The 956,250-nt window shown below is 40.5% G+C and overlaps 11 protein-coding genes, 1 long non-coding RNA gene and 3 pseudogenes across 23 annotated transcripts; 8 read left to right on the top strand and 7 right to left on the bottom strand.

Moving 5' to 3' along the window:
* The first annotated feature begins 5,217 nt into the window (after nt 1–5,217).
* Nucleotides 5,218–92,415, top strand: pappa2 (pappalysin 2). The gene is made up of 27 exons (XM_085253771.1): nt 5,218–7,386; nt 13,693–13,925; nt 14,335–14,562; nt 14,669–15,264; nt 25,964–26,112; nt 28,247–28,386; nt 29,147–29,300; nt 29,790–29,982; nt 30,719–30,852; nt 35,208–35,390; nt 37,115–37,415; nt 43,774–43,902; nt 43,982–44,067; nt 48,724–48,920; nt 50,125–50,238; nt 55,454–55,589; nt 55,686–55,860; nt 56,090–56,155; nt 56,241–56,337; nt 57,343–57,520; nt 66,743–66,956; nt 68,384–68,552; nt 70,466–70,598; nt 70,755–70,876; nt 77,728–77,799; nt 87,235–87,333; nt 91,162–92,415. Exons 1-27 carry the CDS (start codon nt 6,471–6,473, stop codon nt 91,270–91,272), a joined length of 5,325 nt encoding a protein of 1,774 aa, XP_085109897.1. The 5' UTR covers nt 5,218–6,470; the 3' UTR covers nt 91,273–92,415.
* Nucleotides 92,416–93,131: 716 nt separating this feature from the next.
* Nucleotides 93,132–573,611, bottom strand: astn1 (astrotactin 1). Of its 9 annotated transcripts, none has more exons than XM_085253594.1 (24): nt 573,244–573,611; nt 450,715–450,896; nt 429,541–429,818; nt 429,103–429,245; nt 425,537–425,686; nt 398,395–398,544; nt 396,635–396,787; nt 392,494–392,661; nt 383,083–383,167; nt 380,579–380,653; nt 374,502–374,639; nt 358,434–358,584; nt 337,655–337,821; nt 331,358–331,552; nt 308,100–308,227; nt 271,234–271,338; nt 263,913–264,101; nt 151,350–151,639; nt 148,880–149,013; nt 148,263–148,414; nt 122,251–122,386; nt 118,977–119,077; nt 116,264–116,447; nt 93,132–96,526 (listed from the first exon to the last, which is right to left on the bottom strand). In XM_085253594.1, the coding sequence occupies exons 1-24, from the start codon at nt 573,548–573,550 to the stop codon at nt 96,289–96,291; spliced, it is 3,999 nt and encodes a 1,332-aa protein (XP_085109720.1). In that variant the 5' UTR covers nt 573,551–573,611; the 3' UTR covers nt 93,132–96,288. The 9 variants fall into 9 exon arrangements, with proteins under 9 accessions (XP_085109720.1, XP_085109721.1, XP_085109724.1 ...); XM_085253595.1 differs by having other exon boundaries at nt 396,635–396,784; XM_085253598.1 differs by having other exon boundaries at nt 398,437–398,544.
* LOC146554237 (uncharacterized) lies at nt 108,148–109,355 on the top strand. Its single transcript, XM_085255030.1, has 2 exons — nt 108,148–109,239; nt 109,287–109,355. Exons 1-2 carry the CDS (start codon nt 108,148–108,150, stop codon nt 109,353–109,355), a joined length of 1,161 nt encoding a protein of 386 aa, XP_085111156.1.
* Nucleotides 109,393–110,351, top strand: LOC146554236 (uncharacterized). The gene is made up of 2 exons (XM_085255029.1): nt 109,393–109,548; nt 109,833–110,351. The coding sequence occupies exons 1-2, from the start codon at nt 109,393–109,395 to the stop codon at nt 110,349–110,351; spliced, it is 675 nt and encodes a 224-aa protein (XP_085111155.1).
* LOC146554235 (uncharacterized) lies at nt 316,095–317,067 on the top strand. Its single transcript, XR_014889411.1, has 3 exons — nt 316,095–316,473; nt 316,562–316,638; nt 316,895–317,067. It is a non-coding gene; the product is annotated as an uncharacterized LOC146554235 (long non-coding RNA).
* LOC146554234 (uncharacterized) lies at nt 317,100–318,134 on the bottom strand. Its single transcript, XM_085255028.1, has one exon. It carries the CDS (start codon nt 318,132–318,134, stop codon nt 317,280–317,282), a length of 855 nt encoding a protein of 284 aa, XP_085111154.1. The 3' UTR covers nt 317,100–317,279.
* LOC146554233 (uncharacterized) lies at nt 319,158–323,268 on the bottom strand. Of its 2 annotated transcripts, XM_085253605.1 has the most exons (3): nt 322,672–323,268; nt 322,220–322,355; nt 319,158–319,272 (listed from the first exon to the last, which is right to left on the bottom strand). In XM_085253605.1, exons 1-3 carry the CDS (start codon nt 323,265–323,267, stop codon nt 319,255–319,257), a joined length of 750 nt encoding a protein of 249 aa, XP_085109731.1. In that variant the 5' UTR covers nt 323,268; the 3' UTR covers nt 319,158–319,254. The 2 variants fall into 2 exon arrangements, with proteins under 2 accessions (XP_085109731.1, XP_085109730.1); XM_085253604.1 differs by lacking the exon at nt 319,158–319,272 and having other exon boundaries at nt 322,191–322,355.
* LOC146554232 (uncharacterized) lies at nt 453,470–459,132 on the bottom strand. The gene is made up of 3 exons (XM_085253603.1): nt 458,584–459,132; nt 456,665–456,766; nt 453,470–456,052 (listed from the first exon to the last, which is right to left on the bottom strand). Exons 1-3 carry the CDS (start codon nt 458,911–458,913, stop codon nt 453,926–453,928), a joined length of 2,559 nt encoding a protein of 852 aa, XP_085109729.1. The 5' UTR covers nt 458,914–459,132; the 3' UTR covers nt 453,470–453,925.
* On the top strand, nt 459,868–461,287 carry LOC146554231 (uncharacterized). Its single transcript, XM_085253606.1, has 3 exons — nt 459,868–460,415; nt 460,633–461,043; nt 461,134–461,287. Exons 1-3 carry the CDS (start codon nt 460,311–460,313, stop codon nt 461,221–461,223), a joined length of 606 nt encoding a protein of 201 aa, XP_085109732.1. The 5' UTR covers nt 459,868–460,310; the 3' UTR covers nt 461,224–461,287.
* Nucleotides 461,310–464,428, top strand: LOC146554230 (uncharacterized; annotated as a pseudogene). Its single transcript, XR_014889555.1, has 6 exons — nt 461,310–461,319; nt 461,720–461,778; nt 462,085–462,323; nt 462,437–462,585; nt 462,902–463,011; nt 463,449–464,428. The product of XR_014889555.1 is annotated as an uncharacterized LOC146554230 (transcript).
* An 18,052-nt stretch (nt 573,612–591,663) lies between the features above and the next one.
* On the bottom strand, nt 591,664–597,737 carry LOC146554228 (uncharacterized). 2 transcript variants are annotated; one of them, XM_085255124.1, is made up of 7 exons: nt 597,660–597,737; nt 597,345–597,450; nt 595,583–595,644; nt 593,517–595,482; nt 593,060–593,218; nt 592,925–592,981; nt 591,664–592,494 (listed from the first exon to the last, which is right to left on the bottom strand). In XM_085255124.1, exons 4-7 carry the CDS (start codon nt 595,177–595,179, stop codon nt 592,247–592,249), a joined length of 2,127 nt encoding a protein of 708 aa, XP_085111250.1. In that variant the 5' UTR covers nt 595,180–595,482; nt 595,583–595,644; nt 597,345–597,450; nt 597,660–597,737; the 3' UTR covers nt 591,664–592,246. The 2 variants fall into 2 exon arrangements, with proteins under 2 accessions (XP_085111250.1, XP_085111251.1); XM_085255125.1 differs by lacking the exons at nt 597,345–597,450; nt 597,660–597,737 and having other exon boundaries at nt 592,925–592,978; nt 595,583–595,648.
* Nucleotides 597,738–607,063: 9,326 nt separating this feature from the next.
* Nucleotides 607,064–609,609, bottom strand: LOC146554227 (histone-lysine N-methyltransferase set-1-like). Its single transcript, XM_085254037.1, has 5 exons — nt 609,072–609,609; nt 608,258–608,378; nt 608,012–608,174; nt 607,701–607,893; nt 607,064–607,405 (listed from the first exon to the last, which is right to left on the bottom strand). The coding sequence occupies exons 1-5, from the start codon at nt 609,108–609,110 to the stop codon at nt 607,295–607,297; spliced, it is 627 nt and encodes a 208-aa protein (XP_085110163.1). The 5' UTR covers nt 609,111–609,609; the 3' UTR covers nt 607,064–607,294.
* Nucleotides 609,610–623,209: 13,600 nt separating this feature from the next.
* brinp2 (bone morphogenetic protein/retinoic acid inducible neural-specific 2) lies at nt 623,210–915,563 on the top strand. Its single transcript, XM_085256067.1, has 9 exons — nt 623,210–624,005; nt 723,550–724,002; nt 767,753–767,943; nt 770,183–770,364; nt 781,977–782,082; nt 825,584–825,820; nt 894,676–894,898; nt 907,088–907,394; nt 908,718–915,563. Exons 2-9 carry the CDS (start codon nt 723,617–723,619, stop codon nt 909,537–909,539), a joined length of 2,454 nt encoding a protein of 817 aa, XP_085112193.1. The 5' UTR covers nt 623,210–624,005; nt 723,550–723,616; the 3' UTR covers nt 909,540–915,563.
* LOC146554226 (uncharacterized) lies at nt 818,086–819,239 on the bottom strand (annotated as a pseudogene).
* A 26,101-nt stretch (nt 915,564–941,664) lies between the features above and the next one.
* On the top strand, nt 941,665–953,853 carry LOC146554224 (uncharacterized; annotated as a pseudogene).
* The last annotated feature ends 2,397 nt before the right edge of the window (nt 953,854–956,250 follow it).

The following is a 956,250-nucleotide window of genomic DNA, read 5'->3' as shown; positions in this document are numbered from 1 at the left end:
ACTTATAGTAATTCAACAGAAAAAAATGTCTTTGGTTATGGACTTTTAAACATGTGTGCTGTTTTATTTCCTTGTTTTCTTTCTATTTTTGTAACCCCTTTAAACAGTGTGTGTGAAACACAGTTATCTCGGCTGAAGCTAGAATTACTAGCTTTTTTATAACTTCCCGCCATACTGGCTTTTGCTGCTATCCAAAGCTCAAATCACACAAGGAGGTTGTGAGATAATGTCCACGGAAGCTTTGAAGAAAATTAGATGAACAGGTGGACATGTTTACAGAGATTCATTGATTTATTGGAGAAATATAATAAGATGACAATGTCCAGTTCATAAACTCAACTAACAACATGTAGCCATGAAAGTTAGTGGGGCAGCTAGTTAACACACAAACAACAAAAGAACATCAGGCAGGGACACATATTGCATGTATGCATTTTTGTCATCATCTTCTAGATTCAAGATTAAAGACTCTTTTTTTGTTTTTTATTATGATATTTAATGACACAAATCTTGAAAATATATATACTATAAGACTGGGATTTAAAAATATCGCACACTTGGACTGAACAGGCTATGTGTATCTATAAGTAATCTGTATACCTGAGGGATGTAATAGTGTGGAGTGGTAGAAAAGTGTACTTTACAAACAGCTTCCACAGCATGTCTTTATCCTGTCTTCCTTCTCTCACCCCAACCAATCACAGCAGATGGCCCCGCCCCTCCCTGAGCCTGGTTCTGCTGGAGGTTTCTTCCTGTTAAAAGGGAGTTTTTCCTTCCCACTGTCACCAAAGTGCTTCCTCATAGGGTGTCGTATGATTGTTGGGGTTTTCTCTGTATGTATACTTTAAAGTCTACCTTACACTCTAAAGCGCCTTGAGGCGACTGTTGTTGTAATTTGGCGCTGTATAAATGAAATTTAGAATTGAAAAAGATTTTTACATTTTTTTTTCTAAAATGTAGTGCATATGCAGATGTTAGCTTCCCTCAGAGGACTCTGACATTTTCAGTGCAAAAATCCAGTTGAAATGATGAACACATCTAAAAATGTTGCCACATATAAAAATCCATAACAAGAGGACCAAATGAAGAGTTTTGTGTAATCAGCATCCGCTACTGAATAAAAGTCGGTAACTGTGATAGAACACAGATTCAGTTGTTTAACACATGAATACTGCCTCAGAATTCACTTTTAAGTTAAGAGGTAAGTACATCTCAAGAATCAGACGTGTATCTGCGGCACCACAGATGTCTCTATTTAAGAAATACCTCCAAATATTACAGAGATTTCTGTCCACCACACAAATGCACGGTGGCTCCCGTGCTTGTCATTCTTTCCAGATTGCCTTTTTACATTAAAAAAAATAAAAACTCAAGCAGGTAGGTCACATCCACAAAGTGCAGCTAGGGGCCGAGCCAACACAAACAGCATCGTGTCATTCAGGCATCCACCTGCAGCTTTGCAAATAGAACCCGAGGAGCACTAACATATTCACGCTCACAGTTTGTCCAGCCTGCTACTTGATTTTTCCATTTTTACCTCCATGTGGGCAAATAAGGGGTCCTCCACGTAGGCACGCACGACATTGGATTTTCCCATGTTTTTGTTTGCGGAAAGAAGTTTATATGTTTCATTATGGAGCCCAGTTAGGATGGAGAGTACGTTTTTTTCAGCTAGAGGAAAGTTACTGAGTACGTCGAAGAGCAAATGAGTTTCTCTGAGAGGGGACCACCATGTTAAAGGGGCTTCCTCTGTGCTGCATGCAGGCAGTGAATCATGCTGAGTTTAGAAGAAGCCAATGGAAAGTCACTGTGCTAATATCAGTAGTGATGCAGTTTTCACAAAAGCTCCAAAAAGAGGAAACTTTTTTCATATTTCAACAAGGCTTTAGAGATCAGTAGAAAATATAATTTGAAAGAAAAAAAAGGGCAATTAACGAGGCGACCGTGGCTCAGGGGGTTGGGAAGCGTATCCGTAACCGGAAAGTCGCCGGTTCGATCCCCTCTCTGTCCTGGTCTTGTGTCCTTGGGTAAGACACTTTACCCTACCACCTACTGGTGTTGGCCAGAGGGGCCGATGGCACGATATGGCAGCCTCGCTTCTGTCAGTCTGCCCCAGGGCAGCTGTAGCTGCCTCCACCAGTGTGAGAGTGAATGAATAGTGGCATTGTAAAGCGCTTTGGGTACCTTGAAAAGTGCTATATAAATCCAATCCATTACTATTATTATTAATGAAAGTGTGAAGCTTCCAAGCAATGAAGCAAATGTTGCCCAAATGTCGCAGCTATTGATTTGAACACCCTCATGGCTGAATCCTGAATCCTTGGAGTGAAACACCTGCAGCACTGTCCACACACCATGCTTCATGTGTCTTCCCCCTCGGCCCATCGCCCTGCCCCACTTCTATTTCACACCAGTGGTGGTGAAAAGCACTCTTTTCTTCATTCTTCCCCCTTCTCATTTGTCCTCCACATCAGCCTGGATTTTCTCCCATTGGGCCCCCTCCCTCTTCCTTTTTCTTTTTTTTTTTTGCATGAGGATCCAGGTTGTGTGTGTGTGCATGTGTAGAAAAGAGAGCACAAGGGGAAGGGGACATGGAGCTGGCCTCGGGGTCGGTGGGGTCAAGACGGACAAGCTGAGATGAAGGATAATCGGTGGAGGTCCCTTACAGTGGGGGGTGAGGCCCCGGAGGAGCACCCCCTTTCAGACGCTCTACCAGACACCCCACTCCCTTCTATGGCTCTCTTCCTCTCTTTCTCTTCTGCCTCTTCTCCTCCATCCTCTGTTTTTGTTGGAAATTTAAAGCCCCCCTCCCCCCCTCCTCCTCTGATTTCTCTTGTCCCCCTCTTCCTCCAAATGCAGTTGCAGCTGGATTTCAAAGGGCACTTCTGCAGCAGAGAAAGCTGAATGTTTAGCAGGCTGCGTTTGTGGAATTCCTGCCTCCCACTCTTTAGGACCGTTTTTTGCCCCTTCAGGGGCCCCTGCCATAACTGCCGGTGGCCTCCCCCTCCTCCTCCATTTCCATCTCCAACCTTGAGCCAGGGCCCTGTTGGCAAATTGAGCCTCACAAAAAAGTAAAATAGCAGGGCCTGAAAGAAGGAGGCAACACTTTAGAAGGTGTGGAACAACAAAAAAGTGGACTACAGGAGGCCTTTTTTTGTGGATTTATTATTAAAGATTTAATTTCTACTTAAAAGATAAATAATGACTTATTCATAAAAAACACAATGTGCAGTTTCAAGACTTTAAACTCATCTGGGGAAATATCACTTCTTAGTGATTTTTAAGGATCAGTATAGATTTTGTTTGCAGCTTCTGGAAACATTTCAGTGAGGACACCTGTCTTTTGACTTAGACGGCCTGCACAAGATGCCAAAATCTATCTTCCCATTTGCAAGGTATTCATCATGGCTTGAGATATTCATCAATGTACGATAAGCTTCAGAGCTGGCGCGGAAACAACAAAGAATTTAAGGAGACCTGCAACACTTTAAATGCATGTTTTCTGTTTTTTTGCTTTCGAATGCAAAAGTAGTAGCATTACTGAGTTTCTGCCCGAAACACGCTTACATGCACAAGCTCTAAAGGCAGGGAAAAAACAAACAGGGTGAATATTGAGGTTGAAAGAAAATGAGTTGACCATTAAAGGGGCCTTTCATTTGCTTTTGTGAGAGACTTCAACCACAGCCCTTCCTTCCTCCAGAGGACAGACTGCTCCTGATAATGGAAATTACAAAAAAAAAAAAACAATCCGCTGGACCTTCAGTAATATTTTGTCATTTTTGCATAAAAAACAGTATCAAAAGATAGTAAAATGTATTTTTTTTTGCTGTTGTAACACTTCACTATGCAAGTATATGTCTGCATGTATGCAGATGCACACAGCTTTTCATAGAATCTGTTCACTGGGCACCTACAAACGGACAAATCTGTGTGCATTGCATTATTTCGCCATCATCCACCTTGGTTTAATTTCTTCCTCTCTGCCTAACCCCCTTTTTTCAGCCTTGGCCCACACGAGCACAAGAGTTCAGCACAAAGCAGGTAGCATATTTGGATGGTAAAAAAAAGACCAAAAAAAACAACCTTTTTCACGTGCAGGACAGATGTTGTGCCTGTCTGTGCTGCACCAGTGAAGAGAGCCAGAGTGTGAGTGTGTGAGTGAGACTGCAGGAGGGAGGGAGGGAGGGACGGCGGGAGAGAAGAAGGAAAAGGAAGCGAGAAGGTTACTCAAACTTTACCTATTTCATTTAGGGGTAATGCATGTGTGTGAGAGAGAGAGGGGAAAAGAAAGAGAGTGAGGGAGGGTCATAGGGAGAAAACACTTCTCCTCCCCCATCCCAGCCACCATCATTCATCCTTTGCCAGGTTAGAGAGTCCCATTAAGAAGACATGGACAACAAAACCTATACTGTAGCTTATGCTGCGATTGTTTTCTACTCAATCTGACACCAGTTTACACAGTAATCCACTGTGTGACTTATGAATATCATAATGCAAATATACATTATGTAATATTATAGCATAAGATAGTATAATATAACGTATTAAAACTTGCAAGTTGCGCTTGTGCACTTGCCCACGCACAAGTGCACTTTTTTCCTGGACCATTCTCCACATTACCAGATGCACAAATGTTTCAAGATAGAGAAGGACGTCAGACCTCACTTTAAGCTCCCTTTAACTCTCTGAGTTCAAAGCCGTCATCGGTGATGACCCCCGTTTCCAACCCCTACCAATGACTATAACACTAACCCCATGCAATCAAGCCAAGTCATTTTTTTCATTGCTCTCCGTGGGACTTCCAAGTCCCAAGTGGAAGTAAATCACCATGGAGGTGGCATTTGAAGGATGAGAGCCTAATTTTACTCACATGTAGCAGAACAAATTTTTACAAGCTGGTTCCTCCACAAATACACCCAGTGTCAAACAAATGCAGTGGATTCATAAGCATCCTGTTAGGTTAGAAGGACATCACACGAACTATATTTGCCGTTTGGTTTGGATTTCTCCGGCCTATTTGCATGTTTAGCAGCAGTCTTGCATTGCCACCTTTACTAGAGTAAAAGGGCCAGGATACTCCTCCCACCGACAGTGATGATGGATGGATAGGTGGATGGATGAGGTCAGGACAAGAATAATAAATGCATAAATAAACTTTACAGCCTTTTTCCTCTCTCAACTCTGGATCAGAGTGATGCACAGCGCAGCAGCAGAAGAAGAGAGGAGAGGATTTCCCTTGTAAAACTCAAGTGTGAGGGAGAGGGTAGGACGCCTCCCCCTCCTCCTCCATCACCACCACCACCACACTTCCCCTACCGGTGATGTCAGGGCGGGTAGGGGCTCCCTGATAAAAACCTTTGGACTCGGGAGAATGGGAGAGAGAGAGAGAGAGAGAGAGAGAGAGAGAGAGAGGTGAAGGAGTGAATGGAGGAGGATATTACTACAATTGCATAAACCGGTGGAGAAGAGCAGCAGCAGCAGCAAAGAGCGCACAGAGACGCACAAGAAAAAAAGAGGAGTTCGAGCGCAGACGCAGAACTCTGATTGACTCTGATGGACTAACACATTCGTCCTCTTACAGAATTTATAGGGACGCTCAACAAGTGGGGCTTTTGCTATTTTAGGGCTGGCACTTTGCGCTGCGCTTTATTTTTTCCGCTCTTTTGCAGTGCTTACTCCGATCCACCTTGCGGTCAGATGTTTCTTTTCTTTTTTTTTTGGAACAGGACGCACTAAACTGATGCCGCAGTGGTCAGGTAAACAGAAACAGCAGGTCTTGAGCAAAGAAGGAAACCAGATATCAGATGATTTTATGATTTAGACAAATTTGCCAATTTTACTTCTTCATAAAACAAACATTTGCGCTGATAATTATTTCTAACATACTAAATCAGACCGGTGTTTCTTTACCTCGTGGGCTTTGTGCAAGGCTTGCACAGATAGTTCGGTGTATGCTCTTTTCCCTCTAAGATGAAATAAAGAGTCAGAGGCTGCAGATATACTGCGGACACGCACGGGAAAGGGGGCAACGCGTCCCCACTAAGTGTCTGCGCAAAGTGCACGCGTGTGCCAAGCAGCGATTTAGCTTCACTTCGCAAAAACTCTGAATTTTTGCCGTGATTCTTTAGCAATATTGAACACCTGCTTTTATTCCAAATCTACAGCTTCTAAAAATCCTCAAGTTTGAGTGAGAAACTTTAAATGTCCTCTCGAACTCTTTGGGATGCACTGATGTATGTTTTCATCTGATTGCTTTTTTGTTTTTGTTTTTTAAGTAGGTTCATTACAGTTAAAAAAAAACAAAACAAAACAAAAAAGACAGAAAAAACAGCTATTTTTTCTGTTGCTTGTGAAAAAAATGCGCAGATTTCTCTCATCTCAGCCTGTGTGAGATTCCTTTGTTAAAAATAATAAAAATAAAAAGGCTGAAATCTCCTTTTATACATCGGCCAAACGCTGAACCCGAGAAAATGCTGTTGATCAGACTACTGGCTGTCTTCCTCGTCTTCATCGCTAACACGTGGCTGCTTCGCTCCGATGCGCTGAGCCTCTACAAACGTTCCTTGGCCCGGCATGCAGACCGTGAGCTGTCCAGGCTGGCAGGTGAACCCTGCGCCGTCTCCGGCGTGTGGAGGTCCCGGCGGCAGCCCAGCTCTCACTCCCCGACCCAACAACGCCCTCCAGCGGCCCGTACGAGGACGCACACGAGCCGGAGAGAGCTGTACACTGTTAAGAGCGCTCGTGCGGTCTGTGCAGGAGGGTGCGGGTTGGAAGCCGGGGCGCGAGGGTTCGCTCCTGCGGGGGAGGAGGAGAAGGGAGGCCGGGGAGACGCCGAGATGGTGGCGGGGAGAGAGGGGGGCGAATATTTCGGGTCGCCCGGAAGCTCCACGGACAACCAGAGGGAGCAGAATGAAGTCGGCGCAAGCGGTGGGCAGTCTGTCAAAGACGCCGTGTCTCCCTCGCGCGCCCCTCGCGACCCCCGCTCCAGGTTCACCCGCAGCCTCCACGGGACGTTTCGCTACGAAGAAGAGGGCAACTCCAGCTGGGAGAAAGTCGCCCCGTTCAGCTCCACGGATTCCAGGGGGCTCCAGGTCCTCCAAAGGCTCCAGCAGGGAGATGAAGACCAGTCCTCCACAGCAACCCCCGAAAGCGTCACGGAGGACTACTCTGACGAGGTGCAAGAGGGAGACTGGCTTCCCGCGGGCACCTGGGGGAGCCCTGTACCAAAAGTGCCCCCGTCCTGGATGACAGCCCTGTACTTCAACGGGCGTCGGGAACAACTGAAGGTGAAGCTGCCGGCGGGAGTGGAGCTTCCGAGGGCCACGTTCAGCCTGGAGCTTTGGGTGAAGGCAGAGGGAGGGCAGAGCAATCCCGCGGTCATAGCAGGTGGGTGCAAACTCTTCTTTACAACATCAAAGGTACCACTGTTATCTAGTTAACACCCATGTATGACATGCCACAAAAAGTTTGCCATCGCTCCCTTTTAATGACAATCTTCTGTTATGTGTTGCACGAAGTTCTCTGAAACTGAAGCGAGGTTTTTACAGTTTCAAATACACATCACTGATCAGGCAAACTCAGGCGCTGAAATCATCCGATTATTAATCTGTCAGATAAACTAAACTAACAAGCAAATATCTACCAATCTGTGCACGGCTTATCCTGTAAATCAGCTGGACTGAAATATTATCTTTCATAAAAAGTCACATCATTAAAATGCCAAACCTTGCGGTGACCGCGGTCATTCATAAACACGCTCACTGATTCAAAGTGCTTCCGTAACTCCGCTCTGTACTGCAATTACACAAGGCTCACAGAGCTAAATAAAAAAAGGGGAAATGCCCGCCTTAGATTTCTTTTTCTTAAGTTAGTGAACTAGTTAAATTAGTTAATGAAGTCAATTGTTTCCAAAATTAAAATCTGCCACTTATGCCCTTAATTATACAAACCAGTCTCCTACATATTTCAATATTTAGAACGAAAACAGACAAAAAGTATATATATATATATATATATATATATATATATATATATATATATATATATATATATATATATATATAGGTCCATGTTGTAAATTTAATTAAAATTGCAATTTTATTTAGCACATTTCATTACAGTAAAGTCACTGTGCTTAACATATTAGATTGCAAAACACTACAAAACAAGTTTCACAGAAAAATAAAATACAAGTCAGCATAGACACACACACACACACACACACACACACACACACACACACACACACACACACAGTTATTAAGTGTGAGCCTGTGTAAATAAAAAGGTTTTAAGTTTGTTTGTGAATGTAGACACGGCTTTAATCAGCCTCAGGTCAGCTTGTTCCAAAGAACTCATAGATTTAATTCTGGGAACAGCTAAAAGATCGGCACCTGATGATGGAACTGAGAAAGCCAAACCAATCAAAGGATTCCAAAGTTAATTCTATGTTGAACTGGAGCCAATGAAATGATTTCAACACTGGAGTATTGTGTTCAAAATGCTGTGTACATATAAGGACTGCTGCATTCTGAGGAAGTTGAAGTCATCCTACTGATAATTTGGATAATCCTGCAAATACAGGGTGACAGCTTCATAAGACCTGCATGGAGCAATTTCTCAGTCAGTTTTGAGACGTTTTGAAGTGCTAGAAAGCTCTGGTGACCTTTTTAATAATGATCAAAACTGAGGTCACTGAGAAAGGTGATAAATATGTAATATAAATATGTCTCTGACTGAAAGTGGTCTTATGGGGATAAATAAAACTATTTCAGTTATTGTGTAAAAGTATTGTTTTGCTGTACATTAAGTATTTATGACCTTCAGCTGGCCATCTGAGATGAACATCAGCAAGGTTCACCTCCACTGCACTCGTGGTGTCACAGCTTTACAAAACTATCTTCAACTAATACACAAATTCAGTAACTACACTGTAAACACAATGAAACAAACACAGAACAACTCAGCACTACAGAACACATGTATTATTTTAGTTAATGTCTATATTAAAAAATAGGCTTCCCTGACACGCCCCACTCGATATGCTAAAACAGTGATGGAGATCTTGTTTTTAATCTTCTTCTTTTGGCTGTCTCCTTTCTTTCTCTTCTCCTCCAGTCAAATCACTCGACCTGAGATCTCCCTCTGATGTACTCATCTCTAATGCTTTCCCTCCTGGTCAATACCAATAAAATATCTTAACATCTTCAAATGTGCAACCTCCTGTTCTATCATGTCTTTTTGTTAGTGCCACTGTCTCCAAGTCATACCACATAGCAGATCTTCCTACCATACTGTAAAACGTCCCTTTCACTTTTGCTCCTATTGTTTTGTCACACATAACCCTCGACACTGAGCACAGATGAACTCCAAAAACACAGTTCAGTGCTATCACATAAATCCCTTCCCTTCATAACCTCAGGGGGATTGTTGCTTTCTTTGAAAGGAGGAAAATAGCATTCTTCTGGTGCACTCATTTAGGCTAGTGTGTCAACATGTGCAACATAAGAAACTAAGCAAACAAAATATTTTAATATGAATACATTTCTGATCAGATTGTATCATTTGCTCATTGTCATTACTATTTTCTCAAGCTTATCCTTGGGTTGTACTAACAATAATTACAACCAGAAAAATGGAAGCTTAATAGAATTATCTTATGAATGAGTGCAGCTTGTTTTGAATACATACCCCAAACTAGACCGTGGAAGTTTTAGGGTCTAGTTACATCCCTGCTGACAACAATAATGAGTGTGATTGGACATAATTGGACACTGACAGCAATTATCATTGCTGCCACCGGATGCTGACGAAGATAATGTGACAGGATCATTTCCATTTCTGAAGAATAGGCTATTATAAAGAGGACGATGAATATATTGATAGCTGGTATTGATAACTGTGTGATGAGTGATGACACTCGACACAGCCTCTTGGAAGAATTTTACAATTACAATGTAAACCAGGAAGCAAATGTTGCTTTCAAGATTGTTAGATTGTAGCCTTCAAATGTTACACGCTAAGCTAAAAATTCCACAAAAATCTATGCAGAGCAACTCACCTGGTTAAATACGGCTTATGTTAACTTGCTGCACCATTTTGTGCTAAAAATTGACATTACAAGAAAGTGCAGGCCAGCCTGACGCGGTGTAGTTTAACGTCAGTTCATAAAAGATTGTACAAAGTCTTGAACGACTTCTCACTTCTTTATATTTTGCCAGACGTTCTTGTTATTTTTTTAAATCGTCTTGAGCAGTAGTTCTCCCGTTGTTCTAAAAGTCTTTCAAAGTTCTTCTTTGAATATTGGCTTGTTTTCAGTCCAGTCCTTGTACCTGACCATTTTCAGGGAAATGTTTTTTTGCTTGTTAAGTCAATTAATCGTGACCTATGAAGCATTCAAATATTCTGCATGCCTGAAATGTTTAGCCATGCCTGTCACAACTATATAACTTTAGTTGAATCTATAAAAAGTTACAAAGATAACAGTTTAACAAGTATAAAATAGTGATTCCCAAACTTGACAGCATGGTGTGCAGTGTGTCCTTAAAAAAATCAGAGGAAACGGGACAAGTGGAGGGTGTGAAGAAGCCACAGGGTGAAGGGTGACGCATAAAAAATGATGCACAAACTGGACTGAAGATTACAACAGGTGTTATACACTGATGAATCCAGATTTCAAATTTTTGGTTCAAATTGTCGTCAATAAGTACAAAACAGAGAAAAACAACAGTGAGTGTCTACAGCCAACAGTAAAACAGTGTCATGGTTTGGGGCTGCATTAGAGCCAGTGGTGTTGGGTATCTTTGATGGAACTATGAATGTAGCAAGTCATGGTCAGATTGTGATTCGGCATACACTACCATCTGGAAAGCGGTTGATTGATAACGGCTTAATTGTTTTAGCATGATCCCAAATACACTGCCAGTAAAAGTAAAAGCATAGCTGAAAGAAGAAGAAGACCTGTGGGCCGACCTTCAGTGAGACCTGAAGGTTACTAAAAGGAATTATACAAAACGTTCAGGCTGTGTCGCAGAATAATGGTGGTCATATCAAATACTGATTTTTGATTTTCTTTGCTTTCTATAATGCGTTCCCATGAATGCTTTGCTCATGTTTCAATAAATCACTGCATCCAAACACTGCAAAATATAAAGAAAAGATGTTGGTTCTAGATTTTTCCACAGCGTCGTATCTCTTCAGTGCAACACATCGACACTTTGGACACAAAGTCACAGCGTTTGCTTTTTCCCTTTTTGTTTTTAATTACAATTAATTTTAGTTGGTTTTCATCAATTTAATGAAATAACACTGAAACTTTGAAAAACTGAAACTCCTTTCAAGATCAGTTACCATCAATACGCAGTTATCGTCACACCCCTAAAGCTAAAGTGAGTTATAACATTAAAAGATTGGTTTAACCAGGTAAATTCTAATCCAGGACATAGAATCTGTGATTTCACTCAGCTTCTCATCAAGAGTTAGCTTCCCTGTGGATTTCCACTGATTGTAAGTGCCAGCTGTAGACACACTGATTCCTACACAACCTGCATTGTTTTGCAGGCTCTTCTCGTGAAGACAAACATGGCTATTTTTCTAATACTGAGAATGTTGCATTTGAAAAGCTGCACACTTGACAGAACAACACATACATCAAGCAAATTGAAGAGGATTAAAGCACTATGGTGTAGCACTGCAGCTGTCCAGATAGTGAGGGAGACCACAAACTGTTATGTCCGCTCACATTTACTCTGATCAAAGATCCGACTCCATTACTCAACTTCTCTTTCCCCTCATTGCTTCCTTATGTGAGGCATGGGCCTTTCTCTTTGTAGTGTCCAGAAGGAATTTGACCAATTCAGTAAAAAACAAACTCCTATTGTTTCTGCTAGACATGACATTGACATTGGTTTGACTTCTAATGGTCACTGATGATCTTTTAAATCTGTTTGCACATTTCAACCCTTTGCTGTAAACAGTCCAGTCCCGAGTGGGCTGCTGGACAAATGATGATGCCATTAGTACATTTGACAAGCCCTACATTAATATATAATACAGATAATAAGATGTATTATTGCATGATTCCATGCATGTTGCACAACATATACAGCAATAGTACTAAAGTTTAAAAAAATTCAACACTGTATAAAATATTCATCAGTGATAGAGTGACACGTGAAATTCTCTAAATGTTAGTAATGTTTTTAAAGTCTTTGATAAAAGTCTTAAATTATCATTTTCTTGTTACTTTAGTGTCACATGTTTTGATTTCAATGTTAGATTGGATCATGTATCCTACTCTGCTATATGTAGCATTTTTAAAGCTGAACTCTAACAGTGAATCAAATGATTGAGTAATTCAATAGAGTTGTCTGGCAGCAGTAGTAGTGAGCTGCAAAAAAAGTCATCACAGTGTCTCACTGCTCTGCAGGGCATAATTCAGCCCACTGTTTGGGTTTCCTGGCCTGGATATTTCACTGTCCTCAGTAACCTTGTTAGAGGAAGTTTTTTAATAGTATCTCTGATACTGTACACTACCTGCCCAACAAGCACACAGCAGACAGAAGAGGTCAGCAGTTTGATAGATGGAGCATTTAGAATCGAGGATACAAAGTATTTCCCTTTAAAATTGCTGCATAGGGACATTTGTGTCCTTGCTAGTTTGCAGCAACAAAATAAGTTGGCTAAAATAATTATCTTGTGCTTAGTCCAACACCAGTTGCCTGTTGTTTCAAAGATGTCAGTTGAGTAATGCGAACTGCTTATATGGAGCAGCGGTGCGTGTTCTTTACGTTCTGCACAGACAAGTTTAGCCACACATTGTTAGTGCCGTCTTGTGCTGCACATTTCAGTTGTATTTAAAATTTAATGCAGATGCAGTATTTTTATGATCAATGTTTAAATCAGTTTGCCACCAGGAGTTGATCTCAAATTGTTTGTAAATATGTTTGACTGTACAAATCCACAGTATATCAGTGTTACATTGCCAGCTGCTTCTGCTTCCCTCCAAAGGCCAAAATAGCTGCAGAGTTAAAATATTGATTCAGTGCAATAATTAAGCTGAACGCGCATCGCCACATTGAAGATGCTTGTTGATTGGTCGTCCTGAAACATTGCGGTGTAATGCAAGTGAAATACCATTTTGAAGTTACCACACTAAGCTACAAATCTATCTAAGTCTTACCTCAACTACTGAGTTACATGCTTAGCCATGAAACTGGCTCAACTCCCTTTTAGATACACAAGTAAGCCTACACACACACACACACACACACACACACACACACACACACACACACACACACACACACACACACACACACACAGAGGTGAGGGGGTTCCCTGACCCTTCTCTGTCCTAGTATTTGACATCTGGGGAGCAGATGTGCGTCTGTGTGTGTCTGTTGCAACAGCAGATGGAAACATCAGGGCCTTGCCTTTGCTTAGTGAAATACCTCCGTCCTTCTCCCCCTCTCTGTTCTGTCCTGCTGTTTCTGGCTCTGTCTACTCTCTCTGTCTTACTAACTGTGTCTCAGCCTCTATGCACTGCTCTCTCTCTTTTAGTCTCTCCTCCTGTAATCATAGGAGTATAATCACTTGGAAAGGTTGCTTGTTGGCGTGATTGTTCAATTTCTCAAGGGTGCTGACTCTGTAAATTGTGAATATTCATTTTTTTCCACCACTTTTCTCCCCTAGGTGTCTTTGACAACTGTTCCCACTCACTAAGTGAGAAGGGTTGGTCAGTAGGCATTCGCACTGTGGAAACTGCTGGCACCAGAGATGCACGCTTCTACTTCACACTTCGTACAGACCGAGCTGTGAAATCCACCACTGTCCACAGCCACCAGCGGTACCAAGCCAATGTCTGGACTCACCTGATGGCCGCTTACAATGGTCATAACATGACTTTGTATGTTGATGGAGCTAAGGTGTGTGATTGAGTTTGGTCATTTACCAGAGATACAAATCAATGGTCCATTTCATGATGTTTTCCAGGCATTTCACCCATGGCTATATATCATATTTACCAGCTCTATTACAATATCCTCTTAGGGATTGTTTTTGCTTTTTGTCAGATTATAGGGCACCCAATTAATATGCTGGCAATAGAAGTTATTGCCAATGAGAGCATCCATGGAGCAGAGTGACTATATTACATGCCAACCAAATGGAAAGCTTCTTAAAAAGCTAACTGCCACAGCACTCTAATGCTGTAACATTTGGATGACTTACTGCTTATATGTTCTTTTAAAAAAGAATAATTAGGCAATTAATCTTAAAGTATATTCAGAACATGATAAAATGAAGAAAAAAAATCCCTAATTTTTTCCCTCTTAGGTAGGAGAAAGCAGCCACCAGTCAGGGAATCTCTACAGCCCCTTCATGAAGGCCTGCAGAACCCTCTTTCTTGGCAGCAATCAGTCCGATCAGGGGCAAAGCTTTAGAGGCCACGTAGGAGGTGTGGTCTTGTGGGGCTATGCCCGCTCCCATGCGGACTTGCTCAAACGGCCACTCCAAATTGACATGAGTGAGCCGGTGCTGGCGATGTGGGCTGACTTTACTAATGTAAGTGGTCATTTCAAATTTCTACACTGTTAGTTGTTGATTTGTGTTCTTCCAATTGTCTTAATCTTCGCTAAAATTCATTTAGTACTGCTTTTCTGCCTTTTAGGTGGAACAGCTATGGACTCCATACAAAGACCATCATCCAACCATCATCACCAGTCCTGTCCCTGAGCCAGAACTTGTCTCCTCCTTCTCGCCACCACCCTGTGGCCTTACACCCTGTGACAATATAGATATCATCTCTGGATACAACGACAACTGGCAGCTCCGAACACCCAAGCGAATTCGCTACCGGATTGTCAACCTCTCCAACGATGATGGTGGAAACCCCACGGTGACCGAAGCCCAAATTCAGCTCCAGCACCAGGCTCTGACTCAGGCCTTCCGCCCTTACAACATTACTCTGGATCTGAGTGTCTACACAGTGAAAAACTCTAGCCTCCGGGAGAGATTCATCCTCAGCAACTGCCGTATTGCAAAGATTGGGAACCGCCAGTGTGACCCAGAATGTGACCATCCGAGGACGGGTCATGATGGAGGGGACTGTCTCAGGTTGGGGCCCTGTTACAGCTGGAAGAGGCAGGATGGGGTTTGTAACATGGGGTGCAACAGTATACACTACGACTATGATGATGGAGACTGCTGTGACCCAGATGTTACAGATGTGCTCAAGACCTGTTTTGATCCTGACTCTCCTGACAGGTAAGGTTGTTGAACAAATGTTATCTACTAAAATGGCTCTCTATGTAGAAAACGTACTTGTAGGAGTGAGACGTGTTGTATAAAGCTCTGTGAGTCCTCACATAGAGTAGAAAAGTACTATGAGAACAAGTCCATTTAATATAATCTAAAATGCAACCTAACCCTACTCCTGTACTGTATTTTTAACTTTAAAGGCCTTCCTTTAAGGCCCTCCCAAAAAACTAACAGAAGATTTTTAATCTGAAATATTTTTGAACCAGGTGTTGTGTAGCCTTTACGAGAACAATGGCCATTCAATTTTAGACTGTGCAAAGCGTTAAGCAGGAATATGTAAAAGGCTACATTGTTGAGGAGACATAGCATAGAAAGTAGGAGGATTACATTTTAAGCCAGTAAAGGCAAGATATTATTCCAGAGAGAAGATTTCTATGGGCATGAATGGGCACTAGTAAGAGTACCTCTCCCTGTGAGGCAGTGAAGTGTCCCTATTTCGCATGCTGCAGTACTTCAGCAGGCCGTGCAGTCAGTAGCTCATAATATGGCATGAACAAATTGGGACTCTCACTTTCCCCAGTGGTCTTAGAGGGAGCTCTGTGAAGTAGAAATGGTGGGTTAAGTGGCCAAAGTACACACTTATTTTTGCTAAACAACACGAGCGGCAGCCCACTGCCTTTCATTTGGTCTGACAGTCGGGCTCACGCAGCGTTCTAAATAGCTCGCACGAAGTCTCCCCATGAGGTCGTCGGCCGAAGTTCTTAAAGGACTTAAAATCCAAATTTCAACCACAAGCTTCACACTGAGCCACTGGGAAACAGAACATGGGAACCAAAACTGCTTTTTAAACCATGAGATTTAGCTTCTGATGTCTTGAGCTGACAGAGTGTGACAGCTTAACACAAGGATGAATAAATGTTTTTTCAAACATTTTTTCCCCATGATATATTTCCATTTCTTTATTTTTTTTTTTTAGTGTAATGGACCTTTCTTTACCACTGTGGAAGTTAAGTAACTAAGTAGAGTTCCCTCTAAAAGCCTCTGTTGGTGTAATCATTACATTCTGCTCTCAGTGTAAAGCAGTTTTGAATACAAATGGGATATTTATGTAGTATGACAACATTCGTATGGATTACATTCAGTAGATCAGCAAAAAACACTGAAGTAATGGTCAATAAAAAGTCAGTTTTAAATATTACTGTTACAAGTCACTTTGCTATTTCTCTGGTTTTTCAGGGAGTGTCTTGCTGTAGCTACAAACTGTGGTGCTACCCACTGCTGCTAGTTCATAACCATCTCACAGACATGTGCATCTACTTTCAATGCCATTGATATTTATTTAGACTTTTTCTCTCCAACTGATTTTTCCGTGTTACATTCAATAGTAACTTCTTCCAAACCATCAACGTGTCTATTAGACCCATTCCTTGTTTTGAGCTAATTAAAGGCCAATCTTCAACCTTCCTGTTATCTCAAAAACCATTGAAACACTAGTGGTAAAGGAGCTAATTGATCATCTGCAGAGGAATGGATTGTCTGAGGGTGTCACTCAATTTTCAGAATTCGTCACAGTACAGAAACAGCATTAGTGAAGGTTACAAGTGACAATGCTTCTGTGTCCTGCTAGACTACACTGCAGTGTTTGGTACTGTTGATCATAATATTTTATCTCAGAGTTAGAGCATGCCAGGCATTAACAGTAGAGTGCTGCAGTAATTTTAATCATATCTATCTAATAGACTCTATCTAATAAATAGGGAGTCTTGTACATGATTCACTTAGCCTGCATTATTAGAAGGCATAGCATACATTTTCATTACCATGCAGAAAACCCCAGCTTTCTGTACATACACACACACACACACACACACACTGAGCCGGGATAAGATATAAGAGGTTTCTTCCTTTTAAAAGGGAGTTTTTCCTTCCCACTGTTGCCAAGTTGTTGGTGTTTAGCTTACAATCTAAAGTTCCTTGAGGCAACTGCTGTTGTGTTTTGGCACTAATTACACTACCAGTCAAAAGTTTGGACACACCTTCTCATTTAATGGACTTGTCTTTATTTTAATACCTTCGACGTTGTTGATCCATACTGAATACATCAAATATATGAACCAAGATAAATGGAATTATGTAGCAAAGAAAAATTTGATAAATAACTCTAAGTATGTCTTATATTTTAGATTCTTGCCGCCCTTTGCTTTGTTGACAGCTCTGCAAACCCTTGGCCTTCTCTCAGTGAGCTTAATAATGTAGTCACCTGAGATGGTTGTCACTTCACAGGTGTGCCTGTCAGGCTTCATTTGTGGAATTTCGTGCCTTCAAATGGTGTTGGGACCATCAGTTGTGTTGTGCAGAAGTCAGGTTGGTACACAGCTGACAGCCTTTTTTGTCAACTGTTAGAGTTCATATTATGGCAAGAACCAATCAGCTAAGTAAAGAGTAATGGCAGTCCATCATTACGTTAAGAACTGAAGGTCAGTCAGTCCGGAAAATTGTTAAAACTTTGAACGTGTCCACAAGTGCAGACGCAAAAACCATCAAGTGCTATGACAAAACCGGCTCACATGAGGACGCCCCAGGAAAGGAAGACCAAGAGTCACCTCTGCTTAGACCAGTGGAAATCTGTGCTTTGGTCTAATGAGTCCAAATTAGAGATCTTTGGTTCCACCTCATCCCAACACCATCGAGATGGTTTGGGATGAGGTGGACCGCAGAGTAAAGGCAAAAACGCAAACAAGTGCTCAGCATCTCTGGGAACTTCCTCAAGACAAGAAAACCATTTCAGGTGACAACCTCATAAGGCTCATCGAGAGAAGACCAAGAGTGTGCAAAGCAGTAATCAAATCAAAGGGCGGCTATTTTGAAGAATTAAATATAAAACATGTTTTGAACTATTTCACACATTTTTTTTACTACATAATTACATATGTGTTCATTCATAGTTTTGATGCCTTCAGTGAAAATCTACAATGTAAAATAGTCATGAAAATAAAGTTGTGTCCAAACTTTGGTCATGTGTTATTCCTGGAATCTTTAATTTCTGGCTTTTTGTTCTTTGTCCTGAAGAAGTGTCAGTAAACTAACTGGCAACGAAATCTGGGGTATAGACACCAGGGAAGTCTGAACTTTCCTTAATATAAAAACAGTGCCTGTGAGCAAGGTGATTAACCTTCAGCATTTTCAGCGGCCAATAGAAGAAGATATGTTTAACTGGACAGCTCCCAGTGGCCAAGAGATGGAGACTGTAACCGTACTGTGCAGCCAGCAGGTGTGCATATTTGCATCTGTACGAATGTGCAACATCCTGTCGCTGGAAAAGAACATAAGGTTAAATGTTAAAGTTCAGTAGAAGCAAAAAAGAAAAAAGCTGGGTTGCGTGCGTGTGGTCTCATTGCTTGGCCATATGGAGGAAGCCCTTTGGGTGTGTCAAAAGTAGATGTAAATTTATGGTGTCCCGTCATGAGCTTGCTGGGATAGACTCACAGAGGCAGAGGGGAAAAAATGAGGTTGGTAGTTGTAATGGTCAAATGTTCCCTATCGCAGCCTGAGCTTTCTACCCTGCAGAGAGGAGATAGACTCTAATGAAGAACTGGACAGCAGAGACCACTCCACTCAGTTGTTTTGCACCAACACAGTTTTATTCAGAGGTCTAGTCCTTGGCCTTAGCTATATAAAAAAAAACTCTTTGAGTTATTCTAGATTTAATATGACCATATTTATACTTAAATAAATTAACTGGGCAATTACAACATGTTTGATTCTAATATATCTTTTAAAATTATGGATCTGGATTTGTTTTTTGTTTTTTTGTTTGCTTTCCTAAAGAAATCTTCTGCAGTTTAGATAATGAAAGCAAAACTCTCCAGTCATGGTATGTGTGTAATTCAGTGCATCGAGTTTACTTTTGCAGGGACTATTGCTAACATTTCTGTCTATAAGCTTCTGTCCCTCCAGTAAAAACAACATGGACAGCCAATACACAGGCGACCAGGGTGTCATAAAAACTGGTCTCAGCAGAGTAACAGTAATGTAGGTCTTTTAGAAAGGTCCTGACCTCAGCATGCTGAAAATCCTTGTGTGTGAGTGGGAGCATGTGTGTGTGCATCTGTGTACCTGGATCCCAATTCGAGCTTTCTCAGGCAGGAGAGAGAATTAATGCGAGGATGACATTTTGCTGGCATTTGCAGAACACTGAAGCATTTTTATGTTTGGGATCTGGGTTTTTGATATCCCTTCACTGCAGCCCCCCCCACCCCTCTCTCTCTGAGCTGTTGGCCAGGTATTCAGATTTTGGGACCCTATATGAGTGCAGCTGCTGCTGGCCAGTACAAGGCCTGAGGTTTTTGAAGCCAGCTGCTGTCACGACACAAATTTGCTGTCAAGAGCCAGTTCTAGAGCAATAGCCAGGTACGCTGGAGATTCTGGCATCGCAAAAAAGGAAAGTGAGTGCAAAAGGGGAAAAATGGAGAGAGAAAGGCAAGGATGGCGGGAGTGATGGGGTGGCGGGGGACATCATGTATATTTACGCTAAGACAAATGTCCTGGATTAGCTAACAGTCTTTGGTTAGTTAATCCTGGCCAGAGCCCTTATGTGCAAAGAGTTCCAGGCAGCTCCTCTGAAACATCCGTCACAGCCTCGTTCATGCTTAACATGCGTGTGAATTCTGTGCGTGACATGACGTTAGGTCAAGTTTAAATGTGCTTGTGTTTTATTCACTAGTAAAAGTATAAATATTTCTTAGAGCAGCAGTTCTACATGTGAATGACATTGATTCAGTGCTGTCTCTCAGCTCAGTTAAGCTAAGCTGTCACAAGCCTTATGCATTTCTCTGCTAGTCAACTTAGGCCAGAGCATGCAAACTCGCCAGTTTGCTACGTTTTTAGTTTCTGTTAGTACACCCACCAAGCTTTCAATTCTTACAGGGGAGGCTAACTGTCAAAATGGATGATTTTAGGTAGTGCTACATATAAAAGGAAGCTTTCAGTTCTAGAAACTAGAAAATAGTCGTATGCTGAAATAGTTTAGCCATAAGATGGACATAGCCGATAGTCCCAGAGTCCTATTCAGCTCTGCAGTCGTTGTCTATACACTGCTTGAAAATAACCAAACCAAAAAACACTTTTGAATCAGAGTGTAACATCAAGTATCAGAGAGCGTTGTTAATCAGTTTCAGCTGCTCTGGTGTTAATGAAATGAACAACATGTGCGCTAGTGGGGCAACAATGAAACAACCCCTAAAACAGAAATGGTTTCACAGGCGGTGGCCACTTTATTCCAGTAGAAAAATCCAATAGAGTCCTCTGGGGCATTCTGTCTCGGTCCATCTGACACAAACAGGTTCTAACTGAAACTGTCCAGGAGCTTTGTGATGCTGTGGTCCAGATCTGGGTGGAGATCCCCCAGGACACCATCCGTCATCTCTTTAGAAGCATGTCCCAGTGTTGTCAGGCATGCGGGGGCCTTGCAAACTACTGAGTACTATTTTGAGTTTCTGTAATGAAATTTCAGCAAAGTGGACTAGCCTGCCGCATCTTTTTTTCATTTTGATTTTCAGGGTGTCTTTGAATAACATCATTTTCATTTTTTGTCAAACAATGTGGCATCTTTTCATACTGAAAACATTACCCAGTCCATATCCGGATAGATATCAGCAGGATTATTCAAAATGTTTCTGCTTTGACCTGGTGACCGACCGGACAGCTTTCCATATGACTGATTACAACCTGGGCTGTTTCATGCATGTGCAACACATGTGTGGAAATAGTCTTATATACACTCACAGCCACACACCAGTTGTTAGCTTGGAAAATCCTCACTGTGAATGAAGTTTGCAAAAGTAAACTGTGGGGAACCACAACAAAAATGTTTGTTACAGCAAAATGAATCAGACATTAATCACCCTGCTGAATATGTATGTGTAAAATATGTAAAGAAGCTAATAGTGTCACAGTGGCTAAAGCTAAAGCTAAAGCTATCCAGAGCTCAGAGCCAGACACAAGCTAGCATCCTCGGTATGAGCCTCTGTTGGAGCTAAACATCAAATAAGTTCCTGGAAAATTGTTTGAAGAAGTGACACATCAGAATCAGTCAGAATACTTTAATAATCCCTTTATGTTAATTATGTGGGTTACAGTTGCTCCAAGACAATAACAGTGACAGACTAAACGAATTAAATAATACAATAAGTTTACAAAATATGAGAAATAGCTCCAATATACTTACAACTAGCTCAATTTAGATGTCAAGAATATTACAGTGGTGAAATATGTATGACTGACATTTAACCCCACCTGGGGTTAAAAATATGCTGGAAAATGATGTACGTACCTGACATTTGTTTTGCTATCTAAATGTTTTGCACCGTCTTTTGTCTGGTGAGGTAAAATATGTAAGGTGTGCACAGCAACTCTGTTCAGACTTACTGCAATTTGGTACGATATTATAAAGACATTGTGAAGTTTATGAACTTCTTGACAACTGGGATAGGCTGCACCTCCTTTGTTTGTGTACACTGTCAGTCATAGGTCTTAAAAGGAAAACTAGAATTAGCAAAAAAAGGGAAATGAGTAACTGCACGTACTTTTTTTTGACCTTAGTTAAAAGACAAAATTGTTGAAAGGCAAGCGAGGTGCACAGTAAAGTGCGCAACATGGTAAAATGTTTGCCTGCTGCTGCCGTGACATTTTCACAGTCTGTCTTCTGGTTCAAAGTAACTGACTTGTCAACAGTAATATTTTGAATGGATGCACATCTACAGCTTTACATGGTAACTGCGCTGGTGCTGACTCTGCTGTTGACTCATGCTGCGCTTGACTTAGCCGCAAATGTTGTTAATGCATAACCGGGGTTTTCATTTCAATCATGTAGAGCCATTTATTATTTGCCAGGTTGGCCGTAGTCTTCCACTGAGGCATCCTCTGAGTCTGAGAAGTTGAAGAGTCAACTCTTTAGTGATCAACTTTCTGTCACTTGTAATTGCATCGCCCTGGGGTGATGAATACTGCACGCAGCCTCAACTGAACTCTGCTTCAGTAATGTAGTGTGAGGAGGGTTTCCCTGAAGCATCTTAAATCTTAAGCCCTATTTAGTCAGGCAAAGTGCCCGAGGAAACACATTCTTATTTACTGTACAACACATGCACTGAAGGAGGGATTGCATTAAGAGTACTTGCCAGATGTATGGTTCTTGGCTGCTGAGCAACTTTGGACCAGTTTGAAGTGCCTTACTTAATGGTGCATTGGCAGTGGCGTGTGAGAGGATGGGGATTACTGTTTTCTCATTTCATCCATCTAGATTTATCCCAGCTGAAAGCTGATGTCTTACAGTCACAAGCTCACCTGTCTATCCTTCAGGTTCTTGGAACAATGTAAGGAGCACTAAGCCAAACCTCAATCCTTTAATGAGCAAATATATAATGATATTTCTAATGCTTTTTAACCTTTTACTATTAATAAATGTAAACCTGCTTCTGAGCCTAATCAAAAGCATAAACTTTTTTTGACAAACTTACGAGAAGTAAAACACGAGAATTCAAATGAAGTAAATTTAGATTATGGCTCAGAATTCTTCAACAAAGTAAGCCCTACAGCTGAAATTGATCAACCACATAAAACCTGAACTCCTGGCTCAAAACATACAACATGAAACAACAATCCATTACGTTATAATAATAAAAAAAGAAAAACACTCTGAAAGCATGGCCTGTGCGTGATGAAAAAACCCCCAAAAAACAAGACTTCACAAACAAAGTTATGCATGATTCATGCACTTACCAGAATATATTCTTATAAATATGAAGTAATCTGACCTACCTCTGTGCTAGTGCATGAGTAGAAGACTCCACATGCAGTCTCAAACAGACAGATTTTATTTTCTTCCAGTTGCTCTAAAAAAACAGACCTGGATAAAAGCCTAAACTGTCTGGCATGGAGGCACTGGGCAGTCACACTGCATGACTTTCAGACTCAGCAATGGTAATAGGTGACATAGCTTTCAAGCTATGAAACCAAAGGAGAAAAATGACATGTGACCTCACAGCAGCCGAGGAAAAACAACCTTAGCGTCACACATGAAAGTGTCCTAAGGTCATTTTTGTAGGCAGAGAGAGATCTGAGAGGAATATTGATGGATTTAAGTAAAGAGATACTCTGCACTGACCATCTGTCTTTAAACAGATTCTAATGAGACCAATTTGCTCACCCCAATCAGGATGTACACTCATCAACGGTTCAGGGTGCTGGTGGAGTTGGGATATTTTCATGGCATACTTTTAGCCTCTTAGTATCAGCTGAGCATTGTCTCAATTGAGGCCTACATGAGTATTGCTGCTTTACGACCACGGTCTGCACCCAGCCTATCTTTTGATGGTTCCAGCAGGATAAAATCCACATGACAAAGATGTTCTCAACAAGGTCTGTTGAACATGACAATGATATCACTGTATTCAAACAGCCTCCACAGTCACCAGATCGCAAACCAATACAGCGCCTTTGCAGCCGACAAATCTGCAGCAACTGTGCGATGTGTTGGATGTCAAATATGCATCAAAATCTCTGAGGAATGTTTCCAGCACCTTGTTAAATCTTTGTAATGAAAAACCAAGAAAGTTCTCAAGATAAATACGGACCCAAAACCATACTAGCAAGGTATAGAATTATCTGGTGAATGCTTGTCTCCTTGCTTGCAAAGATATTATGTGAAATGTACTTGTTTTCTTTCATGCTGTGAGTTGGGTGAGAAGAGATATCTACTGGAGATATGTGTTCTGAGCCTTTCTTTTACCACTTAGCTGAGCTAATGCTAATCCATCTGATTTTAATATATGATAGACTACATTTACTGTACAAGTACAAATCAACTGAGCTAAGGTTTATGTCACTCTTACACAACACCTGCTGCAACTATAGGTTGTAACTGGCACATCAGAGAGAAAAAAGTAGATGCTAATCAAGTGAAACACAAAGAGGAACATAATCAGCCAACTTAACTGAAAACAACTGTGTAAGAGCTCTTTGACTATGCCAGTCTTTAACTTCTAATAAGGAACTCTGACTGTCACTTATTCTAGTTTGAGGGTAAGCTCACACTGGAGCACACTGACTACGCATATGTCTCTAAGGATAAACAATGTTTAATTAAGGATGTTTGGTACGTTGTTGTGTATTTTTAGTTATTATTTATTTATTTTTTACTTTCTGCTGCCAATGCTAAATGTTAGAATAGCCTAGCACCACACTCAACGATACACAGCTTGTGAGACAACTCTTCCCGAATTATAAGCCAGACAAATATTTTCCTCCAAAATTTCCCCTCCTGAGGCTATCTTTTATTTCCACGTTTCTCTTCTTTTTTCTTTCTTTTTTCTTGTTCTATACAGTGTTTTGTATTAGCTTCCCTACTATAGCACACTATTACAACAACATTTAGAGAAGCAACTGCTTGTAAAATTGGTTAATTTTCTAACTTTAAGCTTTGAACTATGTAATCAGTTTTATTTTTGGGAACGCGGTTAATGCTTGGAAAATGACTCAGTGTACAGTTGGGTTTTGTTACCATATACCGATGCCATATTACCATACACAGGAGCACGTTACAGAAAGTTCTGTGTTCACCTCCTAGACCTTACGGGAACATGCAAAACTTAGTCTTTGTCCTGTGTGCAGAAACAGCCCATTTAGCCTTTTTGTTTGTTTGTTTAAAAAAATGACTTTCCTCATTTAGATGATTTGTCACCTGGCATGCTACTAAAGTGTTAACCTGTAGTGCAAAAGACTATCCTAGGGTCCCAACAATGAGTTACCAGGGACACCTGTAACTGACAGTTATATAACATTATAACTGCAGAATAAAACCAAACCATTCCCGAACCATTGTTTGCTTTGTGGCAGAGCTGAAAGCAGACACAGCCATCAGGAAATACCATTTCCGTGAAGGGGTGTACATGGTTTACAACAGTTCTTAGGTAGATGGCACATGTCAAAGTAACATCCATATGAATGGCAGGACCCAAAGTTCCAAAGCAAAACAATGGCCAAAGCTTTACACTGCCTCTGCTGGCTTGCATTTTTCCTTCAATGCATCATAGTACCAAGAAATCTCCAGGTATGCGATGCATACGCATCCAGATTCATCAGACCAGGCCACCCTCTTCCATTCATCTTTGGTCCATTCCAGCATGGGCACCCTAACTGGTCTGTAACCCTATCTGCAACAAACTATGATGCACTGGGTAATGTGAGTATCAGTAGCTCGTCTGTGGGATTGGACCACATGGACCAGCCTTCACTTCCATGACCATGTCCCTGGTTCACCACTGTTCCTTACTTGGACCACCTTTGATCAATACTGACCACTGCAGACTGGGTACACCCCACACGAGCTGCAGTTGTGGAGACGCTCTACCCAGTCGTCTAGCCTTCACAATTTGACCCTCGTCAAACTGACTCAAATCCTTACACTTGCTCATTTTTCCTGCTTCTAATACATTAAATTTCAGGAGAAATGTTCAGTTGGTCCCTAATGTATCCCACCCAATAACTGGTGTCATGATATAGAGATAATCAGTGTTATTCACTTCACCGGTCAGAGGTCATACTGTTATGGATGATAGGTGTGCATTTAGCTTTTTCGGCTACTAAATCACTCTTTGAACTACGAAACATTCTGATGTTTGCATGTTTTCTCTCCTTTAAATATATACAGGGCTTATATAAGTGTGAAAGAACTAAAGGAGGAACTAAAGCTGAGCGGCACAGACACACTCAACGTCTTCTTTGCAAGCAACTCAATGCGTCAAGAGCTGGCAGGAGCTGCGACCTGGCCGTGGGCAAAGGAAGCTCTTACACACCAAGGTGAGTGGATTTATATTGAGCTTTACTAATGCGACATATTTTGTTTTTCATGTTGCACTTTTTTCAGCTTTCTCTGTCTGTCATCTATTTTCTAACTTTCTGTTTGTGCCTCTCACCCTATCTGCTTTTCTCTTTAGCTGTAGCTTTGCCCTTTCTCTCCATGCTTTGTTTAGGGTTAGGGGCCCTTTCAAATTACATGGGAAGAGCAGCTGGAGCTGGTAGAGATTTTCCTGACACATTACACTCCCTCTTTTTTCTTTCAAATCTTTATTCCTCTTTCCACTGGAAGGATAATCAACCCAACAACCACCAAACAAACAAATAGCAGTGTGGGCTCTGTACCATTGTTGGCAGCCATGCCTACTTAACAGCTGTTCTTTATTAATTTGTACTTCTCTTCATGTGTCACAACACAATAGTAAATTGACTCAAAAGCAGTATACATGGAACGAATACATCTTGATGAAGTGGTTATGATATAAATATTAGGTAAATACTAGATATATAAAATATATACCCAGTTCAAAAATGAAAGTCAAGTTATTTCTAACATAATGTTACATAATGTAACATGTTAATAAAATAATCAACTGATATAAACAATAATGAAGTAGTACTATGGTTAAATTGTAAACCAGTATCATCTGATAATCTTTATTGTGTGCATGCTGCACGGGTGGTTCGACTCCTGTCTCCACCGTCTCTCTGTGTTTGAAACGCATTTAACCTGTGCAGCCGTCAAAATATGTCAGAAAATATGGAAAAGCTGTCTAATGGCAATTTTGGCCAAGTCATTGGAGGAAGATGCACAGAATTCATTAGAATAAATATGGATATGTGGAGGTAAGCATCAACGACACAGCTCTCAGTTCTCACTCCTTCTTTATTCGTCTCCAACATCAACTGCGCATATCGCGCCACAAAACACAGGAACACACTTCCTCTACACTGGGTGTGAGTGGAGCCCTCTAGTGGTCCACCACAGATATTCATTTTTTAACTCTTTTATATTTTGATGTGGTTTTTCGTAATGTTATAGTATAGCGTGAGCTGGTTATTGAGACATAAACATAACAGGTTCATTTCAAGTCTCATGCTCGTCATTAACCATCAGTTTGACTGGCAAATAATATTACACGACTCACTTGAAGCAAAACAAATGCATTCCTTAAAAAAATTCAAAAAATTCAAAATCACAGTTTGACCAGCAGAAAATCAATAAAGTGTATTTATCACTGACCATCTCAGCCATATTTGTTTGGAGTTGTTTAATGTTGGGTGATATTCGCTGAAGTAAAGAAAAGAATGTGCACACTATGGGACCAATGAACACAGTCAAATCCATCCAACCATTTTTTATCTCTGATGTTTCGTATCAAAGGGAATACAGTATGCTGCTGTTGCTGAGGAAAAAAACACTTAATGGTGTCATTATTCTGTGGCTATTAATTAGATTATAATATTAAGTATTGCATTGATACTAATGGTCAAAGCCACAATTATATTTTTGAATTAAAGCGGCAAATTAAGTTCAGACATGTATTTCAGCTGCACGGCATCTGTCTCTGTTTAAACCAACACGTTAGAGGATGACAAATTGTCTCTGGAGGCCCTGCTGTTTAGTGTCTACGTATTTAATGTCTTCATTGCTTAATGTCTTTAGCCAGTGTTTCTAATTAGAAAACCAATAACCCATGTGTGCTGTTAATCCTGTGATTATAAGGATGCTGCAAAAAAATCTGCCTCCCACTTAGTTGGCTTTTGTTTTTTGGAGTTCCCAAATTGTGTCTGTTGTCTTTTTAAACCGTTATCTCTCGCATGCTTCGTTAGTGGTTTCAGATATTTATGTAGCCTTAATTTTTTTCCATTTAACCCCCACCATGACATTTCCCAGCTGTAACCTAACTTTTACCAAATGTAACATTTTTTTATTGTCTGTCACATGGATACTGAACCACAGTTACAATCAGAGACATCCTGTCAAAGTGGGTAATCGCAAATCATTTTTCTCTCTTTTCACGTTGCCACTTAAAAAACATTGCATTTTCTATCTGGCTGGCTTTTCAAGAACCACAGCTTACTAGACGGTAATAATGTTGTAACCAATACTGCGATTTTTACCGCTTATATCCAGGCGGGATGGTCCTGAATCCCTCCTACTTTGGCACCACGGGCCACTCCAACACAATGATCCATGAGATGGGACACATATTTGGACTGTACCATGTCTTCAAGGGCGTGAGTGAACGGGACTCCTGTGATGATCCGTGTCAGGTAGGACTTTTAAATTCTGCTATTTGTGATAATGCTAATTTATGGAATTATTTCTGATTGGAAAACCCACATAAGTAAAAAACTAATAATAGCATCTTTAAATGTTTTTGTTGAGTCTGTGCTTCCACAGGCCCCGCTAGTTTAGAAAATTATTCTCGTGAAGGACGAAGACAAGACAGAACATCTTCAACCGGTCTTTTACTCGCTAGCGAGGGAAGGCTAGTCGGAACCAGGCCCGTGGAGCTTAACGCTCCTCACCTGTCTCCAGCCCAACTCCTTCAAAGAGCAGCCCTCCTCGTAGCCTTTTATTCCCATCACACTTACAGTTTACACAACACAAGCACCTCCCCTCGTAAAACCCCCCTATGGTTCTAAAAGACAAGGCACTATGTGTGTGTATGTGTGAGCACCTGTATGCATGTGTATGCATGTGCAAGAACGTGTGTGTGTGTGAGAATGTGTGTGTCATGGGGGTGCGTTTGTGCGACCTCCTGCTCACCAAAAGGATCATAAAAGCAGGAACAAACAACAACAAACAGATCTTTCAGATAGGATGTGCCTATAATAAAACCTTTTCAGCTCCCCCAGCACCAGAGTAGCTGGAGAGGAGGTCAGAGACAAAGGAATGTCTTTGATCCTGCTGCTCGAACTAAAACTTTACAAATTCAAGAAGCACAATGACAACATTCAACAATTTGACTCCAGCAGTGTTACATCACATGCCCTCTCTTACCATGCATACCATACATATTTTGTGCAGGAGACCACCCCATCCATGGAGACGGGTGATCTGTGTGCTGACACTGCCCCAACACCTAAATCCAAAGCCTGCCATGACCCCGGAGCTGTCAACGACACATGTGGCGTCACCACCTACCTGAACACTCCTTACAGCAATTACATGAGTTACACAGGTGAAACAGATGAACAAAATGCTCAGGTGTTACAATGTATATGTAATATATACAGTAATATTATTAACAGTATGGCAGTTAAAAGTGCATTACTGAGAATTACCATCCACTCTGAAGTAAAGTATAATCACTCAATCAATCAATCAATCAATCAATGTGAGTGTGTAATTATACAATTATGTTATGGTTTAGTAATTTCTGTCCATATCCTCAAGCTGTTACCACCCAGTGTATTTAAAAAGCCAACAAAAGCTTATTAGCCTGTTAAGCCCCCAGTGGTTTTCTGATCTCTGTGATCTCCTCCCTTTTGCGCCCATCTTCTGGTGCGTGGGTGCTTAAGAGGTTAAGGACTGGCATGTGTAATTGCGTCTCCTCTCAGCACATGTCTGATGTAATTATTTCTAGCCATGTGTTTAGTACTTCGGTTATTTAAAGGCTAGTGTGTTAATTTGACCCTCAAAGATTTACTGGATTCTTCTGTCTTCACAGATGATAACTGCACCAACCATTTCACTCCAAACCAAGTGGCCAGGATGCACTGCTATCTAGACTTGGTCTACCAGAAGTGGCTGATGGACCCTCAACCTGCCCCCATCCCACTGGCCCCCATAGTGACTGACCAGAGCACAGATTCTGTCTCGATTTATTGGCTCCCACCTATCAGGGGGTCACTTTATCAAAGGTATGATTGCATGAGTTCTTTTGTTTCTATCCATTCAAAGCTGTTTTTAACCATCCATACATGTCTGGTTGTCCAAGAGGCAGGGTAAACCTTGGGCAGGTCTCTTGCAGGGTTAAAACTATTAACAAAGAACTGCAATTTTCATCACTTGTGCACATAAATCACTCTATGAACACTCCAATTTATAAAATGTGCATAATTTAACTGCATTAGTGAGCCATGAGCACATTGCTTCCACCAGACAAGTCTCTTTATATGTCATGTATGGTGATTAAAAATGTTCTGGATGCAATCAAAACCAGGCATTGGAGTTAATATTTGATTACACTTTCCAGTAATTGTTTTATTGGTCTTTTTTATTTTGTATTCACCACTGCACCGAGAGCATCTGGACGAAAACACCTGTGGAAAAATTGGAATAAACAACTCACAAGTGTGAAGTGTATTATGGAATTCTCAGCTGGTGGTATCACCAGATGTGGGCAAAAGAAAGCTGGCATTTCAACCTGGGAGAGTTTGAAATTTCATACGCCTTGTTGACTTAGTGCAGTGCATGTAGGTACTAGTGTGACTGTGCCTGAAACGACCTCCTCCACAGGTCAAACTAGTGGCCACTTTGTGTTTGCGAAATATGTTTAATTTTCTTGTGTGTCTTCTAGGTCAGTTTCAGCTTTCTTGTTTTGTTTATATAGAATAAAAATGCCATAATTAGTGGACCTGTTTCCTTTCGCCTCAGCTCCTCATTGCGTGTATCTGAGATCAATTGTGGAGATTGTGAGAAAGATGGCATCTTCCACCAGTATGCTTATGAGGCTTCCTCAACTCACATATGTGACACATCAGGCTACTGGACACCCGAGGAAGCAACAGGTCAGTCAAAAAATGCTTTTTGTGATTTTCTACAAATGCACAAAAGGATAGAATTTCCTGTTTTTATATCTGCATATTGAAAACAAGCTGGATTTCAGAGATAATAAATGGTTCAGAATTGTAGACTTTTACTTCTGTTGTTAACAGCTGCACACATATAAATCCTGTTCCTTGGGTCAGTTTGAATATAAACACTAGTGAATATGGGACTTTGCTGAAGCCTCATGTAAAATTGCAGGTTAACTGAGGAATATATTTATTTTACACATCTGCCCGCACGTTCACCAAGCTGAATATATGCCAAATACATTTTTGGCATATATTCAGCCCCCCCTTTACCCCCAGACGCACACACAGAAACACACACATCTGTACATTTTAGGTGCGTGCAAGGCTAATGGCTGCTGGAAAAAGAAAAAGAAAAAAAAATCAGCTACAGACCTCTCTGTGTCTGTCTTGTTTTAGCCAAAGCGAGAACAAGGATTATTAACGTAAGCGTCTGCTCTGGGTAATGTTTTGGTGCTCTTCAAACATTCAACCTCCGTCATAAACCAAAAAAAGTGCATCTTGTAGCACTGTACATTGAAACATTAACTTCCTGCAAGCACATGGTCCTTGTTAGTCCAATCATAAATCCTTGAGAAGCACGATTTCCTTTGACATGATGTATAGGGTGGGGAGGAAAGAAACAAGAAGGAATATAAGGCAACAAGAAAGCAAAGTGAATGAAAAGGGACAAGAAACAAAAAAGGCAAATACTGAAAGAGCAAATGCATGAACACAATAACACGTTTCCATCTCTTTCATGAAAACTCTGACCAAATATGTGGAAATCCTCTGCTGGAATTTATGCTTTGAAAACAAGCGGCTAGGAAGAACAGGGGGATTACTGCTCCCTCATTCGCTGCGGGACCATAATGATGATAAAGGGTCAATTACAGTCTTACTCTAAACAGTGGTATGTGCACAGCTGAGGAGACAGCCAGTCTGCTGGCTTCCCTTGCTCCCTTTTCACTCTGTCCCACTTCTAAGGACCATGATGTGTGGGTCATTTCGTCAGCCAACGGAGATGGGCAATAACATATTCAGTGTGGAGAGGCAGAGGGGAAGTTGGACAAACTCGTTGCGGACACCATAGCTGGCAACCCAAAACACAAGTTTAAAGGCAAAAACACTATTGGCTCAAATTGTTGGCAAAAGTGACCAAGTACATCTCCTCAGAATGCTTCCTGTGCCAGTATTGACTGGTTTAAGTCCATTTTCAGGCTGAGGGAAAACACAGAATTGTTTGGAAGCGTGCACTGCCGCTGTCAGAGATTAAACTGCTTAATGTGCTGCATTAAGTCTTAATACAGAGTTTTATTTCAAAATGAGAAGGTGTAAAGTTTGCTTTTAAGGCTGCCTCGTGTTAACTGTGCTGTAGAGATCAGAAAAAAAGATGCATGTTTGAAGTTCTGTAAAAAATCTTTTCACACGGTAGAAATGTGCAAGGAAAAAAAGCTATGTCAAGAAATAATAGGGATCTCAAAATAATAATTGAGCGCATAAATGTCTTGATGCATGTTCAATCATCCAGGTAAGTAAATCCCCAAAAGTTGATTCTGTTCATCTGGACGTCTTCAGTGGGAGAAACTTTTCGTCACTCATCCAAGTGACTTCTTCAGTCTCAGCAGACTGCAGGTTTCCCCAATCTTATAAACAGGACATTTGAGTAATGATTGAAACTAGCGGGGAATCAAGGAGGCCATTTATGTGAAAAGGGAAAGACCATCTCTGAATCGAGGATGGGGCCTAAGGGTACATCTTTCACCATCTTACGTGCTGTGATTGCAGCCGTTCCCCAGCTCTCTGTGAATGGGACTCATGGCCATTGATCAGTGGTTGTTGATCAATGGTCATGAGAATTTGCATAATTAAGATTAAGGAACTGACCTCCCAGCCCATTGTTCCTTCAGTGGGCTGGTTTCAGTCATTGTGCAAATGTTGGTGAACCTGCAGTCAGCTGAGACTGAAGAAGCCACTTAGATAAGTGATGAAACGTTTCTTCTGCTGTAAACGCTACATCCAAATGAACAGAATCAACCTTTGAGGAGTGCACATTTTCTTCGTTTATTGAAAAGAAAATATCTCGTTACAAACATACTATTTGTAAAGGGTGAAAGGTTTTCTACCCATTCTGCTTCAAAGTGGTTTATTAGCTGAATGCTTAAGTTCAATTATGTATTCCCGTTAAAGCTGCTAGCGTGAGAGAAGAACAGATGAGTGAGAGGAAGCCTTTAGGAAGGAAAACCAAAAAACAAGTCTGAAGGAAAGAGTGGAGTCTTTGCTCATTTCATTTACTCAGTCAGTCCGTGGAAAACTAAATAGATGGTATGCTAACTGCATCAAAAGCTTAAAAGACTTCTCAGGTAATGCTCGTCCTGTATCAAAATGCAGTAGTTTCATATTCTCTTCTTTAACGCTTGTCACAAGCTGTTTATTGAAGCGGTTTCCATGGTAAGTGCACCTGTTCCACACAGGCAGTAGCTCCACTTCTCTCTCAGTATTAAAGATGGTTCCCATTTGCTTACTTTTACTCTGGGCTGTACGATTATAATAAAGTAGCATGTTGGTAGCTTGGAAAATGTGGTAAGCCCCCAAAAATGTCCATTTCCATTTTATGGGTCTTTACACACTCATTTAGAGACCAATCTTTGCATTAATTGTCCTTCTGACTGTGCTTCGACATGGTTAATCATAGTGGGTGTGAAATATGTAACACCTCTTTAGCGTGTTGATTTTATTTGGATTTCACCTGAGACAGCTCATAATAATTGTGCCATACTGTGATTCCATTGTGCTAATCACTAACGCTCTAACAATTAACAACTCATTTCGCCTGCTGTAATGATGTTACTTCCTGCGTTCTTGAATGAACGCCATCTTTAAGTGAATGGTTGTAACTTTGTCAGCAGGAAAATTCCACTTTCCGTTCCAAAAGAAAGTCAGCTTGCTTGTAGTTTTTAGAAGTAACACCGGGAAATGTATTTTCAGTTACTTATAAATAGAGATGAAGACACCATATTGAGGAAAAGGCAGGACTCAACAAAACCAAATTAAAATCACTGCTATGTTAATCAGAGTAGATTAATCTGCTTCTTTTGGACAGGGTATGGTTTGATCTGATTTGCTTGACAATGACATTTCACTGGTAGCATTACCTAAACATCAGATTTACCCACTATAGGATATCTGACAGGTTTGTCTCTACTTCAAACCAACAGGAAGAACACTGACAGATTCCCATTTCAATGTCATCCCAGCTTATGTTGATCTAATGCTGCTAGCTCCTACACATAATGTTAATAATTTAATTCCCTAAAGCTATATAGATATTGATAATCCTGGTACCCTTGGCAGTGTATATAGTAAGTTCAATCCAGATTGATCAATGGATCTAGGAGGAGTTAGAGGACAGGCATACATGCATATGCAGTGATCATTGGAGTAAGATGTAGCTGAACAGGTTTGCTTCAGCTTTCTGGGTAAGGCAGCGAGTTCCATAACTGAGGGCCCCGGGGTGCAAAGTCCATTTATCTTTAGAGAATTAGGTACAAGCACCTCTGTCTCCCTCCCTTTCACCCTCTCTCTCTCCCTGTAGGCAGAACCCAGACTAATCAAGGCTGAGAGGCACTAAAATCTTAAAAATCAATTTTTGAAACTCACAGATTGCCAGTGGCTGGTGTAATCTGGTCACTTCTCTTTGGAAGTGTTAAAAGCCTGGCTGCAGTGTTGTTGACAGCGGTCTCTGGATGTTTCTCTGCTGCGGCAGATATGTGCGCAAGTATGGAGGACTTTGTGACAGACAGACACAGAAATACACAAAGAACTTTATCACTGTTGCAGTTTGTATCTTTGTTGATTGGTTCAGTGTAACAGCTTGCCTGGCATGCCTCATTTTACCTTGTATAAATTCCCTCATTTGGAGAAGCATGCATGCAATGTATTCCTAGAAATATGCTTTGTCTGGATCTTTGTGCTGCTGTCCAGTTTGCCAGTGAGACACACCCTTTTCGCAACCACAGTCCTTCACTGAAGGTAAAGAGAAATTCAGTTTATTTAAGTGTGAGTATGGGTCTAAAAAAAAATCTATTTTTCCACTCAGACACTCTATTGAGTCTCCATGGTGTACTTTTGTATTTTCTGGAGTCAACTGAATGCTCACTACACTGTTTCTAATCATCATCATATATCAGTTAGGATTAATTCCTGCATACATGGGGTGTTCTGTGCTTTAGAGTAAAATGAATGAAGTCATTGGGAACACTTGTAACACAACAGCACCAACATGTGTGTCTGTGTGATGTTGTCAACAGGACCACCTGATGTGGAACAGCCATGTGATTCCAGTCTCCAAGCGTGGAGTCCTGAGTTTAGCCTGTATGACACCAACGTGACGTCACCTTGTCCGGGCACAGAGGGCTGCACCCTCACACTGAGGTTCCTACACCCTATTGTTCCACACGCCCTTACGCTCTGGGTCACGTATATCTCTGCGAGTAAGTGTCACTCCATAATAAATACTCGTCAGTTTTGAATAATAGGCACGGTGGGGAAATTAATTATTTGATCCCCTGCTGAAATTGTACGTTTTGCTCACTTACAAAGAAGTAGACAGTCTTGGGTAGTTTGATACTTTTATGATAGACAGAATATTAACCAAAAATCCAGAAAAAAGAACACTTAACATAAAATTTATGAATTGATTTGCTTCTCATAGAGTGAAATAAGACATTTAGTACTTGGTAGAAAAAGCCTTGTTGGCAAGCACAGCAGTAAGACTTTTGTTGTAGTTGGTCACCAGATTTGCGCAGATCTCAGGAGGGATTTCAGTAGACCTCTCTTTGCAGAAACTCTCAACATCCTTTAGATTTCTTGGCTGCCACTTGGCAATTTGAAGCTTCAGCTCCATTCACAGATTTTCTATAGGACTACATTTCTGGAGACTGGCTAGGTCACTTCTGGCCAGACCACAATGCGCTTCTTCATTAGCCACACCTTTGTTCCCTTCGTGGTCTTCTGGATAACCTGTCCTTGTCTCAACCAAGATTTTATGATAGAGGTCCCTGTCAATGGTCCTTCAGTGTGGTAAAACTGTCCTCTGTCCTTTGCAGAAAAGCAATGCCAAAGCATATTTGCACCTCCATGCTTGACTCTGGAGATGGTTTTCTTTGGGTCACATTCAGCATTTCCCTTCCTTCAAACACATTTGGTCAAATTGATGCCAACGTGCTTGATTTTGGTTTCCTCTGACCACAGCACTCTCTCCCAAGTGGAAATCATGAAGATGCAAAAATTAGGCTCGCATGTACACGTGCCTTCTCGAGCTGGGGAATCATTGTGGTGTTCTTGGTGACTGTGGTCCCAACTGCATTCAGATAATTAACAAGCTCTTCCACCACTTTTCTCATGGTCATCCTAACCCCAGGTTCTTATATAGCACTTTTCTACGGTCATTGAGCACTTTATACAACTCATCCATTCAGCCCAATCGTATGATTGTTTTTAGTGCTTCTATCTAACATTGACTTGCATTCACACTCCGATGGATGCATCGGAGGGCAACATGGGGTTAATATCTTGCCCAAGGATATTTGGCATGTAGACTGGAGGAGCCTGGGATCAAACCACCAACCTTCAGGTCTCCTTGAGTAGGTGACCCGCTCTACCACCTGAGCTACAGCCACCCTGCCAATAGGCAAGATCTTCCATGGACTTCCAGACTCAGCGTGGTTGATGACTGTCACTTTTGCACTGAGCTTCTTGCTGATGGTCTTGTAGTCCAGTCCAGTCTTGTCCAGATCTACAATCTTGTCCCTGATGTCCTTTGAAAGCTTTTGGTCTTACCCAGGTACTCTTCCAATGAAGAGGTTGGAAGGGAAGAAATTGACTCTGTGCATGTTACTAATTGAGATCTGATTGATTGTAATCTGTAATATTTTTGGTTGATGTACCATATCTCTTCATTAAAATGAGTGACTGTTCATTTCTTTGTTAGTGAGCTAACGTAGCCAGGGATCAGGTGCAAGTTAATCACAACAGGTGGGGCGCAGTCTTCCTTTTCTGGATGGTGGCAGACAAATACATTTACTCGAGAAAATACTGAAAGAACTCCATTAAAGAAACCTCCTTCCATGCAGCCATACATTATGTATACCTAAATGGGAAAATGTCTTTGTTGGAGATGTGCTGCATAACTCACCAACATTTTACCCTGTTGCAGACAGCCCAGCAATAGCCAACATCGAGCTGATCTCAGACACAGGGAAAAGTATTAACCTGGGACCACAGCATGTGTTCTGTGACTTACCCCTCACCATGCGCCTCGACACCCACAACGTTGCCATTGCTGCCATAAAATTCTGCACCTTGGAGATTATGGAGATTGACGCAGCCATGCTGTCTTCAGGCCCTGGCAGCCCTCTGTGCTCCAGCTGCCAGCCTCTACTCTACCACATTCGCCGTCAGCCACCTTTCGCCAGTAAAGCCCCCTTACCACAGACCCAGCAGACATTTACGGACAGGTAAAGGCTGCCTGACCCATCTGATTTACATGCAGATAAGCTCACGACAGAATTTTACTATGTTTCGCTCACAGGTAACAAGATGGCTTTCTGTTTTTTTCTCAGACCACAGAAAACTCCTTTGACATTCTTGGTTCTCTGAATATCTATTCTATCTATATCTATACTTCTGTTACATTATGGATGAAGTAGCGACAGCTAATGCTGTACAGCTCTGAGGTGAAGGTTATTTAAGGCCGGCATTGACTGCAGATTGTACAGCACAGCATGTGTGTGTCCTCAGATCCACTAATCCACAGATATCTGTCTCTTTAAAGTGTTTGGGCTTTGTTTTGTTTGAAAAACTTCGAACACAAACGTTTCCAACATGGGGATGCCGAGTGTGGATACTGATCCAAATCTGTTTCAACAACCATATACTTAATCAAAAGCTTGCTGAAGTTTCAGGGTTAAGATGAATCAGTTTGTATCCTGTCTCGTAGTGCGGGGTGTCCAAATGATTACTGGAATCCAAATGTAAATCCACAAGCCAGTTTTTCTTTTCTTTTTTAAGTCTCAGCAAATAACAGCCCTCAGTATAAAAATACCCCGTCTCTAATGCTTTTCTTATACACACAAAAAGCTGATAAGTACCTGCCAGGACATGACAGCAGTGTCGCATGATTGGAGATCATTTGGGAATGATTTCAAATGCAGTGGCACTTTGATTTTCTGGGAAGCTGTTGTTGTTTTACAAAGCAAGGGGGTATGGGGATGTTAGGTGGACACAGCTTCAAAAACAGTTTATTTTTCATGGAACACATCTCCTATGTTACACAAGCTGTGTCTAAGTGCAAAAAGATGTAAGAACCACGGGGAATTGAGTTATGTGGGACTGAGGAGGGCAAAGAGGGGTTGATGTGAGGAGACGGGAGAGTTTAAGAGCAATGAGTTTGGAAAGGAGGGGAGAGCGAGGAAGGGCGGGTGGGATAATGGAGAGTAGGGGAGATGAAAAAGAGGCGAGGGGAGGAGGGACAGCGGCAATTGAAAAAGATATACAGGCATACAGAGAGAAACAAATGAGAGGTGTGGACAGAGTAGAGGTTTGAGGCAAAGAAAGGAAACTTGAAGTGAAGCACATTGTTGGTGAGGGAAGGAGAAGGGAGAGTGAACTGTGGTAACAGGGGGCTGATGGAGGCAAAAGCACACCAGAGGTGAAGCAAAGTAAGCAGATTAAGATCTCTTTCTTTTTTGGAATATGAACCAAATGTGAGCCAGAGAGGCCATAAACACCAGTGACTGCTTGGATCAGATCCTTGGCCATTTCCTGCATCTGAACTTGCAGTATATGCTGAAAGGATGAGTGCGTAGGACTATATGACTGGTTAATTAATCAAAAAACCCACAATGTTAATATCCAATGTGATTTTTTTTTAAATCAGTGGATGAAAAAAAGCAGAAGCTGCAGAAATAGTTGATGCTTTAAGCTGTCGTACATGCAGCTCATTGTCTGGCAACCCTGGACTACACTGGAAACTAAAAGTGTTCCAGAAAGCCTGTTTCAAAGGCTATGTTGCCCCACTGATGTGTTTCCCTTTGCTCTAAGCTGAACCCAACCTCACCACTAACCCCAATCAGTTATCTGTTGTGTATAACCATAGCCCATCCTAAAACAATAAAAAAAAGAGAGTGAGCGAGAGAAAGTTAAAACTCTGGCTTCTTTTCACCTCGACACAGCTGGACAAATTAAAGTGGGTGTGAATAACAGAGGACTTCTTCAGATATCCAACAATTCTTTTGTGAAATGGACAAACAGGAATTTCCCTGCCTGTACCTTTGCAACGTTGGAATAGATGGCATGTGTCTGACTGTTCCAGCACTTTCAGAAAGTGACAATCAGTCATGTCCTTTTCCTGCGTTCACCAAGTTTATACAAAAGTGCAAGTCTGATGATTTGAACTTCTTGTTCCACGTCTTTTTTTTATTATTCATACAAAATTCTTTTTATTTTAATTCGTCTATGAATGTGAGTTTTCCCATTTCCCAGATTAATGCTTACCCCTATTTTATAAGACCATACTTTTACAAACTTTTTATATAAGCAGTTGTAGAATGTAGATCTAAGAGAAATCGCCATGGCAACTACATATGTTCATTTCATTCATTTCATTTATTTGTTCATTTTCAGGCACAACAAATACCTATATTGAACATAAAATGCACAAAACAAAAAACAAAAATTGCCTGAAAAAGGAGTGGGACGAAGAAAACTTATTAAATCCCACCCCTATACTCACTCATCAACAAAAAAAAAAACAAACTTCCCGCAGCTATGCCCATCATTGCATACAGACCCATCAACAGCTCCGGGCACATACAAGCATCTAAACGGCAGCTCGCAAACAACAATTAGAGCCTTCATAACTGAATACAGAATATATAAATTATGAATTGCATTACCACAGGTAACAGGCAGTAATAACTACAAGTAACAAACACACATACATATACATACATATATATCTACACACACATGTACATATATGTACATACATACGCACACTTTATTTTTATTTTTTATTTTTTTGGAATCCATACCAGCAATGGTAAGAGGACAGACATTACAGAGCACACTAAAACCCATCATTGAGTATACTGTGACCAGACCAACTGTTTGTAGAGAAATTTAAATCTATGAATATTTTTGCATTGTTTCAATTGTAAACTCAGACTGTTCCAGATTTTCACACCACATACAGACACACAAAAACCTTTACGGGTTGTTCGAGTTCTGGGTAATTTGAATTCTCCAAAGCCTCTCACATTATAAACCTTTTCTCGAATTTCAAATCTAGTTTGTAAATTTGCCGGTAAAAGTTTAGTAAAAGCTTTATACAAAATTATGGATGTATTGTAATTAACCAGATCCTGGAATTTAAGTAACTTTGCCTGAAGAAAGAGTTTGTGAGTATGTTCTAGATAACCAGCCTTGTGAATAATACGCAGCGCTCGTTTCTGTACTGTGACTAATGGATTAGTTGTATTTTTATATGTATTTCCCCACACTTCCACACAATATGTAAGATATGGAAGAACCAGGGTACAGTACAGAGTACGAAGTGCATCTTTATCAAGGAATTGTTTCACTTTGTTCAAAACTGCGAGGCTTCTGGAAATTTTGGTTTTTATGTGTCTGACGTGGGGTTTCCATGAAATTTTGTTATCAATTATAACTCCCAAAAATTTGTTTTCACTCACATTATCAATTGGTACACCTTCAATGATAATTGGTAATTCTATATTATATTTTAAATTACCAAAAAACATTGCTTTAGTTTTATTTATATTTAATGATAATTTATTTATGTCCATCCATTTTTTTATTAATTTTAGCTCCCTGTTTACAGTCATTACAAGATCAGTATAATCATCGCTACTGAAAAATATGTTGGTGTCATCTGCGAACAGTATGAGTTTAAGTACTTGAGAAACATCAAAAATATCATTTATGTATACATTGAAAAGTTTTGGTCCCAACACTGACCCTTGGGGAACACCACATGTAATACCAAGTTTCTCTGAATGGTAATGCCCTATGCTAACATATTGTTCCCGACCTGTTAGGTAACTTTTTAACCAGTTACCAGCTTTCCCTCGAATACCATATCTTTCCAATTTATCCAGTAAAATTGAGTGATTGATTGTGTCGAAGGCCTTTTTGAGATCAACAAAAATACCAACTGCATATTTATTTTTATCCAGTGTATCAGTAATTTCTTCTACTGCCTCAATTATCGCCATTGAAGTGGTTCTTTGCGTTCTGAAACCATACTGACCAACATTTATTATTTGATGTTTTTTAAGGAATTTTTCTAATCTTGAATTAAAAAGTTTTTCTAGAATTTTTGAGAATTGAGGCAGTAGAGAAATAGGCCTATAATTGGTAAAACTGTGTTTGTCATTACTTTTATATAGTGGTATTACTTTCGCAATTTTCATTTTTTTTGGAAAACAACCGGACTGAAATGATAAATTACAGATATATGTTAAGGGACTAGCAATATTCAGAATAACCTGTTTAACTACAGACTTATGTTGAGTTCATTCTGAAAAATGGTTTATGATGAATGAATTTTTACTTGTTTACTAGAGAGAACACTGATTATCTTATCACCCTGGCACCTGTTAGTTTGTAGGATATATCAGGGAGCAAGTGAACATTATGTCCTTAACTTTGATGTATTAAAAGCAGGAAAATGTGCAAGTGTGAGAATTTGAGCGAGTTTGACAAGGACCAATTTGTGATGGCTAGATGACTGAGTCTCCAAAGCTCCTGTAAATGGTAAATGGACTTTGGAGTACTCAAAGCGCTTAATACAACATGCCACATTCACCCATTCACACCCATTCACACAAACACTTCTAAGCTTAAGTGCTTACTATCTGACATTCACACGCAATCATACTCCAATGGATGCATCAGAGAGCAACTTAGGGTTAGTATCTTGCCCAAGGATATTTGACATGTAGACTAGGGAGAGCCAGGGATCGAACCACCAACCTTCCAATCAGTAGCTGCAGTCTGTAGTGATCAGTATCCATCAAAAGTGGTTCAGGAAAAAAAACAGCGGGGAATCAGCCACAGGGTCAAGGATCACTGATGCACTTGGGGGGTGAAGGCTGATCCGATCCAACGGACAAACTACCGAAGCTCAACATGCCGAAAAATTGCTCATTCTGATAGAAAGATGTCAGAATACACAGTGCATCGCAGTTTATTGTGTATGTCGTTACCTGCAGACCTGTCATGGTGCCCATGCTGACCAATACAACCAGAACAATGGGGCCCGTGAGCATCAGAACTAGACCACAAAGCAATTGAAAAAGGTGGCCTGGTCTGATGATTATGTCCTTTTTCACATCATGTGGCTAGCCGACTGTGGCGGGGCGTGGCCTGCGGTGCCGTGCAGAGGAGGCGGACGCACCTGCACGGCATCCGCAATCACGCCCCGCCGAATTAAAACTGTAAACATACACGGCAGACCCAGTGGCATTTTGATACTTTTTATTAATGCTTTGACGGTTGCTGTCAACAATAGTCACAGAGCTGCAGCTCTCCCGCTGCCCGCTCAACATTATCACAACAACCCCAACCACAGGACCCAGTACAATATTTAATTCGGCGGGGCGTGATTGCGGATGCCGTGCAGGTGCGTCCACCTCCTCTGCACGGCACCACAGGCCACGCCCCGCCCCGCCACGCCACGCCACACAGACTTAATGTCTATTGTAGTAGGGCAAGAAGGCAAACTGGAGGAAGCAGTGCAATGCACACTGGCACAAAGAAAAATGGTTCAGAAATGGATCGAGGAGTACGATAACGAGTCTGAAGTGTTGTCATGGTCTTCGTTCAAGAATCTGTGGGACATGCTGGACAAACAAGTCCAATCCATGAAGGCCCCACCTTGCAATGACTTAAAGGATCTGTTGGGAACATCTTGGTGCAGATACCACAGCACACATTTAGGGGTCTAGAGGACTCCATGCCTCGGTGGGACAGGACTGTTTTGACAGAAAAAGGTGGGACCAACACATTATTGGGCAGATGGTCATGATGTTATGCCCGATTGATGTAATGTCAGGCCTCTAAGAACAAAGAAGAGAGAGGAGTTGTGGCAGAAGATATAGCAGACTATAGATACAGTTTAGATCAACAGGAAATGAGGACGTTTTTCACAACCTTCATTTCCTTCACTTATACATAATTAATAAAGGAAATTTCTAGAGTCTGGTGAAATTGGACACACCTTAGATAATGCAGTTGTGTGATACTCCTGGTCTACCCCAGGTGGATGCAGGGGCAGTTTATTTGTGCTAAGAAAACAGGGAGGACGGTCTTTTTATAGCCTCAGCACACCAAAACAGATCAATAGTCCAGACACATTAGCCGTGGTACTGTTACACATACTTCCTGCTATGAGGCTTTAAGGTCACTGGATAATACAAGGTTACAGGGAGAGCAAATTCCACTTTTTTGGCGATTGCTTACAGAATCCAACAGGATTAAAGCATAATGAATCTGTTTGAAAACATAATAAATACAATGCTTCCTTCCTACGTAGCACAACAGTATTTCTTTTTTAAAAAGTACAGCAAACTGGCACCATTATGCACAAAATTCTTATTTTATTAAGTATCGACTGACTCAAAGCCATTTATAATCAAGTCTATAAACATTATATGATCAGTTCATAACACAATGCAGTAAAAATGTGGGTAAATGCTCCTTTGAAGACTGGAACAATCTTCTGTTATAAGTTTATAATGCCAAAGGAAACATTACACAACAGTTTCTTGTCTCTGTTCTTGTTCTTCCCAGGTCTGTTACACAGGGAGTTAAGTACAAGTACACAGTCCAGGTGGAAGCTGATGGTCAGCTCAGTGACGCTTCGCCACCGCTTCTCTACACACATGGACAGCCTTACTGTGGAGATGGCCTCATACAGGGGTATGTTGCACATTAACATGCTGATAACATTGGTGACTAATTACACAGGGCATTGATAATGATGGTCCTCTCTCTGTAGGACAGAAGAATGTGATGACAGTAATCTGTTGGATGGCGATGGCTGCTCTAAGAGATGCGGCAAGGAGATGGGCTTTAAATGCAATGGTGAGTGCCATTCACTGTCTCTGCTGCTTCGAGTTTACACACAGTTTAAAATTGGAAGCCTGTCAAACTGTTTGAGGTTTTTTTTTTAATTACCAGACATAACACGAACCGACTCTGTCTTACATGCAAAACACGAATACTATGTGAACTTTTAGTGTGAAGGAGTGGTCACTAAGTGGCCAGAAATCTCACATTTGTGCATGCAGCAGCATTAAGAGACAGAAAAATTCAACCCAATCAAATTTAATTTACAAGACATAAAAGCTTCTGGCTTGAATGAATTCCACAAACCATTAATGTAACATCACAGCAACATAAGCGAAAACAGATGAGCTGAGGGGTGATAAGTGGTCACAAGTCTTTTGCAGAAAAGTATTTTGACATGAGGCTGGCAAAGAAGCATCCGGAAAACACTTTTCAGCAGTAAAGTACACGGTGTAGTCTGAAAACATGTGTCAGGCATGTTTCTCTGGTGATTTAGTGTTGACCTTGGAATATTGATAAATGAAGTTAATTGATTTTTATCAGAGATCATGCTTTGGTTTTGAATTGCAAAAATCAGCTTACAATAACACTTGCGTTTTGGACATAGTGTCCATTTTTCATTTTGTTTGATATCCTTCAGCTAAAATAAGTCATACATTTTTTTGTTATCAAGTCACATCTGCAGCAGTGAGCCAGCTCCCTTCAGTCAGGGATCATAAACACAGTCAAAGGCTTTATTCTGCTAGATTTTGTACAGTGACCCCACAGTTAGGTGATTGAAGGGCCACCTTGTAGCTCTGACTGCCCGAAGCGAATCAAGTGCAAGCAAGAGGGGTGATGAGGTTCATTATTTCTAGTTTTTATACCCAATAAGACGGCTCGAATTAGGTAAGAGCTGCTGTGGTTATGCTTTTTGGGGGGAGGGGTTGAGCTTTGGTGAGATTTATACAAGAACAATTTGTTCCTGTAATATATACAATAAACAATTGAAGATTTGCAGTAAGATGAGAAACCTTAACAAAAAGTCGTTTGTGGCTCAGTGGCTTGTGCAGTTGCCATAAAGCAGCTTTGTCCAAGATTTAGTCACAGACAAAAAAGATTCACCTGTTAATCCTCACTTTGAAAATGTGGCCTTGGTGTTCTGCTAAATGTCCTTTAAATACTCTGATCTGTTTCCAAGTGAACAACAATGAAACTGACTAGTTTCCTTTCTTACAAGCAGTCTTCCTCAGTGTAGGACTGACAGGCCGACTATGTTTCTATGACTAAAACCTTTTTTTTAGGATTATAGAGCAGTAGTGCTGATCCAAAAGCCATCGTTTGCACCAAAGTTTTCACAAACACCGTGATTTTTATATCAATCTGGCACCTAGTTTATAAAATAGGCCTAATCCAATTTTAGTCCATGTCTGGGAATTTAGTTCATTCATCAATAACAATAGACCAGGTGGTTAAAAAACAGTAAAAAGTACCAAAATCATAGTAAAGCTAAACAAAGAAGCCGCAGAGAGCGCCCCCATCATTTGCAATTCCGCTGCAAGACAACAATACTCTGTGTCCGCACCTCACCCAATCTGAAGCATGCAGACAGGCCACAAAACAACACAACATGGAAGGGGTTTTACCCAAAACACTCCATTGTAAGCACAGAGTTGAGAACCGTGCCTCTGTCATTGTGTGTTTTTCTCCTTTGAAGTTAAGTAAACACGTTCATAAAGTGCAACATGGAAGAGCTGAGCCAATCAGAGGGCACGAAGAAGGTGAACGCCATGCACGATTTCATTATGTCACGTCACAGGCTTGTCAACAAGTCGCTGCTTCTCATATAGACTGGCTGGATGAGAGCACGCAGTACTGTCATTAATAAATGAATCAGCTGCACTGCTGTGGTATGCGGTGTTCCTCCGCAGCCTCAGAGTTCATGCTCTCAGCCGATAAAAGAAATATTCCATATGAAGGTGTGATAAGCTGAGATGACACAGTGTGACCACTGCTTTCATTTCAGGCCGTGTGTTGTTTCTTCTGGCAGCTGGATGGTAGTTATTCAAGTTTTTAAGCTTGTTACAGGGCTAGAATTTCCGTCATCCAGTCAATTTATTTGTCAGGGGGAAACGGCCCCCCCCACCAGGGCTTGCTATGCCGTGACTGAAGTTATTACATCCCTTGTTTTACAATAAAAGACATCATGACTAGGAAGGAAAACCATTTGGCAAAAACAGGTTTTTACAAATTGCAACACTTAAAACCAATTATTCAGTTGTACGTCTTAGTCATAGACAGAATATTTGTTTGGGTTTTCTTGCCACATTTGCTTGACCCAGTTAACTCCCACTATGCCGCATCTGTGTCTCTGTTCTGTTTGCACCAACTACTTCTAAGTCCATCCTGTCACAGATTGGTTGTGGACAAGCTGGATTTTTTTAATGGCTTTAAAAAGGACTGCTTTCATTTTCCTTTTTTTAAATTGAGGTTACAGATTTTTAATTGTTTCTTTTAAATGCCTGATTAAATAAAGGTTGCACAGTATGGTTGCAGCATGCAGACCTGAATGAAAAACAGATGGCCTTAATAGTGACATCAAAGGTTGTCAATCAGTTCCTTTTTTGTCAAGCCTGATAAATACAACATTTGGAATTAAAATGACTTAATCATTTTCCACAGGTGTAGCCGCAACAGGGGTGGGATGAGTGTTGAGTTCATGTAGTCTAATATTGCCAAAGAGGACAATATGGCTCTGAATGGCCTAATTTGCTTTTTTATCAGAACCATGTTTCCATTGATTAATTGAAGCCAATTGTGCATCATTGTTTTTCTGTCTGTGTGACCTCTGCAGCTGTTCGCATGTTCATGAGGCCAAACGTCTGAAGTGTGTAACGTCTGCCGCCCTTTTTATGAATACCTGCTGCATTATATGCTTTCACTTTTTCTGTGAGACACTGCTGTAGCTTGTTATATTCACTTCTCCACTTGTGGTCTGTTATACTGCAAGACAAATCATTTACACGTAGTTAGAATAAAACTATGTGTTAACATTTTTAACACATATCGCTGTTGTTGCCTTGTAAGACTTTACTTCTGTTTCTTATTTGGCAATGCCCTGTTGTGCCCACAGCATCCATGAACCGTCCTTGTGGTTTTCCTCTTTTCTTCTATGAACAGTTAGTTCCATTAGTATCCTTTACCCAGTGTAACTACTATACCTCCTCTGTACTTGTCTAAACCGTCTAAACCATCTTAGCTTCGCCTCTTTCTCTTTGTCTCCAAATCACTCGACCTGAGCTGTCCTTCTAGTATACTAGTTTCTTATCCTCGTGGTCACTCCAAAAAACATATAAAAGTATCTTCAACTCCACTTTGAAATCGTACATTACAGAACGTCTCACTACCAGCTTGTAAATCTTCCCTTTTAATCTTCTTCTGTCACAGATCACTCACCTTGCCTTCACTCTCTTTTTCACTTTTCTTATCCGTTTCTCTGAATCGTTGACCCTGGGTATTTAAACTCATCCACCTTCACTACCTCTTCTCCTTGCAGCTTCAGTGTCACACCAGTCTCCCTCTCGTTTACACCAATCTATTCTGTCTCTACTACTAATTTTCATTCTTTTCTCTCTAGAGCATACCACTTCTCCAGGCTCGCTCCCTACTAAAACTACAGATCACAATGTCGTCTGCATCATCTGTTAATCTGTCCGTCACGATTTTAAAGGCCTTTACTCTACTTTGTGTCATTGAAATCCTTAAGCAGCAATAAAAGTCAAGTTAAGGACATGGAACTTGATGACCTTTGCTATATGGAAAAGAAATAGGCCACACATGACACAATGTGGAACTTTCAGTCTCACTTCTCATTTTGTTGAAATGATTTAATTGATAAAGACCAGCATTAAAGGAAGTTTACATTAAACTACATATAATCAATGACTAATGCTTTGGATCTGATGGAACATCTTTCTGCAGGCCTGAAATGTTGCTCGAAAGTTTCTTTTTATACCCTTTATATTTTCCCATGCACATCTCAATGAGCGCATATTTGTCCATCAAGAGTGTCAGAATCCGTGGGTCAGCCCTAGTTCACAGAAATTCTGCCATAAAAGCGCTGCTGCTGCTTTAATTCATGGTGGAAAGTTTTATTTCCCTTATCTTCCCTTACCACTGATTAATTTTTAGAGTTATTAAAAGTTCAGTTCATGTGGAAAAAAATCTAAATATAGCAAGAGAGACAATAAAATAGAAAAAGGCATATTTTTGTCTGTGTTTTTGTCTTGTCTGACACTGCTTTGACAGTTTTTTGTAATTCATGCTGTTACACTGCTGCTGCTGCGACTTGCTTATCCGCAGATACCAAGTCACATATTAGGTTTCTCCTCGTTAATATCACCAAATTACTTTAATCTTTAATATTTAATTGAAGTCAGAGTTCATTTCTCAGTGTAATTTACAGTCTGTTGACAGTGCAGAGAGTCAGATATGCTTCAGCTGACGTGGCTATCATTAACAGTGGCCAACGAAAATAGAATAGAATAGATTTGCTCAGATTTGGTTCACTGACAAATAGATTTGGATGACAGTCTAACAGTGGGGGATGATTGGATACCCTGCCAGATTAAGAAACCAGGCTTTATATTCTGTCATAAATCCTCCTTTCTCATTCTTTCCCTGTCTCCCAAGGTGAACCCAGTCAGTGTTATGTTTTTGATGGTGACGGTGTGTGTGAGGAATTTGAGAGGAGTTCCAGTGTTCAGGACTGTGGTTACTTTACACCTTTGGGGTACATTGACCAGTGGGCGAGCACTGCCACAGCTTCTCACCAGGACCGGACCCGTTGCCCGGCCCATGCTGCCACTGGGGAACCATCGCTTACAAAGGTATGAAATACCAACCACAGAGCACGTAAAAGACTTCCAGATGACAATAAAGTCAGCATGGAGCCCACTTTGAAAGTCCTCACCGCTGCTCGATGCATTTTTGGACAATGCTGCTTTTTAGTATAAATTCTTTAGATTCACCACCAAAGACAATTTCCAGAATCTCAAAGTTGGATGATTGAAATATTTCTTGTTTATAGATTTTAAAGCCAAACTTGTCAGTCATCAAGTTAAAATCAAATCAAACAACAACGAAAATCATTTTGATGATTACAAAATAATCTGCCTTGAATGCATCTTTATAAAAACGGGAGTTATCACAGCGTAGGGTAATTTCACAGCTTATTTGTATTGTTTTATGTTTGCAGTCTTTTCATTCTAACGCTGTTGGACACTCAGGAGATGCATGAAGAAAAGTGATTATATTCTATAAAAACGTGCATTGAAACAAGAACCTGCATTAATGGAGTTTCACATATTGCAGCACTCAGGTGCACCTTGCTAGTACCAGGTTAGAACGCCTTTTGCCCTCAGACCGAATTCTTCATGATCCAACAAGACGGTGGAAAGAGTCCTCAGAGGTTTTGGTCCGTAATGACAGAACATCAGCATCACATAGAAATATTTACAGAGAACAGCCAAAAAAAGAGACATTATTTCAGTCAGTGGTGGTTCTTTGGTGAAAATGCCTTGTTGATGATATGTGACCTCGCAGCTATACCTGTTTCACTCCTTGTTAATGTGAATCAGCTAATGACATGACATCAACTCGATGCATTTACTAACCGACGTTAATAACCGGCCAGCCCCAAGAACGGCCCCGTCTTTTATGGTCTTGGAACGCGGGCAGAATGAGATGGCTGTTGTTTTGTCCACATGAGGACTCAACTGCCCGCCTCCCAAGTGGTACCCCAGGAACTATACCTCCTGCCCTCTAACTGCAAGCTTCTTTGGGTTGGTCGTGAGCCTCGCCCGTCTCAGGGACATATGAATCATTTCATTGGGTCATGACTGACACAAAAGAGTACCCTAATAAAAAATAAACTGATCTGAATAAGTTGTGTTGTCTGAGATTAATTTTGCTTCTTTTTTTCTAGCTTTCCCTGACTTCTTGCATACATAGCATGCATTTCCTTAGTAAGGTAAATGAACACTTTCAGTAACTCTTTCTTTTTTGCTCTGCTTGCCCCTCTTTGGTGCGCAGCTCTGCACGTACCATCACCTGCAGGGGAGTGAGAATTTGCCCCCTGATGCCTGGTTCCCGTGCACAGCCCAGTCTGACATAAACAACGACCTGGAACATTCACTTTGGCTAAAGGCAAGTGTGTTTATGTACGTGTGAATATGGGTGATTTCTCTTTATTGAGCAGCTGCCAGTGCTCTCTGGGACTTCTTCAAATGGCATTCAAGGGTCACTCAAACAGGCTGCTGTCTCACACACACACACACACACACACACACACACACACACACACACACACACACGATTCATGGCCTGTATTGGTAACTATATTTGGTTATTTTCTAGGTCAACTATTAATTATGACTTCTAATGATCTGTAGATGATTACCAAATCATGAGTAACCTTCTGCTCGTTCTTTATTGAGATTTGATGCTTATTTCTTCCACCCGACGGGCACTAATCATCAAAATTATAATTACCATTGTTTTATTAGTGGAAAACTAAGTGTTATATAATTAACTCATCATTCATAATTAAATACTTAAAAGGTTCACAAGTTATTAAAATACTGGCATCTAATGGAATAATACTAATTTGCAATCACAAATAGCGCTTTTAGTCGTTCTGAATTCATATTTTATAATTAGAATTCATTAAAGCTCCATAAAAAAGAACTACAGCAACAAAAAGCATTACTTTGTTACTCTGTTCGTAATCATTTCAAAATGAGTCACAAACATAATATGTCATTTACTAAGTGTTGATTTGTGAGAAACCTTCATGCAAAGCATGAAATGGACATGCTGGTCCCGTTTTGTGATATTGGGTTGTATAGTGATATATTGAGCGCTGCTTCCCTGCAGCGCTTCACACTGATGTCCTGATCGTGTTCGGGACGGCGCACAGACCTGCCTTTCAATTCCAGACTTAGTGACGTGAAAAAGTGTTTGTTCTTTCCTGATTTCCTATTTTTTGTACGTTTGTCACACTTAAATGTGTCCAGTCAGCAAACAAATTTAAATATTAACAAAGATAACACAAGTAAAGACAAAATGCAGTTTCTAAATTAAGGGGTTTATTATTAAGATGAAAAAATAAAACCTCAAATCTGCATGGCCCTGTGTGAACAAGTGATTGATCCCTAAACCTTAACATCCACAGCAGCAACAATTGCAATTAAGCGTGTGCGATAACGGGCAATGAGTCTTTTACTCAGTGCTGTGGAGGAATTTCGGCCAACTCGTCTTTATAGAATTGTTATAGTTCAGCCACACTGGAAGGTTTCGGGCTCTTTTTAAGGTCATGTCACAGCATCTCAATTAGATTAATAATAACAATAATAAATTTTATTTATGAGCGCCTTTCAAGTCACCCAAGGACACTTTACAGTAGGATAAAACACTTAGTAAAACAATGGCAGAATAAGAACAATAAAATAAAAGCACAAGATAAAATGAACAAACAGTGGATTCACAGTGAATATGCAGATTTGAACAGATGAGTTTTGAGTTGGGATTTAAACTGGGGGAGAGAACCAATGTTTCTTATTTCTGGGGGCAGAGAGTTCCACAGCCTGGGAGCAGAGCAGCTGAAAGCTCTGCTTCCCATGGTGGTGAGGTGGAAGGAAGGTACAGCAAGCTGGATAGAAGAAGAAGAACGAAGTGAACGGGCAGAACAGGTGGTGGTTAACAGGTCAGAAAGGTAAGGAGGAGCGAGGTTATGAATGGCCTTGAAGGTGAGCAGAAGAAGTTTGAAAATTATCCGGAATTTCACAGGGAGCCAGTGAAGTTCCTGAAGAACAGGGGTGATGTGCTGGTAGGAGGGGTTCTGGTGATAATGCGAGCAGCAGAGTTCTGAACCAGTTGAAGCTTATGGAGGAATTTTTGGAGGAGACCATGCAAAAGAGAATTGCAGTAGTCGATACGGGAGGTAACAAGACTGTGGACAAGAATGGATGTAGACTGGGTGGAAAGAGAAGGAAGCAATCTGTTAATGTTACGTAGATGGAAGTAGGCAGAACGGGTGAGATTACTGATGTGAGATTTATAGGAAAGTGAACTGTCTAGGATGACACCAAGGCTCTTAACCTGAGGAGAAGGGAAAACTGTGGAGTTATCGATGGTGAGTGAGAAATGGTTCGCCTTCAAAAGGTTGGATTTGGTGCCAATAAGGAGGATCCCAGTTTTATCCTCATTGAGCTTTAGAAAATTAGAGGTAAACCAGGATTTTAACTCGGATAGACATTCTGTAAGGGAAGAAGGTGGGAGGGAGGAATCAGGTTTGCAAGAGAGATATAACTGGGTGTCATCAGCAAAACAGTGAAACTGAAGATGAAATTTGCGGAAGATGGTACCTAGAGGGAGGATGTATATTATAAAGAGAAGAGGGCCTAAAACTGAGCCTTGGGGTACACCAGAGGTGACGGGGAATAGACGAGAGCGGAATGATCTTAGTTGAATAAACTGGGAGCGGTCGAGGAGATATGATTGAAACCAGGCGTGGGGTGTGTCAGAGATGCCGAGAGAGGAAAGTCTGCTTAGAAGGACAGAGTGAGAAATGGTGTCAAAGGCTGAGCTCAGATCTAAAAGGACGAGAATGGTGAGAAGACCAGAGTCAGCTCCGATTAGAAGATCGTTAGTGACTTTAAGTAGAGCAGTTTCGGTACTGTGACATGAGCGAAAACCAGATTGAAATCTCTCGTAGATGTTATTATTAACCAGGTGTAAATGAAGTTGAGCTGCAACTCAAGTCAGGACTTTGACTAGACCACTCCAAAGTCTTCATTTTGTTTTTCTTAAGCTATTCATAGGTGGACTTGGTGTGTTTTGGATCATTGTCCTGCCGTACAACCCAAGTGCGCTTTCAGCTTGAGGTTATGAACAGCTGGCCGGACATTCTCCATCAGGATGCTTTGGTAGACAGCAGAATTCATGGTTCCATTTACCACAAGTCCTAAAGCAGCAAAACAGCCCCCGACAATCACACTACCACCGCCATTTTTACTATTGGTAATAATGCTCCTTTTCTGAAATGCTGGGTTACTTTTACACCAGATGTAAAAGGACACACACCTTCCAAAAAGTTCAACACTCTCATCAGTGCACAGAGTATTTTCCCAAAAGTCTTGGACATCTTCAAGATGTTTTCTGGCAAAACTGAGACAAGCGTTTATGTTCCTTTTGCTTAGCAGTGCTTTTTGTCTCTGAGCTCTGCCATGCAGACCATTTTTGCCCCGTCTCTTTCTTATGGTGGAGCCATGAACGCTGACCATAACTGAGGTAAGGGAGGCAGTTCTTTGGATGTTGTTCTGGGGTCTTTTGTGACCTCTTGGAGTTGTTGCTGCGCTCTTGGGGTAATTTTGGTCAGGCAGCCAGTCGTGGGAAGGCTCACAACTGTTCAGTGTTTTCGCCATTTGTGGATAATGCCTCTCACTGTGGTTTGCTGGACTCCCACAGCTTTAGAAATGGCTTTATAACCTTTTTGAGCCTGAGAGATCTCAATTCCTTGGTTTATCATTTGATCCTTAATTTCCTTGGATCGCAGCACGATGTCAGGCTTTTGAGGATCTTTAGGTCTAGCCCACTTTGTCAGGCAGGTCCTCTTTCAGTGATTTCTTGAATGAGAACAGGTGTTACAGTAATTAGGCCTGGGTGTTGCTAGAGACATTTAACTCAGCTTTCCAAAGATGTGATACACCAGTTAATCGGGGGTGGGGATTCACTCAAGGCCATGCTGGTTTGGATTTTCTCCCCCTTATTTAGAAACACCTTCATTTAAAAACTGCATTTTGTGTTGACTTTGTTTGATCTTTGTTTAGTATTTAAAGTTGTTTGATGACGTGAAACATTAAAGTATGATAAACAAAAGATCAAAAATCAGGAAGGTGGCAAACACTTTTTCATACTGTTGTATTTCAGGTTCTCATATTTATTATTTAATGTTTCCACTGCCACAGTTCCCACAGTCAACTCTGTGGGTAGCAACAAAGTGTAGACTAGCTGTGGATTTGACTGATAGCGTTCACCTTGTCTGTCACTCTCTGGATTAAAGGCTCCGTTGCAGTTGGGAACCTGCCTTTTCCCTTTTGCATATGCTTGTTTATCTCTTTCTCTCTCACATCCACTTCTTTGTTGAATGACTCATCTTTCCATCCCCTGCTTCTTTTATGGATGTCCTCTTTATCAGATACGTCTTTGCAAATGCTCTGGAAGGCTCCCTTAAAGACTCTTTTACCGTCTGAAAAGCCTTCATTATGATTTCCCATTTCCCAGGAACACCGTTTTTCCTTTGAAATGGTCTGCTTCTGAAAAGCGACCTTTTCCCTAAATATCTGTTCTTGTGCTGTCTGAAAAGCATAACTCTGCCATTCCATCACCCCCATCTCTACCTGCTCTGTAATTTAACAGTCTTGCACTTTCATTTGGAATCCCATTCTCATTTCTCCTTTAATGTTTCTTTAAAGTGATACTGAACCCAGAATCTATTGCTTAAGTATGAAACATCCAGATTCTGCATTCTTTACAGGTGGCTGTAAAAGCATTACAGAAAGTGTGCAACAAAAACCAGTTTAGATCCGAGCTTGATCAGGCAGAGAAAAAAGTAGACCACAGCTTAGAGATGCTCCAAGTGTCAAGGGTTGAGAAATGGTTGTGGGTTTGTTCGTATATAGCATGTTATTCAGTATGTCTCAAGCACACTTTTCTTTTGCTTTCTATGTAACATTTGCACTCTGATGAACATGCAAAGGACTCAGTGTTCAGAATGTTGCCCAAGGTCACTTTGGCACAAAGATTGGAGCAGCCATAGATAAAAACACTAACATGCTGATTAGCAGATACCTTGCTCGAGCTCCTTGAGCCACAGCCACACTTTGCAGTTGCAGGCAAAAGGAACACAAACACAGACTCATAGACAGGCAGATGAAAACAAACAGGTCTAATTAGGGAAAGTATACACAGCTGGGGAAAAGTAAAACAGGTGCAGTCAACAGGTGATAAATCTGTGATCTATCAATATTTTCTTACGTGATTTTGTTTATAATTAAAGAAGAAATTTAGAAGACCTGGCTGTCTTGACAAAGTTAATAGTATGCAGTATGCACATTGCAGGTATGATTTAGAATGAGTCTGATTTGCTAACTTTTACACCGTAGTAAGAACAAAGCCGGCTGGTGTGCACATGCAGTGATTTTACATGCTGGACAAGAATGTTGTCACATATTTGTAAACGAGGTCAGTGGCTAGCAACTCAGAGATCGTGTCTCCCTAAAACTACATTCTGTTCATAGTATGTTGTTTTTCTTTCTTTGGGCCTTTTACCTGATATTACCTGATATTATCAATGCAACAGGTGGGTTTTGCCCATCCTGGAGTGGCAGCGTCTGTGATGGTGTACCTGGCGTCAGATGGATCATGGTCTAGGGAGCAGTGTCGACGGACAGTCACCATTCTCCTCTCTGACACCGCTGACAGGAACCACACGTTAGGTACTTCATTTGTAATCTTTCAAACACAGTTAGAACGCAACAGACAATTCAGCAAAAACTAAGGTCTGTATCTTTGAAACCTTTCCATTTCTTCAGGCACGCATGACCTCTCATGCCATCGAAACCCATTGGTGGTGAACGTGACCCACGACCTCTCTCAGCCATTCTTCCTCACGTCCTCTGTTATCCTCCTCCTTTCCTCCCCCACTGTGGCAGTGGGAGGGGTAGCTCTGAGGACCTCCTGCCACTTCAGCACCTTCGCCCTGACCGGGTGCGCATCAGAGGGTGGGCTCTCCCACAACTATCTACTTAACACACACACACATCCAAACGTGCACACACGCTACAGACAAATAGCCAAAATTCGACCTTCCAAAAGTTACCATCTGGGATACAAGTATTGATCAGAGGACGTTGGGACAGCTTTTTGTTTCTCCTGCATGTCTCCCTGCCTCTTATCCATCTACTTTTCTCCTTTCCTCCCTCCACCCCTGCAATAGCTGTCTGAGGCAGCCATGTCAGGTTGACAGCTGTAGTTCTCCTCATATCGAACACGCCTCTGTCAGGTAGGTCATTTGGAATGAAACTGAATAATTAGAGAGCTGAAGCAACAAGCAAAAGAACTATCTATATATCAGTGTGTCTCTGTAGGTGTACAGGAGGAGGCGAGGCCTATCGCTGCACTGTTCAGTGCCACAGAGGTTTCAGTATTACAGTTCTCAATGGCAGATGGATCCCACCCCACCAGGTAAACTGGATATTGTGTTGCTTTATCACCAAATGTTGAATGTTAACTTATCATCTTGATCTTATCATTAAAAAAACCCTTTTTGCTCTACATTTATCCTACACTGGGAACTGGATCTGAAACAAGCCCATCCATTTATGACAGAATTGGCCCAACAAATGCTCCAATCTGACCCAATGGAGGGCTTTTGATGTGAAGGAGGCAATAAATGTTTGGACTTAAATATATTTGAATCAGTTTAATACATTTAATATGTTTTATAGCTTTTCCTGCTGATAAAGACCTCCCTACATACTATATCAAAGTAGTTAAATAATAGATAAACAATTAAATAAGAAAAATGTTCATGTTTTCTCACTGTTGACTATAGAAATGCACGTTTTGTTTTGTTTTTTACAATTGGTTCACAAAAAAATGACATTTTCTGTTTCATAATTACATAATAATCTGGGAAACTGGTTACAAAAACTGTTTTGAAAATGTTACACATTTTATTTCTTACAATTTGCTGTTGAAATTGTTTGTCTATTTCTTATATTAAGATATCTCAGTTTTTCACTGACAGAGAGAAAGATCACTTAAGATCAAAGTGTGCCCACAATGTAAAATGGTTTTGACAGCCCTGATTTATGATTGGCTGTCCCTCGAAAACAAAAGGTTTGTATGTCAGGTGGGTGGGGCTGCTCTGGTCACATCTCAAGAAATAAGAGGCCTGAGATGGACATGTTATGGATATTCACTCTCAGTGAGGTCATACAGAGACACCCCCGCTAACCTCATCAGATGGGACTTTGGCCATGTTTAATATGAGCATCTATCTCTGCAACAGTATGTAAGGACCACTTACACAACTTGCTGTCCAAAAAGTAGAAGATTGTTGATGGTATTTTACTGGAAAATGTAGAAAATAATACATCTATTATTCTACAATAGTAAAATACTCTCATCACCTGCTTCACAGGTTTATTGTCTTGTCTTTTTTTCACCTTCCTGTTTTAATTTCAGAGAAAGGCAGAACTGGAGTGTTTCCATGGTTCATGGGATCGCGTCGTTAGCTGTCAGCCCATAGACTGTGGCTTTCCTGATCAGTCTCATGTCTACCACGCCATATTCAGTTGTCCTTGGGGAACCACGTTTGGCAAACAGTGCTCCTTCACCTGTGGATCACCAGCCATTTTACAAGGTAGCTCATGGCTTTACATTTCATACTTTAACTATCCTGCACACTAATGTTGCATTACCTCACAAGCAGTCAGTTTTGCAGTACCTTGCAAAACTGTCATTATTACCTCTGATCCTAGGACTTCATAACAGGGCAAACAGAGGTGAAATTAACAGTGGTTCAGTTTGACTGAGGTCTTTCCTTTTCATAACTGAATTTTGCATTGAAGCAACTGTTTCTGATCCCATGTGGTGTATAAATGGTAAATGGACTGATTCTTTCAGTGCTTTTCTCCTATCCTGGATCATTAAAACGCTTTATACAGCATGCCTCATTCACCCATTCACACAAGCACTTTTTTCCTGTGCTTTTTTAATTGCTTTCTATGTAACATTCACACTCCAATGAATGTATCAGAGAGCAGCCTGGGGTTAGCATCTTGCCCAAGGATATTTGGCATGCAGACTGGAGCAGATGGGGATCGAACCGCCGTCCTTCTGATCGGTAGATGAGCCACTCCATAGGGTGGCAATGGGGTTTTAATATAGTGGCTGTGTATGAAAGACGCAGATTAGAAATGAATAATAGTAGTAGAAATATTTACTGCAGCATAGACGGATCCACAGCAACAAGCGAAGAGTAACCATAGTTGCCACTGTCACAGGCAGGCCGAGCAGCTGCATCTGTGCTCGCACCCAACAGTTGGATTCTGCTGAAGTTGGTTGTGCATTTGAAATTGAATAATGAACCCTAAACGAATCACGTAATATGTGACGTCACTTCTGGGGCGCCATACTTTCCTGCCTCAAAAATGTGGCTCGACTAAGTATTTGGCTGTAAACTATGTAAACTATCCGTAGCTGAAGCTTCATTTCTTGGCAGCATTATAAGAAATAAAACTAGAAGTGACAGTCTCAAATGTATTACTGGTTGCTGTTCCCAGTAAGACGCAAAAGAGTAATGAGTTCATAATGAGACATTTTTAATGTGGAAAACATTTTGTGATTGAGCAACTTTTTTCCCTATTTATTCATATTACTGTCTGGGAAAATTAGGTACCTAGTCTGTTGTCTTTGGGCAATTCTTGTAGATAACAAATTCAATTGAATTCATTCATTTTTATATTGTAAGGCAGGGGTGGGCAACTCCAGGCCTCGAGGGCCGGTGTCCTGCAGGTTTTAGATCTCACCCTGGGTCAACACACCTGAATCACATGATTCATTCCCAGGCCTCTGGAGAACTTCAAGACATGTTGAGGAGGTCATCTCGCCATTTAAATCAGCTGTGATGGATCAAGGAGATTTCTGTCAGAATCTGCAGATTATACAGTAAATAAAATGTTCACGTTTCTCCAACGTTGTCTTCCCCACAGTTTCACTGACATCTACGCTGGAAGCGTTCACGATGTCTTCTCCGGCGCTGATAATTGGCGTCTGTCTTGTGTCAGTGACGTAAAAGACGGATTTAATGCGACATGACCGTTGAAACAGCAGTCGCTTTCTATAACATCAGATATGTATTGGATTCAGTACCACATACGAGAGTGACCCAGATCGGATTTGAAAATATCGGATTTGTGCCGTTCACACTGTCACGCCGTGATCAGATATGGGTCGCATAGGGTCAAAAAAATCGGATTTGATGCGCTTTCGCCTGCAGTGTGAACGTAGCCTAAAACCTGCAGGACACCGGCCCTCAAGGCCTGGAGTTGCCCACCCCTGTTGTAAGGTAAAGACTCTTCAAAAATACCAACCAATAATCAAACATAGATGAAACCTTATGAGGAAGCTGTAGCTAAAAGCTTCATCAAAAAGGAAAGTTTTAAGTTTGTTTCTGTAATTTCTATTATTTTGATGACTTTTGCTAATAATCTTTTAAACCGCTTTATGACTGAGCTGCTGGAGTTACAACAGTCTACTGATCACAGCAAAATGCTTTCACCAACTAAACTCCAGAAGATGAAGTGGTTTTAGCTCCTGACAGTCAGATATAGCTGTTTATTTAAAGCACATTTGTTCAGAAGAGCAGCTCAGAAAGGAGCATCGTATCTGCATGGTTGACTGAAATCACTTTGGAATGTTATTTACAAACTTTCAGTTAGGATTGCTCTTCCCGCTGATGTTCCATGAAGCTTTACGGCCAATTAAATATTAGGTGGTTTCATGAAACATTGCTAGCTCGGGCAGGCCAAAGTGTCAAGTTCAGCCAGCTCTCCTAGCAGATACCCTTCTGTCTGTCCTATTGTCAAATCACATTTCATCTGCTGGCTTATCTGCAGTTTGCTTTGCAGCCCACGTCAAGCCCAGAGTTTTCTGACTTAAGTGTTGTGTCCATTGTCATACCTGTTTTGTTGTGTGAATGCTGCTTCTCTCACTTTCTATTAACTTTCCATGCACATGAGGAAGTTTCAGAATAGAACCATGCCGCCAAATATAAACTGCAGATGGAATAAGGGTCCTATTTTGACTAAAGTGTTCTTGACAGAATTGTTATTGAAATTCAGGATGAACTCTGAGAGAAACATCTATATGGCATGTTCCTGTCCCCTTTGCACGCACACATAGACACCACACAACTTTCTCGTACTTAGATGCCCACAGTGTTTTTATAAAGCTCACGTGCATCAAGACCATAGAGAACAAATATTGCCTGTGGCACCCACAATTAGGACACAAGCATAGAATAACCAGTAGAGGTTATTTAGTAAGGTTATGCAATGCAGCAGCCGCTTCTTGAAGTGATTAAATGGAATGAACGTGATGTCCACACTTGTGTTGGCGGTTGGAAAGCCACAGTGAAATGTTGTAGTAGAGTCAGCAGTAAGACCCATGGATTCCTGATCTAAATACAGATTGTGCTGAAATAATTCTGTTTGTGGATTTTGGTTCTGTGGAGTATGTTTGAAGTCCATCGTGTATTACTCAGCACTGAAAGCACACTATGAAGTTCACAAAAATATATTCAGGGTGCACCAGTACAGCGGTAATGCATTTTTCATTATTCCAAAATGTGAAAAATGAGATTTCATGTTAAAGATTCATTATGGACCTAATAAAAGTTGTGAAAGGTTTAGAGTGTTACCATTCTCCACACATAACAATACTCATGCTTCACGTGGGGCCATTCAGCCTTGAAAAATATTAGCTATGGGCAACAGTGAAGTTTCAATCTGCTCATAACTGTACAAGACAGAGCTATGAAACTTTTACATACTTGTTTTTCCCCCCTGTGTTTTATTGCATATTATATTCTACTTTTATGGCTGTGCAGCACAGTTCCAGCATTGCAGGTGCTTAAGATGTTTATATATATATATATATATATATATATATATATATATATATATATATATATATATATATTAGGGGTGCAACGATACACAAAATTCACGGTTCGGTTCGATACTTTGGTGTCACGGTTCGATATTTTTTCGATACAAAAAAAATGTTCATGCCCTTTTAATTTGTCATTTATTAAAATTATAAATATATATTTTAACTCAAAAGTACAGTTTTTAAATTTAACCCTAACCCTTGTGCGTGTTTTTTATTTTGACAGCGAATGCGCACCTGCGGACCACTTATGTGCAGCCCTGGTTATTTAGCTCATCATATTGCAGCCACAGAAATTATTTTGTCCATGAAACCATAAAGCTGCACTTTCTTTTTGCCTCATAGTCTGATTTGTCATAACTTCTCCGTTTTGTGGTAAGCTTTTCTTTGGCTGTCACTTCTTCACCCCGACCTGTCTTATTTGGCTCAGCAGAACTAAAATATATATCTGTCTGTGAAGGTTCTCAGTCATCCAGGTCATCCTAGTCAAATATAAATCCTGCTGCTTTTACACACGCACTCACATAAGCTCAGCGATTCTCTGCGCGATCAACCTCTCACATGTTTAAGCTGCGGGTGATTTCACTTGTCATGTTTGCATAGTAAGCTAACAATTAATAAGACGATGTCAGAGGAATTGGTGCACAAATTATCATCACTCACAGATCAGTGCTGTCGCTCTCTATACACAGTTCGCACGATTGCAAAGTGAAAGCAAAAAAACAAGCGCAAATTCAAACGCGACTTCAATATGTCACATATTGACAGTGGCTCACCGATGCCAATGACATAATTACCCAGCTACATTTCTGAAAGAATGCAAAAGCATTGACATAGATTTTTCCTACAATAGCCCGACGGGCAGGGAAGAGATAGATTTTGGTAGCCCGTCTGAAAAAATCGCTAGCCCCGGGACGTCGGGCTAGCGATATTGCGAGCCCTGTATCTGATTGAGGAATCACTCATCTTTGGAAAAGAGAGTTTATTACAGAGAAATGGCTCTTTCCAAAATAAAAGCTATACTATCCGCTTCTTCTGGGCTATATTCTCAGCAGCATAAGGAGAATCACGTGATAACAGCTGTCTAAATGACTCGGCTAAAGTTAGTAGCATGCTTGTTGTTTTTGTCTTTGCACTAGGATGATGTCGGCGTAAATGTGCAGTCATATTCGTTGTGTTCCCACTAGTGCTTTCAGGTTAATCTCGTTGAAATGACCTTAACGCCACAACACGGCAAATCTCCGTTAACGAGCTACCGCCGATCGCCCCGTGCATGGGGCTAGACGGCCAACATGTTAACAAGCTAACTGCGCTAACACACTAGTTCCCACCCATGTAATTGAGCATTGCGTGGCACATCCAACATACTGTTTTACTTTAGTCCATGACTCGCTTACCTTCAGGGTCATACGTCACATGAAAACCAAAATAATTCCAAACGCCAGATCTGAATGAGAGTGGGGGAGGTCCATGTTGCAAGGAGAGCTTAACTTCTGTCTTGCTAGCTTGCCCTGCGCTCTTCCTTCTGACTATGCTGTCTGTGTTGAGCGCTCAGTGGATCTGCGCTCGACAGTGCAGCCTAGGCGGAGTAGTCGAACGCAGATTCACTGAGCGCTCAACACAGACAGCATCGTCAGAAGGAAAGTTGATAAAATAAATTACAAATGTTGTATTGTTCGATACATATGCGTACCGAACCGAAAGCACTGTATCGAACGGTTCAATATCGATACGAATATCGTTGCACCCCTAATATATATATATATATATATATATATATATATATATATATATATATATATATATATATATAGTCTAACCACTACGCTATCCAGCAGCAGCTTTCAAAGGAACACGAGAAGCTGGAGAAATACCAAGGGCTCAGAGAAGAGCTCGAGAGGATGTGGAGGGTGAAGGTAACGGTGGTCCCCGTGGTAATCGGAGCACTAGGTGCGGTGACTCCCAAGCTAGGCGAGTGGCTCCAGCAGATCCCGGGAATAACATCGGAGATCTCTGTCCAGAAGAGCACAGTCCTGGGAACAGCTAAGATACTGCGCAGGACCCTCAAGCTCCCAGGCCTCTGGTAGAGGACCCGAGCTTGAAGGATAAACCGCCCGCAGGGGCGTGCTGGGTGTTTTATTTTTATATATATATATATATATATATATATATATATATATATATGTAGATGTGTATATATGTAGATGTATATATAGTTCTGAAGGCCATAGAGAAAAAGACTTAAGTATATACACTGGTCAAAAGAAATAAAGAAATAAATAAAGAACACGGTTTAATCATTGTATAACATTAAGTCATTAAGACTTCTGGGATATAAGTTCACGTCCAAGATATCAGTTCAAGTGTCAGAGGGGGTTGTTAATCAGTTTCAGCTGCTTTGGTGTTGATATAGTTAACCACAGGTGCACTAGATGGGCAACAATGAGACAACCTCAAAAACACAAATGTTTTTACAAGTGGAGGCTGGCTGACATTTTTTTCCTCCTCATCTTTTCTGACTGAGTTTTCGCTAGTTTTGCATTTGGCATGGGTCAGTGTCACTGCTGCTGGCATGATGCGATATCTGGATGCTACAGAGGTTGCACAGTCGGTCCAACTCCTACAGGATGGCACATCAAGACTTACTGTTTCTCCCAGCACAGTCTCAAGAGCATGGCGGAGGAGGCAGGAGAGCTGGACAGGGCTGTAGAAGGTCTTTATCCCATCAGCAGGGCTGGTATCTGCTCCTTTGTGCAAGGAGGAACACTGCCAGTGTCATACAAACTGACCTCCAAACAGGACACTGCTGGGCACTGTGGAGCCCAACTTTTAATTTGCTGTAGAATACCGGAATTGGCACATCCACCATGCCACTGATAGTCTGAGGAGACATATCCATGGAGGGATGCACAGACCTCTACAGGATAGACAACAGCACCTGCCATTAGTTATCAGGATGAAATCCTTGGACCCACTGGCAGTGAGTCCTGGCCTAATTTGGTAAGCATGCCGGCAGTTTGTGGAGGATGAAAGAATTGATAACAGTGACTGGCCCCCATGCTAGGCTGAGTAAATCCAATAGAACACCTCTGGGACATTATGTTTTGGTCCAGGTTGTACCTCAGACTGTCTGTGAGATCAGTGATGCCCTGATACAGATCTGGGAGGAGATGCGCATGTATAAAAGCACATGAAGCCACAAAAACTACTGAGTACCATTTTCAGTTCCTGTAATGACATTTCAGCAAAATGGGAAAGCCTGCTGCATAATTTAAACACCATTTTTCTGATCTTGGGATGCGGGCGTAATGCAATGGCTGCTGTTTTATCCATCTAACAGCGCACCTGCCTGCGTCCGAAGCGGTACCCCAGGTATTGTACCTCCCTCTGTTCAACCACACATTTCCTTGAATTGGCGGTGAGTCACGCTTGCCTCAGGGACTCCAGGACTGCAGCCACCCGCTGTACATGCCCAGGATGACCGGAGGCAGCATACGCAGTGTGTGAACATAGCACCCGGTCCATGAGCTGCTGGAAAGTGGTTGGGCTCCAAACAAGCCGATTGGAAGTGTGGGAAATTGGTGCAAACCATACAGAGTAGAGAAAGCCATTTTTTCCTTGGACTCTAGAGACAAGGGAATTTGCCAGTAGCCCTTGGTTAAATCCAGCTTCGTGAAAAAGCCAGCAGTGCCAAACCAGTCCAGGTAGCTCTCTGACCTGGGGAATTGGGTAGGCATCATACTGCGACACCTCATTCACTTTGCAGTAGTCGACACAGGAATATACTGACCCATCTTTTGTCACTATGGGACACAATGGGGCTACACCATGCACTGTGTGTCTCTTCTGTTATTTCCAGCTTTAGTATTTCAGCCAGTTCGTTCTGAACAATTTGTCTTTTATGTTCAGATAACCTGTAAGGCTCTGAACGCATCGTCACACCAGGGCGTGTTTCAAAATGGTGCTCTATGAGTGTGACCGGGCAGGGGGGTGATATCTGCAAAACATTATTGCAATGTAGCAATATCCATTCTTTCAGCCTGTGTGAGATAGTTATCACCACGGAGGAAGGATGGTATGGTGGAATTTGGCAACTCCGACCCCAACTCATCTCTTTCCTTCACCAAGCTCACCAGAGAAGTGGTTTCAGCCTCTCTCCGTGCTTTTAGGAGGCTGAGGTGATATATCTGTGTGGCTCCTCACTTGTCTGACTGTACCACTTCATAGTCTTTTTAAATGGCTGGGTGGTTCACCAGCTGACATTCCGGGCAGAACACACACCATTGGCGCACATCCGCCTAGATGCCTGGCCAATAACATCGGGCCATTATTTGTTCCAGAGTTTTATCATACCCCATATGCTCCATCATAGGATAATAGTGAGCTGTTTGGAAAATCATTTTTCCAGCAGCTTTTTGGCACCAACAACTGGGCGTGTTCCTTTTCTGTGCAAGTGTCACGACTCACTCGATACAGCCTATCTTTAAATGATACAAAATGTGAGCAGGTTAGTGCTGCGTCATGGTGCACCATGTGACCACCAGTTCCTATCACTTCGTCGAATGCTGAGCATAAGGTGTCATCATGAGACTCCTCTAGTGGGAAATCTGGCAGGAGCTGGCAGAAAGTCAGCGTTGAATAGCGCCACATCTGAGTGTAACACAGACACAACATGCCGTCATAGGTCGTGAACGCATCCCCACACACTACCCCAACCGATTATTAAACCCCGCCCAATCTGTCCAGAGAATTAAGGGATGCGTCAGATCGAGGGTGTTTGAGGGCCAGTGACATAGAACACCTGATCCACCTCCATCGGTGGGTACTCTCAGCTGATGTATCCTGGTTGCCTGCACTTCCAGCACTCCTGGCCCGGCGTTCTTGTGGTTTCTGGTGGGTGGGGCGCAGCGTCTACGGCTGCCAGGACATGTGGAGAGACCTGCAAGAGAGACAGAGTTAGCGTCCCATGGCTGTAGACGGGAAGATGACTGCCCCGCAGCTTCCAAAGCTATAGCAGAGGTGGGGAACCTCCTCGGGGCCGGAACCAGGCGACTCTCCACTGCTGGTTGCACTGCCTCCTCTGGCCGTGCTGCCACGTGGTCTTCAGCTAGTGTGACCGCTGCATGCAGGCTTGCGGGCCGATGGCAACTGACACACTGTGCTGTCTCCCCTGGAAACCCCTCAACAAACTGCTCCTGGACCACCGGATCCAGCTACTGTGCCTCCTCTGGTGACGGTCCCGGCTGAAGCCATCAGACCGCTGCATCATGGAGCCGCGGAGCAAACGCAAAGGTCTGATCTTTCACCCCCATTCCACTGCCGCAAAATTGCTGCCAGTGAGAGTAGGTCCAGGATGGCTCCACGCACATCTTCGAAGCTACATCTAGACGCCAGTGGCAAGCTTGAGCCTCCCCCAACAGCAGTGGCAACAGCACCCATTCCGCTGCCGGCCGATGGGCCACTGCCCCACCCCTCTCCTGCAGCTGAGCCACAAACTACACATTGAGCACAAATTCAATACAACAGTCATTTGGAACTGCTTTTATTATAGTGTAAAGGCCTACAATATTAGAGCGAGAATACCAGTGATCTCTGAACCTTAAGGTTTTTCTTAATTTTCATTAAACATTATTATCATTCAATTAAAATAAGAAGTGGCTGGGGAGGGAGGGAGGTCTGGACCTCTTTGCTTAGGCTGCTACCCCCGCGACCCGACCTCGGATAAGCGGATGAAGATGGATGGATGGATGGATGGATGGAAGTTCTGCTATATTCATGCAGTCAAATAAACGTGAACATAACAAAGCTAAGTACACAACTAACCTAGCTGTTTGGCTCTACTTTAAAATTCTCTGGAGATCTTAAAATCCTTCACCTCCCCTCTGCCTTCCTCTCCCTCTCTCCTCCCTAGGTGACAGTGACAGATTGGTGTGTTTGGAGGACGGGCTGTGGTCTTTGCCAGAGGCCTACTGCAAGATAGAATGTCCAGAGGTGCCAAGCATATCCGATGCCAAGCTGCTAACAGCAGACTGTCTAGCTTCAGGGCACGATGTTGGCTCTGTCTGTCGTTACAAATGCAACCCAGGCTTCTATGTGTTAGGGAGCCTCAAAAAGAAGATACGACGGTAAGTTGGGCAGAAATGCTGGCAGTACAGTCAACAGAGTAGCATTAGTCAAAGTTCATTCACTATTTAAGTATTAATTGCAGCATAAAGCTTGAAACACGCACAAAAAAATGTCTTCTTATTCTAATTCCAGGCGTTTCGTCTTCTGAATGATTCCTTAAATTATCAATGGGAAAACTTTTTATTTCAGGCGTTTACTTGTTATATCCAAATGGGACACTAGTCAGCATAGACAAACCAAATTAAATACAGTGTTTAATTACACATGCCTCCATGCGTAATGGAGGAAATTCTCTCTTTTCCTTTACTTTACAAGATTCCCATTACGCACTAGTTCATAAAATTAGAATCTTTGCTTTAGATTTTTTTTCTTAATCACTGTTGTAACAATGCATCCCATGAACACCCAGAACCCAAAGGGGAAAGTTTTAAATATCAATGAGTATACAGCTTTTAAGAGGTATTCTTTGGCCCATCATCCACATACCTATATTCAGTTTGGGAGCAAACTCACATTAGGGTCCAATAAAATATGTACTGCTGCTAACTGGGCCTCGTCATTCCTTTGCCAGTTGTATTCCCCAAGTAACTGCTCATTACTGAAAACAGATCCCATGTTTATAATGAAATGAGGGTCTCCTAACAGGAGATGCAGCCTGTGGCGTAAGTTTATGTCCTCCTTCAGGAGTCGGCTTTCTTCACACATTTCAGACGGCGTTGGGGGGTCAGGATGGTCTTGTATTTGAAAGCAGATTAATAAATACCAAACAGAAAGGCTATTTGATATCATAGAAAGCTTGCTAGTGATTCTAAATTTACCACAGATATGAATCTGAGTGGGATCCGTTAGCCTGTCCAGGATGTGCCCCGCCTCTCGCTCTATGACATTTAGATTGGATCAGTACAAGAAAATGGATGGATGGGTAGATGAATGGATGGATTTTACCCCAAATTTCTTTGCAATCCAATGAACAACTTTTTATTTGGAAGTTCCATTTGCAGCTGGGTGTCTTTATGAGTTATGCTTCCTCCGACATGAGTGAACATTTTAATAACCCCTGATGCTTTATTAGTTCAGCATGTGAAAGTAAAAGGCACCCGCTATTAAAGAGCTTTAAACAGGCTTTTTACTTTTACCTTTGACAGATGTACCCACATAAATATTATAACACACACTGTTGCATTTACACCCAACATGCAGCACACAGGAAATATTGTTTACACTGTTGTGTGTTCAGCGTTTCTTACAACACGTGCTTCAGTACATCCCAACATTTTTCCATGTAATGTGTTCAGTTGTCTGGTCAATGTCTCATTTGTAAACCTTCCTTATAGCTTCACGCAAAACAGCAGTGTGTGTTAAACTGGATGAGGTCTTGTGATAATTCGGGTCATTGAGAGATGTGTGTATTACCTGTTGTCTCTAGGAAGCACTTCAAGATAGAGTGTCTGGAAGGAGGGCAGTGGGAGGAAACTGGCTGCGAGCCGATATCGTGCCCGGCCCTACCTGATCTATTCCAGGGCATGTACACCTGCACCAATGGCCTGTACTATGACACCGTTTGCACCCTTCAGTGCTCGGACACAACAAAAAATGTAAGGTTTCAACAGCTGTTAATTTATTTAACACCTCAAAGTACTTGTACACAGTCATGACTAGCAAAACGCTTTTAGATCGATCACAAGGAGAGTGATTCTGAGTGTCAGTTGAGTTCGCTAAGCTGCATGTTGTTAAATGTTTTGTCAAAAAGCCGAAGAAAAAAGTGGTCTAACACCTCTACTCCAAGTCATGCTGTACAAGTCAGTTTCACAAATCACACAATGCCTGACTCCTAACATGGTACAGTAACTGTGACAGTGTTCATGGCTAATGCATTAGTATTGCCCCAGACTTCTAGAGGAATAATTTTGGGGTCACCCAGGAGCTCTTATGCAGGGTAAGTGAAGTGTGACAAAACCTCAACAATGGCTGTCATTGTAAATGTTTAAAAATGTGTCCTGCCAGCAGGAGTCCAGACTGTGGACAGCATCATGGTCAAACCAACTCTGAATGCTCTGAACAAACAATGCTTTTTTAAATAGAAAACACACTTAACACAAAATAATTATTCTAAAAAGCAATTAAAGTTTTTCATATAGGAAGGTGCAGATTCACACAGGAGATTAAAAAAGATCCACTTCGGTGATGACTAAGAGAAAAGACGGGATTAAGTGCATGTAATCTACACGGGCATAAACAATGAGAAAGACAGCAAATAACAAATATAAAACACAGCAGACAAGAAGACTCATATCTTGCAGAGAAAAACGGATACTGCCCCAACATTAATATTAAAATCTAATAATACTGTTGGTTCACGTTTTTTGCAATATTGACCTCTGCTACTTCCATATAACACAAATGATACAGAAGGTTTACAGAGTTCACATATTAACTTGGAAAAACCTGATCAGCATTAATTAACAATACTGACTGTCAATTAACAATTTATTAACAATAGTTTAAAGGCAATAAATAAACATTACGTATTAAACGAGTCAAAATGGTCACAAAGTGAATTACAAAATAAATCAGCAAATCAAATTTTAATACTGACTCTTATCTTTTTAAAGGTAAATCTTTTAGATCAGCGGTCCCCAACCACCGGGCCATGGAGCGGTACCGGTCTGTGAGTCATTTGGTACCGGGCCGCGAGAGTTGAGGCCTGGGTGTGAGATTCATGGTTTTCAGGGTTTTTATCATTGGTTGTTTCCCTGTGTCTTTTGCCGTGTGTTATGAATAAATCTTCTTTTTTGGGGGGGAGTGGTACTGCTTTTATTTTGTTGTATTTATCCGAGACACCTGAAAGGGCCGTGAAAATATTGTTGGACATGAACCAGTCCGTGGCGCAAAAAAGGTTGGGGACCGCTGTTTTATGGTAAATGGCCTGTACTTGTATAGTGCTTTACTTAGTCCCTAAGGACCCCAAAGCACTTTACACGTTCAGTCATCCACCCATTCACACACTGGTGATGGCAGCTACGTCGTAGCCACAGCCACCCTGGGGCGCGCTGACAGAGGCGAGGCTGCCGGACACTGGCGGCACCGGGCCCTCTGACCACCACCAGTAGGCAACGGGTGAAGTGTCTTGCCCAAGGACACAACAACCGAGACTGTCCGAGCCGGGGCTCGAACCGGCAACCTACCGAATACAAGACGAACTGCCAACTCTTGAGCCACAATCGCCCACTAGATCACTACAACATCCTGATTTGGATTGGTGAAACTCACATCATTTTCGCTTACATGTGACATCGCTCCTAGGATTCAGCTCTGTGGAATAACTGAAATTCAGATTTCACATACAGTTTTGTTTCTTCTACAAATTCCTACAAACAGCCATGAACCTGTATTTCCACCAAGTATTTTGTTGCTATAGTGAGATTCATGTGTATACATGCAAAAATGCCCAAACTGGGACAAGTGTAGACTTTCCATTGTGGATTTTAATGCCTGTATTTGTTTCCAGATTGAAATTCGCTGCACTAAGGATGGAGAATGGACAGCAGAATTTGTCATGTGTCCCAATCTCCAGGGATCTTGTTCTACTCCTCCAGATCTCAACTCTGTGGAGTACAGCTGTGACCATGGGATGGCTGTTGGTGAGTGTGACCTTTAGATTTTCATTCTTTCTGTGAAACTAAATGAAACCATATATATCCTTTTTGGCTTATCTGGATGGACACTACATTTTTTCTACTTTATTATAATTCTTAGACTTCTACATTATTGTGTTTCTCATTTTAACTTTTTTTTAGGTGCTGAATGCTACCCAATATGCATTATGGCTGTAGACTTGGACCTACATGACCCGGTGGTTCTGCCCAATGGTACTACAGTCAAGTCTTTGAAACACTGGATGGTTCCCAAAAAAGTTCAGGTGAGATACCTTTGGAGTAGAGTATCGGTATACTGGGGGAATGTTTTTTAATTAAAGTTCAACACATACCCAAACATGGAGTGTCCACATCCTTAAACAGGAGATCTTCTGGTCTTGTCCTCTACGTGCTGAAATGTTGTGATGAATGACGAAATGCTGAATTGAAAAAAGTTGTTTGTACTTTACTTTGCATGTCATCATTTTCCAAATCAAAGCAACCCAGATCCAAACCATAGATTTCTAGGATGGTAGATTTACCTACTGCCTCTTAGAGAACTACTCGATCCCAAGTGACGTCCCAGATTACATAACTTGACTAGTGTGACTAGATTTTTTTGGTTTTTCCAAGATCAGCAAAACAATATATGGTAACACGCACAATGTTGGGTTAAAATAGTTCCTTTCCATCATATTTCAGACATTGTGTTTATTTTCTCAAGAAAAAGTAGAAACTTTGGCACGATGTCACAAACTGGCTCAAGGTATGTGACAAAGAGGGAGTCCACACAAGAAGTTTACTCAAATAAGAAAATTTGTTGTTACTGGAAGGTTGATGCCAGGTAAAGTGGAAGTTAGTAGTCCTTCTGAACCAGCTTTTATAGCCTGGAAGGCCAAGGTGAGCTGGATCAGCTGACAACCCCTCCCTCAGCCAGCCGATAACCACCCAGTGTAGGCCAGGAGGTCCTTTGTAAATGTGACACCCCTCTTGCCGTCTCAATGTCACAACAGTAGTTTTTACAGCGTAGCTATTGTTTCTTAAATGCTGGTTTGAGATACAGTTTACCTGACTCACGCTTGATGCATATATAATATTCATACTTTCAAGGTTCATTGATTAATGTTGAACTGTGATCGCAACTTGCATAACTGGGTGCAGCTGTTAGGTTTTTATGATAAGTGATGAGCTTGGATGTGGTGAAAAATAACATGTTGTGATTGGTAAAAAATAACCACAACTGAGAAAGACATTGTGGTTTTTGCTACCATTTGGAAGCGCACGGTAGGTGTTACAAAACTGCTGTTGTTTTGCTCACTTGCTGCCAAGCGACTAGTCCAGAGCAGCGTGAAAGCTGATACGTTGACAAACAGTGCAGAGATTTTTACACAAAAACACCCATCAGGATGAATAATGTGTCCAAACATCTGGTGCACTTAACAAAAGCATGAAGTAAACTGAGCTACTGCTCCAGACTGATTCACCTTTAATGATAAGCACAAAAACTAAGATTGTTCACGGTTTGAAGCCAAGGAAAATAAAATGCTGAGCACTTGCTGCCATACATTTTGCATCAGAAGTCGCATGTCTTCTCTTTCTCACTTGTCCAGAGATAATATTATATCTCTGATTCCTCAGAGAGTCTTTTGCTACCTAAGTACTTGAAATCACACTCTTGCAACCCAAATTTTTGATCGGCTTTTTTGACAATAGTCTTCCCTATTATCATCAATCAATCAATCAAATCTTTATTTTGAACTTTTATGTAAGTAAGTGTTAATGCACATACAAAAACAAAAAAACAAAAGAAAACATGAAATCAAAGAACGCCTGGGGTCCGTTCTTAGTACCTCGCTTACTACATCCAAGATCAAATCATCGCGCTAACTTTGAGCTCGCCATTCCGGTTCTCCGAACACACCTGTTGTTGACGATTAGTACAGCTGGATGAAGTAATGTGAGATCACTGGGTGGCCCAACAGGGGCTACGCATCGATAGTAGAAACATTGATCGGCAACCCTTTGATTGGTCGGCGAAAATGTCGAAGGAGCGCGCTCGGTATTTTTCGGCAGCAGAGCAAGAACTCTTGATTGAGGGATTTCAGGAGTTTCAGAGTTTAATTAAAATGCAAGGGAACACTGCAAAGGCTGCAAAAGCAAGGAGAGAGGGCTGGCAGAAAGTTGCTGACAAATTAAACTCGTAAGTAATTTAATAATAACAATAATAATGGAGTGGATTGATATAGTGCTTTTCAAGGCACCCAAAGCGCTTTACAATACCACTATTCATTCACTCTCACATTCACACACTGGTGGAGGCAGCTACAGTTGTAGCCACAGCTGCCCTGGGGCAGACTGACAGAAGCCAGGCTGCCATATCGCGCCATCGGCCCCTCTGGCCAACACCAGTAGGCGGTAGGGTAAATTTATTATATTATATTACATTATATTATATTATAATATGTTATATTATATCCCCTTTCACATTAGAGTCACAACAGGACCCACTAGAACATGGGAACAAGTAAAAGTGAAATATAAGAATATTCTACAGAATGGTAATATTTATCACTTATATTGCTTTTAGTCTCTTGAAAAGAGACCCTGAAATAATCTGTTTGTTTGTTTATAACAGCAACCAAGAAAAGGGCAGAGCAAAAAAAGACAGGTGGTGGTCCTGCACCCCCTCGTCAACAAGTTGGTTAAGTGAATAATACCCTCACGGGAAAATCGATATCTCTCTATGAGCACACTGTCGCGCTGAGCTAAAGGATCCTGTCTATCCCGCAATATACGCTGAATTCTGAGAACTCTCCTTATCAATCTTGCACCTTCCGCAATGGGCTGCTCGCGTATACGTATTACTACTCTAAAATATGAATTACATCTGAAATAATCAAATACATGAAATAGAATGATTAATAGTACATTTCCCTTTTTTTAGGATATGACCTGTATGTATCTGTGTGAAATCAATAAAAGGATCAAGTGCTGCATTATCTTTAGTTACATTGATGTTATTTATTTATGGTAAAACAGTGGTAAAATATCGCTGTTGCTTTCGTATACATGAAGCGGACATACCTGAGTGGCCGCGATCTAATCCTGTTTACATAAAGTAAACCTGCTCCCGAGCAGGTTTACGCTTACGGATCTGTTGCTATGACAGCAAGTCCCGGAGGAGCTTCGGAGAACCGAACGATCCAAGATCACGCGAAATCGTCAACAATCAAATCCAGCTAACTTACTTAGCGAGGTAGGAAGAACGGGCCCCAAGATGCTAAACACATAAAGGCTGATATACACCATTGAGCCCTGCTCTCAAAAACTAACTGATATAACTGATATTATCGATTTAAGAAGTTAGTGCTGAAAGTTGAACATTTTTAAAACATGTTTAACACCATCTTTTGTCAGTAAGGAAAATGACATCGTGTGGTTGGTTAGTTACGGCTAATAGACTTATATTCGTTTATGTTAGCTAACTAGTGACAGAATTGATAACTCAGAGGAAATATTTGAATAGTACCTCTGGGCAAAACATACCCATCAGTGGAGGAGACTGATGGGTGTGTTGAGAAAATGATATTCTTAAACAACTATTCAGTTCAATTCTGTTTTATTTACACAGCGCCAAATCACAACAGTAGTCGCCTCAAGGTGCTTTATATTGTAAGGTAGACCTTACAGTAATACATACAGAGAAAAACCCAACAATCACATGACCCCCTATGAGCAAGCACTTTGGCAACAGTGGGAAGGAAAAACTCCCTTTTAACAGGAAGAAACCTCCGGCAGAACCAGGCTCAGGGAGGGGCGGGGCCATCTGCCACGAGTGGGGGTTGGGGTGAGAGAGGAAGACAGGATAAAGACATGCTGTGGAAGAGAGACAGAGGTTAATAACAAGTATGATTTAGTGCAGAGAGGTCTGTTAACACATAGTGAGTGAGAAAGGTGACTGAAGAAGAAACACTCAATGCATCATGGGAATCCTACAGCAGCCTACACCAGCATAACTAAGGGAGGATTCAGCGTCACCTGATCCAGCCCAACTTTAGCCAAAAGGAAAGTTTTAAGCCTAATCTTAAAAGTATTAAAAAGAAATACATGTTCTGTGATTTATAAGCCGATATATATGAGTTTATTCATCCAACCATTCTTTTAACCACTTGTCCAGTTCAGCGTGAGTATCCAAGCTGTCATTTTACAACAAATGTGGTACACGCTGGAGATCGTCAGTCCAGAGCAAACACTGAGTGATATTTGGGTTGCTAGGTTAGGTGTAAACCTAACCTAGCAACATGAATGCCTTTGGATTTTGGGTGGAAACTATTACCCAGAGAGAACCCACACAGCTACAACGAGGCCCCACACAGAGTAACAGTAGCTAAAAAGCTATGCAGCTATCATAAGCAATACATTTGTACACATTTTTGCATTTTTAAATAGTAATAGTTGAAGAGGAATTACCCTTTTTTTTTTCTACATTCAGGTTTCAACTCCTCAGTCATGAAATTTTAGATTTGAGATCTTTTTGGTGGCTTTAAGTGTTCATTTAAAGTCCTAAATTGAGACCATAACATGTGCTCAAAAGTAATATGTTGCAGTGTGTTTAGTTAGTAAAGAAAACACAGAAATATCAGTTTAATTTTCAACAGAAACCATTTCAAGTGGTCTGTAAGTAACTGAGAGTGTCTAAAAATTAATCTCTGTCAAACTGCAGCTGACATTTTCCAAATTCATCATAGAATGAGCTAATGTGTTTCATATCAGGTATCTGATTGAATCACTGGCAAGATAGTATCTTTAGGAGTTTTTTAGAAAACATTTTTATTCCCAGCTGCATCAGCTAATCACCCAGCAAAATTCACTACATGTGTATGCGACTGTGTCCGTTATCATTCAGGACTTGTTGGATTACTGGAAATCGCAGGCAGATAGTGAGAGTAAAGGTTCCAGTTGACGTCAAGCCTTTTAGGAATTACACACATTTCTCATAGTGTATACACAGTGTATACAAGTCGCCATGAAAAAAAACAACTTGGAATGTCAGCTCATGGGTCTGAGTTACAGGGTTGTTTTGCTTCAAAGGCGGGTCATGTTACTCAATCTTAGGAGTCGCTTCTACGTTAATGCTGTTGCAAACAGTGCTCCAGTTTCGTCTTACTTTTGGGTGGTCAGTCAGCCCACCAGCCAGTTTTTCCGCCCTTGCCAAGGTCAAATAGTTGGATTGAGGTCTGGTTTCTTACGCCATATCTCTGACACTGCCTTGTGATTTTGAGGGATTGTGTTATCTCAAGTACTTCGGAATCAGGTCTCCGTTACTGGGTCAGGGTGCACAGAAAGTCACAGGGGAGGATCCACTTTCTCTGTCCATATTTGTTAGTTAGTCAGTCTGCTGTCTACTAACCACCTTGTAAATTCTTTGGGTCAAAAAATGGCAGAAGACCACAGCCTCACCCAAAATTAACCGCAAAATATTGACTTTTGCATTTCCTTAAGTTGTAAAAAAACATGATTTTTCTCGCATGACAAATACTTCAAAAAGACAACAAATATTCATAATGTACTGCACATGTCTGTGAAAACAATAGGATATCTATGGCTTCCAGTCAGAATGAATGCAAGATGTAGTTTTATTCATTTTTATACGGTTCAAGGCAAGCGAGGAAAATTGACTTCCTGCGAAGACAGTAACTGTAATCTGACTACAATATTAGGAATGGAATTTCATTGTAAGCACACAGGGGCCAGGTTTTACACACTGTGCTGTTTTCTTGTGCTTTCTTTAAGTCATCCATAGGTCAAATGCACAATTTTGCACACAAGACACTAAAATAATATTAACGAGTAGGATTCCTTTCATCATGCTTTAGCCAACTACTGGTCACTCTAAAACGGATTAATTCTCATCTAACCCCAACTTTTTAGACGGCATCCAATAATAATCTAATCGTTGCAGTGACATGCGGTCATTTTTACGAAAAGGGAAGCAGAGACGATGACTGACTTCATGTCAGAACATGCTGTAAAGCTCTATGCTCCAGTGTAAGAGTCTTACCTGAGAGACAGTTCTCAACATAATAACGCTGATAACACAACAGTCATGTTACCAAGCCCAATACAATATCAATGAAAAATAAAGGTGGTGTATTAGTGAAACAGCTGGTCAACCATGGGATCAACGTGACAGTGCTGGTGAGGTTCTGCACAAGTTCAATTTGATAGTTTTATTAAACTGAGCACGACAGGCACTGATCTCCATCATGAAGGCTTTCTTTGCTAATGTGCTTCTCTACATTACACATTGGCTTCGGTGGTTAGTAAGAGAAAACTGATAAAATTATTAATCACATGGTGCTTTTTTACTTGCTGATGCTTACTTTTACTCCCGACAATGTGAAGAGTAACTGATCTCAGAACAGTGAAAGCAGAGCCAGCAGCAGTTTGTCTAGCATGCTAGTCACCCCTTCGCTTTCCATGATATTACATAGGCTTATCTAAAATGCACATCCACAAACAACAAGAAAAAAGGTCTTGTAGTTTATGAGGCATTGTTAACGGGGCATGGATACTGATATTAAATAAACCAGTTATGCTATAAATTTCAATAGAGTCACAGAGAAGCAGAGTTAAGTGTGCTTAAGAGACAGTAACCACCTACAGCTACAAGATAGCAGTAATGTAAAGGATGGTGCAAAGATGCCAGTAGCATTGTGACAGTGTTGTATTTGAGGTAAAAGCAGAGAGACACTCTAACTTGGGTCCGGTTAAATTGATGTCCAATTTAGGGCTTTACTAGTCAAGTATTGCCTGCCCTGCTTGCCCTGATGGAATGCCGCTGAATAGTAGTAGTCTCAAAAAATCACCGTTACATAGTCATTCCACAAGATCCATCAAATTCAGTCATAGAAGTCGCACTTCTCAACAGACAACAAAGTGGTTTTCATATTCAAAATGTGTATCAGACACTCAGTGACACCCTTCCTTTGGAGGTCAACTGAAACTCAAAAAAATTGCTATAAAAATGTTTTTGTGTCTAAGTGTAGTATTATTTTCTATGCCAAAGACTGCAGCGATCCATTTCCTGTGGCTGCATTGCTTCACTAATGTTGTTGTGTGCTTTGTTTCCCAGAGCATAGTCTGCACAGGAATGATGAAGTGGTACCCTGACCCTCAACACATTCATTGCATCCAGTCCTGTGAGGTAAGCTTAGAAGCAGCCAGGCAGTTCTGAATTAAACTTGGACATTTGAAGTAACTCTTTTCTTTTTCCTCCAATCTACTGTGCGTAATTCTATTACACACACTTGTCTTTGGTAAAGTATCAGTGAAATTCTATCTGAACATAGTGCGTCTCAAATGTGCTTTCACATGCTACGAAAGTGTAAATATCAGAAGGATCTCATTTGGTTTTGCCCATATCTCAGCACTCTGTTAGTGCTGAGATATGGGCTAATAAATCCTAAAAACAACTGCACATTTTTGGGCATAACCACATTAAATTTACTGTCTCAGACGGAGCTTTCCAGTAATACAAAACATGAAGCAAAACATGCCGTATCCCTGTTGTCATCACTACTCAAGATACTAGAGCCAGTGTGTGATGTGCTTCATTTTCATGATGACAAATCACAGGCAGAAACTGATGTTCTCACACTTTACAAGAATCCCTTTCAAATCTGGCCAAAGAAGCTTATTTTTCCAAGGGGTCCTGGCATTGCCAAATGGTGGATTGCCTGCCAAGCCTAATGGATTATCTGAAAAAGGAAAATAAATTAATCACTGGCTTATGCTAGATTTAGAGTCATTATTTAGGCAGACTCAAAGCTTAGTTTAAAAGCAGTCTACAACAAAGATTTTAAAACAAAGACAATTTTCCAGTAAATCTACGTATATTTGCAAAACATTAGTTAGAATTCTTTAATTGGGTACCTTTAATATTTCACTGTACATTATTTAGCGGGCTTTGTCATATGCTGGTGGCTAGGAATTCAATACAATAAAAAGGCTAAGCATCGTGCACAAATAGTTCAATTAAATTCAATTCAGTTTCATTTATACAGCGCCAAATCACAACAACAGTTGCCTCAGGGCGCTTTATATTGTAAGGTAGACCCTACAATAAAACATACAGAGAAAAACCCAACATTCATATGACCCCCTATGAGCAAGCACTTTGGCGACAGTGGGAAGGAAAAACTCCCTTTTAACAGGAAGAAACCTCCGGCAGAACCAGGCTCAGGGAGGGGCGGGGCCATCTGCTGCGACTGGTTGGGGTGAGAGAAGGAAGACAGGATAAAGACATGCTGTGAACGAGAGACAGAGATTAATAACAAGGATTGTAATCGTGTCAAACTGAAACGGAATCAGCAACACAAATATAGTCCCCATGATGTTATGCCCTCGGTAAAAATACAGAGATTTACACGTCTCCAAACTACACCACTCAGAAACCATTTTAAATATTCCCTAAAGTAACATTCTTCTTCCTTTTGATTATTCCCGTTTTTTCATTTGGTTTTTAATATGTTAATTACGGAGCATTTTCTTTTACTTGTTGCATCTATTTTGTCTTTAATTTCAAGAGGCTGCTACTAATGCGACTGCTTTGACATTAATGTGACAAATCAATAAAACCGGAACTTTTCTGGATCTGTAAATGTCCAAGTCAACAAAAAGTAAAATTTACATGTGGTAGTTCATTTAAGCTACACTGTAAAAAAAACTGTAATATAAAAGTATTTTACTGTGTATTTTACAGTTTTGTACTGTTCTTCTAAAATATCATTAAATTTACATAAATAGACTGATTTTACATTTCAAATGTAAATTAAGGTAAAATCACTGTAAATGTAATAAAACATTTACAGTGATTCCTATAAGCTTGTGTTACATCACATAAGTATTATTATCATTGCAATTTAGGGCGATCGTGGCTCAAGAGTTGGCAGTTCGCCTTGTGATCAGAAGGTCGCCGGTTCGAACCCCGGCTCGGACACTCTCGGTATTGTGTCCGTGGTCAAGACTCTCCGCCTACTGGTGATGACCAGAGGGTCATATGGCAGCCTCGCCTCTGTCAGTCTGTCCCAGGGCATGCAATCCATTATTATTTAAACCAACTGTTAACTGTATATTTCTGTACATTTACGTACTATGATTCATATTGCCACATTCATTGACCTTGTTTATAGGTAATTTCATTGTTTGATCACGTTAAAATGTTCCTAATTTAATGTCTAAAAGCGCTTGGAAAAGGCATTTTTCCATAGCATTACATTTGAATTCAACAGTTCAATCTTTCAAATAACGGACAGATATTTGTGAAATGATGATACATTTCTGAATGTATTTTAACAATCTAAATATGCATATGTACAGACAGATACATTTAATAATCGTGAAAATTATGTTTTATTACATTACAGTGATTTAACGTTAATTTACATTTGAAATGTGAAATCAGTCTATTTACGTAACTTTAATGATATTCTAGAAGAACAAAACTGTAAAATGCAGTAAAATACTTTTATATTAGGATGTTTTCCTACAGTGCAGCCATACCCGCGACCTTGTGGTTGTTAGTTCACATTCATTGGCCGATGCTTAGCGTCATGTGTCCCAACATCCAATGGCATGTCACATTGTTTTCATGGCCACACCCTAACCCCAGGTGCAGAGGCCTATTTCTGTTCAGGAATGTTGTGAATACTTTGAGATTTATATTAATTGCAATTCCTACCTCTACATTTATTTTTTAAAATATATAATTAGCACAGCGTGGCCGTGCAATGTTTTATATGTTTTTTTTTAGTTTTTATTCCTATTAATTATATTTTCACTTGTTACCTCTGAATTATTGAATCAGACCTAGATGACATGACATTTTCAGCACAATTATAATTCAAATACTCCTTTAATTATTGATTATTCTCATTAATTTTCGATCATTTTATATATTTTTCCATAGTATTACATTTTAATCATTCTCTCACATAACAGACAAATATTTGTGAAATGATGATACATTTCTGAATGTATTTTTACAATCTAAATATGCATGTGTACAAAAAAATATATTTAAAAAACAAGTAAATTGTGTTTTACTATATTTACAGTGATGTTATGTTATTTTACCTTTGACATGTAAAATCACCGTCTACTTATGTAAATTTCATGATATTCTAGAAAGACAGTACAAAACTGTAAAATATACAGTAAGATACTTTGACATTACTATTTTTTGGAACAGTGTACCTTTCAAACTGGTTAGTATTTAGTAGTAGTTTATTTGTTCTGACATAATCAACACAGTTGATTAGGTGATGCCATGTGTCTAAGGCCACTGTAGCATAACTATAGAAAGACTTGTGACCTGTAGTTTGTATTCTAATTGAAAAGTGGTTTAATGTGCAATTTAGCATGCATTTCAGTTCACAAATACTGTAGCAATGACAGTAAATCACCTAAATTCATAAAACCAGAGAGTTTTTATTTGGCATTCGCCTTCTTGGTTCAGAAAAGGCTGGAACTACTGATGGAACACATAAACTGTTGATGTCTCATGGTATTAAAATATTCTTCCCACCTGCCAGCACTTCATTTTCCCCTTCCACCTTCCCGTGAATGTTGCTAGGCAAAACAGTTGCTTATAGCCCACTCCTCCATGACAACACTGTAAATTATACCAGACCACATGTGCTGCATATGCTCTATGCTCTCATCCAGATGCCATTGCACCCTCTTTGCACCTTGCCTCTGTTTCCACTCTTTCTTAAAACCAACATAGACATCCCGTGCAACTACCATACCAAAACTGTTATATGTAATGTTTTATCTACCTTTCAGTCCCATAAAAGGATTACATCACAGAAAAAGACATGTCTTCACCGAGATCATAAGAACAAAGACTGTAGTAAGAGTGTGCAGCCAGAGAAATGCATTGACTTATGCATGACTTCATATAAGGCATTTAGGCACGGAGGATAGAATCCATCTGCTGAAAACATTTGGTAGATGGTCACAGTGCTCCCCTTCATCTCATCATAAAATGCTGTACAGTATCTTTAAAATCAGTAGTAAGGTACAGCTAATGAAGGATTAAATGATTAAGCAAAACATGGATTAGGTATATCTGTGTTTTTGTCATTTAACAATAGTTCTGCATAAACAGACAGACCTCCTGTGAATGAGTGTTATGATCTGTGCAAGATGCAAGCTATACTATAAGTGTGACAGTGGAATATACAGGCTTCTTTACAGTTGCCAGGTAATAGCTAAACATGTGGTAATGATGTGATTATAAATGGACTGCATGTAAACTTATCTTTCAGAATAATCTACGTTCTGCTCAAAATACTTTTTTTAAATGAACATATCAAATACCTGTTGCACTACATAGAATTATCCATCCATCCATTGTCTGCCACTTACTCAGGTTTGGGTCATGGGGGCAGGAGTCTAAGCGGAGAAACTCAGACTTCCCTGATCCAGCTGGGCACCGAGTCCTTCCCAGGCCAGCTAATAGTATAATCTCGCCCGTGACTCCTGAGTCTGCCCTGGGTTCTCCTCCCGTTAGGACATGCCCGAAATACGTCCCCTAGGCGATGTCTAGAAGGCAATCTAATCAGATGTTTGAACTGGTTCCTGTCAATGTGGAGGAGCAGCAGCATCCAAAATGACCAAGCTCCTCATCCTGTCTCTAAAAGACAGCTCACGAAGCTAATTTCATTCTTTGGCCACTACCCAGAGCTTGTGACCATAGGTGAGTGTAGGGACATAGATTGACCAATAAATCAATAACTTTGCTTTTACGCTCTTTTTTTAAAGCAAAGCTGTATAAAAGAATTTTACAATCTTAACATCAGAAAAACAGCCACCTCCCAAATATACATACCTTTAAAACAAAGACCAAAGAAGCATCAAACAAAGAGTAAAACTCCCTGAACTGTCCTACCTGGCAGAAGAAATCTTTTCTTCTCTGTTAGTGAGTCATATGGAGAAGAGAAAGGGGGAAACAGTTTTCAGAAGGATGTGCAGTGACTGGGGTCAGGCCATGTAAAGAATGATATAAATTCCTGGTAGGAAATTTAAAAAAAACAATCATATAATATACTGCTGCTTGACAGCAGAGGGTTTTCTAGAATTCATACCTGTGTTATATAAACTTGGGTGAAGAGCTTGTCAGGTGTGGATGACTACTCAGAATATTCGTGTAAGTGAGGTTTGGGATTGGCTGCTTCTGCTTTTTATGCCTGTTTCTTTTACACTGATTGGAGTGGAGTTAAAGATAATACACAAACCAGCTGACCTTTTAATTACCCGTACGGGACTGAAGTGGATAGCCAGTTCTTGCTGTTTTAATATTATTCCTGGGTCTGTGTGTTTCTTGTGATCACAAGATATTTTCTGCCTGGAAGGGAATGTAAATACTAATTAACCTCAGCATGAGCCCTGGCCTCCAAATTAACCTCATCTGGGCAAAGTGTGGGGTCTGCTTATTTAAACAGTTTTCAGCAAGGAAGGACAAGAAGCATGGGAACGCTGACAAAATCCAGAATAAAGGTCAGAGCTGGAAATTTCAAATTAAACTTGCCATTAGGCTAAGCAACTTTTTGTCATGAAGGTTATTCAGAGATTTACATACAAGCTGTGATTGTAGTGAAACATCTGGTGCAATTACTGGTAAAGTATTTACTTAGAGACAGAACAATTAAATAGATTTATTTTTGTCCGTGGCCATTTAGTCAGAAAAGGCAAGGGGATTTGTCAAGTAGGGAGTTCTTTGAAGTGAAGAGAAATATCCAGAAATCTTCTCAGCAGCTGCTCTCTCCCCCTGCGCAGGTTAGGTAAAAGTCTACTGTTAGTCTTTGAAATATCTCCATCAGCTCATCAGAGGAAACCAAAACTATCTTTGGCACTCAGCACTTATTTTCATATTGTTGGCACGTCAGGCCCTTCAAGCCCTTAAGGTTCAGTGGAAAACATTAAAAAGACTTTCATCATCGCGTTTAAGATTCTGTGTAACTTTCATTCCAGAAAATTGCGTGCCACTCCAAAGTTTCTCCAGCAGGACTCCCACACTGGCCAAGGCATTGCAAAAAACTGTTTACACTAAAGGTATTCTAAGTAACTTAAAGCATATCAGTCATCAAATTATGTCCATCTACTTTATTTATCCTAGGTCAACAATGTCAAACCAAACCTAGATTGCTAAATTGCTTTGAAGAATCTTTGTAGTCATCATTTTTACTTCATCACCGTGATTCAGCAGGACTGTAAACTGGATATAACACTTTACTCATCTCTGCCGCATTCACACCTTATGTACTCTAAGGCTATATTACTGTGTTTATCATGTTGGTATATATCCCTATTTACTGTAGTGTAACTTTAGGACCGCATCAAAATCACTTAAAGCTTTCCCTTCCATATAGTTACAATTATTTAATTGCTACGACTTGCCAGTGCAAGGTTTGCTGTTTAGCAAAATAACAATTAATGCAAGGTGAGTTTATATAAGAGTTTATTTGTAGTAATCAATGCAAAAATGGTCATCTTGAGAAATTATGCCAATGGACCAAGGTAGCACCAGGGTTTCTACAAAGATATGCAAAAGGTTGCACTCTAATGAAACAGAAACCACATCTAACAACAAGGGCTTGAAGTCACCATCCATGGAAAACAGAAATGGGAGCCTGGAGATAACTGAAGATGACTGCACTCATATTTGGGAAGGCCAGGCTAACGCCCAAATGATGTTATTGCGTTCTGCCTGAAGAACAAACTTATTTTTGAAGTCTGCAACTTTAAAAGGAAGGCTTTTCAGGCATCGGATAAACGTTGAAGCCAGAGTGGTAGATCAAGGGCAGACTGCTTTAATACAATATTAATATGCTATTCAATAATTTTCACAGGACAAAGAGGTGACAGAAGATCACAGAGGGCACCGCTTTTTTTGTCACTTTATAAAATCTCTGACAAACTCACAGCTTAGCATGCCTTACTATAGTGGTTTTACAGTTATTGTGCACTGTAAACACTCCTAGGAGTGAGACAAAATTTCAACACAACCGTTTTCCCGTCTGTGTGAAACAGCCTGTGACATCTCATTAGTTTGTTTTATTGTATTGTAAGAGGCAAAGACATTTACCAACCAGCTTGTAGCATTGCAGCATTTGATTATGCCGTGTGAGATTTCTTTTGCTTTACAGTGCCCTCTAACATGCATCCATACCCTTTCCATATGCTTTCGCAAAATCCAATTTTCTTGTTCCCTTTGGTTCAGATCTCTTTTTAGCATCTTCAGCTCCGCCCCCTGTCCAGGTTATGCTTTTAGAAAAGGTTGCTTTGCTGTACTCTCTACAGCTCCCATTTCTTGAGCCAGTGGGTTGTACTTCTAGTTAGTGGTTTGGTTTATGTGTTATTGTATCCTTGCTGTTCTAAAGAGCTTGGAAAGAAAAGCATCTGGACTTCTTTAAGATGCTTGAAGACGTTTCACCTCTCATCTGAGAAGCTTCTTCAGTTCTAAGGTCACATGGTGGAGAATCCTACATTTAAGTCCTGGGGGAGTGTCCCCCAAAAGTCAATGTGTGAAAACGGGTGTAGGTCACAATTAGCCCAGGTTTTTGGGTGAACCCGCTGTGAAACCTAGCCCCACCCTATCATGTGATTTCCTGAGGTCAGATGGCCCAGGGTGTGAGTGGGTGTTACGGTGTCAGGGACATAGATGCTTCTTTCTCTCCTCTTTCAAACCATCTGTCCTCTCTGTCCAAAATGTGAACATCCTCGAAAGAGTGTCCTTTATCCTTAAGATGCAGATGGACTGCTGAGTCTTGTCCTGTGGAGGTGGCTCTTCTATGTTGTGCCATGCGCTTGTGAAGTGGCTGTTTGGTCTCTCCAATGTAGAGGTCTGAGCATTCCTCGCTACACTGTACAGCAAACACCACATTGTTAAGTTTGTGTTTTGGCGTTTGGTCTTTCGGGTGAACCAGTTTCTGTCTGAGTGTGTTGCTGGGTCTGAAATACACTGGGATGTCATGCTTGGAGAAAACTCTCCTGAGTTTCTCTGATACACCGGCTACATAGGAGATGACAATGTTGTTGCGTCTGTCCTTCTTATCCTCCCTCGCTGGTGTCTGGTCTTCTTTTCTGTGCATCTTTGCTGACTTGATGAAAGCCCAATTAGGATATCCACATGTTTTAAGAGCCTCCTTTGCATGTGTGTGTTCCCTCTTTTTCCCTTCATTCAGGCTTAGAGGGAACATTTTCTACCCGGTGTTGTAAGGTCTTGATTACTCCAAGTTTGTGTTCCAGAGGGTGGTGGGAGTCAAAGAGGAGGTAGAAAGACAAACTCAGCCAAGGAAATCACATGATAGGGTGGGGCTAGGTTTTACAGCGGGTTTACCCGAAACCTTGGCCGATTGTGACCTACGTCCGTTTTCGCATCTTGACTCGTGTGATTAGGCAGAGGATCAACAGGGGGTTCATGACCCTTTTGAGGGACACTCCCTAGGACTTAAATCTGGGACTCCCCACCATTTGACCTCAGAACTGAAGAAGCTTCTCGGATGAGAGGTGAAACATCTTCAAGCAACCTAAAGATATCCAGACGTTTTTCTTTCCAAGCTCTTTAGACTACGATGACCTGGATGACTGAGAACCTTCACAGACATATCCTTGCTGTTAATCAGAGACTTTGTTGTATACGCTCTCATAATTCCCACCATTCCCAACTGTTAGAATGGACTGAGGTTCTGTTTGACAGAAACTCTGGGTTATTTTTAGTGGAATTGAGTGCCTACAAAGTATTGAGACGGTAAAAGAGCAATTCATCATTATATATATGGTTGTAACAAAGTCTCATGGCACGCCTGAACCTTAATTGTTGGACGCCACCACCAACACTATGTTCAGTCTAATTTTGATTTTCTGTTATTCAGATATGCAGGCAGACCATTCTAACCTGCGTCCAGCTGACTGCTTACTCAAGGCCCAGCTAAAAGTCACCTACCTAAGCTAGCTAATAATGTTTGCACATGGCATATTCCATAGCAGCAAAGCCAAGAAGTCATGCATCTGTTAAATCAACAGAACTTTAGCTGTTGTATTCAGTAACCACAGATGTAATCATCTTTGACGTAAGAAGCCATCTTTAACTGTGATTGAGATTTCTTTATGTTTTGTGTGACTGTGGTTTATTTAACCTACCTTGGGAAGTGCTTTGCTGGTACAGTCACATGCCCACTTGTCCACTGAGCTGAACACCCAGACCTATCTCGGTCAGTAGACAGCAATCATCCTCTTTCATTAGTTACCCGGTTTCGTGAGCTTTGCCAGAGCTGCCAGTGACCACAAGATGGATTTCCTGGTATGCCTGAATATACAAGTTGAATTGGCCTCTGATTATTCAGCACAAGTGTTTATTTTGATTCCTTGATATTTTGTTTCATGGAAATATGTCCCAAACAACTTAATTGTGTGGCAGTGTGTGCCACTAAGTAAAATTCTGTTTTCTGGGAAGATGCTGAGTCATTTTTTTTGGCATTCCCGGTGTTTCATGTTGTGCAAGGTAAAATTCATATTTGGGGAAGGATTATTTCTCCAACCATAACAGTGTTTCTTGTTTGTAACTTGTGTCTAGCCTTTTGGAGGGGACGGCTGGTGTGACACCATAAACAACAGGGCCTACTGCCAGTATGATGGAGGAGACTGCTGCCCATCTACACTCTCCACCAGGAAGGTACACAAACACACTTTTCCAGAGCCACACAAGGAGACACACATCAATTTCAGTTGCTTTGATACAATCAGGTTTAATTTGTTTATGCTATTTATTATTGTTATCATTATTATTATTATTTGTTGGGTCATTTTTAATAAACAGAACCTTCAATCTACTGTAAAAAAAAGTGTTATTTGGCTTCCTCATTTTCAATGAAGATGGAGCTTAGAAGCTGAAGGCAGATTCTTCCTGTTTGCAGTAGTAGAAATCTGTGTCTTTTGGCACGAGCACTGTGCAGGAGACTTCTGCTAAGCAAACAAGCACAGATCCCTGCTACTTTCCCCTTGCTCCTGTTAACGACTGCGCCTATTTAGTCTCCCTCATCTGTATTTTAAACAACGGAGGAGACTAGCGGCACAAGCTTTTCCAGTCAAATTGTAAATAAGCAGGTTTTCATCACGCTGCTACGCTGTTTTCACACCTTCGACATGAAGCGATGGACGTCGGCACAGACTTGGGCATGAAGCGCAAATTTCACCGTATTATTTAAGCTGTGTTCCAAAATAAGCTCTGAATGTAAACGTCTCTGGTTTCAATTTTAATGTGTGATGCAGGCGTGTAACATAGATGGCATTTTAAAATGGAATTTTCTGTTGGGCTTGCAAAGGATCCCCTGCACGTCCCTCTATTTGAGGAACACGCTGGCCGTCTTTGTTTATTCATCCTAACATACTTGCCCTGGTGACAGCTCCCTCATGCTCGTTACGAGATGCAAACGTATCGCGTTACACTAATTGCGCTAAATGATTGCTGTATATATTAAGTGGCTAAGAGGAATGGTATGAATAATAATGAGTTAGCCCAGGTCAGCCTGTGGTGGAAACCAGGCCACATAAACACATCTTTTTCCCCTTATTTTTCTGTGCTTTCATGAGAACTTCTCTCCCCTGTTGACATTTAGGAAGTCACTTACTCCCCAGCTCTCCCACCACCGTCAAATATACTCTGTTTGGCTACTGTAAAGCCACATATTCCTGAGACTCTTTGAGGGGGCCCTGCCTGTTAATTCATATGGCCTACAGTTGGCTGAACCTCCGCTGTCTCCTTTATGTCCGCAGCACGCCATGACTCACTGGCAGCTCCTTCTTAAATGGAGGAGTTCAGCGAGTCTGCAGCTGCCGTCATAATAAATGAGCTGCCAGACTGCCACTAACTGCTCTTTTACAGGGAAAGGGAGAGGTGGAGGGTATAAGTGTGGGAGCAGCGAGGTGTCTGACGGTCTGCGGTTTCCTCGGCCACTGTAAAACAGCAACTCAGCAAGCGGGGGTCGTTTCAAGGAAGTGAACTAAACAGCCATGAGAGTGTGCATCCTGACTGCCGCGGCTCCAGCAGGGTGATGGAGCAAGAGGGGGGGTAATGAAGGCTCAGCCTTTTTCCAGAACTCTCTGTTTCTATGGGGCTCGATGTATGCAGGTGTAGGCAATTACAGGTTTTTAACATAGCGTGACCCACATTGCTTATTTTCACTGCCGCCACACACAAAAAGCCTGGACGTTCATGACATTTCAGTATTATTAATCATTCAACATAAACAGATAATGTTGATAATGTTTAGATTGTTCTGCAGCTGTGGCCACTGTGCATATCTGAAATACTTGATATACTTTGAGTCAATAGTCATATGTGATGTTGTTTGGTTTTATCCCGTGGGGCCTAGGGCTGTTCGATATAACGATATCTATCGGATATAAAAACGTCTATCGTTTCATTTTACACTATCGTTTATTTCGTGGTGTCGCAAAATAAACTGTTTACGGCAATATTGTTTCATCGTTCTGATGGTCACTGTAGTGGCTATATTCATTTCCTAAAGTTCTCTCTTTCTCTTATATTTATCTTATACTTCTCTTATACTATATCTTATATAGTATATAACCACACTAAGGACGGACAAGCCTTTGTTTTTATGCGTTGTCGTTAGCAACAACGACGGTAAAACCACGGCGTGTCCGCTTGTTCCACATAAACCTTTCACAATAAAGCTCAAGATCCTGTTGAGACTTTTCAAAATAAACTGAATCACGTGAAAGATGCAGAATGTTTACGAATGAGAAGTAAAACGAGCCGCCAGGTGCTAAAAAATAAACCTTAGACTCAAACGTTAGAACAGGCTTTTCCCCGCAGCACGCCGTGTAATAAATACTCACAAAGAAAACGGCGTCCGTTACAACTTATGTCTAAAAATGTATCGTTTCATGCATCGGTTACAACACTCGACTCCAGCTACATGACGCGCAGCTGGAAACACTTCAGGTCGAGCTGCTCGAGATTCACAGCATTTACAGAAAATGTTACATTTTTGTGATTTATATCGTTATCGGGACGATAGATGTCTTAATATCGGGACATGAGATTTTGGTCATAACGCGCAGCCCTAGTGGGGCCAGCTGACTCCTTTTCAAGGAGCTGGAATACTCGAGATTTGAATCAGGTAAGACTGAATGATTGGGCAAAAGGGAAAAGTTACGATGTGAGCTGCCACATCATCTGTCGAAACACTCACGCTTCCGTTAATTTAACAGGAGTGTCTGTTTTTGTCCAACAAGTGGCCAAACCAGAAAGGGCTGTGGGGCTGCTACACGAAACGTTTTCGTCACGCGGGTTTTGTTCGCGAATAGGTTTCGGCAAACAGCAGGAGGCATCTCTCAAACACAGACTTGGCTTTTGTTTGTGTGGATGAAGTAAAAAACAACAACAGGCTCGTTCTCTCCATCCAGAGCTTGTTAGGCTTTCTTTCTGTCAAGATGAAGCTGTTAGGGAAACATTTAATGGTCGTGCCAGCCCGGCTTAAATGCGAGTGCTGGCATTTGAAGTGAAGCTTGCTCTTGTGCAGCGCTTTGAGAGCCCTCAGCGAAAGTATCACCCTGCCGTCAGGGTCCAGAAATAGGTGCAGTCAGCAGTGAAGGCTGACAAACTGCTACCTACAACTCTCCTTCTTACCTTTGCTCATTTTCTCCCTCTGTCTTCTACACTTTTCTCCCCCCTGCCTTCTTTCGCTCCGTCTTCCTCTCACTCCTCTCTGAGAGCGAATGTTTACATTTCTTGCAACAGACTGCTTCACGGGGCACCAGAGTTTATTTTGCAACCTGTGGTGATGGCTCGCTTCCTAGACAAGAGCTGGCAGCCTCTCGTTGTTGATTCTTAACATGTGTTCATCCGTTCACCTCCATGGCGGTGCGTTCTGCCCTCCTTTCCCATCCCCCCCGACCCTCAAGGTTTTTCTTGCCGTTCAAAGGCCACGTTGAACCATTTGACATGCGCTTTATCGGCCTCAGGGGGGCTGTTGGAGCGCTCTTCGAAACTGTGAAGAAATGCAGCAAGTACTAAGGGGTGCTTAGCTTTCAGCACAAACACAATGCTGCTAGGTCAGTTCAAGCTAATTTATACTTTATTGTCTGTTTTTGCCATTCACAGTTGTGCTCTTTGCTACAGTTGAAATGTAACAACCCTACCGAGAGGCCTTCTCAATAACTCTGCTTTCACTCAAAGTTCTGATGTAACAGTTCTTCCTATCCCACTGCTTTTTCAGAATTCGTTTCTATGCTTTTTGTTTCACTTACAGTGGAATAGGTTTAGATTGAATTAAAGCTAAGCAAGGACCGGGCTTTGATGAGAAAACCAAACTCACCGGATGTTTGCTTTCTTGATTTAGTCATCTTTTAAGAACTGGAATGCGCACAACACAAACTGAGAAGTCACATGTCGTGTGTTTCAGCCACAGACTGAAAGATATATATAGCAGTTTTGGGAAGCCACGCACTGAATGCTGTGTTTATTTACTGACAGGTCATTCAATTTGGAGCTGACTGCACTCAGGATGAATGCACTTGCCGGGATCCGGATGCAGAAGAGAACAAGAGCAAAGCCAAGCACTTGGAGGGAGGAGGGACACAATAAGATGGAGGGATGATATAAGTTGAACTTTAGTTAAATGGAGTCAAACCACAGAATATCCACCACAACAAACACAGAATATCCCATTTTTAAGATTTTATAACGCAGCGATTGTGATTGAAGTTGGACGTTGTACAATAAAAGGACATTTTACTGTTAAAGCTGCATTAAATATGAGTCATGGTGGTTTGAAACTCGAATTCCTGTGTCCAGTCCAGCAAAACAACCTACACACATGAATATGTTTTCTCTCCCTGTTAAGAAGTTAAAGGTTATCTTCACTATTGGATTTGTGAAGATAATTCTGTTTTCAACATTAGAGCCTGGCTGAACAGTTTATCGTCCCCTCTGAAATTCAAACCATGATAATTGGATCAAATCACTTTTGTAAATGGACTCGAGTACTGTTCTGGAAATGATTAGTCTCGGGGAAGTGAACAACTAAAACAACTGGATGTGCCTGAAACTGTCCAGTACAGGCACAGTCCTCACAGGAAGAGCTACCGAGGGAAAAACACAATTACAGTGACTGTATTTAAAAAATGCCGAGGCAAAGTCTCCTGTTTCCTCATGGAATCCGCCCAAATGCTGTCATTGTACCTGAACGGGCTTCGGATCCTTGTAGTCGTTAGGAATTTAAGTGGATACATGTATGTAAAGACTAACATATATAGACTAATATATTTGGATCACCTAACACATGTATTAGATCACCTATTAGCCACACAGGTCAGTAATATTTCTACTACAAACGTGTATCAGTAGGTTACAATGTGTGCATAGGGCTTCCCAAAAAAAGAAGAACCCCAAAAGAGAATGTTTACTTATATAAATACAACATCAGCAGCATCAAATATTACTGGCTCAAGGGCTCACTGAAACATATTGGCACATGAAGATGAATACTGAAAAGCAAAAAGAGGGAGACTTCTTTGGGAAACCTGGTCACATCATCCACTCAGCACAGACATCTGCTTGCATGTGTTTACGTCAGACAGCTTTTGGTGTCCATTATCTAGAAATAATAAACTACCCCAGTACTATATTGGATCTATAGTAAGTATAATCATGTTTGTTTGTCATATTTTACAAAACTGTACTTTATATTCTATGAAATAAATAGCAACTTTATATTGACCCTTACAACTGTGGACTTGTATTCTGTCAATTACATGTTGTATTGATGAGATGCTCTGACCACAAATAGAAACCTTTAGTGCTATTCAGCTAAGCTAACAAACATAACATAGTACATGAAAATTTAAATCTACAGTTCTACTACTTAAGGTTGGCTCCCCACCCAACTTTACACCACTGGGAAGCATATTTACAGCCTGGTTCAACAGCAGTGTTGGGCTCTATGGATAATTTCATACTTCGTAACAGCATAAAGAGATTTTTTTATAACTCATCCTAATTGATTGACAAACAACACAGGCAGCTTCACTTTCACTAATCCAAGTATTCAACTGGACACCTTCATTGTGTTTATGCTATTGTAGCATTTATATTTCTTGTTGTATGGTTCTGCCTGTGTAAGAGGCATGTTTTCGGTTTGGTGAGTGGAATTCCAGGATTTTATTAGTCTGTTGATAATTAGCTAGTTCTCTCTGCAATGCACATGTACAGTGCGGTAATGCTGCTAGATAGCCTAGCTTGCTAGCTTTAGCTGATAAATTGCCATTTCACCCTCTTGTCCAAATGTGGCTCCAAAAACTCTGAATAGTTAAGTAGCTCCAACAGTTTATATAATAGTTTGTGAGCACTTGCTGAGAACAACTTGCAAGTAATTATATGAATTTCAATCAGTGTGCACATGCAAAATCTCTTTAGTAAGCTCTGAAAAATATCTACACAGCCACTTTTTGTAGTATATTCTTTTATTGTTCTCAGAAGTAGCAAAGATCAAAGTGAAAAAGTCGACTTTATGATGCCACATACAATATAGCATGCAGATAGTAGATGGTTGTTTCATGTTTCTGAAATGCTCAAATGGGTCCCCATATCTTTTTTTTATTTTGTTGGTTATTTCGTTTTCAGTTTAGCTCAGCGCAAAAGTTCAGCTGAATTCCAGGTATCATCTACAGATCACAGAAGATTAAGAACCGTATGCTCGTCGTTTTACAACAGGCATCAGTGTGTTAATGTGCAGAGACTGAGATACACAGCAGATATTACAGTACATCATTGGATCTAGTAAAGCACATGTAAATGTAAAATACCAATTGGTGTACATTTATATACAGAAGTCAAACACCGTACTGTGCTCTAACGTGAAGCATTTCTGAAATAATTTGCTGCCTATACAAAAATCTACAAGCGCTCATTTTAGTATTCACATACGAGAACTGTTAAAAATCACCTGCTCGTTTATATCTTTTTTCTTTGACATCAACCTTTGACTTGGCCACTACAGTTAAAGTAACAGTAACACCTAAAAATAACTGTAATTAATAAATGGCAAATTAATAGAGGATAAAACTGTAGCTAGTAGCTTTTTCCTGTTAACAGACAATGTCATGATATCAAATCAAAACTAGAGTGCATTCTGACACAACGTGTGTCATCTTATTATATCTGATCTGTGTTAAATCTAATATATATGATCTGTTACAACATTAGTAAGTTATTAGATATTTCACTAGAACTGACACTTAATGGTACCTTTTGATAACAAAATTCTAAAAAAAAAAATGATGTTGGCTGATACTAAAAATGACTATCAGATGAAGTCATTCACAGCAGTACTGATACTAACAGAGCAGTTAGGACAGAACTTCATACAGCGTTGCTTTTAAAGATTTCGTCAATAAAACTGTTGTTTTGAAACATTAAATTATTAATGAATTATCATAAATGTTCAATCTGGACCACCTGTTAATGTTAGCTGGTTAACTTTTATCAATGACTAATATTAGCCGTCTGGGTTATCATTAAAGTAGTGAGTAATAATAAAACATTAATGTGAGAGTTGGCATTTGTAACTTGTAACTAGACGCTATTCATTCACCCTCACAATTAGGTGATTAGCTACAAATATGGAAAGTCACCAGAAGCACAAAATCAGCACAGAATAAGTATTTAAGTATTCGTTTTGCCCGTTAACAGTAAAAGAACTATTTGCTAAAGTTTAATAAACTATTAATTTATAACTTACTAGCAGCAGTTAATACAATACAAACCAAAATACCATATTATAATAACATGAGTCAATTCAAATAAAATAAGAATAAGCTGGCAAGAAACACACCAGATTAGCGCACGTAAAATTAAGATGATTAAACTGCTGTTAAACTACAGCTTAAGTACAGAATGATCATTTTGAAAGTATTCACTGGATTAAATCACATTCAAACTTGAAAACAATGAAGAAGGATAGTTTTGACAGTTTTTATTGGATTTGTACAGATTTTAAATCATGTGTTTTTGATGCTTCTGTACTACAGCTTAAATGCAAATAACACTACATTGAGCAGGTTATATCACTAAAACTTTGAATGTTATGTACAGGGCTTTCTCTTGAATGTCTATACTACTAAAATAATTCCGACTATTATCTACACAATTAACCTTTCTAAGTTTTGCTTTTCTAGTAAATCTCTATTTGCCTACATGCAATCTTTCCTTTGTTATAGAAACAGAACTTTATAAGGTACTGCCTTTTCCCAGTATCATGTACGACACATCCTGAAGTATATTGCATGTCTTGAACTCTTCGGCATGTTGGAAAGATGAGAAAACAGACAAAAGGTCTGTAACTACATACTGTGAAGCTGACTTCATCCAAAATACATACATGGAGGAGTAGCAGCTAAAAGCAGAATGCCCCCGATGAATAAGGAACTACACGCGGCTAAGCAGCCAATACCAGAACTATTCACGTCATCAGATACTTGATGTCTAGCACAACTGTTCACCTGCTGCAGGTGCTGCATTCATTCATAATACATTTGGATGAAAACCACTAAAAACTGAAGCAGAAAAATATTCATTTATAACCGTTGCTGGAATGTGCCAGTGAAGGTGAGGCTACAGTGAACTGGACAGACTCTTTTAAGCCAACTTTATATGTAAACTTCATATGAAGTTGACTCCAGATCACAAATCAGGTCCAAGAATCAAGTAATTGCATCTAGGCTTCCTGTAGCTACCGATGGTTGGCGGACAACTTTCCTGTGTTTTCCCAAAACATTTAAAGATTTGGGTACTTTTGGATTTAAGTAGGCACAAAGCAGCTGTTTAAATCTGAAAATGTCCAATCAGAATGAAACCACTTTTTTTCTTTCTAGGTGACTCTGTGGATCAAATTAATGCTTTAAAGAGAAAAAAATCACTTTCCTTCTGTTTCACAGATTTGAAATGATCAAAAAACAAATCGTCTTTCATAATTCCATATCTATGAGCCATGATCAAACAAAACACAAGTAAGTATCATTTACACCATCGCCTGACATCCTACACTCAAATGATTCAATCTGGATAACTGTGGGGTTAGTTGGATTTGAGAGCTGGAGTTGTGTGGATTTTGATGCCCACTAAGTTAAACACACCGGCCTTGATTTGAATATAAAGCTTGTGTTGATGCTAAATTATTCGCTTCACCTAAAATGATGCTTCAGGCCATAAGATCACAATGTATAGTAAAGAAAATACTTATTACAACATAGTCTTATATGCAGTGAAGAATGACCAGTGAGAACTGATCAACTTCAAGAAGAAAGATGCTTCTGGTGAAAGCATCAACGACTGCATTATGTTCACTAACTTAAAGTCTTTCAGGTCTAACAAAGGACAGCAAAGAGACGTGGATTCATTTAGGACCTTTTTCTTAGCTGATTTTTAGAGCTGACTTTAGAGACCACTGGATACCGTAATACATGAAATATGTTTAGTTCAGGAGCCATTTAAGTTAAAAAAGTTAATGGCTTTTTCAAATAATGTGGAGCATTTGAGACAACAAATACAAATACTGCAATTTGCAATAGTAAACTGTTGTCGTCTAAATCAAATCTGAAACCTTCAGAGCTCCCTGGGCTCGCCGTAGTCGTTATACATGACAGTGAGCGTCTGCTCATCACATGCCTTTTGTACATCCTGGCCCATGTCTGACCAGTTAAGCCCAAAGACTTTGGTGTCTGTGTAACGACAGGACAGGAACTTGAGGGACATCCTGCGAAGACCGATCTTTGGCTCTTGAAGGAGACCCTTACACCATGGGGAGAGCTCATCAAGCTGCGAGAGGATGAGGCCAGCCTTCCTGTTGGGACAAAGACGATAAAGGATTAAAGTGTGGTTGTGGATGATTTTAAGACATGGACACAAAAAGTATATACTTGACATATGTCAGTAGCCTGCATGTGACGGATGCATCACTAAAAACATGGAGCCACAAGACTGCAATCCAGTTAGTCGGTTTTTAATATCGTTTTTTTCATTTTCCACCTCAAAAAAACAAAAATCAGCAAAATTATAAATGAACCAAGTATTGTTGAACTTACGGAGCTTCTTACTGACATATTTAGAACGACAAACAGATGAATGATGATTCCTAAACTGATGGTCAGATCAGAAAATCAGAAATGTTAGCTGATTTAGGAAGTTTTATGAGGGCTTGTAGCACTAAGTGGTGGTAGCATGCTAGCCTTTAAAATGCTAAAAGCTTTACTCCAAAATGGTAGGGCTGGAAAGAAAATCAGATAAAATACACTGTATATGAATATTTATTTTACAATAATAATAATAATACATTTTATTTATAGGCGCCTTTAATACCCTCAAGGTCACCTTACGATAAAACAAGAACAATAGCAGCAATAAAATCTAATAAACATGGCAAAATAAAATTTAGACATAAAGTAAAAAACAAACAAACAAACAAACAAACAAAACAAAACCACACAAGCATAAAAGTATAAAAGCTGAGGCAGGTAAAAATGGACTAATACAGACAGATCAGCTGTATGCAATTCTGAATAGATGGGTTTTGAGACGTGATTTAAAAGTGGTGAGAGAGTTTGTGGTCCAGAGATCTGGTGGAAGTGCATCCAAAGTCTCGGGGCGGAGCTACTAAAGGCTCTGAGTCCCGTGGTAGTCAGGCGAGCAGGTGGAACAGACAAGAGGGAAGCTGAAGAAGAGCGGAGTGTACGATGGGGTGAGTATGTATGGAGAAGATCAGGTAAATATGGAGGAGCGAGGTTATGAAGCGCTTTGAAAGTGAGAAGCAGGATCTTGAAATTGACACGGAGGTGAACTGGAAGCTGTTTAAGAACAGGTGTTATATGTTCAGTGGATCCAGTTCTGGAAATAATACGAGCAGCTGTATTTTCAACTAAATGAAAGTTTAGACTTTATTTGAGATATTTGTATTTGTCAACTGGTAATGAACTGTGTAGGAATGCAGTCAGTCAGTCACATTAAAAATAAATAAGCATACACTACTCTCACTCAGTGATGTTTGAAGACATCTCCAAGTCTACAAAGGACATGGCCTGTATTTATATAGCGCTTTTCTAGTCCCTAAGGACCCCAAAGCGCTTTACATATCCAGTCATCCACCCATTCACACACACATTCACACACTGGTGATGGCAGCTACATTGTAGCCACAGCCACCCTGGGGCGCACTGACAGAGGCGAGGCTGCCGGACACTGGCGCCACCGGGCCCTCTGACCACCACCAGTAGGCAACGGGTGAAGTGTCTTGCCCAAGGACACAACGACCGAGACTGTCCAAGCTGGGGCTCGAACCGGCAACCTTCCGATTACAAGGCGAACTCCCAACTCTTGAGCCACGATCGCCCCTTATAGGTTGGTTTTCCGACACAGGTGAGGAAAACCAACCTATAATTACAGAGGTCGGGCACAAGACTGTTAGACACCTGCCTAATACTGTCCAGGGTTAAGGTGTCCTATGGTGCACCGGATTCTGCATCTTGGGGGAAAGGTCTCAACGGACCAGACTCGTTCAGCAGATCCTGCAGATGCTCAGTCAGATTTGGATTTGGGGAGTTTCAGGACTGAACCAACATACTGGGGTCTTGTCATGGTTTTTGAGACTAACATGGATGGTTTTGCACAGGTCATCGTTCTCCCTTTGGGGAGAATCGTTACTATGGGGAGAGGCATGTTCTTGGTTTCGCAACAATTTTTAGGGAGGCGGTTTGTGTCAAAGCAACATCCGCATGTATGCCAAGAGCCAAGGTTTCCCAGCAGAGCAGTGCTTGTAATGAAATTAGAGTTATTTTCTTCACCTGTTACTGATTTTAATATTGGGGCTGATTGATACTGCCTGAAATTGTTTTCAACAGATTACTGCAGCAGCATTCAACCAGCGCTCGAGGCGGCCCAGTCTTTGGTCGTTTTCAAGGGTTTTTTACAAAGTCAAGAAGATAGTCAGCAACCAGAATTGTGGGAACAGCTTGCTGCCAAGGAGCTGAAGGGAAGTGGAACCTTAGTGTTGATGTTCAATCGCCATGAGATGCATTTGACTGTCTGCAGTCCATAAATCACAGTGTGGCTTTGCTGTTATTGTAGAGTGACATCACTGTATCACAGAACCTAAAACCAAAGTCATCCACTCCTGCTTCCTGTCTGAAGCAGCACACAGGGTACCGACACATTCCAGATCTGACCCAAAGCACACAGCGGCTTCTGAAGGTCTGAACCGATGATGGTAAAACTGTGGAAAAATGAATGAATGAAGAAATAAGGGGTAACTAAAGCACCGGTCCTGTTGAAGAAATGCAGTTGATGGACTGCTCTAATACCGTCAAGAGACCGAGGAGAGACTATGAAATGCTCGATCTTGTCCTTTGACCAAACCAGGCCAGCTGAACAATCATCTTCACAAGTAACATGATGCGCAGAGTTCACATAAATACATCTCATTGGGACACAGTGCAATAAATAACCATTAAGCCTGATCAGCCCATTTGGCTGCTGAAGTGAAACCTTGTCAAGTGTTTGTCTAAGGTCAGAAAATGGCAGCGAGAGAAGATTTTGTTCATTCCACGCACAGTTTCTGCTCATTCTTTAGCCAAGGAACCACTTCCATGGCAGACGGTCCCATTATACCAAATCACAAGTCTGCTGGACGTATCGGAGCCACAGCATCACCAGAGCCACAGTGCATTACACTAGTGAACTATACTATTATTGCAGGGGCTTTACCTTACAACATAAAGTACCTTGAGGTGATTACTGTTGTGATTTGGTGCTATATAAATAAAGCTGAGTTGAAAATTGAACTGAACTGCTGACACATGAGAGCTGCAGTCAGTGTGATGAACAAGCACACTTAGAGAGTGTACAAAGAGACAACCAGTCAGAAGTAAGGTGAAATAAATAAGGATTATTTTGCATTGTGGATCATATAAAGCTGCTCTAGTATGGAGTGCAAGAAGAAAAAGTTAAGCTGGATATGTGCCTATAAGACTTCACCACTGAAAAGAATCTCAGGAAACCTTTGTTGCCAAGTTAAAAAATTAAGGATGAATCGACATGAGCCATCAGCCAGACACTGTTGACATAGCAGAAAAACTGCTCATGATGCTTTCTCTCTTCCTTGCTTCTGTCACTGCTGTTATGTCCAGTCTAATATTGATTTGCAAGCTGTGACAGGGTGTGGTTTGTGGCTCAGCTGCAGGGGACGGGTGGAGCAGTGGATTCAGGGTGTGGTGTCAGGGGAGGCTGACCCACACAGCTGCTCTTCATCACCTGATCATGGCTTCTCTGTTTCAGTAGGTTGCCAGGATCTGACAGGAGTGGTGTGTGGTGTGGAGTGAAGAAGGCAGCTGGAAAGCTGCTCCTAGAAAAGCACGAAAACACTGGAAATAAAGATCACTGGACCTGCAATGCTGTGTGCTTTGGGTCCTTTTGTTCCAGTGGTGCCGAAACACAGCAGTGGGAGAGTGGACCCATGACCAACACAGACAATAGTGGAACTGGTGAAAATGGTGGCACAGTTGGCCACCCTGTATTGGGAGCAGGCGGTGGTGCAGCAACAACAACTCGATCAGCTGCAGGACGCTCCACTGGATGGAAGGAGATGACCCCTAGGGCGTGGTGTAGCAGTGGCCTGCTGAGGAGTCGTCTCTGTGGCAACTCCCTTTGCTGTGTGGGGAGGCCCAGGTGGATCGGCTGGGGCTCACCCCGTGAAGACCCGTGCCATAATTTCTGGGGAGATAAGATTGTGCCGGGGGATTGGCCCTTCGCCTACGCCAGACGCCAGCACAATGTGGCGGCTAGGTGACGCCAAAGGGAGAGCCTCGGCTGCTGGATATGATTGTTCTCGAGCAGTTTGTGGAGGGACCTCCAGGAGACATCACAGAGTGGGCCTGCTGCTGCCGGCCGGCCGGCCTGGACATCACTGTGATGCGGTCAGAGGATCACCTATTGGCCAAAAGAGTCTGGGAGGCAGCCGTAACTGGCAGTGGTAAGTCGACCGGTCCCTACTACTCAAATGCAGCTCTGGGCCCCATGACCACCATGGCCTGCTGCTGCAGAGCAGCACCCACCAGCATTGAGTAATTTGGTTGTGAGTAGTGTGTTGTTTTCCCAGCGCCCATGGACACTGCTCCTTACTCACTGGGAGCCACACCAGTGTCAGGGCAGGAGTGCTGGAGGTGAAAGTGCCCAGTGGGACAGGTGCTCTGTGGTGCTGGCCCTTCAATACCCTCCATCAGTCTCAGAGGGACGTACAGCGTGCCACTAAGGTGCTAAGGGGGTATACACCAGGATATGGTGGACTCGGGCTGCACACAGACCCTGGTTCAGCCCAGGCCTTTGCTGGAGGCAGAGTGAAAGCATAATAAAAGCCTTTATTATCATTATACACGGTATAACAAGATTAAAAAGCAGCTCCGTAAAAGTGCATATATGCTAGCATATTTTAAGAAACTATGTAATAAAATAACCATATGAATAATATAAATACACAGTACAAGAGTGACACAGACAGACAGTTTGAGCACTGACAATTTATACACGAGTTCATGCTAGAGTCCAAGGAGCAACGGAATGAGCAGTAGGGGTGGTTTCTGTCTAGAGGTGCAGTGGTCAATGCAGATGTTTCAGTGCAAATTACTTTTGTGCAAAGTTGATTAAGTTGGATTAAATTATTCAATTTTTGTGGTATCTAAGAAATCGGCAGAGGTGGCGTGTAGGACCAAAGGAAACATGACAGGAATCATCAAGCAAAAAAAGCACACTTTGTTATGTTAGTTGCCTTTGCTTAGGCTGCTGCCCCCGCGACCCGGCCCCGGATAAAGCGGATGAAGATGGATGGATGGATGTTATGTTAGTGCCACTGTTGTACAGTTCTAAAGTTCGCTAACATTAGCTAGCATGAGCTGGTTCCACCAGACCAATTAAGGCAGTGAAAGTCCTGAAAAGATTAATGATGTGTTCGTGGTTTCAGCGTTTCATTAGTGAGAGGAAGAATGTGCTCTTTGTTCTTCGAGAAGTTACCTGGTCTCACTTTAAAGATAAACATATCTATTTGCAGTAAATCAAAGGTCCCATGTAAACAAAAGTTAACTGCCATCTGGGTCAAATTTCCTACTTTCTACTAACGTGATGAACAACGCTTTTCTTTACCCTTCGTGAAAACATCTAGATGTGGCTGAGGTGTGCCACACACTGCTACCTACTGACCCATGCACCAATAAGTGCATGTAGCCTAATGGTGCTTTCATTTGTACAGGTAATGCTCAGTTTTTAATGCTTTATCTTGAAGTTTTTAATGCTTTTTATGTTGTAAAAAGTGTTCATAGTTGGTAACGAAGCCTTAGAAAAGTCTTATCAAAACAAAGGTAGCTGTTGTTGTGTCATTTTTAATGATCATGTTCTTTGTTCCCTGATTACCAAGACCTGAGAGAACATTAATGATTGCCTGACAATAACTAATTTGCCTATTTTGCAATTTTTTATTTATTTTCCACAAATATTAGTCTATAATGTTATAGTCAAACAATGAAAGTCTCTTCAATGACAAGATTGATGTTGTTGTTGTTGTTAAACGTGATCATGGCAGAAGGCGAAGGCCTTGATCACATGACCTCTGAACCCTGCCCGTTCTTCAGCAATGAGATTCTGCTTTGGGCTTCAGCCTGGTAAACCTCCACGTGCCCGTTTCCTGGGGTACCTAGAACATTTGGTTTTATACGATGCTCAGTTTGGATAGAATTTGTAGTCTGATCTGGATTTCAACTTTGAATAAAACCAACCATTAGGAGCAAACAAGAAAAATGTTTTTTTTATTTGTGACTTTTTTCCTCCAGTCTCTGCGGCAAGCTAATATCCACTTGTCAAACTCCCATTCAAATGATAACCCACAAGTCCTTTTTTTCACCGTTTGATTTTGCTGTTAAGCTGCAGTTCACTGCTGTTTTGAATGGACTCGCACGCTGCAATAATACCGATGCGGTGGCCTGTGGATTCTGCTGCATTTCATCTCCCATCTCATGCCAACACCGCATTAACTGCTGTTCTGTAAACATACAGCTCATCACCCTATTTCCTAGTGTGTGTGTGTTCATGTTATTTCTGGAAAAGCAGTGCTCTCTTTACACCACAGCTCCCTTCAAATGGGCAAGACACCATCAGTGTCTGTGTTATTTTTGGCAGATTTTGCAAATCACTTCACATGTAAAGATACATGAGAAGCAACATGTTGCACTTGTACTTTGTATACACTGCTGGACTGTCTTTAAAGCCTAATGTGGACAGCCTTAGTGATGTTGTCTGCAGCTGCAGAGAAATTGTTACTTTAATGATGCCAGCCTTGTTGCACTGCCTCTCAGTAGACAGGCAGCTCTGTGTTGTGCTGGTAGTCCGCAGTTAGACTGCCATTCATAAAGTTTTTCTGAAACCTCTTTATATTCCCAATATTTTGACACACATGTCAGTGGTCTGGGGAAATAGGGGATATTTATTTCAATATTCATAAATGTGGTTTGTTGTGCTTTCATTTTTCAGGAAAGCTGAGGAACATTCCACAGGTTCCAAATAGCAACGGCTGTCACCATAAACTCTTGTGCATCTATAGGGATGGAAAATGGTTTCCACAATACAACGTGAGAGCTGCAAAAAACCGATGCAAACCCCAAACATTTGTGTGGTTTTGACCGTGCATATCCAAGCAGGCATACAGACATACACAAATTAGCCACTGGCCTAATATTTGTAAGTCTTTTATTGTGAAAAGGGTGAGGCGGATGGGACTAAAAACCAGTACTGGGATTGGGGTTGAAGGGCGTCAAAGGGCATAGTAGAAATAACGAAAAATTTTAAAATCTGTCCCAAAGATCACCTTTTTTAATAGAATTAGCCAGAGCTTAATTGCTCCCTGGGAGTCCTGTAATGTCCATACACATTGTGCTTTTTCATCACAAGCCTCAAACTTTCAAACTGACCTGACTTTTCTTTTCTGTGGGATAGATGCTGGTGATGAGAGCTCGCTCTCCGGCTTAAGCCCAGCACTTTTCAGCAGTTTTGCGATGAAGAGTCTTGCCCCACAGTCTGACTGTCAACACAGCGGTTATCCATCCTGATGCGTTTAAAGGAAAACATTCAGCACAAAAGACCTGAACTATACTGCAACTGTGTGCCATTGGGTGCTGGTATATATATATACACACACACACACACACACACACACACACACACACACACACACACACACAGTGCATAAAAAACCCACAAAACACAAAAACAATTGGCCCCACTTTCCAGAAATGCCTCCCTGCAACTTCTTCCACAATAAAATAAAATAAATAAATAAAAAAAGCCATGTTCATGAATCACTGATCTGACACAGAGGGAAATCCAGCAAACATCATAGAGCCACAGGTACAAGGAGACAGAATGGTCCAGTGAGTCATCTAATAGTAGCAGCCCTGCGTGACGTCAACTGGACTTGCAAAAGACTGCGAAGACCAAATTTAGGTCAGATAAGGTTTTTGACCTTTTTGGGGCTAATTCATACTTTTTAAAGTCAATTCTCATAAATTTAGGCTTTAAATGATATCTAACTATCAAGCAGCAAACTTGAAAAAGTGTTGCAACCCCTCATTTCTATAAAGATTTCTTGTAAAATGGGAATTAGCGATTTATGAAAGCATTTGCAAACATATGTGGAAATAGAGCATCTTGAGTTTACACAATTCTAATCTAAGTTAATATTTCATATGACCACGTTTATCCTTCAACACAGTCTGAACTCTCTTCGGACGTTTCTTGAAGTAGTCTTCAGGAAATCATCTCCGGGCTTCTTAAAAGACACTGAAAGCTCTTCTTTGGATGGTGGCTACCTGTTGTTCCATTCTCTGTCTAGATGATCCTGCACTGCTTCAGTCCCGCTTTATTCTTGTTCTTTTGTGCAACAAAAATAAAAGCCCTGTCCATATCATCTCTACCCAAAAGCTGTAGACCACTTCAAAACTCTGAAAACAGCTGATTGTAGCAAGTGCATTAGTTGAATGTTTTTTCTCCTTTCTCTTTGGCTGGCCTGAAGGTAACTGAAGAGCCTTTGTAACAGGATATAATTGCAACTATAATTTAATAAACGAAGTCAGTGAAGTAACGCGTCACATTTAAAATCTAATGTACACGTGGAACAAAAATGCTTTCTCACTGATCTGTCAGAGCTTTTTATCTTTAATACTGAACAACATCAGTATACATTATACATTTAGGGAACATAATGGTCTATTTTTTATTAATTACAGTATCACGTATTACAATGTGAGCAGGCTACAAATGGGAAAAAAAGGTGAAAACGCACAAACTGCTAAAAATACTCTAACTGCAGAGGAACCAGTCAATGGCCCCCTGGGTTGCCTCTGATGCTGCTGATAAGGTTCATGTAATTGGTAAGCAAACTCATAACAATGTGCACTGATACTGATAATGCAATTTTCTATTAAAAGTCTATACCAGAGTGTGTAAATATTTATATATTTCTGTTCATTCTTCAGTATCACAGAAACCAATAAATCACCAGCAGACAAACAGCAAAAAGGCACTTCTGCTTCAAGTGTGTGTGTATTTCCATCCTTGTCTCAACTATAAAAAGTCAGCGAGCAAAGTAAACAGTCTGCGGTGATTATGATTATGATTTCCTGAGAGAAATTCCAACTATAACAATACTTATTATCGCAAGCGCTCTGATTAGAGAGACTGTCAAGGAAAAACAGAAAGAAACTCAACAAAAAGGATCAAATATTTTTCAGTTCATCAAAGGGCACCGAGTCCAACCAAGGACACGGTCGGGACGGAAGGATCGAGGATTCCTTTCTTTTCAGCCAAGCCAAAACATCTAGCGTTTCGAAGTCAATAGCCAGGCGGCGTGCCTAACGTGACGGGTGCTCCCCCGGCGATGACAAGGTCTGGCCCTTGGGAGGAGAATTGTCGAGCCTTGGAGAGACAGTCTTTCGGTGAGTTTATGGTTTGAGTTAAAGCATCACGCAATGTTGCATGAAAAAGGCAACACAAATGTCCCGTGGAGAATGCCAAAGGTTCTCGTCAGTGAGATCCGATACGTTTCTAAAAACAGCAGATCTGAATATCTGCCGCCACAAGAAAGATAAAGCCACATTTGTTCATTCATTTGTTTCCAGATATTGCTTACTTGGCTGATACGAGTTTACATTGAGTCAGAGCCTGAGCGGGGCTCTTGTTATCTGTATTTTGACTAGCTAATGAAAATCTCGTTTATTCTGTCCTCATTGTTTGTGACAGGGAAACTGGGGAATTCTCTTCATAACAAGTCGAACTGATCTGGGAAGATGAAAATGTGCGTGGGTATGCATTTGTGGTCTGGGTGTGTGTGAGTTTGTGTCCACCCTGCTGTTTACTCTCAGCAGCACAACAGACCTGAGGTGTTTGGATGGGAGAGCTATATTGTCTCTCAAGTACCACAAAACTGCTGATTTAAGAACAAACCACAACTAAAGAGACTTACAACAAGGGTTTAGGACAGCAAGGACTAATTTCATGGATGTTTATGAGAAATGCCTCCTACCAATTTCTTACCAAGTACCAGGTCAATGCATACAGTGTTAGCTATGCCAATTATTCTGGCATTTTACAGCTTTTTTACTGTAAAACGTCCCAATATTAGTTAGAATATAAGCAATACAATGCCATTCTATGAGGCAGACACATAGGTGCTCAAAAAACAAATAAATAAATAGAAGGAACACTTTTCTGGGATATTGATGTTGTCGCTTTAGAGTGTATCCAGTTCAAGTATCAGTTTCAGCTGCTTTAATGTTATTATAATTAACAACAGGTGCACTAGAGCGGCAACAATGAGACAGCCCCAAAATGAAAGCTTTTAGAGGTGGAGGCTTGCTGACATTTTTTTCCTCCCCGTCTATTCTGACTGAATTTTTGCTAGTTTTGCATTTGGTTAGGGGCAACGCCACTACTGGTAGCATGAGGCGATACTTGGACCCTGCAGAGGTTGCACAGATCGCAATTTGTCCAGGTAGTCCAACACATGCCATTGCCAACAGGTTTTATGTTTTTCCCAGCACAGTCTCAAGACCATGGGGGAGATTCCAGGAGACAGGCAGTTACTCTAGGGTACTCTACTCTAAAGTCTTTAACTCATCAGCAGGACTGGTATCTGCTCCTTTGTGCAATGAGGAAGAGGATGAGCACTGCCAGAGCTACAAAATGACCTCTAGCAGGACACTGGTGTGAATGTGTCTGACCAAACAATCAGAAACAGACTTCTTGAGGGTGGCCTGAGCGCCTGATGTCCTTTAGTGGGCCTTGAGCTCCTTGCCCGGCGTAGTCTGGAGGAGGTAAATCCATGGAGGGACACACAGACCTCTACAGGCTAGACAACGACACCATGACTGCCATTAGGTACCAGGATCTTCTGTCAAACCCTACACTGGTGCAGTGGGTCCTGGGTTCCTCCTGGAGCACAACAATGCCTGGCTTCATATGGTAAGTATTCAGGCAGTTCCCAGGAAGAAGGAATTGATACCACTGACTGGCTCCCACGCTCGTACCACTGGCACATTATGGTTTAGTCTATCCGATGCCACCAGGCTGCACCTCGGACTGTCAAAGAGGTCTGTGATGCCCTGGTCAACATCTGGTAGGAGATCCCTCGGGACACCATCCACCGTCTAATTAGAAGCATGCCCCAGTATTGTCAGGCTAACTGATTACCATTTTGAATTGCTGTAATGAAATTTCAGCAAAATTGACTAGGCTGCTGCATCATTTTTTCACTTTGACTATTGATTACTATTTTCATTTCCATCAAATGTGGCACCAAGAGCTGAATGTAGCCACAGCGATGCCACTAATTGGTTAGTAAAGTCCAACGTTGAAGCCCAGCAGCATTTTTGCAGTTGCCGTCTTGATGTTTTGAAACCTAACGTGATGAGCGAGAGATAAATCTGACTGTGAAACCAACAGTGTTGGGACTAACGCGTTATTAAGTAACGCGTTACAGTAACTACGTTATTATTGTGGTAACGAGCACGGTAACTAGTTATTATGCCAAAATCAGGAACGCGTTACTCGTTACTGGGATTTAGATAGGGTCGTTACTCGTTACTTCGTGTGTTGCGTTTAACTTACCTCGGAAATCGGAACACGAGCCTGGGAATAATGTCACACTCGAGTAAACGGTGTTCTGGTTAGCCTCGTTGGAGAAGTCTGGATTCCAATATGGCGACGCCCTCGAAAACGCTTGTTTTGCTAGCTCTCTACAAAAACAAATTACTACTACACATATGCAGCTCATCTGCAGTCCCGAATTTCTGAGTCCCGAGTACAAAGGAAAGCACCACGACTGCAGTTTCCGTGCTGGACGTAAAAAGGGCACGTGACACTGTGACGTAAGCTACAATCATGGCGGCAGTCGAAGATGGTCCAGGCATGTGTTTTCTCTCCTGGAAATATTCACATTATTTCTCCTTTGTGTTGGAAAAAGACAGGAATATTGTCGTGAACTGTACTCTCTGTGGAGGTTCTAAAACTCTTTCGACATCAAAGACTAGCAATTCTAATCTGATGAAACATCTTCAGAAACAGCATGCATCTACCAACTTAGTTGAAAAAGAACCTGAAGGCAACGTCGGTGACTCTAGCTCCGTTGATGCTATTCCAGCAAAACAACGAAAGCTTGATTTCGGACAGCCTGCTGCACAGTCCATCACCCAGCCCCAGCTACACAGGCTGATTGCCAGGTATGTTGTGGAAGACATGAAACCCATCTCAACGGTTGAGTCCCATGCTTTCAGACAACTGATTAGTCATATACCTGTGCGAGGGAGAGCTGGGAAGGCACCATCCAGAAAGATATTTTCCAGTTTCCTAGACCAAGAATATGCCAACATGGAGTCAGAGCTCAAAAATACACTTGACATGGTAGAATACATCTCCACAACAGCAGACATTTGGACTGTGCATAATAAAAGTTTTCTTGGTGTGACCGCGCATTGGATAAATGCACAAAACATGAAACGTGAGAAAGCAGCGCTGGCATGCAGGCGATTTATGGGTCGACATACGTATGACAGTATTGCATCTGAGCTGGACAACATTAACTCATCTCATGGCCTATCGTTTAAAATCACATCAACTGTAACGGATAATGGCTCCAATTTTGTCAAGGCTTTTAAAGTGTACCAGCCAGCACCTGAGTCAGATGACTCTGAATCTGAGGAGGATGGGGTGACTTTTGTTTCAATTGGGGATGTGCTGCAGAATGCTGCTGATGATGCTGATGATGCAATTTCTTTACCGCCACATCAGAGATGTGCATCGCACACAATGAATCTTATCTCTTGCACTGATGTGGAGAAGTGGCTATTGTCTGAAGCTGCAACAAAAACCATCTACAGAAGTGCCACCACAAAATGTGCAGGGCTGTGGAACAAGGCCAGTCGTTCCACAGTGGCTGCTGAGATTGTGGACGACATTATTGCAAAGAAGCTACTAGTACCTTGCACAACAAGGTGGAACTCGTTCTATTATGCTCTGGAGAGAATTTCAAAGATACCTGTGGTGGAGCTGAACACAATCTCATCCACATTACGGTTGAAATGTTTCAATGAGAGGGAGCATCAGTGTATCAGAGAGTACTGTGCAGTCATGAAACCACTTACTGTGGCACTGGACATTCTTCAAGGAGAAGACCATTGTTTTTATGGCACACTCCTACCCACACTGGAGTCGCTAATGACCAAGACTCTGGCTATAAAAAATGGTCTGCAAATTCTTGTTGGGCTACCAGATACAGTTGTCCAGGTAAGAGATGATATTTTCATTTGTGTTTATCTTTAATGAAATTGCTTTTTATATTGTGCTGTGCTGTTCACATGCAAGTGAATGCTGTTACAGTTACAGATACTTAACCCCAATAAATAAATAAAATAAATACAACGTAGTAAAATACACACTATTTACAAATTAAAATACATTCTATATAAAACTACAGCATGCTGTTAATATTTAATTAATTTAATGTTGAAACAATGCATACTTTCTCATGCAAAAATGTTTTTTGCACTTTTACTGTGTCGTTATTACAGGCAGTCAAAACAAGGTTTGCACATGTCCTTGGAAGTGAAGATGCTTTGCTGGCTGCTGTGACACTACCAAAATTTAAGCTTCGTTGGCTACATGACCAGGCGCGGAAGGACCTCGCAAAGGCACGTCTGCTGGTAGAGTGTCGAAAACTTCTCCCTGAGCAAGATCAGCTACAACCAGGTACCAGCGCCACCAACACAACACAGCACGCGGGTTCTAGCAAAGAGGATGAGTTCTTCTCCTTTGAAGAGAATGAGGACATATATGCCACTGCTGAAGGTGAGGTAGCCGAGTACCTCAAATCAGGAGCAACAGGGTTAGACTCTCTGAATCATTTCCCAATGATAAAGAAACTCTCTCTTAAACTTAATGCAGCTACTCCTTCAAGTGCCCCAGTTGAAAGGCTTTTCAGCCTGGGAAACCTGATTCTCACTCCAAAGAGGAACAAGTTGTCTGATCATAAGTTTGAGAAGCTTCTCCTCTTGAGGTACAATCGTTGGTTTGATGGAAACCAAAGTTGAGTAGTGCTCATATGATGATGATGTGTTGCCTTCAGTGGTGCTCTACAAGGTAAAGTAGGGTTATTTCCAAGTGAAACTTGGGCTTCTGAAGCACTTAAAATACCTTTATATTTTATTTATCTACATGGCCTGTATGGAGGCAATATTATTACTGTTTATGAAGCTGAAAATAGTTATTATAAATTTTATTTCTGTTTGTGGGGCTGAACATACTTGTAATTAATTTTATTTCTCTTCTCTTTCTCTGAAAATACTTTTATTACTGAACATGAGGTCTCCAGTTGGTGCAATTCAGCAGTTAAGTTTACAAAGTTAAGTTCAGTTAACTTTACAAAGAATGGACAAACCTCACCGTGTTTATGTTAAATCATTTTTTGCACTACATGTTTTTGCACTTTGATACCTACTTTGATACCTACAGGTCCTAAATTGTCTGAGGTACAGTTTAATGTTGGCACTGCTAAAAGCACACTTTCTGTCCATTTAAATGGCAAAAATAAATATCTTTCAAAAGTTTCAACACACTGTATGTTGTTTTGTGATCCACTGCTTCTTCCTAGTGATACTACGTACAATGATTAGACACTGCTGTAACAACCCGAGAATGATGAGTTTGCATTTGTAGAGGGTTGAAACATTAGAAATAGATTAAAACACACAGATAAAAAAGTGACACATAAAACAAACTTTGTTAATTTCTAATTTAGTTTCATTCATTTCATCATTGACTTGCACTCGAACTACTACACTGCCATTTTAACTATTTTAGGTTCAGGCCATTAGGTGGCACAGTGTACTTGTGGCTGGATAGTGCTAACATGTAAGCAAGCTAGAAGACTGGCATCCTTGCTGGGTATCCAGTTAGGGAAGCAACACATTAATAAGAGAATTCTGGGTAAAACCAAAGTTACTTTCCCTAGTAACTAGTTACTTCGAAAGTAACGAGTAACTTGAAGTAACTGAGTTACTTTTGAGAGAAGTAACTAGTAATGTAACTGAGTTACTATTTTAAAGTAACTTACCCAACACTGGAAACCAAACTGCACTCTTGTACGGTATTGACTTCCTAATTACAAGGCAGGCCTACCCAAAAGCATATGGTGCTTTAGTCCTCTTTTTGACTCCACTGGGAACCGATGTTTACAAAAGGAACACGTTGTTTTCAATAGGACTTCAAGTTCCATTGGGGCGAGTGCTGTTTCCCCTATACAGTAATACTGAAGCACTACTTAATAGAAAGTATGCAGGTGCAGTTACTAGAACATGTAAACAGCTGCTTTTTTCTGGATTTTGTGACTTCCAAGTTTACTTTTCTGTAAAAAGCAAACGAAATGCAAGGAGAACAATCAGAACAAAGAGACAGTTTCATCAAAGCAGTAGTAGCAGCTCTGCCCCAACCCTAATGTTTAGTTTAGGTTGTTTTTTTTGTAGCTTTTTTATTTCTACAGTCATCTGCTTAGAAAAATATGCAGTAAGCCACAGATTAAAAATTCTGTCTGGAATTAAACAGAAATACAATCTTTATCCTAATATGTCCATAATGAGTCTAGTCTAGATTAGAAAAATGTTTTCCCGGTTCAGCTGAATGACAATGATCATCATGATCTGAGATGTTTTTGCAGCATCGGGCCAACATCAACACAGGATGCCTGAAAAGCCAGAAATATGCATGACGGTTATTTTGGTTTCTTAAAAATGATATCAGTAGTATTTTTGTCCTGGCATAGGTGCGGCCATTTATCTGCTGCATTTGTTTTCCCCAACGGTCAAATAACGTCAGAGAAACAAACTGCTTGACGCCACAGGGAAGCTTGTCAGCACACTCAGACACACGGCGGCGGAGCTGCGAGGCCATTAACCTCGCTGCCTGCACGCTCGCCTGGTAACAATAGACAGCATACAGCTCAGGTCTTTCCTCACTCTAAAGTAGATACATAGGAAAGTCTAATGTTCATTTGATGACTTGGCTAAACAAAACATGTTTATACTTCCTTCCGCTGTTGCCAGCTCTCACCTCAAATGCACTTCTCTGCCACTTTTCCAGCTCTGAGGTGCCTTTATTAACATTAATCACCCCTCCCTTTAACTAAATTGGGAGGCTGTTAATGTAAGTGTATTTTAATGGAACACTTCAGAAGCAACTCCCTCAATTACATCAACTCTTTCCAGCATGGTCCCTATTAAAACCAACCTTTCATTTAGGGCGGGGGAGCCCACAGACAGAGGGAGAAACACAGAATTAAGGGAGCCTTTGCTAATCAGTCTCACCTGCCAAAGCGAAAGCGTGTAACACAGACTGCTGTTTATAAGTAGGTTTTATTTCAGACACATGGCTCTGTTTATAAAACATTAAGCTACAGTTTTACATTATGGGTACTTATACGTAGTTTGGGCGGAAATTTGGGGCCCTCCATGGTTGCGAGTTACTAAATGGCCCCGGTGATGTCACAGAGGTTAAAAGCACTCGGCTTCCCAGTCAGTTTGACTGACTTTCTCCCGTAACTCTAATTCACGCAAACAACCGCTTTGCAATCAGAGACAGCGCTTTGGAAACTGTGAGCGGCACATCTGCCCACCTTTGAGAGTCGAAACAACAGTGTGCTGAGCTTTTGAAAGAGCTGATATAATGGAGACCCTATAAATGTGTTTGTAATAACAGTGGAACAAATTAGCGCTTGCACCGAAAAGTGTACGAAGCACAGTTTTGGTTTTATTTAGAGCTGTTTTCTGTTCAAGCTGTAACTGTTGTTATGCACAGATCACGTCAGACAACTTGTGCGGATTGTTGTGGGAATAGATGCTCAGGCCAAATGTAAGTGCAGTGCAAAAGAAATTGCTTGCAGCGCATGTTGGGCAAAAAACACAGCTACGGTACCAAAGATGAGATGTTTTTTCCAGAGAGCAGTTAAATGCAAAGACAATGTGTAGGCTAACGTTAGCCCGTTCTGGACAACATAGCATCATTTAGCTAACATTAGCTAACACAAGCTAACTCAAGGAGTTGCAAAAAAAATAAATAAATCACCTCACTCAGAGTTGTTTTGAAGGGAGGGAAGAATCCATAAAGACTATAACATTTATTCGTAGGAAAGTGTTGGAAAGTTTTCAGTTTTAACATAGTTTAAGGTGGGGTTGCCAACCGTCCCTTAAAATACGGAATCGTCCCGTATTTAGAAACAAAAGTACACGTCCCGTATTGAGCTAATAAGGGACGCACTTTGTCCCGTAATACAGTGAGAATCAAAAGTAGTCTATAAATGTTAATGGAATTAACACTTTGTTTGAAAACACAATTCCCAGCCCCTCTCCTGCTTTGTGACCAATGAGCTGACAGCACACTTACGACAATTCGAGTATGACAATTCAGATTACCGCTTATCTCATTGGTCGAGGAAAGGTCGCTTACAGAGAAAATACCGGAAGACAACAGATGACCACAACAAGAAGCATGGCCAACAGGGGAACAAACGCCGTCACTGCGGTGCAAGTCTCGGACGACAGTCACCTAAAGCTGGGCAGACACTGCGATTTTTTCAGTCGCGTTATTCAGCTCCTGCTCAAACTGCACGATTGACTCGCAGGGGTTAGAAGTTGGTAGGTCACGATGCAGGTCTCACACTATACCGCCCGATGCTCTGATGCGACCTGAGTGCTCACACTGTGCCTCCATAACATGAAGGTTATAACAGAAAATCTGTCGCTCGCTCTCTCTGTCTTTCACTCACACAGACACACCACCACCATCAACTTTGCTAAATTGCTAATGAAAAACATGATCAGGCAGCTGTGATTGAGCAGCAGAGTAGATCCAACTATTTTCACGGTTGTTGTGGTCGTGATAATTTTGTGAGGCCACATCGAAAAGGCTCGGATGAGCTTTCCAAAGTTCTACAAGTTGTGCCTCCATCGCTTGTGTCCAGATCACACGCTGCACAGCCGTGCTGCTCCGTCTTTTTCACGGCGTTTACGTGTTTGCACGTGAGCAGTGTGAGCGCCTGTGGTGACACCCTCACGAGCGATTGATGATCGGGAGCTGCTCGAGGTGTTAATCGCTTCTCGTTACCCCACGTATACTACACGACGCACGATGAAGGCCAAAATCGGTCCGATCACCAAATCGGTCGCACGACTCAAAAATCGGCTCAAAATGGGCCTAAAACCGCACAGTGTAAGCCCAGCATTAGAGCAGCAATGTTTGTTCCCCTCAGAGAAAGGGAAGAATGGGAAAAGGAAAACACCTGGCTGGAAAAAGTTAATATGGGCATGTGCAGTGAATATCAGCGCTATGTGGCCAGAAGTGTAATAATATAACTTATTTTGTGTAATAAACAACTGCAAGGATAGATGATTACAACAAATAGATGACTAATACATAAAAGTAATACATAGATGAATAATGATGATGAGTTAAGATGCGTAATCATGGGAACAAGTGGGTTTACAAACAGGAGCAGCTGATTAGCATTAGAAAAGCTGAAATAATACCTCAGCTGAAGCCAATTGTACTAAATGCACTAAATGTGCACTGTTACAAGAATATTTTTCTTTCTATTGTTTTCTATTATTTTAAGTTAAGCAGGACAGAGTTCTTTTAAAGAAAGATTTACTTATATTCTCAAAAGTTAAGCATGACAGGCTTCTGTTTAAGAAAGAGACCTGTTTTACTGTGTTAATGTTGTCATTTTGAGCTAAAAATAAATGGCTAAATGATCATTTGTTTCACATGTGTTCATATCACAAAGAATAGAATATGCATCTGCTTAAATCAACTTCAAGTCAAATGGTTAAAAAAATAATTTCACACACAAAAAAAGAGCTAGAAAATTCACCACACTGGGAAGGGTGAAGACAACTGGGTCGAGGTGTCCCTTATTTATTTTTCAGGGAGTTGGCAACCCTAGTCTAAGGGGATTGACTCGCCAACGTCAAGTGGCAGCTAGCTTACTTTTTCAGCTCCAGAGATTAGCCCTCTGTATATTTCAATGTCAACTGAGGCATTCCTACACTACACTGGTAAAAAAAAAAAAGATCAAGCTCTGGATACGCACAGTACTCATTCAATGAACTAGTTACTAATGTACTATTGGTGTAATCTTGGGATATGTAGACAGTGAGAATATTATAATACACATGTTTATATATGACACAATTTGTTGATTTATTCATCGCACCTGATCTAGATCTGTGTCAGAATGGGAACAAATTCCTATAAGCTGTTGGGGGTGCAGTAATCACTAATAGAGCACATCTATGTCTTGTAATTCAGTCCTAGCTTTCTGGGTTTTACAGGATTGCTGGTGAATGTTTCGATTATGAAAGGCCTATCTGCTCAAATTGCACTTTAAAGTGTTGTTCTGACAAACTGTGATCCAATCCAGACTCTTGTCTAGTTGCCACTTTCTTCAGTCTCACACTGTTATTGTTTGAAGATGTCAGTGTCAATTGCACAAGCTCAGTATGACAGATTGCACTTTGTTGGTGGGAGGGCAACTCATGAATGGATTACACACACTCCCACACACACGCATATCTGGAAGACTGATTACAGTGAACGCAGTCTACACGTTATTAAGGCTTTTGGTATTCTGTAAAAGTCTGACTCAAGACAGACCTACAGGGCTTTGTATATTGTTGGGTTCTGCTGATAAATTGGCGATCAAGTTAAAGTTGATGATCAATTTGCTGGAAGGAATGCATTTTTCTGATCTGAGGTTACACGTCAGAGATGTGGGCACGTTTGAAATACAAGCTGAGTCCCAATTGTCTGGCAGAAAAGTCACTTTTTCCTGTCGTTTCCAGCGTGGGTAAAACTAAACTGCCTGTGGTGTTCAATAAACATGCATTTTCCAGTGTGGCATCTTTTGTTCTTGTTGACTCGTTAAGGAAGAAAAGAAACAGTCAAATAACCGTACCTGGGTCCCAACTCGTCCTCACACCTCCAGGTGAATTCACCAAAGCTCTCGTAGCGCTGGTTGTAGTGGTAAAGCACACGGTGCAGTGTAGGAGCGCCCAGGTCCATCAGAGTGTTGTAAGCTGTCTGTTGCTCCTTCCCACTGGTGTAGCCGTTAAACAGGTTATATATCTTATCTGCAATTTCTGAAAGTGTATAGACAATCGGGGGTTAACTTGCAGCTTTAATAGGAGCAGGAAACGAGTGTTAACTATGCCCAACAATAAAGAACAATACCGGCGATCAGTTCAAACCCTTTTTTATGTTTAATGAACAGGCCGACTGGGGCTACTTGATATTAAATGATCCAGGCAAGATGTTCCAATGACAAAGTCATCTTTCTCCTGAATCCATGCTAGCCTCGCTGCTGTTTTGGATACGCTGTTGAGGTTTGGGTGGGGAGCTTCGCTGAGTTCACACGCAATCACGCTTTCTGTAGACAGACGGGGCAGATCGCTCATAGCGAGAGAAGAATGTTTGTCTGGGGCAGGTCTTATCTGTTTTTGCATTCATTTTAAACAATGCTGTTAACAGTGATCCTGACAGGCTGACGAATGCATTCTTAATTTCAATTACTGTAGGACACGACAGGAATCCATGTGGAATCATGTCAGTTGCTAAGGTATGGGCGAGGCAGAGTAATAAAGAAATAATATTAAGAAGTCTAATCCCAAATTAGGATGTTGGTTACTGGATAGTGATCAGCACCCCTTTCTTCCCAGTGATGACAGAGGTCACATGTTTGTGTGAAATACCCAAGGATGGAGGATCAGCGACACAGTAACTGTAATATGCGTTTGTTTTTGGGGTCATTGGAAGAGATTCTTTGATGTTGACAAAGATGTTGGACATATTGCAGTTTTTTCCCCTCAGTTATTGGGCACTGTTAAATATAATGGCCTCATAAGTGGAGAAGATGTGTTCTTTCCTGTTTCTTCTGCAGCTCCAATTTCAGATGAATAAAGCAGATGTCATTTTACATGAATATTTTGGTCTCACTACCATTACCGATCATTTTAAAAGGGATAAATCATCAACAACAAAGTTGAAGAATTCACTGAAGAAACTAAAACCTTGGAGTGTAAGTCCTCTCGGAAGTGACAATGCCAAGAAAATCAGTAAAAGCAACTACATGGCACGTACTGCATGTCACACCATGCGTAGATTTCCAGTAATTAAAACCAACTGCATTAAGTGGCACATCTTTTCTTATACAATTAGACAATTACATTGGAAATTGTTTTCACAGTCAAGCACAGTAAATTAAGTAGCCCCTTAATAGGGTTCAAATAGGAATTGGACAAATTTTAAAAAATCATTATTGAACTTTAATATTTTGCTGAAGTCCTTCCATGTAATGATGGCTTGAAGTCTGCAGATGTTTGTGATGTGTCTTACTCCCTTTGGTTTTTTCACTGCTAGTGAAATTCAACCTGACTGACCACGTGGCTTATTCCTGTTTAGCCTGATTTTTCAGGCCTTTGTCCACTATTGTAGACAATATCAAGTTTGCAAGTTCTGCTTGGCCCTGCATCAGACCAACGTGTACCCTGGCTTCAGGGTGCCTGCGACCCTAAATTGTTTAAGCGGAAGAGAATGGATGGCTGGATGGATCACAGTACACTTCAGAATTCATCTGGCTGCTTCTGTCTTCTGTCACATCATTAATAAACATTAGTGACCCAAGTACAATTTGAAACCACTCATGCCCATGCATCACACAGGCTTCACTGTGTTCAGATCATGAGCTGTTCCAAGCCTTCTCCATTTTTTGTTACTCCTGTCCTTCTGTGACAGGTTGATGTTACTTTCATCCGTCCAAAGAATGCTGTTTGAGAGTTAGTCTCTAACCTGGCCTTTCTGTTCATGAGGTTGAACCTTCTGTCAAAGCGTCGTCCACAAAGCCTCTTTATGGTAGACTTCAATAACGGATAGCTACCTTACAGAGAGAGTTTTTCCCCCTCTGGGGACCGTTGGAAAAGGGTTTTTCTTCACCATGAAAAGGATCCCATGATCATTCATCACTTGAAATGAACTCTTGAATATTTGCCTGCTTAATTTAGGAATGAAGAAATATCCCACACCTATCACTGAAACAGCTTTTGCGTAACTTTTTTAATCAGCCCACCCTTAGCACCAGGAAATATGGTACTAGGGCAGAAAAAAAGACAGTCAAGGTACTTTTGGCCAGGGCCTTTAATTAAAGCCATACTTCAATTGTAGTGGCAAAAAGGTGAAAACTGTGACACTACCCAAATGTCTACAGCCCTGTCTCCAACTCAGCAGCAGGATCTATAAAGTCTTTGGTATGAAGCTTCACTAGTGCACAGGGTGACAAATGATTTCAGCTCGTTAATTTCTGACATGAAATAGCACACTTTATAACCAATATTCTCGTGAGATCTTAGTGTACAGTGTCCATAAACAGTTCTACTCCAGAGAGGAAAACTATCTGCCTGTGTCTTTATGACTCGCTCGATGAACTCATCTAACATCTGTTTTGTGCGGTTTTGAGACATGACTGCAAATAGAAAGAGCAAATGTCTGTCCGGTAAATAAAAAAAACAAATGAAAAAAAATTGCACCAAATATAATTTTTTCCCCCGAATTTTTCTGACATCATATAACAATCATATTTACTACACAAATAATGATGTACAGTCTTTTCCCCTCACCTTGTGCTTTGACGTCATCCACAGTTGGACATGGAGTTTTGATGGTGACTTCACTTGGAGTTGAACGGCGCCCCGTGTTGTCTACTGCCCATAGCCGGAACCTGCACGCACGCACGCACGCACACACACACACACACACACACACACACACACACACACACACACACACACACACACACACACACACACACACGCACTGTGAAATATAAAGTCCATTTTTCCATTTTGTTAGTGAAAATCTATAAAACCTAAAGTAATAAAATGGATTTCCTGCAGTGTATTCTCATGAAAGTGCTGAACAAAAAACATATGAGCAGCAGCAAACATGTCACAGCTGATGCATTTCCTGCAGCTGTTAATCCAATCGAAAGACCCCCTGCTTTGAAGACCAGGGCCTGCATTATCAATACGGGAACAGTGCCACACTCCCAATTTGCCGTTCTCTGCAGAGCTAGTTTCGCTGAATGAATATCTCCACCTAGTGGCCAATTGTTGCAGTAACAAAGAATGATGTAGCAGTACGAACACTCAAAAGGCAAAGAGGTGTAAAGAAATAGACGAGTGAATGACAGATATTCTCGGTTAGAAGAAAGCCATTTGAATCTTTCCATCATATACTCAAAGACTGAACTTTTGCTTTTTATGCAACTGCAAAGTATCTTTTTTTTTGCTGTCTTTGAGTTTCTAGCATGCCTTTCTTGGGCATATTTTATCTGAAAGAGCGTATTTTGCTTCTACAAAGTGTCATTCATGAGCATTGTACGGAATCCATCTTTATAGAAAATATAAAGAGCTGATGGGAGAGACAAGGCCTCGGTGCAGAGGCTCTCCCCAAGCTAAGAGCTCAGGGAGATGAATGAGCTGTCAGACAGGATAGAAAGAGCAGGAATCTCGCTGATACTGGAATTAAAAGAGCATGTGTAGCTGTTCACCGAACCCACATACGTCAAAATTGTTTGAAGAAGCTCTGTCCATGGGCCTTTTGCCCTTTTTTTCTTTACTTCTCTTTGCCTCTACACACTGCTGTTTATCTTTTCCTCACTCTTTCCTCTCTTTCTTTCTCAGCCCCAAATGTTACCTCTGCATTTTCTCTCTTCTCCCTCTTTTTCCCCTCTCCACCCTGTTCTTCTGCTCTGCAATGTCTGTGTGTGTGTGTGTGTGTGTTATGCATGTGGCTTCCCACCTGGCAAGCTTTCTGTGAGATAAGTGTGAGCATGCTAATGAGAGCATCTGAGCATCCGGTGCTTGTGCATCTGTGTGTGTGTGTTTTTAATTTTGCACTGGAAGCATATACATACACTGACAGACCACTGAGGTTTTTAAATCTGACAAGGACCTGTTCAACTGCTCATTAGCACAAAAATCTAATCAGTCACATGGGAGCTCCATATACTTAGTCATGTTCAAAACAACTTTTTGAAGTTCAAACTGAGAATCTGAAGTTAAAGGAGGAGTGCCAACGTGGCATGGTTGTTAATACCAGATAAACTGGTCTGAGTATTTCAGAAACTGTTGATCTGCAAGGGTCTCTAGGGTTTACGAAAAAGAGGAAATAGTCAGCGAGTGGCAATGCCTTGTTAATCCCAGAGGTCAAAGGTGAATGGCCAAACTGCTTTGCACTGATAGGAAGGCAACAGTAACTCAAGCCACCATCTTACAAGAGCTTCTCTGTCAAACAGTGAAGCGGGTGAGCCTCAGCAGCAGACCGAGAATCTGAGGATACAGTTTGTGCTGGCTCGATTTCTGCTGCTTGGATGGCAGGCTCAGAATTTGCATAAAAACATGAAAGCATGGAAGTAATGTTCATCCTGTGCTGTATTAATGGTTCAGGCTGGTGTTGGTGATGTAATGTGTTGGGGGATATTTTCTTGGCACACCTGGGGCCCATTAGTACCAACTGAACATTGTTAAATCCCATAGCCTACCTGAGTAATGTTGGAGACCATGTCCATCCATTTATGACCACAATCTATCTGCTACTAGCTAGATAACGTACCAAAAAGTTAAAATCATGTCAGGCTGGTTTCTTTGAATATGAGAATGAGTTCACTTGACTCAAATAGCTTCAGAATTGATTAGATCTCAATCCAATAGACCACCTTTATGGTGGAAGATTCCCATTATGGATGTGCAACCGAAAATATGAAGGAACTGCGTGACACCATCATGCCAATATGGGGAAAAAATATAAAAAAAATAAACATAATCCACCTAGGCTGCACAAATATTTAGGAAAATGTGTAAAGCCCACAGATGTTCTGACTGTATTACGCGGCACAAGTGAAGTGGCTTATAATAGACAAATGGTGCACGATGATCATTTAACCACATGATCTACAGTTTGTTACTTAGCAAGAGAAGTACACAAAAGGTACATTATAGAGGATTTGAAAGATTGTAAAACCACAAAAACAAGCTACATTGACATTTCTCTGATAGTGCTGCATGTGATGTCACAAAATAAAACAAAAATCAAAAGAATTTAATTATTTGCTGTTGCTAACTAACTAGCTTAGTAGCAGCTAGTACTTTGTAACATTTGAAGAAGAAACAAAGAAGCAAAACATAGTGTGGACAACAGTGCTAACTTCAAAAGTATCAAATGATTTAAAATCAAAAATATATAAAATTTGCAATAATAATACTGATAACTAAAATTGAACTTAAAGTTAAAAGATGCCACATTCAGTCTGGAGCTAACAAATTAGCTCTTTATTAGCTAAAGAGTTAGCTATTTTGTTTTTGCAGTAAGCAATTTTTTAAGCCTATTTTTCTACAGCCAGTGTTGCCAACTTAGCAACTTTGTTGCTATATTTAGCGACTTTTTTTTCTAAAAAGCAACTAGGGACAAATCTGGCTACTTTTTCTGGTGTTATTGGAGACTCGTTTATGACAACTTTTTGACGTGAAAGCGCTTATCGCTCTTACTCTCAACAAGCAGTGGGTGCTGCCGAGGGCACCTAGCTCGTGCCAAAGCGCTCAAGGCGGAGGATAGTCCTCCCCCAGCTGCAATCAGGCTGGGGGAGGACTAGGGGATGCAATCACATCTATGCTCCAAACTGCAAACGAATCGTGCACGAGCGAAGCCGCTGCTCCCGCACTGACTGTAACGCAGTCAGTTCTTCTTTAACTATTATGTTGTTTTGTGGCTCACAAGGTTTAAAACTACTTATAAACACACACGCACACACACACAAAGTAACTCCACCAGAGTGCCTATTTCGGGTCACTTTTGCTTATTACATGACACGCTCAGAACAGACTCCATACTTACATGTATGTGGTGTCGGGCTCCAGGCAGCGAATAATCATACTGATGGAGGAGGACAGTAGGTCAGGGATGTCACCTAACATCACACATGGAGACCTGGCCCCGGACAAGATGTCATCCACAAAGCTTAAAAGGGTTTCTGCAACAAAGGTAAGTCAGGAGATTCCTCTGGATTAATTCATCCAAGTATTTCATACAGTTCAGACAATTCTTCAAATTTATGAATGATTTGCTTATGATTTATTTATGGCAATTAACCCGCTATTAACCCTCTAAAATATGTGTCAGAGTACTACTTTTTGTGTTAGTTTCTCTACTGCTACAATTCTGCCATTATTTTTTTAAGGCAGCAAATAATTTGTTTAAATTCACTCAAAATAAATACTGAGTTCTGATTTGAAACTGTCAAAATCCGATTATTGTTGACCCATTATTTATTTTTAATCTCAGGGCAGTTTTGTTTTTTTTAATTGTGAACTTTTAAACTGTTTTGTGCAACTTTCAATGGTTAAATTAATTTATACAGCAAAAGAATTGACCTGTTCTCTTTTTAAAGGGCCGAATTATGCATCTTCATATCAGCTTCAGCTGCGTCTTCCCAAAATGTAAAACAGATGAGCATTTTACTGTTACACTGCAATATACACGTGAAGTACAATATATATATATACATATACATATATATATATATATATATATATATATATATATATATATATATATATATATATATATATATATATATAAAAGAGAGAGCTAGATTTTATGAAGTGAAAAATAGGCATGTTCACTAACATTTGAATGCAGCTACTGGGATTTGGGTCCCCCCGTGTTACAGAAAGGCAAAAAGAACACGGTGTTCCTTGTGACGCCAACACTTCTGTAAACATGCAGTCCATTCAGTGACTTTACTGTTGCAGATGGGTGTCCAAGGGCACCTTGACACTGCATGCTGCGAAGGGAGTATTATTCATTCAGCGTCCACCCACTTTTTTTCAGCACATTCAACACTAACATTTTAGGTAAAAGTTTTCTTTTACCACCTCTACCTACCACTTTTTTGTGTAAGCCCTTTCTGTGCTCTCCTGAAAAAAAGTCTCACAATCAGGTCTCAAGATTAGGTAACATACAACCTCTGATAAACAACATCATGCCATCATTTATTTAACAAAAAGCAAGCCGAAATGCTGAAGCAGTCTGTGATTCCATTTAAGAGGCTAACCTCTTAGCAGGTCCTGCTAATCAAACACTGTATTAACTGATCATCAGCAAGTGTTAACACTTCTAAAAGCAGAGGCAGTTTGCAGGTTTGGAGCATTCAGGTGTTGTGTTACCACAATGCCAAGGAGAAAAGACATCAGCAAGTATCTTAGAGAAGCAACAGTTGCTACCTATCAAATTTATAAGGCCAATTCCAAACAATTGAAATCTATCGCTTTACAGTAAGATGTATTATTCACAAGATGAAAAGAATCCAACATATAGTCGGTCTTCTCTGGGGTGGACATGCTCTGAGTAAATATAAAAAAGACCTACGTCTTGGGTTCAAAGTCTCAGTTCATGAAAAACCTGAACAGGTATGGTTTGTTTGGAAGGGTTGCGAGGAGTGTGTTTTCTCTCTAAAACAAACATGGCAGCACCGATTAGGTTGTAGCTGAACAACACCCAAGACTTCTGGAACAATGTCTTTTGGTTAGATGGAGACAAAGTGCAAATGTTTAGCCAAAATGCACAATGGTAAAGCACAAACACCTCATACCAACTGCCAAGCATGTTGGTGGGCACATTGAACTTGTTGAGTCGACCATGAGTTCTTCTGTATACCAAAGTATTCTAGAGTGAACTGTGAGGCCATCTGTCTAATAGCTTAGGTTTTGCCAAAACTGTGTCAAACTACAGGATGATGTTCTCAAGCAGAGCAGCAAAAAAACAACAGAATGGCTGAAAAAGAAAAGAATGGGTTTTGCAGTGATCTAGTCAAAGTCTAAATCTCAACCCTATTAAACGAATGAATAGATGAAAACCTCGATGAACTCAATAATCGTAAAGAAGAGTGGTCCACAATGATGTGTTGAATCAAGCTGGTGACTAATGGGATGTACTTGGTGCTTCACACACTGCTTCTGAATTTTGGCCCCTTGCTCCTCCTCCACCTCCAGCACCTCTTCTTCAGCACCTCATCTATGTTTAGCTGGCAGTGCGTGCATTAATGGTGCACCTTGGCCTCTGGGATGTGTTTCACTGTACAGAGGAAAAACCCTCTCTTTGGAAAACCCAAATCTGTGTGCATGCACAGGCGTGTAAAGCAATGGGTGCTCTGAGGTGGTCACTGGTGACCCTCCTCGGCACAAGCACTCCCTGTCTGTGTTTATTTATGCAATATTTGTGTGTGAAGTGATGGACACCCTGAAGTGGTCACCTGTGCGTACTTTACACAACCTCACCTCTGCGTGTGAAAATATGTGTATGTGTGAATGACAGGTGCTCAAAGGTGGCCATCTATGTCAACCTCCTCTGTGTCACCAGCTAGTAAACAAGTGAGACTGAGACAGAGCAGGAGGAAAAACAGGGGTTTACTGAACGAAAGACATAACCGCTGCTGGAGATGTAAATGAAAAGTGACACTGTGGGTCTATATCTGTCTCCTCCGTAAGGAGGCATATGAAAAGGAAACAGTGTTTGAACCTTCTCTGGAGGATGCAGCTCGAGAATATGTGAAGTAATTCTCTCAATCTCTGTGCGAGTAATGCTCTAAATGGGAACCTGCATCCAACATCAATCTTCATGTACAGTTACTGTCTGTCTAAACATTATAATTCAGTGGAGATTTACTACTGTGCTACAAACAGGCTGTGTTTACCACAGCTGTCTAATACTGGAGGCATTTATGAGGATAACTGAAATGCATTTCATTCAAATTAAAAAATACTGAATGTGACTTTCACTTTTATCCATGTTTGCCTTTTAGTGGCTGGAGAAATGGAAAGAATATCACTGGCGGTACTGTTTACATCCCCTTTTAGTTGCTTTGCTTTTTACAGCAAGAAGAAACATAGCAAAGACATTTTAGACACATTAAAAGAGGCTCTATCTTAAAAAGTGCTAAATATATGGATCAAATACTGAAAGAAGATTTCTGATATAACCAGACAATACCATATTAATATGAATTCTCAGAATTAGCCATCCATCATAACAAGTCTGCACTCCCACAGAAAACAACCCCATAGATCATTGTGTAAGATGTTATTTATAACCAATAGTCACCTGTTAAGGTCAACACCGGAGTCAGAGTCACAGGCTGAGGAGGAGGAGTAGCAGCAATCTTCCACTCTAGCTTATTAATCAACCAAGGACCAAGACAACATTTTATTTCATCCGAAAGTCTTCTGTCAGACTCAGGCTTCTTATTTATCATCCGCCTGGTGATAGATAGTCGTCAGTTCAGATACTATAATTCTACTTGTTTATCTTAACACCCATGTAGATGCTAAAAAGGAGAGACTCAGAGTGAATCACACTCTGAGTCTTGTTCTGACATTTGGCCTACAAACCAAAACTTTTACTGTATTCATTTCAAATCCTCTTTAGTTCTGTTTTCTCTCTGTTATCGTTGGGTCTTTGCCTTAGACTATAAAAAGTCTTAAGGTGACTGTTGTTATTTGGTGCTTTATAAATAAAATTTCATTCATATCCTAGAACACGTAGCTTTCAAATACAACTAAACTTAACTAAACTTAACAAACACGATGAAAGCAAAACTTCAAATTGTGGAAGAACACAAACTCAGCCGCTGGTGTTCTTCGAGCAGCATCTTAAATCCCGTTAGCTTGGCAAAGTTGTTAAAGTTGTGTTGAACTGAGAACCTGTTGCTTGTGACAGTTCCCCAGCTGTTAAAAGTGCTTACAAAATGTTACGTCGGTGTAGAAAACAGCTGTTATTGTTTGTATCAAGTTCACCACTTGAAACCAAGTCCAGTCATGATAAATTTCAGCACTTCAGCCAATCATTCCTCCAGTGTTTCATTTTGGATGTCTGAATTAGAGGGAATGCGAGTAGATAAACAGCTACAGAGTTGTAGGTTTATAGCAGGTGCACCATCCCGAAAATGCAGATAACAGGATATATCCCACCGCTGTGGTCCACCAAGGAAATCCTATCCAAGGAAAACACAAATGAGAATTTCTTAAAAAGTCTCCTTAGTAAATCTTATTAAACCAGTACTTATTTAGTTGAGATAATTACATTGAGAAATAATGTGATCATGACAGGATACATAATTCAAAAATCCCTGTCACAATATAACAATGTTCTCCTTTTTATCCACAAGAAGTTCTTCTTCAAAATGCCAGTATCTGTCCAATGCTCGTCTGTAAGAGCAGTCTCATTAAAAGAGATCGACACACAAGTTGTGAGAAGCTGGGTTTTTCTCTGTGTATGGGCTAGTTGTAATTTTAGCCCCAAATAAAGTGATACACTGGCTATACTGACTGATACTTTACAACCCATCTGAAACATCACACTGCTCATGTTTCTTGTACTTTTTGGACTCTGCTCAGAGCAAAGTTGAACAAAGGTATTTCCAAACTCTAGGACCCCACGTTGTGATAAATAGGAATGATTCTAGTCTAGAAAACATAGTGTTCCTTTGAACTATGTTGCACATTTGGCCTCAACTCAATCACTGATCTCAAGGTGCCTTTGGCAGTGTCAGTCTCCTGTGATTGGAAAATTACTAGCCAAGTCCGTACTGGTGATCCATTCTCACGTCCTCAGATCCCTGTCTACTCTTACTCCCAAACTGCCGTTCTCACATGTTGTAAAGTTGTGCAGGAGGAGGAGACCTGATCCGAGCCAACAGTTCATGAATCCTTTAACACACCTTTGCTCACACAAAAGACAAAAGCTCATTAAAACTCAGAGCTGGTGGTGACATGAACGTCTGAAAGTATGAAAATGCCATAGACACTTTGAATTAGCTTTGGACTGAGACACACAAGATGTGGGTTGAAGCACTGCCATTTACTTTTTACCCAATCTTTCCCTCTGAGTTGTAGCCGTCCTGCCAGTTTACCACCTGAAGCAGCAGAACTGCAGCCCAATAGATACAGCCCAGTTTTTGGGAACCCCACGGTGCACTGTCATGATGACAGCAATGCATGAAGTGGGTGGCCTGCAGGCCAAAAGAACAAAACGTGCACCTAAATTATCTATAACAAATGCCTCAGTCAAAGGAGAGCGGTAACACTGTGTGCTGCCATGGCATTTATGGACATGACTCAACACAATAGGAATAAAAATGTACACAGAAACAAAATGATTGCTGACAGATGAAGATGAAACTGATTCTGGATGCTGGAGAACTGCTGGCTCGGCCACTATGAAACTAAGTACGGGAAAGTGTACGTGAAAACCATTTTACATGATATTAGCTCATTATCTGATCTATTAGCGTGAGTCCTGAGCAATTTCATTAAAGTTTCCTCCTAGGCTGCAAACCTGTTTGCTCCAGGGTTATTATGATTCAACATTCTGCGAATAGCTCCGCAATACTCCCTGAGTTTAAGAGAGCAAATCTTTGATTTACTATGAGGCACAGTACATAAAGAAGAGCCAATTTCCACTGTGGAACACTTTCCAAAGCAGTTGTCAATCACAGTCCTTAAAGTCTGCGTTGCTCAACATTTGGTGCAATAAAAAGTGGAATAAAGAGAAATATGCCTTCGCTATAAGTAATAGGTTACAAATTGTGCCAAAACAGGAGGTGAATGATGCTTCAAATAAAAATTGGAACATGGATATACAAAGATTTATGGCTGTCACAGAAATATAAAATAAAAGAAGCTGCTGGCAAGAAGAGAAATCGCGCACATTTGTGTCAACTCTGATTTTTCACAATGCATTGATGTATTGTCTCTCAACAGCGTTTATTTCCCAGTATCTGAGAAACATGAGCCTGCATTTTATTTGTAGAGAAGGCCAACCAGCTTATCCTAGGATGACATTGATAGACGGTTTAAGGTTCAGCTGGGAAGGGCTGTAAATTTGTCTATTTAGCAAAATCACTAAATCAGCCTGAAACAAGAAATTATAGCTCGGTAGTTCCTGAATACACAGCAAAGGTTGTAAACAGACACTGCGGGAGAGTTTCTCAGTAGTGAGTATGCAAGTATATATAAATGGAATATTAACATTATTAGTAGTAGTTGTGCAACTGTGAAGGAAGACTTCTGTGGCCCTGACACTTCATCCACGTTACTTACTGTTCCTCTGCTGTATCCATCAGACGCCACAGAGGTGAATCAAACAACCGTGGCTGTGGTGAATAGCGATGGATAATAAGTGGATTATCCATCGCCAACTGTGCGCCACCCTCTGCAGGTGGGTCTGCAACATTCTTAGAGTATGATGACTAGAGCTGAATACTTTCTCTAACATCTGCTTCAGCGTGGCTGCCACATGGTGCCGTGGTTATTTGTTTGATTTTTGCATATTAAGCTCCACATCATATTGCATTACATCTGATTTCTTGACTTTTTTTTACCTTCCTGAGCGATTCTGTTTGTATTCTTAGATCTGATTTTCTTTGGCTACATAGTTTTTCATGTGCTAGCTACTTCTGTAATACAGTAATCTCACCAATCTTTGGATAAAATATATCTTCTGTTTTATTGCTGATTATTTTACATATACACCCAGGGACATGGATCCGCTGAATGGATGAATGAAACATGAATGGAAAACTACCGTCATGGCTAAAGGTTTTGGCAGTGGCACAAATTCTGTGTTTGCTGTCTTTTCAAATACGTTTCTATGATCGCAGTGATCATTTGAGTAAAGTTGGATTTTTTTGGTAGACCTTCCACTCAGGTGCAAATTTACAGCACGAACATCCACACGGAGAGCCATCGACACAGGACACTTTAGGTGCGGCTTCGTAGGTCAAGTAGAGTCACCGTGCACGCTGCATGCAGATTCCAAAGAACCAGTTTTAGATCTAATCAAGGTGCTCTGAGAAACTTGTCATTCAGCTGGAATTGTTTACTCATCATTCTTAGAGTATGATTGGCTGGAAAAATCAAGGTTTGCCAGGAGAATGATGTGAGTTATGGGATGTCTCACCTTTTGAAGTCATGCCTGCTGTCATCAGTTCAGTTCTGCAGGCCTGGACCCTTAGTGTGCAAGTGTGTGTATGTGTGTGTAGACCTATGCAGCCAATCCACGGCTGTTTTTCTCTGCTTCTTAATGGAAAGGACAGGTGCTTGATAATTTTTTCACTGTGGAAACTTAATGTCTGTCAAACATCAGATAGTTTGATCTGAAAACTAGAAGGGCACCTGGCAGCAAATAGCAACGACTGACTTATTTAGAAGTCCTAATGAAAGTGAACCAGATTTGCACCAAGATTTAGCTGGTCTCTCTTTAACCCTGCTAAACCTCTCTGCCACGTTTCATGAAATTCTGCATGTTAGGTTCTGTTAAATTTTGCATCATATAATGCTGCTCTGACTCCAAAATAAAAAACAGCCTGCTTGTGGCTTATAACATTAGCTTAATTCAACCTGATATTTCCTATCAGTTTGATCCAGTGAGAAAGAAATACTGTAAGTATAAAAAGTATGTTGCAGCTTTCACTGCCTATCTGGATTTAGTAGCTCCGAATCGCGCGTATGGCTAAAGGAGCAGCAGCTAGATTGAGTCTGTGCTAACAGATTTTGATTTTGAGCACGTAAAGTGGAACAAAGCCATCACGATTAGGCTTGATCAAATCTAGGACTACTATTTCAACTGTTGCAACTCTGCAGTACTAAGTGTATTACTGAAGTAATACCAATTACCTCAATTCATAAGCAAAAAGATGCAAGTGTATTTTCAACAGTAATACTTCTTTATAAAGCCAAAAAGTGTAGATTTCTTTTGGGATGCTTCATTCACAAGTCGAAGTAGAGCCAGTGACTCGTGCGGCATGTGACTGTGGAGCTGTGGAAGCAACTTGCTTCAACTGAAATGATATTTAAAATGTGCCGTGATAGTTAATGTGAAGTATGTATTTAGTATTTAGTATTAGTATTTATTTATTTATTGTCATTGTCAAGAACAATGAAATTGCGTTTGGGGCTTCCATACAACCCAAAAAAAAGAAGAAAATAATAAATACCCCTTAAAACCCAAGTGTACATATTTAACCCAGTGTGACTCCAATGCAATAAGACAATCCTTAGCAATAATGTTCGTAGAAATTCAGACAAAGACCTGAGAAACATGACAAAATACAACAATGCAACCCATTCAATATTATTGTACTGTGAGATATGATATCAGATATGATAGTTATCTATTTAAGAAAGAGGGGGGGGGGGGGGGGGGGCAGGGGGGGGGGGAAGAGAATAAAGATATGATGCACCAATGCAGACCAGTTCATTGCTATTAAGAAGTTGGATATGGTTATTGTCCGTGAGAGGGGGGCAGAGAGTTCAGGAGCCTCACAGCCTGTGGATACAGGCTGTTGGCCAGTCTGGATGTTCTGGCCTGTACAGACCTGTACCTTCTCCCTGAGGGCAGCAGATGGAAAAGGTGGCGCGCAGGGTGATGTTGGTCCCGCAGGATACTGTGCACCCTCCTCAGACAGCGAGTGGGGAAGATATTACTGATCTCTGGCAGACTTGTTCCAATAATTCTGCCAGCTTCTTTCACCACCCGCTGGAGTGCTTGCTGATCGGCCTTGTCAGGTTTATAGAGAGACACGTGAGACCCTGAAGCCCATGGAAAGAACACATATGTGCACACAAACACACACAGGTTCTGCCTGTAAAGGTAAAGACTCAAATGAGATCCTTTCTCCACCCTATAACAGGTTTCACTAAGGGCTGTCTGGAATTTCATCCACTTCTGTTAAAGCAGACAGCTTCCTTGTAACTAGCTGTAATTGGCAGCTGGCAGCCACACCAACACAACTGGCAGCAACACCCTTAACAAATAACATCTGGACTCGGTCATCTACCTTTCCGTTGGATAAAAGGAAAAGCGGCCGACAACACAACAAAATCTGATCTTTGACGGGCCCTTCATTTTTATTTTTTGGCACTCCAGCGGCGGTCACAACCACTACCAGACCGTGGAGATTGGCTGGATGCACGGGACTGTTTGTAACTTCTAAAGACCAGCATTTCATTGAAGATAAAGGGGTAATTGTTAAATAAACAGAACAGAAAGAGGAAGATGAGGTTGAAGAGTATGAGACCGGCTGAAGGCTTAATTATATAAACCGCCTCATGTTGAAGAAAAAAAAGGAGGAACAGCTCTCCAAATTGTTTCTGCCTTCTCTCAATTTGTGTTTGATATGTATGCTGCAAAGCTGCATTTGCGTCACAGCGGTGTAATTTGTATCTACAAAGGGGTGATAAATTGTTTTATAATTTGATAGAAGTGAGGTTGACCAAATTGATAGCAGTTACCGTGAGAGGGCTTTGCACGCTAAAACTCGATTTGGCCGAATCAATAAAAGAATGGAACACCTTGGATTAGGGCGGATGCGCCTAGCAACAACACAACAGGAGTTCTTAAGTAAAGGCTCCATGCGTGTCATTCCTGTCATTGCATGTTCACTCATCATTGCTTTATATGTGGTTTATATGGAGGGTTTTTTGGCTTGTTTAGCTTCTCCAAGTCCAAATCTTTCTCTTTCCAGTTTGTCTCGAGAGAACTGCCGTCTCTTATGGACAGTTCGTGCTGACGACATTTTTAAGTGCTTCAGTATCCAGGCTGTCCATCAGGTGTTTGTCTCACGCAACGGATATGCTTCTATGTTGACGAATGTGTCAATCCACGCCGATTTGCGCCAAATGCTTTACTTCCTTGCGTGTTTAGCGAAGCTGAATCCTGATGCTGTGTCATCCAGATCACGCAGATTTCCCACTTTTTTATGAACTTGCCAAAAATTAAGAAATAAATAAAAGTAAATAATTCATCGAGGGCAACATTTGCTTTTTGGTGTGAACTTTTTTCATTTCACTGAGGCTTCAGAACACCGACTATTTTCTGTCTTAATGACTGTTTTATGTGACTGCTGGGTTCAGCTACATTAGACAGTGAAGACCCCGCTGCTGATTAAAATGCAGCTAGCTCTGTAAACAGGAGAAATGTTCAGAAGCAACGCAGAGAATGTTTTTACTTTCTATCCGTGCTATTTTCATTTCCATCCATCTTCTTCCAGTTATCCAATTCAGGGTTGCAGTGTGGCGTCAGCTGTCTCTCCTGTCAAAGGTGGGATAGGCTCAAAATATTTCATTTAGCTCACTTTCCTCACACACAGTCGGTGTTTCAGGTCTACAACTCAAGCATCTGTTGTAACCCAATGGTTGAGCATAAAACACCCTCAAACTTTGGGCGACCAATGTAGTTGGCAACCTGTCTCTAAACAGTTGTAGTCTGATACTGACTGACTACATTCTTTCTGAGAATTGCAATTAACTGCTTTAAAATTTATAAACACAGTTTGCTGACAAGTTGCGTTGCTGGGTGCAAGTCTTTGTGTCACGTCTCTTTGCAATAGGGAACTTGACTCAGCTGGTTGCCATCTTGCTGCGTTCTGATTATTGGTCTATAAAAGCAAGGTTAACATAACATAAAGGTTAAATCAGTGTCCTGCAGTTTCATGATCATTTTCATCCTACTGTGGCCTTCAAGCATTGATTTTTCTGGGGTGACTGCAGAAAACTGGTAGAATAAAAAAAAAAGGACAATGGTTACATTATGCATTACAATAGTCGTAAAGAAAATAATTTTTAAAAACCTGTAAAAAAGGCACTGAAGTTCAGCATCGAATCCTCTTATGTTACAAATAAGCTTACAGGGTTACAATACCTGGAACTTCACTTGCAAAACTAACAATTAGGTACCAAGACCATTGAGAAAATAATCAAGTGTTATGAAACATTGTTGACAGACACTGATGGGACATCTTGAGTTTATCTTATTCTAGTTTAATAATTGAATTAACACAATTAATGCATTTGATTCTAATTAAATCATTAATTATTATAAATCTCTGGCTCCCTTAGTCGCGTTGTAACAGGATTAGGGTGCTGGGGGATTTCCCATGATGGCTTTCTTCCACAGTGTGCCTTGTGTCCTGTCTCACCCCCAGTGGGTTGTGGCAGATGGCTGCTCCTCCCAGGTTCCTTCTTGTTAAAAGGGAGTTTTTCCTTCCCACTGTTGCCAAGTGTTTGCTCATAGTGGGTCTCTGACTGGGCTTCTCTCTATATTATTGTAGGTGATCTTTATTGAACCAGCCAGTAACGCACTATGGTAAGAGAGTAAGCAATGCCAATCACACTACAAATGTAATGAAACAAAAATAACAGAAAATCCATCAATCTCCTCTGAGGTCTTCCTCGTTTCCTCCAGGCGGCTTCATATTCAACATTCTTTGTCCAATATATCCACCATCTCTCCTTTGCATATGCCCAAACCATCTCAGCCTCACCTCTCTTTGTCTCAAAACTTCTAAGAATATCTTCAGACTTTTAATTGACTCACTTTAGTTGTGCTAAACGGAGTTACTGGTGAGAAAAACAAGCAATGTGACTGTGTAGACATGTAAATCTGCAGCAATTGAGTCCATTCAAACTGTGGCACCACTTGAGGTAAATGCAGTAAAAGGCCTTATTTTTCCAAACCACACAAGCACAGTGCACTCTGCTGTCCATTTGCAAGTACTGTAGGTATTAACTCCATACACACTCTGCACTCTTGCACTCTATAATTACACGAAGAACCACAAATCCACATGGAAAATGAATTGAACACAATCACCAAACTGTCTATCATTAATCCCATGTCCGTTTGGCAGAGACTCTGACTTATCAGTGGAGCTTCTGACATAAAAAATGTGCGTCTTTATAATGCCTCTAGAATTGCATATGCTTTTTAATCAAAGCGTATCTAATGAAATCTTGTACAGCAGCTCTCCTTAAGGTTAAATCAGTAGGACACTGTGACTGGTTAGTTCAGCAATGCCTTCATGAAAAGAAGCGTATGGCCCTACATCCTAGTCCAGCATACGAAACAGGATTCTGGTGAGAGCTAGTCAGAGATTAGATAGTGTGTCTTTTATCCCACTGAAGGCTTTTTAAATTCATTTCACTCTCACAGTAAAGCTTTTTTTAAACACGTCAGTAGTAATCTGCTGCTGTGATGAGGCAGAGTGGTTTTAACACTGCATCGTGTTGAACAGTTGAGCCACAGCTTTTGCTAATTATCAACTAAACATTTACTTCTCCAACTTTGTGACTTTGCAGTTAAGAAGGAAACTCTTTATGGTCCTTTACAGATGACGTCAGGAAAGCAAGATTAGCATGAAAGAATCTCTCCATCCCACCTTTTATCCAAGGTAAGAAGCTGTTTTACAATGTTTGGATGTTTGCGCTTGAGTACTATAGGAATCTTGCTTGTTTTAGAGCAGAAAGCTCCAAGTCCCATCTGTTTCTATGTTGAACATGAATTCAGAGAAGCCAGCCTTGCTGGAATCCCTGGGTGGGGTTCAATTTGAAACCCACAGGGAGACACTGATGCTTATGTTGGAAAAGATAAAGTGAATGGAATTTTAAAATCAAACGGTATTTATTATTGATCCAGATACCAGGCGCGGACTTACCGACACCGTCTTCACTTATGTGGTGTTTCACAAGTGTGCGTGCTAGGAAGTTGCCAGATCAAAGACCGATGAGGAACTTTGCAGTTAACACCAAGCCTCAAGTGTTTTTATGCCGGGCACCCAAATACAGAGAAGTGTAGAGCTGTCAAGTGATGACCATCTGCGGTGAGTTGGATCAAATCATTGGGTAAACTGTAAGACTCAACCTTCATGTGGAGTGAGGGTGAAGTGGGCTCTTTTTCAAAACATCCTCAAATTATTATTTTTTGTTCGTCCTTCTGCGCTCAAGCTTTTCCAAGGCAAGTTTTGGACATACAGTTAAAGGAGTGAGGTGTTGGGTAAAGCCAAGCATGCAAACTACATTAAACATGTTGACGAATGGATTGTAATTTACACCCAGCTACCCATGAAATGACCGGCCTGACTTGGATGGCGCCGTGCTGCAGTGTTATCAGTAAAGAGAAAGCAGGTGGGAAAGGTCAAGCAGTGGCAGCTCTGAGGAAATTGCCAGCGCTAAGAGGAAGCTCTTCCCAATTTTGGTCTGGGGATAAGGCACACATGTTCCGGTCGGCCTGTTTGTCTGTGTGTAAGTGTATGACGTAAACAGGTGAGTAATGTGTTTGCTGAGGGGATACCGAGTTCCACTGACCCTAAGCAAACCTCTCATTCGCCGGGTGATCAAAGCCGTCAGATCATTGGATTGCTTCCAGCTCAGGGGATGTTTGTTTTCACAGCGAGACCGATCCAGCCGAGTGGTGCTCTGACTTAAAGCAGACTTCCTATTTGCAAACATCTGCTTGGGACCGTGCATATGCGTGAGCGTATGTGTGCGCTTTCGCTATGATCTCACCTTGTGTGCCTGAAGCTTGTTAAGAAAGAGATTACCGCACAAACAGTGTGTTGTCAGCTCAACACCGAGTCGAGACCTGGACTCTCTTGATCATCAGCTGTATGTACTGTGTGTAGATTTATCGGTATTACAGGACAGCAAATGCAACCGTGCATCTGTCAGCGGGTCTGTGCTTCATAGATAAAGACCGCAGCTTAAAAGATGTTTTGTAGCAAACATCTGTTTCTGCTGTGCATTCCGAGAAAGCAAGTGGTCATCTTTTTTGTTTCCAGCACAGATGAGCAGTACTGTCTTTGCAGATCTTTTCCCATAAATGGATGTTCTGCTTTCACCGTCCTTCTGGAATTTATCATGCAAGACATTTGAGGATTAACTTCAGGGATGAAATATTATTACATCCATTGAAGTAGCATGAAGGGTTTTCCAAGAGCAGCATTACCAGTGTGAAAACAAATGACTCATACCGTGTTAACATGCAAATCCAATATGCGAGCAATTGGTTAATACCTTTTAAAATAATTCTCCCTTTCATGTAGCAATTTAACTTTCCTTATCCACCACCCACAGGAGGTGATGCGTTTGACAGAGTAACAGGGACAGGCAGGAATAGAGAGAAAATTCCCAAAACACATTATCTATGTCAAGATAGCCACTGCCTTCTTGTTCATTAGATTCTCTTAGTCCAACATTTGGTCCTGATTTGATAATATCTTATTTAGTTTTAACAGGGAAACCTGGGGAAACAGGAACGATGGCAGAAAAACAGCAAAATTAGCAAACTACTGGAACACAGCAGATCTATTTGTCTCCAGAGGGCTGATGGTGTTCATTTAAGCTGTACAGTATTAAAAGTTTGAGCATCATTACATTCACCAGAACTGGCAAGCCTTTTATTTATTAAACTATATTCTGCGGATATACGCCCACGACTGCGTAAAGCAGGTCTCTGTATTACCACTGATGGATTTCCATTGTCACTTATTTAGAACAGGGATTCAATATGATCTATAATGCCACATTACACAGTTATATCAAAGCCTGTTAAAGTATCATTAAAGATGGTGCAAAGATACTGTAATGCATCCATCATAACTCCTAATTTATCATGCTGTAAAACCTATCGCAGTAAATACAGCCTGCACGTGATGAGGAGCTGTTTTACTATTCCTTTGTCATAAGAGAGCTGTGACTTAGACATTATGGTACATTATAGTGCAGTAGGTTAACTATGGTTGCTTGAAAAGGTTTTACTAATGAGATAGTTGTTTAGTTTGACCCATGGTTTACCCTCTGGATGCGCTTTGAAAAAAACAAAGACTAAGGAGGAGAAGATTATAAAGATAAAATAAAAGCAAGAAATATGAGTCTGGTATAAAAAAAGGAGGCCCCATCCCTGGCCTCCTCTCCTCTCTTTTTTCCCCTGGAAACCTGAAAGCAAAGAGGCAAGGATAAGAAAAAGGTAGTGGTTAGAATAAAGATTAAATGAGAAGAGTTAAGAAGAGAAAAGTAACGGAACAGGAGGGGTCAGGAGATGAGAGGAAAGATGAGGGAGCTGGTAGGAAAAAACAGAAGAGGAAAGTAGAGGCAGCCAAGAAGAGATCTGTGAAGAATTGAACATCAGATCGTGTGAGATGTATTCTCGGAGATGACAGAAGACTGACAGCTGAAATAAAAACCACGCCGTGCAGAGAGGGCTCTCCAGATCTCTCCATCTTTCAGTTTGCCTGTCTCCCCTGCTCTCACTCTGCTCTCCTGAACTCCACATCCACACCCAGGCACCCTTTTCAGTCGTGTTCGCATCAGGGTGTGTCCTCCCAAGCAATCAATCATCCATTAAAGATGAGATGCATAGGTGGCAAGCTGTGATAAAACATTACGTATGTGTTTTTCTTAACACAGCCAAGCCACAACAACCAGATCTGGATAGCTTTCATTTAGTGCAATTAGAGCAGCGCGGGGCAATTTCACACATCGGAGAGTCCAAATGGCAGCGCGAGGGAGCCGTTAAAAGTTTTGACAACTTAAATGCCCCGAAGATATGGAATTTGATCTCAGTAAACTCTGTAATCCCCCGACCCTATACGTTAGCTTCTATGCGCCTGCTGAGTGTGAAGGAGGTGAAAGGGTTCAAATATGTTGAGGAGTCAAACCGCTTTTGAGTTTTGCCGTTGAGATTTAGCGCTTCTTTTCCAGTGGGTGGAGAAGCCTGCATAGCTCCCGGCAGCTTTTTTCAATATGAAATCACAGTCTCTCTTTGCATCCTCCTCCTATCTGTACGGCATCAGAGAGGATTTCAGCTTGTCTCTTCCTGCTTAACACTTCTCATGCACTTCAGTGTTAGGCAAAAATCAAACAAGTTTAGGCTTAGAGCTGTCACAACACAAGTTTGTCACTATGCAGTGATCAGCATCAACAAATTAGAAAAAAGAAATCTGATGGTTACAAATGAAGAAACTATATGGCGGGGTTTGGTTGCAGGGGAGGGGTGGAGTACTGGGTTCAGGGGCTGACTGACACACCTGACCTCCATCGTCTAATTGTGTCTCCCTTTTTGAGGATGTTGCTGAGACCAGTGGAGGAGAGCGGTGTGCTGTGCTGAGCAGGGAACGCAGCTGAAAAGCTGCCAGAGTAAAATGTGTCCAAAAACACTTAGCCATAAACACATGACAACCTGCAACACCGTGTGAGTGGGTCCTTCTCTGCCACACAACTCAGTCAGTCCGACTGGAAACTATACAGACACCTGTGGACTGAGGGGCAACTTCAGGAGTTGAGAAGTGAAGCCAGTGCTGAGGAAGCCACACAGTGCCTCCAGAAGTCTATCAGCTCCCCACAGAATCTCATGTTAATTTTACATCTTATCCTCCTGGATCTGACTAACATGGCTTGCTAGTTTGTGCCTTGGTTTTGTCAATTTAAACTATTTTAATAGACTTTTACTTAGCACTAATTGGCCGATAAGTGCAGTGTTGGGGTTGTTACTGTTAAAAAAATGAATTCCACTGCTCGTTACCTTACTTTCTTGACACTCATGACGTGAAACATGCTGTCACATAACTACAAAACAACATAAACCTTAGGATATACTCCGAATCTCTGTGCAGCTTGCTAATTAGCTAGCCTTTGCTAATAACTTGACACTCCATATAAGGCTCTAAAAAACCAACATGGCAGTGGCCAAAACACTAAGATTTAAAATATGGAGTCTAGTATGGCCACGTGTATCTTTATACTTTAACGGAGCAGCTCTTCAGGGTTCTTGGAAATCAGAGAAAAAGCAAAAGAGCAACGACCAAAGCCAACAACAAATTAGTAATGAAATGAACTCAACACCAAGGCCACAGCCTGTCTCCCAGATGTGCAGGACAAGTATCTGCAATAATAGAAAAGTTAACGGTGATAATGGGAGTCACTTTAGTACGGGCTCAAATTGTGGTCATAAATATTTTAAATTGGTAAATCAAATGCGTATTTGTGAACTGAGTTTTGTGACCCTGTAAACCAAAATATCTGAAAATGTTTGTGCATCTATAGATGAGCTCAGTAAAGCACCGACAGACCCATCTGTTCTCTAATTGGATTGTTAAATTTGTGATTGACATGACATTGACCAATCAGCTAAAAGAAAGACAAATTGGGTCAAAATGTGTACTTGCAAAGTAAAAGTCACACACAGCCCGGGGAGTTGAGCGCAGAGTTTTACACGTAGTTTTTTGTTTGCTTTGTATCTTTACAAACATAACATATTCAGATATTTTGGTTTACAAGGTTACAAAACTCAGTTCACAAATACGCATTTGATTTACCAATTTAAAATATTTATGACCACAATTTGAGCCCAAACTTTAGCTTAGTTTGCCAGAAACTGTGTAGACACTTTGAGCTGAAGCTCCAGTTAAGCAGTTAATTGTGTAACTTATGCTTCAGTCACATTAAGGAGACCATGGCATGACCACAATACTGCTACAGTGTCCTAGGAAATTATAATCCCATTGACTTTGAAAATGGGGACCAGGTCTGCAACTGCTCACAGTCAGTGGCCATCTTCAAAGTGACTTATAATGCAATCAGACAATCACAATCTGAGTTTGTGATTGAATGGGGTCAAGCTGGCAATTATATGCAATATGATGATACAATGATTAACTGTGATGAATAGACATAAACTGGAAATCTATTACTGACCACAGAAATTCAGTCCAGCCAGAGCCTCACAGAATTGAAACTGAAATCCCTTCACTAATAGTGACGTAGACGCAGGGCAGTGATTTAGCTGCAGAAAGGCACAGAATACAAACATTTGGCAACCAGTTTAGTCACGTTTCCTACTGCAAAGAAAGGCTTTGCTGACAGGTTGCAGTCTTGAGTGCAAACTGACTCCAGCTGATTGCAATTTGTTAGCAATCGCTCAGTGTTTATAAATTAGTTGGCAATTAAAAGTAACAGCTGAGTTGTTTGAGAGGAGCAATTGCATAGGTCACTACTTGCCTTCCAACCACAGGTGGTAATGGAGAGCTTGGGGTTCTTATACACTCACATCTGGATGGCTAATTGTTTGCCACAACTGTTTGGGTTGCTGAAAAATTCACTTTTATCACGAGTAACCACAAAGTTTTCCAAGTCACAAGGATGTTATCCTACTTAAACTGTAGCAGGACCAAGCCATACATGGGATGGGAGCCTTCATACACTTGAAACTATGACTGTCATATCAATTAGAGCAGGGCGATATGGCCAAAAATATTTATCACGATATATATTTGAAAATTTGCGATAACGATATAACCGACGATATAATTGATGCGAGACAAAATACAACTCCACAACATTACTAGCGCAAAAAGACAACCTTCCATTTAATTTCCACTTAAACAAGAAGCTGGTTTTTATGTACATTAAAGCTTTATAAAAATGTAACAGTGCAAATGCAAATTCCTTGCTGAAAGTTTAACCAAAAGGCATTTCCAGTAGAAATGGGCTGACATATCCTGAGCATAACCATGTATAATATCCACTGAAGTTAAAAAGAGGTGCTTTGCAACATTAAACTGCAGTGTGCAGTACGTATTTTTTGGACCATAAGGTGCACGGGATTATAAGGCACATTAAGCGAAACAAAGCAGTCAGATAAATCAAACTTTATTAAACTCATTCTTCTTGCTTCCTCCACTTCTGTACCATTGATTCATTAATGTTGAATTCTCTGGCAGCTGCTCTATTCCCATGTTGTTGCAGTATATTAATGACTAACCTCGTATTGTGGATGGATTATCTCAGTTGTTCTCCTGACTGAAGTTTGGTCCGTTTACAGCATCCTGCCATGCGATTGCGTTTGTCTCTAACTATCAGGAACTTTAACGTTAACTTTTATAAGTGGAAAAGTGTTAGTGTTCGTCCTCCAGCTTCACTGTTTATGTTATGCTAACATAGCTGTGTCGCTAGCGATCACGTAGCACATCATTATATACCAGCTAGCCCAACTTCAGTAACCCTACAAACGTCACTGCTGTTTAGTTTCCTGTCTTCATTTATGTTGGAAGTGATAGCAGAGCTGTACGTTTGATTTTTTTCAGAAATCTCTCAGTCAGAACATGCTATATCATGCTTAGGTAACTAGCGAAACTAGCGAGCTAACTTCCGCTAGCTTCCTGCTAACGTCTAACTCCGTTAAATGTAATAACTTTAGTTTTCATGGATGCCTGAAAGTTAAACTTCATAGTTACACCTGGTAAAGCAGCAATGCTGATCGTTTTATTAAAGATGAAAGAATTTAGACAGTTTTTAACTCGCAGTGATGCTGCAGTGTTGTTTGACCTGAAAAAGACGGAGTTTAGGACCCAGATTACTCCCAGATTTAAGAGCATCTTAGTCCGACAAATACGACAATAACAACGGCCGCTTGCATGTTCTGCAAAAAAATGTGCTTTGTTGTGTATCTGACGGACAAACACCAAACCAGTTCCACATCACGGAAGTTGCACCATTTTTACAAACCAATTCTGGTTCATCTGTTTCACTCAACAATCGGCCATGTGCGTATGAAAACAAAGGCACCGCGCATGCGCGTTTTACTCCCATTCTATCGCGATATTTCATTTTCCTATCGTTGCCTAACATTATACCGGTATTACCGTGAACGGTATAATATGGCCCAGCCCTAATATCAATACGTGTATAACTCAACACCTCTATTGTGAATGTTAATTGGTAGAAGCAGTACGTCATACATGTACTGGATTGATGTGTTCATGAACTACTTGAACAGGATTTTATAACATACCAACTTTATTAAATCTGCAGGACTCAAAATAGTCAGTAAATAGAAATTCATTATGAGTGTTATTCAGCTCAAAAATGTAAACCATATCCCCTAAAATATCCAAAACACCCACATGCAAAATATGCGCTTATACTTTCTAAATCACACTTGATAAAGATACACCATTTCTTAATAAAATAAAGATACCTGAAGGAAAGAGACTTTCACATAACTGCTGACGATTAAAAAAAGAGAAGAAAAAAAACCCCCAGAAGGCTAAAAAAACAAACTGCAACAATCTTAAGGCTGACATTAAAGTGCATATTAGACATAGGAAGTACCCTCAAAGACGGCTCCAGTGGTTTAAGCGGAGTATTTGTAAACTCAGCTCTTTTAACAGTGCAGTGTCATGCTTTTCTGCAAGCAGACACTAAACAAAACAGGACTTCAGGCAGCGAGCAAGAAAGTCTGATAAATTTATTTTCTGCTTCAGTTTTGCAGTGATGGATTAAACCTCCTGGGCAAATGCTGTTTGTGAGTTTGTTTTGAAGCAATTAATGAGAGACTAGAATCTGTTACACCAGCGAGAACAAAGCATATTATCTATGCCATCCTTAAGGGTCTAGACAGAGCCACTGATTAGCTATGGAGCTGGCTGGAAAACCTGAAGAAATTATCCCCATGTGGTGCTAGTGGAGCTGAGTGGATACAAAAGATATTTTCTTGTGTGAAAAAAGTAATCTCTATTACTTTAATGAGAATGGCTGACATTACACCACAGAAACAAGCATCAATTGATTTAGAAAGAGCAAGAGAAACTGGAAAACCTGAGCACGGCTGTAATAATCCAAAGAGTGAAACATTCCTGTGGCACAGGCTCTGTGTTACACCGCTACCTTCCATAAGAAACATTGCCACAAGTCAGCGTGCTAGATTAGCATCTTGTTTGGGGTATGATCTCTCTTCTTTATCTCTGTATCAGCCGACGTCTGAACTGAATTCACGGACATCAGCAGTTTGTTTCAGCTGCACTGACTCAATCTATACTTCAGCTTGAAGCAGGGAAGTGCTGTGAAAGTATAAGTGGAAGAAAATAGATACAAAACTCACAAGAAAATTCATGATTGCGTGGTACAAATATAACTACAGAAAACAACCGAGGCACTGAAAAAGTAAAATGACATTTTCAGTCTGTTTATTGAGGATATTGGAATAGATTTATGATTTCCTGTTGCTGTATATTTGAATTTCTTTACATGTAGTTGGGGAACTGATATGTATTTTCTTGATTGCTGTTTATTGTTGTGTTTTTTTCACGAGCGCTCGAGCCACCAACCGCTGGGATTTAATTCAGACTGCTGGACCTGTCTCTGCCGCAGTACACAAATTATCATCCCATGACAACAGAGTGTAGCTGCTGTTATGAATGCGTGTCTCGTCCTCGGCTAAACTAATTTTAATTCCCCACAATCTTCATCTGTCCAGAATGTGCACCTCTGCTGTCTTCGGTGCTGCTGCATCTGCTGCCTGATGACGCACGTTCAACCTCAAAACTAATCTAAACTCACAGCAGGTTGTACATTTGCATGGATGAAAAGAGTCTCTATATTTTCATGCTTAACATGGTAAATTGTGCAAACTAGTAAAGTAACAGCATTAAGTATTAGCTGCAATAATGCAGCTACGGCAACCATGTTTTTCCGATAGCGCTAAAGAAAATGCTCTGTGATCAGGGTCCATCGCGATTCACCGATCAATAAAAAGATGCAGCATCGTTCCAATACGAGAGAGCAGGACACAAGCACCTCTCGCTACCTTCAATAAACTGTAAAATGTACAGAGCGCTCACATTAGATCGACCGTGCTGCAAAACTCAGTTGCAGTCTAAAGAAGAAGCCTTGAAATAGAGACTAAATGCAATCTTTTATAGCCACGAACCATTAGTGCCGAAACTATAGCTCACATTCTCTTTAATACCACTAATAAAGAAAACACTTTCCACTCCCTTCTGAACCCGCAGTATTGATTAATGATCCTCTCTGGTCTGACAAATACAGTTTATTCTCTCATTAAGCTACAACAAACTTTGGTGCTCACAGGGAACCCTAACAGTCTCCGTTATGGATTGGGTCATTACTGCTTAAATAAACCGCCCCTGTTTTGCCAGCTTCTACTCATATAGGGCCAAATGAGCTGTGCTCTCTGTTATGGATGACAGAGCCACACACACTCCTGCTGCTCGTGTAGCTGCTTCACTGACTTCCTCTGAAGTAAATCACTGAATCCTTACGGATTAAACAGTGAAAACAAACAGAAATCATTTTAAGGGACTAATGAAAGCTGCTTGGAGAAAGAGGCGACTAACCTTTGTTGTAAAGCTTAAGTGTGTGTACTGTATGTTATATGTGTGTTGATATACGTGAGAGGTAAAGCAGACTGAAGCAGCTTTAATGCCTCTAGCTGCCATCTGGCTAGTTAAACAACAGTGTGTCCAAAACAGCCACAGCTGTGTAGACACAAGTAAATGTCCTGAAATCAGGCTTCTGAACAAATTACACATACTTCCATTGTTATTACTAGTGTGCACCATCTTGTGGTGGCATTATAAATTACAAGTCAATTATCTGTATAACAACTAAGAGTGATTTTTAAGACTGCACAAAGGTAGAGCGCTCAAAAGGACGTCTTTGTACTGTTAGTGCTGACAAACCTAAACAGACTTTGACTTAGATTATTATTAATGCTTAAAGCGTTTTTGAATGGAACATTTTTGTCAAACTGTTTAACAGGATAAACCTTTGCCATGGAAAGCACCTTTTTCAGGAAATAGTGTTTTCTGCAGCTTGATGACATTTCTTTCTTTTGATCTCTAAACCAGGGTTTCTTCCACACAAATTATGGCCATATGGTGCAGCTAAATTGGTGGACTTATGGTTAGGTTCACATTTCACAGTCTTTAATATTGCTGTGGAGGAATTCTGGCCCCAAACATTTTTCCAGAATTGTTATGATTCAGCCATGTTGGACAGTTTTCAGGCTGTTTAAGATCATGCCAAAGGACTGGTCCACTCAACCACCTTTATTTTTTAGTTTTCTGAACCGAACCGAAGTGCAGTCGAACCTCAGGGCATCAACTGATGGCTGGACATTGACCTTTAGGATTTTTTGGTACAGCAGAATGCTGAAGCAGCAAAAAAGCCTCAGACCAGATGGTATGATGTTGTTTTTATGAAATGCTGTGTTAGTTTTACAGAAGATATAACGGGGCTCACACCTTCCAAAAACATTAACATTAGTCTCGTCAGTCAACAGAATATTTTCCAAAAGTTTCTGGGGATAGTCAGGATGTTCTTTGGAGACGAGCCTTTGTGTTGTTTGTGGGGCGACCGTGGCTCAAGAGTTGGGAGTTTGCCTTGTAATCGGAAGGTTGCCGGTTCGAGCCCCGGCTTGGACAGTCTCGGTCGTTGTGTCCTTGGGCAAGACACTTCACCCGTTGCCTACTGGTGGTGGTCAGAGGGCCCGGTGGCGCCAGTGTCCGGCAGCCTCGCCTCTGTCAGTGCGCCCCAGGGTGGCTGTGGCTACAATGTAGCTGCCATCACCAGTGTGTGGATGTGCGTGTGAATGGGTGGATGACTGGATATGTAAAGCGCTTTGGGGTCCTTAGGGACTAGTAAAGCACTATACAAATACAGGCCATTTACAGGCCATTTGTCTTTGCTCAGCGATGGTTTTCACCTTGGAATTCTCCCACGGATGCCACTTTTGCCCAGTCTCTTTGTTATTGTTGAATCATGAACTCTGGGATCTTTTGTGACCTCCTGGATGAGTTGTCGATATGCTCTTGGAGTAATGTTGGTAGATCGGCCACTCCTGGGAAGGTTCACCACTGTTCCAAGTTTTCTCCATTTGGGGATAATGGCTCTCATCGGAGTTTACTGGAGTCCCAAAGCCTAAAAAGTGGCTTTGCGACTCTTTCTAGACTGACAGATGTCAGTGGCTTTGTTTCCCACCTGTTTCTTTAGGCCAGTGGTTCTTAAAGTGTGTGGCGGGGCGCAGAGTTGTGACAGGTGGGGCGCAAGTCACCTGGCAGAAAAGTCATGTGGAACTAATGTTTAACATCTGAATCACTTTTACGGCAGAACCAAGAAATTTGCGGCAGTTTGCTAATAATATGCACATCTCCTCTGCATCCGCTGAAAAGCTGCAGCCGCATGTGTAAGTCCACAGCTGCAATAAAGAAGTGTACGGAGAAGTGCCAAGGTAGGTACCCCCGACGGAATTTGTTTCCGTCGGGAGCAAACACTGGGCTGTCCAAGTCACGGACAAACAACATCCCACATTCGTGATTTTTAGTTCACAAACACTTCTTATAATGACCCACTACTCCTGACATTTTGGAGGTTTTAGCTCTGTACAGTTACAGAAGAATACAAATAATTATCAGTCAAAATCTCCTTGCTTTATTGAAATAATCCTGTCCAATAACACGTCAGAACAATAAATGTATCATTTTCTGTTGTCACCCACAAACTGAACAGTAATTGGTAACAGTAACATTCATTTTTCACTAAAACAGTCCATTACTTCCACGTCTAGCTGGTTGCAATGGAGGCGGCGCCAACTGGACCCGCTCTGCCTGCCCAGCGAATGCTCCCGGCGCAAGGAAACAAATTCTGTCGGGGATACCTACTTTGGCATGATTGCGGATGCCGCTCAGGTCCGTCCAAATCCCCCGTAGCCACGCCGCAGTCAAACTAGGCTGACTGCAGCCACTAAGAGTGAAACGCATTAAACTCTCACTAAATTATTTATTTTTCATCTCTGTTCACAAGTTTCTGGATTTCTTTTTTTTTTAAATAAGACTAAGACAGAACTTTATAATGTTCACATTCTGTTGTTGCTTTTTTTGAAGAGGTGGTGCAGACTAATGCAGCAGTCTAGTAACAAAAGTCACAAATAGTTGTTTGAAATGAAAGTTGTTTGTTTTAAACAAAAATTACTGAAGGATTCATCGTGAATTAGTTTATTATCTATAGAAAGTTGCAGCTCGGCTTTACTGTCGTTGTTTCCTTTAGATGGGGCGTGAAAATACTTCTTCCTGCCATGTGGGGAACGATGTGACAAGTTTGAGAACCACTGCTTTAGACTGTGGTGATCTGGTGGTTTTTGGATTCTTTTAGTTTACTTCAGTTTGTTCGGCAAGTGACGATAAATTCAGCTTTCCAAAAAATATTAATTCATGATTTAGCACAAGGCAAATCCTCATTTAAATACTGCATTTTGTATTTACTCAGGTTAACTTTCAGGAAGGTGCCAAATACATTTTCACTGCAGTGTACTATTAGTTCACCTGCGGGGTGGTAAACCTTTGTATCTACAAATTAGCTCAGGCGTACAGCGGTCTTTCTTCAAACTGAGGCTTTTATCGAAGGTGAGATCATTTTTATCTTTTAAAAACTTCGAACGGGCGATTCATGCTTTCATTATATCCCAGCTGGGCTATTGTAACTCCTTATATGCTGGAGTCAGCCAGACCTGCCTGGCAAGGCTGCAGTTGGTCCAGAATGCTGAAGCTCGTCTTCTGACACGTACTAAAGGATGTGAACACATTTCCCCGGTGCTCGCCTCTCTTCATTGGCTCCCTGTCCGCTTCAGAATTAACTTTAACATTTTATTGTTGACCTACAAAGCCCTGAATGGACAGGCTCCCGGGTATTTGTCTGACCTCTTGCAGACTTATACCCCCTTTAGATCTCTCAGATCGAGTGATCTTTTGCTTTTAGCTGTACCAAAGTCGAGGCTGGTTCATAGAGGCGATCGAGCATTTGCAGTCGTAGCGCCTAAGCTGTGGAATAATTTACCCCTGTACATCAGACAGGCTCCCACTGTCAATCTTTTTAAATCTTATCTTAAAACGCATTTTTATTTACTGGCTTTTAATACAGCATGAGAGTTATTTGTTAATTCATATTTGGTGTTTGCTATCAATACTCTAAGTTATTTTATTATGTATGTTGTATTCTTGTACAACACTTTGGTCAACGCTCCTGTTGTAATTAAATGTGCTATATAAACCATTGAACCATTAAGCCATCTATAAAAGTAAAGCAGGGAATATTAGGATGAATGTGATTCATGTTACCTAAAGGTGTTTGCTAACTAGCACCACAGCACGTTGTGCAATTTCCCATCTCGCAGGCTTTGCCATTCATGGTCAAACTCTTGACATATGTTGTGTTCGACTGACGCACCTGTCTCAACTTTAGAGTGGTCGGTTCTCTCTGTCACCTTCTCCTGGCTGATGAGATAATCAACAATCCTCACACCGATTGGGGGCTCCGTGTGGTTCCACTCCATGATGACCAATGAGCTGCTGGGTTCGTAGGCGTAAGACAGTTTAAGCCTGGCAACAGAATGACAGAGATATACAAGCGCACCACTTACTGTAAGATGTTTTCAGCACACTGGCCTCATTACTGTAATTGACAGCTAACATTATCCTTCTTGTTCTGTCAACTGCAATCCAACTGAAAACCTGCTCTGCACTGTCACAAACACCTCTGTCAACAGAAAATATAGTCATTTATCCGCTAATGTCTGACTGACTCTGCTGCTCTCTTCTGTAGTTATGTCACTGAAAACATTGTGCACACAAGTTTTATGCCAAGAAATCGATGAATGGCAGCTCAGCGGATTGATTAGAGCACCCAAACCGAGCCGGAGAACAAACACGCTGACCACAGGAATGTTGCAATAAAACACTGCATGCACACAAATCCGCTGAAGCAGGAGAACAATTTCTGCCTGTGAAACAATTGATTGTATTTACCACAATCCATGTAAGGGGAAGAATACAGGTTTTACTAACATGGGCTGAGGAAGCGGGGCGCAGGTGGGCAGTCCGTCTGTGCCAAAAGCGCTGGAATCACATCGACACCAGTCATCGATAACATCGCCTTTGCCTGAGCACCACAGCATGCTCATCATTGCCTCCTGAAGAGCCTACGATAAGAAACAGCGAGAGGGCAGAGATAAACACACATGAACACCTGTATTTTTACAGCTGTTTTCTCACATAAACTTTTCTACTTCACGATTTTTATACCAGGAACTGTAAGTTAAAAACCCCTGTGTGTTTCTTTTTCCATGCAATGGTCAATTTGTAGGCAAATTTGATTACCTAAGTGGGTGTCTTTAACCAATACAATAAAATGTATCAAATATGCATTAAGTTATTTAATTTACTACACTTTCTCCACTGGACATTGCAAATTATTGCAAATTGGTGTTTGTCTAATGAGGTAAAACATAAAAACATGTAAAAAAAAAAAAAAAACATAAAACACTGCATAAAAAAGTAATCAGGTTATATCTATTAGATCCCAATAAACATGCAACATTTTGTTCTACATAAATTTAAAGACTTTTCAGTTCGATGCACCTGTTTCTACTTCAGTAACGCACAGTTTTTCACTTTTATTCTGTCTGCATTCTGAGGGGGTGGTTTGTATATCATTCACTGCCCGAGTTACAGAAAACTTTTTGTGATTGTTGACAGTATTTTCTGGTTTATAGGCTGACAAAGAGAGAGAGCTATCCAGAGTACTCTCAGCGGAACCTCAATTTATCTCTCCACCTCTAAGGCACCAAAAACAATGAAATAAGAATTTTGAACCTGCATTTATTCAACATTCAGATCAGGTCAAAGTGATTCGTTTTTAAATTTTCCACACTCCTCTTAAGAAAAAATTCTGCTATCCCCCCCCCCCCCCCCCCCCCCTCCCCCACACCAATCGGCAGACAAATCCGCGCGATCAGAAACAGAATTTAAGAGTGTTTTATTAATTTCCTCCCCTACAATCATGCCCCTCTGTGATGAACTGAATTCACTGGACATTAGGAAAAGCAAGCACCTGTTTATATAATGTGCCACAATAAATGAGAGAGTGCAAACCGATCCATGTGGCTGACAGAGCTGTCAATATTCAGTGAGACACAAGGTTCAAAGCCCCAACACTCTTCATGGGGGCGCAAAGTCAAACATGAACAATCAGAGACAAACAGGCTTCGGTCAGACAGGAAATCAAGAAGCCAGTGTTCACTGGTGAGGAGGAACCTTACAGGAGGATAACATGGACACAGAACTCTGTGCTTTTAGGAACGGTGGACTGGAGTGGCTACTACTTAATGAGATTTTATCAAAAGACAGCCGAACCCCTGTCAGACCTCCAGACGTCTCACAGTGTTGGGGATATAGAACCCAGGCAGGGACAATGTTTCACATTTTAACATTACATAAAAAACTGGTATTACGCACGTTACCAGAATGCTGTAGAAAATGTGGAAAACCTGAAAGGCTCATAAAACTTTCAGAGTAAAAATGGTGGAGGTGGGTAGATGTAAATATTGGTGCAATGCTCTTAATGGTGTCAGATTAATACTAGCACAATAGAATTCTTTTCATTCTGCACGTTCAGCATGTGTTAATCATTTTTTGGTAATTAAAAAAAGCATCTCAACCATGCACTATGAAAAACGTCTGAATCTTTTTGTGTTGATTGTCACGTCCATATTATTTATAGCATCAGGGTATGTGAACAACAGAAGCTGACCTGAAGTCCTGCAGAGACAGGAATATTTATTATACAGGTCACAAAAAACACAGTTTTAAGCTGAAAGGTATGTTTTGTTAACTCATTATCTCACACACTGCTCTCCCCTACATAAGCAGCCTTTATGGGTTAAAAGTATTGGCAATACCGGCCCAGTATTTACTTGATATTGGATCAATACCAAAATCTGCAATATTGCATAGCACTAGAGTAAAGGCAATATTGGTAACTACAGGGAAGAGTTAAAAAGTACTTTTACAGTTGAACTTTTCTGCACACATACCTGCACAGTCAAGCTGTAGCAGACTCTAAGCAGACTCTTTCAATAACAGCAGCTGTCTGACTGAGCTTAAGGATAAAGGCCTGACACTGCAGGAGTAGCACTGTATTGACCCTGCTGGAGCAGTAGAAGCACTATTGATGTACAGTATTGATGGAGTCAAATAAGGCACAGCGCAATAAGGCAGTTTATGGCACAGGATGCTTCAAGCAAAGAAAGGCGTGACATCCTGGAAGGGAAATGCTTCTTTCTGAGGATTTCTGTTTCCATAACCTGTTTCCTAATGAAGCCTTTAGGATCACAAGGACACTGCATAATAAATGTGTTCTTCGATGCTGCACAGGGAATGGATTTCAAGAAGGCACCGCCTTCAATTTAGAGGGTGTGAAGAATAAATTTGTGTAGTTTAAATATTAAAGACCAAACACCCAAAACACTGTACACACCTGGTAGGTCTCATTGTTGGATACCAGCTCATAAATAGGTGTAGCCTTGGTAATCTGCAGCAGCACCGGCTCAGACTGCTGCCGCCCTTGTGCTGCCCTTGGGCTCATGTGGCAGAGGTGGCAGGACCGTGGGCACTGGCCTTGGCTGCTGCAGTCCATGCGGACTCCGGCTGCCATGCGCTTTGCTCCACTGTCCAGCAGACTGGCAATATACGCAGGGTAGGTCAGCGTCCGGGGCTCCTTGTCGCGCTCCTTGTCGCGCTCCTCGGACTCCTCTGAAGGTGAGTTACCTGAATATACAGAAAGAAGGGAACTGTGTCACTAATTAACTGTCGTTTCTCCAGAGCTTAACAAAATCAAAAGAAGGTTAATAACGCCAAAATCAAATAAAAAAAACCCACAAAAGTCATTCCAAAGAACTTTTATTCATAATATTATTAAAAATAGCCGTGTGCATAAGATACAGAGATGGTGATGTCACATGTTTACGGTAATGAGATTAGGGATTAAGGGAATGAAAAAAGCTGAACTGGGAGATTTTTTTTCTTCTGCGGCAGCAGGCAAAGGCACAAAGCAGTAATGCGTTCCCACATTCCCATACCGCCCTTCTAGAGAGGCTGTAGTCTTTCTGCATCACATGCACAATGCATGAGCAGGAGTGTAAATATTTGAGCTACAAATGCAGCTACAAGAGTTTTATGTTTCATAGCAAGTACGGTTATATCAAAGGATGACGTGTTGTAATAATATGACTATTATTGACTTAATTTCCCTAATTAGTCTGTGGCATTGGAGAAAAATGCATCATTATCATCAGATATCTTTATCTTTGGGCTGAACTTTGCTGCTCAACCCACAATTGTAGCATCATTTAAGGTGAAGTCAACAGGCTTTCCAACGGTATAAGATTTATTGCCCAGAAGCATTTTTATAACAAAGAAATAATCAACCAAACACACATTTCCTTACTTTTTATACTGCGTTTCTATCTATCTACAGATGGAGACTTTACAACATTACTTTAGAATTTGGATACACTGAGATGAAAAGCCGGTGGACCTAATTCTCCAGCTGGTTCCCAGCAAAGGAGGACACAACATCATTAAGTAAATAAGAGTTTAAAGAGCATCCCAGCATCAAATGATAATATGGAATAATTGAGGGAAAATCTAAAAATCATATTTATTTCACCTGATCATTAGAGAAAGATTTATATTTCCACCTAGGCTTCTGCATTCCTTCTAACATTTTGTTGTCATTCTTTTGAAATGAGACACAAACCTTAGAGACAAATAGACAGCATCCACCCTGATCCCAGAGTTCAGATTGAAACACTGACCCGAGAACTAGTACAGATCTCCTAAAGTGAATAATGCAAGATAATGAAGCTGAGTTAAGTCCAGTAGTGATGCAGCTTTAGGCCAGATGGTCTTTCTGGGAAATTTACTGAAAAAATCATGACAAAAACGTGATTTGTCAACCTTAGAAGCCCCATTGCTTTTACTCCTTTTAAGCAGAACAACAAATTTCATGTCCAAATGGAAGTCCTTCCTCCTTTTGTGTACCTTGGTGTGTAACATTAGTTAACTTGGCTAACGTGCACGGCCAAGAGTCACTTTTGGGACAGTGGCAGTCAACTAACAGTAGGGCACAGTTACTGACATAAACTTGGGCTCAGGATGAATGTTTTACCTGTCTTTTATGCAACTGCTTTTTATTTATTTTTTGGCATGAGATTATTTATGACATAAATTTATAAGGTTGCGACGAACAGAGATGGGCAGTACGTGTTACTGTAATCCGATTACTTTTTTCAAGTAACGAGTAAAGTAAGGGATTACTATTGTGAAAACGGTAATTAGATTACCGTTACTTTCCCGTAGGAACGCTGCGTTACTGCGTTACTAAAACCGTGATATTTTGCAAGAATGTCTCATGACAGTGACGTAAGCGAGTGCGACGTTCGTGACAACAGCTGTGTGCAGATCAACAAAGTGCAGAGAGAGTATCAGCTGCAGCGTTTAAAGCGTGGAAGTACTGACCTTACTTTGAGTTTGATTCCATAAAAAGTGACAAAAACATTAGTGTCCGCTGTGCGTGGGAAGAAAACTTCTTTTTACAGCGAAAAAACCCCTAAACTTCCAACAAGCACCGAGTAGCTATGACGTAATGGGAAACTCACAGAGAAACTCACGGATTCTTCCACTGACCGCGGCACACCTGCACCAGGGTAAACCTCCGCCTACCCCGCTCCTGCTTTACAGGTGAAAATAGAGCAACAGGACCGCTGAGTCTTTGACTTTATTTATTTTCTGCTGTGTTTTACTTGCATCTATTTGAAAGACTGAGTGTAAACACACAAAATATTTTATTTTATGTGCTGGAATGTGCAGAAAATAGGTTTAAATGCTAAACTAATTTCTTCCAGTCAGAGAATGTTGCATATAATTAAATTTTTGCTTGATGCATAAAGTTAAAAGATTAAAACCAATAAAACAAGTTTTAAAAAGAGACTTTTCCATTTGATTACATTTTGTATGATGGATTATGCAGAAAAAGTAGAATTGGGCTGAAAGATCTATCGCTTTATCACCTACTCAGGTTGTAAATCGTGTTTTTAAAAAGTAACTAAGTAACTAAGTAATTAATTACGTTTGAAAATAAGTAATCAGTAAAATAACGGGATTACTTTTTGGGGGAAGTAATCAGTAATTAGTTACTGATGACCTTTTTCAAGTAACTTGACCAACACTGGTGACGAATGCTGGCCTTCTGTGATTTTGTTTGCCTGGGTCCCCAACAGACTCGAGAGCTGCCACTGACTATGATTAAGATTGTAATAGAGTTTTATTTGTGTAAATGAGAAAAATACACATCCAGCAGATTATAGCAAAAGTTTATTGAATGAAATTTCTGTATTATGCAAATATATGAATCAATTACTCCCCATTAAATGTTATTTCCTCTCAGACAGAGTGGGTTATCTGCTTGCAAAGGAAATAGGAAAGCAGTGAGAGAGGGAGACATGCTTAATGCAGAACTTTGACAATATTTTTGTTCTTTAAAAGGCTGAATTTTTCACATTAGCATTTTGGGGACTGCTTGGAAGTGAGCAAACACAGGCAATTTAAAAGCTCAAGCACCAATTAGGGAATAAGCTTGTTGTGCGAGCTGCCTTTGATGGAATACAACCCATTTTATGAGCCATGGGAAGATGGGAAAAGTGTGCACACAAGCTCGGGGACCAGCACACATGCAAAACAAGAAGGAAGACCATTTTCTGATTGTCTAATATGAATAATTTCCCCCTCTTAGTGTTTACTTTTTGTTTCACCAATTCCATTAAAATAGTCTTTTACAAAAACATCTCAACTTTCAGTTAACAGAACAAAAAACAGTCAAATACGAAAAGCAGAATTAGACTGATTGTGTTTGCGCTTATGCAAATAGACGTCTATGTGTGTGCACCTGAGTCGAAATACAAAGAGATAAGAATGAAAGTGCAACAGTAACAAACCAGTGGTGGCTTTGTTATGGATGCAGTTCTCATCCATTTGATAACATTGTCCCACACATCTGTGAAATATATACAGTGCACACTTCATTTTGTCTGAAACCATCTGAATTGTTGAGGTTTAAGGAGGAAAAAAACACAGACAGTCACATGAAAAGGAACGTTTCCACAGGACTGCAGCGTCACACCTTGATTCACTAATATTTGAAGTCATATGTTATGATTATACCTCTCTGACCTGTCTACCCCACGTGATGCTGTGTAATGTATGTATGGTCAGAAGGGTAAGACGGTGCTGGCAAAGGTCGGCAGCCTTAACCCAATTTCCTTCGGGGTCAACCTTCAGGATCGATAAAGTTTTATTGAATTGAATTGAACTGAATGTTTCTTAATGACGTCATTGCGGAGGAGTTTGAATGCACTCTTTACAAAGATGCCTCAGTTCAGTCAGGTTGAGCTCTGGGCTTTAACTGGAGCATTGCAACAGTTTTTTTCAGGCATCCTGCTGGAGATTTGCAGGTGTGCTTGGGATCGTTGTCCTGTTGCATGAACCAGTTTCAGCTAAGCTTTAACTGTTAGACAGATGGCCTCACATTTGACTCTAGAATATTTTTTTACACAAACGGTCAACTCAGTGACTGCAAGCTGTCAGGTCCTGTGACTAAAGTCAAGTTTATTACCTCTCCAACACCATGCTGACAGTTGGTGTGAGGTATTTGTGCTCATATGCTGTGTTTGGTTTTCTCCATATGTGGTGCTATGCATTATAGCAAAGTCTGAGATGTAATTTTGGGGCTTTTTGAGGTTTCTCTCAGTATTACACAGTCTGACCTTTGAGTAACAGTCAACATACGGAAAAACACCAAAAGATTCAACGATTCAAGATTCAAGAAAATCTTTCTTGTCTTATTGCAAGTCTTCTTCTTTGATCTTGAACAACAAGGTGCTGCTGCTGAGACAGGAAAACAGACCATGGCCCTTTAACTATGAGACAAAACTGTATACATGTGAAGAAAAACATCAAAATTGTAATAAGTGTCAAACAGAAGCAGTGGGACCAACAGCCTACAAATACATACTGTGCCAGTCTAAAGACAAATGTTTTATCTCTGCTTTCAGATCAGGTCGTTCCATGTTCAGCATGCAGCTCTGTTACTTAGATCTGTCGAGGTCTGGTTGCACGTTTGTGAATCTTCGATGTTTATGTCAGTGGCAATGCTAACATACAGCCCTGATTCCTTGTAACTGGGTCAATGAGGTAAATCTTACTAATCAGAGGCTCGTGTAGTTAAATGAGGTCTGATTTAGGACTGAGTACAAAATCAAACTTTGAATGTTCACATATGCCGGCTCCTGACAGGCATGTCTGCATGGTGTGCGTGCATGAATAAAAAATAAAGGCATCCTGTTCCCCTGACTAATCAAAGGCAATATAGAAGATCAGGCTTTTGTTTGTACTGGAGAAGTACGTGGGTAGAAGTAAATCAATACAAAAACAGAGAGATAAGGAAAAACGAATGGAGGCAGTACTTTGAGGAAAAATCAAACATTGCAGGTTACGTATGTGAATAATACCACGGACACCGATGTCCTTGCGCTCCTAATCTGCCAAACTTTAATCCATCCCCGTCAAACGGCCTTACTAATCAGCTCCCATCACTCTATCTTCACTTGCCACCTCCTGGCAGACGGATATTAAATGTGGCAGTTAAATTAGGGCAGGCGGGTGGCTTTTAGGGCAAAGAAAATTGGCAATGATTACTTCCGTTTAGTTTTGGTTCACTTCAGAAGTGTTCACTGTCAGCTGAGACCAAGGGGGATATTAAAATGGATTAGCAGCCTGGCCTGAAGACACCTGACAGACAAGATAAACAGCATATTATCACCCCAAGACCTTTCTACATCGTTACAGATTTCATAAGAAATAAAAATATAGAACAGATATAGTAAGTGTGGCACATATAGTATGTGCTTGAAGAATTGTTCTAAGGATTTTATGGTTTTTCAAAGAATTCTGTAGAAAACTTCAAGTTTACCATAAAAACAACGCAGAGTAATAACGTCGAGTCTATCGGCAGCTCCAGGGTTTCCCCTTGGTGAGGGGAAGCTCAGCTGCAATACCAGGGGGTGACCTCAATGTTAGGCCACAGATGGTGACTAGGGCATACTATTTACTGTAACCTGCTTCAGCCTGCCCACTGTCGCTGCACATCTACAAGCTGCTTTGCAACCCACCTCCTCCCCAGCTCCTCCACGTAGACGACTGAAGAAGCTTCAGAATATATATATATATATATGTATATATATATATATTAGCCATGCTGCCTAAAATTACTGCAGCAGGAAGTATTAGTCGCTCTTTTTTTTTAATTTTAAAGCTAACAGCTTTAAGAACATGTCAGATATGAAGTTAGCAGTTGAACTTGTCAGCAGCTGAAGATCAGCCTCTGGCTGCTGGGCTGGGGTGGCACCCTGTGATCGTGGGTTCTTTGCGGGCTTTTTGCTAGCATGCTACACGCCTGCAAAGGGTCAGTGTTACGTTATGCTGTAGTTTTTATCGTAGAAGTAGTTTACACTTTATCATTGCATTATTTTCATTTTTTGTATTAAAATAAAAGGAATGTCCATATCTCCAATCCACAAACGTTGCAGACTGCTCCAACATTTTCCTTCTCCCTCCACATGAACAATATCACCAAGTGCGTTAGTAGAAAAAGGCATGTTTCATGCTTTTCTCTTTCTGTCCACCCATCGTGCAGATAACTGAACAACCTGAGTAACATAGCGAGCAACATAATTCTAACTATAATGTAATAAATCTATTTATTGATGTAATTTGTTACATTACTTAAAAATGTAACGTGATTAAAGTAACATGTTATTTTGGGATGCATTAAACCCAACACTGTGGCTAGTAAGGAAAAAGTAGCCCTTCCCAGAGATCATCTTTTCCTTTATACTGCATATGATTTACATCACTTTAAGCTCATGTAGTCAGTAAATGAAACAGCAAATGCAAAATGGCTAAGGTTTGTGGCAAGCAACCGCTGGAGAGAAGGGTTAATCAGCTGAACGACAAGACTTTTCTGCTAAAAAACAAACCCCAGCACCACTTGGAACTATTGCGTTTTTCTCATAAACGGACATCACTGCTAATGTCTTGCATATGAAACGATAACAATACTACTGCAACACAGAGACACAACCTGGCTTGTTTGTTTAGTGAGTCTCTGACATGCATACTTGTCTGATGCATAGCATAGACGCCCTATTGGATAAGTGGACTTGCTCTCCACAATCACACCAAGAGTCACAAAGGCTCGAATCTACTTAACGCGAGGAAATGAATGCCTGACCTTCAAATGCATGTATTTTAGAGATGTGTGTGCATTAATCTACTTGTACACAAAAGTGTAAGTATAGTCTTGATATGTTGAGAGGCACAGGATGTTGTATCGTTTGTATGAACATCTCTAAAAAGCTTTGAAAGGTAAGTTACAGCTCGCAGCTGTGAGAAATGGATGTTATTCCATCTGATATGCATGTTGTATTTTTCAGTCGCACAGACAAAAACAAGACAGCAGAGTGCTCCGCTTTGAACTTTGCTTAATGTTTCTTGCTGTTTCAGTGTCTCTTTGTCTCGTCTTGCCATATCTCCTCTGTGTGGCTCCCCTTTTACTCTCTTACCCGACAAAATGCCATAATCACACCTCTTTTTCACAACGTGCGGTAGGTGTGAGGGAAAAGCTGTAAGCACTGTATCCCTGCTCTGCATCTCTCTGCTAAAACAAGAAAACAGATCACATTTTCCTCACACATTTTCTGGCACCGCCTCTACATTTCCATTTCCATTACTTCTCTGTTTTTCCTGCCTTTTGTTCTGTCTTTAGCTCAAGCTCGCAATCTAGAAAGTACCCTCACACACATGCATCTAAACTGCTGTCAACTTCAACCAATGCACATGAACACACACATGCTTTAAACTGTTTTACAAGCAGTGTATTGCTTTGAAGAGGATACATGTTGGGGGAAAGACACACACACACACACACACACACACACACACACACACACACACACACACACACACACACACACACACACACACACACACACACACCTCATTAAAAGTAATCCATGTTTAACTGAGTCAGATGTCTCACGAAGGAAAGTGATGACGAGACAGAATAGAGAAATAGTGCCTTCACATCCTCCTCCTCCTCCGCCTCTGCAGAAATACAATTTTGGGTGTAAATTTTGGAGGACGCTACCTAATGTGGTCTACGTCGGACAGCAGGGGCAGAGAACACAGTACCTTTGCGAGCCTATGTGCGTCTGACTTTTTGATAGCTTGATATTTGGTTTATTCAGTGTTGGGAGCACATAAAGGAAACTACATGTAGTACCATTTTTTATTATATTTCTATTATATTAAGGTAAGGATTAGTCCGTTTTTATTTTTATAATGGCATACCTGATCTTGTCAGCATCAGTGTTAAAGCGATAAAGTACACATTTGCAGTTCCTCTTTGATTTTGTAGAGCAGTCATAGCAGCTATATGAAGCAATGTATCAGGTGTGTGTTTTTAGTTTTAAGGTGGGTTTTCTTTCTTCTTTTAATCTGGGAGTGGTAAAGTAAATGGGACCTATAGTGTTTTATATTGTCCTAGTGGAGCGCCTCACTCTCAGGCTTACTTGTGACTTCCGCTTTCAGGAGCTTCTCCTGTGGAACAAGCTCCCAGTTTGGATTTGGGAGACAGACACCCTCTTTACTCTTAAGAAAATGTTCAGATTTTGCTTTTTATGGATCAGGTGAACCCTGAACCCTGCCTTAGTTAAGCTGCAATAGCCTTCAGGTGCTGGGGAATTTCTCCTTCACTCGTTTCACTCTCTATGTGTTCATACACCACCGTTGCATTGACTCTTACCTATAGTTCACCCACTGTTGCCAAGGGCTTGTTCATGCATGGTTGTCTGATCGTTGAGGTTCGCTTTACATTAACGCACCTTGAGGTGTGGTTGTTGTGAATATAGATATAAAACTGAACAGAAGAGTTTCAGACAAAGTGTGAATAAATGGGCTGCACCAAGATGCAGTAAAGGACAAAAAGGATCATTTTGAACTCTACTCGATTCCCCGAGTAAGAATTTTGAGCTGAAAAATGAGCATAAGACTGTAAGTCTCCTTCAACACTTATTTTGGAGTTTAATGTTTGAGTTTTCTTTTATTACTGCATATTATCATTGTTGTGTTATCATTTCAGAATGTTTGTCCCAAGCATCGATGTGGTCTGAAAACCAATCTCGGATACCAGCTGAGGCTTAATAGGCTTGACTAAACTGTAGACACAGTCTAAATGCACGATGGCAGACTCACTCAATCATGTATTAGTGGACGTGTTTATTTGTGGGTCAGTGTTTGTATGTGTGCGACTATGAAGCTGGAGATTTCAGGCTGCTTTGACCCGTGCTGTACTAGGCGGAATGACTCATCTCTATAGTACACAACAGATGGAGCTCAGAGCTATTCAGATTCATATAATACCTCTCCATCCACCCCGTCCTCCTACACTCTCTGATGAGATATAATTCTTGTTCATCTGCGACTAACTGACTCAAGTCAGTCGTCTTGTTTACAAAAATATCAAGTTTATAAATGTTTAAGGCTATGAGACAGAAGACAAGAAAGAGCGACACGAGAAGAGAAAGGGATGAAGAACTGTTCAAGGATGTAATCTTCAGACGTTGTTTGGGTGAATATTTTTCAGAATTTTGGATTGAAAGCCTTAATTTCCTGTCTCTCGCGGGCCCACAGATCCTCTCCATTATATCTCCTTTCATCAGCCCTCTTTGTGAAAGGATGACTCATTAAATCACCATTCATCTTTGTGATCAAAGTGCCGTGATTTTAGCTCCTGACACCATCAACCTCATTTTTAACAGAGGCTTTTAAACTAAATGTCTGACTTGACACCTCTTCTCCATCCTGTGTGGAATAATACCACTCAGTGTGACTCCACTAACTTCAGTGACTGTGAAATACTAGCGTTCAGCCACTAGATGATGCAAGCGGATCGCTCACTTTGGCGAATTCTGCAAATGGGAGACACCAATGTGCATGCTCCACTGTTCAGCAGACAAAAAGAGGGCAAATCATACCCAACCTTTTAAATGCGTCTGGCCGAGATGAACGTTACATGGTTATGGAACGTAATCATGAGCGCTTCTACCGAGCCGAGAATGTTGGAAATTAAAGCTGGCAGTAGCTTAGTAAATGGGAAAGCCGTGAGATGGAAAAAAAAGGAAAAAGCATTAAACATGGGGGAGTTTTGGAGGGATCGTGCCTCTTGTATGGAGAAAAATGATAAATGGAATTAGAGGCAGCAAAGAGGAAACTGAATGAGACGCAGATAAACAATACAGTAGATATCCTGTGTGTCTGTCTGCGTGATCTAAACTCCAAACCTGTGAAGTGGAATACATCAGAGCGCTTAGCCAAATCTGTGTGACAGACAAATCTTCTCTGATGTGCATATGAGCGTGCACACGCTCAAACACTGTCCCTGGTACCCGCGTGCAGCTTGTACCTGATAATTCACGGTAACAGGGCGACGCTCCGCCAGTATCCAAACTAAAGCGAATTGCAAATAAAAAGTGTGGAAGGTTTCCTCGGCTGCGGAGCCACGCTGAGAGAGATCCAGCGAGATTGTTTCTGCACGGAGGATATGAGCAAAAGAGGGTGGCAGAGGGAAGGCATTTGTTTGTCAGTGCGTTTGCCAGAAAAGGGATGGATGAGTGCAAACAGTGCGAATTTGGAGGATGGGAAAGTGATACATTGAGATGAGTGACACAAATAGAGATGCGAGTGCAAGTAGCGTGGGTGGACGTGCGTTATTGTCACGCGTGCGTGTGCCGTGCAGCGTTGCAACACTTGAACTCCCATGTGAATTCGTGTCAGCAGAGCAGACACCCACGCTGCATGGAATCAACTCAAAGCATCACACGGCGTGTTATTTTACATGTGCACACGTATATGATCCTTCAAATTCAGGAAGCAACTCCATGGCTTGACAATTAGAGAGGTCACCGTTAATGTGAAGCGACCCACTGCAAGATGCTGAATTCCTGCTGCTAACTCGCTGACCTGCAGACAGTCACATTTCCCTGTTGTATCAGTTTACAAATCATTCATTTGCTGTGGTAAGAGCCCATTAACCTGGAATTCATCTCTACTCACATTAAACACTCACTAATAGAGAACGAATGCAGCTGAAGAAGCAGCCTAAAGTAATTTCCTCAATCATCTGCCTGCAATTATTAACCTGTTTACTGGTGCGCAATGGACACTCAAATAGCAGTAACAGTTCTGTACGCTGCATATTGTACCTAAATCCGCACCATTGCTATTTATCCTAAAAGGCTGTAACTATATTAGTTCCCAGATGTATTCGTGTTACAATATATACCAGGAAAAAGGAAACACAGACAACGACAATGATTATTCTTTTCCTGCAGTGTAACATTTCTTGAATGTTTTCAAGTTTCCATCAGATTTTCTCACCAGGATGCACTCGGCATTTGGCAGGGGCTTTACATGTGAGCGGAGCTGACTGATGCGTTGCACACCATCAGGAGGTCCAGTGTGTTTGCTGCAGGCCGAATATGCTAAACGATCTTCTGAGCTCATCGCATCTGAACTGGCGGAGCTACTCTTAAAGAAAGGAATGATCCTGTTTTACGGTTCTGTGTTGTGCTGCACACACATAAAACCAGCTGTAAAACCAGACACAATTAAAAAAAACCAATTCTGATATCATCAGTTTTTCAGTTCAGGATCATACAAGAGCACTTCTTTTTCTGGCTGGGAAAAGCTGATGTAATTTATGGCTGCCAAAAAGCTACATCAGTTAAATCTAATCAGGCCTTTGAAACAAAGTTTTCAGGAGCTTAAATTTCTGTTTCTCCCAGTTGTTGTCATTCTTTTCAAATACTCTTGGAATTTAAGCAAACAAATAAACAGAGTGGTCTACCGTTATTTTTTTTAATATGCCTTTGTAAGGCAAAGAGATCATATTTCTTCCAGTTAAACGAGTTAGCGTTCCAAAATACACTTGCATTGTTTCACTGTGTAGTCTTCACATGCATTATAGTCCATCTAACTGTCAAACTCTACCGAGCACACAGGTACAAATCATGAGTGAAACCTTTTTTAGCACATAAACACAGCAGCGCTGCAGCTGTGAACATGAAGAAGCTGCTCAGTTAAACACCTCAGCTATAAGAGTAAGGACAGTGTTGCAGTGCAGAAGCCAGAAGAGTGCACAGAATGGTCCCATATGCTACTTCTGTTCCTGTTACATTGCAATAGAGGGCATTATGTGTGAAGTTGATGGGAACCTTTGGCCAAACAGAGCGAGAGGCTCGGCAGTAATTCGCAGCACTGTTTTGTTACAGTAGTAAATGTTCACTCAGCAGCCCCGTGCTTTTTGGTTCTGTTCTATGTAGCGTTGTGTAAATTCACATTTGTTTCATGTTACTGTAGCTGCCGTTTACCCTTCTGTGGAAACATCGGAAGAAAACTACTTTTCAACTGCAAATGCATGCAAAAAAAATAAATAAATATCTGAAACATATTCACTCTGATACACGATACCAGTTATCCTCAGAATAATAAAAGTCTGCAGATATTCAGCGTCAGTGAGAAAATGTAGGGCGAGGTTGTCAGGAAACTAGAAGCATTTCTAAAATCTGCTGTGAGGCTGACAGAAGAGCTAAATATTCAGCACAAAAACATCAACTAGGATTAAACAATGTCAAAGGAATAGTGGCGGTGACTCATTCACTGATGCAAAAAGTGCATTTTGACAAATAAACGAATGGTTTTGTCTGAGTTACAGACTTTATGTGGTGATTATACTAACCTGTTTTAGTAACAGATCATTACATGGGTAAGACTTTACATTAACAGCACTATTAAGCTTCAGTACGTTAATAAGTTAATACTTGATTCATCATTTATATAGGATTGCTCTTCCTTACTATGTCATTTATAAACATGGATTTAAATGGTTTAGTGTTGGTTAAATGATAAATGATGGATTAACAATCTCTAAATAAACTATTAGACCAACTACAAACATGTTAGCATAATGTTAGCATTAAGAAAGTCTGTGGAAATGATTAACAACACATTTAAACATGAAATTATTTAATTTAGACAGTGTGGGGCTGGATCGGGTGGTGTTTCGATTCTGAAGCTTGACTTTCGTAATTCGTTAATCAGAGAGTGAGTGTGTCTGTGTGTGTGTGTGTCTGTGTGTCTGTGTGTCTGTGTGTGTGTGTGTGTGTGTGTGTGTGTGTGTGTCTGTGTGTCTGTGTCTGTGTGTCTGTGTGTCTGTGTGTGTGTGTGTGTGTGTGTCTGTGTGTGTGTGTGTGTGTGTGTCTGTGTGTCTGTGTGTGTGTGTCTGTGTGTCTGTGTGTGTGAAAGTTAGAAAGAAAGCAACAGATCAACAGAAATTAACAGACAGACCACAGTGTGACACTGAACATACAAATATGTATTGTAAGATGAGACACAGAGTTTAATTTATAGGTTACTTTAACTTCAACATATTGAAAATTCAGTAGTTTGAACCCATCAGTCATAAAGTATAAATAAGCCGCCATTAAACATGTTATCTATGAGCCTTTTAAGCAAGATTGAGCCAAGTTATATTAATGGTTATAAATAACATACTAAGAAGGAATAATGCTTTATAACTGAAGAATCAACCTTATGAATGCTTAACAGTGTGCAGTTATTCTAAAGTGTTGCCAAAAGTGAGAAATAAGAAAGCAACTCTGTCGATCTGAAATTGATGGATGACAACTTATCCAACTCTATATTACGCAACACCGTTATGGAACCAGGTGGTTCAGGTAACTGCAAAAAATAGATCCTCAGTTCACCTCCACATCCCTTATTACTCCTTTGTACCAAAGCAGGATGAATTTGGTTCCTCTCATTATCGTGTTCAACAGGAAAATCTGTGTCAAACATCTGTGTCCGCATCAAAGGACAAAATACTCCATTAAACGTATTTATGATTATGGCTTTTCAGACACACATTATTGGAAAATGACCCTCAGATCTCAGGCTTTTATTCACACAGTGTAAAAGAAGGTATGAAAATGTTAGTGATTCTGCCATCATAGAAAAAGCAGTGTCCTAGTTTCTGTGATGACTTTAAGATTGTACCTGGTGAAGAAAAAAAAAGACTTTATCACTCTCTGGATGTGAGATTTCCCCACCACCTGCACTTACAGCTATTTTAATACTGTGCAAAAACTAAACTGAAGTGGAGGAAAATATATCACAGGCACGATTTTCTTTTTTGGTAGCATCGCTGACATATCGACTCGTGATAAAGACCGGTCTAAAGGGTATTTCAAATAAACATAAGACCCATTTTGGCATGCATGAGTGAATGGCTTGCAAAAAATCCTCTATTCCCTACGCTCAGGCATGGATCAATGGATAAAGAAGATGGAAATATCTGTTTTTACGTCATAGTCAGGAAAGCTCACAAAGTAAAGTCATCCTAAAGTTCAATATCTCTTTAATGCGACAACACATCTGCAGCATTACCTCGCCCGGGCACCCTTTTTACCTTTGCAGGCTTTCATAGTCAATCTTAGCTGGGCAAGGCCTTTGGTCAGCACTATCCTGCTCATCCAGCTTACATAACCATAGATTCAAACGCACACGTAGATGTTATCTACAAGGTATCTGACGAAGTTTACTGAGCCTTTATGTTTAAAGAAGTATGCGCTGCGCGTTAGCAGACACTGTTTGTCTGAGAGTGCACTGAGGCTGCTGACCGTGGCCTGACAGACCCATTACTGACATCTCTTTCATGAATGCCCAAATCCAAAGTACGCTGTCTTAATTAGTTCATCAGATTCACTTTCTTAAACCGCTCAGGTCATTAGTGATGGCCCTAACTCTAATCGAAGGTTTCAGAAACAAGCAAAAAGTTATTTTATTAAAAATAAAGTGAATCATCTTTTGGGGGTGTGTTAGATTATCATTAAAAATAAAAATAGATCACAGTGGGTTAAAGGTAGTGCAGCCAGTATCACTGTTCCTACTGGATGCACAAAAAAACCCAACCTTCATTCAACATGCCTACATTTCCAACTTGCATCTTGTATGAGGACAGCAACTCTGCAGTGAATTTGAACACACAACTTGGCGTCTGACAATAATCAGCCAAAAGCAGCAGGGGTAGTCTCATATTTCTAAAAAGAGTGTATAAAAACAAAAAGTATTTAAGCAAATACTTAAAGTTATTATACGTCCCAGAGAAAGTGCCCTCTAATAACTGGGACTAAAGACATTGTCAGTTCAATTGATTTATATGGCGCCAAATCACAACAACAGTTGCCTCAGGGTGCTTTATATTGTGAGGTAAAGATTCAAAATCCTCATCGTGCTTCTCAGTGGTGAATCAACTACATTCATGCTTCAAAAGATAAAATTATCATGTATGTTTGAATATTATGTTGCTGATTATGCTGCTAAAGTCTCACAAGCTTTCTGTACTATAAGCATGTTTTAAACGATTTTAATGCTTAAATGAAAACAAAAAGAAAAATGACAAGTCTGTCGTAAAAAGCTAATATTCAATGTATGTGCATACACGCTTACTTGATTAACATTTAACAAAAGTAATTCTATCCTGTCTTTAACCTCCTAAGACCCGAACTCTTCCACGACATGCATTTTTAATCTCTCTTTGATATTTGGGCATATTGGGGCCTGATGAATGCAAAAACAAAGAATTACCAGATTTTTTTTTTTTTGTTTTTAAGAAAAATAAGAGCCACATATGAGGATATTTGTTTAAAATTTTGATAGAACAGTAGCAGTATAATGCCCATGTAGAGCAAAATTGAGTATTTTGGTCTAAATAACCCAAAATGTGATGTCCACATATGTGGGCGCCAGGTCCTAGGAGGTTAAGTGAAGTGAAGTGAAGTGAAGACATATGAACTCCGCTTCCGGGTCCAAACTACTCTGCTGTTGCGCTTTTAATGCTTTGTATCTTGTTCTATTTAAATGGTAAAATGGTAAATGGCCTGTATTTGTATAGTGCTTTACTAGTTCCTAAGGACCCCAAAGCGCTTTACATATCCAGTCATCCACCCATTCACACACACATTCACACACTGGTGATGGCAGCTACATTGTAGCCACAGCCACCCTGGGGCGCACTGACAGAGGCGAGGCTGCCGGACACTGGCGCCACCGGGCCCTCTGACCACCACCAGTAGGCAACGGGTGAAGTGTCTTGCCCAAGGACACAACGACCAAGACTGTCCAAGCCGGGGCTCGAACCGGCAACCTTCCGATTACAAGGCGAACGCCCAACTCTTGAGCCACGATCGCCCGTCAAATTTAATCTGAACAAGTCCCTAAAAAAGTCAGGGATCACTGTCGGCCTCTCGGTTTTTATTGTCACTGTTGATTTTACAGCTCAGTTTTTAAAACCTTACGATGTAACTGCAGCAGCCCATGCAGCAGTATATTAATGGCTAACCTTGTATGGTGGATGGATTGTCTCAGTTGTTTTCCTGACTGAAATTTGGTCCGTTTACAACATCCCGACAGGCGATTGCATTTGTCCCTAACCATCGGCACCCTCACATTAACTTTTATTGAAAAAAAAGTTTTAAAAGTTTGTGTTCATCCTTCAGCTTCACTGCTAGCATAGCTGTGTCGCTAGCCACCACATAGCACATCATTATATACCAGCTAGTCCAACTTCAGTAACCCTACAAACTTCACTGCTGTTTAGTTTCCTGTCTTCATTTATGTTGGAAGTGATAGCAGAGCTGTACGTCTGAATTTTTTCCAGAAATCTCTCAGTCAGAACATGCTACATCATGTTTAGGTGTAAACTAGCGAGCTAATTTCCTGCTAACTTCTAACTCCGTTAAATTTAACAAATTCTGTTTTCATGGATGCCTGGATGTTAAACTTAATTGTTTCACCTGGTAGAGCAGCAACTCTGATCATTTTATTACAGCTGAAAGACTTTAGACAGTTCTTAACTCTCAGTGATGCCGCAGTGTTTGTTTGACTTTGGGACCTGAAGCGGAGTTTGGACCTGGAAACGGCTAATGACGTCAGACTTAAAGACCGGATAGCTCTAATACAAAGTACTTTTGTTCCCAAACGTGAATCTCACATAAAACCAAGATTAAATTCATTTATTTACCACTAACAAAGCCTTTCTGAAAGTGTAATATGTAAAAATGTGTTTTAAATACACAACTTAAAGGACAAATGCTGGCCAGGAAAGTATAGCTAAAAATTCTAATTTGTTTAGTTGATTCTGTCATTAGCGCTATCGTTACGTGTTACTCCCAAGATTTGCAGGTCTTTGTCCCATTTGTGGTTGTGGTCTGCACTATAATGATGCCGGGCACCATTGCTGGTGCAAGGTGCAAGTACATAAATCATCAAAGTGACCCTCTATCAACAATTACTGCCTTACTTATTTGTAGGTTAGATAAATGGGAGTCATAAACATCCATTCTGACTGTATATTTGAATATATGGCTGTGTCCACCCTGCTGTGAACATAAGTCTGCTGTTTAATTTTATTTTTTTTAACTCCTTGCAGCTCTCATTGTCTTTATCTCTAGAATCCTTATCTGCCCCATCTGCTGTTCAGCCTACAGCGCTGTGGGTTTGTTGAGACATGTTGAGCGCCAAGAGCAATTTATTACTTTTCCCTCCTGCTTGCCCCACCGTCAAACGTTACACCAACACCTCTTTTTTCCCCTCACAGATCTTTGAATTGTTGGGAGCTATAATCCTGAACTGTGTGAGTTCGTCTACTTCTGAAGACTGGAGTAATGTAGTGTAGCAAAATGCTTTTTCACTGATGGTGGTCTCATGTCTGTTTCCGTTGCATCTCGGTATGAAAGAAGCTCTTGGACGCTTTAATGAACCTGAAATCCAGGAGAGAGACAACTGAATGAGGTGTAATGATGTTAAAAATGGCTGGTGGTTGAGAAACAACATGAAGCATGACAAGAAAAGGTCAGGTTTGCATTAGTGAAGCAGCACTCCCTAAGACCTTGCAAGCCTGCATATCTGTCACCAGCTACAAAACAACTCTTCTTTGACTGAGGACCTTTTCTTTGCACATACTTTTACACGGAGCGTCAGACTCAATGTGGGTGTTTAATTTAAGATTTCTGTTGTACTGCACTTTAAACACATGACAGCGCAAATAGCAATTGGAAATCTATGAGGAATGAAGTCAGTTTGAGATATAGCAACAGGAAAACATTATATTTATGCCCCAAAACGTTTTTGACAATGCAAATAATTAAGATAATGAAGTTAAAAAAGGTGGTTCGGGCATCTGACAAGGATGCCCCCTGGGCGCCTCCTAGGTGAGGTGTTCCAGGCATGTCCCACCGGGAGGAGGCCCCGGGGCAGACCCAGGACACGCTGGAGAGATTATATCTCTCGGCTGGCCTGGGAACGCCTTGGTATTCCCCCGGATAAGCTGGAGGAGGTGGCTGGGGAGAGGGAGGTCTGGGCCTCTTTGCTTAGGCTGCTGCCCCCGCGACCCGGCCCCGGACAAAGCGGATGAAGATGGATGGATGGATGGAAGTTAAAAAAATCTGGGGAGGGAGGAGCGCTTTATGACTTTCCCTAACAACCAAGATGTAAAAGCTCTGAGCTTTTGTTATGAAAACTGCAGCTGTTGGAGTTGAACTGGAAACACCAACATATATCAGAAAATGAATATATGGACATCTGATTTTAGACTGGTGACCTGTCCCCGCCTCTTACAGCTGGGATAAGCACCATTTGTTTAACAGACGGTGAATAATAAATCCCCATCCAAATGCTGAAGCTCTCTGACATTTACAGTTTTGATAAGATAAAGGTTTGTCTTGAAGAAAACTTTAAAATCAATTTTTTATATTATGGTATTTCTGAACCGAAGGAATCACGATTTTAAACCCTACATACATCTACACAATTTTACGCAATTTTATGTAGAACCTCCAAAGGTTCTGACTCTCTGGGGGAAGTTTGTGCGATGGCTAACCAGAACAAAGAAGCACACATGTTCAGCTCGAACGAGTTACCTTTTGGTGCCTGTGGCACAAAGAATTTGAATAAAAGAATATGAGGAAAGAATGAAAGTCATTTTGTAGTACAAGTAGCAGAAAATGCTACTTGTACTAGAAAATGGTTTGAGTGATGACGCAGAAAATGCAGAATATACAAGAGACATTTAAAAAAGTGCTATTTCCATAATGACTTATAATGGCCATTTACCACAGGTGGCTGATCTTATCAGACTCTCTTAAAGGGATAATTTTCCTTTAACATTTGCACAGTAGTTTGGACTTAAGACTCATCAACTGTCAACTGAAAGATAAGAGAAAAGATTAAGGCAGAGCAGCTCGCGTGGAAGAGAAGAGATGATGACCAAGGATTAAACAAACGAGTCAAATATTAATATATGGACACTTTAGTTTACAGAGACAACAGCTTTTATGAGCCTCCAGTTTTCTAATCTGCATTAGAAAACTGGAGGTTTTCTAAGACTAATTTGCAGGTTTACTTCATATCTATTTTAATGGTCTAAAACTAGGCGCTTTTTTTTTTTTTAGCTAAAAAGAGATTATCCAGCTTTGACATATTCCTGTTTCCGAGTGGTCAGAGTTGTGGCACAGCAGAAGGTCTATTTGAGTGTAGCTGTTATCATTAATGATCTGTATTTACTCTGTAGGCTACTCTTTGGTACTTGAGTGCATTCTAAGACTAGTGTGTAAAATTTCAATTAAAAAAGAAAAAATTCAAAAAAGATCATTAAAAATCAAGTAAAAGAAGTGACAGCATTTCACGCTCCACATGAGCAGCTGAGTGTTTACTGCTTTCGCATCTTCCTGCTTTTTATGAAAATGACAGACAATGTTCTGAGTGCTTGCCGAGGTGATCTGCCAGTGCTGAATAACTGTGTGCTTCAGCTGGTGAAAGAAACGTCTCTCCCACTCATCCCCATTCCACCAAAATAATTTGACTGTCAACAGAAGTACAATTTCTTCTCTTTAGTGACAAAAAGCCCGTGGCACTGACAACTTATTTATGCTAATGGAAGTTTTTAGGAGGCAGATTAGCCTCATACAGCAACAGCAGAGACTACTGGCTGGATTTTGGATTTAAAAAATGTCTCATTCCTGTCCAGTCTAAGTACAACTTTAAGATTTTCAGCTTGGATATGCTTACTGACGGGGCTGCTCTGGAAATTCCTCCAGTGAGCCCTTCGGTGTGTCTCCTAGAATTTCCACTTGCATGGGACACAAACACACAACGCTTAAAAAAAAAATCACCATTGAAAGGTGAGAACCATAAAGGTCGACTATGCCATGGGGGATTTCTTTTTTCACACCGATAAAGATCAATTTGAGTGTCTGAGGCTGTCGGTAATAAGATATAAGACGGTTGTAGGGGGACGTGTCTGCCAAAAATCTATAGCAGAGGCCATCCATTTTACCCTGCCAACTGGGAGTTAACAGTGAAGACTCGACAGCCAGCACACACACATACGCGCTACAATAAAATGGTTTACACCTGGTTCTGTTTTCTCTGGGATCTGCCGGTGTGGAGCTGTGCTCTGGGATCGTTTTATTTTAAACCTTTATTCTGTTTTTTTTATCATCTACATATTTATTCTTTCACTTTTATTCAGCTGTGGGTGGCCAGACAGGTGCATTTGGGGCTAGGCCCTTATCTCTCCAAATGAGACTGGCAGCTGGCATTTTCTTCACTCAGAGATTACAGAGGGGAGTGAGGGGGGGGAGAGAAAGTTTTCTTCGCACTACTTTTATCGGACACAGCGCTGACCTTCACAGCAGGGTCTGACACTGCTCCAACCACTAAACTCTTCCCTCATCCAAACAAGCTAAGGGAAAAATTGAAAACGGAGAATAAAAGTCACATGAAGGGCATCTGAAACGTCTGCTCCTTGGTGCCATCAGCTGGGATTCTCTCACACAACCAACTCAAATGTCATAGTATTGATATTTCACATCACTCTTAGATTTAAAATTCAGTCTATGTTTGAATATGGATCAGATTAAAAAGTGTGTGTGTGTGTTTGTATAGAGGGTATTTGATGTAACTGGGGTACAGTAAAAGGGTTCTGGTTAGCTGGATAAAAGGAGGTTTTATCCTCTAAAAACAGTTTAATCCTACATGAAGCTATCCAAAGTAGTCTCATGGTGGTTTCCTTTTTTTCCCATTTCATTAACATTGCCATGAAAAACAAGTACTGCAGTTTAAAAGTGTGACAAAAACGATTATATTTTCCACGAGGTACACTAGGGTCCACTTGGGTCTGAATGACTTAAATTGGTAAGTGTGAGGATCTGTGCAGACATCAAAGACTTCAACAAAGTATTGCAAGAATGACCGCTTAGCTGTTGGGCCTACTTATTTAATCAAGGTTTTAGGAGGAAGCCTGGAAGCTAGCACAATGAATCACTGGTGCTTAAAAGTTTTTAAAACGTAACATAATTAAACAACGATTTTGTACTGTGCTTTATCAGATTGCTAATAGGTGTTTGCTAATTAAGTTAGCTAGCATTAGCTGATAACTTAGCACTCTTTTGAGGTCTGTACCAAGACCTAGGCCACATCCTTCGGAGGACCCGGCCTTTGTGGTCTACGTGGGGCGGGTCCTTCGAAGACTCAGAAGGGCGGAAGTGCGAGGCTGTGAAATGAGACGGTCTAGCCTTCACATTTGCTTCACCAGCTGTCTCGGTGGAGTGTAATAAACTCAGCCGTCTGCTCCTCGCTCACTAATATAAAACACGACATTGGAGTAAATTTTCTGCCGTCTCACACGTCTGTTTAATCGGTTTTTCTGTTTGAAGATGTTTATTCAGCTGTGTGGAAACTAACTTTAATCTCAGCCAAACCTATTTGCTCTGCAAACAAATAAAACACTGAGAAAAGCCAAACAATAACATTTTTAAGTTATCTAAGTGACTTACATGTCATGTTTAACCTGAGCAGCGAAAGACCGCAGGGGGGTTTGAAAACGATGTTCTGGGAGCCCGGTGGTGAGCCTTGCCCCCGGCTAGTTATCGAGCTGGTGGGTAACAGACGTCTCCGCATACGTCGCAGCACTTTTGAAAATATGTGGTGTCTTGATAAACTGAGCAGATATTTGAAGTTTACACAGCTACATTCTCACCTGAAAATATGTTAAAAGTTTATTTTGTGACCCAGAAAAAGTAATAAGAGATATATCAAAACTAAGTAGCTGCCGCCATTGTTGGAAATTGGAGTTTGGCTGGGCCGCGCTATGAATTCTGGGATAGGTTAGGCCACGAAGGATACACCCGACCCATCCTTCAAATTCGGGGAAATGAAGGACGCATTTGTCGGCCGCATCTGGAGAAGCCTTTGAATTGTAATCGGTCTTCAGATGCGGCCTCCGAAGGATGCGGCCAATGAATTGGGACATACCTATGGTTAATCCTGGCTCCAGAAAACCATGAAGGCTATGGTTCATAAGTTCAGCTGTTAAAATCCACATATTACAAACCAACCATGTCACACTGGCTAATTTTATATATGGTGATATTACTTGTAGAACAAAGAGCTAGTGCATCAGTTGAGGACAGTTGATGGAATAAGTTCAGCGGTTTTGTTTAGCAGCAATGTAGAATTCTTAAAAAGGAGTTACTGCGAGCATGTCTGGTATCATGGCATTCTGACAGGTTTGTAGTCATTCTGATAACAAATCTGATCATTTAAAAATAGCTTACATCACAGGCAGACAAAACTTTTCCAAGAAAAAGAATGCCCATATCTAAAATGTCAATCTAATTTTATAGGTCACTTTTGCAGGTGGCATTAGATAAGTTGGCAGTATGTGAAAGAGAAAGCGTGCTGTGGTTGAAAATACGGAATTATCAAGAGTGTCATCTCGTGGCTTACATACAGAAAACTTTGTAAAGTTCACAGCAGTACAATGGGAGAACGGCTTTTTATCCTGGGTGTGTTTCAATCACTTTTCATTACAGAGGCTCAGAAGCAGAGGCTTGCTGAAAGCTGTTGACAAGCTATAGGGTTTAACATAAAATCTCTTGCTGTGTTGGTAGAATCAAAGTAACAAGGAAACACATCTCCCTGGGGAAAGCACTTCTCCAGCAATTATCCTCCAACAGCTCCTGTCAGCTCACATATTGTACAAATTTAGAATAATGGATTCATGCTCTGTCACTGTTAATTTGTGCAGAGCTGCTGTACAGTGAATCAAATCAATTATTAGAGTTTATTGTCAGATGTAATTTATAGGCTTGGTTGTATGCGCTAATAATGAATGCAGCAAAAGCGCAGTTTGCACCGCTTTATTGGTTGCAGTGACGTTCATGTGACGCTTTTCCATCTCTAGTTTAGTCTAATTTTCCCAGCTCATCCTGTTAATGATTCTTTCATTTTCCATCTTGCGAGAGACCCCATATGAAGAAGCTGCGATCAAGTCTATGAATACAGTTGAAAAGCAATTCATCATGGTGTCACAGAGCATTTTAGCTATTGATCCAACACATTAGAAGTAGCACAGTGTGATTTCTCTGCTGCATAGGTGGGGGAGTGATTAAAATAAAGACTAATAAATGTTTGACAGATAAAAACTAAAACATTTGCCATTTCTTTCGCTGTGGGGCCTCATCAGTGTCGGTGAATCAGTGAATCGCTGTCAAGATACTTAAACTGTTATTTTTGATTATTCTGGATTCCAGCTTTAGTAGGTTTTAGCTGGAAAATAATACAGAACAGGAAGGAGGAAGATGCTACGTATATGCTAATGTTTTCACAGCCACTTTACAGCAAAGACAAAGTAATGCAGCAATTCAAAGCGCATGTATTAGTAGCTATATGAGAGATGAAATGAAACCCTGCCGTCTGACAGGAAAGTGCCATGGAATAACACGGCACTACGAGATCTGTAGGATACAATGGAATCTGATCAGTCGGGAGTTTGTATGTAAGGATTTTCAACCCTGTGCTACATTTAAAAGGAAACAAGTAAAAAATAAATATGGCCTCTTCTTCTTGTAGTCTGGTAGTACTCTTGCAGAACTTGTCTGGACAAGCTCGTAATGATGAATTACAATTGTGAAGAGGGAGTGACAAATTCTTGAGCGAGCTGTTTGCCATTTTTGGGTGTTTAATGTGTGAGTTAATCATGGATTTCATTTAGATTTGTCTAACTTTGTTGCTTTACTTAAAGTCGTAAATGGTTAATCTATAATGATCGTAGTGTAAGTAAGTCTTTATGTATCTGATCTTCTAAACGGGGCCATTGAATGAATTTAACTTAACCGTCACCAAAATTTGCATCTCACGCAGAACTTTGCACTAAATGCATAAAATCTGAAAAAGCATCACATTGGCAGGATTTAAAAACACTGACATGATGATCTAAAATGAGTAAATAAAGAAGAAATGAATGCTAGAGAAAGAATTGTGTGCTTAGGTGAAGAAAAGCAAGTTTCAAAATCTTAATCTGCTGAACTCTCGCAGACTTGAGTTTTTTTTTGTTATTTTGCATCATGGGTACTGGTTAAGAACAGGAAACAACTGAAACGTCACGCCTCATATCAAAATATGTCAAAAATTCCATGTAATTGTTTCTGTATTTGAACAATTCTCCTTTCTTTGTGACAGTCTGCATGACTTTTAAAGCCACTGTATTTCAATTGGATGCAGATTTGGTGTCTAGACCTCAGGAAACAGAAAAGAAAGAAAGTGATGTCTTTGAGAAATGAAAGCTTTTTCTGAAGAGACTGAGAAAATTGTTCGTCTTACAGAGAAGCTTATGCCACCAGCTTCTCCTGCATCTTAAACGTGTGTCCATGAACACATAAAATACAACATACAATTTCTGTTTAAGGTCAAATTATTGTATTTTAAGCATATTGCATTGTTCAACATAAACTTATATCAATTAAATACATTTCATCGCTATTCCCCAAAATGCAGAGAATCTATGATGAGAGAAAATGATGTCAGTGGGACGAATATATTAGAGATACAAGCTAAAACAAACATCCACCGTCCAAAAAGAGACATTCGCTAACACAGGCTCATTAATAGCAAACGCGATAATCAGGAAATGAGACAATGAAACAAGAGATGAAAGAAGAAGCAGAAGAAAGAAAGAATACAGTAAACAGGCACTGATCTCAATGTGTGAAAGGTTAACAGAGGACAAGTTCACACATTCCTTTTTCTAGCTTTCACTCGTGCACAGAAACCTTCACCATCCTCTTAAACGCTGCACAGCAGCTTTATTCTTCCTGCCTCTCCTCTGTTGCTGCTTCTCTTCTCTCAGTTCAAATTTTTTCTCTTTCTACCGCTCCAGCTCAGCCTCTCTCTAACATTTCCTAGTGATTATAAATAACTTAGAGAAGACATTTCAGAGAGAACAGCTCTGCCGCAGGAGCTGTCCCAGCAAATGGAATATAATAACCCACCTCACCCATTCTCCATCTCTCCCCACCTCCACCTTCCCTGCATGATGCAGGTCCAATCGGTGCAGCAAGAAATATCAGTAATTAGGCAGAGAGCACATCTTCCTGCAATTATAGCCTGATATCTGAGACATTCGTTATGCTTGTTAGTGGGGACTGCTGGCTTCATTAGGAGAGGAGTGAACGATAGTAACCGCAATAAAAATGATTTATGGCCACAGTGCTGGTGACCTTTGTCGCGCATCACCCCCCATCTACTTTTTCTTATTCTTCTAGTTTCTGTCATCAAATGGAATAATAATATAATATATTATAATAGAAGCAATAACAGATCTGTTTTTGGTTGAGGTACAGTGCAGTGAAATGAGGAAATACCAGGCTTCATTCAGGTGGAGATGGATGTAGAGGAATCTGTGACTGGAGGTGACAACATGGCAGTGCAGCACTGTCCACTCAACATGTCGACTCTTTTATTTCAGATCTGTACAAATGGAAACAAAAAGCACAGGATGAATCTGCCATTTAAAAAAATACAAGAGAAAAGGCCGAGGTATGGCATTGACAACACATCTTATGGTGTGATGAATCCAAATTTGAAATGGAGAGAGGTACAACAAAGCTGTCTGTAACACACGCTGGAGGCTCTGTTGCGGTTAGGGGCTTCATTTTGGTCAGTGGTGTTAGGGGTCTTATCGACACTGGAAATGGAAGTGTGAATGTAGAAAAGTCCAAAGAGTCTGACTGGAAACAGCTTTATTTTTCAGTATGACAATGACCGTAAACACACTGGCAGTGCAGTAAAAGCACGGATAGAAAAGCAAACAACGAGACGCTGCGGACTGTCTCCTCAGAGCCTGGATCTCAACATTATTCGTGTTGTCAGAGAATGTAACACAAGACAGCTAACATCTAGAGAAGATCTCTGGGATGTCGTTCAAGAAGTCTGGGGAACTATTCCTGCAGAAAACACGAGACAGAGAGTTCACACTGTTGAAAAATAAATGTGGTCACACCAACTGTTGACTTTCAAGCTTTCAAACTTTAAGTTTAAGGTCGAATTGTAGGAACTTATACACTTATGTTTGCATTTAGTAAATGTATTTCCCATTTTCTGAGCTAAAATAAGATGAAATGAGGTTTTGCTCAATGTGTTGTCCATTACTGCATGTTAATGTACATTAAAAATGATAGCTTAGTCACACGTTGTTAGCATAGTTTTTAGATTACAAATGGTTCTTCTTCAGTAAAAGAAAATACATCAAATCAGTAATAAAATTAATATGCAGCTTTTCAAAATAAAAGTTTCCATTCAAATTGAAATCATTTTCACTTTGAGTTTATTTCTGTCGGAAACAGGCTGTAACATGTGCTACTCCACTGCTAAAGTTGTTGTGAGAGCTGAATGTGTAGAATTTGTCTGTCAGTATCTAAATGTTTGTGTTTGGCTGTCTACAAATGTTTTCATGGAGTCGAAGTTTGCTGAAATTTCTTGCGCCATCAAACTGAAATAAATTGTTGCCATTTCACTCTGTTGACAAACCCTATGAATGTTTTCTAATAGGCTGAGAAGCCCTGCACAACTTAAGTGGAAGTGCCACATAATGAAAGGCCCCGTCAGTCCGACTGCAAATGTCAGGAAAGGAAGTAAGCAAGACAAAGTATTCCAGGAGAAGAAAACTCACTTTTATAAAGCCAACAGTGAATGATGTGATTTTTCAGAAGTCACATTTTCAAGCACTGATTAAGTCTTTGAAAGTTTTCCATACAAATGCAAATACAGAGAGCACGGATGATAAGTCGTGTTGAAATGAAAGTTGTGCAAAAATTGAGGTGATGACATTTTTGTTTTGTTTGGTGTTCTTTCAAGAAGCAGGCAAATATTCAATATACGCCCTTCTTTGATTTTTATCCTTTTATTTTTTTAAGGTGTTATCACTTCTAAAATAATCCAAGCTTAAAAAGGTTCAGAAATCAACATAGAGAAGAAAAGACGCAGCTTTTTTTTTTCTTGTCGTGTGCTAGTTAACTGCAAACCTTTCAGCGAGAAAGAGCTTATATACATGCACTCATCGGGGTCATAAATGTCACGGTACCTTTGGGCTTTTAATGATTTCTTTGAATTGTTCTAGAGTGGAATGATTGTAGAGCAAGTCAAGAACTGTCTGCACAAGATTCAAATTATTTTGGATTTCTCTACTCAGGGTCAAAAGTATACACACGCCTAACAGCATTCAATTCCTGGCATAACTCTGGCTGGATATGTGACCACTCTTCTTGGGAGATCATTTAAATTAATTGGTTTCCTGCCACAGATGTAGCTTTAAGACAAAGTCCACAAATTTTCAATAGGTTTGAAATAGGTTTGAAAAATGTGTTTGTTGACCCTGTGTGGATTCGACATCATCCAAAATAAATAACTCTTGTTTCTTTTGAAGTCGTTAAAGATGCATAAAGAAAAGCCCAAAATGACCATGATGAGTGTTTGTAAACATCTGACCACACAAGCTGTGCAAAATATGTTGGTTATAATTTTTAAAAGATATTTAATCTTTAAACAAATGTAGTAAATTTAAATAAATGCAGGCTGCCTGACGACGCTCTTCGGTGTGTGTTACAGAGTGTTGTTCCATAATTTAGACAGTTGGTCTCTTCAGTTCTCTATGAATGAGATTTTCCACAATGGGTCTCTCATTTGTGGTTCCAGAGCGCGACGACGTCATTGTTTATTTTTGGGAGAGCGGATCTCACTGCTTTTGTTTTTTTGTTTTTCTCAGCTCTCGGTCACTGTGAACCACCTGCTGATTCCTCTGTGTTCCAGCATTTTGTCAAACATTTTGTACTCTGACTGCAACGAGAAGAAAAGACACAGTTTCTAAGGCCAGGATGACAGCTCTCCAATATTTTGCAAGTAAACACCGCAGCAATAGAAACAGCATACATGAACAGCCAAGCACAATTTGACACTAAGTCTGTCTCGTTGCTTGTCCTTCCTTATACACAGTCATTGTCTGTGATTATGTATAGATCAATAACATTAACAAGCCTGTGTCCTCCAGAGGTTTCCAGATGCATATATAGTTTAAATTCAAGGACTGTACTCATTATGTTTGCATGGTTTATAGTTGAGGCCTTCTGAATGCAATCAGCAGGCAAACACGCTTCTTTGTGTTCCTTATTCAACATCTGGAATATATTACTGAATACTCCCACCAATCAATACATCAGAACAGTGTTTGTGGGCCAAAAAAAGCTGACATCAGTGTGATGGAGAGAAGTAAATATTTCTGAATCCAGAAGCTCCTTGCTGTGAGGCAACAGTGCCATGCTTCTATATAACTGTATGCTATAATAAACGGTACTGGAATCAAAATGTAACGAGAATTGTGGGGAATTTTATTTAGACTGCTAAGCTTCTAATAGTAAAACCTGTTGATGGAATCCAGAAACTGGTAGTTAAGTTAAAGTTAACATCAGGTTGTTTCTCTTTGTTGCCAATGTGTTGCCAAGGTTTCTGGAAAACGACCGTCTGATTTGGTAAGTTTTCATAACACGCACCCAAGAAGCCTCCGAAAATTCTGACCATGATGTGTTTGAAACAATTCAGTAAATAGTATTAAACAGTCTTTGTTTTTCAAATAAACTTCCAAATATGGATATTTTAAAGCTCTCTTCCCACTCCCAGGAATACAAATGTATTTATTCGTTGTTCATTTGGACTTAAAGTGCTTTAAATCAAACAAAATAAGACTAAACATACCCGACAACTATGAAGAATGAACTCTCTGCTGTTAAATTCATGGACTTCCAGTTTATATTCTCGTGAAAGACATATTTTTCTTCCTTTTTAGTGCTATTTCAGCTCCATAAATTGAGTCTGGAAGGGTTTAAAAGCTGTTCACTGCTAACAATAAACACACACAATGCCTCTTTCAGCTATATCAGGAGCAGTAATGACCAACAGATTTATGAGCCCTTGTTTTTGTTGGTCTCCCAGTAAATTTTCAGAGCTTTAACCAATGAGGTGACTCGATTCTAGTTTTGCGTTTTGTGTCAAAGATGTACTTTTAGCATATGGGAAACATTTTTCTCGCGGAGTAAATGGATGCGCTTCCTAAATGAAATGGATATTAAAGTGACAGCTAGAAAAATATAAGTTCAAAAATTTCTATTATCATTTCTATGTAACTTTTAAAAGCATAACTTGGAGGCAAAGAACAGCATGCATGATGTTGCTGATACCACAGTTGGTACACAGTCATTTCTGAAATATGGTGGGATGTTAATATTTTGTAGCTAGAAGATCTGAGTCACACTTGTGTCCAACTGTGGGCTCATTTCTCACCTTTTCTCAGCTCTTGTTTCTGCTCAGTTTCCATGTAAATATATATTTAGCCTCCGTGTTTGCAGCTACGTCATTAGCAGCTATTGCTCTCAGTGTTTTAGACATTAGGGTGTTCAATCACGTTTCAGTTTCTCTAAATAAAAAGATTCCTAATGTCATGGTCCTGGGCCGTGTTGGCCCAGTATTCTTAGTTCTCTTGTATTTTTGTATTCAGTTCCCTGTTTAGGTTCTGTTTCCTGAGTTGCCCTGTTATGTGGTTCCCTGTGTGCTTTCCCTTTGTGACTCTCACCCCCTGTGTGCCCCTCTATGTATTCATGAGCCCTTGTCCCCTTTCGTGTTTTATTCCATGTTTTCCCCAGCCTGTTATGTCTGTGTTCTCCCCGTGCTCTCTCCTCCTGTCTGAACCTGTGTGTACTTCCTGTTTTACTTTGACAGTCTCTCGTCAGTATGCGTCATGTTGTGTTCACTCCTGCCCTGTCTCGTTATGATTATCTGTGTCAGCTGTGTTCCCCGTGTGCTCCCACTTCCCTCGTTAACCCTCTGTGTATTTATGTCTGCGTCTCCCTCAGTTCTGTGTCGTAGTCTCCCTCATGCTGCGTGGATTTCCCTGTGTCTCTCTCCAAGTATTAGTTTATTGTGCCCAGTTTAAGTTTTGTATTTTCCTGTCATCTTGTCAGCAATAAAGCTGCCTTTTGAGTTCATCCCTTGAGTCCGTGAGTTTTGCGATTGGGTCCTCATCCTGCCTGCCACACAGCGATCCTTGACACCTAATCAGATCTTTTCAACCAAGATGCGCACACAATGAGCCTGCCACTTAAACTGAAAATATCTTAATCTGAAACTCCCACAAAAACTCCTCTCGGCTCGTTTTCTGTATAATGAAATGCAAATGTCAAAACGTGTTATTTAAGAATATTTATCCCGAAATGATTGCAATTGACTATTTCTGCTGGATAAATTGAGAACTTCTCCAGTTATAAGATGGTTTTTACTGAATTGAGGGAGGATTACATGTAGTTGAGGTTTTTCTCCCCACTTTTATTTTCTCCTTTATTCGACTGCAGCAAAGTCCTCACTTCTGTCTTAGAATATTTTCCGCACAATGGCAGATTTATTTGTTTTAAGAAAAACAAGATTTAGAGTTCTGTTCCAAAAGAAAACAACTTGACAAATGGGCATTTTATTAGGGTGGAAGTCGTAATTTGGACAGAGGTACATGTTGGCCTTTTGTTTCCCCCTCTCTAGGCAGGTGCCCTAACAAGCTATTTGGAGAAGAAGTCATTAGTGTAGAATTAACAATGTGATACCTCAACAGCTTTCCACTCACAAAGACGTCAATATGTTGTCCCAGTGCCAAACTAAAGGTAGTGTAGCAGGACGTCATACTGATATTTCAGCCAGGACTACTATAGCTAAAAGAGGATTCACTAGCTGGGACCACATCCTCAGTTACTATGAGTGATGATGAATGAGGGACCATGTGCTGGTGCTGCGGTTTGAGGAATGCCTCGAGGGGACTGGGAGAGGCTCCCGGGCCGGACAGATCCCCATGTACTAACAAGACGTGAGAAGAAAAGAGGAAAAAGGGGGGCCATGAAAATGAGAACAGCAGGTATTGGTGATAGCCTGATGCTCGAAGGGGCGTGAATGAGGTGTGGTCCTGCTCCTGAAACTCAGATAATATCTCCACTTATTATTTCCCTTCACAGTAATTGATCTTTGTAGGCACTACTCTCTTCTGGGACTGCTGAGACCCCAGAACAAATCAGAGCAGGCATTAATGATAATAGAGTTAACACTACTCAACGAGTCATCCGGGCCTAGAGACAGGTTGGCAACCAATATGGCAACCACCAGCAGTTGCTGGACATTACAGTGAGTTGTGCGAAGTTGACTGCCAAAGCCGGAGTCACACATGCTTAGAGATCTGTCTGGAACCTTCTGGAAACCAAAGGTTGGTGGGGAAAAGTGTGTATACCGTGACAGGTTGAAGAGTGGTTGCTGGGCGAAATTGGTTGCAAAGAGGTATATGGTACTGGACCAAGAACCTCCTTGTGAATGCTTTGGTTGCTAGCAGTCATGGAACAGCAACTACTAGTGAAACTGTTAAAAATGTATTGCAACCTGAAAATGGAGACCGACTAGTCACCTTTAAAGTAAAAGTTTATCTTCTGAAATGTTTTGGTTGCAGCAGTAAGACGCAACTTTTACTGTAAAGGTAAACAGTCTCAGTTTCCTGATCGGAGAATAAATAGAGAGCATTTGCAGAGAATTCGTCTTTCATTCAATCTATTGGTGACCGCAGCAATCTGCTGGTGAACAAAGTGGATTAGGGTGCAACACCCTCTTTGCTTTCACCTGGCAACAGCTAGTGATCTGGCCAACTGCTTGGGGAATACGGACTTTTACTTAGCTAATGGAGATTCCCAGTGGGTCAGTCGATCAGCCTCTAAAGCAAGTGAAAGGAGGATCTCATGGAATTGGGTTGCAAATGGTCCCTGCACAAATGCAAGCATGCTAAAAATGACTTAAATAGTTCACCCTGTATCCAACTTACCAGTCAGAAGTTTGATTTACTCATCAACTTGCATTCAAGTGGGACATGAAGATAAAAATGGATGCCCAAAAAACACAAAAAACCTCTCAAACTTTAAGCAAATTGTTTCTTCTGTTTTCAACAATAGATTACAGATAACTGTGTGTCCTGTTTACAGCACAACACCCCATTCAAGTGAAGAACCATGGCTGAGCCATTATATCCACAATATTTTATTTTTAAATTTTACACTCAGCTTCTACTTCTATCCTATTACATGCTCTATTTGGCATCTTCAATGATGATGTTACACTGGTGCAAAGACAGGACAAAAATCAGTCTAAATGGCCATTTGGTCAACAGCTCTATTTCACCGCTCTCTCAAATTACCAGTGTAGTACTTCAGTGTGTATAATGCCAAGTAATTAATTGAGCTCAGTGACTCAGTTGCTGTTGCTACTCAGTTTAAACAATACAATCGCTTTACCACCGTCAAGTAATTTAAATTATGCAAATCTAAGTTTTCAGCTGTTTTCTTTAACTTGTAGTTTACAGAATAACGTCTTTAAATAGCCTCACGAGCCTGATGATCCTAAAAACCTTCCTCAGCAGCAAGAGGCAACAGTCCTGTCTCAGTTTTAGAAGTGCAGCCATACAACACAACAGATGTAATAGTGGCAGAGGAAAATACACTCAATCTCCTGTTTTCAGAGTATATTAGGCCAAAATCAACAGAATCAGTCATTACCAAAATCATTTTGTCCGTATAATGATTAATCCGCTAGTATGTGTAATCTTTTTAATCAAAGAGATGTTTGTAATGCTAGAATATCATTATTGTTATCCATTTGTCAGAAAAGCTAAAAAAATAAAGACTTATTTTTAATTAAGCTGACAAACGTGAGCTAATTCCTGCATTCCCAGACAGAAAGTCCAGAAATGTGAATTCAGTTTGTTATTTGCCCAGTAAATATTATTTTGTATTGCAATTAAAATTTTGTTTAAAACTAAAATATATTTTTATATATTTAATGAAATTAGGATGAAATGACATGAAGATGTTTCTAACTGTAGCCAAAAATGGTGTATGTTATGTACACATGTAATAATTAGCTAAGTGGCTGTAAACCATATAAAATATATCCAAAAGAGTGATGATCTGTGTGAGTCCTTCTAAATATCCAGCCTGGTGTTTAATCTTCCATGAAACTCATATCTGAATTGACATGGGTGGGCCTGTCCACTGGAAATGAAGCCACCATTTATTTAGCCAGATCTATTAGCAGAATGGGAATCTAGCATTCATAATTAAGTCATCATTAGTGTAATCACCTGTAACTATGAATCAATCTGCAACCTCACTGCTAAATGTCACTAAATCCTGTACACCGGCCCATTAATGAAATATATGACTGAAATGCCCTGCAGAGGACACACAGAGCCAGGAGGCAACAACTGGTCAGGCTCATAAAAGAAAATTGATGAAAATTAAGGTTGCTAATAAGTATAAATCCAAACCAACCCATAGGCTTCACAAAGCAGATATCTGAGCTAGATAGAAGGATCAGTTATGCACATTTTTGGAAGGAAAAGCCTGAAATAATTTTCTTTACCTGCCGCCTGTGGACAGAAGTCATGGCTTTGCTCATCCAGGCTTATTCAGACATGATAGATTTAAGATGGCTTGATCTAAATTAAAACTCTACGTTATTACATGACAAGAAAACATAGATTAGTGGTGAGGGGCAGCTATGAGTCAACAGCTTATCCACAAATTCCAGAGTTGGTGTCTTGATGGCAGGCAAGTACCGTGCAAAGCAGCACTAACCAGCATGTGCGGAGTTTTGGAGAACTACTAGTCAAAAAGTACTACACGAGATCTTTTACCATGAGAAGCCAGGACCAGACTAAACTTCCAGATGAGTAATTTCGTGCATTTTCATTATGTGTCAAAAACTAATGCTGAACACTCGCAATAATTAATTTAAGCAAAGAAGTCTGAGGACAAAGCAAAGACAAGATTAATATGCTGGACATCCACACCGATTGTTGCACTGTGGACAGTGTTTCTATGCTCGAATGTTACCTGGAAAACAGAAAGCCTTTGAAAGACAACGTCTCAGAGTAACGGATAAATAGTTTACACAGGAGACATTTTTGTGATACTATTTCTTTGAAAACTATTATGTTTATTTTATTATATTTGCACAAATTGGACCCCATATATGGAAGTCATACAAATAGTAATCTGGCCATCACTGCTCCATGAGAATGACTGAAAGGACCACTGGTATTGATTGCACAGCCACTTGTAGTAACAAGATATGCCCCGTTTGTCTGCACAACACATTTGTAGCTCTTTGATTGCCTTCAGTGGAATGCCGGCGTTTGTAAAGGGCAGGTGTTGAGCATAAATTTGATGAGAGGACGCTGGGATCTGGCAGTGGTTTAGTAAGCACACACCTAATTTGGTAATCACCTGTGTACTTGAGGAATAGCTGCATCTATCACGCCACTTGCCGACACAGCTGGATGATGGAAGCGAATGCTGGGTTTTGGTGGCCTCTCTAGAAAACTGGAGGGTAAAAAACTTGGCGACTCAGTTCAATTGGCCCTTGAAAGCTTTTACTACTTGATTCCACATGACTAGCATTGACAGTCAAATCAGCCCATATCTGTGGTATCTCCAGTCACATGGCAGAAATCCAACTGAGCATGTGTGAGATGAGATAGAAAAAGAGGTACTCCAGGTAGAGATGCACTAAAAGCCAAGGTGTTCAGAGGAGCGAAAACATCTGAATAAACATGGACTGCCGTTCGATGAGAGGCTGTGGCATCCCCGCTAGGGAATCAAAACGAGCAAACAGCCGCCCTGCCCTGCAGTACAGGATGAAACTCAGTACTGGGCAGTTTGTGAGGAGTCCACGAACCTTCATATTTCATCACATACTGTAATCTGTTTTCATTTTCTGTATTTCCCTTGACTAGTAGTCAAACTTTTATCAAATTCTATATATTTTCCCCTGTGCAGTATATCGACTTTTCAAGGTGTCCACTTTTGTGATGCGTTAAATTTCCTGGCTGTCACTATCAGCTGTAAACTACTGTTGGCTGGAACAGGAGCAAGAGCCTCTGGGGTTATCTCGAGCACGCACATGCACATTTATACACACATGGTTGGCAGGCAAACCAGGAGTGAGTGACTATAGCTGTTATCTTAGACATATCTCCAGACAGCGGTTATCCAAATCTGTGCACTCGCCTTGGCACAGCACACCACCGCGAGCCTTTTAGACACGCTAGTGTGGACAGATGCATAGGAGAGAGGGAGGGAGGGAGGGGAGAGTCACTTTCGATGCATTACCAAAGAGAGATGGATGGAATGAAGGCTTAGGGCGAGAAATTGTAACGGGGAGAGGGAGACTATTTGGATGTGCCACGATGGCGAGAAAGCGAGCCAGGACAAATGAAAGGAAATAGACTGATGTGGGTGATGGAGGAGCAGATAGAGAACAAGCAGAGAGGGCGAGAGAGATGATGACCTGTCTGTATTAAGCTGCTCCGTGTCAGGAAATTGGCCGACTGACCCGACGTACGCTGACAAGCCATGAAACCGTCTGTCACAACAGCCACCCCGAACAAGTCATTTAGTGTAGTGCTGAGTCTCAGAATACGTATTTATGCAATGAATGCAAAACACACAGCTGATGCCACTGAATGAACTGCCTCAATTTGTTTCCACTTTTCCTGAAGGTTGGTGTGTGTGTGTGTGTGTGTGTGTGTGTGTGTGTGTGTGTGTGTGTGTGTGTGTGTGTGTATGTGCAGTGCTGTCACTCATTTTCCTGGACCCTCACAAAGAAAAACAAAAATTGAGGGAAAAAGGCAAGCTGATCGTTTTCTAAAAAGTATGATCATTAATATTTGATTTGGTTGACAAAGCTGTCTGCTGATTCATTCTTGAACTTGCGTGAAAGATCTAGAATCAGTGGCTCTATGTGAACGTGGGATTTCATTCTGGCACGTTAAACAACATTTAACCTTTGGTGTTGTGTTTGCATCCTCTGTGACCACATGAGGAAAGGCCAAAACAGGACACTGACAGCAACAATATATATATTGCACTAGTACAATAACAGGCCCCATAGCCCATAGGCCCTGCGATTCCTTAACATTTTCTATACAAATCTAAGTTTTGCCTCAAATATTAGTGTTGTGATAAGGTCACTAAGAAAAAGAAATTGCAACTCAGAGGCAGTATGACAGCGTGGCTGATGTATTATGGTAAGTGCCGCAGCTGTGAAATATCACTGCATTAAGCCTGCTCGCTACTGTAAACAGCTGTCATAACATGCCAGTCATTTGTCTCAAGCTACCAAGTAAGCTGACGTGTTGAGAGTGACAAAGATCAAGCGTAATACTTCACACAGCCAAACATATACATGTACATTTCAAACGTACATTTAAAGTAATAACTTTACCTTCAAAAAAGGGCAACAGCAGCAGACTATATACGACCCCTATGCTGAAAATATTGCGTAAAATGTAAATAAATGAACAGAATGCAATAATTTGCCCACAATTTCATCACAAAGTGAGAAAATACCGTGTTAGCTCATTTTAAATTTCACTGCAGCAACAACTCAAAAAAGTAGAGAATGTCAACAAAATGCTGGAAAAATGAAGTGTTACTTAAAAAAAATGTCTGGAGAAGCATTTTGCAGATAATAGGTCAGTAACATGATTGGTATGAAAACTGCATCTTAGAGAGGCAGTTTCTCAGACCTAATGGTGGGCGGAGCTTCACCAATCTACAAAGAAACTGTCTCATCAGCTGCAATACATACTATCAAAACACTGTGAGAATCTGGAGAAAACTGTGTAGAAGGCACAGGCCTGAAAATCAATCAATAATCATCAATAAAGCCAGATACAAACATGAGCCAGAAACAACTCTTTCTTTTCTGAGCCATTGGATTTAAAATGGACCGAGTCAAAGTGGAAAACTCGTCTAAAGAACTAAAATAAAAGAACTATGACTGAAGCAGAGAAGGCTGATCTGACTTGTTATCAGTACATTTCTGATGCATTATGGAACCGGCACATGAACATCACAAAAAAATGTTTTTTGGGCTGAAAACCATCAGGTTAGGGTTGGAAAATGATCACATTCCAGTGTCTTTCTGTTGCTATAAAACAAATAAAATTTAAATGATATTTTATTATAACGAATGATTCTCGTTACGTTTGGTATAAAAAGGACCTTTCACAACCTTAAACAAATGTTAGATGACTCAGTCGTTTTTTGTGGGGTTTTTATTGCCATTGTAGCTTCTGTAACCCAGACGTGATGACATCAGCGCACATTTTCCATGCACTTATTCTTACAATTTCTACAAATTGCTTAACTTTAAAGTGTAAGTCTACATCACAGGAACAGCGTGCACGTACGACCTATGGAGCTGTTAGCTTGTGCAGGGCAGCCTCTGCATTCAAGTATCTCTGCAGAGTGGTTTCAGCTCCACAGTCTTGGAATTGTCTGTCCATTTCTGCCATTTTCAAGAGAGCTGAAAATTCTCCCTATCAAGTGGTCTATCTGTCTGCCCTCAAAGCAATACAATTCTTATGTCTGAATGATTTTGAACCCTCCTCAAGCTCACAACTTCAGCCACGACCTTTCTTTTCTAACGTTTTGTCAAACCATAGTCATTTGTTGTTGTCTCTCCATCATTAGTTTGACTCATTTTCATTCCTATTCTGTTCTGCACGTTGTGTCTCTTGCCTTCCTGTTCTTGGTTCTTTTTATGATCTTTTCCACCTCGCCGTCATTGGAGGGCTCGTCCTCTTTCTCGTACATTTCTTTCCCGTCAGTCACCAATCAATTGTCTCTCTCTTTCTGTCCCTCTCTCCATCACACACACTCCAATTTGTGCAGAGATGAAAGCCCTGCAGGAGAGCGCTCTATTACAAATCTTGGGAAGTTGGTCAGAAACTTTCCACTTTGTAGGGCGAAGCAGATGGACGTCAGCATGGTAATGACTACACACCCTGACAACTAGGCCCACTAGCACACACGTGAGAACATCTTCAGGCCTAGCCGCACACAGCCTCCTATAGCAGTAATGATGCAGCTGTCATTGTGGTTCAGTATAGAAGGAGAAGAGCTGGCTGACAGACAGTTTCGGAGCCCTGTCGGAGTCGGCTGGGCTCTGTGACACCTGTAGCTTGTGTGACTGTGTGTGAGAGAGAGAAGAATGACTGAGCAAGGAAGACGAAACACGACAGAGACAGTAAGAGGGGGAAAAATATGTGACATGTGGGTTCCTGTGCATACTGTATGCTCAGCTTTGAATTAGGTAAATACTTATGTGCTGTCTTACACATACACCATACACTAAACACATACGTGTGCTGACCGACACGGTGTGTGTAATGCTTCATTACACTCACCTCTTATCAGGCCAGCACTTCTGCCATTCGCAGAGCATGCACACACATAGAGATCTTATACACACCATGCACACATAGATGCAAGGCAGAAAGCAGGAGGTGGTGTACATGCTTGGACTTCGAAAATCCATTTTCAGTTTTCATCTTCTCCTCCTTCCCATCATCTATCTGTCCTGTCTGTCCTGTCACTATGACTCACTGAAAATCCACTCACTGATTTACTCCACTCTCCCAGAGGAACGGAGCATGTGTGTGTGCACCTATGTGTACATTTGAAGATGAGGAATGGATGAATGCGAGAAAGAGAAGAAAACCCTGCATATGCAAATACACATTTGTCTGGGAAACACGCACTTTTGCATTCATATAAACTGATTACATGTCTTTGCTTCAGAGTGTGTGTGAGTGTGTGCCTCTTCAAGGCCTTCAGATTAAAAAGGTGAACATCAGATGCAAGCAGGGCCATCGGTGACAAGGTGCTGCCACACCGTCATTTCTGGTCCTGTCTGAATGTCTGGGTACGGTGATGAAATGAACTTTAGGCAGTTTAAAGGTTGCATTCTTTAATTTTTCACATCGTATTGGGCCAGGGAGTCAGAGCATGAAGAATGCAGACAGCCAAATGTGCACCTATACATAAAAACACACTAATATTTCAATATCCTTAAGTCTGTAGAAGGACAAGCTATGGAGTAAGGAGCCACTAATCCCAATAAAAATCTCTGCCTGCACATTAAAACATAACCTAACTGTCGATGAGCGTTTTCTTCTGAAATATAGCATCGTAAATGAGTACTGCTCAAAATGTACTTGGCAAAAGCATCCATGCTTTGAACAAACTTTAATCGCAGTTTAAGAAGAAGTAGAGTGTTTAATCTGCAGAAAGCAATAACAATGGCTCTCATTACGCATTCAAATACCTTATTGTGTTGGAAATGTGCTGATTATGTAAAAATATAACATAATGGATAAATACATTTTTGAAATAATTATATTCTGTTTTCTTTAGAGGACCTCTGAGGCATATCATGCAAATGAAGTTGGGATCATACATGTAGCTCTGGTTCCTGGGCCACAGTTCCTGCTCCCCAAATACTGATACACATATACAATATGCAGAAAGCTAACTTCATTATAGCACAGCGCTGTTCTGTTCTTCAAGTCTGCAACAAACATTAGCTTCTGAGCACTTAGCATATGTATATATTTAGTCGTTTGCACCTGCAGTGATGAATTCTCAGTGGACGTGTGAATCAAGCTGCTCCTCTGGGGCTCAGAGATAAGCTTCTGGGTGTATGAGAGATCATCAGCCTCAAAGGTTAACCAGCAGAGTGATCAAAGCTTTGTTATTTGGGTCATTCAGGGACAATACCAAAGTGAAGACTGCCAAAGAATTGCAGCAGGTTCAGGAATAGTGCAAGCTTGTGCAGCGGTTTTCACGGATCCCTCAGAGAGAGTCGTGACTTTATGGTTTCTGTGAGATTTTTACATTTAGTCTTGTATAATCGTTGCATCAAATGCCACGTGGGTGGTTTAGTGTGTTGTACAATACATGGACGAAAAAGGACCATGTTTCTCCATCTGCCAGTCTGATGGATGAGTATGGGTTTGGCAACTACCAGGAGAACAGTACCTGTCTGATTGCACTGTGCTAACTGTAAAGTTTGGTGGAGGAGCGATAATGCTGTGGTGTTGTTTTTCTGGGATTGGCCTGGGCCTCTTAGTTCCACTTAAGGGAAATCTTAAGACTTTAGCTCATGCCCAGACATTTTGACATTTATATTCTTCCAGCTTTGTGGGAACTGTTTGGGGAACTGTCCCCCTGTGCACAAAGCAATGCCCATAAAGGCATGGTTGTATGAGTTTGGTGTGAAAGAACTTGACTGGCCCACAGAGAGCTCTGACCTCGAACACTTTTGGGATGAACTAGCACTTAGACCCCCGGAGAGCAGTCATTTTGGTTTTCTACCTTAGACCCCCGCGGAGTCATCATTTTGCGTTTCTACCTTTAAAAGCCGGAGAGCAGTCAGTCAAATGCTGGAGTCATTCATATGTATATTAGGTCATTACCTAGGAATTCTGGAGGGAGGGGAGTGGGGGTGAGTGATTGAGGGGGTGGGGGAGTGGAGTGTTTCAGTTTGCCATCTTAGGGAGAAATCAACACATGTCCTTTGTATGTCCTTTGTTGCTGACATTTATTGATGAAAACAGTACAAAAAACCAACCATTTGTACACATATTTACAAATAATGATAAAAAGTGAGTGAGTACATTTCAACATTTTCAGCAATCACTCACAATCCTGGCACTGCCACGGTATCTGTCGTCTGCATTTACCACATGTGTACCTGTAGCAGTGAACACATCGCACAGTGGCCTGATTTTTCTTGCATCTGTGTTTGACCTGACACGTGGCCCTTTTTCCAGGGCTCGGTGTGGAGGGGTTGTGTCCGAAGCAACTGTTCTTTTCTTGCCTTCTTCGCAGCTACATGAGAGCGAGCCAACTCCCTTGCAAGCTCCACCAGGAAGTCCACCCGTCTTTCCTTCGTCCCGGAGCATGCTTGATACAGCACATGTGCATTCAGTGCTGCCATGTCAATCATGTTATAAAACACGGCAACTGGCCAGCGCCGTGTTCCTTTGCGGACAGTGTACTCCCGAACCATCTGGTCCATCACATCCACGCCACACTTTGTTTTGTTGTAAAGGGTGACAGTGTTTGGCTTCCTTTTGGTAGTGTTATCAGTCTGAACCAAGCTGTGCATGCTGCTAAGAATATAGACTGTCTTCTTCCGTTTGGCCGCATACGCCGTCAGCGTGGCAGCAGAGGTTGAAAACACCTAAGAAATAAGATAAATTGTTATTTCCATAGCCCTTTTACACACAATGAAACACATAAACATAGAACCACAAAAGACCTGCAACATACCTGAGTGGTGAATTCATTGCGATCTGTCTGTCTAGTGGATTGAGGAATTTCCCTGCGAATCTTGTTGACTGTGCCGAGGATGGTGGTTTTCCATCCAAGAAGTTTTTGCGCAAGTGAAAGCGATGTGAAGAAATTGTCCGTGGTAACATTTCTGCCCTTGTCTAGGAATGGTTCCATCAGCCTCATTACTACATTTTCAGAAAGTCTCTCCCCAGTGGGACGATTGGGGTCCTTGCCAAGATATGGGAAGACATTGCAAATGTACTTGGATTTTAGGTCGCAGGCCACTCAAAACTTGGTTTATGATTGTGCACCAATCAGAGCACTGGGTGTTTTTTGTACTGGGTATATATATGACACAATCTCACTGTTTTCATCAATAAATGTCAGCAACAAAGGACATACAAAGGACATGTGTTGATTTCTCCCTAAGATGGCAAACTGAAACACTCCACTCCCCCACCCCCTCAATCACTCACCCCCACTCCCCTCCCTCCAGAATTCCTAGGTAACAACCTAATATACATATGAATGACTAGCCAATTTAGCTTCCACTTCCAGCATTTGACTGCTCTCCGGCTTTTAAAGGTAGAACGGTAAAAGCCTTCTTGACTTGACTGCTCTCCGGCTTTTAAAGGTACAACGGTAAAAGCCTGGCAATCCCAGCTAGAAGGGAGAACATCAGTGTCTGACCTCACAAATGCTTTTCTAGTTGAACGGACAGAAAATCCCATAGAAACTCTTCAAAATCTTGTAAAAAGCTTTCTCAGACGAGCACACGCTCCTATAACTGCAAAGGAGAGACCGACTACATATTAATGTCTATGGATTTACACCCGGGTTTCATGAAAGCTCCTGTAGGTGTAATGTTTAGAGGGACCAATATGTTTGCTCATACTGTATAGTGTATTGACAATATGCAGAGCTCTTTATGGAGCTCAGCTTTGGTGCTTTTCCAACTTCCACCAGAGAAACTTCACATAGGCAGCAACATCATTGCAGGGTTCTAGTGTAAATATTGTGTAAAAAAAAAAGAAAAAAGATCAAGAGACAGTTATAGTGTACGACTTGGATACCTTTCAAAAATAATTTATTATCATTATGGTACCAGGACCAGTCTCATTACTTCTGCCTGATTGGTCCCACTAAGAACTAAGAAACCTTCAGAGTCAGTCTGCGTTTAGTTCCAGTTATTTATGAAAGAAATGTTTTGTGAGAATGTTTTTTGTGAGAAAAGCTGAGTCTTTCCAAAAGCTGTTACTGCATACAGTCACACATGTGGTTTGAATTAATATATGCAAATGGTTTTGGTCTAGGTGGGAGCGTAAACAACTGAATGATGATATGTGTTTTTTTTCTGAGTCTGTTGTGAGAATCTTTATTAAACAGAATCTCATTTCTTAAAACTAAATGTGTGAATTGTTTTTTCTTAAACCTCCCCTCAGTATCCATGCACAGAGCCCCTCTCTCTCTGTTGCCAGTAAAGGTCACAGCCATCTAACTAAATAACAGTAACACTCACCAAAGGTCACCTATTTGCTGTGTACATACCTGGATAATTAAAAGGTCTCTGATTTGAACATATTAAAATTTACTTTGCAAAGACGCAAACCAGGGAAGGTTATCACCACAGCAACCCTGTCATTTAGATTACATGCATTCTTTATAAATGCTAGAGCTAGGAGTTCTGACAACTTACTCTCGGGCATGTGCACCAGCGAGCTGCCGTCCTTTAACCCCACGGGTTACTCTTTTTGTTCTTGATCTTTTGAAGTGTGAAAATGCACTAATGCCTAACATCGTCCAAAAGAATCTCCATGCCACTCTTGCTAAATGCTGAATCTTTAGAGAATAAGACACTCTGGAAAACTCTTCCAATGTAACCTTTCATCTGCATGTGGAAGTTTGACTGAGTGCCCTTGCTGTTTTTCAGCTGCCTTTCTATTCACACTTATTCACAGGTGGGAGCCCACAATAACTGCCTGCCATCTCCTGCCATTGGTCAGAGCTCTTTCAGGGTAATTGCCTTACTTGAAGGGGCAGAAGCGGTGTTTCTAAATGGAAGGTCATTTTAGCGGTACTACAATTGCCAGTTCATACTGATTCCCTAACCCCTCTAATAATGATTGGGTTTAAAGCTCTCAGGGCTTCAAGTATTTTTCCCTCAACATCTGTCCATACTGACCCTTGAAATCACATCCAATGTATACTGTACCTGCATATTCAGAAATATATGGAACTTCTGCATTTTAGTCATTTCACAGCTTTAGACTAAGAATGGAATAGAATTTATCACTCTGTCCCTCGATGAATGGTGAAAAGTATCTTTAATAACTGCTTGGTCATTCACAAATGTACAAGTGCTCCATTTGAAAGCTATTTAAAAAAAATCCAGCTCAGTTTAGTCAAGACTGTTCCTACATATTCCAAGCACCTGGAAGTCTTCTATTACGGTCCTCTAAGAATTTTAGACTCACTCCTACCTACTGATCCATGCAATGCCTGGGAAATGCAGATACCTGCACACCTTCCAGAGGTAGGATCACTTTCTGCATTTCCTCAATACATGTCAGAAGAGCCCTTTTATTTAACTGCATGGAAACGTGTGCATACATAATGCAGAAAACTTTGAAGCTGAAACTCCTCTTAAGTCAGCAGAAACTGTTACAATGTTTGAAAAACCATAAAAATATTTGAAATATTTGAAATATTTTTATGGTTTTTCAAACATTGTAACAGTGATCTTGGCTGTCAGGCACCTCTTTGACCCATCCATCTATCCAAACCTCCTTTGTTATATTATCTCTTTTATGAACTAATCTTAGATATACTGTGGCTTGCAAAAGTATTCGGCCCCCTTGAACTTTTCCACATTTTGTCACATTACAGCCACAAACATGAATCAGTTTTATTGGAATTCCACGTGAAAGACCAACACAAAGTGGTGCACACGTGAGAAGTGGAACGAAAATCATACATGATTCCAAACATGTGCGTGTGCGTAATTATTCAGCCCCCTGAGTCAATACTTTGTAGAACCAGCATTTGCTGCAATTACAGCTGCCAGTCTTTTAAGGTCTGTCTCCTTGCTCATCCTTCTTTGCTAAACAGCTCCAGCTCAGTCAGATTAGATGGACAGCGTTTGTGAACAGCAGTTTTCAGATCTTGCCACAGATTCTGGATTGGATTTAGATCTGGACTTTGACTGGGCCGTTCTAACACACGGATATGTTTTGTTTTAAACCGTTCCATTGTTGCCCTGGCTTTGTGTTTAGGGTCGTTGTCCTGCTGGAAGGTGAAGCTCCGCCCCAGTCTCAAGTCTTTTGCAGACTCCAAGAGGTTTTCTTCCAAGGTTGCCCTGTATTTGGCTCCATCCATCTTCCCATCAACTCTGACCAGCTTCCCCGTCCCTGCTGAAGAGAAGTAGCCCCAGAGCATGATGCTGCCACCACCATATCTGACAGTGGGGATGGTGTGTTCAGAGTTAGTTTTCACACACAGCGTTTTGCATGTTGGTCTCATCTGACCAGAGCAGCTTCTTCCACATGTTTGCTGTGTCCCCCACATGGCTTGTGGCAAACTGCAAACGGGACTTCTTATGGTTTTCTGTTAACAATGGCTTTCTTCTTGCCGCTCTTCCATAAAGGCCAACTTTGTGCAGTGCACCACTAATAGTTGTCCTATGGACAGATTCCCCCACCTGAGCTGTAGATCTCTGCAGCTCGTCCAGAGTCACCATGGGCCTCTTGGCTGCATTTCTGATCAGAGCTCTCCTTGTTCGGCCTGTGAGTTTAGGTGGACGGCCTTGTCTTGGTAGGTTTACAGTTGTGCCATACTCCTTCCCTTTCTGAATGATGGCTTGAACAGTGCTCCGAGGGATGTTCAAGGCTTGGGAAATCTTTTTGTAGCCTAAGCCTGCTTTAAATTTCTCAATAACTTTATCCCTGACCTGTCTGGTGTGTTCTTTGGACTTCATGGTGTTGTTGCTCCCAATATTCTCTTAGACAACCTCTGAGGCCGTCACAGAGCAGCTGTATTTGTACTGACATTAGATTACACACAGGTGCACTCTGTTTAGTCATTAGCACTCATCAGGCAACGTCTATGGGCAACTGACTGCACTCAGACCAAAGGGGGCTGAATAATTACGCACACCCCACTTTGCAGTTATTTATTTGTAACAAATTGTGGAATCATGTATGATTTTCGTTCCACTTCTCACGTGTGCACCACTTTGTGTTGGTCTTTCACGTGGAATTGATTCATGTTTGTGGCTGTAATGTGACAAAATGTGGATAAGTTCAAGGGGGCCGAATACTTTTGCAAGCTACTGTAGATATGACACAGCTTTGTGTATGAGTTTTGAGACACATCCTGGTCGAAGACTTTGTCCAGCTCTGGATTATAAGAAGTGTTGGTGACTACTTTTTTGTTTCTTTTTCAGATAAGCAACAATGTGTAAGCAACAAGAATGACCTGTAATGGTGAACAGTAGCTTTCCAGTTTGAAATCAGTAACATTTCTCCAACCAAAGTTAACAAGCGCAATATTGAGGAAAAAGCTTCACTGCAGTGCTTGTGTTACAGCTGTGGCTACAGAGGGTTGTAAAAAAAGAGTAACAAAAGACGACATGGAATAAAAGCTGAAGAACAAGACAACCTGACCTCATCCTCTGCTGAAACCGAACCAGCTACTCAACTCACAAAATCCCACACATGCATTTTAAAGTGTAGCAGAAATGACGGAGGAAGTTCGATCTACACATTTTCAACTCACAATACATTTTCAAGCTTAGTGCTATTGACTTACATAGCAGAGTGTATCATTTTAAACAGAGCTACAAGCATTCTAGTAGAAACATCAAAGCAGGATCACATAAAGCAAGTGGTTTTCATTTTTAAAACTTCCATTTGCTCTCAGTCTGGGAAACAAGGTACATCATGCACCGCAAGCCAGAAACAGAAATGATGCCTGCCGCCTCGTGGCATTTCATTTTCTTCCTGATGGCTGTCTCGCATGCCTATAGACACTTTATCTATCAAGTACTATAAGTCAGAGATGAGAGCATGCGGGCAGGCTTTAATGTACATTACGCTGTCAAGGTGGGATGTGATGGTAAAGACGGTGGGAATAACAAAGCAGGAAGGAAGGTGGAAGACAGTGTAAAGTAGTAGGGCAAAAAAAAAAATCACTGTAGTGTAGAAATGAGATAAAGAGTATTTTAAAGCAAGAAAAGATTTGAAACAGATGTGTAACGTGCACGTGAGGAAAGACGAAAATGGAAAAGTGGTGGCAAGGTTAATGGGAATCCCAGGCAGGTCTCCAAAACAAAAAAAGAGGGAGGAGGAACAAGTTAATAGGCAGGGGGAGGAGCGTTACGTGGAGTGGAAATGACTGTCTCCCCAAAGCAGGCCAGTGTGTAAGTGTGGCAGACTTAGTTACCCGTGGGCTTCTTTTACTCTCATGCCTCCCCAGAGAAGCAATTAACAAAGAAATTATGGCGGAACAATTCACCCAGAGGCTCTGGGTGTCTCTCATGCCGTTTAAGTGTGCTAATCACTTTTTCCATTGCTGTACAAAGAGAAAGAGAAATGAAAATGAGGGAGAGAGTGAGAGAGATAAGGGGGTGACCAATATGACAGCAACAAAGATAAAGAGCACGATGGAAAGAGCAGGATAACATGTAGACGTTTTGTACATTCCCAAGGCAAATTTAGAGCGATGACATGCAGCCAGATTAGCACTTTATTGTGATCTAAATAGTTAAATAGTGGCTCATGTCTGTGGAGGACAGAGGCTTGTTAACAGCTGAACTGCTGGTTAGCATACCTCAGATGACACAAATCGATTAGTTAAATTACAGGCAGGCCTGGGCAACCTCTAAAATTTCGACAAATTTATGGTTACTGCGTTTGGCACTAAAAATCTCAGAAACACACCTTGATATGTTTCTCTGGTAATAATGTGAGGACTCCTTCAGTACATACATTCAATAATCTTCATTCATTCAGTATCTAATGTCTAGGTAAAATAATGGTTTCTATATGTGGGGTAGAGCTGGGCGATAGAACGATAACGATATGTATCGCGATATAACTTTTACTCGATAGAGAAATTAAGCTATCGCGATAGACCTCGCCGCTCTTGTCCTCTTAAAATAAAAAAAAAAATAAAAAAAAATAAAAAAAAGGTCAGCCAATCCAAATTAAGCAGCGCAGAGCCGAACCAATCACAGCCGCAGCGTCACGTCGCGTAACTTGTTACGTACAGCACAAGTGCCAAGCCGCACGTGTGTTTGTTTGGGAAGCAGCCAGCGGGTAATGGAGGAAATGAGTGTGCCGACTAGAAAAATCAACCGAGCGTGACCGAAGAGAAAACAGATGACGGTTCCAACGCCGGAGAGATTGTCGAACGGAAGAGCCATAGAAGTTCCGTAGTGTGAAGGTATTTCGGCTATTTCAAGTCTGACAAAAAACAGAGTAGCGTGCACTGTAAATTGTGCCGAAAGCAAGTCTGGAAATACAATAAACTGGTGCATGCGTCACACTGCGCGCCACGTTATTGTTTCGGTGAAATGAATTTCTACAATACTGTTACTGTTAATTCTACTCTTTGCAGTGTTTAAATGCTTACATATACACACAGTTACTGTCCGTCCACACATACGACTCGGTTCTGCTTCTATGCCCCAGCTTTGTTTACTTTTTCCCACCGAGGCTTTCTTTGCAAGCTCCTTTGACTTTATTTGATATTGACAAAAGTTAGTCAGTTTTGTCTGTTCTTCTGTAAAACAAACTAAGATTTATTTTTAGAATTAATATTTTGTTTCTAAGTGGAATTGACAATTTAGTCTGTTTCGTTTGTTCTATTTTGAAACTTAAACACTTTAGCGGCTGCCTTTTGTGTAGTTTGCAATATTTGCCTTTATTTATCTGAAAAAGTCTCATGTTCCTTAAGTACATCTACCCTGTTGAACTTATTATGGGAAATAAATATTTAAATAAAAACAAGCTGCTGATTATTTCACATTTTACTTGTGAGCAACGGCACATTTAAATCTTACAAATATAGGTATTTGGCTCATATCGTGATAGATATCGTTATCGCCTGAAATGAAAAAAACATATCGTGATATGAAAAAATCTCATATCGCCCAGCTCTAATGTGGGGTCAAAGTAGTGTTTTGTGGGGCCTGTTTCTATGCTAAAAGTGAGTTGTGCATTCATTACTTCTGCATGACTGCAATTCATTTTGGTCAGGTTGTTCTGAAAGTCCCCTGAAAAACCTTGAGATGGTCCAAAACACTGATTGCTAGCAAGGACTGTGAAGAAAAGTCATTTTTTTTGTAATTGGCTTCTCTTCTTTGGGTCACTATAAAATCAGGAAAGGAATTTAATTTTTTTTGTGCTCGCTAAAGACCTTTTGGTGTCATGCTGACCCAATAGTGCAAGCCATTAAGTCACTGTTTTTTTGCTCTCTAATATTATAGGGTCTATATATATTATAGGGTTAATATTATAGGCTTTATGTTGCAGTACAAAGCACTTTGAGGTTACTGTTGTTATGAATTTTAACTGTAATTCAGTCTTGACTGCCAGTTTAATGGGAATCAAACTGCCAACCCGGGAACAGGTTGGTGACAAACTGCATCAACATCTACTGTAAGCCACGACTGACCACCAAATCACATTTGACTTACTGGGTAGTACTTCTCCAAATGGCCTTTTGGGATTACAGATAATTTCAGTTTAACAAGTAGCTGAGCTGTAAAATGCAACGTGTGTGATAATCAAGAAAATAAACCAGGAAAGATTTTGTTTGTACATACATTCAAAGCCAAATAATTTTTATATGAAAAACATGTAAAATTGCTGCCTAAATGAAAATCTTAATCAACTATGTACGATTAAGACTTATGTACTGCTCTCTTTTAACAGCTACAGTAGCTACTAGTTAAAAGAATAGTGAACTGGTTTGGATAAATTCACCCGGTTGGCTCTGTCTTCTTTAACGAGGAATGCTTCCGTTGATCTAATACTGCTAATATCTGCGGAGTGACCTCTGCTTCTTCAAACAATCTGGATTAACTTTTACCCCACCTTGAAAAATGCACTGACAAATAAAAGACACACTTGTGCTGTAAATTAAACCGAATGTGCCTCACAACCACAGTACTGGGCAGAGATATTTCTGCAGTGCACAACATTGGCAGAAATACCTCAAACTGCTGCTATCCCACTTTACACTTGACTATATAACCCGAGGTAGCAGCCTCCACCTGTCCTACCCACCAAAACCTCCTCTAGACCGAATGTCTGCATTGTAATTAAACCGAATCAAACTGAGCACATCTAACATTTACACTAAACGGGTCTCTATAAATAAAATGGATCTCTTCTAATTTAAGCACTCGGGCATGAAAGGCTTCTCAGCGGCGCCTGAACTCTTTTCCACCTTGCTAGAAGGAAAAAACAAATTAGCCAACTTAGATTAAAGCATGCCTGCTGTGCACGACTGGTAGCTATTTTGAGGTCGGATTTTTGTCTCAGATCTCAACTTGGAGATGGCCCCTCTCAAAGAAGTCATGTACTTTTTGCTTGACTTTTGGTGAATGTTGGTTTTGCTCTTTGTTGTTTAATGTTTTCACAAAGTTTGAGGAGTAGAAAAATGTTTGGGGGATTTCTTCTTCTTGTCTAATTCCAAAAATATCATTATATTGTGTAATTCTGCATCAACATGTAGCTAAGGGTAAGCTGCTATTATCAATCCGCAATATAATTTCAATGTTTTAGCCAAGAAGGGAGGGAATGGAATAAGATCTATTTCTATCTGTTAGTGCTGAGCGCTGGGTGGACATTTCTTTCTGAATACAGCATGCACAAAGAAACAACATGATAATTATCTGTGTGTAGCTGACTTACTTGCAAGTCCCAGTTTGTGACTATGATAAAATCTCAGGTTTTCATTTGTATGAATGTACTGTGTGTGTTTGTTTCCCCAGTGTACCCCCAGGAGACTTGCAGAGTGTGAAATGACTGAATGCAGCCTGGCAGCCAGCACTCCTGAGACACCCGCGAACATGGAGACACAAACAAGTCTGCAGTGACAAAATCATAATTAGTGTTTTTAAGTAAATGTGAAAGACACTATGTGTCTGAAAGTCCACAAAAACACTCAGTTTACATACATATTTGGTACAGTTAGTTAATTGCTAAAACAGTATAAATGAATAAATGAAGAGATTTCTCTCTCTCTCTCTCTCTCTGTCTTTCTCTCTCAAAAATCTCCCTCTCACAGCCTGGGGGGTGGTGTGTGTGAAATCTTTAAGCTCAAGTCTTCACGTCCTCCACCAGAGACCTGCGAGTTTGAGGGTCCAGTATGTTAGCTGCTCCTAGGACTGCCCTTTCTGCAGAGATCACTGATGTTGCGTCTGGAATCTGTTGGAACTGCTCTTCCAGTTTGAAGGTTACAGCTTCTAATTACTACTGGGACCTATTGCCTCTGGGTACACTTTGGACATCTTCTCTTCCGCATCTGGATCCAGTTGTTCCTTCCGTCTTTGGTACTTCTGTATTTTTAATGTTCCTTCTTTCTGATGTTGCTGTCTGTTGGGATTCCCACATCGATCACAACTGCAGTCTTCTGCTCCTTGCAAAGCAGCACTAAGTGTGGTTGATTGGTCAGCAGCTGGATGTCTGTGGAACTCAAAGTCCCAGAGGACCTTAGCCCTGTTGTTCTCAAGCACCTTTGGTGGTGTCTCCCATCGGGACTTGTTGGCTTGTAGTCCATATGTGGGGCAGATGTTCCTCTGCACTATTCCATCCGTTTGGTTGTTCATTTCAGTATCCATTGTCACAGAGTACATCCTGATGGATTGTCTCTATACAGTCTGCAACTTGGGTCATGTTGGCTGTGGTACAATGCTGCCTCTATGAATCTGGTCCTGGGGGCTGTTATGCTCCCATGATCAGACCCTCTGTGTTCTTTAGTGCTGGAATTTTCTAGCAACTGTTAGGATTTCTCGATGTCAGCTCTTTCTGTCAATGCTACATCCCATGCACTGGTTTGGTTGATAGTTCCTCCTCCTAGTCATCATCACCATCTGTCTGCAGCTGCCTGAGGCATTTTTTGAGCAGCTCATCTCAGTGGGACATCTTCCTGATGTATTCATGGATGCTCTGTGTTTCATCCTGCATTGTGGGACTCTGTCATGCATTAATCCTAACCCAACCTCCTTCCATTGCTCATAGAGCTTCAGGGTGCTGGACCTTGGGTTAAGAGGAGTTTTTGTGTCTTGACACCAGTGACATCCAACTCCTCCTGTGGTCAGCTTATTATTTCAGCTGGGTATTATATTGGATCTTATTCCTACCATTTAGCTGGCTTCTCAGAACCTTTCTTGTCTTCTGTAAGTATCTTCATCTTCGCCATATTTGCTGCTTGCCTGCCAGATATCCAGGTACGTGTAGCTGTCTTGCAGATGTGATATTCAGCTTTCTGGCAACTTTACCCCTGCCGTCTTGATCATCTTTCCCCTCTTTCAACTGTTTGACCACAGATGAGTGCAGTTCTAGGAACAGCTAAGATACAGTGCAAGACCCTAAGCTCCCAGGCCTCTTGTAGAGGACCCAAGCTTGAAGGACAAACAAAGACCACCCGCAGGGCTGAAAAGCAATGACAAAGTGTCTTGAAAATCTGATGGAAGGCTGAGACAAGACGGGCATGTTTTTCTGCTCCTCTAGTTTTGTGTAATGTTAAGATACCCACATAGATTATCATGGATGTTGCATGCTCCCCCCAATACTAAAATAGCACTGTATATGGCAGATTACCTTCCACATTTGGTGCTAATCCCTCTCTGACTACAATCGCTGCTTCATAAATACAGACTAATCCAATAAACGCTAACTGAATGACCACAAATTGAATTTAGAATAATTCGAGTAAAACTGTGTTCTTTTGTGCTACTGGTTAATTTGACAACAAATGCATTGCAGCTACTTTTTTGTATCAAGCAAGATCAAAAACTTTTCTACACTTAGGTCTTTTTTGTGTGCCTATGTTTGTCGTCATGCACATTTAGAAATTAAGATCTAGGAAGCCACGTACTTCATCTTACTTTGTATCTGAAATTAGCCATTGCATTTGATTTCTTTTTCTTTATAATCCCCAAACTGGAAAACTACTGAGCTCCCTCAAGGGCACAACACCCTGAAAACCTTTGAGCTCAGTTCCATTGTAAAGGTACAACACTTTTCAAGCTTTAATTCTAGCCTCGGCTAGGGACTCAACAGTTAAATCACAAGTCTCTAAACCACGGTGTCTTTTGATTGAAACGGGTTGTTTCCAAATGAGAGTGGAGAGCAGTTTTCCCTCCATCCGTCTTGTCCATCCATCTTCGTTACAAAAGGCTCTCTTGTCTCTCTGGCGTCCCCCACCCTGACACTACTCCACTCCTGAAACCAGCTAGTATTAAGACTGACTCTTCAATCCCAAACAATCGATGCCGTCACTTACCAACCGAGTCACACCACTGATTACGGCGTCCCTCAATTTACACTGCTGGTGGTGAAAGGTGGACGGGTGTGTGTGTGTGTGTGCTGCTACATGAGGTGGACTCCCTGCTGGGCTGGTGTGCGTACAATAAGACTCTGCTGCCTTCAGGTGTAGATGTTTGCGAGGAAATAGCTTCATTGCTTATAGTAGATGCAATGAATGTTTTTTCTAAATCATTTTATCCTTAGATGACTTGGAAAATAACACTGCCAGGAGGGCTCTGCAGTCTGCTTTTTCACAAAGCAGCTGACACCGTGTGAGCAGATGTTGCATCGCGGCGACAGAAAGCATCAGTCTCCCGCTTGCTCGTAATTATGAATACACGAGCTTTTATGCTTGCAAACTCAAGAGTCACACCATTTGAATATGTGTATTTACCTTATGACATCACTCTGCATTGAATTCCAGAAAATTATACTTCCTGCAGAGTCTCCAGGTCACACACACTTGGACCATTACCTGCTGCAGCTGAAAGAAAATCAAACTAAATTTTCCTGAAAATAACATTTTCTTATTACTGCACTTTAAAAAGAGAAAAAAGGGAGTTCTTTCTATCTATCTATCTATCTATCTATCTATCTATCTATCTATCTATCTATCTATCTATCTATCTACTTCACCACATGCTCTCTTATTGTCTGTGCCCTTCATCAGCCGTCTTAATGAGTTCCATTGGAACTCATTTGAGTCTGTGATTAGATTCTTGCTAATAAATTATGTGTGTTCTCAGCAGGTTGCTATCTCTGTGTCGGCTACCACTCAGTGTGTGTCTTCATGTGTAAATGTGTGTGTTGGAATGGGATGGGACGGAACAGAATCAAAACCTAGTGAATACTAATTTTCACTGTCTTCTAATCATTTCATGTAAATTGCACATTTTTGAGTGTGTGTGTGTGTGTGTGTGTGTGTGTGTGTGTGTGTGTGTGTGTGTGTGTGTGATGTCTGACAGCTACCAGATAACAGATACAGGACATCTTGTGTCCTCCTGATGCATAAAATGTTAATAATCGTAATCTAATAATGATTAAAAATGCAGACCACCTATTAACTACTAACGAACCAATGAAGGCCAAATGTAGTAAAGGCCTAATGGATTCTTTTCTGTTGGCAGCTCATACTAATTTTAATGGCAAGGTGAAATTTCATCCCCCATACGCGAAGGCTAAAGGGTTGGCATTATGCAAATCTTTTTATTACTGTATAAACCCATCAGGTAACCAATAGTTTAACATCAAATAAGTTTTACAGTCTGTCTGAAGTATTGTGGAGAGCCAGAAGTCTGGTTGTGGCTCAGAAACTTCACCCTCTTCCATCCACTGCACCGACACAGCAAAATGAGGTGTTGCACAAATGTGGGGCAAGCTGCTCGCTGACTGAATCACTGCTCTTTTCATCTGGCTTATTTTGGCGATTTCTGTTTAGTCATATTAGAGAAGAAGTAGCCAACCTGATGAAATATTTATGTCTGAATGCTTCCAGTTTACTGGACAAAAGTTATTTTTTGCTTGTATTGTTTGCTGTAACTTGTATTTCTCTGTGTACAGAAGTGAGTAGACCTGTTTGCATTTTAATTGCTCTAATTATTTTTTTCTTCTAAAAAAATATGATTAGGAGATTTCACAAAGATGACAAAACAAAATACCCTCCTTGCTAGCAGATGACAGCAGTCGGCCCTGTGCATAGTTTACATGGAAGAAGGCGATTTGTCATTGACCATACCATAGCCAAGGGACCAGGAGGTCACTGATTCAGGAGGTAAAGACTGAGCCACAGTACCACTAAAGACTCTACAGAGAGTAATAGTTACAAAGAGTAATAGTTACAAAGAGTAATAGTTACAAAGAGTAATAGTTAATGCATAATCTTTGTGAAGAAAACTGAAGCGAGCGGTAGGAGTGTAATGACATGAGGCCGGAGAAGTGCATAGATGTTGTAGAGATGACACTGATATGATTGATATTGATATCACCATGCATGCATGTGGATATACCAAAAATACTGGCTGACAAAATAAATTCCGATTTCTAGAAGTTTTGAGGTAGAGGAATGTTCCAGCATGATAATGATCCAAAAGCACACTGCAAAATATCCCACAAGACTTGAAACCTGTGTATGACCCTCCCAAGTTTCAGCAAGATTTAAATCCAGTAGGTAAGTCGAGCCACACAAACCCAGGATTAGAAGATTGCTTGAAACATATCTTAAAATGGAATACGTCCAACTATGAAGGAATTCACAAGCAAGCAATCTTACTTCTTCTCCTTCTTCTCTTAAAAAAATGTCATCATGCTGAGGAAATGCATACGAGTGCAGAAATGCAGCACTGGGACCAGGATGCTCAAGGCTGGGACCCGTTTTCATTGAAACATCAAAGAAACATTAAAGAAAGACAGACTCACACTCACACACTCACAGAGAGAGAGTGAGAGAGAGTATCCTACAGAAGCTGCTGAATTCCATCATGCCTGACTCAACTTGTGAGTACTTAGCATACACTACCCCCCAAACCTAAAGACATGACGGCGCTACGTGCTCTGCAGTTCTGGCCGTTTGAAGAAGAGATTTAAAAAGTCCACTACAAAATAGTCAGTGATCAAAGGACGTAAAAGAAAGCTATGGAGCAAATACAGTGTTTCTGTATAAGCCTGGACACAGAAGTGGACAATAGCACCACTATAAAATGCACTGAGGTGTGGAGATGTAGCTACAGGTCAGTGGAAGAAAGAAATGGCTTACTGGACTCCAAGATACTGCACAGCAGTTTGTCTTCCTTTCAGTTGAGATGCCTCTGAGGTAGAACTAGCACAATGCTGCAAAGTATTCAGCTCTGATGCTTGCTCATACAGCATTTGTATGGCCCACAAACACTGCTGCTACCACAGTGGAGTACCAAGAAGGGAGGATTTTTTTGTGTCTGCAGCAGTAACACTGAATGCTTCTAGACCGAGGTCAGGCCCGGCGTATCCTGTGGCCCGTCTGCCTTGTGATTTCCTGATGTTTTTCTGTGTTGGTGATAATTCAAAGTATTAAATTAAATGTTAAAGTTGAGTTATACTACACTTTTAAAAAGTTGTTTCTTATACTTCTAAACCAAAGCACATTAATATAAATAGGGTGGACAAACTTTTTAAAAATCACTAAAATGGAGCCAATTTAACAGCCTCCAAATCGATCACGTTAACATCTCTCTGAGGCAATTTAAAACAAACTGAAAACTACAACAGTCCAAATTTGCACTGTTGTACTGTTGTTGGATGTCTTTGAGCTTCGTATATATAAATTGACAAATTAGTTCATTTTACAAACCTTCTTGGAAGCAAAGCTATAAAGTTTTATTTTGTTGGCACAACTACAGTTAGATGTTTCTATCTTGCAGTGTTTATATTTGACAGTGTGAATGTGCGCAACGACAGAGCTGTGGATGACAAAAGCAGCCTTGAGTCAGAAAGCTGGAGGCAGGGAGAAGAACACAGAATGTGTGTCAGTGGAGACATGACATGATCTGGGGAAGTTTGGTGGGTTCCAAAGTGGCTTGCAGATGCACAACAATTGTTTGCACTGTAGGGACTGTATTTGGGCTTGACTTCATGGCCTGTTTGATTTTAATTGAAAATTGTTCAGTGTAATATTATGTTGAGATGAACTTTCTCACAAGTAGCTCCTTTCATCCTGAGCCCGTCTCTTGGACAGTCTCAGGTCACCTTTTGCTTTGCGCCCATTTGCATTTCTTTATCAGTACTGAATTAGAAAGAAGGCAGTAGATGCACTCACCTTGAGTCCATATAAAAGATTTGGTGGGTGATCCCGATCACCAGTACTGACAGAATAAAGTTGACCAGTAAGCACTGTCTAAGATTCTTTATTTAATAACGACATTGGGCTAGAGCTACAGGGTTAGAGCTGAGTAAAGGGATTTGCTGAAAGTAAAAAGAATAAAAAGAACTTACACTGTTTATTTGCCCACGTTCTTATCTGCACGCTTCCAAAATTCTAAAGTATCCCTGGTGGTGATACGCATACTCCTATGCACATCTGCACATCACCATTATCAATATTTAATACCTACAGGGACCGCTCCACGGTTGGTGTGGAAGTTCAAAATGTGTGCCCTGCAGGGCCTGAGACAGCATGAGTAACTATTCAGGAGAGCTTCTTATTTATTTATTCAATAAGATGAGAATTTTTATTTAGTTTTGATCAGTTTGCATTAGTTTCTTCCCAGCAAGTGACACAAAAAAATGAAAGATAATGCTGGCTCCAATATGAAATGTAAGCCTTTCTCATATCAGTGGTGTCACTGCAACACAATGTGGCCTAATCTCTGGAGCCACCCAGAAGCTCCAGATATAATTTCTGAACCACAATAGCGGTCCTGATACTGACAACAGTACATTGGTAGATGGTATATTATTCTTCAATGAAACACCTTCTGCAGTATGATTATCTCCTCTGTATTGTGTTTGTTCACAAAACCACTGCAATGAACAGGTGTTTCTTTGTGGAGGTTTTTTTTTCATTAGCTTGATTCAACACAATACAGAGACGTTAGAATAAAAACTCTGCTTTTACACTGAAGAGTCCGACTGAGGCCACTTATAATCCCAGTTAATCATAAAAGTGTTTCCTACAATGCATCTGTCAATCTGCTTCTCCTACAGCGTTTCAGGAATTGTTGTGGCGAGGATATCGTAAAGACCCCCCAAACAAGTTTTTCAAAACTCTGCGCACTAGAAAAAAGAACCTGTACAGGTAACAAACACAAACAGAGCCATTAGAAAAGTATTCAAGTACAAAATGAAATGACATCACAAGTGATGGGTTCCACGTATTATTGGCAGAATGTACTTAAAGTGTCAGAAAACAGATGATCCCACTAAGTATTGCAGTATATAGGGATTTAATCTTAATCCATTATAATAATAGTTCATAATGAATAAAAATGCAATTTATTACAATAATAAATCCAATTTTACTATCAGAGATGTTGTAGTCGCTGTAGGGCATCCCTTGTATCATCACTTGACAACAGAAACCTTTTCTGAGGATTTGAATTAAGAGGTTGAGAAAATTTATTTGGTGCTTTATTTTTCATTGTTACTAGCTGTCCCCTGTGTTAGTGCTGTAACTAGCTTTGGTGATGTTCTCATCCTAGTTTTATTGCTTGAACCACATGAAAACAGTTTTTATAAAAACCAGTGTGGCCCATTTGTGTATTGTCATACAAAACACAGACCTATATAATTATATTGTGTTCAGTATAATATATATCTATCTGTATATGCATTCACATGCCTGTGAAGGTTCTCTGTCATCCAGGTTATAGTAATCTAAGGCAGTGTTTCCCAACCTTTAGGAGTCATGGCACATATTCCACATTAGAAAAACCACACGGCACACCACCAAACAAAAATGTCACAGAAAAAATTTTGATCATTATAGCGGAATTGGCTCAGTTTGTCTCCAGTATACCTTTTTTTGCTTTATTGTGACCACTACTCGTGCTAGGGCCTTCATCTGGGTCACAATTTGCTCCGGGACTCAGGTCAGATTGACTACTTTTTCTTTTCAAATATTTATCTGTTGCTACAATGCGCTGCATTGTCTCATAGCATGACTATTGACTATGTGCACGTTAGCATATGCTACTTCCGGTGCGGAAACTCCTGTGGGGAGCTTTGTTTCCGGTGTCTTATTCGCGCCTGGTTTACGGTCCAAAACAAGTTAAGCAAATGAATCAAGCGGCGATTTACATTTCTATAGATGTCTCGGGCATTTACCCAATATATCTGTAAATGATGTTCATCGACTTGTTGATATTTTTTCCTGCGCCTCAGAGCAAAAGAGAAAAGGGATTCAAATGTTATATTTCTCAGCTGTCCCTCATTTATCGCGGGTGTTATGTTCTAAAAATAACCAGGATAGGTGAAATCAAGTAGCCGATTTTATTTTTTGACGGTGCAAAACGTTTGGTGGACATCGTGGACATAAAGCACTGCACTTCAGAGTCACACTGCTAGCATCGATGCAGCGATTCTGTACTGTACAGGAGAGACGTCACGGAGGAGATCGTCTGCAGCGATCAGGACGCAGGACACAATGTGACGCAAAAAAAAAGTGCAAACTTGCACTAAAAAATCCGTGAAACAGCGAGGTGACAGGTGAACCGCGTCATAGCGAGGGACCGCTGTAATTTTGAAGGCAAGTCACAACATACCCTTCGTACATACTAATGTATAGAAACCGTTACCAGCAATCATTCATTTTTTGTGTGGCTTTTTTCACGGTTTGTTAACATGCTGTGTAGGTGTGTACTTGACTAGCTGATCTCGACATTATGGGGGAAACATCTGGCTTGACTATTCTTCACCTGTAGTTTGAATGCTGAACATTTGCCTGTTTAAACATAAGACCAGTCACGATACAGAGATGTGCTTCTGAACGTGGACGATGTGTCTTCTGCTGCAGTGATGCAGTTCTGCTTGTGTTGAGTGATGTAAACAACTGATCGATCTAAACGCTTTAAACGTCAAAATTGATCATTAGATTTTTTTATGACACAACAGTGGTGAGTGTTCCCACCTTCTGCTCTTTGTAACTTAACGCCATCTTTCTGTTTTCGAGTTTTGGACATGATTTTGGAGGATATCTTCGCAGTAGCGATTGACCGCAAAGTAAAGCTACCGGAAATATACAACCCCACATCCGGTCTCAAACCAGGAAGTTAGCATTTTCTCGTGCACATAGTCAATTATTTAATTTCTTCTTCTTCTTCTTCTTCTGTTTTACAGTGGGCAACCCATTTAATTAGAGCAGGTAGTTATACTGCCCTCTAGTGGAAGAGAATGTATATGTTCTGTTAGCGCTGCACACCTACATGCCACAGCACAGTGGTTAAGAAACATTGATCTAAGGAGCTTGGAAAGAAAAGCGCTTCATCCGAGAAGCTTCTTCAGTTCTAAGAGCAATTGGTGGAGAGTCCCAGATTTTTAAGCCCTGTTGGGAGCGTCTCTAAGAGGGTTATGAACCCACTACTGACCTTCTGCCTAATCACATGAGCCAAGGTGTAAAAACGGCTGTGGGTCACTGTTAGCCAAGGTTTCGGGTGAACCCATTGTGAGACCTTGCCCCACCCTGTCATGTGACTTGCTCAGATCAAATGACCCAAAATGTAAATGGGCGTTAAGGCGTCTGGGATCTCAAAACTGTGATCTTAAAGCTTCTCGGATAAGAGGTGATACGTATCTGCACAAATCCAAAACTTCCTGTCCTCAGTCTGTCGATCATGCATGGGAATGTAAGCCTGAATATCATGAAGCAAGATTCAGTGACAACAAACAACTGATCAACGTATGCGTGAGCATGTGCATTAACACACCAACACACACACACACGCACGCACTTACTGACAGTTTCTATGCGAGTTTCAAAATTAGCTGTCACAACCATTAATCATGATGTGCTAATCAGGTCTGTTCGTGTTAGTTTGTGTCTCCCTCTGAGAATCATGCTGTTTCTAACAAATTAATCCCCCCCAACAGAGTGTACGTGTGTAAATAAACCAAATGGCCTATGTTTTGCAAGGTGTTGCTCTGCATGCTTTCTCCACTTTCTCCTGAAATTTGAAAATATGCCAGTATTTTGCTAATGATTACTAATAGCAAGGCAAACAAACAGGGCGCTCTACAGTACTGCCTATTGTTTGCTTCAAATTTCATCACGCATGTTGTTCTTTGTGTCTCAGTGGTGCTGAATAAGAAGAGCTGAGAAACACCCTGAAAAATGCACATTGAAAATCCTCTCTTCACTGAGAAGCATCTGTTATCCTTCCAGCATAACAACGAACACCGATCCTAGATAAGCGTTAGCTGTTTTGTTGTTTAGTTCTGAATTTCATGTACTATGCAGATCTCAGATAGTTGTAAATATCACCTGGTTACCAGACAAAACCATAGTAAACTGAATGCATCTACCAAGGATTGAAGCTGAAGCCACTGTGAATGCACCCAAAAGCACACTGGAACGTGCAACTTTTCTTTAGGTTCTTTAGATCAGCGGTCCCCAACCCCCGGGCCTCGGATTGGTACCGGTCCGTGAGTCGTTTGGTACCGGGCCGCGAGAGTTGAGGCTCAGGTGTGAAATGTCTGGTTTTCAGGGTTTTTATCCGTTTTCAGCGTTATTTTGTTATCGTTTTGATCGTTAACTCGGTTTTCCTGGGTCTTTTCACGTGTGTTATGAATAAATCTTCTTTTTTTCGGTACCGGTACTAGTTTTATTTTGTTGTATTTATCCGCGACATATTAAAGGCCGAGCCATGAAAATATTGTCGGGCATAAACCGGCCTGTAGCGCAAAAAAGGTTGGAGACCGCTGCTTTAGATCTACCAGCATTCCAGTAACCTGTTCAGTGTTGGAATTACAGTTAGGTTTATATCTACCCTTTTATAAGACAGTTTCACCTTCTTGGTGCACAACCATGAAAATCTTCTAACAGAATACTATCAAGTCAAAAACACAGTTGATTTGGCAGCCAGTTCAATTCAATTTTAGTTATATAGCACCACAACAACAGTTGCCTCAAGGCACTTTATATTCCAAGGTTAAGACCCTACAATAATATGAACAATGGCGGAAGTGGGAAGGAAAAACTCCTTTTTAAAGGGAAGAAACATGTAGCAGAGGAAGGTAATATCTGTTTCTGACACCACGATTCTTTCACATATGGCTCTAATTCTATATTACTCTAAATGTTCTTCGTTATAGACTCAGTCTCTAAATTTTGGACCTCAGTTGCTGGCGGTAGTGCTACTACTAAGGTACTCAGCTGAAAATGTAATTTTGTTGTTCACTCACAAAAACACGACATGGATTCAAATCTTTCAAAGAGTCTATTACAAGAAAGCACACAGTAGAGTCAGAAGTATAACTATAGTATAACTGTTAACATGTATTTCAGTGTACACCTTGTTTAAAAGATCTAAATATCAATACATTAGAAAATGTGCAAAAATAGTTACACAGAATGAAAGACTGACGGTCTGCTATAAAAAATCAACAATGGGACAACCATGATCTTCTTCTAACTCACTGGGTCCCAAACTTTTTTTGCTAGGACTGTCAATTAGTCAGACACCGCTTACAAACTAAAACAAAATAAGAACATTCAGATGTTTGTCTGACACCTGTGCACTCCATGTTTGTTATTCATGGCAGGATTTTATTCAGCACTCCCTCTCTATCTCTTTGTCCTTGTACTACGACTAGCAGTGGATCTGAAGCCACAAAGTTTGTGGTGTTTAGCATGATATTACTGCATTTACTCCCCATTTGTAGAATCTCAGATCTCAGATCTGTGCAAGGACGCAGACAGCTACTGGTAGTTCTGTGCTGCTCTGTTATGAACTTGCTGTTGGTTTGTTGGCCACACTAATAATTTTATGCTATGACTGCATTGCATGGTTCATATGCATGGTTCATAGGCTCCATGCAAATAAAAATCTCACCATTTAAAGTTTTTGTTGTCCCAATCATCCACTGACACAAACAGACCACTTGCAGTAAGAATTGTCTTCTCAAAGAGAACAGCTGAGGCACTTTCTGACACAGATAGTGGCACTGGATGAAAAGCCAGGGGAACATCAAAATTATTCTCTGGTGAAAACATGGCCAACATTCATCCCAAGAGACATGCTGCAAGCCTGGCATAAACTCTGAACTTGTGATGACTGGCGCCATTGAGCATAAAGTACTTTTATTTTGGTGTCAGAGAAGAAGCCTGACCAAAAGGTTCAGATTGCTTATTTATCCTTGTTAATAGAGACTCAATCAGGCGCACAAGGTCGGAACAGAAGTGGATTTTTGACATCTGTTCTTATTATGTGTGGGAGGTTCCAGAGGTCATGGAAGTAAACTGCAGTTTAACGGTTCAATGCCGAGCCTGCCGTTATGAGACACATTGTTGAGAATTGAGTTATAATTAGGTAAGACTGACAGTGTCTTTGAGGTAATTAAGCAGAAAAGGCTGATGAAATTCCCTTAGGTAGGCAGGGAGGGAGCAGTGGCAGGAAGGAAGTGCTTTCGAGTCTGGAATTAAAAATGATTATTGGGACCTGATGTGTGAGAACAAAAGATTGAAAGAGGTCACACAGACAGAGTGAGACAAAGCACGCCATTAGGCCTCCAGGATCCTCCCTGTCTTATTTGTCATGCCTATTTGCTCCCATGTTAGTGCTGCTTATGCAACCTCAGAGAAGTGCCACCTTCTTCAGCTCAGATGCTTTATGATGCTATAACAGTTAGCCATGACAATATGCATCCAATTAGCAGGGTTTATGCTATTAGTCAGCCAATCCATTCATCTAATGTGATTCACATCATTGCCAGATGACTTCATAAGGAAGATGATCTGACTGCAGATACACACCGACAAAGACAAGAGGGAGGGGTGTGTGAAGGAGATGATGAAAGCTCATTTAATCAGAGAGCCAATTCCATATGATGAGGGAACCAATGTTTCCTCCTCTCAATGATAATGATTTGAAAGGACAAAGCCATTTAGACTGATAATGCAGAATGTGAAAAGCCGGTTTTAATAGATGAAATATATGATATTGTCAGTTCATGTAAGGATGGACTGCAAAGACTGCCGCAGTGGAGTCTCAAAGCAGTAAAAGCCAGGACACGATCATTTATCTCAGCTTTTGAGGAGCTTTTAGGATTGACAAGCTAAGTAAGCCAGGAGCAGCCTGAGGATTAGGAGCTGGAATTTTGATTAAAAGAATGAACTCTATGATACCTTGTCTGCACTTCAGATAGGATTTTAAAGGAAAGTAGAAAGAGACTGCTCGCTCTGTCAGCAGCCCTTGGATGAATAAAACAAAGTGATATTGTGTGCATCTAGACAATCTTTAGCAATGGGGGCACAAGCTACATGCAAGGGTGGGACTAAAGGGCGCAGAAGGTGATGGTGGTAACCAGCGTTGACTGTAACGTGTTGCAAAGTAACACATCGCTGTAATCACATGACCATTTTTTTAGTAATGCAGTAATGTGACACATTAAGGGTACATCAGTGCTGACATTACAGTTACAATTATGCCGCTACTTGCATTACATGCAAGCTGCTGTTAAACCCCGAAGAAGAAGAAGTAGCTCTGTCCCAGAATTCATAGCGCAGCCCTGCTCAGGTTACAACAATGGCGGTAGCTAGTTAGTTTTAATGTTACTCTTATTATTCTTTCTGGGTCACAAAATAAACGTTTAACATATTTTCAGGCAAGAATGTAGCTGTGTAAACCTCAAATATCTGCTCAGTTTATCAGGACACCACATATTTTCAAAAGCGCTCCGACGTTTTCAGAGACGTCTGTTACCCACTAGCTCGATAGCTAGCCGGGGGCTAGGCTAACTAGAGCCGTGAGAACACCGGACTCCCAGCTAATCGTTTTCAAACCCACCGCCGTCTTTCGCTACTCAGGTTAAACATGATATATGAGTCACTTAGATAACTTAAAAATGTTATTGTTTGGCTTTTTTCAGTGTTTTATTTGTTCCTGAGTAAATCGGTTTGGCTGAGATTAAAGTTATAGTTTTTACACAGCTGAATAAACGTCAAGCAGACAGCTGATTATCAGAAGTGTGAGATGCTCGAGAATTTACTCCGGTGTCCTGTTATATTTTAGATAGCAAGGAGTTTATTAAACTTCACCGAAACAATCTGCAAATTTCATTAAAATTTAATAAACTATCATCTTGTCTTTATTTTTAGTCAGCACATACCTGAAACACTTAAAGCTGTAAGCTAATGATAGTTATATAAGAGCAGATGCAGGACAGCTAAGGGAAAGATTAACTTTAACAGGGAATACAAGCAGTGATGAGTAGTCAGGCTTGCAGCACAGTCGTCTCCATTTCCACCAAGTTTCTACAGTAGAATCACCATGGCGACTGCTTTGAAGTCTCTTTGGGATGGTTTTTAGCTTTGCTTTATGTTGTAGCTTTGTGTTCATGAAATCTAAAAGAAACATCATATGTATGTCCTCATAAGGATAGGGAACTCTATTATGTTAAGTTGTTAACTGATAACTTTGTGACAATGCATACTTTTATGACTTTTAGGACTACGTCAGTCTTTTTACATCGCCGTGGAGAACCTTTGTCCCTCTGCTTCAGTTCTTTGAGTTTCATCACTGGTTTGTGCACAGCTTTCTTAAGGTGTCACGGTGTGTGTTTTTTTCCTGTCTTCCTCCCCTCACCCACAGCCAGTCGTGTTAGATGCCCCCCCCCCTCCCTGAACCTGATTCGGCTGGAGGTAAAAATGGAGTTCTTCCTTCCCACTGTCATCAAGTGCTTGCTCAATGGCGGTCATGTGATTGCTGGGGTTTTATTTGTATTAGGGTCTTTGCCTTACAGTATAAAGTGACTTGAGGTTACTGTTGTGATTTGGTGCTACATAATAAAATTGAACAAAACTGAAATGAAACAAACTGAAGGTCCCACCACAGCATTTCAATCAGTGGCTTATCTCAGTGCTGAACACACAAGCTTCATCAGAACTGTGGGATATGAAACAAGACTGATTTTTGGAATACAAAAGCATACAAAACAAAACAGTGAAACATAGAGACATTGGACTTTGGCACATGCCATCATCCACGAGAGCTGCACATGCAAAACCACTGCCAAGCAGAAACTAAATGTGCTGAAATGAGCTTGTAGCAGATGGTAACCTTGGCTCCTTAAACAACAGTATCACAATGGACAGAAGACACAGAGATTAGTGGAAAGGAATAATTTAGACATTGAACTTATTATAACTGACACAATCAGTACTGTTACAAGCAGAGGTGATGTTTTTTTACCCAGCAGACTCTTTTGCATCTATTTTGTCAAACCTCTGCTTTTACCTCTGATAGTCACCAGTTTAGTGTTTATAGAACAGTACTCAGCTTCAGCAGTAGCTGCATCCCTGTCACATCTATCAGCTTATTTTGGGCTAGGTGGGAATTAACTGGAATACTAGTCAGCAAAAAACAGGCATCTTAAGGACTAAAAGTCATTTCTTCTGATATGAAAGCAAAGAGTATTTAAAGACACTTCCCTATGGGGAGAAATAAAACAGCAGAGTGGCAAATCACTGTGTCAAAAAAGCGAATGTTCCACTTTTGCAATAGCTCTGACCTTTGTTAGCACACTTGTGAATGTGAACATTATTTCACTTCTAAAAGGCGAGACGGGAAGAAGAGAAACAGCCTCTAACAATAGAGCTTCAAAGGAAGACAAATGTCTGAAGATGCAGTGGCATCTCTGAGTAGGTAAAGTCAGCTTTAGTTAAAACAACACCATAAACAGTTTGAATTTTTAATTTGCTTTCAGAAAATAAAAAGAACCCTCTCCGAAACAAACAACAGTGTTTGACATATCAGGTAGAGAAGACGCGAAATGAGAAAGTTCTCTCAGCTGTGGAAGTCCTCGACTAAAGAAAGTGGTGGCCTGAAAATGACTAGATATTTTCATAAAAGAAAAACCCAGTTCTGGGCTGCACACTACCTCAAATATTTAGACATAGAAATGCATATTATATACCTAAAAGTGAAAACATAGCAACCAAAAGGAAGGAAAGAAAAAATGTTTTACAATTACCACTTATATAAACTTTAAATTAACATTTGTTCCCCTTCCTTAAAGTAAATAGTAAGTTTTTTGTAATGCTTCGACATCACAAATATAGTATGCATATGGCAGACTGACATTATGACACAAATGTTATTGCAACCAAGAAATATGCTAGGGCAGAGGTTTGTGAATAAGCTATTAAAATTACACACACCCTTAGGGGATACTTTAACTTCTTAGTTACTGAAAAACTGTTTTTTTAAAGTACTTTAAAAAAAACTGCTAGAGCTGTTGATTGTGTGTATCTTTGCATGTGATGACTGTCAGCATGCTTTTTAAAGAGTTTGCAGAATACAAACTAGAGACGTTGGGAGTGGGGCTGCACAACAAGACTGCGGGGGATCAAAAGCCGAGATAAAGCAGCTTTATTGCAAAAATAATAACACATGGGGTAAAAAAAATAATGCTGCGTTTTTACTGGATTAAAAAAAAAAAGCAGCTATAAACTGTCAGATTTACCACCAACATCAGGTAAGATGAATGGCTTGTTTTGAACCGCTTTCTTTTCTTCATCTGACCACTTAAATACATATTTTGCGAGTGCAATATAAACAATCATTGTTTCTACACATAAATACAAAAAGCAGACAATGTCTGTAGAGACTGGGGACAGGTATGAGCGCTCTGGTTGTTGCCATCTAGTCACGTGCCACAGAATCCCGTTAATTAATGCAAGGACACACCCCGGGGACAGAGCTAAGGAAAAGTACAACAAAACATCCCTGGGCAAGGTGAAAGTAATAAACGCACACATAAACCCATCCACAGAGCTAGGAGACATGCTGTGCGGTTGAGTCAGTAGCAGCCCGTATCTGTTTGACAAGCAGTGTGAAAGCGGCAGTGGAGGAAGCCTGTGGAAGTGTTAAGCAGAGTGGCACCCTCGGCTCTGCCCGTCGCTCGGTGTCACTCACTCTCCCGGCCCTGTGTCTCCAACGCTTGTCTTTTCCTCTCTGCACGTGTTTCTCTCGCACGCGTCCTTTCCAGAGCCTTCGGGCATCTCTTTTTGCCAGCCATTGGAAGCCATTTTCTGATAAATAGTCACTTGCCCCCACCCCACACCAATGCCCCTCTCCGCACACACCCACCCCCTGCAGCCTGCTGTGTCTGTTTGAATGCTAATCAATTTCTCTGAAATTTCCACTGGCCTACTTATAGTTTCCTTTCCCCTCCCTCGCTCTGCTCCCCTCATCTTATGTTCCCGGCATGTTCGTTCCCTTTCGTCTTCTTATTGTACCTGCTTTGTGACTTTTATTTCGATTGATTGGATTTTGTTTGATTTCCTTCCTTTTAATTTCCTACCCTTTGCTCTGGTCTCCTCTTCTTGTCTTTCCTTCCCTCTTGTTCATCCACTAATGTCTTCCATTCTATTGTATTTTCTCCTCTGTCTCCTCTCTTTTTCTCGGTTTCATGGGCTACAGCTCCTTCCTTTTCCTCTGCTTCTGTTTTACTCTTTCAATTTCACCCCGTCGTCTCATTTCTTGTTCACCACAATCCCCGGCCCTACCCTCCCTTTATCTTCTCTCGTTTCTCCACACCAGTGCATTTGTTTTTTGTGCCGTCTAGTCTTTCCTCTGCTCTGAACTTGCATCCAAAGACAGATGAAAGAAGATGTAATCTTCCACCTTTCTCACACACTCTCTTTCTTGGCAGTGGCATACAGATGTAATCACTCAGTGGACAGGAGGAGCAGGTGGGCGTAGGGCGAGTGTTCAGAGGTAAGAGCAACTCTGAAAGGTTCTGAGGGAGTTTTGGTGCAATGAAGAAACGAAGGGAAGTGAGAGGATGTGGCGTTAAAGCCTTCAGTGTGAATCAGCAGTGTGGGATAGTGTTTTCCACACCCTGTGAGTAGGAAGTGCTAGTAGCATCTCATCATCTCTTGCAGCCTCTCAGGGCCCCAAGATGCACCCCCTTGGGAGCAGCAGCATATGGAGGGCCGAGAAAAAAGGGGGAGGGAAGTAAGAACATGCACAGTACAGACATTTGGAAATTCAGGATGTGGGACAAGGCAAAAACAAGGCAAAGGTTACAGAAAAAGCTCCAGGGGGTGGAAGGAAGGGAAGTGAGTTGCAGTGTGGGAGTTTTCTTTAAACACTCAACGGGATACACAAAGGACATTTAGAGAAGTAACAGAAAAAATGAGTACATCTATCAAATGAGCCAACACACCTGGGATATGCAAGTAAAGAAAAGGGGGAGGGGGTCTGAACAAGAGAAGGAAGGATGCAGGTTGAATAAAAGTGTGAGGCAAGGAGAATAAAACCTTTGAGGGAGTAAACAGCACTGACTTGTATGTGGAAAGAAATGAGGTTGGAGGGAGATCCAGAGACAAACAGATTCTTATGGCTGTACAGGGTCAGTATGAGGGGAGTATGCAAATGGAGATGGGTAAAGAAGGTTGGAGGGAAAGACTGACGGGGTGAGCGAAACAGCAGTGGAGGGAATTTGAGAGCGTGAGCATTATTAACAAAGGGATTTAATGGTCTGACTTGTTGCACTACAATCAGCTGATTTCAGTTGCGGTGCTGGGAGGAGGAAAATAAGGAGTGATCTACAGATTTTGAAGAGAGAACTTTGGAGACACTGCTAACCCTATTGCACAGACGGACAATAGCGTGATGGTGAAATGCAAGCATCTGTACAGACAGGATGCTAATGCAAAGCTAGCCAAGAGCGCACAATGATGTTGAAGCAGCACAGCAGCTAAACCCTGAAGTTCAGCCAGTCATGGGCAGCACTTCTATTTCTACCTGTACATGTTTCTACTGTAGGATTACTGTGGCCATTGCTTTAAAGTGTGGTTTTCATCTTTGCTTTGTTTTATTGGGTAAAATCCTTTAATTTTCTCAAAAATCGACAGTGCGCCCTATAATCCAGTGCGCCTTATGTATGAATTCTGGTTGTGCTTACTGACCTCGAACTGATTTTATGTGGTACACGGCGCTCAAAAATCTGTCAAAAAATGTTTTAGTACAACTTTGGTAAGCTACGAAGCTGCACTGCTTGATGGATTGTCGGAGCTTTACAGCTACCTTGCGGACTCGGAGTAAACTGGGTCCATCTGCTTCAGGCAGCAATGTTGCCAACTTAGCGACTTTGTCGCTATATTTAGCGAGTTTTCAGACCCCTTTAGGGACTTTTTTTCTGAAAACTGACTAGCGACAAATCTGACGACTTTTTCTGGTGTTATAGGAGACTTATTATGACGACTTTTTGACGTGAACGCGCGTATCGCTCTTACTCTCAACAAGCAGCAGTTGCTGCCGTGGGCACCTCGCCCGTGCCAAAGCGCTCACAGGTGGAGGATAGTCCTCCCCCAGCTGCTATCAGGGCACAGAGATGTTCACCCCTCTGCGTCCAAACTGCAAATGAATCGCGCATGAGCGAAGCCGCTGCTCTCGCACTGACTGTAACGCAGTCAGTTCTTCTTTCACTGTTATGCTGTTTTGTGGATCACAAGGTTTAAAACCACTCATAAACACACACACACAGTAACTCCACCAGAGTGCCTATTTCGGGTCACTTTTGCCGGTCCAATCCCGGATAAAGGTACAGGGTTGGAATTGTGACATTAAAAAAAACAATAATTGCTAAAAGAAATTTAATTTGTAGTTCTAAATAAATTCTAACTGCATTTAGGACATTTTTTACTCACTTTATGTCTCTTCCACGATGTTATTTCTCTCCCTAACAACGTAGGTTACAATTGACCATTTAGCAAATTAGGCGATGACGTCATTTAGCGACTTCTAGCGACTTTTAGGACAACCAATAGCGATTTTCCTTACTGAGGAGTTGGCAACACTGGCTTCAGGTTCCAAAGACAAACAAGCACTGCGGCATCACTGAGAGTTAAAAACTGTCTAAATTCTTTCATCTTTAATAAAATGATCAGAGTTGCTGCTTTACCAGGTGTAACAATTAAGTTTAACATCCAGGCATCCATGAAAACAGAATTTATTAAATTTAACAGAGTTAGAAGTTAGCAGGAAGTTAGCTCGCTAGTTTCCACCTAAACAGATATAGCATGTTCTGACTGAGAGATTTCTGAAAAAATTGAAACATACAGCTCTGCTATCACTTTCAACATAAATGAAGACAGAAAACTAAACAGCAGTGACTTTTGTAGGGTTACTGAAGTTGGGCTAGCTGGTATATAATGTTGTGCTACGTGATCGCTAGCAACGCAGCTATGTTAGCATAGCATAAACACAGTGAAGCTGGAGGATGAACGTAACTTTTTTCCACTTGATAAAAGTTAACATGAGGGTTCCTGATGGTTAGAGACAAATGCAATCGCATAGCAGGATGCTGTAAACGGACCAAACTTCAGTCAGGAGAACAACTGAGATAATCCATCCACAATACGAGGTTAGTCATTCATATAAATTTTTCATTTTAGTCATTTATATACTGCAACAACATGGGAATAGAGCAGCTGCGAGGGAATTCAACATTAATGGTACGGAAGTGGAGGAAGCAAGAAGAATGAGTTGAGTAAAGCTTGACTTATCTGACTGTTTTGTTTCACGTAATGCGCCTTATGTATGAAAAGAGACCCGTTCATCGACAGTGTGCCTTATAATCCGAAAAATACAGTGGTCTAATCAGAGATTGTAGTATGTTCGAGAACTGGCCACTGTGCCAGGAGGCTATCTGAGCAGGTTCCCAGAGTCCCAGTTGAAAATATGAAAGTGGATAAACTTCCAGTCCTACCCCAAATGTTTAACTTTTCAGAGGCTTTAGGGTGAAATCACTAAACGGCTAAAATTGTTCATTAGTTTTTGTTCATTAGTTTGAAAATGAGGTCCTCATTTTTAAATATCACAAGTGTTACAGTACAGAAGATCAATAGGCTATATGTACGTGATGGCCTTGTAAAGATCCTGTCTATAGTTACATTCATTAGTCTTATTTAATGAAGACTCATTAAATATTTATGTCTCTATTCATTTACATACCTGACAATTTTGTTTAATTACTCAACATCCACTGCCCTTTGACTTCCAGCATCTCTCACAGCAGACTATGACACTACAGCCTTTAGATGGGGTCATTACACACCAGCTCTAACTCTGTTTGTTCATGCAAATCATATCCCAGTGCACACAGCTTAATATCACACACCATCAATGCAAACGCAGGGAAAGAAGGTTAATAAAGGAGCTTGAGCTTAACTATCACAATATGACTGAAGCCTGGTGTTTGTTCATGAAAAGAAAAAAAAAGGAGTTTGTGGATCTCATACTTATCTCTGCCAAGATAAGCATTAAGACAAAGGAGAAGAAAAAGTCAAGTCATAGATGCAGTGTGGATGTGGAACAAGAAGGGGAAAACCCCACAAAACATTCTTTTAATTTAGGGGGAAAAAGCTTACTGCAGCAAACAGCTATAAAGCCAGCCATTTACAAACCACAAGTTAATGCATACATTGCTGCTCATGTGCTGCTGTATCTAGTTTTTATTTGTCATCGTCTCATTTTTATTCGTCTCATCAGTGGGTAGATAGCAAGGCTAGCTGCTCATTAACATTCTCATCTATCCTCTTCTAGTGTTTGTCCAATCTGTGGCCCTGATCTGACTCAGAGGCTGGCACATTGGTTTGAGAAGGCAATTAATCACACTACTTAATAGGCGAGATGTGGTAGATGAGCACAAGGTGTAGGTCTCCATGTTACACCGACAGACGATTAGATAATTTAAGAGTTTGATGTACTGCCTCATGCCGGGCTGAAATCTGCATCGATGAAGGCACAATGTTGACTTTATTTTTTTCAAAAGAACACTCCGTTTCCTCTGGAGCTTTCGTGATCATTTAACCAGCTTTAGCTATGGTGTTCGGTTTGTTCTCAACTTTTGTTTTTACTGAAAGCTGGGTGAGAAATATTCACAGCTGCGTTCCCCTAAAGAAGCAGGTGTTCTTGAGAAAAAGTTAACTTTTGGAGTAATAAACAGTGACAACTTTGGCTGCGCTGAGAGCAGGCGGTCACGTTTTTTTAGACAGCTTCATTACAAAAAAAGAGCGTCGTGCCTCTCACAGGCCAATTCTAGGTGAAGGGGTTGACAGCAACCGCAGCTTCAAAGTCCACTGCACGCCTACTCGACACTCCTGAGGGTTTTGTCAAAAGCAACTACTTTTAATGTAAAGTCCTAGGCTCCACTGATAAAAGGATGTATGAATTTTGATGCTACTTTATTTTGCCTGAATTGAAAGATTCAGAGTTTGAAGAGGTGAACTTTTTAACCTTTGTTTTCAACTTAGACTTGACCTCTGAAGTGGGTCTGCTGATCTTTAGCTTCCATGAATTCAGAAATGACAACCTATGCCACGTACGCTTATGCATCCATCCATCTATAAGTGGAAGATGCTTATCTAATTCAGGGTGCAGACAGCAGGAAAGCATGACAGTGTAAATAAATAACTACCCTTATGAATAAAAAATAAAGTGCAGTAATGTCTTGCGTCTAACCGCCTGCCATGGTGCAGCGAGCAGTATGAAGATCATACACATACGGGATTATCCTTCAGCTCACAAACTCAACTGTACGTCCTGTTAGGGTAAGAAAAGTTTAGAGCACTGTCATCCAGAGTGAGGAGGGTATTAGCTTGTTTTTCTCACTTGTCATGCTGTACTTTAATTTACTGATTCTTGTATAGTACTTCTCTACGGCTAAGTGCATTGCCAAACAATATTTTGGCAGCTGGAGTAGCCAGGAGTCAAACCTCCGAACTTCCACTTAGTAGATCACCTGCTCTGCCTCCTGAGCTACAGTCACGCATACACAAGAAAGACATGAGCAACAAAAAAAAGTTCTGCCATTTAATTTTCACTTTATTATCTGGACTGTATTTGTATCCTATTAGGGTTCGTCCTTCTGTCCTAATCAGCTAGCAGTAAGTGATATTTGGAGTCGTTGTGCAGAACATCGGAGAACTTTCAAGGTAAATAAAGGAAGATTTAAATTTCAGATGTAAGTTATCTAATCCTGTCATCATTTTGGCAACGATCAATGTTGTTTGTTGGAACACTGCATTTTTAAATCCACCTACAAAGCTCTGATTTGTTTCCAACCTGTAAAAATTGTGTATATATCCAAAAACTACATCAAACAGCTCCAAAAAACATCTCTGGAAGAACAACATGCAGGAAATAGCCAAGGGCACAATCAAGCCTAGGCCTGTGCAGCAGCCTTGTGGTATATGTATTGTCATGTATGAGTGAGTCCAGCAGAGCACACTGGCATCCACTACTGTGCAAGACTAAAGCAGTTCTCTTCAATCTGCCCTTTCATATTCCCATAGGTATAACATCTGAATTTTATGGTACAACATAGTTTCAGTTTAAAAAAATCCTTTGGCTAATGTACCGAATAACTAAAAAATCTATAAATAAAAACACACATGCCTGTACACTCTATATCAGCAACACATTTGTGGAACGTTCTCAGGCCACTGGCAATATTTATAATTTGGTGTTTCAAATTTTCCTGCCCTTATACTATCAAAACTCTACTCAAAAGCATATGTACCGACACTTTCAACACTGCAGTGGAGGCTGTGTGACACAGCTCATGGGGCAATTAAGGAACTTCTGTAATTGCTTTCTCCAAACTTGTGGAAGTAAAAAAAATGACATTCTTTTGAAGCAGTGATAACTGAGGGAAATATGAACACACAGGACACACAAGTGCAAAGCAGCAGGCTTTTAGGCTGTGTGGGCATCTTCAAGCACACCTGCTATTTTGGTCTGTGTAGGTGCAGCGGTGCAACAGGCAAAAGGCCTGGCTACAGTTAAGTGTGAGGAATGACAGAAAAAAGCCCGTAGCCCTTCACTTTGTGGATATATTTGCTCTGCAATGATTCTGCTAATCGCTAGACCAGCTTACTGTCATTTGCACATTATTTAATAAAAGGTAATAAGAGCTATGATGCAGCAGGTATTATACGAATAATTCATACACATTACATTATGTATTATAGAAATGGCCACACAGCATTTCAAGCAACTGAAATTTACAGAAGGAAAAAAGATTTGGTTTGACTTTTTTATTAAATGCTGGTTTCAAAACACCTGCTGTCAGTTAAATAAATAAAGAAAGAAAGAAATCAAACGCTCATTTTGTACCAAAAAGTAGCAGCAACTCATTCTGTTCTGCTTTATTTGAAACACCTTTGTTTGTTCTGCTTTAACAGACACCAAAAATACACCACGCATGAATAAAGAAAATGTCAAGGTGTGCAAATGAAAAGTCAGACTGCTGGTGTTTGAGCCACCTACATGTATGATACATATACTTTTTCATTCTAAGGGACAGATCTATTTCATCTCACTTTCAAACTTGAATAAATACTCATCATAAAAAATAAACGTTCTTCAGAGTGGCAGGATCTGGCTGAGACCCTTTGGACCTTCGGTGCTCATCGCAAGTCTGACAGTATGAAGTAACCTCCTGAAATCCTTCTGTTGTTGATATTAAAGAAATCCTCACAAATATCACTTAGAATCCTAATATTTGCCAAATCGTCGTGCAGGGATTTTAGTGATTGTCATTCATGTGCATTGTCTTCTCAGTTTACTCAGAAACAATACAGACATTACACTGTCATTGTTTTTTCTGATCTCCATTCATTACTTCATACAAATTTGTGCAAGAAGCATTTAAAAATGTCCATAACTCTGCCCATAAATACCATAACACATACCTGCCATTTCAGTGCAGCTCTGAAATTTGTGGAGCTCCGGCCTATGCAGAAAGCAAATATCAACTATTGTGTCATACTGATGGGATTTTTCTGTCAAGGATCAAAGCATCCAAGCTTGAAGGCAACATGTTAGATCTGGAGTGTGGGCTGGAACTTGCAAGTTGTATTATTTTCTTCCCTATTCACCAAATTGTGCCTCACAAATTCATCCCCTAGGTTCAGACAACATCCTGATGTGACTGAGGTAGGATGCTGAGCCTAAATGAACTGACATGTGGTGCAGGGAAGTGTCTTGGCCACACTAACACAATTGGCCTTTGTCATCCACCCTTGGTATGTCTCCCTCTAACCTTTTCCTCTTCCCCAAAATGAAACTCGATCCAGCATGAACTGCAGGTGCATGAGTGCAATCAAATCACTTTTGGGTGGAGTGAAAGAAATTTTCCATTGCAACTTGCATTCCCTGCGTTTTATGAATTAACTAAGGTTATTTTTTTTTACTGAAACCCGCCTTGATCGCGTGACGATTGAAGATGTTCAAAAACGACTCGAAGTTGCCCCAATCGAAAAGAAGAAGTGGGAAGCGCGCCCACGGTGGTATGGACACGTCACGCGAACAGCCCTTCGACTCGACCCTGGAGGCCACCGATTGCGAGGAAGACCGAAGAAGCGGTGGATGGACGCAGTCACCGAAGACATGCGTGCAGTGGATGTCGCCCCAGAGGACACCCAAGACCGATTCCAAATGTAGAAAACAAAGCCATGCAGGAAGATGCTAGGAAAGAGAGATTGTTTTTACTGAACTCTAAATACACTAAATAAACTTTCAAACGTTCCTAAAATATCTATAAAGCTATATTTAAAAAATTTTCTGTGTTGAAAACATTTATTTTATTATGACTTTGTTATGGACGTTACATATATAACAGGTTTAAATACATAACATGTCAAATATCCCTGTATACATATTATTTTTTGTTGGGAAAAAAACTTGTTTGATTTGATATTTATTACTAATCAATAATGAAATGAAAGTTATGCTGTACTGTACCCACCTAAATAAGAAGTAAGAAAACAGGTTTCAACAGTGCAGGAAAACCCTGAACGTTGCACTTGTTTTTACTGCACTACAAACTTTTTAAAGTAAGTTTAAAAGGAACAAAGAAAACAAAATGAATATATAAAAAAATGCAATCCGGTTGCTCAGTGATGATGTGACGAATCCTACTTCCGGGTCTAAAGTAGTCTGCGTTTAATATGGCTTTTGTGTTGTTAACATGTTTAATGTTTTGTATTTTCTTCTATTTGATCTCAAAAAGCTCCTAAAACAGTCAGTGATCACTGTTGACCTCCCTCAGCTTTTATTACCGCTAATCATTTATTTAAGCTCAGTTTTTAAAACCTTAGGATGTAACTACAGCCCAGCCCATGCAGCAGTATATGAATGACTAACCTCGTATTGTGGATGGATTATCTCAGTTGTTCTCCTGGCTGAAGTTTGGTCCTTTTACAGCATCCTGCCATGCGATTACATTTGTTCCTGACCACCGAGAACACTCACGTTAACTTAAAGTTAGCTTGTTTATATTATGCTAACATAGCTGTGTCGCTAGCGGTCACGTAGCACATCATTATATACCAGCTAGCCCAACTTCAGTAACCCTACAAACGTCACTGCTGTTTAGTTTTCTGTCTTCATTTATGTTGGAAGTGATAACAGAGCTGTACGTTTTAATTTGTTTCTAAAACCCCGCAGTCAGGACATGCTATATTGTATTTAGATAGAAGCTAGCGAGCTAACTCCCTGCTAACTTCTAACTCCGTTAAATGTCATAAATTCTGTTTTCATGGATGCCTGGATGTTAAACTCAGTTGTTACACCTGGTAGAGCAGAACGCTGATCATTTTATTAAAGGTGAAAGACTTTAGACAGTTTTTCAACTCTCAGTAATGCCATAGTGATCGTTTGATATATGGACCTGCAGCGGAGTTTGAGCCCAGACATGGCTAGTGACATCAGACTGAACAATCGGATCCTGTTTCCTTAGAATTGAATGCTGCCTTGATGGAGTTTTGTGTTCTTGAGTGCTTCTTGTTCATTATTATTTTCCAGGTGGAGGCTGTTCATTGATGTGTCAATCATGGTAATTACTCTAATGGATCCTACCACTATATTTGTATATTCCCGTGTTTTGTCACCAAAAAGCATCATGGAAATTGGTCCATACTCATTTTAAATCTTTGTCAAAACAAAACAAAAAAGGCTCAATAAAAAGGGTAAAGTAGCTTGAGGAGGTTTAATCATACACTAATATTCCCCATGCAAACTGAATTTTTCCCTGTAGGTCATATACTCATATAAAAGAGCTGATAAAGACAAAAGTGTGTCTTGGCTTATTAAAAAAGATCAAACTTCTGCAGTGTAGATAAAAGAAGTTTGAGCAAAACACACAGAAAAATCAATGTGTAAAAGCCTTTGAGAATGTGCATCCTTTTGCAAGGAGAGACACAATCGAGTTGGCGAGATGAATTTGATTTTGTCAATACAGGTGCTATTTTAATCATAGTAAAACCACAGTCCTATTTGTCATACTTGACAGTCGTTTTTCACATCCAAGGTTGGTGCATGTGAAGGGAAAAAAAAGACATGACGCTCCACAGCTTGACTCAGAACAAAATCTACTTTCTTATTACTGACTCGTTACATCAAATTATCTTCTCCGGTGCTTCTGGGGGAAACAGCATTCTTTTGTATGCGTTTACTCCAGCCAAATCTGTTCAAGCAGCTGCAAGCAGAGGCTTTGTCTCTGGTTTCTTTTGATTATAACGATCACCACGACTGAATGGAAGTGAAAGCATCTGCCCACAAGTTTTGAGTAAATGGAAAACTTCAAACTTAATCAAAACTCAGCTCACACCCACTCACTCACCCTGCTTCACACACGCGCACGTAAACATACATCTCAGCTGCCATCTCTGTGCTCACAGTTTGAGTATTCTGTCCAAGGCCAAACAGCTTGCTGGAATTCGGCAGGGAGGCGCTTATCTAAAACAGATTGAAAGCATGCTGATAGACACCTTGGCTAGAGTAGAAACCACTTTAGACTGACAACAGTCAGACTTACACAAGGTGCAACAATGTCTTCCCTTTGCGTATTTAAAAAAACCACCATACAAATAAAAGCATTTTTATTTTATTCAGAGAATAGTTAGTGCTTTTGTCATAACACAACTGCAGTACTTCATGAACATTATGGGTCTTATAACTAAAGACTCTGTTGGATTTCTGTCAGATTAACTATGCAGCATAAAATACCTTTTAAACCAAAGACACATTATTAACACAGATTAGAGACGTAGCTTCAGTAACCTTCACAGTTGTTCTGATTTGCTTTTTATTTAACTTCCCAAACATGTTTTCAAAAGACAAACAGATGCAGAGAGTGATGCCACGGCTGGACGGAGGTACCAACACTTCATCTGTGATGTTCAAAGTGAATTCCAGTCTTGCTGTTTGTATGTCTCGATGAGGAAACCGTTGCATCAGATCCTGTTTTCACGCAGCTGCTTTTTGCTACGCAGCATGTGGTAGCGATCCGTTCACAGGATACAAACTACAGATTCCTAAAGCAGTAAATTGCAGCCAATCTCCTGAGATCATTTGTGTTAGCTGTTATCGTATTATGCTCAGTACAAGGGGCTTGCTACTGTCTTCAAACAGATGTCAGAACTACTAGAGGATTGTGTCACTGATGCAACATAAGGGTTTAAAAATGACTGTTAAAGCAAGTGAACATATGAGCCTGGAGGAGCATTTCAGCCATGCGACTTGCCTTTTTCCCCTCTAAATAGGATGTTTGTCGTGTCCTTTTTTTGTCCTTGTTCCTTTTAAAGGTTAATTAGGGTCATTCACTTGTGGTTCCTTTAGTTCTGTGTTATTTAACCTCCCTGTGTGCTTGTGTGTGTCTGTTATTTGGAGTGTTGAGTTCTCAGTCATGTTCAAGTGAGTCTATGTTCTTTTGTTTGTTTGAACATTTCTAGTTCTAGTTATCGTCCATGTTTATTATTGTGTGATTAGTTTCCTTATTGTTTCTTTTATTCAGTGTAGCTCTCTCTGTGGTTATCCTCTAAGTTACTTCCTGTTCTACCTTGCTAGTTAGTTGTCACCTGTTTCTCGTGCCTAGTTTGTCTTTGCACCTTTATCCAAAACTTAGCAACGATACACTTTGTGGGTCCTCCCTCCTTTTACTCTCCAGACTGTGATAATGTTAGTCTTCACAACATCTTTGAAGTAATAATCTTCTCATGTAATGTGAGGGATCTGGACAATTTCATGAGCACATTTAACACTGTAAAGTCTAAGTACCTTAGCTAAGTATTCCTAACACTGTCCAACCAGGTAACATTATGAGAAAATTTTATTTTCTCATTTTTATTTATTTTATTTTATTATGACTTTGTTCTGTTTCTAAAAGCTAAAAAAACACATTCATTCAGATGCAGTAAGGCCAAAGGTCAGGGTAACTGTCATTGATGGCGACCTCACAGAGTTAACTTTGTGAGAGTATAAATTAAAGACATATAAAGTCTAAACATTTTCTAGGATTTGATTTCTAAGATCTGGTTACCTCCCGTTGTTTCATTTGAGTTTTGTGTTTTTTGTAATGTTCAGACTATCTGTAATAACTTGTTAATGTTTGGTGGGTGCAAAGGCAGAACACCGCTGAGCAGCACAAATGGGAATGGTTGTTGGTGATGAACAAGTGAGGGAACAAGTTGTTTTTACCAGCTGAGCATTTTATATCAGCTCTTCGAGGGAACAAGCCAGCAGGAAGCTGCGCTGAGTGAGCCGATTAAACAAATATTCTGAAAATTTTAATGTGCAGCTCTTTTGCATCTGTCTGTTACACTCAGCGGGTTAAATTTGGAACCAGTTCAGGGTCCAATTCATTTATTATGTAAGTGGAAAGGGTGCATCAATGGTAATATACACATGTGCATATGCATACATAGCTGATGGTGTGTTACTGATGGAAAAGTCATTTCCATTTTACTGTGCTTACCTTCTATGTTGATGAGAGAAAGTACTCATCAACATAGCTTTGAAGTGTCAACATCCAACAGTGTAGATGCTGCAGTCAGTGAACATATTGTAAATAAACACACATAATTATTCTACTTCTTGTTCATTTTTCTTCATTTTCTTCCTCCATGTTCATATCAAACAAAGGTCAAAACACCACCATCATAACAGGCGCTCTTATAGAAGTGCTGCACTGAAACTTAAGAAAACAACAGCAAATATAAAAATGCTAAAAAGGCACGTAAAATACAACAGAATTGGAATAAAACACAATGGAGGCAGAAAAAAGTTGGAGTTAGACGTTAGGGTTGCCAACTTTTTAAATATCAACACTCTGGAGGGCCAGAAGCACAATGCGCAGCCAGCTGGACAAAGAGCCATATTTTTATAATAAAACTGTAATAAAATGTTGGTATTCAGTGTAATCAATACCTCATTTTAAACAATAATAATAATAATACAGTAAATGACAGCAGAAATCAAAAATAAGCAAAAAAGAAAAACTATTAAAATAAAATAGTGTAAATAAGGGCTTCAATTACTCAGTTATTGTGCTACGCACAATAACTGAGTGCGTCCCACACCACTTCAACTACACTGCTGTGAAAAGAAAGCTAAAAGCCATAATTTCAGATGCCTGAGGTTTTGTGCAGGTACTGACTTTGTTCAAGATACAACGAGATGGATTCAGCAGCAAACAAACAGAAAAGAACCAGACTGTGCTCGACTCAGAGAGCGTGTGCTTTGTGCTTCTTGGAAACTGGAGAGCTCTGTAAAGTCAAAAGCCCTTCTTTAAATGAGTCCCCCCCCCCCCACCCATCTTCAAATGTAATTAAACAAAAGAATAGAATGGAGAGCCTCCCACTCTTACTGCATTCTGGAGGAATAATTAGACATGAGAATAAACTATGAGGAATGATACAGCTCAGTTAGCAAATAAAAAGAGGGAGGGAGGCAGGCGACGGGGAGATCTCAGACCGCTACAATGTTTAATATTCATAATTCCACTGAACAGAATTGGCTTTGGCTCCGGTTTGTTACATTTCCTCACTCTTTCTTTCACTAAAAGTGCTGTGGCGGTGTAGGCCTGTAGGGGGCAATTTAGCAGCATGACATCGCTAGTAAAGGTACATCCGGCTCAGTGTGTGTGTGTGTGTGTGTGTCTACGGGTTTTTACTATCTTGGTGGGGACCAAAATCTGAAATTTACTATACTTTTGGAGTCCAAAATCCACATCCCCACAGGGTTGAAGGCATTTTTCCCACTCAAAATGTGTGTGTGGGTCATGGTGATATGGGTGCATGCGAGCTTTTGGGTTCAATTCAAAATCAATTGAGTTTAAGTTGGTTTTAAAATCCAAATGCTCAACAGCATCTAACAAGAGGAGGTTGATGCATCCAACCTAGCATGAAATAATTAAAGATAAATGGCTTTTCATCAACAAATTAATTGCTGCCTCAATTTACACTTGGAAGGGAAAGTTAATTTACCACCGTGTGTGTGCGTGCCTGTGTGTGTGAATAAATGGTTTTCTTCTTTTCAATGCCACCATGTGGTGAGGATTAGCAGAGGTGGTTTTATTTGGTATTTTAATTGAAAAAACTAAGTGCTCTGTATCCCAATCACTCAGACTTAACCCCATGAAATGAAACTCGGGGCTCGTGTTTGCTTTGATGAAATAGAAATAAGAGTGGGAGTTACTGTAACAGACTACAGCATCTCAATGGCAATGCCGGCGCAGCTGCAGGAACAAAGAAGCAATGATGAAATGCTACTAGTCAAACAGATTTTATCATCATGCCTGCTTGATCCCACTGGGGAGCTTTGAGAGCTTTTTTTGTTTTTTTTTTCTTTCTTGCATGTTTATGTGTGGTAAAGATGAACTAACAGAATTATGTATACACTTTACCTAGAAAACACAACCTCAGCTTGGGACCTTGACTCTGCTAAGATATGTTAATCAAGACGCTTTGCTTCCACACGCTGGCTGAAGCAGTCATCCTCCGCAGTGTGCTGATAAGCGAGCGTGGAGAGAAAGTATTTTGTGCTGGTTTGAGCACAGTTATCTCCTCTCCTTAGCGTTATCTTTTATCTGCATCAGCTTTTACATTAAGATTAAGAAAGGCGCCAAGGTAATTTCCCACTTCAGTTATTTCATAAACCCCACAGTTTAGATCACTCGACAGAGACATGAGTTTCTTATGTTTTTAATAACGGCAAAAGGGAGGAAACCATAACGGCCATCCTTAAAATTTTCTGTCTTAAGGACTTGATCTGCTGTTAACATACAGGATTTCCTAGCTGCAGCGCTGAGAGCTATAAAAAACATAATTTAGTAAGATCGGGGATACCCGCTGCCTGAATGTGTCAGGAGTATTGGAACAGTTGAGATGCATTTTTCTAAACACCACGTCTCTGTGGCTTTTAAACCCTAAAACATGCTGTGCCAAAAATTGGTCCATCCCAATTATCCCAAGAACTATAGTGTACGCTGTTAAGTGCAGGAGGACTGCCAGGATATACATCGGGGAAACCAAACAACCTCTGGCTACAACACAGAAGAGCCACCTCGTCAGGCCAGGACTCTGCAGTCTATTCACACCTACAGGCCAGTGGACACTGTTGCAATGATGAGGATGTTCACATCCCGGACAGGGAGGAACGCTGGTTTGAGGGCGGAGTCAAGTAGGCTATTTACGTAAAAAGGGAAAGACCATCTCTGAATCGAGGAGGGGGCCTAAGGGTACATCTGTCACCATCTTACAATGCTGTGATTGCAGCCATTCCCCAACTCTGTGAATGGGACTCATGAACATTGATCAGAGGTTGTTGAGAATTTGCATAATTATGATGAAGGTGACCTCCCAGCCCATTGTTCCTTCAGTGGTGCTGGTTTGAGTCATTATGCAAATGTGCTGTTTATAAGATTGAAACCTGCAGTCAGCTGAGCCTGAAGACGTCACCTGATGATGACGAAACGTTTCTCCCACTGAAAACGCTTCGTCCAGATGAACAGAATCAACTTTTGGGGATTTACTTTCCTGGATGATTGAGCATGCATCAAGACAAGACAGAGGATAGTTTGTTCTAATGGATTAAGAATCAACATCTTCATTATACAAATACAAATAAATATTACTTTGGAAAATATAAAATAAAATAAAGAAAATAAAGTATTTTTAATGGTAGAAATCTTTCACATGGCCTAAAAATGATGACAAATCAAGGCTAGAATAATATTCAATGTTCAAGGACCCAAAATTGAAAAGCTTATAGAATTTAAATATCTTGGTGTCTGAATAGATGATGAAATTGCTTTGAAATTTATAGAAAATCTGGTTTGGAAATTCCAACATAAACTTGGCTTCTTGAAAATACAGCAATAACTTTTTTTTTGCATAAAAACATAATTACTTACCATGTATCTTGCATTGTTTTGTATACTTTTAAATTACTTGAAAATACAGCAAATGAGCAGCAATCAGTCATAATTGGTTTTTATTTTCACAAATTCCATTAAATACCAAGACAAAGTTAACTGTGTGATGTGTATGATTAGGCCTTCTTGTGTCCTTGAAGTAATTTACTCTGAATCACACATTGCCATACTTGTGTACTTGGGACAGAAGATACAACATGCAATGGATTTCCGAGTTTATTAAAACATATGTACATATACTGTGCAGATCAGCATAATATTCCATATTCCCTCTGAACTCTGATTTTTGCTGCCCGTTAAATTTGTGAGCAATAAAGATAAAAGAGTTCAAGTCTGTTAAATTAAGATTGTGAAACTGTGCGATGTCTCCTGACTGGTAAGAGAATCCTCAGTTTTAATCGTTAAAATCACAGAACCGATCTTGTCCCTTCCTATTACAGACCAATATCTATGAAAAGTGAACATAATCGCACATTATGTGCCTTTTTTCACTGCAAACCGTTTTATTCTCCGCGGGAGTTTGCTTCATTCATCCTGGCCGCTGTTTACATCCCGCCAGACGCGGATGCGCAAGAAGCTCAGTGCGCACTCGCAGAGCAGATTCTCCACACGGAGCGGACATACCCGGACTCTCTCATCATTGCTCTTGGGGACTTTAACAAAGCCAATCTGAGCCATGAGCTTCCGAAATACAAGCAGTATATTAAATGCCCGACCAGAGAGGAGAGGACATTGGACCACTGCTACAGCACGATCAGCGGGGCCTATCGCGCGGTGCCGCGCGCTTCACTCGGACTTTCTGACCACGTCATGATCCACCTGATCCCCACGTACAGACAGAGGCTGAAGCTCTCCAAACCTGTCGTGAGGACCAAAAAACTGTGGAGCAACGAGGCTGTGGAGGAGCTTCGCACGTGTTTGGAGACCACAGACTGGGACACAATGAAGGCTGCTTCTAACAGCTTGGACAAGTTTACGGACACTGTCACCTCCTATATCCACTTCTGTGAGGACAGCATTGTGCCATCACGCACCAGGGTGAGTTATAACAATGACAAACCCTGGTTTACTCCTAAACTCAAAAAGCTGTGGCTGGAAAAGAGTAAGGCGTTCAGAAGCGGAGACAGGGACTGCTACAGAGAGGCCAAGTACAGGTTCACTAAAGAAGTGGACATTGCCAAACATCAGCACTCTGAGAAGATGCAGCAGCAGATCTCAGAGAATGACTCGGCCTCTGTGTGGAAAGGTTTTAGGAATATTACAAACTACAAGCCTAAAACCCCCCACTCCACTGATGACTTGCTCTTAGCCAACACCCTTAACAACTTCTACTGTCGTTTTGACGAGCCATCAGGCAGCCTTCACACCTCCAACGGCCCCAACAATAGAGACACTTTGGACACTCATTCCCCCACCTCTCCCCCCTCCATAGAGCCATCACCACCTTCAAACTGTTCAACTGCAACACCCGCCCCCTCACCCCACACAAAAGAGGATTTCACACCACCTCCTCCGACCACAACTCTTCATATTCATGAAGCAGATGTGAGGAAGCAGTTTAGGAGTCTGAATGCTCGGAAAGCTCCCGGCCCAGACGGTGTGTCTCCTGCCACCCTCAGACACTGTGCAAACGAGCTGGCCCCAGTGTTTTCTGGCATCTTCAACTCCTCACTGCAGGCATGTCATGTGCCTGCCTGCTTCAAGTCCTCTACCATAATCCCTGTCCCCAAGAAACCTAGTATCACTGGACTAAATGACTACAGACCCGTGGCTCTGACATCTGTGGTCATGAAGTCATTTGAGCGCCTAGTTCTCTCCCATCTCAAGACCCTCACGGCCCCCCTCCTGGACCCCCTGCAGTTTGCATATAGAGCCAACAGGTCTGTAGATGACGCCATCAACATGGCCCTACACTTCATCCTGCAGCATCTGGACTCCCCAGGAACCTACGCCAGGATCCTGTTTGTGGACTTCAGCTCTGCCTTCAACACCATCCTTCCAGACCATCTCCGAGGCAAGCTTTCCCAGATGAATGTGCCTGATCCCATCTGCCGGTGGATCACTGACTTCCTGACGGACAGGAAGCAGCATGTGAGGCTGGGAAAGAATGTCTCGGACTCCCGGACCATCAGCACCGGCTCCCCTCAGGGCTGTGTTCTTTCTCCTCTGCTCTTCTCCCTGTACACCAACTGCTGCACCTCCACCCACCAGTCTGTCAAGCTAATCAAGTTTGCAGATGACACCACCGTTATTGGACTCATCTCAGACGGGGACGAGTCTGCCTACAGGAGGGAGGTTGAACGTCTGGTGTCTTGGTGCAGCCACAATAACCTGGTGCTGAATGCCCAGAAGACAGTGGAGATTATTGTGGACTTCAGGAAGCACACAGCCCCACTCCCCCCCATCATCCTGACTGACACCCCCATCACCTCTGTGGACTCATTCCGCTTCCTGGGTACCACCATCACCCAGGACCTGAAGTGGGAGCCCACCATCACCTCCGTCATCAAGAAAGCCCAGCAGAGGATGTACTTCCTGAGGCAGCTGAAGAAATTCAACCTGCCAACACGGACGATGATGCAATTCTACACTGCAATCATCGAGTCCATCCTCACCTCCTCCATCACCGTGTGGTACGCTGGAGCCACTATCAGGGACAAACAGAGACTGCAGCGTGTTGTGCGCTCTGCTGAGAAGGTGATTGGCTGCAGACTCCCATCTCTGCAGGACCTGTACACCTCCAGGACACTGCGGCGTGCAGCCCGGATCTCAGCTGACCCTTCTCACCCTGGACACAGTCTGTTTGACCTGCTCCCCTCAGGCAGGAGGCTCCGGTCCATTCGCACCAGAACCTCTCGCCACAAGAACAGTTTCTTCCCCTCTGCTGTTGGACACATGAACAATAACCACATGATTGTCCCCGCCACTAACACATGACCCTACGCTGTGTCACTGCATCATTTCATGTTTGGCACTGATCACCACCTGCACTCATGTATATATCTTTCTACGTAGCACTTTTAATTCTTATTCTCATGTATATATCTCATGTATATCTCATGCACATATCTTTCTTTCTACATAGCACTTTAATTCTTATTGTCTGCACTGAAGCACCGCAGCAATTTCCTAATGTTGTAAACCTCAACATCTGGCAATAAACCCATTCTGATTCTGATTCTGATTCTGATTTTTCATGGGGAGAGGAGCGTGGCATCAAACACTGGCTGCATTTCATTTGTTGTCTCACAAGTCAAAAAGCCAGCTGTGAAAAATCCCTACTCCAGTGTGAAATAGCACCTGGATGTGGCATCGTACTACTTTGGTCAGTCAATAAGTTTGCTCTTGCAGGTAGCAAAAGATAAGCAGCACACAGCTGTGTAGCTAATCTGCAGCACCAATTATGAACAGAAAATCAACAAACAAAACCAAAAGACACATTCACCATATGCAAAGGAAAAAAAATAGTAAAGTGAAATTATTTTTCAGCCACAGGGGAACAAAAAAATGATTAATTTGTCTCACAGAAATGTCATTACATTTTCACAGCCCCTCTCTTTTATTAAACCTCAGCTACGACTGCCTGGCAGCTGTTGCACACAGTTGAAACTTTACATGGACTTAAAAACTGAAGCCATATATAAAGAACTTTTTGTAACCGATGCCTTGAGCTTCCTTCCAGTTTCCCAGGAGCCAACATGTTATTAGAGTCCACAGATTTGGCCAGATAAAGATTTAACTATCACAGTATGAGGATATGACACATCTATGAGTCATCTTGGCTCTTTATTTCTTCCTCGGGAACTTAAAGTCTTTTTCAATTTTACCTTCACCCCCCGCAGGGATGATGGTGCAACACGCACATGTCCTGCACTTTCATTTCGTGGGACGGTCAAAATGATTGTGAGTGTATTCTATAATCTTTGAAATGGTTCCTTTGAAGAATCAAGTTTCCATCTTCCATCTTAGTGCATCAAGAATACAATAGCACAGCAAAAACAAACATGATTCACTGTGATAAAGTAGTGAAAACTGCAAATTTGTTCTTATCTGCTGCCGTCTACATGAACAGAAATTAGAATAAAATAGAATTTAAATTAAACACTTACATTCAGGGTCCAGCCAGAGCCTCACAGATGTTTAGGCAAAGTGTGCTCAATGGCAGAGACTTACTCTTTAATGCTTCAAAACAAAAATCCAGCTGCCATTATTTTTAATGATCAGCATGTTACACAGTCTGGCTGCCCTTTTCCTAACTTAGTACGTTCATATGCCCGTAGCATGTCACTGAAATCTGTCGTTGGAGTTTAAAACCATTATTCTTATTGTTTTCTATTGCTTTGTATAGCAGCACCGCTGTTAACAACACCCATGTTGCTAACCATCTGCAGGACTTTCAGAACACAGTAGGTAAAAAGCAGCAGATATGAAAATGAAGGAGTGTGTCTAGATGCGCTCATGGCTACATGTGATGCACTGAACACTGAGGCGTACTCTAGCTGTGGTTGGCTCATCAGTTTGAATCTCTCTGATCACACACACACACACATGTGCGCACACACATACACACCACAGTAGCAGTTACAGTCCCCAGGGCAGAAAGCTAATTCTTCCACTTTATTTAATACTGCAGGAAAGGGGGTGGGGGTGTTGTCCTTTATTTTGCGGAAACAGGAAACTATCGATTTGCAGCAGTGGCAAAAAGCAACAAAGCAATTAGACTCAGTGGGGTGAGTTTAAATAAAGTCTTTTAAATACAGGCCTGCTGTAATCTGCTCAAGTTTGAACAAAGGAAGAGGAGAGACCTATGGGTGAAGTGCAACACTCATAGATGATGAGGTCTTTGAATGATGGAGGTGGGAATGGCCTAAAGCAGACACACACGCACACACACACACACACACACACACACACACACACACACACACACACACACACACACACACACCATCAAACCCTCCTGAGGAGCACTGTCATCACTCTTCATTTACTCTGTGGAACAGCAGAACCAGCTTAATGTACCACTGCAGGTTCACAAACACACACACACACACACACACACACAGACAGCTGCAAACACACACATCATCATAATCTACTATCTCATCGTATTTCCATGTGACTCATCCATTATACTGCATTCTATAACTTAAGCGATTTCTCATCCGTGACCATCTCAATCTTCAGCAACAAAAGCGCTGCTGGAGCGTGAAGCCTTTGCCATATGAGCGGTGATTAAAATACTTAAGGAACCAATCTGTGGGCCCACACTTACTTAAAATGTGGGCAAAAGGGTTTCATTTTGAGTTTAATTAGCAGGCCTCATGCAACACAGCTAAAGTTTTGACAGTTCAACATAAGTTTTCGGCATATTTAGCTACTGTCAAGTCGATATTTAAAGATTTAAGTATCTGCATTGCCAGTGGGAACATGTCAGATGCATGCATTGGATGCTCAGTGTGGTGAAGACCAACGTGAAGACAGCCTTGCACATTTTCAGTTTTTCAATTTTAATTAAAAACAACATGCAAGGGAGGAAGTTGAATGTTTTCACCTTTTTAAGCAGTTTTTTTACATGTAACCACAAGAATAGATTTTTGTATTTCCATTATGCAGAAGTTTAAGGATGTGTTAATTATGTGCAGATTGAATTCCCACATGAGGAAGGAGTATAGTGACAGATATGTGTAGCATCCAGTTTATTGCTTGATTTGTGAACTTCATGCACAGTATGCATGGAGTCTATTTGAAAGCTGTTTCACAGCTAGTTACTTAAATTAGGAAATGCACCATTTTTAATTCTTTCAGGCTGGTAAACACAGTTTGCTGGTTATTGTCCTTTCAGTAGCATTTAAAGGAATGTTTTTATTGCTTATTAGTTGTTGAAAACTATATTAAATGGCATCATATTCTCAGAAAGCTTAAAATAACATGCTAATTTAAATTGGATGATGCCTAGCCATCATGATCATTATACTTTACCGTATTTTCTGTCATACAGTGAGGTCCTATAAATTTGGATACTGACACAAGTTGGTTTTTTGTTTTTTTTACCTGTTTTACATCAAGCATATTCCAATTACAGTCATATTATGGACATGGACAAATGGACAAATGAAACCAAGATCAGCCTCTACCGGAATGATGGCAGGAAAGAAGTACGGAGAAGGTGTGGAACAGCTCATGATATAAAGTATACCGCATCATCTGTAAAACATGGGACAGTGTAGTGGTTTGGGCGTGCATGACTGCCAGTGGCACGGGGACACTAGTGTTTATTAATGATGTGACAGGATAGAAGCAGCTGAATTAACTCTTAGCTGTTCAGTGACATACTGCCCACTCAAATCTAGCTAAATGCAGCCAAATTGATTGGGCGGCATTTCATAATACACATGGACAATTACCCAAAACATACAGAAGTTTATTAAAGCAAAGAAGTGAAACATTCTTGAATGGCCAGGTCACTCATATTGATCTTAAGCCAACTGAGGATGTATTTCACTTGTTGAAAACTAAAGTTTTTCTCAGGACTGTATTATTGTAGGGTCGAGCTTACAATATAAAGCACCTTGAGGCGACTGTTGCTGTGATTTGGCGCTGTGTAAATACAACTGAATTGAACTGAAGACTTTCAGGCTGCCTTTGTTAGCAAAGGGTTTTCAACCAAGTAAACATTTTATTTTTCAGTTTATTTAATTTTTCCAATTACTCTTGAGCCTCTGAAATGAAGGGATTGTGTTAAATGCTTTAGTTCTCACATTTCTATCCAATCTTTTTGTTCAGCCACTGAACTAAAGCTGGACGTCTGCACTTCAACTGCACATGAGTTGTTTCACTTGAAATTCATTGTAGTAATGTACAGGACCAAAATGAGAAAAATTTGTCTCTCTACAAATATTTATGGACTTAACTGTAAATTCAATGTTACAATATTGGATGCTCATATGAAACCGAAGTTTCAGATCTTGAGGTCAGTGCATGTAGAAGTACTGTGAGTCAAAACCTCAGGCTTCAGACTGTAATACTCTCCCAAATGTATTCTCTGTATTGTCAGTGAGTGTAGACTTTGTTGTTATGATCATCTGACTTACTAAGGTGTCGGTGAGCACAAATGCTCCACCTTCCTGCAATGCAAATGTTTTGTTTTAACAGGGGCAACCAATCAGAAGAATGCTTGAAGACGTTTCACCTCTCATCCGAGAAGCTTCTTCAGTTCTAAGGTCAAATGGTGGAGAGTCCCAGATATAAACCTAGTGGGAGTGTCCCCCCACAGAGGGACAAAAGGACCCCCTGATGATCCTCTAATCGCCTGAGCCAAGGTGGGAAACTGGGTGTGGGTCCCAATCAGCCAGAGTTTCGGGTGTGTTCATTGTGAAACCTGGCCCCACCTTATCATGCGAATTCCTGAGGTCAGATGGCCCAGGATGTGAGTGGGCGTTAAGGCGTCTGGGAAGGGATCTCAAAACTGGATTATAGATGGCAGAGAGTTGGTGTCATAAGCCCCGCCTCTGTTCAAAGATGGTCGCTCACAGTGGACATAGATGCTTCTTTCACTCCTCTTTCAAACCATCTGTCCTCTCTGTCCAAAATGTGAACATTGGCATCCTCAAAGAGTGACCTTTGACCTTTAGATGCAGATGGACCGCTGAGTCTTGTCCTGTGGAGGTGGCTCTTCTGTGTTGTGCCATGCGCTTGTGAAGTGGCTGTTTGGTCTCTCCAATGTAGAGGTCTGAGCATTCCTTGCTGCACTGTACAGCATACACCACATTGTTAAGTTTGTGTTTTGGAGTTTTGTCTTTCGGGTGAAAGACAGATTCTTTGCAAGCTCCTTTGACTACGATGACCTGGATGACTGAGAACCTTCACAGACAATCAGAAGAATGTTGGCTAAAAATAAGGGTGGCCTAAAAAAGGAAAAGTCCAGGAAAAGTTATTGTAGTGGAGGCTAAAAATCAAAATGTGGACTCAAAATGAGCACAACTGGCAACTGTAGAATGCTAACATCATTGCCGTTGTAGTTGGGTAAGGTTTGCTTAAATGAATAACTGAACTCCTCAAACTCCAAAGGATAGGCCAGCCATCTTTTGGAAAAATCTATTTTCTGCCACTTGTCTCAATGATCTCATTCTTGTTTTCACTGCTCAAGCTTGTGACTAAAATTTGAAGTAAACCGGTAAACTGGCAGCTTCCCTTTTGCACTCTGCTCGGTGCAGCGTTTGCATCACTGCGGCCCCATCCGTCTATCATTCTCCTGTTCCCCTAACTTGTGAACCAGACCGCGAGATTCTTGAACTCCTTCACTTGGGACAGCGATTTATCCCTTCCATGGTTTCAGACTTAGAAGTGGCAATTCTCATCCTGACCGTTTCACACTGCTGTGAACTGCTGTAGCACGAGCTTGAGGCCACCGCCTGATGAAGCCAACAGAACCACATCATCTGTGAAAAGATGACATGAGATTCTGAGGCCACCAAGGTGGAAGCCTTGTGCCTAGAAATACTGTTCTTCTCCAGGTCCACAAAGCACATGCAGACTGATTGGACAAACCTCTGACGAACACTCGAACAACCTCGAGAGGATAAAGAGCCGGTGCAGCGTTCAAGCTCCTCCTGAATCCTGGCATAGGCATTCCCAATGAGATTGAGCGGTGTGATTCCCTGTAGTAGTTTCACTATATATAAGTGAAGTGTAAAAACAAACAAATAAATAAAACATAAAAAGATGATCATTAGGGATTGCAGTAGCAGATCACGATCGCGTTTAATGACCACACAGTCCAGCTTTTCTTTTGAACTCACACAGTGTACCGCCTCCACACAAATTACGGTTCTATAGAAAACAAGCTAATTAATTTTTTTTCCTTCGCCCACCATCCTTTGCCACACCTACACATAATCACCTAAAAAGTTTCAGAAACACAAAACCAAGTCACCCTCGCTGTACGTGAACTCCTCTTAAATGGGGAATGCAAACAATGTCTGCAAATCATAGAAACGGTCTGCAATTTCAGGATGTGCTTAAAAAACAATGGCAATCACTATATTTGATCAAAGCCTTCGATTACTTGAAGTGACCTGAGGTCCAATAACGAAACTACCTCTGCAGACGTTAAAAGAAACTGAAAACAATCGACTGCGGGGTCTCGGGTTCGACGCTTAACGAGACCCTCTGATTATATTCTTCAGCTGGGTTGAAATAGGATGACAGATTGGAGTTTAAGCAAACTGCCAGACTAGACGTGCTGCATGGCAAGAAAGCATGCACAGAGCCCTGACTTGGCAGTATATTCGAATATGAAACACACCAAGTATGCTGATTATGAAAAGGACTGCAGAAATCTAATTATATTATGCAAAATAGGCTGAAAGGCTGTGAAATGATGTAATACATCTGAAGTGCGACGGCTGATGAATTTGCTCAAGAAAGGCTTCTTCAGTTGTATGAGGTATATTGTCTACTGGGTGCTTCCAAGAACAAGAACTTCCAGCTCCATTGGTTAATCACCTTGTTCAAACACATTTAACAGTCATGTTTACACACACCCAGTCCACAGATTTCAAACCAGACAGAAGAGAGCGTCTCCTGTTACCTATCTGCTAAGCAATTCCTCCGATCCACAAGCACCACGTGGAGCACATTCGAATTAATTCCTGTTGCCAATTTGTCCGCATTTCAGCACCTATGTGAGGTGTTCTGTCTAATCATTGCCAGGTTTAAAGCATAAAATCAATAATGAGCTGAACAGCAGGTCAAGTCATCATACATGCTGCATGCTGGGAAGGAAAAGAACCCAGAATACTAAAGCAGGTTATCCACAGCTTCATGCTATGCGCAGATCAGGTGTGTGTTGATGAACTGGAGGCTGCAGTAAAAGCATCAACATTTTAACAGATTAATTCAAAGTGCTCCTGCAGCTGTCAATATCCCTGTGAAAAAATGGTTTTCCATTATGTGGCAATTTCGCGTAGCTTGTTGTGGTGTTGAAACATTTTAAATTTGCAGCATAAACACTTGCAGGAGTTCTTTGAAAAATGCTGCTCAGTGAGAAATACACAGATGCATTTGCGTCATGTTTGTCTACCATAGAAATCTTTATATGGCAGTGTTTGGGAAGCCCTGTTTTCTGATGTGCTTCCATTTCTTCACATTTATGAGCATAATATGAAGGGCTTTCATGTGTTCTGTGTGATTTATTCGTATTTGTAGCTGAAGGCTGTTTGTTAAGATTTTCATATTGCTCGAGGTAAGGTCATGTTTTTCCATATCTTGATACAGAAAGCCTCACCTGACAGGTAACAGCAGAGAATGCTGGTCTGAGACGTCATGAGACGTCCTACTTTTATGTGTCTGTATTATATTCATGAAACGTTTATAGCAGAAGAGAAAAATGTTGGCCGTTTTGGAGAATGCACTGCACAAGAAAACATCACTGCTTCATTACTGTTTATGAAACAGCTCGATCTCCCGCCTTCTTTTGCAGTTCATCTCTTGTTTGGAGTGAAAATGAAAGGAAAATAGTGTCACAGTTTTACACTATCTGCCTGTTTGCTTTGTAAAATCCACTTGCTAGTAATTTGTCACTTGGCATGTTTTGTGGAAACAGTTATAATATATTTATGAACTTTTAAGTTAATCTGGAGTCACAGTCAGTCATCCATTTTTATTGTCACAGCTGAGATGTTGGGCACAGAGATACAGGAAAGAGAAATTTGCAGGAAACCTGGATGAAAAGTGACTCTGAGATTTAATAAAGTGAATGTTAGCAGGAAGGTAATGTGGAAACCCAAGATGCAAATTGTTGTTTAAATCTCATTTTCACATTATTACGTCTCATTATCAAACCAGAGGCATTGGACAAAAGGAGCTAAGGCACTGAAATGATTCCATCCATTTTTTTTGTACTTATATAATCCAGGGTTTCTTGGGGCTGGAGCCTATCCCAGCTGTCATAGGGCCAAAGGCAGGGACAGCCTGGACAGCTTGCCAGCCTATTAGAGGGGTGACACAGAGAAGCAACCATTCAAACTCACATTAACACCTGCAGTCAATTGCATATCTTTGGACTGCAGAGGAAACCCACAAAGAGAGAGCATAGGATACAACCTACAATACACATCTAAAACAACCACCAGATTGCTGAGTGCTGACCACCTAACAAGGAATAAAATAAAAATAAAATAAACTTAGCAGTAGCTCTTAGAGAAAAGCCTGCCTGTCTAGAGCAGTGTTTCCCAACCACTGTGTCGCCGCACATAGGTGTGCCGTGGAAGATTCACCTGATTGGTACCGGAGTAACGGACAGAACAATTACATTCTCTTCCACTAGAGGGCAGTACAACGTCTTGCTCCAGTTAAATGTATGCTAACTGCCAGTAAAACAGGAGAAGACGAAGAAGAAATTATATAGTCATGCTGCGAGTGAGACAGCGCAGCGTGAAATAGCAATCGATAAATATATATTTTTTAAAAAGTATTCAATCTGATCTGTGTCCTGGAGAAAATCTGGAGCCAGATAAAGGCCCTAGCATGAGTAGCAGTCAGAAGAAAGCAAAAAAGGTGTGTTGGGGACAAACCGAGCCGAAATCCGCCATACCTTGTGCGCGGGGAAAATGATCAGTATGCCTTTTGTGGTATTTTTGTTTGGTAGTGTGATTTTTCTAATGTGAAATATGTGCGGTGGCTCCAAAAGGTTGGGAGACACTGGTCTAGAGTTTGCTAATATTAGCTCCCATGATGTGAGAAAACCATACTGCTTACAGATTGACCATTCCAGTGAGTACAAGGAAGCTTCTCATCGAATCTTAATATTATTATCCTGTTAAAAGTTACAATTACCTTAGAACCCCGTATCTCTTATATGAGTATGTTTAGTTGACTTTTTATAAGGCAGTACCATTACAGTGGCAACTAAAAGAAAAACAATACTACATTTGCAAACACACCCACACGTACATACGCACACACGAGCGCACACAAATCTCACGCTGAAAGATACAATTAGCAGCATGAGAACACACGCCGATCGATTATGAGCTTGAATCGGAAATTAAAATGGACTTGCAGCAGGAGATTATAAAGCTGGGGACGGTCGTGGGTTTGCCACTAAGACGTCCCAGCTGACTTTAGAGATGTGTCTCCAACTCCCCTTGATATCTTTAGCTTCCTGGTTTCTGTCTCCCTATGGAGCTGATATTTCTGTCACACATCCTCATTAAATAATACACCAGCTAGACATTGTAATTTGGGGAAATGCCTTCAAAGCACACATATACACACACCCTATTATAAAAACACACACACATACTACCCAGCACAGTACAAGAAAGGGTTTGCCTAATCCCAAGTTAATGAAAAGAAGAAGGCTGAGACCAATAATCTCTTGCAATTTGTCAGTCTGTACAAATCCACTGTGGAATTAAAGATAATAATAGCAAATGCCAATTCTGTGATCAATATCTGTCTAAAAGTACACGTTTCAATATTCTGAAATGTTCTGCGAAAAAACAACAACACAGCAGATGATTTAACAAAGAAGGGGTTTTGTTTTTGTTTGAAAGAAGCAGATTCAATGAACTGCTATCAGGTTCCAATGATCAGCTTCCAGCTGTGATGGGATCAATAAAACAGAGAAAACACCATTGGTTTATTTTTCCCTCTGCTCATTAGAGGAACGCAGACCTTTCTACTGTAAATAGAAGAACTGAGAGACGACGACGGAAACAGAACGGGGTGGTTTAAAAATGACGAAAGAAGTCATAAATACTGCAGTTGGTTTTCACAGCAGCAGAGAGGCAGGACAAATGGCTCATTTATACAGGAAGAAGCGTGCGGTTGAAAAAATCGGGTTGGCTCATGTTATAGGATTAGTTGTCGGACAGTGTAACTGTTGTTCTGTCCCAACCTTCTCCATCTCCCACCAAAGTTTCATTCTGTATTTAATTTCATGGTGCGCGGCGTCAAAGTGCAGGAATGTTAAAAATTTCAATATCTAGGCGTGGGTGCAGATTGCACTTTCTCTGCTCCGTCACTGAAACGGCTTTATACCAGTGAGTGAAAGGCTACGTTTACGACAGTTTCTCTTTAATTAGTTTGTCAGGGCAGAGGCAGCGCGGCCCACGGGGGGAAGCAGCTGTGTGACAGCGAGCACCTGCTCAGTGAAGAACTCTCAGTCAGAGTTACAGACACGTTTGTAATGTCTGGAAGCATTTAGCCTAAAACTCAAGCGATCATGTAGAGTAATGGAAACACGGACGGAAATGTAATGTCAAACTACATTCAACACATAACAGCATTTAAGATTTTCAAAATAAATGTATTCCATATTAAAACACTATCTTTTAAACAGGACATATACATATATATATATATATATATATATATATATATATATATATATATATATATATATATATACATACATACATTAGGGGTGCAACGATACTCGTGTGGATATTGAACCGTTCGATACAGTGCTTTCGGTTCGGTACGCATATGTATCGAACAATACAAAATTTTTAATTTATTTGATCAACTTTCCTTCTGACGATGCTGTCTGTGCTGAGCGCTCAGTGGATCTGCGCTCGACAGTGCAGCCTAGGCGGAGTAGTCGAACGCAGATTCACTGAGCGCAGGGCAAGCTAGTGAGACAGAAGCTAAGCTCATTGCAACATGGCAAATTGAACCTCCCGCACCCTCATTCAGATCTGGCGTTTGGAACTATTTTGGTCTTCATGTGACGTATGACCCTGAAGGTAAGCGCAGATATCCAAGAAAGGGTCTCCAGTATGAAGAGTTGGACAGCACCAGGGCCCGACATGGTTCACGCCTACTGGCTAAAGAAGCTGACTGCACTCCACGAGCGTCTGGCAGCACAAATGAACCAGCTGCTAGTTAACGAGAGACACCCGGAATGGCTAACTGAAGGTCGGACGGTCCTGATCCCCAAGGACCCCAAGAAGGGACCGGTCCCCTCCAACTACCGACCAATAACCTGCCTCAGCACCACGTGGAAGCTCCTGTCAGGCATCATATCGGCTAAGATGAACAGGCACATGGGTCAATACATGAGCGGGACACAGAAAGGAATTGGCAAGAATACCAGAGGCGCAAAACACCAGCTACTGCTAGACAGAACAGTCAGCCGAGACTGCAAGACCAGACTGACCAACCTGTGCACTGCCTGGATTGATTACAAGAAGGCCTATGACTCAATGCCCCACAGCTGGATACTGGAATGCCTAGAATTGTACAAGATCAATGGGACCCTAAGAGCCTTCATCAGGAACTCAATGGGGATGTGGCGTACAACACTAGAGGCCAACTCCAAGCCCATAGCACAAGTCACCATCAAGTGCGGGATCTACCAAGGAGATGCTCTGTCCCCACTGCTGTTCTGCATAGGCCTGAACCCCCTCAGTGAGATCATTAACAAGACTGGCTACGGATACCGACTACGGAACGGAGCAGTTGTCAGCCACCTCCTGTACATGGATGACATCAAGCTGTATGCCAAGAGTGAACGAGACATCGATTCACTGATCCACACTACCAGGCTATACAGCAATGACATTGGAATGTCGTTCGGACTGGAGAAGTGTAGTCGGATGGTAACAAAGAGAGGGAAGGTAGTCAGAACTGAGGGGATTGAACTACCAGAAGGCAACATTGCAGACATAGAGGACAGTTACAAGTACCTGGGGATCCCGCAGGCGAATGGGAACCATGAAGAGGCCGCTAGAAAAGCTGCAACCACCAAGTACCTGCAGAGGGTCAGGCAAGTCCTGAGGAGTCAGCTGAATGGTAAGAACAAGATCCGGGCCATCAACACGTACGCCCTGCCCGTGATCAGGTACCCTGCTGGGGTAATAGGCTGGCCAAAGGAGGAGATAGAAGCCACTGACATAAAGACAAGAAAGCTCCTTACCATGCATGGAGGGTTTCACCCCAAGTCCAGCACCCTGAGGCTGTACGCTAAGCGGAAGGAAGGGGGCCGGGGACTGGTGAGTGTCAGCACCACAGTCCAGGATGAGACAACGAACATCCAAGAATACATTGGGAAGATGGCCCCAACTGACCGAGTGCTCAGTGAATACCTCAGGCAGCAGAAACCCAAGAAAGAGGAGGGAGACGAGGAACCATCATGGAAGGACAGGCCCCTGCACGGTATGTACCACCGGCAGATAGAGGAGGTGGCTGATATCCAGAAATCCTACCAGTGGCTGGACAAAGCTGGACTGAAAGACAGCACAGAGGCACTAATCATGGCAGCACAAGAACAAGCTCTGAGTACAAGATCCATAGAGGCTGGGGTCTATCACACCAGGCAAGACCCCAGGTGCAGGCTGTGTAAAGATGCCCCAGAGACAATCCAGCACATAACAGCAGGGTGCAAGATGCTAGCAGGCAAGGCATACATGGAACGCCATAACCAAGTGGCCGGCATAGTGTACAGGAACATCTGTGCCGAGTATAACCTGGAAGTCCCGAGGTCAAAATGAGAGACGCCCCCAAGGGTGGTGGAGAATGACCGAGCTAAGATCCTGTGGGACTTCCAGATACAGACGGACAAAATGGTGGTGGCTAACCAACCGGACATAGTGGTGGTAGACAAACAGAAGAAGACGGCCGTAGTGATCGATGTAGCGGTTCCGAATGACAGCAATATCAGGAAGAAGGAACACGAGAAGCTGGAGAAATACCAAGGGCTCAGAGAAGAGCTCCAGAGGATGTGGAGGGTGAAGGTAACGGTGGTCCCCGTGGTAATTGGAGCACTAGGTGCGGTGACTCCCAAGCTAGGCGAGTGGCTCCAGCAGATCCCGGGAACAACATCGGAGATCTCTGTCCAGAAGAGCGCAGTCCTGGGAACAGCTAAGATACTGCAGGACCCTCAAGCTCCCAGAGGACCCGAGCTTGAAGGATAAACCGCCCGCAGGGGCGTGCTGGGTGTTTTATATATATATATATATATATATATATATATATATGTATTAGTATTTAATACATTTTTATGTCATATAAGTGGAATGTTTTTTGTGAGTTAGGTGAGTTGGTGGATATCAGAACAGAGCTGGAAAGACAATGGCCTTGCTGTAAACACAGCTTCAAAAACTTTCGTTTACACAATGCCGTTATAGAAGTACAGCCTGACTCACTTTAGTACAGCTGACAGCTGAGTTGAGATTAGTTGATATGTTTGTAGTTTTCCTGCTTTATTAGTTTTTTTCTTGTAACATTTTGTCCTTTAGTTGTGTATTATATGCTTCAGTAGAATAGTGTACCATGACTGTGTATGGTTCTTCACTCCTCAGGCTACAACGTCAATCATAAAAACAGTGTGACTGATCACTCACTCAAGCTTCTTCACATAAAAAGCAGGCAAGGTCTTCTGCTGAGCAGGGATCCTAAATAAGTACTTACTGCAACATCTCACTAAATCAATATATTATTTACTGCTTTTGTGACTAGATGACTGTATATTCATATAACTGGCAACAAAGTTTCATTTTTTTCTGAGATTCCTGATATCTAAGCATTTGGCCACTTGTTTCATTGTTTATGTTATTGAGAATATTTCTTTAATTAAATGCATCATTAAAACATTAACAGCAGCAAAAGACATATTGGTACAAAAAAAGAATCCCATACCTTCATTCAAACTTCAAGGTTATCCAAATACACTGTTCTATAATCGTCATTGTGGATCAGCTGCCATTTAGAGTCTAAATTTTGGACCACGTGTAGACATCTGCCCAAGAGGTCCACGTGGACCATTGCGTTTGTGCCAAATGACAAAATCGAGCTCAAACCGGCCCAGGCGGCAACAGAGACGCTTAAACGAAGAACTGGCCTTCACACCTCCTCTGAGCGTTCTGCAGGTGCCAGACGCACAGTGATTGACATCTCTCTCCGTCAGGCTTGTACTTTGAGTTCGGTGGCATCTCACAACTTTCAAAACTTTAACTCCACCCAGGTCTAATGAACCAAAAATAACTGCAGCTATATAACTTTACATAAGATGTTTATTTCCTCTGGTTCTTCATGTGGGTATTGAGGTGTTAATTGTCTGTGTGTATCTTTTAAACCAACTGCTTGTTTGGTTTGTGTGTAATGTGTTAGTGTTTGCTCCCCCCTGTGGGCTTGAGCCAGAGTTTTGGCACAAAACTGGAGTTAATTTCTGTTTATTTCACCTTTTCTGAGGGCCCAGAACTACCATCTCATTTTTTGGTAAAACTGTTTTGGTGATATTTGGATCTTTACAACTTTTTGGGGGATAAAATAAAACTCCTACTGTGACGGTAACTGTGTTCCTCATCTCCACCCAGCTCAGTTCCTCACTTCACACAAACAAATCACTGTAGACCAGCCCTGTATATTCTAATACAGTACAACATATCAAAGGCCCACACAGTATAGGTTATTACAGAATGTACTACACAATATATCTTCTTGGATTACATCACTGCTAATCTAGCAATGCTTCAAAGAACAATGACTATATTCTCTAAATAGCTGTGTCATGGGAAGTTCAGTGCTCCACCCTCAAAAATGTACTAAGACTACACTGATCACGACTCATCGGAAAGCAATGGAGAGAAGAGAAAGTAAAGGTGGAAACAGAGCTGTAAACTATACTCTAAAGACGGAGAGAGAGAAAAATAAAACAAGAAATAGCAAAAGGTTGACTCCTTGGAAAAGGAAAACCACGTAGATGGGACCAGCTGTGCTTTGTGTGGTGATAAGAAAAACCAGGAAAAAGAGAGAGAGAGAGTGATGAATGGAGAACGGTGATGATGCCAGGCTGGCTGCTCCTCCACTCCTCTCGCCTCCTCTGTGCGTTCCCACAAAGGAGAATAAAATGTTTACATTTCATCTGTGGGACGACCTTGACTAGCTGAGAGCGGAATTAAATTTCTGTGGAGAAGAGTGGATGTTCGAGTGGCTAGACTGAAACAGATCATGTACGACATGATTAGAAAATACTGAATAACACCGGGAGGGCCACGATACATAATGGATCACAAGTTGCTTGCTGCCTGCACTGAGCAGTGCATTTCAGACAGGAGCTGAAGGTGAAGGGACGCGAGGCTTTCAAAGGGTGGTTTGTTTGAGCTGAAGAAAAAGTGCGCGTGCACGGCTCCTTGCATGCTGCTAATACTACAAATATGCTTTTCACTTTTTCTTATTCACTCATTTGAGTTTTTGTGAAATTTAATGTGACAATCACAGGGACAAAGATTCAACGCTGCTCGTTTCAGAGAGACTGACGAGCTTTAGCAGTATGAGCCTGGGTCTCATTCCACACTTGAACTGAGGATCTTTTGACTATAAGGTGAACATTTCAAGCGTTCTACCGTGGACTGAACATATTGTAAACTATAGGGTAAAGGTTAATGGATTGCGGACAGTGGAAAGCATTTTAAATATCACTGCTTAGGTACAGCTGCTGGCATTTGTCCTGTGATGCATGTGTCACTGTTATGTAACTTTAACTCCAATCCTCTCCTAAAGCTTTAACCTTAAAATTCAACAAAATAGTAAAAACAAAACTGATTTCATGAGACAAAACTACATTCTTCAGGTTCAAGTCTAAATATTTACATTAATCCACAAGATGTGCTTTAAAAAAGTACCACAAACATCAGTTTTTTTTTTCAAACCGTGACATTAACTGCTTAGCCTGATTGGGCAGTGGGACATCTACTGCCCAACTCATCGCCAATTATGAATGACTTGGAGCTCAAGGCTCATCTGAATTCTTCAGAGTTGTTCGGTTGTGCCCGAACTTTCTTTCTTCGCATGTTTGATATTTGTGACTTACATCAGTAATCGATGATGTTTCAATAAGGTACACACAGCGGTAAATACAGGATTACCTAACATTGACCCGGTTTTACAAATTTCTTCAATTCCCTTTTCTAACCCTCTCTGTGGAATATACAGTAGCACGCAGGACCTCACCCAAACCCTGCACTTTCCCCCTCCTTTTTTGGCCTTTTCAGCACAAATGTCACTGCATTTAAACAGTGCAAACTGATGGCTCCCAACCATATTTGCTCTGCTGCAAGAACAGGCAACTGTTTGCCTTCACACAGGATTTGCTGGCTTTAGCTTTTAGCTAGTCTCCAGGTTTGCCTCAGGCGTAAAAGGCCTGCTGTGTTCACAGAACATTAATGAACACCAATTATCCTACCTACATGATGTTCACAGCTTTATCCTGAACAAAGTGCTATATTTGTACCCTGATTAAGATAATATTAGGCACTGTATGTGGACTAATGTATATGTTAGAGCTGACAGTTTTGCCTCAAGTCTAGAATGTAGAATACATGTAGAAAGAGGTATGAAAACTGCATTTCTGACCCTGTCATAAGTAACAACACCCCTATCCACCCAATCCTGTCTTTCAAAGCTGAAAATGCCCAGAGTTATCAAACCCTAAGCTGAGTCAGACAGACTATTCATTCCCTATGATATCCTTTAGGCTTCCACTTTCGATGAAATAAACCTGTCTTAAACGAGCACTTTGCTGAGCAAAGAAAATGTCTCACAGCTGTCTCATAAACAGCAGATTTAAGGCTGCCTACCCTTCTTATTTTGAGTGTGTGGCAGTGTATGCATCCATGTTTCTGTGTGAGCATCTTACTGGAAATCCATGATTGAAAATCTTCACCTGCAGATCTCACAATGTGACTTGGAAAGAAATCCTGCTGCTTGTTCTCCTTCTTAGCAGAGTTCCTTGGATTATTATTCTGAATGCTATCTTCCTGCTATTGATGTACGGTATTATCTTGTATTGTACTGCGACTGCCAGTGACCAATCACAACTGGTCTGGGAATTTTTCTTTACTCTCACCGTTTTGGGTGCAAAATTCTTTTGAGTGCAGATAAAGACAGCTTACTTTTACCTCCTTTGCTTTTTAACATTTTCTCGCCCCAGCAGGGTTACTCCTCATCATGTCTGAGAGTATCTGCAATTTGATTAGTGACCTCTCTGTGCCAGTAGCATGTTTCTTTGTCTTTATTTTCAGATAATCCTATGGTAATCCTGTTGTACGTAAACTGATATCTGCTGGGCTCTGTGTTTTCTGGTGAGGTGAGTTGTCTGCAACTGTGCTGACAAAGCTTGAAATCAACCAATTTTGTGGCGGAGGAGCCGGACAATCTGTTTCTCATCTTCGACTTCAACTTTAGTTGCAGGAGCAGTTTCACTTCGATAGACTGGACGAGTCGGATGAGACTTTTCCTTCTGCTGCTGAATCACACACTCTCTCTAACACACACACACACTGTGGCTCACATTCGCAGAAACCCACACACGTGCTTTAAGACGTGCGTGCATAAACAAATGCGCACAGACAGAAAGAAACCCTTTGACACGAGTGAAAACAGCTGCATTGGAAAACACGCACGTGAGCGCACACTCACAGGAAGGAGTTAGCAGACATCTGCTCCACGGCTGTCTGTAATCGCCTGGTGACTGAACAAGCAGGAGACATTTATCACCCCCTCCTCAGAGAGGCAGGCGACATCTCCTCCAACACCTCCACCCACACCTCCTCCGATCTGCTGCCTCTGAATCACAGCTGCGACAGTGTTCACCTCCTCTCCGCTGCATCTCCTCTGTCAAACCCATTCTTGGCTCTTTATAATCGCCTCCTCTCACCTTCCTCTCCTGTCATCTTTTCTTTACATTTTTAAGACTCTCCAAGCACGTTTATGGGAGCGCTTCATTTCTTCATAAGGCTCGACCGTTTGTCTTTTTCGTCTAATGACTCCGAGTTTCTCCTCACCTCTTTCACCTTCTCCTCTGCCCTTCCCGCTCTTCTTTTTTTATTCCTCTAAAGGCCGGACTGGCATCATGCTTTACTGTCACTCCCTGACCTTACCTGTCTCTCATAACTAGTAGGTTGGCAGGAGAGTAAAAAGAGGTCACACATATATTGAGCTGAGACTAAGAAATGTTTCTGAGCATCCCTGAACAAAACATCCCTACCAGAAAGCTGCACTTTGACAGTATTTTAGACTTATTGCAGTTTCACATCGTAAATCACGCCGCTTTCTATATCTACATGACACAACAAAGCTTTACCGGTATGTATTGCCAACTCTGCATCGGGTGGTATTACATCGATTTGTCACCACTAAATGTTATATTATTTTCACTAGTTTATTTACAGAGAATATCTATTAATAAGTGTCATAAAACATTCAGTGCAGAAAGAACAAGTACACTGCAAACGGCTGATGTAAGATTGCAGCTCATTATTTAAACTGTGCAGCTGAGCACGGTGAATCCAAACGAACACAACAGCATCACAATAAACGATGAGCAGTAAACTGTAATCACAGGTATCTTGTCAGTGTTCGCGCTGCATTGCCTGCTATGAAAAACTACGTATCAGATGATACAAAAATATGAAGCTTAATCTAGCCTGAAGGGTCAGTTACAGACGCTCTACAATTTGCATGCACACTAAAGCAATGTTATAAATGTTGTTTTAGGTCCAACTAAGATATTAATGTTATTATCTACAGAAAATATTGCATTCAGTGAATAATTTTCTTTTTAAAGACTTCCTTTGATTTTCAGATGGAGCAAACTGTTTTAAAAGAGGAATGTGAGCAAGGGGTCGACACGTGTGACGGTGCATCAAAGGCAAATGGTTTACTTGGCTCACAAGTCAGGTAGGAGAGCGTCTGAGCAGAATCTTGAACGAGTCCTCAAAGAGGTCAGCACCAACTCCGAGGACAGCAGATCATATATTTGGGTTTTTTTCTCTTGTAGGTGTCCCACTGCCCAGATTCTCCCGACCAGTTGTCTCAAAGTGTCATTTGTTGTCAGAGGAAAAAAGTCAACGCTTAACGTTAGAGTGTTAAAGTTTAAATGCAAACCCCTTGTTCATTACAGCTGGCTGTGATGCTTCCATCACCGCTCGTCAGCTTTCTGCTATAAAATGACACATATAGTTCATGTACTTACATCTGACAAAAGTGGTAATTACAGTGATAGCAGAATTACATTTCTCTGCTGAATATTAACGATGGGTTAATGCTTCCATCGTCTTTAAGATCGAGTAAAATAGCAATTTATTGCAGAAAAAAATACATGTTATGTTTTCTCACAAACCTACACAAATGACTCACTGTTCCAGGGGTCATCTGTTCTGAAGATGCACATAAAGGGAATATTACTGCTGCAAAAAACACTCACACTGGAGGAGCAATGTCAGCTTTTTCAGTGTTGATCTGATAATGCTGTGGAGGGGGAAAAGTGTTTTTTTGGGTTACCAATATCTAAAGGCAAACATGTTGAGGAAAGTATCTGCAGAGAACATCCTTTAAAATTCTGTTTATTTTTTTGTGAGTTCACTATAAGATACCAGGACCAAAATATTAGAGCAGCCTTGACAAAAAACGCATGACTCTAACCAACCTTTGGAGACCTAGCCCCAGAGCTGAACATGTAGAATATTTATAGACGTCTGTAAAGCCTTGGGCTGACTCACTTTAAGACGAGTTGGTAAACAACGTAGCACGCTACACACATGTTGATAAATGTGCTATATCTGCTAATACAGTGCTGCTGTGTGATGCACCTGCCCTAATCGATGTCTTCTTAATATTGATGCTATTCTAGCACTGATAAAATTATCTGCTGTAAAGCAGCTCTCAGTAAAAAGCTAAACTGATATGCATTTTCTGTAATTAATGCAATGCCCATGTTACAAACCTCTTAGAAACTGCAGAGATTGCAGATATATGTAAACACTGTATTAACAGATCAGGTTCTAGATCCCTGAATTTGCCCCGCCCACTGCAGATGAAACTGAAGGCTGTAATTCTGACTGAAAACACAAACTCAGGCAGTGCAGGAGGGATAATGAAGGGGAACAACAACTTCTGGGATAAAATCAGAAGAAAATTGAGAAATTTAAAAAAGGCACCAAAAGGAATAATTTGCAAATCCAGCTATTTTTGTTGTTGTTCACTTAAAAAATTATAATTTAAGATGATTGGTTTGAGCCTGCTGAATGAATTATTAGGCACCTATTTCAATTTCCATTAATGTCCCTCTTTATACATCCGCTACATCGAGCTCATCCTTTCATTTATGTAAGCTGGTCTGTAATTTTGCACTTTTGCAGCATACATTTATGGACAAAAGTCCCATCACGCACCCTGCTATTTGTGCAAGACGGGGTCAATCTGAAGAGCATGCTGAAATCGACTGTAGTGTTGCAACATGAGCAAGTTCATTAAGTTTCCTTCCTCCCATATATTACACAACTGGAAGTAGCATTCCTGCAAAGTGGAAGATTTCAGGGACCACAGCAACTCAGCCATGAAGTGGCAGACTACATAAGGTCACAGAGCGGGTTCACTGAGTGTTCACTGAGTGCTGAGGTGCATAGTGCGTAAAAGTCAACAACACACACACACACACACATACAAATCAATCAACACAAACACCGTGTGCTGGGAGCTTCGTGGCAGCGGTTTCAAAGGCAAAGCATCTCCTGTAGGTGTAATGCATAGCACATAGCACAGAAAGACCACCCACTTCTTTTTAGTGTTTTTAGAAGGATATGTGTTTAAGCACAGCTTTAATTTGACACGTTTATGCAGTAAAAATCAACACTGCTTATATACTGATGCACAAATTCTAAGATCCAGAAGATTAAAAGTATATATAGACAAGGAAAGTGCCAGGAATCAGCGAGGGTTGCATAATTTCTAGGTGGTAACTAAACAGGGCAGGTGGTGCTAATCTAAGGTGTGTGTGCTGTGTGCGGGTGGAGAGGGGGTCACAGAGGTGAGAGCCAGTTCTGAATAATTTCTTCCATGTCTTTTCTACTCTTCCTCACCACTCTCCTCCCCCTCCTCCCTCCTGCCCTGGAGCCAGACTTTCCTGGCTGCTTCTTTGTTAAAATGACAGGTCCTAATAGAATAAATAAGGCACCTATTTTTACCTGGCTCCTGGCAGGGTGATCACACTTACACATACCAGCACACGACACTGCACCGAGGAGGATGGTAAAAACCCAACACCTGATTTGGCGGAGAAGGGGGGCTGCGGTTGAGGTCGTAGTGATTTAGTTGAGAGAGAAAGTGAGGGGAAAGGTGGAGAACACTAGTCGGAGGCAAAGAAGATAGAGAAAAGATTGATGGTGAAAACAATAGCAAAGACATTTAATCTCGTGCAGCACTTCTCACTGTGTGTTTACTGCAGGTACACCTTCACTGGCATCTGAAATTCCTGTCACTATTCAATATTTTCAATTTGATCTGACATTTAACAATTTAACAAGCTCTATAATGTCACCTTTAGGTGGTTTTGAAGCGTATTCCATTTTTAATTGCTGCTGGAGTGTTTTGACAGAACTCCAAAGCATCTAATTATTTTGAAGCTGTTTTCGAGCAAACTAGTCCCCACATATTTTCCATGTAACAGGTCACTCAGTGAATGAGACACGAGGCAAACTAAATAAGGCTAATCATATTCACATCCACTCTGTGCTTAGACAGCTGCGGTACTGTCCTAATTTCAGGAGTGTTTAAAAGAAGTTCTTGAAATATTTTCTGAGCAAGCCACACAATAGGTAACGATTTTCCTCATTAGTATGGAAGCATATAAGCTTGGGAGACTGGTCTAGAACTTCCTCTATTAGTCATAAAGTTTAAAGTCCGAACCAAATTTTGCAACAAAATAGAAAATATGTGGTTAAGATTTCAAACTTTTTACATCTGCTGCATTTATCCTCAAATTTATAACATAACCTGTGATCAGCCACAACATTTAGGCCCTGATATCTCAAGTGAATGATATTGATCGTCTAGTGACAATTCTATGTCATACTACATGAGATTGTAGGTCACAAGCACCAAAAAGTATCTCTTAAACCTGCACTGGTGGATTTTAGACACAGAAGTAAAACACAGAAATGCTAACATGCTAGAATGTCCAGGGTAGACAGAATAGCACCCAAACGCCAGCCTGACAACAATAAACTGAAAACAAAGCTTTATTTTGTGGGAAACCAAAGTCAAAGTCTTCAAACAGCAACAACAAACTAGAAAGAAAAACAGAGGGGAGACACACAACGGGTGTTGGTTTCCACCACCTCTTATTTGGATTCTCAGCTACTAAGCTTTGCTCGCTCACTAGCCGTTAGCTTGGCCTGTGCAAGTGTTAGCGCTGCCTAAAGGACACCAACCAGAGGTGGAGAAAACAGAAACTTTAAAGGCTCCTAACTCAACACATGTTGTCACTGAAATAAATGTTTGTAACATGAAGGGAGCACGATGCTGTTCATGTCTGATCTCTCGTGTGGTAATTGAGGTCATGTGTCTGACAATAGGAAACTCCGATCACAACCTAGTGCAGGCAAGAAAGCGCCATTAATCACCCAGACAAGGCATCATGGCCAAACACATGGAGGCGCACACAGCGACTGACCATGGTTAATGAGCTATGGCAGCGTCTTCACAAACATAACAGATACAGCAGTGACAGTATCGCAATGTGTGTGTGTGTACATTTCTGTCAATGTGTGTTCTTTTCAGGTTCCTGGGTCATAAGAAACAACTGGCGTAAGTCTTCAATTAACTTTACACACCCTGGTACACTATGTGGTTCTTTAACCCTCTGAGCTCCAGTCTGCTGAGCTATAATTCACAGCTGATGCACTGTCGTCTCCAAATATCCTTAAAATAAAGTTCTTTTTTTTATTAAATTTGTACTCATAATCCACACAGAAGGAGAGGCTGTTTTGAGTACAAACTCAAAAGTTTCCCCTTATATTTCAAACAGCAGTATTTCATTAAGTGGGAAAAATGAGATTTTTTATTTTTTTGCATAAAAATGATATTATAATGATGATATTATACAATCAGAGCATAAACTGCATATGCAGTTTATAAAGAAGAAGAGCTTGGAGCTACACCGACGCATAGATGAGAGGACCGCTGCACACTCGGAAAACTGTTTCTACCCTTAGAAGTCCATTATCTGAAGCCGAATTTCATTTCATGTAGTGAGAAAAACACAACAGCAATTTTTTTCTTTAAATTATGTCGTAACTGATTTCATGTTTCACCATCTAAAAATAACGTAGAAGCAGCTCAAATGCAAGTAGCCAGGATGCAGAAAATGATCCACCAAACTGAATTGGGCACATCTTGTATTTGGAGCAAGGGGTGAGGACATGGATCATCAAACTCTCCTGTGAGCTCATTACTCCCCTCCAAAAGGCCAGGACGTTTCCAAGAAGTCAGGAAGAGATTAAGAAAGATGACTCTGATTTCAAGTTTTTTGCCAATGAAATCAATTTCTTTTCCTGGAAGCAGATGGTCCCGGGCCAGACCAAAACTGTTAGCCCTCTTAGATTGAATCATTTCAGTACTTCACAGCACAGCACAATCATTGTGCTCCCATTTGACAGGAATAATAGATTCTGGGTGGATTTTGCACGAGTTCAGACAATTGGATTTTCATTCCCACATGGACTAAATCAGATGGTTTTATGTTGTTTCAACATGGCAGCTCATGACCACAGATGCAGCGGTAGCACTTTTAAAGAAAAGCAAATCATAATTAGAAATGAAAACTACTACTGGGGAATGTTGCTATTTAAAATATTTATTGTTACTCTGTTATAAATATCAAGAATTTTAACATTAATTAATACAATACATTATTTAAAGGTTGTCAATATCTGCTATGTATTCACGCGTAAGCATAAATCTGACGATAATCAATCATCGTGAAAAAATAACACGGACTACACGAGTCATTTAGCAGCGTCGGCAACTGGCCTGTCAGAAACTGTTAGAAAATGAAGAGTAATCCTCTTTTCCTGATGGCAGAAAAACCCAGTTATTTGATGCCATCTATCAGCGCACAGGTAACTGGGAGTGAACGGTGAAGCGCAGCGGGGGCGTCCTTGGACAAAACAAGGGAAAGGAAGAAAAGTGGTTGGATCAAACAGAGGAAATGACTGCAGACAGTTTGAAGCCACTGGGGTGAAATGGTAAGGCGAGACGGACTATCAGTTATGTCTGCAGCGACTTACTGAAAAACAAGCATGTGCAACAAAGAGATGGGTGTCTGACATATGCTAGCATTTTGAGTAATAAAACCAAAAGGAAAGTCATCGATTCGCTGATTGTTAGACCGTAAAGTAGCAGCGCTGTAAGTGCCTCTGGAGAGGGAAGAAATCACATGTGATAGAACAATGCTGCTTATAGTGCAAAGCCACACCTCAGTCTGTATTTCACTCCTTTACAATTGTGGGCAAAAAAGCACAAAGCTCTAATCTGCATGGATGAATCTTCTCCCTCTGCACAGAAGACAGAAGACAAAGCCTGGAAACTGGTAATTATACAAGTACTAGAAGCTTTCCCATGATTTTGTCCCTTCCTGTTCAATTTGGCAGCAAATATTGATTTAGCTTTAGTCATAATTTGCATTTTTTGAGTTTTAGTCTAGTTTCAGTAAACTAAATATCCAAAATATAATAAGATATAGTTAAATAAAAATGTATTTAACTATAAATTTTAGTGTAATATTTGCCATGAGATTTGAATTGAATTCAAAATCCTGCTCCTCACATACAAGGTCTTAAATAATCAGGCCCAATCTTATCTTAATGACCTTGTAGTACCATATCACCCCATTGGAGCACTAGGCAGATGGCCCCGCCCCTCCCTGAGCCTGGTTCTGCCGGAGGTTTCTTCCTGTTAAAAGGGAGTTTTTCATTCCCACTGTTGCCAAAGTGCTTGCTCACAGGGGGTCATATGATTGTTGGGTTTTTCTCTGCATGTGTTATTGTAGGGTCTACCTTACAATATAAAGCACCTTGAAGCGACTGTTGTTGTGATTTGCCGCTGTATAAATAAAAGTGAATTGATTTGAATAGATGTGCATGTTGTGTTGTTTTAAAAAGTGTGAAAAATACTAAAAATGAAGCTACAGTCTATCAGTAGAGTCTAAAACTGGCTGTTGGTTTCTAACAGTTGTTTTGCCCCAGTCAGTAATTCATTCAGCATTCAGTTTCCATGCATTCACTCTGTTTCAGAACTTGTCACATCCACTTTCCAACACACTTTTTCCCCTTAGTCCTGTCTCCTGAAATGTTCCAACCCTTCCTGATTGTACTCAGCTAATGATCCTGCACTGCCTGCTCCTAACCATGTGCCAGGTTTCTTTGTTTTTATGCCTGTATTTAGCATGTTGCCTCAGCCTGCTCTCAATATGTTTGTTGAACAAAAATATCAAAGATTGTAGCCAAGTCCTAATGCCATGCTCTTATTTCTGTGTTTGCATGGTTTATAGGAAAAAGTGTGGCAATTCAAATCCTGTTAAAGACAAACCTAAACAATACTGAAGGGGCATTTCCATAAAACGGTGTGAGAAGATGAAGAAGGATAAAAAAAGACTGCCTTCCTGGAAGACTTACAGTTCTCTACAACCAGTTACGACCAACAAAGAAGCTGAGGCTTTGTCAGAAGAGGTCCCATGTGAGGCTCAAGTGTTTCTCCTGGCAAGCATTTAATGTGCAGCTGAAAGAAGATCAAGGGTTCTACACTTCTAAATTTGTAACATAATCATCCTGTCCACCCCCCACAGGCACCCACATATGCACACACACATACACACGTTTCGATGTATTTTGTGAAAGTGACAATTCAGAAATTTACCAGTGTTCCAGCGTTTTTGTCTTTATTTAAAACTATCATTTGATATGACAACAACAGTGTGTGAGTGTGTATCCATACCTTTGCTTATGTCCTGGTACTCCAACCACAGCTGCCTCTGTACCTGTTTGTTGGGGTACCAGATGGTACAGGACTCCTGGAAGCCATACACTGCCTCCTGCACGTAGTGGTTCCCAAACTCCCTGAGGATGGAGACAAAGTCGCTCCGCTGTGTGGCTCCATCCAGAGAATGAATTGCGGAGCTGAAGGCTGGAAAAAATACGTAGATGTTACAAAAGAACAAAGAAACAGGGATGTCATATTTGCTACGCTACAGCACATCTTCTGCTCAATCCTTAATAGTCATCTTGATAAGCTTCCTTAATGAAAATCCTGCATATTCTCAGAGGACATAACATATATACTGGGTAGTTTTTTCAGTTTATTATATTGTAAGTATTTGTATTCGACCTTGAGTTTGTTTTAATTTTGGTCTTTTGCTACTTTGTCAGGCACTGGGATAATCATTAGTTGCTAAACATTAGCATTTTTATACCATCCATCCATCCATCCATCCATCCATTATACAAAATACTAAAATACTTAAAGGTCAGTGTTGGGATGGTGCAGACATTAGCACAGGCAACGTAATGTATCAGCAAGCCAGTCACTAAAACCATTAAAAGTAAGTATAAACAGAGGTGATATAATTTACAATATTGTGCAAAAGTCTTGAGCAATTTATTGAAACTTCTAAAAACATACTTCCAGTATAAAAACAGAATATACGGTAAAAATAAAGGATATACAATTCTAGCAAGCTTGGAAGTCAGGACTTGGTGTGACCGCCTTTGTTCTTCAACAGAGCCTGAACTCTCCTAGGCAAACTCAGTGTGGAGCACCAGTGTGTTACGCATAAAGGCAGGCTGCAAGTGGAAAGTTGGAAAGTGGTAACAGGAAAAAGCAAGAATCAGGGAATTTGGAATTCTGACAGTCAATGCGAGTTTAAAAAATGTCCATATACATTGTTACCATGATAACCCTTATTATGTGATAAGTTAAGTTTAAAATATTCAAATTGTGGTTATAACAAGATCATGGCTATGTGATTACTGGCAGCTACAGTTTTTTCTAAGTTTCTATTTTTTGCCATTTTTAATCCACGTTTGTCTCACTTATTTAACATCACAAACTATTTAAAATTACAGTGGGTGAAGCAGGAGTGTCTGTCAGGTGTCTGGCACCAAATGTCTTAAAAGGGTTTAGTGAACTTCTGAGCCAGCTGCTTACTATTCATGAACCCTTTTAACCAAACAGTGCTGATTATCCACAGTGTCCTCACACGGACATGAGAGCCCTGCCTCACTTCCAACTGGTCACATATGGATGCTCGGTCTGGAGCAACTGACGCACGTTTGAATGCACTAGGTACCCTTCACAGTCATTTATCAACATGCAGAGTGGGCTTATTGGAAACCAAACCATGACATTTCCTAAACCTAACCTAGTGATTTTGGTGCCTGAAACTAACCAAACAGTGTGTAACAACACATCTCCCACACAAAGCCTGCAGTGTCCTGATAACCAGTCAGTATTAACACTGCAGCATGGGAGACAAAACTGTACACTTATTTAAGCTGTGAGCACGAACGCATTCAAACAGAATACAGAATAAATGTTTCAAATTTGTCACTTTGAACTGCAACTTTGTCTTTATTTTTATATTTGCAGTGTTTTCTTGGGTGTGAATCCTTGTATTGGTAACTATGGAAGTAAAGGTAGATGTTAAAACATAAGTACAGAGTCGCTGTGAAACAGAAACAGCAGCTACACACAAATTTGTCTAAGCTTTGGTAATATTGGTAATTATTCAAGCTATTCATAGTATAGATTTGTTATAGCAGCAAAGTGCCTGATTGCATTGACATTTTTTTGACATGTGTTATCCATATTTCAGATTAAATAGTCTGTTTTAACGATAGAAATAATCAAGGCTTAGATATATTCACCATGCAGAATTTTAGAAAGTAGTATGTTTTTGAACAAACTATGTTTTGTCAGTTCCTCTGTGATCCACTGCTCAAAACAACAGTCAAGAATGAATGTGATCAAATTTAAAATTCCTTTTTTATCATAAAGAAACTGGCACATATCACAAGGTCTTTGGACCCTGGAGCAGCTCACAACTTTTACGGGTTAATTCAAAAACTGCTACTAAAAAAAAGTGAAAATCAAAAGCTATGACTAACTCAATTCAATTCAGTTTTATTTACACAGCACCAAATCACAACAAAAGTCGCCTCAGGGCGCTTTATATTGTAATACATACAGAGAAAACCCAACAATCATATGACCCCTATGAACAAGCACTTTGGCGACAGTGGGAAGGAAAAACTCCCTTTTAACAGGAAGAAACCTCCAGCAGATCCAAGCTCAGGGAGGGGCGGGGCCATCTGCTGCGACCGGTTGGGGAGAGAGAAGGAAGACAGGATAAAGACATGCTGTGGAAGAGAGCCTCCTACTTCTAATATAGTTTATGTGTTTTGTGTTTTGACAATAAGTCACTAAGCAACCAACCGGTCTTGTTTTTATTTAAATGCTGGGTAAGACTGATTACTTGTGTTACCTTTAACCTAATTTTAAATAGAAAATGTATCATTCTTTGATGTTCTACAGGAACTTATCACAAATCAGGCTGTTTCTCTTTTTTAAAAGTGCCATCATCCACAATAAAAAACCCTCTGAGTTAATGGTGCTTTTCTTTTCCCTTAGAGTAACTGAAACTCTCTTGGAGGCTTTTGGTACTCGATCTTAAACTGGAATGACAGGTTCTTACCCAAAGTGTCAAAGAACTACTAAAGAACTGCCGACTATAAATACAATCTAAATTCTAAATGAGCTGTTACAATGACTCTGTAGTTTTTGGTGATGAGTTAAATGCTAATGCTCTTATTTTAGTGATTTCACACTGGGTTAATGGTGACTGGTAAAAAGGAAAGCATGAAATGACCATGTGTTTACTGAAATTCCCACTCATTAAAAACTGGAAAACAAATCTGCAAAAGCAGTTTTATCATTATGATTTCCAGGAGAAGCCGTATCAATATGTCAGCAATCATGCTCACTCACTCTTACTTCTTCTCTAAAATTAAATTAGGAGCCCACTGAAGTGCGAGCCAGAGAACGCAGTGAGGATGAGCGATGAGGGCTCTGCTATCAGATGTAAAAATCAGTACCCTCACCCCTCCGGTGGCTGTTGAAATATGATGAGCTAAAGAGGGAAATGGGAATAAAAAAAGATGGAGGCTGTTGAGTCGCTTCTGAGTGAAGAGAAAATAGAAAGTGTATCCTCAGCAGAAGTGGCAGCCACTTTCAAACCACAGCAGCACCATTGGAAATGCATTAGAGGTGCCGTGGCTGTATTTACAGTGGGGTGCCTTCACTTATCAGAGGGGAAACTATTTATGATAGATCTATGAATAATGCATGCACTTAAAGCATGACAAAAATCCAAATTATCAAATGATCCTCCTGTTGGCCAGGCAGAAAGATTGAAGTCAATATTTAAATATTTACTTTACCCTTAAACGCACTGACAACAAAACAACTACAGCGATACAGGGTGGTAAAGATAAAAGAGAGACACCGATTATATGTGTTTATTTTTAGTTATTTTTTTATTTATACAGCTAGTGTTGAAAAACCCATCAGGGTTTCAGTATAATCCCTGACGTGACAGCGAATAGGAGCAGCCTTCAGTGAAAGTATTGCTTGACTAAGTACCTATCCACAGTTATCTTACTCTATGAAGTTTGCATGGCAGGCACTGTCAGGATGACTCGATCTTACTATGGCAGCGAAGCGGTTTGATATATGACAGACTATTAGAGAGACAGAGAAAAAGACAAGCACAATTCTAATTGCATGCATATGTCTGTATACTGACCTCCTTTCTGGGTACCCATCAAATCAGCCAGCTACAGTAGATCTTAATTAGTATTTAATAATAATAACTAATAATAGTCATATTTGAACGTGACATCCAGTTTTTAATTGAAGCTTTAACATCAAACCACAACTGCCTCAAGAAACATCTGAGCTTTAAAATATGATCATGTGAGGAAATGAGTGAGAAACAAATGCAGCGTTGGGTGTAATTTATTAAAAAGTAACACATTTCTGAGGTTGTAGCCATTACTGTTACAAAATAAGTTATGACAACACAGTATTCTTTTTCAAAACTACACTAATTTGTATAAGCTACAATTAAGTTAAGTGCTTGCTGAAGCTATATCGGTTATATAAGCTACATTAATTGAAACTTTTTCCTTTGTTACAAACTTGTATGTATTTATACCTCAAACTACAGCTGGGCAATAAAACGATACAAATAATTATTATGCAAAAACGTTTCCTGATAGCAATATGAAACATGGCTAATATAAGGCTGACAGAGCTGATGCTATCCATGTTTGGATCAAGACCGTGAAACCCCGACGAGTGCCACACCGAACCAGGCATGTGGTTGGAACAGAGTTAGAGCCATATCAGTTTCAATCTTTTTTTGTCCCTACAATTAAAAAAAGTATGTTTCTATCGAAAAACTAGACTTTTCATTTTTTATATTAGGAGCTCGTGTTTTTTCTTTGAAACTGTAGATTTCCAGTGCACACTTGAGGCTTTTGCCTGTTGTGAATTAAGATTTTGGCGTATGACACATTACCATGTTGTTTATTATTATTGTTGTTATTATTATTATTATATTTTAATATTCTTTATTTAAAACACAGCCGCACACTGTTAAAGTACATGTACAACTTGACAAACAATTTTGGTTTAAGCAATATTTGGACCAAAATTAACCTGACATGTTCACATTTAGGAGTGAAAAAACCTTTAAGCTTGACAGAAAAAGTCTTTTGATTTCTATCGTGACATATATCATTCTCGACTGATATGACAATAACGTTATCGTGATAAGAATTGTTTCTATATCGCCCTCAATGTGACGCCAGGTGCAAACTTTATTTATACAGCTAGATTTTGTGGGAAGTAGCTTTAATGTCACAGATGACAACAGACCTAAAAAGCTATTGTCAATGAGCTTGGGTTTGCTTTTGCACAGCTGACGGTGTGTCTCATCAGACTTTAATCTTCACTTATCACACTGTGACATTCCAACCTCTCTCCTCCTACAATGAATAAAACTGTTTAACGTGTCTATTCCTTCGGGCTCTGCTGGTTATGTGATTTCATTTTCTCGGGCTATGAGGCATTAACCTCACCTTAAACTTTAGCACCCCATTATCAGGCCTGACTCTGCGTGCTCGTACAAAGGCCACCGTTTTATGTGAACTGTTACCAACCTTTGCTGTTACTGCTAGAAAAACATGTTTACGCCGTTTTATTCGGATTTAGTTTGGACCGGTGCATTCGGCCTCTAGATATTACTCGATATTCAATTAGCTTTTTCAGTTTTTCCAGCTGATCAAGAACTTGAGGTTGTAATTACATTTATATCTTCTGGTTGTGCTTTCTGAGTCGCTTGTTAGTTTGCACCCTTTTAAAATTAACACTTTGTATCTAATTAGGTACTTAATTAAAAGGAACTCGCCCCTCATTCATTTATTTTCTTCAAGCAGTGCGGCGGAACAGCTCCGCCACGATCAGCCAATAACTGACTGTTTTTAACTTTGCAACATGGGTTTCATGTTATATAAAGGACGCAACTGAAACCATATGATGCTACTTTGGTCTAAACAATTCAACAATGACATGAGATATTTAGACCTCATTGTGCTCAGTGTGCTTTTCTTGATGGATACTGGGACTGTGTTGTTGTGTTGAACTTTTTGTGTTTGTTACAGGAGATACACATATATAAAAATTAGGGGTGCAACGATACTCGTATCGATATTGAACCGTTCGATACAGTGCTTTCGGTTCGGTACCCATATGTATCGAACAATACAAAATTTTTTATTTATTTTATCAACTTTTCTTCTGACGATGCTGTCTGTGTTGAGCGCTCAGTGGATCTGCGTTCGACTACTCCGCCTAGGCTGCACTGTTGAGCGCAGATCCACTGAGTGCAGCGCAAGCTAGCAAGACAGAAGCTAAGCTCCTTGCAACATGGCAAGCTGAATCTCTCCCACCCTCATTCAGATCTGGCGTTTGGAACTATCTTGGTGCTCATGTGACGTATGACCCTGAAGGTAAGCGCGTCATGGACAAAAGTAAAACAGTATGTCAGATGTGCCACGCAATGCTCAATTTGTGGGAACTAGTGTGTTAGCGCAGTTAGCTTGTTAACGTGTTGACGCCGTCCAGCCCCATGCACGGGGCGATCCGCGGTAGCTCGTTAACGGAGATTTGCCTTGTTGTGGCGTTAACGTCATTTCAGATTAACGCTGACAGCACTAGTGGGAACACAACGAATATGACTGCACGGTTACGCCGACATCGTGTCCAGTCAGTGTCTGTGTCTGCCCTGGTCCCTCTGTTGCAGTGCCTGCGTGTGAGTCTGTGTCTTTAGTTCAGTCTGTGTTATGTTTCCTGTTTTATTTTGAAGGTCCATGTCTGATGTTAATGTATCTGGTTTTGCTTCCCCTTGTCTCATTAGGCCTGATTTGCCCCAGCTGTGTTTCCCTCCTGTTACCCATTCCCTGATTGCTCCCTCTGTGTATTTAAGCCCTGTGTTTCTCTGTGTCTGTGTTGTGATCTATCCTCGTTTATGCTGTGTGTTCTGTCTGCCTGCTCATGTAAGTTTATTTGGATTTTTGTTACGTTTTGCCATCTAGCAATAAAAGCTGAGTTTTGAAATATACTTTTGCGTGCCGTGAGTCTGCACTTTGGGTCCTATTCCTGCCTGCACACAGCGACACCTGACAGATAGATTTTTTTTTTTTATTATTATTATTTTGTTGTTTCAGCAACATTAAATTAAACTGTACTTTTGAGTAAAAATATATAAGGCATGAACATTTTTTTTGTATCGAAAAAATATCGAACCGTGACACCAAAGTATCGAACCGAACCGTGAATTTTGTGTATTGTTGCACCGCTAGTAAAAATATATAAAAGTAAAAAAAAAAAGTTAAACTAAAAAGTGTCTTTTTAATATTGTTAATGATTGCCTTAAAGCACAAAAGCAGTGTTTACATAAATGGCTTAATTTGCATTTGGAATTCAAGACCCAGGTTGTGCAACATGAAGTTCAGCTTTAAATGCATCTAATATGACAGTAAAAAAGATGGCAGTCTGCCAGCTAATCACATTTCTGGTTAAAAATTAACCATTAAGTAACTGATAGATTACGATCCTGCTCCTCTCAGTGGAGACCGAAGCAAGGTTACTAACAATATAAATAAAGAATCAGTAATATAAGCTCGGTGTGATTTACCTTGAGAGAGGACCCATTGATTGAGTTTGACGTGATAGAGCACAGAGCGAAGATTCCAGTGCTGAACGAGCGGATAACCAGACACCTCGCTGTAGTTCACCATACCTGCAATTATACACACATAAAAAACACACTTCCTGTAAAACAAAATAAATAAAGCAAAGAAAACTATAATATTTTTGTGTTATTTACTCCCACAAAGCAGAGGAGATTGCAGTCTTCAGTGCAACATCAAAGGGTGGCCCTATATTTCATTCTTGTTTACTTTACCTGAAAAACCAGGAAGGAAATGCAATAAATATGAATAATATCTTAGATGACGGGAGAACAGGCTCCAGTTTAAGATCAAGAGAAACAACCTGCATCTGCAGCTACCTGCTACTTAGAAAAAAAAAGGAAATGGCAACATTAGCATTTATTCAGAAATATGGTAATATACTGAACTCCTTTAAGTATAAAACGCATTCATTCTAAAGTAAGACTATGTTAGTATCAGTCACACAGCAAACTTTTACATCTTGGGGCCAAATATCAAACAAATATTGTGAGTTTCTGAAGCTCTTTATAATGTAAGTTCACACAGTGTTCACATTATATGAGAATTTTTATTTCTTGAAACCTGCCTGCTGTTTATCATAAAACAATCATAGCAGATTGAATATTTACTCATAAGACTAAATAGCTTCATCGCAAATTCTTTTATCTCAACTGTTGATTCACTTTGAATTTGCACTAAACACTAAAAGTCTGTAATAACTCCTAATTAGCCTCGTACAAAAAGGGCAATTACCCATAATTCAGTGTATTCTCTTTTATGACCCGTGTCCTCTGTATGACAATGATAGGCTGTGGTTTATGCCTAACTAGAAGTGATTCAAATAACTTCTCTTATACTCAGACACAACAATAATTTCTGTTCAAGTCAACCCCCCGAAAATTAATGAGATTACAACTTATCTTTCATTTTTATCTTTCATCATTCAAATAATTTCCCCCAGGGATCAATAAAGTATTCTGATTCTGATTCTGATTTTAGTTGATGTATTAATAAAATCTATTAAGACAAAAGTATTACCATTTGAAAAAGAGATAAGGTCTCATGGCATAACAGAGAAAATAGTATACTCAGTGTGATTTTTAAAAGGGTGGATGAAAGTTTCCTAATTAGTTAACTATTTATGTTGCTACATGTTTTTCACTAACCATACAAGTTTCCAGTGTTTTTTCAACTTTAAGGCTTATTAGTTTATTTGCAAATCAGATCAACTTGTCCTTCGCATTAAAATCATGTAAAAACCAAAAGAAAACCTAAACAAAAGGTAAAAAAACCTGAAGTGTCGTGTTATTTCTGGTCATCCACTTTAGTCTGCAGAGTTTTTTAAAGTCATTTTGTACAGCAACAGAATATTGCTTCTAAGAATTAATATGCCAGACATTCAAAGTTTTCTTCTGTGCTAACAAATAAACACAGGATTGATTGAGTTTGGTAATGTGTTAATTTCGTTATATGCTGCTAGGAAAACAGGAAATAGTTGTAGCAATTTAATGAAAGCTGCAAATATACATGTAAATACAGTTTTGTACAATTCTAACCAGCTTGCAAGACAATATTTGGTATGGCCACCTTTGTTCTTCAGCATAGTATAAACTCTCGTAAATATGTGTTCCTCTTCCTCTTCAGGCTTCTTGAAGGCTGTTCAAAACTCTTCTTTGGATGTTGGCTGCTTTTTGTTCCATCCTCTGTCCAGATGAAGATGGATGGCTCTGGGGGGGCCAGTCCATCATTGTCGGTGTTCCATTGTGCATTTAGCTCTACCCAGTTATGACCTTGCTTTGGGATCATTGTCATGTTCAAAAGAATGGAGCTGCTGCCAACCAGATGCTTAATAAAAGGTTCTGCACAGTGGATCAAAATCTGACCTTTTCTGTGTATATAACCACGACGAGCCACGACAGAGCGGAGACAGCATTTTACAGATGGCTGTAGACACTGTCGTACCTCCTGACCTCCTTCATATAAACCGATAGTGATTTCAAAAACGTCTAATTCTGATATATCTCTGCATAAGACCTTTTCAGTCCAGTTCTCGTGTAATTTGGTATACCACAGCATTTCCTTCTTGTTTCCCTTGCTTGAATGACTGGCTTCTTGACAGCCACCCTTTCACTGAGACCATTTCTAATAAGACTATGGCAAACTGTAGATCGATCAGTGAATGGTCATATGGTTCTCTCCAGTCAGGTCTTTGCTCGATTTTTTTTTTCCCCCTAATGTTTTATTTTTTATGTTTAAGGACATGACTTTCAGATACTTTATATTTGCTGTAGATAAGTTTAGGTCGGCCACGTCTTCTCTTGTCCTTCACTTTTCCAGTTCCCTAAAAATGTCACACTGCACATCATGCTTATATATCCCAGTCGTCAGTTTCTCCTTGAGAATCAACTTGCTGATGCGGAAATGCTATTTTATGCCTGTCAAACTGTGTTATTATTTCATATGCACAAATAAGGACTCCAGCTTGTTGGCTAATAAATGAATCCGAATAAATCAATACCCAATTTGAAGGTTTTTCATTTATGCAGATTAGGGCTGCTCGATTATGGCAAAAATGATAATCACGATTATTTTCACTGAAATTGAGATCACGATTATTTGACGATATTTATTTAACCCTTTAAGACCTACTATAGAACCAAGTCCACCAGAGCTTATATATTTTTTTTTACATGCTGTAGTGCCATTTGTGGGAGCATTTCAAGTTGCTATACATCAATACAACTGTTATAGCCCATATTTTAATAATATGTATGCATTAAGTCCATAGTAATTACATAAATTGCAAAAAAGTGCAATAAACTACAAAAAAAATTGAAAATCGCTTTTGTTTTGTTTACATATATTTCTACTTGGAGAAATTTAAGAGGTTTATCCCTCAAAACTTTAAATACAATAAAGTTGCAAAAAATAGTTTACAACAACAGGAAATTTATTTTGAGTGTCTTCATAGTTTTATTTTGGAGATACACCAATTTTTATATACTGCAGGAAAAACAAAAAACAATCCTATGATGCAAATTTGCAAAGAAAACAGCAGGTGCATCATTTCACTGTGGGAAGTGTTACGAACAGCTGATCGGAACGGCAAAGCGTGTTTCTGGAATATTATGTTTTTGTTCCTGCAAGAGCTTTTTATGCAATTTTTGCAAAGCTATATGTGGAAGGAAACCGTGACCGAGGACAAGCTGATGGCATCAGATGTAAGTACAACTCCTCCGGTTTCATATGCAAAACAAATTATTGCGCTAGCTTACACAGTCCAGGTTCTACAGGGATTTAAAAATAGTTACGCAAAACGGAGCGTGCTGCTCTGACCGGCTTTAAAGGGTTAACAATGACTTTAAAAAAATAATATAAAATAGTGTGCAACACCACTGAAGTTTTTTTTTTTAAACTCTCTTTTCAACCAATGGCAGTCACTCTCCAAATAACTTCTGCTTAGCTTTCCGAGCTTCCCTCGGGTCCTCTTAATCAGCGGTCTCCAACCTTTTTTGCGCCACGGACCGGTTTATGCCCGACAATATTTTCACGGACCGGCCTTTAAGGTGTCGCGGATAAATGAGGGAGGGGCTAATAATCGGCTCAGTCATTTTTAATGATCGTTGAAAGCCCAGATCGTAATCGTGATTAAAATTCGATTAATTGAGCAGCCCTAATGCAGATCTGTGTGCATTTTGCCAGATACCTCAGAGTGCTCGAGCACCTCGGTGTAGCTATGTGTCGGAGTGCCATCAGTTGATATTTTTCATGCTGCTATTTTTTCACACAGCATTCATTTACAGGTCAGTATATTACATATACTGATAGTCTCATTTAGCTTTCCCTGCTGACACCGTCTGTCCGAAAAAGTCACCCATGTGCAAACGTTTGTTTTTCTTTTGTTTTATTTGTATTTTTCATTTTGATCCACTGCACAGTTTATCAAATGCTGTGCATGCTCTTCGCTCCCTGACTGCCGATCTGCTGGCTTATCCAAGGCAAGAAATAGTTGGTGGCAGATAAAGCACAGCACATAGACATGGAAATGAGCCTGCAATGGCACACATGACAACGTAGAAACATTTATCGAGTACCACAGTGGGAAAGACCTAGATGCAAGAGAACCAAAATTAAAGAATGAATCGAGCTTTTTTTTTTTTACTGATCAATTATAAATTACAGTTTGTGATGGAGCACACATAATCTAAGGGAACGAGATGTTAAGTGAATATATAATCTTTGTCTCTTCTCTGTTGGGGATCGTGAAAATGAAATAGTTTGATTACGCAAAAATTCTTTAGCCCTCGTTGTGAATAAAGCGTCTGCCTGTCCAGTGGCAAGACACCCTTAGTTAAAGATAAGAGTGCCAGATCAGGCCTTTAACATCACTAATATCAGACCATAAACAGATCTGCTGAATATAAATCACCCAGAATCCCATGGCAACTGACAGCCATGTCATGTTGCATCAGTGGGATTACGGCAATACATCACTGTGACTGCTCCCACGGTGTTTGCAAGCACATTCAGAAGGTATCTGAATAGTGCTGTGGACTGAGACGCATATCCTGCAACTGCAGACACCGTAGAGGCAAAGACATGGAGGGAAAGAGAAGAACTGTGTGTCGGTGTGTGTGCATATGAGGTTGCCTGTGTGCTTTGGAGAGAAAAAGTGCACCTATTTTATGAAAAGGTGAGAGGGTAACAATAAATGATGACTAGGGAAAAAGGATGTCTGCATTCGCCAGTGAAGGGTGGAGGTGCATGTGCACGGCAAAGAAATGAAGACATATCAGTAACCAGCGTGAAGAATTTGTGATGCATATTGTGGAACTGAAATTGGCTGGGACACATCTATCACCTTTCTGAGGACGAACTTTTTTGTCCCTTGTATGGAAGGCTAGCTAGAGATCATCATACTTCATTTCACCATTTAAAGTGTAACAGCAGGTTTAGAAATTGGGGGGGAAAGTACTGAAGGTGCAGATGTGTTAACTTTACAGAAATTGTGACAAAGATTTGAACAGAAACAGCTTCTTAGAGGTGTCTAGAACAGCAGATGCAAGGGTTTTTCTGATCTGACATCCACAAAGACACCATCAAGACAAGCTGATCTGCACCTCTGACAGTTCAGCCCCTCAAAATCTTTTAAAATGACACATACAAAAGCTTTGCTTTATTTAGAAGTGAATTTGGTTTTGTTTTTCTCTCCAAAATATCAGGATAACTTATGGTGCACACTTTTTGTCCCTGACTTTCAAAAGCCAAAATACGATCAAATACATTAAAGGTTAGTAGTTAGGGTTAGGCCAACAAGTAGTTGTTGTGACACAAACTAGTTAAGGATCAGATAAACATTCATTTTTATGATAATAGAGTTTATATTTTTGTCTGATCCCAGATCATTTTTGATTCTGTGTCAGATTAAATGTTAGCGAGGTATGAATTCCTGCACTGATAAGTCCGAGGCACGTGATAAAGTACGCTCTGAATCACAGCTTTCTTTCTCAGTTATGCATGCTGTGTGGAAATAACCTAAAAGAAGGAAAAAATACAGATATGTTGAATAAGGACACGTTAGTCTTTCTGTTGAAATGTTATCAACTCCACTACACATTATAAAACAATTAAACTGTCATGCCCAGGGTCAATACTCAATCGTGATTAGGGATGGGTATCGAAAACCGGTTCTTGTTGAGAACCGGTTCCCACTGTTTCACTTCCTTGAAATTGTTTGCCATTTTTGCAAACGATTCCCTTATTGATTCCAGTCGCCCCGAATGACGTCACCATGTTGCGGAGCGTCATTTACCTGGCAGGAAACACTCAAGCGGCTCAAACACTCAAAAGTTTGGTTATACTTTACGAGAACGGATGACAACAGGGCAACTTGCAATACTTGCAAAGTAGATATTTCATTTAAGGGAGGAAACACTACGAATATGCAAAAGCTCACAAAACACACGATGACCTTAAATGAATGTCGTGTTTTTAATTCCGCTCCGGACTCGTGAATCTCAACCCAGCAGCAGCGGTAACGTTTGCACGTCCTCTCCCGTTAATGCGGCAGGTAAATAATCAACTAACAGTGCATATTATGATAGCGCGATCTGCCTTATTACAAAACCTGCCATTACTGTGCATTTAGGTGACCATGATGAGAGAGACAGACAGAGTCTGGCTGGCGCTCGCTGGCAGTTCTCGCTGCAGTCTACCGGTAGCGTCTCCTTTCAGGCCAGGATAGACGAACGTCACCGAGCAGTGACTCAGTTTGTGGTCAAAGGCTTGCACCCATTTGCCACAGCAGATGATTTTCAGTAAGTGAGTGTGTTTAATTGTAGGCAGGGACATTACTGGATATTCTTGTGTAATTGCTACAGAATAATTTATGTTATACTTTATTATTGCTACAGAAGAATATTTATTTTATTGTTTTACATTTACAAATTTTTTGTCCTGGGGACCCTGTGACACCACATTGAAGAGCTGTAGGCTGTGGATCTCTTAAGATCTCACTGTTGGGTTTGTAAGGCCATGTTACTCCTAAATTTCTATCTTGTTCAAAGAGACGATATAAAACACAGTTCTAAGCTAATCGACCTTAGTGTTCTCCTTTTTAAAATAAGAATCGATAAGAGAATCGATAAAGAATCGTTAAACAGAATCGAAAATGGAATCGGAATCAGGAAAATGTTATCAATACCCATCCCTAATTGTGATGTTTTATCTTTTGTGTGATTGAGTTGAACTTAGTATAAAATAACAATTTTAGTTTGGAAAACCATCCACAGCTCCAGGAAATATTCATTTTCAGCCGTGCCGTTCAATATTATAGGTATGGGTAAGGATCAGACTGTAATTAGGGGTCCATTATATACATGTTCAGCAATAGCTTTGAGTCAGAATGGTTTTCATCTTCATCATGTTATATCATAATCATATTATCCTAAAAACTGCCAAAAAAACTTATAGATAAATTTGTACCTTCTACTGTCTTGCATGTGTCATAAGAGATGTGCAAATCATTGCATTCAGTTTGCAAAATAAATTAAATATTATTAGAGGGCAATTGTTGTGAGGCTTTTGCTTTGACTGCTGACTTGTACGTTTGAGAAAAGGTCTAAGTGGAAGTGGTCCTGGTGCAAAAGGAAGCTGGACCTGTCTAAAAAATAACAGAGAAACTGAAGAGCGAATGCAACGGTGTTTCTTTTGAGAATAAACATCAACACATAAATTAGATATGAAGTATGACGATTGTTGTGTACAAGGCCAGTAACAGTTCCTCTACAAGGGTGCTGTGAAAATGCAACATTTGGCAGAGGCTTGACACCACGTATGAACTTGATGAATAAGCCTCTAAATGTGATGTTCCTGCATTGTCCTCACCTTCAGCTACATCCATTTATCCCCTCTTATGGGAAATGGCTCCCCGGAACGATAGATATATTCCCCGGCACCACGAGAGCGAGAGCGCTCTACTACATAACCTCCCCATCCCCATCTCCATCCCCCGCCTCCCTTAGTAAAAATGAATAACAAGCCTAAAACATATACTGTAGTGCAGCGTATTCTTCTTCTTGCTGAAAGGCCTTGTCTCCCTTTTAGCCCTGGGGTGCTCTGCTCTCATTGTCTGACAGAATGATTAATTTGACTGAACTTCACTTTGCAAACATCCCAAGTTCACAGTCTCTCTGCACGCAGCCTTTCACAGAAGCAGCTTGCTCAGGGCCGCGCTGTGTACGAAGGCTGATTTCCTGTGTAAAAATACAACGGGGGAAATTTTTCTTATTAAGACCACACTGGGGAAAATAATCTTAAAAAGTAAAAAACAAAAAAAACAAAAACGAAACAACAAAACCTGCCGAAAAACAGCAAACCTCAGCTGAGGTGAAGGTCCAGCTCAGCACAAGTTAGCTGTGCATACATTTACTGCTGTAGTTAACTACACTCTGTAACTTGAGTGCTTTCTCTTCTGAGAGACACATTATATTTTTCAAACCACCACACTACACAGATACTGCTGCCGTGGCAGTTTAAGCTCAAGTAACATTTTGACACTTGAAGCATACAATAAATCATAAATGTGCTGCATTGTTTCGCTTACAACGAAAAACAAAAAACGCTGAAAACTTTATATCCTCGGACATCTTCAAGTTTCCAAAACTGCATCCATACATTTCAGCACTAATCAGCACTCTGAGCTTTATGCAGTTGGGAGACAGGTGCCCCAGAGGGCAGCACAGATTTCTTGGATAGTAAAAATTAGAGATGGCACGATACCACTTCTTTATGTCCGATACCGATATCATAAATTTGGATATCTGCCGATACCGATATGAATCCAATGTAGTGTATTTTTTAATCAATAAAACTGTTTTTTTTAAATATATTGCTGCATTTTGTATAAGTTCATACTCAAGTTTAAATAAACAACAACACTAAAGCTATTCTGTTAGACCTGTATGTAAAAAATACACTGCACCCAAAATATTTCATAGTTCAGCAACACTGATCAATCTAATAAACTTAAACCTGCTCCATCCTCCCTATTCTGGTATTTTAAAGAGCACTTAGCAGAAATATTAAGCAACCAAACTAATAGGGTTGCAAACTCCCAGCAAAAAATAATAGGGAACCACCCTCCACCTCACGATGCTTAATCGAAGTAATCAACTTTAATTTGATGCAGTGTGAAAAAAATGCACAGAAATCAATTATTTTTCAAGAATAATTAAATAGATTCAACATCTTTCAACAGAATGGCAGACTGCACAGATGGTTCCCAAAGGAAAAAGTACTATAGCTTACTAGGGTATATTAGACTTAACAGTTACTATATACAGTAATGGACTTCTATACATTTTACATCAGATTAAAACTTTGGGTGTAAGATTCAGATAATTATTTATTAAAAGCTAGACATTTTAAATGAGAATAAGAAAGAAAAGTATGTCTTTGTGCCCCCTTTTCCCTGTTCATGCCCTATCGGCCCCCCTGGCTAAACTTTGCTAGATCCGCCCCTGCACAGTTACCAGCGTCAGCTACGTAGAAAAAGATCCTGGAGTAGAAAGTAATATTAAATACATTCTAACAACAGCTGATCAAGCTTAAATGTGCTGCTGCTGTTCAGCCGCTGGTTTCCTCTTTCTGGCAGGAAGTGAGCAATAAACAAACAAGAGAGACGGACTCGCGACAGAAAAGCCGATCAGCTGATCATTGATCAGTTTCACGATTGAAGTAGCAGCAAGAAGAGAGAGAGGCAGTCGCTCCATATATCGGTTGTTAAACTTAACGCTGGAATGCTTTACAAACATTCAGAGATGAACTTACACACTTGCTTTACTTCTCTCTCGGATCACTTCATCGGAGATGAAATGCTGGCTTGGTAGCGAGGCTACAAATACACACAGCCGCTCTATCACGTGAGCACACTGCTCCGACGTGCTACGGTTATGAGCCGAGTCGCCGTGTCGCAAGTTTTGTGAGGTGCTTTTTTGATATTTAATGGATCGGATTACATTTTTTATTTCTCTCTGATATCCGATCCGGTAATTTACATCAGTATCGGACCGATACTGATACGTAATATCAGATTGGTCCATCTCTAGTAAAAATCATTAATCCCCCACTGTCAGAGGCTTAAATGTAATTGGACAAATTCATAATAATGGTTTTTGGGGAATTCTTTTCAAGCAACGACTGAAGTCTGGAGCCTGTGGACAAAGACTGACTTCCCCCTCCTGTGAGGATTTTTCTTTGGGGTCTTTCTATCTTCAGTTTTGTCTTTCTTGCTTGGGTTGATACAAAGTGAATGAATTGGACACTGCAGAATATATCCCTCTTTTATACCTCTGAAAACAGCTGGTTTGCTTTTGCTTTTGGGTCACTATCTATGTGAACCTTGAAGCGCTGTCCATCTGAGCAGAAAGTACAGCTCTTTACACTCCACAATTCATCTGTCTGCTTCTGTCTTCTGCCACATCATCACTAAACACCTCCGACTCGGTGCCATCAGACGTTATGCATGCCCGTGCATCACATTGCATACACCGTGCTTTACAGGTGTTGTATGCACTGGATGAATATGGTGGAGATGGATAATGAAATGTATACGTCCTGGCAAGTGTTCCGTCTCAACTCACCATTTCAATCTTTTTCTTCTCAGAAGATTCTGAAGGGTTTACTTGACAGAAACTGCTGCATTAGTCTGATGGACTTATTTAGTTTTTGCAGCCTAAAGATGTTTCCCATTTCCTGGCACTGAAATCTGCTTTCACTGCTTATTGTGGATTCACACTAACAGATTCCACATGCAAATGCCCCAATTGTGTCATCAACTCCAGACCTTTAACCTATAAATTACATTAAGAACTAACAAGGAAATAGTTCATGTCTCTCAGTGAAATCAGCCGTTGAGTGAATTGTGCAATTACATTTTTCCCTTTGAAACAGGGGCATGGGAATAAAAACAGCAGTAATTTCCTGATGGAACTTGGTTGCAATTTTATTTGTGTAACTGTTCTCAAAAGTTGAAATTCTGCACTTTTACTCCATACTCACCATCCAACTGTAACTCGAATCATTGTTGGTACATAGATTAAATAGCAAAAATTGTCTCAGTGTCAAAAGATAGATGTTTATGCCTTTTAAATGATACATAAACTTCATAAGAGAAACTGAAAATACAGAAACTTGCCTTAGATGACTTCTTTCCTACTTGCTGTGTTGACTCATCTGAATGCTTTACATTAATCTCGTGTTTGACTGCATTATATTTAATCTCATTAGTTTTGTTCATTACAATGAAATAATGTAGGAGCAAATTATGGGATGTACCTTATAATACAACTCAATCCAATAAATCAAAAAGGAACCACAGGGTCTCAGTGTCACAGCGCTGCTGCGATGATTGCAGTGCTGTTCACTATTAATAATACAAAGGCAGGAATGCTCACGCTTACTGCATCACACATGGACTTGAACAATGTGAAACGGGCCACTTTGTGGAGCAAAATAATAGTAAGTGAAATTACAGGCTCGCCTGGCTCCTGAAAGAGCAGGTTTAGTCATTAGGAAGTCTTTGTGTGAAAATAAAAAGGAGCTGTCAAATCTGAACTCCTAAAGTGAAATATGATCTTTTGTTGTTATGGTGGGCCCACCTTTTGAATATAACCAGATCACACATTGTGTCTGTCAATATTCCAGAGACTTCAAACTCAAGAATTAATGAAGTAGTCGAGTACAATCTTCAGTACTCTGTAAAGTCCTCATCCATTACTGAAAGGACCGACACATCCCAGCATCACACAGGCTTATAATAGCTCCTTACATGTTGTTTCTGACAGTGTTAGCAGCTGGTGTACAAATTACTGCTACAATGAACAGCTCGCTGTCCATGATGAGAATGACCAGGACGGAGCCCCGAACAGTCCTGCTGTTTAACACCAGCTGAGAATGAAGCAGGTTTATGTGAACAGAGGGAAACATGGTTCTTTCAAACTTCCTTCAGATGGATGAAGACGGGACTACATGGGTCGTATACTAAAGCAGATTAAATGCACCGTGGCCGTGTCATGGCTGACTATGTGATTAACAGCAATATTAAACTTCAAACTGATGAAAGACCTATATGTCTGTGTAACACTTCAGTCGAACAGAATGTAAAAGTTCTTTCCCTCCAGTGAGAGTGTTGGTACAGAATAAAGAGTCAAAGATAAAGCAGCTATTAAAGCATAAAGCAACGCAAAAGACAGGCGACGTGAAAAAATGAGGTGAAGAAATGAAAAGAAAAAGCTTGGTGACTTTAAGAAGGGCTGCAAAGCTGAGCTGTAGCTTGACGCCAAAGATCTTTGAACAGAAATAGAACCAATTAGGACAGAAAATGGCTGATGTAGAAAGCAGCAACAAACCAATATACTAGTTGCCAATTCTTGATCAGGACTTCAAGGCGGACCGATAGTCTAAAATTAGACATCGGGGCCAAAATCATGCTTGAGCTACGCTTCAACACGAATAAAGTCGAAAGAGTTTACAATGCCTGAGCTCTTATTAGTTATCTGTAAGTAGGAAGGTGCATGTGGGAAGCACTTGTCTGGTCTCCTGCTGTTACTGTGCAGCTGCTATAAGAACCTTTAAAGCAGAAAAACAACACGCAGCCTAAAAATGATGAAGAACAGCGGGTACGTTACATCTTTAATTAAGCCATAGGTGATATTCTAACTATTTAACCCATAACATCCTGACTGCTGGTCAGTCTCAGTGAAGTCTCTCACTACACCGCTGAAGGGAAGTCACTGTGGGAGTTATTATTACAGCTGACATCAGGCTAAATCAATAATAAATACCCAAATCACCTGTGCAATACAATGTTAAACAAGAAATTGAAAGGACAAATTAATATTTAACTAACTCTTCACAATGCTTAATAAACACTCCATTTACAAGGAAAAAATGTGAACTTTCTGGGAATTATTTCTTGGTTCAGGCTTTAAAGGGTTTAGGAAGCTTGAACATTTAATAATAAAGCAGAACGTTTCTGTCTACCAGCGACTCTAGCATGAGTTTATATTTTAAACTCATAAATATTGGACAGTGCTGGGCTCTGGCTGTGTAACATTACATAAATCAAAGTCAAAGACTACAGTATGTGTAGGAGCTCACTAGAACGTGAATCAACAAGCTCGGTTCCCGTCTACTGGACTTTCTTGCTGTGTGACCCATGTTTGCTCACCTGTCTGCTTTTGCATTATCCAAAGAGAAAGAGGCAAAGCAAGTTGCATGATGCAAAAATCTCCAAATGGTCCTCAAGTTTTAAACATTTTGAGAAACATGTTCAAAACTTGCAAAAACAAGCTCACATACATTTGAATTTATTAGATACTAGTTCCAATTACTTTTACGCAGACAGTGATTTTCTCTCATGGAAATCACCTTGTAACCTCATGGCCATAAGCGACATGCACAACACTTCGGTCCCTTGTGTTGATATATGATTAAATAATAATGTATACTTTATTAGTCCTGTAGAAAATTGCTTAGTTCTATGTTTAACCCATTCACTCAGTGAAGCAGTGGGCAGACGGTACTTTGCTCGAGGGTACCTTGAACTCCCGACCTTGAAATCATGGGGCAAACACTCTACCTACTGAGCTATCCCTGCCAACAAAGATGCAGGAATAAAATGTGGGATAAAAACCTATCAGGGTGCACCATTACAATTACAATGTGCTCAAGAAACTAAACATGTTTAAGTTCTGATGATTTTACCATAAATCATCTTAAAATAATATATAGGTGTATACATAATAAGCTCCCTATAAGTGTTCTGTCAGCTTGTGGCTTATTTTTAATGTGTGCATATATTATATAGATGTATGTTGGTAATGATTTTGTGTGTGTGTGTGTGTTTTAAAGTCCCAAACAGGGACAGGGATTTTAAATTATCTTAGGCTATAAATGCTGTGGTGTGTTTTATGTAGTTTATGTGGTTTATGTCACATGCAGCTCTTGTATTTTAGGATTTTAGGACCTTATGACCCAAAATGACATTTTTGTGTAATAAAAGATGAACATTTTTCTTTTTTTCAAGCTGAAATGTTTGCTTTTCTCTGTCAGTAAAATATGAACCACAAGAAATGACTTTGTGCTCAGATCTTTATGGCTGCAGAGGTCTGAAGATAAAATCTGTATTTTCTAAACCCTAAATTCATTTGATAGGTCGAAGATACGCAGGTGTTTTTCCAGCTGCTACATATATGTGAATATATTTTGTCTACATAACTTTAAACAGTTATGTTGTTTTAAAAACAAAGAAATTAATCATTTCAATTTTGAGAAATTTAACAATCCTTGTAACCTTGATCGAGACAGTCCTATCATCAGGCTTAGTGTCATATTAAACAGCGAACGAGTCATTTACTGAAAATGATCTGAAATGTGACCATACCTCCTATTTTAATCCCCCTCAGTGCTATGGTTATATGATTTCACTTGTCTGTGACAATGAGCCATCACTGGTCAATACTGGTCTTCGTGGCTTCATCAAACAATAACATGGTTGTAGAAAAATAGCCACAGTATGAAAAAGCAGACTCAATTTTCATGAAGCTGCTAAACAAGTCTTGTCACTGGAGGAGCATGGGTAATGAGAGTTACAAATCCCAAAACACACAGCACTCAGAGAAATGGAGAGAAAAATGTCAGCAAAAAAGAAATAAATAAATCAACAAATCAATATAACCTGTGATTTCCACTGAGGGAAGGGAGACAAAAAGCCTCACCGTCTTTGTTCCACTTCCAATTAAACTGCTTAGGGAATCGAAATTGAGTTCTCTTGTTAACATGCGTGAGTCTGTCTCAAAGGGAAGCAGAGGAAAGAATATCAGACAAGTGCAGGGCTAGCTGATGCTTGACACCAAAAGTGCAAAGCTGATGGAAACCACATCCTGTCTAAACAGTCCTTCTGTAACTTTGGCTTATGGTGGGGTTTGTTATTTCAGTCGCTTCTCTAAGGAAGATTCATAGGAATGAGCGCAGGTGGGAAAGTAATCTTATGGCTCATAGAACCCCATTAACTAGCCTGGCCTGTGCTCCATTTCACTCTTGGATAAGTCTGGGAATGAATGATTTACTTGGGAAAAGAGAGGAAGGGGAGAGTGAAGACAAAGAAGTAAAAAAAAGAAAAGTGAGGGGTGAGTAGCAGACGGACGGACTTTCTAATAGGAAACCAAATGTAATACACCACGAGCCTGAATTCTTCAGCCATGAATTCAAATAAGAAAAAAAGAGACGGATGGAAGAAAAATCCTGAGCAGAAGGCCTGGGGTTGGTTACATTAGAGCTTAAGTCAAACATTTCAAGGACAGATTACTATCAAGAACTCTCATTGTTCTCGTCTTCCTTCAAGCAGGTAGCCTCTTCGAGTTACACTAATCCCAGCATCACTGTTCATATAACCCCTGTTCAAGCAGGAAATGTACTTGGCCCCTCTGAAGTAACATTTAGACCATGTCCAAAGCTAGCATTACTGCGGTGACCTGCAGTGGGCACTACTTTGTAAATCCTCTTATTCCTCTGTGGTCTGTGTGAGCTGATTTTCTGTGACATTCTTTTTCTAGTTTCACAATAAGACATTTCAATGAAAATGAGACAGCTTTTAAAGCGCCATTGCAGATACGACTTAGTCTCTGGACTCGGGCCTGGCTCAGTATGATGGATAAAGATGTGCTTTATGATTTTTGTTCAGAATCAAGATGAAAACTTGTAGTTATGCTGGCAATGTGGCATCAAAGATCACAGCAATGGCCAAAGACGTTGCTGTGATCACAAGAGAAATTATTTGCATTTCTTAAAATATCTCAGTATCTCCTTAAAAGACGAGCAGAACAACATTATCACGATGCTATTTATGTTTTCAATGAATGAACTGAAATGCGTTTGGTGTCATTGCTGTGGTTTTATGAATAAAATGTGTCAAAGTTAACTAAATCCCCATGACCCTGAGCTCCTGCACTTAGATCCCAGGCTCAAAACTTTAAAAAAATAGATAAATAAAAATGTGTGCATCTGACAACAACACTCTGGGAACCCTTTCAGGCAATGAAGCCGTTGGCTTGACAAATGTAGCTAAACTCTAACAAATCATACTGCCAAACACATTATCAATAAGCCTAAAAGATGGGATAATTAGGCTGGCAGATGTGGCTGGTGACATCTCAAGGTGACACGCTTTTCATTTCCGCTGTGTTGAAGGAAGGGTGAAGGGACCACTAAAGGGGCCGCCGTTGCCAGAGATTCAAAATAAGATGCCAGAAAAGTTCTGCTGATACTGCTGTGCTTGCGTGGTCACAAGGCCATATGCTTCGACTTTAATTATGAGGGACTTGGGGAGAGAGGGACTCTGGGTTGAACTATGAATCACTGCCACTCTGTATGCCCCAAAAGCCCTGTTCTACTGGATTTAAACTGCGCCCACGCAGGTCTGCCACCGTCTATAAATATACCCCATGCTGATGAATGTATTAAATAGACAGCTGATAACACGGTGCATTCCTATATACCCTTTTTCAGCTTAATAAAATCCATATATCCAGAATGTTTAGTGTTATGTGAAAAGGATTAAATGGTGATTGTTAGTATAACCTGACCTAATGCATCCGGCCCTTTAAAATGTGGAAGCAGAAAAAAGCAAACGTCAAGCTACAACTCTGAAACAGTTAACAACTGGAAGCTTACTACTTGAGTTCTGTGTGTGAAGGTGGGTGTAGCTGGAGCAAAAAGTCAAACTTAAATTAGTCATGTGCTCTTGTTGCCCTTCAGCTGCCTCCAAAGACAAACAACTCAAACTCCAAACCTTTTGATAGAGAGTCCTGCTCCACAGCAGATCACTGAGGTTATTACTTATCCACCCAGCATTGTCCTGCTGTAGCACACGAGTGGCACTGCGGTCTAAAGCTTTTACAAATATTGAAAACTAGGCCTTAAGTCGAGCATGTATACTGAAACTTTGAACCCTCGTGAGGTCTAAAGCAATCCTCCTGTTCGGTGACACAAACCTGCCTCTTACAAGTAGGGCAGGTCTGTGTCACCGGGACCCCCAGCCTCAGCTCTTTTCCCCTCAGGTAGAATGTTGTGACCCCCAGCTGTATTAATTATCCCGTCCAATGTTGTCAGCTAATTAACTGACACTTAACACAGGAACCGGCTGGGGCAACTCAATGCAATTAATCAGTGTTGAGAAATACATTAAAATCCTTCCTACACATAATTACTATAGAGTTTCTGCTTCTGCTGAATTTTCGTGTATTTACACTTGAAGTTTACACAAACAAAAATGCCTCACAGCTTTAGTTTAGACTCGCTAAAGTAGCCGACGGAAATGTAATTAACTAAAATGTGCATGTAAAATGAAGAGCAACCACTTAACCTAACCCCATGCAAGCTGGGGCACCTGGAGAGAGCCTACACATGCACAGGAAACACATGCATGCATAGACTGCACAGAAAGGCCCCGGGCAGCTGGTGGGTTTGAACCCAGGAGCTTCTTCCTGTGGGGCAACAGTGCTCACTGCGGCACCACCGTGCTGCCACTGGCAGAAACATTCCTAATCCTGAAGATATTACAGTTGATACTGCAGTTCGAGAGGCTAATCATAAGCTTACACTCTAGCATGAGTGATACTTTTTTTTTTTAACGTGTGTTTAAAGAAAAATCGATACAGCATATTCAGTAAATGATGCTGTAATATGACCTGTCATATGTTAAAGGACATATGACCTGGAACATGTCCTTTAACATTCCAACGTATCCCTCTTTACTACATTAAAGTTTATGCACTCTTTGCATTTATGACCATCATGACAAACTGGTTGAATGTCAACACAATCTAAAGGAACTGACAAAAAGAGAGGAGGAGGAGAAAGACAGAGAAGCACTTAGGAAACGAGACCCGTGGAGTCTGACAAAGCATAAAACTAGTCCAGCACAGAGGGAAGTGACAGGGAGTGTCATACGATTGCAACCCCCTTGGCGGGGGAAGCACGGCTAAGGTGCAGTAACATCACCAGGTCAAAGCACAGCACAGTCAAGGTGCGACTGCTACAGAGTGCGCTGTGATTTTGCATGTGTGTAGAAAAAAGTGTACGAAAGTGAGACTAACTGATCAGATTAGGATGACAAAGTTATGGCAGCGACTGCGTGTCGTTAACTGTGTTTCTCCCACCAAACCCCACCCCCCCCCCACCGTGGGGAAGGAGGGAAGGGGGAGGAGAAGGATATGATGACAAAGCTGGTGAAATGATGGGCCGCAGATGCCCTTCACCAACCTCTGAAGATGAACAGCTCCATCCGGGAGCCACTGATAAAGAGACTTGTTCTGCAGAGGGTCGTGAAGGTATTTCATCGTTTATCCTCTGGCTGCCCTGAATTAGAGCCGCTGCTGCTACGGACCCATCCTGATCAGACATATTGACTTCCACAAGGAACACAGATTTCCTGTTACAACTGTATATGTGACGACTCGTACATGTGCGCTCGTCCTGAGAGTTATTTATTATGAAATGCTACCCTACACTTCTGCTCTACTACAATACTGCTGGTGGTTGTATTGTTTACACTGTTTGTGTGTGAATGTTTGTTGTCATGGCTCCTGTACACACACACACACACACACACACACACACACACACACACACACACACACACACACACACACAGCGAAAGTAGTGCACTCATTTCCAAATCCACAAGATAAAGTTCCAAACCTTCACAGGTGTGTTGAGGTGGGATGAAGCTTACAGCAGAATTTGAAGACGGGTGTGGTCTGACCCGTGAGTATTAAGCAAAAGAAGGGATTAAAATTCAAAAGATTTCCACATGAATGCATGACGACCATTGCAATTAATATATAATATATGAATGTGAAATGTGCCTCTGTGCAGTGCAACCAAGTGTCCTGTCAGTGCGCCCCAGGGTGGCTGTGGCTACAATGTAGCTTGCCATCACCAGTGTGTGAATGTGTGTGTGAATGGGTGGATGACTGGATATGTAAAGCGCTTTGGGGTCCTTAGGGACTAGTAAAGCGCTATATAAATACAGGCCATTTACCATTTACCTTCTTTCCGCTTCTCCATTAAAAACTAAAGTGCAAACGGAATTTAAATGTACAAGTTTTAAATGGATGAAGTATACCGCCTGACATGATCCCTTTTGTCTTGTATGACGAGGTTGGAGGGGTGTAATAGTGTTTGTCTGAGTGACAGCTGCTAGCAGGGGAACAAGAGAAAAAGCAAACTTACAGTAACCTTACATGTCAGAGGCTGACAGTGTCAACAGTGTGCTGTTTAAGAGGAAGGCCCACAGCAGCTTTGAAGTAGACTGAGGGGAATTCTGAGTGTTTGCATGGTTTACAAATGCAGACCAGCAGCTAATTAACTGCTAACCTAGAGACTGAGCACATTCAAAAAGCCTGAAGTATAGAAGTTCAGATGTGTGTTGATAAGTTAGGTAAGGACACTTTAGCTGGAATGATACATGCAAAAGCCTAAGGGTGCCTGAATACTTTTAGAACAATCACATTAACGGTGGTTAGCACAGGCTCCAGCTCTCACGGACACTGAATTGGAGAGGCAGTTCAGAAAATGCATGGATGGATGGTGTGACCAAACATAACCAGCTGCTAAAACACTTTGTGTTCAGGTCGTATTTGTTATGAGATGTTTAAAAGAGGACTGCAGAGGTGAGAAAGTAAAAACAAGTTTTATTCAACAAGCTGATGAAGTTTAACAAAGACCGTGAACACAAACTGCAACAGCAGGATGGCAGGTGCACAGGCAGGGTGTCTGTCACAGGAGGGTGAGCAGACAATGCGAAAAAGGCCGGATTATATATACAAGGGAGAAGCGAGTGCGAACAACACACAGGTTGTGCAGAGAATCAAAAACAAAGAGGAAAACAAAGAGAGCAAAGCAACCAGAAACAAGTCAAGAGCTTTATTACCAAAATAAAAAAGACAAAGACAAGGAAACATGGGAGTACTTTGAAAAAGATATGAGAAAGTATATCAATTAAATCATAGCAGGGAAAGCTGAACAAACCCATCAACAAGAGACCACTGTGTTTCACTACATCCGATACAATTAAATTTGAGTCATCTAAGTCCGTGTGAACCTCCTGTGATTTGATAACGGTGTAGTGCTGGCTCCATATGAGATTAAAAAAATGAAACTGGAACGACCTCTGCGTTCATTTTGTCGTTTCTCAAAAATTTCAGATCTTCATTTTATCATTGTAGCATCAGGATAAGTGATTGTACCACTTTAATGAATATGCTGTTAATGAGCTTCAAACTGTTGCATATAAACGGCTGATTACAGCATATTGATTTGATCCCATTATGCAAAGAAAATTCAAATTATCATTGGCTGTGGGATAAAAGATGACTTAAGTATAATTTGGTATCGAGCATAAATAAAAGACTGAGAGGAGAAAAACTAGTGGTCATTCAATAGAACTTCCCTGTAGGAAACTAAAATAATCCATTTCTCTGTTTTGAATTATACAACTTTATTATACCCCAAGGCTTTGGTAATGCTGTTTCATAAGATCCCTGTCAATAAATCTCATTAAAGCTGCTTTAGAATCAAGGGAAGCTAGGGACAGATGCTTAAGCACGGGCTTTCCAATTTAACAAGTGAATGAATAAATGGGCAGAGAAAACTCAACTGGAGGAGTCGCTGCTCACTGATCGCTCTTCTTCCCATGTTCTTTGCATTCGGTGGGGCTATTGGTGGGGAGCTAAGTGAGAGTTTATAATAAGCAGATCCGGAGAAATGCTAAACAACGGCAGGTCCCGCAGCGATTTGTCAACGTAATCAACGTCATTGATTATGACAGTGGCGCACTGCAAAGACGCTTGCACCTGGTGAAAGCATAGATTCCCCTGGAGAACAAATCTGTTGCAAGAAAACATCACCCACAATCATTTAACGTCATTTACGCTAGCTCGCTCTGTTGAGGTTATCTGCATGCATATATATTCATCGTTTAACAGGAGTATGCTTAAAAAGAAGAAGACGAAAGAAACGCAGAGGAGTTCTGAAATGCAAATGCGCGACTGCTGACACAAATTGCAGGAGTTATTCTCCTACATTTATCCTCCACGCCACGTGACAAAAACGAACAACTCTCGGAAAACGGCTGACTCCAAATGTTAACAGTTTGTGATGGTCCGCTTGCTTTTTTGACTTTCTAACTCTAACATTTTCAATAAAGACTCTTTATCCAAAACACAAATAACAGAAACAATATACTGTACATACTACTTAATCTCTAACAATCTTCAAAATCATTTGAACTGCTTTGTTATGCTAATGAATAGAAAAAGAACTTTTACCTTAAAAAACCAAGACACTGCAGTTATTCTGATAGCAACCATCAGCCCTGTCAGTCATGGCTCTCGTCGAGCTTAAGAATTCTCTCTCCCTCTCTGTCCCTGTGCTGAATAAATTATAGCCCACGCATGTTTTTCAAAGTAAATACATGCTGAATAATTGTTGCGCTCCACTCTGCATCTTCACTCCCCTTAAAACTGCACCCACTGCCTAATCTGCCTTATCATGTCCAATCCACATTCACGACTAGAGGGCTGCTGTTTGAGGATTTTGTCTTAGAATCCAATGGGGGGGGGAAGACGAGGGCCCCTGAAGGCATGACCTTCCCTCACTGCCACCAATTATATCAAGGCCTTATAAAATATAGATTATGTGCCATCTTGGTGCTGACATATCTAATGGCTTACAGCATGGAGAGAGTGCGCGGAGACCACGGGCAGAACCTGAGGGGCGGTGGAGTTGGACATGACGAGATGAAGGAAATAACACAAAGAGTGACCTTGATGGGCCAAGCCTGGCCTGCTCCGAGAATGACTGAACAAACGAACAAACGAACGAACGATTGAATGGACAGGCTTATTTCCACAGGATTGTTTGATCGATTCAAATCTAATCAAGGCTCCAAAATGCACTGATTGCAATGATATTCATTAGCCTAAAATGCAATAAAAATGTATTATTAATGGATAGGAGCTGAATTTGGAACAATTGGCATTTAACTTTGTGTCTTAACCTTTCAGCATAAATGTCAAGTCAAATTTTAATAGAAAAAGTTTGGAGTTCACCCAACAGTGAACGCATACATTTTAGCCCAAGTGTCTTGTTGGACACATATATATTCAAATCAGAAATGAGATTTACAAACAATCTTAGTGGCAAGATTTCATATTTCATGGGAATGCACGATAACAAAGCATGAAAGCTTTGCAAGCCTCACCTACATGTTCCATCAATCTTTCACACACATGGCAGACAGAATCACAATCACATATTCCAAGCATGCATGTTTGATATGATCAGCTGGACTGCAAGAGGATACATTTTGTCAACAAAATCTGGATTTTTGTGGTGGTTTTAATCAAATGTTGGTTGCTGCTCTCAATGTCTTGTGTGAGTGTTCCTTTTACCTAGGCCTTTATTTTGCCTCATACATAAATCTACAATTTATCATAAAACTGAATGATGGAATTATTAAGTGTAAGACGATGATGACAAACAGGCAGCATGTAAATAAAAAAAGGAAAAGAAAACTTATTTTTACTTTACTTCTCACTGAAAAGTTACCGAACTCTTCGTTGATTTCACAGCAACTCTATCACTATACAAGAATATATTCTTCCCACACGGCAGCGTCTGAGGCTGAAAAATCAGCTCAGTGTTTCTCACACATTTAGATTTTATTTGTGGTAGTGCTCCTTTGGAAATATTTTATTTGACAGGTACTACATGAGAAATAAATAAGTGAGCAATGTATTCACCTGCCTTCTGCAGAGATCTTGTGGCCAAACTTCAACTCCAGCATCTTAGACTGTAGCTTCTTCTCTACACTCTGATGGTGGACTAGTCAGCTCTACAACTGAGGTGTGGCTAAAAAACCAATGCAACTCACAACAGACCTTCAGAGTAGAACTACTGTCACCTGAGATCTGCATTCCAACACGATGGAGTTCATCAAACATTTAAGAAACACTGAATGATATGAACAGTTGCCACAATAGCAAACTGGCCAAACTTTCAATATAAGGGCAAGCTGATTGTCCACGAGGAAATCAGTTGTAGATGCCGTCATTCTCTCAGGTGGGTTAAAAAACCCCAGCAGAAACAAAAAAATTGCAAACTTAGAAATTCAGCCAGGGATCAAATAATTATTTCCCCCTCTGTAATTTCTCAAGCTTCCTGATTCACCTCAGCAAACGTGTTGCAGCAGGTGACAGCTTACTCATTTTTGATGATGTGTGTGTGATGCAATCATGAATCCTATAAACGGCTCTTCTTAATCAATTCTGCTGACATTGATTGATGGACTAGAACTTCATCTTCTTCTTTATCTTCATCTTTAACGTGACCAGGTGGGTGTATCTCTCTGTAAGTAGCGCTGTATAAAGCGCTTTGAGCACTCAGAGTAGAAAAGCATTATATAAGAAGCAGTTAGCTGGAGCTAACCAGAATTTAGCTTCTTAACTGGCAGAAGTATTCCAAAGTCGGCAGATTCTCGATTGAAATGTCTTCATCTGGTGCTGATAGGCTTATTCAACATCGTGTGAACTCATCTGACAAGGTGAGGTAACAGACCTTCATTTATATGCAAAATTACTACAACCACAGTATGTGTAGCAAGCAATGCAGAAAGTCATGTGCCCCCACCCACACCCCTAGTGGTTGTAGTCCTAAACAACCGCATAGACTGTTTATGCCAGGGGTTCAGACTGCTAGTCTATTTTTTACATCACTTTCATTTTCCCACGCTGTCAAACTCAATCCTGACATTGTTGTTCTAGTCCAATCATTTTCTTGTCCGCCTTCTGTGAGCCAATCAGCTGCTGTTGTGTGTGCTTTAAAGCACGATCTGATATCGTCGTGTTGGTGTTGTTCCCAGATCATCATAGTAAATGTTGTTCCAGGATCAACATTGGAAGTGACCAATCAGAATGTTGTGACGTCATACTTTTGCGACTTTGGGAAAAACCGCCGTAAAACAAAAAACTGTACTAAAGCTGCGAGAAACCGCCTCTGTCCGCCGATCAACGGACTCTGACCCTAACCCTTTAATAAACGGTAAGCAGAATTGATATTGTCCTTGCAACATTGGAATTTCATAAATGCACAAATGGCTTGGCGCGCAAAAGAATAACGTCACAACAATGTGATTGGTCACTTGCAATGTTGAACCTGGAACAACATTTTCATGATGGTCTGGGAACAACACCAACATGACGACATCAGATCATCCGTGCTTTAAATGTCATCGTTCTTCAGTCTCACATTGGTACAGCCTACCTCCTCTCCATCTCTGTCTCACCCTGGTCACTCAGAGCCCCATCCGAGGTGCCATCTTTATTTTTACCAGGGGGTCCTGTCCTAATTTCCTAATTTCGGGACTCTGTTCTGCTATGATGGTTCATTGGAGTCTAATCAGGAAACACCTTTGAATTGAATTGTATATCTTATAAACTCATGTCCAGTTCCTCCAAATGATTTCTCCTTATTGAACTCTTACATATACTGTATACAAAATAAATGTTGACACTTCCTCATGATCCCTTTTATTTCTTTGGAAACATCTCTTCTGAAAATAAAAACTGTCAAATCAGCCATTTCACCAAAGCTACAGCAAAAATCTGTGACTCAATGAAAAATGACAAGGGAGCCGCTGCAAAGCTGTGATGACTGGAAGGGACAACGCTTTCACCTTTGGTGCGCTCTGTTGCGTTACATCTTTCTGAGCATTCACACGGACAAAGATACAAATGCGACGTGTGTTGCAGAGGCAGTGTCATTATGACTGCTAGCAGAGGATGAGAGCAGGTCAAGACTGCTTCGCTGACCTTTTAACCTCCACCAATTGATTCCTTTGTCCCGGCTCTGCTCTTCTCCTGCCTGGAGACGGCACAGAAAAATGGCTGTCATTCATTTACTTGTTGGGTCTTCTTTGAGGTTTTTGTTCTTTGCTTTCTTTCATCCGCTAAAATTTTCATGGGCTTTCCTTCCATCTTTCTTACACTCTATTGTCTCTTGTTCTCCTCAATTTTCTTTGTCCATCGTCTCTATTCTGGTCAGTTATCTCTAAAGCTCCATCTTGGAGGAAATCTGCTTAGCAGCGTTGAGCATACTTGCTTTCCAATTAAATCAAGATGTATTTGCCTTTCAAAAACCTCTCTTTCCTCACTCTTTCTCCCATCGGAATAATTGATGGAGGTCTCTGGCCTCATGATGAATGGCTTCCAAGCCCGGAGATGAATAGGAAGATGAATGATTTCACCCCTGCGAGGGCCGGAGAGGGCTGGAACAAGGAGTGCTGACATTGTGACAAATACACTGACCATAGCAACGAAACCTGGTCGAATCAGCAAGGGACAGAGGGGTGGCGCCCATCGCACCTCAACAGACGTTCCCCTCACTTACACCGCCTCTGCACGTCTGTCTAACCGACGGACAATTACCTGAGCCTTGCAATTAACTGCAGGCGCTGTTATAATGCCCGTGGCCTGCCAGGAGACGAGCAGACGTGGCGTAGAGCCAGCAAGCTGGGGCTTGGAGAGCTTTGCATCTGATGCTTGTGTTTGTGCACTCAGTGGAATGGTGGAGGCCAAGTGAACAGGTGCGGTAAGGTAAGAAGATGCCCCAGGTGACTTCATGTGGATGGTGTCGCCACAGCCCCGGCCAAGATTTCTAAACTGAAGCAAGTTTTCTCTCTGTCTTTCACACAACTTGCTGTCACACAGCTGAGACATAGCAAATGTTTATAGGAAAGAATTCAATGAGCATATGACGGACCATCTGTCTTAAAGGGCCAGTAAGTAAGACTGCTACTGGCCCACAGAACATAATGACCATAATATATCCACGTAGGGGGTGACAAGATTGTTGATCAGTACCACTGACTGAATGATTATGTTGCCAGCTGGTGAGCTGCTGGCTCTACAAAACTTTCTGTCCTGAACTGTTTTGGAATGAAAACTTTTCTCTGGTCGCAAACAGGCTCATTTAACTTTTGTTGGTCCTCTTGTGGTGTGCTGCTGATTTATCGTCACTTTTTCAACACTGTGGGTGACGTTCATTTTTATGTTATATATCACCTATATTCCGATTTTCAGAATTTCTGGAAATTAAAAAGAATTAAGCATTTTCCTCTCTCTTTGCTATACTCAGATTGGCTTCACTGAAAGTAATGAGGCGACTGGTTTAACTGACCTGATTTAGCTTCTTGTGGGTATAGCAAGAAAAACTGGGCTGTCATAGGCAGCAAAACGAGGCTTTTTTGTGAACAAAATAGTATCTGCACAGAAAAACATTAACAATTGCAGACACATGTCTGTTGGACACCAATACATGTTTAAAATCCATTTTGTGAAACATTAAAGCCCCTGACAGACTGTCCAGTCTATCACCCTACACTGAGGTGTCCAGGGTGTAGTCCACCTCTCGCCCTATAACAGCTGGTATAGACTGCAACCCCCTTGTAAGCCTTAATCGGAGAAACAGAAGAAAATACATTGATAGATGATTGGTAAAAGTGAATACCTACACCAATAAAAACCAAACAAAGCAGATCATAATAACATTTGTTTTGCAGGTTCATATGCATTACTACAAGCTACAGTATGATTGCAGTTGTGAACAGATTTGACCTAGAGCATAACTTGTCTGGCAAAGTTTTAAAATCCTGAATCTCCTTTAATTAGGCAGATAGGAAGCTCCAGAAAGTCATGCCCTTAACTGAGTGTAGAGTTTGTGACAAGTCCAGTTATAAAAGCATTAAAATCGGTGGCACTACATAAAATATTACAATGCTGAAATCCCAATGGAAATTTGGCCAGAACTTTCATAGTCATATAAACTGGTTTTATAACAGGGGTTCATGCCTGAGTCAAGTGGTTATACAGTATGAAGTATCAGAAAAGTCAAATTGTCCATAAATTAGAGAATTATGAGCAGTTTCCAATTCTAGGAAGTTTGGGGATTGCTTCTAACAATTCTACTTACCTTCAGATTATTATTTTGCTACCAATGATAGCCATTATTTTATTTTTTTTTTAGAGTTTGTGGGTGCTCTGCATGACCTTAGTATGATACAACTGCCTTCCCAAAAATCTAATAAATGGCTCATCAAATACTGCCTACTGCTAATAGCATCTCTAGCTGTGGGAATAACTGGATTTAAGTTAGCACACACACACAGCCATTAGATCACCCGCCGCCCAACAGAACAACCTCAACCCGAATCACAAACCCCTGACTGCTACAGCAACTTCTTCCACATTTCTTTCTCAATTTTGAAATGAAAACAAAGCTTAGCATTTACAGTTTTTTACAGACGCTAGGACACATTTCCCAATACTTAGGTCACTTTTGCAAAACTCTTCACACAATCCTCCTAACTGACCGTCAGCTTGGCAAAGCAGTTCATTTCACATTCAAAATGCACTACAACTACCAAAACACTTCATTCAGGTCTCAAATAAACTCATTCTTCCAGAACACTAGCAAAGGTTGACAGCCGACAAACACACTTTGTCATCCACAAAACAATGACCTGAAAAACACTAACAACATGTAGCATTACACAGTGTTTCCTTGTGTAAAACAAGGACACATCTCTGTTTATAATTTCAATATATGTTACTGGAATGAATCAGACATCATGCAGAATTCGTTAATATTTGTTTATGTATTTTTATTTTTTTGCACTAAGTAATCCCAAAATACAAGAATTTGTATACACACCATCCACTGATACACATACAATAGTAATGCTAATCTACTTGGTCTTCTCCATTTGGCCACAGGTTCTCATCCACATCACATCTTATGTCATCTAGGGCAACACACCTAGGAAAGAATCTTCTGGCTGCCAGAATTGAAGGAGTTGAAAAATTTAAGGAGTAACACCTGTGTAGATGTTCATCTACAATGAGAATCAGCTGTGGCTGGTTACAGTTTTTTACAGACGCTAGGACACATTTCTCAATACTTAGGTCACTTTTGCAAAACTCTTCACACAATCCTTCTAACTGACCGTCAGCTTGGCAAAGCAGTTCATTTCACATTCAAAATGCACTACAACTACCAAAACACTTCATTCAGGTCTCAAATAAACTCATTCTTCCAGAACACTAGCAAAGGTTGACAGCCGACAAACACACTTTGTCACCCACAAAACAATGACCTAAAAAACACTAACAACATGTAGCATTACACAGCGTTTTCTTGTGTAAAACAAGGACACATCTCTGTTTATAATTTCAATATATGTTACTGGAATGAATCAGACATCATGCAGAATTCGTTAATATTTGTTTATGTATTTTTATTTTTTGCACTAAGAAATCCCAAAATACAAGTATTTATATACACACCATCCACTGATGCACATACAATAGCAATGCTAATCAACCCGGTCTTCTCCATTTGGCCACAGGTTCTCATCCACATCACATCTAATGTCATCTAGGGCAATACACCTAGGAAAGAATCTCCTGGCATGCCTGATCCATCCCTGGCAATCTTCTGCTGATATCTCCAGGCATCCAGCATTCATTGCATCCAGGAGGGACATTTGATCATGTGGATGATGGTCGTAAACCTTCCACCGCCATGAGGAAAAGAATTCCTCTATGAGGTTGAGGAATGGAGAGTAAGGTGGGAGGAAAAGAGACTCCATTCTGGGATGGGCTGCAAACCACTCGGTGACTGCACGGGAGTGATGAAATGCCACATTGTCCCATACAATTATAAATGTTGCCTGATTCCTTCTCTCCGCATCCCTTTCCTCACCTAGCACAACTCTTCCATAGAGATCATGCAGGAACGCAAGGAGCTGTTCAGTGTTGTATGGCCCAATCAGTGGTCTGTGTAGCAGCAGTCCATCAGTGGATGTTGCTGCGCACATTGTGATGTTGGCACCCCTCTGGCCCGGGACATTCACTGTGGCTCTCTTCCCAATCACATTCCTCCCTCGTTGACGTGCTTTGGCCAAGTTGAAACCTGCCTCATCCACAAAGATGAAAATGTGGTGCGTTTGCCTGCCTTCAATCTCCATGACTCATAAGCTCATAAGCTGTTACAGTAGTAAATTTGTATAATTGTCTTTGTGTGTGTTTGGTTTTGTTCAAAAACAGATCTGTATTTTATTCTGATCTTACCTGGACATACTGGTTCCTGAGTTGCTTGACATGTTCAGAGTTCCTCTCAAAAGGCACAGTGTACAACTGTTTCATCCTGACCTGATGTTTTTTCAGGACTCTAGAAATTGTTGTTACGCTTACACTGTGAATATTTGCGAAGGTAACGTTGTCTGCCAAGACTCTTTGTCTAATTTCAGTGAGTTTTATCCCATTGTTTCTGATGACCATATCAACAATGGCAGTTTCCTGCACATCAGTGAACATCCGTCCTCTCCCTCCTGTGTGAGGTAACCGTTGAGTCCTAAGCAGGAATGCAACAACAATTACACAAAAGCTTATTTACTTCTGAAATGTGCAAATGCCCCTGCAGAATTCAAGTTACCTGTTGGTTTGCCGGAAAACTCTAACAATAGATGCCACTGTAGAGCGTTGCAGATTTGGCTGCACTCTCTGACCAGCCTCTCTCATTGAGTGACCATGATTTACTACATGATCAATTACAGTAGCTCTGATCTCATCTGAGACTACAGCTCTTGATCTTCCTCTTATTCTTCTTCCACCACGCATATATTCCTCGCCCCCTCCCAGCCAGTCTTCTTCCTCTTTCAGCCACTTCTCCATTTCTGGCTAGGTCCATGTTTACGTCACAAAACAAACCCATTCAGCAGTTGTCTCCTTTTGTAATGGAATTGAAGGAGTAACACCTGTGTAGAGGTTCATCTACAATGGGAATCAGCTGTGGCTGGTTAAACTGCATTTTTAGATTTAGAATATGTTTCAATAAAATATTGCTGTTGAATTTTGCTGTCTTATTCAGTTTTGCATTGTGTTATTGTTTTGGCCATAAGTTTAACAGTTTTGAAAACAGTATGTAAGCACATGCAAAATGTCCTGTCCGTACAAAGATTTTTGGCAGTTGTTGTGTCTGAGTGAGAAGATAATTCATGAAATTTGAGAGATGTAGTCATTGAATGCATTTTGTGCCAAAACAATGATAACTGGTCCTCAGTTTAGCCCACATAGACTTCTGTTGTGCTCACTGTGTGAGGAGTTTTGCAAACGTGACCTAAGTATTGAGAAATGTGTCCTAGCGTCTGTAAAAAACTGTAAGTCATATTAAAAGAGTCTAACAGAAATGAATACAGTACCAAATATTATCATTATTGTTAAATAAATGTGTTTTTGTGCTCTGGATCTTTAGCTGATATTAGGCAAGTAGACATGTGAGCCTTAGCAAAGTGAATCCAACTAATCAGAGTAAGTCAGCTATGGCAGAGATCCAAAAATAAGCATTTCATAAGCAAGGTTTTAAGGCAGCATAAGGCAAGTTTCAGGAACACCCAGGACAGATTTTTGCTGCCTGACTTACTGGCACATCAGTCATAAACAAAGTTATGTAACACGGCAAAGGGAAATATTTAAAAAAATAATGACAATGTGTCAGCCAGAAGAAAAAAGGTCTGTGGTCACAGAGATTATGAGATCTCTCAACAGTGAATGAAACACACTTACTAACATGACAGGTAGAGCATCGCAAGACTACTGACTATTACACTGAACTGCACACTACTGTAAAATGTTTTCTGTACAGGCAAAAAGAAGTATAAGGCAAATATGTACTCTTCTGCGTAACACATTTGTTCTGCCTGAAGCTCCACAGAGTGCATTTATGGACCACAAGTGATTGCTTGTCAGCTTTCATGAGGCATTTATGTGATGCTTGCATCATTTGTGACAAGGCGATGGAAGAGTATGCCGGTTTATTTAGAAACATCTTAAATATAAAAGAGCTTGAGGGTTATGCCTTCTTTTCTTATGACATTCAACACAGCAGCTACAACAGTGTTTTGAAGATGCTGTAAGACACGTTGATAAGTTTGCCTGAGATATTGAGTCCATTCATTATGGAGGTAGTGTTTTCAAAAACGAACAACTGGTCATGGAAAGTGACCTGAAATTAAACTTTCTGTAATTTATGCAACTAAGGATAAAGTCAGTTCAAAAGGTACAACAGAACAAAATTAGGTTCATATTGACTTGACAGCATCACACAGTTGCAGCATCACACAATTGCCTGCATATCCATGATACAAATGTCCCATTCTACCACCCAAAGGTGCTCCGTTGGATTGAGATCAGCTGACTGTAAATTGGGGCTGGTCAAGACATCAATTTGAGATCATTTGAGCTTTAGACATGGCATGGGACAGAGATGGACATTGTCTGCAACATTACTCTGTGGCATTTAAATGGGTTAGTACTAAGGACCAGCCTGAACTGTTGATTCAAGGCAGGATGGTCGATGCTTTCATGGGACTTAGACCAAACTCTGATCCTATTCTGTGAATTTCACGGTGGATTTATCAGGCCAGGCAACATCCATCCATCCATCCATCTTCTTCCGCTTTATCCGGGTCAGAGTCGCGGGGGCAGCAGCCTAAGCAGAGAAGCCCAGACCTCCCTCTCCCCAGCCACCTCCTCTAGCTTGTCCGGGGGAACACCAAGGCGTTCCCAGTCCAGCGGAGAGATATCTCTCCAGCGTGTCCTGGGTCTGCCCTGGGGCCTCCTCCCAGTGGGACATGCCCGGAACACCTCACCCAGGAAACGCAGAGGAGGCATCCTTGTCAGATGCCCGAACCACCTCAACTGGCTCCTTTCGATGTGGAGCCCCTACCTGATGGCCGAACTTCTCACCCTATCTCTAAGGGAGAGGCCAGCCACCCTTCGGAGGAAGCTTATTTCCGTCGCTTGTATCCGCGATCTCGTTCTTTCGGTCACCACCCACAGCTCGTGGCCATAGGTGAGGGTAGGGATGTAGATCGACCGGTAAATTGAGAGCTTTGCTTTTACACTCAGCTCCCTCTTCACCACCACAGACCGGTGCAGCGTCTGCATTACTGCAGCTGCAGTCCCAATCCGTCTGTCGATCTCCGGCTCCCTTCTCCCATCACTCGCGTACAAGACCCCGAGATACTTGAACTCCTCCACTTGGGGCAGGAACTCATGCCCGACCCGGAGTGGGCACTCCACCCTTTTCCGGCTGAGAACCATGGCCTCAGATTTGGAGGTGCTGATCCTTATTCCCGCTGCTTCACACTCGGCTGCGAACCGTTCCAGTGCGAGCTGGAGGCCCTCACCCGATGAAGCCAACAGAACCACATCATCCGCGAAAAGCAGAGATGAGATTCTGAGGCCACCAAAGTGAAAGCCCTCCGCCACTTGGCTGCACCTAGAAATCCTGTCCATAAAAATTATGAACAGAACCGGAGACAAAGGGCAGCCCTGGCAGAGCCCATCAACAGGCAACATTTTTTCAAAATTTCTAATCCCATTTTGGTGACTTGTGTGAATTGTTAGCTGACATGAATGGCAGCTGAGAATCAGGATACTATTTATTATTATCATCTGCTTCAAGGTTCAGTACATTGTGCATTCACAGATGCTCTTCTACATACCTTGGTTGTAAAAAGTTATCTGAGTTACTGTTTGCTTCCTATCAGCTTTGAGCAGTTTAGCCATTCTCCTCAGACCTCTGGAACCAAGAGAACTGCCATCACGGGACATAATTTTATATGTATTTTTTTCTCTGACCATTTACTGTAAACCCTCTTTCTTTTTCTTATTTTTGTCCCTAGCTGGCGGTCTGCAGGGGAGGTCAGCCACGAAGCCAATACATCGCTGTGGGTGCTGTAACAGTCACAATGGTGTGGTGTCCCTTTAAGACACCCAAGTCGAGGGTTGATGGTGTCATCAGTTTGTGCCACTGCTCTGCTCTCTCTCTCTGTGATTGTGTGGACATGTGCTTGCACGCTAGTATATGAGGAGGGACGGATTTTATGTTTTACCTCTCCAGACACCTTTGTTTGCAACATTATGGGTTGTACGAACACTGTGCGCTATGTTTGTTAAGCTGCAGCCGTTCAACCGGGCTTATATGGTTGATGAAGAGAAGGTATATTAAAGAACACACTGTGGAATTCCCAACGCCAGCGTGAGTGTGTATTCTTTTGGCTACCCTGCTAAGTGTTTTGCCGCCTCCTCTCAACCACTAAACGCAACCCGACGTTACAGTGCCTTAGGGCAACGATGCACTTCTAGGCCTTGTGATCTCTGGCCTTGAGGGTTAGACGTTGTTGTTTAAGATCATCTTCAATTTGCTTGATCCAAGTCTTCTTGGGTGCGTCATGCTTGATTCTCCAATGGGCGGGGCGCTGCTGCAGCAGAAGGCAATATGTCAGGCGATGGTTGCTCATGCCACAGATGTGGCCAAACCATTGCAGTCATTGCTTCTGGATCAGCACTTCCATCGAGTGTTGCTGGTGACATTGACTACATATCGTGCTGAGATGGGAAGGGAGGGACACTCGGAGAATCTGATGCACATGGCACATTTGGGGTGACCGTGGCGCAGGAGGTTGGGAAGCGTATCTGTAACTGGAAGGTCGCCGGTTTGATCCCCGGGCTCTCTGTCCTGGTCGTTGTGTCCTTGGGCAAGACACTTCACCTACCGCCTACTGGTGATGGCCAGAGGGGCCGATGGCGTGATATGGCAGCCTCGCTTCTGTCAGTCTGCCCCAGGGCAGCTGTGGCTACAACTGTAGCTGCCTCCACCAGTGTGTGAATGTGTGTGTGAATGAATAATGGAATTGTAAAGCACTTTGGGTGCCTTGAAAAGCGCTACATAAATCCAATCCATTATTATTATTATTTGGAAGACCTCGAGCTTGTTGAGGTTGTCCTTGAGGATGACCAAGGTCTCGGATCCATAGAGAAGAATGAGCAATACCAGTGTGCAGTACAGGCGGATTTTGGTGATGAGGGTGAGATTATCTTCTTCCAGACGCACCATCGGGGGGGGGGCAACCTTCTCTGTAAATCCTAGAGAAGGTTGCCACTTAAAATGGAGCATCAGAATGGAAAAGAACGGTGATTTAACTTCAGCAGAGTGTCAGCAGAATGTCTACATGCCTAAATGCATTGAGCTGCTGCCATATGATTTCCAGCACACATGATGAGTTCAGCTCTCTCCATGATAGATTTTGACTTCTTTATACAGTAAATCTATATATGTGGACCACCATATTGTACTTTCCAAATACCCCTAAGCATCAAGCATCAGTTCTTCTATCATTGGAGGAGAAAAGTGGGAAAACGGTTGTGCCTTAGAGTACACTGTGTGCTTCTAAAGCACCATGCCGGATGTTTTGAAATGATATCTCAATTCATGATATTACTCTTCAGTAAAACCCACAGCCAAGGCCCAATACAAAGGTGGAGAGGAGAAGTGCTGCTACATCGGACTGTGTTCTGGGCTACGTGCACTGCAAACCCAGGAGCAGTATAGGGATAAAAAGGTTTGAGCTGTGTAGGCAGAAAGGAAGGCACAAAGAGGAGAGTGAAGGGCTTGGGGACTTGACAGTAGGAGATCCATTTAGATTAGGCGGTTTTAATATCCTCTGAAGTTTCCAATAAATGCCAGTTGGAACCAGTGCTACACTGTTGTCATTTGATTGTCCATCACCTTTGCACATAACCTCAGATGATGCAGTTCTGAATTGCTGCCCTGACTGGCCTTGTATCACTGCCGTTATATCAACAACAAGTGATAAAGCCATCCTGCAATCTGCTGCTTTCTACACTGTGAGGCAATTTAGAGACAGTTACCCAGGTGCCTGGAATAAGCTTAGCCAGCAAGCTGCCCAGATGAAGCATTCCTGGGAAAATATGCTGAAACATAATTATTAATTTCACACTGACTATTGTTGTAAAACATGAAGAAGAGAGTTATTACTTATACAGACAGGCAGATAGAGGATATCCCCTTCACTGCATCTGCCTACTCTTTACAAAATATCTGCAAGTTCTACAACTTAAATGCTAGCTCAGAGGAAAAAAAAAAGAAAGGAAAAAATGTTTTTCCAAAACAGAGTGGCGCTTTCGAGCTAACTTTTCTGTCAAACTGCTGTTTTCCTTTTAAATTAGTCAATAAAGAAGTCATGATTGCTCAGCATGATTTCAAAGATTTAAAGCTGTAAAACTAAGCTGGGCGAGAGAAAAGAAAAAGCAGTGAGGTCAAACTCTGTAGCTAATGAGGCGTCCAGATGGATGATACAAATTTTGGCCTTCTGGAATTGCTTGATATACAGCAAGCCAAGGGGTTTTTTCTTCATGTTTTCTGTGTTCACGGCAGCTGTTTCACACTGGACGGCTGCGCACTGTTCAAACATGGAGCCATGTGCTGCACTGGTAATGAAGAGAATAGAGCACGATGGCTTCTGGTACCGCTCACTAATGAATCACGGCAGTGGTGGCACAACCCACCAGCCTCCCGCCTCCTCCTCACAGTTGTCAAATGAAAAATTATTTTGCTAATGTTCTACCTATTTTTCCTTCACATTCATTACTGACTTGAATCATGAAGCACAGATTCAGAGTTTTCCCTGAGAAGTAGCCAGAAAACTTTTTGGGAGTTTTGTACAAGCTTTTCCACTCATACTATATTTTCTTTGTGTGAATTTTGCAGGCCCATACTGCAGCTGACAGCCGTCAGTTTAAAAAAAATACAAATGATAAATATGTAATAATTATTTAAGGATTGTGTTCGTGCATTTAAAATATAACGAGCTGGCTTTTGCTGGCAGTGTGTTTCCTGATAACTAAATAAAATGCTGATGAGGGATAATAAAGCACAAGCTATGTTTTACATCGACAAAAATGCAACATGGTAAATATCTCAGTTTAGTCCACAGAAAGAAAAACTTAAACCACTCTCCTCTCTTATATTATTCATGAGTTCAGATATATACAGGAATGTAAAGCAAGCAATACTTCAAAGAGTAAACACAGTTGGTCTGTTAAGTATGTGCACAATGTCTCTGTACACCACCACTGAAGCGACTGTAGTAAAGACCTGGCAGAGCTTCTAAAGAAGAAATACAGTGTCTTGATGCATTCTCAATCATCCAGGTAAATAAATCTCCAAAAGTTGATTCTGTTCATCTGGACACAGCGTTTTGTGGGAGAAACGCTTCATCACTCATCCAGTGACTTCTTCAGTCTCAGCTGACTGCAGGTTTCCCCAAATCTTATAAAGAGTACATTTGCATAATGACTGAAACCAGCCCAGTGAAGGAACAATGGGCGGGAGGTCAGTTCCTTAATCTTAATTATGCAAATTCTCATGACCATTGATCAACAACCACTGATCAATGGCCATGAGTACCATTCACAGAGAGTTGAGGAAAGGCTGCAATCACAGTTTATAAGATTGGGGAAAACTGCAGTCAGCTGAGACTGAAGAAGTCACTTGGATGAGTGACGAAACGTTTACGCCCGGATGAACAGAATCAACTTTTGAAGAAATACAGTGTTTTGTGATACCATTGGTTCTAGACTTCAGGCATGACTGCAGAGTATTTCCACCCAAGTATTAAAAAGAATCTTTTTATTTAAAATTGTTACTTCTCCAACACATTTTGAGTCTTAGAAAATGCAGCAATATGTACAAACCAGCTGTAATTTCTAAACACTTAATGCAATACCTCTGCACTGCAATTCAAAATAGCACAACAAGCAAGGCTTCAGATCTCGAACTGGAGATCCACCAATCCATTCTAAGATCTAATGCTGATCCTTTGGTAAGTATTTATCGAATACAGAGGTAAATTAATAAGCTCTATTTCCTTTTCCTTACAGCTTTCTAAAAACTGTTAAAACAAAAAGTAATGAGAGTGAGACAAAGCATCAAAGTAACCCCAGTTAAAGTAAAAAATTATTGCAAACATACGCAGAAAAGCTGAGCCCAGGATATCAGAGGAATTATGGAAAGTTCTGGAGGACATTATTTATGCCTAATGCATCCTAACTGTAGTTTTCTTGCCAAAACTGTAGACATTGCAGACAGTTTTACAGCAGGGATTCAGTGTAATGAGGAAAAAAAGCTACTGGCTGAACATAAACCATTGTTTCCTTAATTTCTATGTGAGGTTTTATTTGTTATTTTGCTTCTTTGTTTGATTGAGGAAGATTTTCAACAGACCGGTGATAACAATGCTTTCTCACAGCTGTGTGCTAAAGTATGAAATATGGTTTCATACCTGTGAGGTATTCTGGGTCGGGCACAGGGTCTGACAGCTCCTCGTGGCATTGAGCCTCTGTTGGCACCGATGCCACCACCATGCCATCTGGGAGCTGCTGTTCGATGCCTCGGGCAAAGTTCTTCTGCCTGGTGTAAAGAGAGACAATACAGAGAGCTCCAATTAAGAGACATCAGTGCTCAGTTGCCCAGCACGGGATGAAAAGGGAAGAAAGGGAAGAAGCAGAAATTCAGGAAACAAGGACAAAGAATGATGTGAAGGAGGTAACGGCAGCTGTCATTGTCACAGTTTGTAGTATTTAATGTATAAAAAAGGCAGCGAGTGAATCAGTTGGGAAAAGTCATGTTATCACAGGTGTTTTGTTCCAAATGTTCTGCTCTACCAACATTTTAACACATGGACTGAACAAAGTATTGGGACATGCATCGTAGCTCTAATTTTAAAATGTGCAGCTCCATAATCATTCAAGGCAAACTTCATCCTTTCAGTATTTTCCAACCTCGGGCCATGATGGACCAAACATTTGCATTTATCACTTGAATTAATGTGTGTTAGTGAGAGCGTGTTCACCTGAAGCACACCTCAAACCAGGCAGATACAATCTCAGTCCTAAACTCTTAGTGAAAGTTGCTAACTGACAGATTATGGTGACTGTGTATGAATGCCATATGAAGTCAGACCGGTAATCTAGAACTGCTGCTGTTACTCAATAACACAATTAAGAGTTTTTGTGTTCTCGCTATTAATATTATATCAAATTGGGGCAGTAATCGTTTTTCACTGCAGTAATACTTTTATCCTCATGAAATATTTTCTTTACTCTGTGTTAATCGGGTGCTGTGAACACTAAGTCACTAATTACCCTTCTGAAGTTTGATGATGATGATTAAACTACTATTGCCAGAGGGTTTGCAGTTGCATGTGATGAATAATTAACATTATATAAGCTATAAATAGCCATAGAAGTGCTTAGCGGTTTTGTTTAAGACTTCTGTGAGTTTGATGTGGAGCCATTGTGATGACTTGTGATGTTATTTGGTGCACTTTTTATCGACAGGTTTACAACGATAGCAAAGAAGGCTGGTCTGTTAGTAGGAAATAGTCGATGGAGGGTGTCAGTACATCCATCTGTAAATGTGGAGATAGATGTGTGTATGCTCACGCAGTTCCACTGCAATTTGAGATTTATACAACTTAGAGTGCACGCACATTGTGCGATAGTAGCAAAGGTTCAATAAATCCACACTGTGTAAAGTTTGATGCATGCAGACCAGGGATGGCAGACTCATTGTACATCATGCGCCACACACAGGTCACATTGATCTTAAGTGGGGTGGACAGTGTTTCTTTCTTGTAATTATAAAACAGAAAGTGCCCTTTGTTATGTGGATTGTAAACAACAGAAATTTGCATAGTGAAAACACAGGACATTACTTTGGTGTAATATGAATGGCCAAGGAGGAGCTCTTTATCAGCAGGAAAAGCTGCAAAACATATTAACACATTTAAAAAATGTATTCCCTCTTTCCCATTTCCCAAAACCCTCCAGTGGGCTTTGGAAAGACTGGAATCTTTGTCAGGTCCATTCTGACCCCCGGGACTTATGTTTGACTGCCTTTGTCCTGGCTAGTGCTGTGGCAGGCAAGATGAAGGACCCAAAATGCAGGAATCAGAAACAGGAAGTAACTTAGGTGCAGCTTTATTGATGGAAAATCTTAAAAGAATAGCCGTTATAAAAACAAACCAAAATCTCAAATGCAGAACTAGAACTAGACTGGGAACAGGAACCTAGAAACTAAGAAAACTCATACTAGGAAAAACCAACCGGGACACAACAAGAGAGTACGATGCAATAACAAGGAGGGGATGACAGAGGACGGAAACATACGGAGGAATAATAAGGAAACAGGAGACAGAAGGGCGACACAGCTGGGTTTAATTAGGCAGGACGAGACAAGGAAAGCAAAACTAAATACACAGACAAAGACACGGACTTTCAAAGTAAAACAGGAAACACACCGACTAAACTTACAGACACAGACTCAAACATGGTTTCACACAGCAACACGACTGACTTGGAACCAGAAGGAACCGAGAGACTAAATTTAAGAACTAGAAATCACAGAACCATGAACCAAAAGACTGGTAACGATAAATCGTGACGTAATCAAAGCTTAATAATAATACAAAAATCAAAACCCTTGGTCACCGACCCAGGACCGTGACACCTTTGATGTAGACTGAAGGTTTTATTCCTTTGCCATTTCTTTTCATTACACGTCACACTTAGCTCAGTTGTAATAACTTCAGAGGGACCTGATACAAACCAGGCTTCTGCTGCCACAATCATACATTTTCTTTGTTGTTTGAATCCCAGCCTTTGTATTGCAACTTCCATCTATTCTTGATCTGTATCAGCCAGGATATGCTCCGGCAACCCCAATAATCCTAAATTGGTAGATGGAGATCTGTTATGATTTGTTTAGATTTTTCACAAGTGCCGCTGTCGAGGTGATGGATTTGTCAGTTCATGCTGCGTTGTCATTGGTTCATTAGTGAACATGGGTCATAGCAGATGTCACATTTTGAGAATTTTGTTGCAGGCTCTCTCTGACTACAAGTCAAGAGACAGCCTTTAAAGAAGGACCTGTGAACTTCACAGTTCAAAATGATCATTTCTGTTGCAGAGGCTCAACACCAGACAATATAAACTGGGCTTCACGATTCTACACAACTGTGAAAAAGTATTAAACTCATTCATGAAACAGCAGTCCAACTTATTTTGAGCTGAAATGTGAATGATGCAAATAAAGGAGGAATATAGCTTATTAATTATTCATTTAACTCTAGTATCAGATCGGTACTCTGTATCAGCAGATACCCAAAGAGATCCCAAGGTACTGTACTGGAAATTGCAGTAGGATGAATCCTCATGCAGAAAAAGATGAAGCACACAAGGATGGCGACTAGAAGGACAATTCAAAGATAGACAAGTGTTTTTCATAACTGGCAGATTGTAAGGCAATACTTTCTGGCAGCTCGTTAGAGACAAATCAATAAATACTAATAATTATGGTAGAGTATGGGTGTGTATTGAAGAGACAGAGTCACATTAAGCATGTCATTTTTCATTATGTTTATTGTTCTGCTGCGGAGTGACTCATATTCAGTCTGAGAATTGATGTCCTCATTTGTCTGATGCCGCGAGTGACTCTTGGTTGAACTCACTCATTTTGTCCACTCCATTATTCCTTGTCTCAGTGCCAGTTAGGTTCACAACAAGGTTTTGCAGCAGAATGACTTCAATAAATCAGTGACCCGGGTCAATTAGGCATCTCAGGTTGGATGCTGAAAAAAATAAACTAAAAACATCTTTGTTTTTACTCCTGCAGGAATCCGCAGCCAGGCTGACTTGGGCAAGAAATCAGACAGTGTCTGTATTATGATTGGAGAAACTTGCCATCAAACAAAGACCTTTTATTAATCCAGCAAGCACGGACTCATTAGCAGCTAAATGTGCCACTGAGTTCGTCAGCTGGTGGTAAACTGCTGTTTGGTGCTGCGCAGGTAGTGCACACTGGGTTTACCAGAGCTGCCTGGTAAAGGCTGCCTGTTGCCACGGTAAACAAGTTTAATGAGAGAGCTGACACTGAACCAAAACAGCCAAGCGTCAGACATAAAACTAACACTATGAGCCAGACGATAGTAATCGGTGTAAAGTTAAGTCGTTTAAATTACTACAGGTACTACTTATAAAATACCAATTAGCGCAAGTTTAAATGACACTATAATTCAGCTTGTGTTCAGACTGTCTAAACCACTGTAGATGTCAAACCTAATGTGTCAGTTATCGCACCTTCAGTCGCACAGGTACAGTCTGTGTGTCAGCCCTTTTAACATTCCCAGGGCATCAAGTAATGTCATTTTGTCAGAGCTGGCAGTGTCACACCTCGGCACAAGATGTCCTTCAGTAGCTGTGAGTGACAAATCGGGTTATGTTATATAGAAGGACCAAGTCTGTCATTCCAACCGTGTCATTTATGAAACTGCCTGGTTTAAAAGTGTTTTTGCATGTTTGTTTCTTTGTTCTCCCCCAAATCACAATCTTTTATTTAACTGAGTGCTTTGACTAAACCTAACAAAGTTTTTAAGCTTAACCAAGTAGTTATCAGAGCTTAAACCCATCAGCAAATGGAAGTTAAAAAAACAAAAACACAAACACAAAGAAACAAACAGAGCATGAACCATGCAACTAATGCCACTGCCTCCCTGCCAGTTATTATCTGTGCAACCAATATTGCAGAGAACGTGAATGTTTCTGACAAAAGCTTCATTTTGTGAAACAACCGCTACAACTTTCATGTCCAGGGGTCTTACTTTCCTATTATATGCCACGTAGGCTTAATATTATTACCACCTGCCTAATATTGTGTTGGTCCCCCTTTTGATGTCGAAACAGTCCTGTCCCATCAAGGCATGGACTCCACTGAAGGTGTGCTGTGGTATCTGCACCAAGATCAAGTCTTGTAAGTTGCAGGCTGTGGGCTCCATGCATCGGACTTGCTTTTCCAGCACATTCCACAGATGCTCGATTGGATTGAGATCTGGGGAATATGGAGGCCAAGTCAAACCTCAAACTCGCTATTGTGCTCCTCAAATCATTCCTGAACCATTTTTGCTTTATGGCAGGTGCATTATCCTGCTGAAATGGGCCACAGGCACCAGAGTTAATACTAACATGAAAAGTGCACACCGTCAGCAATGCTTAGGTAGGTGGTACGTGCAGGACCCAAAGTTTCCTAGTAAAACACTGCACAAAGCATCACACTGCCTGTGTCGGCTGCCTTTTCCCGTAGTGTATCCTGGTTCCCCAGGTAAGTGACAGACACACACCCAGCCATTCCTATAATGTAAAACAAAACGTTATTCATCAGAGCAGGCCACCTTCTCCAGCATGGGCATCCTGACTGATCTGTGGCTATGCAGCCCCATGTGCAGCAAGCTGTGATGCTCTTTGTATTCTGACACATTTTAACTAGAACCAGCTTTCCACTTGGAGACACTCTGACCAAGTCACCTATTCATCACGCTTTGGCACTTATCAAACTCGCTCATATTCTTACACTTGCCCATTTTTCCTGCTTCTAACGCATAAACTCTGAGGACAAATGCTCCCTAATAAATCCCACCCACTAACAGATGAAGAGATAATCAGTGTTATTCACTTCACCTGTCAGTGGTCATGATGTTATGCCTGATCGGTGTAAGTGCTTAGGAATTATAATTGATGACTCGCTCTCTTTTATAGCATGCATTCAGCAAGTGGTGAAAAAAGTCAAATCGATTTGGTTTCAACTTTCAAACAGAGAGGGAAGAAAGAGTTGCTTTCACTTTCATGTCAGTGCTGGATTATGGTGTTCCTATTTATATGCAACTGTTTTCACAGTGGTTACATATGCTGGATACTTTTTATCACGTAGCACAGAGGTTTTACTAGAAACCTTAAAGCTCTTCCCCACCACTCTATGTTGTACGCATTTGTCATTTCATAGACTCACCCAGTGCACATTGGGGGGTTTTAGGCTGATTTTGCATTGCTCCTATCTAACTTACTCACATTCATTAAGTGTGGAAAGTTATTGTTACTGGTCCCAAAACTCATTCCTTCTGTCGGTCCTGAAAGTTTATTGTGAATTTGGAAAAAATGAGCGTTCAGATTTGTAACTGTCTCCTCTTGGAGTCAACACAGACTTAAATTCATTATGATCTCCTCTTTAAGGAGATTTCAGGTAACCCGGAGGCAGTTACTTCAGGCTGAATATTAGTACCCGCCCCCTGTGTTTGTGCCCAAGACAATGACTTAGAGCGGCATTAAAATGAATAATTTTGATTTATTTTTGGATTAATTCTTTTGTGCTTTTTAATGTGTGTATTTGCTTCTGTGATACTAGTCTACTCAACTACTGTATTCCTGTCTGTCTTGGCCAGGACATTCTTGAAAATGAGAGGTTTTTTAATTTAAAGACTTCATCTAAAGGGTTTTATTACCTTGGATAAATAATAAGGGTTAAATGCGAATGAATAAGTAAAAAAATAATGTTTATGATGATGTTTTCAGCTTAGAGTTAAAGGTTTGTTTAAAGGAAGCGTACGGTCAGGGAGATTTTAAACACTGCAGGTGATGATAAATGGAAACACTCTCTTACTTAACAGCACAGACATCCTGACTAACATGGTTGGTTTGCGAAGGAAAAAAGTTACGTGAGAAGCAAAACATTTACTGTCAGAGTGCAGATATCTTCGGATGAGAGGCTCATTTGCTGCTGTTTATCTTGCTCTCAAATTTCAAATTACCACTTCCTGTATACTCCAAATATTTCCTGCTAGTAACCATATCTGACACGAAATATTAAATTAAGCAAATAAGATAGAGAGCATCTCACTTACACTAAATGGATGCTCTTCTCAGTTGCAGCCCCCTTTTACATCAAGTGTAGATATATTAAAAAGAAGGGTGTAATAGCCTCGCGCCTTTAAAAGATTCATACCAGCAGCCATTAAAAACAAAACATGAAAGGTCCTCATGGTTCATACTGGTGACAGTTCTCCCATTAATATAAACTCTGCATAATGTACCCTTTGATGCATGCGGAGATCTGGGCCTTAGTTGTCGAGGGGAAAAAAGCACAAATATTTACAGATCACAAACTGCTGCCTTCAGGAAAGCCACAGCGTGAGAATAACAGAAGCCACCGGTTTTAGCGGAAACAGTGGTAGCTGTGCGGCCATGCCGAACACCAGCATCCATGAAGCATTTTATTACAGCGGTCATTGTTTGGCTGGGGGTGCAACAGTATTAAGTCGGCTGCTGGTGCACCACTAAACTAGATGCAAGTGGAACCTTTGAAACAGTAGAATAAGAAACAATAATCAGGAGTGAAACAAATTTCTTTATTATATATCCAGTACAATGCAAACGTTTTAGGAACATCCGATGTTTAGATCTTTAACCCTGCCTGAGTCAGAGCCCTCAACTGGGGACCTGACTCAGACAAGCACAGTCTGTACTTACTGGTACTGGCATTTTAAAGAAACCTTTCAGACAAATAAAATATGTACAGGAGAGTTTTACTTTACTACAGGTTATATGCTTTATGGACTACTTGCACTAACACTTCCGCGTTCTATGTAGTCCTGCCCCAGTGCTTCCGGTGCGGTTAAACCATGGCGACGTTCTACACTCGCTGCCTACAAGAGCTCCCAAAATTGAACATCACCGATGTTCATCGGATTTGCAGAGTGATGACTACCCCCGCCAGCAAATTAGATAAAGGATTTAAGTTATATGCTGCATCATATATACACAACTACGAAGGTAAGAAAACGTAAATTAACCGACAAAGAAACGCTAGCTAACGTCAAATGCAAACACTACGTTACTCCGCTATGTCCTTCATTTGATGTCAGTTCTCTACATTACATGTTTTCTTAAACGGCGTTTTATGTCGTCCTAAACTATAGTTGAGGTTTTCTTAACTAATGTCACTTTTGTAGTTAGACACTGTTATAATGGCGTTAGGTAGTTGGCTAACTATGGAGGTAGTTAACTACCTAATGCTACTCTTGCTAAGTGTAAAATATATATGTTTAAGACATGCTGAAATGAGTAATACAGAAATAATGCTAATGGTACTTGTATCTTTATTCAGTGTCCAATAAAGACAGGTTGTCAGGGGAGGTCGGTGTGAGAGCCCTGTGCTACAGGTCAATGAGGAAGAGTGAGGCACCACACAGACTAAGTGTAGGCAGGAAGCTGTGTAAAGTTGTTAATCCCCGTTCTGTGGGGTTCAGTTCATTTAAGCATTAGTTAAGTTCATTCCTAAAGGCCCATCAACTTGAATGTTTTCCTTGTCTCCCTGCTTTATCACTCCTAATTTGACTAGTCAGATAGTTAAATCAACGTGTGTTTGGGTGATCAGAAACATTCGACAACAAGTTAATACTGCAAATATACACAATCTAAGTTATTACAGTTATCAAGCATGGTTAAGTTGTTTTAATAGGGAGAGAAGGAAACACTAAGCATTCAGGAGGGTGCGTAACCATAACACTGAACTATGTTCCTGTTCGGCTCTTCCATGAAGATGTTACATTTTTAATTTTCGTTCTTTCTTCTTAGATTAAGCTTCTGGATTCATCGCCGGTGATACTGACACATAGCCAGTGCTCCTGTGTGGCAGGCGCTGTTATGTGCAATCACACAGTGGCACTGCTCTTCCAAACAGCACACTACTCACAACTCAGAGTGCCGGTTGTCCCCCCTGTGCATAGCTGCACGGAATCTGAACAGCAATGGCACAAGCCACGGACAGTGGTAATTTAAATGAGGTTAAAGTTTTTGAATTAGTCCATGTTTACATATGAACAGCAACACCATCCATAGTAAATGTGTCTTCTGTTAGGGTGTGAGGCCAGGACCCATCAACTCCATGATCTTCACTAAGCCAGTACCAAATAGGATGGCCCAGACTGGAGTACGGTAATTAGATTTGTAAAATTTGGTTTCACGTGTTACAAATGTATGTTGCTATTTTTTTCATACATACATGTGTCAGAATAGGTATTAATTTACATACAACATTACACTTTCTGAAGACGGCTAACTCAGTCATGTACATATACATCCCAGTCTCTAACTTATGCACCACTGTTTTACACCTTTTAGTTTTTAGTTTAGTTGTTGTTCAGTATAACAACCTTCTTTCTTACATTATTGTCATTGATGTTTTCTTTAGGAGTGGCTTCTACAGAGGCATGGTGGGTCCGTTACCAGATCCCTGCTTGTTCAGAATAACGGAGGCATATGCAAAATTTAATATTGAGGACAGGCCACTTGTGGTTTTAAAACGATTTAGTGATTTACTTTATAATTTTGATAAATAGTTTTGTTGAATCTGAATAGTAATAATAGTAGTATAATTAAACAGTATTATTAACATTAAACATTTGCAATGAATTTGAATTATCAATAACTGAAACTCAACTATCAGCACTCAAGTACCAGTTCTGTAATCAAGTATTGTCAGCTGAGAAGGAAGAAATGCAACTGTAGTGGCCTCAGCTGCAGGTCATTTTCCATAAGTTACTGGCACTGGTGTCTTGGGAAAAATCCATCTTGTCTCACTTAACCCATTTTTTAACTAATGCTGTGTTCTGGTAATTTGACAGCATACATGCCACTGCAAACAGTTGGTTGATATTATAAACATGTGACATGGTAATGATGCTATCAAAAAGTTTGTTCTGTTTGATCCTCCTAATGACTCGCTCCACATGTACCCTGAGTCTGGCTATGGCCTGCGTCTCCTTAACCTGGTATGCTGGCATCTGCTTCTGCTTAGATAGAAAAGGTGGGCAGTACACTTTGCATTTACAACAATCAGTGATTAGGAAGCCCTTATCTACCATCACTGCCATGTCTTCAGTCAACTTCTCAGCAATGCCTGATTGTTTGAATAGTTCCTTGTCACTAACCGAACCAGCATACAGATTAGAGATGAATGTCACTGGACCATGTGGAGCTATGCCAACCAGGGCTTTCATCGTACAGTGGGATTTGTACGAAGAGTACATTTCACTTTGGAGAAGTGGTGAGGATGGTGTCTGACACCTCAGCTCTGTACAGTCAAGGATCATCTGGGTGTCTGAGAAATCTTTGAATTCCTCAGGGAGGTAAGCTTGCACTTCTTCACGTGTAAGCCAGATGCACTGAGACCCCAGTGCAGTGGCAAGAAAATTTGTCCATGTTGCAATAATGCGGCTCACTGTGGACTGGTGTATGTTAAATCGGTGTGCCAGGTCCCTCTCCTTCAAACAAACTGACAGGAAAACCAGGAAAAGAAAAAACTCGTCAATTGGCTGTAGCAGCTGCCTCTGGAAGGTGAAAACAAAAGGGAAAATGTTACTCCTTAAGCTATGAACTAGTAAAATTATTCTTTTCTTGGCTAAATGTTTTGTAATGGTTAGGCATACCATACTGTCACGGACCCGGTTCCGGGGACTCGGGGTTCGTGAACAGTGTGGACCTTTATTGTTATTAGTGTATTGGATGTATGTTTGCTGCACTGTGTTCTTGTGTTCAATGCTGGTGTGTGTATGTGTGTGAGGCTGGAGGATGAAGGACAGCCACCTGCAGGCCTGATGGGTGTGGCCCTGCCAGCTGCTGGTCACGCCTAGCTTACCACACACCTGCTTCTGATCAGGATCGTCGGGGGAGCTACTTAACAGAGCGATGGAGCTTCCTCCGGCGCAGGATCGTTGAGTTAGACTCCATGTCAGTGTTTGTAGTGCTGGTCAGTGTATGCCTGCTGGAGTTGGTGCCATAACGGCTGTGTCTGTGTTTTTTCCTCAGGAGAGTGGAACACAGGACTGCAAGACACACGGGGTGTGTGAAGGCACAGGGGCAGAGAGCACGGGATACCAGCACTTGGGAGAAGACACGTCACGGGAGTCGAGGGAGCACTTTTGGAGATTCAATGTGTGGTGTACATTTACCTCACTGTAAATAAACCCACTGTTCATTTCATTAAGTCCAGCGTTTGGGTCCTTTCTCCAACATCCCCCATGGTCTGCCCCCCAGACCGTGACAGAACGATCCTGCCACTATGGACCCAGCGGACTCACCGCGGAAGCGCAGCTCCCGTTTTGACGGGACCCGACTAGTGCTTGGAGGGCCTCCGTGCTGCCGTTCCTCGCTGGCAGCCTACCCGTCGGCCCACTCGTCTGTTTCCTCCCCGCGGACGCCTCGGTCTCGCAGAAAACGCTCCAGCCGGTCCCGGGAGGATTACTACGAGCCTGCCAGCAATCTGCTTACACCTGCACAAGCTTTTTACAAAATGTTAGGAATTATCATCGTGCCACCTGACTCACCCAGCATTTCCACATCACAGCAGGAGCAGCCACTTCAGAATCCGCCCTCGTCACATTCCGCCAGCGACGCTCCCTCTTCAACAGGGAGGCAGCGAACACGCAGCCAGCACTCACAGCTCCAGCAGGAGCCAGGGATTCGGCTCAAACAACCGCCTAGGGTGAGTGACAGAGTCTCCCTTCATGATGACTGTTTCCCCCAAGGCTGTGAATGCCAGCTCCGTGAACCCTAGAGCTCGTGTTTCTCCTGTTTGGGAGGATGACAATGTTAGTTTTGAGAACGAGTTTTTTCCTCCTGGTTCAAGAGACTGTGCTCCTGATGTTCCTTCGGACCCAGGAGTTAGGACCGTTTCGTCTAGAACTGTTTATTCTGGGGCTATGTTTATACAGCCAGCTGCCCAACCTGTAGCCGTACCACAACCTATCGCCCGGCTAGTAATTCAGCCGTCACCTGCTGAATCATTCCCTGTGACATCTACCTCACCGCCTGCCGTCTCATCCCGGTCACCATCCACATCACCCGCTCAACCATCTTCTTCACCTCCGGATCACCAACCGTCTATAGCCGCTCCGCAGCCGGAGGAGCGGCTCGGCGCGTCGCCAGCTGTGGAGCTCAGTGAGCCGGAGGAGCTCGGCGAGCTAATGCTGGAGGAGCTCGCTCTGCCCGAGCAGGAGCTCAGCGAGCGGGGGCCGGAGCTCAGCGAGAGGGAGGAGCTCGCTCTGCCCGAGCAGGAGCTCAGCGAGCGGGAGCCGGAGCTCAGCGAGAGGGAGCCGGAGCTCAGCAGGAGGGAGGTGACAGACGAAGTAAATCGCCTATGTGAACTGTGGCTGGAAGCGCACGCGGAGAGTTTACGTTGTGCTGTGGAGAAGCGGTTGCAGGAAACACTGACTTGTTTTCCCTGGGTGTTGGACAATCTTTTTCCGATTGTGGCGGATTTCCTGCTCAACACCCTTCACCTCCACTCTCCGATCCAGGCTGCCCCCCTACTCGGCCAGCCTGGGGTTCTTCAGCCTGATACGCCGGTCCCGACGTCTACCCGGAAACTACGTTCGCGCCGCCGGCGTTCCTCACCGCAGCCACCCTCCCGGACATCTCAAGAATCGGCTGTGGTGAGTAATACGGACACTTTTTCATTTCTCACCCCATCTGCTTTTTTGTTTTCAGTGGATGGTGACACCGCTGACGCTGCTGCAAGCCGGCCTACAGTACGACTAGCGTCGCCTCATTCAGCAGTCTCCATGCCGCTGGCGGCTTCACCATCTGCGGTTGTAGCGCCGTCATCATCTCATCCGCACGCAGTCACCCCTCAGCCATCTTCGTCACCGGCTCTACCTTCACCTTCCCCGCCTGCGTGCGCCGCGTCACCATCTTCGCCTCCGGATCATCCGTCTGTGGCTGAAGCGCAGCCGGAAGTGCCCGCACGGCCAGCTGTGGAGCCCTGCGAGCCGGATCAGGAGCTCAGCGGGCGGGAGGAGCTCGCTCTACCCGAGCAGGAGCTCAGCGAGCCGGAGGAGCTCTCGCTGCCAGCCGAGGAGGAGCTCAGCAAGCCGGAGGAGCTCTCGCTGCCAGCCGAGGAGGAGCTCAGCGAGCCGGAGGAGCTCTCGCTGCCAGCCGAGGAGGAGCTCTCGCTGCCAGCCGAGGAGGAGCTCTCGCTGCCAGCCAAGGAGGAGCTCTCGCTGCAAGCCGAGGAGGAGCTCAGCGAGCCGGAGGAGCTCAGCGAGCCGGAGGAGCTCTCGCTGCCAGCCGAGGAGGAGCTCAGCGAGCCGGAGCCGGAGGTCAGCGAACCTGAGGGACCTCCACGTCTAGCGCGGCCTCCGCGCCATCCACGTCCAGTGCGTCCATGTCAGCGACCAGCGTGTCGTAGACCGTGTGCCACGCCTCGCTGCTGCTCACCGGAGCAGCGACGTTGCCATCGGACCCGTGGCAGGCCACCAGAACCGTTCCGCCGCCACCGGACCCGTGGCAGGCCACCAGAACCGTTCCGCCGCCACCGGACCCGTGGCAGACCGCCGGAGGAGCAGCGCCGCCGCCACCGGACCCGTGGCAGGCCACCAGAACCGTTCCGCCGCGGCTGCCGGACCCGTGGCCGCCCGCCGGAGCTGCTGCGTTTCCATCAAGGGGTTAGAGGTAGGCCACCTGAACTGTTTTGCCGCCACTGCCTAACCCGCAGCGGGTCCCGCTTGTTTTGCCGTCCTGCAGGTCGGCCGCAAGAAATGTGTTTGCTGCCACTGGACCGGGGGGATTGGGCTGTTGAACTGTGTTTTTCTTTTGTTGCTTTGTGGTGGCTGTTTAGCGGAGTGGTTTTGGGGCCCTCCGTCCTGGACCCCCCGCCACCCGCCCTGGGTTGGTTGTTCTGTGGTTTTGTTTTGGGGTCGTCGGGAGTCGACCCTTAGAGGTACTGTCACGGACCCGGTTCCGGGGACTCGGGGTTCGTGAACAGTGTGGACCTTTATTGTTATTAGTGTATTGGATGTATGTTTGCTGCACTGTGTTCTTGTGTTCAATGCTGGTGTGTGTATGTGTGTGAGGCTGGAGGATGAAGGACAGCCACCTGCAGGCCTGATGGGTGTGGCCCTGCCAGCTGCTGGTCACGCCTAGCTTACCACACACCTGCTTCTGATCAGGATCGTCGGGGGAGCTACTTAACAGAGCGATGGAGCTTCCTCCGGCGCAGGATCGTTGAGTTAGACTCCATGTCAGTGTTTGTAGTGCTGGTCAGTGTATGCCTGCTGGAGTTGGTGCCATAACGGCTGTGTCTGTGTTTTTTCCTCAGGAGAGTGGAACACAGGACTGCAAGACACACGGGGTGTGTGAAGGCACAGGGGCAGAGAGCACGGGATACCAGCACTTGGGAGAAGACACGTCACGGGAGTCGAGGGAGCACTTTTGGAGATTCAATGTGTGGTGTACAATTACCTCACTGTAAATAAACCCACTGTTCATTTCATTAAGTCCAGCGTTTGGGTCCTTTCTCCAACATCCCCCACGGTCTGCCCCCCAGACCGTGACACATACTGTACCATGGGGTAAACAATGAGGTGCTGTAGTGCACAGGTGTATGTATGTAAAGGATACTGAGTCTAGCATACATACACCTGTGTATGTATGCTACTGTACATAAAGTAATGTTATTGTACATAAATACAATAACATTACACCTCTAGTTCTAACTACCAACAAACCCATAACCTACTGTTGATGTGCGTGCAGGTGTCAACACTTCTTCGTTCCGATTGGCAGCTGACTTGGCTCTTGAAACCCGGATCATTTTATAGATGCAAGGCTCAATCAAAACCCAGAATGCCATCAAATGATCATAGCTTGGAAATCTATTCACGAGAGAGCCATACATCGTGTCAATCATTAATTAACATTACACACTGACATAAAAATAATGTGAACTGTGACAAATATGCTAATGGTATGCTGTATAAAATAGTCTGATTAAGAGTATTTGGTGTTGTATTTTACCTGTAGCATTAGGATATCGTTTAAATACTAAAGCATCTACATAAAACATACAATCAGCAGAGAAAAAGTAAATATCTATTTTGTTTTCATTAAGACTGGAAAAACTTTCGAAATTTAACTGATGGTGACCTTGGTATATTTTAAACAGTTAGCTTGAATAGAACTTAGGTGTACCTGGTATAGAATCGGATGCCAGTGTCGGAGCCAGCAAAACGCTGTAACCCAAATTCTCGCTGGACACGTAACTCCTGTATTTCCTTCCTCAGAGTCTCCACGTCTTTGGACAGGTCTTCTGCAGCTGATGCAGATATGTCCAATGCAGACGGCTCAGGGACTGAGCAGTAGTCATGATCTCTTGTAAGACTTTGCTCTTCTTGATCGTCAGGAGGAACTAGTTCAGGGCGTCGCTCCGTTCTCTCCCAAACACTACGCCGCGGTGGTTCAACTTTATAGCCATTCCACTCAAAAAGTGTTGGTACAGCACCTTTAATAAGCCTCCTTCGACCATCGAGGGTTGTTGGCTCTATGAGTTGATCACTGGCAAAGTGTCTGCAGCAGACCCTGGTGTGAGAGGTGATCGTGAAATGATCCCGGCGTATGTTTACCGGCCATTGTCTTCTCAAGTCGGAATGGGTCGGAAAGGCATGAAAACTTAGTATGCCGTTAAATTTGGCTGAAGCTGAACAAAGTGGGACACAGCAATGCTCGGAGTATTTCTTCTCCTGTTTTTGAAAATGTTCTGTTTTAAATACTTTCCTTTTTATACTCATTCTGAAGCGACATTAGCATACCTACCGATAGATAAGCAAACGTACCGGAAACGCACAAGCGGTACTATTTGGAAACGGAAATACGTCACATGCCCTAGTGCAAGTAGTCTATTCAGTGCTTGTAGAAGCAAAGCCTGAAATCTTAAAGAGCTACATTCAGCAACTAGAAAGTCTAGCTCTGAAACCCATCGCATAGCACTCATCATTCATTGATGTCAGCAATATGGAGATTTTCACAAAAGAATTATGATCTCCTGGACACTTAGAGCAACGGCTCTGCAAAAAGTACTTGACTACTGTGGACAAATGTACCTAGAAATAGCGTTGCTTTAAATGTATAATGAGGTCATGCTTTCTGTTTACTCCACTATATCTTATTTTTTCAAGTAAAAAAGAAGGAAAAAACTACGAATTGCCCTTTCAATCCATTAGTCCAGTAAATATGTTTAACTTGTAAGTCCTACATCCAACCATGCAATCTAAAAGTTAAATGACTCTGACAATTAAAGACATCCCCCTTCAAACTACTCTGCTTGGGTACCGTGCCTCCCTACTCCCTACCACTGCCGGCATTCCTGCACCATTTGGAACGTGCCACTGTGACTCCTTTTTACTCCAAATTTAGAAGATGAAGGGTTCAGATACGATGAGCATGACAACTGGAAGAGTTCAAGAAGATGGAATGCAAATTTTAGGAAATATAAGCGTAGCAGGGAGCACCTAAAAGGTACACTGTGTGGAAGTGAAAGCAGTGACTGAGAAACCAATCTGGTAAGTGGGGCGAACACTGAGGGATTGTTGGCATGTCCAATGTTCCCAATGCACTTTGTGTCAACCTTTTGGGAGGAATTCATGTTGTAACACCTGGTGAGTGATGGAAAAAGACAAAATAAAGATGTGGATACTTATCAATATATGATGAGGATCATCAGCGTGTACTAAAAACTAAAACACAGCTCGTTATGCATTGCTATATTTGTAGTTTCTACAAAACTATAGCAACCAAGGCTGTGATTTTACTGACACCGAGTCAAAAGCCTGTCACTTTCTGCTGAAAGTAATTACGCGTGATTTCAGCTGTCAGTTTAACAAAACACACAAATTGGGAACGTAATGACTGAATCTCAGTTGTTTTGCTGACGACCGTGATTAGATTTTTCTCTCCCATAGATACACGTGAAGCGGGTTATGTGGTTGCTATTGCTGCATTTGTGTTTGACAATTTTCACTGTAATTTTGTTAGAGGATGGCATGTAACATTTAGCAGCCATCTGGCACTGTAAGCATGTCATTATTCATTTTCTCTCTTGAAGTTCAATGAACTCTTGCAAAACTGCCAAAACTTACTAAAGACTTTTTTTTCTTCTTCTTTAGCAGGAGCTGTGGTGAAGCAGCCACCTGTTTGATGAATTATTAAAATGTGAAATGAGACAAAACACCAGGACACTTTTGATTTACGACAACAGTTCTTTCACTTTCTTTTCTGTTTTCCTCGCAACGATCCCCCCTGACTATGTGACTCAATAAACTCGTGGCTTTCAATAAGAGACAATCAGGGCCACTAGCAACCCATTCCCAACCCACTGTCTCCATTAGTCTGCAGCGAGCATATTTCATATTTTAATTAACTGAGTCAATGAATGTATTCCTCTTGAGGGCGTCATGTCGAGGGTGTGGTACAGCAGGCACAAATGAGCCCAAAAAAATAAGAGAGGGAGTTTGAGAGAAAAAAAAAAAGATTCTGACACAAAATAGTGGGGTGAGAGAGTGATGGGCTGTCAGGTGGGAGTGTGGTCTTAATCATTGATCCCAAGCAGGCAGCAGAATGAGAACAAAGGCCACTAAAATATTCATTAAAACCTGTTCTGAGCTCGTCGTGCGAGAAAGCAATAGAGAGAGGAGTTGAGAGAGAGGAGAGGGAGGACACTGTTAGGAGTAATGAGAGGAGGTTAGCTTTTTAACATCTCATTACTGGAGTCCACTGGCTCCCGCAGAGACGGGAAGATAGAGACTCTGTCACTGAGCTCTGTAATTTGAACCCAGATCATATCGCACCCCCGAGATGTCACCGTGATAGGATCTCCTTCACACAGACGCGCGTCTCACTCTGTAACCAGAATCACCGCGTGCCCCACCGGCCCTGCTGCCAATGACGATGCCATGACTGGATCTCTCCCACTAGGAAATCAAATTAAAAAAAACTTGTGTATTTGAAATGATAATGCGGAGCTTTTTGTGCAACGAGGGGAAGGGTGTATTTTCCCCTTTCCAAAAAAACATGAGAAGCATTTCAGGGCTGGTGAGCTTGAAAGATGGACCACGCTGGGCAGAGGGAATCAAACAAGCGCTGCGTGTGTGCGTTTACAGTATGTGCATACCTGAACACCCAGGTTTGTGTACCAGTTAGTGTTATGTGTGTGTTGTGCTGCTGGCCACCTGCTCACTGTTATTGCTGCTTCCCTTTTATCTCCCCCACTTTTTCTCTATCCTTGACGGGGCCACAGAGCAGCTCCGTTTCTCTCGCCAGCACTCGCATTTCTCCTCCAACAGCAGCCAAAATGTTGACTTGGACGGATGCTTACCGTTTTTTCTTTTTACTTTCAGTGCATGAAAGTGGAAAAGTGGGCAAAAAAAAAAGAAAAAGCAAAGAAGTGTATTGTTGACAGCGAAAAAGAATTCAGGCAGGTAAAAATGGTAGCATATATTTGGAGCGAGGAAAAAACAAACAGACGTATAAAGCCACACCGGTGGTTAAAGAATATTAAATTTTGACTTCTTCTTTCGACTGAATGAGGGAGACAGAGGCTTTGTGCCACTCCTGAGCCGTGGGGTAAGGGCCTTTTGAAGAAGTGCCAGTGAACATCACACAGAGGTTCTCATTTTCCCTCCCCTTGCCTCTGCCTCGCGTGCTCGTGTTTACTCAAGGGCAAATATGTGAGGGAATATGTGAACTCACGGGCCGCGCTGCTGTTTCGCTTGCATGTTGTAGATGCTGATGAATAAGTCAATGGCTTCCGAAGGCTGGTCGTTGCATCTTTGCACTTTTGCAGCCTCGAGTGTCTGTTAGAAATACTGTAATTGAATGTTCTGCAGTTTGAAGGGTGTCTTTGACTGCAGGTCGTTTGGGTCGTGTCAGAGAGGTGCACACTACTTGGCTCTTTGTGTCACTCTCTACAATGAGTGGAGGGTGTGGGAGTCAGCTAAAATCCACTGTTTGTGGCTTCAGAGGAGAATGACATTAGAGCAAATAAATCCACTGTACTGGCCTGTGTTTAAAAGGAAGATGGCACCCTACCTCCCCTGCTGTTCCTCCTTGGAGTAACCTTGCAATTTATTTCATGGCTCTCACAAACGACAGATTACACATTCAGATTTTTTTCATCCATCGCTCTGGTCACACTCTGTAAAATGCTGGATTCTACATCCCAGTATTAGGCTTGAAATCTGTTCCCTTCAAAATAAATAAATAACTAGATGTGCATCAGTGTCAGCAAATCTCTTATTAAACTGTGTATTAAGTAGAGAGTAATGTACCAAACATTCAGGTAAGGCTAGCAGGCCTTTTATTTTTAGCCTGAGCTGACTTTCATCGATTAAAATGACAAATATGGCTGGTTTCAGACTATATGAGCTCTAGTTAATTACCATGAAGTCCATTAGGAATGTTGCCTGGTAATGTTCTGTCTGTGTATCTGTGATTGAAAAAGGAAGAAGTAGAAGAAAAACACTGTCTGTAAGTGTCCGTGATGAGTTCCAGCTGAAAGCTGAAGCTCATGGCATCCTATGGTTTACATAAGGCAGAATTTCCTGGGTACACTTTTATTCTTATTCATTCATTCATATTTGTTGTTTCACTTTCACAAAATCGGAAGTATTTAAACATTCAGCTTAAAATGTCCCAATTCTCAGTATGTGCATTTGTCATGGTTTATCATTTGTACATTTAACTGTTCAGCAAAATGGACATAATGTTGACTACATTTTAGTGAACACTTGCAAACTGTAACCTCAGTTTCCTGTTATTAGCTGACAGGATTAGCACCGTGACCATGTCATTGGCTGATATTTGCCTTAAGTAGACCTGCGGTGTATAATTTGCACAGAATTTGTTAAGATCCAAGATTTTCTGTCACTAAAATATATCGGAGGTTCTAAGGTGCTACATAAAGTACAGCTTTGCAATGTTAATTACAGGAAGCTCTTTTTGCGCTCATTTGAAAGTTGACCGCCAGCTAGTAATTCTTGCTATGTATCATTAAATTTGACATTCAGTTTCCTTGGTGACAGATACCATTGCAAGCTACGCATGCATTTCCAAAGGCCAACATTCACTGTTACACTTATGTTCATGTTATTGGTTTTGGAACAACTCCCGACACACATCTGTGGATGCAACGCTTTCTTCCTGCAACTTTGATTCATTTTACTTTCAAGCCAATTTGTTCCTTAGATTCAATTTCAGCACACTGACTCCTGGTCAGTTTCAATCCATTTGGTGCTATCTCCAATAATTAGGCCTTGCATTAACCATGCCTCCCTACAGAGTCTTTCCTTCCTCTTCCACCACCTCATCTGAACAGGAAGCACAAGCGCTTTCAAATGAGATCAGAGCTTTTGAGATTTAGATTCTTGATGATATTAACTATTAACCTGGCTCACGCGTCCCTTCCTCTCTACGACTCTAGCGGTCGATCCCTAAGTGGGTGACTGGCCTCCGGGCAGCAGAATCCATGCATGGCCCAAATTAAATTCGTGGGCCGCAGATGACTTTGCTGACCTTCCGGCTTCCTGAGTTTAGTGGAAATGATTGCCACATGCAGCGAGTGATAATTAACCACCCTCAAAGCACTCCACTAATCATTCTGATCTCTGTAGAGATTATGAGAGGGACAGTGCGTTGGATATATACATTAGGTCTCACAAAAGAGGCAATGCATTTTATTTGTGTTAAATAATACGCAGCCAGGAGAAACATCCTGTTTTGTCATTTACTTTTTCAGAAAGGGAAATGGCATAAAAACTCAAACAAAATCCTTACTCCACCATGAAATAACCTTTACAGATACGGATTTGATCTTTTCTTCCTAGCAGTAGAGACACATTTGCCTCCAGATTATGTATGAACAGCTTCCCTTTTTGTGACCTGAACCATATTCTACTCCCAGAAAAGCTGAAAGGTTGAGCCACAGCACTAATGCCAACATCAGCGGCGTAGTTTCTTAAAAATGCTTTGGGCACAATGATTATTATCTGTGTGAACGAAGGTGGAATTAAATTTCCCTTTTTCTTATATTGTTTGTTGCTTCTCGAGTTTTGGATTTTCAGTACAGAAGAACATAAGAATTGCAGATAATAATGAAGTCATATTTGTACTGGCAACCCAGGTCAACGTGGAATATAGGGCTTTGGAGTTGAGGTATTGTGGGAGCGCGGCGCCATTTTCCTGGGCCACGAATCAAAACAAACACATTGTGTCGGAAGTACGACTGCATGAAACATGCTTGAAAGCAGCTCAAAAGAAAACGGATGGTATAGAGACTGATTGCGTCCGGAGGCGAAGCGAAAATAAAGTGCAAAAAATAGAGTGCATCGCAAATGTGGACGCGTATGAAATACGCCAGTGGAGTAGAGACCCAGACGACTTACCGCTATCGTCCTAGCGTCCTTTGCAAAAATCTCGTTGTCATATTATGTCTCCATATGTGTAAAGTAGATGCAAACTACTACATTGATAATCCGGTTAGATATTACTTAAAACCCTTTGGTTGGGGTGGGGGTGGTGTTTACCTTCGACTAGTGCTCTCTGTTGTTGTCGTTGCGTTTGCCGTCTGTGAGAATTAGCGAATCTTTACATAGCATGTCTGCAAAGTCACTCAATACGATGTTTGTTCGCAATTTCTATAACCTCCGAGCGCTTCAACAACAAAATTATTAAGCTATAAAGAGTGACATGAACATATATTGAACTTATTGGAATGAAAATGTCTGGAGCACCAACAGATATTTGGAGATGAAAGAGAACTGGATATCAGCTCGTCTCACGGCGGCTATCCAGGCTAGACGCCTTCTTTTGGTAAGGTCCGCTATATGAGCTCCCCAGGTTAGCTAACACAGGTTGGGAAAGAATAAAAAGACAGACCATTCTCAAGCTTATTCCCTTGCCGGTCGTGCGATCGAACATTACAGCCGACCACACAGCAAGTACGAACTGTAGCTGATGTGTGTGCTTTTGCTCCTCTTTCGCTTGAGCTTTGTTCGGCACAGGGAGATGGCGCCTCAACCAAAAATCCTGACCACGCTTCCCTTTCGTGACATCACGCTCCAAAGCGCTATAAAAAGTGTCATAAAGAGCAAACAACACTGACTACATATGCAGATGGGGAGGTTAAATGCTGTTCCCTGATTTATTACTTTGAGGGAAAACAGAATTTTTATACCTAAAGGGGAAACCACATGAACATTTATTTGGTACCTCTTCAGATATGTTAAATTCTGTGTGTATGTTAAGCACAACAATTAAAAATAACAAGAAAAAAGAAACAAAGAAAAAAAAAAGAAAGAAACAACTGTCGCGTCCTTTCAGTTTGGATGTGTCACCACGGCTTTATTTGTCCTTCTGTGCACCATTAAAGTGACTTAACTGTGTCCACTGAGAAAATGAAAATCTGTTGCTTCTGTGGTTTGACACAAACAAACATTGTTATAATTGTTGCATCTTTATTGTAAAGTAACACAAAGTCATCCGCTTGTAAGCTTTATCGCTATGGATTCCTGGGTATGTTCATATTTGCATCAATATACACTGCAAGTCTGCGTCTCTGCTAAAGGGAACATACTTTGGTGACATTCAGACTAAACACTGTACTGCAAACGTAAATCTTGGCGTTCAGTTCTTTAATGAAGTAAAGCCTTTGAGGTGTGAGGGGCGGGGCCTGAGCTTGTCCACTGTGAAACCAATTAAAAAGCAAAACTGAAAAACATCAGTGCTTTATGATTATTTATAAAACTGATATCACTGCAGTAGCTATAGACGTTTGGAGAGAACAAAAAGCTAAAGCAGTAATCTTTATTTATTGCAGTGTTTTGTAGATTGATATAATTTAAAAGAGCATCAGTCTGACCTAGTAAGCAGGTAACTACCAGCAGCAGTGGTAGTTACCTTATTTTCAGCACTCATAACGTGTGAAGTTAACATCTTAAGCACGCACACCTGACCCTAAATGCGATCTCCTCCCTTTTGCCCCCGTGTCTGGGGGCGTTGGTGCTTAAGAGGTTGAGTGTGGAGTAAAGTAGTTACCAAGTGTTTGTCGCGACCACATAATTATCCAGTTTTCTCCGAATCCTTTGCCCAGCCTGGTGAAGGTCCAGGCAGCAGTGGACGTCCCGTTGAATAAGTAACGTTTATTCACAGACACTCATTTTTCACAGAAAAGTCACAAAGTAAAACTAAAACTAAATAAAAAACAAAAGGAAGTCAGCTAAATGGAGCTGGAGTGGTGAACTGGTCCTGAGCCTTGGAGAACGAAAGGCTTTGTCCCCCCTGTTCTTCAGTCTCGTACGAGGGAAAACGAATAGATTTTGATCTTGAGTGAAGACAGCAAGCAGCAGTGTTTAACAAGCAGTTGATATATATAATCTATGTTCAGCCTTGGAAGGGATTTTGTTCTGTTAAGGGTGCCATCATTTTAACTGGGAACCTTAGTGCTGTTCTTAGTCTTTCTCTCAGCTCTCTGTTGTTCTTCTTCTACTCCCGTCAAAGGCTCATTGACTAGGATCTATGAATCTGCTTTGTGTGTCAAACATATAGTCCAGTCATACCTGTACTGAGAAGACTTTTACCAAATATGCATACATACATGCTCCTTAGAATTTTAATCCTCAAATGAATAAAGTTTTAAAAAAGTGAGTAAGGAGGTTGTGCTGAGAACAAGCTAAAAGTCTCTCTCTCTCTCTTTAAATGAAGATAAACATTCACTGTGATATCGGCACTGTGGGAGCTGAAAGTCCTGTGCCAAGTGTTTCCCAGCTGAGGTACAAATGGCAGAACAATGTCCCACACGCTCCATTCCACCAAAGTCTCATGTGCTTACCTGAATGTGGCCTTGAGGATCTGTCCAGAGGTGCTCTCTTTGGTGTGGTTGTTGTATCCGTAGAAAAGGTCTCCAAACACCGTCTGGTTGGCAGGGATATCAAGCACTTCTCCACAGTCTATTCCCTCAGTGCAAGCCTCAGACAGCGGCAGGCACGACCTCCCATCTGGACCGCGTTTGTAGTCTTCGATGCACCTGCAGCAAACAGGGATTAAAGTCATTTACTTGATCCACGGATTTCCTTTTTCTTTTGTTTTCCTTTCAACACTGACTTCAGTTTAATTACTAACTCGATTGTCTGTTTGTTTTAGGGTTTTCTGCTCGGGCATTTTCCTTTTGATTCCTTATATTGTAGTTATTGAGCAAATCAATCTTCAGTGTGCAGACGACAAATGTTTATTATTCTTGAAAATAAAAAAATGTTTACACTGAAAAACTGAACAAAGCTGAAGTAAACAACAACAACAGTAATAATAATCTGACACATCTGTAGACAAAAGTTAACACAGACCTTTAATAACTACCTTTTAATTCTATTAAAAAGTAGATAAGTATATTCAATTAAAAACACATTAACTTTACCCAAAGTTACCAACTTTGATCTATTAAAAAAAATCAGTGGAGGTCTTTTTGATATTTACTTAGATTTAATTCTCCACAAGCTGTGTGCAATCTAACGATCAACAAGTCAATATCTTACTTTACTCATGTCAAAGAAGGTAAATGAAACACATGCAGACAAACACAGGACAACTTGATTGCTGGTAGCTGACACGCCATCCATTACATTTTAGGTAACAGCCATAGTTTCTGCAGCAAACAAAGAATTGTACAGGCACGTGTACTAACTACAGACTACCAGAAAGGTCCAGACTGAAGCTGACAACCAGATGTTGGTTGGTCCTCCCCCTTCGTGTCTTACTTGAGCACCCAGTCTATAAATGCATGCATAATCCTGTCTACAGCCTGACAGGGCTTATATTATATAACTACCCACAAACACCACTGTGATGATGTCAGGCAGATCTTGTCATGTTAAAAAATATGAGCCCTTCTCAAGTTATCTTCCAGGTCAGGTTAGTCTAAACCAACCAGTTTATTCTAACTAAAAATTGGGAAAATATCTGAAAGACACACCTATTGAAGTTAGTAGAGTATGTTATAAATATTTCGTTTATACCCACTGTAAAGCCAAAATGTCATTTTTACCTCGCAGTAGTTTCCACAACTTAATAAATGTAATTTCTTGTGTTTTGGTTTCTGTGCAGTTGCCAAATTTAAAAAAAAAAGTATGATTTCATGTATCAATATTCAGAAAAGTATCTTTTTGCTAACTTCAAAGCATGAACAACTCATGACTTCACAACTCACTAGAATCAGCAAAATCCTTTCTGCTCAACTGACACATAATCCCCCATTTCAAGAAAGGAGCTAGAATCCACACACTGAGAGGCCTCTCAAGGTTCTTTCATATTGATGATGTTTTGACATCTCAGTATGTAATATACTCTGAAATGAATCAAAGGCACACAAAGTGGAGGCAGTGAAATGGAGGGTGGAGTGGGGTGGAAAGCAAAAAGATAATCTGTCAGGGATTTACACTATGAGAAGCTCTCTCCTGGATGCTAAATGTCGCAAAGCTAATGCCAGTCTCCGATGGGAAAAGTGGAGGATTAGCCACATCTGCACTATGGGAAGAGACGACAACAAAATGCTGTTGTTGAGAATTCAATGAAGCAGCAGTCTGTATCACCCGCTTATGTAAATTTGACACAAATTCGTACGCCTGCAACATGATGTTTGCCCTAAAGATGACAGCAGCTTGTTGTGTTCAATTAGAAAAGTGTTGTTTATCGGAAAATGTGCCGTTTCTCAGCTGAGATGATCAAAAGTCATTGCTTTTGTTTTAATTATGTCTACTGAGAAAAGTAAGAAACAGATCTTGGCAGCTTTCTGCATTCAAACAGCGCAAAGGCTAAAAGGCCAAATGCTAGTATGACTCGTGAGCTGCAGATATTCTAAACACATCTTATGTTAAGACTCTCTTTAGATCAAAACTCTTCATATCCAGCATATCTTAGCAGAAGGTTCGTGGCCGTCTCTAGTAACTCTAAATATTATGCTAGTTATTATTAGGCTTCATGTGACAGAATAAAAATGCCAACTTTGTTCAGTTTGCTTTTAACTAGGGCTGCCACAAACGATTATTTTGATAGTCACTAGTCACCGATTATTTTTGCGATTAGTCGACTAATCAGATCAGACGTAAAAGGTATAGATTATTGCACCAGCAGCATCTGCTCTTATATAACTATCATTAGCTTACAGCTTTAAGTGTTTAAGGTATGTGCTAACTAACAATAAAGACAAGATGATAGTTTATTAAATTTTAATGAAATTTGCAGATTGTTTCGGTGAAGTTTAATAAACTCCTTGCTATCTAAAATATAACAGGACACCGGAGTAAATTCTCAAGCATCTCACACTTCTGATAATCAGCTGTCTGCTTGACGTTTATTCAGCTGTGTAAAAACTATAACTTTAATCTCAGCCAAACCGATTTACTCAGGAACAAATAAAATACTGAAAAAAGCCAAACAATAACATTGTTAAGTTATCTAAGTGACTTATATATGTTTAACCTGAGTAACAAAAGAGGGCGGTGGGTTTGAAATGATTTGCTGGGAGTCCGGTGTTCTCACCGGCTCTAGTGAGCCTAGCCCCCGGCTAGCTATCGAGCTAGTGACTAACAGACGTCTCCGAAAACGTCGGAGTGCTTTTGAAAATATGCGGTGTCTTGATAAACTGAGCAGATATTTGAGGTTTACACAGCTACATTCTCACCTGAAAATATGTTAAACGTTTATTTTGTGACCCAGAAAGAAGAATATTAAAACTAACCAGCTGCCGCCATTGTTGGAAACTGAGCAGGGCTGCGCTATGAATTCTGGGACAGAGCTACTTCTTCTTCTTCTGGGTTTAACGGCAGTACATGCAGTGCTGCCATCTTCTGTTTCAGTCCGTTATTACACTCTTAAATCCTGCTACTTATTCCTGCGTCTTTTGGGATCTTACAAAGCTTCAAACGAGGCGTCGACTATTAAATAAGTCGTCGACGATTTTGATAGTCGACGTAATCGTGACTAGTCGACTAATCGTGGCAGCCCTACTTTTAATCTCTGTATATAAAGCTTTGTGGTTTCCATTTGTAGATCATCACTGACCACTGATATTTGAAGACACTTTAGTTACATGCATATGAAGAGATGATCTGATGATGATAGCAACCCAGCATCAGCGTGGTTCAAAATATTAGCAGGTCCAAATCTAGTCAAGTATAACATTCAAGTAGTCCTAATTGCTCAATATTTTAAAACGAATTAGCCTGTGACAACCTCCTCCATCATCATCTCATTCTCTTCCTCCGTCATCTTTGCCTCATTCATATCCATTTCCTATTAATCTAAGGGACAACTTACACTATGTTGCTCTGTCAGTTAACCACCATGAAAGAATCACCTCACATGAAGAAATACATCCACATTCATTCATCTGTTCCATAAACCTTACACTGATGTTTTTTCCCCAGACACAGCCAGACCAACTCTTTCCAAAGATGCAGCCTGTTTAATCAATCAATCAATCAATCAATCAATCAATCAATCTTTATTTATAAAGCACTTTTCATACAGAAAATCAGCTGACTTTGTCCAGACCAGCATGATGCTGATGGATTGTGTACTTGGATGTTTAGTTTCAGGCTAGATTTGGGTTGCTCTGCTGTAACCAAGAAAATGTATTTCATTGATTTCTAAAGAACTAAGTGAGGAAAAGAGGCAAGTGCGTATTGAATCACATATGAACAGGGACTGAACGTAGTACACAAAAAAGTTTAAAAAGCTGGTCTGATTAGTTTTTATTGGATTTGTATTATTTTTTATATTATTAATTGCTATTATTCAAGAGTCTCTTTTCTCTTTTCTTTTTAATTCAAAACATCCTCATGCTATGTTCAAAATTTACACCAACTTCATCTAATCCAATAAAACAACACCACACTACTCATGACCAAGCTTTCTATGACTGATGTTGAGCATCAGTATCATGGGATATTTACATAAGAACTAGCACCCTGGATGGTTTTCTAACTGTTTTATGGAGAAATCTTAAAAACATTTTGGGTATACTTTAAAGGATTGTTGCATAGCTTGGTGAAAAGCCTCATTTCTAATCTACATGTTGACAGCAGGCCCATTTTGTAGCCCTTCTGGGTCAAAATGATTAAATATAGTCATGTCAAACAGGGGGTGACGGCCAGTTTCTTAGCCTGCGTGACTGAGGCCATAACACAAGTAGAGTTAGATGATTATTATTAGAAAATAAACTGAGAGAAGGAATCTTGACCCTAACATTGAAATTTATTTATATAAAAATTGTTTTGACCAGTCACCTATCCCACGTGGTTATATGACTTTTTTAAAGTTGACCTTAAAGTACTTTATTTAAATGATTTATATTGAATTAAGAGAAAATGCATACAATGTCCAGGGCTCCAGTATTTGTTTCTGTCAATGTCATTAAATCAGCAGTGTTTTTCTATGATATAATCCATGTTAAATCAGCCTGTTCCTGTACTCAATAATTCAGAAGGCTTGTAAAAAAGCTGAAAAAAATAATGTGACTAAAAAGGACCAAATTTAAACCCATCTCTACTTACTTTGAGGGCTTGTAACTCGTGCAGTTTTTATTGTGTGAAAGTAACATTTTCGATGGATTAATTTGATATGTTACAACTAAATAAATAATAGAAAACAATCAGCTGATTCCAAGGAGTCACTAATTAATTGCAAATGTGTAATTCTTACATGCAGTTCCAGTAAACCACATCACACTGTACTGTGTCGTTGTAGATGAGAACGGTAAATATTCTGAATTATTAAACGTCGTCAAGCCAAAGCTTACGTTTGAAACAACAAACTGTTGTACATTCAGTGTTTTAATGGTTTGTTTGTTTGCGTGGTTTCCGTGCTGTAAATCTATCACTGCACACAATTCAATGTGCAGATGATAACAATAAAATGACACAGACAAGCACCAGTATTAAGACATAGAGTCTAACTTGTGCTACTGTATAATTCATTGTATTCTAAACTGTTTCTGCAACTAGTAGTTAAGAACAGTAAAATGTGAAAGATGTACAAGAAAAACACACTGCAGACGACCCCGAGGTTCAAGAGTGGATTAGCCTTTGATGCCAGTGAGTTAGTACAGCAATAACCCAGGGTGCACGTGGAAGTGAACACATAGGAAGTGCCTTATTACAGATTAAGATGGTTTCCCCTGCACTGAGAGACACTGATAGGATAGTTGTGACTGTATTACAGCTTATGAGCATATCTGTTTTGGAGACTTGCAGAAACTACTTTGGAAGGTAAAGACGCTGTTCCAAGGCGTCTGTTATATAACAATTTTCATCATAAAAAATAAACTAGAATAACACACACACACACACACACTTTACATTATTTCTTGCCCAGCCTTGTGACCCACTATACAGTCCACTGTGTGATATGTGTCACCGGGCTTAAATCACCTGCTCTTATGTCCCAAAAGGTTTGCTTTTCTCATTCGGTCCATGGTCCAAGGCTATTCCTGAGTAAAGCCCCATTTGTGTTGGCATTACATAAGGAAAAGCAGCAAGGCAGATTTCTTTAAATTTCAGTTGATTTGACAGATATAAATCACAGGTGCATAAATTGCTTTACTTACTTTCATGCACCATATCTTCCAGAAATGAGCGCACTGTTAGGTATTATCTTTAAACTAATTTCAGAGATAAACACTTTTATAAATCAGGCCCCAGGGGATCATAATGGAACTCATTAAAGCCCTTTTTTCTAGTTTTGGTATTTTTAATTCAACACTCACATCAAAGTTTGCTTTAATAAATGTTAATGGTGGTATATTTAAGACTCCACAAGCAGGAGTCTTAAAGTGCCACCACCATACTGCTTTACGTTTTTTACTGGCTCATTTTGCACTAAATGCTATGAATACACATCTGTTTTCATTTAAAAGCAAAAACTATACATATCACCTGAATCTGGGAACTTTTCTTCTCTGTCTGTCTCTCTCTCTGTATATATAGCAATGGCAGCATACCAAAGGGATTTATTTTGTTTTTGTTATTGACTGACCATAGACCATGTAAAATGTGACAAACCTAACATGACAGAATTGTGAAATATATTGCTATAATAATTAAAAATAAAAAGCACAGAATGTGTTGTTTCTTACCCACAGAACATCTGGATGTTGTAGAGTGTCGGGTCATCCTCTAGAGGGGCCAACTGCTGGAGACACAGCTGCTCACATCCTCCATTGAAACCGTCGGAGCAGTCGATGCCGATGTGGTGGTCATAGCACCCGGTGCCATCCTTCATAGGACTTAGTCCTGGGGGGCACTGTGGGACGAACACATGGTTTTAAATGACTAAAATTGGCAATTACACATTACTATTAAGAACACTTTCCTAGAGCTGCTTAAACTGTGTGAAGCTACCACATTAACACTAATCCCAAATGGGGCAGGTAGACAGACCCCATAACATCTGTGCCACAGAATGCAAACACTATTCCCATGTGCAGTGTGTGTGTGTAAGCACTGAGCCTTGTTTGTAAAACTGCACAAGTAACAGTATGAGGATATCATTACAGAATCATTACTAAATTAATAACTTTGAACACCAAGTTTTAAATTGCCAGTAAATTTGTGTTGTCTTAACTACCTTTAAAATGACAGGATTTTCAAACGAACTAATTGCTGTTGAGATGAAGACATATGTGTCTTTTCACTTACACAACATGTGTAGGAGCAGACTGGGGGTCAGAACCCAGGTGGGAATCTGATTCATTATTAATCTCTGATGAAATATGATAAAGCGATTAAGATCAGTCACACTAAAATAGTCCCTCAAGATTTACTTTATGTTAGTTTTGACCTGTATGCACTGCTTGAACACAACTACACCTATAAAAGTTTAAAAAAACAATTTAGCTCATGAGAACAAAATGGGCCAGCTGAAGGAAAAACCTACAGTCAAAAGTGGAACGGTGTCCTTTGTGAACGTATTCCATCAAGGTGATTTCTCAAAGTTCACAAGACAGGAATGTTCACAGGACAGTTTGACAAAGTCTAAGGTTGTTTTACTTCATGTATATATGGAATTACTTAATTACATATATGTACACATATATATATATATATATATATATATATATATATATATATAAAATCACTTAAATAAGTATATGTGTAACTACTTCATTACATATATAACCTTGAAACATAGCAAATAGTTTACAGTGGGGCATTAAATATAAAATATATATTTATATCTTTATATTATATTCCTTCTCTCACCCCAACCGGTCACGGGCAGATGGCCCCGCCCCTCCCTGAGCCTGGTTCTGCTGGAGGTTTCTTCCTGTTAAAAGGGAGTTTTTCCTTCCCACTGTTGCCAAAGTGCTTGCTCATAGGGGGTCATGTGATTGCTGGATTTGTCTCTGTATGTATTATTGTAGGGTCGACCTTCAGGTGACTGTCGTTGTGATTTGGCGCTGTATAAATAAAATTGAATTGAATATTATATACTATATAAAACGTTCCTACCTGGCCCCCTCAGAGTTAGTATTTTTATTTATTTATTTTGTAAAATAACTGTTGCATATTTAATGAAGTCATTCCACCATCTGACTATAGCGTCAGTGAATAAAATATTCCCCTAAAGCACGACTTGTTCACAGGAGACAATGTTGTGGTTTTTGAGAAATTAATGGAGTTATGAATACTCAACAGAAGTAATATTAACTTTTCTGCCACTGTTGCTTAGTAGTTGTACAAGTAGAATGTAATGGCCAGCTGATTCATGCTTCTGACCCCACACTTCTTTTTAAGGGTGTACATGCTGCAGGGTGCTGGCAAAATGTTTTGCATTGTTCGTTTGCCAGTTTTTTCCGTATTGATCAACACAAGCGATAGTTATTACATCTCGCTTCTTATGTTTATGTATTTTAAGATATTTTTTCTCCCATTGTGAAGATTTCACAGTTGTGAACATACTGCTGCCTTAGCACTCAGTGCAGAGATCATCAAGATGGGCGAGTGGCTACACACACACACACACACACACACACACACACACACACACACACACACACACTCACACACACACTATCCCTTTAAAGGAGATTTTCTGTTATGGTGAGGAAAATGAGACAATACTGCAGGTTTAATTTCAATTTCCATGCAGATGACATCAGAATTTCTTCATGTTTGAAGAATGAAATTAAATTATTTAGTTTGGTAGATATACTTCAAGAAATTAATAAGAAAGACCCACAATACATTTTTTTACACAGGCTTGAACAACCTCTTAATGGAACCACCCTCTACACTGCGGTGAATTTACAAAAGAGCTATGAAAGACCTGACTTCACCCCGACTCATTCAGTGTTTCCCAAGCAGCTGCCAAGTGAAATTCACATTATGTTTTCTGTCAGTGACAGCTTCAAAGGAAACTTTGATGGAGTGCATTTTAACAAGGCACCCCTGCCATCACAAATGTGACCAGACAGTTTGTTTAATCTCAGCATGGAAGAATCAGAAGCATATTATTTTATTACACAGGCCTATTTACAGTGCAGGTGGCCTGTCGATTGTGTTGATTTCAATTTACTTCACATTTTTGTGGATGTAACATCTAATATTGTAGGCAAATAAAACTGTAATGAACCTTCAACTGGCTTGAAACTGCATTTTAGAACTGACCTTTTTAAGAAGTCATTTGGGTTAAACCATGACTTCTATGTTTTAAAGATTATAGGTGATCAGAGAAGTGACAGCGCTCTAAGTCTTCTGACTAGTGTCATCACATCCTTGCATTTAGAGTTAACTTCCTCTATGCACATGCATCAAATGTAGGATGTTTTTCACCTTCCTCTTCTCTTCTGTCCTATATGAGCAGAAAAATAGTTCCACCATCATGGGGAATCCCTTCAGTGCACATGCCTCTGCAGGAGGTATATAGAATCACAGAAACAAGCCTCATATATGGCACTGCAAAGCAATCCTTGGAGCACTTGGGTATAAGAATAAGGATACATCTCCCCCCCATGGAGAAGAAGGCTCAAATCCAGAGTCAGCAAAGTGGTTAACCTGCACATTAGAGTGTCATGAGCTAAAACTAAGCGGTACTGGAAGAACATCTATTCAACACATAGTAGCAGGATGTAAGATTGGAGCAGGTGAAGCATACCCTGAAAGGCACAACCAAGTGGCTTCAATAGTGTACAGTAACATCTGGGCAGCATATGGACTAAAAGTCACTAAGACCCAATGGGAGACACCACCAAAGTCCTGTGGACTTCAAATTCCAGACAGACAAGCAGCTGCTGGCCAATCAAGCAGACATAGTGGTGGTTGACAAGGAGCAGAATATGATAGATGTGACAATCTCAGTGCGCAGTAACATCACAAAGAAGGAGAACAAGAAAACAGAAAAGTACCAGGGGCTAAGAAAGCACTAGAGCAGATGTGGAAGGCAAAGTCTGTTAATTCCAAACTTATTAAGAAATAACAAACTTTGCATAATCACACACAGGATCACTTATCAACTCTACTGGCAGGTCCTGACTTAGCATGCTGCTATTAAACTGCTTATTTAAAAACAGCAAACTGTTGTATTACTAAAGGACTGCTTCACACTAAAACTGGCGCAGATGTTGGAGATTTTTATTTTGTACATTTAATACATGTATTACATTGATGCATGTAAAATGTGCATCAAATTATTTCTGTATTACAAAGAAGAACTGTTGCCATTTGATCAAAGCTATTTAAAGTTGTCAAGTTATTTTATTCATGTCCTTTAATCTCGAAGAAATGTGACTGATATACATTTGCGGTTGTTATACATTTGTAGAAGTACCTGTACAGAATGAGGACACATGCTTGAATGAGTGGTCCCTGGTCTTGCTCCCTGAATAAACTGATATTGACTTTGTCACCCTGCAAAGGGCCGTGGCGACAAATGATTTATTACTTGTGAAGCAATGAGCACATGAAACACTGAATCTCCTAACACATCTATGGCACAGAGTCTTTAAATCACTGGAACTCACTGCAGTCAATGGATGTGTGGACATGCGGTGCAGGCTGAGAGGAATTTGTATTGATGAGCTGCTATACTGCAGCTTGCCAACCACAGATAGCTCTGGTTATTGACTGCCACAATAGGCTTCCGACACATTGGAATAGTGATAACTCGGAACTATTGTCCAGCTTTCCGCAGGATAATAATCATTAAGAATATGCGCCTGCCTGAGCCTTTGTCTGTGGATAGTTGTAACTTGGTTTATAAATCTGGTTTATAATCTTGGGTAAAACATATAATCCTCTGTATAAAACTTTCCCTGTATAAGCAATTGTCAAATCTTTCAAAAACATTTAAATCTAATTTAATAACTTCTTCAGTTGTTGTCTTCAGAAAAGATGTGTTGCCATAAAAGATGGAATAATTCAACTTTATTTATATTGCGCCAAATCACAACAACAGTCGCCTCAAGGCTAGTTCTGATTCTACATGAGCGGCATGTGTAAATTACTGCCATACAAAATGTTGTTGTTTTAAATTTCCGCTTGTAGTTGATTCAGTCACACAATGTTACTTCATCTTGCAGTCTTATATTACATTTTATGACATTTCCGATCCATGGATAATTAGGTCTCACTTGGAACTTGATGGCTCACCTCATTTTACAACATTTGAAAAGGTTGAGAACTCATTGTGGACACTGTGAAACAAATCCCTGCAGAGTAATTAACGAATGAACTTTAAAGTCCTATTTTCTATATCATTTCGATTTCAGCAGATCTGTGAGCTTTACAAAGGAGAATTCATGGAGAATAAAGATTAGGATATAAAAAAAGCTAAGTGCTAGAAAATGAAGTTGTGACACTTATTAGCAAATTTTCAAACTGACAAACCTGTGGGTGAAGCGTTATGCCGCATAACTGAAAAGTCTGTTCAGGATTGGAATTCACACAGCTGCACATCAACTACAACAACTGCAAGAAACTGGCTCTTGCTAAAAAGTTGAATTTCATCTGAGAATGTAGCAATCTTTCTACGAGATTCTGCCTTTATAAAATAGAAATTGGACTCCCTAATATGCTGATTCCTGCTACATTTTGGCAGGTTTGAAAAGTAGACTTACCACACTACATGAACAATAAGAATGACAAAAAAATTGAAGAAAGTCAGTAGCCGAGTTGATTAGTGTGCTAGACCAACCCTGAAAGTAAACCAATGACAGCATTCTCGGTTATTGTGAAAGGCATTTCCGGTATTTATTAGTAACTACCTGGAAAGGACACATTTCTTCTCCAAAGGAACACGCAGGTTACTAGATAATGACCATCCACTGACACAAACAAAATAGTCTTTGAAGGCAAAGTAATCACCATTTATCTTAGAATATTTAATAACCAGACAGTGAGTGAGAGTGCTGTCTGTTCTGTTGTAGAAAGCAAGCATGCAGTACAAAGGCTACTCTAGAAAACCCCTTGAACCACCACTTTTAATTCTGTTTCTTAATGGAGATAAATTCTTTCAGTGCTTTTGAGGCTTAAGGGAATCAGCCCTGTGCTATTGCCAAACAGCAACAAATCCATGCAAGAGAAGTTGGGTAAGCTATGCACTTTTAAAATTTGTCCAATAGGCAAACTGGTACAGAGATTCAATGACTGAAGACTTAAACCGTGAGGAAAAGTCTTCAGTGGAAAATGTTAATCAAGTCCTAATCAAGAAGGAGAATTGGAAATTTGACTTATTCAAAGAATTTCTTTCATTGTGAAGTAGACATGACAGTAGTTAATCTACTTCACATGTGCAAAATATTTGAGGTGTGATTTTTTTCAAGATGTTCCCTCTTGGATATAAATTAAAGCATCCATCCATTTTCTTCAGCTGATCCCGGGCAGGATCGTGGGGGCAGCAGCCTAAGCAGAGAAGCCCAGACCTCCCTCTCCCCAGCCACCTCCTTCAGCTTGTCCGGGGAAACACCAAGGTGTTCCCAGGCCAGAGAGATATAATCTCTCCAGCGTGTCCTGGGTCTGCCCCGGGGCCTCCTCCCAGTGGGACATTACCCAGGAGGCGCCCAGGAGGCATCCTTGTCAGATGCCCAACCACCTCAACTGGCTCCTTTCGATGTGGAGGAGCAGCGGCTCTACGCTGAGCCCCTCCCGGATGGCCGAACTTCTCACCCTATCGCTAAGGTTGAGGCCAGCTGCCCTTTGGAGGAAGCTCATTTCCGCTGCTTGTATCTGTGATTTTGTTCTTTCAGTTACTAAAAGCATTAATGTAATAACTGTGCCACAATTTGAAGAAAATCACTCCAAAGACACGATAATTTTCCATCCTTTCAATTACTTATAATATTGTGATATTTGTGTGCAGAATTATATATTATAATTATACATCTGTCATGAAAGGGTCGTGCATAGTAAAAGGTTATTAGGCTCTATGCCTTCAAAACATTGTTTATTGTGATTATTTTGTTCATGTCATGTTTATTTTCATACTCTGTCAATTATTTATTTTTTTTATTCTTATATTATTTTTCATTTTCATATGAATAATTAATGGCAGCGATTGAAAACAATAGGAAAGTAAATTGATCCTGTTAAGCCAAAAGTACAGTCATGTGGAAAAGAACCTTTTCACTGGAAGTACACACCATGATTTAGTAGCTTGTTAAACCACCTTTAGCGGCTATCCGATCGTTAAGTGATGACGTGACGAATCTTACTTCCGGGTCTAAAGTAGTCTGTGTTTAATATGGCTTTTGTGTTGTTAACATGTTTAATGTTATGTATTTTCTTCTATTTAATCTCAAAAAGCTCCTAAAACAGTCAGTGATCACTGTTGACCTCCCTCGGCTTTTATTACCGCTAATCATTTATTTAAGCTCAGTTTTTAAAACCTTAGGATGTAACTACAGCCCAGCCCATGCAGCAGTATATGAATGACTAACCTCGTATTGTGGATGGATTATCTCAGTTGTTCTCCTGGCTGAAGTTTGGTCCTTTTACAGCATCCTGCCATGCGATTACATTTGTTCCTGACCACCGAGAACACTCACGTTAACTTTTATCGAGTGGAAAAAAAGTTAGCTTGTTTATATTATGCTAACATAGCTGTGTCGCTAGCGGTCACGTAGCACATCATTATATACCAGCTAGCCCAACTTCAGTAACCCTACAAACGTCACTGCTGTTTAGTTTTCTGCCTTCATTTATGCTGGAAGTGATAGCAGAGCTGTACGTTTTAATTTGTTTCCAAAACCCCGCAGTCAGGACATGCTATATTGTATTTAGATAGAAGCTAGCGAGCTAACTTCCTGCTAACTTCTAACTCCGTTAAATGTCATAAATTCCGTTTTCATGGATGCCTGGATGTTAAACTCAATTGTTACACCTGGTAGAGCAGAACGCTGATCATTTTATTAAAGATGAAAGACTTTAGACAGTTTTTCAACTCTCAGTAATGCCATAGTGATCGTTTGATATATGGACCTGCAGCAGAGTTTAGGTCCAGACACGGCTAGTGACGTCAGACTGAACAACCGGATAACTTGAACTAATGATTTGAGAGACTTTATCAGAGTGAATTTTAGCTCACTCTTCTTCACATTGAGTTCATTGAGGTTTTGGGGCCTTTATTTATGTACAGCTGTCTTAAGGTCACAGCACAAATTTTAATCAGGTTTAGTTCTAGACTTCTACAAATGAAAAGAATTTAGATGTTTTGCTGTGGCCCAGTCAATCTGTTGTAGATCTACAGGTGATTGTGCTACTGTTGACCCAATGTGGGCCAAGTTTCAGCTGTCAGACAGATGCCCTCACATTTGACTCTAGAATACCTTGACATACCGATGAGTTCATGGTTTACTTAATAGGTGCAAAATACCCGAACAAATTATCAATTTATCAAATTATCACCCCTCCACCACCATGCTTGACAATAGGTATGAGGTGCTGATATGCTGTTTGGCTTTTTCGCCAAATGAAGCACTGTGCATTGTGGCCAGACATCTCCACAATAGTCTTTCTGGCCAAAAGACATAGATCCACAATCTTGTGCTTATTTCAGGAGCAAATATGTAAACCTAAGCTTTACTCTGATGCTTTTTGTAGAGAGTACCCTTCAGACACATCTTTTTCTAATTGTACTATAATCATCTTTAACATTTAGCATGCCAATAGAGTCTAGGATGTAGCTCTTGGATTTCTTTGCAATTTCTCTGAGCATTGCACAGTCTGACCTTGGGGTGAATTTCCTGGGATGTTCACTTCTACCAAAATTGTGACATTGTGTTAACACACACCTGCTTTCATAGAATCAGCTGCATTTCATTAGCAGCACCTTGCTGCTTACCCTCTTCATTCCTCTGTAACTAATGATGCACTTTATTTTTCACCAGATTACACAGAAGTCCTTTGACAATGTTCTTTTCACACATACTTCAAATGATCTAAGTTACTTACTAACTTGACCTGGTAAAAAGTAAAATCACCACACATAGTGGTTATGCATCTTAATGTCCACCCAATCCCCAATTACCAAGAAATATTTTTGAAGAAATCCTTCAGGTTTTTTTTTTTTGCAGTTTCAACAAGCAAAAAATGTATACAAGATGCATTTTCATATTTTGTGTCTCTCAAGGCATTTATGGTGTTTTACTCAATATAAACAAGTAAGTAGCTGTTTAAGAGATAAAGAGAAAATAACAGGATGTGTAAAACCTAATTTTACACATCCTGGACAATTGCTAGATCCTTTAAGCTCATTACCCAGCCACTTCATGTGGGGGTAGATGATCAACAAAACAGTACCCACAATTTGTTTCCAACTGAGTACACCGAAAGGTCACTAGTTTAGGGACAAGACTTACCGCTTCATCAGGCCGATGAACATCTTTAATATGTGTCTGTGCATTGTACCCACACAGTTTATGAATACAGTTTCCTAAACAACTGTGCATGCATTAGCTGAAACTTAGCACATATAAGGTACAAAAAAGCTTCTTTCTGCGATATTTATGAAATTGAATTGAAAAGATGATGTGTTAACCTTTGTTTTACTTGTTTGCATTTTCTTATTATTATTATTCCTCTTTATTTGTAGTATGACATTATGGTTTTTCATACTGCTGTACTGTATGTTGGGAAATATTACCTTGGCACTTATAACCACGTATATTAAGGTCATGAAACCTTAAATATCTTAATCAAAAGGCCAGTTAGAGAATTAAAATGCACATTGACTGATGCATCAAACAGAGAACTGGGATGATATATTTGCCAAAAACTTAAAAGGTTTACAGCAGAGAGAGAGAGAGAAGAAAGCCCACAGGAATGTTCGCAGAGTAACTTATCATTTCATTAATAGTCTGTTAAAGACATCACATTTTCTTAACCTAAAACATTATTCCAACATTTCACTTTCCTTTCATGTTTCTTAGCAGAGAAAATTGTCTGGAGAGGGTTTTATTATAGCATGTGATTAGATTAACACTGTGAGTCAAAGGTCAGCTTATCACAGAGCACTAGGCTCCTCATTCCAGTCTCCTTTGGATGTAATGGTGAGGAAGTTTAGTGCAGGAACCTTGGCCTTCTAGTAACCCCTCTCACCTCCTTCACAGCAAAGTGCAGAAAGCACAATATGGATGAAGACTCAGGTCAAGTGGAGGCACTGCAACGATAGACCTGTCTATAAAGGAAAGGTCATGTTTCCTGACCATGGATGCTCTCCTTTATTGATTGCTGGAACTGTCAGCACTGTCGGTAATTCTAAAACTGCCATTTTCCATTCAGAAATGTACCCATATGGAAAAGATGTATATAAATCTTATAAAGTTTGTATCTGTCTTGTGTGAAACTTGTATGAAAAGCATATAAGAGTGAAAACAGATATAATAATGGATTGGATTGGATTTATATAGCGCTTTTCTAGGCACCCAAAGCGCTTTACAATACCACTATTCATTCACTCTCACATTCACACACTGGTGGAGGCAAGCTACAGTTGTAGCCACAGCTGCCCTGGGGCAGACTGACAGAAGCGAGGCTGCCATATCGCGCCATCGGCCCCTCTGGCCAACACCAGTAGGCAAGTAGGGTAAAGTGTCTTGCCCAAGGACACAACGACCAGGACAGAGAGCCCAGGGATCGAACCGGCGACCTTCAAACCTAAATATAAGATCCCTTGAAAAATTATATAATGAAACTTGTATGTTTTGGATACTTACTAAAACAATGTATGAAAGTAATGAGAAAGTGGCCACTTTCATGAGTAAATCATGTAAGCCTCATATGATTTACATATAATCACAAGTTTTTACTATTTCTTTTCCATATGGGTAATGATCTTACAATCTGTAACGAATCGTAGTGAACAGATATCCACAAAGTATATTAAAACAAGTAATCTCTTTGCTAAACTTTATCGACTTGGAGAATGCGAATGTGAGCTTCTCGTTTGGTAAATTAGAGGAAAAAAAACTTTCTTTATCAACTTGAAAAAAAGAGCTTTGTTACTTTGGTCCAAATTGCTCACAAAAGGGAAACCGCATGTGTATTACTTTTGAACAGAGAAGGATTATTTATACCGTGTGAAACGTGTCTGCTGTAATACGGCTTTAGGTTTGAAGGTGCCTGAACTAATGAGCGATAAAAAGCAGGTACAAGAAAAATTATGGAGACAAGTGAAACCGAGAATAGGGTCGATATCCTATTCAGGTGATGTAAGTACTGGACATTTGTTTTGTTATGAAACTTGTTTCATCTGCTTTTGTTTAGTAAGCTAAAACACAACACTCATTTTAAGTTATTTAAAATGAAAACGACGGAATTTGAATGAAAACAACAGAATTTGGGAACAAACAATGGAATTTGAATGAAAAGAACAGAATTTGAACAAAAACAACGGAATTTGAATGAAAACAACAGAATTCTAAAAGAAACAATAGACTTGGAATAAAAGAGTAGAATTAGAATGAAATGAATAGCATTTGAATGAAAACAACGGAATTAGAATGAACAGACCAGAATTTGAATCAAAACAATGGAATTAGAATGAAAAGAACAGAATTTGAATGAAAACAACGGAATTTGAATGAAAACAACAGAATTTGAATGAAAACAATGGAATTAAAATGAAAACGACGGAATTTGAGAACAAACAATGGAATTTGAATGAAAAGAACAGAATTTGATCAAAAACAACGGAATTTGCATAAAAACAACAGCATTTGAATGAAAACAATGGAATTTCAATGAAATGAACGGAATTAGAATGAAATGAATAGAATTTTTAATGAAAACAACAGAATTAGAATGAACAGAACAAAATTTGAATCAAAACAATGAATGAATGAACAATGAATTCTAAAACAATAGAATTTGAATAAAAAGAGTAGAATTAGAATAAAAACAACGGAATTTGAAAACAAACAACGGAATTTGAATGAAAACAATGGAATTAGAATGTACAGAACAGAGTTTGAATGAAAGCAACAGAATTCTAAAACAAACAATAGAATTTGAATCAAAACAACAGCATTTGAATGAAAACAACAGAATATCAATGAAAAGAATGGAATTAGAATGAAATGAATAGAATTTGAATCAAAACAATGGAATTTGAGAACAAACAATGGAATCTGAATGAAAACGACGGAATTAGAATGAAAAGAAAAGAATTTGAATGAAAACGGAATTTGAATGAAAACGACAGAATTTGAATGAAAATAATAGAATTTCAGAACAAACAATGGAATTTGAATGAAAAGAACAGAATTTGATCAAAAACAAAATAATTTGCATGAAAACAACGGAATTAAAATGAAAACAACAGAATTTGAATGAAAACAACGGAATTTGAATGAAAACAACGGAATTAAAATGAAAACAACAGAATTTGAGAACAAACAATGGAATTTGAATGAAAACGATGGAAGTTTAAAACAAACAATGGCATTTGAATGAAAACAACGGAATTTCAATGAAATGAACGGAATTAGAATGAAATGAATAGAATTCAAATGAAAACAACGGAATTAGAATGAACAGAACAGAATTTGAATTAAAACAATGGAATTAGAATGAAAAGAAAAGAATTCAAATGAAAACAACGGAATTTGAATGAAAACAATGGAAGTTTAAAACAAACAACAGACTTAGAATGAAAACAACGGAATTAAGAGTACCTCTGTCTAGTAGCAGAGCACTTTATTTTCAGTTTTCTTAAGTGAGAGAAGAAACTCTAATGTTTAATCATTTACTGTATTATGCTGCCAGTTTTACTTCTTCGAAAAAAATCAGAATCTGTAACAATCTTTACCAACACGTCACAGTAAGAGAACAATCGGAAATTGAAATCAGCCAAGAAAACTGCAATTGGTACATTTCTATTTGCAATTATAGCAATGGTCCCACATCGCAAAAATGGTATGGCCTGGATCTGGCCCACATACCGCAAAGAATGACGGCCCTTTGGTGGCCCAGATTTGTTTTGCCAGAGGTGGCCCACACATGGGTCAGCACAAGGCCAGTTGCAGACACACTGGTGGCCCTGTGCTGGCCCAGAACAGTTTCAGCTCTGGCCCCAGATGTCAGCCTAAGGTGTACCTTAATCAAGCCATGTAATAACAACATGTGCCGGAACACAATAGTGCAAAAAAGACATGACAAAACTCTGTTCAGACACAGAATGGACAGATTCTTATATAGCACTATTCTACTCTCCCGGATTACTGAAAGTGCTCTATACAACATTCACCCAATAACACTTTCTCTAAACCGAGTGCTGCCTTACTACATTCACACACATTCATACTCTCAACACGCAGCCTGGAGGAGCCAGGGATCGAACCACTAACCTTCCGATCAGTAGGTGACCAGCTCTACCTCCTGAGCTACAGCCACCCAGTGGTAAACATGAGTAAACCCTCAGTAGGTTTTGGATAAAGTTTACACTCACAAACCTGTCAAACCTGCATTTGAAACATTGGCAACCACAGCAATATAGTATTGCAACATAGCATTTGGGTCTTCTACCTAAAATAGGAAAATAGGAACATAAATAGTGCCATCATTGCCAGACTTGGCCAACATCAGTGTAGAGTACACCCAGCACAGACACACGCACACACAGGCAGGTATAGCCAACTTCCACGTTTATTGATATATTTGTATTTTGACAGCTGACTCAGTCGCACCGTCTGACAGCTCGAGCCCAGCTGATCTCCCCTTGCCGCTCCTCCTCGTCTCACTATAAACACAGCGGAGCAGACCATCATCAGTCCATAAACAATATCAGCTGTTCTTACCGGCCTCGCGGCGCCGCCCCGTTGAGCCTTCCGCTCCACTCCTCCCCTGCAGCTGCGCCCGGGGCCACGCCTCCGCCACAATCAGGTTGACAGACACCCTGCCATGACACCAGTCAGTCAGAAGTGCCAGTTTGATGCTGGATCAGGGGAAGACCTGTTTTCTATGAGCCTGGGCCACATAAACCAAACCATAATCAGGCCAGATGTGGCATGCCATCACATAAACAGTGCCATCTACGCCAGGCCTGGCCCATATTTGGATGACATACCACTTAACATGCCAGAAGTCAGCCAGCAGTGCCGGGTTGACACCAGATCTGGGCTAGACCTGTCTGCTATGTGGGGTCCTGTTCTTTGATACCAAAACTTTGACTGATTTAACTGCCATAGGGTTCTGGCACAACACTGCAGAATCTGGGATAAAATGATTGTGAAGGGTTCTTTAATAAAAAGGATCCAATACACCAGTATCCACAGACATTTATACTGACTAGAAGAAAAAGACTATATGCTAATACTGGCATAATTCTTTTTAGTGCTTAGGAACACCTCCGTCTGCAGCGAGAGAGAACTACATCAAGCCGTGACACCGATGAAGAAAGCATTATGAAGAATGACAAGGACATGTCCCATTTTTGCTGCTTCGTGAAAGCCCTGCTCCTACCAACTGCACTTATGCATCTGCGATGCAAGTTGGATCTCGTCCACTGTGTCAAATCACTAAGTTTTCACACTTGATTTCATTTGGGACAAGAGACATAGAGAGCTTAGTCTGGCTGATGAACAGGGTGGGAGTTACATTTGGACTGGAAGATTGTACATGACATCTTCCAAAGACATGTACCACTTCAAGTGGTTTATATGAAATGTTCTCCATCAGCACATTAAAATAATACATCACGGCTCCACCCTGAGTCTGAGTGACAAATTCATGGTCTGCACCTTTGTGAATATTGTAAAAGATAACAAACATGGCAGGCGTCATGCTTCTGGCCTGACAGCGCAGGCTCAGTCTTTAAAAACTGCTGTGTGGTCTCGGGGGTTATAAACCTAGACACCAAAATGAGATGGTTTGATTCAGGAGCTGATGTCTGGTCAGGAACAGAACAGGACACAGTGATATGTTTCAAGTGATCTTTAAACCTGAAGGAGAGTTTTTCCAAATCTAAATCACGTATGGTTTCCGATTGTTATGAGCAGAGGAACTACCTCATCTTTTACATCATATTAAAACTGTCACATTCAACTTGTGATTCTGGTTCAGGATGTGTATTTCTACTATTACAATTATATATTTTTTTATTATTATTAATGCGACAGTAGATTCATTTATGTTTGTGCCATTAATCTTTCCACCTTCATCTTCATCTAACAAATAATGTATTATTTTCAAATAAAGTTAATACTGAACATCACATACAAAACGCAGTAGATGAGCGCTTCCTTTTATTAAACTTCTAATTTCAAACACATAAACACAGAAGTCCAGTGACCCGAGGAGAGAAAACATCAGAAGTGACAATCTAATGTGCTCCTATTCCTCCTCAGGGCTGAGGTCTACCTACATCTCTGCCAGGTATTGACTCCACTCAGCACTGCTTAGTGTCCCAAAATGTGATCTGAGTCAAGATTGTTTTTTGCTGCCTAAAGGGAATAACACCAATACAGGAGAGAAGAGGTACTTTAGCCAGTTCCATACAGTATGGTGCCGTTCAGAAATATTATTAAAGGGCACCTGGCTGCAAGCCGTGTATTTGTTGGTCTTATGCGGTATTGTACATATTTTGTACAGTATACTGTACATATTTTGGATGAGTTTCAAGTATATAGTCTGAGGCTGGCCAGATTTAATGAAGAGGAGCAAAGGGGGTTAGTTCTTTGTCACATGAAGCCTTTTTAGAGGTGATTTGTGCTGTGGTGAGCGCATGTCTGTAGAACTGTTTGGCCTTGTAGTTTGTGGAGATAAACCAACAGTTATTGAGATGTAAAGCTATTACATCTTTGTTGTTTTGATTGTTTATACCTTCAGTTGACCAATGGTTCAACGTTGAATTAGGTTATATCATTATAAACTGAAAAGCATCAAAAAAAAGTGGTGTCTCTTTCAGATTCATTTAAAACTATTAAGTTGAGAGCATAGTATTGTACCCTCATCAAAGGGAAAGACTGCATATATTAAAAATATTATTCAGTTTACTAATATCTATGAGCAAGGAGTCAAAATACATACGAGAGTACAGACGTTCTATTTTCCTTATGGGAATTACATATTCATATCATAATGGGGAATATACAACATACTAATATAATATTACTGACCTAATTATTATTACTGGACACTTTGTTAGGAACACCTCAATAGTAATAAGCTCGACCCCAACTCTTTTGTCTTCAGAACCACCTTAATTCCTCTTATCCTATTTATATGAACACACACTCAGTTGTCTAGCTTAGTGTTTCCCAACCACTGTGCCGTGGCACATAGGTGTGCCGTGAGAAATGATCAGGTGTGTCGTGGAAGATTCCACCTGATTAGTACTCTAAGCGCCCGGCGTGAGTAATGGGCAGAACATTTACATTCTCTACCACTAGAGGGCAGTACAACTACCTGCTCTAATAAAATGGGTTGCTAACTGCTAGTAAAACAGAAGAAGACGAAGAAGAATTACATAATAGTTATGCTGTGAGTGAGACGACGCAATATAAATAGATAAATATTTGAAAAGAAAAAGTAGTCAGTCTGACCTGGGTCCTGGAGAAAAGATGAAGATGATGATGAAGGCCCAGCCTGAGTAGTGGTCAGAAGAAAGCAAAAAAAGGTATACTGGGACAAACTGAGCTATACCTGGTGCACCGGGGAAACTTTTTGTTTGGTGGTGTGTCGAAACACTGGTCTAGCTACTGCCATTGTTTATCTTTACAGTGATAAATGCGTGTGGCTTCTGGGACTCTGAAGGTAGTTGACAGGTATCAGGAGGCCAAACATGCACAGCGCTGGCAGCAGCTGAAATAAAATCTCAGATGTGGGAGGAGTTCAGTGAGGCCGTGGAAGCTGTGTGACTCAAAGAAATTCTGCCAAAGCATCATGTGACAAGGAGGAAGTCATTTCCTCTGTTCCTGTAGAGTTCTGTTGCTTTAACTGGAGACATAGTTAGATGGTGGAAGAACATCCATCCACAGAGAACACTTACGATGGATGGATGCTACATAAGTTACATCACAACCTACAGTCACTAAAAACAATATCTGATTGACCTGCTTGTTTCTACTTTGTACACAACATCTGCTTTACTTCATAAGCATGTTGTCTGTTAACATTAAAAATCTGGACTGTTATAATATAAACAATAAATAATCAGCATATTGATTTTATAGATACCACAATCCTGGAGTATTTGACAAAGGATTTGCTAAAATAATTTGAAACTATTGTTACTTCAGTTTACTTTTTTAGTATCTAGTTTTATAAATTAGTACAGTTTGATACATTTGAGGGTTTTATTTGTTATTTCTTTTCTAATTTTCTGTTCTTTTATAATTATTCACACTTGTCAGTCTTATTAAACTACTACACACTTTACCCACATTTTCTGTACTTGTATTGAGAAAATATATAAAAGTTAGAGCTACGAAGTTTTGGCTGTTAGTCTAAAGACAGAACTTTATGAAGCTCTGTCTGTAGATGTGATTCAGAGTCAGTGCTGATGACCCTTTTGTTTTCCATACTCTCTTTGCATCCCCGATATAAACATTGTCCCGGTCACACACCACAAACAGTCCCAGTTAAGTCTTGTCTTATACTGTGTGCACAAAACGCCTAAGGTGGTTCTATAAAGTAGCTCTACACCAAAACACACAGAAGTAAGCAGCAGCAATGACTGGCATGTCCTGTGTACTGCAGGTTTATGTATCAAGCTACAAAACTCACTACACGGGCTGTTTGGATGGTGCCCAGCTATTCTAGTCATTCCATCTTGGTGGCAATCTGTTCTGTCAACAACATCCTTGCTTTCCAACATTTTGCAGAGGAGACAAGTGACAAGAAGAAGCTAATTAATCTCACAATCATCTTGTGATTATTACGCTTTCACTTCCACAGGTGCCGCATGCTGCCTCTCCTCAGGAGAGCAATATATCAGCTAGATGGAGGAGGTCAGTCAGCACAGACCGCCAGCATCACTTGACTCTCTCGAAAGAAAAGATATTAAATGCACACAGGGCAGCTTCTGGCAGTGTGGACTGAGACAAGGCGTTAATTGATTAATGTGGAATCAGAACGCTAGGGCCCAGCCAGTTTACCACCCTCATTAGACAGATGAAAGGCTTGTTTATTAGCTCAGCAGTCACAAGACAACTACTAAAAATCACAGTAATATATGCAATGGGAGCTGACAGTGGTCCTGTATGGTGATGGACAGGAGAGGAATGTGTGCCTGTGCGGTATACTGTATCGGAATATCAGTGGCTTTGCTTGTAATAATAGGTGGTTGTTAAAAAAAATGGGACAATGACGGCATGTGTCATTCAAAAAGAATAAGAAACCTTTAAAGCATAAGAGATCAAAGACTGCAGAGTGAAGCAGCTAAAGTAGAAGAGATACCAACTGCCAACATTCCAACTCCTGAGAGCTTATGCCAGTGGTTCCCAAACTTTTTTTGCTGGGCCCCCCTTTGTTTTACAAGAAAAAAAGTTTTACATCTCCAAAATGTCAGGAGTAGTTAGTCATTATGAGATGTGTTTGTGAACTAAAAATCAAGAATGTGGGATACTGTTTGTCCGTGATTTAAACAGCCCAGCGCTGCTCCCGACGAAGGGAAAGCCAACCCTGCAGGGAGACCTACCTCGGCACCTGTGCAGGTGAAGCCAAAGGGCAGATTTGCTTCACCATATTTTCTCGTCTTTGGCTCAGAATGAAGTTGGTTTGGAAACATATTCAGCGATGCTTCATCTCCTGCTTTGCGTTTGTGTGGGCGCCCCGTGCTAGCAGTGTCCAAGCGTTTTGTTTTCTTTCCCCCCTTTTCATCCCGCGCCCCCCCCTGCAATGGCTCTGCACCCCCCTTAGGGGGGGGGCCCCACACTTTGGGAAGGTCTGGCTTATGCAAACAGGTGGTATTAGTATTAATTAGACAGGAAAAAGGGTGTGAAAACAGATTGAACAGATAATGCATCCCACCTGTCAATCTTTCAGCCCTGCAGTGATTATTTATCTTTGGTCTAACTACAGTTCTCTACATACGTGTCTATCAGTCACATCTAGCTAGCAGCCTCTTGTTGCAGCACACTGAACATTTTATATATGGAAAAAAGGAACAATTATAGACCAGTGTCACAGTGCATATTATGCATTGCAAGTACATCTATGTTCTTTTTTCAGTTCTAAAAGAAATTTACAGTAGAACATCCTCACAGGGATGAAAATACAGAGAAGGGTAAATAATTAATAGACTTGAAAAAGGAGTTCCATGGAAACGAATATTTTAAGAGTTTTTCTTTGGATCCACCTGACACTAATTTCATCAAGAAGAAATTTGGGTTTTTTCCTGATGCTTTTGTCAAGGATTTGTAACACACTGCAACATAAAGCAGTCTTCTAGAACACGAGTTTTAGTTTAACATCATCCGGTAATGTCTAAAGGAAGGTTGTCACAACCAAATATTGATATTCCTTTTTGTGCTTTCCCACATGAGAGACCAGCATGAAAAAAATCTTATCTACACAACACATAATAAAATACCCACATGACTCTGACCCAAAATATCCATTCAGTCATCTCTTGGTGCATGATGGAAATTAGATATCTCCCTTTCTTACATTTCAGTGCAATGCTGGTGCTACTTACAGGTCTTCTTTCACAGTGTTTATCGTTTCTGGTGGTGAACAGCACAATACATACAATAAATACTTTACGTGTGACAGATTTCTCCAGCTAAATAAGCTTGAACAACGTCACAATGTAAAAAAATGTTTGAATAAACATTTAAAAAAATCAACACACTTTTAAGTTTTGTTTGCAGTGTAGAACAGGAAGCTTGTTTTGTTTAGCTGACCGTCCTCAATATTAGCATTTATGCTAATGCAAACCTCAGTGCAAGCAGTGGCAAATATTTAGTTGCACTCATTCAGGGCTAGAAAGTATGACAGCTAAAAGAGTCTTCCAACAACAAAAGAATAAAAAGTCAGGGTATATTGCTTACAGTGCATTACGCATTGAACTATGATGTGCACTAACATGTCCTGTGTTTGCAGCAAGGCACAGCTGACCATGCCCGAGAACAACTAATTTCAGAGGCGTGCAGGAGAAGTATTTCCAACTGGCTCCTTTCTATGTGGACTAGTGGCTCTAGCCCTTCGGAGGAGGCTTATTTCCATGACTAGTATCCCATTCTTTCATTCGCTACCCACAGCTTGTGGCCATAGGTGCAGTAAGAATGCAGATTGACCAGAAAATCAAAACCTTTGCTTACACTCAGACGGATACAACCTCCAGAACACTGCAGATGTTCCACCGATCCATCTGATGAAATTCCCACTCTTCTTTTCCCCTCATTCATAAACAAAACCCCAAGACACTTGAACTCCTCCACTTTAACTGAATTAACATTTTAAATAGCACATTTCTCAGCTTAAAAAGAGACTAATAGACAATAACATTATGGATAAGATATATTAGCTCCTGAGACAGACTGATTGATCTGGTTTCGATATTCCTTCCACATTTTTGAAGCTCGTGCAATTTTAGCCTGCAGTCTCAAACTTAATGATTTAAACCAAATGAGGAAAGTCAATAAATGTACTCGTGCATGTGTTTTCCATAATGCCTGAATAATATTTACTTGTCTGAGCAACTGTTTATCATGCATACTGTATATAATTGGCTGGAAATGCTTGCCTCTATATAAAAAGCATTTTCCCATTTAAAAAACTCTCACAAACTCTTCTGCCTCTCGTTGAGATGCATTACAGGCAAGAAGAATACTGGATTGCATAAATAGCATCTTCCAAACCCACCTCAAAGGCTCTACTCAAGTGTATCAAAGTACTTGAAAAGAAATTAAATTGTTAGGACTGATGGTGCCTGACAGCTTATCAATAGAAGTGGGGGATTTAGCAGAAGCAAAACACTAGCAGCCAGTGCTAAGATTCTGCAAATAACAAGAATGCTATTGCTGAAACCCCCAACAGATGGAGAACAAAACAAACCTGGCTGCTACATTTCCTGGTTGCTAAGCACCACCTGGAGTTAATGAATGTGTTGTCAGGCTAAGAGGCATATGAGACAAGAGGCAAAGTCAAAGTGTCTACTCAGAAGCATTAGAGAGTACCAATCTGCTGAGACTGCCGATCTGCTATTTGTCCTTGTGGGTCATTGTGGCATGCAGTTGTGTTTATACTTAGACTACACACACAAAGTTAAGTTGGAATATTAACTAGTAAAAAAATCCCAGGTGACCACAAGTCGAAAAAGCCCGACTGTTTGGATCTGCTGACCGTACTAACTATGCTCTCATATCAGTCATAAAAAGTTATATGAAGGCTGTATGGTGCCCAGTAATACTTTTGATTAGATTTTCAGCAAAACCTGAGGTACTGCAGGCAGTTTTATAACAGAAAAAAAGGACTCACCACACATCCAGTGGAATCAAGCTTGCGGTCTGATATACAGCGGAAATTGCGACTGCAGCCACCGTTGTCTTTGGTGCAGTCTCTGACAGGTCCAAAAGAGTCCAGGAGAACCTCCAAAGAGTCAAACGATGAACTGATCATCAACTCCTCTCTGCAAATACAAAAGCAATACACAAAAGTAATTACCTTCAGCCAGGTGTATCTGTGGGGCTTTCAAAAAGTATATTTCATGACTTCTTTTTAATCGCCCTGAAAGTGAAATTTTTTATACTGGATGCATTTCCTGGCACAACCTTTAGAATAGAATAGAATAGAATAGAATAGAATTCAACTTTATTGTCATTCCACATGCAGGTACAGGGCAACGAAATGCAGTTTGCATCCATCCAGAAGTGCTTTAGGCTACGTTCACACTGCAGGCGAAAGCGCATCAATTCAGATTTTTTTGGACCCTATGCGACCCATATCCGATCATGGTGTGACAGTTTGAACAGCACAAATCCGATATTTTCAAATCCGATCTGGGTCACTTTCGTATGTGGTACTGAATCCAATACATATCCGATGTCTCAGAAAGCGACTGCTGTGTGAACGGTCAAGTCGCATTAAATCCGTCTTTTACGTCACCGACACAAGACAGACGCCAATTATCAGCGCCAGAGAAGACATCGTGAACGCTTCCTGGCCATCCGGTGAAACTGCTGGGAAGACAACGTTGGAGAAACGTTAACATTTTATTTGTACTGCATAACCTGCAGGTTCTGACAGAAATCTGCAACTATCCTTTGAAGCAGCGCTCCTCTAAAACAGCAATAAGGATCATTATTAGGTTATTTACATTATTATGTAAATAACAAAATAACTTAAAGCAAAAATCGGGAAACATGAAGTCCGAAGTCTTTACATTAAGGGCCATCAGTCAAACAATACTGTTTGCTCTGGGTCTAAACAGAGCGCGTTGTGTATGACGTCTTCTTTTGCGCATGCGGGCCGCTTTGAGCGTTCACACTAGAGCGCGTTTGCTGTCGCATTTTATTTGTAGTGTGAACGAGCAGACAAAAAAAATCGGAATTGAGCATTAAGACCTGCAGTGTGAACGTAGCTTTAGTGATATAGATATATTACAATATATATTAGCAATAATATAGATATGTGAGTATATTACAGAAATGGGTCTATTATGGTATGTTATAATGTACACGGTATGAAGTATGTTGTGAATATTCTATAACTATAAGTATGTACAGGCTGTAGTGAGTACAAGCTATGTACAGGCTATGAACAGGATATAAATATGAAAAACTATACAGAATATGAAATAAATAACTTTACAGAATCTGGGATATACAGCTATACAGAAATGGGAACTATGCAAGTTGTAAACAGTTGTAGGATTAAAGATTATCGAATGTACAGAATGATTATTTACACAGAGCTATACAGTAGTGCAGTTAAGATAAGTGAGATATAATTCCTACAGAGGCTATATAAAGTGCTGGTGGTTGTGAGTGGTGGTTCAGTCCATGTTATTATTGTGTGTTTGAGGGTACAGTTGTCCATTGTGGGTGTGTGTATGTTCAGTCCATGAGTTTAACGTGGGTCAGATGTCAGGAGGCAGAGTTCAGGAGTCTGACAGCTGTGGGGAAGAAGCTGTTCCGGTACCTGGTGGTCTTAGTCCGGAGGCTCCTGTAGCGCCTCCCAGAGGGCAGGAGGGTGAAGAGTCCATGTGATGGGTGACACCGCTTCCTGTAGATGTCTTTTATGGCAGGAAGTGGTGCTCCGGCGATGCGCTGGGCAGTTTTCACGACCCTCTGCAACGCCGTCCGAGGCAGAGCAGTTCCCGTACCAGACTGTTATACAGTTGGTCAGGATGCTCTCGATGGTGCAGCGATAGAAGTTCACCAGGATGTCTGAGGACAGGTGGTTCTTCCTCAGAGTCCTCAAGAAGAAGAGGCGCTGGTGAGCCTTCTTGACCAGCTTGGAGCAGTTGGTCGTCCAGGTGAGATCCTCGGAGATGTGGACTCCCAGGAACTTGAAGCTGCTCACACGCTCCACAGCCGTCCCCTTAATGTGGATGGGTGGATGTGGGTCAGCATTCCTCCTGGAGTCCACGATGAGCTCCTTGGTCTTCTCAGTGTTGAGCAGCAGGATGTTTGTGTCGCACCACTCAGCCAGACGATCCACCTCCTCCCTGTAGGCGGCCTCATCGTTGTCACTGATGAGGCCAATCACCGTGGTGTCATCTGCAAACTTAATGATGGTGTTGGAACCATCAGCAGGCCTGCAGTCGTGGGTGAAGAGGGAGTAGAGGAAAGGGCTCATCACACAGCCTTGTGGTACACCGGTGTTCATCGTGATTGTAGATGAGCAGCGGTTATCCAGCCGGACATGTTGGGGGCGGTTGGTCAGGAAGTCCAGTAACCATTTGCAGATGAGGGAGCTGATGCCCAGATCTGTCAGTTTCCTGATGAGCTGTGAGGGGTGGATTGTATTGAATGCTGAACTGAAGTCTATAAACAGCATTCTGGCGTAGGTGTTGTTGTTGTCCAGGTGTGAGAGGACAGAGTGCAGTGCGATGGAGACCGCATCCTCTGTGCTCCTGTTCTGGCGGTATGCGAATTGGTGGGGGTCCAGGGTGGGGGGGAGACAGGATTTGAAGTGTGCTAGGACCAGCTGCTCTAAGCACTTAGTGATGATGGGGGTGAGTGCTGGGTTGTCTGCCATCTGTTCTGCGTTTTTACAACTCTAAATTAACTTTTTTTAATGAATGGTAAAGTTACTTTCATACACATGTATAAAGTTACTTTGGCTCAGGACTGAACTGAATTTATAACAATGCCAAACTGCCACTTTTCTAGGACGCTTCCTGGAAACAGCTGCCAAATGAATTCCATCACATGTTATCTCTGAGGTTGGTTTTTTGCGTGACTTAAACTTAGACTGGTTCTCTGACAGCTTGGATGCACTACACAAACTTTGCATCAATTGAGCAACTGAGCTCTAGTCCAACATGACTAAACAGTACAAACCTACTATGCCTAACTTTTAAAGAAATATTGCATTTAAGTGTCTACTACTCTTGTTTTAATGACCTTGTAGTACCATATCACCCTATTAGAGCACTTCGCTCTCGCTCTGCAGGCCTACTTGTTGTTCCTAGAGTATTTAAAAGTAGAATGGGAGGCAGAGCCTTCAGTTTTCAGGCCCCTCTTCTGTGGAACCAGCTTCCAGTTTGGATTCAGGAGACAGACACTATCTCTACTTTCAAGATTAGGCTTCAAACTTTCCTTTTTGCTAAAGCATATAGTTAGGGCTGGACCAGGTGACCCTGAATCCTCCCTTAGTTATGCTGCAATAGCATAACTGGACTGCTGAGGGATTCCCATGATGCATTGACTGAATATGTTTAATAGGCCTCTCTGCATTGAATCATACTTGTTAGTAATCTTTGGATCTCTTCCACAGCATGTCTTTATCCTGTCTTCCTTCTCTCATGCCAACCGGTCGCAGCAGATGGCCCCGCCCCTCCCGGAGCCTGGGTTAGGGTAGGCTACCTTACAATATAAAGCACCTTGAGGCAACTGTTGTTGTGATTTGGTGCTGTACAAATAACATTGAATTGAATTGAATACTACTCCAATTTTTCCTCAAGATATGAGGAGCTACTGCCCAACAAAATGTGTAAGAAAGGCAGTTTCCAGAGCAACGATATTTCATAAAGGAAAGGAATTTAAAGATTTTAATGAGGATTTTTTTAACCGAACTTTGTTTTAAATAATAAAACTCTGTTATAGTACCTTTTTCATTGCCAGAGCTCACATCACTAACCATGCTGCAATAACCATCCATCTTCTTCTTCTGGCTGCTCCCTTTATGGGTTGCCTCCTTCTCACCCTTTCCCCAGCATCGTCTTCCATCACACTGACCCTCTGCATCTCCACCTCCAGTCTTTTTGTTATAACCACCACCTTCCCCAAGTCATACATGATAGCAAGCATTCAGCATCCTTTGCTGTAAATCTGTTTGTTCTGTCATAAATCACCCCTGACCCTCCTCTCACCTACTCCACCCTGTCTGCCCTCTCTTCTTCACTACTCTCTACTGCTCTATTTGAAAGATTGAACTGTTGAATTCAAATGTTATGCTATGGAAAAATATATGAAATGATTCTTATAAACTTTTTTTACATCACATAATTATTATTATTAATGTTATTTAGGGCGATCGTGGCTCAAGAGTTGGCGGTTCGCATTGTAATCAGAAGGTTGCCGGTTCGAGCCTCGGCTCAGACACTCTCGGTCGTTGTGTCCTTGGGCAAGACACTTCACCTGCTGGTGATGGCCAGAGGGGAATTGTAAAGCGCTTTGAGGGTCTCAAAAAGCGCTGCATGAATGCAATCCATTATTATTTAAACCAACTGTTAACTGTATATTTCTGTACATTTAAGTATTATTATTCATATTGCCGCATTCATTGACCTTGTTTATAGGTAATTTCATTGTTTAATCACATTAAAATGTTCCTAATTTAATGTTTAACTCATTCACTGCCAGCCATTGGCAGTGAATGAGTTAAACCCATTGACTCATTCACTGCAATTGACAGCTATAGACGTCAATGGCAGTGAATGAGTTAAAAGCACTTGAAAAAGGCAAAATCCCATGTAAAAGTAGGGCAACAAACTGTATTGTCATTACTGAAAATAACTGTATTTCATGTGAAAGCTATTTTCTGGTATTATTCTGGCGCCCCAGCTGCCGGGATATTACTGTTTCTTTAGGATTTTTTTTTTACGGTGTGGTTCAGAGCTGTACCCTGATGTAATCCCACAGCCAGCTTGAAACCTTTGTCTCTCATACCACACCCCTCATCGCTGTGTTATTGTCCTCCACCTTCACATACTTCATCGCTCCTCCTGACTTCCTCATGCAGTCCTACAGTTCCTCTCTTGGCACCTTATCATATGCTTTCTCTGGCTCCACAAAGACACAGTGTAGCTTCTGACCTTCTCTGTACTTCTCCAGCAAAGCTCCTCTTCCTCAGCATGAAGCCATACTCCTGCTTCTTAACCCAGCTTCATCTCTTTCCCACAGCCTCATGGTGTGGCTCACTTATTCCTCTCTAGTTACTACAACTGTGCATATCAGCCTTGTTCTGGAAAATCAGTACCAGTACACTTCCATTCCCCAGGCATCCCACCATAGGTATATCATCTGTCAATGATCTGTCAGCAATCTTTTATATGACTGGCAGCTTGTTCTGCACCAAATATTCCACATCGATAAGCTGTAAGGACAACTGGACATTTTTTTAGGGTGAGGACGATCTAATCTAGCGTTCCCTTCCACAGAGGTGGCGATCCTAGTGACTTAAATAATTACCATCCCTTTTAAAATGGCCTTACCTAGCAAAAATCCCTAATAAATTATTATCTAAAACTGTATTTGGGATCAAATAACATTTTACAACCAGAGCAGTCAGAATTTAGATATTTTCCCAGCAGAGCTGTAGCATATATGCTTAATTATATTACTGCAGCTCTCCATAATTACCAGTAATGCACTGTACTTTTCATAGACCTCATATGATTCAGTGGATAATGACATTTTAGTAGATGAGCAGTCCTTTAAATGGTTCTAAGACAATCACAAGTCCAAAACTATGTGCATTGTATTAACAGCTTCACAAAAACCATCATATGGTCCATATTCACTTACCACCTAACCCTAACACCTATGAAGAAAATGAAAGACACACATTGGATGTTTGTATAGAAACAGATCCTGTTTCTCATTCATTAGTTGTACGATCACTGTACAATCCACAGTTTTGACTAAGCTTCATTATAGTCATATCTTTACAATACGACCATAATGAAGCCTCTTGACTCATAAGAGCTTACCACAGGTGTTTCTTTCTTACTCACCATTATATGAAAAAGTGAAATCGTCCTGAAAACAGAACATGATACAAATTTAGAAAGCTCTCCTCTACAGATTCCTTGCTTACCTCTGCTCTTTGATTACATTAAAGACAGCGTCTGCAATGTAAGGTTGGAGGACTTTTTTAACACTAACTGCACAATAAATAAATAAATTCTTCACTTTTAATAAACATGAAGAAATAAACAAAGTAAAATGCAGCTGAAATATGTAATTGGTATAAACTGAATGCATACAAATCAATTCAATTGTATTTTCACTACACTCTTTTACATAACATAATACATTTACATATAATTAAATTAATTATTATGTAAGTGTGGACATTTTTGTTCATACTGAACTGAAAAATGTCTTTGCTATCGATAAATCAACCAAGCCACATAAACAATGAAACTTCACATTTTTAAAACAGGCTCGTTACTTTAGGTTTCTCGCGTTTCTACTCGGAGGTTACAGTAGGAGTGCATGTGTCGCGGTACTTCAGCATCTAGCTATTGCGACTGAAAAGGAGTGAGTATAAAACAGAGTGACACTTTTTAAATTGGCAGGTATATAGAAATGCAACGTTTCTATTCGCCCAACAAACATCAGCACACAAACTATTTTTGCGCCATGTGTGGTCGGCTAAAGGTCCAGCTGCTGGACACAGTGAGAACTTTACTCAGAGATGGAGAAAGACGTGAGGCAGAGAGGACAGAAGGAAGAAGAGAGGTTAGATTAAAAGGTAAAGGACGCTCAATAAACTGCAAATTTAAAGCTTACTTCTACTGTTGTCATTTATAATCACATACTGAATTTCCACAAGATGTGTTTTGATAAATTATGTAATTTCATACTGTGATACAAAACTAAGCCTGTAGTTTTTTTTACTTTTACTTGCATAAAGAAGTAGATTTAGTACTTCAACTTCACTTGGAGTATTTTTAAAAACAGGTATTTGTACTTCTACTTAATTAAAAAATGTCTGTACTTTTACCACCTCTGATTATTGAACATGTACTGTATAATGTGCCTGTCTGTATTTTTCCTTGCTTTGTTTGGACATTGTTCCCAATCTTAGTGAGACTGTTTGTTTAATTAAAGGATTTATTATAATATCCTTCTGAAGAATCAATACTGTTTTAAAAAGCGCACGAAATGCTAACTTCAAACAAACTAACACTTCAACATCCAATTAGCGATGCCTCGATGTCAGGAATGTTCCATTCACTCTCATTAGAACTGATTAGGTTATCACATTTCTTTAGATCACATTTCAGTCTGGCAGGAAAACGAGGAACTGTCAGAGCAGTGCTTCAACAGTCTGCTTTGCGAGACATGTTCTGACACTCTGCTCTCATTTTTCTCATAAAGAGATATCTTCTTTCATGAATTACAAACACCTGCATGTTTAATTCATTCTGTGTAATCATCATGAGAAAAGCAATGAGTTTTTACAGCACAGTTGTTATGCAAAATAGCAGACTTGTGAGATAAGACACACCATGAATTCATTGCTTTAACCTTGCTCAGAGCACTCGGAGTAACTACGATTTATTTATTTATTTATTTATTATTTTTGCCGGTAAACCTCTTGCAAGGTCAATGAGCAGATCATCCAGTAGAGGGGCACAAGTGTAACTACTTGAGATGGTTGAGGATGAAGAACAAAGCAGAGTGGACTGCTGCTTTTCCTCACAGAATCTAAATCAGTAGCTATTTTTTCAGAGGAATAGTGCTGCTGGTGATAAAGAAGAACTGGTGTAATAGCCTTGCCATGAACCTTGGCTTAGCAGGGAAATTGATGACTTCTGTGGAACTAAAAGAAATATTTAGTTTTCAACTTCCCTAACTCCCCTCTAAATTCCCTGGTAGAAAAGGAAGCGAGTTTCCTTCCCTTTCACACTCAACTTAATGTTATCTTACAAACCAATTTTTCCATTATAATTGGCCACTGCTTTATTGTCATTTATTCAGAGGGAACCTATTGAAGAGAGCTTCAGCAGATGATGAAACTAACTGCAAGTTCGAATGCTAGGATATTTTAGAACCCTAATTAAAGTCAAATCACACCCAAAAACTGTGGGTGACACTACTGTGTTTACCATTAAACATCCCACAAGAAAAGAAAAAAAGGTTCAAAGCTTTGTTGGTGAGTCTTTGAGGCTACTACAACATTCATTATATCCCAAAGTATCAAAGCGCTGGAAAGAATGATCATCATAATGTCCATTTGGGAGGAAATATTTGGGCGTTTGGATGTCAAAACCAATTTAATGCAGACAGGACAAACATTTAGATTAAAGAAAGAACGATCTGATTACAACTATCTGAAATGCTTTCGCCCAACTATGTCTGCCAAACTGAATTTAGGGTGAGGATAGCACAGGAGAAATGTTAAAGGCTTTTTTATTTCAGGAAACGGTTTCAGTATTACACAATTTTGTTGTACAACAGTGGAACATGCTACGAGCTTTCATGCGGAGACTATTTTAAAGAAAAATTCTCAATTAATTAACGAAACATGCAATTTGTTTAGGTTTTTCATCGGGGAATAAAATGATGGTCTCAAAAACTAACACATCAAATGATACACTTGTAAGACTCATGACTTTCCCTAAACTCTTTTACATGTTTCATTACATCCCATGTGCAATGTTTCTGGTGCTCAACATTAAAAAGGAGTCATCCCCTCCAGGCATTAAACATGGAACAATACGATCACGAGATCTCTCTCTGTAAAACAAGGTGGTGTTTGATGGGAAGGAAGTCCTAAAAGTTTCAGCTTTTCTGTTGGATTACAGTTTTCCAGATTCAGATCAGATTATAATCTTTTAATTGGCACTGACAATGGATCCAAACACACTTATCTAATTAGAACGACAGACGACAGACAATTAAAACGGTTATCTGACGTAAGTGATGTTACGGTCAGAACACCATCGCTTTATTAAGTCATTGGAATGGCTTACCTTGTTTAAATTCTCACCAGAAAAGCAAAACAAACAGGTTAAAACACAGTTAATTATCCTGATTTTATTAAGAGCTTCTGCTGAAATAGTTCTGCGTTATGTAACAAACACACTGGATTTAAAAACCAAAAAAGTCACACTGGTAACGTTGAACAAGGACGTGGTGGGGCGTGGTCTGCGGTGCCGTGCGGACGCACCTGCACGACATCCGCAATCACGCCCGCCGTGTTAAAACACGGGGACTCAGGGGTTGGTGTGGGGTTGTGGTGGTGTGATGCAAATATTAAATAAAGATGGCTCAAAACATGGATCTGTGGTCCTGTCGTGCCTTAATTCCACCACAAAGGACATGTCATATATTTATAGAGACAGCTGCCTGCTTTTGAAATATAAACTGAATGTAAGCCTCAATTATTGGAACCATTAACATGAATGAAACGGTTATAAGTAAATGTGTGATTAAATGCCAAGTTATACCCTGCAGTGGACTTATTTTTGTTCAGACAGGGAGGTGAAACTCACCATCAACAAATGAAAGGAAAAATATAGCGTCTTTCTGAATATGACTTCCTAATATCATTGATACAGTGACAATTACAATGACAGCTGATTGGCTCTCATACAACACACATAGAAATACATACGTTTTTGGGAATAACATCTCAAAACAATGCAAACACATATAAATAATAAAGTATTTCCAAAATTCTTACTGATTTTTCATCCAGTCATTTTAATTATGACGCCAGCTAATCAATATGAACATGACATATTGACAAATTTATAATCAAACACGTTTGAACACAGTTCAAAAGAGTGCAACAGCATGTTCAAGAAGTCTGTGAAGAGCCTTCCTTTCCACTTCCTCCATGTAAAGGTTGGCTACAATAGGTGACACGGGGGAGCCCATGGCACAGCCATGTTTGCACACTGTTAGACCTCTGCCTCACCACTACATATTTCAAATACAACGAAGGCTTTTACAGACAAAAACATGGCTGTGCCATGGGCTCCCCCGTGTCACCTATTGTAGCCAACCTTTACATGGAGGAAGTGGAAAGGAAGGCTCTTGGCTCTTTCAAAGGAAGAGTACCCAGCCACTGGTACAGATATGTGGACGACACCTGGGTCAAAATCAAGACACAAGAAGTGGAATCCTTCACTGCGCACATTAACGCTGTGGATAAAAACATCAAGTTCACCAGGGAAGACACAAAGGACAACTGTTTGCCTTTCCTGGACTGCGCCGTGCACATTGAAGAGAACGGCAAACTCAACATCGAAGTTTATCGGAAGCCCACACACACAGACCAGTACCTCCTCTTTGACTCCCATCACCCTCTGGAACACAAACTTGGAGTAATTAGGACCCTACACCACCGGGCAGAACATGTTCCCTCTAAGCCTGAAGGAAAAAGAAGGAACACACACATGTAAAGGAAGCACTCAAAACGCTATCCTAAATGGGCGTTCTTAAAGTCAGCAAAGAGGCACAGAAAAGAAGACCAGACACCAGCGAGGGAGGATTAGAAAGACAGACGCAACAACATTGTCATCCCCTATGTAGCCGGTGTATCAGAGAAACTCAGGAGAGTTTTCTCCAAGCATGACATCCCAGTGTATTTCAGACCCAGCAACACGCTCAGACAGAAACTGGTTCACCCGAAAGACAAAACGCCAAAACACAAACTTAACAACGTGGTGTATGCTGTACAGTGCAGCGAGGAATGCTCAGACCTCTACATTGGAGAGACCAAACAGCCACTTCACAAGCGCATGGCACAACACAGAAGAGCCACCTCCACAGGACAAGACTCAGCAGTCCATCTGCATCTTAAGGATAAAGGACACTCTTTGAGGATGCCAATGTTCACGTTTTGGACAGAGAGGACAGATGGTTTGAAAGAGGAGTGAAAGAAGCCATCTATGTCCACTGTGAGCGACCATCTTTGAACAGAGGCGGTGGTTTACGACACCAACTCTCTGTCATCTATAATCCAGTTTTGAGTTCCCTTCCCAGACGCCTTAACGCCCACTCACATCCTGGGCCAGCTGACCTCAGGAATTCGCATGATAAGGTGGGGCCAGGTTTCACAACGAACCCACCCGAAACTCTGGCTGATTGGGACCCACACCCAGTTTCACACCTTGGCTCAGGCGATTAGAGGATCATCAGGGGGTCCTTTTGTCCCTCTGTGGGGGGAAACTCCCACTAGGTTTAAATCTGGGACTCTCCACCATTTGACCTTAGAACTGAAGAAGCTTCTCAGATGAGAGGTGAAACGTCTTCAAGCAACTTAAAGAAGTCCAGACGCTTTTCTTTGCAAGCTCCTTTGACCATGTTCAAGAAGGTGCTAACATTGTTCCCTTGGCGTCTGGGGAAGCTGAGAGGAGCCTTCATCGGATCAGAGAAATGACACATTTACACAGCAATAAACTGCCAAATGAAAATGAAATGCTGAAGAGTGAGATACAATTAAAGAATGTAAACATAGCAAAGGGACGTAAAGAGGCTAAACATGAATACATTAATTGTAAATGTGAGCGGCTGAATGAAGAAAGATAACTGCTGAGCTGGTGACAAATAATTCCTTAGAGGTGTTCAGCGGTGTACAAAACCTTCCCATAGTTTCTGCTACCGCAGCCAATTTGATGAGAAATGGTGGTTCCTACAATATTGCTTTAAATGAAAAATACTCAGAGTAACCTGGTGACAGAATTTCTGAGCTCTATACCTACATCTCTGCACCTTATTCTTCTCTTTATCCATATTTTTCAGGCATTTAAAAAAAACTTTTAAACAAACAACTGTGTAAAATACTTCTGAAAGTACTTCTCAAAGTGCCAAAGAAATGCAGGAATACTGTGTCCCCCACATTTCTGCATTTCATCTCACTGCATATAGATGCTGCTTCCAGCGCTGACAATAAAGTCTAACACTAAACAACACTGAACTCCGACATCATATCATCATTTCTGTCAGTAACAAGCTAAAAATATACATATGTCCACTTCCTGTTCTGATAACTAATCCTTTCAACCAGCTGTGGCTCAGGCAGCACTTTTAGTTAGTAAAACACTCACAGCTGGAGTCTTACATTCGTATGTGTCTATACGTCGCTTTCATCAAATTGGTTTTGTATGCCTGCAACAAACACCCAAATATTTTCTCCCGATAATTAATCCTTTTTCTTGTTCAGTGTGAAATTCATTGAAACAATATGATAAATAATCACAACAATCCTCTCAGAGCCACATCAGTATAATGAACCAAGTCAAATGACTTTGCTTCTATTTAAAAAAGAAATCACTAAGCGTGAAAATTCATCAACCTCAGTGGCTGACAGATTTAATAAATGGCCTTTCCCCATTCCCACATCAGGCAAGTGAGGTCTTTTGGGCATGTCCTACCAGGACCACAGAGGGAGACCCCAGAGGTGGCCCATGGCAGCCCGGAGAGTTTATATATGCCCGTTGTCTTGGGAACACCTTGGTGTCCCCCAGGTCATTGCCTGCTTTAGTGGGAATCTGACAAATGTTGTTCTTGTGACAGTGTCAAGGGTCCCTTCAACTCTGTCACCACTGTCCCATAAAACATCTACATGTAGAGCTTCACAGTTAATCATGTTTAAATGTGGTAAATATTTTAAATTTTGTGTATTTTGAATCAAAGTCATTCAATTTCAGGCTAAAAAAATGACACTGCATTTGACAAAGAGCACTATAGACCAACTCATGCAAGTAAGGATTGTGTTATAAATGGCCGTCACATCGTCTTCTGTCATCTAAAGTTGTTATTCTCTTACTGTTTGACAGATGTATGGTTTTCCATTCACATGTATAGGAACGCAGAAGCCAAACTTTTTCACTGTATTCTTTTTAGTGACAGTAGAGTAGCCCAGGGGTGTCAATTTCTATCTGTCTTCCTGCCATTCAGCCTGCTGCTCAACCACTTTGATCCAGAAGGTAACTGAAACAACTGCTGTTAAACTGCAAAGCGATTCAGTTCAGGCATTCATGGTCCTCGCAGAATAAAATCTACTGACATCTTCTGTTTTAACTCCAGATTGACACCTTTGTGATTTTCTTTTCCTTTAGGAAGTGGCTTGACAGCGATCACAGATGACACATCATTCATTCAGCATGGGTCATCAGGTGGGCAGCTGCCTTCGTGGATGTCTCATTAATTTAAGAGCAGTATATCAGATGACTAAATCACCTGAGGGCTAATCCATAATCCCTGTCATCTTAGATGAACACCCTTCATATCCAGCCACAATTTTATTTTATGCCGAAATCTAGTTGGCCCTGTTTATCAATAATGAGTTGATATTTTATGCAATCAATAACAAATGTACCCTATAACTATGATACACAGAAACATGTCTGGAGGTGTTTTCATGAATGAAATTAATCAGTTTTTCTTTACATTTCTGAACTCTTTGGGATTCAAATATAAAAAAAAGCTCCCTCTGTGTTTATGAGGCTTCACAAAAATGCTGATAATCACCTGGTGAGTCGAACTTTACCTGGTATAATATCACAGGGAAAATAAGTAAAACAGAGCAGCGCTTTACACTGTTACACACTAACTTGTTGACACTGAATGTTTCAGCAGACACTAAAGGACCGACCTCTTCTCTACAAACTAATCCTGTTCCGACATATTTTTTTCTAAAACATAATAAATCATGTTAACTGTTAATCTGGGTGAATCTTAAAGCTTTCCACCAACAAGCAAAGTCGGTTCTGCATCAAACTAATTACTGGTCTGTCCTTCAAGTAGAAGTGAGCAGCAGTCTTTATGCTCGAGGTCTACAGAGATGATCTTACAGAAACCTGATCAGTAATACTGTTGATATTACTGTTGATTCAGTCTTATGTGGATATTTTTTATCCGTGCACCAAAAGAATTAAAAATATATTATTACCTAAACTCTTGTCTTTGTGTCATATGTCTAAGAGGACCAGGGATCTTTTAGAGTAAATATTTAGACTTCAGACACGTGCAAAAAGGTTACTGTGTTTTTGTTTTGGAATGTAAAGTGTGAATCTAAAGGGCTCATCCATAATATATCACTTATGACAAGCACTGCTTGTACTACTGTCTCTTTCTGTCTCTCACTTTCTTTCTTTCTCTGGAAAACACGTTAAATAATTAAAAACAAAACAAGTGTTCCAGCAGAAAAGATTTTTCGTTGCCATTAACTGCTCTGAAATTACCAGACTAATCGGTGCTGCTCTGTTCTTCACACAATTACGACTCTCAGAAAATTAATCTGAAATAATTTTGAACATTTAAAAGTTTTAGTGGTTTTCATTTTCAGAGAAGAGGATGTGTTATGTTGGGGTCTTCAATGCACAATAAATTTTATCTGGACAAAACAGAGCACCAAAGGTCACTAACTTCAGGACACTGGTGGAAACTTTTCTCAGGTTCCTTATTTATCCACCAAAAAACTAAATCAAACAAAGAAATGACCAAAAGAGTTCACTAGATACTGAAAGATGCTGTGAAATTCTGCCCTGTACTGGTCATATTTGAGCATACCCCTGACTAATTTAAGTAACTTAAATAAATGTAATTAAATGGGACATAACTGATCATATAGAGCATTCTCATTCCCACTGCGTAACATACCGACGATTTGTCACGTTTTGGGATGAGAACGTGTTGAACAGAGAGCCTCGTATTTTGGCTGGTCAATGAAGCATAAACATAAACGCTGAAGGCTCAGGCATACGGAAAAATGTAAATTTGATAATTGGATTTATTTTAATTAGTTAGAAACACAGACTATAACAGAAATAGTCTGCTCCACTATATTTATTTTATTATAGGAGTCTAACTTCTGTTTTTTATAAACACATGGCTTCCTTGTTATGTAGACATCTCTTTCTGGACTAAACCTCTGATCCAGCATGGTTACCTTTAGCTCCACCCCAAAGTTGCCTATAAAAAGCGCAGAATGACTGCACACACCCGTCCCATGTCTCCAGTGAAAATCTGTTTGCCAGTAAGCATTTTTGAACAGAACAGTACCCAACCTACACTACACACAAAATAAAAGCATATTTTAAATAAACATTGAGATATTTTCTTATCCATCTTATTCCATCAGTCTGGAAGTTAATGTGATTTTTAAGTGAAGCACAAACCACACTCTGAGAGAGAGCTCTTTCAGACACGCTCATGTGTCTGTGCTCATTTGCACCACTAGCTAACTTGCTAAAAGCTAGCTAGAGCATATACTGGATCCAATGATTTGGTTTTTGCTTTGTGTCCCGGACAGATTACATTGCTGCACACATCTCCAGTGATCTGGACCAGAGTAGGATCATCGTGGTTGTTAATCCACAGCTGTTGTAGATGGTCAAGATAACAAGCCAGTGAGACATGTTTCCTGCTTGCCGTGTCAGTGACTGTCGAAATAACACAAATTCTTCAGCACTACCTTAAAAATCACCTTTTATGGGTTGGGTGGGTATGTTCTCGATTTAACCCCCAACCCCAAGTAGCATGTCTGTCCATTTCTCATTAGACATAAAGAGAATGCTCAGGGGCATTGCTTCCACTGTGTAATACATGTCATCAGTTGAGCCCGGTTTAACTCTGCAGCACTGTTTTGGCTCATTTACAGCTCTCTCTGCAGCCCACAGTCACTGCACACAGAGTAGATTTTCTTTGGACTTATGAACCATTTAACAATTCAAACGCTCTCAGTGGCTTTGAACTGCCAAGCAATTCTTTCTTTTTAAACTCTGGCATTTTTTCCTTTATTCATAAATGTTTTTGTGTTAGACTGCAGAATTGCATTGCCCTCTGAATCACGACCACCTCGGCAAAATCCTCAGAGGCCTGATTAAAACTCACAGCAACAGCAATGAATAAAAACAAATGCTGATTACGTGAGGATACAAAACATGTCAGAGAGTTGATGAGAGATAATAATAAAAGTCTGTTTTTACTAGAGTCGACAGAAAGTCTTTGCAATCCTTCAAGTGCAGCATTAAGAAGAAACTCCTTCAGGTACTTTTCAGCTTGGTGCAGCGGTCAGCAAAATCCTACCCTGCTTCACTGCTCGATGACTCCTTTTATTTCTTTTTAGTTGGACTGTCATGACTCCCAAAGTAACACTGAAGAAAAGTGCAGTGCAGAAAATGTCTCTCACCTTACATCTACCGCATCCTCCATGACTGTCATGTCTGTCTTGCATTTGGCTGATGGGTTGATGGCGAGCTCAGCAGGGGGGATGACAAAGCTTTTACTTAATGGCAGCCACATCCCTTCTCCTAGGGTGTACGTGAATCTGCAAGAGGACAAGAAAAGTAGATGAGAGTGTAAGGTAGGGTTGTAGGTTTAGGCTTTTCGGGGGAAAATAGATCATTAAGGCCTTTGAGACTGTTGGCAGCCCCTTTCAACTTCCAGCTGCTAGGAAATTACCCAACCAGTTGGCGAGAGGCTGCTGGAAGTTGCTGACTTTTGCTAGGCGAAACTGTTTGCAAAGAAACAAAATGTTCACTTGCTCCCTGATATATCCCGCCTATTAACAGATGCAATGATGAAGAGCTGATTAGTGTTCTTCATTACACCTATGATAATTATCAAGCAAGCACAGCGTGTCCTTTGAAATGGGTTTATTTTGTTAACAAAAACAGAATTTAGCCGGCGTTCATCATGTTGGTTTTGCCCTGTAACAGGTTCTACTTACAATGACATCATTATTTCAAATTTTGGCAAAACAGCGGTCTAATCATATATATGAGACAAAATACCTAAGAATAATAAAAGTAAATAATAATAACAGTAATAATAATATGATGATGATCTCATAAATGCTGTTTCTTTACATAGAAAAACAAATGTAGAGAATACTACTTTTTTGAATTGTGACTAAAAGTCGTGAGAGTTATTTGAACTGACAGCAGTTGAAATCCTGTTTCTGTGAAGTGTTGAATGGCGAAAGGTTACTACAGTTAAACATATTACTAAGTAGTTCATGAATGGCAACTGCAATGTCTTTTTTGATTTGTGTCTACGAAGGTGTGCAAGCCTTACTTTGCATGTATGATCGTATTTGTAAGGTGTTATTTGGTTTTAGGCTTCTAGTCCTGCAAATGTGACTTTTACAACAACTGAGGGATAAATATTTACAGTATATGAAACTTCAGCAGCACAAACACCAATAGTGAATTTGAGTGAACTGTTATTTCCAAGCAAAGAACAAAATCAAGAAGTTAAAGATCTACAGTCATGGTTCTGGGTCAGCTTGATCCAGCATTCTGAGTTGCGTGGGTTTTGGTATTATTGTGTATTATGGTTTATGATCCGATTCTCTGGTTGTGCTGTTTTGATTATTATTATCTGGTGTTTAATTCTTCTTAAGAGTTTTGTTCTTAGGTTTGGATTCTGTGCTCCCTCTGTTCAGCGTCCAGTCTGTGCCTCTGCGTCCTGGTCTTGTGTCTCTGTGACTGTACATACGTGTCGTATTTCCTGTTTTACTTTGATAGTCTTTGTGCTATGTCAGAGTGTCTACTTTTGCTCCCCTCGCTGTGTCTCCCTCCGGTTCCTCGTTTCCCTCTTTGCGCGTCGTCGGATCGTCTGCATTGCTGCATCGCTGCTGTGTGTCATTCCCTCCATGCCTCAGGCTTCAGGCTAGTTTTCCCAGTATAGGTTTTGTTTGTTCTTTTCTAGTTTTCCTTGCCGTTTATTTGTAACATCTGCTCAGCCATAAATAAAGGCTCATTCTCTGTTAACATCCACATTCATCTCCATTGTCTGCGTTTGGCTCCTTTCTAATCTACACGCTTGGCAAACCATGACATCTACATTAGGCGATAATAACATGGTTTTATACTTTTAATAGTAATATTCCAGTTATATATGTCTTTACTGACATGTTTATTGTCTAATGTTTAAAAGCTTAACACACAGCTTATGTGGTCATTTTTGGAATTGTCAAGTGATTCTTTATATTTTTATTTGGGTTCTTGCTGTTTTTTTTTTTTACCATTAAGCAGAAAAAAAGGTTGTAATTTTTATTTACATGGTTAGGCTGAACTCGATGCAGCAGTAGTCTTTTAGGTTCTGCATCAAAAAGTTAGTGAATGTTAAAAGTATAAAGGCACAAAAAGTTAAAAAGAACTGCAGAAGTGAGGGCTGTGTTGGTTTATTAAAATCTGAATAGAAAACTAAAGATTAAATAGAGACATCGAGGATATAATGGTTATCCCAGTGACTTATTACTGCACAACTTTAAAGTTGAGGAACTTAAAGGAAACACGAAACAGAGGAGAATGCCCCAAACTGAAAATGCAGTGTCTAAAGACTTTCAGTGGACGATTAAAACTTCAGACCCTGAACTTTTAAACGACTCCCATTAAACCCTGCATGTCTTATTAATGCTGAGTTGTCAAACTTGTTCCCAAGTTTGAAGTCTCAAAGGCAAATTGCATTAACCTTCGTATCATCATCATCATCATCAGGGCATTTCTCACAAACCTTGGAAATCCACCAGTCAGTGTTTCTGACTAATGGCATCGTGTTTGTTACAGGTTATTTATTTTACCTTTCAGCTAAGTTATCCTTTTTGCATAACTCTGACTTGAGCAGAAGGGCACCGAGTTAATGGACAGACTGCATAGCAAATGAGGCACCCGGGCAAAAAAGGGCCCATAAGAGTTTCCCCCAAGACAAAACAGGGCCATAAATCTGTAAACAACAGATGGTTGGAACAAGGGCTTTAAAACAATTCTTTATTTGTGAGTCAATGGACATCATCAGTCTTTAAACACTCTGCAGATGAAATGTAATGCTTCAAGTTTTAGTTAAACAGCGCATGCTGATTAACATCAAATGCATTATTAGTGCTGATGAATAATTCATGGATACTTGTAATACAAAAAGGGGGGACTTGTTGATTAAATAGTTAACAGGCATTTTTCTGCAGACTAAACATATTTCCTCATTTACAATTGTTCAATTTGCATTTAATAAAATGCTAACGTAGCATAAAGAAAAGGGCAGTGAATTGTGGGTGCTGCATGCATTACCAGTCGCTTTTAGAAGCGAAGGATTAAATCACTATAGAAATGGAACACTTCATTATATCCACCCAATTACTCCCTTTGTTCCAAAGTTTAAAAGATTCGAGTGGATCAAAGTGTTGTTGCCTGTTTACTGCAAAACACTTGGCTGTAGCAAGTTAGTATAACATGGAAGTCCATTAAAATACTAATATTTCCATATTGCTTCAAGACACTGTTGCGCTGTTGCTACCTCACATTTCTCCTGCGGGACTGTGTATAGCAGGAGTGCTGAAATTCCCTGTGATGCGGTATGACGTATATGGGTGACCGCAGGACAAATTAGCAGCCACTTAATGAGCGCAGCTTCATAATGGACAACTGGGGACTTGTGTGCTACTGTACGACTTATTTGGTCCAACCTAAGAGAAAGTGGTGGTGGAAAACACTAAGAGGCCCCGAGAGGAAACGGTTGTTGAGTGGAAAACATGTTTGCAGTCCGCAGAGGAACTCCCTGCGGTTAATACTGTGCAAATAGGAAACACTGTTTGCGAATGCTGACTCTCACCATTTAGCTCCTCCAACACGCAAGAATTTTGTTTGTGTTGTTGGGTTTCCTTTGCTTTACTCTCTATAGCGCTTCAATTTCACTCAGCTAATTAGCTTTTGTGTTGAACAGTAATATCTGTTCAAAGAAACAAGAGGACGGCTTCGCAGGTCAGCGAGTGCTTGCTCAAAATTCAAGGTCTCTTCTAATGTGTGGAGCAAACAGGGACGTTTGAGGAAGTTTAAAGCTAAAAATGTTTAAATTAGGATGGATGGCTGTGTTGAAGGCGCCAGAGGACAACGAGATTTTAAACTATTGTTGTAATAAAGGTGGGGAGCCTGCTGCAGAAAGCATGCTGGCAGGCAAGGAAATGCATCAAAGCATTCCAGCTTCGAATGTGTGTCGAATGTGTGTCCCAGCATAGGGACAATGCTAACAATGATAAGAACGGTTCACGTCAACTGTGCAGTCACACAAACTTGTTGTTGCTGCTGTGCTGTCATGAAAGGAGTCAGAAACTTGTAATGAAGGCAGTGGCACATTCCTTCTTAGATCTGCTCTTTCTCAAGTCGGAGAACTTGGCAAGAAAAGCAGTTGAGAATATTGTTAGATACCTCGGTCTCAGACAAGTGGCCCGATACCCTGATGTGTTGTTGTGAATGTTGATGATTTTCTCTCAGCTATATGTTCTCTTCAAGGCAAAAGCCTAAAGCAACGATCTCTGTCATAAGACACAAGGGAAAAGATTAAATATATATTGTAACGCTGTGTTTGTAACATTCATCTGTTCTTAAAAGCATAATAATTTATAACAGCAGCTGTAAATTAGCTACCTTTATCTGACAAAAGGCCAGCATTCACTTGCTTTTCAGGGCTCATTCAATCTGAACCGACATCTGTGAACTATATCTGATTCTTTAGTAACTTGGAAATATGTTTGGTGCTTAGCAAGTCATTTGTCTTAGCAGTTTGTGCTGTCATATATGCTAAATAAAAGGTGAATATCCTGCATGCTCGAATTTGTCTTTCAGGTCTTTTGTGTTGTTTTTAGACTCTTTATTGCTCTTTGTTGCTCATCAGTGCAGAATTGCTGAAGAAATAGCAAGGTATTTACAAAAGTCCCATAAGTATTTGGAAAATAACAATATTTGTCATTTAGCACCACAGCAGATTGTTTGTTTTTGATTAAAACATGCTAGCTACCGCTCACCGCTTGTCTGCAGGCTTTATTAAATGGAAAACTTCCACAACAGTGTCCACGCCATAACACTGCAACAGACAATGTTTCTCTAGGATTTTCAGCCCAAATGTCACCTGGCCTTCCTGTTCTTGAGTATAATAGCGAGAGTTGCAGTGAAAAGCTACCACATGCCACGAGTTCAACACGATGGGATCAAATCAACATGGCTGCAAAACCGCTTTACAGTCAACTGTCTAATTACACTTGTGTCATGGTTCGTATTTTGAGTTTATTATGTTTTGGTGTAATTTTGCATCATGGATTGTTTTCTTGTTCTCTTGTTGTGGTTGTGATGATTATTATTTGAGTTTCATGTATCTGTTATCCATGTTTTAGGAATTGTGGTTTCATGTATAGTTCAGTTCCATGTGTCATTTTCTGTCTCTGTGTTGAGTCCGTGTCTCTGAGTTGTGATTCATGTTTCCTGTTTTATTGTGAAAGTCTTTGTCTTATGTTAGTGTGTGCAGCTTTGTTTCCCCCGTCTCGTTAGCCCTGATCTCCCCCAGCTGTGTCTCCCTTCTGTGGCCCATTCCCTCATTACTACCCTGTGTATTTAAGCCCTGTGTTTTCCCATGCTCGGTGTCGCGTTGTACCCTCAGACCCTGCCTGTGTGTGCCTGCTTGGTTTCATGGTTTGGTTTGGGTTTTTGTTTCATGCCAGCAATAAAAGCTGTGGTTTTAGTTACATTTCGTCTCGGAGTCCTGCATTTGGATCCACATTTCTACCTGCCCGCACACAGAGCCCTGACAACTTGAGCCTGTATGAATGGAGACAATTTATAAAATAAAAATCTTTAACAGTTGATGCAATAATTTTGTTAAACTAAAGCTCAAAGTCTGCACTTCAATCACATCTTCTTGGTTTGATTTAAGATCCACTCTGTAATGGTGGCGTAAAATTACAAAAAAACCCAAAACACTATGAACTTATGGACCTGAGAAGCAATATGGAGTCAGCATGGACAGAAACTGTTCTGTCACACACTTGACTTGTTCAGTGTTTTCAATTTCAATTCAAATGAAACATCAGCCATTGTTCCGTTGTAACCTTTTTAAAGTGATTTTTTAGCAGCAGGGTAAATATGCATCAAGCATTAATTCAGACCTTGTCTGAAGTGGTCAACTAAATTAACTTTTCCAATCAATGTCATGAATGTGTAGCATTAAGATTGTTTTAAAAATCAATTCTCAACAGCAGAGCAAACAGCTTATGTGATGTTTCTCCCATCTGAAAATCAAACCTCTTGCTCCCTTTCATAGTGCATTTAAAACCGACAGAGTTAGAAGGTATTCTGCAGCCGGAGCTCAAAATCCTCCCCTAATCATAAGGGAGATACACAATCAAAGCTATTGTACCTGAATTCTAACAAGTTATTTGACTGCAGCACCACAGAAAATGCAGTCAGATAAAACAAAGTTTTGTGACGTTCTCCTTACCTGAAAATGCGATCAGAGGGTTGTTCTCCCATCACAAGATCAAAACCGCGCTGGAAGATGGTGTAAGGCCAGGGACTGGCATGAAAAAGAGGAAAGAAAAAAGAATAGATCAGAGGAACAGAAAAAAGGTGAGAGAGAATAAAATTGTGTGTTAAAATCAAAGCCTGCGAAGTGTTACATTTTTCATTGTACCATCCTCCTAATCTAAACCCCCTAGACATCGAAACACTAGCCATGTTTCCGTGTGTGACTTTGAGTTTTTCCCGCCTCGCAGAGCCCAACAAATCACAACCAGCATTGCAGTGTGCACTACGTGTAAACATAATGATTGAAAAATGTGTTTCTCCAGCAGCTGACATGCAATGTGACTTTGACTCATATCTATTTACCAGGGGAGGGGATAAGAGAGGATGACTGGGCGAGACAGAATGGGAGAAAGGGTCAAAGTGAAAGGAGAGAGAGACGGAAGGTGATGGAGAGGGTGCACAAAGGAGCCAGTGAGAGTGGGGGCATCAAAGGGAGGAGACAGATGCCAAGAGGCAGAAGCGAGAGAGGGGCAATGATGGAGATTAATGGGGAGTGGCAGCTCCGGGACTAAACAGTCTGCAAAGTGAGAGCGTAAGGGGGAGAAGTGACAGGGGACCGATGTCATTCTGAGCAAACTCCACCACTACTGTAAGCAAAAAGAACATTGAGGAAGAGCTGCATCCACACCATAGGCCGTGGTCATTAAACATTTAAGTCACCCCAGGGTGCTCACTCAGTTACACAGGTGTGACAGGGACTCAGGGAGAGCGCCAGGGAAATGAGATAAAGAGGTGCAGAGTTACGTAGATGGGCAAAGGGGGCAAATTTCTGACGTTTCATAAAATGCAGACAAAGATGAAAACATTTCCGACTTGCACTGAGGCTGGCGTGTGATACAGAGAATACATGCCTGCCGGCGACGTGATCGATTAGGGATGTATGATTTGACTTGTTCAGGCCATCATCACATTCACTCTTCACACTGATTGGTAGAACGATTTCAAGGTGCAGCAGAATCTAGTACCAGTCCACAAGAACTAAAGAAGTCACAGTGGGGTACCTCTTCATTGTTACCATTTGTTAACAAGTTGTTGCCCAGACATATCGCTCTGGAGCTAAACTTTAGTGGGTCCCCTCGTTCTCACAATATATCTCCCTGTGGTCAGTGCATGTCTTTCTTTTTTTTCTAAGAAAAGAAATGTCATGAGCACTCTAGTCAATATGTTTTGGTATAAAAACACACACAGAACAAACCAAGAAAACTCCATGAGACAGTTTAAACCAGTAACACCTCACACGCACACTTACACACACAGCGGTCACCGAGTGGCCAGCACTGTGGCACCAGTGTTCGCCAAAGGTCAAGGACTTTTTAAAGAAGCAGATGTGAACTCAATTAAGTGTTAATATAACTTCCTGGAGAAGAGCCTGAAACAGCATTTTTAAGGCCAAAAAATATCGAGTCATCACTTGGAATCATTACAGAACTGGTGACTTTGAGGTCAAAAGACGCAGAGATCATAAACCACATTAAAGCCACTGAAAATTAACAAATCTACCTATGGCCGAAAATGATTTAAAGATAGTACTAAAAGTCACGCAGCTGTCATTGCAGCCACATTACTGGATATATTATGGGTTCGGAGGTACATACCAACTTAATACTAACAGTTAAAATACTCGTCACAGCAGGTACTTCACCGCCTGTGGCTGCATTGAGTCTGCAAGAAATTACACCTAAAAACTAAACTGAACACAGAACAGACATGAATTTGCTTGGTTTTAGAAAACCATGTTGTACTTCAGTACAATTTATTACTGCAGTTGTGATTTTTGGTTGAGGTGCTAAAATCGTGCTGTTCACTTCCACAGGTGGAAGCTGCTGGAGAGACCCTCGATTGATGTATTCCCAAGCCTGTAAGTGACCAGTGAGAGCAGCCGACAGCAGGCAGTAAGTCCTATGGTATCTGTGTTCGCTGGGGGGTAATTGTTGGCTCTCTGTCTGCAATATTGTAAGATTTTGACCCTGCTAGGGAAAGTGCCTATGAACAGCAGACTTTAGGATTTGTTGATAAATAAAGTCAGAGAATAGAGCTGTAGAAATGTAAATCTGAACATTCTGCATAATAACACATCTAATCTGTTTTATGCAGTGACGTGACCTCGGGACAAGCGGAGGACTGTAAAACTAGGAATTGTATCAGGCAGACGATGACATCGATTATAAACAAATACCCGAGCAACAAAGAAAAATGATCTCTTTACAGTACATGCCGATGTGCACAGCTAATTACCTGCATTAGAAATTTTTATGTGTTCAAAAATATCAGCTGTACTTGTCAACATTACTGTTCCTTTTGATTCTTGCAGGCAAATTAATACCACTTGGTTTGATGCGTAGGGTGAGTCCTTTGTTGTTGACTTTGGGATGGTAATGAGCAATCACAAACCATTATGAGGTGATTATCATAACTTACCCCTGATTGGGCCCCCACTCACTGCGGATGCAGAGGTGCTTGTGGACCGGGTCCTTCATGTAGCCGTCTAAGCAAAGGCACTCTCCTGCAAGCAGAAAGCCAGTGATTCAATCATGTCTTCATTATAGTCAAGCCTTGTTTAATTCATTAGAAATTTCCCTCTGCCCCTCTCCTTCCATTTCACTGCAGGAGAGCTATTCTAAAGATGAATCCTCTGCAGAGAAGCACTCTTAATCATCTCTTATTTTTAATGATGTATTCATAGGTGGTCTTTTTTTTGGTTGCTATTTTTGTTTAAATCTCACAAAGAACAGAAAAATAAATTCCTCAGAGCGTTGCAGCAGCAGAATATTTAATCAGTTGTTTCAGTACAGTGCAGCCAGTCTCCAAATGGCTACTAAAAAAAGCGATGGCGCTCACTGCTGTGCGTCATGTCAGTGGATGTGTTTCTGACACACTGATAAGGACGCAGCGTGTAAAACACCGGCTCGCTCCGACACCGTCAGCTCATTAAAACCTTGCGGCATGACTCATTTCGGATTGATTTTTGACTCCTTCTTGATGTGCATGATGCTTCCTGACCCTAAAGTTCTTTTCAAAACCAAGTTTTAAAAATGTCGTTTTTCTTTGTTTTTCTTCTGGAAATTCTTATTTTGCAACAAGACAAACTGAAGAGGCCAACCAGTAACCTAAAGCTACTACTTTTAGACATAAGCCGAGGAGATGGCAAATTATTTCATCAAAAACATGAAGGATATAGTATTTGTTTGTTTGTATTAGTTTGATTTCTAATAAATGGTTACCATACTTAAAATTCAATCAGAACTTAATTGTTAGGTTTCAGTCAAATACATTTCTAAATGGATCAGCCAGACTGTGACAGAATACTTTTTAAATCAAGAACTTACTTTTATTTGTCAGTTTGCAAGACTGACACTTAGCTAACACTTGCCTTGGAAGAAATACACTAAGACTATTTTACTGGTAAGACAATTAGCACATATGTAATTTTCCAGCTGTCAACAAAATGAAAGCAACCTGTGATGAACACTGGGGTTCAGTTCCATTTTAGTCTCAGATGTCATCAAATTCCAAGGAAAGAAATATGATGCCGTGAATGCAACCATAAGTGTTGAAGCTCTCAATAAGCAATTGCTCCCTTATCATGTTTCCAATTTCTGCTCATGTTTTATGAGTAAATAAGAGAAACAGACGGCACAGTTACCCAGCGACTTCTGACTGGACATCGAAGCTTCAACCCACAGAGACCGCTAACAACATCGTATTGCCAGATAGCACAAAAGTACCGTGTCCATACCCAGACAGGTTTGAGTTGTTTTGAGGACCAAAGAATATTAGTCTGTTTCTTTTATTCTCGTGGCTTATCAGTGTGGTTACACAGTGGAAAAGGACACCCTAGAAGTAAATACTGAAGTTAACTTTGAGTCATTACTCCAGATGTCTAGACTTAATAGACTCTGTTTATATTAGTGTTTTTCACACTTATCAGACTGGTCCCAATGACTGAATAACATCCCCTACCCAAATGAGAAGTGATTAGATCAGTGATTAGTCTAATGAATTGTCACTTGGCACTGCCATTATTTACTAAAGCACAGAGTGTCTTGGGTTGTAATTTGCCCAAATCCACTTAGTCCTCAGGCCTAAGGCAACAATTTGGGGCAACTTCTAATAGCATGAAATGCAGCATTGCCCATCTGTGCTGTTTAAAAGTTGAATGTCTAAAGCCATCTGAAACAGTTTCTATAGCATCAGACTAAGTAACTAGGCAATATTTTAGAGGGTGCAAAACCGACTACTCGATACAAAAAATACCAGTGTCTTACATGAATATGAAGGTCCAATACCTCAGCAGTGGGACTCGTACAATGCTCATGCTCTGTGTTGCCATTGTCCTGATAAGTGAGGCCTGTGTGCTTTTTGTGCTGCTATCAGCTCCTGGGAGAAATGTCGGCCTCGACTTTATCCAGTATGATTGATGGGGCCTCACCTTTGATTTAGATGGTTACTCAGGGGTAACATGTACAACATGCTCTCCTCATGCTCAATAGGAGGCAAGTGAAGAGCACAGGCCCTGGGCGTATACACCACTGTTAATGGAAAAGGTCAACTGTCAATACCTGCCAGGCTAAAGGAAATCGTTTACTGACTTTTCATGCTAGCTGAATAAAAAAAGAAATGAGTCAGGCGTCTTCATGATTTCAAGTCTGTTTATATTTTATAACATATAGATGGGGGTTATTTTCTAACACTGACTCTGTACTCAAGAGAGCCACTGTGTGCTCTAGAGTTAAAAACAACTCTTAGACCGGGTTCAGTAACGCCCGTGATCCCAGAAAAGAACACAAAAACAAGGAGAAGAAAGAGATATACTCTGTGCCCTTTTCAAATAATAATCCTGCTCAAAGGCTGCACGCTACATCCTCTCACAGAGTTCCTAAATATTGAACTCCCAACTTGTTATTGGCCCGTTAAGTGCTGCACATGGGGCTGCAATTTAAACTTTACATTACATGATTAAAACACTGACACTGGTCATGATTAATCTGCTGTGTTCATCGAATTTCACTCAAGGAAACGTACATTTAAAATGACTGCTTTATCACAGCAGTAGAATACCATTAGAGTTTGGTGTATTTGAGCTCATTACCCCCCATTAACTTATTACTTGTGCAATTGGAGTGTAATAAAATAACAGTTGTGTGGAGGGGTTCGAAAGAGCAGTGCAAGATATCAGCATGTTAGGATAAAAGATGTGAAGATAGACCAGAAAGACCTCATCATCTTCTAGTCGCTTAGCTACATTACGGAAGTTCATGCTCTCCTCCTCAAGCTTTGAGTAATTACTCTTTTAAGAAGAATCACCTGGATGTGCTCTTCACTAACATCAGCTTTTCCAAGACTTTCCTCGTCGGCACTCTTAACATGTACATCCTGTAGCTCTGAATATAATTGCTTCTTTGCTGCTCTGTTAAATGTGCAATGAAAGAATTGAAATGTTTGACACTGGAAAGCCAGTTTTACATGTTCACTGATAATCTAAACTGCATCCAAAAAATAATGACAATAATGCTGGAGCGGCAATGAGCTTTGTTGCACAGCTCCTGAACATTGCTAAATGGCTCATCTTACTTTAATTGCCATTTCATTGCACTCTCAGGTCACGGCACTGTGCTCAAACTTGTTTTACACTTGCAAGGTGTTACTTTCCATAATTGCTCAACATACAGCCAGAGCCACAATCTAGGCTTCACGCTTTATTTTCACTGAATTTCACTCTGCGATTTGTCACCTTTAAAAACACATACTGAACCTATACAGTACAAATCACCCTCAAATAGCCTGGAACTTGATCTGTCCTGTGGATAGCAAAGACTGCACTGGAGTAGACATGTATTCACTTATGTTCTACAGTGTCTTTTAACTTGACAAGACCAAACCCTATTACCTTCTTGTTCGTGATCACGATTGATTAAAACGGTCAGTTTCTTTTTGCCAACATAAAAAGTATTTGACTGACAGAAGACAGAAAAATGAAAAAATCCACAGAACTCTGTGAAAATCTAAAAAAGAAAACTATATAAGTTTGAACGGTCTGTTGGAGCCATTTCTAAACAACTGCACATTCCAGGATCATCAGTTCAAGTTATTTGGGTGTGTCACATCTTTGCCAAGGTCTGGAGTAGGGCTGGGCGATACGGCCTAAAATTCATATCGCGATATAATCTGAAGCACGTGCGGTAACGATATGTATCACGATATATTCTTTTCTTCTGTATAACGTATTTTCCACTATAAGGCACACTTAAAATCCTTTAATTTTCTCAAAAATCGAGAGTGTGCCTTATGTATGAATTCTGGTTGTGCTTACTGACCTCGAACCGATTTTGGCTGCAGAAATCTGTTAAAAAATGTTTTAGTACAACTTTGGTAAGCCGCACTGCTTGATGGATTGTCAGAGCATTACGGCTGCCGTAGTGAGGAGCTTCGCGGAGTAATCTGGGTCCAAAACTCCGTCCGTTTCAGGTCCCAAAGTCAAACGAACACTGAGAGTTAAAAACGGTCTTTCATCTTTAATTACATCATCAACGTTGCTGCTTTATCGGGTGTAACAATTAAGTTTTAGAAGTTAACAGGAAGTTAGCTTGCTAGTTTCCACCTAAACATTTCATACCATGTTCTGACTGAGAGATTTTTGAAACTAATTCAAACGTACAGCTCTGCTACCACTTCCAACATAAATGAAGACAGAAAACTAAACAGCAGTGGCGTTTGCAGGGTTACTGAAGTTGGATTACCTGGTATATAATGTTGTGCTACGTGATTGCTAGTGACACAGCTATGTTAGCATAACATTAGCACAGTGAAGCGGAGGATGAACACCAACTTTTTTTCCACTCGATAAAAGTTAACGTGAGGGATTCTGGTGGTCAGGGACAAATGCAATCGCATAGCAGGATGCTGTACATGGGCCAAACTTCAGTCAGGAGAACTGAGTTTATTTATCCACAATACGAGGTTAGTTATTAATATACTGCAACAACATGGGAATAGAGCAGCTGCGAGAGAATTCAACATTAATGAATCAATGTTACGGAAGTGGAGGAAGCGCAGTTTTTGGCTTTCCCCATATTTCAAAAGTGCTTCATCTCTTTGCTGTGACTGTCGCCTGGCATAATTTGCAGATGATAATGGTTGTAGCCGCTGCGATGCTTTCGACCAAAACAGGTGCAGCTTGATGACATCATCAACATGCGCTATCACAATAGAGCAATATAGTCAAAATCTCTATCGTTGGCCAAATTGATATAGTTTCTATCGTATATCGTTTATATCGCCCACCCCTAGTCTGGAGATAGACAAAAATTGTCATACCCAGATGAGAGGAAATTGGTTAGGATGTTCAGGAATTACCCCGGAACCCACAAGGCTGAAGTCTGCCATCAACTGGAAACTGCTGGAACACAGCATAGAGAGGGTGCCAACCAAGAAAAGAAGACCTTCGAGCTTGACTGAAATTAGCAAAGACAAACCAAATTCCTCCTGGATAAAAGTTTTATGGTCAGATGAGACAAAGTTGTCGAGCATGGTGGTAGTAGCATCATGCTCTGGGGTTGTTTTGCTGCTACTGGTACTTAAACATTGCACAGAGTGCAGTACTGGAGAAGGAGGACTACCTCCAGACTCTTCAACTTCATCGCAAATCAACAGCTAGACAGCTTTGCAATCTCCTGGCAGCCTATACACACTTTCACTCATTGTCATGTGTGCTATCCCACTGATAAGCCTGTATCTAACCTTACATATACACAATGGCTCCTTTACAAATTAATCACATAAAAAATATAATAAAATTGTTGAAGCCTGCGGCTGGTCCATATATCATTTTAAGAGTGGGGAGAGTGGAGGTTTGGGTGTGTGGGTGAACCTCAGAAATTATTCCAAGAAGAGCAGGCATGAGACACACTGGCCCAGCTTTTTGATTCATTTAAAGGTCTCAGAACTTACTCTGTATTGCCCAGGGGAGAGTTAGGCTGCTGAATAATGGATGCAAAACAAGGAAGACACTTTAAATGTGAGACTTCTTGTACTAATAATCAGAGTGATGCAGTGGCAGAGACTGTCTAAGAAAGCAAAAATTACACTGTTCAGTCTGCATTCTCCCTCGAGCCATTACAGATATAAGCATGTTTGAAAAAACATTTCTACATATGACAGGATGCATTTAATTTGTGTGAATGTGTGTGTGAATGGGTGAATGACTGAATGTAGTGTAAAGCGCTTTGGGGTCCTATGGACTAGAAAAGCGCTATACAAATGCAGGCCATTTACCATTTACCAATTGATTGTTGTATATCTGAAAGCTGACACGGTTTTCATAAAGAAATTTAGTTGTTTCTTGGAAGCTTATGCATTGTAAAACTTTATCTTGAAACTTGAAGCCAGGGCTATTTCTGTATGTGGGAAATTGCCCAGGGAAAAAGTTTACTGTCAACACCTCCATTGGAACAGGGACCACTTTATATTTAGCACTTTGATTTTAAAATACTCCCTGACAAAAAGGTTAGAACAGAAATTGAAGAAGTCATTTATAATAGGCAATGATTAAAATGATCTGATCTGAGAGAAATTAAAAACACCATCGTGTCTCCTATTAATAACATATGCTTGCAAGTACTGAGCAAATTTGAGGAATGAGATATAACTACATACATCAAATGCTTCTAATTTATTAATTTATCAGAATGTACTGCATAAATCTGTTTAACACACTACATTTAGTCCCATATTGTAAGATCAAAATATATACATATATACACATATACACATATATACATGTATATATGTGTATATATATATACAGGCAGTGAGAACTGATAAAGATCTCGCTAAACAGCAAAATGTTTTGCTGTTATTTTTTATCAGCAAAATATTCTCATTTGAATTTATAGGCAGAGCTTTCGGCTATCAGGCTCCACTCCTGTGTAGCCAGCTCTCACTTTGAGTTCATGAAACAGACACCATCTCTCCTTTTAAGATCAGGTTTAAAAGTTTCCTTTCAGCTTAAGATTGTAGTGAGGGCTCCTTCAGGTGACCCTGAACCAAGCCTTAGTTATGCTGCTACAACCTCAGGCTGTTGGGGAAGCATCTATACGCCACTGTTCCATCACATTAACTTGTGTCCACTTTCTCCTGTAGCTGTTTGTTATATCTCTATGCTCTTATTCCCATTAAGCCCAAAACCATGAGATGACTGCTGTTGTGAACTGGGACTAAGTAATTTGTATGGAGGGAGGAAATGTTTGAAATCAGTCAGCTTAGTATGAATTAACCAGGATGTTTATTTTTAGGTTTCTAATAAGATCATAATTGTATTCATATTTCAATTCAATTCAATATTATTTACACAGCGCCAAATCACAACAACAGTCACCTCAAGGCGCTTTATATTGTACGACAGACCGTACAACAATACACACAGAGAAAAACCCAACAATCACATGACCCCCTATGAGCAGCACTTTGGCGACAGTGGGAAGGAAAAACGCCTTTTTAACAGGAAGAAACCTCCAGCAGAACCAGGCTCAGGGAGGGGCGGGGCCATCTGCCACAATCCGTTGGGGTGAGAAACATATCTCAGAAACACGTTTAAGATTTCACAGTGAGCTCACTTATTTAACCAAAAGTTAAAAAAAACAGTCCACTATTGTGTTTGCATTGTTTACTTTTTGAGTTTTGTGTGTTTTATTTATACACGTTCCCGTCAATCAGAACTTATTATCATGTTGCTTTTGCACTTATGATGTTGTTTCAAGAAAACAATCAGGTTCACTTTTATCACACTGCACTGTGCATTGCACTGTTCGGGGCGGCACCGCCAGCTCAGCAACTTGTGTAGACACAAGCAAGCAGGCAAAACAGGAGGATATAAAGATCTTCACCAATTTTCTAAAATAAGTAGAATAAAAAAACCCCCCAAAACAAAACACTGCGGATGAAGAATAATAATAAAAAAAACAAAACAAATCAGACTACATCAGAAGTATTTCCAGGGGGCACTATGGCGGACGAGGACGGAGCACGCTGGTTTAGAATTGTGACTCATGATGTTGCTAAAGTTGGCTATTTATTAGTAGTTTTTTCTTTGTTTACAACAACTTTATGAGTCATAAACTGGTAATAAGAAGAATGTCCTCACAATGTCCATTACATCGTTTTTGTGTCATCAGGATGTTTTTCTTTTTTTTAATACTGTTTATGTGTTCTCAAAATAGTGAAGCTGTTTCATATAATAAGGTTAGTGTTAAACAAGGTTGTTATTATTAGTATTTTTTAAAATGAGCTTTAGTTTATCTGAAGTAGACGTACATATCATGAACACTAACTTGTTACACAGTGTACACAGAGGATTTATTAGCCTTCCCCTCAGCAATAATCATTAGCACTTTGTGCAAGAAGAGAAATTTAAGAAATACATTAGATGTGGGCTGTTTATCTATTTTAGATTGAATAAGTAAATAAGATTATTATTATATGAGACTTAAGTTAAAATGAACAATAACGGGCGACTAATGAACAAGGTCTGCATATAAATGTGATTTTAGAGGGTAACCATCTAAAACCTTTCTCTGCTGAAGGCAGCTATGGTGAGGTGGGCATTAGCTAAGACTGAGAGTGAAAGTTACAGATGCAACGTTTGCCTTTCTCTGTTTCTGGAGGCTCATTTTGCTTTTAGTTGTGAAATAAAACAAATTGATGGCCGGTTACAAATTTCACTCTGTTCAGAGGGAACACCAAATATACCAGACGATTAAGGCTGCGTCCACACTAGCCTGGATAGATTTACGTCTGAAAACGCTCCGCGTCCACACTACTCGTTTTCACAGAGTTGTGCGTCCACATTGAAACGGCTGAAAACGCTTACGTTCCAGTACTGCGCATGTGTGAAGCACAAGAAGATTCGGCTTGCTCATTTATGTCTGCCGCTTACTTACTTTCCGGCAAAATGTTGAGGAAAAGCACCGAGTTTTTTAAATGGACTAACAATGAGGTGGAGTTGATGCTGCGAGTAACACAAAAGTACAAAGTCGCAAAAGCCAGTGAGAATAAAAGAATTTGAAGAAAAGCCATCTGGAGCATCTACAGACTGATATTAATCTTTAATAGGACTGCCCTCCACTATCTTGGTTTAACTGGTCACATGACTGCATCATATGACTAAAATGTGTCATAATTTTGAAAAGGTCTGTTTTCACTGTCGGTGCTTCCGCATCTTTAAATGTATTCATTTTCGACAGCGTTGTGCAAACGCTGCGTTTTCCTTGAGTGTGGACGGGAGGCCACAACGGAGAGAAACCAAGTGTACAAAGCCTAATGGATACAGCTACGACAAGCAGCTTCACATTGTGGCAAATTACTCCGTAACTAAACTAAATCAGACTTCAAAAGCCTCCAGTAAAGCCGTGCGTTTCAAATACAGTTTTTTTCTTACAAAAAGCCTAAATTTACTGTAAGTCAAAGAAAAAAACAAAAAGAAGACTAGACTTAAACAAAATGTTGTTGTAGGCATATTCTGAAAGATGATAACTAATGTAAAAATAACAATAAACTATATTTTGTTGTTTTTTAGAATGTAATTGTAAAATACAATGATTTTCATATCATTTCAACCTTCTAATTAATCTGAAAGCTTTTATAGTAAAGCCTGACATATCTCAAGAGCAGCAGCATTTTATGTAACAGGTCATAATTATAACTGTATTAATATCAGCTCTCTTCAGGACTTCCCGTCCAATGGAAGTCATGAAGAGAGCTGATCAATAAGTTCACTGCTAGTTAATATTTCCACTCAAAGCTGTGAGAAGAGCTGGCAGTTCGGCCTCGGCTCACCTGTCTCAGGGTCACACTGATGCTCGCAGGGATCCAGGAGGCGTCGTCCACACAGCTCGTTCACCCACGGCCCGCTGGCATTCTGCTGATAGTACAACAAAATCTGGGCCGGGTTGAGCCAGTCTGAAGCATCCAACTGGCTCCCCTGGAGCAAAATGAACCTTGACCCTGGGTAGGACAGAGGAAATGGAAGACACGGAAGAGAAGGGAACAGGAAAGAAATGTGAAATGGATAAGATGGTTGAAGAGGAGGACAAAGGTAATTGATGGGTAACGAAAAGATGGCAGGAATGGAGACGGGGGGAGGGCGAAAAAGCAGGGATGAATGAGAAGGAACGAAAAACAGAACAGGACACATAAAAAAGCCTGACTTTGAACAAAATCTTCAAAGCAAATTATCATATTTATCATGTTTTTTTTACCACTTATTTCTTTATATTTTCTATCATTTCTAAAACCATTTAACAACAACAGCAAAAAGACAAGGTTACAGCACATATTGGACCTTACAAGTGAAATATCTTCAGCTAAATATAATGACAGCAAGCACCACCTTTTAGTGAGGCAGTTTCTACGAGAGAAAAACAAATTAGGAAACCTTCAAATTTAATTTTTTGAAAAGAAAATGTGATTAAAAAATACCAGATTTAAAATGAAGTGGATCTGGAAAGAACATGAAAGCTTTATAAGACATTACTTGTTATTTTTAGTTTAAGAGCCATAGTGCAAACATGAAAGCTGCAAAATTAAAAAGCAAAACTTGTGAACACTCCGAAAGATTTAAACAGAGGAATATCCATAATCACACAAATAACATGTGTAAGGCATGATCAGCTGGATTTCCAAATGTACCTTGACGAGGTTGATGGTCTTGGCTGATTGAACCACATAACTATAACTGGGTGGGCAGTGAAAAACATTTGATTCTTGCTGTTTTTGTTGGTTTTTTTCTATTATTACTGTGGAGAAAATAGAAGCAGTGAGGGCAGAACTGGCATCTTGACCAAAACAACACATTCTGAAATGTTTAATTGTAAGAAAGATCTTTGCTACTTCAAATCGCATAAAGGTGACTGTTGCTGTGATTTCATGCCATAAAAAATTTATAGTTATTCATGACTCTATATTTGCTTACAAACTGTATAGAGTAAATGCTGATGCAATGCAGCATTTACAGTGCATTATGTTATGTCAGTGAAAGCCAAATTGAAACAAAAAAGTCTACATTTTCTCCCAGAAAACAGTTTTTTGAACCAAGGTCTCAGGGTTTTTGTAAATCGATTGTTATAGCTGTCAAATTCATAACATTTAACATAATTCCGTGCTGTGCATCTCATCTCTTTCACTTACATTGTTCAGTGTTTGGCCCTTCTTTTATTTTAACAAAGTATGGCTGTCTGTGAAACAAATGTTCCCCGACCCTGAGAAGTCCTCCGCAGTGCTCCTCTTTCTTATTAGTGGTTGTTATGACACAAACAAAGCATCAGCTCAACGCTTTCTCTGTAATAATAAATGCATAATAATGATTATTGGCACGACTATGGGCCGACACGTAATTCTGAAAAGGTTAAAGATGAGAGAGTGCAGCTGTAAATGAGTTACAGTCGCGTTGTTTGTTTTCTATGTAAATTTCAAAGTTTGTGCATCTGATCAGTGGAAGTAAAACTGTTGAGCACTGGGCTAACATTCTGTTGCCATAATGCAGGATAATGAGGCGAGGACTGCCGTTGTTACTGCTGCTGTTTAATTTCAAACCTTTCTACTTATGCTTTAATTACCTCGTGGTTGAAAGCTGCAGCACACAACTTCCATCTTAAAAGGTATAATCAATTAGTTCCATTGAATACACTTAAAGACTGAGGTCTCCGGGGGTTTACAGCTCAAATGCTGTAAACTAAAGGGAGCTCGTATGCAAAATGTTTTCTACTGAGTTTGTGACTGCCTGGGAAAACAAAAGCACTCTTCCATGTTCCAGGACACCTGACACAGGAGGTGTCTCTGGAACACTTGGTTCTGAGAGTTATCCGCTGTGTGATCTCCGTAAATTAGCAACAACGCTCACTGACCAAAGCACTGTCCATTTGCAAACACGGGATGCACTGGGCATTTGCTAACCCAAGCATATTTAATGACTTGTTGGCAGGCTCTGTGTGCCCTAGTTAGCGCCGTCCTCTTTGATGATTCCCTTAGAACTAGAGCACACACTGCAAATGGCTGGACTCATCCTGTTAGCTTAATTGTGGAGAGTCATAAAACTGCCTGGAAAAACTTTGAAGACACCAGCAGTGTTTCTGTTTTTATGACACTTTTTATGTTCTATTTGAGTTTTCTGGCAACTATGTATGCACTTTTGAAAGATGAAATGGATTTCTGTGTAAAACATAAATGCTTTATATATGGTCTAATATACAATGAAGAATTCATTTATCAAAATAAGAAACTGTAGCCATCTTAATTGAGACATTCATCACATCGTGATGTTTGACTCTCACAGGGAGCCACGTAGGCCTGAACGGACTCCGAGACCAGAATTATTAACGTGAGCACCAGACTTAAGAGCAGAATGAATCGCCTGTGTGCAGCTCTTTGGTCACGTTTTAAATAGAGCAGTTATGTTGCGTTACTTTGTGCAAGTACATCACAAGTACAAAGAAAGATGGTGCTGGATTGCCATCCTCCAAAACCTTGGAACTTCTATATAAAAAAAAAATATTATAGAGCTCATAAATACCAGGCGCATTAGCTCTGGTGCACTATGGTAGCATGTTTAAAGGCTAGCACACTTAACATTACATGAAAATTTCACTCATTTGTGCCTATGTGCACTTTCATTGCTAGAATGGCAGTAGACTCTTGGTCTACTACTTGGTACTTTGTGCTTAACTTTTTGGATGTTTGCCTTCAAATTTCCCGAGGTTGACTCAAATGCCCAGGATCTGATGGATAAACATCTATAATGGCAGCATAATGGCAGCAGAGGCATGACCGGTAACATGAATCCCCAGCCACTACTCGGATGGGACTCTAGGCCACAGCATCGCTCCTTGAGATAGCTTCAGATGTAATTGGGAAACCTCTCACAGGAGGCACAGATGGTAAAAGTAAATCTATTTCCAGCAAATACAATCTGAGATGATAAACGTCAGCCACCTTTCTATTCCCGACTCTCCGAGTTAGTGATAGGAAGAAAAAGTTGGCCCTGTTCTTTGTTATGTATCTTGAAAAGCAGTAGATATTGTTATCCCGCGTAACTACACAAACATCTTCAGATGATTACTTTCCCAGACGTGAAAGGCAAGGAGAAAGGTGTGACTCTATATTTTGGTACTTTTCTTTCAATATTTGAAGTCAGACACATGTGCAGCTGTTGGCATTAATAGCTTCTTTCCACAGCGGTGGAATCCAGATTTTCATCTGATTCACCGTGACATCAAATCAAGTCTGATGAGACTGTGGAGACATTTATGGAAACATCCTAAATCGATCCCAGTTTTGTAATTCAACAGGCGAATTCACCATCTTTCATCTCTCCTTTCAAAGTTCCCTCCCTCGATGCCTCCCTGGAATTTTAATATCACTGGCAGGCCAGCGTGTACCACCGGAAAGCAGCAGCGTTTCAAATCAAATCAGACCTCTAGATGATAGATGAGCAAGCCTAGTCACAGTCTATAATATATCTGGACTGCCAGCTCACTTCAGTGACAGCTGAAAAATGCCAACGAGCCAGCAGGAGCCAACACTTGGCTCCCGTGGTGCTATTTTTTTTTTGCAGGTACTACATTGAAATTCATTAGCGAGGTGGTTCAACATATCAGAAAGTACCAGGGGAAGCGCGATGGAGGTTTGGCTGTGGGTGGTCATTGCGACCTAGCAATGATGCGCTCCGATGCTTTGAGGGCACATCTGTTGTGCGCTGCGACATGGGAAACCCAGGCAGAGGGTGGTCGACCTGGCATTTACCTTTGTCTTCGAGAGAGCAAAGCGAATCAGCAGCTCGACCACAAAGCACAGGCACTCGGTTAGCGAGATATAGTGAGCCGAACTCCCCGGAGAGTGACGAGGAAATGCAAGCTCAGCGCTCCCTGGGGATGTGCTTGGGAAAAGGCTGCATCCACAGTCCGTGGCTGGTGTAAGGCCTTACCATCAGCAATGAGGTGCTCCGGAACATGTAAGATTACCCGGACTGAGAGGCTGCAGGAGAGGTGAGAGGAGTAAACCAGGCCAATCACGCAGCTGATGACACTGATCAGAGTCAGGGTGGTCTTATTGATGGGGCTCCGAGGGGAACCTGCTGCTAGAAAGAAATGAGAGAGGGGGGGAGGAAGAAAAAGAAAGAGTAGAGAACTGTGAAGCAGATACCACACTTTTCCCCAAGAACCCCTCCATCAGTACATGCACACTATCACACAAACATGTACACACAATGGCTACACAGGGAGTCATTTTACAGTTATTTTACAAACAAGCAAACAAAGACAAAAAACCCCAACAACATGGGCCTAAACCCATAACAAGGTCGTTAGGATCCAAACCCTCAAGCCTCTGGGAAGTTGACACAAGGCACGGCTCAGTGGCACAGAAATACAGTTTACCTACGAAGGGTTTTAACATCCACGCTGGAATGTGTGGAGGGAAAAAAGAGAGAGGTTGTTCTTCAAACCTTCCCTCTTTCCTCCACTTTCCTTTGCCCCCCCTCCCCCGAAAGTGAGAACTCTCCCCTTATCTCGTTTGCTCCCCAGTGCAATGCAGAAAGTGTCAAAACTGACCCCACACCCACGCATACGTGCACATACACACAGAAAAATATCACAGTGACCTTGAATGTAGTCACGCAGGCTTTGTTTAAAGTGCCTCGTTTTTCACTAGCTGAATAACTCTAGATCCCATTGTCACTTTTAAATTACTCTGGCAGAACTTTTTCATTCAAAAAATGCCCAAGGCAATCCTTTAAACAAAAGCCAAAGTAGAAAGCTGACCTATCGCAAAATGTTTAAAGCTAGTTTATTTAATCGAGTAACTTACCCAGAAACTGGATGCAGGGCAGAATTTCACCCCTTTGACTTCCCTTTCAGTTATTTTTCAGATTTTACAAAACCTCTCTTCAGCGCACATTTCTGCCTTCTATATGAAAGAGGGGAATGTCTCATTCTTCACATCCTTCTCTCAAAATTTTCTATACATGAAAAACAACTTTTGTCGTGCCACATGAGTCATCCTCTGCATCTAAACAACATAGTTCTATTCTTAAAGCTCAGTCTAATTAAAGGTGTTGGCTACACTTCTGGAGGCTTTGCTGTGTTTGTGACACCTGTGCACATGACGGGGGAATAATTGGCTTGGAGGCATCGTAACAGCTTGTAACGCCTTCCGACAGCAGCTATTATTTTGAGGCCAGTGTCACATTTTTTTACTTGAAAAAAGAAATCTTCTCTGTCTCTTTTCCACACCCCATTACTGTACATCAAAGTTGCAAGGACATGGCATGCTGACATATAAAGCATGCTGCACCACTTCACTATGACAGCATTTGCAGAGGATCCTGCTTAGAAATAATATTTGTGTGGAATATTATTTCAAAATAAGATGTTCTTTGGGTTGTAGATGCAACTAATGCCAAAATATTCTGTACTGAGGACCTCTGATCTCATCATCTTGCTTGATTTCCGTCAACAAGATTATATTCGGATGCACTGAGATCAGTTTCACATGCTCACAACCACTCTACACACACCTATGTATATACACAGCATGTGCTTCCCTTGGGAGTCAAACTGATGAGCACATACAACACCAGAGCCATCCGCTATATGCACTGTAAAGGTGACTTGTCATGCGTCGTGGCGATGGTAATACCATCAGACGGCGAGATTAACTGTCTGTAGGTGTATGAGTCCTCCTTACCCCCTGAGCCCCACGCGCTGTTGGCATTACCATTTCTCATACCTCGACTCCGGCGGCGACTGCGGTTTGGGTCGGTGTAAAAGGCCAGCTGAGGCTCGCTGTCTGCCTCCGTCCCAGAGTCCCCGTCTGGGTTCAAGAATGTTGAACCCGCTGTTGGATTCACACAAAAAATACAAAAGAGTTCTGGACCAGTGGTGGGGAATTTGTCCTCAAGTTAGCTTCACAGAGATGGCAGGAAAAAGCCAAAACTCACGATCAACCCACTGCTGGACGTCTTCTTCTTCTATCATCTACTGATGTGTCGGCTCATTTGTAATAAAAATCAAGCTGCAACTTTGAGCACTGTGTTTTCCAGTTTCTCTTTAAAATACTGTGTTTAGTTTTTATTTTTTTCCCCAACTGACACATTTTGAATTAGCCACATCCATGAAACAGCACATTAAAAAGAGTGCATGCTGGCTTAACTGGACTCGATCTGAATAAAATACTGATGTCACCTGTGTTAAACAATCAGAAGTGCATGTTTGAGTTTGAGACTACTGACTATTGTTTTAGCCTCTACTTTCATTTTTACTGTTGTGCAGTTTGATATTATTGGTGCTTGTCAGATATTAAGATTTGAAAAGTACACAGACGTATCAGGTGAGTTTCTAAAATTTCTAAAATCAGGTAAATCTAACTCCAGATGAACAACAACACACATCACTATTTATTTAACACGAATTAAGCCAAAATGTAGAAGCAGCATATGTGCAAATTTAAGGGTAACTAGCTGCAAATCAAATGAACTAGATGAACTGATCAGTGAGCATGAGCACCTCCATAAATGCAACATGACAGTTTTGGCCAGTTTGCAGGTATCTTAGAGAAGCAACTGTTCCAGCCATGAATCTGGAAAATCTGGTTGTGAGGCCATTTCTAAACAATTTGAAGTCATTCTACTGTGGAAAACATAATGTGGTCATTATGTACCTTATTGGTGTATCCATGATGCACAAGGCTGGTTGTGTTCATGTTTTTTCCAAGGAAACATGAGGAATACATAAAAACATTTCAGCGCTTTGCCTTTTTGTGTGATTCTAAGATAGCACTGCACTACAATTAAGACCCTTGGAGATGTTTTAGAGAGAACTATATGAGGAGGAACCAGTCACTTGGAAGCAATAACAGCAAACTAAAATGCTTTTAGTAGAAACCATTGAATTTGTATCACACTGTTATAATGCTAAACTTTGGTTAGCTTGACAAGATCAAATTAAGACCACTGATCAACTAGAAGCAAAAAAATTCTTTCTGCTGTTTTTTTTGCTAAGGACTGCGATTTAGTGGGTCCTCCTAAGCACTACTGTCCATGGGTTTTATGGTGTGTACTTAGTATAATGTAAAATGCCAGGACCGCTCTGCATCAAAAGAGAAAAAAACTGGATGCACAAGCTTATGATTTTCTTTTTCTGACTTTGACTTTACAAAAACACAAAGCACATTTCCTCCATCAGATACAAAGATGTACTACAAACCCTTTACAGCACCCTGTTTTACTGTCTATATACACTCAATATATACTCATTTAATAAAAGTGAAGATGGCAACACTTGTAAATATTTAAAGGTGAGCTATTGTGCTCACTTCGAGCATCATGATTTTACTCTTGTATTCTTCAGTAGCTGGGAATGATTCACAAATCAATAATCCTTAGTTATTTTATCCTGGGACTTTGGTTGGTCGTTGGCTGAAACAAGCTGCTTTACTTCTTCTCCCTGTACGGGCATAATCGCTTCAGGCTAACTTTATACTCACTGTCCTGGTAAAGAAATGGTTTACCAGTAAATTAGCGGGTCTCCAGTGCTTACAAGGTGAGCTGTGTGACTTGACCGTATGAAGGGTATCACATTTCTAACATCATACGCAGCCAAAAGAAGGAGAAAATGTGTGAAACAAACATCTCACTTAAAGCAGGATGTGAAAATAAATGTGTCTAAAGATAATGTAAAAAAGCCACATAAATAAGATATTACGTGTTGACTCAAGGCTCAAAGCCTGAGGGCTGAACTGTGTGACACTGTTTCCAAGCTCATTCATTTCAAAGTATACATGAAGCAACAATGAGGCAGCAAGTAATATAAAAAACATAAACACTAAAGAAATACATGAAAACACACAACATATACTTTAGCTAGACAATCTCAACATGACTCCTGTTTTTCTGTGCTACATATTTTTCCTACACTGGAGGGAAAAACACAATCCATAAGACTTTGTCTCTACAAAGAGGAAGAGTGCAAAGTAAATGTTAAATAAAAAGAAGAATGTTCAGCTTTATCTGGGAGGATAATCCTTCTCATAACATCCAGTCATTAGACTGTTATTAAAGCTAATGCTCTTAAGTATGAGGGTTGATTATACAGTAGGTGCAACACTTAAAAATAAACAAACTCTTCTCGCACAACAATATACCCACAGTGCATTTCAGCTGAGTGTTTTAGCTGAGGCATTAGCTATATTTAGGGGGCATGTATTGAAGCTTGTCTTACAAGTGTTAGCGGATTGCGAATCAAAAAGTGAGGGGGAAAATCCATCAAAGCAGCAAAGATTTGCTGCCTCAGCGGGACGTGTGAGAATCGAAATAAAATTCATGCTAACGTTGCTCTGTGACAAGAGCTTTAAAAATCCCCAACCAAGAGGCGGTGTTTGATTAAACTGGAGACGATCCCTCAGAAACAATGGGCCAATGAAAACACAGTTGGCAGCGATGTCAATGTGGCAAACGCAGAAGGACTTTTTCATGACAGCGGCTTCATCAGCTTTTCATATTGTTGGGTTTTTTTGAACAATGCGCGCAAGATATGAATGTGCAGCATAAATATTATTGGCAGCCATGACTATCTGACAGCACAGATGTTGGCGTTTCTTACTTCAGCCTTTTTAGATGACACCATTGTTTCTGCAGTGTTTTCCACGACTGATTTAATAATGAGGAATATTCACTGCACACTTTCCCCCCAGATATGTCTGCTGGCTGGAAACAGAGTCCTCTGGAACATTATTCAGTGTGCGCAACTAAAACTCTGTGAAGACAAATTAAATCTCTATGCCCTAAAGTAGGAAGAAGGAGGTGGGAAAAAACATCAAGCACACAGGCATGCTTGAATTACAAGTTTCACCAAAAAATATTAATAAAATTGAAATTTAAAATAACAAAACCAGTCTACTGTGTTTTTATCATGCATGTTTTTTTGGTTGCAACATCCTCCCAGACAGTCTTGGCAACAATGTTTGCACTACAGCAGGGGGATTAATTTAACTACATAACAAGAATCCTCCATAATTCATATTAAGAGCATCACTGCTGCTTTATTCGTGTGGATATGTACATGTACTCATTTAAATGAATTATCTTATAGGCTGCTGCAAAGTTGATGAATGCCTCAACATGGATGGAACACATCAGAGCTTCAGCACTGTCACCATGGGTGGACTTTAACTGTTACTGGCCAGTTTGAGCAGCATATTTTTAGATGTAAGAGCAAATTTACATTTAAATTAATATTAAAGACAACACAAAGGAAGTTGAAGATTTGAGTAAATGTATGTGCTTAAGCCAAAGTCACATAGAGGCCTTTTGCTGAGGACTGATGTCAACGTGACTGGATGAGAATAAACGTGGAGATTGACAGCAGCAAAAATTAAACAAAGAAGATCACCTTACTGTTACAGCAGAACAAAGGCTAATCATATTTGACAGTAGTGACTGCTATCGCTAGGTCAATATTGAACCATTCATTTATATATCCAGCAGAATACCAGTCACCTGACTTTGCAGTGCATGCGGGAAACTTTACATTGCTGAGAAGACAAAAAACCTTGCCTACACAATTCCCAGTCTATTAAATAAAATAAAAATGTAATAGCACTTGTGTTTTCTTAATTCTCAGTTTGGTTCCTTTTCATATTTTGCTGTTCTCTTCCCCCTGTCTCTAGTGTTTCATGTTTCCCTCCATGTGTTTGCTTCTTCCATATATTTGTCTCTTTTTTGTACTCGTTTTTGTCTTTTCTCACCTTTATTACTGTCTGCTCTACCTTATTTGTATTCACCTGTTCATGTTAGCTTGCTCTGTTATGTCTGTATTTCTTTCTTTGTGCTCTTTATCCCATGTGTCATTTCGTTGTGCCATGGATAATCCCTCATTTGTTTTTACTTTCTGCTGTGCTTTGCTTTGTTTAGTATGTGTGTGTGTGTGTGTTGACTTTTGATTTGGTGAAATCATATTGTTCAGTAAAGCTTGCTCTTAGTTTTGCATAACTGTCTTGACAGTAAATAATAGCAGCGATAGTACAGTCTTCCTCTTTGTAGAGAGACAGTGCAGTAGCATTTTGACAGCTTATGCAGTAGCAGACAGCAGTGCCATAGTGTAGTGGTTAACACGTTTGCCAGAATACATTTGGAGAATGCAAAAAGCCCAAGCAAAGACCAGGAGGAAATAAAACTCTGTGGAAGGATTCAACCCAGTATCACAGCAACTTGTGTAATAGTGTGTATTAGACAGACACGCATGCTTAAGTAAGTAGTGCAGTAAGCTACAGCACCAGCAGAGGGAGATATTTAAACATTGCTAACACATTTACATGAAACTACATATCAGCCACCGAGCTTTATTGTGGCATAGACGGAGCATGGATTGTACTTGGTCACTAGCGACTTGTTGGCTTTTAATTTCTTCACTCCTCCTGCTGCTACTGCGGATCTACGTGCTGTGGCAATGAAAGAAAGACTCTTTGCAACCAGTTACAGTTGCCAGTTGCCTTATGTTGTTTTGTTTTGTTGCTCCCGGTAGAGTACTGAGAAAAAGTGTTTCAGAAAAAGCCATTTCTTTATATTTTGCTAGAAAAATGGGAAATAGGCAGAGTGAGTGACTGAGCACGGTTGTACAACTCTAACAAGCTTGACTATATAATAAGAATCATTAATCCATGACTGACAGTGTTCCATTGTGTGGCTTTCTAGCCGGGTATGCTTTATCCCTAGACTCCAGTTTCAGTGTGTTTGGCATCACTGTCATCCTGATAAATGAAACCATTGCCACAAACTTTTCAGATGGTATTTCATGATGGAGAAATACTTTTCTGTTTTCATAATTCCATCAGTTTGGACAGGCTAAAATGCACGACAGCACCTCCACTGTATTTTACAGATTGATACTTACGGTTGTAAATCTGTATTGACCTGCTCCGTGCACATTGATGACTTGAACCACAAATTTGGATTTATCACTCAACAGGACCAGCTGACACTGATTTCCAGTGTGTAATTTGGTGTTCCCTAGACTTTTTTTCAGTCGCTTAAGAATGGCTTCTTGACAGCCATTGTGACCACTTCCGAAGAAGCTTCAGTGACTTGTATGTGGGTCAACTGAAGGGCCAGATACATCTCTCAGGTCCTGTGTCAGGTCTTTGCTGTATTTTCAGATACTGGTCATCTGCTGTATATTGTCTTTAGGCCTGGCACCTCTTTTTCTGTTTAATTGTCCAGTTTCCTAATTTTGTTGGTGGAAAAAAATACTATTTTCTTCCCGTCAAACTGTATTACCTTCGGCATTTTTCAAGATTCAGCTGACGAAAGGGGAAAACATCATTTGTTTTTGTGACACGCCACTAGCAACAAAGACACAATTCAAAATAGTTTCTGTGCTGAATTGTCTGTTATGCATAGACACAAGTGGTTTATCTTGAGTTAGGTGCCTTTTTAATGCCTGAATGATTCATGGATGCACTTATTTTGCAAAGACTAAAGTAAGTCTGAAAATGGAATCGAAATGAACAACAGCAAATATACAATGAAGCCTAGGCAAACATGAGAAGTGGTCCCACATCCCAGACTGTGGGGTAATGAGGGTCACAAGGACCAGATGTGTATTTCAAATTCTGTCAAAAAGTAGATACTGCGCCTTGCCACATTCTGAATGTCTAAAGTTAGGAAATGTGACTTTAATTTGGGAGAGGGATAGTGTAAGTTACAGTCTAAGTCAGACAACAGTCTAAGATGAAGGAATTAACTGAGCTGAAGAACAGTGAGGCAAAAATGTCAGGGAAACCATAACGGATCCTTAAAATTAGCAAGTATTGAGGAACTGTCACATCCAGGCAGAATCAATGACAGAAACTCAGAAAGATCATTTAGGAAAAGGGAACAGTTTGATAGAATAGACTTTAATCCCCGAAGGCATTAAGAAATACATTTATGTAGTGATTTTTTTGCTGTTTCTGGGTTACAGTGATTGTGTCTATTATTGCTGTTTGTAGAATGTTCCATATTCTTTCAGTACGATTTTAGTGAATTTATGTAATGTATTAATTATTTGATTAACTGGGATTTAATGCATAATTTAATTAAGAAATATTAAAATATAAAGAGGGGAAAAAGTGTCCCAAGACACTGCTAAATAGCCCACAGTGTCAAGACTCCCAAAACACTTACTGTCTACATATGTAAACATTAGAACTAGCTAGGTATAATTTTCAGCCCATTCAATAGGGAACAGCTTCTAACTTGGGCACACACAACAGATTTTATATTTATAAGGTTTTTATAAAGTGAGCAAACTCCCGTCACATCAACCGTACTAGACCATAATTTACAGTATTACAAAAAGGTTTGAATTTTCAGGTTTACAAAAACTACAAATGGAGCCTTTGAGTTATTCTCTGAACACCTGAATAGTGCACAGCTGTCAAGGACTGCTTCAGGTTTCAGAGAGAAAAGAACATAAAAGAAGTGCTGGCTAGAATGTAATAGTTCTACACTAGAGATAACTTAAAGTAGTTCAAAGTGCAACAGCATGTCTCTCTGTGAAGACGATCCAAGGCAGTTAGGAGAAAATGTACCTTACAGCGTTTGCTAGGAGTTCATGCTGACTGACCAATGGCATAGAGCTAGAATTGTTTAAAGGAAAAGGATCAGAGGGCTGCAGGAAAAACATGTGACATAAAATCATGGCCCAATGAAACTTGCTGAATGTAAAGAATGAGATTTCCATACTGGATTGTTTTGGGCCCAGGTTAACTATGACCAGCACCCTTTTAGCCTATGGTCAACGGTCAACAGGGTGGAAACTGTGCAACTGTTGGCTGGAGACAATGAAAAAAAAGGGGGAAAGGCGTGTTAGGAGTAAGCGAAAGAGAAGGAAAGGCAGGAGTTGGTGATGAGAGTAAGGACGTGTATATGTAGAGACTACAGCTGATAAAGGGAAAAAGCTAGCTGTGTGCAGAAGACTGGGTGGAACGCAAACAAGATCAGAAGCACTGGAGGTGGATTCAAACCATATATATGTATATGTATATGTAAAACCATATATATATGTGATATACACAGGAAGAGAATTTTAGTACAATACTATTCACATAGGAAGACTATGTGAATAGTATTGTACAGGTGAAGAGCTTCAGACAGGATCATGAGTTTAAAGCTGGAAGTCGAAAAGGGTGATGTTGAGTGTTGTCTGTGCATGTGTCCCACAGTTTGGATGCCAGTTAGAAGAGAAAGAAGAATGGATGAAGAGGTAAAGAGTGACATCAGGGAGAGGAGAGCAGTGATTGGATCAGACTTCAATGGACATGTAGCAGAAGGAAACAGAAGTCATAAGGAGATCTTGGATAGGTAAGATGTTAAGCAGAGAAGGACAGAATCTGAAAGAGACAGAAGACTGCAAGGTGGCATCAGGGGAGAATGTAGCTAAGCAATATCAGGTGTCCAAGGTAGGAGCAAGGATTAAATGGTGGAAGCTGAAGATGGAAGAACTTTACATAGAGTTCAGGGAGGAGTTGAGGAAGATCTTGGGTGGTAGGAAAGAGTTAGCAGCTAACTGGGAAAGTATAGCTGAGAAGCTAAGGGAACTGCCAAGAGCCTGTTTGGTTCCTCTAGACAGAGGAAAGAGGACAAAGACACTTGTTGGTGGAACGAGGAAGTACAGGAAAGAATTCAAAGGAAGAGGTTGGCAAAAATAAAGTAGGATAGTCAAGGAGATGAAGACAATAGACAGGTATACATCAAAGAGAGAGGTGGCAGCGGTAAAGGAAAATACCCTAAGTGAGTTGTATGTGAGGCTGGACACAAGAAAGGAGAAAAGAACTTATATCAGTCTGCCAAGAAAATTGACTGCGTGGGAAATAAAGTTAAGGTGGTTAAGGATAAAGATGGAAATATACTAACAAGTGAAGATAGTTCTTTTAGAAGATGGAAGGAGTACTTTGAGTAGCTGATGAATGTGGAAAATGAGACAGACAATGGATGGAGGAAAGTTAGTGAATTAGAATGTGCAGAGGAATAGTAAGGTTGAAGTGAGGGCAGCTACATGACAACGATGGGGGAGTGGAAAGGCGACTCGTCATAATGACCTATCTCTTGAGATGTCTAAAAGAGTGGGCGGTGGATTTTTTTAACCAGATTGTTTAACCTAATGTTGCAGAGTGAGAGGAGGCCTGAGGAACGGAGACGACGTTCACTGATGTTCAAGAATAAAGGTGCTGTGCAGAGCTGTTTTGTAGTCTAGTCAAAATGTTTGTGAAGGTTCTCAGTTATCCAGGTCATCGTAGTCTAAGGAGCTTGGAAAGAAAAGCGTCTGGACTTCTTAGGTTGCTTGAAGACGTTTCACCTCTCATCCGAGAAGCTTCTTCAATTCTAGGGTAAATGGACCGCAGATGGACTCAGCGGACTCTTTCGAGGATGCCAATGTTCACATTTTGGACAGAGAGGACAGATGGTTTGAAAGAGGAGTGAAATAAGCCATTTATGTCCACTGTGAGCGACCATCTTTGAACAGAGGCGGTGGCTTACGACACCAACTGTCTGCCATCTATAATCCAGTTTTGAGTTCCCTTCCTAGGCGGCTTAACGCCCACTCACATCCTGGGCCATCTGACCTCCGGAAATCACATGACAGGGTGGGGCCAGGTTTCACAGTGAGCTCACCCGAAACCCTGGCTGATTGTGACCCACACCCGCTTTCACACCTTGGCTTTTGTGATTAGGTAGAGGATCATCAGGGGGTCCTTTTGTCCCTCTTTGGGGGGAAACACCCATGGGGTTTAAATCTGGGACTCTCCACCATTTTACCCTAGAACTGAAGAAGATTCTCGGATGAGAGGTGAAACGTCTTCAAGCAATCTAAGAAGTCCAGACGCTTTTCTTTCTAAGATCCTTAGACTAATCTAGTCAAAGTCTGGCCTGTAATCCAGGATACACTGACCTTAAACAGGCAATTCATGCTTGAAAACTTTCTAATGTGGCTGAAGTAAAACAATTCTGGAAAGAAGAGTGAGCAAAAATTCCTCTGCCATGATGTGAAAGACTTATTGGCAGTTAGAACTTCTTGGAAAGAAGAATTGCTTGATTACAGTTCTTGGTGCACAACAGTTCTTAGCTTTAGGGGACAAAAATGAAAAAAGGGGGTAAATATTTTTTCACAGCACTGTACATTTGTTAAAAAGATGCGGCTTAAAATGTAACAGTGTGACTCGCAGTGGAGAAAAAAAGCAACTCCTGAAGAAGACTCATCCTTGCACAGCAGGCAACTTTATATCTTAAAACTGAGCTGAAGGTGTAGTGCTTAACACTGCTACAAACACAAGTTAGACTGCTTTAAATGTTCACTGCAGGATGTTCACCCACAACCCAGCATGCACAGCAGAGACAAGTACCTCTTATAAACCAAAATGATATCCAGTGCTAGAATCGGGCAGCTGAGAGAATAATGGCACAAGAATGACAATCTGCCCTGACAGAGGAAGTGGACAAAAACAAGCATATCCAGACGATAATAATATCACTGCAACTGGAACAAGAGTGCTCATCTCAAGAATAGCTGCTATGAAAATAACTATTTGCAACAACAATACAACCTATACAACCTTTTACCAGTGCACATATAATTTGTTTTTCCTAAAGGAAGAAGCAAAATCATGATATTTGAGCAAGATCTGCCCAAATGTAATATCCAAAGAATACTAAATCTTGCTTTCTGCTCTAGGAAGCCTTTTTTTTTAATTACTTATTAAAAAAATTAGGGCAATTATAGATGTGTGTTTTTAGTTACATGAAACCACCCCCCAAAAATACGACTCCAAATTAAAATGCCAAACCTTTCCAAAAGAAAAGCTAACAAGAAGCTAACCAAAAAGTTTACAGCTCCCAACATAGATGACTTATTATTATAAAATAGAAAAATGAGTTCCTAACTATGATGCAGTGTTGCAAAAGCACTGTTCAGTAGAATGACAACTATATAAGGAAAAGAAGGATGTTGCAGGAGAGCAAATGCAGTGGATCCTATAATATATTAATAACAAGGGAGAAAAAAGTGATATTTGAAGGCATTGCAGTACCAAGGCACAGCTGCTAGCCTGTGGCTAACCCTCTGTACTTTTGTTATTGCCACAGTAACTTGGCAGGCAGTGTTAAAATAATAACTGGCAAACACACACACACACTTACATCCCGTACAATTAAAATGGCAAATTCTGTATACTTAGGGATATTTATAACTCCAGAATTTAAAGAAATGTATAAAGCAAATTTTTCCCCTCTGTTCGAGAAGGTAAAGCAAGATTTGGAGAGATGGAATTCCCTACCTGTTTCTTGGCTAGGACGTATAGCTTTGATTAAGATGAATATTTTACCTCGATTGTTATATCCTGTCCAAATGATTCCGGTTATATTTTCAAATAGAGTGATGAAGGATCTGAATAGTTGGCTAAGCTCTTTTATATGGAGCAAACGTAGACCAAAACTTAAGATGGCTACACTGCAGCTCCCAGGTTCAGTAGGAGGTCTAGATTTACCAAATATTAGAACATATCAATTGAGTACTCACATGAGTTATATTCATGACTGGGTCACAAATAATTCACACTCTATCTGGTTGGGGATTGAAACCTCTCTTTCAAAGTATCCATTAAGGGACCTATTGTTTTTCAAGAACTTTAAAGATATTAGATTGAGCTGTGATAATCCAGTCACACTTAATACACTTAAGGCCTGGCAGTCAGTATGTCGAATTGAGGGAAGGTTGAAGCTAACATCTATGTTTACTCCTATTGTGAATAATCTTGACTTTCAACCGGGGATGTTTGATATAGGATTTAAGGAATGGAAGAACAAAGGAATTCAGAGACTGAGGGACTTATTCTCCGATAATGTAGTTATGCCATTTGACCAAATGGTTGAGAAATATTCTCTCCCCAAGCATGACTTTTTCCGTTACTTACAGATAAGGCATTATATTTTGCATAGTACTAACTTTAGTGAGAGTCATGAAGTCTCTCCTGTTGAAAAATTATTATTTTTAACAGACAAAGAGGTACCTGTGAAGATATTTTATAAGGCTTTATATTCTGTACTCTCAGGGACGTCACAGAGGCTTAAAGGCAAATGGGAAAAGGAATTAGGTATAGTAATTGATGATGAGGAGTGGGAAGATGTCTGGAGTTACGCCAAATCAATATCAGTTTGTAATCGTACCAAAGCAATACAGTTAAAAATTATACATAGAATGCACATATCTATGTTTCGCAGACATCAATATAATCCTACCCTTTCACCCATGTGCCTTAAATGTAAGACAGTAATTGGTACCCTAACTCACAGCTTCTGGTCATGTTTGAAATTGCAAGAATATTGGTCTAATGTGCTATTTGAAATGGAGAAGATTTTCGGTTGTGAATTGGAGATGGACCCTCTGTCTCTCATACTGGGCCTCCCCAGCCGGCGATTAATATCCAAGAATAATAGGAGATTGTACTGTGTTCTCACCTATGCGGCAAGGAAGAATATACTACTCCAATGGATTTATGAAAAAGTACCAACTATTAAAGGTTGGAAAAGAGTAGTGTTGGATTTAGTGCCACTGGAATATCTTACATGTATATTGCATTCAAAAACAGATCAATTCTTTAAGGTGTGGGAACCATACTTGAACTATGTGGAACCTGATGTTTCTAATATTATGTTACAAGGATTCTCTTGAGTGTTTAAACTGTAATGGAACTGAGCTGGTTTTTTTTGTTGTTGTTTTTTTGTTTTTTTGTGTGTTTAGTTATCAGTTTGTTTGTTTTATGTTTGTTTGTCTGTTTGTTTGTTTATTTTTTGGTTTTGAATTGTACACTGTATTATGTTATGTAATTATGTACTATTTGTGAAAATAAAAAGGAAGGAAAAAAAAAAAAAGGCAAATTCTACGTTCAATTAACACTTACAAATTTACAATGAAGTATAAATTGCATGCATTGAGAGTTTGCCTGTTATACCAAATAAACTGAAGCTACAGAAATAGATTCATTTATTTATGCATTTATGTATTTTGTGTAGCAGATTTAATTTGGTATAGTCTGATCATCCTACCTCTGGTGGAAAATTTGAGATTTTAAGACACTACTAAACATTTCAGCAGCAAAAACAATCAAACCTAAACCCCGCAAAACCTTTATATGAGATCCTAGTCCCCAAAGAGCATAGACTAATGATTTAGCAGCTTCTTCTGCCCTTTTGTTGTAATTTAGTGGTGGCAATTTGATAAGATTCTACAGCACAGTATGTGACAAGATAGTTTTTGTTAACTAGTAACCAAATGCAGCAAACAAAAAAACAACAACAACAAAATAAATAAATAAATGCCATTCGATTAGATGTTTGTGTCTATAGAGCAGATCAAGTCAGGCCAAATAGCTTTCATATCAAAAAGTGTTTGACTAAGTTATACTTTCAATGTCACAATGATACCTCACTATTAATATCTGACATGTTATATGACAGGCTTTTAATGTAAGTCTCAAAATAACAATAATGAATGTCTCTATAGAGATTGATAGACCACGTGACTTTCGCGCATAGGGCATTTGCGGGTCTTACTATTTTCCTCTATCTTTCAGTCTCCATCTGTGAAATATTTGGAATCCAGTCTTTAAGTCTGACATCACTAGCCATGTCTGGGCCCAAACTCAGCTGCAGGTCCCAAAGTCAAATGATCCCTGCAGCATTAGTGAGGGTTAAAAACTGGTCTAAATTCTTTCATCTGTAATAAAATGATCAGTGTGGCTGCTCTACCAGGTGTTACAATTAAGTTTAACAACCAGGCATCCATGAAAACAGAATTTATTATATTTAACGGAGTTAGAAGTTAGCAGGAAGTTAGCTCGCTAGCTTCCATCTAAATATAATACACCATGTTCTGACTGAGGGATTTATGAAACAAATTCAAACGTACAGCTCTGCTGTCACTTCCAACATAAATGAAGACAGGAAAGTAAACAGCAGCGACGTTTGTAGGGTTACTGAAGTTTGGCTACCTGGTATATAATGATATGCTACGTGATCGCTAGCGTGACAAAGCTATGTTAGCAAAATATAAACAGTAAAGCTGGAGGACGAACGCTAACGAACTGAGTTTTTTCCACTCAATAAAAGTTAACGTGAGGGTTCCTAATGCTTAGGGGCAAATGCAATCGCATGGCAGGATGCTGTAAACCAGGGGTGCCCAATCCCGGTCCTCGAGAGCTACCGTCCTGCAGCTTTTAGATGCATCCTTGTTCCCACACACCTGAATCAAATGAATGGCTTGTTATCAGGCCTTTGCCAAACATGATGGCATGCTGAAGAGATCAAACCATTTGATTCAGCTGTGTTGGAGTAGGGATGCATCTAAAAGCTGCAGGATAGTAGCTCTCGAGGACCGGGATTGGGCAGCCCTGCTGTAAACGGACCAAACCTCAGTCAGGAGAACAACTGAGATGATCCATCCACAATATACTGCTGCATGGGCTTGGCTGTAGTTACATCGTAAGGGCTTAAAAACTGAGCTTTAAAATGATTAGCGGTAATAAAAACCGGTCTTTAAGTGATTCATCACGTCATCACTTAAAGACCGGATAGCCTACAGGCCTGGGAAAATCATTTTCTTTAGTATAATAACAGGATTTGCCCAGAACTAAATCCACCATTGTACAATCAACAGTTGGTCATCAAGGCTGATAATCCATATATGTATTCAGATGTAAACAAGAAGCACTCTGTAAGAATCAGGCTCATTAGCTTTTCTAGTGTTTGAATGCAACAGCATCATTGTTATCATTAGCCCTATCAGTGCTTTCACCGTCAAATCAAATGGCCTAAACAGCTAGACTAAGTCAAGCAATGCCATCCAATGAAAAGATACTGTCAAAATACTCATGTCTGTTATTATCCCCACGTTTGCCCTGTTATCCTGTGGGTAAGAGACAATGCTGAGGGCAAGCCTCGTTATGCATGCAGAATAGTGATGGGATTTCCGGCTCTTTTTAGAGATCCGGCTCTTTCGGTTCGGCTCACTAAAAAGAGCCGGCTCTTTCGGCTCCGAACCGGCTCTTCAGGTTGTTTTGTTGCTTTAATTAATTTATTATTAACAATAATATAAAATTATGCACAAAAGGAATTACTAACATAAAAACAAGTGGTTTTATTTATATATGTTTATATATAAATATATGCGGTGGCCCCTAGAGACAAAACACGTACAAACTCCAAAACACATTTCTAGCATGAACTGAACTTCCAAAGCAGAGCTACTAGATCACTTAAATTACACAATTGAAAGCATGTGTGTATTGTTTGTGTATTTATACACAAGCACTCATATATATATTCAAATAATTTAAAAAAAAGTTCATTTACCTGTTATTACCACACACCAAATCCGGTCGTTGGTACTTGCTGGCTTGTGTAGCCACAAGATAACAAAGGCTCAACACTGCGCCCAGCATCCTGGAGCACTTCTGTTGTCTTTTGTACGTGTTTTGAGTTTTTATGTGCTTCTGAGTTTTTATATGCTTCTGAGTTTTTACGTGCTTCGGAGTTTGTACGTGTTTTGGAGTTTGTACGTGTTTTTACGTGTTTTGGAGTTTGTACATGCTTCAGAGTTCGTACGTGATTTGAAGTTTGTATGTGCTTTGTCTCTAGGGGCCACTGTAAATATACTTTTATTTATTCACTCCACATAAAATGTAATAAATAAATCATATAATACAAAAATCAACTATTCACATTTCAAGTTTTAACTATTTAAATTTTCAGCTTTTTCCTTTCACAAATTTAAAGTGAAAAGAACACAAAACACTGCAAACCACAACACAATTAAATATAAATTATAATATGAAAACTAAAAGAGCATGCACATTCTCTGTCATATGGACCTGCATGAATAAGCTTTCTCAATCCTTTAGAAAGTACATTATTGTACTTTATTGAGCCCCGTGGGGAAATTGCTCTCTGCATTTAACCCATTCACTCAGTGAAGCAGTGGGCAGCCATTGGGCGCCCGGGGAGCAGTGTGTAGGGACGGTACCTTGCTCAGGGGTACCTCAGGGTAGCTGTTAAGGGGAATCGAACCCCCGACCTTCCGATCATGGGGCAACCACTCTACCTACTGAGCTATCCCTGCCTTTATCATCTGCAACCGAAAATAGTTGTGGATGATTACTATACCTTTCTTATGTTGTTGTCCCTGCCTCTCTTTCTCTCTCTCTGGCTCTGTTCCTGTGCTACTGAGTGTAACTACCGCCCCTCCCCCCTCTGCCCAGCGTAAAGCACAAGGCTCGCGTGCAGAGTGAAGCGGAAAAAAAGTGCGAGAGAGAGGCTGAGAGAAAGAAAAAAAAAAAAAAACAAACCATGTGACGGCTCGCGATAAGGAGCCGGCTCGCGTCGTTCACGTCAAAGAGCCAGCTCTAAGAGCCATTTCGTTCGCGAACGACCCATCACTAATGCAGAAGTACAATAACTTTAATGAAACATTAACCTTATCCAACAATTTAGACAACATTAACTTAATTATGGTGTATGGTCCATCGCTAATTAGGAATAAATTATGCACCCACTCAGCAATAACAATCATGAAATACTGATGGGGGCCGCAGGCCTGGGCCCACTCCTTTCACTCACTCTGACATCCTTTTCTCCCATTTGGCAAATCTGGCACTTTTAGTTGCTGCAGAAGTAACTCTGGAGTCCATTAAATGTGCTGACATATGGAGTGAAGGGAGACACTGGGGCATCTTCAGCAAAAATTGAATGAGTCCTTACCTTACCTGCCTTGCACATGCACCGAAGTTATCCACTGAGGACAACAATAGCTCTGTCTGTGCATATTTTATGACAAAGATGAAAATAGTTGACTAGAAACACCAACAACAGCGACTCAAAACTGCATGAAGCACATCTAATTGCCTGCTTAGACAGCCTCATTCCTATGCAGCTGGCTTTGGAGAATACTAATCTCTACCTGGAAGCACTAAAATTGTAAAATTGTGTATGTGTGTATGTATGTGTGTGTTTTGAGTGTATTAGGAAGCAGCAAATCCTTCTATTTCTTTACTAAGCTGATATTACCAATGCTGATACAACAAATATAATGTACGCAAATGGATTTTTTATTTCTTTACTTCATGCTTGCATATTCTTTTAGCTTTGCAACTAAATTGTTCAGAATTAGTCCTTTCTTTTCTTTGTAGGAGCATTAAGTTCTGGTGTCAGTAGACAGGCTGACTCTGAATAAAGCAGAAGATCAGTAGATGATCAGTGGGAGATGAGCTGACTATTTGAGATATCAAAGATCTAGAGGGGTTAGATCCATCTTTTGCCACAAAACACACTTTGAATATGTACATAGAACTCCAAAATGTTAACATTACTTAGAAGTTAGGTCTCCAGCCCCTGCAGGGCTTAAACAAAAATAAAAACCATTCACAGTCACACCTACAGCCAATTTAGCCCTATTAATTTAGCTCATGCATTTCTGCGACAGAATGACTATGAAAGGAAGCTGAAGTACCTTCAGAGAGCCGAAGCAAGCAATGGGAGAGCATACGAACACCACAGAGAAAGACCTGGGTTGGCTGGTGTACTCAAATCCAAGATCTTCTTGTTGTGAGGCTTCAGTGCTAACATCAAACTGTGCATGGATAATAACTCCTCATTAAAAACTTAGTCACCGGTCACTTTAATATTTATATCTTGCTATTACTAGGTTTTAGCCCCTTTGTTTTAAATCTTTGCACAGTCCTTAGAGAGAGAGTTTGTTCCACGGTGACATGATAGCATCACACAACTGCTGCAGATTTTTCTGCTACACATTCATCATGTGAATGTTTCATTCAACCAAATCCCAACCGTGCACTATTGGACTGAGATCTACTGACTGTAAAGACCATTTGAGTACAGTGAACTTATGTTCAAGACACCAGTTAGAGTTGATTTGAGCTTTGTCACATGGCAGCTGGGCACACTGCAGTCATAAAGGGATAAACAACAGCAACAATACCCATGTAGCCTGTGTCATTTAAATTATGGTCATATGTCACTAAGAGGCCCATGGTGTGCACAACTCAGCAGAAATTGAGACTCATCAGAACAGGCAACATTTGTCCAATCTTCTGTTGAAACATCACAGAAATAACCCTTCTGTGAGTGTTGAATGACCTGGTGCTGGCAGGTCTGCTTCCCTCATGCTTTTGGACTACAGCATTTGGCACTGTAGATTGTAGCATTTTTCTGACACGGCTTGAATTACGTGCAGGTATTAAAGATACGACCACTGGCTCCAGTCATATCTATCAGATAGGAGTTTTTCTCTCCATTTAGGGCAGTATTCATCATCCGTGTTACCACTTGTGGGGGACCTCAGGGTTCACTTTTGGGGCCCATTCTGCTCTCTTTCTATATGCTTCCTTTTCGGTCCATTTTTAAAAAAAGACAACATCTCCTTTCATTGCTTTGCAGTTGACCTCAAGACAGAGTTGCCTGTACAAACCAACAGCCATATTTTATTCAGGCACTAGTGAATTATCTTAGAGATGTACAATCATGAGTGGATATAAACTTAACTGAATAAAAGTAAAACACAATTTTCATTTGAGCGACCCAACCTGTTAGATGGATATGACAGCACCACTGGTCTTTTTACCCACTTACTGTCATATGATTGCAAGGAACCTTGACTGAACCGTGACTTTTGGCAGTTCTTTATAATGTGATAAACAGATTAGCTCTGTTGTTAAGTTTCTTTCAACTCACATGACTTTAAGAGGATAATTCACGCTTTTATTATCTCTTGTCTAGAGCATTATAACTCTTTATATGTTAGCTCTGATTAGAGCTTCAAAATGCAGCAGCTCGCCTTTTGATGGTAAAGAAACAGTGTGATCACACTAAACCTACACTGACCTCCTTACACTTGGTTCTAATCCATTTCAGGATCCATTTTAAATATGTATTAATTGATTATAAGAGTCTCAATGGTTTGGTACCACCTTACTTAACAGACCTTTTGAAAACCTATATTCCTACAGTACCAGAGCCCACAGTCCACAAACCACTGGGTTTGAGTGGCACTGGGTGTGGACTTTTGCTGCTGAAGCTCATCTACTTCAACTTTCAGTGTGTTGTGCATTTAGAGATGCTTTTCTGCATAGGAGTGGATATTTAAGTTACTGATCCTATCAGCTTGAAGCAGTCTGTCCATTCTGCTCTGGTATAAACAAGGCACATTTACTCACTGGATAGTTTCTATTTTTTGGACCATACTCTTGGACCTAAACTCTAGAGTTGGTTGTGGTAGAAAATTTCACTAGAATAGCCATTTTACTCAGACCAGCATATTTATATTTATATTAAATACTTTTTAAAAAATGAATTATAAAAGTGCCCCAGGAATCTTTATGCTTTTATTGAATTGTTTGGCCCTACTGATGAGCAGCTGTTTGGAGTAATTTTTAGAACCATGTAGCCTTTACCTTTTTATATTTTTTTCTGCTGGAGTGTACTTCCTGTTGCCATGGACTTTTTCCTTCCCACTGTTGCCAAGTGCTTGCTCATAGGGTGTTGGGTGATTGTGGGGGTATCTTTCTAATATTGTTTATTCATTTATTAATTATATTATCTTTAACTTATAAATGTAAATCCCCTTGAGGTGAAAGTTGTTGTGAATTGGCTGTATGTAAATGAAACAGAATTTTGAATTGAATTCAACTGGAAAGCTGCAGGCTTAATATTTAAGTATCAGGCTGTGAGGGAAGAGTAACAGAAGTCTCATACTAAACCAAATATTAAGTGAGTATACAAATCCCTACAGTCTCATGTATACCCAAGAATCCTTTTGTTTTGAACTTTCTACCTTCAGTGTTTTCATTGTCCAAGCACTTTCTAGCTGGTCAAATGTTTATTGCAAATTTGATCAAATCCATTGACATTGGGTGGTGGGCATTTATTCTTTGTTTTAACTGTTTTATTGATAAAAGGACATGCTTAAATATTGTTCTTTTTTTCTATTTTGCTTCTCGGCTTCAGGCAGTTGTTTGCCAAAGCCATGGTGGAAGCAGCTGAGTCCAAATCAGTCAAGGTAAAACCATGATAGGAAAACAGGACAAGACCAATTTGTTTCTTCTTTAACAATTAGAAATCAAGGTGTCCCGTGTGTGTGTGTGTGTGTGTGTGCGTGTGTGTGTGTGTGCGCGTGTGTGTGTGTGTGTGTGTGTGTGTGTGTGTGTGTGCGCGTGTGTGTGTGTGTGTGGAATTCCAGGATAAATAGAAGTGATGTTTATGTCCCTCTGTCGTATCTTTTCATTTCCAATCCTTCCTCACTGTTTGGAAAAGATTTCTGGATTACTTTGTGTGGCTAAAAGTGGGTATTTCTGGAGATTACTTTGCATCAACGAACATTACAGAATTGTTTTTAATTGGACTGAGAATAAAGCACTTGCAGTCGAGTGTGGAAGAAAGTGAGTTATGGTCTGAGGTTAACAGATTTAAGATTAAGATTTTCAAAATGACATTTTAAAAATGTCGCTGCCTTCTTCTCTTGTTTATGATAATGGGATAATGTCTCTCAGTTTCATCAACCGTATCCTCTCTCTCTCTCTGCATTTCCAATATTCTTTTGTCTGTTATTACACAGGACAATATCACAGCTTGTCCAGGCACAGGTGAACATGGGAGGCATGGGTGTTTGTGCTGACAATGTGAGTGCAAAATTAAAAAATAAATAAATGTATGGTAGAAAAAGAGATCTGCATCGTTGTGAGATTTCACACGCTCCTGCTAACTTTGTTTTATTTATTGTTCGCAGTCCAATAATCTCCCAGGAAATGTTTATATCTATGACTCATTTTATGCCTCTTGTTTTCCAATGCTACTTTTATAACACTGCTGTATTCTGCACTCTATTATTGATAACTTTTGTCCAACGAGGTGAAAATGTCTCATAGTCCTCTAGAGTTTTCCAAAGGGCATTCATGATGTTGTCAATGATTAAACCTGTGGTGGCATTCAGTGACTCACTATGGATTCTTGTGAATACTAGAATAGTGAGAGATAAATATTTAGAGAGAAAAGACATCCACAGCAGGGAACTGAGCACACAGTGCTGAATGACTTGAACACATAATGCCTCATTGTCAGACCTCATTTTTACTGAAGGATAAATCTGGCATATGCACTACTGGTCAAAAGTTTGGACTCACTTTCTCATTTCATAATTTTTCATTATTTTCATGAGTATTTACATTGCAGGCATCAAAACTATGAATGAACACATAAGGAATTATGTAGTAAACAAAAAAGTGTGCAATAACTCAAAACATGTTTTAGATTTTAAATTCTTCAAAATAGCCACCCTCTGCTTTCATTACTGCTTTGCACACTCTTGGCTTTTGACTACCACATGAAGCTCGATGAGCTTCTTGGTCAAATAGCCCGTACACAGCATGGAGGTGTGTTTGGGGTCATTGTCCTGTTGAAAGATAAATGATGGTCTAAGTAAACGCAAACCAGATGGGATGGCATGCCGCTGCAGGATGCTACCGTAGCCATGCTGGTTTAGTGTGTCTTCAATTTTGAATAAATCCCCAACAGTGTCACCAGCAGCTGGTAGAGATGTGTCTGTTATTGGAACATTTATTTGGGCTCTGATTCAAGGTGATGTTAACTTGCTATTTCTGAGGCTGGGGACTCGGATGAATTTATCCTCAGCAGCAGAGGTGACTCTTGGTCTTCCTTTCCTGGGGTGTCCTCATGTGAGCCGTTTCGTTGTAGCACTTGATGGTTTTGGCGCTATACTTGGGGACACATTCAACGTTTTAGCAATTTTACAGACTGACTGACGTTCAGTTCAGGTAAAAATGGACTGTCATTACTCTTTACTTAGCTGATTGGATCTTACCATAAAATTAATTCTAACAGTTCTCAAATAAGGCTGTCAGCTGTGTACCAACCAGATTTCTGCACAGCATAACTGATGGTCCCAATCCCATTAAGAAGGCAAGAAATTCCACAAATGAAAAGCCACACCTGTGAAGTGAAACCATTTCAGGTGACTACATCATGAACATCACTGAGAGAAGGCCGAGGGTTTGCAGCGCTGTCAACAAAGCAAAGGGTGGCTACTTTTTAGGAATATAAAACATAGAACATATTTAGAGTTATTTATCCATTTTTTTCTTTTCTACATAATTGCATATATCTTCCTCCATATGTTTGATGTCTTCAGTATGTGTATACAATGTAGAAAGTAGTAAAAAATAAAGAAAAAACTATCAAATTAGAAGGTGTGCCCAAACCTTTGTCTGGTAGTGTGAATATATAACTCAATCCCCCACATATGGATGCTGGAGTGCCTAGATCAGGGGTCCCCAATCCCAGTGTCATGGTCCTGGGTCTTTTGACCCAGCGTTTTAAGTTTGAGTTTATTTTGTTCATTAGGTTATCTAAGTTCATTTGGTTATTAGACTCCTTGTGTTTTCTTCCCCTGTATTTAAGCTTCCCCTCACCCTTCGTGTTTCATGCTGCGTGTCTTATGTTATCAAGTTTGTATTATCATGCCTAAGTGTTTCTAGTTCTTATTATTTCCCCCTCGTGTTTCCAACCATGTTAAATCTCCCCTGCTCTTCATGCGTTTCATGTCTGTGTCTTACATTGTCAAGTTCTGGTTGTCGTGTCTAAGTCTGCATGTTTTCTGTTTTATTTTGAAAAGGGGTCTTGTGTTCTGTGCTCATGCGGTTAGTTTTACTCTTGCCTGTGCATCATTATGTTTATCCTAGTCAGCTGTTTCCTCATGTGTCTCCACTTCCCCTAATCACCTCCTGTGTATTTAAGTCCTCTGTTTTCAGTGTGTGATTGTCAGGTCGTCTGTTGTCCATGCCATGCCATGCTTCCAAGTTTCTTGTCTAGGTTTTTCTTATTGTTTGTTTAGATTCCCCAGTTTAGGTTTGTGTTAATTTTGCTTCAGTTTGCCTTGCCCTTTGTTTGTACCTTTTCTACCAGCCATATTAAACGGCTCACCTTTTGTTAACATTCAAGTTTTGTTCCCTGTTCCTTGGAGTCTGCATTTTGGGTCCTTTTTTCAATTCATACAGTCTGCCCTCGCCAGACTGTGACACCCAGTCCATGAGGGCCGGTGTCCCTGCAGGTTATAGGCTACGTTCACACTGCAGGTCTTAATGCTCAATTCCGATTTTTTGATCAAATCCGATTTTTTTGTCTGCTCGTTCACACTACAAATAAAATGCGACAGCAAACGCTCTCTAGTGTGAACGCTCAAAGCGGCCCGCATGCGCAAAAGAAGATGTCACACACAACGCGCTCTGTTTAGACCCAGAGCAACAGTATTGTTTGACTGATGGCCCTTAATATAAAGACTTCGGTCTTCACGTTTCCCAATTTTTGCTTTAAGTTATTTTGTTATTTACATAATGTAAATAACCTAATAATGATCCTTATTGCTGTTTAAGAGAGGAGCGGTGCTTCAAAGGATAGCTGTAGATTTCTGTCAGAATCTGCAGATTATACAGTACAAATAAAATGTTTACGTTGTCTTCCCAACAGTTTCACTGACATCTACACTGGATGGCCAGGAAGCGTTCGCGATGTCTTCTCGGGCGCTTCTCTGGCGCTGATAATTGGCTTCAGTCTTGTGTCGGTGACGTAAAAGGCGGATTTAATGCGACTTGACCGTTCAAACAGCAGTCGCTTTCTAAAACATCGGATATGTATCGGATTCAGTACCACATACGAAAGTGACCCAGATCGGATTTGAAAATATCGGATTTGCGCCGTTCACACTGTCATAGCATGATCGGATATGGGTCGCATAGGGTCAAAAAATCGGATTTGATGCGCTTTCGCCTGCAGTGTGAACGTAGCCTTAGATCTCACCCTGGGTCAACACACCTGAATCACAAGTTTAGTTCATTACCAGGCCTCTGGAGAACTTCAAGACATGTTGAGAAGGTCATTTATCCATTTAAATCAGCTGTGTTGGATCAAGGACACATCTAAACTCAATAGAAATGTGTTGAACAACACTAGAGGCAGGACTTTAAGCCAGTAGCACAAGTCACCATCAAGTCTGCCAAGTGGTCTGTCCCCACTGCTAGTCAGAAGTCAGAAATGAGGGGATTGCACTACCAGAAGGCAACATTGCAGACATCGAGGACAGCTACGTGTACCAATCCCACAGGCAGATGGAAACCACGAAGAGGTCACTAGGAAAGCCACAACCACCAAATACCTGCAAAGAGTCAGGCAAATGCTGAGGAATCAGCTGAATAGAAAGAACAAGATCTGGGCTATCTTCACCTACGCCCTTCCACTGAACAGGTACCCTGCTGGGATTATAAACTGGCCAACGGAGGAGACAGAAGCAACTGGCATCAAGGCAAGAAAGCTCCTTACCATGGAGGGGTTCACCCCAAATCTAGCACCCTGAGACTGGACACTAAGTGAAAGGAAAGGAGGCAGAGGAGTGGTGAGTGTCAGAACCACTGCCCAGGATAAGACAACAAACATCAATCAGTACATTAGGAAGATGGCTAAAACTGACTGTGTGATTACTGAATACCTCAGGCAGCAGGAACCCAAGAAAGAGGAGCAAGGAGAAAAACCATCATTGACGGCGACAGAGGAAGTGGCTAACATCCAAAACCAGTGGCTGGACAAAGCTGGACTGAAGGACAGCACAGAGGCACTAATCATGGCAGCACAGGAACAAGCTCTGAGCACAAGATCCATAGAAGCTGGAGTCTACCACACCAGGCAAGACCCCAGGTGCAGGCTGTGTAAAGATGCTCCTGAGACACTCCAGCACATAACAGCAGGGTGCAAGATGCTAGCAGGCAGGGCATACATGGAACGCCATAACCAAGTAGCTGGCATAGTGTACAGGATCTGTGTCGAGTATGGCCTGGAAGTCACGAGGTCAAAATGGGACATGGCCCTCAAGGTGGTCAAGAATGACTGAGCTAAGATCCTGTGATACTTCCAGATACAGCCAGACAAACTGGTGATGGGTAACCAACCGGGTATAGCAGTGGTGGACAAGCAGAGGAAAACGGCTGTAGTGATAGATGTAGCTATACCGAATGACGGCGGTATTGGGAAGAAGGAACATGAGAAGCTGGAGAAGTGCCAATGACTGAGAGAAGAACCTGAGAAGCATTCGGAGCACTCAGTGCAGTGACCTCCAAGGTAGGCGAGTGGCTCCAGCAGATCCCAGGAACAACATACGAGATCTCTGTCCAGAAGAGCAGTCCTAGAAACAGCAAAGATACTGGGCAGGACCCTCACGCTCCCAGGCCTCTATATCCTCCTTTACATTTTTAGTGAAATGCATTTTCGCTCCTACAAAACATCTTACAAAGATGCCCATATAATGAGACACAGTACTTGGAGAGGGCTTAGCCTTTTGGGTTCCAAGAGCATTTTCTGGTTACTAGTGTGGTGAACCAATATTCAGTCATTTGTCTGAAAAGAAGCAATGATGGGAAAACAATAAAATAAATGAAAAAAACATGTTGATATGTTGTTTACAAATACAATTACCGTAGGTCACAAGTAAATGAGATCTCAGAGAAAATGTATTTCAGCTGATGCAGGTGTGATTGGTAAAAGACAGGGATTTTTTTCAATGCGAGTAACCACAAGCATATTAAAGTCAAATTGAAATTCAAGTTTTACAAAAAAAATCATCAATGTTTTGTTAATTCCTTTTGTCAATTCCTTTTTATAACAAAGGTTTTATACTTTTATACTAATTGTGCGTTCATGCATGTTTTTGTGATACTGACTGACAAATCTTATTAAAACATCACTGTTAGGCCAGCATTGTTAGCAGCACCATGTTAGCAGCTACCATTTCTGTGGCTACTTGCATTAACATGTATTATGCTTTGAATGTTGAGGTTACATGAAAACATTTATTTGAACTTCCCAAGTCTGACTTTAGCTTTTGTAGAGGAAACCATTAACAAAGGCAATCTGATACTAAATCTCTTTGCTTTCAATGAACAGGAGCGGCTGATCACTCTAATAACATTGAAACTGAACAACACTGAAAAAACAACATCTAATTGGAATTTAAGAAGCTTGGAAAGAAAAGTGACTGGACTTCTTTAAGTCAGCTCTCATCCGAGAAGCTTCCTCACTTCTAAGACCAAATAGTGGGGAGTTCAGGGTTTTTTGCACTAGTGGGAGTTGTCCCTGAAGATTGTTGTTGACCCACTATAGATCACTTGCCTCATCGCATGAGCCAAGGTGTAAAAAAGGGTGTGAGTCATTAGCAGCAGAGGTTTCGGGTGTGCGTGGGTGTTAAGACGTCTGGAAAGGGATCTCAAAACTTAGTTTCGTAAGCCACCACCTCTGTTCAAAGATGGTCGTTCACATACATTCACATGGACATAGATGGCTTCTTTCACTGCTCTTTCAAACCATCTGTCCTCTCTGTCCAAAATATGAACACTGGCATCCTCGACAGAGTGACCTGTGTCCTTTAGATGCGGATGTACAGCTGAGTCTTGTCCTGTCGAGGTGGCTCTTCCATGTTGTGCCATGTGTTTATGAAGTGGCTGTTTGCCACTTTGCTTTCCAAGCTCCTTAAATTACCATGACCTGGATGACTGAAAACCTACACAGACATCTACTGGCAACCAATACTCACCTTAGCTAGCTAGGAAAACTTCATTTTTACAAAGTCCAATTGCAACGTAAAACAATTTGTCCGTCTATTCTCTATTATTGTTTATGTCCTATTACTTGTTATTAAAAAATAAAACAATTTTTACTCCTTGCCTTGCATCTGTAAGTGACCACTGCCTGGACTTGACAGAGCAGTATCATATTATCATATCAAGTGTGTCTGGATGTTATCTAGTAAAACTCAATAATATTGAAGTCTGTTTTATTCCTGTGAACACTGTGAGTGTGTAACACGGATGCATTGAGAAAAATTGGATAATGAAGTGAAAGTCAATAATTTATGTGATCACTTGAGTGAAGATTTTTTTGCATTATGAATTACTAAAGCTCCAGGAACAGAGCTAGGCTGTGCAGCAATTTGGCAATTATATGCAAATTGCTACAGAATGAAAAAAAAATAAAAACAACTATTGACCACTGAAAAACATTAGCAGCAAGTAGTGAGTAGTGGCACTTTCTCTGCTGATAAATCTACTCAAAATGTCTAGTCGGCTTACTCCACCACATTTAGGACTTGATTTCACTGCACCGACAGATTCTGAAGATAGAAACCATTTGTGTTTATGCTTGTTTCCCTAAACCCTTGGTTTAAGGTTATTATGATTTTTTAAAGCCTCTGAACTGCATTAACTAAACTAGACACATAACTGCCATGCAGGACCTATCTTGTATAAAAAGCACAGATTACACCAGCGTTCATGGTAATACTTTGTGTTCTGCTTCTTCTTTTCACAGAGATGTGAATGAGATGTCCACACAGTATGTTATTAGTATAAGCAACAATTAAAAACTGTACATTCATTCTGTAGCTTATATTATCGTACACAAAAAGGGGAGAGAGGAGAAGAATTAAAGTTTCAGGTTGGCTTTACTGTCTGGAGGGCCATGTCAAGTATGTCAAGTCATGTGAAAACCTTTTCTTTCAAATGTAACTGCCTTCATAAAGTCCCCAGGCTGCCACCTGACAGGATCAGTGTACACATGTAACGATACAACAATGTCCAGCTAATGATCTGATGCTGCTAGTAGTCCTGGAGAGGACTCATGGATTGGTGGTGTTGATGTTATCTGCTGTCTGTGCCAAATCCATGGCAGAGATTGACTCACCGCGGGTGTTGCTGGAGAGACGTTTGCGTTGGCTGGTGGAGGTATTGTGGGGAAGCAGGGTGTTCTGCTGGTGGTTGCTATCGATGGGACTCGTGGCAATGATGTTGTCCTTGTATTTGTTCATTAGCGCCAACTTGGTGTTGTCACTCACTGCAGATAAGAAGAATGATTTCTTAAATGTAAGCTAGGAGACGTACCAACCTTAAAGCTTCCTAAAGTCACGTGTTTTATATTTGACACATGAGTTTGAGGTGGAAGGTTCAATAAACACTCTTTTTTGTTTAATTGAATTTTTGGGCAAAGAGTTAAAATGAGAAAGCACCCACTTCGAAAAACATTTTTGTTTCTTTGCTTTGGCTTGACGTGGCAAGCATAAAGTATTACCAATACTAAGAAAGAAAATCCAGGATGTTGTTTGCTGTACCAGAAGTCAAACAGGCAAAATTAAAGACAGACAAAAGCTGGCATGAAATGAAAACTTATTAAGGCATTAGACAGAGCCCATTTAAGCCTCAGAGGGAAAAATTATCTATTTCTGTAAATATTAAGAGCTGAAGTTCCATGGAAACACTAAAAATCATATATTACTGCAGATATGTGACTGTCATGCTATTTAGTCACAGACACTGTTTGTCATGGTAGCTGTAATTTTCTGCCAATGTCAGTATGTCCTCCACTTTGTTCCAGTTTAAAAAAACAAAAAAACACACACATCTGTGTCATGGATTCGGATTAAACTTAATTCAGGATCTCTGTGGATGATGTTTTCAGAGCCACTACTAAGCTTTGTATCACCATAATTTCTAAAATATGTGTGCATTAGCTTAGAGAATTGCAAAATAGCAAAAAGAAATGAGCGAAAGCATGAATTATTAACAAAAATAAACAAATCCATCAGTATTTTAAAACGTCGCTTGCAGACGTCTAGTATGTGGTATATTTTCTAATACATGCCATTGTATTCAATAATTAATAAACCCAACTAGTTTTTTCAGTATATTTGTCCATCTCAGTGTAATTCAAACTACCGTAATTGTCGGGCTATAAGCACCAGCTTTGAACCCTGCAGCTTTTAGTCAGGTGCGGCTTTTCTATGGATTGTCCATGATTGTTGTCATATCGTAAGACGATTTGTTTGTTCTGCTGTTGTACGGCACTACGTTGCCTGGCGGAAGGATCGGGGTTCAAGAGTGGTATGTTAGTCACATGTCCGTCCGCCAGGCAACGTAGTGCCGTACGAAGTAGCGCGAAAAACAAACTTCAAAGTAGCGCTATGCGTTCAGCGGGAGGTGTGGATGACGAGCGGCGATAAACTTGCGAAAAGCAAGTTATGCCCAACTCCACCGGTGGATTCTGACAGCGTGGAAAAGTGTGAAAACATCCACGATCACTAACGGATTTCTAAGGGCTGGACTGCTGCATGATGGAGAGGAGGACACCGCCACGGAGGGTGTTCGACTCTGACTCTGACAACGAGGATTTCTTTGGTTTTGTAAGTGACAACGAAGGAGAGAAGCGGAGAGTGGATGACGAAGCCATCCTGAGCCTGTTCGTATCCGACACTGGAGGAGAGGACTTTGGTGGTTTCAGTGGGCAGGAAGAAGAGAAAGATGGTGAATGACTGACTTTTCTTCTTGTTAAAGCCGTGTCGCTGCACCTGAGCCTATAGTCCGAATCTATTGTTCTGGTGTGCTGCAGGTTACTGTTATGTACTACATGTGCAAATATGTACCCATAACTTGTTTTTCAAAATATTAATAAAAGGGGTGTGTCTCCAAACAGCCATCTCTTTCCTGACAATTCGCTTTGTGCATATTCTCTTACATATGATGAGTCAACATTGAAACACCTGCGGCTTTTAGTCAGGTGCGGCTAATGTATGTACAAAACAGGATTTTCCCCTGATTTTAGCTTGTGCGGCTAATATTCAGGTGCGCTTTGTAGTCTGGGAAATACGGTAATAAATAATGACACAAAATGTCTTAATAACAATAAACTACAGATAATTTAACACGTATTTCTCTATTATTAATGTCTTTTTTTTAAAATATGGAAACATTAAAATGTTGCAATTGTGCAAAAGAAAAATCTTTATGAAAATTTTGATATTTTAAAGAAATAAAGTTTTATTTCAAAACATTTAAATGAGACAACTGTAGCCGCACTACCAGGTACAGTAAACTGTAAGACAAGATTATTTTGAAGAAGTACAAAGTGCACAAGTGACAACAGACACGAAATACCCCAGACATCTTGTTTTTCATTTGTTTATGTATGTGTACCTACTACATTATACATAGAGCAGAGAAAAGGTCAGAGGAGCCAAAACACATTTACTGAAATTCATTATTTTAAGTCTAAATTCAAATGTTATTTTCTGAGTGACCTCTCTGATGTTCACGCTATTTACTATTCCATGCATGAGCTGCTGTCTCCATTTTTTATTTCTCTTTATTTCTGCGTTACACATCTTAAATGCATTATGCACAGGATTACTCTGCTCCATAAGCGCTGGGGTGGAGCGGTTTGGATTTTACAAGAGCACAGCTATAAGAGATCTGATGAATCCGAGTGGTGACTCTCTCCTTAGTTGAAATTCAGAGGCTGTACCTTCATCACAACTGCTCCACTTCATGAAGTAATTCTCATGGGAGTGGTGCTCAACTCCAAAGTCCACCAATTATGAAAAATGCTTTCTCTAAAACATAAAATCCAGATTTCCTGGCAGGTACGTGGCTCCATAATTATGTCAGTGGTGACAAAAATACTGTTTAAAGTTTTTATATTTATATGTGATCTGCATCCTACATGGGTCACACAGCTGATGTTATTCTACTAACTGTAGAAACAAGTGAACAAGATGCCTTATGTTTGTGGATTTTACACAGGCAAAACATTTCCACCATGCATGTTTGTGAAAATGTTTTTTTATCCTCTATCATTCCCTCCAAATTCATTTAGATAATTACTTCTAACCTATGAGAGAAAATAAAACTTATGTGTTTTAATTAAAAATCCAATTAATTTTTCATTTATTTCACTCTGCAATTGCTGCAACTGAGTTTGTGCAATACACAAACATAACCCCCTTTGATGCATTGTCTTGTAACTTAGAAAACCGTATGGCTGAGGAGGAGGAAAAACAAATGCATTAATAAGATGGGTAGATGAACATCTGCAATAAAATGTAACTGCTTTATGACTATAAAAGATAACATTTCATAGCAACATGGAGTCTCAACCTCTATCATTACTTAGAAAAATGCACAGTGTCAGATGAAAACAAACAAAGAAACATCTCCGGCTTGGAGCTACGCTTGTCTCTCGTTTGGTAGGACATGAAATTATCTGTGTTTATCTGCTGAAAATGAGTAACAGCATAAGATGAAATAAAACAATAAATACTCTTTAATGCTAAATACCAATAACAGCCAATAAGCCGATGACCCTAAAGTCAAGGTAAATGATCTGTACTTCTAATTATCATGAGAAATATTGTTCAGTGCACTTGTTCTTTAGGTCGCGTGTCTTTTCTGACCTGGCTGTTTGTGCATCTTTCAGCTTACCAGGTGCGAGGTCCATATTATTCTTGTCATTACAGCCCTGGAGCGAGTCCAGGGTACGGGTGACTTGGCTGGCAAATTCCTCCCCACCATTCATGCACTCCCGCTGCAGATGGTGACGCAGGTCGGTAATGTCATACTCATACCTGGGGATGTAGTTGAAATCAATTAGCGAAATCATTATCAGGCTTGTCTAAATTAGAATAAATGTCACAAGTGGCTAATGTGTGACGCAATGTACTGATAAAGGCATCAAAACACATTACAGGCTAATACAATAAAACCAAGTGTGTTGTGTACAGGCTGATTTGTGGAAGCAGCTGTCTATATTCAGGCAATATTAGGCTCTGCTTGTGTAGCATGGAATTAACAAGATACTGTTATTCAACTCAGCAATGTGTACGCATGCTGTGTGCTTATATTTAGGGCTTGAGCTCTAACCATCCCACATCCAAACCCTGCTTGTACCCATCCAAAATCGGTGTCTCCCGGATACTGAGGGTACCGCTGGAGTTTGGACCCTGACCCCGGGAGTTCCTCAAGCTCTCGCGTGCCTGGCCTCCCATCAGCACTGATGGGATGTAGTGGATCTCATTAGCTGCCTCAGCACTCGCGCTCTTCTGGGGCTGAGGGATGCGGCGGCGTTTACACCAGCGTCTGCGAGTGTAGAGGATCAGGACCAGGCAGAGGATGGACAGCAGAAGGGCAATCATCCCGCCCTGAGGGGAGGAGGGTGGCATTTGGAGGAGAGACAGAAAAAAAAAAGGGGGAGAGGAGACAGAAGCGGAGAGAGAGAAAGCAGTGTGAGTCAAAGGCGAGAACAGAGTCAGAAAATCTTGCCAATAGAATACGGATCAAAGTCAAAGTCGCGATGCCAACAGCAACATTTGAAAAAGGTTGCAGCGACAGTTTACTGTCTTGAATTACGCCTACAGTGTTTTTACATGACACCAGCTCTCTGAAACATTCCTCTACTTTGCTTCAAGGTGAAACGGAAGCAGAATACGCCTTTTATCTTCATTTGATTAAACTAATCTTAACTCATGGCAACATTTTAAGTGCTGAGATTTTTTCTTAAATTTAAAAAATGCACTTATTCATGTTGTTGCATGTGTCATACCTCAACACATGTGTGGAGATAGGCACAACAGTTTGGCTCTGCGTAATAATCCAACCCTCTAATTAAAATGTTCCATCTCATTAGGTCAACACAAAAGTCAGAAAATCATACGCTGTGGTTTTATGGAGTACATGCCAAACAGTCTTGCCCAGGAGCAGCACCTTCAGCCCTCACATTGATGAAGAACATTACATTTTCCAATACAGGTTGCATTTGTTTGTACTGTATAAATTGCATATGCTGCAAAATGTAGACTGCTTGTGCATGCTTATGTTTTCATATGATTAAGGTCTTTGACAATTAACTGAATTTTTGGCACGGTGGTTAGCACTGTTGCCGCACAGCAAGAAGGTCCTGAGTTCAATTCCACCATCAGGCCGGGGTCTTTCTGTGTGGAGTTTGCATGTTCTCCCCGTGTTTGCGTGGGTTCTCTCCGGGTACTCCGGCTTCCTCCCACCATCCAAAGACATGCAGCTTGTGGGGATAGGTTAATTGGATAACCCAAATTGCCACTAGGAGTGAATGTGAGTGTGAATGGTTGTCTGTCCCTGTGTGTTAGCCCTGCGACAGACTGGCGACCTGTCCAGGGTGTACCCCGCCTTTCGCCCTATGACAGCTGGGATAGGCTCCAGCGCCCCCTGCGACCCTGAAAAGGATAAGCGGAAGCGAATGGATGGATGGATGGGAACCAGTTTTGTCTATTAACGGTCTATTACCCTTCAATTTGAGATCACATTTGACTAAAACTGTGTTTTTTTGCCAGCACAAAAAGGACTGGTTTGTTCTGACCAATACTCAGAACACTGGGAAAGATGATGCAGATCTAAGACGGAGAATTCTAGAATATATACAAATCTGTTAGGAAGTCAGTAAGTACAGTGTACGTGTGATGTTTTAGGATCAATGCTTTTAAAAACAATGTAATGCTGGTGACCACCCGTAGTATGAACTTGAAAATCGCTTCACTGTGAAGTGATCATATTCACAAGATTATCAGAAAACCTGACCTCTGACTTTGAGTTTGAGGTCACCACGATTTAAACTTTTCCTACTTTTTAGCAGATGCTACTATGGCATCAATTTGACAGTGCAAAGGCACCTCCTTCTCAAGTTATGGCATTCACAAACTTGGGTGTCCATGCTGGCCACCCGCTCTGCAGTGATATCAGTCTTTTAAATGAGGGTTAAAATCTGTTGTAGAATTGTTTGCATTAGCTCATAGCTCTATAACTGGCAGAGCTAGTCCTGGTAGTCAGGCAATCGTCTCGCTGCCAGTTGTTGATTCTCACCATCCACTACTTTGCTCTTTGATAGATACATAAACCTGAAAACTACTTTTACACAGCCATTCTCATGTAGTGCTGTCTCTGTTTACATCAGGACTACTAAGGGAAAATAAGATCTACTATTAAGCATTTACTGCAAATAAAAATGGATTAAGGAATGTAACCAACACAATTTTGAGAAACCTGGTTATTCATTTCCTATTTTGGAGTTTCGAAGGTCCTCTACCATCTGCCAGTGGGTTGTGGAGTACCCTCAGCACACCTGCTTTTCAAAACATGGTAGAGGTGCAGAGCTGCAGATAGTGACCAAAGTGTCATCATGTTTGTTTTAGTACCTGTCACATGCATTTGATGCTTCACACCAGTGAACTTGCATCATCAACAGGTAAGCTCAGCTGACGTTCCCCTGTTAGGTGACTGATGTTGGCTGCGTAGTTTTGAATGGCCTCTCTTTCAGGTTTTCCCACATTTTCCATGATCCATTCACCATCCACGGAGTGACAACTGAGACTCATTTCATTTCCACGGGTTTTGGATGTGTATCCATTCCCATCTCACATTTTATCTGCGGCTTCACAACATACTTGTTGAAATTTGTATCATTTTAATCTCTAGCAGTGAAACTCAAGCTACAACAAAAGACTTCGTTAGTTGCTTCCAGTGTTACTCTCTGCAGACACTGAAGCCGCAGTGTGATCAGCTCGGGCCCATTTCACATCACAACGCAGAGATGTGACAAAAGTCAAAAACAAATGTGCCCCGCTCGCGGCCTGTGGAAACGCACAAGACAGAAGTCAATTGTGACATTCAACTCAGGAGGTACTGATCTCAGATGACTGGGTCAGGTCACATAACTGTTTTTATTTTCCTCTTTTTCCCTCTGATTTTAACCACTTATGAGGGAGCTGATGGTGTAGAAGCATGCAGTGGCATCTACACCCGCAGAGAAGGCACAAGATGGACAGATGAAGGGCGACGAGCCTGCCCTGAGGACAGGTTAGCAGAGTGGATCGAGACAGAATCAGACAGAAACCGGAGAGAGAGAGCCAATGAAAGGGTTTACAGTCAAAGGGAGAGCAGAAAAAGCGAGAGCAGAGTCAGAGAATCCTGCCAAGAAGCAGGATATGGATCAAAGTCAAGGCAAGTCAAAAGCACACAGCCTGTGAAAACACAGTGAGAGAGGGATTCTAAGTCTGAATATCAGCCCGCAGCTCCTCTATAGATAAAGGCAATGATTGTTCATGGGCAGTTTTATGTTTTTGAGTGTGACTGTTTTGAATATTTAAAGTAATGAAAGACCGAGAATGATGAGATAACATTCAGACAAGACTGTAACACATAACACTGCATGCACTGTGCATGCAATTTATCACCTCCCTGCGACTAATCTGATACCAGCAGCTGAGCTCCATCAAAAAATCAAAATCAGATAAATTGTGCAATTTGGAAAAGGTCAAGAGTTATGAAAATGTCAACTTGACAGTGCACGTAGAGACAGACGGGAGGAATCTAACACACACGATCTTTTTCTCTTTTAAGAATTAAACCCACCAGTCTGAAAAATTTACAGCAAACTGGATAAATTCTCCCTCCGGCTAGGTGTTCACGTGTTTACTTAACTTGATACATAAACATCCAAAATTATCTTCTTTCTCCTGTTCATTCAAAATAATAAGTAAAGTACACCAGTGCCTAACTGATCCTGCCTGTAAGCGATACTCATTCACCACACTGTTACAACAAAGGTTAAGTGAAACTGATTCAAAAACAGTGACCGGGAAAAAAAATCAATTAGAAATAAACTGCGTCAGCTCAGTCAAACAAGTACAGTTATGCAAAGATAAGCAAAAATGATTAACTGAAAAATGGATTTCAATGAGTCATTTACATAAAATATCCCTTTTCAAACATATTAGGGAGTCTGTGGCTGAATAAAAATGGGATTTTGGTTGCTATTATTAATTTAAATCAGCAAATGTTGCGGCCTATTTGCATAAGTTGTTTGTTTAATCTGCACAGTCAAGGACATTAACAAATAGCACCATGATATGGGTACTTGTGCAGTAAATCTGCATGTGCAGTGGACAGAAAGGAGACGAGGGTCATTTTGTTTGTGACGATTACATTTTTAGCTCTTTGAAAGTCACCCTTGCAAACCTCTTTTCACAGAAATGAAGCAGTGACTCTAAATGCAACTGAACCAACGGAGGATCTGACATTTCTCTCTACCAGAACAGTCGTGGACGCTGACAGCAGCAACACACTTAAAGTTGCACTAAACAATATTTTTACACTAACAAACGGTCAGATCACTTGAACTGTAAAAATGAGTCTCTGTGAACCATTTGCTGCCTGCTAAGAGAACAACATTAACAACTTGTGGCTGAAAAAAGAATTTAGTAGGTAAACAGCCAGTCTCACACATTTGGTGGAGAGCAAAACAAGAGCAAGACCTACAGTTTATATAAAACATGACAAATTAGCACCCAAGTAAATCTCAATTTGCTTGTAGCCTTCATCACAAGGAAATGGCTTTAACAGGGTTTTATCTCAGTTTCTTTTTAGTCTTTTAATGATTGTGGAAAAAAACTTTTTTGCATTTATTTTTACTATGATGCTTCTGTGACATCTCCTGTGCAGTGGTGATTTTGCCTCTCCCTTAAAGCCTCACTCCCTGTTTAGTGTGACTTGAGGGTGGCTGAGTGAAAGAGAGCCTTCAGTCAGCAGCATCTATGTGAAGAAAGTAAAACTATCGAGGTTTTGTTGTTGAACCCGTGGATGCGGATCATATAGATTCTCTCACGTGGTGCCTTTCTATAGTATGCCTCCCATTGCTTTAAGCATTGGTTATCTCTTGCTTGCCCGGGGTAGTTGCCATGTAGATTCCCAAGGCATGTGAGTCTACTGCCACCTGGGGCTCTCTCCACCCCTGCCTGCACCCTCAGATATCCCACAGTGATGGCAGACAGTCTGTTGCCCTTGCAAGACAGGCTTTACAGTCAAAAACACTCTCCAGTCAGGACCCCGTGAACCAGTGTCCTCCACCACTTTCTTCCCTTTATGTGTTTTTCATTTTCATTTCAAGTTAAAGAAAGCGTCCTCCAAAAGACATAATCCCATTCACTCATACATATTTGTGTTAACTGATCAAGACTCTGTGCCGACTGTAACATCAGAATGACTTTTTTTGTTTGTGCTCTACATCTACCTTTTTTCAGACATGCAACTAAAATGTCTAGATCCCTCTTTCTGTATGTACTGCATTTCTCAACGCGAATGATTCAAAGCATGCCGAAGCGTAAGTAAAAGTATATGCATAAAAATATGTCTGCAATGAGCCTGTTTTACACAGTCAGGAGGAAGCTGGAGGGAATGGGACAACGATCTATCAGAGGTGTGAGAGAACGGCAGAGTCCAGAGTCTTTGGGTTTGAGTTAATCATGCAGGAGAGTCGTCTGGTTTCTGCAAATCACAAAAATGAAAAGGAGTTCCAGCAGCGGGCTGAAAAAACAAACAAACACTAATATTTCTTTTAAACCTGCATGACTACCCTTGAACTTTAGTTTGTTCAACATATTTTATACTTATGTGTTTTCAACTGATTTTTTGTTATTAGAGTTACTCATTATTTTCTCAAACACTGCACAACAAATTGAAAAGCTGAGGAATTTTTCCATTTGATAAATAAACATAGATTTATAAGTACTGAAGCACAAATGTATTTTTAAGCACCCCATTGTTTCATTCATCCCTGAGTAAACTTCAATAAGATGTCAAATGTCAGGTACTGATAATGATCCTCAATCAAATCTACCTCAGTGACAAATGTAATTCAAGCCCATCAACCAGCATTAGTGCCCATACATGGAGGGGGCTAATACAGGCGATGCAGGGAAAAAACTGTTTAATGCCAGGCATTACTTGGAATCCAAGTGGAGACTAAGTGAACTGTGTTCTCTTATAGAGCCAATAAAACCAAACCACACATCAGAGCATGCCAGCGCTCCAGCCCCATAATCCACTTACTAACGGATGAGGATGATGTTATAATGGCACCAGTGCTCCTTATGACTTACACCCCTGTCATGTAACTCCTGAATGGAGGAAAGAAGACATGGCCTTTCTCAGGCTGACGGAGCAGGCATAGTATTAGAGCTGAGCTATCAATCTGTCACTTAGTCTCTGAATGCGAGGCATTAAGAATCAGGAAGGCGGAAAGATCGGGACTATCTGACAGCTACAAGATAGCAAAAGGAAGCTTCTTGCATGGAATATAATAAACTTTATCTCCACTAAAGGGCCGCTGATTGAATTTGATATCAGATTACAATATTAATGGCTGAAACTGATAGTTTTCTAACAATGAATCCTTTCAATGCATTTGTTATTACGCTAGCTCCTAACCTGCAGTTAATGTTGTCAAAATATAACATTGGATACGTACAATGAAATGAAATGGAATGAAGAATGAAATGAAAGTTAGATTGAGAGGATTTTTAGCAATAGGCTTTATGATCCAGTGCAGATTTTGACATTGAACAAATGTGAAAGTCGCAACCCACACAAGGGCCTCTCCACTGGAAATGAATATTAATGACATAACTGGCTTCTATCATTTGATTCAATTTGGTGTATTTCATAAAAGCTAATATAGCATGAAGCCATGATAGTTTGACTCTGTGTGCTAATGGGGTATTAACGTGAATTATGTTACAGTTGTAAGTTGTAGTTGTAATGGTAAAAGTTTTAAATGCTTGAAAGATGTTTTATGCTCGAGCTTTTTATTTTTTTCCATTTCCATTCCACTGCTTTGAAATCCACAGTGGGTTTTGTATGAGATCACATAATTCATTTTATAATGGTGGAAAAATGAGTCCATAGTGTCAAAATGTTATCTTTTGATGTGTTATCTTCAGCCAGTTTATCAGAAACAAACTGGTATATTTTTATATATGTTTAGATGTAGTTTGAAACACGAATTTCTGTTAACGTGACACACAGGGATTGCCAGGCTGTCACAGTGAGTCCAGGACTTTGCTTCTCATAATATAATAACTCATAATTCATGCTTCCCACATCATTAGACTCCAGTCAGCCTATTGTTACTACAAAGTCTCTACAAGCCTGAATTACTGCCTATTAGTAATGCTTATGTTCTGTATTTTAGTGGTGTGAAAAGTTCCTGTTTGTTTGTATGTTTGTCACACTTAAATGTTTCAGATCATCAAACAAATTTAAATATTAGACACGTTTATTATTAAGGGGGAAAAATCCAAACCTACATGGGCCTATGTGAAAAAGTGATTCACCCATCAACCTAATAACTGGTTGGGCCACCCTTAGCAGCAACAATTACAATCAAGTGTTTATGATAACAAAGCAATGAGTCCTTTACAGCAGCGGTCCCCAACCCCCGGGCCTCGGACCGGTACCGGTCCGTGAGTCGTTTGGTACCGGGCCGCGAGAGTTGAGGCTCAGGTGTGAAATGTCTGGTTTTCAGGGTTTTTATCGGTTTTCAGCGTTATTTTGTTATCGTTTTTATCGTTAACTCGGTTTTCCTGGGTCTTTTCACCTGTGTTATGAATAAATCTTCTGTTTTTCGGTACCGGTACTAGTTTTATTTTGTTGTATTTATCCGCGACACCTTAAAGGCCGGTCCGTGAAAATATTGCCGGGCATAAACTGGTCCGTGGCACAAAAAAGGTTGGAGACCGCTGCTTTACAGCACTGTGGAGGAATTTTCTTTACTTGTGTTATCTTTGTTTGATGATCTGAAAGATTTAAGTGTGACAAACATAAAAAGTAGGAAATCAGGGACCACCATAGACAGAGAAGCACAAGTACAACACAGCAAACCCTCTTCATTGAATGTGAGGTGACTGACTATCAGTTACCTAGTTCTATATTTATGTGTAATTCATTGATATTACAGTGTGAGATCCATCAGATTCATCCTAGCAGTTGATTGATGGACAATGTACGCTAACCTTGCAGTAATTAAGCAACATATTTCTGTGCTGGGAAGAAAAAAAAAGATTTTGTCCACTATGACTTTTTCATGTTACTGATGCAAACACATCAAATTTGGTTTGTTAGTTGTCTCTATGTGATTATGCAAAATATTTAAATTCTAATATTTCTGTTTGAACTTCACTAAATAAACCAATCTGTGGCATCACAAATGTAGAACTGTGTAAAAGTTTTGAGTCTTTATACTTTACTTGCAAGGATCCAGATCTTCTCATTATAGTGATCTCGGGCAATATCTCTCCAGGGTATCTGAGCATCTTTCACAGTTTTTCCTTTCGTCACTGGCTGCTTCTTCATGCATTTTCAATCCAGTCCTTGTTTTTTTAATCTTTTTCAGAACAATGCTTTCTTGTTAAGCCAATATACAGTGACCTATAAATTACTATGAATTATACGAAGCGGTGGCAGGCCAAAAGGACTATGTATAACACATGAACATTATCTGAAAATCACATCATTAAGAAACAGGGAAAACCTGAGAAAACCCGAGAAATTCAGGTGACCCGTCTACAATTCTCTGAAGCCTCATCTGAAATGGTGTTAGTGGCTGTCAAGAAGCCATTCTTAAGGAACTGAAAAAGTCTGAAAAACACCCAGTTACACACTGAAAATCAGTGTTAATGCATCCTATTTAGTGACTAATGTTAATCAAGTCATCAACGTGTACGGAGCAGGTCAATACAGAGCTACAACCGTGAGTATCAACAAGCAGTCTGCAAAATACAGTGATGGTTTAGGGCTGCATTTCAGCCAGTGGTGTTGGGTATCTTGTGAAATGGAAGAAATTGTGAATGCAAAAAAGTAAAGGAAGATTTTTATGCATCATTCAACTTTTGGGTTGCATGGTGCATAAAAAAGTTCTGGTCAGAGTCCTCAGCTTTCAGGCCCCTCTTCTGTCAAACCAACTTCTCATTTGGACTTGGAAGACAGACCCTCTTTACTTTTCAAGGCTAAAAAGTCTCCTTTCTGATAAAGCTTATAGTCAGACGTGGACCTGATGACCCTGAACTATTCATTAATGATTCTCTAATTATGCTGCTGATGGTGCTTCCCCACGTTTTTCTTCATTGAACTCTTTTTATTCTCGGTGTGTTTATAAACCACTACTATATTTAATCATTAGTTAAACTCTGGCTCTCACTCCTCTGCTCTCTTTCCCCTCGCCCCCACTGTTGATAGTTCTGCTTGAGGTTTCTCCTTTTTAAAAGGGAGTTTTTCCTCCCCACTGTTGCAAAGTGCTTCCTCACAGAGGAACTGAACTGAATTTAATGCAATACCTTTTATAAAGTGTTTGACTGGATCAGTATGATCCCAGTCTAGAGTGATCGCAAATACACTCTAGCAAAAAGAAAATACCTGGACAGAAAAACACTCAATGAAACAATCACTATTGAGGCAGTGTTGGATCATCGCAACAAAGAATAGACCGAAAGGCAGACAACGTCCAAAGAAGAGTTTTGGAAACTTTTCCTAAATATGACTTAAAGAAAGTACAAGAAAGCTTGTCGAAAAGAATTCAGGCTTGAATTTGGTCATATCAAATACTGACTTTACAAACTCTAGTGTTTGCCTAATTTACTGCATTTCCATCTGTTTTTGCAAGAAACAGTCATTTATTCATGTAGTTTAAAAGAGCAGCCACCCACTGTCGTGCTAGATAAGGGAACATGAAGTAGTGACAGTATTTACATGCACTGAATCAGTTATTGGCTATTCTGCCATTAAGGTCTTATTAGGGTTAAACTCGTGACATGGCCCTATGACACAATGTGATTGAGCATCCTTTCTGTGGAGAATTAGCCAACTGAAGAATACACCCATTAACAGCGCTTGGCAGAAAAATACTGGGAGTAAAAAGCTTGTCCTGAGCAGCTTTGTCCTTCTCTCACAAGAAGAGACAAAAAAACAACAGGAAATGGAAAACAGAGGCCAACGGGGCCAATTATTTCACAGTACAGGAAATAAGGACCAATAACAATATTTAATAAAAACGAAAATAGCTTAATGTCAAACCAAGTGTTGCAAGACTTAAAACAGGCTTTCAGTCCTCTGTGCCATCAGAAATATTTCATATTTATTAGTAAAAAAGATAAAAATAAAGAACAATAGGACAAAAAATAAATATAATTAAAACAATGAAACCTTGTATAAACCTTCTGTGTGAAATTGCATGAAATACCTCCTAATGCTGATCTTTTACTGTCCTGCTACCAACCAGTGCGCTGCTGCTGACGCCTGGTGCAATAAACATGGAACGCTGAAGTAAACAAATCAGCTCCATCGAGCAGCCTGTTGCCAAATATACCTAATCTAACTTTTCGAGTCAGGATCAGATCGATATCAGTTTCATCTTCCCATAATCCAACCATCCCACCGTACAACCAAGAGGACACAAAGGATATGCTGCTAACCACATTTCAAAAGACACTCCCAGGTCCAGTATTCATGTCCTGATAGCTTAGACCTTTTAAAAAGGACACTTTAATTAGGGTCTAAATATAGGAAATATGATTTTCTGTATTCAGTTATAACTGATATATCAGCAAAACTACACACTGAGCCAAAACAATATGAACAATATTCATATATTTAGTTTATATAGTTTTCCCTTTTATCTTCAATGTACCAGATTTTACTTTTATTCATATGCTAAAAATTCATATTAAGCAGGTTTCTGCTCACCTGTGTGCATATCGTTTCCAAAATGTCATCTGCACAAATCCAAAACTCATTTTTACACTTGCTCATGTGTGACTAATTCATTTGGTGGCACTGAATGACAGCTACCAGTTCACTGTGTTTCTACAAATACTCGGAAAATTAGAAGTGTGCTGCAGAATGCAGGGAAAATAATAGTGCAGGTGTTCTGCATAAAACCTTGTGATATTCAGTTAATATTACTGTGGGATGCACCTGTCATGTCCCAATGAACAGAAAGTCATCCAGTGACAGTAGATAAGCACACTTACGGTATCAACTGCTTATTGTTATTATTATTATTTTTATTTGAGTGCTTAAAAAAAAACATATTACTTGTGTTTTATTTGAGAACTTCCCTTTACAGCCCTTGGACATTGCTAATTATGCCATCTAAAGAGTATCAGCAAAATCAAATATGGTCAAGGTCAATGCTTTTAATCCCTAAATTGAATCTGTACATTTACAACTATACCATTGATAAATGTGTAGCGAGGTCTGGCACGAACTCTGTTTGGATTACTTTCGGGGTCAGTGCATGTCTCATTTAACCTGATTAACATTTATGGATTAAATCACAGCAGCAGTAAAAACATTTCCTTGTTCCTGTTGGCTCGTGTGGCCATGAAGCAAATATTACGGCAAATATACAGCAGCAGCTTGAAAAAGGGAAAAAAAGTGAAAAGTCATTTTGCATTTTGCATTTTGTGTTTTTATTTTTTTCCTGTCTTTTCTTTCGGTCTGTATAGGAAATTAAATTGAGGCCAAAAGTCCACGGTTCATTTTCTGTTCCTGTAATGTCCTCTACACTTGCAAAGGGACAATAAACCGGTGAAGCAGCATGTAATGTTTCAGCTCCTATGCAAGTCTGATTTATTAAAAGCATGCTGTCTGCTTTATAAGGTACCGGCCCTGGATGAAATCCCAACAGACAGAGGAAATTATTTGATGCTGAAGCCATATCTAGTCTGACTGATTTCTCTTATGTGCGTGCTGAGACACAGCTTGATGGCACATGAGCGAAAAGAAGGAATACATATTAGAAAAATTCAATCAAACATAAACAGAGTTTGTGGTTTTCATGCACATAAAGCTAAGAGGTCATTAATGTTAACATTCAGAGTTAAATCTTTATGTTTACTCATAATAATTGGTCACTTGGGGATTTTCTACCACCTTACAAGAGCATGTGATCAGCAAGCATATTTACACATGAATAAGCTGCATCAACATGCATTTAAATTTTTGAGCCAAAGGAAACACATTTTACATAGAGGTGAAGGAAACCACAGGATAATTGCTACAAAGTAGACCTCTTTATTACTGCAGACCTATCCATACAGTTATTGGTCATGTGTTCTGCCCCTTTAAAGCTGTAGCAGACTGCTGAGAAAGCAGTCACTCCTCCACATTTTTCTGCACGTGCAGAAAAGTGCAAATGCAAATTCCTCGCTGACAGTTTAACCAAAATCATTTCCAGTGGAAACTGGCCGACATATCCTCAGCATAACCATGTATAATATCCACAAACTTAAAAACAGCTTATACACACACAGTACGGTAATATTATGTTGAAGCACAGTACGTATCACTCCGCGAGGCTCCGCCTACGATAGCCGTAATGCTCCGACAATCCATCAAGCGGTGCGGCTTCGTAGCTCAGCAAAGTCGTACTAAAACATTTTTTTTACAGATTTTTGAGCGCCGTGTACATAAAATCGGTTCGAGGTCACCAGAATTCATACATAAGAATTATAAGGGGCACTGTCGATTTTTTCAGAAAATCAAAGGATTTTAAGAGCAACTTATTTTCCGAAAAACACGGTAATAACGACGGCCCGCTAGCATGCGCTACCAAAAATTGTGCTTTGATGTGCATCTGACAGACGAAAGCCAAACCAGTTCCACACCACTGAAGCTGCAGCATTTTTACAAACCAGTTCTGGTTCGTCTGTTTCATTCAACGATCCGCTTTCGCCCTTCTCATTCTCCGTCGCCGCCATGCTTTTTCTGCGTATGAAAACAAAGGCACTGCGCATGCACGTTTTACTCATATTCTATGGCGATATTTCATTTTGTTATCATTGCCCAACATTATACCGGTATTACCGTGAACGGTATGATATGGCCCAGCCCTAGCCAGTACCTATCCCAGCTGTCTCAGGGCGAGAGGCAGGGTACACCCTGGACAGGTCGCGAGTCTGTAGCAGGGCTAACACAGACACAGACAAACATTTGTACTCACATTCACTCACGCATTCACACATATGGGCAATTTAGAGTTTCCAATTGACCTATTCCCACTAACTGCATGTCTTTGGACTGTGGGGGGAAGCCGAGTACACGGAGAGAACCCACACAAACGCGGGGAGAACAATTTCTTCCTCATTTCCTTACTTCTTTGTTTTATTTATATCTTGCACTACTGCAGTACTGTTCATATGTTTGATTTTATATATTCCCTAGATGGTTTCTGAATCTTGAATCATCTTGTCATCCAAATCGGTGTGTAATTTTGGACTTCTATGGCCATGAGATGAGATTACATGAGAAGGAGAATTCTAAATTTGTGCTATCACTGCTGTCCTTGTTCCTCTCCAACACATGCCCAGTAGGCCACATTGTAGCAGTCGCTTTTACTTCTGTGACACTGAAAAACATACAGAAGAATTTTGATGACTATCAAACATCTTCCAAAACTAATGCTGTCTTCACTGTGCAGCTAATTATGGGTGTTAGAAATGATCATCAAATAATTATTTCATGAAAAAGCCATTTTATTCTTTTGATTGGTGGATGCTTAACGGCTGAAAGAAAATAATTAATAGAGGAATGGATGCAAAATCTGCCCCTAGAGCCACCTTAAAGGTGAGGAGTTTTTTGATCTTTTACAAACAGGTGTTTCAAAACTGTAAACACTTGTACAACTTTAAACTAGCTTAAAGGGCTCATCAGTGACCCCGCAGTTATTCATCAGGGCAGCTATTAAACCCACAAAAACAGCAAAAATCGCTGCTCTTCACCACGTCAATGCTTCTGTCAGCTGCTAACAAAATGTAACATGATAAATAATGACTGATTTTTCTTTAACAAACTCATAAATGATTCACTTACTCACACAGGCATATTATTAACTACTGTGCTTCAGCTTTAAAAGGCAAAGCGTCGGCTTTTTTCTTTTAATTAGAACAATGATTTCCATTTGGCTGTTTTGCCTTTGTTGTAAAACCAACCCACAGCGCTCGTTGTCTGCATCAGAGATTCAGCAGCACTACAAATAGGCCAAGCATTTGGGCTGTGTGCCTTCCTGACAGCCCATAGGGAACCTATGGATTGGTTTGTCTCGCTCCGCAGGCTTTTCAAAAACACGCCATGCTGTGATGCACATAGAGCAGCTCTGGAGGCTGGGATCCAGCCGGGGATCCTGCTTTACAAGTGGTCAGGGCCACATTGATTTAAGGTTTATACGATCAATGCTATCAGCATGGGTTTTAGGAGGGTCACCACATGAATGTCAATATCCCCAAGAGCTGAGCTGTGTCACAATGGCCATCCCCTCCCATAAGCTGTTGGTGTGTGTGCACGCGTGTCTTCCCTTAACATTGAAGCTTGTACATTTTCAAAAACACTAACCACTTACTGTGGAATGAACAGTGGTACAACATAAAGGGCTGCCACTGTGATTTCTCTACAGTCATGAGAAAACACTTTATGATTTTGCAATAACATAAACAGAGATTTACCAATTACCATGTTAGCATGTCAAGAGATTCAGGTGGAACCCTGCCAATTTAGTGTGCTACAATTACACTCAAATAAATAAAACATGAGATTTTCACTGGTTTTGGGAGTTTTGGACTTGGTTTAAATAAATCTGTCTGTTTCCCAGAAAAACAAACACATCAACATTTTAACATCGTGTAAGGATTTTATCTTTTATCACGATTACTTTTTCCTTGGCAAAGTTAGACAGCATGAGGTAGGGTGATTAGATAAACACTTACAAACGATACTCTCTCATGTGGTGATTTGATGTTGTTGGTTTATTATTGGCAGTGTAAAGCTAGTGTCAGCAGTGGTGGTGTGGTAGGGAATGTTTCCCTAGTGTAGAAAGTTCCTCACTCGAGGTGAAGGCAGCCTTGACCCTGACCTCTCCTCTAGCTCCCCAACCACAGTTTGATTAGCACCATCACTGATCCTGAGGCCTGCACTACAAAGCAGGATTTGGGCCTATCTGGGTAACTATAGCGATAACCCTGGGTTTCCTGTTCTTCGAAGGTGCCTTACTTCTTACCAGGGAACTAGAGACCGACAGGTAATAACTGCCCACTAACCAATCAGTTTTCCAGAACATAGCATCAGCATTCTTGGAAGATCTCTTAGGACACTACACAGACAGATGGAGGATCTAAAGGTTTTCAATAGTTTCTAATGTCTGAAGAGCATTACTATTAAATATAGATTCTTAGATGCAGCTTTATTTATTTATTTATTGGCTTATTTGGACTCCAAAATCCGCACACAGCTTAGACTAAACCTAAATTTGAATCCTTTTTTCAAATATCTTTTAAACACTGCCAGTTTTCTTTTCCGGCTTCATACAGGCTGAACTTTATTAATATAGTAGATCTTATCCACTCCTACTGCCCTTAAAGTGCACACAAATTCATGCCGCGCTTTTAATACGAAACTACTGTCGAACGCTTTTCCTCTCAAACACACTGTTGCTGTATTTGCAGAAGCTGTGTTGCTTTTACTCTGTGTTATGTTTAATATCTTCATCATTTTCTAACATTACAGTTTTGTCTTCCTTTGTAAATCAGTTGCTTCTGCTGCCAGTACACTTCTCCATAATGGTGATTGGTCAGATGCTGCCAACATCACCCCTTTCATGAGAATGCCAGGAGAAGCCTCATGTGGCTGCTTATTCTGACTGCCAATGTTAGTGTAAGTGAGTCTAGATAATGAAAAGATACCCTGGGTATGTTGGACATCCTTGGTAGTGCAGTCCCTGTTGGGGCCACTGTGTTGCACCCCTCTCGACCCTGTGTTTTGCTGCCCAGTGCTCGATGGTGATCTTGCTTAGGCCTTTTATTGCGATTCAGGTTAAGACTTTTGCATTTCTATGCATTTACCACAAATTTTCTCTATTGTATTTTCTCTAACTGAGTTGCTTGTGTGTGCGCTATTTTCATTTGTGCTCTTTCAGAAGCGTTCTAGTTGTAGCCCTTTGTTTTCATTTAGACATTTTTCTCTCCTTAGTGAGGCAGAACATCATCTTGCTGGGAGGCATATTTGGTGAGCTCCCCTCCCCACAGATATACATGTGATTAATTTCATTGTGTTTGCAGTGAGGCACCACTGGGTACTCCTCAGTGTGGCATGCCCCACAAGTGGGCTAGCTTTTACCTATTATACAATAGTAAACCTTCTTTTTCATTTGATCATATTTGTGATTGTTTCTAAGCCGTTTTCTCCATCCTAGCAGCTTCAACACTGTTCGTAATTGACTTCTGTTTTGTTGAATAAATTGTTAGAATTAGTCTGCCTCTCTGGTATGGGTCTGTGTGCCTTTATTATCCACTGATAATTAAGTTTTGTTAAAGCAATATTTCCTGTGGTGGAGTTCCTCAAGTGGCATTGTTGTTCTCTCTCCTATTTCCACATTATTACCCTCACCACAGTAGGACCTGCAGTCTTATTTCCTTGAGGGTTAATGTCCATCGCACGATGTGTTCAGGCTTGTATCAAGTGCTTATTTCAGTTTATTCTGATGGAGCTCCCACATGACAGTTCATTTTTCCTAGTTAAAGTACATCTGGTGTGCTTTCCACCTTGCTCTTTTTAGAACATCATTTTTAGTCGCAGCTAAAAATGTCTGCTAGCTGACGCATTGCAGCCATCCCACCCATAGTGGAGAACCAGTCTGCCCATAGACAGATTAAAGAGCCTCATCAGCTGGGTTTAGATTTGCTCTAATTGCTGACTCATCAAAGCATTTTCAGCGCCCTGCGCCGTACAGATGTGGGCGCCTTCACCCCAGAGGTGAACATTCCCATCAGAAAAGAAATGTCGAGTAAAGATGGCCACTTGGAACACCTTTGTACTGACTGGCTGTAACCCTTCACTCTCAAAGGGACAACTGATAAAATCCTCAAATCCTTTTTTCCATTTTTTGGTGTGCAGGTTTTTCTTTGAGTTTTTTGCAGGTTTTTTCCTCCTCCAATAGAACCTGACGTTCATGTTTGTTCATCTGCTTTTTTTCAAGTGGGGCTGGATTTTTACTGGAAAAATAACAACCTCCTCCTCAGCTGTGGATTATGTATTATTAAAGTCATCTCTCATAGTGTAGTTCTGCTATAGAAAATTTCAAGCACTGAAACCCATTTTCTTAAAGGTCTTGGAATAATATGTAATATATAACAGCTGGATTTTGGTTTTTTTTAATAGAGTCTCTCTTTGTGGGAAATTGTGAATTAATCTTCTCAGTTTCATATCTTAGCTGCATGACAAAACACAAATCTAAGCATGAAATACCCCCCCCCACACACACACAAGCTTGACATCAGAAACAATCATCATTACATTTTTTCTTTTTGAAAACAGATCTACCAATGCAATTTAGCAAAAGCGTTTAAGAATAAAAGTACTTTTCAGAGAAATAGTTGGCCATCCTAATACTGATAATGATGTAAGCATGAAAAATGTCTACTGGAGAGCCTATTTCAGTCAGACCCAAACGAAGGTTTAGCCTGAGTCGCTGCTGCCATTAACATAGAGCTCTGACACTCTGAATCTAATAAAAACCTCCTAATAACTTCAAAGGAAACGTTTTCCTTGAGGCCTTCGACACAGGTGAGGTAAACAAAATCTGTCCACACCTGCTGACCACCCAGCAGAACTAACCTCGTCAGTAACCTTCCCAACGATTTGCTTCTATCTGTGAAAGAAAACAAATTAATTCCACTTTATCTCATTACTAATTAACTTTTTGTCTTGATTTCTCCATTTTTTTTCAGGCAGCACTATGATGCTTGCTCAAATTAAAAAGTTGTGTTATGGCCTCTGAGGAAAAACAATAGAGCCAAGAGAGATTCACGGGGGGAAAAACATCAAATCTAACCTCTAAGCTTGAGAATATTAGGCATTTATACAATGTAATTGACTCAGTTTGTTCTGGATGCCTCTGTGCTGTATGTGATGATTGGATTGATCCACTGAGGCCCTGTGGCAAAATAGCAGCTTATTAGAATTTGGAAATTAAAAAGGGAGAAATGTGTATAGCAATGATACACTGGAGCTTAAGAGTCTTGACACATAAAACAAACATGCCACACTAAACACATCTTTTTTTAAATATATAGGGTATTTATTTGTCTTCATCTGAGTATCGCAGTTTACTTTGAAGCTGTCTGTGCCTGTAGGGTTCAAGCTGAAGTTGAGGACATGTGTTTGAACTGCCAGTGTCTCACCTGGTGTTGATACAGACATGCACAAGGTTAGTCATCTATTATGGATGACCAGCACACAGCCAGCGGAGGACACTGTGGTCACCTTGTTGGATGCGAATGCAACCTCCAACTTTAGAACACAGCGACTGAAAAATAAACCGGCTAAACTACTGAAAATTCATTCGTGTTGTTCCATATAGTCAGAAATAATCCGTAATATTATAGCTCACTTGGAGTCAGGGGGAAAAAAAAGTTCCTGTGGCTTCAGATCCCGACTTTGCTGCAGTCCATTGAACCCGATTGCCTTTTAGGATCAGACCCATAATAAGCCTGGCTTATCCTCAAGCTTTAAAATGATGGAGTCCCCCCCAACAACCACCCCATCCTCCTTCTTAGGTATAAACAGTCTCAACGGTGTGGTGTAGTGGCCAAGCAATGAACTGTGGCTAATTGGACATTCCTGGCTGAGCTGACCTGGCTAAATTGTGCAGACCTGGGACTAATTCCAACTAATTTCATGAGTCTGGTAAAAAGATAGCACTGTAAGACAAATATGAATTTTGCAACCACAGGATACACTTTCTGCGGGCCTTTGGAAAGAATGCAGATTTGAGACGCTTCCAAAGTCGATCTTGTATATACTTATTATGACATCATCAGGCTAAACTGTTGATTTTCTTTTACAACCTCGTTTGTCCACATGGAGATCAGACTTAAGACTGAGGTCTGCAGTCATTAGACTGCAAAATTAGAATTTCAAAAACCTACATCGCCTTGTTCTCAAGTTATTGCAATCACAAGATTTTCAGAAACCCTGACCTTTAGGTCGAGGTCACAGTGATTCGAACTCGAGATTTCTAGTAGATACACCCACGGTATCAAATTGAAACGTCACTTCATTCTCGAGTTTTACAAGCCCGGGTGTCCACGCCCGCCCAGCAGGAGGACGACAATACCCCGACATCTTTTACGGCTGAGGGGTAAAAAGCGAACAAGCACGTATGTATTATCTGCAGCTGGAAGGCACTATCTGAGGACGTCCCCCTACTCTCATAAATGTTTCTGTTTACACCTCTGTGAAACACATTAATCCAACAGTCTGACATGCCTCTTGTTGATGCAGGTCTGGCACAGATATACTCATCTTACCAAGCGATACGGAGTTATCAACATGAGTTTTAGGAGCTATTTGGAGTGTTCAATGTCACTCGATCCCAGCAACTGGTTTGGTAAGTCAAGCATTAAATGTGACACCAAGGTTGAGCTAAACTGTGAATCATTCTTCTTTTCATTGCTGCAGCCTCATTGCATCACCACAGAGTAGAATCGTTTCTAAACATTTGGCTGTGATCTAATGAAAGTGTCTTTTTTGCTGCTTTTATTTAGACATCATCTGCTCTGCGTACTGAGTGCTTCCAACCTGAGGTCTCCTGTGATATACAACAGGAGCAGGTCCAGTTACAGGTGTGCGGTTGAGCTAAAAAGCCTGTAAAGCAGCCTTCACGGGATCTTTTCTGTATCCATAAGGAGCTGAACGAATGACACAGCTTTGGATTTATAGGTCGAGGACTCCAGCCGGGTGGCAAGCTGCAGCGGGGCCCGGGCAGCACAGTGGCAACACCACTTCCATCTGTTTCCATGGTCTGCTCATATCTGCATGCTAATCCTTCTCTACCCACACCTTCATGAAAAACACCCCGGTGGCAGTGCTGCCGCTGCAGCTCGTTCAGGATGAGGAATGAGCGGAGCACGGAGCACAGAGACATGGACCTGAGGTTGATGGGATGTGAAATGCAGATAGAGCAGGGAGTAAAAATCTGAGATTAGTGGAAAACCAAAGGGGCGAGAAGCAGAACTGGCACCCTGGCTATCTAATTTCCACATAAAAATGCTGTCATCACTGAAGCCTGCGCACCTTGTAGATGGACTTGATGTTTGCTAATACATGTAAAACATGCAGAGGAAAGTCAAAGTCAGTTATCCGTCATTATATTAAGGTCTGAAGGTCAATGACATTCAGCGGGTGTTGAAGCACAGCTCCGTGCCTCCGTTCAGCAGATATAGCTGCTGGCAAAAGTCTTCTCAAGCTGACTAATCATTTGTGTATGCAGCTATAATATGCTTTCAATGTCTGAAAATACATATCATCCATCAAAGCACGATTGTAATGTCTTTGGGCTAGAAAAGGGCACTGGGAGTAGGTGTGGCATATCTAAGATCTAATAAATATACATTTCCTCAGGCAAGAAGAGGAAGCTGTGAGATCTAAGGATTCATTTCCTTCTCTGCCGACAGAGCAGATAAGGTTTGATACAGTGTAAGCATGCAAAAATCTATATTTTGCAAGTGAAATGTAGAATTTCATAAGTATATGTTTTGCTGCCATAGTTTATATAGCACTAAAATGGCTAACAGTAAATACCCTTTTTTCTTTATCATTAAAAGTCCACTTTGACCCCATCCATGCCTTTACAGTCATAAAACACATCCTTACCCTATAGCAGGCTGGATGCGCCATGCGCTTAATATATGTTTGATCTAAATAACTCTGGCAGACATGTGACTGTGGTGGAGACTGAGATATCACATATATTGGGTCAAAAAAAAAACCCTCAACATACTACAGAGTGAACTGCAAGACAGAGGGAGGCTTGGGGGGGATTTGTTGCATGTAAAACAGTCATCGTACCATGACAGAAATCTACAAGATTTGTCTGCTTTTTCAGAAAAGAAATATGCGGGTTGTGCTGTTTCATTTGGAAGCAAAAACAAAAAAATGTGCCATCTTATCAGAAAAAGACAGATCTCGGAGTCGTTTTGTTTCAGAGAAGAAGAAAAAACAGTGATGTCGTTTCATCAATTTGATCTCATGTCAGTTTTAATTAAAGAAAGAAAAAAAATCTTCCACCAACATTTTTCATTTTGCTAAATTTTGCCCAATTAAAAAGTTCTTATATGTGTCAAAAGAAAATGAACAGCAATATAACATAGCACTTTCCAGTTTTAGCTCTTTTTAGCACTGAGGGTTTACCATCACAGAGATGTGCAGGATGCGGAGCTCCTCCTTCGTAGAGACATTGGCTGGATCCTCAGTCGGTTCTGGGAGGCTCAGGCTGCCGTCTTGGTGATGGATGTGGAAGAGCAGAGTGCCATTCTCCAGCCACTGCTGCCTCCAGCGCACTAGAGGGATGTCCTCCGAGTTCCCAGAGATCTCTTTAAAAACATAAAAGACAAACACAAGGGCACTCAGAAGCTTTCTGCTATTGCACATAAAATATTACCAATATCTTGGAAGAGACCCATTTAAATTTGGACAGTTTACCAGCAAATGGCATCTTCTGATACTGGAAGGTTCAATCGTGCAGATATCAAATATGACAGAAAGTTAGCGAGTGAGCAGTCAAAGGCACGTGCAGTTTTAACTGCACAATAAAAAAAACACACTACAAGCGTTCACTCAACTAACAAAATAAGACAGAAGGGACACATATTCAATTTAATTTAATTTATTTACAGCAGTCCTCCTCTGTCAACAGTCATGTCATGGTGCCTTATTTTGTAAGATAAAGATTCTACAACAAAGAAAACCTCAACAACCAGACAACCCACTACAATCAAGCACTTGGTGATAGCTGGAAGAAAAAACCCGATATCACAGCAAAGTGTGTGATAGACAGGCCGGTCCATCGTGTGCATTTAACACTTCGCTTCTCCAAAACGTGAAATGTACACACATGCAGTAAGATGCAGTAACAGCAGAGGAAGATGTTTTATTTCAGGCCAAAATGAAAATAATCACGGACATTTTAACACATGTACATGTAGATACATATTAGCCTCCTAGCTTAATAGTTTCTGGCGATTAAGGACTCTGGAATGCACTTTATACGTTTTTTACTCAGTACCGACTTCATGCCTTTAAATATGTTATCTCACCCTGCCGGTAATGCAATTCCTGCATGCATGTACATTTCACACTTTGGAGAGGCAAAGCATAAAACACGGTGGACCAGCGTGTCTGTTACAGGTTTTGCCGTGATACTAAGTTGGAAGAAACCATCAGAAGATACAGGCTCAGGGAGGGGCAGCCCCTGTAAGACAATAACAATTATACAACTAAACGTCTTTACGCAGAAACAGAAACATCTGACTTATTTTAACCTCTATTGACAAAACAGTGAAGGTTTGTTTTATGTCAGTTAGGAGACAACAGAGAAAACATGTGACAAGAGAGTGATTGAAATCATCAACCTCTATATTCCACATGATTAAAGTAACATATTTACACACATTCATAGTCCCCAGGGGACGAATCCTCCCACGTCACTCGTGTTTTTCACATTCCACAACAGATCATTGCATACTGGGTGCTAGATGAAGAGTCAAGGTTAATCCCTTTACACTTCCTCTAGTACCACCATCAGGTTGGACTTTCAGAGCATTTAGCTCAAAATGCCACTTTTACTAAGTATAACCCACAGAGATCATCATCTCTGTCACCTCTTGTTTGCATGGGCAACAAAGTTTATTGGCATTGTCGACCAAGACGCCTGCAATCTGATGAGCAATTTCATATTTGCAGCGCTCGGCACCCGTAACCTGAGAGATTCAAGGACAGTCGTGACAGTTGTGACATTTTCTATTACAGTAATTCATTCATTCAGTCTGCATTGTCCGGAAATGATTTATGCAAATACGTCGAAATGGATTGCACTGTTTTAGCGTTTTTCTGATCCCTGCTTATACCACTCCCACAGCTGACAGCCGTTATATCCATGGAAAAACAAAAAAAAGAAAAAAAATAAACCCACGAGAAAGAAATGAGTAAACAGTGATTTTATGGAAGCAGTGGAGCATGAGAAACATTGTGCTTTGTGTCATACCTCAGCTCCCAAGACAATAAATTCCCCTCCTAGCTATTTGAAATATTAGTGATGTACGCCAAAACACACAGAGTGCAGAAATGGAAAACATTATGAATGCATGGCAGAGCGTTATGGGTGATTTTCTGTTATGTAAGTGTGAAGAGTAGCAAATGCATCAGGTTCATAAGTTAGCAGAAGTCCTGGAAGACATAAATCGAAACAGAGATCACTTAAATTGCAGCTTAAGTGGAATATAGCGTATGTTCCAGATGTGATTTTATGACTGACTTTCAGCAGCACTAAGGAAAGCAAGGATTTGGTGATCAGATCACGGTCTAGGATCAAACTGGTTAGGTATGTTGTACCTGAACACTATATTATATTGCATCAGGTTGGAGTTTCAGAGCATTTAGCTAAAAATGCCACTTTTACTAAGTATAACCCCACAGAGATGCTATCATCTCTGTCACCTCTTGTTTGCATGGGTAACAAATTTTATTGGCATTGACGTGCAAATCAACAGATCATTGCATAAGTGACTTGGACTGTGAGACCTACATTCCGCCTCCAGATTAACACTTTCATTCATTTATTCATGCATTCATTCAGTGAGTGACTTATAAGCCTATAGAGCATGGAATGTGCGGAAGTGCTTCAGGAAGGTGAACGCGCGCAAAGCTACTGGTCCGGACGGGATTCCCGGCCGCGTCCTCAAGTCATGCGCGGCTCAGCTGGCTGGAGTGTTCACACACATCTTCAACCTTTCCCTTTCTCTGTCTGTAGTCCCAGCCTGCTTCAAAATGGCCACCACACTGCAAAAACTCAAAATCTTACCAAGTATATTTGTCTTATTTCAAGTCAAAATATCTAATCACACTTAAAATAAGCCATAATCAGCTAAAGAGTAACGTTTCAGTGAGATATAGGAACTTGTTTTTAGACAGTGCATCTTGGATATCTTGTTAAGTGAAAAACTCTTGAAAACATATTGTTTTGAGTCATATCTCACACGAAACAAGCTTTTTTGGCATTTCATAAACGTTTTAAGCTGCTGTGTTATTTGTAAAAGATGTATCATCTTGTTTCAAGAAATAGACCTAACTTGAATCAGGACATCAAATCTACTTTATTGAGAACTGCAGGTTAATATCATGCCCAACATTGCATTATTATGAGTCTTAGTATCTTAAGCACAGTGTATTTATTTTTCTTACATACCAGTCAAACCATATCAATGTGACATTGAAAAAGAGGCAAAACACTGAAATTGTTTCCCTCACTGAACAGATTGCACCAAAAGTAAAATAAAAAGTAAATAGAACAATTTTTTTGCCAGTCTTTAAAAACCTTATTTCAGCCCACATATTCACAAAAGACTCAAGAATAATGTTTGATGATGTCAGTTAGATCATACTTCACTGGAATGTACTTGCTGTTATTAAAGTTTACATAGTGGTATGCTGTATAATCAACAAGATTTCCAGCATCCACAAAAATATTTGCCTGAGCTAGACAGGGAACTTCTACCTCATAAGCTAAATATTGATCATTCCACCCAACTGTAGAGAGAGGCTGGCATTCAAAACAATACACAGATGCATTTACAATATAGATGTTTTTAACAAGTGCAAACTCTGGAGCATCATTTATGACATCAGAAATAACCAAAGATTTTTCACATGAATGTATATTTCCATGTAGCATAATCCACTGTACAGAAACTACATGTTCAACTTGCTCAATGAAGTCTTTAATCTTGCCTTCTACATAATGAACATTTTTCACCTCTTTGGCTGGACCCATGTCGACTTCACTTGAAAAAATGGGATGTTTCTCATGCACGTTCTGACTACATTCATAAAGTTGGTTGTGCTTCACAAGAGAGTTACAAATATTCTTAAAACTACTTTTCAGAGCCCACTGCTTGAAGAAACAATGTTTTGACTCAAAACGCATACACATATGCCTCACTGTAGGACCAAGAGCCTTAATCTGAGAAGGAAGATGCAGTAAATAATGCTGTTTAGGTATAATATTTTCATCTGGAAACAGTTGTTTGAAATGTTTTAAATGCTGCTCTATTAAAAGCTTCAATCTGGAGAGAGTTGAGACAGCAATAATAGGTGAAAACAGAATTTTTATGATCTCTAACATGTTACGTAGCATTTGTGTGTAATGATTTTCTCCAATTTTGTCCATAAGAAATGGAAGGATCTTCAACAAAACCAGCATCTGCCCAGCTGACTGTTTCAATTTATTGTCATTTGATGACAGCGTACTGACAGATATGGGGCAAGGCTTATCCCTCACATCAACAGGAGAATAAGGGAAACACAAAATTGCACTATTGAATGAATCTAAGTTCATTTGCCCTGAAAGCACAAGATTCTTTAAAACACATTTGATTTCATATGGGGCAACGCCTTCAAGAATAACATGCATGATGTCTTGTGGGGTTTGATTGATTATATCAACGTGAGGAGATTCTGTTAACTTGCTTCTCCTGTTTATACCATACGTTATTTTTAGTTTGTCTTTCAGAAAGTCCGTACTTGCCTTCTCAATGTCATTACATTGCCTGTTATGACTGGCCATGGTCCTTTTAACAAAAAAATCTTCATTAAATTTTTCCTGCATGTCTTCAAAGTGGCATTCGCAGTGCCTGCATTTACTGTAGGCAAAACCCACTCCTTCCTTAAATCCAGCCACTTCATGCTGAGCTAGAGTGTCTCCACACACAGATATGAGTGCCCCATGAATTGTCCTCTCACCACTTGCAGTGACAACTTGGACACCATCACACAGCTCAATTAAGTCACGGTTAATCCTCTCAAATATCTCATCTATACCACAACGGGAAAGATCTTTTGATTTTACCATGGCAAGCAGACGAATAGCAGGAAGTCTTGATCTGTACTTAGGGCTGATGTTACCTAAGGTGTAATAAATCAATAACAGCTTGTTCTTGTTTGCCCGAGATCCAAGAGGATTGCATAGTTCAATTTCATCTGTATATAAAATCAACTGTAATGCTGTAGGGACTTTAATAAACAGTGGGTGCCACTTAAAAATGTCTCCATCAATGAAATCATGAAGAAAGCCATCCTTGCATGGCTTTGGCCTCTCATCAATCATTGCAAGCATTCTTGGATGTGATAGCAGTTGCTCCAAACTTTTCACCAACGGTATGTAATGAAAACAATGGTCTTTAATGGCAAGAACTCTGGAGTCTCCACGCTTCGAATAACAGACTGTTTGTTTTGTGACAATAATCTCTGGTTCAACTGGTTTTAACAGTTCTTTGATGGTCTTGTCCTGCAAATGGGTGGAAGCAATTTGAGTGAAAGGGTCAACAAACTGGTCAAATACCCCCACTGCATCACTCTTTAGTTGATCCAGGTCCCCAGAATGTCTCTCAATCATGTCACTCATTTGTTGTTTTAGGTGCTCCAATAATACGGCCTGATATTGCTGGATTCCACTCACGATGTGGTTAACAGCTCTCTGTGGAAGAGGAAAAAACAAAGGAAAATCCTTAATTACAAAATTCATATGAGAACACAGTCAACATGCAAACTCACAGAGACACAATTTTTGAAAAATGAAACCTTCAGTTACATAAAGTTAGTGAGATGCAATGAGCAAAATAAGTTACCCCCACCACCCAAATTTTTTTTGTAAAGAATAATATTGCCTTATGCAACGTTAAAACCTTGTTTTCACTTAATTATAATGCATTTTGAGAAATCGGATCATAGGTGGAAATGTAAATTGAAAATTTGTGTTGTGTGTATTATGTTGTCTCTATTCTTAGCTCATGCTAAGGAAACATAGTGATAGGCAGATTTTGGATGCAACATACATGTCTATTTCCATATATAGTGGGGGAGTGAGATCTGAGTGGTCACCCATGAAGTACATGGAGACACATTCGAATGTCAGGTGTTTCACTCACATACCTATAGCTGTCCATTTATGATCAGATCATTCAAGATGCCAGGTCTGAACAGTGCCCAAGTTATAGCTTGAGCACTGTTAAGCATAAGTTAAGCATATTGCTTTTAGGTTCTCTAACAATGAAATACAATTCAATGGAAAATTAATGGCATAAATTACCTGTGTCAGTCGATGGGTTTCCTTGGCTTGAAGAAGAAATGCAGTTGCATGTTTATAAATGTCAAGATTCAGGTGACCCTCTCCATCTTCTTGAAATCCACTCTGAAACAGAATAACAAAAACATATCTATTAAAACAGAAATAAATAATTGCATTGATAGGTAGCAATCACCAAACAATATTGCATTCATTAGTTAGCTAGATTCATGCCCATAAGGTACAAGGTAGATGTATTTTTACTGACTGATGTCTTTAATTTGAGCTTTTAAAATGACAACTAAAATGACAAACAAAGCAGTACTTGATAATAGATTAATAAGACTAGCAAAGCACATGGAGAGTTCAGTACAGTATAGTTTAAATTCCTTGATCATGCCTGATCACCCCCAAAATTGAATTACTTGTTTATTGGCCCATTTGTGACATTTCCTGAAAATTTAAAATCTGTCCATAACTTTGAGTTATTTTGCTAACAGTCAGACAAATGCCACCAAAAACATAACCTCCTGAGTTACTAAGAAAAAAAGGTAAAGAAAAGAAAAACAAAAGATAGTTTTAGAAAAAAAAGTAACAGTTAATGTTGTCAGTAGTCTTACTGTTACTTCAGAAATGCAAATAGTTATTTATAACTGATTACTCATTTAAAAAATATACAAAATAACTTACTGATTGGTTTGTATGAAAGTAATTAGTTATGTCAGTTATTTACTGTCGGACAAGTTACTGACAATTTGAAATATGTTATATTTAGTAGTTTCACCTTTAAAAAAAAATGACCAATACTGACAATAAAAGTAATATTGACTTTAATGCTCTTATTAATGTGAAGATGAGTATTTTTTTGTGTGTTTAAATTTTTTTTTGACAGTAACTCTGAACAAATCATGTAATTTTGGTTTGCTTTGCCTAATAGTCATTCTCTTAGGCTACGTCCACACGTACCTGGGTATTTTTGAAAACGCAGATTTTTCTATGCGTTTGCACCTTTCGTCCACACGTAAACGCCGTTTTTGGTCACTGAAAACGGAGATTTTTAAAAACTCCGGCCAGGGTGGATATTTTCTAAAACTCCGTTTTTGCATTTACATGTGGACAGAAAAATGGAGAAAACGCAGTGTCAAAGGTGTGCTCATTTTTTGACGTCACACTGTGCGCCACGTTATTATTTCGGTGAAATGAATTTCTACAATACTGTTAATTCTACTCTCTGCACTGTTTAAATGCTTACATATACACACACAGTTACTGTCCCTCCACACATACGACTCGGTTCTGCTTCTATGCCCCAGCTTTGTTTACTTTTTCCCACCGAGGCTTCTAGACTTCTGATTGGCCAACATTTCTGCACGGTTAGGAATATATCGCCACCTGTTGCTTTGGCATGTTCATAGCAGCGTTTTCCTTCATTTCTGCCTTTACGTGTGGACGGGATTATTTTTTAAAACGAAAACGGAAAATCTCCGTTTTCAAAAATACCCGTGTACGTGTGCACATGGCTTAAATTGACCTTGAACACATATGTAAACATGATAGCGACCTATTCAGTTAGCTGACTGGCTTTTACCAGCTGATTTCAACACGTATTTCAACAATATATCAACTTTTTTTAAACTAATAGGACTTTCTGCAAAGTTTGGATGCATTCACCGGAGCGAACGAACGGATGACTGGGAAAAAAAAACAGTCTGACAAGACTGCAGCTTTGCGTTTCTGCCACAGCTCTCATTTACGTTTCAGGTGAGTTACTTAATTTAGCGAAACAACTAGTTCGACACTCATCACTGTTAAAATAAAAGTACAACATGAGTCTGTCAAAAACAACACATTTAATGGACGTACTTGGATCTGCCAAAGTAAATGCTAACATTATGTTACAGCTTCTGCAGCTCGTTTCTCTGGCTTTTGTTAAAATAACTTACCGTTAGTGCGGGGATGCTTGAGCCCTCGTCAGTTACTGAAGAACTGGCGTTAGTTTGGTTGATTGGGGCCGTCCTTTCACCTGCTCCAGGTAAACCGTGGCGGGTTGATCCATCCTCCTCATCCGCTTCCACTCCGAGAAGGTGACGCGCGTGTGTCCGCTTTACGTGATAGTAGAAAGAGTTATATACTCTGTACTCACTCGGACAGCCATCAATTCCACACACCACGCGAAAGTCAGGGCTGCGGCTGTGCATGGTATTAATGTGACTCAAAAGTTGTCTCAGACTCAATGCTACAAACACGTAGCATATAAAGCAACGCCAAGTCATGTTGGAAGCTAGTATGTTTCATTCGGTAGCGCGGGCTGCAGTTGTGCCGTAAAATAACTCGTTACCATGGTTAAACGCGCCTGCTAAATTGTCGTATATGTGGGGGATAAAGTAAAAAAATTTTTTATTAACCTATAATAATTAACGTTATTTTGCAATGCACAAAGACAGTTGTTTGGTTTAAAAACCAATCAATCATCCTTTTAGGATTTTTGGGCCAAAGAAATGTCAGGCAAATTGAAGACGAACTTCGTTTCTGGCTGTCGTGAATGATCTGGTGGACATCTTAAGTTCATGTAGACACGTGCATGCCACTACTGTCCCAGAGTTCTTTGCATTCGCGTTTCATTGGAAGTAAGTTAAAATGTATTATACAGTGCTCATTTTTTGTACATATTACACTCCTTTCGAAAGTTCTAAATGTTTTGGTGTGTTTATATTGTGTAACGTTGCAGCCGAACAGTGACTGGACGAGGCAAGCTAACGCCAAAAAAGCTAACTAGTGTGCTAAGTAGGCTAACAGCATGGAAGGACTGGATGAGGTCACAGTGTCGGTTTTAAAGGGTAATGTATGCAAATTTATTTTTAAACAGATTAAATGGACTTATGTTTTACATAGGTGTATGAACACGGAAGTGTGCAAATTACATTATTTTATAAATAATGTCGTTGATGATGTTTAAGTAATTTTTTTTACCTTCCATTTCATGTGATCATTTCCTCATTTTAGGAACATTTGTAGTTATTTGTTTTACTTATGCAAGTGTATTTATTCATCCTTAGAGGTGGATAATTCTCAGTAACATTTACCAATTTACATTTAATTGATTAACTTTTGGGGAAAAAAAGTACTTAAGAGTAGTTTTACTGCACTATAGTTTACACTTTTACTTGAGTAGATTTGTAAAGAAGTAACTGTACTCCACTACATTCCAAAAAGCTCAGTTCCTTTAATAATACCTAAAGCTGGATAAAAATTCAGTGTCCAATATATAAAAAATGAGGTCAACAATGCTACTAAAGTAGTGTGACAATTTGTCTGTAAACAGAATTTTTCCACAGCAGTTAGCCCAGCAGATATATATTTTTTAATTTAATTAAGTAATTTTTTTGAGGAGAATACTTTTTTCTTCTACTTCATTTTATTTTGAAGTAACACTACTTTTACTTAAGTACAGTCTTTTTAGCATGTTGATCATTAGCTCTATACAAAAAACAGTAGCAGACAATGAGGTATCCACATTTCTATACTAAACTAGTTAGCAATAGCAACACAATTTTAATGAAGTGTCAACTTTCATAGTCTCATCTCTCATGCAGTTTCCTTTGTAGGGCATAATTTCATCTTGCTATGTTTTTCTTCCAATGTGTTCATAGCTGCAAACATCAGCGAGGGAATGATGGGCACCCTGTCTCGTGAAGACTTGCAGGATCTTTTCCCAGGCCCAGAGAACTTTTTACGGAGAAAAGCTGTCTGGCGTGCCTGTCAGGATGTACTGGAGGTCAGTTTCTCAGTCACTCACCACCACTTAAAATTGGCATCATCGTGTTTTTGTCCGATTACAACTAGTTTAACCGCGGGCAGAGTTGAATGGCTCTTCACTATTCCCCCCCTCTCCACACACACACACACACACACACACACACACACACACACACACACACACACACACAAAAAAAATTGCGTTTTGCTTTTATTCATTATTATTTATTTTATAGGAATCTGGCCAAGATGACTCAAAATCTTCAACCAGCTCCTCCATTAATGAGTCACCCAAGCAACAGACATCCACTACTGTAAATGCAACTGCTTCAAAATGCACAAGTTCTGAAAAGGTTGCGAAGTTATTCTATCCAGAATATGTATTGCACACTGACACTGAGCTTGAGCAAGTCCGCCAACAATACTTTGAGTTGTCAAAGAAAGGTGAAGAGCGCAGCTGCAAAATGTCAAAGGAGCTCAGATGTCGGCTCATCCGAAACACCATGACTAGTATGATTGCAATCCTGAGGGCAAAAGGGGATGGAGAATCGCATAGATACCCATCAAAACCAGAAATTACAGCAATGGCAAAGAGAATAGTGCAGTACTACCCTATGCTACAGGACCAAGGCATCAAGAATACATGGGTAAGTGAAATGCATCCACTTCAATACCAAAGTGTTTCACGTTGGACATTTTAGTAGTGGTTGGAAAAATGTATTAAATGTCCTATACAGGTTACTGTGTACACACAGCTAAACAAAAGACTGCAAAATGTGAGATCCCCCCAAAAAGCCACTCCAGATGGGAGACATTCAAAGAGGTAAGGCTGCAACTAATTAATTATAAATTTAACTATGATAATTCTGTTATTCATTTTCCTCATTAATTGATAAGTTGTTTAGTCAGTACGATGTTTGAAAGTTGTGAAAGTTTTTCCCCAAAAGTCTTCTTTTGTCCACAACCTGACAATTTTAATTTCAACGATAGAGGACAAACAAAAAAGCTAAAATCATGTTTGGGCATTTTATTAAGGAAAGAAAGAAGTGATCCAATGTGATCAATCAAGTATTTGGTGTTAATAAAAGCCAGTATATTATAAATTTAAAGAGCTGGGTACTGTGGTGTGTTTATAGTATAAGTCTGTGCAACATCACTGTCTCTAACCACTCAGTATATCATGTAAAGTAATGTTTTTAAAAAACAATGTGCCTCACTAGAGGCTTTTTTTTTCTCTTTTTAGCTGTTTTTTAATTTAGGTTCCAAACTAATTTTTAAAGTGTATTACCCTGACACAAAATATCTCTTTGCTATGTCTTTAAGGAAAAAGGAAAGCACAAAACCTACTTAAGGAGAACCCTCTACCCTGCCAAGTCCTAATAGTGAGTCCATCCAACTGCCGCTGTGTGTGTGTGTGGGCAGTTCTTTATAGGGGTGCACTTGTGTGCCTACATATAATTGTATATGATTGCATGACCATATGTAAATTGGCATTTACATGGTAAATATTTTGAAAAATGAATAAGTATTTAATAGTTAAGTTCAGAGCTGTATTTTTTATTATTTTTTTTAAGATTTAACTCCATTAAAGTATAGTCTGTGGACACTTGTAATTTTAATGACATAATTAATGACAGATTTTTTTTTTAAAGTGAGAGACATTGTTTATGTAATTTTGTGTCTTGCAGCAAACAAGCCTGCAGATATCAACAGTCCAGACACCCACTGTCCAGCAACCTTGGCCAAACACTACAAGACCCTACAAACTTTGTTTAAAAGAAAAAACCCAAACCAGCAGGATGTCTCTCAGCTCCTGGATTTGGAATTTTCAGCCAGAAGAGCATTCATTGATTCAAATACTATTCGCGAGGAGGACAGACACAAAAAGGTTCTAGAAGCATATCCTTGCTTCAAGGACATTGGACATGTAAGTCATTGTTGAATCCATGTGATTCAAGCCAAACAATGTTTATCATACCAACTTCTTGCTCCTCAGTGATGCATTGACATGTTTGTATTGGTATGCTGAATATTTTATAGGTGATGGAGGAGCTTCATCGCATTTTGGATAAAGAAAATGCCAACTTCATCAATGAACTGAAGGGAAGATGGCAAGATTTCTGCCAGAAAGTGCAGTTTTTTTGGTGTATGGAAAAAGACGCTGAAGCCCCCAATGGGAATGGATAAAGGTAAGCAATGATGTTTTGGTGTTATTGGTCATCAGAGTATAGTTTGGATCTTTACGGACTACTGCTTTAACATGCTTAAAGTAATGTCACTGAGGACAGGAGGAGGAGAATTTGAAATTTTAAAGGCCTAATCCCCCACCCCCCCTCTCCTTCTTGAAGGAGCTGAAAGCCGCACCTTTACTAGTTATGCGCAGGGAAAACAGACTCAATGCTACAAAAGGTCACTGGCCAAAAATTTGTTGTTGTTTTGTTTTTTTTGATCTTGAGGATTTTGTTTAAGTGTGGTAATGAGATGATGATTCTTTCTTCTGTATAGCTGAACAGGCTCTTGAGATCCTACATGTGCTGCCATCACTGTTCCCATCCACCTCTGCTCCTCCAAAGAGGGCACGTGATGCGAGTGAGGCTCTGGTGCATGTCCTTGAGGTGAGTTGTGTAAAATGTAGCAGTTGTTTTTTGTTTTTGTTCTTTTTGGGACAACAGTATTAAAAAAATGCTTCTTCTGATGAGTGCCAAAGTATTTTATATTCACATATTATATGTTCTAAGCCTTCAAAAGGCACCTAAAACACATTTTTGGTATGAGGGTTCTCACAGGTTAGATCTCTGTGACCAGTAAATACAAACATGGATGCATTACGTGGTAGCACATTTTTATCACCTCAATGATACCTAATTAAATGTAGCCTTGGTTTTCTGTTTTTCAGGAAGGCTAGACAGATGTGAACAGAGAATAATTAAAAGTAGCAATTTTAGATGTGTTTTCTCAGAACCTCAACTTTTGTTGTAATTTAGCTTTAGTTATGTGTTTGAAACAAAAGTGCATCATCCTTACAAAAGTATGTCCGTGTTATGTGTTAAAGGACCAAGAAGACCCTAATACCTATCTGATGAAACGTCCTCTCTCCTGCCCAGTCCTGATTGTGAGTCCATCCAACTGCATCCTAGCGGTAGGAGATGTGCCAATAACCACGTTTCCAAAAGACTTGGTTACCGAGGGTGCTTTATACCTTATGGCCTACTATTACACCCTTCACCTTACATACCCAAAGTGTGTAGCCACTCTGCTTTCCGTCATACAGACGGAGGTTCTCTTGGACAAAATCCATGAGAGAGATCTCACATCATCTTACAAGAAGAGCATGGCTGAGTGGACTGCTTTTATTGGCCAGTAAAGCCAATATGGTCAGATGGACTATAGGAAAGCACTTCCTCTCTCCTTCCACGGCTACTACAGTCCATGTTGGTTGTGATTGATTTTCGTTTGGCCAGGTTAGTCCAGTGTTATAATTAAGGGTGCACAATAATATTGGCTAACATGCCGGCATTTTGTGTTTGGTTTGTGCAGTGCAGAGACAGCCTCGCTTTTAGTTAATTTTAAGATTTATTTTTTTTAATTTTTTTTTTTTAATGTTGAGTTTAGACAGAGGACTATTCAGAAAATAGGCTCTACTGTGAAAGAGTAAATTGACTAAGCTGAGACTGACTAGTTTGGTATAAAAGTAAGAATTGCTTTATTGTGTATTGGCTAGTACAACTGTAAAATATTAGATATAGCTGAAAAATCAAATACTGTGCATCCTTAATGATAATTTTATGGTATTGTTTGAAGAATGTGGTCAAATGTTCATGTTAAAAGCACTTTGTAATAATAAACGTTACAGGTTGAGGAGTTTTAGCCTAGCAGTGTTTGTCTGTACTTTGTCTGTGCAATGCACATATGTTACAGGTGTGTTTAGTGTTAGATTGGGCAGGGGAAAAAGTCACTGCAAAATGGCTTTCTTTTATGTAGTCCCCTCTGTTTATGGGGTTTTATCAATAAAGTTGTTGCTTTTGAAGTCTATAGTTCTCTTTTTTTTTTGTCTTATAAGCAGTAGGTAAAAGTCTTGAATATGGGGTAAATGCACTAGAAATAGAGAATTATTACAAAAAAGATTGCCTAATACTAGTAAAAGAATGCTAACTTTAGTACATTTTGTCTCGAAATGCCAATTTCTAATCTTATTTCAAGTAAGGTGTTGGACTTAAATCTAGATGGGTGTCACGTTTTTAGAACTGAAAACAAGTTATATACACTGAAAACAATGAGGATGATGTTGGGAGGTTTATAGAAAAAATGCTTTTTTTGAGGCGAAAATACTACTTTTGAGCACCACAAACTTATTATGAGACACAAAAACTTCACAACACTAGTAAAATATAGCTAAGAATGAGTTTTTCCAGCTAATTTCAAGATCTCGTAAGGCTTGATTCACTGTCTTATTTCAAGAAATCTTGTCAAGAGAATTTTCACTTGTTCCATTGGCAGATTTTTTCACTTATTTCAAGCAAAAAATAACTTGTATTAAGTTTTTTTTTTTCTTGTTTTTGGAGGGCCATTTTTTCCAGTGCATCGTCCCTGTACCCAAATCCTCCACCATCTCCTCATTGAACGACTGGCGACCTGTAGCCCTGATCCCCATCGTAAGCAAATGCTTCGAGAAGCTGGTCAGGGACTTCATCTGCTCTGCACTACCCGACTCACTGGACCCTCTACAGTTTGCATACTTCCGGAGGTGCAGAGAAGTACACACCCCCATCACCATCAACGGCGCTGCTGTGGAGAGAGTGAGCAGCTTCCGGTTCCTTGGAGTACATCTGGCTGAGGATCTTACGTGGTCAGTACACACAAACAAAACAGTGAAGAAGGCGCAGCAGCGCCTCTTCTTTCTCAGGAGACTGAAAAGATTCGGCATGAGCCCCCGCATCCTCAGGACCTTCTATCACTGTGCCATTGAGAGCATCCTCACTGGATGCATCACCACCTGGTACGGCAACAGCACCGCCTACAACTGCAAAGCTCTCCAGCGAGTAGTGCGGTGCTCTGAACGGATAATTGGAGGTGAGCTTCCCTCCCTCCAAGACATCTACAGGAAGCGCTGCCTGAGTAAAGCGGGGAGGATCATCAAGGACTCCAGTCAGCCCAGCCATAAACTGTTCAGACTGCTTCCATCAGGAAGGAGGTTCTGCAGCATCCGGTCCCGTACCAGCAGACTGAGAGACAGCTTCTTCCATCAGGCCATCAGACTGCTGAACACGTCATAGACACCTCAGCTTCACTACTGGAACTTCAACATTATGCACTACACACTGTATATAAATACCACTTGTTTTGCACATATTCAACTCTGTATATTTTATATATTTTATTATTATTATTATTATTATTTTATTTTTATTTTTTTTACTATTTAATTTGTAAAAATGTGTATACACACACACACACACACACACACACACACACACACACACACACACACGTAGGAAAATATTTAGTATACACATCCAGAAATGCATACACTATTATATATTGTACATATATTTATTAGTTTCAGGTTGGCCATTCTTGTATTTTGCTCGTTTGTGTTGTTGTGTTTGCACATCTCTGTTGCTTGTGGGGCTCGCACACAAGAATTTCACTCGCATGTGCTGTGCCAGTGTGCCTGCACATGTGATGTGACAATAAAAGTGATTTGATTTGATTTGGAAGACTCTTTGTCTTTATGTCTCACACAGCTTCATGTTTCTGTCGCAAAAGCATCTTTAACTACTACCAGTTATTTTGACTCTTCATATTCAAGAGTCTCATAAGTAAAGTAAGTAAAAACTCAACTGAAATCTTTTAACATGAGAGTCCTAACAGAGAAAAGAATAAGGGATTACATTTCAGCTTACTGGCTAGTCTTCATTAGCTCCATGAAATCAGTTTACAATCCACATTTACAACTGAATGACCTGACAACCATACATTAAAATCCCCGTATTCCCCATAATATCATACTGTATTCTAACAGAACACTCAGCTCTCAGCAGATCTGTTGACTTATTTGTCGTTTAAAGCGCTTCGAGTGCTGCAGGAGAGTAGAAAAGCGCTATATTAGAATCAGTCCATTTACTTATTTGTGGTACCTAAACTTACCAAAATAGAACAGGAGGCAGAGCTTGTGCTGAACTTGTGCCACATAATAAAATGGGAATGACATGTAAATTCAGTTATATAAAACAAATGAAATGTATATTTATATAACATTTACGTGAAAATAAATAGAATTCAGAAATGAACAAACTCTGGATAAAACCCTTTGAATTGTAACCAAAATCCAGTGTCTGAAAACTAAAAACAAAACTCACAAAATCAAGAAAACTTGACAAGTGGAGAAATGTGAGACTTTCACTTGACAGAAACTGAGACTTGTGTACTTTGTGTCTTTGTATTACAGTTTTTATGATTGCTGGCTGGAGCCATTATTTCCATTTAAAATTCTTATTAGGAATTTGCACATCAAGTCCTCTTTACTGCCACCATTTAAAGTATGGTTCACAGTGCACATCCTCACCCTGTTTATGGATTACTTTGGAAACCAATGCCTCTGAAATAGACTATTACGCTAATTGCTAGCATGACCCAGTACAGTGCACAAATCTATTATCTAAATATATTACGCTTGCTCTACTGCTATACAAGCTATCAAATAATTTATACCATAAAGAACTTAACCGAGCAGCAAACACAATGGTAATGCATAGCAGAAATAAAAAGTGAGGATGAACTGAAAGCACCCAGTCCATTAACAAACATTCCATAATTAATCAAAGTCCACAGTGTTTGGTGCAGCGGAGGACTGATTGTTGCAGGGAGAAATCACAATATGCAAATAATAAAGAGGATTAGGCGTGATCAAAAGAATAAGCCCAGGACTCATTGATGAAAACAGTAAAGTAAAACACTCAGTAGGACAGGAACAAGGACTGGGAAAGCATGGGGAGGCTACACAGCAGTGCACTGGCAAAACACGAAAGTGCTAGAAACACCCAGCGCTATCAGCACTAAATCTACTTAAAGCCATGTGTGGAGAGCTTTATATAAACACAGGCTAACCACATTCCACACTAGAGCATTACGCTGATAAGTGGCTGAGACGTAGCTGCAAGCCAGATTTTCCTGCTGATCACAGGCTTTTGCACAGCTTGCCAAACTTCAGGGGCATGTATCACCTTACACAATTTTAGCACCTGCACATCATGGGACCTCACTGATTCAAGGCTTCAAATTCTGTATACGTATATATAAGTTCTATCTTTGCACACATTTCATGTTTCAACATAAAGAGAAAAAAGCAGAGAACCAAAGGGTAAAAGGGAAGAGTAATTTTTACACATAAGCTAGTAATTAGGAGAGTTAGCAGCCTGCAAAGAGCAGTTGCAGACTGTCCCGCGGCACTGGAGCAGCTTTGCCAAGCCAGAGAAAATTTACTTAGGTGATGTCTTCAGGGTTATACAGGTTGATTTTTACATAATTAGCATTATTGCTACGAGTTTTTACTTATTTAGGCTGTTAATCAGCCACAGAAGGTTGAACACATAAATTACTGCATTGAGGATATCAAACACAACTGGATTTGTTGAATAGGTCTTCAGCAAGTGCCAAGCTATAATAAACAGCATGCTTTAAGTATGTGAATGGATTCCATGCCATATATCAGACATCAACTACACAAATACAACAAGACAATCACATTGCTGTTCTGTTGTCGGGTCTTTGGCACCTTGAGGTGACGGATTTGGCAACAGATAAACAAAACAGGACTGAATTGAATTATTTTTTGCTAAATGGAAAAAACAGATTGTAACATTAAGTGTGGGTCTATCCATTTAACGATACACTTATATGTTCTGTTTCAGAACATATGAGTGTATATTCTGGCACATCAATCTCTGAATGTGGGGCAAACACAAATAAATGATTCGTCTCTGTTTCCTGCACAAATCCAGTTTTTTATTTTCATTTAATTTGGAGGCTGTTTACTTTTCAGTTAGATTTGTAACGCTCTGTTTTATTTGTTGCTTGAAAAAGGTTTTATTTATTTATTTATTTTATTTTTTGGAGGGTATGCCCCAGGGCAGCTGTGGCTACAACTGTAGCTGCCTCCACCAGTGTGTGAATGTGAGCGTGAATGAATAATGGAATTGTAAAGCGCTTTGGGTGCCTTGAAAAGCGCTATATCAATCCAATCCATTATTAGTAGTAGTAGTAGTAAGTAATATAAAATACAAATAAAAATGTCATATTCTTATGTGCAAGGATAATGGATAGGGTTAATCACTGATAATGATTTTAAAGGGTTAATTAGTCCCAGTAAAGAGTAAAGTTCTTCTTCTATCACTGGAAGGATTTCATATGTATGCCTGAAAGGCTCTCTCTATAAACACTTACCTGCCTTAAACTATTCATTGAATGAGCTGACGCCATTGATATTTTGTGCACACTCTGTACACGCATAAGATTACAATACAGCACTTCACCTTGTGCTCTGTGAGTGTGCACCTTCTTCGTCGGACAGCCCATTACACTGATTGCTGGCAAAGGACGCTCTTGCAAGCTTGATAATAGCCACAACCCCTATACAGATTTTAACCTGTTTATAAACCAAAAACACTTCATGCTTTCACCATGACTCAGCTGTGTGCGTGTGCGTGTGCGCTTGCCTGCATTTGTGCGTTTGTAATTGTTTGGCCTGACAGTAACTGATGCCCTCATGTCACAGTGAAGAGGGACTTCCCTCGGCTCATAAATAAGATTTAAGAGTCCCGACTGGTTTTAACCTAAATGCAAATCATGTGCCAGAGTGTGACAGGGCACTTTTTAAAAAGGGGGCTCTCTGTCCCTGGGGACTAGTTTGCCATGAGAGCTGGATTAATGAGACCACCACAGTATTCCCTCTAACCATACACAGTGCCACCCAGCAGAGACGAGGCAGGAGAACAAAAGGAAAAGGAAAAATGGAAGAAAGAAAAAAGAGGAAACGGAGTAGGGAGGCAGGCTGAGACAGAAAATTGGAGAGGAGATGAAGGGAGTGGAGGAGAGGAAGAAAAGTAGCCACCTACCAGCATCAAAATGAATCAAAGTAATCTGATTAGGCTGCATTATTAGTTTACCTCCTCTGAATGCAGATTTGCAGTACCATTTAGTTTAAAGGAGTTTTAGTGCCTTTAGAATTTAATTTAAGTAGCCCTTATCTTAAGCATTTTGAAAGCAGTAACTTTCATGCCAGCATAAACTAATGGATAGCAGCACCACAGAGAATTACAACACGAAGCATTTTAACATTCCCTTGGTTACTGACAGAGCACAGACCACCCAATGTTATTACCGACAATTCAGAGTGTGCTTTGGGGCTGTCACAGATCTCCCTTACATGTGTATCGTTAGCACGTTGAGTGTATTGCATTAAATTCAGTAAAATCTCACTCCACCTCAGGTCGCAATGATTTCTGCTTATTCAAGCACAACTGATGGAATTAGAAAATTCTTAAGGGTTTTTGCATTATATCACCTGTTAGTTATAAAGTCCAGATCAAAAGTTTGAGACCACTTGAAAAATGGCACAAAATCTTTTTTTCTTCTTTTACAAGGTTTCAAGTAGAGTTTCAACATGAAACGAGAAGAAATGGGAGTCAGACATTTTTCAAGTGGTCTTCAACTTTTGATCTGGACTGTATAACATACAGGTGATATAATACAAACCATCTCATTGTTATAAAACATATTTTGATCTGGGGGACTGCACTTTGTTTTCCCAATAAAGTAAACACAGATGTAAAAGAGCTACTAAAAGATGTGACTCGGGCATTAATTGGAATAAACTGTTCATATGAATCTTTTATCCCTGATGCATGTCTGTTTGAATGCATTTTAAGATTCCCTTGGTTACTGACAGAGCACAGACCACCCCAATGTTATTACCGACAATTCAGAGTGTGCTTTGGGGCTGTCACAGATCTCCCTTACATGTGTATCGTTAGCACGTCGAGTGTATTGCATCAAATTCAGTAAAATCGCAATGATTTCTGCTTATTCAAGCACAACTGATGGAATTAGAAAATTCTTAAGGGTTTTTAAGAATTAAAAAATGAATTTGATATCAAGATTAATGAGACGTGACAGAAGCAAACAAATTTCAGTAAAGCAGTCTGTCTGGTGCAGTTCAAGGAACATGCGGGGAACCTTTTTTCAGCAATATAACACTGTCAGTTTTTAGCACCCAGCAGGGAGGTTTTGTTCTGTTCCAGGCAATAACGTCGCAGCGAAGTGTCAGAGGTGGAATAAAATCATTCATCTTATTGGAGGATGCTTCTGGATAAGATGAGGGGCTGAGTGTTAAACTGGAGCTGCAATAGAGTCGCAGGGGCCCTCCGGGACTTTTGAGGCTAGAGCTGCTGCTAACTGCATTACCAGTCTGTCGTTGTAGCTACTGCTGTGACAATAATATATTATCTGGTCAGTTTATCACTGTTGCAAAACAATTTGATCTACTTTGTAGCATTCAACTATGCACATAGTTGATTTGTCCAGATTATAGAGTTTCTGTCTCTAAGCCTTCTGTCTAATATAATAAGAGGAAGGTTCTGAAATCATCTGCAGGCAGTGTTGCATACTGCAATCTTTCAAAACAACTCCTGTTATATTTATTATTTGTAGGTGGCAATGTGGACATTTTTAAAGTGGGATCAAATATTTGTTTTCATACTAACCAAACAATGAATTTAATTAATAAAAAAACAGGAAGAGTAGAAAAGGCTTGCTCTTTGCCAGTTAAAAATGAGGATCTTATAATAACTGGTATGGAGTTAATTCATAAAACATGGTACATGCTGCTGTTTTAGGTACTGGACATACTGCACATTGACAGCATGAGGCATCATGGTGCACTCAAAGTCACATTCTGATTTAAAGATTCAGGCTTCGGGCAGCCCAGAGAAGCTTCAGTTCGTCATATCCTGAAAACTACAACCATTGTTTATTAATAGCAACACCGTGATATTTGATTCGACTTATATCTCATATTCTAAACTAGGTACAGGTAACTAAACCTTCCTGTGTGCGTAAATAATTTATACCTATCGGACATCTACAGTATGGGTACAGTACAGTCCATTCATGGCAGCAATTCATATATACATAATAGCCATGGGCAGCGGTTTACCTCAGTGTGTGAGCAGGCAACCATAAACTCCGGTTTGAGTCCGACCCTTTGCAGAGTGTCTTTTTTTTTTTTTTTTTTTTGTGTCCCGTTTGGATCTTTAGCCATCAGAATTGTTGTCTTAAGGCCAAGAAAGATGCTAAGCGGATTTATTTTACCACGTGGATCATCATGGCCTTGCCATATTGGTCCATTTGATTGACCTTTATTATAATTATGAATTTATTTTATTTTCAGTTGCTACAAACGGGACAGACATGACTGGGGGATAGGACAGGGAGAAAGCGTGTCTTCCCCTCTCTTTCTCCCTGATTTCCTGTCCATCTCTACTTACTATCCAATAAAAAAAGGCAAAACCAAAATACAGTGGCCCCTCGCTATAATGCGGTTCACCTCTCGCGGCCTCGCAATTTCGCGGATTTCGTGTTTTGAAATTTTGCATACTTTTTTTTTCTTTTTTTTTTCTTTTACAGCGAATGGTGTTCTGCGTCCTGATTGGCTGTAGACCATTGTCAGCCAATCTCCTCTGTGCTATGTCTCCTGTACAAATTTACATAAATCTTCGATTGCTAGCAGTGTGACTCTGAAATTGGTTTCATTTTATAATACCGGATTTTTCTACAACGGTTTGAACTTGAGGGTGTTTAAACAGAAGAGAAATATATGTACACACACATCTATCTATCTATCTGCCTGTCTGTCTGTCTGTCTGTCTGTCTGTCTGTGTGTGTGTGTGTGTGTGTGTAACACCCACATCCACAGCACTATTTAAAAAAGGGTTAAAAACAAAATCCCAAATCTCACTGAAAAATGCAGCTTGTGTCTCAGATGACTCTCCCCAAGGTCACAATGCCACAAGTGTATTCTCTCTCTCTAAACTGTGTTCCACTGAGACCATGATAACAATCATCGCAGAGTTCAGCACCAGAGGGCACGGCGATAAGCAGAAATTACTTTGGAGCTGTTGATTCTGAATTCCCCAAACTTAGCAGTAATAAACGACTGCTAAAGAGAGCACGAGCTGACAGAGAAAGGGTCTGAAGGAGAGACACAGCGTTAATTTCCCGATCATTATTCCAGTATGAACACATGGAGGTTGTCCTTCATGCCTGTCCTCTAGCTGCACCAAAGAGGGGCTGATTTCTCAGGAGGCCTTGAAGTATCCACTTTACAAAGTAAACAGAGCTTTTTAGCCTCGCCAGAATGTTAGAAGACGGCTTTCACATGATAATACATTTAAGTTTTAAAACGTTAGTGGGTTTAAAGTTATCTGAATATGTTTTATAACAATGAGATGGTTTGCATTATATCACCTCAGGGCTCGCAAAATTTCAAAGTCCCTGGTAGCCCTTCGGGCAGGGACTCTTCAGTTTTTGGTAGCCCAAAATAAATTTAAGTAGCCTGAATAAAAAAGAGAGCAATTTTTTGATTGATGTTTTGTTTCCGTTACAATATTATACATTAAAGTATAATATTGTAACGGAAACAAAACATTAATCAAAAAATTGTTGAAACACAAATTATAACATTGTATAAAAATTACAATCATCAACTCAAATACTTGGTTCTAATTGAACAGAAATTTCTATGAACTTGTAAGAACTGTGTAGAACATGAATCAGTCTGTGTCAGATCCTGAATTTGAAATTTCCACTGAAGTCAGGGGTAAGAGGCAAGTGGAACCAAGATCTAGGCCATTTGCTTTTTGAAGTTTGCAAAGACTGCTAAATTGTGCCAGTGATAGTTCACTCTTTGCAACATAGTTCTAAACAGATTTTTCAGGTTTATTTTTAGTATGTTATTTGCAATTAGTGTTTGTTCTGGGAAAGATGCACATTCTGCACCACATCTCTGTGCGTTCATCATTTGTTTGAAGCCAGCTCACCTCCTGCAACCACTTTTCCGAGAACACGTGCTTCTTTTGTGGTTCGGACTCCTGACATTTCTTTGGAGGTGGAGGAGCACCAAAGTAATTGCTTAAAAGAACAGAATTTGATCAAAAACCAAAGAATTTGCATGAAAACAACAGAATTTGAACGGAATTTGAATGAAAACAACAGAATTTGAAAACAAACAGTAGAATTTGAATGAAAACAATGGAATTAGAATGTATAGAACAGAGTTTGAATGAAAGCAACAGAATTTGAAAACAAACCACGGAATTTGAATGAAAACAACAGAATTTGAATGAAATTAGAATGAAAACAACGGAATTTGAAAACAAACAGTAGAATTTGAATGAAAACAACGGAATTTGAAAACAAACAACGGAATTAGAATGAAAACAACGGAATTTGAGAATAAACAGTAGAATTTGAATGAAAACAATGGAATTAGAATGTATAGAACAGAGTTTGAATGAAAGCAACAGAATTCTAGAAAAAGTAGAATTTGAATAAAAAGAGTAGAATTAGAATGAAAACAAAAGCATTTGAATGAAAACAACGGAATTTGAATGAAAACAACAGAATTTGAGAACAAACAGTAGAATTTGAATGAAAACAATGGAATTAGAATGTATAGAACAGAGTTTGAATGTAAGCAACAGAATAAAAAAAAACAATGGCATTTGAATGAAAACAAAAGAATTTGAATTAAAGGAGCTTCTTCGACATCTTTAAGAGTTCTAAACAAATGTCTGTCCTCGTCCTGAAAATCTTATGCAACACGCGTTGCAACTTCTTATCTTGTGCGTGTTTTTTATTTTGACAGCGAATGCGCACCTGCGGACCACTTATGTGCAGCCCTGGTTATTTAGCTCGTCATATTGCAGCCACAGAAATTATTTTGTCCATGAAACCATAAAGCTGCACTTTCTTTTTGCCTTATAGTCTGATTTGTCATAACTTCTCCGTTTTGTGGTAAACTTTTCTTTGGCTGTCACTTCTTCACCCTGACCTGTCTTATTTGGCTCAGCAGAACTAAAATATACATCCTGCTGCTTTTACACACGCACTCACATAACGCTCAGTGATTCTCTGCGCGATCAACCTCTCACATGTTTAAGCTTGCTGCGGGAGATTTCACTTGTCATGTTTGCATAGTAAGCTAACGATTAATAAGACAATGTCAGAGGAATTGGTGCACAAATTATCATCACTCACAGATCAGTGCTGTCGCTCTCTATACACAGTTCGCGCGATTGCAAAGTGAAAGCAAAAAAACAAGCGCAAATTCAAACGCGATTTCAATATGTCACATATTGACAGTGGCTCACCGATGCCAAGGACATAATTACCCAGCTACATTTCTGAAAGAATGCAAAAGCATTGACATATATTTTTCCTTCCTATGACAGCCTGACGGGCAGGGCAGAGATAGATTTTGGTAGCCCGACTGGAAAAATCGCTAGCCCCGGGACGTCAGGGTTTTGAGAGCCCTGCATCTGTTAGTTATACAGTCTCGATCAAAAGTTTGAGACCACTTGAAAAATGACACAAAATCATATTTTTTTCTTTTACAAGGTTTCGAGTAGAGTAAATGGGAGTCAGCCATTTTTCAAGTGGTCTTCAACTTTTGATCTGGACTGTACAACATACAGGTGATATAGTTCATATGAATCTTTTATCCCTGATGCATGTCTGTTTGAATGCATCGACTGAATGGAAACCATAGAAACCAAACTTAAATAGATCATAAAAACTGTCACTGCAAAAAGGCCAAAGCATAAAAAAAAATACTTAGCTCTCATATTTCAGATTGTACTTGACAATACATAGAATATGACAAAGTGGGGAATCATAGAGTATTTTTTTCTGTTACTTAAAAACCAGAGGCTGTCAAAAAGAGAAAACAAAAGTTAGTCTCCTCACGATGATTAAAGTATCCATAAAAACACTCTGAACAAATGAGACAACAAAAGATTTCATTTTGGACAACAGCGAAGCACAAAATCTTCAACAACACAGGGATGTCACCATCAAGGGAAAGTACCAAAAACGTGTGGGGGCGTGATAGCGGTCGCTTACAACTGCCAAGAAAAAAAGAAATAAAATAAAAGTTTCAGTGAGTTAAAACTCAAGATGAAAGACTTTGGAACACTCTATTAAATCTTTACGGAGTTGGAACTGTTTTATTTTGTTCTCTTATTTTTATTACACTTTCTCTGTCTACTTAAAAAAATGAAGAGGCAACCTTCAAAACAGAAAAATGAAGCCAATTAAGACATGGTGAAACCTGCAGTTCCTCTTTGTGCCACTTGATACTGGCTTCTAAAAGGGGAGATGGATTATGCTTGGCTGAGCTCAACCAGACACATGGGCCGGTCTCCTTGTGGGACGTCCACTCGCCATAGGGTTAGGTGACGTGTGGATTGTGCAGTGGTCGGAAGCCGAGGCCCCGGTGGTCCGGTGGCCGTTTGATAAATCTGGCTACAGGGACACAGCGTGTCAGAAAACAAATCCATTTATACTGAACTAATTCTATTTGCTTTGAGCTAATTAAGATTAGACTAAGTGAGAGCTGACTGAGATTAAAACAGAGATGGAAAGATTGGGGGGGTCAAAGATGATATATTTCAGTGACTGGGAAATACCTGCAGCTCCCACACACGTAACATTTCCGTCCACTGCTTTGAATGCACAGACTAGTCTGCGGTAAGAAATGTTGTTATCTTTTTCCTTCTAAGAGTTTATTAATGTTGAATTAATACTGAGAATTATATATGGCAGTTATTAGAACTTTTTTAGAACACATCAGCTTTTAATGGCTTAAATGGTTTTACGTGATTATATAATAAAGCTCAAACAGTTCCCGAATGTTCTTGCCATTTTCACTTTCAGTAAAATATATATAAATCAGTATGCCTGTTATGTTTTCACATCTAAAATATAAAACATGATAGTAGATGTTTTTCTTCAAAAGTGAGTTCTGGAAAACCTAAAATAAATACACTCTCCCTGCTCTTGAAACATTCATTAAGGATTAATCACCATTCATTAATTTCAGACAGGCTATTTAAACATTGTACATTGATCTGTAGATCTGAGCAAAACGTGTTAGAACTGCAGTACACTGTGCTTCTCTTTCCTTTCAGACATAAAGTACAGCAATCAGGACTGTAAAACCAGCAAGCAGAGGGCATAGTTAAACTAGTTAACGATTTTAAGCCAGAATGCTTTGATTTTTGCAAAGCAAACAGCACAGTGTCTGGGATCAATTGGTGCTGACTGTCCAAAAGGCCTCCAGGAAACACTTTGATAGTTTATTATTATTACATTTTCATTAGTTTCAAAAGGTGGTTTAATAATATTAAAGGAACGTTGAACAGGAAAACTGAAATTTTATTGTTTTGCCATACCACTGACACTCTTAATTCTTATTCTCATGTATATATCTCATGTATATCTCATGCATATATCTTTCTACGTAGCACTTTAAATTCTTATTCTTACTTTTATTTTTTTCATGTCTATTTAAGCGCAATTTATGACACTATGTTTGCACTGAAGCACCGCAGCAATTTCCTAATGTTGTAAACCTGCTCAACATTTGGCAATAAAACCCTTTCTGATTCTGATTCTGATTCTGATTCTGATCTGCAAATTACTAATCTCAGTGTACTTATTACAAGAAACAAACACCCAACTTTCCAGTTCCGGGGTGCCACCTAAAGGAGTGCACACACCTTAAGCGCTTCATCTAAGAGCCACTAGAGGTCCCTTTGTTTTCATGTATTGCATCCTCATTTGCTAAAGCACATAATGTTCAAAAGGAGAAGAATTGCAACCCAAGCAACCCACTCCCACTTTTGGCAAGTCTTAAAAACAAACAGTATGGAGCTAAAGTAGGAGCGCTACTCTATAGCTGGAGAGTAGCAGCCCAGGTTTGAGTCTGACCCACAGCCATTCGTTGCAAGTCTTCACACTTTCCTGTCTGTCGTCAGGCAGAAAACTAATCATAAAAAAATAAACATGCAGCACAGTGAGTCCTCTGGAAGATGCACAGAAAGATCATCTACACTCGCATGCAGATTCTTTCTCATGCTCGTACCAAGCTGCTAGCTAGCTTACAAGACTGCACACAGCCAAAGTAGTTGGGGATTTATTTGAGCATTACTTTTTTAACATCTTCCATACACAGTCAATTTGGTAGTTGTTCATTTGGAATTCTATTAGCTGCTAACCAGCTAGCCCAAGTGTATTCAGCTCAGTTGATGAGCATTTGAGATGCCATTCAATCCCATACAGCCTCTCATCAGACAGACTCCAACTCCACAGTCATGGACTACAGCTAGCAACGGTAGTCGTTGCCCTGCTCTGGTAATCTGCTCCAAGCTATATGACTAATTCAACCACAGCCTCATTCGAATCCACCTACTCTGAGGTACTGCTGGTACCTGCAGTGGGACGGGAGGAATAACTGGCTTAAGAGACAGCTGATTCTTGCTGTGAAACTATAAGATATTTAGAACTTGAATTTGTGTTTATGCCTATTTAGTTTTTTTATGACACTTGGAAAAAATCAGTTTGTTATACATTTGAAATACGATTTTCCTAAAATATATAAGTAGATAAACTCTCTCTCTGGACCAGCATCTCATGGTAGCTACTATTAAGCTGCATGTGAGCAGGCTTTGTGTAATGGATCATTAATGCTCTACTTTTCATCGTTACAGCTCTAAAGACTGTTCACAGCACAAGGATGCCAGTAGAATGCATGTAGAATTAGCTTTAAGTAAACCTGCCATCATAGAAAAAGAAGGAACGTGTCCCACAATACTTGCTAAGAGGATGCATTAATTTTTGCTTTGAGCTTTGGGTTTCAAAAGAACATAAAACGGCTTAGAGAAGCAAACGCCTGATTATGCCAAGTCCTGCTATCTAGGATACTCACGCACTCTATGGTGCTTTCTCTTCTGTTTCAATTTGTAATTTCTGATTAGTTGATAAATGCCCACCGGAATGCAATTCAAGGATATACAAGGAATCTACAAAGCATCAGGGTTAGAGCTAATGGGTGCTTTATATTTCTAAAGGAGGGAGAATGATTTTTTGTTGGCATGCAGGTGGTGTCTTATTAAAGCAGTATACAGCACATAGTGAGAGTAATCACAAAAGACGAACACTGTAAAGTCACTTTCCATTTAAAATTTTTTTACTGTGGCCAAGCAGCTGAGAGAGTAATGTGACGATATCGACAAACGCATTATAGGGTGATCGTGGCTCAAAGAGTTGGCAGTTTGTCTTGTAACCGCAAGGTTGCCGGTTCGAGCCCCAGTTCGGACAGTCTCGGTCGTTGTGTCCTTGGGCAAGACACTTCACCTACCGCCTACTGGTGTTGGCCAGAGGGGCCGATGGTGCGATATGGCAGCCTGGCTTCTGTCAGTCTGCCCCAGGGCAGCTGTGGCTACAACTGTAGCTACCTCCACCAGTGTGTGAATGTGCGAGTGAATGAATATTGGAATTGTAATGCGCTTTATAAATGCAATCCATTATTTATTATTAAAAGCATTCAAAACTAATGAGACAGGCGAAAAGATCTCTTTAGGGGAGATCAGGAGCTGAACAGCAGTCTGAGAGGACTGCTGTTTTCTGAGGCCTGTTTCCCCAGTGGGATATGGGAGAAGGGAGGAGGAGGACCATATGGCTGCGAAGCTGTGCGCTTGTACTGGGATTTAACAGCAACAGAGTGAGGCGTGAGTGTGTGGTGGTAAGAGCTGGTGATTGCTGAAGCTATTCTGCTCACATCCTCATGCGGTGTCAGGGAAAGCTGCCCTCTCTTACTTCTTCTCACAGCGAGGGAAGGGGAGGTAGTAAAGAGGGACGGGGAGGACGGGGGAAGCATTAAAATCGAAGCTGGCATAATGGGAAGAGTAGAGCGAGAATGGTAGAGTAGAGGTTGGATGGGAAAGAAAAACGAGTAAGATAAAGAGCTCGGTTTTTGATAGGAGGTCTAATCTAAATTCAAACTTCAGGGTATGAACCTGCCACCGCTGCTCCAACCCTGCAGCCCCTCCACACACACGAGTTCCCAAACTGTGATCCAGACAGGCATGAATAAGCAGCAGTCCAAATAATTCTTGAATCCTTATCAAAGACATCCCTACCACCAACCACACAGTCACCCACAACACAATCAGCAAAGCAGGGACTGCCAATATAAAGCAATCCAAGAACATGTGAAAACAACTTCTGTGGCAGATTCGCTGCACGATGACGCTGAAAAAGTAAACAGCACGAGCAAAAGAGCAAAACCTTGATGTTAGTGGTGAAAAAAGAATCGAAAAGGTTAATAAATAACAGGCTTTAGTGGGCAAAACAACAAAAAATGTTTGAAACTAAACTAAACAGGAGCCTCTCATTATACGTGCCTAACAGTGACGCCGCCCCATCGTTCAGCTTTTGTTTCAACATCTTAGAACCTCTGAAAAGAAACGTAAAAACAAAAGGTATGAGCACTACAAAAGCTGGAAAAGTCATTCAGACATAAACTCTCCACTGTCCTCAGGGAACGCTTCTGGTCTCGTTTTAAGGTGTCGTTCTGCCTTGCCAATTTTCTACATGAATGAGAATAGGAAACCGCGCAATCAATCAAAGTCGCTCTGTTTCCTAACTAGCTACCTAACACGGGACTCGTCATATTAACCAAGACAGCCGGCAAATGGTAATTTGCGGTAGCTTGAGAAGTTCCTCTTTTAAAATTTCATGTTGGATGATTATGTATGGGACACGGAGCATAGAGGACAGGGGGAATGGTCGACTTCAAGGTGAGTTGAGATCACAGGAGGTTCTGCCAGCAGCTGCTGTAAAATACATGGAGCGATCAGTTTGATGAGATTCAACAAGACTGACCCCACTTGGCTGTGATTAGAAATTCCACTCGTGGAAAGTCACACACCCTGCAGAGTTTCTGCGAATGTGATCACACAGATGAATCCCATTAAAAGTGAGGCAGAGCAGATGGATCGTATTGTTGCCAAGACTGGGAGCTTCAAAACCACTTTCGACAGGTTGCTAAGCTGTTTAAATGAAAGGTGTTAAGGCGTAATGCATCTCTGTATGTGGAGGCAATCAAAACAAAGCTGGTAATGCTAACTCTGCATTTGCAGCTTTGTTCGGTTCTTTTAAGCCAAACGGGAATAATTTACTGCGTACCACTGCAAAGATCCAGAATCCACTGATTTGTGCAGGTAGATGGCTTCGAGGAGACTTACATTAAAGACAATAAGAATTACAAGTCTCCCTAATGTTTAGGTAGAAGATGCAATATGCCTCCTTCACACGGTAAAAAACACATTAACTTTCTCTTGATTCAAGATACTTTCCAAGAAGCAATGAGAACACAGCCAGCATGAATTACCAAGAAACTGAAATGACAAAGTAAAAGTCAGCCATCATTCATTTAGTTAATTATTCCTGTGCTTTTCCTGAGGAGAAAATGCTTGTTTTTACCACATTCTTGTGATTTTCATTAACACACCATTTATCTTAAAAATGACTGCAAAAAATATATATTTATATATTTGTGTACTTCCTGCAGAGAAAATGAATCATTTTAGACTCGCAAAAAAAAGAAGGGATTTGGAATGAATAAACCTACCTATAATCTGGAACTGCCTGCTGTGCAATCAACCATGTGTTTCATGAGGTGGAAAAGGTCAACTGAAGGAGTCTCATGGATCGCAATGACCTGCTTTCTGTTTGGCACCATTTGCTTTAATACTATGGTGGCTGTTAAGGCCAGCCGAGCTGTTTGAGCACACAGATACCATGTTTTCACATCTGGAGAGTAGAGCAGCAGGATATTTCATTAAAAGTTCTGAATTAGATAACTATGGCTGCTGTAATGTGTGTTCAGCAGTTCATTTTGATGTTGACAACAAATCTATTCAAATAATATTCTATTTATATGTGCTATTATAGTTTTCTATTTTCTATTAGTTTTTTAGATTACTTTAAGTCAGGTTCCTCAGTTCTGCTGGCTTGAGTTTAGGTTTTACCATTTGAGTTTAGATTGTATTAGTTTCATTCTCAGCTTTAGCCTTTTAAACTACTGATTGGTCCTGCCAGTGACAAGATATACAAAAGTTTCAGAGCAAACATTAGAACACAGTCAATAGATTTTGGAATGATTGTGAATTAACAGCATTTAGACATCTGAGTCTCAATAAACAGATACACCAAAGCCTCATCAGGCTGACTTCAGCCTGTTTTTTTTGTGCCACAATATTGTGATATTGTTCTATATGGGCAAAACACTGGTCTCATCCTAATTTCTATGATGTGTAATGGCAATTTAATAGAAAGCCAATGTTTCATGGATTGATGAGTAGATTGCAGCTGGAATCAAAGAGTGTGGCTGAATGTAGTCCAGCTTAGTCCTTTCACTCTGTAAATCTTCCTTTTAGTGTCTAAAATTGCATCTGAGGGAGATCAACAAATCTCTGTAAGTCTCTCGCTCTGTATTTCTGCACCACTCTGTGCTACATCACCCATATTCACTCAGCCACGCCCACTCTGACTGGGATCTGCGTTAAATCCCTCTCACAGCTAAACCCAGCCAACATATTTGTTTTCCCACAGAAATAGAAAACATTCACAATTCAGTTTCTATTGAACTGGACTAAACACAAATCTCTAAGGCACCACCACAACAAAGTAAAACACCTTTTTCCCAGCAACCGCAGATTTTAGAAAAAACCTTCAGCTACATTATTCAACCAAAAATGAAGATTCGAATAAAAAACATGCTCTCATATCCTAAAAACAAAGAACCCCACCGTCAACCTGTAGCACAAAACCAATCGCTGCTTTCATATAGAAGGAATTTAACAAAGCAGTCATTCACACACGGACCGCCACTCTCTGTACGGCAGTCTCATTTGGATGTTGACTTAATTCAACATGCACATCAGCTCTCGCAAAGAAGGCACGCACTGTGCAATGAACCAAACAAACACCAAAGCCATTTGCTATTCTGCGACGAATAGCAATTACAATTTTTATGTCTCATTGGTTAACCCATTTGTTGTTCTGCAGAGCCATGGATATGGAAAACAACTTAATCTCCATGTGAAAGAAGTACATGTTGATGGAGGAAAAGATTTTAATCCCCATTTTAGTCACATCCTGGCACAATCAGCTTTCATATGTTGGTCATATTTCACGAGCTTCATTGTCATGCAGATGTGGTATTGTTTTTAGAGCCAGTAGCCAGTTGTTTCAAGTGCATTTCAGTAAAGTCCAAGTCTTTTATTCAAAACAGAGTGAATACAGATCTTCTTCTGAATTCTGTATTCTATACCAGTCCACTTGTTAAAGGACATTTATTTTCCAGGGGCTTACTCCACCAGTTTGTCTGTCCAGTTTTTGTCAGGTCCAACTACAAGTGCCCTGCAGTCCCACTTAAGAAGAAAAAAAGCTTAATGGCTAAAAGAAAACAGGTGAAGTGAGCCTGTTACTCAAGTCACGGTGTTCAAAGGTACTGAATAAAGGAGTATGCATAATAAAAAGAACAAAAACACTCCAGACTTTGTTTTGTTTTTTTCAAGTTTTTTCAGCCTCCAAATCCTTTTCCAGCTGTCGCACAGCTAGAATCTGTACCAGGATACGACTGAGCACAGGACAGGGTCTTGGGCAGCTGGTTAAAAGTGACTGAACTTAAGCTGTTAGCTAGCTAATCTATATAATCCTCCTTATGTGACCATTATTGTTTTTACACAGATAAAAACAACATAAAGACAGCTAGCAGCTGCTAATAATAATATTAATGTTCACAACTGAATGTCCAAATGCTATTAGAAACATATGTATAGCTTTGATTACCGTAATTGTCGGGCTATAAGCCGCTACTTTTTGCACCAGCTTTGAACCCTGCGGCTTTTAGTCAGGTGCGGCTTTTCTATGGATTTTCCATGATTTTTGTCATATCGTAAGACGATTTGTTTTGTTTGTTCCACTGTTGTACGGCACTACGTTGCCTGGCGGAAGGGCATGTGATCAGACACACAGTATCGGGGTTCAAGAGTGGTATGCTGGTCACGTGTCCATCCGCCAGGCAACATAGTGCCGTACAAGTAGCGCGAAAAACAAACTTCAAAGTAGCGCTACGCGTTTAGCGGGAGGCGTGGATGATGTGCGGCGATAAACTTGCGAAAACCAAGTTATGCTCAACTCCACCGGTGGATTCTGACAGCGTGGAAAAGTGTGAAAACATCCACGATCACCAACGGATTTCAAAGGGCTGGACTGCTGCATGATGGAGAGGAGGACACCGCCACGGCCCTTCAGAGGGTGTTCGACTCTGACAACGAGGATTTCTTTGGTTTTGAAAGTGACAACGAAGGAAAGGAGCTGAGAGTGGATGACGAAGCCACCCTGAGCCTGTTCGTATCCGACACTGGAGAACAGCCATCTCTTTCCTGACAATTCCCTTTGTGCATATTCGCTTACATATGATGAGTCAACATTGAAACACCTGCGGCTTTTAGTCAGGTGCGGCTAATGTATGTACAAAACAGGATTTTCCCCTGATTTTAGCTTGTGCGGCTAATATTCAGGTGCGCTTTGTAGTCTGGGAAATACGGTACAACATTTCCCGAATCACTTTAAAATAAAGTGGAAATTAAACCACTAAGAAGAGTGGGCAACCTGCTTTACCACCTAAATCTGAAAGTGCCAGGTGTTTCTTAGAACTATTTACTTTTCTAATTAGACGACTCTGCTTGAAAAAAAAAAAAGTGTGCTTAAATCTTCTTACAGGTTCAGTTCTTTATCTTTTAAGTTCCTGAAATATTTGTGTGAAAACAAAGTAGACCTGCACAGGTTTTCAGCATTAATTGAACTGTATTACTATCACTGTGTTGTGTCGGTGCAGAATCATAGTGTGAAAAGGCTTGCGTTGCAAAGGTGTCTGGGTCACAGGCAGAAGCAGCTAAAACCTGGAGAGAAAAGCATCACAACAACTTAACCACAGGCTGGGAAGAGACTCAAAGCTTTCTTCCTTTTTTTCCAGCTGTAGAAAGGTCTGATATAGAAAGTTGCAGAACACGTTTCTTTTTACTCTCATGTCTGCTTGTTAAACTTACACTCCCATAAAACTCAACAGTTTGGAGCAAAAACAGTGTTGTAGATCATTTTTACTATACCCTTCTATGTCAAATATTGAGAATTACAGTGTGAAAGCACAGTTACAGTTGGCTGCTCGAGCAGAATGAAGCCAGCAGGTAGCTCTGCATGTTTGATTTGGCAGATTTTTATGCCAGATGCCCTTTCTGACACAACCCCAGTGGGATTTGTGTTTCTTTCCGGGATCGAATGAGGGACAGTCACTTGTTAGGCAAATGTGTAAACCACTACACTATGGAGCCACTAATCTGAGAAATGTGCATGACGTGCAAAGGTCTGCAGGTGCTTCTTTCTCTTTTCATCTCCAACATCATGCTTTCATAATGCTGCATTTCTCTTGGCATGAAAAATAAACTGTTTTGATATAAGTAATGTGAAAATGAAGGAAAAACAGAAACTGTCAAGGATGTTGTGATTGAGAGTTTGTGTAGTTACTTATAACCCGTGTGATGATTTACAATATTGTTTATGCTGCTATTTGCTTCTGTACTAACTTTGAAGTAATTAATATGAATTTCCATAATTTTGTGATCTTGATCCAGTAAATTAGCTGCTTGGTGTGTACTTTCTTTTAACTTTTAAAGACAATTTTTGGCCATGCAGATTAATTAGACCAAAGTAAACATACAGTACAGTGTGAATGACAGCTCATTTAGAAGAACCAGACAGATTGCGATGCATCTCCACCAATAATCAATTAAGATTAAGCAACTCCCACGCTCATTAAAAGAGCACTTTAGCAAATTAACACTACATTTTCATACATTTGGCCAACCACAAGAGAGGAGAATTAAAAAAAAAAAAGAAAAAAGAATCAGAGGTTGTGTTTTCAAGCCAAAATAAAAAAAGCAATGGATCCTAAAGTTCCAAAAACAGTGTTTTGTTCATGTGTAAAGGCTGACAGTTCCTCGCCCTTTGCCACTGAAACAACAGCAGATATCCAGAAACAAAGATAACACTATAGTGTTTTGACATGCTAGCCAGTTCTGTGAATAACAAGTAACTTAGTGTATAAAATTACTTATTTTCTTTTAAATCTATTACCATCCTGAATTGTAAGAGCACCATAATAGAAAGGTAATTTTTGAATTTCAGAATTTGTGTACTCTGAATAACTTTATGCTGATGGTCAATAATCTTGGGAGCTGACAATATTTTCCCCATAAATGCATTAAATAACTGCAAAATTCATATTAACAGTGTCCTTGCCAGTGATGACACACAAAATCTGTGTTTTCAAATCATATGAAATCAGGTTCTTTCAGGGTACTCAGGCTTCCTCCCATATACCAAAGACATGCAGTTAGTGGGATTAGGTTCATTAATGATTCGGAATTACCCAAAGGTGTGAATGTGAGTGTGAATGGTTGTTGGCCTCTTTGTGTTAGCTCTGTGTCAGACTGGGGACCTGTCCAGGGTGTACCCTGCCTCTCCACCTAAGGTAGTTGGGATAGGCACCAGCCGCCCCTTGACCCTGATAAGGATAAGCAGAAGAAAATGGATGGATATATACGTGCTTTTCGGACCATAAGGCGCATGGGTTATAAGGCACATTAAGCGAAACAAAACAGTCAGATAAATCAAACTTTATTAAACTCATTCTTCTTGCTTCCTCCACTTCTGTACCATTGATTCATTAATGTTGAATTCTCTCACAGCCACTCTATTCCCATGTTGTTGCAGTATATTAATGACTAACTTCGTATTATGGATGGATTATCTCAGTTGTTCTCCTGACTGAGGTTTGGTCCGTTTACAGCATCCTGCCATGCGATTGCATTTGTCCCTAACCATCAGGAACCCTCATGTTAACTTTTATCGAGTGGAAAAAAGTTAACGCTCATCCTCCAGCTTCACTGTGTTTATGTTATGCTAACATAGCTGTGTCGCTAGCAATCACTTAGCACATCATTACATACCCATACATGCCATCCCTCCCAATTTTTCCGTAGAATCCCGAATTTCAGTGACCCTCCCGAAAATGTCCCGGAGCCACCATTGTCCCGAATTTCTCCTGATTTTCCACCCGGACAACAAAAATGAAAAACCATATCCCAGAATTCATAGCCCGGCCCAGCCAATTCCTGTTTCCAACAATGGTGGCAGCTACTTAGTTTTAATATTACTCTTATTACTCTTTCTGGGCCGCAAAATAAACTTTTAGCATATTTTCAGGCAAGAATGTAGCTGTGTAAACCTCAAATATCTGAGCCGGCAAGAACAGCAAACTCCCGGCACATCGTTTTCAAACCCCAGCGGTCTTTCGCTACTCAGGTTAAACATGATATATAAGTCACTTAGATGAGCTAAAAATGTTATTGTTTGACTATTTTCAGTGTAATATTTGTTTGAGAGTAAATCAGTTTGACTGAGATTAAAGTTATGAGATTAAATTAGATTAAATAAAACTTTATTAATCCCTCGGGAGGGTTCCCCTGGGGTTTTCACACAGCTGAATAAACATCAAACAGAAAACTGATTAAACAGAAGTGTGAGATGGTCGGGAATTTACGCCAGCGTCTGGTTATATTTAGATCGCAAGGAGCAGACGGCGGAGTTTCAATCCACCGAGGGAGCTCGTGACGTAATTCTGAAGGCCAGACCGATCACAGTCTGAATGTGAACAAGGTTCTCCTGCTGGTAAAACCTGCAGCCCACTCCCTCTTCATGCTTGAAGTGGGTAATAAATTCCCCAGTGTGCGTGTCTCTGCCCGCTCCCATCAGCAGCATTAGCACTGTTCTGTTTTTGCATTTGTGCCACACAGCATGCAGTATAGAGGGTGGATGGATGGTGAAATGTTAACCGAGCGCTACATTACATGGAATGAGGCTTTTTTCCACATTGTCAGTAAACATCTGGTTACTACTTTGTCAACCAAATTGTCACTTTTATTTTAAAATAATTATGTTAAACACTTTTTGTAAAAACTGCTTTCTAATGCTCTGCAGAAACCTCACTGACAAAGTTCAGTTAACTGGGCCCATTTTTCAATCTTAAAATAACCATTCAAAAGAAACACACGGAAGCATAGAAATTCAGGTTAATGCCAATACTCATAGCAATAATGCAAAGCAGAAAGGCACTCCCCAGGAAAATGTGCTGCACCTTCTAAGGTTAGAGGACACAACATAATCCGGAAGAGAGTGTTAAACCTTTGAAACCACAGCTGTACAACATAGATACCAAAAGTGGCAAAATAATTAAAAAAACAGTAAAACTGATGTACTGTCCAATTAAATTTATTGATTAAACATTTGTTGTCAGTTAAACGAAAACTTTAAAAGTATTGAATTATCCTCAAGTCCTCCTTTACACCTCTTGTTAGATATTCGCTCAAAAGTGCTGAGGTTTCACAAAACTCAGTATAGATGATGCATGGTGCATGTTTTATTTATTCGTATGCAGTGCAAGGTAGATATCTGACCCTGGAAAAGATAATACTATTCTCTATCCACAGAGAGAGAATAGAATCTCTAACCCTTGTACTGCTGCATTGTTCTATCCAAGTAGCTTCATTCTCTCCACCATGCGTTATACCACTTCAGTGAAAAGCAAAGAGATACAAAAAGCATTGTGATTTGTATAATCCGTGACTCTGGAGTCAGTTGAGCCCCCTCACTGAAGTTAGGCAGGGCCATCCACTGGAAGGGTGGCTTTGGACGAAACATCAATGTTGTATAGATCGAATAACAATGTAAGCTTCTGAGTGTGTCTGAGGCTGTATGCTCAAAACTAAAGGCCCGACATTCCTAATACCAATAAAAAAGAAGTGCAGGCTTTAACACATATGGATTGGATTAATATTGCATTCCCGATGAAAGTTTGATCCTTTTTAACCGAGAATTTTTTATCACTATGCAGGTAAGGCTGAGGTTAAACTACTTCCAAGTGATAAACTGTTCCAAGTACTGAAAATCTCCTGAAAAAACAAGTTGGTCCAATTCAGTGCAGCCAAGGCTGAGGTGTCCTGACTTGCAGGCCTCAAGCAGATCTGTCAATTACATGCAAAGTGTATGTAAATGTATGTTAATGGAAGTTGAAAACATGCATGCAGAATGCACTGTGATCCAAGTGTTATCAAATGTGCTAGATTGCTTGTTGAGGTTTTCGTCTCGCATTGTGATCAGATGCTGGGGTGATAGCAGATACATTAGAAAAGGTGGTCGACCTACCCTAATCATCAGTCAGGCTGGCTGGGAACTTGCCTAATGTTTCACCCAAGTATTCACTACCATTAGTCTTATTTATGTGTTTCTCACTGAAACTTCAACATCAGTGGAAATGCATCATCAGGGGACTAATCTATTATTAATTAAGGTTATCTTTCATACATAAATGCCAACTTTGACCCAATTTTCATTCTTTGGATGTGATGATTTGTTGGATATTTTTGAGACATTTTGGGGACTTTTTAATTTCATAATGACACATTGTATTTTATACAATATACAACATATACAAGTCAATTGTTCAAAACAAATGACAGACTGAGTACTTAAAAAAAACTTAAATATACTGCTTTAAAAACACACACAGACAAACACATGAAAGATTTCACTCCGTGGTGCTTTAAACGTTCAAAATCTCCTCATCCAAACATTTACAGTCTTCAACATTTGGCTTGGTAAGTGATGTCAACATGTTCATAAGACTACCCAGCAATCACATTTTGCAGCATTTTTAAAGGCTGACAAAGACTTACCATGACAACTGCAGTTGCTGGAGTACCCTGTTAAGTGCCTTGCTTAAGAGAAGGCAGCATTTCTCTCCCCTTTGGTGGTTTTCAGATCCACTCCAGGATTCTAACTGCTGCTTTTCTTCTTGTAAAAAGCTGTTGGTAGGGTGTGTAATTGGTGTATAAATACAGTGCGGATTCATTGTCTTTTGAGAATCCAAGCAGCGTGTGTTTCCAACGTGGCAAACTTGTACGCCTCTATAATCAGGCTGCTAAATTAGTACTAAACACCCTGAGAGGTGGGAATGACAGTCTGTCAGAACGCTGCGGTCTGACCAGCCGTAAACGGCTTATGATGCGGCTGCTGCAGCTGTTGTTGTGGCTGCGGCAGCGAACTCCCAACGTGCTGGGGCTTATCTAGGGCACGCAGGAGGCACAACAATGAACTTATCACCATCCAGTCACTTGGCGGGATGTAGCTGCAACCCCACCATGCTGCTCCGACCGCAAGCCGGTTCTGGTTCACTGATCATACACACCAGCAGAACCTAATCTAGGGACAGTGAGCCTTTCAAACTGCAGGCTCCAGCTTCGGACTGAGAAAGGACTGAAAAAGGAGAAGCTTTGCCAGGTAATATAAAAAGCTGCTGGTAGGAGAAAAAAAAAGCCCAGAGAAACAAGTTCAATAACTTTGCGGGGACCTTCATGGCCTACATGTCAACTAGCTTCCAGGATTTTGATTGAAGCTCTGCACAAGCCCGCAGCAGGGCTTTTCTATTCCTTCTTTCTTCTTTGTTGCCGAATCGGTTACAGTGCCACAAGAATACATAGAAGTTTTAGTAAGAGTGCTACTGTAGGTCAGGGGAAAAAAATCTCTTTTTGGGACAAAACTGTAATACAAACAAAGATGATTCTCAGTCTATTTGCTGGCTGTATAGCTTTGAAGGCAGCAACAAAGGAGGTGTCAGACTGAAAATGAAGAAGCACCATCCCATACAAGCAATTTCAAAAGCATGCAATGTGATTTTATGTGCAGAATAACAAAACGGGCGGGTTACCTTAATACCCAGACAGATGCATTACGATCTGACACAGTTACTGTCAGTGATATTAGATTTATCACGCCCACTGCAGAAAGTACAGAGAAGTCATTCAAGTTGTATATGAGAAACATCAGAGCCTTTTAAACCTAATCTGGTATGAGATTTGGGCAAAATATAGTCTCTCCCTCTCTCTATGTCTGTGTTTCTACAATCGAGCCACACTGGATGCACAGCATGCGTAGGTGTGTACACACATTCCCAGTCGTGAAGCATTTTTTAAATATAGCCTGATAATCAGAAGCTTTTGTAGTTTCTTGCTCAGTAATTCTGATTCCATCAGACCTGACTTCCTACATCCCATCTAAAGGAAGGATTGGATCAAACAGACCACGGTGACTTGCTCCCTTGCAGTCTCGATGTTTCGAGTAAATTGAAGGTGATTTTCAATAACTGCACTGACGAGAGGCAAAAGGCGGATCAGAGTCATTCTCTGAGAGCCTGCAATAAAAGAGACGATGTGATGTTCTTTGTGTTTCAAGTGGATCATAGCCTGGTTTAAGCTGCCTCCTTGAAGAGTTTTTTTTTTTTACCTGCCAGAACATGACGGACATGGTGGCGCATGTGTAAAAAGTTTCCTGATTAAAAATCCTATAATACCGTTTCCCTTTTCTTTGAAAGGGAAACTGAATATGGCTCTTGCGAAACTTTAGAGTAAAGATAGAAAAAGCTTCGTGTCTTCTATGATATTTATTTTTGCTTTCTGTTGTAGAAAAAGTCCCCAATTAATTATCTGACCAAGAGATGCAGCAGTCAATGAGCAGATAACAAGAATTGGATGGAATTAAGACCACAGTTACAACTGTTCCACTTGATAGCAATACGCTGTGTAAGCATGTAAATCAATATAAACATGGCATATTGATTTACAGAAATATTTGTCAAGTTTGATATGAAATCAGTGTGATAGTAAACAGTTTGCCTTACCTAGAAAATCAGTCCATCCATCTGTTTAGTTAACCACTTAGCCAACAATTAGTTGGCTAAGTTAACCACTTAGCCAACTAATTCAATCCTCTGAATTAGCCATAAATCTGTGTGTGTGCTGGGCTAGTTAATGCTGGGCAGACACTGTGCGATTTTTTTCAGTCACGTTATTCAGCTCCTGCTCAAACTGTACGATTGACTCGCAGGGGTTAGAAGTTCATAGGTCACGATGCAGGGTCTCACACTATACGACCCGATGCTCTGATGCGACCTGAGTGCTCACACTGTGCGTCCATAAAATGAAGGTTATAACAGAAATTCTGTCGCTCGCTCTCCCTCTCTGTCTTTCACTCACACAGACACACACACACACACCACCACCATCAACTTTGCTAAATTGCTAATGAAAAACATTGATCAGGCAGCTGTGATTGAGCAGCAATGTATAGATCCAACCGTTTTCACGGTTGTTGTGGTCGTGATAATTTTGTGAGGCCACATCGAAAAGGCTCGGATGAGCTTTTCAAAGTTCTACAAGTTGTGCCTCCATCGCTTGTGTCCAGATCACACGCTGCACTGCCGTGCTGCACCGTCTTTTTCGCTAACATTTGTGTTTGCGCGTGCGCAGCGTGAGAAACTGCGGTGACACCCTCACGACGGTCGCGAGGATTTCAAACAGGTTTGAAATCCTCACGACCAAGCGATTGATGATCGGGAGCTGGTCGTGAGGTGTCAATCGCTTCTCGTTACCCCACGTATACTACACGATGCACGACGCACGATTAAGGCCAAAATCGGGCCGATCGCCAAAACGGTCGAAACAAATGAAACACAACGAGCCAGAAACCAAAACACAGGGAACAAAGTCCAAAACAACAGCACTGAGGCCCAGGAACAGTCCAAAAGCAAACAAACAAAAGAGCCCATGAAAGGCGCAGAGGCCCAGGCAACAGTCTCGAAAAAGTTCAGGGGCCGGCCCGGAGGCTGACGGCACAAAAGTCCAAACCCGGGCAGTTCAGGGGGGCGGCCCGGAGGCTGACGGCCCAAGAGCCCAGAAAACAGTTCAGGAGGCCGGGCAGGCGGGAGGCACCGGCGGCGACGTAGTTCAGGGGGCCGTCCATGACGGCGGCATAGTTCAGGGAGCCGTCCATGATGGCAACGACGTCCAGTCATCGGCCTGGAAAGCGGCCGAACAGGACGTGCAGGCCGGACGGGACGTGCAGGACGAAGCTAGACAGAGCGAGGCTGGACCAGGCAACACAGAGGCTGAGGCTGGACCAGGCGAGGGTGAAGACTCGGAGGCTGGACCAGGCGAGGGTGAAGACTCGGAGGCTGGACAAGGCAAGGGTGGGAGCCGCAGGTGGTTGCTGGACGGGCCCCTCGGGCCCCCCAGCTGACGAGACAGGAGGCTGGACGGGCCCCTCGGACCCTCCAGCGGGAACAGACGGCCGAAGCGGTTCCTCGGACCCTCCAGCGGGAACAGACGGCCGAAGCGGTTCCTCGGACCCCCCAGCGGAGACGGAAGATGGCTGGAGCGGTTCTCCAGAACCCCCAGCGGGAACAACAGGTGGCAGAACAGAAGATTGGAGAGAGGAGCGACAGTGGCGTCGTTTCCTTCTGAATGAGGGAACTGAAACTGGCGGAGAAACTGAGACCTCTTCATCGTCCGACCACATAGCTGCCAGGAAAAATGCAGGTGAAAGAGGTCCCGGCTGGTGTGTGGAAGGAGAGGAAGTCTGTGGTAGCGTTGAGGCCGGTGGTGAGTGTGTGTTGTCCTGGGGCGGCGGAAAAGAAGTGGAGGTGGAGGTAGAGAGAGCAAGCTCGCCAGCCCTGACTTGCTCCCTCCAGGCAGCTATGGAGCTGCCCAGTACAGTGTCCGTAGAAAGCTGAGTAAGCCGAGGGTTGCTCCAAATGATGGCATCTACAGCGCTTAGCCCAACTGCCATGGTCCTCAAATCGTTGGCCTGAGCAATGTGGTCAAAGAGCTCAATCATCCGCTCCATCTCAGCGTTGAATTCAAAAGCTGAAGAGTCTGCGGGGTCCATGTTCTGGTCGTGATCTTCTGTCAGGTTAAAGCTGTGTGCAGGCAGGAGTGGAAGTGGAAGGACCCAAAGTGCAGACACTCGGAGGCGGAAAGTAGCTCAAAACTCAGCTTTTATTGCTGGATGGCAAAAAGTGGCAAAAAGTGGCCAAACGTAACAAAAATCCAAATAAACTTACAAGACCAGGCAGCCGGCACACACAGCATAAATGAGAGTAGATCACAACACAGACACAAAGAAACACAGGGCTTAAATACATAGAGGGAGCAATCAGGGAATGGTTAACAGGAGGGAAACACAACTGGGGCAAATCAGGCCTAACGAGACAAGGGGAAGCAAAACCAGACACATTAACATCAGACATGGACTTTCAAAGTAAAACAGGAAACATAACACAGACTGGACGTGGGAATACAGCAGACAGGGGAGACAGCAACTATGGAACACAGACAGAAAACCAGAACACTAAAACTCTAACCAAACCCCACCCAGAGAACCTTAACTAAGAATAATCCTAAAACCCATAAAGCAAAGATAGAATATAATGAAATAACAAAAATCAAAGAACCAAAAACACAAAACACTGGGTCAACGACCCAGGGACCCTAACATCTGATCCCTATGTAGTCCCAGTTGGGTCTGAAGTAGCCTCTCTTTTCTGTGTTGAAGCAATAACAGTGAAAGTAAATGTGAAAGTTGCTAAAACTCAAACATAAACTACTCAACCTACTTAACTCCACCACCATTTTATCTACACCAACGTTGTAGGTGTAGATAAATGAAACACTGGTCAGCTGGTTTTTAGAAATCTAAAAAATTGTGCCAGTAACCTGAAACAATTTATTTTGAGGGTTTTTCTTGCTTTGTTTTGTTTGTATTTGTTTGTTCTCTAGTCTGTTGCACTTTTACTGAAAATATATATTAGCTGATCCGTTATTGGATATAACATATTAGAAAGATACTGAATAGCCAATATTATGTTAAATAAAAAATTTCAATTAAAAGAAAAGTTACAAAAATGCCGGTCAGTGCTTTCCATTATAGTTATATAGAAATCTATATTTAATCAAGCAGTGTCATTGAGACTGAAGGCAAGGCAAGTTTATTTATATAGCACAATTCACCAGCAAGGTGATTCAAAGTGCTTTACAGAGACATTAAAAAACAAAAAAAATAAAAAGCATAATTTAAAATGAAAAAAAAAGGAGTACGTTTTGTACGCTTTCTGGGAGTTTGTTCCAGATATATGGAGCATAAAAGCTGAATGCAGCTTCTCCGTGTCTGGTTCTGACTCTGGGAACTGATAAAAGACCGGATCCAGATGACCTGAGGGATCTGGAAGGTTCATACTGGGTCAGGAGGTCACTGATGTATTTTGGTCCTAAACCATTCAGAGCTTTATAGACCAGCATCAGAACTTTAAAGTCTATCCTCTGACGGACAGGCAGCCAGTGTAAAGACCTCAGAGCTGGACTGATGTGGTCCACTTTTTTGGTCTTAGTGAGGACTCGAGCAGCAGAGCTCTGAATGAGCTGTAGTTGTCTGACTGATTTTTTAGGTAGACCTGTAAAGATGCTGTTACAGTAATCAAGCCTACTAAAGATGAATACATGGACTAGTTTTTCCAGGTCCTGTTGAGACATCAGATCTTTTATCCTTGAAATATTCTTGAGGTGATAGTAACCTGATATTGTTATTGTCCTAATGTGTCATCACTACACCCAAATTTCTCGCCTGGTTTGTGGTTTTTAGGTGTATAGATTGAAGTTCTCTGGTGACCTGTAATCGTTTTTCTTTGGCTCCAAAGACTAGGGATGGGTATCCGGTATCCGGTTCTGACATAAACGGTAGTAACCAGACCGAAAAGCAGCGCACATTTCGGTGCTTTATTTCGGTGCTTTTTTTCCCTTACACTTTAGATTCTAGCCAATCGTTTTATGTTTCCGAGGATAGTAGGTGGGCCCAGGTACGTACGTTCTTTTAGAGCAGAGCTACAGATTAAAAATGCCCGAAGCAAAGCGGTCAAAAGTCTGGCTGACACTTCACAGCAAAAGATGCAAACTCAGCAGCCAGCAACAAGTACTTTAAGGTGATACTGTGCAAAGGAAGTAACACCTCAAATCCGATGAAAAACCTGGCGACGCATAGCGTTTTTTTTAAAAGCCAAGAAACGCGCCGTATTTGATAGCTTGCTGCGAGACCTCACACTGAGCACATCTACCGCGGGTGTGGTGCCTGTTATCAGACCCGACGTTAGCAACATCCCCCAAGAACCCGAAGAGGAGAGTCCTGGCCCCTAGCCCTACCAGTGTAGCAGAAATGATGAGGATGATGATGCAGCAGCAGCCGTTCTTCTCTGCGTGAGTAGCTTAATGTTGTTCGTGTGTAATTTACGCTGAGTAGGCTAACCACGTTATTACATGAATGCATGTAAGGTGAACTAGCAAACACCGTCGTAGTTACATGCAGCTGTCTTCTTGTTTGATGGCAGATACTCCCTTCACCCTGGCCAAAAAGGCTAAAATGACCAAAGAAAAAGTGGAAAACAGTTAAACATGAGAGGTTTTTGGACAAAGTTTGTGTTTTTTTCCATTGTTTAAGCACTGCTTCCAGCCAAGAGTGATACCATATATGCCCCATAGCTGCAGAAAAGGCTAACATTGTTATCTTTTTACAAAAAAACATGAACATGAGAGGTTTTTGGACCAATTTTGTGTTCTCCATTCTTTAAGCACCGGTTTGAGCACCGTTTAAGCACCGGCACCGTTTCAAAAGTACCGGTTTGGCACCGGTATCAGATAAAACCTAAACGATACCCATCCCTACCAAAGACTATTACTTCAGTTTTGTTTTTGTTTAGCTGGAGAAAATTGTGGCACAACCAGCCATTAATTTCCTCAATGCATTTACCAAGAGCCTGTACAGGGCCTCGGTCTCCTGGTGACATTGTGTATATATTTGTGTGTCATCTGCATAGCTATGATAGTTTATTTTGTTGTTCTTTATAATCTGTGCCAGTGGGAGCATGTAAATGTTAAACAGAAGAGGTCCCAAGATGGAACCTTGGGGAACTCCACATGTGATACTTGTCTGCTCAGATGTGAAGTTACCTATTGATACAAAGTATTTCCTGTTTTCTAAGTATGTTTTGAACCAGTTTAGTACAGTTGCTGAAAGACCTGTCCAGTTCTCCAGTCGTTTGAGTAATATGTTGTGGTCAACTGTATCAAATGCTGCACTGAGATCCAGTAAAACTAAGACTGACATTTTTCCACTGAATTCAACAACAACAACAACAGAAAAAGCTCCCCTGGACACTAGAATGAAAATGAGTTGAAATTAATTCTACTTGAATGGGCGTAGTATCTGAGCATGTTACAAATAAAATAGGCCAAGAAAATTTTGACTGATGCATATCTAGCCCATGTAATTCAGTGTTTGACTGTACCTTGATGGCTACAAGTCAAAACAAAGCACACATGATTCAATAATACATCTTTTTTTTCATGATTATTAATATAGTGTGTCTGTGACTGGAGTGTCTGGAGACACGTTTTAATTGGATGATGCACCATTTTTGTGCTCCTGACAGGAACAAGCATGGATGGATAGTGACTGTAGCCTCTTTCCATACAAATTGTCTCACTCCCCTATCTTTTCCTCATTTGATTTTGAATCTTGAACATTTCTGTATAACTCTTTCACAATTTAAAAAAGAATCTTGCATTTTCACTGGCCTTCAGCTAAAGACGTTTCTGCACAATGATTATTCCACAGTACGATTTGCCATGAGAGGCTGTGCTCTTCAAGGTAGTTCTCAAAGAGAAAGAGCACAAGGTTGCTACTGGAAGAACTAATTGCCTATAACAAACACACAGCAACAGTAGATCTTTGATAAATTAGTTACAACAAAACCACAATGTTGCATTCTGGGAGTTCTTCAGTTGGTTAGCTGGTAGCCTCACTGGTAATAAATAAGTAATTGATTCTAAAACAGTGGATGTGTTAATGTAAGCATAACTCCAAGAAAAACACTAGATCCTTATATCACATATGCAGATTTTATACTAACGACATTATCTTAAAAATAAATAATAATTACATTAATTGTATCTGTGAAGGTTCTCAGTCATCCAGGTCATCGTAGTCGAAGGAGATTGCAAAGAAAAGCATCTGGACTTTTTTAAGTTGCTTGAAGACATTTCACCTCTCATCCGAGAAGCTTCTTCAGTTCTAAGATCAAATGGTGGGGAGTCCCAGATTTAAACCTAGTGGGAGTATCCCCCCAAAGTGGGACAAAAGGACCCCCTGATGATCCTCTAACCGCCTGAGCCAAGGTGTGAAAAGGCCAAGGTGTGGGTCCCAATCAGCCAGAGTTTTGGGTGAGCTCATTGGGAAACCTGGCCCCACCTTATCATGCGAATTCCTGATGTCAGATGGCCCAGGATGTGAGTGGGCGTTCAGGCGTCTGGGGAGGGATCTCAAAACTGGATTATAGATGACAGAGAGTTGGTGTCGTAAACCACCGCCTCTGTTCAAAGATGGTCGCTCACAGTGGACATAGATGCTTCTTTCACTCCTCTTTCAAACCATCTGTCCTCTCTGTCCAAAATGTGAACATTGGCATCCTTGAAAGAGTGACCTTTGACCTTTAGATGCAGATGGACTGCTGAGTCTTGTCCTGTGGAGGTGGCTCTTCTATGTTGTGCCATGCGCTTGTGAAGTGGCTGTTTGGTCTCTCCAATGTAGAGGTCTGGGCATTCCTCGCTGCACTGTACAGCATACACCACATTATGCGGTGTATGCTGTACAGTGTAGCGAGGAATTCATTTCAGCCCTTGTATTTGTCATCTTACTCTTTTGGTCATCACCCACATTTCATAATCACAGGTGAACGCTGGAACATAGATGAAGTGGTAAATTGAACGCTAACAATAACTGCATTATATCAAGCTCCAACTTGCTATTACTTGTGAATAAGATGCCAAGATATTTTAACATCCTTGCTTGGCAGCATCTCCCCCTTATCTAGCGTTTCACAATTTTCCAGCAGAGAACCATGGCCTCAGGAAACAATTCCAGTGGATTCTCCAATGCATGCTCTAGGTCACATTTAGATGAAGCTAACAGAACCACTTCATCTGCAAAGGAAGAAATGCTATTCTGAAGTTCCTAACACAAACCTTCCTCAACTTTTCTACACCTTGTGATCCTGTTACTGAATATCACCAACAGGATTTCACACAATGGGCAACCCTGATGGTAGGGCTGCTCAATTAATCGAATTTTAATCACAATTACAATCTGGGCTTTCAACGATCATTAAAAATGACTGAGCCGATTATTAGCCCCTCCCTCATTTATCCGCGACACCTTAAAGGCCAGTCCGTGAAAATATTGTCGGGCATAAACCGGTCCGTGGCGCAAAAAAGGGTGGAGACCGCTGATTAAGAGGACCCAAGGGAAACTCGGAAAGCTAAGCAGAAGTTATTTGGAGAGGAGAGTGACTGCCGTTGGTTGAAAAGAGAGGAAAAAAAAAAACTTCAGTGGTGTTGCACACTATTTTATATTACTTTTTAAAGTCATTATTCAATACATTGTTATTGTTAACCCTTTAAAGCCGGTCAGAGCAGCACGCTCCGTTTTGTGTAACTATTTTTAAATCCCTGTAGAACCTGAACCGCGTAAGCTAGCGAAATATTTTTTTTTTGCATATGAAACCAGAGGAGTTGTACTTGCATCTTATGCCATCAGCTTGTCCTCGGTCACGGTTTCCTTCCACATATAGCTTTGCAAAAATTGCATAAAAAGCGCTTGCAGGAACAAAAACATAATATTCCAGAAACACGCTTTGCCGATCTGATCAGCTGTTTGTAACAGACGTCAGCGCGAACTATGGCATGTCCGCCATTTCCTGCCCGAAACCGGAAGTGACGTCATTTTCGCGGAAAATGTAGTTTTTTACTTGTAGGCCTTATAAAAGCACCAGTATAGGCTTTTAAGTCATTTTTGACTTTTCTGAATAGTTTCTGTGATGCTTAGAACTCTAATTGCACTGCTGGAAATAGTTTATTTTGATGCACATGCTGTTTTCTTTGCAAATTTGCATCATAGGATTGTTTTTTGTTTTTCCTGCAGTATATAAAAATTGGTGTATCTCCAAAATAAAACTATGAAGACACTCAAAAATAAATTTCCTGTTGTTGTAAACTATTTTTTGCAACTTTTTTGTATTTAAAGTTTTGAGGGATAAACCTCTTAAATTTCTCCAAGTAGAAGTATATGTAAAAAAAACAAAAACGATTTTCAATTGTTTTGTAGTTTATTGTACTTTTTTGCAATTAATGTAGTTACTATGGACTTAATGCATACATATTATTAAAATATGGGCTATAACAGTTGTATAGCAACTTGAAATGCTCCCACAAATGGCACTACAATATGTAAAAAAAAATAATATAAGCTCTGGCGGACTTGGTTCTATAGTAGGTCGTTAGGGTTAAATAAATATCGTCAAATAATCGAGATCTCAATTTCAGTGAAAATAATCGTGATTATCATTTTTGCCATAATCGAGCAGCCCTACCTGATGGAGTCCAACACCTACTGAAATGTGCTTAACTTTGTGCAGAGAACATGGACACGGTTCTCACTATGATTGCACAAGAACAGAAGGAATCAATGGACTTGGAGTCCCTGGAATCCCTAAAGGTGCCCATTTGGGACCTTCCCCAAGTCCACAAAACACATGTAGATTTCATGGTCAAGTTCCCATGAACGACTCAGAAGTTCTAATAGGGTGAAAATGTTGCAAACTGCTCCACAGCCAGTCAAGCATTGTTTCTCCTGAATCCCAGTTACGTCCTTTTCAGCATCATGGAATAGATCTTTTCAGAGCAGTGTGATATGCTCATAATTTGCCACACACCCTTTTAAAAATGGGAATGACCAACCCAGTATGCCTTTCAACAGACACTGTCCCAGACATCCACATGACATTAAAAAGATATGTCAACCAAAGACAGTCCCATATTGTCTCTCAGTTTCTCGTTAATATCCACTTTTCACTTGTTCAATTTCAAAACACCAAAATGCAGACAGCAAAAATGTTGATCTTAATAACATGTTCCAGATACGTCGGACATATGTTATATGGCACATACGAATAACAAACACCAAGTATAATACAAACACTAACAAATACTGACATTTCCTGTTGATAATTTATTAATGTGTTACATACAATTATCATTACTTCCTAAAACTGAGATAAAAACTTGAGATGAGAAAAAATGTTTTATGCTGAACGGACTGGAAAACACTTTGTGGCAACTCTAGGATTTTTGACTGTATAAGTGTAATCCATTTTATCAAGGCATCTCAGCTTGGCTGAGCATACAAGTCCATGTCAATCCTATCTTTACCTCTCGAGATAAGTTATGTGTCAGTGTTTTTAAACAAGTCAGAAAGTCACCCTCAAAAAATAAATAAATAAGTAGAAATAATCACCGGAGCTGGCGGAGTGAATGAAGCCTTTGGGATAGGCTGAACTATATTTTTCTCCGGAAAATAGTGTTTCACGTTTCCCTGCAGACAGACTCACAAGGAGAAAACTGCTTTGTGGCAAGCTGAGTAGAAAAGTACCCATAAATCCACCAAAATGACACCAGGGCTAAACAATCTTCGCTCTGAAACAATCTTGCCTTGGTAAGAAATTGGAGGTGGGGGAGCACTTTGCCTACAACATCACGATCGTCTTCTTCTTCTTCTCATTCTGATCTGCTACCTCTAAATCTGTTTTGCTGCTTAGTCTAAATCAGACATATGACTAATTCACTCAGTAGTAATCAGCAGCCTTGTAATAATCTGTGCTGTGGCGCACATACACTATGGACCTACCATGTCTAAACATATTAAGCAAACAAGCTAATCACATGCAAAGCTCTATCCCACGACAAATTGCCAACAAGCTTGTATTTGGTGTTTACCTTCTGTTTTGTTCAAATGGACTTGGCCAGAAGCGTGGCAGTCACAAAAGCTGCATGGTGGGAAACTACTACAATCATACCTTACTCACAGATGCCACCCATTGTGTCAAAGTCACACACTCAACATGCGTAACCATGCTTAGAATCCAAAGAAAAAGCACCTATTTTGTCAAGAGAGCAGGAAAAAAATGGTTTATCAAATATAATGAAAGGATTAAATGAATGTACTGATTTGTGTTAGGTTGTGATCAACTTTTTAAAATTAACTACATGTGTTAAAAAAAAAAGAAGAAGGAAAGAAAAAACAGTCTTTCTTCTTTAAAGGGTCAACCCATTGAGTTTACACATTAACCTGTTTAATTGTTATGAAATGTTCTCATTTTACAGTGTAAATTTCCTCTGAAAACTCACGCTACCTTGGTGTCCAAAGGCTATGTCATATAAGTAGTAGATATGAATAACATCGTTATTCTCTATAGGAGCCAGTTTTGCGTTGTTTTTGCAATTTTAGCCAGCAGGTGGCACTTCATGTAGCAATAAGGAAAGTCTATTCTATCGACAGTATCTAATCTACTATGCTGTGCAAATTTGGCCCTTAGACATGGTTTGATAAAGTTAGTCTTATGCAAATGCTCTCCCTTTTTTCTGTCTGCAGGTAGACAGATTTACGTGTAACCAGTGATTACCGTAATTCATCCACAAAACAAGCTGCTGATGAATTATGCAAATGCTACATCTGTTTCCCTACAAATTAATCTCTGAAGGAAAATGGCTTTGTCACTGCTTGATAAAATCCATCTTTAGATGACAGCAATGGCCAGATGCCAATGGAAGAAAAAATGTGATACATTTGATAAGTTCTTCTAGCAGACTTGTGGATAGTGAAGAATGATACTGGGCCATCTGCACCACAATATTCTGCTTCTACTCTACCATATACTGTTTTTGCTTTGTAAGTCTTGAGCAAGACTTTCCAGCAAAGTGTTTTTGAAGCAAGGATACTCCAGCCTTTCTGAAAATTTTTCTGTATGACTATTTTCAGAGGAATACTTTAGTTTATTAAGCCACTTAATACTAACCTATGAATCATTCACAGATAAAAAAAAAAAAAGGCACCAAACTCAAGGGATGTCTATGCATAACAGACAGCTTGAAAAGAACCATTTTAAGTCCTATCTTTATCCACTTTGTTACCAGCAGCCAGAAAATCTAAAGTGCCAGAAACAACACAGTTTGACGGGTATAAAATTGTTTTCTTTTGGGATTTTTTGTGCTAACAAGGTGACTCCCAAAGAGCTTAAAAACCTATCTTGGCATGGTGAAGCTGTGTCATGACAAGATTTGAAGAAACTGGACAATTGGAGAACAAAAGAAAAATAAAAAAATAGCGTAAGACCAAAAAGTTATCTAGAGCAGTTGAAGAACATCGAAAGTCATGCCTTAAAAAGCAGGGGGGGAAATCCAGACATGACCTGACGTGGGATCTCAGACATGCATCTGGTCTATCAGTTGACTTATCTACAGTTCGCCAAAGCATCATAAAATAGTCGTAGTGGAAGGTTCGCTTTCAACAATTCATTCTCAAAGAGGGGAAACAGGCAGAAAAGGCGGAGGTACACCAAATTACACAAGTCTGAAAATCAGTGGTAACAGGTCTTATGTCAGAAATGAATCCAAATTTGAAATTTTTGGTTCAAATCATGCTGGATCAACAGTGAGTGTCTGCATTATGGTTTGATACTAACTTTACAGCCACCTCACTGCATTTTAGCTAGTGGTGTTGGGGATCTGGTCAAAACTGATCTGAAAACTGATTTGTAAATACAAAAGAGTACTGTCAGATTTCGAGCCACCACGCAATACCATTAGCAACAGCCTCACTTTCAGCATGACAATGATCATAAACACACCATTGATGCAAGAAAAGCACACCTGGACAGAAGAACATACAATGTAACACTATCAGCCATGGATTGGCCCAAACCTCAGCATTACTGAATCTGTGTGGGATCATATTCACAGAGAATGGCAGCCAAAATTCAATGAAGAGCTTTGGAATCTTCTTCAAGAAGTCCGGATAACTATGCCTGAAGACCACTTAAAGAAATTAGAAGAAGGCTGTCTACGAGAGTTCAAGCTGTGTTGACGATTAAAAGCGGTCATACCAAATATCGACTTTCAAGCTTATTAGAATTGTACCAACTAGTTTTTTTGCTTTATATAGTATATTTTCATTTATGTTTGCACATTTTTCTAAAAGTTGTTCCACTTGTGTCTCATTTCCTGGTTCACAATGTTTGTGCAGTACTGTATGATGATTTTCAAACACAGCACTGTCAATACTTTTACAAAAAGCACTTTTTAAAAATTATTAATTCAGTTCCTTTTGCTGCTTCTCTGGTTCTCTGGTTTGCTGCTTCTCAAGTTAATGCTGTTGGTATATTTAAAGAGACTAAGTTGCGTTCATGCACAATACAGCTCTAATTTTCATCTATTTACTCACAATGAGCCCCAGGCTTGCAGTGTCAAAGCTGTCCTACCTTTACAACCACTTCCCTGTGAGTTCAGTGAAGTATGAAAAGCTGTATGTAAGTATTTTTGGAGACTATCATAAACACCTCCTGAGATGTTTATGATAGTCTTCGAGGATATGACCTTGCTGCTAGTTCAGACTTCTCCTCTAATGAGTATGATGGCCTCTGGTTTTAGAAATTCTGATGCACTACCTGCCAACTCTTGGTCATAGTGTTAATTAGTTTTGATTACTTTTAAATAAAAGTCAGACAACATAAGATTATTTTAAATCCTAACATGCTTTTCCTGTTTTTAGCACCCTGAATAACATCCCCAAAATAAAAGCATAGGATAGAAGCTGCTTCTTATTTCCATACCACCGTCTACTTACCAACATTTTCTGTGTATCAACACTAAGCAAAGGACCTTCAAAATGGGTTCATCTAAAATTCTGTATAATGGCATAATTTGTAATCTTCTCATCATAAGTCAGTTTTCAAATCAGCTAAAGGTACCCTGATATGCATTTACCAAACTGACCCTGTGCTTTATTCATCCCCAGCATTAATATTCCTTTGAACTAAATGTCAGGTTCATCTGTAAGGGGTCCAACCCTCAGCGAGGGGCCAAGGAGAATGTTAATTATTATGGGAGCAAATTGACTTTCAAGTTCAGAGGTTGCTTTAATTAAGCAAAAGCAACTTGATCTGCAGAAGCACAAACTGCCCTAAGACTCACCGCATGGCTCCTGGAACACCTGAGAGCACGACATTTGATTGTGACCGTTGCACAGTTTGTGTTGGTGTGTGCAGAAAAAAATGAAAGCAAAATCAAGCTCTTTGATTTTTTGTGTACATATATTTCAGACAGAGATTAAGCATCGACACCTTTCAGATATTCCTGTGTTAAAACGTTTTACTGCGAGAGTTTCAGCTTACTGGAATTATTGATGACGAAAACTCCTAAAAAACTCTTTGCAAAAAGGGAGTTTCTTTCTGGGGAAACCAGTGACTTTATGTCAATCAGATGGAATGAGCTTTGAAATAGCTAACCCTTTTGGATGGTAGTGGATGAAGTGGATGAAGTATCTTCAGCATAGCCTTTCATACGTATTTTTTCTCTGGCATTTCTAGAGGTAATTATTCTGAGCAGCAGAACGAACAGAGAAACCCAAAACTGCACTCATAACTTTTCAGCAACACAGCTGACAACTCTGCATCACTGCTAACACCGGAGAAGCTGGCGCAAGAGCAAAGAAAAATGATACTTGGCAAGCTCACATCATTCACATTTGGCTCAAAGCACCACTGTGCCTAAATGTAGCCCAACATTTAGACACAAATAAAGTGTCTACTTTATTTCACACTTTATTTGTGTCTAAATGTCTAAGCCAGGTGGCAGAGCACCTGGTGGCTGTGGCTCAGGTGGTAGAGCCGATCAGCTACCTGAAACATGACCAACCTTCCAAGTTATTGAGAAAAAATGTGTCTTGTATTCTATATCATAACTTTGAATTTTGATTTAGTCTAAATTTAAACTATTTATGTCATACTTTGACATAAACAAGGCATGATCTCTTGCCTCACCTACAGGCATTCTCAAAATGTATTTTTTATTTTCATGATTGTTTTCACCCGTGTAACGCTGATCTACCACACCAAGTAAGATGTGCAAAGACGTCCCTGAGACAATCCAACACATAACAGCAGGGTGCAGAATATATAGGACCATCTGTACTGAGTATGGTCTGGAAGTCCTGAAGTCAGATGGGGATACAACCATGGGGTGGTTGAGAATGACCAAATTAAGATTCTGTGTGACTTCCAGATAAAGACAGACAAGTTGGTAGGGAACGACATCTGAGATCTCTGCCCAGAAGAGCGTGTAGCACATGGGAATTATATGTGTGTGTGTGTGCGTGTGTGTGTGTGTGTGTGTGTGTGTGTGTGTGTGTGTGTGTGTGTGTGTGTGTGTGTGTGTGTGTGTGTGTGTGATTCACAGCAGAATGACTAGACTCCTCAGACCCAGATATCCTTCAAAGAAAACCAGTTTTTGCCCCTTGTTTCTGCAGTCCTATTGTTTTGGTCATTACAAGAACTTTCATACTCAGTTCTCTCCCCAACAACATACTGGGCCTATAAAAGCCTTCTTCAGACCTCCATCCTATGTTAACTTTGCCTCTTTATCTTACACCAGATACATCCAACAGACATGTGGAACTCTCAGTGACACATTCTGGCTTACCCCAAGGGTCAAGACTAATTTGGGAACTGCAGAAAAGATGTGTGGTGTCCCTCTGTGGGTTTAGCAGATTGTGAAAGAAGATGTGAGCAAAGAGAAGACAGAGCATAACTGCTGTTAAATGATGCTTTAATTCCCTCATTCTGCAAACAAAATATTTGCTGTGCTTTGAGTGTTTGAAGCTGAAGGTATCTCAAAGGTAATTTTAGGCTGGCACATGTTCAATTACAATACATCTGCAAATGCTAATTGCAGATTGGTTAACAGTGCTAATCAGCAAAGTCATTATGATAAACAAAACAGAAGACACGTGAAATACTAATACGGAGAGCTGTCTGATGAAAGAAAAAAATCAAAATGGGAGTCATTTCATGGTATTCCTAGATCCTATTGCAACAAGAGAATTTCAGATTCTTCTGTCCTATTCTGACTAAATTAGGTGGTATAAGCACACTGCTGGGGTTTAGCTACCTTGGTGTCCAAAGGCTATGTCATATAAGTAGTAGATATGAATTTTCTAAATTTAATCTGATTCTGCAATTTCATCATTCAACTGCAGTTTGCTGTAGGTTTATTGTCAAATAATGAGGTGTCCATATATATTTGGACACTGACACAAGTTGTTTTTTAACCCCTTTACTGAAACATATTCCAATTAAAGTTATATGAGGAAAACATCTAAAACACGCCAGGACAGTTTTGGATAAACATTCTTTGGACAGATGAAACTAAGATCAATCTCTACCAGAATGATGGCAAGAAAAAAGTATGGATATGATCCAAAGCACACCACATCATCTGTAAAACATGGCGGAGGTAGTGTGATGGTTTGTGTGTGCATGGCTGCCAGTGGCACCGGGATGCTAGCATTTATTGGTAATGTGACACAAGACAGAAGCTGCCAAATGAGTTGTTCAGAGACATACTGTCTGCTCAAATCTAGCTAAAGAAACTCAGGAGTTTAACAAAGCAAAGAAGTGAAACATTCTTTATGTCGTTCTGACTCCAGCTTGTCAGGTGTCCAGTGAACCAGCGGTCACCTGACTCAAACAGTCCTCATTTATGTGCTCTAAAACCCAAACATTACGGCTAACAGGTGGATCTTCACGTTTCAGTGCAGCTAATCAAACAACGGGGAGCCACCTATTGCTAAAGAGACAGACAGTGAAAGTGGATCGTATATCCTTGATTTCTTATAGGGCTGGGTATCATCACAGATTTCTAGAATCGATTCAATTCTGATTAAGTTACTGTGTTCGGGGCTCGCAAAATTTCAAAATCCCTGGTAGCCCTTCGGGCAGGGACTCTTCAGTTTTTGGTAGCCCAAAATAAATTTAAGTAGCCTGAATAAAAAAGAGAGCAATTTTTTGATTGATGTTTTGTTTCCTGTTTTGTTTCCGTTGCAATATTATACATTAAAGTATAATATTGTAATGGAAACAAAACATTAATGAAAAAATTGTTGAAACACAAATTACAACATTGTATAAAAATTACAATCATCAACTCAAATCCGCTAGAGTGGGATTTTCACGGCACATTCTGCACCACATCTCTGTGTGTTCATCATTTGTTTGAAGCCAGCTCACCTCCTGCAACCACTTTTCCAAGAATACATGCTTCTTTTGTGGTTCGGACTCCTGACATTTCTTTGGAGGTGAAGGAAGACCAAAGTAATTGCTTAAAGGAGCTTCTTCGACATCTTTAAGCGTTCTAAATAAATGTCAGTCCTCCTCCAGAAAATCTTATGTACGCAAACACGCGTTGCAACTTCTTATCTTGTGCGCGTTTTTTATTTTGACAGTGAATGCGCACCTGCGGACCACTTATGTGCAGCCCTGGTTATTTAGCTCGTCATATTGCAGCCACAGAAATTCTTTTGTCCATGAAACCATAAAGCTGCACTTTCTTTTTGCCTTATAGTCTGATTTGTCATAACTTTTCCGTTTTGTGGTAAACTTTTCTTTGGCTGTCACTTCTTCACCCTGACCTGTCTTATTTGGCTCAGCAGAACTGAAATATATATCCTGCTGCTTTTACACACACACACACACACACACACACACACACACACACACACACACACACACACACACACACAACGCTCAGCGATTCTCTGCGATCAACCTCTCACATGTTTAAGCTTGCTGCGGGAGATTTCACTTGTCATGTTTGCATAGTAAGCTAACGATTGATAAGACGATGTCAGAGGAATTGGTGCACAAATTATCATCACTCACAGATCAGTGCTGTCGCTCTCTATACACAGTTCGCGCGATTGCAAAGTGAAAGCAAAAAAACAAGCGCAAATTCAAACGCGATTTCAATATGTCACATATTGACAGTGGCTCACCGATGCCAATGACATAATTACCCAGCTACATTTCCGAAAGAATGCAAAAGCATTGACATATATTTTTCCTTCCTACAATAGGCCGACGGGCAGGGCAGAGATAGATTTTGGTAGCCCGACTGGAAAAATCGCTAGCCCCGGGACGTCGGGCTAGCGATTTTGAGAGCCCTGGTGTTGTGTTGTGATGTATCATGTTGTACGTAGTGCTGACGTGGGACAGTTTTCCAATTTCATTGTACTAGTGTACTATGTATGACTCTGCAATGACAAGAAAGAGTTATCTCATCTTATGAGGTCCCGATTCGATTCAATCCGCAATTCGATTCATTTCGATTTAATTTTGACTCAGACAGTTAGAAATATTATAATTCTGGTCATTTTTCAGTAATGACACTTGTGAGACTTCATCAGAGGTGTAAACATCACAGCAGCCTTTGTGTCAAAGTAACTGAGGATAAAATACAGAAAAACATGAAGGAGATTTTCCTGGCCTGGTTTTTTATAGCAGATAACCTTAAAAATATTCTGCAGTAGAACAAAAACTGAAGAAAACCATGAATCAACATATGAACATTACCTAGTGCTGCTGAAGTGAAGCAGAGCAAAGTTATGGAGGTTTTATTAGACACACAGCTAAGCGTTTTGCAATTTGGCATAATTTTAAAAAGTTTAAATTTCTTCAGTATTGAACAGCAGAAATGAGGCTTTCTTGTCGGAAGTCATTTAAAAACAAACAAACAAAGAAAACAGCGGCTGACTCAACACAACGGTAGACTGGTGTGTAAGAAACAAGCGAATGATGCAGAAAACAGAGATTTGAGCGAGGAAGCTCTTCTTGAAGTACATTGAGAGAGAAAGACAGCTGGGCAGGAAGTGTGATTTTATCGTGGTGGAAGCAAAACTCAATTCATGACGATGTTTATGTGAAGAGAAATGTGAACTGTAGTTTTGATCTTCTTTCGCTGCTGGTTCAGTCAATTTTGGTTGGAGAGTGACAAAACCTGCAGCTTCAGGATCTGTGAGCTGTCGGCTTTCAGCCCCGACGGCGTCTCTGTCAACGTGCCGTCAGGTGAGAAAGGCGACATCTCACAGATTTTGATGCGTCGGGTCCGCGCTTTGTGTTTATGTCTTTGTGTAGAATCCGTTTACCTGCTCTCATTTACTGTTTTAGCTGTTTGGTGGTTGTTGAAATAGTTTTGTGAGGTTTAACCTGAGATTCTGGCATTTCTGGCAAAAAAACATTAATATATTAAAAAATCGGTTCAGGGTTTAATGAATCCATATCAATATATTCAAGTTAAAATTGATTTTAATTGGAAAATCAATTATCAAAACCCACCCCTAATTTCTCAACATAAAACTCATTGTTGCAGACGAGGCCAGCACAGAAGTGATCCCCTTAAACTGATTTTTAGTGTCCTCATATTCCCCTGAGTTACTGTTTCTGAAATAAACTAATATAAGTCTATTAGCTGCAATCAACCAACCACATAGTGTCACATTCCATACTGACAGAAGACGGCACTAAACATGTTTTTAAAACTTTAACTTAAGCTCTTATTTAAACCCAGTTTCACAGACAGAGTTACATCCGTCAGCTTTTGAAAGCAGGGCTCCATGATGTCCATTAGCCTTCATATGTTTAGTGTTTCATGTCCTGTTTCAGTACCCCAGTTGAGATGATGGATATTTTAAGATCAAATCTGATCTTAAGTCTCTTTTATAATAGAGGCCTTGGGTTTTTTTTTTTTGGACAACACAAGAGTCGTTTTACTTGTTAGATCTAAACCTAATACAAATGCTCATGATGACATGTGCCAGTTCTGTTTTGTCAGGCGTCCCAATAGCCTGAAGTTAAAGGCTTGAAGTCACCCTCAAGGAAACTTGATTTAGAAAAAGAAAGCCAACATTGATTAAAGTATTCCTGACATAACAGAAGACTGCATGTCACCAGTTTAGACCAATCAAGATCAGGGCACTCATTCGAAATGGTGTGAAATTTCCCATTGTGAGAGAATCACATATGTTCATGACTGTGTCCCACGATGTCAAACCCCAGAACCCTAATTTACTTTTCTGTTTTTAATAGCAGAGTAAGATGAAATAATAACCCTCAGAGTGATGAAATGTCAAGTCCAATTATGCTTATGACAAAAGAGCCATGACTCGTCTACTTTCATGAAATGAAACTTCATGAAACCATAAGCAAAGCACTGGAGACCACTTTATTTGGGATTTTTACATGTTTTCTACAATGAGGACATGTTGCTACATGGTTTTTATTAATAACCCTTAGAAATCACAAAATATCCCATGAATCAGTGGAAATACTGGTTTCATATACAACTGTGTAACAAAGAATATTAACAATACTCAATCCAGATAGTTATTTAGTTTCTAAATGACAAGATTCTGTAGTATGCAGGAGATATTAGGGTAAATGGTAGTTGCTTTATTATTTAAAAATTGAGCAGTTCACTTGCCCCAGGATGAAACCATTTAGATCACAAACCAGATGACATGCCAAAGCCTCTGCAAAGCCAACTGTATAACTGAGTTATATGGTACAGTGCAAAAGTCTTAAGCCACCCTGCTCTCTCTCTCTCTCTCTCTCTTTTTGTAGAATTGTATAACTATGATTATTCAATGCAGCTTAAATTCTTAAGCTTTCTTGCAATTTCTTGTAATCTATGTAAATATGGCTTCAGGAATAGTTTTCCAGGCTTCCTAAAGGACATTCAAAAGCTCTTCTTTGGATGTTGGCTGGCTTTTTCTCCATTCTCTGTCAAGGTGACCTCACACGCTTTTAATAATGTTGAGGTCAAAGATTTGGTGAGGCCAATCCAGCAACAACAGTGTTCCATTCTGTGTTTTCCAAGTATGCTTTTACTACACTGTGCACACGTTTACTACACACGTTATTATTGGGATCACTGTCATGCTGAAATATGAAGCTGCTGCCAATCAGCTCCTTTGCAGGTGGCCTTGCACGGTGGCTTCAAATTTAATGTTACTTTTCTGCATTCACAAATCTGTCAATTTTGACAAGATCCCCAGGACCACTAGCTGGAATGCAACCTCCCAACCATCCCCAAATCTCTACCATGTTTTACAAATGGCTGTATACACTCACTTATGTACCTCTCTCCTTTCCTCTTCTATACATTTTGTTGACTCAGTCATGAGATCTGTTGCTATTGAATGTCCAAAGAAAAACTTTGGAGCATCCTCGCAAAATGTGGAAAAGTATTGCACAAGACCATCTAACAAAACAAAACCAAAAAAAAGGATAAATAAATAAATTCTGGTTCCTTGAAAGTAAAATACAAAGAAATGAGGGGTGGCTCAAGACTTTTGCACAGTACTTTTAAAGTACAAAATCCCATTTTCATTCTGTTAGCTAAAAACTGGCCTTCTAAAATGACATCCACAGCCTATTCTGCACTGAGATTCAATCTAGTTATATTTCGCCTATATTTGCACCATGGACACGCAAAGAAGACAGAAATGCCTACAGCAAAATGTTTTAACATGGCAACGTGTCCTATGAATTTGTGCTAAGGACCTCAGGATTATGTAACTCTGTCCATTTACTCATAACCATCAGGAGTGAGAGTGATGTATTACACTGTAATAAGACATGCCACATATGATGAAGTCATATTATTAAAGAGCACTGAGAGCTTCACAACTTCACATTGTGTCCTTGATGTTTTGTTTTTTTCCAGAACTGCCTCCCTAGTTCACAAGTCCTTCACTCGGGCGAGTGACAGGAAACCAAGCTCGATTCCCTCTCAGCAACATAACTCAGTCTACCCTCATCTTGTTGAATTAAAGGAGAGCTAATCTTAATTGATGCTAATGGAAGTCAATGACAACCATGAGGAACAAGTGCTAATGTGCTTGAGCAATTAACCTAATATTTACTGGCTGTGACTCTTGGGAGGTGCTAGCTTATGTCTGTCTGCTCACTCCTTTTGCTCTCACATGATGTGCAACTGCTCAGAGTCACAGATAGGAGGGAAAAAGGTAGACTATTAGGGAATAATTTGAATTAGAGCGTTGAAGCTGAGTTAAGGAAAAGGAGTGATACAAGAAAGCTAGAAGCTAACAGGATATGTTGGTATCAGCTGATCTGGGCTAATCTGCAGAGATTGACTGAGCTTGACTTTGCGACTTACGTGAGATTATGGTATACTCAGTACGTGTACTTATGAATTCAGATCTGCACATCATGGTCAACAAAGGTCACAGATGTATACTGTGCTCGTGAGATAACTTTTACTTTGTCAAATCTTGCTGACTGCAGCCATTAGAAGGTGACACACTGCCATCAAGGGATGCACATGCCAGTATCAACCCTCAGACTGCAGCATAGAGGTGATAGTGTTCAAGACAAAATGATTCCCCACATTATCAACCTGATCAACCTATCTCTAATAATGGGCTATGTACCACAGGCCTGCAAGCTGGCAGTAGTTAAACTGTTGCTTAAAAAGCATCTCTAGACCCGGCGGTCTTAGCTAATTTTAAGCCAATCTTCAACTTTCCTTTCATCTCAAGAATTCTTCAAAGAGTAGTTTCAGTCAGGTTTCAGAGCTCATCACAGCACAGAAACAGCTTTAGTGAAGGTTACAAATGATCTTCTTATGGCCTCTGACTGGACTCATCTCTGTGCTTGTCCTGCTAGACCTCAGTGCAGCGTTCGATACTGTTGACCATAAGCAGTATGTAAGACTGCTTTCTTTCATTTGCGCCAAATCTCTAAAATTAGAAATATCCTGTCCTCAGAGTGACGCTGTAAAACTAGTTCATGTATTTATTACTTCTAGGCTGGACTATTGTAATTCATTATTATCAGGATGTCCTAAAAACTCCCTAAAAAGCCTTAAACCTTAATCTAAAATGCTGCAGCAAGAGTCCTGACAGGGACTAGAAAGAGAGAGCATATTTCTCCTGTTTTGGCTTCCTGTTAAGTCCAGAATTCAAAATCCTGCTCCTCACATACAAGGTCTTAAATAATCAGGCCCCATCTTATCTTAATGACCTTGTAGTACCATATCACCCTATTAGAGCACTTCGCTCTCACACTGCAGGCTTACTTGTTGTTCCTAGAGTATTTAAAAGTAGAATGGGAGGCAGAGCCTTCAGTTTTCAGGCCCCTCTTCTGTGGAACCAGCTTCCAGTTTGGATTCAGGAGACAGACACTATCTCTACTTTCAAGATTAGGCTTAAAACTTTCCTTTTTGCTAAAGCATATAGTTAGGGCTGGACCAGGTGACCCTGAATCCTCCCTTAGTTATACTGCAATAGGCTGCCGGGGATTCCCATGATGCATTGAGTATTTCTTCTTCAGTCGCCTTTGTCATTCACTATGTGTTCATAGACCTTTCTGCATTGAATCATACTTGTTATTTATCTCTGGCTCTCTTCCACAGCACGTCTTTTATCCTGTCTTCCTTCTCTTACCCCAACCCCCACTCATGGCAGATGGCCCCGCCCCTCCCTGAGCCTGGTTCTGCTGGAGGTTTCTTCCTGTTAAAAGGGAGTTTTTCCTTCCCACTGTCGCCATAGTGCTGCTCATAGGGCGTATGTGTTATTGTTGGATCTACCTTACAGTACAAAACACCTTGAGGCAACTGTTGTTGTGATTTGGTGCTGTATAAATAGAATTGAACTGAATTGAATTATCACACCAGCAGCAGATGCTTAGATTCAATAAGGTAGGTTTAATCTACAGATACATGCTCATGAAGCAAAATTCTGAGCTAACCATCTTAAAGTGCCACTGTCACGGACCCAGTTCCAGGGATTCGGGGTCCGTGAGCAGTCTGGACTACTATTGTAGTTATTATCATTATTATTGTGGTTATTGTTATTATGGCTGTGTCTGCTGTCCTGTTTTCCGTGTTGGTGTACTGTCAGGTGTTTATGGGTGTGTGAGGGTGCGGTCGTGGCAGACACTTTTAGGCCTGGTGGGTGTGGCCCTGCCAGCTGACCGGTCCCACCCAGGAATCCACACACACCTGGCGCCGATCAAGCCTCGTCAGAGGAGCTTCAAAACAGTGTGGCTGAGAGCTCCTCGACGCTGGATCGTTGAGTGACTTCCCGTCAGTCTTAGTTTATCGTGCAAGGTTAGTGCAAGTCTGCCGTTAGGTTTTGTACTCACGACTGCCTTTTGTATGCGTGTTTCTCAGGAGGAATTGTGGCGACCAGGAGGCAGCACACGGACAGTACACAGGGAACGGAGACAGAGCACGGAGCACGGGATAAAGGAGAAGACACGGAACGGGAGTTGGGATCGCACGGGGGCTTTATTATTGTTGGGATTGTCACCACTGTAAATAAACGCACTGCCTTCAGCGCCAAGTCCTGCATTTTGGGTCCTCATTTCTCACATCCCCACGGTCTGCCAGCCAGACCGTGACAGCCACAGGACGAGGTTACGACTGTTTACAGTGTTTGCTCCCACATCTGTCTTATTGTAGACTCTAGAATAGGTTGCTACCTGTTTTAGAGCCTGTTACTTAACTTTCTGCCATCTGGTTCAGGTTTCAGTAATATCACCTGCTTTGACCAGATTCTGTGTAGGCTGAAAGTGTACATGCAGGTTTAAATTAAACTCTACTTTCCAGTCAGAAGATCAAAGGGATCAAACTGCCTAGCAGTGAGTAAGTAAGTAAGTCAATAAGATGTTGACAGAAACACAATTTGTAAGAAATTTATTCTTGAGTTGAGCTTCCTTACTTGTATGTAAACTCTGGGCTCCTGCTTTGCTAGTTATTCTGGTACACATTTGTCTCTTTACTGCCAGTAATTATGCACTGGTTAACAAAACACACATATACACTGTGATGGCCACAACATGAAGCTATTTTATTGTTGATTTATAGTGAAGCTTTGACGTGTTTGTGTTGGAATGGACGGCTTGAGCCTCTGCTCTAAGCGTCTCTTACTGGCGCAAGCGGGTTTATATTGGACTATATTGAGAACCCAGAGTGTTTTATAAGGATGCGGAAAGGTACCTTTTGCGTCACCGTGAGACACCCTCGGGCCTGGACAAATTGTCAGTATGTTACGCGTTGGGAATGATAATGCTCTGTTAATTTTGGCTGTAGGTACTGAACCTGAACAACTAGGAAGGCATGTTGTGGATTTCTTGTTAGACTAAATCTCTCTATTATCTTTTTTCCAGGTCTGTAGATGGCCTCAGGGTCCGTGCTTGAGTTTCTCTCCTTCACCTCTGTGGAGGTTCCAAGGATAGGCCTGACTCTTTTCTCTAATCCTAAGGCAGGATCTCACTGTTCCTTTTCAGCAAAAGAGTTGTGTCCTCCTCATCAGAAAGAGACTAGACTGACAGAAATGTAACCTATAGGTGAAAGACTACAAGAACTGAGTGACCAGACTCAACACTATTCTTGATATTAAGCATGCTACTTAAATTGTTTCTGCTTTATCATGCGACTCTCTTAAATGAATTCCCACATGAGAACAGTACTGGTTTCAAAAGATTTCCCCCAATATCCCACAACTAAACCAATCAAGTGACTCTCATTGTGTGTATGAGTGAATTGCTCTCTCTGTTTTTCTGCTGTCAGTGTTTTCCTGCGATGAGAAAATTACAGCCCTCCATTAAAGGTTTTAGCCAGCACCAAATAAGATCACCAGAGCGAAAATAATAAGCAGCAAGAATAAAACATAGCTATTCAAATTCCCACACATTATTATATGTTGAATATTCAAAACATATTTGAAGGAATCTGCTAAGCAAGAATTACATAAACTTAGATATGAAGTATTTGACTTCCAGCTGTTAGCTCTTCTCTCACTAAGATGCATTGTTTCGACATGATCGGAATGATCTGTGATAAAGCTAGCATGTACAGGATCTCTGGTACTGTTTAAATTCATGCTGTGCTGGTGGCTTCAAGAGATTTAAGCAGGACTTGGAGACGCTCTCTCAGCCTGTCTTAGCCTGCTTAACTACATTCTCCCCTGGGATCTCAAACTCAGTACTAAATGTCCTTTTATTATATTAATAATAAAACAACACTGTGCTTTATCATTTAGAATTCATGCTTAATCCATTAAAGTCTTAGTCACAAATAGTTAGAAAATGAATGTGTTTCTGGAGAACTGTATTTGTGTCATATTGTGTGTGTATGTTGATATGGTCACTGTGTGGTCAGTGTATGATCACCACCCAAAGTCCCATTCTGAGCTAGAAAAACCCTGACTCTTCAAGTAGCTTGACAACTGGAATACCCAAACCAGCATTTTCTCCAGTATATGTACCCATAAGTACTGTAAATGAACTCTTATGGAGATCTTACTTCGAAGAGCATTTCTGACCTGCTACAGGTCAAAATCTTGCTCAAGAAATAATTTCTCCTTTTATAGTGATAAGGGCTAAAAACTCCCTTCAGCACTGAACAATGCTATTAGAATTCGAGTCCATGACCACAAATGCCTCAGACTTTCCCTCTTTTTGAGCTATACAGGTTTGTGTTCCTCATGAAGTCGTTGGGCCTTAGTTTCTTTATAACACTGAGGCTATTTACAGAGCGATGTTTATCTGCATCCAACACAAGCAACTCTGTCACCCCGCTTTTCTGGATCACACACGTCAAACTCTTATTTTTCAAGACTTCTTCAGAAAGGCTGTAGCATTAGAAAATGTGCAACTCTTATCTGAGGGCTTTATGCAAAATACACGGGGGATTGTTACAACTTAAAAAAGATGGAGCATTTATAGTTGATATCAAAATGATTATTAATTATTTCTTGAACATTTTTTTTTCTTGAACGTTTTAAACAGTAATAAAAACACCAAATAACTATTGGCTATGGAAAGATAAAGTGAATGAGTGGCTTCACACTTCCTTCATGTGCTGCAGTCAGTACTTCTCTGTTGCAGCCAGTTGGGTTGCCAGTGGATGTTAGCATGTTTGTTGTTAGTCCCTGCAATTGAAGCTGTTTGCCCTGTTTATTAAGAGACTATCATGTACAGATAAACTCAGGAACATTCAGCTGGAGGTGCTGCTTACTCTCCTCTTACACAATTTTTCAGTTGAAAAGACTTCTGACTTAGAAATAAGGCCAAAGTCAAAACTGGTCTGGCCTTCCAGAGTTGAAGAGCCCTGCAAGCTGCTAAAGACTTCCAAGTTTGGTCCTGTTTGCTTTAGACTTAGATTTTTTGAGGTATGGCCTGGGAACGCCTTGGTATTCCCCCGGATAAGCTGGAAGAGGTGGCTGGGGAGAGGGAGGTCTGGGCCTCTTTCCTTAGGCTGCTGCCCCCGCGACCCGGCCTCGGATAAAGCGGATGAAGATGGATGGGTGGATGGATGTTTGAAGTATCAGCATGCACCTTAAGTTCAAGTTTTGGTCAGGTTTTTATGTTGTTCTCTAACAAATATCTCTCTTTCTTTCTCTAATCTAGTCTTGTGGGTCCTGTATTACAAAAAAGCATGTTTTATAGTACAAAATGAAACCCCAAACAGTTACCTTACTCACTAATTGTGTGTGAGGTATGTGGTTGCACTTACCTTACTAAACTGTGAAATATATTACTCATTACATTGACATATCATCTTCAGATTACAAATGAGTTCTCATTGTTTGTGTGCATTGCTTCAGTTCTATTGTCAGTTTTGGCATCATTCTATTTTGATAATGCTGTCAAACTATCTGCATACACTGAGGCGACTCTCATGCAGCTCTCACCCACTGGGGAATGGGCAAGGCACTTTGGAGGTGTCCTGTGGTGGCAGCACATCCAGTCAGTCCTTAGAGTTGCAAAGTGGGGTCTTTGAGCAAATATCCAGTGGATCCTTATAGATAGATTTTTAAAAAAAAAGCAACACACTGGTCTCTTTATCATATTCCTGAATCACTCCTTCATAGTTTTTGCAGTCTGGTGGGGTACAGTGTCCAGTTGAAGAGGATGCTGTCTTAAGGGAGTGTAATTGATAAGTCTGGTTTGCAACACTGTTTTAGACACACTAGGTGTAGCTCCACAGTGTGGTGGTTTGCACATTAGCTTCGGAATTGAACGGTTCCTGGTCTGATTCTATCCGGGGTCACAATTTCAGGAGGAGCATGAGGTGTAGCATGTTGTGAAATCAAAGCCCCAAGTGCCAAGAAACAAGCTTCAGCTGCTCTCTGATGTGTTAAAAAGAACATTGCTGGCATTAAACTGGAGAAACCAAATGCCCCAAGAAAGCCATTTAATTTGTTGTCTTTGCAGTATTTTCAGCTCAGTGATAGTTTAAAATGACTCGCAGATTATTACAGCAACCCAACTTTTAATAGAAACAAGGATGCACTCCAAACAGTATTTTGACCTTACTCTGCTGTTTTATGAACTTCAGTGGAAAATTTTAATACCTCTTGAAACACTGTCAATAACACTAACACAATCCTTTTTATGCTGGTCTGGGTCCAATTTACACTCTGGTTTGAATTTTCCTCAATAATTCCCTGTCACTCTCACTGGTACTGTGTGCCGCTACATTGATTCCCACTCAAACTTTGAACTACTGGTTTATGGTTTATACAGTTGAATACGCCGGCCTTGGACGTTTTACTGGACACACCAAGTAAGCTGCTCCAGCCACAGTAAGGTTCTAATAATTTCATTATTGCAAGCAAATAACAGTTGGTACAGGACCAGTTTGACAAATAGGTTGTTAGATAATCTGAAATCAGACAGGCTGCTGGCTTTTTATCCTCATTAGGAGAGAACAGCAGACGCATCAAACATTAGCTACTTTATTCTAAAGAATATGTTTCCCATTCTAAAAATCCAAACTGTGAAATATATTATTTATTACAGATATAAAAGGGGCAGATTCAGATGACAAATTTTGTGTTCCAGCCCTCCTGGGCTGTCATTGAAATCCATCCTCTTCTTTATTGTGAACAGAATCTGATAGCACACGATGTATCTGAGAATCTAAGGCAAGATGAGAGGAGTTAAGATATATTTGGTGCAGAGGGTGGTCAGGATTACCCATGACGTGCAGCCGTTTCTTCAGTGACCTCCACTCCACAACAGCTGTGTCCAGTTTGCAGTTAATCACAGGGTCTGTTGGTGTCACCAGCTCTGACGCTGCTCCCTCAGCAGACCACAGCAAAGTACAGTGCACTTGCCTGAACAGACTGATAGAAAACATACTGCATACACACACTGCCTGCCCAGCCTCTTCTTATAGCCAGCCTCTTTGTCTGTGTTTCAGTTTAGAGTGTTGCCAGTGTGGGTCTCCAGGTTCTCCTCCACCACAACAACCTCATGTTAGGTGGCAAGGAACTGAGCCTGGAGAGCTAACAAAAGAATATTAGCATTAGCTAGTATTCGAAGGCCTGGCTGCCCTCCGCTTATAGCTAGTTCCTGCTATTTCACAGCAAGCACTGTTGTGATACCTGGTTCAGCTGCATCTCCATTGTGTAGGACAGCTAATGCATAAGCTCATTTATGCATGGATGTGTTTTTCCCCAGACGTTATGTTAGGTTTACACAAAAGCTGAACTTGAGTTAGATACAGTCTGTGAGCCTGTCTGCTGAGCACAACAATTCCAGCAAAACAGTGTTTAGTTGTGTTTTTAATCCCAATTCAACATGAACTACATTATAATAAGAATTTAAAGATGCCATTTCATTAAAGTATTTTTCAAATATGATTTAACTGGAATTCAAACTCACTAAACGTCAATGTGAAAATCTCACATTAGGCCTCAGCTTGAATAACAGTGGTCACAATAACATACATTGCTTCAACATACATAATATTAAATACTTTTTCATACCTCAGGTAAAGGAGATGAGTTTTGTTGAAGAAAAAACTCTATTTTAATGATCAATTCAAATCTATGAGAGAAAAATCTGGCTTCTAATAGAACTGCTGTAAGTTGGGCTGAACCTATGACTGGCAAAAAGTACACGCAGCTAATCCTTGTTAAATGTTTGACATTCAGTCTCCTAATTAAGGTGTTTCATTCCTGACATGTGTGTTATAAACCATAAAAAATGGAACAATTCAGAATAACTCACTTTGTCGTACTAACAATACCTGAGCCTCAACAGTGATTACAGAGCCATACATTCACATGTGATGACTCACAATGAGTTTCTGGCAGAGCTGAGAGACAACAGTGGCACAGCGCCTTGAGCAATCAGCCTCATTTCCATTTGCTTTTGTGATTTTTCTTAACGAGCTACATGCACCAGCAGTATAGAATTTATACTAAGAAAAAACAAAGTGATCATGCATTTTGTTTGCATCGTGGTGGCCCAGCTTTACACTGCCCTGATAGCTCTTCTTTTGTATGAATGCTATCTTGAGGGCCAGAGCATGACTCGAATCCAAAACGCTGATTACCATGCTGCAAGCTTTTTCCTGTGTGAGAAAGCTTGTTTTACAGTGACAGCCCAAGCTAAACTCACGCCACATCCACACCAATTACATCTGCTAGTCATCATATTGCACATATAAATTGTAATTTGTCCGAGTCCTGGCCGGCGTTCAGGTGTAGTCGTCACTGAGCAAACGGAAAGCGCACAGCCATTTTTAACCACATCACGTCAGTCTTCGCGTTATCGCCTGATTTTGATGTGTTTTATTTTCAAAAAGGTAAAAAAAAAAAGCAGTGGTGCTGTTATTGTGTTGAAGATAACCTTTAATATGAACTTCTTGTTGCCAGGCTTTATTAGAGGAAATGAGCTTGTAGTTCTTAGATCTGAAGATAACTATGTACAGTAGATGGATTTATATTTCCCTTATCTAAAGACTTCCTTCATTAAAAAAAGAAAAAAGTTTTTCCCCCCTTTTGTCTGTTCAGCACATCTTAGTGGGCTTTAATCAAATGTCATTTTCAGAGCGCTTGGCCTTGTTGTTGCCTGACTTTCTGTTTCGCAGCTGAGTTCTAATTTTACTTCAGTCCTGCAGGATTACCTTCATCTACTTAATGGCTTCCTGATTGTGTCGAGTTCTTCTGTTAGCTTTATTAAAATTTCATTTCTGCGGTAATTAAGCAAAGCGGCACTTCTTTTCTTAAGGGGTGCTTGGGCTGTTGAATTGTAGGCACGTTAATTAGTCTTGTAAATAAAGCATCCTGTGGTATAATTGCAATGTTGGCATAGTGTCCAGGAAAAAAAAAGTTGGAAGTTTGTGGCATATTAATATAGCTAGCTGCATAGAGACTCGGAGAAGTTCTTTCTTATGTTTGTTGATAATTTGATCCATAAAAAATAATTCTGTCATAGCTGCCTGGAGCAATATTCAATTCCACAATGTGTGGCGAGCTCAGCTTTCTGTGTACGTACTTCTGGAGTGAAGGCGTATCCTTTCAGTAAGGACCTTCAGCCGACAGTCAGCTTACCTACAAAAACTTGAATTGTTCTTTCCCTCCCTAAAAACAAGCCTCCTGACAGTGAGGGAGAGTAAGCCATTGTTATGGTGCAGGCAGCTGGAGCAAAAAGGCTGGTGCAGAATGCAAATGTGAGAGCTTCTCCACCAACAGAAAAGGTGGAGAGCAAAAAAATCCAAACAATTTCTCAGCTTTAGTTGTGAAGACAGGTCGTCTGTCTTCCTCCTCTGGGCCAAGACGATAACATCTGTTAGCACATATGGCACATCAGGAGAGAGCAGGTTTGTAAATCTAACAAAAACAGTGACAACAGGGTTGGTGAATGGAGGACAGAAATCATATGCAGATTAGAAGCGGATCTATACATCATTTGTACTGTCACCGTGCATGCATATGCTCTGCGTATATAGATGCATCTTTGTAAGTGTAATCACAACCTGACTGCTGCCCTGCCCAGGCCTGCTTTGAACATGTGTGTATAACACCTTCTTTAAAGGCAGGGTGTTAGATATCAGTCCTCTTGCATTAAAGATGCCTTCCTTTCTGTTTGATGAGACATTCATGCGAGAAATGGATGCACATGGATCTTTAAATCAAAGTGAGATTGGAATCAGAAGGTAGGTTCTCTAGTACTAAAACCAATCTATATGGAAACACTAACACCTTTCCTGTCTGAAAGTGGATTCAATCAGGACCGCTTGTTCAAAAGCTTTTTATGAATTCTGTGGACAGGATGTGTTATGAGGTCCTGTTAGATAAATAGTAATGGCCTCCACCTGCCACCCTGCACTGGCATTCACACAGCCTAATGGCCATATGTTTTGAGACCAGCAGATGCTCATTTAACCTTCTACCGATGAGCCACAGATTCATGGAAAAGTCCATCATAGCCAAATACCTCATGTTCAGGGACGTGCCTTCAACCCACCACGGTGTTTAGACTTATCTTAAAAGAGGGCAAAGTTAGCCCACAGGAAATATTTAGAAAAATGCATTAAACCTTCATTAATAGTAAGCCCCCTAAAACAACTGAACTAGATCAACAAAAAGAAAATGACTGTCACTAAAGAAAGCCCAAGCTCTGTACACAGACTTTGGTGATAGTTTTAGCTTGCTCCCATTGTGCCAAACACATTTCTAAACCTCAGGATGCATGTGTGCAGCTCCTGCTGTCGACTGCATTGTAATTTTACCTTAATTATAGCTATACATTGTCACAAATACTTGTGCACTGAAGTCCATAATCTGTCACTTTGAATTAAAAGGGTTGTTGATTGCCCTTTTTTTGTACTGTAAGAGAATTCACAGTGTAAATGTGCAGCCCCGGATACTACATCGCTGGAGATCCTATGGTTAGGATCACTGCCGGCTTTTTGTATTAACAGAAACTACCCCAACAGACATTTTCCACCGCAAGACCCTAGAATGTTGTGCGACTACAAATATCAGAGATCTTCACTAGATTTCAGATCATTTTGCACCCCCAGATCGCTGTCAACATGTATTCCTATTTATCATTAAACCCCAAGGTTCTGTGCAGCCTCAGAGACCACTGTGAATCCTTAGATTCCTTATCAGTCTGTATCTGTAGTCAGCACTGTGCAGTCTTATTCTATAAGTTTTTCTATTGCTGCATTAGTAAACGCTGTATGAAAGTTGAAATATCAATAGAAATGAAATGATATGAAATAATTTATGGTACTCAAACCCCCCCACGGTCTTTTGTATTGCAGATTTCACGGGCATTTTGCTTTCTGCTGTTTAAAAAAACATAGCTTCATGTCCTATGTAAAATAGACTGAACATTTCTCTGTGTTAGCCCTGCAACAGATTGGTGTACGACACCCTCTTGCCCTATGGCAGCAGGGATAGGCTCCAGGCCCGCCCCCGCAACCCTTAACTGGATAAGCAGAAGAGTGGTAATGTAATGGATGGATGGACTGTATCCAGTGCTTGAGCCCCTATAAGTCTAAAGACCAGGGGTGTCAAACATACGGCCTGTGGGCCAGAATCAGCACACCAAAACTCTAATCCTGCCCACTGGACAATGGAAAGTGTGAAGACGGGCATTTCCTACTGATAAAAACCTCATATATACTACATCAGAGAGAGTTCAGTAGGTAGAGTGTATACCCCGTGATTGGATGGTTGGGGGTTCAAGTCCACCGAACGGCTACCCTGAGGTACCCCTGAGCAAGGTACTGTCTCTAAATACTGCTCCCCTGACGCTGGATTGGTGGCTGCACACTGCTTCGCTGAGTGAATGGGTTAAATGCAGAGGACTAATTTCCTACGGGATTAATAAAGTATACGTTATTATTATCTAAGTAATAGATGAACACTTAAATTACAGAAAACGTTTCTAATTTTTTACTGTATACAATCGAAATTTCGATTTTTAAAAATTGGTCCCCACACTGGGCAAAAACCCAAAACAAAACAAAGTAAGAAAAAAAGAAATCACAAACTTTGGGCAGCGAGCTACTTTTTCAGTAATTTTACACATTTATTACTAACAATTTAGTCCCAAAGAGTCGTACTGACAGATTTCTTTCATTTACTATCGAAGTATTTGATGAGACATGATGTTGAAATAGTACTTTTATCTTCTTTTATGAAGATACATGGAGGATTCAATGTGCAGTTAAATTTCTTTTCACTGACACAGAGGGGAAATTCACTGGTGAATTGTATGTGGCTCATGATGTAAAATGAGTTTGACATCCCTGCTCTAGACCCCGTCTGTAGACCACTTTGTTCCATGGATCTCAGATGACTATATTTTTAACAGCCATTGTGAATTCTCATTCCACTTTAACAGCATCCTTTTAGATTTCTAATGTTATCCTAGTAAAATAAAGAGCAATTAAAATGATGGTATACAGTTCTGCAGTTACCTGCAGTAATTTTTTTAATGTTCACAGACAATAGAAATGAACCAGCAATGCAAATAGTGAGAGCTCATAAGTGCGACAAATACTTGGTAGGGTTTGAAACTCCGTAAGAAGAAACACTGACAGAAATAAAGCTCTAGACTTTTTCTCTAGACTTATTCTGGATTAAAGGACGTTTCATTTGTTTACCACGATTACGCCCACAATTGATAATCGATGTAAACACAAACGAGTATGAGGATTATGAGCTTGCATGGCTGAGTAAAAAAGAGATAAGAAGCTATAAAAGCGTTAAGGGAATCTGGGTGTCTTGTTATTGTCTCAACTTGCAGTGTAAGCGTTTCATTTTGGGGCCAATCAAAACACTGGTTTGTACATACTGCATTTGAGAGTTTTCAAACTCCCGTAATCTCCATGTTACCTTGTTCATTTATATGTTTATTTATTTATTTTACACACTGAGACTTGCAATGCAAATCTTAGGTGTTTTGTTTTTCTGGAGTATGGAAACAAATACAGTATCTTTTATTAAAAAGGCTGCAGTGTTTTATCAGTTTGCATAAACTGTCACAGATTGTGTAGGCTCATGATAAAAAATAGAAACAGCATGATGAAGCTACTTTACGAGCCACTCCGTTTCACTGCCATTAGAGAAACTGAGGACATCAGTTCACTGCAGTTCAGAGTCATCTCCTGTGGCGGAGGTGTGGTCCCGGGCGCGGCTGCAGGGGAGGAGTGGTGCAGTGGGCTCAACGGGGCAGTGCTGGAGATGCCGGTCAGAACAGCTGATGGCGATTTGGACTGATAATGGTTTCCTTCCCTTTTTATAGTGAGACGGAGAGGAGCGGAGGGAGAGGGAAATCAGCTGGGACCGACTGTTCATATCATAACCTGGGAAAACGATAAATAAATGTGGAAGCTGGTGATAAAGACCTGTGTGTGTGTGTACCTGTGTATAGTGCATTTCACAAGTGGTGCCGAAACCCAGTGTCCAGCCGGCGTGGGGATGTCCGACCCACAGGCTGCGCTGCCCGCCCAGCCTTTGCAGTTTCTGGCGCAGATGCTGGCGGAGATGGCGAAGATGAGCCAAGACCAAGCGGCGGCCCAGTGGGCTCACCTGGCTGCGCTGCAGGAGCGGGCGGACCGGCAGACTCTGGTTCTGAAGTGGCTGGTTGGAGCAGCCGCCCCGCCGCCGCCTCCGCCGCTGTCGGTGTCGCTGTCGCCCCGGGGCTTTGCTGGAGGCAGACTGGGTGGAGGTGAAGTGTGTTCATGGTGATGTTCACAGGTATTCCATAGTGCCGCTGTTATTAAAGTATAAGGGCAAAACGCATAGAGTAACGGCTGCGGTTAGCCCGCGCCTGTCGCATCCCCTAATTCTGGACACGAATTGGCCGGGGTTTCATCATCTGTTGGGACAGTATGCGGGGATGCAATCACGACTGTTAGTAGCATGTAGTGTCTGCGCGGCGCTCAGCGGTGACGCGGGGTCGTCCGACACTGACTCCGGGGAGGGGGAGACGGCGGGTCCTTCATGGGAAGCCCCGCCAGCTCCGGAGGTTTCCCCCACGGGTGATTTCCCACTGGAGCAGTCTCGTGATGACACCCTACGCTCAGCCTTTGACCAGGTGATTGAGATTGATGGTCACGTGGTGAAGCCCTGAAGCCATTTTATCAAAAGATAGGCTATATCGAGTGAGTCGTGACACTCGCACGGAGGAGACACACACACACACACACACACACACAGGTCTTTATCACCAGCTTCCACATTTATTTATCGTTTTCCCAGGTTATGATATGAACACAGTCGGTCCCAGCTGATTTCCCTCTCCCTCCGCTCCTCTCCGTCTCACTATAAAAAGGGAAGGAAACCATTATCAGTCCAAATCGCCATCAGCTGTTCTCACCGGCATCTCCAGCACCGCCCCGTTGAGCCCACTGCACCACTCCTCCCCTGCAGCCGCGCCCGGGACCACACCTCCGCCACACCTCCTATAAACATTGTTTGCTTGTTACAATTGGCCAACACATGTGGGCACCTTACAATATACAGACTTCCACTGTACTGAACACAAAACATGAGAAATATAAAGCTGATAGAAATCAGTCAAATCAAATGGAAATAACACTGGAGCGTCAAAGCACCAGCTCCTGGTTGATAGAGCAGTGCGACCAGGATTCCAGACCAGACCAGCACCGCCTGGATTAACAATAAGAAACCCTATGACTTAATACCCCACATATGGGTACTGGAAGGTTTTGCACTATATAAGTCTAGTATTGTGCTAATAACATTCATTAAGACCTGAATCTGGAAGACAGCTTCCACAAGTTGTATGCCAGGAATGACTGAGATGTCAACTCAGTGATCCACCTCACCAGAATTTAAAGCAAGAACGTCAGGATGTCATTCGGACTCAATAATTGTGGCTAAATGGTTGCAAAAAGAGTTAAGTTGACCTGGATTGAAGAGTAAGAGTTGTACAAAGGCAGAAAAGCAGATATACAGGAAAGCCACAAGTACCTGGGTATTACACAGGACACCGGGGACCATGATAAAAATGCAGAGGTCACCCCCACCAAATAACTCCAGGAAAAAACAGCTTTCAATGCACACACACTACTGGTCCACTACTGATACACAACTGGAATAATAAGCTCACCAAAGGAGGAAATGGATGTCACTGATGTCAAGACACGAAAAATTCTGAACGAGGGAAAGAGGGAGGGCGACAAATAGTGACTACTAGAGCCACAATCCATGATCAAGCATGGAACATCTGCAAACACACCAGTAAGATGACCCTCTGAGATGAACTGCTCCAAGAATCCCTCAGGCAGCTGAAGACAGATGTTGATGAGGAACAGTGGATCTATCACCTACAATCAAGCCCCTGCATGGGATGTACAATCGACAGACAGAGGGACTGGCTGACATTAAGTAATCCTACCAAAAGGACCGCACAGCATAAGAACAGGCCCCACACACCAAGGGTCCTGAGCTCCTGTGGGACAGACAAGCAGCTGCAAGCCAACCAAACACACACAGTACTGGCTTACAAGAAGCAGAGGATCACAGTTGTGATAGATGTGGAATGATGAGAACAATATCAGGAAGAAGGAGCATGAGAACGGAGTGAAGTACCTGGGGCTGAAGGAACAGCCAGCGAGGAGTACTCACGCATGCCCCGGTCAAAGTTCAAACCAGTTGAACTGTGACATACCGATGAATAGAAGCAAAGCCCACAGCTGCGCTAAGTCCAACCACATGATGAAGGAAAACATTCTGTACTTTGTAATTTGGTGAACTTTTTGACGCAGGTTTACATGCATATAAAGGGACCTCCGGAGTCTTTTCAACAGCTCTGTGGACCTCAGGAGGAAAGCAGTTTTATGGCAATGACACACTCTTTACTGGTCAGGACAGTTACAAAGTTCTTCTTTAGCAACACATTTTTATTGAACATTTAAACATTATATAAGAGAAACTCTAACAGCTTAGGAAGAATGAATAATTAGTATGGAATCAAAGGAACAGTTGATGGGAAGGTTTGTGCTTTCCTAAATGTTTATGTACAGAATATGTACAATGCCATGAAAAAGCATTTGCTCCCTTCCTGATTTCTTAGCTTTTTGTCACATGTGTATTTGGCACATGTTTCAGATCATCATATCAATTTTAATAATAGACAAAGATAACCAGCGTAAATACAAAACGTGATTTTAAAATGATGATTTCAGTTTCTATCCAAACCTACTCTCTGATACGTTCAGTGTGAATGTTAGTTTGCATTCACAAAACATTTAGGTTTAGAAAAATGTTGACATGTTGTTTAAGGGGCTGTGAGTGTTCATGTAAGAACAAGTCCATTTACCATTTAAATATCTCTTTTTAAAATACAGGTTAAGCGTATTATCACAGACCATGCCAACACTACTGTATTCCACAAAGACTTGCAGGTTAGGTTTTGTTAGTCTTCAAAACTGAGCAGGTGTCTATGTAACTTGCAAAAAAGACTAAATATATATCTACAAATATGATTGTTACATGTATATATCATATACTTGATACATATCATACAACAAGTATTTATAAACAACCAATTTTTGGTATCTGACTATAACTGATGGTATAATCAAGCTATTCAGAATAACAAGATAAATGAACATATATGTGTTATGCTCGCACTGGAACGGTTCGCAGCCGAGTGTGAAGCAGCGGGAATGAGGATCAGCACCTCCAAATCTGAGGCCATGGTTCTCAGCCGGAAAAGGGTGGAGTGCCCACTCCGGGTCGGGCATGAGTTCCTGCCCCAAGTGGAGGAGTTCAAGTATCTCGGGGTCTTGTTCGCGAGTGATGGGAGAAGGGAGCCGGAGATCGACAGACGGATTGGGGCTGCAGCTGCAGTAATGCGGACGCTGCACCGGTCCGTCGTGGTGAAGAGGGAGCTGAGTGTAAAAGCGAAGCTCTCAATTTACCGGTCGATCTACGTCCCTACCCTCACCTATGGCCACGAGCTGTGGGTAGTGACCGAAAGAACGAGATCGCGGATACAAGCGGCAGAAATGAGCTTCCTCCGAAGGGTGGCTGGCCTCTCCCTTAGAGATAGGGTGAGAAGTTCGGCCATCCGGGAGGTGCTCAGAGTAGAGCCGCTGCTGCTCCACATCGAAAGGAGCCAGCTGAGGTGGTTCGGGCATCTGACAAGGATGCCCCCTGGGCGCCTCCTGGGTGAGGTGTTCCAGGCATGTCCCACCGGGAGGAGGCCCCGGGGCAGACCCAGGACACGCTGGAGAGATTATATCTCTCGGCTGGCCTGGGAACGCCTTGGTATTCCCCCGGATAAGCTGGAGGAGGTGGCTGGGGAGAGGGAGGTCTGGGCCTCTTTGCTTAGGCTGCTGCCCCCGCGACCTGGCCTCGGATAAAGCGGATGAAGATGGATGGATGGATGGATGGTATGTGTCATGCATTAAAGTGCCACAGGCCTGCCATAGGGTAAGTTTTTGCTAGTTTATTTAATTTTTTAAATTTTAAATAATCTGTGAAGCACAAATTAAAGATTAATAACTCATAAGAATTGAAAGTTGGAGAAGGCCTTATGCATTATGCAACATGATCAAATTTTTATTTTTTTTCCTTCTTTCCTGTTGGTGATGAAATTCATAAATTGTATTTAAGAACTAGACTACAAATTGCTGACATGTGGTTATGGCTGGCCATTTAGTAGCATCTGTCATTCACACAATGTTTGTTCATGAGAACAAGCGGCCTTCTTCATCTGATCACACTTCCTTTTTTAGAACCAGTTCTTCTATAATCCCATATGCCCATATCTAAAGTCCATATGCTGAAAATGGCACATAGGGCGTGGGGACTACAGCTGGAAAATGTTAACATGTTGCCCAACTCTAGTTTATATGAGTTTATTCATACACTCCTGTCTGTCTGCCTTTGCAGAGCCATATTGAAAAAGCCACAGGGAAATGATTAACATTATATAGTTTGCTGGTGCAAATTTCCTATCTCAAAGTGAAAGCTGTGTACCCATCGTAAGCTGGGGAACGCCTCGGGTGAACAAATCATAAGATAAAGAAACTTGGAGGGTGTGCAGAACCCAAAAGCATGTTTCACCAAGAAGGAAATTGAAACGTACACAAATCCACTGTAAGGCTCTGAAGTCTTCCATGCCTCTGACAGCTAAAGAAATATATTACACCTTTGAGTTTTTGCAAACCAAGTTCCTGCTATGCATGGCAAATAACTTCTTTTTCAGCTTTCTAAGCTCTGCAAGGCAGGGCCTTCTATTTCTGTGTGATTAAATGTGTGTAGTTTTAGGACACCATAATCCACGTTTTAATTTAAGGTCAGCACAATCCTGTGGTGCTAAATAGTGTGTGCGCTGCATTATACCTTCTTAGTTGTCTTTGGAATGCTTCAGTCAAATGGTCTATAATTCTGAAATGCAACAGTGTACAGGCCTTGATGTAAACATTTCACCACAAGACAGCTGTTTAATGCTGTAGTCTGATGTTTCTGCTCACTGACGCACAGGCAATAAACAAGAAATGTTTTCAGCATTTGGATATTGAGCATTACTTAATCTTTAAGCTAATTGCATTACCAAAGACCAAACACAGCCAAGCTTCAGCAGCAGCAGCTCCTGGGCACATACTCACTGACAATTACACCACTTACCAAATACATCAACTGGCTCATCTCTCTCTTTTCCTGGTTGTCTTTCAGTCTCCTCCCAAAGCAAATCTTTCCTTTCACTAGCTCACCATTGTACTAACCTACTAACACCTCTTTCAGTTTTTGTCCTGTCTCCTTCTCTGTCACCTTTTTTCTTTCCCTCATGTCGGCTGTCTTTCACCTTGGAGTGTTGTCTCCTGCTTCCTTCACCTGTCACCCTCAAGCGGTTTAATCATCAGCCTAATGTCACACCCTGTTTAGAGAATGCTGGAAAACACGCATGTACATTTATATTGCATCGCCTCTGGTAAGCAATCCCACATTTGCCAGCCACTTTGCCTGCTTTTTGCAAGTAGTAAGCAACTTGAAAGCCATGCTTGACAAGATGGAACCCTCCCACATGGAGCTTGCTGAGCTCTGTGGGATTGCTTGCAATGGTTATATGCCTGATATAGTATGTGATAAATAAGCAACTATATATATATATACTTGAGTACACTTAAGTTCATTTAAGTGGAGATGAGTAACAGACAACTGTAAAGCTAGCACTTGTATTTTAAGGCAGAAGAGTTAGGCAGCTGTGAGACAGGTTGGCTCAGGGACTGACAGACCAAAGGAGTAGAGATAATACTGCATCTCAGAGGTGGACATAAGTAAAAGGTGAAATCATCTTTTCCAGTTAGATCTGCCTTGAAGGATGAAAATCCTAACAGGGGGATCCAAAGAAACAAATGACCATGTAGCTACAGTGGCTTGCAAAAGTATTCGGCCCCCTTGAACTTTCCCACATTTTGTCACATTACAGCCACAAACATGAATCAATTTTATTGGAATTCCACGTGAAAGACCAACACAAAGTGGTGCACACGTGAGAAGTGGAACGAAAATCATACATGATTCCAAACATTTTTTACAAATAAATAACTGCAAAGTGGGGTGTGGGTAATTATTCAGCCCCCTGAGTCAATACTTTGTAGAACCACCTTTTGCTGCGATTCCAGCTGCCAGTCTTTTAGGGTCTGTCTCTACCAGCTTTGCACATCTACAGACTGAAATCTTTGCTCATTCTTCTTTGCAAAACAGCTCCAGCTCAGTCAGATTAGATGGACAGCGTTTGTGAACAGCAGTTTCAGATCTTGCCACAGATTCTGGATTGGATTTAGATCTGGACTTTGACTGGGCCGTTCTAACACACGGATATGTTTTGTTTTAAACCGTTCCATTGTTGCCCTGTCTTTATGTTTAGGGTCGTTGTCCTGCTGGAAGGTGAAGCTCCGCCCCAGTCTCAAGTCTTTTGCAGACTCCAAGAGGTTTTCTTCCAAGGTTGCCCTGTATTTGGGTCCATCCATCTTCCCATCAACTCTGACCAGCTTCCCTGTCCCTGCTGAAGAGAAGCAGCCCCAGAGCATGATGCTGCCACCACCATATCTGACAGTGGGGATGGTGTGTTCAGAGTGATGTGCAGTGTTAATTTTCTGCCACACATAGCGTTTTGCATTTTGGTTCCATGTTGGTCTCATCTAACCAGAGCACCTTCCACATGTTTGCTGTGTCCCCCACATGGCTTGTGGCAAACTGCAAACGGGACTTCTTATGGTTTTCTGTTAACAATGGCTTTCTTCTTGCCACTCTTCCATAAAGGCCAACTTTGTGCAGTGCACGACTAATAGTTGTCCTATGGACAGATTCCCCCACCTGAGCTGTAGATCTCTGCAGCTCGTCCAGAGTCACCATGAGCCTCTTGGCTGCATTTCTGATCAGTGCTCTCCTTGTTCGGCCTGTGAGTTTAGGTGGACAGCCTTGTCTTGGTAGGTTTACAGTTGTGCCATACTCCTTCCCTTTCTGAATGATGGCTTGAACAGTGCTCCGAGGGATGTTCAAGGCTTGGGAAATCTTTTTGTAGCCTAAGCCTGCTTTAAATGTCTCAATAACTTTATCCCTGACCTGTCTGGTGTGTTCTTTGGACTTCATGGTGTTGTTGCTCCCAATATTCTCTTAGACGACCTCTGAGGCCGTCACAGAGCAGCTGTATTTGTACTGACATTAGATTACACACAGGTGCACTCTGTTTAGTCATTAGCACTCATCAGGCAATGTCTATGTGCAACTGACTGCACTCAGACCAAAGGGGGCTGAATAATTACGCACACCCCACTTTGCAGTTATTTATATGTAAAAAATGTTTGGAATCATGTATGATTTTCGTTCCACTTCTCACGTGTGCACCACTTTGTGTTGATCTTTCACGTGGAATTGATTCATGTTTGTGGCTGTAATGTGACAAAATGTGAGAAAGTTCAAGGGGTCGAATACTTTTGCAAGCCACAGTAGCTACATGGCATGCTTAAGTTATACAACACAAACAATACACATAAAATATATAAAACAGAGTATTCTCATCATTTATAAATAACCATGTATTTATATGTAAGTATAAGTAATTTTTTTGTAAGAGGAGCTAATCCAATGAAATATGACACTTCTCAGTTTGAAGTAAACATGTCACAGCTATATTCCACTTCTTGTTGCTATCTTAACAGTTTTACACCAAAAGGAAATTTACTGACTTAATGTTTACATGACTAATGTAATGACACATGACAGTCAGCACCCCCCAGACAGCAGTTATCTTTCCAAAGGAAAATGTCTTTCTTTTAGTTTCTACAATTATATTTTAAATCATCTGCTTTCACTTATCAGTTGTTTCGACCGAGAGAAAGTACCACAAGCTACCAAAAATGTCTTCTGGCAAGATTACTGTGTAGGTTGTCAGTCATCCAGTTCATGGCCATCTTACATAATTTAATTCTTGTCAGTCTCCTGGCAAGAGTTACATTTTTATTGTCTATCCTGTAAGTACTTTAGCCACACATGGTGGCTCAGCAACTTAACAAAGACACATGTAAGTTTTCCTTTATTTGGTCCCCTGTCAATCAAACTGACAGCCCTAGTAAGCTTTGCTTTTTATCAGACCAAATATGACTGTTAGTGTAAAACTAGATGCCTAAATGTAGGCAAAACGTTCAATTTCTTGTAAAATTGGAACTATGAGACCAAAACAATTAAAATTATTTGTAATTTGGGGGGAAATGAGTCACGGCTTTCCGACTATTACAACTATGAAGCAATCCTTTCAAGTAGTTGCTTTTGTTTGTGAGCCTAAAGCCATGACATGCAGTTCCAGTGTCTTCAGAATCGCTTTTTACAAACAAATTGCAGGAACTTTGATTTGCGGCAGCATTTTGTAATCTTATCGACGGAAATAGCTTTTTTGTCAAAACATTTTTAATGCTTTGCTGAGAACTTGGTCCTTTATTACCGCTAAATGTGGTAATAATAGCCATGTAGTTCCAGTGTTGAATACCTAAAAGTCAAAAAGGCATCCCTGACAAGTCTCAGTTTCAGCAGTTTCTTCTTGTCATGAAATGAACATGCTAATGTTTTTGTTTTTCCTTGTTGATATTTCCAATATTATCAGCCCATATTAGCCATTTGCATACGTCTTGGTATCAGCATTTATAATGGCTAATAAATGAAAAATAAAAAGGAAAAATAGGAGAAACAACCTTCATGTTATGTTATCAGACCATGGGAAATACTGAAAGTCACATCATTTATACATGACAAGGATGGGTTATTTGCATTAGAGAAAAATTGCAGCCACACAAATCTATATGGACCAGTATCACTTGTACTGGTGTCCTCATAGGCGTTGAACATGAATTAATGTATTTGGGACAATTACTTAAAGTCATAAAAGTTGTAAATGTAGCCATAGTGAGGAAGCATTTATATTTAAACCATTTGTATAAAATATTAACACAAATTCATTGGAAAAAGTTGTTAAAAACTAGCCTACAGCAGTACATAACCTGTTCTTCAAAAAGGTCTTGTTAAACTTTTGGCACTTTTCATTCCAGCTCCCCGTGTCATTGTCTGCTTTATAATAAATAGGCTATATTTTTACCACCAGCATGGTTTATAGGTGATAAGTCCCCCAAGGGAGCAATCTCTGACAAACTGAAAATTCATGACCATGTGAATATTTCACCAACTTAGTATAGCTGGCATGCTTGCTACATTCACAGCTGTCTGGCACAGCCCTAGTACTTACCTCTGGCCAGCCTTGACATTGTCTAAAAGAATAAATTTGCCATTAATCCATTTGGTTTAAACCTCCAGATGCCATATACACCTTTGACACTGTTGACCAGGTGACTTTATGAGACTGGATCTCACTGGATATGTAGCTGTTCTGTGCTCATTAAAAATAATAATAATAATAATAAAATAAATGAGGAAGAAATATGAGACTATCCTGCAGATTTCTTTTGTTAGTGCCTCACTGTGGTGCAAATAGAAACAGAGAGAGATGCTTACTGAGGAAGGTGATAGAGCACTGTCTGTGTGATATCTGATCCAGTTTCAAAGTGGGCAAAAAGACAGGAGAAGAGATGGAGGTAGCATTTTCTAGTACACCTCAATGATGTAATTGTAATAGGATGGAAACAGGGACAGCGCCTTGGTGCAGTGGTTGCCTCACAACAAGAGGGTTCTGGTTTTGAATCCACCTGTCTGTGTGTCTGTGTGGAGCTTGCATGTCTTCCTATGCTTATGTGGTTTGTCTCCCAGTACCCCGGCTTCCTCCCACAGTCCAGAGACATGCAGTGGGGTGAGGTCAACTGGCAACTCTAAAGTTCTAAAGTTTTACCCAGTTACATAAATTTCAATGTATTGTTAGTTTCTGCACTGCCAACATTCCAATCAAACTTTAAAAGACGGCTTTTTCATGGCTTAAGTGGGAAAATTATTACTTAAACTGCAAAACAGTTGATAAAGACAAAGTTAAAAGACACCCCTGTGGGAAAAATAGTTTTCATACACAATTTGTCAGGAGCTTACATAACAAACATATTTGACTTGCAGCAGCATTTTGTTTTGTTTTTTTTGTTTTTTTTTGTTTGTTTGTTTTTTTTGTCCCGTTTGGATCTTTAGCCATCAGAATTGTTGTCTTAGGGCCAAGAAAGATGCCAAGCGGATTTATTTTACCAAGTGGATCATCATGGCCTTGCCATATTGGTCCATTTGATTGACCTTTATTATAATTATGAATTTATTTTATTTTCAGTTGCTACAAACGGGACAGACATGACTGGGGGATAGGACAGGGAGAAAGAATGAAAGAAAGAGAGGGAGAGAAAGAAAACCAAAGGGGAGAAGAGACGGTGAGAAGGGGGGGAAGAAAAAAAACAAACAAAAAAACACCTGGGTCACCTGTATGGAGAAAAAAAACAGAAGAGAAAGCAAACAACAAAGAGCAACATAATAAAAAAAAACGGCACCATCACAATAAACTAGCTAGCAGTAGATATCAGTAGATACTAAATAATAAACGATATTGTGCAGCACGCAAGATAGACAGCGCACAATGTGCTTTGAGGCAGCAGCCAAGAAAGCTGTAGTCCGCGTCTGTGAATACCCATGTGTACACCTGTGTGCATACCTGTGTGGATCAGCATGCTTGCATTCCAAAGGTTTCTCCATGTAACGATCTGCTAGGGAGTGTGGGGAGCCACAGGGTATGAAGCAGGTATGGAGGAGATCAAAACTCCAGACATCCAGAGGCCCCCAGAACACAAGAGACCAAGGAAGACCAACAGAGGGGCAGCCGCGCCACTGTCCCAGAAAGAGCTGAGGAGAGTCCCAGATGAGGGCTCACTCAGCAGCCGCGGAGCAGAAGCCAGGGGGAGTTGCAGTGACGCGCCCGTGAGCTCCGCCGGCAGCCAGCTGTGCCTGAGTGACCGAGCCCCAGGCCGAGAGGCCGGGGGCACCCCACCTCCGAAGTGGCCCCAGCGAGCCCCAGGCTCCAGGCCCCGATAAGCGGCCGCCAAGGAGTGAGCCGGTGTGTACCCGGACGCCCACCCCCAGACACAAAGAACCACCAACGCACCGATGTCTGAGGGAGTCCGCCACTGGCAGGGGAAGTGGTGGTGGGTGGAGATAGGCCTGCAGCAGCATTTTGTAATCTTGATATCGAGGTGCTAAAGAGAAATAGCTTTTTTGTCAAAACATTTTTAATGCTTGGCTGAGAATTTGGTCATTTATTACCGCTGAACGTGTATAATCCGCTATGATCGATGTCATTAAGTTAACAATTAGGTTGCGGTCCCAATCAATGCTGCATTAAAGGGATGATAATGTTGAGTACATTAATTCTCATGCCATTATGTAAACTTGTTTTTGGCAGGAGAACAATCCACTGAGCCCTTGCCACAAAGTTTTTTCAGGCACTGGAATGGGTCAAATATTTTATATTCGAGAGAGACATCCCTCCACAATTCTGTTCAACATTTGCTTTCATTCGCAGAACACGCCCTGTTTCTCACAGTGCTACGGTACAGTGGAAAGTTTTAGTCTTTCCCTTGACCTAGGCACAGTGAACATATTTTTACTTTCAGCTGCATGTGCTGAGAGCCAAGAGGAGAAAGCTTGCGTCCTATTTTGGGTTTGACTGATTGATCTTAAGCAATCATATTTCCCTTGGTTCAGGCTGAGAGGCTGACATAACAAGGTCAGGAAATGCCAAAGGGAGATTGAGATGTGCCAGTAGGTAGCTACAAACATCAAGCAAGTAAGCTATGCACGAAAGAAAAACAGAACTACTAAAGATCAGCATGGTTTTTAAATATAGAATAGAATAGAATAGAATTCAACTTTATTGTCATTGCACATGCACAGGTACAGGGCAACGAAATGCAGTTTGCATCCATCCAGAAGTGCTTTAGTGATATAGATATATTACAATATATATTAGCAATAATATAGATATGTGAGTATATTACAGAAATGGGTCTATTATGGTATGTTATAATGTACACGGTATGAAGTATGTTGTGAATATTCTATAACTATAAGTATGTACAGGCTGTAGTGAGTACAAGCTATGTACAGGATATGAACAGGATATAAATATGAAAAACTATACAGAATATGAAATAAATAACTTTACAGAATCTGGGATATACAGCTATACAGAAATGGGAACTATGCAAGTTGTAAACAGTTGTAGGATTAAAGATTATCGAATGTACAGAATGATTATTTACACAGAGCTATACAGTAGTGCAGTTAAGATAAATGAGGGTGTAGATAGTTTCTACAGAGGCTATATAAAGTGCTGGTGGTTGTGAGTGGTGGTTCAGTCCATGTTATTATTGTGTTTGAGGGTACAGTTGTCCATTGTGGGTGTGTGTATGTTCAGTCCATGAGTTTAACGTGGGTCAGATGTCAGGAGGCAGAGTTCAGGAGTCTGACAGCTGTGGGGAAGAAGCTGTTCCGGTACCTGGTGGTCTTAGTTCGGAGGCTCCTGTAGCGCCTCCCAGAGGGCAGGAGGGTGAAGAGTCCATGTGATGGGTGACTGGGGTCTTTGATGATTTTCCCAGCCCTTTTCAGACACCGCTTCCTGTAGATGTCTTTTATGGCAGGAAGTGGTGCTCCGGCGATGCGCTGGGCAGTTTTCACGACCCTCTGCAACGCCTTCCGGTCCGAGGCAGAGCAGTTCCCGTACCAGACTGTTATACAGTTGGTCAGGATGCTCTCGATGGTGCAGCGATAGAAGTTCACCAGGATGTCTGAGGACAGGTGGTTCTTCCTCAGAGTCCTCAAGAAGAAGAGGCGCTGGTGAGCCTTCTTGACCAGCTTGGAGCAGTTGGTCGTCCAGGTGAGATCCTCGGAGATGTGGACTCCCAGGAACTTGAAGCTGCTCACACGCTCCACAGCCGTCCCCTTAATGTGGATGGGTGGATGTGGGTCAGCATTCCTCCTGTAGTCCACGATGAGCTCCTTGGTCTTCTCGGTGTTAAGCAGCAGGTTGTTTGTGTCGCACCACTCAGCCAGACGATCCACCTCCTCCCTGTAGGCGGCCTCATCGTTGTCACTGATGAGGCCAATCACCGTGGTGTCATCTGCAAACTTAATGATGGTGTTGGAACCATCAGCAGGTCTGCAGTCGTGGGTGAAGAGGGAGTAGAGGAAAGGGCTCATCACACAGCCTTGTGGTACACCGGTGTTCATTGTGATGGTAGATGAGCAGCGGTTATCCAGCCGGACATGTTGGGGGCGGTTGGTCAGGAAGTTCAGTAACCATTTGCAGATGAGGGAACTGATGCCCAGGTCTGTCAGTTTCCTGATGAGTTGTGAGGGGTGGATTGTATTGAATGCTGAACTGAAGTCTATAAACAGCATTCTGGCGTAGGTGTTGTTGTTGTCCAGGTGTGAGAGGACAGAGTGCATTGTGATGGAGACTGCATCCTCTGTGCTCCTGTTCCGGCGGTATGCGAATTGGTGGGGGTCCAGGGTGGGGGGGAGACAGGATTTGAAGTGTGCTAGGACCAGTCGCTCTAAGCACTTAGTGATGATGGGGGTGAGTGCTACTGGGCGGTAATCATTGAGGCAAGATGGGTTGGAGTTTTTGGGTATCGGGACGATGGAGGTGGATTTGAAGCAGGCCGGTACCACAGCGTGGGCCAAGGACAGATTGAATATGTCTGTGAGCACTCCTGCAAGCTCCCCAGAACACGCTCTGAGAACACGCCCGGGGATGCCATCAGGGCCTGCAGCCTTGTGGACATTGATCCTGCTCAGCACCGCTCCTACATCGGTGGGGGAGAGAGTCATAGGTTGGTGGTCTGGCGTCATGTCTGCTTTGGTTGTGGTTGTGGGGTTCCCTCGCTCAAAACGAGCATAAAAGTTGTTGAGCTCGTTGAGGAAGGAGACATCAGAGGATGCGGGGGAGGGTTTGGTGGTCCTGTAGTCTGTGATGGTCTGGAGTCCTTGCCACATGCGTCGGGGGTTGGAGTTGGAGAAGTGTTCTTCTACCTTCTTTTTGTAATGGTGTTTGGCTTTTTTGATGCCCTTCTTTAGATTAGCCCTGGCTGTACTGTAGGCGTGTGCATCTCCTGACCTAAAGGCAGTGTTGCGGGCCTTCAGGAGGAGACGAACATCCCGGTTCATCCAAGGCTTCTGGTTGGGGTACATGGTGATCCGTTTCTGGGTGGTGACACTGTCTGTGGTTTTGGAGATGTAATCCAGTACAGATGAGGCGTACTGGTCCAGGTCTGTGTGGGTGAACATATTCCAGTCTGTGTTTTTAAATCTGTCCTGGAGCACTGCCTCTGTCCCCTCTGGCCACACTTTAATTGTCCTCACAGCAGGTTTCACACGTTGGATGAGTGGTGAATACCGAGGTGTGAGGAACAGGGAGAGATGGTCCGATTGTCCAATGTGGGGGAGGGGTGTGGCTTTGTAGGCTCCAGCCAGGTTGGAATACACATGGTCTAAAGTCTTGTCTCCTCTGGTGTGGCAGGAGACATGTTGGTGGAATCTGGGGAGGACTGTCTTTAAGTTGGTGTGGTTGAAGTCGCCAGCAACAATAAAAGCAGCCTCGGGGTGTTTATTCTGGTGTTTGTTAATGGCTGCAGAAAGTTCTTTCATGGCCAACCTAGCATTAGCGTCGGGGGGTATATACACGGCAGTGAGTATGATCGAAGTGAATTCTCTGGGGAGATAATAAGGTCTGCATTTGACCATTAAAAACTCCGCATTAGGTGAGCAGTGACTCTCAGTAGTAGTGGAGTTCATGCACCAAGCATTGTTAATATAAATGCACAAACCTCCACCTCTGGTCTTGCCGGAGTCATCTGCTAGCCTGTCGGCTCGGTGTGTGTGGTGTCCTGCTAACTCGATAGCATTGTCCGGGCAGCTGTTGTTCAGCCATGTTTCGGTGAAAAACATGACATTTGAGTCCATAATCCGTCTGTTGTTAGTGATGGAGAGCCGTATCTCATCCATTTTGTTTGCCAGAGAACGGACATTGGCGAGAAAAATACTGGGTAAAGGCAGCCGGTGTGGTGTTAGCTTTAGCTTAGCCCGTAGCCCTCCGCGCCTACCTCGCCTTTGTTTACGATCTCGGCGCCGTCTGCGTGCACTTCCGCCCAGCCGGGGAGAGTGGGCAGCCTCCGGTGTTCTGGAGATCTCTGGGATGAGTCGGAGATCGGCGATAAAACTGTTGGAGTTGTGAGTCCAGATGTCCAGAAGCTCTTGTCTGCTGTAGGTCAGCAACGCACAGCAATTCTGGACGAATAATCCGGTTAAAAGTAGATAAAAAACCGCTAAATAGCAGATTCTGGAGAGACACTGAGACACTGAGCCTCGCGTTGTTCACGCGCCGCCATCTTGGATCTGCTTTTTATATTTTTTATATTCTCTACATAGAAGTGAAAAAAACAAATAGTTTGACTACTTTTTTTCTTAAAATATAAGCATATTCCCACATGGTATTTTTGCCCACCTCTGGTGGCCTAACTGGTAGTATAGACACGTAATATATGGTCATTACATGTCACAAATTCAGAGGAAAAAGATGCATTTCATATATGGTGAGTACTGGAACTACATGGTAAAAATAAGGCCATCACTTTTACTAATAAAACATCTTTTACTGAATAGTCTCATACACGTTTTTGAACTCACATGCAGCAGGTCAGGGTTATTACACCTAGTTTCAATGTGACAACTCGTACAGCACAACCATTAGGCTGATACTGATACTGGATATTTGATTGATACCACAAGGATGCATACTGTGTGTCTAATAAAAGAAACAATGACATGCTGCCTTTCTGAAATATTCTGCTGAGTGAGCTGATGATATAAGTCAGCTAGAAAATGGTTATCAAAGCATTTCTAACATCAAAGCTCAGTTTAGTGAAACAAAACGAACTGTAACACCAAAAACATCCCAAAAACACCAGTAAAATCCAAAGTGGCTTTGCACGCTTCAATCCAACCCGAAACTAACCATCCCTTAGAATAAATGACTGCTAGGATGTCGTCTTGCCTTTGAGCTGATGTCCTTCTTGTGTGTAACACCTTTCCCCGAGGTTGAGAAACTGACAGATCGAGGCCAGCCTGTGATGACAGTAGCAAATTAAGATGTATTGCTTTTACCGGGTGATGAAATCAGGACATCAGAGCGGCAAACCAAGAAACTATAGTGCCGCTCTCAACACAAGAACATCGACACATGCTTCCTTTAATAGAAGCTAATCTGAAAACCTGTGAGGAGCATTTCTTTTTTACATGCGTAAATTTACAGGCACAGTGTGAACATGATAACAAGGTTCCTCAATCAATTTGCTTTCAGAACCATCGAAGGCAGCGTGCTCATGGAGGGCCATATATTACTACACCCTAATCTTTAAAATAGCATGAAAAATATTTCTAGCCAGTGTCTCATTGTTTGTCCAGCTCCAAACCCTCTCCCGCTGGCCTCTGTGAGCCTGCATACAGATTACAGTTTCTTTCTCCCTTGATCTCTCCTGGCCTGACAGCCTAATAAAACACATGTGGGCAGTAGTACCATTTTTGAAAACTCTATCAGCCACCTGGCAAAAGTGGCTGTGAATCTGAGTTTGCCTTCTTCTGTTGCTGGTTGCTGATTTATTTGTTTACCTCTGTTTTCCTCTAAAAACTGTCTGTCTTACAAATTAGATTAATAATGGAATTTGTCTTTTCATTATTCATCACCACAGTAGTGCTGCGATCTAAAATAATCTACTCGAACAGCGAGCTATCAAATATATGTGTAGTATTCTTGTGACAGACACATTATAAATAATTCTACGGGTAAATTCTCTAACACAAAACGTGGTGATTTCCCTCTCATTCTCACCCATGCTCCGCTCAGGCGTTCAAAAGTTGAACTGGGAAATGAATAAGCCAACTGTATTATTGCACACATGCATATTTCTCTTAGCTTTCTGTGTTGATGATGTGATTCAGCGTGGCACTTAATTCAAATGCCCTGGTGAAATGACTCAGAGACAACGGCCATGTCCATGCACAGTATAACAGCTTCTGGGTCTGAGAAGTGAAACTAACATGGAGGCGCCTTAAACCTGCGTTCCTGCATTCGGGGCCTGTCTTCAAAACGTGATCATGACACTTCCACAGTTTCAATGAGTTCCTAATTGTTATTAGCATACTGTTAGTCTTCTATGGTGCCAAGCACTAGTGTGGATACTAAATCACATAGGACGGAGCATGCCGGAGTGAATGACCTAAAATTTGCGTTGCGCTGGCTGCTGCGCTCTGCCTGTACATCATTTTTTTACGCCTGCTCTACATATACTAGACGCGCCTGCTCCCTGTCATTTCAAAACATGTATCTCTCATCCATAAAGAAGCAAGCTTTGGCACTATCCATTCTAGTGGAGAGCGTGTCATTTCCACAACACTGCTTCCCTCCTGAGGTCCCTTCTTTAGCCATTAGGCATGTCAGGTCCTGGTGCTGTCCAAATTTTGAATCTGGACTCTTCTTGTTGGATCTCTGCCTTTGTGATGCTGACTGCCTGTTGTTATGGGAGGTTGCTGTGGCTTTTGGCATAGGTGCTGTATGACACCTCTCTCTCCCGGAGGTTCTTCTTCTACTTTTGGTTGTTGCTTAGTCTCTACTCTGGGTGGGTCTGCCCTTGTGCTATTGTTCCCTTGCAGTTGAGGATACATACAATAAGTGTGTGTGTGTGTGTGTGTGTGTGTGTGTGTGTGTGTGTGTGTGTGTGTGTGTGTGTGTGTGTGTGTGTCTGTTTGCTCACCTATGTGAACCACCAGTCCCCCACTATGTAAAAATAGAAGATCAAATAAAGGCCAACTCTAATACCTACATATATGTATTAACTTGAATCAGATGCAGATGCACTCTGTTCTCTTCTGCCTCCTCACCTGTGAGGCACGGACTACCATTACAGAGAAGAAGCTCAACCTGAGCACGTTGTACCTGAGTTGAACAATATTTGATGATTTGATGGATAAATCATCAGTGGTTTTTTATAGTTGCCATCATTCAGCTAGAGGCAGTGCGCAGAGTTCCAGGTTCCACGTCAAACGGCTCTCCTTCGTTCTTTCCTCTCTTCTCCTGCTGTGGCGATAAAAACACCACTATTCTTCAGAACTCCTGTCTAAGCACCCGATCACGTTGCCATGGAAACCGTTCACTAGTAGCGATATGCCTTACAATCTCTCTCTTTCTGCTTCACTCTCTCTTTATCCTCTGGCTGTCCTCCTGTCTGATTCCTTCTCTCGTGCTTTCCTCCATAGTTCTCAGCCGTTGCCTTGCAAAACAATCCTCGATCTTTGCTTGGTGTTAATCACACGCTTACATGTAACAAAGGAATCACAGAGCAACGAAGCGACGTGACTGTGCAGTGGTGAATTCAACCTCTACACTAAACTGTGTCACAAGCAGATTTGAACAACATAAAGGAGGCAAAGTTCAGATAGGGGAGAAAGATGAAAATGGATGTAGACATGAACAGGCTGTATTAAATAATTACTGTATGTTTCATAGGCTATTATAAGTTTAATTAGCTGGCCTGACATGTACTTCATGTAAATCCTCAGCTTGATATATTTATATCTACCTGAATATAGGCAGTCCTTGGACCCAGACAAGGCTACACAAAAGCAGAGCAGTGTTGTGCATAGAAAACAGGAAATATAAAGTACAAGTCTACATTTCCATGCAACTACAGTGAACTTTTAATGTACTAATTCAAGTAAGCGTTTCTTCAACACTCCAGATAATCATCTAACACGAATATGGACATGAACTATTAGTTCCAGTGTGAACTCCCTATAAACTCTGCAGAAATGCACCAGAAAAGATTCAGACTGTTTGGTATTTCTGCATGAGAATACAAAATAGGAATTAGGGTTGTAGAGGCCCCAGGGAGACTAAGAAAGCCAGAAAGAGACTCTCTGAAAGCTGCAAAAGGTCTTGCCACTTGTTTATGTGTATTGTCTCAAATACACATAAGCAAGTGGTAAGAATGGGATTTCGAAGGAGTGATCAAAAGTAAAGGTGTGGCTGATGGAAACATTTTTATTTTAAAAACTACTTATTTTAAGAAAACCTGATACGTGACCATCTCTGGTACCTTATTGTGTTATAACTGTTCACAATAATTATAAGACAAAGAAACCCAGTAAATAAATGCAGCACAGGGTGGACTCACAGCCCCTTGCTGTTAGCCTATGTTAATCAGCCAGCACACTGGCATGGACAGTAACACAGCCTTGACACTACTTACTAGGGCTTACTAGAGCTCCTGTATGTCATGTCATGGAGGAGATACTAGCAGCTGCAACCCAAATGCAGAGTACTCACTAGTTGAATTCCATATGACAGGAAAAGAAACGGTAGATGGAGATTTGTGATGCAGTTACAGTGAAAATGCAGGGCTTTGAGCAGCTGGTTAAAAGGCTCAAGTCAAGATTCAAGATCTCAGGTAGAAAATATTTTTCAGTGTTATAACGTAGCTGACTGTGCAGTCTCCTCAAGACGTTCAAGGTTACGTTACTTTTGCTAAACTTAAAAAGGTTTAGGCAGTTATATTTCAAGTGAAAAGCACAGCTTTGGTTACTTTTCTGCTTACACTTGACTTGTGCTGTGTTACCAGTATTGCACTATAATGCTGATGCTGCTGGCACCTTGTTTTAATAAATTCTCGCTTTAAATTAGGAAATGTGTCATCAATGACAGTAGCTCATTAGAAATGAAGGCTAGAAAATGCTCTTTATTGTGTTAACATTTATAAATGCTGCTGTGTGGAACCATCAACAAAACATTCAGCATTTCTTTTCTACATAGAAATATTGTTATGGCAGATTTTCTTAAAATATAATCTTATAATGTTAAAACTACATTGTCCACCCTTATTTGCACTGGAATAGGGAAAAGATGATTGTCATGCTCTATGACAGTACAAAGACATGTACAAGTGAATTCATCATGCAACCCACAATGACACAGTCTGTGTCTATCTGATCTCAAATACACTTTGTGGGCAAAAGTACTGAGCCACCTACGCTTACACCTGCAGGGGCTTCTCGGCCATGGAAACCGTGCCATGAAGCTTCCAGTGTACAGTTTTTGTGCTGATGTTAATGTCAGTTTGTTACTGAATCAGTTATTGAATCAGCACTCAGTGACCCTGCTATGTAACGTGGTCTGCTGAGTTACTGTGGTTCTAAATGCTTTCACTTTGTAGTACTTACAGTAGCACACTCAAACTCATTGAGCTCTTTACAACTCACCGTGCCATCATTCTAGAGGCTAGACTGCATGGGTAATAGGGTTTACAAAAAAGATCAATACTCAGATACTAATCAATACTAAAAATTATGAGATTAGACACTTGTTTGTAATCGTATCAATACCAAAAGTGCTGTCGTCACGTTCACCTGTTGGCACGCAGTTTCTCAAAGCACCTTGCAGGCACACAGCCCACCACTGAACACATGAACAGTAGCACAAAAAACATGGCAAAGCATCTCAAAGAGTGAAACCACAGTCTTTATAAGGTCAGTAAAGCAACAACATTGAAGTTTTAAACAATTGTGAACTTAAACCTCAACAGCCCACATGTTGATGTTAGCTGATTAAAATGACCTACTTAGCCATGTTAGCCGTCTGTCAGCATTAAGGTAGTGGCTAATAAGGCTAATAATAAAATGATAGCATTAAGGGCATAAACATTATCACTCCTACCCATCTCTAATGTTAATAGACATGATTAACAAGATTAAGTTATTCTTCTTGTAAAGTCCCAGGTTTAAGATGGGAATGGTCTATCAGCAACTAGACAGAAACAGTGGGAGCCTGTTTGCTATTTGATCAGCTAATTCTGGTGCCAAGTGAGCAGAAGCACAGGAAATACACAGGACTGTAGCTTTGCATGTACCAGTATTATCCTGTGTATTGGTATCATAACAGCCTTAACGACTAGACGCTTGATTTTATACACTTGTGGCATTGGGCCTGAGTTATGGACCACTACTTTTGTCCATGCAGTGTATTCAAACAAACAAACAAACCTCATAAATGGTTTGTAAGAAAAGAAAAGAACACCACCTGGCTGCCCGTCATGTAAACACACTTATTTGTCAAACTGCAATATTTCCGTTACTGGAAACAACATTGCTGATTGAGGATTTGTTCAGACAAGGTGATGCATGTACACTGGCAAGAATCTCAGCAAAGTCTCACGTTATTGGCCTGACCACATAAGCATTAACAATGTTAAGTGAGAGAAAGGGAGAGATGGCCTTTTGAAAGAGGTGATAACAATCATGAACTTTTAAGATGTGAAGAATTTCTTTCTGAGCCACACATATGTTCATCTAGGCCAGTGATACGATTTTTCCACTAACTGCTGCATATAGCCATCCATTACAGCTTAAAGACGTCACCTGTTCACACTGGCAAGAGCGGTAAACATCAGCTTCACACAAGCATAGCCTCACTCTTACATTAGCCACAAAGAGTGGGATAAGAAGCTGAAAGCACCTGGAGCAGTAGTTTATTCATGTAACTGCTAATTAGCACTTTTTATAGCTGGGGCTAAAAGTCTCTGGCTTTGTTAACATGCTTAGTATCTACTCCTTAATGACAGCGCATAAGTGGTGTGCATGTTAAGTTTCTTCTTCTGCTGCCACATTAAAAGCTACAAAAGAAAAGAAACAGACATACTGTTCGGTTGTTTCAAAAGCAACTCTTATCTCCCTTCTGCAGATTAAGCTCTAGTCGATATAATAATACTCGAGATCAGATTAGGTTTTTGAAATAATTCAAGTGGATGCCTTTTAAAGTGATCGCTGAGGAATATTACCAGTAAACACATAATCCCTTACGATCCTCTAGTTTCAACACAGTCTGCTTTTTATATTTATACAACCCTTCACAGGCATCATATCATTACAACAATCACATGCACCTCACCGGAGACCTTCATGCCCTAAAAGTTCGATGTTAAGCATTCTGTTTAAAGTATTAGTGCAACATTTTGATGGAATGCATTAAAAACAATGGCCTCCATCCATCCTCTTCCACTTAGTCTTTTCAGGGTTGAAGAGGGGCTGGAGCCTATCCCACCTGTCTTAGCGCGAGAGGCAGGGTACACCCCAGACAGGTGTCGCAAGGCTAACACATAAACAACCTTTCGCACTCACATTCACACCAATGGACAATTTAGAGTTTTCAAGTAACCTAACCCCACTAACTGCATGTCATTGGGCTGTGGGAGAAAGCCCGAGTACCTGGAGAGAACCCACGCAAACACGGGGTGAACATGCAAACTCCACACAGGAAGGCCCTGGCCTGTTGGTGGAATTTAACTCAGGACCTTCTTGCTGTGAGTCAACAGTGCTAACCACCCTGCCACCATGCTGCCGAGAGAAGACAACTTCCTGTCTTTTCTTTTATAATACTTTTTTCTTTTTTGTCGGGGGAGGGGCTTTTTTCTACATTTTTAAGTAAATGGTACTTTTACCAATAAACACGATGGACGAAACTAACTAAGCAAGCTTGAAGTAATAACCCTGATAATAAGCTTCAAATCAAAAGCTTTCCTTTAGGTGCCACCCAGCTACATTTCTACAGTCAGGTATAGGTCGGCCATGATTATATAACTCACCTATGCTCAGAAAAAGCACTGTGTTCAGCACGAAAATCCAATTAATAAATGAGTTGTGTGCTCACCAAGCTCATCAAAGTGCCTCTGACACCCTACATGTACAGTAATTAGATGTCTCTGTAACATGCTCATTATGACGGGAGTATATGAAGGCAGCCTAATTGCTCTGGCGGACACAGTGTTGGCCCATTGTTTCACCTCACGGTCTCCTGCTGTAGTTTCTCCTGAATAATAGAAGCTACTGATATTTAGCTGAGTTGTGGAGCTCTTCCCACCAATTATTGATGATTATGATGATTTCCCAACCATTATCTTTCTGTAAAAGAAGTACAGCAAAATATGGGTTAAATACTTCCACACTGGTGCCATGTGCAATCAGTGATGAAGGGGGGAGAGAACACGAGTTTATCCTTTCCACCACGAGTGTTCCTATACACTTTGTAACTTATCAAAATGCAAACCGCCACAGTTTTCTTCACGTTCAGTGAAGATGCTACCTGACAAGGCTATAATTAAAATGAATGTCGCATTTGCTGACTTTAATTTCTGTGACAGAGTTGCAGTTGAGAATTTCCAGAACAGGTTGAATAAAATCAGTATTTACAGGCTCATTGTTTACTTTCTAACTTCACTAGACCAAGGTTATTATCGTTAACGAAAACTAACGAAATAACGAAAACTAGAAGTGAAAAAACATTTTCGTTAACGGAAATAAAAATAAAAACAAAAGAAGGAAAACTAACTAAAACTGTAATGAGTGTTCACAAAACTAACTAAAATTAACTGAATTTATAGCAAAAATGTGTTTAGTTTCATTGATGTGTGCGTGTCCTACAATAGTCAAGGGTGAAGATGAAGTTTAGTTTCCAGATTTTTTCTTGCTGTCTCATTATGCCAGCAGGTGGCAGTACGTTAGTCGAGTCGTCTGTGTTGCTGCTCCGTCCACGCGCAGAATCGTGTCAGGAAAAGTCGGGAGAAAGCGCCAGAGTCCAATTTGGGATTACTTTGAATATGACTGTGTTTTGGATGAAGTGTCTTGTAGTGGAAAGAGACAAATTATGAGGGACATTTCTAAAGGAAAAAATCCCACAAACCTTAAAGTGCACTTGAAAAGCTCACACAAGAAGGCTAACCTAGCTTACCTTGAGAAGGGAGCACACTCAACCCTCATCCCCAGAAACAGACTCTAACCCCAGGCAAGGCAGCGTGATGCATCCCGAGACAACAGGACGGGGACATCTACATAACTGTGTGAGTCAATTGCCTTCACAAAGTTTATCAATTCACTTGAACCAAAATTACGAACACCCGGTGCCGCAAGAGTTAATAGTCTCATTGGGGCCAAGATATACATTTTATAGTTGCCTGGTATCAATGGTTGTTCATCTGCCTTTATTTATTTATTTATTTATTTAAAGAACCCATAGGTGGGAATGTGAGTTGTCTGTCTCTGCGTGTTAGCCCTGCGACAGACAGGCGACCTGTCCAGGGTGCAGGGTATGGTAGCTGGAATAGCAACATACCCAAGGATAAGCAGAAGAGAATGACTGATATGATGAAACTGGGATTTTGTTACACTTAATTATTGCAAACACAACTAAAACTATAACTGAAACTAATCAAAACTAAACTGAAACTAAGGATTTTCAAAAAAATTAAAACTAAACTAGCAAACAATTGGTAAAAACTAATTAAAACTGATATAAAATTGAAAATCTGAAGTCAAAACTAAATAAAAATAAAAACTAATGAAAATTGCAAAACTATTAAAACCCTGCACTAGACAATAGGTAAAATGCCAATTTTTGCTGGAATTTAAAAAAACCTTTCTCTGTTAACAGAGACACAAAACACTTATCATATTTGAAAACCCTGCCAGGTCTCTCTTTTCTAAAGAGCTGAAGGTTGTTCGCTGTAGCCTTACAGTTGTGGAGCTGTTACCAACTGAAATTGGGGATGTTTTATCAGTTGTATAAAAAATGGCGTGGAGCTTAGCAGGCCTAGGAGGTTAAGGCAACTGTGACAAATAGACCTGGTTCGGATTACAGTTACTGGGCTAGTGTTCTGTGTAAGAAAGGCTTGAAATCACTTTCTGGTTATTCAAGATGATACACACCGCTGGATGAGGATTAAAAAAGCAATATGAAAAATGGAGGTCAACACAGCTTTTTTGAAACAACTGTAGTTTTTGTCTAGCATTCACTGCAGTCAGAGGCCACACAGGAGCTTCTTTTAAGCAGACATCAGTCATCGCTCTGAGGCGCATTCTCTCATGGATAAACGCTTTAGCTGGATAAAATATTGACGATTTGATCCTGGATTTTTCTTTTTTTTTCTTTCTTCAGCTGTTGTTTTATTGGTTGTCACAGACATGTCATCATAAGGTGAAACCAGTTCTTCTACTCCACTACTGAGATTATATGACACACTTAAACGATGTGGCTTGCCGTGTAGATGTGCATGTGGTACTCTCAGGAGGAGGCAGTTGTCATTGGCATTTCAGAGGCGTACCAGTTTAGTCGGGGGGGATTTTCACATATGTAATTACTTTCCCCACTTTACAATTCAAGTGTGATGGCATTCGCTGCTTCTGCCAATAATATGAACAACAACAACATCCAGTGAGCTTCAGTTACCTGACATGTATTGTACCTGTAGCTTGTGTGGCTTCCAAGGAAGAGGTCCACCTTCTGCACTCTGCTGTTATCGTATTATTGCAGGGTCTACCTTACAATATAAAGCGCCTTGAGGTGACTGTTGTTGTTATTTGGCGCTGTTTTAACATTAATTTTATCTTTTTTTCTTCCTTTTTTCTATTTCTACACCATCCTATAGGGCTACACAATTAATTGAATTTTAATCTTGTTGCACAATACTTAAAACGCCTCCCTGACCAATTAAAACACAAAGCAAAAGCAAATCAAGCGCTCCCTAAATCTGGACCTGACCACATGCATGGATGTACCCGTCACAGCTGTTCCCTGCACTATGCAGCTTGAAGTTTCCTGAACTAGTCTGCATGAGTAAAACCTTGTTAAACGACAGATATACAACAACACAATTCAAATGTCTAGCACACCAAAAGTCCCTGAGTTGTTCCCTTATTCCCTGAGTCATCTGTTGTTGGGAACTAGGGCTGTGCCGTATCATATTGTCATATTAACTACCCGTATACACTTTTACATGACAAAAAAGGTGTGATATGGTGATATAATTGCTATAGAAATGCCATGCATGTACATTCCCTAATGCACAACGAGACAAGCCCATACATGTCTGACAGCCAGAGCCATGTGTCAGCCTCAAATGAAGATTTAGCTACATCAACATCCTCCAACAAATCACAATGCTTTACAAATATGCAAGAAAATTGTTCCTGTTACACGTAGAAAAAGCAAACTTGTTTTACCACTTAAGGCAAAAATACACTTGCAGAGTACAACCAGGTTAAGGAGACAAGCAAGGAAGAGACAGGAGTGGCTGGTGATGTGCAGCAAAACAGTAAACAAATGGCTCAACTGAGCATAACAGGAGTAATCACTAGTTAGACTAGTGACAGGAAGAACAAATGGTGAATGGAAATTACTAATACATATTGTTTGGCCAAGATATGATATATGACATGACAATATATGATGTTAATTCAAATGGTGGAAAGCAGGGCCTTTTAAGCAACTAGTTACAAAGTTCAACTCTAGTTACAACATGTTAGATAGATTTTTTTTTTTTTTTAAATGTAAATTTCATTACATATACTGTGCTGGCTCCTGACGAGTTACAAGGTTAAGCAACCGCAACTCAGCACAACCAACTTACTCAAAAATAGTAAGGCGCACTGTTAATAGATTGAAGAGAGTTGAACGTTATGATTTATTCATTCTGACTCCTCATGTTTGGTTATCAAAATGTGAATTAAAGCTTGTTATTTGCTTAATAAATGTCAAAATAAATGTTAGCTTTAAACAAGTTTTTGACATATTACTAATATATTTGTGTTTTCTTGTTTTATGGTTATAATTTGTACTGCGTGTGTCCAGTAAACACAGTGAATGACAAATGTTTCAAAGATATCTTATCCCAATTACTTTTCTAAAGTGGCAAAACCTACGCAAAACATGAGCGGGGAGAGCAGAGAGTGATCTCACAGCTGGAATCAAAGACTTTATATTATTATTTGTCTGCAGAGATTAATTCTGAAAATCAGTTACCACGAATGTAGCAGAGTTTAAAAGGGAAAGCAGTGCCCTTGTTTATTTTGTTTTTTGCTAGATTTCTATCAAATCTATTTTAATGAAAATATTACTAGTTGGAAGATGTAAAAGCTTTCTGCTTTCTTATATGACAGAACACTAGAACATTTTTGAATAAATGTGACAAATAATAATGTTTTTAAAACTGAATAAAATTGTGTTTTGCGATAATTGTGCATCCCTAATGTCACTGATTCAGATTTACAGGCAGACTTAAAGTGCTGTATTAGACTATAAGCTACCCTACAGTTGTAGTATCACACCAGCTTCTTTCCCAGTTTCAATATGATTTCTATGTTGCAGTAGAAGAGCACATGAGAATGAAATCATTTCAGGAGTACGAGTATGCTTGCACATTTCATTTGTCTTTAACCTTTTGCCTCACCTCGCCTCTTGTTATTTCTATTTTTGTGATATTACCTTTAATATAAAATATCTTGGTAAATTTCTCACAGCCCTCTCAAACACGTTCTTCCTCTGCTGGGGTCAAAACGTTTTTTTCCCTCTTATTCATTATTTCTCCCGTTATCAGAGTTGCTGATGATAATCTCCAGGATCAAAATATTCCATCTAATCACCATTTCATTTTCTCAGTGGACTGAATTGAGTTTGACTAATCCAATTCTCATGTTGCTCTGAAAAACCAAAACACAGGATCCAGCAGATGCTGGATTACTCAAATGATCTCAGATCTTTAAAGCAATGTGTATAGAATAAGTCACGTGATGAGGCTAAAGGCTGGAAAGCCTTTTTAAATAGACCTTCATCTATCTATACATTCATAAATTTGAGAGGTTAAACACTGTCGGGTTGCTGCCTATACTCTGAAACAAACTAAGCAACTATTCTGAATCCAACATCTCAGACATTAAAATGAAAGAGTCTAACAACCCTTCAAAACCTCAACTCTCAATGGGAGCTTGAAACAGCTGAATGCCACCACAGCAGAAGCTCACCTGTAAGGAAGCACTAGAAGGAAACCACTAGAGCTAACAGGTTAGCAACTGCTGAATCGACAGAATAAGGAAATGGATAATGCTGTTGTTTCAGATGAAACAATAAAAAAGAAACAGAAACATGCACTTCAGCACTCAATGTATACCACTGGCACCTGGTGCTTGTGTGGGAAACACTTGATTATGAAGAACTGTAGTTAATGTTACCTTTTGTGAGCTGGGAAATCAATGCAAATCAAACTACTTGCTGTAGTCTTCTTAGTATGGTGTTCAAGGTTGACGGGTTAATGAGAATAAGAATAAATATATTTCTGATTAAAAGGTTGCTTTATTCCTGACACAAAATGAGCCATACAACTAAAAGAATTCATTCTGAACTCTAATCTGAAAATGTATTTATAAAATACGGGTACAGCTATATTTAGATTTGTTGTATTGCACCAGCCTAACTAACCATATAATTCCTGCTCAGCACAACAATGAAAGGCACTGAGTTCTACACACTCAGTAAGACGGAGCGAAATGCAGTCTCTGCGTCCTGTCAGCTTTGTTATGGTTTGAAAATGTACATAAATATACAAACAAGAGTTTTAATAAGGGCACAGTGCATTTAGGGCCCAAAGGAGACGTATAAGCACTGGTGGACTTTAATGTCTTATCCACTAGCAGCAGTATAAAACTTTCTATGGCATGGACCAGAATCTTACTAGCTAACTTATTATCCCAGAAAGGTGATTCAAATGGGAGGCAGTTAAGGGCTGACTACCCTCCCCGATCCTTCCAGCACAAATGTGTAAATCGCTGCCAGAGCCAATACAGCAAGAGTGTCTCCCAGAGGGTAACTTTATTACCTCACCTCGGCACAATTTATGACACCACACCAAAAGGGTAAATTTCTAATAACATAGCTTCCCCGGCTTCTCCGACACTAACAAGTGGCTGCAGTCCCGCAGCTAGAATTTACTGTCAGTCACAGAATCTCCCCTTTGCAAAGTGTTTCTTAAATGGTCAACACAGAAGCAATATGGGAAACGCAAGCTATTGTAAAAGATGAAGAGGAAAAACTGTACCCAGTACCGCCCTCGCCACCACACACACACACAAGTGTGTGCTTTCTTTAAACACTTTTCAAATGCTGTCACTGCAAAAAAAAGGTTGACGGGCTAATGAAAATAAAAATCCAAAAATTTCTCCAAGGCAAAATAAAAGCTCACTGTTCCCTTCAAAATGAACCATACTACTATACAATTCATTGTGAACTAGACCACTGAGTCCATTCCTTAAAATTTTTTGATCTTCTTGTCTCCAAGGTCTTCAAAGCTCAGATCATTACTGTGGATTAGCTGAGTATAAGGTGTCCCTGTGAAACATGGAAGAGAATGGGGTACTGCAGTTGTCAGCAGGACTCTCTGCTGCTGCTGAGAGGGGTACTGTGTAATATTAAACTGACTCAAGTGTTCACGGTCTTAAGTCAAAGCCCCCAGCTGTCTTGCATTTAAAGTGACAGTGTGTTTTTAACTACCAGTAAGCTTTAAAAGAAGGAGAAATTTATGTCAGCTCCATGTAAAATCTCTCCCAGCACCTTAAGGTGTACACTGCATGTTTCAGTGCTATATGATCGCGTCATGGCTGACTACCCTGCTTTAGGTCTCATTTATTCACATTTTTTAAGATGTCATCTACAACAAGAAATAATAATATAGGTATATATCGTTTTAGAGTAGCAACAAAAACATTACATGAGTTTAGTGATATTAAGGAAAAAAATGTAAATGTAAATTAAAAATAATCTTTATTTTTTTTAAAGAATTTGCATTTTGACATCCTGTGACAGAATGGCAGCCTGTCCAGGCAAACCCTGCCCCTCACGTCAACCTATGACAGCTGGGATAGGCTCCAGCCCCCCACATGGATGGACAGATGGATGGATGGTAAATGCAGGTATTGCTGGTAGAGTATATGTACCATCGACCAGTAGCTTGGTACTCTATGAGGCCTTTCACAAAGGAAAATCATCCAGCAGGTTACATGTTGCAAACAGATCCAGTAATGTTGACATACGTCAGTTTTCCTCAAGTAGAAGAGTTTACTGCAAAAACTCATTACCCCCAAAATCTCTTCCCAGTAAGGGTTTTTCAAAGTTAGTTTAACTGTTTTACTCAAAAGAGATATTGTTGGTTTTAATTAGGGGTGAGCGGTCTAAAGGGTATACGGTAGAAACGATATAAATTTGGCCAACGGTAGAGATTTTGACTATACCGCTCTACCACGATAGCGCATGTTGATGGTGTCATCAAGCTGTGCCTGTTTTGGTCTAAAGCATTGCAGCGGCTGCAAACTAGTGATGGGATTTCTGGCTCTTTTTAGAGAACCGGCTCTTTCGGCTCCTAACCGGCTCTTCAGGTTGTTTTGTTGCTTTAATTAATTTATTATTAACAACAATATAAAATTATGCACAAAAGGAATTACTAATGTAAAAAAAAAAACGTGGTTTTATTTATTTATGTTTATATATAAATATATGCGGTGGCCCCCAGAGACAAAGCACGTACAAACCCCAAAACACATTTCTAGCATTAACTGAACTTCCAAAACAGAGTTACCTAGATCACTTAAATTACACAATTGAAGTTCATTTACCTGTTACTACCACACACCAAATCCAGTCGTTGGTACTTCCTGGCTTGTGTAGCCCCTAGGTAACAAAAGCTCAACACTGCCCCTAGCATCCTGGAACACTTCTGTTGTGTTTTGTACGTGCTTCGGAGTTTGTGCGTGCTATGGAGTTTTTACGTGTTTTGGAGTTTGTGCGTGTTTTCAGGGCTGGACTGGGACAAACAATTGGCCCGGGCATTTAGAGACCGGCCCACCAGGTATTCTAGGAAAAGCCATAAAGCCTTTGAATGAAAACAAATGCTGTTGTAACGGTGATGTACAGTCTTGTTGCTATATGTATGATTTCTATACATTTTACATCAGATTAAAACTTTGGTTGTAAGATTCAGATAATTATTTAATAAAAGCGAGACATTTTAAATGAGAATAAGAAAGAAAAGTATTTCTTTGTGCCCCCCTCTCCCTGTTAATGCCCTACCTGCCCCCCTGGCAAAACTTTGCTAGACCCGCCCCTGCACAGTTACCAGCTGTCAGCTACTTACAAAAGGATCCTGGGGTTATTTCTCAGAAACAGTTTATAACTTCCCTTCAACTAAAAGGTAAACCAGTTTCTCCATCACCTGTTTAGCTGTGATGATTCTCCTGGTTTCATTTTCATGTTTCCCTCTCACTAGATATACAAACTAATATCATGACCAGCAGCTTTACAGCTGTGGCTCCAGCAAACATCAGCTGATACTAGAAATTAATATTAAATACATTCTAACAACAGCTGATCAAGCTTAAACGTGCTGCTGTTGTTTAGCGTGGCATCTGCTGGTTTCCTCTTTCTGGCGCAAAGTGGGCGATAAACAAACAAGAGAGAAAAGCCGATCAGCTGATCATTGATCAGTTTCATGACTGAAGTAGCAACAGGAGAGAGAGGGAGAGAGAATGAGAGAAGAAGAGGCAGCTGTGCAGCTTAAAGACACAGAATAAATCCAGCTTTGTGTCTTTTTCCATTGTAGCTGAAGTTCGGGACAAACTGCGTCTCTTCTCAGCTCGATACGAAACAGGTAATGTTTTCTCTGAATGAGGGACCGTTCCATTTTTAAGGAGCGGTTGGCAACTCTACTAAATAACCTTATGAATAAAATAAAGTTCACTATCAGTAACATTATAGCACCCACCCAGCTGTATAGAAACTCCATCATCCTAGCTAGTACGCAGTACGAGTTATTGTAACTGACTGTAAAAAGTCAGCACAACGAAAATAAACTCCACCTAAACTTGGTTTATATCTGACCCAGATAGACTGCAGGTCATAACTTCTTACCTGAAGTTCAGTTCACCTGACACTCAGACCGGCGGCCGCCTCGGGTCTCTGCTCCTCCTGCCTCCCCTTTCTCTCATCCACCTGTTGGGCTCTGTGGAAGCTCCGCCATAGCCACCACCAAACAACTGAGTTATTTTACACATCGGCCAGCATCTGGCCAATCCACCACCTCTCATTGTTCATGCCATTACAAAAAAAAAAAAAAAAAATCATCGGCCCATAAAAACGAAGAATCACCATCGGGCATACCGGGGAGTTTGTACGTGCTTTGTCTCTAGGGGCCACCGTAAATATACTTTTATTTATTCACTCCACATAAAATGTAATAAATAAATCATATAATACAAAAACCAACTATTCACATTTCAACTTTTAACTATTTAAATTTTCAGCTTTTCCCTTTTAAACAAATTTAAAGTGAAAGAACACAAAACACTGCAAACCACAACACAATTAAATATAAATTAAAATATGAAAACAAAAAGAAGATGCACATTCTCTGTCATATGGACCTGCATGAATAAACTTTGTGAATCCTTTATCATCTGCAACTGAAAATAGTTGTGGATGTTTACTATACCTTTCTAATGTGACGTTGTTGTCCCTGGCTCTTTCTCTCTCCCTCCCGCTCTGTTCCTGTGCTACTGCGAGCGTAACTACCGCCCCTCCCCACAAGGCTCGTGTGCAGAGTGAAGCGGAAAAAAAGTGAGAGAGAGGGTGAGAGAAAGGAAAAAAAAACCCTACAAAAGTCACTGCTGTTTAGTTTTCTGTCTTCATTTATGTTGGAAGTGATAGCAGAGCTGTACGTTTGAATTTTTCAGAAATCTCTCAGTCAGAACATGCTATATCTGTTTAGGTAGAAGCTAGTGAGCTAACTTCCTGCTAACTTCTAACTCCGTTGAATTTGGTAAATTCTGTTTTCATGGATGCCTGGATGTTAAACGTAATTGTTACACCTGGTAAAGCAGCAACGCTGATCATTTTATTAAAGATGAAAGAATTTAGACAGTTTTTAACTCTTAGTGATGCCGCAGTGCTTGTTTGACTTTGGGACCTGAAGGTGCGGAGTTTAGGACCCAGATTACTCTGCGAGGCTCCTGACTACGGAAGCCGTAATGCTCCAACAATCCATCAAGCGGTGCGGCTTCGTAGCTTACCAAAGTCGTACTAAAACATTTTTGACAAATTTCTGCGTGCCGTGTACTAGGGCTGGGCCATATTATACCGTTCACGGTAATACCGGTATAATGTTAGGCAACGATAGGAAAATGAAATATCGCGATAGAATATGAGTAAAACGCGCATGCGCAGTGCCTTTGTTTTCATACGCACATGGCCGATTGTTGAGTGAAACAGATGAACCAGAATTGGTTTGTGAAAATGGTGCAACTTCAGTGATGTGAAACTGGTTTGGTGTTTGTCCGTCAGATACACAACAAAGCACATTTTTTTGCAGAACATGCAAGCGGCCGTCGTTATTGTCGTATTTGTCGGACTAAGATGCTCTTAAAGCTGTGAGTAATCTGGGTCCTAAACTCCGTCTTTTTCAGGTCAAACAACACTGCAGCATCACTGCGAGTTAAAAACTGTCTAAATTCTTTCATCTTTAATAAAAACAATCAGCATTGCTGCTTTACCAGGTGTTACTATGAAGTTTAACTTCCAGGCATCCATGAAAACAAAATTTATTACATTTAACGGAGTTAGAAGTTAGCAGGAAGCTAGCGGAAGTTAGCTCGCTAGTTTCGCTAGTTACCTAAGCATGATATTGCATGTTCTGACTGAGAGATTTCTGAAAAAATTCAAACGTACAGCTCTGCTATCACTTCCAACATAAATGAAGACAGGAAACTAAACAGCAGTGACGTTTGTAGGGTTACTAAAGTTGGGCTAGCTGGTATATAATGATGTGCTACGTGATCGCTAGCGACACAGCTATGTTAGCATAACATAAACAGTGAAGCTGGAGGACGAACACTAACACTTTTCCACTTATAAAAGTTAACGTGAAGGTTCCTCATGGTTAGAGACAAATGCAATCGCATGGCAGGATGCTGTAAATGGACCAAACTTCAGTCAGGAGAACAACTGAGATAATCCATCCACAATACGAGGTTAGTCATTAATATACTGCAACAACATGGGAATAGAGCAGCTGCCAGAGAATTCAACATTAATGAATCAATGTTACAGAAGTGGAGGAAGCAAGAAGAATGAGTTTAATAAAGTTTGATTTATCTGACTGCTTTGTTTCGCTTAATGTGCCTTATAATCCTGTGCACCTTATGGTCCGAAAAATACGTACTGCACACTGCAGTTTAATGTTGCAAAGCACCTCTTTTTAACTTCAGTGGATATTATACATGGTTATGCTCAGGATATGTCAGCCCATTTCTACTGGAAATGCCTTTTGGTTAAACTTTCAGCAAGGAATTTGCATTTGCACTGTTACATTTTTATAAAGCTTTAATGTACATAAAAACCAGCTTCTTGTTTAAGTGAAATTAAATGGAAGGTTGTCTTTTTGTGCTAGTAATGTTGTGGGGTTGTATTTTGTCTCGCATCAATTATATCGTCAGTTATATCGTTATCGCAAATTTTCAAATATATATCGTGATAAATATTTTTGGCCATATCGCCCTGCTCTACCGTGTACTACATAAAATGGTTTGAGGTCAGTAAGCCCAACTAGGGCTGGGCTATATCATTCCGTTCACGGTAATACCGGTGTAATTTTGGGCAATGAGAGGAAAATGAAATATCACGATAGAATGTGGGTAAAACGCGCATGCACAGTGCCTATTTTTACATATGCACATGGTGGCGACGCAGAATGAGAAGAGCGAAAGTGGATCGTTAAATGAAACAGATGAACCAGGATTGGTTTGTAAAATGCTGCAACTTCAGTGGTGTGGAACTGGTTTAGCTTTCGTCCGTCAGATACACAACAAAGCACTATTTTTGGTAGCGCATGCTAGCGGGCCGTCGTTATTACCGTGTTGTTTGGAAAATACGGCGCACTTGCGTTTTCTTGCATAGCCAAGAAAACAGTCCTCATGAACTGGAAAAATAAAAATAATCTTAATTCTAACCAATATAGGAATTATCTATTAGATTACATTAGTCTTGATACAGCCTCTGCCACCACATCAGATCAATTGCTCTGGGCTCCTTTGATCAGCTCCATCACCTAGTGGGGGTGGGGGGTCATAGTTTGGTCCCGCCTTCACTGTTGTGAGTGGTGTGGGGGTAGGGACAGGCTTAGGGCGTCGGGGGGTTCCCCGGAGGCATCTTCCTTGGGGGGCTCAACCCGGGGTAGCGGTCATGTCCGGTTAGGGGCTCTGTTGGCTCTCAGGTGACTGTTTCCTCGCGGCTGCGTGCAGCGGGGCTAGGGGAGGGTCTGTGCTGACGGACGTGGGTTACTGACCTGGTAGCCTGGCTGCCCCTGGGTGGGTCCGGGATGGGCGTGAGGTTCTGGGGGCGCTCCGTCTCTGGGCTGGGGCCCGGGCCGGGCCTCGGGGGCTTGGGTCCTGAATGGTGTGTTGCCGGGGTTGTGGGCGGGTGGGTGCATGGGGGCCCAGCCCTGGAGCAGGGTGCCGCCGGTGCATCGAGCCACCTGGGGGGCTCTTCAACTGGTGGGGAAGATTGTCACATCTTGCAGGAGCTTTCCTCTCCTCAGGGGATCTCTCTGCAGGAGGGGGAGATACAGGAGAGGTGGAGGAAGATCTCAGCCTGGGTGTTTATTGTCTTATGTAGTCTGGAAGATGAGTGGATGGTGGGGTGGGTGCAGTTTTCTCTGTGGTGGGGTTGGGTGGACTGTCCCGGGCTCTGTGGGGCCGGGGGGCGCTGCTGCGCTGGGCCCCGGTCTGGATGGGCCTGGGCCCCCTTTCCCTGGCGGGTCGCGGAGTATGGGGGTGCCTACTGGGGTCAGCGGGGGAGCTGGCCCCAGGGAGGGGTCACCGCCCCTCCCTTCCTTCCCTCCCCATCTCCAGCTGCCCCCCTCTTCCCGCTCCACCACAACCACCCACACATGCAGGGCCTTGGAGTAGGGGTATGTCACCAGGGTGCAGAGGAGGCTACCTCCTCCCCCCCCCCCCCCCCCCCCCCCCCCCCGTCCCCTTCTGGCTGCCTCTGCCTCAATTTTATCCCACAACTTAGACATTCACATTACTCACACTCTCATTACACATACATATAGGATCTTGGGGGTGGGCACGATACACGGAATCCAAAGTACCATCAGGGTGTACACCCCACCCCTGGCGTCGTTGCCCACCTCTCAATGTTAAATACACGTAGACATTGAGGGCTAGCAGGAGGGACTATGCGCTTACCTGCTGCTCTCTGGCAGGTAGCTCCATGCCCTCCTGGGTTTTAAATGCACCTTAGAACACACATGCATCAACACTACAATGAGCGGGTGGAGGGAGGTTTGGAGTCTTCTCTCACCCCCATTCTCTGCGACCTGCTGGAGCGGGGGGGCTAGGAGAAGGAGTTGGCCGTCCGACTGCGGTCTGGAGTGTGGGGCCTCCCTGCTGCTGCGGAGTCGGGGCGGTCTGCCTCCCCCCACCGCAGGGAAAAGGGTAACACCACCTGGGTCTGGGTGCAGTTCCCCCCTCCAGGGGCAAGGGCACCTAGACCCGGTTTGTAGAGTACGCTTGGGGAGTGTGATCGTGTGTACAGCGTCTCTTTATGTCTGTCTCCACGTTGGTTGAGTGTGGAGTAAGTGCATATGAGAGCATGAGGGTGGGAATGGATGTTTGTATCTGTGTGTGCCTGTATTTCTGTGTCTATATGTCAGGTTGGGTGTCAGGCGCCACCTCTCTGGGGACATCTTAGGCCCTCCAAGGTTTGGAGGCCTATCTCCCCCTACCACCACTTCCCCTGCCAGTGGCGGACTCCCTCAGACATCGGTGCGTTGGTGGTTCTTTGTGTCCGCTTATCGGGGCCTGGAGCCTGGGGCTCGCTCGGGCCACTTCGGAGGTGGGGTGCCCCCGGCCTCTCGGCCTGGGGCTTAGTCACTCAGGCACGGCTGGCTGCCGGCGGAGCTCACGGGCGCGTCACTGCAACTCCCCCTGGCTTCTGCTCCGCGGCTGCTGAGTGAGCCCTCATCTGGGACTCTTCTCAGCTCTTTCTGGGACAGTGGTGCAGCTGCCCCTCTGTTGGTCTTCCTTGGTCTCTTGTGTTCTGGGGGCCTCTGGATGTCTGGAGTTTTGATCTCCTCCATACCTGCTTCATGCCCTGGAGGACGGGGCTGTGGCCCCCCCACACCCTCTAGCAGATCATTACATGAAGGAACCTTTTTAAAAAAAAACAAGCGCGTCCATGCTCACAGGTGTACACACGGGTGATCACACCCACAAACTACACCCTTTTTGGCTCCTACCTCAAAGCACACTGTGTTCTGTTGATCTTATGTGCTGCACAATAATGTTTAATATTTAGTATTTACTTTCATATTCCCATATATCATCGTGATGTTGTTTATTCTATTACTCTTGTTCTCTTCTGCTTGTTTTCTTTTTTCTTTCTCAGCAGGTGACCCAGGTGATTGATATATGCATTTTTTTTCTCTCTGTTGGTTTTTGTTTTTGTTTTTTGCCCTTCTCCCCCGTCCCTCTTCTCAGCTGTTTCTCTTTCCCTCTTTCTTTCTCCCCTTCTTTCCCCCAGTCAAGTCTGTCCCGTATTCAGTAAGTGAAAATAAAATGAACAATAAAAGGTGAATCAAATGGACCATTACGGCAAGGCTTGGATGGTCAATTTGGTAAAGTAAATCCATTGGGCATCTTTCTTTGCCTTTAGACACTAATTCTGATGGCAAAAGAGCCAAACGGGACAGGCAAAAAAAAAAAAAAAAAAAAAAAAAAAGGAAAATACGGCACACTTAAAATCAATCCTTTGATTTTTCTGAAAATCGACAGCGCCCCCTATAATCCCGTGTGCCTTATGTATGAACTCTGGTTGTGTTTACTGACCTCCAAACGATTTTATATGGCGCTCAAAAATCTGTCAAATGTTTTAGTACAACTTTGCTAAGCTACGAACCCGCACCACTTGATGGATTGTCGGAGCATTAGGGCTATATTAGGCAGCCGCCTCGCGGAGTGATACGTACTGTGCTTCAACATAATATTACCGTATTGTGTGTGTATAACCTCTTTTTAAGTTTTGTGGATATTATACATGGTTATGCTGAGGATATGTCGGCCAGTTTCCACTGGAAATGCCTTTTGGTTGAACTGTCAACGAGGAATTTGCACTGTTAAAGTTTATATAACTTTAATGCACATAAAAAACAGCTGCTTGTTTAAGTGAAAATACATTGGTGGGGTTTTTTTCACTAATAAAGTTGTGGAGTTGTAAAGTATTTTGTCTAGTGTCAATTATATCGTCAGTTATATCGTTATCACAAATTTTCAAATGTATATCGTGATAAATATTTTTGGTCATATCGCCCTGCTCTAAGCACAACTAGAATTCATACATAAGGGGCACTGTCGATTTTTGAGAAAATTAAAGGATTTTAAGTGTACTTTATAGAGTGTAAAATACGTTATACAGAAGAAAAGAATATATCGCGATATATATCGTTACCGCACATGCTTCAAATTATACCGTGATATGGATTTTAGGCCACATCGCCCAGCCCTAGTTTTAATCTTGTTATTAATGTTATCCAAGTTTCCCACGTTGTATGCTTGCCCGCAGCCAGCCTTGCACATGCCAACATCCTGCACAATGGCTCGCACGAATTCTGTAAAAATTTGCTGAGATGAGCTGTGCACCACCTTCAAATGGAAGACTCAACAGCATAATGAAGGCTGGAGTGACATGACAAATGGAAACCAGACAGCAGCTAGTCAAAAATTTAGAGGTTCCACTGAAACAGCATTCAGCCACACATGTTGTCCAGTCACTGTTATTTTTTATCAGCACAGCCACACAATGTTGGCTCGGCTTGCTTTTGTTTCCTGAGAAGACACGGATACAATGAGCGAGTGAGTGAGAATTGTGGTTTGTAGTTTAAAGTGGACACCCATCTTTTTCTACAAAGGGATGGGGAGGTTGTCAAACAGCAAAGAAAAAAAGCAACAAACAAAAGAAACATTAAACCAAAATATATAATAGAACCAGCAGCTCCAGCTGCTCCAGTCTGTTTGAGTAGCAGTGCTCCTACTTGCATAACAAATCTGGATTTGTGTGGGTTTCCCCAGTGTGAATTTTCATTAAAAGTTTTCTGTCCCACAGCAGAAAACTATGTGAGGAAATGTCAGAGATCTGTTGTGCTGTGCATTTGTCTTAACCTTATTTAAATCATAAGTGTTGTATTAATTATTCCTTTCAATAGTCTAAATAGTTCATTTAAAGAGCCACGGCAGCCTCGTGGTGTAAATATCAATAATACTACCATTAGGGAGCTTCAAGAGCTATTCCCTATGTTCATATGTGCGCAGTAATTAAAACACCCATGGAATTTTTAGTAGTGCTTTCTGAGGCACTGATAAATACAACTGAGTCAGCCCACAGTGGTAATTCTAGTTGCATTATGCAGTTCTGATTTGCTAAAGATGCCAGATACCAGTTAAAAAGCCGCATTACCAGTCTTAAATTTACCAGTCTTAAATTTAAAAGATGTAATCCACACTGTGAGGTTCTTAGTACTCGTTTTGTTATGTGTATGACGACGTCAGGGTAAATATAGACAACTTTGTAAAAAATGTTTTTAAATAAATATATCTACAAATTTGTAGATGGGTGAGGTTACATATGATTAAAAAATAAAAGCTACATTGGTGTTGTTATCTAACCTAGAGGCACTAGTCTAGTTTTTGTGAGAGCCATAGATGCTACATAGTGGTTTTTCTTTCTTCTTTCCCTTCCTCACGCACACTTTGTTTATGGAGCTGCCAAAGAGTTGGAGTAAAAAAAAGATTAATCCAGTTGAGGACAACACCATGCCGTACAGTACAAGCTTCCTAACAAGTGGTAAACCAATTAAATGCCCTTCTAGCTTATCTTATATTAGCTTCCTTCATGCTACATTCGCTCTGCCAGTAGCTGCTGCTTTCATGTGACATAATAAACATCAATACCCAATCCAGCTTTTTTGGGGTCAGTATCAGACCAATAGCCAATCCAAGTCTCGGACTACTGAGTCCTTACTGAAGGAGAACTTGGGTGTCTTGAAAAGTTTGGGCAGTTTTTCTTTTGCTAAATCAGTCACCTCAGGAGAAGCACTCCATTATTGCAAATGATTCTATTAGGTAAATCTAATATCTGTGTCTAATAAACACAAAACAGTATGTACCGTCAGATTCTGATCCTTCCACGTGTTAATGAAGTTGTTATTATTATTTTACCACATACAGACATGTATCACCTATTGTTAGACTGAGCCAATAATCTTACAAAATTAAGACTGGAGCACGTAGCAGTAACGACTGCTGTCTTACAGAAATTTCAATATGGTATTTAATAGCTCTGAGAGAAGAGAAAAAAAAATACAAACAAAAGAAAAAACCCATAACTCAATTTGTGATGCTCCAAAGGAGTGTGTCTACTACTCAGCAAAGACATGCAGAGGCTATTGTAGTCTTTGCAGTTTTGTTTAATGGACTGATCTCTGTGTAGAAATGTGTATAAAAACCTGATACACTGCAAACCCATCATTCACTGAAAAGTAATTTGGCTGCACGTTATGCCAAATATAAGATGTGTCCTCTTGCGTCCTCCATTGGGATTCTTCCCCTCTCTCCCCTTAATTAAGTTAATTTCAGTGCATTTAAGTTAAGTGCTGGTCTGTTAGAGCAAACTATCACTATGAACAGAAATCTGCAGGGCTTGGCTCTCAATAACTGGGAACTCAGTGAGGAGCGACAGGACACAGCCAAAGCTTTGGCAACGAGCCATCCACCCATTAGAGCAGGGCGATACGACCAAAAATATTTATCACGATATACATTTGAAAATTTGCGATAACGATATAACTGACGATATAACTGATACTAGACAAAATACTTTACAACTCCACAACTTTATAGCGCAATTCGCAGTAAACTTAAATCACACTGTATAACTCATTTAAATACTCTACTCTCCAAACTCTGTAGTACTACAGTAAATAGGCACATTAACTTTTGAGAAAAAAGAAAAAACTACTGCCCAAAAGTTTGCTTTTATAGAATCTCACATTCTATTGTGTTCTTTTTACTCTGTTTATGTCATTATAAAAATCTCCAAAGTTTTAAACAATTGGTAGACCTCATCCTTGGACCTCTTGGCCATTTTCCACAATTTTGTGACAGACTAAAAGATCAGTGGATTTATGAAAAAAAAGTACACAGTGAAAATAGTCACTAATTAGCAACTGTCACATTCTTAGGGCTGTTTATTTGTTCCACTTTTAAGCTAAATCAAAGGAGCTTTCTGATTTTTTGGTCAGTTTTTTAAAAAATGGTCAGAAACATGTTTCTGTTTTACCAAAATTAAGATATCAAAACAAGTCACTGTAGAGAAGCATCATATTTGAGAAAAGTAAAACTTTCAAAAGACAATTTCATAACCTCTCACACGGGTAAGAAATGCTTTTACAGCGTAACAGCTAGTGCTAGGGCTTAACAAGTGCTGCTTTATAATAATTAGTAGACTGCATGTTATAAATCTTATATATAGTGTCATATATCTAGTAATCTAAGGGTTTAAGATACTGACAAGTTGATGTATATATGAAGGATTTAATATATATATATATATATATATATATATATATATATATATATATATTAGGGGTGCAACGATACTCGTATTGATCTTGAACCATTCGATACAGTGCTTTCGGTTCGGTACGCATATGTATCGAACAATACAAAATTTTTAATTTATTTTATCAACTTTCCTTCTGACGATGCTGTCTGTGTTGAGCGCTCAGTGGATCTGCGCTCGACAGTGCAGCCTAGGCGGAGTAGTTGAACGCAGATTCACTGAGTGCAGGGCAAGCTAGCGAGACAGAAGTTAAGCTCTCCTTGCAACATGGCAAATTGAACCTCCCGCACCCTCATTCAGATCTGGCGTTTGGAACTATTTTGGTTTTCATGTGACGTATGACCTTGAAGGTAAGCGCGTCATGGACAAAAGTAAAACAGTATGTTGGATGTGCCACGCAATGCTCAATTACATGGGTGGGAGCTAGTGTGTTAGCGCAGTTTGCTCATTAACATGTTGGCCGTCCAGCCCCATGCACGGGCGATCCGCCGTAGCTCGTTAATGGAGATTTGCCGTGTTGTGGCGTTAACGTCATTTCAACGAGATTTACGCTGACAGCACTAGTGGGAACACAACAAATACATGATTCTCCTTATGGGGACCTGATATGTTTAATATGCTGCTGAGAATATAGCCCAGAAGAAGCGTATAGTATAGCTTTTATTTTGGAAAGAGCCATTTCTCTGTAATAAACTCTCTTTTCCAAACATGAGTGATTCCTCAATCAGATACAGGGCTCGCAAAATCGCCTGCCCGACGTCCCGGGTCTAGCGATTTTTCCAGTCGGGCTACCAAAATCTATCTCTGCCCTGCCCGTCGGCCTATCGTAGGAAGGAAAAATATATGTCAATGCTTTTGCATTCTTTCGGAAATGTAGCTGGGTAATTATGTCATTGGCATCGGTGAGCCACTGTCAATATGTGACATATTGAAATCGCGTTTGAATTTGCGCTTGTTTTTTGCTTTCACTGTGTATAGAGAGCGACAGCACTGATTGGTGAGTGATGATAATTTGCGCACCAATTCCTCTGACATTGTCTTATTAATTGTTAGCTTACTATGCAAACATGACAAGTGAAATCACCCGCAGCTTAAACATGTGAGAGGTTGATCGCGCAGAGAATCGCTGAGCTTATGTGAGTGCGTGTGTAAAAGCAGCAGGATATATATTGTAGCGGATCAGGGCCCTGTGCTTCGTACGTCGCTTACTACATCCATGATCAAATGAAACATCCAAGACCAAATCATCGCGCTAACTCTGAGCTCGCTATTCCGGTTCCCCGAACACACCTGTTGTTGACGATTAGTACAGCTGGATGAAGTAATGTGAGATCACTGGGTGGCCCAACAGGGGCTACGCATCGATAGTAGAAACATTGATCGGCAACCCTTTGATTGGTCGGCGAAAATGTTGAAGGAGCGCGCTCGGTATTTTTCGGCAGCAGAGGAAGAACTCTTGAGTGAGGGATTTCAGGAGTTTCAGAGTTTAATTAAAACGCAAGGGAACACTGCAAAGGCTGCAAAAGCAAGGAGAGAGGGCTGGCAGAAAGTTGCTGACAAATCAAACTCGTAAGTAATTCAATAATAACAATAATAATGGAGTGGATTTATATAGCGCTTTTCAAGGCACCCAAAGCGCTTTACAATGCCACTATTCATTCACTCTCACATTCACACACTGGTGGAGGCAGCTACGGTTGTAGCCACAGCTGCCCTGGGGCAGACTGACAGAAGCCAGGCTGCCATATTGCGCCATCGGCCCCTCTGGCCAACACCAGTAGGCGGTAGGGTAGATTTATCATATCACACCATATTATCCAATATTATATTACATTATATTATATTATAATATGTTATATTATATCCCCTTTCACATTAGAGCCACAACAGGACCCACTAGAACATGGGAACAAGTAAAAGTGAAATATAAGAATATTCTACAGAATGGTAATATTTATCACTTATATTGCTTTTAGTCTCTTGGAAAGAGACCCTGGAATACTCTGTTTGTTTGTTCATAACAGCAACCAAGAAAAGGGCAGAGCAAAAAAAAAGACAGGTGGTGGTCCTGCACCCCCTCGTCAACAAGTTGGTTAAGTGAATAATACCCTCACGGGAAAATCGATATCTCTATGAGCACACTGTCGCGCTGAGCTAAAGGATCCTGTCTGTCCCGCAATATACGCTGAATTCTGAGGACTCTCCTTATCAATCTTGCACCTTCCGCAATGGGTGGCTCGCGTAAACGGACAGGATATGACTGCGACAGACTTCCCAAATCCACCTTCGCTTTTATAGCCGTGGTCTCTCATCTTGATTACACGAAGTAATTTACAATTACTACTCTGAAATATGAATTACATCTGTAATAATCACATACATGTAATAGAATGTTAATAGTACATTTCCCTTTTTTAGGGAATGACCTGTATGTATCTGTGTGAAATCAATAAAAGGATCAAGTGCTGCATTATCTTTAGTTACATTGATGTTATTTATTTATGGTGAAACAGTGGTGGAATATCGCTGTTGCTTTCGTATGAATGACGCGGACATACCTGCGTGGCCGCGATCTAATCCTGTTTACATAAAGTAAACCTGCTCCCGAGCAGGTTTACGCTTACGGCTCTGTTGCTATGACAGCAAGTCCCGGATGGGCTTCGGGGAACCGAACGATCCAGGATCACGCGAAATCGTCAACAATCTCATCCAGCTAACTCACTTAGCGCGGTACGAAGAACAGGCCCCAGGGCTGTTCGGGGTTCTGTTTGTACAGTTATGTTTTGTTTATGTTGCCATAGTGACGGGTGACGCCCTCTCGCTGCGACGGTGTGTCCTTCCGGGGTCAGAGGGCGCCCTGTGTGTTGTTGTTGTTGTTGTTGTTGCTGTGCTGTGCTGTTGCCGCGCTGAGCAGTTAGCTAGCGGCAGTGTTCTTCTGCAGATGTTAATAAACGGCTGTGCTCCCTGGCTAGCTCACGGGAAGCAAGACCAAACGACACCTCCGTCTCCTCCTTGTCTGAGCTCGCCACAATATTTTAGTTCTGCTGAGCCAAATAAGACAGGTCAGGGTGAAGAAGTGACAGCCAAAGAAAAGTTTACCACAAAACGGAAAAGTTATGACAAATCAGACTATAAGGCAAAAAGAAAGTGCAGCTTTATGGTTTCATGGACAAAAGAATTTCTGTGGCTGCAATATGACAAGCGAAATAACCAGGGCTGCACATAAGTGGTCCGCAGGTGCGCATTCGCTGTCAAAATAAAAAACGGGCACAAGATAAGAAGTTGCAACGCGTGTTTGCGTACATAAGATTTTCAGGACGAGGACAGACATTTGTTTAGAACTCTTAAAGATGTCGAAGAAGCTCCTTTAAGCAATTACTGTGATGTTCCTCCACCTCAAGAAATGTCAGAAGGAGTCCGAACCATAAAAGAAGCGTGTATTCTCGGAAAAGTAGTTGCAGGAGGTGAGCTGGCTTCAAACAAATGATGAACGCACAGAGATGTGGTGCGGAATGTGCCGTGAAAATTTAATAAATGACAAATTAAAAAGGCATGAACATTTTTTTTTGTATCGAAAAAATATCGAACCGTGACACCAAAGTATTGAACCGAACCGAACCGTGAATTTTGTGTATTGTTGCACCCCTAATATATATATATATATATATATATATATATATGAAGGATTTAATTAAGAAACTTTAAGGTACAGTGTGTAAACTCTCACCAATAGATTTCAGCAGATAGCATTTTTCATTCGGCTGAATTCTGTTTTCTTACCCCTCCCAAATTAAATGTATAATCCCAGCTATGGTGGCCAATATAGGACAAAAAACTCTGGTTGTTGTTCATCTGTAGTGAGTATAGGTTGTCAGTCCATTGTTTACCTCAGCTGTCAGTATGAGTCGTCATCTATTTACTCTGGAAGAGGCTGTAAAACTTTGTGAAAGGAATCTGATATGAGTCGATGAGTCAGTGAGGCTCACTTCTGTCTGATGACAGCAATACCGAGGTAAGTTTTTGAGGAGATCCTGAACTTTTCTCCTGGTAAGTGCAGCTGTTTTTGCTGCTGTTAGCAGGTGCTAGCTAAACTTTTTTTTTCAAGTGGCTCTGACTTCTGAAACTCTAAAAACTCTGAATGTAATAAAACTTTTTATCAGAGGGGAAGTGTGATTCTTGAGTCTAACATTAGCTGGCCCATTGTCAGCTATCTGGAGACATAGTGAGTCAGAGATATTGAAAATATACAAGTACAAATGTTAAATGGTCACATATACTTTAAAAGAGCAACTTGTGATCTTTAATCTAAAAGTAACTTATAGCACGTACTACGTACAGTATGTGGCTGATCGATAGCCAAATGTGATTAGAAAAAACAGTCGACCACTGTGTAAAGATGGCAAGACAACATGTCAGCTTCCACAAAAGAGCAATCGCTCCTATGTATTTTAGTGGATTCATTAAAAAGATGGTTATGACAATAACTATTCTATTACATAATCTAAAAAATACTTACTTTACCTTTATATTTTTGATCAAATGTAATTTATTTGTTTTAAACCATTTCTTGTTTTTCCCCACCAATCCATTTCAAGCTTAAATGTGGTTAAATCAAGTTATAATTAATATTCATTCCTTTACCCTTTATGGTTTTCTAAGTTTATGCGTTGGTTCTTGAAGCATTACTACTAGTATCTCAAGAAGTATTTAAATACATGTTGTCCTATATACGTTTTGTTGCAATTTTTTCGTAGATAAAATAGAGTGAGACTGCGATTTTAAGCTCACACCTCATATCAGTGTGTCACAGGCAAGAAAAAGCTCCACTGATCCAACAGTCACAACACTGTTGTCTCACTGTTTCCTGTTGCTCTCTGACTTGGGACACATCAAAACCAGTTGAGACTCCAGTAACAACACTTAAACCCTCACCAAACAGAAACAGAGCGGACCTAAAACGCTGTGCAAATGTGACGCTGCAGCTCACACGGAGCCCCTGAATATGCAGCGGGGGGGATATGCTGGCCCCCGGCAGCCGCAGCAACAGACGCTGTAAAGAAGCGCTGAGATTCAGCACCATGGACAGCGGCCAGCAAACTTCACTGCAAACTTTGCCGCTCTCTGCCTAACCCAGTGTTACTGAAACAAAGCATAATGTCCAGTTAACATGAACTTGGGTTGGCCTAAATCTCGATGAAGCTTATTTAATAAAGTTTGAAAACTCACAAGACGGGCGTAAATTCTACTGTCTGTAACACAACATAAGAAATGGGCAACAAAAAGTAACTACAAAAAAGACACCAAATTAAAAGGTACAGCACAGTGTGGTGTAAGAGGAGTTTGGCTGCGCTGTTGCTAGTGTTTTAACTAGCAAGCAGTTTCCTACACATGTAGCTAACCGAACCACGTGTGCACACTCTGGGTAAAATACCCACAAGCAATAATACAGAAAATTAAAATGATGCTCCCTAAACAACTCTAATGATGGTTTTTATTTATTACAAAAAAAACAACCCAAAACTCTATTTTTATGCGCATGTGCTGTGCGGCCTAATATAATACAAAAACAAGTGCTAAGTGTTGATTCACTACGCTATCAATAACAGACTAATTATCAACCACTGGCGGACTAATTATGACCCGTAAAACGGATCTAATCGTATTAGCTACATATTTGGGCTGCTATGCTGCCTATAACATTTTCCCAAACCAGTGGAGCCATGGTATGTAGCCAGGCGCTAGCTAATAAACAGCTGCTCCGGTGTAGTAATAAAGAGCGAGCGGGGTTTTATCCGCTTAATTGGCGGCTAATGACACCACACAGCAGCGTGTTGGAAAAAGAAAAACTCACCTAAGACGAAAAAGGGGAGCTCTGTGTTTTCCAGGTCGTCCACCACCACCACGTCCCCGGGAAAATCGTTTCTAACAGAGAACAGAAGCTTGGGCTCAGAGGCCGAGGGACTGTGCATGATGCTCAGGTCGTTTTCTCTTAAAAACGGCAGCGCCGACACGGTGACGCTCTTCATCTTGCACTCGGTGTCCTGGCTCTGGTCCTCATCGCCGTTAAGACATCGGACGTAAACCGCTTGGAGGGCCAGGAGAGCCCACGCCAGCTCCAGCAGCAGCAGCGGTCTCGGCCCCATGTTGATGCTCGCCATATCGCTCCGTTTCCTCTCCCCTCCTCGCTGTTTCTCTCCCAGGCAGCTTCAGTCGCTCAACCCGGCGGACGACAGAGCGCCAGAGAGAGTGAATGGGGGGCGTGCTACACCGGCGGGCTCTCACAGTGTGGGAAACAAGCGCCTCTTCTTTCTCGCATATGATCAATCACAGGATTTTGTTGTACATGTGCTACTCCCGCTGAACACTGATAATGTAGCAGTGTTTTAATGCTGTTGACCCCCTTTGTTGTAATTGATCGACAAACTGTCCAAATGGCTGTAATGGCTATGCAAAGATTACTAACAGCAAACCACCCAGGGTGCCCCGAGGGTCCCATCAGTAAAAGAAACATAATTTGTAATTTAATTGTCTGCTTGCCCTGTCATAGAAACTTGCACATAATCTCCAAGGACACCACAGAGAATCCTTAGAAGCTTGCCTGACCTCAGTGTACATGCATAATTGCCTAATTGATGGTGCAGATGACTGTTAGGAGCGAGTGTCGGTGTCTGCAGTGGCCCAGATATGAAGTACACTTTAGTGAAAAATCTCTCACCAAATTTTAGGAACCTTACAAATAAAATTAAACTATATGTTGTAAATGTTGGCAACCAGTAGTGAGTAACGAAGTGCCACAGAGATAACAAGAGAGAGAAAAAAGTGTTTTGAGTGTATACAAATATACAAGTTTTTTCATTATTGCTAATTTTTAAACAGGGCATTTTGAGGAAGTGTGACATAATATATACAATTTTAAGAGTACACTGAAATAAGACTGCATTTGGCACCATTACATTATGTTCTGCTATGTCTGGTGAGGTTACATAGAACCCTGAATACTGGTGTTATAAAGGTCAGCACTGAATTTTCATGATAATTGTGCATGTTTTAAAAATAAATAAATAAAATGGAATTGTTTTCAATACTCTGTCAGGTTTAATATGCTTAACATCTATTAGTTCAAGACCTGGCAGGAACCTTTAATGTGCATGTCCACAGTTAGTGGTGTATAAATGGCTGAAATGAGAAAATACAGCTATTCAGTTTGATTTCAGTTTTTGTAAATGACACACTTTTAACTGACGCATCCCCCCCCCCCCCCCCCCCCCCCCCCCCCCGCCCGTTTTACACACGTTAAAATTCTGTGAAATTCTCATTATCCATTTCTTTTGCTTCCTGGTACATCACTGTTCTGCCACTTTTGTGAACGAGGAGGGAAAAAACTCATGTTTCTGTTCATAAAATGGTGAAATAAAACATAATCAGTCAGTACAGAATTAGGTCCTCATTGTTCTCCATATTTGGCCACTTGTAAGAACAAGTTAGAGCAAACCAGTTAGGTCTTTTGTGATGACAGTTTTAGACCACCGTCAGGGATGTAAGACATGGCAACAGCGGCTATTTTCATGATGTGATATGTATTTTCAGATTTATGTAGATGAACAGAGGCAGTGCATAAAAATAAAAATGGCTCTGAACCACATTGGACCCTACTAATGTGGGCGACAGGGTACACTGTTCTCTTCAGTACTTGCAGGTGCACCACAAAAAGAGAAGCTAGGCATCACTGCAATAAGGCCTAATGGAAACGCAGCGAATGGGCACTGTAAGAAACTTAAAATAATTCTGGTCTACAAAACAAAAGAGGTTTTGTTTGCTACTGGGAACCTCAGAGTAGCTCTTTAGCTCTAAGTTGTTGCACTGATTTCTGATACGAAATCCAATTTGAGCTACTCGTTAAGGTTTCTGAGATACATGTCACTGACGATTTGATACGTTTGAACATCAGTGTAAATATACCAACACAATGTCTGGAACTATTTCCTACCAATATGTTTGTTATATGTTTGTTATTCTGAAAACATACCACAGTATATTGCTGTCAATTTAGCTCAAAATAAAACAAGCATGCTCTAAAATGTTTGAGGCCCTTGCTTTTGCGTTCATGCTGCACATCCGTCTCTCTTTGCAAGAGCAAAGAGTAGTCAGCCATCATGCTCGGATTACATTTTCCCTGATATCTCTTTTCCATCACTATTATATCTTGATGAAATCTTTCCTCATGCTGGTCGCTGACATCGATAAGGTTCAATGGGGATAAAAGTCGAGGTGAGAATGTAAAAAGTGCATCTTCAGTGACATTCTGGTGCCCATTAACTGATACGCTTTCAGCACATTATCTACAAGCTCAGCATAATCCTCTGTGATTGCCCAGAAAATTGTGGACATCCTGCACGAACGCTTCCCAAGCTGCTGTTTCAGTTGGCTTCCGTTTTCTTTTGAAGTCAACAACAAATACACCTTCCTTAAATTTTGGGTTCACTTTAGATGCTGAAATGCATTGCAGTTACTGTCGTTCATTCTATTTTTCCAAGTAAGCCATTACTGACACATGGGGTACAGCTTGGACTGGTCAACCAGTCTATCACAGGGCTAACACAGAGAGACAGACACTGATTGCATTATCCTAATAAAGCCTATGTACAATCAAACCTATAATAGTAATGAAAACATTATTATTATAGACTTCACTTAAAGATAGCTACTTTCCAGTTAGTGATAACATCAAAGGTGCTTGTATGGGTATTAGAGTTTCAGCTATTTAGAATTTTATTTTCACAAAGAAATTAACAACAAATAATACACAGGAATACTCCAGTTGCACTCAGACTAAAATTTCCAGAGGGGCTTTCCGACTCTAAATCCCTTGACTGTTTTGTTGACCAGACAATTGCCACTGGGATTTGGATATAAAGCCCGTAGGAAAAGAAGATTGCGTTTTCTGTGTCACCACTGTCCATCCATTTAATATTTAAGCAGCTCTGTGGTCTCCAGTGAAGTGTCAGTTCTCTCTGTCTCTTCCTGTCCTCATCAGAAACAGTCTGAAAATCCAAAATAGGGCAATATTTGGGATCGAAGCTAAAAATAAAAAGCGGGGAAGTAGATTGGCCTCGGCCACCCGCAGTGAAATATTAAAAGGTTAGCAGAGATTGAGGAGAATAACTGGACTAAATCGCATAAATGTGCATTAATTATTGATCGTGGGCTCATGGTTTCTCAAGACACTGTTAAAGAAAATCCATCAGTATTCAAACAATATTGAATTTTATGTGAAGGTTTCACTTCTGGATATGTGTGCACTTGAGTGCAGAGTGAAACTTTTCTAGTACATTTCCTTAAGGGTCAAATGAAACTTTTAAAACAATCGTTTGGAAAGTATACACTGTGTCAGCATTCAAGTAATTATTTTTCCTGTTCTGTAAAATAAAAATAAATAAAATCAAGAAATCACACAAAAAGACAGATTTTAGTCATTAAAACCAGACTGTTTTACTGGATTTGTTACATGATATTTTGTCGTTTATGTTGAAGCAATCGTGGATTCACTGTCCTGCTGCTGCAAATGATCTGTAAACCACCAAATCCACAATCAATAAAGAGTCTTCAACAAATATATTTTAATATATCTTCTTAAAAATGCAAGTGTTTTAAGAATTAAATCCACAAACCAACAACAAAAAAAATCACATGCACATCCTACAAAAATGAACGATGAACAAATCTGAAAATGCACATTTACATGTATTGCTTTTTAAAACATACACCTATGTGCAATGAAGTATGAAGTAAATTTATGAAGTGCTGCACTAACGTGTACTATATGTGACATTCATGTGTGAAACTGTAGGATGGTTTGGTGGTGGATTCGATCATATGGCTAATCGATAGATTTAATTTAGACTGCTACATTAATCTGTTGTGTGTAGGTGTCCAGTCCGACGCTAATAACATGAAATGAAATATCAAGGATGATCAACCGTGTTAGCTCCAATATCAAATGTTTTACTCTGCAGATCTGTAACAAACCTGAGCTGTTGGCCAAAACGTGTCTTTCCATCAGATTCATCACCAAAGGAAAATGATTGTAATTATACATTTTACGACAGGTTACTTTGCTCCTAAACACACAAACAAACAATTTTGTTACTTGACTCACCAAAAATTGCAAGCTATGTTTTCTACCTATTAAATACACCTTTTCCCCCTCTTTTCCTTTTTTTTTTAACTTACTGAATTCAAAATATTGACAAAATCAATTAAAAGACATATAAGAACAGTTGTGTAAAATTCTGTTGGATCTCCATTAACACATGCAGGATTGTTAGCCATTGGGATGGTCTTTATTTACCCTCCACCAAGTGTTTTAGTTGCAGAAACCCTTTCTCTGCCCCTCTGAAACCTTCTTATTTGGAGAGAAAACATAAATCTTTGATGACATTGGCACAAAATCCTCCTATTCTGTCTCCAATTGAAGCAAATGAGCTTGGATTGGCACAGGATGTTATGAGAAAGACTCGGGAAAAGTGGTAACACAATTTTGGGATTTCCACAGAATTCCGAGCCAGCAAGAAAATAGAAAATTGCCTCCCTTTGTTTATTTTTAACATCCTGAAAGAGCTTTGCTTTCAGAAAAAAATGCCCTTCAACCAGAGGCTAAAGCAGTGTCGCCAAACATCCACCCTTCAGCGGCGTCCTTGATTGTTAATTGTTCGTGGTGATAATCCACGAATTCTATTTAAAATTTTTAACTCTGTGGTGAACCCCCGTCCCTCTATGCCACTGCTGTCTTCCCCGGGTCTTTGTGGAAAATTCTCAAACTATTTTTTAGATAAAGTTTTATCCCTTAGATCTACTCTTCCTCTGGTGACTGATTGTATGTCTACTCCTGATTGTTCGGCCACTTTTTATCAATTTGAACCCGTTTCTCTCTCCACTCTGAAGCGTCTAATTGATAAACTGAACAATACTAACTGTGTACATGATGCTCTCCCATCCCGTATTGTTAAGGATTGTTTCAGTGTAATTGGACCTTGTTTATTGTCCATATTGAACTTCTCCTTGCTTTCTGGCTATGTACCTTCAGCTCTCAAGCATGCCATAATCCAACCTGTTCTAAAAAAAAAGGAACCTTGAGCTTAGTGATTTTGCCAATTTTAGGCCAATTTCTAAGCTTCCCTTTCTGGCTAAAATACTTGAGAAGGTGGTTCTGCTCCAACTGCAGACCTACCTTGATGAGAATAATATAAATGATAAATTTCAATCGGCCTTCAAACAACATCACAGCACAGAATCAGCATTGCTTCGTGTTTTCAATGATCTCCTACTAATGGCTGACAATGGACGCCCCTCAGTCTTAGTGCTTTTGGATCTATCATCGGCATTTGACATGGTTGACCATAATATCTTATTAGCGAGACTTGAGCACACTGTAGGCATCAAGGGCGCTGCCCTGGATTGGTTTAAATCCTATCTCTCCAATCGGCTCTCTACGGTACATCTGGCTACATCCTCTTCCTCGGCTGTACCTGTTTGCTGTGGTGTCCCCCAGGGATCTGTGCTGGGCCCTACCCTTTTCTCATTATACTTGCTTCCTTTAAGTGCCATCTTTGAGAAATACCATATTGCTTATCACTATTATGCAGATGATATCCAGCTCTATTTTGAGCTAAACGACGATCTTGCTCTGTCTCTGAATAGCCTCCGAGAATGCATGTCTGAGGCCAAGAAGTGGTTGTTGTCGAATTCTCTTATCCTTAATGAGAAGAAAACCGAGATTATGATTTTTGGTAGTAATGCCCTTCGTGCCAAACTCCGGGATGCCTTTGGTTTTCTTAGTTGTTCTCTCTCTGATACTGTCAGGAATCTGGGTGTCTTATTTGACAGCTCCTTTTCACTTGACAAACAAGTGTCTGCTGTTGTCAGATCTAGTTTTTACCAGCTTCGTCTTATCTCTAAGGCTAGGCGCTATATCCCGCATAAAGATCTCGAAAAGCTCATCCACGCCTTTGTAACGTCGAGGCTAGACTATTGTAATTCACTTTATTGTGGTCTCCACTCTTCCCTTTTACAGAGATTACAGACAGTTCAGAATGCTGCAGCTCGCATTACAGACAGTTCAGAATGCTGCAGCTCGCATTCTAACTAAAACCAGCAAGTTTGCCCACATTACTCCTGTCCTTGCCGATCTGCACTGGTTGCCTGTCAAATATCGTATTCAATTTAAAATTTTGTTGTTTACTTTTAAAATTACTAACAACACTGCACCCAGCTACCTTAAGGACCTTTTAAACCCTTATGCTCCTGCTAGGGCTTTAAGGTCATCGTCACAGTTACTGCTGGCTCAGCCCAGATCTCGACTTAAGACTAGAGGTGATCGATCGTTTGCTCTTGTTGCACCTGTGCTGTGGAACAATCTCCCGATTGGCATCCGGGCATCTGATTCTATTCATTCTTTTAAATCACAGCTTAAAACATATCTTTTTAAACTTGCCTTCTCCACCTTTTAATTGCTGGTTTATTTGTTTGTTTGTTTGGTTGCTGTGACCTATTGACCTCTTGTATTAATTTCCCTCCTATCTTTCTATTGGTGTCTTTTATTATGGTGGTACAGCTTTTATCTTGCTATTACCCATGTGCTGTAGTCATTCTTATTGGTAGCTTTTATCTATGAACATAACTCGTTATTTTTTATTTATCCGTTATCAATGTTTGAACCTTTTATTGTTTTATGTAAAGCACTTTGGTATGCCCAAGGCTTTTAAATGTGCTCTATAAATAAAGATTGTTGTTGTTGTTGTTGTTAACCTGCACTGTTCTGCACCTTAACATGGACTTCTGATCTTTCTGTTTGAAGTGCAGAGAGTTTCCCCACAGGAATCCATAAAAGAGCATTCTGTTTCTCTCCTGTTACTTTAGAGACATTTAGCATCCATTTAGTCATGAAGCTACGCCAAGCAACTCACCAAAAAACTTCTTTAATTCAGTCCCGAAGATTGTAACGTCATCTCTCGCTGTGGAATTGGAAAAACGTCTTTCTCATTTATCACAGAGTGATAAACAGAGGAAATGAGTGAGCAGCTTGAGTCTAGTCTGGATTATGTACAGTCCCAGCATTTGTGATTAAAGTGTCGAGGGAAAGAATAACAAAATAGGTTTGTGCAAATGTGTGTGTGTGTCTGTGCAGATAGTGAGTGGGACACCATAGAACCTATGTATGTGCGAGTGTGCAAGTGAAAGTGATTGCAAGCCAGGCAGAGATGAAATTCCGATAGATTTGCTCGCATGAGTTCTGGGTCGCAGTCGATAATCAAAAGCAAGGAAAAAGATGGAGGGTGGAGGAAGACCGGGGGAAGAAGAAAGACAGTCAGTGAAAGTTGAGAGGGAGAAAGAGAGAGCGAGAGTGGGAAGGGAAGCAGCGAGCACATACATCAGGGGCTGAGACTAGCAGGTGCAGGGATGGCGGGGAGGACAGACCGGGGGCCTGATCAAGAGAAAGATCTCACTGTTTAATCTTGAGACTCTTCCCGTTGCCAAACTAGCAAGGCTTTGGCCCACTGTATAGCTTGTTCTGTGATCAGGAGCAAACAGATTCATCTTTTCAGCTTGCTCGCCCCTCAGCCTCTGCGTGGGCTGCAAAGTTGATTATCGCCTAGAAAAGGCCTTTGTCGTCAGGCTGCTGGATCTCTGACAAACTGGCTCAAATCATGCCGCAGCAGTTACAGTTACAGCCTCTTCAAATCCTCAGTGTATGATGTAAATGTGCCACTTCAGACAAACTGGGCTGGATCATGAAGAGCCTTTTAACCACTACTGGATAAACTGTAAAAGCTGAAAATCGTAGGTTGCCTGATGCTGTTTTTATATATCTGGGCACCTGCCCATGTTTATGTACTTGCTGTCCTCGGCAGAGGTCTGTGCACATATAACCCATCATCTCACAGTCATCTCTTGCATGAAAGTGCCAGGCATGTCAGCATGCTCGGCTCTCTGAAACAACTGTGTCAAAAACAGTAACACAACAATAGCTACTTAATAAATACAAATGGGCTTCTCCAGGAATTTACAGCATATAATTACCTTGTATCACCTAATCAGCACACCTCCAATCTGCAGCCGGAGGCAGATGGTGTGGGATTTCATTTAACGTGTCCAAAGATGACAGAAATAAATGTACCGAAACTTTCCCTGGCTAAATAAAAACAAATCCCAACTAATTCAAAGTCTATATCCATATCCTCTGTGCAGAAGGGTCTTGGCTGCCTGTCTACGAATCACGCCAGCAGCCAGAAATCTGGGTGTATTTTGGGACAATGAGCTCTTTTTTGGCAAAAGAGCCACAAGCGTTATCCAGCCACACTTCTCCAATTGAGGAGCATTTCAGAGCCCAGTTGCTCTGACGCCTGGACTGACCTCGGGAAGGTCAGTTTTTGCATTCATATAATCAAGCCTTGAGTCCATTAATTCATTTCACTGAGGGTAAAGCCATAAAACACTTTTACACCATCAGTTTGTTGTAGTGCAGCTGCTATTAAAACAAATTCAAAAAGACAGGAGCGTATTAGCCCTGTTCCATTCTTCCAGCAGAGGTTAACACCGTGTTTTAGAACTGATTAACATATGTCACGTTTAAAGCACATCACGGTTTGGCTCATGACTGGTCCTACAAGCCAGATTCTCTCTTCCAATTTAAGCCTAAACAGTACAGTTTAATTCCTCTAAGCACTTTTGGTGGCACCGACTTTATTTTGTTAACTCTCTGAATTATTCTGTGCGATGGAACTTATAACCGTGAAAGCATTAAAAAAAATCTCACAAAATTAATATTCAAACAACAGCATTTGCACCAGATAAAACATGAAATGCTGCTGTTGCTCTTCCCCTGAGCTCCGAAATAGCACACAGCTCAGATCAGCAAACTCCAAGGTCAGAAAACTCTAAAACTGTCATGTGGAAAATAGATGAGGCCTCATATGTTACACATGTATGTCTTGTGGAATTTTTCGGGGGGGAGTGGGAAAATTTAAACAGCAATAAACTGTGATATATTTTATTCTTAGTTCAGATTCACTCTTAGATTCTGTGTGACCGGCCTGGGTTCGGGTTTGAGTCGGACCTGTGACCCTTTACCACATGTCTTTCCCTCTCTCTTCTCTGTCCCTATCATAAAAGAAAAGCCATAAAATGCCCCCAAAACAAATTGTCTGAAATCGCTGTCTTTAACCTAATGACATTCAGTACTGGACTCAGAGATTTTTCCCATTTTCAGAGACCTGCAATGTCTGTGACATGCTGCAGGGAAAAGGGTTGTTGGAGATTGCTGCAGCCATATCCAGTGAACTTGTGATCTTCTTGCCTTAAAATAAGCAGTGAACCAAGTCTGTGACCACTGGCAGTCAGCTGCCACCTTCCAGATAACCTTGGTGCAGAGTTGGGTGTAATACTTTCCAGTAAGTTACACGCTACTATAGTTACATCTTCGCATTTTCAATAAGAACGTGTTACGTGTTACTCTGAATTCAGTCATTACAGTTTCAACAAGAAGCACTCAGAGAGTGCAAACCTCCAACAAGGCAGCTCATCCTCCGAGGAGTATTTACTTTCAAGAAAATAGCATTATACTTTTTATAGATTCACTTTGTTTCCTTTGTTCTTTTTAAACTTAAATTAAAAAGTTTTTAGTGCAGTGAAACTCAGATAAGAGTAGGATAAAAGATTGTTTACGCTGATGACACAAACATCGTGTCAGAGTAGCTAATGGATAAAAGGTATTGATTTATGTATAACTGGACATGAAAAACGTGAGCTCAGTATATAACATTAACTAGAGTATATTTCTAACTAACTAGGCAGCTCATTCTCTTTCTTTTGACAACACTTTCTTTAAAGATATAGCACAATCTGGGGGCAGCTTGAAGGAAAGGCAGATGTGAAATGTAAAAGTGAGATCAGAGATCATATTAGACATGATATTTGGATGCAAACTATAATGTGATATGTAAAATCCCCATATACAAGTATCGTTCCCCAAATGTTGCCAGTACAACCAAAGGCAGCAGAATATTAAGCACAGTTTTAAAGATACGACATTCTATGAAATGTTGACCATAATTTACTTGAAGAGATCCAAAGTCCAAAATAATTAGAATCCCTGTATGCAATGTTCCCTATATGCCTATATGTTGTCAATACAAACATAAGTTTCAATAGCTCTATATGGCATCATTTTCACTTTGGTCAGAGGTTAAATGTGTCAGAGTATTTTAAATCTTTATATGTCTTTATATCTCAGTATACATACCACACAGATTCATACTGCAGTTTGTGTTTTAAGGATTCTTTTGTGTCAATGTCCTGCCGATAAATTATTAAGTTGACATTGGAGACCTTGGCGAATGTAATCCATATTTTAATAGGTTGTTAAGATTTTATCAATATTCATTCAACACATTTTGAGCTATCATGTTTACAGACAGAACAAGTGACAAATGATGCAAAAATTTAACCGTCTTGGGTGAGGCAATTATCCCAAACAACATTTTTCTTCCAGAACTTTTTACATCCAGCTGATTTTAGGGTGAGGAGGAAAATAGTGAAGCGGTCTACAGCTTTTCAGGAATGGACATATGGATATTAATCTTTTCTTTATTGCAAATACAAATACAAACCACATCCATGACAGAAACAGGCGTATTACACTGCTAACACAACTTTGGCACTTTGCAAACATCTGCACAGACAGCATAATACAAAGCTAGATGATAGTATCGCAACCCCAGCCCATGGGCCAGAGCCTGAACTTCAGAAGGTAACAGACAGTGATGGGGAGTCAGGCTTGCAACATTGTAGCCTCCATCAGTCTGTACATGTTTCTACAACAGCTGTGCTAATTTAATGAGTGAGTAACCAAGTAACATACTGCATTACATTCAAAAAAAGTAACCACTAATGTGTAATGCAATACTTCTTTGAGTACCAAACCCCAGTGCTGAAGACAGAGTCAGTGTGCTATCCATCTGCTATCAGTTTGTGACTGAATGGGGTTAAATTGCAATCTGTTTGTGATAATATGGTCATTAACTGTGATAAATTGGTGGAAATTAGATATCTGTCTACAGCCACAGAATCTCACATTAAACAGAAATTCACATGAACTACTTACATTCACATTTCAACCAGAAACTCACAGATGGCAACCCTGCTTTTAAGGTATACAGGTATACAGGAATATAACCAGAATACAACCAGCTGAGTCAAGTCCCCTATTGCAAAGAGACATGTTGAAAATGAGTTTGCTCATTGGTGCAGACTAAATCAAACCGACTGCAATGTGTTGGCAATCTCCTGCGTTTATAGATCGGAAAACAATTATTTTGCAAAGCACTCAGACTTGTATGGCTTAGCGACCGATTGCCTCTTAACAGGCAACCTGTGCAAATACATTGCCAGGTTGAGGTTGTTGCACCAAAAGCAAAAAAAAAATTCATTCAGTCACTTTACGATTCCATCTTCACTCTAGTGGGCCACGGGAAGGTTGGAGTATTCACTGTTCACTGGTGAGGTTTACGGAAACGTTAGGAAAAGGAAAATGTTGTTAAGGTTTAAATACAAACCAGTGACCCTTTGCACTGAAAAGTTGTCTCATTAATGCCAGACAGTGTGGCATGCACGACCCCCAAAGGAGCATCATTGAGCATCACCAGTGGCTTTGTCAAAACTGCATTATTTTACTGCCTGGGAATGAGAGTAGCCAGGGTATTTTCAATGGATAGATTGACTCCTTGTCATAATTTGCATTAATAACCTGCTACATGATGTTTAGGTGAGCTGGTTCAAGTGCTGTGGCATTGTTCATTCACTCATTTGTTACGACTGCAGTGGAGCCCATTTCTGGCCAATTGATTTATACATGACTCTAACAAAAACACTTTCTTTTATTCCTTTTTTGTAAATAAGAAGAAGCCATTTCTAACACGGCGCCATCCTATCAGCAGACAGACATAAAGCAAGCAACGTCTGGAACACATCACTTACTGTGCTACTCCAGGACAGCACAGGCTGACGAGGGTGAGCAACATTTTCAACCACTGCTACATCACTGCTCTTCCTTTTATGTTCATTCCTTCGTGTTAAAAGCAGAGTTAGCTATTCTGTAAATAAACCAAAATAAAAGTGCTTTCTTTGATTAAACCAAAGCTTTCTGAAATAGGCTTCAGTCAGCAGATCTTTCACAATTAGAATGAAGTGTGACACTGCAGATGCGCATGTTATTGCTGCTCTCTGCAGTTTTGCAAAGCCACAGAATCAGAGGAGTTGATTTCATGAGAAACATAGTCCTCGATCTGGTTCATACTAAGGCTGTTTGTTGTGGACTAAATGGACATTTGTGCAAAAGTACAAAAAGTACAAAAGTACTAACAGACTTAGAATGCATTTTGTTGGTAGATGTTCATTAATAAACTTACCTCCTGTTTATAATTTACCATCTGAAATATTCACCTTTCACGTCGTTGTTTATTACTTTGTATTTTGTATATATCTTTCCCCTTTTATTCATGCACTATAAGTCCTAAGCTCATCTTTTCTAACCAACAAAATACCTGCAGAGTGAGCAATTGCCATGGCAACCGTGGACTGGTTGACTGAATTACCATAAGGAATAGATACTGTGTAAACCCCTGGCTAGGGAAATATTTGGAGAGCTTTTCTTATCAATGACACTCTTGAACTGTTCATGCATAAAAGCACTTGCAACCTCTGCACCGCCGCTGCTGCTGATCTTGTTCCAGTGTTACAGCAAAGCCTCTACCATCACGATTTCTTTATTATAACAACATCACTTTGCATTGAATGAGTCTAGTGAAGTTGAGTTTGAAAGGTGAACCACTGATACTACAGGATAGTGGATGCTCAATCACTTGTAATTTTGTCTGGCTATATCAAGCCTGAACTCATGTACTGTAGAATTAAGTAAAGATTGCAGCAAATTGACCTCTCTTTAAGTGTAGGACTGCATATGCCTGCACTGCAAAAGGGCTTGCTTTATAAATCTCTTTAAAACTCTTTGATTTTAAGTGCAAGCATTGTTTTAACTGAACATAAAAACAACTGCTCTTTGGATCTAAGAGAAATATGCTACCTTTAGATGGATATAACATTGTAAACACAGGAAGTCAAAAATCCAAATCTTCACTGCACAGACTGACACTGACAGGTCACTGACAGGTTGGCAGTCAGCTTAGAAAAATCTATAAAATTTTAAAAAGGGAAAAGAACAAATCCAGCAATCAGACACAACAAGTCAAACACAAGAAAAACTATATGAAAGCAGGATGTTTACAAAAATATATGGTGGAAAAAATGAGATCATGGAACATGGAAATGTGTGAAAGGCTGGAGAGTTTGAAGGCAATCAGACAGTTAACAATACGAAACAAATGGATGCATGGCAACCATTTAGCAAAATAAAATTGAAATTACAATTTTTAAAACAGAAGAATAAAACGTTGCTTCTAAAAAGAGATTACCAAGATATGTCATTCAACCTGAAAAACAATAGAAACTACAAAACTAAATGTGCCCAAAGTATGAAAGTAAATCTCAGCAACTGAAATAGTGGAACGCGCTCAGCCCTGACACGCATAGAACATTTCTTTCCAGTAGAAAGTAACGTAACTGGCATCGGTGGATGTTGGAGGCTATGACAACTGCAAAACAATCATTGTCGATTTGTAGCTACAGTCCATAGATTTTTTTTACCACAGTTCAATCTTTTAAATAATGGACAAATATTTGTGGAATTATGACACATTTGTGAATGTATTTTAACAATCTAAATATGCATATGTACAGACAAATACATTTAAAAAACAAGAAAATTGTTTTATTACATTTACAGTAATTTTACGTTAATTTACATTTGAAATGTAAAATCAGTCTATTCATGTGAATTTAATGATATTCTAGAAGAACAGTACAAAACTGTAAAATACACAGTAAAATACTTTTATATTACAGTTTGTTTTTTTTACAGTGTATATTTAGTTTGGTTTAGGTTTGTTGCATGCACACATTAAGAAGCTAGCATACCTTTAAACCATCACATCATTTAAAATCAGAAGTAAGAAAAATAAGAAATGTAAACTACTTCATTACCTTTTACTCCTCCAATCATTCTGCTCCCTCAAACAAAGGGTATACAAAGGTTACAATCATACCAATATAGTGCCAGCTAAGAAACAATGGGCTCCATTCAACAGCAACAAAAATATATCCACTGGATCCCTAAGTTCAGGTAATACCATTTGGCCTTTGCAGAAAACATTTGGGTGGGACCAGAAAAGGTCACTTAAAAAGGTTTATTCCATACCATTCCATATGGGATACCTTAAATACATTTATCATTAGGGTGACAAAACTGTGAAGAATGCCATAAGCATGGTAAACAAAGCTGTTAGATAGATTAATGAAGCTGATGTGAGCTCATGACAAAACAGGAAAAGACCCTGAGCACTCTGCATACTAAAGTTTGGTACGAAGTTCTTCTTTGTCAGAGGTTTGTCACAAGCTATTTCACGCCACACCAAACTCAGAATCCAGAACCAGAGAAGCAATAAGAAGGACAGCAAGGCTCCAATTTATCTAAGGCATCTGCCAAGGCCCGTAAACTTGTTGTCAAGTGTTCAGGTTTCCTTTCACAGCTAAATTTAGACCCTCAGCTCCTCTGACAAGCAGTCTGGATCACCTCTAGGGGCCTCCTGTCATCCTAACTTATGCATCCTTGGTGGGGGGGCAAGTAGAGCGATGCTACCAGCTTCTATAATGGTGGTTATCCCAGAGGAACCAGTCTTTGATGAAGACATGTGCTGGGAGGAGGAGAAACAGCAATATTAATAGCATTCTATGCCTGCTGAAAAAAATAAAACCTACAGATACAAACTACCTGCTTTTTCAACAGACTGACAGGTAAACCAAATAATACTAATGGAAATGAGTTCTATCAGAGAAATGTGTGTCCAGAGATTTTACTTTATCATTCTGTTATGAATTGATCTGAATGATAGGGACTTGAAACACACAAAAAAGGAACAACTTCAAAGTCACTGATTGAAACAATGTTACTATGTGACGGATCATCGGAACAATTTTTCCACCCCTTCACAAAAACCCAGTTCACATGAGTGTCTGCAAGGGCCTACATGATTTTTCCATATCCACATTAGTGCCTGAAACTACAGTGCTTAATACATTTATTAGAGCAGCTGTCATAAAAACAAAAAATTCTCGCTTTTGAAAATCTTTTCAAAAGCTATCAAAACATGTAAATTGGCATAAAAAATAACAATGTGCTATTTTCACACACTTTTTGCAAAAAAATGTGCCAAAAGTATTCACTTGTCCAGTTGAGGGCAGGACTATGTGTAGGCCAGTCAGGTTCTTCCCCATTAAACCTGCTCATCCGTGACTTTATGGACCTTGTTTTGTGCACTGGTGCACGGTCATGTTGGAACAGGAAATGTCCTGGAATGCTGATGTATTACGTTCCTTCCACTGGAACTAAGGAGATGTGCCCAACTCCTGAAAAACCCCACCAAACTTTACACTTGGAACAGTTGTCTTAGACAAGTACCGTTCTCCTGGCAAGAACCAAAGCGAGCCTCATCCATCAGATTGCCAGGTGGAGGAGCATCATTTGCCACTCCAGAGAACAAGCCTCCCCTGATCTAGAGTTCTGTAGTGACATGCTTTACATCGCTGCAGCCAACACTTTGCCATGCATGTGGTGATCTAAGGCTTGGATGCAGCTGCTTTGCCATGGTGACCCATTCCATGAAGCTCTCCATGCACTGTCGGTGAGTTAATCTGAAGGCACATGAAGTTTGGAGTTCTGCAGTGATTGACTCTACAGAAAGTTGGCGACCTCAGCGCACTGTGTGCCTCAACATCCACTGACCATGCTCTATGATTTTACATGGCCTACCATTTTGTGATTAAGTTGCAGTTTTTCCCAATTGCTTCCACTTTGTTATAATACTACTAAAAAGTGACTGTGGAATATTTAGTAGTTACTGGACGTGTTGCACAGGTGGCATCCTGTGACGATACCACACTGGAATTCACTGAGCTCCTGAGAGCAACCCATTCTATCAGAAATGATTGTAGAAGCAGTCTGCATACCTCTATGCAGATTTTATACACCTGTGGCCATGAAAGTGATTGGAACACCTGAATTCATGGATTTGTATGAGTGGGTGAATATGCATGTATGCATGTGGTAGTATACAATACTGATCTTGGAGCTACATTGGGCTTTTCATTTTGCTACAGAAATGAGCTGTTTGTATTTAGCAGTAACTATGAGCCCGACCTTCATTTGAACTTTGAGTCCTGACAAGATGGATGTAGTCCTGGTTACAATTATTGAAAATTAGAGCTGGTGCTTACTACGAGTTTACTTCCCCTCCTACCCCAAACACTTTACCACAGAATTATGAATCCATTTGGGAAAACATCAGCTGTACAGCATCTTTGGGGACATCTTGGCATCACTTGGGAGGACTGGGAAAATATGAGTTGGAAGCTAGACATCTGGTCTGTTTTTTCCTGTCTTGCTTCCATCATGATTCAGACACAGTATAAAGACGGACAGATCCTTTTAGCTAAACTCATCACAGACTTTGTCAAGCTTAACTGGGGTTTTGTCTTGCGTATTGAAACAATAGTATTTCCTGACTCAAACATCTTCATTAATTAGAAAAGAAGAAATTAACATCTGTAAAACTGTAGTGTCATCACCTGAGTATTCTCTTGAGATTAATAGTGTGATATTCTATCAGCCAGAGAGTTTGAGCTTGTGAGCGTTTTTAGTTTAGCAGAATGGCATTTAAATTAGAATGTGAATATTTCTGCTGACTGGTAGCAAGAAAAATTCACATTTATTTTTCTTAAAATACAATGATTCACTTTTTTCACTGTGTGGCCTAGTCTACAGCCTACACTGTGAATTCATTTTGAATGTTAATGTTGAGTCCACGGGACAGCAAACCAACAAGGCTTCCACTATGTGACTCTTATTAAAGAGGATTTAGATATTAAAAGAGAGACCTTCATCAGGATAAAGAAGAAAACAGATGAAAAGGAAATCGTTCTTGGTATTGGCACAGCATGCTTTCTTTACAGCGCTAATTTGATTTTCAACCCTGAGGCCACTGTTATGCAAACATATAGTCGGTTATCCTGCTTCCTGGTAAGTAGCATTTGTTAGAAAGCTTTGATCTCACAGGCCAATTAAATGAGCTTTGTGTTTTTTTATGGTGCCAAATACAATAGGTGCATCTCTTTCCTCTTTGCACAGTCTTCAACAAGTATGTCGTTGCAACAAAAATCACTCATTGGAATCAGAGCTCTGTTGCTCAGGCAGGCAGTGTAATGAGCAAATCCACAACATGGTGTGATATGGTATTTGATAAATTTTTAAACAAATTCTGGTGATGGATAGTTTGTTAAAGGCATTAATCATTTATCAGCACATGCATAATGAGGCTTCTGCTTCCAGAATGATATTATATCACCGTGACTTTGCATAACTAGGATGTGAGCACCTGACGGCAAGGTTTCTGTATATCTGCCTAATCCCTCCAGAGCAAAAATTCTGCAAGGTTAAAGATGCACTTGAGCTCCCATAAAATCTTTTTTTTTTTTTTTTTTTTTTTGTGGCCTGACTTGAAAATAAACGAAGCATGAGGATGAGAAGTGAGCCACCTGGAGACTCCTGAGATTGATGGTGATTGCTGCAGAGATGTGATTATAATTAGCCTCTTGATAAGTCTTAGGATCAAATTTAGGTTCCGAGTTTCAGGATTTAAATAACTTTTTAATACATCAGTTCAATATTATTTTACCATTCCAGATCGTACCTGTAAATTGCACTGTCACTTTAGTGGTAGTGCAGGTAATTTTGCCAGCAGTCACCTTAAAAAACTCACTTGATTAGCTCAACAAATCAGATAAACCAATCAGGCTGAGTTGACGATTTTGTTTGACATGTGAATGTTCAGTTCACAGCTGCCTGTTATATAGTTTGCATGCCAAGATTTCACACACACACACACACACACACACACACACACATACGGGTCTATGTGGTATGGCGGGACTATACTACGTCAATCCGCCCGGTGGTGGTTTAAGTGGACTACCCTTTTGAAAGGACTTAGAGCCAAGGGAGCGAGGTTAAAGTGTTCGAAAAAATCTGAAAAAAATTTGGGTCACTTCAGACCTCATACACTCCCTATAGAAGTCTAGATACACTGATACACACCAACCAGACTCTATTGTGTTTTCTGGAGACATTGTCCACTTGACAACAATGTGTTTTATGAGGTCCAAAAAAAACAATATTGGGTCTTTAAAGGGACAATGATGTAATATGTAAATAGCTCATCATTACCATGAATACACATCTGACAGGACACAGGATTACTGGAACATCATTTTATTAGTGTTCTTGGATCTGAACATTAATTTTAACCATAAATAAAAAAAGAAATCTATGGACAAAAATGCCCACGCTTCCCACAGAAATATAAAAATATAGAAAACAGAAAAATTAAAAACATTTAAAATGAATTTTAATAGTTTAAAGGTAAATATTAAGGGGAGAAAATATGCATTTATAATTTTTTATTTTAAATATAACCCGTCAAAAAAAACCCTAAATAAATTAAATGTAAAAATTATGAAATACAAACTACTTCTGTATTTAACAAGAACTTTTTTTTCTTTAAACAGAACATCAGTGTTAACAACAATTGGCAATCTGACCAAGATGTAAAACCACAGCTCTCTAAACAGTTATTTTAGTTCATTTTTTTCTGCCTTTTTGCAGTTAATCCTCTGTTTCTTACAAAATCTCTTATGTTTTGAACTGTTCTTCCTGCCAACACCGGATCTTCTACCAATTTGCAATGACTGCATTCATTTTTGGTGGCTAGTTTCCCTTCGTTTATGTGGTCTTTAAAATGCCTCATCACTGCAGCAACCTCAGCCTTGGACCACATGTTTTTGGGAGCTCTTCGGGAATTGTGGGATTGAGCAGCATTTTTCTCTGGAAGATATATAAAGTAGTAGTAGTTAAAACAAACAAAAAACCAAACAAAAAAAAACAAAAAACATTTGGTGGTTAAAAGAATGGATGCTACCCTGTACTAACTTCTGAAATGTGTTGCTACCATCAATATCAAAACGAGCTAAAATTCTCTTTGAAAATTTATCAAATTTCTAAAATGAGACATTTAGTGTTCCGCTGTGAATAAAAGACTGAATAAAAAGTTGAATAAAAGTCTCTTGATGCATGCTCAATCATCCAGGTAAGTAAATCCCAAAACGTTGATTCTGTTAATCTGGACGTAGCGTTTTCAGTGGGAGAAACATTTTGTCACTCATCCAAGTGACTTTTTGCCACCACTCTGCAGTTTGCCATATGTTGCAAAGTGATGAAACAATAATAAGCTTAGAGAACCAACTGCACCCCTTACCTTCAGAGGGAGCAGCAGTCTCACTTGCTGCAGGCATTGTGAGTGGTCCTTCATCTGCTGATTACACAATTTGATTAAGTTTTAATATTTGTAACAAACATTTTATCCACAGAAACCAAGCTAGTGGTAACTTACCACAATCTACAGTGTCTTGGAGCTGCGCTGTGTTTGTGGAATCAGCTACTGCATGTACAGGCTCACTGGTGCCACACGCCAACATTGTGAGTGCTGTGTCATCATCATCTGATTCACTCTCACTGTCCTTTGTTTCAGCATCACTTAATGCAATTTCATCTGAGAAATTGTGGGAAAACCCCCCCAAAAAACCAAACACAAACCCCCCAAAAACCTCACATTAACAACGAGATATGACAAAATACAGAACAAATACTGGAAATTATAGTACATAGTTTTACTATTTAAGGCCACCACTCTGCAGTTTGCCAAATGTTGCAAAGTGATGAAACAATAGACTTCAAGAACCTTAAATCATGGACATTTAACAGAATGGTCTGTGCTTTTAGGTTTTAATTCGGTTGATAAAGCATAATATTCAACTACTGCCCTAATATTTGCTCCTTTCAATACAAACCTTCTATTTTGATCTCATCCAGTGATTTCCCCTGGATCTGGGAAAGTTGTCCTTTTTCCAGTGTTAAAAGCAGTTTGGAAATCTTGGCCAGCTGTGTTGTGGGAACTGGTAATCTGTAGAATTCGCGGTGAACGCGGATATCATGACCCAGGAAATCTGCAACCTGATCAAGTTCGTTGTTTTTCAAATTAAGGACTTGTGAGAGTGTGGCAACATGTTTTCTGAGCTGTGTCGATCTTAGATACTCAGGCTGCTTTGCTCCACACTGGTGTGCATGAACACGCAAGGAGTCCATTCCTCTGTAATGACTCATTGATCGGGGTCTTGCAAAGAGGTAGATATTAGTGGCACAAATACCACAGTCAGGCCTCCTACTAACCAGTAGTGACAGAGCATCCAGCATGCTTGGTGTTAGCAGAACTGGAACATTTCTGTCCCTTTTTCCCATTATTTCTATTCTACAGAAATAGTTACAGAGTCTCTGTTCCATTTCTGAGAGCCCCATGGCAACATCTGTGTGGAGTGCTGTTTTGTCTCTTTCAAGAAAACTTTTGAGGCGCATCTTTGAAACCTCTCCAGAACGTCTTCGGTTGAACACAATGATTTGTGAGAGTGTAACTTGTGCAAGTTGGGCATAATTCTGAGCTGTGGCTTCGTTCTCCAAGCTGCAAAAGGCACTTTCTGCAGATTTTTGAAGGTAGTGATGGAGAATCCGAACATCTTCTGTAAAGGGCAATGTTGATGGCTTGTTAAACTTTGCCTCACTCAATGTGTTCAAGGCACGGTGAGACACCATCTCAGACCATTTGGAGACATACAACTTCTTGAACGCATCAGTGGACTTGATTAGGGCTTCATCCTCTGTCATGAGGGCACGACAATGGATAATGTCAGACATTTTATGCAGTGTATGTCCCAGTTTCAGCGCAAGGCTTGGAGTTTTGTATGACAGTGTCTCTTCATCAAAACCTGAAACTTTCTTTACTGCTTGCACAACTCTCTGGAAATTAGCAGGCTTAATAGCTTCTTCCATGTTATGCACTGAGAATTCTGTGCGCAGACACAACAACAAACGTCCCGCTTCACGAAGCTTCTGTCGTATATAATCATACTTTGTAGGGTCTTGTCCATGTTTATTGTAGAGGGACTGGGCAAACTGAATAACAGTAAAGTCATTTCGCACAGCTGAGGCAATCTCATCTTGTTTCATAACAGCAAGAACCTTCCAGACTCCACTTGACACCTGCGGATAACACTGAGACTCCAGAGTTAAAGCCAGGCCGAGTACTTTGGTTCTTCCAGGTTCTTTATCCGTGTCATCTTTTGGTTTGTTAGGACATCTGCGGACATGTCTCCAAAGATCCTTGCGAACATACATCCCTTGACAATAAAAGCAATGAGCAAACTTTCCCTCTACTGCTTTAATCTTGGGTCTTCTCTTCACTTTCAGTGGTCCCACTCCACCATGCAAAACTGCAGCATTATGCTTAAAATTTCCCTTATTTCTCAATTTCTCTAACAGACTTTTACGCTCGTTTGAGTCTCTAGGCAGGGAAAATGCATGCACAACATCAGGAGCCGTTTTGTGCGTTTTCAGGTGGCGGGAAATTTTAGCTTGTGGTTTGCCACAAAAATAGCAGTAATTTCTTTTACTTAAAGTCATTTTTTCTGATTCAGTTTCGCAAAGCTCACTTTTATCTTGTGGCTTGTCCTTTGTCAAGTTGTGGATTAAATTCGTTGAATCTGATTGTTCATGCGCTTTGGAGATGTCATCTTGGCATAGCAGACCTTTTGATGTGCTTGGCAATAATGAGATGTCTTCATCTGAATCTTCATCATATGACTCTGAATCTGGCACATATTCTTCTTCTGATATGCTGTGGTTGCCATCATCATCGCTTGATATTTGATCCAGAACTGAATGTGGCAATCCATCCTCCCCTGAATATTCAGAAATTTCTTCTTTCTGGAATGTAAGAACAAAAGTTTTTTTAATTGATCAATACTTTAGACAGGTAAAAAATAAACTGAAAAAAAGTCAAGCCAAATATGAATGGGATACACACCTGTGTTGACTGGTGGCAATTCTGATTTGCCAATTTTGCAAGGCAAGATTTGTGCCAGACCCCTAAACAAACGGAAACACATTTTGATAGACTTAATTTAGCTTTGCAGTTCTATTTAAGTGAAGTAGTTTTTTGTCAAAGCATTGCAGTAATGTCAAATGCTGAAAAAACAAAAAAAACCAAAACTGTTCACATTAAGGATATTTTAATGACTACACATACACTGCTAATCCCCCTCCCCCCCCCCCAAAAAAGGACATCCCAGATGTGAATGAAGGAATTATTCTTATTAAATACTTTGTTCTTTAGGTAGTTGAGTGGCATGAAAGTGTGTAGTTGAATGTGTGTGGCCTCCAGATGCCTGTACGACTTCCCTACAATGCCTGGGCATGCTCGGGATGAGGTGGCGGATGGTCTCCTGAAGGATCTCCTCCAAGACCTGGACTAAAGCATCTGCCAACCCCTGGACAGTTTGTGGTGGATGGAGTGAGACATGATGTCCCAGATGTGCTCAATTGGATTCAGGTCTGGGGAACAGGCGGGCCAGTCCATAGCATCAATGCCTTTGTCATGGAGGAACTGCTGACATACTCCAGCCACATGAGGCCCAGTGTCGTCTCGCATTAGGTGGACCCCAGGGCCAAATGCACCAGCATGTGGTCTCACAAAGGGTCCGAGGACCTCATCTTGTTACCCAATGACAGTCAGGCTCTCTGGCAGGCACAGAAATGCCACCCCTCACCATTACTGACCCACTGCCAATATGATCATGCTGGAGGATGTTGCAGGCAGCAGAACATTCCCCACGGCATCTCCAGACTGTCACGTGCTCAGTTTGAACCTCCTTTCAGCTGTGAGGAGCATAGGGTGCCCGTGCTGAAGTTGCCAAACTTTGTGTTTTCTGGCAAATGCCAAACATCCTGCATGGTGTTGGACTGCAAGCTCAATCCCCACCTGTGGATGCTGGACCCTCAAGTCACCCTCATGAAGTCAGTTTCTGACCATTTGAGCAGACAGATGCACATTTGTGGCCTGTTTGAGGTCATTTTGCAGGGCTCCTCTTGTTCCTCCTTGCACAAAGGTGGAGGTAGCGGTCCTGCTGCTGGGTTGTTGCCCTCCTATGGCCTACTCCACATCCAGGTAGCACCTCCATGCTCTGGACACTACACTAACAGACACAGCAAACCTTCTTGCCACAGCTCACATTGATGTGCTACGCTAGATGAGCTGCACTACCTGAGCCCCTTGTGTGGGTTGTAGACTGTCTCATGCTACCACTAAAATGAAATCACCGCCAGCATTCAAAAGTGACCATAACATCAGCCAGAAAGCATAGGTGCTGAGAAGTGGTCTGTGGTCACCACCTGCAGAACCAGTCCTTTATTATGGTGAATTGACTATAATTTCCACTTGTTGTCTACTCTATTTGCAAAACAGCATGTGAAACTGGTTGTCAGTGTTACTTCCTAAGTGAACAGTTTGATTTCACAGAAGTGTGACTGACTTGGAGTAACATCGCATTGTTTAAGTGTTCCCTTTATTATTTTGAGCAGTTTATGTTATGGAATGGGGAATTGAGGACAATCCCAAGTATACCATTTTTACAAGGTCCTGCACCAATGAGGTAATACTGCATTTCTTTAATTAGACGTGACCACCCATTAATTAAAAAGGGAGCAGTGTTCATTTCAGCACGTCTTAACTTGTTGAACTCTATTAATGCTTTTTACTATACACTGTACCTATTCACTAAATGTCTCACCTTTGCACTTAAAGCCAAGCCACTTGAGGGAGGAAACCGGTCCCACACACTGAATGCACTTGTCCAAAGATGATATTGTTGTGCACACCAGACGATGATTGTGACACTGTTAGCAAAATATTGCAACATTTATTTGTTTTGGACAGTTGGAAAGGTGTGTTTTCAATTCAGTTGCAGATATCAACTAATAAACTTCGTCCATGTAAATCACATCACACCCAGGTGACTGCCAAACACACACACACACAGCATCCATAAAGAATGATGATAGATTAAATTATTAGTTCATTAAGTGGTACACTGGATTATATTTACCCTTTCAGGCTCTGGATGTTTCAGGTCCAGATCATTGTTTGGAAAGCTGTTTGGTTGCGGCTTTAGGCAGCTCACAGTCTTCTGAATCTGGCTGGTCTCAGTCTTCGTGTGTAACAGATAGAGAATGAAGACAAAAGAACAGTAATCTGACAGTTACTAAAAATGCATCACTCAAGAGGATGAATAGACCATTTCACTATCGGCAAATAGCGTAAGGTACACATCGTGCATGAGAAACATTCATTAAAATCTGTCCTAGGTCAATGTTACCTCTTCAAAATCTTGCACTGAAGAAGAATGCATGGCTTCTGAGCCTTGCTGAGGCATTTCTTCATCAAGATCCTGCAACAAAGAAAAGATGGCACAAAGATTAGACCAAGTGCTCTTCTTGCAACTGTACTGGGCAGTCCTGTGCTTCTGTCTTTAATTTGCATGTGTGTGTGTGTGTGTGTGTGTGTGTGGGGGGGGGGGGGGGGGGGGGGCTTTCCACTCAAGAAATGTTTTCTTCTGAAAAAAATACTGGCTACAATAATTAACAACTGATTCCTTTGCAATCATCCATCCTCTTCCACTTATCCTTATCAGGATTGTGGGGTAGCAGTTTTGGGGCCTATACCAGCTACCATAGGGCAGTACAACCTGGACAGATCGCCAGTCTAACATGGAAGGACAAGCATTTGCATTCACACCAAAGGGCAGTTTTGAATCACCAGTTAACCTAACCCCATAAGCTACATCTTTGGACTGTGGGAAGAAGCCAGAGTACACAGCCAGAGAGAGCCCATGCATTACAGCAGTAAAAAGTGCCTAAAACAAGTTAAGAAGTTGTATAGTACTATCTATCTTAATGTTCAAGCCTGAGTTTCAAAAAATTTCAACATAGAAACAAAGCACATGCAGTCAGCTCTGCATGCTGTAGGTCAAACTGTCAAGACATACGAGAAGACCCCTCCTAAAACCAGAGTGATGTCACCATGAAGCAAACTTTGACGGAGTCCCCCAATAACAGTGTAGTCCTCCTAAGTCACATTTGGGTGGTTAACACACACACACACACACACTCAGATGTTATCCAGACTTGCACTTTGAAACAATGAAAAGGACCTACAAGCCACGGTCCATGTAAATCACATCACACCCAGGTGACTGCCAAACACACACACACACAGCATCCATAAAGAATGATGATAGATTAAATTATTAGTTCATTAAGTGGTACACTGGATTATATTTACCCTTTCAGGCTCTGGATGTTTCAGGTCCAGATCATTGTTTGGAAAGCTGTTTGGTTGCGGCTTTAGGCAGCTCACAGTCTTCTGAATCTGGCTGGTCTCAGTCTTCGTGTGTAACAGATAGAGAATGAAGACAAAAGAACAGTAATCTGACAGTTACTAAAAATGCATCACTCAAGAGGATGAATAGACCATTTCACTATCGGCAAATAGCGTAAGGTACACATCGTGCATGAGAAACATTCATTAAAATCTGTCCTAGGTCAATGTTACCTCTTCAAAATCTTGCACTGAAGAAGAATGCATGGCTTCTGAGCCTTGCTGAGGCATTTCTTCATCAAGATCCTGCAACAAAGAAAAGATGGCACAAAGATTAGACCAAGTGCTCTTCTTGCAACTGTACTGGGCAGGCCTGTGCTTCTGTCTTTAATTTGCATGTGTGTGTGTGTGTGTGTGTGTGTGTGGGGGGGGGGGGGGGCTTTCCACTCAAGAAATGTTTTCTTCTGAAAAAAATACTGGCTACAATAGTTAACAACTGATTCCTTTGCAATCATCCATCCTCTTCCACTTATCCTTATCAGGATTGTGGGGTAGCAGTTTTGGGGCCTATACCAGCTACCATAGGGCAGTACAACCTGGACAGATCACCAGTCTAACATGGAAGGACAAGCATTTGCATTCACACCAAAGGGCAGTTTTGAATCACCAGTTAACCTAACCCCATAAGCTACATCTTTGGACTGTGGGAAGAAGCCAGAGTACACAGCGAGAGAGCCCATGCACTACCAGCAGTAAAAAGTGCCTAAAACAAGTTAAGTTGTATAGTACTATCTTAATGTTCAAGCCTGAGTTTCAAACCACATAGAAACAAAGCACATGTAGTCAGTTCTGCATGCTGTAGGTCAAACTGTCAAGAAATACGAGAAGACCCCTCCTAAAACCAGAGTGATGTCACCATGAAGCAAACTTTGACGGAGTCTCCCAATAACAGTGTGGTCCTCCTAAGTCACATTTGGGTGGTTAACACACACACACACACTCAGATGTTATCCAGACTTGCACTTTGAAACAATGAAAAGGACCTACAAGCCACAGTCCATGTAAATCACATCACACCCAGGTGACTGCCAAACACAAACACACACACAGCATCCATAAAGAATGATGATAGATTAAATTATTAGTTCATTAAGTGGTACACTGGATTATATTTACCCTTTCAGGCTCTGGATGTTTCAGGTCCAGATCATTGTTTGGAAAGCTGTTTGGTTGCGGCTTTAGGCAGCTCACAGTCTTCTGAATCTGGCTGGTCTCAGTCTTCGTGTGTAACAGATAGAGAATGAAGACAAAAGAACAGTAATCTGACAGTTACTAAAAATGCATCACTCAAGAGGATGAATAGACCATTTCACTATCGGCAAATAGCGTAAGGTACACATCGTGCATGAGAAACATTCATTAAAATCTGTCCTAGGTCAATGTTACCTCTTCAAAATCTTGCACTGAAGAAGAATGCATGGCTTCTGAGCCTTGCTGAGGCATTTCTTCATCAAGATCCTGCAACAAAGAAAAGATGGCACAAAGATTAGACCAAGTGCTCTTCTTGCAACTGTACTGGGCAGTCCTGTGCTTCTGTCTTTAATTTGCATGTGTGTGTGTGTGTGTGTGTGTGTGTGTGGGGGGGGGGGGGGGGGGGGGCTTTCCACTCAAGAAATGTTTTCTTCTGAAAAAAATACTGGCTACAATAATTAACAACTGATTCCTTTGCAATCATCCATCCTCTTCCACTTATCCTTATCAGGATTGTGGGGTAGCAGTTTTGGGGCCTATACCAGCTACCATAGGGCAGTACAACCTGGACAGATCGCCAGTCTAACATGGAAGGACAAGCATTTGCATTCACACCAAAGGGCAGTTTTGAATCACCAGTTAACCTAACCCCATAAGCTACATCTTTGGACTGTGGGAAGAAGCCAGAGTACACAGCCAGAGAGAGCCCATGCATTACAGCAGTAAAAAGTGCCTAAAACAAGTTAAGAAGTTGTATAGTACTATCTATCTTAATGTTCAAGCCTGAGTTTCAAAAAATTTCAACATAGAAACAAAGCACATGCAGTCAGCTCTGCATGCTGTAGGTCAAACTGTCAAGACATACGAGAAGACCCCTCCTAAAACCAGAGTGATGTCACCATGAAGCAAACTTTGACGGAGTCCCCCAATAACAGTGTAGTCCTCCTAAGTCACATTTGGGTGGTTAACACACACACACACACACACTCAGATGTTATCCAGACTTGCACTTTGAAACAATGAAAAGGACCTACAAGCCACGGTCCATGTAAATCACATCACACCCAGGTGACTGCCAAACACACACACACACAGCATCCATAAAGAATGATGATAGATTAAATTATTAGTTCATTAAGTGGTATACTGGATTATATTTACCCTTTCAGGCTCTGGATGTTTCAGGTCCAGATCATTGTTTGGAAAGCTGTTTGGTTGCGGCTTTAGGCAGCTCACAGTCTTCTGAATCTGGCTGGTCTCAGTCTTCGTGTGTAACAGATAGAGAATGAAGACAAAAGAACAGTAATCTGACAGTTACTAAAAATGCATCACTCAAGAGGATGAATAGACCATTTCACTATCGGCAAATAGCGTAAGGTACACATCGTGCATGAGAAACATTCATTAAAATCTGTCCTAGGTCAATGTTACCTCTTCAAAATCTTGCACTGAAGAAGAATGCATGGCTTCTGAGCCTTGCTGAGGCATTTCTTCATCAAGATCCTGCAACAAAGAAAAGATGGCACAAAGATTAGACCAAGTGCTCTTCTTGCAACTGTACTGGGCAGGCCTGTGCTTCTGTCTTTAATTTGCATGTGTGTGTGTGTGTGTGTGTGTGTGGGGGGGGGGGGGGGGGGGGGGCTTTCCACTCAAGAAATGTTTTCTTCTGAAAAAAATACTGGCTACAATAGTTAACAACTGATTCCTTTGCAATCATCCATCCTCTTCCACTTATCCTTATCAGGATTGTGGGGTAGCAGTTTTGGGGCCTATACCAGCTACCATAGGGCAGTACAACCTGGACAGATCACCAGTCTAACATGGAAGGACAAGCATTTGCATTCACACCAAAGGGCAGTTTTGAATCACCAGTTAACCTAACCCCATAAGCTACATCTTTGGACTGTGGGAAGAAGCCAGAGTACACAGCGAGAGAGCCCATGCACTACCAGCAGTAAAAAGTGCCTAAAACAAGTTAAGTTGTATAGTACTATCTTAATGTTCAAGCCTGAGTTTCAAACCACATAGAAACAAAGCACATGTAGTCAGTTCTGCATGCTGTAGGTCAAACTGTCAAGAAATACGAGAAGACCCCTCCTAAAACCAGAGTGATGTCACCATGAAGCAAACTTTGACGGAGTCTCCCAATAACAGTGTGGTCCTCCTAAGTCACATTTGGGTGGTTAACACACACACACACACTCAGATGTTATCCAGACTTGCACTTTGAAACAATGAAAAGGACCTACAAGCCACAGTCCATGTAAATCACATCACACCCAGGTGACTGCCAAACACAAACACACACACAGCATCCATAAAGAATGATGATAGATTAAATTATTAGTTCATTAAGTGGTACACTGGATTATATTTACCCTTTCAGGCTCTGGATGTTTCAGGTCCAGATCATTGTTTGGAAAGCTGTTTGGTTGCGGCTTTAGGCAGCTCACAGTCTTCTGAATCTGGCTGGTCTCAGTCTTCGTGTGTAACAGATAGAGAATGAAGACAAAAGAACAGTAATCTGACAGTTACTAAAAATGCATCACTCAAGAGGATGAATAGACCATTTCACTATCGGCAAATAGCGTAAGGTACACATCGTGCATGAGAAACATTCATTAAAATCTGTCCTAGGTCAATGTTACCTCTTCAAAATCTTGCACTGAAGAAGAATGCATGGCTTCTGAGCCTTGCTGAGGCATTTCTTCATCAAGATCCTGCAACAAAGAAAAGATGGCACAAAGATTAGACCAAGTGCTCTTCTTGCAACTGTACTGGGCAGTCCTGTGCTTCTGTCTTTAATTTGCATGTGTGTGTGTGTGTGTGTGTGTGTGTGTGTGGGGGGGCTTTCCACTCAAGAAATGTTTTCTTCTGAAAAAAATACTGGCTACAATAATTAACAACTGATTCCTTTGCAATCATCCATCCTCTTCCACTTATCCTTATCAGGATTGTGGGGTAGCAGTTTTGGGGCCTATACCAGCTACCATAGGGCAGTACAACCTGGACAGATCGCCAGTCTAACATGGAAGGACAAGCATTTGCATTCACACCAAAGGGCAGTTTTGAATCACCAGTTAACCTAACCCCATAAGCTACATCTTTGGACTGTGGGAAGAAGCCAGAGTACACAGCCAGAGAGAGCCCATGCATTACAGCAGTAAAAAGTGCCTAAAACAAGTTAAGAAGTTGTATAGTACTATCTATCTTAATGTTCAAGCCTGAGTTTCAAAAAATTTCAACATAGAAACAAAGCACATGCAGTCAGCTCTGCATGCTGTAGGTCAAACTGTCAAGACATACGAGAAGACCCCTCCTAAAACCAGAGTGATGTCACCATGAAGCAAACTTTGACGGAGTCCCCCAATAACAGTGTGGTCCTCCTAAGTCACATTTGGGTGGTTAACACACACACACACACACACACTCAGATGTTATCCAGACTTGCACTTTGAAACAATGAAAAGGACCTACAAGCCACAGTCCATGTAAATCACATCACACCCAGGTGACTGCCAAACACAAACACACACACAGCATCCATAAAGAATGATGATAGATTAAATTATTAGTTCATTAAGTGGTACACTGGATTATATTTACCCTTTCAGGCTCTGGATGTTTCAGGTCCAGATCATTGTTTGGAAAGCTGTTTGGTTGCGGCTTTAGGCAGCTCACAGTCTTCTGAATCTGGCTGGTCTCAGTCTTCGTGTGTAACAGATAGAGAATGAAGACAAAAGAACAGTAATCTGACAGTTACTAAAAATGCATCACTCAAGAGGATGAATAGACCATTTCACTATCGGCAAATAGCGTAAGGTACACATCGTGCATGAGAAACATTCATTAAAATCTGTCCTAGGTCAATGTTACCTCTTCAAAATCTTGCACTGAAGAAGAATGCATGGCTTCTGAGCCTTGCTGAGGCATTTCTTCATCAAGATCCTGCAACAAAGAAAAGATGGCACAAAGATTAGACCAAGTGCTCTTCTTGCAACTGTACTGGGCAGTCCTGTGCTTCTGTCTTTAATTTGCATGTGTGTGTGTGTGTGTGTGTGTGTGTGTGGGGGGGGGGGGGGGGGGGCTTTCCACTCAAGAAATGTTTTCTTCTGAAAAAAATACTGGCTACAATAATTAACAACTGATTCCTTTGCAATCATCCATCCTCTTCCACTTATCCTTATCAGGATTGTGGGGTAGCAGTTTTGGGGCCTATACCAGCTACCATAGGGCAGTACAACCTGGACAGATCGCCAGTCTAACATGGAAGGACAAGCATTTGCATTCACACCAAAGGGCAGTTTTGAATCACCAGTTAACCTAACCCCATAAGCTACATCTTTGGACTGTGGGAAGAAGCCAGAGTACACAGCCAGAGAGAGCCCATGCATTACAGCAGTAAAAAGTGCCTAAAACAAGTTAAGAAGTTGTATAGTACTATCTATCTTAATGTTCAAGCCTGAGTTTCAAAAAATTTCAACATAGAAACAAAGCACATGCAGTCAGCTCTGCATGCTGTAGGTCAAACTGTCAAGACATACGAGAAGACCCCTCCTAAAACCAGAGTGATGTCACCATGAAGCAAACTTTGACGGAGTCCCCCAATAACAGTGTGGTCCTCCTAAGTCACATTTGGGTGGTTAACACACACACACACACACACACACTCAGATGTTATCCAGACTTGCACTTTGAAACAATGAAAAGGACCTACAAGCCACGGTCCATGTAAATCACATCACACCCAGGTGACTGCCAAACACACACACACACAGCATCCATAAAGAATGATGATAGATTAAATTATTAGTTCATTAAGTGGTACACTGGATTATATTTACCCTTTCAGGCTCTGGATGTTTCAGGTCCAGATCATTGTTTGGAAAGCTGTTTGGTTGTGGCTTTAGGCAGCTCACAGTCTTCTGAATCTGGCTGGTCTCAGTCTTCGTGTGTAACAGATAGAGAATGAAGACAAAAGAACAGTAATCTGACAGTTACTAAAAATGCATCACTCAAGAGGATGAATAGACCATTTCACTATCGGCAAATAGCGTAAGGTACACATCGTGCATGAGAAACATTCATTAAAATCTGTCCTAGGTCAATGTTACCTCTTCAAAATCTTGCACTGAAGAAGAATGCATGGCTTCTGAGCCTTGCTGAGGCATTTCTTCATCAAGATCCTGCAACAAAGAAAAGATGGCACAAAGATTAGACCAAGTGCTCTTCTTGCAACTGTACTGGGCAGTCCTGTGCTTCTGTCTTTAATTTGCATGTGTGTGTGTGTGTGTGTGTGTGTGTGTGGGGGGGGGGGGGGGGGCTTTCCACTCAAGAAATGTTTTCTTCTGAAAAAAATACTGGCTACAATAATTAACAACTGATTCCTTTGCAATCATCCATCCTCTTCCACTTATCCTTATCAGGATTGTGGGGTAGCAGTTTTGGGGCCTATACCAGCTACCATAGGGCAGTACAACCTGGACAGATCGCCAGTCTAACATGGAAGGACAAGCATTTGCATTCACACCAAAGGGCAGTTTTGAATCACCAGTTAACCTAACCCCATAAGCTACATCTTTGGACTGTGGGAAGAAGCCAGAGTACACAGCCAGAGAGAGCCCATGCATTACAGCAGTAAAAAGTGCCTAAAACAAGTTAAGAAGTTGTATAGTACTATCTATCTTAATGTTCAAGCCTGAGTTTCAAAAAATTTCAACATAGAAACAAAGCACATGCAGTCAGCTCTGCATGCTGTAGGTCAAACTGTCAAGACATACGAGAAGACCCCTCCTAAAACCAGAGTGATGTCACCATGAAGCAAACTTTGACGGAGTCCCCCAATAACAGTGTGGTCCTCCTAAGTCACATTTGGGTGGTTAACACACACACACACACACACACACACACACACACACACTCAGATGTTATCCAGACTTGCACTTTGAAACAATGAAAAGGACCTACAAGCCACAGTCCATGTAAATCACATCACACCCAGGTGACTGCCAAACACAAACACACACACAGCATCCATAAAGAATGATGATAGATTAAATTATTAGTTCATTAAGTGGTACACTGGATTATATTTACCCTTTCAGGCTCTGGATGTTTCAGGTCCAGATCATTGTTTGGAAAGCTGTTTGGTTGCGGCTTTAGGCAGCTCACAGTCTTCTGAATCTGGCTGGTCTCAGTCTTCGTGTGTAACAGATAGAGAATGAATATACAGTGCATTTTTGAAGAGGCTTTTGAAACATTAAATAAACTGTATGAGAAAGATAAGTTTCAAGCTATTGTCTTTAAAATATTCACTGTCATGTATAGAGAATTTAAGGCCCTATGATTAAGAGACAAATAGTCAGTGTGATTTCTTTATTTTTTAAGCCATTGCTAAAGGAGTAAAACAATCACCTGTAGCAGCAACGAACTGTCACTAGGGCCCATTTATCTTCAAGGGACAAAATTTAAAATGAATCTAACTAAAGAGGCTACACAGCAAAATCTCCAGTGTTAAATTAACACTAGAGAGTGTCTATATGGGTCCACACAACACTGTTGAGTGTTGAATTAACACTTTTGACAGTGTTATATGTTTAAAAGTAACCTAGTCAGTTTTGAAGATTAACAAAGACTAACACTGAGCAGTGCTGATTTTCTAACACTGGAATATTTCTAACATTTTGAGTTATTTTCCAGTGTTAGAAAATCAGCACTGCTCAGTGTTAGCCATTGTTAATCTTCAAAACTGACTAGGTTACTTTTAAACATATAACACTGTCAAAAGTGTTAATTTAACACTCAACAGTGTTGTATTTAACACTCAGAGGTGTGGACCCTTATAGACACTCTCCAGTGTTAATTTAACACTGGAGATTTTGCTGTGTAGAATCACATTAAACATCAATCACTGTTAAAATTTAGAAACCGAAAGCCATTTTTTATTTCTGCATACCTGCTGATATTTTTTTAGTGCTTTTAGAGGGCTTTGATGTGGCAGCCATCACAATTGCCTGTTTTCCATTAGTACCTACCCCTGTTTTTCCAGTAGGTTATAGTACCATGTAGTTTTTCAGTAACTACTGCACCAAGGTTCCAAGTGATCCAAAGTGATCAGAAAATTTGACATAGACTGAATGCCACCAGGTGGCTGGTCAATGGTGTCACTCGATAAGTTATGAGTGCGCCTCCTTCGTGAAAATCCAAGCCATCATTTTTGAAACTCTGAAATGTTTGAAATAGCGACCAAAATTAACAGCGTGATCCCTGAATTGAACACTAAAGTATAGACTGAGCAGCAGGCATTTTGTCACCTTGACGTCCATGCTTGCTGTGGCATTTATATCACTGGATGCTCGGCTGCATTGCTATAGTTACCCCAGGCACAGTAGGTGATACTCAATTTCAGTGAAAAACTAGATGCCCTAAGTCACGTTAAGCCAATTTGAGTAGGTACAAATGTAAAAATGGCTTAGGGTATGCAATTTATCAGTTCCAAAAAGTACAATTGTAGAAATACCTTGCATCTCCAGAGCCAATCCGAGTCACCATAATTATAGTCTATTTCTTCGCCTGGACTTATGTCTCTGCTTGCAAATAAGCATAGATGGGGCTTTCCATTGATATTTAATATTTTCATCTTAGCACTTGGACTGATGTGGTTGTCGTTGACAAGTCTGCCTAATGACCCATCTTCTTGAGATGCATCCACACTGTGGGGTTAGGCAAAAAAGTATTAGCTTAACTAGTTAGTTAGGAAGCTTTTTTTTTCATAAATCAAAAGCAATGTGTCATTTAATCTTAATCAAACTACACTGATATAATACGCACCACCAGAGTTTTCCATCAAACTTGAATTCAAACATGAACACCTTCAGGCTGTCATGATAAACTCTGTGTCTCCGCTCACATTCTTCTTTTGTTATGAGTTTACCTCTGTATTCCAAAAGAAAGTCTCCTTTTTGGAATGGAACAGTCGTGAAAATGCCCCGACCTGAATTGCAGAGGCATACCAAGTGAGTGACAAAAGACAAAGTGACAAACTCCAAATCTAATCCAAACTAAAGACCAACTTACCTTTGAAGGCATTTATGTAGTGGATATCAAGTCCCAGTTTGTCCCTTCCAGCAGAAACATGACAGACTGCATCCTCCCGTGGAGGAATGCGTCTCCTTCGCATGTTCTCCTGTACGATTGGCTGTATTACCAAAGCATATAAAGTATTACGATTATCGTCATCATTGTCATCATCATCAGTAGTAGCAGAACTAGCAGTAGTGTAGTTTACAGCATAAACACAGCTGACTTATTCATAGTGCTAATTTATGCCTTCTTTTAAAATGTTAAAGGCCTAGTACTCAAAATGGCGACATGTGACATTTCTGTAATGGCGACTGCAGAGAGTGATACAAGTACTGAGAAAGCTTAGGCATCAAAACTGTAAGAAGTTTTTTCTTCAGGCATATAAATAAATACACGACTAAATACACTTATACCCTTGCTTTTATTTTAGGGCTGTCAGCAGAATGACAGACATTGGACAAACTGCCCGAAATTAGCTAACAGCGACATCAGGGATTTTGACTCAGACTGCGCTGGTTTAATTGTTAATCGCGTTAGTCGCGATGTCGGCATTAACACGTTTAAGCCACAATAATGCTTTAACACCGAGTAAATCCTAACACGGGTTAGCCCGCTTTATCGCGTTGACGCGGTTAGTCGTCAGCCCTATTTTATTTACTCAATGACAAACGCTGGGGCCGTTTTACTTCTTCAAAGACTCACTAACAGTCCATAAAGCATAAATTAAACCAGTTTAATATAGGCCTGTGCACCTATAATTTCATATAGTATTAAAGTCATGGTGCATTTTACATTAAAAAAGGCTTACCTTTGTGTTTTTAATCCGTCTTCGTATTGCCGTCGACATACACTTGTTAAAGGGCACGCGCGCGAAAGTTGTGGCGCCGTTTCCTGTAGGTACCGCCTATATATATAGCCTACCAATCACAATGACTTCCGGCCGTGTGTATTGAAAATGTGTATTAAATTGCAGTACCTACACACATCCACTCTAACTCGAAACGTCGCTGTGCAATACACTGGAATACACAAAAATCAGGTGAGGGGTATAGGTGGACTTTTAAGAAAATCAGAAAATCTTTTAATTATAGTTTAATAAATGAATTTACACTACAGTTTAAGCAAATACAGGTCAAAAGATAAATAATGACCTCATAAGAAGTAGAAAAAATTATTATTTAGACACTTAAAAATGCATTTACAAGTCATGTTTTAGGGGGACACATGAATACACAGCAAAAAGTCGAAATGTCCCCGGAGCCCAGGTACAGCGCAGGTCAAATGTCAATCCATACCACATAGACGCACTCACACACACACACACACACACACACACACACACACACACACACACAGTCTGTACTTTTACATCTCTGAGGAGTGGCTACTAGCACCTAAAGAACCTTGAGTCAGACACAATGATGGCTAAGAACTGTAACTACAGATTAAATGCTTTATTTAATGATTGCAGTAGCTAACGGCAAATTAGTGATAAATTGATTCAGCAGTAATCAATGCAGTATTATCTCAATGAATTAAAAGATGATTTAATCCTACATTGGATTAATTTATTGGTAAATGGACTGGTACTTATATAGTATATATAGTACCTTTCTACTCAACTGAGCACTCAAAGCGCTTTCTACTACAAGTGTCATACACCCAGTCACACACACAGACAGCTCTTTTAGCTATACCCAAGTGCATGATGCACACACATGCATCAGGCATAACTCAGGGTTCAGTCTTGGCACGTGAACTGGTTGTTAAATTAATTTGAATACGACCTTTTTCTGTAATGTTACACATTTAGTTAATTATCCTTGCATTTACTACAGCAGCATTTCTTTGTCATGTAGAAACTTTGAGATGAAGTGTTGACATTGCACTTTTGTTTCTTATATTAGATATGCAGTTTAACATCTTTACATTGTGTGGCTCCACAATGTAAAATGAATTGACATCCCTGAGTCTTGACCTGATGCAAGTATACATGCGCCCAAACATGTAATATCTTTAAAGCACAAAAAAACCTATTGTGAATATTTAGATTTCTTTGTTCTACATCTTAAGAGAAAAAATAGCTTCTTGATTATCGCACTTCCCTGCCAGTAAAAGTGGCAGAAACACCGTGGTTTCCTTCTGGCAACTTTTACAGAATTAAAGGCACAAATTAAATAAGCTGACATTGTTGTTCAGCAGAAGCACAAATTGTGTGTTCCCACACTGATCATAAATGAGATTCAAGGATTTTTCCCCCCACAAAATGCTTGTAAACTGGTTGTAAAATGCAGAAGCAGAGACTACTCGAATGTGCTCAGCTTCTGAAAGCTTTCCTACGGACCTCAATCAAACAACAACAGAGTGAAGCAGCTCAATCCAGCATATGTGAAAATGAGATACCAATTTAACTGAAACCATTTTTGTAACAGCAGGCAGAGATGTGCACTTTTCAAGTAAGACAGTTATTACATGTATCTCATCTCACCATTATTCAGTGACACATTAAACAGCCTATTTTGGACAGACAAATGAAACTGTACTTGCAAGCAATTAATCTTTCATGTATCAACCCGGTCTGACATATCAGTTATAATATATTTTCTAAGCAATTATTTCCTGATACATCCCGTTTGACATATCGTGCTCTTTTATTTCATTTCTTTGTCTGCCAGTTCTCAGGAATCGTTCTACTTCCTTTGTACTGTTTCGCCCTCTGCAAAAACTTGCTTACTCCCCAAAGAAACATTTTCCCATCTAATAGAGGTAGGAAGAACAAATAGCTAGGTTGAACTAATTACTGTCGGAAACCAGCCAAAACATCTCGCTCCCTGTCTGTACTCATGCTCTCTTCTCTCTGTGTGACTCACACACACAAGCTCTCCTTTCCTTGCGCTGACTTTCTCTCTCTTGAGATGCAACTGCAGGGAGCGTTTCTATAGGTCAGCTTTGCAAGACGGATGGTCGACATCTGCCACAAAGCCTCGCTGGACGTATTACCTGAGACACCAAACAATAACCTCTACACACACACACACACACACACGCAAACACACACTGAAAACGCACTGAAGCCGGGCCTTGCCTGGCCTTAAACGGCCTGCCAAGACCTGACCTTCTAGTTACGACCATGATCACCCCCATGGGCACGGGTGGCATCTGGCTCAGTGATATGCGTGTGTGTGTGAGTGACTGAGTGCATACTGCGAGTGTTCTACATCACGCACGCATGTATGCCTGCTTCCCTGCATGGTTGTGCTGGCTAGCCTGCTTGCACGTGTTTATCTCTGTGTCCCTTTGCCTGTGCGTGTGTGTGTGTTTGTGTATTGTTGGCATGAAGAGGAATGCCGCAAGGAGCCCAGGCAGCATCAGAAGGGCCGATGTGCCCCCAGAGTTTGACCATCTGTGCGTTATTGGTTGTCATTAAGGTTTCTAATTCGGAGGTGTCTTGGGGATTAGCCAAACGAGGGCAGAAAATGTCATTACGCTGTTCCCCCCGCTGAGCTGCCATGACCATATTTACATATTTATACACCTTAATTGTCTTTGCCTTGCTGCCGTGACATTGAGTCTGCCGGAGTTAAGCCCGAGCAGGAGGCAGGAAAAATGTGAGGAGGACAGAGTGGAAGACAGCATTACATACAGTCAAATCAAATTTAGCTCTTAAGTGGATTTGAGTTAACGAAATCGCGGGTAAGCGGACTAGAGAAGAAGATTAACAAAAGGCAAAAATGCAAAAATGGAAAGATACAAACAACCCAGAAAGAAGAGAAGCAAAGAAAATATGCATTTTTTTTTACAGCTTACATATGTTGATAATTTATTATAAACAATGTACTGTTCGAACTTTATTAAATTAAATTGCAAATTTTGCATATGCGCCTCATTTAACAGAATAACATTTACCTAAGCAAAACAGAGAAATTTCAATTTTAAACGTCTTGACGTAAAAAGAGCTAAAACAGCATAAGGACATTTATCCTTGCTATCCTTATCCTTTATATGGAGAAAAGGCACACAGCACCAGCAACCAACCTGATCTGCTATGTTTGTATCCGATCTATGATTTAAGTGTTGTTCCTGCGTATAACCTAATGATCGATATGGAATGATACCAGTTTGAATTAGCAGTGAACAGATTGAAAAATGGTGTGATCGAGACACTCGTTAGAGAGGCAAACACCGCCAAAACATTTAGATCGAGACTTCGAAATCTCACCAGTTCATGGCTGCAGTTAGATAACTAAACAACTGGTTTCTTTCATTTATATTTCTCTGTGTTTAATTACACCACTTTGTACTCTACTCTGTTTTATATGAGTTACATTATGTTCTTCTTATATGCAATATATGCTATGCTTCTCTAAAGTGTACTTACACTTTTTTAAATGAGGTTTCTTGCTCACTTGCTTATAATAAAAAAGAAAGCTGGCACTGACTAATCTCAGTACTCCTGCTGGCACTGCTGTCATTCCAGCATGTATAGGAGAATTCCCACTGAGTTCTAGAGTCTAAAGGAGGACTCCTCTCAGTAACAGGGACGTTAATGAAAAAAGTCACTTAACACAGTCCATTATGAGGTTGTGTGTTTGGGGCTATTGTAGCTGCCGCTGTTGGGTGCAGTCTCTGACCAGTCAGAAACCTTGCCGATTGTCTTGCATGATTGATTCAATTCTAAATGTTTAAAGGGCCTTAAACATTTTCACAGTGCAGCATTTGAAATAGATCTTTTGTTAAATATATTTTTGAGCGCCTCTTTTGCTGGCCGTTTAGTTCTTTACGGACTGCTGCCTTTACAGAGGTTGGGGAATAAAGAGAGCAGGTGGACCAGCATGTTCTATTTCTGGAGTAATTAGAGAAGAAATGGCTTCAGCGCCTTTACTGACTATCCACTGTGGGAGAATCACACTTGTATTGTGTTGACACCCAGAAAGAAGCCCGCAGAGGTGGTGGTGAAAACGAGGGATTACAGCCGCTAAGCAGTTTAACACATTCATTATACTACGCAGGTGATTATGTGTTCACTCCAGTTTCATAAGGCAACAGCATCTTATCTATATAAACAAAACCTAATTTGGGAGGTGACGTGATCATACAAAATGATAAAACTGTGTAGTTACTTTTGCTGTTCATCTGGCCTGGAGCCGGTTTCAGCTGCTATTTGTGCTTGTATGCACCATCTCACTGCTAGATTATGTTAATTGTGCATGATGCAAGAGGCTGTAGTCAGTGGTGCAATTCCAAATTAATGGAAGACTACTTTGTAATTGTGCCTACCAATCAAAATGAATAAAATATTAGCCTGGGGACAGTCCAAACAATGCCTGGAAATATACAGTAGTGGGGAACTCAAGTCAGTATTGTATGATAAGAGTGTCCCCCATTTTACCCCCTGCCCCGCCTCTTCAGACTGATAGACTGTATTTAAAAGATGGACTTAGCCAGCATGCTGTCACTTTGTAGCCTCTACATTAGCAGTTTGGAGGTTGCCATGTTAATTTTTATTACATTTGGAGGACACAGTTGTAATGCTGAATCAGCAGCTAATGCTAACTTGGTTAGCAGACTGCATCCATAAACTGTACAGGTGCAATGCACCGACACACGTCTGCCAATTAGTGCTAAGCAACTCGAAGTTCACTTGACAAAAATGAATCACAAAGCACTCAGTGGATGGGCTGTGTCACACGGAAAGTCATATTTAACAAGATCCAATCAAAATTTTCCAAATGGCACCATCACCAGAAACACAATGGAGAAGTCCAAGGACTTGTCGTTTTAGCAATCTGATCACCAGCAGCTGTTGAGACAGCTGCCATTCAAAGTATGCTATCCTCTAAAACCTGTCTTTAGTTTTCAGCCCCTTGTTGCCACTTGGTCCGACTGTGGCCATTTTTAAACTCTCCATTTTGAGCTCAAGTACACATTTGTGAACTTTGGTGACTTTATCTTCTACAGTTATATTGGTAGATTTTGCTACTGAAGCATCAGCAAAGGGATTCACGTTCAAGTGCAAACACAAAGTTCCCAAATCCTGACTGTAAAAATGAAAAAGCTTATCTGATTTAAATTTGTCCTTAAGAAGTGCTTTTTAGTTGTTGTTGTTTTTTGTTTTTTTTTAGATCCACAGATCTCCACAGAACTGCTATTTTAACTTGAGCACTGAATGTGCCAAAGGTGAATAAATATTCTATTGTTATGGAAATAAAATCAATATTTCCTATTTCCTATTTAATACAGACTGAAAACATTATAGCTGCTGTGGAAATTAGACAAATTTTCAGAGTAAGAGTGTGTGAGAGAGGAAAAAACCTGTACAGTATTAAAAGTGCTGCAAAAAATAGTAATGTCAAAGTATCTTACTGTATATTTTACAGCTTTGTACTGTCTTTCTAGAATATCATTAATTTACATAAGTAGACGGTGATTTTACATGTCAAAGGTAAAATAACATAACATCACTGTAAATATAGTAAAACACAAATTACTTGTTTTTTAAATATATTTTTTGTACATATGCATATTTAGATTGTTAAAATACATTCAGAAATGTATCATCATTTCACAAATATCTGTCCGTTATTTGAAAGATTGAACTGTTGAATTCAAATGTAATGCTATGGAAAAGTATATAACATGAGTCCTATAAGCTTGTGTTACATCACATAAGTATTATTATCATTGCTATTTAGGGCGATCGTGGCTCAAGAGTTGGCAGTTCGCCTTGTGATCAGAAGGTTGCCGGTTCGAGCCCCGGCTCGGACGCTCTCGGTATTGTGTCCGTGGTCAAGACTCTTCACCTGCCACCTACTGGTGATGATCAGAGGGGCCGATGGTGCGATATGGCAGCCTCGCTTCTGTCAGTCTGTCCCAGGGCGTGCAATCCATTATTATTTAAACCAACTGTTAACCGTATATTTACGTACTATGATTCATATTGCCACATTCATTGACCTTGTTTATAGGTAATTTCATTGTTTGATCACGTTAACATGTTCCTAATGTATTGTCTAAAAGCACATGTAAAATTAGTGCAACAAACTGTATTGTCATTACTGGAAATAACCGTATTTTCATGTGAAAGTTATTTTCTGTTATTTTACGGTCGTATTTTGGCGCCCAGCTGCTGGAATATTACTGTTTTTTTTAAGATGTTTTTTTTAACGGTGTGTATAACCGTGTCTGCTATAAACACTTTTTGGTAGTAAGGCTGGAAAAGTGCTACTATATTAATAAAGTTGAGCCTATTGGAAGCCAGGAAAACTGGCAGGAGAGCCAGTTGAGATGCCAGTCGTGTAAGTTAGCAGACTTATCAGCATCACAACTTTATCACTGAGACACAGGAGAATCTGAGAAATTACAAGTGTTATTCTGGTAGATGAGACAGTTTTGTTCTTAATCTTTCAGCACATGCCCGGTGGTGTCTAACAGTATCAGAGGAGGTAAAGCACAGAATTGAAACATATGCTTAGGCTACATGCAGAGATCTTCCAGTCTGAGTCTGTTTTCCAGAGAATCAATTGGTCAGTAGGAGGTGATGTCATGCCTGCTGATCTCTTCACATATATTACCTGGTCTGGAGTAGGTTAGGTGTGCACACAAGTTACCACTGTGATGTGTCCTGGTGAAAAATGAACATTCAACTCTTAACCCAGGAATAATCTGAATAAGCCAAGTTTCTGGTTTTTATTAGGGCCCAGCAGAAGCTGAGAACTGAACCTAAATGTTGACTTTGGGGGGCTCTCTCCCTTCTTGAGTCTTGTTCTGCTTTAGATCTGTTCCTGAATGTGAGTTCTTCTTTCTCACTGTTGCCAAATACATGAACTATTAGGGTCTTACAACATAAAGCAACACGAGATACTATATGTAACACTTTCTAATGCGGCCCACAATTAAGGGTGAAATTCCCCTGTATAAAACTGAATTTCAATGCATTTTATTTAAAATTACAATGCAATTATATTTACCTACAAATACTTTTTTTTTTTTTGCTTGTCCCATTTGGTTCTTTAGCCGTCAGAATTGTTGTCTGAAGACCAACAAGGATACCCAATGGATTTACTTTCCCAAATGGATCATCACGGCCTTGCCGTATTGGTCCATTTGATCGACCTTTGTTGTTATTATTTATTTTATTTTCAGTTGTTACAAACGGGACAGACATGACTGAGGGATAGGAAAGGGAGAAAGAAAGATGAAGGATAAGAAAAACAGAAGGGAAGAGGGATGTTGTGCCGGGGGAGTCTGCCAGGCGACGTCTCTTTGATGACGGTGTCTTAATTTTGGCCGGGGAAGATGCACTCTGAGCCTTCTTCATTACTAAATCTTGGAAGCACCGGTCGATGTAATCTTGGAGAGCGTCTAAACTCTCCCCGTTGTCCTCCAGGGTGTTAGAGATGATTGGACAGATGTTGTTAGTTATATGACAATTGATTAGTTTATTTGGCAATACTGAAGCTTAAAGAAACTTTGTTAAATTCTACGCTACCATTCGCTTATTTTTCGCCAAATCTCCGGCGTCTGACGTCACCTACAACATGGGTCGCTTACCTTTTCCTGTCACTTCCATCACTTACCTCTCCCTCCTACAAATACTTAAAGATAGGCACACTAGAATAAGGGGGTAAAAAGTCTGTTTTCTGTATAAAAAGATTTATACAGGAAACAGCAGAATAATTATACTGTAAGTAAAATTTAAGTAGTGTGGAAATAATTTTAAGTAATCTTGTAAAAAAAAAAAAAATCAAAATAATTACCAAGAAGTTGATATCATGTTTAATACATAAAATCTGATAAATAATTATTCCTGTATATAGGAGCAAATTGATGGCTACAGTGAAAACCTACGCTAAAGCAGCTTGCAACCTTGAGTATCTGCATTTGTATTATTGATGTAAACTTTGACTGAACTCAGTCTTTGGCTCAACGCTCAGAGCAATCTCGCTCTATTAACGCATGCTGTCAAACACACACACAATGACAGGCAGGAACATACACACAGTCAACAAGGTAGCAGACAACAACAGGATCGCCTGTTACCTTGAGTTGAGCATTCATTACATACAAAATGACTTGGACCTTGTCTAGTGGAGACATTGTTTTCACCAAAGCGACAGGCCATTGTTCACCCACTTTGTAAACCCTGTTCTGTTACAAGGAAAGTGGGCGCAAGATTGAGAGTGTGGCTCAGTGAATAACACTATATTGTATAGAAATGTGAGAAATATAGTTTTATTATTGCATGTCTGTGTCTGTTTTACTATTTCAAAGTTTTCACTGGTGACACTTAACGGCCCGCAGGTCCAGACTGCAAAGGTGACTTCACGGGTGTTTGCAATCAAAGCCTCAGGGTGAAACAATCATTTGCCCGAGGCTCAAAGATTCACTGAACTCTTTACATTTCAAAAGAGCTGGCTTTCTGACTCTGTGCAAACAAAATTGCTTTATATTTTCTCCTTATCATTTCCTTTGATGTCAGCACTTTGTTGCATTATGTATTTATGCAAGTGTCTGATGTGAATATCATGGGATAGATGTAGTAAAACCAAAAACCCCACCTTATTGGCAAAAGTTGCCAAAAACAACACAGTGAATTTCAACTCGGATTGTGTTTCTAGGGTTGCAACTGTGGGATATTTTTCTTGTTTCGTTGAAAATCTTCCGAACAGCAAAACACATTCCAGAGAACAGAAGAAGAATCCAAAAGAAGAAGAATCTAAAATAAAGTGAAAAGCCATTGTAACTACCATCAGGCAGTGAAATAACAAGAATGACTATTTAAATATTTATATTTGACTCGAGGATCATTGTGTCATATTATATATTATATATACAAAAACAGAATCATAAATGAAAAACTGCAAAACAAACAGAAAACAGTAGTGTATATTTTAGAGACTGTCTTGAAGAAGAACAGTCTAGAATCTAATGATTGTACGTCCCTGTCAACTACTCAGATTGTAGATTACTGCCGTGCCTGTCCTGAGAGGATGCTGAGGTGAAGGAAACATCAGAGATGCTTTGCAAGAACCAGAAACTGATGAAACAAGTGAATGTAGTGACCTTCTCATGACGGTCTGGTGGAAAGGTGGTCAGTTCTGCCTCATAACCTGCATGCCTTGCCTGAGTGGAGCGGCAAAGACAAAGTTAGTCTTGATGTGCAGAAGGTTCCTCCCGTGAGCTCTCCTTATCTATAACTTTAGATAGTTTCTGCAGTGAACTTCTTTTTGTAGTTCTTTGAGCTCCAAACCGATCATAGAGCAGGAACACAAAACAGGGAAGGCTGACTTAGAGTTTGCATATCTAAAAGAAAAACTGAGGTTATTATGCCGTCATATTTGTGGCAAAACAGATGGCAGTAGCAGTCTACTCAATTCTAAAATAAAATAGGAACAGGAAAACATTTGCCATTTTTATACGTTTTAGAAATCTAAACAAATTCTTCTTGTGTGACAAAGCCATTATTTGAAACTGCATGTCCCTGAAATTGTTGTAATGTACTTGCATAAAACAACACAGATGGTAGGAAGCTAGTGCTGAAACACAACCATAAACTACTTCTTCTGAGGAGGGTTTGTGTGCCTGGCTTCCTTGTGTGCTTTTTGTAGATGTGAAAACCCACAAAGTCAAAGAGATCTCTGAAATAGTTTATGTCTGACCGTGTTGTCAAAGTTGAAATCTTTATATGTTGATTGGTGAGTGTCAAAAATAGCTTCTCTTGGTCTTCAGCCTCTATCAGTCTTTGCAGACATTCTAAGATTTTGCCATAAAAAATGCATTTATCTACATCTCACATTTATTTGTGTTTAAATTTAGCTTGGCTTTGGTAAAAGAAGGGCATTTTTTAGATTCTTGACTGTGCGTTCAAGATGTATTAACACACACGAACATCCTTTAGCTGTGATTATTATTTAATACATGAAAAATGTCCCTTCTGTCCACTATTTAACATTACAGCCCACAGGAACAGGAACATAGCAAAAAGCTGAGCTGCTGTGCTCAAGTCTTGTACTTTTTAAGTCTTGAAGACAAAATAAATCCATCCTGTGGTTTCCAGTGAGCTGCTGTCATCTTCTTGCTTCTCTCCCATCACGGTCTTCTGTTCCAGACGACTCTGTTTTAATCCCTCACTTGTTTCGAGAGAGGGGGAGGAATGGAGGTATGACAAAAGCAGGAATGAGCGATCCCACACTAAAAAGCCTGATGAGGAGGCATAAACAAAGCGCACTTAGCTTTCACAGTGACACGAAACATAAATGCTTTCACGCCAACAAAGCTCATTCTGCCAATAAAATATTGTCATACAGCTGACAGTGACAAAGACCCTGTGTGGGCAAAAACTGAGGTGAGAGCTGCAGATTTGAAATTCTGTTCTAAGCAGAACACCACAATATTTCACTTTCACTTGTAATCCAGAAAACCAGAGAGTAACGTTTTGTTGACCCAGTAGACTCTAGTTATTTTTGACATGTTGTAGAAATGACAAAAGTATAATTAATAACCTGTAGACCAACGGCCTTCTATTTAGTTATCCCAATGACATGAATGTATCCATGCTGGTCTGCTGAAATGGTTTTCTGGTGAACCTGACTTGGCTAAAATGAAAAAAAAAACAGAAAAAAAACCCAGAATAAAAACAAAACAAACAAACAAATATATATATATAGCACTTTTCTACTCTATCGGAGCTTTACATAACTTGCACATTCACTTTTTTCTACGGTGTTCTTAAGTGCTTCCTATCTGACATTCACACTCTGATGGATTCATGGGAGAGCAACATGGGGTTAGTATTTTGTCCAAGAATACTTGGCATGCAGACTGGGATCAAACCACCAAATCTCTAGTTAGTAGGGGACCTGCTCTACCACCTGAGCTACAGCCGGAACATTGCGTTCACATATAGAATATCTACCAGTTACCATTCATCTATTAAGATTTTGATATCCCTCTATCCTTACTGGACTTAAAAAAAAACAAATGACTTAATTGTCAAAGGAGCTTGCAAAGAAAATTAATTAATTAATTAATTAATCTTTTATAGTGGACATTTTTCAAAATCCCCATGAATGCCATTCAAAACAACAGAAAACGATGAACCTCACTCACTCATTCTGTGCAGGGGCTTAAAATGAAAACTCACTTTGTGCTAAAGCTAGCCAGCAAACACTCCAGGAGCTGTTTTAATGGGGCACAGAGTTAAATCAGAGAGTAGCAGAAAGACATGAAATCTTAATCGACCTGCGAACTGAAAGAACAGAAAGAAAAGTCCGTCATCAGAACTTTATCGGTTTTGTTACCTAAGGTCTAAGCAACTCCACAGCTCGTTACTGTATTTCCCACAATATCTGTTGCTACTGTAATGACCGCTACTGCTTGCCACTATGTCAGATCTTTCCAGTGGCAGCTTAGAAGTTTTTAAATTTTCAATAAAAAAAACGTAGTGATGGGAGAAAATGCAGGAGAGGAGGAACACCTGGCTCCAGCAGGAAGACCATCATGACTTAACCTACCCTCTGAGGTCTAACTCTAACCCCTAATCTGAACCTTGTTCTGTTAGAATGTATGATTTTTGACTTTCAAGACTTGTTCTTGTAGGTCGTTGCAATAGGTGGACAAAAAATAGACATTCCAACTGATGCATATCAAAAGTTTTTATTGTCATCAAAATGTAGGGCTGTGGCTACTGAATTTAGGTCGACTCACAAGACTGTAAAGCAATATGACCAATCTTTTAATACAGGAGCTGACGCGCCATAAGAATTTGTTCTTCTGCCTCAAAATCATTTTTATATTTCACACTTTGAAACCACACGTGACACACCCAGTCCTAAGACTCTCGAAACCTGATGAGCAAATTGAAATAGCTGCAGTCACGTCGATACTTTGATTTGAGAAAATCTTGGAGATTTGTTGATGTGAGCCTTAAAATAGCTGTAAATAGGTACCTGCTACTCCAGTGAAGATGTTCCCCAGGTGCCTTTCTAAATAAAATGCTGCCTAGCTTGCAGTGAGCATCTCACTCCTGTATGGCAGCAAGTGATGAATGCTTCATGTGGCTCCAAGTTAACTAAGTTCATTTTGAAACACTCCCTGGAGCGTTGCCATCAATCAAAGCCTCTCCCAGGAGCTGTCAAGCAACTTTTCCTGCCTTATTCTGCTACCATGTGCGGTTGCGCCACAACAATATCCAGCCCACCCCATTTGCTTCCATTTCAGGCAGCTCAGGCACTTACTTAGTTCCCTACTTTTGCCTCTGGGCTGGATATTTAACATGCAAGACAGCCTCCAGCCTCCTTTTAACCCAAGAATGGCTTTTGGCATAGGCCAAAGAGAACAACACCTACTCCAAAGTGCCACCAACGGGAGTGGCGCCAAAGAGAAGAAAAAAGATTTCCTCATTGCTGATAATTTTACCCTTAAAAGTCTGCCATTTTCGTGCCCATAAACAGTTATAACCAGTACTCGAGCCACAGCCTACAGATGAACCTGAGAGGAGTCTACAGATAGACTGCAAGGAGACGCTCAGCAGGGGGAAGGCGATTGTTGTATAAGCTGAGTGCATCTTTTTAATCTTATCAGCTAAAAAAAATGATCTGTATTGATAAAAAAAACAAAAAAACGACCAGCCCATGGGATAGGAAATCCTGAACCAAACATGTGCTGTCCACATATCCTGGCACTAGGAAGCCCTGAAAATATTTCTGCCTGTGGTGTAGTGGGAGTAGCAGACTAGCTGATATGGAACGAGGCTGATTTTAGGGGAATCTGTTATTTTTAAGCTTTTCCACGGTAGTTGCTCACAGCATTGAGCAACTACCGTGTATGCAGTGATGTTCTCAGTGTTCCCTGCCAATATTAGAACATGAGCATCACTGAAACAAACTCGTACATCGATAATGTAGACCCTGAAGTCTAGATGATGAAGTAAATCACACAAATCCAGATGTTTTATTGTCATTGGCCTCCAACTTAATAATCGTGCTGCTCATTTGTTCCAAAAAAAAACAAAAAAACAACCCACATCAGCCTTCATCGAACCACATGTTGAAGTGTTTCCAATTTAAACTGGTAACAAATGCCATGTTAGAGGTAGTGATAGTTGCACAAACACATAAATTTCAACCAAGTGACTGCGGTTTTCCAGCTGTTTACTTTTATTTTCACCTAAAATTTTTTTAGTCTTAAGTTACCTTTAGGTTCCATGCTTAACTCCTACATTTCAGGTTTGTTGTCTGAAGTCAGAAACAAAATGGTTTTCTTGCACATGTACCAAAACCGGTTCCCTTGTACACAAAGGACCGGGCTGTAGCCACCAATTCATCTTAGACTCATCAAGGAAGCTACTCAGCTTTCAGCCACCATATATATATATTTTTAAAAAGAAGTAGACAGACAGTCAGAAGTGTGTATGCTTAGCATTGGTGGATGCTGTCATTATGTGTTCCATTCGGCTGAGAGTCAAATATGGCTAAAGCACTGCCAGTGACTTAGTGGGTAAAAGAAATGAACTAAAGAAGAAAAAGAGGAGGGACGCATTTTCACGTTCATTAGCCGGCCTGTCCCTCTGGGCTCAAACACAGAGCTCAGTGCACGAACTGCCCTCCCCGATGAACCCATCCATCCACACATAGCACACAAACTGCATTATCCTCATTTCCTGGGACACTCTCCTTCCCCTTTTACCTTTCTTGCATCCCACTTCTCCCATTTTCACCTCCGTCGTAGTTTATCTAATGCCACCTCTCTCCACCCTGTCTTCTTTCCTGTCCCTTTCTCCCCACTTTTCTTAGAACACATCATCGCAGCCTTCCTCACCATCCCCGTCTTCGGTCTCTCCGCTTTCCAGCCAATGGCTGCTGAGAGGGGCGTGGTTAAATAGAAAGCGGATGGACGGAGCTTGTTGGGGGAAAAGGGAGAGGGAGACACAGAGGAGAGCGACGATGAACAGAGACGCTTTCCTTAGCTTCCTGGAGAAGCAACGCCAGGCTTGACACTGAGTGATGATTGTCACGCAGAGAGAGTCGGAATAATAACGCGGAATCAAATCCACAGAGAGAGGGGAGGAGGGGGCTCAGTCTGTGGATACCTGCGCGTCTCCACTCCGGCCGCAGGTGCGCTAGGGTCCCTCTAAAGGGAGTTTGAGCTGTGAGAGGCAAGTGCGAGAAGAACCAGTCCTGCAGGGATTATTTTTCATTTTCTCGCCAAGTGTCAGTTTTATTTATTTATTTATTTATTTATTTAATTTATTCTTTTAGTTAAACTGAAAGCAAACTTTCTCTCCCCTTTGCGCCACCTGCAGTCATAGTTCAACTCCAGGTCTGACTCCAGCTTCATTCTGAGCTTTGTAAGTCTGTGGGCTGTTCTTTCAGACCTTTCCTGAGCTCGGATTACACTGGACAGCACCTCCAGTCTGAAAGGAGAATTCCTCAGAACTCCCAAGTTAACGAGAATCGGGAGTCCTTTCCAGTCCAGTCTTTGCTTTAAAACGAGCTGATGAAGAGAACAATGTCTGGATTATTGCAGCCGCTGTTCAACCTGCCCCGGGAAAGAGGGGAGGAGTGAGGAAAGCAGTAAAAGAAGGGAGGAGGAAGAGGTGAAGAAGGGGGGGAAGTCGGCGGCGTTTAGCTGCCGTCCACTAGTTCTTTAACGCCTTTGCTGCCCGGTTTCTCCACTCTTTTTTTACGAGATACACGAACAAACATCAAGAGACGCGCGGGGAGGACCTGCGTTCACACCCTGGGTGAGTTTGTGTGTGTGTGTGTGTGTGTGTGTGTGTGTGTGTGTGTGTGTACACTGGGGGAATCAAATGTGGGGAATAGTAGAGGATCGCTGTTCTGCGTGTTCGTGCCAGGTGCGTTTTTACGCACAGCTCACTCCGGGTTGATAAGCACAAGTCAATGTGAGTCCAGGAGGATTAGTGACGCATGATCGATAAGAGATGTGAGAAAAATGAAGAGATTGCAATTCAGGTGAATGTGACAGGACGCTTGTTTTGCCCGTTTAAGCAACTTTACGCCCAGAAAAAATGCGTAAATAAATACTGGCGCTCACACGTGGGTCTTTATTTGTCATTTTCCCCTAATACATTGCGCATGGTTCCAATAAAAATGTGCGCAATTGTGTTCCGCTTCAACCCGCAGAGTCTACATTCCCGTCACGCTTGGGAAACGCGTTTCTTTGACAGCTTATGACAGCTAAATTGTAGTGTATGTATAACAACCTCACAATCGTGTGTGTGAGTGTGCGGACAGAAAAAAAAACTCGCTGTTTTAACTAGTGAGCACCTTCCTGCCTGCCTCTCTCCTCCCAGTGTGTCTTTCTCTGCCTCCGCGTGTGTGTGTGCGCGCGAGATTGTTGCTCCATCAGTCACCCTGAATGCCTGCCACGCACCGCACAATTTCTCACAAATTCGCTCAACCATGTAAGCACATTTACCTGTCAGCTACTTTGTCGAGACTACTGTAAGTAAGCAATCCTCAGAGAAGACGAGGTGCTGCCTCGGCAGCTGTGTGCTATATATATATATATATATATATATATATATATATATATATATATATATATATATATATATATATATATTCCTTTCCCTCCGTAATGGGGTCCAGTCAAACAAATAATGGGGGAGGAAGAAGAAGTGAAAAAGGGAAAAGGTGAAAACCCAACTCTGGGAGCGGGACACTTGCTCACCGAAAGAGATCAGTTTTCCATCGTTAAATAATGCACCATTCAATCAGCGTACACACCCACACGCTCACACTCGTTCACCTGGAGGGAGGACAGCTCTTCCCGTTTTCCCTGCCTGCGTTTAAACAGCAGTGACGCGCTGACGAATGCTCGCTGGAAGAGCCTGCAGATGAAAGGGTGAGTGCAGGACACAGCGGGCGCATAATGGCGTGTTTTGTAAAAAAGAGCGTGAGCGCAGAGCCGTCCTAACTTCACAAAGTGAGAAGTGATATTGAACGCTCCCGACCAGCGATGGGTGCGGGCGAAGTGGCCGTTTGAGAGAGTTGACACACGCACCAAACTGCAGCCATTCCTTATCGATATTGTTATGCTTTTGGGCCCCGATTCAATTATTCCGCTGTTGTGCAGTACAGTAGATACCAATGTATGATTGAAATCAATAACACACAACATTAAAACAATCACCATGAACTTCAGAGATTTTCCTGAGAGAGACCGAAAAGGAACCTCTGAATTCTAGTTGAGGTGAATAATTTGCCATTTTTATCCTTTCTTGTGTCCAAATCCTCGATTTCCCATAATGCAACCAATTTGCAAGCCTTCTTTGCTGTTTGAGCTCCATATTTGTCAAACTTTGAGCACTCGGTCTGGAACACAGCCTTTATCAAAACTACGTTATAGAACATCATGGTAACAAAGAAATGCAGAAAGTATTGTCACTATGATTTCACTGAAGTTGATACTGTCCAGATAATATTGAACAGTATAATCTAGAAAAACAAAACAAAACAAGAGCCTTATCTCCACAATGGAGTTCACTCCAGCTGCTAGAAATTGTAACTAGAGCACCATATACACTCCTAAATATAGCCCCCAACAATTGCAGGCACATGTCCTGGTGTTGAGTAAGGAAATGACTCTTTTAATATTAGATCTGTGTGCTGCCATATGAATGTCACGGTGTCCTGAAGCTGAAAAGATTGCACTGATATACAAATGCATTGGTGATTTAGATATTTTTATGGACACAATGAAGTCAAAGTGGTAGTACCTTTTAAATATATATATACAATTTTTAGATTTTCACCCAGAAATGACATATTAGGGGTAATTTTTAGGTTCAGCATCTTGTCTGAGCATGGTTTTGCTTGCAAACTAAAGGAGCCAGGAATTAAAACACAACCTTAAGATTGGTGGACAGCCTGCTATCCTGCCTGAGTCGTAGCTGCCATATAATATGATGAACTCTGCACAAGACAGAGTAGACAATTATGGTATACCTCGAGAGTGCAGGATAAATATTGCAATTGCAAGGTGATTGGCTGCATCGCAATACCACAACCTTTCTCTCACAAAAGCATCCATATAAAGAATTCCATCCATCAATCAATCCTTCCATTTATTTTTTCCGGTTATCCAATTCAGGGTCGCAGGGGGGCTGCAGCCTATCCCAGCTGTCCTAGGGCGAGTGGCAGGGTTCATGCTGGATAGAGGAGAGGAAGTTACATAATGAGATGTTTAGAAAAACGGTTTATCAAAAAAATATATTAAACAGAGATTATTAAGGAATCAGATGCAGAAAGTTTCCCACTAAAGTATTTAATTTTTCTCCTTTTTAGCCTTTCTGCCGTCTCAGGAGAAATGAATGTCCGAGTGCTCACATTAAGTCCGTGTGCATGTTTATCAAATCACTGCCTAAAGCCTTGCATTCGATCGCACAGTTCACTGCTTCAGATGTGTAGAAGGGAGCTTGGTTTCACTTGTATTCTAATGCAGTGCTGTTGCTGTTTGTTTCTTTGGTTGAGAATCATACAGCCTCCGTAGGTGGAATGAAACCTGTGATTCATCAGATACCCTAGTGCAGGCAGGCTTAAAGGGAAAAAAAACACCTTAATGCATTCTATCATTGTGGTAATATTCCAGTAGCAATATAAAATAGCAAAAACAAACAACTTTGCACTGTGTTTAGGACCTTGGAGAATCCTTTTAAAAGGCTCCTGCTGGTCCCCACTTAAGAACCAGTGCACCCATGCAGGAGTACATCGCTCTGTAAAAAAGTTTATGTGCTTACAATAATAATTTGTTGATATAAATTGGCTCCCACAACATCTTTCAGACCTTATGAGACCTTATACCAGATAAGATTAATTGAACATTTGGTATCATCCATGTCTGTGGATGTCTGCTTTTGGTGGTGCTCAGTTGTTCCACAGTCAATGACGAGATGGAACACCTCCTAGTGCACTGACCCCTTTTCCATAAGGGAAATCAGCTTGGCTGATGTTATTAGGTCCTGTTGTTTCCACGGATTTCTCCTCACATTTTCTATTTACAGTATCACTTAGCCTGATCTCAGTCCCGCTCATTAGCCTTCATCAGGACACCTAATTAATGCATTGGGCTCACTTTTGTGCCATTTCTTAAAGTGGAGCTTTAAGAAATGTTTGGAACCCAAACCAGGACCTCTCCTTAAAGCAGCAGCTGAAAACAAATTGGAACTAACTGTGAAAACAAAGCTTTCTCTGGGGAAGTGAACAATGATATCCACGTCGTTTGCGTATCTCTGAAACACCAGTGGATTATTTCGGGATACTCCATCTGTGACCTTTCTTCTGCTTCATAAGTGACGTAAACGTCCGAGCTAAATCTAATGTCGCCTTTATTGTGAGTTGCTTTTCAGAAAAACGCATCAGCTAAATGCATGTATATAAATGTAAATGTCTGCACTCAGCCTGCGTGCTTTTCTAGTGCATTTGATACAGCTGTGTCCTTCAAACTGCAAGGACATGTGGAGTTATTGAGAATTCTTTTCAATGATTGATACATAATAGCTCTCTTTCAGATTTGCACCCTGTCTCACCTGGATGCACTGTGAACTTTTTTTCCCCACACAAGCCATATATGTGTTTTTTTTAAATGCCCGAGTCAGACTGTGGAAGCATCTGAAAATAAAGTTATTCATAAATACACAAAGGTGCCTTTTTCTATAGGCTCTATTTGCTGTGCTTAGACCAGCCCAGTGCATTTTATACAGGCATGGTTGAGAAAATACCAAATTTCTCCTCCACTAATGAACCAGTGGACATGAAACACTGGATAATTCCATTTCACTGTATTTTTTAGTGTGACTGAAACAATTAACCAGTTTATCGGGTTGTTAATTGACTGCAAACTAATGGACTTTTCGATAATTAGTTAAATCAATCAATATTTTGGAAAATACACCCATCTACTCTTGTGGCACGATGAGAAGTTCTTAGTACAGACTAGAGAGTGTTAGTGTTGCTTAGCACCCAGTCAATAGTGTATTAAGCTTTGTGCATAATTATTTACTTACTTGCTTTGGACAAAGCCAGGCTAGCTGTTTGTTTCCAGCCTTTGTGCCAAGTTAAAATAATTTACTGTAGCCTTCAGTCTTCTTATTTCAAAACAAGAAAGTAAAAATCACATTTCCTAAAATATCAAACCTTTGCTCTTCCAAGCTCAAAATGATGTTTTTTTCTTTGCAATATGGAAGTTATGATGATGGCTTATTATTTAAAAGTGGCATCATGACTTTAATGTGTTCTATGTAACACATTGAGTATACAATACTAAAAGCTCTATATGTGAATAAAATAATGTAGGTGTAAAAACAAGAATATTACTGAGATAAAATCTTGCAAGACAAAGTTGACTTAATAGTATGGTCTTATTTGACTGTTAATTTATATATCTAATATAATAGTATATCTCAAAATTGATCTGAGACCACTCTAACAAAGAATAATTAATTACTGATGATTTTTTCTAAACCTGAATGCTAAAAATAGACTGTTTCCATCATGTCAAATATGATCTTTTGTACGTACTCTTTCCCTGTGCACTATAATGTCATTATGTTTGTAATTGAGTTCATGGAAATTAAAGTTAAAGCTTTTATTGTGAATTTCATGGGGGAAGTTTTGAATAAGAGAACTGTGAATTTAAGAGCAAATTTACTTTTAAATCAGTGTTAGTGTTATATGGCTATTACCAAAGAATACTTTACTTTAGAAGTCATTGTTATATCTGCAAATCCCAATGCAGATGTAAGTGGTAAAGAGTTAAAGCTGCACAAGTCTAGTACTCATCTTACCAGAGCCTTCCTTTTTCATTTAACCAGTGATTTCATCTTTTAGTTGTCACTGTAGAAATTGCAGGATCACATCCAGGTATACCTAGCTTAAACCAGGAGCAGCTATTAGCCTTGCAGCAACAAAAAAAAGAAAGAAAGAAAGAAAAAGAAAAGAAAAAATAATAATTCTGCCTTCATGATGGTTATGGTTCATGAAGTTCTTTCACAGAGGTCTAAAGTGAACATTTTCTCTAGTGCATGTATAACATATACTTCAAAGCCAGTCTTTTGTGAACCATAGAGGAACGCAATTTGGAATTATTGATTGACCCACATGATGTTTGTCTGTGCTGTGTATGTCTGAACTGTGAAAAATCTTTTAAGCAATGATCTCAAGCTGCACAGGAGCGTGCTGCATGGGGCACATCAAGTAATTGATTATTGATTGATGGACGTACAATATCATTTTAGATCTGTGCACCAATCTGCTTGTTGCATTGTTGCCAGTGTGAGAGAATTGATGTGAATCCACATCCCTGGGAGATTCAGTATACTCTAAAGCAGCAGGCTGTATCTTCTCTTGGATGCATTGTGATTCACCCTGCTGTAGGTTCAAACACCTGCATTGACTGAGCTGGTCAAATTGAGACTTTCAATTACAGTCATGAAATGAAAGAAAATCGAATAATTTCATGAAACAAATTAACTGTCTAATAATTCCGTGAATTAATTAACCTGTCTGCTGATGAAAGGAAGCCAAGTTAACTGTTATAGAGCCATTATGTCAGCTTGATTAAGCACATCATATTACAAAGACTTTGTACGAAGCTTCAAAATAAGAAGCCAGCAAATAAAGTAACACTGAGCTGTGCTTTGTGCTCTCTAAGATGTACAGTCTTTACATTTCACTAAAAGTTGTAATGTTTAAATCATCCTGGTTGTACACAAGAGATGATTCCAGAGAGATCCCAGTTTGTTTTTGTACTTTTATGTTGCTCCATAGGATAGTTGGACTCTGCCCACAACTCTTACTAACTTGTAGACTATTTCAGATGCAGTCTGTGTGAGGAGTCGCTGTTGTACTGTCTTTCTCTTACATAACTGAAAGTTTGTGCAGTATGCGAGCACTTCCATAGCAAAGGAGATGTATCCACAGAGCAGCTATCCCAGCCTCTGATATCAGGTTTTCTACAACGTCCCTTTGCAAAGTTCAACTTGTCCTTCATTTTAAAGCCGAGCTATAAGCAACATAAACGAGTGCCTTGCCTTTGATGTGATTGGCTGGAAACTGCAATTGTGCTTGGAACTGTAAACTCTGCAGAACTCTTGGGTGAAATTACTGCAGGTAAAGTGAAACAACGGATCCACACTTCAGTTCAACAATGCATAACATCACTCCATTCAGAGTGAATGGGAGTGCCGAGAGCACCAAAGCGTCAAGTTGTATGTGAGAGTGTAGCTGTAGGAGGTGGCCACTTGTATCAGAGAACATCATTTACTAGTCCAATAGTGAGATATGGACAAAAATAAAGAAATCCCCCAACTCAACAGTAAGTAGCTGGATTAAAACTGTACATGCGCTTTTTTTTTTCTTCCATAGGAGTGACCTGTTAATTAGTGCTGCCTGCAGCCAAAATACTGAGCTCCCTGAACCTTTTATCCAAGACTCCGATTTTTCTTTATCTTGCTTGTTTTTGTGGCCGTCTTTAGAAACTGCACCTCTAGGGGGGAAAAGAAGATGAAACAAAATCCCCCAACACCAGCAGCAACCACCACCACTGCTCCAATCTGTGGCACTGACACGCCTCCAGTGGCAAAACCCGTAGATGTGTCTGGCTTTAGTGGCTTGTTTAAGGCAAGACAGTGGAGTGTTGGTGTGCAGGGAAGGGGAGACATGAAAGGCAGTTAAACTCCCTCTTTGTCGGTCCCTCTGCCCCCTTGCCTCTCTTTCTACATCAAAGTGCCCGTCTCTTTATAAGGAGAAGCCACATGCATCCCACTGCAGCTACAGTAGGAGGGGATGTGGAGAATCTGCCTGAGTGAGCATTGTAGATGCTCCATTGTTTCCCATATGTACATTAATCCTGAGCCAGGCTCTAACGTGGACCGTAACAATCCAAAGCGTTGCTGACATTTCAATCTACACAGGGGGTGGGTGAGAGTCAGGGGGCATTTGTGTGCGTGTTGTGCGTGTGGGTGGGGCATGTCTAATACTCTTTTTACCGCTCTGTAGAAAAAAAAAGAAAAAAGAAACTGAGCTTTCCTTTTTGTTTAATCCATGGAGGATTTTTTTATAAGCTGCTTCCAAATATTCTTATGGACTAAGCTGTTGAGTTGTGTAGAAAAATGTCTGTCTCATTAATGAGTTTTTCTTTGCAAAATCAGTTGAGGGATTGGACTGTCATTCCCAAAAGGCTTGAGGAAATAGTTTTTTTCAGACATGTGTTTCAGGAAGGTTAAGAACAAAATGTGTGTGAAAATGGCCACTTTCTTATCACGGCTCTGTCAGCGAACGAAATGGCTAAAGTGAGCAACTAAACAGAAAGAGGAAATGCCTAGAGGACACTTGGATTTGTTGATCGTCTCAAAGTATGCCACTCCTTACCCAAGAGATGCTTTTACATTTGAAAAATAAATGCACATGCATTTTTCCTCGTCTTTCCCACTTTCCTGTGTCCTCCTTTTAACTCGTCGTTTCAAGTGCCCCACATTTGAATGCAGTCCAGATGAATAGTTTAATACATTTTTCATGTATTAAGCCATAGCTTGAGCCACATGTTGGCATATTGAATATAGGGCTGGGTATCGTCACTGATTTCTAGAATCGATTCGATTCCGATTCACAAGGTCCCGAATCGATTCGATCCACGATTCGATTCAATTCGATTCAATTCGATTTGAATCTGGGAAATTTTGCCTCAGACAGTCAGAAATATTAGAATTCAGATCAGTACATTAACATATTTTTGTATCTATAAAAAGGAAGCTGACACTCACAAGACTTTATCAAAGGTGTGAGCATCACAGCAGAGGCCTTTGTGTCAAAGTAGCTGAGGATAAAACACAGAAAAACATGAAGGTGATTTTCCTGTTCTGGGATTTTATAAAAATATTCTGCAGTACATCAAAAACGAAACAAAACCATTAATCAACTTATGAACATTACCTCTGAAGTTACAGCGGTTTTATTAGAGACACAGCGTTTTGCATTTTGCATAATTTTAAAAAGTTTAAATTTGTTCAGAAGCCTATTGAACGGCAGAAATTAGGTTTTCTTTTCGGAAGTAAGTAAAAGAAACATCAAAATCAGCGAGCTGTCGGCTTTCAGCCCCGACCATGTCCGTGCCGTCGGGTGAGAAAGGCGACGTCTCACTGATTCTGATCTGCAGGTCCGCGCTTTGTGTTTACGTCTTTGTGCAGAAGCTGTGTACCTGCTCTCATTTACTGTTTTAAATGTTTGGTGGTTGTCGAAACTGAGATTCTGGCATTTCAGGCAAAATAAATTTATATTAAAAAATCGATTCAGGATTTTAATGAATCGATATCACGTTATCCAAGCCAGAATCGATTTTAATCGATGAATCGATTATCAAAACCCACCCCTAATTGAATAGTGTATGTTTGGTTTGGAGGATGTTTCGCATCATTGTGACAGAAGTTTTACTGGACCTACAGAACTCTTACCATCCATACCTGTACGGTATAATTTGAGAATCCACACTTAAACAGGGCTTGAAGCCGTAGTATTCCTAAAACACTGCTCATTACCTCATCTAATAATGTTTGAATATGTCTTTTGTCCTTGTAATATTTGTCTTTGACTTAGCTTTGATTTGCTGAAGCAGAATGAGATCTTTGGAAAAATAAATCACAACCTTGATTGCATCTGCGCTGCTACTCTGATGTTTGTCTTTTTGTCAAGATGATGGCATTTTGCATATGAAGCCGTTGTTCAAGAGATACAAACGTAGAGGAAATAAGAAATTTTATTCTCTGAAGAAGAAAAAGCTGCACTCCTCACAGGTGAGCTAAATTGAACCACAGCATAAAACGCTTTTCTGTCTCAAATACGTCTTCAGCACTTTGTGATTGCATTTACTCTTGGCTGTTTTGATATCAGAAAGCCTTTTAATCTACCCAAACCCCATGAAGTGTAAGTTACATATCTGTCACACACAATGATTCTTACAAACCCAGACTTTAATGCCTGGTGGACAATTCGTAGTTACTTGTGTAGAGTCTGCTTCGAGCAGACCAGCTTGCAAGGCTTGTTACCCGACCATATGTGAGGCCGAAAGTGTTTAGCTGTTCCAATTGACCGCACTTGAACACGGGGGTATCCAGCCGGCTGTCACAGAGTGTGTGAAAAGCAAAATCTCACACTTTCAGACAGTCTTTCTTCATATTTACTCTTGTTTATTCACTGAAGTCATTTTCAGTTTGATAAATTGTTGAATACCAACCCAAGTTCCAGTGTCATAAATGAGATGGTGCTTCAGATGCTGCGTCACAGCCCAGTTTGTTACCTGAAAAACTAAGAAACTACCGTTGGAACTGATATATTCCAACAACACAGATGTGGTCAGGTACGAATAATCAGATGACTGTGATCTTCACCAGTGTTGACCGAGAGTATGTGAAACCACGGTGGTGTGGCCCTTGTCAAAGTAGCTTGGGTTTTTACACAAACTCAGTGCATTAAATATGAGAACTGAATGTTGCTGAATGAATGTTAACAACAAATGAGTTCCAGATATTTATAAGTGGCCTTTTTTATGACGTAACGAGGGGTCAAAATCCATCAGCTCGTCAGCCCTTACTTCTCAAATTATTTTGTGAAAAAAAGATTTTGCTTTTGTCTTTATGATGAAACCCTTCCCTGCTCAGTTCTCCTTTTCATCGCCAAGTAAATTGCTGTTGCTGCAATGCAGAAAACTCATCACTTTCAGTGAGTCACAGGGTTTTCTTTTCTTTTGGAGAACTGACATACATTAACATGCATCCATGTTTACTAAAGCAAAACCCCCCCAAATGGATTGCATTTCTACTTTCCTCTATCTTTTAGCAATAGAAACTAGTACATTTGCATAAAAATGTAGTGCATTCTTGCCATAAATTCATGTATAAATGATGCAGAGTGTAAAACTTGTCACCCAGGTCCCTGTCAAACGCTAGAAGTAGGAACATTAAGGAACAGTAAACTCTCTCAGCACTAAAGCAGTACAATATTTATAAGCCATCCAGCAGTACAACATCTGAGGACTTGCATGAGGAGCTTTTTCTCTCACCTTTTCCTTATCTCCTTTGGCTCCTCTCTGCTTCCCAACAATGATCAGGAAAGACATTTAGCAGCGAGAAATACAATGATTATAGGTTGGGCCATTGATCCGCGTATTGAGCTATATCCTCCTGATTCATTGGTTCTGACAACCAAACTCTCTCCATTGATTTTTACTGTTGCTGTTAAAGGACTTTTAATCCTACCAGCACCTCCTGCTCTCTCACTCACACACACACACACACACACACACACACACACACACACACACACACACACACACACACACACACACACTACCTGCGGTACGCCAAACAGGTTATGCTGCTGAAATGTACCAGTTGTACTTTCCTGACCCACTTTATTGGCATTCGTGTGCTCCGTGCTTGTGTAAGCATTCACTCAAGGCTCTACAGGATGAAGTTTTGATAGTATGAGGAGCAAAACGAGCTAGAGGAAGTCAGAGTGTGGTCACACTACTTTATATTCATGGTGTTTTACATCATGCATGGAGTGCAGTGAATTTTCCAACCATGCAAAGGAAAAAAAATCAAACAGCATGACTTCACCTTGTCTCTTACATCAGTAAGTTACTCCTTTGCCCCCGGAATACATTTTACAGCCAAACATCGGCTGTATTCCCTTGCTTCAAAGTGGAATGAAGTCGTATGATCAGGCGTGCTTATTAAAAACCTATCACTGCTATATCAGCCCAAGACTCTGCCAAGAACATCTGGGAAGAGGTGATAATAGCTTCCTCATCCATTTAGGCATGTCCCTGCCCGACCCCAGTGGAAGCATGTGTCACTGTGATTACATATGTGAGGAGCTGTTGTGCAGGGATGTGGAACCTGTGGCATCATAGGAAACCAGATCCTATACTCCCTGCGGCTTCAGATATCAGCCTACACGAGGCGATCATAAGCAAACACAAGTTTGTGCAGCGTTTCTGCCTTTTGTATCTTGCTGGTTTAGTGTATTTGGGCTATTTCACATCAAACGTGACCAGCTGGTAGACCCACTTTACACAACGTAACAATCACTAAACAGCAGACGGGAGACAAGTGTGGTTACGAATTTATGAATTTGCAGGAATATTTAGCAGCTCGAGTGTCTGCTTTTCTTTCCTGGATATGATAAGGACAAAACTGGAAATAAGGTAAGAGACTAATTAATGCACTTCTGTCAGCTGACCACAAGTGCAACTTTGCATTTGGTCACTCATTTAAATCATTCGCTTGCTCAGAATTACAGAACCATTAGGACTCATATATGATAAGCTTAAAAGCTTTTTTTTAATGTAACTGTGAATTGGTTAAAAAAAATATGCAATAGTTTCTTGAGTTATTCTTTTTCGATTATTGATGAGGCTACATAAATAGATGATTGGTTGTGCTGTTACAAATATGTAGGATAGCCATAGGAATGCTTCCATAACAACACTGCTACAAAAATAGCATTTATTGTATGTAACTGAAGTTCTTTGAGGTTTATGTACAGTCCCCTAATGGGTTTACCATTGGTTGTGTGCAGTGGCCAGAGGAGTAGCCAGACTTAGCATATTGAAGCCATTTCCGCCTCTGGCCATTCCTTGGCTCAGCCTGTGGCTGCTGCTCCATTAGCTGTAACTCAGCAAATGGGCAATTGACGGTTTATTTCATCATGCCTTTTTGGAAAGTGAAACATGATATTGTGGTTTATTAAGGTACAAGAATCTGAAATCGTATGTCCTCAAGGAAATGAACTGGCAAATGGACTGCTTTTATATAGTGCTTATCCTGTCAGTTCAACCACTCAAAGCACTTTACTACAAACCGCGTTCACCCATTTATACAGTACTTATATGCAGCACTTCCTCTAACACATGCACTAACACACCGACTGCTTGATTGGCACGTTTCAGAATCAGAATACTTTATTAATCCTTGAGGAAATAGTGTGGTTACAGTAGCTCCAAGACAATAAGAACAGTAACAGACTGAACTAAATCAAACCATATATGTAATAATATATTACAAAGTTGCAAATATAAGAAATAGCTGTAACATATACAGTAGCTCAGTTATAAATATCCAGAATATTACAGAGATTAAATATTTATGATTGGCATTTTACTGTAAACTGTAAAACTTTGTAGAGGATGTGCAAAAGGGTGTAACTATCGCACTGTGTACTGTGCATTGGATGGAGGAGTTGTACCGGGAGATAGCCAAAGGCAGGAATGATTTCTTGTATCATGGTGCATTATGGGTAATCCCAGTCTCTCACTGAACACGCAGATGGGACTGGACAGCGCGTCATGAAGTGGGTGGGAATTGTCCAGCATGTATATATCTTGGGCAACATCCGCCTCTCCGACACCACCTTAAGGGAGTTCAGTTCCATTTCCATAACATTACTGGCCTTGTGGATCAGTTTATGGAGAATCTGCAACCCTCAACCTGCTGCCCCAGCATGCAACAGCATAGAGGATGGCACTGGCCACAACAGACTCAAAGAAAATCCCGACCATTGTCCTACAGATGTTATATCAGTGTGTACTCTGAGGTATTTATAGTCCTCCACAATGTCCAAATTGACCCCCTGGTTTGAACAGGGCTCACATGTTTCCTGGTCTTCCTAAAGTCCACAATCAATTCCTTGGTCTTTGTCACGTTGAGCTGCAGATGATTTTGCTTGCACCACTAAACAAAGAAGTCAATCACAGCCTGGTGCTCCATCTCATCACCCTCGCTGATGCATCCAACCAAAGCAGAGTCATCAGAAAACATCTGAAGGTGGCAGATGTCTGTGCAGTGGCTGAAGTCCATGGTGTAGAGGGTGAAGAGGAAAGGGGAGAGGACGGTCCCTTATGGTGGACCCGTGTTGCCGATCACCTTTTCAGACTCTCAATATTGAAGACGCACATATTGTGGTCTTCCTGTCAGATAATCAACAATCCAGGACACAAGAAAGGCATCCACCTGCATCGCTGTCAGCTTATCACCCAGGAGGGTTGACCTGATGGTATTGGATGCAATGGCAAAACCAAAAAACATGACCCTCACAGTGCCTGCAGGCTGATATAGGTGGGCGTAGACACGATTGAGCAGGTAGATGTTGGCGTCCTCGACTCTGAGAAGGGGCTGGTAAGCGATCTGAAGGGGATCCTGATGTGGTCTGACTATAGATCGGAGCTGATCGAGGATGAGTCTTTCCATGGTCTTCTTGATGTGAGAAGTCAGTGCCACAGATGTCTTTGGTACAGGAATAAGGCATGACATCTATCTATCTATCTATCTATCTATCTATCTATCTATCTATCTATCTATCTATCTATCTATCTATCTATCTATCTATCTATCTATCTATCTATCTATCTATCTATCTATCTATCTATCTATCTATCTATCTATCTATCTATCTATCTAGGAGATTAGGAACCTGGAGACCTGGTGCCAGGAGAATAACCTCCTCCTAAACATCAGCAAGACTAAGGAGCTGATCGTGGACTTCACTACAAAGCAGGCGAGGAATTACAAGCCCCTCATCATCAGTGGCACGCCAGTGGAGAGAGTGGACAGTTTCCGATACCTGGGTGTCATGGTCCTGCCACATCAACACCCTGGTTAAGAAAGCCCGTCAGCGTCTCTTCTTCCTCAGAAGACTTAGAGACTTCCATCTGCCACTGAAGGTGCTCAAGAACTTCTACTCCTGCACCATCGAGAGCGTCCTGACGGCAAACATCTGCACCTGGTTTGGGAACAGCACCAAGCAGGACAGATGAGATCTGCAAAGGGTGGTGCGCTCGGCAGAACGCATCATTCAATCAGAGCTCCCTGACCTGCTGTCCATCTACACCAAGCGGTGCAAGTCCAAAGCTAGGAAGATTATGATGGACCTCTCCCATCCCAACAATGGACTCTTCTCACTGTTGAGGTCTGGGAAGCGCTTCCGCTCCCTTAAGGCCAAAACAGAGAGAATGAGGAGGAGCTTCTTCCCCCAGGCTATTCGGGGCCTGAACCAGGTGTAGGACTGGACTCTCCCAAACACGTCACTATAAGACTGGACTCTCACACACGTCACCACACGCACCACCACACATTTCCTATAATCCTATAATTCCTATAATTTATAATCCTTATCTTTATAATCTCTTCTGCTATTTGCACATTCTTTACTGTAAATTCCTAAGTTAATTTGTAAATTTTGTAGTAAACTGTAAATTGTAAATATTGTAAAACTTTCTTCTGTCATTTAATGGTCGGGCATTGTACAGCTACAAGCATTTCACCCCCATGTCATACTGTGTATGGTTGTGTGTGTGTGACAAATAAAATTTGAATTTGAAATCTATCTATCTATCTATCTATCTATCTATCTATCTATCTATCTATCTATCTATCTATCTATCTATCTATCTATCTATCTATCTGTCTATCTGTCTGTCTGTCTGTCTGTCTGTCTGTCTGTCTATCATGTGATCAGTCGAAAAACTACAAACAAAAGTAATATTTTGTCAGGGCTTTGCGTCTTTTGTGTCGCAGTGTTGTTCTGCAATGCTTCTAGTGGCCAAATGAATTGAATGTCATTCAAATGAAATGAATGACATTCAATTCATTTCATTTGAAATTAATGTAATTTGTGGAGGTCTATGCAGCCACAATTCACACAGTTATGTGCAGGATAAGTTTTGTGTGCCTTAAAATTCCTATTGAGACTATAATATAAGCGATATTTAATCATTCCTGTTTTTGTTGTTTTAGGGAAATTTGAAGCTTAACTAACTAACTTCCTTATGTAGGGAAAGGGCGTGAGCTCCAAATTGCTGTGACTCTGATAATGCTAATTTATCTGTTAAAGAGGCATTTTCCCTCGGTTATTGGCATGGCTTCACAGGAGTTAAAACTCAGAAATTGTCTAGCTGTGTTTGCGTGCCTGATTACATATTTAATTCATGAGAAAACACTCCAAAATAATAAACCTCTCCACCCCTGCCCTCGCCTCCCTTGTTTCAGCTGACTAACCTGACACGAGACTCTGAATGTACTCATGTGTGAAGTTTTGGGAAGAGCGCTCACGTGAATCTGACTTTGACAACCCCAAAGGCAAACAGACGGATTTTTATTTCACACAATATGAATATCATGAAACTTGTGAGATGTGTGTGTGTGTGTGTCCACATACTATCTTTAAAGGATGAAATAAGTAAGAGGGCTTTTGATTTCAGTCAATGTTCATAAATAATAAAGCAGTTAAGGGTAGAACTACAGGATGATACTTAGTAGCTCAGGGCAGCTTCTGAACAAGAGAGCAGAGCAACTGTGAGGGCAGGGTGGTAAACATGTTTCCTGTCTAAGATGAAAGTACTGCATATATGTGCCAGTCTGTGCATATGAGTCATTAACATGCAGTTTATGTTAGCTTTGAATCAACATTTTCAATCGAAGTGTTGAATCAAGTGTCATAGGAAGCAGTCAATCAAGAAACTTGTTTCCAGTGAAAAATACAGGTTGACCAAAAAGACGTACTGTAGTACTCCCTAATTTGTTTGTGAGCTGGAGTTCTTAAAGGCTCACTAAACTCTTCACTTACAGTCATTTAACATTAAGATGCAGTGGGATGTGCATCTAGGCTTTTACTTCTTTAGCCTGAGGTTGTGCCAGGCTACATCCTGGTGGGTTTTTGGGGCTGTGTGGTGGAACAACTGCTAGTAAACTCTGGGTTAACATGAGTTACAATTAGTTATTTTTTTAGTTCGGGGAAGTGGGGCAGTGACCGAAAGAACGAGATTGCAGATACAAGCGGCAGAAATGGGCTTCCTGCGAAGGATGGCTGGCCTCTCCCTTAGAGATAGGGTGAAGTTCAGCCAGGGGTTCAGAGTAGAGCTGCTGCCCCTCCACATCAAGAGGAGCCAGTTGAGGTGGTTCGGGCACCTGACAAGGATGCCTCCTGGGCGCCTCCTGGGTGAGGTGTTCCGGGCATGTCCCACTGGCAGGAGGCCCCGGGGCAGACCCAGGACACGCTGGAGAGATTATATCTTTCTGCTGGCCTGGGAATGCCTTGGTGTTCCCCTGGGCAAGCTGGGGGAGGTGGCTGGGGAAAGGGGGGTCTGGGTGGGTTTTCCCCACTGAAAACGCTACGTCCAGATGAAAAAATGTGACTTTCTTTACATGGATGACTGAGCTTTAATACATTTATAAGGATTATTTAGGGATACATACACTAATCTCATTACTGAAACATGTTTAATATGAATGTTTATCTCAAAAAATGAAAGAGGATAAAATTATGAAATTATAAATCTTGTTACCGGGCAGGTTAAATGTCAGTCCAAATACATTTTGATGTTATTCTTAATGGTGAAACCTAAACTGCTTCCTTAATTGATATAAGAAGAGAAAAAACATTTTCAGCTTCTTCTGTGAGACAACACAGGTTTACTCAGATTTTAAGGAACAATATGGAGATTAAAGAGTGACTAAAACAGTAATCAGTAAGAAAAACAGCTTAAAAACATACTTTGAATATTTCACTCAAAACTTTCACAATATTATTTATCTTCATAGTGCACTTACCTAAATCATATATAGCTCTTTTATCTGTTCTTGGCAGATGTTTGGTGGTTCAAACTCTTGGCAAAGAAACGTGTGGGGAAACTTCCCTGAGAAAGTCACAGAACCCCCAAATGGATACCAATATTTATGCGAGTGGAAATGTAACTGTGCATGAAAGTGCTAAGTGAATATATAGGCAGCAGCTGCTAAATATTTAAAATGATACTCAGAGGTAAAACTGATTTAATCTAATTTAATTTTTGGATGAGGTCAAAAACACCTTTAAGCAAATACAGGTTAATCACATTGTGTTCATTGTGCTACTGTATTTAAGAGATCATGACGGACTTGTTACACTAGAAAATCTTTTTCCTTCCTGCCTGTGTCAGAACTCATTCCAAGTTTGAAGCATTACTTTCAACTTGGCATCTAGGCTGATCCTACAGTCAGCTGCGACGTGCCAGCTTCACTGAATAGCTTTAACAGGATTGGACCCTCGCCTCGACGGTGACGCACTAAGCCAGTCAAGGTCACTAACGGCAACACATAAAAGAAGACATCAGTTCTTAATGAAGTCATACATCACATTTAGCATATGGTTCAATTAGAGGCTTCATAGAGATTATTGAGATTATATTATCCCTGTGCATTCATTAGCTAAGCTCCAATAGTCCCCCATCTGATTATAAGCTGTGAGGGGATTTGCAGCTATTGACTGGGAGCAATTCAAGCATGGAGGGAGAAGGAGTCACTGGTAATGGAAGGGATGTAGCTACACGTTAGGTGGGTTTGATTTTAATTGTGTAAATATGTGAGTTTTCATGCAAATGCGCTTGTAGGTGTACACGTGTCTACATATAAAGTCGCAGCTGCAGCAGATTTAGCTCATAAATGTTTGTATGCAATTGTATATGCGCACTCAGTTGTGACCAAATAATATTCTTTCAAATATGTGCGTAATTGGTTTGTGTGTGCAAGCGTAAATTTACTGGGATCCGAGAGGTCACGGCTCCCCTGTTAGACAAGTGAGAAGAGGCAGAGAGTTGTGCCGTCTACGGTGGTGATGCAAGTTCACAGTGATGTGAATAGATGGCGCTTGTGGCTCTTTAGAGAGACACTGTGTGTTTTTCTCCCAGGGTGTCTTTATAACAGAAGACATTTTTTCAGTGTGACACTAAAGTGTGACCTTTTTCCATGTCTGCACTGTAATTTTCTCCATTTTTTCATTCTTTCTTCCTTTGATATTTTGTAGTTTATGAATAATTGTAGTCTAAACGTACCCTAATGCAGTTAGGGTATATGATAGGCAAACAAAGCACCTCTACATGTTACAGGAGAGGCTGGGATTCATATGCAAGCTCCCAGTGCTTCCAAACTTTAACACTTTTAACGTTAGAGAACAACTGTTCCTATGATTGAATTGTGCCACTGTTAAATTTCTCTGTATTCAACCAAGAAATGATCATTCTCCTCCAGGCCTGTACTGCCAGTACCAGAACACAACCATCCAAAGAATATGTATTAAATGACAAGTGTACAGTGAAATGTGGAATTCTATACTTGGAAAACTGTAATGTTTGACTTTTCAGGAGGGGCTGAGTCTAATCCACTACAGGGACAGTGGTTTATCAAGGTGCTGAATGTTGTGGGGCACTCTTGGCTGACATGCCTCTGCAGCACTGTGTGGAAGGCAGGGACAGACTCCCCTTTTCAAAAAGTGGGACTGCGTCTGCTCCAAGTTCAGGGGATCACACTCCTTACCCTACCTGGTAATATATATGGCAGGGTTCTGTCTGTTATTCAAACTGATCTGGTAGGAACAATGCAGTTTTAGCCCTGGTCTTGGAATACTGGACCAGCTCTTTATACCCTCATGGATATTTCAGAGTGCATGGGAGTTTCCCAGCCAGCCTACATGTGTATTGTGGACTGGGATAAGGCATTCTATGACATCCCTCAGGGCATCTTTTGGGGAGCTGCAGTATGAGCGCTCTGGCCTGTTTTTATTGGCCAGTAGAGCCTTGTACAAACAGAGGGAGAACTTGGCGCACATTGCCAGCACCAAGTCAGACCCATTCCTGGTGGGATTTAGACTCTGCCAGGGCTGCCCTTTGCCACACTACTGCTTTTAACGTTCATTGACAGAATTTCTATCTTTTTGGTTGTATGGAAAATTAGGCTGTTTGTAGTTAAAGTGGAGAGGTTTAACTTCTCTCTTTACATTAGGTTGTTAATCTTTCTTAGACTCAGGAAATGAAACCGCTTGATCTTGCTCCTCCTAACCCTTCAGAGGAAAAGAGGCTGAGACCTCTGGGTGGACATGCAAAGAAGAGAGAGCTCTGCCTGGGCCAGCTGCTCCAACTGTTGATGCTGTACCTTACTGGACATTTACAGCTGTGTTCCTTGACTACTGGGACTGTAAATAATTGAAATCTGGAAATCCTTGAAAATGCTGTAAAATGACAGCTAATCTTAGTGGCACAGGTGGCCTGATGTGTAAATCTGTGCCGCTCTGCGTGATTGCACCGCACTGTGTCTTGCTTGCTTTGGCGCATGCACATATACAATAAATCACATCCGACTTGGCTCACCAAGTGGTTCGGCCTGTCCTGGGGTCATCTCAAAATCACCATTTAGTGTTTAACGGCAAAGCTGGCTTTGATATCAGCGGCAGATAAAGTGGAAATTCTTGATTGCCTCAGTCAAAGAGGCTGAGCTTGCTGAGAAAATGATTTATTGGACACGGGGAAGTCGGCGGAGATCAAAGGAGACGGACGAACCTCCGACTCACACCGTGGGCCAGGAGCAGATGGGGTTTTTCCAATCACTCGAACCAGCAGGGCTCCATCACCTCCATCGCGGCTATTTAATTGGCCACAGACAAAAAGTGAGAGAGAGCAGTGTGATGGGGCGGAGAGGAAAGGAAGGGCTGAAGGGGCCCACAGGTCACTAGAGAGTTCAGGCTGGAGCCCATTACTCAGAAAGGAGATAGAAAGGGTCAACTCAAATGGAGGGTCAGTGGAGCACAGATTGCAATGCTGAGAGAGTGTTTCCACTGGCATGCATGGAGATTACTCCACTGCCCTGTTTTCTGGATTGGAAAGAGGGTGACTATAGGGGAGCAAAACTGCAGAGGAAAAGAAAGGAAGCAGAATTAAAAAGTGTGAAAAAAGCTAAGTATTGATTTGTAAGAGAAGATTTGCTCCCAAGATTGAGAGCAATATAATATTAAAGCCTGTTGCTGACCAAGAATGAGAAAATAAACTTACAGTATGAGCCCCCCTCTGCTCCTTGGTTTTTTTTAATAACTTCCAGTCTGAACTGCAGCTCCGGAGAATTACAGCTTGTGAGATAATTGGAAAAACATCAAAATGTGAATGCTTGGTTAGCAGAGGAATGCGCTTTATTCACGAGTTGTTGTCTAGGTATTATTAAAAAGAGGAACGAGGCTGTAAAAATAACACCGAGAAAGAACTCCAAGCAAAAATGGCTATCATAATACAAAATGCAAAATCAATAAAACTTATAAAAAACAATAAAACTTAAAAAAGTGTCCAGATGCATTGCCAGTTTGTAAACACTTATGGACTTGTTGCTAGCAGGTAAAGTGAGCTTCAAGTACAGTAGTTGTGCTAATGAAGCATAAATTGTTTTAAGTTAATTGGGCTAATAAAGAAATTTCAGTCTGTGAGCCAATTTCTTTCTGTGTTGTTGAGTTAAGAGGAGTTATAGATGCTGTAATTAATGCACATATGATTTAATAATGGGCTTTACTAGCAACTTGTGAGTTTATAGTACACGGACAAAATGTTGGATTAACATGGCCAAAGTGAACTAATGTTCAGTTGTTGTTGTAATAATCGTTAATTAGGTCAAATACAACTGAAGAAGAAGAACATTCATGGACACGAGATTCACGAAACCTTAATACTAAGGCTAAGGTTATTCATGCACTTCCTGACAATGTATTGACATCTATCATGCCACCTTAAACAAGGAGTTGTGTTTGTTTGTGTTTCCTTGGTGAAGGAAGCAGAATAAATCCTGCTGTCAAAGCTGTAAAAAAGCCTCTTTATTTGTATGGTGGCATGACTTAGGATCACACCCTCCCTGACACTCACCAGGCCAGGTGGGCAATACCTGCAAAGCATTTGTTGATGAACCAAAGTAGATAAAATAATTATTGCCAATGGTGGTAGATAAAAAGTTAAAGCATCATGACAACTTATCCCAAAATAAACCATAAATTTCTGTGCAAACCTTTTACGCAAAACAAGAAAACTCCCAAGAGAATTCAAAGTCGTTATGAAGGGCTTTTTTTATATTTTAAAAAATGACAATTTAATTCACTGTTGACTGAGGTATTTGCTATGAAATCAGTAGTTAACAACACCTTTTCTTTTAGAATGTTGTGCTCACCTAGATAAAAATAAATGAACATGCTTCCAGGCTACAATTAAAAAATAAATACATTTAAAAAATGAAGGCACTGCTGCATAGGCCACAGATTAAATATATTTCTTTGGTATACAGTTAAACTGCAGTGCACACATCAAGGCGCTTCATATCCTAAGGTAAAGACCCTAAAATAATACAAATAAAACCCTGACAATCAGATGACCCCTTATGAGCAATCACTTGGCAACAGTGGGAAGGAAAAACTCCCTTCTAACAGGAAAGGCTCAGGCAGGGGCAGCCATCTGCTGTGTCTGGCTGGAGGTATTGCCTTTGACATATTGCCAAATGTTCCCATGTGTAGCAGACTGACAGTGCCAATCAAGCAAAACCTAGTTGCTTGGTAAAACAAAGATTATAAATCTGAAACATATACAATATAGACTTGAACTTACACAGAAACTGTACGTATGCTTTATAAGCTTGAGAAAGACTTTTATCAGAATCTAGAATCCTGCGCAGGTATTTATAGGACATTTCATGGAAAAGACTGTGGCTGTCCCCGATCCTAAGAGATCAACAGCTAAACCGGAAATCAAATGAGCTGTGTTGTCTAGATACACTGAAGCATTGGCACAGTTGAAGTCGCAGTTTCAGCACTGAAGTGAAAGCGTACTCATGTAAGTAGCGATGATGTAGAGAAGTGTAGCTTTTCATTTGTTCTTTTCTGAGTTTAAGAGGTATTTATTCAGTGTGTTCTGGTTTTGGTATGATGAGCCAGAGACACTAATCATATCCAAGCTAAGCAGTAATGAAGAAATAATTTTGGTAACTTTGTGTAATAAGTACAACTAAAAAAGGTGCTGCCATGTCAGAATTTTGATTTATCTCATAGCTGTGTATGAATAATCCCTGACCTGTGCCACTTGAGTGGTTCTTTGAAATGATCAGACACATGAATAAGAACATTCATAATGAATTCATTTCCTCCTCCATTGATGCAGTTTTTCACCGTTATTAATCTGTCTTATTAGAGAGTAAAAAATAGCGAGAACCCCTTTTGAGCAGACATTTGCAGCTCTGAATGGTGCAGACTATTTACTGCCGCGAAGCAACACTACTTCTAATATAAACACTACATCATATGTGTGTGCTCAAGCTAATGCAGTGAAAGATTTTGTTTGCATATCCCATGCATGCTGGTTTTTATGCAGTGTGCAGATTGAGCTCACAGTGTGTAAAGAGGGACAGCAGAGAAATGAGGAAAAAATGGAGATTTATAGCGTTAGCTTAATTAAAATCTCCAGAAACTAATGGTGGGAAAATTGAAATGTTCCTTATAGATTAAATTTCCCACTACTGCCTGGTTTCAGAGAACAGTGAAGCAGACTGTGACCATCTCGTGATATCTTCTATGTTTAATAGTTTCCCACATATAATTGGAAAGTGGGAGCTGTCCAAAACTTTGACAACACTCTATGATGTTGTTAGACTCCAAGATCTAAAGCAGTGTTTCATTTTTTACAAAAAGCCCTAGACTCTTTGAAAATAACACTTCTTGCTTGTTAACTGTCAAAGTTAGTTATGGGAGACTTTGTTACCTTCAAACTCCACAGGTGTCACAAAGTGAAAGCACTGGAAGAAACTGAGATATTGGGAAAATTGATTAGAGTTTGATTCATTTTCCCTAAATTTAATCTAAATCGAAAAGAAATCTATAAATGGACACCCAAGTCCTAATTAAAGCCAGTGTGAAGTGACAGTAGCATTTTATGTCTAAGGAGCTGGGAAAGGAAGTGACTTCTTTAAGTTTCTTGAAGTTTTGTTAAGTAACTTAAAGAAGTGTTGTCACTTTCTTTCCCAGCTCCTTGGACTACCATAACGTGGACGTCTGAGAAGCTACACAGACATAAAGCATTTTATGGATTTTTTTTTTTTGGAGGTACAATTTATACAATTTGAATTAGTTGAATATAATCCATCGTAACACATGGATATCAGGGTTGTGGCTCTAATGTAATTTATTTGCATTTTATGGCATTAAAAAAGTGAAAGAAGTAAAATGAGCCGGAAGTTGGAGTGGGCAATATAGAATCAAAATTATAATGCAATTTTTCCAAGAAATTCCTGAAAGATTTATGATACCAAAACTGATAAGGAAAATTTACAAAATTTAATTTGTACAAAAAAGTATGAAATAATTGTTTAACAGTGCCTAAATGAATTTAACCTTGCAACTCTTCAGGAGCTGCACACATCATAAAACTGAAGTTTCTCTTCTACCTGGGACGTTGTATATTGGCTCAAATTTTTTAACCAGTTGCTTAAAGATCTGCTTCACCGTGTAACCGCATCAGTAAATTCCATTTACCATTTGCTCTTCCTGTCACACAGATTTGAACTATTGAGTGTTTCAGCAATACTTGGCGAAATCATTTGTTTACATTTGGGTGACAAGTCTCAGCAGCTCCACTTTCGTAGCCTGGCTTTACTTGATAGTGTTTTTAGCTCATTTGGTAAAACAAATTAGTTTTTTCCATCTTCAGCAGGAGCAGTTTTCTTGCATATTTTGCAAAGTACTGTGCTTTGTTGGAAGTTAATGACGTACAATAGCTTTGTTTTTAGTACTAAAACATCAGAGACTGACATGTGCCTCTTGGTCTCATGCATGGGCTTGTCTTGTTGCATGCACTGGGAAGCATACATAAACACACGGTGTTGCTAAAGCAATTAGAGATGCTACAGCAATCTTTATATCACATTTTTATATCATGTAGAATTTTATAATATTGGCACAGCCCTAGCTGGAAGGTCTAACTACACAATGAGCATATTTAAATATGTCTACACACACTTGAGGCAAGCTGGACCTTTTTCTTAGTGTCCTTGACCCAGTCTGATGTACTAAACAGAAACATAACACTGGCAGTTGCACAACGGCTCATTGAGAAGAAAGTTCATTTTTCCTGTGATTCACCATTGACAGTCTCCTCACCTTAAGAAGAGATTTTTTTCTCCTCCGATGAGCAGGACACTATATGTTCAGAGCTGTAAGGATGTATTGACACCTAAGGTCCTTGTGAGTAGAATGGGACTCTGCAAGACAGTTTTAAACAGATGTGGAAGACGGAAGAACAGGAAATGTAAAGGCTGTTCAAAATAAGTTGCTTTAGAAATACCAACAAAGTGCCATTCATCTGAACAATGATTCACTTATTTGTCATTTTCCCGGAAATGGCATTTAGGTTCTATTACACCGCTATGACAATGATGTACTGATCCATAAAAAAAATACAATACGTGACACCATTATACTTGTAATCCTACACTGAGAATTTCAAGGAAACATTGAGAGCTGAGAAAAAAATAGTCTGAAAACTGAGTGCAGCTGGCCAGGCTGTCTGAGGATGTTATAAGTATTGGATCAGCATCTCATAACACACACACCACATCACAATATATCATAGGCCCTGGTGGTTTTGTGCCCCTCCCATTTGCCCCCTCGCACGTCAAGATGGATGTTTGTCATTATCTCTGTCTGGCCGGGGTCCAGTGACCTTTTCTGGGTATATCACCGTTGGGAATTTCCCATTGATCAAATGTTTTCAGCATCACAATCTTGTTGGAAATATTTAGTATTTAAAATCAGTGGTAGTGTATAAATTAAGTGTGTGTCTGGAGAGATGAATATCAATAGCAGAAGGGTGAGTGTGTTGACGTGCTTGGGTGCACGGTGAAGGTGCATGCATCTCCTTGACTGAAGTAATGAGCATATCAAATGTGAATGCGTGGGAATCACCTTGACCAGGTTGATGGGTGCATCAACTCGCAGAAGGTGTTAAAAGTTGATGAGGTGGTTTCAAGTGAGCAATATGACCAATGGAGTGAACAATGCGCCTGTGGAGACATAAAAACACACACCCCTTCCCTCTATCTCCAACCCTCTTGCAAACAGGGACGGTTTTAATGAGGACACTGAACTTTGATTGATGGGTGATGCAGGCCCCATCTTTGATTCATGTACTGCGTCAGGCTGTTACTCTTTTCTTCATATTGAGCTGTAATTTTATCTCCGGGGGTCAATCTTAGGTTGCTCTTCACAGAAGAACTCAATATGGGGAAAGATGAATGGGCCTACCATGCTGTTTGTCAAGGAATTAAGCAGTGCTGAAAGTGCACAGAAGACGGGGCTTCTACAATTGCCCCTATTTATGCACAAATCTTTCCTCCACAACCTTTTGATGAAATATTGGCCCATAACAATTCACAATGCGGGGTCATCAGTGTCATGTGGAGCGCTTGTTTAGTCGATGTGCGTTCAGCACTTCAGGTGGCAGTCCAAGGTGCTTCCTACCTCCAAGTATTTCTATTGCATGATGATTATACACAATTGTGATTCAGCTTCGAGCTTGTGAAAGATTTTAACGACTGTGCTGCACAGGAGGTGATGTGTTTAATATTTGAGGCAGCAGGCTGGCTGGAATGAACAGATCCTTTGCACAAAACAGACTATAGCTAATTTGCAGACATAGGGTAAACCCCCCCAGAACAAAACAAAGCAAAAGATCTGATTGGAATTAAAGCTTTAGACGATGAGCGCTTTAGCATTAGTACACATTAAGTCAAATTTGATCCAAACAATGTAGGGGTCTTTAAGTGTTTAATCACTTGATATATAGTTCAGCGACTGGGCTTATCACTCTTTATTTATAATAAACTCTGTCATTTGCCTTTGAGACCACCGTGACCTAATTTATATAAGGTCATAACTTGTGTTCTGGTCTGTCTCATTACTGAATAGAAAATTACAGCTTTGCAGCCCCATTGCATTGGATTGTTTTAATCACTGACACTGAAGGGAGAAGATTGCAGTGAAATGTTACTGCAAACATTCTCCCTGCTGCATGTTACTGAAAATGGAGACAATATTATAACCGAGCCTTTCTTCTTCTGAACTGGAAACATTTCTGGAGAAAATTCTAGTGGCCCGCGCTCAGTGGACCTACACTGTGACGCATTTAACACTTCACTTTACGACATTACCTAAACTACTGCACAGTAAGTATATATGACTTGGTAAATGGGTTCTTATATAGCTCTTTTCTACTCTACTTGAGGAATCAATGCGCATTTATACAGCATGCCACATTCATATATTCTTTTATATTCCACATATTCTCATATTCATACTAGCACTTTAGTGGTTTCCATCAAACAAAAAAAAAGCACTACATCTACCATTCACACTCTGATGAATGCATTGGGAGCAACTCCGGGTTCAGTATCTTGCCCAAGGATACTTTGGCATGCAGACTGGGTCAGCCAGAGATTGAGCTACTAACCCTCTGATTAGTAGATGGCCTGCTCTGCTCTTAATGGCTGAGTGTTTGTGGTTGCTAAGCATTTCCATTCTCTACGAGGGAGAAAACTTTATGACCGGACATGTTGCAATGTTAACATCTGATAACAGTACCATGCTCGAATGACCCATTCTTTCCCAAATGTTTACAAAGGCAGACTGCATGGCTAGGTGCTGGATTTTATACACCTTTAGCAATGGCACTGAAAACACCTAGATTCAAAATTAAGAGGCACTGTTGTCTCTATAGTGTAGCTCCAAGTAGAATCATGAGCACAGCCTTGATACCTAGAGGTTTGTGAACAAGACTGGGCTTACTGCCACGTATGCATGTAGAGTGTTTTTAGCTATTTTTACACTATACAGTGGGGCAAAAAAGTATTTAGTCAGCCACCGATTGTGCAAGTTCCCCCACCTAAAATGATGACAGAGGTCAGTAACTTGCACCAGAGGTACACTTCAACTGTGAGAGACAGAATGTGAAAAAAAAATCCATGAATCCACATGGTAGGATATGTAAAGAATTTATTCGTAAATCAGGGTGGAAAATAAGTATTTGGTCAATAACAAAAATACAACTCAATACTTTGTAACATAACCTTTGTTGGCAATAACAGAGGTCAAACGTTTACTATAGGTCTTTACCAGGTTTGCACACACAGTAGCTGGTATTTTGGCCCATTCCTCCATGCAGATCTTCTCGAGAGCAGTGATGTTTTGGGGCTGTCGCCGAGCAACACGGACTTTCAACTCCCGCCACAGATTTTCTATGGGGTTGAGGTCTGGAGACTGGCTAGGCCACTCCAGGACTTTCAAATGCTTCTTACGGAGCCACTCCTTTGTTGCCCGGGCGGTGTGTTTTGGATCATTGTCATGTTGGAAGACCCAGCCTCGTTTCATCTTCAAAGTTCTCACTGATGGAAGGAGGTTTTGGCTCAAAATCTCACGATACATGGCCCCATTCATTCTGTCCTTAACACGGATCAGTCGTCCTGTCCCCTTGGCAGAAAAACAGCCCCATAGCATGATGTTTCCACCCCCATGCTTCACAGTAGGTATGGTGTTCTTGGGATGCAACTCAGTATTCTTCTTCCTCCAAACACGACGAGTTGAGTTTATACCAAAAAGTTCTACTTTGGTCTCATCTGACCACATGACATTCTCCCAATCCTCTGCTGTATCATCCATGTGCTCTCTGGCAAACTTCAGACGGGCCTGGACATGCACTGGCTTCAGCAGCGGAACACGTCTGGCACTGCGGGATTTGATTCCCTGCCGTTGTAGTGTGTTACTGATGGTGACCTTTGTTACTTTGGTCCCAGCTCTCTGCAGGTCATTCACCAGGTCCCCCCGTGTGGTTCTGGGATCTTTGCTCACCGTTCTCATGATCATTTTGACCCCACGGGATGAGATCTTGCGTGGAGCCCCAGATCGAGGGAGATTATCAGTGGTCTTGTATGTCTTCCATTTACTGATGATTGCTCCCACAGTTGATTTTTTTCACACCAAGCTGCTTGCCTATTGTAGATTCACTCTTCCCAGTCTGGTGCAGGTCTACAATACTTTTCCTGGTGTCCTTCGAAAGCTCTTTGGTCTTGGCCATGGCGGAGTTTGGAGTCTGACTGTTTGAGGCTGTGGACAGGTGTCTTTTATACAGATGATGAGTTCAAACAGGTGCCATTCATACAGGTAACGAGTGGGGGACAGAAAAGCTTCTTACAGAAGACGTTACAGGTCTGTGAGAGCCAGAGATTTTCCTTGTTTGAGGTGACCAAATACTTATTTTCCACCCTGATTTACGAATAAATTCTTTACAAATCCTACCATGTGGATTCATGGATTTTTTTTTCACATTCTGTCTCTCACAGTTGAAGTGTACCTCTGGTGCAAATTACTGACCTCTGTCATCATTTTAAGTGGGGGAACTTGCACAATCGGTGGCTGACTAAATACTTTTTTGCCCCACTGTATATGTATGTCTGATTTGCATAAGTGAAAACATATGCTGGCTAGGTGGATGCACACATATAAGCAGACATGTTAAAAAGCAACTGAAAAAAATCCTTAGTCTACTTATCGGTTATACGCCATGGATGTTAATTGTTTGAATTGCTGTAGCATGCTTGGGAGCATTGGCAGCATTTAAAATCCAAGCCAAAGCTGTCTATATTGTGTCATGTTGTATAATTTTGTATTTGTATTCTAAGATGTCAAACCGTTCTTTGAGTTATTGTGGTTTGGTAACGATATGAACAGATAGTCACACGTTATTTTAGCTCCGATTAAAAACACAAACTCTACTTTGCTAACTGTTATTGCTTCACACTAAAAATGGAAAAGTTGCTGCCTGCCCGGTCAGGTCACAGTTTTCAGACACATTTGTGGCAGTGAAGTCAAGATAACAAACACTGGGAATATTGGAAAGTCCAGTTTTCCTTGGTTGCATTATTGCTTGGCTGTGTTTGTGCAAACCTGGGATTTCTGGGGAACGTATGGCAGAAGAAATATTCTACCATTCTCTTATATTTAATTGTAATGAATTTGAAACTAATTAAATGATGGTGTATACTAATAAGCTTCAAACTCCAAATTTAAATGATTTCTTGTACAGAATAGGAAACTGTTGGGTCTGTGTTTCCACAAACCCCGCTAATTCTAGAGACTTATTCATCATGAAGAAAACAAGACAGTCGATCGATCCATTACTTGCGCAAGGGAGGCCTCGTCTGTGTCCAGCACGACAATGACCCCAATGGTGGCCTCCTCTCGCTGCCTTTTATTGACAATCTTCAAACAATAGTTTACAAAGCACCTCCCCTTGCAACCCCCCTTTGGTTACATAGACAAGGCACTGTATGTAAGTGTGTGTGTGTGTTATGTGTGTGTGTGTGTGTGTGTGTGTGTGTGTGTGTTACCTCCTGCTGACCAAAGGGTCATAAACCCAGGAAGTTTACATCAAAAGAAACAGATCTTTCAGATAGGATGTATCTACAATAAAACCTCCCCCAGCACAGAGTGGCTGGAAAGGTGGTCAGGATCAAAGGGATGGCTTTGATCCTACTGCTTAAACTAAGACTGTACAAATTTAAGAAACACAATGGCAACATTCAACAATTAGACTTAACAGAAACCCTACAGTGTTAATAATGTAGTATTGTAGATGCTCTGCTGCCGGGTTCTGCTTGTCTCAGTCTAATCCACAGTCACAGTCTGATTGATTTTTTTTGCTTTTTTGTATTAAAACCTGGCAGCATTTGAAGACAATTTCATACATCCCACTGTTGTTCTTGCTGAAGGCTCAGCCAGATAAACTGACTTAAAATGTGATCAGATTAAAAGGTTGATTTGCTTTAAAACAATGATGTTTCAAAGCAGCTGAGCAGCTTATAGAAACTTTCCCCAAGGAATAAAATGAACTGTTTACAGCTCACACAGAAACCCACACCGTGTTGTTTGAGTGTAGCCTCGATTTTTGGATCCGCAACTTTGTTTTGGCTCAGCCAGAACAAACTTGTCTTACTGCAACCTTTAATCATTAACACTTTGTGACAACTTATGTGTCTGTCAGCTTTGTTAGACATGTCCACTGTTTGTTACCGGTGACAACACTGAGCCGTCACTTCACTCACCAACTTCAAAGAGTAGCAGCTTTTATCCGGGGGACGCTTTTCCTTTCTGATAGCTTTGATCTGATGAATGAGAAATACACAATAACTGTTATTATCCTTGCTCTAGCCGCTGACTCTTGTGCCACTTTTCAGCTTACCCACTGTAACTAAATGAATATAATACCTGCCTCCACCATATATTAAAATTATACAAGAGAAGAAATAGAAGCTCACACTTCACAGCAGTCCCTGGAAATCTTGTAATCAGTAGAAATATAAATCAGTTCTCTGATTACCAAATTGCATTGCATCTTGTAGGTTTTTGTTAACTTCTACAAAACGCCCTAAATTTCATGCTGTCAAAAAATGAAATCAATGCAAAAAGGCTTTAAAGTAAAAATTCTCCATATATTTCAACATAGTCACTCCCTTAAGCATTGTGAAATGTAGCGTACATGATGGAAGCGTTAGATTAGAGTCCTTTGCAGCAGCACCATTTATGCAAATGATAACATGTTATAGCTATGTAGCAAGATCAATAAGATAGCATACATTTATGAGCAAATATACCAGAAGCCTGTCATGTATAAGATACGGTTAATGTTGTCACTTTGCAGACACTTCATGTGTTTTATTGGGCAAAGCTGTCATTGCAAGATGAAAATTATAAATGTACTTTACAGGTTCCTCACTATGATGTCTGCATGATTAATAACCCACTGAGTGCATCCTTCAGTGTAAAGACCTTGACATGTAGATGAGATTTACGCCACATACATATTCATCCGCCATCTATTATTATCTAAATAAGCTATGAACATGACACTGCGGGGTTGGTTAAAGGCTGTGAAACCGTACTACAGTAGGTGTGCATGCTCATTTCAGTACAAATACAGCTTTGGAAGCATAAACGAGCCCTCTTTGCCCTGGAGGTCTCTGCATTTATTACTAAAACACAACCCATCGCCATTTTTTAAAGGTTGCAGTGTTGCATCTTCCTGGTGTTTTGACTGAAATAGATGCATTTTTCCTGCCTCATCTCTGTTGGAACCAGTTTGGTAGAATTATTACAAAGCATCTTTAATATAGTTTAAATATTGTCAGTGTTCGCTGCTGCTTTTACTGAAACTTTACATTTGTTGAGCAGAAACAGGGCTTTACTGTATTGTGATGGTTAAATATTAATGGATGTATTAATCAATAATATCAGCCAGTTTTGTGTGTTGGTAGTATCTTAGTTGTGTTCAGAGTCAGGGTTAATAACCAGATTATGATGTGGTCAGTTAATGGTAAAACCAATCACTATCTAACAGTATAGCTCTGTTAAGCTCCAGTTCTAGAAAGAAGGATATTTTTCCATTAATTAAACTCGGGATAATACACAAAAAAGTAAATCATGAATTGTATTAAAAATAATATGTTTATTACATTATCAGTGAAATTAATTTTAATTCATGCTGTTTCTATTAATATTGATACTGCAATAAAAAAAAAAGACCACTCTGACTCCTGGAAATGGTGAACACTGTATGAATTACAAATGATTTCAGTAATACACATCAAAACTGCATTACAAATGTAACAAAATATCCTGTATACATATATATTCAGATAAACTATCCAGTTTACCTAAAGATATATGTTTTACGAGGAATTTCATGGTTTTTTTTCTTCTGTAGGTCTGTTATGTGCTCCTAAATGTATTTTTATGTTACTTCAGAGACTTCAGAACTGAAGTGCAACTAGAACTCTAGAACAAGATTATATTCTTACACGTAATTCCTTGATTATGGTCATGCAAATGGTTGTTGCACATACCAACTGTGACATCGCCACAGCCCTGTAACCATTTATACAATGGACTTCATGTGGTATCCTTCTGAACGATAGGTGTCACTACTCAGACAAAACCTTTGCATTTCATACCTGAGACGCTCCACCTTTTGGTTGTAGAACTGAAGAAGCCTCTTGAATGAGAGTTGAAGTTCAAGGAGTCCAAAGTGCTTGCTCATAGGGGGTCATATGATTGTTGGGTTTTTCTCTGTATCTATGAAGCGCCTTGAGGCGACCTTTGTTGTGATTTGGCGCTATATAAATAAAATTGAATTGAATTGAATTGAAGTCCAGTCACGTTCTTTTCTCAGACTGCCATGATCTGGTTGACTGAGTTCCTACCCAAACATGTAAGATTTGAAGAAGTCGAAACAGGAAGCAAAGGGAAGTTTTCTCTAGAAAGGCTCACCTTTACAAAATGTTGCACCATCTCTCAGAATCTCTAAGCTCCTACACTGATATACCATTGAAATGGCTCTAAAGGCCAACCTGCTCCAATACTCGTGTCTCAGACCTGACATCATGTTACAAAAATGAGAGGCGTACGACAAGCCCAAATGACGCTCACCTGCAGGTGTGCCATCACTTTTCGCACACACTGCCTTTCCCAAGGTTGACAACGGTGAGTGTAAAAGGGTCATAAGTGTGTATAGCACACTATAGCACAGTGTCTGGTGCAATGCAGAATATTACCTCATTATTTAGAAGGAGAACAGTACTATTACAGACACAAATAGTATAATATAGAATCTAGTATAATACACATCTTCTGGTATGGAAATCAGAATTTTTAAGATTAATTTTTTAGTTCATTCATACATATCATATAGATGCAGACATTTGTATATGGAACATATGGAAATTCCTGAGTCATTTACTGACTAATTATGTTCAACAGTGATAGGCTTTCTGTCCTTGTCGAGAAATCACTGGATAATCATAACGCTAATTTCTTTGGCAAGAAAGATAACTGGTATTTTTTATGGAATTTTTAAGTAATTGACCCTTGACCCAACATAAAATCTAATTTATTTCTCCCAAAAGAAAATGAAAGATCTTTCAGGTCTTATTACGCTGTCATCTTTTCTCATAACCGCCCAGATAAAAATATGTAGATTCTGTGAATCCTCCCTGTCTTCCTGTCACCTTTTTCAGTCACCTTTGCACTTCTGACTGCTCTTTCTCAACCTCTTTCCATCCATCCCCTCTCATGGATCGTGTCTCACAGACACCGGGTCGTTTTTGACAGCATTGCATTCCACCAGCGGGACGTCAACTCGAACGTTCCCCCTGTCCGTCACTGCCTGCCGTGGCACCTATGCATTAAATATCAAGCTTTGTAGTGGGGAAGAGTCACTCGGCAGGACAGAAGAGATAAAAATTTAATCTCCTAAAAGTCTCCTTTTTCTTTGTTTTCCCAAACCTAAACAGGACTCCATGTTGAATATTTAATAGTTTGGTCTGGTCCCAGGGGTAATACCTAAGTAATACCTGGGGGAATTTTGACTGTCAAGCAGAGTGCGGGTTAAAAAAAGAAGCTTTAATTTATCACAGCAGGTGTACAGGTGTACTTTATACACCAGCAGATGTAGCATGGTATTAGATGCACTTTTACAAGTATAATAGGTGAAATGTTACTGCCACAGCTTAAAAACTAAGAAAAAATATATTCTCACAACTTTTGATAATTACGAGGTGGGTTAACAGAGAGACAACGGTGACACTTTTGCAGGGAGGATAGAAGCTGCTTTTGCTCTACTCTGGATGGATGCTGACAGCCCCACGCATTAGTGCATTAGTGTATCCCTGCTCACACTCAATCATTGTGACATACGTCATTCAGCCCTAATTAAAAAATGAGTTGTGATGTATGTGGCTACTCCATATTGTTAAAGCATCATAAATAACTGCTGAAAACTGATGGATTCATCACATGAGTAATGCTGTGGAGTGTCTAGACAAAATGCTTTTAGTATTTATTTCTTCATATAGTTTTCCCTTTGTTTTTATTGAGTTATTTTCCCCTACTTGGACAATCATGTAATATCTTTGATTGAAAAAAGTCGAGGCTTCAAATTAAAGAGCTGTAATTCCTAACTATTAATTTTTATCACATTGTAATAGCACATATACAAAAAATAGCCAAGGTACTACAACAACAGAAGTGCTGATTCAGTATCATAAATGATCATAGGACACAGAAGCCACTTTCCTCTCCGAGACACGGATGTATGGCAGGTGGGACGTGTTCAAGGAAGGAGGTTTGGCTAACAGCTTTGAGTTTGTTAACCGTCAGCCGAAGGAAACTCCTGGCAGGTTTTCTTCAACAAAACAGGAGTTTCTCTAAGACTTCTGCTCTCCTCCTGCTTTAACACTTTTAATTTCCGCATTGATAAATTTGCCATGAAAGCTCAGACTGGAGCAAATTATTGTAAAGAAGTTTACGTTTAGAAATGTGTATATTTGATATCAAATTCACATGCTATGATGATAAAAGAGTGGCCCAAAATGATTATATTGGCTTTTTTTCTTCTGATTTTTAAGATAAAAATTATGGTCATTTCCATGTGTCATGTGCACATATATTCCTCAGTCCATTTGCTTTAAATGGAGACTGCTTTTATTTAGCTTTTGACATGGATATCAACTTAAAGTGAACATTCAATTAAACATATTTATACAGCACCAAATCAAATCAAAAGTTGCTTCAAGGCGCTTTATATTGTAAGGGAGACCCTACATGCTGAGAGTTGACTGAACAGCTGATCAGCAAACTCAGAGTTGTGGATCTCAGAGTGAAGTCAAGTCAGAGTTTATTTTTAATCTCACAGTTCATGGAACATGCTTCCTGGAATAGACTCCTGGTAAAACAACAGCAGCAGCAGTCTTGGTGGATCTTCACAGACTCAGAGACCTGATTGAGAGTATTGATTTCTCACTTGGAATAGATCTGTCTTGGTGTCACAATCAGAACCCTGTAAGGAACAGATGATCCAGAAACAGACTGAATCCAGCTCTTCAATTTAATACGTTTAATAGACTTATTTTCCCAACAGGAAAAATGTGATTGATCGAAACATATACGCTGCATAATCCAAACATATATCGATAGCTGTTTGGAATTCGACGGATAAGAAGAAAATCGAACAAACAAACAAAAAAGAAAAACACAGCTTGATTTCAGTTATCTTTCTACCAGTGTGTCATGTTCACTTTTGAGACTGTCTGGTGAGATAGATCAAGCGCATGTCTGGCAGTTCAAAGAGTTCAAATTTGACACTTTAGTTTAACGTTTTATTCAGGTCGGTCACAGAAATGTTGCTCCAAAGAGATTTGCCATTCTTTGTCCTTGTCAGACACAGGTTGTGACTGGATCTACAATCGCAATATGGTGAAAAGAGGGTATAATGCAGTCAACTACTGAGTTATTTTCTGTGTAATTTAGCAGCTCTGCTTTGGAAAACAACCTTGCCATAATTCCTGGTTATCTAAGATTTTCTTTTAATTGGAAACTAAAATGTTCTCACCTAGTATGAAATTGTATTAAGGCCTAAGTGGATTTTATTATCACAGAAAGCTCGGCAGTGATATTAAAATGTAATAGAAAAATCAGCTTACTGCTGTGGATTTGCTTTAAGCAATTAATGTAACACGATTTTCTTCCAAATCTTATGCATTTTCACATCAAGTAGTTATGTATAATGTATATAGTGTGAGCTTGTTACTCTTTACTAATGCTGTGATGGCAGCTAAAGCAAGATACTTTGCTCTGCTTATCAAAAAAAAAAACAAAAACAAAGAGACATAGAAAGTCAATAAACATTCAATAGCCTTAAGTATCCTATAAAGCCAGTAGAACTGGGATTACTGGGGACAGATGTAAGCAAAGGCCTGTTTTTCAGTCAGTCATATGACTGCACGAGATGTGAAAGTTGTTGCTTGTAGTGCCAAACCAACAGAGAATTGTCACTTACTGTAGCCGTGAAGTTTTCCTCATATTTTATCAGTTCTTTCTTTAGCCTGCAACGCTGACATCATTAAGCTTTCTAGCAGCAGCAAGCAGCTAGTTTTTAGCTTTGCAGCCTACGGCACACTATCTGCAGGCAATCTTAGTGAAAATCAACCAAACTATTTTTAAGCGACAGATATTTTTCAGAGGCGTTTCTGGTGATCAAAAAAGGGGAAGAGATAAAAGAGGACTGCAGAATGAACAGAATTTGAAGCCTTAGAAAAATGCTAATGTTGGTAATCTCTCTGCTGGATCTGTGAATGAGTGTTTGGCAACATAATTTATATACATAAATAAAAAGAAATCCATTGTATTATTTAGAATGCAACCATAGTAGCATAATGAATGTAGCTTCAACTCAGTCTGAAGTATAAATGCATTTGTTTTGACATGGTTCCCGTTATCAGTGTGATATCTTCCTAGTTAGTATAATTTTTTAAAGCTAATTACAAACAAATCTCTTCATCCTTTGGTTTGAAAGACATTAAAGACACTTGCAAATAGCCATGAAGTTTATTTAGCTGTATTAATGGAGCTCAAACTCCTTCATTGCACTGTTGCATTTGTGTTCAACATATCCATCATCTCGTCATTGTTTTTCATGTCTCATTATACGTTCCTCCTTCTGTCCTTTTCTCCCATTCTGCCTCTTCATATATCACTGCTCTGCTTTCTCCACCAGCCTCTTCTCTTCTTATCTCCCTGCCCGCTCTCCCGTACAGCTTTACTGTGGCCCCAGGCCCTTTATTACTTTGTCGTTGTGCAGTGGACACTCCTTTCGACCTGGCGCCACTCTTGGATTAGTGTTATCTCCATCTCTGTCACTTGCTTATCTTTTTTCTAGACTCTTGAAATAAAGCCCAGCCAGATGTGTGATGTACTTAAGATTACCGGAGGCAGCAGGCAGGTATGGAAATCCTCCACCGATTAGATGTCCTTCTACAGGCTAAGGGAGATGTGCAGAGACTGCTGCCAAGCACCTTAGAGATATACTGATACACTTTTAAATCCTAAGTCTATGGATGGTAGGAGGAGGTTTTCTTTCTTTTCTCCTGTTTCTCTTACTTCTGTGCTAGCTTTCCTACAAATCATTTCAACATTTACAAAGAAAATTAGCAAAGGTACTGATTTCCATGAAATCAGAATTTTATTGCCATCACTCATGTTTAAGGCCTTCAGTAAAGCACAAGGCAAGCGTGTAAATGGGGCACGAGGTAAAGCAAAAATATTCATTCATCTTCACATTTATCTTAGAGGTAGTGACATTTGGTTATTACAGTTTAATCATCCACGGATGCTTTCTTCTGTACAGTAATTATGAAAAACTTTGTATGATGGACCTGGTGGGATCTAAGCATGTATTAGAAATCGTTTTCAAATTATTTTTTGGTCTCTTACAAGTAGGGCTGCTCAATTAATCGAATTTTAATCTCGATTACGATCTCGGCTTTCAACGATCATTAAAAATGACTGAGCCGATTATTAGCCCCTCCCTCGTGCTTTACTCTTTGCTCCATGTGGCAAATCGAGCGCACCTCTCTGCATTTCGAACACGTGTCACAACAACTAAGAGCAGCGGTCTCCAACCTTTTTTGCCCCACGGACCGGTTTATGCCCGACAATATTTTCACGGACCGGCCTTTAAGGTGTCGCGGATAAATACAACAAAATAAAACTAGTACCAGTACCGAAAAAAAGAAAATTTATTCATAACACACGTGAAAAGACCCAGGAAAACCGAGTAAACGATAAAAATGCTGAAAACTATACATTTCACACCTGAGCCTCAACTCTCGCGGCCCGGTACCAAACGACTCACGGACCGGTACTGGTCCGAGGCCCGGGGGTTGGGGACCGCTGATTAAGAGGACCCGAGGGAAGCTCGGAAAGCTAAGCAGAAGTTATTTGGAGAGGAGAGTGACTGCCGTTGGTTGAAAAGACAGGTAAAAAAAAAACTTCAGTGGTGTGGAAAGATTATGGGTCAGACGTGGCTCAAGTGGACACAGTGTGTAAACTTTGCTACAGTGTCGTAGCTGCACCACAGAGCAACACTGCAAAGTTCACTAAACATAGATGTTTACATTCTTCATTTATTTCTTATATTGCAAACATTTGCACTGTTGTCAGTATTTGCACACTATTTTATATAATTTTTTGACAATCTTTAAAGTCATTATTCAATACATTGTTATTGTTAAATAAATATCGTCAAATAATCGAGATCTCAATTTCAGTGAAAATAATCGTGATTATCATTTTTGCCATAATGGAGCAGCCCTACTTACAAGATTTACTTTACTCAGCAGATTTTTAGAGATGCCAGCTAAATTGAAAATGATATTTAAATTGGTTCAGGGTGAAATAAGTAAATCAATTTAGTCCTTAAAAAATAAGAATTTAAACCTTTTGATAATAAACCACATTAGTCCCTTATAGACATGGTGCTTTCACTTTAATAATGTAATTCAGTAATTTAATAAAAACGGGACTCCTAGTTTAGGCGATCTACTTTTTATAGAAAATTCCCACTAAATTGTGTTAAAATGCTTGTTTTGATTCTCACGTTGAACTTAGCCACGTGAAGCCTGTGCTATGTGTTGAGATCTGTACTGTGTTAGGTTTGGTTTGTTTAGTTCCTCTGTAAAACACTTTTGACTTATATTGACCCAACAATTGGAACTAATTTTAAAATGTAAGATTTTTTTCAAGATTGCGTAACACTGACAGTAGGAGAAGATTTTTGATGGGGATCTCTCTGATTTGGCTTATGCATATGGGCACTCATGACCAGACAAAGCCTTTGAATCAAACTGTGCTGGACCAAATGTCCTTGTCAAATAGTGCACGAGTGCAATGCAAACAAAATGAGCTTTTGTTATGGGGAGTGAATAGTTTTACTTGCCTTCTATACCATTTCTTTACTATTTATCAGAGAAAAATGGTTATATTTCCGCGAATCTGACTTTTTGACACCAAGTGAATACTTTACAATACTTTGTATCTTTGAAACAAGGCTTTGATACTTTGTCAAATGTATGACCTCTAGTTCAGTTACACATTTTTCTGAGATTTTGAGTTAAGAAAGACATTTTATATGTTAAAGACTCAACAGTCATAGGTCAAAGTAAGAGCTGAAATCTGTACTTTCTTCAATAGTTGCTTTGACCAGCATTTCAAAGAGGTTTCTAATGGTGCAAAACCAGCCGACTCTTGTGGTGTTTCATCTAGATAATGAAAAGTCAGTGCCCTTTGGCACCAGTGTGAAATCTAAATGTTTTTTCAGAACTAACTTTTTTGAACTTATTGACATTTTTCTGAATTTGGCCTCATGACATGAAGGAAAGTCACTGTTATACAAGCTCTCAACAGAGGTTAACAGACATGTTTGCAAAGCAGCTGTCACAGTGAATCACTTCCTGCTGTGAGCCTCACAAAATATACACAGCAGCAAAAAGATATCAGTTTCCCGAGGTCATTTAATGGAAACCCCAGCAAACAAAAAAGGATTCTTGAGAAGTGTTGATCCAATTTAAAGTACTTCAGTGTTTATTTCATGTATATATTTTCATCAAAGCTTTTAGTCACATTATCAATAGTTATCTTAATTTGACATGAAAGATTGTTCTATGTGGGCTTGCCACTAAAAGAAATCCGTCCTTATTCCGTTTTCGTTGGCATTCTCTTCAGATATAGAATAATGATGAGTGCAGCTTGGATGCTGTGCCTTTCACCTGTCACAAACAACAGATGGACAGTAGAGAAGAATTGATGTGACAAAAAGAATAAAAAAAAGTACTGTATAAGCAGAAATGGCAAAAGTACAGACATTCTGTACTCCGGTAAAAGTTGAAGTATGATTCAGTAAGAAAGTAAAAAGTAGCTCTTTGGAGGATGTTTCTACCAGTGCAAAACTATATGAACCTTGTGCTATATTAATGCAATAATAAAATATTATCAGAAGGGGAACAAAAATTTTATTTTATTTTGTTCTAAATTTTAATTCTAATAAATAAATTCTGCTTGAATCACTTAAGGAGGACATGAGCAGCAAAAAAAGGGAAAATGTTAAAAAATAGCTCTATTTTCTGTTGCCTGCATTGTTGAGGGTGACTTTGCCTCTAAACAGGAAAAGGTGTACAGTCAGGTGAGATAAAGTGAGATTCAGCAGTTGGGGAAACCTAAAATCAGTTGTTGTGGCTCAGTATGGGGGAAAAGAATTACAACTCAGTGATCAGCTGCTCTTTGTGGATTTATACATCTGAATTCAACCAGATGTAAGCAGATTTTTCATCTACTGGCTGATTTATATTCTCTACGCTGACAGTACACCGTTTATATTAACTTTATACTAGATGGCCACTGTGTACAAGTCACACACTTCTTTACTCTGAATCCATCACAGCACGGCCAGCTAACCTGTTTATTTAGTATTTTTATGCCCTTTATCCTCCTAAGACCCGAACTCTTTCATGGCATGCATTTTTAATTTCTCTTTGCTATTTGGGCGGTTTGGGACCTGATTAATGTAAAAACAAAGAATTACCAGATTTTATTTTATTTTATTTTATTTTTTACCTGATTTTTGTTTCTGAGAGAAGTGAGATCCACATATGAGGATATTTGCTTTAAATTTCGATAGAACAGGCAGTATAATGTCCTCGTAAGTGGAAATCAGGCCCTTGTAGAGCAAAATTTTGTATTTTGGTCTAGCTAATAGCTAACTTCACTCAGAGATGGAGAAAGATATCCCAAAATGTGATGTCGACATATGTGGACGCCAGATCCTAGGAGGTTAAATAACACAGTCATTCTGTCTCAGTCTGTTTAGCAGCATGTTTTATAATAAAAAGACATAACATCACATTTACAAACAGTAGATATAAATCTGATTTAAAAAAATGAGCACTTACATGTAAGCTTTAAATTTCCAGTTAATCAAACACCACTAAGCAGTTCTTACCTTTAAATCTAACCTCTCTTCTTCCTCCTCTGTCCTGTCTTTCTTATCTTTCTCCATCTCTGAGTGAAGTTAGCTATTAGCAGCTGGACCTTTTAGCTAGCAACGCACTGTGAGGCAAACTGCACACAAACAGTTTGTATGTTTGCTGATGTTAGTTGAGCTGATAGAAATATTGCATTTAGAAGTACCTGGCACTTAAAAAAAGTCCCTTGCTTTCTGATAAATATTCTTTTGTAGCGCTAGCTAGATGCTAAAGTACCGCAATTCATGGACACCTGCAGACATTCCAGTGTTGCGCCACAGAAAATGGCACAATTGTGCCTGATGTCAGGAATTATAATGTTAAGGAAAGGTAGGACACAGTGTGCTGCCTACTGTTTTTGTGTATGTATCTGTGTATAAGTTGTATGCTTTTTTCTTTTTCTTTTTTTTTATTAGAAAGAAGTGCTTATCTGTGTTGACAATAGAAACAGCATTGTGTATTTTTGATGTCCTTTTGTGTGTCACCCTGTGACAAAGACCGTCTTCCATTTAGGGGGATTGATGATGCGAATTTATCTGCAGGACAAATGAGGTGGCAAGCAAAAATTAAGAATAAAAAAATTGAGTCAGAAATGAAAGACTTATCAAAGGCAGCTGATTTTTCAACTTGCTTTTTGACTTCACTCCAGGCTAACTTATGTATAAAACCAATGGCTGGCTATTATGTATTAATAAAGAGAGCTTATTGACAGTGACAGTGACACACCCACGCTGTTCTGTCTGCTTCAAATTATTTAACAGTAGACTGGCTGAGAACAGCTAAGCCAGAGTTACAGCAATCACAAGCAGTCAGGGAGCCTGTTTCCTGTAGTCTGATGTCAGGAATTATCATGTTAAAGAAAGGCAGGACACAGTGTGCTGCGTGCTGTATTTACATGTGCCATTAAACGCAGTTTTTGTTTGTACACTTTTTGGCCAGTACAAAGAAATTCTAGACCAGGGGGGTCAAACTCCTTTTACATCGTGGGCCACATACATATTTTGGTGTCATTTGGGCCAAACCAGTCAGTTAAACAACACCTTAATATAAGACAAAAAAAGCACAATTTGCATGTTTCAGATTTTCTAGATTATGAAGAAATGCTGCTGTAGTAAATGAAAAATCTTCCAGCATGACTCTTTAAGCTTAAATTGTAAGAAGTAAATGTGTGCAAAAGACATAGTTTTGAAATTCTAGAAATCTATCATTTAATTACTCTGGTGCACTGTGAATAGTCATAGGGGAGGTCTTTATCATGAAAAGTTGTAAAACTTATTAAAAGTTAAAATTTTCCAAAGTCATCCAATGGAATTTTCACTTGGCTGATTCTGGCCCCCGGGCCTTATGTTTGACAACCCTATTCTAGACTAAATACATGTAAACTTAGTCGCTGGGAAATTATAATTGGCTAGTGCGTAATTGATGTATTGTCACTGATATTTTTCTGAAATATAAGCATTCCTGGCCCTGTATGATTAGTAGTTTTAACCGTATGTACTTGTACTGCCAGTATTCATTTGACCTGATAGCTAAATTGTCATGCACCAATTGATACAGTAGATTGTATGCACTCTAAAAAACACCCAGTTTTTTAATGTGTGCGAATTGTAAGCTTCTCAGTACAGATTAAGTAACATCTGGTGTTAATGTGAAGAACTTAATAATGTAAAAACCTGGAACAAACTAAATGAACTTAAAGTCATGGGGGTTTTTTGTTGTTGTTTTTTTTTTGCCTGTTTAGGGTTTCTTACCCAGTATATTCTGACATGTAACACTGGGCTAAATACTGAACATTTTTTACCAAAGAGGGAGGAAATGCTCTTTGACACTGTGCCAACAATGCCTCAGAATCAGTTTTGTCTAATTGAAACCAAATTTATCAACAAGGAGCAAGAGCCTATAAATTAGTCATAATAAATAAATAAATTTGCAAACTAGATGCTTTTGGATCAGGATAGAATGTAAAGTTAATGTGATTATAGCAGGATTATCAGTGAAGCGGTTTGTACAAGCATAGCTCTTAAACTATATCAGCATACATGGCTGCATTAGAGTGGATAAAAGTCTTCCACTTCTGTTAATTAAAGTAAATCCCTTCTGCTATCTTAAAGCAACTGGGACAAGCATTTGTGAAAAATCTGCAGTCTGTAAGTTGAGTGTTCCTCTTCTCTAAAAAGAATCACAGCAGCACTTGCTATGTGACATTGTGCATGCACCCAGCTTTTTGTTTGGACCATCAAAACCGGAGCTTAACACATTTTCCATTGGTATACCAGACTATAGAGGGATGATTTTGGTTATATAATAACCAAATATAATATAATAAGCATTGTGTAGAGAAAATGACAGCAAAGAGGTTTTCACCTCCATAATATTCAGGTCATATTATACATGGTATATTTTAATGCACTTTGAGTGGGTGTTTATAGCATTTGGCAAATACAGTGTTATGTTTTTTGGGTGAGAATCTTTATGAATAGCATGCAGCAAAAGAAAGCCAAAGCACAGCAACGCCATGACAAATGCTGGTTGTAGATTGAATTTACCCTTTGCACTACATCAGAAATGTAAAGCTCATGTCATCACTTTATCCACAGGTATCTGGCCACTCCTGCACTCCGTTCTATCCCTGTAGATCATGTAAATTTATGGTTACGTGCATTGCCTCTCCTAAAGGTCCTCAGCACGATTTATGCACCCTGCTTTATGTTGCTGATGATAGGAAGAGAAAGCGCAAGACAAATAAGCCTGTGAAAAAAACGATGCAGTGAAAAAAAAAAGGGAAAGAGAGAGGGTGTGAATGAGGTGACAGGATAGTGTTTAAATATATTGGATATTATATCTGCCATTCACTCGTGCAAGCATTGTGTCTGTGCACATATGTCACACCAACGACCAAAAAAAGAAGCGTTTTACTTGGAATCTGACTCACTCTCTTGTCACCTGAGTTATAGTTTTTCAGTTGCAGCAGGGTGATATGTGGCTCTGTTTTTTCCCCCCGCAGTTTTCTCCTCTGGGTAACTACATGACTCATCGTCTCCCTGTCCTGCTTCACCTACAGGCACACATCTGCCTGGCTAGGATTAAGCAGAACGGAAGCACGATTAAATGGCTTTGGCAACTGTCTTCTCATACATCTTAATAGAATTCACAAGTCTCTCCCCTCTCTCCGTTTAGGGTGAAATTTAGCCCGAGTCTTGGATTTTTTTTTCTTTTTGCCTTTCATTTATCTGAAGTGAGGGGCCTCTTTGAGTCGACAACTGGCTTACTGTGCTTATGGGCAGGGCAGATTACTCAATTAAATGAAGACATGGAGGAAAAAGGGCTCAGTTTATGCTCATCCTTAAGCCTCTATTCTGTTGTTCTAAAGAAGGCGCTGAGGGAAATCAAATGACCAGATAGTGGGCAAAAGTGAAGAAGACAAATGCTACACATGGACATGCTTGAACACACTCTCAGTAATGCCACAAATTGGAAGAAAATAACTTTTTTTCCAATTTGGCTGACAGTGGTTCACAAAGACCACAACAGTACAAGAGCAGTGGAAAGGAAGTTCTGTGTTTACTCTAATTTTGTCGTATTCTGCATATAGGAAGTATGGTGCAGTAAGTATATAAAGCTCTATAAAGTTCCTGCAGAAGAGCTGGAGGAGGTGGAGGGACGTCCGGCTGTTTCAGTTTAGACTGCTGCCTCCTCAAATGGGACCTGGATAAGTTGCAAAACATGGATGGATTGATGGATGCTGTAGTTATCTGACAGGTGTTTATGTACCAATAAAGAAAAGCCGTGCAAATTTTACAAAAAGAAAATAGAAAAACGTGAAGTGTAGTAGTGCCAGCTAGCCAATTCTGGTGAAGACTGTAACTATATTTTTGAGAACATCATTATCATGGCCAAAAAGCAATTACAAAGAACATACTGCACCTGTTTTTTTTCTTCAGTTTATGGTTTGGGAGAAACCAGTCACGAGATGTCATAGTTTATCCTATTACATAGAAACATTGTAAGTATAGCACTGAAAGAATTCTCATTTGAAATAATATAAGCAACGATGGTGCAAGAAAGAGGACTTTCAGGGTGAAAGAGCTTTCAGGACTTTATTTTACAATGTTAATGATTGTGTATTAGTACTATGCCACTCCTATTTTCAGGTAGTTGTGAATTGTCAGCACCACATTTTAATGTTTTTTTTTAATATCATTCTTCAGAGGTTTAAGAACAACATGGTCTGTTTCTTTGAGCTTATTGATTAAAAATGCAACATTATAATCAGGCTGAACTTACCTTTAAAGCATTAGTGCTCAGTATAGATTATGTAGACATTTTGAATCTCAATAAGTGGAAAACAAATCATTTTAATACCAAATTTCCACATGCAGGAAATAAAGAAAAACCCAAGAAGCTTGGTAATAATAGAAGAGATAATTACAGACCTCTTTGTCTGCAGCTGGCAGAATAAAGCGGCATTGTTGCGGCAAAGATCCTTAACTACTCACATGTCTGCATCAGACTTGTGTAAAGGTCAGGCCATTGTGTGAAATTAGCAAAGACAGAAAGGTCATTGAGATTGTTCGTGGCTAATAGATAAGACCCGAGGCCTTAATGGGTTCATGTTTTCCCTTTTTATCAGGGGAGGATAATGCACAAGAGCTGGACCTTTTGTTTCCTTTGGACTTCCACAGACACACACAAAGAGGAACACACATTCCCATATTCACAGGCACATGTGGGCGCACAAAAAGTGCGTAAAACCAGGGTGAGAAGGTTCCGAGTCTGAGGTTCAGAAAGTTAATGAACAAGAGATGAAATATAAATCATTTTACAACAATTTGAACCTCAGCTTTTACTGCTGTGGGTGTGTCTGTTTTTGTGTATGTCTGAATGCAATTTCAGGGTTTTATACAGAGATAGAATTGTTGTGACTTCCTTTTTAAGCAGTCTGGGTACTTGCCAGATTAATAAATCATTTCTTTACAAAGAGACACAAAGCAAAGGCAGATTCATTTTAAAATCAAGGCTGAAAATCAAAGGGATTGGTGGACTATCAGGATGCATAGACTTCTCATTGACCTGTAAGAGAAAACAATACCAGCTTTGAGTTAGTTTTGTCAACTTGCCTTTTGTTAAGCATTCACAGCAATTGCTGTTTTGTATTCCGCTCATATTTCTTTGGGACATTCTGTCCTCTCGTTAAGTCTGCCTGCGGTTATTTTATCTACTGAATGAAAGCTCTTCTTAAGACTGATTGGAAAAGTGGAAAAATAGGATTATTTTTCTATAATATTTCTCTTTTTGGTTGATGCCCTGCAGTAGCAAAAAGACATTTTGGCTTTTTGAAATTGAGTTAATAATCAGTGGCATTTGAGCTACTGAGCCAGAAATATGAGAGAAGTTGAAAGAAGTATAATACTTGTAAGAACAAAATCTATCAAACAGACACTCACCTTTAGTGTATATGTTTTATTTGAAGTTGAGCTTTACTTAAGTAGGTAATATATAAATTGTAAGGTCTAAATGCAATAGGGTCTTCAGTAATGAATTGCAGTGTTAAAGGTTCTAAATGAACAGTATGAAGGACAGTTGTTGATCTCCAAATACCTACAAATTCAGACCACACCTGTAGTAAGATAAGACAGAAGCTGACAAATGAGAGAATTAATGTGAACCGCTGATCTCAACAGTGAGTCCTTTGTTCTGTTTTGCTTGACTTGGACTTTAAGGGCAAGATCCTTTCAAATCAATCTCAGTTGTTCTGAGTGATCACCTTTTCTTAACTTATAGTGACAAATTTTAATTCTGACAGATTTATGTTTCAGATTCCAGAGAAACTACATGTGAAAGTTCTTTAAGAACCTTAACTTCACTTACTAATAGCAAAAGAAATAGAACAAACAGTTGCAAATATGTTTCTACCGTGACGTCATGCACATACTGGTTTTCCATTATATTGGATGCGAAACAGATACCAGCCATGAGGGAAAAAGGTGACTCCTGACTGGTTGGCAAGTGGTTGCTGCTGTTGCCGGTTGAAATCGGTCATAAAGAGGGTGTTGTGACTTCCTTATTATTGTTTTGGGTACTAGCAGATTGCCCCAGTCACCTGTACTTTGCATGGAAGACATTGTCTTGTATCCAAAGAATCTGAACTACTAACTAAATAACTAACAAACTCATAACTACTTAACTGGAAATTGAGAATATTTGCTCCCTAACTAGATCACCCCTTTGATGCTGGCTTCTTGTAACACACAGTATATTCAGACAGCAAGGGAAGAAACTCTTAAGTCACTTTTCTGACTAGACAAGTTGAAGAATGGAAAGATTTAACTAGTACAGGGAACTGAACACTGGCATTGAGTTCCTGCAAGGGACTGTCTCCCTTAGAACATCACACCCCTACTTAGTCCTAAGCAGTCATAAGAAGCTGCTGCCAGACTCTGTGTATCTCTAGAGTAAAGACAAAGAGTGGTGGAGATTTGTCACTAGAACACATTTATGGCCCTGTGGGAGAGTCACTGTGTGGGTAATTGTGTTTTAGCTGAAGTAGCAGCTATACTAGAAAGGTTTATAGCTGTAGCCCTGCTGCTAACTACGGTTAAAGTTGCTAAATCTTCTAACACTGTTAATGCTACATTTTGATTGTTGTTAGTTGGGTTTGTAATGCAATGAACATTACTGAGCCCAACAAACAAGAATGAAAATGTAACATGTGACTAATGTTACTAAGCAGCTAAAGAATGTGTAAAAACTGGGTATTTAGTAAGCTAGTGTTGTACTATTTACAGTTAAGAAGACCACACATAGAACTTATGGAACTTATAGGAAGGTTTTCCTTACTGGCATTAATGCTAATAACATTTTCAACATCTACTCTTATAAAAAATAAATAAATAATGAATTTAAAAGAAAATGTCTACAGTTATTCATCACATTGTTGAAGAAAAATAATACATCAAAGTTGAGAATGCAGTATAATACAGAAATGGATAATTTGGCTTCAGACAGTGTTTTTGAGAAGTTGAAAGTTTTATTTATAGCCTTAACTTCGCACTAAAAGTGATTCAAACAGCCGGAGATCATTAATGCTTCTGTACCTTGTTTTACAGAGGAAATAAATTCATGATGGAAGAAAATTGGCTGTTATGTGCAGTCAGTGGTGTTGACAAAAACAAATGTGCATCTTATTTTAGGGATGTTTTGTTGGTTTAATGGTTAAATTAACATGTGCTCCATGTTTAATGTCACTTATATAATAGTTGAGATTATATAGCATAAGCAGTGCTATAAGAACAATTAGAGGTCACCACAGGAGACAAAAGCAAAGAAAGAAATCTATAATGATTTTTTCATGTACTTCTTTAAAAGGCAGCATGAACATACTTCATACATTACCTTTCTAACTACCACAATATACATTTCCTTAGTTGTATTTGGAAATTTGAATTTTTTGGCTAAATAGCACGATTTGTTTCTCCTCTTACCTTTTGTCATTACAAAAAACATTAGAGGTTAAAGGTGCCCACTATGCCATCTGTTTTTTGTTGTTGTTATTGTTGTTGCTCTAAATCCATGATCCTGTTTAAAATATGCACACAACAAAGACATAAATACTCACTGGCAACCGAGCCGTCTTCGCCTTCTCCAGCTGACACAAACCTCTCATCTCACAAACAGCCCGTTAAACCTAAACAAGCCTGTATTGAAACTGTAAGCAGTAGAAAGTACAGATATTTGTTGGGGAGTAAAAGTAAAAAGTTCTCAGAAAAATAAATACTCAAGTAAAGTACAGATACTTGTACTTAAGCACAGTAAAGAAGCATTTGTACTTTGTTGTTCCCACCTCTGGTAAACAGACTGACACCCTTTATAAGGAATGTTATAAGGTCAGCAGTTTCTGTTTCAACAACTCTGAAGTATCAAACAACTTTAATTATCATAAATGTTTAACTGGCAAACACTCATTTTAATGTTAGCCATGTAACTATTAGCAGTTACCCACATTAGCTATAATATCTTTCTCCTCAGTCCTTGTTTGAAGCTGAGAAAAATCTTTGCAGGAACAGCAGAAATGATGAAAGCCTACATACTATTCGATGAGAAACAAAAATATGGTAACAGAAGTTGTGAAAAGCACATGCAATAAGGAGCTTAAGCTAAATGCATTTGAACAGACCATTATTGTTGTCATCTTTAATTTAAAATACATTTTTGAACAAAGAGGATATTTTTGGATCAACGAGGTAATGTACCAGTAATGTAAGACTTATGAGGGCTTTTTATTTAGTTTATATCGTTTAACATAAGAAAAAAATGTAGGCCAGTATGTGATGGTTAGTACTATGGAAATCTAAAATTCAAGTGCTTGGTATGGTTCCTTGCTCCATGTCACCACTGTTCCAGCTTTAGTGTTTTATAATGGAAGCATTAGCAGCTGAGCAGCTCCTCGGGGTGCCTTTGCCCTCTGCTTTTCACAGAAGATTCACAGCAGGATGGCTGCAGAAACTTCCTGGAAAATAAAAGCAAAGTACTTAGTCCATAGGGAATTATGTAATGGCTGGGTTAAAATACAGACAGAGAAACACAGACAGAGAGACATGCACACTTGTCAACTTTGATTTAAGTAGATCAACACGGCGTTCCATCAAGCAAAGACATAAACACAGATATTAATGTTTTATTTGGCTTTTGATTATTGAATGTTCTGCCAGGAATATTCGGAGAATATACGTATGTATGCACGTTTGTGGGGGGATTGATTTGTCCTTTTAGTCTTAGGAGAATTTTTTGTTTCTAAAGGTGGAGTCAGATGTCCAATGTGGAACTGCTTGTTTGACTTGGCAGTGATTTTACACTGGAAATAAGGAGCACACTAGCTTGCGACCCCTGAGGTTAGGTATGTGTCCTGATGGAATCAAACTGGTTGTTTTTAACATGTAAAGCAAATGTGTTAACTGCTACACTTCATCACTTAGCCTCATCTAGCATGTAAAGGCCAAATTTGGAATTACTGTCAGCACTTTTCTAGCAATAAAGCTTAAAAAACTACTACTTGCATCATGCAACACTGGGAAAATGGAGTATTTAGGATCTGAGGAATATATTTCCCCTTTGAGTAATTAGAGACTCCCCCACCTAATTAGTGAGATCCATGTTGATTAACTTTTTAATCGTCATCACCAATAACCTGTGCCAATCTGATGGTAGCCCAGTTGTTACACAATGGATCTTTAAGGCTTCTGTGCTTGACCATAACCCTAATGCTAAAACTACTGCTCCAGCAGCTCCAATTTGTGAATCACTGGTACCACCTACCTTTAATAAAGGGCCATGGTGCTCAGTCCAGGCACCTTAAATAAATATTGTGAACATATGCAAACACACACCTACCCTTCATCAAGCACCAGCAATGCATCACTTTCTGCATACACACATCAGTGCACTGGAAGGTGCTCTTCAGCTCTTTCAGCGTCCTTAATTAAACCAACCATCGCTCGTCCAATTTCCCCCATTATGGAGCTGTAAATCCAGCTAGCAGCTCTGACTAATAGCAATTTACCCACAAAGTGTTGCAACTGGCCTATACTGGCTTTCCAGCCTAATCAGCCCTCATAAATAAATCAGCAGGATGGAAGCGAGTGATGTGTAAGCATGTTTGTGGTTGTGAAAATTGGGACGTGCATGATGTTTAGTTGTACAGTTTGTTTTCAGGGTTGCAAGCATTCGAGGCAACATCAAGCGTTTTCGTGGAGTCAGCTAAGGCTGAACAGATGGAGAGACAGGAAGTGTGAACAGAAAGTGTCAAACATGGAAGAACTTATTGTTTTGCTCATAGTTTCCCTGCAGTCCTTTTGTTTGGTATCTGTCAGTTGTGGCTGGGAGCAAACTTTGCCATGTGTATTTTACAAGATGGCCTGTTTACCAGAGACAGGCCAGAATGGATGAGAGTCTGCTTCAGGAAGGAAGACAATCACCCATGAGTGAACCTACTGTTCTCGAGATACACCATGCTGTTGTTTTGCTGTACTGAAAACTAATATCTCCAGTGCTCCTGATTTTCTGTTGACATTTCCCTCTTGTTTTGTGACTAATGTTTTAGTGCTTTCTCCAGCCAAAACAAGAAATACACACACACACACACACACACACACACACACACACACACACACACACACACACACACACACACACACACAAAGATACATAAATAGTTTCAAATTAAGTTTTAATTTGAATGAACTTTATAGAAAGCTAATTCGAAAAAAAAATACGCAGTATGCTTTTGTTTTGTTTTGTTGTTTTTTTTTACATTTTTGGGCTGAAAAGATCTGATAAATGGTCTGAGCAAAACACATACATAGTGTAGAAAATGTGCATGTTACATAATGTAAGAAAGCATATACAGTATATTGTGCATTTTCTCTCCACAAATGAAAAGTTGCAAGAAAACAGGAAACTGCTACAAATAATATAAAAACTGCAACTTTTTCTTTCCTGCCAGCTGAAGTGGCAACAGACCTAATGCAGCATAGTGTTTGTAAACCTGGCTCATATCAATTGTTGTTATACACACAATGGCATGCCTGTGAGCTATTTTTGCTGTGTAGCATTGGGACTGTAGGGCGTCATCAAGCATAAGAAAATAAAATCATTCATCATGGTGTTTTTTCTGTGTTTCTCTGGCTAAAACCAGAAAGGCGTGGCTGATGTCATTGTCACCATCTATCAGGCTTCCCATCATGCAATCTGACTGCTGCCATCAATCATATTTCCCACGGTGCACACCGAGAGTCCAAATATTCAGAGATGTCATGGTTTATGTATGCCCTGCTTGTCAGGTATAATATGTGTTTATGTGCACTGTTTTAACTTGAGATGTACTCATAAGGATGTGTGTGTGTAGGAATAAATCTGTGTGTATATCTGACTTTACAATGAGACAGATAACACCTGGAGGCTAAATGTAAAATGTACCTTTTGAGGAGTGCATTAAAAATAAGGAAAGAGATGAAACGACTTTATAATGCACCTACGTACACCCACTCCTCTTTAGATCTGCAGCTGTGTGTACTCTGCATATCACTGCGTTATTTGTGCCAAAGACACTTTGCCTGAAACCGTGTGACCTATGATAAGGAAAGAGATTTGATATCTTCTACAAAACATTCAGTTTTTGGCTAGCGGTAGAATAAAGCCCAAAATACACTTCTACTATATCATCTTATTTTAATACAATGCACAGCCTGGATGTCTTAAAGCTTATTTATTGCTTTTGGCAAAGGCCAAAGCAGACAAATTCTACATAAAACTGCGACAGTGCATGAGGAATATATGAATACTGACATCTCTGATTTATTGTGGCATACCTCACATTGTATTCAGTGGGGAAAACATACTTTAGTTAATGTGGACGCTGTTGATAGACAACTATATAAAACTCTAAACAAACAATTAAAAAAATCTATTTATACGGCAGAGAAATGGAATCAGCCGTAAAAGGCTGATGGGTTATTGTTGTCTCCCTGCCTGGTTGGCAGGCAGAAGGGGCACCCAAGTTTGTGACTGTGACAGGTTAAAAACAAAGCACGAATGAACAAAATGTAGGAGTTTCAAGTTGATTCCATCTATTAAAAATCTCAGTGACCCCAACCTCAAGGTCCGAGGTCAAGTTTTCTGAAAATCTTGTATATAACTCAAGAAGGAAATCACCTGGGATTTTCAAATTGATGCCATGGATGCATCGACTAAAAATCTCTCGGTAACCTTGACCTTTTCTAAAAAATCTTCTGTAGTAAAAACATTTACTACTACTACTACTTTAATACTACTACTAACCTCAGAATCAGATATTGGACATTTTCTTTTATCTGACAATGGAGGGATACTTGTATGCAGCATTTTTATTTTTAACATAACCTGGTACATCACTGATAACCAATGACAGTGGTACCCATTGAAATTGATGATGACTTGTTTACTGTGTAGGATATAAAAACTCATATATAACTCACTTATATAGTACATCTAGCGGTAAAAGACTGAATCACTTTACATGATGTATAGTACACTGAGGTTATGGATGAAATATAAATCCAATAGCAGCAGAGATATAAGAGTTATAATCAACATGTCCAAGCTTACACAGGCTTTCTCTGTACAGTCCCACACAACTCTACACACTCATGTCAACACATGATTCTGAAATAGCACAAAGATAATCTATACATTAAATTGCCATCCCGAGAGTGAGTGCCCTGAAGATGTTATGCTCAAATATCTTGTATTGCATTTTCCATGGGGTATTTTTTATTGAGTTTTGTCTTGTTTGCAGGCTGGAAGCAATATAGGAAACACTACCTTCCAGTTTGATTTAATTTATCTTCAATATGGGCTTAGAAGGTTATGAAATATTGGCAAAAAGGCGAAGGCAGCTGATACAATGGGTTTAAAACAAAGCTTCTGGGATGCGTAGATAACTAGGTTAGTCATATACAAATTTAGTAAATTCTTCATTGATACTTTTTACTGTTTCCACCCACACATTGCCCAGAACCTTCTATCTTGCAATGACGTAGTTCATGCTGACACCTCATAACTCCAAACAAGTAAGCTCAGTGTCAGAATCAGAATTGCCTGAAGCAAAAGAAATCCCAAATAGCTGAGACTTGGCTGTCACCAGAGGACTTTTGGGAAGGATATGCTACAGCGGCAGCTGTTGCTGTAATGTAGGACGGATGGCAAACAAGGGACCTATCAACTCCCACAGTTTTTGAGCACCACTCTAAGTATATGTGATGGCTTGAACAAACACTCTTTATTTCACTCTGACATCCAGCTCTGCTGCACCTCCTGACTGGAAGTTGTACACTGCAAAATGGGCACGTAAAGCAAAGACAGGGTTTGGTATTACAAATAGAAATATACGCCCCGTTTGATGAAGATTTTATTTGAAAATCATTTCCACAGCTGTGCTGGAAAAACAACCATAGTGCAGTCTCTGTCGTGTCATAAATATGGTAACCGGCTATCTTAGAATAAATAAATTAATTTCCGTGACAAGGCATATCAGACAGACCTGATTGGATTAGAGCTAATGAAAATATAGCCAACACTTACCTCCTATCTTCCAATACTGTAACACACTATTAACAAGAAATGACAGGAGTGACACGCTCGGCTTAATGCTAAATGCCATGACAAATTGTCAGCGATCCCGACACAAAGTGTTACACCAATTTTAATGCAATCCTCTGAGCCACGTCAGCATTCACATGGACTGTGAACTGTCTGTACTGTATCATGTTATCCCTGTCACAGTATTTACTATTTACTGTTCATTGCAGCAGATGCTTTGCCTTTGTGTTGAGAAAATCACTCAAGTCTGTCCTGGTGTACAACAACCCCATTCTAGATAGCCGTATCTCTTTCATCTCCAATATATGAATGCAAAAAGACCCCCCCCCCCCCCCCCCCCCCAACCAAACATTAGTACCTTGAAGCACTAATGTTACAAGATCAAAAAAGCTGCTGCGCCTGTCTGTGAATGGGAGCTACAGGTATGCTCAAGGTTCAAGGTCCATTTTTTCCTTCATGAACAAATCACGCACCTTAAAAAACCCTCTGTATGATGCTTGTGACGCTCCCCTGCAGTGCCATACATCAGTGTACTGTTTACATATCGCCTTGAGAGTTGGAAGTAACTTGGCAAAATCAAGTCAGGTGTATTTGTGAAGGCCAATTGTATAGTATCTAATCAGTCTGTACAGCTCGGCATCTCTCATGAAACCATAGAGGTAGTCACATTGTGTTATTCTAAAATGATCTCCACTCCCGTTCGGCCTAAATTGCAAGTCATGAGCTATTTCTGTCGAAAGCTTTGTCAGCAGTTTTCTGCTTAGAACGTTCCCTGATGAGCCAGGTTATACTGCTGATGCCCATCTCCACTGGAAATGACTATCCAATGTAATAATTCTCCTGCTTTGCTAAGGGCCATCTGAAATATTCAACATTCTTTTTCGAAACACAATTTCCTATCATCTTAAATAGCATGAAAATATAATGGGGCTGTATGGACGTTGAGGTACTGAATTCTGTAGGGGATAGGTGATCCGTGACAGGACTCAGGGATGGTTACATTTTTTAAAAGAAAACCGAAAAATCAAAACGAAAACAAAACATTCAGACTTATGTGCACTAATCTTTCTGTGCTTTGCAATGTATGTCAAACACGAGGGAATTCATAATCCGCTGGAATGTGTGACATGTAATGTGTGGGGTGTTTGATCATTACTGGGACTTTTCTGTTGAGTTGATGGACCAAATTGATGACAGCAACGCCCACTTAAGTATTTGCGAAGTAATGCATGAAAGCAAGCATAAAGATACGATGTTTTCAAAATGTATTTCATTTCATACTAAGCACAGTCAACAAAAAAAAAAACAATATTTGACCACCCTTTGCTTTTAATTCTATTTGGCAGTCACAGTGTCGCAAGGAGTTTGGTGAGTTCAGCTGCAGCCAGTGCACAATTTAAAGAGGGCTTATTTTTGGCTCCTCAAGGTAACTATGTGCACTCTTCTGAGGGGTAAAAAAAGGGTCCAAGTACATTCCTTCTTTTAAGGATATATCAGACTGTTGAATTTGCCAATCCCAAATATTTTGCTATCTTGCTAACAGGTTTATTTTCATTGTCCAGGCTGATGACCTCCTTCACTTGGATTGGCACCGCTTTGGACCAGATTTTGAGAGTTTCAGTTAACAGCACTTTGAATGTGCAATTATTGCACCCTGGAAACGGTTCAAAGAAAACATCAAAAGCCCAAAATACCCATGGCATGCCCATGGTTACTAGATGTAAGCCTTTAACTACTGAATGTACAACATATATTTTACACATTGAAAAAAAAATCATTTAGCATTATTTGTGAAAAAATGAACTCATACTGTGTCAGTGGCAAAAGAGGTGCTGAGGTTAGCACGCCACCTCCAAATGAGGTTTGTGTTGGGATATTTTTGGGGCCTTTGTTCTACCGATGCTCAACCTGGCCTTCATTTCATATTCCCACAGCTGGCATGCTAGGTAAATTGTTGATTAGAGGGGGGTTGTAGGTGCAGATGTGACATAGATGAAGCCACCCCAGTAACTAGCTGTTGTAATCACAACAAGAAAATAGACGGGGCTCTTTCACGCAGCATGTGGTTAATATGTGAATCTAAGCTTGGTGAATGGTGAATACTGCAGCCTTATAATACAGAGCTGTTTATTTAAAACATGTTATACAAAAGGAGTTGTCTGGGAAGAGTGAGCACCACGTTTCCACCAGCTGGTGTGAGGACTTTTCAGGAGAGTCACAGCAGTGATCCAAAAGTCGGGTGGTCCTCATCCACTCTGTGCCGTGCCTCAATCTGTTCTGTTTGTGAGGACACCTGTTAAAAAATAAGAACTATACTGGAATTATAGATCAGTTGACGCGGTTCGGCTTCCCCCCAGCACTGCTCCCGCCGAACACCTGCAGCCAGATGGCCTGGATTTTCTGCTTGTTTACTCATTATTTTGTTTATTTATAATTGTATTGATTTACAGTAGACAAACTGTTTTCCGTCGCGTCGCTGCGCAGAAAGTATTTCTGAGGAGCTGCTCTGTTCTCGTGGGCAGATTCTTTCTCACCAAGCATTTCACTACATATCGTACTGTGTATGACTGTGTACGTGACAAATAAAATTTGAATTTGTCTGTGATAACCTAAAAGCCCAGGGTGTCAGAATGATTTTATTTGATTCACACCATTATTTAGCATAAAAATAAATATAATAATGTACTAGTTGATCACATCAATGGCCGTCAGCAGGGAAACTGAAAAAGAGAAAGTTTGGGAGAATTTAATGTTAGTTGTGACTGATGCCAATGTCCTCTATAACTGTATCAAACATGCTTTTTTGCAGGTAAGCATTTCTTTAAACTCACAGGCGGAATTGTTGTGATACTAAAAAATAAAAGTGTGTGTGTGTGTGTGTGTGTTGTTATGGCCTGATTTTACTAGACCACACAGGCTTTTCAGTGATAAAAACAAATTTTTATACCTACTGTAACTAAGCAAACAACAAGTCACTTTTACAGTGTAATTTAAACCACTGTGTTTATATCTTAATATATTGGATACATATTTCTTCAATGCACTCTCCAGTGTCTCCAGTGCTCAGCGTAAAGACTTATTTGAACAGCTTTGTTGACTGTCATGCTGATTCATCAGCACACTGTTGAGTATATTAAATTTAGATGACTGATAGCAGGTTGTGTTGCACTACACTGATATTTTTTGTGTTAGAAATAATCAGAAAATAGCTGATCAGGTCATTGAAAATGTGAAACTTTGAAACAACCTCCTTTTATCAGTGGTGACAGCAAAAGCATAGATATAGAAGCTGTCTGTCTTGTTGAAATTATTACTACTGTCACTGAATGGTGACCAACAACAGCGATCGTGGTGAGGCAAGAGTGATAAGAGAAAAGTCAGGAGCAATATGTCCTGTCTGTCGTCGTAGATGATTATGAGAGCACTGGGCAATGAGGTGGGCCAGCTAATAAAGAATCAAGGGGACTCCCATGAAAGTGGTGTTGGTTTCACAGAGACATGGCTCCAAGTTATTTCTCAAGGCCCACTGGTGGCGTGAGAAATAAACAGAAACAACCAGAAATAAATGTGATTTGCAAGAACTGAGGTGAATCCTTTGCTGCTTTTATTAAAAACCAATGGCGCCTCCGAGATTGACAGGTGAATTGCTGGACTGTCTCCCGTGATGTGGACGCTGCATTAGTGTTTTGTGGTAAAGAGACCTGAGCGTGAAGGTGAAAGCGTTGACTGACTGGTTTATCAGCATGCCGACTCTCACCAGTGGCCAGAAGCTGTGGGTAGTGACCAAAAGAAAAAGGTTGCAGATGCAAAGGGCAGAAGCAATCATCCTCCAAAGTGTGTTTGGGCTCTGCCTCAGACATACTTGAGAAGTTCAGTTATTCAGGAGGAAGTTGGGGTAAAATCGTTGCTCCTCTGCATTGAAAGGTGGTTTAGAAAGACTCCTGGGCTCCTTCTAACTGCAATTCTTGGGCATGTCAAACTGGGAGGAGACCCCAGGGCTGACCCAGGAAACGTGAGAGAGATTATGTCTCTTACTCGGCCTGAAAATGCCCCCCCCCCCCAAGAATAGCTAGAGCTAGAGAGTAGTTGCCTAGACCTCTCAGAAAGGGAGGTCTAGGCAACTACGCTTAAACTGAAGCAACTGTGATACAAATAGGAGGCAAAACAAAAGAAGGATGGATGCTGCTTTTGTCACATTCCCATGAGGAATCATGTTGAACTGTTAGCCATGGGGATATGTCCATTCTACACTACCGGGGCGTTTTCACATGTCAGTCTCAGAAACAGGGTGTATCATCATGCACTCTGCTGCAGTGAAATTTCCAGACCATTGTATAATGTATAATTCAGACATTTATGATTTTTCAACTAATTTTCAGTGAATGGTCAGCCATAGCTTGAAGAAACTTAAATTAACTGTTGTTAGGAGTATGGGGGTGCACACTGCTTGTCACGTGTTTTTGGAGCTCCTAGGCACTTGTCAGTAAACCTCAACATTGATTACATAAGCGTATAAACAACTTTTATGTACTTTAACAGCTACCGCTACAACACAGGCTATAATGTGTGCTCAGAAGAGTACATCTTAGCTGCCTGATGCTGCCTAATGTGCTAGAAGAGATAGCCTTTGCCTTTTAGCTATACAAAAATGGATAACCCTTTTAACCCCTCGCAGGTTTGCACAGGACCTACGGGCTGCACTTTAATGCATAACACCCAGTTGATTTGTAACTGGCGTTTTAAACTCTGATACTTGCTATTGGCAAAGCCAAATGCACATATTCCTGTTAGAGAGGTGGGAAGGTTAAGAACAGTTTTTAGCTTGCTCGTCATTACATTAAGCTGCATAAAGACTCAAGCCGTACACTCATGTTCAGCCCATTTGAACATGTAGGCGGCATATTAAATGTCCTCAGCAGAGCTTTTCCACCTCTTCTTGCTATTTTTTCAGTTGATAGAGAGGAAAGCAGATGGAGCCAGGAGGCTCAAAAGGAGCCTGAAAATGATGTTGCTCTTCTACTGCCGCAAAAGAAGATTCCAAATATGCCCATGGATATAGATTCAGAAGGCGAGGGGAAAGCGAGTTATGTGGAAAAGAGGGAATGAGAGAGACGGTCAGAGCCAAACAGAAGAGAGAGATCTGGAGTGGGAAAAGGAATAAAAGGAGAGTAAGCGAGACCGAGACAGCTGACAGATAGCGCAAAGACGGGATGAAGTTGCTGCCTCCATTATCTTCTGATGCATTTTTTATAAACTTTTGTGAATTTAGGAAATTAATTTCAAACTTCAGCCCCACGGTGCACCCACTAAATGTCGTCTCAGCCACAGAAGAAGGAGTGAGGCTATTTCTCTGTCCTAACATCCATGTCTAACTATGTCTAAAAAGCAATCATGGTCTCTGTACTTCCGAGCATTGCTGGAGAGTAACTGCTTTCATTAAAGGGCTGCTCCATTATAGCTGTGGCCATTTATGCTACTTTAGCCAAGCTTTTTATTTGTGGGGAAAAGTCTTCCAGTTTTCAACACTGCCAGTTTTTATGTTTAATATTTATACATCATCATTTAACACTAAACTGATAAAAGTCTGAGAGGTGTGCTTTGTCAAGTTTTACTCAGTTGTGCTTAAAAAAAAGATTACTACGTGTGTGTCATTTTGATCACACGTATTTTATGGCCTCGTTTCCCCTCATTTCTCTGCAAGAGGGATTACAAATGTATATCAAGGTTGTTTTCAATTATTTTAATTCTGGTTACAGAAAGAACAAATAATGGGGTGTGGTGGGGGGTGACAGATACACAAAAGAACAGTTTGAAACACGCTCGATATAAAGGGTTACAAAAAAGCTCCACATCCGGGTCTTTTCATGCATCGAAGAGACGTTTTGATATTGTTAGTTCTGTATGTGCCATTAAATGGGTGCGATGATTCCAAGTCTACAGAATGGAGATTTCTTAGCTGTTTGATGTTGGACAGCATCTAAAACAGCTGCTGCTACGGCCGATCAGAGCATTAGTTTAGTAAAAGCTGAGTAGAACCGCAGAGTCAGGTGATAATTCACACTAGGTTTGTCACTTGAAGCAATATGCAATTACACCACTTTTCTACTGCTTTAATTTCAGCTCACCATATTGCACTGATCCAGAGATTTTGTTTCATCTAAAAGAGATGTCTTTATTACTGGAAAAGCTTAGTCTTTCATCAAACTTCTGGCGATAAAGTCAAGTAAAAAAAACAAAAAAGATTCTGTGGAATCAACTCATCTTACACACAATTACCTCTCACACTGAGCACACGGGCGCCTGCTAAAATAAAGTACAGTGTCGCTAACAACTATAGCTGGCTGTCTGTGTCTGCAAACACTGCTTTTGAGAAGCAGGTATCAGCAAATTAAGCTTTTGTTGTCGCTTTATCGCACTCATATCTCTCTCTTTCTCTGTGACCCTCGCTCTCTCTGTGGGCTTTTCTCATTGAGCATCAGGAACAGAGAGGTGTTTGTTTCTAGTTGGCTGGATCCTCCCCGGGGACTCGGCTGTTTTGTAGCGATGCAGGACACATGATTGGAGTTGGCATGGCAGCGTTGCCAGGGGCACTGTGCCTCCAGCATCGCAACCTCGTTCCTACACTGAGAGAAGTGATGGTAGCCAGAAAACCTCAGTGTTTTCACCTAAAACTCCTATGAGCAATAATTTAAAAGAAAAAGACAATCACATTCCCTCAGGTCTGCCTGACATATGATTTTACCTCTTTACGTTTTTCTTTAAACACCATTTAAGGCAAGTTTGTTTTTTATCAAGTTCATATTTTTAACCTGATCTTCCCTCTTAGCCTGTGTCCTCTCTTTTTTGCCTCTTTTCTCCTCTCTCACCCTGAGGGCCAGTAGTTGGTATGACAATGCTGCTTTGCACCCACTGTGCTCTTTGGTTCAGCACCCAACCCACCTGCTCATAATTATTTAACACCACAGCATGCTGGATTCCCAGAAACATCTAAAACGCATTTGTGCTTGTATGAATCCAAAATTAGTTATGAGTGTACTATGCTTTGTGTAACATTGATAAAAAGGAGGAACTATTTTCTTTTTTGTTTCTTTATCCTACCGTGTAAAAGTCTCATGGAAAATCATGCATTTCCCAAGTTAGACCTTGTCAAGAAGGCAGCTTGAAAATGCAACACTGCAATACACATTAATGATGTAAACATACTACTAATGAGAACGTTATACAAAGTATGGCAGTGCATATCATCATTAACCCAATGATAAATCTAAAACCATTTTAGACATTGCACATGGTAGATTACACTCTAATAAAGGGCAGAAAGTTTAGAAGAAATGTAGAAAATCTGCAACTATAAGGCAGGGTGCACAAAGTCCATGTTAACAATTATTATTAGTGAGGTCTAAAAACTACATATTGTAATTTCCCCCTTATACTCTTGAAAATACATGCACAGAATGTACTGTGTAAGGCTAGTGTTTTAGTCTCTAAAAAAGACTCATTCTTAGATCTAAAGACTATAAAATGTAAAGAATATGTAACTATTATTGATTACTGTTTTTTTTCCTTCAGACCAAAAGATCTAGTTTTATGATCAAAGATTTATTTCATTTGGTTTCATCATGTTGCAAATAATGTTTTTTCTTCTTTACCACGCTTGTGATGTACAAGGCAGTTTCATGAGGAGCCTCTTTGGTATATTTTAGAGGTAACAGGAAGCATGGCAACGGAGATTCACCGGCTCACAATAGTACTATATAAATAGGGATCACTGTGTTTTGCTCATTCTCCTGTCTTAATTTTATTTCTTCACTTTTAATCTTTTCTTCTTAATCTTTGTCCTTATTCTTGTCCTCTCTACTGCTTGACTGAAAAAAAGCCTTTAAATTAATGGCTTTTTAGGATTGGAAGCTATATGTACAACAGAAGTGGTCAACTGAAGCAACTCGAAGCATTTACTTGCGGCCCAATTCAAATGAAGAATATTGTTTTTTGTTGTTAGTAAGGCAATGGCATTGATGAATAACTCTGAAAGAATAAAAAAGGGCAATGGCTGTGCCTTCCCCTCTATTTTTGGTGTTCAAATCCTTGGTTCCACTATTTATTTTGACCCCAACCCTTATGAGGTCAAGTACTGTTTGTGCTGAGCAAGATTCATTTCCCTTGAGTGTACAAAGAAACCAATCTCGAAACTAATTTCAGAAATGCACATTCGTATTGCTCCAAAAGTGATGTTTTTGTACTGTTAAATCTATTCCTCTCTTCCTGCACACTCTTGGTAAAACTATTTATTTGGGACTAGCCCCCGTGGTAAATGTAAAATCTGCTAACCTTCTATCTCAGCCATCTCTTTTTGGGCAAACTTTCAGCAAAGCGCTCTCTGTTGCTTATTATATGTCTACCTTCAAATGTTTCACAGGCCTCTCTAGTGACTTCCCCACAAGATGGGAGTGACGTGAAAGTCGAGGCAGAATCTAATGTACTTTGTCTTACTGTGTATGTATGTGGTATGTCACATGCTGCTCCAGAGTGTGTTGTTAGGAATGGTGTCGTGGATTATGGGATGACCGAAGACATATTTTTGGAGTTGTGGCTGTAAGTGAGTAACTGTCGTTCTCCAAAACTTAACTCTGTTTGCATTCTGATCCAAAGAAATACACAAAGTTTCAAGGCTGTTTTTAGTGGTTTTGTAAAGAATTTGTTCTTTTCCTTTGTTTCTAAAAAGCTCCTTGAAGTACAACAGAAATTATTTTTAAAAGGTGAGACACAAAAGTAGTTTGTACATTTACAAATGGAGGAGAAGTCAGAGTCTCTGACAAAGTTTCTTTGTGAGTACTAAAACACACATCACGATAAATAATTTAGTACACATTCAGCACTATGCACTTTACTTTTTACTTTTATTTCTCCTGTGCTGTTCCCTGGCTGACTTTAAGTTAATCAGGAACCACAAAGAAAGTGGTCAGTATGATTCCTTAAGTAGTGCCCATGAACCGACTGTTACATAATGACACACACAGCCAGTTCTCTACTAACGCAATTAATTGGAAAAGTATTCATTGACTGTTCATAAGTTATCAAGTAGTTCCTGATTTTTTTAAGTCATTAAAAAAGTATTTAAGTTATCATTAAGTATTAAATAAGATTTGATTACTCATTATCTGTTGAATGTTCATTCATTCATTCATTCATTCATTCATTCAGTAGTAGTCATTCACTATGGTGCTGAGAGTTTTTGTTTCTTATATTATAATTAGGGGCAGCACGGTGGCACGGTGGTTAGCACTGTTGTCGCACAGCAAGAAGGTCCTGAGTTCAATTCCACCATCAGGCCGGGGTCTTTCTGTGTGGAGTTTGCATGTTCTCCCCGTGTTTGCGTGGGTTCCCTCCGGGTACTCCGGCTTCCTCCCACCGTCCAAAGACATGCAGCTTGTGGGGATAGGTTAATTGGATAATCCAAATTGCCACTAGGTTTGAATGTGCGAGTGAATGTGAGTGTGAATGGTTGTCTGTCCTTGTGTGTTGGCCCTGCGACAGACTGGCGACCTGTCCAGGGTGTACCCTGCCTCTCGCCCTATGACAGCTGGGATAGGCTCCAGCGCCCCCCGCGACCCTGAAAAAGATAAGTGGAAGCGAATGGATGGATGGATGGATATTATAGTTAGTAACTGCTTTTAATGCAAAGGAATGAGAGCAAACACAAGTAAAAGCTAGCTGATGGGCCTTAGGTGTGAATATGAGCATGAACGACTGTCAGTGGTTTTGTGGTTCTTTTTGTACCCTGCCTGTCTCCAAATATCAGCAGGGATGGGCTCTTGTGCAAACACTTTATTCTAGATGTTGGATTAGGAATTGATTGTGGGCGATAGCCTAAAAAGTCATAAAATTCAGCATCATTTTTTTTCTACTCTACTGCTGCTTTCTGTTTTGCATCAGCACGGCTGCGGTCTTTGTGGTGTGGTAGCCTTTTTGTGAATAAAGCTGTCCAGAACATGGAGCTGATCAGTTAGCTCTGTTACACTTTTCATTAGTACGATCTTTGTGACTGTACTAATGAACCTCGTCAGTATGCAGCTATTGAAATTAATTCAAGCAACTGCTCGGAGACGTTCTGGTATTTGAAAACGATTTGATGAATGCAGTTCTTGCATATGATCAAGCACTAAAATACTTTTAGGATAACATGCTTTTACATCCCAAAACTGGACTTTTGGTCACATATCAAAGATGGAGCGTATTTCAAGAACATCTGACCAATATGATTTCACTTAGTTGTGCCTCCCTCTTCAACATCACATGCATTTTATCTGTGAAGCCATCACCATGCTCAGTATGTCCCAATCTGTTTTTCTCATCTCATCTCTGGTGAGTTCAGCTCCGCTCTGTGTTATTATAGTAGAATGATGGTGCATGCACACAACCACTTTGGAGCAATATCACTTGGGAGAAAATGATTTGTCAAATCGCTGTGGCAATTCAAAAGAGCCTGGGGAGGTTCCAGTGTTGGCATAGTGGTAAATAAGTAGTTATATAAACCCCCCTTTTACCTCCCCACGAAGCTGCTTAAAACTGAGAATAGTTTGGGTGATCAATTTCTCCTATCCACTTGTCTACAATGCCAAAAAACTGATGTCGGATAAGGCCCCATGAGCAGGAATGCAATAGTATTTCCTTCACCATTGTGCTGATAGGAAAAGGAATTTTTCAAAACTTTCTGCTGCACCAAGAGAGCACAAAGCGAAGAGCGTACACTCCACACATACAAATCCTGACAGGCAGTATTGAGCAACATTTACAGACCACAAAAATAAATGACTTCCCTAAAGAAACATTTCCAGCCTGTAATCTCTACTGTAGGAATTAGGTGAGTCATGCATACTAGGCTGTGTGTAATTAATTCAAAGCACCATGCAGAACTATTGTTGCATCGATCCACAAAGTGCAACCCCAGTAGAGAAGCCAATACATGTGTTATTGATCCAAAAATAGTGGTGGGGCCCTGTAAGCCTCATACATCCCCAAAGCTAAAGAGACAGGCAGATTAGAAGATTACACCATTAGTGACTAGTGCATTCCTTCCTAATTTTAGATGCAGCACAGAACACCTTGGACCATTTCTGAGCCATTAAACTTGCTGTTTGCTAGGTTTATACACCAAACCTGATTTGGTAAGTTTAGTAAAAGATTGTTGTTTGATTTCATGGTTTGACAGGATTAAACAAATATTTGAAAGATTTTCATTCTAGATTACCGATGCAAGAGCTCCGCTTGAGGTCACCTAATTTTGAAATGTAACTATAGGGTGAATAACCTGCTTGCACAAATGACCAAAGAGGGCGTTTTTCTGTGGGAGGTCTATTAATCACTGCACCAATGCAATCACTTCTCTTTCTAATCTATATTTTTTTGCTTCTCTCTGAAAAACACCTTCCAATTTCCAATGTTGCTTGTTTCCTAAATTAATGAGATTTCTTTTAGCAAATAAAAGACGTTTTCCTTCAGATACTTGCTTTGAAATAATATCACTTAATAATAATAATAATAATAATAACTTTATTTATAAAGCGCTTTCAAACAAAGTGCTGTACAACTATTTGAAACTAAAAAGATAAAAAAGAAATAAAACAAAGTCCGCTGCATAACAATTAGATTCTCTGAACTGAATTTTTGCATTCTATATAATGGATGTCATTATGTCGTGGACACTTTGTGAGTAGTATGTCATGCAGTAACATTCAGGTTAATGTAACACATAACACGGTGAGTGGGGGAGTTAACCGTTTTCTGTGATTGTGGTGCTTGCAAAATATTAAGCCATGAAAGCAGCAGGGCTCTTGGGATGACATTGCTACTATTTCCATTGCCTTGTCCTCTACATAATTTGAGAACATCACAAATGTTGATGTGAGTGCATATTTAAAGTAACATTCAAAGTGAGCAAAGAAATGCAATCCACAGAAACAGACTGATGGATTTAATGTTATGTCTAATATGATCCTTCCTACTCACAGAGAAAACCCAAGATATAAATGGACTGAGGCTAAATTAGAGCAATTTGCATCTAATACGGATTAAATTCAAAAACACAACAATAACGGGTAATTAGTAATGGGCTTCATTACTCAAGGGGATGACATAAACATATGACATAAATCTTGGAAGCAGGATGCTCAGGAAAAACTACAGGGTGTATCCATATAAATGAACCACCCTGTACTTTACTAATGATATTATTTTGCTGTAAAAAGATGCTGAAATTAAGAAAATACTACTACTACCACTACTACTAATAATAATCTTAATGTAATTGCAGCATATGTCTGCATAGATGTCTTCAAGTACCAGGCATCTGAATCTGAATGAAACTTTGTACAAACATTGTTAACATCTATGTTTTTTAAATAACTTTAAAGATTTATTGTCAATCCCAATTCTTTGAGTTTGTTTATATAGTATGTGATTTTCATCAACCCCCTGCAAAAGAAATGTTGCCTGTTTGACTTTAATTGTCGCTGAACATGACATAATGCCCCTCATGTAACCAAAGTTTGTATCTACGACAGACTTTTGTTCACCACTAAAGATCGAATGAAACATTTGAAAAAAGTGCTACAGGCCTGGCAGTAACTGATATAATGAAAGTAATTATAATAAGAACCAGATTTATTATCACATGATTAAAATGAAGGACACTAGATTAAGTGAATCAAAGCAATTTTGCTATTTTATTTACTCAATAAAAACCTGAATACTAATAATGCAAAGCACGACTTTTCATTTAATATTGATTGTAGAGGCCATTATAATTATAAAGGGAATTATAAATGTTACATAAACAACATTGTTTGGATTTTAACTATAAGCATAAAAGTCAAATTCTCTATAAATTAGCTAGCTTCTCTTAATGTTATCAAAATTGTTTTTTAGCCTGTTGGGCCTGACAGATTTTATCTAATTTAATTCAATTTAATTTAATTAAACTTTTCTTTTGGACGAACGCAGGTCAGCTTTTTCCTTACAAGCAGTGGGCTCTAGCCTTAAATATGACCTGCAGCGATGAATGTAGCATCAACCTTATATCATACTCAAAGAAGTGAAGTAAGTCCATCTCCTCAAAATGTCAAACAATTCCTTTGAATGTTTCATCAGTATAAAGCTGGACTCAAGCAGGCTTTAACAGGCTTTAATGTGATTTTCTTTCTTTAAAAAAAAATTATTATGAAAGCAGGAGAGCATTTTGAACAGCTGTTCATGAAGCTACATGATTTTTAATACCCTTTAAAACAGGGGTGTGGGAAAGGACTCATTAAATTCCAGACATCATCGGTTTATTTATGTGAAATGACTTTGACTTTAGATGGAAAAAGCGGGATGGGGGATGAAAGGAGCGGCACAGAAGTAGAGAGACTTGGAGTGAGAGAGAGAGGGCTATAACAGCAGCCAGGCAGATGATAACTTGGCCTTAACATTTCTGAAACATTTACAGTCCAGATTCAATCTTAACCACAACAATCAATTCGCGAACCGCTCTACGAATATCAAACATGTTTGATATTTGCAGCCATCTATGGGGTCCTGAACTGTCATGTGGTGTGTGAAGCATTACAGAGACTGCCGATAGTTCAGGACTTACACAGAAAAGAGAGGCTGGCTCACATCATCCATTGCTGTTCTGATTACATATCACAGGAGTTCCTGCAAGATTAGAAGCCCTGATGTTAGCAGGATACAGCAAATCAGCTGGTGAATGTAGAAGTGTGCGCACACACACGCTCACACACTATTAGGCTTATAAGAAAGGGCTGTAAAAGTCAACTAATTTAAGAGCCTCTCTAGTCTTTAAGGTCATGTCATGGCAGTTTTTTTCTTTAGTTCAGACCTTCCTGTTTCTGTAAAGAAAAACGATTACCTGTGTGTGGCAACAGTGGGGAGAAAAACTCGCCTTTGACTGAAAGAGCCAGACATTCATCCACTGACATTCAGGCCTTCACCCACTGAAAAAGAATGACTAAAGAGTGGAAAGAGTGGTGATTATGCTGACTATCTATCATGATCAGATTATAATGTCTCACCTTGAACCATCACACAGTCATAAATTATTTTTCATGTTATTTGTGTTGAGAGAGCTGGTCTTGAGATGGCTGCTAAGAAGTTTCCTAGCACCGATTCCACTCTTCCACCTGAAAGTAGTGAGAACTTTTCCTATTTCACCGATTTGTGTCCTAAATATTACTCACAGGTCTTGTTAAAGTTGTCAGACGAGGACTAAGAGGACAAAAAAAGGAACCATCGTTAATCAAGATTAATGCTCTCGATATTTTTATATTTGATTTGTTCCTGACACGCAGTGTCTGTTGCTTTTGTCCATATCATACAGTCTTGACTCCAACATTACAAGATCTTCAGTGCATTTTCTCCTACTACCAAGGACCACATATGTCGCATAATGAACCTGGACTGAAAAGTTACAAAGTGACCATAATGAGGGCCAGAGGCGTTAGCAAAGCTGACAGAAAAGGAGCTCCAGGATCCAAATGAACATAGCCTGTCCCAGAAAAGGGTTCAAAATATCCACAATAGCAAAAAACTAGGTAGACTCAAAATAATTTACTAGGGTATATCATCGGAATCAATCTTTAGGTATGTGATACTCAGCATCTCCAAAATCGGTTTGGTTTTACTTCTTTAAATCTTCTTTGCTTAATACCTAAAGTGCTCCTGAGATAGGCAAATAGAAAGAGACAGATGTGAAAAGAACAGACCTCAGAAACATCATCATGTGCTGCAGCAGCAGCAGCAGGACTGAGTGAATGCACATCGTGACCTGAGGGCTGAGAGCAATAAGACCGTAACAATAACTTGCGCACACACCTCATGTGAACCCGCACTTAAGACGTGTAAGGCAAAGAACCACACTTGCCATGGTGAATGAATAAAGGGAATCTTGCTTGCATGTCAGTTTCTAAAGTGCTTGTAGAAATAAGAGCATAACAATTTGAATGGCAAGATTAAAGAAAATGTAAAAGTCTCTCTTTTTGCCCAGTAGCTTTAAGGTTGAGATGGACTATAAGCAAACTAGCAAACACTGCAAGTGTTGCTGACATGAATACTGCAGTGCAGACCTGCAGTAAGCAGTCATTTCTAGAGTCAGTGGAAAGAAAGGTTAGATAAGGTGCATTTTCACAGATGTCATCTCTTGACAGTGTATCAGGTTGCTTTGGGCTAATCTCTCTTAGCTCAGACAGTACAGAGCACTCAGTTAAAGAAACATTTGCCATGCATAGTTCTTTGATGTGTAGCTCGGCCTCTGCAGTAATTAGAAAAGAAAAAGAAAAACATGCTTAAAGGGTCATTTTTAACTACAGACAAAGTAAACATGATGGATTTTTTGGGATTTGTTGTAGACCTTTTTATCTAACATTGATTAGTAACTTTCCTGACTATTTTCTCCTTTAAGACAGGTTTGCAAATGTGAAACCTTTTCCCTGTATCATTATTTTGCTCTTGCTATTTCTCAACACTCAAAAAACACTCAAAAAACTCCAAAAACCAAACTACAAATGCTTCAAGTGGTCATCCATGAATGTTTTTAAAACTATAAAATAGATTCAGTAAGTATACTACTATGTATAAATGCATATTAGACAACTTTGAAAGCTGAAATGCCATCAGTTACCATTGTTACCAAGAGTAGATGTCTGAAAAACAGTGTAATGTTTGTAAAAGACATACATGGCACATTATTTAATAATAACTTTTGTTTTGAATGGTCATGTCTCATAACTTCCAAAGGTCACAACCTCCCAGTAATAACACCTCACCACGGTACCTATAAAGGCAGATTTTGCTTTACACTAAGTTGGATGTGTTTAATCTAACGTGTGTGGTAGAGTTTCCACGGCTGTATAAATGGCTGTGCTGACACTTCATGTCTGTCGAATGTCAATGTATTGACTTTGCTAACCCAGATACTGGTGCAATGCTCCATTAAACTAATTGTTTGAGAAGTGGTGGGGAACTCTCAAAGGACACGCTGCAGCAATTAAAAATGCACAAACACACATGCACAGACACACACACACACATATACACTCACCTACATAAAGTAGAAAGTCAATGAGTGTTGGCCTTTGAATGTGTTGTGAGTGATTTTTAAAACAGTGGTTGGATATGTTTGGAGATATGTCAGCAGATGTGTTGCTATTGATCCCTTCTGTTAACCTTTACTTCTTACCACCCATCCTCCCACTTTGTTCCATCTAAATTTCATACATGAGAGAGGTAAAAAGTGGCTTAAATAGTGCACTCACACATGTAAAAAAAAAAGGTTGAGCATCATTGAGAACTAATTTTAAAGTCTAGGCTCGCTCTATAGTTGTGGCCTTACTCTCCAAAAACGATGGCACCATTTGGTGCAGTTTTCATGCATCTAACCTTGTGGCTGTCATACTTATAATCACAGGAAAGAACACCTTGGGTATCATTATGTCTCATGGGTGCCATCACATTAAAAGTTCCCAGAGACTATCTGAGGCCATGTGAGTGTGGTGCCCATGAATTCTGATATCGTAGGGAAGAAATCATACATAGAGACAAGGTTGTTTAGCATGAGCTGGTTGGGAATAAACAATTTAACCTTGATACTGCACTTCTTGTAAGGCTGGGCACATTTTCACACTTTCTTGGTTAATACGTGATTTTACTTTTGACCTATGGTATTTCGCTCAGTCTGCTTAGCGTAAAAGCATAAAAAAATCAGTTGAACTCTGGTGTTCAGTTGACATGCTCAAGAAAAGATGGGTTTCTTCCACTTCCATTTGGATAGGATAATGAGATATTGATAATAATATTGACAATTTTGAAAACTGCTGCTGATGTCAACCTCTGTCTACTGGGAGAGCTTTTCTAAGTAAACTGTATAAACAATGGATTTATCTGGATATAGCAGCATATCAAGACATGTGCGCTGTCTATTTTTGTGCTGCCATACAGTCGTTATCCAATGATAATAAAAACAAAGAAAATGAAAAATGCAGTCAGTCAGAGCTTAATAAGCAGGATCAACAGATAGATACATAGCTGCAAAAAATACAGAGCCAAAGACTGAATGTGCTGTGCAAATTCCAAAGTTCGTGAACAGAAATGTAAACTCCCACTCCACCTTTCTGAAATCCATATGAAAGAAAATATTTATTTGTTTAGTGCTTTTCGAAAATATGCTCCACAGAAAAAAGTCAAGGGTTACAAAAACCAATATGTAGCATACAAAACTAGAATTTCAAAGCAACAACTGAAACTGAAAGGAAGGGCACAGAAATGAAAAAGAAAACCAAAGTAAAAGAAGAACAAGTACAGAAGAAATTGGACACAAATAAGATATAGAAATACAGAAATCAGACATAATAGGGCTGTGCGATAAAATCTCATATCCCGATATAAAACATTTCTTATCCCAATAACGACATATGTGAGAAAATAGTGCACTTTCTGTAAATTCTTGCGTAGGTGGTAGAAGAGAAAAAAATATTGCCATAAACAGTGTATTTTGCAACACCATGAAACAAACGATAATATGAAACGATAAATGTTTTCATATCATCATCCGATATATTTCGTCATATCACACAGCCCTAAGACATAATATAATATTTTGCATGATAAAAAGCAACAAATCAGTCAAGCAGCTGCCACAGGTTGAAACTGGTCTGTATACCAAATATTGCAAGTTTTGTGTTGATTAATGTTGACATGAAACTGCTGTATCACAATCTGGTTAACAAGAATATTCCATGAACATCTTCAAACCAAGCAAGATAATTACAAAGCTAATATAATGCTGATAATGGGGTTGCCACAGCTTGCCCAAGATTCACCTGCCTATGAATTCATGTTTTTCATGTCTGGTTCATTACATATTACATATTAAGATTCGGAGCTAACAGAAAATGTACCAGACTCACTTTTTTCTCCTAGTTTCAGACCAACTGATCTTAGGCATAAAAACAAACCTTGAATACAAAAAAACTTTCCTTAGAAATCTTTCACATCCTCTTAAGCAGACCTTCCCAAAGTGTGCCCGGGGGGGGGGGGGGGGGGGGGGGGGGGGCACGGGATGAAAAGGGGGGGAAAAAAACAAAGCACTTGGACACTGCCAGCACGGGGTGCCTACAGAAACGCAAAGCAGGAGATGAAGCATCGCTGAATATGTTTCCAAACCAACTTCATTCTAAGCCAAAGACTAGAAAATATGGTGAAGCTTATCTTGTCTTTGGTTTCACCTGCACAAGTGCCGAGGTAGGTCTCCCTGCAGGATTGGTTTTCCCTTCGTCGGGAGCAGCGCTGGGCTGTTTAAATCACGGACAAACAGTATCCCACATTCGTGAGTTTTAGTTCACAAACACTTCTTGTAATGACTAACTACTCCTGACATTTTGGAGATGTTTGTTCTTTATACAGTAAAGTTACAGCGGGATACAAATAATATCAGGCTGATCCTGCCACGATTTGTTCCTCCTGTCTAAATCACGGACTAACAGGATCCTACAGCTGTTTAGGTTTTTAAACCCATTTTGCACAGAGAGGCATTTTCTGAAAAATGTATTGACAGCAATGTTGAATATTATTACACAGGAAAAAAAACAACGACACGTAAAATTATCACACCGTGACACCTCTGCCTTTGTAAATGGAGGGACAGTAACTGTGTGTGTGTATGTAAGCATGTAAAACCTGCAGATAGTCAGATTAACAGTATTTCGTTTCTATCTGCCATTCTGCTATTCATCTCATGTAAACAATAACGTGGCGCACAGCCTGACGTGAAAAAAGGCACATACCTTTGACGTTGCGTGACGAACTCTGTATTCCTCGTCCACACGTAAACGCAAAAAAGGAGTTTTAGAAAATCTCAGTTTTCTGTGATTCGAAACGCCGTTTACATGTGGACGAAACAGCTGCGTTTTCAAAACTACCCGTATAGGTGCGGACGTAGCGTAAAAGAGTTAGTAGTTTATTTTCTTACTACCTGTAATTTATTGCAGATTTCTTGTATTTGCTTAATTGTTTACTAAATGTTTGAGGTGTGAAATAAACCGCAATGGAGCAAAATATGGGCGTGTGCGGTTGGAGGATGTGTGCGTGCGTGTGCGCGGAGGCGTGAACATTTTTCTTGTAAAACAAACGGGGGCCCAGCAAAAAACGTTTGGGAACCACTGCTCTAAAGGAACAAGTTCAATAAATATGTTGATTCTAAGCAGATACAGGAATTAACTTGAAACTTTCCGTTCAGCTCGACTCACTTGAGAGAGGCGTGTTACCTCATGAACACTTAGCCTCATTGTGATAATTATAGTTTGGCAGGAGCATACAGGTCGACGTCTGCTTAAAAGGTACTTGGTATCCTAAGTAGAGCGCTTAAAGTGCATTCTAACGCAATCAAGTGGGTTACCAGTGTGGTCATTTAAATTATCCAACAATCAGTTTCAACCAAGCTACCTGTTAATATGTTAAATCTTAGCAAAAGTTACATGTAGGCTTTATTCAGGCCTATTCTGTGATACACTCACAAAAGACAAAGTGTTGGTTACACAGTTGCATGAACACCTTTGATGATATACTGCTCCCATCATTATAATGGTACATCTGCTTTATACAACTAATCACAGTAAAGAGTAAATAACAGACGTTCCCCTTGGGTATCACCTCTTTAGCAATGCAGTACAAAGAAATGATACAAAGAAATACACCACTTATAAAGAAGCTCATCAGAATTTCTAATAAGAGTCATATATCTTGTAGCATGTCAATGTTCATGATTATTTTATGAGGTAAGAATAGTGGATAGATGCTTAGAATTCTTGTTTAGCATTATGTGCTTGCAATTTGAACTCTCAGGAGGCTTTGTCCTACTGGAGAGGATCAGTGTAATGGACCAGGCCTTCAAACAGAATTCATTTATTCACCACTGAAGAGGAACATTTATCCATAGCACTGAGACATCCTCAAGAGTCCGACGTATTCGCTGCAATGTTTTATTAAAAATATGTATCATTTTAAGTGAAAAATATGGCTGTGTTGTCTGGCATCAGCGTGAGAGCTGGCTGATCATTTACCAATTGTCAACAAACAAAAAAAAAAACAACAACAAAATTTATGTCTTCTTATCAGTGCACGCTTCAGGCGATGTTCAAGTTTCATTTGTTGAAGTGACAGTGTGCAGAGTCCTGTAATTGTAGTGAGTGTGTAGTGGTGTGTATGGAATGTCAGTTCAAAAGTCTGATGGCTTGTGGGTAAAAACTGTCCCTGTGTCTGGTAGTGCAGGTCTGGATGCTCCTGAACCGCCTGCCGGACTGCAGGAGTGTGAAAAGTCTTTGGCTGGGGTGGCTGGGATCAGAGGATCCGCTGTGTCTTCCTCATGCAGCGCTGTCTGTAGAGATCCGGCGTGGCTGGCAGTTCAGTCCCTGTGATGCGCTGTGCTGATCTCACCACCCTTTGCAGAGCTTTGCGGTCCAGAGCTGCCGTACCAAGTGGTGATGCAGCCAGTCAGAATACTTTCAATGGTGCATCGATAGACATTTGTAAGTATTCTGGGGTTCATGCCGAATCTTCTCAGGCGCCCCAGGAAGAAGAGCCGCTGTCTTGCTGCTTTTGTGATCACACCAACATGGTGTGACCAGCTCAGATCCTCGCTGATGTTGATGCCCAGGAATCTGAAGCAGCTGACTCTCTCCACCTCTGCTCCTTCGATGTGGATGGGGGTGTGGCCTCCTCTCTGTAGTCTCCTGTAATCCGCGATGAGCTCCTTGGTTTTGCTGACGTTAAGCAGAAGGTTGTTGTCGCGGCATGTTAGGCCATTGTTACAAATCGTGACTGAACAGACTGCAATCCAACTGATAAAAGTAACTCTGTAGGCTTTAGATGCCAGACTGAAAAAGCTAACATGCCAATATCATGTTCCTGCCAAGCCTGCTCTGGTTTGAATCGTGCATTTACTGTCTATGTATATATCTTATGAGGTTTCATTCTTAGTATGATTTCATGACCAAAAAGATCCACATATGAATCTAACCATGTTGGACAAAACCATGTCCATAAATGGTGTGGGCTGGATTTCACTGAAGTCAAAGATCACAGAAATACAAAATGATTTTTGGTGTAATAATAAATTATGTTACAAATAAAGCTTTGCAAGACTTGTTAGAGAGAGAAGAACTGGACTATGGCTTGGATTTTCATGTTTCTGTCATCGTTAACAAAGAACTAATGCCTGTAGTTATAATTTCTACAGTAGTTGCTGATGACTGAGGAAACACTTGACTGACATTCTCGTGTTTTCATTGACCCCATTAGACTTATGAGGATTTAAGACTGGAGAGGTTAAAAGAAGCACAGTGGTTTCAGTGGAGGTTAAATACAGCACAGATGCGTGATGGGCCATTTTTATGCAGCAGTTTCTGCTTAGCAAAATCAAACGTTGCTGCTGAGGCCTGCTGAAGCAATTACAAGACCGCTTCAGGCTTTATTGAGGAGCGGCACTGCTAACTAAATGGTTTTCTATAGAATCCCAGGGGAAAAGATCATTACGAAATAGTGCCCAATCTATCCATGATGCAGTGGGAGATATACTCTGTGTGTGTGTGTGCGTGTGTGTTTGTGGATGAGACCAAGGAGAGTGAAGCACATCTGTTACAGCTGAAGGGGCTACTTAAACACATTTCAATGAACTGTTATAAGCTTCTAATATGCTCTGGTAGTAGAGATAGGTTGCTACTGACAGTGCTTGGAAGGGTAAATAAGCCTTCAGTCATTCTTTTCCTTTCACAGTAGGTGACCAATATCTCTGTCCTTTGGAAATGAAAGATAAAAGATAGAAGGGGGCTTCGTTTGCCCCCAAAGGCAGCTATGATGCACTTTATACAGATTAAAAGGCCTTGAGATATTTATTTTATTGATTTAAGTTTTTTTTTCCTTCACAAATTCAAACAGTTGACTAATTTTAATTTGCACGATTTTAATGAGCCAAATGGAAACATGTTCCCATGTGAAATTCCTGCTCATCACTGTTAGTCCAAGGGTGTTATTTTCTTTTAAGTTTTTTTCTAATATTATCTCTGCACAACATGCAAACACTAGCTGACTGTATTATGTCTGATATGCTTGGGATTAAGTCCAAAGGACACATGCGTTAAGACACATTGCCTGCTGGAGAGATGTGACGATTTGCTTGCAATTGGCCGTGGTTAAGCAACACCACTAGAATAGTAGTTGCTAGTGAAGATCATTTTTCTGGGTCATGCATTATTGCCCTTTCATACTCGACAGAGAGAATGGTTGCCCCTGGTGACTGGCACTGGCCACACAGATTTAAAACAAATAGAACATGTCACATATACATATATTGTTTTTTTAAAAATATATACTGGAAACTGTAATATTTCCTGGTCTTACCTCTGCTATGGTTCCTGTGTGACAATAGTGGCATTGAATAATGAGGCTCCATGGGACTCAGGGGATACTGTTACATTTTTCATTTTGGTCTGGAGCAGAAAAAGTTTTAGAACCTCTGAATTATGCAGCAGATGTTACAATGTTTATTAGAAGCTCTTATATATGGAGGTTATTTGAGAGAACGAAGAGATGTATTGAGATTCCACATCAAACTTTTTTTTTACCTAATGATAAAATAACTAGGAAGAACAGAAAGAAAGCTATCTGGCTCACAGGAGCACGATGAAAAGAGCAGTTATTTGTCTGGCTACATGAAGTTAGAACAAAGCAAATAAGAAATGTCTTCACAAAATACCAGTGTAATGAAAGCAGAATGCTATGTTTACCAATGCTGACTGGCCTGGCCCCACAAGCTTAGTAAGAGTACACCAGACACTCGGTGGGCCCAAAAACTATTTGATATAGAAAAAACTGATTAAAGTGAAAGCTGGGATTTATCCCTATGTTATGACTTCAAGGCGAGGCTGGATAAAGATGGTAAGCAATATGCAATCTGTGGTTTCATGCAGCTTCGCCAGTGATATGACTGATGAACTGGAAATTTCTGAAGACGTTTGAGCATTTGTAAAACCCTCCACTGAACCATCTCCTAAACAGACGTAAGACTAATTCTGTCTGCATATAGCAAATTTTCTTTGAGGTAGTGATACATTTACTAAATTCACAAGTCAGTCACATGGAAAAATCTCACAGGTGCTGTTATTCTGCTCTTGACATGGGATGCTTTTTTGTACCCTTGTGGTTTGTATATAAAGGTCAGACTTGATCATCTGATACAATTTTGTACCCACCTTTTAAAAAAAAATCTAAATTTGATACCCTCTAATTTTTGTTATTTTTTCATTTGAACTATTGTTCCTTAACACTTTCAAATATACCTTACAAATGTGAGTCTTTTTCCGAGGAGCCTCATCTCACATCTGTGCAGACATGGATGTTCTAACCTAACATGCATGACTTTGCGTTAAGACTAAAATCTTATCTTTGTCAGATTAATAAGAATTTTTGGTAGATTCCTTCCTGAAAGAAAAGATCAAATTCATGTTTTTGTAAACTACATACATAACTAAGTTTGAAGTCCAGTAATTTGTGTGTGTAGATTTTACCTGTAGGGAAATAAACTGATATTTACAATTGCCCATTTTCTGAACGTTTGACTGTACATTCCTCTCTCAGCTTTACAAACCTTTGTATGTAACTTAATACCAATGAAATGTTGATGCTGCTGGATGAGATGGCACAGAGGCTCTTAAGAAAAGTGCAGTAGTAGTCAGTTTAGTGATTGAAAGTCACACCGGCATTAATTTGTGCTTTCCACCACTTTGATGTTAATGTCATCTCTGGGACACCTCGTTTTGTCTATGCAGTCCATAATCCTCTTGTATTTTTGCACTCTACAGAAAATCCTACCCAGCATTTAGTGGGGCGGGCATTGTTAATACAGTCTTATCAGTTAGCAGGCAGTCACGTACTGTCACTGCCAATATTCTACCGTGCACATGTCTGAATGCAACGTCTGCCTATTTACACCTTGTTTTTTCTCCTCTGGTCTTTTCTTTCTTTCGTTTTCTCGTTTTTTTGCCTGGGTAACTGAGACATTGAAAGCAACTTTCATGGGTGAATGGTAAAATAATCATTATTAGTTTGTTTACTTAGCATGACAACAAAACTAAAACTGCACTATTGTAGACTGTTCCAGAAACCTTGATAATAGTGTATGTAAAACACACTTGTGGCACCACAGTTCTTCATTTTTTTTACTTGTGGTGCGATTTCGTGTGAACTGACATGCAATTTTACACAACGGCAGCAGCCTGATTAACACATGATTAACAGAATGAAATGAAGTATGTACTTTTAATTACTTGATAAGATCATGTGAAAAAAGTTCTGAATTGATTCCAGCATTCTCTCTTACTGCTCTTGTAATATTTAATAATATAGCACAGTCTGTTGTTATTATATGTTATTAGACTTCTTCTGACTAACTGTGATTTCATAGGTTAAGTAAAGAAACTTCTGTATGATTAAACTCTGGCCAAGTAGCTGTGTGGGAGAGCAGCGATTGAACATAAACATGACAGTTTTAGAACGAACACTCGTGGCTCTATAGTTTCCAGACAGCCTGTGGTTCTCCACCTGCCTGCTCACCACTTACTGGAGATGAATGAGCCTTGGGCGGCCATTACTTACCTTGTGAAATGGGCTTAAGAGGGATAGCATAGCCCCTGTCAGCGTGAATGTGACCAAACACCATAAAGTCAGGCTCATTTAAAAAGCGATCCATTACACGTACAAATATGTGAACCCGTAATGTACTTTTGATCCCACAGTAAATTAAAACAAGAAAAAGAAAAAAATCATGTATACAATGGAGCATAACATAGAGCTGCAAAGTGCAAATGAATTTTAAAGAGCGCTGATGTATGCGTTTGTCCATGTTTTTCAAACGTTGATTCATCTGACCCAAGGACAGTTTTCTACTTTGCCTCAGTCCATTTTAAATGAGTTTTGACCCAGAAAGAATTGTGCATTTTTGGATGATGTTGATATGTGGCTTCTCCTGCATGATGGAGCTTTAAACCTATATTTGTGGATGGCACAGTAAACTGTGTTCATATCTAGTGATTTTTACAAGTGTCCCTGAGGCCATGCAGTGATTTCCTATATGCTTTCAATGCACTACCACCATCTTTACCTCTGAAAAACACAATCTCGCTCTAAGATGTTTTTATGTGGCAATGATCTGTTGGCAGGTAATGTAATTAGTTGTGAAATTTTCCTCCTTTTGCTTGTTTTTAGTACTTTTCTAGCCTTTCGTTGACCTCCTCCTAAATTATTTAGACATGTTGCTGTAATCAAATTCAAATCAAATGAGCTAATTTTCTTCAGGAAATTGTAAAATTCTATTTAGTATGCTTTCTGTGTTATGTTGTGAACATGGGATTTATGAGATCTTTTGGAATTGAAGTTTTATATCCTCAGTAGTCAAAAAAGAATTTAGATCATTTGCTAGATGAAATTGCAAACTCAAAAATATTGTAGTTGGAGTACATACGCATCTTCTTTAAATGTTTTTAAACGATCAGAAAATGTGAAAATGATTAATGATTTATTTGAACTGTTGTTTTTCTTGGCTGGAAAGATTGTACTGCAAACACCTTTAACAACGTAAAAAAACAAATAGTTTTAACTTATGGCTAGTTTTAACTTATTTTTGACTTTCTCTAATCCACAGAGGGTCAAAAATATACATACAATATCAAATATTTACACCAGGAACAACCCAATCACCAAGACTCAATCCTGCAATCAACTGGAAACTGATGGAACATCAGTATCACTGTCCACAGTGAAGCTAGTTTTACATTGCCATCGACTTAGAGGTGCAGACCAAGAAGCCCCTGCTTCAGAATCTGCAGTTTTGAGCTTGATTGAAATTTAAAAATAAATTGGTAAAATAAAAGTTTATTTTACCAATGTAATAAATCATGTTCTGAATATGATGTTATGTACGAAATTCCATGATAATCCAACCCATAGTCATTACCAAAGCATCACATCCTGCAATTTTCCCAAACGAGTTGGCATCTCTAAATTATTCACAAGGTGTCCTTTGGCATCAGTGCCATGACATCACAGCTTTAGGCAATAATGAGACAGGTGTCTCAGAATTCATTACAGTTGGAAAACAAAAAGCCCCTTAACACAAAACACGGTGTCCTGAGTGATAATCACTTACTCCACTGCCATCCCTCAAGTTTCCTAATGTGGAGCTCTTTAAAGAAGAATCGCTAACTAAAGGTGTACAGTGCCTAGGTGTCAGTACACCTTTTGCATAATTTGGAGATCCCAGCAACATCTGACTGAATAGTAGTATTTGATGCTCTGCAAAGGGAAGAAGAAGAAATGTAACGGTGAAATGAGAAGTAAGGGAATAATCATGTTCTTCCATTATTTTCTAAAAAGACTATACAGTAAAGCAGTTCTTGTTGGATGACTTTTCCTGAATTCCATCCTTTTGACTAAAATCAGAATTCCATTATAGCTCAACATACCGAGAGAAAGTCATGCTTCCTGGAACTATGCAGATCCTCCATAATTAGTCTCTCATTTTTATTCTAATCAGGTGTTGGGTGCATGTGTCCAGAGTCTGGTCACAGCATCACAAAGTGACTGACTTCCATAAAAATGTAGCTGAGGTTACAGAGCACTCAGTATGTGTTTGGAATTATAATTAGTCCACTTCTGTTTCTAAGTTAATTTTTGCGTTTGTGGATCTGGGCTATTTAGCAAGGTGGAACACCTCTATCACTCGACTCATTCTAACACCATGGTCTGCCCATTAGTACACATATGGTCTGCCTGGCAATGCCTGATAGGCTGTAAGTGCTTAAGCCAGCCAATTACCAGCCAACTGTTCTTTTAGAGCATTCCTTTGACATCAACCAAGATACCCACAGTCAGTAGTGAAAGCTATTCTAATAGTCCCATCAATTGTAACATTTGTACTGATTGTGCTAATAGCTTAATGATTTGATGATGAATAGTGCTTTGGGGTCCTTTTGTTGTGGCTGGCCTGAAAAAACATTACAACAAAAAGCACAGCAATTGCACACAAGTATCATCATTTATTGGCTACCAGAGGAGCTTTATTCTACTGTTATGGACCGGAATAAGTGCAAATGTGTAACAGTGCGTGAGATGTGGATTTGTTTAACTGTCCAGCCCATTTGCATGGCTTTGGTTTGTCCTTGATGTCTGCTACATTATCAGAAGTGACCTATTCAGCAGTTAAATGACCAGCAGTTTGTTTATCTATGGATTTCCTTTTAAATGTAGTGCCCATGGCTGTGGCTAATTCTACTCATTACTGGTTGTTATTGTCAACTTAGTGGTACTGGCAAATAACAAAATGTGGCCTCTGTTTGTTCAACTACGTATGTTAGGAATCAGCTTTGCCTTTCCTAATGTATGTCAGTCCAGCTATTAACACAACGACATTGTGGCTAGTTAGTGTTTACAGTCAAAGCCTTTTCATCAGTGTAATAGTTGGAATAATCATTATACCTACATTTAAACCAGTGATAATTGTATGGCTGCCACAGTAGTCTACGTGGCCAGACTGATAAGCTTTCGATGGCCCACATGGGGCCCAGCGCTTGCTCAATTACATGCCAACTGTTTGTATATGTAAAGATTTTACTCAGCTGTGGACAATTCTGCCAAGAGCTTGTTAATGCTGTTTGTGAGCTCACTGTCTCAGGCAGCACCAATTATACTTAGTGTTAGCTTGGGGTGATTCAGTAATTAACTTCTATGATAGTGCCATGTATGTCATGACATTTGAATTCTGCTGGATTATTTCTCCTCTGTAAGCTGCTGTACGTGGACAGAGATTCACCCTTCAGTTACCAAGGCAGTTAGCATTCTGAAGGTACCTCAGTGAGCCAACTATGCAGCAGCTGCAACATGCCAGCCTACAGCTGGTACGGTACAGAGCTTTAATAAGGCATAAAAACAACATTTCTGCTAGGTTTCTTATGGATTTTGTATAGAGCTGAACAAAGGGTCAGACACACACACACACACACACACACACACACACACACATATGTATGTATATATATATATATATATATATATATATATATATATATATATATATATATATGTGTGTATATATAAAAAAAGAGCAGTTTGTGTTTTGGTGTTGGTGTAATGCTAACCACGTATATACTGTAATAGTATTTTGTCTAGCACAGGAGTCATAGCAAAGCATGTTTCTAGTCATCTAATTTGCTTTCTCCTCTATTAGCTGTGATTTGCCTTTCATCTCTTTACCAGCTAACTGCACCATCATCTTCATTTTCTAGAAACATACTTTGTCTGTCTACGGCCTATTGGTGCTGATCAGATTAGCACAGCTGCCTGCTGAATATTACCTATTAAATCCACATTGTTTTGATTGTAGAAACAATTTTGTCCAAAAGTACCTTCTAAGGTTAACTGCAAGATGAATATCAATTGTCAGTACAATAAAGAAGACACTTAGAAAAACAACAGATTAGTGCAGCATATAAAATAAACTTTAACATCTGTTAGGAATAGAGTCAGGTTTATACTGCATTGTAACAAGTGTGGCTTAAAAAGCTAAAGCATGTTTTTTTGTTACCTATGGCTTCTGTTGTAAATTTGGGTATGGTAAATAAACAATGACATCATATGAAGAGTAAATATGAATATAACCCTAACCTTTTTTCTCATCCTGACCGTGAAAAGGCCATTGGCTATCAGCAGTGTTGGGAAGGTTACTTTTAAAATGTATTCCGTTACAGAATACATGCCCCAAAATGTATTCTGTAACGTATTCCGTTACGTTACTCAATGAGAGTAACGTATTCTGAATACTTTGGATTACTTAATATATTATCATGCTTTTTACAACAACGTGAATGTACTATTGCTGTGTGATTTATTACTATTACTGAAGGTCCGCGACTCCGAACTGTAGTAAAGGGACCTCTGACTAATACGGCGGGGTCCCTGTCGGCTCGTAGCCGAAAACTAGCTTTACTTTGTTGTGTGGGTCAATTTTTCTTGCGAGAGACAGAGAGAGGCGTTGAAAGGCTGCTCCAACGGAACTTATTGTTTTCGGAGGAAAACACGAACACGGTGTACAGTCGAGTCTTAATAGCTTACTTACAACTGGGCTCGTCAGGCACTCTTCTTGGCTGCAGTGGTTATTATTATATTTACATGCTTCCAGCTCCCGTTTTTCCTCGACGACAACTCGTACCTTTCCACTCTCCTTTTTCTCCCTCCTCGCGCTCACAGACACATAACGTGTATGGCAGTCCATTCTCCCTGCAACACGGACTACACTGGCCATGATGCTACATTCTTTAGAGCTATGCTTGTAGCATTCTGCCTGTTAGCTTAGCACAACAACAACAACGAAAAGGCGCTCTCTCACCCAGGAAACACACAGTCGCAGAAAGAGAGAGAGAGAGCGTCGCCCTGTAACCATGGCAACCGTAACGCTGCCGCCTGGAACAACAGAACGTAGCTGTCAAACAAAACCCAAACAGTCCTGACCCGCGACAAAATGAAACAGGAAAGTACCGCAGTGTAATCCATTTATTTCAACAAAGTAACTGTATTCTGAATACCACCTTTTTAAACGGTAACTGTAACGGAATACAGTTACTCATATTTTGTATTCTAAATACGTAACGGCGGTACATGTATTCCGTTACTCCCCAACACTGGCTATCAGTGGCGTGTTAAAGGGTTAATGCATTATTTTCTACCAGTCAGAATCTCTCAGGTATATCATTTATGCACAGGGCTATACTGGCATAAATTACTCTTTTGTATATTTAAAAAACAACCCAAAGTACACCTATATTGCTGTAAGGTGGTCTAATTTGAGTTCCCCATCCCCCTGGTCCTTTTTAGTTACTAGAATTTGCTTTCTGCTGCTGCTGGCAAATTATCAACTGAAGCCCAACTTACTCTGTGCGGACCTATTTGGAAAGGATTAAACTAGCTTGCAACTAATAAAGGAGATGTTGCAGTATGCATATAGGGACTTTATGAGGCAGCTTGACTCAGTGGTGAGCAGCTTGTGTAATTATCAGATTCCAAAATGAAGCAGGAAAGGGAGATTTTGCATCGGGGGTGGGGGATGGGGGGCTAATGAGGATGGGATGAGAGATGGGATGGGGTGGGAGAAGGAGGATGGGTGGTAAACCTACAAAAAAGAGGGCATGGTAGTTTCACATATAATAGAAAATAATCATACAACAGCACTAAGTGAGTACTAGGAATTCATTGATTAATGCATCCAGAAACACATCCATTGACTGTGACGAAATAAGTATCTGTAACTGTCATCTGCAGTTACAAGTGTGTGTACTGTTAAAACACACTGTGGTGTAATAAAACATACAATTAAAAACCAAGCAAAATATTCCTATAGATCATAAATGGGTATTAAAATTTGTCCTAAGAAACTGATTATCAAGCAAATTTTATGCATTAGGATGTGTTAACAGCTTTACATAATCCATTTGGTGGCATCATCAACACATTACACATTTTACAGTCCGTCAAACTGGACGTAACTGATAGAAATGAGATTGTTTCCCTTATTCTTAATACCAGTTTTGGGCAGGTAATCAGTAACTTGCAACTAATTGCGTTTTTAAGCTCCTCGTTTTTTCATTATTTGTTGAACCTTTACTTTAGTACCTGCCAACAAAGTTGCTGAAGATAAATGAAAGAGGGTTTAATGCTCCAGACTCAGAGCAACTGAAAATTGATATAAGTCTAATCCTTGCTTGGGGATCTTTGAGTTCCAGCTCAGCAACAAAAGTGTAAAGTGTATGTATGTTTAATAACTTGAAAAAAATGTGTTCTGTGATTCATCCATTTCTTAAACTTGTTATCTAACTTGGGAACTCTAGGCGTCTGGAAACTATCCCAGCTGGCATTGGGAGAGAGATTCATTCTGGACAGATCGCCAAGTCATGCACAAATCCATACCAACACTGCACCAGTTAGCCCAGTGGTTCCCAAACTTTTTTTGCTAGGCCCCCCTTTGTTTTACAAGAAAAATATTCACGCCCCTCCCCCATTGTGGTGTATTTCACACCTCAAACATTTAGTAAACAATTAAGCAAATGCAATAAATTACAGGTAGTAAGAAAATAAACTACTAACTCTTTTATGCTACGTCCGCACCTACACGGGTATTTTTGAAAACACAGCTGTTTCTATGTGTTTGGGCCTTTCGTCCACACGTAAACGACGTATTGCATCACCAAAAACTGAGATTTTTTAAAACTCCTTTTTTGCGTTTACGTGTGGACGAGGAATACAGAGTTCGTCACGCAACGTCAAAGGTATGTGCCTTTTTCCACGTCACGCTGTGCGCCACGTTATTGTTTACATGAGATGAATAGCAGAATGGCAGATAGTGGTTTGGGAAAATAAATTAGAAGTATTTAGCTGAAGTATATTTTATTTATGTTCTTTTTAACTTGTAGTTCTAAACTGGAAGATTATTGTGATATTGAAATATAAAAATATAATTATATTCTATTATTTTTTCATTGCTCAAAAGAAGCGTCACACTCGCGGAAGCTGGTATACCCGCAGAAACGGCATTTATCGAGACTTTCAACCCCAGGTAGGCCAATTATGGATCTTCGGATCCACATTATGTCAGCAGCTGTTCTCCACCGTGAACTACGTTAAAAACAAACAGCGCTCACGCCTCACAGACGACAGCTTACAGTCCTGCGTAAAGATGAAAGTGACTTCGTACAGCCCCGATCTGCAGACGCTGTGCGCAGAGGTTCAGGAGCAGAAGTCCCGTTGTAAACATATCACGGCAGACCCGACGATGTTTCCATCAAAATGCTTTTCAGCATCTCTTCATTGACAACTTTTCACACACGGCTGCTGTACGCATACAGCCGGCTGTAGCTTTTCAGCTCACAGCCCGACACGTACCAACAACAACACAACATCAGAGAGAGCACAGACGTTAAGGCGGCGGCGTGATTGTGGCGCCGCTCAGGTGTGTCTGACTCCCCTGCAGCGGCGCTGCAGACCACGCCCCGCCACACACATTAACCAGGTAAAATACATATTTAGGCAGAATTTTGCAAATATCTATTCCTATTTTTATTTTCTATTTCTATTCCTATTTTAAAAGCACTCTTTTTAATTTTTAGTGCTTTTTTTCCAATTATTTTTTAAAAGTCAGGTCAAGGCTCCAAAAGCACAAAGGTTGTATAAGGGTGGCGGCTCACAACAGTTTTTGTTTGCTACATGGATCATTTTAGTTCAGCTGGGTGTCTTTCCTTTTGTTATATTTCTTTAAGAGTTCAAAATGTGTTAATTACATAAATAAAATGTAATTTTCTCTGTAGCACTTCAGGGATTTCACACCTTAGTTGTTCACACAAAGCATGAAGGTAAAAAACAATATATGCAGTGTTATCTTCATTTTAGATGTCAAAAAGTATTTGCGGCTCCCAGTGTTTTCGTTTGTGTGGAAACCGGGTCCAAATGGCTCTTTGAGTGTGAAAGGTTGCTGACCCCTGGCTTGGAAGGAAGTTGGTTTGGAAACGTATTCAGCGATGCTTCATCTCCTGCTTTGCGTTTGTGCGGGAGCCCCGTCAAAAACCTGTCTATTATGCTAGCAGTATCCAAGCGTTCTTTTTTTCTTCTTCTTCTTTTCATACTGCGCCCCACACTTTGGGAAGCTCTGAGTTAGCCTAACATGCATGCTCTGGACCTTGCAGTTAAAACACAAACGCATTCCTTTTGTATTATTTCACTAAAGTATCATTTGTTTTTCATCTGAAGCACCACAGTTGAAAGTATATGCTAATCTATGTTTAAAATAAGCATGACCTCCACTTGTAAGTATTAGTCATAGCCTACTTCTAAACACATTTTCATTGCCACAAAGAGATTTGCCAACTGCTGAGCATTCTGTTTTATTGTTCTCATAATTACTTAAATACAGGCAATGTGCAATGCTAATTCCTGCATCTAAGAAGGTGATTGCTGCTCAACTGAAATCAGCACAAGAGAAATAAAGTGAAAAGAAGCAGTTTTCTTCATCCGTGTCAATCCTTTTAACATTTATTTATATTAATAGTCTTGTATGAAAATTACCATCACCCTACTGTGCCATTAATGTAATGGCATTTGGTACAGGACTTTTATGTAGTGGCATTTTTTTTTAAATCTTGCACTGCTTGTTAAATGATCTGAATATGTTTTCCCACCAAGTTGATTTATTACTATCCCAAACTCCAGACATGTCCTTTTACAATAATCACTGTATGCATTATTGGTTACTGTAACCACAATGTCAATGATTAGATAATTTAATAAGATAAGATAAGATAAGATAGAACTTTATTAATCCCTTATTAATAAGTTGTGTTTAATGAATTTACTTTACCTTTGTGTCAAGTAATTAGTACACAGTCACCCTCATGCGTGGTTGTGTCATTGCAAAGAAATTTAATTAGAGAAGAACTCAAAAGCTACCTGCAGTGGCCAGTAGCCATTAATTTCAAGTATTTTCCTTAAATACTCAGACAAAGTGGAAAAAGGAGAGCTTATTTACCTGACTCCAAAGTCGTAAAACATTTGGAACCAGCAAATATTCAGATTAGAGAAGTCATGTTTTCCCATGAAAAACATGACTTAAATTATTGTTGGCAAATACATTGCCATTTCATTTTCAGGCTAACTGATTAATCAGCTAATCGTTTCAGGTAGACCTGGGAGGAATAATTAAGGTGCATAGTGGGGTTCAAAAGGAGACCAACCGCAATATTTGGCCACGAGGGTCGCCTGGGAGGATGAAGCCGGCCACGGTGTGTCATACTGAGCAAGTTGTTAACAAAAGCAGCATTTTCTAACATTTCTAACACAGAAGAGTGGGCGAGGTATGTAACTAGGGGCAAAATGACTTTCAGCAGAGCGTGCTGCTGACAGGCTGTTGTTTTCTTAATTATCAGCTGGTATAGATGTTAACAGAGGTATTGATGGGCCTTAATTGACCATATGGCTGTTTGTTTGTTTAGCTGGAAACTGGCCAGAGACTGCACTGATAAGACAATCATACACACACACTAACACACATGGATGTAAAATGTACTGCGCAGAAACATGAACTCTCTCACACACACACACACACACACACACACACACAGGAAGCCAACACAGCATATAATTTGTAGGGGTTCCAGTTTCTAACCACAGGCCATCAGAGTGTGTCTCCCGACATTATCGGCATTATGCTGTGCACTGACATTATTGCTGGCTCTGCTGCTTCATAATCCAGTTGTGTGGTTGTTAGTTTGTGTGTGTGTGGTGTGTGTGTTGTGCATAGGGGAGTTCCCACCACCTGCTTATTCAAAACCCGACTCAGCCTGTAGGCACTGGGAGTCTGAGAAAAAGCCAATTACATTATTACGCTTTCTCTATTTTTAATCAGATGCCCTTTAACATCCCCTTTCTCTTTGTTCTCATTTGATTAATCCAACATACTTTTTAACTGCAGGTCACGTTTGTTCTTTTAATCCATAATCATTCTTATGTCCTTAGACTGTTAACAAGTTTTTGTTAGTCAAGAAAGGGAGTGGGACGGATTTGAGAATGCCTCCTACAGCTACTTGTAGGCGTTAGGCCGTGCATGATGAATAGCATTTGTCTTTCTTAAAATCATGTAGTTTTTCTCTTTTTTGTGGGGGGGGGGGGGGGGGGGGTGGATTGTTAGGAAGCTCCTTTAAAAACTACAGCATGCACACACACACACACACACACTCACACACACACGCAAACAGACAAACCTACTGAATGAAAAGTAGAGGTCAATTGAAGACACATATTTGATGTGGACAGATTGCAGAGGTCTGTAAAATAGATGCTGAGGATATGGAGCCCAGTGAGTGCCTGGCTTTGGTGAGTGGGAAGACTTTGATGGATTTTCATGTTCCATGATTTCAGAATATTTATGTCCTAAATATCTTCTCATGTTGACAAATAATATTTTGCTTATTTTTTTAATTATGAAATGTGTTTGAGCAACAGTATTAGAGCATAAATCTCATTTTATTAAAGCTGACTTTTTCCTTATACCTTCCCATACTTTCCATACAGGCAATCAGATGGAAGTTTGCTTAAAGGGGGAATAACTTTTCAGCATATTATGCCTTACATAGAAAATCATGTAAACAGCTCCCGTATTGTAAGTAACTCTACACGTTAATAAGATTTGGGTAGGCATCATACCATATTAATTTCATTGAACGCTGCCAGGTTATTCTGCTGAGGTTCAGCTTGACTTTCAATTGCTCCTAAAAGAATTAAATAAAGAAGCAACCCTACCCTAGCCATACTGCCATAATATCTTCCCACTGCTGCAGGACAGGCTTACTGTGTAGGTGAGAAGCAGGTAGGTGCAGTCTGAAGTAGGCCGACGTTGGTGAGTGAGATCTCAGCACAGGTAACATGGAGGCGATAGAGCTATAGGCACACTTTATACTGACAGACAGTCTGGTGAATGTACACGCAGGACTCCAGCCGGTGTTTACTATTCAGCTCCCACATCAAAGTGTAGAAGTATGCTGCTCTGTGTCTCTGGCTTTCTCCTCCTCTCTTTTATGTCTCTTCCATCGTATTCATCTGTCTGTCCTTCTGCGTCTCTCTCTCTCTTAACCTCCCTGTTTATATCTCTCTGACTGTCATCCTGTTCTGTTAGGATCAGTTCTCCGCCGCTAGCTTTCTTGCTGCCACAACCCCCCAAATCCCCAACTCCCTCCCCCTCCTCCAGGTCTCAGAGCCCGAATAACAAGGCAGGGTAGGAGCAGGTGTGCAGCTGGTCAGCTATTGCTGCTGACTCGCATAAATGCTGAAAGGTGAGTAGTGAGCTGCTGGGGTTGAGGAATACAGCTGGCCTCTAATGCTGATGGACCTCCACCTGCTTTAATGTTTGCCAAGAGCCTGGCCAGGTGCTTGGCAGCATATCCACACACAAACACACAAACACAGACTGAAACCAGCTCAGATTCTACACACACACACACACACACACACACACACACACACACACACACACACACACAGCTACAAACGGACCATGAAACACATATGTGTGTCAGATCCAATAAGGAATCCCAGCTGTGGTAATTGCAGTGCACAGATAGCGAGCTGATGAATTCTGCTGCACATTAAGGTTCAGTGCTGCAGAGAAAAATGATAGTTGTATTTTGTCTGACTCAGAAATAAAAAGGAAAAAAGCTGGGACACTGGCTCCCTCCCATAATTCTCTGCCCTCCCAACTGGAGCACAAATTACTTAGATGAGTCAGGAGGTCAAACCGTTTTCACCTCAGCCTTTACCTCGGTCACTCTGCAGCTAGGTGGCAAGTTTAAGGAGAACGTTCTGCTGCTTTCTCTCAAAGAGCGCCTTTTTTCCCAGATAAATGTTCTCCTGTGAGAACGCCTGTCCCTTTTCCAGTCTCTCTTGTCTTTCCCAGGTTTCCCCATGTTTCTCATTTTCCCCCTTTTTTCTCCAGTTTAGTGCAAACACAGTAGAGCAGCACACTCTTTGCCCGCTAAGCCCAGTAGATGGGATGAAAAAAAAAAAAAATCCAATAAACATAAGCCTCCTTCCCCCTTGACTCTGCTGTCATCTCTGAGATGTTATTTAAGCGCGACGTGGTCGATTTTTCCATTCCACCTAGATGCCCTCACACCCCTCCTTATCCTCCGCGGCTCCCTCCTTTCCTTCCAATATGGATTCGAAATGTCCATGCCTTCTTCACTTACCTTCCGCTCCTCTAGGTTGGGTTACAGAGAAGGGTAAATACGCAAAGGGTATGTGAATAATGCAAGGCGTACATTAAATGTCAGGGCTGAAAATTCACAATTTCCCTCTATTGTCTCGCTGGCATTTGCGGCATGTTTTATGCATTTTATAATTAGTAAGTGAGTCTCGGAGGAGAAGGAGGCCTGGCAGTAACGACGAACACTTATTTCTGCGAGAGGTGGTGTTTTAAGAAGTTACAGAACTTCATTTGAAAGGCAAATCTCACAGCTCCTTGGAGTGGAAGACTATTGCATTTCTTTTTCTCTGAATCAATATCACTGCCAGCATGTATGTATGAGCTGTCTTTATATTCATAAAAATTCACCAAAGGACGATCTTACCAACCAAGTGTCTAAAAGTCCATTTTCCATTTTTAGTTAATTAAGTTGTCATGTGTTGTGATTATATATTATATTTACATGACAGAATGTCTCCTCAGTATACAAACAAAACCTTTTCTCCTGTTTTCCCACAAACACAGTACCAGTCAAACATTTGATCAGCTGATCGTGGTGCAGAGACAACTCTTACTCTATTCATGTTTTCATATGCAAAATGTAATTAATAATTATACTAATATTACTGTAAACCGTAAGATTATTTAGATCTTAACAGACTTTCAGGATATTAGACATACTTGTAATAAAACTGTACCTTACTGGGTACTTAAGAATTCCCAATATGAAACTCATTTGGTCCTGCACATCATTTGCGCTGACGTTTCTATTACAGTTGTTTACATATTCAGACTTAAGTGTTGTAAAATGTTGTTGTACAGCCAAGTCGCAACGTGTCCGATGGTATTCTTTTTACTATTGTATAGCTTTTTGGTTTTCTGAACAATATTTGTTCTTCTAGTGCAATGTTGTCTCACAGTGACTAAGCTGTGCAGACTGAAGGAAACAGTAAATAGTGCCCTTTTGGCCTTTTGATGCCAAGAACTTCTGAAACAAAACCTATCCTCTAAAGTCAAAGTCCCTGAGCATTATCCCTGTCATCTGCCTTGTGATTTGTGGGTAGTAGGTATTTGTTAAAATAACCAGTGTAGTGAATATTCCTGTCAAACATTCTACAGAGAGTGTGTAGCTTGTAAGTATTACCCCAGTTTCATATACAGTGTGGCTGTTACATTGAACTAAGTGATATTTGCTTCTGCATTTCCCCATTTTCATAGTAAAAACAACAATACCAACTATTGAATAGTACATTGCACTTGTACACTGTGCATTGCACAGACACATTCACAGACATGTTCAATGGTTGATCTGATTTTCTTGTACCAGTAAACAACTGCACAAGCTGAGAAGATTCTCCATTCTGCAGCTTGACTATGAAAATATCGCCATGGTTTTGCTAACCCAAAATTATTATTTTTTTTAACTTTCCAGTACTGCTGATTTAACAGGCAACAGGTACCAACCAGTAACTGGAGAAGTAACTATAGCCTTCCTTCTTTCACATTACTCCAATATATTCAGCTGAGGTAAGATTTTATTCAGATATGCAGTTTAGAAAACCACAAAACACTCGTTATACACAGTAAACACAGTAATCACAGTAAAAGAGCTGCTGTATATTTTTACAGTGGTAGCTGGATGACAGTAAGCTACTGTAAAAAAAAGTTTACGTTGATGTTGCAGTATTGTAATTTGCAGCATTATGTTCTTGTTAACAGTATTATTGCTATATTGTCATTTGTAGCATTATTACTGTGTTCTCATATACAGTATTGTTACTTTATTTTTTGTAAGGTATGGTTCATTTTTAAATAGTACGATACTTTAATACTATGTTTATTTTTCAAAGCTTTTTTAAAAGCCCTGATAGCTTATTAATGGTTTTTTAAACAAAAACAAAAAAGGGATATTACAATAGTAGACGGCCCTGAGAGGTCGAATGCGGTGCAACCAAAGAAAACACCACATAATAGCAAAACACACTGCAAAAGCATACAAAACACAATGTAAGGAGAAAGAAGAAGAAAGAAGAGAAAGAAATAAAACCTCACAAATTAATAAAAGGACACAACAGCTGTGGATTGTACTGAGACAAGCTGAAAAGGATGCTTACTGTGTTCTTCTCCCCCACAACACCGATGAATCCTCTTCTTTTTTTCAGTGTGTGTCAGTGCAGCATGTTTTTTGTTTTGTGTGCTTTTGAAGTGCTTTTTCTGTTTGCTAGTGTTCTAAGGTTGCTCTGCATGGGCCACCGTATAGAAGCAAAACTACAGTTCTAAAAAGGACACTTTATAATCCACAGAAAAGTTGGCACAGAGATGGAATTACACACAAAAACGGGTTTGTTCAGGTGTCCGTGCAGTTGTGGCATTGTGACTGTGCTACCTTCAACAACAGTAAGTTTTATTAGGAGTGGAAAGATATTTAATCTTAGGCAGATCAAGCTCGCCTCGGTGCAGGCTCTCACATTCAATTAGCAACTCTTATATAGGGAGCTTCTCTAACCTAGCCACAGCTACACAATCCAACTCTAAACCAGCTGCTTCCTTTATGCTATATCTGACTTAATCAGTGTCATATTTGTTTGCACTGATGGTCTGTTGATCTGTTCTTGCTGCTGCTGTGCAAAATCTCTGTGGTCCATCAACAGAAACCAATGTACAGTAGTTTGTAACAAAAATCTGAATTTCACTGCAGTGGTTGTGACTGAACTGTAAGTATTTTCCCCACCGCTCTTTATGCTTACCTGTAAAATCTGTACTATTGGACTGTTCTTTAGTCGGCAGTGGAATTAGTTACGTTTGTAACTCTAACTATATAGAAGAATTTTCCTTTTCTTTTCTTTCTTTCTTTTTTTTCAAACAGGCACTCAGGCTCAGAATGCTTGACTGACTCGTTTCAAAACAGACAACTGGACCTCTCTCAGGACATAAGAAAACAAGAAATCTGGCACACCGGCTTTACCTCTGGGCCAAACGGTACAAGAAACAGCATAAGCAGACTATCCTATTCATCAAGTTTTCATCCTGCTTTTAGTTGTATAAATACGTTCGTTTGACAGATGACTTTGCTAATTGCCTTTTCAAACTGCAGTAATCTCCTGGTGCAGTGGGTGAAAATTAAAAATGCAGTACCCTGAGTATTGTTTTTTCATGTCTAAGCCTGCATTTATCTACGTGAAATTAATTCTCTAATTTGTTTGTGAGATAAATAGGGAATACTTGAGATCCCAATCCACTTAAAGCACCTCCTCCGCTGCTTTACATATCCGTTCTGAAATGCTGATTTGTCCCTAAAGACTCCACCCGGCGGTCCTGCTAGTCATTACCGCCGAAATGAAGAGCAAACCTAGACTCTTTTGAAGGGCACTGTGAAGTCTTTTCAAAGTGTCACCTTAAAGACAGTGTCAAAGCACTCTGCCTTCTCCTGGGCTGAATAAATGAAAGCCACATTAGAAAGAGCTGTTTGGTGTTAGATGCTGGGAAATCACACTTGAACTGCCGTGTGGCCTACACTGCTAATGCCTACGATTCTGTATGGAGGCAGGTGATGACACGCTTGTCCAAACACACAAATCATAAAGAAACTGAAAGCAGTCAGGCATGCCACTGTCGTGGGACTATCCCCATCAGATGAGATAAGATAAGATAAGATAAGATAGAACTTTATTAATCCCTCGGGTGGGTTCCTCTGGGAAATTCGATTTCCAAAAAAGCACAGCACCGACAGAAGTTACAGAGTTATACACACACATATATATAAATACAGAGACAATATAAATAAAATATACGAAGGGGATAAATAGAATAAATAGGAATAAAAATAAAAATACAAGTGAATTGCACATTTCAAGTATTGAGTCTATTGCACCGTTGACTATTTACAAAAGTATTGCACAAAAGGTATTGTACAGTGAGGTGAAGAGGCACTACAGCTTAGTTGTTCCCCCCTCCTTTGTCCTCCTGTCTCCCCTCCCTCTCCCCTCCAGAGAGGAGTTAAACAGTTTGATGGCGTGTGGGACAAAGGAGTTTTTAAGTCTGTTAGTTCTTGTTAGATGCATTACTAGCTTTCAGTCCTTCAAAAAGTTACTATAAAATACGGTCACAGAGTCACAAAGCAGAGATCCATTTCATTTTAGAAGCCCATGTTTCCATTTTCAAGGCTATTTCAAAATAGCTTTTATTTGTACATTAGCTGTGTTATGAAACCAATCTGTGGTTTTAAATTTCAAATATCAAGTGCTTGGATGACAGCAATGATGCTTTTTTCAAAATGTTTCATTCAGAAATTATTCAAAGCTTGTGAGCGGTGTCTTTTGGCTTGTAATAAATACTTCCATTTTACTGAACTGTCTACAGAAAGGAAGATTTCAGCTAAAATCACATTAGCACCATTACAAAAGCTGCTTTTGCAGAGCGCCTAGCTCTCCTGGGTCAGATTCATTGTGTGGCTCTGTATAATTCATAAAGTATATAAATGAATGGCTAAATGCACAGGCAATAGCACACAAGTGAGAGGCTTTATCCTTCACTAGCTTTTAGACCAATGTTCAACAAGTCAAAAGAAAAAAAAATCAATCCCTTGAAGAAACTGTGCAAATACAAAACTGTATTATTTCTTCCTTGCTGCTTACATCTTGTGATCAGTGCAACGGTTTGTTTTACTATGGGATTAAACACATCTTTACCTGATTTTGACTTGTAGCTGATATCATTCACATTTAATATCTTACATACAGCATCCATGATATTGCACTTGTATAATATGCTAAGGACCCTAAATTTCATATCAAGCTCGGGAAACATGTTTTTTCTGCTGAATCCAAATGCACTTAACGACCAGGCTTTCTCCACACCTTTTCTTTCCACCTCACTGCATAAATGTCACACTCCTTTTTGCATTAACACTGAATCATGGCAGTAAATCGAAATAATATGCAGTCCAATAAGGACTTCCTGGGGATAATCCTTATTCCTGTGGATGCAGAGTTTTTGTGCCCTTGGTGTCATACCAGTAATTTAGTTTTGTACCAAAGGCATGCTCAACCCTTTCCAGATCAGAAGGTTTTAAAAAGGATTTTAGTGTCAAGATTGTTCTGAGCTCAAAGAAGCTGCTCTTGACAACAATTGTTTTTAAAGTGGTAACATTTCAAATTGTTGATGCGTCTTCTTTTGCTTTTCATAAAAAGAGTTTAAAAGCACAGGGTATTGTTTAATCTCTCAACTAACAGTGGGAAGTCAAAAAAATGAAAATGCACTTATTGACCCTTCATATGGAAAAGTGATTTCCAGGTAAATACAGTTTTAAATCATCTGCATAGAAATGAAAAGATATGGTATAATAATTTGACTTAAACTAAGCATGCACAAAGAAAAAGGCTAATTTCTAATGACACTTGGAACTTTCCTCCAGCTGTGTTCACCTCTCCTCTCTTTCCTGACAACCCTAACAGATTCATTAAGCCAGGGATAAGATTTAAATCTCACTCTGAGTGGTGGAGCCTAATCGAAAGCACAAGTACAGAACGCATGAAAAGAAACACTGAGTTCTTGAACACCCAGATTGTGAGCAGCAGAGGAAAGAGCTGTAGTGTTGTAGTGTATCTGTGGAAGAGCTGAACCTCCTACAGTTGTAGGGACCAAAGGTTGAAAACATACAAGTGAGTTAAAACATTATCCACAATTACAGGATGATCTATGTTATAAAACCACATGACAAAACAAGATCAAGGTTAACAGACTTGAATGAGACTAAAAGATTCCCACAGTTGGTTTAGGTGAGTGTTAGTGCTGCAAACACGTGTCCCCCAAAGTGAATCTGCAGTCATACATTCCCTCATAGCAGACAGGTCTGGGCCGGATCTGGTGTCAACCCGGCACTGCTGGCTGACTTCTGGCATGGTAAGAGGTGTGTCATCCAGATATGGGCCAGGCCTGGCTTAGATGGCACTGTTTATGTGACGGCATGCCATATCTGGCCCGATTGTGGATTGGTTTATGTGGCCTAGGCTCATAGAAAACAGGTCTACCCTGGATCTGGCATCAAGCTGGCACTTCTGACTGACTGGTGTCATGGAAGGGTGTCTGTCAACCAGATGTGGGCCAGGTCTGGCAATGGAGGCACTATTTATGTTCCTATTTTTCTATTTTAGTTAGAAGACCCAAATGCCATGTTGCAATACTATACGGCTGTGGTAGCCAATGTTTCAAATGCAAGTTTGACAGGTTTGTGAGTGTATACTTTATCCAAAACCTAGTGAGGATTTACTCATGTTTTCCACTGGGTGGCTGTAGCTGAGGCGGTAGAGTAGATCACCTACTGATCTGAATAGTAGTAGTTCGATCCCTGGCTTCCCCAGTCTGCATGTCAAGAGTATAAATGTAGTTAGGAAGCACTCAGTTTAGAGAAGGTGTGTGAATGTGGCATGTTGTATAGAGCACTTTGATTAAAATGGGAGAGTAGATAAAGGGGTGTATAAGATTCAGTCCATTCATTGTCTGAACAGAGCTTTGTCTTGTTCCTTATGCGCTATTATATTCTTGCACATGTTGTTATTACATGGCTTGATTCAGGTACACATTAGGCTGACATCTGAGGCCAGAGCTGAAACTGTTCTGGGCCAGCAGTGTGTCTGCAACTGGCCTTGTGCTGGCAAATGTGTGGGCCACCACTAGGAAACCAGATCTGGTCCACCAAAGGGCCGTTATTGTTTGCGGGTCACGTGTAAGCACATTGCGTGGGCCAGATCCGGGCCGTACCAGTTTTGCTATGTGGGTTACTATTACTGAGGACAGAAGGTCTGAAAATTAATGTCATGAAGTTTGACCATGTGCACTAATGACTGTTAATGAATGTTAATGATGAAAAGTTTAAACATTGATTTCAAGGAGATGAATGGCTGTCCCTCCCTGAGCCCGGTTCTGCTGGAGGTTTCTTCCTGTTATAAGGGAGTTTATCCTTCTCACTGTTGCCAAAGTGCTTCCTAATTTTTGGAGTTTTTTCTTTGTTTTCTCTGTCTTTCTTGTTCTTTAACTTACAATATAAAGCACCTTGAGGCAACTGCTTTGGTGATTTGGTGTTATACAAATAAAATTGAATTGAAATGAATCCAGTCCTGAAGTTTTATTCTCACACGAAATTCCACATGCCCTTTTCCACATCTATTTACCAGAAAAAGAAACCGTATGTTTCTGTACCTTTAAGAAGTCGCTAGACTGTTCCTGAAGCCCATTATGGTGTCAAACAAAACAGCACTTGTTACTGTGTGCCAATTGTTCCATTAGGCACTTTTTTCAGCACCCACCAAAGATAGTAAAATCCCAAGAAATACCAAGGATTAAACCAAAAACCAAAAACAAACAAATAAAAATGGAAATATTTTGATATGGAAAAAAACAAACAAACTGTGCAAATTCTTACACTATGCAAGTGGTGAAATAGTAAAGCTATTATAAAAATAAGTTGATAATTTCCACACCAAAGCAAATTTGTTTAGGTTTAGTGATGTATATATCAAAACTAATTGTGAGATTAATGTGTAGGCATTTAAGCACACTCAAACACTTGTGCATCTTTTGTGGGTTGGATAGCTCTCATAGCAAAAAAAGCTAATGGTATTGCCGAGGCCTAAAAGAGGGATTGAAATCAGGGATGCATTCTAGCCAGATGTTGAAAAGGTGCAATTTCTCTGTATTAACTCATTTAAACTCAATTGAAGTAGTATGTCAGAAAGTCCTCTGTTGTCTGTGACCTTTGAAAAATTTGCAACAGGAACTTCTCACACCCATAGTAATGGTGGAAGGCATAACATGCACGTGTTTAAGCATGAGCCCTGATCTGTGTGGATGACAGGAAGACAATAAGGCTTTGCAGTTGCTATGGACATTATTAGTCACACATGCTGCTTTTAAAACCGAACTCCAAGAATGAAAGGTTTTTGACAATTACTCACCAACCTCTGATCTATTATCACCACCATGTGGACTAAAGGAGTGATGCTGATTTGCTCTAAGGCCGTGAAAACAGATGTTATGCCTTTGTGGTCAACGCAGCTATAAGAGACAGATATAAGATATGTTTATGTGGCCAAGTATATACAGAAGCAAAGGAAACACAATCTGGATTTTGTCCACATTTAAGAAGAAGGACAGTTTCAATTAGCACTGCAGTAAATGCAGTTTCATGATAATTGAACTTCCCTGTATGAGCAACAGCAAACCTCCATTTAGTATTTGATCATGGTTATTCATAATAATTATGTGTGTCTTTAGACGTGCACAGAATATCTTTCATGTCAACATTCAAAGTAGACATGAAAACGCTCTCACTGATTTGATTGATATTAACTTTGTAAACACCACTTAGAGGGGCATTATGCTGCCTTCATAATCACAATATATGGACAACAATGTCTGTCAAGGACAACAAGCTATGAATTAACAGAAATTCCTTCCTACTACAAAACATGTTTCAGCATGCTATCATTTCTCCGTTTCATTCAGGCCAGCGGGAGGTGACTGTCAGAAGAAATGCCGGTCCCAGGTGCCCTAGTACATCACCACTGGGACCATGGCGACTCCTTGGCCAATGAGAAGAGAGAGGTGCTCCCATGGCTCCGCCTGCCTTGCTAGATGGTTGGCGTCATCCTTGATGCTCCTATGGTTGCCGTGGATGTTATTATGGCTGCCGTGGCCTACCCAAGCTGAACAGGTGGGCAGCGGGGGACATGGCGGAAAGGTGCCGCATGGATCCCTTTCGTCCCCCTCATCTTCGTCATCTTCCTCCTCCTCCACATCCCCTTCTGGCTCCTCACCATGGGGTTTTAGCACAAGGCAGAGCGGAGGGCAGCTGGACTGGCTGCTGTCAGAGAAGGGCCCTTTCCACAGGTGTCCTGAGTACACCGAGTTCAGAGAGAGGTTCCAGCAGGGATTTTCTACCAGATACAAGATTTACAGGTGAGAGGGATCTGCACTGGCTAGTGCATGGGGTTTTTTAGTGAGACCATTTTTCTCTGTCATATCATATAATATGTACAGACTCTCTTTGTCTTTTGTGCAGACAAATAGGTGTGACTTTGTCTTCTTCCTTCCTGCATCTTCATTTTTTAAAAATAATTCCTTTTTTTTATCTGCAAAGATTTTTGTATCTACCAGCTGTTCTTCTTTTACAGCTCTGTTAAATTACTTCAGCTTGCTGTTCAAATGTTCAAACTTCTTTAAAATGCTGTTCTAAAATGTTGCAACATCGCATGCTCTTGGCTGATGTACTGTGCAGGCAATCACTAGCTCTGTTTCTTCCTTGAAGTGCTCTTTAAGTGGACTATTTCAAAAGTGGATTTTATGTTTTTGTCATTTTATATTGACACAGAATCTTCTCTGCCCCTTTTTTCTATCCTTAGCACTTATCCATATGGTTAAAAAAGTGTTTCAGGGATGCTAGTGACAGAGGTCACCAGTCCATCACAGGGCTAACACGTTCACATTTTCATTCACATCATTTTGAACCAACAGTTAACCCAACACGCCTGTTTTTGAACTTTGCACATGCTCATATCTCTCTTCCTGTGAAAGAAGTGTAAAGTTATTTCACTTCTGCCAAAATTCTCAAAGAAGAAAGTGAAGAAGAAACGTTTGTTTTTTTTTGGATGTACATTTTTTCTTCAGCTGCCTAAGGGTTAGGTGATTGTGAATTTAAAATCCATTTTACTGTTAGCTAGTGCACATTTATGTGTTCTGATTCTCTTGAGATGACCAGTTGACCAGGGTCTTTGAAGGAAAATGTTTCTGGACAATTTTACCCCAGATGATCATGGAGAGATTTTGTTTTTATGTCAACACTCAGCACAAAGTTCATACTAAACAAAAGATTAAATAGCCAAATGCTGACTGAAAAAATGAAAGGGCATTAACCAATAAAACATATAATCACAATTCATGAACCACTTCAAAATGTCAAGTAAATGGGTGAAAATCAAACTATATTACTAGACTTTCCAGCATCTCTTTATTTTTCATAAAAGAACAGGATTGTGGCCAATAGAAAGTAAACAGAAAGAAAGAAACTTATACTTTTGAACACAGCTAATTATAGCAGATTCGAGTTCTTGCCTCCAGTTTAGACATTTAATTAGCTAATTAATGTCAAGTGAATGGTTTTGGCACATTTTATGTCTTTATCTTGAGGGAAAGTTATTTTAAAGTAAGCCTAGAATGTTGCTGTGATATATTCAGTCTTTGCAAATTTATCGAAACAAAACATGCTCTTAGCTGAATCTGTTAAACAGTGACTAAACATGGATCAGAGGGAATGGATAATGCATTTTATCTGCCAGAATAAAGCAAGCGTTTTTTTAAAATACCGTCAATATAATATCTGAAGATATAAACGAGTAACAGTTCATTTTGACAGGTGGACACATTAAATGAAGCTATAAAAAATTCCCCTCTCACCCCTGTGGGCGGTATACCCTTCAAGCTCAGGTCCTCTACCAGAGGCCTGGGAGCTTGAGGGTCCTGTGCACTGCCTTTGCTGTTCCTAGGACTGCTCTCTTCTGCACAGAGATCTCGGATGTTGTTCCTGGGATCTGATAGAGCCACTCACCTAGCTTTGGGACTTTGCCTGTCTCTCTCATCATGGTCACTAAATGCACAGTAATAGCAGGTTTGTAATAAGACAGATCGTGCTAACATAATATGCACTGTTAGTTGATTATTTACCTGCCGCATTAACGGGAGAGGACGTGCAAACGTTACCGCTGCTGCTGGGTTGAGATTCACGAGTCCGGAGCGGAATTAAAAACACGACATTCATCTAAGGTCATCGTGTGTTTTGTGAGCTTTTGCATATTCGTAGTGTTTCCTCCCTTAAATGAAATATCTACTTTGCAAGTATTGCAAGTTGCCCTGTTGTCGTCCGTTCTCGTAAAGTATAACCAAACTTTTGAGCGTTTGAGCCGCTTAGGCGCCGTGTTTCCTGTCAGGTAAATGACGCTCCGCAATGTGGCAACGTCATTCAGGGCGACTGGAATCGATAAGGGAATCGTTTGCCAAACAATTCCAAGGAATTGAAACAGTGGGAACCGGTTCTCAACAAGAACTGGGTTTCGATATCCATCCCTAATCCTGTCTTTCAGGTTAGCTGCTCTCACACTCAATTTGTGTGTGTATATACTATATTTGGTGAAATAAGTAATTGATCCCTTACAAACCAGTTAGAATTCTGACTGTGTGGTACACAGATTGCAATTAATCAATCAATTACTGTGTGTGTGTGTGTGTGTGTGTGTGTGTGTGTGTGTGTGTGTGTGTGTGTGTGTGTGTGTGTGTGTGTGTGTGTGTTTTAAGGTTTTAAAATACCGTCAATATAATATCTGTTTTAAGGACTCATCGGTTGTATCTGTAGGATTCAGTCCTTACCCTTCTTAGGGTATATGTGTTTGTATTCAGGGTGGTTGTAGGTCAAAAGATAGAGCAAGTAATCTACTAATAGGAAGGTTTGAGGTTTGTTCCTTGCCTTCTCCAGTCTGCATTTCCAAAGTGTAAATTGATGTGTGAATGTTAGATCCATCCAGTCCATTTACCAGATGTCCCCTGTGTTTTTTTAATCTGAACTATTACATAAGTATGGTACAGTAATTGTATTGCATATATACATTTTTAGCTCTAGCCAAACATTACACTGCTCGGATCTCCTGCCAGCTTATTTGGTAACAATAGTAGTAAAAACAGAAGCTTAGCAACCACATATTTACTAGTCCCTTTTGCATAATTTGGACTTTAAAATTCAGCCTGGTGGGCCACGTTTTTTTTGTTTGTTTTTTTTAACTCTCATCAGTAACCACTTGGTCTGAAGAGGTGAAGCCTAGAAGCTCTTCTCTGTAACACAAAGTAGCCTCAAAGCCTTTCTCTGGCAGTGTTTCTTTACATCCCTTTATGTTGTGTTCAGTTATGCGTGCAGCTGCATGAAGGTCATAAAGCTGAGCTGCGGGCAAAAGATTACAAAACGACCTTATCAGAATTTAGGGTTTAATATTTGTCTGAAGTAGAAAAATGCCCACATTGGACAGACAGCCTCAGAACTGGATTGATATGATTAGGCCCAGAAGCATTTAAACAATTACACAGTTTTTGTAACTTTGCCTCTGTACAACGCCACAGTGAATTTTAAATCAAAGCGTGACTGAAGTGTAGACTTTCAGCTTTAATTCAAGGGTTTAACAAAAGTACTGCATGAACTGTTTACAGCCATTTTTAATTGGACGTTGGGTGACAAGCAGTTTCACGGCTAGGCGAGGCCTGTTTTCTCATTATCCTGTTTCAAATAAAGGAGATAAAAGATCAGTTCCAAACCTTGAACTTGCATTTGTTAGCTGTTTACTGGAGCTCTCAATTTCACTTTTCGTATTCTTCTTCCCCATCTTATTTGTCTCCTTCTTACTGCTCAGGGGTTGCCAAAGTGGATCATCTTTCTCCATGTCTCTCTATACCGAGGATATTCTTCTGTCACACCAGCCCTTTGCGTGTCCTCTTTAGGTTCTTTGTAAACAACTAGCCAAAATGATTCGACATTGTCTACAATGCACATACTTTGTACTGTTAACAGTCATTTCCTTAAAAAAAATAGACTAATGAAAAATTACAAATATAAACCCGAGCAGTAGAGTTAATGCTAAATAACCTAGCAATTACTAACTCAGCTTTTATTAGTCACTTGTTTTGCCACAATAATATGATGAAACACATAGTGGGGCAGCTGAAAGTAACATCCTTGTTACTTGTACCTGCTGTAAAGTGCATGCATGTGTCATTCTGCACAGTGAAGGTGAAACATTAGCAAAGGAAGACTTTCTATCTTATTTGTCAGTGCTTCATTTGACAGCACTTTAGTTAAAAATGGCAGCACGATGGCACGGTGGTTAGCACTGTTGCCGCACAGCAAGAAGGTCCCGAGTTCAATTCCACCATCAGGCCGGGGTCTTTCTGTGTGGAGTTTGCATGTTCTCCCCGTGTTTGCGTGGGTTCTCTCCGGGTACTCCGGCTTCCTCCCACCGTCCAAAGACATGCAGCTTGTGGGGATAGGTTAATTGGATAATCCAAATTGCCACTAGGTTTGAATGTGCGAGTGAATGTGAGTGTGAATGGTTGTCTGTCCCTATGTGTTAGCCCTGCGACAGACTGGCGACCTGTCCAGGGTGTACCCTGCCTCTCGCCCTATGACAGCTGGGATAGGCTCCAGCGCCCCCCGCGACCCTGAAAAGGATAAGTGGAAGCGAATGGATGGATGGATGGATAGTTAAAAATGTTTTTGATGTTATTGATATCACATAATTGTACAGAAGAGGAAAATTCAGTCTTGTGTATAGGCTTCCTATTAAATTTCCTCTGACAATGAACGCGCATTTTGGGCCTGACAGTTTCCTTGCTGAGAGGAAATTGTATGCTAAGCCAGCAGGTTCTCACTATGTGCTCTATAAATGATGCAGTGCAGTCCTGTGCCAGGTCCAGAGTTCATATTGGCCCCTGTCACCATTATCATTATTCCAAATTTAATACCAAAATTGATAGATGCACACTGTGTCTGCTGAGGCTGCAATTTGAATTTCGATTTCCTCAACTTGGATTACATCTATATTTATATTCCGATTTTTTACTTTGCCTTGTCGTTTCCTTCCCCTCCGTTCCAGCTCTTTAAAAATAGATTCTCCAGCCATGAAAGCTGTCACCACCATTTGTTCTGTCGCTAATGTAGACGTGCCTGAAGATGATCCATTCCAATCACTCGTGGCGTTTTTTTGTTGTTTGTTCTTATGCTGTTATAAGAGTTGATGGTGACTGTATTATACAGACATGCAACTGCTCTTTTCTGTCTTCTCTCTTTGTGGCAGTGTATGATGATTTGTCACCAGCTGGTCTGCAGTTCTTTACACTCAGCTCGTCTCTTTCCCTCCCTCTCCCCGGGTCACTTGGACAGCGGGAGATTTGAAATGCATTTAAGCAACATTTCTTTTAGTTGACCAGTTCCATTTCTCTTTTTCCTCTCTCTGCTGTCTTTTCCTCCTTTCCATATCCCTCTGCATCAACTTGAATCAAATGGAAATGACAGCATCACTTACAGATGAAGGGGAAGTGTAGTGTGAAATGACAGGTGGAAGTTTTATGACATAAGTGGGACAGGTTGTCATATGATGCCATCTTTGGGAGAATCTGCCCCTTTTTCTGAGTTGCAGAGTTTTTGGCTTGTGCTTCTTTTTTCTTTCTTTTTCTTGGCATAGATGCTATGCAAACAAACTAGCATTAACGTGGACCATTTGCATTTGTCGCACCAAGTTGTTAAGAGTTGTAATGCTTCACTATCCAAAAGACACAATCGAGCCATTCAGTTCAGGAGGTTATGCTGCCTTTGTGGGTCTTTTGTTTGCTGCTTTAGTATTAAATGAGCATAAGAATGAAATCAAACTCACACACAACCAGTGCAATGTATGAACATTAACAGGAGACAGCAGTACAACTAATATTTTGCACATCTTACATTTTTTCTTATGCTTATCTTGTGCTGGTAACTTTTGCGGTTTAACATGTTATGTTACACAGCGGTAGATGAGGATTAGAGATAAGCGCAGTATAAAGTATATAATGAACTTCGACCGTATCCATTATGAAGAAGGTTGTAATTCTGCTCACAGTTTGAGATTGCATGTTGAAGTATGAAGGAAAAAATACAGTATAAGGAGAAAAGAAGATTATTCTGAACTGAATTTAGGTTCTGCAGTTTGGGAAAGTGTGTGAACCTTTACAGAATTGTGCATAAATAAAGAACCCTCTGATTTTCACACACATGGTGAAAAGACTGATATGAGGAAATACAAATAATACACACAAATGGAATGAAACATGGAGGTTAAATTTTGAGTCATGGTTTTTTGACAGTGAGAGGACAACTGGGTATTCTATAGGCATGGTCATCCAACTGGATGACCAACAATGAGTATGTCTTGCAATATTCTAAGGTTCCACAGAAGAACCCGGGGCAACATCTAAGCACCTCAAGGGCTTTTTCTCCCCATGCAGAGACAACTGATCATTTTAAGAACATTTACAGAGTTCATAAGCATTTTTTTTATGACAAGCACCCTTTTGTTGCCAGAGTAATAGCTGCTTAACTTACTCTTCATGGTTGTGATATTAGTCTCCCAAGCTCTGTAGCCTAATAGGTCAGAATGTTCATTGTAGAGGTGGTGTAATTTGGGTACCGGCCTCCCTCTCAGACATGTGGGACACAGTCAGGGCTGCCACCGGGTATTTTGAAAAAAAAAATCACCTTGCCCCCCCCCTACCATTGCAAACCATGCCAACCCTAAAAATATAACACTGAACAGACATGGATCACAGTTCTGCTCAGATAAATCGATTTTTTCATTTCATGCAAGAGAGATATGTGCAAGCCATATTTTAGATTTCAATACTTTAAATTATAATGTTATCATTTTTTTTGTTACATTGATTGGCGCTGTACCTTACACCATCATATGTAAATGTGTTCATGGATTTTCTGTGTGTTCTTTTCCTGTGGATGCAGTGTGGTTAGTGAAAGCTAAAAATATTTGAAACGTAAAGATTTGATTAATTAGACTGTATCTTTGAACCTTTGCTAGACACCACCAGCACTGGTTTTCCTCAGCTCTGCTGCTAAATCTACAAACGCAATTTCCTTCCAAACGTGGCACCATTAACTGTAAAAGGGGAAATAAACAGGCTTTCCAGTGGCATAACATTTATTAACAAGAAGCACTGTACCAAATAATAACCCACCAAACATGAATTTCCTTACTTTCTGTGCTAAGTTTAGATAAATCATTTACTATTTGTACTATTACAAGTACAAATACAAATAAAATCCATGTTAACTTTTTGGATGGAAGCAAATTTAAATTCTCATCTATCAAGTGGTGTAAAAGTATTTTGTACTGCTTGAACATTTTTATTTGTAATATTAAATATAGACAAATATAACTTAAATAATCTTTGAACAAAGTGTAGCCAACTAAAATAGGTCTCTGTCTTCAGATCTAGTAGAACTCAAAGGTTTTAATCTTTAACATTACTTTATGATGACAGATTAATAACGTCTTTAAAAGAACCCCAGAAAAGTCTAGCTGACTGTTCTACTGTTCTTTAGGACCCCTTAGAGTCGTCATCACTTTTCTTTCTCTTCCGCTTCCCTGGTATACACTCATAAGTGTCTGACTTTGACCTTCAGAAACACTCTTTCTACTCTATAGTGTTATTAAACAGTTATTAACTGATCAATACAAGAAACAGTTTTTTTGAGCTGTCTTCAAAGTGACTGTTTTGTATAAAAATGATGGTAAAACTCCAATAAGATAGAATCATTGAAGTCATAATGTCAAATACATGCAATCTGTTTGTGATAATGCAGCTATTAACTGTGATTTAAAAAAATCTGCAAATCTGCTGCCATCAGTTACAAACCTGTTGCTATCTGTTGCCTTCTACACACAAAGAAATTCACAATTAAACAAAAACTATCTATAGTCCAGCCAGAAAGGCATACATTTCAAACAGAAATTCAGAAAATGCACAAATGGTGATGTACTGACCGAATTAAAATTAGTTCGAAAATGACGACAATTCACACATGTTGAAATTGCCGTCTTTAAAACTACAAAAACAGTGCACTGGTGTTGTAGGAGCATGCACTTTCTTTATACGTTTATATTTCTAGATACTCATATCATGATTCAATCACAGGACAACAAAGTGCTTGTACATTTCAGCCAACGTATCCTACTCAATATTTGTGCAAAAACAATGAGAGTGGCAGTGAAAAATGCCAGAAGAGGCCTTGCAAAAAGTACTGCTTCAAGAAATCAGACGCAGGCAAGAACAAAAGTCTTCTTTTAGTCTGAATCCATTTTCTTGTAATCAACATTAAGTCCCATTTTTCTTTTGTTTTCTCTTTAATTAAAGCTTCATTGTTGTAACATTTTAAAAAACCAACCTTGCATGTGACTTATGATGTAAAATAAGAAACTTTTGCAGTGCAATAATAGAAATGCTAATCAGTGTAATGAGGAACATAATTTCATGAACATTCTCCAGAATCTGATTAGTGATGGTGAAGATAATATGCATATAATAGTACAATGGATAGAGGAATAAAGAGAGTGATGGTCCAGATCAAACACATAATGGTGCAATTAGACTTTAATTATTTCTATATGTCCTGTTAATTTTGTGTGTCATTGAGAAAGGAAGCCTGCGAAAAGTCGCACAGTAAACACAGCAACTCTGCATCATGTAAAAAGCACTTCTGTCTGGCTTCTAATTGTACTCCCGTGACCTTACTAATGCTAATATCTGATTATCATTAAGGAAAATAAGCATTGGCAGGCTTTTCTCTGCATTAACTTTCCACAGAGCAAGAGTAAAATTGGCTGCTCTCATTAGCTTTTAATCAGGGGTAATGGAGATGGGAATACATGTTAGCCACATTTTCCTGGGCTACCCATAATCTGTTAAATCCTTTAATCTCATCATTGCACAAGTTACATCAGCTGCTACGGCCTTAAACAAGCGTGAAAACTATCAGTGGTTGAGGTCATGACATCTGCACTTTCCAGTGTGTTTAATGTTGTTTTGTATCTGATATCATCGTGTTAGTGTGATCCTTATACCATCATATTACTGATGTAATTGGTATCGTTGAGAATAACCAGTAACAAAATTGCAATGTGATAGCTTCACAAACCAGGAAAAATACTAAAATAGTATGCGTCATCCTGTGGTGGAAAAAGTATGGAGTGACAAAGATGAGGTTGGGCTTTCACCTGCACGAGTGGGATTTGTGTAGATATTGTTTTTAGAGCTGTTACTTCGTATATTTAAGAAACCTTTTGGAGTTTTGTTGATGATTGGTTAGTTTTTAGGAAGCTGGAACTGACCAGTCACTTAATTATGATCGCCCAATTATTTGCAAATCTGTCATATTTGCATTAATTTTTTAAATTAATATTAATATATGCATTCATTATAATAATAATAATAATAATAATAATAATAATAATAATAATAATAATAATTATTATTATTATTATTATTATTATTATTATATATTCATTATGTTGCTGCACTGCAGAGCTCCTTCGGTGACAGACTGCTGCATCCTCGATGCATGAAGGAGCGTTTCCGCAGGTCCTTCCTCCCTGCAGCTGTCAGACTGCACAATCAGAACTGCTCCCAACAATCATAGATGTTCACATCTGCGCTGTAACTGCAATAATTTAATCAACCGATTCGCACTACAACCTGTGTTTGCCTCTTATCTGTAGTTGTTTATATTTAATTTATTAACTGTACAGTCCTCTGTTTATAGTAGCCATTATCCATATGTAAATATGTAAGAAAAATTGTGTATGTTTCTGTTCTGTGTCCTGTGTACTGTTTGTTTGTAATGTGTCTTTCTGGCTGCTGTTACAACCAAATTTCCCCTTGTGGGACAATTAAAGGACTATTCTATTCTATTCATTATAATTACACATATCTATATATTACAGATATTTTCAATAAATGAATTGGTGGACACAGCCCTATCTGTCCTTGACAACAATAGTACATAGTATTTTTCTAACATATGGCTGTCAATTTGAAAAGTAAAGGGGTTAAATAATACCACACTGAATACATTTCTATTGTGCTGCTTGATGTTTTACGCCAAAATCAATCTAAAGTACAAACTGAGCGAACAAATCACTACAGCATTAACCATGCTTGTTGTTGTTTATTCATTCAAACTTTACATCACCTCAAACTCCAGCAAAGAAAAGTCTCATCTGGCTGAATCAGACTGCAAAGCAACAAAACCGCATGGAATAATCACACTCTTTTCAATTTTCATCTGTCTGAAATGACAAAAGAAGAGCTGTCAAGCAGTTCTTGTAGAGAGACAGACAGCGATTCTGCTTAATTTTCACTTCTACTTGTGTTGGACTTGAGTTAGATTAGCTGCTGATGAGGCTCTGGGTGGGGCTGGAGGGTGTGTGTATGATCGTGTGGAATGTGAGGGGGCTATGGGCTTTTTCTTTATGGTCCACATTATCAGAGAGGCAGACGGCTTAGCATGGACAGAGCAGCAGTGCAGAAACAGGCCTGTGGTTCTGTGATGGAAACAGTCAGGAGGCAACAGCCTGCACAGCAGGGAACACTTTCCTGGTACATGGTGTGTATTCTGAGTTAGTGTGTTCTGTGCTGTCTGACCACCATAACTCCTACAGATCGCCGTCAAACAAATGTGGGTCACACCCTGCCTGACACACATAAAGGCACACAAAGGTTCAGAGGCTTTGCTGGCTGTTTGATATGTTAACCTCTTAGTTTCACAAAGGGATAAAGCAAAAGAAACACCAACTGCTGTGTGCATTATCGCTGGTTTTAAACACCAACTGGGTTCAAATGTACACAGAAGGCAAGAGAAAAACACACAGGACAATACAGAGAGCTAGACTTTAAAAAAAGAAAAAAGAGGCTGCTTTTATATATACTGCTGTCAGAGTGACATTGGAGCCTGCAAACAATACCATCATATGTAAATGTATTCATGGATTTTCTGTGTGTTCTTTTCCTGTGGATGCAGTGTGGTTAGTGAAAGCTAAAAATATTTGAAACGTAAAGATTTGATTTGATTAATTAGACTGTATCTTTGAACCTTTGCTAAACACCACCAGCACTGGTTTTCCTCAACTCTGCTGCTAAATCTACAAACGCAATTTCCTTCCAAACGTGGCACCATTAACTGTAAAAGGGGAAATAAACAGGCTTTCCAGTGGCATAACATTTATTAACGAGAAGCACTGTACCAAATAATAACCCACCAAACATGAATTTCCTTACTTTCTGTGCTAAGTTTAGATAAATCATTTACTTTGCTTTAGAGAAAATTAACATTTAGATGGCGATGTTTTGTGCATGATAGTACGATATTAACAATGGTTTTTAGAAAATTAGTATTTTGCATTGTTGTTTAAATATCAATCGATATTCTGGGTACATCTCAGGCCCTCTAAAGTACGGAGGCCTATCTCCCCTCACCACACTCCCTGCCGGTGGTTGATGCCCTCAGACGTTGGTGTGTTGGTGGTCCTTGTCGTCTGGGGCTGGGCGCTCATGTATGTACCGGCTCACTCCTGGTGGCCGATTGGCGGGGCCGGGCGCCTGTGGCCCGGCTGGGCTCCTTCCGGGGAGTGGGATGCCCTCAGGCCTCTGGCCTCTGGGTCTGAAGCTCGGTCCTCTCTGGCACAGCTTCCCCCCCTTCTCACCGTCTCTTCTCCCCTTTGGTTTTCTTTCTCTCCCTCTCTTTCTTTCATTCTTTCTCCCTGTCCTATCCCCCAGTCATGTCTGTCCCGTTTGTAGCAACTGAAAATAAAATAAATTCATAATTATAATAAAGGTCAATCAAATGGACCAATATGGCAAGACCATGATGATCCACGTGGTAAAATAAATCCGCTTGGCATCTTTCTTGGCCTTAAGACAACAATTCTGATGGCTAAAGATCCAAACGGGACACAAAAAAAAAAAAAAATGTATATATCAATCGATAGTTCTTCGACATTTATACTCCATTTCATTTCTGCACTACTACATCTTTTACATTTATTTGCTATATTTTATCACTTTGCAGTGCAAGGTTTTACATATCGCTCTATTTTCCTATATGTACAACATAAAAAATGTTAAACCATATCTAAAAGTCAAAATTCATATTTTATACAGTTGATTTTTTATGTTTTTCTAATCTGAGTACATTTGTCTGGTCGCCTTGACAACGTCTGGTATGATCTATGGCTACAAGTCTGGAATTTACCAGCAGATAAATATTGTAATTGTGTGTGAAGGAATGTCTTTTTATTTTTCATGTTAAATATTTACTGTATATTAGACGTTTATGATTTCTGTGCAGGTTTTGGCAGTGAATAAGTCTTTGTGGAAAAGACATATACATGAAAACATTCAAACAAATCATCAAACACTGACTCTTATCAGCAAAAGCAATTTAGTTCCGTTAGCTTTTCAGTGCACTACAGAATTCATCCGCAAATTAGGGCTACACCCGGGACTGGTATAATGAATTAGCCTCTGGTATTCAGGGGAAAAGTCATAATGAGTGATGCATTACCTTTATAAAAAGGAAGCCGGCAGCAATTGCGTGAAATAAAACGTCGGTAAAGTGGCAGGTGAAAAGAAAGAGACCTTGTCCTTAAAAAATTGAATCACTTCAAATGAGATTTCACATTAACCTTCAGTATAAGCTATAGTATTTGGCCTTAAAGTGAGGTTTGACTGCTGAAAATATGAAGCAAACAAAATATTTTTGAAAGACAGACTGAGAAACACAAAAAGAGAGATATATGAATGTGTGGGTGAGAATCAGTGTGCCTTTCCATTTGGCCTCTATCCGGTTTAAAACCGTAAAATAACAAACAACAAGTGAAAAGAAGTCTTTGCCCAAGAAATGCCCAAGTTCTTCAGCTCTAAAAGTTCACATAGAACTGCAAAATTTAAAGAGCTATGACACTTGAGGTCTTCTGAATTTGGAAAAAAAAATCACCACCAGCAAGTTTAAAACGTGGCTCTGAGAAGCTGCAACGTCCGTTTTCTTTTCAGGTGCTGCAATCACAATGGATTCCAGTGGTGACCTATAAGTCACGACTAAAACATGCATCAATACTTTTCAAAAAACTTTGAGAATGTGGATGAATAGAAGAAAAATAACTGTACACTAAAATGTACCTATTACCAAGGACTGCAAGAATCTACAGTATGCTTGTCAAAGCGATTTCCATTATGCTCATCTCTGCATACACACCAAAGGGAAGGACACATAATCAGGCATACAGACTGTACACACCTGCAAACAAAGGCTAATAAGGTACAAGAGAAAACGGACAGACAACAACAAGGAGGCAAACTGTAAAGGAGACATTTATATCTGTACAACATTTGTAAGAGTAGCTATTGCTGAAACCATCTTATTAAAGCACTTGTACTAAAAGAACAAAATGATTACGCTGAAAATAACAAAGTCATTAGTGTGGACATGACCTGAGTCAGGTCAAGAGATGTGGAAACTGTATTTCCTATTTTTATTATATATAGATACAGTTTTCAGTGTGAAAATGAGTTTGCTGAGACTGAGAACAATCACACAGCAGTAGACCTGTGTGTGTGTCACAGTAACGGAGAGAAGTGGAGAGAAAAAGAATTTGGAGCTTTGCAGAGACAATAAAACATCAAAAAGAATCGTTCCATCAAAGAAGATTACTTTAGATACAACACTCATGGAATGGAAATCCGGGCAATATTTTCCTCTTATTTCATCATCAAAAGATTAGGTTTTCTGAATAAAACACTCTCCACCCCCCACTCAGGAAAACGTACTCAGAAAACCACAGCAGCACATGCTACGCTTCTCTCCAAGTGTCACTCCAATAAAGGAGTTTCATGAGCAACTCGCTCACAGCCATGTTGGCTTTCTGTGGTTACGAGCATAATTTAATTTAACCTCTAAACACACGAAAACTTTAAGGATTTTAAATTACAGTGCATGTTTTGTCCCTCGCTCTTTCTTCTTCTTCTTTTTTTTTAACCAATTTTAATGAAAAGTATCCCGATTTTCCATTCTGAACACAGGTTTTCATTTATACCTTCTGTTGGCACAAATTGGATTCCTGCTGCAAGAATACATTTGTTCTCTTAAAGCTCATTTCAAGCTGCTATCTTCTTGTGATATGCACAGCTCAGAGGATGGTTCCAGAATTTTTATATATTTTTCTACTCAAATTAAACACAGCTGTCACTGTGTTTAATTTATTATATCACGATATTATAATCCTTTTTTAAGCTGATGGAAAATAAGCGAATGGCCTACCACTAAGTGACGCTTAGTGGGATATGTCAGAAAAAGAAAACAAGAGGAACGTATTAATGAAAGTAATGTAGAGGGAAGATGTTATTTATTGGCTACACTGGCCATGTTATCACATTGTGTTGCAATAAATGACCTAACCTATTTAGGGTGCCTGTGTGGCTGAGTCGTTTTCACGGTACTAACATAGCATACAGTAACAGTAGCAACAGAAGCTACAAATATTCATCTTTTGCAGATATATATCTATATATATATATATATATATATATATATATATAACCGGAAGGTCGCCGGTTCGATCCCTGGGCTTTCTGTCCTGGTCGTTGTGTCCTTGGGCAAGACACTTTACCCTACTTGCCTACTGGTGTTGGCCAGAGGGGCCGATGGCGCGATATGGCAGCCTCGCTTCTGTCAGTCTGCCCCAGGGCAGCTGTGGCTACAACTGTAGCTTGCCTTCACCAGTGTGTGAATGTGAGAGTGAATGAATAGTGGTATTGTAAAGCGCTTTGGGTGCCTTGAAAAGCGCTATATAAATCCAATCCATTATTATTATTAAAAAAATTAACTAATTAATCTCACAATTTTCTGTAATTAATCACGATTAATCACAATTACTTGATCGATAGCCTGGCTGCAATTACACTTTTTCAACTTTATATTTTAGCTTGTAACAGACATTTATGCAATATAATGAAATAAATGGAGAATAAACAAAGAATGTATGCTTAAATTCAAAGAGAATTTGAATAGTTTTCTTCGATCTTTTAGCACAGGTTCTCTCCTGTGAAATGCAACTTTGAAAAAAAACCTATATACTAATAGGTAAATATGCACTAATATATAATATATATTAGTTCTGTCAAACAATTAAAACATTTAATCAGATTCATCACAGGGTTACTGTGGATTAATTTTGATTAATCACGATTAAATATCATTCATTTTTAATCTATATTAATCGCATTTCATTTTGCAGACCGACAAAAAGCTCTGTAAACATTTATCCACTCTCTCTCTGTCACTCTTGCGGAGGCACTGCAAGTCCTTGAAATGAGGAACCAAAGCTATGTAAAGTGCGTGTTCTCAACAATATTAACAGGTCTGCAGTTTGTTGCAATCCACTTGGCAATTGTGTCTGTCAATATATCCGAGGTAGACTTACTGAGTCCGTGAGTGGTTTGTCACAAGCTGGGTGACGCGTTAGCCAAAGTGCTAGCAGCATCCCTGGCTAACGTATACGTTGCGTCAATGTGATATTTTAAGCTGGAAGTGCTTTGGTGAAAAGAAAATTCCTTCTTGCACAATGTGCATAATAATCTATGTCGGTCGACTGTTCTGTCTTGTTATTTTTTTTTTATACTCAAACTTCCCATCGAGAAGGCCCATATGCGTTTATCGTCTTCCAAATTGAGTTGATTGGTTCAGCTGCTCATTTGCGCATGTGCAAAGGTAACTCTACTTGGACAAACAGCCCGAAATGCATTGACAGGAACAGTTCAGGGATTTTGAGTCATTCTGCACTCCAGATGCATTAATAAAATGTTTTGTATCGTGTTGGGTGATGATTAAGCCAACAGTGATGATGGCTTAATCTGCGTTCATTTTGACAGCACTAATGTGTATATATATATATATATACACACACATACATATGGATACATATGGATACATACATATGGATGAATATGTATGTGTATGCATTTTGAATATGCATTTTCTTCCCTTTGCAGAAAATGCATATTCATCCATTTTCCACTTTATAATAATAATAATAATAATGCATTTTATTTGAGGGCGCCTTTCAGAAACCCAAGGTCACCTTACAAAAAACAAAATTAATAAAAGGAACAGTAGTCATAAAATACATAAAATAAGTTAAAATTACAAAACAGAGCTTGACAACAGATAAAATCAGCATTAAAGCGAATAAGCCAGTTTAAACAGATGTGTTTTGAGCTGTGACTTAAATACCGAGAGGGAGTCAATATTTCTTAGCGCAGGAGGAAGAGAGTTCCAGAGCCGGGGAGCAGAGCGACTGAAGGCTCTGTTCCCCATAGTACTAAGGTGTGAGGACAGAACAGTAAGATGAATAGCAGATGATGATCTGAGAGGGCGGGAAACAGTGGTGATATGGAGCAGGTCACACAAATATGAAGGAGCAGATTTATGGATACACTTGTATATAAGAAGTAAGATTTTAAAATTTATCCTGGCTTCTACGGGCAACCAGTGAAGCTGCTGAAGAACTGAGGTAATATGAGCTCTCGACGGAAGTTATGACCCAAGCTGCAGAATTTTGAAGAAGTTGGAGTTTATGAAGGGACCTTTTAGGGAGACCAAATAGGAGGGAATTACAGTAATCAATACTGTCATTTTTCCCATTTATGAATCGTGCTGGATTTCGAGTGCATTACAGAGTCAGCCCTTACTCTCTGGTCAAACACGTTCAAGAACACTTTGAAAAGCAGGTGGTGGTGGAATGTTGGCAGCGATGAAGCAGCAGGCACCACAGAATAGGTACCACTAACTGGGCCAATAAATACCCTGCTGTTAATGACTGGCACCATGCAATCAGCATAAGGATTTGGGAAGGTAGTGTGAACCTAACGGGAGTTCCCCTGTGGATTTAAACACAGTGAAGTGAAAATATATCCACAGTAGATGGGCTAAAGCTAAGAGGCAGCATGAAGGAGGAGTACTAAGTCTTCTTGCTGCTGTGATTGCTATTATAAATGTCAAACTCTTGCAAGTAGATGGAAAGAATTTTGGAATCTGGCAGAAATGCTTAATTCGCTCCGTAACTTACAGTACACTATTAATATGCTGCCTAGCCATGCAACAACATCACTCACATGCAGTGTGCTATTATAAGTACTACCCTGCGATGCAAATCTTCAGGCTGCGCTTACTCTGTGTGTGAATATATTCCTGAGCTGCTCTGCAGAAATTTTGCTGGAGAGGATGAACGACAACAATACAGCCAGATGAAGACCAAAGGTCACAGAATCCTTCACACAACATGCTTGCTAAATCATCTGAAGTCATCATCTGACAGCTCATTTGAGGAATTTCAGCAAGTTCTGAAAAGAGAAAAAATAATTTATACCCAGTTTACACAAAAATGTGTAGGATGATCCAGAAGTGTTATGCACTTTTCTTTGTGCTGACAAATTGCAGAGACACTGTGATACAACTAGGTGGGAGTTTTTATGGTAAACTTTTTGTGTTATATTTTGCTGACTATTCATAAATCTTTGTCTGTACCCATGACTGGTTGATGTCACATGATAAACCATTGTTGTGGTTTCTGTTGTTTATGTAAAAAAAGAGAGACATGGATTGAATGTTGAAAATGTGACATCATTATCAGCATTCTTGCTGTAAAAACGGTTAACTCTGAATACTAAGAAGGATGAAAAAAACTCTAAGGTTCATATCACTTCCTTTTAGTCCACCAACCACCCCAACCTGTGAAAATTCTCTTGTGATTTCTTATAACATAGCTGCACATGTGGAAAATAAGAAAAATCCCTTCAACAGCAGGGATATGTACATTGCATTACCTATGTACATATCTCATGGTATGATTTACATCTAAATCATGGTGGCACGTTTTCATTTTCCCAATGATGATGTGCACTTTAAGTCTTACATTCCCCTTTGAAAGACATGTGCTTGGTATAATGGCAGTCGGCAAGTACTGCCAATATCTAAAATGACACACAAAGTTATTATAACCAGTGCTTAGCACAAGTTAATGAAAATTCTGATAAAATCCTAGTAATGAGCACCCTGGTCATACAGCCACCCTGGTCATGCAGCCAAATACTATTGAATCCTTAGTCACCTAATCAAGCAGTTAAAAAACAGCTTAACAACTTACGCTAGTGTTTTAAGCACATAAAAAGTGATGATATAGTGATGTCTGACTTTTTAGAGCTGTGAGAAAGTGGTCTGTGATTTGGAATGATTCTGTGTTCTGTGCTGTTTCTTATTTTGAGGTGGAGGATCAGTACATGCAGAGTCTAAAAACATCATTACCAGTGAAGTTATCTTTTTAGATGGCCAGTTGTCAATTTCGATTTGGCTGCCTCTCATCATTTTTCTGACTTTAAGCCAGAAACATTTTTTCATTTTCTTCACTAGCACACATTTGAGGAAATTCACTGTACACGTTTCATTGTAGAGTCCGACATCACCTTAATAATAATTAGTTTAACTGTGCTGTCTTGTTTAGTAATATGGCTTTGTTATCGGTGTAACCATTGGCAACTGACTCCAGACAATCCCCAGTTGTTGTTTTTTTCACATCTATGTTATGTTTGTTCCCATCTGTTGTAATTTAAGCAGAGTTATACAACTGGTTGACAGTGTTTTTCCTCTAAGCTGGACGACTCCTGATTTGGTAAACAGTTAAATATATCAAGACATGATTTTAGTGGCCTCCGTTTTAACTGCCTGTCTTAAATATTTCCAGCTTCGGCAAATTCTCCAGCAAAAACAACCGTTACAAAAACAATTTCATCTCATTTAGTCAGGATCGTCACAACTTTATGTCACAAACTGGTGCAGAAAAATATCATTATCATTTCAACATTTTCTTAAGAATTCCTGACACCAACTACAGGAATTTCATTTCCTCTGCAGAAAGATGAACTTTCCCTCCCATTTCCCTTTCATGTAAGATATTGCTGAAATCATGACTTTGCAGCATTATATTTGCTTTGTTCAGTCTTATGCTCCCCTCCTATGATCCGTGGACAAATCTTTGGGTGGAATAAATTTTCCAGTGGCGATAGCAGAAGCCAAATGGCTTACTTAGCAAAGGATTGTGAAAACATCAGAGGAAAGAATTTCCCTATAGTGAACATTGAGGCATCAGAAGGGCTCAGGGTTTGTAGAAATGTTACCTGGGCGATGAGAGAGATGGGAGCAAGCGTAAGAAGCAAGATGGAGACGAGGGAGACAATAGAAGGGAATTAAAAGAAAAAGAGACCAGTGAGAACATGAAGAAAGGAAATGAGAAGAGGAGCTGGTATGAGGGCAGTGGTGTTTTGGGAAAGAGACAGAGCGTGTATGATGCGTGTGCTCATTTGTTTTCACTTCACTGTGAGGGCAGAAGACAAATTGCCCATATGGATAAGAGCAGACGGTGGCCAGGTTGCGTTAGGAACCAGTTAGTTCTAGCACATTCTGTTGTTGGGCAGTAAGCCTAATGTTTAGCACACTGGGAACTGGCAAAGTAATGGACACATGCAAACTGCCACAGTGTAGGCTTTTTAAGGATTCCAGGACACTGCAAGGTACATTGTCTAACACAGCAGCTGCTGAAAATATGATCATGTATATTTCCTTGATGCCATAGCAATGCCAAAAGTAGTCCAGTGGAATCAGTAACCCAATATTATATAATATATATATAATATTTTTATTAAGTAGTATGATGAGTATTTCATCTGGACTGTGCTGGCTGCCCAATGAAAGGAAGATTAAAAGTGAAGAGGGTATTGTACTGTAACCATAGAAAGAAATATTAATCAATAATAATGAATCAATACTCTTTATTGGCACCTAATAAAATTATACCATATAAAGTACACCAATTGCATTTTAGCTTACGACCTACAGAGAGTTCATGTAACTTGAGTTCCTCTGAGATTTACTCTGTTTTTGTGATCCATGACTTAATCAGTCGATCCAGTCTCATCAACTTTGTTTTCATCAGTCGTGAGAAAAATGGATTCCAGTGAAAAAGTTGTGTCTCTGTCGTAGTTGGTGGAGACTAAAACAGAACTTAAATAAGAGTGGATCTTACACACAGGCATTAGGCTGTGAGAGAAAATGTCATGTTAGCATATCTTACCCACTTTGTCTGCTAGCAATGCATAGACTACTTCTTTAACAAGATGGCAGATGTCTTTTAGGTCACCTGATGAATGTAATTTTCAAATACCGTCTATACAAGATGTATGTACTGTGGTGTCCTGTTAACAGGATGTTGGTTAGTAAGATCCCATTGTGAAGCTTTGAGCTGAGGGTGTTCTTGTCATCACCATCATGGCGTTTTCAAACCAGATGTGACCAGGGACTGACTGGGAAACTTTTGCTGACTGTTTGCTCACAGGGTAGCGACTTACTTTGTCATTTGTGTTAATAATGACTAGAATTTACAAAATGAAAATAAAACTGTATTTAGAATGACATCAATTTATCAATTATTAATTATCAATGAATTTTGGCAGCAAATTTTGATGGTTTTAGTCAATGTGACTATGAACTATGTGTTCCTAGTCACATTTTAGATTAAAATGTCATTTAGTTTAAGTCATAATTTATGCATCTAAATTACTTTAGTCTACATATCATATGATTATAGACGAATAAATCTGAAGTTGACAAAAATATAGAGTGTAAAGGTTTGTTATGTTTTTAGCAGTGACAGTTGCTCCACACACTTTATTCATTTTCCTTGACATCAAATGCAATATGTGCCCATATATCTAGTCTTCTCTTCCTCCCAAGTGCTGACATTTTGTTGTGTTTTCATGAGAAACGTGGAGCATGGTTGCTGGTTGTTTGATTTCCCAGGGTAGATCAAATGTTTGCATCTAACCGTACTGCACAAGGAGATTAGTTCTGATTGGCTCACTTCCAAACATTTGTCCGTTTTTATTTAGTTATCTTGACATTTTCCTCAGAAAAAAAGGTCGTTTAGGAAACTATGGCTATGAGATTATTGGTTAATCCAATTGCAGTTGAGACCAAAAAGTAATTAGGAAAGTGTTAACTGAAATGTTAACTGACAAAAGGTAATTTTCTTCTCCACACAGTTTAATGCAAGCACATTATCTATTCTCTTTTAAGCTTTGTTTTGGACTCTATGTACTTTTTCTGTTTGGCATTGTGCATGAGTGGATAAAAAACTGTATAGGTCCTGGATTGGGTGATAATGTATTTAGTTTATATATGTACTGCATTTTTATCAAATGTTGTTTTGCCTTCACTCTAAAAAGCAAACGGTCTGCTAAGTTCACTTGAAACCTGTTTGTTTGCTTTAAACAGTCTATTGTGGAAAGAACCGTGTCCAGCTGGGAGTAACCTAAGGGTTTCCTATTAGATGGCCATTGTTTTTGTCAGTGTTTTCTGTGTATTATATTGTTTTGGTATTGTTTGGTGGCTGCAGGAAGCAGCAGCCCTCACCAATGCACCAGAACTGAACAGTAATTGGTCCTTCTGTCCACATGTGTGCACATGTCTATGTGCAGTATGCGAACGATAACGAGCACCGCCAATATTTGAATATAAGCACGTACCGATTCAATTATTTCAGCCCAGCTAGACAGGAAAAGCCACAAACATACTCATTTCTCTACATTCTGCCAATTTTCTGTTGGGAATGCCTCCTGGGCAAGAAAATTTTGTAAGAAAAATGAATAACCTGCATTTGTATGCTCGCTACTTATGCGCTCTCCCTTTCAATTTAACAAGAGTCAATTTGAATTATAATTCAAAGGTGCGGCCTCTATTCACTAAGTACAGGGTGGGAGTTGGTGCTGGTGGAGGTTGGCAAGGGGGGCAGAAAGCTTCACTGCTGTCTCTAACACTACTTGATCTAATTTAGGTGAAATTGTCCCTATTACAAAATAAGAAAAAAAATGGCATCTCTCTGTTTTGCTTTTGTCTGCTGGCTGAATTATTTCATTTTGTGATAAGGCAAACTTGGGTCTTCTGACAGGGTATGTTAAGAGCCACAGTGTCACAAAACAGAAAAAGAAGTAGGGATACATAAAGCCTGTGCTGAGGGTGAAGCAAAGAAAACATGACACATTAGGATGACAAATATAGACATAATGACAGGGATGACTGCTCATATCTAGTCAAGTGGCATTAAATTATTTTTCTCTCAAAACATAGCTCCAACATATTATATACAGTATACCTTAAAAGTGCCAGTGTGTGGGTGGGTATACAGTTCCGGTTTTAAAAGTTACAGATTAATTGCATTTATATTGGAAGTGATTTGTTTGTCACACATTGTCTTGGTGACCATCATATATCAATTAGTCGCTCTGACTGGTGGTCACTTCAATTGAGAACTGTTTGACACGGGAGCTGCTTACTTCACATGACCAATCGTTCATTTAAAGTCACTAAGTCTCACTGACTTTCTGTGGTCTGGTCACAGCGTGGCTGCCAGTGTCTTCTTACGAGTTCTTCAGTATCAAACTGATCCTTTTCTCCACAATTAAAAGAAAACAGAAAAGGCAGCATTGCTCCCAGTAATGTCGATCTATTAAGGGACAGTAGATTATTTTCTGTGGAATTATACTCAACATGCATACTGAGTGACAAGTGAGGTGCTGTCCTCTTTGCTGGAAGCAGCACCTCAGAGACCTCTTAAATGTCCTGAAATGCTTTTAAATTAGAGAATTCATTGTATACGAAATAAAGCTTTTTGTGCTGTATTATTAACCTGTAAATTATATTTTATTTGAATTGTTAGTTTAGAGATGGTTAGAATTATCTTTACATTTATCATAGATGGTTGAAGTCATTAAGTTGCATCCTGTTTGAGGACCTTTCAGCTGGTTCACTAACTCATCACAGTCAGCATCTGACAAATGGAGACAGGAAAGCATCCATACAAAGAAAGAAAGAAAAGAATGGTGGTATATTCTGATAACTAGATGAAGCTATGTTGCATTTAGGTTCTATTCCCCCCTCTAATAAAAGCACAAAGTATACCAAGTTGAATAAAACAACCATCTAAATTATGTTATGAAGGTCAGGGGCTAATGGGAAATGGGTTTCATTTCAATAAAAGAAAATCCTGGGTTAATTAAAAGAGAGTAATGTTACACAAGCAGCAATATTAGACAATGTTTCATTTACTAACGTCATCTTTGAGCCACATGTCATACTGTAAAAAAACCCCCCAAAAACTCTTTTCCCCGGTGGTTTAGCATTCTTGCAAATGTCACAAGGATTTTGAATTAGATGTTTTCAGGTATGTCTGAGCTTCCCAAAAGACTCAAGGCAGAGCAGCTGAAAAGGTTAAGATGAAAGATGAGTTGATTGAAAGAAACAAATCAAAAAGATGCAACAGAAACTTGAAGGTATTTCTTCCAGAGGTTACATCTGCAAGGATTAAAACTGCACAGATCTAAAGAAAAGCAATTAGTTTGTGTCCTTTGCTCTGACCAAAGACGTTTGTAAGAATCGTAGGTACACTCTGGACAGGCTGCCAGTCTATTGTTGGTCCTGAGTTTTCTTAAAAACAAATAAACAAGAAAACACATTTTCACTTTGTGTTAGTAAATTGGATGATTTATATCTGCAACACAGCAAATGGTGTAAAACAATGAATACTCTGATTCCTCTGTAAAGACACTGTAAACTCTTATTATGAACTTTGATGTTATTTGCATATTTACCAGGCTACTAAATTTCACATCCTGCAAAATATACACCATGTAATATACAGTACATTCAGTTCAGTCATCATATGTGTGATAACAACGGATATCAAGTTAGCTTCAGTGGTGATAAACACGGTTGTTTATCAGATCGCTTGTTTCACATACTTTAAGGTGTGAAAGGGATGTATTGGAATGGGATGTTTTCCTGAGTATTTAACCATTTTATTGTCAATACTATATTTGGACATAAAACACAGCTGGGAAAGGGAACTGACACTAATTACCCTGTGACTGCAATCGATGAGCGCACATTAATTCTATCACCATACCGAAAACCTTAAAAAAAACAACTTTCTTACCATGTGATCCAAGGATACCTATCTACATCGATAAGAAATTTCCCTCATGCAGTAGGAATTATGAATAATTCAAGCGCCCATATAGCTGCGCCTTTTCAAAAATGTATTACTGGAAAGTGTCTGGAATACCACACAGAGACGGGCAGAGCATATCTCCTCAAATTAACACTGGCAGGCCACTTTTTAATGTCAAAGACACCCAAGATATTTAATCTCAGTGTCATTCAGAGGAATTATTCAGCCTGAGAAACAATCATATTGAAGTCTTCTCATTGGAAATGAATTCATGTTAATGCAGAAAGAGTAATCTCATGCTGAAGGGATAGACCTGTTTCCTCGTTCGGTGCGATACAAATGTTAATAAACCCCAAACTTTTTTTTTTTTTTAGTTTTGAAGAGAAATAGGACACATCAGGCTTCTGTTTTGCGCTCTCTCTCTCGCTCTCTCTCTCTCTCTCTCTCTCTCTCTCTCTCTCTCTCTCACACACACACACACACAGACTAGCTACAGACTCTCAAAATAGCTGAGAGAAATTTAACATGGAAAGTGAGGCGCTCAGCTCCTTGATTTCTCCAGGATGATATTAATATAGAAAGGCAGGGAAGTTGGCAAGCAGATTCAGCACACATCACGACTCCTCGGGGTTAACTTGTTTTTTTTAAAGTCCTCCCCTGCAAAATGTGTTCAGAAAGACCTCTTAAAGTAACACTGAAATATGTTCGATGCCACTGAATCACCATGTCATGCCTGCATCGTTTCAGGCTGATTGAAGCAGGGTTAGGCGACCTAAATGTTGGCAGATTGTCATGCTTTTGTACTCTTTCTTTACAATCCTGGAGAAAAAAAAAGCAAGCAAACAAATAAAGAAAAAACGTTTTCTTTCAGTGTACAATACTTGTGCATTCAGCTACTGGGTGAAATCTTTATTCACATACACGTAAAAGAGATCCTAGTTCTGTACCCGTGCTTCATATTTTAGTACACAGCACTCGTTACATGAACGTGCATGTTATACACTTTTGTAAGATAACATCCATGCATCCTGATAAACATCTCCTCAAAGACAAATTCATATGTTTTCCAGTTCTTTAGCTTTAAATATGTGCAAATTATTCATTATTTTATTTACATTATTAATGCATTAAGACGGTTTTTATAGTAACTTGACTTCCCATTTCATTTGAGTATTTTGTATCGCAACCATTACATTCAGAATGCATCATATTAGGAGTAACTAAACTTACTTTGAAAGACATTGTAAAACAGGACTAATAGCTACAGAGGTAATAAAAGTGTCATTGACCAACATAAATCTAGTGTAAAGTTACTAAACTGTCCAAGATGGTGATTTTTGTTTGATTGATTGATTAAAAATGATTTCATATATTTATTATTAAATGAAATGAAATTACATTACAATTGCAAGTCTTTGGAGCTAAATAAAGATGTACGAGGCCCAAAGTGGTTATTTTAATTTACTAATTTGGATTACATTTGAACCTTCACATGAAGCAAAGTAGTGAACAGACTTACAATGAAAACGGAAAAACAGTACAAGCATAACAATTCTATCATTGTAGGCATATTTCTATGATAGCTATGTTTTGCAAAACAGTGATATCAAATTGACACAACAGCTTTTAGACAACATGGAAACTCAGATGGTCAGATTCAGAGAGAATAAAGGTCTTGCACTGATTCTTTTTTCCCCACACACACAAAGGATGATCAAGCATAAGTAAAGAAATTGATAAAGAACTGAGAATGGCATTGGTATTGATGAAATCTAAGCAATATTCATTGATAAACGTAATAAGGAATTTTAGCACAACAGTACCGGGGTGCTGTGCATTCTATTTCAGCTGTGTGTTTATTGTTAGAGAATCTGTCTGTAGCTGCTGAATTGTTATATTTTGTTCACCAGCCGCTGTAGTGAACATAATAACACATGTTGTTTTTGCATAGCAAGAGCTGGACATTAGGTTTGTTATTTGCCAACAAAAGCTTTTGGTTGGTGGATGCTGGCAGTTCAAATTATCTGAAGAATCATTAAATACTAATACATAGTTGTTAAGTGCCACATGTTTTCCTGAACACCACCAGGTATTGGTTAAGATGATGAGTTGAATTGCCTGACTGTAAAATCCATTGCTCCATTGTTTTATTGTCTAAAAGTCTAGGATGTGTAAGTTTTGACATTAAGTGAAATTTATTTATTGCTATCACATTATTGGCATTTATTTATTTAGAACGTGTGTGGGGAATTTATAGTCAAGTATGAAAGGTAAAAGGATTTTAAATGTAGGCATATGGTCAATTTATAGCATTCATGTTATAGCAAGACCATTAAGAGCATCACGGTATTGGTAGCTGGTCAACATGGAGCTATTGCTAGCTTTTTTAAATTTCTTTGTGATGCACTATGTTATAGATTAAATTATATTTACTTTTCACAAGAGGACCATATCTCATTCTTAGAGTTCTTACAATTGAGGTTACAGTAATATAAACTGGGCTCTGTCCTTAAAGGTAAAACTGGCTCCTCTAATTTCGACTGCCAAATTTCAGCAGTGTCATTGACATATATCCTATATATCCCAGTGTCCTAAGCCGAGAAGATTCAGCTGAAGCGTGACAAATTTTAAAAATAGCTGACAGTGATACTCAACCTAGATATGCCAACCTCATAAGTAGGCAGGTGATGCGTAGTACAGATTTAGGACACAGTGTGCAAATTTAACATTACCACACATTAAATTGGTTTGACTTCCCCTCTATACCATAAACTCTAAATCTGGATTGATACATACTTGAAAATTACTGAAGCAAACAACCCAACTCCCCCCCCCCCCCGCCCCCCAAAAAATGCATACAACATGTGCTCACCTTATGATAGTGCAAATCTGTCATAATTATTTTGCAGTGAAATCAGTTTTTGCCCACAAATAATCTTTATTGGTTCCTTTGTGTCAAAGCTGCTATAAGCTGCCATAATGTAACTGCAGTTTGGGTTCCCTTGCAGTCGACTTCCAGCTTAATTCCTTTCAGGACATGTATAATGACTCTGGTGGGAACAACTCAGACATCATTAAAAAATCATGCCCTGGCAAAGACCCTCCAGGCTGGGTGGAGGGTCTATTTCCTAGTGGGTTCCCAAAAGGCAGGAGGGAGTTTTAATGAACTCCCATCCGAGGACAAGAAAAGAGACTTTGTGATTCAGCTCCCAGACTTGGAAGGTAACACAGCCCTCAGTCCAGAGCAGTAGAGCTTCATTTATTATACCATTTGGGAGTAATAACCTTTGGTCAAGTGTTTGACAAGACAGTTTGACAAATGTTATGTGGCAACTTAAAGGTTCACAGGCCATATGAACAGGCTAACTCTTAACTGATTGATATATAAGAAAGTAATGGGTATGTCAGTCATCATTTTAGAATACCAAACAATTTCTTTTTAAAGCAATCCAAGATCTTTGAATTTAGCTCAGACTGCAGTGCTACATTTGTGAGAACCAGAAGTTTCAAGATCTTTGAGAGTGAAACAGAGCTGACACTGGGCACACTTACTGAGGTAAACCTTTCTCAAACAGCACATGCAAGTAGTGTGACAGCTAAAACACATCTAAATCAAATCCCCAAAGACCCAATTTCATCTACATCCAGATGTATTTATCAGTTCAAATGAGAAATAAACAAATGTTTGTATATATTAAATGTTTTTGAAAATGTAATGAACAGGCAGAACAATGTAATTTTAAAATATGGCTTTAATCTGATGTAATAAAGTGTGTCTCCCTACCAACGTTGTTCTATTGAAAGACACCCAGGGTCATATTATTACCTACACACTGTACACTTGTAAACTGTACACTTTACATACTGTTTATATTATTCTGAAGATGCAGAACGGATGTCCAAATAAAAGAGAACAGCTAAGACACATGAGTGTCTCATCAGGTGCCTCCACGATGACCAGCTGATAAGTTTTGTTAAGAGTTTACTATGTCCTCTGTCAATACCAATGGTATTTCTAGATGGCTAAAAGGACATGCATATATATTTTTTTGCATCACAGTTTGTGGCAGACGTTTGTGCTGCTTCACCTCGGTGCTTACAGACGGCAAAAGTGACATTTAGATTTCTGAAACATGCGGGAATTTGGGTTTCACGATACTTTGTCATATGTCTTTAAGGAATCAGTCAGTACAGTTTTATTAATTAGTTACCAATCAATCTTTAAGTATTTTAGGCTGTTGTAATTACTTCCAAAGTGTCCTTGTCATTTCCTGCTTCATGCATTTAAAAAAAAATCTTCTCTTCTACTGCAGTTCCAAAGTTGAGCATGATAAAAACACTTTCAATGCGATGTCTGGAAAATATCACCCCACTTCTTATGGATCAGGGCTCATTTCCATTGAACATTGGTTGTGAGCAGTGAGGCACAATTTTCACGGAGGAACTTGAAGATTGTGCACTCCGCCAACCACCCACTCCAGAAATAGCCAGAAATCATATGTGGGTCACTTCTTATTAATAGGTGAGACTGCACCTGATTCAGGTGAAACTGTTCATTATAAAGTTTCAGCTCTGTTCCCTTGCAACACCACAAACCTCTCATCATGAGTCAAAGCTCGGAACAAATAGGCTTGTGGTGAACGCTGGGGTAGAGTGCAAAAGTGCATACAGTGAAGTGAACTTGCAATTTTCTCCTTTTATGGTTTCTCTCTTCTTTTTCTCCCATCTTTACCTCTCAAATTTCAAATAAAAATCATTTTCTTTTTTTCTTTTACTAAATTCTAAAGTTGTGTAGATGACTAATGAAGCAGAGGGACCTATGAAATGCCTGTTGGTGCTCCAAAAATGTTTGTACTTCTGAATGTACACCTGTATTTAATATGCAGGAGCAAAAATAGAAGCATTGTGATTTAAAATTAACTAAACAACACATCTGCCATCTGTTAAGCTCAGTACTAAGGACTCTTCAACAGCTGCTGGAGAATCTCTCTCTGTTGTAATGTCACGTCTCTGGTGGAATGGGAGTATGTGGGAGGTGTATAGCTGGATGGGATTGCCCAAAATTGGATGTGGATTAGTGAGCACAATATGATGTAGTGGAGCAGTGATTGTCAAACATCCCTTTATAGATAACTCCATATATCATGTGTCTCCTCTGACATTTCCCAGCTGTCAAAGGGCGACAGGCAGTTATACTATGGCCAAGTCTCCACTGTACTGCAGCTCATTTGACATATATATTACATGAAATAATACAGTTGAGCCTGGGCAACATACAAGGTCCTAAAACTGCTTATTAATCCAACGATCACTTCCTAGACCTGACTTACTCGATTTACCACCTAATCCTAACTGAGCAAAAATATATTTAACCACGAGTGAAAAGAAAACATAAATTAAGAGCAAAACTGAAGCTGCCAAATAGGACAGAAAGAGCAGTCTGTGTTTGGCAGTATCGTCGTCTACAGTTCTTCTTGATTGCTTTGTTTTGCATTTTTCATTTAACATTTTTGCCGTTCTCAGCTCCAAAACCTTTAATTCACATTTCAAAACAAAACCTTTCTTTGACACTTTGTAAACGGAAGTGCTCAAAGTGTTTATAGACACGAGAGTACATGTTTCTCACCTTCTAATTTCCATAGCTGTCTCACCCTGCATGTTTTTTCAATGGCCTTCCTGTTATTTTTCTGAGGATGGGGGACTGATACTGTGTATCAAAGTGAATACTTTTCAGATGCTGATTTCAGGAGCACATGGTTTTACATCCTCCCTCGTAAAGAAAAAGCTTGTTCATTTGCATGTGCTCAATGGAAAAAAAAATGTTTTCCTCCAATGTTCCCAAAATGCAGTAAACTAAAGGTATAGTGACCAAAATACAAAAACAGAAAAAGTACACAGAGTCCAAGGTTGGAGAGGAGTGGAGTGGGGGGTGGGCCTAAACTTGAACCTGCTTATGCACAGTTCTATAGTCCAGTACCAAAGCCCATACTGTGTGCTGGACATCATGATGCTGACCAACAGAATGTGACGACGGGATAACTAGCACGTGTGCCACATCTATGCTTTTCATTCTTCTGCATCTTTTTTTGTTCCGTTATCTTCCCTGCAGTGCTGCAGATCCTTAGTGCTCATCCATGGGCAGGCTGTTTCCTCGGTAATATATTTATCCGGGCAGTCTCCTCCATGATAACAAATCACAGTAACTCCCTTTTGTTCAAGCTCTTATAAAACTGTGTTTTATAATCCTCATTTGAGAGATTTTCACCTTTCAGTTTGGCAGATTTGAAAATCTGACTGCTCTGCATGCTATGGCTTACACGGTCACAATGCTGACATATTATGGAAAGATGGAAATACTATCTAGTTTGCACTAGATACTGTGATACTGCACTGAGTCATTTGCATTTGTTTGTTGCGAATGTTTTTGGGAAATGAGAAGGGCCAGCTCAAATACGCCCGAGTCACAAAGTGCCTTTAAGGATTTCACGTATTGTTTTGAAAACTTCAAGTGTCATTCGAGAATTGAGCCAAAGCAACCGAGAAAGCCGTGAGCCAACATCAGCCGACAGATGTTTTTAGCTGAGCTGACCTACAAGCGCGCTCGTTTGGCTGGTGCCCTTGACACAGGAAAAATGCATTCACAAAGATCTAACACAAAAACAAATTGGACGCTACTTAAAATAAATGCTGACATGCCCATTGGGTACATAAAACACTTTTTATTTTATAATTATTTTGCACAACACAAATAATTTATGTGTAACGTGTTTAAGTAGCCTGTCTTCTCTGGGTAATTGGAAGGGGGTGGCACACTAGTGCTGCACATTAATCAACAGCCAGTGTTACTGTGGTTTCTGAAGCGAATAAGAATGTGTTCATATACCTGTACTGTAAACCAGCGTGGTGACCTGCTTGTGTTTACTTCTGTGTGTTTTGGAAATGCAAATGCTGAGGAATCTGATGGCTGTTCTACATAAATCATATCTAAGCTGTTAAACGTTATACAAACAAAGCGTGATCTCATTTTAAATGTAAACAACATGATAAACAACATATATTCTGAGCCCTCGGCGCCGCACCGCTGAAAAGCGTTTGGTAACTATATTAATGGTTCACCAAGATACCCTGAAAGGTGTCCTTCGCTCACTCTGTAAAATATCAAAGAGCAAATAGCATTTTGGTGTGGCTTTCTGATATTCTGCCAGGAGGATCATCCAGAAGAATTTTCTGCATAGGCTGAGATGTTTCCTCCTTTTTTTGTAGAGTAAAAACAACACAATTCCCTGTGCTTCAGTGGAACTGAGTGCTGGAGCTGCAGGTGCAATCAGCGCTGTGCTAAAACCTTTTAATTAACACCATCTATCATCATTAGCTGAATGGTCAGCCAGCAGTCTTGCCGTTAACTCTTAGAGAGTGAAGCGAGGAGAAAAGTAAATGATGCACTGCGCTTCTTTGCGTTTCGGCCCCGTCGCCATCAGCTCTCCTTCGTTGTGCTCAGTCACTGTTGAGCATCTCTAAAAACACATCAGTCTACATCAGCCTCAGTTAATCAGGATGGCTGCCGTCTTGTTCCTCGCTGGACTAAATAGTAAGCTAAAACTAATGCTTGCTGATGCATGTGATGGCCGCAGACTAATTGTCATACTTTGCCTTATTCAACTGAGACTGGCCTCTGGTTTGGGATATTTGTCATGTGACTGCTGGAGGAATTTGAATGGCTATATTTGTTTGAAGTGCTGCTGAAATAACTTTGACCCCCCCCCCCTTTTTTTTTTTTACTTCATATTGTACACCTTAAAAATGCAAATTCAATTTTTTCTCCATTTTTTTGTATTTTTGTGCTCCAGGTGATGATTTTTTTTTTTCTTACAGGTGCAGCAATCTACAACACAGAGTGCATTTCTACATGTTCTATACTTTTATTATATATTTTTATTTTTTCCTCCTGCCTGTAATCTTAGACATTGTCATACTATACTGTACCATATTAAATAATGTCATAACTGACATAATATTTATATAGATGATTAAATAAGTAGTATAAATAAGCAGATAAAACAAACACATGAACACGAGCCATAGAGAATTCATAGAGCACATCTTGGAGCCTGTAGCAAAATCACTCTATTGTAGTTCTATAGGACTGCCTGAACACTACACTGAATTTAATGGGACAGAAAACAAAAACCAAACAAAAAAAACTTTGTGTTCTTAATGTTTTGGCTTTTCCCCCCATTAAATTCAATGTAGTATTCAGATGGTCCTATAACTACAATGGGGTGATTTTGCTGTTTTTTTCGAGCTTTATGGAACAGAAATCCAAATCAGAATTCTTCTTTTGCTTTGTTGAACTTTAAAACTATACTGGGGTGGTGGCAGCTCAGGAAGTGGAGCAGGTCATCTACTAATTGGAAGGTTGGTGGTTTGATCCCTGGCTGTTCCAGTCTGCATATTTAGACAAGATACTTACTCCAAGTTGCATCCACAGGAGTGTCTTTGAATGTTAAATAGAAAGCACTTAAGGATAGAGAATGTGTTGTTGTGAATTGTTGAGTGAGGCGTGTTGTACAATGCTCAGGCACAGTTGAAAAGTGATATATAAGAACCAGTCCAATTGCAGTAAATGACTAAAGGTGACAAAAAGGCAATTTGTTTTGCCCCTCAATACACTTCAGTTGTCCTGCTAATTTGCTTTGTTGTTCAGTGCAGTATTGCGGGCTCCATGCATTGTATGTTTTTCATACTCGTGTGAGCACATAAGAGGCAGGTATGCTACAAAAAGCACTGCTTACCAAGGACTGAAAAGTGTTGGAGCTCTGAAATCCATCCCAGTATTTAGTCATATGGCAGGAGTGGGAAGAAGGTTTTCAGAGGAGAGTAATGTCAGTGTCTGACAGGAGTGAGTCATTAAAACACCACAAGATGAAAGAAGAGAGCGCTTGTCTGATAAATTGCATATAAAATAGCATCAGTTCTTCGATATGCAAATGTTTCTTCATTTCAGTGTCATTTATTCATTTGATTTAAGAGCAGTTCAGTTAATTTACTTTTAGACTCGCTGCTTTTCTACATTACATTCGATAAACATAATAAGAGGCACTGGATGGATTTACCAGGTGTATCTGAAATATGCAGCAATTTTGTATGTTGTGATGTGCAGTGCGCGCACATCAACTATAACTTGATTGTCAAAAGACAGAATGATAGTCTTTCTACTGAAAGCTGGACTTTCCTCTTCACTTAGTGTCCCTGCATTTTCTGTTTTAAGTTGATCGTTGTGCAGAAAGGCTTGCTGCTGGAAATGAGCAGGAGAAAATAAGATTTATTGTATTCTTTCAGGTATCAGTAAGAATATGATATATCCTCCAAGGATTTCATCTTATCAGACCCTTTAAATATGACACGGGGTTTATAATCCTGTACTACACAGCTTTACACACGGGAGAGTTATCAAAATCACTCATTTTATTGTCTGTCACACAGATTGCCAGAGTTACAGCAGAATAAAGCTGTTAACCAGGGACATGGCTCTTCTTGTTGTTTGTTTTTTGTACATTTTAATTGTATCATCATCTGACAATGTTCCTTTGAGCTTCTTGTGATGTCAGAAATGTTTGGCTTCCTTCTGTCCTCAGGTTTTCTAATAAAAGCTCAGGGCGGTTGAGGTCAGGCAGTCGTGGAGGAAAATCTGTGATTGGCAGCATGCACGGTCTTCATTGATTCTCAAATAGTTTTTAAAGCTTTGAGATGTTTTAGGGTTTGTTTTTCTTTGTTTCGTTTTTTCTGCTGGAGGTTGGATCATAGACCATGAGAGGAATCAAAGCCTTCTCACAACACTGTTACTCTTTGAATTCCACTGCAAAGTGCTGGCATGTCTTTGCCCACCTTTGGACGAAGATCTCTGCTGCGCAGCCTCCTTTGGACAGGATGTTTGTTTACTTGGATTTTAATTTATCCAGTTTTCTAAAAGCCTTTTAGAGTGACATTGCCCCATTTAGTGTCAGGAGACTCCCCTTTTTTGTCCATGACCATCGCCAGTAGGATAAATTTGCCTCAGTTTAACTCGCTCACCTATAAAGTATACACAGTCAAACTCAAGTAAGTTTGCATCAGGGATACTAATGCAAGACACATCTAATAATAAGGAAATTTAACAAAAAGAAGAAAAAATTCTTGTCTGCTCGATAGGATCAGTATCAATAATGGCATTTAGTCAGCTCCTGATAGATAACTAATTGAGTAGACTGACACAAGTAGGACAGTTGGGCTTATCATCTGTTGCCTTGTTACATAAATCCTACTGTTATTTCATCACCAACTACCGTAGATTTTTTTTGTCTGATCATTTCCTGTGAACAGCTGGTGCATCTTTGTCCCAAGCACTGTTTCTCTTCTCCAGAAGAATGGTTTAGAGAGGCTGCTCTTCCTCTGAGACCCCTGCATAGCTTCCCTTCCCCCTTTTAATTAGCAAATCTTATATTTGTGCTTTTCCACTCATTTAACAACATTTTGATGGTGTGTCCACTTTGGATCAGTTGAACCCAACTGATCCAAAGTGCTTGCTTAATCCCAAGACACGACTTCACTCTGATAACATTTTTGGCTGAATGCACTATTTTCAGTTGGTGAATGTTTTGGTGACATGTTTATTTACTAGAATGTTGTTACAATACATGACAACTTGTGTTTTTAAATGTTTAAAAATCCCCAGAACGTCTGAGAACATCACATGCTAATCAGTGTTGCTTATGCAGATTACAGGATATCAGTTAATGCAGACACAACTTGCAGTATAAGAAAAACTAACTAGAACAAAAGTCAGTTTAAATGCTTAGCAAAGCCCTGTTAGGTACAGTATGCAAAAAGATGATTTTTAAACCTTAAGTTTGAAGAACCCTAATTTAATGTAGGGCTGGGGTTTGATGATTCTAGCTTGGATAACGTGATATCGATTCATTAAAATCCTGAATCGATTTTTAAATATAATTTATTTTGCCCTCAGGTTGAAACCTCACAAAATTTCAACGACCACCAAACAGCTAAAAGGAGAGCAGGAACACGGATTCTGCACAAAGACGTAAACACAAAGCGCGGACCCGCTGACGCATCAGAATCAGTGAGACGTCGCCTTTCTCACCCGACGGCGCGGACAGCTCACCGATTCTGATCCGTCGGCGGGTCCGCGCTTTGTGTTTACGTCCTTTTTGCACTGATTCAAAAGCTGCAGGTTTAATCTCTCTCCAAACAATATTGACTAAACCAGCAGCAAAAGAAGATCCAAACTATGCTTCACATTTTGCTTCACGTAAACATCATCATGAATTCCCTCTGACTTTTCCTGTTTTGCTTCCACCAGGATAAAATCACACTTCATGCACAGCTCTCTCTCTCTCTGTACTTCAAGAACAGTTTCCCGTCTAAAAATCTGTTTTCTGCATTATTCGCTTGCTTGTTACGCACAAGTCTACCGTTGTTTACAGCGCTGTGGGCCGCTGTGTTTTCCTTTTACTTACTTCCAAAAAGAAAGTCTCATTTCTGCCGCTCAATAGGCTTCTGAACAAATTTTAAAATTACTTTTTAAAATTATGCAAAATTGCAAAACGCTCAGCTGTGTCTCTAAAACCTCTGTAACTTTGCTCTGCTTCACGTCAGCAGCATCAGGTAATGTTCATATGTTGATTAATGGTTTTCTTTCGTTTTTGATCTACTGCAGAATATTCTTAAGATCAGCTGCTATAAAATCCCAGGCCAGGAAAATCTCCTTCATGTTTTTCTGTGTTTTATCCTCAGTTACTTTGACACAAAGGCATCTGCTGTGATGCTCACACCTTGGATAAAGTCTCACAAGTGTCAGCTGTCTTTTTATAGACAAAAAATATGGAAATGTACTGATGCGTGATCAGAATTATAATATTTCTGACTGAGTCAAAATTTCCCCGATTCGAATCAAATCGAATCGAATGAAATCGTGGATCGAATCGATTCGGGACCTTGTGAATCGGAATTGAATCGATTCTAGAGATCAGTGACGATACCCAGCCCTAATTTAATGAATCTGAGCGTTTTTTTATTGTATAATTTGAATCCTTAAGTTAAAGAGTGCAGAGAAGAAAACACACAAGAGTGAGAAAACAAAGCTTTATCTTGCGCTTCTTGATCTTTTTTATAACACTTTTTTTTTGCAGCATTAAACCTTCCAACTTGCTTTCCCTGAGTTGCCCTCCTTTCATGGGAGAACATTGTGAGTTAATGATAGCGTGAACAAATTGTGCTGTGACTGTGGCCAGACTACAGACATTAATTGGTGCATTATGTGAGAATGAACCTCCTAATGAAGCACTAGTTTGACCGTACGCTCCTGAGGCCATTCCTTCTGAGGAAGGCTTTGTCATGCCATGTGCTAAATGGCTACAAATCCCAGCTCTCCTTTGAAGACTAATATGCAATGCAGGAACTAAAAACTAATTACAGTGCATTGCTGTCTTTACTGTAGTACTATCTGAATGACCTATGCATATTTACTTTGTATTATTACAGGAAGTAGCGTATTGTAGTTTAGTCACAACGCTGTCAACAGCATAATTACAATTTTGTGTTGGTAATAGTAAACTTTTGACCATAAAAATGCAATGTGAGAGCAGCTAGTGCAAGTGAGGCAATGATATTGCATATGTGTCTCCCTCTGTGAATGCTCCACTGTGAGGATGTGCAAGAGAGAAAGAGTGCACTCATGGGAAAGCGGTGTATCACTGCTGGCATTTTGTTTGGTGCATAATGTGCTACGATTCAACTTCCCTTGTTTTGCCAGCAAATTTATGCAGATGAGGTGGATCTGAACTTTTCTTCTGAGATTTGCATAATCTTCCTCACATACCTCAGGGTTCCACTGTTGAAGTAGTAAAGTGATGAAATGACCATCAGTCACTTAAAATGCTTTTCCAGACTCATCCCTCTGTCTGACCACTTTTAAGGTCATTGTCACTGCCACTGGTATTTGTCTGGACAGCTAAAGAACTGGATTCACCAGAGGTTTAGTTATTTAAACTTTGCTAAGGCTGCAAACTTATATGTGACATCCTGGATTTGTTTATAGGGAGAAAGTTCTTTCAAATCAAGTATATGCACTGCCAACTTTTCATGTCATTTTAGGCCATGATTGGGATTACTGTACTTTAGACATGATGCAAGGTTTCAAGTTCTCAACAGGATGTGATGAAAGAGCTATTGCTGCATGAGTTTTGGAAAAAATAAACTCCCAATAGTGGTTAACGTTCATTTAAGCTTAACTTTATTTATTTGTTTGATTGAAACGAAGACAGCTGGGCACTTGGGCATGTCATACCAGGCTCTAATCACAACACTGACAATTTCTTCATGCAAGGCTGCACAGTCAACAAGCAGAAATGTTATATATTCATATTCTTAACTTTAATATTGACAGGTGTTTCTAGCCATTGTTAGATTATAATATTATTTTATGCCATGTTATACCCCTAATTAAAGATTGTGAATTATTATGTAGTTTTAGTTTGCATTATTCTCCTGAATTAGAAGAAGCTGATAACTATTGCATTAGTTAAACTGATTTGCATTACATTAAACTGCTGACTTGTTGTGAATGAATGATATTGTTTTATGATGCATTATACTGCTGAGTTATAAGAAATCTAATTTGTCTGAGTAGAAGAGAACAGAGTGTGCTGGAGTTTTCTGCCCCATTTCAGCAGGAGCAGATAAACAGGGAGCCAAGGTCGTAGCTTAGGCGCTGTGTGAGAGAAAGCATGTGAATGTTTAGGCTTTGTATGATAAGGTGGAGGCACCAGAGGCTATAAAAGTTTAAGCAATGCTCCACCATTTTGAGATTTTGAGGCTGTCTGCATCAGTGTCCATCTCCCACGTGTGTGATCATTAAATCATCGTTTGACTCAACCCGACCGGACCAGTGTTGTTATTGTGGTTTTTCTCTTGTCTCCATCCCCAATATTTTGAACCTTAACACCACCCACCAAGTGTGAGTCCAGAAACTATTTTCTCTGCACCAGCTCCCAGGCAAATGTTATGCTTATCATAACAGCTGCCAGACTGAATCAAATCTGTACAGTTAGAGACCATGAAATCAAAACAATAAGCTGCCACGTTAAAGTAACTGAAAGGTTTATTCATAGTTGTTTATGCACTTAATATACTTATAATGGGTTTAATACACCAATATATGTAAACCATGCAGATTACATGTTAGTCTGGACTTCTTTAAGTTGCTTGAAGACGTTTCACCTCTCATCCGAGAAGCTTGGAACGTCTTCAAGCAACTTAAAGAAGTCCAGACGCTTTTCTTTGCAAGCTCCTTTGACTACGATGACCTGGATGACTGAGAACCTTCACAGACATTACATGTTAGTGTTTTTTCTGCCATAATTTTAAAGTCATAACAATAAGAGATCAAAAGGTCTGAGGCTCTTATGAGGCATTTGACACTGACTGAATACAGAAGGGTGATGTCTCTTGAATTTATCAGTGATATTCAACAGCAATCTGAAAATAGTGTTGCTGGTTACAGAAAGCCCAGCGTGGTCCAACCTAATTTGCTTAATTAAGGACATGTCCCAAATGTAAAGTTCTAGCACCATTTAATAATTACCACATTCATCTTTCTGATTTCACTGAATTAAATGTGAACAAACACGACCGCAACTGAGAATACTGATAGCGTCTCCTGACATCCATGTTGCATTTAATGAGTCACTAGATTGTATTTGGTGGAAAACACGGACTTTCTTTACAGTCCCAAACCTTCTATTCCTTACATTTTCAAAACAGGCTTGTTTCTTTAAGCCAAACACATTTGACACCCCGGCTTTATTTTACATCACTGTAAATCTTAAAAAAATCAACCAGATTTGGATTTAAATGGAGGGAACAAGAACACGTAAAAGACACTCCTATATCCTCCATCACCAGTGCTTTTTATTTAGTGCAGGATAAGCAGCTCACCACACTGTTGTGAATTTACAGTAAAGCACTGTGTTGGACTGGCCAACGATGGCTGTGGTGCTCATGGTCATTTAAGTTATATCATGTCACGGATTGCCGGGGCAAGCCGTGTGGAATTGTAGAAAGGGACCAAAAGGCGGCAGCTCTGGTGCAGGTGAGTGTTTATTCACAGAGGTGGGTAAGTACAAACAACAGTGGCGACAAAACATGAAACTGGAAACCTAAACTGGGTAAACTAATAAGACAAACCAGAAACGAGGATGCAGGGAGGTCCGGAGAAATACATACGGGAAGACGCAGGGAGACCGAGGGGAAACAACACAGACGAACCAGCAATTACTATGACAGAAGACACAACTTAAATACACTCAGAGAACACAGGGCCAAAGGCCAAAAGACAAAAAGAAAAACAAAACACGAGACCCAACCCAAGAAAACCAATGAAACGAAACACACCACAGCCCAAGAAAAACGGAGTCCAAAACAGAAAAGTTCAGGGGGCCGACAGCACAGGAGTCCAAAACAGTTCAGGGGGCCGGCCAGGGGGCCGACAGCACAGGAGTCCAAACAGTTCAGGGGGCCGACCGTGCGGACGGCAACGGCGGCGACGTGGACACAGTTCGGGGGGCCGGCCGTGCGGAAGGCAACGGCGGCCACTCAGGCGATGGCGGTCCGGGGGCCGGCCGTGCGGAAGGCAACGGCGGCCACTCAGGCGAAGAGGGTCCGGGGGCCGGCCGTGCGGAAGGCAACGGCGGCGACAAGGGAGACGACGGAGCAGTTCAGGGGGCCGACCGCGCGGAAGGCAACGGCGGCGACTCAGGCGATAGCGATCCGGACCAGGCGAAGCACAGGCAGAGGCCGGACCAGGCGAAGCACAGGCCGGGGCCGGACCAGGCGAGGACGAAGACTCGGATGAAGCCGGACCAGACGAGGACGAAGGCTCTAAGGCTGGACCAGACGAGGCTGAAGGCTCTAAGGCTGGACCAGACGAGGCTGATGATGATGATGATGCTGCAGCAGGCGAGGATGATGATGATGTTGCAGCCGGCGAGGATGATGATGACGCTGCAGCCGGCGAGGATGATGATGACGCTGCAGCAGGCGAGGATGATGATGACGCTGCAGCAGGTGGCTGAACAGGCCGCTCGGACCCTCCAGCCGACGAGGAAGGCTGCTGGACGGGCTCCTCGGGCCCTCCAGCGGACGAGGCATGAGGCTGGACGGGCTCCTCGGGCCCTCCAGCGGAGGCAGGAGGCTGAACGGGCCCCTCGGACCCTCCAGCGGAGGCAGGAGGCTGAACGGGCCCCTCGGACCCTCCAGCGGAGGCAGGAGGCTGAACGGGCCCCTCGGACCCTCCAGCGGAGGCAGGAGACGAAGGCCGGAGCGGTCCCTCGGACCCTCCAGCGGAGACTAGAGACAAAGGCCGGAGCGGTCCCTCGGACCCTCCAGCGGAGACTAGAGACGAAGGCCGGAGCGGTCCTACGGACCCTCCAGCAGAAGTCATCACTAAGCCAGCAGTCATGGAGGCCACTAGCTGACACAAAGGCGACTGGCAATGCACTGAGCACTGGCTCTGCCCAGGCAACGCTGACATGGTGCAGTTCTCAGGTGGCTGCTTAAACTTCAGGGGTCCAGAATTAGCTGGGGACTGAGACCTAGCCTCTGGGGAAGCCCCGGAGCGGCAAACTGTGCCAATGGCGGTTAAACTATGAAAAGCACCTTGAGTTGAAATTAGACTTTCTCCCTGCATGGAGTGAATGAGTGAAACTGGTAATACTGGAGCTACTGGGGCCTGCGCTACGGGGGGCACCGGAGCTACTGGGGCCTGCGCTACGGGGGGCACCGGAGCTACTGGGGCCTGCGCTACGGGGGGCACCGGAGCTACTGGGGCCTGCGCTACGGGGGGCACCGGAGCTACTGGGGCCTGCGCTACGGGGGGCACCGGAGCTACTGGGGCCTGCGCTACGGGGGGCACCGGAGCTACTGGGGCCTGCGCTACGGGGGGCACCGCAGACTGAACTGAGGGGGGCACCGCAGACTGAACTGAGGGGGGCACCGCAGACTGAGAAATACATACGGGAAGACGCAGGGAGACCGAGGGGAAACAACACCAACCAGCAATTACTATGACAGAAGACACAACTTAAATACACTCAGAGAACACAGGGAGATTACATACAGGTGGGAACACAGCTGGGAGTGATCACGTGACGAGAGTAGGGAGACAAACTGAAACACTCACATAAGACGCAGACCTTCACAATAAAACAGGAAACACATACACGCAATGAGATAACACACCAACTTAACACAGACTGGGGGACACAGAACATAGGAACATGAACCATGAAACAGAAGAGTATAAACACCCAAGGTAACCAAAACCACAGAATACTAATAAACTAAACAAACACGGAGTCGCAGACTCCGGATCATGACATATCAACTGATGAATTTGAATTTCAGCTGATGGTTCTAAAACTTATTAAACCTTTATACCAACTCTATATTGTCTGGTGTAAAAACAGTATAAAGTGAACTGTCAGGGGACTGAATAGAAATCTGCTAAGATAGCTGTGAAACATCTGCTTACAGCTTGTTGTAAACCTCAGAGCCACAGCAGCACATGTGAGCTGACGCCAGCCTGGACACAAAGAAAAATGACTCGAGTTTACGATAGAAGTTATCTTGAGCTTTAATTCTTTTCCAAACGCCGGCCCACTGCAGCTGATTTTACGGTTCCCCACCATCCCACTTTAACCCTGACTATCCCGTGAATATTTGCTTTTTTGCATGACTCCTACATCTGTACTCACGTTGGGGCTTTTGAATATTTCTCAGTGTAGCTCATCCCCAAAAAGAACCGGCCCAATGAGCTGAATGACTTCCGACCGGTGGCACTGACGTCACATCTTATGAAGACTCTAGAGCGGCTCTTCCTCAACCTCCTCCGACCACAGGTACAACATGCCCAGGACCCACTACAGTTTGCATACAAGGCGGGTGTCGGAGTGGAGGATGCCATCCTGTACCTCCTACACAGAGCTCACTCACACCTGGATGGGGGAAAAGGCACAGTCAGGATCCTGTTTCTTGACTTTTCCAGTGCCTTTAATACCATCCGGCCCTGTATGCTTCAGGAAAAACTGAACAGGATGGAGGTGGACCCCTGCCTGGTCGCTTGGATCTCCGACTACCTCACCGACAGACCACAGTACGTCAGGCTGAAGGACATCACGTCTGACACTGTGGTCAGCAGCACAGGAGCACCACAGGGAACTGTGCTGTCCCCTCTTCTCTTCACCCTGTACACCTCTGACTTCTGCTACAACTCTGAATTATGCCACATTCAGAAGTTTGCAGATGACACGGCCATCATGGGGTGTATCTGGGATGATCAGGAAGAGGAGTACAGAAGTCTGGTGAGGAACTTTGTCGCATGGAGTCACACAAACCACCTGCAACTCAACACCTCAAAGACTAAGGAACTGGTTGTGGACTTCGGGAGGTCTAGAGCAGGTCCACTGCCGGTTCAGATAGAGGGGGAGGAGGTGGAGGTGGTCAACAAGTACAAGTACCTCGGGCTGTGGGTGGACAATAAACTGGACTGGTCATGCAACACAGAGCACCTGTATAAAAAAGCCCAAAGCCGACTGTACTTCCTCAGGAGGCTGAGGTCTTTTAACATCTGCAGGAAGCTCCTGAGGATGTTTTACCAGTCGGTGGTTGCTGGAGTACTTTTCTATGCTGTGGTGTGCTGGGGGAGCAGCACAGCAAAGAAGGACTCATCCAGCCTGGAGAAACTGATCAGGAGGGCTGGCTCTGTGGTCGGCATGAAGCTGGACACTCTGGTGACAGTGGCAGAGAAAAGGACATTAAAGAAACTGATGGACATTATGGACAATGCCAGGCATCCTCTGCACACGGCCATTAACAACCAGAAGAGTCTGTTCAGTGACAGGTTGCTTCTCCCAAAGACAAGAACTAACAGACTTAAAAACTCCTTTGTCCCACACGCCATCAAACTGTTTAACTCCTCTCTGGAGGGGAGAGGGAGGGGAAACAACTAAGCTCTAGTGCCTCTTCACCTCACTGTGCAATACTTTTGTAAATAGTCAACAGTGCAATAGACCTCAATACTTGAAATGTGCAATTCACTTGTATTTTTATTCCTATTTATCCCCTTTGTATATTTTATTTATATTGTCTGTGTGTGTGTATGTATATATATATATATATATATATATATATATATATATATATATATATATATATATATATATATATATATATATATATATATATATATATATATATATATATATATATATATATATATATATATATATATATATATATATATATATATATATATATATATATAAAATATTCTGTAACTCTGTAACTTCTGTCGGTGCTGTGCTTTTTTGGAAATCGAATTTCCCAGAGGAACCCACCCGAGGGATTAATAAAGTTCTATCTAATCTAATCATATATAAATATATCTTTATTTTGTCACAGATTTGCACATTATCTATAACAAATTCCTAAACTTTTGACCATTCAGAGTACTTTACTTTATTCCTACATTCACACACCAGACTGTTTCTTATACATACAGTGTTAACACGCCACAACAAGTGTTACTTTGTCTGTGATCTTTATGACGTTGGCCAATAGGATCACATTATAGATAAGAATAGATCAGACGTTTCTTTTTTTGTGACCTGCGGAGACCTTTTTTTAACATATAATGGTCAAGACAATCTCACAATGAAAGACAGCAAGTCATGATTTTCCAGGGACCATTGTGCAATAAGTAGACTCTCTCTCTGTAGTCACTTCAGAAATGTATGACTGTAACCTTAAATGTTCCTGTCATTATATTTAGCAGTATATTCTAGTCAGTTGCCTGTAATTCCACATCATGCTAAAATGCTCGAGCATGTAATCACTTTTTCATGTATTTATAATTTCAGGGAGTTCAGCCACTGGAAGGTGAACAGCCTGGCTACGGAGAAGAGAGATTTCCTCAAATCTCCATTGCCCTTAGCACCAGAGTTCCTACGCAACCTGCGGTTACTGGGCCGACGACCAACCCTGCAGCAAATCAATGAAAACCTCATCAAGAAGTACGGGACCCACTTCTTGGTTACTGCCACCCTGGGAGGTAAGGGAGGACTGCAGGTGACACACTCTCCTTTATTCTCGGGTTAGGAAGTGTCGGGACACGCCAGAAATAGAGAAACCGTTCGTTTTAGGTCTCGGAGGATGTTGCCTGTGTTAGTGTAGCTCCAGGAGTCTAGCTGTCCTTTTATACCAAGAAAGAGTCTCACGTTTTAAGTAGAAATAGCAACAATGCTTACATCTTGCACTTGCAGCACTCAACAATGCTTGTCTCCCTCAGAGGTAATTTTCCACTCATCGTTCCCTCTGATGAACATTAGAGCCTCGCAGAGCAGAAGAGGGATTAAAATGACCTGTTTCATACCCCCGTGTTTCTTCATTGGATTTCTTTTTTGCCTCAATCCCCAAGGAGAGAAGTAACTCACAAAACAGATCGGCAGCAGCATCGATCGTGTGAGGGTCACAAAAACAAGAGTGAGACCTGTGTAGTGTTCAAGATGACAACCTAGTGATATTGATAAACACCTAATCTCAGTCATCAACTAGTATAGTGCAGATATACAAGTACATTTGCAAGGAGTGATAGTGAGTCTAGGCATATGTAAGGACCCGGTCAGGATTTACAATCCTAGGTTACTCAGATCATTCAGCCACATAAAATATGCTATGAATATATGAAATTGGAGATTTTACGATGATATAATTAGTCTAAAACTTAACGTCTAGTGCATCATATTTGAAAAACCAACATAAATTGCACAATACATTTTTCAGCAATAAATTGAAAAAAACAAACACAAAAAAAACTTCAAATGTGCAAATTAATAATTAATTTAATTACTTTTGAAAAAAATTGTCAGAAGGTTCAGTTTCAATTATTTCACGGTTCAGGCTTGAAATGTTTAATACCAAAATTACCCAAACACAGTTCACATAGCAGACAAATCCGGTTCTCTCACAGGAACAGTCTCCTAACAGCCGCTCTGATATTCACGTCTGCAGACGCCTAACTTTAATGCCACTTATCACTGAATGTATGCACTGGAGCAGTTTCAGAGATGGAGCCGGGGTGAATGCAGTGTCACACTGATAGTGTCTATGTGTAATTAACAGCCTCGACTAAATGGGCAGATCCATTCTGCATACTGATTACTGTAGCAGAGTGAAAACGCATGAAATATCTGGTTTTTGTTCTCTTTTCTTCTGCTGTGGTTACATCTAAGTGTATTTTGTTAAACAGTTGAGTGAAAGTGAAAGAGTGAAAAACTGATTCATTTCCCCCCCCCCCAAAAAAAAGCCACTCAGCCTCAGAAAGGTACCTTTTACATTAATAAAATGAATTGCCTTACACTTTGTGAACAAAAGTACTTTTTGGCTGTAGTTGTGACCTTGCACTTTGCAATAGAAACTCAAATGAAAAGGTGGCGGTAAATATAAACACCCTGCGCTTCCCAAATAACTGAACACCCATGAATTTCAGATCAGAGTTAGTCTCTCTGTGTTTCTCTGAATGGCTTTAAAGCCTCTTGGCACTCATCCATAAATAATGGTGTGTTTTGTTGAAGACCAAGAAAATGTGGCTTTTCTAAGCAAATCTTATGCTTAGCAAGACACTTTTGGAGTGGCGGCTTTGCTAAAGATCACACTTAAGCTCCCATTCAGATTCAATTTAGGGAGGTTGGGAATAAAGTGTTCCCTGTAGTGTCCAGTAATTGAACTTATCACTCTGAAAGTTTTAGAGAAATTACAGTAAGAGCTGTCTGCAATTTATTTGGACATTACACGGGCAAATAAAAAGGTGTTTGGTGCATTTACAGTAAGAGAATCCTGCCTCATGTGATTTGTTAAAAAGTTTCCCACATCAGTAGCTGCTGGCATTGCTGAGAAATACTTGCTCACGCTTTATATTGCTTACATGTTTTAGCTTGCACGAGATAAATGCCACGTTCGCCTTTCATAATTTCAAACGATTGGTGTCTGGGGAAGGAATACAACCTCCTCTCTTGCCTGTGTCCAATTTTAGTGGCAATGGTTCTGTTGCTGCCAATCCAAATGATACAGTACCTGCACCTCAGCAGACAAACCACAAAACCTGAAGGCCTTTCCAAAGAAATGTCAAACTCAAAGATTGTCACTCCAGTTTTTCCAAATATAACGTACGCGCTCTTCTTCATTTGGCTTTTTATCCACGTTAAAGAGGATTCAGAAAGAAACAAATGATTTTCTCAATGAAAACTGTTCATCACAGAGTGCTCTGTAAAATAATTATCATCGATCCACAGGAGAAGAGTCTCTGACCATTTTCCTGGACAAGCAGAAGCTGAATAAGAAGTCCGAAGGCAACAGCAACAGCTCAGTAGTGTCTTTGGAGCTGCTCCATCAGCTGGCCGCTTCCTACTTCACAGATCGAGAGAGCACCCTGAGGCGACTGCACCACCTCCAGATTGCCACCTCTGCTATTAAGGTACTGTTCACATTCACACAGCAAATGCACCTGGAGCACATGCTCAGATGTATAGTCTTTGATTTACTAAGAAATTAGTTTTCAGTATAAACCATGTATATGCAAATGTGTGTTTCTGAGTGTTTGCAATTCTCTAGATTCAAAAAGAGTTACAGAAAAAAAAGACACACAAATTAACACTCCTATAAAACTGTCCCTTTAAAATGCATTGCTCCATGCTCCACCTAAAATAAATGGCTCTAACAAGCAATCTTTTTTTAAAGCATATTTTCAAGGTGCGTCGTTGCTCAAAAGCTGGCAAGAGATGAAAGCAAGTGCACAACATTTTTCAAATGTAGCAAGCTGGTTTAAAAGGACAGTGCATGTGCTATAACCCACAGAGGCACCAGAGCATGGCAAATGGCAAGTTTCTCCAAAGTCCCGATGTGAAAAGCAGCACAGTCTCAGTGTGGGTGCATGCATCTGGATCACACAAGGGTTAAAAACACAATTATCATTTCTTTTCAAATAAAGCTGTTTGATTTTAGCAACGAAGTGGCTGTGACTGTCAAACTTGAAGCGATTTTAACACACTCTTACAGCCAAGTTCATTTTATTTACCTGCACACTCAACACTTGATGTGATGAGTCGTCACTTAGCCAAAATCCACCTCTGGGCTTGTGCAAGCTCTTTAATTGCGACGAGGCTCAGTTTTGTTGAAAGCACACAAAAACACAGTCAAATAAATCCTATTATCTCCTCTCTGCCTGGTTTTACCTTCCCAAATCCCCTCCCTTCCAGACTGGAAGCAAAGCTTAACCGAGCAATGCATTTTTCACATCAGAACAAATCTGTTGGCTTTCACTTGATGACAGCAGGTGTGTGGGTGGGTGGACCATGCCTTCATGCTTTAACTTAAATATGAAATCTGATTGAAATGAGTAATTGCAAAGTGTCAGCCTTGTGCGTACCTTGTGTGAGGTGGCTCCTTTCCAAGCACAGTCGCCGAAAACACGGCATGCAGAGGTGAGATTGGCTCTCAGACCTTTTTTGGCTGCCAACAGTCTCTTTAAAACAGACCCTGAAGTACTTGATTGCTCTCCCAAAAAGCCTTGAATGGTTGTGCACAAGAACCGGGCAACACAAAGGACTCCTGGACTTATTGCAAATAGCTTTTACTGGGAGAGAGAAAAGTTTGATTAGTATGAGGGCATGAAATGGAATTTTAATGAATGAGAAAAGTTTGTTTAGCTAAAGGCAATCTCAATGAAAGCAGCATCAAAACAAACTTCCCTACAATGCAGGCTTGGTCAAAAAAGAAAAAAAAAAAAAAAGATAACCTCTGCGTGCCTACAGCTTTTATGCTTATTGACACTGTTTATCCCAGCAAACCGTCACTTTAGAACGTGAGCAAAATCAAAACAAAGGAATTTTCTTGCTTACTTAAGTATGCAAAGTATGAGCGCTGCATCTCACCACTGCAGAAAAGGCTGCTAAGCTTGAATTAATTATGAACTGAAATCTTTGCTCAGCGTGATCTGTTTGTGCTGGGGGAGGCTAATGAGTGACTGGCGCACTGAAACAATCCGTCAGCTTCTGCAAAGAAGTCCACAATGGCAGATAAATAAATTAGTAGCGACCATTTAGATCTGTTTTCCACATCAGTGAGTCTGCCTTCAGTCCATCCAGTGATATTCTGTGAAGAATGCGTCCAGAACCCAACTGCTTCTCATGCATATTGAACTGCATTCCTACAGTCACGTATCAGTCATGTATACAGCCAGCTTAGTGTATTTGGTCTGATTCAACAAAATCATTAATGCAATATTTGGAGTTTCAGAAAAATCGATATGTAGTCAAATATTTGCCGAGCGGTATTATTAAAGTAAAAACAAAGTTTGAGCTCTCTCTGAAATCAGGTCCTTAGTTACCATGTTGTCTCTTGATGCTTGCTCAATCATCCAGGTAAGTAAATCTCCAGAAGTTGATTCTGTTCATCTGGACGTAGCGTAGCATAATTAAATTTAAGGAACTGACCTCCCAGCCCATTGTTTCTTCACTGGGCTGGTTTCAGTCATTATGCAAATGTACTGTTTATAAGATCTGGGGAAACCTGCAGTCAGCTGAGACTGAAGAAGTCACTTGGATGAGTGACGAAATGTTTCTCCCACAAAACGCTACGTCCAGATGAACAGAATCAACTTTTGGAGATGTTGCCTCTTGGCTCTGCTTTTGTAAAGGAGAGTGTGAATGCTCTAATCCAAGTGTTAACGACCAAGTGGACATCAGCTAAAAATATAGTGGTTTAATTTGAGTGATGTAAGTAGGTCATAGCGGTGGCATCTCTGTGGCTGGAAAATAAGTCAACATGGGAGTGCCAAAACTGCAGTTTTGCTAATGGCAACTTGAAGCTGACTTTAGAGATGACTCCCATCAGCATCAACTCTTTGGATGGGCTTCAGGGGTCCAGGCCCACCCAGTAAAGTCTCACTAAAGTAAGTTACACTAATTCACGCAATTTGCCCATATCGATTCAATTAAATATATATTTATTGAATTCATTATTATTTGATCAACAGTAGTTCTGCAGCAGTCGTAATGACGAGCATGACAGAGGATGACACTGAGTGGATGGGCCTGTGCAGGTCAAACTCTGGGAAGTACCTGTCATATCTCTTTGAAACTAAAAAGAGGTTGTTTGAAAGTACGACCCTACTTGTAATTGCAAAACACAAAAACTGCCTCAGCCGCCTGAGATTTTGGAGTATTTTGAAATAAATAGCAAAGTGACTAAGGTGAATGTCCCCTTGTCAAAGCTGGTTGCCCGTCGAGCTGATATGGTTTGTTGTCAATCATGACTCCCATGAAGAATTGTTGAAGTCTTGTAAAAACAAAATAAAAAAAACAAAACAAAAACTCGAACTTATTTCTTAACTTTTTTGTCAAGGTTCAAAGTTAATATTGTGACTGTTATTATTGAAAGATGTACTAAAACAGGCAATTATGTGATAAATAACATGGTTTCCTAATATGGTCACTTCTGGCTCAAGTAGAACAATGGGGCAGTCGGTAAAATGCTAATGTTGAGGGTTTCAAATGTGAAACCAGAGACCAGTATGTGATGTAATGGTGTCTGTTGGGAGTGTGTAAGCACTCAGTTTGAAACTACAGCCCACTATACCCAGTTTGGTGTATGCAGTATGAGTAATATTCTGTGAGCTGAGTTAAGTTTAGTTGTACATAATTCCACAAAGGGAAAGCTTCAAAAAATGTTATTCTTAACAACTTTTGATCATAACTCATTAACCAGCTATTAGATTAGTGTTCCTGGGCGTGTGAGGTAATAGACACAGAAAGTCAAGAAGTGTTAGCTTGAGTAACACCCACTGTCAGCTGCAGTGGGCACACCACTGACTCTTCAGACTCTTTCAAAAAGTACAAAGCCCCCCCCCACGGCCAACCTCAGAGTTCAGCTTTTTTTGTGAGAGGGAAAGCACTGGGATGGGGTAACATTAAAATTGGAAGAGCTAGATGCAACAGCTCAACATAAGAGGAGACCAGTGTGGCCCTGAAGGTATACCAGTGAAGAGACAAACCAAGCTCAAAAGACTCCAGCTGACAGGAAAACTCGAATAAAACTACATTTGAAATGCTGCTGATCTCATGTGGAAAAAGATGGAAATGTAAATTTTACTATCCGACAAGCCCATATAAAAACTGTATGTAACTGTTTTTAATTAACAGGCTAAAATGTTCAACTTGAATGCCTTTCTCTAAATGTCCACGATGTAATTACTTTCTTGAAGTTACACATAAAAATAAGCCTCATTTAGCATTAACTTTGCTGTAGTTCTGCACCTGAAAATGTCTCCATATATCCCTGGAATATCTTTATGACTTCTGAATGAAGGAATTCTTAAAATGAAGCCTCGCTTTCATTGTAGGTCAACTTGGAAATGCCCAACCTGGTCCCTTTCACTCAAAGATTTTCACCCTGGGGTGAAGTTGAATTGTTAATTGCTCGACAAATCTATCATCTCATTAATCTGTTCATTTTCTGCTGCGTATTTGGAATCTGCGCAAACCAGCAGCTTCCCAGTCCCATTTCCAGTCCTCATGACCCCAGGGTCCTCCCAGCTTAACATGTTTAGGAAATCTGAATAGAGCAGTGTGCAGGTAACATTATCATAAAGCCTCAAATGCCACAACGTTCTTTCAATCCATCCATGTCATCTGCCATCCACAGTCAAAAATATGAATCCTTGCACTTCCATTTAGAATCACTAGGATCACTTCTGCAGTGGGATACCACTACATCAGAAATTTCCAGAAATATGTTACCTGCTGAGCCAGAATTACTTTGGAACAGAAATGTCTGACACAGTCGTTTCTGTGTCAAGAGGCTAATGAGGCTAAATTACACCACAGTCAGCTAAGAACCACCAAGACAACCTATGAAACTGCAGTTAGCAAGCAGTCATGAGCATCTCTAAGCTCTTTTTATCGGCTAACCTACTCTCCAGGTTTCAGCCAAATAAAATAAACCCGGCTTATTGGGCAGTAAAAGTGTGTTAAACCTCTTAAAGTTTAGCCGTTACAGCTGCTTCTTTCTTTTCCTTTAGACTGATACTAGCGGGAAACGCAGCAAGAAAATAGATTTTTTTTTTCTATTGCAGAGTACCAGTGTAACAAAACCCAAAATAGAGACTGAAGTGCCAACTTGAATATATAGCAAGGATGTTGTTGCTGCGTGGATTTGTGCTCTGCATGAAACAAGAATCAAGATTATTGCATCCTAACACGACCTGACAGTAAGCTGAGTCATTGTCCAGGTATTAGCCAGTTTGTCAAAAAGTTTATTGCTTGAATTATTAAACATCATTTGATGTGATTAACTCAAAAGAGATCAGAATAGTAAGGAATAAGCAAGATAGCACATTTTGACACACTGAAAATTTTAAATTGGGATTTAATTACTGGCTAGCCGTACCCCGATAGATGCACAACAACACCCCTGTAAGCAGTTCTGAAAAGGCAAGCTCATGTGGAATGAGTAATAACTGATGGCAGCCTGTCATTTATTTAAGAAATATCACTGTATTAGTGTTATGTAACCGTTTACCTTCACTCGGTCAAACTCCAGGCATGGAAACATGAATTTAGCGAACAAGAGAGGGAGTCAGCTTCTGAATGATAACCCACCCAGCAGTAGGAAGACCAGGTAGCCATGGTAATGCCAGATCTAAAGCTAAAGCTTCAAACAGTTTGGAAATGATAGCCACAGTCACAGAGAAGAGTTAATCTGTTTTGCTTGCTTCATGTAAACTGTGTGGGAACACAGAAATAGCGCCTTTTCCGCTGGAGTCAGAAAACACAGAAGATTCACCGATCAAAAGCACACATAACAAGTGAGGCTGAAAGTTTGCTAAAGAAAAACAGGTTACAGTGCCTTTAGAGTCTGTTGGCTAAAACTTAGCTCACATTTTCATCAAAAGACTGAAAACTAAACAAGCTGTCAAAACAAAAACGGATATAGAGTGTTGTGCATATAGATAAAAAAAATCTGCAGTGGGTGTTCATCTTCATGAAAATTCAGAATTTAACTTTGCATTCAAGTGAAAATCATCTAAAAAAGTATAAACACACATACCAACTAGTTTACCTGCTGATAAGGGACTAGAGCAGCTTTTCTTCTAGACTGAAAGGCAACTTCAAACAGCCAGTGTTTTTGCACACCTGCCTGCACATACACGCATGTGCAAACACAACAAACACAGACTCCCACTTTGAGAAGAGCATCCTTTACGTATGTGCTAAATGAGGCTCTCTGAATGGCATTCGGGCCACCTGCCGAGCCATGTTCTGCCACATCCACTCATCACCCAAAAGGGAACAACACTGAGTGGGATGTACTTGACCTGTGCGCATACAGGCCCTTGGGTTCTTTGTCTCTGCAGCTGAGAGTAGGCGGCAGGAGCCACATGCATTGCCTCTATCTGTAGCAGTAAAGGAGAAGAAACTCACATGTTCAGTTTAAGCTACACTTCAAATAAACAAACAAATAAATAAATCCTCTGTAGCGTATGTGTGAAATCTGCTGTTTGGAAAGGTAGAGGAACTGTCTCTGTTGACGCAAGTGAAGGCATGGTATTTTTACCACACTGTCAGCAAGAGCCAAGATCGGCAGGGGAAGTGCACAGTGAAACCCCAGTCCTAAATAAAAGCTCATCACAACGCATTACGCAAGAAGGAACACGCCAACGCTTTTAATACACTGACAGAGATCTGAAAACGATGTAAAGCACAAACACCACACCTCTACAATGACATTAAACTCCAATAATTCTTGGAGGTGTACAAAGTAGATTTGCTGATGCCATATAAAAGGAAAAATGACTTCCAAAGTAGTGAGTCCTCTAGCTCATATGCGATGGAACAAGCCAGTTTCACAATGATAAAAACATGTCCCAAATGAGGTGAAAAATGAACAAGGCACTGTTGTATATTTAGGAATTATTCTAGATACTTTTAATAACTAATAATGACTAATCAGGTCTGTTAAAACATCCAGAGATCAAGCAGTACTAATGTTCTTCTATCCAAGTGTTCTCAGGTTTTCATTGCATTCATTACTTTGAGGTAACTTCAAATAAGATTAAGATGCAGGGCACGAATGGTATCAATGCAAAACCTGCATAAATATATATTTCACTCCGAACAAATGTGCACTTAATAAGAAAGCTGAAAAGTATTTGATGTAAAATAAAACCTGTTTTATCAATAAAGAGGTTAAAGGTACACAAGAGTATAAACAGCAGTTTGTTAGATCATCAGCCATAATAAGCTGAGTGAAACAAACAGCAATGCATTACTTGATCTCACACAATCCATACAAAACTTTCTAGGATCATAGGAAAACACACACTACTCTGCTATGTTTGAACAATGCATGTTATTGAGTAAACACAAAAGACAAAGTGGTCTAGTTTGAATGATCCACTCACTGAAGGGCTCTTGGGAGTTTGAAACAAAAGCAGAGGCAGGGTGGCAGCTCTCAGGTGGGTTATTATTGAAGTTCCTCACAAGAGTTACAAAACAGCCTGGTGTGTATTCACTGCAACACAGCTGAGAGTTCTGATGCATTTATCATTTCAACAGACAGAACACAATTTATGTAGACCTTTAGGAAATAAATCATGATAATAAAAATCGCTGTAGATAATTTGAAAAAGATGTATGAAATTGTTACATTATAGTGATAATTGTGCAGTTGGTTTTAAGTATTAAACCGTCACTCTCCATGGGCTTGAAAAGTGGCTAAAACCTTTAGTTTTCTTCATGAAGAATAATGATCAAACTTAATGCTTCTTACACAATCTGTAGTACATGTTTGAATTTGTTTGTTGCTACAACAAAACTTACCGAGCTGTATTGATCTCACAGTTCATTCTGCATTCAAACATGGCATGAAAAATGAAAAATCTTCAAAGTTCTTGCACTAAATAGAAACAGACGGTTTCAGTTTCACAAAATATAAAAGACTAACAAACTGTTAAACTAGGTCCACAGTGGAACAATTTGGCAGTATTTTCTTGCCTAAGAATGTGACCTCTTGACTGTGCTACAGCTGGAAATTCCAAATTATGAACTAAATTATTTAGACCTGCTCTAACTTCTCCTCTTAAGCTAAACTGGTCCATCTTTAGTCTCGTTTTTTATATTTATTATATGAATTTTTCCTCAGTGTGGTAGTTGTGGTTCTGTGAGTCATGCTGTGTTTGCTGTCTCCACTTCCTTTGTTGAGATTGTGGGTCACAAAGAACCCCACTAAGCAGCGTGTATTCCTTTATATTCCTGCTGGGTGTAGTAAAGTGTTTTAGTGGGATAACACAAGTGATGGATTTTTTTTTAGTGTACATAAGAGAGAAAATTATAGTAGGTGAAGTACAAGAGAAAGACCCGTTAATAATTAGCAAGGTCCAAAAATAAAGGACCGTCCAAAAAGAAAAACCCCAGGGATCCACTTTGAAACTAGAACGAGTTAACAAAGAACTCACCCAGCAGGTGGAAGTGTCACGGTCCGGGGCAGCGGCCATGTGAAGAGTGGAAAGGAGGACTCAGATGCAGCACTTACTCAGATGTGAAGGTGATTTATTGACAATACTGAACATAAAGTGGAGATGGCAAAACAGAACTAAGGACGAACTAAACTGGGAGAAACTACACAAAGGGAGTGGCAAACCTGAACATGAAGGGAGACCAGCAGGGAGAGCACGCAGGGGATTCACCGGGTATGAACACAGACGACGCGACGAGGAGCAGAGGAAATCACACACTATAAGTACACAAAGAGACACTGGGAAATCACACACAGGTGGGGGAAACAGCTGGACCTGATTAACCTGACGAGACAGGGGAACACTAACACCAGGGACCAACAGAGGGAGCACAAACCCAGAACCCAGTGTCTAAAATCCCAAACACAAACCATCCCAAAACAGCCATGAATAATAATGAAAGTAATAACAATAAAGAACATAAACATAAAGTCACTGAGTCATGGTCGCAGGACCATGACAGGAAGTACACAGACTGGCAGCTTGATAAAGGCGATGCAAGACTACAGTATGTATATACAGAGAATGGAACTTAACAAAGGTGAGTCAGCATGGGACAAAAAAATCACACAGGAAGAAGAATGATGTCATCAGAAAGAAAGAGGAAGTGAAAACAAAGAGACTAACACAAAAAAGGGAAATGCCATCCATCTGTCCATCCATCCGTCCATGCATCCGTCCATCCATCCATCCGTCCATCCATCTATCCATCAATCCATCCACTTTCTTATCCACTTATCCAAATCCAATTCAGAATCATTTGTTGGCTAAAAGATTCAGAGGATAACCTCGAAAATACAACAAATAAAAGGAAAAACATGCACTGTTTGGTTAGTAGTATATTTCTCTTACTCCAGCCAAATATCTGCAAAATAGTTATCCTACCCTGATCATTTTTGTACCTTTTCATAACCACTGTGCACATTCTGCAGGCTTTTAATTTTAACTGCATGCAATTTATTAAAAAAATACAAACTGCTTTGGTTTTGTGGAATCATAAAATTTATCCGACTTCACAGACTTTGAGCGCACCCTATGAGGTAGAGTTTAATGTGAACAAAGAAAAACCCAAGGGATTATGTTACACAGCCAATTCCAAAACATGAATGAGATGCAACAGGTTTCTTTTGGTTTCTTTTTAAGGCAGGGATTATCAGTGGTACGTGTGGCTGAAACAACATCCCCAAACAGCCCCGTCCTCCTTCACTAATCTTTCCTTGTTGCTAGCCTTTATCTGTAGCTTATCTTTGACTTCATCTCAGCAGTGTCTGGTTTTTTAGTTGGTTATTTGAGTGATGTTTGAGATGTGTATCTCCTGTAGCACCTTCAAGGGTAACTTCTATTTCTTTTGATATTAGATCCAATCTTAATGCAAGGCAGAGTGTGGAGATGTAAGGCGCAGGGCTGTGTTAAGGGCAGCAAATTTGCACAGGCTACCTTATTTGCCAAATGGCCTGATTTAGCTGCAGAATGGTTTTGCCAGAGGACATGTCCATATTGTTACGTTCTATTTTGAACAACTGCTTGGGAAAATGAACTGTGTGCGATATCTGCAAAATAATGTTTGCTTAATTTTTTACAGTATTTTCTTTTCTTTCTTGTGTCTTATCCCTTTTGTTCCATCTGTCACGCTTATGTGACTTTTTTCTGTTTACACTCATTGCTCTGTGTGCACCTTTTCTCTTCACCCTCTGTTCATGTCACAACAACAATATTGTCAACATATCATAATTTCCATTACATCTCTTGCAAAACCACTAATATTCAGCTTCAATTTATATATTTTTAAAAACTAAATTGTACTATTACAATTTACTTTTTTTGCATCTTGTACGGAAGAAATTTTCAGTTCAGTTCTGTGACTGTTGCACTGGTACTCCAGCGCAGCTAGCCAGCTTTGTATTGTATGATCACATGTCATCATCACTTGCAATCAACAAGTCCCTATAATATTTTTGTTCAGTGATGATGTTGTATATTAATACCAAAAGAAGGGGATTTTTTTTTTTTACAGTGTGCTGGAATTGTCGACAATAGCCAGGAAATAGCCACTAGCTTATCTTTGATTGACCACTACATGAGTGTAATTAGTTTACAACAAAGGCTTACGTGAAGGAGATTAATCCATAGTTTTTAAGTTGTAACTATACTTTTACTGCTAAGGAGATGCTGGATCTAGAAAGGACCAGTTAGAACTTCTATCTAAGCATCTGACTTCGATGCACAATACCTGTACTTTGATGCTGCTAGCATTTTAAAGAAACCTTTGAATCAAATACAATACACACTGGAGAGTATTTCTTTATCTACATGTTATATAAGCGATTTTTAAAAAATGATGTTTGCATCAGTAATAGTTGTCTTTATTTTCTCGACAGAGTGTAAGGTTGTGTGAAGTGGTGCATAAAGATAATATAAAAAAAGAAGAGCATGATTCTTGATTCTTAATTTCTTGTAGTGTAGCAAAAGTATCTTATGTTGGAAGATGATGTCAGCATTTGGTTTATGAATGGCCATTTTACAGCCTCAGAATAAGACGGGTGGAGAGGGTGGAGCACTACCAGTGCCTTGTATTTAAACCGCTCCAAGGTTTACTTAAAATTACAGTTCTTGCATGTTATCTCTTGAGTGTTTTGCTGCTGTAACAGATGCAGCATTATCATTGGTCACACTTAAACATTACAGCTGTCTAAAGCCTGCTGCCTTGAATCTTAAGGGAAATGTGTTTCACAGTTATTCTAAAGCCAAGATAAATTATATGTATTTATTTATTTTAACTTGTGAATAGAAATATGTTTTTAAACCCTAATAATAAGAGAGACTACATGGTAAATATTCTTAAATACATACCACAAAGTATCTAAAATTAATAATGAAGTAGAATTACAGACATATTGTTAAATTTGTGGGGTTTGGGCAAAGCAATCCTGTCTGTGACGCTGTGATAAAAATATAGGCTCAAACAAATCAGCAGATTATATGAACATTTTAAGTAAGATGCATTTGGAACAACAAATATCATGATTTCTGCTAATAGGAATAATTATAGTCATAAAAGTAATAAACATCTTAGTGTAATATTTAAGAAATTTGCAGATTTTGATGATTTAAGAACACTAACATGTAAAAGTGGTCATTACCATGCTTATTGCCTCTACTAAAAACAGCTGCTTAACAGCCTACCTTTCAATATTTGATTTTGTGAGTCCTTCACAAGTATCTGCATCTGTTAACTTTTTACTTTTCTTCACATATTTTCCACCATTCTTTGAAGAAAGCCCTCACGTTGCACACAGCTGTGTCTGCAGGTGTACGAGTGAAGCCAAAGATGGTGACAGTTTCTCTGCTGTCAGAGGGCTCTGCCACATCCAGTATTCTGCCTGCCTTCACACACTTCACCTGCTACAGCTGTGTACATGACTGCCAGAAAGAGAAACAAACAGCTACCTCATCCACTATTTAGTGGATGAGGTAGCTGTTGAAGTAAACAGAGCTATCCCTCCTGTATTTCCTAGGTAACCGAAACAAGGACAGGCCCTCTCGGCTGCAGTAACTACGACAGCTTGGATTCAGTTAGCTCGGTGTTGGTGCACAGCCCGGAAAATAAGATCCACCTAAAGGGTAAGGCTCACAACACACACACACACACACACACACACACACACACACACACACACACACACACACACACACACACACACATTTCCCCATATACTGTGTTTTAAATTCATGGAAACACACAGCCTCTGCCCTGGAGGATCCACTTATGGGATAAGTTTTTTCTTCTTTTTGTACGCACACACTTGAACTCACACATTTCTGCCACCTCCATCCACCACCATGCCAAGCCTTTCGCCTCCAGTGTTGTAGTAGTTGGCCAGGATGACCCTTTACTTTACGCTGCAGTAGTTTATATGTCTGTTTCTGCCTCAGTGGCGTTCAGGCTCACAGAGAATCTGTTATCTTACCAAGGCTGTAGATGGAGCATGTCTGGCCACACTGACCTCAGCCTAACCTTTCCTTACCTGGAGCACTCAGTTCACAAGTAAAGCTGAAGTGTTAATGTGTAAAGTAAAACACTGTTTGCTTATATTTATCACCAAATTATTAGTGAATATCATGACACTCATCCCTCTGTACTGGGAGTGTTTCCTTGTTGATCCTCATGCTAAAAATTAAGGGGGGTCATCAGCTGATGCAGCTCATCTGAGGGTTCTTAGGCTCTAAGATGATGAGGATATAATGTTGCACTCTTTTTGGCTCCATCCCGCATCATGAACTTTCTCTGTTCGTGTTTTGTAAGTTTATGTTTATTAAAATATCTTTTATTTAAGCTAAGGTCTTGTCTGAACATATGAAATGTGTAGATACAGTAAATTACTATAGTTTCCATTGGTGATTAATAAAAAGTCACATTTATGCTGGTATTTCTCTTCCAGTAAACTGTCCTATTTAGAGCTTTACGTGATTAAAATAACCTGTCATGGATGTGTTGTTTAAGCTTTAATGCCTTAAGGTTTCCCCCCTTCATTTTATTCGTTTTTTGTTCCTACCTTGCTTGTTGTCATCATCTTGCTGACTTATACTTACTGTTTTGAGTACTCTTACTTTTTAGGTTTTGAATGAACTGTTCTACACACCAGTTTGACTAAGTAATTCTTAACCTATCATCCACTTAAATCAGTTCGGGGGCTGAACTAAGTATTTAGTCAGCCACCGATTGTGCAAGTTCCCCCACCTAAAATGATGACAGAGGTCAGTAATTTGCACCAGAGGTACACTTCAACTGTGAGAGACAGAATGTGAAAAAAAAAAAATCCATGAATCCACATGGTAGGATTTGTAAAGAATTTATTCGTAAATTAGGGTGGAAAATAAGTATTTGGTCAATAACAAAAATACAACTCAATACTTTGTAACATAACCTTTGTTGGCAATAACAGAGGTCAAACGTTTACTATAGGTCTTTACCAGGTTTGCACACACAGTAGCTGGTATTTTGGCCCATTCCTCCATGCAGATCTTCTCGAGAGCAGTGATGTTTTGGGGCTGTCGCCGAGCAACACGGACTTTCATCTCCCGCCACAGATTTTCTATGGGGTTGAGGTCTGGAGACTGGCTAGGCCACTCCAGGACTTTCAAATGCTTCTTACGGAGCCACTCCTTTGTTGCCCGGGCGGTGTGTTTTGGATCATTGTCATGTTGGAAGACCCAGCCTCGTTTCATCTTCAAAGTTCTCACTGATGGAAGGAGGTTTTGGCTCAAAATCTCACGATACATGGCCCCATTCATTCTGTCCTTAACACGGATCAGTCGTCCTGTTCCCTTGGCAGAAAAACAGTCCCATAGCATGATGTTTCCACCCCCATGCTTCACAGTAGGTATGGTGTTCTTGGGATGCAACTCAGTATTCTTCTTCCTCCAAACACGACGAGTTGAGTTTATACCAAAAAGTTCTACTTTGGTTTCATCTGACCACATGACATTCTCCCAATCCTCTGCTGTATCATCCATGTGCTCTCTGGCAAACTTCAGACGGGCCTGGACATGCACCGGCTTCAGCAACGGAACACGTCTGGCACTGCGGGATTTGATTCCCTGCCGTTGTAGTGTGTTACTGATGGTGACCTTTGTTACTTTGGTCCCAGCTCTCTGCAGGTCATTCACCAGGTCCCCCCGTGTGGTTCTGGGATCTTTGCTCACCGTTCTCATGATCATTTTGACCCCACGGGATGAGATCTTGCGTGGAGCCCCAGATCGAGGGAGATTATCAGTGGTCTTGTATGTCTTCCATTTTCTGATGATTGCTCCCACAGTTGATTTTTTCACACCAAGCTGCTTGCCTATCGTAGATTCACTCTTCCCAGTCTGGTGCAGGTCTACAATACTTTTCCTGGTGTCCTTCGAAAGCTCTTTGGTCTTGGCCATGGCGGAGTTTGGAGTCTGACTGTTTGAGGCTGTGGACAGGTGTCTTTTATACAGATGATGAGTTCAAACAGGTGCCATTCATACAGGTAACGAGTGGGGGACAGAAAAGCTTCTTACAGAAGACGTTACAGGTCTGTGAGAGCCAGAGATTTTCCTTGTTTGAGGTGACCAAATACTTATTTTCCACCCTAATTTACGAATAAATTCTTCACAAATCCTACCATGTGGATTCATGGATTTTTTTTTCACATTCTGTCTCTCACAGTTGAAGTGTACTTCTGGTGCAAATTACTGACCTCTGTCATCATTTTAAGTGGGGGAACTTGCACAATCGGTGGCTGACTAAATACTTTTTTGCTCCACTGTACATCAACTGTTGGGTGTAAATACAGTTTTAAGGTCAGTACATCAGGGTATTTACACTGCTTCTCTTAGTATTTAGTGTTTTATCCAGATGCTAAAATGCTAAAGGCATCTATTGGACACCACTACCACTTTTCATGTACAATTTTAAACAGTTTTGGTATTTTTATAACTGTAGGCATCCTGTGAAGGGTTTTAAATGTGTAATGATTGTGATCACACTTTAGTTAATGTCTGATAACCATGGCTTTTAGTTTGTGGTCAAACATCACTGTGACTAAGTACCACCTACACATTACAGCTACAGAAGCTGCTCAGCTGTGGAGAGCAACTGTTTTTGTGTTGATATTAACGCCAGAGGAGGTTTAAAATCTGCAGGTTGTGAGTCAGCAGAGCATTTTATGCACTGTGTGCCTCTGCAGTGACCCTGCTCTGTAACTTTACATGGTCTGTGCTGTGGTTCCTAAACACTTCTACTTTGCAGTAATAGCATTTACAGTTGAACATGGACTATGAAATTACATGAACTGACTTGTTGCAGTGATTGTATTTTATTACAGCGTCACGCTCAAATTCAGTGAGCTCTTTCACAGACTGCATGGCTAGGCACGCGACTTTATACACCTGTAGCAATGTGACTGAAAACACCAGAGTTCAAAGCATGAGGGGTGTTGGCCAATACTTTTGGCCTCTTCTTTTCAGTCTTCTTTTTGTCTATATAGTGTATGTTTCACTTGGACTTGAGGAAAAAGGAGAATTAGATCACTCAACTCCAAAAACTATTTTTTTCTTGTGTGAATTCTTGTGCTATTATTTCAATGCCTAAAAGGTAATGAAATTTCATATCCAAAAGGTCAAAGTTCATCTTATGGGTGTCATAATAATGTTCAACAAAAACACTTTCCTAGACATTATTCAACACCAAACATTTGGAACAGTGAAGGGCACTGTAGTCACATTTCACATCTAGTCTTCACTCTAGGGCTGGGCAATATGGCCTAAAATCCATATCGCGATATAATTTGAAGCACGTGCGGTAACAATATGTATCACGATATATTCTTTTCTTCTGTATAACGTATTTTCCACACTGTAAGGCACACTTAAAATCCTTTAATTTTCTCAAAAATCAAGAGTGTGCCTTATGTATGAATTCTGGTTGTGCTTACTGACCTCGAACCAAATTTGGCTGCAGAAATCTGTTAAAAATGTTTTAGTACAACTTTGGTAAGTCGCACTGCTTGATGGATTGTCAGAGCATTACGGCTGCCGTAGTGAGGAGCTTCGCGGAGTAATCTGGGTCCAAAACCTCGTCCGTTTCAGGTCCCAAAGTCAAACGAACACTGAGAGTTAAAAACGGTCTAAATTCTTTCATCTTTAATTAAATCATCAGCGTTGCTGCTTTACTAGGTGTAACAATTAAGTTTAACATCCATGCATCCATGAAAACAGAATTTATTAAATTTAACGGAGTTACAAGTTAACAGGAATTCATTAGTTATTAATATACTGCAACAACATGGGAATAGAGCAGCTGTGAGAGAATTCAACATTAATGAATCAATGTTACGGAAGTGGAGGAAGCGCAGTTTTTGGCTTTCCCCATATTTCAAAAGTGCTTCATCTCTTTGCTATGACTGACGCCCGGCATAATTTGCAGATGATAATGGTTGTAGCTGCTGCGATGCTTTCGACCAAAACAGGCGCAGCTTGATGACATCATCAACATGTGCTATCGCGATAGAGCGGTATAGTTTAAATCTCTGTCGTTGGCCAAATTTATATCGTTTCTATCGTATATCGTTTCTATCGCCCACCCCTACTTCACTACATATATTTTTTGTGTCTAAACACACGGGGCTGTTGATTTCAACTTGAGTGATTGTTGAAAAAATACAACAGTAAGGTAGTAAGCAACTCCAGTTTTCTAGTTTTCTGCCAAAGATAACAGGATCAATATCTCATTCCTTTAATTAGGAAAAAGAAGTTAAGACAGCTGTTTACCATGAGAAAACAGTCTATTCAGCAAGTCAGACATGTTCACTTGCAGTGTGATAACCTGGCCTTTGTAAATGTTTTGGTGCATGTGCTGGAGGCTGACAGATTTGGATATAATGATGTAGGATTCGTTTGCATGATTGTGTCTGATTTTTTAATAATCCAACTTCAGATGACTCTTTAAGTGCAATTTTTGACTATGTTAAAACACTGATGAAAAATGTTGCTGTTCAAATAAACGATGCGGGGCTTTGTACATGTGTCATCTTAGGTAGTGACCCCTTACTGTGTGTGGACTTCTTCATGGCATCTGCAAGGTTCATTAGTCCCATGACACATAACTTCCATTACATCCAAGCTTAGGTTTAGAAAAAAAAACTAAAACACTATTACACTTTCTGCATTTTAAATTGCACAATACGACAAATTATACATGAAGAATAATATGGGCAGAGACTCGGTGCATGTGCCTTCATACGTTGGAGGTTGCATCAACAATCACGTGACCTTTAGATTCCGATCGCCTTACTGCAGTGCAGTTTACTGAAATAACTTTAGTCAGCACGCACAGGTCTGGAACAAATGTGAGGTTCGAAAAGATAGTCAAAAATGCAGCGTTACAACATTTAGTGAACATGAATACATGACAAAAAGATTCTGCACTCTGATACTGCCATTTACATAGGCTGTCTATAGAGCTCGGCGATAGAACGATAACGATATGTATCGCGATATAACTTTTACTCGATAGAGAAATTAAGCTATCGCGATAGACCTCACCGCTCTTGTCCTCTTAAAATAAAAAATTAAATTAAATTAAATTAAAAAAAGGTCAGCCAATCCAAACTAAGTAGCGCAGAGCCGAACCAATCACAGCCGCAGCGTCACGTCGCGTGACTTGTTACGTAAAAAACATATCGCCCAGCTCTAGCTGTCTATATGACATAGGTTCTAGATACAGTACAGTACACATGACAATATATGACAATAAGTGAATTCCTTTCTTGCCTCCACTGCTACAAGGCTCAATTAGCAACACTTATTTTGTGTGTGGAATGCAAATTGGTGCAGCATCAGTTTGCAGAGCAGAGTTTGTACAATTCAAACTAGCTTGAAAGTTAGAATTGTACTGCCTTTATTCCTTTATTCTTCAACACAGCTTCAATTTTCTTAGGCAAGCTTTCTTTTAATTTCTTTAAGTAGCTCTACAGGCTTCTTGACAGCCATTTCAAAATTCATCCTTGGATGCTGGCTTCATTTGATCTGTTTTCTGTAAATGATCATGATCCCACAGTGCTTCAAGATTGTTAAGGTCATAATGAAAAATAAAGCCAGATGAAATTGCATGGTGGATCACAATCTGGTGGTAGTTTTCTGCTAATTTCACTGATCCCCGACACCATGGGCTGAAATGCAGCTCCAATCCATGACAGAGCCTCCATCGTGTTTCACAGTAGACTGCAGACACTCACTATTGGTCCTTTCACCTAAAACACTCCCTACATATTGATGGACAACAATTTAAACTAAAACTATCAAATTTGGATTCAATATTTCATAAACCCTGTTGCCACTAATTTTGAGTCTGTGCCTTACAAAAGATTAACAAATGAAAGTGAAAGGTCAGCTGAACCTTGAGACTCAAACACGTCTCAAGCTGTCTTCAAAACAGAAAAAAGGAAACAAATAAAAGACAATGTGATGCACAAAATATTAATATTTATTCCAAGATTTGCATTATATGCAAATAATTACAGATATGTAAGAAAGACTAGGTTCTGCGTTTTTAAGAGGGTTGAAGAGATAAAGAGACACGAAGAGATATTACAGATAGAGATATTAATATTACAGGTACCGAGGCTTCTTCATTTAATGGAAAACATGAATAACGTTCTCACAAAACTGTAGTGAATATTTCATAAACTAGTGTAAATACCAAGTATGCATCATATTAATCTGCCAACACAGGAAAACGTCTTTACTGGGATTTGGAATTCCTCGGTAAGCTTTCCCTTGCTAAGTTAGCTAGCTTTAGCTTTTAAAACATGCAAGTGCCCAGTCAGATTCAGTTACCAAGTGTCTGTGAATTGAATGAAGAAGTCAAGCTCTCTGGCTTTGTGCGTTCACGCAGTTGAACTGAAATGAACAAAGTACTGGATTGTCTTCTTTTCCAGCACAATGAACACTTAAACCAGCACCTCAGGGTAAGGAGGTAACCAGGTTCATGGGAGGGTTGTTATGGCCATTGTCACGGAGAATCCCAAAGCATGTGGCATTTCCACAGAATCTCAAAACTCCAGCCTTTATAAAACACGGCTGTTTTTGCATGAAATCAGGAAATACCAGTATGCAACTACCATAATTAAGATAAAACAAATGCTTAATATGCTACTTTAAAACATTAGTTAATCCTTACATTTATGCTACATTATGTTACTGCAGCAATACTCAGGGTAGTCTAACTTTTTATCACAATAAGTATTTTAACAGATATATTGCGTATGTGTTTAGCTTAATAGACAGCCGCTGCAGCTGTTCGCACTGCAACTTTTACACAGGACAACCGTAACCTAGCATCAAAAGCAAAGAAAGCTTAATTTAGAAAATTCCTGTTCAGTTTATTATTATTGAAATATGCTATATTAACCACAGGTTTAAAACAGCCCATTATAGCAGTAAATATGTAAAGTAAAGTTAAGTTCACCTGTTAAAATGGGGGAAAACAGAGACTGTGATCCAAACACATCAACAGAGACTATGGAGAATAGAGAACATATAGAGCTGCGCTAGCTAAACTCAGCTGAACCCAAGATAAATCCAGCGCAGTTACTCCTGGAATAGTGTGCAAAAGTGTTGTTTTACACTTTTGTTAAAGAGAACATTGAATAATGTGTAACTATCAGGTATAAAGTATAAAAATACATACAATTTGAAAACATAGTAACTATATACTTGACTGTATATAAATTGTATATCCATGTTTTTAAATGACCAACTAAGGAGGAGTAGTGATTTATAAATGATGAACAAAATATTAAATAGCACTAATTTAATTCAATTCAATGCATTTTTATTTATATAGTGCCAAATAAAAAAAAAAACAGCTGCCTCAAGGTGCTTTATATTGTATATTGAAAACTTTAATGCTTAATAGTGTGTAGTGTTTAGAAAGAAAATAATACTACTTTAAAATAGTCACTGAAAAATGTTAAGCGCTAATATTTCGAGATATGGAAACATACAAATGCACATTAGAACACATAAAATGATATATCCATTAATAAAGCAGAATCTTTTGATGAGCATCTAAAGAGTTCAGTTGGGTCAGGTAATTAAAAGGCATAGATGAGCATTTTATATAAATTTGACGCCCATTCTCCATGGCAATTCTGTTTTTGTTTCATACACATCTACCTGGATCAAAGGTGAGCAGACAAAGGATTCTTTCAATATGCATGTAGCTTATACTTGCAGGAATATTGAAGGGGCTTTCTTTGATAGTGTTTTCGTTAATCATACTACTCTTAGTTTATGCACTCCACTCCTGCTGTTTCTCCTGACAGGGAAAGATAATTATCAAGGGAAAAGTGCCTGTTTAGGCTAATTGCCATTTTGTTTGCACACAGAAATGAAATTGGTTAAATCACCCACCTATAAAGGCTAAATTTGATGGTTAAGCAGACACGTTTACTTATCTTTATGATGTCAGAACAAGTATTTCTTTGCAGTTAACTTTGGGTGAGAATAGTTTCAATTGTATTTGTGTAACTTGAGTGACTACAGTGAAGTTTGTTAAACTGCAAACACTAGCATGATACTGCCTGGCAGGGTGGCCATGCAGTAGTGGTCAACATTTGTGTGTGCTATTGGGGAAACATTGTATGTAATGTGTCCCACTGTTGTGTACAACATATAGAATCTGAAAGTGTAATCAAGGGATGCTCACTGGCTTTGTCACTTGAAGGAGAAGTTGTAAACTAATGAGTACCTGGATTTGTTCTCATTTTTGATTCCAATGAACTCTAATTTACAAAATAAGCATTATGTGGTATTATCTGCGACCAATAAACTACTAGCTAGCAGTACAACCTGCTACTAGAGGTTGAGCTTATTATAAAGTCATTAGGAAAGTGTCATAGAGAAATGAGTGTAGATGTTAGATATTTTTTAGGGCTGATCTCTGAAAGCTTCAAATCACTTAACTTCTGCATTGGAACATTTGTTTATCCATATAAGAACATGCATCTGGTATGCTTTTCCTTGTGACACTGCAAGAAAATTGGTTGTTAATTATACAGATGATCTGAGAACATCAGCCTTATCATAACGTTTCGTAATTATCTTACTCTGCCTCTCTTCTTGCTTTAATGGCACAGCAGTACTCAACATACATGGAATCCACCAATTTGTCTGAACCTGATAACTCATGACGTGGTTCTCCATCTTCAAGTGCCCCATAAATGTTCAGTGTGGTTTAGATCAAGTGATGATGGAGGAAACTCACTGAGAGTCAGAACTCTTTTGTCTTCTTTGGTATTTAAGTAGTTCTGTAGTAGTTTGGAAGTGTGTTTGGGCTTTTTATCGTAGTGTGGTCTGACTCTTTCTGTCCTTCTCCACAAAGATGCAAAGCAGATGGTTGAACATTGTTTTTGTACAGTGAACAAAGCATGACATTTAGATCTTGTGATGGTGTGGTCACTTTTGGTCTGTATGATTATGCACTGCATTCAACAAATCCAACCATCCCCCATTTGAGTCTTTCTCTCTAGTCAAGGCTGACAAAGCGCCACTTCTCTTGGAGTACCACTTTAACTTTTAACATTTCATCGTAGTTCTGATGCCATGCCAAAGGCAACTGTGTTGCTGGGATTCAGTCAGTGTACATTCTGCTTTTCAAGTGTTATCACCACTGGATAGGGCTCCGATGGTGCATTTAAAAAGTTTTTAAAAGGTTTGGAGTCAGAGCAGAAACTCTGTCTAACATCTCATATTAGACAGTACAATATTGAGAGGTGTTCCATAAATGTATAAATGAACTGTGGACAGTTGATACATGCAGGTAGAAATGAACAGTGAAAATATTGTAAGCCAGTTGTAAACAAACTAGTTCTTAATGGCATAGTTTATTTTTAGTTTATTTTTGAATGATAAGGAAAAAGGTCTCAGTTGGTCATTAAGCTGCTTTGCCAATCATTTTTGAGCCTCTGAAAATGTGGGGGGCTACATGTAAAAACCAGTTAATGCAATAGAGTGCTATATCACTTGAATTAAAGTTGAAAGTCTGCACTACAATTACCTCTTGAATGTTTGATTCGAAATGTTGTACAAAGGCAAAATTTTAAGACAAATTGTGTCATTGCTAAAACCTTGCTAAAAACAAACTCTTACTTATACATGAACTGCTAAATCTGTTGACTGTCACTAGGCGGGATAAGCGTAATTTAAACAAATGTAGAACAGAAATACAGGCAAGCAGTTTTTCTTAAATTGTAATGCTTATGTTGATACAAATGAATAGTTTGATTGGTGCACAGAATAGTCAGTACATAATTCTCCTCTAAGAGAGGGCAAACTCCCTTAAATTGTGGTAAGGACATGGTGTGGTCGGATAAGTCATGATCAGTCCCTGGGAAGTCTTCTTCATGGCCACATTAAAACATTGGTTTTATATTGATTGTATCTCAGCTATTGAATTTCTCAAATGCAGCCTATCAATTCCATATAGTGATGTCACTGCTAAAAGTCGTCATTCTATTTACTAATGGCGTAATGCATGATGTGCTTGCTCTGGAAATTGAGAACCACAGCAATGAGCAAGAGTAACTTTTATCAAAATTTCAGTCGGTTAGATTGATGGCATTCATTTCTTGCACTTCAAAACCTCTTGTCCCAAGAGGCCAGTTGATAAACATTATGGCATTCTGTTGAATGTGTTGCTGGCTTTTCTAGCACTAAGTAAAGTCAAGATTTAGGTATATAGTCTTTAATTACAGAAGAAACAGAATGAATGAATGTTGTCTCTCTATGCAGGATGTATATCCCACAACATCCACTCCATTATAATAGGATGAACCACTCTAACTACACAGTCTCTTTGAGTTTGAGGCCCTGCTGGACACATAAATCACTAAAGAACAAATAGGACAGAAGCATTATGCTATGGTGATAAGGTAGCAGCTCAAAAGCTCTGTGCTGTATAATCTTCAGGCCAGAAGAAACCCTCTTTTTCTATTATTCTATTCCCCAACTGTTTCAGCATTTCACTCCCTGATCTCTGACTCCGATTGCATGCCTGTTTGCTTATATTTTGTATCTTTCGGCTGTGTTCCTGTGTGTGTGTGTGTGGTTGTGTGTGTCTGTGTGTGTGTGTTTGTGGGTGGTGGTGGTGGGGTTTCTATGCAATAAATTCAGCCTTCATTGATGCCAGCAGTGGTTACCCTTTTCTCATCAGTAACTGTTGATGAAAACAGCCTGACTTTTGTCTCAAATCAGAGTGTTGCTTTGAAGTGGAGCTGCAAAATCATCATTATTTTTATGTTTTTGCCAGGTTTTCTGACTGCAAAATTAAACCTGCTAGGTTATTATCTGCACAGGTCCATTGTATATATGAAGATGCATATTTGTGAGCAAGTGTGGGTGGTGTGCTTGAGTGTGAGTGGATCAACAGTACATCAAGAGTCAAAAAAAGTAAGTCTGATAACAATACATTGGACTGTGTGGGGAGATAGGGGGACTCAAAATACAGAAACAAGTGCATAAGTCGGCTTTGGCAAGCTTTAGTTTATATAATCTTTTCTCACAAAACTAAGTAAAGCAACCCCGCTCTCGACACAATGCCCAGTGTGAGTATATACATGAACTCACTGGGAAGAATTCTGTAGAGCTCAGACTTCACCCTGAGGCAAGTGTAGGTCGGGTGCTCGTCGAAAAAGGAACTCTGAGACTACAGATCCATGCCATTTATGTCATACCTCGCTGAAGTAGGGCAGCCTGGCTACTTCTTACGAAATATTTATTAGGACCTGCAGTGATGCTGCTCTCTGGCAACAAAATAAGCAGCTTCCCAAATCCACAGGACTGACCTTCAAAAGACTTCAGCCAGCCACATACTGAAACCACTGAACAGTTTTATCATCGAAAAAACAAACAAACTCAAAACACGTGATACAGAAAGACTGAGTTTAAAACAAACACTTGGGCGTTACTTAGTCTTTACTGTTGCCTTCTGCAAATGCAGAGTTTGATACTACAAGAAATACAAGCAGTGAGGATGGATTTATTGGCTAATCAAATTAGAAAGAGAACACAAAATAAAAAAAATAAAAAAAGTTTACGCTTTTCCTTACTCATGGTGCATGCATACATTTTTAGCAGTTTTAGCTAGTGCCAAACATGCTCAATCATCGTTTTTTTGAATGGCAGATTAGTTGGATGAAGGACTGCCACAGACAGATGTGTTTAAGAAAACAGAGTCCTTAAGGATGTTGGTAGAATTAAAGGATATATGGTGTCTATTGAGTTATACTGAATGTTTCAGAGATTTCACAGTGTTGGTTTTTGTATCATCATCCTTTGAGGTTTCTTAAATATGAAGGATACACAAAAGAGCATTGTAATCTTGGCTTGTGTCTGCTTGGACTTTCTGTTTTGCCAGGTTTGCCAATACAGAATTCCCCTTTATTTTTCTAAAGGATTCTATAAGTGCCATTGTTTATGGCATCTGTTGGGATGCCATAAACAAGGTGTCACTGCAGCTGAGCAGCCTAATTTTCTGTGTGTGTATCAGCAAGTTCTCAATCATCACTCATTAAAAAAGCAGAATAAAATTAAATTAACACATTTTTCCCTCAGTCATCCCCAGCAATCACTGTGGAAGTCAGGCAGAGGATGAGGTCATTTCCTTTGGGGCGATCTCAAAATCTGCAAAACAGACCAATCCTCATCACTTCACGGTATCTAAAAAAGGGATAACACATAGCGTCAAAGAAACACTGTGTTGAGACTAGATTACATTCAACCGAGCCAGTATGTCTATATGGGCAAGACATGTACAGGAGCAAACTAAGCAAGCAGCCATGTCCTGACGTTATGAGGAAACAGAAAATAGGTTTTTAGCTTTTGCCCTCACTGATTTTTCTCTTTAGGTTATCTTTAAATTACCTCAAATACTTCTACTTGAAGTATTTGAGGTTGTCAGTTCTTTTCTTGAAAATAAAAGGTCCATAGTTGGTCGGTCATGGCTCAGACTAGAAGCTACACTTCAAACTACCAGGGGATAGAGTTGACAAAATAGCATTTCAGGCAATCATTCTTCAAAGAGGAAATAACAGTGGAGAACATTCATCTAATCCAACTCAGTTAAGTTTTATTTCTATAGAACCATTTTGCAACAACAGAAATCTCAAGGTGTTTTATACGTAAGGTAAGACGCCCCGCAAAATTAGTGAAAACCTCAAATCTAATGAAACTTTATTAGCAAAGTCTTGGGTACAGAACCAAACTCAGATGTTGGAGTAGGAGGGAAAAGAAAGGAATAAAGATAATAAACACAGAGAGATGACAAACAGCAAGATGAAAAACTAGAGGGCAGACAAAAGGAAAGGCATTCAATAGTGGCATACAATTGCATAGTAAGCAATGAGAGGAAAGTAGAGAAGTAGTACTCTGTGGGTCATGAGAGGTCCACCAACAGCCTGAGCCCATAGTAACATGGGTCATGGTTCATGGTTCAGGGTCACATGATCGAACTATAAGCTTTACTATTCTGCTTTCAAAAACTCTAGGAACCACAAATAAGCCAGTACTCAGAGGAGAATGCTCAACCAGAATTATATGGCACAGTGACATCCTGACGATATGTTATGTCATGACCATTTAAGACATTGACTGTTCAACCATACCCAAATGTACTCAGTAAGATTCTTAACTGAGTGAAATGACCCAGAAGTATGCAGGCGGCACTCATAATCAGAGCTTGCTGAATTCAATAAATACTAAGGTAAGGTGGTTCACTGTATCTTTTATTACTTCCTTTAGCAAAGGATGAACTGGACCATCTTCTATGAGAGAAAAAGAGGAAGATTTGCGAAACTGATCATAAGTAACTGACAAAGTGGCACAGATCATATAAATGTTAATTCATTTTTTCTTTTTCATGCCATAATTAAAATATTCTGAATTTTCAACAACAGTTTACTTCGGGTCAGCTATGATAAGCTCCAGGTACTTGGATAGGTGATGAATGGAGTGAAATATACAAATACAAATAGTTGCATTGGATCATCTGTCAAGCAAGAAATAATAAAATAAGCCTCCATATTTTATTTATTTATTTTTTAAAGAATGTGATATTATATATATATATATATATATATATATATATATATATATATATATATATATATATATATATATTTTTTTTTTTTTTTTTTTTTTTTTTTTTTTTTTTCTTTTCTTCTTCTGTCCCATTTGGTTCTTTAGCCATCAGAATTGTTGTCTGAAGACCAACAAGTATACCCAATGGATTTACTTTGCCAAATGGATCATCACGGCCTTGCCATATTGGTCCATTTGATCGACCTTTGTTGTTATTTATTATTTTATTTTATTTTCAGTTGTTACAGACGGGACAGACATGAGTGAGGGATAGGAAAGGGAGAAAGAAAGATGAAGGAAAAGAAAAACAGAAGGGAAGAGGGAGAGTGAGAAAGGGCACTTAAAAAGAGAAAGAAGAAAAAAAAATCTCCATCACGTTAATCTAGCTAAGTGTAAACAGCAGTAAATACTAAATATTGAATGTTGTTGTGTAGCAAGGAGGACCGACAGTGCACAATGTGCTTGGAAATAGCAGCCAATAAAGGTGTAGTTTATGTCTATGAACAGTGAACACCCGAGTGCACACCTGTGTGGATCAGCGCGCTTGTATTCAAATGGTTTCCACATGTAATGGTCTGCTAGAGGATGTAGAGAGCCATAGCCCCGTCCCCCAGGGCATGAAGCAGGCATGGAGGAGATCCAGGCTCCAGACATCCAGGGGCCCCAGAGTGCGAGAGCCCAAGGAGGACCACCGGAGGGGCATCCGTGCCACCCTCCTGGGAAGAGCTGAGGAGAGCCCCAGATGAGCGGTCACCCATTAGCCACGGAGCAGAAGCTAGTGGGGGCTGCAGTGGCGTGCCCAGTCGGCTCTGCCGGCAGCCAGCTGTGCCAGAGTGAACCGAGCCGAAGGCCCGAGGGCCCCCTTTGCCCCGGAAGAGGCCTGACCGAGCAACAGGCACCAGGCCCCGCCAAGTAGTCACCGGGAGTGAGCTGGTACATACCTGAGCGCCCAGCCCCGGACACCAAGAACCACCAACGCACCGACCCCTGAGGGCATCAGTTACCGGCAGGGAGTGTGGTGAGGGGAGATAGGCCTTTGGAGGGCCTGGGAGTTCCCAGAGAGGTGGATTGTAAGACCCGACCTGACATATAGACACAGACAAACAGGCACACACAGACACAACATGCATTCCCACCCTCATGCACACATATACAAATACTCAGCACTCACCCAACGCAGGGATAGACATACATGGACACTGTACACACAATCACACTCCCCAAACAAACTCTATACCCCGGGTCTAGGTATCCTCGCCCCTGGAGCGGGAAACGGTACCTAGACCCAGGAAATGTTACCCTTTCCAGGAGGCATGCAGACCGCCCCAGGCTCCGCAGCAGCAGGGAGGCCCCACATCCCAGATCCCAATCGGACGGCCAAAACCTGCTTCCAGCCCCCCTGCCCCGATGGCCAGCAGAGAACAGGGGTGTGTGAATACCCCAAACCTCCCTCCTCTCGCTCATGTGTAGTGTTGCCCCTCCCGAGAACCCTCAATGTCTACATGGATTTAAAATTGAGAGGTGGGCACCGGCGCCAGAGGTGGGGTTGAATACACAGACCGTCCACTGGACGCCATTAACATGCCCACCCTGAAGACCCTATATGTATGTGTTATGAGAGTGTGAGTAATGTGGATGTCTAAGTTGTGGAACACCCAGGTCAAGTTTATTCTCCACTTCTCCTATGACTCTCCCCCACCTGCAGAGTGGACTCCTGCAAGGATGGAACAAACTCCCTGTTAGTTGAAGAGCCCCCTAGTTAGGCCGATGCGCCAGTGGCTACCTGCGCCAGGGATAAGCCCCCGTGTACCCACCCGCCCATAACCTCGGCAACACACCAACAAGGACCGAAGCCCCCAAGGCCCAGCCAGAGCCCTAGCATGGAGGAGAAGCACCCCCGAACCCCAAGCCCCCACGCCTGCCCCGGATCCACTCAGGGGCAGCGAGGCTACCAGGCCAGTAACCTACGTCCACCAGCACAGACCCTCCCCCAGGCCTGCTGCACGCAGCCACAAGGCGAACACCCTCTAAGAGCAATCAGAGCCACTAACCAGGTTATGACCACAACCCCTGGGTTAAGCCCTCCAGGGATAACGTCTCTAGGGATTCTCCAGACACCCTAAGCCCGTCCCAACCTCCACATCAACCACAATGGCAAAGGCGGGACCAAACCACGACCCCCCACCCCCGCTAGGTGATGAAGCCGATCAAAGGAGCCCAGAGGGATTGCTCTAATGTGGTGGCAGAGGCTGTCTCGAGACTATTGTGATCTATTAGATGGTTTCTATATTGGCTAGAATTAAGATTATTTTTATTTTTCCAGTTCATGAGGACCGTTTTCTTGGCTATGCATAGGGCAGTGAAAACCATGTGGACTGTATTAGTTTCTGTAGTGACATCATCCAATTTGCCCAACAAGCATACTAAAGGGTAGGTTGGAATTTTACATTTCAGACACTTTGATAAGTCTTCACATATCTCGTGCCAAAACTTCTGCACTGGTGGACAGAACCAAAGAGCGTGGATGTAATTGTCTGGTGTATTGCCTTGACAGTGTGAGCAGTTGTTGGAAGATGTAAAGCCCATCTTGAACATCCGATGACCTGAATAGTGCACTCTATGTAGTATTTTGTATTGTATTAATTGCAGACTGGGATTTCTAATCAATTTAAAGGTTTTTAAGCAAATCTGAGACCAGAAGTTTTGGTCTAAGCTGACTGACAAATCTGCTTCCCACTGCAATAGGAAGGGATATTGATTCATCTATTTTAGAAAGTGTTCTGTATATTTTAGACAATAATTTAGGGGATTTAAGAGTAAGAAAATGTACCGCGCTTGGTGGTATTTGTAATTCAACTTGACTGAGGTTAAACTTCTTTTTTACTATGGATTTCATTTGTTGATATTCTAAAAATCTTTTCTTGTTGATCCCATATTGTATAACTAGTCTGTCAAATGGAATAAATTCTGTTCCTTCTAATATATGTTCTAAGTATTTAATTCCTTTACAACTCCATTCTGGAAAATTAATCATATTATTGTTTTGTAATATGTCAGGGTTATTCCAGATAGGTGTACGTTTGCATGGGATTAATGAAGACTCTGTTATTTTTAGAAACTCCCACCATGCTGTCAGAGAAGAGCTGATGTTGATGCTTTTAAAGCATTAATGTCTTTTGATGCTTGAGCTGATAAATGGTAGGTCTGAAATCTCTAGATTATTGCATAGTGCTTGTTCAACATCTAGCCAGGGCTCATCTAAGAAGTTTTAACCATCCTGAGATGAACTGAAGCCTGTTGGCTAAGAAATATTGTTGAAAATTAGGCAGATCTAATCCTCCTTTATCCTTGGTTCTTTGAAGCGTTTTTAAGCTGGTACGCGGGGGTTTATCTTTCTAAAGGAATTTAGAAATATACGACTCCAGAGATCTGAACCAATCTTGTGATGGTTTGTTAGGGATCATTAAAAATAAGTAATTTATATTTGGCAAGATCATCATTTTTATAGTGGCGACCCTTCCCATGAGTGATATGGGTAGAGATTTCCATCTAGTCAGATCGCCTTCTACTTTCTTTAGAAGTGGGATGTGGTTTAAGTTAGTTAAGTCTGAAAGCTTAGGAGAGACATTAACACCTAAATATTTAATATTTCCAGATTGTAGTGGGGCAGAAGAAGAATTATGGAAGGAGCAGTTAATTGGAAGAACTGTAGATTAATTGAATAATCTGAAACTCTTGAAAACCAGTTTATTAGAGTAATTACCTCAGAAAGGTTGGTTTGTGAGTTTTGCAGAAAAAGCAACATATCATCCGCATAGAGACTGATTTTATGTTCTACGTTCTTACATTTTATGCCCTTAATTGTTGTAGCCTGTCTAAATGCTGCTGCTAGAGGTTCGATAAAAATTGCAAACAGTGAAGGGGAGAGTGGGCATCCCTGCCTGGTGGCCCTCAGGAGACAGAAGCTGGAGGATGTCTGGTCATTTGTTCTGACACAAGCTGTTAGGGAATTATATAATATTCTTAGCCAGTTTATGAAAGAGTTTCCAAAACCAAATTTGTGTAAAGTTGCAAATAAAAATTTCCAGTTAACTCTGTTAAATGCTTTTTTCTGCATCTAGAGATAATATTGTGGTTTCAATGTTTTTAATTTATGAGTAGTCTATTAAATTAAGTAATCTACGTGTATTTGTTGATGAGTGCCTACCTTTTATGAAAAAGGGGGTTATCTTCTCTAATCTTTTTGAGAGGGCTTTGCAGATTATTTTGAGGTCTGCATTTATAAGGGATATTGGACAATAGCTTGAGGGAAATAAAGGGTCGTTGCCTGGTTTTAGCAGGAGACTAATGATGGCAGAATTCATATTTGGTGGTAGTCTGCCATTTTCCTTGATTTCCGTGGAATACTGGTGCCAAAATTGTCCAGAATTCTTTGTAGAATTCTGCATCGTAGCCGTCTGGACCTGGAGCCTTATTATTGGGCATACTTATCAGGGCTTCCTGGAGTTCACCTGGTGTTACGTTGTCAAGAAACTGATGAATTTCATTTTTAGACGGGTTTATTTGTGGTGAATATAGAGTTTCTTAGAAATCCCTAAAAATGTTGTTTATTCTTCCAGGGTCATATATTGTGTTTCCAGATAAATCTTTAGCAGCACATATAGTTGTTTTTTCTTTATTTATTTTTAACTGGTTAGCTAGAAATCGACTTGATTTGTTACTGTGTTCAAAATTCTGCAAGTGAAGTCTTTGTACTAGGAATTGTGTTTTTTTATTAATAATTTCATTTAATCCTAGTTTTGTTTTGCATATTTTGTTCATTATTTCTTTATCTTGGTTGCACGCGTAGGCTTCTTCTAAGGATTTGATGTTTTTTTTCTAGTTCCTGAATATTTTTGTTTTCTTCTTTCTTTTTGTGTGATGAGAATCATCACAGCTTTCCCTGCTTACCATAGAACAGAAGCTGATGTTCCGGGAGTGTCATTATAGTCTAAATATGAAGTCCACTCTTTTTTAAAATATTTAATAAAGTCTTCATCTTTGAGCAGCGATGTATTGAATCTCCAGTTTTTACTTGGTGTAGCGTTCTTCTTATGTATTAGTGTTAAAGATACAGGAGCATGATCGCTGACAGCTATAGGGTGAATCTCAGTGTCTGAAATGTCACTGAGCAGTGAGCTGCTGACTAGGAAATAATCCAGACAAGAGTAGCAGTAATGGACATGTGAAAAGAAAGAATATTCCTTACTGTTGGGGTGAAGGGAGTGCCATGCATCGCAAAAACCAAAGTCGCTCATATACTGTTTGATTATATTTGTGGATTGCCAATTGCGCTGAGTTCCTGTTGTGTTGAGCCTATCCATGTCTTCATTTAGTCCAAGGTTGAGGTCACCGCCAAGAATGAGTGTGCAATCAAGGTGTTCAGAGAGTGCACTAAAAAATTCGTGGAAGAATGAGGGTTCATCAACATTTGGACCATATATACTTACAATACATAGTTTTTTGTTAAATACTGATAATTTAATAATAAGGAATCTACCCTCTGGATCTATAACTGTATCGAGTACTGTAAAATTAACATTTTTATGTGTTAAAATTGCTACTCCCCTTTGTCTAGAATTATAACAGGCTGCAAACACGTTAGGAAACTCAGGTGTTTTAAGTTCGTTTAAACCTGTGACAGGTCTGTGAGTCTCTTGTAATAAAACAACATCTGCCTGTAGTTTTTTAAGCTGGTTAAATATCTTTTTTCTCTGGTGCCAGCTCCATTTACATTCCATGTGACAAACCTTATTGTGCCCATAATTGTGTGTGTATGTCTAATGATGTACGCTGGGTGTTTCGTTAAGATGGGAGAAGAGAATGTGGAAACATCACTTGTTTGTAAATAGAAAGAGAAAAAAAATGTGTGGTGAGAGGCTCCATAAGTCTGACTATGTGTGTGTATATTCACTAATATGAACAAGCGTGGCGTGCATGTGTGTCCTATAAGTCTGTGTGCGCTGTTAGGCTGTTGGAAATGTGGTGCCGTTGAGCGCGTGTGTTTGCGTGATCGTGGTGTGTGAATATGCAGAAATAGAGGGTGTTGTTTGTAGGTGAGTGGGGAAGTAGTTGATCACAGCAGTAAAAGAAAAGAGAAAGAAAAACGGTGAGCGACAACAAAAAAGAAAAGAAACGGAAACATTCCAATTAAAGCAATGACGGAGGGTGACGGTGTTATATGACATCATACTGATATTACTAGGTTAAACCCATGTTAAAGGAGAAAGTATGAATGAATCAGAAAAGAGTGTAGCGGGTTCTTATCTGGAGTGCAGTCAATATAACCACGGAGTGGTGCCGGGGTCACGGTAGAGCTGTCCGTCCACGTAGAGCCGGTCCACGGCGATGACAGCGCGGGAGCCTTTCTGGATGAAGCTACGTCAAACTAGGAACAGGGCCTTGTGTCGTTCCAGGATCTCTTTGGGGAACTGGTCGTTCACGCTGAAGTCCGTTCCTTTCAGCTCCCTGCCGCAACTCTTCACCTGTTCCTTCTGTTTGAATTGGCCGAATTGCTTTTGAACAATTAGACGTGGTCTCCCAGTCGGCGACCTCACAGCCCCCAAGCGATGTACTCTTTCGAAGTCGATGTTCTTTACGGTGTCCAACGGCAGCTTCAGGTGGGTTTTAATGAAGCTTTTCATCGTTGCTTCCGTGTCCTCTCCGGCAGATTCTGGAATACCAGAAAACACAAGGTTGTCTCGCATGCTACGGGCTTGTAGATCAATAGCAGATTCTTTTATTTTTTTATTTTCTATGTTTAACTGGGTCACGTTATCGGTGAGAGATTTGACCGACTCCTGTAGCGTGGCAGTTTCAGCAGCGAGCGTTTCCATCTGCTGCTGGTTGAAGGTTAAAATCTCCACCAGGGACACCCTCGCATCGAAACTGGCCAATCGCTTGTCAATTGACTCCAGGATGTCTGCTTTATCTTTGCCGGCAGGCGATGTTGTGCCGGGGGAGTCTGCCGGGCGACATCTCTTTGATGACGGTGTCTCAATTTTGGCCGGGGAGGATGCACTCTGAGCCTTCTTCATTACTAAATCTTGGAAGCACCGGTCGATGTAATCTTGGAGAGCGTCTAAACTCTCCCCGTTGTCCTCCAGGGTGTTAGAGATGATTGGACAGATGTTGTTAGTTATATGACAATTGATTAGTTTATTTGGCAATACTGAAGCTTAAAGAAACTTTGTTAAATTCTACGCTACCATTCGCTTTTTTTCTGCCAAATCTCCAGCGTCTGACGTCACCTACAACATGGGTCACTTACCTCCCGTCTCACCCTCCTCTTCATATTTTTCACCGGTGGTTCTCCTTTATATGACCTGAATAAAACAACATGACATGGCAGTTATAAGCACATTTTGTAGTGCACTACCTGGAAAATGTAGTTTCAACACCTCAGCTCATCTATTAAGGAATCTAGTGGAAGTGCAGTTTGCTTCTCTGAGCATTGAGCTTCTCTTTTCTCCGGTCCTCATGAGTTTTCACACATCTGTTCTTGACCTTGTGACATTTTCCACCGAGGTCAAGGAAAAATAACCAGGAAAATTACATTTTTCAGCCACACATCTTTTCACTCCCATATTGAATGTATATTTCATTATCCAGAATATTTAAGAGTTTTTGTTTTATTACAGAATAAATATGGTTTACATTTCAGCAAATAAAACACTTAGTTTTGGTTAGAATTGAATCCAGTGGCAACTGCAACCATGAGGGGTCGTGACCAGGGGCCACTGTGATGTTTAGATTGAATTTTAGTCTTTAAAATGTTTGGTTCAGGTTGTTCAGGTTAGGGAGAGATTTGGATTGTGGCCACTAAAAAAAGGAAACCTTGTGAACATTTTTTTTATTGGACATAGACACTGTCACTTAATGTGATTGTTAAGAAGTTGGGAGCCTGGCAAGGGGGGCACATTTATCTGCATGGCTTCATGGGATGAATAAAGTATTCTGATTCATATAGCATGTACAAGTTTCTATAGTAGCACTGAATGTTAAAATCGTCTGTAAATAGCAAGGCTCATTGTCCACATGGGCAAAATTTCTAATGGCACTGAGCTGATTAAAAGACTACCCAAAGGCATTAAGCTGTAACAACAAGCTTTGTTACATTTTTGGCTAGAAAGAACAAAGCCTACTTTGTAAATTTACCAGACCTCGGCCTCTGTTCTGCACTGGCATGTACACAATTGCCACTTTAGTCATCCTTTGAGACCTCCTGCAGGTCTTTTAGGGGCTCAACACACAGAAGTGATGCCAGAGAGTAAAAACAGCCAGTTCATTTGCAGCCAGGATTTTAGACTCAAAGGACTTTTGCATCAACCACTACCATTTTATGGCTTTGCTGTAACCTTGCCCCTATTTTCTGTTCTATTTCCACATTCCCCTGCAGATTGTATTTGTCTTATCTATTAACCACCAGCTATATAGAGAAGAATCTGTGGTTCTGTCCATAGGCTCTAAAGCATTCTAGCTTTTATCATTTCCAGGCTGTGGTCATGGTGGTAACCTTACCTAACCCCATACTGTGGAGGAAGGCATAAGAAAAGATTTTTTTGGGGAAAAAAAGCTAGATTTTTTTTATCTGTTATTACTTTTATATTACTTGTTTTGTCTTGTTGTCAAGATTTGGTAGAAAATTTTAATAATAATTACACATTTAAATAATACCCTTAGGGTTCAGGTTGAGGTCATCACTGATGATGAGTCAGACCTCAGAGGGCTAGAGGTCCCTTGGTCACAGCATGACATTCTCCTTCTCCTATGTCATTATGATAGATTATCATCATGATCTCCTAAATATAAGTTCATTTTAACATGGACTCAGTTCCTGACCCAATAATACCTGAATCAAACCTTACATAGTCCAATCCTAACCTAAAAAATTATCTCTACTACTATTTTTGTTTGTTTGGAGTTTTTTTCCCGTCTGATTAGGATCTTCATCATGAAAGTAGTTATATAACACAAATATACCTGGAACATGATATCAGCTTGTCCCTAGTGTATCACACTCTAAGTAGGTCCTTACTGTATTGGTAAGAAAAATGTTATAATAACAGCACAAAGATGAAGCTGCAGGCCTCATTCTTTGGTCAGAAATGACACCATTGCCTGCTGACAGCTGCTGGGTAGCCTTCTGAGACAAACTCCAAGAAAACCTCTAACCGATCCCCTTCACAGCACCCCAAACAGGCCTTTAGAACTCTGTTGGAATTGCATCAATAGTGGGAGCAGGGCCTGGGGACAGATGCAGTATTACTCTTGTGAGCTCCTGCAGGGTGAGAGGTCTGTCAAGTGCCTCCCTCTGCTCAGGCCTAAGTCTGGGCAGTCACTGAAACAAATTCTCAGCACACCAGCTGTCACTATATATAATATATTTAAATATAATATAATATAATATAATATAATATATTTAAATGTTCATTTGCTATTTATCTAGGGATTGAGAGTAACGCAATTTCTATTCTCTGTATGTCCTGTACATGTGGCAGAATCGACAAATAAAGTTGACTTTGACTTTGACTTTATATAACATAGCATGCTAGTCATTTGCCAAATCTCTCATCAGCGGCTGACATTAAAGCTCTAAATGGCAGTCTCAAATGTAAAAGTTGTTTAAACAGAGAGCACAAGGTAAAAGGAAAGAGCCAAATGACACTTCATGCTTTGAAAAAGTACTTGCAACTCTGGAGACATTTTTTCCTTTTAAGTGAAACATCTATTAGATCTAACTCACTTGACAACAAGCCCTCATCTATTCCCAGCCTTACTGCCCTGCCTTTTACATACATCCACATTGTTGAGCTTTACTTTTTTTAAATTTGCAACTTTTAAGTGTTCAAAACAAACATGGCAAAAAAGAAAGCCTTTTTCTTTTTTTTAAACGTACAGCTACAAGACTAGGGTGGGAAATTTAAACTGGTATTATTGCCAATGTCTTCTAATTCAGTGCGATTCTCCTTTTACCATGCATGCCCTGCTCTTTTGAGAGTTCTATCCATAGATTTTCTGTGATATTCAGATTATAATGCTATGGGAGCTGTAAGAAAACCTTCAGCTTGATCCTTTTAAGGTGGGCTAAAGTCAATTTTAAGATGCACAGTAAAATAAAGGAGCACCACATCAGAGTCAAGTAAAATTTCTTAAGGATCTTTTGCATTTCTGCTTTTATATTGCAAGGTGCAAGCCATTCTTTTGAAAACATCTTCTTGGACATCCAAATTAAGTCAGGACAATGGATTTTTTGTCATTTCAACTATAAAGGTAATGAACTATATTGTAGAACTAGACAATTGGCCTACAGGGCTATGGTGTTACATACTATACAGCAGCATCTATACCAGCCCATTAAAGCCTTAGTAGACTGATGTGATGTACATTTGCATGAATGTACGTCACACTGCGCTGTGCTTTACTAGATGCTGTACAGGTGCAAGCCTTGGAAAACAATGGGTTTTGGAGCACAGTGCATGTGGCTTCCTGCATGAAAGGGCCTTTACTCTACTGTGCATTAAAGCAGGACTGCCTGAATCCTGAGGTCATGAGAGCAGGAGCACAATCCAAGGGTACAACACCATCTCCTCTTCAGCCACGAGTGCATTCCAGTGTAGTGGACCAAGCTCTCACCAAAGCAAAGGCTTAGAAAGAACACACACACACACACACACACACACACACACACACACACACACACACACACACACACACACACACACACTGATAAAAGAGGGGTAGTGATAATGGTGGAGGCTTAAGAGCTTCAAATTGCCCAAAATGGAAAGTGTGCTCTCTGCAGGAGATTGAGAGATAGAGAGGGAACCATGGGTCTGCTATTTTTGGTCTACTAGGGGGATCTAAATCTGCGGCTGGATGGAAGTAAAGCCTCCTGGGTAATGACCCTAAAAGCCCACATCAAAAAGAGACACCCACAGTTTTTTTCTGATATTCATGGTGGTGACTGGAACCAGGTGTGATAAAATAGCTGAAAGCTGAAAACAAAAAGCAACGAATGACAGTCTTATATTATCACAGTTTTTAGCCAAAACTGCAAATCATAAAGGTCAAGTCAATACAGATAAGGCTTTTCATCCATAATCTGTCAGAATAACAAAATGATCAAAAGGCAAGTTACAACCAGCTCTCCATTCAAAGCTTAAAACTTGGTGTAATATCTGTATGCAAATTAACTTTGTAACACTCACTTCGACGGACTGATGATTATTTAAATCATTAAGTGATGAAATGAATGTCTTAATACGCCCTTCTCAGAGCAACATTTAATTAATAAAATGACAACAGTGTTAAATTAATTAGACTTCAATGTAAAACAGACTATAAATCAATGTGGAATACAAAAGAAACAACCAACCTGGTGACATAGTAGCAAGGAACTATTTTCTGTTTTGCCGTTCTTCATCATCACATCAGCATTTTCTGTTATTTTCTGAATTTTTTACCACATTACCATTAATAACTGTCAAAAAAGTTACCCACTGCAGTACTACTGGAAACTCGTGCAAGGTACCAACTCTGATATTTATTAAAATGCAGTATCAGAGTGGGCACTTCATATCACATTTACACCCGTAATATTTACCAAAGCTGTCTTCTAAGATGCTTTCCTCTCTGTCCTGCTTATTACTCTCACAGAAATTAAAATACCTAAATATAATTTAAGGGGTAAAAACAGCTTCCCACTGGAGCTGTACCCTCTAAGGTACTCTTGACAGAGGATACTTATTTGGATCCTTGTAGTTTGTAGTTAAGGCGAATAATTTTGTACCTTCACGTAGACTTCCAAAATGTACCTACAGCTAACTTCGAACCATCAATTAACCTAACATGCACCCACAGAAAATCCACTCAGCACAGGTAGAACAAAGGCCCTAGCTATGAGGTAACAGTGCTAACCTCTGCACTGCTGTGCTGTTGATATAGAAGAATGTAGAATGGAGCTTGTTCCCTCATAATAAGTCACAATACCAAATGTTGCGCTACGGCGCTATTTTGAATGTATCTGACATTCTAACCCTTAATTATTATTTTAGAGTGAAAAGAATAGAGCGAAAACACTTTGGTTGTGTTTGGACGAAAACATCTGCTATCACACAGAATCATATCCTGTTTTATCAAAGACATCAAAACACACCAGCTGTTAAAAAAGTATTTTATTGGAGATGAAACTGGCAAGAACTTGATTATATGACTGTGCATAACTATTAAACCCTAACCATCAACACTATCCTCACTGTGATATCATAAATAAATCTCTACCACGACCAGTTATAATTATGGATGATAATTCAACACTAATTAACACTTAGAGCACAAAACTTGCTTATTGCAAGTTGTCTGTGCATTCAAAGCAATGCCGGGAAACTTTCTTTGTCTTTTATCCTGTCTTCCTTCTCTCACCCCAACCGGTCGCGGCAGATGGCCCCGCCCCTCCCTGAGCCTGGTTCTGCCGGAGGTTTCTTCCTGTTAAAAGAGAGTTTTTCCTTCTCACTGTCACCAAAGTGCTTGCTCATAGGGGGTCATATGATTGCTGGGTTTTCTCTGTATGTATTATAGTAGGATCTACCTTACAATACAAAGCAACCTGAGGCGTTGTTGTTGTGATAAAATTGAAATTAGCATGTGTTTCCCATATGCAGGGCCATGGGCTTTCAGGTGTCTTCATAAACTTACTGAAGCGAGATTACCTGAAGGAAAGCCATACAGGCAACTATACATAAAAAAGGCCCCACAGGGATTACCTTCTCGCTGTAAGGCAACAGTGCAAGCCCCTGCAACACTGTGGTGTGCAGCAGCTATGAATCTCATATCTGTATCCGGGCACCATCTCTCAAGGCACCTTCTGACCTCTTTATGACCTCTGTTCTTTTTGTGTACCATCTATGATCACTCCTGTGCTGTTTTACTATTTCACCGTTTCTCCTCCATGACCCTTCAAAGAACACCGGGTGCCTGTCTCTATGGGAACCTGGACAAAGGTAGTTGGAACACACATAAAAGAGTTTCAGGGTTTCCTTTGAACTCTGTCACAACTGCTCCACATAAAAACTGTCACGGTCTGGCTGGCAGACCGTGGGGATGTGGGGAAAGGAGGACCCAAAACGCAGACTCTGCGATGCAAACAGTGCTCTTTATTTACAGTGAAAAGGCTGTAAATACAATAACTCCCCGTTGCTCCCTCGAACCCCGTGTGCGTGCTTCCCTCCGATATCTGTGCTCGTGCTCCCCGCTGTTGTGTTTCCGCACCCCCGTACGTGCTGCCTCTCCGGACCACTCCTCCTCCTGTAGGAAAACCAGAGACGGCGGGCATATACGAACAACACAGACATATGCTGACACACTAACTTGGTACGATAACTCAATGATCCCGCGTCGGTGGGAGCTCCAAGACTCTCCTAAGTAGCTCCCCCGACGAGCCCTGATCAGCGGCAGGTGTGTGGCTTCGGGTGTGGCCAGTCCCTCCGCAGGGCCACACCCCTCAGGCCTGCAGGTGGCCGAGCTCCATCCTCCAGGCACACCCGCAGACATACACACACATACCTCGCCTAAACATATGAGTGGGACACAGACTAACACAGCACAGAGAAACACACATATGTACACGCACAGAGAAGGAGAAACGACACCAAAAATACATAATAATAATACACAGGTCCATGACTGCCCAGGGATCCTGGGTCGCCCAGTCCCAGGACCCTGACAAAAACCATACACAAATATGACATATGCAGTTTGACAGGTTTAAGATTCCCCAAATAACTTGTCACAGTGTGACCTGATTTTTCCTACAGTCGTCTGCAGTCATCATCTGTGAAAATGGCTCAGATTTTATTAACATGTACAAAATGTAACCAGGAAACTCAAAAAATGGATTATAACCTCTCTCCCTTTCTCTCTTTTTTATTCAGTTGATTTTTAAAGTCTTGGAAATCAGATAACAAAACAAAATAATCTATATAACAGTTACACATTGAAAATGATTTTTTTTCAAGATGGGTTACTGTAGGGTTTAGGGTTACAACCTACGATGGCTGAGAAACAAACACATCCTGACTGAGTAGGGTTAGAGACAGAGATATAGTTGGGATGATGGCTCAGGCCTCGGAGGGTTAATGGGAAAACAAGTCTGTTTTCCAAGTTCTTTAAAAGTTGAGAGCCAGGAGATGCACTTTCATTTGATTGACTAGATGGTGAAAAGGCTTTCATTTCAGCTTCCATTCAAATGTCAGAGGATGTGACTCCTTTTCAGCTAATCCTCCTTTCTGAGTTTATTTGACAATTCAGAAAAAGCCACATTGATGGCCCCTTTTAACCAAAATAAGTCTGCCATGTCATCCCACCTCAGTGACATTCATACAGGTTTAATTACATCGCTGGGGCTTTAAATGATATGAAATGCCAAATGGGGACTAATATTCGGCCTAGACACTCTATGTGACAAATTAAAGTGTTCGTGTTTTTATTCGCATTGGATCAGCAGATGTGAGCTGCATGATGATCAAGGCAACCTCTTTCACTGAAGTTGCTGGAAGCTAATGTGCCCCTTCAATAACAACATGCATTTCAAATGTGAAAAGCATCAAGGTGAGAGGAGGAGCAGTCACTGCCTAACAGCCGTGCTGAATTAGTTGTCTTCATTTTCACTCAACAGTTTTATTATGTTGCATATAAAAAGTACTAATATGTGATGGCTGCACAAAAGCAGTAGACTGGTACAAAATCTCTGGGCAGCCTATTGCTGCTGAAATGCCCAGCGACACTTTGGAAGTGTGTCACTTCAAGTTTTTTATTGCGTATTACTTAACACACCTCTTTCTGCATGACCATCCTACAAATTGGTTGCAGCAGGTGGTAAAGATTCTCATTTTCCCATAGTCAGCATGTAGCTACTAGCCAGCTGTGGCTATATCTGTATGTCTCTGTGTGTTATACTTAGATCACAGTACTCCTTATTTTCCAGTCCTGTATTTCTGCATGGCCATTTCCAGTGTTTGGTTGTTTTTTGTTGTTTTTGTTTTTTTTTTTGGAAAAGAAGGAAGTCAAGAAATTAAAAGTAAGGAAATTCAGATTTCTGGAAATGAATGTAAAATGTCGATACACTGTGTAATATTTGACAATGAAGAAGAATAAAGAACATGGACATCAGTTTATGTCAGTAGTCTTCTTTGTTCCTACTGATAAGTTTACAATAATCTTACAAATCTGAAAATTAAAGTTTAGAATTTGAAATTCTTCTAAACATGACCTATCATGTCCTCTGTTCATGTTACTTAGGTGCAGTGACAGTATACTAAGGCACTGCCTTTGCTTAAGTCTTATAATAATAGAGAAAGAAATGGTATCTTCCATGACCTGCCTCTCACTTGTTCACTTTCTCCCATTGCCCTGTCTCTTAAATTTGATACTGTTGGCTGTAGAACATACAAAGCGTAATCAGTTTACATTGCAAAAAGGGGAAAAGTAATGAAAGACAATATTTGGGCCAAGTTACTCTGGCTTCCAACTAGCTAGCAGCTAAATCAATAAACTGAGCTTTTTTTCCCAGCTGCAGCTTCGAGCTTCAATAATGAAAACTTTCAGTTTTTTTTTTTCTTTTAAGCTTTTTGAGTAACAGTGGTCAGGGCAATTAATGACACAGTTGTTTGCATTCTTCAGAAGGGAAACAGGTTAATCTGGTGTAAAAATGCACTTTTCTCCGCAAAATATTTTCTTATTAATTTGTTTTAAATATTCATCTTGTTGCAAAACACAAAGCTCATGTTAAGAAGGAATGTTTAGATGGGGCTATAATGCGTTTTGCATAATGACATGTTTACATTTCATTTTGGGTAATGTCAATGCATTACTGAGTAAAATTGAAAAGAACCAGTAAACAGAAAAGTACTTGGCTATATATTTATAATACTTGAAACTTCATAATCTGCTGGGAGGTTTTCTGATACAGAGCAGGAATACATGGGAGAGACTCCCTGTGGTTTAAAGAGGATATTGTTGCACTGTGTATCTGTGTTGTCAGCATTGTTCTAATATGACAAAAAGAGCTTCTCTTTTTTTTTCTTTTTTTTTTTTTTTACAGTATTTCTAATTAAATGAAACGTTTAAAAGGTGATCTGATTCTTTAATTCCAATATTTACTTGGATAATAATTCTTAAACAACAACTTTCCCAGTGTTATTCTGTTACTCCAGCTAAAGAATGAAGCACAAAAAACAAGAAGAAGCAAAGTGGAAAAACAGCAACAAAGAGTGAGGTGGAATAGAGACAAAGTGTTTTAGTGGCTGGTGATGGAACGTGTGTTATTTGTGTTATTTAGCTGTCTCCTAAACTGAAGAAGCCCCGTCCAGATTTGGAACAAGCACAAACACACACACAAACACAGACACACACACACCCCCACACACACAAAGACCTCAAAACACCTGCCAAATCATGGAAGAGGAAAAATGTGACTAATTACATCTCTTTCCAAGCCATTGAAAGAGTAAATACCAAAGAAGAGACATGCATATTCATAGCAGGGCACAGCGGGATTGACTTGGCTGTTGAAAATCCTCCAGAATGAGCTTCTGAAGCGAGGAGAGAGGAAGCTTTTGACACAACAAATTGATGATTATTAGAGCGACAGACAGGGAGGCAGATTCAGAGAAGCAGCATGAGCGCCACAAAGAAAGCTGCCTGCTAGTTTCTACGGGATGATGCTGCTCTTTAAATATCACACGTGAGCTTTTTGATTTTTAATAGGCTGTGCACCCATGAAACAGCACCATAATTAGCATACCCCTAGAATTTAAAATAATTTCAACAATAAAAGCAGCAAAATTGAAACAAGCGTGTACCCTGCTGTTAAAGGACATGAAGGCGGACAGTATTTCCCACAGCCTGAGCATTTGAATCTTCAGTTAGTGTAACATCAATCTGAAATTATTAACTATCTTAAATCCTGCAAAATTTCATTCTTAGCATAAAAACACTTGTTTTGTAAGAGGTGTTCGTGTAGGTGTAATGGCTTATAGGTAGTTGATTATGTAACATTGGTTGTGCAATTTTCTCATTTGCCAGTTGGGCTTTCAACATCATGCCAGACTAGAAGACCAGTCGGTGGAAAAGCATGGCATTGCAAAGTAATAATAATGTAATGTGATTATGTTAACGATGGCTTACATTCACTCAGGATTCCACTGTTAGTGTGACAACAGCTAAGAACCCAAACAGATTTCAATGAAATTAAAAACTCTGCCACAAAACTGCAAAACAAAACACAATTACAGTCTACTTTGATTAGACTTTTTCAGGCTTTTTTGATATTGTATCAGCAACTTTTTAATTCTTCCTTTTATAAAAGGAATGAAACAAATGGTGGAAGAAACCATATTGCAGAAGGCATCTGACAGCATCCCTTAGGATATCCTTTAGAAGGCGGCTTGGGAGTAAGGGGTATTTGGCCCATTGCTTTGAGTCGTTGTAAACCGTTGTGAAAGGCTGGTCCACACTTTCATATGGAAAAGAAGCAACCAAAAAAAAAAAAAAACCATTTAGGAAGAAGCAGCTTTTAATAAAATACCAAATGTTTTCTTTCTGCAGACTAATTATTTTGAAAGGTGAGCGAAAAACAAAACAAGACATGCAGAATACATTTGGATTGCTCACATAAATAAGGCTCCATATCCATCACGTCCATAACTATTGAATTAAGTATTCTTTTTAATATCAGGCTGAGAAATAGTGAAAGCTGCAGGCAACAAACAAGCTGCATGTGGCTGAGGCTGTAGGGCTTTTTTTGGTGATTATAGACTAGGTGACAGTTGCTACTGATGATTAGTTCTGAAATACGTCCCAGTCAAGACTTGTCATTAGGGATGGGTATCGTTTAGGTTTTATCCGATACCGGTGCCAAATCGGTACTTTTGAAACGGTGCCGGTGCTCAAACGGTGCTCAAACCGGTGCTTAAAGAATAGAGAACACAAAATTGGTCCAAAAACCTCTCATGTTCAGCTGTTTTTTGTAAAAAGATAACAATGTTAGCCTTTTCTGCAGCTATGGGGCATATATGGTATCACCCTTGGCTGGAAGCAGTGCTTAAACAATGGAAAAAACACAAACTTTGTCCAAAAACCTCTCATGTTTAACTGTTTTCCACTTTTTCTTTGGTCATTTTAGCCTTTTTAGCCAGGGTGAAGGGAGTATCTGCCATCAAACAAGAAGACAGCCGCATGTAGCTATGATGATGTTTGCTAGTTCACCTTACATGCATTAATGTAATAACGTGGTTAGCCTACTCAACGTAAATTAGCCACTCACGCAGAGAAGAACGGCTGCTGCTGCCACCATCATCCGTCATCATTTCTGCTACACTGGCAGGGCTAGGGGCCAGGACTCTCCTCTTCGTGTTTTTGGGGGATGTTGCATAACAGGCAACCCACCCGCAGTAGATGTGCTCGGTGTGAGGTCTCGCAGCATGCTATCAAATACGGCGCATTTCTGGGCTTTTAAAAAAAACGCTATGCGTCGCCAGGTGTTTCATCGGATTTGAGGTGTTACCTCCTTTGACAATATCACAGTATCAGCTTAAAGCACTTGTTGCTGCTGAGTTTGCATATTTTGCTATGAGGTACAGCCAGACTTTTGACCGCTTCGCCTTGGACATTTTTAATCTGTAGCTCTGCTCTAACAGAACGTATGTACCTGGCCCCGCCTACTATCCTCGGAAATGTAAAATGATTGGCTAGAATCTAAAGTGTATCACAGCTCAGGAAAAAAAAGCACCGAAATAAAGCACCGAAATGTGCGCTGCTTTTCGGTCTGGTTACTACCGTTTATGTCAGAACCGGTGCCATCATGGCACCGGACACCGGTACCCATCCCTACTTGTCATCATAACTAGGAATTGCAACTGAAAATAAAACAAGTACATAACCATCTTTATCTCACTGGGTTAATACAATTGCTCATATTGTACTGTGTATATACATATGTGTACATGAACACATTTACTAGGCCACCTACATGACGCTTTCAGGAGCTGCTTGGGCATGGAAACCCAAGTCATGAAAATCCTGGGGCACAGTTTTTGTGATTATCTTAATGCCCGAGGAGGATTCTCTGCATTTATTTAGTCAGCAGAGTGTTAGTAACTTAGAGTTGATAAAGAAAATAACACAGACTGACTTGTTGCAATGCTAGCAGGCTATTAGAGCACCATGTTCAAATTCAGTGAGCTCTTTGTAATACCCAGTTCTTTTCACAAATGTTTGTAACCGCATGATTAGGTGCTTGATTTTATACACCTGTAGCAAAGGGACTGAAAACATCTAAATTTAGAGACTGAGAGGAGTGACTTTTGTCAACATAGTGTATGTTAGTTAATGTTCTAACTATATATAAGCATGTGCCACTACATTACAATCCACGTGCAACTTAATTCTGAAAAATTTGGGACTCTGATCAAGAGTCTTTTTTTCTTCTGTTGCATTTTTTTTCACGATGCACCAAATCTTTCCAGTTAGTGAGAGGTCTGGACTGTAGGCAGGAAAGTTTAGCACCTGGACTCTTTATACACAAATGAGCTTTGGCCCAGAGAAGACAGCAACATTTCTGGATTATGTTCACATATAGTTTCTACTTTGCATGAGTGAGCTTTAATCTGTATTTGTAGATAACATGGCAACATGTGTTTAGAATAGTGTTTCCCAACCTTTTGGAGCCACGGCACATATTTCACCTTAGAAAAATCACACGGCACACCGCCAAACAAAAATGTCACAAAAAGCATTTTGATCATTTTTCCCGGCGCACCAGGCATAGCAGAATTAGCTCAGTTTTTCCCCAGTATACCTTTTTTGCCTTCTACTGGGTCGCAAGTTTCTCCAGGACCCAGGTCAGACTGACTACTTTTTCTTTTCAAATATTTATCTATTGTTATTCTTCTTCTTCGTTTTCTTCTGTTTTACTTGCAGTTGGCAACCCATTTAATTAGAGCAGGTAGTCTAGTGGAAGAGAATGTAATTGTTCTGCTTGTTACTCACGCTGATCGCTTAGAGTATCTTTACTCTAAGTGAAAAAGATTAAAATATCAATACTACAGTCTAAATATCAGGAGAGCAAATCAATATGCTTTCAGATGTGTGGCCTAAAGATCACAAGAATCTACATACTGATTTACTGATTTTCAGCCTTCAGCTTTGTCTCTTGCACACAGAGATTATTCCAGATTCTCTTATGCACTTTGTACTGTAGATGCGAACACAAACTGAAATTGTTCCACAATTATTTGCCTTTTTTTGCAGATTGGTAAACCTTTGCACATCTTTACTTCTAAGAAACACTGCTTCTATAAGATAGTCCTTTTACACCCAATAATGTTACTGATCTTCTGCAAAGCAGACAAAATATTCTTCATACTGTTTCTTCTTTTTCAGCCTTTTCTGTCTTTTCTTTTTGTTTGTTTGTGCAATCAAATTAAAAAATAATTTTTCATGAAAAGATTTTTCATAAAATAGCAAAATTTCTGTTTAAACATTTGATGTTTTCTGTGTTCTGTTGTTATAAATACAAGTTTCTAAGTTCTACCAATCACTACATTGTGTTTTGATTTACTTTTTACACAAACCCAATCTTTTTGGAATTGGGTTTATATACAAAACAGCTCTGCCTCAAAAATGGTACACATTTCTGTGAGTGTATCTGTGATGTCAGGCATCTTGGCAGTGGGTTTGGGTCTTTATGAATTGTGCTTGTTATGTCATATCCGACATATTAGTTTGGAATCTGTCTGTTGTTTGTAGCCTAGGTCAACAAGTGTCCTTGATATGCAACGACTTTGAAATGCTACATTTCAAAGTAACAGCCACATGAAATCCAAGGCCCAAAGTTTACCAGCAGAACTTTATATTCAGCAGAATATTATTCAATTATCTGACAGTGGTTCCAACGACTTCCCATCCTAAGTAGTAATACAGTGCTAGTTAGTCCCAGCAATATCAACCGTTAAGAAGTGAACCGATCTTAGAGACCTACATTAGTAGGTTCAGGGACTAGTGGTGGTATAAGTTGCAGGTATGTCAGCCAAGATACCATGATTTGGAAACCTGTGTGGGATCATTCTGTCTTTCTTTCCTCTCTTACAGATTTGTGTTGTTTTTTTTACACACTTTTTACTTTCTTGTTAAGTTTAGGCCCCTAAGACTGATTAGATTTAACTAGTGAAATATCCTGGGTAAGGTATGAGGTTTAAAAACTGCTTCGTTAGATCCATAAAACAAACTTATTTTGGGGTAAAATATACCTATTCTCAAGAGTAATCACAATCACTGACAAGTTAGGAATTGGAAGTACCTGGCCTGTCTCACTAAAGCCATAAAACGGTGTATCATGGCAGAGAAAATGGAAGGAAATGGGCCACACCAGTATTTTTTGGCAAAATGGTATTACCTCAATGAGAATGGGCTGGTGGTTCTAATATTGTGGCTGATTCAAAAATATTGGCACTTCACTTCAAGGCATCGCTCCAGTGTTATAGCTTGTGAATCGATGTTATAGCTGAAACTACTTTGTAGTTTGTGAAAACCGTGATCATATCCTCCTAAGGCTATGTCTACTATATACACTCAACAAAAATATAAACACAACACTTTTGTTTTGCTCATTTTTCATGAGCTGAACTTAAAGGTCTGAAACATTTTCTACATACACAAAGGACCCATTACTATCAAATATTGTTCACAAATCTGTCTAAATCTGTTTTAGTGAGAACTTCTCGTTTGCCGAGATAATCATCCCACCTCACAGGTGTGGCATGTCAAGGTGCTGATTAGAAAGCATGAATATTGCACAGGTGTGCCTTAGACTGCCCACAATAAAAGGCCACTCTGAAATATGCAGTTTGATCACACAATACAATGCTACAGATGTCGCAGCTTTTGAGGGAGCGTGCAGTTGCCATGCTGACTGCAGGATTGTCTACCAGAGCTGTTGCCTGTGAAATGAATGTTAATTTCTCTGCCATAAGCTGTCTTCAAAGGCGTTTCAGAGAATTTGGCAGTACATCCAACCGGCCTCACAATTGCAGACCACATGTAACCACACCAGCCCAGGACCTCCACATCGAGCATGTTCACCTCCAGAATGGTCGACCAGGTGGAGACCAGCCACCCGGACAGCTGCAGCAACAATCGGTTTGCATAACCAAAGAATTTCTGCAAAAACTGTCAGAAACCGTCTCAGGGAAGCTCATCTGCATGCTCGTTGTCCTCATCGGGGTCTGGACCTGACTGCAGTTTGTCATTGTGACCAACTTGAGTGGGCAAATGCTCACATTTGATGGCGTCTGGGACGTTGGAGAGGTGTTCTGTTGACAGATGTTTTTACTGTTCAGGGCAGATGGCAGACAGCTTGTGTTGCATCGTGTGGGTGAGCGGTTTGCTGACGTCAACATTGTGGATTTACTGGCCCATGGTGGCAGTGGGGTTATGGACAGTGAACACGAGTGCATTTTATTGTTGATATTTTGAATGCACAGAGATACCATGTTGAGATCCTGATGACCATTGTTGTGCCATTTATCCATGGCCATAACCTCATTTTACAGCATGATAATGCACGGCCCCATATTGCAAGGTTCTGTACACAATTCCTTGGAAGCTGAAAACATCCCAGTTCTTGCATGGCCCGCATACTCACCAGACATGTCACCCATTGAGCATGTTTGGGATGCTCGGCTCGGTGTATATGACAGCGTGTTCCAGTTCCTGCCAATATTCAGCAACTTTGCACAAGTATTGAAGAGCAGTGGACCAACATTCCACAGCCCTCAATCAACAACCTGATCAACTCTATGCCCATTGCACACCATTTGCCTCACACAGTGCAACACATCTAATGGAGATGTGTTGCACTGTGTGAGGCAAATGGTGGCCACACCAGATACTGACTGGTTTTAGACATCTGTAGCATTGTGCTGTGTGATCAGACTGCATATTTCAGAGTGGCCTTTTATTGTGGAAAGTCCAAGCCACACCTGTGCAATAGACATGCTGTCTAATCAGCACCTTGACATGGTGGTGGGATGGATTATCTCGGCAAATGAGAGGTTCTCATTAACACAGATTTAACCAGATTTGTGAACAATATTTGATAGTAATGGGTCCTTTGTGTATGTAGAAAATGTTTCAGATCTTTAAGTTCATCTCATGAAAAATGGGAGCAAAAACAAAAGTGTTGTGTTTATATTTTTGTTGAGTATATTATATACACTCAACAAAAATATAAACGCAACACCTTTGTTACTGCTCCCATTCCCCATGGGATGGACGTAGAGACCTAAAATTCATTCCAGATACACAATATAACCATCCCTCCCAAACAGTGGTCACAAATCAGTCTAAATGTGTGGTAGTGGGCACATCTGCTATATTGAGATAATCCATCCCACCTCACAGGTGTGCCACATCAGGATGCTGATCTGACATCATGAGTAGTGCACAGGTGTACCTCAGACTGCCCACAACAAAAGGCCACCCTGGAATGTGCAGTTTTGTCTCACAGCAAAATGCCACAGATGCCACAAGCAATGAGGGAGCGTGCAATTGGCATGCTGACAGCAGGAATGTCAACCAGAGCTGTCGCCCGTGCATTGAATGTTCATTTCTCAACCATAAGCCGTCTCCACAAGTGTTTCAGAGAATATGGCAGCACATCCAACCGGCCTCACAACCGCAGACCTCGTGTAACCACACCAGCCCAGGACCTCCACATCCAGCAGGTTCACCTCCAAGATCGTCTGAGACCAGCCACCCAGACAGCTGCTGGAACAATTGTTTTGCACAACCAAACAATTTCTGCACAAACTGTCAGAAACCGTGTCAGGGACGCTCAACTGCATGCCACAGGCCACAATTGACAATCTGATAGACGCCATGCGACGATGTGTTGCACTGCATGAGGCAAATGGTGGTTGTGGCGGAGGCGTGGCCCCGGGCGCAGCTGCCGGGGAGGAGTGGAGCAGAAGGCTCAACAGGGCGGCGCTGCGAGGCCGGTAAGAACAGCTGATGGTGTTTATGTACTGATGATGGTCTCCCTCCGCTGTGTTTATAGTGAGACGGGGAGGAGCGGCGAGGAGATCAGCTGGGCTCGTGAGCTGTCAGGCTGTGCGACTGAGTCAGCTGTCGAAACAAACAATTCAATAAATGTGGAAATTGGCAGTACATACCTGCGTGTGCGTGTATTTGTGCCTGGTGTATTCCACAAGTGGTGCCGAAACCCAGGAAAGTGCCGGTGGGGAAATGTCCGACCCACAGGCCGCGCCACCCGCCCAGCCCCTGCAATACTTGGCGCAGATGCTGGCGGAGATGGCGGCGATGAGCCGGGATCAGGCGGCCGACCAGCGTGCCCACCTGGCCGCGCTGCGGGAGCAAACGGACCGACAGACACAAGTTCTGGAGCGGCTGGTCGGGGCCGCTGCCACGCCGAAGCCCTTGCCACTGTCGGTGACGGTGCCCCGGATGGGGGACGGGGACGACCCACAGATTTTTTTGGAGACCTTCCGTGCCACGGCGGAGGCTTGCCAATGGCCGCGGGAGGAGTGGGCCCCTCGGCTGCTCCCCCTGCTGTCTGGGGAGGCACAAACAGCGGCCCTGAGTCTGCCTCCGGCGTCAAGGAGCAGCTTCCCGGATGTGAGCCGGGCGGTGGTGGACAGGCTGGGGCTCACCGCCGAAGACCATCGCCGGCGGTTTCAGGCCTGTCGGCTGGCTACAACGGACCGACCATTCGCCTGGGCCCGACAGCTGCGCGACGCGGCGGTGCGCTGGCTGCAGCCGGGAACATCGGAGGGCGAGACGAAGCTGGTGGACAAGGTGGTGCTGGAGCAGTTCACGGAAGGATTGCCAGCGGAGACGGCGAGATGGGTCCGGTGCCACCGGCCCGCAAGCTTGGAGGTGGCGGTGACGCTGGTGGAGGACCACCTTGCCGCTGGAGCAGGGGAGTCCGGGGACGCCGGACGGAGGCCGACCAAACAGGCCCCAGTGCCGGCCCCGAGGCGCCGTGTGCCGGCACCAGGGCAGGCAGAGCGGCTGCCGGCGCTGAGCCCCACTAACCCGTTCGCGGCGATGGTGCCGTCCAGGGGAACTGAGCCGAGTGGAGCCGCCCCCGAGCCATGGAGGGCAGCACAAACGCCGGGGCCGGAGTGTTGGAAGTGCGGGCAGCCGGGACACCTGAGGAGGGATTGTCCGCTTATGGAAGTGGGGCAGGTGTTCCGCGTTGCTGGCACCCCAGCACCCTCCCCCGGTCCAGGAGGGACATACAGTATTCCGGTAAGGACTCGAGGGGGTATACGCCAAGCGTTGGTGGACACGGGCTGCACACAGACCCTCGTGCACCAAGGCTTGGTTCGCCCCGGGGCATTATTGGAGGCAGAATGGGTGGAGGTGAGGTGTGTTCATGGTGATGTGCACCGGTACCCCATAGTGCCACTGCTGCTAAAATACAAGGGCCATACACATAGGGTAACGGCGGCGGTTAGCCCGCGCCTGTCGCACCCCCTGATTCTGGGTACCAATTGGCCGGGGTTTCATCAGCTACTGGGGTAGTACGCGGGAGTGCGATCACGACCGGAAGCGGGGTGTAGCGTGTGCGCGGCATTCAGCGGTGACGCGGGGTCGTCCGACACCGACTCCGGGGGGGAGGAGCCGGCGGGTCCCTCATGGGACGTCCCGCCGGCCCCGGAAGTGTCCCCCATGGGTGATTTCCCACTGGAGCAGTCTCGTGACGGCACCCTACGCTCAGCCTTTGACCAAGTGATGGCTATTGATGGTCACGTGGTGCGCCCTGAGGCCGCGCAGACCTACCCGCGTTTCGTCTTATTAAATGACCGATTATATCGAGTGAATCGTGACACTCAGACTGAGGAAACACACACCCAGTTGTTGGTGCCGCAGGGCCGCCGGGAAACGCTTTTCCAGGCGGCCCACTATAACCCCATGGCAGGGCATATGGGCTACGAGAAAACTCTGGAGCGAATAACGGCCCGATTTTATTGGCCTGGCATCTGAGCGGATGTGCGCCGCTGGTGCGCGTCCTGCCCGGACTGCCAACTTGTTAACCAGCCGGCCATACCGAGAGCGCCTCTGCGCCCTCTCCCCCTCATTGAGGTCCCGTTTGAGCGCATCGGCATGGACCTCATCGGGCCGTTTCACCGGAGTGCACGCGGTTACCGCTTTGTGTTAGTCCTGGTGGATTACGCAACGTGGTACCCGGAAGCAGTTCCGCTGCGCACCATCTCGGCTAAGAGTGTGGCGCAGGCACTGTTTCAGGTCATCTCCCGAGTCGGAATCCCGAAAGAGATACTGACTGACCAGGGCACGTCGTTTATGTCTCGTACACTGCGGGAACTGTACGAATTACTGGGCATTAAATCTATTCGGACCAGCGTCTACCACCCTCAGACTGACGGGCTGGTGGAGCGGCTGAATAAGACCTTAAAGTCCATGATTCGGAAGTTCATTAACGAGGATGAACGCAATTGGGATCACTGGCTAGACCCTCTGTTATTCGCGGTGCGGGAGGTGCCCCAGGCCTCCACGGGATTTTCTCCCTTTGAACTGCTGTTCGGCAGGAGGCCACGTGGGGTGCTCGACCTGATTAAAGAAAGCTGGGAGGACGGTCCGAGCCCCGCCAAAAATGAGATTCAGTACGTGTTGGACCTGAGAGCAAAACTCCACACTTTGGGGAGGTTGTCACGGGAGAATTTGCTCCAGGTTCAGCAGCGTCAGCAACACCTGTATAACAGAGGGGCTAGACTCAGGCAATTTTCACCGGGGGATAAAGTGCTTGTGTTACTCCCTTCTTCCAGCTCGAAGTTGCTCGCCAAGTGGCAAGGTCCCTTTGTGGTCACACGGCGTGTCGGGGACGTGGACTATGAGGTCGCTCGGTCGGACAGGGGAGGAGCCGCGCAGATTTATCACCTCAATCTCCTCAAACTGTGGCGAGAGGTCGAAACCGCTTCTCTGGTGAGCCTGGTGAAGGAGAGAGATGAGTTGGGGCCTGAGGTGCCAAATTCTATCATTCCCACCTCCCTCCCTTGTGATGACCATCTCACACAGGCCCAGAGAGCGGACGTTGTCGCGTTGCAACAGCGCTTTGCGGACGTGTTCTCCCCCCTGCCCGGCCGGACGTCCCTCATCGAGCACCATTTCGTGACGCAGCCCGGCGTGACGGTGCGTTCATGGCCCTACAGGCTCCCGGAGCATAAGCGAAAAATCGTGCAGAGGGAATTGGCGGAAATGCTGAGGATGGGAGTAATAGAAGAGTCGCACAGCGCCTGGTGTAGCCCCATCATTCTGGTGGCGAAGAAGGATGGGTCTATACGGTTCTGTGTCGACTATCGCAGGGTGAACGAAGTGTCACGCTTTGATGCCTACCCCATGCCTCGGGTCGACGAGCTCCTGGACCGGTTAGGCACGGCCCGCTTTTTCACGACGCTGGACTTAACCAAGGGCTATTGGCAGATTCCCTTGTCTGCCGAGGCCAGGGAGAAAACGGCCTTCTCCACTCCGTACGGTTTGTACCAGTTCGTGACACTCCCGTTCGGCCTGTTCGGGGCCCCGGCCACTTTCCAGCGTCTCATGGACCGGGTACTGCGTCCGCACGCGGCGTATGCTGCCGCCTACCTGGATGACGTGATCATCCACAGCGACACCTGGGCGGAGCATGTGCTGCGGGTGGCCGCGGTCCTGGAGTCCCTGAGGGGGGCGGGGCTCACGGCCAATCCGACGAAGTGCGCGGTTGGACGGAGGGAGGTGCAGTATCTGGGGTACCACCTGGGGGGCGGGCAGGTGCGGCCACAGGTGGAGAAGACGGCGGCTATCGCATCCTGCCCGTGCCCCAGGACGAAAAAGGAGGTGAGACGGTTCTTGGGGTTGGCGGGTTACTATCGTCGCTTTGTGCCGGGGTTTGCGCAGCTAACCAGCCCCCTGACCGATCTCACTCGAAAGGGTGCCCCGGATCTGGTCCACTGGACGGGGCCGTGCCAGGCGGCGTTTGTGCGAGTGAAAAACGCTCTCTGTGGGGAGCCGCTGCTTCACACTCCTAACTTTTCCCTCCCGTTTGTTCAGCAGACTGACGCCTCGGACAGAGGGCTGGGAGCCGTTTTGTCTCAGCAGGTGAGGGGAGCTGACCGCCCTGTCCTGTACATCAGCCGGAAGCTAGCGGAGCGCGAGCGCCGGTACAGCACCGTGGAGAAGAAGTGCCTGGCCATCCGGTGGGCGGTCGGCTCCCTGCGCTATTACCTCCTGGGATGCTCATTCACCCTCTGTTCGGACCACGCCCCGCTGCAGTGGCTCCACCGCATGAAAGATGCCAACGCCCGGATCACCCGGTGGTATCTGGCATTGCAGCCCTTTAAGTTCAAGGTGATCCATAGGCCGGGGGCACAGATGGCGGTGGCCGATTTCCTCTCTCGCTCGCGAGGGGGGGAGTTGGCTCGGCCGGACGGCTCCCCGGCCTCGAACGGGCGGTGGGGGTGTGTGGCGGAGGCGTGGCCCCGGGCGCAGCTGCCGGGGAGGAGTGGAGCAGAAGGCTCAACAGGGCGGCGCTGCGAGGCCGGTAAGAACAGCTGATGGTGTTTATGTACTGATGATGGTCTCCCTCCGCTGTGTTTATAGTGAGACGGGGAGAAGCGGCGAGGAGATCAGCTGGGCTCGTGAGCTGTCAGGCTGTGCGACTGAGTCAGCTGTCGAAACAAACAATTCAATAAATGTGGAAATTGGCAGTACATACCTGCGTGTGCGTGTATTTGTGCCTGGTGTATTCCACAGTGGTCACACCAGATACTGACCAGTTCTGGGTCCCCAGACCCCCAATAGCGCAAAAAACTGCACATTCCAGGGTGGCCTTTTGTTGTGGGCAGTCTGAGGTACACCTGTGCACTACTCATGATGTCAGATCAGCATCCTGATGTGGCACACCTGTGAGGTGGGATGGATTATCTCAATATAGCAGATGTGCCCACTACCACACATTTGGACTGATTTGTGACCACTGTTTGGGAGGGATGGTTATATTGTGTATCTGGAATGAATTTTAGGTCTCTACGTCCATCCCATGGGGAATGGGAGCAGTAACAAAGGTGTTGCGTTTATATTTTGGTTGAGTGTATGATAAAGGAAATTAACAATTGTTTAAAATCCTACAAGAAATCAGCTGGGTTAGAAATGCCAAATGTCAAGAATTTTACTTCACAGTCTTCTCAATTAAATCGCAAGTGCTAAAAATGTATTTTTACTTGAAGCCTTAAAAATAGCCTAAAATAAAATATGACTCTTTTAGAGTCTGCTTGTTCAAAAATAAGAGCATTCTAAAAAAAAAAAAATCCCAAATGCTTTACCATGTGCTTCCTTTTCTTTCCAGGATTACAAGATGTCCTGCCAGAGTTTCTGCGTGGGCGTTTTGTGGAGGCAGCCCTCAGCTACGTGGCATGCAACTCGGAGGGCGAGTTGCTCTGTCGCAACAATGACTGCTGGTGCCGGTGCTCTCCTCGCTTCCCAGAATGCAACTGTCCTTTTGCTGACATCAAGGTCATGGAGGAGAACCTGGAAAAGAGCAAAGAGGCGTGGAACAACTTCAACCAAGAGTTCATGGAATCAGGTATGGGTTCATGTTTCTAAGCAAGCTGTTGAGCTGCAGTTGAGCTATAAAGAGGTTGCGCTGAAGAATGCTTTGGTTTCGTTTCTGAACTGCTTTGGAAGAAAAATGCTTCACTTAACATCTGAATGCGTATAAAAGGTTTGTATGGCGATTCAAAAGCCTGCTGATAACTAATGCAAGATGTATTTTGGCGGTAAGTCTGCGGTGTGGTGTTTTGAGTTTGATTCTCAGATGCTATATGTCTTGTCACTGTTGTCGTTGTGATGAAACCTGTAACACTTATGGGAACAACTTTAACATCCATCGAAAAATATGTTCCACTTGACTTGGATCTTTGAGGTTCAGGTTTTTTTTTCTTCCAGCAGATATGTATGTAACACATTCAACACACAGCTAGTGTGAGCCACTTACAGTCCAGAAGACAATTATCCTTCTATGCATTTAGTAAATCTAAAATAATATTTGAATATTTATAGACCACACCAGTCTGCTTTAGCACACAGTGTTGGAACCACAATCGTACACTGTCCAAAAAAACTAAAACATATTTTTTGTTCATATTTCAGCATAATTAGCATTACACTTGAGAATCAAAAAGACTCACAGTATGTCTATTTAATGCTTGCTTGGAGCTGCAATGAAATAGTTGGATAACCAGCAAGAGTGCAGTGCACTCAGCACTAGCAGCAATTTAATTTCAGAAAGAAGCTTGAAGAAATGTTGTTCAACAAATGAGTTGATACTGAATTGTTCTGCTCTTTAAACCTCTTAGATACAAAACAAATATTCAATGAATTACAAATCCTTAGAGTATTTGTGGTTTTTATGCAGATTCGTTTTCTTTAGTTTTGACATTACTTAGCAACATTTTCCACACAGCTATAATAACACTGAAAATCTTATTTGCTGGCCTTGCATTGAGGTAGGCTGTACAGAAAGGATGAGCTGTGGACAGCTGGACAGGGAGCGTGTTGCACAAGTTTGTTCGGTTCCAGTACCAGATGTAGATGCAGCAGGTGGGGTGGTGATGATTTATTCCTCCAAGCTGGAAGCAGTTTATGCTCAGTAACACTCTGGTTATACAGTGTGTACCTGTGAAGTGTTGCTATGATTATGTTCATAATTAGTCAGTTTGCAAGTTTCTGACAGACCAAAACAATAAGTTGGTACTCGGTTCACAGCTCAGTTAATGCAAACTTCATTAACAGCCTGATATACTCACTAAACACTTAAGTATGTACTTCTTGTTAGTAAGAGTTTGGATCCCCTGTATCTTCTGAATTGCCTTAATTCTTTGTTGTATAGATTCAACAAGGGGGATTTTGGTCAGTTTGGTTCATTGGTCTGAGATCTGGTGACTGTGTGGTCATTTGAGTGGAGCGAACTGACTGAAGTGGCACCATCTGCTCCAAGGTTTAACATGTTGTATGCTCAGAGATGCTCTTCTGATAAGCAGAGATGTTGTTTTCTGGCAACCACTTGATTGTAGAAAGCGGTCATTTGAATGTTTGCCTTTATTTCAGATCAAAGCAGTCTGGCCACTCTACTCTGACCTCTGACATTATCTATCTAAACCTTAAAGTGACTTTGTAGTTTTACTTTTCAGTGACCAAGAATTAGTACCTAACATCATTAGACGAGTGATTTTAATAGTGTGGCTGGTCAGGATATAGTAGGAAAGAATGAAAAGTATGTATACAAGTAATGATACTTTTATTGCAAATACAGCAAAGTATAATTAAAAGTAGGCTGTTCTGTGTAACATCTAGAAAACCGCTGTTCTTTGTAAATAATTAAAAAAGTTAGAAAACATTGCTACATTTTTTAATTATTTCAATTTAGATAGTATTGTGTTAGTAATATTTTTAGCAAGCTAAAGTTAACTAGATTTACATTTATTTGCAGCATTAATTGATCCAAGTAGATCAGCAGAATGCAGGCAGAGACATCATTAAAGTTTGAATGCGCTAGCTTACATTATCCACTCAAATCAGTATTTTGCTAGCAGCAATGCAAGCTAAGGCAAGCAGCATTAGCTTACACTAATGCTAATGCTGTAATGTGGATCCTCAAAGACAGAGCAATGTTCCCGAGCCTTAAATCTAAAGCCAGTGCAGAAGTACCTTAAATTTCAAATTGGTGGCAATGACCAGCGGCGGCGGGGACACTCCTCTGTATACTTAAAGAAGGTGTATTTAAGTTTTTGAGCAATTTTTGATTTATGGCCTCAGTAATCACTTTCCTAATGGGTTTATGGTTGCAGTTTGCTCATACCGTATTTTAACTTTTGATTGCATGAGGATACTTTGGAACCACAGACTATAAGCACTGTCATTACTGAGGTTTACACGATTTATATAGAAAATATGCATCTGGGCACAGGTGAGGAAAGTATGTAGTTATTAAAAAAGTTAAATGTTGTCTCAATCTATGTGCAAATGATAGGCACACAATACATTTGATGTTACTTTGTAGAATTTAGTATTTAAGCCGGTGCTGTATAAACATAATGTAGTACAATCATAGTCCAGATTAAAAATTTGATTTACTGCCAATAAAAGTTTTTGAAACTTGAAAATTTTCAAAAACAACAAACAAAAAATAAAAACACAGAAGCTACAGAATACATGAAAAGCTTGTTCATCACTGCCAAAATTTCTGGCCATAACCATGGTTTCTGACCAATTTACAGGAAAGTGAAGGTTATACTTGAGCATGCTGAGAAACAATGAGAGAGCCTCAATCAGGTTAACAATCTCACTCTTGTTGTTTTCCAGCAAGCCGACCTATTCGTCATAGAAAGCAAGACACAGGTGTGTCATATAATGATGGCAATGATGCAGAATAACTCGGACATCATTTCCTAAACTGGATAAAGCATTGTTTTTTTTTCTCCTTTGCTACATCTCAACACATCACCAGCTCACTTCTTAATGACTTGGAATATGTAGGCAGAATTTAATTGGAGACGGGTTTCTGGCAGTTTTTTTGTGAGCATCTTGAGTTTCCTCACAGAGATTAGCAGATTGTGTGTGTGTGTGCTGACATATAGGTTGAAATTGCTCTTTAAGTGACATTATGTTGCTAAACAGCATTTTTGTGCATTCACTTAGGCTCATTTTGACAGCACCTGACTTTGCAAGGTTTCTTTTACTTCCTTTTGCTGCGTGTTAAGTCTTTATAAAGAGGCGCTGACAAGGAGCACAGACAGGAGGAGGATGTGTAATTGCATGGTTTTTCTTGTTCTGCTGACTTTATGGGTTTTGTCAGGAGCTTAACTTTGTGTTGTTTGTCATAGAATATGAGGCCTTTAGTACATCTGCAGCCCTGTGTGTTTGAGCAATGAGCTAAGAAAATATCCGGAAAGGCTCCCCAGTTTGTAACACACCAACAAAGGGCAGACCAAAGCACAGGCAGGCATAGATTGCTCAGCCACAGGCATGACTGCATTCAGGGGATCATCAAAGTTTTATCTAATTTTAGGGAACACTCACAATCCAATTTCACGTTCACACACTACCAGTCACCTAGCATGAGGCGAGTTGGGATGAAAAATGAATGCAGAAAAAAGAGAGGAGGCTAATCTACATGACAAATATTGTTTGACTTTCAGAGCTTTAAGAGCAGGTGTTAGTATTCATTGTCTCTCCCTCTTTCTCTCTTGCTAGTTTTTCAGCAACTTTTTACTCGAACACGAACACACACACACACACACACACACACACACACACACACACACACACACACACACACACACACACACAAAGTGGATTCTAGCTTCTGGGGTTGTCTAGGAAGTTGGGCTGAATCTCGTCTGCTGGGACAGGCTGATAAATTTATTGTGGCGAGAGGAAAACAACTGGGAGGTTGGTGTGTGTGACAGATTGCTCATGTGTGTGTCAGAGAGACAGAAGGAGGACATAGAAGAGACTACATCACTGTGTGTGCCAAACAAAAGAGGAGAATAATACCCTCGAACCTCAGCCAATTGCAATTTGAAAACCAAAGTCCCAAAGCTAGGTTGATAGCTAGCTACAATCACACACATACACACACGCACGCGCGCGCACACACACACACACACACACACACACACACACACACACACACATACATCACAAGAGCTCTCTGTTCTAAGGCTCTTCTCTCTCTCTGATAGATCTTATGCAAGGTTTTGGGAGGCAAGATGTCCCAGGAAGGTGTGAATAAGTTGGAACATCACACCTTTGGTTTCGTGAAATTGGAAAACACTACCAGCTTTAAGGCTTAGCACCAGATCCTCTAATACCTTGACTTCATGGTGTGTTTATGAAATTGAAGTGACATATTTGTAATACAGTGCTGTAATTTATGTGTCCTCTGTCACAGGCTTAAAAGTTGGTACAGAGTAGTTTTGCCTTGATACAATACTGCTTAGTTCTATTTTCTCAGTGTCTGATTGGCCATCTTTTGTGACAGTACATACACTACTAAACAAACATATATAATCATATTTCCACAAACAGTGACCAGAGGCTTTATTTTCCCCAGCCACATAAGATAAAGGCCTTATAAGCCTCTACTTAAAGCTAAAATGTAATTAGTGGTAGGATTTTAATTTCTCCCTGTTTAATCAGTGTAACTGATCATATGTTGGTCCAGGGTTTTTCTTTGATCTACTCTAATTTGCCCTCTTAAACTCGGGACATTATAGTTTCAAATGTAAAGCCCTCCAGTAGTTTAGTGAGGCATCTCCAGACTGGTACACTCAGATGGGAGTAATGATGACAAAGAAAAATAAATCAGAATGAAGGAACGAGATGCCACCACTGTGCCAGTGTGAACACAGCACAGCACGATTACATTGCTGAAATGATTTAATTAGAAGCTGTTTAAGGCATCTTAGCTGGTAACCCTGACCCTAATGAAAACGTTTTGGGTGTGTTTAAGTTAAAATGATTGCTTTCATTGGTCCCTGGTTGCCAAGATTTCTGACAACAACTTAATAAAAACAATAATTCTACATTCTGATTGCCTTGGGTTGGTGCTTCATTTGCATATTGCAGGGTTAGATTTGGGGTTGTCAGCAGTGATGACAGTTATGAGAGGGTAAAGGAAAGAAAGTTGAATTCTTAAAATTATGCTTCAGATTCTTAACATAGTCAGTGATCTCCAAAATTGTTCAGTCAATAACACCGTAGTTAACAGAAGATCGATATTTTATTATGATATTTGGTGGCCTGTCTCTCTTTTGGGACATTCTGCCCTTCCACAGAATATTGAAGAATATTGCAGCAGCAGGATGGCAACACAAAACAAAGCAAGCACTGATGACAACAGACATGACACTGATACAAAGTCAGATACAAAATTTGATGCCATCAGCCGATCTAATGTGGTGGCATTTCAGTTTGACTCATGGCCTTGTGATTTGATCAGAAAAGGGAAAGAAACTGTATGTTTGTTGTTTTTTATAAATCCCCCAAACCCAAAAGTCAACACTAAGTTTGTGTCATTGTGCCCAACGTTCAGAGCTCTTCTGCTGAGGGAAACCAAAGAGTCACAGATAAAAAGTAGCAACTGATTCCCTGTTTTATATTTCTGGGCAATTTATGTGGGAATGATTCCAAGTAAACTACAATGTATACGTAATATAAGTACAGGGCTGGTCACATTAAGTTAAAATGAAACAAAATGAATCATTCATGTATCCAAGCAGTTTTGAATAGCCTGATACTCCTCCCAGCATTGTTATAAGCAATCAGAAACCCCCCAGTGATCCATGACTTTAGAAGATAATTAACTGAACTGAGCCAACACAGGTGACACAACACTACAGTGACACATGGACTGAAGTGCCAGCCTTAAGAGCCAATTTTATAATGAAATTCTGATAGGGTTTAGAATTAGCATATCATAAGAATGTTCCACTCAACAAACAACCCATTAAGCTGGATCTTTATGGTATTAGCACAGCTGATGTGAGGAATGTGAGTTCTTGGCCCACCATATATGTTGCAGGGAGTTAGGAAACGAATGAGGTCACTCATACATGAAACGTAAGATGGAGCTTCTTGGTAATTAAGATTCAATTCCCTGCTCCAGGGGTGGATAGTAGGTAGTGTAAACTCCCTACTGAGAGAAAGTCAGAGTTTAAAAAAAAAGGAAAAAGTTCAAGTAAGTGTTTCATTTTCTGCTGTGTTCAGTTCAGGTGAGATACTGACACATGACATGCGAATTATTAACCAGAATAATGTTCAGGTGAATGGCCCCATACTTTAAATACTTTACAATCATTCTATTTTAAAAAAGGAAACCATTAAATTCAAAGTCCAGTTCTTTTGATTCTGCTAAGCATACACCAACTACAACATTTCGGCAACACAAGAATTTCCAACTGCATATGGAGGTGAAGGCAACTCTTTCATGCACATTGTGCTCGCACTCTAAACATTGACTTTTTCACCTGTTAGTCTGACATTGCACTCCAAATGACTTCCTCACAAGAGACAAACACTGAGAGCAATTTAGAGGTAAAAGCAGTCTTCAAAGCCTAATAAAATGTGCAGAATATCTGTTCTCATGTGCTGAGTGGCTCAGGAGGTAGAGCAGGTCATTAATCAGAAGGTTGGTGGTTTGATTCCTGGCGACTTCAGTCTATGTGCTAAGGATACATTAGCGCTGAGTATCTTTCTCTTTCCTTGAGAAAGAACGCATCATTAATTCTGAATGTGTTCATGTGAGTGTGAATGCTAACGAGAAAGCACTTAGAATGTGGCCCGCATAGCTTTGTGGGAATGAGACAGTTTGTATAAAGCGATTTGAGAGCTTAAGTAGAAACGCATCATATAAGAACCACTCCAAGAACCACTCCATTTACTAATTAAAATGAGGCATATAGTATATGGACAAAATGGATATCTACACATTGAAGAGACTGTATGCCGTGAATCTCCTGCACATAGCTTTGAAGCTGAAGTTAATGTTAGAGTAGCTGGTAACTTTCATACAAATTGCAGCTCAACACACGGTGACTTGTGTGGGCACTTTGCTCCCGAGTTGATGTGGTTCCTAAACACTTCCACTTAATACCACTTACAGTTTATCATGGAACATCTAGGAGAGAAGTAATTTCCTAAAGTGACCTGACCTGCAGTGGTGGCATCCTGTTACAATACCACAACTGAATTGCATGAGTTCTTTACAATGTGTACAACATGATCTGGCTGACGACAACAACAAAAGTGACAAAGCACCTAAAAGCTCTTATATAAAAAACAACTAAATACCAGGTTTGGGAGCATTAGCTACATCTCAGTATGACATCATTTGAAATGTTAAGCAGACATAAGAGACAGCAAAGAGCGTTACCGCTGTGCTGGTACAGAATTTTCTTTTGTAGGGGCGGCATTGGCAATGTGTTTAATAATGGTTAAAGTTTTAGGATGAGGGTTACATTTTTCATCAGAAACAAAGAGAATACAAACTGATGGTCATTGTGGTGCAGTAGTATGGATGAACAGTGGACACAAACAAACACCAACATGAAAGAAAGACAAGAAACCAAAACAAAGCTTCAGCATGAGAGTCACTGACAAGACTCCATTTACAGCACAAGATGAGTAATTTATATGTTTCTTAGTGGCTGGTAAACCATTTGCTACACTTGATTCAGCATTGAAACAATATGCAGAGACAAGTTTCAATATATGGCTGGAAGAAGACAACAAAACAGACTAAACTGCAACCAAGAGTGTTTCAGACAACATTCAGCAGAGTTCAGTAGGGAGGGGTCATTGTTAGGAACTGAACACCGCACAGCAGAATGGAATCCCAGCGGTGATAGGAATTAGGCCAGGATCCTGTGGAGTCTAGGAGAGGTGGAGATTGAAGGAGCTTGACAGCATGGGAAAGTGGAAGGGATATAAAAGTTAGATTAGCCACCTAACATCTGGGAAGCAGACAGATGTGTGACTACTGATCTTTCTTATTGAACTTTGGCATAAGCTTCATTTTAGTCATTAACACGCTACACTGTTTGAATGAATTTCCTACCAAAAATCAAGATTCTAAACTTAAACATACGCACTGAAATCGTACTTGGTTTAATAGTGACACATTTTGACTCATTATTGAAAATTGGAGTCAGGAACACTGTAAGCCCAGAATATGTAGCAAAGATGTAAAAGCTTAGCTTAAAGGCATCCACATAAAATGGTGTACAAGAGAATGACAAGGACCGTGTCTCTTCCGATAAGAGGAAATACAGCACTGCAGCCCATTGAAAAGACAAGAGCCTCAGCAAACACAGGAGAGGCTTCAGCAGCTAACAGAGACTCTATACGTCATCACTTAACCAGCATTATGAGTCTTATCAAGTAGTAGCACATTGCTTTTTATTTTATTTACTCATTTTAATTTTAATTGTACTGTTTGATGTTGCCATGGACAATTCATGAAACAAAGGTGCTGTACTGATGTTGGTGTGTACTTGTCTGCAGGTTGTCTATATTTCTTGTGGAATATGATGAAGGCTTATCAGATTAAACTGTGATGGCAGATGTTACATAAAAGCTGCTACCATTATAGTTTATATCTTATTTATATTTACTCCTCAGTAACAGGCTCATTACCGAACTTCAAACCTCTTTCCATATTGCAGTATGCTTTTCTTTCTCCAAGCAGTACAACCTCTGAGAGCTGTTGGCATGGCTGCAGACTATTATCCTGTCTTTGTTTAGCATAAGTGGTGCGTATAAGCTGCATGTAGCATGTTTCTTTTAATTAGTTGACTAATAATGAAGCACTCCATATCGAGAATAGGAAGAAGAAAGACAGAAAACCTTTTATACACAGGTTACCATTGTGAGGACATACTGTACCTGCTGCATCACAACACCAGTCACAATGATAATTGGATATGCTGAGTGAAGTTGGTAGTAACCATTAAGTAGGCTAGAAATACTGAGGGGAAAAGTATGACACTGACTAGATAGTTCTTTACCAAAGAAAAGGTTTGTTTCTTTTTAGTATGTTTGAGTCATACACACACATCAAACACAGTCTGGCTGTCCACGTGGCAGGATGCAGGTACACTGCAGAGTGAGGCTTCGCTAAAAGGAAACCTTCTCTGCTTAAGCATACATAAGCAGAGAAACAGTGTGTGTGATTCAAAGCTCATCAACAAGGGACACCTTTAACTTCTGGCAGAAGCACAACAGCATCTACTTGGAGTCATTAACTCGTTTAAATGCTCTGCATGGTAACACAGAGCAGCAGCAAAGGAATATGAAGTCATTTTCAGAGAACAGATGCTTCCTGTGGTGCAAACACTATTTCTCTTCAAGGCCAGATTCCAAATGGAGTCTAGCTTTAAATGTGGTCAAATAGAACAACAGCGCACTCACAAATACCAGTTTACTGCAGTTCTTTCATTCACTGGCTGATGGAGTTCACAAAAAAGCGAAGCTAGAGAAGGGTTGATGGGTGGGTCAGCAAAATGTGTAATTTTGAAAATTTTACTTGAAAATGGGTATAATGGATGAAAACTAAACCGCAGTTTTCAACATTTTACTCAGTGGTTATCAGAATTTAGAAGCAATTGCAGATCTAAATATCCCTTTATTTTATGAGCTTGTAGTGAGAACTGCAGTGGTTTTTGCATTTGCTCAGTAATTTGCCATCAAACCTTGCAGGAAATTGAAAGCAGCACGGAAAACTGTCAGGCAACACAGAGAACTGATGTGGACTTTAAAAAACATATATTTGGTAGTTCACCCACTAGCACCTTGCACATTGGAGGTTTTCATATGTGAATAAAAGCGCTGTGAGCTCTACACATACAAAATAGGATAGGAGGATGTTAGTGAAGTTCATGTAAAAGTTCATGTAAAAGATTCTAGTGTCAAGTGACTTTTTTTGGATTTTACACAAAGGATCTTAAAGTTATTCCATTTCTGGGTCATTATGAGATCAGCAACAGTGGCAAAAGTTTCAGGCATTCTTCTTTTTTACCCAAGTAAAAAGTGAAAAACTACAGGCTTACTCAAAGTCAGAAAGAATATTTTTACCAGCTATTACTGTGCAACACTAGCTGATCTTTATGCCATATTAACAAAATATTAGTACATGGGAATAGAGACTTTATTTTGACTTTGCTTCCTAACCAAAACAGAAAAAATCAACAGTTAAAGTGAGATTTGGCAGGTGGGGCACCCCAAGATTGGTTATAGTGGGTCAGTGTGGTTAAAAAATCACAACTCACAATCATTTCTTTGTGATCAGCTGACCTGTGCTGCTGCTGCCTTGAGCTGTACTGCTCTTTATGGATTTACACAACTGAATTCAACAAGATGTAACCCAATATCTCACAACCCATCTTGGCTAATTTTCCCTACACTCGAGTGTACTGTTTATATTGTCTTTACAACACAGTATGCCACCCATCAACCTTGAAGTAACATGAAGTTAGTAGAAGTCAGTTTGTTTTGAATGATGTTTCACAATATGAAAAAAACACGACTTCACTAACACAATACACAATGTTGGATATGAAAACGAGACCATTATACATCAGCTTTAAATTTACAGTTGGTCAAATGTCAGTCTGCACCTTTAAATATAGCCTCTCCTCTTCCTCTGCTCCCTCATTTTAGGCTCAAATCAGTTTGATATTTGTCTGAAGGCGCAAGTTAAAATGTGTTAAACCTAAAGTAACGTGCCTGTTTTGAAAATTTAAGGATTAGAAAGTTGTCAGAAAAAATAAATACCCATTTAATATAGAGATACCTGAAAATACTACTTAAGTAAACTAAAGAAGTGTTTGTGCTTTGTTGCTTCTCACCTCTGGAAATCAGTAAAATGTACTTTAACTGGCCTGAAAATGTATCTAAAAACCACTAAACTTAGCATCTTTCCCCTTTGCTGTAGTGCAAGTAAGCAAGCCCTATTTAATCATCATCGTCTTGTTACAACAGGCAGACATTTATTACTGATTAATCTATAAATCCTGATTATGAAAGTGTATCTCTTTTTTTCTGTCTGTACACTTGTAATCCTCCTTTCAACTTCTTCGTTCTGCTTCATATCGCTCCTCTTGTAATTTTGTAGCGCAGGACAGATTGCCTAATTGTCTCTCTTCCTCCATCATGTTAATGAAAAAGAATCCCTGCAAGCTAACAGGAATCTGTCTGATCATTTGTACCACCTACAAATAATCCTGGCATGGATTCCACTCAGTGCTATCAGGACCCCACTGCTTTGAATCTCTGCCCATTTCCACCTTTATTGCTGTCATAAAGCATGCTGTGTCAAGGTGTAGATGTAGGTGATTTGTTCAAGCAAAAAAACAAGTAGGGTTCTTTTTTTCTTTTGTAGATGGATAGAAGGATGTAATCTGAAGATTTGGCAGCATTTACCCTCCTAATTTAATCTTCCTCATTTATTTCACAGGAGGAAATGTTTGGCAGAGGTAGTCTTTGCCTGTGCTACTAGTACTTTTTTCTTTTGTTTGTTTCTCTATTTCCCTCTACCTGTGCATCTCTGCATCTTCCTTGTGTACTGCAGGAATATCTATCTATCTATACACTACTGGTCAAAAGCTTTAGAATACCTCAATTGCTCCAGTTTTTTTTTATTGAAAATTATGCAGTTTAATGTCTCATTGCACTCTGAAATGATAATAGAAATAAAATATTTTTCAGAAAGTTCCTTCCATTTCTGTTGCAGAAGTTCCCATAAATGTGTGGCACTTGTAGCTTGCTTCTCTTTCACTCTTCTGTCCAGTTCATCCAGCTGGATGGGGTTTAAGTCTGGAAACCATCTTGGGTTTTTTTCCTGAGGTAGTTCTGGCATAGCTTGGACTTATGTTCTGAGTCATTATCTTGCTGTAGGATGAACCCCTGACCAACTAGGCACATACCAGAGGTTATTCCATGGTGCTGCAGAATGCTGTGGTAGCTGTTTTGGATCAAGGTGCCTCACTCTGTACAAGTCACCGACACCTGGACCATCACACTTCCTCTTCCATGTTTCACACTTGATGCCAGACACTATGGAACCATCCTTTCGCCTACTCGAGATCCTGCGTGATGAACTGAAGATTTCAAATTTTGATTCATCAGTCCATAATACCTTCTCCTAGTTTTCAGTAGTCCAATAGCAGTGTTTCATGGCCCAGGCAAGCCTCTTTGTCTTTTTGTGATGCCTTAGCAAGGGTTTTCTTGCTGCGACTCGAGCTCGAAGTCTTCTCTTGACTGTTAAAAACTAAGACTTGCTACACGTTGGGTGAGTGCCGAATGTTTGCTTATGTGTATATGGGGGTGGGAATGCACGTTTGTGTCTGCGTTCGCATGTTTGTCTGTGTCTATATGTCAGGTTGGGTCTCAGACTCCACCTCTCTGGGAACACCTCAGGCTCTCCAAGGTATGAAGGCCTATCTCCCCTCACCACACTCCCTGCTGGTGGCTGATGCCCTCAGAATTTGGTGCGCTGGTGGTTCTTGGTGTCAGGGGCTGGGAGCTCATGTATGTACCGGCTCACTCCTGGTGGCCGCTTGGCGGGGCCTGGTGCCTGTGGCCCAGCTGGGCCCCTTCTCGGGGGTGGGGCGCCCTCAGGCCCCTGGGCCTGGGGCTCGGTCCTCTCTGGCACAGCTGGCTGCTGGCAGAGCCCGCGGGCACGTCACTGCAACCCCCTCCGGCCTCTGCTCCATGGCTGCTGGGTGACTGCTCACCTGAGGCTCTCCTCAGCTCTTCCCAGGAGGGTGGCATGGTCCCCCCCCCCCTTTGGTGGTCCTCCTTGGGTCCTTGTACTCTGGGGCCTCTGGATGTCTGGGGCCTGGATCTCCTCCATACCTGCTTCATGCCCTGGGGGACGGGGCTATGGCTCCCCACACTCCCTAGCACAGTGGTTCCCAAACTTTTTTTGCTGGGCCCCCCTTTGTTTTACAAAAAAAATGTTCGCGCGTGCGTGTGCACACCCATATTTTGCTCCATTGCGATTTATTTCACACCTCAAACATTTAGCAAACAATTAAGCAAATACAAGAAATCTGCAATAAATTACAGGTAGTAAGAAAATAAACTACTAACTTTTTTACGCTACATCCGCACCTACACGGGTATTTTTGAAAACGCAGCTGTTTCGTCCACACATAAACGGCATTTCGAATCACCGAAAACTGAGATTTTCTAAAACTCCTTTTTTGCGTTTACGTGTGGACGAGGAATACAGAGTTCGTCACGCAACGTCAAAGGTATGTGCCTTTTTTCACGTCACGCTGTGCACCACGTTATTGTTTACATGAGATGAATAGCACAATGGCAGATTGAGACAAAATACTGTTAATCTGACTGTCTGCAGGTTTTACATGCTTACATACACACATACAGTTACTGTCCCTCCATTTACAAAGGCAGAGGCGTCACGGTGTGATAATTTTACGTGTCGTTGTTTTTTTTCCTGTGTAATAATATTCAACATTGCTGTCAATACATTTTTCAGAAAATGCCTCTCTGTGCAAAATGGGTTTAAAAACATAAACAACTGTGGGATACTGTTTGTCTGGGATTTGAACCGAGGGAACAAATCGTGGCAGGATCAGCCTGATGTTATTTGTATCCCACTGTAACTTTACTGTATAAAGAGCAAACATCTCCAAAATGTCAGGAGTAGTTAGTCATTACAAGAAGTGTTTGTGAACTAAAAATCACGAATGTGGGATACTGTTTGTCTGTGATTTAAACAGCCCAGCACTGCTCCCGACGAAGGGAAAACCAATTCTACAAGGAGACCTACCTCGGCACTTGTGCAGGTGAAACCAAAGGGAAGATATGCTTCACCATATTTTCTAGTCTTTGGCTTAGAATGAAGTTGGTTTGGAAACATATTCAGAGATTCTTCATCTCCTGCTTTGCGTTTCTGTAGGCGCCCCGTGCTGGCAGTGTCCAAGCGTTTTGTTTTTTTTCCCCCCTTTTCATCCCATGCCCCCCCTGCCATGGCTCTGAGCCCCACACTTTGGGAAGGTCTGCCCTAGCAGATTGTTACATGGAGAAACCTTTTGAATACAAGTGCGCTGTTCCACACAGGTGTGCACAGACACAAACTACCTTTCTTGGCTGCTACCTCAAAGCACATTGTGCGCTGTCGTCTTGCGTGCTGCACAATAACATTTAATATTTAGTATCTACTGTTAGCTAGTTTATTGTGATGTTTTGTATTTGTTATGTTTGTTATGTTGCTCTTTTTTGTTGTCTCGACAAGTGATCCAGGTGTTTTTTTTTTGTTTTTTTTTGTTTGTTTGCTTTTTTTTTCTCTTCCCCCCTTTCTCACCATCTCTTCTCCCCTCTATTTTATCTTTCTCTCCCTCTCTTTCTTTCATTCTTTCTTTCTCCCTGTCCTATCCCCCAGTCATGTCTGTCCCGTCTGTAACGACTGAAAAAAACAAACAAACAAAAACACAACAACTAAGACTTGCTTGCTACGAAAACTGTGCTTTCAGCTGCTGTCCTGTGAGCCGCCTAAAACGCAAGCTGTTAACTCTCAGAAACTTGTCCTCTGATTCAGTTGTGGCTTCGGGTCGCTTCCTGTCAGAGTTTTCCCATTTTCAGAGTGTCTTTCGATGGTGAAGGAAACTGTACTCACTGACACCTTGACTTTCTTTGCAAATTCTCTGTAGGAAAGACCTAAGTCTTTAAGCGTTATGATGATCTGTCTCTCTTCCATTGTTAATTTACTTTTTCTCGCCATTTTTGTAGCAACTCACTACTTTCTGCAGTATAATACCGTTCATCTGATGCTCACGAGGGCATAGTAGCACAGTGTGTTCCTGCTATTATGCAGACAGAGGGGGTTTTAAGAAATCCAGAAAGGTGGAACACCTGTAGGAATTAGTAGCACCAGCTTTCAAGGCTTGATCAACCTCCACTGCTACAGAACAGCCCATTGTATGGTCCCTGAAAAGGGCCTTTTTGCATAATTCTGAAACGTACATTATTTTACTTTCTTTTTTTTAACCTCTGGCAGTTCACCACTTACCTTTGTACCATTTCAAGCTATTCAATGAAGTTGAAGGACTGGAACTGCAATAAATAACTGGAAAAATTGGGGTGTTCTAAAACTTTTGATCAGTAGTGTATATATTTTTTCATTGTGCGCTACAGTATATGTTTTGTGAAAGCAAGGAAAAGCAAGCACGGCATTGTTACCATGTTCACATACGACACAAAGCATGAGACCCTTTGCATTAGTGCGTTGTTCAGAAAGGCACCAATATAAAATATGTAGTTTCATAGTTCAGAAATATCCCATTTGAAAAAACTATTAAAAAAATGCACCAATGATCATGTACATATTTATAGACATTCTGTATCCATTGCTTTCTATTATTACCCAATTGTCTTGGGAAAAACATGGAAAAACATGGAGATGAGAAAAAATAGTTTAACTTTTAGGACCACATGCTTTCATGACTAACTTCTCCTGTCTGTATTAACTTTCCTTTAAAAATGAAACACCTAGTGAGAGTGAGAAAATGCTTGCTTTTTAGTGCCTCAAATTCTCAGAAAGGCTTGCTCCAAAAGGTTCAATATAACCAACAGTCAGGGAAATGCGAGAATTTTTTTTTTTTTTTTTTTTTTTTTTTAAATGACATCAGAAACAGCAGTATGCGACATTACGTGATGGCAGAGTTCATCCTTTGTCATTTTTTTTTTTTTTTAATAAATAGGACAGGGGGAATGAATGAGAGAAAGAGGGGGAGAGAAAGAAAGAAAACCAAAGGGGAGAAGAGACGGTGAGAAGGGGGGGGAAGAGAGAGAAAAAAAAAAAAAGAACTCCTGGGTCACCTGTATGGAGAAAAAAAAACAAAAAAAACAAAAAAAACAAACAGAGGAGACAGCAAACAACAAAGAGCAACATAATAATAGAGAAAACAAAGCACCATCACAATAAACTAGCTAGTCATAGATATCAATATTTACTAAATAATAAACGATATTGTGCAGCACGCAAGATAGACAGCGCACAGTGTGCTTTGAGGCAGCAGCCAAGAAAGCTTTAGTCCGCGTCTGTGAATACCCATGTGTGCATACCTGTGTGGATCAGCATGCTTGCATTCCAAAGGTTTCTCCATGTAATGATCTGCTAGGGAGTGTGGGGGGGCCACAGCCCCGTCCTCCAGGGTGTGAAGCGGGTATGGAGGAGATCAAAACTCCAGACATCCAGAGGCCCCCAGAACACAAGAGACCATGGAAGACCAACAGAGGGGCAGCCGCGCCACTGTTCCAGTAAGAGCTGAGGAGAGTCCCAGATGAGGGCTCGCCCAGCAGCCGCGGAGCAGAAGTCAGGGGGAGTTGCAGTGACGCGCCCGTGAGCTCCGCCGGCCCCCAGCTGTGCCTGAGTGACCGAGCCCCAGGCCGAGAGGCCGGGGGCACCCCACCTCCAAAGGGGCCCGAGCGAGCCCCAGGCCCCAGGCCCCGACAAGCGGCCGCCTAGGAGTGAGCCGGTGTGTACCCGGACGCCCACCCCCAGACACAAAGAACCACCAACACACCGACACCTGAGGGAGTCCGCCACCGGCAGGGGAAGTGGTGGTGGGTGGAGATAGGCCTCCAAACCTTGGAGGGCCTGAGGTGTCCCCAGAGAGGTGGCGTCTGACACCCAACCTGACATATAGACACAGACATACAGGCACACACAGACACAAACATCCATTCCCACCCTCATGCTCTCATATGCACTCACTCCACACTCAACCAACGTGGAGACAGACATAAAGAGACGCTGTACACACAATCACACTCCCCAAGCGTACTCTACAAACCGGGTCTAGGTACCCTTGCCCCTGGAGGGGGGAATTGCACCCAGACCCAGGTGGTGTTACCCTTTTCCCTGCGGTGGGGAGAGGCAGACCACCCCGACTTCGCAGCAGCAGGGAGGCCCCACACCCCAGACCGCAGTCGGACGGCCAACTCCTCCTACTAGCCCTCCCGCTCCAGCAGGCCGCAGAGAATGGGGGTGGGAGAAGACTCCAAACCTCCCTCCACCCGCTCATTGTAGTGTTGATGCATATGTGTTCTAAGGTGCAATTAAAACCCAGGAGGGCATGGAGCTACCTGCCAAGGAGCAGCAGGTAAGCGCATAGTCCCTCCTGCTAGCCCTCAATGACTAAGTGTATTTAAAATTGAGAGGTGGGCAACGACGTCAGGGGTGAGGTATACACCCTGATGGTGATTTGGACTCCGTGATTGTGCCCACCCCCAAGATCCTATATGTATGTGTAATGAGAGTGTGAATAATGTGAATGTCTAAGTTGTGGGATAAAATTGAGGCAGAGGCAGCCAGAAGGGGACCGGGGGGGGGGGGGGGGGGGGTAGCCTCCTCTGCACCCTGGTGACATACCCCCACTCCAAGGCCCTGCATGTGTGGGTGGTTGTGGAGGAGCGGGAAGAGGGGGGCAGCTGGAGATGGGGAGGGAAGGAAGGGAGGGGCAGGTAACCCCTCCCTGGGGCCAGCTCCCCCGCTGACCCCAGTAGGCACTCCCACCCTCCGCGACCCGCCAGGGAAGGGGGGCCCAGGCCCATCAGACCGGGGCCCAGTGCAGTAGCGCCCCCCGGCTCCACAGAGCCCTGGACAGTCCACCCAACCCCACCACAGAGAAAACTGCACCCACCCCACCATCCACACATCTTCCAGACTACATAAGACGGTAAACGCCCAGGCTGAGATCTTCCTCCACCTCTCCTGTATCTCCCCCTCCTGCAGAGAGTTCCTGAAGAGAAGAAAGCTCCTGCAAGATGTGACCATCCCCCCCACCAGTTGAAGAGCCCCCCAGGCGGCTCGACGCACCGGCGGCACCCTGCTCCAGGGCCGGGCCCCCATGCACCCACCCGCCCACAACCCCGGCAACACACCAACCAGGACCCAAGCCCCCGAGGCCCGGCCCGGGCCCCAGCCCAGAGACGGAGCGCCCCCAGAACCTCACGCCCATCCCGGACCAACCCCGGGGCCGCCAGGTTGCCAGGTCAGTAACCCACGTCCGTCAGCACAGACCCTCCCCTAGCCCCGCTGCACGCAGCCGCGAGGAAACAGTCACCTGAGAGCCAACAGAGCCCCCAACCGGACGTGACCGCTACCCCGGGTTGAGCTCCCCAAGGAAGATGCCTCCGGGGAACCCCCCGACGCCCTAAGCCTGTCCCTACCCCCTCACCAATCACAGCAGTGAAGGCGGGACCAAACTATGACCCCCCACCCCCACTAGGTGATGGAGCTGATAAAAGGGGCCCAGAGCAATTGATCTAATGTGGTGGCAGAGGCTGTGTCAAGACTAATGTAATCTAATAGATAATTTCTATATTGGTTAGAATTAAGATTATTTTTATTTTTCCAGTTCATGAGGACTGTTTTCTTGGCTATGCATAGGGCAGTGAAGATCATATGGGCTATATTCTTTTCTGAAGTGACATTATCTAAGCTGCCCAGTAGACACACTAAGGGGGAAGTTGGGATGTTACATTTCAGACACTTTGATAAGTCTTCACATATCTCGCGCCAAAACTTTTGCACTGGTGGACAGAACCAAAGAGCGTGGATGTAATTGTCTGGTGTATTGCCTTGACAGTGTGAGCAGTTGTTGGAAGATGTAAAGCCCATCTTGAACATCCGATGACCTGAATAGTGCACTCTATGAAGTATTTTGTATTGTATTAATTGCAGACTGGGATTTTTAATTAATTTAAAAGTTTTTAAGCAAATCTGAGACCAGAAGTTTTGGTCTAGGTTGACTGATAAATCTGCTTCCCACTTTGCAATAGGAAGGGATATTGATTCATCTAATTTAGAAAGTGTTCTGTATATTTTAGATAATAATTTGGGGGATTTAAGAGTAAGAAAATGTGCCGCACTTAGTGGTGTTTGTAATTCAACTTGACTGAGGTTAAATTTCTTTTTTACTATGGATTTAATTTGTTGATATTCTAAAAACCTTGTCTTGTTGATCCCATATTGTTCAACTAGTCTGTCAAATGGAATAAATTCTGTTCCCTCTAATATATGTTCTAAGTATTTAATTCCTTTACAACTCCATTCTGGGAAATTAATCATATTATTGTTTTGTAATATGTCAGGGTTATTCCAGATAGGTGTACGTTTGCATGGGATTAATGAAGACTCCGTTATTTTTAGAAACTCCCACCATGCTGTTAGAGAAAAGCTGATGTTGATACTTTTAAAGCATTCATGTCTTTTGATGTTTGAGCTAATAAATGGTAGATCTGAAATCTCTAGATCCTTGCATAGTGCCTGTTCAACATCTAGCCAGGGCTCAACTAAGAAGGTATGTTTTAACCATTCTGAGATGAACTGAAGCCTGTTGGCTAAGAAGTATTGGTGAAAATTAGGCAGATCTAATCCTCCTCTATCCTTGGTTCTTTGTAGCGTTTTTAAGCTAATACGCGGGGATTTATCTTTCCAAAGGAATTTGGAAATATATGAATCCAGAGATCTGAACCAATCTTGTGATGGTTTGTTAGGGATCATCAAAAATAAGTAATTTATTTTTGGCAAGATCATCATTTTTATAGTGGCGACCCTTCCCATGAGTGATATGGGTAAAGATTTCCATCTAGTCAGATCGCCTTCTACTTTCTTTAGAAGTGGGATGTGGTTTAGTTTAGTTAAGTCTGAAAGCTTAGGAGAGACATTAATACCTAAATATTTAATATTTCCGGATTGCAGTGGGGCAGAGGAAGAATTATGGAAGGAGCAGTTAATGGGGAGAACTGTAGATTTTGGCCAGTTAATTGAATAATCTGAAACTCTTGAAAACCAGTTTATTAAAGTAATTACCTCAGAGAGGTTGGTTTGTGTGTTTTGCAGAAAAAGCAACACATCATCCGCATAGAGACTGATTTTATGTTCTATGTTCTTACATTTTATGCCCTTAATTGTTGTAGCCTGTCTAAATGCTGCTGCTAGAGGTTCGATAAAAATTGCAAAAAGTGAAGGGGAGAGTGGGCATCCCTGTCTGGTGCCCCTCAGGAGACAGAAGCTGGAGGATGTCTGGTCATTTGTTCTGATACGAGCCGTTGGGGAATTGTATAATATTCTTATCCAGTTTATGAAAGAGTTTCCAAAACCAAATTTGTGTAAAGTTGCGAATAAAAATTTCCAATTAACTCTGTCAAATGCTTTTTCTGCATCTAGAGATAATATTATGGTTTCGATGTTTTTATCGTATGAGTAGTCTATTAAATTAAGTAATCTACGAGTGTTTGTTGAGGAGTGCCGACCTTTTATGAAACCAGTTTGGTCAGGATGAATTAAGAGGGGGGTCATTTTCTCTAATCTCTTTGAGAGAGCTTTGCAGATTATTTTAAGGTCTACATTTAAAAGAGAAATTGGACGATAGCTTGAGGGAAATAAAGGGTCTTTGCCTGGTTTTAGCAGGAGACTAATGTTGGCAGAATTCATATTTGGTGGTAGTCTGCCCTTTTCCTCGATTTCCTGCAACATGCTGTGGAATACTGGTGCCAAAATTGTCCAGAATTCTTTGTAGAATTCTGCAGGGAAGCCGTCTGGACCTGGAGCCTTATTATTGGGCATACTTATCAGGGCTTCCTGGAGTTCACTTGGCGTCAGTGGCGAATCCAGTTCCATTGCTTGACTGTCTAGTAATTTTGGAAGAGTTACGTTGTCAAGAAACAGATCAATTTCATTTTTAGATGGGTTTATTTGTGGTGAGTATAAAGTTTCATAGAAATCCCTAAAAATGTTGTTTATTCTTCCAGGATCATATATTGTGTTCCCCGATAAATCTTTAGCAGCACATATAGTTGTTTTTTCTTTATTTATTTTTAGCTGGTTAGCTAGAAATCGACCTGATTTGTTACTGTGTTCAAAATTCTGCAAGCGAAGTCTTTGTATAAGGAATTGTGTTTTTTTATTAATAGTTTCATTTAATTCTAGTTTTGTTTTGCATATTTTGTTCAATGTTTCCTGATCTTGGTGGGACGCGTAGGCTTCTTCTAGTGATTTGATGTTTTTTTCTAATTCCTGAATATTTTTGTTTTCTTCTTTCTTTTTGTGTGATGAGAAAGAAATTATTTTACCTCTCATCACAGCTTTCCCTGCTTCCCATAGAACAGAAGCAGATATTCCGGGAGTGTCATTAAAGTCTAAATATGAAGTCCATTCCTTTTTAAAGTATTTAATAAAGTCTTCATCTTTAAGTAGTGATATATTAAATCTCCAGTTTTTACTTGGCGTAGTATTATTCTTGTGCATTAGTGTTAAAGATACAGGAGCATGATCGCTGACAGCTATAGGATGAATCTCAGTGTCTGAAATGTCACACAGCAGTGAGCTGCTGACCAAAAAATAATCCAGACGAGAGTAAGAGTGATGAACATGCGAGAAAAAAGTATATTCCTTACTGGTGGGGTGAAGAGAGCGCCATGCATCGCAAAGACCAAAGTCGTTCATATACTGTTTGATTATATTTGTGGACTGCCAATTACGCTGAGTTCCTGTTGTGTTGAGCCTATCCATGTCTTCATTTAGTCCAAGGTTGAGGTCACCGCCAAGAATGAGTGTGCAATCAAGGTGTTCAGAGAGTGCACTGAAAAAACCGTGAAAGAATGAGGGTTCATCAACATTTGGACCATATATACTAACAATACATAGTTTTTTGTTCAATATTGATAGTTTAATAATTAGAAATCTACCCTCTGGATCTATATGCGAGAATTTTCTATTAAAACAGCACAAACTGTTTACCATCAAGAGTCTGATCTGCACTGGACTAGAAGATGAACCTGGAAGTAGCATATATTTTTAAAGCACACAATGCTTACATTTGGGTTTACTATCTGCTCTGAATAAAACTTGTAGTAAATGCAAATCTGGTCATTATAAGCACTGCAAAAGAATAGTTATTGTAATACTTTCGGTGAACCTAAACATGCCACCTAATGGCATTAAAATTGGGGCATCTACACTATATCTTCAGCCAGAAATGAAAAATAGGAAAAAAATAGGACTGTACTGTTGGCCCGAAGTCATTTTAACATTAGAAAATGGTGACAGTGAGAATCAACACACATGTTGTGTTTTCTCCTCACTGAAACGAGCATCTTCATGTGCATTATGAATGAAGCACAATTTCTTGGTTATGAAATAAACATAATTACTAGTGTAGTGCAAGTATTATTTAACAATAATGGACAGAAGAGCACAATGTCAAAGTGTTTCCTTGTTATATACTCCTGATACTACAGGAACGCTGGTCAGTCTGTTCCTGGCCGTTTTTGTATACAGAGACATGACCTGAGTCAGTCGTTTTGACCACTGAATGAACGATCACTGGAAAGATTAAATATAGATTGCATACTATGAGTTGTCCAGAGCTAACAGTAAAAGGTCCAAGTTATCCCAAGGCTTTAAATTCTTGACATGTTCGTCCCTTCAGGTTTAACATCAGCAGTAGAGGTCTTAAAAGAGAACGGGCACCTGGAGTACATGTGCATAATTGCTATTTTCAAAGAAAATCCATATGCAATCATTCTCAGACAAATGGTCAACGACAGCCATAGCTGGACTGGCCATCGCTCGGTGGGCAGATGGTGATTTTTCGTTTTTATGGGCCGATGTTTTTTTCTGTAATGGTATCAACAATGAAAGGTGGTGGATTGGCCAGATGCTGGCCGATGTGTAAAAATAACTCAGTTGCTTTGTAGTGGCTATGGCGGAGCTTCCACAGAGGCCAGCAGGTGGATGAGGGAAAGTGGAGGCAGGAGGAGCAGAGACCCGAGGTGGCCGCCGGTCCGAGTGTCAGGTGAACTGAACTTCAGGTAAGAAGTTATGACCTGCAGTCTCTCTGGGTCAGATATAAACCAAGTTTAGGTGGAGTTTATTTTCGTTGTGCTGACTTTTCACAGTCAGTTACAATAACTACTGCGTGCTAGCTAACATGACGGAGTTTCTATACAGCTGGGTGGGTGCTATGATGTTACTGATAGTGAACTTGATTTTATTTATAAGGTTAGTTAGTAGAGTTGCCAACCGTCCCGTAAAAAATGGAATCGTCTTCTATTCAGAGAAAATATTACGCGTTTTGTATTGAGCTGAAAAGAAACACAGTTTGTCCCGTACTTCAGCTAGAATGGAAAAAGACACAAAGCTGGAGTTATTCTGTGTGTTTATGCTGCACAGCTGCCTCTTCTTCTCTCATTCTCTCCCCTCCCTCTCCTGTTGCTACTTCAATGAAACTGATCAATGATCAGCTGATTGGCTTTTCTGTTGCAAATCCCATCGTTTGTTTATCGTCCACTTTGCGCCAGAAAGACGAAACCAGCGGAACAACAGCAGCCCGTTTAAGATTGATCAGTTGTTGTTAGAATTTTTTAAATATTTGCTGGAGCAAAAATATATTTGCTATGTTTGCTGGAGCCACAGCTGTAAAAGCTGCTGGTCATGATCTGTTGAGAGGGAAACATGAGGATAAAACCAGGAGATGTCCTTACTGAATCATCACAGCTAAACAGGTGATGGAGAAACAGGTTTACCTTTTAGGTGACATGAATGAGTTGAAGGGAAGTTAAACTGTTTCTGAGAAATAACACCAGGATCCTTTTCTAAGTAACTGACAGCTGGTAACTGTGCAGGGGCGGGTCTAGCAAAGTTTTGCCAGGGGGGCAGGTCGGGCATTAACAGGGAGAGGAGGGCACAAAGAAATACTTTTCTTTCTTATTCTCATTTAAAATGTCTCGCTTTTAATAAATAATTATCTGAATCTTACAACCAAAGTTTTTATCTGATGTAAAATGTATAGAAATCATACATATAGCAACAAGACTGAACATCACTGTAACAACAGCATCTGTTTTCATTCAAAGGCTTTATGGCTTTTCCTAGAATACCTGGTGGACCGGTCTCTAAATGCCTGGGCCAATTTTTTGTCCCAGTCCAGCCCTGGTGACAGCAAAATGCTTGCTGAAAGCTGAAAAGATGTTATTCTGACCTTAGGCTAAATAGCTATAGAATATAACATATGGAAGCAAGAAGTGGTGCAATTTTGTCTGGTCTGAGCAGAAACTTGTATATGCAAGTTAGATTCTGATTTGGCAGCTTTTCATTTGGTCCTTGAATACCTAAATGCCAGACAGTAAACATGGACTTTTTGTAACCTAAGTTCATATTTCTAACCAAAGCCTGTAACCTACTCAAAAAGCCTGAGGATAACATAAAATAAGCTCTATTCATCCTCACTTCCAAGCAAGGACCAGGATCGCAGCAGAATTGTTCTTTTTACCTGGCTAAATCACTGGGGTAATGTCTGCTAAACACATAACCTGTTTACATAATATGTTCTGAGTTTTTGTTTTCTAAATGAAAGCTCAAGTGGCCAAGTGCATGATGTTAAATGCTTTTGGCTATGACCAAATGGGTCAGAGTGGGGCATATTGGAAAATTTTGTTCAGTTCAGTTTTATTTATGTAGCATGAAATCACAACAACAGACACCTCAAGGCGCTTTATATTGTATGGTAAAAAACCTACAACAGAAGAGGAAAAGAGGGAAAAAGATGATTTGGCGACAGAGGAGAGGAAAAACTCCCTTTTAACAGGAAGAAGCTTCCGGTAAAACCAGGCTCAGAGTTGGGCGGCCATCTGCCCTTACCTGTTGTTAAGAGAGGAGGAAAACAGGACAAAGACAGCAAAGAAGTAGCATTTGCATAACTCTGGCTGTGTGGGTTGTTCCTTACCTGAAACGTGTCAGACATGTTGTTTGCATTCCTTTTTCTGTCTCTAGTACTTAAAGGGTTTATACTTCATTAAAAAAACAAACATATTTCTAGTTGGAAAGCTCTCTCACAATGATAATGTCAACCTTGTAAATGAGATTTTAAATCTCAATGGGTTGTTTTTCCTGGTTAAATAAAGTTATTAGTTTTAAGTTCCAACAATTGCTTTGATAGAAACACACACACACACATGATCAACTCACTCTAATGGATTGGTCACCCTCACCCCACCATGAGGTAATTCAGCTGCTGTCACGGTCCGCTGTGACAGACCGTGTGGAGAGTGCGTGGAGGACTCAGGTGCAGACACGAGTGACACGGGAGTAAACTTTAAACAAAAGCGAGCCTTTTATTGTGGCTGGTAACGCAAGAGAAACAAACAAGAATAAGGGCAGCTCAAAAGCAATAACTAAACAGAAACCTAAACTGGGAATGAACTGAGGTAAGACTATGAATACAACAGACCGGGCATGGAAACATGGAGGGTGGGAACACAGACGACGCGACACAGACTGTACGAAACACAGAGACTAAATACACATGAGGGAAGATCAGGGGAAGTGGATGCACACGGGGAACACAGGTGACACTGATAATCATAACAAGACACGGCAGGAGTGAACGTAACACTGATGGGAGATGGGCAAAGTAAAGCAGGAAGTACACAGAGGTTCAAACAGGAGGAGAGAGAGCACGGGGAGAACGCAGACATAACGGGCTGGGGAAAACATAGAATAAAGCACAAAGAGAGACGAGGGCTCATAAATACACAGAGGGGCACACAGGGGGTAAGAGTCACGAAGGGAAAACACATAAGGAACAACGTAACAGATCAACCCAGGAAGCATGGCCTAAATAAAGAACAAAATACAAAAATACATGAAAACTAAGAATACTGGGCCCACATGGCCCAGGACCATGACAGCTGCTGAGTGGGAAAAGATTAGGTGCCTGCTATTGCCAGGCTAAGTGAGCAGAGACTCATATGAGGGATCACAAAGGACGTGCTATTACCATGTGAAACAAATTCACAAAATCAAAGCTTTTTTCTATGTAAGCCAGAGTGTGTACTGAATGGCAACACGATTTAACATCCCAGGTTTTTTTTTTTATTATTGTAAAAGGTCTCATTAACACCGGAAGGTCGCCGGTTCGATCCCCGGGCTCTTTGTCCTGGTTGTTGTGTCCCTGGGCAAGACACTTTACCCTACCGCCCACTGGTGTTGGCCAGAGGGGCCGATGGCGCAATATGGCAGCCTGGCTTCTGTCAAGCTGTGGCTACAACTGTAGCTGCCTCCACCAGTGTGAGAATGTGAGAGTGAATGAATAGTGGCATTGTAAAGCGCTTTGGGTGCCTTGAAAAGCGCTATATAAATCCAATCCATTATTATTATTATCATTAACAAATGAAGTCATTTGTTTCCTTCAAATACAGAAGAGCGTGGTCCAACAGAGAGTGAGTTTGTATAATGAACTACTTTTTTGTCTGGTTGGATTGACCATCAGCAATTCTTTACTGAGTTGCACCTGAATGTTAGACTCAAATAACGAAAATGCTGTGCTTAATTAGTTTCACACAATGGCTGCTATGTGCAAGTCATCATGGTATTTTCACATGTTAGACTGAAAGAGTAGAGTGCTGCTCTCATGCTTTACACCTGCACAAAAAGCCAAAAGAGATTTTGTTTTTGTTTGAAAGCAGTTGCCAATAGTAACAAAAAGCTGACTTTTTACCTGACCTGCTGCGCTCTCCTGCCTCTGTATTAAATACTCTGGCACACAGCCTACACAGTGCTATTGACAGCTTTTGCCCACCATAGAAACCAAAATGCTGAATTTTTCCAGAGTGATGGCGATGAGCATGATGGAGGAGCTTACGCTACCCATCACAGTCACAGATGTTTTTGCGGCAAATGTCTCAGTTATGACTGCGTGGGATTCTCGTGGCATTTACCTTGGTGGCTCAGCTTCCCGACACTTTACCTCAGCATATCTGACTCCCGACAGATGTTTTGAGTATGGATTATATATTAAAATAAAGGTTTATGCAGTTAGTACAGTAAGCAGAGAGCAGTTTGCCCTTGAGGCAGTTAATGCAATGTCTGGAACCAGACCTGTGGAGCAGAGAGGCACTGCTGAGCAGAGCTATTACTACATTATATTTTAAGTGCAAAATGAAATAAAACTGTGCGCGGCTGAACCCTTTTCACAGTTCTTCCACTTTTTTGGTAAGGATCTTTATGCCACAAAGAATTAAGGCAATTCTTCAAATCAAATCAAATCACTTTTATTGTCACATCACATGTGCAGGTACATTGGTACAGTACATATGAGTGAAATTCTTGTGTGCGAGCTTCACAAGCAACAGAGTTGTGCAAAATACAATAACGTAAACAAGCAAAATACAAGAATGGCTACATCTGAAACTAATAAATATATGTACAATATATAATAGTATATGCATTTCTGGATGTGTATACTAAATGTTTTCCACGTGTGTGTGTGTATACACATATTTTACAATTTAAATAGAGTAAACAATAAAATAAAATCTATAAAAATATACAGAGTTGAGACATGTGCAAAACAGTGGCGTTACTGTACAGTATGGAGTGCATAATGTTGAAGTTCCAGTAGTGGAGGTGAGGTGTCTATGACGTGTTCAGCAGTCTGATGGCCTGATGGAAAAAGCTGTCTCTCAGTCTGCTGGTACGGGACCGGATGCTGCAGAACCTCCTTCCTGATGGAAGCAGTCTGAACAGTTTATGGCTGGGGTGACTGGAGTCCTTGATGATCCTCCCCGCTTTCCTCAGGCAGCGCTTCCTGTAGATGTCTTGGAGGGAGGGAAGCTCACCTCCAATTATCCGTTCAGAGCACCGCACTACTCGCTGGAGAGCTTTGCAGTTGTAGGCGGTGCTGTTGCCATACCAGGTGGTGATGCATCCAGTGAGGATGCTCTCAATGGCACAGTGATAGAAGGTCCTGAGGATGCGGGGGTTCATGCCAAATCTTTTCAGTCTCCTGAGAAAGAAGAGGCGCTGCTGCGCCTTCTTCACTGTTTTGTTTGTGTGTACTGACCACGTAAGATCCTCAGCCAGATGTACACCAAGGAACCGGAAGCTGCTCACTCTCTCCACAGCAGCGCCGTTGATGGTGATGGGGGTGTGTACTTCTCTGCACCTCCGGAAGTCCACTATCAACTCCTTTGTCTTTGCGACGTTGAGTGTGAGATGGTTGTCTTGACACCAGTGGGTCAGGGCGCTGACCTGCTCCCTGTAGGCCGTCTCATCACCGTTGGTGATAAGACCCACCACTGTAGTGTCGTCCGCAAACTTCACAATGATGTTGGAGTTGTTAGTGGCTGTGCAGTCGTAGGTGTAGAGTGAGTATAGGAGAGGGCTCAGTACACACCCCTGTGGAGCACCAGTGTTCAGTGTGACAGGGGATGAGGTGATGCTGCCCAGTCTGACCACCTGGCGTCTGTCAGACAGGAAGCTAAGGATCCAGCTGCAGAGGGAGCTGCTCAGTCCTAGATCCTTCAGTTTCCTGTCCAGCTTCGAGGGAACGATGGTATTGAATGCTGAGCTGTAATCTACAAACAGCATTCTCACATACGTGTCTCTCTTCTCCAGGTGTGACAGGGCAGTATGTAGTGTCAGGGCTATGGCATCATCAGTGGACCTGTTGTGGCGGTATGCGAACTGTAGAGTTCAAGTTCAAGTTCAACTTTATTGTCACTTCAACCATATACAGTTTAAAAATACACAGTGAGGCAAAACAACGTTCCTCCAGGAACCAAGGTGCTACAAGACAAGTTAGTGCAAAAAAAAAATAATATATAATATATCTAGTAATAATATTGTGCAAAAGAGCATTTACAGGTTGGTGTGTGCGATGGTTTGGTGGTGTAGGTCAGTGTGTTTGCGCTTTGTGTTGGTTAGTCAGTCCAGTCTCAATGTTTTGAGGTATTTGAGTTAAGCTGAGTGATAATGTTAGTGTATGTGTGTGTGTGCGTGTTTATCAGTCAGTCCCTTTTTGCTGAGGAGACTTGTGGAAAAAAGCTGTTGCACAGTCTGGATGTGCGTGCCCGAATGCTTCGGTACCTTTTTCCAGATGGCAGGAGTGTAAAGAGTGTGTGAGAGGGGTGTGTCCGATCAGCCACAATGCTGGTGGCTTTGCGGATGCAGCGTGTGGTGTAGATGTCCTCAATAGAGGGTAGAGAGACCCCGATGATCTTCTCTGCTGTTCCCACTATCCGCTGTAGGGTCTTGCGGTCTGATATGGCACAGCTCCCAAACCAGACAGTGATGCAGCCGCTCAGGATGCTCTCAATAGTTCCTCTATAGAAGGTGGTCAGGATCGGTGGTGGAAGCCGGGCCTTTCTCAGTCTTCTCAGAAAGAAGAGACGCTGTTGGGCTTTCTTGTGCAGGGAGCTGGTGTTGAGGGACCAGCCGAGGTCCTTCTCCAGGTGTACACCCAGGAGGGTCCAGTGAGTCGGGTAGTGCAGAGCAGATGAAGTCCCTGACCAGCTTCTCGAAGCATTTGCTTACGATGGGGGTCAGGGCTACAGGTCGCCAGTCGTTCAATGAGGAGATGGTGGAGGATTTGGGTACAGGGACGACGGTGGCCATTTTGAAGCAGGCTGGGACTGATTGACTGAAGACAAATTGAGGTCCAACCTGGTACGAGAAAAGTGTATCTAAATTCTGATATTTGGAGAATGTGAAATCACAGTTTAGCGATTTGGTCCATGTTGACACATTTAAATCATGCAATTGCTACTTTGCAGATTTCTTTACTACATGGTGCAGTATCCCGTTTGATGAAGGCATCAGAAAATTGGCATAGACATGGTCAGCCAAATGATTCAGGTCATATCGATATTGAGCGCAGCGCAAGCTAGCAAGACAGAAGCTAAGCTCGTTGCAACATGGCAAATTGAACCTCCCCGACCCTCATTCAGATCTGGCCTTTGGAACTATTTTGGTCTTCATGTGAAGTATGACCCTGAAGGTAAGCGCGTCATGGACTAAAGTAAAACATTATGTCGGATGTGCCATGCAATGCTCAATTACATGGGTGGGAACTACTGCGTTAGCGCAGTTAGCTCGTTAACGTGTTGACGCCGTCCAGCCCCACACACGGGGCGATCCGCGGTAGCTCGTTAACTGAGATTTGCCGCGTTGTGGCGTTAATTTCATTTTAACAAGATTAACGCTGACAGCACTAGTGGGAACACAACGAATATGACTGCACATTTACGCCGACATCATCCTAGTGCAAAGACAAGTGGAAGCAGACAAAAACAACAAGCACGCATGCTACAAACTTTACCCGAGTCATTTAGACAGCCGTTAGCACCTGATTCTCCTTATGGGGACCTGATATGTTTAATATGCTGCTGAGAATATAGCCCAGAAGATAGTATAGCTTTTATTTTAGAAAGAGCCATTTCTCTGTAATAAACTCTCTTTTCCAAAGATGAGTGATTTCTCGATCAGATAGATTTATTATTTTATTACTTTGTTGTTTCAGCAACATTAAATTTAAAAACTTTACGTTTGAGTTAAAATATATATTTATAATTTTAATAAATGACAAATTAAAAAAGCATGAACATTTTTTTGTATCGAAAAAATATCAAACCGTGACACCAAAGTACCGAACCGAACTGAACTGTGAATTTTGTGTATCGTTGCACCCCTAATGCTTTCATCTCATGTATACCAAATTCAGTAGATCAGCATAGGTGTTCATCAATTTTCACCTCTGATTTCAGTCTCTACCAACTTCTGAGGGAAACATCTGGTTATTCAGCTGCTTAGTTGTCCACTTTCTCTATTTCAAAATCGAGTTGTTTGCTGTTTGACATAGAGAAAGTTACAGTACAGTGAGTTTAAAGTTTAAAGTTCTCTATAGCACAGATTCACAGCATTCAGATATATAGTGTTTCAACCGATAATCTGTCAGCTGTTTCTATAACTTGCTTTGAGTGGTAAATTCAGTTGATTTGACATGACATGATTTGGAAAGGCTCACACTGAGTGCCAAGGGTCATATCTGGAGAAAACCAGGCAACCTGGTGCTTTATTAGTTCTGTAAAAAAGATTGTGAGAAGATGCCCACAAAATACAAATATAAAGGTGCCTCAGCAAAAGCTGTGAAAAGTACATTTTACCTGTTTTTTTTGTTTGTTTGTTTTTTTTTAATTAAAAAACTCATTTTTCAATTTGTCATTATGGGGTACTGTGTGTTGAATTTTGAGGTGAAAATAAATTTGGAATAAGACATGTCAATATGTCAAAATGAGGGACAATTAAAATGCTGTGAATATGTTCCGGATCCACTGTAGACTTTGGCGCTAAAAACAATTAAAACCCTGGTCTCTGGAGAATTATGGCAGCTTTTCTGATGCACATTTATTTTCCCTAGTGGACAAAAATCTTTCCATTTTCTTGTCTGAATGTCAGCCATGCAGACTCCGTGTACAGTTGTTTTACCATCTCTTAAGGCATATAAAAGCCAGATGCTCTTGTTGTTTATCTGCCACAGCTAATTACGCTTACACACATAAAACCAGCACATGTGAGGAGAGCGTGGATGCAGACTGTATTTTGTAATGTTGTGTAACACACACACTCCCAGAGATCTTACACTTAAATAAGGATGTGTTCATGTCTTCTTGCTCTGTATGTGTGTTTGTGTGTGCGTTTTGTTTCCCTGATGGTGATTTCCACTTTGATTCTAGTAGAACTGAAGTGTATTTGAGATGAGTGTGTCTCAGTCCAACTACTAGTTTCCTGTGGGTCTCGCTCTCTCTCTCTCTGGCCATCTCTGGCACACTTGCTTGGACCCCTCTTGTTTGGTTGTTAAAAACTGTGGAAACAGAAAGCAACTGGTGATCACCAGTTATAACTGGAAGCAGTGGGCGGGTAAAAGCATTGAGTAAGTGCGCATTAGGTAGTGATATCTGGTAACTGTAGGCTACCAAAAAAATGAACACGCTATTTTAGAAGCCTCAAGCTGACAATTTTAGCTTGAGGCTTAGCTTGAGACGTGACGCGTGCAGGAGCAGCAGGGTCATTTTCTATGCAGAGTTCTATGCGGTCAAAATGTGAAACACCCCTGCTCGCCCTTCCAAAAACAAAAAACGATAAAAACAGGGCTGCTGAGATTGTCTTACATTTTATCTAGTATCACATAACTATTGTATCACCTGGGCAGTGTGTTGTGAATGTGTTGTGTCCTGTGATTAAGACCCCTAACTACTCAGCCCACTTTCACAACAGCTTGTGAAGTAATCATCAAAATAAATCCTTTATGTATTCTTGGACATCAGTTGTTACATTTTTCATGTCAGTGAACACAAATTTGTCTAGTAAACAGTGCATTCGCATAAGAAATGGTGTCATCTGAAATGTATATTAGAAGAGGGCCACATCCTGAAGTGCTACTGCAGTTGGATCCAGTATTCACTCCTGTTTAGTGTACTGTAGAGTATGAAGCTTATTGTTGGGAAAAAAAATAGCTAAAGGTTTATATTTTTTCTGCTATCTGAGTGACTGATCAGAGTTTAAAGCTTTTGTGAGTGAACATGTGTTCTATAGTTGGTTCATGTCACTTCATCTCGTCTCCCATTGGGATACTTAAATTTTGTCAAATATCAAAAATTAATTTCCCAATTGGTTACAGAAATGAATCAGGGCACTTATAATCATGAACTGAGTCGGTTTGGATTTCACGTCAAATTCAACTCACAAACATCATAGATATTCACACATCATTTGTGGGATTTTAAAAAAAACAACATAACAAAACACATTGTTAATGACAAACATGTTGCTTGGTTTGGTTTAGGCACTAAAAACTACTTGGCTAACGTAAGGCAGTACTTTGGTAGGTTGCAAAAAATATTGTAGATATTGTGTTCTAAAACACAACAGTTGGTACGTCTTTCCAAACTTTGTTTTTCTGGTTGCCAAAATCAGTTCTTCTGACACTAAATATATTAACGCTTATTTCAGATTAAAAAAAACAAAAAACAAAAGCTACTCACACCTAATGGATTTTGAATAACAAGGCATTTATTGTATATATTTAATGTACTCGTACTAGCAGGTCAGCCACTAATCAGAAGGTTGGTGGTTCGATCCCAGGCTGCCTCCTGGCTGCATGCCAAATATCCTTGGGTAAGATACTAACCCCACGTTTGCCTACTGGTGGTGGTCAGAGGGCCCGGTGGCGCCAGTGTCCGGCAGCCTCGCCTCTGTCAGTGCGCCCCAGGGTGGCTGTGGCTACAATGTAGCTGCCATCACCAGTGTGTGAATGTGTGTGTGAATGGGTGAATGACTGAATGTAGTGTGAAGTGCTTTGGGGTCCTTAGGGACTAGATAAGCGTTATACAAATGCAGGCCATTTACCATTTACTTACATATTTCCCTCAGAGCTCAAACTATCATTCACGCCTTTACTCATCATTGTTTTTGTGTAATCTGTTTAAATAGTTTTCTCTTTACATTTTTCACACTAACTTCAGTAGTCAGTGGATGTTCCAGGCATGTATGTCAGCTTTTATTGACCCTAAGCATCATAGCAGCACTTATGGAGCACAGGTAGAAGAATGCTGAGAGGAGCAGTTTGTGAAACCAGAACGATAAAGTGGGTAGTGTGTGTGTCATGGTGAAAAAGGATAATCTCCCAAAAGACTTGAGTGCTGGCACTGGCTAACCAGCACAGATGTCTGTGAAGGAGGTTTTGGCAGGAGGTGATGGAGACAGTGGCAGATCACAGGATTATAGTGAAAGACAGAGGCGGAGAGATGTTCTGGAGGGACAAGTCGTCAGAGATGAGTTCAGTTTGATTTTTGACAGAAACACGGGAGCCTGGGGCACAGACGAGGACAAGAAAGAAGTAAAAGCCCCGAAAAAGAAATAAGCAGCACTCAATAGGCTCTTTTTCTCCCTTACTTATTCCACGTCTAGGCCCAAGGGCATGAGCCCCTAAGCTGACAAATAGGTAGGTGGTGGCAGTTCATCTCAGGACATTGCTCTAGGTGAGAGGAGGTGACGCCGGGGCTCTGCGAGGCATAACCTGGTAGCTATTAATCCTTCAACATGTGTAGAGAATAAAAGTGATGAGATGGAAAAGAGGAGGAAGGTAAATCAAAGGAGAGGAGGAAAGGGAGGGAGGAAATGAAAGCAGAAGAGAGGAGACTAGACACAGAGAAGGGAGAGCAGATGAGGAGGGAGGACAGCGGATGATATGAAGGGGAGAGGAGGACTTCCAGTAAAAAGAAAAAGTATTAATCACCTGAAGGAACGTGAGAAGTATGAAAAGTGAGGAGAGTCAGAGCAATCGAGGAAAAAATGAGAAATGCAGGAAGATGGTCAAACTGGAAATGCAGAGAGGAGTCACTGCACACCATGTCAGATTTTTCTAATTTAAGATTTGTAACAGAGCCATAGTTTTAGATTTGTTTTAAGAGAGGGATTTTTAGAGCAGGCGATAAGAGGAGATGCTCTGTTGTCAGCTACATACTCACAAACATAGGAACACACACACACACGACACAGACCTTTTTACTCTAATCTCTACTCCTCCCCAAGTGTTGAGAAAAAAAAAATCACCCCTTTCCTGAAAATAAAGATAAGAGGAGAGAAAGGAGGTGCTATCCTTCCCTCTAGGTGGGTGGGGACAATCGGTGGGTGTAATGAACACTCGCTTATCACTGCTCCTTACTTCCTAGAGACGACCTCTGTGCAGCATAACTAAGACGGTGGTATAGAGCTGCGTTATTTAGCGGGTAACCTCTGCGACTGGAGACTTCAGATGGCGACAGTTGAAATCTCTCACGGCCAAACGGAAGAGTGAATGGCTTCACCGAGCAGTCAGAGTCAGATCTGCACCCATAGTCTATCTTGAGGCTAATAATTGGTAAACATGCACTTTGCAAGGGAATTTGTTTCATGTTTTCCAGTGGCTGTGGTAGATTTAGCAAAATGCAAGTGAATTTGGGCAATCGACAAGAGAGATGTTTTGTACTTTATAATTTCTTTTTCTATAATAGCCTAAAGATACAAATATGGAAATGTCTTATTATGTCAGTCTGCTTTGGAGTCAACAATGCATCAAATACTGCGAGTATGCCGAGGCCGCCGAGGTCAAACAAATATACACGAGGTGTTGTTTAGCATGAGTAGTGTCATGCACTCTGTTTATGACAACAGTCGGACAAGTCTCTCACTCGCAGTTCGTCATACTGACGATAATGATGTAAACTACCCTTGTGGCTTCACATTTAAATGCACTGGGAATGCCATTTTTCAACATGCAGCGGTAGTAAAGTACTTTCACACAAGTGAAGAGGAACCACATCCACGAGTGAAACACAAAGGCAAACAATCCATTAAACCATTAATGGGACACAAAGTGCAGTCTTATACTGAAGGTGCCTCCACATTCAAACAGCAACGGTTTTATGTAGACTGGCTCTTTAGAGAACATCAGTTATAGCTACACACTTAATACCGCAGTGTCAGGTGCATCAGGACGGCAACACCAAGGGACACTTTGAGTATGTTGGTGTGGGGAGAGCGCGCATTGAATATTTATAATATGACAATCATATAAACAGTGGGTAAAATAGCTGAAGTGAATTTTTAATTGCTAAACGTCAAGTACACGTTGAAAACCTCACTGATAACAATGCAAGCAGTTAGCTAACTAACCAGCTAAATTGCAAGAGTATTTGGAGACACTTCTGAGCAATTACAGGAATTATTCATCAAGCTTTCAGGAGACAATGGTGTCACTCCAAACTTGTAAAAGCTAGTCACATAACGAAGCTCATTGACTTGCCATCATGCTTTTCAGCAGTGTGTATCTTTTAGCATCATTTGTCAGTGTGCAGGGTTCATGCTGTGAGCCAGTGCATTTTACTCAAAACCATGTTTTCTGTAAAATAAACAGATACTTTGTGTGTCTAACCCTAACTAAGTGACACAGTGATTTACAGAGAGATCAACAGGTTTGATGATAATTTTAACCCTATATTGCAGTGTTTCCCAACCTTTTGGAGCCACAGCACTTATTTCACATTTGAAAAAATCACACAGCACACCACCAAACAAAAATGTCACAAAAAGCATATTTGGTCATGCTAGGGCCTTCGTCTGGCTCAGAATTTTCTCCAGGACCCAGGTCAGACTGACTACTTTTTCTTCTGCTTCTTCTGTTGTACTGGTAGTTGGCAACCCATTAAATTAGAGTAGGTAATTGCACTGGCCTCTAGTGGAAGAGAATGCACTTGTTCTGCCTGCTATACCCGTTGCGATCGCTTAGAGTACTTATCAGGTGGAACCAGATAATCTTCCACGGCACACCTGATCATTTCTCACGGCGCACCTATGTGCCACGGCACAGTGGATGGGAAACACTGCTATATTGCCAAGTGTATCATATCTGATGCACAAGTTTTTGAGACCTCCACTTCATCAGTGGGATTTTTCTTTTCCTGAAAAGCATAAATCAATTGCACAACACATTTTACGAGAATACATTTCCCAAAATGTCAAATGTAGCCAGAATAATACAAATTGAAACTCATATATACAAATTTATATTTAATCTACAAATGTTTACTTTGTCAGAGGGTTGAATAAACATTTTAGTTTTTGGCAGTTATTTCATGGTTCAGGCTCTACGTGGTTAAACACCCTGGGAGTAACAATGGGTTGCTCAGACGTGTTTCTCCAAATAAATGCTAAAGAGATTCTAATATCATTGTGGCATAATTAGTGGATAACCAGCTTCAAAAACGGTTTCCAAGAAAAACAATTTTTTCTGGCATATTTAAAAGCTTATTGGGAAAACATGAAATCTCTACTGTGTAGTAGGGCTGGGCGATATGACCCAAAATTCATATCTCGATATTTTTTAGCTGGATGGCGATATAAGATATATATCTCGATTTTTTTTTTTTAAGCCATAAAGTAAGAACAAAAAGAGAGTTCTTAGTCAAAGCTGTGTCCCAGATGTCACACAGGCACTTTTATTAACATACAGCACAGATGTACATGAAAAATTACTCAAAATTAAATTATGAGAATTCATTAAATAATACTGCTCCATAAATAGAAGAAAACAAGGTTGTTTTTGTGCTAAACAAAGAGCTCACAATTGTGCAGTCAAAATATAAACTAAAAGACGCTGAGCGTAATAACAAAGACAGATTTCACAGCTGCTCTGTTCCCAAGTTTTACTGTGTGACTGATAGCCTGGAGTTTGAAATCCGCTTCATAACCACCTCTCTTACAGGTGCCATTTATGGTCCTTATACACACACAATACGGTAATATTACGTTGATGCACAGTACGTATCACTCCGCGAAGCTCCTCGGTAGCCGTAATGCGCCGACAATCTATCAAGCGGTGCAGCTCCGTAGCTTACCAAAGTCGTACTCAAACATTTTTGACAGATTGCTGAGCGCCGTGTACCACATAAAATCGGTTCGCGGCCATCAAGCACAACCAGAATTCATACATAAGGCGCGCTATCAACTTTTGAGAGAATGAAAGGATTTTAGGGTTAGCGCTGTTAGCTCGTTAGCATGTTTAGCTCGTTAGCACGTTGACGCCGTCCAGCCCCACGCATGGGGCGATGCGCAGTAACTCGTTAACGGAGATTTGCCGTGTCCGTCTTGTCGCTGCCTGCACGTGAAGCGATGGGGGAGGAGGGGGAGTTGTCTTCAGTGAAGGCGAGGCGGAGTAACGTTGCGTAGAGACAAAAGTGGACGAAAGAGAGGCAAATTTGCGGCTCCACAACTATAATTATAACGTAACATAGACTATATCGATATAAAGGATATTGTCACATCTTATATCTCGTATAAAAATATATCGATATGTTTTAAAAACTCGATATATCGCCCAGCTCTACTGTGTAGCAGCTACTTCTGTTTAAATGTGTTGAACCACTCACCATACTTTATTTGTCAGAAGCCAAACAAAGTAAGGATATGCAGAGCATTCTCATTTCCAACATACCAATGATTTGTCACAGCCCGAGGCATGTCATAGTAACACAAAAGGTACCCCTCCACGCCCTTATGAAATGCTCCAGATTCTTAACTGAAGCTGCTTCGGCTTTCTACGCTGCTTTGCAGCTTTCTTATTTGCTTCCCTTTTTTATTTGCTCTGAGCTTTTTATTGCAGCCTTAACCATAACCTTAATCATAACCTTACATTTATAGATTAATTCCAACCCACTCTCATGCCTCGGAACACTTAACATACAGACAGGTTGGGCGCCCAAAAGCATAACATAGCGATATGATAAGAACATGTTGGGATATGATAATAATATTCCTGTTAAAATTGTGGATTTATGAAATAACACAAGATGAATCATAGGTTTAAACAATCAAAAATTACAGTATTTTAAAAACTGTCATCGAAGCAAAGGAAATGAAAGATGCTGAAGATGAAGTGGACAGAATAAACAGCTGGATAAATTTGGTTGATAGACCCCTATCAAGTTAAGTTAAGCCTTTAAAACACTTGCTGACTCAGAGAATCCTTTTAAAAAGCTCACATTCTGTGAAGACTGTCATACTGTTCTTTGTTGCTGTCATGTGTTTTCAAGCTGCTGGCCTAACTTGCTGAACCAATACTCTCCTGGTGCCAAGTGCCAGTGTGGCTCTCTAGAGATTCAATTAGAAACACAGCCTATCAAATGTCATCACAGGATACGTGTGTGTGCGTGCATGCATGCCCACATCCTTGTGTATTTTTCATTTAAACCCATGTGTTGGTGTGAGTCACAGCTGCATATGACCATGCACAAGGCCTTCCAGTTAATGAGCAGCTCATTAACGAGCCTCTACAGCAAAAGACAGTTTCTTCTCTCCCTTTTTAGGGCCTTGTAAAGTTCATCCTCTCTGGATTTAACTTTTTAAAAAGAGAACAATGAATCAGACCAAATGACACACCAACTGTCAGACCCTAAAGCAATGTAATTTATTTCACAGTTACAAGTTAGAAGTTGTATGTGTTGAACAGTAAAGTAGTGGACCTGTAGCTTATACTAAGTACAGTAAATGGGAACATTGGTAGAGGCTGTGTTGTTAAGCAACTTTTTCTTAACTCTCATTAGAAAAAGCTACAAACTACAGGGACATTTTTGGAGTATTTTCCCCCTTAACCCTCTCAGGCTCAAATTAAACTTTTTGTTGCTAATGCACAACCAAGTCCTGCAGTGGTACTTCTGAGTAAAAAAAACTCATAAAATATGTATGTGGGGCAATCAGGTTGTTAGTTTTTAACTGTTGCAAATCGGCAACGCCTGCCTTGAGAGGGTTAATAATAAACACTCCTTCATTCCCCTTGTGGGGAACACACCCCACCGCACTCTTTACTTGCATGCGTACAACTGAGGCAATGGAAACTGCAGAAAACAACTATAACAAGACAGTTCTTTGGAAAACAGAACTAGCTTCACCCGTGATCCGATTTGCACACTGTTAAACCTCTGCCTTACCACCACATATTTTAATATTTTAAATATTTTAATATATTTTACCAGGCCTCTGGAGAACAAGGGTTTCTATAGACAAAAACATGGATGTGCCATGGGCTCCCCAGTGTCACCTACTGTAGTCAACCTTTACGTGGAGGAAGTGGAAACAAAGGCTCTTGGCTTTTTTAAAGGGACAGCACCAAGCCATTGGTACAATTAAGTTGATGACACTTGGGTCAAAACCAAAACCCAAGAAGTAGAATCCTTCACTAGTCACATCAACACAGTGGATATAAACAAAAAATCAGGAATCACTTTTTCACACCACTGTGTATCTGTTTACATCAGTAAGGAACTCAGTCAAGTTACTCAGCAAACAGAAGTCATCTTGATGGGATGATCACCTTTCATCATTCCACACCAGATGACGTGGGATATTTATAGCCCTTCGTTACTCACCTTAGCAGCGACAGCGTATGGTAGGAGATAATTGGGACCAAATTTGCTGTTCATGAATTTGCAATGGGCTCTTCATTAGGATTTGTAATTATTTCTCTCTGTGTGAAAGGTTAAGTGTGGGAGGAAAAGTCTGCTTCAGTTCTTCAGCACAAGTTGAGTGGTGCCAGCGCTTGCCAAATCCCTTACAGCAATCTGTATCTCTCCCGTTCTCTCAGCCAATCTCTCAGTCTCTCCTCCTACCGACCCTTGAGCCCCTGCGGGAAACAAAGTAATTCCCATTGCTTCAGTGCAGAGAGCTCAGTGCAGTCTAAGCCTCTTGCAAACAGCACCTACCTTTACTTTGCCCCGGGCCCATAACATCTCTAACATCTTGCAGGAGAAGCTGAAACACTTCATAGCCGAGCGACGTTCTCACGTGTTATTGCCAGCACGGTGACCTCAAGGGGGTGCTGCAGAAAATAAACATACTTAGATCAATAAACAAAGGCTAAATTTGGCATCTCAGCAGGGTACAGATTGCATATCATGTCCACATGCAAACATCAACATTGCCATCATCGCATCATTGTTCATCAAGGGTTTATGCCACATTTGAGCCTACTCCAGAAGTATTTTACAGAGACAACATTGTGTACATTTGTTTCTTTTTTGGCTTCTACGTGTTTGAGCGTAGGTGGTTTGGCAAATTTCTGTGATCCAGAAATACTTAATACTTTATTCAGTACTTAATACTTGCAAAGTTAGAGACAGAGAGATTTTACCTCACAAGGCAAATTTTCCCAAGGATGTCTTTCTTTAGGCTCAGTAAGGGGAAAATCCTCTCCTCCAGCTTCTATTTCAATGCAATTCAAGAGAAAGATGCTTCAAAAAGTGCTTGAAACACAAATGAGAGAAAGAAGGATAAATGCTATCTGCTGAACAGCAAAACAGCAACAATTGAAATAATTGTTTATTTTTTTCCCATTAATCATCTTACTCACTTTCAAAGGCTTTGAGAAGTTTAGAATATTTCCCAAATGGTGGCATAATAAAAAATATATCTGGCATCTTAAATTGACGCAAAGCCAGTGCTGAATGTCTGTTAAAGATTGTCCTTTGAATTAATGAGGAAATAAGTCTTACAGTCACAGTGGTGCTACATTTTGTTTTACAAAAATCCTTTAACAGGGAAAAAAAGAAGGATGACCCGAGACCTGAACTATGAAACAGGTAACTTCAGTTTTAACCATTAGCTCTAACATCTTCTACATCACCATAGTAACATGAGCTGCACATCTAACCCACTTCCTAGCACTTAATGTTCTATAAAATCACCATCTCTAAAAATCCTCTTGGAAAATAGCACCATTTCCAGGGCTCTAGAGTGCGACCAATCTGCGACCAAATTTTTCAGTGGTGCGACTAAAAAAAACATTTGGTCGCACCTGTGCGACCAACTGTTCGGGTAACAAAAAAAAAAATCTCTGCAACTCTCCGTGTGGTCAACAACAGACACACATTATGCCCCTATCATGGACTAAACCAATCAGAGATAGTCAGGGGCGGGACCTCTCTGATTGGCCGTGGTCCAGTTGAAAGAGAGGTGAGTAGCTTGAATAAGGCGATATCAATTCATTAACGGATTCCACACAAAGATGTAAACACAGAGCGGACCCGACGCATCAGAATCAGCTTTGTCTTTCTCGGCTTTCTCACCCGACGGCCCGTACTTCGATACGCTGTCGGAGCTCAGCGATTCTGATGCGCCGGGTGCGCTCTGTTTACGTCTTTTTTGCGCTGATTTTGGGCTGCAGGTTTTGTCTCTCTCCAACCAAAATTTGCAGAGCCAGCAGTAAAAGAAGCAGCAAACTACGCTTTACATTTGATCAATGTCGTCATGAATTCCCTCTGACTTTTGCGGTTTTGCTTCCACCACAATAAAAATTACACTTCATGCACAGCTCTCTCTCTCTCTCTCTCTGTACTTCAGGAACAGTTTCCCATCTCAAATCTGTTTTCTGCATTATTCATTTGCTTATTACCCACAAGTCTACCGTTGTTTACAGCGCTGTCTTTTTCTTTTTTCACTTAAATGACCTCCGACAAGAAAGCCTAATTTCTGCTGTTCAATACTGGAGAAATTTAAACTTCTTAAAATTATGCAAAATTGCAGAATATTGCAGGATATTTTTAAGGTTATCTGCTATAAAAAGCCAGACCAGGAAAATCTCCTTCATGTTTTTCTGTGTTTTATTCTCAGTTACTTTCACACAAAGGCATGTGCTGTGATGTTCACAATTCTGATGAAGTCTCACATGTATCAGTACTGATAAATGATCAGAATTAGAATATTTCTGACTGTCTGAGGCTAAATTGAATCGAATCAGGACTTTGAGAACCAGAATCGAATGGATTATAGAAATCAGTGATGATACCCAGCCCTAGTGAGCAGCCTACGCCCGACAGAAGTGGATGTAGCTGTGGGTAATAAGAAAAGATGAAAAGAACGATTGATAACTTTTTTGTTAAGTTAAGGCCTGATCCTTCTGAAATTCATAGCCAGTGCTCTGACACGGTGCCATCAATCTTTGAATGCTGAAAAAGCACAGTGTATCCAGGAAACACATTATATGCTGCAATAAATGCACTGCCCAAGTGTCCCCTCTCCCCACGGCCTTTCAGCTGCAGACAGCAGCAAACAGGTCGTCAGAGGAGGCCGAGATGATGATTAAGTTTAACATTTTCTACAATATTGACAAAGCACTTTAAGCACAAGTTTGTTAGTTAATAATTTAGAAATGAATATTCTCTGTATGGACTTCCCCCCCCCCCAAAGAAAGTGCACATGTAAAACTGCAGTGTTAAGTGATGCGGTTGAAAAATTTGAGTGCGCCTAACTTTTGTGCCGGTACGCCGAAATTTTTCAAGTTAGGCGTACCGGTGCGCCCATGTCAAAAAGTTAGTCTAGAGCCCTGATTTCTATAAGATCTCTCATGTATGGATAGAAAGAAGGTTGCTAGTTTTTAGAGACCCTAAGTTTCCCAGACAAGCACCATTGAGAGTCAACAGATTCTCAGTGGGGGGTTTCCATTGTTCTAGGCCTTTATATGGTGACCGTTTAACACTGTCAGAACTGCAGCTGAAAGAAAACGCTCTTTTATACAACCTAAAAAAAACATGAATGTAATAGTTTTGACTATATCCAGATCGACCCCAGCCTTAATGACCATGTGATTATATTGATAATATTAACTGTCTGAAGATTTCATAAAGTTGTGTCAGCTCTCCTACCTTTTCCTACCTAAATGTTAGCCTAGATGACGTGTTTAACCTCTTTGCATTTTTCTGATATTATTAGTCTGCTCTGTTTCTGATATATGGCACAAATGGGCTTGGTAGGTCTCTAAAGGTCGCTACTGTATCTCTTGGCTGCCAGTGTGGCAACAACTGAAACATCCAGGACTACTGCCAAATGACGCCTTGTGTCTAACATGCAGACAGCATCTGGCATAATGGCGTTATATAGTTTAGTCAAAATGTTTTTGGACAATGATGCCATTTTTGTAATTTGGCCCTGTACACCACCACAGTCGTTTAATTCAAACAGTCAAGATGTGCTTGAAGTGCAGACGTTTATCTTTAATTCAAGGGGGTTGACAAAAATATTTCATGAACTGTTCATGAATTACAGCCATTTTATACACAGTCCCCCACTTTCAGAGACTCAGAAGTGTATAAGAACATAATTTTATATGAAAAGATTATTACATATTAAAACACAATTTAACAGATTAACCCCTTGACTTAGTACTGAGGACCTCTGTACTAAGTCTTGCCTTCATGACTTCATGATATGTGTCATTTAATTGATATTTATATATCATATCATATATCATATTTATATATCATATTCTTATCAACCAAAGTACTGCATAAATTGAAATTATAATGTTGACTGTAGGAGAAAAGTTTGGCTGCTGTCATTTCAAATTACACTAAGTACGTTGTGAACAAGTAACCTTTCAGACTAAAGTTGGAATTTGACTGCCAAATCAAACATGTAGATTAGTTGAATAGAAATGATCTCAAAATGTACGCCTTTATTCTTCATGCATAGCCAACTTTCACATTTTGATTCATAATATTCACACATAAAAGAACTCCGGTAATGCCAAAGGTTAAAAAACATAAACATAGTGCCTCCATAACTAGATCATTTGCAGCTTGAGCGGATGCCCCGTTAAAACCCATCTGTCTACAAGCAAATGAAGCTCAGAACCATCTGGGTTCCTTTTCCTATTTGAGACCTTGGGAGTATTCAAGGTTAATGCCCTCTTATTAGGCAGAGCCATCACACCGCACAATGGCTTGCCTTTAATCTATGAGGTCTGCATGTTAAGTACCGCCTTACACTGGTTAAGCAAAGGTTTGGCATCATCCATCTACACTGCATTTATTCATTTTATTAATAAAACTGGCATTCTCCTCTGCTCACAAGTTGAATAAAATAGATTTACATGTGTGTGTGTGTGTGTGTGTGTGTGTGTGTGTACATGTTTAGATGTCTTTGCGAGGACAGAAAATTGGTATGGTACTATACTTGTGGGGCAAAACAGTAACTTACATGAGTTTGATGGCACTTTTGAGGCTCAAAATGTGGTTTTAATGTCAGAGTTATGCTGCAGGTTAGGATTAGGCATTCATTTTTGATGATTATGGTTAGGGTAAGTGTTTCTCCAATATACAGTACCTGCTTGCAACTGGTCACAATCGCTTGGGGAAACAAATCAAAAACAGAACTGATATTCTGCCATGAAGGATGCTTGCTATAAACATGATAACTGATTATCATAGTCGTATGCCTGATTGATTATGTATCATTAGCTGGTGAGAGCAGACTGAAAAAGCAATCATGTCATAAAGAACATTAAACAGCAAACAAAAACAAGGAAATGGGATCAGGAAGCACACATGGTTTGTATTTGTCAGAAGTAATAATTTAATCCAAAACTGTTACCAGTATACAGAAAGTGTTCTCTGATAAAGAGGTGGGCTTTAATAAAGTGGGGAACATTTAATATGAAACTCTGTAAAGCACAAACAAGAATAGTGTAAATCTTTTATGTTTTTGTCGCTAGAGTCAAATTATGGAATAGTCTTTCAGCACAACTGCACCGATGCTGGACTCTGCAGTTATTTAGAAATGCCTCTAAAACACCTTCCCAGCTTGTTTAAAAGCACAAATGCAAATTCTGCTTCTGAGGTTTACATTGGACTTGGACTTCTTCATTGTTTTGAGTATTGACCAGTCCAATCAGCACTGGCAAAGAGAAACTACCAGTTTGATCGCTAACAAGAAGTTAATTAGATAGTATATCCTCTATCCCTCCTCTGCACACGCCCAAACTATCGTAGCTTTGCCTCTCTAACTTTGTAAATGATAAATGGACTGGTTCTTATATAGCACACAAGTAGTGCTGGGCCATATTATACCGTTCACGGTAATACCGGTACAATGTTACGCAACGATAAGAAAATAAAATATCGCGATAGAATATGGGTAAAACTCGCATGCGCAGTGCCTTTGTTTGCATATGCACATGGCCGAAAAAGTATGGCAACAACGGGGAATGAGAAGGGGGAAGGTGGATCGTTGAGTGAAATGGATGAACCAGAATTGGTTTGTAAACGTGGTGCAGCTTCACTGATGTGGAACTGGTTTGGTGTTTGTCCATCAGATACCCACCAAAGCACATTTTTTGTACAACATGCAAGCGGGCAGTTGTTATTACCGTATTTGTTGGACTAAATTGCTCGTAAATCTGGGAGTAATCTGGGTCCAAAACTCCCCCTGCCTCATGTCCCAAAGTTAAACGAACACTGCGGCATCACTGAGAGTTAAAAACTGTCTAAATTATTTCATCTTTGATAAAATGATCAGCATTGCTGCTTTACCAGGTGTAACAATTAAGTTTAACATCCGGGCATCCATGAAAACAGAATTTATTACATTTACATTACATTTAAGTTAGAAGTTAGCATGAAGTTAGTGGAAGTTAGCTTGCTAGTTTCGCTAGTTACCTAAGCATGATATAGCATGTTCTGACTGAGAGATTTCTGAACAAATGCAAACGTACAGCTCTGCTATCACTTCCAACATAAATTAAGACAGAAAACTAAACAGCAGTGACGTTTGTAGGGTTACTGAATTTTGCTAGCTGGTAGATAATGATGTGCTACGTGATCGCTAGCGACACAGCTATGTTAGCATAACATAAACAGTGAAGTTGGAGGATGAACGCTAAGTTTTTTCCACTCGATAAAAGTTAACGTGAGGGTTCCTGATGGTTAGAGACAAATGCAATCTCATGGCAGGATGCTGTAAACAGACCAAGCTTTAGTCAGGAGAACAACTGAGAAAATCAATCTACAATACGAAGTTAGTCATTGATATACTGCAACAACATGGGAATAGAGCAGCTGTGATAGAATACAGCATTATTGAATCAATATTCAATAATATTGAAGTGGAGCTAGGAAGCAAGAAGAATGAGTTTAATAAAGTTTAATTTATTTGACTGCTTTATTTCTTGTGCCTTATAATCCCGTGCACCTTATGGTCCGAAAAATACGTATTTGACTTTTTTATTTGACACACTGCAGTTTCATGTTGCAAAGCATCTCTTTTTAACTTTAGTGGATATTATACATGGTTATGCTCAGGATATGGCAGCCCATTTCTACTGGAAATGCCCTTTGGTTAAACTTTCAGCAAGGAATTTGCATTTGCACTGTTAAATGTTTATATAGCTTTAATGCACATAAAAAATAGCTGCTTGTTTAAGTGAAAATAAATGGATGGGTTTTTTGCGCTAGTAAAGTTGTGGAGTTGTATTTTGTCTTGCATCAATTATATCATCAGTTATATCGTTATCACAAATATATATCGTGATAAATATTTTTGGCCATATCGCCCTGCTCTACACACAAGCATTTGTTTTGCTGTGCTTTTTCTACATAAGTGCTTTCTATCTAACTTCCACATACATTCAACCCAGATGCATCAGAGAGCAACTTGGGGTTAGTACCTTGCCCAAGGATATTTGGTATGCAGACTGGAGCAACCAGGAATTGCACCCCACCAACCTTCCCATTAGCAGATAACCTAGGCTACCTCCTGAACTACTGTCTCCAAACTGCTAAACCTAAGGTGTCCTGCTGAAATACTCATTTCTAATCTTGTCCATTCTGGTCACTCCTAAAGAAAAACCTTGACATCTTTAACTCTGCTACTTACAGCCCAGTTCCTGTCTTTTTGTTAGTGCCACTGTCTCCAAACCAAACATCATAGCAGGTCTCACTACCACCTTGTAAACCTCCCCTTTCACTCTTGCTGCTATCTTTCTGTCACAAATCACCCCTGACACTTCACCTTCACCCATTCCACCCTGCTTGAAGTCTTTTCTTCATCTCTCTGTTGTTTTGGATGGTTAACCCCAGTTATTTAAACTCTATCTTCACTACTTCTGCTCTTTGATGCTTCACTGGTACACTTGTCTCCCTCTCATTCACACGCGTGTTCTGTCTTCCTTCTACTGATTTACGTCCCCCTTCTCTTTATACCTCCACCTGTCCAGGATCTCATCCACATGCTCCTTACTCTAAAGATCACAATATCGTCACAAACAGAAGACACCTGCCTGACCTTATCTCTCAGCCTGTCCATCACCATCACAAACAAGAAGATGTGCAGAGTCAATGCTTGTTGTAATCCCACCCGCACCTCTCTTTCACTCCCACTGCACACCTCACCAATGTCTCACTACCCTTATTAGTGCACCGCCCTCACATACTTCTCTGCCACCCCTGACTTCTTCATGCATATTGGAGTTCCTCTCTTGGGACACGATCATATGCGTTCCACAAAGAGCTACAAAGACATGACAACTCCTTCTGACCCGTTTTGTACTTTTCCATCAAAACTCTCCTACTCCTGTTCAAGCATAATTTAAGTTGTTTATATAAAATCAGTCAAATAATATATTGTGAACAATATATTGCACTTTGTTCCTTTTAAAGTTCAAAATAAAACAATTTATCTATATTTCTACATTTGGACTCTGCTAGATTACTTTGCATGATTTACGTGCATGAAACAGAGTCTTGGTGCAGCCCCCTGTTCATCCTCTGTCTGAAACAAGCTGTTTCAGATTCCTTTAAGTCAGCTTTTTTTCAGTTGGCTCAAGAGAGCATTCATAGTTTTCAATTATTCATATAAAAAGTCACAGACACAGAGAGCTTTAGACCTTTCAATTCTTTTCATAGCTGGCCAGTCACAGCAGTTTGATTGACAGGTTCAGAAAGTAAAAAACTGTCAGACTTGGCCCCCACACAAGACCAGTTATGATGTTGCATAGATGTCCCTGAATGGGTTTATGTAGCAGCTAGACTCTCTGAAATGCAGAATCTTAATTGCCAGTTGATATTACTAAATAAAGTTTGTGAAATTACTTTGTGAGCTGGATGAGAGAATAAACTCTGGAGTATCAGCTTGAACCCATTCAAATTTAACAAAAGTTAGTAAATCTTTGCTGGTGTAAAATAGTCACTCTATTGGTGGCTTAATCTGTGTGCACTGACTGTCTCAGCAAACACCTGCTGTGGTTCTCCTGGCTTTAGTGTACTATTTTCCTGACCCTTTAAAGACCTCTTTGTACGGCTGGATCCTTTGTATTTCAGTCACATATGACTGAAATATGAATCGACATAATAGTAATTAAGGCTTTTTAAGTCACAGTGTACATAAAAAAATAAAATAAAACAAGTGCAGCTTTATTACACCATGCCAGTCATTGTGTAAAGTAGGAGTGATCAGATTTCAGTTGTTAGAAAGTCATCTGACAAAACTTTGAGGCATACTGAGTTGACTAAGTTGAGCAATTGGAAAAGTAATGACTTTTTAATAAGTTAGAAATTATGCATGAGTGTGTTTATTCATCCTATTTTATTCTTGTAAAAAAAGAAAATCATTCTTTTGACAAAGTTACTCTTCTTCTAGTGACTTTGTGGTTTCTTATAAAGACTGCATTAATGATGTCAACCTTGTATACATAAAAGGTGTCTCAAATACCATGGGGTCTTTTGAGGAATAGTAGTGACATATAAATAAGAATGGAGAAAATAAAGATGGAAAAATGTATTTTTTCCGCCTCCAGTAACATACACTGATGCACACTGACACGCATACAAGTACTGCCTCACAATGATTCTCTATATCCTTCGTCCAAATACCCTTCAATTTATTCCCGACAGCGACATCTTACATTCTGCAGGAAATAATACCCTGCAATGTCACATCTTCAGACAATATCTCAATCATGGTGGATGGCAGCGGAAGTACACCAATAATGTTCGCCCTTTCTTTAGAGTGTTAAAATGCCCTTGAGCAACCTCCAGCTGCTTCAGTGGAGCGTTTCAGTAGAAAAATGCGGTGTTTCTGGACTGCTCTTGATGGCCACCTGTGTGAGGAAACGGTTTTCTGGACAGCTCAAAAATGTGCATAACCATGTGAACATTGTTAAAAAGAGCATATATGTTCTGTCAGACATCCATATATCAATGTGGAAAAAGAGAAGAAATAAAACGATTGAGAGGTATTCCACTCAGATGGAAAAATAGCTTGCTGGATATAAACGACTGACATCTCATGTTCCCCTAAATCAGTGGTTCCCAAACTTTTTTTGCTGGGCCCCCCTTTGTTTTACAGAAAAATGTTTGCGCCCCCCCTCGCGCGTGCACGCACTAACACATCCTCCAACCACACACACACCCTTATTTTGCTCAATTGCGGTTTATTTCACACCTCAAACATTTAGTAAACAATTAAGCAAATACAAGTAATCTGCAGGTAGTAAGAAAATAAACTACTAACTCTTTTATGCTACAATACACGGGTATACAATACACGGGTATTTTTGAAAACGCAGCTGTTTCGTCCACACGTAAACGGCGTTTCGAATCACCGAAAACTGAGGTTTTTTAAAACTCATTTTTTGCGTTTACGTGTGGACGAGGAATACAGAGTTTGTCATGCAATGTCAAAGGTATGTGCCTTTTTCCACGTCATGCTGTGCGCCACGTTATTGTTTACATGAGAGGAATTGCAGAATGGCAGGTAAACAGTATTTTGTCTCTATCTTCAGGTTTTACACACTTACATATAAACACGCAGTTACTGTCCCTCTATTTAGAAAAGCAGAGGCATCACGGTGTAATTATTTTTCCTGTGTAATAATATTCAACATTGCTATCAATACATTTTTCAAAAAAAAATGCCTCTCTGTGCAAAATGGGTTTAAAAACATAAACAACTGTGAGATACTGTTTGTCCATGATTTGAACCAGGGAACAAATCGTGGCAGGATCAGCCTGATGTTATTTGTATCCCACTGTAACTTGACTGTATAAAGAGATAACATCTCCAAAATGTCAGGAGTAGTTAGTTATTATAACAAGTCTTTGAACTAAAAATCAAGAATGTGGGATACTGTTTGTCCGTGAATTGAAGAGCCCAGCGCTGCTCCTGACGAAGGGAAAACCAATTCTGCAGGGGAGGCCTACCTTGGCACTTGTGCAGGTGAAACCAAAGGGAAGATATGCTTCACCATGTTTTCTAGTCTTTGGCTTAGAATGAAGCTGGTTTGGAAACATATTCAGCGATGCTTCATCTCCTGCTTTGCGTTTGTGTAGGCGCCCCGTGCTAGCAGTGTCCAAGCGTTGTTGTTGTTTTTTTTTTTCCCTTTTCATGCCGCGCTCCCCCCCCCCCCCCTGTAATGGCTCTGCGGGCCCCACACTTTGGGCCATTATCAATTTCTGATCTCTTAGCAGTGTCACGGCGAGTGAGAAGAGCCGTGTGAAAAAGGAAAAAGAGGATCCAAGCGCAGGCAGTCGTGAAGGTGATTTATTGAACAAAAATATAGAGAGGCAAATGGCAAAACGGATAACTACACTATACTGGGACCACTAAACTACAGAGCATGAAAAAGAACACGAACCTGAACATAAAGGAAGGAAGACGATGGTACATGATGATGACGACAGGGACCACACGGATGAAACATGGTGGATACGCAGACGGACCAGCAACTACAATGACAGAGGACACGACTTAAATACACACAGACAAACACAGGGGAATTACACACAGGTGGTGGACACAGCTGGGAATAATCAACAAGACGAGACAGAGGTCAAACTGAACACACTCACATGAGACGCAGACCTTCACAATAAAACAGGAACAAGAAAGCATCACACTAAGACGCAGACTCGACATAGAGAGACAGACAGAAAATGACACATGGAACTAGACAAATACTAAGCAGACGCAACCGAAGAACAAATCCTAAACACAAACAGAAACATGAAACTCTAATAATAAACATCATAATCATCATCATCAACACAACAAGAGAACAAGAAAACAATCCCTGATGCAAACTTAAACCAAAACATAATAAACTCAAAATACTGGGTAGAAACTGACCCAGAACCGTGACAGGCAAGAGTCAGGGAGGTAGTTCATCTTCAAAGCGCCATGTTAAAGGCTCCATGGCCTCCCCGTGTGCTTGTTTCAGCTAGGGGCAACTGAAAAACTGCAATGTGGCGCCGGCAGAGGTTTGCCCTGGTGCAGGTGTACCGCAGCAGTCAGTGGAAGGATACGCCGCCCTTAAAGAGCTGCTTCTTCGGTGCTATGCCCTCTCCGACGCTGAATGAGCCGAAAAGCTCCTCAACCTGTCAGGCTTGGGTGGCGGTACCGCACTCGAGGTCATGGAGAACATGCTATCGTTGCTCCGGCTGGATGACAGGGGATTCCTCTTCCTCCGCCAACTACCGGCCGCCGTGAGAGCTGTGCTCGCAAACTCCCAGCTTCTGCCTGCGAAGGCTTATCGCTCCCTGGCTGAAGAAGCGGATCGCATTCTTCTGGCTAGCCGCACTTTCGACGTTCACTGGCTACGGACTTGCCGGCGGCACCTTCCACGCCTCCACCTGCCTCCCCCGGAGCATCCGCCCCCTTGCTGACGGCAAGAAAGAGCAGCACCGCAGAAAGAGCATCTGTTTCTACCATCAGCGTTTTGGCAACAGAGCGCGTCGCTGCCTGCCGCCTTGTGCTTTCACGGCCCAGGGAAACGGACCCGTCAGCGTGCCGTAGCAGCCGCGACCGCTGGCAATACAGAACGGCTACTCTTATGCTGCCTTAAAGGTAAAACAGCCTAAGATCCTGTTGACTGGCTGCCAGAACGCATCCATGCGTTTTCCGCAGCCAAGTCTGCGCTGGCTGACGCCGCCTTGCTGGCCCACCCGCTTCCGTCGGCGGAGATTGCGTTGACCACCGACGCGTCCAACGTGGCAGTGGGTGGGGTGTTGGAACATTGAGTTTCAGGTCTCAGGTCGTACGGTCCGGGATCCTGAATGCAATGTCGGCGTCGACTACGCTGCCATGGCCGCTGAGCAACGTGCTGACCTGGACGTCCTTGCCCTTCAGTCAACGAAAAAGGGCCTCGTGCTGGAGGACACCCCGGTGTGGGACGGCGATTCGCACCTTCTTTGCAACGTTTCCACCGGCCGCCCCCGCCCGGTGGTTCCCCTTTCGTGGCGTCGTCGTGTTTTTGACTCGGTGCATGCCCTCTCTCATCCCGGCATCCGGGCCTCGGTCAAGCTGGTCAGCGCCAGGTTTGGTTGGCCGGGCCTTCGCAAAACGGTGAAAGAATGGGCGGCAGTTTGTATCCCATGCCAACGCTCGAAAATCCACGCAGGCACCCCTCGAACCTTTCCGTGTCCCCGGTAGGCGTTTTGATCACGTTTATGTGGACCTGGTTGGTCCCTTGCCGCAGTCACAGGGTTTCACGCACCTTTTGACTGTGGTGGACCGCACGACCCCAGTTTATTTCTGAGCTTTGGTCTGCTATGGCTGATGGCCTGGGGGTCAAGGTCCACCGCACCACAGCATACCACCCGCAAGCTAACGGGATGTGCGAACGGTTTCACCGGTCACTTTCCGGGCTTCCTTAACAGGTGTCGACTGGGTCGACTGTCTTCCGTGGGTTTTGCTGGGATTGCGTAGCACGGTTAAAGAAGACCTCGGGGTTTCCCCGGCTGAACTGGTCCTCGGCCAGCCCCTCCGGGTCCCCGGGGGAATTCTTACCTGAGAGCCCTCCCCCATGTTTCGATACCTCTTTGTTGCCTTTTCGCCCCCCAAAAGACTCATTTCCCATTCCTGGTCCTGTGCACCACTGCCTGCCTGACACTTTTGTTCCGAGTTCGTTGGACTCTGCTCGTTTCGTTTTCGTCAGGCACGATGCCCATAGGACTCCGCTGCATCCACCATATGACGGGCCATACAGGGTTCCAATTATCTGTGGGTTTCCCAGGTTTGCTGACCAGCAGTCATTTAGAGATGGAACCCTGTTAACCCCCCGCAAGATGACAATTGCAATAAATGCCATTAGTTCAGGGAGGTCCATGAACCAATGAACATGCTCCATGCACCACTCAGCAGGCCATTTGTAAATATGTGTACAAATGGTTGGTTTTTTGTACTGTTTTTATCAATAAATCTCAGCAACAAAGGACATACACCCATGTGTGTTGATTTCTCCCTAAGATGGCAAACTGAAACACTCCAAGTTGGTGACTTTTGGAGATTTATTTCCCTGGATGATTGAGAATGCATCAAGATGAAACACAAAAGGAAGTGCACAGCTTTTAGCAGCTCCCCCACCCCCTCAATCACACACCCCCACTCCCCTCCCTCCAGAATTCCCAGGTAACAACCTAATATACATATGAATGACTAGCCAATTTAGCTTCCACTTGGCTGAAGCTAAAGCTTAGCTAAAAGCTTACCAGCCATTTGGCTGCTCTCCGGGTTTTATAGGTAGAAAGGTAGAAGCCTGGGGATGCTACTGTTAAACCAGGCAACAAACATTTCATTTTGGACTTTGGCGGTCGGCAAGGGTTGTCTCTGTTGACAGACTTAAGCCTGCACATGCTATGCAAGTGGATCAGGTGGTCCCGGCCCAGGCCCCTCGCCACGGCCGCCCACCTGCCACCAGCTTTTTCTGATCGCCAGTGCCAGCCTCGCTCCCGGGCTGGGTTGCCATTTCTGGCCGTTTGCTTCCTGAGTCCTGGACTAGTTCTGCTGGGTGTTCGGGGGGGGGGGGATGTGTGGTGGACCACTAGAGGGCTCCACTCACACCCAGTGTTAAGGAAGTGTGTTCCTGTGTTTTGTGGCGAGATATGTGCAGTTGATGTTGGAGAGGAATAAAGAGGGAGTGAGAACTGAGAGCTCTGGTTCGTTGATGCTTACCTCCACAACTGAATAAGCGCCAAGTACCAGTTAGCACACATATAGTGTGTTGCATTTGGCTGTTTAGTGCAGGTAGATGATATATTTATTCAGTAGTCAGTTCAGAACAACCCCAGCATGCAGATTTTCACATACTGCAGTTAAGGGTCTGACAGCTAGACAGATGCACACCCCGAATATAATCTATTTGATAGATAGCTGTAATTGATTTAAGATTGTAAAATAAGCTTCACGGTCTGGATAGATTGATGCTATTTATAAACAGTACACTGTCTATAGTTTTCTCCTATCAAGCTTCAATGACTCAGCATTATTATATGCCTAGTGACATTTCTGAAGGACTCAAACAACAATACCACATATTTCTTGTATATGTGAATTGGACTTTTGGTCACTACTTTACATGAGAAACATGAGAAAGTCACATTTGTACCCATACCTAGATAGTAATCAGTCATTCCTCCAGGCATAATCAGCTTGGAAGTGTATTTGCCATGACTGGTGTCATTCTCGCTGGCGTTCACTCCTTCTGTCTATGATGTGTGAGTGTCATAGATCAGGACAGAAGTGATTTGGATGCTTCCTCACCAACCTTGAACATGAAGGAAAATGGTTCTTCTAGCTGTGATAGATCTTCTTTATGACTTAGAGGCTCAAGGTGCGATGCTCAAGCTTTTTTTTTTCCACATTTTGATCACCCACAAGAGTCCAATAAGCACACATGCTGATGGCTTTACTTCCCAGATGTGTTGTGCCTGTGCACATATTGGTTTCCCAAACAGAAATGATTCCCATTTCTCATTCAGACGATAGAAATGAGAAGGACCATGAGGTGATGTGTTTGAGATGTTAAGTGTAAAACTGTCAGATATGTTTGGATTTGTGTGTGTGTTATAGCATGGCTGCCTCTACTGGGACAAGCTTCAGTTTCATTCGGCTGACATTGTGCAAGTGGAAAAGTGTGTTTTGTGGCTTTTTGGGGAACAAAGCTTCGGTTTCTCATGTGGGAAAGCCTGACTGTCTATCAATCTATCTGCTTTAGGGTGTGTTAATGTTAGCATTGTTTTGGAGTTGACCTAAAAAACAAAATTAATTAAAAAAGAAACATCATGTTGCAATAGTCTAATTGACTGTTGTATTCATTCATGAATTGAATAACTTCACTACAGCTGACTTTAAAAAAAAACAGGAAGAAAAAACCCTCCAATGATTCGTGTCTTTACTTGACTGGAAAGAACTTGACATCCTCCCCAAGCTTAGTTTAAAAAGCATACACCAAATTTACTGAAATTAAAAAAATCTATTTTTAATTAAAACATTGAAAATGGTTACAAGGATCAATGCATTTCTGCATATTAACTGGATGCTGCGCTGTGAAAGGTTGACTTTCCCTCTATCTCTGTGTTATAGTACTGACCATGTTTTCCATTTGGAGCACGGTGCTCTAAAAATGTGATGCAGAAATTCAGGTCGGTGCTTGATCTATGGTGAAAAAAATCTTGGTCAGGTCAGTAACGCTGATGAAGAAGAAAAGTTTCCTCACTGAAAATATAAATTAACTTCAAGCAAAAGAGAAAGGAGGTTTATCTCTAAACGGTTAGTCACAACTTTGCTCTAACTGAAAATGTTCTCAAAGCAAAACCTCTGTGTTTCTGTTTGTATTTACTGTGATAAAACACAGCTCTACTAAGTTTTGCAAGACTTGCAAATCCTTCCCTTTTATTTGAGATAAATGCAACTTTAATGATTGTGTCAATATTAATAGTTCCATGTATAGTTGGTTATGAATTTATGACTTCAGCTTAAGTAAAGTACAGAGAGTGCTCTTATCCTCTTGAAGGATTTTCAACTAATTATGGAAGATGTGTCTGGAAAAATTGCAAGCCTTTGGGGGATTACGAGCTAATCTGAAAACAAAAGGCCTACTTTATTAAGAAGCAAATGTAATTAGAGTGTATCATAATGAATCACTCTCTAAGACCAATTTTCTGCTCTGTTTCTCTCTACCTGATCCCTTTTGACAGCATTTATAGATACAAATGTGCAAGAGTAAATTCTTTTTATTGCTATGTATTGGAAAGGTATAAGATTATGAGAAGTTAAATGAGGTATTATCTTTTTAGAAGTGGCAACCTCAAGGGCCAAAAATCAAGCCAACATGGAAATTGCAAAAAAATCCAGTTCCTCTACAGGGGCGGATCTAGAGAAATTTTCTTAGGGTGGCAAGAGGGTGGCAAAGAAATCAAATGGGGTGGCAAAATCAAAACACATATGCAGATGGTTACATGTGGTTAAAATGATTTAAATGCAGTAAGTATACACATTTTTCATATAAATGGCCTGTATTTATATAGCGCTTTACTAGTCCCTAAGGACCCCAAAGCACTTTACATATTCAGTCATCCACCCATTCACACACTGGTGATGGCAAGCTACATTGTAGCCACAGCCACCCTGGGGTGCACTGACAGAGGCGAGGCTGCCGAACACTGGCGCCACCGGGCCCTCTGACCACCACCAATAGGCAACGGGTGAAGTGTCTTGCCCAAGGACACAACGACCGAGACTGTCCAAGCCGGGGCTCGAACCGGCAACCTTCCGATTACAAGGCAAACTGCCAACTCTTGAGCCACGATCGCCCCATTATATAGTTGTAGACTATATAAATATAGTCTACAACTTGAATATTGTCTGCAGCCCACATAATTAAACACTTTAGTTACATAAAACGTTAGTTTTGATTTTATGTACTGAATAGTCTGTATAATAAATAAATATGTAGCCCAATAAGTATAAAATCCAGAAAGCTACACAACATGGGGCGGTTCATTTACAAACACAAGTCTAACTTAAGTTTCACACTGTTTTTTGTTAGAAAATAATCAGATTGTTACATACTTAAATTACACAAAATGTCAGAAATCTGCACTGTCATGAACAAAAATTGAAACCTAATTTTTCATGATTTGTTGGATTAACCCTCTGAGGTCCAAAATATAACTGGTCATTTTTGACTCCTTTTGAGTTTACGTTTGTATTTCACCTTCAAATTGTTTCATTTTATTTTTTTCCTGCCTTGCTTGGTATCATTCTTTTCAGCTCAACCTCACGTGTCTGAATTTAGTAGTTTTTTCATTGACATACTGTATTAATATTACTGATCTGAAATCACACAAAAAACTTAAAATACTAGTAGTATTTCTTTTTTTTACTGTAAAAAAAAAAACCCAGACATGTTGAGTAAATTATTTTTGTAGCTTGAAATGCAAATATAAATTGTACATTTTGAAAACTTATGCACACATTTTGTAAACATATACAACTATTTATCTAAAAATGTAGCCAATACACCTGCCGTTTTTTATTTTATTTTGTACAACCATTTAAAAATAAAACTAAAATGAGAAAACAATCCAGTCTCGCAATAAGATGCCCCACAAATGATGTGTGCCGGTGAAAAACGTTGCTCCACCAAAACATGGAGGAGAACAGCACAGGGTTAAACCTGCAGGCCAACAGGAGGTGTCAGACCACATGAAAGTGGTCTTGGTCTTGTCTTGGTATCGACGGACTTTGGTCTTGTCTTGGTCTTGGATCCCTCGGTCTTGTCTTGGTCTCGCTGTCTCGGTCTTGCTGTCTCAGATTGACATAGTGGTCGGGAGATTTGGAGTCAATAGTATCCATGACACACAACGTAACATTCGATAATGTGTCATGCGCAAAAGCATCAGCTCTAAGAGCCGTGCTTAGAGAGTGCTTTGTAGTAAATCAGAAGAGTCGACTCCCATTGAGCGAGAGCCGGCTCCTCACTTAATTTCCTTTTGCTGCTCAGCTCTCACACAGTGGCTCAGCTATGCTCCAATCCCTCCATATTGTGGCCAATCACATGCGAGGATAATATCATTCTGTGCAAAACAGAGAGTGAGAGACGCGACAGTCAAGTGGAGCGTGCGTTTGCGAGTGCATCGCAAAAACACATAAATATGCCTCACACAAAGCAGCGTCTGGCTGCAGTTTAAAGACTTTTTTGTCTCGGTCACGTCTCGACTTTGTCTTGGTCTTGACTCGGTCTGTCTTGGTCTTGGTCTCGATACCCTCTGGTCTTGGTATTGTCTTGGTCTTGGTTTAGGCGGTCTTGACTACAAGTCTAACCACTACCCAAAACTTTCCCCTCTTCCTAAACAACCAAATCCCACGTGTTGACTTTTTTAAAAATTGGTTGACATGGTACATTTTTCCACTGATAGGAAAGAGGTGGCTTTTTTTCTTTCTTCACTGTTTTCGCGCTGTCCTTAGAAAATGCTTAAAAAAAAAGTTGAGGAGCCTACAATGGTAGACAGAGAACTCCATTAATCAGACAAAGCTTCTGAGCGATACCTTGGCTTGGGAAGGAAGAACTATGGCAGAACGAGGCCCAGAGAGTGTTAGCCATCTGTCATGACCAGTTGGGAGTGAGGGGAAAGCAGAGACACTTAATCCTCTTTTCCAGATATGGTAATTTCTGGACCTAATAAAACGACGTAGTTACACTGAGGCTACAAAATGAATCTAAAAACAATAGGCCATATCACAATGGCTTGATGTGATACTAAAAATCTGATTTATCCACCCTGAAAACTTTCTTTTGGGGGTGTTCTAGAAGTTAAAGCTAAATGTTAGGAGCAAAAGAATTTTGTTGCTATTTTTTCCGTTACTGTAGAGTGTATTTATGATCAGAACTCACATTCACTTTGAGAATATATGTTCTGGTTAAGTAAAAGTGTTGAGGCATTGTTCCAAGAGATCAATCAATCTACTGAGCAGTGACCGAACTTGTTTCAAAAACTATTCCATCTAGTTTTTAATATAGAGGTTCTATAGAGACTGAAGAACATAAAATACTTGCTGCTAACTATTATGTGAGCAGCAGTGTCAGCAATGTATGATGGATGGCGCCTTTAATGTGTTACAGACACTTTGAAGTGATGGAGATAGCAGCTTTCTTGACAGCTCTGGACCTTCTGTTTTCCACTCCGTCTCTCCCAGCCTGCATCGCTGCAGAGTGAAAGACAGCGAGAGAGAGAAGGCACTGCCACATCCGCCTGAAGACATCCCAACTCCAACCTTATTGTCTGTCATGTTTGCAATTGAATTAAAAGCACAGAGGAAGACGGATGATTATTGAAGTTGTTGTTGCAAGAAATCGGGTGGGATTTAATGAGAGCCTTTTCACTAAGATGTGACTGACAGGGGCATGGCACAGGAAAAAAGACAAACCAGTGTTCGTTCCTATATGTGACTGGCAGTTGTAAACCCATCAATTCAAATTCCAGCTATGACAGATAAAATTCAACAATGAGTTTGTGCAAGGATTACTAAATGAGATGTATTAATTATACAGAGCATCGCCGAATCAACCAGTATGAACTTGCAAAGATGACATCGGTCTTTATGTATAGTTATCTAAACCTTTTTATCCATATTAAAAGGATGCTTGTATATTTTGAATATTTATTTTTAGAATTAAATAAGTGTTGAATGATGCTTGTCCTATTAGCTTAAGGAAATGTTCCAAAATGAAGTCCACCAGCTGAATGTCCTTCCTGAATATTGCATGGGGTAAAACAATAAGACAAAGAGCACAACCAATTACATTATTGGACTAGATCAAAGCCCAGTGCGGCACTCCAGGTCAAATTCACACTGACAGTATTTTATGTTAGAATACATAGTCATGCTAGCTGTTTAGTGAGCTGAAGACTAACCCATTCAAAGCAACAATGCTGACACACTGATGTTTACCTAGGAATGCTTTTAGCCACTATTGTGATGTCTTGTTTATTTGCTGAAATGCCAGCAAACACGCAAGAATTGAAAAAAAAGAATCAGATCAAGTTATATAAATCATTGTCCATGAATAAAAATATAAAGTGCAAGAAGCAGTGAACACTTTGTTTGGTTGAATTCTAGACTGCTTTGTTAAGAACTGTTGAGGCTCTCTCTTTTCAACACATCCTGTGCTTGTAGTGAGGTGGATGAACAGTCCTCAGCCAGCAAGTCACTTAGCTGTCGGCTCTGCTCAATGGTGGCATGAATCACTAACTCAGCCCAGAGATTGAGATTTTTGGGGCAGCACGGTCACCCATTATGGAAAATAACCCCCCTCCCGCCGGCCCCTTTATCTGATAGATTTTGAGTGAGCCAAATTATCCATAAATTTGGTACATGGAGTCATAAATGTCAAGAAAAGGGAGGAAAACAGACTGACAAATTCCTTCAGCATGATGGCAGCGCTAATGATTACCACGGAGAGGCCGTGGAGAGAGAGAGACCAGGATAGTGTTGAAAGCAAATTGAGAGGAAGACAAAGGGTTTGAAAATAGAAAAAAAAAATAAAGAAATAAGGGAGAGGTGGTTGGGTGGGTGAATAATAAAGATGAATGTATATGCGGCACTGCGTGTGACTTAAGAACTGACTGAAGACAAAAAGAAGGAGAGGGAAAAAATGCAGGACAGAGGGAACAAAGTGGGCTGAGGTATAGGAAATCATTGATTCAAACTTGAAAGGAAAAAGAACTTTGAAACAGAATTCACATGGGCACTCTAATGAGGGCAAGCCATCATTAATGTGCCATTTTGGCAGCCATATTTGAATCTATCGCACAGCAGTAACTCAGGCTAACAGTCGTATATATTTTCATACATATTTCAGGATGTCAGTGGGGCAGTTTCAGCTCTTGTTGGCAAAGCTGGGACCACATCTGAGGATGGAGAAACAATTTCAGAGATCCGACTGACCCGCATCTAGCAGCATCTAGCTGTTTGTCTGAGAAAAACATTGTATTATTTTATTATTTCTATATAATTGTATATTGAGTACTACTGGGTGTTTTATAGCTACATTGCATTTGCTACCAACCTCAGTGGTCTCATTGGTCAGATCTGTTTTTTTCGGCTATGAAAAAAAATCGAGGTTGGTGTGAAAAATTAAATCCCACAAATTCGTCCTGTGAAATGAACGCCTGCATTAACAAGAATCCAGAATATAAAAAAATATACCTGCAAATTAGACCAAAGTTTCTTGACTCCGTCTTCCTTACTGGTCAGCAGTCTTTCACCCAGTCACTCAAGGGCCGATCAGAGTGATTAGATGAATCTGTATGAATTGAAAGACACTATAAATAAAGACCAGCTGAAGAAAGCAGCCACAAGCCAGAGCAACAAGAACGTTTTTGACTAGTTCATCTTCATGTCAGCATAGAAAGAGAAAGATACATAAAAAGGACGAGGAACCTGGGAGTAAGAGAAGATTAAAAAATCAGACAGAAAACTCAAACGCAAGAATAAGACAGTCTTGACTCACTAGTCCAGAAGAGGAAGATCACACCAAGAGAATGAGGCAGACACACACAAGGAGAGAGACAGACCATCATGTCATCTGGGATCACTGAACACTGTAATAGGCTTGAGTCTCGTCAGTTGGGCTCAGCTCAGGTCAGCTTGGCTGGAGATTTCTGTGCTGTCTTGTTGCCAACAGCCGCACATGGGAATATGATTCTCCAGCAGACCCAGAACAATCCAAGAAGGTCTCACTTAGCTGGCTTTGCGGGGGGGAAAAAAGAAATAATAGGTTCAAGTTTCCCAGAGGCTTCATACTGGCATAATATTTGCCCACTGGTTCATAATGGAACTAAAGTGAGCTCAGCACTGGAACGTGCTTGGCAAACCCTGCAGAGGGTACGAACTGTGTCTTCTGCACCGATGTTATTCTCACTGTAATTTTCTCCAAGTGTTCCCATTTTTTCAGTGTTTGAGATTCACACAGATACACACACACGCGCACACAGAGACACCCATACATACAGTACACACAGGATTTCTCATCACATATTGGCTTGGGTAGCAGCTGCATCTAGTACAACAAAGTAGGTGCTGTTTGAGTAAGGTCCCCATCTGTTTCTAAAATTTTATTCACAATAGCATAAGGGACAGTTGAGCCAAGCACATTTTCCTAAATTATAGCTCAGGAATGTTACTTAAGATGCAGACTTCTCATTTGCATTACAGCTCAAGCTTAGAAACAATCCATGTAAATGTATTTTGAAATTTTGACCATTCAAAGTTTTGTTAAACTTGTCATTTTTTCCAGTTTACCATCATCTACAAGTTTCTACAGATACAAGCCAGCAAACCACAGAAACATAATCGAGAATGATGACTTTAAATCTCCAATATGTAGTTTCTGAAATAAAATCAACATTATATTTTATTTTATAGAGGACATGCTTACTCGTGGGCAATAAAGAAATATAGAAATAAATCTTGCCATTGTCTGGTATGACTGGAAAGCTATGTGATGTTATTGAATGTTTATGATCAGTCACCTTGCTTAAATGAACTTGCAAATCCTACTTTTGAACAGAAATGAATCTTTCAGTGTTTGTATCTATACAGTGGCTTGCAAAAATATTATATGCTTGATATAGTATGTGAGAAATAAGCGTATATATATATATATATATATATATATATATATATATATATATATATATATATATATATATATATATATTTATTTATTTATTTATTTATTTATTTATTTATTTATTTGAGTACACAGCCACTCGGGCTGCCAGGTTCATTTAAGTGGAGATGAGTAACAGACAACTGTAAAGCTAGCACTTGTATTTTAAGGCAGAAGAGTTAGGCAGCTGTGAGACAGGTTGGCTCAGGGACTGACAGACCAAAGGAGTAGAGATAATACTGCATCTCAGAGGTGGACATAAGTAAAAGGTGAAATCATCTTTTCCAGTTAGATCTGCCTTGAAGGATGAAAATACTAACAGGGGGATCCAAAGAAACAAATGACCAATTAGCTACATACACTGGCTTGCAAAAGTATTCGGCCCCCTTGAACTTTCCCACATTTTGTCACATTACAGCCAAAAACACGAATCAATTTTATTGGAATTCCACGTGAAAGGCCAACACAAAGTGGTGTACACGTGAGAAGTGGAACGAAAATCATACATGATTCCAAACATTTTTTACAAATAAATAACTGCAAAGTGGGGTGTGCGTAATTATTCAGCCCCCTGAGTCAATACTTTGTAGAACCACCTTTTGCTGCAATTCCAGCTGCCAGTCTTTTAGGGTCTGTCTCTACCAGCTTTGCACATCTAGAGACTGAAATCTTTGCTCATTCTTCTTTGCTAAACAGCTCCAGCTCAGTCAGATTAGATGGACAGCGTTTGTGAACAGCAGTTTCAGATCTTGCCACAGATTCTGGATTGGATTTAGATCTGGACTTTGACTGGGCCATTCTAACACATGGATATGTTTTGTTTTAAACCGTTCCATTGTTGCCCTGGCTTTGTGTTTAGGGTCGTTGTCCTGCTGGAAGGTGACCCTCCGCCCCGGTCTCAAGTCTTTTGCAGACTCCAAGAGGTTTTCTTCCAAGGTTGCCCTGTATTTGGCTCCATCCATCTTCCCATCAACTCTGACCAGCTTCCCTGTCCCTGCTGAAGAGAAGCAGCCCCAGAGCATGATGCTGCCACCACCATATCTGACAGTGGGGATGGTGTGTTCAGAGTGATGTGCAGTGTTAGTTTTCTGCCACACATAGCGTTTTGCATTTTGGCCAAAAAGTTCCATTTTGGTCTCATCTGACCAGAGCAGCTTCTTCCAAATGTTTGCTGTGTCCCCCACATGGCTTGTGGCAAACTGCAAATGGGACTTCTTATGGTTTTCTGTTAACAATGGCTTTCTTCTTGCCACTCTTCCATAAAGGCCAACTTTGTGCAGTGCACGACTAATAGTTGTCCTGTGGACAGATTCCCCCACCTGAGCTGTAGATCTCTGCAGCTCGTCCAGAGTCACCATGGGCCTCTTGGCTGCATTTCTGATCAGCGCTCTCCTTGTTCGGCCTGTGAGTTTAGGTGGTTGTCTTGGTAGGTTTACAGTTGTGCCATACTCCTTCCATTTCTGAATGATGGCTTGAACAGTGCTCCGTGGGATGTTCAAGGCTTGGGAAATCTTTTTGTAGCCTAAGCCTGCTTTAAATGTCTCAATAACTTTATCCCTGACCTGTCTGGTGTGTTCTTTGGACTTCATGGTGTTGTTGCTCCCAATATTCTCTCAGACAACCTCTGAGGCCGTCACAGAGCAGCTGTATTTGTACACAGCAAAATCTCCAGTGTTAAATTAACACTAGAGAGTGTCTATATGGGTCCACACCTCTGAGTGTTAAATACAACACTGTTGAGTGTTAAATTAACACTTTTGACAGTGTTATATGTTTAAAAGAAACCTAGTCAGTTTTGAAGATTAACAAAGACTAACACTGAGCAGTGCTGATTTTCTAACACTGGAAAATAACTCAAAATGTTAGAAATATTCCAACACTCAGAGGTGTGGACCCATATAGACACTCTCCAGTGTTAATTTAACACTGGAGATTTTGCTGTGTAATGTCCAGTGTTGTGCAATCCACATTATTTAGTGTCTTCTGCAGTGCAAATATGCTTAAAGTGATTTAAGTGATGAAGTGAAAACAATGTCCAGAATGTCCAGTGTGTGTGTAAGAACTGTATGTGTATGCGCTACTGCACTGGGCCCCGGTCTGATGGGCCTGGGCCCCCCTTCCCTGGCGGGTCGCGAAGGGTGGGAGTGCCTACTGGGGTCAGCGGGGGAGCTGGCCCCAGGGAGGGGTTACCTGCCCCTCCCTTCCTTCCCTCCCCATCTCCAGCTGCCTCCCTCTTCCCGCTCCTCCACAACCACCCACACATGCAGGGCCTTGGAGTGGGGGTATGTCACCAGGGTGCAGAGGAGGCTACCCCCCCCCCCCCTCCCCTGTCCCCTTCTGGCTGCCTCTGCCTCAATTTTATCCCACAACTTAGACATTCACATTATTCACACTCTCATTACACATACATATAGGATCTTGGGGGTGGGCACAATCACGGAGTCCAAATTACCATCAGGGTGTATACCTCACCCCTGACGTCGTTGCCCACCTCTCAATTTTAAATACACTTAGTCATTGAGGGCTAGCAGGAGGGACTATGCGCTTACCTGCTGCTCCTTGGCAGGTAGCTCCATGCCCTCCTGGGTTTTAATTGCACCTTAGAACACATATGCATCAACACTACAATGAGCGGGTGGAGGGAGGTTTGGAGTCTTCTCCCACCCCCATTCTCTGCGGCCTGCTGGAGCGGGAGGGCTAGTAGGAGGAGTTGGCCGTCTGACTGCGGTCTGGGGTGTGGGGCCTCCCTGCTGCTGCGGAGTCGGGGTGGTCTGCCTCTCCCCACCGCAGGGAAAAGGGTAACACCACCTGGGTCTGGGTGCAATTCCCCCCTCCAGGGGCAAGGGTACCTAGACCCGGTTTGTAGAGTACGCTTGGGGAGTGTGATCGTGTGTACAGCGTCTCTTTATGTCTGTCTCCACGTTGGTTGAGTGTGGAGTGAGTGCATATGAGAGCATGAGGGTGGGAATGGATGTTTGTGTCTGTGTGTGCCTGTATGTCTGTGTCTATATGTCAGGTTGGGTATCAGACGCCACCTCTCTGGGGACACCTCAGGCCCTCCAAGGTTTGGAGGCCTATCTCCACCCACCACCACTTCCCCTGCCGGTAGCGGACTCCCTCAGGTGTCGGTGTGTTGGTGGTTCTTTGTGTCTGGGGGTGGGCGTCCAGGTACACACCGGCTCACTCCTTGGCGGCCGCTTGTCGGGGCCTGGGGCCTGGGGCTCGCTCGGGCCCCTTTGGAGGTGGGGTGCCCCCGGCCTCTCGGCCTGGGGCTCGGTCACTCAGGCACAGCTGGCTGCCGGCGGAGCTCACGGGCGCGTCACTGCAACTCCCCCTGACTTCTGCTCCGCGGCTGCTGGGCGAGCCCTCATCTGGGACTCTCCTCAGCTCTTACTGGAACAGTGGCGCGGCTGCCCCTCTGTTGGTCTTCCATGGTCTCTTGTGTTCTGGGGGCCTCTGGATGTCTGGAGTTTTGATCTCCTCCATACCCGCTTCACACCCTGGAGGACGGGGCTGTGGCCCCCCCACACTCCCTAGCAGATCATTACATGGAGAAACCTTTGGAATGCAAACATGCTGATCCACACAGGTATGCACACATGGGTATTCACAGACGCGGACTAAAGCTTTCTTGGCTGCTGCCTCAAAGCACACTGTGCGCTGTCTATCTTGCGTGCTGCACAATATCGTTTATTATTTAGTAAATATTGATATCTATGACTAGCTAGTTTATTGTGATGGTGCTTTGTTTTCTCTATTATTATGTTGCTCTTTGTTGTTTGCTGTCTCCTCTGTTTGTTTTTTTTGTTTGTTTTTTTTTTTTCTCCATACAGGTGACCCAGGAGTTCTTTTTTTTTTTCTCTCTCTTTCCCCCCCTTCTCACCGTCTCTTCTCCCCTTTGGTTTTCTTTCTTTCTCTCCCCCTCTTTCTCTCATTCATTCCCCCTGTCCTATTTATTAAAAAAAAAAAAAAAAATGACAAAGGATGAACTGAAGCTCTGCCATCACGTAATGTCGCATACTGCTGTTTCTGATGTCATTTAGAAAAAAAAAAAAAAAAAAAAAAAAAAAGAACTGTATGTGTGGGTCAGTACTGTGTGGTGGTGTGATTGAGAGACCGTATCGCCTGCGGGAAGAAGCTCCTCCTCAGTCTCTCTGTGTTGGTCTTCAGGGAGCGGAATCGCTTTCCTGACCTCAACAGAGAGAACAGTCTGTTGTTGGGATGGCTGAGGTCCTTCACGATCTTCCTGGCCTTGGTCCAGCACCGCCTGCTGTAGACTGAGTGCAGGTCAGGGAGCTCGGAGCGGATGGTGCGCTCAGCTGATCGCACAACCCTCTGTAGAGCTCGTCTGTCCTGCATGGTGCTGTTTCCGAACCAGGTTAAGATGTTTCCCGCCAGGATGCTCTCTATGGTGCACGAGTAAAAGTTCCTGAGCACCTTGGAGGGCAGTTGGAAGTCTCTCAAGCGTCTGAGGTGGTAGAGACGCTGACGGGCCTTTTTCACCACGGTGTTGATGTGACAGGACCATGACAGGTCCTGCGTGATGTGAACTCCGAGGTATTTGAAGCTGTCCACTCTCTCCACTGGGCACTCGTTGATGACAGGGGTCTGGTAGTTCCTCTCCTGCTTAGTGCTGAAGTCCACTATCAGCTCCTTTGTCTTACTGACGTTTAGAAGGAGGTTGTTCCTCTGGCACCAGTTCTCCAGTTTCCTAATCTCCTTCAGGTAGGCCGTCTCGTTGTTATCAGAGATCAGGCCCACCACGACGGTGTCGTCAGCAAACTTGATGATGGTGGTGGAGCTGGTAGTGGCCACACAGTCATATGTGTACAAAGAGTACAGCAGGGGGCTCAGAACACACCCCTGGGGGGCTCCAGTGCTGAGCCACTGTATATGTTAAAATGTAGTGTAGTGACAGTATGCTGCACTGTGCAGAATGTTGCTTAAATGTGTAAATCAAGCTTGGGTAACACTCCTATTTCATTAAGTGAGTTTGCGTGAGTGGGTTTGGTTTGTCACGCATGAAAAATTTGAAATGCATAGTTCACAAGTGTGCCTGAAGCAACTCGCTCTTGATGTTTGAGAGTTGAAGTTTTTGTGTCACAGATTATTCATATTTATCAATAATGTTATGATGTATGGGAAATACAGTGAGGACCCCAGAATGCAGGACTTGGCAAAATGGAGATGAACTCAAAATCACATCTTTAATGCAGGTAAAAATGGGGACAAAAAAAAAACAAAGGGCAAAATACAAAACCAAACAGTAACAGGACAACTGGCTGCCTGACATCATGAGGCACCGGGGACTAAAAGCAAAGATAAACTCACAATCATAGAAGGCTCTAAACGATAGCAATGATGAAATTAGTGAGGAGGTTAAAGGATCACATACTTGGTGAACAAGGTGGGACGAGTAGCCACAGAAAAAAGAAAATCATTGTGTGTGTCATTTGTCACAGAACTCCCTTCTCAAAGATACTTAGCCTATTGTTAAAGAGTTTTAAATCAGATACCGCAAGACCAACGAGGCAATATGGTAGTGGTGCTTATTGCAAAGAAACTAAAAAAGAGCAGATGATCAAAAGCACTTTCTCCTGAAAATACAGTTAAAGAACAACTTCTCATATGTCAGATGACACAGATTGGAATATGGCAGGGGCTTAAAATTTTGTCTCGAGCTTTTGTGTTCCATGGGCACAAAAATACTAGTTTGAACAAAGTGGCATAGATGTAGCACACGTCTCCATACTTCATGCAAGTATATTAATATATAAATATAAAAGTAACACAACAAACAATGACAGAAGACAACCTTTTCCTCATTACCACATGCTTTTAGTAGTGGTGTTCAGCTCGTGATAATTGATGCTCTCTTAACTTGTTTAGGCTTTTAAAGATGGCCATCTGTATGTGACGCCATACGGTAAATCGTCACATAAATAGTGTTGCTTAATGACAATGATGCTACAGTGAATAAGATGGGATTCTAATGGAGAAGTGAATGAGTATAACTGCCGTTTAAAGCGCAGGTATTTGCTTTGTAATTGTGATTCATTATAACATAACAGCTTTTTTTAAATTCTAATGACACGTGAAACTCCCCAGCTTCTCTGTCATTTTCCTGCATGCTAGCAGGGGTAAAATGGAATGTGATGAATAGGCTTTCACTGCTCAAAAACTGTATTGTGATAAATTACCTGAGACTAACTTTGTTGTTTTCTCCTTCTCTCTGTCTCTGCTGAATTCCCTGCAGATGAATTCAAAGCCTTCCTGAAGCGATTGCCCACTGATCGCTTCCTGAATGTGTCCATGATAGCCAAGCTCTGGTCAGCCGACTTAACCCTCCAAAAACGTTATGCCCAGCTGGAGGCCAGCACCGTCCTTGTCCTCAGCAAAGCCCAGAAGATCATCAGGAAACTGTTCACGCTGAGTAAACGCTGCCCCAAACAGCCCCGCATCAGTCTCCCCCAACAAAGGTAGCTCACCGGGACACACTGACAGAGAACAAACCATTACTGGTATTTTATCTGGCTGCTGTGTTTGCAGCTATGGACTCTTTAACAGCCCACCTCAAAGGGGTGCACACATACCCCTTTATAAAACATTTGTTGATTGCACTGGAATTACATGGGTTTCGGCCTTGGGTTGTCTCTGTTGTAGGTTATGCATTACAATTTCTCTCACGTTTAAACCTCTTGGGCTATTTGACTGGCCACTTTATAACATTTACCTTGCTAGTACCAGGTTGGAACCCTGTTTGCCTTCCAATTGTCTTAATTCTCAATGGCATAGATTTAGCAAAAACATTCCTCAGTGAGTTTAGTCCATTTTGAGATAACAGCATCACACAGTTGCTACAGATTTGTCAGCTACACATACATAATGCAAATTGCCAATGGAGAAAAGGTGCTCTGTTGAATTGAGATGCTCTGACCGTTGGCCATTTGAGCACAGTGAACTCACTGTCACGTTCAAGGAACCAGTTTCAGGTGATTTGAGCGCTGTGACATGGCGTGTGATTCTGTTGGAAGCAGCCATCATAAAATGGGCATACTGTGGTCATAAAGGGATGGACACAGTCAGCAACAATACTGAGGTATGATGCTGCATTTTAATGATGCTCAGCTGGTACTAAAGGGCCCAGAATCTGCAAAGAAAATACTCCACACCAATACATCGCTACCAAGATACAAGACAGGATGGATGTGACACGTCTTATTTTGTGTTTATATATGTGTGTGTGTTCCTGTCTAGCTATCTTTGTGAGGACCGAAATCTGCCTTCTACTATACTTGTGAGAACCAACAGTCACTTGTGAGGACACACACACCGGTCCTCACAAATTTCAAGGCCTTTTTGAGGCTCAAAATGTGGTTTTAGTGTCAGGGTTACAATTAGGTTATGGTTAGGTTTGGGGTAAGGCTTAGGGTCAGGCATTTATTTTTAATGGTTAGAGTTAGGGTAAGGGGCCAGGGAAACCATTATGTCAATGAAGGCCCTCACTAAGATAGCTTAATGGGCTTGTGTGTGTGTGTGTGTCTGTGTGTGTGTGTCAAGATTAGAGAAATTACATGGCCAAGATTTTATTATATTCTCTCCCTCCCTCGCTCACAGACACATAATGGGTATGGCAGTCCATTCTCCCTGCAGCACGGACTACACTGCCCATGAGGCTACATTCTTTAGTGTTACAGGCGATGCCTGTAACACTCTGCCTGTTACCTTCATATTAAATCATTTTTGTGAATAATTTTTAAAAATATTTCTTCACGTCATTATGCGGACCGCAAGGAGGGGTGACATGGGCCGCAAGATTGAGACACAGACGTTACAGCCTCTTAATGTGTGTTTTGTCAAAAGTAGAGAGGGCATAGCCGAACCTACGAAACAGGAAAATACCTCAGTGTAATCCCTTTATTTCAGCAAAGTAACTGTATTCTGAATACCACCTTTTTAAACGGTAACTGTAACGGAATACAGTTACTCATATTTTGTATTTTAAATACGTAACGGCGGTACATGTATTCCGTTACTCCCCAACACTGCACATAGATCTGTAATCTTGTACTGAAGGCTGCGACTGAGTTCCAGAATGACCTTATGTTCATGTAATTCCCAGGGACGCGGGAACTTGTGTTTGTAACATGGAACAGGCACAACTTCTGATAAGAAGTCATTGCAGCTGAACAGACAGACAAAAAAGAGCGCTGCCTTTGTTGAAATCACCTCTTCAAATCATGTAACGAGTTAACTGACTCCCACAGTCTGAGTGAATTCTGCACGTGACCTCACTCAGTTTCAGTTTTTTGATTGATTGTTTTGTTTTTGCTGTTGTTTTTTTAAGGGAAAAATGAAGAAAGACCTTCAATTCAAACAATGCCAAAATGCCTCAAGGCGCTTTATATTGTAATGTAGACCCTACAATAATACATAGCAAAAACCCAACAATCATGTGACCTCCTATGAACAAGCACTTTGGCGACAGTGGGAAGGAAAAACTCCCTTTTAACAGGAAAAAACCTCCAACAGAACCAGGCTCAGGGAGGGGCGGGGCCATCTGCTGTGATCGTTTGGGGTGAGAGAAGGAAGACATGATAAAGACATGCTGTGGAAGAGATACAGAGATTAATAACAAGTATGATTCAATGCAGAGAGGTCTGTTAACACATATTGAGTGAGAAAAGTGACTGAAGAAGAAATACTCAATGCAACATGGGAATCCCCCAGCAGCCTACACCTATTGCAGCATAACTAAGATAAGATTCAGGGTCCAGCCCTAACTATATGCTTTAGGAAAAAGGAAAGTTTGAAGCCTAATCTTAAAAGTAGAGATAGTGTCTGTTTCCCAAACCAAAACTGGAAGCTGGTTCCACAGAAGAGGGACCCGAATACTGGTATACTGCTCTCCCTCCCATTCTAATAAAAACCTACAACCTATGAAAAGTATGTGGGCCTTGAGAGGTCAAATGGACTGCAGCTTAAGAAAACACCAGAACATGAAAGTGTCCTTCTATCAGGATTTCTCAGCCGAGGTGGCACGAAAGAGAAAGGAGTCGGTGAATGCGCGTTACTTGTAACGCGTTACTGTAATCTGATTACTTTTTTCAAGTAACGAGTAAATTAAGGGATTACTATTGCAAAAATGGTAATTAGATTACCGTTACTTTCCCGTAGGAACGCTGTGTTACTGCGTTACTAAAACCGTGATTTTTTTGCGAGAATGTCTCATGACAGTGACGTAAGCAAGTGCAACGTTGGTGACAACAGCTGTGTACAGATCAACAACGGATCACATATCGAGTGCGGAGAGAGTATGAGCGTGCAAGCGTTTAAAGTGTGGAAGTACTGACCTTTCTTTGAGTTTGATTCCATAAAAAGTGACAAAAACATTAGCGTCCGTTGTGCGTGGGAAGAAAACTTCTTTTTACAGCGACAAAAACCCCTAAACTTCCAAGCAAGCACCAAGTGCGCTATGACATAATGGGAAATTCACAGAGAAACTCGCGGATTCTTCCACTGACCGCTGCGGCACACCTGCACCAGGGTAAACCTCCGCCTACTCTACTCCTGCTTTACAGGTGAAAATAGAGCAAAAGGACCACTAGACCAAAGGACTTTATTTATTTTCTGCTGTGTTTTACTTGAATCTATTTGAAAGAGTGAGTGTAAACACACACACAAAAAAAATGTATGTGCTGGAATGTGCATAAAATAGGTTTAAATGCTAAACTAATTTCTTCCAGTCAGAGAATGTTGCATATAATTAAATTTTTTGCTTGATACATAAAGTTAAAAGATTAAAACCAATAAAACAAGTTTTAAAAGGAGACTTTTCCATTTGATTACATTTTGTATGATGGATTATGCAGAAAAAGTAGAATTGGGCTGAAAGATCTATCGCTTTATCACCTCTTCAGGTTGTAAATCGCGTTTTTAAAAAGTAACTAAGTTACTAAGTAATTAATTACTTTTGAAAATAAGTAATCAGTAAAGTAACGGGATTACTTTTTTGGGGAAGTAATCAGTAATTAGTTACTGATTACTTTTTTTCAAGTAACTTGACCAACACTGCTCGCGACCATCCAGGACGTCAAGGACTATGTGAGCAAATTGCCAAGACCTAAATAAACTGTTGGTGCACGACAGTGCCATTCATATGTAAGTTACAAACTCGAGGCTTACAGCATTACAGTACTGTTAACGAGCTAAGGTATAGAGTATACTTTGATTTTTGACATACACTCCAGTGCGGGGATGGTACGCGTCTGTATCCCCCTACAGCTGTACTTTAGAGCAGGGTACATCTAGATGTGTAATTTATTTTACTTTGTGTTATTTGTGTTGGGGAGGGTTGAGGTTTCCAGGCTTTGTGTTCAGGTTTTGCTGGGAACCAGTGTTCTTGTTTTATGTTCAACTATTTTGGTTAATAGGTTAAGACTGGTCAAATGTAGATTTGGTTAAATATGTAAACAGCATATGCTTTTCTTGTATGTCAGTTAAGATAAGTGCTTGGAATGTTAAAGGGTCCAACAATGTGATGAAAAGAAAGTCAATTTTAAATTCTCTGAAGAAAGGTTTTATTCACATTGCTTTTTTGCAAGAAATCCATCTGACAGATGATGAACATAGAAAATACTGTAAAGAATGGGTTGGTCATATTTTTTTCTCATCCTACTCCACAAATAAAAGGGGGGTTATTACCCTTATACACAAAAATCTTCCCTTCACTGTTACAGCCACTCACAAGGACAATGATGGAAGGTATATATTGGTTAAAGGCATGTTGCATGGGGAAACTGTTTTCCTAGGTAATATATATGCGCCGAATGCACAGGATGATGAGTTTTACACAGTATTATTTAGTCAATTAGTGGACATGGACTGTGCTAATATAATACTAGTGGGTGACTTTAACTGTGTTCTATGCCCCAAAATGGATAAATCTCCCCCACAATCTACTTTGTCAAAAAATCCCAAAACCCTTTGGCAAATTATAAATGAGCTTGACCTTATAGATGTCTGGCGACACTATAACCCATTATCTAAAGAATACACTTTCTACTCTAACCCTCACTTGTCAGCATCTCGTATAGATTATATTTTTATGTCCAAGTGTATCAGTCAGTTAGTTCAAGCAGGTAAATATTGGTCATATAGGTCTCTCTGACCATGCTCCTGTAGTCCCAACCCATGAGACATATTGAGCGCTCTAGGTCTTGGAAGATGAGCACACTGTCTCTTTTGGATGAGAAATTTATACACTTCATAACAGAGCAAACAACATTATTTTTTAGAAATAAATGATAAAGGGGAGATAGACACGAGAACTTTATGGGATAGCTATAAGGCTTACATGAGAGGGATGATTATTTCATACACAAGTCATAAAAGAAAGCAACGATTAACAAGGCAGTTAGAGATCGAGAATAATATAAAAAAGCTGGAGAAACAATATTATGTAACAAAATCAGCTGAAACATTAAGTGAGCTTAATATTGCCAGGACATCTTTGCGTAATTTGATAATGCGAAAGGCTGAAAGAGACGTCCTTCTTGCCAGACGACGGCTTTTTTAATCAGCTAATAAGCCTAACCGCTTTTTGGCTCGTCTTGTAAGGAATACTCCATCAAGTTCTTTTATCACAGCTATTGTGGATGTGAATGGTGAAAGGCAAGTAGGAAACCGTCAGATTAATGAGTGCTTTAGAGAATTCTATACAAACATATCAGTCTGAGATGGATATAACAAGGCTTAACTCAGGCTTTTTTCTAAACGACTTAGTATTCCCTCAGCTCTCTGAAGATCAGGTTAGCCTGCTGGAGTCACCCATTAGATTGATGGAGGTGGATAAAGCTATATCTGCACTCCAGTCAGGGAATATATAAGAATTTTTTAAGATAGTGAAAGTGAAGTTAAATAGTTTATTATTAAGGGTTTTTAATAAAGCATTTGAAGAATCGAAACTCCCTGAATCTATGTACCAGGCTAATATAACATTGATAGCTAAAAAAGATAAAAACCCGGAGTTATGCTCATCTTTCAGGCCTATTAGCCTTCTTGGTGTTGATAATAAGAAATAAGAAATGCTCTATTGTGCATGCTGACCAGACAGGCTTTATTAAGGGGAGGAATTCTTACAATAATACTCGACGTCTATTTAATATTATTCATTTTTTAAATTTTTATCAGATCTCTGGGGTTGTTGTTTCTATGGATGCCGAAAAGGCATTTGATAGAATTGAATGGGAATATCTGATTGAAATAATGAGAAGATTTGGGTTTGGAAAAAACTGTCTGGGGTGGATCAAAATTATATACAAATCACCAACAGCATCAGTGTTAACTAACGGCTTGTTATCTTCCCCAATGACATTGAGCAGAGGTACAGCACAAGGTAGCCCATTGTCACCACTATTATTTGCTTTGGCCATTGAGCCCTTGGCCATGGCCATTAGACAAAATCCAAGTGTTGCTGGAGTTAAAATTGGGAATAGACAACATAAAATCCTGCTCTATGCTGACGATATTCTTCTGACACTGACTGACCCTGCTAACTCTCTACCTGTTCTTACTAGGTGTATCAAGGACTTTGGTCTTATATCTGGATACAAGGTAAATTTTGATAAATCTGTTATAATTACTCTGTGTAGTGGAAAGGACACTGAACCTTTATATGTTAAACCTTTTCATTAGGCACCATCAGGTTTTGTATATTTGGGACTTAAAGTTACACCAAATGTTGGTCACTTATATAGAGAAAATATTAATGGAATGGTTCAAGATCTTCAAGAGATGCTGACAAGATGGAGGTGACTTCCAATATCATTTTTGGGAAGAATAAATCTAATTAAGATGGTAATCCTACCGAAAATACTATATTATAGTAGAGGTGGGAATCACCATACATCCCACGATACGATATTATCACAATACTTAACGCACGATACGATATTATTGCAATTTTTTAAAATATTTTGCGATATTCAGATTCTGTACATAAAGGTAAACTTTATCAATATTCATTTATCTAATATCAAAGTCTCGCACTCAGTCCTTCTCTCATTTCAGTCAGTTTTATTGTTGACAAACTGAACGGTTTGTATTACAGTCTAGTCCAACTTAACTGAATGCAACCATCTGGTACAATTATAGCTATTCTAAACTATGCAATTTATGAAAACTATGCAGCCCCTTCAGCAACTGAAGAATTTGAAAGTAAATTAAAACAAAATATAATTTTACATTAAATAAAAAAGTTTTAAACTTAATTAAAATAAAACATGTCTTAAATTAAAATAAGTAAACTGTCATGTTTATTGCTGTCAAAAAAAGAAGTTAAATACATTTGGACAGTGAAGGAATGTCAGGATTCTTGCTCAGAAAAAGGATCAACATGCTCTGAAGTCAGAGCATGTTCCAGTCCACAAAAACGTTTTTTGTAACAAAATATCGATTTCTGCTGTCCCTGTATCGATACATTATTAGCAAACAAAATATCACGATACTACAAAGTATCGATTTTTTCCCCCACCCCTATATTATACAGGCATGTTGTTTGTAATTTTGAAATCAGAAGATATTAAAGCAATTAACAAGGCTATGGTGGATTTCATTTGGGCAGGAAGAAAACCCAAAATTAAATTGGAGACACTACAGCTACCGAAAGATCTGGGCGGATGGGGAGTGCCAAACATAGAAAATTATGTTCTCTCAATGCAAGCGAGGTTTCTTTCTGCCTGGATACATGAATATTCTGATCTGCCATGGCTAAATATTGAGGAAGTATCATGTAAACCATCCTCACCTGTTAACTTTTTAGGGAAACGTCTAAATGATTTACCTCACGTAATAAAGTATAACCCACTAATATATAATGCTATGTGGACTGAGAAAACTTTTTAACAGTAGTCTTCTGTTTAATATTTTGTCAACGTTTATAAATAATCCAGATCTTCTCCCGCAAAACATAAAGTAGGTGTAAAGAGGTTTTATGACCTCTTTAAACATGGTGAGTTTAAATCATTTGAATCCTTGAAGTCCCAGTATTCTATGTCAAAGACTGAGTTTTATAAGTATTTGCAATTGAGAAATTATGTGTGAAAAAATGCTAAATCATTACAAATCGCAACAGCCTCTTTTCGGTTGGAGAAATTATTTCTAGATAATAGGGAGCATAAACATTTTGTATCGAAGTTTCATTCAGAGATTTATGCCCTAATTGTGGATAAACTGGCATGGTTGAGAAAATCTTGGGGGACGTTGCTTAAATGTGAAATAGATATACAGGCATGGGACAAAATCCTGCTCCTTCCATCTAAAATCTCTGTTTGTAACCGATTTAAAGAACTGCAGTACAAAATCCTGCACAACGTATATATTTCTCCGTATATTTATAGTAAGTATAATATGGGAACATCTCCAAATTGTCTCAAGTGTAAGGTCAGAGTGGGCACTAGATTCCACTGCTTGTGGGAAAGTGCTATTATTCAATCATTTTGGAAAGAGGTCTGCGCCAATATTAATACAGCCATTGGTCAGCAGGTGACAGAACACCCATTAGCTTATTGGGATATATCCCTGTTTCACTGGTACAACATGAGCATGTAATTCAGTCACTGTTAATGTTGGCCAGGAAAAGCATTATGTTGAGATGGCTGGCAGCTGAGCCTCCCTCCATTTCTCTACGGAAGTCGCTCATCATTGATGTTATGACTCTGATCAGTTTGGGACATTACATTGATGGGAGCTCCCGAGGTTTTGTGGACAAATGGAAGAAACCACTGGAAGCACTGGGAGTAACTTGTAAACTGGACCCTAATGGACAATTATTATGGACATAATGTTGTAATATTCTAGTGCTGTGCAGAATTGTTATTTTGGACGTGAACCAGTCTTGTATTTGTTGGGGGGAAAAGTTAAATAAAAGTAAAAAAAAAAAGAAAACACCAGAACAATGCTGAAAAAGCACACAAAACACAGTGGAGATGGGAAAAAAACACAACAGAAGTTAAATAAAACACACTACAAGTAGAAAAAAATCTCACAAAATATGACAGAAGCGTTTTTGGGGCGATATTAATGTCACGGACCAGCTGTGGAAGTGACAGATACCAAAACATGCGAAGGGCTGCACTGAAATATGCTTAAAAGAACCGTAGGATTCATCAGTGTTGTGAGTAAAAAAAGATGTAGGTAATGTGGGTTTTAATGGCATCATCCATATAATACTGCGGACCCATTTTTGCTATTAGCCCTTCACTGTTAGCATATCACTTCCATTGTAGGAGGGAGAAGAGATAAGTGCTGACTGGATCAAGAGAAGAGAGGAGAAGAGAAGAGGGGTCTAGTTACAGGTTGTGGGGGCCTTTGTAGGCTGAGGTACATGGTTCTGTGGCATGCTGTAATCAAGTCCTCTCACAGACTGACAGCTTGGCACTTGTTTACAGAGGACTTTAATTTCCCTGACAGTCCTTTCCCTCCACCAATCACTCCATCTTCCCTTTGCCCATTCTGTGTAGAGTCTTGTCTTTATTTTTCTCCCTCAGTTACCTTTGTCTCACTCTCGCGCTCCTTGCTCTCTCTATCATACCCTGTCACTCAGTCGTAACCCCATTTGCGCCGGCAACAAGTTAATGGTTGCTGCTACAGCTGAAAAAGCTTCCTGTTTTCTTCTGCACAAATCCATTTGTTTTATCATCATTTATTTTTGTCTATTTACACAGGCCTGAGGGGGAGGAATTGCTGAAGCATTTGGGCAATTTTTTGTGTTATTTCCCAAGCTTAGCCTGGGGATAGAATCTCAGCAGAGCTAATTTTCAGTCTAAACTTGTTGCTACTGTTACTGCACCAAAGTGGATGGTAATTTATGTATGCTTTCATTTCCATCTGTACTGTAGGCACACCGAACACCCACCCTTCTACAAAAAGGTGTCAAGTCATTATAGTATAATCTTATGTATTAAGAAGATGGAGCAAACTATGGATTCATTTTTCACTTGTTGAAATCCAAAAAGTGTGAGCAAAGGGCATGACTATTTAGAGCTACAACAAAACAAAGATATTGCCACTGATGTACTATTAACCAACACTGTCCATTGGTTTTTTACTTCTCTTGACATCGAGTCAATAGATTTAGTTCTACAGTAGATTTCACCTGTATTTGCTTGATTTTATTATTATTATTATTATTATTATTATTATTATTATTATTATTATTATTATTATTACTATACATTGGGACACTGTTCTATTCTTGCTAATTTGCCAGAATTGTCCAGGGTTAAATCAATACTTTGCTTTTTTCACTTTACCTCTTTAACTTGGAGAACACCCTGATACTCAATGACAGTTACATTTGGATGACTGATGCTAGGTGCTTCTATCTGTTTGATTGTGGTTTCCAGCTTCTGTTCCAGGTGTACACATCTTTTCTCAGTTTTCTCCAGTTTACGGACTTTATCTTGTAGGTCTGTCTCTTACCCGCTCGCCTTCAATTCTTTCGTGTTTTTTTTTCCATTTATTTTATTTTTTAACTACTGTTATAAAGTAACAGTAAATAAGAAGACCACATACAAGGACATTACAGAAGGCTTTGAGAATTTGAATGTTTGAAGATACATTACACACTATTTAGCTTCTAAGAAAAAAATCTCTGTATATGTCTGTTACCCATGGTAGAATTTAACAACAACAGTATTGTAAAGTAAAACTTGCAGGGCAAGATGTTTTTAAACTTTATTTTGGTTCAAGGTAAGAAAAACTTTTGAGCATGTTTTAAAAATTAGATTTATTATTGATCCTGAGCACTGAAAGCTAAACTCATTGTAGATAATGTTTCCAAATAACTGTTACAATATAGCTCTGTTTTTTGTTTAAAAATAGCTTCTGAGTAGCAAAGCTCGGTAAACTGTAATAAAGTGCCTTCTAATGGCCTATTAGAAGAGTTTTAAAATAGACTCGAGGAGAAAATAGTCTGTAAAGGTTAGTGACCAAAATAAACAGCTGTGTTTATTGAACAAATAAACAGCTGAAGCACTGAACTAAAATGTAACTAACTAAAATGTTAGCACTCACATTATTAACTAAAATTCTCTAATACTCACTACATGGAAAAAATACACACATTAATAGATGACAATGAACACAAACAACACACTAAATTCAAGATGGGGAAAACATCACCTGAATTAGCCAGTAATTTCAGTGTTAAATGTGGAAACCTCTAGTAAACTGCCCTAAATGCTTAGGACTCAGGTTGGCTTTCTAGAGTGGGTCAGGTCGACACTAGAGGAAACTGTGGATCTGAACTATAGTGCAACTAAACTTATTGTCATGGTCCTGGGTCGTTGACCCAGCGTTTTGTGTTTTGTGACTATTTCCCTCTGTTCTAGTTATTCTGTGTCCTCCCCCCTTGTGTCCGGTTCGGGTTCTAGATTTCCTGTTTTACTTTGTAGGTCTGTCTCGTTATGCCCATTAAGTTCCAGCTGTGTCCCCTCCTGTGTGCCATTTCCTCATTACCTGATGTGTGTATTTATAGTTGGTGTCTGCCTGTGCTCCTCGTCGGGTCGTCTGCACTCATCCGTGTATTTCTGCGTATCTCTGCATTCATCTGCGTTCTATGGTGTTCCTGTCTCTGCGTCTCTCTGCCCCGCACCCCTTTTGTATGGTCTCAGGTTTGTCATTTAGTTCTCCCAGTTTAGGTTTCTTCAGTTGTTTTGTCATGCCTCACTGCCTGTTTCTGCCATTGTCACTTTGTAAATAAACATCACTCGTATCATCAGTCACTGCTGCATTTTGGGTCCCCCCTTTCCTCCACACCACACGGCTCACTCCGCCAGCCGTGACAGTTATTGTGACTTGCAGTCTCTCTGCAAATTTATAATTTAATATAACAAATACTGATTTTTTGCAAGGGCAAGTTGCTGAGCTCACACAGCGCTGTTGCTAATCCTTTACAAGACCCTAACCCAAAACTCCAACCCCAATTTTTTTTATTAGTGTGTGGTCAAATTTGGGACTTTGCAGGGTGGCTTTATGATTATTATTTTTGTTGTGTTTTAATATTCTTATCCAATATATCCAATACACTGGGGACAGATTGTAATTCATTTTTATGTAAGAAAGGCCGGAGAAAGTGTCAGGCTTTTATCTTTAATCATTTTTGAGATGCATGCATCTCCATGTTTGGACTTTGCCTTGGATTTGAAAGTGCAAAAAATACATGCTTGGAATTGGTCGACATATCATTTTACAAAAAAATATAGCTTGAAAATTGTTTTGCATGTGAAATGAAAATTTTAAAAGGAATCATTATATGTATAGCCCAAAAAATTATAAAATTGTTCAGCAAATCAGAGGTAGTCAAGCAGAAGAGCCACAATGGTTTAGGAAGGAATGACCTTTAAGTGAGTCAACACTGAAAGGTTGAGTCCCAAAAATTTACATGATTGTCTTATGTATTTTAAGTCTTTCTGGGAGGGAGGGGGGGGGGGGGGGTAACTGTTTTTAACTGTTGTTGTTGGTTTCATTCCACAGATCTACCCCAGTCTGTGTGAAAGGTGTTATTATAGGACACAATGACCACAACATTACTTCAGTATTTACCAAAGATGTTGCTGTGATGTATAGATAACTGCATTAGTGTATCTTCTCTTTGCCCACTGCAGGCCTGTTGGGTTTTGGCTGACCAGGGCTCAGTCTCTGCTCTACTGCAATGAGCATGGAATGCTGGGCTCCTTCTCTGAGGAGGTGATGAGCTGTAGCTGCCCCGTGGAGCAGCCAAACTGCCAAGGAGTCATCCCCTGTGTTGTAGGGACTTCCACCACCTCCTGCACCCTCTGCGCCTCTGACAACGCCACCCGTTGTGGAGCCTGTCATCACGGCAACATCCTCCATCTTGGTTCCTGTCGACCTAGCATTGCTGCATCGCTAGATCATTACCTGAACTTTGACTTGGACATGCCTGATGCCGAGGTTCTCAAAGCTCCTTAATTATGTATTCCACTGGTTCTCAAAGCTCTTTGGGACAAATTAAACAAACAGTGCCTCAAAGGGCTCACATGCCATCAATTGTTAAATTGTTTTTGTGTTGAATCTTTATACTGAACATACAAGATTTACATAACAGTACAAATATTAGTCATGTACAGTTTTTTTGTTCAAAAAGGAATACAGTATTAAACAGGGATTGAGAGGGGGTTTCAAAATAGAAAGCTGACTCTGAAGTACCTACAGTACAAAGAGTCCCTTCATTCAGCAAGCCCAGGAGCAAAAACTCATACTATGCTTTTTTAATAAATCACCACAGCAGTTATTTTCTAGCCCTCAAGAGGTCTAAGTTGTCACTGTTGAACCTCTGCCTTAACTCTAATCCTAGTTCACAAGCCTTCAAATTGTGGCTCTTTAGACCTACTTGAGTGTCTTCCTTTGGCTTTGACAAAAAACTTGATAAATATGAAAATGATCCTCTTAATTTGCTGAACCTCAATAGCAATGGCTAGCAAAGATGTGGAAGCAAATAGGTGATCTCTAGTAAATGGTATGCCTTTACATTTTTTCTTTACAATAGTTCCCTTTTATTGCTTTTGACTATAATAAAAATAACTTATATTAAGCAAATTTATTTATTATGTATTTATTATAGTTAAATAATCACATTTTATAATGCCAATGCCTAATCAGAATGTCTAATTTTTGCTTTTTATTAAAATGTCTTTAAAAATCATTAAAAGTTTTACAAGGGGTCTAAGGAGCTTGGAAAGAAAAGCGTCTGGACTTCTTTAAGTTTCATTTGAGAAGCTTCTTCAGTTCTAAAAGCAATTGGTGGAGAGTCCCAAATTTTAAGCCCTATGGGAGTGTCCCCAAGAGGGTCATGGACCCCCTATTGATCCTCTGCCTAATCACACAAGCCATGGTGTGAAAAGGATGTGAGTGGGCGTTAAGGCGTCTAGGAAGGGATCTCAAAACTGGATTATAGATGGCAGACTTTCTCGGATGAGAGGTGAAACGTCTTCAAGAAAACTTAAAGAAGTCCAGACGCTTTTCTTTCCAAGCTCCTTAGACTACGATGACCTGGATGACTGAGAACCTTCACAGACATTTTACAACGGTTTTCAGCATTTGTAAACTAAAGTTGTAAAACATCCATTGTGGCTCTTGATGAGATTTATAAATTCTGGCAAAGGTGGTAGTTGAAATTTAAAATTTGGTAATAGCTCAGTTTGAGAACCAGTGCATTAATTATCTATCTGCTTATTGCATTGACTGCAGCCTCACGGTTTGTTAATCCCTCTTCAGGTAAAGTACCTGCTTCAGCGACTGGACAGCAGGATAGAGGTCCATGCCATCTATATCAGCAATGATGTCCGCCTGGGAAGTTGGTTCAATCCTGCCTGGAGGAAGAGGATGCTACTAACACTCAAGAGTAACAAAAACAAGTCCAACCTCATCCACATGCTAATGGGCATTTCTTTTCAGATATGCTCAACTAAAAATTCAACACTGGAACCCGTGCCTGCTGTCTATGTGAATCCTTTTGGGGGAAGTCACTCAGAGAGCTGGTTCATGCCAGTGAACCAGCCTGACTTCTCTAACTGGGAGAGAACTCGACTGGACAGCGTCACCACTGCACAGTGTTACAACTGGACTCTGTCTCTGGGCAGCAAGTGGAAATCCTTTTTTGAAACAGTGCACATCTACCTGAGAAGCCGCATAGTCACGGATGATCCAACAGTGAATGAAACTCTCTTCTATGAGCCATTGGACTTGGATGATCAGACCTCCAACCTGGGCTACATGAAGATCAACACGCTGAAGGTGTTCGGATACAGCATGCACTTTGACCCTGAGGGCATCAAGGATCTGATTCTCCAGTTGGACTACCCCTACACACAGGGTACGCAGGATGCCGCCTTTCTGATGTTACTGGAGATGAGAGACCGGATTAATCGGCTATCTCCACCAGCACCACAGCCATTAGATCTGTTTTCTTGTCTCCTGCGCCACCGCCTCAAGCTGTCAGCCGGAGAGGTGGCACGAATCAAGGACTCTCTGCAGATCTTCAATTCCAAGCTTCCCAATGCTTCACCTGAACCTGAGCTGGCCCAGCTCTGTAGCTAGCTAGTTTAGCACAATCGCCAGGTTCAGGAATGATGCTGTTCGTAGAAAGAGGAATTGCTACTTCAGGGACGACTCTGCTGAGATGGCCTTTGGACCCGAATCATCTGGATTAACGTACTTTGAAGAAGGTTGAATGCTTGGCCTTTTTATGGTCACTCTCAGTTGGTTTTCTGGTGTTTTACCTTTGACAAACAGCATCATGTCCTTGACTTTTCGGAGAACGAGGGATACTTTGACTCTGTTTAGGAGGCTGTACTGAACCCACCCGGAGGTTCACTTTTGCTATTACTGCCCTGCAAACTGCGTAACTGGACAAGGCTAAAAAGGTTTCTTTCACTGATAAGTTTTTGTGATTTGGAACAATAAAAAGAAGATCATACATAAGACACCTGCCTTGCAAAGACAAACGCGGTTTTCTTATAAGAGGAACTCTTCAGAGGTCTTCAAAAATTAGCGGAAGAGGATTTCCCTTTTCCAACCCTATTTTCTTTGGCTACAGAACAATCTTGAGGGAAGGGAAAATGGGATAATTATATATATGTGGTGAATGAGTTGTTATGTTATGCTTAACAGTTTAAAATTTGATAATATTGAACCCTGTCACTGTCTTTGAATATTTCTTTTTAAACCCTACCTTCCATTTTATCTGGCATTTGAAAACTTGTATCTATGCTTAACATCTGAGTGAGAAGCCTGTTAGTGATGTTCTGTCCTTGGTGGCTTGTCTGTACCAAAAGAAGGTAACACATTGGCAATTTGAATGGCAAAATATCGTAAATGTTGAGTTATTATTCTTTCACTTTTGAGCTGAAATAATTCATAATGGAACCTTCAGATGTGGTAACAAAAAGGTCTGCGGATATAGCGCTGTAAATAACGCTCCATCTAACCCAGGTTGTGGACAAGTGCACATTGCTTTTTAGATAACTGAGTTCAAAGACCAAAAAAATGTTTATAACAAAACAAACTCATGCCTTATATGGAGAGTCAATGTTAAGGTAAGAAGCACATTTAGTTTCTGTGTTTGGTTTCCCTGCGAAGGTTGTATTGCTTTTTATATTTCAATATTTCTACCAAGACAGAACAACAGACGCATTCTCCAGAGTACGTGGTAATGTAGCTTTTCCATGTAAATGCCAGTCACTCGTTCTGCAGGTACTTGTTTTGATTTGGTGTTGTGAAACTTTTGAATCACCATTCACAGTGCACACCAGTACATGCATAATGTAATTGTTCTGCAAAATCCTCCAATGAGATAAACTTTCAGTAAATAATAGAACATGTTCGAATTTATGGTTTTAAAAGGTTTTCAGTGGTTCGGTTAGTCTCAGGTCTATGAAACTTTTTTCTTTTTTTTTTTTTGACATATGGGTCCAATGTGAGCTGCAGTTACCACGGCAACTGGAGTTACAAGGTTTCTGCGGGGCGGTGATGGTACACTTGAAAGCTGCAAACTTAACCGGGATGATACTTGATATGATTTTACTTTTGCTTCACTAATTTCTCACTGAAAGTTAGAAAACCTTGTATGTCATTATCAACAGTTCTTCTGTGCTCAGCTTGCTTAAGTAAAAACAAAGTGATTTATCTATCTGAGAGCCTTTTCCTTGTTTACAAAACTTTAACCCTCACTGTTACGTCTGTTATATAGCATTATTGCCATATTACCTCTTTGCCTGCATGTTACAACATTGTCTTTGGTCAATTCAAAGACATATTGATAAGATTAGCTGTGAAGATGGTGTCATGGAAAAGTGCAATGATGATGGTGGATGTGGTCAGAGCTACAGTAATAGTGGTAGTAAGGGGAGGGGGTGACACAAGACCGTCTCATCTTACCACCACTAGCTGTTCATTGTTCTAGTGTAAGCACAGTTTTTCACATTTGCATTTATTTATTTCACAGACAACACAGATCTGTTGTTAAGTAATTTCTTGTTAAGTACATGTGTCACACTATCACTATTGCAAACACTGTTTCTGTTTCCGGTCCACCTAATGGGTGCCAGGCAGAATTATCAACGTGGAAAAATGGGAAACTAATCAAAAAAACCAAAACAAATTCAGTCATTTATTTTGTTTTCATGTCCTTACTGAAACCATTTGACTAATTTGCAGCTGTTTTTATGCCAGATATGCTGGTTAGAAACCAGCCTTGCATAAACATTTAGACCTTTTCAACATAGTCATGTTCGATAATATTTGCAGCTTTTGACGGTGGACTTATAAATTAGGTCACCATGCTGCAGTTTCCAACTAAGTTAAAGGCAGGTAATGCATTTTCTGTGGATCAATTTTTCAAATGAAGAGGAGCATTCTTGTGCATCTACAGGGAGGCAAAAGTAACAGGTCAAATATTTCAGTATTTTATCTCAGTCTCAAAGCCAAGTAAATTATCAGCAACTAAGTGATGTTGTTAGACTTTAAAATTATTGTTGCTTTGTGCACTAATCTTATACTAAAGTCTTATACCCTTTTTAAATATTTAGTCAGCTGTTGCCTGCATGTAACAACCAATTACAGCAACTGGAAAGAAGCCAGTCAAAGCCAAACAGAACAGGTTAATCTGATCTAACAGGTTAACCTTAAGAACAGGATTAACTGCATTAAACTCCCTGCCTCAGAGGCTCATTTATGGGAAGTTAGAAACAAGAGTGAAAGACAAAAATGTGCATTTTACAGTAACATTCTGTTAGTATGGTTCAATTAATTTAATTTAGAACATTACTATATTTTTACAGGGTGACGCTATAAAACTAGTGATGAAGGAATTTCTACTGTATTTTCTCCAAAATTGTTGCTATTTCAAAAGTAAATATCTATTGAGTCTGCAGGTAGTGTAATTTCACTTGGTGATGGTGTTCTTTCAGTCACTGTCCACAGTTCATGCAAACAAATATGCTACTATAACTACAGTTAAATGGAAGCACTCAATATTTTAAAACATACTACTAACACAGACCCTTATTCACTAATATGTGAATATAAATGTTCTCACTGTGTCCACAAAATAAAAGCACAGAGGAAATTATCATTGGATTCATGAAACAGGTTGAATGGAGAGGGTGAGAAAAACAGCTGGAAGACAATGGCAACCACATCTGTCAGCTAAAGATTAGGAAACTCATTGCAAATACAAGAAAACACGAGTAAGTGGAATATTGCAGAGAAATTAGACTGTCAATGAATTTTCAACCATTATGTTGAAGATTTGTTGGCTCATTGTCCAGTTACATGACCCAATGTCAGCAAAGCTATGGATAGATGGCTGTACATTTGATTCTATAATAATAATAATAATAATAATAATAATAATAATAATAATAATAATGGATTGCATTTATATAGCGCTTTTCAGGGCCCTCAAAGCGCTGTACAATGCCACTATTCATTCACTCTCACATTCACACACTGGTGGAGGCAGCTACAGTTGTAGCCACAGCTGCCCTGGGGCAGACTGACAGAAGCGAGGCTGCCATATCGCACCATCGGCCCTTCTGGCCAACACCAGTAGGCGGTAGGTGAAGTGTCTTGCCCAAGGACACAACGACCAAGACAGACAGAGCTGGGGATCGAACGGGCAACCTTCCGGTTACAAGATGATTTGAAAATGTCCTTTTTACCCATTCCAGATTGATTAAATTCATTTCAGTTTTATTCATATACTGGTAAATCACAACAATAGTCATCTTAAAGCACTTTGTATTATAAGGTAAAGACCTTAGAATAATACAGACAAAACCCCAACAATCAGATAATCCCCTATGAGGAAGCACTTGGTGACAGTGGGAAGAAAAAACATACTTTCTAACAGGAAGAAACCTCCAGCATAACCAGGCTTAGATAATTTGGGAGAAATATGGTTTATTTCTAGTCCCTGTCATCACTGCAACATGCTGGATCAAGTGAAGGCTTTTTAGGAAGTTGGTCAAAAATGACTCCAAGATTTCTCACAGCGTTACTGGTGGTCAAGGTAATGCCATCCAGAGTAAGTATGTGGTTTGTCGCCAAGTTTTTAAAAGATTTTTAAGGCTGAGAACAATAACTTCAGTTTATGTGACTTTAGAAGTAAGGAATTAAAGGTCCTCCAGGCTTTAAGACGGGGGTCTCAAACTCACGGCCAGGGGGCCACCTGCGACTCACATCGCCCCTACGTGCGGCCCATATATTGACGTGAAGAAATATAATGCAGTTTGGCACTTGAGGATTTGTTTGTTGTTGTTGCAAAAGTAGAAATTGAGTCTAATAGACATATTGCTTGCTTAAGTAATAACAAAGTGGTTTATTGCTTTGAGGACCTTTTTGTGTTGATTAAGAAGTAACATATTAGCAATAAAGTATTATACAGATAAGACTGTCTTCAGCTTTTCCAACACATATTGGTGAGATTCACTATGAAAATGTTGAAGTGAAGTATGAAGTGGAAAATGCAATGCTGGTAGTGGGGTTAAGGTTAAGGGGATGAGGTCTGACTGAACTAGACATCTAATACAAAATACAATCTAATACAAGGAGGGTAAAACATTTTTAAAACTTTATAGTCCTACATTCTTAAATTCATAATTGGTATTTTCATGTTTCCTGTTCAACAACCAGGATAATCAGTCAGAAAAAATGGGCTACTATCCATTGATGACAGAACATAGATGGCCTGAAAAGCTTCAGGTTTGCTTTACTCTAGGTGTTTATAAGAAATTTGATTGATTGTTTTGATTCACTTGTATCTCTGAAATAGAGAGTCCATTGAGCCTCCAAATCTTGTTCTTAAAGGTGAATTATCATTATTATTATTAAAGTTGAATATTTCAGTTTCTCATTGAAATATTCACTATTAATTTTTTTAGTATAGTGTTAAATTGAACTGAAACGATTTTGTAAACTTGGAAAACTAACTAAAATTAAATAATAATAGAGGAAATATCCCTAGCTTTAATATGCATTACTTTGGTAAAAATTGCATTACACGTTCCTGTTGAGACATTGATGGATGTGCTTATTGGGACTTTAGATGTCTACAAAAGGGTGAGTCAACTGCTTTTGAAAACGCCTGTGTTTTTATTGTAATACCTGTACTAATTTTTGTAAATCTTGCCTCTAACGTATGCCCTCCATATTATAGTAATTAAAAAAAGACTAAACGCTGAAAAAACTGAACTGAAAAACTATACAATTAAAAAGTAAATACTCTGGGAAATAAGCCTGAAAGCCTAAGAGTGATGTGCTCTATCAGGATAACGTGGTACTGTCGGTCTTAAGAGATGATAGGCTCTGATCAGTTAGGACTTGAGTGTACGAGAGAAGGATTTCACATTAAATTCTGGATTTAACAGGAAGCCAATGAAGTGTGACCAGAGGGAGTCCCATTCCTACTGCGGTACTTTGTACCAGGAAACTAGGACAACCTGATAATACAGAATTGTAACAGTCCAGCCTAGAGGTAAGAAATGTATGAACTAATGTGTAGGGTCGTTCTGAGAGAAAAGGTTTCTCATTTTTGATAATATTACACGAAAAAGAGAACATAGTCCTAGAGATTAAACATTTTTAAAGTTTCGAATAATACAGCTAGAAGGAAAAGAAAATTAGAAATTCAGAAAAATAATACACCACAGTTTTATGCTGGGCAGAGATGGCAAATTTGAACAGTGTTCAATTAAAGAAACAAAAAAAAGCAGATGAATACAGATATGTAGAAATGAAGGGAAAAGACAGACAGACAGAGGTTCTACAAAAGACTACATGAACAAAGAAATGTGACAGAAATGTCATACTTTCATCATAATTTCCACCATTTGCGATTTGACTGGCATTTATATAATTATACCGTCACATTGTGCCCTTTTCTTCTGTAATGTCACGTGAGACTAGAGAGATGGCTTCAACACTATCTCATCGCACCAAGTTTCTAAGATAAGTCTAACAGTAGTTTGGAATATGTATTAAAAATGTAAAAAGTTAAATGGAAACTTTGCTGTTGGGTTTGAGGTAAATAAAGGCTGGTTCATATTCTCTTCTTCACAGCAACTTTCTGTGTTGTATTCATTATGCTTGCACAATCAAACTGACCTCAGTGCATCCATGAGGCAACTTGCAAAGCATCGCAGGCCTTAGGTTCAGACCCTCTGAGGTCTACATCTTACCTAATTCTGTTATTAGAGCATTTGTTCTTTTAAAAAAATTGCTCTCTCAGGTCTTTGCACTCAAAAAACCAAAAACAAAGAACAAACAAACAAACAGTGGATGGATGGCATTCTACCTCGAATGCATCAAACTGCTCACATGTTTTTCCTTTTTGCTTGTCTCCAACACATAGTGTTAGGGTATGAGTTATCACTGATGATGATCTAGAGGGTGAACATTTGATATAGTTTTCATCCATTATGAACATTCAAATGGAAAAGCTTTGAAAATAAATAAGAAGCATATTTAGCATGTCTAATGTCAAAAGATATACAATTTTATTTAGCATGTCACAAAAACAAAACATATCCCATGACAGTATCCACTACGTTACTGGTGACCTAAGTGATCTTCTAGAAATTATTTTCTTCAAATTCCCTCAATTGGGTCAACAATAAGAGGACAATTCACACTGCATGTAAATTGCCTAAATGACATTGAAGCTGTGACTTTAGCCTGGTGAAATTTTTACATGCAACATCAAAATGTTCACCACAAAATGTTTAATATAATGGATGCACAAACTTCCAATTACCATCAGCTCTTCATAATAAGATGAATGTCTTCTAATATATGGGAGGCAGTATTTTTTGTAAGATGAAAAGCCAATTTCCTGAGTTGTCAGGGTGCAAACAGGAACCAAACGTACACTGTCACATTACATCAGGCTGCTGGTTTATCTGCAAGAGGAAGCAAGAGAGGAATGGGGAGAGAGAGAAGAGAGAGTGACAGAGATGAGGTGAGGGAGTGCTACACTGGCCAGCTCAAGCTGTCTGTATTTCTCCCCCTCTACCCCATAATGATGTGGGGAAGGACTCACTCTGCATTGGGTTAATAAACAGTTATTCATCTTCAGCAAGGCACCCAGGAAACAGAAGTGGGTTTGCCCTTGGGCTAATCTTCAGGCCCGTGGAAGACAGCCAATCCATCAGAGCACTATTTAGACTGCAGACTGCAAACTTTCTGGACCTCCCAAAGAAGTGAGGGGAAGCAAGAGAAAATGAGAGAGTGACTGAGGAAGGAGTAGATGACATAGAGCGAGAGATGGAGAGAAGATAAGGTTAAAAGAAAGTGGGAGGGAATGAAAAGGTGAGGAGAGTTGGGCTCCTAGTTCTGCTGTGATTTATGATGTTTAGAAAGTCAGACTGCTTGAATTAATGAGGTAGATTTGGTGAAATCGACCAGTGTGTGTGTGTGTGTGTGTGTGTGTGTGTGTGTACTTTATGCTTGTGTACCTGTAGGTCATTTGACACAGTCATCAATAATGGTGTAGATTTGAGTTTTGAAATGACTTTCAAATTACATTATTACAAATGTATCCAGAGAAATGAGTCATGTTTGCTAACAGGGTAAGGCATTTAAATGCAAAGTTGGAGCTTGTTTGACCTTGACTGAGAGAGAGGCAGGCAGGGAGACAGTTGTTCTTATCATAAAGTGGTTTATTGTAAGTGTATCAACAGCAACATCATGGCTGACAAATCTGAAATTCAAGTTTCATAGAGCTCATCAGTTTCACATGACAGCCTGTAAAAACATCCCAAAAAATAATTTATTCTCTATATTGCTTCCCAAGACTCACTAGGCAAACACATTTATTACCTCCGACCAAGAACAGACAAGGTCACATTACAAATTCACTGGTGCTGCAGAAAGAGTTTTTTTCTTCTTTGTCAGCATTTTGAAGAAAAACTGCGATGAAAAATTGCTTGTTAGCTCTGACAAAATTACATGTCTGAACACATCTCTTTCTATTTAAGAAACACGGTAAACAATAAAAAACAGTTTTTTTCTTTACTTGTAATGCAAAATTTTTAGCAGTAGTATTTTGGTCTACATGTACATAGCATGCAATTTTCAACTAGTGACAAGTCCTAACAATGTCAATGTGGCGACCCACTAGAGGGCTCCACTCACACCCAAGCTGGGAGGAAGGGTTCTGCTGTGTTTGAGCGCAATATGCTCAGTTCATGTTTGGAGGTGAATAAAGTTGGAGTGTAAAACTAGAGCTCCTGTGTTGTGTGTCACATGCCTCCATATCAATGTATATAAGATAACTATAAAAATTTAACTATCTTTAACAGTGGAAATACTGCAAACAATAAAAATACAGACAAATAAGTGAGGATAAAATGACAAAATTTTCTTGCATAAATATCAGCTAATATATTTGAAAAACCCAATAATTAATAAATATGCATCATGACTTTGGACAGTTTCACTGTGACCTTTCGTCTTAGCTATAACATCCATCCACCCAGGTTGTTGGCAGGTAACTGAACTACACTGTAGACTTGAGTAGTATCTATTATTTTTTGTATTAAAGCATACTATCATACAGAGTGACTAAATTCCATTTAATTTTATTTATATAGAGCCAAATTACAACAACTGTCACCTCAAGGCACTTTATATTGTCAGGGAAAGACACTACAACAACATAGAGAACAACAAACCCCTATGAGCAAGCACTTACAGTGGTGGAAAGTACAGCAAAAAGTGGTGACGGAAAAAAGTGTATTCTCTGGAAAGAGGAACAAAGATAAGGAGACCTGGTAGTGGAATAAGGAAGTGCATTCAAAGTAAGAGCAGGAAAAAACAAAAAAGAAAAAAAAATGCATATATCGATCACCTGGATCACCTGTTGAGAAAGAAAAAAGAAAACAAGCAGAAGAGAACAAGAGTAGGGGAGACCGGGGATAGTTGTAACGTGGGTCAGTTGTAACACTTCCAATTTCTCCAATCAGGGCTAAGTTTCAAATGATGTGACTCATCCTGTGCATGCCCAATTCAGTTCTGCTATCACATGTGAAAAATCAGCACATTTTGTCAAACACAGACAATTTAACATGAAAAAAAGTAATTTGTATGCCAAAAAGTAAGTTTTTCTACTTTATTTCAATTTCTAATAGCATTATCTGCTTTGCAGTTAAACTCATCAAATTTAAATTATGTTATTTGTATGTCTATGGGAATATATTCTGTGTAGGTCTTTAGTGCTAGTGTTTTAGCCGTTGGCTGTAATGTTAGCTAGTTCATGGCTATAGGACTCTGGGTCAGTTGTAACAGCAACAGTCTGGGTTAGTTGTAACAATAATGCAGATGTTACAACTTACCACACTTTTACTTTAACTTATATTAAACAAGTTGGGGCAACGACATCAGCAGAGAGAGGTTCACTAGTCGCTTTTGTATATGTGGTTAATGCCATTGGCAACACAATTCCTCCACTGTTTGTGTTCCCACACATACATTATGCAGACCACTGTGTCAGAGATGGACCAGTAGGAAGTACTGGTAGTGGAAATAAATCAGGATGGATGCAAGAAACAGATTTCCTCATCTTTCTGAAGCACTTTGCAAACCACACCAAGGTAAGCCATGATAAAAAGTAATGGAATTGCGATGCTGGTGAACAACTACATTTTTTCAGCTTCATTGTTATGTTTAAAATTGGTGCAACAGTTGTAGGTTATAATGCCCACTGAGCCAATGAGGCCAAACTCAAGGAAGACCAATCGAAATTAATGAAATATTCAGTTGCAGAAAATTCCATAATTTGTCTTTTTTGGGGGGTTGGAATATGTTCAAAAGCTAGATTTCTGCATTCTGTCACACACACACACAGCTACATAAATGGCTCTAAGTGCATTCATGTGTTGAATAAACAAAGATTACATGTTAATATTTTGTCAGTACCCTTATTTCATTGTGTTACATTTCACCCCAGGATATGTTACAACTAACCCAGACTATGGGGTTAATTGTAACATTTCACTCTTTGTGTTTGAGGCCATACATGCAATGAGTAATTGTGCTGCAGAGAAAATAGCTGCACTATTTAATAGCAGAGACATGTAAATACTTTGCATTACATTTTGAATCCACTACCTTAAACGAGCTCCAATTTACAGACAGAAATGTCAAAAATGTTACAACTATCCCTGGTCTCCCCTACTAGAATAAACAGCATCACAATGATATATGGGAATATGACAGTAAATACTGAATATTAAACATTATTGTGCAGCTCATAAGATCAACAGAACACAGTGTGCTTTGAGGTAGGAGCCAAAAAGGGTGTAGTTTGTGGGTGTGATCACCCGTGTGTACACCTGTGAGCATGGACGCGCTTGTTTTTTTTTTAAAAGGTTCCTTCATGTAATGATCTGCTAGAGGGTGTGGGGGGGCCACAGCCCCGTCCTCCAGGGCATGAAGCAGGTATGGAGGAGATCAAAACTCCAGACATCCAGAGGCCCCCAGAACACAAGAGACCATGGAAGACCAACAGAGGGGCAGCTGCACCACTGTCCCAGAAAGAGCTGAGGAGAGTCCCAGATGAGGGCTCACTCAGCAGCCGCGGAGCAGAAGCCAGGGGGGGTTGCAGTGACGCGCCCGTGAGCTCCGCCGGCAGCCAGCTGTGCCGAGAGGCCGGGGGCACCCCACCTCCGAAGCGGCCCGAGCGAGCCCCAGGCTCCAGGCCACGATAAGCGGCCGCCAAGGAGTGAGCCGGTGTGTACCCGGACGCCCACCCCCAGACACAAAGAACCACCAACGCACCGATGTCTGAGGGGGGCAGCTGGAGATGGGGAGGGAAGGAAGGGAGGGGCAAGTGACCCCTCCCTGGGGCCAGCTCCCCCGCTGACCCCAGTAGGCAAGATAAACTTTACTTGTCACAATGAGACTTCTTCCCCGTCTCTGTCAGTCCCTGCATCCCTAAAGGCCTCCAGTTGTCCCGAGTTCTCTCTGACTGTCTCCTTGGTGCATTTAAACCCCTGTTCCTCCCTGTCCTCATCGTCTGTTGTCTTCGTCTCCGTTATCAGTCATCATAATTTTACCATCTCTGTGCAAGTCTGCAAATTTCTTTATTAAATCACAAGTTTCTTAAATTCATCAAGTCTCTCTGTGCCTGGGTCCTCGTCACAAAACATGACATCACTGTTTTGTACATTTTAACACAATTTAATCCCACATTTGTGAAAGAAAAGCAAAACAGTTTTTTTGAAAACCATCAAATCTGATAAAGGTTATTTAAATGCTGCAAAAGAAGAATGGATTGGAATAAAAAAAACAAAACATTTCCTAACCTTAATTACTGGGGAAAATGATGAATGATGCTCACAGTGAGTAAAAAGTAAACTGAGTGCATTTTTTGGACAGAGATTCACTTTTAATGTGTATGTATAATACAATACAGATGCATAAAAAAACACTCCCAAAACAGAATAAATTATTACAAATAAATTATTACAAAATATTAAAAACAATATATAAAAATGGAGGCAACTTTGCCTGTGGTAGAATGTATACCATGCATGAAAAAATCTTTACTGCAGATACTAATTTTACTAATTTAATAATACTAATTTTGTGTTGTAAGATTTATGAGTTTCATGCTTTCATAGTGGTGCTTGGGAGAGCTTGACATTTTTATCAGGTGGTCCACACTGTAAAAAGTTTGAGAAACACTGATAAGTGTATGTGTGCTTTTGGAAAACATTTAAAGCTGCAGTACAGAATCTTTGAAACAAGCTTAAAACATTTTTAGAATAGAAACAGAGCATCTGCTTCTCTTTACAGCTCCTCACCCCACCAGGGCTGTTTGGCTCTTTCTGATAGTGTGCAAATTTGGTGCACGTACTGCAGCAGTCATACAGACAACTGGACGGTCCAAAAGTTGGCCTACCTATTACTGGCTGAGGTTTTAGTAGAGTTGTGGCTGAACCACATAAAAATATATAATTAATTTTAATACATTTTAATATTTTAATATTAAATACTTAAATACTTTTTGTTAGTGATCTTAATAGTATACTATTAAGATCACTAACAAAAAGACTCCTACCTAACTATATAAAGAGTAACTGAAGGTTAAATGCAGCTAATATGTCCTGTTTTAAGGCAGGCACGTACACCTCCGCTCCGCTGCGTCTCAGCCACCATCGCTCTGGCAGAAAGGGCGCTAGAGAGTAGGGGAGAGGCGAGCTGGAACAAACTATTATGGGGGAGGGGGGTATCTATACTTTTGTTGTTAAAATTTTACGTCCCAACCAAGTACTGTATGCTTTTTATACTTTTAGTAGTGTGTCACACAAACAGGAAATATTGTCAAAAAAGTAAGAAATCTTTGGGGGTGCTTTGATTCATTTTTGGGGGTGCTGAAGCACCTCCAAAAATGGGCTAAAATCGCCCCTGGTTGAAGACAAATCAGAAAATCTATTTTGTCAGTTATAGTCAAGATACAAGTCTTCCATCAATTTTCATCATTCCTGTTCCTAATTTCATCTGTGAGAATTCCAGTAACACATGCTTTCATAATCTTTGTCAAATTTCCTTTCCACTCACACTCATTTAAGAAAAAACATTTGCTGCTCAATCAACTGCTTTCTGTTTTTCATCTTTTCAGATTTAGCCAACGTTGTGTGAGAGGTGAATGTAAATGTGCTTTCTGCGCTTTGTCTCTGGCTCTTCACTTTCTGAAGAGCAGACTCCCACTCTGCTTCTGTGTAGTAATGTTCACTTAGTTTTCACTTGTTAAAGTCTGGCCATCATGAACTAGACAACTGTTAGCCATGATGAAACTGTTTTACAGAGAGAAGCGGACAGGCTGTTGCTCCCTGCATCACAGGACATTTGCATAAAGGGAAGTTTTGAACCCAGCGACTGTCAGATAGAAGCAGCATTTGTGTGATTTCTTTCCATCGAAATAGATCTTTCTTTATGTAACTATAAAGGATATCAAAAAGTGTATTTGACTGCAGGAAGCGAGGACTCTAAAATTGGTAAATGTGGGACATAAACACTTTGCTGGCAAGCAGCACAGAGCAAATTCACAGTGGAAGCCTGTACGCTGTAATGCCCCTCGACAGAATCAAACTTTGTCTTCACTTCACATTTCACACTTCACATTTTAGGCATCAGTCGCAGAAGCCTAGAGACTGGTCACACCAGTCAATGAGAACATTCCAGTTCAAAGTAAAAGTTGTGCCGTGCTGTGAACCCCCCCCCTCCAAAACAAAACAAAACAAAAAAAGGGAATGTACATTTCACCAGGGGGTCACTGACCAGTCTCAATACAATTAGGTACACATGTTAAGTCTCACATGATAAGACTCAAGCTGAAAAGATTAACAGGTTATGGTGATCATGCTAAGGTGGAACTCCACAAAGGTCTTTAGTCAGTGACCCAATTTTATTGTAAAATGCTGTTTTCTTGTTCTTGGCAAAATAAGCAAGTTCCCAGGACCAACACTAGGGTCACTACAACACTTTTGGGTCACTCCATGTGATTCATTTGGGCTACTGAACCATTTTGTCTAATAATATTAGAAGACTTGCATCATTATTTTTATTTATGTTTGACAGGCGCCAGCTGGAACTCATCCAGGTCAGCCAGAGGCAGCCTCGTGTATATAATTCCAACCTGCTCAGCAGCAGAACTCTAAGCTCTGTGAGCCCATAAACCACGGAGTCTCAATGGAGACTCAACATCAGCATTTCAGCTTGGGGACAAGAAAAATTGCAACAGGGTGGTGAATTGATTAAATTGATAAAAGCAAAATCCATCAAGTGTACTGAAAACACAGTGATGATCTACATTAAAAGAAGCAATCACATCACCAAAGAATTATATTTGATTACTTTCACCTATTCTTTTTTTTTTTTGTTGCTTCTGGTGTGTTGTTTTCCCCAGATTAGTCCTCAGTATAATAAAAGCTTCAATTTGTATGTGTTCATTGTTCATCCTGTTTGTTTCCTGTATGTCTGTATGTGAGTTGGCCACCATTTGGATTTATAGATATTGTTTTGTTGCCACCTTTTGGACTTTTTGGACATAAACCTCTTTTACAGAGTTAACTTGGGATGGAATAGCCGCCCTGAATGGGCACATGGTCAGCTGGCCAGGTTATTCAGAACACATCAAGGGAGAACTAACTGACTCCAGATGATGGTGCACAGTACCTTGGTCAGTTGCTCAGGAGGCTCTGAGAGTTCAATGATTTGTGCTGACAGAGTCTTCACTGACAACCAATATTCGAAGGAAGGGCCCCAAGGAGTTGACTTGCCCCTAGAGGAAAACGATTACACTCCATTACAAGCAAGAAACTTATTCCCAGAACGAGAGCCCTTCGTCTCATTCAGATCCTGTGGAGATAAGAGGGACCCACAAACGGCCCTGCAGAGTCATGGTGCTCGGAAAAGGAATCGTTATCAGGGATCAAATGATCAAATGATCTTGGTCACTTCAGGGAAGAGATGGCTGGGGTAACTGTGAATGGCTGCATCTACTGCTCCAAAGGGACTTTCTATAATTTCAGACACCCTCACATTTGACTTAGAACCGAAGCTCTATAATAAAAAGTTTAGGAATAGTTTAAACAAAAGAAGAGATTCAGAGAAGGAGAAAACTACAGGAATGAGGTTTAAAGGTCAACTCAAATGCTGTAGAAGAACGTGACCCCAGTGTTTGGCTAAACAGTTAGCCAGAGTTCAGAGAGAGATCTTTGATGAAAGAAGAGTAAGTACACACAAGGTTGAACCTGAGGCTTGGCATAAAATGAAGATCATGCGAGTAGGAAAAGGTTGCCTGGATGGATTTAAACAAGAATGAGGTTGGCTGAGAAAAGAGCCTTTGAAGCCTCAGGCGAGAAATAGGAAGATGAGCCTACTTCCTATTTCTTCCAGAACAGGACTGACACAACAAAATAAAGAAAAAAAAAGTGGTGAAAGGGCACCAATCAAGTCTAAAACTGGCAAGAAATCTTCAGTTTAGACCCATAATGACCAAAGATGGCAGGAAGGCCATCAAAGAGATGCAGATCAAAGAGATTATCCCACACCAAAGGAAGGATAGATAACAAAAAACTGTTTTCTGCACTAGGTTCACCTTTTGAGACCCAGCAGCCATACCCATCTTTTATATACAGTCTGTGGTTGTTCCTAATCTTTTTAAATATATGAACCATTAACTGACACTGCCTGCTTAGCGAACAGCCCTGATGCTGCGACTTCTCTGCACACTGTTCAGTTAACAGGCCAAAATGCTGAACTCACGCTGGAAGTCCCAAACTGGCTTTCATTCGGTGAAAATCACTATAATTTCAAACAATTTGGCCATATCATCAGTGCTGATAAATGATACAAAGACAACATTACTGTTTGCAATTTTTAACCCTTTAACACCTACCATAGAACCAAGTCCGCCAGAGCTTATATTATATTTTTACATGCTGTATTGCCACTTTTGGGAGCATTTCAAGTTGCTATACATCAATACAACCATTACAGCCTAAATTTTAATAATATGCATGCATTAAGTGCATAGTAATTACATAAATTGCAAAAAAGAGCAATAAACTACAAAAAAATTTAAAATTGTTTTTGTTTTTTAACATATATTTCTAGTTAGAGAAATTTAAGAGGCTTATCCCTCAAATCTGTAAATACAAAAAAGTTGCACAAACTAGTTTCCCACCACAGGAAATTTATTTTGAGTGTCTTCATAGTTTTATTTTTGAAATACACCAATTTCTATACACTGCAGGAAAAATGAAAATAAATATTATAGTGCAAATTTGCAAAAAAGCAGCATATGCATCAAAATAAACTATTTCCAGCAGTGCAATTTGACTTCTAAGCATCCCAGAAACGACACAGAAAGTCATAAAGTCAAACATAACTTTTAAAAACACCAGTATAGGCTCAGGACGCCTTGATGGTAAAAAACTATATGTCCGCGGAAATGACGTCACTTCCGGTTTCGGGCAGGTCATGGCGGACATGCGATAGTTCATGCTGATGGACATAGGAAGTGTTATGAACAGCTGATCGGATCGGCAAAGCTGTTTGTGGAATATTATGTTTTTTGTCTGCAAGCGCTTTTATGCAATGTTTGCAAAGCTATATGTGGAAGGAAACCGTGACCTAGGCTGATGGCATAAGATGTAAGTACAACTCCTCCGGTTTCATATGCAAAAAAAATTATTGCGCTAGCTTACGCGGTTGCAGTGCTACCGGGATTTAAAAATAGTTACACAAAACGGAGCATGCCCGTGCTGACCGGTTTTAAAGGGTTAAAGCTTCTATTAATTATGAATATGATTTCTTTCACACTTGGGCAAAATTCTGAAATTAACTGAGGAACAACGTGGAGAAAAACATTGCTATAATATTTGATATGTACCTAGGGTTGCCAACCGTCCCTTAAAAAACGGAATCGTCCCATATTTAGAAACAAAAGTTCACGTCCCGTATTGAGCTAATAAGGGACGCACTTTGTCCCGTGTTGAAATCTCCCAATTCTTTGAATCTTTGGGCTGAAGGAAGGACAATACTCAGTGTATTTATGCTCAATCAACAATACTTTATTTCCATACAATTCAACACTTAAGAGCATAAGGACCATCATGATGGGGAGACATGCCTGAAGAGGGTCACCGCAAGTCTCGAAATGGTGATGTGTTACTCAGCTTCTTATAGCCGCTAGTGGCCCCCACCTACTCGTAAAAGCCCAAACATTCACATTCTTTCTATGTTACGGCGCCTAAGTTATGACCTCGGCTCCCTGTCTTTCTCTGCTCTCTGTAAAGGTGGGGGTATGGAATGTGGTCTATCTCCCCTGTCTTAGGCACAGAGTCTCCTGAACAATCTTTCTTTTTATGATTCAACAGTAAAGCATGTCAAGAAAACAGTGTAACACATTCACAGCAGATCAAGGATACAGAGTGATGCACACTTATCTAATGAACTACAAAAATGATTATGTTCTTTTAACCCAAAAGTATAATGAGGACTAAACTACATACACCGCACACCATCTAAACTAAAGGATAATATATGTCCTACAGCTGTTATCATAATTCAACTACTTTGATTACATATATAAGGTAACATATGATAACAGAATAATATCACACCCGTAATACAGTGAGAATCAAAAGTAGTCTATAAATGTTTATGGAATTAACACTTTGTTTGAAAACATAATTCCCAGCCCCTCTCCTGCTTTGTGACACATGAGCTGACAGCACACTTATGACAATCCGAGTATGACAATTCAGATTACCGCTTATCTCATTGGTCGAGGAAAGGTCGCTTACGGAGAAAATACCGGAAGACAACAGATGACCACAACAAGAAGCATGGCCAACAGGGAAACAAACGCCGACACTGCGGTGCAAGTCTCGGACGACAGTACACCTAAAGCTGGGCAGATACTGCGATTTTTTCAGTCACGTTATTCAGCTCCTGCTCAAACTGCACAATTGACTCGCAGGGGTTAGAAGTTGGTAGGTCACGATGCAGGTCTCACACTAATGGGGCGATCGTGGCTCAAGAGTTGGGAGTTCGCCTTGTAATCGGAAGGTTGCCGGTTCGAGCCCCGGCTTGGACAGTCTTGGTCGTTGTGTCCTTGGGCAAGACACTTCACCCGTTGCCTACTGGTGGTGGTCAGAGGGCCCGGTGGCGCCAGTGTCCGGCAGCCTCGCCTCTGTCAGTGCGCCCCAGGGTGGCTGTGGCTACAATGTAGCTGCCATCACCAGTGTGTGAATGTGTGTGTGAATGGGTGGATGACAGGTTGTGTAAAGCGCTTTGGGGTCCTTAGGGACTAGAAAAGCGCTTTACAAATACAGGCCATTTACCATTTACCATTTATACCGCCCGATGCTCTGATGCGACCTGAGTGCGCACACTATGCCTCCATAAAATGAAGGTTATAACAGAAATTCTGTCGCTCTCTCTCTCGGTCTTTCACTCACACAGACACACACCACCACCATCAACTTTGCTAAATTGCTAATGAAAAACATTGATCAGGCAGCTGTTAGTGAGCAGCAATGTAGATCCAACTATTTTCACAGTTGTTGTGGTCGTGATAATTTTGTGATGCCACATCGAAAAGGCTCGGATGAGCTTTCCAAAGTTCTACAAGTTGTGCCTCCATCGCTTGTGTCCAGATCACAGGCTGCACAGCCCTGCTGCTCCGTCTTTTACACCGACGTTTACATGTTTGCGCGTGAGCAGTGTGAGCGGCTGCGGTGACACCCTCACGAGCGATTGATGATCGGGAGCTGGTCGTGAGGTGTTAATCGCTTCTCGTTACCCCACGTACAGTGGGGCAAAAAAGTATTTAGTCAGCCACCGATTGTGCAAGTTCCCCCACCTAAAATGATGACAGAGGTCAGTAATTTGCACCAGAGGTACACTTCAACTGTGAGAGACAGAATGTGAAAAAAAAAAATCCATGAATCCACATGGTAGGATTTGTAAAGAATTTGGTCATATCACAAAGAATATGCATCTGCTTAAATCAAATTCAAGTCAAATGGTTAAAAAATAATTTCACACACAAAAAAAGAGCTACAAAATTCACCACACTGTGAAGGGTGAACTGGGTTGCCCGGCCCTGGCCACGAGGTGTCCCTTATTTATTTTTCAGGGAGTTGGCAACCCTATATGTACCTATGTATTATCCATCTATCCAGCCTTTCTCTTCTGCTTTAGCAATATAAACTTTGAAGTTGAATCAATGTCAGGCCATATTTTTGTGTTATAGTACTTCGTACCACAACATAGTCCAGTGAGTCATTAAAGTTAATTTAACAAGCCAACTCATCAAATCTGTCATACGTGTGCTTTATGGCAACATACAAAAAGCAAAGCCTATTTAGACCATGAGGGTAGGGTTCAAAAGAAAAATCATAAGTTAAAATAAAAGCAGTCCACAAAATCATACCAGTATCTGCTGTTTCCCTGGTGAGGAAACTCTGAGGAACATTTTGCAGAAGTTAATGAGAAAAAGTAACTTTAGGTTTTAATTGAATCCAAATTATGCACGCCTTTTGCTCTAGAAAGCAAGAGCTCCAGTTAGCATGTGGAGGGATAACAGTACCCCATCGTACATAGTACAGTTCTTCAACTGAAGAGAGAGAATCAGTACTGAGCCTTTTGGCAAATGCAGCTTTCTGCAGCTTTCTGTAATAAACATGTTTGGTTTGGTGTCTATACAATAAGAGCTGTAATTAGCCCAGTGGAGTGGACTGAGCTTTATTATATTCACAAAACAGAAATACAGCAATTTAAACAGTGACAGGAACATAAAGCATATCCAACTGTATTTCTGTGAGAATATCTCTGTTTGTTTCTTGCAGCTCTTTCACATTTTTCATCCAGCATCCACTGAATGAATGAGTGACATAAAGACTGTGCTGGGTAGAATAAAAGAAGGAACTAAAAAAAACTAGAAAATCAGACAATGAGAGGATGACAAATTGAGACAGGAAGAGGCAGACAGGCTGGCTGACATGCAAATATTCCCCAGTGGAAGTAGCTGTCCCTTGTGATAGTGATCCTGTCATTTGAGCAAGCGCCTGAACAAAAAGAGGATGGCATACAACAGAGGAGGACACTTTATCCTGTTGGGCAGAGCGAGGGGACTACTGCCATAGCCAGATACAGGGGATGGACAATATACATTAGTACCTGTTAACTGCTATCACACAAATGTAATTTCACACCTTTTGGGAAAAATTTCACAGTCTTTCATGGAAAGAATATATGAATATTGCCAAATTGTTTGTTAGCAAACTGTACAAAACATCATCCAGCACAGCAGCAAATCACAAGATCAAATATTAGTATGTATAAATACTGTTTTTTGGGCTTTTGGAAAATTGGGGGGAAAATGAAAATTTTCAATCATACCAAGTTCCTGGGAAAGTTTGATATGTTTAGTGATGAAAACACACTATAATACTCGTAGGTCTTAGCTGTCATTAAGGAGAATAGCCATAACCTCACAAATTAAGCCAATGTAGAAATGCCAAAAGCTGCAGGGGCTGTCTTCAAAAGTGAGTCAACTACACAGAGTCACATGTTAAAATGCTTGATTTTACAGCACAAATGCAAATGTTTATAGTTTCATGCAAAAGATTTCTCACATCCGTTCCAATAATGGTAAAGCTCAGTGTAATAGAGAGAGTTAGAGGCCTAGCAAATCACCATCTACAAGGCCTCCCCTCCACTTTTTACTGAATAAGAGCTCACAATCATGTTTGTGTTGTTGATACCTGCTGTAGCATTTCATTAGACCTACCTACAGTGTGGTACAGGCCCTGTGCTTTATTTGTGGTGAGTAAAAATGTAGAATTTTAGTAGTCCATTTCATAGCATTAATTAGCAACATTGTGTCCATGCAGGTTATAAATGCATCTTGCTAATCAACATTGCTGGATTTCCCCTCTATAGTGAATTGTCATTAACAACAAAATACAGTTTTATGTACTTTTAAAAACATTTATTTTTTAAAATACATTTTTGCAGTGCAGCTTCTGATCATTTGTTGTAAAGAAATACTTCATACATAAAGTAAAAAAATCGGGGCATTATGTTGTAATTATCCCAGCCATTTTATAATGAGAAAATCAGGTAATGATTCTTTTGAAATAATAATACTATCACATATAGTAAGGCATACAAACATGCTTTAGAAGCCAAAGAATAATCAAGTTTTAAAAATGTCTGACCAAAAGTTAATTGCGACAGACTGTCCAACTATCTATGAAAACAATTTCATATAGTAAACAACATACAAATGTAAATGCTAAGTGTAACTATTACTGCATTTTCCATTTCATGTCATAACCTGCTGATATATTTTGAGTTTTTAACAACCTGTTACAGTGGCTTGCAAAAGTATTCGGCCCCTTTGAACTTTCCCACATTTTGTCACATTACAGCCACAAACATGAATCAATTTTATTGGAATTCCACGTGAAAGACCAACACAAAGTGGTGCACACGTGAGAAGTGGAACGAAAATCATACATGATTCCAAACATTTTTTACAAATAAATAACTGCAAAGGGGGGTGTGGGTAAGACTTGGATCAAATAAATTGGAGACAATCTTAAACAATGACGTCGAACCCTCAAGGCCAGAGATCACAAGGCCTAGAAGTGCATCGATGACCAAAATGACACAGTGATGTATTGGCTTCGTGGAAGACCCCCTGCCGACTGCCAGCTAGGGACAAAAGAAGAAGAAAAGTAAAGATATTGCTGCCTTTAGGGTTATCATAAATTAATTTTTACTTTAGGTCAGCTGGGATAAATAATGGAGGGAATTTTTCTGCAATGTGTAAATGTGTGTATTAATTTTTCTCCCATTTATTTTAAAATACCACACTGAAGCATTCAGGCCTTAATCTAACACACTAGCATTAATAGCTGCGTTTTCACAGACATTTCACTTTTATTTGGTACAGATTCAGCAGTGAGAAGTCACACACTGTTTGCACACTGCTGAGAAAGACATCTCAGTTCAGTTCATTTCTGGGAAAAGCGTTTTGCATTTCCATGACTCATTTAAATATTCTCTTCCCATAAAATGGAAACTCTTACTCCTGTCCACAACTTTAAGTCACAAAACTGATGCAGTGCCCCTTTAGCAGTGTTGGGGAGTAACGGAATACATGTACCACTGTTACGTATTTAAAATACAAAATATGAGTAACTGTATTCCGTTACAGTTACCATTTAAAAAGGTGGTATTCAGAATATAGTTACTTTGCTGAAATAAAGGGATTACACGGCGGTATTTTCCTGTTTCATATGTTCGGCTATTGGTTACCACGCCCCAAACAAAACACGCATTAAGAGGCTCTAATGTCTGTGTCTCAATCTCGCGGTCCATGTCACCCCTCCTTGTGGACCGCATAATGACGTGAAGAAATATTTAAAAAAATTATTCACAAAAATGATTTAATATGAAGGCAACAGGCAGAGTGTTACAGGCATCGCCCTAAAGAATGTAGCTTCACGGGCAGTGTAGTATGGCTGCAGGGAGAATGGACTGCCATACCTGTTATGTGTTTGTGAGCGCGAGGGAGAAAAAGGAGAGTCAAAAAGTACGAATTGTAGAAGAAACAGGAGATGGAAGCATGTAATAACCACTGCAGCCAAGAAGAGTGCCTTACGAGCCCAGTTGTAAGTAAGCTATTAAGACTCGACTGTACACTTTTTTCGTGTTTTTCTCCAAGTTCAGTTGGAGCAGTCTTTCAACGCCTCTCTCTGTCTCTTGTAAGCAAAGTTGACCCAGACAATAAAGTAAAGCTAGTTTTCGGCTACAAGCCCGACATGAACTCGAGGTCCCTTTACTACGGTTCGGAGCCAGGGACCTGTTTTATATACGCGTGAAACAGTTTTCTATACGAGATCGCTGCAAAAAGTGCAGCCTTACCTAATGTCCACCCTACTGTTACTCATTTTATATTAAGATTTAAAAATCTAGCCAGTATTGGTATGGCGAGTAGCCTTCAGTGAAAGTAATAATTCACACAGCAATAGTAAATTCATGTAGTTGTAAAAAGCATGATAATATAATAGGTAATCCAAAGTATTCAGAATACCTTACTCTCATTGAGTAACGTAATGGAATACGTTACAAAATACATTTTGGGGCATGTATTCTGTCATCTGTAGTGGAATACATTTTAAAAGTAACCTTCACAACACTGCCCTTTAGTACATCCAATAACTTTTTAACATTAAAAAAGGCTTTGGACTGCTGTAGACATTATTAAAGCTGACCCTAAATGCTCCTTTTGCTGTAAAAAATTCACATGCTATTCTTGTTTAAATGACCTGCATAAAACAACACGGTTAAAATATGTTGGTGTAAATTAGGGTGCACATTTTGTAGTCTATCTTCTGCACGTTCAGCGTGTATCATTGCATAGGAGACTGTGATGACCCACTGCACCCTGCCTTCCTTTTGGCTCATGTGTGTCTTGTTTGCAGGCATTGGAGAGGTGGAGTTCCCGTTTACAATCAGTGACACTGGCAACACCTGGGCCAGTGTGCCAGCACTCTTTATAAAAAGCCTTTAGGGCATAGTTTTGTTTGGCTCTAAGACGCCAGGTTGGACTTTGGCTGTGTTAGGTTTGGTTTTTGCTTTTGACACGATTACATGCATCATCTCCACTCATCCATTCCTTCACACACTACTGATGGTAATGATTACACACACCACTGTTTGTTTTTGACAATAGGGTTTCTTTTCTGTCTTAGTTTTTTTTAAAAGAATAAAGCAGCTTGGAATACATTCCTAACCATGTCTGGGTTTTTTTTTTTGTCATGACCATATAGCCCGGTTCGTGACAGACTGGTTCTATAATAAACTAGCTCTTCCTTTTTCCTGATAAATTGTCCTGTCCACTATAAGGTTACAAGACAGGATTGACTTTTGGAACACACCCTGATATTAAGTTTATAAGTTTATTAAGTTGACTAAAGATGGAAGACAGGTGAGACTTTACAGTGTTTCTTCAGACTACGCCCACCACTTCAAGAGATTGGCTAATTTTCAGTCACACCCATTCCCCACCAACTGCAGAGAGGGATAGAGAGAACAAGAGGATGAGACAGAAAAAGAGGTGTGGCACCTGAAGGACAGTGGAGACCATGACAGATATCTTTGCTACCAAAGTAAAGCAGTGAGATCCATCAGTGTACAGTGAGTATACACAAATACTATCTTTTAGCAAAGCATTTTCCAACATACTTGGTTGACAAAAAAACTTTGTTAATATTCAAGCATGTAATTACTATTTAATCAAACAGAATTAGTGCGTGTGTCCAAACTGTAATGATTGATAGCAACCTTAATAAGATCGACAGGGCAACAGAAAAATGTCAAAGAGCTACTCTGGACCTATTAATTGTGTTTTTATCATTTGCTTTTAATGCTTAAACAGAGCAAAAGAAGACACATGACCAAAATAGGTCATCCTAGAAGGCTCATGTCAGCATTTAAATGTTTATTTTCCACCCAATTTAAGTGTGAAAACTGCCTCCTTGTCTGCAATTTGATGATACTTAACTTTCAAATTCAAATTCAAATTTTTATTTGTCACGTACACAGTCATACACAGTACGATATGTAGTGAAATGCTTGGACAACTGCTCGTGACCTAAAGAAAACAAAAAAGGAAAAGGCTATGAGTAAGAAAGGAAATAAATATGAAAAATTAAAAAGGGTAAATTTAACTAGGAAGGAATAAAATATAAATTAAGGTTAAAAATGAAATAACTGTACAACACAAATTAGAATGAAGGGTAAATTTAACTGGGAAGAATAAGATAAAATATATAAATTAAAGTTGAAAATAAAATAACTGTACAACAAAATACACAATACACAATATAGAACTATATAAGAATGTATGAAGGAATCTAAATATAAATAAATATATACACAATAACAGCAGCTGTACAAGTATTAACCGGAAATGAAGAATATAGTGACCAGTGTTGTGCAAAACCAAAGTCCAGAAAGTCCAGTGTGTGTGTAAGAACCATATGTGTGGGTCAGTACTGTGTGGTGGTGTGATTGAGAGACCGTATCGCCTGCGGGAAGAAGCTCCTCCTCAGTCTCTCTGTGTTGGTCTTCAGGGAGCGGAATCGCTTTCCTGACCTCAACAGAGAGAACAGTCTGTTGTTGGGATGGCTGAGGTCCGTCACGATCTTCCTGGCCTTGGTCCGGCACCGCCTGCTGTAGATTGAGTGCAGGTCAGGGAGCTCGGAGCGGATGGTGCGCTCAGCTGACCGCACAACCCTCTGTAGAGCTCGTCTGTCCTGCATGGTGCTGTTCCCGAACCAGGTTAAGATGTTTCCCGCCAGGATGCTCTCTATGGTGCACGAGTAAAAGTTCCTGAGCACCTTGGAGGGCAGTTGGAAGTCTCTCAAGCGTCTGAGGTGGTAGAGACGCTGTCGGGCCTTTTTCACCACGGTGTTGATGTGACAGGACCATGACAGGTCCTGCGTGATGTGAACTCCGAGGTATTTGAAGCTGTCCACTCTCTCCACTGGGCACTCGTTGATGACGGGGGTCTGGTAGTTCCTCTCCTGCTTAGTGCTGAAGTCCACTATCAGCTCCTTTGTCTTACTGACGTTTAGAAGGAGGTTGTTCCTCTGGCACCAGTTCTCCAGATTCCTAATCTCCTTCAGGTAGGCCGTCTCGTTGTTATCAGAGATCAGGCCCACCACGACGGTGTCGTCAGCAAACTTGATGATGGTGGTGGAGCTGGTAGTGGCCACACAGTCATATGTGTACAAGGAGTACAGCAGGGGGCTCAGAACACACCCCTGGGGGGCTCCAGTGCTGAGAGTGGTGGAGGCTGAGACATGTCCGCCCATCCTTACTGCCTGTGGTCTGCCAGTTAGGAAGTTGGAGATCCACTGACACATAGATGAGCTGAGTCCCAGATGCTCCAGCTTGGTGGTGAGTGTGGAGGGAATTATGGTGTTAAATGCAGAGCTGTAGTCTATGAAGAGCATTTTAACATAATTCCCCCTTCTAGTGTCCAAGTGAGTGAGTGATGTGTGGAGGAGATGAGAGATGGCATCGTCTGTGGAACGATTTGGACGGTAAGCGAACTGTAGTGGGTCCAGTGTGTCTGGTAGTGAAGAAATGATGAAGTCTCTGACCAGGCGTTCAAAGCACTTCATCACTACTGAGGTGAGGGCTACAGGGCGATAGTCATTGAGAGAAGCAGGGTGGGGTTTCTTCGGGACACGAACAATGATGGACTCTTTGAAGCATGTGGGGATCACCGACTGAGATAAAGAGATGTTGAATATCTCAGTGAACACAGGAGCTAGCTGGTATGCGCAGTCTCTTAGGATACGACCTGGGATGCCGTCTGGTCCTGCTGCTTTCCTGGTGTTCACTCTCTTGAAGGCTCTCCTTACTTCATGCTCGGAGATGACGAGCACGTTTCCGGTGCTGGCAGTATCTTCCGGTCTGCAGCCGTTAGCGCCGCTAACACTAGCATTGTTGGAGACCTTAGCTGCAGCCTCGAAGCGAGCATAGAAAGTGTTCAGCTCGTCTGCCAGAGTCACGGCCGCGTTCGTCATACCGGTTGTTGGTGCTTTATAGTCCGTTATTGTCCTTAGTCCCCGCCACAGGCTCCTAGAGTCACTCTGTTGGAGTTGTGACTCTAGTTTCCTCCCGTAGCGCTGCTTCGCCTCTTTCACCACCCTCCGCACGTTATATGACGCGGCTTTGTACGGGTCCATGTCCCCCGTCATGAGTCCCGTGTTGTAGGCAGCGGTGCGGGATCTCAGAGCGTCGCGGATGGTTTTATCCACCCACAGCTTCTGGTTGGGAAACGTTGTGATAGTCTTTGTCTCCACGGTATCATCCGCTAGTTTCCCGATGAATCCCACAACCGCTTCCGTTGTGCCAGCTGTTTATCTCAATAACTACAACTATAAGCATTTGAATTTTTCATTGCACATTAATTGTCTTTTGCTGATTTTCTAAAAATTTTCATCAGATTGACTAAAAATGCTTTTTCTTAATATGCCAATAGTGTCATGTTTTGAAATGAAGACCGAAGAACCCAACCCAGAGCCAAACCATGTAGGATGCTAGTATGCTAGCAGACCAATGAAGTTTCCTTCAGTTATCCAGGACAGCTGCTGAAGTTTGGTTGCAAATCAATGTAGTTTATGTTATACACAAGAAATAGCAATTTGCCCTTCCTCTTCCTGGGAGGGAAACAAAGAAGGTAAGCACGTAGTCTATGGAGACCTTGAAAGGTGGTACTATTCCTCCAGGAGTAGATGAAGTGTTTTGTGGGCATATTTAATCTAAGAGAGGTCAGTACTCCAACTGGATGGATTGGCAGAGGCAATGCAGCATAAGTGTATTTTGGGGGATGGTCTCTACTAACAGTAGGCCCTAAAGCCTTACAGAAAGCTTCCTAATCCCAAGATGTGAACTGAAGGCTACTGCCTGACACAGTGTACAGGGGAATGCTGTGCAGGCAGAACACATGTTGCACTAAGAGCTTTGGTATTTCAAACGCTGTAGGTAGCTTAACAAGGGTTATGAAGAAACCCCTGTTCAGGGAGGGTAAAAGTAAAAAAGAGTGAAAGTCTCAAGATCTAGAGCTACAGTATATGCGACCAGACCGTACTAGGTCCAGGCATCAGATAAAAAACCCCAAAACAAAACAGTGGGTGATTTGAAACTAGACTTATTACTTGAGCAGGCAAACACATAAGATCTAACATAATTTTCGACTGTAGGCCACCAGAACATGCATTTAAGCAAAATAATAGTTCTGCTGACCCCTGAATGGCATGCAAACCCATCAGTGTGAGCCCACCTTTAATCCACACTAATACAATGAATGAGTCTTATCAGTGCACTTAAGCTTCATGTGACACCTGACAAGTATTTGCAGTATCTCTGGTCAGAGAAAAGCACATTTCAGGAGTTGCATGTATGTATGTCTAACCCAAATAAAATGCACAGCAAATAGAATACAATTATTTATACATATAATTTAAATTTAAAGTGAATTTGACATTTAAAGTGAATTTGACAACTACAAAATTTATTGTATTTATTATGTTTGTTTGTTTGTTGGGAAAAGTCATTTTGAATTTGATAACAACAAAAAGATAAAAACAACAACAAATAAAAAAAACAAGATTCAGAATATTGGAAAAAATGTGTAGAAATTCCAGTTTGATCAACCATCAGCAGGATGTGCCAGATCATCCTGACGCACTGGACTACGCTGTGCATGCCCATACAACCTAAAGGATTCTCCATTAATGTATCTGTCACGGTTCTGGGTCCGTTGGACCCAGTATTTTGAGTTTATTATGTTTTGGTTTAATTTTGCATCATGGATTGTTTTCTTGTTCTCTTGTTGTGGTTGTGATGATTATTATTTGAGTTTCATGTATCTGTTATCCATGTTTTAGGAATTGTGGTTTCATGTATAGTTCAGTTCCATGTGTCATTTTCTGTCTCTGTGTTGAATCCGTGTCTCTGAGTTGTGATTCATGTTTCCTGTTTTATTGTGAAAGTCTTTGTCTTATGTTAGTGTGTGCAGCTTTGTTCCCCATGTCTTGTTAGCCCTGATCTCTCCCAGCTGTGTCTCCCTCCTGTTGCCGATTCCCCCGTATACCCTGTGTATATAAGCCCTGTGTTTTCCCATGCTCGGTGTCGCGTTGTACCCTCATATCCTGCCTGTTCCTGCTTGGTTTCATGGTTTCATGGTTTGGTTTCAGTTTCATGCCAGCAATAAAAGCTGTGGTTTTCAGTTACATTTCGTCTCGGAGTTCTGCATTTGGATCCACATTTCCACCTGCCCGCACCAAGAGCCCTGATAGTATCAGTGTCAGAAATGACATGTCCCTCCCAAAGCTTTTGAGCCCTGTTCTTGTATCTGATAATGGTGGGATCAATAACCACCCCGAGGCGCCGGTTTAGCTCAGTTAAATGAGCATGTATCGTATTTTCGTATGGCCGAGAGTGGCCAGCCCTGGTTAGAGTATGACACATTCCCTTTTTAAAAAAGAAAATTATTATTATTATTTTTACTCAATTTCCATCTGGGATTAATATAGTTTCTCTGATTCTGATTGCTGGAAAAACAAAAACAAAACACGCAATAAGAGACTCTAATGTAAGCGTTCTGTTAGCAGTGCACGGGCAGGACTGCATCTCTTTCTTGGAAATGGGATGGGCAAAACTTCAGTATCTTCGATGTACTATTGCTGTGTTATCTTTATTACTATTAATTAAGGCTACTCGCCACCGAGCTAACATTGTTGGCTGGTGTTAGCTGACTGCAGACTGTTAGGCCGTTTCTCAATACTCAAGTACATCCGTCCGTACTCGCATTTTCGCTAGTCCGGACTAAGTTAACACGGGAGTCCAGTGTCGAGAATGCAGTGCGTGATGACATCACAGCTCCAGAGTTTTTACTGCCATCCCCTCTTAATTTAACTGTGATTAATATTTGCAATGGAAATGATGCATGACATAAAAAATTATACATGATGTAGTAGTTTTCTTTAAGAAAACCCCCCTGAAAATTTACATTGATTTGAACTGAACAAATATTTAAAATAGTATCTGATCATTTTTGGAGCAGCCTTCAGGATCTCCAGGTATTTTACCCTACTGTTTTTAGACTTGATAGCATTACCAACAACATGCTAGCTGCAAATAATTATGTGCAGTTTCCAATGATTATTTACAGGCAAAAAGAAAACATTTTACTGATACAGAAACAGTTTTCTATATAAGATCACTGCAAAAAAGTGCAGCCTTACCTAATGTCTGGCCTACTGTTACTCATTTTATATTAACTACCCTAACCCTAACATTAACTGGAATAATGACCTCAAACACTTTCATGCTTTTTCAGTTAAACTAAACCTCTAATAGCTGATAACAGAACATAGAAAAAGCCACTTTGGTCATACTACCAGTTAAAGGGGCAGACCAAAATTAATGAAAATGTCAAGTGAAATAAGTTTGCGTTCACATTTTGCAATGTTTCCTAAGTTAGGAAGGGGTGTTTTTTCCCTCAGTGTGTGCTTTTAAAAAACATGTGGTAACATCTTCTTTATTTTATTACTCAGAGCTTTCAAATGACTCACTGATAAATATTGCTTTTTCCTTGCTTGTTGTCAGGGTTACTGCAAATAAATAGCTTTTCTGACTAATATAGCTCACTCCATGTGAACAACTAACAGACATAACCTTTTAAAGCAGCAGCTGTATAAGTATATTCGCACTAATGAAAACTATGGTGTGACTGTATGTAAAAGAGAGATGAAGGCACCATGAAGGATGGCTGCACCTGCTTTATAATGGCATCACCCTTTTGTTTTTGGACTTTTTTCAAGCATTTTAACGTCTATCAAATTTTTTTTGAAGACAGAAGTAAACACGTTTGGATGGAGTGCTAAGTTATCAGGCAAATCCAGTGAGCTAGTTTGGCAAACAGCATTCATAAAATATATGGGGGCAACACAAGGACACAGATGACTGCTAATTAGTGCTAGCTAACAGAGTAAAAAGAATTTCATCAAAACTGGAGTAAAAACTTCTTGGACTGCAAATATATTTGGCAGAGCCTGTCAATGTTTTGAGGGGAAGAAAAAGCTATAGAGATTAAAACAAAGTAAACTTGTGATTATTGGTGCTGAGGTTGGCCACTCTGAGATTGCACCCAAGCCCAGTGGCTAATTGATTTGCATTTTCTGGATTCAGACAACCACAGTGGGAGATGTGAATGGAAAATCCTATTAAAACAATCTAACCTAAGGACATTTTTGTTGTTTTTGTGTTTATATTTTTTTCTAGAAATATCTCTATGAAACCTCAAATTGTGTTAACTGTATGCTAACCTATAGTCTAAGAGAAAGTAAGGTTAATATTTATTTGGAAAGTCAGATCCTCTCCCAAAGTCAATTGAAAACATAGAGGCAAAGTTAGAACCATAATGAGTAGAAATAAAATGGCCTTTCAGACTGAATATCAGTCCCTGAGCTGCAGGATGATCACTTCTGAGTTTCTGCAACACCACACTCCCTGCTTTATCAGTCTTACTAAACACCACTGGCACACCGCTTTTTTATCTCGTCTAAAAGAGCAATATTTCTTGTCACAGCAAAACAAAGTTTAGAATGGATTATTTACCTTTCCTGCCAAACCTACTGAAGTTAAAGAGCAAGCTAGAGTGAGTATGAACTGGGGAGAATGCGAGTATAAGGAAAAAAGGTAAAAATTGGACAGGAATTGGCATGCAAGCATTTGTCCATGGGCAAAGATCAGTGAATCAATAGGCTGATGGAGTGCTGACAGAATGACAGCTCCATGCTGATCACTGAAGGACATCTAGGAGAGAGAAAGAGAGAGAAAGTGAAGAACAGACTAGAGAGAGAGAGAGAAGGGCTGAGAGCTAGCAGTAATGAATGATAATTGTTCATCAAGTAAACATTCTCAATATGTGGAGGCGAACATTCACCCAAGTCACTTCTTATACCTTCTACAGATCAGAGCCATACTTGGTAAGCACGCTTACCTTTGTAAGCCTACAAATGCACACCCATTGGCCTGACTGAAAAAGATGCAGTAGCCTCGGGCACTCTGTATTTCTGTTTGTATAATTAATGAATGCTAGAAGCAATTATCATATGCTGTCTAGCTTAAAAAATAAACTAGTTTAAAAATGACATTAGTTTTGACCTGGGCCACCAATTATGTGTCTCTAAGAAATGTTGAACAACAGATGTATTTATAATGTATAAATAGCCCATCAGACACTGAAAAGAAAGATTATTTTATTGCATAAAATAGCGCTAATCCCATCAGCTGATCAGAGTTCTGATCTAGAGTCAGAAATTCTGAATCAGAGTTTCTGACTCAAACAGGCTTTCCTCCACACAGTCCTCAAGTGCTTTACAAACCAAACAATGTGGCTACGGCAGATTTTTCCATTTGAGTGCAGCTAGCCAAACAACATTCTGCCACTTAGAGACAGACAGTGAAAGTGGACAGTATATCCTCAGTGTGGCAGTCAGGGGCAGCACAAAAGTGACCCCCGTAAACTGATATTTAGATTTAGTGTCATTATTTTCATCTAAGTTATCAATTCTGTCACTAGTTAGCTAACATAAACTAATGTAAGTCTATCAGCCGCAACCAACCACATGACGTCATGTTCCTTACTGACAGAAGATGGTGCAACACACAATCTCAAGTTATTTCTTAAATTCAGCTTCACAGACATCTTTGTCAGTTTTTGAGTGTACGGCTCCATGATGTGAATTAGCCTTTATATGTCTAGTGTTTCATGTCCTCTTTAAAGAAATTTAATTTAGGGTCTTTACTTCTGTCATATGTCTGGACACTTGATCTAAACAGAATGCAAGAGTTAAATATTGATTTTAAGAATAAATGCTTTAATTTTCCCTTGTTTGTACTCAAACTTACGGAGCCCCGCAGGGGACATGGGAGAAAAAAAAATTAAGACAGACTTTTGCGAGATCTCGCAAAAGATCCCGCTCCTTTTTTGATAGCGTTTCAGTTGAAGGGTGCGGTGCTATGGTATGGGGCTCCGTACGGTGCGGACATGGAGGAGGATTTAGAACATTTCTTGCGGTCAAGAGAGGTCCCACATGACGACATCATGCACATGCAACAAGACAAAGTACGTATAAACAACAAAGCATTAAACACCGCGGTTCAAAAGGCGAGTAACTTGTTGAAAAACCGAGGTCGTATATGCAGGCCTTTAATGTTAATTCTTGTAAATATGTTCAGGTTCATTAAACATAACTCGTTAAGTGCACATATGTTTTGAAATTTCAAATCGTGTCCAAATTCATGGGCTGCATCCTCCCGAGAACTCGGGCTTCGTGGTCTACGTGGGCCGGGTCCTCAGAAGGTCGGGTAGGCCGGAAGTAAACGGCTGGGGAAATTGGATGGTCTAGCCTTCTGATTTGCGTCACCGCTATCTCGGTGGAGTTTAATAAACTCGGCTGCCCGCTCCTTGCTATCTAAAATATAAGACGACACTGGAGTAAATTCTCGACCATCTCACACTTCTGTTTAATCAGTTTTCTGTTTGACGTTGATTAAGTGGTGTAAAACCAAGGAGGAACCCACCCGGGGGATTAATAAAGTTTTATTTTATCGAATTTAATGTCTCCTCCTTGAATCGCTACCTTATCGTGGTGGAGGGGTTTGTGTGTCCCAGGGATCCCAGGGGCTATGTTGTCTGGGGGCTTTCGCCCCCTGGTAGGGTCTCCCATGGCAAATTGGTCCTGGGTGAGGGACCAGACAAAGAGCGATTCAGAAGACCCTTATGAAAAGAACACCGAGGGAACAGTTTACCCTACCCGGGATAGGGTTACCGGGGCCCCGCCCTGGAGCCAGGCCCGGGGAGGGTGCCCGAGGGCGAGCGTCTGGTGGCCGGGCCTTAGTCCATGGGGCCCGGCTGGGCACGGCCCGAAGAGGAGACATGGGCCCATCCTCCCGCAGGCCCACCACCCGCAGGAGGTGCCATAGGGGTCGGGTGCATTGTGTGTCGGGTGGCGGCCAGGAGCGGAGGCCCTGGTGGACTGACCCCCGGCTGCCAAGACTGGCAATAGGGACATGGAATGTCACCTCTCTGGTGGGGAAGGAGCCTGAGTTAGTGCGTGAGGTTGAGAGGTACCGGCTAGATATAGTCGGGCTCACCTCTACGCATGGCTTGGGCTCTGGAACCAGTCTCCTGGAGAGGGGCTGGACTCTGTCTCAGTCTGGAGTTGACCCTGGTGAGAGGCGGCGGGCTGGGGTGGGTATTCTAATATCCCCTTGGCTTGCTGCCGGTACGTTGGGGTTTTTCCCGGTGGATGAGAGGGTTTGTTCCCTGCACCTTAGGGTCGGGGAACGGGTCCTGACTGTCATCTGTGCTTATGCGCCGAGTGGCAGTTCGGAGTACCCAGCCTTCTTAGAGTCCCTGGGGGGGGGTGCTGGAGGGTGCTCCACCTGGAGACTCTGTTGTTCTGCTGGGAGACTTCAATGCTCACGTGGGTAACGACAGGGAGACCTGGAGGGGCGTGATTGGGAGGAACGGCCTCCCTGATCTGAACCCGAGCGGTGCTTTGTTATTGGACTTCTGTGCTAATCACAGTTTGGCCATAACGAAGAGTGTCCATAAGTGCACGTGGGACCAGGACGCTCTAGGCTGTAGGTCGATGATCGATTTTGTAATCGTATCACCAGACCTGCGACCATATGTTCTGGACACTCGGGTAAAGACAGGGGCTGAGCTGTCAACTGATCACCAACTGGTGGTGAGTTGGATCAGGTGGCGGGGGAGGACGCTGGACAGACCTGGTGCACCTAAACGCGTAGTGAGGGTGTGCTGGGAACGTCTAGCAGAGGCCCCAGTCCGCGAGATCTTCAACGCAAACCTCCGGCAGAGCTTCAACAGCATTCCGAGGGAGACTGGGGACATTGAGTCCGAATGGACCATGTTCAGCGACTCCATTGCCGAAGCTGCTGCATTGACCTGCGGCCGCAAGATGGCTGGTGCCTGCCGTGGTGGTAATCCCCGAACCAAATGGTGGGCACCAGAGATGAAGGGAGCCACCAGGCTGAAGAAGGAGTCCTATCGGGCTTGGTTAGCTGAAGCAAAAACTCGGGTGTGGGAGGAGTTCGGAGAGGCCATGGAGAAAGACTTTCGGACTGCCTCGAAGAGATTCTGGCAAACCGTCAGGCATCTCAGGAGGAGAAAGCGGTGCTCTACCTGCACTGTGTATAGTGCTGGCGGAGCGCTGCTGACGTCGACTGAGAAAATTGTCAGGCGGTGGAAGGAATACTTCGAGGACCTCCTTAATCCCACTGACGCGTCTTCCGAGGAGGAAGCAGAGTCTGGGGATGAGGGGAATGACCCGCCAATTTCCGGGGGCGAGGTCACTGAGGCAGTTAAACAACTCCTTGGTGGCAGAGCCCCTGGTGTTGATGAGGTCCGCCCCGAGTTCCTGAAGGCTCTGGACGTTGTAGGGCTGTCCTGGTTGACACGCCTCTGCAATGTTGCGTGGAGATCAGGGGCAGTACCTGTGGACTGGCAGACCAGGGTGGAGGTCCCCATCTTTAAGAAGGGGGACCGGAGGGTGTGTTCCAACTACAGGGGATCACACTCCTCAGCCTCCCTGGGAAAGTCTATGCCAGGGTGCTGGAAAGGAGAGTTCGTCCGCTAGTCGAACCTCGGATACAGGAGGAACAATGCGGTTTTCGTCCTGGTCGCGGAACACTGGACCAGCTCTTTATCCTCTCGAGGATACTTGAGGGTGCATGGGAGTTTGCCCAACCAGTCTACATGTGTTTTGTGGACTTGGAGAAGGCATTCGACCGTGTCCCTCGGGGTGTCCTGTGGGAGGTGTTGCGGGAGTATGGGGTGTCTGGCCCATTGCTACGGGCCATTCGATCCCTATACAACCGTTGCAAGAGCTTTGTTCGCATTGCCGGCAATAAGTCGGACTCGTTCCCGGTGGGTGATGGGCTCCGCCAGGGCTGCCCTTTGTCTCCGGTTCTGTTCATAATTTTTATGGACAGGATTTCTAGGCGCAGCCAAGTGGCGGAGGGCTTTCGCTTTGGTGGCCTCAGAATCTCATCTCTGATTTTTGCGGATGATGTGGTTCTGTTGGCCTCATCGGGTGAGGGCCTCCAGCTCGCACTGGAACGGTTCGCAGCCGAGTGCGAAGCTGCGGGAATGAGGATCAGCACCTCCAAATCTGAGGCCATGGTTCTCAGCCGGAAAAGGGTGGAGTGCCCACTCCGGGTCGGGGATGAGTTCCTGCCCCAAGTGGAGGAGTTCAAGTATCTCGGGGTCTTGTTCGCGAGTGATGGGAGAAGGGAGCCGGAGATCGACAGACGGATTGGGGCTGCAGCTGCAGTAATGCAGACGCTGCACCGGTCCATCGTGGTGAAGAGGGAGCTGAGTGTAAAAGCGAAGCTCTCAATTTACCGGTCGATCTACGACCCTACCATCACCTATGGCCACGAGCTGTGGGTAGTGACCGAAAGAACGAGCTCGTGGATACAAGCGGCAGAAATGAGCTTCCTCCGAAGGGTGGCTGGCCTCTCCCTTAGAGATAGGGTGAGAAGTTCGGCCATCCGGGAGGGGCTCAGAGTAGAGTAGTGATGTTCGATTTGTGAACGAATTGTTCAATACTCGAGAATCACTTTACTGACTCGTGAATCATGATTCACAAGCCCAACTGACTCACTGACTCATCCCTGTTGCTGTTAGCAAACTAATTCCATTAGTAGAAATATATCTAGCTTATAATTAAAATTGTGGGGGGAAAAACAACAGCCAGTTTCGTAACAAAAGCATTCTGCTCTGAACTGGAACAAAAAACCCTGAGTAGAAGCTCACATCAAGAAAATAGCTCCACGGTTCACAGTAGCATCGCGCTGCTAACATGCTAACAACACATTTGAGCTACTCACCCCGTCCCTTCCTGTGCTGAATCGTAAGCATAAGCGAATCACTCAGGAATCGCTCACCCCCTCCCTCCTGTGCTGAATCAAAGAGCGAACGAATCACTCAGGACTCACTAACCCCCTCCCTCCTGTGCTGAATCAAAGAGCGAACGAATCACTCAGGACTCGCTCACCCCCTCCCTCCTGTGCTGAATCATAGAGCGAGCGAACGAGTCACTCACTCGCTAACCCCCTCCCTCCTGTGCTGAATCATAGAGCGAGCGAGCGCACGAATCACTCACTCACCCCCTCCCTCCTGGCTCACAGCTTCTTCTTCTTCTTGGTTGGCAACCAATGTTAAGGCGCATTACCGCCCCCTGGCTCATAGCGCAGTGGACATTTAGATGAGAAAATATATATTTGACACACTTAAGGAAAATACTAATAAAATAAAAATAAACAAAATAAATGTTTATTAAGCAATTTGGATAGGAAATTGCTTAATTTTAGAAATGTTTTTGCTCTTTTTTTTCTCTATAAAATAGTTGTTTTGGGTTTTTTTTTAATCATTCATCTTAGCAGTGGGATTTACATGAAAAGGGAAACAAATTAAGTTTGAGTGAAAATGTAAAATTTTTGCACTCTCTGATCAACTGACTCAGTGAATCAAATGACTCAAAACACCCGATTCACTTTGGTGAGTGACTCATTAACACTCGATTCAGTAAAAAGAATCAAATTTACCATCACTAGAGTAGAGCCGCTGCTGGTCCACATCGAAAGGAGCCAGTTGAGGTGGTTCGGGCATCTGACAAGGATGCCCCCTGGGCGCCTCCTGGGTGAGGTGTTCCAGGCATGTCCCACCGGGAGGAGGCCCCGGGGCAGGCCCAGGACACGCTGGAAAGATTATATCTCTCGGCTGGCCTGGGAACGCCTTGGAGTTCCCCTGGATAAGCTGGAGGAGGTGGCTGGGGAGAGGGAGGTCTGGGCCTCTTTGCTTAGGCTGCTGCCCCCGCGACCCGGCCTCGGATAAAGCGGATGAAGATGGATGGATGGATGGAATTTAATGTAATAACTTTAATCTCAGCCAAACCGTTTTACTCACGAACAAATGAAACACTGAAAAAAGCCAAACATTAACATTTTTAGGATGTCTAAGTGTTTTATATATTACGTTTAGCCTGAGTAGCAAAAGTCCGTGGTGATCTGAAAATAATGTGCCGGGAGTTGTGCCGTTCTCCGCGGCTTTAGTGACCCTTGAGCTCTCGGCTACCTATTGAGCTGGTGGGTAACAGACCTCAAGGAAAACGTCGAAGCACTTTTGCAAATATGCGATATCTTGATAAACCGAGCAGATATTTCAAGTTTATACACCCACGTTCTCCCCTGAAATATGTTAAAAGTTTATTTTGTGACCCAGAAAGATTAATAACGGTCAATTTAAAAAACTTATTAGCGGCTGCCATTACCGGAAACTGGAGTTTGGCTGGGCCGCACTTTGAATTCTGGGATATGGTGGGCCACAAAGCACACACCCAACCCATCCTTCAAATTCGGTGAAAAGTGAATGTTTGTAATTCTTTGTATTACACCCCCTGGCATATGTTAATTTTGTTCTGGTTGTATACATGTTCTGTATACTGTTTCTTAATAAAGTTCAATAATTAAAAAAAAAAAACTCGGTGAAAAGGAGGACGCATTTGTCCGCTGCATTCGGAGGAGTTTACGAATTTAAAATAGAATCTTTGTAGAGATTGCCATAATTGTTGTACATTTCTGTGCAAATAAAAAAAAAAAGGAGTCTACGAATTTGGATAGCCTACGGCGCATCGCTGTGACATAATCGGTCTACAAAAGGGTCCTCAGGAGGATGCAGCCCATGAATTTGGACAATGTGATAAATAAAGTAAAAAAAAAAAAAAGAGGTTGCAGCCCATGAATTTGGATGTTGTTATCTGGCTGTGCCATTACCATGGTAACATGGACACCATGGCACAAAATACTTGGTGGTGGAACTTACCTTACTTATACCTTACTAGCAAAATATTTTTTAGTAACGTAGTATATAAATTAGAGATGGACCGATCCGATATTACGTATCGGTATCGATCCGATACTGACCTAAATTACTGGATCGGATATCGGAGAAAAATAAAAAATGTAATCCGATCCATTAAATATCACGAAAGCACCTCACAAAACTTGCAACACGCCGTAACTCACCTCAGAACGTTAGCACGTCGGAGCAGTATGCATCACGTGATAGAGCGGCTGTGGCATGCGGGACCTGTGGTCTGGATAGCATTTGGAGCTTCGCTAGCAACCTGGCATTTCATCTCCGACAAAATTATCCCCGAGAGAAGTAAAGCAAGTGTGTAAGTCCATCTCTGAATGTTTGTAAAGCATTCCTGCGTTAAGCTTAACAAACGATATATGGAGCGACTGCCTCTTCTTGCTGCTACTTCAATCATGAAACTGATTAATGATCAGCTGATCGGCTTTTCTGTCGCGAGTCTGTCTCTCTTGTTTGTTTTTGGCCCACTTTGCACCAGAAAGAGGAAACCAGTGGATAAACAACGCAGCACATTTAAGCTTGATAAGCTGTTGTTAGAATTTATTTAATATTAATTTCTACACCAGGATCTTTTTCTACGTAGCTGACGCTGGTAACTGTGCAGGGGCGGATCTAGCAAAGTTTAGCCAGGGGGGCCGATAGGGCATTAACAGGGAAAAGGGGGCGCAAAGACATACTTTTCTTTCTTATTCTCATTTAAAATGTCTAGCTTTTAATAAATAATTATCTGACACCCAAAGTTTTAATTTGATGTAAAATGAATAGAAGTCAATTACTGTATATAGTGACTATTAAGTCACTATATACAGTAATTGACTGTATATAGTGCAGCAAATGCAGCAAGATATTTAAAAAAACAGTTTTGTCGATTAAAAAACACTATATCGGATTCATATCGGTATCGACAGATATCCAAATTTATGATATCGGTATCAGTATAGTAATAGTAGTAGATATTTATATTAGAGATGGCACGATACCACTTTTTTATGTCCGATACCAATACTAACACAACAACAGTAAAGTAATAAGATAGAAGTTGACAGAGTAACTTTTGATAATGATCATGAACAGTGATTAAGAACTCTATTCTAATACAGTTAGTATTCCATGTGTGCTAGTGTGGCTTCCTAGAATAAAAGTATATTAATAGCATTTCTCTAATGTTTTATGTCTGCAGGTGGATAAGGCAGTGCTGTCCGTCATGACTGATGGACAAATGGCAAAATACATAAGGACATATGGTAGAGTAGCTGTCCAGTCCTTCTGTCAACAAACTAAGTACAGCACAGATAAAGAGACTCTTCTGCAGAACCTAAGAGATAAAATTGCGGCACGGAAAGTAAGATCAAAAACCAAAGGAGTGCTGTGTGGTTCATCAGGTGTGTTCCACAAGCAAAGTGAAGGGATGGCAAGACATTTAAATACTGCAGGAGAGAAGACCTGCAGAAAAATAGAAATCGGATGGCTTCATTTAAGCAGTAATGAGTACCGTCAAGTGAGAACCAGAAATGGTGGAGGAACAAGACTTGCAACTGTGGAAAAAACTACAACTGTAGCTAAGATTTTGGAAATGGGAAAGGACCTGTTTTTTCCAGATGGGTACTCACCAAAAGGGAGAGTTGAAGACTTTGTCATTGATGTCTGTGATTTTAAAAGAAATCCGATTGCTTTAGATGACACTGTTGGCAAACTTTATGAACAAACCAAATTGAAGCTCCTGAGATTTTACATTTGCACGAAAGATGAAACACCGTTAACAGTTCAGTCCTCATCTGAAGAGGATTTTTCTGTCAGCATAACTGAAGAAGATTCACCGGTGACATTACTTGGATTTGACAGTGAGACAGATGATTTTGTCCCAGATCTACTTGAACATGGGGATTCATCTGACAGTGACACTGGCAAACAGGTTTGTTAAAATAAGAAAGTTATTATTACAAATAGAGATGGCACGATACCACTTTTTTATGTCCGATACCGATATCATAAATTTGGATATCTGCCGATACCGATATGAATCTGATGTAGTGTTTTTTAATCAACAAAACTGTTTTTTAAATATCTTGCTGCATTTTGTATAAGTTCATACTCAAGTTTAAAACAACAACTACCCTAAAGCTATTCTGTTATACCTGTATGCAAAAAAAAAATTTAATAGTTCAGCAATACTGATCAATCTAATAAACTTAAACCTACACCATCCTCCCTATTCTGGTATTTTAAAGAGTACTTAGCGTAAATATTAAGCAACCTAACTAATAGGGTTCCAACTCCCAGCAACAACAAAAATAAATAAATAAAAAATAGGGAACCACCCCTCACGCTCCACCTCATGATGCTTAATCGACGTAATCAACCTTAATTTGATGCAGTGTGAAAAAAAATGCACAGAAATCAATTATTTTTCAAGAAATATTAAATAGATTCAACATCTTTCTTCAACAAAATTGCAGACTGCACAGATGGTACCTTCCCAAAGTAAAAAGTACTATAGCTTACTAGGGTATTTATATTAGACTTAATAGTCACTATATACAGTAATTGACTTCTATTCATTTTACATCAAATTAAAACTTTGGGTGTCAGATAATTATTTATTAAAAGCTAGACATTTTAAATGAGAATAAGAAAGAAAGGTATGTCTTTGTGCCCCCTTTTCCCTGTTAATGCCCTATCGGCCCCCCTGGCTAAACTTTGCTAGATCCGCCCCTGCACAGTTACCAGCGTCAGCTACGTAGAAAAAGATCCTGGTGTAGAAAGTAATATTAAATAAATTCTAACAACTGCTTATCAAGCTTAAATGTGCTGCTGTTGTTTATCCGCTGGTTTCCTCTTTCTGGTGCAAAGTGGGCCAAAAACAAACAAGAGAGACAGACTCGCGACAGAAAAGCCGATCAGCTGATCGTTAAGCAGTTTCATGATTGAAGTAGCAGCAAGAAGAGGCAGTCGCTCCATATATCGTTTGTTAAGCTTAACGCAGGAATGCTTTACAAACATTCAGAGATGGACTTACACACTTGCTTTACTTCTCTCGGGGATAATTTTGTCGGAGATGAAATGCCGGGTTGCTAGCGAATCTCCAAATGCTATCCAGACCACAGGTCCCGCATGCCACAGCCGCTCTATCACGTGATGCATACTGCTCCGACGTGCTAACGTTCTGAGGTGAGTTACGGCGTGTTGCAAGTTTTGTGAGGTGCTTTCGTGATATTTAATGGATCGGATTACATTTTTTATTTTTCTCCGATATCCGATCCAGTAATTTAGGTCAGTATCGGACCGATACCGATACGTAATATCGGATCGGTCCATCTCTAATTACAAATAATGATCACTTTAAAGTTACTGTATTTTGTTGTGTTTAGTAGTGCTCGGTGGTAACATGCGACATTTTCTAATTTTGTTGTACTATTGTACTAGGTATGACTGTGTAACTGCAATAAAGAGTTGTCTTATTCAAGTGCTTTATGTACATCTACGAATAGTTGCACTTCTGTAGGATGAAATTATTCCAGGAATTTGTTGTTGACTTGTATGGTAAGGTACATTTAATACATCTGTGAAAGACTTACAGCTTTGTATTCATTAACATGTACAAAATGACTGGCTGCTGAAAAAATAATTGAATTATTTTCGTTTGTGTCTTGTGTTTGTTTTCTGGTTCACAGATTCACAATTTCAAGATGGAACACAATCCAAAAAAACTGAAATCACTCTGTGAGGCAGTGACAACACAAAGTCCAGGAAAATCCCATCATATGCATTCAACCCCAACAGACATTAAAAACACTGTCGTGGGAAGCGGCAGCAGACTGACTCAAGTGATCATGATTTCCCTGACCACTGCTCTGAAATTATTGATCTGACCAGTATAGTTCCTAACAAATCCTTCAAACTAGAGTCCTGGGACAAACTTCCAGAAGATTTTGAATTTCGTTTTCCACACATAGACGAAGCGGATACGGTTGTATGGAATCCTGAAGAGGATCTTGTCAGAGCAGATGGTGATGACACAGTCGTGATAACCCTGAATTATGTCAACAGTGAGGATCTCAGACAGGTAAGACCATGGACAGTTGTGGTTGATATGGTTTAAGTGTGACAAAATATGGAAATTTATTAATAATCAAATTCAGTAACTTGCATAGTTCTGATTTAAAAAAAGCTGATCATGCATTCCTGCTTGGACAAAATTTAAGCATGTGTGTTATTTTCTGTAATATTCTTTTGGATCTTAAAAGAAATAACCTACAGTACTGTGAAACACTTGCTCGATTTCTATTAATCAGAATTCATCTCTTGTTTGTTTAAAACTTGATTTTTTTGCAGCAATAATACAACATTTTAAGTAGTAAGAAGTACATGAAGATATGATAAAAACATGTGGAATTCCACTGTAATATGTTTTTTTACTCTTGTAAGTGAGACATGTAGGCTGAAAATAAAGAGGTGTATTTTTGTTCTATTTCTTAAGACCTATTGACATATTTTGCAGACTTTTTAAGAACATTCATGATTTGGAATAGGCCAAGGTAGAAGATTGAAGAAGAGTCTTCTAATCTTGAAGGGTTAAGGTGTCTGTTGTCAATTAATGCCATACTGCCTTCTCAGAATGCCGACACAAATGGATTACCTATGGATGGTTTCCTGCTACCATTGTCTTCAGCTAATGGCTTGCCCACACCCCATATGCAGTCAATACAGGAGGAAGCACCCCAGATTGCACAGGTAACATGGATCAATTCAGGCAACCATAAACACCTACCTTTACATACTGTAGAGATGCCAAAATTTCATGCTATTTTCGGAGGATATGGCAGTTTGTGGGTCCATTTGAATTAAAAGGATATTGTCAGTTGACAGAGAAAATTCCAGTGTTTTACATTAAGATAAGATTAAACAGGAAATTTAGTCTTGAAATAAAATTATTTACATAACACAGCAGTGAGACATTGTTTTGGTGTCACTATTGTGTTCTCTACCTATTTTGCACAGGAGTCTTCTCATACATGTAAAGAACACTTGTATAATTTTCTGTGAGGCATACAAGGACATCCATCAGGCCACAATATTAATGTTATAGATAAATTGTCAGTGCAACCATGGTTTGGGAATATACAGCCCACTAAAATTAGACAAATAAATTTCAAACTTTTTCAGAACATTGATATTGTGTAATCTGTACAATTCATTTGCATTTCTTATGGAATGTGCATGTTTTGTCTTTTACTCAGGACCATGGACTGAATTTCATCGCACAAGGTTTGCCTTTAGATTCAAGCAACCAACTTTCCCCATCAAATTCAGGAGACCCACAGAGCCCCCTACATGTATCAATTCGCAGGATAAAAGTTGTTGATGATCTTTTGGCTGTATTTATGGACAGTCGCATTCTGAATGAGACTTTAAAGATGAACTTTGTAAATGAAAATGCTGTTGATGATGCTGGGGTGTCAAGGGAGGTTTACACTGCATTTTGGGAGCAATTTTTGGAACAGTGTGAAGGTGAAAATGAACGAGTTCCAAGGCTTGAGGCCAGACTTTAGTGAGGCTGAATGGCAAGCAGTTGGGCAGATATGGGTGAAAGGCTTACTAGACCACGGTGTCTTTCTAGTGAGGCTGTCAAGGGCTTTCATTTTAGCTTGCATCCACGGAATGGACTCAGTTGATGTAGACATTCTGATTGCATCGTTTCTCAACTATCTCCCTCCTGTTGAGAGATCAGCTGTTGAGAAGGCTCTCCAAGGCACAGTGGATGAAAATGATGAAGAGGACCTGCTTGACCTTTTACAAGGATGGGTTCCCACTTCCTACCACCTAAGAACAACATGCAGCCTGCCATTGAAACAATGGCTCATAAGGCCATTCTCCAAGAGCCAAAGTTTAACCATCTTCAGCGTTATGTTAAAAACGCTGATGAAACCAAAGCTGAAAAAATCCTGCGCTTCTGCACAGGATCTTCTGTGATATGTGTTGACAAAATTTTGGTGTGCTTTAATGCTGAAACTGGGCTCAACAGAAGGCCTGTTGCTCACACCTGTGGAGCTACCCTTAAAGTGCCATGCACTTACAGTTCTTATCCTGAATTTCGCACAGAGTTCGACAATGTCCTTTCCAGCAATTACTTTGAAATGGACATCATTTGAACTTGATGAGTGTACTAATGGTTACAGCTGTAATTGTTATTTGTATGATTATCCTTGAGTTCATAAATTCTGTCTTGTTTCATTTTGTCATTGAAGCATTTGATATATTCAGCCGTATAACAAGCAGTCACAAATTTAATTTTCTGATGGTTTAGTTGTATGTTAGCTCAGATTTCACAAGGACTCTTTATTGTTTAAAATTCTTTGAAAATGACCGCATCTTTAACTTCTGTTGAAAACAAGGTTTGTGTTTAGCGTTAGAGGGACAGATCACATCAAAATTTGCTGTACACGTTGTCATTGTTTTCTTTTACTCCTGCCATCAGCCAGAATAAAGGCTCGCTTTTGTTTTAAGTTCAGTGTCCTCTCTCTCTCCTTGTCTGCTTTTGGGTACGTTCTCTCAACACACCTGCATACCCTGCAGTGACACACATTGGCTTGCTGTTTATCCATCTAGAATGTTTTGTCGTGAGTTGCCTAGTTTTGGGAAATATTAGCTGTAGCGATCTCTTCCTTGTTGAAAAACTACATGAAGCTACATAAGGTCTACATAAAGACATTGCTACTAAGCATTAAGTACCACGTGAAACAAGAGAAGGGTAGGCTTGTACAGTCAATATCTCTAAAATTGGGCAACTCACACTAAAACAATGTGGATTAAGGAATACTACAGCTAGCGAACAGAAAAATGTGTAAATTTGATTTTAGGGTGAAAAGTCCATTAATATTAGTAAAGAATGTCACTATGGTTGCGAAAAAAGTTATTGAAAGTGAATGATAATGACAAATTCTTAAAGCTGATGTGGCCTATAAACATCATCTTGTAACAATAAGTCCTATTTTCCCTTGATTAGCTTCCAAAATGTTTACTAGTTGTTTTGTTAAAAAGCATTTTGCCATCACAAGTTATTTTTTTTGAAAGGACTTTGCCATAATGTGACATACAGATGATTTACAATTCTTTATACTGTCTTATATAATTACAAATTAACAAGCAATGATAATCAGATTTAACAGTTTCTTGGATAAACAAGATTGTAGGCCAGGATTTCTAATTAGATTAAATAGTATATATGGTTAATTATAAAATATTGCTACATTTTTGACAGATTATGCACTTCTGTCTACCCTTCTCTGAAATTAAAGTGCCTGGGAACACAGGCAGTCAATACACAGATGTTGTCGATATGCTTTTGTCATTTGCAATTTTTTAGTTGTCTGTACTACATAGTCCAAAAAAAAAATTAAAAATTGATTAGATTTCAGTTTATTTGTCCGGTAGTTCAACAACACATATCATCCTTTCAGAAGTGGTGAGTTTTGCAAAAATAGCATTCGAATGAAATTGCTGTTCATCAACAGAACAGGTGGGTGCAAAGAATTTGTTATTCAACTGATAAAATAAGCTTCAGATAAATTCAGTGACCAAAAAAAGAATGTTTATATCTATTAGAAATTCTAAGAGTTCAAAAGGTCTCAATTTAGTTCTTTATTTTTTCAGTTTTGTTTAACCAACATTAGAAAACTAAAGCTCTTCTGGAATCAGAATAAATAGTTAAAGAAAAAGAAGCAAAAATGACATGAAATAATTATATTTTTAGCCAGAGAAACTTGAGTTCAGAAAAATGCCAAGGTGCCCCCTCTCAGATTATGATGCCCCTTAGTACCATTTCATGTAGCCTGCCAGTGTGACAGTTGGCGTTATAATATATATAAAGCAACAAGGCATAATAGAATATCTCTTCGATTTTAAACTGTATTCTAGCCAACATCAACAACTAAACATTCCCATCATTAACAAATAGAGATGGTGTAAATAAAAAACAACTCACCATTTAAAAATTATTACAAAATACTCAACATAAACCACCATTATCTGAGTAAACACTGTACATTAAAACTCCTAACACATTAAATTAAGATGTGTCTTATGTTTTGATCCATGTATCAAGCCAAATACACAGTTAAAGTAATTCGAAGTAATACACAGACATAGAACTTGATAACATTTGACAGAACATTACAATGTTTTTGTGATAAAGAACACTCAGAATATCATTAACAGAGGCAGAGACTACACAGCAAATCCAGCATGTCCAAATTAACACTGTCGGATTTGATTTCAACACTATTAAAGTGTCTATATGGGTCCACACCAGAGAGTGTTAATTTAACTCTTTTTGGAGAGTTGGTACGTTAACTCTGATTTAGTGTTAAACACCAAATCTGTCTGGAGTTGATAATTTAACACTTGGTGTTAAGACTTTATATATTAACTCTCAAAGAGTATTTTAGTTTAACTACGTAAGAGTTATCTTCTAATTCATTCTAAAAAGCGGGAATTTTACTGTTCTGAACTTCTAGAAATTTCTTTTGGAAATAAACATTTACTAAAAAGATGCAATGGTTTTTGAAAAACATTTATTCTGAACTGTGCACCACAATTTCAAAACATTTTCTGAAAGATGTAACAGTGTACATGTTCTCACTTTCATTAGAATTTTGTTTATCAAAAGGT

This window comes from Mchenga conophoros, linkage group LG18 (genome assembly GCF_057382185.1).
Source record: "Mchenga conophoros isolate Kocher_MC1m ecotype Shallow Benthic linkage group LG18, M_conophoros_male_GT1.1, whole genome shotgun sequence".
Taxonomy (NCBI): domain Eukaryota; kingdom Metazoa; phylum Chordata; class Actinopteri; order Cichliformes; family Cichlidae; genus Mchenga; species Mchenga conophoros.
Note: the sequence above shows the minus strand (reverse complement) of the source record. Positions and strands in the feature narration are given on the sequence as shown.

What these genes read in the sequence shown, in the direction of transcription:
- pappa2 (XM_085253771.1), top strand. Translation starts at nt 6,471, where the DNA reads ATGCTGTTGATCAGACTACTGGCTGTCTTCCTCGTCTTCATCGCTAAC. An exon ending in TGGTTCCCAAAAAAGTTCAG is followed by an intron (nt 70,877 to 77,727) that starts GTGAGATACCTT and finishes TTTGTTTCCCAG; the next exon opens with AGCATAGTCTGCACAGGAAT. An exon ending in CTACACTCTCCACCAGGAAG is followed by an intron (nt 87,334 to 91,161) that starts GTACACAAACAC and finishes ATTTACTGACAG; the next exon opens with GTCATTCAATTTGGAGCTGA.
- LOC146554237 (XM_085255030.1), top strand. Translation starts at nt 108,148, where the DNA reads ATGGCGGCAGTCGAAGATGGTCCAGGCATGTGTTTTCTCTCCTGGAAA. An exon ending in TTATTGCAAAGAAGCTACTA is followed by an intron (nt 109,240 to 109,286) that starts GTACCTTGCACA and finishes TGCTCTGGAGAG; the next exon opens with AATTTCAAAGATACCTGTGG.
- LOC146554236 (XM_085255029.1), top strand. Translation starts at nt 109,393, where the DNA reads ATGAAACCACTTACTGTGGCACTGGACATTCTTCAAGGAGAAGACCAT. An exon ending in TACCAGATACAGTTGTCCAG is followed by an intron (nt 109,549 to 109,832) that starts GTAAGAGATGAT and finishes TCGTTATTACAG; the next exon opens with GCAGTCAAAACAAGGTTTGC.
- LOC146554234 (XM_085255028.1), bottom strand. Translation starts at nt 318,134, where the DNA reads ATGGTATGCCTAACCATTACAAAACATTTAGCCAAGAAAAGAATAATT.
- LOC146554233 (XM_085253604.1), bottom strand. Translation starts at nt 323,267, where the DNA reads ATGAGTATAAAAAGGAAAGTATTTAAAACAGAACATTTTCAAAAACAG. An exon ending in GGCATCCGATTCTATACCAG is followed by an intron (nt 322,356 to 322,671) that starts GTACACCTAAGT and finishes TCTCGTGAATAG; the next exon opens with ATTTCCAAGCTATGATCATT.
- LOC146554232 (XM_085253603.1), bottom strand. Translation starts at nt 458,913, where the DNA reads ATGACTTGGCGTTGCTTTATATGCTACGTGTTTGTAGCATTGAGTCTG. An exon ending in CAAGCATCCCCGCACTAACG is followed by an intron (nt 456,767 to 458,583) that starts GTAAGTTATTTT and finishes ATTCTGTTTCAG; the next exon opens with AGTGGATTTCAAGAAGATGG. An exon ending in AAACCCATCGACTGACACAG is followed by an intron (nt 456,053 to 456,664) that starts GTAATTTATGCC and finishes CCTCTTCCACAG; the next exon opens with AGAGCTGTTAACCACATCGT.
- LOC146554231 (XM_085253606.1), top strand. Translation starts at nt 460,311, where the DNA reads ATGATGGGCACCCTGTCTCGTGAAGACTTGCAGGATCTTTTCCCAGGC. An exon ending in CCTGTCAGGATGTACTGGAG is followed by an intron (nt 460,416 to 460,632) that starts GTCAGTTTCTCA and finishes TTTATTTTATAG; the next exon opens with GAATCTGGCCAAGATGACTC. An exon ending in AAGGCATCAAGAATACATGG is followed by an intron (nt 461,044 to 461,133) that starts GTAAGTGAAATG and finishes TGTCCTATACAG; the next exon opens with GTTACTGTGTACACACAGCT.
- astn1 (XM_085253594.1), bottom strand. Translation starts at nt 573,550, where the DNA reads ATGGCGAGCATCAACATGGGGCCGAGACCGCTGCTGCTGCTGGAGCTG. An exon ending in CCAACAATGAGACCTACCAG is followed by an intron (nt 149,014 to 151,349) that starts GTGTGTACAGTG and finishes TTCTTATCGTAG; the next exon opens with GCTCTTCAGGAGGCAATGAT. An exon ending in GGATGACGTCAAAGCACAAG is followed by an intron (nt 116,448 to 118,976) that starts GTGAGGGGAAAA and finishes ATACACTTTCAG; the next exon opens with AAATTGCAGATAAGATATAT.
- LOC146554228 (XM_085255124.1), bottom strand. Translation starts at nt 595,179, where the DNA reads ATGACTTTAAGTAAAAGAAATTACTGCTATTTTTGTGGCAAACCACAA. An exon ending in GGATGAGATCAAAATAGAAG is followed by an intron (nt 593,219 to 593,516) that starts GTTTGTATTGAA and finishes ACAATTTCTCAG; the next exon opens with ATGAAATTGCATTAAGTGAT. An exon ending in CCAAGACACTGTAGATTGTG is followed by an intron (nt 592,982 to 593,059) that starts GTAAGTTACCAC and finishes TTGTGTAATCAG; the next exon opens with CAGATGAAGGACCACTCACA.
- LOC146554227 (XM_085254037.1), bottom strand. Translation starts at nt 609,110, where the DNA reads ATGTCGACGGCAATACGAAGACGGATTAAAAACACAAAG. An exon ending in CTACATAAATGCCTTCAAAG is followed by an intron (nt 608,175 to 608,257) that starts GTAAGTTGGTCT and finishes TCTGCAATTCAG; the next exon opens with GTCGGGGCATTTTCACGACT. An exon ending in ATTGGCTCTGGAGATGCAAG is followed by an intron (nt 607,406 to 607,700) that starts GTATTTCTACAA and finishes CAAACATTTCAG; the next exon opens with AGTTTCAAAAATGATGGCTT.
- brinp2 (XM_085256067.1), top strand. Translation starts at nt 723,617, where the DNA reads ATGGCGACTCCTTGGCCAATGAGAAGAGAGAGGTGCTCCCATGGCTCC. An exon ending in AAATAAGATCCACCTAAAGG is followed by an intron (nt 782,083 to 825,583) that starts GTAAGGCTCACA and finishes TTTTCTTTCCAG; the next exon opens with GATTACAAGATGTCCTGCCA. An exon ending in ATCAGTCTCCCCCAACAAAG is followed by an intron (nt 894,899 to 907,087) that starts GTAGCTCACCGG and finishes TGCCCACTGCAG; the next exon opens with GCCTGTTGGGTTTTGGCTGA.